General features: G+C 33.2%; 18 protein-coding genes, 2 long non-coding RNA genes and 1 pseudogene across 23 annotated transcripts; 10 read left to right on the forward strand and 11 right to left on the reverse strand.

Moving 5' to 3' along the window:
• Nucleotides 1-56,548: 56,548 nt before the first annotated feature.
• Nucleotides 56,549-755,860, forward strand: pxb (putative Hedgehog signaling attenuator pxb). 2 transcript variants are annotated; one of them, XM_085948240.1, is made up of 9 exons: nt 56,549-56,831; nt 58,361-58,648; nt 177,762-177,836; nt 283,964-284,074; nt 472,999-473,134; nt 475,787-475,961; nt 661,180-661,292; nt 754,873-755,017; nt 755,223-755,860. In XM_085948240.1, the coding sequence occupies exons 5-9, from the start codon at nt 473,016-473,018 to the stop codon at nt 755,847-755,849; spliced, it is 1,179 nt and encodes a 392-aa protein (XP_085804366.1). In that variant the 5' UTR covers nt 56,549-56,831; nt 58,361-58,648; nt 177,762-177,836; nt 283,964-284,074; nt 472,999-473,015; the 3' UTR covers nt 755,850-755,860. The 2 variants fall into 2 exon arrangements, with proteins under 2 accessions (XP_085804366.1, XP_085804365.1); XM_085948239.1 differs by having other exon boundaries at nt 56,559-56,831; nt 472,996-473,134.
• A 16,019-nt stretch (nt 755,861-771,879) lies between these two features.
• LOC147071221 (lopap-like) lies at nt 771,880-779,951 on the forward strand. The gene is made up of 4 exons (XM_085948266.1): nt 771,880-772,067; nt 776,524-776,740; nt 777,899-778,006; nt 778,867-779,951. The coding sequence occupies exons 1-4, from the start codon at nt 771,942-771,944 to the stop codon at nt 779,067-779,069; spliced, it is 654 nt and encodes a 217-aa protein (XP_085804392.1). The 5' UTR covers nt 771,880-771,941; the 3' UTR covers nt 779,070-779,951.
• Nucleotides 779,952-782,323: 2,372 nt separating this feature from the next.
• Nucleotides 782,324-787,137, forward strand: LOC147071222 (apolipoprotein D-like). Its single transcript, XM_085948550.1, has 4 exons — nt 782,324-782,449; nt 784,063-784,279; nt 785,122-785,229; nt 786,935-787,137. Exons 1-4 carry the CDS (start codon nt 782,324-782,326, stop codon nt 787,135-787,137), a joined length of 654 nt encoding a protein of 217 aa, XP_085804676.1.
• A 12,263-nt stretch (nt 787,138-799,400) lies between these two features.
• LOC147071223 (lazarillo protein-like) lies at nt 799,401-826,687 on the forward strand. 3 transcript variants are annotated; one of them, XM_085948259.1, is made up of 4 exons: nt 799,401-799,577; nt 800,431-800,653; nt 803,559-803,648; nt 826,560-826,687. In XM_085948259.1, exons 1-4 carry the CDS (start codon nt 799,464-799,466, stop codon nt 826,562-826,564), a joined length of 432 nt encoding a protein of 143 aa, XP_085804385.1. In that variant the 5' UTR covers nt 799,401-799,463; the 3' UTR covers nt 826,565-826,687. The 3 variants fall into 3 exon arrangements, with proteins under 3 accessions (XP_085804385.1, XP_085804386.1, XP_085804384.1); XM_085948260.1 differs by lacking the exon at nt 826,560-826,687 and adding an exon at nt 819,866-819,988; XM_085948258.1 differs by lacking the exon at nt 826,560-826,687 and adding an exon at nt 806,342-807,660.
• A 13,953-nt stretch (nt 826,688-840,640) lies between these two features.
• LOC147071224 (uncharacterized) lies at nt 840,641-849,188 on the forward strand. The gene is made up of 4 exons (XR_015070848.1): nt 840,641-840,869; nt 842,224-842,434; nt 847,820-847,915; nt 848,903-849,188. It is a non-coding gene; the product is annotated as an uncharacterized LOC147071224 (long non-coding RNA).
• An 18,890-nt stretch (nt 849,189-868,078) lies between these two features.
• LOC147071225 (lopap-like) lies at nt 868,079-888,883 on the reverse strand. The gene is made up of 7 exons (XM_085948200.1): nt 888,699-888,883; nt 879,819-880,032; nt 878,400-878,492; nt 876,034-876,248; nt 870,747-870,960; nt 869,643-869,738; nt 868,079-868,241 (listed from the first exon to the last, which is right to left on the reverse strand). The coding sequence occupies exons 1-7, from the start codon at nt 888,810-888,812 to the stop codon at nt 868,090-868,092; spliced, it is 1,098 nt and encodes a 365-aa protein (XP_085804326.1). The 5' UTR covers nt 888,813-888,883; the 3' UTR covers nt 868,079-868,089.
• Nucleotides 888,884-889,425: 542 nt separating this feature from the next.
• LOC147071226 (bilin-binding protein-like) lies at nt 889,426-900,517 on the reverse strand. The gene is made up of 4 exons (XM_085948202.1): nt 900,305-900,517; nt 895,237-895,450; nt 893,809-893,901; nt 889,426-890,405 (listed from the first exon to the last, which is right to left on the reverse strand). Exons 1-4 carry the CDS (start codon nt 900,416-900,418, stop codon nt 890,260-890,262), a joined length of 567 nt encoding a protein of 188 aa, XP_085804328.1. The 5' UTR covers nt 900,419-900,517; the 3' UTR covers nt 889,426-890,259.
• A 7,140-nt stretch (nt 900,518-907,657) lies between these two features.
• LOC147071227 (insecticyanin-B-like) lies at nt 907,658-915,182 on the reverse strand. Its single transcript, XM_085948265.1, has 4 exons — nt 914,983-915,182; nt 911,926-912,139; nt 910,007-910,099; nt 907,658-907,849 (listed from the first exon to the last, which is right to left on the reverse strand). Exons 1-4 carry the CDS (start codon nt 915,094-915,096, stop codon nt 907,704-907,706), a joined length of 567 nt encoding a protein of 188 aa, XP_085804391.1. The 5' UTR covers nt 915,097-915,182; the 3' UTR covers nt 907,658-907,703.
• Nucleotides 915,183-925,168: 9,986 nt separating this feature from the next.
• LOC147071228 (apolipoprotein D-like) lies at nt 925,169-930,738 on the reverse strand. Its single transcript, XM_085948349.1, has 4 exons — nt 930,431-930,738; nt 929,212-929,425; nt 925,839-925,931; nt 925,169-925,429 (listed from the first exon to the last, which is right to left on the reverse strand). The coding sequence occupies exons 1-4, from the start codon at nt 930,542-930,544 to the stop codon at nt 925,263-925,265; spliced, it is 588 nt and encodes a 195-aa protein (XP_085804475.1). The 5' UTR covers nt 930,545-930,738; the 3' UTR covers nt 925,169-925,262.
• A 6,160-nt stretch (nt 930,739-936,898) lies between these two features.
• Nucleotides 936,899-950,177, forward strand: LOC147071229 (uncharacterized). The gene is made up of 3 exons (XR_015070816.1): nt 936,899-937,257; nt 938,163-938,257; nt 949,614-950,177. It is a non-coding gene; the product is annotated as an uncharacterized LOC147071229 (long non-coding RNA).
• A 7,703-nt stretch (nt 950,178-957,880) lies between these two features.
• Nucleotides 957,881-960,728, reverse strand: LOC147071230 (uncharacterized; annotated as a pseudogene).
• A 2,364-nt stretch (nt 960,729-963,092) lies between these two features.
• On the forward strand, nt 963,093-980,823 carry PpD3 (protein phosphatase D3). The gene is made up of 9 exons (XM_085947882.1): nt 963,093-963,284; nt 963,472-963,713; nt 965,729-965,876; nt 966,803-966,924; nt 970,732-971,002; nt 972,379-972,609; nt 976,124-976,343; nt 977,535-977,616; nt 978,449-980,823. The coding sequence occupies exons 1-9, from the start codon at nt 963,191-963,193 to the stop codon at nt 978,506-978,508; spliced, it is 1,470 nt and encodes a 489-aa protein (XP_085804008.1). The 5' UTR covers nt 963,093-963,190; the 3' UTR covers nt 978,509-980,823.
• Nucleotides 980,824-986,113: 5,290 nt separating this feature from the next.
• Nucleotides 986,114-995,404, reverse strand: Desi (DM4/DM12 domain-containing protein Desiccate). Its single transcript, XM_085948562.1, has 6 exons — nt 995,313-995,404; nt 993,330-993,332; nt 991,866-992,052; nt 988,867-989,029; nt 987,351-987,537; nt 986,114-986,270 (listed from the first exon to the last, which is right to left on the reverse strand). Exons 1-6 carry the CDS (start codon nt 995,402-995,404, stop codon nt 986,114-986,116), a joined length of 789 nt encoding a protein of 262 aa, XP_085804688.1.
• Nucleotides 995,405-1,013,380: 17,976 nt separating this feature from the next.
• On the forward strand, nt 1,013,381-1,017,986 carry LOC147071233 (uncharacterized). The gene is made up of 3 exons (XM_085948551.1): nt 1,013,381-1,013,578; nt 1,016,346-1,016,423; nt 1,017,837-1,017,986. The coding sequence occupies exons 1-3, from the start codon at nt 1,013,381-1,013,383 to the stop codon at nt 1,017,984-1,017,986; spliced, it is 426 nt and encodes a 141-aa protein (XP_085804677.1).
• Nucleotides 1,017,987-1,018,549: 563 nt separating this feature from the next.
• On the reverse strand, nt 1,018,550-1,019,962 carry Ppi1 (Protein phosphatase 1c interacting protein 1). Its single transcript, XM_085948552.1, has 2 exons — nt 1,019,907-1,019,962; nt 1,018,550-1,019,291 (listed from the first exon to the last, which is right to left on the reverse strand). The coding sequence occupies exons 1-2, from the start codon at nt 1,019,924-1,019,926 to the stop codon at nt 1,018,550-1,018,552; spliced, it is 762 nt and encodes a 253-aa protein (XP_085804678.1). The 5' UTR covers nt 1,019,927-1,019,962.
• An 11,316-nt stretch (nt 1,019,963-1,031,278) lies between these two features.
• Nucleotides 1,031,279-1,082,221, reverse strand: LOC147071235 (uncharacterized). Its single transcript, XM_085948617.1, has 14 exons — nt 1,081,902-1,082,221; nt 1,065,810-1,065,965; nt 1,063,946-1,064,068; nt 1,061,188-1,061,300; nt 1,053,201-1,053,326; nt 1,050,165-1,050,289; nt 1,048,099-1,048,328; nt 1,045,060-1,045,214; nt 1,044,179-1,044,292; nt 1,036,920-1,036,976; nt 1,035,365-1,035,512; nt 1,035,143-1,035,272; nt 1,033,656-1,033,881; nt 1,031,279-1,032,773 (listed from the first exon to the last, which is right to left on the reverse strand). Exons 2-14 carry the CDS (start codon nt 1,065,949-1,065,951, stop codon nt 1,032,558-1,032,560), a joined length of 1,905 nt encoding a protein of 634 aa, XP_085804743.1. The 5' UTR covers nt 1,065,952-1,065,965; nt 1,081,902-1,082,221; the 3' UTR covers nt 1,031,279-1,032,557.
• LOC147071236 (uncharacterized) lies at nt 1,067,248-1,071,024 on the reverse strand. The gene is made up of 2 exons (XM_085948553.1): nt 1,069,641-1,071,024; nt 1,067,248-1,067,330 (listed from the first exon to the last, which is right to left on the reverse strand). Exons 1-2 carry the CDS (start codon nt 1,071,022-1,071,024, stop codon nt 1,067,248-1,067,250), a joined length of 1,467 nt encoding a protein of 488 aa, XP_085804679.1.
• A 10,112-nt stretch (nt 1,082,222-1,092,333) lies between the features above and the next one.
• On the forward strand, nt 1,092,334-1,101,104 carry mRpL37 (mitochondrial ribosomal protein L37). Its single transcript, XM_085948620.1, has 5 exons — nt 1,092,334-1,092,588; nt 1,093,398-1,093,745; nt 1,097,882-1,098,168; nt 1,098,663-1,098,832; nt 1,100,751-1,101,104. Exons 1-5 carry the CDS (start codon nt 1,092,413-1,092,415, stop codon nt 1,101,000-1,101,002), a joined length of 1,233 nt encoding a protein of 410 aa, XP_085804746.1. The 5' UTR covers nt 1,092,334-1,092,412; the 3' UTR covers nt 1,101,003-1,101,104.
• Nucleotides 1,101,105-1,105,126: 4,022 nt separating this feature from the next.
• Nucleotides 1,105,127-1,123,897, reverse strand: sip3 (septin interacting protein 3). Its single transcript, XM_085948619.1, has 10 exons — nt 1,123,676-1,123,897; nt 1,123,240-1,123,332; nt 1,119,687-1,119,839; nt 1,117,563-1,117,757; nt 1,116,341-1,116,525; nt 1,114,441-1,114,583; nt 1,113,073-1,113,381; nt 1,110,721-1,110,839; nt 1,108,041-1,108,444; nt 1,105,127-1,105,363 (listed from the first exon to the last, which is right to left on the reverse strand). Exons 1-10 carry the CDS (start codon nt 1,123,808-1,123,810, stop codon nt 1,105,291-1,105,293), a joined length of 1,809 nt encoding a protein of 602 aa, XP_085804745.1. The 5' UTR covers nt 1,123,811-1,123,897; the 3' UTR covers nt 1,105,127-1,105,290.
• Nucleotides 1,123,898-1,124,059: 162 nt separating this feature from the next.
• Nucleotides 1,124,060-1,138,722, forward strand: LOC147071239 (RAB6A-GEF complex partner protein 2). The gene is made up of 6 exons (XM_085948621.1): nt 1,124,060-1,124,732; nt 1,125,977-1,126,209; nt 1,134,105-1,134,385; nt 1,136,024-1,136,176; nt 1,137,228-1,137,405; nt 1,138,379-1,138,722. The coding sequence occupies exons 1-6, from the start codon at nt 1,124,611-1,124,613 to the stop codon at nt 1,138,588-1,138,590; spliced, it is 1,179 nt and encodes a 392-aa protein (XP_085804747.1). The 5' UTR covers nt 1,124,060-1,124,610; the 3' UTR covers nt 1,138,591-1,138,722.
• Nucleotides 1,138,723-1,140,960: 2,238 nt separating this feature from the next.
• LOC147071240 (RRP15-like protein) lies at nt 1,140,961-1,143,913 on the reverse strand. Its single transcript, XM_085947995.1, has 4 exons — nt 1,143,730-1,143,913; nt 1,143,215-1,143,576; nt 1,142,191-1,142,522; nt 1,140,961-1,141,096 (listed from the first exon to the last, which is right to left on the reverse strand). The coding sequence occupies exons 1-4, from the start codon at nt 1,143,761-1,143,763 to the stop codon at nt 1,140,988-1,140,990; spliced, it is 837 nt and encodes a 278-aa protein (XP_085804121.1). The 5' UTR covers nt 1,143,764-1,143,913; the 3' UTR covers nt 1,140,961-1,140,987.
• Between the last annotated feature and the right edge of the window lie 6,478 nt (nt 1,143,914-1,150,391).

Genomic DNA, 1,150,391 nt, shown 5'->3' on the forward strand with positions numbered 1-1,150,391 from the left:
GAAATATTCTACTATCAAACTTGCGTTTGTATACAGCTGACTGATTCGCAGCTAACTTCATACTGTCGCGCAGTTTCGTAACGGTGTGCGCGCGCAGCAATCAATTTCATTCTCTACCAAACGCCCCAAAACAAGTATAACTTCAAAAATCATATATGAATTTTACAGATATGTAGAAATCGACCTTTCCCAGATAAGCACATAGAAAAATTAGGGGTTTATTTTGAAAAAAATATCCATAATAATTTTATTGATTTTTGAAGTGGCGGGGTGTTAACTTAACAGGTGCCACTGACTTCACATTTATACCTTTTCGTAGCTTCAACCGTACCTTTCCAGGTACATTCCCCGTACTCAGACACTCCATACTTTTAGTCTACCGGTAAACACCTGGTTTGCAGATATAATTAAGGGTATTCACCTACGAGTTATTGCGAACAGTCACATCCACAAGTGGTTATCGAATGCGCGTGGCGTAACGGTCATAATTATTAGGATCCTCAGTGTCCGTTTATGTTGTCCGCGCTGTCTTGTCTTCAGTCATAAGGTTCTGACGAAGACTAAGACGCCTTTGAACGCATGCTGGGCCTACTACCTACGGACTTAAAGTTTTACTATCACTGCCAACTTATACTTATACTCGTATATTGCACTCATAGCTACTTCATCCGCATGACATAAGAAAATATAAATTACAGAGATTAACAGGAGTGAAGAGTACCAAATTTCAAATCTTTCGGTACACATAATAGGTGAAAATTAACGTGACAAAAAAACATAACAGAAAAACGTTGCAAATTTTAGGTTATCTTTTTTATATGATAGTGTAGATTTGAGTACAGTATGTAAATGTTAGGTGAGTATATTGTGCAATAATAAAGTGTATTAATAAATCAACGTAAATGTGTGACTACTGTCGCATAGCTTTTAATCTACAGGGTAACTAAAAAGTCACGAGTGTATTATACGTAAATATTCGGCATACATTATGTTTACCATTTAATAGTGATATGATTGACAGGTAGCTTATAACTATATTATAATCGGACTTAAATTATTCTCTAATGGAAATTAAGTAAATTGTATCAAACTCCGTGAATATAATATTGCAATTCAAAGCAAGATCAATAATATTACTTAATTTGATTCACAGAGGGTATCAGATTCACCTAAATTTTCGTTGTAGGGTTCGTAGTGGATTTTATTTTCATGAATATGCTAAGTAATATAAACCGTACGGAGAAACTCAGATACAAACTTACATTGGAATCAAATTGGAATTCACAGTAGGTAGATAGGTCAATCAGCAATCGCCTAGTAAGCAAACGATGTGTCTAAATCCCATCATCATCAGGGGCGCGACAACCCGGTGTGAGTCCTGGCCTCCTCCAACAGCTCCCTCCACCTGTCCCTATCCAGTGTGGCCGCTTTCCAATTTGGTACCCCCAGAATGCGGCAGTCACTGGCAGCTCCATCCGACCAGCGAATCTTTGGCCTCCCTCTTCTTCTACGTCCTATTGGATTGCTGGACATCACTCTCTTTGCCGGTTCATTGTCATTCATACGGTGCACATGACCTAGCCATCGCAGTCTCCCAATCTTAATTGATTGAACTGCGCTGCAATCTTCGTACATCCCGTAGAGCTCAGCATTATAATAATATATTCTCCTCCAATTGGTGCCATCCCTGATCGATCCATATATACGGGGGAGAATCTTTCTTTCAACGATGTTCAGGGCTCGTTCAGCTCGGGCTTCAGATAAAGAGTTGTTTTACAAAAAAAATATATATATATTATGTTATGATTGGTTAACTTCTAGTGAAATACGACATTGTTTTTCTTTAATTGTTGTTGTTAATGTACTACTATTAGTAGGTAAGCAAACGAATGCAGAATAACTGGTACGAATTTTCATCACTTTTCCAACAATAGTAATTTATCGAAGATAAACAGTTGTATGTGAGTTAAGTTTTTTTTACAGGTAACATACTTTTTTTTCATAAATATGTCGTTGATTAACTTACTCTCTCTTTTCTGACACTAAGTACATACACTATTCAGTTTATGTGGTCAATTTATTAGTATTTGTTACATATTATATCATCATCATTATCAGGAGCGCGACAACCCGGTGTGGGTCCTGGCTCCTCCAACAGCTCTCTTCACCTGTCCATATCCAGTGTGGCCGCTTTCCAATTTGGTACCCCCAGAATGCGGCAGTCACTGGCAGCTCCATCCAACCAGCGAATCTTTGGCATCCCTCTTCTTCTACGTCCTATTGGATTGCTGGTCATCACTCTCTTTGCCGGTTCATTGTCATTCATACGGTGCACATGACCTAGCCATCGCAGCCTCCCAATCTTAATTGATTGAACTGCGCTGCAATCTTCGTACAGCCCGTAGAGCTCAGCATTATATATTCTCCTCCAATCGGTGCCATCCCTGATCGGTCCATATATACGGGGGAGAATTTTTCTTTCAACGATGTTCAGGGCTCGTTCATTTCGCAGAGTTAATGTCCAGGTTTTCGATGCGTAGATGAGCACTGGCTTTACAAGTGTCTTGTAAAGAGTGCTTTTAGTTCGGCGAGATAGTAAGCGGGACTTAAAATGTCTTAACAGACCAAAGTAGCATTTATTCGCAGACATGATTCTTTTGTTGATTTCTTCTGTAATATCATTATGTCAGGTTACAAGAGATCCAAGGTATATGGAACCGTCGACCGTATCAAACATTCACCAATATCTAACTTTGGTGCGACTTCTCGTGGTATGACATAGACAGGCATGTATTTAGTTTGTGTCTAAATCCCACCTGTTTAACGCTTTCGCTGCTGACTATATAATGAGATTTTAATTGCCCCCTTTAAAATGCACGTTAATTACATCGATCGGCCGCCTGGTCATTACGCGCCGTGTGCGTCTTCCGCGTCCAAAGTATTAATTAACTTTTCTAGAATTTAGTTGTATTGTGTATTTATATATGTTGCTTTTTTAGGTTATGTATTTACAATAAGGAATGCTACATTCTTAAATCTTATTATAAATTACAGCATATTTTTGATTTAAAATAATATTTAAATGTATTAACAAATTATAAATAGATCATAGAACATACCACATAAGCGTGAAGTTCGATAATTTTGACAAAAAATATGACGTAGTTAGAGCGTCGCCGAGCGAGAAAAAACTATGCAATAGGCTGCATGTAAGAGTAATCCGTAAATAATAATGAAATTTACCCTATGTAATTTGTGCGCGGTAGAATAAATCGCAATCAGCGCAATTTCAAGGTTAAGTTTAAGATAGTTTCCGTTTTACATAAACAAATCTATTAAAAGGTGCCCACGATGGCCGAGATGCTTAAGCGTCTGCTTATAATGGCGTGGGTCCCTGGTTCGAATTCTGGGTCTGACAAATACGCATATTGTTTTATTTATGTATTTATGTGTTGGATTCAGAGTATGGACCTAATAGCTTGAGCAAGTGGCTAACATCCGTTTCTCGTAAAAAACAAAATCTGTTAATACCACCTCCACTCTGAGGAGCATGTGAAGATTTTACATAAATAGTGCACATTAAACTTTGTCAGTCATACGTATTTGTATTTATTGAAGACTACAATTTACAGATGGAGGTGGTTAATTAAAAAAAAAAAACAATTAAACCCTCCCTAAACCAAACCATAATAGTTTCGGTATGCTTTGGGCGATTCGACAAAATTTTGCACACTTTTTCATTCATACTTATTTGTTTTCGTTATTATTTATTTTGTGAAAACAAATACGTATAATTGACAAAGTTTAGTATGCACTATTTATATCGGATCTTAACAACCTACCTCCACCTTTCGCCATTGCTGTAGAGGCCCATATTATGATTCTCTAAGGATCGAACATGGTGAAGTAGTAGTAGTTATTATTTATAAAGCAAAGATAATTTCAGTAAGGCTTGTATGTTCAATTTACTCCGTGGCAATGTTACCATATCATTTATCGACATCAAAAGTGGTCCCCCAGACCGTTTGTTCACACTGCAACCAAACACACACTAAATATTGTTTGCGGTATGCTATCGCCAAAGTAATATTTCAACTAGCCATTTGCATAGATAACACCAAAACCATGCACCACTGAAATTCGCATATTCCGAATACCCCTAGTAAATTTTGAAACAAGGGAAAGCTAAAAGTAAAATGCTTACATATAAAAGTGTCCTTACTATAGAAATTTTGTAAAATTTATGTTATAGACAATCGTGATTGATGGGGATTTTTATGTAGGAGTTACTTAGGCATAGCTTTCCAACTGGTATATAACGGTAGAATGTTTTTTGTGGCAGTGAAGGCGACATATTTAGGTGTTGGTATCATGGTCCCCAAAAAGGGGGGACTGACAGGGCTATAGCCTTGGGGCCCAGACATAGGAGGGGCCCGGCGTAACGGGTTGACCAGCTAAGTGAGATAAAAACAAATCAAAAATTTGCTTTAATAGTTTAAAAAAAAATCGCCTGCGACGCTGCTTTCCTTTAATACTACTAAAGTTTTAAAATATATGATTTGTGCGATGCAATTTAATGTAGTACGATGATTGATATACTTAAATGATAATTCACGTATAGAATTCGAAAATCGCCATTGTAGAGCATCACACTGCCTTTAACCATGGCAATAAATAGGAAGGCCTGTCAAAGATCCAGGCCTAGGGGCCCGCTTCGGCATCTAGGGGCCATGGTTGGTATCGTTACTTTCACTTAATGCAAAGTGATATCATCGTGGCCGTAATACTAAAAGAATCTGTCATTCCTCCACCAAGGCTGACTTAGTCGGCCGGAGTACTGACTTGCGAGATACGATATTAGTGCCAGTTATTAAATATCGTCGAATGCGATGCTGTAACTCTCAGAAATATTCGATAAAGTGCCAAGTATACGATAAAATTATGTAGGTATATATTTATTTTGCAATTGGATATTTAGTTTTATTTAACTATACCTACTCCTTATAATGTTTCTATAATAGTAATATTTTTAGAATATTTCAGAGCTACCACCCTGCAGTAACACACGCTATAATACTTCGTTACTTCAATACCTACCCGCACCACTAAGACTACTAAATACTTTTCAAACCCCTAAGTAAATAATATGTAATAAATAACTTACCTGGATTTATTATGTAGCACTCTTTGCTTGTGACGGTAAAACTAAACTGTGACAGACAAAGGCTTGAAATTAGATCAGTTACGTGTGCCACAATGTACAGCAGTACAGCCACGTTAACGTTTATGGTTATATGGAACATTTCTTTAAAATGCAAAATTATTTAAAAATATTAGATAACTAGATTGAAATATCTTCCGCGTAATAAAAATCAAAACATAGATAATATCGACAATAATGCATGTTCATCGTCATATAAATTTTGAAAATAAAGTAGATCACATGCAAGGGCGCACCAAAGGTTAGCTGCCGCCCGGGTGCCAGCTAAAAATTACCCAAGTCAAAAAAGGTTGAAATAATAATTATTTATAATATTAATACTATCGACCGAAGGTACTTGATGGAATTTGAATTTAAAATCTAATGGATTCAAGCTCTGTAGTATTCCATTTAAGTCATTTTTTACTGACACTTCAACTATTCATAATTTGTTTACTATATTTTTTGTGACCTCTGACTAGATAGGTAGGTAATGGAGTTTTTCCCTACTTTATTATATTGATTTACTATATAAGGTAGAGTTATGAGTGTTCGTTGTCAGTGTGTGTTTGCCTTTGGTGAGTGTACACGACGCCTGAAGATGCTGAAAGGCAAAACCCGGGTCGCAAAATACGACTTTAATGGAATAGTACAGAGCTTGAATCCACTAGAATTTTAATAATTATTTATATTTATTAAGTATTTATATTGTAACAAAAAATATATAGGTATATATTATCTGAAGCGACTTGAAACGATTGACATATTATTGTGTATCAATGGATCATGGAAGCACAATAATTTCTAAAAAAACTAGTTAATAAAATGGAAAAACAATTGCAACGCAGGAAACGTTTTTATTATCCTTGAAATAAATTCATGAGACAAATTGTTTTTTTTTTCCTTGAAATGTTGTACTCACCTTTATGACTCACTTCTCTTTTCTGGCACCATTTGCCGTACGCCCAAGTGTTTTGTACCCCCAAACACCCCCGCTTTGCGCATCCCTGCTTACGTGCAATTTTAATTATAATATACTTAAAACATCTGATAAGTGTTATCTGAAATTGTGAATATTGGCAACTATATTATTAGTAAGTTTCAATCAAGGTATTAACAATGATAACTTTGAATCATAGACAGCGTCAAGATCTCACCAAACTTTAGTTTTAATCTAGTTGTACTTGTTAATATATTTTTAAAATCAAATTTTGTAAAGATTTAAGATTTTAGAATGAAGCATTCATTATTGAACATACAATATTTTAAATACCTTAGAAACATACGTATTGAAAAAAACAATTATGCTGAACGAGACTTGAAATATGCACACATTATTCGGGAATATCCCATGGCATAAACAACGTTAAATGCGTAACCTCCCAAGACTGGCTAGCGTCCGTTAGAGCAGATACGCGTGATTCCTATTCTGGTTATATTTATTATGGTACAACCTTGACATGATAAAAGACCATCCCCCTCACCATAAGACGCCGGAAACCTATATTAAGTACAGCCAAATTAAATTCAGATCATGGATTCAGTTATTTTGTTTCTAAGCGTTGTCAGTTTAACTTAAAGCAGCTTATAATATTAATACTAAATGCTGAATTATAAGATATCCACTATGCACATCACAGGTTCTCAAACTTATTTCGACCACCGCCCACATTGAGACTTAAATATTTTTTAACTTACCTTTTTACATTACCATCTGTTGCGTATCTTAAAAGCAGTTATTGCAAATATAATTTTTAAACATACATTATTATATGGATAGGATAGATAGGGTGTGACCTATATCCTATTTCTGAGATCAAAGAATGTTTCAACGAGAGGAAGTAAAACTCATACTTAATTATATTAAGAAGTATTTTTATTAACATTAAAAGAAGGCTTTGAATTTAAAACTTATCAAATGTGAAGGATGAATCCAATACATTTCGACGAGTTTGTTAATCAGGCTCGAATTCATTGCTATCAGAAATCGTTGAACAACCAACCATAACCCATTTCCTTAACGCCCCCTGATTTTCTTTGAGCCTTCTACTGCCCCCCTGAAAGCCTGCAGCGTCCACAAGGGGGCGTTATTGTCCACCTTGAGAAAGACTGATGTACATCCTGTGAGAGTCTCATAGGTATACATAATTCGGATGAAATAAAAAAAAGATATTCAGTACCTATGTCTGATCATCACTTGATCCTCGGTCGGTCATTGCGATACAGTTTCTACGATGAAAGATTTCAATATTTTCCACTTATCGTAAAATATAGTTTGATTGTGTAAAAAAAAATGGCAACACCATTATAGATTTTTGTAATGCAAACGTCGCTCTAAGAATGCTAAAAAAAATCAGATTAGCTAAGAGCAAACGTTGCTCAGGGTAATGTGTCAATCGTTACGACCAGAAATCTATTACGATAAAAAAAAACCGTGAAAGTCTCAAACATGGTAACACTTAGGTATATATTACTATTATGGGTCAATCGCACATTTGATATTCACACTTAGTAAAATACTTGTATTACTTACATAATACTATTTGACCTGTGGAGGCTTTATCTTCAAACTGAACATGTATTTCAGTTCTTATACAAATGTAAAATTTATAAAAAAAATGTTCCATATCACTGAAAATAATATGCACATGGAGTCACGTGTCCTGTGCCCCTTGATTACAGGTATGACTCTAGACTAGATTCATTTGAATAGTCATTAGTTAGGTAGGTTTCAAACGGCAGCCCGCCTACCCAAAGTAGGATCATTTGCCGGACCTGTCGAGTACCATTGGAATTTGCAATGTATTCCACTAGGAAAATATTATTATATTATTATGTAGTGATGTTATATCTAGAAGATATTTTTGATGCTTTGTATTCTATTAATACGTATCCAAAACTTCAAATTAAAATGATAAAAACCTATTTTTATCGTACACATAATATAAACATGTATACTTTTAACTTCACATCATCACAATCAATATTTTAGGTAAAAAAATCAAAATCCAAAGTATTGCTTCTTCTTCTACTACTTTCACCCTGTCACGACCCAGCGTTGGGGCATAAGGCAAGCACAAGTTCGCGCCACTTCCCTAGATCTATCGCCAACTCCTGCCCCTCCCGCCAATTCCAAACCTGCAGTCAAATTATTTATCTTACACATTAATATTATGTCAACATGATAAATTATAAATTCAAAGCGTTCCCAACATGACATGAAAAACAGAATAAGTGTTAAGAATATTTAAATAAATATATAAATAATGTACATCGAAGCACACAGTGAATTAAGTAGAACATATTTTATAAACTTTTTCAACAACGTCCACTGAAACTCAACTCACGTAAGTGGAATATGCCAATATCCAAACCGATTTGATTGAACAAGGTTATTGCTCTCTCAATTATTTGGAGTAACAATTTGTAGGTTAGTTTTGCAGTCTGAACCTCAGAAAACTAAACGATGGATGCTCCTAAGGCTGCAGACATACTATGAGAAATAGACCTCCCTAATTGTTTAGAAAGGCTTTGATGCCAGAACTCATATTATTCATTGAAAAATGTGAGTTATGACACCAACGGTCAACTTTTTTGCAGCGATTTTCACATTGATTAAAGTGACTTTTGGTAGCCAACTATTTTACAACTTTTTTCTTAGCTCGTATTCTTATTTGTCTTTTTTTTTAATTGATTTTTAGCTAACTTCCCGACTAGCTAGACATTTGAAACTTTTAGAATATATCAGAACACGATTCCAATGCATTTTTTAATACTTTAAGCCATCTTTAAGTAGAATTGAATTCATTTTCAGTTAATTCTGTTTTGTATGAAAAGTTATTTCGATACCATTATTAGTTGCTAGGGGGTCCTAGAAACTAAATTATTAATATATACGTGCGTTACTATGAAAATCAATATGAATGTCAAAATGACATTTTAGTATTATATAAGTACAAATTTTTTTAATCGTTTAAACTAGCCAAGTCAAGTTTATATGATTCAACAGAAAATTTTAAAACGTTGTATATATTCTTTTTATCTTGTAATTATTTCTTTATATAGATTAATACCTTAAGTCTCTAAAATCACTTGGTATATTTAACTCAAAAATGTCAAAATATGAAAAAGTGAGTTATGACTCTATGAGATTAAAATAACATAGTCTTCAATTTCCGACAATGTTTAAGATACATACTTGAAAAAGTAGTTGAGGTAGTAACATGTGCAAACACAAACAGGCATTTCTTAACATTAATGAAACTTTTCTAGGGTTATTTTTTTGCGAGATGATTTATTATTTCGAACCCCTTTTGATTATAACAAGAAAATTAATTCAATAACAGCGTTTATTATTGTATAATTGTCATATGAGTGAACTTTGCCGAATGTCTAATTAATTAGTACCGAAATAAAGTTCCGGTTGTCAATTACATACCCCTGGATTCGAGATTGTGTCCAGTTTCCTGTCATTCCCCGCTAAGTACGTTAAGCCCAAGTATTACGGTACCTATGTAACTAAACCAACACGTCAAACAGGCAGCACTCATATTTGATTACAAACAAATTCAATGTTTGCAACGGAGAGAAAAAATATCTTTACTGGTAGCTAACAATTCATTCATAATAAAAATATTCTGAAAACCTTAACATAATAAAAAGCATACTCTAGTACAGTGGTCGGCAACCCATGTGCATTGGCGTGCCAAAAAACAGGTAATTCAAAGTACTGGACACTCAGCGTGTCACTGAAATAAAACTAGTAAATCTACTGTAAGACAATTTTATTTGACTATAATAATACACGCTACATAAAAACATCATAAAAATTACAATGTCTAAACATTAGTGACTCTCTTGAGGTTCAATTTTGGAAGCTAACATCTCAATATTTGATTCATAGTTTGAAGTATTTAATTTTATGCACATTTCCGAATTTTCTTCAGTTAAACGATTTCAATACGGGTTTACAATATATTTTATAATTGAGAATGTTTGCGCACAGTAGTAAGCTGTACCGAAAATACCTAAAAGAGCGAATGCGACTTTTTTCATACAATGAAATCTGTCTGGGAGTTCATTCCACGTTTTGGTTATCATGTAAAGATATTGTCTTCGTTTTCCACAATTTCATCTCTGATAGTTTTGTTAAATTCGATTAACTCTAAATCAACATACTCAAAGTTCAAAAATTGAAAATATTCTTTATTAATTTTGTAACTGTCTTTAATGTCAGGCTGCAAAATATATTTAAACGTGGGCGAGAGTTTTTTAAATCGTTAAATCTGTTTATGAAATACTTCTGCAAAGTTGATATATAATCCATTACGGGACAGTTTTTAAAGTACCGTAAATTTTAATTAATTGTCTTTTTCAAGGCGTGCCACCAAAAATCCTTTCGCGTGCCACCTAGTGGCACGCATGGCATAGGTTGCCGGGCGCTGCTCTAGTATAAAACATAGTAGCACAATCTCTTAGTATAATAAATTAATACACACACAAGGCTTAAAATAGTTACTTATACAGATGTTCGCAGAGGTACTGACAACTTTGAAACATCGGGTTTTCTAATTATTATTTTTTTTTCACAAAACAAATAATGTAGCTTGTAAAAGTCCAACGAATATTTTCATTTGCACTCGACCCTCTCGTATAACTTTTCCGGAGTAACTAATTACGCTAATTTTACATAAAGAGATTAGATTATGATGTTCCGGGAATGCATTTACACCGAGCCGAATTTCCTTCATATTTACCATAAATAGACAAAAGACTGCCAATTCTAACTCCTCATTTACACGTTGCAATATTTTTGGACGCCATTTATTATTTATTTTATTTATTTAGTTATCAAATTAGTACGTAGGTAGGTACTACAGATTTTTAAAAGGTCATGGCAGTCATTTTTTCTGATTACCACCAAATCACATTTTAGTTGTCTATAAAGAAGGTATATAGTAAACTGATGGGGGAGGGAGAACGGATAGATGGAATCTAAACATAACCTTACCTAACCTAACCTAACCAAACCTATATTTTACCCAATATATATTTTTAAAACTCATGTTTTCAAATTTGTGTTCAGTATTGTTGGGCAAATCACCATACAAAGATATACAGCTGTATAGCATATATAAGTTATTAAAATCGATTACAACAATAATATATAATAAATGTATTCGAGCCACGTTTCGGGCATTACGTGACAATTGTATGGTCAAAATAATCGATCTACAGAGCTTACTATTCGTAATTTATTGTATTAATTAAAAAATGGTGTCAATGGTAATGTTTGTGATGTTAAGAATTCAACCCGTCAAAAACGTAAACGTACTGCTGAAAATATCGGTGTTGTGAATCAAAGTTAATCAGAATAATCAATTATTACACGTCGCATTTTAAGGCGTATAAAATACAGTTAACAAAGGAACTAAAACCAAATAACCATTTGGTGCGTCTAAACTTTCCTGATTAGACTTAGAGCAACTCAAAACAGACCCATTATTTCATTATTCATTTTATTAGAAGCTCATTTTTGATTAAATGGTTTCGTAAATAAGCACAATTGTCGCATTTGGAATAATAAAAACCCACATGTTGGTTTATAGTTTGGAGGTAATTGGACCGTATTTTTTTGAAAATAAAAATGGCAATGCAGTTATTATCAATAGAGAACGCTACAGATACATGATTACTGATTTTTTTTCTGGCATCAACTGTATGATTTTGATCTGGACTATATGTGGTTCCAACAAGATGGTACAACATGCCAAAAGCAAAGAACCATAAGGCGCCGGGCACATTGAATCAGGCGAACAGGGCGCTCGCGCATACTGAATGTGAATCATCGAAAATACAACGTAATCAAATATGGCAGAGCACACTGGTTTTGACGAAGCACTGTGCCCGCCCGCTCCATGATTCACGCGTTGTTTCGCTTCTCAGCGGGACGAATTAACAAAAATACTACGTTGTCAAATATGCCGAAGCCCATTGAACACAGCAAGCAAAAAGGGCACGCGCTGTTTATTTTATCCGCTTCTGGACGCGTCGTCGATAGACGGGCGCTTCGGCATTATTTAATAACAGTGAACTCATTGTTTAACTTTAATTTTTTAGCAACTGCTGGGTGTGCGATATTTCGCTGGTAGAATTATGTCATCGTGAATATGAATTACAAACAGCCGAGAAATAAAATAATATTTTTATTGCTTTGTTATGAGAGACGCTGATAATAATAATTATTTTGTGCATCTCGTGCCCCTTATTACATAGGTCAAGGGTAATGCGTAGAGCGCCCCGAACGCCGCTTCTGGTGGGCTTAGTCACTTAGCCTTGGTCGCGTAGAAGAGGACTGCATTTCAGGGTGGTCATGATTTTTAGCTAAGAGAGAGTAGATAGAAGAAGAAGAGAAGTAGGTACAGCAAAATTAATAAATCTTATTCTTATTAAAGATAGTGCATAATAATTACTAAAAATATACATCTTTCCTACAAAATTTATTCAAATTAAGATTATTCAAAATATTCCATTTATAGAAAAATATATATACTTCAGAGAGATAGCCTAACTTGACCATTGTATGACATTCAGAAACTAAATAAAACATAATATAAAACCTTTGCTCTCTACAGACCCGTATACTTTGTTTATGAGTACAAATACAATAAATTTACCAGTTTTAACCAGATAACTGAAACGTAAAATAACTGCATTATAATAGTATTATTAATTACGCGTGATAGTAGAACTAGGACCGTGAAAATGCGGACTGATTTTCCGAGAGGCAGTAAAACTCCCCGAGCTTTCAGCGGAAATTTTCCGAGCAAGAGAAGGCGCCTGCATTTATTTTTGTTCATAATATATTATTTAAGTGAAACGTGTCCGTTGGAAAAGGTACTCAAACAAATTATATCAGAAATGGGCCAAAATAATTTCGGACGTGACGACGAAAAGATTTGGCTTATTTATACATAGAACTGTTGAAATGACTGTGACACTGAAACTCTTTTGAGTTATTAAAATTGGAAATTACCAGCTACAACACTTTCATTGATTACTTTTATAACTTCAGCGGCTTCCTTTACTGACTTCTCTAGATTTATCAATATTTATATGTTTTGAATTTGATGATGTGGTATGTGGTGAAGGTGATAAAAGGTCGTTGTTGCGTGGATTTTTGGAGGAGAGTTTATTGATCAATACAATAGATACAGTACTAAAGATGATAATGTAATCGCAGGTAATGATGTACTGGTGAGATCGATGTGATCAAGAGATAGATTATATTACCGAACTGAGAGACTTGATTTCAGTGAAAAACTCATGACAATAGTAGTGTGTCTCGTGAGGGAATCGATGAAGTGAGTGAAGATTCTTGCATTGTGTTTCCAATTTATACAAATGCAGTACATATTCCAAGATTAATTGTCGCAATACCAATCTATTTATGATTGAGGAAATGCTGAAGAATATTATTATTCTATTGTTTTGTTTTGAAAACAAAACATACCTACATATTAAAGTGTGTCAATCATTTAATGCTGAATGGTATGATTGTTACATATATATTTAAAAATGTTAAATTAACTTTCACCATCATTTTTATACACACTACTAATCGTGTTTCTGGAATAAAATAGGCCCAATGGTCTACATGTCCACAGTCTACAACAGGGTTGAAGGCTTTATAGTCTACACCTATTTGATGATTCTTAATTAATACCGACCTTTTTAAGATTTTCTTAAAATAATTATTCCATGGATTTTATTACATTATCTTATTTAGACCACCAATAAAGCTATAATATCTCTGTATGTATTAAAATTACCCATAGACGTTATCGTACTGCTACAATAACAGCTCAAGCGAGGTAGGCTATAGTAATCATGAGTATTTTTACGCATACAAAAAATACATACTACATCAGTGGTTCTTAACCTGGGTTCGATCGAACCCCAGGGGTTCAGTGAGTCAGTATCAGGGGTTCGGCAGAGGTCAAGACACACACCCGACTCATATGATTCGTGATGACACGCCCCGCTTCGCGAAGAGCCAGGTTCAACAGCAACTCTTCAGAACAACAACGCTCTCAACGTTTTGGTGTCTACAAATGGTAACGTACCCTGTTATTGGTAAGAAAGCTCTGGAGATTTTCATACCGTCTGTTACAACATATCTTTGCGAGCAATCCTTTTCGAGGATGCTGAACATAAAAACGAAGAAAAGGAACAGACTTTGATGCGAAAATGACATGAGAGTGGCACTTGCCAAGGTGAAGCCGCGCATTTCTGAACTGGTCTCTGAAAGGCAACAGTAGAAGTCACACTGATTTACAGTAAATATTCATTATTATGTTTTTGTGTGAAAATCATGTTTTAATGATTTTGTTCTTTGAACACAGTGATGTCGATGCACGGTTCATTTTGTGCACCAGTAAAATATATACCTATGTTTTGAATTTGAAAAAAATCATATTTTATTTTTCCAATTAAGAAGGGTTCGGTGAATGCGCATATGAAACTGGTGGGGGTCAGTACCTCCAACAAGGTTAAGAACCACTGTACTACATACATATGTTTTGTCAACAAGTGTGCCGATGATATCAGAATTAGTGTAGAATTATCGACTGAAGGCATGCTGTTTGATACTAAGCCTTTGGGGAAACCGGAAATATCAAATAGTGTATGTGAACAGAGATGTGTGAAATCATATAATAATCACACTCGAGTCAGGTAGATTTACGTTGTGAATTTTTTATGTTTCTACTGGGATGCAATTTTTTACGTAGTTAATTTTATATAAGTTATCTTAGTGCTCAGATACACGACATTTCAGTTAGCGTGCGTCGACGCAGACCTCAACTTGGTTCTAAATGCATCTTATTAGGAATTCTAATTGGAGATTCTAATCAGTTGCATTTGGAATCAAGTAAATCCTGCGTCGACGCACGTAAACTGAAGTATCGTATGTATTGTGAAATCAACAGGAATTCAGGGCTCGAAATGGACCGGAGCGCACCGGAGCGCCGTTCCGGCTCGTGAAATCGGTAAAGTTATCGCTTCGTCTCGTGGAAAAAATATTTTTGACCGCCTGAGCTAGATAGGTTATATAATAGAAAATCTAACACACTTATTTTTATAAAATACACATACAATTTGATAACTACGTAAATATCTTCAAAAAATTGCCGAGCGCTCCGGTTCGTAAACTTTTCCATTTCTAGCGCTGCATGAATCGAACCCTGAAACCCCATACGGTATCGGACAATGGAGTTACTGCTGATTATGAAATATATCCTCGTTTTATCATCGTCAAATATGTGAACCCTATATACATACACGTGAATGTTATATTAAGGCTATACCTCAGCTGAGGCATGGTCTAAAAAGATCGTGACAAGGCGTTGCGCGGATTGTGCAAATGACGCGAGCCGAACGAAATATAATTTGTCATAAAAATTCAGCACGCGTCCTTTTAATGTTATGTTTATTATTATATTCGTAATAATAAAAGTTTATTCATTGACATGTTTTCTTTTTCAAGTACCTACCTACATGCGGAACGTTTTTTAGTCATCTTTACACGATTTAAGAATATATTCCTCCGACGCCATCATAAAACAAATTGACGTACTCACAAGTCGCTATCGCTCTTCGACTGGCAACGCGGCCGAAATTACGTCCCACATACTGTGGAAAATTATTTGCCGTTTCACTTATGTACGCTCTTAACACCATTAACAGTCTTATTTTACAAGGAATGGGTTTTAACCATTCGACTACGACATATGCGGTTATTCCTCGATTGTAAAATCCGAAATTAACGGAGAAATTTAATTGAGAAGATAATATTTTAATACTATTTAGTGTAACCGGTTAGGTGGTATTCATAAAATAAGGCTGAATAGAAACGTTGGGTTTAATGTCGAATATTAATGTAAAAATCCAGGTATCTGAGTGCCTAATTGCTACATTACAATCCCTATCATTAACAAACTGGCAGTGGTCGTTACCATAAGCCCTCGCGCCCTCCAAAAGGCTGTAATCTACCCTCTGAAGAGCTAGGGAGGGAATCACACAATGCCTCCCCTAATCTTATCATTTATATTTCATGTATATTTATAATACCGAAAGCATTTTCTTAATTAGTGGAAAAGTTTATTTCGTTACAGAATCTGGATAGGAGTTAAGAGTCTCGAATACCCGTCTTCTTCTTTTGAGGAGATTTTGTACTTATGCAAATGGCTCAGATTAAAATCTGGCGAAGTTTTTGGGGGTAAAGATCGAGTGATGAAGGACCCTTTCCAATTTATGTATAAACTCAGCGTTACCCTTAGCTATTCAAGAATAATTAAATATTTATAGACATGAAAGAATATTTTTTTTGTTGACTATTCAATAATATTATTAGTACGTAGTTGGTACTGTAGTCAGAAGTGAATTAATAACTATAGAATTAAAAAAGCTATAACCTAGGTTCCGCACATTTTTAAATACCCTATGGTCCAAAAAATAAATAGGAAAAATTCTTTGAGGAAGTTGGAAGCACAAAAAGCTTAAAGAAGTATTTAAGTATTTTTAATAAAATATAGTATATTGAAATCTGTTACAAAAATGGCACTGGAACCAATATATTCAATAGGTACACATTTTTTTACAATACACAGTTCAACGTCAGCTGTTGTATGGGAAAAAGATGGCCGTAAAACATTAAAATCAAATGATGAGTTGTTTGTAGAGCATTTCATCGGTACGTGTGTTACAAAACCATTGAGATGATACGCTTGTATGCAAAGAGTAAAGTTCCAATTAGATTAATAAATAAGAATTATAATTTGATTTTAATTGGTACAAGTATCAAAAGGTAATTATTAGTAGATATTTAATAGGTACAAATTGATACAAGCGCATATTTTCTTACTTACTTTTGAATAATTCAGAATTCTTCCTAAGTCCACGTATTTATTGATTTTTAATAATTTAGTATTGAGACTACTTATATAAAATATATTACACGTTTTGATGTATTTCAAATTTGCTTAGCTTTCTATTTTTTCTGTCTTTCTCTTATTCCGAATTTTTTTTAATTAGACATGAATTTGATCTCAACGCTATATGGCCTTTTTATATTTAACATCTTACGATGAACTGTGATACGTACAAATTTCCGGACACAACCTGAAATATCTTAATAAATTTTCAGTATTCAACCACACATAAAAGGTTTTTAAATCGCCATCAAGTGTTAATAGAAAATATTGATGAGACTACATCTTGTTAAAGCCAAACTAAAAGACTAGACGCATATAATGCTCTTGTAGATTTCGCATAACGTTATAGCACCAGTACACGCGCATGGATTTACTACCAATAATAACGTGAATATTAAACTATCGCGACAATAACTGTTTACATACAAAAATATTGACTGTCTGGCCAATCTCATTTGTCCAGCCTAAGCGAACACGTTTATTGCCGTTGTGTGGTGCTATTTGACAGGCTCGGGCAGATTGTCAAAATCTGTAAATGCCAAAATATTCTGCGCGGTATATTTAGTATTTTTCCGTCATGTTTAGCACTATATTTTTACTGCGCATGCGCAGATATCGTGCAAGTTTGAACTGCATTTTTTTGATCCATGCGTACAATTTTGTGACTTGCAAGATAAAGCGACGTGGTCACACTTGCATTTTCTTGTTATAGCCTCGATATGGCGGCTCTCGTGGTGCAGTACGTAGGGCACTGGCCTTTCATCAGGAGGACACAATATATTTAAGGGTTTTTCTCAAAGTCTCAAAGTGATTGTTTCACTTCTATTACTAAATACATTACCTACTGTCATTCGGCCTCTAGGCCTGTTGTAGGGCTACAAATGTAAATTGTACGTATTACATTTCACCGTAGCACAGTTCGCCGTCAGCTTTCTTATCGTAAACCGAGAATAGAACTGAGATGAAAAAATACGCGTTATTCGTAATGTTCCAATTTTATTAGATTCTAACCTAATTTAACCTAATCTATTATGACAAATAATCCAGTATATCGGCTATTTTCAAAATTTGTTTGCCGCTGGCTTCCTATGAACCGACAAAAACCGTGTTTTATTTATACGTGAATTTTATCTCAGTACTATACGGAGGCTGGACGGCCTTAATATACGACCGTATATTTCCGCTACAACATTGATTTTCAGTTTGAAGTGTGATACGGTGAACTGCATACGTACAAATTTTCGGATACGCTGTTGTAGTGTTCTACATTTTTAAATATTTTTTTAAATTAAAAAAAATACATATTTAAAATAATCTGTACGAACTGCCAGCAGTAAATGCATGCAAGGTCTATAATATTTTATTAAATCACCCCAAATAACGTAAAATATATATTTTAAAATGATAGTACATTTATTATTATTTTGCAACGCTTATCCATTGACATCGATCTATCATTATTTTGATCTACGAATAATAATATAACCAGAGTTTAGAAACATAATACAAATGACGTCGAGTTTATTTAAATAGAGACATTTAAGTAACAAAAGAATCAACACGACTACTCCCTTTTCTGTCTGTTGGTATACGAGTTCGGGACTTCTTAGGAGCGAACCATACACCGGTTTCTATTCAACGATCAGCGAGGTATAATAATCCATGCGTGTGATGATTCGATCAACGATAAATGAACTATGGTGTTATTCAAGAGACATTTACTTATGTACGCGCCTTTGAAGTTATACTTCTTTGGCGTAACAAAACATTAACAAAACTTGTGATAACCTAGATTCTTCGACTAGCTCTTAATTATCTTGTTAAATTACACACTCAAGAAAAAGGACCGCTTATTGGAACGCCGTTGGTTTATTTCCATACACTTTAACTTTTCTTACTAAATTATATAATTATTTATCGTCGTTTTTATTTTTAAAGTAACAACTGCCACTGTGACGTTTAATAGTTTGTTTACGTAAGGAATTGCAAATGGCCGACAATAATAAATTCGCTGCCTAGGTAACGGAACAATTCTAAACTATAATATTATACTGAATAATCGTCACGATTGCAGTATCATACTGTGGTGTAAGGGCAGTGCATTCGGCTGATAACCGAACAATTGGTGGTTCGAATCCAATCGAGTGCGTTTTTTTTTCGTGTGAAAAAATATATTATGTGTTACATGTCACGCGCCAAAAATACACTCTGATCTGATTTCCCAAACGCGCCAAAAGAATTATAACTTCAACAAATTATACCTATACAAACGTACGTGGGACGTGAAAAAAAATGCGCATATCACTGTGATCTGTCATTCGCAATTCGCGAGTAATTACGCAACCCAAAAAAATCTTGCAAGAGGGAATGCGCCATGCGAGGGTGTTGAAGGTGCGAACAATAATATATTATTACATTCAATCATATAAACCAAATATTATGATACGTACGTTGCCTCCTGCAGAAGATCGACACACTACAAAACGGCAATTCGTAGAGTTAAATCAAAATAAAAAATATGCCTAAATATTTAGGGGTTTAAAATGTCTAATCTATCATATTATTTACTTTAAAAAATAAGTTTTTTTATTAGGGGGGGGTGTGACAATTTTTGAATGGTACCAGGATGGTGCGACCTTACTTTCAAGCGTTTTAAATAATTTTAATATCGATTAAATACGCAAATACAAACGACTAGTCATATTAAATTACATCTCATTGTAATATCAACAACATTGACATTTTATTTAGTAAACACACGTTTCAGCACAATACGAAATTATTGCCATGTCAATAAATATATACTTTAAATATGAATGCAATAAGTTTTAATATGTAGGTAGGTATACTGTATCCACAATTGGTCAGTTCCTTCAATTGACCACCACAAAGCAATATATGTATTATTTAAAGTTTATTATACATTATTCTTAATTTATTTTATATTATATTATATCGTTTGGTTAGTTTTACCATTTTGTGAAAACTACACAGTACAGTAAGTACTTTATTTATGTGAGTAAATGGTTTTGTCCACTTAGAAGGGTATTGCTACTATGTAATTAATAATTCAAATACGTAATAAACAACAAAATGTATTCATTTTATGACTCCATAATTGAAGCGCCTAGTTTCAAAAGCACCTAAAACGATTTTATGTAGTTCTAAGAAAAATGAGAGAAAATCATATCTATGAAATCTGTGAACTTTATGTATTTATTTTTTAATTCGTTACATTCTAAGGAGTATTTTGGCTTTCCATTTTAGGGGTATTTGAAAAGCACACCCAACCATTTTAGCAGGTTTTGAAATTTACCCTAATTTTTGATCATACGTATTCACGGTTTTTTACGTTTTTTAAAGTTCAATTTTTGGCCATCATATAGGTAACAAAAATATCCATCTAAAATTTTGATTCTAAATCCATATCTAACTCAAAAATTTTCAAAAACCGTTTTATGGGCTTTGAAACTAGGCGCTTCAATTGTAAAAGTATTAGAAGATAAAAACAAAATCGACAGATATTCCAATGTTGTTATTATTGGTACAGATTGCAACAAAATACATATATTTAGAAAGTTGTAGTCTATCTTTCATTGATTGAAGTATAATTATATTTGCGGTGCGCAATGAAAAGAATGTTAAACGCTTGTCACCCGTGTCCATTCGGCTTACAATAGTTTTTTCCTCTCTTATTGTGCCTCACGTACCGCACTGGGTTGCAATGATTTATTTTTAGGCGACCCCGCGATAAGTCCTGGGTATGTAAATCGTGGTCTGCATTTTAAATTGCGAATTAAAAATATTTTATTTTTCTTCCATCAAAAAAAAAATACGCAAAATTATGACGCATGTTTTAACTTTGGTTTTGAAGGGTTGAAGTATTTTTAACATTTTTATTTTAAATGCCAAGTGCAGAGCATTGAAACTGATTTAAATACACTCGTTTTCAACCAAATGGATATCAGTGTTCAGTACGCTCTCATTATCCACTCATTTAATTTATTAAATTTTAAATATGAGCCATTTTGCCGCGAACAGTGTAATCCAACTCACCGTCCGAAAATTGCCCGTTTGCAGTTGACTGATGCTACAGGCTTTAAATTTTGTCAAAAATTAGTATACCAGTAAACATATATGTAGGTATATAATAATTTATCTATTGTTAATCTTCCATAAATTCAAAGTGATGGCTTACACCGAGTAGGTAAACAATATGGTTCTCAAGAGTTATCAAGAGTCATCTCAAGAATACGAAAGGGTGCGTGTTGTTCGACCTTCGTTGCGCTAAATCTTTTACGGTTTGAGTGAACGTCGCGTCTAAATCATCCATCTTTATCATCATCATTCATCAACCTCTTATAATATCATCCATCCAAAAGTTTATCGTCCGTTTACCAGTGCGTGACCACCGAACCGGCCCAGTGCGCGGTATTCTCGTGTAAACCCCTCCCCCTTGATCCGTAATCCGTCATCCAGCATCACCTTCAAAGTATACAGTCCACTGCTAAAAGCGCCACCACAATACAATATTTTATAATAAAAATACTCGTATAAGTAGGTAGGTACATATTCATAATTCGGAAATTATTTTTTTACACCTTCTTTACGTTATTAATTACACCTACTTCGTACCATCACCTAACGGAGGTCTTCCACCATCGCGACGATCTTCGCCTCATTGGGTATTAACCATGTTAAATCAAATCCGCTTCGGAAAATGATATATTCCACTTACGTGAGGTGAGTTTAGATGGTCGTTGTTTTATATTATTACGCTGTATTTGTATGTCAATATTGTTAAAACTTACCTTTTATGTCATGTCGTGAACGATTTGACTTTAGAATTTATCATGTTCATTATACTAGGTAATAATATGGAAAATAAATTTTAATTTAAATTTATCGACTACTTACCCGGAACAGTTTGGTAGAGCTGCACTCTTACCACTCTGCTTACTCTGCTTCTTTACCATTGACCAGTTAAGGAATACTGTTCTTTATTTTGTACTCTCATAACTTGGCCAAGGTAGGTACAGTAGTTGTCTGATTAAATTCATCTAGTGCTGAATAGTAAATTTCACACTACACGATGTTTGGGTTCACAGATAGTAGTACCTACCAGCAGTACAGGATTGTAATATTATGTTTGTATTCTTTTAAGCACTGATACTCCAAAATTTACTTTATATGAATTAATTTGATTAATCAATTTCTTCCAGTGCTACATAACTTTACCTTCTCTGAACTGGATGCATTCCAGGTGACAATAGCTTCATTGCAGCTTACCTGATTATACTAACCAACAGGAGATGCAGTCCAGCTCGTTCCTCGAACATTATCCTTTTAGCAACAAGTAAATTCGTTACAGTTTCGCCGCTCACAAAACCGGATGCGGTCGCCATATATGTGTTATACTAAATAATATTCAAAGACATTTATTACGTATCTATAGACGTATAAGGATGAATACAATGAATTTATATAATATATTAACCCACCTACAAACAGATTTACGGATATACCTACCACACAGTTTGTATGATTTTTAAAGAATTTTGTATTTCCATATTATTATTTATTGAGTTTCAAAATATATTATGATCTGTCATATTCCATTTCCGTTACTTTTTTGTACAAATACGCTCAAAGTGTTTGACTTGAACGAGAGCAAGCTTTACGAAATTTCAATATCAAAACACTTCATACCGTTTTTGGAACGTTTGACTGTAGTGTGTTTGTTAAAAAGAGTAAAATTATATATTTAGTATCTAGGCAAATTGTAAATGAAAAATAGCGATGTCTTTATAGCCATAATCACAGAACGCTTGATTAATGCTATGTTCACAGGCCAAAATATTGGCGTATTTGATATAATATTATTTGTGATTTTTCATCTAAATGTTTTTTTTTTTTTAATATCTTGTCAATAGTTTTTCGGTATTCCGTCGGCTGGTCAAAAAACACGGAGTTCACACATACAATTTTAATATTATTTGTGACTCTTTATATACGTGGAGTAAGTAGACTATAATAATCGTAAGGTTTTTATGATTTCGAAAGATGTTACTGCTTAATTATTTAAATCAACAGTTGATAAATCAAACGAAGCGGTACAAAAGCGATTTCGTAAGTACGTCATTTTCAAAGCTTACTGTTATGATTTATCTAATTCTATTTCGACTACTGCAACTTTTATGGTACCATCTTTGGAAAGTCGACGTTCTATATCTGATCAATATTTTCTTTTTAAAATTATCAATGGTTTTGTTGACTCGCCAAACCATACTCGAAAGGGTGGGTTTCCATTATCCATCAAGATTTACTCGAAACCAAACTTTGTACCATGTTAGTCGTAGCGATTCTAATTATGCACAAAACTCTTTTATTCGGCGTTCTTGTTTAAATTATAATATGTAGATCTCCACCGTTGATCCTTTTAATAATTCACTTATTTCATTTAAACGCGCTATCTCCAAAGTTTTGTATAAATAAATAAATATACTTATATATATATTATATATATATATTTTATGTTATTTTTTTGTACTTATATAATTTAATTATTCATTATTCTTCCTCATTTTTCTCATGTAATTTCACTATATTTATGTTATTCTTACTCTATATCTTGTTAGGCTTAACTATATTATAATGTATACATGGAAACTTTGCTGGTTGCAATAACTTTTCATTATTATATTTTAAATTTTTGTAATCAATATGTAACTGTTTGTTTCCTAATAAATAAAATTAAAAAAAAATATATATATTTATTATTTTTACTCCCACTGATTATATTTGACTAATTAAATGATTTCTTTACACCTCACGATAAAGATCAAAATAAATGTTAAATTATCAATTGCTTCTTCTCGGAGTAGATATTTTATTTTATGCTGTGTCCGTTAAATCTATGTTAGAAGAATTTTCCACTATCCAGCATCACAGACTAGAATAATAACAATTTTATAATTACAAATCCTCATTCTAATTGCATATGTCAAAATGCATTCGTGAGATGCAATTATGCACCCTTAGTCGGACATGAATCATGATATTAGGGGTACAGTGTCTCGTTACGTGGAACGTGATTTACATACAACGCGTTATGACTGACGATTATTTGGAATGAGTATGGGGAACCTTAGGGGTTAAATTTATTTCATACATATTTTTGGAAAGTAGCACAGAGTTTAGTGACTATGGTAATATTATTTGACAATTTAATTATTTATACTCGCTTTATATGATGTTATGATTTATCTAATTCTATTTCGACCACTGCAACTTTTATGGTAGGTACCATCTTTGGAAAGTCGACGTTCTATATTTATGATCAATATTTTCTTTTTAAAATTATCAATGGTTTTGTTGACTTGCCAAACCTACTCGAAAGGGTGGATTTCCATTGTCCATCAAGATTTACGCGAAACCAAACTTTGAACCATATCAGTCGTAGCGGTTCTAATTAAGCACAAAACTCTTTTATTCGGCGCTCTTGTTTAAATTATAATATGTATTTCTCCACCGTTGATCCTTTTAATAATTCACCTGTTTCATTTAAACGCGCTATCTCCAAAATTTGTTTATATATATTTTATGTTACTTTTTTTGTATATAATTTAATTATTCATTATTCTTCCTCATTTTTCTCATGTAATTTTCTTATTTAATTTCTTTATATTTATGTTATTCTTACTCTATATCTTGTTAGGCTTAACTATATTATAATGTATACATGGAAACTTTGCTGGTTGCAATAACTTTTCATTATATTCCTTAATTTCCTTAATAAATAATAATAGCTTTTTCATCTATTTTTCGTATGCACAGAGAATTAAAAGTTAGTACATAGGTAGGTACATAATAATATTATGTTGAATATATTATATATCGGTATATAATGTACATATATGCAAGTACACACTCTCAGCACAGCCTCAAGGATTCCGTCACCGTGGCCGACCCTCCTCACCCTGCAGCGGTGCTACAAAAGCGACCTACGTGCTGCAGGTCTGACATGGGTTGGCAATGGGCCGAATACTGGCTCGTGACAGGGTGGAAGAAGAAGAAGAAGATACAAGTAGTTCTAATAAAAAATGAACGGCAACCTTCAATAATAGATTCATCGTAATTGGTTTACAACCAGATTTTCTTTCTGAGATAATTGATTTAAAGTACCTATCTCAATCAGTCAATTTTGCATCAACGCTCTGCATTAACGTTTCAAATAGGTATATTTTGATAAGTTAGCTTAGGTATGTAACATTATTATTAATTGTTTTTCTTCTACAGTCATATGTAAGTATTGATCTCCTGTAGCATTTTGCCTCCATCCAAGTATTAGACCATCCACCCAATATTTTCGAATGCGATTTTACGCCAGACGGTGTGCAAAACGTATAATTGCGTTCATCCAGATTTTGTATATAAGCATCTCGCCGAATCCGTACACAGAATGCCCCTCTACCATAAGTTTAGCGAACCGATTGCTAATATGGCAGAGTCGATGTTTGACAGATTGCAACTGATAGCCCGCGTTTGTTGATAAAAAATTGTCATTCTTACTTGTTTTCTTCCGTATTTCATTATGAATCAGTGAATTATTTTGATTGTTGTCTAATGGTATTATCTATTTTACAATTGATCCTATAATTGGTGCTTCATTTTATTCAATCATGATTGCTTTCTTTATTGCTAAACTTTGCTTTCGTGGATGAAACTAATCTACAACGCCGTAAAAGCGATAATGCTTTAACAGACTCGAACACTATGTTTTGAGTGAAGCATAACGGAACATGAGGCCTGTTCCGCATCCAAACTCGCATGCGGGATAATGACATTGCATGAACACTCCGCTGGTAATAAACGGAATCGGCGTAAGGTAAGACCGTAATAAACGGCATTCGACGGCCTATTTCCATGAAAGGCCTGTATGTCTAAACTAAAGCAAGTTCTTGTCTGTTTTGACCTTCCAAAATCTTTAATATCACTTGATATAATACCTTCATCTTGTACGAGATCGACAAATCCTTCGTTTGTCTTCCGGCTAGGTATCCAAATGTCGGTTTATTTTACGTTACTTTTGCGTGCATTTTATTTGATGGGCTGTACGATACTCTGATATGCTCATATACTAATTACATAATATGTCGTTACTATATTTTCATATTAACTCTGCACCCATTGTCATTGATTTTTCCGAAGTGACCGCACAGCACGCTCCGCTCAAATGAGTCCAGAACTCATGTTTTTGGTAATAGCTACACAATCAAATTAAATTGATACGTATTCAATATTATGGCTTGGTAAATCAAAATACCTATATGATTACATTCTTTGATAAACGCTCTTTAACTTGCGACATTTTGTACTTGCGATAAAAAAAATATAAATAAATACAAGATAAAATGAACTTTTTATATACAACGTTTTTAAATTCTGTTGAACCATATAAACTTGGCTTGACTAGCTTAAACGATCAAAAAAAATTGTACTTGACATGTCATATTAATTTCCATAGTAACGCACGTATATATTAATAATTTAGTTGCTCCCCAGCAACCAATAATGGTGTCGAAATAACTTTTCATACAAAACAGAATTAACTGAAAATGAATTCAATTCTACTTAAAGATGGCTAAAAGTATTATAAAAATGCATTGGCATCGTGTTCTGATATATTCTAAAAGTTTAAAATGTCTAGCTAGTCGGGAAGTTAGTTAAAAATCGATTGCAAGATTTGTACCGGACAAATAAGAATACGAGCTAAGAAAAACGTTGTAAACTAATTTGTTTTTTATTGATCTTTGCTTTAAATGTATTCAAAAAGTTTTTTAGATCAATTAGAAAACTTTAATATTTTATAATATGAAACTCGACTTACGACCAAAGTGTACAAAGGTGAATTGGTCGTAAGTCGAGAATGTTGAATAAAGATACATTATAAGTACGTACGCTATTAAATAAATCCCACCTGGAAAATAAAGTTTATCTACGAGATTCCAAATTATTACATACTAAGTATCGCAATGATTTCGGAAAATAATATCGTTAAAAACAATTTTATTGACTCAGATTTTAATACTAACTAATAAAAACTTTGTCGATATTCATTTGCACTGCGATTAAAACTGCGCTTGCCTACATAATTGGTAATTTTCTATAACTACCCAATGAAAACTTTCATAGTGAACCCTTTTTAATGAGTCGGCATATTAAAAAATACGTAGCGACATTAGTCCAACATAATATTAATATGATCAAAGCAGTGCTGTAGGGTGACTAACATAAGTAACTTTTCATTACACTCCCAATAGTTGTTGGTATTAATTTTTAAAAGTTATCTCACGGTTATGAGTAGATACAGCACACTGGAAAACAGTGTTACTAACCGTACATAATATCTACTGTAATTATTATAATGCAAAACTATCATTAAATTGTACGCCAAATATGTCAAAATACTATAATTTTGATGATTCTAAGATACAAAATGATACCGTATTGTAGTTTTTTTTACTTCAGATATACCATATTTTGTACTATAATCAACATAGAAAAAGATGGCAACACTGCTGGGGAGGATTGAACGTTAATCAACCAAATATTTGTCAGTTAATTTGCTCAGATATAACTAAACAATTACTGAACGAACATTAATGAAACTTGCCTTGACTTAAGTAGGTAACTGTAACTGTTAAAAATCTGTTTTTATGTTATATCTACTACGTCAATATACTCTGTAGGTATATAATATATAAATAGTGTATAATTTTATTTTCTCATCATATTATTTACTGACATAAAAAAATGGTAAATAACTAATATTAACTACAATTCGCAAGGACACAATTTATAATAAAGGGGGTTATAAAAATGTCCAGAGCGGATTTGTGACTCAAAAATTTTATTCTGACTCATTGACAGATATAATATATACTTATTAAATTAGTAGGTAGGTAGTATTTTTTGATCGTGGTGTAATTACATTTTTTCCATCCATGTCCGTTCCTAATAAGATCATAATATCGAGTGCTTAAAGTCAGAGAACGTTATCTACAAAAAAGTGTTTTTTTTTTGTTTTTTGAGATAACGTTATTTTACATTTACGGCTACATGATAGTCAAACAACGTTATGTCAATCTTTTCTTGTTAAATCGTCAGTAAAGTTTAACGCTAACTACATAAGTAACCCTTGTTTTCATATTTTTTTAAAACTATCCCTATAAATTTTAACATCATCATAAGCAAGATAAATGTACAATACACAATAAATTATAAAATATTAACATTAGATTTTAAATAAACATTTCCCTTGTTGAGTTACAAGAATCTAAAATAACGATTTTTGGCTATCCTGTAAAGTTGCACTTTTGTAGATAGTGTTGTTCGACACTAAGTCCTCGATATGGGCCTCCACAGAGTGGAGGGTTGTATTAAGTAACAGATTTTGTTTTTACGAGAAATGGATGTCAGGCAATTGCTCAACCTATTAGGTCCATACTCACACAAATTGAAAAACAATATTTGTGTACTTGCCAGACCCAGGATTTGAACGTGGGACCCACCACACTATAGGCCGACGTGGGCATTATTACATCACAATGACAATTATTAAAACTGAAATAATTATAATATTATAAATGAATGAGCTAAAGTATTAATTTATATGAGTTACTCTTTTTGCGAAACCTAAGGCCCCCTTAAGTTTTCTAGTACCCAATTTGTCGAATAACTGAAAAAGATAAACATTAACTTTAAGACCGAATAAAAATATTATTTAGCTTAATACATGAAACGCCAGTGGGGTTGCATTTAATTCCATGAAATAGGTACCTACCTAATCCACCTTTTTATGCAAGTCATATATTATAAACCAGGTGCAATATAGGTGGGCACACGACTGGAAACAGTATGCATTCAATTCCATTTTTAGTTGGGCTTAATTGCGTTTTAAAGGAAGGTATAATAGACGTCGTTGAGGGTTATTTCCGCATATTATAATATATTACATTTATAATAAGTATGGGGTTGATTTCGAAAAATAGACGGAAAAGTAACCCTTTTCGAGTATCATGATGATATGCTAGGATTTCTTTTCAATTATTGTTTGGTCTATTAATGTAATATCATTATATTATTATTACGACCAGAATAAACCGGTTCGTGATACATATTTATAGCAAATCGGAAATATTAATAGACAGTAAATTTAAATATATTATATGAACGGAAATAATATGTTAGGTAATTACCACTATTTGACAGCTTAATCTGCAAACCGGCCAACTCCATTTGGGCAAATTGTTCAGGAAGGAGAAAAAATATAATAATAATTTAACTACATTCCAAAAATACACTTGGATTTTTTTTAAATGAGTTTTACTATGAATTATTAATACACTATAATAGCTTCCCTTTTATATATAAAGTAAATTTGTATACATAGTGGAGTTGTTCCATTACGATATTGAAAATTTGGCACATGCAGTTGGCTGTTTTGTGAAAAGAATGATAACGTATTTATTTATAGGTTAAGGAAATTCAGATTTTGTGTGAGCATAGAAAACATACTTTATAACAAAATGCCATAAAAATCTAATTTTGGTCAAAAGTGCAGTTCGCTGGTTTGCAGGTTAAACAGTCGCATTCTTTTTACATGACGTGTTTTTAATCACATTATCAAATCTGAATTCGATATAAATTAATAAAAATAATACTAGTTAAACACATTTTTATATTACAAAAAAAAAATGATGTCATTTAATATTTAAATTATTGAAAAATCTCTGCTTCCCATTCAAAAGAACCGTCGTAGCGCCATAGAGAAATATTAAACTCAAACGGGGACAGGTCTGAAAATATTGAGAAACACTATGAATACGTGTATTAAATAAGGGTCTAAGTACCAAAAAGTAGTATTACCTGTAGTTACAAAATACCGAGTCATTGCAGTAAAATTTCATGAAGCAGACCTTTTGAAAAATGTAGTTTTACAGTGTGAAGCAATTACGGCAGCTTCTATAATTTTAGGTATTAAGAACTCGCAAGTGTCAACACACCATCGTCAGCTATTTTATATTGAATGCCGTTGACCACTGCAGTGCTACTTACACCATTATAAATAAAACACACCAACGGACTTACAACGTCGACAGGTTTAATTATTTTGCTGTATTTTTTTGACTTGCTTGAGGCACTTAGACTATATTTGAAGTTATTGGCGTTGGTATGTAGAACATTTTTCTATAAAAATGTCAACTTTATTTTTTTGGTACTTAGCGCCTTAATTAATAAACGTATTCAGTCTTGATCTTTATGTTTATTTATTACTTATTTACTATCGAAACCGGCAGTATAATCTGTTTCTGAATATTCTGCGACCGTCCGGTTGCAAAGTAAACAATTTTAAACATTATCTATATATATATATTATAGCTTTACTTAGGGGCCGTTCATATATGACGTCACGCTCTGGGGGGGGTCTGGTATAATGTGAGGAAGAACGGTGACGGCACAAAGTAAACAATATGTATTTCGTCGATCGAGGATTTAAGGATAGGTAAATATTAAAAAGAAATATAGACGCATCCTCAAATTTCCTTGTATTGATCGGGCGTCATAAATGCTGACGTTCTCAAACGAATGGGAAAGAACTGAGAAATTCTGAGTATTATCAACACCAGAAACTACCCCATTATGAGAGAATAAAATTACAGCATTCCTCAAATTAACGTCATACAAGGAATCCGTAGCAGAAGTCGATGACACTGTTTCGGGTAGTAGATGATAGTAATGAAAGATCACACCATTGACCTCATGTAGGGATGGAGCCTATGGCCTGAGAGGCAGGCGTTCTGTACGCTACTCCACTGCAAGCTCTAAATGTATAATAACGAATTTATTATAATATTACTCAATGATGAATGGTTATCAGGTTATCACATATTGCTTAACTACCTATATTATTATATATTATAATATAATGATTGTCAATATATTTTTTAACATTTATAACATATTATACTTATGTACTTATGTATTTTAAGTTAAATTTTAGTAGGTATACTCAAGTACTTTTGTATTTTCCCAAATTATTATATAATCTCAGCAGGAACCAAAAAAATAACTGAAGGGTTGAAAGTCTAAGGGACTAAGTGCCAAAAATGTGAAACTGAGATATAACAAAAAAAAAGAATAAGACCATACATATAATATGAAAACTTACAATTTTATTTTTACAAAGTTACAGAAGAACATCAGTATAATATGATAAGTTTACATAATTCTAAAGTTAAAATAAGCAAAGAATAAAATATTTTAACGTGGACAAAATTGAAACGTTCTATGTAGAAGGGTATGTAAGGGCACATAGACGCCGCCCATATTTTCTATATACCTACATATAGACATACCGCCTATACAGTTAGGAACTTAGACCCTTCATAATGTCAATAGGCTTGGCCTTTAGATTGGATCGAAGTGAAAACTTGTTAAGAAATATTTTGGCACTTAAACCCTATAGACTTTCAAGCCTTAAACTATATTCTATAATCAAGCTTATCGGGCGAATAAATGACATTATTTTAAGTAAAATATGAACGTAATAAATAATATAATACATACGATTATAATGAGTGATGGTAGATTCAAAAGCGGATGTTAAAATCAAGTATGCTATAGAATTTGTTCGCCAACATAATAAATTGACAACCTTGAATAACATTGAACTTGTAAAAGGAGGTACCTCTATTATATTCATTTATAATGACAAAAAATCTATATTACAATGTGCATTATCAAATCAGTAGTAAATAATGATATAGAGCAGACATGTCCATCGCGTTGATGAATAAAATTATCGTTGATCGCGCCATAAGCCCATAGGAATTGAATAGTGAATAAGTAAAAGGCGTGTGTGTTCATGTCGCTATGGGAAACAAGTCACTTGTAAATTGAAGTCACATCTAAACTCGCCCGTCTGCCGCACAGCCATAATTTAAACCAGTGACGTCCCGTGGGGGTAGGCAGATTGAGCGTCACTTGGGGGTGGCAGTTAGTCGAAGGGCGGCGAATCGAGGAGAATCATTAGTTATATATATATATATATATATATATATATATATATAAATAGGTGTCTAAACTTAGTAATAATGGAAATATCTTTCCAATAAAAGATTGAGCTCACTGGTTGGAAAAAAACGTATTAATTAACATAAAAGGTTTAACAGATTTGATTTTTTTGTCGGGTTCGCGATGTCTAGTTTACTTCCATTGTCATTGGACGACACATCCTTGATGACTAGCAATGACATGTGCATATTTGAATTATAGGTAAGTAGGTAAATACAGACATTAATCTATCCAATTTTTTTTGCCAGTCATACGCGAGTTTTGAAAGTTGACAGGTGTATATTTAAATGTATCTGAAACCGAGGACACGCAATATTGTCCACTGAAGTATGCCATTTAAATAAGATTTGGTGGTAAGTATATATTTTGTTAGTAATGTATCCATACAACACATTTCTTAGATATTGGAATCAGGAAAGGATGATAAATTGATAAATAATACTGTATAAAAAATAGGGCGGGATTTTGTCTAGGGTCGTCACTGACATCTACTTAGCGACAGCCGCACGTAACCTCTCGAAACGTATAGATATTTGGATGCGGCAACCGGCCAGCCGGTATAGGAATGACCAATTCGTAGATGTGTGTATGCGTTCCGGCGTCTTTGACTCGCAGCCTGAAACGCATATGATTTGTTGATAGCAGCACTAGATATTCTTTTCGAAGTAAAAAGTCGCATTCGACTAATCTGCGGAGCTCCATTTTGGCAACGTGAGTTCCACATCGACGTATTCGACACATTGTAGAGGTGACAAGTTTTGATGTGCGAGACGGCTACAATATCTCGGTCTTACTGATTAGGTCATTCGAGTCACCAATAATAAAAATTCTTATCGAACGGATCCACAAAGAATTCTTGGACTTGCTTCTGTATTCAGAGCGTTCACAAAAAACTATCAGACTCGTTCCAGCCTTTAAAGTATCGCAAAGCAACTAATGACTTGCTCACGAAAGACGTTGGTTGGATTGATGTCAGAATCAGTCATCTCATCGGCCTCTGACTCACATGTTTCAAGTTAGTCGTATATGAACGATGCATGTCTATAATCGGTTGTTATATGCAACAATGTTCATTGGCATTTTGAAGGTGAAGCATTACCCATTCCAATTTTTATTTCCTTCACCAGCTTATATAAAAGCACGTAAAGTAATGTGTTTCACCTAGGATTGGACAGGAATTCAAACTTAATACTTAACTACTTACTTATAAGACCCAATCACACTCCAGTATCAAACTACAGGACAATCACATGATCCTGCCACTTTCTTTGATCCATTTTCATATTCCGAGCCTTCCGCCATGTGAGATTCAAATTTATTAATTTTTACATAGGGTGAAAATTACAAATTATCAATTTAAGACGTTCACAACATGACGTCATTTAAAGACAAAGAAATAGTACTAAAACAGTGTAAAGAATAAATAAATATATGCAGTATCACAAAAAACAGCATAAAAAGTAAAGTAAACTGTACATAAATTATAAAACATGGAAGAACACCGAATGAACTAAGGGGGCCCTATTTTAAGAATTTATAAAACAACGCCCACCTAACTACAAGACAGTGGTGAAGAGTGGAGGTAGGCTGTTAAGATCTGACATAAAGAGTGCACACTGAACTTTGTCTGAAGCTTTAGCAGTTAAATGTTGCTGAATAATAATATATAAGTAACAGGTGATTTAAATTAGACAGTGGCGTAGTGTAGCAGTGGCGAGGGGTGGAATTTTTAGGCTGTTTAGATTCGACATAAATAATGCACACTAAACTTTGTCAGTCATACATATTTGTTATCATTGAACTAAGACTACAAATTGCAGATAGCGTTGGTTCGTTTTTAAAATCAATTAATTTGTAATAATTTGTACCTCTTCTTAATTCAACGAAAACAAACTAACCAGCATCATCTACAATTTTTGTTATTAATTCAATGATTCAACAATTGTACTAAGTATTACATTTGTTTTGTTTTGTACTATACCATTCCCTATTACTCAATGGAATACTACAAAATTTAAATACATTCGAATTTAAATTTAAATTCCATCAAGTACCTTTGGTCGATAGTATTAATATGAAAACAAATAAGTATGACTGACAAAGTTTAGTGTGCATTATTTATGTCGAAAATTAAACAGCCTAATTCCACCCCTCACCACTGCTACATGATAATAGTCTAATTTAAATCGCCTGTTACCTATATATTATTATGTAGCAACATGTAACTGCTAAAGCAAGCGTCTCATCATTGTTAAGCCGGCAAACTGACATTTTATATTGGCCACATTTTATTAACTCTATTATAAAGTTTTTAACCTGTGGCAACTTTGCCAAAGATTCATGACTGTTCCATAAAGTACCGTGAGACTGCTAAGCCAAGTAGAGTGGCGATAACTTAAGCCAAATGATATGTTGCTAGTTACGATCGAGGGAACTTCCCGGCTCGCTCGAATCGGCTGGCTGTTAACTTGCTAGTCAGTGTCTAGTAACACTTTGCTAGTACATATTACGTACTTATATTTAAGACAGTGATATATTATAACATAGATGAATTGCTACTAAATATTAAAAAAAATTTAAAATTGGTTTAGTTGCGTAAATTGATTGGTTTTTATGTTGTAGTTACATATTACAAATAATCATAGTTGGTATAATATTCTTAGCTGGGAATATCATCATCATCATCATCATCAGCCTGAATCTATCCACTGCTGGATGAAGGCCTCTTCAAGTTGCTTCCACTTCTCTCGGTCCTGTGCATTGCGTTGCCACGTACTTCCGCAGAACTTTATCATTTCATCGATCCAGCGGCCTCTAGGTCTACCTTGTGGACGTTTTGTACTTCTTGGATACCACTGGATGACTAGATTTGTCCAACGATTGTCTCTTCTTCGAGCTATGTGTCCAGCCCATCTCCATTTAAGGCTTTTAATAAACTCTATTACATCGCAAACCCTTGTCTGCTTCCTTATCCACTCATTCCTCTTTTTGTCCTTTCGCGTTATGCCCAGCATGCACCTCTCCATACCACGTTGTGCTACTCTAAGTTTCTGGATCTCTCTTTTACTTAGGGTCCATGTTTCACACGCATATGTCATCACGGGAAGCACACACTGGTTGAACACTTTGCGCTTTAGGCACAGTGGAAGGTCACTTTTGAAGACATTATTCAGGCGGCCAAAATCACTCCAGCCTAGCTTTACTCTGCGAACAATTTCATCAAATATACATCCATCTATAGATACTTGTTGTCCCAGATAGATGTAGCTTTTCACCTGTTCGAGCTGAGTGCCATTGATGAGGATCTCTTTTTGGCCTGCAAAGCAGTTGAACATGACTTTCGTCTTTGTTACATTTATTTTCAAACCTACTTTGTTGCTTACTTCAGCGAGTTCCTGCATTCTGCTTTGGAGGTCTTCTGAGTCTTGCGAGAAAATTACTATGTCATCGGCAAAGCGCAGATGACTCAGGTATTCTCCATTTATGGGGATCCCTTTGTCATTCCAGTCAAGTTGCCTGAATAACTCTTCAAGGGTAGCTGTAAATAGTTTAGGTGAGATTGTATCACCTTGTCGGACTCCTTTGCTGATAGGAAATCTGCGCGATGGTTTATGGAGATTTACAGATGCTGTTGCGCTACTGTATATATTATTGAAAATATTTATATAGCGTCCAGGGATTCCTTGTTTTCTGAGTGCGTCGAGTATTGAACATTTCTTTATCGAATCAAACGCCTTCTCATAGTCTATAAAACCCATGCATAGTGGCAGTTTGTATTCCTGGTACCGCTCTATGATTTCTCTGACGACTTGGATATGGTCCATAGTGCTGTATCCTCCTCTAAATCCGGCTTGTTCTCTCGGTTGGTTCTCGTCTAGTACATTTTGCAGACGGTTTGAGAGAATTTTTGTGAACGTCTTGTAGAGAATAGGGAGTAGACTTATTGGACGATAATTTGCTAGGTCTTCTCTGTCACCTTTTTTGTGAAGAATGACAATGCTGGCATTTTTCCATACCTCTGGGACATCCTCTTTGCATATGCAGGCTGTGAACAATTGTGCAAGTACTTCATTTGCATCCTTTCCTGCTTTTTTGAGGATATCTATCGTTAAACCGTCTTCCCCGGGGGCTTTCCCACTTTTCATGTAATTTAAAGCATGGGTTACTTCCCAGGATGTAATTTCGGGAGTATGGTCTTCCGAATTTCCATTTCTCTGAAGATCTAAGTCTATAGTCGTATTGTCAGTGTCATCACTGTAGAGATCGCTGTAGAACTCTTCAACTCGGCTTAACAAGTGTTCCCAATTTCTGACGATAGAACCATCTTTTGCTTTTAGTGCTGTGATTTGACGTTTTCCTATCGACAAGCATTGCTTGTTTTTGTTTAAACTTCTGCCTGCTTTCACAATTGCTTGTATGAGGTTTACATTGAATTTACGAAGGTCTTCTCTAATCTTCCTTCGGAGGGTTTTGCAAAGTGATGAAAACTCCATATCGTTTTGCGCCTGTCTATCGCTCTTGGTTTTCCTTCTCTGCTCCATAAGATTCAATGTTGCCTTCAAAAGCTTGGTGGAAGGTGTAACTTCTGAGCTTTTTACGCCTGTTTTTTCTGCACATTGTAGAATAATATTCGTTATATCCTCCGCGTTGGATAGGGAAACGGTTTCGTTCTCATCTAAGAAAGCCGATAGTGCATTTTTGAGTTCATTTTGGAATTCAGTATTGTTCTGCAGGTATACGCGAGCATTTGATTTCTTCTGCAGTTTGGATCTTTCTGATTTGACGTTCAATCTTATCTTACATCTCACCATCCGGTGATCACTGCCGGTGTTAAACTGATTGATCACCTTACAGTTTAAAAATGTATATTTTCTGTCAGTGAGGATGTAATCGATTTTGCTGGTCCTTCCTGACGGGCTTCTCCACGTCCATTTACGTGTAGGTTTATGTTGAAAAAAGGAATTCATGATGTGAAGATTGTTGGTTTCAGCAAACTCCACAAGCATGTCCCCTCTACCATCCCTTGAGCCATGTCCGAAATGTCCGACCGCTACGTCATCTCTTTGGTATGATCCAATACGTGCATTGAAATCTCCCATTATGATGTTGAAGTGGCATTTACTTTTATTTTTCAAGGATGTTATTTCCTCGTAAAACTCTTCCACTTTTCATCAGGATAGCTCTGTGTCGGAGTATATACTTGCAAAATCTGAATGCGGTACCTAGCATTGATTTTAAGTATCACGCTTGCGACCCTGTCAGAAATGCAGTTGAACTCGACTATGCGGTCCCTCCAGGCTTTGTTGATAACAAATCCAACACCGCTCGTGCGTCCTTCATCGGTTCCTTTGGAGTACAGCACATGTCCGCTTTGTAAAGTAATAATACTCTCACCTTTACGCCTTACTTCGCTGAGTCCGACAACATCCCAGTGGATATTCCGGAGCTCTTCTTGAAACTCTACAAGTTTGGCATCGCTGGACAATGTTCTTGCGTTATATGTAGCAATGGTCATCTGTTGGCAGCCTTTTCCGGGTCTCCGGGGATTTTTAGCACCCTCTGCCTTCCTTCGCTGATCGCTGCCGTGATCAGTATCAGGTTGGCCTCCGGAGAATGAGGGCCGGGTTCTAGAAGTTTTTGTTTTCATATGAAGGTTTTGGACATAATATAATACACTATTATTACCATTTTCCCAACACTATTCTCTTCTTAGACTTTATCATGCGATGTTGCAATAAAGCCTTGGTGTTCGATAGTTTTCTTTCGGCTTCTCAGGCCATGTCTTTAAAAATATAAATACGTTAGTATACCTATATTATTTTTTAACCACTACAATGACTGCAATAGAAGAGTGACTGCGTGTGTGGCGGGGCAATGGAGCACTTCTTCCAAGGGCAGACAAACGCATTTGTTTTTTCCTAATATAAAGTGGCGCATGGAGATAACCAGATTGACTCCAGACCATTGGACTTCTCAGTTCTTAACCGAACACGGTGGTTTTGCCTCCAAGCTCTGTCAGCTTGGCCTAATAGAATCTCCTACTTGCTTATGTGGCGAATTGCAGGATGCCGACCACATCCTCTGGGAGTGTCCCCATTTGTCGGTTGAAAGGGAAGAGCTTCTCAAGTTGGTCCGACCCTCAGTTGGACCTTTCGGCCATTGCGACTTGGTATCTACGAGGGAAAATTTCTTAGCTTTTATAAAGTTTGCGGCATTATACGACGAGCGAGAAGGTCTTTTCTCATCGAGAATTGACCGTAATACATTATATGGAATTAGGGATTACGCACACTCTAGTGCACGCCAACCAAGGTCTTGGGAAGTTGCTCCTGGGACACTTTCGGCACAAATTTGAACAGCGCCTATCGTTCGTTACGCCACGGTATACGCCTGCATAACGGGTGTGGAGACGTGGCGGGTGGTGGAGGGAAAAGCAAGTAGAAGAGAAAAACACTGCTTTGAGAAATTCACATAAATATATTTTGACCTCACCGAGAACCTTGGACGAAAGGCCAGCGCCTTGCGCCCTGGACCATCGTGATCACGATGTCAACATCGTCTACCTACAAATTTACAATTTGTATATTGTATTGGACCATTTCAATTTGTGTATGAGTCAGAGTATGGACCTAATAGGTTGAGCAAGTGGCTGACATCCATTTCTCGTAAAAAACAAAATCTGTTAATACAAACCTCTACTCTGCGGAGGCCCATATGATTCTATTAGGATCGGACATGGTCGCGAAAAAAAAATATTGTATTTATCAGCCTTCCAGGATGCTGAAACTTTGTTTTGTTGGAGACAAGTAAACCAAGTAGAAACTCTCTTGAGGCGTAAAAACCAGGTGATTGGTGCAGTTATCTCCTTGTTTCAGACAAAATAATAGGCACTAAAACTCAGCATTCAGTTTCTGTGTACCATATTATTTAAAAAATATAATAAATAATGTCCAATAAACTGATTCTCACTGTAGTGGAATATATCAATATCCAAGGCGATCGGGTTGAAAATAGTTTTTCCCTTCCAATTAGTAGGTATTAACAATGCCAGGTTAATTCTGCATTTTGGGAGAACAATGAGAGACGCATGGATCAATACTACCAATAATAGCAGAGTTCACGCCGCGCAATCCGGAAAAAATATGTATTAAAATATAGGTAGATAATATCTTCCAACATTTACACTACGGCAGGGCTCGAAATGGAACGGAACGCACCGGAGCGCCGTTCCGATTAATAAAATCTCGTAGGAAAATTATTTGACCGTCTGAGCTAGATCGGCCATAAAACAAAAAAACCTAACACTTATTTTATAAAATACTCATAAATTTAGATAACTATATTAATATTTTCGTAAAATCATCGAGCGCTCCGGTTCGTAAAATTTTCCATTTCGAGCGCTGCACTACGGTATGTTAGTTTAATGCCCACGATGACTGAGCGGCTTATCCGTCGGCTTATAATGTCATGGGTCACAGGTTTGTATCCAGGGTCTGTCAAATACACGTATTATTTTTCAATTAGTATTAAGGTAGTCAGAGTATGGACTAAATAGGTTGAACAAGTGGCCAACATCCATTTCTCGTAAAAACAAAAATCCGTTAATACAAACCTCCTGTCTGTGGAGGCCCATATTATGATCCTATAAGGATTGGACATGGTCAAAAGAAAAAGAAGAATGTTATCACACATAATATAAACTTAGTCAGATAAAGCCATGGATAATATCCATACAGCCTCATAATATAAAGGTATCTCAAATGTTTTTTTAACCCCCTCCACCATAATACCGTACTTAAATTGATATGGGCCTTGATAATAATATACCCAGTAATAATATAATGTATTTTTAACCAATTATTGACAGACAACCCCATTAAAGTGTATAATTTTATATTATTATAGTAACACTTAGTGCAATGTCATAAATGATAAAATATATAAGTACAATATTATTCTTATTTCGGCATCAGATGAACTAAAAAGTACTAAAATATAATCTTAAGTTATTCATAGAAGCCGCAAAAACATATTATGTTATAAAAGCACTTTAAGTCACATTGCTCGTATAAAATATTCAAAAAGTCTATCTCGATGCTACTGCCCAAAGCACCCATTTCGGGAAACATACTATGTTAGTTTCAGTCGGACTTCGGGCAAAAAAACATTAAAAGAAAAATCTGCTAAGTGTAGTAATTTGGAGTTAAACCTTATGTGCAGTCTGAAAAAAATGCTTTACGATGTGTAGTGTGACCTTGGAAATAAGAAAAAGGCTTCGAAAATCGCAGACGAATAACTACTACAAGAGAGCAGGTGGGGCTTCAATTTTCATCCATTAGGCTGCGAGCTTTTTCGTTTTAATTTTTTTTTTCACCTATGTCTATTTTCACTTCAATTTCTATGAAGACTTATAAGTGAGCGTACACAGTGGAGTAAAGCGGCGATGGAAATTAATTTTCTAGACCAACGTCTCTCAAATGGAATTATGTGAAAGGATTGAACAAGACTAACTATAAAAATAGTCCACTTAAAACTGTGTTTTGGAGAACAGTTCAAGCTAAAGTATTGATTAAAATGTAGTTCACTACAGTCACGATAATTTCGAAATATATATTGTAAAGATACGGATACGACCACTCAAGTGGCGAAGACTCAATACTTACTAGATTATTATTCAAAGCCTACCTTCTTAAAAAAATATTTTTTAATTGTATACTAACGTATATAAATAATAATTTTATCATTTTATATTCTATAAAAAAATATAATTTACCTAATTGTATAACAAATTTATCCAGCCATGACATTAATACAATGAAAATCGGTCATTTCAAATATTTCACGCATACAACATATACATATTGTGAAAAAAACACAATGTCAAGGCTGTAGCTATTTAGGTATTTAAGACAATCTATTTTTTGTAAATATATTAATTCATGTAAGAATGCTGGACTCGATGCTAAATTAATGGTCTCGCGGTGAAAACGCTCAACTGTCGTGGGGTCTAGGACGATTTGGCGCCGGGACAACTGGACGCCACGCCATTCGAAATTAAATAGACGTTAGGTACTTATAGGTACTTAAAAACATATTTAATATTATTATTTATGTTTAAATTATTATAATTATGATTTAATAGTCGGTGATAATTTAAATATGCATACGTCGATAATGATTTAATCGTGCATACGTTTAAGTTTCAACGAAAAAAGAGTTTTTTTTATATAAAGCCTTAGGCATGGGTAATTCTCAATCCTCAATAAAAAAAACATAAGGTTAAGAGTAAAATGAATTAAACTACTAAGTAGTAGATATAAACTGATTAAAATTCCTCGTCTACGTTCTGTATACGTGTCTACGACAGTGCGACGTCCAATTGTCCTGGTGTCCAGTTGTCCCATTCCCACTTACGTGATGTAGAATTTTCTAGCCCGAGTTCGAATTGCTGTCGGGCATTGCTTTTATTACTATCTATTTAAGTGCAAATTGGCGTTTTTCGTGTAATATATCTATATTTAATAAAAAGGTAACATATATTATTTTTTGTTTAGTAAAATACTGAATGTAAACAATATTAAAATTCAAGACCTGTACATATGGCTGTACTAGACGTTTTTTTCAGTTATCTACCTCTACCACACCCTACCTATATTCAATATCTACCCTTCGACACTGCTCCACTCACTCATGCTGTTATTGAACTCAGGCTGTTTGAACTGCTTCAAGATATTATTGTCATATTATACGATTAACGTGTTTTCCGAATTGATTTAAATGGACACATTTCTCGATTATCTAAAATAACAAATATTACCAGAATTAAAAGAAATCACAAGATTTTAAAATAAGTAAAAAACCTTCGAAAAATACCAATCGATTAGAAAAAAATCATATTATCTTAATTCACCATAAAGTACCTCAGGTAAAACGTAATTTTTTAAATAAATTGCGTGAATCACATTGCTAGAATCGATAGCTTAAATGCTAAAAAACTTACCTGATAAGTGTGAAAAATGTGAGTTCGAATCCCACTCGGTCCATTTTTTATAATATTATGTAAGTTAGCTTAGTTTTTTTTTTTAATTCTTATCTATTTTTTATGTTTGTTCCCAAGAAAAAAAAGTCGTATGAGATTCATAAAATTTAGATGCATTACGATGCAATATTTAAGGGGCCTCTACACCTATTATACAAAATATAATACTGATTTCTGACATACTATCGAAGTAAGAGGCGATCTCTTTCCTTCACCGCTTCGCCCCACTAAGTCCGCCTCCACTTATCGTTTCAGACTTTCAAACAAACTAAATAATGTTCGATGTTTAATACTTTTTTGTTAAAAAGCATAACGCGTTATCAATAATCTTTAAATCATGTGACATAGTACTAATGTTCATAATGGGTGTCTACTAGTTACTAGCTTTTATTAAAATAAATACTCCTATAAAGTTTAATCCAATTTGAAATTAATATTATTATATGGTAGCAATACACATATTGGCTTAACCCATTTGTTGTTTCCAGTTAACTCAAGAATAATTATGAATAACATCATGAGAATATTAGTTAAAATAATAACAAGATAAAAAGAACATTTTATATACAACGTTTTTAAATTTTCTGTTGAATTATTATGCTCAGTATGCTCAAACTTGTACTTGATATGAAGTAAATAAAAAACAGACAAATATAGAATTCATTTTGACATTTCATTTTGATTTCCATAGTAACGCACGTATATATTAATAATTCAGTTGCTAGGACCACCCCCTTAGCAACCAATAATAGTCTTTTATGGATTTTTAAAACGTTTTTCTTAGCTCCTATTCTTATTTGTCCGGTGGTTGTTTGTCCGGTACAAATCTTGCAATCGATTTTTAACTAACTTCTCGACTAGCTATACATTTGAAACTTTTAGAATATAACAGAACACGATGATATTTTTTATATAGATTTTTAATACTTTTAGCTATCTTTGTAGAATTTAATTTATTTTCAGTTAATTCTGTTTTGTATGAAAAGTTATTATCATATCAAAATAAATATAGAATACTGAAATGTCATTTTGACATTCCATTTTGATTTCCATAGTAACGCACGTATATATTAATAATTTACTTGCTAACACCACCCCCTTAGCAACCAATAACAGTCTTTTACTTTTTACGGATTTTTCTGAAATAACCTTTCATATAAAACAGAATTAACTGAAAATGAATTCAATGGTGGCTAAAAGTATTAAAAGAATGCATTGGCATCGTGTTCTGATATATTCTAAAAGATTCAAATGTCTAGCTAGTCGGGAAGTTAGTTAAAAATCGATTGCAAGATTTGTACTGGACAACAACCACCGGACAAATAAGAATACGAGCTAATAGAAACGTTGTAATAATTAAATACCTTGGTATATAATCATATAGTGATAGTAAAACAAATAAAGTTTATGTAAGTAAATAAAATATGTTGTTGAAAAAAGACATTGGAAAACACAGTCACAGTGGAAGAAGCGACAATAATAACATTATTTTATATATATTATTTATTTATATTGTTATTATTGTCGAGATCGATACATAATATTTTACGTATTTTACCGTATATTTTACTAGCATACATTAAACAAATATCTATATTATGTGTATTTGCGACTATCTTTATATCAATCTGATAAAGCAACATATTATAAAACCCCAGACATACGGGATAATTCAACTATATATAGCCTGAATATACGAAGTGCAAAATAGTGTCCGAACTGACTCGTGGCTGGACAGTAATTAAGGTATTCCTAAAATAGTCATTAAGATTGAAAGAAAATCTACCTAGTATATCGGGGTACCGACGTGATATCAACAAACTGATATATATTATTACAATTTCCCGATTTTTGTTTATAAATTATTTTGAACTACATAGGCAAACAATTTCACTGCAGAATATTGAACATGTCCTGTATTTTTGGAGCATGGGTAATTACCTCATTCTTACACAGCGCCGATTGACTGTGAAGATTTTGTTTCAGCTAAAGACATTAAAAAAAACATAATTTGAAAATACCTCAGAGCATACCTATTTAAAAATGTGGTTATATCCTGCATTCATTGGATTTCGGCCAATGTGTTTTACAAACAAAAGAATTCATACTGCTATACAATAATTAGAGATATCTAATGTCGAAGAACTTTGACTATACCTAGAAGAAGATTAGTGAACTGTAAATATTATTTGTTGGTTTTATTGCGACGTGTGGTTTATAGCAGCCAGTATTGTGTAATTTTTCATTCAAATATTCAAAATATTTATAGTTATGTGTAGTTGGCTGCCTTCATTTTAAAGAATAAGTACTGAAACTGTCTTATCACAGAATATATTTGCAAAATTATTTTAATGTTTTGGTTCGGTACAAGTCAAACAAGTTTGATATAAGGCGTTTTAGAAACGGTCATAATATAGTATGCAGTCATCATTAATAAAACAATATCTCGATTTCTCGATTACTCGATTGAATAAAAAATGTCTTCATACGCCAGCGATAATACTGTTAAGTTACCTTCAAACCAATCCATAATTAGAATAATAAATTGCAGCTTAATTGAAGGTTAGCCCATAGTACCCCGTCTCAAGAGAAATTAAATATAGTATATAGAATCCATCTAGTGAGGGAAGGATTTCTTTAAAGCTTTTGGAAATAATCCAAAAAGGAATAACTCACATATCAACATAATAAATAATACAGTCTATGTTTATATAACTGTTATGAATGTTTTGTCTTTCTTTTCTTGGCGTCCTCATTATCAAAATGAGAGTTTTTTGAAAAAAAAATTCCCTCTAACAGAAGCTTAAAGCTTGCATAAGAGTACTTAATGTCAACCTGGTAAGGATAAAATCAAAGGAGGGAGAATACGTTTTGTGAGTAAGAAAAATCTATTTTTAAATCGCAGAAATAAATTCAAATATTATCTACTTACTACACTTTATAAAATTCATTTGTTGGGTGCCAAATTGTATTTTATTTATTTAGGACCAACTAGATAATTGTACTCATAATATTTCTACTTGAGCTTTTCTCTTAATAATAAAATTAATCATTCATTGATTTTATTTATACTAATTATCTCATTTTCTTACATGGTCAGTAAAACATATATTATTGTGTAAATAGTAATAGTCTTTTTCGAGATAGTTAGTGCTAAGAACGTATTTTTTCATTGGGTTTTAATTCCGTTATGGAAATATTACGAATTAATTTTGTTTGCGCTTAAAAATTCTCGAGAATCTCATTAATATTTTCTCAAATTCTGAAAATAGGTCGAGAAACGAGAATCAAGTTTTTCCATTATTTATCGAAAATCTAACTTGTGAATTATGAAACCAATAGCTGCTTCGATGCTTTGTAGAATTGATCATGGCCTCAACAAAGAGGGGGCTTACAGGGCTCTAGCCTAGGGGCCCGGACTCAAGGGGGCCGGCGTGGCGGATCGATCTTATGTGAGATAAACACACATCACAAATTTGCTCTAATAGTAAAAAAAAGTCGCCTGCAGGGAGGGGTTTATTAACATAAAAAAATGAGGTTGTATGATGCAATTTTTGATTGTTTTGTATTGATACTCGACAACTCCATAATTCAAGTAGATTTATTAAAACTTCAAAAAATCGGTAAGAGTAAACTAAAGGCTCTTACTTTTTTACCTCTAACACAATTTTCAAACGCTTTTGTTGTACCTCACACATGCAATTAAACATAGCGATATGTAGGGGGGCCCGCTTTAGGATGTGGGGGCCATGGAATTGATATTATATTTCCTTTCAAACTATGAGTTAATTTAGGGAAAAATAAAAAAAATATATATTTAAAACAGTGAAGTAAGCGTTAGAATTAATCCCATACAATCAATTTACTATGTCTATCTATACAATGTCTATCAGTCCACGGTGACGTTAAACAACGAAAGTAAAATTACATGTTTTAGTACAAAATTCTGCCGCTATTCCGAAACCGGGTCTAGGACGATTTGGCACCGGGACAACTGGACGACACGGAATTCGAAAATAAATAGACGTTAGGTACTTTTAGGTACTTTAAAAAAATATTGAATATTATTATTTATATTTAAATGATTATATTATGATTTAATAGTTGGTGAGAATGTAAATATGCAGACGTAAATAATGATTTAATCGTGCATATGTTTAAGTTCCAACGAAAAAAAAGTTTTTTTATTTTATATTAAAGCCTTAGGCATTGTAATTCTCAATCCGCAATAAAGAATACATTATGTTAAGAGTAAAATGAATTAAAACTACTAAATAGTAGATAGAAACTGATTAAAATACCTCGTCTACGTTCTGTATGCGTGTCTACGACAGTGCGGCGTCCAATTGTCCGGAGTCCAGTCATCCCATTCCCTTCCGAAACCTGCTATCGCAACATTCTTGATGACCTTTAAAAATATAGTAGATAAATGCATTAGATTGTTTTTTAAATTATTTTAAAGCTTCGTGTGGCCAACCCTTATTCCACTCTCCGTATTATTATAGATAGGTAGAGCTTTCGTAACATAGCCGTCAAAGGCGACACTTATTTTTATTTCTTTTGGCGTTAGGTATAGCCTAAGATGCTGCTGAAAGAAACTGAATCAAAGAAATGAAATCAGGCTAAGGCGTGGGAGAGTTTTGCGAATGCTGGGAATCTTCAGCTATGCATTCGTCATGAGGGCCACCATATTATTATAAATGAGAAGTGTGGAGAGTATGTTTTTATTGAATTATTCGTGTAGCTGTAGATCAATGATTTCAAAAAGTGTACAATAAAATAGAAAATAATTATTTTGGGGGGACATGCTCAGCGTAGGTCAAAATGGAGCTTTTGTAATATTTTCCTGGACATACCTTAAACGTTGTAGATAATCTATGTATATAATTTTAAAGCCTTTTTATCCTTTATATTTATTTTAAACATTTGATGACTGCATAAAGCATTTTTATTACATAAAATAGTATTCTTTTAAACCTCTCGCTCTAATGTTTTAGAATAAAGTCATATTTTAGTACATAAATGTGCAGTGGTGTTAAGATTTTTTACATTTATTAATTTTTAAACGCATTTATAAAACCATTAGTATAATTTATATCGACATTATTTTAGTGAAATATTTACGATAAAAAATTATATTGATAATATCTGTGATCCCAAATTTAACAAAAATTGGGCATTTTATTATTTAAAAAAAATTATGCATGAATTTCATCATTTCCGTTTGCGCATCGATTGGTACCTAAAAATATTATGAAAAACAAAACGCATGGCTATGTCGTCATTATTTTTTTAATATTATAAGTAAGTACTTATATATTTATTTGTAAAACTTTTTTATAAAAAGGGTAATTTTTAAATATGTATAAAATAGTAATATTTCCTTTCTCTTCAAAACCAAACATTCGCGTGCCACTGGTGGCATGCGTTCCATAGGTTCGCCATCCCTGCAATATATTGAAGAATGAGTATATGATGCTTAACACGTATATGATGATGTGTACGAATAGGTAGTTGGTACCATTAGGTCCAACTTTTTAACTAGGATTTTAGGTATGTTTCAAAGGAATATAAAAATTATATATTTTCATATTATAAGCATAAATGATTATCTTCTTTTCTTCAAAGCATTATCAAAACTTCACGTTTCTGTATGAAGGAAAATACTGGTAGTTTATTCCTATGACGTATTAATAAAAGCACTGTACATAATATCCTGGTATCTACTAAATTACTAGTTTAGGGACGTAGATGCCAGAGGCACTGACCAATTTTATCACGATATAAAATAAAAACCATAAATTCCAACCACCAACTAAACTAGTAAAGATATTAATATATCTCTTTCCTAGAAACATATCTCCGGTGCCTAACTATAGTACGACAACATCTTTTTGGCTACGTGTTAAAATTGTGAACTAACATGTTCCGTCCATTTTTAACCGCACTTCCATTATAAACTAACAAGCTCCTCCCATTTAGTAGACAACAGCGCCTAGAAGCGTAGCCAAGAAGATATTGTTATAGAGTATAAATCATTATTATATAAAAACGACAGTGATAACAATGATACAAGAGGTTTATTTCAATGTGTTTTTGTTACAATACTTGCCGAGATTTTGTTATGCTTTAGGTAATATTTTATTTATAATTGTAGATATACGCATCTTTTTAAAATTTCGGTTCAATTTGATAATTGAATTATAGCCTCGAACTGTTTCAAGGTCCACTTCTGAATCATCCGACGAATCGATTGCCTCATCTGCGTCAAAGAAAATCGTCGCCGTATCTACCTACTTTTTATACACATTTCTCGGCAATGTACATTTCACAATTATTACAATCGTAAGCACATTGTTACTTAAAAATTAGCTTAATTATCTATTTCAGCTGTAGATTATCACATTGATTATGTGTTAGAATGTTTGATAATCATGTAGCCACATAAAAAAATATAATAAAAAAATAACACAAACAGTTTAACGCCATCTATTTGTGTTTGATAACAATATTTTTTAACCTAGCAATAAAAAATATTTTAAATTTAAATTTTTAAAATAAACTCTATGAAAATTATGAACATAATATTATATACAGTTATGTATTAAACTCGTATTGAAATTATCTGATAATAATATTGTAATAAATATAATAACCATAAATATACTAAGTAATTATTTTTTTCTATGTAAGTAGGTAGGTAGATTGGTACATACTTATTTTAATATTAATTTAATAATGATCATGAGCAATTCTTTCGTCGGCTTAACATCATATTCTCAATAATTGATTTGTTGAGCGAGCGAAAACGGTGCTGATCGTAATTAAATATCCGACCTATATGACGAAAATGACTTTTTGATATAGTACTAAAAACAATAAATAATTACAAGATCAACGTTTTTAAATTTTCTGTTGAATTATTATGCTCAATAATATGCTCAAACTTGTACACGACATGAAGTAAATAAAAAACAAACAAACAAATATAGAATAGTGAAATGTCATTTTGACATTTCATTTTGATTTCCATTGTAACGCACGTATATATTAATAATTTAGTTGCTAGGACCACCCCTTAGCAACCAATAATAGTCTTTTACTTTTTACAGATTTTTCTGAAATAACTTTCCATACAAAACAGAATTAATTGAAAATGAATTGAATTCTGCTTAAAGATGGCTAAAAATATTAAAAGAATGCATTGGCATCGTGTTCTGATATTTATATTCTAAAAGTTTTAAATGTCTAGCTAGTCGGGAAGTTAGTTAAAAATCGATTGCAAAATTTGTACTGGACAAACAACCACCGGAAAAACAAGAATACGAGCTAATAAAAACGTTGTAAAATACTGCCCATCGACTGCGAAATTCGTGTATCTGTAGTTATTTTAACAAAGATGATACAGTCATTTTAGTAATTTCCCGTATCTGAGCATTGCAGGAATAAACCTGTAATAGCCCGTATCTTACCTCTAAGATGTTTATCTTTATATAATATAAGTATATCACATTTTATTGTATGTTAGATCATTATATTAGACGTTGTGTGTTTTACTTTACCACTTTTTACGTTACAGGTTATTGGCATGCTATGTAGTTACAAGATGTGTGAACTATAAGAGCATACTTCAGTGAAACGGCAAATAATTGTCAACTATAGGTGCGACGAAATTTCGGACTCGCTGCCAATCGGAGAGCGAAAGTCGAGCTGTGAAGATGTCAATTTATTTTGTGATGGCGTCGTGGGAATTAATTCTTTAATCGTGTAAAGATGACTAAAAAACGTTACCCATTTACTTGAAAAAGAAAACATGTAAATGAATATATTATTATTATTAATACTAGAAAAATAAAAATAACATTAAATGGACGCATGTTGAATTTTTATGACAAATTATGTTTTGTTCTGCACGCGTCGTTTTCACAATCTTCGCGTCGCGTAGTCACAATCGTTTTAGACCATGCACCAGCTGAAATATAGCCGTAAGGCTATACTTCAGCTGAGGCATGGTCTAAAAAGATCGTGACTAGGCGATACGCGGATTGTGCAAATGACGCGAGCCGAACGTAATATAATTTGTCATAAAAATTCAACATGCGTCCTTTTAATGTAATGTTTATTATTATATTCGTAATAATAATAGTATATTTCATTTGCATGTTTTCTTTTTCAAGTACATGCGGAACGTTTTTTAGTCATCTTTTCACGATTTAATAATATATTCCGCCAACGCCATCACAAAATAAATTGACGTGCTCACACCTTGACTGTCAGTCACCGATTGGCGACGACTGCGAAAATTCGTTCCAGATACTGTTGAAAATTATTTGCCGTTTCACTTATCTAGGTACGCTCTTAACAGTCAGATACGGGATATACGTGATACTTATCCGTGGCACCAAATATTATCATAACATAATAATAATATCACCAATTGGAGTGTTGCGCACAACCAATACCAATATACTTATGTCTGGCATCAATCGACCAATCCCTCCGGCATCACGGCCAAAGCGGGCGGCATCAAACGAGAGATGACGTGCGGTCTTCAACGAGAAAAAAATACAAACCGACATTAATAATTGCCCTCACCTCAGCTGTAACATGTAACGACTCAATAAGCCGCGAGAGAAAGATAAGTAGGAGGCTTTGGAATTGTTAAAGGCATCGTTGTACAGTGCCATTCTTCGTGAGCGGTGTGTTATTATACTTGTATGAATTAAGATATTATATTAGTATTCGCCGCTTGCTCTGGGCATTATTGTATTATACCCATATTATACTACCCTCTTAAAACAAATAACCATAAATTCACATTATTTGATTATACCTGCTACAATCATAAAGCGATAGAATAATATTTTATTTTTTTTTTAACATATTGTGGACATTACAAATTATAAGTTTAAGACATTCACAACATGACATTTAGAAACAAAGATATATAAATATAACAGTATTACATAAAAAAAGAGATAGATCAGTAGATAAATTAGATAGGTACAAGTAGGGCTTCCAATCCCGGGATCCCGAGCTATTTTCGATAACTATGAATCCCGGGGATGATAACCATAATCCCGAAACTTTCGGGATTGATCTTTTTATAAATTTTTATGGAAAATAAAATAAAAACGAAAATATAACAGAAAAAATACTTTTGATAACAAATAACTACATTAGAAATAAACTGAGTTTGAATGAAGTTTGATTTATATACATGTTTAAGTTGCCGATTCATTCTATTTTTTCACATAAATTAATAAAAAATAGAAAGATTGGAAAAAAAACAATGCTTAGCACTATTAACAAAGTAATTCCACCACGATCTCATACATTTTACGGCAGTTTCATATTTGGCTGACTAATTAGATTTATGAAGTGGAAAGGTCGTAAGTACACCATGATTTGCTTTACTATTTTAAATCTCGCTAACATTTTCATTAAGTCTTTACTATCAGAAACAGCAATCTCATATTAAATTCACATTATTATTTATATTACAATATTATTTACTCCATTAAACTTATGTATTTCCAAGATTGAACGTATACAATATTTACAATAAATGTCATAAATAGTATAAATTATACTAGCTTTATGTTTGACCGATTTTATCAATGTTATTTGTAAATATAAATTTTTTATATTAACAATGGAAAAAAATGCCAATCCCGGGATTGTCAAATTGTAATCCCGAAATCCCGGGATCAGAATTTTGGCTCGGGATTGGATTTCCTAGGTACAAGGAAGTACACCGGATGAGTTAAGCAGACCCTATTTTAAGAATTTATAAAACAACGTCCACCTAAACTCATTCTCACGTACGTGGAATATATCAACACCCGAAGCAATTTCGTTACCAGTGGCAGGTTGGTTCTGCACCTTGGGACAATAAACAACTGATGGTCTATATTTCTAAGATAGTTATCAGGGACACACAGGTCAACACTGCCCAGAATGGCAGAGTTCTCATTTATACCTCGTATAAGTCGAAAAAAATACGTAGCTAAATAAAGATTCCTTCTAAATTGCAGACTGCAGTATGTAAGCATGCCTAAGAGAAAGTCAGTTGGATAAAGCCACGGATAGTATCTATACAACCTCAAGTAAAAGAGTCTGGAAGGAGGAATTATGGGCCAGTGATGGCGAATCCAATAATCAACCAGAATTTTACGGTGGAGAGGTATTTATTAGAACGTATTATAATAATAATTATAATTATAAATTTATGAATAAAGACGGTACAAGGTGGCAGCTTGCTAAATTCTGGCTCGGATTAGTCGAGTAATTTAGTAACTCAACATGTATGAACCGACAAATTTAGTCGAGTATTTGTGTAAAATCGTTTAGTCAAGTCAATCCATTTTGTTCTAATTTTTCGGTCGAGTAGCGACCCCCCACCACTTCTCACTAAATACTAAACAAGCCACGAGACAAGTCTGAACATGTTATCTTTAGTCAAATTGACAAGTTCATTAGTTGTAGAAATGACGTTTCGTTGGATAAGAATATTTAAACCATGAGTACAATTATTATTAGTGTACATTTGTTGCAAATTTATACCACCAATTCTAATGATATAGCCATTATAAATTATTTATTTTTGCTTTGTTACGTTGTGCTCTGTTCATTTTGACACCTCACTCACCAATGTGCTGTGTTCGTACACTTTTTAGTTACTAAATCATTTAGTGGTAACAAAATCATTTGCCACTCGACTAAATTACTCGACCAGTCCGAACCAGTCTTACAACCCATAGCTTACGGGCCGCACAAAATTGTGTTTTTCCTAATTACTTTTCAAATGCAAATTAACACGTTAATTACAAAATTAATTAAAAAGGCCCGTAAGCATTGTGTTAAGAGAGAGTAGCCGAGTGACTTATTACCGGCGCGACCTCAGGTGAGCGGCATGTGATGACAAACTCTAATAATCAACCATTATCGCATTCTCTTCTAGCTGAAATCTGCACATCACTAAGTTGATATTTGCACTTTTTTGATTTTTTGTACGTAACATTCGATTAAGCAGGCAATTTTCAACATAGTTTTAATCTTCTAATTATTTAATGAAATACAACTAAAAAATTGTCTTAAATAAATTGCAACTACTAGATTTAAGACCGTCAGAAGCCAGTTCCTGCCTAATCATCCTTGAAAGGGCGATAATTATGTGGGTATTGCAATATGCTTGTAACCCAGGATATATCAGGAATAGTTCAGGTTTTCGAAATATCTCTTATAGACGCCGAGTATCATCAAAATTCCGTAAACTGGCGGAGTCACAATATAAATGTTGAGTTCTTCAAATCAGTGATATCTCGTGGCGGTTGATAGGTAATGCATTGCTTGAGAATAGCAAAGAGAAAGTAATCGAATATGATGAAGATGATAATATTATGTTTTTGATCACAATTCACAGCGCCGATTTTATAATATTAATTGTTAATAAATAATGTATTTATATAGTAAATAATATATCTATAAAGACATACATTATAGTTTACAAAAATCTCATTGCATTTAACCGTTTTTGATAGCCTTTAATAATTAATAATAAAATCTTGCTAGTAAGCAATTCGAGAAATATTAACTTCTGCATAATTTATAACTTAATACTTTGGACGCGGAAGACGCACACGGTGCGTAATGACCTGGCGGCCGATCGATGTAATTAACGTGCATTTTAAAGGGGGCAATTAAAATCTCATTATCTATTCAGCAGCGAAAGCGTTAAGGGAGGGTCTCCAGTAAGCAAGGCCCTAGACTAGAGGAAAAGCACGCCCTGGTTCAAGAATTTGAGCTCAAAGACTCCGTTTATCTATTAAGAACATCGACAAACCGGTAAAGGTAGTCAAAGTCATCGCCGAAATACGATAACGGATATGGCAAAAAAAAATGGGCAATGAATTAGGTAGGTACATGCGGTAATCGAGGGTCACATTTTGAGTCAGCTTAAGGGCAGCACTTTCCCTAGGGACGACACCGCCTTAAGAAAATGGGAAAAGACCCAGAAGTGCTACGTTTCATTAAAACTAGAAAAAGTACTTACCTAACTGTGTAAGTATAACATTGCAAGGACGTTCATTTCTGACAATTTGATTTACTTATCAATTTTTAATTATTCTCAAACATTAAAACACTTTATTATTATAAGATCAAGGTAAACCATTTCAATGTTTCCCAAATTCATTAGTTTCAAGTTGTGGCTCGTTTGTGAATTCTCGTGGAAGCCGGCTGAAAGTCAGATCTTATGTATTCATACATTGTCGGATCCACAAAAAAAATATTTGGTTGACGGAAAATTTACTGCACACCAGGGTTGGAAGTGGACCGGAGCGCCGTTCCGGTTCATGCAATCTACAAAATTATCACTCCGTTTCGTAAAAAAAAATAATTTGACCACCTGAGCTAGATAGGCTATATAACAAAAAAAAAATCTAACATTTTTTACAAAATATACCTAAGTAGGTATATAAAATTAGATAATTTCCTTAAATATTAATATTTTTGGAGAATTATCGAGTGCTTCGATTCGTAAAATATTCCATTTCGAGCACTGCTTAGCAGGAAAAAGAAAGTTCATAATTTTATATTATTTCGACCATTAATTTACTTATGTAATGGTCTCCGCATTATCAAGAATGCGTTTAAAAAAAATTATGTACCAATTGGCTGAAAAAATTCATTATCAAAAATCTAAAAAAAATACACCACTGTTAAATCATCAAATTTCGTAATACACAACAAATTGATAAATGATAATATCCCAGGCCAGTTGGCAGTGGGTGCATGGGTCATTGTTGTGATGTCATAGAAAATATTAATTTTCTTGAAAGTCTGTCGCATAGTAATAGTTTTTGAAGTAGCTTGTGAATCTATCCATACGTGGAATAATTCGTGGGGGTCAATAATAGTCTGATAGGTGATACCACCTCTACGTGCCTCACCAAATAAACAACTTGACTCAAAAGTACATAATATAATAAAGAAAATACAAATACGAAGCCATTTTATAGTTTTATTATATGTCGAAATATATTATTTTTGTTAAACATACATAATTTTGAAAATATAGCCAATAAAAGAAATCTTTTTTGAAAAAGTAAGACACCTGGCAGGAATCGAACCTGCGTCTCTTGGGTATCCCGCCATGTGCATTACCATTATGCTACGACCGCCATGTTTAATTCAGACAAATTGTGTCTATTGGCATTCCTATATTTTCTCATGAGTATTTTCAAAATGATGTATGTTCAATAATTAGAATGGTACATTCTGAAAATCTTGTGAATTATTCGTTCAATAAAAGAAATAGTTAATTAATATTTTTGTTAATACAAAACTCGACAATTACCTACATACATACCTAATAGGTTTATAAATTTAATGTCCAATGTTTTTTTTTTAATTTTGCAAAAACAGTAAAAGAAAAATAAACTTGAACCCACATCCATCGAATACCTGGCTATAAGCTTTATTAATTTAAACAAGCGATATATTTATAAACACGCGGAAATCTCCTAACTATGCAATTGAGACGTTATTTCAAATACCATTAATATTGACGACCATCTTTTGTAATTTGCAGCGATACACGATACCTAAACAAAGTAATGCTGTGTTTTATTTGCGTTGAGTTCAACTCTATTACATTTCAAAATAAATTGTAAAATTACGTAAGTACTTAAATAAACCATCAGGTATATTAAGTATTTCTAAGTTCAGGAGCTTTTGACGTCTACTGCGAAAATACAGAGCTTTTTGATGGATAGCTATTGGCGCTTTCAACCCCTATTAACTAACGTTCCATCGCAGACATCTCATCTTACAATTATTATTCTTTTAAACATCCCGTTGAAATATCGAAACCATGCGGAAGACATGACAGATCAGTTATGGTGACATTTAAAAATCTGTTTCCAAACAACAAAAAAAAACAAGGTGTCGTGTGTCAACTGATTGCTCAAGTTTTGTTCCCCTGCAGTCAAAAAAAACTTTACACCATGCATCCTGCAATATTCTCTTCTCCGCCCTTTGGATCTCTCAATCCATCCCTTTTTCCCGCGCGAAGCCATCTTGTTCACACACAGCTCGGGTGTTTCCGCCGTGTCACGGACATTGCCGAACGAAATGCCGGCTTCCCTCGTGCTCTCGCTAAACTTGTTTTTACTCAGCTTCAGTCAGTCTCGCTTGAGCGGTCGTGGAGTTTGTTTCACGCCAGTCGTTCCTTTGAAAACTCCCCGACGAGTTTTTCGGAGATCGGTGTTTTTATTATTGTTATATTCGGATGACTTACGCGCGTTCTAGTGAACATTGTATCACAAATTCATTAACATTGAGTATCTCTACAGATATCAAAAGACAAAAACAAGACATTGTTTTAAATTGTGATTGTTTTTTTTTTAATGAAAATCGTGTTTAATTATCTACCCTTATCATCATTTTTGACTGAGTGGTTGGTATTAATTTATTTGTGAAATCAAAATAATAACAAAACATTTTATCATCCCTTATTATGGACAACGACGGCGAATGTTTGTCAAAGTTTTCTTATCAAGACAATTTTCAAATTTAATTAGATAGATAGATACGAATCTCACGTAAATTTATTGTGCAAATAAACTTATTCGCGAAGTCAATTATTTCCTTAGACCTCCGTCGGGTTTTGTTTTTGGCGGTTTTGCATTCGCAATAGAATACGAAATTTTATATCAAATAAAGATTTAATTTACTCAGTTGTCTCAGTGGATTTTGTACCTATATGTACATAGTGATATATTTTGTCTGGGTTAAATTTAGAATCAATTCGGAACAAGGATCCCTTGGATATACGACACGGTAACCGCAAGATCTGTCTCTCGGCGGAATACGAATCAGACAGACATCCTAATTGAATTTGTGTCGTGCGAGAGACTTTCTTTTGTACCCCCGTCGGACAGTTTTATATGACAGTTTTATCTCTCGCATATGACAAACAATCAAACGCGGCAATATTCGAACGGGAAAATAAAGAAAATCTCACCGAGAGGTTTTTATAGAAACGTTGTTTGAGCGTAGATTGACAGGAGCAATGATTCAAACTAATGTTGAATGTCACGAGAAGATATTGGGTAATTAATTTCAGTTAAAAAAGGAAAATTAACTGAGGAATCAGTACTCAAGAATTGTTTACATACACTATACTAAGTCAAACAAATGCTCATACGAAGTTACAAGATAATTAAATTCCTAATTTAAAATTACTTAGGAACACACAATATTGACATAGCCATCACGTCTTGGTATATATAATAGTAAATATTGCCTTTTATTTAAAGTAATGACATCAATGAATTAATATAGTACCTGCATAAGTAATATTGAATAATATAGGTATAGATAGAACATGCTTAAAATATTGTCCTAATAGTGAATAGTATTGTAATAACAATTTAATAATATCACTTTATATTTAGGTTATATTTTTGTTTGTAACACCTGTTTTTTTCTGAAAAGATATTGTAAAAATAAATTGAACCTACATTATGTATTTCTACATAGTTGACCGAGTATCTAATATATTATTATGTATTGGTATGTACCTATCTATCACTTATCAGTAGTCAGAAATTTACTTAATTTCGGAAGGAATTAAAAAAGGCTTTCAAAATTATATTAATAAGTATTAATTGCCTACAGTTAAAAATATTATAGCATAACTGATAAAATCGGCGATGATCGATAACAAAGTATAAAAGCACATTTTTTTTAATATTGTCATTTTCACTAAGAGATTTTCCGTTAAAAGTTTAGTAAGTTATTATTTTTAGATCGAATGTAACGAATAAGATTCTCTGTGAGATATTGACTATTTTAACTTTATATTTTAACGTATTATATATAGGTTAATATAATAGGTACATACATATAAATGAAAATCGAACACAATTTGTGTAATACGATTTTCTCAAGCATTAATTTCGTTGTTTGGTTTTGTGATTTCAGTATTCCGCACGGATGGTTAAATACATCTCGTACAAGGCAATATTGCTCGGTTTGGTGTAAAGATTAATATCGTGTTTTCCTTCCGCAAATGCCTATCCGTCAGTTACGATAATATTATTTCACATTATCGTAAATAAATAATATTATTTAACGAAAATCTGTGCTCAGTGTGATTATTATTATCGTGTGTCGTGTTCTTTGTGAAAGTGCTCGTTTCGCCTCTGTAGTGGGGTGATTAAAATTGTTGTGAAAACAGCTGATCGTAGTGTGGAGGCAAAACATCTTAATGTAAGTATTTTTTTATTATTAAAATAATGTTAAAAGACCACATAACAGATTAATAAGATGATAATGTGAACAGTGTTGCCAACTGTCATTGACAAAAATATGCCAGATAGAGTACAAAAACAAGCTATTTGACAGCTAGATTTTGTGAAAATTATATTTCATTACCTTTTTTGCCTATCGAAAAAAGTGCACAAAAATCCCACCACATTTTTCCAGAACACATTTCAAAATTGATAAAAAATAATTAATTGATAGAACAACCTACGATAAGTAATAATTAGGTAATACCAGAGAGTGGAATCCCCGATATTCGTAAATCTGATGCCACATGAATAAGCACAACTTATATTATAGTACCTGATATCATTATATCACTATAACGCAAAGAATGCTCGTATTAATATGTTTCATTGTGTTGTTTTATTTCTCAAGTACCGACATACTATCATCTGAATAAATAAACTAAATATCTAGCTTATTTTCGGCACATTTAAAACTCGTCACTGTTAGTTATACCAAAATTTTCCTTATTTCAAACTTTACCGTCTGGAAACCTTCTTAATAAATAAACAGTCTTTATTTTAAAGTCACCTTTTTTACGATTACTTAACTGATAGCTTACGGGCCGCACAAAATTGTGTTTTTGCTAATTACTTTTCAAATGCAAATTAACACGTTAATTACAAAATTAATTAAAAGGGCCCGTAAGCATTGTGTTAATAAACTCACATGATAGACCATTTCAAACATTTTAACAACTTCAAAGTCAAATTACTCAAAACTAGTATTCTCCAGTTAGTGTGTTCTGCCCGAACAGAGACGATTACTGTTAAAGTCATCAAAAAACGCTAATAAAAACGCCATAAGCTAGATGTATATAGAAAAATGCTAGATCTGGCAAGAAAACGCTAAGTTGGCAACGCTGGATGTGGAAGCCAGACACCGTGGATCAAGGCTTTGAAGAAGGATTCGTTGTATTAGTTTGTGACTGTCAGGCCATAAAACATAAAGTGAGCCCTCAAATATTGAATGCGTGTTTCGTTTACAACGGTTACGTGATAAACTTTAATGTTTAATACATATTATGATACAGGCATTTGTTTTAATTTCATCTCAGATTTCCCCACAATCGAGAATTAAATCTTGTTTCAGCATCATCTAGAAGGCAACCCATTTCCCATTATTGTTATGTACCCTGGTCAAGACAATCACACACAGAGGCGGTTTACTCTGGCAGGACGGCCGGAGAAATCCCGGTAGGTTGACAAGTCACAAGTGCAAAACAAAAAAAAAATCATCGCATATTGTAGCGTTTTAGGTACTTTAATGGTCGAAGTATTAACTAGTTTGGAGACCCCTCTATATATATATGTATAGCCTGTGCTAAAAAAAGCAATATAGATATAATATATCATATTATGTTGCCAAGACTTGTTTACACTTTAAGAAGATAAAACCATATATTCTCAATGCAGCTATTTGTAGGTAGGTACCTACCTACGCTTGGCTTTCTGTGGTAAATCAGATTATTTGTGTTTTTGGATGTTTTTAAATTTTAGTAAAATGTTTGTAAATTCTCAACAATCTAAAATTTAAAAGCATTCCTGATTTACCACAGAAAGCCAAACGTACAAATAGCTGCACTGAGAAATTGATGGACTTATTAGCATTATAATAACTATATTCCATTACATACACGGAATTATTAGTTGATTTTTGTTTACACGGAGATTGTGAAAAATATGCATTTTTTACGTTAATGGTTTGTGTTTTCTTTCTGGTTTATAATATTATAATAATATACCTACTTCCAACTATATTATCTCAGAAATGTAAAACTGTTTGCGTACAAAATACAAGTGTTATTGGTTGCTATGTTTTGTTCGTTACATATTATTTTGTATCGCCCTCCGAATCAATCAATATTCGTCAACGGCATTCATTTTGTTTCATTTCAATAATTTGTTTTGAAAAAATCTATTCTTTTTAATGTTAATTGACGCAGATAACGTCATTGATTCGTCAGAAGATTTAAAAGGGGGGCTCATTAAAACCAGTCATACAATTGTTAAACTATACTTAAATATTTAAATAAAAATCACATCGGTTGAGTAGGTATCTATCTATAAAATATTACCGAAGCATATCAAAATCTCTCCACCTAACAACGAAAGGGCCTATAAAACAAACACACAAACATATTCGTCCTTGTACACAAAAAATAAACTCCTAAGTAATATTATTATCGGATGTCACTGTCATTTTTTTGATAGTACATAATTGGATAGTGAAGAGCTGCAATATTATTTTTACTTGGTAGCTACGTTGGTAGTTAGAAATTATAATTTTCATTTTAATCTGACTGTATTTTTATGCTTATTTTTATACTCATAGATATACCTAAAATTTATGAACTTATCTCCTATGAAAATATTCAATAATTTAATTTCCATGCAAATTCTTTTCTTCTCAGTCTTTAGTCTCACGATGGTCGCACGGTGTAAGCGTCGACCTATAGCGTCGTGGGTCCCAGATTCGAATCCTGGGTCTGGCAAGTACACATATTGTTTTTCAATTTGTGTATGAGTCAGAGTATGGACCTAATAGGTTGAGCAACTGGCTAACATCAATTTATCGTAAAAACAAAATATGTAGGTATGTTAATACAAACCTCCACTCAGTGGATTAGGATAGAACATGGTAGGAAAATTATTTTCTTATGTTTAAAATTTGTCCAAAGTGCTGCAAACCTACCTATTAATCAACATGATCAAATTCGTCGTAGGTATTTACTAATCTCAAGATTTTCTCTCAAATAAATTCCTACATGAATGAAAACCGCAGAGGTCATATTTTTTATATTATAATATAAAGTTATTTTGTTAGACGTAAAAGTTATATTAAAAATCCTAAAATTTATGATTAATTCGCGAATACCACCGGATTTTCACCCCAAAAACAAAAAATAAAATAATTCGCTTTGATGTTTTTCCAATGCCAACAGGATATTAGTCCCTAACCGCCGAGGTTTCCTTGAAATTTTTCTATACCGGGAATTATTTTGAATCACTACAAAAACTTGATCTCAATTTTAAGAAATAGGTACTTATTGAAAGTATAAGTAAATATATTTTGTACGTATAATTTTTTGGTTTAAAAGTTTAAATTAAAAAATCTTTATAATATAGAAATAATTTGGTTAAATTAAGTTTCTAGATACTTAAAAATCTTATAACAACTACGAAATTTGCCACATAATTATAGTTATTGTTTTCTATTGATCTCCCACCTATTCACCTGTTTATAATTTTACATTTAGGTACATCATTAACTTTATTCAATTTTCTTATGTAATTTCTTTATATTTATGTTATTCTTACTCTCTATCTTATTAGGCTTAACTATATTATAATGTATACATGGAAACTTTGCTGGTTGCAATAACTTTTCATTATTATATTTTATATTTTTGTAATCAATATTATGTAACTGTTTGTTTCCTTAATAAATAAAATAAAAATAAAAACTTTGAAATGTATGGATAATCGCTTGCTACAATATGTCTTAGGCGTCAAGAAATTTACTTATCATTTTTATTTTAAAAAAAAAATGTATTGTTAGTTACCTAGGAATTTTGTTATGATTTACAAAATAATACCCCCCTCTATTCTCCTTATTATATAATAGCGATTTTCTGTTAGGTGATGATTTAAATATTAGACATAGGAAAAAGTGGCCAGTAGTTTATTTGATTCTTTAAAGCTCTAATAATTATATTTAGTAGCAGGTTACTTTAATAATTAAAGTCGATTAATTTTGTAACATAAATATTATGATATTAGGAGTTTAAAGTAGGTAACTGCGCACTTGGGAACCTACGCTGTTTTTCTAATTTAGTGTTTTTTAATGAAATGTATATTTCTAAGAAAATTTAATAAATGTAATGTGTATAAAGAAAGTAATATGTAGGTACTGAACTACATATTATGTAATATAATTATCAAGCTATAATATTTAGTTAAAAAATTAAAGATACTTAACCGCTTAAATACTAGCGTAATGATCAGTGGCAGGTTTAGGTATATAGAGGTCTGAGGCACTGACTGATTTCTAGGCCCCTTCATGATAAAAAATAAAATATAACTCATAGTTTCCAACTACCAATGAACCGAGTAAACATATTAATGTATTTATTTCCTAGAATCAAACCCGTTATAAATAAGTACGTATCTGTGATTATGTCATAAGCCTCTTTGATTATAGTTGCAGGGATTCGGTTATGTTTTGTGTAATATTATATTATACTCTATTTGTGATAAATATAGTTTTTTTTTAAGATTTTGCATAATTTAATAATTGTATGACAGGTTTGAACAGTTTCGATGTGACTTTTTAAATTTTCTGACGAACTGATTACGTCAAAGAAAAACGTTGCTGAATGAAACCCATATTACAACTGCATTGATACATCGTTACAAGGTTTCAAGTTAATGTAAACGTTTAATATCAATGACTTATATCGTAACCTAAATAATTGTATCATGATTAGTAGGTATGTATCATTGTAGCATGTAATGTAACAATCAAGGCAGCAAAAAAGGGAATGACAATTATGTCCTCAAAAATGGTATAATGTCAACTCAGAATTATGAAAAAGGCATTACTTTGCCTCAACGAACATGAGCACCAAATCAGTCAAGTTATATTGAATAAGAAACAAAACTATGACCATTAGCATTTTACGTGATAAATATATTATAGACAATCATGATTTATTATACGGACTCGCTCACCTGTACGTATGTATTATTTGCAGTAAAATACTGCTTGAACAAGCGATTTTCGAAACAGATAAAAAAATTGACTTGTGTTTGTACGTAAACTATTAAATTTTGTAACACAAAATGACAATGTTTAGTTACTGCACAGATATTAAAATTTAACATCAGACGTAAAATGTTTTACAGGTAATAAAAACAATACGTATTTATTAAATGTACCAATGTTTAGATATTTCTTACTATATTTAATTCTTCAATGCATTTATATTATACTTAAAAATTGTGTTCATTTCTAAAAATTATCAATAATATTTTTTTAATGTATTTATAAGGGTACAAGAGGGAGCGGAGTTAACAAAATCTAGCAGATTCCGCTGTATTTATTCCGCGAAACCTGGTAGTCTTATAATTGTAGCTATAATTGCGATCTGTTGCATACAGAAGTGCTCCGGACCCAAAACCCCCCACTTCCTTGTATGCGCGCCATTATATTATGTCTTTTCGCCAAACTGTATTCTTAAAATAGACCATAAATAGTCAGAAGAAAGTTAGAAGAAAGATATTTATTTTTTTCGTGACTACCCCCTATCAGAGGTCGATCTTTATTTAATCATCTGCTACCTGAAACAGTTTGGTGGAGCTGCACTCGTATCAATCACGAAAGTTCTTAAACTAAGGTAATAATCTAATAATAAAATAAATTATCTAAACTTTCTTTGGATAATAAGCAGTGGGTCACTGTACTTTTGTCCTCTCATAACATGGCAAATTAGTGTTTTTTGATACTACGCAGAAGTTTTGGTTCTTTCTACTATTCTTTCGAGGACTAATATTAAATCATCACCATGTGGAAATGTATAGATAAGAATAGTAATAAATAAAATTGAAATTTTCTTGCAATAATATATATTTTTTTTATTTTCGAAATACTGCACTGATTGCACAATCCGTTTAATTGTAAATTCGCGGTATTCTTACACCGTTTTAATTATAAATCGGATTGAGCGCTCGTGTCGCGATTCCTCGTCCCTTTCGGAAAGCAGTGGCGTCCCAGGGGGCACGTTAGCGCCTGCTTTTCCGGACCCCTCCCGCGCGCCACTGCGCCGCGCCCCCACCCCTACCTTTTATCAATTACTCTCTCCAAAACGCTCTCGCATTCTCGTTTTTTCCTGTTAACATGCCACCGCATCCAGTTAAAGGATTAAACATGTAACATGCGTAAAAATAACGCGCCGGATACGTGGAAAACACGCAAGCTGAACGTCGGATAAAACGATTGCGCGAAGCGCTTAAACACCTAGTATGATTTGCTCAGCGGGAAATTGAAAGCATTTTTTTCCGGAATATGATAAGAACCTCGAAAGGTATATTTACCGACACGGCAGAATTTTTGGTTATTTTTACTAACCTTAAACTTCACTTGAGCTCTATGTGTATATACGTACCTATATAAGTATATTTGAGTATAATGTGTCAACGGCTTTTACGCCAATTTAGCGTATACTAAGAGAAAAGTACACGCGTGCCAATTTGATGAAAAAATATTGTATTCAAAAGCGATACTTAAACCAATTGTCACACACTGAATAAGTAATAGGCATAATATACTATAATAACGAAAATACATAACTACCAATTTTTAAAAGGCGTATAAATTAATAAGTCATAAGGTCGATCCCTGCTTTATACCAATATTTCTCTGTTACGTATGTTTCTGAGGTGTTCCAAATAATGTTAAGTATACCTACTGTCGTTAAAATTCTACAGATATCTGAGCTGTCGAATAAATGCAGATATTGAACATACATAACTTGGAAACACGTCGGATATAATAGGTACTACTAGAAAAAACCATATTTGAAAAAAAAAATACGATGTTCGAGGGGATTTGAACCCGTATAATCAGAATTTGGCGAGAGCCTGGCGTCAAGGTAATTAGTACTCCTTGATTTTTTTTCCGACCGTGTCCGATCCTAATAGGATCATATGGGCATCCACAGAGGAGAGGTTTGTGTTAACAGATTTTAGTTAAACCTATTAGGTCCATACTCTGACTCATACATAAATTGAATGGTTCGAATCCTGGGTCTGGCAAGTACACATATTGTTTTTCAATTTGTGCGTGATTCCTTGATTTAATACACAGAAATCAATAGACATTAATAACGCAATTTGATAAGTATTACATGTAGGACCTACCATTTTAAATTATTGTCGCATTTAGATAGGAGGCTCGTAGCCATAATTGGTTATACGGGTAAAATCCCGTCGAACATCGTATATTTTTTCCAAATATGAATTTTTTCTAGTGGGTAGGTATATATCTGAGGAGTTTTCAAGTTATTTGTTCAATATGTGGAATATTACATTCTCAAAATCTTGTGAGTGATTGTTCGTTGAATAAAAGAAATGGTTTATTAAAAATGCAGATAGGTATGTCGACGCTAAGTTAGTCTGTACTAAAAGTTCAAATAATCTGTTCTCGTGTAATTGAAAAAAGTGTGGCACCTCAAAAAAGTAAATAGCTGATTTAGGACTACTGGCAATTTCTGTCACCTGCATAAGAAATAGTTCATAGCGCAATGAGTACTTGGCAATAGCCAGTACTTACTTATTCTAGGAAACACCACAATTGTGAGGAAAAAATAAGGTTACTAGATTATAATAATAATAACTATAACTACATTGTCGGTTCTTCTCACTTCTAAATAAGCCGTAGAAATAATGGCGTGAAGAAGTGTTGCTTAATGCCACTTATGTATGACTATGCATTTAACCACATGATTTCTGAGTTCCCTGAATTTAACCATCAGTTAACATTAGATTTTGTAGTTATTTAATAAATACTATGAAAATCGGTGGAATATTATATACTTAATTTTTATTTCTAAATTAAATTTACAATACTTCAAATAATTATAATGTTTTGATTGAATAAACATCACCTAATTTATGCACGCGCTTGTATAAATAAATATTGATAAATCAACATTTGTTTTGAATGGTTCTGTACGATACTTTTAATTAAAATATTTGTGATTAAATTTAATTCAAAACCATTTTAATATCCGTCAATAATTGTTGATATAATTAAGTAATATTGTGATTTTGTATAATTAACGAAAATTTCATCACTTTGAAACATTAAAGTTTAAAATTTCAAACAGAACTAAAGAGGAATAATATTTTGAATATCTTGCACTTAATTAATCAAAAAAACAAATAACCTAAATCGAAACAATATTTGTATCCAGAAAAACAAAGATTACGCTGTACAAAATAAGATTGTCAAAAACTGAAGGTGGATACAATTTGCTGTGTAACACAAAATAATATCAGCGTCGACAATGTGCTGGAAGACCATGAATCTAGTAGCTGGATGAAGTCGAAGGGAATATAATATACCCTTTTTGTGTCCAATTTCCATGCTACGACTCGGTAAAAAAGGTGGTAAAGTGGCTAAAATGTCGGCCGGAGTTCACACCGGACTGTAGCGCCCGATAATAAGTACTTATTAAAAATTCTTAAGTACCATACGATTTCTTTCTTTGGAAGAGGCCTTCACCCGAAGAGGGGTTCTTACAAACCAAACAAACTAGTATCTTAGCATTAAAAATATTATTTAAGTTACAAATACAAAAATATATACTAATATAAACGTTACATAGCACAGTTTAATATATAAACATTATTTATTAGTATTATATACAAAATAAAAATCTTAATATATATATATATATATATTATGTATTATACAAAAATATTAAAATAATAATTAATATTATATTAAGTAGATAATACAATCATAGATATATATGCATAATATGTATAATCATAGGTTTTATATACATTAGATATAGTCAATTCACTGTCATTTACTTTTTTTGTTTGTAAGAAATAAAAAGGCTTTTTTATTTTATATTTTTATTTATTTATTTATAAGTACCTTATGATGTACCTGTGTTGTTATTTTATAATTGTATTACGTACCTGCTCGCTAAGTTTATCTGAGTCAAAATTTCGTTTAACAAAAAATAGCTGCAATTGATAGGTATACATAATTATTTTGGAACACCTATTAGAAAAAAACAATTTGAACTTTCGGCCGTCGCAATTAGCTTTGCTTTTTATTTATTAGGTATATTTTTAAGGTATTCCAAATTATGCATATATAATAAAAAATGTACATTATTAATTTTAGTGTATTTATTGAATAAAAAATAGTTTAATTACTTAAATAAATGAAACTTAGGTGAGTATCTACTTTTTAAATTTATTCATCTACAGATTCACGGTTTAAGAATTAGGTACTTACCTTGTTAAAACTGAAAATATACTCGTAAACTTTTTCCATATTTTTATGTAAGAGACCGCAGTTATAACTTATTACCGATAATAAAATACGTAGGGGTTACCTTTTGATGGTTTCTACCACTAAATTAAGTATTAAGATTTAGTATTCAAAGTTCAGATGAATATGAAATTAGTACAGTCTGTTCAGATTTATTGTTCCGTGGAATGTTTTCGAGCTTTTTGATTCTTGAAAAATGGTGCGGCATTCATCTATTTCTTCCCTTAGGCCTAAAAGCGCTACACAGTTTTAGGCCCACGCCTAAAAGCTCAATACCCGCTTTAAAGACTCTGAAAAGATGTTCTGTCTAGCTAACTGGACTCCAGGAATACATAATGAGAAGCTGGTATCTAGCTTTGAAGTTTTGTGTTTAAAAAAAAGGAATATTAAATATTATAATCACTCCATTACGATCGTGATCGTAGGTCTAATAACTTAGAGAGAATTTCGATCTCACCAGTCAGATCGTAACTATTTATAATTATACACAATTTTCAATAAAATATTAGTACCTATTTATGTAGATCATGCAACATACTAATAACTAAGAAACGAATTCTTGTGAATTTGTATAACTTATTCCCTACCTGACCAAATTCTTAAATATCTCAAATGTTTTCGCTTTGTATGTGAATCTTGTGGTTTTACTTGCAATGCTTGTAGGTATGTTTCGTTATTTCTAGACTTCACAACATACGACGGCTCGCACATCTAAACTCGTCTCGTCTGCAACCTGTCGAATACGTCGATGTGACGTCATCGTTATTTACAAAACTTACGTTGCCAAATGGAGCTCCGCACCTTGGTGGAATGCGACTTTTTAGTTAAAAAAAAAACGCATTTTTTTTGTAGTACTTATTCTACTTTTAATCAATAGATTAGGACCGGTTTCATCCGCCTCAGAGGGACATTTTCAACTGAAGTTTCAATAATTGAAAATGTCCCTCTGAGGCTGAAGAAACCGTTCCTAATCTATTGATTAAAAGTGGAATAAGTACTACAAAAAAATTGCGTTTTATTAAATAAAAACAACAATACCTGATTATTCCCGATTTATTATCCCAAATACCGGTTTTACATATCGTCTCTGTTCTGTCAGAACACACTAACTGGAGAATACTAGTTTTGAGTAATTTGACTTTGAAATTGTTAAAATGTTTGAAATAATGGCCTATCATGTGAGTTTATTAAGTAATCGTAAAAAGGGTGACTTTAAAATAAAGACTTTAATTATTAAGAAGGTTTCCAGACGGTAAAGTTTGAAATAAAGAACATTTTGGTACTAACTCAATATGTATTTTTTTCGAATTAGTGTTTTCTGCCAGAACTGTGACGATATGTTCAATAATAATTGAAAAATTTGATTTAATTTGTTTTAGCTTAGAAGATTACGAAAGCACCATGCTGAAGTTATATTATTATTAAACAATATTAATCAAGTACTAATAAAACATATTAAAATGTGTTTGTTATTTGTCTAATAACATTTCATTCTATCAAGGATTAACAGTAATATACATAAGCGTAATGTAAGACTCATTCACTTTTCTTACCGCATTACTTGGTCTATCTACCTAACTAGACAAGTACTCTCCGTATTATACAGTAAGTTCAGAAGTGACCAAATAAGCTTCTTTTAGTAAAACCTCTGGCTAACGTATACACACGTCGCGTATTATGAATTCATCCTTTGGGTTGATTTATTTCCCGGCCCATTAATAAATCATATCTGTTCAAAGAAGCCCAATTTTAAGGATTGAATTGATCTCTGGTTGTAAATGATTTTTAACCCACGGTAATCTGGTAACTGGTTTTAATCAACGCTATTGGACACGGAAATAAAATATGTACCACTTAATAAGAGTTACAAAAAGAATTTTAGGCAATTAATAAAGTGGAAAAAATAATCGATATTACTATGTATCTGTCAGATATTATAATTAAAGGAAAATGAGAACATGATTTAAATATATTTCAGTACACTTTTCAATAATACTTGTAATACTTGTTCTACTTGTAAATATATAAAATAGATTATTTTAAATTTTTTACCAATATGTAACAGAATAATAGTAGCAGAGCACTGCGATTTTTTTTTCTTTCTAGATGCCTTTATGGATACCTCGCATTTACTATCGAGGTTTCTTAAGGACTTTGGCACGCAAACTACTCAACTTGATGCTAGTCAAATGAAAATTGTGCCGGCTGAGAGAATATGCCTTATTGAAAACTATTCTTCTACCCGCATCGGGTATTGCTAATTTGAATTCAGCCAGGGCCTATGAAACCTCCTTGCAAAAACCCTGGAAAATTCTTTGTAGCGCAAGGCGGTGATGATTCTGATGAATATTTTGTCGTATTCATTGGGATCTGAAGACTGCGATTTGTAGTCGAGTTTTTCCCGTGGTAAAAGAAATGTCGCATAGGACTGATATTCTGAGCATATACGTATCCTATCTTATATGATTGCAGTCACTTGATCTGAAAGGCATGAATCATCATTACATGTCACCATTTATTATTTTTATTCTTTTGCACTGCGACTGTAGGTATCTGAATACTTCGCTGTGGGTAAGAGACCCGTGTCTGATCATATTATGTTATAATGCCCCCCCAAGGGGTGGCTGACAGGACTCTAGCCTGGGGGCCCGGCTTGGCTGGTCGATCAGATAAGTGAGATAAACACACATCAAAAATTTGCTCTAATAAAAAAATACTTTTAAAGATATAAAGAGAATACATAAGTGAAACGGCAAATAATTCTCAAAAATAGGTGGGACGGCCAAGCGGCATTATAGGTGGGAGCACGTTGATTTGTTTGTGTGATGGCGTCGTAAGAATATAATCTTATATCGTGTAAAGATGACTAAAAAACGTTATGCCTGTACTCGAAAAAGAAAACATATCAATGAATATATTATTATTATTACTAATATAACAATAAATATAACACTAAATGGACGCATGTTGAATTTTTATGACAAATTAATGTTCTGTTCGGCACGCGTCATTGGCACAATCCGCGCGTTGCATAGATACGATCTTTTTAAACCATGCCTCAGCTGACTTATAGCCTTAACATTTTAATATAATAATATGTGGTTGTACAATGCAATTATTTATTGTTGTTTGTCAATACTCGCCAACTCCAAAATTTATGTAGATGTATTATAAATACAATAATACAATGAATAGTATTAATTTTACCTCGATCACCATTTTGGAAAATGCTACTGTTGAGTGGCACATTGCCTTTAATCTTAAGTAAACTGACCGAAGGGGGTGGTTCAGGATGTGGGGGACATGGTCGTTATTACAATGTGTGTTTGACGCAATGGATTGGAGGAATGACTAATTAGTTTGATTCGTTCTGATTAGAAACGAAATTAGTATTTGTTTTTTTAAGTCAGATTTATTTTAGATTCATTAGAGAGTATAAGATTTCTGTCAATAAACGTGGAATAATTTGAAATAGTTAGAACATGTATACATGCTAAAAAATGTATAAAAAGTTAGATTGAGTGAAATGCGAGACTCTTTATTCTGTCTTTTACTCTCTAGATGAGTTATCTTATTTTTTAAGCTATCGGTCCATGTTTGTTTCTGAAGTTTTTTCAAAAAGTCTGCATCTTCTACAGATCACTCACAATTGTCATAAAATAAACCAGTTAAAATAATGATGTTATAAGCCATAAGGAAACAGTTTAAAAAATAATACGTCAACGTACAGGTTGATATTTTTATATTATGCATGGGCCCCACAGGCAGGATCTTTGACCGGTCCCCCTACCTAACGCTAAGGATAAAGGCTCTACAGTAGCGTTTTCCAAATGGTGTAATGGTAACATTAATGTTTTGGTATATTTAGTGTTTTATTGTATATTTTAATACATCAATTTTAATATGGAGATGTCGAGTATGAGTGATACACAATTAAAAATAGTATCGTAAAACTACATAATTTTTAATAAAAATGTTGTTCAAGGAAAATAGCGACTTTTTTTACTATTAAAGTAAATTTGTGATGTGTGTTTATCTCACTTTTCTAGTTGACTCGCCTCGCCGGGCCCCTCCTCCAATGCCACCAGGCTAGAGCCCTGTAAGACCCCCCCTTGTGGTGGCCATGATATTATGGCTTTCAATTCAACTACAATAATTGTTAAAACACTGAGTAATCGACATCAAGTAGGTATTAATTGTTATCCCTTACTCCCTCTAGTTATAGTGGAAAGTTTAGGGTCTAATGCACAGTTATACTTATTTAAATAAGTGAATTTATCTTGGAGTGTTGTGTGAGAGTAAGTCTGCCGATTTTACGGATTTTTTAAGGAGAAACAGGTGGCAAAATTGAAATAAAAATGACAGTTATCTTATCATATAATTACGGTTTTTAGGTATAGGTAAAACATATTATTTTGTATGTTTCTTTCAAAACACAATTGTTATGAAAACCAATTATCTATACAAACATGAAACACTTACAATATTATAAGTATAAAATTATTAATAGTGTTAGAAGTCAGTGGCTATTTTTCAAAACTGGACATGTCCACTATTCACTCCTCAGAGATAAATGAACTTTTCAAATAAAAACACAGAGCGAAAACACGCACGCGACAAAAACCAAACTATCAGATTGTATGACAACATACTTGGTCACGTGACTCAATACAGTCCCACCATTGGCTGAAAGTGACATGTCTCATTTCGAATGTCAACAACGTTGGACGTGCCCTATTCGAATGTCAACCTACTTTTTGAAACCTCTTTTCAAAATGAAATTGGTCTTTTTTGGCTATTTTTGAAATAGGAAATTTGTGTGAGGTTATAGAATGATATTCCGATAATAACTCATTTTCGGCATATATGGGACCTGTCCAGTTTTGAAGTTAACCACTGAAGTCTTATTATAATATTCAAACAATTGAAACCAGATTTACATCTCTTATAATTACGCATTCGCCAATTGGCATACTTACTATAATTTCAAATAAAGTTGTGTCCGCGGTGCAAGCGAATATTAAATTATTTAATGTTGATATCAATGTTTTGTATTTTTCATACGTGTAAATTTTAAAATGTCAACACTTACAATTGCCGAAAGCAACGTTGCCCAGTTATCGATTCTTTTGTGAGATTATGCAAAAGGTTCGTAAATAGTTAGTTTTATATAAATTTGACGTTTAATGTTTATGCATTATGACCTTAAGTAAAATTAGATTATTCAACAATAATATGATAAATAAAATACGGTGGAGTTCTTGAATTTTGCAAAATTTCCATAGCCACAAAACGACGTAAGTACACGGCATATATTCCATTGCCTGTATCACTCACTTATTTGGAATTTAATTCCAACCTTTGTCAAGGGTTATCCTCTGGTAATTGAATAAAACGTCCCGCCGGCGGTAAATTTGTCAATCCATATCTATATTAAAGAACCTCACACCGAATTCGGCAAGGTTTATTTTATTTTTATCGGCAGCAATCAGCCTTTATTTAATTTATATGGATCGTGAATTGGAGGCTTTATATTTATTTTATTTTACTATCAGCAGTCAGCATAATTTTTGTTTTATAACCAAATACAACATTTATTTAAAAAAAAAAAAAAAAAGACAGGTAGGTACTAAGGTAGGTATTATCGACCAATAAAATTTAAATTTAAACTTTAATTGATTTGAGTTTTAAACTTTTTAAATTGAACTATTTTGCAATGTATTAGTAAATTCTTTAAAAAGTGAAATAATTACCATTTCCACTCTTAAGAGTAGGTACGTAAGCAAAAGCTCCCAACCCATCGGGGCCTTTGCTCTGGATGAAACACGTTGAAAAAAACAACATTTTTTTCTCTCAGTCGTGAGGAGGGATTCCAATCCCGGGATCCCTAGCTATTTTCGATACCTATGAATCCCGGGATTGATAAACATAATCCCGAAACTCTCGGGATTGCTTTTTTATAAATTTTTATGGAAAATAAAATAAAAACGAAAATATAACAGAAAAAATACTTTTAATAACAAATAACTACATTAGAAATAAACTGAGTTTAAATGAAGTTTGATTTATACCCATGTGTAAGTTGCCGATTCATTTTATTTTTTTACATTGCTTCGCACTTTTAACAAAGTAATTCCACTATGATCTCATACGTTTTACGGATGTTTCATATTTGGCTGACTAATTAGATTTATGAAGCGGAAAGGCCATAACTACACCATGATTTGCTTTACTATTTTAAATTTCGCTAACCCATTCATTAAGTATTTACTATCAGAAACAGCAATCGCATATTAAATTTACATTATTATTTATATTAATATATTATTTACTCCATTAAACTTATGTATTTCCAAGATTGAACGTATACAATATTAACAATAAATGTCTTAAATAATGCTATTTGTAAATATAAATTTTTATATCAACAACGGAAAAAAATGCCAATACCGGGACCAGTCCCGGGATCCCGGGATTGTCAAATTGTAATCCCGAAATCCCGGGATCAGAATTTTGGGTCGGGATTGGATTCCCTAGTCGTGAGATTAAAGCCACGGCTTCATAACATGCTGACACTGAGACTTTACTTATGAATAATGTTTTTTTGACGGATCCTTGTATATAATAATTGAATATGTATATAAAGATAAATAGTATAATATTATCCTGTAGGTATCAGTGTTGTGCGTTCGTCATTATTGATTGTGCATAGTACCAGAAGATGTCGAAAGCCAACCGGAGTCGCAACATACACAAAATCTGTTTTAATTTTATTTAGCCAGTTTCCCGCATTGGAGCAGTGGTACCTACATGGAGAAACTTTCGCGGCTTTTTTATATTATCTAATATTATTTTTTACTAGGTACTACAATAGTCCATTCGATCCAATAACAGTAGTTTAGTGTAGAAATATAAGAAAAAAAATCATAAAAGGCTTTGAGAAAATCACCTTAATATATTGTGACCTCATCAGGAATCTCACCAAAGGACTACGAAGACACGGAAGAATAACCAACAGACACTTCGTCGCTATAGGATTTGTTTCCCGAATAGACCAAATGTCAATTTTACAGGAGACGAAAAACAAATTTCACTGTCGTATATTTTAATATCAGTAGATGTAACAATCATTCTTTCTATACTGTATGATTGCAACATTATCTAAGAATAGATTCCAAGAATAATATACTGGTATAAATCATTAAATGCACAGAAAATGCGTTTTATTTACAAGTACTCACTGTGGATATTCGGGAATTTTTTAGCGCTCTCTTAGAATAATGGATATTCGGGACAAAACATGGACGTTCGGGATTTAAGACCGTAGCGTATTGCTGCACGGCCCACAGATTACTGAGTGGTCAAAAAGTACGCGCCTCAAATGTTATATTTATTTACACGATAATTGTTAATAATTACCTCTACTATTTAAATACTTAATGATCGTAATTATCCAAGTTCGTATGTAATAATAACACGCGGCAATCGCTTTTTTCGGTTTTTTTTCGGATTAAGTAATAAAATAGTTTTTAAGTAATTAACTATTTTTTTATTGAACGAATATTTCACAAGATTTAAGAATGTACCATTCTAATAATTGAACATACTTACATATTTTTTTAAATCACTTCTGAGAAAATATATTATAAGGTATCTACTACTTCAATTACTATCCGACGTCACGGTCATTTCTCCAATATTTTATGATGGTACTTACTCGTACTTGCTAACAATTTTATATTAATACTTTTTCCAAAAAAAAAAAAATCTATTTATATATATCTGTATATTATTATATATATATATTTCTATAATTGACAATTAAACTTATTACAAACCACCAAATAAATATTATATATTTACTATTGTAAGGAACAACAACACAAAATAATAGCATGTATAAATTAATTACCATTGGCTGCTAATATTAGGTAGGTACCAATATCCTAAGTATATAATATCCACCAAATAAATAGTTACTAACATACATATTAAATTAAAATATTAATTATCAGCGCATTCAAAAATAAATAATAGCATCGCCTTTATTTTCATAGAAATACCTAGATTAAAAGTAAAATAAAGACAAACAATGTTTGATTAATAATAATTTGAAATAATAATTATTTTTTACGTCGTAGTAGTTGCCGGGTCATACTGTAGAATTCATATAACCGTTGGGATTTTGTGTCATTTATCAAAACAAAATGCAGTTATTTAGGTTGAAATACTCACTTCCACAACTCTATTGTAAGTTCAGGGCGAACTGGTGGTGTATCAGCTATGAATGATCTCTTCAAATTTGATGAATTCACTATTAAAACAATAGTAATGTTAAAAACAATATCAATAAGACGAAATTTGAAAGAAGTCTCCAGACGGCGGAAAAATATGAAAGTGGGCGTGATTGTTTTAGAGCTAGACAGCGTGAATGTGGGAGCGAGATGCACGGCGTGAGCGCGGTTTGATTGGATAAAGTCATATTCGGGAAATAAACACTCAGTCAGAGATATATTTCGACCGAAATTAACTTGGATATTCAGGTACGAATAGTTGGACATTCGGGAGAAAATCACGGAGTAATTGTAACTTAACATGGCGTATTCGGGTTTTTTTAAAAAATATCTCTGTTCCTAGATAAAAATATATTGTTTTTATAAATGATTTCGGTAGAGTTCGATAAAAGAAATTGAACTGCATTAAAATGTCGATTTCGACAAAAATGGATATTCGGGAAACAAATCCTATAGCGACGACTTGTGACCAGTATTCCATCGCGGGCGACTTACACTTAGTGAGATAAATATATTAAACGGTTTTATTAACGCAGACAAAAAGCAAAAAACATAATTGAGACTTTAAATTAAAACCGCTTATTAATCCGGCAATCTCAGATCGGAACAAATAATGCAGTTTTCTATAAAAAAAAACCTGTTATAAATTATTTCTTTCAACGCTTGTTATTTTTAATCGAATATTTAATTTGTTTTGTACCTCTTTCGTTTTCGCGAATTAAATTCAGATTATTTTACAAAAATTCAATCTAATTGTGACAGTAAATTAATCAAGCGATTAATTTAAATCGCTTACCTTTTTCTGCGCCAGACGAAATTTAATTAAGTACCTACTGACAGTTTTCTGTTTCACCGCCAAAAGTTGTTAAGTATTAAAATCTATTAACTTTCCTATTTTAACTCTGTATTCACAAAACGATAACAAAATGTTTTACAAGAATACAATCAGTCAGTTACAGACAGTACCTGGGTAATTAGTATGTTATTTATTATCGTATTGCTCTTCAGTGATAAAATAAAGACCGTCAAATCGAGTTTCTTTTTGTTGAGACAACACTGCTTTCGAATTTGATTTTTGTTTTTAAATATATTTCTAATAAGAGATTCTCGAATTTTCGATTTTCTAATTGATAGAATTCCCTAAATGACAAAAAATCACGATTTCTAACTACTCTACTCTACGTGAGATGTTTTTAAGAGTGTGTAATCGTAAAAAGTGGTGAACTTTTTAGCTGGTAATTCCAGGGCTCTAAATGGACCGGAGCGCCGTTCCGGTTCGTGGAATCTGTAAAGTTATCGCTCCGTCTCGTGGTTAAAATATTTTGACCGTCTGAGCTAGATATGCCATATAACAAAAAATCTAGCACATTTATGTTTATAAAATACCCATAAAATTTGACAACCATGTTAATATCCTCAGAAAATTTTCGAGCGCTCCGGTTCGTTAACTTTTCCATTTCGAGCGCTGGATAATTCATAATAAAAATGAGTAATTTTACATGAAATATTTATGGGATCTAATGCTAGAAGTGTTTGCGTCAAATTTTTGCCATTTTGCCTTAAGTATCAGATTAGAAAAAGCTTTGAAATGTTATTTCTTGTAATTCCAGGAATACTAAGTCAGCCGATGTAAAATGAACGTATTAGGAAAACTGTTAACGTAATTGTAAAAATTATATTTCGGTATATTTTACACCAAGAAATACTTATGTTGACATAAGCGATTTAAATGATGAGATTATAGTTAGTTATACTTATATTAGGTATAGCAAGGGAAAAAACCGTAAAAGAAAAATCATAAACCATTGGCCACAAGAGCTAAAGTTGATCATATTATATTGTTAATGATAAACAACCGACTGTGTTGAACACTGGAGGATGTATTTGACTTACGACACGTCTAGCGTTAAGCCTCAAATTTGGGGTCCCGACAAAACCGCTCGAACCAAAACCGCCTGGACATTGCCACCCAGACATTCTGTCCATGATTGCAATCCCTAGTGTTGGGACCTAGGGGTGGCAGGTTATATGAAAGTATGGTGAAGTAGGCTATAAAAGTATGGTGAGGGCTGGTAATCAAGTTGCGGCAAAACTTCCACGTATATGGGTACGTTATAATAACGGTCAAAAAGCCAAATTAAATCCTCCGTGATGCCCAGCATTTTTTTTATCGTGTTGCTATGTCTCGTAAGTTGTCAGCTATTGTTAGCCTGCTTCATTCAGTTGTATGAGAAAGCCGATTTCTTGCCCCTCTTTTTATTAAATACCTCTATGCTTGGGCATATTCTCGTGCCACCCAACATATGAGAGTAGTGCGTAGATCGCTTTTGTAGCACCACCGCTGCAGGGTGAGGGGAGATTGTCCACGGTGACAGAACCCCCGAAGTTATACTGCAACTTTGTCAAACTCGAATGTTTGTAACGCGGTCGTATCAATGTACCACTAAGCTTCGGCATGTCTCAGTCATAGCTTAGTATTATAACTATGGCGTAGTTGTCATTGTTTTTTTGATACACATAATATTATATACTCGTGCTTATGCATAGCTGTAATATTTCTCTGAAATCAATATATATATGGTATTACATTATCTTTTATTTTTAAGTGTGTGACTCGGTGAGCACGTACAAAAATATTTTCAGGCCATTTTTTTCGCAATTTTGAAATTGCTAAATCAATGGTATTATTTTAATATTGTAATGAACATACATTACATAATAGTATGCTCAGTTAGTACATACAGTAAACGATAGTCGAAATCTAAATAATCGTCTGTGGTATGGATTCATACTTCATGCACATAATCCCTTACACGTCGTCGACATTTACTTTATTATGGCCAAGGTTCCTTAGCATTGTAGAGATTTAGAGTAGTTACTACATAAAACCTTAGTAAACTCAGGAGTATTCAACCCCTATAACCATTAGTCATTTTAAATAATATAAACATTGCAATATTATAAATCTTATTGTTACTCAATTTAAAGCTTTATTAAAAGTATTTATAATTAATTTAATGATCGTTATTCTACATAGATTCTTACTAATTCAATACATTAATACCCAGAAGTTACGCGATGGGTGGGTCCAAAGAAAATCGCTTAAATCAAATTCGCGTAAGTCGGAGAACAAATATTTAGCATATAAATTTTGTTTAATTGGGACTAATAATTACTAACAAAATAGTTTTAGTTGAGAAGAAAGATATTTAATCCAATTGCAGTTCATTGTACATATTAATTATTAATATGTACAAAATATTAAAAAGAAAGAGTTATTTCGATATCGATGGCATCATAGAATCTAAAAAAAATCGTCTAAAGACACAATTCTTTCTTTTTTTCACGAAGAATTTATTAGCTAATATTTTTTATAATTCTGGTTGAGCTGAGTCTGAAGTGTCGGTTAAAGAACCGCGTAACTCTGACTTCGCGTAAGTCTTATTCTTCACAATAATTAATTTAACAATTTTCTTAGGAAACTTATATTTTTCTTTAAAACAATAATTATTACACCCGAAAAAATATATTTGTAAATATATTATTATAAAGAACGGCATAATATTAATTCGGGTGTTGCACGATTATTAAGCCTGCCGTTAATACTAATACATGGTTATTTTTGTACTTGTTTATATATTTTATTTATAGCAAGAGATACGATTTTCTATTGCATATACCCTTATTATTTTAATACTATCGACCGAAGGTACTTGACGGAATTTGAATTTAAATTATAATGGATTGAAGTTTTGTACTTTACTCAAATGGAATAGTACAAAACTTCAATTCATTAGAACCCTAATAGTTATTTCAGACAGTCTCCCCTTACACCAGAAATTATAGTAACGATTTTATCTTTAAAATATGTTTATAATTTTTTTTTGTTGGCCAGAATTCTTGAGTTTCCGTATCCTCGGCTATTTTTCTCAATAGTTTTTTTTTTCAAAATAAGAAACTTGTTAGGGAAAATTAAGATTATTAATCTGTAGGCATATGATTTATGACAATAACTGGTGGTTAACAAAAAGGTAAAATTTGTAAAATTTATAAATATATATTTATTTTAATAATATTTTTACTACTCTCTGTATAAATTAAATCCCAACGAAATCAATGACAATTTTTTCATGGTCTCGATTCACAGTTAGACGAAGTCGATATACATAATATTATAGAGTATGGGTTATAGATTGTACAAGTAGCAGTAGCGAAGACTATAATTTTATTGTTAAAAGTTTTGCCATGAGCTTGTAAATAAAATGTAAAATGATATAATAATTTAATTGATCTGTAATCACATACCACCACTGGTATCTAGGTAGGTGACAAGTATATTATTTGTATGGAACTACTCGTTAGGACTGACAATATTAATTATTGAATTGTGACGACTAAATTTACGTAGTTTTGAAGAAGAAAACTGACAACCCCTGCAGATTAGTTGGTCTTTGGCTTATCTATGTGGCGAATAAACGCGTTTCCTGCCATAGCTTAGTTTTAATATTTTTATGTTTTTTTCTGTTATCTCGAGGCCAGCGTAAGGGTTGTAAATTTGGTATTTTAACGGAAACTGCTTTGGTGAAAGGAAAAGTAAATTGCGGAGAAGGGTAAGTTATGTTCAGTTTTTGGATCATTGTTTTTTTTCTTTAATGGAAATATTGTGTCAGATTTCAGCGAAGCATTAAGATATGTTGGCATATTAATAACGTATATAAATCTAATAATATTATTCTTAATGGACATCAAGTTTTGATCGGAGACCTTGACGAAAGACTTCTATACATAGAAGAAGCTTCAATATAAAGTGAAATTAATACAAAGTTTATGAGACTAATGATTATATATATTGCAAAGTATTTAAAAATAATGATTTATTGGTAGAAAACTTCACACAAGCATCTGTCAGAAATACTAAGCTTACTTAGGTAACATGGAAGAATGAATAACATGAAAAGGTATTGAAGAAACCATTCTTCTACAAAATATGTGTAAAACTGAATCTAAAAAAAGTTTCCAAGATTACTAAATTTACTATATCATCTGCAAGCCATTCCGCATTGCAGATTAATTTGTAGCAATCTTTTTACTGGTGTTCTGAGATTTATTCATCTGAGTCATGATTCCAATACTAAATTAATGGTGAACCCTTTGGGAAGTTTGGTGTCTTTCTGAAAATAGAAGAATCACCGCTCAACACATACAAATTCAAATTTATTTATTTTCATTACAAATTATAAATTCAAGACGTTCAAAATATGATATTTAAAAAACAAAGAATTAATATTAAAACAGTATAAAGAGTAAACAGGTACAAAAATTATAAAGTCGATACATGTTAGTAGGTACCTCTCGTAAGTAGACCCTACTTATAAAACAACGCCCACCTATATTATACTCATCCTCACATGGGTGGAATATATCAATATACGAAGATTTTGGTTGAACAGATTTGTTGCCCTCCCAATTGCCATCACCAAAGGCTAGTAGCGTAATCATATTTTAATAGATTCCATCGCCTGATACATAGTTCAGTTGGGTTTAATAGAAATTGTATAGACGTTTAGTTTTCTTTGAAATATGTTTGATTCATAACAAGAAATCTGTAAAGTAAACCGTAGTAAGATGAACTGTTTGCTAGTATAATTCTTTGAATATTTTTATAATATACTAGCTGACCCGGCAAACGTTGTTCTGCCATATAAATTATTTCTAGTGAATATTTTGGTTGTTAAATAAAAAATAACGAATGTATCGTAAGTGTGTGGGGATGGGATCTATGACAGAAAGAGGAATAGAGCGCTGTAGACGATGACCGCCGATAAAAACAAAAAACATCAACCATTCATTTTCTCAATTCAAAATGAGTAATGATGTTCATAATGAACGAAAAACCTGTGACAGGATCTCGTTATTTAATGTTTATGCAATATCCGTCTTGTCCCTTTCAGAAAATTAGCGGATATTGGAGAGCTTCGTATGAACGGTGTGTGTCAGCGATGAACTCCAGATTATTGTTTCTTCTTTGAATCACGATTTCTCGCGTCGATGTGCGGTCGCCAACCATGATTCCAGCAATGTCGTCAACAACAGGCACATTGAATCGACGCACGTGCTCTCCAGCTGGTGTTTTATCAAGATTGATGACAATAGCGTGATTGTCACTTTGCAATTCATGCATGTGTGCTTTGAAGAATTATAATAATTCATTGTGCTCATTCAACAGGGCGTCCAGTTCGCCGACGATGCGCCTGGCATTAGGCGAATTGAGGCTATTGTAGCCGCAACGTGCATCCACATGATTGATGTCCTCACCGCCCATGAAGTAGATTTGTAATAATTTATGTGGTTCGTTTGGCATTGGCAGCAATGAGCCTACTTTGTGGTATACTTGGCCTTTGATTTTGAACGTAGAATGGAATTGTTGACCATTTGCCGCAGTATTGTGAACTATTTCTGTTGCTCCGAACGAAGTCATTTGGAAGCATGAATTGAATGTGCGAATGGACAGGTTTGAATCTGGAACCGTGCTGATGAGCAAGCCGTTCAATGGTTCTGGTGGTATCTCAATTTCTGGTAGTTGCACTTTTCCTGATGCGCAACACATCCCGGCTGACTCATGTTTGAATTTGAGCGCATGACAATGAGGACATTCTTTGTCCATAGCACCAATAAGCACTTTCGGATGAGCGGAATAGTCAATATCTGGCTCGTACTCGAATGCGAGACGAAGGAACGAAGCGGATATAAATGTTCGATGTACTTGTTGGCGTTGTCGGTCATTTGCTCTGCGTGTGTTAACTACGAACCGGCGCGCTTGGCTCCGTTCCAATTGTCGTTGTTGATTTAGTTCAGCTCGTGCCTCTTGTGATTGAGATGCACGCAATTGCGACATGCTTACACGCACATTTTTGTTATCTTGTTGGATTCGTTCGTCTGTTTTTTCTGCTCTACTATTTCGCATGTTTGTTGCTTTATTCGTTCGACGGCCCAAATGGCCCCCCTTGCGTCTTGCTGGCATTGTGACTTTGATACACGCACATACAAATAGATAAATTAATATAAATCGTACAAAATTTTGCACGGACTGCGTTGTGATATGCCGAATGAAATGTCAAAATGACGCGACGCTTCTCTTGAATTCTTCTCGGACGTAGCGCCATCTGTCATTCAACAACATAAATAATTTCGTTCTGTTTGAAATACGAACGACGGTTAAATTTGTTCATACAAAAATAATATAATCGCGATTAAAAAATGGGAGGGTGGGGTAGGAGGGTGAAAATTTGGAGTTATAGGTATTTTTTTATGCCAAATAATAAAAAAAATACAAAAAAAAATTGTCAAAAAAATAAAAGAAAATTTTTCTGGATAGAGATACCCTAATCACCTAGCGGTATGAAATATACTTGTTGACTTATTCTCATACCTAACAAATATACATAAAAAAATTCATAAAAATCGGTTGAGCCATTTCGGAGGAGTTCGACCACAAACATCGTGACACGAGATTTTTATATATATAGAGATATTATCAACTGTATTTTTTTACGAATTTTGGCATATTATTTCGATGATTTAATAACCAAGGTACTCAAGTAAACAATATTTTCGGTAAGTATGTAGGCATCCATTGAACACGCGCACAATATGGCCAGAGTGTATATTAATGATGACAGATAGCCTCGAAGGGCTGTCAGCGAATTCCCGCGTGTATTTCCTAATAATTACTATTACTTCAGTGGAGAGATATTGGTATCAAAAGCTTCCCTTAGCGTCAAAAATCATTCACCGTTATGCGATAATGAGGATCGATTCGCGTTCTGTGGGATTATAATTGAATCAGGCAGGTAGGTCGGGATACCGCGATACATAATAATAATATTCCTCAAGCATGCATTACGTAGGTACTATACAATAAAAATATGATACAAATTAACTAATTTTAACAATTTATTACTGTGGTGATCTTATTACTAGGGATTGCAATACCGAATGAAAATACCGATACCGGTATTTCGGTATTGCCTATTGAATACCGGTGTTCGTGAAATAGATGAAAAAATAGAAGTATCTAGGATGATTCTTAGATGAAAAAAACTCTTTAAAATGTTAGTCTTTTATAACAAAAATGTCTAATAGGTAAGTATATATATGGAAACATTAAAAAATATGTAAAGGTGAGATGGGGTAGAGATACTGATGTTTACAAATACCTAGTAGTTGAACTATTGCTACTTTCTTCTTCGAATGATCTGTCAATAAATGTATATGAAGTTGTTCTTAGATGTGTATGTGCCCCAATGATAATTTTTTTCACAATTTCTTCACTTTATCCCAAGAAATAAAACCAAACACATTGTTGCTCACTGTTTCAACAAAAATATATTTTTTCATTTTTGTATAAGCTACTCTTTAGTAAATAAACATCAAAAAATTTGGCGCAGACTTATCCATCATAGTGTATATTTACTATTCAATCATGAAATATTCGCCACTAGGACTTATTATAAAAACGAACGACGTAACCTGATAAAAATACAGTCCTGTTAAGCCTTTCATTTTAATTATCATTGCATTTTCTTTCCATTTTTAATACCTAATATATCGGTATTGTGAGATTTTAAAAACCGGTATTTCGTATTATACATCGAGTTGATGGTAAATATTTTATGTTGATAGCATTATTATAAATATATTTTAGGCAGATAGCCGCCTTTATTCAACAAAATGTTCATTGATGTTCTAAAATTTAGTAGTTCCGTGTCGGTTACCATTAAAATTTTAAATGCCTTGACATTTGACAGTTGGGGCGAAATAATAATAGCTCCAAGCAATATGGCGCCGCCCATTTTCTTTGGCCAATCACGAGGCCTGCTTTATGGCCGTCATAATAAGAGTAATAGTTTATTGAGACCGCAAATTTACAGATCAAAGTCTTGTTAACGATATCCAATTTCGATTTCACGCACCAAACATACAAATTGGTCAATTTAAAATGAGTATTCCAATTTCAAATGTTAACAAGCGGGTTGATACCTTTTATGTTCTATTTTCAAATTTTTGTTATTGCTAAAAAACGACATCATGTAGGAATATAATAGATAGTTACACACCAAAAGTGATTCAATTCTTTAAATTCGTCATGGACCGGTTGTTGACTTGACTTTACTTAGATACTCACTAACGATATTCAACTACTTACCAAACATACCTAATACTGGCTTTATAAAATAAATAGTTAACATTTGTGTTAAAAAAAAGTAATTATGGGCATAATAATTGTGAATGAACAATGCTCCATAATACGTAATAAAATTTAGAGTATACTATAATTTTATTATAAACAGTAAAAGAAAAAACATGCAATACACAAAAAAATACATACCTACCTATAAGTAGGTAGGATCTATTACTTATTTAATTATAACAATAATTATTAAAAAAGAAAGTAATTAAAAACACAACCTATTTACTTAATAGATTTTTTTAAATATCCAATAAATATAAAGCAACTTTAACGGTGTGATTTATTTATTTATTTATTTAGAAAAAGAGTATTACGGCATTACAGCGATTGGCCAATGCGCCATAATACATAATAAATACAAAATTATAAAAATATCTTAATTACAAATAACAACTAACAAATAGATTCACCGCACGATATACAGCATCACGAAACATCACAATATAAATTCTGCGATAGAGTAGCACAAGACCGTAGAAATATGAATGATATTAATGGGATCACGAAGAGTAATTTATTACACAAAAAATAATATTAATTTTATAATAAAGCTCACCATGTGAGCGTAATGCCGGGTCCTTACTGGCAACATATCGCGCGACAACCTCGTTAAATTTTACGATAATTATCATACTTATCGTAAAATTTAACGAGGTTGTCGCGCGAATTGTTGCCAGTGTGGACCCGGCATAACGCTTTACCTTCACATGCATATAAGTATACTAGGTACTAATATAAAACAATTTAAGTAATAGATTTATTTTAAATATCTAAGAAAAATAAAGTAACCTTAATGGTGTGATCAAAATAGATTTACCGCACGATATACAGCATCACGAATTATCTCAATATAAATTGTGCGATAGAGTAGCATAATACCGTAGAAATATGAATGATATTAGTAGGATCATGAAGATTAATTAATTATTACACACTAAGTACATAATATTAATTACAGGCACATTTTTCTATACACCAGACTACTATCGGCGGTTATCGAGGGTAGTTTATCATATTTATGTATTGAGGTATTATGATTGTTACAATAGGTTAGCCTTTTAAATCTAAACTGTCAAAACTGTACATCTCGCTCTAAAAGCCAAGATAGGATGCTGTTAAGACATAGCACTTTTTGACAGTTTAGAAGGTTAACTTATTGTAACAATTAACCGCCTGAATACATACATATGATAAACTACCCTCGATAGCCGCCGATATCCGCCTATCTCTATCGCCTATCCCGATATGCGAATAGATGCGCATGTGAGCGAAATGCGTGTCAAAAGATAATTTCTATATTATGTGGTATTTTTTTGTGTTTTGTTTATAAAATAGTGTTGTGAGTACACAGTAAAATATATTATCAAAATTTATATACATATTTTATCTTGCAATTAATACTGAAATAATAATGGTATAAGTTATTTACTTTTAATAATTATCTCGGTACATGTAAGTATTCCATGTACACCAACTGCCGTATTTGCGATAGCTTCCTCAGTTACAGGAGAAACAACAAAATGGCACTAAGCAAACAGGGGGAATTGATTAAAACCACCTTCCAAGCAGACGCCCGATAACATTATTGCACCGCGGAATTTTCCGACGCCTGCGACGCCGCGAGCGACGATCCCTGACGCCGCGCGCTCAAAAGGCGCCGTCCCGGGAATAAATACAGTTGCCTGTCTAATGCATCCGCATCCGGCGGAAATGGCAAATATTGTTTGATTTATGCTAAATTAATAGTAAATATTTCTTTTTCCAAGTAATCGTTGTAACAAATTTAATAATAATGTAATAGTTACTAATAATGATTGTAATAATTTATTATTATATTGAATTTGTACTCTTTCCCACACCATCATAATATGGCATTAGTTGTAAATTAAAAATACATATCAGTTGCAAAGAGAATTCAACCGTAAACAAACGCTCTGGAGTCACCATCAATAATATTAAAAATGTTCGTATTAAGTACTTCTTGTATAACAAGAACTCAAAAAAAAACTAATGTGTGTTTTATTATTATATACAGAAAATATTAATAAGAAAGACATGCAAAAGCCAGTCGCCAAAGACCAAGACTTTGAGACCACTTTTAATCTATAACTGTCAGCTCATAAAACGCAAGAAATAGGTACAAAGTTCGCTGCATATCCTAAAATATTATCAATATTGAATGCGCGTTTCATTTACGTGACAAACTGTAATACTATAATGCATCGTATGATACAAATATAAATAATGTTAATAACAAATTATTGACACCTAAATAAATTTTTCCCATATTTCTCCACACTAGAAAATCGTACGCTATTACAACCATATCCAGAAGTTAACGCATTATTTCTTTTCACTAGTTTAACATATTTTTTCAATTGGGTAAGAACGTTGTCTGTTTTCAATATACTTACAATACTGCTCGTAAAAGATAACGAAAATATTCATATTATACAGGTTTTCACGGGTTTTAAAATCTATTAATTGTATGTTTTCAGTGTATTTTTAAGTCGACAAAACCGATCCAGATCATCGTTTGTTAATCATAATATCTTATTCACATTGAGAATGTATTATTTATGCACAAAATATTATGTTAATTTTGTGTGTTATAAACTTTTAGGTTATTTAAAACAGTCATAATATTCCATAATATATAATATATTTTAAATATAGGTACCTAGTACAAAGAATACCGCAATGAAATATTTCACTATTCCCTAAAAAAATGTTTTAAAAATCCAGCATTTTCGACAGTGAAATTTTTTGAATGACTCTTCTAACATGAAATGTGAAAATTTTTCATTTGATGTTATTAACCGAATAAAGCAGATATAAAAAAGTATAGTTGGATGTCGAATTTTCACAGAATTTAAATAGGTCGCTACGTACTCAACTGAAGGACCTCTACTCTAATGATGAAATATTTCGAATTGTTGAATTTTATTAACAGGTAATTTAGGTAGGCACTTAGAATTTTTTGTCTTTTTGTACAAATTCTTTTTTATGCTTTATTTTCTTAATATTTTTATCTTCGCAAAATACCTACCTATTTAATTGAATTTTTAAAAATCCCCGCCATTTTTCTCGTTCCGATAACAATCTACTATAATTACTTACATAATAACGTTATTACTTTTTAGTGTGTAGGTATATAGAGAATAATATTCTACTCTCAAGCTTAGGTTAATGTAAGTAGGTATTCCTATTTTATATTAGGTGTCTACTTGGTTTCGTTATTATATAATTATTGTATACTTACCTAATTTTAAATCTCAATAAAAAACTTCAATGAAAAGAAGAGACAATAATTATTTTAGATTTAAACTATAAAAACAGTCCTACAAAGTTTTGTGAGGTGTTTCATTTCGTAAAAACAGACAAGATATTTAATGGTTCATTTTAACGTCTTCTATTAAACACAATACTATAAATTATATTAAATTATACAGCTCAGTTGTAACACTATTATTCGGATTCAAGACTACTAAAATAACTTCAATAAAAAGGATTTGTTTTGCATTTACCATTAGTTGAAATATCTCTACACCAGGATATAATAAAGTTTGAAGAAAATGATAGGTTTCTGCTTCAAAACAATGAACGCTTGAGTCTTAACAGAGTTGAGATTATTTTAAATCGTAAAATTCTCTTGCTGTCTAGATTCGTACACACATTATTTTTATGCAGGCCGAAATAAAAGGTCGGGGGTGCGCCATAACTGCTATTGGGGTATTAGGGGTGCAAAACACCCTGGCAGCAGGATTTAAGAAGCGGCAAAAGTCCTAAAAACCAGTCACCAGAAAATGAACTTATTCGTTTCAATATTTCGTAACAATATTTCAATAAAAAAACAATTTGTTTGGCACACCTTTTGTACACTAATTAATTGGCCATTCGATATAATTAGCATGTTATTTAAATGCGGTAATTAAATAGTAATTAAATGCTCCGCGGTCAACAAGTTAACACAATGCTTACGGGCCCTTTTAATTAATTTTGTAATTAACGTGTTAATTTGCATTTGAAAAGTAATTAGCAAAAACACAATTTTGTGCGGCCCGTAAGCTATGGGTTAAAATTATATTACAAAAGTCTTCTCTGCTCCATCTATACGTACTAAGTTATTTCACATTATAATTCAAAATGTTATATTATTTAATAGATGTCTGTCATAATTTTGATTGCAATATAATAATTTTCTTTGACTTTTACCATATTATGTCCACTAAAAAAATGAAAGGTAGCAATTTTGGGGAACCAGGCGGTATTGCCCAATGTTTTTAATTAAAATGGCAGCGTATTTCCCAAGATTAAATGCAAGTTAAATGGAAATAAACGCAGTAGAACATTGCGTTACTCGGGCGAAGATAGCAAAGTGATTCGTTCGTTTATTACGTCTTACTCTGGATATCTAATTCAGAGTGACTTTCCGTAAGATTAGTTGGAAATTATGCAGAGGAGTTGCTAGTTCGCACTGAAAATATATCCCTTTCAGCGTGTAATTAGCAGACTTACTGAGGGCGTCTAAACGGGGGTTGTGGGGGCGGTTTAAGGGGTGGAAAAACGGGAAACTTACCCGCTAGCTGAGGGGTGTCTAGTGTTCCTAATGATCACTCTGAATCGCAGTATCGCGACGTTTACAGACAATGGACGGAGTTTATTTTGAGTTAAAGAGGTTTTCTTTAAATGCAGGATTCGAGGATATTATTTAATTATACTACCTACTTGTCACCTATTAACCTAATGAAAATAGAAGGAAAACTTAGTCATATCATACTGTGAACAAGATATTTGTCATTTTTTATGTTCGGTAGTCGTACATACTCGTAATTTAACTTTTTAACTCTATTATTTAACATACATTTCTGTTTTTTTTAACACACTGAAAATCGCTTATGAGAAAATACATTATAACCAATAGAAAAAATCTTTTTGAAAAAAGTGAGGAATCGCGCCCGCATATGGACGCATATGGACCACTATGATAAGGCTGCCATACTAATTACGACAAATTTTAACTATATATTTTCTCTTATAATACTCTCGTTAGTGAATAAATGCTTTCCAAAATATTACATTCTTAAATCTTGTGAATTATTCGTTGAATAAAAAAGTAATTATTATTTATATTATTTAACTGAACACCAATCAAATTAGACAATAGTTAAAGAACACCGATATTTTGGCCGCCATCTTAGTATTTTATCGGCTTCCAATTTCAAAATATCAAGTTCAACTAATAATTGGTATTCAACACCGTAAAATACATGTATAAACTAAAAATGAATCAATTGACACTATAATTATGAAAAACTAATATTTTGGACTTGGTATTTTATCGGCTTCCAATTCCAAAATATTACATTTCACTTCGAATCAGTATTCAGCACTACAAAATACACTTAAAAATTTATCACATCAGACGATAATTTCATTATGGAACACTGATATTTTGGCTGCCATCTTGGTATATTATCGGCTGCCAATAATTGAAAAATATCACGTTCGATTTCAATTTATGATTTAGCATGTCATGTCTAAAATGAGAACCAATCACCCATTGGAGATCGAGTGAATTTTTGAAGACCACTAAAAGGGCACACTGATTACTAAAATTGATATAACTCATTTATAATTCAGTTAATTAAAACAATTGCTTGAAGATATTTAGAAGATGGAGGGGCATTATAATATGTTTTTACTTACTCAAACACCTCATACCTACCAAACAGATCATTATAAACCGAATCATTCAAAAATGTAGCGGACTCTATATAACTAACACCATAAAATGATAGCTATATCGATTATTAAGTAACTTCAACTTTAAAAAAAATTAAATATGATTAAAAATATTTGATTTTAACCATGTCCCGCACCCTGTGAAAGACGCCAAACTGGCGTCGATTGTCTCCAATGGGTTAAAAAATAACTTTTATAATCTTGTTTTATCTGTCATAGAGTTTTAATTTAAAAATGGAACTACGCAAAAAATCCGTGATTAAAGTAATTTATTTTGGGTTGAATTATTGGAGGTGAAAGTGTATGTTTTCCTTTTGCAGTCGTAATTTTCACATTTTCCGCGATCCACCCCCTCGACGAGTCACGAGTGTTTTTAATCTGAATTAGTTTTCCAATTAACTGCATTCGTTCAGGCAGATTAGCAAGGCTGCGCGTCCGACGTTCACTTTTATTAGTAATTTTCACTCATTATTGACCCTGTCCACGCTTTCTGGTTCAGTTTATAAAGAATTTTTATCGACCAATTTAAATACTTGGGTACCATTTTAATGGGCGATCCTTGCTTAATGTTTTTTTTTTCTTCTAGAAAATTCATTTAGAAGCCATGTTTTATTCTGTCATTATCACTAAGAGAAAATTTCATCTTGTCATGGTAAATTTGTGCCCCTTAGTCTGGAGAGAGGAGAATGCCAAAACTATAACAAAATAAATTATTTCAATGCTTCTAAAATTCTGAGTAAATAACTAAATAATAATTTGTTTTATTGTATTATATAATAGTTACTTACATTGTATTGTATTGGTCTATTTTACGTTTTGTTTTCGTGTACTACGTAGTACCATTTAATTTCACTTTTCTTCGAAACTAACTAAGTAATTATTTTTTAAAAAAATGCTTGAATTTATTTTTGTTCGATTTTTTTAATAACCTTCTAATCGAATCAATCGTGTAATTCATATATGAAAAATTATCATTGTTGAATTTTTATAGAAATCTTCCACTAACGGAGTTTGACAACTTACATTGTTTTGCTCAAGGATTATTTTTTGTGTGTTGGACTTCTGGAAAAAAACACTTTCAAAAATTAAATTATACCTGGCAGCGCTTTTTAGTGGACTGTATGGAGGGGATAATTTGGATGCTGGGGGGTATACAGAGATTTCAGGCACTAACCGTTAATGTTGATAAGACAGGCAGTTCCACTATACTCTATTGAATATCTAGTCAATAGATGGTTGAGTAATGAGTTTATGATTATTTTTTACTGTGATTACTCCTAATTGAATTATTTCTTCGATGACGCTTTAGTCAAACTATGGAATGTCTTGATTCGTTTATGGTTTGGAGGTAACTGCATTGTTTATAATATGCCTAGACGTACTACAATAATTGTGGGAGGTAGGTAGGGAATTTGTACGGGCAAACATGCTAAATCTATCTATTGATCTAATTTAATTGTGAAGCATCTTAAATCACTTTTGATAACTGATATTAGTAAAGGAATATTATCAGTATTATCACAAATTTTCATTAATAAATCTGATTTTTTTATATATCAACATGTATATTATTATTATTTAAATTAATTTATTAAGGACATAATACATACTATCTGGGTCAGTGGCAAAGGGTATCCGTTGAAGTATGGTAGGCTATGGTAGATACCTAACAGAAAAAAGTCGTAAGAAGATCATAATATTAATTGGCCTGCGCAGGCTTTATTTAGACGTATATTGTCTGATCCTGTACCTACTTAACATATTAATGTTTTTATTATATCATTATACCAGTGACATTATAACTTCACAATCTTTCACAAAATACTCTTTACGAGTTAAATATCTTTGACTAAAACTTACATGGTTTAGCAACATTATAACTGAAATGACAGAAAGGTAATTTAAGTTTTATCATTCATTTTAATCTCACGCATGATCGCTGTGTCTTCCAGCGGAGTTTAAAGACTTCAGTCGTAAAATTACGTACGTTTTGCTGGTTTCTATACGTGAGGCCTTTTATATAAAAACATATCATTCAAACCTTATAAAGAAATTTGTAAAAAAAATGTGCTTCAATTGTCTACATATTTTTAAAATGAGTTTGTGAAATAATATACTTAGTTATAAGCAGATATCTACTATTTACACACTTATACATAAAAGAGGTATCCCCATTTTCATCTTTCTCAAAATTGAAGGTTTTCAGTTTCTTTTGAATTCGCTTTAGACAATTTATTGAAACTTCTTTTTTACTTAATCAATAAAATTGTTAATTTATCTTTAGAGAACATTCCAATAATTGGTTGATCGTAAATTAGATATATTTTTAATACAATACTGAATTATGCGCAATATTTATTAAATACTTAGGTATTAATATAAAATTCTTATTATTGAAAAAACACAATGTTGAATTAGAACAGATTTTTAAAAGTGTTGAACTGGGTGGGATTCGAATTCACACCTTTTACCCCCGTTTCAGATGGGACACCGGTGTCGCGCTCGTATATAATAAGGAGGCCTTTGTATTATGTTTATGACGCCCAAAGCTAATGAGACAACGCATAATTTCGCGATATAAATTAGAACATAAAACTGGCTGCGGTCATAAAAACATGTGTAGGTATCGGCGGCTTGAGAATGTAGCGGCCGACGGAAAAGTGTACCATACACGCTTTGACTCATTAGCTCGGGGCGTTCATAAACATAATACAAAGACTCTTTTATTCGAATACAAAGGACTCCTTATTATATACGAGCGCGACACCGGTGTCCCGTCTGAAACCGGCCTTACTGTGTACGGTTGAGTGTATAAGTTTGATTATGACTCATGTAAGTTAATTATAATAATAATTATTATCAGAGGTGTTTCACCAATGTATAGTAACTAGCTTTATAATTATCTCAAGGTTATTACTAACATTATTATAGATCGCGTTTGAAGTTATCCAAAATTAAAACCTCAGCTAGCGTAGTTATTAGAATTAATTTTCGCGATTATTAAACGGATCGATAGCTTAAAGGATAAGAGCATTCATCCGTATAGTGAAAGATGTGAGCACGAATCTCACTATATCGAAAATGGTTATATAGGATTATTTTCTTGATTGTAAGTTTCTGCAGTTTTTAAGTATCTACTTAGTAAGTTTATTCGCACCCAGGGTAAGTCGTTGAGTTGAGCCCCAATCCTTGAAGTAGTTGGATTGATCCTACGATTGGAAAAAAATATATACCTACATGTTGTTTTATCAATGCGTGTTTGATAAGAACCGAGTGGCTTGCGCAAATAGCGAAAAATCGTCACTCATAAATAAGTCAGTTGATAAAACCTCCACCCCGTGGGGCTTCTACAATATGCTGTGCTTAGGAGAAGGAAATTGAATATTTTTTTAATTTAATTATGAAGAAAGCGTACTTACCTACATATGATATCATTAATAATAATATTTTTATTTTGAATAGTCGTGGTAATGATGTCCCAACCAACCAATATTGTCTAGAATTTGCGAAATTTAATAATAATCACTGGAGTTCTATCAATTAACAATGGTAATTCATATTAAATTCCGTAAATTAGTTATTCAGACGATAATTAATTCGATTATGGCAATATTGTCATGAAAATATAGTTTTGTGTGTAACAGCCAAAATGTTTTTTTATCTACTTAAGTACTTATTTTTAATCTATAATATTATATTGTGTAAATGAAAGTTTATCAAGCAAATGATACCACAAATTAATTTAGAGCTTTATTCTAGACTTGACATTTTCCTTTGTGTTCGGTAATAAAATTAATCATCAATTCAAGTAATTATTTAAATTTAAGTAATATTATAAAGCTTTCTCTTCAAATACGCGTCTGGTCCTTACACTACTTATAAAAAATCCATTGTATTTACGCTCATTAAAAAATCCCCTTTCAAAAGCTAATATTTATTAATCTAAAAAAAATAACGTAAAGGTATAAAGCTTTGTTGAATAATACTTAGATGATAGATAAAATAATACCTTTTTAGGCCTCAAAAATAACTGTTAAATTAATGACAAATAGTAAAGACAAAGGCCTTAATTTTATTTTCTTCAGGTGAGTTTACCTGGGACAAAATTGTGAAAATTTATAATAAATACTTTGCGAATTCCATGCTTGTTCGTACTGCTAACACAACTCATTAAAACTTCCGGGTCTACTACGCGAAGGGAAGATATTATGACTTAGGAGGAATTAATGGTATATTGCTGAGATAGGTGGATAACGGCAGCAGGGGAGCCAATAAACGAACGTTCTTACTTTCAGACTTTGCTAAACTCATATGTAGCGAACGCCAATTGGATAGGCAAAGAATAACTTTGAATTAGTAACTTTTTAAACTGAGTAATATTGTATTTTATTACCTTTTCGTACAGGTGTGGGATAAATGTATTTAACGCCGAGCTTTTAAAAGCTGTCTGTAATAAAATATAGCAGTATCTTTTCAATTATATGAATGTAACCCAGTAATAATTTTAGCAAGTCAACATTTAAAATGATTAGGTACCTATATGTTTATATTTTACTTGATTCAAGGAATTTTATATGAGAAAAAATTATAATAATGGTTACGTAAATAAAAAGCTTTCCACATTGTTATATAATTTTTGTGAAAAGATTTAAAATAACCGAATAGCTTGATTTAGGAGTTTTTATTTTATATATTACTTACTCCATTTTGTACTCTATCGTTAGGTTTAATTATTATATTCTGATACGGCGGTAACAAAACATTTTTTTTTTGGTTTTCCTGAATATGGTAATTTATTCTTGTTCAAACAATGAATAATATTTTGAACAGCCATTATTAACACATAACAAAAAATGCTTAAAAATGCTGCGCTTACTGAAAAAAAAAACTTCGTTAAAATCTCAGTTGAGAGTTAACATTTAAATTTCTATTGTATACGTAACTAATTATACGGAAAAATAAACAATCAATTCTGCTTGTATTCAAAAAACAAAAAAAAAACTCGTTTAGATTTTGTTTCATTGTCGTTATAAAAAAGGTCTCTTTATTGAACAATCGCTACTTGGTACTCTAGTAAAAACCTAAATGAGCTTTTCGATACTAAAACGTACCTACTTAAACAATTTAAAAAATCAATATCTTTAAAATTGTTTATTTCAACACCTTTGTGTTTGAAGTCTGCACCAAAAATATGTATGAAAAGGTAAGCCAAAAAGTTCGAAAAACAATATTTTAAAACACTGATCTGATTGATGTGCCCTCACTAGAATTGCCAACTCTCGCCGACAAAAATATGCTAGTCGGGAAACACAGGACAACATGAAACAATGCTAGATTTCCTTTTATTCTAGTTAATTCGCATGAACAAACATTTATTTACAGTAGAAAGTATTTATTTACATTTATTTACAGTCGATCAAAACTAAATTCATATTTCTTTGCTAATAAGATTTCATATAAGCTTGTTTTAGAGGGTTTCCGGAAAAAAAAATTTCGACATCTTTATTTTAATGATTAAATTAAATTTTCATTTAGATAATTTCTCAAACGAATATTTTCCGATTAGCTTTCTTTAAGGCATGTTCGCCTTTCAATACCTTAAAGCTCGTTGGTCAATTATTCTGCTCTTAAAGCATTTTTCCTTCTCTCACGTGGTATAGTTTCATATCCCAAGATTCTAGAAAATTTGAATTTATATGCATCCGTAAATTACATGCGTGGTCGAAACCAATACCTCTTTTAGATCAAGCACCAATAGCGAGGGCTGTACGGCTGGTCAATGCACTCCCTATAGTCGTGGACATCTTTAGTGATGCCCTATGTATTTTGTTTTTAAAATTCTATTTTAATGTTTAATTTGTATTTTTGCTATAATATTATTTTTGTCTTGTTTTTTTTCTACTAACTTGATTTACCCGTTCTTTTCATTCTGTAAAATGTCATATTGTGAACGTCTTGAATTAATAATTTGGTATGTAGGTACTCAATATGGTTTCTTTTTCAAAAATAATATTATGTAATATTGAATTCATGGGGTTACTGCCAAAAGTTAGTAAATCTTGAAAACATGTTATGGAGTAATTATAATTTGAAAGTTTTATATGCTCTCTAAAATCAGGCTTAATGCTAATTTCTTTGTGCTTGATGTGCATGTTCTATATTATATCGGCTGGCCTTTATTTTTTTTATACCATACATATTTATTATAGACACATAATTCGTTGTTAACTCTAATACCTAAATTATCTACTTAACAACTTTTGGCAGTAACCCCACGTATATTCTTGGAAAATTAAATTTAGATATAAACGCATTGCTCTCGAATATTTTGATATAGGTACGCATGTTTAATGGGAAATACGAGTCGGGTAATCCTTCCTAAATCCATCCATTCTTCCCAGTTTATTTTCGCAGTCGTGTACTTACTAGGTTTATTTTTTTTGCGATTGATTCCACAAGCGTAGGTCCCGCGTTTATTTGTCAAGTAAAACATGCAAACAAGTCGCATTGTCGTGAGTCCTTTCTTGTCATGTATGTTTGCCGAGATTATTTTTTGTCGCTGAAATATTAACAAAGATCGCTCGCTTTCAATGCGGACCCCGAAGGAAGGGAATGCCACGGCCAGGGGTGGGCAACACAGGGGCAGTCATGATATTGTAAGATATTTAAATATAAAAGATTTTTTATAACATATTATGTTTACCCAACCCAATATTTATTTACGTTTGAATGTATATAGTTAATGTTAATACTGTGTGGTATCTACTTAATTAATGGTAAAAAAAAAATAAGCATTTACCTTTTCCATATCTCGGAAAAATTTTATATATTAAACTGAATAATAAAAATGCATGCCTGAGTCACGGATACCGAAGAAGATCCTCGATGGAAATCCAGGGAGGAAAAGGCCAGTGGGAAAGTCACGCACACGATGGGGTGACAACATTACAAAAGATGCCAACCAGCTGCTAAAAATCATGAACTGGAAAAGACGTACGGAGGACCGTTTGGGCTGGAGGACGGCGGTGGAGGAGGCCAAGTCTCGACTTGAGTTGTAGCGCCATCAAAGAAGAAGAAGAATAACAAGAGTTACACACGTTTTATAAATTATCATGAATTACCACAAAGTAAATGCTGAATTTATTGAAAGGATTTATTTGCTTTATTATTTTTAATAGATAATATTAGAAACGATAAGCACTATGTCATGCCAATCTCATAATCTACGGTTTTCGCTACATACAGAGCAGCGCGTAAATCGCACTCGTAGAATCGCTGCAAGGTGAAAATTCTTTTTAATGAGTTCCAATGACAGTGGTATAATTAGTAAATGTGAGTGATACAATCATATACAACCAGACTTTGAGAGAATCACATAAATATATTGTGACCGGATCGAACCCGGGGTCCCGGGATGAAAAACCTGCATCTTACGCACTGAACTAACGTGAAACGGATTTATTCTGATTTTTTAAAGTTACGAGCGCTGAATATGATATTACAAGGTGACGAACGTATATAATTTTTCATGGGGTTGCTGACAAAAGTTGGTAAGTCGAGAAAAAAATCAAGGTCATCCGATATATAGAACATGCACATAAAGTACAAAGAACTTAGGCATTATGCAGATTTTAGAGGGCATGTCAATCTTTCAAATTACATTTACTCCATAATATAATTTCGAGACTTATCAACGTGTATATAAGGTACAACCCATTGATCACTGCCAAAGTATGTGTTTTTATTCTGTTAGTTTGCTAAAATCGATTATCTCCATCAAACAAGCACTTTTCGCCATTGCTAGGTAGGTACTTACCGAAAAAGTTAATTTTATTATGTATCTTGCTACTACAATTTTATATGCTGTGTTAGATGATTGTAGGTATACCTATTATTACAAGCGTTGTTTTGTTGAATTTATACTTTATATTTTTATACAGATATATATCACGTGGATAAATACACCTAAGTAACTATTTATAATTTTAATTATTTAGTATGGTTTTTAAAGAATTTGTTTCATTTAACTGAATTTGTTTTTACTGTGTAATAAGTAGATAATATCGTCACCGTTCAGGCAAAAGTCACCAACCCTAAAAACATAGTTTTGAGATATCGCAATTTGAAAGTTTGAAAATGCAGGAAAAATCAGATTTTAATGTTTTTAAGGTTTTATCTGCATTAAATTATTTTCTCATGTCTTCTTAATAATTTCTTTAAGGTAATTTTACTTTTTGATGCTAATTAAAACATCTGGAAGGTTTTGAAGGAGGCAAGGTAGCTCAATTATTGTTTGGTGACTTTTGCTTGTTAATAATCTGACCAATTTTAGCCAAAAGAAGGATCAATAAAACTCACCATCCATAGTATAGTGACTTTTGCTTGTATATTTATAACGAAGGATTTTTTTTTTATAGGGTCAATAATGTCTATTCACCTATAATGACTTTTGCTTGTTAAGATTTTTTTGAAAGTCATTTAGTGAAAAACAAATAATTCGGATTTTAGCAAAATTTTACTAACTAATGTACCGTGGTGAGTTTTGCATCTTAAAGAACATAATTTTACGCTTCGGGTGACATACTCAACTCAAAACTGCCATTTTCAGGGTTGGTGACTTTTGCCTGAACGGTGGCGATATTATCTACTATTTCACTGATCAAGATTTAATATCCCTGTTCATACATAAATGACAATGTTTTATTCCGATAAGATGTCATCCGTAGAAGAGCTTACTTGCCAAATTCACGAATAAATACACGTGTTTTCAAAATAATCATTGGAATATTTACAATGAAAAAGGTTCATCTATTGACTAGTACGTTCATGTCCCATGTCACTTGAATAATCCTATATTATTCAACATTACCTATGGAAATATCGTATCATTGATAGCAAAAACGGTTTGAATGATTCGATTTTAATAATCGACTAGGTATCTATCTAACTAAAATTAATATTATAAATATCGTCTCTGTGCTGGCAGAACACACTAACGGAAGAATACTAGTTTTGAGTAATTTGACTTTGAAGTTGTTAAAATGTTTGAAATGGTCTATCATGTGAGTTTATTAAGTAATAAATAAAGACTTTTTATTTATTTAGAAGGTTTACAGACGGTAAAGTTTGAAATAAGGAACATTTTGGTATAACTAACTCAATGTCATTTTTTCGAATTAGTGTCTTCTGCCAGAACAGTGACGATATTATAGTATTGAAATGTTGTACTGTCAAGAAATAATTATATATAAGAAAGTTAGTACTTTTATGTAGCTAATGTCGTCTATTCAATATATTTGAATTTGCCAATGAAATCTATTCTTTATACTGTTATTAAATTATATAATATTTCAAAGTTACATCGTCTTATTAGGGGTCCAAAGTCGGCGTTGGACGGACCAACATATTGCAACTTTATAATTAATAAAAAAAAGTGAAAAATATGCTTAGTGGTATTCTAAGAGTTAATAATTTTCCCGGAATATGAACACGCACGCTATATATAGATAACCACCTTGTATACAGAATTGACCCGAGCGATATATGTGTTATTTCGGATCAATTAAAGCAACAGAACAGTGTTATTGTGTTAACTAGTTGGAATAGCTCTGGTGGCATTTTTAGCCTAAAGGCAGTATCTTGATGTGCAAGTAGGTGGTACTTAGATGCTATCTAATTAAACAGTGATATATCTAGGTATTAGATTATAGATTATAGATCTAGGTATAGCTATGGTAGATTTCAAATTGGTTGTTTTATGAATCTCTGCAGGTGCCGTATCTGAGTAATATACTAATAACTAGATACTTGCAGAAAAACCTACGGGACCAGGCTGTTTTACTACTGTAGAGTATTTTACGTTAAAGTTCTTTAAGCTCAGTTCTTCAACAGCCAGCTTCACTTTAAAATTAGTGACAATCTCTCAAACAAAAATTCAATTTCAACAAAAATAGATTTCAAATCGGTACCTACTTTCCCATTATTTCAACTGTTATATCTTTTGACATCTTCATAACTGAAAAGTTTCTCTTAGCTTCGATAGACAAAATATCTTCATTAAAATAATAATAATAATAATCGTCCTTGCTCTCAAAAATCCTCAGCAATTTTGACAATGTTGAGCTACGCGAGACGGACCTATCCCACAATATATTTAAAAAATCAAATTCACGTATTAGTTTTTATACATTTTATCGCATATAATAATAATATATCAAAAAATATTTGTGGTAGGTAACTTTTATATTATTATTTTCTGAGGTTTCAGTGACTAGGAATATATTATTATCATTGCCACTGATCTTCATCCATTTTATCAATTACCACTATAGTCTGGATGCCCATTTGATGAAAGAATGTTTAACTTATTAATGTTATATACATACCTGCAGATACGAGTATCACCACTTCAATATTGTATTATATTGTCATACCTACTAAAAAAATATTTTATTTTTGAATTATAACAACTTATAAACAATTTTTTTGTTTTGTTTTGTTGTGTGTACAATATTTAGGTACCCACAGTAATATTTTTACCATAGCCCCCGCGTCCTGAAGCAGGTCTTCAGGCCAGGATCTCTGGCGGCTCCCCCTGCCTATCGCTAAGGTTAAGGACAGTGTAATTATTTATAGTAGTGTTCCCTAAGTGGTTGCCACGGAACCCCTGGGTTAAGGATATTCCGCGTCTTAGTTATTTTTTAAATAAATTCAGTTGATTCATAGAGTTGTTGGCACTTAGCATATTATGAAGCACTGATCGTGACCTCGTTTTGTGGTAGCCAAGTAACATGCGCAACCCTTAGCCATATTGGATAAATAGCCATTTTGTAAGTTAGAAAACACACATGAAATAATCGTAAAATAAAATTCTACACGTGAATTATCATTTATTTAAATCAATCATCATAATTTTAACTTATTAATAAATATATAATAAATAAATAACTATTAAATTACACCCTACAGCCATATTTTTTAATAAAGAAAAATATCGCAAAAAATTAAAGCAAATTTGTGGTTTGTGATTTTCTCACTTAGCTGCCCGACCCGCCATGCCAGGCCCCTCCTAAGGCCTGGCATCTAGGCTAAAACCCTGTCAGCCCCATAATTTGTACCCATTCTCTTAAATCCTTGCTACCTGTAATTATATTACGTAGTTTATCTAAAGATTTAAAAGCAACTTGACATAATATTGGAATTCAATCTTTAATATACTTATTTTTTCCCATATACTAAACTTATTTAGACTTGGTCGCATATTATTATGTGATTAATGTTTGTTTGGTACATAAATTCCTGTTTGCATTCAATTATCATGTTATTTTTTCTCCAAACAACGTATTTTATATCGATTTTATTCTAACTGTGGAAATGGCATATTTTATTATCATTCATTCTTTGCTCTACAAGCCATGGTGGGTCTGGCCTTATCCAGAGTCTATCTCCATCTTGAATGACCCAGTGGTGCTGTTTTCCAATTTTCAAACTCGCTGTAGCACAATCCAGCCATTTAGTGTCATTTTATTTTATCCTTAGAAAATGCCCAAAAATGTACAAGTTATTTTTATTTCTCAAGTAGAATATAGCTCCTCATTATAGTATCTCGAGCTATATATTATATTATGCTATTTTCGTTGACGATGTAGGTATTACGAAAAAATAATCCACACCTTTAACTAGCCATATACTAGGTATATTCATATTTTTTCTGGGTTAGTTCATTTCTGAATAACTGAGTTTGAACTTTGAGTCAATGATTTAAAATTTCGAGAGCCTGAAGTTGAAGTCGGGGTTCCCTTGTTGAAATAATCTGGCTTTTGATTTTAATATTGAAATCACCCTATCATCCAACTTTAATACGGTACCTGTCAATCACCGAGGAAATAATAATAATAAAGCTTCCCGAAATGACATCGTTAAAGGAAAATGAAATCGCGAAAATGTCTCCACTTTTGAAAGCTCTCGATTTGTGATTTATTTTTAATAATATTGTCATCTGCACTCATAAATGGGTAAGTAGATATCTAAAATACTATTAACTAGTACACTGGTACCAGATTGATATTAGAAAAAAATATAGGTACCTGCCTACTTGCATATTAAATTCACATCATTAAAATGATTATTTTTACTGTGCTTGTGAACTGACAATTGTTACTATGTATATGTATATCTGGATGGTAAATTTGGTAGTCGCAATCAATTTCGACATACACGCCGCCATATTGATTTTTGTGATAATTCTCTCACGTCATAGAATTGCGCACGCACTCTATCTATGTATGTCTGCCAAATGTATGCACACCTAACAATAACCTGTCTTTTCCTAACCCGTGTTGCATCCCTCTCATGCGCGCTACACTTAATCACTAGTCACTTACATAATAATTGACTATTTCTTTTATTCAACGAATAATTCACAAGATTTAAGAATGTACCGTTCTGATTATTGAATTTACATAATTTTGAAAAACAGTTTCCGAGAAAATATATTATAACCAATAGAAAAAATCTTTTACATCATATATAAATTATGCATTTCACTCACATGCTTCTTAACCCAACTACCGTATTTAAAGCTTTATTATTTTAATAAATAAAAAAACAGTTTTAAGACAAAACCAATAAAACTCACGTAAAATAAGTACACTGGTATTATCGATACTTACCAATCTATATTGGTACTGAGTTATTAATATTGTTAACCTATAATGCCTTGCTTATTATAATATAAAAATAGTAAATATTATTGAGCACATCGTCAAGAATGTTTACACCTGCAAAGTTATTCTATACGCAAGGTGGCTATCGGCGGCTATTGATGGTAGTTTATCATTTATATATTGAGAGTTAATTGTTACAATAAGTAACCGTTTAAACATTCTGAACTGTCAACAAGTTCTATGTTTTAACAGCCCCTCTCTTGACTGTGTTAATTTTTAGAGCGACATAGACAGTTTTGATAGACGCCTTGTGTATAGAATAGACCCCCTACAATAAAAGTATACAGTAATTATTGTTGCACAACGGCATGCGGAAAACCTTCATTGTTATATTAGTGTAAAACAATTTAGGTTTTTAATCTATTATAATATAGAATTGTAGAACATTTTATAAGTGCTTTTAATTATACTTTCAATTATTATTTATTAATGGAGAGATATTGTTTAAAATATATTGCTTCTATCAAACCTCTTTCCTCAAACTAAATAAACGCTGTTATAATTAAATGCAAACGAATAATTCATTCAACCGTGCATATTTTTTGTGGCAACACTTTTCATTTTTTGCAATTTGAATACTTCGATGCTGTACAGTGTACCTATTGCCAACCGAGGGTCTGCTCATGCAGAAAAGTAAAACCCAATTACACGACAGTTGCAGACTTGCTTCCTCACAAAATTCCGACGAAAATAATTCGTTATTTATGTTTTACCTGTCGCAGGCCATGCGGTAAATTTGGGAATCCGAGTAAACATAATCTCATCGGCAGAATTTTCACTGCGAAAACAGAATTTAAAAAAAATGCTTTGTGTACGCATCGAAATGTATTTATTACACTGCTGAAATAATAAGTTGCTTTTCCATCCTGTGACCGACTGAATATGAGAACCACGCGTTAACCCCTCTCTACAAATAAATAAAAAAAATCATTATCATAACACGTAAGAAAAATATTCCGCTATTGTAATAAATCGTTTATTAATTGTTTTAAAAATCAATTCGATTCAAAATTCATTTTTCCATGATGTTTCGATGTTTGAAAAATAAACTGTTGAATGTGGATGTTGTTTGGACAGATTTTCAAATTTACATTGTATTTATTATACGTATTTTTGTGGACATTTGAGTATCAAAGAATTCTGTCCAAAGTGGAAGCATAGTTGCATTATTTAAAATAATAAACTTCAACATACAATATATCCATAATCAAAAATTTTAATTACAGGTAGAAACAGGTAAAAACGATGAAACATGGTTTTTAGGATACTGACAAATTGTGACAAATTGTTTGAAAGCCTAGCAAATAAAAACAAATTAATTGTTTGCTAATAATTTAAAGGTACAAAACCAGTGCAAAAATTGTAATGTTTGACAGTAAACAAACATAGATTAGTAAGACAAAAATGTGTATTGATGATCCACATGTAGTAAACAGTATCATGAGAGAAAATGTTTTTGTTTAACACCAATCATATTAAATTTAAACCAATTTAGGTATGTATGAGAGATGCGATGATTGTAAATTAATTCGTACTTATATAATTTGCAACGTGGTTTCTTCACAAAAAATGATTATATAAATAATTATATTATATTCTGCATCTTTTGTTAATCTATTTCGGTGTAAAACCATTATCAAGTATTTTTATAACTCTCATAGAATAAGGCGAAATGATTTCTCTCTCTCACTCTTTAACATGCTTACTTGGAAATAATATCAGTTTAAAACCATTAATTTACTATCCTACCTGTGAAAATTAATACTAACCTATTAATTGAAGACTAATAATATATACGTTCTTTATTTTGTGATTTCTTCACTTTGAAAATATGATGATCAGTGGTTCTTAACCTTGTTGGAGGTACTGACCCCCACCAGTTTCATATGCGCATTCACCGAACCCTTCTTAATTGGAAAAATAAAATATGATTTTTTTCAAATTTAAAACATAGGTATATATTTTACTGGTGCACAAAATGAACCGTGCATCAATATCACTGTGTTCAAAGAAGAAAATCATTAAAACATGATTTTCACATAAAAACATAATAATGAATATTTACTGCAAATCAGTGTGATATCTGCTGTTGCTTTTCAGAGACCAGTTGAGAAATGCGCGGCTTCACCTTGGCAAGTGCCACTCTCATGTCATTTTCGCAACAAAGTCTGCTCCTTTTCTTGTTCTGAAGAGTTACTGTTGAACCTGGCTCTGCTCAATTTCAATGATTTCATCGAGGTGTTCAGCACAGATGGGCCAAGCGATGTTGCCTGATCACCTGCAGCCAATGATGGCCAAGCGGGGCGTGTCATCACGAATCATATGAGTCGGATGTGTGTCTTGACCTCCGCCGAACCCCTGAGACTGACTCACCGAACCCCTGGGGTTCGATCGAACCCAGGTTAACCACTGCTCTAGATTCTACATTAATTGTTATATTATTATTTATAATCCATGATATTCTACATTTTTAGCAAAGATTTAGTAGGCAAATAAAACTTTGAGCTCAGTGTATCAATTTTAAATATACAGTCCAAACTTCAATTGGTTCTATTGAAAAATATATATGAATCTAATATAAAAATTTTCAATTCCAAATTACACAATACATCAGTCTTCTGCTGACTCGTTATCATTTATTTACATAGTTCCCGTAAACTAAATAAATCAGTTGAGCCAAGCGTGATATTTTTTATACGCCTAAGAAATCTGTATCAATGAAAGCAAATAGCAGCTTACCGCATCTCAGCGGAGCGTGCAAAATCACTTGTGTGCAGTAATAATTCTCTTCGTTTACCAGTGACGACGTTTCGGTTGACAATCTTTATCCGTGCTCAAGCGAGCGATCGCGAATCGGTCTTCGGGGGAGAGCCTTAGTCGAGATACCGGCTACCTGAAGGTATTCAGACAAGCGATATTATGCAGTGACGTGTCAATGAGGAAACTAGTTGTCTATAACAATGAGCATCTCATGATCCCCCGATTTAATACTTATGATACGTCTGCGATGTTTTCTAATCAATTTTATAAGTAAAGTTAACTATGATGTAATAAATAGTACATAATATTTAATTAAATTAATGAATGAATTCATTTAGAAAGCATTTACTAAATAGAGTTCAATTTTATTGTTTATCTTTATTTTTTTTTAGCTTATATCTTTTTCAGTTGTAACTAGGGAATCCAATCCCGATCCAAAATTATGATCCCGGGATTTCGGGATTACAATTTGACAATCCCGGGATTGGCATTTTTTTCCATTGTTAATATAAAAATTTTATATTTACAAATAACATTGATAAAATCGGTCAAAAATAAATCTAGTATAATTAATATTATTTAAGACATTTATTGTTAATATTGTATACGTTCAATCTTGGAAATACACAAGTTTAATGGAGTAAATAATATTGTAATATAAATAATAATGTGAATTTAACATGATATTGCTGTTTCTGATAGTAAAAACTTAATGAATGGGTTAGCGAGATTTAAAATAGTAAAGCAAATCATGGTGTACTTATGGCCTTTCCGCTTCATAAATCTAAATCAGCCAAATATGAAACTGCCGTAAAACGGATGAGATCATTGTGGAATTACTTTGTTAATAGTGGGAAGCATTGTTTTTTCCAGTATTTTTCATTTTTATTAATTTATATGAAAAAAAATGGATTGGCAACTTACACATGGGTATAAATAAAACTTCATTCAAACTCAGTTTATTTTTAATTTTCTTATTAAAAGTATTTTTTCTGATATATTTTCGTTTATATTTTATTTTCCATAAAAATTGATAAAAAAATCAATTCCGAAAGTTTCGGGATAATATTTATCAATCCCGGGATTCATAGGTATCGAAAATAGCTCGGGATCCCTAGTTGTAACACCTTTATCAAAACTATTAGATAGTAGACACTGGAAATAGTTATCGAATAAACAACTGACTTAGTGACCTTAGAATAATATTGTTAACACTATTATCAATAAAATGACGATATATTACCGTTTTAGAGTCAAAATAAATTGTGCTTTGCGCAATGTGAAATTATTTTCTTTTTTAAACCACCGTCGACTTGATTTTGAGTTGATTTTAAATATGTAGTTTTAAAATATTTTCTCGTATGACGTAGGTCGTAGGACCTATGTAATGGATATTAATTTATCGAAACATAATAATATACGATCAGCTCTAACTTGGGAGAGTGATTTATAAGCTTTGATTTTTCCAACATATTAACATAAAATCCATCTGATAATAAATAGTACATATTATTATTTATGCTTATACGGTAACATATTATTGAAAGTAGTAAAAATACTTCAGCAATGCCTACTGAAGAGAGACCAAAACTTGTTGATTTTGATGGAATGATTGTGATGGTGGTTTCTGGGAGGGGGGGGGATGATATGATGCCAGGTATTGAGCTTTTATGCGGTTGAGTCATCCGGTTCCCGGCACTTGACGATCAAATATGGGTTCCGTTGATGAATGACAAGAGCCGGTACCACGGCTTTCCAGATGTTCAGAATTATCGCTTGGACGACGGTCACACTATATCAAGTTGACCCGCAATCAGTCTGTATGCGCCTTAAATCACTCGTGACGATCTAGCTGTAACAAGCCTAGACGCGCCCGTTGTATTGAGGTAACTTAATGATTTTAAATCACGACCGATGACTCGTAACTGCTGGTTGCCTGGACTTGCGACAATAACTGATGATTTGAGGTAGGAGGGAAATATAGGGATGAGAGTGACCACAATTGGCCCAACCAGTAATAATTGATGTTATTAAAAAAAACTCATTTCGATTAGAAACGGGGTGTGATTTAACAGTTTATTAAGTGTCTGCATTTATCTTAAGTGTGTAGGTACCTATTGTTATTTTCGGAAACGAATTATTTACCAGTCAGTCAAAGTCAAACAAACAGACAATCTTAGACATTGCAAAATATAATATTACATTTTATGATTTTTTTTAATATTTCCCTACAGCACTGTCAGAGGTAGGTTATGTCCATGATATGTTTTTTAAAAAAATGTCATGCAACGTGAAATCCGATACTGCAGTTTGTATTTTGGTACTAAATAAACGCAGTATTATTAACCGTTGTTTTTATTTGTCTATGTTTATAATGTTTGTATTATTGGAACGATTTCCATTATCATATTGGGTTACCGGAAACTAACTGTATATTAATAATATTTAATCTTTAACGTTTATACATTAGACCAGCGATACTCGACCTGCGGCCCTTTAAGCTTTTATGTGCGGCCCGAAACACATTTATTATCAGGAATTTCGTATATCTTGAGATTCGTTTCGACTTTTTCGACACCCGAAGAGGATTGTCATTATGGTCGACATCAGATATGGTATAAGAGTGTCGCTATTGCACACGATTAATTTAAAAAAACACGCATAATTTTTAAAATCTCAAAAATGTTTTGTCACATCACACCAGTAGTGATGCGGCCCGCGTTACTTCACAAATATATGTATTTGGCCCGAAGAAAAAAAAGGTTGAATATCATTGCATTAGACCATATGTCAGCGATGGCGAAACTTTTTCTACATGTGTATTTCTACCAAACATCTTTCAAATCAAATCATTTTTGGCAAAAATCCTCTTGATGAGAATAAGGACCCAATAATGCACGTCCTCAGGAAAAACCATGCCGGGTTTCTACCTGGTCGAGCGTGTGCAGACCAAATTCACAACCTTCGATGTAATTTTTCTCACATTGGATTTGAAATAAGTCATCAACAAACATAGTTGTCTCTATTCATATGCTTAACTAAAGATTGTGAAAATAGCGGTTTACTATTGTTTCCATTGTGCTAAAGTGCTAAACGTATCGAGAAATGAGACCCATTATTTTAAAAGTACAGTCTGCAATAAAATTACCTACATACATATTAGAAATATTGGCGATTTTTTTTTTTTTTTTAATAATTGTACGTTTTGTTCGAATGCCGAAAAAATTCGAATTTTGCACGCGTGTCATAAGTTCGCCATCCCTGCCAAAATTTTATATGAAGAATTTGTTTTATTAATGAAAATAAAACAATACATGTAATATTAGCATTGGCGTAGGGACCATTTAACATAGATTTATCTATTTAACTTGAAAATAATAAATTAATTAAATACGACATTTTTTTTTTCAAATATAATACCTACGTTGCCTAATAAATGAAGACATTTACAGGAAGAGTAGAAATTATTAATATATTGTAATACCTATGTATACATGACATTGTATAAATAAATTTGAATATCAACAATAGAAAATTAATCAAATAAAAATTATAATTTATCGTGATAAATAACATTTACAATCAATATATTTTGTCGTCTTTAACGTCTTTAACCTCGTGTCCGAAAATTTGTACGTACGTAGTCCGCCGTATAACACTTCACCGTATAATGTTTTATCGGAAACATAATAATAATATATGGTCGTATATTAAAGACCGTTCAACCTCTAGGGTCGTATAGTACTGAGGTAAAATTTATATCTAAATAAAACACGGTTCTTGTCGGCTTACAGGAAGAAATTTTGAAAAGACCCGATATACAGGATGTAGAAGAAATGAAATTCAGCGAATAGATATAATAATGCCGGGTCCACACTGGCAACATGTCGCGCAACTACCTCGTTAAATTTTACGATAAGTATGATAATTATCGTAAAATTTAACGAGGTTGTCGCGCGACATGTTGCCAGTGTGGACCCGGCATAAAATACAAGTAGATCAGTAAATACTTATTTTTGAAAGTATTAATAAGTTTTGTGAAATATTGCAATTTGCTATTGTTAATTTGAAGCACTTAAGTATTTCAATAATTTAATACTTTTAAAAATAAATACTCACTTACCTAGGTATTATTACAATGTAGGCATGGGCCCTTAGTCTTGAATAAATTTATACTTAAAGTATCTATCTACAGAAACATTCCCTTATTGGCTATTTATTTAAATTCGCAAAAACAATACGCGTACATAGCTGGCCTATTCTTTGAGTTTTTCTAAGAAATATCTTTATTCGCATAACCTGCCTGAAATAATAATCCAAAATTCTATCTCCGCGTTTGTATTAAATTCGCTCATTTAAACCGCCTTGTAAGCATTGCGCCCAACGCCACCACTGTGTAAATACGCAGGTACTCTTCGATTCCTCATAGCTGAGCTATTATATTATATTTTATTTCAAAACTAATAAAATTAAATTTATTTCAATATACCACGTGTCATGTCATGATTTAATTGTATTAAAAATAATAATTGAAATTAAAAGATGCAGCGAGGCCATCGACATAGGATTGCACAGTCAAAAAATACAAATATGGTATGCATTACACAGTGAAAACTAAGTAGGTACCTAATTAAAATGTTGCCTCCAAATGTTGAGGAACTATGTGCAAAATATGTGAGCATAATGATTTCTGGATTGTTTTAACGGACATTCCAAATTGTTTTATAAAAATGCACATCGTGGTATGTAGTTTAAAATAAACATTTCTACATAAAAGTAAGGATCATAAATAGTCTGAAGTATTCTAAAAAACTTAAATATTGAGAATACAGGATACGTAGGTACCCTGGTATCATCATCAGCCGGGGTCGATCGACTGCTGGATGAAGTCCTCCCCTAGTTCCCTCCACTTTTCTCGGTACTTTATTCTTTGCTACTGTTTGACGTCATTTATCCAGCAGTTGTCCACTCGCCGAGCAACATGTCCACCCCATTGCCATTTCATCTGATAACCGACCTCTATCACATCGCGTACTCTTGTCTGCTTCTGTATTCTTTGGTTTCTTTTGTGATCTTGAAGCGTTATGCCCAACATGCATCTTTCCATGCCTCGTTGCATTACTCATAATATTTGGATTTATATTAGATTAAGAGTCCATGTTTCACATGCATACGTGAGAGTTGGTAGAATATATTGATTGAGCATTACGTTTATGACACAATGGGAGGTCACTTTTGGAGATACTATTCAGGTGCCCAAATGCACCCCATCCCAGCTTGATGCTGAGAGCAAACTTTCATACATCAATTACAGTCAATTGAAATATGTTGTCCAAAGTAGACATAGTTATTGACCCACTCGATTTGAGTGCCATTGATGAGGATTGATTTTGTTTCAACAAATCAGTTTTCATATTAACCCTTGTCTTTAGGTAACCTGGTATATAAAAGCATATTTTGGTCAATTTGTAAACTTTAAATTTTGTGTAAGTATCTCTATATCTATCTTTTCAATCGTTAAATTATATTTTCGGACTTTTACAATATGAGATACGCCCAATCGGTATAAATAATCAATGTTATAGATAAGACATCTCCTATCTATAAAATGTATAGGTTACAAGTTCGGGGTGAAATAGAATGACATGTCAAGTCAGCGGGTTCAAAGTTGGTGGCTTCTGAGATGTGGCCAGAATCAATCAGTAGGCGACCTTTTTGCTTCTGAAAGACGTACCTATCTATCTTGTGACATTGTATATAATATTGAATTGTAAACTGACACTAGCTGACATGTCATGTCAAATTCAATTTCAAATGTTTGTGACTTAGCGTCATATCAATCATTTTTTTTTTGTAATCTCATTACATATTTGGTTAAGCGCCATTAGTAGCAAAATGTATTGTAACACGACATTAAAACTGCCTGTACTGTGACGTTACGTCAAGTTACGCGGGTTTTAAAAAATATGATATCATTGTAGAACGTACACTATGTTACAATGTTTTCTTTTTTGTTCGTTCACCTTTCATCTTAGTACTCACCTAAATATAAATTATATACCACCAAATTTAAAATATACTTAAGTAATAATTATATTATAAACATCTAATGTACATAATATTTTTTATGCTTATATTAGGTTAAATCTAATATAAGGTACAGTGGCAGTTTTTCTTGTAGCACATTTGCTTAGTAAGAAATATTCAAAATTTAAATCGGAGAAAACCACAAGATATAAAACACTAATAATAATATATAACATGGTAAATTATCTGTAACCTTGATTCAAGCACATATTTCATCATTGAGTCAATGAGAAGATTCAGAATTTTCTCAGAAGGAAATGCAGTTTAACCATATTATATTTATTTTTTTAAATAAGTATTACTCATTTTTTCACTGTCAGTTTGGTTGGCATTTTATAAATGTTCGCGGTATTTATTAAACACTGTATATTATAATTTATAAGAATCGAATGAAACAGAAAGGCCCACCCATTTAAAGAATATTACCTATTATGTTTTCATTTACAATTTTCATTGCATTATATTTTTTAGGTGATTGGGTAAAACGATACCAATCACAGAACAGATCAATAAATATAATTCAGTTAGAATATACCCCAATACAATAAATTTTGAAGCAGAGTTTTGAATTTATGAGTGTCCTACGAAAATGACCCACACATTGTAGATGTGCAATAGTGTGTGTTGCGACTTTCAAATACATATTATTATTTATAATAATATAATTATTGAATGAGCATCAGTGCATAAAGCGAGAGCAGTACATTTGTCAGAACGAATAACATATTCGTCCACACTCGAGATCGGTTCTAAAAAAAATATTGAAATAATTATAACATCGATTGTAACTGGAAAAAGTAGGTGCTAACTTTTATACCTTTATTAAACTTATAAAAATAGACATAACTATCTTTAATACGGACAAATGTAGTGATGATATCTTCTATTTTAATAAATTAATATTGATATTATTATTTATTAAAAACTGAAGCATTCATAATTATTTTTTATACGTATGAGATTCAAATACATGTATATTATTTTGATTGTCGGATGAGAACTTGTCCAAATACAATCATTGCAGAACATAATATTTCCTAATAAAGTCAAACTTCTTTTGCACGATGTTTCTAATAGGTCTATTTCTGAGACACTTTATTTAGACATTATTTGAATTATTTTAATAATAATATATTGTTTTTCAGTATCCGTTTAAATCCACGCCATAACGTATTAATATGGTCTATATTTTATAATGTAAAGATAGAGTATTCCTATTAAATTCTCCCTGCTATTTGATGAATTCGATAACCAACTCTCATGGGAAGTGTTAATAAATTCTCCGTCGATAAAACAGTTTTCCTTTTATTCTCTTTATGACGAATCGAGAAAATAAACCGATAACATTTCTTTGCACTTTGCGTCATAAATTGAGATTTATATTGCGATTAATCGCCTTAAGTCCAAGCAAAAATACTTGGTCCGTTCAATATTTATAGTAAGAAGCATATTTCAAACTTCTTATCCCATGTAAGTTATGCCTATTCTATAGAAATATATTTAAAAACCAACGTTAGTAGTGTCACAATCGTGATACTGCATCGGTAAACCAATGAATTATTATGGCTGGAATAATTAAATTGTTTGACATATAGGGGTTAATTTTATAAATTTAAAATATCACGCCATTTGTACATAATTCGTTAAAATGTAGAGATATGTTATTATGTCTGATTGTGCTAAATGACCGCTTGTCAGCTCAGGTAGCGAGATTCTGATAAAACATTATTTTCTCGGTCATAACACTCATAACAAAATATAAAGCACCGCTAATTTTGTGTTCTAAGGATGTCGGAAGATGGTTACATGTAAATTGTACGTAACACATTTCACCGTGGCACAGTTCACGGTGAGCTTTCTATCGGAAAGAGACGACCGTATACTATACCGTCGGTCCCTATTAAAAAAGTCGGATCTGCAAAATGCTATTTTTCAGTACGAGCAATCAAAGATGTTTCATCAAATATCCTATGTGACCTATTGCTTGCCATAATGAATAAAAATACGGGTTATAGAAACTTTTCTAAACGTTTATAAAAACATCCGTCTGTCCGGTGAACATAGCAGCAACTGTCAGATCCGACGCATCTTGCTCACCCACGCCCAGCCAACAATGTCGGCTAGTAAGAACCGACATTGTTATTCGGACACTCTCGGTAGATCCGTCATTTTTAACTTGAATATCTCGAAAAAAACTGTTTAAAGTGTTTAAATAACTTTTACGTAATAATCCGAAAATGACAAAATTTCAGATCCGACTTTTTTAATAGGGACCGACGATACGGTCTCCAATTTTATTGGAGTCAATATGAACATTAATTCAATTTTCATAGCTGACTTTGTCAAAATTCATGAATTCAAGAATGAAAACCTAACCTAACAAATAATCCAGTATATTAGCTTTTTTTCAAAATTTGTTTGCTGTTGGCTTCCTGTAAAGTGTGAACTGACAAAAACCGTGTTTTATTTAGACATGAATTTTATGTCAGTACTATAATACGACCCAAAGAGGTTAGACAGTCTTTAATATACGGCCATATATTTCCGATACAACATTTCACGTTTAAGTGTAATACGGCGAACTGCATATGTACAAGTTTCCGGACTCGCAGGGAGATAGTTATTTAGTAAGTTCCAGCTCTTGCTTTCTGAAATTCAAATTTATTTATAACTGCATAAAACCATGTCTATAAAAATGTTCATCAAAACAAATCTATTTAAAACACACCACTCCCTTTAAATTAGATCACGACGAATAGTTTTCTGCCGTCTATGAGAAACTAACTGAAGGTCTATAAAGTATGTACATTATATATTCTGAATATTTATTATCACATAATATTCCTACATGCAGCATTGGCTCTACAAAATAAATACCTACCTGCACATTTTAATAAGGCTTTAAATACATTTTTTTTTATTTAACGCCACACAATATACTACTTTATATATATATCACTATATTATTATTAGTCGAATCGTGGTAAATAATTATATTGAGCACACCTATCATGTTCCGATGTTTTCTAAGAACCTTGCATGTATTAAGAAATTTAAAAATTCTTATGTTCTATACATTATAGTTTCTAAACCACTGCCTTCAGTCGGATTATATGGTTTTGCTTTAACAACTAAAAGTGGTATGCGGCTAGTGTATAATATTGGTAAAAATTGTGAATCACAAACGCGGTGTTATGCAGTGGTGTAGGTACGGTCCCATTAAATATTATTTATGTTCGGTTTTGAAATAATTATATTTTTAATACATAATGCAATCATATTAAATCTATTTTCTAATCATTGATAATTATCGAATCCTGTTTTTCACAATTGTATCAAACTGCCGCATTTTGCTAAAGCAAACTATTCTCCCAGTAGATTTATACTAAATACATTATTGATATTCACATATTATGCTAGTTTCTGATACTCCTGCTTCGTAGTTATGGTCAGTTTTTGTCCTGCCACAAATCGAACATATAATATTCCTACAATGAAGTTCTATAATGAAGTTTTAATAATATAAATCAAATTAGGAGTCCTGCACATTTTAGTGCACACCGTTGAAAAGCAATGTCTTAAGTAGCTATACCTGGGATGCTCCCGGAAAATCCTTTGATGGGTATATACCGTTAGTTACAACATGCTGTTATACGAATGAAAGAGTGTGTGTAATAATATTACACTATATTATTACATAGCGTAGAAAAAAGCATGTGTGTGCTCTAATATAATAATAATATTATAAAAATGTAAATTACCATTATTTCAATAACATGCGAGATCAAGGCAAGATCCACTACAGTCGGGCCGTGACACGAAACTGTAAATATCGATGGTATACAATGGTAGTTGTTTTTCATATTTCAAATGCAATATGGTGAACTATTTTGTAGAAAATGATGATTGTTGCATATTGATATAAATGGTAATAATTTGATCAAATAATTATGCAAGCACTACCATCGTATTTTAGAATTCAGTGCCGTGGTCTCAATATAGTCTAACTTGGATCGAAGCTAAAGCAAACATAACCAAAACAAAATGTAGTTATCTAGATAGGCAAAAGACGCACACGTGAAAAAGATGGGCGAAACTAGGATTCCATACATCGCTGAACATTATCCTACCGGTAGACATCATAAGATATAAGTGGCGAAGACTCCATACTAGGCGATTATTTAAAGCCTACCTTCTTTAGAAAAATATTTTTTAATTGCATATTGACATATTTATATACTTAATCACTTCATTATTTTATGTTATATAAAAATAATTTATTTTGCCAACGAGATCGCATATGTAGGAATGTATTACAGTATTACAGTTTACAAAACAACTGCAAAGGTATTAAAAAAACCACAGCGCGCCGCGCCGTAAATTAAATAATAAATGCCGCGACTTCTCCACGTAAATAAATTTCCGATTATGTTTGGAATAATTCTGATTTTTTTTTTGTATGGACTTTACGTCTCGTAACCTCAGCAAGTCTGCTGATTTGTACGAAATGAGGCAAGCTCCTTTCGCAGAGCCTAAAACATTCGCGCATAATATTGTTGTCACGACTGCGCACTTTGTCCAAAATCATTAATAATTAGATAATTAAAAAAATAATTTCAACGGCGTTTAATCGAATATTAATAAATAAGTAAGTATAGATTGTTTTTAAAAATAAAAATAAATTTTATCTAATGATTTTTGATGGGTATACATGTTTTGAAAAATACGTAATTTAAACACATCGCTCATTTTTATGTCGTCAATGAGTTTTTGAAGTTTCATTGAATTAGTGTGTCGTTATCATTTATTAGTGTGTGCCTATTCATTAGTAGTAAATATCGTACTATTCTCGTAAGTATACCTGACAAGTGTGCTCTTTTTATCATATCTCCACAGCCTACCTCTTTCCAAAAGTCACCCTTCGCCACTGAAGATATAGAGAGATAGCTGGGACTCACTTGAATATGTAAATAATCTCAATAAAAACAGACTTTTTGGTCTACGGCAAGTATGAGAAGAAAAATAGTAGAATAATTCAATACCAGTGCCAATTAATAATAATTACCCACGTCGATAAAAATAAAAATCGTACGCCACTGAAGCTGGTTAAGACATTATGTAGAGTCGATCATTATTTCTTGTTTTTTTTTTTTTAAACTTATTATTTTTATCCAATCAGGTTTTATATGACACGTCCTTACTTACACTTATTTTGAAACGTTTAATACCCCTTTTGATGGTGGCTTGTAAATTATTCTTAGTGTTTTCGCATAACGAGGTAGTAAATAAATTAATTTGGAAGATATTTATACCACAGTGTGTTTCATTACCCACTGACATAACTTCGTTTAAAAAATATATTTATAAAATCGCCTAAATCAAAGGAATGTGAGACTGAAAAACATCATGAACTATCTTAAATTAGGTAGGTACTAAACCAGCATGCTTTGCAAGAAGGTGTTTGATTCTGATTTGGAACTAACTAAATAGACTTTCTAAATTTTCTTAAAAATAAAAGGTTCTTTGTACCACTTCTTAACTTAGTGGAATTTTAACTCGTCCCAAGTGATTAATTAGCATTTTAATGCTCAATATTAAATTTACTTATCATCAGTATAATACCTAGATAAATTTAATAATCTCGAGGGCATTATATAATTTAAAATAATAAGTGTAGTAATGTTACCAACACACAAAATGCATTACGTTAAAGTTCCCACCACCACCCGTCATATATGCACAGCCGTGGATATACACGGCCGCTTTCCACGACGCTTTAAACATGTCTGAAAGAAGTGATTTTAAGTGCTCATTCCGTCCCGAGACTGATGCTGCAACCATGCACCATAGTATGACACTGATTTTGATTTTGTGTGTGTGTTTTTTTACAATACGTGTGTACTTCGTGTGTTCGAAATTACTTTGAGCCGTTTTTTGATTGTATTGGTGGTATATTAGTGCTATATACGTCATGTACGGGTCGTTTTGGTTATGCAAGTGGGAATTCAATATATAATACATACCTACAGACATCTGATGTCGTTGGCATATTACATCATTTTCGTAGATCATAAAATGATAAAGTTATTATTTAAATATTTTTACTAAACAATTAAAAATTACGAATAATTTCAAAGTGTCTTCGCCACTGCAGTATAAATATGAAACAGATTTAATTTCAAAGTTTATTAAATAAATTCATTATATATCTACATGTAGAACACTCTATATTATATTATTATTGAATTGAGTCCAAGTTAGCATAAGTATATGGGAACATCCCACGACTAAAGACATCAAAATCACCGCAAAGTTTCATCCTCTTGTTGCGTTGAAAAGAATGCGATCAAAACAGTATTATAAAAAATAAAATGCCTACACATCGTTAAAATTTCTCAGAATATTTATTTCCACGAACCCTTTATGCCTTGTAAGTATGTGCATCTAATTATAATTTTGAACATAGTTGAATATTTTGTTTAAATTTTATTATGTGCCGGTAAATGGTTCGTCATAGTTTCCGCATATTGTAAAGGCACGGGTGAGGTGTCATAATTGCAGAATAGGTAACAACTTTACTGCTTTTACGAATAATTATAGAATAGTATTAACTTTCCTTTTGAAACACTAAGAAATAAAGTTATTTTATATACCTATTATCTAGTGCTCGTTTTATTTTAACAGTTTCATTTAATGAATGTTCATATGGAGATTTTTGCGCCGATTTGTCTTTCGTATGCAATGAATAGTGTTTTTCAGTAGATGTAGGTATAGATCCACCAGTAAAAGTCGTCTGCTGATTGAGAGCGCCACATGCTAACATTTGACATAGCATTCAATAATTTTTATATTGTGACGAGCTTAGTTCTAGATTCGAACACCTGACGATTTATGATGGTATATCTATCTATACCTACCTGAAGTGTTATCCTAGTGTCCTGCCAATTGTACGAAAATTAGCCTCTGTCCATTACAACGACTAGCATTTCGTCACTGTTCTGGCAGAAGACATTAATTCGAAAAATGACATATTGAGTTAGTCATACCAAAATGTTCCTTATTTCAAACTTAACCGTCTGGAAACCTTCTCAATAAATAAAAAGTCTTTATTTTAAAGTCATCCTTTTTACGATTACTTAATAAACTCACATGATAGACCATTTCAAGCATTTTAACAATTTCAAAGTAAAATTAGTCAAAACTAGTATTCTCCAGTTAGTGTGTTCTGCCAGAACAGAGACGATTTGCTCCTGTCCCCGCGATACGGCTTACGCAATTCCCCAGTAGCTGTGTTCGGAAATGTGTAATTAAGCAGTTGCCTTATTTAGGCTATAATATGGCAGTATATTATTGATATTAAATTCGTAATAATAAGCAGGAAAGGGGTAGGTAATTAAAAATTAGAAAAAACTATATTGTAAATAATAATAATATAATATACTATATATATATATAATTTTGGTAGATGCTTGTACTTGATACGTGATACCACGTCGTGTACATATCAAATATCTGATGGCAACATTATTATCAGATATATAATATATCAATTAATATCAATTTAATGTGTTTATTGAATCTAGTAAAATTGGAATTATAAAAACTCTGCAGTAGTCCATGAACAATAAATATTTTTTAAATCTCAATGCTATGCGGTAAGACAGCTCACTTTAAACTGTGCTACGGTAAAAAGTGATACATATGTACATAGATTTAACCCCCCATAGGAACTGTGGTAGCCAGCCGGCAGGAGACGCCTGCACAGGACAAAAAGTGGTAAAGCGCAACGTCTTGTGGCTGCGTCGGCGCGCAGGTTAAAGAGCATAATAATAAATACCAAACCTTCTAACTGAGTACATTTATGATGATATTCAACTAGCTAAGTGCAATAAGATTACTAACTGATCATTTTTGGCAGTTTTTTTTACAAGTACATGTACATTACCGAAATATTGTTCGTCGATATAAAAATAATGTCTTTCCTAATTCGTAATTAAAAGCTCCTCACCAGTAGTCCTCAAAGATAATGTTTATCCTGTGTCCTATGTCCTTTGTTTCCAGCCTGTTACAAAAAAAACTCAGACCAATGTTTTTGATGGTAACTCCGATACCTATTTTATGTTTAACTATTATCGACATAAACATTATTTTTTCACAAATTTTGGCTAGGATACAATACTTTTCAACTGAAAGATTTTATTGCTATTTTTTATGTTACCTTTTATATGTGCAAAATACCACATCTAATTATATACCTGGTACGCACCGTGTCCAATTTGGGGAATGATTTAGAATTTAAATACCTCACTATCTGTATATTGATAGTCTTTATTAGAATCGTAAAATTTATACCTCCATGCCTATGGAATATTTTGAATAATTTACAATGTCCGGAAAAACACCTTTTTATTATATAATCGTGAATAAAATACACGTTTAGTGGCAGGTAGGTAACTAATTATTATTTTAAATATGAATTATTTATTTTAAAAATTTGACTGGTATGACAGAATTACACATAATCGTTAATTTTCTTCACACATTTTTTTATATAATATCAAACACCCATAATGCTATTTAATTTCATATATTTTTTTTTAATTTATATTATTTTTTTCTGAGATACATTGAAGTTTTCAAGATAGTAGAATTCATATACATTATATATTATATACAAATACCGCGATGTCTCAGTAGATTAACGTTTCTAAATGAACTTATTTATTTAATTTAATAATAGAAATATAATAAGTTCATTCATTCCGACCATGTCCGATCCTAATAGGATCATAATATGGGCCTCCACAGAGTGGAGGTTTGTATTAACAGTTTTTTTTTTGTTTTTACGAGAAATGGATCTCAGCCACTTGCTCAATGTAATTATTAGGTCCATACTCTGAATCATACACAAATTGAAAAACAATATGTGTACTTACCAGACCCAGGATTCGAACCTGGGACCCACGACACTATAGGCCGACGCTTATGCCGCTTAATAAGTAGGTAGGTATATATATAATATTTATGTACACATGAAAGAAAATAATATTAATGTTCCTATATCGGGAGATTTTCTGTCTTTTATACAGATTAAGGCCATTGGACCCGTTTTTTCCTGTCTTCTCGGAATCGCGGAAATGATAAGCATATTTAAAACGAATTGATACACAATAAACTCTTTATTTATTTAAAATCTAATAAATAGTATTCAACTAAAACGTTCTGTGTCATTAAAATTTTTCGAATCGCTTTACTTTTTAAAATAAATGACAAATAGTAAGTCCTGTTTTCGAAATTGGTCAAAACGACTGTCACGCCACAATGAATGTTGAACTTAATAATAGTTTTGCAGGTATATATTGTATGAGAGAAATGGGTAAAACAATACATTTCATTGATTAACCCACGTACTTTTTTTAATTTCAGAAAAATAAAGATTTTAAAGCCATTTTAGTTTGAGTATACATCAGCCAATTTTGAATGATTTTTTCTCACAAAATAATATATACTGCACAATAAAAATATTTTTTTATTATAATATAACATTTCCGTAATACTATAAATAATAATTTATAATAAAAAAATAAATAAAACCCCATAAATTCGGTACAATTAGTGACGCTATATTACCAAAACACGTCGTACATTTTCATGTATTTATCCTGTTTTCAGACAATTAAGAAATATAATTATTTTGCAACATTAACAAAAAGAGACCATTTGATCGATTAATCCATACAGTTTTTCTAATTTCTTATTTCTAACGTTAGTACGATCTGGAATTTCAACGGGTAAGGACGTCTTTTTTTCCCCCAAAATTTAGTCCGAAGCAATATTATTTGACTCATGGAAAAATGACCTCTACTCTCTTTGCAGTAACAATCAAATTGGCAAGTCGCAATTATTTGTATCGTTCTATTCCTAACACAGGAAGCATGCCAGGTGCTATAATTTGTGTTGACTAAAATATCAAACATCATATAGTACCACTGATTGTCAAACTGAAAAAAATGTAGTTTTATTATATTTATTATATTATTTATTATCTTGTTATTGAAATGGTTGCAGCATGTGAGATATTGTAAGATAATTGAATCTAATAACCACGATGGCTACAAGGAAGTACTGAAGGTATTCGTTCGGTGACCCATTTATAAAAAAAAAATATTTTGGTCTTGAGCAGTTTAGATAAAATATAGGTGGACTTTAATTGTTTTGATAAATATGTACCTACTTGGTTAGGCTTTAAGCGATTTGAAAAACTTTGCATGTACTTAATACAGTTTTTATGTACCTGGGTGGCCATGTTTTGTTATTTTCAAAGGGACGTACGTATCCAGTTGTATGTTTATTGGCATTATCAAAATGCGTTTTCCGCTGTATCCGCTTTAACCGAACAGTACCGAAAATTTAAAGTAAAATGCGTTTTCTAATGCTGTCATCGTAATGGCCACTGAAACATGTGTCACAATTTTATTAATCGTTAAAATAATAATAAAAAAAGTCTTTTGGGGCACAAAATCACGTATATGTTTTATGATATATGTATTTTTCAGATGGTTTGTGGTAAAATCTTTTTTTTCATACTGCCACAATTCAACTATTCATAATTAATTGTTTGTTAAATTTTTCATAGTGATCTTTGACTTAATAGGTAGGTGATAAAGTTTTTACCTTACTTTATTGTATTAATTTATTGTTAAGTGAGAATTAGCTGCTTTCGTTGTCAGTGTGTATTTGATGAGTGCGCATAGTGCCTGACGATGTCGAAAGGCGAAACCAGGATCGCATAAAACGACTCAAATGAAATAGTACAAAACTTAAATCCATTAGAATTTAATATATTTAATGCCGAGTTGAATTGAATGGAATCACCTTAGGCATTTATTAGTAATTATTTAACACAAGTAAAAAATATATTGAGGTAAGAACCTAGTTCATTGAATAATAAAAACAATATTACTCGTTACATCACAACTGACAAGATGTATATGAATTGTATATTGCCTGAACTCGTTGATCCTAGACTAACACGGTTGATGGATATAAGAAACCCTCAATATAATAATTATATTAGATGCTATCTAATAAAATCTATAAAAAAAAATTAAAAAATAATAATTTATAATAGTTATTCTAATACATTACATACCGTTAAGCCTGTACACTAATTAAAGAACCAATTATTAATTTTATATACACTAATGTTCCGAAATCCTCCGCGGCGACCAAAACGTACTGCCGTCAAATACACGTTATTATAATAATGGTTTCTTAAATCTTGATTTTTGCGTACTAAATTTAAAAAAAAATTGTGCCTCGACAAATATTCATTGAATTGCTTTCTTTTATGAGTCATGTTTTTGTAATTCAATAAAAACGCAATAATAACAGACATCTTTTATGCCATCTTGTGAATGTTTTAAACTTATAATTTGTAATGTTAGCTCATGAAAAAATGAATAACTTTTGTATTCATACACACCGATATATATAACTAATATACCAATTTGAAACACCTCAGAAACATACATAAGTATTAGATTTTTTTTTGAAAAATATTTGGACTGAATTTGAACCTACAATATGATAGGTTCAAGAAAAGGTGTCACTTCACAAATTCAGCATATCAATAATATGAGGTTCTTATTTGGAGGTCTACTATTTTTATTATTATAATTTATTCTACCTACCACAAAAATGTTTATAAAATATGTTAGAAAAAAAATATTATTAATTCAACACTTTTAAAACCTCTGATTTCGTATCTACTCCCGGAGACGCGGAGCGCTGAAGCTTATGGCTAATTGTTGAGGCGCTTACGTCAAATTTGATTCTTACGAATGAACCCATAGGCCTTAAGTACCTAAATAATATTACACTAATGTTTACTGAAAAACTACATACATTTACATGATTTATTTTGAATTGAGAATTTCCTATAATTATATTCCATATCTTTAATATAATATAATTTTGTATTCTAATAAATTTAAATTCAAATTTCATCAAGTACTTTCGGTCGATAGTATTAGGTACCTAATATTATAAATAATGTAATTTTGTGTATCACAGTCAAGTTTTTATTATAATCAATTATTGACATTTACCCATTGAAAGGGACGAAACTAGTCGAGGTTATTATAAAATTGTGTAGAATAAATACTACATACTATTGTTTTATTTTGTTAACTGTCAATTCATGGCGGAACTGCATTGTATTGTTGTTTTAATTTCATAAAACGCAATTTTTTTTGTAGTACTTATTCCACTTTTAATTAATAGATTAGGACCGGTTTCGTCCATAGAAAATGACCCTCTGAGGTGGTCCGGTCCTAATCTATTGATTAAAAGTGGAATAGGTACCACAAAAAAATACGTTTTATTAAATTAAAACAACAACACATAATATTGTTTTGTGTTTTATTTTATTAAATAAACTGTTTTGGGTTTAGACCAGTGATTCCAAACCTTTTTTGTTTGGCAAAATTCGAGAAACATTTTTTTAATATCTTGTGGAACCCTTACTTTGCTGGCACAGATTAAGATCCATGGTGATAAATTACAAAATGGCTGTGCTAGTTTGTAATATGTAGATATTGAGTAGTGACATAGCTTAGCAAAATTCACCTACTCGAAATACCGCTCCTTACTATTTTAGTCCCAAATGTGATCTAAACTCATTAACAAACTACAGGAAATTCAGTGTTGCTATCTTAAATACATGCACAGAACATCTTTAAAATAATCACTAACATTTCTACCAACAATTAAATTATGGCATTAGCGCCGCAGGCAAAAATTTTGTAATCTTACGTAATCTACCATCAAAAGTTGTATTATTCGAATTTCTTCCTTAATGATGTTGCTCTCTTAAAATGTCTTGCCCTAAGTAACACACGACTTGCCTGGTACGATATGTCAATGCTGGTGGTTACATGTAAATTATATGTAAAACATTTCACCGTGGCACACAATTCGCCGTGACCTTTCTTATCGGAAAGAGTTGGCCGTATACTATAATATGGTCTCCAATTATATTAGATTCAATTATGAACATTAATTCAATTCTCATTCTCTTCTTTCTTTGACAAAATTCATGAATTCAAGAATAAAAACCTAACCTAACCTTACAAATATAATCCAGTATATAAAAATGTTAAAAAATTGTTTGCTGCTGGCTTCCTGTAAAGTTTAAACTGACATAACCGTGTTTTATTTAGACATGAATGTAATGTCAGTAGATACTATACGACCCAAAGAGGTTGGTCGGTCTGTAATTAATATACGGCTATATATTTCCGATACAACATTTCAAGCTGATGTGTGATACGGCAAACTGCATACGTACAAGTTTCCGGACACGCTGAAAAATATCATGGACCCGGTTGGGAATCACTGCTTTAGGCAAATGAGCCGAGCATAGATATTATAATACTGAAAAGAAGTATAAGTAACCTAAAGACCTTGTACCTATATTGCGGTATTTATTTACCTATTCAATCTTCCTTGCTTGTAATAATCATTATGAAGTTACTACTGCTAGTATTTCGAATTCCGTACCCTCGATATATTTCACAACAATAGTCATATCCGTTTCCTCAGAGTGATACAGCCCTGAGCATAACAGCCTTTCCCACAATGCCTCTTCTTCCCGGATCGCGATATTATAATACTGTCGTTAGTCAGGCTTTGACGCGATCCTCCCCCATGATGGGAAGGGGTGGGTATATTTAGGGACCTGCCATTGGAACCCCTTTCGGGGGTTGGTTATGTAGGCATGAATAGAAAGGAAACATGCTCGTTTATTTATTAGCCATTATCAATGTATTATTTATGATATTATTTCACGGCGATTTGGTTTATGGACTCACCTTTTCGCGATACGTGGGTATTGTATTGGAAAATTTATTTTATGAACAGAAAAGACTGCCTATAATACTTGATATAAAATAAAAAAATTGAGAGAAGACAATGCAAGCACCTACTACATATTATGCATGATGTAATAAAATATGATATTATCGTAATTGTTTATTATTTATTATTTACCCAATCCCTATCATAATTAATTACCCTTTGGATAACATACTAATTTATCAACAGTCTAATTCAGCATTGGCGAAGGGTGCAGGTAGGCTGTTACGATCCGATATAAATAGAGCACACCAAACTTTGTCGGTAAAACGTTTTTGTTTTCATTAAGCTAAGACTACAATATATAGATAATATTTATTAGTTTTTATAATTCAATTACACCCTGCCTAATCCAAGCCATAGTAGATAAGAGGCACAAAATATTCGTCTATCTATAAAATATCTAAAATCATGCCATTAAACCATACATAATTTTTGATATTTTATAGATAGAAAAATATTTTTGTCGATTGTGGTAGGTATAGCTTAGGTCAGGCTTAACAAATTTTAAAATACTACCTATTTGTAATATTATATTATATTCTTAATTCAACGTAAACAAATACCTAAGTATGATGGAAAATGCAGATCGCCCATAGCATACCTAAACTATTATTTTAAAAATTAACCAGCACTATCTGCAAATTGTATTCTTTGTTCAATAAGTATGACTGCACTATTTATATCCTACCTCCACCCCTCGCTAATGATCACTTGATATGCTATTACCGCATGGTAAGCATCTGGTAAACTATAATGAGACTCATCATTTGTTTTCTTTCACGACCCAATTAAAATAAACGATTCTTCCGATTTTTCAAATTTAAAATTTATATACGTATACATTTAATATGTCTTCTCCCAGTCTTACTCTCTCTCTTACACATTTTTCATATGTTTTATCTCATGAGTAACAGTTAATCCAAATCAAAAATATAATATAAGGTAATATTTTTTTTCTAATGACTCTTAACAATATTATATTACACGATGTAAAATTCGAATTAATCTTACCTATTGATATTTTAGAATGATGTATATATTATTAGTATCTCAATATCATTGTACAAATAACAATATGGCATTGCGCCTCATGCAGTTTGCAACGTTTAGTCAATCTGATGGTTCGAGATTGAATTTCTATTGAAGCAAACCACAATGAAATTGAAAATCAAACGGCCACTCGGTAAAGTGAACTGAAGACTAAAAGACAAGCTGATTTAAAAGCTGATCAATTTAAGCTATCTCTCCGTATTGCCAGTTCAAATAGATAATATCTCGAGGCCAGACAGAATAGTCAGATAGAAGGTTTTACAAAAGAAATTATCTAGCCAATATCTCTGTCTATAAAACTACTGAAGCAGTAAGCGAATACCCTGTATCTAATAATCGACTATTTAACGTGTACATTATTTTTTTTACGTAAATTAACCAACTGCTCATTCTTAGTGGAAAGACATTTTATTAAATTATAATTAAACATAATTTATTAATTACTTATTCCATATTCCACAAAGTTTAATAATATCAGGACCAATAATTTCATCCACTTTAATATGACATTATCAACTGATACAAAATATATTATAATGATAGGTACGGCTAGAGTTGGGTATTTCCCAAGAAAATCTCAATCTCGAGATTCGGGATTTCCCGAAATGAAGAAATTTTGAATTCTCGAGATATCGGGAAATTAAAAAAAACCTATAAAAATCCTAAAATCAGTGTAAAAACATATAAATTCCAAAAAAAAAAAGATTCTTTTTATGTATGTAAGAAGACAAACAAAATAGGAAGTAGGAAAATAGGAAACCAAAAATAATTCAGAACATTACTTATTAAAATAGAATTTCAAAAAACACAGACTGCCAATCGCTGCGTCTGACAATCGTGTACGCTTTTGAGACACAAAATTCCCTGATGTTGCAAAAATTGCGCTCATTTTGAGTTGACAATGCCCCGATCAGTCTTTGAACGTTTTGTATTTTCTGTCCAATTTTTTCAAATAGAAAATCGTTTTTTCAATTAATATTTGATAATAAAGAAATCCAGAATCCCGAGAAAAGATTCTCGAGATACGGGATTTCCCAAAATGTTAAAAATTTCAATTCTCGAGATTCGAGATGGAAAATCTTGAAAATTTCTCGGAATTCCCGAAACCCGACTCTAGATACGGCTAATGATCATAATTTTAAAACATTCTAAATTTTTTATGTTAAATGAATTTGTCTAGCTTTTCAAAAAACATTACTAAAATCATATGTAGGTATCTAACTAATTTACAATTTGTTATACCTATATAAATATCTGTAATATTATATTATATTTTGTATACGTAGGTATATAATATTAAAGAATATAATATACAGGTATTTATAAATATTTTTATTTTGGTTTAAATTAAATATAATAAATTTAATATGTTTAGTTTTTTATTGAGCTAAAGACAGAGAGACAAAAAATAATTCGTCCAATGTATTAGCACGTATTATTTCAATTAAAACGCAAAAAATAGTGCAATGTATAATATAGTACTGATACATCATGTTATATTAAGTAAGCACACATAATAATAATAATAGATATTATCTTGCATGGAAGAACTTAAATCGTGGGATTCGAACCAGAGACCAATGGATTAAGAAGCGAACACCCGACCACTCGTTCATTACAGACGCTCGATGTGGTTACTATAAATATGTATAATTTTCGTATTATAACTTAGGTATATCGTTATTAGAAAAAGACAATCAATTTCCACTCCAAGATTTTCCAATCAATGAAATCCGACACACGTCTAGCAAACAGTATTAAAGAATTCAACTTCACTCATCTGTGGTTGAGATGTTTTCAATCTGGCATAGACTCAATTTCGCGCAATGATTCCGAAACCGTCCGTTTCTTAATTATATTTCTACATATAAGACATTATTTATTAATTTGTCAATTGAAAAAAATGAAAACTTTTTTTTTATAGACAAAAATCACCTAAATTATAAATTATTTAAATAAACCATTTCTTTTATTCAACGAATAATTCACAAGATTTGAGAATGTCACATTATATAATATATTGTATATATGCGGCTCTCGTGGTGCAGTGCGTAATGCGCTTGCCTTCCACCCGAGAGTTCCTGGGTTCGATTCCCGGTCAGGACACACAATATTTATGTGTTTTTCTCAAAGCCTGGGTGTTTGTGATTGTTCAAATTTACCAACAACCACCTTGTACGAAAAAGTAAGGACATGGTTATTAATAATTCTAAAACATATATATATATATTGAACATACATAGCTTGAAAACACACAGAAAAAACACATTTGAAAAAAATACGACGCCCGACGGATGTTATATTCTCAAATCTTCTCAATTATTCGTTGAATAAAAGAAATCGTTTTTAAAAATTGTAAGCAAGTTCAAGCAGACATTATAACTAAATATTAATTGGCGAGAACCGGGCATCGGATAGTAATTATTAATGCAATTAATATTCCTTGAATTAAAACACAAAAATCGACACCTAGTCAAAAATACCGCAATTTAATAAGCATTTCATGTAGGATCTACTAGTTTAAATCATCGTAATTAAGTAGGAAACCCATAGTTTAATTGGTTAAATCATTTTGGCGCGATACCAGTGGATATACGGGCTCAAATCCTATCGGGCGATATATTTTTTCTAGTATGTATATAAATTATTTATTTAAAATCCTCGACATATGGAAGTGAATGCGTTGGTAAGCGGAATTCTCGGATGAAATGTGCCATATGGTACGATTCAGTTCACGTCAAATGCAATCTCTGACCGCCCCAGTTTGGCACCCCCTGCAGTGCCACCCCCTTATCCTGCTGGTTGTCCACCACTGCACACAGCTGCGAGGCCTTTGTCCGGCTGCGACCTACCTGCTTAGTATACCTGTTATAACAGGACGAGGCAGGGATTGACAGCCGGTTTTTAACATTTTAAAAAAATATATATATTTTTATACTAAGATTATCATTGTTTGTTTATATAAAATATCGTATTGAGCGAAACTATGTTATAAAGAGAGCTAGATTTATAAATATTTCTCATCGTTAAGTATTTGTTTTGTTATTAATGAAATACAGTTATTATTAACTGAAACTGCACATATTTGTAGTAATCATACCACTCAGCATTACATGGGTGACACACTTTAATTAAGTATGTATGTTTTGTTGTCAAAATAAAACAATAGAGCGAAAATCATCGTCAGCATTTCCTCGATCATAACTAGATCAGTAGGGTCTATTATGGTTTGTTAATTGCGACAATGTATCGTGTACTATAATGGACTGAATTAGTATAAATAAGAAGGACAATCCATAAATCCTCACTTGATTGACAGGCGCATATAAATTTTATTATAATTCTTTAGCGTGCCAGGATTGGAAACTATCCTTCGTAATAGCAGGCAAAAATGTATCAAGAGCAGAAGTGATTAACAAGATTCAAGAAAGTGAAAAGTGACCATGCCTTGTAGAAAGCCAGATGCAGAAATAGTTGAAGAATTGTTTACTTATGCCCATTTATTTAAATAGTCGTTAAAAAAAACAATTGTGTTAATAAAGTGATTGATTATTGATGTCACCAGTTTTTGATATTACTCCCCGAGGAAATGCATCGTGAAAGGTTTCCATCGTATTATTATGCTACAGACCTCATTGATAAATTTTAGACAAAATCTTTTGACATCGATCTCCAATCAAAGTAACAACATTTTCGCTGTAGTCTTCTAAGAAAAACGGTCCTAAATGCCGCATGCACAAATCGAGCACCAGGGTGAAGAGGTCGGTAAAAAATTAATCTTGGGTTTTCCTTACCCGACTATTCTCCTTGCTTAGTCAAAACGAGCTTTGTCACCCATATGTTTTAAATGTAAAATTTAAATTATTGCGTAATTTGTAAAACTCTCCATTTTAAATTGACAGCTTTTGAAATACAATTAACTGTATTACAACAATTGAAAATGGCGGCAAAACAAAGTCGGAACAGTACATTAAAAAAAACACCTGTTTTATACTCACCTTAAACTTTACTGTGGTGTCATTATATATATAGAATTTACTTCTCGCATTATAAAGGGAAATTAAATAGATTAACTTTCTCAATTCCTAAGAACTTAGGAATCAATAATTATAATCTCTAAAAGTATCGATCTTTATATTCTCTCAAGATTCTTACTTAACTAAGTAGGTAGTTTTAGTTTTCATTATACAAAGATGAAAGATACTTCAATAGTAATCAACGATAGGCATTGTTTGTTTATTTCTTTTTTTTCCTATTGGTCGATATGAATTCAATAGGCGATAGCAATTGATTTGCTTTCCGTTAATGAATGACCTTATAGTAAGGAAGCCTATATATTCAATGGACTATTGCTTTCACTACTAACTACTTACCTACTAACTCTTTTATCGATACGTTTACTCACTTAGGCTTGGGAGAAAGTTTTGCAGGAGTGTATCAGTTAGAAACAAACTGATCTTAATGCGTTTTATAAAGCATTAGTTGTGAAACTTCTTTATTTTTTTTTATATTTAAGTTTGATATTTTAGTGATTTTATCCACAAAAACTGTGATTAGTTAAGGCCATGCATTAGTTGAGGCACGGTCTAAAAAGATCGTTGCTAGGCGATGTGCGGATTGCGGGTCGCGGGTGCAAAAGACGCCTGTCAAACGAAATATTATTTCTCATATAAATCCAACATATGTCCATTTTATGTTCTGTTTATTATTCTATTAGTAACAATAATAATATATTCATTGACATGTTTTCTTTTTAAAGTAAATGGGTAACGTTTTTAGTCATCTTTACACGATTTTAGAATTAATTGGCCCGTCGCCATCTCGCAGCAAAGTGACGTATGTCTGACTCGACGTTCTCTCAAGGAATGCGAAGCGAGTACAAAATTTCGTCGCGCGTACAGTTGAAAATTATTTGGCGTTTCACTGATGCGTCACCTTAAGAACTAACCCATCCATTTGTCTCCTGTAAATAAATACAACACAATTATTTAACGATTCTCGTAGTGAAATACGTAAGACACTGGATTCTCAATCAGCGGGTGTATTCTATACACAAGGCGGCCATCGGCAGCTATCGATGGCAGTTTATCATATGTACCTATGTATTGAGGCGGTTAATAATTGTTACAATAAATTAACCGTATAAACTGTCAAAAAGTGCTATGTTAACAGCCCCTCTCTTAGATCGAGATAGACAGTTTTGACAGTTTAGACGGCTAACTTATTGTAACAATTATAATACCGCAATACATTTAATATGGTAATATTTATCACTTTAGCGATCGATAACCGCCTTTTGTATAGAATAGATTCACGGGTGCTTTAGATTCGATTCGTGACAATACTTTTACATGTGATTGTATCAAATCCTGGGTGTTTCTGTTTTAAGTAACTAAGAGGAAGAGTATTGCGTTAATATTATACAGCTTTACTTTTACAATAGCTAATTCTACATGTTCTCTTTATATATACCATTTAAATTCTAAATTAAATACCTACATGAAATTACCACTGGAAGATGTGACAGGTCTTGGTAGACGTGACTGAAAAACTCAGATGTAACGGAAATAGTGGTGTGAGTACAATCATCAACAAATTAGGTAGGTATCAATACGGTGGCCGCGCAGCTTAAGCGTTGGACTATAACGCCGTGGGTCCCAGGTTCGAATCCTGGGTCTGGCAAGTACACATATTGTTTTCCAATGTGTGGGTGTCAGGGTATGGACCTAATAGGTTTAGCAAGTGGCTGACATCCATTTCTCGTAAAAAACAAAATATGTCAATACAAACCTCTGACTCTGTGGAGGCTCATAATATGATCCTATTAGGATCGGACGTGGTCGAAAGAAAGACGAATCAATACTTTCATTCAACGTAATATCGATTAACAAATTCTTCCTGACTTGCCACACTGAATCAGTGTCTACCACACCATTATCGTTGAATATCATAGCCTGTTGTAAGATTTTACAAACATAATGACATTTACGTTTTGCAAAAATTGGGATGAATATTTTCTTTATTAAAAATGTGCATACTAATTATTCTACTTCATTACATTTTAGATTCAAACTACTAATAAATAACAATGTCAAATATTTTCGATTGACATTAAATTTGAATTGTATATTAATTGTAAAAAAAAATGTTTTGTATATTTTACAATCAGACTGCCATATAATTCTGGTAAGAGCTGAGAACGAAACTAAAAATCAGATAATAATGTTACTTTTGATATAAAATAACTGTTCATGACAACGTCAAACGTTTTCGTCAGATATTTTCAAAACGCCCAAGTCATCAAGCCATGAAATCTCTTTGATGGAGATATTTTTTAGCAAGCATTCTCAGCGAGGAATTAATATTATTATTTTATTAAATTCTCTGAAGAAGCCGAAGCAACAATATAAACTATTTATTCGTATCTCACTAATTCTCAGAAATTTTAATATTTGATACTCGGGCACAGTTCCGGTGGATTTTTTTGTTCTCCTCTTGCCTTTCAGAGTTTCAACTTACAGTTCCTTCAAATAAACTAGTTTGTAAAAATTATTTACAAATTGTTTTTAAGTAAATTTAATTTGTATTATTTTTACATTTCACTTTAATTAACATCTTAGTGTCGCCTCACATAATAATATTATGTCTTATTAATACAATATTGGTGGCGCTTTTAGCAGTGGACTGTAATTTGAAGATGCTGGTAGTTGGTGGATTACAGATCTACGAATAAGAATTTACACAGGATGCCAGACACTGACATTTTATGTTGAGAGGACTGGCGCGCACTGGAGTCGGTTCGGAATGTAACTCTCACGGTTTCAATTGGTTTTGGGATGAATTATGATGACAAGTCGGGAGTGATGAAAGACGTGACGCAGATTTAGCGCAACGAAGATCAGACATATTATGCGTTTTGAATCATTCTGTGGTTAACGACGCTAAGCTATAACAAACCCGCACACGACCGCTTTGCTGATTTCACTCGAGATCGTGGTCGTCTCTTGACCCGTAACTGCTTGTCGCCCTGGTCCTGCGACAATACTAAATAAGGATTCGAGGGTAGGCGGGAAGAAATGATGAATGCGACCACAATAATTGGCCCAACCAAATATTTTAATCTAAGTACCTATATAACAATGGCAAAGACTCCTTACAAGGCAATTATTTTAAAATTAACTGTATAATACATTACATCAGTAGCAGACCAACAGAGACATCGATATATTGTACATTTAATATATTATCTGCCGCAATACATTATTTACTTACAGATGTGTGATGCGTTCAAAGGTTGTAATAATCCGTACGTAAATGTATCACCTTTTTTATAGAATATCGTAAACCTATATATCGGTAAGTTATCGTAACTGGTCGGCAAATTACATAAACGTTGAGGTCATTCAATATCAGCTTTCAACCAAATACTTACTGTCACTTCATTAGAAATTATTAACGGCTTAGTTTAAAAAATAGTCGAAGCAAAACAGCCTTACAATATACCTATCATCGTATTGCTCGATATACCTACATATTGTAATGGTGATTTATTGCACAGACAATATTATATATTGTACTTTTTTTTAAATGGTGCCTCCAAGCCGCAAGCCGCAAGCCACGTATCTAAAACCACCACTGTTTGAGAATAGGTTTTATGGAAATGCTGCAATAGAGAGTATGTCAATTTAAAGATACTTAGCCGAAAATAAATAATAATAATTACAAGATAAAAAGAACTTTTTATATACGTTTTTAAATTTTCTGTTGAATCATATAAAATTGACTTGACTAGTTTAAACAATTAAAAAAAATTGTACTTGATATAAATAATACTAAAATGTCATATTGATTTCTATAGTAACGCACGTATATATTAATAATTTAGTTTCTAAGACCCCAGACCCCTAGCAACTAATAATGGTGTCGAAATAACTTTCCATACAAAACATAATTAACTGAAAATGAATTCAATTCTACTTAAAGATGGCTAAAAGTATTAAAAAATGCATTGGCATCGTGTGCTGATATATTCTAAAAGTTTCAAATGTCAAGCTAGTCGGGAAGTTAGTTAAAAATCGATTGCAAGATTTGTACCGGACAAAGAACCACCGGACAAATAAGAATACGAGCTAAGAAAAACGTTGTAAAATAGGTAAATACGTTAGATATATTTATATACGTTATCCTATTTCAAACAAAAGATTAAAGAGAATTGTATTCTAAGTTTAAGGGACGTCACTGCTTGCACATAACAATCAGTATAATTCTGATTCTTGATTATTTTAGTCTGGCATTACTTCCAGAAAATGCCAAGTATATTATATTATATTATATTGAATACGAAAATAAACGCTCTGTTAAATGTTTCTCATCCCTTTTCCAATTGTACGTGAGCCTTGTTCAGGAACCTCTCCACTTTCGATATGAAATTCATTTTTTGCCATACAAAAAAATGTCATTTCGCGTTAGATTTTCAGCGGTAGATTGATTGCTCTCGAGCACAAAAAAAAAGAAAAATACGCAACATTCATACGACCTAAATAAAATGAAATGTATTTATTTAGCGAAACGTTTTTAATGGGACTATTAAGCAGAAAAATGTAACAGAGTTTTGTGGATTTTAAATAAATGATGTCCATACAATCGTTAAAATATTTTTTTTTAATTAAAATTTCTGTGCAATAGACAAATCTAACTATCTAAATATTATGCTGTATACAGTGCGGCTTTCGTATCGAGTCTTATACGACACCACGATTTATTCTGGAACCAAAACTCGCCCCCCACATTTACTTTCACCGCTACTAGAGTATATGCTTCACAACTTTGCACTCCGGCTCTGGGATGAAAATGATTACTACAACTGCACACTGCTCTAAAAAGTTGTAATAAATTTGTATTCGCCGCCCTTTATAATGTGCCGCCCCTATGCAACACTCAACCTGCCTACTATAACGGGACGTAACTTGATTCATAATATAAGAGAGACTGTTTCTTTTGTGTTTCGTCTACTTGGGAGACCTTCGGACGTAATAAGAAAATCGTCAAACGATTACTTTCCGACTGCCTGTCTACAAAACATACTCACTTTTCACTCTCTTGAATCTCGTAGGTCACTTCAGCTCTTCAGACATTTTTGCATGCTATCAGGAGGGATGGTTTCCGACCATGGCGTCCTAAAGAATAAAAAATTATATGTGCCTGACAATTACCTACGTGGTCGCAGCCATGACCTATTCTGGGTCAGAAATGTGCGAGGGGTGCTAGAATAGTCAATGCGCTCTCTAAAGACATAGACATTTTTGATGATGTGCTGTGCATTTTATTTTTGAAACTTTATTTTACTGTATAAAATTGTTTAAGTTATATATTTTTTTTTCTCTTGTGAGAGTAATTCATATTAAGTAAATCTCATGTTGTGAACGTCCTAAATTTTGATTTGTTTTGTCCACAATGTTTTGTTTTCTTCATGGTACAACGCGAATAAGGTTTAATGAGTGTATGTATATATGACTGTAGTAAGTAATCAATACATGAGAGGACATTTCATTGTATTATTTAAAATTAATTATGTTTTAAAATTATTATTTGTATGACCAGTAACAGTGCACGTAGGAACATATTTTAATTAAAATGTCTTTATATACACACAGCAAAAATTTAAATCCAATGTTTACTATCGTGCAAGTATGTAGGTATTGTGTTCAAACATATTCTTAGTCGAGTCGTCTAATTAAAATAATAAATGGCGACGTCCACACGGCATAGCATGAGACGTTCGCTAATTTTTGTTTCGAAAATAAATGGACAACACATCTTAAATTATTCGCATCATTTGCATCCAGCTTAACGCATTAATTGCTTCCGCCATTAATTTATATTTTTTTTTCATGAAACTTTATCAAACTGTCTATCTTTCCGTAGACATATTAAGTAGTTGGTTGCTTACCTATCAACAATTCTACCGGGTGAGTCTTATCCAATATACACTTAATATTATTCCAATTAATATTTACTTCTCATTCAAGATTTTGCAGTGGTCAATGACTTCGGGCCTTGTCATCATTATTTCAACATTGTAATAATTAACAAGTCATTTAAACTATCGCACAATCGTCGCATCTACAGTCAGCATATTCTAAACGCGTGACATCGAAGTGCAATAATGCAGAGGCCAGCAGATTTCTCAGTAGCAAACTTCATCAATAATGGTTTGCAATTTACCAAATATTCATGTATATGATTAGCAGGTATTATTAGTATCAATCATAATCTCCATCCGATCAGTAAGGTTCGTGTAAGTTGCACCTGTCTCACGAATTCGGACCTCGGGACAATATCATTTATTGTAACATAACGGTTTTGCAACATACTCTTGTACCAACTGTTTACGCAGCAAATAAAACTCGCTCCTACATCCATCCTACAGCAACCACCAAATTTCGACTCCTCATCTCTCCTCCTGACGACTCTCCATCTACACCTCCTGGTCATCCCCAAACACGGCGGTCTCGTCCCTCCACAACGAGACCCGCAAAAATACTATGTCATATTTTGACCGGTTATTAAAGTATTTTTATTTGTTTTCTTGCTCCATTAGCCGGCTATGTAAACTAGTCTCATGTGCAACGTGTCGAATACGTCGATGTAACATCATAGTTATTCACAAAACACACGTTGCCAAATGGAGCTTCGCACATTGGTGAAATACGACTTTTTAGTGTGATAAAAACATCTAGTGCTGCTAACAATAAATCGCATGCGTCTCGGGTTGCGAGTCGAAACCGCCAGTACGCATACTACATACGCCACATGCTACGAATTGGTCGTTCCAGTGTCGGTTCGCCGGTCGCAACGTCCCATACATATCCAGGGTTCGAGAGGTTACGCGCGACTGTCGCTAGGTGCCAATGAGCGCGGTCTTCATACACAACATCGGAGCGACGTTCCTAGAAGGTTTGATTTATGGCTGTGCGGCAGACGAGGCGAGCTTAGATGTGTGAGCTGGCTTAGGATATCGGTGCCACAAATAATCAGTGTCTAATATTATACAATAATATTCATTTTAATACTTTAAAATTGATATGTACAACTTTATACTTACGAGCAACCACTCGGCTAACTGTGTGTAGATTTTTTCCGGACACGCTTTACGTTTACAGCAACGTAGGTATTGATAATTTTATTGCAACCAGCCATCCTCGACATCCTGACCAAAGTAAGTTAACTACTGGGTTCCGTGTCAAGTCTTATTAATTCCTATGAATAGTAGTATTTGATTGTTTTTTTTAACACCGTGTACAATATCTAGATATTCAGAGATTCTAGATGATCTTACACATAAGGCAGGTTTACATGTTGGAAATCACGAACGTGAGTTACATTGCCACTAACACCGACAAAAAAGCAGCCACTTAAATTAACACATCACTTAATTAAAGTCTAAACCTGCTTACGTCATTGTCTGCATGACGGCGGTGTTGACCAGTAGTGGAAGACTAACGGTATGCGAACTAAGTAACATTAGATTTAGTAACAAAATCGTTATTTAATAATATTTGCAAGGAAATTCCATGGGTTTGTAGCCTAGTGGCAAGAATTGGGGGCAAATTAGCATCTAGAGACTCCACGAAATTTTTTTAGACATTTTAGCCCCACATGTTTGTATGTATTTTCAAGACAAAATAAATCATAAAACCAAATAATACGAAAGAATACAGCAAAGAGACAGTTAATTCCAGCTCTTTTGATTTCATTTAATTAACAGTATCCATACGATAATAATAATATGATGTATTGGGGTTTTATAATAATATATACATATTATGTGGTGATCAACGAGTCAGAACAAGTCAGCAAATCCGTGACATACAAATCGATTGTGAAAATATTATTTAATTATTTTTATATGCATTTTCACAGGCTGTCAAATAATAATGTGAATTTAATATGAGATTGCTGTTTCTGATAGTAAAGACTTCCAGAATGGGTTAGCGAGATTTAAAATAGTAAATCAAATAATCATGGTCTACTTATGGCCTTTCCGCTTCATAAATCTAATTAGTCAGCCAAATATGAAACTGCCGTAAAACGTATGAGATCATGGTGGAATTACTTTCTTAAAAGTGCGAAGCATTGTTTTTTTTCCCAATCTTTCTAATTTTCATTAATTTATGTAAAAAAATATAATGAATCGGCAACTTATACATGGGTATAAATCAAAATTCATTCAAATTCAGTTTATTTCTAATGTAGTTGTTTGTTATTAAAAGTATTTTTTCTGTTATATTTTCGTTTTTATTTTATTTTCCATAAAAATTTATAAAAAAATCAATCCCGAAACTTTCGGGATCATGTTTATCAATTCCGGGATTCATAGGTATCGAAAATAGTTCGGGATCCTGGGATTTGAATCCCTAATAGTAGTAGACTCAAATTAAATTACGTTAAAATTTGAGTGGAGAATATTGATATCTCCCATTTTCAGCAGTAAGTAACACAACATGACTATACGATACCTCTCGCACCAGGCTATGAATATAGTTTAAGAAACAAAAGCAATAATTAAGATATACATACTTATAGGTGACCAATATAAAATATGTTTTCACTGCAGCACGCAAACCGTCAGTCACGTACCAATGGTGTAATCTATTGACTTCCAACTACCACAGTTTGGTAATTTGTAATTATTTGAATATTTTAATTAGCTCGCTCTGCATATTGGTACATCATTTTTTTCCATTTTGAATTTTTATAATCTTTTTTTCATTCTACATTATTATTTTATAAAAACAGTCGCGTCTCTAAAAGGCCCACGATTTGATTTCTAGAGAAATCGATTCTGAGATTTATAATCAGCTATATAGGCTCTTTGATTAATAGTCTTTTGTCAGTGGACGGCAATGCACGGTCCTCGATACCACGTGATGGCGTTATTTTTGTTATTGGTGCAATGAACCTTTATGGCCGGAAGAAGCCATACCAAATAGAGATGCATTTAGTAAGACGGTATTTAGCGTGATTATAAATTCTCTCTCTCGTTCTTGACAACATGGCGACTGTGAGTATAGGACGATTCGGCGCCGGGACAACTGGGCGCTACGCAATCGAATGAAATTCTAAAATAAATAGACGTTCCTGAATTATAAGTACCTACATAAAAAAATGTATTTAATATTATTATTTATATTTAAATTATTATATTATTATTTAATACTTGGTGAGAATTTAAATATGTACACGTAAATAATGATTACATTGTGCATATTATGTTTAACTTCTTTTAGAGAGAGTTCCTTTATTCGTATATAAATCCTCAGGCAAAAACAAAATGAATTAGAACTACTAAGTAGTAGATAGAAACTGATTAAAAGTCCTCTTCGAAATTCTGTATAAAATCGTAACGTACGTATATTTATTTCATTCGATAGTGCGGCGCCCAATTGTCCTGGCGCCCAGTTGTCCCATTCCTGCTACTGTTGATGCAACGGCATTAAAAAGTTTGAAATATGCATTTATTTTATGGCTGCTTCGTCTTCCGTTTTAATTCTCCAGTTGGATCCATGGCCCGGTGCATTTTAAGAGTTATCGACTATCATACATTCTCTGGAGTATAACGCCGCTTTGCGTGCATGTCGAGGGTGATGCAGCTCCCCTTTCAAAGAGTGAAATTTAAGTTAAACCAAACCACACCCGGTGTTAATCGGACGTATCTCTTACAGACCCTACTTTAAGATGTGAAGCATCATTTTTTTATGATTGGGAATGACTCAGGAGCAGTTAACCAACCACATAGTGAACGGGTAACAAGACTAAGCTCAAAGAGCCTGCCAGTGAAGCCACCACGTCCAGTGAAGAGACCGACAACACAAACAATGACCCCTCCAAACCAACCCACCCACACGGCACTCGGTCTTTATCGAGCGTATCAAGAGACAGACAAACGCATTTTTTTTCAAAATATAAAGTGACGCATGGTGATATCTTCCCCACACCCATGCAAGCATACCGAGCCATCTGGCTTCTGCATTTCTGTCAGTGAAAATAGAAGGTGAATTCCTATATTTTCTAACCCACTTTGGGAAACCGTATAAAATACCTCCAATTTTTCTTATAATTAATAAATATTCTTTCTCATCTACGGATCGTCGCAGAACAAACTACAAAATTAAACTTTCTAATATGAACGAGCCTAATTATAATAATATATAAAAAAAACAATTTTGATTAAATTAACACAATATAAAATTATGTTTTAATAGCTCAGCTACGATGTGTCAAAGGAAACCATTTTTACTTATATCCTATTAGATATCTTAGCTATTTGTTGGTGTAAACAAAAATAAAGTTACTTCAAAGAAAAATGAGTAACCCGATAACAAAGGTAAACATATTTTTTCGCCAAATATTGCATTTATTTGTTCTGCATTTCATTATCTGGTTAGCACAGGAAGGACCGTGTTCGTGTCATTCTCACTTATGCAAATTCCAAGTTATTTCAACACAAACATGGCACAAACGTTTTTTTAACCCTAGCATCAATCAATGTTTTTAGTACTATGACCTCCACATGATAATAATATGAGCCTTTCAAAAAGGCAATACGTCAAGTCTTAATCAACACAGTGTTGATAATATAAATAACTTATATGGAATTTTGTACCACAGATAATAATATATTAATACAAATATGAGAATGTTGATACATAACAGCGGAATTTAAGGTGTAAATTTATACTAAGTAGTCACTATAATAATGGAAGAATTTTAATAATCTATTTTTTAACACCTTTCTCAAATAAATGGTAAATTCGTATCCATTTTACCATTGCAAGCATTGTTCCCTCTTATTCTGAAACGAATTTACGTGTAGTGATTTTAAGTAAAATGTCATAATATAATCATTTTTGTGGATACTTGTCGTTTTGGTTGATAGATTATTTCTAGAGTGTGGCTGTCAAATTCCGGGAAAGCATTTCATTTCTGCTACCGTACACCGGGGTCGGCTAATACGAAATTGTGAAACAGAGACAGTTGTGATATGATATACTGCACATTATTTCTCTATATCTCTGACGTTTCTTGTTAACGTAGGTACCGATATCTACTTGATACCTACTCGGACTAAGTATCAATCCTTTTTCTTTTGATACTGGCTGGTAGATTACGGATCTAGGGGGGGGTTACACAGGATGTCAGACACTGGCCTTTATGTTGAGAGGGCTGGCGCGCGCTTGAGCCGATTCGTTATTCATGCACACGCTCAATGGTAAACGGATGGTACACTTTTGATGGATGATATAATATGAGGTTGATGAATGATAAATGATAAGTTCAGGATGGACGATATAGATGCCACACCAAACTCAGACCGTAACAGATTTAGTGGAGCAAAGGTCGAATATATACATTTTGTATGAGTCACGTTGTAGTTAGCGACGGCAAAGCTATAACAAGCTTGCAACACGTCCACCTTCTGGATATCACTTGAGCCAACTCGATGTTATTCAATCACGGTCGCCTGATGACCCGTAATTGCACGTCGTCTGGTCTTGTGACAATAATAATTAAGGGATTTGGAAGTAGATGGGAAGAAAGGAATGAGGGCTATCATATTTGGCTCAACCAGATATTATGCCTATATTTACCTGCTATACTGTCCGTATCACGATCCCGTAATCAATACGCTATAACTGTACCCGATCTTCAAATAAATACCGTTCTCCGCTACAACTGTCTATTATTGAAACCTTCCTACAGTCACCTCCTGATAAATGCACGCCAGTTAACACAACCTTTATCGGGAAAAAAACTGGAGTATTCCTTCCGAGGTACTTATAATGAATTGACTCAGGTCAGATTACTATATGAACGAATTTAGGTATAATACGACCACAGAATATTTTATCATCACATTAATAGCTGACATGATTAACCTCACGAAAATACGTATAAATTACACACTACCTATTCTCCATAATCTATATTATTACTCCACGGTCTCAATAAGGTTTATTTTTAACCCTTTAGCGGCGTCACGCCAGGTGAACACAGGTAGCGAAAACATTAAATTTCGAGTCAGCCTGACACAATCGCATCATGCAAATTCTCATACATTTCTGGCAAATTTCCCACAACCGTTTGGACAAGTTAATTAAGCTGTTCTCAGTGGACGGCCTCGCTAGAGAACGTTTGCCCGCCGCAGGGGGCTTGGAATTTGTTCCGTTCGATGATGTTGTGTTTTGGTAAGAAGCTAACATAGTTGTCAATTCCAAAAGTTGGCGATTGTTTGTATTGGATACCATAGCCATTTGGTTGGTAATGAATTAAGGGGTACCAACCAAGGGTCTAGTCTCACAATTACCTCAATTATTTGACTGGAAAATTTGTCACCGCATTGAAAAAATATGTCTTCATAGTTACAATAATTCTACATACCTACCAATTTTGAAATCGATGACAAATAATGAATAAACAATAAACAAATGTAAATAGCGTTGTTACCATTCGTATTAAGCATTGAATAAATAGTCATTAATTATAGGTGCATATTAATATAATATTATAATATTGTAGTGGTTTTTTTAAATAATAGCGAACATTTTGCAGAGTGCACATGATTTTCTTAAAAGGCTTAAGATGGTTGGCTATTTAGGTTACAAGACTTCATTAGTTATTATAACTTAATTGAGGAAATAGTAATTTTATATACCTTACTTTCTTTTGACCATGTCCGATACTAATAGGATTATAAATAGGCCTCCATAGTGGTGGTTTGTATTAACAGATTCTTCTTTTTACGAGAAATGGATGTTAGCCACTCGCTCAACCATTACATACCTATGCAAGACATTTTCCTTGGCAGTGGTAAAAATAACGATAGAATTGGGTAGTTATAGCTTTCAGGAAATCTTTTTCTGTTATTTTACCCGAAACTTTCTGAAGTATCCGGTTTCACAAATCGTTTCATTGAACGATATACGTATTAGCAAAACAATAATAACTACTATATTCAATATTAAAATATCTGTATATATGCATACAAAATAGTCCAGTGCGTAAGGCGCTGGCCTTTCGTCGTTGGGCTCCGAGCTCAATCTCGGTGAGGTCACAATATATTTATATGATTTTCTCAAAGTCTGGGTATTTGTGATTGTTTATGTTATATTACTAAATAAATACACTGGTCTTTCACTACACGACTGTCGTTGGGTCTCATGGCCTTTTGTAGTGTTTAAAAGAATAAACAAATAATTAATTTAATTAAATAACACCTAATTTAAATAAAAGAACACCAAATTACATTACACCAAAGTAATTTGAACAAACAAACACTTTGCATTTTTTATAATATATATATGTCAGCTCTGCGAGTGGACAATCACTGGACAAGTGTCGATATACGGTGGTATCCAAAGGGCACTAAACACCCTAAAACCCGATAGATAGACGAGGTCATAAAGTTCAGTGGATGTACATGGCTGTCGATGGTGATATTATGTCAGTTGGGGTTAAGTAGGAAAGAAAATCAAACAAACATATTATTTTGACGTTTATATATTAGATAATATATAGATGAAGTATGTAGGTATCTTAAATATAGTTGCAAGCATATTTTTTCATTTCAAAATTAATTTAAAGCTTCGTATATAAAAAAAATTTGGTTCTAAGCTTGGCAAACAAATTAGAGAACTCGGTTCTTTTTGATAACTCAATCAAGTCTTTTACTGAAAGACTGTTTTTAAAATTTAAATAATTTACTCATTAATACAACAGAGCAACCCAACAGCGGCGTACAAAAAAGTAAACAGGCATATGCACGTCCATTAATTGGGCTGAATCTGATTTATCGATCTAAAAAGCCATTTAAGTAGCATACTTTTAATTGAGATAAAACTAGTTTATCTCGTCGGGCGATCTATCTTTTTCGTAATCAATATATTATCATGTCGTCTTAATTAGACAAAAAATTAGACGAATCAGGTGGAAAATGTCGTTTATTGAAAAGACAACTATATTTCATTTAAATCTAATTGAGTTTGTTGAATTGATACAGTCAGTGGTGGAGAGATGCCCACTCGGATTATTATCTATGCTGAGTGGATATCTCTATTTATATTATTATGTATGTAGGTACACGTATTTCTCTATTAGTGATTTTATCAGTGAATGTTAACTCGGTTTCAATGATTGTTAATAAAATAATATGAATATCTTAATAGAGTTAGCGTATTATATATTGTTGATTGATTTTTTTTTCGTATTGTATGCTATTAGGAAGTACCTAACTTTTATTTAAAATGATATTATTCACTTGTATTCATACATGAAGTAATAAGTAAATAAATAATTACAAGATAAAAATAACTTTTTATATACAACGTTTTTAAATTTTCTGTTGAATCATTTATAAACTTGACTTGACTAGCTTAAACGATCATAGAATACTGAAATGTCATATTGACATTTCATTTTGATTTCCACAGTAACGCACGTAGGGGAGCAAGGGGGAATTGGAGCCTACTAAGGAAATTGTTGAAAAAAAGTAACAAAATGTTCTAATCGTTTATTATTAAGACTTGAAATGAGTCCTTTGGTTACATAGTAATAATATTACTGCAATTTCCACTCACAAATTCTATAACTAAGGTACAATAAAACGTTTTCCCAAAAAACACATTTGGCTCCAATTACCTCACATGTAGGGTAATGAGAGCCAAAAATTTACGAAATATGTAATGAGAGCTTCATATTTTAACATGCTTACAAACACTTATACACATTATAACAGATATAGGTACAATACAATGTTAAATATTTACTAATGTAATTCAACAAAAATATGCTCTAGTACTAAAAATATCAAAAGAATCAACACGTCATGTTATGAAAAAACACAAATATAATCTTTCTGGTTTCGGAGGGCATTTTCCAACGAAGTCACCGTCCAACCAGCCTTGAAAGTCGTCAGCTTTCTATTTCTGGGCATCTGGAACAATTAAAATCTTTTTTACTAGTAAAAGAGGTGTGCAATTTATATAGGGGTAATGGGAGCCACCAAGGCTCCAATTACCCGAATGTCAACCACTTTGAAGTTTGATAAATAATGTAACCAAACCATTTTAAACCTTGATTCTGAAACTATTAAACAAAAATACATTATCTGGCTATACAATGGACACAACATATGATAAAATAAGTAAAATTTTAAGTACTTACGTTGATGTTTATGTATTGTAAATAATTGATATACGCATCTAGCCCAAAACACACTTCCACTCGCCACGCGCGTGCACGTGCTACTAAGCAGCCGACAGCGATCGACGGGCTTAGCCGACGATTGACGAAGATGTTTTGGTTATTTCCGAGTCATTTTAGTGTTAGATGGTACCTGTTTTGCAGTCGCTCCCATTACCCGCAAGCTCCCATTACCCCACGCTCCCCTATATATTATTTAATAATTTAGTTGCTAGGACCCCCTAGCAACCAATAATGGTATCGAAATAACTTTTCATACAAAACAGAATAAACTGAAAATTAATTCAATTCTACTTAAAGATGGCTAAAAGTATTAAACAAATGCATTGGCATCGTGTTCTGATATATTCTAAAAGTTTCAAATGTCTAGCTAGTCGGGAAGTTAGTTAAAAATCGATTGCAAGATTTTTACTATAAGTACAAACAAGCACCGGACAAATAAGAATACGACCTAAAAAAACGTTGTAAAATAGATAATATAGGTAGGTACGTAAAAAAGAATATACCTATTACATCATTATCATCCTAAATCCGGAGTGCAAAGTTATGAAGCGGCACCTCTACAGCAGCAGACTTTTTTGACGGAAATAACGCAATCTATTTATTAGACAATTTAAAAAGGGGCCTCGATACAGTTAAAACCAGTCATTAAATTATTAAAATATACCAAAATCTTTTTTTTTTAAATGCGTATTTCTCACAAATTGAATGTAAACTATGACCAAAAAGCATAAATGCTGTTATGCAATTAGCGTTTTAGGCGCATATAAACACTGCCATTTTCAATAATAGGTACTATGATAAGAACGACGCACATTATTATTTTTGGTACTACTTTGGTAGTTTGAATTTATAGTTTTATTTTATTTTTCTTTATGGGGGCCACAAAATTTTCAGTGCTTCAGACTTCCACGCGTCTAAACCCGCAACTGGGTAGGTAGATAACTTTGGTATTTTTTGTTGAAATTGGTAGTTATCACAACGGAGAAATTTACAATCTATTTAGAGTAATAGCTAGCTGTTATTTTCGATTTAAGGTAAATCTGTCATATTTTTTCCCAAAAAGTATTATTGTGTTTTTTGGTCAGTTCTTAAATTTCTATATTATGTACTTTTAAACTTATTTATGTTATCAATTTATTCAAAATCGTAATAGTTTTATAGGTATTAATATCATCAAATTTATCCAAACTCTTGCTGGGTGAAATCTTCTCCGTTCTTTTTCATTCTGTGTTTTGTCTCACCACCTATTTCTGCAGAACGTACTTATTTGTGGTCCCAGTGGCCACTAGGTTTAAATTTTTGACATTTTCAACAGTTTTTGTACTACCGGATAACTAGATATCTTCAACGCTTGTAATCATATTGTTTCCTGTCGAATTCCATTGAAATTTTTGGTGAAAATTGTATTCCGTAGCACCTTAGCGTTATTTTTTATTATTCCGTTGTTTTGTCATTATTATGGCTTTATCTTCAGCTTGTACCAATTCTCCGTACCACACTATGATTATTTTAAGTTATTGGCCTTTTTTTATTAAGTATGTGTTGTGATTACGAGAAGTGCATACTAGTTCAATACTTATAAGGAAACAATTCTAGTGTTTAATTTATTTAAACGTCTTAAACAATATTTATGTAATTGAGTTTTCTAAATGTTATTGTATTCTCATTCGATTTAGGTACACCAACCTCTGATTAACGACAACTGTACGAAAGGTTTTACTACCGGCAGGTGAGTGCGTTACAAACATTCAAGGTGTTTGGATATATCTGCCCACGTGTTTATTCACTACTAACTGAGCCGTTTATATTATATTTACTGGGAAAGTTTACTTGGCATTTGATATTCCATCACAGACACCACTATAATATCCTGTCTATTCTATACTACTAAAACTTTGCCCATACTAACATACACTTGAAACAAATTATACAAATGCACGTTCACAAACATTAGTAATTGTTTGAAACTCAACACATTTTTATATCTACAATCTTTGCCGCATCAAACTAACTCCTGAAGTAGATGTACTCTGGTCGGGACGATGACTGAAGATCCTGAACCAGATATTGTGGCTATCTGACAGCCTTCTCCATGGCTTGGCCACAATTTTTTTCGGCATTCGGTGGCACTCAGCGCCTATGCCAATAGATAATCCGTGGTATTATTGATTATGTTTATCGATCTAGCAGCTAGCTAGATTCTAGAGTTTAGATGGAGCTTTTCGATGTTCTCTCCGGGTTTCGACCTGAGAAAAACCACGAGTTTTCCAGGTTGTTATCCTCCCAGCAGCCTATATATCATCATCATCAGCCTGAATCTATCCACTGGTGGATGAAGGCCTATCCGAGCTGATTCCACTCCTCTCGGTTATGTGCGTTGCGTTGCCACGCACTTCCGCAGAACTTTATCATTTCATCGATCCAGCGGCCTCTAGGTCTACCTTGCGGACGTTTTGTACATTTTGATACCACTGGATGACTAAATTTGTCCAACGATTGTCTTTTCTTCGAGCTATGTATCCAGCCCATTTCCATTTGAGGAATATTATTATATATAATTATTTCCATATATAATATGCCTAAAATAGATAGTCCGACCCAGACAAACCGAGAACTTAACTGTGGAGTCATTTGACTATCATTTGAGACTGTCAGCATCTGTCACCAGCATCACATTTCAAATTTTAAAATAAAATTAAGTATTCAATTAGTTTTACACTATATATTTATATAGTAATATACATACTTATAGGTAGTATGAACCTCATATGTTGAGCAAGTGGCTAACATTCATTTCTCGTAAAAACAAAAATCTGTTGTTAAAAACTTCCACTCTATGGAGCCCCATATTATGATCTAATTAGTATCGGACATGATAAAAAGAACGAAAAAAAGGAAAAATAGTGTAGTAGCAGAAATGAAATAATCACATAAACACACAGAATTTGAAAAAATCACATAGGTATTTATTTACCTAAATGTATTGTTACCTCACCGGGATCGAACCTGTACGGCTATCGATCCCCAAAGTGATAAATAATATCACTTTATTATATTTATGTATTGCGGTATTATAATTGTTACATTAAGTTGACCATCTCAACTACCAAGACTGTCTCGCTCTAAAAGTTAGCACAGCCAAGAGAGGGGCTGTTAAAATATAGTACTTTTTGACGGTTTAGAGTTAACGCCTAAAAGTGCGGCCACACCGGCAACAAGTCGCGCGACAACTCGTTAAATTTTACGATAATTATCATAATTACTTAAGAAATTTTACGATAATTATCATGCTTATCGTAAAATTTAACGAGTTGTCGCGCGACTTGTTTTCGGTGTGGACCCGGCATAACGTTAGAACGCCTCAATACATAAATATGATAAACTACCGTCTATAGCCGCCTTGTGTATGGAATAGATTCACTGGAATGTCAGGAAACCAGTAGGTAAGCCTTACTGTTTTTCATTTTAGTAACATTGGTAATGTTTTTGCTTTTCCACATTGTTTGCAGTTAAGGCTACATGTTAGTGTCAGATAAAAATATTTTATTGATATAAACGAAACATTATAATTTTTTAGTGAGTTGTTACCAGAATAATAATGCGACGTTTACATTTACACAAATCTACAGTGATAAATTATTTAATCGAAAGGTAGACTTTTTATAGCCAGCACTTACTACGATTTCATATGGGCTGTATAAAGGATTATGGAAGGTATAAAAAACATTTTTCAGGTTCGTAAAAATGCCTTTCATTACCCATCACGTTTGATGGCCGTTAAAGTGATTTCGTTTGATCGGAATTGATATTAATCTTTCATGAATTTACTTTATTGCCAGAAAATCTCGTTTTATTAAAGCACTTTCCGATGCCTAAAAAATGATAAATGGCACGAAATGACAGATAAAATGATATTTTTCTTCGTTCAATTGTAGCAATAATAAATATGACTCTGAAAAAGGTTGAGAAAGACAGATTTTTTTTAAATAATCGAATACCTTTATATTCAATCACATTGTTTTACTAGTTCGACTCTATGTAGGTATTTATATAATTATTTTTTTTCTACGCTCTTTTACAGTTTTCCATATTATCATTCGCGTAAATCGTTATTGTGGTATCACTGCGAGATAAGGAAGGAAAAATAATTAAATTTGTTAAAAAACCGAATGAAATTTAATATACATACACGTCTTTCACTTGAAGGGTGATTAATCTGAACACAAACCTAATAATATTAATATTATAATAATCATTCAGAAGGTACTAAACTTTTGTGTTTTATGGTTGCGTTATTCTATTATTTAAATATAAATGATTTTTCCAAAAAATATTTTTGTTTTTAATCATAATAATTTTAAATATTGTATTTATAACTAATCAGACTTAAATAAAATATACCATTAATTGTATTTACAATGGTTAAAATTGAAATTCTTTATATTTATATCTAATCAAACGAAAGCTTTGCCACAATAAGTAATATTATTGTATAATCATAAATAGTTTATCCATCCCAATAACAGGTGGAGGCAGACAGAATATTTTTGTTTAAAATAGGTGACAAAGAGAAAATTTCGTTGGTAAATAAATATGTACAGGGTTTTTCTTTTCCACGTAGAAATAAACGCCGGAAAAAAGCAAGCTTGAAAGAGGGAAAAGCAAATAGTGGAGAATCGAGAAAACTATTTATTTTTAATTTGATTTGAAGTAAAGTAAAGCCCAGTCCACACCAACATAAACTAGCATGTAAACAAATAAACCTGGTATAAGCAATGGTATAAAAATATTTAAAATGTGTTTTTATTTATTTATTAACAAATACAACGGGTCATGAGGCCCAATGACAATAGTGTAGTGAAACAGTAGTTCCTCCAGTGGCCTCCGGATGAAAGGCAAGCGCCTTACGCACTGGACTACGAGGGATGATATTATTTATATATTTTATTCCGTAGGTACCGGATGTATTGACAAACAATTAATAATCGTGGTCATGTTTGAGTGAATTATTTAGTGCTTCATGTTAAGTAGCGAGTGATGCGTCGTCTCGTATTTATTTTATTTTGATTAAAGCGCGCAAATCTTTCCGGTGTGAACTATCCGTATTACATTAAATGTTTGCAGACGTGGACATGCGTTGACATGTGGCACCAAAAGTTTACAATTAATAATTGCATAATTTATTTATTTGAAAAAGACACGTTAACGTGTAACGTATAACAGTACATAACAAATTATTAATTCAGGACATTCACAAGATGACATTTTAGAATAAAAATTACAAGTAATCAGTTAGAGAAAAAACAAGGTTGAGAAAAAAAAACAAAGCAAAAATAGTTTTATACAAAAGAAATAAAATTAAAAAAAAAACAACAATAATTCAAACAATACAAATTAAACAATAAAATAGAATTTTAAAAATAGAATATATAATGGATCGCCAAAAATATCTATATCTCTAGGGAGTGCATTGACCAGCCGCACAGCCCTCGCTATTGGTGCCTGGTGAGCCTGACATGAGGAAACAGCTTTCACCCAAAATAGGTCATGGCTGCGACCACGCATGTAATTGACGATTGCGTACAAATTCAAATTTTCTAGAATATCGGGATTGAAAACGATACCACGTGAAAGCAGTGAAAAATGGAAAATGTACATATACGAGGACATAATAAAGTATCTTGATTTCAATAATGCATTAGGTAGGCGAATATTAAAATATCAACCTTAAATTATTCATTTGGCTAAGTCGATAAAGAACAAAATGATTGTTCACGTACATTTTTGTGTAGCAACAAAAGTTTACAAATAATTATAAAATTTTGCTGGGAGATGCTCCAATATTGGTCTGGACTAGGCTTAAATCGTTGAATTCAAAGCACGACAGCCTCACGCTCTGTCTTACGGGTGCTACATTTTCGTTTAATTTTAATTAACCAGCGGCACGGCGAGCCCACCCGTTTAACCAGCGCGCTATCTCAATAGCCGCCATCTTGTTTCCAATAAACAACATGGCAGCATCCAGCGCATCGTCACGACGGCAGCTGCGGACTCGGAAATAACTACCACATTTCTCTGAGACAATGGCAATTATACCCTCAATGCGACTCTGTGACCTTTTGCTTGTAGGCTGACGGTAGCAAACTTAGTATTATATCTGAAATATGAGACTCTTGCACAATCTGTGTAGGTATGTTTATATATATGCCTTATAAATTATAAGGTTGTATAGTGCACGTATACAATGATATTATAATTCCGTTGAACAGTTGAGTGGTATCTGACTATTCCACATACCTACTTAAGTACTAAATAATACACCAAATCCAATTAATATGGTCAATATTGCAATTATAGTGTAATAAATCAATCATTAATGGTGACTGGTGACTGCTATATTACCATCGTCATCTTCTTCTACTCGTGCCACCCGCTATCGGAGTTCTCTCTATCATCATCCGTGATAGTTCGATAAAGAGCTGGACTGCAATCATAGATGTTTTTATGAAATGTGCTTGCTAGGAGATACTATGTAACGTAGGAAAGAAATATTTTTTCAAATCTCAATATTCGGAGTGGCGTTAGCGTTTAAAATAATCATGGATCACTAGGTATAGACCTAAAAACTTATCTGAAGAATTAATGGGAGAGCCACAGTCGAGAACTACCCAATCAAGACTCGCAACTGGACAGAACCTTAGATTCGAATGACGTTTACAATATGGCGTCCATGTGGTAGTTCATAGTTCCATTTTTGACCGTTCTTCAGATAAGTTTGTAGGACTGTTGTACACTGCTGATTATTTTGAAAATAAAATAAAACGAATTAACGCTTCATCGACATCATGTCGGTTAGTGGCTGCGTGGGTCTCTATACCCCGCCAACTGGCTTCTACATTTCGTACAGCGGAAGAGTCGTGAGGCGAGCGGGGGTCAATAGCTGCGTCCGTTGATTCATGTCGCCGGAGAGTCTTAACCTAAACCCGATCGTAGCTAGGTATACTATTGATTATTAACAAATAGTAATTCCGTTGTGTATATTTTGTATATTCTCTTTGACTACCCGCCCCTAAATTGGAGCATATGGACAACACACGGCGCCTCCAAGAATCCCTGTCGCTCGAAAGTCTTCTCGAATCTTCCCAGGTCATCCCGTTGCTTTCCTGTATAAAGTCCTGTCGGATATCGTATTTTTTCTAAAATTGATTTTTCTGTGGGCAGGTATTATGTATGAGATGTTTTCAAATTATGTATGTTTAATACTCTTATTGATTGTTTAATATTATTTTTATTCGATCACAATATTGTTAGCGAGATTCACCTCTGCCTGTTTATATCATAAATATGTGATGATATCTTGATATGAATTACTTGAAACGAACACGTACCGGCAGGCCGGAAATTGAATCCAGAGCCATGTTAGGTATTTGATAATCGAAACGAATTAAACAGTGTACACACAGAAATGAAATATGACCGGTGCAAAGCCATGTTGATTTTTAATAAGCCCGCATATAAAAACCTAATAAATACATGCTACCTAGATAAGGCATCAAATGTATGCTCAGTGAGGGATTGAAATATTCTATATAGATAATATTATAGATTAATGCATCTAACTTAGCTTATGATTAATTTCCGGCAAATATTGCATATTATACGTTTTAGTATCGACTGCATATTAATTAATCATGTTGAAAATACTTTGATATTTTTAATTAATGTTTTAATAGGTAGGTCCAATGATTCCAAATGACAATATATTAGTCGTGTCAGGACCCCAACCCTCTAAGAATGAAAAAAAATACAAATTATTTAGACAAATGGAAGATTAATTTTTTCTCTTCATCTCATGATGTGACCCGGGTGATTTGACAGTTGGACAGCCTTCTAAAAGGGTTGGGCACAATACTCTCGGTATTCTACGATACGCAAGGTATGTGGCCAAGGCAATGTATGTATCAAGGTTTGTTTTAATATTCTGGTGTGGCATGTCTAAAAGACAAATTTTGCGGATGACACAAATGGACACTAACGATCTTAATAATTATGACAGCTGGGCCCGTTCAGTTATATCTGCAAGCCAACTGTTTGTCGTTAGACTCAAATTGCGGAGTATCTGGGTATGGATAATGTAGGCACCCGTAAAAGTACGGAGTCCGCGGTTGAAGCGACGAGAACATGTAAGAAGTGGGCGGGGTAAATATGAAAATCAGTAGCACCTGTTGGATTTTGTTAACTCCGCCTCCTTAAAATTCAATAATAAATTATTATGGACATGTTTTCGAAATGGACCCCCCCTCCCAAAATCAGATACCTGCACACTACCCCGCCTGATATCTTCATGTCTAAATTGTACCTGTATTGAACACCAAATCTGCGACTTTCTGCGATTTGTTGTAATGTCTAGCTGTCATAATGTGCGAAGAGTCTGAGTTTGATAATCGGTGTCTAGGTACAATTTGAGTTCTAATGTATTGGAAGTCAATACAAAAGTGGAATAAACAAAATTTCGTCCTCAAACTTCTTCCATATTCCATCAAATTATTTTATACCCACTAAAATTTTATTTTTGATAAATCAAAAAATCACATTTTTTTAAATCTCTTCTCTCTAAAAATTTTCTCGTTCCGTCATTATTATGAAAATAGAGAGACATTTAACATTATAGCATGTGTGCCAATCTGGAGTAGGGTCATTGTGATAATGTATGGTTATTTATACAAACTCAATAAATTGTTATGTTGGTTATAATAATTGTGTTCTTATCGTTTGTAATGTTTACCTATAAATATCTGTACAATACAATGGATAATCAATATAACAGGTATCAATATTGTATCCTGTATAGCGAAATAAATTAATACTTGTGCATAACTCATGTGTATACATTTATATCCAAATCGTATTGTATTTTATAACCTTTCCCTTACCGAACCAATATAATCAATTTCGTCCTGTGCTGTCATATTGTGTTACCGTAGTAGTTTCATGGAGAGGACGCTATATTTAAAAAAATAGCACAATTTTTGACTCCGGATACTTGATGGAATTTAAATTTCAATTCCAATTTTATTCTAATCGTATTAGGTTGTCTACTGCTTAGGAGAAGTAAAAGACTTAAATCAATATAATAATATATAAACTTATTAGCGAGGGGAGCAGCATTATTCAATGCACTCCCCAAAGACAAACATTTTCAGTGATGTTCCAACTGTGTATTTTGAAATTTTATTATTACTAAGTATAACATTGTTTATATTTTTTTTCTTCTCTCTTGTAAACGTGATATTTGCTTGATATTGGATAATTATGTAGTTTTATTTAACTTGTTTAAATAGAACCAGTTTTTAATTCAATTTAAATCTCATCTTGTGAAAGTCTTGAATTTTGGTTTACTATTTCCACATGTTTTGTTTTTTTTAATCAATTAATTAATAGTATTTCTTTTTCTTAAGTATTTATTATTTACTTAAATGAATCTGGAAATATTAAAAACATGACGTTCACTGAAATGTTACATATGAAACGTTCGCTATCGGATAAATACTATCAATTCAGAAGAATTAAAATTGATTTATGTTATCTGGGTACCTACTTTTTCTTTTCAGTTGATAATAATGAATTCAAATTATGTTAATGTAAAATATGGAGTGAATGAAGTGCACCTTAACTGAAATATAAAATATATAAGAACCTGTGTAACGTGACTTGACTTCACATAACTGGGAAGGTTAACAAAAAAATGTATGGGTCCAAATAATAGTCCAGGCAAATAAGCGTCAATCTTCCATTCAATCTTCAAACTTTGTAATCAGGAAATTGACGCCCCGCATAAATACGCGGTTGGACTCGTGCGCCGATCCTCTCGGGAATATTAAAAACTGCCGGCGGTATTATAGATGCACTGAATTATTCATCGACTATCGACTTTTTCAAAGTTTTGTTGGCTTGTTTTATGTCATGCCATTTTTTAACGCGACGTGAAAGAGGGTGGGGGGTGTAGGGGTGTTATGTAGCTCGGCAGGGATATGGCATCGATACGGCGTAGAGGTTGTGATCAAGAATTTTCATCGCGAGATTTTTCGAGAGTTATTTTTTTATATACTTACTTCTTCCGGGAGAAAATATTCTCGAAAATTTTGAGCAACCAAAAATTTATCTAGAATTTTCGAATCACGGTAATGAAAGAAGGCAGATAATTATAACATAATAGATCGTTAAGCCCAATGAGAATAATGCAGTCAGTAGTGTAACGATTATTCTTTGATAAGCATTTCATACTAGTGAAAATCGTCGTAATTAAGTAGGATGCCCGTAGCTTAACTGGAAAAGTATACTGGCGCGAATCCAGCGGTTAAAGGTTCAAATCCTTTTGGGTGTCGTTATTTTTGAGTAGTTACCTACAGACCTACAAACTTATCTAAAGAATTGTTGGGGAACCACATTCGAAAACTACCTAATCAAGACTCGCAACTGGACAGAATCTGACATTCGAATGACGTTTCCAATATGGCGTCCATATGGTAATTCGTAGTTCCATTTATGACCGCTCTTTAGATAAGTTTGTAGGACTGTAATGCATGGGATGTTTTCAAAGTTTGCATGTTCAACATAATATACTTTGAGAAAATACATTAATATACTATATGATCTCATAGGGAATCAAGGCCAGTCCCTCAAGTACCGACCTCTTATTTGTGCGGCCATTTTAATTTATAGTCGATGACTTCCTCTGGGTGTAGAGTGTATGCCTTTAACACTCTTTGAATGGCGCGAAACATTCTTTTACATCCGCGTCGACACTGAGAGCGTAAGGAGACGTGACAGGTGTTTGAGGGAGAGGCAGGTCGTGGCTAGTTACCAGTAGCTATTTTTATGATACTACTACTATGATCACTATAATAATCACTATAGCATAAAGTTGCAGGTTTAGTGTTCGATGCAGGCACGGTTTGGATATAATTAGGGGGAAGTAAATGTTCGGGTTTTGCACGCCCGTCAATACGGCAAAGAAAAGAGGTTTTCCTGCATGATATCTCCATCTAGAAAAGCTTTCTTGTATTTAACACAAAATTTAAAATATCCTTCTATTTGTAATATCGTTTAGTCAAGTGGTTGATTAATAAAGTCTGGAGTTTCTCAATAATTATTATGGATTTAAAAATAAATCAAGTACATAATCAAACTTTTCTAGTCAAATTGAGATTTGACAGTAGTTCTCGGTGTAATTAATTATAAAAAAATACATTTTTATTTGTCAGAATAAAAGTATTGATTCATATATTATGAAAAGTAAAATATCTATAAAAGGGTATCCATTCTCTAGAGAGAATTATCGACATCAATGTATTTATTATAAGTGTTATTATAAAACAAAATTTTGTTATCATTGCTTTGTTGGCATCCCTATCGACAAGAGATTAAAAGTATGATAAAATCTGGAATTCTCTACCACCTCTATGTACGTACACGTAAAATTTACGCGAAAATTATGTTTTGTTTTATGTACACAGTGGAGTTTTTATTTTTGAAAGCTTCGCCTCTCTGTATGCATAATAATTACGTTTATGAGAATGCTTTGGCAATACATATAGAAAGCGTATGTATATTAACAAAAAATGATGTGTATAGCAACCATACTTCAATATTTATGTTTTGTTGTCAAAACATATTCTGATGTAATTGGCAGCAATTTCCTCAATAATAACCTAGCTTAACACTATCTTTTATGATTTTTTTAATTGCGACAGTGACTCGTGTAATGTATTGAATTCATTTGTGTAAATAGCAAGGACGATCCATAACTCGTCACCACTCATCTCGAGCCCGGTCACTCGACACAGTCTACCGTCATTCTATATTCGTCTCTCGAGCACATACTGCCAAGCTCGTCACCCAATCGTCATCACGACGGATCGCTCGCCTAGCTCACCGCTATCACTTAGTCACCTCATTACCGTCTTCGTCACGAACCCTAAATGAGTGTACATAATATGACCAAAATCAAACAAAATATTACAATATTGACATAATAATTACTTATTCTTATTCTTCTTCCACCCTGTCACGTCCCAACATTGGGGCATAGGGCAAGCACAAGTTGGCGCCACTTCCCTCGGTCCATCGCCAACTCCTGCGCCTCCCGCCATGTCAGACCTGCAGCACGTAGGTCACTTTTGTAGCACCGCTGCAGGGTGAGGGAGGGCCGGCCACGGCGACGGAACCCTTGAGGCTGTGCCACAAGGGTACGAAGTGCCGCACTCTTTGGCGGCATCCGGAATACGTGTCCCAATAATTACTTACAAAACTATATTCTATCGTATGTCCTGAATTCCCGAATGTCCCGTAAAATTGTACGAATGCAGTTGGTCGTATCACTGTGTTCGTCGTGAGATGTTATATCGGAAACTTATGGTCGTATAGCATTTTAATCAAACTACATGAAACATTTAAAAAAATACGTAATAAAACCACCAGAATACTAGAGAAAGACAGAAGAAATAGGTAGGTAAGTAAATTAGACATGCAATCATTGTAAATTAGATATGTAATCATATTGTATAGGTATATCTATGGGGATCAACATCCCAAGCCGTGTCAGTATATTGATCGGCGATATTACCTAAATAGCTGGCTGCAATTATGATTTCTTTAATATCCATTTTCCAATGTAGTCAACCAATATGCAATTGTCGCTTATTCGATATAAAATAGGTGACTCAATTATAATAGTTAATTCCTAAATATGATGTTCAATATATTTCGATTGTGAGTACGTCGATAAATAACCGATCACAATAATTGATGCCACTCTAACGTAACTTCCCGGACTATCAGTATTCTCAGTCACAGTATCTCATATACCGAGCCTCGGACCTCGGAACAGTATCGTGACTGTTGTACCGACTGTTTACGATGCAACCACCAAATCTCTACTTCTCATCTTTCCTCCTAACCATCCCACTACAACGGTCTCGTCCTTCTACAACGAGACTCCCACATATCGATATAGAATTCCAAATGATTCAAAAATAGGTTAACAAGTATGTGCAAATCATATATATCAAATATCTGATTATAATGACATCGTTATTATTGATACCGATCAATATCTAAATAATATTTTATTGAATCTAATAATATTGGAACATATTGTCTGCAATGCTCCACGGCCATCTCTTTCCAGTACGACAGATTACGGTGAATTGTAATAGGTAGAGCGAAATGTACCTAATACGTAAAATTTACATGTAACCAGGACTGAAGTAAAAGTTCTGAATTGGCTGCTCAAAGCATAACGGATTAATAAGAATGTATTTAAAATTAATCTTGAAGTTTCTTCACTTCATTTGTTTAATAAATTATTGGAATAATTATGTGGGTACAAAGAGCTACATAATAAATATAAACTAGAGTTTGAATTTAGGTGACATTAAAAATGAGTATAGTACCTATCGTAAGTTTAGAACGATTTTATTTTATGAAAGAGAAATATGTTCCAAGGATTAGTGTCTCTCTTTCTCTCGTTTTTGGTAGATTTTGTTGCGAATATTGACTCAATTTTGATTTACAACACGAAGGTCGAAAAAAACAAACAGGAGCAGACGAAGTATGGTGCTTGTTTTGAAAACTCGGCGTAAATAACGCACGTGGTTGCTCCGCCGTGTAGAGCTTTCCAACGAGAAACCTGTTTGTTTTCTTTGTTTAAAAAAAATCCTCTTATACTACCCATCCCATCAAAAACTTCTTGTTTATTCCACATTTCATGCACATTATTTTAGTCTTCAGCTTTCTTATATATATTTCGGACAGTGAAAATGTCAATTATGGTGGTATGCATGAAAATTCACAGAACCAAACTGGTATGGATCGTATTTGGGCATTGTGTCTTAAGGCTCAGACACACGGCACAGCAGTCGCAGCATGTCGACGCAGGTCTTACTTGATTCCAAATGCATCCGATTATAATCTAAAGTTGGATTTTTTTACCACTGCAATTGCAGTGCAGTGTGTCTGAGTCCTTAATCGTAAAATCATCAACCAATGTATGCTAGATACTAGTGCTCACGTATGCATGGAAATCATGGACCCTTACTATAAGAAAAATCTAAAAAAAACTAGCAGCGCAGTATGCCATCGAAATGTGCATGTTGGATATAACGCGAACATGCTATAAAATAAACCAATGGTTAAGGAAGCAACCAAGAGTACACGATGTGATAGATGTTGCTCGGCGAGGGGACAACCGCTGGGTAAATGCCGTCATGCAGTAGTAGCCAATGAGCACTTAATGACTACAAGAACGCCTTATAACACGCTGGATAGACGAACTCATAGAGTTCGGTGTATTACGTGGCAGCAAAGAATACTAGTGAGTGAGAAGAGTGAAAAGAGCTAGGGGAGGCCGCCATACCAGACTGGTTCTGCGAGCAATCCCGTCATACAAACCACAGGCAATTGACATTTTGTTACCCGGAATCGAAGGGGTAGTAATTTTCATACAAATTTTTAAATACGATAACTACCCTTGTAATAGAAATTACATTTAACGATTTTTATAGCGTAATTACAGAAGGTTTCACGAAGGAGAAACGTTGTACATAGTTTACCCTTTATTTGTTAATAATTGAATACATTAGCAGCGTTATTTAATTCATGATGTTTGTATAAAATTTATCAATGACACATATTTTGTTTACATAATTAACTTTTGATCGTATCGAATAATTGTTAGGAATAATTATATTATTGTACGTATTGATAACTAAGTGAAAGAAACATTTTAAAAAGTTACTTTCATGATGTTTGGTATACATATTTTTAAACATATTATAATATGTTGTAAGTATTTTCATTTCTTTATAATTCATGTGAAATTTTGTATTATATTAAACGTAATGTACTTGCTGGCATTGTTTATTTTTTCATTCTTTTAATCAGATTTTAGCATCAGTGGCGTACCAGCTAAAGCATTTTGTAACGCAATTTTACGATTCAATGAACACTTTGTATCTACCAAATGATGTTTCGTATCACACACGACACAGTAGCCTAAGTAAAGAACTCCAGCCTTTTGATGCTGTCTCATATATTAATGTTTTCAATTTGTGTTCTAAAGTCTAAAAAACGAGCACTCCATAACGATTTTCTCTTTATAATTCAAAATGTTTTCTAGTGTATTTTTAATTGTGTTTCTTTATATGTACATGTGAACGTATCTACATAGTGATACGTTCATGGGCTGCGGCCCAAACCCAGCGTCTGTATATTATGACTCGACCTAGGAAAGGACAAGGGGCGTAATCCACACAAATCAAATTTTACATGAAACACAAAAACGTCTTTGTATGGTTTTCGGTCAAACTTAAAATACAAAATAAACAACCTTGAAGTGCTTGATTAAAAATAAAGAAAGAAGAAAGTGACGTGGGAAAAACGACTTAACCATAATTTTTGTAGTTTTTTTTTTTAAATTAACAATAATTAATATCAGATTATAGATTTCAAAATAATTTGGATTTTATATTTATAATCTGATATTAATAATTATTGAGTTAATTTAAAAAAAAACTACAAAAATTATGGTTAAGTCGTTTTTTCCACATCACTTTCTTCTTTCTTTATTTTTAATTGCTAAACTGAGATAATAAATCGGTATTTTCAGCTTACATCCTTTGTATTTAGTCGATTACAATGTAATTATGCAATAAAACCTATTTTGAAAAAACTGAGGGTTACGCCCTTTTCCTTTCTACATTCGAGTGGATGTAGTAGGGCTGTAGGCTGTAGGCTGTAGTGGATGTAGGCAGGTCCAAGAATCAAATAGGTTTTTATCGAAAGTGTAAATACAGATAATTTATATAATTAACGACAGTTAAAGGCGAGGAAACAGCCTAGGCAGTGAGCTAACTGAATTTGGAACTACATGATTGGAATGGATTACTGAAATTTTAAAGTATTAGCCAGTTACCATACACCAGAGTTTTGAACCGGGAAAATCAAAAAGATAGTCGCCGATATTAACAAAATTTTAATTTGTTTGGTTATTGGTGAATTTAGTAGTAATTAGTTATGGTTCACATGGCTAAATAATTGCAATAACATACTATTCACAATCCGATAGATGCAGAGTTTGAGTTCCTTTCCGGGGCACCATTTTTTTTTTTAATTTTTCTATTGTGTTTGTATCCGACGTGTTCCGAATTATATTGTATTTTCAATAAAGAATGATTTAATATAATTTTCGCTTCGGGCAAACCAAAAGAATGGAACTTGAAAACACATTTAAAAAAATAATATTGGTAATGCCCCATAAATTCAAAAGGTCAAGGATGTAATTAAAACGTTTTATCTCTTAATAAAATAATAAGACCGTTGAATAAATATTATTTTAGTATCCATTAATCAGTTATGGCGCATTCCCCTTGTAAGCGTATTCTAATATTTTATCTTAGCAATATTTTTTTTCGCCGAATTTACTCCGTTTTATCAAACAGTCATAAATTTCGCACATTGGACTATAATTTTAGCAGTACTGTTTGCTCTACGCGAAAATCCCGAGACTTCTTGTTATTTTTAGGTGCGTTTTGAGTAATCCTTTTTATATTATTTTTACGTCAAACGCACCCTTAGCGTAGAATTTATCAGCATCAAGACAGTCGCAAAACGTTAAGTAGAGTTTTATATTAAAATATTGCCTAGGATTTTCTTTCGTATTATATTATGTTCTGGTGATATTCTAGCGATCATCAGAATATTATTTGCTATCCCCCTATTTAATTATCCAAGTATCTTATAAATTTAAACGATTGTTTTGTTTCGTCTCTCAGGGTACAGAACTAACTTTCTGGTACTACCAATTGAAATAGTATTAACTGTGTGCAACCAAAACAATTCAACTATTGATTGCGTGAGATGTAGGTATACGATATTGTATATATTCTTAAACTACTATCGGTTAAGCACACAGCATAGATTAATGAGATAAAAATGCGAAACAGTCGACATAGAACAAGATTTTGAAGCCAGTTTCTGTCTATGATCATCAGTTCATAATCCCATATTTTTCCACATTCATATATTGTACACCCAGAAGGTAACCTACTTCCCCTAATTTTATGTCCCCTGGTTCAGCAGATTCGATATAAGTACTTTTTATGAGTTTGTGTGTATTTTTTTATCACACTGTTTGGTTTAATTTTTTTATTATTTATCTCATTCAAATAATGTTACGTGTTTTCTTAAAAATTTTGTTATATTTGTGATAATTTTAAGCTGAATTTATAATTTGTATTGTCAATTTCATTTATTCTGAAAACTTTTCGGTGTAACTTCGCACTAATAGTTATTTGACATAATCTTTGTGCAGCGTTCTCATGGATATACCTACTAACAATACACTCGATGACTTGAAACAACGATTACTTCCAATAGCAAATTCATAATAAATGATTTTATAGTAGGCGCATATGACAGGTATATAATAGTCCAGATAGCAAAAGCTTTTTTTCACCCAAACATTTTCACGTTTACTCTATTTTAGTGTTTCCCAAACTGTCGACACCTGTAATTTTTGTAACACTGAGTGCCCCTCATCAAAAACAAACTGCATAACATCATCATTATTATTATTATTATTATTATTATTATTATTATTATTATTATTATTATTTGTTTCTTTATTAAACACCACAACAGGCTGTGAAGCCCAATAATAGTGGTAAAACTCCCAGGCTTGAGGAATTTACGTATTAGATTATGTAAATTTATTTTGACCTCACTGGGAATCGAACCCAGAACTCCGTGATGGAAGGCCAGAGTCTTGCCCACTGCACCACAAGAGCCGCAGTAACAGTAGCAATAACAATCAAATTTATTTTTTCCTTTTTTAGTACATTAACAACATAATAATAAACGAAAAATAAAATTTATTCATAATGAAATATAAGTAAAAGTTATATTATAAATAACATTCATTATAATCAATGAGAAGAATGAAATTGTTTATGTTGAGACCGATCATTATAATTTGGTTCCCTGGTCGTTAATTTTAATCTAATTAATATAGAATAAAATAATCGGTCCACATCCAAAAGCCTGTTCCTTTTTTGACTTAATGTCTACAAATTCTGAAAAACTAACTTCGCATAGATATGAAGTTGGAAAAGGCAAGATTTATTTCAGGACTTTATCTGTTAACACTGGATACACATGTTGTATTTGCTACCAGAATGATTTTAAAGTACACTCCTTATAGTTATTTTTCAAGAATCCACCTGAAGCTAATTCCAAAAATTGTTCTTCTTCCGCATGCGATAAACCTTCTAGCATGGATGTTGTATTGATGTCGTATTACTGCTTGTTGCACCAGGCGCAGCCAAAGCCCGGTGCAGCGTGTACCTCCACCAAACTCTTCCCGTACCCTAGGGAGTACGCGTACCACATTTTGGGAAATACTGCTCTATTTGAAGTAATTTAGATAACTACATACCTCTCTACGCCAACTTTTTGATTTATATATATAATTATTAAGTATATGGGATTGTTTTACATTTGATGCGAAAGAATAATCAATAATTATTGTTTGCTTTGTTTTTAATCGACGCACACGTCTGAATACAGCCGTTCCTCAAACAAAAAGTTTACGCGACACGCCCCCGCGATGTGCCGATAAGTTTTTTTTAATTAGCGAACACTGCGCCGACTTCCGCCGCCAGCGATTTTGATAAGGCACAATAATAATAATAATGAAATTGTTCTGCGAATGCATGCGGGGTCTCGAACCTGTGATTTCAGATAATCCATCATGTGGAAATAAACATATTCATTGGGAGAAGACCAGTGAAATCACCGTAATTATTTCATTTCAAAGTAAGATACTTTATCGACTGTTAAATAATTTTGACCTGTGGGTCCAAAAACGTATTAATTTTTCATTCGTATATCGATAATTTTCAGTAAATCGTCTTCAAAATTAAATATGGGGTTTTTAATTCATTCATCATACTGTTTTCGGCCTTTTGTATCTATGAAGTCTTATTTTTAAATGCTAAGTAGGTGCGCAGCTACTAGTTAGTAGTTACACTATATACATATTTATTATATCATTATGTTATTATTTATATATGTCATGTAATTGATAAAAAGGGGGTTTAAAATATCCAGAGCGGTTTTTGAGACTCAACGATTACCATCACGTTGATTTTTTAGAAGGTTCTTGTAAGATTATAACAATACAACGTTTGGACAGCTTATAATCTGTTTTTCACGAAGTAAACTCGTTGGTTTTTATACATGTTTGCCAATCTACTGAATTTTGAAAATATCAGCTAGCAACATATTCTTTCCTTATGATAATGATAGTAAAAAGTTTTTTCAAACTTGTCTTTTTCTAGGTGCGCTTTTTTTAATATATAATATTAAAGGTTAAAATTATTTTTCTTCTTCTTACTGTGCCATCCCCTAGCGGAGGTCAGCCACCATCAAGGCGATCTTATCTTTGTCGTCTGCTACCCGGAACAGTTCAGTGGAGCTGCACTCGTACCAATCACGGAGGTTCTTAAGCCACGAAATGCGGCGCCGTCCTCTGCTACGCTTCCCATTGATCTTTCCTTGAATGAGAAGTTGGGGAATGCTGTATTTTTGTCTTCTCATAATGTGGCCGAGGTACTGTAGTTTCCTGGTTTTGACACTACGTAGAACTTCTCGGTCCTTCCCCATTTGATTGAGAACTTCAACATTTGTCACCCGGTCAGTCCAAGGAATTTTGAGGATGCGCCTATACATCCACATCTCAAAAGCTTCAAGTCTCCGTGACATCTCTTGGTTTAGCGTCTAGCGTTAATTATTTTTATCAAATTATTTTAATAGTTACAACTCACGTTATTTTCTACTTTATTGTCTCATTGGTTGTTATAATTATGTAATTAAATCATTCTCATATTTTGTATTTATTGTGTATTATGGCGCATTGGCCAATCTCTGTAATGCTATAATACCTAATCTTCTTTCTAAATAAATAAATAAACACTGCAGAATACGTACATTAAAATTCGCTAAAATATAATGTCGTGTTATATATTACTTTTTATAATAAATATTTCACGAACGGCATACCCACCTACTTTATACAATATTCTTCATAAAAGATATTTTTCAATGGTCTTTGATAGTTTAAACTGACTGTTTAAACTATGTTAGTAAACAATATTAGTCAGTATACATGGTCCAATTATTACTAAGTAATATTATTCCGGCATATCCTGTTTTTCCTTGACACCACAAATTAATATTTAGTAACAGGCATACAACAAAAAGTTATTGTCAAAAACTCAATTGAAAATACACTCATATAAACATAATATGTGCCTACAATGAAGGCTCAAATTATTAAATTGTAACAATCGGAAATATGTAATTATTTCGCAATTATCTTCCACATTGGCAAGGAAATACAGACAGGAAACCAAAGACATCATCATAATTATTATTGTCAAGTCTTTTTTATCCAATCAGATACGACCAAGAACCCTTTTATGAAAAGGGTCTAATTGCAAATTATTATTTGGTTTCCGATTCCTGACATAATAATCGCTGTTACCTCTACCGACACGCTTCTACTAAAGCATTTATGTATCCTTTAACCTCTGATCTTCTCCACCTTTTGGCAAACATTATTATTGTCTGTGTGTACCTATCCTTACAATAATATTTTTTGAGTTCGCGTATAGACACAAGTAATTGAATGACAATATTTATGCCTACGTAAATGAGTTCAATATATATTTAAAGAACAAAATTATAAAAGGGTATCGGATGGAATTGATATGTTAGTAATTAGTACAGAATATTATAAAAAATCATTCACTACTTCAACCTTCATTACTTCCTCGTTGTAGTATTCACCGAATAGAAAAAAAGAGTTTATTAAATTATTAGCAATTCTAGCTTTTGTTTCAGAAATTTTAAGCTAGTTGCGGTGTGGAAAATTGTAGATTTAACGTTATTAGCCAGATGCGTATATTGTATTAAAAAATGTTAGATCTGGCAAAAAAATCGCGTAGTAGGTATATATATATGCAACGCTGGACCACCATTAGAACTCCGGTAAAGCATCATTCTGTATGCATATGTGATAATACTGATAATTTTTAAAACATTCCTAGGAGGAACGTGCCAACACATTTTGTATTATATTCTTACAACGAAAACACTACTTGTGTTGTGTTACAAAATTATCTCAGTTTTGTTAATATGAATAATGTGACTAATTGCTTCGGCATGTTTTCTATTTTACCTGTTTGAATGTGTCATTACTGTCATTAGCTTGTTTGTATGTTATCTCTAATAATAACACAAATAAAGACGAAAGGTGATTTAGAAGCAATTAAATTATGTAAAGAAGAACGTCTCACATTAGTAAATAATTTGTCTCATAAATTGTAAAAGAATGTGATTCTTAAAATTGTTGTATGGTTATCGCTATCCAATCCCGACAAACCCTAAGCAATAATAAAATGGAAATATCGGCACGGTTTAGATTTAGGTTTTCAAGCCAGAGATAATTTACGTACCTATATGTTTTGTGGTCGATATTACCATATAGAAAAAATACGTGTGTGAATACGCAACCAGCAGTTCTATTCCAATACCTATGTTAATATAATTCCATAACATCTTTCTGTTATTTTTCATGATTCGAGATAACTCCGATAGCTTCTAGATCAATTCTGTATACAAGACTGTTATCTAAATTGTAAGTTAACACTTAATACTTGCTGCGCATACGCAATTTTGACATTTGGTTAACATAAAAAAGATGTCGATCTGGAATTATATATACAGTAAAACCTTAGATCGCGAGTAACTTGGTCTGCGAGTGTTTTACAAAATGAGCAAATCTGATGAGTAAGCATGTAGCATTGCGTGCTTGCAATATTAGAATATCCGGATCGAATTATACTCGCAATCCAAAGTTTTACTTTAAAAAATGTATATAATTAATGTTGTATTATAATATCGCGTTTATAATAGTAAATGTATTACATTTTTGTTGAAACTATTTAGTATTAGTAGGTAAGCAATGACATATTATGACAGGTTGTGGGCATGTAAGACAGCAAATATAACTAGACGTAGTGTCACCAGTGTCGCATTGTGAGTATTAGTTTTCGAAATCGCCGTAACTCAAGTTAATATTGTTGCCCTGTATCTCGCACTATCTATTCAGCCCGGGTGCCAGGCGTGTTAAGCTAGTTAACTCTTGAAATGCGACATAGAATTTTTAGCACTATTTTTATTGATTTTGAAGTTGAATGTTATATTAGAATAAAGCTGCCGATACATTTTTGTCGAGATTATGTCCCCAAACTCTAGAGTTCACTGTGTGTCAATATAATCATATTGAATTCATGAAGAATATGACTAAATACTAACAATGTTTTAACTGACTTAAATTTGAAAGTGGAGAAAACCTACTTAAATAAATACCTACGGTTTATATTAATATTACCATATTGAAAAGATTGATTTTATCTCTAAGTATAACAATAACTGTTTAATGGTAATCATTAATAATTTGCCATGTCGAAAAGGCTTTTGACTATATTTATAAGTTTCGCGAATAGGTACATAGTTTTTGCAAGGCATTCGGGGCCGTTTATTAGTTGGCCTATTGACATTAGGCGTTATGTAAATAAAACTAATGAAGTTTTCTTTTTATTTTATTAAGATTCATGAAAAAATATTAAACCTCTTCGATAGTAGTTATTTTTTGGGCAATTACTTCAACTTCTAAAGTTTTCTTTTGCGTTAAATTTTCAAAAAATCATATACTATACTTGACAAGTTGACATATTTTTATCAATAGTAGTTGTTATATACACTTATTTAAAGTCACTATCAACATACATACAAATGTCTCATATTGTGTTACAATATGTTAGTATTAAATCTATAAAAATTTTCGTAGTTAGGTATATTAAATCACTAGTTTACTCTATTTCAAACATTCTGTGGGTAGGCAGTCCCTCGATATCTAAATAAATAAGACATAATGTCTAAAAACACTACTAGCCAGTAAGTATATAATTAATACACTCAGGATGCGTGGGCAGGTATGTGTTTTGTATTGAAAATAAATGTCTAATGGAGTAAATATATTATTAACATGTCATCGTCTTCTACAGAAGTTAAGCTATGTCAACATGATAGTGCTTATCTATATGTCACAAATCCATTTGTTTCTCCGTGAAGCATTGAATATTCTGTTGGATTCTCAAAAGGTGAGAATCATTATCAGTGATGTAGTAATGCCCAAACCGTTGGAAACAACGAATTCCGACCTCACCGAAACTGAATAGATTCATCTTATATTATGTCATTTTACATTTTCAAAATATGCGCGGGTCTTTTACGCAGTTCCAATTTTAAAAACTCAATTTTGAAGCCGATAACAAAACAAAAGAAACTAGTATGTCATTAATTATATACTATGTTAGTTCCTTAAAATAATGGGTAACATTTTACAAAGCATAAGACGTATTGGAAAGTTTTTAGATGAATTATTAATTGTGGAAATAATACGTTAATATGCGCCAAGCATTTTCTTTGGCAGTGATAAAAAAATAGGTACCAATTTATAGGGGGACTTTAGGTGTTACACAAGGCTGGTTCATAATTTATACCAAATTTCCTAATAATATTACTTAACAAGAATTTTGATATTTTTTCGTAAATCCCAGGGGTTATTCACTAAATATTTTTTTCAAACTATCTGGAATCGCAGAGTGTGTACTAATAATTGATAACCACAGAAAAAATATTATATGCCCTGGCATCAATGATTAATGGACGACGCACTCAATACAGTCGCTAGCAAGTAAATTCGCGCATTCGCATATATAGGTAGACGTCACGCAATTTCCATTATGCGATATCACTCATCGGGAATTTATAGCAATATGACCTTTATTGTAATGGCGTTAGAGTAGTGTTTCTAATGTCAATGTTCATTTGAGCGAACCCGTTCGAACCGAACCATTCGGCAGACCCAACAAAAAGCATAAGGAATTTATAGCAATATCACCTTTATTGTAATGGCGTTAGAACAGATTATGCCATTCGGCAGACCCAACAATAAAGTGAGTGTCATTTTCTTTTCCAGATGATTCGTCCATATTAATGTCATTGCCTGGCATAATATGGCTGCATAAACCAAACCGTCTGCATGTTTTGATTTATTTTAAAGTTTTGTTCTCCTGTAAAATTTATTTTTTGCATATTATATACCCTTTTTATAGATACGCCTTCATTTGTATAAGGAAATTCAGAATTCATCGGAAATAGCGCAGTGTTGGGTGGTATCGTAGAATATTGTATAAATCAAAACACGCAAAATTGTACGATGTAGACTGTCCAAACTATATTTCATTTTACAATAATTTTAACAAATGTTAAAGTGCGTGTTCAAACAAAATATTTTCATGGACAGATCTGTATGCGAGTGGTAGATTCCTTTATTTACTTATTGCCAGGTTGATATTTCATTGTTGTACCCATGAAAAACAGTTGTAATAATTAATAATGTATTAATAACAAAGAAAAAACATTAAAATGTCTTTCGCAGTAAATTTTAAAAAAATACTAAAAACATTTTATAACTGGAAATAACTCAAAACAAAAATATAGGTAAATTGTAAAAAAAATGTTGGTATTTTGAATATCATCACTTAGCAATTAATTTAAATATAGAATATTTAAAGCGTGAAAAATCACTTAGTTATTTATCTCTTCTGTGAATATGGACTAAACATAGTTTATGTACCTATCACATACAGGGATGTTTATAAAAAATGTCAACGGGAAGAAGTATCTAGGTTTGGATGAGACATTGATTGTTTTGTGTATCATTATTAATTTGAATAAACAATAGTTTAATTAAACCGGTATAAACTCTACTGGTAAAACCCCAGCTGCCTACTCAATGCCTAGTACAGTTAAATGACAGTGACATTTCATAGTGTCAGTACGGGCGCCGTAGGTGGCGTACAATATAAGATAAGCACCCGCCCTGACGCCGCTTCAAAGTAATAATTACTAAACAAACTTGCAGCTAAGTAAACAAACCTGCTTCTTATCTGTCTGATACTAACTTGAATTTTCTTATTTCTTAGAAATAGACAAGCTGACCTCACTGTTTACTTACTTGTTCTTATCCCGCATAACGTAAATTGAACGGCTGATTATTATTGAACTTCGGATTAGTCTTGTGTTGTCAAACTATTCAGACTTCACCGTGTTAAGTTCCAGCTTAGAATCGAACCCGGAGCCACACGATGAAAGGTCAGCGCCTTACGCACTGGACTACGAGGTCAGCAACAGCAATGAGGGGTGGAGGTAGACTGTTAAGATTCGACATATATAATGCACACTAAACTTTGTCAGGCATACTTATTTGTTTTCATTGAACTAAAAATACAATTTACGGATGATGTTGGTTTGTTTTTAATATTCAATTAAACGCTGCTCAAACAAAACAATAATAGTTTAATTAGTATACCATGGGGCATCCGAATACACTTTTTCAGTCATCCTTATTTGTTTTCGTTGAATTAAGAATACATATTATTACAGATGGCGTTAGTTAGTTTTTTTTTAAATTCATCGAGCCCAGCCTAAACCAAACCATAATAAATATTTTATTTACACGAATATTTTTTAACTGTTATCGTCTTAGATTATGCAGGTTCAATTGAATTTTAAAAATGAACCGACAGTATTTACACATTGTAGTGACTGTCAAAGTTTAATATGCATTATTTATGTCGAATCTTAACAGCCTACCTCCACCTTCACCACTGGTCGGCAATATAACATAGTAATGCTTTCTTTTTTTTAAAAGGCATCCAAAAACTGCTTAAAACGAATCCGCTCTGAAATCTAGACGATGGGATAAATATACGTCAAGTAAATGAAGAATAATTGGTAAAAATAAACAAAGTCACTCACCTCAGTTCACTTAAATAAAATAAAGTGTTGTCATTTTATTTCCAAGAGGAGTATAATATATTTTCTCGTTATACTTAATAGTCGGGCACTCCCAATAGTTATTTATATTAATTAAACTCGGTTTATAGTAAATGTACCTCTTTATTAAATGTCCTAATTAATTTCACTTTAACTTACGTTTAAGGAAATATTAAATAATGATTTTACAATTAATCTCTAAGAATTTGGGCTACGATCGTCTATATTTGGATCTACAACCCTTGACAAGATATTTTTAGACTTTTTTTTTGCATCTTGGACGTTTCTTCATCACCGTGTCTTTGTAAATAAGTCGAGTATCACCACATCACCTGTCACGCATTCCAGTTATCTCAGTATCTGCATATGACTGAGTTTGCTGTGTTTAGCGTTTGGACTATACATAAAAGAAACCATGACTGTACAATTTTGTTTTACAACATTTAGCAATAGTAATTCCAGAATAAGTTTCCATGTGCCTACTGTGCCAGTAGTAACTTGGTATATGTTCCCATATGATGACGTGCTTTCACTCTTCATAATAATGCTCCATCCTTGTCTATAAAGGGAGCTGGTAAATTTTGTATTTTTAGTGTAAAAGAAACAAACGTTCCGGGTATGACTTACAGCTGACTCATTCATTACCTTTTGTAACATTTTTTCGCTTTCACGTTCATATTAATAGATTCTATCGCCAATTCATAATAAAATATGGTTATATTCAGTGCCATATAAAATTGGTTATTAATTTCTATCTAATCGAGACTTCAATCTTCTTGGAAAAAATGTGATGCAACAAGATATGCAACCATAGTATTATATGTTATTGCAAATATCTTTGTTCTGAAAACTCGAAAGAACTCAAAAATATGCCACAGCAGGCCTATTCTAACATGTCACTTTACGTATTCTGGCGGTTAATTATGTAAAAAAGTTAACCGTCTGTCAAAAGGTGATATCTTTTAACAGCCCCTCTCTTGGCCGTGTTAACTTTGAAAACGAGACAGAGTACGTCAATTTTACATATTGAAAATTGAGATGCAAGATCCGACTGTTGTATTGCAATCGTAATGATATGACTAAAAAAAGGAAGGTTATGTCGATATGTCTGACGTGTCAATACAAAATTCTTATGTTCGGCTCATTGCCGACTAGATAGTGCTGGTTCAGCTTTATCCGTTTATTGTCGGTCTCATCCGCTTGGGTTCGGTTGCACGAACATATCCGAATTTGACCGACATGTCTACTAACCCACATTTTGGCCGTAATATAAATTGGAGATAGCCGCCGATAACCGTTTTGTTTGTGAATGCCTTCCGTGTTAATTTGGACCAATGAAAATAACGGAAACGTGCTAAAGTGACCTACAGGTAGCAGACGTTTCCGGAAATTTGTACGTGTGCAGTTCGCCGTATTACACTTCACCATGAAATGTTGTATCGGAAATATAATATGGTCGTATATTAAAGACCGTCAGCCTCTTTGGATCAGAAAGCAGCAGCAAACAAATTTTGTAAATAACCGATATACTGGATTACTTGTAGGGTTAGGTTAGGTTTTCATTCTTGAATTCATGAATTCATGAATTTTGCCAAAGTAGGCTATAAAATGGCTTACTGTAAACCGACTTGTACCTAAAACACAACCGAAATACAGGGGAAAGACAGTAGAAAATAGGTATGTAATTAAATTATAAATACAGAACAACGCGTATGTTCCGTATAGTTTCCGATAAGAAAGCTCACAGCGAACTGTGATACGGTGAAAAAATGTAATACGTACAATAATTCTGCCATTCTAAGGAAGAAGGCAGTAACCGACTCTCACACACTTTCGAGATAAATGACATAATGTGGTTTTTTCCAACTTTAGTACTGTGAATTAATAAAAAACGGTGATAATTTTTATTAGTAGGATGTTAAAATACAAATAAAGTAATAATAAACAAGCAGTGACTGCAATAAATATGTGCAATTACTGGCTTTTTGCTAAGAAATTTGTATTATTTTAGCAGATGTCCATTTTTTACTAAGGATTTTAACGGTATTTTAGTGATGATTCTGATTTTAAAGTGGACAGAATATATAGCTTTCAAAATTACCTAACGGATGCCATTCATAACTCAATTTCACAAATTTTGCGAGTTACTGCCTTCTTCCTTGGAAGGGCAGAATTGTACGTATTACCTACATTTTTTCACTTATTATTAAATTATTTATATAAGCGGTGGCGGAATACAGATAGATATATCTGGAGAAATATAACTTCTAGACATTTGAAACAATCACGGTTCTCTTAGTGTCAAGAAAACGAATAATAATTATAATTGTAATTATACAGTGAACTCGACGAGTATTTTCATTTTGTATACTTTTGTTGGACAAGTCTTATTTTATGTCAACAATAATTTTCCAGTAGTTATTTTACGCTGTTTCTTAAGCCATTATTATAAGTGTGAATAAACAAAATACTTAAATGTTTAAAAACATGTTTCGGAGTGAATTTTACGAAGTCGTGTCTTTAATAAATCTCTTAGGATAAACATCAAATTAATGCGTAAACCTGCAGTTAGTTAGCTACGGCAATATTAAAATTATCGATATTCAAACAAGCAACTTGTTACAAGTTTGCATACTTGAACAGAATCCAATACCATTAGCATATTTGATTAGTTACATTCAATTCGATACGTATGTAAAAATAAGCATGCAATATCTTATACGTCAATAAATTTACTTGAAAATGTAATGGATTTTAGTAAAAATGTCGTCGAATCAATAATAATAAAAATTATTATTAATTAATTTAAAAGGTATTCACACCTTGAATAATATACTTATTTATTTTCAAACATTCCAACAATATATTATTTTAATCATTTCAGCTTAACTTTTTTCGTCACCTTTTTATATGAAATATGATAGGTATCTACAGAAAAATTATTTAAAAAAATGTATTAGATTTTATTTATTTATAGTTTTTCTTTAATCCTGCTTACATTTATTATAATATTAATACAGATAGACTTTTGTACTAAATTTCGTAAAAAAATCTAATACTATTGAAATTGAGTTAGCGTTGACAAATTAGTGTATTTGATCTTTGTTTGAATATTGTGTCTCAAACATAACATTATGACAAAATAGTTTTAAGTAAGTGTTACGTAGTTTTCAGTCGCGTATTTAGTGTAGTAGTATTTATTTATTTAAAAAAAAAAACAAAACACTTTGGGCATAATGAGATGATATGAGATTTACGTTATAACAAGTATTACTCTCACAGGAGAGAAGAAAGTAGTAATAATAATAATAAAAGAAATTTTAAAAAAACAAGCAATTTTATACAATACAATATTAGTTTTAATCAAGATTCTTCTGGCATTGTGGCTACGACGAAATCACTTTGTAAGGGTGAGGGTCATTTGAAAGTAACGATAGGTACCAACCCTTAAATGGATCCAATGAAAATAATAATGTCACGGCGGCGATTTCATTTAACGCACATGGCGCAATCGATTCGCCAAAAGATCTATAAGGGGGCCTTGAAACAGTTCAAACCAATCAATTACAACATGTGTTGATTAAATTTTTACCGAAATCTTATAAAAATATGCGTATTTCTTACAATTTGAGCGTAACGAAATCCCAACAATTACCATCAAAATGAATATTTAAATAACCAATCAAATAGATACGCACTTGTACTTACACACAAAATAGGCCACTAATATTATTATTACAAATATGTCATCGGTCATCACTATCATCTTTAATATTGTGGGGCCTCAAAATCAATCAGTAGGTACGCCAGCCATATTCTATGTCCCTAAATCCGCCACTGGTCTTACTTACAAGACGACACAGATTCATTCTATAATTTACAAATACTCAATTACAATAAAACTGGTGTTATTTTTTTGTTAGTTAAGTATAATTTTCAACACTTATCAATTCTCCGTTATTACTGACTTGTCTAATATATAATTAAAATTTTCTCTCTAACAGCTTTCCCTTTTTTAATAGCGTTTCTGAAGTAAACTTTTCTCTGTCACTAGAAGTAAATATCTAATATTTTATGACCACTTCTTAATACTTCACACGCTTTTTCTATAGGCTGTAAAATCTTATATGGTTATATCTGTTGTAATTTCTAGCTATGCTTAATAACGATTAAATTTGTCGTAAATCGAAATTGATTCGTATTAAATATGTAAACCCGTTGTAAAACTAGCATCTCCTAATTATATAGTGATTTATACTCGTACAGTTATTTTCGATATGTTTCCACTGTTAGACATTAGCATTTTTTGTAACTAATTACCAGCATACTTACAACCAAACATTGGGATTTTAATAATATTAATAAAACATGTTTATAAATTTATATAACGTAAAACATTTATTTGAAAATGCATTTGAGGTGGGGCCAAGGCCTGAACAAAAACGTACCATAAGTCCGAGTGAGTAAGCATTAATTTGGCACGCTTATATATCCGCACTGTGCGTTAGAGTAAGATAGAATTTCTACGGCTGAATTAAATATTTTTTCAAAACGTCGCCGGTAAAAATAGATTAGATTGATTAATTGAAACTGAAATTTATTGTTTTTGTGTTAAATATAAAGTAAGTGGTAATTATTTTTAGTTATTTTAGTAGAACATATTGTTAACTATGTTGTGTTTAACTTTAGTAGCCATACTAAGAAGCAACACGATGGTATAACGTTTTATAGTTAAGTTGATAATAATAAAATCGAGATTCTACTGTGCGCTATCTAAAATTCTGTCATTAACACGATTTCAGTCTTTATCTTTTTTATTTATGTTAATATTAAAAAAAACTCTTTTCTTTTACTTTCAGATTTTTACAAGAAGTAGTCGAGAATTAATTTCTCGATGTGGAATTTCATTCATGATTCTGCATACTGTTGAAATTGTAAGTACCTAAATAATATTATTTGAAATATTATTCTCTGTGCCATTTGTATTCAGGTGCTAGTCAATCACAAACAGTCTCAAATTGTAGGATCTCATCTAATTTTAGTGCGCAAAGCTTACATATGAAAACGGGTGTCCGATACATGCATTGTCTCATGGATCAGAAATCTCCCAATTCAACACTTTTTTGTATAATATGTACACTGTACACTCCGCCATGGTTTGCAGTCTGTTCATTATTTAAACACTATTTTGTGAAAGATTCTGAATTATGGTTTTAATACAATCCATTTAAATGCATCTTTAAACAGTACCTACCTTTCTTCAGCATATTTTTTTTTCACATTTTGTGGTCTTCTGTTTCTCTTAAGGGAGATTAATGACATTGAACAACTCATTAATTTGGTCGCCCCCTATATGCTGTGTCGTCCCTGAAAATTATCCAAAAATACCAATTTCTTCAAATTCTTCTGTCTTTAACAATCTGTATATTATATATTTTGATACATTGCAGAATGAAACATATACATATTGTTAACAATGATTTGTTGACCAAGTCTGAAGTGTGAATGGCCAGAGGAAATATATGAAATCTGGTTAAAGTGGTAAATATCCACCCTTGTCGGTAAATATAAATATATAATATGAAGATACAAAGAGAGAAGAAGGATGATATACTGGTTTATTCTATGCTATATCAATGAATATGGTAGCATTCAGCACAGGGCTCGAAATGGACCGGAACGCATCGGAGCGCCGTTCCGGTTCATACAATCCCCAAAATTATCGCTCCGTCTCGTGTAAATATTAATTTGACCGTCTGAGCGAGATATGTCATATTATAAAAAATCTAACACAATCGTTTTTTTTAAATACATATATGTATAGAATTAGATAAGTAACAGTGTTAATATTTTCGTAAAATTATCAAGCGCTCCGGTTCGTAAAATTTTCCATTTCGAGCGCTGATTCAGCACCACATTTCAAAGGTATCGATTTCCTTGCTTTCTCTTGCTTTCATACTCGTAGCTCACGACCAAATACATAAAAGGCTATAATCTTAACAAGTATTATAAGATATCGCTTTTATAATATATAAATTAACTATTTTACCTAAATATTTAAAACAAAACTGAATCTTTTACGAGATCGCTGCGAGAAATAAAATTTACTTACCTACTGCATTGTTTGACTGCGAACAATACATTTGTCCGAACGAGACTTGCGAAAATTTTCGTGAATTGCATATCATACATTCTTAGTTACTTTCTAGTTTATTCAAACTATTTTGTCCGTTATAGATGTACTGAATTCATGTCAATGGTACTCTCCGTTGGCCGTCGTATTACGCCAAGAGACCAGATTCAATCAAATCCGGCCCAAAGATCTTATACTGTGTCAGCTTTCGTTGCGTCGAGAATTCTATTTCTCTCAAACTACAGTAAAACGATCATAATCAAACAATAGCAAAAAATATGCCGACCTGATTTTAAAAATACTTTAATTGATTAGGATAAATTAACAGATTTGTGTAGCAACAATAACTTAACCGAAGTTTTCGCCAGGCTGGTCTCGATAGCTTGAAAGTTTTGTCATTTTCCAAAAAAATATTAAGGTGATTCGTTCATTTTTCTGTGTTTTGAAGAATACAAAGAATACGGAAGTCACGTTATTAATTAATTAATTTGTTAAAAGACATTGTGTATATAAAAAAAATATAATTCAGGACGTTCACAACATGAGAACTGGTTCTATTCAAACAAGTTAAATAAATATACAGGCTTAATATATAATACACAGCAAAAATATTACCCTCACAAGAGAGAAAAAACAAACATAAACAAATGTTGTACAATAAAATAAAATACACAGTACATCACTGAATCTTTCGAGAGCGCATTGATAAGTCCCGCACCTTTCGCTAATGGTGCCTGATATGCTTGACACTAGAGAACGGTTCTAACCCAGAAGATACTTCGGATTTGGTAAAACGTGCTCGTATTATTGATAAAGAAATATTGTTTAAAGAACGTACCTACTATGAATGTACTCACAGTGGCCCAGTTGGCAAAGCGGTCATATATAAAGCTGTCTGTCGCGCGTAGGGTCCCGCGGCTTGGGGAAAAAATGTTTCAATGTGTGTTTCTTGTAATGTGTTACGAGAAAATGATAACAATTATTTCTTGTAAAACATTTATCACAGGCCAATTTTATTGCATTTAAATGATTCGCCTCTGACTGCGGACATGAAGATCTTAGTCAAAACACACACCCGACGGGACTTAAACCTGTATCTGTTGGATTTGCGCCAGTATGCTTTTCCAATTAAGCTACGGGCATCTTACGTCGGGTGTCGTATTTTTTTCTACAAAATTATTTTTTCCAGTGTGTATATGCACGAGATATTTTCAAATTATGTATATTCAATATTTATACAATGTTACATCCTCAAATCTTGAATATCACTTCTACCCTCAGGATTACCTTATTTACTTTTTACAATTATGTACATATATTCAATATATAGAATGTTACATTCTCAAATCTTGTGTCTTATTCATTGAATAAAAAAAATAGTTTATTGGAGGTCTACGTTTGTGTTGTTAATATCACTTCCACACTTTGAATTAATTTATATTTTTCACTAATAAAGTAGACTCAAAAACTGCAATGACGATTACGATTGATTGTTGACCAATCACTAGAATCGGACCTTTCCGCGTAATTCGGCCATCGCGATGCGTCGCCCACTATCGGAAAAATAAATCTTAGTCTCTGGCAGACAAATATACAAGACTTATCCGTCCATCAAAAAACATAAACGTTTCCATGTTGTGTTTATACATTGTCAACCGGTCCCTTAAATACTACTTGTCTAGACGCCGTGCCCAGGCAATTTGTAAATATTTAGTAGGGCTACGAACTTCATTCATAATTATTGACCAATATTAAGAAAAACTCATTAAGTAATTTATCATTGAATAAAAATTATACCTATCATTGTATAAAATACTAGTGATAGCCAACGACGTCTTGCGCGTCATGTCCGGAAAATTATACGTACTTATGCAGTTGACCACAGTTCATCGTGGGCTATTCTATCTGAAACCAATGGCCATATTGCATTGAGATCAAATTCATGTGTACGTAATAAATACGATATAAAAACCACCGGAATACACTGAAAAGACAGAATAAAATACATAGGTAGGTAAGTAAATAAGAAATTCACGAACAACGTGGCATGTTTTGATCTCAATACTATACAGCCATCTGTTTCCGGTACGATACCTCACGGTGAACTGTGATACGGTGGAATTTAGTAAGTACAATTTACATGTAACCCTTCCGTGTAAAATATGCAAATAAAAAGTTATTACAGATATTAGGAATAAAGAAATATAAATAATTCAATTTTGTTTCCAAATCAATGTGCCGAGGCTACGCTTAGGTCCAGACGTGAGTCCCCTTGTCCAATCTATGCATTATCTTGGACACATACATCAATATCACATTCGACTGAAAGATTGATCGACAACGGTTGGATGTTGTAGGCGTGCAATTTTCCTGCTGTACTTCACCTCACCAAATCAACGCTGCGAACTGTCAACTTGACCTAATCCTGATAAATTGTTGCAAATGCACTATTTTTGTTTAAGTAAACTTCGAAGCCTTTCATTATATCAATCTGAAACTGAACTAAATTGCTATTAACGGATTGTACTGGCTAATAACATGCCGATATTAAAGTGGCCACGTTGGCGGAAGATATGAACCGAATTTGCAATATGCGCCCTTATTACGATGTGAGTGGAATTAATTTTTAAACCACATACAGTATGCAATATGGCATATGTAAGCGGGCACAGTTAATGCGGAATAACACGAGATATGAATTTAAATTGCAACAGGAATATTTTATCAATTCGTTCAAATTTCTTACCGAACCTAGTAATCGATATAACAAAAAAAAATGTCTACTGAAGTTAGTGATAGTTTATGCATAATAATTTTGACAACCCTAATGTTTTGAGGCCGGGAAAATGTCCATTTGGTATCGACCCGTCAGCTGAGCGGGCGCAGGCATTATTTACATGTCAATCGACAGCCATCTTATCTGACTCTGACATCCGTCTTCCGTGACTTCGCCTCTGCTCTGGTCGGTACTCCAATTCTCAGAGTGATTCCGGTAACACGCACCTAAATATATATTTAAAATACTCAACTAAACCGTCAATATTATTATAAAAAATTGTAATCACAAAGTAAAATATACATTTTTTTAATGGGTAAAAATTTATGTAAATATACTTTTATTTTATTGATTTTTTATATAGTTTTTTGATTAAATGTTGAAATTACTCCATGAAACGTAATTGTATGCCGGTTCACGTTTCACAAGTCGGGCGGTCACGAACTAAAACATGGCGAAACTCTTTTTGACCGTGAAATTGGGTAAGATATCGATACAGATTTGTAAATAGTTCGTGCTTGTAAAATGTCAGCTTTTTTAAAAACAAACACTTTTTACTTTCAAATTTCGAACGACTTATCTATGGTATGCCCTATGTGTCCAAATCATCGCAGAGTAAGTAACTCTTTGTTGCATTTGTAGGTATTTAAATTTCGTTCGTCGTCAATATTATATTTAACCTTTTTATAATATATAGGTATTAGGTATAGGAAAAAAGGAGAACAGGAACCAAAATAGATATTTAAAAAAAAGATTGTGCCAAACCGGGAATCAAACTTCTTCAACTTAGGTAGTTGGACTGTAACTGCACGCGAAATAATAGAGACAGTTAAGTTCATACAAAAAACTTTGACTTTGTTTGAATGTGTAATTAGAAGATTCGATGGACATGAATACAGTATAATATAAGTGTGTATGTGAATCATAAATTAGTGACGGATGGCTCTGTTGCTTAGAAAATAAATATATCTGGTTGGGCCAAATATGCCAGCCCTCATTCTTTTCTTCCCACCTATTTCCAAATCTCACAAGATCAGACGACGAGCAATTACAGGTCATCAGACGACCGTGATTGAATAACATTCAGTTAGCTAGAGTGACATCAAGAAAGCGGTCGCGTTGCGAGCTTATGATAGCTAAGGCATCGTTTACTACCAATTGACTCAAAACGCATATGTTTGACCGTCGTTGCGCTAAATCTGATACGGTTTGAGTGAACGTCGCGTCTATCATCCATCCTGAACATCATTCATAAATCTCATATATCATCCATCAAAAGTGTATCGTCCGTTTACCAGTGCATGAGTTAATTAAAAAATTAAAAGACAAATTACAGTCCACTGCTAAAAGCGCCATCAATATCTATGTTGATATTTGTGTATTTTTATACCTTTGAAATGTTAATAATAATAAATAAAGGTTATTTAAATTTATATTTCTAATATTGATGGCTTTAAATAATCGCCTAGTATTATGGCCACTGTTATACGCTGAGAGAACGTCACTCATCTACTTTCAACTGAAGTAGTACTAAAATGATATTATAATATGTTAAACTATAACTTTGTTGAACATCTCTCATAATCAGAATTTTAAGTTTGTCCTGGGACAACTTTAGAGGGCGTTTGACATGCCTCATCGTACTACTAGATTAACTAGATCGATGTGGAGACAATATGTCAGATGATGGATGAAAAGCATGTATATCAGTATGGCTTAGTTATCGAAGTTTAATTGAAATTGGCTTACAATAATATACCTTCATAACTTCTAGGAAATCTATATCGATATTACGGTTTTTTTTTTAATCTGGCAGACAACTTGGTACACGGATAGATAAGAAGCGTTAATATTATTTCATTATCAGCAGAGAATATCTGACAAACAGATTTTAGACATCAGATATTTGCGGACGATAAGGCATGAATTCCAATAACCGCTAACCGGTCTTAGATGCTGTATCGCAGCATCACCTACTGTATTTATCTGCAATTTAATCATATCTGGCATTATCTGTGCCATAGGATCTTGGTCTCAGCGAATGAGATTTAATCATAGACCAGTTGAATAAAAATATATCGTAATTATTTCCAATAAGTTTGCATGTTTAGTTAATTACGCGTGCAATAATTCAACGGAAGTTAGGTAATACTGAAAATGGAATAAAACTCAAATCGTACCATAAGTATGACTGTCCTAGGATTTTTTGCCAGTTACCTACCTACCATAGGTAACCTCTCTTGAACAGCCACTTCATTCACCACTGCTATAATATAGTAATGCAAATTTACTAAAAGCTAAATAATTTATCATACAATAGGTATGTAGGTACTTGGTATGTATGGTATGTAGGTACTGGTTCATAATATAACATATTCGGCATTCTCGCATACTTCATTGATCATCAGAAGAGAGGAAACTTGAGTTAAACACAAAAAATCTCAGGATTTTAAAACACTATTTAAAAAAATCTAATGAATAAAACAAAACATATTTCAAAAGATTGATATATTTCTGTAAAATAGTCTGTTTTTTTGTACATACAATATCATAAGAATACTTAATTATTTGTAGAGCTATCTTGTCTTTTGATTCGGAGTAGTAGTTTAATCATGCGGAGTAATTTTCCCATATTCATTAGTGTTGCTTGGTGAAGTATATATGTAAAATGTCAATCTATATCATTTTTTCCATACATTTGATTGTAATAATTATCACGTTTAAAATACAAAATCATGACTTTAAAACTCTATACTTACACACGAAAAATTCAGCATTCTAATGTATATTTTACCGCAACATAAAAATAATGTAAAAATTTACAATACCTCCTTTTAAAGTAAATAAAAAATATATTTATTATTTATACGAAAAATTTAGATTTAAGAAACGACCTATATCGTTGACTTGACAGCCGAATGTTGTGGTCGCTGGAGGATTACGAATTATTAATTCGCAATTTACCTTGCGCCCAATGATAATCGATCCCTTTATTTGAAAGTTTATGTATTTATTTAAGAATACAAAACATTGTGGACATAACAAATCTAAATTCAAGACGTACACAACACGAGATTTACATTATTAGTCAAATATTACCCTCATAAGAAAGAAGAGAATATAGAAAAAAATATATAATAACAATAATAATATTAATAACAAAACACATAAAATGTCGGCCTATAATATCGTGGATCCTGTTTCCAAAAGTTTAAACCTAATAGGTTGAGTAAGTGGCTGACTTCCATTTCTCATAAAAACAAAAATCTAGTAATACAACCTCCTCCCTGTGGAGGCCCATATGATTTTCTTATGATCGGACATAGTAAATAATATATCACGAGAATAAAATTTCTTCTGTGTAGAGTAAATTGTTCTTTTCTTCCGATGAGCATCAATCAATCTTTACAGGCTACATATTATTTTCATCAAGAATATTTGCTTTTTTTCTCAGAGTCATCTCCTGACTATCATTTTAATAATAAAAACCCGCTCGTAATACCTCCGCGAGGAAATCAACGCAGCCTGCCCGACAAAGTAAAAGAAAAACAGCTCACCATAAATCATTTTTCTAAATGAAATTTTCATTACGTTTCGCGCGTAAGACAGATTGCGCGAAAATTTCACAGAGCTTTCTGGCGGGTAAATAATATTATTATCCCGCGCTTTCCCCGGGAGGGCAGGAAGTCCCGGCAATAACATTGCGGTTGCGATAGTGCGTGCCACAGACAACTAGTTTTAATCGCGTGTTGAAAAGTTCGCCACATTTTGCGGTTGCACTATTGCCAGCCATATACTTCAGAGACGTACGGAAAATTCAACCACATGACAAAATACCCAACAGCTATTTTTGGTGATCTTTTATACATATGAAAATGAATTAGGTTTAATGCAATATAAAATTTTATTAAATTGCCAATTCTAGAAAAAAGTGGGATTGAATAAGACTCATTCACTTTCCAGGTGAATGCTTTGGTCTCTAAGCTATCGATCCGACTATAATTCATGTGAATCATTTCTTATATTTACGTTTAAATTTAGGTAGAGTATATGCTTCATAACTTTACACCCCGGCATCTGAAAATGAAGTAACTACTTAAAAATATTCTAACAATATGTTTTTTACATAATTTGTTATCTACTTGTTTGTTTATTACTATATATTATTATATTAATGCAAGTGGATATCATTTATTTTGATCTAATTTTATGCAAGATAATCAGGCAAAGAGGCGTATCAGTGTAGTAAAAAGTGCAAAGTTATAAAACGTATACTCTACTTCAAATTCAAATACAACAACAACAATGATTTACTAATTAATTTAGAAGTTAATGATAATTAATAACTATCTCACACTATAAACTCATCTTCAGAACAATTACAACTGAAGTGAAGTTAGTATCGAAACAGAGAGAATAGCATGTGTAAATATGGAAGATTAAAACCGGTGTCGCTTTGAGGCAGTAAACACGATGTGTAAACAGGCCGAGGCACTTAATCGCAAATTACGATGGTAGTGCTATCGTACGTTTGATATCGTTCAAATTATTAAGTTTTACCATATTTCATTCGAAGTGTGAGGAATAACTAGCACTTCCATCGGTTTACAGTTTTGTGTCACTGTCTGACTATTATTATAGTGACCTTTGATGTAATCTGATGCCAGTAGCGACGGGTGGAGATAGGCTGTTAAGACCCGCTATAAAAAGTGCACATTAAACATTGTTAATCATACGTATCTGTTTTTATTGAACTAAAACTACAATAAAATTTACATATGGTATTGATTAGTTTTTTTAAATCAATTAAACCCTACCTAAACCAAGCCATAAAAGTATTGGTATATTTTGGACGATACGACAAAACTGTGGACACTTTTTCATTCATACTTATTTGTTTTGGTTGGATTAAGAATACATATTACACATATTGTTGGTTCATTTTTTTAAATTCATTATACCCTGCCTAAACCACACTATAATAGATAAAAATATTATTTTATTTATAAAATATCCAAATTTATGTATGATTTAATTGTACAATTTTAGATATTTTATAGATAGACTAGTATTTTTTTACTACTATTGTGGCTTGGTTTCGCAGGGTTTCATTGAATTTTAAAAACTAACCAACACCATCTGTAAAATGTAGTCGTATTTTAATGAAAACAAATACGTATGACTGACGAAGCTTATCATTATTTATGACGGATCTTAACAGCCTACCTCCAGCCTTCGCCACTGTCTGATGCAATATTTCACCACTCAAAGACTTACAGTGGTATTTGTTAAAGATATTAAATACTATTTTTTGGCTGGTATATACACAAATCTATGGTGATTTATTTGATCACATTTGCCGAAAACATGTTATCGTTTATTTTTATATTTTCCGGGAAAATGATCAATAATTAATTGCAGAATTAACTAAAGGTAATGCAACTCTACCTACCGAATAAGTGAGTTAAATCAATAACAACATTCGTTGAAACAAAGTAATTACATGCATATTCTATGGAATAGTACAAAACTTACAACAGTCATTAGAATTTAAACGGAATCCTTATGTTCTGTCGAACAATAATGATATCGTCAGCGCAACAAGACTCTCTAACCAAATCCTTTACCCATCAAATTCACAGAACTTGACACCACTGAGCTGACTGCAGCATACTTCCGACAGCATTGTATTGTACGTTCACAATGCAATGGGGTGGGTGGTGTAAAATAACATATCCTAGAATTACTCTCCAGGGATGAAATTCGCGATGGTCCTATACCCCTCTCTATACCAACCATTCCATAACACGAGTTGCCGCTTGCAAACATAGTTTCAGTTAATTACAATATTATTTAGTTATAAATTATTTCAACAGTTTAGTTAGATGAATAATACAACCAGATAAACTGTAGGTGTTTGATTTTTTAGACTTTCCCGTGTGTTATTTTCTAGACGATTCTGGCTGGATACAAAGAGCTTTCTTGTATTGGAGGGTTGTTAATTTACTGATAAGTGAGAGACAGCGAAAAGTTTAAAACCAGCATTGGTAGCTCTGCGTTTTTTCTTACTATATCTAGCATTTTTGATTTTTTTAATAACCATCTAGCTTGCAAAATTTGCACTGTGCGTATAGCATTAAATCTAACGATTTGGGCACCGGAAATAGCGTAAGAGTTTTCATAACTAGAATATTGCACTAGGTTTGATTGCACATCGACATAGTGGTCATGTGTACAGCAATACTGGCATTTTTGTACATGTCAGTTGCAGAGGGTTGGAGCGAACCCTCTTTTGAGTTGCCTCGCTCCATATCCGCTCCAGGATCTGCTCCGCTCCGGGTAAAAAGTTTCAATAGGTATTATTTGTATACAAATGTTAAAAAAACAAAAAGTACCTAAGTAGTTTTTCAATAATAATATATTATTCGTCCTTTTCATTATTAATTCTAAAACAAAATTCGGACAGCAAATCGTCTTTCAGTATCTGCCTCTTCTTTCAAAAAAGGGAGGTTATTAATCACTCGGCAGTGTTGCCGTATTTCAAATAATTACAATGTTGCATAGTGTCAAATATTATATTTTCATTGGATTTTACAACAATTTATTAATAAAAAAAAACATTCGGAGCAAAGGAGCATAGTTAATAGTTTTCGGTGCTCCGGCTCCGCTCCTACTCCGCGTAAAACCCCAATGCTTCACTGCTCCGTGCTCCTGCTCCAACCTCCGCTTCATCGCTCTGGTTAGAAGTACTGGTCAAGTGTGTGAATGCGAACTATATTGCATAATAAAACTTATTATATTATAAGTACTATATAATTTTAATTATATTAAAACTCATTATATTAAAAAAAAGGTCTTGTAAGTAGATCAAATCCATGGTGACAAAATACTGAATTATATTACAAGTTTCGACTCAATTTTGTCGTACTGTGTCAGTAGGTATGGTTTATGTCGAAACTAGACACCCCATTATTAAGTTCTCGTAGAAATTGCTTTGAATGTCTCATTCGCGTAAGTGAAAATATTCCAATGCAATATTCAACTGAGGAATAGAAATCTCTCAGGGATAACATCTTCAACACATGTTATGCACCTCGGGCCACTTCCATTGTATTGCTTTGGTGTCAATAGTGCACTTTGCTTACACGACAAGAGGGAAATTGCATTGTACTTTATATGTCGCATTGAATATGGAAAAGCTTACTCACTGATAAGTAATTTCAAGTTAATAATATTGAATACCCACGGTGGCATGGTTGGCAGAGCACTCGTATCTCAGTCTATGGGTCGCATGTTCGATCTTTACAGCATTATCAATACTCAAATATTACGCGAAAAATAACTATTCTCCGTAATAAACTATTAGGCATTATAACTTTCATCCTGTAGAGACCTGTATGTTATGTTAGGAGTGAAAACGATTATTTACTTAGGAATAATCTATGATCAGCGCCTTTCCAATGTACCCACCGCGAGTGAAATATGTAGCATCGAAATTATCGAGTTGTTATTACTTTGATTTATCTAGTACCTATAAATTGTCTACGATCTATACATCGACTATAGATACATGATAGATAAATGTTAGATTATTCTTATTGAAAATACAAAATTTTGAAAACTCATAAAACATACTTATTAGATAAAACCTTGAAAAAAATGGTGAACCGACTGAGACTCCAACCTCATATCTCATCACTCTCCTGGTGAATGGCCTTGCACCTTGAGCTACTGGTCCACCGATGACAAGCGAATTAAATCTAAAATTAGCAAACTCAGATTGTATCAAACTGTGAAATGAATTCGTGAAGTTTTCAAGTACCTACGAATATTACGTTAATTTCAAAATTGAACAACATATTTTACAAAACTAGCTATTATATACCGGATACCCTCATCTATGACGATGATGTATTTACTATGCATTTACAGTTAATTTATATATTCATTGTTATGTTTATTTAACTTTTCTGAAATCATATTAAATATTATAAAAAAATAAGTTTTAAGTAAAGAGGATGTAGTAAAGACTTGTGGTGACTCAATTAATAATTTTCTTAAATCGTTTTCGTATATTTATTTTCATTCATCGATCCAAGGTGTTCATTCAACTATCTAATAAACTATACTACGTCCTAATCATTTATAATTTAATATTAAAATTTAACTTTTCAGTTTATATAAACGGGGTGATACGTAAGGGAAACAGCTGATAAATTTCTAATAAAGTTTTATTATCTAATAGAAGGTTTGTTTTTACAAAAAAATGTCACTTAGCTATTACCTAATCTAGTTTTTATGTAGTATACTAAAATACATATTATGTATAATATAATCAAATTCCATTTATTAATAGACCACCAAGTTATAGAAGTACCGTTTAAAGTTAACTGAATAGTTTTACAAATTACATTCCTTAATAAATTTCAACAAAGTAACTTGAATCTTGATTTAAAAAAATGATAAGCAAAGAATATTCCTATCTGGAATTCAGACTATGCAAATAAAGCGTTTTATATACGATGTTAATTACTAGCAAAGATTCCTATATTACATTGTAAAGCTTCCCTTTGAATAAACTTACCGCTAGCTTAGGATTTTATTCAATTATATAAGTTTATCAGATTCTTTTAGACTCCTTAAGTAATTAATACTAATAACAATATTATACGGTATGCCGATGACACAGTGCTGATTGTTGATAGCTTAAAGGGTTTACATTTTATATCAATTGGTAGAAAGGATTAATGAGGACAGAAATTCTTACAGTTTAAAAATGAAACTCAAGAAAACAAAATTATTAGGTAACTGTATCAAAAATAGGGACACCAAACACGGGTTTTTTTATTAACAGCAAACCGATGGAACGTGTAACCTACTATGAATATTTAGGAACTAGGATTAATGAGAAATGTGACCAGTCTCAGGAAATAAAAACTAGATTTGAAATCGTAACGATTGCCTTTCTTAATGAGACGCATCCTAAGCAATCGAGAGTTTTCCCTAGGCCTGAGACTGCGGATGGTTCGCTATTATATCCTTTTGAGGTATCTATGAACGCTATACCAGGAGATGCCAAGAAGAGGTGTGGCTGTATAGACCAGGTGAGAGTGCCACCTTTCAACATTCTTGGATGTGGTATAGTGCTGTATCTGTCAAAATATTATAATCGTATCTCATTTGTTTTCTTTCACGACCCTATTAAAATAAGCGATTCCTTTATTTTTGTATCCGTTTATTATTTAAATTTGGAATTTGCATTGACGTATGTCTTTTTTTTCATCATACCCCGTCTAATACCCCCATAAAACGTCTTCTCTTTGACTCGCTCTCTTCTATATATTTGCATATATTATGTTTTCTCTCATGTGTTATAGATAAATCAAGACAAATACGTCTTTCCACTACCTATTAAAAATAATAAGTACGTTAATAATGATAATGAAAGATATTTTTCCTTCATTTCGTTTAAGGCTATACCTCAGTTGAGGCATGGTCTGAAAAGATCGTGGCTAGGCGATGCGCGGATTGCGGGTCGCGGGTCGCGGGTGCAAATGACGCATGCCGAACGAAATATAATTTGTCATATAAATCCAACATGCGTTTATTTAATGTTCTATTTATTATTCTATTAGTAACAATAATAATATATACATTGACATGTTTTCTTTTTCAAGTAAATGGGTAACTTTTTTAGTCATATTTACACGATTTAAGAATCAATACCCCCGTCGCCATCACGAAACAAATTGACGTGTTTCCAGCTCAACGTTCTCTCTCCGAATGCCAGCGAGTCCAAAATTTCGTCGCGCCTATAGTTGAAAATTATTTGCCGTTTCAGTGATGTATCGTCTTAATAGATACCATTCGTCCTGAATCTATATATTATGTTAATTATCTATTGATTGTGTAATTTCAATGATTCCATGATTCGATTAGCAGAATACATAATAGGTATATAAATAAATAATAATCATGATATACTAAACTTGTTTATAAATGCATACGTTCGTTTATAGTAAAGTACCGACCCTTTTATAAACGAAATGCTTTTTATAAACAAATATTCTTTGTTTTCGTTTTTGCAACTCAGACAGGTCAATTTAATCATGTAATCAACGTATCATGTTGCCAAACCATATAAAAACACCTACGTAAACATTCATTTAATCCTTGGCTTTATCAGAAACCTTTTTTATATTTTTGTACCTACATCTAACAAAGTTTCTGGTTGGATCTCTTTTATTTGGTATACTTATAGCATATCAATATTTATATAATATGTGTAAAACCTACAACCCCATGCGTCGGCAACATTGGATACATATTACATAGCTTATAAATTCATCGGCGTCAAAAATGGGAGAAGCTAGAAAACACCCACGACACATGGTTTGAAGATGGTTTACCTCTACCGTGATATCGTATGAAGTTATATCATATGAATATTATAGATAGATCTATAATTGGACATAGTTATGCAGAAAGTAGCCAGTCCACAAAAAAATTGAGATATGATTATAGATCAGACGCGAGAAGATTTTCTCTACGTTCTGCTGAAAATAGCCAAGCCGCAAAAAATATTCTTGAAATAAAATACTATTTACAATTTTACATACATTTTTAATATCATGTTGTCGCTAAAGTGCCATTATCTCAGCTCGACATTATTGTGGACTGGCTACATTCTGCAAAACTACGTTCAATTATTCATTGAATAGCTTCTTAACATGTAACATTAAAAAATGTGCACAGTGCCTGAAGATGCCGAAAAAAATTATAATTGATTAAAGTTTTGTACTGTTCCATTTGGATCACTGTTTGTGACCCAATAGTAAATGCGTACTGACAACTAATACAATTAATTATTATTCTCGTTAATACCTATAAATAAATTAATACAATAAAATAAGCTAATAACTCTATTACCTACTTAGTATAGGCTCGAGTATAAAAATAAAATATGAATATTCGAAATGTTTGTAGTACCTACATAGATACATTAATTAGATACTCACTATTAATACATACAGTAAGCACATTAAACTATCATTACACAATGGAACTACGTAACATGTTTACGAAAATTAGCTAGTGGAAATGTCACTATACACCTAGGAATGACGCTCCGATGTTGCACATGAAGACCGCGCACATAGACACCTTGCGACAGTCGCGCATAAACTCTTGAATCGTGATATATTGGGATGCGGCGACCAGCGAACCGGTATAGCAATGACCAATTCGTAGGTATACGTATGCGTTCCGGCGGCTTCGACTCGAAGCCTGAGACGCATGCAGTTTGTTGCTAGCAGCACTAGAAGTTTTTTTTTTCAAACACAGTCATTGTGCAGACCTCCATTTGGCAATGTGTGTTTTGTGAATAGCGATGACGTCACATCGACGTATTCGACACGTTGTAGGCGAGACGAGTTTTGATGTGCGAGCCGACTAAGAGGGCATGTTAGTTAGTTAGCAGGGCATATGAACATTACTTACAGGTAGTTTTGATGCTTTTGAGTGTGAATTTCTAAATTGTGTATTAAATGGTCATCTTTTTTAACCCAGGTAAACTTTAATCTACCTTAACATATTGTGCTACTCTCATAATAATAATGATAACATTAATTCAGTAATTTCAGTGAGTATTATTAATTTGGTTTACAAAAGCTCTGCGACCACTGTCCCATTGCATTGCAGTAAAATTTCATTAGCTTTGCATTCAGAGTCATTCGTTTTATGAACACATTTAATTTTAAAACAGAATATCGCAAAGCGTCTTTATTGTTCTGAAAATTCTCAAATTACACGATGTTTATTCACTTCTTATCTTTCGATTTATATCGATTCTTCGTAGCCATTTTGCTGTATTGATTTCACAGAGAAACGCCTACAACAATCGACAGATATATTGTTTACAATCGTCATTGATTAGAAGACAATAAATGGGTGACCATGCAAATATTCGTCACCGTGACGTGAAACAAATTAGTATAATATTGCACCTGATCATACAATATGACTATACTATTTGATTGTCGTTGTGCAGAAAGCAATCAGTCCACAATTTGGACAGAAATTGAGTTATCATGTTTTAACATAATCTAACAGGTTTTCTACATTTTCTCTCTTCAAACAAAAATATTCTTCAAAATTCAAAAATATAAAAAAATTTCAAGTTAAACACATTTATATTTTTATAAAAATCGATGTTTTTTAAAATATATATAAAAAAATATTAAAACGATGAATTAGTCAAAAATCTAAACGACAGAAAATCTAACACTTAATAAACTAAATTTTAATAATAAATATGGCCTTAAAATATAATGTTATAATAAGATTTGACCCTGCAACGAATTCACATTTTATTACATTTTTTTACAATTGCCAGTTTATCTTTAAATTTAAAAAAAAAATAAAAAATGTTTTTAGTGTTTTCAGATACATATTTATTAATTAGCTTAAATTGTAAATTATCAAAAAAAAATCTCAAATTGCAAGCTTCGTATTTTTCCGTTAGGTGCCTCTTTTCGCCTCTGATAGTATAAGCATCCCCCTTAAGGAATATCCAGGATCATGCTTTGAAAATAGAATAATAGCTCCATTTTGAGCCACGCTGAGCACGTCCGCCCTTAATGAATACCGGTACGAAATACGGAAAACCGGTACTGATATTTTTATTCAGTATTGTAATTCCGTCAAGTACCCTCAGTTGACGGTATTAATGCACTTACCAATAAATAATATTTAACAATCATTTGCTATCGAATATTTGGTTATTGTATTTTTTCGGTAGGTAAACGCTAAATAACGCCACTGCTACTTATACGTATTATATATTTGAGTATGTAGGAGTTACTATTGTCGTTTTCTATGACTACACAATAATATGCATTGTGAGAACAACAAAGTATTATCCAGCTTTGTTCGAAATATTTTATGTAAAAAACAAAAATCACAACGGAATTGAGATAACTTTATAATGTTATTATCAAACTCGCAGTGTGCTTAACTAATCTTGAATAATATGTCATCATTACGAAGAATAAAATGACAGGCGTGTTTCTTTTTTCATCTTGTTTAGTCCCCGAATAAAATAAAAAGAACACGCTGTGTGTTTTGACGACAGATTGGTAGTGAGCACTAATATCATTTTAATTATCTGCCTTTTGACATTTTAAAATGTTTGGATGATTTAAAAAATATATTTTTATAATTTATCTGGCTTGTTTTTATTATAGAATTTATCTGAAACTGTTATTTATAGAGTATACAAAACGTACAACACAAAGATTCTAGCTATTGTTGTATCTATCACTATAGAGTTAGGTACGTTGTTTTTTTTTTATCTTTCTACGTATATACAATAAAAAAACAGTGGGTACTTAACTTATTCATGAGTGACAAATCATGATAAATATATATTACGTATGTCGTATACTCTATATATACTTACTTTAGAGATGGACCCTACATTTATGAAATTAAGGCAAAAAAAAACCTCTGGTAAATTGATAAGGTTAGCAACATGTGACTGCATTGCAAGTTCATTTGCAGAGAACCTCACGCTACTGATATCACATGCATGACCCCTATAAGGGGGGCTGACAGGGCCCTAGCCTGGGGGCCCGGGCTCAGAAAGGGCCCGGCGAGGCTAGTCGACCAGATAAGTGACATAAACACTCATCACAAATATGCTTTAGGTACTAGTAAAAAAAGTCGCTTATGTGGTTGTACGACACAATTTTTAATAGTGTATCAATTCTCGACTACTCCATAATTCAAATGGATGTATTAAAAAATACAAAAACACACTAAATATACTGCCTTTATCCTTAGTGATAGGTAGGGGGGTCCGCCAAAAATCCTATCCTGGGGGCCCGCTTCAGGATGTGGGGGCCATGATCACATGTATTGTGTCTAGAACGATTCGGCGCCAGGACAACTGGGCGCTACGCAATCGAATAAAATTCAGCTTTTGATTCATTCCCAGGCGTAAAAAATGCTGATGCTTCACAATCAAACGTCGGGCCTTGTGATACGCTCTATTAAGACCAATTATTATGATGCGTGGCGACTTGGTTTCGAGTGGGATATGTTTGTGATGTTCTCTGGTTAAAACCGATAATCTTAGCTTGAAACAAAAAAATGTCCTTTAACACAAATGTGTCGCTAGATTTCAAAATCAGCCAAGTCCATAATGGATGAATAGGAGAAAAACAGCTTTTTGTTTTCTCAAGTACACAGGGTGAAAGTTTATATTATTTCGAGTATAGAATATTTAAAATCAATAAATTCCACATTTCGATAATGCAGAAATTTTAGAAAGCAGCAATTCTTCAGCAATTCACAAAAATGTAAAAAAATACCTAAAGTTGGACTTGGCTGATTTTGAAATATAGAGACAAAAATATTGAAATATGGACTAGGTAATGGGTATTTGAAAATCGACAACTCATATGGTTAATAATTCCAGGGCATTCCATATAATAATAATAAGATGTTGCCAGAGTCTATTATGTCATATTCATTTCATATCTAAATTGTTCATTACATTTGGTTGGACATCTTTTGTGATCCCGACATGACTGAGAGTTGTCCGCTTAAAGACCGGTTCCGTCACATGCCGACTTTAAGCATAATGCGTTCACATATTCCAGGAATATCGTAATATATAATATTATCTTAAGTAATATTACAATATAACGATTTATAAGTAAGTTCTTTATTTGATTATTTTGGACATATGAACCGTAGACAGCGTGATAAAGGAGTAGATATAAATAGAAAAGATTTCAAACTCAACACATTTTTTGTAATGACTAATGACAGTGTTATTTTTTTGTTTATATTATCAACTCTTTATAATATAAAAAATACGCCAAAATCAGCCAATCTCAATCTCAAAACTTCACTAATAGATTTCTCATAAACGGCTCGTAGATGAAAATGTAAAAAATGTGTGATTTAATTTACGAGATAATGGAATTGAAAATATCGTTTTGTGCGTGTAACGAAGAAAGAGGTAATGGCAATGATTGGCGATTCCAATATATATATTTATAATTATAACAACACCTGCATGTGCATTATCGTAATACACATGCAGACGAAGGGTGTAGGTAGGGTGTTAAGATCCGACGTAAATAGTGCAATTAAACTTTGTCAGTCATACTTTTCATTAAACTAAGAATACAAATTGCTGAAGGTACACACTTTTTTACTCCTCGCCGCCAGTGGCATCAGGTATTCATGGCGCTTAGTTAAAAAAATTGTGTTTATTATGTACCTACCTATTTTGTTGAATATATCTCCTAACACGTTTAAAATGGCACTTGAATCGATAGATACTGAGTATTTTTGCTACGTCGATATTTAATTATATCAGAATATTGAATGCCATTGGTCTGCGAGCAGGTTCCTCCCGTGGCATCCGTGGAAGTCTCCGTCTTTCGAGTGATTCAGTCACGACCCGCGACGCAGACCCATACCGTGGCTAATAACATTATTTTGTTTCGTGAGGGCTCTACTCTATCATACTTCAAACGTCAACTTATCGTGGAATTATTTCACTTTTGAAATAAACACAATTAACTCTAGCCTAGCGCAGTGCCGTTCTTTATTTAAATATCATATTAATAAATACCTAAATATGTAGGTAAGTATATTATTACTATTATTAGAAACATAATATGAAAACAAGGGGGCGGAAGGCAATAATCGATGCATTTGAGATGTGGTGTCGGCGCCAAATGCTTCGTATTTCTTGGACGGAGCACAGGACGAACCTGTCAATCATCCAGAGACTGCAGATGAAGGAACAGCTCTCGACAATATTTCTGAGACGAATTTTGGATTTTTGGACATATTGTCAGGCGCGGACCGGACAACCTGGAGAGACTGGGGGTTTTGGGTGGCCTCCAGGGAAGGAGAAGCAGAGGAAAAGCGTCTGCTCGCTGGAGCGACCAAGTGAAAGAGGTGACTGAGGGCACCATCCATTCTGCCCTGAGTCTTGGTCGCTCAAAGTATGACGAAATTCAAATGTGGTCACGATCCTCAGCCGTGAGAGTAAGACCAAGAAGAAGAATGTGTACTTAATTGGTGTAATATGTATAAGGTACAAAGTACTAGAATGTAAATCTATAAGGAAATTATGTGTAATATTCTAGCTTTTTAATGAGCACTTGACGCTGTTGTTTGCAGTGTCCAAAAACGCTGGATTTAACTCCATACGCTAGCTACGAATTTTGCAAGCTCGATGCTTATTGAAAAATACTATATCTGGCAAGATCTCTCAACGTATTGTGGTTGTTGTGTCCAAAGTTAAAAGCTCGACATAAAATGTATAAATTTGGTAAAAAGTAAATAAATCTCAACACGAAGATGAACCTGAAAATTGTCTTGACGCCCTTGCGGTATGTTTTTCCCTGTCGGCCGGAAATACTGCACACGCAACTGACTGCTGCGTCGCACTCCTCTATACTGGCTTTATTAGATTCAACCCTATCTCACTACCGAAAATATAATAATTGCATACATACAAAACTAATGCGATATAATGGAGACGGTAGTGAATTAATTCACTTTGTGCTACAGACATTTTGATTAGGTTTACTTATTCCATTCGCTGTCAAAAAGTTCGCTTTTAGGCACGTGTAATTGAATTATAAATCATTGTACTGTACAACAGCTCCCGTGGGGTTAATTCGAGTTACTACTTAATGTGTTAAAACAGTTCATTCAATTATACTAGACTTTTATTTGTTAAGTAGATATTTACTTTTTATTATTTGGGACAGTATTTACCTACTTAGGAATGTTTTAGTCAATACGACCGCCTAATCTGCAAACCAACCAACTGCACTTTTGACCAAAAATGAGATTTTAATGTAATTTTTTTGTCAAGTATGTTTTCTATGCTAACACAAAATTTCAAACTTCTGTACCTATAAATAAAAGCATTATCGTTCTATACACAAAACCGCCAACTGCAGGTGCCACATTTCCAATATCGTAAATGGAATAACTCCGTTCTTTATATACAAAATGGAAGCTAAAATAGTGTATTAATTGACAGTGCAGCTTAGTTTTAAAAAAATCCAAGTGTATTTTTTGAATTGTTCAATTCTGCCCAATAGTTAAATTATTAAGTTTTTTTCTCATTCATGAAACATTTGCCCAAATGGAATAATTAGCCGGTTCGCCGAGTTCATATGCTTATTGGACATTTGAAAGGGACGAAAACGTCATTTCTATTCATGAATATTAAAAATAATTAGTAATCACATACTTTTTAAAAACCAATCTAATTAAGCACAGTTCATTCATTCTACAGTGGAAAAATTAACGATTCGCAGGTGTATTGATGAATTTTGCTAAAATGCACTTTTCAATACCAGTAAACAAGGCAGCTCTCGTGGTGCAGTGGGTAAGGCGCTGGCCTTCCACCCGTGAGTTTTGGGTTCGATTCCCGGTCATGACAAAAACAATTATGTGTTTTTCTCAAAGCCTGGGTGTTTGTGATTGTTCAAAATTACTAACAACCACCTTGTACGAAAAAGCAAGGACATGGTTATTAATAATTCTAAAAAAAAAAAATACCAGTAAACAATACCAAAACAATTTCAAATCGCGTATGCCGTACTTCCTCTTGGTGCTACTGTGAAATGATTTACCTATCCATACCTATTTATTGTACGTATGTGTAATAGTTACGTTTATTTTACTTACCCACAGTAAAACGCTCCCTACCAAATGTGTGGATTGCGTGTTTGCATCCTACTACCGGCAAGTTCACATTTTTTTGTCAAGTGTTCCATTCAGGGTAACAACCTAACAGGGTGAGAGAATAGTTAACATTCATTCCTCGTATAGATTCTGTTAAAACATTTATCATTATGGATAGTTGCTGTTTTGTAAGAGTGTGCAGTACTGGTTAAGTTTGTTGTTTTGATTAATACAATACAATAATATGTAGTAATTGAAAAATAATCATCATTGGCCACTGCTAGATGAAAGCTTCTCCGATGTGATTTTACTCATCTCAGTCTTGTGTGTAGTACCTACTTATAGCACGCCACGTATTTTAAATTTAGATAAATATGGGACAAACTTAAACACATGTTATTTTTAATAGTTACGTCTGTATCCATAATATTATGCATGCAATTTTTTTACGTAACCGAAACGCGCATTCAATATTTCAGGATAATCGCGCGCGTTTTGTCTTCTTTAGGGTTCTATGGCCCGACCGTGATAAAATAATAAAGATAGCCAGGTTAAACAAACCTCGGTCCATGGCAGTTGGCTTTTTCATTTCTATCTTATTTATCTGTTATGTGGTTACAGTTTAGTGCTAAGCATAATGTGCAAAATAAAAATGCAATGATTGTATGTAGGTATAAGCTATATTAGTAATAAAACTGCATTATTTACTACATTATTTGTAAAAAAAAAAATCGAATTGTTTGTAGAACGTCGAGTCAAATCTAAGGTATCAAAACTAACATGTTATTCTAATATCAATATGATACCCATATTTTATATTACACCAAGGGACACCAATCCAATCATTTAAATAGCATTAACCTATCACCAAAATTGCCCGTGCCCATTGCCTATTATTTATTACCTACCCATTTGGAATAAGTACACCATGGGCCAACGTCTATGATTCAGGAAGGTATGCATCATAATCATGCCCGTCTCAAATTCGTTACCGTTTCCTTTCCGTGTCCTTATTGTATTAAACGCATTACATTGTATGAACCTGCCTCTGTCAGCCTGTAACGCCATCCTCACACAAGTCCTAATGACTTCCGCGCATCGCTCGTTCGTCGTATCTGCTTGTCGTAAAATGACAGATCCAAACTTGGAATTTAATAACTCTGTGATATTACCTAATACCATTAATGATTAAACTCTACCGATGAATAATTAATGCTAATTCCGACAATATTATCATCACCATTCACCATTGACTCTGCATTAGGAACTGTGAAGCTTTTATCCAAATTGTTAAGTACCTACCAGGCTATTAAAAAGCTTAAACAAGAAAAGCTCAAAATAAGTAAAAACTGCAAAATATGCCAAATTCTTGGAAAATCATAAGCTTTACCTAAAGGAATATCACTTTTTAAGATACTCCGCCCTGATGCACCCAAATGTGCTTCATGCCAGTTTGGTTCTGCTGGCCAACCTGCCACTGGTAATGCCAATTGGGAGGGCGATAACTATGTTCAACGAAATTGCTTCGGGTGTCGATATATTCCACCTTCGTGAGGATGAATATAGGTGGGCGTTGTTTTATAAATTCTTAAAATAGGGTCTGCTTAACTCATCCGGTGTACTTCCTTGTACCTATCTAATTAATATTTTTGTATGTATATATTTCTACTGTTTAATAACATACTATGTATCTCTTTTTTATGTAACACTTACTGTTTTAAGTATACTTCTTTGTTTCTATATGTCATGTTGTGAACGTCTTAAACTTAAAATTTGTAATGTCCACAATATGTTAAAAATAAATTGAAATTGAAAGACATACAATAGCAATAGTGTGCGGTGACTTTTGATTGCCGGTATATCGTTGAAAAAATAGATATCGGTGTAGGTACCTACCAGTGGCGTACGGTATTTTTTGAGATACCCCACGACATTTTTTGACACATCGGGTATTTCAATTTTGAAATACATTATTTCTATTGACTATGACCGATTAACAACGTTACTTAAACACAAAGTAAACGAAGACAAGGTAGAGCTATTAAAAAACAGATACATAATATCCGCCACAGGATCAATAACGCAGAAATTTATTCCAAACATTTCTGCCATCTTGGTTCTCGCAGCAGCAGTAGCGCTGGTCTTCCACCAGAGAGTTCTGGGTTTGATTCCCGGTGAGGACACAATATGTATGTGTTTTTCTCAAAGCCTGGGTGTTTGTGGTTGTCCTAAATCACTAACAACCACCCTGTACGAAAAAGCAAGGACATGGTTATTAATAATTCTAAAAAAGAAAAAATCTCTGCCATCAGCTTTGCCAGGAACATAAAAATATTACACGAACTCACATAGATACTAACAGGCCACGGAGCACTGCGAGTCTATCTAAAAAGATATAAATTGAAGGACGATGATTGTTGTCTGTGTGACTACTACACATCTCATCAGTAAGTTAGTTGTAATTGTCACAATAAGTGCTATGTTTTAACTGCACATCTCTTGGATGTGTTAAAGTTTAGAGCGAGATAGACAGTTTTTACTGTTTAGACGGCTAACTTATTGTAATTTTAACAATAAGTGCTAATACATCGATACAAAAAATGAAAAACTACCTTCGATAGCTGCCTATAGCAGCTGATAGCAGTCTTGTGTATAGAATAGATGCGCAGCAGGCCTATGTTATAACTGGTGATATAAAGTCACCCGACGACATGACGTAATTGTGACGTAAGCCAATACACGCTCGAGGCAAGCCGCCCAACTCACACTGCTCACCATAGATATTATTATGCTGAAACACATATTTGTGTATAGGGATAATGAATAACGCCAATATTTGACTAGCGTTATTTTCTCGAATGCTATTATCACTCCGGTAGTACGTCAAAATGATGTCATATGACGTCATGTCGACCGGGCGACTACAACTCGCAAGTTCTAACATAAGGCCCCAGGAACGATATTTTTAGTCTGCTTAAGGGCGGCACTTTGTCTAAGGACGTCACTATACACATTATCGAATATTTATGGGGATACTATGCTTCTACAGTCTACCTACAGCTACACCATCTATTGACAACCCGCCACTTCTCCATGCGGTGTTTTTAAATAAAATAATACAGCCACTGTCATTAATAGTAATAATAACGTATGTGCTCATTAATATTGACGCAAAAACCGATACTAAGGAAATTTTACTTGACTTTGATACTTTTGTGCAATCACATGGCAAAAATACGTCACAAATTCGACCCTGCCATCTCGCTGAAGTTGAATAATATACATACTAAAGCAGGTTTGAGTCCTCTACCATTATATACGCATTTTCATCAAGACCATGTACCAGAGACCAATAAATTACTGGCTTATTCTTTGCCTTACGTAAAAATCTTGAAGATATTAAGTATGTATGATGAGTAGGTGTACATTATACCTATCCAAGGCAACAATAGAATATCTTTTATAGAAGGGATAACAGGATATATTTATTCGAATATAATGACGTAGTTAAATCTGAAATGAATGGTTTATTCGAAACGTATTACAACACACACACACTCGTAATGTACAAATACACAATAGGTAATATTATAACATTTTTTTGATTAAACGAAATGAAACACTATTGATGTGATAGTATCCTCAATATCTGAACAATGTTTGGCATATCTATCCAGTGGTAAATACTTGTTACTAAAATACTTTCTATACTTTTACAGTAGTCTTTGTAATGTGGATATTCGTATGAGTAATTATTTAAATTACGCTCCTTTTAACAAATATCTGTGTCGTTGATGTCATGATATTTTTTACTTTCAATCGCGTCAAGCTCATGAGATGCATTTTGAAAACGCTGTTCGACTCATCAATGCACTGTCCAAAGATAGACCATATTTAGTTGTGCGTTTTATTTATTTTGGTTACTAATGTAATGTAATCTAAATGTATCCGTTCATGTATGGAAATAAGTAATTATTTCATTAACAACTTATTAAATTATTTGTATTGAAAAATGTATGCCATATTTGCATGAGATGTAATATATAATTAATATGTTTTGTATGTGTGATACATATGCAAATAAAGTAATATTTAAGACACTCACAAAAACATAACTCAAACTAAAGATGTTTACATAACGTTAAATTATTATGTGCATATTATGTGCATGTAACATGTACTTATAGGTACCTACCTACTATCGTTTTATAGATGTCGCTAGGTACTCTAACGTATTCGTTTTTTCTGTTGATTGTATGGATTAATAATTATTTGTGATTACAATAAAACGGTCTTGAATGTAGGTATTGTGGAAATATAATTTGAAAACTCCTGTAAGAAATATATTATAACCAATACCAATTCGTGCCCATGTGCGCTGACTGCTAGGCTATGTGTGTTCTATCTAATTGTGACGAAATCAACTAGCGGTTCTCAAAATTCTCACTTATGCTCTCTAAATTGTGTTATGTTTTAGCAAAATTTGGCAATCGCTAATCGTTTCTTAATTATCAATGTTCAATAAAGATTGTTACATTCTTAAATCTTGTGAATTACTCATTGATTAAAAAAATACTAGTTTACTAGGTATATATCGTGACAGAAAATATCTTCTTTTTGTGTCATATCCATTACTAGACATCGGAGATGATTTTGGTAATCTTGTCCCTGTCAGCAGATAGAGTAGGTTATATTTTATAACTTAGCACTTTTTACTATACTGATACACCTCTTTGCCTGATTAGCTCATATAGAATTAGATCAAATGATATTCACTTGTATTAATATAATATGTAGTAATCAATAAATAAATATATAATTATTATATGTTAATTAATATAATTATTATTATATTAGAATATATTATATCATTTTCATCCCGCAACTGGAGTGCAAAGTTATAAAGCATATACTCTAACATGGATTTAATGCTGAGCTCAAACTAAGCTTTTGGATTTCTTGGAAATTCTTCTTCTGCCAAGGCTCCGCTTATTGGAAAACTCCTTGATATTAATACCCAGTATGAAGAAGATAATACTTCTCGGAATGTCACATTACGTCAGAAAATATTGAAGTCTTCCAATAAACCGTAATGGATTAAATAGCCACCGTAACATATCCTCGAAAAAGCACTGTTATTAAACTAAACGCTCAAAAATCCTCTCACGATTGGGAATTAAAAGCTCTTGAATGTTGAGATAATAGATACGGGTATTTTAATCTTTAGAATATAACATGAACAAAACTTTTGACTATTTTTGTCAAAAATATACCAAAACAAATCTTTTATTCCCAGATCGTTGGTACCCCGTGTCCCTAGTCACGCCATAAAGGTAAACTAAAAATACCTGTTTGAAAGAGGTTCCATTTCATACGGCAAAGGTATCGCATTTCATGACATGTATGCCTTTATTATCGAAGCAGTATCTCGAATTTCTTCTACACACATATGATATCTATTATATTGAGAAATGTATTTTGTGCCTAGGGATGGTAAATTGAGCTTTCTGAAGAGCTTAAAGTTTTAAAAGCATTGATTAGAGTAAGTAAGTGTTAGAATATTACAACACTATTAAAATTTAAATATATGATTGTATGAACGATTGATTGTTTGACTCCATTTACAGATAAAAACTTATATTACATATTATTATGTAATTCTAATAGATACATACATACATGTTAGTAATTTTTACATTTTATGAATGGGTTGTAAGGGGATGGTTATTTATTAGATATTATTATCATCATCCAGTACAAGAATTACGAAATACGCAATTAATTAAAAAATACTATTAAAAGTATTTTAATTAGAAACGTAATATACATATTTTTATTGAAAATAAAGGATCTATATTTTTGTTATTAAAAGCTGTTATATATTAGCGTCTGAAGACCAAAGTCACTATTCTAATATCCGGAATTAAATGTTATACATAGTTATTAAGAAATAAAACTAGTATATTTTAATACCATGTCTTCCCACCATAAAATAGCATTGGAAAAATTTCGTATAAGTAAAAATATTTTTGAAAGATCTTGTGGATTATACGTCTAATAAAAAATAGTTATTTTAAATATTCTACTATGGTAATGAAATAACTAGCTTTACGTTTCATTTCTTTATAATGTTAGCAATCAATAATAATAGTAGGTATTCCAAATAGAAAATATACAATTAAGTAGTAGGTACCCACCAATCTTGTTTTTGATAAGAAAAATAAAGTAGATATTTGAAAAGTAAATTTGCAATTCAAAAAGAGAAAACGTCCATGTTTCATATAGAATATATTATGTGCATATAATTCGGAAATACATCAGAAATATGCTCATTAGAAAAAAAAATGTGTTTGTTATTACCTCTATTATTTTTGTACCTTGATCCAAGTCACAAAACATCCAGTCGTCAATACTAACAAACTTTGAAAAACGTTTCAGTCGAATGACTATTAATTAATTTCGTCGTAATTAGGTAGGGTACAGGTCACTTAATTGATAAAGCGCAAATTTGGGTTCAAATCCTACCCAGCACCATATTTTTTTCTAATATGTATTTTTCTGGGGTGTTTGGGGTGTCTTTTGTATTATTCGTTGACGAAAAAAATAGGCTAATTAAAATTTTACTCTGCTAATGAGATTACTAGATTTTAAGTTTCGTCTCTTTATAGTTTATAATATGTAAGATTAATAACAGGTACCTCTTTCAAATATATTAAGTACCTACCTAGGTACTTCTTTTGTTTTTAACCATAAAAAATTAACTAGATATTTCAACATTATATAATTTGAAAACATCTCATGCATTTACCCACCAAAAAAAAAACAGAAAAAATACGATTCCCGATAGGGCTTAAATCTGTAACCGCCGGATTCGAGACAGTATGCTTTTCCAATTAAGCTACGGACATCCTACTTAATTACGACAATTTTAACTAGTAGTTCTTACGTGAAATACTTATCACATTGCGTAACAATATGATATTTCTCTAGATTTTTAAAAATAACTTTGCATTTTAAAAAGCGTACTTGCCTGCGCCTAAATGTAAATAATTACGCATTTCAACGTTTTGTAAGAATGTATAATAATAACTTAAAACATTTTGAAAATTTTATTATTTCAAAGGGTGATATTATCTATAGGTACATATCTCATATATTTAACTTTATTATGGCGTTTGTATCAACATAATTATGATTTAAATAACGTTTAATACTGCTGTATGAAATGGAATAATTTAATCTTTGATATTAATATCGCCATTATAATATAATTTTACTTATATGTTGTGGGAGTCTGATTTTATCGTGAATCATGCTGATGCAGATTTATGAGATTATTGACTTAGTATAAAAATAAATTAGCTTTGCAGATTTTTATGGGTAGGAAAAATATAATTTATAGATTTTTTCAAAAACCAGTTTTCTACCGTACCTACCTACAATTTGTTTTTATGCGTGTGGGACGCGTTTTATTTGTATTATTCATGAATTGTTCATTTTATCGGTTTTTAAATTAAATTTTTAAATTGCCACCTCGAAATTGTGAAACCGGTTAATTTATTGTTCTGTCCGTCGGAAGATCATCACTGAGGATCTCGACACGAGTAATTTGGCCCACTGACAGCCTTCTCCACGGTATGTCACTAGCGCTCTCGGCAATTAGCGGCACGTATGACCCATGCCAGTAGAAACTCTGTGGCATTCTTAATTTGGTCCACACATTTGGAGAGCAGCTTGTTCGTCCTCTCCAATCTTGCGGTGCATATGTCAATTTTCTCTATTTTTAAATTGTATATTATTATACGAGGCGTCTAATTACAAAAAGCGGCATGTCCACAATTCAATATTTTCGGGAAACAACATTTTTATGTTTCAAGCTTCAATTATTTGTTTTAACGTGAGATTATTTTTTCCGTTGTATTTTATGTCGAAATTAGAACAAAATGGCAATTCGTTTCAGCCGATAAACTCTTAAATGTAATAAATATAGGCAAAATAAAATTGGACGTAGCGCTACTTGTACCTCACTTTTTAATTTATACCGCATAAGGCACATATTTCCGTGGCACTGTCATGATTTTACCAGATGCCACAGCGTGGGAGACGCAGTTTTCAATATTGAACGTTCCCTTATCGGTTGACTTAAACACGCGCGAAATCAACCAAACTTTAAATTATATGAAACACGGACTTGGCGCTTTTTGTAATAAATCGAAACTTAAAATATTTTTTTTCGTAGGGTTATGTCGCGTTTTGGAATTTATAGATCAATACATATTATTGTGTAAAATTATACAAAGATTACGTGCGTATTTTTTTCTCGATTTTGACCAAATGTGGACTTATCGCTTTTTGGAATTAGACGCCTCAATTACGTCATATTATTGTATACTGTCTCAAATATTCATGTTTATAAACTGAATTAAAACTCTTTATAGGTAAATTTCATTTTGGGGAAACACAGTGTCCCAAAAAAAAAACAGGAAAATATTTTATTTTATAGCGGTTTGCATATTCATTTCTAAATGCTGTTCAGTTTAATCTTGAAGGATTTTTCTAGACATTACAACAGTAACTTTTTAAAACAACGTCTTGTTTAATTAAGATTTAAATTTTTTTTATGGATTCACTTTCAACTTCTGACTGTTCAGTACACGGATACAGAATACACTTCATGGCACTTAAGTTAAATGATGGTAGAGCAATTCAAGATTCTTTTTTTTTCTTAACTCTTTCTTTAAGCATCAAGGTGCATGGGTGCTACATTAGTCCCGCGCAGCTTCGTTCCAGGACAAGGATGTGCGGCATTAAAATCTTTTTATTCCGAAAGATTTACAACGCCATGGAAGGCGACCGGGCACAAATCGCAAATATATATTTTAGGTGGAGATGGGATAACTCAAATCATATCTGAGATGGAAAAGAATAAACTAACTAAAGAAAAGTCCCGCCAAGGGTTGCAGACTCAAAACAGATTGTGATGATAGTCCAAACTCTTTCAAGTTAATTGGTAAATCATTATTTATTTCGTGCACACATCATTCAAGAATCATTGATGAAATCCAGTTAACTACTACAGTCAGTGTGGTTTATAATATACTAAATAATGGTAAAGTTTCCTATATACAAAACTACTATATTACCATGACAAGACATAATATTATTTATAAAATATAAATTGATGACAATAATTAATTTAACATAACTATAAAAATATATCAACGTCACTGGTCATATCAAGCATGGCAACCGCATACTAGACTGCATCATTAAACACTACGTTTATCCTGCGATGGGGAATCAAAAAGACCGTAATATACTTCCGTGTGACGTCGGAGAGAAAATGAGAATGAATCTTATTAAAATTTTAATAAAATGTAAAAGTCATTTGTTTATTTAATATCTACATGATTTTGAATTATTTTTTTCCTAATATTTCTTAAAATAATAATAAATTAGGTTGTGTCGTTATTCGGCTTAAAAATAAAAAGAATATTATTTTATTGAAGTAACACGTAACAGGTACTCATCTAATTTATTCAAAACAAAAAATCGTGCGGTCTAGCTCTAAACTTAATACAGTTTTTAACTCTTTAGTGACGGTATGATTTGGAATATTTTTGGAACGACATTTTTATACTCTATGATTAACAATAATTATTGTTACTAAAATTGATTTTTTAAATTTATTTTAGGTAGGTATCTAGGTAGTTTTTTGTTTTGTTCAATTTTAAATGTATTATTACTTTTGGCAACATTATTTTCAATTATTTGTAAATGAAAAGATAAATGATGGCCTAGTTTGTTTACATACATATTATACAATATACATTTTATGCTTGCATTTTTTATCTCAGCGGTAATAGAATATTCCTAAAATGCAGACTGCTTTATCAAGTTTGCTACAAACTACGATGTAATGCTATAATGACTTCAAACCATAAAGGGTTTTCTTTGAAATCTTTAAAAAATAATTCTATATTCATAATAAATATATGAGAAAAGTGGAAAGAGCTAGTGGACTGTATGTAAAGTCGGTATAGCGAAAGAAGGAGGTGGCGCGAGTGTGAAGTACAGATTATTAGTATTAAAGCTCGTACCTAGATTTAGTTTTATTTTACAATATTTTAAATCGAATCGGGTATAGAGAAGCAGGCAACCGATCTCGAGTGTGAAAGAATACGGGATAAACTTAAACACGTGTCAAGAATACGTCATATGTTGAATACTGACAACTGCTTTCTGTTTATACAATGACGCTCATTTAATATTGGTGTATTGAAGGTTGCAATACACAATATTGCACGTCTATATAATGCGTGGTTCATTCAATACTCAAACGTTCAAAACCCTTCGTCAAAATGTACTATATTGGGATATAGCCAAGGCCTCAACAAAAACAAACCATAAGTGCGAGTGAGTAAGCATTCGGCACACTTATATCTCTGCACTATGCGTTAGAGTAAGATAGATTTTCTACGGCTGAATTAAATTTTGTTTTGTAAACGTAGCGAGTAAAATTGAATTTGATTGATTATATTTATTCAAAAACTGCGAACATGTGTTGCTGAAACTTATTGTTTTTATGTTAAATATAAAGTTAGTGGTCATTATTTTTAGTTATTTTAGTAGAATATAATGGTTAACTATGTTGTGTTTAAATTTGGTAGTCATACTGAGAAGCAACACGATGGTATAACGTTTCATAGTTAAGTTAAGTTGTTCTAGTGCGTGTTATACGCAAGAAACGTGGCTTCATTTTTTCGAGCAATAGGCGCTCTCTATTATCATTACTCTGAGGATATAGCACTTCAGAATTCTATTTATTAATCTGTTCTTTGGTACTTACATAATTTCAGTCGGTATTCTTATTTACGCATATTATGTGTAGTATAGTTAGAATTAAAATTTTTAAGACTTGTTTTTCTTTTACTTTCGCATACAGAATTATTCCAGAATGTCATAAATTATTATTGAATAAAGCTAATACTTAATAATTACTTCATTTAACTCAATGCGTTCAGGCAATTTCGTTAGGCTGTGCTTAGCATAATATTTACGCCTCGAAAAGGTTAACTCTTATGAATAATTCCTCCATCGGCGCAGAAGAAACTAATAATTGGATGACTATATTATTTTCATATAGACGTTAAACTTATGAACTACTTCCTACATTATTAATATTTTGCCATATCATTATTTCGTTGGTAGCAAACAACCTGTTATGTATGCGAAGGAAGGCTTTTTCGGCCGTTTAACCCTAAATTACCATAATATTTATTATTCGTTTCACTTTACTTATTCTGTATGGGAAACTTAAATAAAGTGTCAATTAAAATTATCTTGTATCTTTTGTGGTCATCGGACAAAGTAATGAAATTTAATACGTTAAAAAAATATGCAAATTAAAACATAAAATATACAATATACTTTAATAACACTAATATTATATTACATTATTTGAATTTATTTTGCGCAATTTTACTGTCTAGCCAGTATTTTAATGTTTCAGTCTATAATTGACTATCAATTATAAATGATTTTGAATTATTTTGAAGTATATAAAAATATGCAGCAATATTTAGAGACGTTTCACACGAGACACCGGTGTTTCAAGACGCTGTATTTACTCATAAATGTTTGGTTGCGTTCAGACGCTCAGAGCCGTTTCACTCCTCAAGCCGCCGTGACTCTTTTTATTACCACAGCCAGTTTTTATGTCTTCATTGATTGTACTTCTTATTTATAACGCGAAAATATATCACTCATTCGCTACTGTGGCATTCATATAAATAATACCTCGTGCAAAAACGTGGACATGTAACTTTGGCTAGACACATTAGCTATTCGGTGGCTGCACTAGCCACTGCAGTGTCGAGTGCCTGGACACCTCGGTATCTAGATACAGGTATCTCGTGTGAAACTGGCTTTTGCTTTATAATATATTATTATAATCAATCGCAACACGTTCATAAAATATTATACTTACTCTATTAACGAAAACTGATATTTATCTAGTTTCAAATACTTCGGTATAATATACCCAGATAAGAACTGGTTTCATTTTGTAATCCGTTGATCTAAATCAGTATTTCCCAGTTATGAGTTGTGTTCTTAAAAATGCTAAGATTGATACTTACTTATAGAGAAAATTCTTAGATATGACTATATTAGGAAAACTTGCGATTGGTAGCACGGAAGACCGATATAAAACCCACCGCAATTGATTCTTAAGAGAAAAGTTACGATTGAACTCAGAAAATCTAGAAATGGTAATTTTTAATTTCTGAAATTAACAAATTAATTAGGTAAGCCGCTTAAGTCTCTGAAAAACACTAGTCTTAGCCAACGATATTTACAAAAAAGATTAAATAAATTGTAAGACGTAATATCATTTAAGAAGTACCTAAACATTTTCCAACCAAAATCTCAATCAATAAAAGAAACAGTAGATATAGGTATACAATCGATTTATATAAATAACTCTAGTATGTACGTAGCATAAGCCTATAATTTATTATTCGACCTTGTACATGAATATAGTGTTAGATCGTTCGCCTTTGGATCCTTCACTGTGAGTTCAATCTCGCATAATATGTCAAAAATCAAATGTTATTAAATGCCAAATATGTGTTTAATCGAAAGCAATGGATTTGGTAAACTGTTAGTATTCATAAGAATCTGTTTATTTAGGCAGAAGTATGCGAAAAACATTAGAAGTGAAAATAGTCATTCACATTTTATTAGGCACTTAGAAAATTTTACTTGATCTAAGCGTAATATATTTAAATATATAACAATATAACATTGTGGTCATACAAGTGTTTTGGTATATTATTTAGCGGCCTTGTATTTTTAATAGTTAACGCTTCGATGTAGCTATAAATACATATTAAATTTTACATAATGTAAAAAAATATAATATAATATTATGTTATTCAGCATGTCTTTATATACATAATAGACGTATCGTAATACAGGTAATAGACTTGATATACGGCTCGTTACACCAATTGATGAGATTGGTAATCTGGTTTAACGAAGTTGCATGTCTAATACTACCTACTCAATATAATATGCTTAGAAAGTTAGTTGGGCCACTAATCATCTCTTAAAATACATATATATACTAAGAATGATATTATTTTGGCCTACCGTTGTAAATCGCAGTAGCGTAGCTTGTTTTCTAATAAGATTAATTAACATATTAATGGCATAATAAAAACTTACTAGAAAATTCTATGATATGAGTTCGTAACATTGACTGTGATTTTAGGATACCTAGTGTAATGACTAATGACAGCTGCTGTAAGTACGGTCGCACATTGGAAATCGTCTCGACTGCTATATGGTAATAAATCAAAACTGGACGCAATGTTGCAACTCTCTTCAGTGCGTACATGCGAGGCCATGCCGGGACAGTGGCATCATGCTCAAATGTAATATTTTTATATTCTACCTGCGCCTTCTGTCAAGTAAACACGAGACAAGCAGATGTTCTTCTACCAAATATGTCGCAACGAAGTTGTGTGCACCAAGTGTTGCAGTCTATACAAGTTTATATGTGCGAATGGGGGTTTATAACCCCCAAAGTCTAAAGGGGGTAATGATATTTGGTGGGGGTAGTCATATTTTTGAAGTTATACTTCTTTTTGCGCGTTTGGGAAATCAGATCAGAGTTTATTTTTGGCGTGTGACTTGTAACGCATAATTTATTTTTTCACGAAAAAAACGCACTCGATTGGATTCGAACCACCAATTGTTCGGTTATCAGCCAAACGCACCACCTTTACGCCACAGTATGATACTGCAATCGTGACGATTATACAGTATAATATTATAGATTAGAATTGTTCCGTTGCCTAGGCAGCGAATTTATTATTGTCGGCCATTTGCAATTCCTTACGTAAACAAACGATTAAACTTCAGACAGTTGGGACTGAAAAACAACCATTATATAATTTAGTAATATAAGTTAAAGTGCATAGAAATAAACCAATGGCGTTTTGCGGTCCCTTTTCTTGAGTGTGTAATTTAACAAGATAATTAAGAGCTAGTAAAAGAATCTAGTTTATCACAAGTTTTGTTTTTGTTTTGTTTCGCCAAAGACGTATAACTTCTAACGCGCGTACATAAGTACACACGCCGATTTTCAGTTTTATTTCTTTTAGTCAATATACTCACCGCTATTTCAATCAAGTTAAGTTCAGTTTTATGTATACTTAAACAACTCGTATTTATAACATGAACATCTGACGTTAGAATTCAAACACTTTGGCTAGGTAAAGAAACAAATTAACGCAGTTTAACAATTAATCCTTATTACAATGCAGGTAGATTTGATTTTTCCGTCACGTTCATCTATTTATACTTAGGTTATAAGGAATATAACTCCGTTTATTACAAAAGAATAAAAATAAAAACATAAGATGATTCTGGCCGACTATACTTTGAAGCAAACTAAACTTTTGGTTTTATTTTATTGTTCACACACTTCGTGCTTTTAATGTGTACACATGATTATACAGAGGTAATTATAGATATACTGAACTTTCATGCTAAATGCTAAACAAGGGGAAGCCATGGAGATTTGAGGCTTTCAAAATATGGCTGTATAGACGCATCCTCAAAATACCTTGGACTGACTGGGTGACAAATTAATCTTGATGTTCTCAATCTAATGGAGAACACCGAGAATTTCTGCGTAATATCAACACCAGAACCTCGGTCACGTTATTATATGACAAAAGTATAACACTTTCTAACTTGTTATCTAAGTTAAGATCAATGGTAAATAAATATAGCAGAGGACCTCGTCGTATTTCGTAGCTCAATAACCGCCGTTATTGATATGAATGCAGTTCCACTGAACTGTTCCGAAGAGATGGCACGATTAAGAGAAGATCACATAATTATGGCAGAATTAGATAAATGATAATATTACATTTCAAATACCTGAAGCACAGAACGTGTAATATACTTGGCTGATAGTCTTGCGTCGATTGACTTTGTAACAGCTCTACCTATCTATAATACCAGGTAAGAGCACCTATTTGACGGGTGTTAATTAATAACGTAACGCAACTTAGCGTGCAAGCAATACATCATGCCGCTATAAATTAAAGCCAGTAAAAAAGTAAAAGAGGCCGATTTTCAAACAAAGAGATCAAAAGAGAGACTCAATAATTAAGATGTCCGACTGATGGCGCGAGAGGCCATCGCTTGTTTCAGACATTTTTTGGGTTGGTACCGCCAACTCTCGATTTGTTTATATTATTTTAATATATTTATTATAATGCCCTGCTAAGTAAAAAGGCAGTGTATTTGGTTGTAGTGAATTGAGAACCCAAATTTTAATCTACCTTTTCTCTTATATTATTTTTTCAGTTTTGACATATTATAAAAGAAAAGGTAGTTTAAAACTTGGGTTCTCATTTCACTAAAACCAAAAACACTGCCTTTTTAGTTCGCAGGGGAGCATATTATTATGTATAACATATCGTTTGTCTATCTATCTATGTGTCGTTAGTACGGAGTATTCTTGAGTATGGCTCCATCATCTGGAGTCCTTATGAAGTTTCCTATAAGCTTGTTTTAGAGCGTGTTCAGAAAAAAATTCTTCGTCATCTCTATTTTAAAGTTTATAATTATTTTCTTTTTGACACCTTCTCAAACGAGTATTTTCCGACTAACTTTCTTCAAGGCATGCTCGCCTTTCATTCTCTTGAAGCTCGTAGGTCACTTCTGCTCTTAAAGCATTTTTCCCTGCTCTCACGTGGTATCATTTTCAATCCCGATATTCTAGAAAATTTAAATTTTTACACACCCGCCAATTACATGCGTGGTCGCAGCCATGACATATTTTGGGTGAAAGCTGTTTCCTCATGTCAGGCTCACCAGGCACCAATAGCGAGGACTGTGCGGTTGGTCAATGCACTCCCTAGAGATGTAGATATTTTTGGCGATCCATTATATATTCTGTTTTTTAAATTCTATTTTATTGTTTAATTTGTACTTTTTGAATCATTGTTGTTTTTTTTTTTAAATTCTATTTCTTTTGTATAAAACTATTTTTGCTTTCTTTTTTTCCTCCACTTTGTTTTTTCTGATTTTCCGAACTAATTATTTGTAATTTTTATTCTAAATGTCATGTTGTGAACGTCCTGAATTAATAATTTGTTATGTACTCAACGTGTTTTTTTCAAATAAATAAATAAATAAATTATACAAACTCCCACGATGACCGAGCGGTTTTAGCGTTGGTTTATAATGTCATGGGTTCCGGGTGCGGCAAATTTATATGTTGTTTTTCAATGTGTGTTTGAACCAAGGTATGGACCTATAGGTTGAGCATGTGACTAACACCCATTTCTCTTAAAAACAAAAACCCGTTAATTAATACAACGTTCAGTCTGTGGGGGCCTATATGATCTTCTTAGAAACGAAAACATATGTATATTTATAATATACATAACAAAAGGATCTTTTCATATTTCTCCCTTAAGAGCGTACATGAGTGAAACGGCAAATAATTTTCAACTGTAAGTAGAACGAAATTACGGCCGCGTTGTCATTCGGAGAGCGATAGCGAGGCGTCTGCACGTCGATTCGTTTTGTCATGGCGTCGGATGAAAATATTCTTAAATCGTGTATAGATGACTAAAAAACTTTACGTATGTACTTAAAAAAGAAAACATGTCAATGAATATACTATTATTATTACGAATATAACAATAAACATAACATAAAAAGGACGCATGTTGAACTTTTATAACAAATTATATTTCGTTCGGCTTCCGTCATTTGTACCCGCGACCCGCATTCCGCGCATCGCCTAGTCACGATCTTTTTAGACCATGCCTCAGCTGAGGTATAGCCTCAATAATGATGGGCAAAACATTGAGAGTATTGACAGCTTTGTATATCTGGAGGTTAAACCACTCCCAGTCACAATACTCTCACAAAAGTGCAATACATTTTTGCGAAGCGTCAGCGGTGATTTTGTTTGACGCAGACGCCTCAGGCCTCCTGGTTCCTAAACACGCCACTGCTATGCGTAATCGAGAAGCGAAGAAGGTCAGTACAATTTCACAGGAATAGTCTCCTGGTGGGGTAGAATTGAATATAAAACATACAGTAACTATTCATACGATTTTTTTACACAATATTTTCATATTCAGTAACTATTTATAATTATCATTTTTTTTAAATTCAATTAAAAAAAAATACTATAATAAATTTCCACCATGAATTATTGACAGTTAACACAATAAACGAATTTATTTATAACCGAAGTAGTTTTAATATACCAAGTCTAATAATTACACTGCTAACAATGAAGTAATTGGCAATGTTTTTATATTAAATTCACTTTTAAATAGTTTATAATAAAATGTTTGTTATACCTGATCCCAGCCTCGCATAATATCTCACTTATATCTGGTAAAACCGCACGCTATCAACCTTAATCCTGAGGTGTTTTCACATATCAACTGTCTCGCTGATTTCCCCTTCACAGCTGGTCGCCCTGGCGATTTTTAAACAATCGTTTCATCAGCATTATCAACAAAAATATAAATGTGTTGGTCTCGCCTAGGGTAACCACAAGGTCATTACTCAGAATTGTTACATTATTTATATTAAAATACATTTTATGAAGTACGTGTCTCTATATATAATTATCAGTGTGCTTATATTATAATAATTATAGTCCTGTATTTTATAACAGATAGATAAAGGTCAAAACTTATTAAGATTACCTATACTTCAGTGAAACGGTAAATAATTTTCAACAATAGGTGGGACGTAATTTCGCACTCGTTGCCAATCGGAGAACGATAGTCGAGCTCTGAGCACGTCAATTTGTTTTGTAATGGCGTCGAAGGAATATATTCTTAAATCGTGTAAAAATTACTAAAAAACGTTACGCATTTACTCGAAAAAGAAAACATGTCAATGAATATATTATTATTATTACTAATATAACAATAAACATATCAAACATGTTGAATTTTTATGACAAATTATGTTTTATTCGTCACGCGTCGTTTGCACAATCTGCGCGTCACGTAGTCACGATCTTTTTAGACCATGCCTCAGCTGAAGTAGGTATAGCCTTAAAAGTATTAGTATAACTATGACATTTGTAATCCCGTGTGATTTTTAATGAAGAAATTGAATAGACACCTGAAATACATTCCTTATGACGTAACCTAAAACCATGTTATGCTTGTGTCTGAGTTCCCTGCTTGGAATCGTGACAGATGGCCTGGGTAACGTTTTGAATCCAAGGTGGAGATCGCTCTAGATTTTTTCTTCCTTTATTTTCGGATAGTTTTTATTAGGTAGGTATTTCATTTAGAGATGAATTTTATCGCGATACTAACAATCATCTATTTACGATACAACAGCTCGTGGTGATCTGTGATACGGCCAACTGCATACTTCCGGAAATTTGCAGACACGTAGACTTACGGGTGCTTCGAATGTCCGACCGTAAGTGAATTCGTTGTTTTTTTCCATTTGAGAACTGTAGACATTGATATGCTAAATCGAAATTCTTTAACGCTTAGGTATAGGTATACGTAAATGGTCAAAAACGAATAATTTAGTAGCTAACCCTAAAAAATAATCTAAATACATATTGTGTCATCTAAAGATATATTTATTATAGTATCATTATAAAGCCCTATATTTTTTTCAACATAGTAAATCAATATTGGATGTTCGTTCAAAATATTTGAATACAATTACACAGTAATGCTCTAAAGGTCATTGTTAAGAAATTGGGAATAAAACCAGTTTTAGTAGAACAAGATAGGAAGATAGTTTAATAAATACAACGTCTTCCACTTATATAACATAATATATCCTTACTTCCCAAGCGAACTTATATCGTATTATAGTGACATTATTTTATTTTACTTCTATCACAGAACAAAGTCCTTAAGACAGTGCGTCAAGATTCGATGATAGTCTGTGATCTTAACCCTTGCACGTGTAAACGTGTGGCATTTTTATTATAGTACCAACAGGCTTTATAAATATTTATTTATAAATATGTTCGTTCTTTAGAAAAAAATATATAATCTGGCAACCCTAGTCATACCACACACACGGGCAATATGAACATAATATCGTGGATATCATACACGTCCATGCACACTTAGCGCTATAATACATGTATCTACATTACAATGCTATAGGTGTGGTATAACTACATTTATATCATGCAAAACAAAGAGATTGTTCTGTTTTAAATGATATGGGAAAAAAAATATTTGCATTCTTTTGATGGACATTTGACTTAAAAGAACTGTAAAATTTTAGTAATGTTAATACCTACACATTTTTTTGCCTTAGATAGACAGCTGACAGCAGAATTATGCAACAATTTTATAGTCTAAAATAGTTGGTTGGATTCACAGAACAGATTAGTTTTTATTGGTTGGATTAGTATACTTGCGAAAGTATTTTACACTGTTTAAGTGATTTGTTATCAGTAAATGTAAATGGACTATATTATAAATTGACCATTAATCAATAGACGAATGATTAATTTAAAACAATTAAGTACATCTTATTATTGGTAAGTATTATTTACCTAATATACTATTTTTTTAATTCAACGATTATTTCACAAGTTTTAAGATACCCAGCGGGACTCGAATCCGCATTTACTGGATTAACGTCAATATTATTTACCAGTTGAATAAAAACAATGTTAAATTATTAAATTAGCAAGTGCACGTACGTTATAATTAAAATTTGGTAAGATCCTGTCACCTGTTAGTAATTAAAGTACCTAATCGATACTTTGAATTTAAAATACAAAAGCTGACTGACTGACAAAAAATAACGTAATGTAAAGCACTTTAAGTGGGCTCGCACATCAGCACTTGCCGCATGCGTCTTACGACGAATTCGTCGATGTGACGTCATCGTAAACCAAGAAAAAAACGTTATCAAATGGAGCTTCGCAGATTGGTCGATGCAACTGCGACTCTGCGACCCTGCGACATGCCTCGAGTTGCATTGGCCAAAGCCTGCATGTCGATCTCGAAAAATGTCGATTCCGCGCATGCGCACAGCCTGCGGCCATCGGCCATTTCTGTCTCTGTCTCTGTCTACACTGTCATTGCTCGCTCATCGCTGGTCACCGCGTTTGACGTTTGTTCATACAATCAACACAATAAAAATGGCAGACGAGAGACTTCTCCTTTTTCGCGTTTGACGTTTGCCGCTAAGCAGATGTGCGAGGTTGTAGCATGCAACATTCGCCGGCAGTCTCAGAAGTTTTGATTTATGGCCGTCAGGTACACAAGGCGAGTTGTGATGTGCGAGCCGGCTAAGGTGTAAAACCACTATTTAATTTTAGGACGTACATGGGCTCAGTTATTGGTAAAGCACATTACCTGTAAGGTTTAGTATTAAAAAAAATATTAGTGTTATCCTAACGTTTTTGTAATGTTTTCTGATAGATAGGTAAATTTTATTTATTTATTTTTGAACAGTGAATTTCTTAAAATCTCACTTTTCTTCAATAAATAATTTTGCTTTTTAAAATATCAGTATTTTTATATATTATTTACTACTTCACAATGTCCATTTGAAGCGTACGAAACTGGTCCTGACTAATGTTATAATAAGTGGAACTAGTACTGCGTAATAACATTGTTTTATTATAAGTATTATAAAAAAATATTTTTTACTTATTATTAAAAAAATAAAGTCACTTGCCTATTCTATACGTGGACTCTAAGTCTAAACACGCATTGAAAAACAACATGTGAATTTGCCAGACCCGGGACCCTCGAAATTATAAGCCGAAACGTTACCGCTCAGACATCGTGAGCTTTTTATTAGCTGTGTTGAAACATGGCACAGGTTCGAGTCTAATTAGATTAATAATAATATGCCTCTTAATTACAACATCAAATAAAAAAACACTATAATGGATCTATTTCAGCTTTATGCACCTGTCAAAATGGCGTTCCCACCACAGGTAATAGAATAATCGAAGCTCGTCGTATTTTACCTTGAAAAGAAGACCCGTACTTAAAACGTATAACAGGCATCTTTCAACCAATCTTGCAGTAAACTGCTATTATTAGAGTTTTTATGCTATTTTTTATTTGCTGATAATAATTGGTATGAATAGCTGGGTGATTCGTTTTTAATATAACTAATTCGACGTTAATATAAAAACAAGTTAACTTCAAATGTTTTGCAGAAAACCTTATGAAGTAACTCACATACACACGTGATAGTGAAACTGAAAAAGATTATTGAAAGATTATTATAGATTAAGTACAATGATTAAATTACTTAACCAATATTTTTGTGTCGCACATTAATCATTTGTAGCAAACTTTACTTACACTGTCATTACGCATATCTGTGAAAACCGTAAGCAGTTATACAAATACAATATTAGATCTGCCCTGTCAAGTAAAAAAAACAGTATTTTAGTTTTAGTGAAATCAGAGAACCCAAGATTTAAACTACTTTTTCTCGTATATTGTGTAAAATTAATAGATTGTTTTGACATAATCTCTAAATAAACGTGTCTATTTATAATACCTCAATACATAAATATAATAAACTACCCTCGATAGTTGCCGATAGTGGCCGATAGTAGCCTTGTGTATAGAATAGATGCGCTAGTATTGTATGGAATTAATTTAAAATGTCAAACATGGCAAGTATAAAGAAAAAACGATATTATATTATAAAGATTAATAATGTCAACATTTGTTTTAATATACTATGTATTTTGTATTACAAAAAATAATATATTGAAAAGACAGGGATCTAATCCAATATCCATACAATTTTGCTGTTCTATAAATGAAAAAAAAATCGTACTTTTGCCCAAGTAATTTATATCAGTGAGATATAATAATTATCCGTTCTCTTTTCGTGCGAACATACGATTTATCGACATGATAAAAAATAATCACACTAAAGTTTTATCCTCTATTCTGTGGGACTAATCACCGTGTAGTGATAATTTATCGAACCGGTGTGATCTCATATTTTCCTACAAAGAGTTAACCCGTGAATGTGTGATATAATCAGGGATCTGGACACCGTGTAAGCTTTTTCACACCTAACACGATATGTTTTTTAAATACCAGTTACATATTATTATTATTGTAATTTTACAGTACATGTAGTCTTATTTCTACGTGATTAAAAGTCAATACAGACTTTCCGATTTGGCCAGTAGTACCTATCTTTTATAATACTTGACCTAACTAAACCATGTCCTGTCATCAGACATAGCTTCTAATATTTTTTCTTCCTATTAACACAATATTAACACGCCATAAATACAGTGAAACAAACACCCAGGCATAGATAAAATTGAGCTTGGACGTAAAGCTAGTACCTACTATTTTGTTATTTTTTCTATTTTACCGAAACATCATACAAATTAAAGCAACTAAAAAATGTACGTATTATGTACGTAAAAATTAGGTACAAGTCAGTTTACAGGAAGCCAGGCGGGAACCGCGCTGATTTTTTTGATAGCCGATTTTGGCAAAATTCATGAATTCAGTAATAAAAACCTAACCTAACATAACTTCATCTAATCTAATCTAACAAATAATCCAGTAGGTATATGGACTGTTTTGAAAATTTGCCGCTGGGTTCCTGTAAATTGACAAGAACCAACAATTCAAAAAACCTTGTTCTGAGATAATAGCGCTTATTTTTTTTGCATAAATTATTATTTAAATTTAAAACCCTTGATTTTAGTTAATATATATGTATTTTAATGTAACCTAAGTACTATAATTTTGCAGTTATTAGTTAAAATTTACAGTTTAATAAGGATACAACTCAGAAAGAACAGTCATTAATCAATTCAAGATTAATCCCATAAAGGCATATTCGATTTTACTATATTATGATTTACATATTCAAAAAAATTGACTTGGTTTTTAACTGGATTATAAAGCCTAGAGGGGGTATCTTTTTATACTGTGATAATATTAGTTCCAAATTCGAACACCGGATGATAAAAAAAATATATAAGTATTGTAAGAAAAATATTTATACCGAGCGGCAATTACAATCACAACCTACTCACTCCGGTCAATGCTTTACCAATTAATCTATCGATAGGATCATTAATCACACCATTTTTAAATTTAATACATACTACAACTAATTTATATTTGCAATGATACCGCAGTTGCACTAGTATCATTCAATACAAATATTATTTTTTTATGAAGTTAAAACATTTCTGAGGCTTAACAAAGTATTGTATTCAATAACAATGCTACATTATTAAATTTTCTTTAAAAATATATAATTTAATTTAAAAAGAATAATATTCTACTAAGTATATTATTTTATAAAAAAATCTAAGCTTTGAAGAAAAGGCGCATCCCTGCTATTAACACAGCAATAACTTAATCAGGCGACATACCTAATACAGTCGTTCAAAAATTTTAATCCTTCGCCCAGTCGCAGAGACAGAGTTCCAACTCCGCACCTGCCTCGTCGATCTCATTTTATTTATTTACGTCCCGAACAAGCGGATGTTGTGAGTCTTTAAGGAAATCAAGCGTGATCAAGTGTGACCCCAGCTTTATAATACATCTATTATGAATTTTACCCAGTACCTACCTGAATAGATAAAAGTACTCAGTTATTTTTTTCTATCCAATCATTTCATACATACCTGCCGATATTGTTTTTTTTTGTAAGAGAATATTCAGTACTCGAGTGTTTTATGTGGTGAAATATTTCAATTGAAAATCAACCCACTCTTAGGTTTGAAGATATATTACGATTTCTAAGTTTATGAAATAATAGTCTTTTTATAAATAGAATATTACATGTAGGTAGGCAGGCGCATATACATAAAAATGGTTTGTAGGGAGGAGGGTCCATTTTGAAAAAAATATCTTTATTGATTTTTAAGGGGTTCGGTTAACTTAGTAAGAGCCACTGACTTCCAAATTTATATCTTTTAGTTGCTTCAACCGCGAAATACCGCACTCTTGGGTACATTTCCCGTTCACAGACACCCCACTCTTTGAGTCTACCGATCATGGCCCCCACATTCTGAAACGGGCCCTCAGGCCAAGATGTTTGGCGGATCCCCTACCTATCGCTAAGGTTAAGGGCAGTGTGATGTTCTACAGTAGTGTTCCCCAACTGGTATTCCGTGGAACCCCAAGGTTCCACGATGTAAAATTAGGGGTATTCGTCTATTTTTAGCGATACTTTATGCTTTTAATATTATCTAGAATTATTGAGTTGTCGGCACTTGGCACCATATTATGAAGCACTGATCACGACCCCCTTTTGTTGTAGCCAAGTAACTTGCAAACTTTCATCATATTGGAAAAATAGTCATTGTCATTAGTCAGGAAATACACTAATAATAACTATACAATAAAATTTTACACATAAATTGTCATTTATGTTCATGTTAATCATAATATTACACTTAATTGCATCGCACAGTCATTTTAAATGGTACTATTCTTTAAGTAAAATAGTGCCGCAGGCGACTTTCTCTCAATATTACAGCAAATCTGTGGTGTATGATTATCTTACTTAACTGGTCGAATCACCACGCCGGGCCCCCAGACTAGAGCCCGGTCAGCCTACCCTTTGTGGTGGGGCCCATGCTACCGATAAGGGTATTCTCCTATGAATTATTGCGAGTGGTTATCGAATGCGCATGGCGTCACGGTAATAATAATTATGTTTTAGAAAAGCTACTGTCCGTTTGTATCGTCTGCGCTGTCTTATCTTTCCAATTTGATGTCCCAAATAGTTGTATCAATTTATGAGTGCCACGGGTGTTCCAGTGGCAATAGATTTTGCATGACATAGAATACGGAGAGGAGTGGGGTCATCCCGTTCGTAAGCTATTTAACAGCTAAATAATTGTCCGGGTCACTATACTTAGTCATGAGATCCTAACGAAGAAACAGAAGTAATATTCCATTTAACTAAATAGTTTCTATTTTTTCCGTTTTTGGGTGGGGTCCGAGGAAAGGAGTTGCAACATTGTTGTATTGATTTATGATCATGTCGCAGTCGAGACAATTTTGTATGTGCGACCGGGCTAAGTCGATGCTGCTGTCAATGAACTGGTATGATACGCAAAAGTGTTCCAGGTGTAAATCTTCACCAGCTACAGATGAATGAAATTGTACAATTACACACCTATTATAACGTGACAGAAATATATAATGTAGAATGTTAATAGTATTAAAAATATATATTTCTTTTAGATGATGAGAGACTAAAAGATTTTCTGACAAATTCCCAAAAATGTATCACAACATAAATCTTTTCTTAATCAATTATCATTAAGACAAATATTTAAATTGCCTTTAGGTACATGTAACGTTATAAACGTCCTAGTCGAAATTTTGGCAAATTTCCCTTGATTACTGCACCATCAATTAATGATGTAGGCATGTTTATATTATATATTTACTGTCAATGCTTCCCTCAAAATTGGAAAACGTCTAGACGTGGTGTATTTATTCATTCCTCGTATAATGTATTATTTAAAACAACAGCTGCTTGTCTCATAACAAAATTATTTTAGACTCACATAAATTTGGCGTTTTATAACGAAAATTTGTACTCTTAATCGGTTTTTTACCCGTTTTTTATTCTTCATTTTCATTATAAAAATGCGGTATAAAATTTTCTATAAAAACATTCACTTATATTAAGTAAATATTACATATTTAACTATGTTTTTTGTAGCGAACTTCTTTAGCCACGGGTAGGTGTATTTAATATCAGTCAGTCGAGAGAGTGGCTAACGTCTGCATCGTGCATTATGGAACAATAACCTACCATTAATTTTTGTTACAGTTCGAATGAGGTGGATTACTATTAACGCAGTATTTTCTAAACATTCATAATGCGTTTAGTTGTCATTAACCTACCATTAGCAAATTAGCAAATGGATATGTCCTAATAAAATCTATTTATCACATACTATGTTATGTTACACTTTCCCATTTTTTTCGAGATATACCTACCGTTAACTAGCTACTACATCGCAAAACGTGAAAAACATAATAAAAAATAGCGTGAGTAGTTTGGCAACCTATTTTACTATGTCACCATATGTGTTGCATACCATACAAGTTGAGAAATTTGTTTGCTTAATTTACAATAGAAATCGAAATAATCGTATTAGACTTTTGTTGATTATTTTAATGTATATCTTCACATATTTCATTAATCTCTTTTCCGACCTTTAATCATCCAGATAGCTATTAAAATGATCCGAATTTTATAGTAGTTCTAATCTTTTACATGATACAAATTAATTTAAATATTAACCTGGATCAAATAAATTAAAAAATCCTTCCGAAGGGAATGGGACAACTGGACGCCAGGATAATTGGACGCCGCAGTGTCATAGACACATAAACAGAACGTAGACGAGGAATTTTAATCAGTTTATATTTACTACTTAGTAGTTTTAATTCATTATACTCCAAACATAATGTTTTTTTTTATTGCGGATTGAGAATTGCCATGCCTAAGGCTTTAAATAAAAATAGAAAACTCTTTTTTCGTTGGAACTTAAACATATGCACGATTAAATCATTATTTACGTGTGCATATTGAAGTTCTCACCAACTATTAAATCATAATATAATAAATTACATATAAATTATAATATTAAACATTTTTTAAAGTACCTATAAGTACCTAACGTCTATTTATTTTCGAATTGCGTGGCGTCCAGTTGTCCGGCGCCAAATCGTCCTTGACCCCTTCCGAATCCCTTCAGAATTTGCTATGTTGTCTTTAATATTTTTATTCTAAGATTAAATAAAATGAAGGATCTCGTAAAAAATAATATAAAAATACCTCACATTTAAAGCCTAATAATAACTTGTTCTGTCGAGAAATGGTGATTAACATAATACAAAATCTATCATAAATTATTAAAACACTAAAGTTATTAAAATAGATATACATAACATTATTGTAAAACATTTGAGTGAAATATCTTCTTGTTTTATGTTGGAATAATAATCATAATTATGGATGTATTATAACATTATATACAAAGAATCCAATTGTAATATATTCAGACAACTTTTTTAATGCTTCATACATTTTTAATCTCTTAATTATCAAAACTCACGGTTATATAACATGGGATAATTATTCTTGTAAAATTATGCAAAATAATGCATACAAAATGAGAAGGCTTGTAATAATTTATTATAGTTTTTATACAAGGTAGGTATTTGTTACGATTATCTTATAATATATCAAACTGTGTGATATAACTTTTATTACTTTTGGTTTGCCTTAAAAGCGACACTTTTATAGTTATGTTTTATACGTTAACTTTCTATCGTTTTAAGTAGGAGAAAAGTTTCTTTCACGTTTTTTAATGTTTAATAAAAATAAAATGGATAATTTAAAGCTATTTTGCAATATTTATACATATGTAACATAATAAAATAATATACAACATATGTTTGTAGATACCTAAGTGATTGACTTTCATACATTTTTGTTGGCTGTTTCATAATCTTTACTGAATGAAATTAACTCAGTCAGAATCATTGATTTATTAATATACGAACTACACTGGTCTGCTTCTACAATTTTCATTTTTTTTGTGTATAAATTATGCGTCAATTTTCAGACTGTTTGTATGAAATAAAAACGTTTAAAAACTTAATAACTTACAAAACCCGATATGTATATTAAAAAGATACAAACAAACGCCGATATGTCTAATTTATTTTATTTACTCAATTACGGGAAGTCATCATCGATATCATCAACCGGTGTTAATCTCTCTTACTGGATGAAGCCTCCTCTAACTTCTTCCATTCCAATCGGTCCTTAGTTCTATACGGGAAATATCTAACGGTAAAGCGAGCAGAAAAAAACATTGCATATTTAGTTTTAGTAGATATTAAATAAGTAAGAAGACAATTTCTCTCTAACTACGAGTATATTAATTCTTATAATTTTACTATTATACGATCAGGTATTTATTTTGTTAGTTTTACTATTATAATATCTAATTAACAATAAGATTTTATAATGCATAGTATTTTACCACGTTTTTCTTAGATCGTATTATTGATTGTCCGGTGGTTGTTTATCCAGTACAAATCTTGCAATCGATTTTTAACTAACTTTCCGACTAGCTAGACATTTGAAAGTTTTATAATATATCAGAACACGATGCCAATGTATTCTTTTAATACTTTTAGCCATCTTTAAGTAGAATTGAATTCATTTTCAGTTAATTCTGTTTTGTATGAAAAGTTATTTCGGAAAAAATCCATAATCCAATCCACTATTATTGGTTGCTAAGGGGGTGGTCCTAGCAACTAACTTATTAATATATACGTGCGTTACTATGCAAATCAAAATGACATTGCAGTATTCTATATTTGTTTGTTAGTTGCAAAATAGCAAAAAAATGATTTGTTGACAATTGCCTTATTTGTCCTAAATTATTAATAGGTACCTACATAGAATTATCAGGTTTATATGATTCAACAGAAAATTTAAAAACGTGGTATATAAAAAGTTCTTTTTATCTTGTAATTATTTTTATATTAATTTTAGTATTATTCAATAGCATTGATACCACGAGATATTTCTTTAATAGGTATACATATTAATACAATCCACACATTAAAATTATGTACTTTGAATGCCACTAAAATTGCGCTAGTTTACCTCTCACAAACTTTTCAGAAGTGACAAACCTTTTATGAGTTACAAATTACCAATATTTAATAAAAAAAAAGGTCGAAATACATATTTTAATAATTGTGAACATTATTTATAATTAGTGCATATGCATCAAATTAAACTTTATACGTAAAGTTTATAATAATGATATTAGATTAAAGCATATTTACTTAGTCCAGTCGCACATAAAACCTCATCTCGACTGAAACACGTCGTATTTGTCGATGTGATTTTATTGTCGATCAACAAAACACATGTCACTGAATGTATTGCTGCACACAGCGTGTAAAAAAATTCACTCAACATTAAGTGCAGGTAGTATAGCAAAGTGTAGTGTCGTCACAAATGCTGAAACTGCTTTTTGATTTATTTCGGCTAGTCACGTTAAGTCACTGTCAAGCCATGGTTGCATGCGTTGCAACAATACGTTTGGTTTTGATTTATAATTATAAATATACCCCAGTTGAGACTAGTGGTAGAGTATTTAGTCACGAAGTCCTCACTGTGCTATAATACGTATTTCGTCAGTGTTGCCCGCTTATAAAAAGTTGTTAATACAATTGATTATTAGATTTAATTTGTATATAATATACAAACTTTGTCGCATATTGTTATACTAAAATTGAAAGATGAAACACCTTCAAATTTATCAATGAACATTAAATTTATGTTATGATATTTTCTAACAATATATTTGTTTTCTCTTTTCAGGTAAGCAACCATTCTCTTCCACCCATCACAACACTGTGATATAATTTGACATGAACCAGGAATAAGGAGTAAGAATTGTTTTTCTTTTTAACCAACGAAAGATAAATAGATTTGGAAAAACTTCAAGCGTAAACACTTCACAAACGATGATTATTTAGATGAAAAATTATCAAAGAAAAACGTCACAACAGTCTACCATTTTCATTTGTATTTATAAACAATGCTACCAACGCAGCGCAAAAAAATTTCTGTTACCAATTCAACGATACGAAAATCGTTTAGGCAATTTTATCTGCATCCCTGATTCTGGCAATGTTTTCCTTATCCGTCGCGGATCAAACTAATTTCTGAAATTCTTAAATCAGGACATTCATCTTCTACCATGATAAGATGCAGAAGGTGATATCTCTCGGAGTCAGTGGTGAAGGGTGGAGGTAGGCTATTAAGATCCGTCATAAATAGTGTACTAACTTTGTAAGTCATACGTATTTGTTTTTATTGAATTAAGACTACACTTTACAGATGCTGTTGGTCAGTTTTTAAAAATCAATTAAACCATGAGAAACCAAGACATTATCTATAAAATATCTAAAATTATGCTATTAAATCACACATAACTTTGGATATTTTATAGATACTCGTAAAATAATATTTTTTTATCTATTATAGTTTGGTTTAGGCAAGGTTCAATGAATTTAAAAAATGAACCAACAATATATGAAAGTATATCTACTAATAAATCTAATGAAAACAATTAAGTGTGAATAAAAAAGTGTTCACAATTTTTGTTTAGGCAAGGTTTAAATGATTTTTAAAAACTACCCAATACCATCTATAAATTGTAGTCTAATTCAATAGAAACAAATACGTATGATTAACAATGTTTATTGTGAACTATTTATGACGGATCTTAACAGCCTACCTCCACCCTTCGCCACTGCTCGGAGTGAAGCGTGACTTGGCCAAGTAAATGCATACTATTATTACAGAAGGAAATGGAATCTCATTTATTTATTATACATACTGAAAACCTATCAGATAATATGGTATCGCCTTAACTTTGATTTGCTATTTTGCTTCTAATGCCGGGTCCACACTGGCAACATGTCATTATTTTACATGACATTATCATAATTGCTTAAGAAATTTTACGATAATTATCATGCTTATCGTAAAATTTAACGAGTTGTCGCGCGACATGTTGCCAGTGTGGACCCGGCATAACAATGACAATGTGATTAGTTTGAAGCAGTATTTAAGATACGTGAAGTATAAAGTTTGCCAACTGCCTGCAAGTACTTTTACTAATAGTTGATTAGAACGACACTCTGACGTGTATCGGATTTATTTTATGACAAGACTGAAGAAATAATAGTTTTACTGCTTACCTGTTTAAAAGGTTGTATAAATAGTGATAATATAATATGTTTTAGGAGCCCTTCGAAAATAAACCAGGGCGTGCGTTTGACCACATATTAAACAGAGTTAAAATAAGTTTAAATTTCGTGTGTAATTATTAGCTAAGATTCGTAACTTAATTCTGCTTTACCTGTTATCATACACTGGGTTCGGCTAATAGAAAATCGTGGGACAGCTGTGGTGGAATATAGCAATATGCAATAACCACGTATAGGATCCAGCCAAACACGGCGTCGTACTGCGGACGTGAAGACTTCACACAGTTTTATCTCTCAGTATTGTTTTAAATTTGTTATTTATAGTTTGTTAATTCACCATGCTCATCTTTATCATAGCCCACGGGTACTGTTTATTAGAATGGGTCACAGTAAAATCAGTCAAAGCATATTTGAGTGTTTGGCAAAAATTAGTCTTAATTTACTCGTGAGATATTTACAAACGACAAAAACTGCTGATGCCAAACGTAGGACCTCGTGATAATTTTGATTTATGGTGCGGGAATTGTTGGTATGGAGGCACTATATGGACACTTTAACTCTGATTCTTTATCAATTAATATCTACATTCCTATATTATTTAATTTGTTGATTATTTGATTATCATTTTGTGGCTAGTGGCCAGCTTTAAATCCGCATGCCGCTGGTTTTCTATAACCCGTTTAGATTCAACAACCAACCGAGTTTACTCTTTGAGAAAATTAATAACGTTATCGTTTAAAATTTCATAAAACGCTTTGACGGAATTCAAATACACCCTCACATACATACGCAGGTTAATAGTGTGGGAGGGAGAGCACCCACTTTGCTCTTCCCTCTTCAAACGTGACGACATGTTATACTATATAATTATAATAAAAGTATTGTGAGTTTAGACACACCGGCACACGTACTAATAAATTCATCGTTGGTAATAATAACTTTTAGATGTACACCGAACTTTTTGAAAATAGAACGAGGGATGAAATTTTAAACTTTTGAATATGGAACATGATGGCATTTCCAATAATATTATACTTAAGGGGATACATGTTCACAAAACATATAATGTATTACATAACTTACTGTAATTATCTATTATATTAACAAATTCAGAAACATAGAAACACAATTTCAATCAAATTCTTGTGCCTAATAATTATTATCTAATTATTTACAATAAATAATTCAATTTATTTAAATTTATTTATTTTTTAACATATTGTGGACATTACAAATTATAAGTTTAAGACGTTCACAATATGACATTTAGAAACAAAGATAATATATAAATATAACAGTAGGTATTACATAAAAAAGAGATAAATCAGTAGATAAATTAGATAGGTACAAGGAAGTACACCGGATGAGTTAAGCAGACCCTATTTTAAGAATTTATAAAACAACGTCCACCTAAACTCATTCTCACGTAGGTGGAATATATCAATACCCGAAGCAATTTCATTGAACATAGTTATCGCCCTCCCAATCGGCATTACCAGTGGCAGGTTGATTCTGCACTCAAGATGTTATTATGATTGGTAAAGATTGTAAATTGGATGGATAGTAGAACAGTCACTTACCAATGTGAGAGTCATCACCCGGATAGCGATATACGCGTGTTCAAATTTCATTCAGTCCAAGTTTTTTTTGCTGATTTTTCGAGTTTTGATTTTCTTATTTATTAATTTGACTTGACTACATATTTAAAGTTAATAGTAATAAATGACTATCGCACTACAGCCCGGGGTGTGCCATGGTCGTCTCCAACAGTTGGGCTTAGAGTCTGAAGATTATTTTTCTACTCCGTCTAGCCACTGAAGTGGAGTCATGGTCTCCGGCGATTTGTAGTCGATTCATAATGAATTTCATAGGTAGATACTCTGTATCCCGCCCAACGGTTTCTGTTTTTTTTTTTTTTTATATTTTTTTTAATCACAATCACTGTACAGTGAATCCGCGCTACCATACTCCATTTTCACAGACAAGGCCAAGAAGAATTCAATACAAATTTTAATCGTATCGAACCCAAAGTAGGTATATATCACAAATCATAATATCAAACGACACACCCTTAAGGAAATGACTTCATTTATAAGTAAAGGAAACGGAACGGATCGTAGGAATGAAAACCAAAAAGGTGCTATCCACAAACGCAGGGAAGAAGGCATTATCCCACCTGGCGCTCGTAATTATAGGTACCTATTATACCAACAATTTTCTTAAATTCACCGCTACCATATAAACAAAAATAACTCCTAAATTAACATTTTCGTTTATTTTAATAATTGTTAATTTATCATAATAAATATTCATTTTTATTGTACAAATTTAAACATATTTTTTACTTTTCACAGGTATTAGATGTTAGATGTGTTTAAATTAATTTTTAAAACGTAGCATTCACATCATAGATTTTGTCATTAATATACCTTTCCACACCCCAAGGCAGGAATATTATATTTGAAATCCTCACCGCTTATTCCCGTGTAGGTTATACATACAACATGCATTATTATATAATGCATTTTCCCTTACGTGGCAATTTATGATATTTATTTTGAAATATTGTATGTTTTTTATAAAGAATATTGCACATCCGAATATGAATTTCTTAATTGATTTTATCTTATTCATCTCTACCCGTCATGTAGATAATATTATATACAGCCGTAGAAATACAGGGCTGTCTTCCATGACGCTTTGACGTGTCTGAAAGAAAAGATTTTACGTACTCACTCTACTATCCCGATACGGAGCTGCACGGGACTGATGCAACAACCATGTACCGTGGTGCTTAAAGAACTATAATATTTTCGTCAGCCTCACCGCAGAATATAGCAACACTTTCTGCGCTTCGCACCATGTTAACCTTAAACTGTCAATGAGACAACTCTTATTATATTATTATGTCTAATAGGCCATCCATGGACTGAAACCGAATGCAGTTTCGAACCTTGTGCCATACTAAGCTTATCTTTTCTGTTCATGGAATTATATTTTCACAAAGTATATTATAAGCATCTAATCGTATCCGTTTATACCATACACTTACACTTCACAAATTTAGTGAAAATATATTTTCATGAACAAAAATAATAAGTTTAGTATGGCACACGGATCTAAACCGTATACGGTTTCAGTCCATGGATGGCCTCTTAGGGACAAATCCAAAGGTAAACATTGTGGTTAACTTGAATAAATGCATAGATCGCGGATAAAGTATCTCTAGCATTTGATTATTTATTATTTAAGTTGCAGCACGCCATACTAAACGCATGTAGGTATATTATTAAATCAAATTGGTTTAGTTTAGCGTTTTGATATCTTGAGAATTATTTAATATTGATTCTTTCTATTGGATGGGATAAAACCATTTTTCTTTTAATGTTACCGAACTCTCACCTTACAGTAGGTACATTTTTTTTCAATTTAATAACTGCAAAAGCAACATACACGAATGACTGTTTTTAAAACATTCTAACTTACATTTTCAATGCAGCTTATAATATATAGGTGCGCCTGTGTGCAGGAAGATCACATGAATTTACCTGTATTGGTGAAAGCAGAAAAGCCGGCGGTATAGTATTAAGCCATTATCATTATCTTTGTGTCTGTGAATGATGTTGGTATTGATGTAGCCAGTGCAGTCTCTATAAAAATAAAAACATAGATATTATATTTTTAAGAAGCACTTAAAATTCATTAATAATAACAACGAAAACTATTATTTTAAATTTATATAAGTAGTTCGAGTAGAAATATTGATTTGGAATTCAGTATGTATAATAATTATTTGTTTAACGCGGCTTTGGAATTTCAGCCTGCAACTCTTTAAACTTGATTAATTAATCGCTCTAATTCCTGCTCTAATGTTTGCCCCCGGTTTCGCCTTTTGGTATCTTCAGGCACCATGTGCTCTCACCTCTCACCAAAAGGTAAATTATACACATTGACAACGAATACCTACAGTTAATTCTAACTTATATAAGTAATACATTAGTATAATAAAGTAGATAAAAACTTTATCACCAGCTAGATATTAGTTAAGTCAAAGATTACAATAAAAATTGTAGTTATTATGTGCATAAAATGCTTTGGTAAATGCTTATTTTTTTTTTCTTCTAGTACCTACGTATTTGAGATATTTTAGATAGAATTTTACTTTCTCAAATCTTGTGAATTATTCGTTGAGTAAAAGAAATGATTTATTCTAAATATACCCTTAATTAGTACGCGGGTCCTTAATAAAATATATTATGATATTATAAAAGTTTCCATGTAGAAGGTGTAATTACACAACTTTCGAGACTTTTGTTTGTTGTTTTTAAAAATGGTTGTTATGGATCTACTCCACTGCATATAAGGTGTATTCTTTACATGTATAGTGACTGTCGTAGTTATTTTTTATACGCTTGTAAACTCGCATACCGAACACTTAGAGTAATCATCTTTATGTAGGTACAACAATATAACCGTATTCTTGGAGGAAATGTTTGATTGCCGTCCAAAGGAGGTGATTTCAGCTATCAATACGTTTCGGTCTGAGTACTTCATCTGCATTTACTGCTTTCAATTTGATAAGAGTTATTTTATTCATTATATCGAACAATTTACGTTCCATAAAACGGTACAGATGGCATTTATTATTTACAATTTTTAATAAAATTTAGTTATCTATTATACCTACATACACTGGTCACAATAATGCACTTTTGAATAGGGTAATATATTCTTAATTTTATTCAAAATGTACTGTTTTATCAAGTAACTATTAGGTGTAGAAAAGTACTAATTACTCCTGCTTATAATCCAGGTAAATATAAATTGTAGATGGCAGTGGCAAAGGGTTGGTAGGTAACTAAAAGAACGTCATATGACAATCATATTTACAGGACTACAAAAATATCACATTTTACCTATTTATAATAGATAGTTCATGAAAAAAAGACAACAAGCACTAAAATACATAATATAGAAAAGAAATGCTCAACAACGATTTGAATCTGGGCTAGAAAATTCTAATGTTTCGGGTAGTTCAATGTTTTGTCGAAGCGACCGTTTTGGATCAGATCCAGTGCAATAAAAATAATTAATATATTATATACAAAACATGTTAGGCTTGTATACCTATAACCTCAAATTTTGGCATTGTGTTTTTTACAATACGTATTTAATCGTTATTATGTGTTGTATGCGTGAAATGTACCAAATTAGTTGAAACCTTTGACTTTGTTAGATCGTGTTTGTGTTATAGCTTGTTACATAATTAGTGGAATTGCTATGTGTTGTCTGGTTGACTTTGTCGAAAATCATTTTAAAAATATAAACTTACAGTTTGATGTCGTTGGCAAATCATATTTTTTTAGAATATAAAATATTGAAATTAATATTAATAATTTTATTAATAAGGTAGGCTTTAAATAATCGCCTAGTTTGGAGTCTTGGTCACTGTTAAAGGTAGCAGAAGCGTGAGCAGATGGAGATTATTTTGACCACATAACCTCCGTTAGTGACTCAATGGTGTTCGGGATGTGATATGACTGGTCAAGGATAGGGAGATGTACCTACTGCAAATTAGTCGCCAAAGACTACATCAAAAGTACCTAACAGAGGCCTCTTTCAAATATACAATTATATGCCAATTTCTTATCTATAATAATTTTATCGAAAAATTGTTCAAATTTCATTAATAGCCCAGTAGATTTTGAGTTATAAAAGGATAAACAGACCGAAAAAAACACAAAATTTTGTGCTTAGGTATCATATAAATAACATCTATCAAAAGGCAAACAATTGGAAACAATTGGACATACATATTATAGTAGTTAGATATTAATAAGGGAGTAATGGTTATTTTCCGACTCCTGCCTCTAATTTCAATTGCATTGAGACGTTACAAACTTGAAAGGGCAACCAGATTGAGCACTCATTACATCGTGTTTCTTTTGTTATGCGTTAATTCAAGAAAGTTAACCTACAATAATTAATACTTTACAAAATGTTTTAAACAGTAAAAAATATTTTTTAACGTTTAATGTTTTCCGGTAGGTAGAATTCCATATTTTATTTCATCTTCTGAGTCCAATTTTGTTGTTATTGTAATTGATTGGTTTTTTAATTAATGGTGTTTGAAGATTCTATCCATATTATACACGATGCTGGTATGTCTATGTATGGAAGAGCAGAATTGCGGATATTAGAGCAAAATACGGCGATGCCTAGTGAAATGAACTTTGCTTATTATAGATAAAAATTAAACATGTTTGTCATTAAAAAATAATTATCCTTACAAGTTACAAATTAATGAGATAACGATTTAAAAAAAATGGAACAAATAATGACAGGGAAAAACGCTACTGTTCGGTTATACGGAATACAGCGGAAAACGCATTTTAAAAATAGCCGATAAACTGGATATTTTGGACTAACTCAATATGTCATTTTTTCGAATTAGTGTCTTCTGCCAGAACAGTGACGATATTATATTATAATATATTTAAAATGTAATTTTAAATCCAATATGTAGATACATACATAATTGAATATACTAGTAGGTATATTAATACACTTAATAGATAATAAAGATTGCTCCTGTGAAATAATTATATCAAATTTATTTTTATAGACATACGAAAACAGTTTAAAAGGATTTACATTGTAACTTGATTCTTACCTAATTATCTATACTGCAAATGGCTTTACACACATAATAATACAGAATAACAGATAATAGATACCTATATAAATTATACTAAGTGAATAAATAATTGAATTATGTTGAAAGCTGTGTAGAGCTTTTCACCACTTGTAGCTTTTTATTTAAAACTTTAGCGCCATCAAAAGAGTTATTCCGCTAGAAAGTTACAACTTTTTTGTAGTTCGTAAAAAATATGTAACGAAATCGGTCGACGATGGAAGATATCTTTCAATTGTTATGAATCCACCTACAAATCTATGCCTTCAATACCAGCTTTAGGAGGACGAAACCAAAAACACCAACCGTACAAGCATCGTCCATCACCAACCGTGGGCTTGTACCAAGATTAAGTACCATGTTGTTGTACCATGCTTCAGCAAACACGGGAAAGTCACTGACTTTGTCTCATATCAGTGACCGCTATCTCTTGAAACTAAATAAAATGATTAACTAAGTTTCAGTATAACTTTACCACATAGGTACATTTTGTGAATGCAACGAAGTCCTATCAATTTCATACACAATAAAATGATCACTCATTTATTTTATATTGGTATCTACTACACACTTACCTAAATATCATTATATACGGCATTACTTATTTTATATTATTTAGACTATGTCCAATCATAATAAGATCAAATAGGCCTCCACAGAGAGGAGATTAATTGTATGCATTGCATATTTTTATGTTTACAAGAAATCGATGTTAGCCAATTGCTCAATCTATTACGTCCATACTTTGACTCCAAATACAAATTGAAAAACAATTTACTGGACTCAGGATTCGAACCTGGGCCCCATAAAATTATAAGCCGTAAGCGTGTACGTCAACCGTCATTGTGGGTGTCATTGGCATTAGAATTTAATAATAATTCAAGACGTTCATGATATGACAATTTTAATAAATTTATAAACGTGAAACGATATATTAAGAGCATACTTAAGTGAAAGGGCAAATAATTTTCAACAGTATGTGGAACGAAATTTCGGAGTCGTCGCCAATCGGAGACTGACAGTTGAGGTGTGAGCACGTAAATTCGTTTTGTGATGGCGTGGAGGAATATATTCCTAAATCGTGTAAAGATGACTAAAAAAAACGTTCCGCATGTATTTGAAAAAGAAAACATGTCAATGAATATACTATTATTATTACGAATATAATAATAAACATAACATTAAAAGGACGCATGTTGAATTTTTATGACAAATTATATTTCGTTCGGCTGGCGTCATTTGCACATTTGCATCACCTAGTCACGATCTTTTTAGAGACCATGCCTCAGCTTAAGTATAGCCTTAAATATCGCCGTATTTTCTACGCTGATCATAAAAGTGTAAAAATTATAGTATTTCTGAAAAAAAATGTGGATATCTCATAAAACATTTTTCGTTTTGAATCCTTCAAATTTTTTTTCGAAATCGAAATTATAGTACCTATTGTAGGTGTTATTTGTACTACTTATAATAAATTATACTATCAATGACAACAGATTATACAAATAATAGCAGTTTCGTATTTTAACCTTGGCTGAAAAATCATGTTCATCTCTCGGGTGTTACTGTAGTCCCGTATCATGACCCCCATATCCTGAAGCGAGCCCCCAGGCCACGATATTTGACGCCCCCCCCAACATATCGCTAAGGTTAAGGGCAGTGTAATGTTCTATAGCAGTGTTTCCCAAATGATATTCCACGTGTATTTTTCAATGTGAAAATGAAAATAAAGGGTATTCCGTGTCTTGTAAAATGGAATTATACCAGGTTAATGAATGCTATCCTATTACGCTTTGATATATCTTCTGTATAATTGATATAATTATGTACTTCTTATTTATTTTGACAGGTACATTATTTTACTTATTTGACCCTTCCTATTTTGCGAATGGCGGGATTTGAATCAAGACCCTCGCTCAAGTATGTTGTATTCCGCAGGTGATCTTTTGATTTCCGAACGTCTCCCCATTGGCTGCTCGCTGTTCTCGTCAATTACCTTTCCCGCCATAATAATAATGCATGTAATGGCCGACAGCACACAAACACATAGGTACATGCGTACACACCATTGTAATCAGGCCCGTCTTCATTCATTTGGGGGCCCTGATTGTGACTGCGTGACTTTTTCAATCATAGATACGTATTGATAGTAAAAGTAAGAAATCGTAAAATATCATGTCCACCATAGCACCATAGACTTACACTTATCTTTATACTTTTGTAGGAATATTCATTTATAATTTGACAGTCGACTATCTGGTTGATCACAATTAATAAAAAATTCCAACCTCCAATAAAAATATTGGTTCTTTTAGCAGTCGATTAATAGTCATATTATAATCTATTAAAAGTAAAAAGTTACATGGCATGATCCTTTGACTGGAATTCATAATTTATAGTAAGTACCTACCTATTAATTTGTTATAATAATATGCGTATCCATTATCTCCGCTAACTAAAGTTAGCAGTGGAATAGTAAAATAAATAATTTTAATGTTTTATCATTTCATAAATATGTAAGTAAGTACACATAATTCAAAATACTTGGAATAAATAATACGGATCCATTTTATACCAGTTTGCGCTTTAATCATAAGGTTTAAATTTTTTACAATATATTTAATTTATACCTGTAGAAGGCAGTAAAACTCCTAGTGCCCAGTGCTTCAGTAAATTCCCTATTTACACAATTCGTCCCTGATTATAATGGCCGCTTGATATATTTTTCACGTGTAATTTCACGTGAATCCGGCGAGTTTTATTTATGTATAACCTAAATCTATTCTTTTATATTACACACACTATTTGATAAATAACGGCTTATATATTGCAAGCTGGATCACGTCTTTTGATACAAACACATAAATAATCGAACTGTGTAATTTTCTACACTAACCATGTCCGTTGTTGTAGTTAAATTACACTACATTTTGATGATTGTTCTTAATTGGACATTGGATCGCACAATATCCAATTCCTTTTTGGCATCTTATAGAGGTAAATAAATCATTTAGCACTGATCCAATCTCAGAATGGATAATTTATTTATAATCACAAAGATTAAGTAGTTAAACTAGTTAAAACCTCCATAAAGGTTATTATTTTAATATGACGTTTTGATATTTCTGTCTTCATTTCTCGTAAAGTACTGATACTGGTTTCTGGCTTTATTTCATCGTCTACTACTCCGAGCAATTCAATGGTTTCGTACCCGTGTCGGACGTTCAATGTGATACTCGTATCTTTCTCTGATAGATTTATATGTTTACTGTCGATCTTCTTGGACAATGAGCTGGGAATGCTGTACTTTTGTCCTCTTATAATATTATGATCTACATAGATACTGAAATTTTCTAGTTTTAATACTAATTCGCTTTAGGATGCCATCGTTTGTAGTTACGTCTATACAGCCACAATTGAAAGCCTTAATTCTATGTAATATTTACTGATTTACCATTTATATCTACATATATTCCATAATACAGCTTTGAAAGCATATAATATAAAACCATACATACTCTCAGGTATAAGCGCGACTGAACCAATACACACCCTCCACCACCCGACATGTCTGTACCTTCCGCCGCGCCTTCCACAGCACTGTATTGCGACATAATGAATATTTAATTGCTCACATTTCGTCCCGAACGGAGCCGCACGGGACCGATTATTTGCAACCATGCACCTGTGTGCTTTTAAGACTGACTCGCGACTGAACCATCGAATGGGACGTTTGACCCCCCGCTCGCATGTCGACCCTTCCGCCGTATGTGATGTAGAAAATAACATACATAAACACCATTGCCGACTTGATGGAAACTCAACGGCCCGACGTTTTTGTGCTGGATGACAAAGCATCTCATTTTGTAAAAAGCACTTCTTACCATCATAATGTATGTAGGTATATATCAGTGGCGAAGGGTGGAAGTAGGCTGTTAAGATTCGCTATAAATAGTGCACACTAAACTTTTTTAGTCATATGTATTTGTTTTTATTGAACTAAGACTACAATTTACAGATGGTGTAACTTAGTTTTTAAAAATCAATTAAACCCTGCCTAAACGAAACCATAATAGTTTTGGTCTAATTTGGGCAATACGATAAAATTGTGCACACTTTTTCATTCATAGTTATTTGTTTTCGTTGGATTAAAAATACATATTACACATATTGTTGGTTAATTTTTTTAATTCATTAAGCCCTGCCTAAACCAAACTATAATAAATAAAAAATATTATTCTATTTATAAAATATTCAAAGTTATATATGATTTAATTGCATATTTTTAGATATTTTATAGATAGACATGTATTTTTTGACTATTATCTATTATGGCTTGGTTTCTCAGAGTTTAATTGAATTTTAAAAACTAACCAACACTATCTGTAAATTGTAGTCTTATATCAATGAAAACAAATATGTATGTCTGAAAAAGTTTAATGTGCACTGTTTATGGCGGATCTTAACAGCCTACCTCCACCCTTCGCCACTGGTATATATGTATGTATGTATATGTATGTATGTATATGTATGTATGTATATGTATGTATGTATATAAACATTCAAAAGTGATCAGATCTCAAAATAATTAATAAATACCAATTATTACACAATATTATTTTGTTAATCAGAGCGTGTTGTCCATAGATTGTATAGATGCTCAGTAACCCCAGAATCGTATGGTAAATGTTACTTAAGTATACTTATAAGGGTTATATTATATTATCAATATTAAATTAAGTAGGTAGGTATCTAATTATTAAGATATAAATATAGGTATATATGTGCCACAATGCTGCAGCATCACGTATTATATAAATTAATGCATCGATCGCCTGCCAATATTCAGTTAGTTATAAAACCTAAGTATAAATGATATGTAGAAAATACGAATATTTTCCAACAAGATCATTATATTAGATTATATTATTTTACCTTAATAAATAATATTAATTTTAATTCAACATATTATTAAAGTTCTATTTTGAAGTTTCCCCATGACTAATCCGGAATTTTCACATTAAAACAAAGATAATATGCAGACATAAAAATATTATAACATAGCACACCTTTATTACAACCTCAGTCGGGTTAGATAAATATTTTTTTTACCCTGGCGCCTCCTTTGAAAATCTGACAAAAATATCAATAAATAATAAGAACTTATTGTGGTTATCATCATAATAGGATTCATATTGGAGTAGGTAGTTCAATTCTTTGTAGGTGATTACTAATTGTAAAATTCTTTAAATTTTTAGAATTAATTTATATACTAATACTTATATACTTGACGGTACATGTATTGTTGTACTATGCAGTACTTGTTTATGTCATTGCTTCCAAACATTATAAAATGCTTGCGGCATACTAAAGAATACTTAATACATAACGATATCATCCTTACGTATTTCGCATGAAAAAATAATCAACACAAACATACACCCACTCGCCAAACCAACCGCCCCACACCACACTCGGTCTTAAGGGGGAGAGGCATAGAAATTCATTATCAAATTAAAGCTTTAAACATATTTTAATCGATCGATACCTATCTAAATACAATGGGAAAAATAAAATATATTTTTTTATTTCAAAGAGAAAGCGACAAATTTGAAAAAATGGCTAAAAATAAGGGTTTTACTAAAATAAATATTTATTGTTCCAAGTAATTTCTTGAAACAAAATTATCGATTTAATGTTGTTTAATAAGTTTTCTTGGAACTAGTGAATCTCTCTTGTCAATTAATTATAGTTTTAATGTTTTTTTTTCAATCTAAAATCAATCGATTTTTACGAAAAATAAAAATGTTCAATTTTCAATAATTGCATCAAGCGAAAACGTGGGCCTGTTCAATATATTTTTCTTACTTTTTAGATATATTTAACGTAATATTTTAATTTATATTTATTATGTTATTTACTAATTTCAAATTAAATACAGTCGTCAAGGACGTGCTGCCTCTAGCGGCAACAACGTGCGATACCGAAATAACTGTCATCTGTATTAGATTCTAGTTCGCATGAATAATAGGTACCTACCTCGTATGTAGATACGTGCGGTTAGTATGCATGCACATGGTAATATATTTTATTACGAATGGTCTGAAACAATTTGAGAAATTTATGTTAGCATTTATATTAAGCCGTCTTCTCATTTGTTTACTTGTATATTGATAAAATAAAGCAAACATTCATCAGTCAATTTCAATACACTGCTAGCAACGTTCCCTCTAATTTTTCTATTGTGTGTGTGCGGATCATCAATTCACGCATTTGAGCAGTGGCGTAAATAGGGTTGGTGTCACCCGTCAGCCGGTGTGGTAAATTTACACCCCCCCCCCCCACAAACAAACACATACAATTTTTCATTAAAACTTATATTGTTAAGGTAGGTATCTATTTATTAATTTCAGCGATTTTATATAATAATAACACTAACAACGATAATTTTTGAAGTACCTACTTAAATAAAAAAATAGGAAATAAAGAAAAAAAGTAAAACGCCCGATACAAAAGCCAATTTGTTGCATTTAGAAAATTTGCGGCGTCATACTGTCAACGTGAAGATGTTTTTACTTCCTTAGATAATTCATAATTATCAGCTTTGTATGAGCTACCAAATTTTTTAATTTTGCTTATGTGTTCCTTTCTTTCATGGCCACTCTTGACTAGGCATATAAATTCGGTTAAAGCACACTTGAGTGCATGGCAACCTCAGTTTGGGTAACTGCTCCTGAGACATTCTCAGTTATAAAAAAGCAATTAGACGAAATAATGTTCGCGCTTACGTAGTAGGTAGGTACAAGTTAATTTTCCTGAATCATCTTATATGAAAAGACATACATATCCTGAAAAACTATCGCGTTTGATATATTATATGCATTGAATTCTATTACCATTACTTCAAGTGAATGTGAACGCGAATTTTCGCAAATGAATCTAATTATTACCCCAATAAGCAGTGGCGCACCCAGGATTTAATATTGGGGGGGGGGCAAAGGAGGAGAATGTAAATTAGTCCCATAGGCTCTTTTTTTTCTTCACAGCCTAATTTATCGTTTATCGGTCTTTTGTCTATTGCACTCGGTGTACCTAGACCATGGTCCCCACATCCTGAAACGGGCCCTCAGGCTAGGATATTTGGCGGGCCCCCTACCTACCTCTAAGATTAAAGGCAGTGTGAAACACTACATTAACGTTTTTCAAATTGTGTTTTAGTTCAAATTAAGGGTACTTGTACATTGAATTATTGACGATTTTTAATACATCTACTTTAATAATGGAGCTGTCGAGTATCGACACGTAATAATCAAAAAATATATTGCACAATTATATAAGTAATTGAAAATGTTCATGGCCATGAAGTGTAATAGCGCCGCAGGCGACTTTTTCTACTATTAAAGCTACTTTATGATGTGTGTTTATCTCACTTATCTGGTCAACCCGACACGCCGGGCCCCCCACAACCCGGGCCCCCAGACTAGAGCCCCGTCAGCCCTCCCCAGCCATGACCAACACCACTCCTGAATGAAGTTGGACACCGAGAATTTTTTGACAGTTCATTAGGGATTGGGTTTCTAAAATTTTGTTTGTTTTTTTCGTTTTTTTCAAAATTTTTGTGTTAGAAATTAAAATCTAAGAAATTTTTCTAAAAAGGGTGCTGGAGAATTATTACAAATCATTTTTTTGCCGTGTTTTTATTTGTCTAAGCCCAAAGGTATAGTTTATTGGCTTTCAATTTCAATGTTTAAAATCATTCTGATAATTTTCATGTTTGGGGGATGCCAGGGCCCCTCGATCCAGGGCATATCGACTTGGACACTAAAGACGTACCTAGTGCGTAACGATTAGGTGGCCAATCGACATAATTAGCATACTATTTAAAAGTGGTAATTAAAAAGCAATTATCTAATCAGCAGTCAATGTGTTAAGTAATTAACATACCTACTTAATATATATTCATCGAAAATAAAATTGATACAATGTTTGTAAGTAGCTACATAAAAAAAAACATTACTTATAAAATATCTGCAAACTAAATAATGTCAAAATTAATTATAAAATTAATTTGGGATATACCTATTCAGATTTAAATAATTAGATCAGTCCTTATTTGGTTTCACTTAACCAGTTTCCAATATTTGTATAGTAATCAGAAGTATTTACCTACCAAAAATAATCTCGACTGGCATATTTATACCTAGTCACAAATCAAAACTGGCGCAACGTTGCTTTTTTGCGATGGTCCGAGACCACAGAAAAGAAAAAAAAATATTTCTGTGTTCCCTGTCCAGCCAATTCAGCCAGCATTGATGGCAGCTAGCATTGATATATTACTAGGTAGGTACCTGCACGACTGACAGATGCTTTCCAAATAAACCCTGCAGTGTGCCTGCCTACATTTATTATTATTACCTACGTTTTGTGAATGCCAGAAAAAATAAATTATCAACACATTCGACGTACTGTTTTGAGTCCGGTCTATTCTATTCAGATGTTAGGTATATTTTCTTATGATGAGAATAAATTATTATTGTCAATGTTTTGGGTATATTTAATTATTTTCAAATCACCAAACCGGCTGTCATCTTCGGATTGTTCTAATAATGTATTGATAATATTTATATTTTTACTTAGGTAACCTAATCATTATTTTCTAAAAATGTGTTGTAAAATAGTCTATGACGCCATTTTTATGGAGATCGTGTGTATGGTCTAATGATTCCATACCTAATTAATTATCTTCATTACTATGAGAATGTCAATAATTCACAGATTGTTATCACATATAAATATCATTACACAATATTATTATATGTATATATTTTTTTAATATTACTATAAAATCCAAATTCTAATACAATCCAATCCATTCCAATTAAACTCACATAAGTAATTATTATAAGGTACTACCAGGTCGATGGTCCACGTATATTTTTATAATAATCTGACAAAATATAAAAAAGTCCGATTGAAATAAAATGCAAAAAATATATATACCATTGTTTAAATAATAACTGTAATTATATCACCTGTTTTTAGATTTTTTATTAATATATAATTACAGTGACATCTAGATAAGATGCCTCGAAGATTCATTCAAATTGGATTGTAATTGGAATTAGATTCTGATATAATTTTGACCTATATGCTTTGTAATTCGGGGAATAGATGGCTCTATAAAAACGAAACTTTTGATGACATCCCCCTTAAGGGGGATCCTATATGCCAACAGAGAACCTAGCGGAAAATACGAAGCTTGCAATTTGAGATTTTTTTTTGATAATTTACAATTTCAACTGTATTAATTAATAAATATGTATCAGAAAACATAAAAAGATATACTTACAATTGTAAAAAAATGTGAATTTATCACATATTTGGTACATAGGTTACGTTATTATTACATTATTTTTATGGTTATATTTATTATTAAAATTTAGTTTATTAAGTTTTCAATTTTTAATGGTTTAGATTTTTGACGAATTCGTTGTTTTATTATTTTTTATATTTATTAAGTATAATACACATCGATTTCTATAAAAAATATAAATGTGTAGGTATAACTTGAAATCCTTTTTATACATACATAGAACTACCCTTCACTAAAGAATATAATTGTACTGTATAAATCATAAATTATTATAATGTCATCGCGACAAATAAAACAAATCTCACGTCATTGATTATTTATTATGTGTGAATTTTACTGTACGCAACCATATCTTCCGCCACACCAGTGTGCCACAGCATGCAAGTTGGGAAGCTCTGGTCTAGTTAAATAACATACTATGTTTCGTTATTCCACTATAAACTCTACGTTGTTTGACGTTGTATCCTTTTATTCGTTAAGTATTATTATTTTGTTCTCATTATGACGTCATTATAAACGTGCTGCGAGCTTTTTGGAGTGTTACACTTGACTTGTATTATTAAATACCAAACTGTCACATAAACCTTACCTCTAAAGGTATTATATCTCCACATTTTCCATAATGGTTATTATTACAATACACGGGGTATGACGGAAACTTAATTATCTCTCTATGTACAACTGACGAATACTATAATATATACAATACAATACACCTATGTAATGTTTAACTTGAGTTCTAAAAACATATATTTAGATACGACAAGTCGCTAAACTTAACACGTGCATTTGAAATATATTTTTTTATTTTTTTCATAATATATTTTACACTAACTACCCTACCAAAAAATAATTGTTACTTCATCACGGAATAACTAACGCAATATCGGGATGTAATTCTAAAAAATCTAGTGAAAGCTCAATTTTAAACGTAAATACATACTTAAAAGAAAAACGTCAAAATCATACAAAATGTTTTGACTTTAGACTATTATTACAACATTGGCTCTACTACGATAGTATCACCCATGGCCCCCACAATGAGGGGCTGACAGGGCTCTAGCCTGGGGGGGCGGCATGACGAGTCGACCACATAGACCTAAATGAAATAAGCACACATCACAAATTTGTACTAATGGTAAAAAAAGTCACCTGCGGTGCTATTTCCCTCCGAGAGTAGTGATTGTGCGTTGCAATTTTTGATTATTGTGGCGATAGTCGACAACTCCATAATTCAAGTGGATGTAGGCATTCATAAACACACAAAAAATCGCTAAAATACACTGAATACCCTTAATTTTACTTCGAGCACCATTTGGAAAACTCTACTATAGAGTGTCACACTGCCTTTAACTTTGAGGGTCCGCCAACGGTCATCCTATTTTGAGGGCCACACAGAATAGATAATAAATATAAATCCGATAGGCTATACAGTAAATTTTGAAGCAGGTTTTTGAATGTGTGAGTTTCCTACGAAAATGTACCACTATAAACGTGCAATAATGTGTATAATACACCAATTTCAGAGAGCAATTGTCAGTATCCGACGTATGACGTATTCATGACACGTGTTTAAAGTTATTCCGTATTTTTCCTTACTCGAGATCGCTTGCTTGCTTCTCCTTACCCGTTAGATATTTCAGTTTCCATTATTTCTGAGTTCCCTGGGAGGGCCGCTTTAGGATGTGGGGGCCATGCTATCACCCCTCTTTACTTTGACCAATGTTTGCTCTCAGCTAACCAGATACGTTTTCGACAGACTGAGAGCGGCGTTTGTATTATTAACACACTTTACACAGTACACTTTAAATACAGTATTTATTAGAAATTGTCACTGCGACTATACCTTAACGTTGAGCTTATATAAAATTAACTACCTGGGTACATTTTAAATTACCACGTTCAACAATCCATTTAAGGAGATCTAGCACATGCACTTTGTAATGTATGTAACAGGCTTTAATTGAATTTAATGTATTTAATTATTCAATATCTATTAACGTTATTTGGCAAAATCAAAGTTAATTGTTAATAGCCATGAAAACTTCTAAATTCACCTACGTTCCTACTCTTACTATTAACTTTAGAGTTACAAGCTTGCCTCATTAGCATATCAATAACAAATGATACTGGAATAAATTAACCCTGGACTTACCTCGATTCCTGACCGTTGCATCTATCTCATTAACCATTTCGTCCCGTTCATTAAAACGCCTTAATGGACGGATATAGGACGCCCATAAAGTGAGAAATAATACCTATAGCAATTAAAATTGTGTTTCTTTGTTTCTGCCGTAAAATAACAAAAAGATTGGAGCGGCTCCAATGCCTTACTTTGTCGCCAACATAGTTTGTAAAAAGTTTTTATCTTTTTTTGTCTTATCTTGTTTCTTGTGCAGTCTATATTATGAAAGGTGTTGAAATAGTCAAAATGTTGTTTGAAACCTCTTATATTGTGATACTTAGTAAGATTAAAAAAAATACTTGGTCAGTTACGTATAATATAAATAAAGAACGATATCAACACACCTTAATTAATTAATAAATAAATTGACAATTTATTTAATCTTGTTGCTACTAATTTCGATTATATCAACTAATATAGTATTAAAGATGTGTATATCGTGGGGTTACAGCCAAAAGCTGGTAAATCTTGAGTTATTGTGTACCTACCTAATTGCAATTTGAAATTAGACATGCCCTCCAAAATCAGGCATAATGCAGATTTCTTTGTGCTTTATGTGCACGTATCGGATGACCCTCATTTTTTTTTTCTACCATACATATTTATAATTGGCGATGTGTGGAGGTAGGCTGCTTAGATCCGAAATAAATAGCGTACACTAAACTTAACTTAACTTAACTAAACGTATTTGTTTTCGTTGAACTAAGACTACAATGGGCAGATGGTGTTGGTTGGTTTTTAAGAATTAATTAAACCGTGCGTATACCAAGCTAAAATAGATAATAGTCAAAAATATATAAAATTATGCCATTAAATCGTACATTTATTTGTAGATGGAAGATTTTTTATCAATTATCACCAATACTGTACGCGCGGTTAGTTTACATGACAAACTTTAATCAATATTGTGATCATGCCCTCTGCTGGGCTGACAGGGCTCTAGCCTGTGGGTCCAGGCTCAGGAAGGGCCCGGCGTGAACAGATAAGTGAGATAAACAAAGATCACAATTTTGTTCTAATAGTAAAAAAGTGCGGCGCTATTTTACTAAAATAATATTAATAAATAAAAATGTTTGGTTGTACGATGCAATTTTTAACTGTATTTTAATGGGTGTACATATTAAAAATACAGAAAATCGCTAAAAATCCTTAATTTCACCACGAACACCATTTGGTAAACGCTACTGCTGCGCGTCACACTGCCTTTACCCTAAGCGTGAGGCCTCACTGCCAGCGTTCGGCGCAGCGTTGAGCGTTGTGCGCAACTCAAACGTATAACCGTATAAATTTATAACCAAAAAAAGACATTGTCTACGAACATTTTCACACACGGTTATACGTTTGAGTTGCGCGAAACGCTCAACGCTGCGCTGAACGCTGCCACTCAGGACGTACACTAAGCGTTAGGTAGAGGGGCCCGCCAAACATCTTAGCCTGGGGGCTCGCTTCAGGATATGGGGGCCATGATTATGATACAGATGTTTTGTAACTATTAAAAATATTAACATAAATTCTTTAACACTTGTTTGAGTACATATCATATTTTATCCACATTGGAAAATTAAAACTTGTTCCACTCTAACCCAGAAGATAACATACTTTCCATTGATGTTGTGTTACCTGGTGGAAGGTCAGCAGGCCTATTCTTACTAGTTAGATTTCCGTTGTTTTTCTTGATGCAAAATAACACGGATATCACTCGGGGCAATTCCGTATACAAGGCGGTCACTACAATAATGAGTACCTACCTCAGTGATACGCTGGCTAAAACACACGGCACTAAGTCTTGATTCTAATCGGAAGCATTTGGAATCAAGTATGCCGTATTAAAAAAAATATGTTGCTGTATAGTAAGTATATACCTAGTGTATACTCAACGCCACTTTTGACAGCTCGCGGTAAATTTTCAAGATCGCTGCATCTACAATCAATACGTAGGTACCTAATTGTCGTATTTTATCTTGTTCTTAAACAGTTAACACGGCCATAAACGGCTGTATTAAAAACATAATACCTGTCAGTTTAAATTCCTTGATGAGATGCAACATATTTGTCACGTTTTTAAAAATGATTTTGCAGTTAAGTGATAATATGTTAGAATAGCCCTGCAGGTAGCTTAGTTAACACCGTCAAAGAGCTATTCTGCGTACCAAGAAATCTTCAATTTTCGTCTTACCCTTGAAAGACACTGTTAAAAAAACGTACAAAACAATGAACAGGTAGATAATAAAAATTAAACTAAACGGTTAACAGTAGAAAAAACTTTTTAAATACCTCGTTATTGTGTTACACTTGAATACCCGATATTAAATAGAGACTTGAAAAGGGTTTGAAGGTACAATAAACTGCGAGAAACTCGATTTTTTTAACAAGACTGTAAATATGCTAAATCACCCCCGGGGGACATACAGGGTATTGATCATTCGTCCACAACCTGTTGCTCGGGAGCCTCTATGCTTTTTATCTTTATCACTAAAACTTATTGAAAAATAGTTTGAGTAAGGCCCGTTTCAGACGGGACACCGGTGTCATGCTCGTATACAATAAGGATGCCTTTGTATTATGTTTATGAACGCCCCAGAGCTAATGAGTCAATGCGTGTCCATTACACTTTTCCGTCGTCCGCTACATTCTCAAGCCGCCGATACACCTGTTTTTATTACCGCAGCCAGTTTTATGTTCTAATTTATAACGCGAAATTATGCATTGACTCATTAGCTCTGGGGCGTTCATAAACATAATATAAAGGCCCGTTTATTCGAATACAAATGCCTTCTATATTATATCGAGCGCGACACCAGTGTCCCGTCTGAAACGGGCCTAATAACAAAGTTGTAATGCAAAAAGTACTCATCGTTTACCTATTGTCCGACAACAAAAAATAGGCGATAACAGGAAGTCGCTGTAATCGCATGTAGAACACTTCTAGTGATGTACCTGTCATGGCGGCAACGCGTGCTAGAGGCGTATTTAAATAATGTGTCCTGTCTCCAATTAGATGCTACTCATTTTCTTTTTCGCAATAAACCAAAAGTTTACTAATAATAATTCTAACATCACTCCTGATTGTTTTAGACATATTTTTATCATACAAAGCTTCAAATTACGTAAATTGACACATTCGTACACACGGGAGCGTAAATTGAAATGATAAATTTGGATGCGTTCCTCATTTGAAAACGAAAGTGTATCAGCACTGGAGTGGATTGATAGTTCACAATTTTAACACGTCAACAAGAAGTTCTAGTTCGAGTATTCTTATATCTTATACGCGTATGTATACTAAAATATTTTTCCTTTTGTGAAGCCATCATATTTTACTTTAAGTCTAGTAAGAATTTTTTGAATTTCCGATCCTTAGATTTTTGTTTTTTCCAAGAAATGTATGTTAGTCACTTGCTCAACCTATTAGGTCCATACCATCAGTTCAAACACACGTTGACAAACAACATGAAAATTTTGCCATACTTTTTTTAGGAAACGCCACTCGAGTGGTAAATTGGATCGATAAAGTAACCATTCGTCGATTTGAAACAACCGACGATATTTCGACACTAAGCCAAATAATTATTATTAGCTCAATATTCATCTACATGGATATACTATTTGTGTGTTTTAACCATCGATATAATAACTTAATTTTAGAAAAAAAACTGGATATACGATATCTGTGCTTAACTAACCCATCGATTTACAGGTGATATATTAATTTCAGAAAAGGTTTCTTATCAACTCGACACCGAAGCCTGACAGGTATAGTTTCAGTCAAAGTTAATTTACCGTGATGTTCGTTCATCTTTGCCTTGTTAGTCCTTAGAGCCATGGTACGGTTTACCTTAACAGGTAACTTTGCACCAATTTAGTCACTTAATACCTACTTGCAATTATTACCTATACCCACTTGTAGAGGTGTGCATAGTCAACGTAATATGAAACTGGATCACACAGTCGACGACAGCAAGGTTAAAACTAAAACCGTTTATCCGTTTATTCAATATTTTTGTTTACGCCGAACTACACTGTCTGTCTTCATCGAAGAATAATAAAATTTATTAAATTTCTGTCATTTTGTTTTAACTCATTTACTGCTGACAATACGACTGGCGCGTTTGCATTAGTTGGCCATATTAGATATAATTAACATGATATTTAAATGTGGTAATTAATTAGTAATTATCTGGTCAGCAGTGAATGTCAATTATTAAGAAGGCTGGTAGAGATTTTTATTATTGAATTAATTATGGAATAAGCTTAGTTGAATCATTTAATCGCTTCCTTGTTAAACAGTATGTATACCAGGGGGGGGCAAACTTTTTGGCTGGAGGGCCAAATTCAAGAATTCAAAATGAGCGGCGGGCCGCAAGTAAAATACCATTTTTAGATATACACTATTTAATATCACGAAAAATAAACATTACAAAAAAATTAATGAGAAGACGAAACGTGTACATTTTTTAACATTTTTTTTAAATTCAGGTGTTAATTTTGTAGTTGATATTCTCAAAACTGCTTGTACATGGACATCGGAGACATTTGATCGTAAAGAATTTTTATTGATGTTCATGATCGAAAATGTTTGTTCACATAATTATATAGGTTGATCCAAAAATAACGAACATTTTTCTTGCATAATCTTTACGTTGGTCGAATTTGTCTGAATTAAGGGCATTGCAAAATTTGAAGCAATTCTCTTAAATCCGTGTCACACTACAGATCAATAATCTCAAGTTGTAGCTCTGTCGGTACACTTATCAATATCCATTGAAAATGGATCGCGTACTATTACTAAACAAATTTTAATCGATTGTCAATATTTTTCAAAAAAATATAAAAAAGTTATTCGTTATCGGAAGTACAATTAATGATATCGGGCCGCACAAAAATACCCGGCGGGCCACATGCGGCCCGCGGGCCGCAGTTTGCCCCCCCCCTGATGTATACTGTATACCTATCACAATAGCAAATAATTCAAACGTAGTCGTTTATATTTTGATATATAAATACATGTTACATAATATTGTTTAATCTGCTATTGTTAATTGGGAGAATAGGGCAAAACGAGAGTTTGTACTGACACAGGTTTTTAAAGGTTAAGTATAACACATTGGAGAATTGTGGAGATAGGCTGTTAATATCTGACATAAATAGTGCACACTAAACTTTGTCAGTCTAACGTATTTGTTTTCATTGAACTAAGACTACAATGTGTAGATAGTGCTTGTTAGTTTTTATAATTCAATTAAAGCCTGCCTAATCCAAGCCATAGTAGATAATAGTCAAAAAACATTTTAGATATTTTATGGATAGAAGAATATTTTTAATCAATTATGGTTTCGTTAGGCAGGGCTTTAAGAAATTTAAAAAAAACTATCAAACACCGTCTATAATAATATGCATTGTTAATTAAACGAAAACAAATAAGTATGAATGAAAAGTGTGTACAATTTTTGTTGGAACGCCCATAGTATTTTGGGCAGGGTTTAATTAATTTTTAAAAACTAACCAGCACCATAATATGTAATTTGTATTATTAGATCAATGAAAACAAATAAGTATGACTGACAATTTTTAATGTGCACTATTCATGTCGAATCTTAGCAGCCTACCTCCACCCCTCGCTATGTGCTATATCAAAATAATATAGTTGTATGTTGAATGCACTGCACTTTATAAATCGGTTGAAAAAAAGATTTTTTTATCGTAGGTGTACTGTATACGATAAGGCTATCTGCAAACATGAATCACTAAATCCCTCCGCTCACATGTCGACCCTTCCGCCGTAGGAAATGTAGATGCCTGTCTGTGCGAAATAGAATGGGGGTACATAATATATAAAAACGCAACCACAAGTCGACGTTAATGAGTTATGGCTCTAAGCGCTCGTCCAGCGTACGCGTGTTCGGCGGAGTGGCTGTGAAACGTATAACCGTGTTTGAAAATGTTTGTAGACGATATTGTCTTTTTTTGGTTATACGTTTGAGTTGCGCGCGCCGCTCAACGCTCCGCAGAACGCGTTCCTACGCTGGATGGGAGTTTAAGTGTTTAAAATATTAAAATATTACAAATGCATGGTCATATAGTTTTTACTGCACAGCTTATGTAAATACTATAATTATTGTCATCCAAAACATTATTTATTAGATCGACCGTATAGTTACGACTGCACCTACCTTCTTAAGAGAAACATGTGTATTGGTTACAATCAAAAATAAGTTTTATAATATATTAATTTCATTTCAAGAGACCAACCGTATTTTAATTGTAAAGAATACGTAATAATAGTTCGTGTATGTATTGTAATCTGCCTCTACAAGGGAACTAGGGGAGACCTGCAGCCGGCAATCCACACAATCTCACGTAATTATAATGACAATGAACAATGATTAATCCTTTCATAGCACAGTTTTCTTAACGCATCACTGCACTCCTTACGTATTTTCTCTTCTACGTCACTGCACAATATCGTTTTAAAAAGCTTCAAGCACCTGAGTTCCCTGGCTTCAAGTCTATAGTCTTTATCACTCTTTCTGAGTATTGCTCTTCGGCCGTCGGTGTTTTGTTTTTGTGTGTCGAGGTAACTTTATTGATTTGTTCCTTTTACAGGAAGCGCCTAATAGCTTCTTCTTTCGATCGTTTGTTTTGCTTTTAGACTTGTCACACTCTTACAAATAAAAGCGAACAACCAACGGTTACAAAACTCTTCGAGATAGATCTGTCTTAGCCCAAAGCAGTGCAACGTTTTTGTACGTCTACCTTACCACATAGTAAGTTGTCTGTGTTGTTTTGCTTTGTGTCTGATTATTTTAATTGCTTTTAACAGAATACAACATTAAAGTCGTTTGTATAATTTACCTATATGCGGTTTAAAAGGATAATACTTCTACCTAAGTTTACATTATAAAACTGATTGAATCCGCGTTATTTAATTATTTCAATAAACAAATAGAGTAATTAGTACTTGTTTAATTAATGTTTTGTTACTGTAGGTTACACAGTCATATTAATTTTTCAGCTATTTCTAAAATCATCATCTAATTAAAATGTAATAATTTTCAAAACCGATGGCATTATCAAGTAAATACATTTAATTATTGATATATACCTACTTGTCAGATTTCATGTATCTGTCATAACGAACAAAAGAGATACGTAGATCTAAAAATGTATGGGACAAAGAGAGACATATTCAATGATATGAAAGTACGCGGTGCGATCAAGATAGTAGGTATTATGATTTTTAGGATGTAAGGATGTATAAAAATACTAGAATATCTCCTAGAATATCTCCACTGAAACGGAAGAATTTGTTAACATCGTAAAGAGAAGGTTAAATAATTAATATAACATTAGCATGCTAGAAAATAACCTTTATTAGTATGTGCCAGCAAAAGTTCATAATATTAGATTTAGTTTTCACATAAAAAACACTCAATTATCAGTTAACAATGTTAAAATAAGTAACGTTCCGTGAGAGTCGCAGGTCATGCGTTGCTAAGAGACGGCAAATTAAGGCAGACATTATATTATCAAGGTTTTATTAATCGTAAAGGGTTCATTACTATACGCGCCACTGTCAAAACAGACATTTACCTAGCGAAGATTTTCTTTGACGCAGATAACGCAATCAATTCGTGAGAAGATTTAAAAGGGGCCTCGAAACAGTTCAAACAATTAATAAAATATAGACAAATTTACTATAAAATATTATCAAAAGCGCAACAAAATCCGTGAAATTAACATTAATAGAGCCCACAACTGAAACATAATATGTAGCTACTTATACACAAAAAATATACCACTCATAGTATTGTGTGTCATAATTAATTGACATCCTCATTAATAGGTGTTTACTTAAATGGTGGGGGTCAAAATCAGTCGGTGCGTTGGGTCTCTACGACCATAAACCCGCCATGGCCTCCACAAGGGGGGGCTGATAGGGTGCTAGCCTGGGGGGCCGGGCTAAGGAGAGACCCGGCGAGGCGAGTCGACCAGATAAGTGAGATAAACACACATCACAAATTTGCTTTAATAGTAAAAAAAGTCGCCTGCGGCGCTATTTTCCTTCAATAGTATTAGATATTATTTAAAGTTATGTGGTTGTACGATACAATTTTTAATTGTGTATCAATACTCGCCATCTCCATAATAATTCAAATGGATGTATTAAAATATACAATAAAACACTAAACATACACATTGTTAATTTTACCGCGTACACCATTTGGAAAACTCTACTGTAGAGCTTCATACTGCCTTTATCCTTAGCGATAGGTAGGGAGGCCTCCCCAAAGATCCTACCCTGGGGGCCCGCTTCACGATGTTGGGCCCATGAAAACCGCCACTGCATTTACTTCGTTTTTGTATCGTTAAAATTGTTAACTAGATACTTAATACATAACGAAAAGTTTTACGTGGTGTTCTTTTATCGTCATTTTTTCGCTATATTCAAAATCAACCCCCAAAGCCGACATAATATTCCATTTTTCCGACATGGAACAATTTATTTTCTCATCCTAAAAAAATATGTGCTAAAAATATTACAGACGTATCTTCTCCGCTAAATATTAAGCGGTGATTAAAAAAAACCACCCGTATTTTTTTGTGAAATTATAATCCCTTTCCAAAGGGAGCTTATTTTTCAATACCTCTTAATCCCATCCGAACAAGCTGCTTATAACGCGGTTTTTTTCGCTCCGGGCAAACATTTTCAATAGGATAATCCTTCGCGATCCGTGATGTAATTACACATTTTTTAACGCCCTTGTATTTCGCGCTTTACCCATATCTTGCGTAAGGGCAAAGTTTTATTGATTCTCGAGATTATAAGGGAGTATGTTTGTGATAGCGTGTTCTTGAGATTTGTGATATTTTTAATTTAATAATAAAAGTGTTCTTGACGAAAACGTGAGTGACTATTCACGATAATTGTCACGGTTGTATAAAATCAAACGGTCATCGTATTCCACTGCGTAAGGGACTGAATTCTTCTATAGCTCTAGGTTTAATTTCTGTTGATGTAACAATAAACATAATATAAAAAGCCCTCGTCTTTCTATGATTTGTTTCACTACGCCTACTAAACTATTATTCCACTATTTCCTACAAAATTACTAGCATTGTACCTAATGGTTTGGGGTAGTCAAGCAGGAAGCACATGATTCAAGTTATCCCACATCCACCCGTCATGTAGTTATATGTAGCCGTGATTTGTGCATGTCTGCATTCCATGACGCTATAAACGTGTCAGAATGAAAAGATTTTAGTGCCACACTTGCTGGTCTTAGAACGAAGCTGCATGGGACTTGATGTAGCAACCATGCACCCTGGTGCTTAAATAGAGTTTAAAATATTTAAAAATAATCTAGACTTGCTCTGCCGTCATTTATCTTTAATGACATGAAGTGTCCTCTGTACCCTTGTACTGAAATTCTGCCGAATCAGAGGAGTCATTGAAGGTGATGAATCTAATGCGCCGGCTAGACGGCAGCGGCTTTTCGGTTTGCGCGAGCTTCAATTTTCCCGTCCATACTCACGGGCTTCCCGATACAAACCGGTGTGCGTAGGTAACTTGTGGTAAAGCATGAGCCTCTAGCCGGCGCTTAAGGAGGGTTCGGAAGTATTCCGTTCTCCATTTATTTTATGACGTAGCAAATTTTTCAAATACTTACCTCAAACTTGGCCTAGATTGATATCAAGTCGGCGTGGCCAATTGGGCCTGTGTATGGTCGGATCCTGGCAAACAGCTTTGCTCAGTCGTATTCCATCAGTTGAGTCCCAGACAGTGATGCCAACCGTACTATAATTATAGTACAATACTATAATTGAAAATGTAAAATACTTACTATAATTTTACGCCAAATATACCAAAATACCATAATTTTAAAGGATTCAAGACGAAAAATATTCCTGTACTATATATTTTTCAGAAATACAATAATTTTTACGCATTTGTACTATAATCAACATAGAAAAAAAATGGCAACACTGGTCCCAGAGGAAGTATTCATCGTCTTGATGGCATATCTAGCAGGAATCACAGTTGATTTGAATCAAGATACTGTTTTTAGTAAGCCAGTTTATTCGTATCTCCAGGACTAGATGTCATTTGCATTTAGTCTGTCAGCCGGTAAGGTAGGTACCTTCTCCGAGAAACTGCAAAATAAATATTATAATATTCCATTATTTTACAATATAAATATAAGTGTATCGAAAATAGATATATCTCTTGGCTTATAAACTTTTGTTTGCGTCTTGAAGTTGTCTACTCTATTGATGAGTTTTTTTTAAATGTTTAAAAACAAGTAGGTAAGTATCATGATAAGAATTTTAGTAGGTAAATATATTTAAAATTATGCAATAAATAAATTCCATAATTCATAATATTTAAAGTTTTTTTAAAACTTTTTCGTCATGCGTTGAAATAAACGCCCCCATAGAAAATATCTGTCTTTAATGTCCGACATAAACCGACAAATTCAAAGGATTTCTTAGTATGCAAGATTAGAACAATAAAAATATTCAAATTAATGTCTTCATGAATAATTTTATAGGTTATTACGAAATAGACAAAGACGGAAATAATCGTCATTCCCGGTTTGATGCACGACCGACACGGTTTTAGAGACTTCCATCTCACTCCCTCGAAGCCTTATCGTGATAGGTCGTTAAACATGCTCATTAAAATCTAAACATGGCGGGTGATAAACTAAACATTCTTTATTATTCGCTTTTAAGGCGATAATAAATCAATTAGGTAATTTATTCGTTCGTTTTATTAAGAAATTTCATTTTCATATTATTACAGGTGATACATTTTGTATGCAGTGGATTTATTCTTCCGGCGACAACGTTAAAACATAAAAATGCCACCACGCTGTTTCTGAAAACATACATTTTTTGTATCACATTATTTTTATTGGCACACAATACTAAACTTGTCTTGTTGAACATTTCATCGTTTCAATATTTCTAAATTAATATTAGTCTGATTCCGATATTATTCTATACTCGACTGACTGTAATATACAATTTGTAGTGTATATGTAGTGGCCATTAACAATATAATGTCTATTATATTTGTAGAAAAAATATGCTAAACGTTAATCAGAGAATTCTATTTTTGAAATAACAACATAGTAGATACCTACAGAGCTACCAACTTATCTGAAGAATGGGATGGGGGAGGCACTGTCGAAAACTACCCAATCAAGATTCGTAACTGGACAAAATCTGACATTCGAATGACATTTTCAAAATGACATCATAAGTTAGTTCGTAGTTCCATTTTTGGTCATTCTTTAGATAAGTTTGTTTGATATTCAGATATTGAAGAAAGACCTTCTTGTACTACAGCGGTATCCAAACTGTGCGCCGTGGCATCCCAGGGCACCGTGAGACTATCCTAGGGGCGCCACTGGTTTGTGGAAAAAAAATAATAATCCAGAGATTATTAATTCAATGCACTGAAGCATAATGTTAGATTGGATGGCTGTTTTCTTAAGTCGACAAAACTGTAAACTATTCGTTTCTTATCAATACAGTCACCATTTTCCATTAACAGTGTATTGAATCTTTAGTGTTTTAGATCAGTGCTCCACAACCCTTTTATACCTGCGGACCGCTAATACGTAACTAACAAATATTATTTGTATGATATTAGTTTTTAAATCATTTATTATAACAGACATAACAGTCTAATTGCGATTACAAAATAATAACATGAAAATTGTTTTGTTAATTGAAATAATCAGAATCTGTATTTTTAAATGGGAACTTAATAGACCTTCTAGAGTTTGAAAAGACAATACTAACCTATTTACTTTAAAATAATATATGTAGTTTGAAATTTGATGCATCATCTTAGCCACTCGCTCATAATGTTTCGGAGAGACAAAGTGCTACATTGACATCCATTCGGTTTTTCTATTTTGTTTTGAATATTAATAAATGGTCGAGACAGTCTACTCACATATAGAAATTCTAAAATGAAGACAATAATTTAATGTAGGCACTTATTTGTAATTCAGAGATGGATAGTTTTCTTCTCTTTTTAATGGGCGACAACTACTTTTGGACCTACAAAAGTTCTGCGGCCTAATAGTTGGGAAGCACTATTTTAGAGCACCGTGAAAGAATTATTAATATTCTTATAATTTGTACACTAATGGCCCTGTGAAACGAAACAGTATGAGAACCACTGTTATCTATGCAGTTTATATAATATTTTAAAATCATCCGAAAGTAATGTTAAAAAACAATAGATTTTCTAAGATTATTTTTAGTAAAAAAATCAGTTGTAAGAAAAATAAAGCTTCTCAAATCATATCGATTTAAATTATTAAGGCATCGTGTTTTATTGTTGGCCTGGGTATCTATATTATACATGATTGCTTTTTTTCTAAAAATAAATTTATTATACAATACCTCATTCAAAAGACTTTATAAAAAGAATTTATCTCCCTGGCCATTGTTATTTAAAAATGTTTTTTTTTACAGAGAAAGAAAGATTTAGGTACGTCTCTTACGCTCCATTTTACTTTTTAATACTAATAAAATATTTATTCCAATACAAGAATACATTTTATTTCTACTTAATAAAAGTGACTGCGTTAGTCACCCAATAATTGAGTGCTAATAATTAGTAACCTATATCGACCTGACTCCATAGTGTTACTAAATTTATTTTTTATTTATTTTAAAACGAAACTTGTTTATTGAGGGGGTATCGGTTTGAATAAATCAAAAACTCTTTTGGTTTTCAAAAAAAAACTTTGTTAACAATCATTTACATGCTTATTTGTTGTAAATGTTGCTTAGAGAAACAAAATAAAAAATAAACCATGGGACTGAACCGATAACTCTCATCGAGGTTTAATCCGAAACGAAAAGAGGTACCTTAACGTTAGCTGGCTGGCTTGAGAGAAAAGAATAATATATACTTACCTGTTGGTATTGGATTTTAGAAATGTCAGGGTTGGTAATAATAAAAAATAATTACATTTAACTTAATATAATAATAATTATAAAATTAATACGAAGTAGGTATTTGATAGCGTAGTATTAGAAACATATCTAGATATTAGAAAAATCCGTGTAGGATTCAAACGCATGTGTTTTGTTTGCCCACAGAGGGGTCTAAGCCATGTCGCACATCTAAGCTCGTCCGACTGCAACACGTCGAATATGTAGGTGTAATTTTGTTGGTATACAATACACGCAAAGACGGCAACGGTTTTAATAATACCTATGACATTTGCAGTTTATTTTATAATTCTTCGGGACATTTATTTATTAATTACAAAAAAAATGTTGATAGAGATGGTCGAAATGCAAATTTTATAAGGATGGGTAGATGATAAAAGGAAAGAATAATATTTATAATAATGCGAAAAAATTAACATACTTACAATAATTAGGTACCTAAGTAATGTTGGTGCAAGTCGGTTATGTGGAAGCCAGCGGCAAACACATTTTGAAAATAGCCGATATACTGAATTATTTGTTAGGTAGGGTTAGTTTAGGTTAGGTTAAGTCAGGTTAGGGTTTCATTCTTGAATTCACGAATTTTGCCAACATCGGCTATGACAATTAGCGCGGTTTCCGCCTGGTTTCCCCTTAACCGACTGAATGTGCAATATAAATTGAGCAAACCAGTGATTAATATATCATATCACTATTTTGTGTTTTCTTTTTTTATTCTTTTTCATTAATCTTATTTTGGGTGTGATACCCCGTGATCACGCAAGGCAGAGCTGATCATCTACCTACCCAATGTTTAGGTAGAAGTTAAATAATAATATAAAATAATGCAAAAGTGCTTTATAAACAAACCCCATTCGGAATAATAAACACTGGCATAATAAATTCCAGTGAAATTTCAATTAGACTGCACCGTGACGACAGCCCTGATTGTATCACAGGTAACAAATTACAAGTGCATCCTTCCTCCGCTTCATCTGCCTGGCAATGCGGGACTAAATCACCCGCCGTGAGAGCGGACCGGGCTAATGTCTCAATCGGCCGCCATCCGACGCGCGCGCGGCGGTCGCTGATCAACGATTCCCGCTCTTTTTTGCCGCGCTTTTTGCTGTCAGATGTATTATTTGCTATCGCGGTGTGCTTGGTGGCATCTGCCCGCCTTACGAAGAAATGCAAATGGCTATCGTTTGATGAATTAATTATTATTTCGATAAGAATTTGTCGCAGGAATCGCAAACTGCATTAATTATTGCCAACCTTCTCCATAGATCTGCATTGATTATACATGTTTGTTTTTTTCTTTAAAAATAAAATGACACCAAGCTACATAATAATATATATTTTTTAGTCTGCCAGAATCTTATAATCTAATACTTACAAATATTTTTACTTTGTAAAACGCAGATAATATATGAAAATGATAGAAAAGTTAACTGTATCGGAATTCGTGTAGGTACTATGTATGTCTGAAAATCTTATTTTAGGTACCTATCTACCTACTCACATAATATCTTATTATTTATTCAAAAATGCAAACACGCCAAAGTCTTGAAATTAATATTATTAATTTCAGATTTCCACGAAACTTACTCTCAAATAATGGTGGTTTTAGGCACGTTGAGGTCTGTGCCTATGACAGGTTTGTGGGCACCCTTGTGAAAATATTGCCTGCTCCATATAAACGACCATTAGGTATAAGGTATAATACAACAATAGTCAGTTGTGTTGTCAGGATCTTTCATGCTGCGATCATTTTTTTAACTAATATGTTAATTCTTTTCAATGAAGCGACAACATCGTCATCTTCATGGAAAACCCCAACTAATCTCAAAACTTCAATATTTGTAATCGCTCCTTCATTCGTCTTACGTGAGCGGTAGTCGGCGAAGCGATGAGCGGCGCGCGCAACTCAAAAGTATAACCGTATAAACGTACAACCAAAAAAAGACTGTTCACGAACATTTTCACACACGGTTATACATTTGAAGTGAACGTGTCAACCTGCCTACCTCCTCGGAACGTCACTGTTGCGCGGCTTATTTTTTTAATCAGATTTTCTCAAATGTAATCTTTCACATACCTATACCTATTATTAAGCCGGGCAATTATTGAATACGCCGGCCAAAATAATGTCTCAATCTACCGCTATGTGACGCGTGTGCGGCGGTCGCTTGTCATCCATTTGCCGCGCTTTTTTTGGCGCATTTCCCAACGTCTGATTCTCCCAGCTTTCCACGAAGTGCACCTTTCCGTCGGGATGCCCACTAATTAACAAAGTCTAGTGATTATCCAAAACTGTTTTTGTGCTGCAGGCTTGTGGGCTGGTATCTTCATCAACGATAGAAATTCGCTTTAACAAATCGGTGACAAGAAACAAGATTCCGAACAGTTACCAAGAAACGAGGACCAATACTTACTTAAATTAACATCAAAATAATCGTTCTGGATTTCGAGATTTTTATATTCAACTAAATTATTGTTTTTATTAGTGGAATAATTAATGATCAAGTATTTAAATATAAACATTATTTTTTAGAAAACGATAAGCAGTATAAACACATGTATTCTGCCCTTCTAAGGAAGAAGGCAGTAACTCGCAAAATTTGTGAAATTGAGTTATGAATGTCATCCGTTAGGTAATTTTGAAAGCTTTATATTCTGTTCACTTTAAAATCACTATTATCACTAAAATACCGTTAAAATCCTTAGTGAAAAAATAGACATCTTCTAAAATAATACATTTTTTTAGCAAAAAGGCAGTAATTGCACCCATTCATTGCAGTTACTGCTTGTTTATTATTACTTGGTTTTTATTTTAACATCCTTCTTATAAAAATTACCACCGTTTTTTATTAATTCACAGTACTAAAGTTTGAGAAAAAACACATTAAGATGTCATTTATCTCGAAAGTGTGTGAGAGTCAGTTACTGCCTTCTTCTTTAGAAGTGCAGTATTATGTTCGCTCTTAAGCTGTCATGGAACGGTGGGATCAACTTCATATAAACACCTTCAATATTAATATGTAAACTGGCTTTATTAGAAAGACTAGATTATGTTTTAGACTATAACTTTTTAACAGTCTGATTTGATACAGTGATTGAATGCAGTCGATGAGAATGAGTTTAGGTGGATCTTGTTTTATAAATTCGTCGAATAGGGTCTACTGACCTAGCGCCATCTTTAGATTAATAAAGCCTGAGCATATCTTTTTGCACAAGCAACGAGTGGTCCACTTTTCAACTGTCAAAATCAGATCTCAGATTGCTTGACATATTGATTCGCCCTTTCTCGTTGCAAATTGAATTATAAAAAAATTCTCACATCAAATATATTAACAAATAAAATTAATAAATAATAGACATTCCTGTTATTCATCAGCTGTCAAAGTTAGACTAGTCCTTCACATAAAAACCGGTGGTAATATCGATTTCCAAAAAATATGAAGGATTGATCTATGCATTACATTTTTAAAAGGTGTGTTAATGCTTAGTATTATTTATCATGTAACTCATCTATCCAAATCAAACCATTTCCTGTGTGAATACGACAGACGCGTCAGTATGAGCACTCTATAGATATAAAACAATGACAGGTCATCCGTCGACAACAACGGGAGGGGCGGAAAAAGTAGGACTAGTCGTTGTGAATGTATCGGCTTTCTACTTGAGTCGGCAATGACTGCAGGCAATTGTGTGTTGAAAGCCATTGTGTAAAATTTAAATTGTATCTAGAAATACTATTACCTACTAATAAACTTATCATATTCCGGCAACTGTTAGACCGTGTGTCTTCTTTTTTGTTTGTATTTTTTTTTGTTATTGGCACCTCAGCCGTCAAAAGACTAAAGGTATTAAATTTACCTGTGCACAAAAGGCGCAGGTTTGCGACCAACTGTTACGTATTTCGAGAAAAGATATTATTTTCCAGTAGGTAACTAAAAGATTCGCAGTGGCGTCTCCTGCGAGAATATAAAACACATAGGTATTAATCGTAATAAATGCATGCCAAAATTATCTTGACCGATAAAAGTTATTACTGTGTTAAACAGTGTTAAATTTCACAATTTAGTTACCTATACTATTTTGATTTTTACACCATAATCTAGACCAGGGTTTCCCAAACTATGTTCCGCCGAACCTGAATAGGTGTTCCGCGACCATTTGGAAAGGTTTTATACACTGCAACTACTAAGTAGAAGTAAAATAAGTAAAACTAAAATAATTAAAGAATCTACTTTATGTCGAAAGGCGAGTGATGATCAATCTCCACTTATGTTTATGACGTCAAGTATCTAGGTAGCTCATGGCTCCCACAAGGAGGGGGGTGGGGGCTGACAGGCCTCTAGCTTGGAGGCCTGGGTTTACGGGGGACCCGGCGTGAGAAATCGACCAGCCAAGTGAGATAAACACACATCACAAACATGCACTAATAGTAAAAAAATCTTTAATGATATATGGTTTTACCATTCTTAAAGGCGATGTTTCACTTCAAGCGTACTAACATTTATTAGTATGTGGTTTTGCCATAGGTACTTACAATTTTTGATTATTGTCGATATTTGACATGTCCATTATTGTCCATGTATTAAAAATACAAACAATCGCTAAAAATACCCTTAATTTTACCTCTAACACCATTTGGAATATGCAATTGTAGATCGTCACATTGCCCTTAAACTTAAAGATAAGTAGGGGGCCCACTTTGGGATGTGGGGGCCATGATCTAGATACAGACGGAGGACCATCTTTTCTCACACCGTGCGCATGAAAATGATTGGGTATATTGTTTTTAACTGACCGGCTGACAAGTATTTTAAGTCAGTTTAACGACAGTTTCCAAAATTTGTAGAAAGGTTAGCTGCGCTAATAAATAACCTACAAAATAATCCGTGTTCCGTTAAAATTTCCGGGTTTGCGAAGTGTTCCATTGCAGAAAAAGTTTGGGAAACCCTGATCTAGACTGCCATTCTTGTTTTCAATAAATGAAGAAAATTAATAAGACAATCCTTATTTCTGATATTTAGTGTATATTTAGTATAATATATTATATTATTATCTCTACTGACTTTGTGTTCAACTCAGAATTCTTACATATTATATATCAAATACGTTTTATGAAGAAGGTGTCTCCATATAAGTGTGCCAATATTATAATAATTATAGTCCTGTATTTTAAAACAGTAAGATAAATATCAAAACTTATTAATGTTATACAAGTATTAGTATCAGGGCATTTGTAAGGAACTCAGAAATAATGGTAACTGAAATACCTAACGGGTAAGGAGTAGCAGGTTACCGATCTCGAGTAAGAAAGAATCTGGGATAAACTTAAACACGTGCCAAGATTACGTCATATGTCGAATATTGACAACTGCTCTCGGTTTATGCATTGACGCTCATTTACTATTGGTGTATTATATACACTATTGCACGTGCATAATGCTTGCTTCATTTTCGTAGGACACTCACACATTCAAAACCCTGCATAAATATATATAGGTAGCCTATCGGAATTCTATTTATTAACAATCTCTTTTGTGGTAGATGCATACTTTTAATTTGAATATTTCCATCGTCTACATAGCCATATCTACGTAGCTATATTTAAATTGACCAACAAATACACGTACACAATATTGTGCCCAATATTGCGTTTGCAACTTTATTTGAAATTGCTACTATTTTAAAGCTAGTTCCCCCTACTAATAAACAATATCCAGAGCGTAAAGAGTGTTCTAAAAAAAATTGCGACCTCATGCTGTTAACGTGATGATCGGTTTATTTAGATTTTTAAGTAGTTTTATATTATGTTTTATTACCTATTGACATTTTTAATTTTGCCTTTACGTGTTTCTGCCTCCCGTGGACACGTTTAAGTTAAAAGCCATTTAAATTTAGTCAAAGCACAGCACATTTGAGTACATGTCTACGTAAGTCTTGGGTAACTGCTCCTAAGACATTTTCAGTCATAAAAAATGATACTGTACATCAAATGTGTCCCATGATAAACCTGGGTGGAGTGCGTGGCGAGTGTGGTTTTGTTCGGTCGAATTTATATCTTATTATTCTGTATATACAACCTATAACTGACGTTTGGAATAGTCTCAGTCAAAAAATAATAATATTGCTTATTATGTTATTTATTTGTACTCTGTTAGTGCACAATTGTAGGGACACCACTGCATTCAAAGCAGGACAAAATGGAATGGGCCAGACTACGAGCTTACTATACGTCTCAATCCTCGAGACCTTTTCTTTAATTAGACTTGACAACTGTATCGTGCTCTCCAATGGGCAGAGATCTTAAATTGTATATTATTTTATCTCCAATTTTGTAAGTGCTTCTCTCTATAAACTTGTAACGTGGACCAGAGAATAAAATGAAACAAGAACATAATTAAAATCCAAGTATTCTATAATATACATATTCTCAGAGGGTAATAAATTCTATGTTGAATAATTTAACTGTAGGTATAAAGTAGGTACAAAATTTTAAGAGACATTAAATATTTAGATCTTAATGAAAATAAAATAGAAAGGGTGAACAGCCGTACATACACACTAATAATAAATTAATTACCGATACATATTAGCAAGCATCACTTAGTCGCCTTCGTGTGAAGAATACCTTTTACAGTCCTCTGGATACTACGTTAAGTGTACCCACATTAACACTTAGGTTTTCTATATTACGTTTCACACAGAATATACGACCACTAACCACAACCACCAGTGGTAACCGCACGCTTACGGCGTTCAAAAAATGATAGCTAGCTAGTGCGACTGACCACCATTCGTACTCCTCCTTGAAATTGACACCGTTGACATTCATATTTTGCCGGTTAAATTCTCAATACTATGACACTCTATTCTTTGATTCCAATGATGGACACCTGATCTGCAGCTATAACCACTGAGTTGGGATGTTGATTTAGGAGTTGCAGTGATTATATTTCTTCTTTTTTCGACCATGTCCGAAACTAATAGGATCATATGGACCTCCACAGAGTGGAGGTTTGTATTGACAGATTTTGTTTTTACGAGAAATGGATTTCATCCACTTGCTCAACTTATTAGGTCCATACTCTGACTCACACACAAATTGAAAAACAATATGTATACTTGCCAGACTCAGGATTCGAACCTGGGACGCACGACGCAATAGGCCAACGCTTAAGCTGCGCGGCCAGTGATTATCATGGGCATGGCCCCCAAAAGGGGGGCTGATAGGGCTCTAGCCTTGGGGGCCCAGGATCAGGAGGGGCCCGGCGTGGCGAGTCGACCAGATAAGTGAGATAAACACACGTAATAAATTTCCTCGAATAGTAAAAAAGTCGCCTGCGGCGCTATTTTCCTTTAATAATGTTATTTTTTTAAATTATGTGGGTGGGTTTAAATTATGGTGCAATTTTTAATTGTGTATCGATATTTGATAACTCCATAATTCAAATATATAAAAAAAACACTAAATACCTACTTATATGTACATATAAATTTGACCGCGTACACCATTTGGAAAACGCTACTATAGAGCGTCACACCGTCTTTATCTTTCACGATAAGTATGGGGGGCCGCCAAAGATACTAGCCTGGGGGCCCGCTTCAGGATGTGGGGGGCATGATCATGGGCGTGTAACCTTGTATAGAATATACAATCGTCGTAAGGAATAACGTAATACACCCTCTCTTTCTGACATGACAATATGGCTTCCGGGCTGCATTCAGTTTTATTCTTTGAGTTATCTTTGGATTATTATGACTTATGAGAATTGATTTATATGTTCAAAAAAATAAAATGACACTAAGCCGCACAAAATGTAGTCTGCCAGAATACTCTCATCATAACATGAAAGCGATAGAAAAATGAACTCTACGTGCTTTGTAATAAAAGTCAAATTGCATTAAATTGTACAGGTACCTACGTCGTTATTGTTTTTTTATCCCCTACACCCAAACCACACGCTATATGCTTCACTTAAAAAAACATATTATTGAATGTAGCTACTTAAAACTAAACTCTACCTACATTGCAATAAAGGCGATTCGCACAAATTTTTGTGAGGATGTAGGTATAACTTTTTCTGGAAGATATAAAAAACTTTAGTGTACAGCTGTCAATGTAATAATACAAATAAAAATATAATAATATTGTAAATCAAAAAACTTTGTTTCAAAACCATTATAATGAAGTTCTTCTACTTTAATTTAAAGTAAATTTAATTACTTAATTACTAGTTATAAAATCATTCCAACAGGACATTTATGCCAATATTAATTTCCATCTTTTTATTGTAAATTTTAAATGAATACAATATACGTACTATGACGGCTCTCGTGGTGCAGTGCGTAAGGTGCTGGCCTTCCACCCGAGAGTTCTGGGTTCGATCCGGTAAGGACACAATATTTATGTGTTTTTCTCAAAGCCTGTGTGTTTATGATTGTTCAAAATTACTAACAACCACCTTGTACGAAAAAGCACAGACATGGTTATTAATAATTTAAAAAAATATACTTATTATATTATTAAGAAGTAATCCTTAATTTTATACATAGTATGGAAGCGAATACGTTCAATTATTATAAGGCTAGTAGGTTGTTAATTGATTACCAGCTTGACGATATCTGCTGTCCCATTAAAGCGATTCTCCTTTACCCCACCCCGCCATCTATCTCTTGGGCCTTGTTGGGTCGATGTGGTTAGTTCCACCGTGCTGTCGATGGACGTACCCAGAATTTTTCTGTCGCGGCATATGGCCAAAGACGTCTATGATTTTAAAACCTTATATTAAGGCCATGCATTAGTTGAGGCACGGTCTAAAAAGATCGTTGCTAGGCGATGTGCGGATTGTGGGTCGCGGGTGATTATGACGCCTGTCAAACGAAATATTATTTTTCATATAAATCCAACATACGTCCATTTTATGTTCTGTTTATTATTCTATTAGTAACAATAATAATATATTCATTGACATGTTTTCTTTTTAAAGTAAATGGGTAAAGTTTTTAGTCATCTTTACACGATTTTAGAATTAATTGGCCCGTCGCCATCACGCAGCAAAGTGACGTGTGTCTGACTCCACGTTCTCTCAATGAATGCGAAGCAAGTACAAAATTTCGTCGCGCGTACAGTTTAAAATTATTTGGCGTTTCACTGATGCGTCACCCTAAGCATATCACATTTTAATTACAAATTCCAATAATATTCTGATAATATAATCACTCTTTTCATTTTTAATTCGACAATGATTTAATTTAATCGGAAATATACTCTACAAGTCTACATGCTAAATATTATTGATTCAAAGTCCCTTTGAGGCGGACGAAACTGGTAAAAAAATATTAAATAAAAAAGTGGAATAAGTACAAAAAATGCGTTTTATTAAATAATTAATCAGTAATACAATGAATGCAGTTCTGCCTTTAACAGGTATGGCAGTTAACACAATAAAAGAAAAACTAAATATAGTATAGTTTTTTTTTTAACTTATGGTTATTGGTTGGTTGTGGTATAACAGACTACTTATCTCAAGTGTGATAAAATATGGGACAAACTACACGTGTTAAAGAATATGTTTTTTTTCAATACTTACGTATATATCATGATAATATACAATAAAGTTTTGTCACATAAATGTAACGCGCATTCAATATTTGAGGATAGTCGCACGCTTTTTCTATTTGAGTTTTTTGAGCTGGCCGTCATAAAGTATCCTTGTTCAAAACCTTCGTCCATGGCGATGGTTTTTGTATTAATATCTTATAAATCTGTTTTGTGGTCTATCCTGTTATCTTCTCGTTATTGACCGAAATCCATTACATAACACGAAATTGCATTCTGCCCTGTCTAATATTCGTAGAACCTAAGTATTGTTCGACTAAAATATGTATATTTAACACAACATAGGTACTACATTATTTTTTTTAAATCTTGTCTATTATTTATTGAACTAAAAATAGGTATGATGTAATATTATGTTTAACCAAAATTCTTGATAAAACTATGTAACTATAGTATAATCGGAACTGACAGTTTAGGGTTCGGTGTGCTTTATAGTAAAAAAAGTTGCCCGCGTTACCTTTATGGTGAGGTCGGTTGTTATTTTTTTTATTTTTCGTTTCTGTGTAGCTTTTGTTTTACGGTTTTCGATTGATGGCGGGTTCCAGTTGGTCCGCTCCAGTGCGTGCCTAATGTCATCGCGCAGTTTTGTTCACTACCCCTGATAGATATATCAGACCAACTGTTGTTGCGCCCCGATCCCGGATAAAGATCTTAAAAGAAAAAAATGATAACACACGGTTTGTGAGTTGTCATCAACTAAACAAAGCTAACGCATGCTACCTTTATATTATGTAAGAAAATAGATACAAATTTCCATTATACGTAAAAACAATGTTGCATCATTATTATCATCAGCACTATAACCTAATGTGAGACAGCTGTCTCTAGGATATACGTTCACTCATCTTTATTTATCACAAGCTCCCTTCTCCCCCCATAGCCTTTTACACAATGACACTCACTTTTTTGTTGGGTCTGCCGAATGGCATAATCTGTTCTAACGCCATTACAATAAAGGTGATATTGCTATAAATTCCCGCTGCTTTTTGTCGGGTCTGCCGAATGGTTCGGTTCGAACGGGTTCGCTCAAATGAACATTGACACTTGAAACACTGTTTTAACGCCATTACAATAAAGGTGATATTGCTATAAATTCCCGATGCGTGATATCGCATAATTGAAATTGCGTGACGTCTGCCTATACATGTGCGAATGTCGCTATGCGCGAATTTACTTGCTAGCTACTATATTGAGTACGTTTTCCATTAATAATGTCATAGCTTTTACATAATATAATAATATAACCAATGCAGTCTAGATCTCATAAATTCTCCTTCTTTTTTTCTGCTACAGTACTGAGGTGTCTTTGCTGGTTGGGTTTGTTCCAGCCTTGAAATAATATGGTCTGCCTAATGGAATCACCTCACTTTACCCTTCCTTTCAAATATGTCAAAATTTTCTCTAAGCTTTTTTGTTAGTGTCCAGTTTTCCAACAAGTTAATATTATTATGGACCTAATCAGCATTGCCAATTTAGCGTTTTCCTTGAATATCTAGCTTGCAAAATACGTACTACATCTGGCGTATGGCGTTAACCGTCTAACATTATTTATATGACAAACAGCTTCAATTTTCGTATGACACAACCAGATTGTTGAACAATATTTGCACAACAATCAACGTGCTGGTCTTTTGTACATAATAACTTAATAATAAACTTAATGTAGGTACCTAATGTAGGTACAATACTTAAATGATTAATAACTTACGTATTTGCACTAGTTTTTAGTTGTATGACCTTTTTGATAGTTTCGAAACAATATTTTCTTTTCAATCTTTGGTTTTCTCAAATTAATTATGACTTATTATTTCAAAATGATAATTTTCTGTATTTTTTTTAATTTTAAGATTTTTTCTTGCATCTAGCTTATTTTCTAACCTTATCTGTCATATTTATGTGAATGACAGTAAGTTGGCATCACCGGTCCTTATACTAGTGATCTGGTGCAAACTTTTGTAATTAAAACATTAATAATTAATAGTGATAGGTACTGAAAGAATAATATGGTTGACCTGATAACTATAGAACTATTTATATTATCTGTATTAGTACCATCAAAAAACCTGTTTATTTACGTCTTGCTTTGGATACTTAGGTATTAAGTGATTTTTCACATAAAAAATGAAATGGTGTTTTGTATTTTTTTTTAGTTATACCGAGGCTTTGACTGCGACTCGCTATCATATCTATCGCCTCTTCTCATCTAGAAGAGGATCCGCTGATCAGGCCCTCACTCCAATTCTGTTAAAGAACTTTACAACAATTCTGCCAAGCTCTTCCGTCCTAACCACTTCCTCAACGTTCTCAAAGATATCCGCAATTTGCAGCTATACTCTGTGTCATTCATATTTAGAGCATTGTACTGCTATATGTACAATGTCCTCCAAGATATCACATTCATCGCAGAGCTGCGAATCGCTTCTTCACATGAGGACATCATTTTGTGTCCTTTTCTTAGCCACAGTATCAGCTGAAGCTCATTTTTGTTCAAAGGAGACTACAGACCAGAGCACCGAACGTGGGGATGGTAGAATGGACTAAGGCCCGTTTCAGACGGAACACCGGAGTCGCGCTCGATATAATATAGGAGACCTTTGTATTCGAATAAAGGGACTTTTGTATTATGTTTATGAACGCCCCAGAGCTAATGATTCAACGCGTGTCCGGTACACAAATCCGTCGGCCGCTACATTCTCAAGCCGCTGATACACTTGTTTTTATTACCACAGTCAGTTTTATGTTATAATTTATAACGCGAAATTATGCGTTGGCTCATTAACTCCGTGGCGTTCATAAACATAATACAAATGCCCCTTTATTTGAATACAAAGGCCTCCTATATTATATCGAGCGCGACACCGGTGTCCCGTCTGAAACGGGCCTTACTCACTAACTTGTATTATACTTAACTAATTCGTTAGTCTGTCAGGAAAAAATAGTTTCATTTGTTTAGAATGTTCTATATTTAAAATTGCTCTTTATCCCACATTCGAATCAAATTGAACGAAAATCTTCTCACATTATGTTAGCTTATTACTTTACGGTGTTTTGTAACGAATTTTGTTTTTACATGCCTTTCCTTCAGGCGATTTTACGCTACCGCGACTAAGAGAACATATTACAAAATATGCATTCAATCTTTTTAGTTAATGATTTTATTATACACTCACCTGGCCCGTTATTGAAGACTCCAGTTACTCATCTGACAGTCTTTTCGCAACGCCTAGTATCCGCATTAAGGTAAAAAAAAACTGCCATGATATTGCCGAGATAAGTGATTGAGATACAGAAAGGTATTACTGCGGACGTCAGTCTTGGTATCTAAAAGATATTCACTTCGATCAAATGCGATCTATTTAAATTCGAGCAAAAAAAAATACTTGTCGATCAACTACACCATTACGTTTGTCGGCATACATGTTAAATTTGTTTTAACAGACTCGATCCTTTGGTATTTACGACAGTTAAAGCAGTCTATTTTATTCCCTGCATCTTATCAAAATTATGAGCTTTATTTTTTCAAATTTAATGACAACCAAGGCAGTTGAAGGCATATTTTAATACAGCCCATTTACAAGTTAATATTAAGAAACTTGACAAAATGGTGCACGAATTATTACTTAAGTTTTATGTATCTTGGTACGGACATTGATATAATAATAACCCCTAACTTAGCACAGTTGCAATGTTGTCATGTTATTAGTATTTTCCTACATTCCGAGAATAACAGCTATTGTTTTATATGAACGTGTTCTTTAATTAGTTGTTATTCCAATACCAACATAATTTTTGAAATATCTATATACGGCACATGCAGCCTTGAAACAAAATATAATATAAAATACAACAGTAGAAACACAGCATAATAAATAAATATTAAAATCATGTCCAATAATACTACTTGTCTTTTAATTGTAAATAAAATAGAAAAACAGTCTTAGAATATAAAAAAACAGCATTTCAAATGCATGCCTTTATCTACGGTCAGTGTGACATACGTCGGTGAGGGTCGTGGCACTCTACCAACATGCCTCGGATGTGGTACTCATTATCAGAACACCTCGCACTGGGCAGGCCTCACCGCGAGTTACTTTGCACGGTTAACTTCATACCTGTCATTGTATTCATTTATCAGTAAATAAATTCTCACCTCAATCCACTCGACTCTCTCCGGTATATTCATTTCCAACACCTCCACTCCCAAATACATATTATGTAAAATAAATATACGTACCAATCTTGTACCTATACAAAAATGTATAAAAAATGCACGTCAGGTGAAAGCAATTAGCATTCGTTGGTGTATGACAGCATATACACAGATATTCAGATCTCAAAAAATAAAAAGCTTGTCTATCGGTAGGTAAGCCGATTCTGTTCTTTATGTCTCAACTGCTCCCGTCATGGGAACATTTTATTTTATCCTTTGTAATCACCAATGTCGGATGCGTGCTTGAAGGCCCCATAGCCATATCCGTCGATCTTTCTCTATCTATCAACTATATTCCGGATGCCTCGGAGCTTTTATTCGATACAAAATACAGACTTCAAAAGCACACGCGGCTTAATCGCTGACCGCAACGAATTCACGAATACTAGATGGAATATCCGAATATTTAAAGATTAATAGATATCAATATATCTATACTATACTATATCTATAATAGGTGTAAATACACCCACGGTGGCCGCGCGGCTTAAGCGTTGGTCTACCACGCCGTAGATCTCAGGTTCGAATCCTGGGTCTGGCAAGTACAAATATTGTTTTTCAATTTGTGTGTGAGTCAGGGTATGGACCTAATAGGTTGAGCAAGTGGCTGACATCCATTTCTCGTAAAAAAAATCTGTTAATACAAACCTCTACTCTGTGGAGGCCCATATGATCCTATTAGGATCGGACATGGTCGGAAAAAAAAGATAAGTATATTTATTTGCCCAACTAACAGGTACATTTCAATCATTTTTATACCTACCTTTATTATTATCTATTCTTCTTCTTTCTTGGTGCTATATTTCAGGGCAAAGTTTACACTTCTCTACAAGTGTCTTTCACTGGCATCTTTTCTTCGCCAATATTCTAAACTTTCCCGGTTTTCCACCATACTTCAACCCTCTTCCACGGTTACGTGTAAATTGTACGTAAAACATTTCACCGTGGCACAGTTCGCCGTGAGCTTTCTTATCGGAAAGACATGACCGTATACTATACGGTCTCCAATTTTATTAGATTCAATATGAACATTTATTTAATTTTCATTGCTGATTTTGGCAAATTTCATGAATTAAAGAATGAAAACCTAACCTAACCTAGCAAGTATGTCGACTATTTTCACAATTTGTTTGCTGCTGACTTCCTGTAAAGTGTAAAGTGTAAACCGACAAGAACCATGTTTTATTTAGACATGAATTAAATGACCGTACTATACGACCCAAAGAGGATGGACGGTCTTTAATATTCGGCCATATATTTCCGATACAATATTTCACTGTGAAGTGTGATACGGCGAACTGCATACGTACAAGTTTCCGGACACGCTCTTCCACAGATTGAATCTACGTATTTCGCAATCTGGCTCTTTGTCACAACCTTTGGGGTACCTACATAGTCAGGGTATTGGTGTCTTAGAGTTGTGGTATTTTCCTGAATGGTGAAACTTAGATGTATACCTACTTACTTTTTCGTGACAGCAGAATCCCATTTAGTGGTGCAATAATTTTTTGTAACTAAATTTATTATTTAAGTTACTACACACAACTGCTAACTTTAATTTTGGATGAGCACATATTTTTAATAAAACACGATACCTCTCTTTTTTATCACGTTTTTCTTAGCTCGTATTCTTGTTTGTCTGGTGGATGTTTATCCAGTACAAATCTTGCAATCGATTTTTAACTAACTTCCCGACTAGCTAGACATTTGAAACTTTTAGAATATATCAGAACACGATGCCAATGCATTTTTTTAATACTGTTAGCCATCTTAGGGTAGAATTGAATTCATTTTCAGTTAATTCTGTTTTGTATGAAAAGTTATTTCAGAAGAAATGCGTAATCCAATCAACTATTATTGTTTGCTAAGGGGGTGGTCCTAGCAACTAAATTATTAATATATACGTACGTTACTAAATCGGAAATCAAAATGACATTTCAGTATTCTATAATATTTGTTTGTTGCAAAATAGCAAAAAAATGATTTGTTGACAAATGCCTTATTTGTCCTAAATTATTAATACATAGAATTTTCAAGATTATATGTTTCAACAGAAAATTTAAAAACGTGGTATTTAAAAAGTTCTTTTTATCTTGTAATTATTATGTTGTAGGTATTATTATTGTTTGTACTAGGTATAAGTATAATTTTAAACGGTAATTTTATAATATTTATAGGTAATATATTGAAATGAATTTTGTTCGTTTTTACATCCTTCCGAATGTAGATATAACGTCTTTCTGTATCAACTGTTCGATGACTAGTGACTTTTAATTATCGACCGAATAGCTAGTTTTTTTGTTTTTTGACGGTAGTCTGATGTTACTTTAGTAGAAATACTAAATAATGTTTTATTCTTAAATTGTATGTATTTATTCAATTGAATAAACAAATAGCTTAATGAAACTAAAACTAAAAGATACAAATATGTTACACAGTAGACAGTCTGACTTTCGTAAGAAACGTAAATATGTGTTTTTTAGATTAGCGATAGTTATTAGTCGAAAGCATTAAAACAATAACATTTAATTATATTACTAGATAATAATATATTCTATGTTATAGGTGTTACTAATAGACTAACATACATTTTTAATCAGGAACTTAATCTTTCCACTGTTATCCCAACATCCCTTAAAAATAGCATGAATTTTTGCCAGACGCTTTAAATTCGCCACCCACGGCTCCAGACACTCACTTTTCAAAAAATATACAAATTTAATATCCATTCTCTAAATTGATATCTATTACACCATCCGTATATTGCTAATTTTTTTAATTTTACATACGCTACAAGATTCTTTGATAACTTTTATTGCTTTTTCTAAAATAGAGCTACAAATACATAACAGAACTGTAAAATGATTTAGCTAAACCAGCTACAATTTCCTGACATCCCACATTTTTCCTCAGTAACAACTGGCTTTTATTACTATTAAGATAAATGTGAAAATAACGATTGTATTATATAGTAAACTTCGATTTTGCAATCATTACTTTGTTACTCGGACAGTTTTGATTACTTCAATCGTATTTCAAAGCCTGGGACGTAATAAAAATTTTACTTTTCTGTTCCTCATATTATTTTTTATTGCCAAGTCACCACAGTGATCATTATATCATCCCGCAGTCTGTTGACCGTCATTGTACAAAGACTACTCGGCAATCTGTAGCCGGAGTTGATAGTTGTAAAGATAAATAGCTTCTATAATATTGAAAATTTGTTCCGGTTCTTTTACACAAGTATATAAACGTTTCCTTCTTGTAGTGAGATTTTTGTAGGAACTTTTTGCTCGGAGTTTTTTGTTGTTGCTGGCACGAACAACGGGTGCGCTGGCTGCGCGATAAATAATTGAGACATGTAACGACGTACCCATCTACCAGTGGATATATTTCGCTATTTATAAGAATATGTTACGAGTTATAACCTTATAACTGCTTTTATGCTCGGTTTTATTTTTCTGTCAGTCTTTGATCGCTGTATAAAGTGACGGAGAATATCATTTTCTTAAGGAAATAAAAGAAAATCCGTTCATATAAAAATATACCAGCGTTTGACATTATATTTTCTCTCAGATTTTTTATACAAAAGACAGACAAGCATCCAAAATGCTACAGTTTTAGATTACGCATCGAAATATCAAAGCATTATTTTATTTTCAAATTCTTATCGCCTTTTTAAGTGAATATAATTATAATATTAAGCCTTCTTGTACTGTTCAGTGAAGGCTTATTCCAAACGTATAATATAATTCTTATTTTCCATGGTATATAATATTACGCCATAATAATGGCAATTTAAAATACTTAAACTTAGAGATAATAAAATCTATAGGAAAACACTGAAAATTATTTGCGTTGATTTTATCTTATTTAGATTACATACAAATTAACAAAACGTATCTATAACTTGTATTCTGAGGATATTGGAATTTAATAATAATTATATTATAGTGAAAGCAAAATATACGAATTATAAAGATAGGATGTAGGTATTTATTATAACTTATATTACTGAGGGAAATAACTGAAAATGAAATTAGACTTGAAGTAAAATAAATAATGTTTTACACTGAAAAAACGATAGTTATCTCTGGAAATGTTATGTTTCATAAGTTTACTACCTAAATTAGAGAGTAAAAACTTTTAATTGTATACCAAACAATTTTAAACATTCAAAGTTTATCGCTGTATAGTTAGTAATGCTAAAAATTCTTATTAGTGCTATGATTTATTGTCTGACGTCATACTTGTACCTATACAGAATGAATAAAAAAGTTATTTCATTAACTGACTGCATTTCTCTTCAAGCGTATTAATGGTCAAGAATTCCGTGGATACATTGGAGGATTTTTTAGAGTAAATTTAAAGATATACCATAACGGTACAATAACTGTATTAATGTATATTAATTTAATCTATTTGGGTATCATCGTTAGCCTGTATTAATCCTCTGCTGAATAAAGATGTCTACAAGCTTTTAGATTCGCCGTTGTAGGGTGACGAGAACCACTTCCTACTTTGGTCCTTTCACAATTATACTGCTGTATAATTATAATCTTTAGTGGAAATCTAATGCAATTTCATTTTAATCATGACACTATCCATTGATAACGTTTTTTCTTCATTTAGGTCATTATAAAAACACAGATCCACTCCAAATTAAAAATATAAACCGTTAAAAATACATTATCACCGATGATTGTAAAAATGTTACACCCTATTGACAAATATATTAGGTATTAATGTTATATCCTTTCGCGTGATGCCCAACATGTTGGGCATCACGCGAAAGGACCGTAAGAGAAACGAATGGGTTAGGAATCAGACAAGAGTACGCGATGTAATAGACGTTGCCAAACAGCTGAAATGGAGATGGGCGGGGCACATTGCTCGCCGAAAGGACGGCCGCTGGACAAATGCCGTCATCCAGTGGTACCCAAGGGGCACGAAACGGCCACAGGATCGCCCTAAAAGCCGCTGGATTGACGAACTGGTAAAGTTCGGCGGAAATACGTAGCAGCGAACGACACAGGACCAAGAGAGTTGAAGAAAGCTTGGGGAGGCCGTCATCCAGCAGTGGATTTACCCCGGCCGATGATGATGAATGTTATATACCGTTTGGAAAAATTATCCATAATATTTTTTATTAATTTTTAAGGCAGGGTTAACAAAGTCTAGTAGGTGCCACTGACTTCCACATTTACCCCTACTACTACTTCGCTTTCAACAGCAGTATTCCTGACTTACATTTACATTCAACATACCCATACACTCTACACATTAAGTCTACGATAAAATCTGACCTATAGGTTTAACTAAGGGTGTTCCATCCACAGGTGGTTATCGAATGCGCGTGGCTTGACGGTCATAATTATTAGACTATTTAGAGTCCGTTTGTGTCATCCGCGCTTTATTTTCTTTAAGATATACATAGGATGCGCCAGATATTTGCACCATTACATTGCATCACCCAGACATTGCGTGTCATAGAATTCCGAGAGGAGTGGAGCCAACCCATTGAGAATACGTTTTGACAGTCAAATCATCCGGGTCACGATCCTCAATCATTTTTACATTTCTGGGAGCGGTTCGGATTCAACCCCCCCCCCCCCCCCTCTCCTTCGTCTGCGCGCCTGCATGCTGTAGGTACTGCGAACTCGGCGAAAGAAGTTTCAAAGCGGGACAGCGTCTATGTTCCAGCTATGCTATTCTAATTCGGACTGAGTTATGATCCAGCAATTAACTGTCGGTAGTGTGGCATTATAATTAATATACTTCTACCATCTTATGGAGTTATTTAACCCCTCAAAAAACCTCGTTGTGTATGACAAGATAATAATGATGCAAGACCTTTTTATAGCCCCATAAAATCTTCAGTAAATTACGAGTGGATCAAAATGTCTTGGCTACAATTTATTAATTATGTTATTTATTGCTTACTGCGTTTCGAGTGTTGAACTTTGTGGTCGATACAATAAAGGTGTATCTTTTTTATTATTATTGTGGTATATTCGGCATTGTATATTACAATAAAGTAGTTTTGATTATAATATCGATTGTACGAAATGATACCGTATAATTGATACACGTGTTAGTATCAAAACACCTTTTTTATACTGGCAAGTTAATAATTTCAACCTAAGGTATACACCTCGTCAATTATAAACCAATAACACCGCGGGATATATTTGAAAAATAATAATAACCTCAGGCAATGCGATATGTATCCTGAAAGATATCAGCTTCTGCATCTTTTCTTTTAAGGGAAGATTTTCGGTAAACGAGACCCTGGCAAAAGAATAACATCCTGGCTCGATTAAAAAATGCATTGGCATCGTGTTCTGATATATTCTAAAAGTTTCAAATGTCTAGCTAGTCGGGAAGTTAATTAAAAATCGATTGCAAGATTTATACCGGACAAAGAACCACCGGACAAATTAGAATACGAGCTAAGAAAAACGTTGTAATAACTATAATTATGACAATAAATCATACATAAATTTGGATATTTTATAGATATAATAATATTTGTATAATTATGGCATAGTTTTAGAAGGGCTTAATTAATTTAAAAAAAAAGCTGACAAACAACATTGTCATAAATGTATTCTTAATTAAACGAAAACAAATAAGTATGAATGAAAAAGTGTGCTTGTCGGATTGTCCAAAGCATACCAAAACTGTTATGGTTTGGTTATACAGGATTTAATTGATTTTTTAGAACGTTTTCTTAGCTCGTATTCTTATTTTTGTCCGGTGGTTCTTTGTCCGGTATAAATCTGGCAATCGATTTTTAACTAACTTTCCGACTAGCTAGACAAACTTTTAGAATATATCAGAACACGATGCCAATGCAATTTTTTAATACTTTTAGCCATCTTTAAATAGAATTGAATTCATTTTATGTTAATTATGTTTTGTATGATAAGTTATTTCGACACCATTATTGGTTGCTAGGGGTCTGAGGTCCTAGCAACTAAATTATTAATATATACGTGCGTTACTATGGAAATCAATATGACATGTCAAGTACAAATTTTTTTGATCGTTTAAGCTAGTCAAGTCAAGTTTATATGGTTCAACAAAAAATTTAAAAACGTTGTAGGATATAAAAAGTTCTTTTTATCTTGTAATTATTTCAATTAACCGATTCCATCTGTAAATTGTAGTCTTGGTTCAATAAAAACAAATACGTATGACTGACAAAGTTTAATGTGCACTATTTATGTCGGATCTTAACAGACTACATCCACCCATTGCCACTGGATTACAGACATCTAAAAATGGATATGCCACAGAAATAAGAAGAATCTTAATTAAATGCACTGATTCATAGTCTCAATGATAACATATTTGTATGATCCTTTAATTATTTTCTTACGGAAATAACACCATTCGAAAATGCAGCATATTATGTACATTGTGTTATTTTCCTTTCAATAATAATTATTCGTCAAACGATTACATTCTTTCTTTCTACAAGGCATGCTCACTTTTCACTCTCTTGAATCTCGTAGATCACTTTTGCTCTTGACACATTTATGTCAGCTATCACAAGGGATTGTTTCCAATCCTGGCGTCCTAAAGAATTTAAATATGCACCTGTCAATTATCTACGTGGTCACAGCCATGCCACCATCTATCTATCAGGCACCATTAGTGAGGGGTGCAACACTAGTCAATGCGCTCCCTAAAGACATAGACATCTTTAATGCCGTGAATTTTGTTTTTGAAACGCTAATTTACTGTATAAAATTGTTTAAGTATGTTTTTTTATTGTTTTCTTCTCATTTGTGAGAGTAATATTAATTGGTTACAGATCGGTTATGAGGAATGCAGCGGAAAACACATTTTGAAAATAGAGGATATACTGAATTATTTGTTAGGTTAACATAACCAAACCTAACCTAACCTAACCTAACCTAACCTAACCCAACCTAACCTAACCTAAACTAACCCAAACTAATAATCCAGTATATCGGGTATTTTCAAAATGTGTTTTCCGCTGTATTCCTCATAACCGAGCTGTACCATTAATTGTTATAATGTAAATCTCATGTGAACGTCCTGAATTTTAATTTGTTATGTCAACAATGTTTTGTTTTCTTAAATAAATAAATTATTATTCCCCTATCGCAGATAGTATTACCCACGGAGTCATGTTTTAATCGTCCAACTTACAGAATATATTTTTATGTGACTAATAATTCAAACCTTGATAATGAATATAATATATGCATATTAAAAAATCCAGAATTTTCGTCAAGAGCATGGTAATACTAAAATTTCATAAATATCTTTCGTGTCGCAATCAAAATTCTTTGGTTTATTACTGATACATATTTGTTTTAAAACTTAGCAAACAAAATCCAGCTGTTTTGTGGATTACGATATTATTTAATTGTGCACTAAGGTATCTTGTAGGTAATTAAAATTACTAATTATAACATATAGTAGTTAACTACAAAATAAAATATTGTTAACATAATCATTCGTTAAATTGTTACAGGAGGACAATTTCATGGCTGGATAAAGGAAGATCTGGGACTGTCCCATGAGGATCTTCCAGAGGTCAGGAAGGGCCAAAACAGGCCTTGACATCTGCCCTGAAAATTTTACGGTGAGTTAATAATTATTATATTATTTAAAATTTTGTATTTAACTGTGTTTTAGTTAAATATAGCAGTTAGAGAGAAGGATTTAACTAATTACTTACGAGAAAGGTTCATAATGCTAGGTATATTTTTATTTTATTTCGTACATATTTCCACAATTATATTTATAGCAAGAACGATGTTATCCTTAGGACAATCTCAATTGAAAAAAAAAACAGTTAAATGATTCAATATTAATACCATTTTTATTGACACATGCACATTCACGTGTTACAGAAATTAATAATGAATATACTCCGAAAATTAATCAAACAAAACAAGAGTTCAGTCTCGGAAAAAGCAATGCATTCTGGTTACTTTTACACTCACTGAGCATTTTAAATATTTCATAAAATTTTCATAACATTATAATTAGGTATATAAACTATCTTACAATGGTACTTAACAATCGTCTTCCAGGAATCTCTATTTGGAGCTCTCTCTTCAGTAAATCAGATTGAGCCCCTTGCGTTCATCTTGACATTAACCGTCCATCTCTTCCGGGGGCGGCTCAGGGGTTCCTTCAAGAATCCATCAGAGACCAATCAAGACATTGACCATATTGGATTGAGATTGTTCGCAGAGTTCAGCATTCATACGAATGTGCCACCTTTGTTTTGTTCTTAACCTGTCCAAGTATTCTTTGTAGAATTTAGTTTTCGAATACTTGGGTAGCCTTCAATTGTTTATACGTTAGGCTCATGTTTAAATAATCATTCAATTTAAATGTTTTGGAAGATATTGTCTTACAGAGCCTATTTATTTAAATGCTGTAGTGGCGTGACTTCTAAAAGAAACCCATAGATGGCACGGCCTATTGACTGGACGCCGCAAGCGCTATGTAGACGGATTAAGATTTAACTCTATGTTAACTCCGTAACTTTTATTTCTCACAGTATTACAACCAGTCAGCTTAGTCTGTTAAGCTCTGTCTTTTTTGATCATACAGGTCCTCTATTTTGAAACTAAGCACCTGTTATTTGGTCGAGCCAGTTATCTTATCTTGTTAATCTGTTTTCGTGTAAAAGTATTCTCTGTTATTGTTGAATAATCTCTGCAAATTCTGAACAAATACTAAAATAGTTGAATAAATACTTACACTCTCGAGATTTGTTTCTACTGATAAGTGTGGTTTCTAGTTGTCAAATGTGACACCTACCTGAACTGAACTAATCCTTTGGCAAGTTCATCTGGTTATTTGGTCGAGCCAGTCATCTTATCTTGTTAATCTGTTTTAGTGTAACGTTTGAAGAATTCTCTGTTCTCTTCTTCTTGGTCGTGCACTCATGGCTGAGGATCGTGACCACATTTGAATTTCGTCAAGGCGACCAAGACTTTCCATCCTTCTCGATCTTCCGCTTCTCTCAGGGCAGAATGGATGGTGCCCCCCAGTCAGCTCTTTCACTTGGTCGCTCCAGCGCGCAGACGCTCTTCCTCTGTTTCGACTTCCCTGGAGGCCACCCAAAACTACCAGCCTCTCCAGGTTGTCGGGTCCAAAAAAACTGCAGAATTCTTCTCAGACATATTGTCGAGAGCCGTTGCTGTTCCTTTATATTCAGATGATTGACTGATTCTCTGTTATTAATGTTGATTAATCTCTGTCAACTCTAAATAAAAATACTAAAACAGGAAGTGTTTCTATTTTATAAATACTATATCATACTATAATGCTGTATAATTATAGTATTGTTGTACAAGTTATATATATGGAAATTAATTAACGTTGAAGACAAAGATCCTCTATTTACTGTGAGAAATGTCAAATTTAAGCGTCGGGCGTCCAGTGCAGTGCTTTTGCACAATGTCACCTAACCAACCGGGAAATTAACACTTTCTTTTCGGGCGCATTTTCTCGCATCGTCAGTTTTCTTTAACGTCGCTATTTAATAACCCCCTCCCACATTTCACTTTCAGGCATAGCAAGCCCATGCCACGTACAACTGTTGGAATTTTTCGTATATCTTATTAAATTGTGACGTTAGAATGTTTAAATTAAGACTTTCTCAAATGAATTAACCACACAATTATTACTTACATCCTATCAATTGTTAATCCTTGGTGAGAAACCATTATATTATTTATTTATCTACATAACAGTGGCAAATGGTGTCAGTTGTAGAAAGTTAGGCTGTAATAGGTAACAGAAAATGTCCTCTTTACAATGTTCGATCCTAAGAAGATCATATTCCCTTCCACCAATGACATTAATATGGACGAAGCATCTGGAAAAAAAATGACACTCACTTTTTTGTCGGGTCTGCCGAATGGCATAATCTGTTCTAATGCCATTACAATAAAGGTGACATTGCTATAAATTCCCGGTGCTTTTTGTCGGTCTGCCGAATAGTTCGGTTCGAATGAGTTCGCTCAAATGAACATTGACACTAGAAACACTGTTCTAACGCCATTACAATAAAAGTGATATTGCTATAAATTCCCGATGCGTGATATTGCACAATGGAAATTGCGTTACGTCTACCTATGCATGTGCGAATTTACTTGCTAGCTTCTGTATTGAGTGCGTTGTACATTAATGTCATTGGCCTGCACAGAATGGAGGTTGTATTAACAGATTATTTGCTTTCCCTATTAGTGGGTCCAAATACATATTGAAAAACAATATTTGAATTTGCAGACCTTGGATTCGAACCCGGGACCCCTCGCGGTGAGAGTATGGACAGCCATATTTACGGGAATAAAATTTAAATTTTGTTTCATTTTCAGTATTTTACTGTTACAATTTACTAAACATATAAGTATTTAACTTTTTTTATAAAATATATTTCACTAAAAAAGACAACATGCACTAAAATAGATATTTAAAGAAAGATGTGATACCGAACCGGAATCGAACTTGGGCCAAAAAGTTTGCGGCTGCGTTAGCTGTACTTTCTATCCGCTAAGCCAGTCAGAGCTCACCTGGGGTAGATATAGGTAAATATAAAAAAATACATAAACTAAGAATAGGCTCTACCGCCTTAAACCTTACCCATTTAATATATTGAAGCAGACAGTAAATCATGTCTCAAGGTCAAACACCATTAAAGTATATAAGAAAAAAACTTTAGATTACCCCTTATTTGTTATTTGGATATACTGTGACTATAATTATCTATGCATATGTATATGTATTCTCTCAGAGACGTATGATGTTATGGATCTGCTAATCTCTCTTGTCTGTTGTTATTTTTTTATCTATGATTTAAATTCTAATGGATTCAAGCTCTGTACTATTCCATTTAAGTCGTTTTTTGCGACCCGGGTTTCGCCTTTCGGCATCTTCAGGCGTCGTGTACACTCACCAAAGGCAAACACACACTGACAACGAACACCCTTAACTATACCTTATATAGTAAAACAATACAATAAAGTAGGTAAAAACTCCATTACCTACCTATTTAGCCAATTAAATTTAGTCAATCAAACAAAGTTAAAAATAATGTTATAAAAATAAAAGTAGGTACCTTGTAAGTAGTATTATTATAGACATCTCATTAGTTAACTCGATTAATTATTTTTCTTAGAATTGACGATTTACACCTCTTGAGTGTAGTATTTTTTATTGTTATAAAGAATTTTGACCTATTATTAGGTTTGACGATTTATTATAATAATATGCTGTCCAGTGTATTGTTATTAATAAGATAGGGTTTTTACTAATTGGATTTTTTACTGACACTTCAGCTATTCATAATTTGTTTATTGTACTTTTTGTTGTAATTTCTGACTAAATAGGTAGGTAATGGAGTTTTTACCTATTTTATTGTATTGTTTTACTATATAAGGTATAGTTAAGGGTGTTCGTTGTCAGTGTGTGTTTGCCTTTGGTGAGTGTACACGACGCCTGAAGATGCCGAAAGGCGAAACCCGGGTCGCAAAAAACGACTTAAATGGAATAGTACAGAGCTTGAATCCATTAGAATTTAAATTCAAATTCCATCAAGTACCTTCGGTCGAAAGTATTAATATTATCTATGATTTGTCTTAGTTATTTATTATATGTCAGCTTAAAATAATCGCCTGGTATGGAGTCTTCTCCATTGGCATTATAATATTAAAACGGAAAATACATTATAATCGATATAATTTTATTACGTAAATTTATAAATACAACGCCAGAGACAATTTTCCACTGATTCCACATAACTTCTAATCCTTTATTTTTCCTACAACACCAACAGAAAATCCAGAATTTCTTAGCAGCAATGCCAGAACAAATCCCACCAACTGCTGTTTGTGGAATAGTAATGTCCCTGGAAAAAGTTTCATAATATTATTTGCGGCACCTGTCATCCATATATTGACCTACTTTTTCAGACCTACGCAAGTTTTTCTCTCTCTTCTGCTGCCAGAAGAGAGGCATTATTCTTTCTGTATTATTTTCCCTCCGCCAATCTCGAAAGCTGACATTTTTATTATAAACGGAGTTCATTCTGTACGGAGTCTTAAACTAAAGTTGACGAAGTCTATTTAGGTTTTGATACGGTTCAGTTTAATAATTTATTTGTACATAAAAGATTTATTTTGATTTCTTCAAAAACGACATTTGATTGACAGACTTATTACAGAAATGACTTTTCGTAATGTCGCGCTAATTTAATCATCCATGCCGTAATAATACATAATTAAATACAAGCTATATTCTAGACATTTTTAGCCACAATTTGAAATTTTTAGAAAGTAACTTTTTCTAAGTTTGAAACATATCTTTTCGCATTTATCCAGTATTTTTCAACGATTTTTTTATTACTAACAATTAATAATTTGAGGTTCATTTTTGTCGGTTTACAGTTTACACAATATAAACCATATTAGTTATTTGATTTAACTTTCCCCTTTCTTTAATAAACATCTTTAATTGACAATGTAACTAACATTGAAGCGGTCGAAGTCGGTCCAAATTAATATTAAATGATGTGGAATTAATACTAAGTACCTACATATTATTGTGTTTTATTATATTATAATATATTTCCGACAATAATTGTCATTTAAAACTATTAGGTACTTTTCATTATGTAGATACCTAATTTCATTATAACTATTATTTAAATCCAATTATTTACATTAATTTTATATAACCCAAAGTATCTAATGTATTTTTTTAACCTATGTAAATTTAGTTTACCATATTTTTAACAGAGAGTTTTCTTATTATTAATTCATTATAAAATTCTTATCAGTGGATTAGTTATTTAAATATCCGTAAAAATGTATTTTGCGAACAAAACCATCCCGATCTTTAATAATATATATGTTGTAATTATAACTACTATATAAGCATCTATCGGAATCGATTCACTGTCGAATGAAGGCCTTTTCCACTTTCCTTTGTCCATATTTCTTTACTTTCACGTACATCTGCTAAACACCGTGACTTTGTCTACCCAAACATAGAGACACATTGGGCTTTTATTGCAAGACAATTAAAATGGTTTATTCTGTTGTTTATTCTAATAAATTAATACAATGGCTTTTCACGCATATTATTTGTAGTTAACATCATCAAAGTAATTCATTATTTCTAATAATACTTTTATCCTACTTTTGTCCTTTGTGACTGACTTCTATTTTATATAAATGTATACCTATCTTGCTGCTAGACGAGTGGTTAAATGAATAATTCATTAATAATTAATTAATAGCATTAAAAGAAAACAAATTCACTTACCTCAGTATTTTATTTACTTACTTTACCGCTTGTTTATTATATTATTCATACAAATTAAATTCATAAAATTCTATATTAAAGTGTCTCCATAATCCTGTAATTCCTTAACAAAATAATACAGGCAGGAGACAGAAGTCAGACATACATGCGAGTTAATAATAGTGCGTCGGGCAAAACATCTTCGCCTATAAATCATGTGGCACATTTCAAGAAGTCGCCGGGACATTTGCGTCGACATGTTTCCATATAAATCATGCAAAGTGCAAAAGTTGCGGCCGTAATTAATGACGGAGGCATCCTACGCGGCGATGCCTCACACTAACTGTTATGCGACGCCCCACCATTAACCCGGCGGCGGCGCCGGGACGCTGTTTCACTGTCAGTGCGTACTAGGGTTAGCAGTTCCGGGATCCCGATCGATTTGTTTATTATTTTGTCTTAAAACCTGGAATCAACAATACCGAAATCCTGGAATTAGTTATATATATTTGACAATGCAAGCATATAGTCGTAAGTTTAACTGTGAGACGACTGAAGTTTTACTATATAATATAGAAAATACGGTTCCGATAAGTGTGATTTTATTGTCATGCAGAAACTACACATGTTATAATATTATTAAATATAAGGCTATACCTCAGCTGAGGTATGGTCTTAAAAGATCGCAACTACGCGACGCGCGGATTGTGCTAACGACGCGTGCCGAACCGAACCTAATTTGTCATAAAAATTCAACATGCGTCCATTTAATGTTACGTTTATTGTTATATTAGTAATAATAATAATAAGTATATTCATTGACATGTTTTCTTTTTCGAGTTAATGCATAACGTTTTTTAGTCATCTTTTCACAATATAAGAATATATTCTTACGACGCTATCACAAAAAAATCGACGTGCTCGAATGCCGCTCGGCGATTGGTGACGAAAGCGAAATATCGTCCCACCTACTGTTGAAAATTTTTGCCGTTTCGCTTATGTATGCGATGACAGACAATTTTCAGAACAAATGAATGTAGCATTTACTGTATTTTTGTATTTAGAGTTTTATTAATATACGTATTTACAAATTCTTAAGAATAGTTATATAATGTAATAATATCAAATAGCATCTCCCTTACCACACGACATTTTCTCCCATAAGATGCATTACTGAAATGCCGGTATTATATTTTACACTACGATTACAGTTTGTACCACGCTACGGAAATCGGCAAGGTATATAGTCGGGTCTAGGACGATTTGGCACCGGACAACTGGACGCCACGCAATTCTAAAATAATAGACGTTAGCTACATAATATAGGTACTTTAAAATAATATTTAATATTATTATTTATATTTAAATTATTATTATATTATGATTGAATAGTTCGTGAGAATTTATATATGCACACGTAAATAATGATTTAATCGTGCACATGTTTAAGATCCAACGAAAAAAGAGTTTTTTATTATATATAAAGCCTTAGGCATGGTAGTTCTCAATCCGCGATAAAGAATACGTTATGTTAAGAGTAAAATGAATTTAAACTACTAAGTAGTAGATAGAAACTGATTAAAATACCTCGTCTACGCTCTGTATACGTGTCTACGACAGTGCGGCGTCCAATTGTCCGGAGGCCAGTCGTCCCATTCCCATATAGTCAAGGCGCCACTGAATTGCGAATAACGATAGTGGTGCAAGTTATTGATTATTAACAAATAAAGATTTTCCATTGCATATTTATTTAAATTATTACCATTTATCGAAATATGCAACAATAAATATGTTTTACAAGCAATTTATCATATTGCATTCGAATTATGAGCAATAACTTACACTACCATCGAAATCTACAGTTTTGTGTCTAAAGTAGCCCTATGGGAATCGGGTTCCACAAGGGGCTATGTTGACAGTAAAGTTGTTGTTAATAAAATATAATATTCTGATATTCATAAAAAAAAATCATTTTTTTCTACCCGCTAGTGAATAATTCCATACTTCTTATCTCTCGAAGGGTCGTTAATATTCCCCCTGCTTCTTCGTGAAAGATTTCCTATTAATCCCATGAAAAAAATTACAACATAAGTTTTTCCTTGGTTTAGAAGTGGTTGGTTCATATAAGGATTCCTTTCATCCTACTAATTTTTCTCAATTTTAAACCTTAATAATCAATTAATCTGAATTATAATTATAAAAACTTATTGAGAATACTATCCTTATTTAGTTTTTTAATAAATAATACAATATGTATATATAAATAACTTGGAAGGATTCATGATTTATAGTAATTTATGGAATTCCTATACGAAATGGACTCAAAGCGTTGACAAAACAGGGGGCGATCAAAATGAGTCAGTTTGGAAAAGTTTTTCCTACAACTAAAAATAAATATAGTATGTCCAACGATAACGTAGGCGTTTTTAGACACTATAATAGTATACTATAAGTACAATAATATATTACATATTATTATGTCTAAAAATAAGTAAGTATATTTTACTTTTACATAAAAGTAAATATAACCTTTTGATAAATTCACTTTTCCCTGCATGCTTGACTCGCAGAATGGGGCGAAATATCCATTAAGTGAGTCATATTTTTACTGAATATTTTTACAAAAACGAAGTACTTATTTAAAAACGTATAAATGAAAACCTGCATATTTGAATTGAATACAATATTAACAATAAACACGTGGTGGAATTATTATGCAATGGTTGTTTCAACGTTAAATTATATTACATCATGCAACTAATCATCAGAATATTGAGCTCTGTTTCATGTGTAGTATAAATATTTCATTAGGTAATACGTGATTTTATCATTTTGTCATTTTTAAAGAGCTGCAATTTTTAACTTTGCACTTTCTGGTTGAGGGAGTGGGGTGTCATAGAAAATAGGGTCATATTGTCAAAAAAGGTTGTTGTTGATCCTATTTAACATAATAATATAACCCAATTCTTACTTTTTTAATAACGTCCGCCTATCTGACGCTAGGTCAGTGCAATTCGGCGCGACGGTCTATACACGGCCGGTCGGTGGGCTACCCACCAGATTTCGTCTACGCACAGTGAACCCCACTTAGCCCCGTGCGTACCTTACCTCTCCTTATTACTTCAACAACGGTAATCCGGCTTTACCTCACTTCATATATCTCCATACCTTGATATTCTCAAGACTTGAGAGTCTGTATTCTATAAGCTGGCGTTCACGTCACGTCGTTTGCGGGCGGAAACCATTGTGCCATCGCGTTCGACTGTTGGTTGCAAGTTTTCAATCGAAAAGGATGAGAGGGAATGCAGTGCTGAATACTGAAACCGCACGACACTTTATAGAAGACAGACTCTAGTACACAATTTACTCGGATTACATGTTTCTTACAAAAGACGTTGTTGTAGGCGCGCGCTGTTAATGTTCAATGAAATTCTTCATGGATATATTTCACGGATTCAACATGCGTAGTTAATTATAAATACATTGTTTCAGATGTAATAAAAATCGGCCTTAATCATACGATATATTTTATTTAATAACATGTTTTGTGAATACCTAAACTGTTGTTGTTTATAGTATGAAGGGGGTGGTATCGTAAAAATGTACCCGCATACCACCCCTGTCCGATGCCGCTTTTGCTTTGCTCTTACGGTGAAGCAAAAGTTTTATTTGTACAGGCCAGTATGTATAAGAAGAGGATTTGGGTTACGGTCAATATACCCTGTTTCTGTTGATACAAATTATTATTTTAAAAATGATATTTAGGGAAAGTTTCATGAAAATTGAAAAATAAGTGTTGTTAATGATTCCTTCCAAAGTAAAATATATGCCAGCGAGTGAGTCCCCATCAAGTATAGTTACACACTCACGATTAGGTATTCCAATCCCGGGATCCCGAGCTATTTTCGATACCTATGAATCCCGGGATTGATAAACATAATCCCGGGATTTCGGGATTGATTTTTTTAATCAATTTTTATGGAAAATAAAATAAAAGCGAAAATATAACAGAAAAAATACTTTTAATAAAAAATAACTACATTAGAAATAAACTGAGTTTGAATGAAGTTTGATTTATACCCATGTGTAGGTTGCCGATTCATTTTATTTTTTCACGTAAATTATTAAAAATGGAAAGATTGGAAAAAACAATGCTTCGCATTTTTAACAAAGCAATTCCAGCATGATATCATACGTTTTACGGCAGTTTCAAATTTGTCAGACTAATTAGATTTATGAAGCGGAAAGGCCATAAGCACGCCATGATTATTTGCTTTAATATTTTAAATCTCGCTAATCCATTCATTAAGTCTATACTATCAGAAACAGCCATATCCTATTAAATTCACATGATTATTTCAATTACAATATTATTTACTCTGTTAAACTTGTGTATTTACAAGATTGAACGTATACAATATTAACAATAAATGTCTTAAATTGTATAAATTATACTAGATTTATTTTTGACTGATTTTATCAATGTAATTTGTAAATATAAAAATTTATATTAACAATGGAAAAAATGCCAATCCCGGGACCAGTCCCGGGATCCCGGGATTGTCAAATTGTAATCCCGGGATCAGAATATTGGCTCGGGATTGGATTCCCTACTCACGATCAATGACGGTAAATTTGCGAAATTCGAATATTATCACAGATCACGTATTAGGTACCTCTCAAAATATTGATGTATCAAATCGGCATCTACCATAGAGTCAGTAGAAGTGTTATTCTGGCAAAATCCTATTACGGTTTACAAAGTTCAAATCCGAATGGCTTAACTTTAAATGTAATAATATGACAATACGCGGTGATAATGATCGTCGGAATGGATTCCCAATATGGCATCTTATCGTAATTATTTAAGTAATAGACAAGTTCACTAATTCACCATAGTATATTGTTTTAGTGAATATTTAAATGAACAATCACGCATATGTCATTCGTTTCGAAACGTCGAAACAAGGGTGGCGTTGTGAACAGGTTATCATGTTTCAATTCCAATCCGTCAACTTATATTTTTGCCGTGTAAACCAAATCTAGAGCAGGTATTTTAATTGTAAAATTATATTTCTCTCTTGTTATATATTATATCTCAGGCGCTCCGAGTTTGATCCAAGTGAAGTTACACTATATTTAAGTAATTTTCTCAAAGCCTGGGTGTTTATATTATAATTATTTCATTTTTTCTATTATGCCACTGCCATTCTGAATAGTGTAACTCTAGATACATACATATTGAGAATGAATTGTCCAGTGAGGTAAACTTTGTTTTTTTTAAGAGCAAATTCAAAACAAAGAATCGTTTTTTACACAAACAAACTGCGATAACCCTAAATTCGTATCTGTATGCATGAAACTACGTTAGTTTTCCCGCCTTTTTCCCAGCGACAATTTGAATGTAATCATATAGTTTTCCCGCGCTTTAAGTTATGCCGTCACGACGCCTCGGGGACGGCCCGTTTCCACGTCCGGTCAAATAATAAATAGAGACAATACTCTATGGTCGGACCTACTGTATTATACTGGACGATCCAATTCAGTTAAATTGAACTAAACATCACTAGTTATTTAATATAAACTGAATCTTTCAGTCGAATTGATATAATCAAGTGTTATGTCTAAACAATAAAACATGTCTGTCTACGAGGTTGGTTTCTGCACCATAACTACACTACATTAATGTATTTTTATTGGTTCCATGACAAATCAGAAGAGTGACAAAACAGAACATGACAAAACAGAACATGACAAAACAAAACAGTGACAAAACAGAACAACGATAAATATAACTATGACCTTTCAGGAAAAATATAAATGTAATATTAAAATGGTCCTATTTCTATTTATGTTGATAGATTTTTAATAGCACAGATTTTCAATACGCCATAATAAATCAAATTATATACCTAATTTCTGCATTCCTAATCGCTAGAGAGCCTCAAATAAACGAAACTTTGCCGGCAAGCTTAGGATATCTCATCTTAATCAATATAATATGTTCAAAATGATTGGCTGACTAGATACAACGAAATAATGACCTAACCTAACCTAAATACATTCCACAAAAATTAACGTTTCATTTTTCCCCTGGCTGTTCTGTTTTGTCACTGGTCTTTTTTATGTTCTGTTTTGTCATTTTCTGTTTTATCATAGTCTGTTTTGTCACTGTTCTGTTTTGTCATGTTCTGTTTTATCATGTTCTGTTTTGTCCGGTTACCTTTTTTATTATATTGACTACCAGAAATTATGCCCCAAAATTCATTTTCTCAGAGTTTCTTGGATTCAAACAGTAAGAGCTAGGAGCAAATTGATACGCTTAGTAACGGTTTATAGTCAACAAACAAAAGAATCGATTAGCTAGTCTTATTGTTGAATAATATCGAACAGCTTGGATTGCGATTAAAATGTGACAAACAACACGCTAAGACACCATAGATTATGTGCCATTCGATCCGTATGATTTTATTCAACAGTGAAATATTCTTTAATATTATAATAATAATACGTGGTATCTGTCACAATTTCCAATAGAAAGGTATTTGACATTATTCGTCATTGTGAAATAATATTATAACCAACTATGTACTTATGAGTATATAGTTATTCATTCGCCATCTTCGTATATTATTATACCAGTGTCATAAAAGTAAAAACGAATATATTTTCGTGTATACTTTCCATCGTCTTGGGAAGACGAATTACAAAATTTGGCGTGTAAGTAGGTAGGTATATCATATAATGCAGGTAGAGTTGGGTATTTCCCGAGAAAATCTCAATCTCGAGATTCTGGATTCCCAGAAAAGAGTCCTCGAGAATTCTCGAGATATCGGGAAATTTAAAAAAAAACCTGTAAAAATCCTAAAATCAGTGTAAAAACAGACAAATTCCAAAAAAATATGATTTTTTTTATTTATGTAAGAAGACAAACAAAATATAATTGGGAAAAAAAAATAGTTCAAAACATTACTTATTAAAATGGGATATTAAAAAAACACAAACTGTCAATCGCTGCGTATGACAATCGCGTACGCTTTTGAGACACAAAATTCCCTGATGTTGGAAAAATTGTGCTCATTTTGAGTCGATGTTGGCTTAATTGTGTTAAATGCCCCGATCAATCTTTGAACGTTTTGTGTTTTCTGTCCACTTTTTTCATATAGAAAATCGTTTTTTCAATTAAAATTTGATAATAAAGAAATCCCGAATCCCGAGAAAAGATTCTCGAGATCCGGGATTTCCTAAAATGTTAAAAATTTCAATTCTCGAGATTCGGGATGGAAAATCTCGAAAATTTCTCGAGAATACCCGTCGGTAAATTCCCGAAACCTAACTCTAAATGCAGGTGAATCATAGTCGCGCTCGCGGTGCCCATCAAGTACCAAATTGCGGAGGTGAGGAGTGGGAGCCACAATGACTCCTTGGCATGGCACTGTAACTTTTCGTGTATAATATCGTCTCAGGTAGATGAATTGCGAAACAAACTCTATAATATAATACCGACAAATCCAATATACGCGCGTGATTCTCATCAATTACCAAGTTACGGAGGTGAGGATTGGGAGTCACGACCGGAGTACGCATTGCTGAAAAATAGTATTTAGTCACTTGTCAATATGTTAATTTAGTAGGACTAGGTAGGTAGTTTTGTTTTTTATTAAATTTTGTGGCCGTACTGAGAAGAAAGATGTACCTATAATGTTTCATAGGTACCTAAGTTAATAATAATAACAATAACATAAGGTTCTACGTGAGTCATATGCAAAGAAAATGATTTCAAAAAGCCGGACAAACTCTTTAGCAATAATGCTCTTTTTAAAACTGTGAATATGGTACAAATGAATAGCGTCACTCAGTGTAATATGAGCGTGCGGTTTTTTCTGGGGCCTTATTTCAACACGTAGAGCGTAGGTGGGTTTACGTGACTGTTTGGGAGTTCCCCGCCGAGACTGAACCCTTTTCTGATGTCCGTTTAGGGTGGGTTTCGCTACCCTCGGCCGATCGCAATATTGTCCGTATCGTTATTTGATGTTGCCGCAGCGGTATTGTATGTAATTTATTTAAAGTCCTTTTACGGCCGTATGGTAAAAGGCATAACGTATCCAATATCAAGAGTTGCTATTATTTTTTCAGTCCTTGCTAAACACATAAACCCTACATTCTTTGAACAAAGTAATTCTGTTATCGTTTCACGAGATTCAGTGTTTATTTGGTGGTAATTCATGATTATTTATAAAATGAGTTTATCACTTGGTATTCAACACATTATTAATATTAACTAACTATTTTTTTTATTCAACGAATAATTCACAAGATTTAAGAATGTAACATTCTAATTATTGGACATACATAATTTTGAAAGCGCTTCAAGGAGTATTAAAAGCCATTACATTAGTTAAAATTGGTCGCAATTAAGTATGACGCCTTTAGCATAGTGGTCTATGTGCATTTAACTAAGAATACAAATCGCGGAAGATGCTGGCTAGTTATTAAAATTCATTAATCCTTGCCTAAAACAAACCATTATCGATAAAAAATATTCTTCAGTCTTCAGCGATACTTATATTATTATTAGTATAATTTAATTGACGAACAATAATTAATTGTTTTAATTTTACATGTTGCGTTACAGAAGTTTGCATTCAACGATGCGTGTATTTTTGTGAGAAAATATTCTTAGATACTTATCCTAAGCAATAGATTTTTGAAGGATTTTTGAAATTTATACCGAAAAAGATTAAGCACCGCTGCTTTAAAATATTAAATTCCTGATGTCAATGCCATAAAAAATCACGCAAAAACCTGCAATAAGTACACAAGAATTAATCAAGACCCTTGTTTATTTTTGGCTTTTTACGCTGCTAATAAAAACGTGATGAAATATTACACTGATGTCAACAAAATACTTTACGTCCCCGCGCTGTAACTGTTGTAAGTCACCGATTTCACAGATAAAAAGTTAACCGCCTGGATACAAATAAGTTATATACAGCGTTTCCCAAATGGCGTTCCGCGAAATCCTCAGATCCGCAGGGTGAAGTTAAGATTTCCCCACAAAAATACACAATATAAAAAGTAAAAAATATTGCAGGCATATTTTTTTTATCTTTTAAGATATTTAGGTTAGGTCACCTTTACTGCACAACTTGTATATTAAACTACCCTTGTAAATTATAAACCAGAATCTGCAAATTAGATTAAACTGTAGGTATAGGTAATACACATACATAACGGAAATGACGCGTAAACGACTGTGCTTGGTTACGCTCTTTATTCTCCGTATTTAGTATCATGGGAAACAAATAGTTGCAATGTGGTTACACGCGCTGTACGCACACTTGTATAAATCTATCCGATATATATATAAAAATTAATCTATGCATTTCAATCTGATACATTAACACAATGACAATATAATTAATTGGAAAAACTAATCGCTTTCCTAAAAGACACGTATGCACGGCACGGTGACTGCATTTATTTATCCGACATAACAGATGACAAGATATTATGTAGTTGACTTTGCAATATAAACGCGCAACTTTAAATAAACAAATATTTGACTTTGAATCTAGATCTTTTACGCCTGTGGCACATGTATTTGCCAGTGGCAAAGGGTGAAGGTAGGCTGTTAAGATCCGCCATATATAGTGCACATTAAAGTCTGTCAGTCATACGTATTAATTTTCATTGAAAAAAGAATACAATTTACAGATGGTGTTGAATAATTTTTAAAATTCAATTAAACTCTGCGAAGACCAAGCCATAATAGATAATAGTAAAAAATTACTCGTCTATTTATGTTATACTCGTATCTAAAATTATCCAATTAAATCATACATAATTTCGGATATTTTATAGAAAGATTAATATTTGTTATCTATTATAGCTTGGTTAGGAAGGGCTTAATGAATTTAAAAAAAAATAAGTATGAATGAAAAAGTGTGCATAATGTTGTCTTATCACCCAAAATATACAAAAACTATTATGGTTTGGTTTAGGCAGGGTTTAATTGATTTTTAAAAAACTATGAAACACAATTTGTAAATTATTGTAGCTTAGTTAAAAAAAAAACAAATCCGTATTACTGAAAAAGTTTAATGTGCACTATTTATGGTGGATGTTAACAGTCTACTTCCACCCTTCGCTACTGGTATTTATTTGCCACGCTAGCATATTCATGTATTCTATAAAACTCAGACTAACTTATATATATATATATCTGCACGTAATCAAAAAGTATAAAAAACAAGGTTTACATGCATATTAATGATTACGTCTTATTGGCGAAAAACATGTGAAAATTCAGGGTTAATCAATAAATTTGTGTAGAAATAGTTTCTGACTTTATTTTACTCTTTCATTGGAAGTAGTGAAGCCCATTCTTAATCAATATTCGCAATATTTACAATGTAAACTGTCCAAACTTTATTTTAGTTTATAATCAATATTTACTGATGTGAACACGACTGTGTTCCGTTAAAACAGAAGAATAATAGTTTCGTCGTGTATAATTTTTGTTTGCGACGTAGGCCTGTACCGGGGGTCCGTGGCTAAATTTAATTGGGAAACGCTGAGCTATAATATCTGCAACCTGACTCAGCATTGTCACTTGTGACGTGTAACTTCGGTGTTTTTTCGCGTTCATAAAACTTTGTCGTTTTTTCTGCTATTAATAATCCCTATTTAGTTGCGGTGGTATTTTCGTGTTGTCATGTTTCTCGGACCATTTAACTAGGCGACGATTTATTATTCAGAAGTTATTTTAATGTATTTTTTTACATGGTTAATCAAAATTAAATCAGTCCAATGGAAAATTCGCCGAGTTCAATTTTTAATCCTCAAATTTTAGGAAAACTTATTGTCTAGATATTTGTTATAATTTTTTAACTAGGTATCTTAGCTGCCTTATCTCAAATTAAATATTATCATTCAAAATTAATCTATAATTCTATAAAGTATTATTTTCCTTTATGACACATTCAACATTTCATTTAGTTTTTTTTTTTACTTATCTATGCAAAAAAGAAGATTTTTTTTACCTCAAATGGCTTCATTACCCCTATATTATTTTACGATGTTGCCTTTTAGCAACAAAGTGTATAAAGTATTTTTTATATTTTTTGTATGAATAAAATTTTATAAAATCTATTTACACTTTGTCACTGTTAATATATTATTAAGACGGTACTTCAGTGAAACGGCAAATAATTTTCAACTATAGGCGCGACGAAATTTTGGACTCGCTGGCATTCGGAGAGCGAACGTCGAGGTGTGAATACGTCAATTTGTTTCGTGATGGCGACGGGGGTATTAATTCTTAAATCGTGTAAAGATGACTAAAAAACGTTACCCATTTACTTGAAAAAGAAAACTAATAGAACAATAAACATAACACTAAATGGACGCATGTTGGATTTACATGACAACTTATATTTCGTTCGGCACACGTCATTTGCACAATCCGCGCATCGCCTAGCCACGATCTTTTTAGACCATGCCTCAACTGAGGTATATATAGCCTTAAACATTAAATATGATCAATTAGAAAAGTAATATTTAGGTAGGTACCTATATTAAAAGGTTGCTGTCATGCATTTAAGGGTATACTGAAGCAGTCTTATACTGTCAGTGCCGCAGGTGAAAAATGTAATCTTCTTGGAACCTTACTAATAAAGATCGTATTACTTATTACGTTTCCCACCCTTATTTTCCGCTCCTTCGAATGGAGTGCACATAAGCAGGTAATGACGTAGGTACCTATCCCCGCAGGACGTTAGTAAAATAATAATTATATTACATATCAAGTAATTATCACAATTTGTGTGTATATTAAATTTGTATTTATTAATAAATTACTTTTTACTGCATTCTGCTTTCTCTACTGCTACGTACTAAACATAAGATTAAGTAAACACGTCAAGAGCTTTTTTCTCTTTTTGCAAATCGATAACAGCCGGACATAGCCGCTCTGCGACAATTTACCTGTCTTAACAGGTAAGCAAATGGCTACCGACTCAGAACTACCAACCTTGCGAAAGAAGACAACTGAATTAGTGCCGTGTCATGATTTAATTGCCCATCTGTCAGTGTTCTTCTCCACTCACCGGTCATTCTGTATAATATAGAGCTGTAAAAAAAGCGTTTCCAGGTATCTTCAACGGCGTTTTACCTGTTTACATCACGAGCGAGAAATTGATAAAACGGCAGTATTTTTTAAAGTTTTTTTTGGTTAACTTTTTCTCAGAAGTGAAACCGAAACACGTTTTTGCTTACATATATTTTTACTATTTCTTTTTGACACAGAAATTTGTCATAGTATTGAAAATCAGTATTAAAAATAAAATCGTAAATATTTACATAGTAAATAATATATCAATATGACAGTTTTATTTATAACTCAATTAAAACTACTTAATCTTGTCAAAAGATTCAGCATTTACTTAGTAGTATAAAAAAAGCTCACCATTTGCAAGAAACACGTGTCGTCTATACATTATTTATAGTAAATACAGGTTATGTGGTATTTTTTTTTTCTAGATGCCTTTATGGATACTTCGCATTTACTATCGAGGTTTCTTAAGGACTTTGGCACGCAAACTACTCTACTTGATGCTAGTCAAATGAAAATTGTGCCGGCTGAGCGAATATGCCTTATTGAAAACTATTCTTCTACCCGCATCGAGTATTGCTAATTGGAATTCGGCCGGGTCTATGAAACCGCCTTGCAAAAACCCTGGAAAATTCATTGTAGCGCAAGGCGGTGGTGATTCTGATGAATATTTTGTCGTATTCATTGGGAACTGAGGACTGCGATTTGTAGCCGAGCTTTTTCCCGTGGTAAAAGAAATGTCGCATAGGACTGATATTCTGAGCATATACTTATCCTATCTTATATGATTGCAGTCACTGGATCTGAAAGGCATAAATCATCGTTACATGGCACCATTCATTAATAAAGGTTATGTGGTATATAGTAAGTGCGATTCAAGATTTTATCTGAAAACCATTATCATCACCATCAGTCTAAGGTAGACCCTGGCATCCTCCAGCGGTTGTCTCCATTCTCGTCTGTCTTCTGCAATCCTCACGAAACGTCACCCAACTATCACAGCCAAGTCCACCAGCCAATCTTAATCAAATAATTTTGATGCATTGAATTCTGCTGGGTTCACCAATTTTTAGTTTACATTTTTGTGTAATATCTCGTACCTATCACCACATACATTCCCCACATGTAAAAATTATTTATTAAAGTTAGTATGTAAGAGAAATAATTATCATATTTTTAGTTGAATATGATTAAAAGCTCGTTTATTAAGTAAATTCACTTTAAGCTTGTGTGTTGATGTGATCTGCCGTCAGTGACGTCCCGTGGGGGTAGACAGATTGAGCATCGCTTGGGGGCGGCAGTTACTCGAAGGGCGGCAAATTGAAGAGAATCATTTGGTATATATAGAAATAGCTAAAATTATTTTGTTTACATGTTGTATAATAATAGCATAGTAAAAATGGTGTGAAAATAATAAATCTGTGTATTGCTAAATGGTAAAAACCAAATGTGTCAGAAGTATCAACTAATTAGGACCTCAGACTCTGGTGATTTGGGCAAGTGTCGAACATAATTACCTTATTTATTCGATTTTTATATCTACATTTAATTTGGTATGTTTTAGTGGTAGCTATATATTTTGTTAGTAATGTCTCCATACAACACATTTATTAGATATTGGATTTATGAAAGGATGATAAAACATACCTGCTGTTTAAAAAAATGGGACGGCATTTTGGCGCTGCCTAGGCGGCATTTTGTCTAGGGACGTCACTGTCAGCCGTGTCCATAAGCGGATGTCATCTAGGTAAAGTACCTTTGCAAATATTTTTAGCTTCACTTTTATAATATGTTTAAGCCCTGTCCTCATAGAAAATGTTTTTTTCAAGCGCTTTTGTGGTCATCAGATATAAACACCCACAAAATGTTCTGATAAATAATAAATGAATACATAATGTTATTACGTACTATATTTTGTCCTAAATTACAGAGTACGATCACAAATCTACAGCATCTATTGACTATCGCACTGGTACCTAAATGTCTATTACATTTATTGTTAGTTTAAGTAAGAAACATTATAGTGTGGATATAGCATGAAAATATGACAGGTATCTAAAATAAGTCAAAATTATTTAAGTTATTTCTTCATGCTCACCTGCCGAAAAAAGCACGACAGTACTAAATGTAGCTTTCTACTTGTTATTCAATCTCACGTCTCTGTTATTTTCAGTATACTGATATTATTTCACCTCCTCCTGGGAATAACTATAAACTTTACCAGTTATGTTTACTTTTAAAAATAATTCCCTAACCGGTCCTTACCTTAACTACCCCTATTTCAAGAAGCACACCTTCTGTCGGGGCCAAGGCTTCGGGGCGAGCAAATTAGTTTTGCAGATAAGAAAAACTGAGTGTCAGCGGACAGGAAAATACCGGCTCGTGGGGGTGTAACAGTTCAGGGACGCTGTGGCCTTTCGTATTGTGTAGCGTACGTCATGATAAAAGGCGGACAAATCAAGAGGTGCCCAAGTGTTTTTTTTGGATTTTTTGATTTAAACGAAAGTTTATTGACCGTCTTTTCAACAGGTCACGAGGGGTCTGAGTAGAGGAGTGAAACTAACACAGAAATACCCTGGCTTGAGAAAACTAAGTAGGTATCCATATGATAATAATATTGAGTTGATTTGTGCATTGGACTATATTTGGGACGCCATTTTTTGTCTGGATCCCATAATTTCAGCTTCATCTGTGCCATTTTTGATATCCATAATTCATCAAGAGAAAGCCCTCCTCTTTGATTTGGTCAAATACTATTATCTTTTTCCGGTATGTCATCTTTTCTGTATTCTATCTTACTTACATAATTATTATAAAACATCATTAACAGAACAACTATCTAAAGTTATACGTATACCTATAGTATACGTAATCAGTGGCAAAGTGTGACTTTTGGAAAGATATAGGCTCTGTAGATCAGAGAAAAAGAATACACTTGTCAGGTATACTTACGGGAAATAAGAAGCTAATACCTACGATATTCCCACTAATACGTCATATTTATGACATATACACAAAAATAATTTTAATACCTCACTGGCGACATAAAATTGAGCGATGACCTCAAATTAAGCATGTACTTCCCTAAATATTTATACACGTCAAAAATCATTAGATAAAACTGTTTTTATTTTTAAAAACAATGTACTTTATCTAATTATTATTTATTTTTGACAAAGCTGCAGACATATACACTAATATTATACACACAGATTGTAGGCCTAACCATCACAGTTTACCATATTGCATTCATTGCGGCTTGATTGCGGCAGACATGCTGAGGCCACGTGACATAAATTCCATATAAAAAAAAACATCACTAATCATCAGCAAATAATCCAATAAATACATTAAGACAGATGGCTGTTGCGTATTTTTTTAACCTTTATCAGATGGTACTGTAATCTGTAGGTATATGTTTATAATACCTACATTCCTACATATACGACAGATGTAGTTGGAAAATTAAATTATGTATATTGTGAAATTAAATGATTATTAATTAAATTCGTCAATATGCAATTAAACATTATTTTTCTTAAGAAAGTAGGCTTTAATTAATAAATCGCCTTATATGGAGTCTTCGCGATTGACGTAGGTATATTATATATATATATGTACCTACATGTATATATTGATAATTGAGTTGGTTCACAAAGTTAAGATTTCTACCGGTGCTTTTAATATTGTTAGTAAAGTTATAATCTTTGTCATCTTGGCTAAAACTCTATACAAAATTTAAGTTGTTTACTATACACGTGGGCGGCATATTTGGTTTTTACTGCATGGCAATAGTCGCAGTATGGCCCTGTGTAAAACCATACCTTCCCTTAAATTATGCTTTCCTACGGGTTTTCCCTCCATTTTTTTGTTTGCGGAAAAGCTCTGGGTCGTTTCTATTTACAGGAATGCGTATTTCGGACGCTTAGATTACTCCGGGTATAGACAAATAATAGATGGTGTTGCCAGCCGGAAAAAAAATATTTCTTCACTACTGGGGAATCTTGGGATGTGGGCTAAGGGTTTACTGCCGTAACAAAATGTATATTATTATCGATTTTTTAGTTGTAAATATAAGGTTAAAACTAATACTTCTAAACCATGAAAAAAACTAATTTTATGATTAACATACTAATCATAAGACAAAAAATGTTATAAAATCACAAAAATGATGACAAAAAAATGTAAAATAAGACCTTTAATAACAAAATCACAAAAATGATATCAGAAACTCAAAATCGCAGAAATAATCATAAATAACCACCAATCGAACAGTTTCCAGTTAGACCCAGTGAAAAGCTGATTTTTAGAATTATTATCAGCGATTATTTTTTACCCACGTTGATACCCACCCCAGTATTGTAGAGCAGCCGTCTTTGTATATAAACGATGACGTGAATGTCGCGTTATTTAGTGAATTGAAAGAATTGCATGTTGTTTTTTTCAATGTTTATTTGATACAGTACACCTAATGGGTTGGCGAATAGCTAACGATAATATTATTATTCGTCGTAAAAAGTCTTTTAATATATCCTCTACTCTGGTTAGAAGCGAATATAGACTTTTTATTAATGTATTATTCTTTCGAAGTTAAGCCAATCCAAAGATATTGAATCTTCTGCCAGATGAGCTTTTTGTAATTTCTTTTTAAACATCACTAGTTTTAGTTTGAAATAATGGTCATTTTTTTATGAAAAAAAATATTACCATGTTTGTATGAAAATTAGAGGTTAAAGTGGTAATTTTTTTATAACTTTCATTCGTTTAGGCTTCATTTCTATATAAGAAGGTTTTCTTCAGCGTCTCTGCAGTAATTTAATTTTGAATTACTAATAAAAGTGTCGTTATATTCTAGAGGATCACTTTTAGCGATCCAGGTTTCGCCTTTAAGCACTATTTATATAATATAATCTATTTGCAACAGTTTAGTCCTGTGGGGGCATGCGTTGCTTAAGGGCGGTAAAATATAAAGAGCGGCAAATGAAAGATCGACTACGATCATTACAACTTTTGGAAGTGATGGCGGTTTTCCATGAAGCGGACGATGCGTTCGCTTCGTTAGAAAGTAATGATATCTCAGTTTTAAAGCATCACGGCCTCATACCTCCCGTTTAATTTAATCACCCCTGTTTGTTTTTTGACAATTGTATATACGTCATTGTTTTCAATTTTTTTTATATATTTGCTATTTAGTTTAAGTTGATTGCATGCATCTAACAAATTTGAGACTAACATGGAAGAGGATGGCATTCTAAGTCTGCCTAAGGGTGGCCCATTGCCTAGGGACTTTGCTGATTTACATACAACGATTACGGTGGTTTACTATTTATGTACCCACTTAGTTAATAACCATAATTATTCTAAGCTCTGTACATCTTATAGAAACATGTAAAACACTCATCAATTAAAATATTAATTCTATTTCCACCACGCACCCTCATACGATAGTTTCTATTTTAATTAATCGTTTAGCATCAAATCTTTGCCTGGGGTGTATACTATAGTAAACTAACTTACGAAAACTCTACCAAAAACCAAGATTCACAAATTAATTCCTATGCCAGTGTCAACAAACATCAAGTCAAGCCAAACGCTATAGCCGAAGCAATAGTGTAATCCGGGCTCTGCAAACCGTAATTAGGAGCCGGTTCGAACTGTTAACAGCACCCGGGGGTTAAAACTTTCGGCTGTCGTTTTTTTGACGGTTATTTGGATTTATACGGCGATTTTTTTAACCCTTCGCGCGCCAGTGCCATCGGAAAAACTCCCAGCTACGTGCTAATTATGCTCGTAAATCGAAGACAACGAGTTGACTTTGGGCCAACTAACGAGATTTTTTGCAGGCGTAATAAATTCTATTTACTGGTTTTTTTATTAAAGCTTTCTAGATCTTCTCTGCGTCCAGTATACATACACTAAAGATAAAATAAATTATAGCATCGTTATCACAGTACTAAATAATGAATGAAACAAAATATAATATGTTCCAATCAAATTATCAATTAGACATTAGCTGTTTAGTGGTTATCCTGTTGGTATTGTATTACCCTGATTTTAATGATTGTGACCATTAAAATATTTCACTAGGTTAGATTTAAAAGAAAACATAAGTTTTAGTATATGGTTCATTTTTCTTCTTATCGCACCACCCCCTAACGGAGGTCGGCCACCATCAGGGTGATATTTGCTTCATCATCTGCTACCCGAAACATGTTGGAGATGCTTCTTTCCACGGTTCATCGCCTACCGCCGTGTGAGACCTACTTTGATTACTTTTATGGGACCGCTGCAGGGTAAGGGAGAGTCAGCCATGGCGACGGCAGCTCTTGAGGTTGTGCCACAAGGGTACGGAGAGTCGCACTCTCAGACACATGTCCCAGCCACTTTGTGATTACTTCAATCACCGAGGGCTGCCGTGCCCGCTCACGAACTCTAGCATTTGTCATAGCTGAAGCCTCAAAAGTTGAGAGTTTTGACGCTTGATAAGATGCCATGTCTCACAGCTATATATGAAGAAAGGAGCACAGGTGGCACGCACGCGTTGAACAAACGACATTTTGGTCATCACATAATACAGAGGAATTAGTGGAGAAAAAATTCGCAAATCGAAGAAGAAGATACCCCTAACGTTAGTATAGATATAGATAATACCTATTATCGAACAAGAACTTCTTGCCCACGTGTTTAAACTGTGAACTAACAATCCCTCCAGTGCAGCTAATCGCACTTCCGCTTTCAAATGAGGAACGTCCCCAAATTTATCAATTCATTTTACGCTTGTTGTTTACGGATCTATCAATTTACGTAATTTGAAGCTTTTTATAATTAAAATATGTCTAAACGATCAGGAGTGATCTTAGAATTATTATTATGTGAATTATCGCAAAGAAGAAGAGGAGTGGCATCTAAAAAGAGAGCCTATATGTTATTTATACACGCCTCTGACACGCGTTGCCGCCACGACAGGTACATCACTGAGAAGAATTCTATATGCGACTACAGCGACTTCCTGTTATCGCCGATTTCTTGTTGTCAGACAGTACATCGGTAACTTATATTTATTAAAATTTACCTTGCTCTAGCATGAAAATGATGTAATTATATTCTAAAAAAAAATTTTATGTACATTATCTGTTTATTTAATTATTACTACATATATTAATAAATGATTATCATTTCATCTAATTGTATGTGAGATAATTTGGCAAAGAGGCGTATCAGTCTAGTAAATAGTACAAATAATCTGCAAAGTTAAAAGCGAAATACAGTTTTCCAGAAACTGGAAACGAGTATCACCTGAGAAATATAATATTGTAAATTGGCAAGTATAGATTACCTGTCGTTGTGTTTTGTGCAGATACCAGTTATGGTATATGATTGTAGTAAAAATATGTCTGAATGCGTGTTTACGCGTCTGTATTAGGGTGAAAGGGTGTGTGTAATACTTGTATGCATCATTATTAACACTAGCCATAAAGTGTGATGATTTAGCAGTCGATACACGCATCGCCTTAACACATCACGTGCCTGCCCTCCATTATTATTTCATTAAGAACTATTCTGTAATTATCGGAAACGCTTCTGCCGCTGTTAGGAAACTTTATTTTTTTCATAATAATGTTATTTAATAACGCGAAGCTGTGTTAGCTCGTTGTATAGGTACTTGAAACTTTTAATACGCCGTAATTTAACTCTTGCGGCAGGAGGCATTTCAACAGGCTTAAGTATTATAAATTAAAAGTTTTCTTAATAATATATTATAAATAATAATTATTGTAACTTGGGAAGGTAATGAAACTTTATACTGTTCTGCCAATGTAAATGTCGATTATGAAAAAATAGTATTTTGCATGAATATTTTTTATTTGACCCCATGATGGCCGCGGTTTAAGCGTCGGCTATCGCGTCGTGGGTCCCAGTTTCGAATCCTGTGTCTGGCAAGTACAAATATTATTTTTCAATTTGTGTATGAGTCAGAGTATGAACCTAATAGGTTGAGCAAGTGGCTGACATCCATTTCTCGTAAAAAAGAAAATTTGTTAATATAAACCTCTACCCTGTGGAGGCCCATAATATGATCGTATTATGAACAAACAAGGCCGGAATATATTCACCGACAAGAGAAAGAGAGGTAATTCGCAATTAGGGAATCCAATCTAGAGCCAAAATTCTGATCCCGGGATTTCGGGATTACAATTTGACAATCCCGGGATAAAATCGGTCAAAAATAAATCTAGTATAATTTATACCATTTAAGACATTTATTGTTAATATTGTATACGTTAAATCTTGGAAATACATAAGTTTAATAGAGTAAATAATATTGTAATATAAATAATAATGTGAATTTAATATGAGATTGCTGTTTCTGATAGTAAAGACTTAATGAATGGGTTAGCGAGATTTTAAATATTAAAGCAAATCATGGTGTAGGTACTTATCCTTTCCGCTTCATAAATCTAATTAGTCAGCCAAATATGAAACTCCCGTAAAACGTATAAGACCATGGTGGAATTACTTTGTTAATAGTGCAAAGCATTGTTATTTTCCAATCTTTCTCATTTTTATTAATTTATTTGGAAAAATAAAATGAATCGGCAACTTACACATGGGTATAAATCAAACTTCATTCAAACTCAGTTTATTTCTAATGTAGTTATTTGTTATTAAAAGTATTTTTTCGTTTTTATTTTATTTTCATAATTATGTTTATCAATCCCGGGTTTTATAGGTATCGAAAATAGCTCGGGATCCCTATTTGAATCCCTACTCGATATTGACTATTTTAATGAGAACTACCTATTTGAAACGTGTTAATAGCAAATATGATAAAAAAAATCTTGTTTTTTTGCCGCCAATTAAAAGTGGATAATGGGAAAATAGTATTTCGCTTGAAACATTTATTCACAGACAGGAAAAAAGGATGTAACACTAAATTAACTATTTTTATGAGAACTATTTGAAGCATTTAATAGCAAATATAAACTAAAATCTTATTGTTTTTGTAGGCAATTATTTCAAATGGGTCTCTTAAATCATTTTAGCTCCACTTGTAGACTTTGTTTTGTGTACATCATATAATAATAACGTTATAAAAACTCGGTCTACTGTTTATTTAATTTCGCAATCATTTTTTTTGCTGAAAATTCGCACACTTGACGCAAGAATGTCGCGCAAGTTTGATCTTGTCTTTTTGCAAATACAAACGTTATAGGAAATTTACTCAAAGAGTATAATATCAAACATGTTAGAAATCCAACGAACCCGGTCTGCGGACTTAAAAGTTCGTAGATTTGAGGTGCTCCAAGCGAAAAAAATAGTTCGATGATATCACAGAACAGAATGATAATAAATAGAATTCCTTTTACTTTGTTAACTCTCAATTCATAATGGAACTGCATTGTATTGTTGTTTAATTTAATAAAACGCATTTTTTTGTAGTTCTTATTCCACTTTCAATAAAATTAATAAGTTTCAATTAAAAGTTGAATAAGTACTACAAAAATAATGCGTTTTATTAAATTAAACAACAAATAGAATTCCGTTAGGCTATATTCAATACGCTACATTTTGATGCAGGGTTTTGAATGTGTGAGTTCCTACGAAAATGAAACACGCATTATACACGTGCAATAGTGTGTGTAATACACCAATATTAAAAGAGCGTCAATGCATAAACCGAGAGAAGTTGTCAGTATTCAACTATGAAGTATTCTTGACACATGTATAAGTTTATCCCGGATTTTTCCTTACTCGAGATCGGTTACCTGCAACTTCTTACCCATTAGGTATTTCAGTTTTCATTATTTCTGAGTTCCCTGGTGTAAATCGTCTGACTTGAACTTCGATAAGTAATTCATATACCTAGGTAGGTATATACTATATACGAACTCATAAAGTTCGATGAATGTATGTGGCAGCAAAAAACTAAAGACCGAGAAGAGTGGAGGGAGTTCAGGTAAGCCTTCAACCAGCAGTGGATCGAAACCGGCTGATGATAATGATGTATATACCTATATCGAATCCAGTATTTTTACAGTATAGTGATCACGAATTGAAGGGTAGGTACAAAAACCGGCTCACCCTTTTTCTTTCTGCCTCTCGAGTGAAAAGCACCTTATCATGCCGTGAATATGTTAAACGTGTGTTAATTTGACCTTTGCATAATGGCCGCCGCCTCGAAGGCTCCTTACCGGTTCATGTAATGCCAATTATTTAAATTTTGCGGAAAACCTGCGTGATTTTTTATGTAGGTGAATAGGTGTGCACTGACATCACTGATTATCATCTTTAAACGGGTAACGTAATTTTTAAACAACTTCAGAGAAGCACTATTTAGATAAGAGTGTATATTTTTTCTCTCTCAGGCATTTTAAACTTTCAACCACTTATTTAAAAGGTTAACTAAGTTAAAAACTTTTACGACTTGTCTTGTAAAACTAAATTCTTAACTTTATTAAGATAATATAATAATAATATTATTAGGTATGCTAAGTGAAGCTATTTTTAAATCAGTGGAACCTTACCCTTATAATATAATACTAGCTGCCTGAAACAGCTCCTTGTATGGGAGCAAATGCGGTGTTTTTATTACAATTTGAAGGCATCAATTAATTGCTGTCTTACTCTCGTTGTCCATGACTCGAAATCGTACAAAAATATGGAGAACACTAATGTTTTCACAGTCATAATTTCCGTTGTAAATGAAATAAATTCTCCGTCATTAAAGTATATTATGTTATAATATTATATAATATAATATGTGGGTTTGTATGTATAAATGATATTATATACTTATAAAGTTATATACCTAGCAATCTATCTGTTTCATACGTTATTGCCAGTTGATCTTTAATTCACGACCCTAGGAGGGAAAAGGAAATTAACATCCTGTTTATTCGCGCTATTTAATGCGACCACACAATGAAAGTTTTCGTGATAATATATTATATTAGGTTCATTTATTTTTTGAAGTATCTATGTATGTAAATAATATAAACAATAGCATTAGTACCCACATAATAAATATACTATTGCAAAGTCAAGTGATTGGCTTACAACTTGCTAAACGACTCACTTGAGTCTTGAGTACAACATACTTGAGTACAACAAATTTGAGGAAAATATTAGACACATACTATAGGACAGAAATCCATTTTATGACTGAGTTAATTCTTAAAACTACTTTTTCTGAGATGTCTAAAACTCTACTTAGCAAATGGTAACCAGCTTTGTATTTAATCAAGGCAATTATAAATTACTGACATGATTATATCAGTGGCAAAGGGTGAGTTTTGGAAAGGGGTAGGCTGTGGAATCTGAGAAAACGAGCACACTTGTCAGGTATACTTATATATAAATAAGAAGATAATACCTACTATATTACTGACTAATGGTGAATAGGTATATTATACTAATAACAAGGACACACTAATTCGATGAAAATTTAATAGCTCACTGACGACATAAAATTGAGCAATGAGTTTAAATTACGTATTTTCCTAAACATTTAAAATAACTGAATTAAAAGTTTTATTTTTAAAAACTATTTATATCAATTATTTTATGTATATGTGATTAAATGACAGAAATTATCTAATTATTAGTTAGGTATTTTGGATAAAGCTACAGTCATAATTATAATATGCAAAGGTTTTAGGCTTGGCTATCGGAGCCTACCATATTAGATACAGTGCGATAGACAGTCTGAGGTCACGTGACCGAATAATTCGATGATAAATATGTTAAATACAGATGGCGCGCTGTGTCATATTTTTGTGAACCATTGACAGATCGTTGTGTGATCTTATCCTAGATGTTGTTGGTAAATTAAATTAATTACAAACATATTTTTTTAAGGAGGTAAGCTTTAAGTAATCGCCTAGTTGTGAGTCTTCGCCTCTGGATTATATATTATTATAGTCTCAAGTGGTAACCAATTTAAAAAAATTTTATGACATACTTTTCAATAGATACTGCTGAATACAAGATTTTTAATTCGTTGTAAGTAGCATAATAGATAAGAGGCTGTTTTTTCAAAGATTTCTTCCAATAATATGTCATGTTTCAGAGATTTTAAAATCTTTGTCGTGAATACGTATTCATTAATATTTTATGTAATAAATTATTTCAAGATCTTAGACCTTCTAAATACCTTCAACTGTATGTAATTCAGATTATTTAAGGATTCGAGCTTCCTCGAGGTGCAATTAGGCGCCATGCTTGTTTGACAGTGTTCATTTGTTTATGTGCGGCGTGCGGGTGGCAGTGATGGCCTGAGCGTCCTTGAAACGGAGCCCTCACAAGGGAAAGGTTCAAGTTAAATGTGGAAGTTTAATCATTCCGTTAATCTTGAGGTAGCGAGAAAATCACAAAGTAAATATAACGTACACACGTGTTTCCGAATTGTATTATTTTTGGTACTTATATGAATACTGTATTTATATTGCAACTACTCAGTTCTAGAAAATGTTTTCTAATCTATTCTTTGTCGTTTTCATATTATTATACACCAGGAATGGCCAGTGCGTCGATCGCGAAGGTATTTTTGCGTCGATCGCAGACATAATAATATATTGTACCAGTGGCGAAGGCTCCATAGTAGGCGATTATTTAAAGCCTGCCTTCTAAGAAAAATGGATCTTCAAGTAACTCATCAATTTAAAAAATAAATAAAAACAAAGAAAAATCAATCCAATTCAGAGTCATCTATCGTCAAAATATTTTTTTTTATTATTTTTATTTTTTTTAATTCGTTATTTAATAAGGCTTATAACCATAAACCCATACTAGCGCCGCCTGGATTCCAACTATATTATGAATTAATGTGACCCCTTTTCCAGATCTGTTTTGTATCACTTCAGTCTCATGGCGCCAACCACTGTCTGGCTTTTTATTCCGAAATCATAAGCTGTTTAGTATGCGCTTGGATCTGTAGGGAACATTTATTTTATTCTAAATAAATATTAATAAAATAATTTAAAAAATATTTTCAATGGGATTCAATCACATATACAAATATTGATTGTTAAAAATATAAAATAATTTATCTCGCGATTTTTATTTATCAGTTATTTATACCAAAGTCTGTGTTTTAAATATAGAAGTATTTTAAAATGTCTAGTTTTACGGGTTAAATTATAAATTGTTATGGATAACAACGAAAATTAATTGCTTATTCATTAAATAATTATATCAAACTCATTGAGCTTTTGAAATTTCATCGATTTAGTGTACCTATTCATCAGTAGTAATATTGGGTTATCTTCTTATTTCCCGTAAATATATCTGACAAGCGTGGTTACTCCACAGCCTACCTCTTTCCAAAAGTCACCCTTCGCCACTGTATTGTACTATTTCTTGTTCAAACGAGTCAAAACTGCTCGACGTTCCAGCTCTTAGTTCCGCTAGTTCTTATCTCTTCAGAGACCTAAAACTAGTGTTTTATTAGATATCAATTTTACACATCTTGAAGGAGAAATATTAATTAACACTAAAATGCGATGTGTTCCCAAAAGCCAGAGCTTTAAGTCTAGATAATTTTGGAAAGTTGCAGCATATTATTTAACTTGCTTGTTTGGTTCTACATATCTGTGCGAATCGGCTTCCTATTCAATGAATGCAATCAAAACGAAGCATTGCTCACGATTGACTAAAGATAATTTGTAAAACACTCATAATAATTATAATATTATTGTCGTTAATTCGATTTTTTCGTATCGCTATTTTTTCTGTTCAAAATACTTACATAAATACATATTTGAATTATAAAAATTGGATTTTTATTGTTCTCGCATAATATAATTACAAGTGACGTCAGTCGATCGCCATAAATAATTTTTAGTCGATCATAGAAAAAAAGTTTGGCCATCCCTGTTAGATACACCATTAGATCTTGTTAATATTTAGATTTTTGTAAAAGTTTTCTTCTGGGTATCTTTCCATATTTTGGGAGATCTACCCATAGTTTTTTCTTTTGTGCATTCCAAAGTTTTCATAGTTTTCTTCCCTCTCTGACCTCACACAAATGTAAAAAAGCGTGTACGTTCATATTATGTATTATAAGATTATGGAGAGAAATCATTGATTACCCCATATCTTTAATTTATTAACCAGTTTACATCAAAGTCTATTTAAAATTGAGGCTATTAATTTCAAAGTCGGTAACCTCCATTTTTCTATTTTTGATTATTTTCTTGATTCAAATTTTTGTATGTACCTAGGTACTTTTTATTCACATGTAGGTCCACTCATAAAATATCTAATCCAGCTCCGTCTGTAAGTTGAATAATATTAAACCGGAGGTTCATTTCAAAGTCGTTTGTATTCACCATTCGCCATTTTTATATTTTATAAAACATTATTTTTTTATATTTTTTATGACATTAAGTACATTATATTTTCCTATTTGCTTTTCCAGCTGTTTACTAACACGTTTGCAAAAAGAACATAAGTTTAATATTTGCTGTAATAATAATCAAAATAACAAAATATGGAGATTACCGACTTCGAAAATAATTATCAATTTTCCACCACAAGACTTTGTATGCAAGACAAGAGTTGTATGCAACCGTAATCTATAGATATGTTTAAAATCGGGCACTTGCTATTAGCTAGTCATTTAATACAATAACACGTAACTTGGCTTTCATCCGGGGGCTCCAGGTTCGATCTCCAGTGAGGTCAAAATATACTAATGTGATTTTCTGAAAGTCTGGGTATTTATTATTGTTTCACTTTTATTACTAATCACACTACTGTCATTAGTACCCATGGTCTATTGCAATGTAAAAAAATATATAATTCGTGGGGTTACTGCCAAAATTGGTCCCCAAATCATATTATGGAGTAATATTTGCAATTTGAAAATTTTGACATGCTCTCTAAAATCAGTCATAATGCTAATTTATTTGTACTTTATAATAATGCCATGTTCTTTTTTCTAGCATACATATTTAGATACATTTTATTTTCGACCACATCCGATCCTAATAAGATCATATGGGCCTCCACAGAGTGTAGGATTATTTATTTTTACGAGAAATTGACGTCAGCCACTTGCTCAATTCATTAGGCCTATACTCTGACTCATACACAAATTGAAAAACAAAATATTGTGTACTTGCCAGACCTAGGATTGGAACCTGGGATACACGACGCTATAGGCCGTTAGTGGCGGTGGGTGTTAGATACATAATATTCCGTTATTAACTGTAAATACCTAAATTATCGATTAATATAAAATATATATATGTATTATTCAATGGATCCATATGACGTAATAATTAATATATAATTATTATTAATAAAAAACTAAACAACATATGAATTTGGCTCCGCTACGGGACATGAACCTTTGACCCACGGAATAAATAACGAGCCTTCAGGCATGCTTTACAGCAGGTGCCTTCAATTACTCAGAAATGCAGACTCGAGGTGGCGAATTACAAATCTAATTAAATTACGTTCGCAATAATCACTTTAACTTAGTAATAAACCAACAATTTTGATGAATTACTGAAATACATCAGACTCACTCAGAGAAAATTAATCATAAACCTTAACTACGTTTTCTTTACTCTCTCGGTAAGAAAAAAACAGCAGTGAATACCGTCTGCGAAGTCTGTAAACATTGCCTGGTTTGCATTACGCGCAAGACGTTAAAATGTTTAGGGTTAATTGGTAAGGTCACTTTGCTCGGAGTGAGATGTCTTCAGTAACGTGTAGCGGGTACGCATGGCATCTAACAACTTAATAAATTTAGTACTCTTTGGGTCACAATAAATCTTTTCAAATATAATAAATTATTATTACCCGCATTTAGCAAAATATCGTTCAATATTAATTTACTTTATTTTTTTTAAATGAATACTTCACAAGATTTAAGAAAGTAACATTTTTATTATGATTTTACCGAGGCTTTGACTGCGCCTTTTCTCATTTAGAAGAGGATCCGCTGATGAGGTCCTCACTCCAATTTATGTTAAAGAACTTTTCAATTATTTTGCCAAGCTCTTTCGTCTTACCCACCGCCAGGTCACCTTTAGATTCGTCGACATACTCAAAGATATCCGCAATTTGCAGCTGTACTGTGTGTCGTTCATACTTAAGGCGTTCTACTGACATTTGTACAATGTCCTCTAAAACATCACATACATCGCAGAACTGCGAATCGCTTCTTCCCATGAAGACATCAAACCTTTTACCCATTGTGTGTCCTGTTCTTAGCCTCAGAATCAACTTAAGCTCATTTCTCTTCAAAGGAGACTCTGCAAAAAAGGGCACCATGCGTGAGGATGGTATAAATACAAAAACAAACTGCCAAAAACAATAACGCAATTTAGAAAACGCTTCAGTGAGAAGTCGTTCAGAATATCGTAACAATTAGATAAGACACACGTAGTTTAATGGTTAGCGCACATGAGCGGGAATCCCAGGGAGTTGTTTTATATTTCGTACATTCAAGAAAGAATGCAACATTCATAAACCTTGTATATTTTTCATTGATTAATAATAAATAGATACTTATAGGTATACCTACTTAGTAGTTATTCGTAGAATAATATTAGCCGAGACTTTTAGAACGAAATTTTATTTTAATTGTAAATTATTGTAAATCCGAAAATATACTGTTTATATGTACCTACTTTTCTTTCCTGTGCCAACCCCTTATCATAGATCAACCACTAGTGGGCCAATCTCTACTTGACTTCTATTAACTTCTGTCCGGAACACTTTGGAGAGCTGTAAAAATCACGGAAATTATTAAGCCACGAAATGGGACATTTTTTCTTGCCACGGATGCTGTAAATCTTTTCTTGGATATTGAGATAGGTAAGACATATTTTAATTTTGAAGCATCATAACGTATTCTTGCTTATAATGCACAGTAGAACCTCAATTTTATTATTATTAAATTAACTATGAAACGTTCTAACACCATTTTGCTTTTCAGTTCAGCTACCAAATTTAAATACAACATAGTTAACCATATTTTCTACTAAATTAACTAAAAATAATTACCATTAACTTTATATTTAACATTTCAGCAACACGTGGTCGCAGTTTTTAAATAACTGTAGTCAATAAAATCAATATTTATCGGCGACGTGTACAAAAAATATTTAATCCACCCGTAGACTCTAACGCATATTGCGGAGATATAAGCGTCCGGAAGGCTTTCTCACTCGCACTTTTGGTTAGTTTTTGTTCAGGCCTTGAGTGTGATAGGGCTGTTACACAACGGCGCATCAGTTCAAGGTTAGTTTTAATAACAGGTATATATTGTTTATTTTATTTTTTTAATAATCGCCGTCACGTAGAGAAGAAGTTATGATTTTGAATGAATCATTTATTATGACTGCATCTAAAGGCTCTCGGCTGTCCCTCGGTTTGACCGTATACATTTCACATAACCCTTCGTTAGGTATGAATAACAATTTTTAGGAATCATTATAATAACTGTAACTTATATACCTACTAGTTTCATATCACTTTCTTCTTTGCAACTAAATAACATCGTCACACCATCAGTGCAGAAAGAGTTAAATATTAAATATAAAAGGTAAAATAATAATTATATATGGAGACGTGGTATGGAATTACTTAGTTCGATTATCGGCTGTATGAATTTCAAACGCCCGCGTACACTGCCCTAGGCATCATTATCTCAATACTGAACAGGATAGGAGTAAGAAATGTGTTAGACAGAAACATACGGTATAAACGAGAGCTTTTGTTACCAGAAAGCTAAGAAAGCTTTCGATATTTCTATGTAAACTTTTACTATATTATACGATTAGATATATGTTTTTTTTAGTTTGTTAATTACTTTAGAAATATTCCTTGTAAATTCTTAACTGATAAAATATAAATGTAATGTATCTCGTTAGAACTGAAACTAAGCTTTCTTATATAATGCAATCTTATACATGCTTGTGTAGTTGTTGTGGCTCCCACAAAGACGTAGTTACAGGTCTCTAGCTCTGAGGGCCTGCCATGGCGGGTCGATCAGCTAAGTGAAGTAAACACATTTTTTAAAGGTAAAAAAGGTTTGGAAAAGCTACTGTAGAGAGCATGGCTTTATTGTTTTGATAGTTTTATTGCGGTCAAACTTAACACGGTATGCGAGGAACAGTTATTGAATTGAGAGAATATTTGAAAATGACTTGATTAAAAGGTTTGATATCGACTGAGACCGTTAAGTCTCTTTTATGTCAATAAATGTTACTATATTTTAAACAAAATATGTATAATTCTACAAATTTGTCTAGTAAGTGTCAATTCGTCTTTCTTACTATATTATTTAGTAGTTTTTTTAATCGTTTTTGTAACACAACATTAAATAAAATACGATCCATTATAACTAATTACTTTTTTATTCAACGAATAATTCACAAGATTTAAGAATGTTAACATTCTAATTATTGAGCATAGGTACATAATTTTGAAAACACTTCTGAGAAAATATATTATAACCAATAGAAAAAAATCTTTTTGAACAAGGTAAGACAGGAATCAAACGCGCATCTTTCGGGTATCACGCCCACGCACACAGACCACTATGCTAGAGAAGTCATACTTAATTGCGACAAATTTAAAAGATTTTTTATATTGGTTATAATATATTTTATAAGAAGTTTTTTCAAAATTATGTATGTTCAATAATTAGAATGTTACATTCTTAAATCTTGTGAATTATTCGTTGAATAAAAAAATAGTTAATTAAAAATGATTAGCAAGTTCAATTAAGTTACAACAAAAAATCTTGGAGTAATCCGTGACGTCGGTTAGTAATTAAAGTAATACCTACTTTTATTTAAAATACAAAAAGCCGATCGCCAAGAGTAGCTCAATTTGGAAACCGCTTCAGTGAATATTAAAAGCTATTAGTTAAAATTTGTCGTTCTCCTTTAGCGTAGTAATCGATGTGCCTGGGCGCTATACCTGAGAGATGCAGATTCGATCCTGCGGGTGTCTTACTTTTTTCAAATGGATTTTATCTTTTGGTTATAATATATTTTCTTCTTTCTTCTTTTAGTTTAGTTCCTTTTTAGTACTTTAATTTAGTTTTTAAAATTATGTATGTTCAATAACAAATTATATCATCTGGTTATATTTAAATACTGATTAATATAAATAATGGAAACATAAAAAAAGTTCATAAGGCATATCTTTACTTTCAAACACTGTCGGGTAACAGCCTGTCCAAACGAAGGCAATATTAGTGAGCAAGATCGGCTTCAGTTATAATGAGATCCTATGCAATTAAAATAATCAAAAAAACTGTATGGGTTCAGGCTATATACAGAGGTTAATAATTAGAAGTAGAATATAATTCAGCTGACAACTTCTTTATAGGATAAATTATAACTGCATTAACACTATTTATATATGCCGTAAGCTCGAAGTAATCTTTGGCTTAAAATAAAAAAATATTTTTCTTTGTAACGTTTTCAGATACATAATATTTATATTTATTAATTAATACAGTTGAAATATTAATTATCAAAAAAATGTCTCAAATTGCAAGCTTATTGTTCCGCTAGATGCCTCTGGTAGGTAAAGACATTGCCTTAAATAAACAGGTATATCGCACATCCGATAAAATAGAGTCGTAAGTAGAAAAACGCGATTTTGAGTTAAGTAGACAGAAATAAATATTCATAAAAAAAATGTCCATCTGCTAAAAAATAGTCATAATTTTAGCTTTAATATTAAAACCACTAGATGGAATTGTGACGGTATTACATTGAGACTAATTTGAACGTATTCATTCTCAAACAGTGTCATTTTTGATTTTACGACGCGTCGATGTAGTATGCACCACGTATTATTGTATTTCGTATCTCAAAATTTGAGATACTATATTGTTTAATATAGTCATAAAGTGGAAAGTGACTATATTGTCATAATTCGAATTGAATATTTTTTATTTAAATATTCCCAAAACTTATATAAAGAAGTGTCACAACTCAAGTTTTTCACGATTTTCTTTCTGTAAAATGAGTTTTTTTACAATGTAACAGCATTTTTCATGACGAATCCAAATATAATATATATAACATGGGCATTGCTCTAAAGAGTAATGCGGGAAACATACAAAAACGTGATTATGACCATTTTCAAATTAGTTTTTTGGCTCTATTCTTCTACTTTTTTAGAATTATGACTCCATTTTATCGGATGTGCGATATGCAAAAAAAAGTTATGTCAAATTAATAAACCCTACCCGAAAGGTAATAACGGTTAATTTTTAAAGTGTGTTAATTTATACATGTATTTTCACGCCAGTAACTCGTCCGGACGCCGGTCGATATCCAATATTTGGTGTCCTCTTGCAGTCACCCAGTGGTGTGATGTGGCTACGTCTGGAGTAAAGGTTAGTGCATCCGGTTCTTGGTTCGTCAAGTAAAGTAGAAGTCGAGATTTGGTGGTTGCTACGATGGATGGAGGAGCAAGTTTTATTTGCAGCGCAGTGTTGCCAACCGTACTATAATTATAGTATTTGTACTATAATGTCGTACTATAAATTTGTACTATAATTTTGGTCCTCGTACTATGTACAATATAAAACACGTATAGTATGCCCAAAATACTATAATTTTGAATATGGGAAAAAATATGTAAAACGTATTAAAATTTCGATATTTTCGTTCGATAAATTGGTGCAAAGTTCTATAATTTTGCAATATAAAAAGATTTAAAGAATTTGGAAAAAAAATGCTCGAAAAATTGCGAAAAACGTAAAAAAAATCCCTTGACTTTGGTTTAAATTGAAATTTCTTGAATTCTCCGGCAAGCATTTTTGGTCGGAAGAGGTACCTAAATAAAAAGAGGTCTCGGAGTTTCTCAAATTCTCCGTTATTTTTTTTTGAGAACTAAAAAACCTATACATTTTCAGCAGATGATAACGCGTACTATATATTTTCCCCAAATACTATAATTTTGGAGGCTCTATATTATAATTCCACTTTAAAAAGATGGCAACACGGTTGAAGCGTAAACAGTCTGTACAAGAGTATGTTACAGTAGTTATGTTACTATACTTATGATATTGTTCTACTTTTCAGGGAGTGCAGATAAAGTTGAGGTAGCACTATATACCTAGGTAGGTACTTGTGTGTTTATAAATCAAAGCCTGACTACATAATATATTTACGGTCGTAATTCTACCAAACTTTTTTATCATACAGTCAACACTATAAACATAATAAATCGTTAACGGTCAAACTTTAAGAGTATGGCGTATGTAAAACGCTGTCTTTACTCGCGCGCCATAAACGGGCATATTCCTTCTTTACATAAGTCGTAAAACTGGAGACCGTGATCGTAATTCAGCTTTGAATATTCTTACCTGGTACCGTAAATTTTCTTTCGCGTGGAAGGAAATTCGTTATGTTTATTACAGTTTGTGTATAAAACATGACATTACGTATTATCACACTACACTATTTTGTATGCGATATATTGTGCTACCTGTAAACTAGAAACTAAAACATACTACCTACAATTTGAGTTGGGTTCCAGTTACAAAGTTATCTCCACAAAGAATTATTCTGATATATTCACTAAAATGGCGACCTACATACTGTGTAATTAGAATTACTATCACACGTTTCAGACTTACATAATGATGGCAAGACATCACAATAATAGGAACCGTCATAGTCCAATACAATAAAGCGCCGATCTTTCATCCGGAGGCTCCGAGTTCGATTCCCAGTAAGGTCATAACATATAAGTAGGTATGTGATTTTCGCAAAGCCTATGTGAATGTTTTAATTATATGAATAACTTCACTAGTGTCGTTGGCCTAATGGCTAATTTTGCATGTATAACGGAAAATATGTATTTCTAATTTTTTTGCTTTTAATTATCTCGAAAAGTATATCGACGGCATATTTAAAAAAATCTCGAAACCGATTTCAATTTGTAACAATTATGTATGAGGATGCCGTGTTTGGAGAACCGGACCGCCCCCATATATTAATGTAATATATCTTTACCGTATTACGACATTTCAACCAAATTTCAGGTCACTTGAATTCGAAGAAAAAATGAAAAGGCCGTAGGCAGTTAAAATACAGATAAGAACTAAGTACTTACTTATATATTTTTACATAATAATAATAATAGCTCACGTGTAATAAAAAGAGAACAATGTGTTGTTAATTTAATTAAAATCACCTTAGTACCACGAAACATTTAAATATTATAGTACTTAATGAAAATTAATTCTATAAATTATCAATAGGTAGATACTTTTTAAAGATACCCGCGCAGTGACGTAGTAAATAGAGCGCCCTTATCTAAAGCGGCGGGTTCGGGTTCGATCCCGCGTTTAGAAAAAATACTTGTTATTTTTCAATGTAGGTATTTTTGATGCAGACTATAATAACCATTCCTCGTATAAAGAGCATTTTAATATAACCTTTTAAAAGATTTAACGAAATAATAATTATGGGATATTTTTAGAGAAAGAGACGATCGTTTCTTCGTGAAGACGATGTGGGAAGACATGGCGTCTAGTTGATACATATTTGCTTCGTGTAGAAGTGAACCTGGTAATACTGCGTTTATGCGGTTTTGTAAGCGAATTTGGAGTACAAAAAACATAACATATACAAACAACCGCTGAGTTAAAAATATATTAATTCATTTATTGGCTTTTTTATGTATCAATATACTTATTTATATTCTCATTCAAAAAACTGTACAAACCAAATTTTATTAAGCACGAATGTGCTTTCGTGTTAACATTGTAAACCGATTTTTTTTTTCACTTGAAAACAAAAATAAAAGATTTATTTCCGAACCATTTTTTTTTTAATTTCGCATCACGTTACTGCCTTATTTGATTGGCTCTCCGCGTAGTTAAAACATCGAAATCATTAAATCCGTACGTACGTTTATTTTTACAACCTTAACAATAAATATAAACAACGTTTAGTTACTACATCGATAAAATGTTTATAGAGTTTATGGTGAATTTATGCATAAGATTCTTATGAACACTTTTTATGTGGAAACGTGATTCATACGATTTGTATTTTAAACTATGTATATGTGTTACGCCGAATGTGCGAAATTGACTATTACATGAAATGGGCAAAATTTTGCCTAATTCATGTAATAGTCAAGCCCGTTACCTTACTCATGAATTAGGTAAATTATCTGCCGAGTGCGTGAATTCGCCAGGGTAGGGAATTATTAAACTGTCAACATAATAGTTGAAAAAGTAAATTTAATACGGATGGTTTTATTAGTTATAATTGGACATAATATAATATTATTATTATTAGGTTAGTTAGGTTAGGTTTTGTAATTCTGAATTCAACTGAATGTCCATTTTGAGGTTAACTAACAAATGTCAACAAACTATCAAATAATCATACTATCACAAACAAACAATCGACCATTGCACGATTGATACTCAAGCACGAATCAAATCGGGAAAAAACTAAAATAATCGAAAAAAATCGAAAATACCTTTTAATAAAATTCTTCTGTTATCATATTATAGTTCTAGATTTTTTTTGGGCATAGTAAATAGATATTAACGTCATTGTAGTTATTAATTGGTATATTTTTATATAATCAATGACATTTGACACATTTGGTTAGTTTGATTAGTTGCAAAAAACACTACCGGAGCGCGACCATCTATTTTGACCAATGCATGAGCATTTGATATATTTGGTTTAATTGCAAAAAACACCACCGTAGCGCTACTATCTAATTTGTCCAATGCATGAACTAGGCAGAAAAATTACTGCCGAATTCACGCATTTGGCAGATATTTTGCCTAATTCATGAATATGGCAACGGGCTTGCATTTTTCATGATTTAGGCAAAATTTTGCCCATTTCATGTAATAGTTAATTTCGCACATTCGGCGTAGCATATGTACTCACAACCTACATTAATTATTGAGCCTTCCTTTCATAAAAAGATACATTTACCTATATGATTTTCTCAAGTTCAATTCTTCGTTCGAAATCACTTTTTTATCATAATTTTTAATATACCCGTAGTATAAGTGAATTATGAAAATAATTGACTAGTTTAATAGAAAATATACTAACATTTTATATATTCGTTTACGTTCTATTCAAAACTTCAAAAAATCATTTGCGATATCGATTTTCATTCACTAGCGTTCTGAAAAACTCTGCTTTGTGTTGCTAAATTCGATGTTGCCGAATTCAATCAAGCCTGTACATTGTGCACGCCTTACACACTTGCAGGATACAACACTTTGTTACTGCGCGTACAACATACAATATATACCCGGTTCCTCCCTCTGGACTCTGTATTGTTTCTGATTTAGCTAAACAAATTGCTGGCGTGTTCGACCGGAACAGAAAACGTTGTTTCATTCGGGTCTTGTATAACACCAGCGCTTTCCAAACTGTAGAAGATACAACCGCGATAATTACTCCAAAGAGTATATTTAAATGACGTAAGCATATCATATTTTCTCGTTCGTCGTTGCGAGCCTCACAACCACAACAGAACTTCTTTTCAGAAGACATTAAAAACCGTCTAATTTATCTTATAAATCTAAGTTCTAAGCTCCAAATATTCAAAACAATGAACCAACTCTCTACACACAATTCCAACGATTCCTAATAATAATGTATAGAAGGAATTTTTTTTTACCTTTGTATGGAAACAATTTATTAAATATTAGTAAGTTAATTTTTGAAATTGTTGGATATGTTATAGGTGCACGAATCCGTAGATATTCTCATGTCCGGAAATTTACACGTATGCAGTTGGCCGAATCATAGTTTATTGTGAGATGCCATACCGGAAATAGATGGCCGTATTGTATTGAGATAAAATTCATGCTTAAATAAAATACTTAATACTTTAATATGTTTTATATTTATTTTAAAAATATCGATTTTTATAAAAAATATAAATGTGTAGATATAACTTGAAATCCTTTTTATTTATATGAAATCTAATTTAGGTATGGTCACAATACTGAAGCTCGATTTGATATAAATAAAAGTAATTTCAAGTTATACACAGTTATATTTTTATAAAAATCGATGTTTTTTAAAATTAATATAATAAATATGAAAACTATGAATTAGTCAATAATATAAACCGTAAAAAAATGAAAAGTTAATAAACAAATTTTTTATAATAAATATAACCATAAAATAATGTAATAACGTAACCTTTGTCACAAATATGTAACAAATTCACATTTTTTTTTACAATAATTGTAAGTTTATCTTTGACTTAAAAAAAATCTTTTTAATGTGTTCAGATACATACAGTTTAAATTGTAAATTATCAAAAAAAATCTCAAATTGCAAGCTTCGTATTTTTCCGCTAGGTTCTCTGTTGGCATAAGGATCCCCCTTAACTACTGATATAGCCGTAGTTTATACCGATATAACAGAGTAAAAATAAACTAATAGCTGCAAGTAAATTTGGACTAATTATTTATGACCTGTCATATGTACCTGACTTATCGACATGTGGTATTAGATCAGTGCAGGCAAAGTTACGGAGTCGAACACTTATAAAAGCACTGGAATTCATGGCGGTCTGTTGGATCTTTGTATTCCCTCGAGTCGATAAGTAAAATTTTACGATAAACAAAACGCTAAGCAAACCGAAAAATAACGAAAAAGGGTTTTCTGTTTTAACATTTACTGGAAAAACAAATTTCCCGCTTGGTAAATGACGGAATATGAATTGAGAGGAATATCTCATTTTTTTAATTTAATGTTTACCGGGGTCCAGGAATTTATGTCGCCATTTATATTTATATGATGTTCGGTTTTTTTATTGATGTTCAAAAACTAAAGTTTCCACTGTGTTAGAAGAACTGGGTGAATATATTGGTTAGTGTAGTTAGGACCAGTGGCAAAAACAGAGTTGAAGGGATCTAAGGTAAGTTATGTAAACGATAATAATTTCGCAAGTGGAGAAACTACAAGGTTCTAAGTGTTTATTTTTGGATAAACAAAATTACAATTATTAGGAAGCTTAAAATACTACTTCATTGTTAGGTTTGCTTTGTCAAAAATAACATGTACAGTCAGGTGCAGTGACGTCCATAGATAAAATGCGGCCTCATTTTTTATACATCATTTTTATCATCCTTTCATGAGTCCAATATCTAAGAAATGTGTTGTATGGAGACATTACTAACAAAATATCAGACTAATTATTCGCAAATCTGCACGTGTCGTTTCTGGTCACCAAGGACGTTGAAGGGCAACGGAAGTAAACTAGATGTCGCGAACCCGACAAATGCAGTGGGCTGAATTTTTTAATGGACAGATATTTTCGTCATTACTAAGTGTGTGTAACTATTTCTATGTATTCCAAAAGATTTTCCTCGATTTGCCACCCTTCGAGTAACTGCCGCCCCCAAGCAACGCTCAATCTGCCTACCCCATGGGACGTCACTGGTTAGGTGCGACAATGCTATAAAATATTTATCGTAATATATGAGCTTCATATATCTTCCCGCAAATCAATTGTAGATACAATAGTTATTTATAAACTTTTGTCATTTTCAATTAACTTTAATTTTAAGCTTTTTATAAAAACGGTATTCTGCCGGTATACGCTTTAGTAGTCTACTTCTGGTGAAAGCGTAAGAGAATTCCCGCAAACATGTCAACACTAAGCTTGCCTTTTCTCCATCTGCGGCGAAATACGAAAATGCATAATTGTACAATGTTTATTTGTTTGCAGGTAAATGTTGGTAGCTACATACATAGGTATGTATTAGTCCAGCAATTAGTGAAACATAATAATATATTGTGTAGCGTATCAGAAAGTACCGAAAAGTAAATGTTGAATTTCTTTAAAAGATTTATAATTTCCTATCATTCTCTGATAGAAAACACTCTGGAAATGTCTGAAAGAAAAATTACACAATGTCATACAAAAATTGATTTAAAATAAACCGTTCCGGCGTCGAGTGGATTCTTTATTTTCATTGCATGATCTCATTAACATTTCACCTAGCCCCATAGCGAGAGTGTCCCACGGCCAACATTAGCAATTCTGTTCTGCAGCCAGGTCACGCTTCCGAAAATGGCATTGGGGCAATTTCTTTGGCTTTTCTTAGCGTCGCGACGCCGGCGCCTGAGATAAGCCTCTAAATGAAACAAAGCGTCGCTTTATCGGCGCCCGATAAAGCTTCCGCACAGCGCTTTTCAAGTTTGTTTAAAGTTCATAACTTTAAAGCTGATTTTAAAGTACTTTGAGCATTATAAATAACAGCCATTCGCTGATGTGATTGATAGATTTTCATGATTCTTATTTTGTCAATTTGAATTACAATAGAATTCTTTAAAATAATAAACAAAGAAATATTTTTTAAAAGCTTATATAATTATCCTTGCTATAATCATTGTGTAAAGTTTTAGTTATCTTAACCCTACGTTTATTGTATAAGTAGGTACCTACATATGTTCAAAATAATATCTATTATAATAAGATATATTTTCCTAACAAAAAACATTAGATTGTAATAAAAATATTGCGAATAAAATGACAATTTAGTAAGAAAGCTCACAGGAAGTGACGTGTGGATTTCGCAAGGGTTTTTACGTGGCATTGCTCAAACCACATAAACATCAGACTCCCGTACTGCCCATGATCGTTTAGTAACGAATTATTTGTTGACATTTCTATCAGCTAGAAATCAACCACGATGAATCGATGGCAAAAATCAAATCGACATAGTCACCTAATAGTCAAGACCTAGCACACACATTGTATTTTTTTGATGGGACGTCCCATGTACTTACACATTGCTTTTGTTAATTCTATAATGTTTGACATATTAATATTCCCAGGTATATTCGTGCTATCATATTATTAAAACAGCGAACGTTTGCTTACTTTAGTTTAAATTTAATATCGTGCCGGAATGGAGCGTGACTGTTTTAAGAAACATACATGTCATCTTTTATAGTGTTTACTGTCAATCCATAGTGGTACTGCATTGTATTGTTTGATTAATTATTTGTTTAATTAAATAAAACATAATTTTATTGTACTTATTCCACTTATTTAATTAAATTTTTGGACCGGTTTCATCATCCTCCTCAAAGGGACATACATATTGATAATGTCCCTTTGCGGAGGACGAAACCGGTATATTAAACAAATAATTATTAATCAAATAATATATATATATCATTCTTTGCAAATGAAGTGGGGTTGTGAGTGTGTATGCAATATAGGTAGGTACGATTCACAAAATAAATAATGATGAGGCGAAAAACTTGTCAACATTGATTAATAACCTAATTATTATAAAAGAAAACACGCACTACCACGTAAACGATAACTCAATTCAATTCAATGTAGGTACCTACCAGTGGCGAAGGGTGGAAGTAGACTGTTGAAAATATGACATAAATAGTGCACATTAAATTTTGTGACTCAAACACATTTGTTTTCATTGAACTACTAATGAACTCCGAAATAATACTACAATTTACAAAATGGTGTTAGTTAGTTTTTAATATTCAATTAAACCCTGCATAATCCAATCCATAGTAGATATGTGTCAAAAAATATTCGGTTATCTATAAAATATCTAAAACGTCAAGTATGACTGAAAAAGTGTGCACTATTTTTGTCGGATCGGCCATGGTATACCAGAACTATTATGGTTTGATTTAGGCAGGGTTTAATTGAATTTTTAAAACTAACCAGCACCATGCGCAAATTGTATTTTTACAACGTTTTTATTAGGTCATATTCTTATTTGTCCGGTGGTTGTTTATCCAGTACATATCTTGCAATCGATTTTTAACTAACTTCCCGACTAGCTAGACATTTGAAACTCTTATATATCAGAACACGATGCCAATGCATTTTTAATACTTTTAAGTAGAATTGAATTCATTTTCAGAAAATTCTGTTTTGTATGAAAAGTTATTTCGGAAGAAATCCGTTAAAAGTAAAACACTATTATTGGTTGGTCTGGAGTCCTACCAACTAAACTATTAATATATACTTACGTGCGTTACTATGGAAATCAATATGAAATGTCAAAATGACATTTCAGTATTCTATATTTATTTAGTATTTCTATCAAGTACAATTTTTTTTGATCGTTTAAGTTAGTCAAGTCACAGAAAATTTAATAACGTTGTATATAAAAAGTTCTTTTTATCTTGTAATTATAGTTCCATGAAAACAAATATGTATGACTGACAAAGTTCAGTGTGCACTATTTAACTATGTTAACAGCCTACTTCCATCCCTCGCCATTGGTAACTACTTACTTATTTTCATTAAATTTCCACAGTTTAATATTATAGAACCTCTGCTTTCACGGTTTTATTGTATTCTGCCGTTAAACTTCAGGGAGCAAATTAAATATTTATAATGCCGCTACTTGCGGGCCATGTCGTAAAACTGAAAACACAGTAGCGCACAGCCCTGTGGGAAGTCTGTCAAAATGCTGGAGAATATATTTTTCACCGTAACGAAAGCCTATTATTTATTTAAATGACAATATTGAGTTATTCATATTTTAATAACGGCTTTTATTAATGCTTTAACGCGACCTTTTTAGTACGTGTTAACTTTCGCTTTATCCGAAAACGATTTACGCAATTTTATTTGGTTATATTATAATATACCCTGACACATAGTAGCATAGTACCTATGGCTAGAGTTGGGTTTCGGGAATTTCCCGACGGGAATTCTCGAGAAATTTTAGGGATTTTCCATCCCGAATCTCGAGAATGGAAATTTTTAACATTTCAGGAAATCCCGGATCTCGAAAATCTTTTCTTGGGATTCTGGATTTCTTTATTATCAAATATTAATTGAAAAAACGATTTTCCATATGGAAAAAGTGGACAGAAAACACAAAATTCAAGGACTGATCGGGGCATTTAACACAATTAAGCCAACGTCGAATCAAAATGAGTGCAATTTTTGCAACATCAGGGAATTTTGTGTCTCAAAAGCGTACGCGATTTGCAGACGCAGCGACTGACAGTCTGTGTTTTTTGAAATTCTATTTTAATAAGTAATGTTTTAAATTATTTCTGCTTACACAGATTTTAGGATTTTTACAAGTTTTTTTTAAATTTCCCGATTTCTCGAGAATTCTCAAGAATTCTTTTCAGGAAATCCCGAATCTCGAGATTGAGATTTTCTCGGGAAATCAAGAAATCACACTCAAGAAAAAGAGACACTTATTGGAGCGCCATTGGTTTGTTTCTACACACTTAAACTTATATTACTAAATTATATAAGAATTTCTCGTTGTTTTTATTTTTAAAGTAACAACTGTCACTCTGGCGTTTAATCGTTTATTTACGTAAGGAAATGCAAATGGATGACAATAATAAATTCGTTGCCTACGCAACGGAACAATTCTACTATCAAACTTGCGTTTGTATACATCTGACTGATTTGCAGCTACCTTTCGTAACGGTGTCACACTCTATCAAACGCCCCAAAAGAAGTATAACTTCAAAAATATGAACATCAGTGGCTGCAACGACTCTGGTCGCAGCCGTGGCCGCATACTGCGCGCGTAGTATAACTATAGACAGAGTTGGCCAATTAATTATTTCCGATAGATCGTGCTTTACCATTATCACTCGAAACAATCCGTTGCCGCATGATTCATATCCCGAAAGTTTTTATTTATTTGCCCACGGATGTTTCTTCCTCCCTCTAAGTATTCGATTCAATTACAAGTGCTTAACTTTCGTAAAAACGTTTTGAACGGACAGCTTTTACGACAGCCGAAAGATTTACGCGGCGCGTGGAAATAAAATCTGCCCAAATTCACTTTTCCTACGTTATTTACGATCGCCACAGATAAAACCGAGCGGTTGTTTTGAATAAGGATAATTTGATCGAAAGAGGCGTGTTATGATTTTTTTCTACATTGATACTGAGAAACAGTGGACCCTAACATACTATCGAATAACTGATTATAAATTCATTCTGTATTCATTATTAACCCGGCTTCATTCTACTGAATTATGCGAAAAGTTAGAGCCTACCTTAAGAAGATACATCAGTGAAACGGAAAATAATTTTTAACTATAGGCGCGACAAGGTTTGGACTCGCTGGCATTCGGAGAGCGAACGTCGAGGTGTGAATATGTTAATTTGTTTCGTGATGGCGACGGGGGTATTAATTCTTAAATCGTGTAAAGATGACTAAAAACGATACCCATTTACTTGAAAAAGAAAACATGTCAATGAATATATTATTATTATTACTAATAGAACAATAAACAGAACATTAAATGGAAGCATGATGGATTTATTTGACAAATTATAGTTCGTTCAGCATGCGTCATTTGCACCCGCGACCCGAAATTCGTGCATCCATGATCTTTCTAGACCGTGCCTCATCTGAGGTATAGCACTATTAAAAATAAATGTTATATTTTCAGTAATATACTCACAGCATCGATACGTTGTACAATATAATAATTATCGACTACATATACCCTGCATAATATATGTATGCGTTCAACGGCTGAAATAATCTGTACGTAAATGTATAAGCAACGTTTGTGTTTATAATATCTTGGCATCTACCTGAAAATAGGACTAGAGCCTAAATCTTTACATTATTAAAAATTGGATTATAAAAGTTATTTTAACTGTTGTTTATTTAAATTTATAATACTATTTAAATTGAAAGTAAGAATTCTAAGTGACGCATCTGTTAAAAAAAATTTCAAATATTATGTGGTTTCAAATTTAGATATTTTTAATACTGGTAGTCTTGTAGTTGTGTAGGGCGTAGGCAAGTCGTGCCCAGAAAATTGTACGTATGCAGTTGGTATCGCAGTTTGCTGTGAGCTGCTGTGGCCGTACAGAATTGAGATCAATATCATAGCTTAATAAAATATAAACCTTCTAGGTAAATAAATTAGAAACACAATCACATCATTCACATACTTATACTTATAAAACTTACTAAAATTATGAATAATTCAAAAGCAAATAGGTTTTCGCAAGTCATACCTATCAACTTTTATATACCTAATCTCAATGCTATACGGTCACAACTTTTTTCTGTACGATGCTCACGGTGAACTGTGATATTTTAAACTTAATACGTTCAATTTACAAGTACCCAATTCAACACTCAAAATACATTTCAAAGTATGTATAAGGTACCTGATTTCAATTTGTAATACATATTTGATTAATATTTTGTCACTCGTTATGGAATGGTTACCGAACGTACTAGTAGTCGTGGGTACTATGCATCATGGCTTAACTAATTAATGTTTTGTCGGTGGTAAAAAACTTGATAATACATTTAAATGAATGTAAAAGAATCAAAACATATTACTTACTATAGTAGATATTATGTTTATTTGAATATTTCAAAAAAGGAAGTTGTCATTTAATATTCATAAAACGTGTTCTACTAACAAAAAAGAGATATCGAGTTACCTACCGTCCTACTCTAATGTCAAAGTATCAAAAAATGATTCACGTCCGTGCCATTGTCAAAACTTGTCCATCAACGTGTTTTTCGTTTGTGTATTCTATTTTTTTTTAGTTAAAACACATATGTCATCTGCCGTGGTTACGTTAAAAGTTGTTTTGAAATATCAACCAAGATTGTGACAGGAAGATTCCGGATTCACATCCCAGTAATAATAAAAGGTACATATTTTTATTGTATCCCACGCTAGCGAAATTAATATAGTGCCTGTCTACAAAACCATGGGTGTAGGTTCAATCATATATCGTTTTTATGATCCACAACTAAAACATAATGAGATACTATTCAGTCCAAGTTACTTAAAAAATTGTTGAAAAGTGCCTTTCCTAGAGAAAATTATAATATTATTGTTAATGCGGTGAAAGGCTCTACTGATGTATTTATAATATTTAACTATTTTTTTTTAAATACGATATATTGATGATTGTAGTCTTTAGTAGTATTGTGGATATTTCAATGTTGATATTGACAACCATTCAGTGGGTGTTTATAATATTATAAACTTTGCTTAGAAACAAAAATGATAATTTACTTCGTTGATTAGTGTTTTGTCTGATCTGAAACTTGAAAGCTCGTCTCTCGTTCAATCGGTAAAATATTTGAACGTAATGCTAACGCAAGGATCTTTCCGAAAGGACGAAATGGCTTTAAACCAATTCTTGTAATTAATTATGTTACAATACCTCTAGATCAGCGATTTCCAACCCTGTGTCCGTATTTTATGCATATTATATATATTTTTGAAAAACCATAACCAACTATTATAATATTTAAAATCGGTTAATAAAAATAATGCAATTAAATTTTTGTATTTTTGTTAAGTAGAATCTATCAGTGGCGAAGGGTGGAGGTAGGCTCTCAAGATCCGACATAAATAGTGAACACTAAACTTTGTCATGCAAACGTATTTGTTTTCATTGAGTTGATAATATAATGACGTGTAGGTACATAGTGTTTGGAAAAGGAATATCCACATACGTTCCAACTATTAAAAAATTATCGAAGAAATCCCATGCCCACAGATCCTACAAATATTTTATTAATATAAAACATAAATACATATTTTGAATTATCTACTTCATTATATTTTATAATTTTTTTTAAACAATATTTAAAACATCATAAATACAAGGTTCTCTGTCTTAGTTATTTATACCTTATAAGTTTCATTGGAAAAAAATGTGGAGCTCACTCTTCCAATTTTGACTTTAAATGTGCTCTTGATTAAAAAATATTTTGTATTCAATCATAATCATTGTACATATTAAAGAAGGTACTTTCAATATATCAATATGTATATTTAATTAAATATAATATATACTAATGAAACAGGTTTCTATAAAAAGTAGAAGTATTTACCTGTATAATCGGATTTCACCCTGTTGGACAAGTAGTTAAACGTAGGGACAATGTAACGCCTTCGACCAAAACAAGTTTTCCGAGCAGGGTTGTAAATAAGTCACGACTCACGACGTCCCATGATCAGTGGAGTGCTAAAGATGATGTAGAGCTTAGAATTTATTATAAAATTATGAAATTTAACACAATATACTATAAAGTCATAATACGTTTTTGCGTAACATAATATTATATATGTATTATGAATATTATGATAGACAATTATCATTTAAGTAATTTATTGAAAATTTACAATATGATTAATATCATATATATTTTTTTAAATAATAATGTTCATTCTTTTATACGAACTGTTTATCTCACAATATTCGATAGTGTACACATAACATTTCTGATGTCGTTGAATTAGTAGCCTTTTAAAAAATATTTTGTACGTTTGTAGGCCAATTACCCTAACACCTGTTTACTATTACCCGTTGAGATGTCATTACTGGCATATGTTTTGCAAGAGTGATAGTACTAGTGATGAGTGAGCCAGCCCAGCGCGCCCGTCTTATGAGCATTAAAGCTTAGTGCCTGGAATCCCTGATAACCCCTCCCACATTATTCAAATCATTTGCTTCCTGCTACAGTCTACTAAAAAGCGCAGTCAATAAGTAATAATGGTTACGTTTAAAAAAAATCCAGTATTTATACTGATAATATCTATCATTTTTAATATATAATGAAATTGACTAATTGCGTGTATCTAAAACTACACATATTTGACAGACGCGGTGATAACTGATCTGAGTGATCTATCTCAATAGTTAGATTTATCACTGCGATCATACATCAGTGCGTTGTATTAAGATTGTCCGGATTAAAAAAAACTCTCGAGTGCTATTTGTTGCGGAGCACAGTTAAAGATCGTGTTTTCATTATTTTGTCTTTCCCGCAATTTAACCACGCTAATTCCACGCTACTGCGATAAACATTTCTATGCTTACTGACCCCAAGTGATGTTTATAACGCACCTGTGTTAAGGCACGACAAACGAGACCGTTTTTAATATTCTTCGGGTGATTTACAACCCTACTGACTATTGGAAAATCCATCGATAATAATGCACTAATCCAAGTATAATACTACAGCCTCTTATAGTTGCAGGGTATGTGTTCATCGCTAGATTCAAAATGCGGAATGTCTAATTATGGATAATGTACCCGGAAAATTTCGTGGTAGGCAAGGTTAATGCGGAAGTCAGTGTCACTCCTTAAAGCCTAGATGTTGTTAACCCAGCCCATTTTTCTGTGTGTGCGCCTGTTGTAATACAAAAGTGTATATTTTATAGATACCCACTCTTTGGGTTTTTCAAATACTTTTCAATATATGATTGGTTCCAAGTTTAATATAAAAAATAACCATGTTGTCAATGACTTCAAAACATAGTATAAGTATAATTCCACGAAGTAAATTTAATGAGTCAAGGCATGGAAAATGTCAGCGTTTGACTTGTTAACTCAAGAAAATATTGTTTTCTTATTTTAACGTAAATATTTAATTACCAATATAATATGTATGTGTCTATAATGACTTTTCTTTTAAAAAATATATTTTGTACTGGTGTAAGCTGTAATATATATATATATATATATATAATTATATATACATATGTATTATGCGTGCGTAAGAAAATAAATATCTCAATAAATAATAGGCTTTCGTTTCTTGGAAGTTTATGCAATGAATAACAACGAGAAAATAAAACATTTATAATTAATCCATTAATTTATTCACTTAATTCATGGATTAACATGGCTGTATAATAATATATTATGTATTAATAAGATCTTCCCAATTATACCATGTAAGTTAATTATATTTGTTATTTTTTTTTGTCATATTCGATGATATAATAGATTATTAATCAATTAGAATACATTATAAGACTGTCCGTTTTATACGCCCTCTCCCCTATCTACATATCTTAGCTTCGATAGTCACATTAGGTGTAGTTTTCTTTACAAAATCGCTGCGTGATTATTGATACCATAAATTATTATAAACCTCTTCCACATTCTTGCTGTGAGGTCATTTATTTATTATCTCGCATAAGGACGCTATAAAATACTTAGAAACTCCTTTTCAAATTTGAATTATGTGCCTTTGATATATTGACAGCATACTTTATTGGTTTTGCTTTCATAGTTGATAATCGATTTATTTTTAGGTATATTTATACGGTCTATTCACTATAATGATGTTCTTAAACATAATAATGTATTAATACGTACTTTCTCAAATATGTTAACTCTTATAGAAAATAATAATTTTATTGTAGCAATCATACCACTCATTATTAAATAAGTGACACACTTTAATAAGTATGTTTTGTTGCAAAAACAAAACAATAGAGCGATAATGATCGTCAACAATTCCTCAATAACAACTAGTTCAGTAGGGTCTGTTATGATAAATGTTAATTGCGACAATGTCACTTGTAATATATGCACTGCATTTGTATAAATTGAAAGAACAATCCATGAATCCTCACTCACACACCGAGTCCATCACGCGACGCACTACTAACGTCACGAGTCCTTCACTCGACATAGTCCTCAGACTCCAGTCTCTCGGTTCATTAACATAATCAATATCTTGGTCACATCGATCTCACCAGTACATCCATATCCGCGTTTATTATCTCACGTTGTCATCTTTGTTATTATATGTATTGTATTCTTGTATCGACCAATAACCTTTTTCATCCAAACATCTAAGCAACAATAAACTTCTCTCCCCTCCACCAGCCACCAACCGCCAAATAATATTATATAAATTATAAACTTTATAAAACTCAAAACAGTACACCAACTATGACGATGACTTCATTAAACGTAATCAAAGTCATTTAAAAACTGCGAAGACGTGTTGCTGAATTGTATTGTTTTGGTGAGAAATATAAAGTTAGTGGTAATTATTTTTTAGTTAATTTAGTAGAAAATATGGTTAACTATGCTGTGTTTAAATTTGGTGGTCTGTGATGGCAGTATACAGTTTCACAGGTAAGTTTAGAAATAATAAAATTGAGGTTCTACTGTGCGTTCGTTATACGCAAGATTTATTTTGCGGAACAATGCCAACTATCTTTATATTATTACTCTGAGGTCATAATTATTAACGTATGTATTACAATACATTTCTGTTGTATTTTCCTTGCCTTATTTTAAACCTAAATCAAGTCAATTCGTAACCACATTTTGACAGGTTGTTAAACTGGTTAATAAAAACAAAACAACACACCTTTACAATGTTTGAATCTTTAGATTCCAGTCTCGTGGCCGGTTTTAAAGTTCTTTACAATATTCTTGACACACAGGTAGGTAAACTACCCGTGTACATCTTGTTCGTACAAAAATGTAGTGTCCGGGCGACGCACGCTACCAATTCCCCTTAAGTGCCGCCATATTTCAATCCCCGTCGGCAATAAAGAGAGCTTACTTACCGACAGTTAAACATCCGACGGTGCCACAATGGAACAAAAAGCATTATTGTTGCATGTAAGGGATAATAGAGCCTTATCCGCCACAGATGATCTCGTCATTACCCTTTGTGCCAGGTAAATGATACAGCCATTGACCATGCTATTGGCTATTTAATCATACAGCATATACGATAAACCTAGCTACTATATCGGGGATTTTATTTAAGGCTCTATTACACTAGTCGCGAAATTATTCGACAACGCAAACGTGAAGCACTTCAAACTAAAAATTCGTGTAAAAATACAGGAATTCTTAAATAATATCAACTCTATCGAAAGTTATTATCATTATTTTCGTATTGGGATAATCTTTCATTAGAATGTTTTCTTTTTAGAGTGCAAACATAAAGTTTTTAGGATACTAATTTTATTATTATATTATTTACGATCAGACGCGCGAAAATATGTGCTGCGGAATTGATGTCGTTTTGCTTGGCGTTTTATGAACCCCGCACGTGTAATATTTGAATTGTCATCATCAGCCAGGGTATTAGGGCGTCGCTATGGGCGTTTAGTGACCCTTGGGTATCAATGTATAACGACATTAATTGTCTAGCGGTTGTATCGCCGGCATATATGGCCAATTGCCATTTCATCTACAGACAAAATTTTAATTGTAATTCATTGTAAATAGTCCCGGCATATGCACTAATTATTGTATTAATAGCATATGTTTTCTTACCATTAGTACATAATATAAATAGTTTAATATTAATACGGTGTTATAAATATAAAATCAATACGAAAACCGTTGTTTCTAAAATACTTTGACTGTTTAAGTGTGTGTTGTTATTGTTTTTGGTTATTACAATCCAAGAAAAAGAACAAGAACAAAATTAATCTAATGCCGCTTTTTTGAACTAAGGTAGGTACCTTCTCTTTCACATCTAACAGACTATTAGACATACGTTATGCGGAGTTATTTTTAATTATAAGCCATTGTTAATAGTTCCGGCAATAATTATTGTATTATTATCTATTTTCTAAGCATATCATATAACTATGATGGTATATTAATTATAGATACATATTAAAAGTTAACTTTTTTATTTCTAAAATGTTTCGATTGTCTGTGTTTTTTTTTATTCTTTTTTTTTGTTAGAATCCTTAATCTTCGTCTAACACAATGATACTCAACCTTTTTTTTCTTCGGGCCAAATACATATATTTGTAAAGTAACGTGAGCCGCACACTACTGGTGTGACGAAAAAATCATAAAACCCCCCCTTTTTTACAAAACATTTTTGAGATTTAAAAAATTATGCGTGTTTTTTTTAAATTAATCGTGTGCAATAGCGACACTCTTATACCAGATCTGATGTGGACCATAATGACAATCCTCTTCGGGTGTCACTATCTGTCCGTCAAAGTCGAAACGAATCTCAAGATATACGAAATTCCTGATAATAAATGTGTTTCGGGCCGCACATAAAAGCTTAAAGGGCCGCAGGTTGAGTATCGCTGGTCTAACATGTAGTTATTAGTGTTATTACTACTGGCATTATTGTACGTTTGATAATACCTAATATAATATTTTTAAAAAATAATTAATTTTGCAGTTAGAATAATTATTAATGTAAAAAAATGTATGTATTGAGTAATTATTTAATCAGATAACATTGATGTAACAATTCAACAATGGTATTTATGTCAATATACATTATTTTATTTGCAGACTGATTCAGCTTTCGTTGAAACAACTAGTTATTTTTGGATCACAATAATAATTTTCCTTCCCATAAAACCCATTTGGGCAAATTCATGAGGCCATTTTTATCAATTTTATAGATTTGGGGCATAAAAGAACTATCAATGGCTCCTCGTTTATGGATTGATAGATTAATTGGCCATTATAAATATATCAAAGTCTTCAGCTTAAATTGGACACGTTATTGTACGAAGTGTTTTAAATCTATCTATTGAAATAGCGTGGCATAGATTAATTTAATGAATCCCTATTATACCACTAAACTTGTATCTTCCACGAACTCGAGAAAGTAGTAATACCAAACATTTCCATCTATTCGTTTTGACAACCATAGTATTAAACGGATTGGTATTTAATCGTTATTTATTACTCTAGAAAAATAACAAAGGTGGTAGTGCCACCTCAACGTTTTTGTCGATACGTTCAAAAATATTATTTAGCTAACATAATTATTCATAGCTAAAGTACACGTCGATTTTAATATCAATTAATATAGATTGGTAGTTATATATTTCGATAAAGCTGTTGTATTTTACGTCGGTAAGCATTTGAGCAAAATGTATGTACGTGGGCATTAAATTTATGCGATTTTATTAACATTTTCAAAAATATCTAATAAAGTGCGTAGGTCTAAAATATAGCATGGATAATATTTTGTTAAATTACCTCTAATTATAGGTACTTACTGCCTTTTTAAAATAATTACTCTTGACACCATATTATTTCATGATTTGGAGATAAATTGTTACTTAGGTTCTTACGTTTTCTACGTGTTTTTTATGAGTTTTGATAAATTCAGATACATTTGTGACGTTAGTGTATGTATACCTACTGCATATTGCATACATACTACAAATTAGAATTCCGGGTAGCTAAGACTTTAACTTTAAATCCGATAAACAACATAATATGATTGATTAATATATTATAATAAAATATAATTGATTAATGACTATTAAAACAAGCCAACATAGTGGTCAGTGTACATGGGCGCGAATTCCGAGGAGTGTAGGTTTGAATCCTGCTGGGTGTCGTGTATTAAATACAGGACTTTTTTTCAATCTATGTATGTTTATAATGATATTGTTATAGTCCAAATTATTTGGATCACACTTTCATTTTATATAAGTATTTTGTTTTAATATTTTCAAAGAGAATCTATTTCACAAAAATGCCAATTCAGCGCAGTTCCTCGCCAAGTAATAAATGCATAGAGTTATTTATTCATACTGCAGCTCCCTAGCATCACTACGTACACCTTTGTCTATCATTTGTTTCTCTTTATTTCTCATAAATTCGTAATAAAAAAGAAGAAAGTTGACGCTGGCGGGAAATATACGAGCACGTACTAAAAACATGCAAAAACAAACTTTTCAGAATATAATATTATGTGCAAGCAAAATGGCCTGGGGGCGCTTCTCAAACTTTTAAGCCAATTTAATCGCTAGACATTCATTCATATAATTTTATATATTCACATAATAAACCCATATAATAGAGTATGGATAACCCTCGACACGTATAGATATTGTGATGCGGCGATTAGTGTGCCGGTATAGGAATGACCAATTCGTATGTGTTCGTATATATATATGTTTTTTTCAAACTAAAAAGTCGCATTCGACCAATCTGCGGAGCTCCATTTGGCGACGTGTGTTTTGTGAATAACGATGACGTCATATCAACGTGTTCGACACGTTGCAGACGAGACGAGTTCAGATGTGAGAGCCGGCTAACTGTTCGCTCAATCATTGGATCCATGTTCTCGATACACGTACCTAATATCCAATATAGGTGTTGATTTTCATAACAAGTATCGATTTAACTAGCCGGCGTCATAATAATCTTTAACTCGCCATTTAACCAGTACCGTGTCTACGTACATTGCAATTGTGGACCGTAGGAATTGGACAAGTAGAAACTCTCAAAACAATAAGAATTAATTCACCCTAAATGATGTTGAATATTTAACGGAACGCGGTGATTATTTTTTCAATTGTACATTGTTCTGCGCCTACACAATATCTTGTGTCAAATTATTTGTACCAAAAAAGGAAAACCTTACACAATATTAAGGAAACAAACTTCAACTTTAGTCGAAATGAAGGAAAATGGTACGACTGTAAAACTTTTTGCAACTAAAACAAAGGCCACTGCTTAAAATTCTTTGTTGAGTTCCTTTTATTCAAATAACAGCCAGTACCAGCGAAGGAACTTGGCCAAGATTTTCCATAAGTCCTACTTACCATTTCTAATTAACTGACTTTTCACTATTTCAAAGAACACCCAAAGATTTAGAAGCATTTAAATAAACAGACTCTCTCAAACCTTCGTGAAATAATCTCTTACAATACTTATTTACTACGAATACATTCTTACACTTTAACCTATAAAAAGTTTACTGTATATAGACAGTAAATATAGTATTACTTTCCCAAACATACTCTTTCTTTATGCTTTAGTAAAAAACAATAAAAAATATATAAAATCACTATATTCAAACTGCCGTAGTTGCTTTATTTTACTAATATTGAAGTTATATATATATTTTTGAATATTGACGACCATTTTAAAAAACCCACTTAGGGTTTTCAAAGTATTAATAATATTACAATTAATAATAAGTATACAAAGTCATAATATTGTTTGAACGAATAAGAAAATGTATTATACCTCTATCTATACGTATATTTAAGCAAAGGCAAACGGCCTATCTAAATAGTCTTGATAATGGTGTTACAACCGAAATAGCTATCGACAAAACCTTTTTAAAAACCTGTAGAATTTAATATTTATTATATTTTCAATTCTTGTAAAATGGAATTCTACTAAGTAAATGCTAACTCAATTAATAATATTGACGTTAGTAAAAAAAAATTGTACACAATTATAACAAATAAATCATTATGAGTCTGAATTGCCAATGTTGATTTGGCGGCGCCTTTAACGACTTGCACCGGAATGGCGGCGCTAATATTATTTTGATTGAACACGGTATGGATAGGTTATTTTAATATAATTATACAATATTAGGCATAATATTTTCAACTATCTTACAACCAATTCGCCGTGGTCGAGTGGCAATATGTATGCTTCAGTGAGTCGCGGATTTCTAATAAGTTGACCTGATTTCCAAGTAACTATATCCAGTGACCACGGTGGCCGCGCGGCTAACCATTGGACCATCATGCCATGGGTCTCAGGTTCGAATCCTGGGTCTGGCAAGTACACATATTGTTTTTCAATTTGCGTGTGAGTCAGGGTATGGACCTATGAGGTTGAGCAAGTGGCTGACATCCATTTCTCGTAAAAAACAAAATCTATTAATACAAACCTCTACTCTGCGGAGGCCCATATGATCCTATTAAGATCGGACATGGTCGGAATGAATGAATATCCAGTGAAATATCTGTTAGCGACTAAGATTCACTCCAGGTTATAGGGCCAATTAAAAATATATATTACTACACACTATTATGTTTTGTTATACTATTTTCTATAATAATATAAATATATATCATTAAAACGTCTTTTAATTTAACACACAATTTACCTCCATATCGTGTAATCAATTTTATTATAAGTATCGTCCTTAAAATCTTATGTATAAACTTCGATTGAATGCTTTTAGTAGAGTAGGTACATTATATACCCATCATATATTCTAATTTGATTGGTCAAATATATATTATAATGATAGTATATGATTAGCCCTACCAGTTCAAAATTGCTTCCAAACATTCCAATATTGGCGGATGATTCGTGTTTCTTCAATTCGTACAAAAATGCGTCTTATTTTATCTAAAATCACACAAATTTAGATTCCGCGACCTGCAGCCCTATGTTCTAACTAGTGACATGACGTAATTGTGACGTCAGCCAATACACGCTCGAGGCAAGCCGTCCAACGCACACGGCTCACCATATATATTATTATGCTGAAACACCTATTTGTGTATGGGGACAATGGATAACGCCACTATTTTAGTAGCGTTATTTTCTCGAATGCTATTATCACTCCGGTAGTACGTCACAACGATGTCATATGACGTAATGCGTCGTCAAATCTAGTGGGCGCTGGCGTATTTGATTACGTTGTATTTTCGTTGATTTACGCGCCACTTGTGAAATTTTGCGCGAGAGCCACACTTGCTGCGTTAAGTGGGTTTTACGCCTTAGTCAGAGTCAGAATTGCTACATGTGAAACAGTCATTAGGGGCCTTATGTTAGAACTTGCGAGTTGTAGTCGCCCAGTCGACATGACGTCATATGACATCATTGTGACGTACTACCGGAGTGATAATAGAATTCGAGAATATAACGCTACTCAAACACTGGCGTTATCCATTGTCCCCATACACAAATAGGTGTTTCAGCATAATAATATCTATGGTGAGCCGTGTGCGTTGGGCGGCTTGCCTCGAGCTTGTATTGGCTTACGTCACAATTACGTCATGTCGTCGGGTGACACACGAGTCGACAGTTAGGAAATCGCAGGCCAGGGTTATTAATAAACTGTGTTACATATTATTTATTGAAAAAAACTAGATGCCTTGACGTTTGACAGTTTCTATATCTTGACCATCTAACATTCTAACATATCGCCTACCGGAATTATGTCAACCGGCACACCTACAGACGTTTCGATACCAATTAGGTACCTACGTTGAATCCAATAAACAGTGAAATCGGAAAGTCTAGAAAGTATCATAAATATATGGAGGGTATTTATACAGGGTTTGCTCCACAGCATAAATGCACAACCTTGATAATATTATAATAGAAGTGTAGTCAGAAGTTTTAAAAAACTCTGACAATACAATATGTAAAGAAGTAATGGTTTTATATAAATATATTTTACTGTGTTTGCAGTGTTTCTCCAATTTTATTTGATATAATAAGTTCACTGTATTGTTATAGTTTAACAACCACCAGAATAGACAATACAATAGAAAATCGCGGCATTAAATATTGAAACCCCATACGTGAGCAGCTTGTCCGAAAAGACCTCCTGAATTTTAAATCACTCTGATTCGCAAAGTTTGCAGTGGGCAGGAATATTCAGGGGTAGTGTTCGGCTCGGATGATCGTATATCTACCCCGAAAGCTATGTATTGTGATGTATTATGTAGGTATATAATATATATAAAACAAAATAAAGAATTTATATAATATTTTTTGAATTGACCTGTGAAAGATGAGTACCTACCTATGTACCGCACGTAAAATTATTTAAACCCCTAACCCAAATATTATTCTAATACACATACTTTCCGTTGAAATTAGGTCACGATACGTATTCATATTTCTATGTATTTACATTTATCATGTTACACTCTTAGTCAACAGACATGTATTATCGGTTCCAGAATAATTACCCCTTGGGCTAAAACCCTCCGGACATTAACCCCCGTATAAAATAGGTAATAACTGTTTAAATTCTGATTGTAGTTTTTTTCGACCCGACTTTCCTCTTTCAGCATCTTCAGGTAGGTACTATGCGCACTCACCAATCGTAAATACACACTGACAACGAAAACAGTTAATTTTCGTTTACATATTAAATTAATACAATGAAAAAATGTAAAAGCTTTATTACCTTGATGTGAATTTAATATTTATGACGGTCAATAACACCAACATTATATTTGTTATCCGATAGAATTTGTTTTATATGGCTACCCATTGGCTGATATAAATAGTCAGTATTATCAGTTATTTTAATTAAATTTTATTGCATATAATCTTTTAGTTTAAACTATTATTTTTGAGCAAAAAAAGGTACACGAAACCATCTTATAAATTTGTACTGAGTCTACCAATTCAATGATCAATTATTGTAAAATCAATTTTTGATTATTTTGTAAAAACCCGTAGTTGATACATTAAATACTCAATATTCAGCAAGCATAATATTAAAATGCCATTACTTATAAATATAATCAATGAAACTAGTTGAGTGTTCGGAACGTAACAAAATTGGGTACATATCTAAAATATTACATAAATAATGTTAATAAATCTACCAAGTACCCTCAGTTGATACTATAAATATTAATATTTAAATTATACCTATACCTACATATTGTGTGGGGTTTAAAATATGACAATTTGTACAGCGAACAAATAGACAGTTGGTAGTGTTGGTACCAAATACAAACGTAGATATGTATAAAAACTACAGATTCATATTGATACTGAATAAGTAGTTTAATTAGGTAGATAGTTTTATTGCCAGAAGACCCGCCGTCACCTTTTGCAAATTTCATCACACTGCATCACGTCCAAAGTTAACTATAAAGAAGGGATAATCTTCGGGAAAGTTGATCGGCCAACATTTCTTCTTTGTCTGCGAGGCCTATCCGTTTTAAGGCAGAGGAAAAAATATATCGACATATTTTATGGTAATGGTAACAATAAAAGATCGCATATTCGGAATGTATTGCTGTATCTATAAACGGATGATATTTTGGTCGGATAAGAAAGCTTTTTATTATACAGTCTGATTGTTTTGTGTCTAAGCGAGCTCGCACATACAAAATCAACCCGACCGCTGGACAATTTTATTTAATTGCACAGATTACTTAATTCGATAATTTATTTCAGTTCCATAAGAATAAGCACTTCTATCTTATAATTAGTATAAAATTATCTGACTTCAAGAAAAAGAAAACAAATTCTCAGTCTGATATTTTTATACTTAAAATAATATCAGAACATATTAAAGAAATTAACTTAACATAATTAACTTTACAATAGATTATTATAGGGGTGTCAAGCCACTTTAAATTAGCTACAACCTACATTCAAGAAACTACACAGTTAGATGCACTTTAAAATTTACGTTATTTTGTAAATATTTATCTACTGTGTAAATTGTAAATATTTATATACTACACCCACGATCGTCGCCTATAACGTCGTGAGTTCCAAGTTCGAATCCTGGGTCTGGTAAGCATACATATTATTTTTTCAATTTGTATAGATCTAATAGGTTGAGCAAATAAGTGGCTGACATCAATTTCTCATAAAAACAAAACTCTGTTAATACAAACTTCCACTCCGTTGAGGCCCATATTATGATCTTATTAGGATCGGATATGGTAGAAACCGAAAACGTGTACTAACTAATAAACAAAAATAATTTGATGTTTGTGAAAATACATTCATTGTATTCAGGCTCAATGCTATGTGAATAAATGTTTACAGCCATAATGTATGCGTACAAATGTTAACGGACAATGTACATATTACTGACCGATCACCGTGCTGCCAAAATCCTAGATAGTAAGTTGCTTATCCGGCGATCTTTTTCATGGGTCTCGGTGTAACAATACTATATTAGCGTTAAATTCGATAGTACTGATAGAAAATATGTCATAGTCAATGCCGAGTGAGAGAAAGCGATGTACATAATAGGCTTAATGTAAATGAAGTCGGGAATAGAAAACTTAAATTTGCTCTGTATAATTTGTGTGTACTGGAAGAAATCATATCGCATTACATGAAAAACTTAGGAAAATTTGGCGGCAAACCGATTTAAAAAGTTTTTACTTACAGATTCATTTCAAAGAAGGATTTCTTTTATATCTTTACGTTAATGCCTATTCTCTTTATTCTTGATTAGGAGTGGTTTTATCATATTGTATTTTGTTTCGACAAAAATGTTAGTAAAATAAGTAAAAAAATAAGCCTAATGCTGTTTATTCTACCGCATGCCCCCCTTGATAGATCGACAATAAATGTCTCGGAGCGAGTTTCCGAGTAATTCAAACTACGGCGGATAGTCTGGCGTAACCACTATCTCAGACAATAATATTGCATATACATAGATGCCGATGCGGTCCCAACTTTGCCCGAAAGCGTGGTGCACGTTTTCGGCAGAAGTTTATCATGGGAATGTGCGCGTGCAGTGATCGCCTCAACCGGAGGTTTCCAATATGTACACCGCGGCGCTCCGAGATATACAAAATCCCAGACAATCTTACAATGAGAATTGACCGCAGACAACATATTTCCATCCCAGAAATTGTTACGTTATAATGCTGCATTATTCAGAAATAAATAAAAAGAAAAATCCACGTGTATATTTTTTTTCATCTTCATCATCATGATCAACCGGGGTATTTCAGTGAGTTACTTTTGAGTGAATCAAGTCACTCAGTAGTGACTTACGTTCAATTAAAGGTATATTGTTCCATTATAATTGATTAGTTCATTTGAGGCATTCGGTATTTGATAGTTTGATGGTAGTAATAAAATTTTAGTATGTTTTTTAATCTTCATCATTCATGACGTCTCACTATTCTCATAAATCATGATAACTTACTTATTTATGATGGCATAAAACTGTAGCCCTATGTTCTAACTAGTGATATAAAGTCACCCGACGACATAACGTAATTGTGACGTCAGCCAATACACGCTCGAGGCAAGCCGTCCAACGCACACGGCTCACCATAGATATTATTATGCTGAAACACTTATTTGTGTATGGGGACAATGGATAACACCACTATTTTAGTAGCGTTATATTCTCGAATTCTATTATCACTCCGGTAGTACGTCACAATGATGTCATATGACGTCATGTCGACTGGGCGACTACAACTCGCAAGTTCTAACATAAGGCCCCTAATGACTGTTTCACATGTAGCAATTCTGACTCTGACTAAGGCGTAAAACCCACTTAACGCAGCAAGTGTGGCTCTCGCGCAAAATTTCACAAGTGGCGCGTAAATCAACGAAAATACAACGTAATCAAATACGCCAGCGCCCACTAGATTTGACGACGCATTATGCGCGCCCGCCCCATGAGTCATCGTTTTTTGGCTTCTCGGCGATACGTATGAACGAAAATAAAATGCAGTCCATTCATTGAACGCGGCGAGCAAAATCACGCTCTAGAAGCGTCTTCGATCGACGGGCGAGAAGCCATTATTTAATAACAGAGAACTCATTGTTTAATTTTATTGCGTGTCCGATTTTAATTACAAGCCCCGAGAAATTCAATAATATTTTTATTGCTTTGTTATGACTGTTATGAGAGACGCTGATAAAATAATTATTTTGTGCTGCTTGAGCCCCTTATTACATAGGTGAAGGGTAATGCGCGGGTGGGAGGGGGCCTACTCAGTAGTGAGCGCGTCGAGTGGTGGGCTTTATGCCTAAAGAAACGTAGCTTTTTATCAATGACGTCATGAATCAGTCATGGCACATTCGCGTAGAGCCGTAGAAGATGGTTCCATCACTCATGTAGTTTTAATCAGTCGTACATGAACGTCGCACGTCTAGTATCTACGAATATTGTTCTCTGAACACCGATAAAAAATTAACGAATAACGTGAAATGGGAGTAGCTCTGTGATTATAATATATTATGAACAACTGTATGACCCACCCTACTAATTGATATTGAAGGGGCTATTACGAATCTTTATATAATTACCTATTAACGGTACTGTGAAATTGACTATTTTGAAAACCACTGGCCCAAACAATGTTTTAGTTTAGTTTGGAATAGAGGAATACAATAACACTGCGAAAGTTGGCTGACTCCAGAAATAAAACAAAACATGCTATAATATGAGTAAATGTCCATTCATATCTGCAGACATCCGACGTACCAGACACGTAACGCAGCAACAAATAGATTATCGATATGTATTACAATAATTACGACAGAGATTAAGCGTGGCAGTAACAACGTGTACGTTTTTTTCTTCTATGGCGACAGTATCAGAAAAACTATAAGCGCGTCAGTAAGAGTTATTCCGCGACGAACTTCTGACGATTTATTGACAGGGTTGTAAAAATATAATATGACGAAACAAAAAAACAGGTTTTGTACAGCAAGTTCGATAATACTATTCTAAGAAATCTATTAATATTTCCTATAATGGCCGAGCGGTTAACGCGCCAGCTTATAATGTCGTGTATCGCAATTTCGAATCCTGAATCTGTCAAATACACACATTGTGTTTAAATGTGTGTAAAAGTGGCTAACATCCATATCTCGTAAAAACATAAAAGAAATATCTTAATACAAACCTCTACTTTGCGGAGGCCCGTATGATATTCTTAAGATATTTCACCAACATTTAATATGTAGGTACTGTCACCAGATTACTATAACAGTTCGAATTTTATCCTATTTTAAAGTATCTTAAAATCTACGTTAACTATTTTAGTAGGTGCATGAGACCTGAAGCTTCGGCGTGCTTTTTCATTATATTATAATAACCCATCCTTAGGTCTATGGCATATTCAGTTTTTGTTTTCGTAATTATTGTTTCTACTCTAGCATATATATGCATTATGTATTGCTTATTTTGGTATATACATATTTTTGAAGAAGCTGTAATAATTACTTAAGTTATTTTCCACCTTTTAAGCTATGTATTTGTTAATATTTTGAATGCAACATTAATATGCATTTTGGTTCTGTCTTCCTTCCTCTACGAAGAGAGCCCGATAGGCCGATGCATCAGTGTATAGCTACTGCACAAGAACATGTATCATTTAGTTTTAATAATAATTAATTTACAGATGCATTTGCAGAAATGGGTCAACTTTATAAAAAAATAAATACTTAAATGCCATAATACCATGTCGCCGATTCACTCGTCGGCCCATCATTTAAAACGGATTAATCTCTCAGCGTGTTTTACTCCGCAGCAACGAAGACAGATAAACAACCAATTACGACGCTGGACCATTAGGAGATGGCGCTAATGACCGCCTCACGTGTGTCGCTTGGGGAGAAATGAAAGTTAAAAAAACACTACACGTGCGGACTATGCCCTATCGACCATTTTGTTGCAGTCTGAAACTTGTATTTAGTTCCGTAAGCAAGTTAACAATCAATACTTCACCCAAAGATGGAGCTTGAAATATGTCGACTTTGCTAAACCGAAAGATCAGAGTTATCTAGTTGTAGTATTGAGGTGACGAATTAAAAAAAAATTATAACGTAAGTAAATATTATTTATTTTATTGACAAATTACAATGCACAAAACATTTTTAACTTCATCACGGAATAATGTTTGGGAATTCGAACAATCAAACCTCGTAAAAGACATGCTTTTGACTTTGAAACCTCGATATTGATTGTATCTTATAAGTGAATCGAAAAAAGTTAATAATTATGAATTTCTTTTATTGCGTTAACTGTCAATTATTCATGGTTCAAATGCATTGTATTGATAGTGATTCCACTTTTTAAATATAGCTGGACCGGTTTCGTCCGCCCCAGAGGGAGTTTTTCATTTCAGATTCAGTTTGAAGTGGAATTTTAAACTAATAAGGCATATGATGAAATTAGCTGGAAGTCATTTCGCATGCAGATTTATTTATTGGAAAATTTAAATTTACAATCGTCAATTATAATCAAATTAATTTTGCCATACTTCACAGATAACTGTGAAACTTAAGTCTTTAGAGACCTAGGGACGTCAGGTAATATGAAAGTATGGTGAAGCCGGCTAGTATGGCGAAAAAGTATGGTGGGGCAGGCTGGTAATCAATTTGTGGCAAAATTTGAACGTTAACATTATATTATATGGGTACGTTATAATGACCAAAGTAAATCCTCTGTGATGCCCTGTTTTTTTTATCGCGTCGCTATTTTTCGTAAGTTATCGACTATTGTTGGCTTGCTTCATTAAGTTGTACGAAAAAGCCGATTCCTTGCACCTCTCTTAATTTAATACCACTATGTTAGAGACGCTAAAGACGCACCTACCGCGTAATGACCAGGTGGCGATTCGATATAATTAGCATGCTATTTAAATGTGGTAATTAAAAAGTAATTATCTAGTCAGCACACACACTGTGATTTAAGGATTTATTTAAAACAAAATCCATCGACGAGTTTGAAAATATGAACTATCAAAAGGTCGCGTCAGCAATCAGTTAAAATATAGGTAAATTAGTATTATCTCCTCAAAAATGTAAAAAAATCCGATAGTACGAATACCATAGTATAGGAAACACTGCTATTAAGGACACTCCCAAAATATATTATGTAATGTATGAAAATTTAATCAATTTAAGTATTCCTACAACAGAATGCAAGTTGGTTTTTAATAATTACTGTATTCTATGTCGTACGTTTTTTAAAACGAACGCTGAAGATGTAGAAAAAAATGTATTTCGTTGGAACACATGTTAATCAAATCAAAAGAGGGAATATTTTTTATTTTTTTTATTTACTTAAAAAAAACGCCAACGGTGCTTTACCGTAAACGTGAGGTCAAAACACAAATATAATTAATTACAATTGATTTACTGATTGTGTAAAAAACAGCTAAAGCCAAATCTTTTTTTAATTACGTAGGTACTGTATCTCTGCCGTCTATATATTTTCGTGATAATCGGCCATAGTAAATAGTAATAAAAACAAAACAAAGCGGTGTTCTATTCCACACCGATAATAAATACGTAATGTTCAAGATAGTTAAAAATCTTCTATTTAAAAACTTTAATCGATTTCATCATACTATTATGTACATGCACACCATATGACATATATACGGATGAAATATTGCGAAGAATTCTATGGAATATTGTCTAAAAAATCCACACGTTATAATACATCACATCACGCGATTTCGACTTCTCCGAAAGTGTCCCCTTCTGAATTCTGTCCCTTGCCAATCTTCTCAAGTTTTCGTAATTTTCCATAGTGTCCGAATCCACCATTATACAGTCAATCCACCTCTTATACACCGTTTTCAATTTAGTGTTTTTCTTACCAGATCTAGCATTTTCAGATAGGCATCTAGCTTGCAAAAAACGTATCTAGCCGTTCCCTGACAGTCTAATGATAATATTATAAAGTCATGGTTTAAATACCGATAGCTGCATTAAATTAAAATATTTTTTATGTCAATATTCTTGTTTTTAAAAACGGGTGTAAGTATGTCATTTTCTTCCTTTCTACTTTCCTACTCGAACAGTAAATTTACGTAAAAGAGCAACCACATGAGCAGGTGTATCAAATCAAATCAAATCAAATTTATTTATTTTACATATAATGAACATAAAAAATTATAAATTCAAAGCGTTCACGACATGACATAAAATAAGTGTTAATAATTTAAAAAAAAAAAAACCGAGAAGTGTGAGTTAATAATACAATAGGTAATAAAATAAGAAAAGAAATAAAATAAAATAAAATAACAAAGTAAAAGTAGATGGAAGCACACAGAGTGATCTTTGATAGACCTGTAGATTAATGCTCTGTCAGGAGTAAAAATTGTGATTAACCTGCTATGATTTTTCAGCATAAGTTAACAACACGTAATACCTACTCCTTGAGTTACTATTAATCCGACTTGATTTACTGAAATTTCAATAGTTTATAATCTCTCGGTTAATCTCCAAATAGTTTTCATGCATTTTAAAGCACGTAAGTAATTTTTCCGTGTGATTTTTTAATCCTCGTTTAAACTCGTCTGCTCGACAAAATATTTCATATCGTGTAGCCACTATAAATAGATAAGACTTCTATCAAAATACCTTAGTCTCGGAGGAAAGCAAAGTGTATAAATCATTAGACGTCAGTGTTTACCGCTCACTCTGTTCCGAGAAGTATACTCACGACACCAGGAACTTGAGAATCAAAAACCCTCCACGTACTAGGAGCTTTTTAAGCTCTGGGAATGGTAAGATGCTTTTATTTCAAACGTTTTCAAATAGTCTTACCAGTATACAAATACTATTTTATTATCCACGTATTATACATACGCAGTCGTGAATGCATGAATATTTATTTGCGCACGTAACTATGTAGATATCTCCAAATATTATTTAATAATAATTGTCCTTTTATTTATTATTCTTCTTCCACCCTGTCACGTCAGGGTCACATTGGGGTATAGGGCAAGCACAAGTTGGCGCCACTTCCCTCGGTCCATCGCCAACTCTTGCGCCTCCCGCCATGTCATACCTGCAGCACGTAGGTACGGACCTACAGCACGTACGCTCTTGTAGCACCGCTGCAGGATGAGGGAGGGCCGGCCACGGCGACGGAACCCTTGAGGCTGTGCTACAAGGGTACGAAGTGTCGCACTCTTTGGCGGCATCCGGAATACGTGTCCCAGCCACGTAAAGAGCCTCTTCGTGATAACTTTAATCACCGAAGGCTGTTGTGTCTGCTTACGAACTCGGGTATTTGTAACGCGGTCGTACCAATGTACCCCTAAGATTCGGCGGAGACATCGATTCTCGAAGTTATTTATTATTAGGTAGATTTTATTACCATGCGAATATTGAGATATATGAATATCTAAAAACTGTTATAAAACACAAGTCAAATCTGCCATTTTTATTATTTAAGTTTTCCTAGATAGCTAGTAAGAATAGATTAAAATATCTAGACTGTATGATATAAAATGTTGAGGAACTGAAATATGGCATCGAAATAAACTTTGAAACGGCAGTTACCGGGGTTCTATAACATGCCCACAAAAGCATAATTTCGCCGTGCGCTCTGCCACTCAACTACCAGATTACTAGAGGATGCTGAGAACAATACTATTATATAGTTTTTATACTCACCTTGGCGTAAACCAAAATATTATGTTTATAATAGGATGTACAGCTATGATTAATAAGGGACGTGAATCATTTAAAATAACAGAAAAGATTGCCTTAATTCTATAGTAACATCTATCGACATAAATTACGACTAACGATTTCAGTCGTCGGTAGATTATAATGAGTAGTCGATATAAAACCTTTCAATCAAGCAGTACACAAATATTATCTAAATTAAATAATCGTTCCTCGCATACTGCGTTTGTCCGCAATATATACAAAACTACCAAAATAATAAAGCCATATCATGTAATATTATTATATATATAACACATTAAATAACCATAAAAAACAGGCATGTGTTTATTAATCAAATATGTATCCATATAAAAAAACTAAGCTTCGTTGTTAGATGTAATATCAAATTAAAATATACCTAATTAAAAGAACGAACAACTACAGTCTGAAAAAGAATTATTTACACATTTAATTATTACTAAAGTCAATTGCTATAAGTATTGTCTTCTAAAATCTTCCAATAAATCTTTTTCACGCTTTACAAAATGTTTCCTATTATTTTGGAGAACCACCGATTTTATCATGTCAATACTGCGAACAATAGTAACGCTATTATATCACTATTTTATTTTGTTTATCTGTCATCAAATGAGTCGCTTAGAATCATAACTCACATATTGCAATTTTGTCGTTTTTTAGTTAAATATGCCAAGTGATTCTAAATGAATTAATCTATATACCGAAAAATAGTTGAGTATTAAAAGTCAATTTAAACCATGTGAAAATCGTTGACAAAGTTCATTGTTGGTGTAATATGTCGTATATTTCAAAGAATAGAGTTTTGTCACCAACGCCTTCCTAACCAATCGGGGAGCTCTATTTCTCATAGTATGCTGTATGTCTGCAACGTTAGGAGTATTAGGCATATATATTTTTTAAAAAAAAGTTATTCGACTCTCTCACTCATTAATATTCTAGGGAGTTCAATACTGTTCTTCTAATTACAAAAAATAGTGCTCTGTTGGTTTTTAGCGATTATCTCAAAACTTGATTTTTGGAATATGTGAGTTATGATTCTAAGCGACTCAAATATCTTTTTCAAAATTGCGCAGAAAGCTCTTGCGCATTACAGGCTAACGAGGTGTAAGTATATTAATATATTTTTAACATTTGGATGTATTACATTATTGGTAGTTCATAGGGTTAACGATCTTCACATACGTGACGGCTACATTACGCCTAGTGTCTTCATTGTAACTGTTCATTATCTATGTACGAGGCTCGGTAGTATATGTGGCATACAAAAGCAGAATATCGTTTAGAACATTTTTGATAGCGTGTAATTTATTAAACCACTATTAACGCTGGGCTATGGGGAGAGATGATGAACCCGCTTTGTTGGATACATAACATAACGTTAATGCATTTTTTGTTATTTCATTATTAACATTAGACATAATAATGCTTCTTACTACCTAGTTTATGTTGTGTTACGGTCTAAAATAACTATCTTTTGAACAACGAACAAAATAACATTATATTTTACATTCCAAAATAGTTTTATTAACCCTTTCTTTCACCACTGACATACCAAATTTACTAGATACGTGTCAGTGGCGAAGGATGTAGATAGGGGACGATTTGGCGCCGGGACAAATGGACGCCACGCAATTCGGAAATAAGACGTTAGGTACTTACAGGTACTACACAAAGCGCTTAACGTCAGCGGACAGCAGAGCCAGTCCAAAAAACAAAAATTTTCTTTCTTAACTTTCTTCTTTAAGCACTACGGTGCATGGTTGCAGCATCAGTCCCGTGCGGCTCCGTCTCGGGACGGAATGAGCACTTAAAATCACTTCTTTCAGACACGTTTAAAGCGTCATAGAAAGCGGCCGTGCATATCCACGGTTGTGCATATATGACGGGTGGTGGTGGGCACTTTAACGTAGGTACTTAAAAAAAAATATTTAATAATATTAATTAAGTATATTTAAATGATTATATATTATAATTTAATAGTTGGTGAGAATTTAAATATGCAGACGTAAATAATGATTTAATCGTGCATATGTTTAAGTTCCAACGAAAAAAGAGTTTTTTATTTTAAATAAAGCCTTAGGCATGGTACCTAATTCTCAATCCGCAATAAAAAAATGTGTTAAGAGTACAATGAATTAAAACTACTAAGTAGTAGATAGAAGCTGATTAAAATTCTCGTCTACGTTCTGTATCGTGTTTACGACAGTGCGGCGTCCAATTGTCCTGGCGTCCAGTTGTCCCATTCTCTGTAGATAGGCTGTTAATATCCGTCATAAATAGTTCACACTAAACTTTGCCAGTCATACGTATTTGTTTTCATTGGACCTCGACTACAATTTACATACGGTGTTGGTTAGTTTTTAAAATTCAATTAAACCTTGCGAAAACCAAACCATAATAGATAATAGTTAAAAACAAAAACACTCATCTATCCGTCTATACAGCACCTCTCTTGACGTTGTTAACTTTTAAAGCGATATATGCAGTTTTGACAGTTTAGACGGCTAACTTATTGTAAGTATTATAATACCTAATACTTAAATATCATAAACTACCATCGATAGCCGCCGATACCAGCTTTGTTTACTTAAATTTTAGTAAGAATAACATAGTTGTCATTAACATAACGTATATTTAAGCAAAAAAATACGTATTCAAATACAGATATCTTATAACTTTTAAATTACAGTTTGTACATAATATCATATTATCTACACATTATATTGGTATCTATATGCACAAATAAAACAAATGTAAATTTTACATTTTCATTCTATTATAGTATTACAATATATTTTAAACCAGTTGTACAAGTAACTGAAACATTATCTAACTAATCGTTATTTTTTTACACTGATAATATTTTTTTGCCCAGATAACATCACGAAATAACTAGTAATCCGGAAGTCTACTAAGAGATCTTAATTATAATACAATTTAAAGATTGATAGTACTTATAAATCACTACTTAAAAAATGTAACGGAATTTGTTCATACATATCTCATTTAAAGATAGTGAACTGTATTTATTGTGTGTTAATATGACGTCTGCAAAGTGCTTACATCCGCAACGAATGTATTCATTTTGTATAGATTGTATTATAGATGATATACTTTTTTTAATAATTGTATATTGTAAAGAAGAAATATTTCGTTTCAGATGTAGGTAAAATTATTCATTGCTAATTATTACGAATAAATTCCTGTATGATAAAAATAAAGTTGTATTACTGTTACCTGTTTTGCCCAGGCAAAACTAAGGTACATAATATTTAAAAAATATATACTATAGTGGAACACCTTGAAATTGCGCAGATTGCGATTTATTCTACTGCGCACGAATTACAAAGTGTAAATTTAATTATCGTTACCGTTATTATTTCCGACTGCTCTATGAAGCCTATTGCATCGTTTTCTCTCACTCAGCGCCACTCTAACTATGTCATATTTTCTGTCAAAACTATCGAACTTCACGTTTATTTGTTTTTTTTTTTATAATATCGTTGGTGTTTTGTAAAAAGGGCGAATCAGCCATTTTGGCGAAATCGATATTTTAATGAAAATACAATATGTTCCCCACTAGCTTTGTTGTGTAAAAACGGCGAATTTACTCCACAGGAAAGTACTTAAAAACGATAATCGACTAAAATTAAATTAATTAATTAAAAATTTAAAAAAAAAAAAAGCAAATGTGACATATTAGGCCTTTTAAAATATTAAATAATAATACCTATTATAATGGCAGTATTCTTTCTAAGCTTTATTATAAACTTGTTAGATATTTATAATCATCTACAGGTACAAAACAAATAAATGTCAAAAGTTAAAAATCCTCCTCCTGTAAAGTAGCATTTTGGTTAATTCGCCCTTTTTACAAAACACGGACGATATCGTTGTTTATTTTATAATCCGCCGCTGCTTGAAGGTAAACATGGCCAAACAATTGTCAAACATGCAAGTGTGGACGTGTTTCAGGGATCTTTTAAACTGTTTCATCGGAAGTAGTGGTCTTGTATAATGTTGTTTTGATTAAATTGATGATAATTTGAAGCTTTTTATAATAAAAATATGTCTAAAATGATCATGAGTGATGTTAGAATTATTATTAGTAAACTTTTGGTTTATTGCGAAGAAGAAAAGGAGTCGCATCTAAAAGGAGAGCCGATACAATATTTAAACACGCCAATGGCACGCGTTGTCACCATGACAGGTACGTCAAAATGCAGTGTTGTAATACTAGAAATATGTCTCCAAATACTGGAGATTATGTTTGTACTATATTATACTACTGTGTCTTGAAAGTTAGTCTTATCTTCCTTGATTTGCTTAATTTTCGTATTAATAATACTGAAAAGTATTGTTAAAAGAAGCTTTCAGATTTAATTTATTATTCAGCCATAAAAGTATCGATGGATAAAATATATGGCCGTCCCTTATAAAGGATGCCATAAACTTTTTGCTCCTTTCGACGCTTGTCATATAAACTAACGATTTTTATAGTAAAAAATATTTTACGATCTAAATTTTTGATACAGTCCGATTGTTCGAAAATACATATTGTTAAATCATTCACGTATGCCTGAATACTATCGCTCAGAGGGGAATTTTTATATGGCCGCGAAATATTTTATCAGACGAAAAGAGTTAAAAAATGTCCATCTCTGACTCAGCGCTCCCAAATAAATATAAAAATATTATTAGTTTGCTAAACGTGTATTTGCTTTTAAAAGCATTACTGCCAAAATATTCATATAGGTACAAAATTTTGAACTGTTCATATTAAATCAAATAATAATATGATTTAATTAGATACACAATCTTGAATAAATTACTACCATAATCAAGAACACATATTATCAATAACAGTGGCGAAGGGTGGAAGTAGGTTGTTAAGATCCGCCATAAACAGCGCACACTAAACTTTGTCAGTCATAAGTATTTGTTTTCATTGAAATAAGACTACAATTTACAGATTGTGTTGGTTAGTTTTTAAATTTCAATTAAACCCTGCGAAAACCAAGTCATAATAGATAATAGTCAAAAAATACTCGTCTATCTATAAAATATCTAAAATTATGCAATTTAATCATACATACAAAACAAAAAGTGTGCATAGTTTTGTCGTATCGCCTAAAATATACCAAAACTATTACGGATTGGTTTAGGCAATATTTCTAACTAACTCCATCTGTAAATTATTGCAGTCAATAAAATCAAAATCTACCGTTCGCTACTGAATTCAATAGTTTAGTTACTGCCCACTATTCCATCTTACAACACTCGAGCATCGACGTATAATTATTGTAGTAAAGACAAAATCACGCTATTTCTTTCGGTCTAGCTAGAATAACAGCCTTCGCCTCTTTCTACGTCAGACCTGCAGCTCGTAGATCAATGTTGTAGAAACGCCGCAGGCTGGAGCACGACGTTGGAGTTTATAAGTTTTTGCCACAGGAGCGTGGTGTTTTGCACTCGTAAACAATATCCGGTAATCTAAGAGTGTTTCTGACGCGGTCGTACTAGTGTATTTCCAAAAAGTGACGGAGACACTATATAAAATAAATTTAGAGGCTGAATAATAATTTATTTACAACAGCGAAATTTCCAATAATTCAGGTAGACCTATTTTAAAGATTTATTTAAAAAAAATACAATTATAATAACAAAAACAATTTAATACGTGAGCTTTTAAAACTCTTTAGGATTTATTTGAAAGTAGGTAGATGTTTGTGGGTAAATTCGATTAACTCGTGTTTATAGAATTTATCAATATTTTGATTATTATACCTAACATCAAGTGAAAGCAGTCACAATAATTATTTTATCACGTCATGTATTCCCAAGCGTTTCGGGGTGGCAACCCCGAGTAGCGAGGTATATAACTTGCAACACCCGGCATATTAAAATTGATATATAAAGGAATCTTTAATAGAGTGAACAAATTATAATTTACAGATGAATTTGCAATCATTAAAATATTCTGTGATTTTTGGTTGACGATTATTATAAAGTATATTTTTACACAAAATAAAAATAAATTTAATATGAAACTCTATACGAGAAATGTTCACAATTGACTGTTTTAAAACTGTAAATAAATAATAATAAGTGACGAATTACACAAATTTCATATTTTTTGCCTAAATACATATTGTAATTTTTAATAAAAGTTTGAGGAATCGGGTCCTAAAAGCGGCCATAGAAATCAAAACAAGAATGAAATCGGAATCCACTATTGCATTATATGGGGTAAAAGCACATTCACAACTGATGCTCAGCAACTGGTCTCGTCCATAAAATAAAATAAATATAAATGTAGTTTGCGAATTCTGTCGAATCCAGACGGCACTTATTATTATGATTCCAGTCGCCTATTCGAAATCTTGTGGGGTGTTGTAGACGGTGCAGTCAAAAATATTTACTTTCCACGTCGATTCAAACATACTAGTCGATATTTATTGTGAATGTTATATTTTATTACGAGATTTTTCGCAGAATCAAACTGGCATGTAGTGCATTTAGGCGTCTGAATATAATATTATAATATAGGTACCTACCTACATTGTGTCGTATGCATAAAGTATTCAACCAATATTCACATGTGCATATGAAACATGCACTATTTATGTAAGAGAAATATAAAATATCAAATTTAATTATCAAAACATTTAGCATACGTCAAGGTACACTGTCTGACAGTGTACTGAAAACTATAATTAAACAAAATTAGCCTTGGTCTATTCATTAAACGCCTTTCCTAATCACCTCCTGACTAAATAGTCATAGATTTTTGCACTACCGTACTTCCGATAAACTTGCTCAATTCAACGATCCAAAGGGCTTTACTTAGGCTTTGTCAAGATGGCGCGATTTGACTCGTCCGCATTCCAGGTACATGTGACCTCATTGAGCCGTCCACATGTAATTGCCGCGTGTCACTTTTGCGCGCGGTCCAGGTACAGATGAGAGATGCGTCATCTGGAAAAGCTCTTATGGTTATCATTCTAACATGCCAATAACTTTCTCGTACGTAAAAAAAGCTCCATTCAATAAGAAAAGAAACACAGGACCAATATTTTCATTACAGATCATTTCATTATCATCGCATAATATTGCCTATTCATTTCGATTGTGATCTTTCTACATTATGTCTATCAAGTATCTTAAAAGCTACATTGCACTAAGTGAAGTAGCTTTCTAGTGTGCACATATTTTTATCTTAAATATGAATGAGAAGACTTATAGCGCAGTCAGAAACAAATCTGTTGTCAATTAAATACATCATAACGACGAAGAAACCATCTCTTAAGCTAAACCCTCTCTCGAGAAAAGTGTTAGAAATACATAATGTAGTGGGAATTAAAATTGATATTTATGTGACGTTTAATTGTTGTTGTCACTAATTGCCTTATCATTAAGTTAATACACTGTAGCCATCATTAATGTGTGTTTCACTGTACATTTGCAGAACACATGTTGTATACGCGAGTTGCCAAGTTCCAAAATACACTGTGGTATATTAAATTAGACTTGCTTCTCGGATCCAAAATATTCATGTAAAAATTGTAAACCTACACATATAATTAATAATATAATATATACTTGTTTTTATGCTAGTTAAATTATTGCAACCTTCCTGCACAGGAATTAATATGGTATAGTAGATATATTTACAAAATATATCCATAATATTATGTACCAGCTTTGCCAAATAATTATTTTAACACATCTTGGATTTTTACCATGTGAAATTAAAAAAAAATCGGGATTTAAGAGTCAAAAGTGAGACAACCTTAAAAACATATAGTTAAATTTATTATGTATAATGTTTATTTCTATAATATCATTCATAAATGACACAATACAAACTACAAAACTCTCTAACTATCAAAATAATAATATACAGTATTTTTCTCCACACTCGCTTATTTGTACTTGACTGAAGATTTTACTTCATGAGGAGTTTTGTATCTGCTGCTGAATGTATTAGTAAAAATCACCACATTATTACTGATATCATGTTTTTTTAGAATTATTAATAACCATATCCTTGCTTTTTCGTACAAAGTGGTTGTTAGTAATTTTGAACAATCACCCAGGCAAACACCCAGGCTTTGCGAAAAATCACATAAATATTGTGTCCTCACCGGAAATCGAACCCAGAACTCTCGGATAGAAGGCCAGCGCCTTACGCACTGCACCACGAGAGCCGCCTACATATATCATGTTGAATTGAACAAGTAATTCCGATTTTATCAACTTATTAGAAAAATTTATATGTCTTGCATCTGACCATTTTAAATTCATCTGAGAAAATACCCGTTCAGTATAGGTAGAAATTAGATGTTGCTCTGCTTAAAATAAATGAAATTAGCTTGAATAACTTTAATATGTTTTAATCTAAATGTCTTATTTGTATTTATTGAATAATCGTGAATTTAGCTGTCCCGGCGGGACTATCTATTTTTACTTAAATAGAAATCCTGTGATAGAAAATGGTTCCTTTTACATATTAAAATGTTATAAGTTTAGTGTATTTTTGTTAAAAAGATTATTCAAATTTAAAGTAATTTTATATCTATCACTTTAATAATTAAATTTAAAAAAAAAAATAGTCGTGAGAACTATTTTTATTTGTTGCCCACAGAATTTACACCGACAAAAAAATCATACATACATAATAATGAAAGACATGATATACATGAGATTATCAGTGATTAGAATCATATATCGCATGTTTTCTATTTTTCCGTTTATCGTTAAGAGATTTTTGGATAAATAATTAAAGATAAGGTAGTATTAAAAAAATAGATTTATAATAATGTTATAAAACAGAATAATGATGTGCCGATAACTATATAAAGGCAAATAAGGAAGTCAATTTATTATAATTTCACTCAATTTAAAATTCGAACGTTTTTTTTTATTATTATAAGCCAATATTTTTATATGTATGGCGGTTTTTCTCTCTATTCCTGAAGTATTTGTGGATATTAAAATCAAAAACCGGTATGAACGACAAAATTATATTGCTAGATTTTTTTAAAGATACGACAGGTAATCATTATGTTTTACTATTATAGAATAATCAATATGGAAACTCACTATTGTTAACGATTATACATTTAAATATTTAACATATTTTAGTAATATTTAAAAAAACAAAAATATTTTTTTAGTTTAAACTTTTTATGATATTTTGCTGTCCCTAAAATATAATACCTAAGTAAAATACATTCTCTGTAATCATAGCAGTGGCAAAAGGTGGAGGAACTCATATTTATTTAGTTTTCATTGAACTAATAATATAATTTTGCTGATTGTATTGGTTATTTTTTTAGTGGAAATAGGGTGTGGAGATCCGACAAAAACAATACCCACTTTTTCTGTCATACTTACTAATTTGTTTTCATTGAAAATACAAATTGCAGATTTTTTTTAAATTCGATAGTGTTAGTTTTTAATTAAACCAGAGCGTTGGAGCGAAGCTCGGAACAGGAGCACGAGCACTGGAGCATGGGATTTTACCGGTAGCAGGAGCGGAGCCGGAGCAAATTTATAGTGCTCTATTGCACCGGATGTTTTTTTTATTATTAAATTTTCGCCCCAAAATGCAATGAAAATAGTATATTTTGACACTTTTCAACACTGGAAATATTTGAAATATAGCAACACTGCCGAGTGATAAATAACCTCAATTTTTTATAGAAGAGTCAAATAATGAGAGACGATTTGCTTTCGGAAATTTTGTTTGATAGAATTAATAATGAAAATTACGATTATTTTAAAACTAAGTACCTTATGTACTTATGTTTTTATTTTTTTAACATTTGTATACATACATAAACTTTTTACCCGGAGCGGAGCCGGAGCAAGTGTTTGGTCCCGGAGCGGAGCAACTAAAAAAAGGGTCCGTTCCAACGCTCTGAATTAAGCCATGGGTGAACCAAACCATAATAGATAATAGTGAAAAAATATTCGCCTTACAATTAAATATCTAAAATTATGCCATTAAATTATCCATAATTTTAAATATTTCATAAATAGAAGAATAATTTGCATATATTTTGGCTTGGCTTAATCTGAGGTTAATGAATTTAAAAAATTTAACCAACACCATCTGATTTCATCAAAAACAATTATTAAGTATGACTGAAAAAATTTGCACTATTTTTGCCGGATCGTCCATATCATATCTAAGCTATAATGGTTCAGTTAAAGCAGGATTTAATTGAGTTTCAAATCTAAATGCAGTCTGTATTCTTAGTTCAATGAAAACACGTGAGTATTACCGACAAAGTTTAGTATGTAATTGTAATTATAGTACTATGCAAAACAGGCTCACTAATAGTATGCATGTGAATGCATACGAATTAGTAGTAAAGGTAAATTATGCATATCCAGGCAACACAAAAATAAGGTAAACGGGTTTCTTTCTGTCTGAGGCTATAAGAATTAGTAATAATTCTCGGGTGTGGAAAAATATGTCATTAACTAAACGCATAAAAAAGAATATGTCATTTTTAATACTTTACATATTATTATGATTTATAATATGCATTACAATTTGTCACGAAAAGGAATCGCGCATTTGATAATATTCGATAAAACTCGGCGGGCTTTGTTTACCTGGCCGTCATTAAGTAATATACCAAAACTGGAGTCAAAACCTTGGTCCATGCCATTGGCTTTTGCATTTATATTTTATTAATCTGTTATGTGTGCATATCACTACTTTAATTTACGAGCCACTATTTTCAAGAATGAATCACACAATTAGTAATATTATAACAAACTTCTGACGAGCTCCCTGATAACTCACTTTGAATTGCAATCATTTCTATCGCATCAGGTATTAATGCTTTAGTTTCTCACAGAAAAGATTAAATCTTCCATTAGTTTTATGTTTCTCCGTTTTCTTTTCTTTTATACTAAATATTAAAATGAAATAAATAAATTTCATTATTTTATCTATTACAGGTGTTATAAAAATGTTGTATTATTTTATGTGCGGCCCAAAACAATCGCTGTTTACTCAATGCGGTCCACTGTTCATAGAAGACAAAGGTTCAATAAATATAGTGTAGGCATTCAATTCAATTCAATTCAATTCATTTATTTTTTAACATATTGTGGACATTACAAATTATAAGTTTAAGACGTTCACAACATGACATTTAGAAACAAAGATATATAAATATAACAGTATTACATAAAAAAAGAGATATATCAGTAGATGAATTAGATAGGTACAAGGAAGTACACCGGATGAGCTAAGCAGACCCTATTTTAAGATTTTATAAAACAACATCCACCTAAACTCATTCTCACGTAGGTGGAATATATCAACACCCGAAGCAATTTCGTTGAACATAGTTATCACTCTCCCAATTGGCATTACCAGTGGCAGGTTGGTTCTGCACCTTGGGAGAATAAACAACTGGTGGTCTCTATTTCTAAGATAGTTATCAGGGACACACAGGTCAACACTGCCCAGAATGGCAGAGTTCTCATTTATACCTTGTATAAGTCGAAAAAAATACGTAGCTAAATAAAGATTTCTTCTAAATTGCAGACTGCAGTATGTAAGCATGCCTAAGAGAAAGTCAGTTGGATAAAGCCACGGATAGTATCCATACAACCTCAAGTAAAGGAGTCTCAAGAATTTCTTCTGTACCCTCTCCACCATAAGGCCATACTTCAACTGGTGCGGTGCCCAAACAATAGACCCACTCTCAAGTCTGCTTCGAACTAAAGAATTAAATAAAAGTTTTAATACCGTAACATCTGAAAAGACCCGGGAAGTACGCATGACGAAGCCCAACATTTTAAGCGCTTTGTTACAAATGGTAACTATATGGCTAATAAATGTCAGTTTACTCTCAAACGTAATGCCAAGATCCCTTACAGATGATATTCGTGACAGAACTCTGCCATGCATCGAGTATTGGAAAAACAACACTTTTGAGGCTCTGGTAAACGATAAAAGATTGCATTTATCAATATTGAATTCTAGTTTGTTACGCCTGCCCCAATTTAATACATTATCTATATCAAGTTGGAGCTGACGACAATCGTCCAAGGTGACAACTTCCAAAAAGAGTTTCAAGTCATCAGCGAACAACAAAAACATAGCATTTTTTATTACCAATGCTATGTCATTTATAAAAATCGTGAACAGCAACGGCCCTAAGTTTGAGCCCTGGGGGACACCAGAAAATGTGTAAAAGGTCTGTGACTGATAAAGGCCGTACGATACGTATTGTTGACGGTTCCTAAAATAACTCCCGAATAGTTTCAAAAATCGATCCGACAATCCAATAAGTTGGAGTTTTTCCATCAGGATGTCATGATCGACCTTGTCAAATGCTTTCGAGAAGTCATTGTAAGAACAGTCAACCTGGTGGCCTCTATCCAGAGCCGATGACACATAATCGGTAAATACCATCAGGTTAGTTTCCGTTGATCGGCCTGCTCTAAATCCATGCTGTTCATTTATTATGAATGACTCAATTTTTGGATAAATCATGTTGTGCATAATCATCTCAAGAACTTTTGCTGGTGCAGAGAGAACAGCTACCGGCCTGTAATTCTCCACTGATGACTCTGTACCACTCTTATGGATTGGAGTAACCTTCGACATCTTCCACGTTTCCGGGAAGATACCTGTCTCCATTGCGAGATTAAATATATATGAAAGCGGGCCTTTAACGAAGTCAATACAACCCTTTAAAAAAAATGTAGGAACATAATCAGGTCCCAAAGAGCGAGTATTCTTCAGTTTTTTAATAAACTGAAGTACATAGCCCTCATTAATTGAAAAAATATCGACGGATTGGGCACCACATGACGGTTTTCCTGACGTTGAGGCAACATCCAGATTTGGAATACTACTTGCGTAGACAGACTTGAAATGACCAGCAAATGCTTCTGCCACTCCATGTCCGGTCACCTCTTCGCCTTTCCAACTCATCCTATCAGTAAACCCACCATCTCTTCTTAACGATTTTACGTAATTCCAAAACAATTTAGGATTTTCGCGAATGGAATCTCCTACCGTTTCCATATATGTTCGATAGGCCCGTCGAACAGCTTGTCTCACTTTCGAACGATAGATGCTAAACATGATATAGTCAGTCTGATCATGCCCAGCCTTCCATACTGTATGATATTTATGCTTGACCTTAATGTCCCCAATAATCTCCCGAGAAAACCACCTCGGGTATCGCCTTCCACCACGACATGGCGACTTCCTCGAAAAACATTGATCAAAAATATTATACACAATATTGTAAAAACATTGTACCGCCTCATTCACATCACAAATTTCGAGCAACTCACTCCAGTCCACTTCACTCATCAATGAGTAAAGTAGCTTGAAGTTTCCGCCTTCAAACCTCCACCCGCCGAATTGGTTGGTTTTGTAAGAGGGAATTGGAGTCTGAAGCGGACGAGTCGACCGAAACCTGAGCAGAAAAACTAAAGTTGGATGATACACATCTTCGCGTACAAGAGGAGATATGCATCGTGAAAGCGATAAGTCGATATTGCTAAATACCCTATCCAAAAGTCCATTGCTAGAGTTAGAGACATCATTGTGCTGAGAAAATCCAAAAACAGAAGATAGAAATTCAAGGTCATCGCTGACTCTTTTACCACTACGTGCTGAGTTTAGATTAAAATCTCCCATTACAATAATCTTTCTATCTCCAATTAAGTTGATATTAGATAGCATACTCTCAATAAAACACTTATACACCTCCAAGTCACTTGCTGGTGGAAAATAAATGACGCAAACGTAAATAGTGTCTCCGTCGTAGGTCAGTTTCACCCAAAGGTCCTCATTTTGAGTCTCCAAAGCACGGAAACGTTCGGCCTGTAACCCTTCCATACTTCTAACCCCCAAAAGACAACCCCCACCCTGCCTGTGGCCTGCGCCGGAGTCTCGATCCCTCCTAAAGACTGAGTACTCACTTCCAAAATATTCACGACTAAAAACACTATCATTGAGCCATGTTTCAGTTAACCCTATGATGTCATAGTCATCAGCCAAAACATTGCTCAAAAAATCGACAGATTTTGTTTTCAAGCCCCGAACATTCTGGTAGTAGAATAATAATTGCTTAGGGCAATTCTTATTTTTATTGTTATTATTAAGTCAGCTACTCGGTAGCCGTGGTGTTTCCATCCTGGCAACCCATTCTTTAATAAATGAATGGCGGGGCCAATTTTCCGCCTTCAAAACCAACGTACTTAGCTTAGTAGGGATCCCTACCTTAAATGAAGCGTAATCACCTTTTGACTTCAGTTTAACTACTGTGAAATCAGCAGTACAATTAGTAATTTTTTTAATATAGTCGTTCAAGTTCGCAACTGTGGTGTCGCGATGAAAGGGGTAGAAGTGGTAATTTTTAACCACCTCCGCCCCCCTCACCGCCCCACCAAAGCTACCACGAATCGCAATGGCTGCCCTCTTCCTCTTCACTACCGTTGACCATTCTTCACCGGTAGTGGAGTTTCCAAGAGACACATCATTTGCTGATACCGGTGTCCCATCAGATTTCTGAGACGTCGAGGCCTTGGGAGTGACATCTCGCTTTCCCGCTGAAGTCTCCTTTGCACGAGTTGTGTCCTTCAAATCTCCGGCAATTTTTTGTGATCTTGTTATTATAGTTGTTGCACGGGTCATTGAGTGTTTTTGAGCTGTCAGTGGTTTGGGCTCATTAACAGCTGCATTAACGTCGATTACGCCGATTAGCGTCGGTGCAATTAGTGGCTTCGGTTTTAACTGCGGAGTGGCAGGCGGTAGCGGGGGAAGACGTACGCACTGACACATACACGAATAATTATTAATTTTTTCTTCCAGCTGTTCCACTTTTTTCATTAATAATTCCACCAAAAGCAATGTTCTCTCAGGAACCGACACATCCTCACACTGAACATATTTGTCATTAGTTGGCATTGTTGACTGACTGTTAATACCAACAAATGATAATACGTATTCTTTAAAAATGCTGAGAGCGCAAAAAAGACGTTGTTACAACGAAGCGGTCGGTACAACAATTAAAATAATACTATTCCCTTATATGTTGCATGTTACAAAATTATTTATAACTAGATAAATCGCAAATCCAATCCGCTTATCAAATATGACGAATGGATAGGTTAAAATATCACAAGTTAAGATTGCAATCATGCACACTATTATCGGGCAGCTTTTGCATTGCAAGAAATTCCAGGACTAGTTTCACTCGGCAGGACACTGTGCGGCTGGTTGGGCACCACGGGTGATAGTGTGGAAACTGTTCACGAATGCACCTGGTGTTGCGAAAATCGGCAGAGCTTGCGTGAACACGGTCCGTCATCTTTATCTGACGGCTCAACACTCCATAGAGCCGCCATTTTGCTGCGCTTTTTGTTCTAGCGACATGCTTCGATACGCGTATTACTTGCAGATCAATGCACTTTGTAAAGTGTTGCTAGAGGATGTAATTATTATTTTGATAGACTATATTATTATTACTGCAGATAGGATTGATCGCAATATTAACCGCAATGGGCAATTAAGCACATTAAATTTCTTTTATCGTGTTAACTGTCAATACATGGTGGAACTGCATTGTATTGAAAATTTCGCTTTGAGGCGGACAAAACGAGTCCAAATTTATTAAATAAAAAAGTGTAATATTGATATAAGATAAAATTGCATTTTATTGATATCAATTAAACACCATACAAACCAAACTTCATTCTACGTATATACCAGTGGCGAAGGATGGAGGTAGGCTGTTAAGATCCGCCATAAATAGTGCACATTAATCTTTGTCAGTCATACGTATATGTTTTCATTAAAATAAGACTACAATTTACGAATGGTGTTGGTTAGTTTTTAAAATTCAATTAAACCATGCGAAAACCAAATCATAATCGTTATGATATATTTTGGGCGATACGATAAAATTTTGCACATGTTTTCATTCATTCTTATTTGTTTTCGTTAAATTAAGAATACATATTACACATATTGTTGGTTATTTTTTTAAATGCATTAAGCTCTGCCTAAACCAAACTATAATAGTTAAAAAATATTCTTCTATCCATAAAATATCCAAAGTTATGTATGGCTTAATTGCATAATTTTAGATATTTTATAGATATTTGAGTATTTTTTGACTATAACCTATTATGGCTTTGTTTATGCAAGAGTTTAATTGAATTTGAAAAACTGACCAACACTATCTGCAATTCGTAGTAGATATTAGTTCAGTAAAAACAAATACGTATGACTAACAAAGTTTAATATGCACTATTTATGGCGGATCTTAACAGCCTACCTCCACCCTTCGCTACTATTATATACACATATCAATAGCGAAGGGTGGATGTAGGCTGTTAAGATCAGCCATAAATAGTGCTCATTACACTTAGTTAGTCATACGTATTTGTTTTTATTGAACTAAGACTATAATTTACAGATTTAAATAATTACGTTATGTAATTTATTATAAAATACTGCATTGTGTTTTTCAATAAGTATTCCTTGTATTGTGTGCCTGTGTGTCTGTATAACTATCGTCTATTACAGGTGTTCGATTCTTAGTAATCATGATTCCAGTAGTAACTGTCCCGAGACCATTACAAAATGAACACACAATCTTGATAACCTGCCCTCACTGATCAAACCCACCATTCTTATGTAGGTACCCGAGTACTTGATAATATCAGTGACTCTTGATATCTCTTCGTCTTCCGCGCGCTGCCATTCAATTATTTTTTCGGTGGTGATGTGATGATTATCAGGCGATCTTGACGTGACTTTAAAAACGAGAGGCTTTCGATTTAAGTGTTTGATAAGTTGTGAGAATATGCCAACATACTTTAAATCACTTTATAAAATGACAGCGTTACTAGAGAAGTATTACTGAGTATTCGGTTATTAACTACCCGTTATATTTGAAGACAAGTAATTAGTTATTAAATCAGTTGGTTAGGTACCTCCGTATTTTTTCATAAAGCACAAGTAGGTAGGTATACCATTATTATTAACTGTCAAATCCAGCTGAATTTCCAATTCGTAACATCCGTCAGTTGATATAAACGTATTATTTGACCAATACCTAAGATTATTTAATTTAATAATTAGACTATCTTAACCGTTTTCATATTTTATATGCAGTGACGTCCCGTGGGGGTGGGCAGATTGAGCGTCGCTTGGAGGCGGCAGTTACCCAAAGGGCGGCAAATCGAGGTGAATCACTAGGTACATATAGAAATAGCTAACTAAACTTTTAACTCAGAATTTTTTGTCGGATTCGCGATGTCTAGTTTACTTTCGTTGTCCTTGGACGTCACGTTCTTGGTGAACAGCAATGACACGTGCATACCTAATTTAAAATGTATCCAAATATGTTTGCCAGTCACTCACGAGTTTTGGAAGTTGTCGGGTGTATTTTTAAATGTACCTATCTGAAACCGTAGACTCGTAATATTGTCTATTGAAGAGATGGCATTTAAATTAGATTTAGTGTTATATAAATATTGTTAGTGCGTAATGTTTCTATACAACACATTAATTCCTTAGATATTGGAGTCATGCAAGGATGATATAAAGTACCTACTGGATAAAAAAATGTGGCGTCATTTTGGCACTGCCTAGGGGCGGCATTTTGTCTTGGGACGTCACTGTTTATATGTGATAATGATAACCAACAACCTGTTTGTAAAAACCATTTTTTATGAAATAATCATTGAGATACTATTTTATGGCCCCCATAACCCCCCATAAGGGGTGGGTTGGCAGGACTCTCGCCTGGGGGCCCGGACCAGATAGGTGAGATAAACGCACATTAAAAATTTTCTCTAATAGTAAAAAAATATTTTGTGTACTTCAAGAATATCAACATTTTAAATTATGTGGTTATGTGATACAATTTTTGATTATTGCGTGTCGATACTAGACAACTCCATAATTCAAGTACCTACATAGATGTTTTCAAAACTACAAAAAATTGTTAAAATTACACTTAATAACAGGTACCTACCCATAATTTTACCTCAAACACCATTTTAAAAATGCCTGTATAGATCACATTCCCTTTAACCTTACCAATAGGTAGGGGGCCCTGCCAAAGATTCTAGCTTGGGGGCCCGTTTCAGGATATGGGGGCCATGTACTATTTACTCCATTTTATAATAATAGATAATAACTTATCATTAAAATTCAGAACTATAGTTTTGTTGTCAATAGCTATATCGGTTGTAACGCTATTATGAAGACGGTGACAATATAACGTGTTAAATCAAGAATAAGCAGTTTTTTAATACTGTCTTGATAATGGATGAACAACCGAAATAGGTATCGTGAAAAAAGAAAATTTGAAGATTTTAACAATATTATTAAGTAGGTAATAGTTTATGTTTGTTTTTTCATAACAAATGTTTTTGCAATTACAATTTACGAAAATAACTCACTGACTTAACAAATAGTGCCCTATTTTTTATGTGACAATCACGGTGATTAATATTGCTACTTATGTCGTCTACGATGGCAGAGCTGCTTAAGCGTCGGCTAATACTCGCTGCCTGATTTCCAGGTTGTTCTATTTCACATTTTTAAGAAAAATGACTTTTTAATGCCGTTTTGTTCTATTTCCAGAACTCTGTTTCACCCATTAGTCAGAATATAAAAAATATGAACGCATTTGTCGATAATCTAAATAAGTAATTCTTTCATATGCAGAACACAGTTTTTAATATAATATATAGGTTGTGCAATTATTTCAATGTGAACTATCAAATTGCTCTCCTGAGAATTATACAGAAAATGACATAGAACAGCCTGGGAATCAGACAGCGATACATATATATTGGTGGTACAATTTATTATTTCAATGTGAAATTTCAAATTGCTCTCCTGAACATTTTGCTGAAAGTGACATAGATCAACCTGGAAATCAGGCAGCGCACTGTCGTGGGTCTCAGGTTCGAATCCTGGATCTAACAAATACACATACCTAATGTTTTTCAATTTGTGTTTGGAGTCAGAGTGTGGACTTATTAGGTTGAGCAAGTGGCTAACATTCCTTTCTCGTACAAAAATCTCTGTAAAGGCCCATAAGATCCTCTCAGGTTCGAACATGGTGAAGTAAGTAAGTACTTATTTAGGTAATAAGTAGGAATTTTAAAATATATTAAATCACGTCAACGTTGACATAAGGTTTATCTTATTTTTTTTATTTATATTAAGTACAGCCGTTTCGAACTATCTTATCTACAGAAGGAATGTTGCTAACTAAAATTAAATTACTTACTACATTCAAAATGACCAAATATTTCAATAAAAATATCTCTACCAGTGCCTAATAATGGCCAGTTTTAATTAGAATTTCAAAAGCATTAACATATTATTTTATCATTGAAATCATTTACTGATTACTAATTTTTTCCCTGTTTTATTTTTTGTACTCTAGGTAATTCCACTTAAGATTATTATCACTTTTATCGATCGGTTTTCTCCATACGACATTTTCAATCGGTCAAGTCTTCAATATTATCTAATTTTATTTTTTGTAATATTTTAATTATTTATTCCGATTTTCTCTTGTTTCAGGTAAGCTGAATTCAATGACTCATAAACACTCCATAAGTACCGACAAAAGGACAACGTGAGTAACAATTAACAAAATATAATGATATAACGTGTAGATCACGGCGGCTCTCGTGGTGCAGTGGGTAAGGCGCTGGCCTTCCACCCGAGAGTTCTGGGTTTGATTCATCAAAGCCTGCGTGTTTGTGATTGTTCAAAATGACTAACAACCACCTTGTACGAAAAAGCAAGTACATGGTTATTAATAATTCTAAAAAAAAAAAAACGTGTAGATCACAGAACAGATTAATAAATATAATTCCAATAGGCTATAAATACACTACATTTTGACGAAGGGTTTTGAATGTGTGAGTGTCCTAAGAAAATGAACATCCTCGTCCAACAGTGTGTGTTGCAATTTCAAATACATTAATATTGAATGAGCGTCATTGCATAAAACGAGAACCGTTCTCAGAACGTTCTTAACACGTGTTTAAGTTTATTCCAAATTCTTCCACACTCGACATGTGTTGCCTGTTTCTCCCCGTTAGGTATTTCAGTTCCCATTATTTAGTGTTTGCATATTATAGTATACCATAATAATGAAAGAAAAAATATTAAGACCAGCGCATCTATTCTATACACAAGGCTGCTATCGAGGGTAGTTAATCATATTTATGTATTGAGGTATTATAATTGTTACAATAAGTTAGCCGTCTAAACTGTCAAAATTTTCTATTTCGCTCTAAAAGTTAACATAGCCAAGAGAGGCACTGTTAAAACATAGCACTTTTTAACAGTTCAGACGGTTAACTTATTGTAACAATTATAATTCCTCAATACTTACATAAATATGACAAACTACCTTCGATACCCGCCGTGTGTATAGAATAGATGCGCTGTTATCGGTATCATATCAAAACCAAAGTAACTATGCCAAAGTATATCCACATGTTATAATACTTACTCATTTTGATCGTTTGATCTCAATTAAAATGTTGTATACTGATAAAATAATAATTACTATTGGGTTTAAGATTGATACCTAATTTTTGTGCGCTTGATGGAGAAGTGGCTAAGGCCCGTTTCAGACTGGACACCGGTGTCGCACTCGATATAATATAGGAGGCCTTTGTATTCGAATAAAGGGGCATTTGTATTATGTTTATGAACGCCGCAGAGCTAATGAGTCAACGCATAATTTAGCGTTATAAATTAGAACATAAAACTGGCTACTGTAATAAAAAACAGTGTATCGACGGCTTGAGAATGTAGCGGCCGACGGAAAAGCGTACCGGACACGCGTTGACTCATTAGCTCTAGGACGTTCATAAACATAATACAAATTCCCCTTTATTTGAATACAAAAACCTCCTTATTATATTCGAGCGCGACACCGGTGTCCCATCTGAAACGGCCCTAAGCCTCTGCTTCTTATATTGTGAACACCAACGCAAAATCGAAACCTTGTAACTTCTATTCTGTGATCCATTATTCTTAATAACACATCTTAAACGTAGCATAGAATTATCTCCGAATGATATTAATTTGGTAATAGTTGGTATTTATAATAAAATTATAATATTGTCTATTCTATATTAATGAAGATATAGTAATAATCGCATTATAAACGATAATCTTATAGCATGTCATGCGTATTTATTTATTTTATTAATAGTCTCTCGTGTTTGTTTTTATTGTTATTTTAATATTATCATGATGATAAATATGAAAATATTCTTCGGCAATCGATTTTTTCGTCACATAAAAGAAAATAAATTTCGACACGCTTCGCTCTATGTAAAACGATAGAGTCATTTTAACGTGTTTGTGCTAGGATTCGCGAAAGTTGAGATATCGGATTTCATAAATTTAATATACTTAGTAAATTAAAATATTCTAAAACTTCAGGCAAAATTTAGATAAGTTAAAAATGAAATACAATTAAATATCAAGTATTAATATACATATAATTTTAACTTTCAATTTGGTTTAATATTATTTTATACACACTGAGCTCATCATAGTACTGCATTGTTATTATATTCTTCTTCTACATAGTTCTTATCGTCTTGGGTATCTCAAAAGATACTTATCCTGGGTGCTGAACGTAAGACAAAAATGACTTGAATATTGCCTCCAGTTATTACAAATATTATGTGTAATTTTGGTTTATCTTTGGTAGGCATATTACTATATTTTATCAATCTGCTTACATTGTTCCATTCAAAATTCTATTCTGTCTATGTACGAGTTATATGCAATCTTGAAATCATATTAACTCAAAACTTAGTAAATACAACTAACGATAAGTTAAACTGTGAACTACGATCTAGTTTTTTAATATCCGTCGAGTTATATCAGTATGATAACAACTTACTAATATTATATCCATAACTATAAGTGAAAAATCGATTCTAAGTGGAGCATATTGGTTTAAAAAGTTTAAAATAACACATTTTTATGAAGATTAAATATTCACCATTCAACCAGCCCACAAGGCTCTTGCACTGGTGCACAATATATATTAATCAAGATGCATTCTTGATTATTTATTACCAGCAACGGGTTCTAGTGCGCAAGGCGCGTAAGGTGCGTAAGGTGCGTATGGTGCAGTGCGTAAGGCGCTTGCCTTCCAACCGAGAGTTCCTGGGTTCGATTCCCGGTCAGGACACACAATATTTATGTGTTTTTGTGATTGTTCAAAATTACTAACAACCACCTTGTAAAAAAGGCAAGGATATGGTTATTAATAATTCTAAAAAAAAACAGGTTCTAGTCTGCGACCAATGGCTTCCCATTCATACTTGTATATATCGGCCTAATGTAAAATAATGTGGTTATACATATACAATAATACATACTATAAAATATTCACATCACTTCGGATAATAGCAATAGATTTGACGTCGTTGGATTGTTTATCAAGCAATACTTGGCATGTACGTTTAGAATGTAATCTGATAATAAATGTTGATTTAATAAATACTAAAGAAAAAAATATCAGTCACATTTCATGACGAGATCTACAATAACAATAACCATAAATTTAAAAGCCCATAGACAAATTTACAATAGAGTCAGAGGTCAAATAAATTTTAAGTTTACATGTGTTATCTTCAAATTATTATAATATTATATTACCTGTATAATTTGTTGCTTACTTCCAATGAGTAGGAGTATGTATATATAAGCTGATTTATTGGGGATGAACGCTATATCATCAGTTCATTCAAGCAATAGGTATTTCTTGCCTCAAGCGAAAATCATTTTTTTTTTATATAGTACCTAACACGATCTAGCTAGAAGCTTTTTTATACTTCGGAAAAATGGTATTAATTTCTTCATTTAAACATATAAAAACATTCATAATAATATACGTAAACAATAGACTACGTCATTTTGTATTAGGTACTTTAATAAGTATTACAGATGATAGAATCTTTGATCTAGTGATTGGTCGGCAAACATTATTTTTTAAATCGTCATAAGACTATTAATGTAATATTTCATTGCATGTGTCATATAATGTGTATGTGTCGTTTATAAATAAATAAATAAATAAATCTCCAAAAATCAATTCATATGTCATACTCCTGATTACGTAGTTAAAATTATGATTACTAGTGGCGAAGACTCCATACCAGTAGCGAAGGGTGGAGGCTGGCTGTTATCTCACTTTTGAATCTGGAACAATACTTTCGCAAATTAGACATAATTTCATAATGACATAGATTGTATTCGATGGTGGTGAGATATTTTGATTGTTACGAATGTGCACAGTGCAGTCCTCATAAACAAAACTGCAGTGCAAACTAGATGCATAGATATAACCCCTCCCGACCCGCTGTCACTGTTTCATATCTAAATATTTATTGCTATTTCATACAATGTTAACGCAATATTTTATAAAGAACATAACATCTGTCAGCCACCGTCCGCGGGAAACTAACATCAAAGATCGCTACTGATTGCGGCGTTTTATTTACTCGCGAGCCGGTTCACATACAATTATACATAGATGCCTTAGAAACGGTGCATAGTCATAAGATAACTTAAAAAAAAAACTAAAATTAAACTAAAAATACAAAATTCATTACACGGTGCAAGTAAAGCTTCTAAATCGGGTTAGACCGAAACCGGCTAACCGGATAACCACGCGTTTTTTAAATAACCGATATCCGGGTAGTTTTACTAGGCTAACCAGCCCGGTTACATGTAAATTGTACATAAAACGTTTCACCGTAGCACAGTTCGCCGTGAGCTTCCTATCGGAAAGAGATAACCGTGTGATCTACGGTCTCCAATTTTATTAGATTCAATATAAACATTAATTCAATTTTCATAGCCGATTTTAGCAACATTCATGAATTCAAGAATGAAAACCTAACCTAACCTACCTTAACTCAACCTAACAAATAACCCAGTATATCGGCTATTTTCAAAATTTGTTTGCCGCTGGCTTCCTGTAAACCGTCAAGAACCGTGTTTTATTTAGACATGAATTTTATCTCGGTACTATAAGACCCAAAGAGGTTGGAACCTGCAATGCTAAATGACTCTTAGCTTATTTAATCATTTGCCTTTCATTTACTAATAATTTATAGTAGGTACTATGCAATATGCGTACAATTTTTTAAAACTAGTATTGTTTTTAAGTAGGTATAAAAATTAGAGTACCTACCTAATTTACTAATATTTTTCACCAGCTTATTTACCAAATAATTGCAAGCGCCATTGAATCCATTTCAAAGTTACCCCCGACCATTTGCTCCAAAGGGCGGCTTGGGACTAGTGTACAAAAAGGGTTTATGATAAATAAACATTTATGAAGAATTTCCCTGCGGCACACATTGATTTTTTTCACAAGGATTGGTATTCATAATTATTCAATTTATATAAGAATGTTAAAGGTTTCAAACGTTTTCTACCGCCGATATTCATATAACATGTAAAATAGTTGTTAATGTGTATTTACTACAAATCCTTTTTTATAGAATCCATTTTTTTTATGTACCAAATTAATTACATTATTACTCTTTCCAGAGTTTAGTTTATATCCCGCTAATTTCATTTTTTTTATGTGTCTCAATGTTATCAAAAGTTTGTTAATGAACCGACACTAAATTATCTACATTAATAATTGTTTATATCAATAACTTTCTAGTTAAAAATATAAGACTTTTTGTTTTAATTATTATAAAACAAAATCTTCTTCTTATCACTAGCTTATTGATTTCATTCATTATTTGTATATTTATGGGTAAGATTCTAATTTCGCATATCATTTCCTAGTGTGCGTACAATATGTGATAATTTAATTAAAATAAAACAAAAAAAAACGTAAATAATATTTTATACAATTTAATAACTATCAGAACAAAACCGGTTAATGAGTTGAGAAAGCCGTTTTTTAACGATACGTTTAGTTTTAATTTAATTGTCATCAAAAATTGTCAGTTAACACTGTTGAATTATTTTCTTCCTTATTTTACTCATCTGGCTACATCTTTCACATAGCAATTCTGTGGGAATAATAATATTATTATGTATCATCATGCATTTTTATAGCTCAATTAATTACATCCGCAAACTAACAAGCCGACTGCCCCTGATCGTATATTGAAATTATGCACCGTTCTCTGAAGTCGTGGCCAAAATAAAATATTAATTTATAATTTTCAGTTATAATTAGGTCGATGGTTATCGAGAAAACATACGGTTATCGTCGCCCCAACTGTCGCCGATTTTCATATTCAGTCATGAGCAAAAAATATTATTAATTATATTTTGGCGACGGCTTCAGTGAACGATCCAATGTGACTTTTCACGATCGTAACGAACGATCTGTGAAACTGCCAGTGTCCTAAGTATAATTCTTGTAGCATTCCATGACTATTTTATTTTTTAAATATAAGGTTTCAAGATAATTTTTATGTGAGTTTCTTTGCAAATTTTACTTCGTTGTCATTATTATTTCTTAGGTGATAACTGAAAAAAAATGCAACCCTTAAATGTAACGTCAGTTCTTTACGACTAATAAAAGTTACATTAGCAGAAAAGCTATAAAATCGTGCTCAGTATTGCCTTATACAAAAAACATAAACATTAAAACAAAGTTTATATATTATGCACATTTAAGCATATGAACTTTTTTTTATTGCTGGAATTCACTCGCAATCATTTTGTTGTTTGTTTTTTTTTTGTGAAAACTTCTTCAATTTCAACAGCATGTTTGCCAAAGGCGTAGAAATATATGCACTTCTAATGATGTGTTCGTATAAACCTTTAATCTAATGAAAATTTGCACTAATCACAATAAAACAATATTGAAAAAATAAAACTTTTATTACTAACCTCAATTAATCTGCATAAAAACAACAACTTAAATTTTCATATAAACGGAGGTTTATTTCTTTCCGATTCTTGGCATCTGTTCTCTGAAACTAAATTTTCTACCAAAAATCTTGTATTGATTACTTTCAAAACTAACATAATATGGTGAATTTAAGTAATTCTGGGTCTGATACTAGTCGTCTTATTTCTCTTTATAAGTGAAAATAACTGCTTGCACTGATAAGTAGCTTTATCTACCGCAAACGCTTTCGACTCTCGTAGCCCCAAGGCTCCTTAATGCATGACCCATCCAGTGGATTCAAACCACTTCTACGTGTGAGATGACAGTAAGTATGTAGTTTTACATTCCTTGGCACGTATATAATTATCACTGATATAGACTATTACCAATAAATAATTTATAATATAATTGATTTAATTTTTCTACTATTCCATTAGGGTTGTTTTTTACGACCCGTAAAACTCGTCGTAGACACACTTTGTTACACATACCTGATCCTTTACTTATGTAGTAGATAATAAGGTATTAATTTATTATATAAGCGATAATAATATTCGTTGTCAGCTTGCATTTACCGTTGGTAAGTGCGCATGCCGCATAGTGCCCGAAGATGCCAAAAGGCGAGACCCAGGTCATAAAAAAACGATTCAAATAGAATACTACAAAACTTTAATCAATTAGAATTTAAATTCAAATTTCATCAATACCCTCGTTCGATAGTATTAGTTTTATTAATAAATAAAAAAATACGAGTGGTGCAACATGGTATGGAAATATGCATGTTGGATAAACAAGAGTACGCGATGTGATAGAGGTCACCAAGTAGATGAAATGGTAATTGGGTGAAATATCAATAGTATTTATACTATAAATAATTTAAAGTTTTCAATTCATTTACAATGTCTATTTTTTTCACGCAAACCCAATCATTTTGTAAAATAATGTCATACCACTGGCAAATTCTTACTTAAAAGATAAGGTTACAACAATAAACAAGTGTTGCTATTTAAAAGATAGCATTTCTTGTTGTTATATTGTGGGTCGGGTGTGTTTTTTATTCTCCTTTCATTTTGTCGTTGGCAACATTTCTAATGAACTCCTATTGGCTGTTGCTCTCATTCCAAGATTTCTTTCTTTCTTTCACCTCTCGGAGCTTTTCGAGCTTTTTCAAATAATGAATTGCTTAACTTTAAATTTGTCTTTCGTTGTCTTCTTTGGGCGAGAACAATGTCTTTATTTTATTATGACGAGTCTCATTTGAATTTTTCGACTCGAACAATCTACTTTGATTTTAATTAGACTCTTTTTAGTTGAACTTTTTTTTATTCTTCTCAATTAACAAAAGCTCCTTTCTTCTTATTTCGCGTATTTAAAATTGGCAGTGACATGTTTTGTGAACTTTAAACTTCAATTATAATGATTATTATTGCTGAAAATTTGCTTTACATTGACAAAAATTGCAAATTGGAACAGATCAGTGGGTCTATTCAATACACAATACGGCTATCGACGGCTCAAGTGATAAATATTATCACTTTATCATATTTATGTAAATCTAGACGTCTAATCCAGTGATCACCAAACGGTCGCTCGCGAGCTACCGGTAGCTCGCGTATATTTTATCATTTTTATAAATTTGTCTCTAAATGAAGGCATTGATTTGTTCTACCTACTTATGTGAATCAACGTTTTTCACTATGAAGGTAGTTAAAAGTAAATATAGAAACAGACTCACAAATGTAGGTAGGTACATTGCATTTGTATGGGAGTGACAAGGAACTCACCGAGAATTGAAAAAATTCTGGAGGAAAGTGAAGTGTATTTTACTCACTTTTATTTTAAGATATTTTTCAATTATTTTTTTGTTTATAAATAAATAATTAAAGTATGCATTTTATGTTTTATTGGAGGTCCGGTGTCTTAATTTATTTTAAGTAATATAATATAATGTATGGTCCTATAAATAAAGAACGATGATAAAAAAATATTAAGAAGGAATATGTATAAGTAGCTCACCAGACAATTTCAATTTCTAAAATTAGCTCTAATCCTTATTGAGTTTAGAAACCAATGGTTTAAACTGTCAAAATTGTCTATCTCGCTCTAAAAATTAACACAGTCAATAGAGGGGATAGCACTTTTTGACAGTTTACTGTTGACACCTAATATACCAATTAACCTCTTCAAAACATAAATATGATAAACTACCGTCGATAGCCGCCTTGTGTATAGAATAGTTTCGCAGATTATGATTTAATATTTTTTCAAACATCATACATCAGTTAATACTTATATAAAAAAGCTGTCAAACTTTTAAGCAACGCTACAACGTTGGTTATCACTTAACTTAACTCTCTTTTGTTATTAAGTATATTTAAGTTAAAATTTTTTTCTGCGGTTTAGGTTTATCATTGACAACAGCTCTCCCCCAGCCCTCGAGGAATGATTAAATGTGGCCCAGCAAGATTTTTTTTTATACCAATATAACGTCCTTGTATATTAAATACCTCCTATGTGATTTGAGTCATATTCTAAGAAAATCGAAAAAACAGTTTTAAAAAATTGTCGTAAATGATATATATTTTTAACATTTCGTAGATCCTAATCATAAATTAAAAATTAAAATCATATTTATTATTCAATAGAAAAATCATAATGTTTCCATGTTTTTATCACATATTATGATTAATTATTCTATATGCACCGTGTTGAATAATTTATGTACGTTAAATCTGCCGATAATATTAAGGAAGGTTTCAGACGGGACACCGGTGTAGCGCTCGCATATAATAAGGGGACCTTTTTATTCGAATAAAGGGGCTTTATATTATGTTTATGAATGCCCTAGAGCTAATGAGCCAACGCGTGTCCGGTACACTTTTCCGTCGGCCGCTACATTCTCAAGCCGCCGATACACTTGTTTTTATTACCGCAGTCAGTTTTATGTTCCAATTTATAACGCAAAATTATGCGTTGATTTATTATTAATTCAAAGGCCCCTTTATTCGAATACAAAGGCCACCTATATTATATACGAGCGCGACACCGGTGTCCCGTCTGAAACGGACCTAAGTGAACATGCCGTGTTCACGTAGGATTATTTAATACTGACATATTGCGGCGGACGCTCACTAGGATTAATTATTGCCGTGCATGATTTTGGAAGCTCTTATATAGCATTAATTAAGTATCGAATATATTTGGTCTTTTAACAATTAGTGATATAATACAGATGGTAGAGAAAATAAATGTGTATCACGTGGTATCAATAACTCACGTTCGTTAAAATAACCAAATAGGAGTTAATTAATATACTTACCGGGATGATAATATGTTGAAGAAATTATAAGATTCCATTGTTTTCTAAAAAAATAAATTTGGAATCAAAACTAAACGTGTATTATATAAATGTGGTTCCATAAACGTTTTTCGTACCCATTGAATTTAGCGTCCATTTAAAGAAAGTATTGTACCTCTTGACATTTTATAAATCAGGGAATAATGGCTAGGATAATGCATACGCATTTATAACGTACCTAACTCCAATCTTTTACTCACTATTTCTTATATAAAAATTAAAACCAGCAAAAAATCGATTCGATTTAATATAGATAAGTAATATATTTCTGCGTTATAAACCTTTTCTTTCAAATCATATTATTGTAATATAATATCCTATAAACTTTAAATAACCCATAATATAGTGAATCTAAGAACCACTATAGAATAAATTAAGTTTATGATTCCATACTACCTCATAATGTATATAGTTAAAACTTTTAACAGGTTGTCAAATTTTATATTAGGTATATTACTCACTAGATATTATGTACTTTAAGATTTTATTAGGGTACTTAAACCATCTTAATATTTGACTTCTTTAAGGGCGTTTGGTATACTTTTAACTATTACTACGTATTAAAATATTATGGATTATAATAAAAATATTATTATATGAATTGGATTCGTGTGCAATAGCCTTAAATCTATAACAACGGTAACTTTGAATGCACTGTTATAAAACGTCATTCTACGTCTATACTTCGAGTTATTTCCTTCAAAGCCTTATGCATATTATGAAGTAGCACTACGTTGTAGATTTTTATGGAGTTTTTTGTTATAAAATCTTAAAATTGCGATTGAAGGAAAGAAATCTATTATCGTTTCCATAATTTTGGCGGTAATTTTTGAACTTTCTTGTGTTACTACTGGTGGTGGGAGATTCATATTATGATAGAGTGTTTAAAGGTACATTTTACAATGATTGACGACTGCCAGGTCTCAAAACGCATTCAACAAACAAACAAAAGCAATTGTTATTAAACATACATTTTAGTCAAATATACCATAAAATAGGTCCAACTAAAAAAATTCAAATCAAGAAACGATGACTTGGTTACGTGTGGTGGCAAAACTTCTCAAACAATGTGGCATGTCATTAACGACTGCGCAATACTAGAAAAGGAGCAATGCGCTGTTAAAGCTCGTCGCAAATTGACCTGTCAGATATATTATGTTATATGTATGGTCACAGTCATGACCTCATTTGGATGAAATCTGTTTCCTCGTGTCATGCGTATCAGGCACCAGTAGCGAAGGCTGTGCGGCTGATCAATGCACTTCTTCACTAGACATTATTAGTGATGCGCTAGATATTTTGTTTTTAAAATTCTACTTCATTGCTTAATTTGTTTTTTTTCTTAAATTATTTTAGATTAGAAAATTGTCGTTCAATGTGTTTTTTTTTGCTAAGTAGGTAAACGATTATTTAATAATAATTAACTTCATTTACCTGCTCTTTTTATTCTATATGTCGTATTGTGAACGTCTTGAATTAATAATTTATTATGTACTAAATATAGGTTCTTTTAAATAAATAATTACGATATCCGATATCAACCGTGATAAACCTCACGACAAAACCTCAAACAACAAAATAACACAGAAATACTACACAATATGTCAAATTCAGGCCATTAAAAAAGTAAAGAAATTGTAGGAACATTGAGGCTCACTATAGACTCTACCTTAAACTGGTAATGTTAATATACCTACTATATACACTAGTAATTTTCATTATATCACTATTAACAACTAAGACAATATTTTCAGGCTTTCAAAAATGCAAATAGGCATATAATTAACATATTTATGTATAATAACAAAACCACTTTGTATAGAACACAAGGGTATGTGTATGGTACATAATAAATTACTGAATTGAAAAAAAAATGGATAATATTAATATGAAAATAAATAAATAATCCTGCGAAAATTTCTGTCCATCCGTAAGTGTTCTCATGTCGGTGATACTTCAGTAGGAAATATTGATCCAGTCAAAATTTGGAGCTTCGTTTTCCAGATCGCAGATTACCTACTAAAATCGCTGCTACCCTAATGAACTCAATGCCCGATCTATATGCAGTGCCACTTCTGTGGAAGTCTTCTGCGACTCCTCACATATAAATGGCTGCAATTTGGCACGAAAATAATGCCCTGTTCCGGTTCGCCATCTATGATGATGTTACTGCTCTCGACTCAGTGCCGAACCCATTTCATTTGCGACAGTATGTCTATTTTTGGCTCTGTTCCGGACAATTTAAATCCGGATTCTTATGTAACAAATTTATACTGAAATCAGTATTATTCAGATAATGTTTTTAATATATTATACACAATATTAAATCTGTACATATCCTAAGTAGAAAAATAAACCCGGAATTCTTTAAAATAATAAAGCCATAAATAGAAACATCTTGCGTTTACCATACCTATTGTTTTTAGACTTAAAATAGTATATAACTACAGATATTATGCTACTTTCTATTTTGACAATATTTAATTTTAAAATATTTAAACGTATATAACTGAAAATCTTTTTATGTATATCGAATCGAGCTTTGGTCCGGTCAAAATACCGAAGATCGTAAGATATAAATAGTAAAGATTTCAAATTATGCTTTTTTTTCATTTTACAGAGTAATCCATATGTTTTAAATGTAAAAAAAATATATCTATAAATATTTTTACTATCACAAGATTTAAGAATATAACATATTTTATTGAACAAACATAATTTGAAAACAGCTCAAATATATACCTACTAGAAAAAATATATGACGTCCAGTGGGACTAGAATCCGCATCCACTGGATTCATCTCAATATGCTTTACCAAATCTGAAGTGTTTTCATATTATTAATTCAGTAATTAATTCACAATCAAAACTGGAAGTGTCGACTATTTACCTTACAAATATAAACGAACTTGTCTGTAATTCGATTTGCACGCAATGATGTAATAAAAAACGTGTTTATTATAAATAATCTACACATTATATATATATATATTTTTAATACATTTATATAATGGCTATACGCTAACGTTATTGGCTGAAGTTGACATGACTTTCATGGTTCTTTTTTATCGGAATAGATTCTTGGGGTTCCACCGCGTGTGCTTCTTCCTTCTTTTCTCGTTGCAGAGGCTATTATCAAGAGATATGTGTTATGATGATGTGTAAGTGTAGGTGTATGAATGCAAATGCTGCTCTAAGAATGCCACATATACCACGACATGACTCTTTGTGAATCTCACTATGGTTGAACATGTTCCGATTCGAAAATCACCTAATTTTTCAAAATCTTTTTTCATTTATGATTTTTGGCTAGTTAGAGCGGTGAGCAAAGAGACAAAATGATACGATAGGCTAATAGGCATCATGTAAGAATAGTCAAAAAAAGTATCGCCAACGATAATTAAATTCACAATCTGTGCGAGTTCAAAGTTAGATTATTCTACTTTAGTATACATTTAGATTCATTTATAAATTAATGTAATATGAATTTGGTCACAAATATAAATGGTCAAATAAACGTTCGAAATTCGAAATCAACTGTCAGAATATATCTTCGCTCCATTTATCTTTAAATATATTCTGTATGTACATCGACTGTATGTTTGTTGACTGAAGTTGGCGCCGCAAGATTTTTTTGTTATTGTTTCATTCCAATAGCGTGATCTTGTACATTTCTCCCATTGCTATCTTGTCCCCAGACCACAATTGGAATGCCTATCTCCGGACAGAGATTTATTTAGACGTTCAAAAATAAAATATAAGATTATATTTTAATTTATCAAACGAGTCGGTTGTTTATCAACTGAAACACGCGTGTTTTTATCTTGTAAACATAAGCTAAATAACTCTAAATCGGTTTTATTGAGACAATGAACTGGTGTTTCCGCCCACGTTTTTTTTAAACTTTATCACCAGTGTACAATGATATGTTTTCATTATATTTTCAATACATATCCTCTAATATAATGTATTGGAATATGAAATACTATCTGTCTTATTAATACTATCGACCGATAGAATTTAAATTTAAATTCTAATGGATTTACGTTTTGTACTATTCCATTTGAGTACTCACCAAAAGCAAATACATACTGACAACGAATACAGTTAACTCTAACTAATATAAAAAATTAATACAATAAAGTAGGAAAACTTTATCACCTACCTATTAAGTCAAGGACCACAATAAAAAATATTACATACAAATTATGAATAGTTGAAGTGTTTGTAAAAACCGCTACCTTTTATCATTATTAATACTACACTCGATAAGTGTATCAATCGTCAAAACCTAATTATATATCATTATTAATTATAATTATTAATTAAAAAAACCAATCAAGAGGTGTAAAATCGTCAATTCTGGGAACAATAGCAACGTATTGGAAAATTAATGGATTTAACTAATGAGATTATAACAATATATCAATGATATCGATCTTTAAGAAGTTATTAGTTAAACAATTAATATTCTACAATATTCTTACATGCTACCTACTTGTCTTTATTTATAATATTATTTTTTAATATAACAAATCCACAAATAAACCCACCTAATATATATACATAGGTACCTAAACACACACATACATACATATAGAGCACAGTTACAGAGCCTACCTATCGTGAATGATCAACTTACCTTTCCTGATAGCCCATTGCCATATCATATTATATGATGGTTTATATGCGAGACTATAATATGGTGTAATGGTATTGATATAAAACAATTAAATAAAACAAACGTACAATACATTGTATAATAAAATTCACAATCATTCCAATATTCTAACAATTGCTATTCATTCGTGGATGAGTTTTTAATAAATTTATTGAGAAAATCAAAACATACATTCATAAAATTCGACGTAGAAACAAGTGGCACTGTTGATTAGATGCCGTCAGTGGAGTCTAACTGGCTTTAGATAAACGGATTTATTATGTTCCTGATGTTGTTACGATTGCGTATGGCAGCTGAAGTATTGATAAAAAAATCAATCCAGAAAGTTTCGGGATTAATTTAGGTACTAATCCCGAGATTCATAAATATTGAAAATTGTCTGTGGTCCCGGAATTGGATTCTTTAGTTCTAATGTAGAATTAACAATCGTATGTTTAACTTTAATTCGATTTACTCAACTTCATGAACTTTTTTCCTTCAATCACCTAAATTATGGTATTGTATTGAAAAATGGTTTTTAAAAATTAATATAATATATGTTTATAATAGGTAAGTACATACGTCGCGTTTTTCTATTGCTAACGTATTATCGATAGAGCTAAAATCATCATTATAACATATACGCATATTTTTTCATTTCTTTTAATATGGTTGGATGTTTGGCAATAATTGTCGAGTAATTTCCATATACCACATAATATAAACCCTCTTACCATAACGAAATACAATATTGTATGAAAAAACAAGACCAATATGTGAACAAAAAATTCTCTGTATTTATTTTGTTGAGTTGAAAAACGAAGTGTTATAAACACACGAATTCAGTCGACTGTGAGTACATGAATATAAAATAAACAGCTTCATACTTCGCAAAAATTTTCACCTCAATTTTTTTTTCACAAACACAATGATTTTCTTCGTCAAACATTACACGCGCGTAAATAACATTCGCGTTTTGAGTGACGCACATTCAAACCTGTTCATGTATGTATATTTTTTTTCACTCCGGCGTGATTTATTCATAGTTATTTTTCACCGCCAGTCAAAGTGAGGCGTAGGTAAAGCGCCATGTGTTCCAAACGGGAAATGTGGAAAATGGAAAAATCTCCTCATATCACGTCTGGCGTCGCGGACTACTTCGCTTTCCACAAAGGTGATATTTTTCTTAGCTGAAAGATTCTCAAGCGTAACGCTATTATGCGATACTTAATTTAGGTCACACTTTTTCCCCTGGGGAGGAATAGTATCAGTGCTTCTGTGACTGAAGCTTTTGAAATGGGTTCGAATCCTGCACATGTAAAAAATGTGATTATTTGAATGTTTTTCGATTTGGATGAATTGTAAAATTTAAACCAATTTGTTAAAATTCTTGCACATTATCTTTATAAAATTATAATATGAAATCAACATGAGTCTTGGCAATAATCATAAGCCTCGTTTTACTATAGATAAATATTTCATATCAGACTTGCTTGTCTACTTAGTGGATCAAATCATAACATACGTGTATCCCATTGCGCAATTGTTAGTTTTACCAAGGTGCATAACTATACACCAGTATTATTGTCAATTCTGACGGCAACAAATTCAAAATAGATATATTACACCTGCGTGAGAATGAGTTTAGTTGAATGTTGTAATATAAATTCTTTAAATAGTGTCTACTTAACTCATTCGGTGTACTTCCATGTACTTTTTTAGTTTCTATGTAAAATTCTAATTACTAATACTTTAACATACGTATTTGTTATTTCCACGTCATGCTGTGAAAGATTAAATTTAAATTTTTGTAAAAATTCATTTCATTGATCTATGCGGCACCTAAATGTCCGTTGTCCAGTAGTCGTCTTATTATCCTGGCGTCCAGTGAGCATCATTCAGTCGGTAAATATCTGAAATGGTGTACTTATTTCTTTCATAAATCTTGTTACAAGACTACACATCAATGTTAACGCGCCATTTCGTTATTCTTTCCTCACAGGTTGCATTATCTACGAACTTAATTATTTACCGCAAAACGTCCCGCGCTGTTTGCCATGTGATCGCTACAGGCTTGAGGGAGGCAAACTCTGAGGCTCCATCCAAAATACATCTCCTAGATACATTAAGTGCCTTTTCGTAATTACATCTGTCTCCATGAGCCGACGTATCAGCAAATCTATTCCAACTATATACCTTCATAACACCTAATACCACTATTTCATTAAAATTCTGAGATAACCTCAATGTGTTACGGATATATTAATTGTACTCTAGGCTGCATCCGAAATACAATAGGTCTATGACACGTGACGTGCGACTTCGTAATCACACCCGTTACTAAGAATTGATATTGGTATCAGCAAATCTATTTCAACCCATAACACCCAATAACACTAATTTATTAATTTTCCGAGATAACTGAAATGTGTGACCGATGTATTGTGTGTCAAAAAATGTTATTTCCGGTAATTTAAAAGGCAGTTTGTAACCGTCTTTTGCCTGAAGCTCTGTTAAGGCATTGTCCACATGGAGCGAATCCCACCACGATTTACACTCGAGTACCAAAAATATCTTCTGTCCAGATACAGCATTTCTGCGCGCTTGAACTAGCAAGGTGATGTAATTTATTTTGAAATGGCAGTTAGAGCACCTAAATATTTTTTTAATAAAGTTTTTCACTTTTTTTTGTCCTTCCGAATAACCAGGTTTACAAAATGTTCCATGACCCATATAGGCTTCCTCTTTTCCACATTCACGCTCTATTTTGAAAAAAAAAAAATGTCTATGTTAAAACTAGCCGACAAATCACATCCACGCACGTTGACGATCGCGTTGTCACTGGGCGCAATAATTATTGGCGGCATAGTAACTCGACTCGTGCGTGCTCGAGAATCTGGCGACTACCTGCGCTTGTCGCGCAACAATCATCACAGCGCGAGTGCTTGGGACGAATCAATGAAGAACGCACCATGTGGATAAGCTCTAAGTTATAAATATTTGGTGTAGTTAAAATTCGAGACATTTTGACACAAATTAGTATAGATCGAATACATTGAGCAAGTGGGTAACATTATTTTTTAATACCTACAACTTCCTCTCTATCGAGGCCCATATGATATTCTTAAGGCATAAAGCCCACCAAAAAAGCGTTCGGTGCGCTCACTACTGAGTAGGCCCCCTCCCACCCGAGCAATACCCGGGTAATCCTTCACCTATGTAATAAGGGGCTCAAGGAGCACAAAATAATTATTATTATCAGCGTCTCTCATAACAAAGCAATAAAAATATTATTAAATTTCTCGGAGCTTGTAATTAATATCGGACACGCAATAACTAAACAAAGAGTTCACTGTTCTTAAATAATGGCTTCTCGCCCGTCTATCGACGACGCTTCGAGGAGCGTGATTTTGATCGCTGTGTTCAATGAATGGACTACGTTGTATTTTCGTTAATTCGTCCGGCTGAAAAGCCACATAACGGTAACTCATAGAGCAGGCGGGCACAATGCGTCGTCAAATCCAGTGTGCGCTGGCGTATTTGATTACGTTGTATTTTAGATGATTTACACGCCACTTGTGAAATTTTGCGCGAGAGCCCCACTCGCTCCGTTAAGTGGGTTTTACGCCTAAGATTGAATACCTATGGTTTAAAAAAAAAAATAAAGATGCCAAAGATCAAATGACTTGCGAGATACTTCATATTTCCAATTACTACCCGATGCCAATCAGTATCAAAGTTTCAAAAATGTTAGATATAATCATTCTTTGAGAAATCCTGAGTAAGTGAGGCATTTCCGCTTCACTTGGCCCCATTTATTTCCTTGTTTACTGAAAATTGTGCGAGCAAGGTTTGAATGGCTCTCCGCACTGTCGTATCAAGGGCTGGCTCAATTTACAAGCCACTTTGTTTAACCGTCAACTGCGTAAAAGTAAAAAAGAGTACACAGTAAAATCTAAACAAAAGATTTAAGAGAGACGAACCAGTTTCATATGCCGTATTATGTTTATAAATTTGTTTTTTTGGCAGGCTTCAACAAATTTTTGTTATTTATTTTTATCGTAAGACGTTTTATTTTTATTTATATCAATTCTGAGATGAAGCAAAATATATCCTTCACATTTATAAATCATCATCATCATCATCAGCCTGAATCTATCCACTGCTGGATGAAGGCCTCTTCAAGTTGCTTCCACTTCTCTCGGTCCTGTGCATTGCGTTGCCACGTACTTCCGCAGAACTTTATCATTTCATCGATCCAGCGGCCTCTAGGTCTACCTTGTGGACGTTTTGTACTTCTTGGATACCACTGGATGACTAGATTTGTCCAACGATTGTCTCTTCTTCGAGCTATGTGTCCAGCCCATCTCCATTTAAGGCTTTTAATAAACTCTATTACATCGCAAACCCTTGTCTGCTTCCTTATCCACTCATTCCTCTTTTTGTCCTTTCGCGTTATGCCCAGCATGCACCTCTCCATACCACGTTGTGCTACTCTAAGTTTCTGGATCTCTCTTTTACTTAGGGTCCATGTTTCACACGCATATGTCATCACGGGAAGCACACACTGGTTGAACACTTTGCGCTTTAGGCACAGTGGAAGGTCACTTTTGAAGACATTATTCAGGCGGCCAAAAGCACTCCAGCCTAGCTTTACTCTGCAAACAATTTCATCAAATATACATCCATCTATAGATACTTGTTGTCCCAGATAGATGTAGCTTTTCACCTGTTCGAGCTGAGTGCCATTGATGAGGATCTCTTTTTGGCCTGCAAAGCAGTTGAACATGACTTTCGTCTTTGTTACATTTATTTTCAAACCTACTTTGTTGCTTACTTCAGCGAGTTCCTGCATTCTGCTTTGGAGGTCTTCTGAGTCTTGCGAGAAAATTACTATGTCATCGGCAAAGCGCAGATGACTCAGGTATTCTCCATTTATGGGGATCCCTTTGTCATTCCAGTCAAGTTGCCTGAATAAGTCTTCAAGGGTAGCTGTAAATAGTTTAGGTGAGATTGTATCACCTTGTCGGACTCCTTTGCTGATAGGAAATCTGCGCGATGGTTTATGGAGATTTACAGATGCTGTTGCGCTACTGTATATATTATTGAAAATATTTATATAGCGTCCAGGGATTCCTTGTTTTCTGAGTGCGTCGAGTATTGAACATTTCTTTATCGAATCAAACGCCTTCTCATAGTCTATAAAACCCATGCATAGTGGCAGTTTGTATTCCTGGTACCGCTCTATGATTTCTCTGACGACTTGGATATGGTCCATAGTGCTGTATCCTCCTCTAAATCCGGCTTGTTCTCTCGGTTGGTTCTCGTCTAGTACATTTTGCAGACGGTTTGAGAGAATTTTTGTGAACGTCTTGTAGAGAATAGGGAGTAGACTTATTGGACGATAAATATTGTATTTTAATCGTGTTTTTACGAATTTCATAATATTATATAGGTACTTATGTATTTTATTATGATTCTATTGTTAATATAAAACACTATCCAGTCGCTAAGTATCTATATATTATGAGTGTTTCACAAGCGTAGTGAACCAAGTCCATTCTGGTTATTTTTGGGTAAGCTAGGTTCAAACATAATATTTGAGTATTTCTAAATCTGTAAGGGTGTGATTGCAATTCTGCAGTGTTACTTAGAGTACATTAAAGTTATTGTGTGAGGGAAATCATACCCTTACAGAATAAGAAATACTCAAAAAATATGTTTGAATCTAGCTTACTCAAAAATAACCAGAATGGACTTGGTTCATTATGCTTATGAACCACTTATTATTATACATCTAAATTAGGGTTATGGGTTATGGATAAAGATACTTCAGGCGATCACCTGTATACTTTTCATTCACTACACAAGGCTGTACACACTGAAGTTTGCAACATCATGAAAATTGCAACTCGACTCGACTCGTCCATTAAATCTCGAAAAAGGTGATCTAAAATAAAATTATTTTCTGCACAACCCCTTAAAATAAATTATGAAATATTATAATATTTGAAACTATCACGGTTTGTTATCCTAATAGATCTTTGGACTTTCAGCGCGTGTTCTTCCTCTTTCTTTGCTCCCGAAACGAAACGTCGAGTAGAGTTTGATGCAGGGGATTGTGTTGTGTTGAGACTGGCACCTGCAATGAACCCGAAACGTCGATTTAAGAAAGAATATTATATTTTCGATAAATAATGATATTTTTTTGTACATAATATGTATATTATTAAGTTTGCTGTACGACACCGTAAGCTGTTGTATCAGAAATAGATGGTCATATAGTTTTGAGATCCACAACAAAAAAATCACCGTAATTCAGGGTGCAAATAGATAAAAACCTAATAATGTAACTAGAAATTCAATCTTATCGTATGTATATAAATATGGAAATCCGAATAAATTAAAAGTAGGTCCTCATGAAATGCTCCATGAACAACGCATCATTTTTTGATCTCAATGCTATACGGCCGTCGGTTTCCCGTACATCAGCTCATAATGAACTGTGATATGGCGAATTATACGTACAAAAAAGAAGTAGTTCAATTATTATAAGTTGATAAAATATTAATTAGGTAGGATTTTTATTTAATCAACTGATACTTTATATTATACTACTTTCACTGTGCACCCATATTGAGGACGATAATATATCATGACGCTAAACTACAAGCATTCTATTAAGCACCATCTCTCGGTAAAAACTCCAAGCTTCTTTATCGTCCGTCTCCTGGGAATAAAACTATTGCCCGTAGCCTTAATAAGTTTCCCTATTGTCTCTCCGTAAATATAAATATCGTCATCAAGCTTGCGATACGCCCACCGTCTTCCAAAATGGTCACTTGTTTTTATATCCAATCAGTTTGGCGATAAATTCACTCGGGTCCCTTACTATCTTGGCACGCTCTAAAGTTTCAGATTATTTATTGAGGAAGCCATAAACCAACAACCTCAAACTACATAATACAATCTCTCTGATATTCCGATAAAAGTAGAGTACACCAAAACTTCTACGTTTAATTTGTGGTACATATGTAATAATTAACAATGTACCTATTATCGTAAATAAAAATTGATTTTGTTGCTATTTGATTTTTTCTTAAAATTATAAACCTCACCGATTGATAACATGAAATGTATTTATCCACGATGGTCGAGCGGATTATGCTTCGACTTATAATATCATCAGGTTAGAATCTTGGGTCTGGCGAATAGACATATTGATTTTCAATTTGTGTCTGGAGTCAGAGTATTCACCCAATAGATTGGGCAAGTGGCTAATACCCATTTTTCATTAAAAAAAACTTGGTAATACAAATCTGCACTCCGTGGAGGTCCATAATATGATCCTATTAAAATCGGACATGGTCAAAATAAGAATGAAAGATATAATAAAGAAGTGCATATTACATTACGAATCAAAATGCTGGTCAGTGCTTTTGCTCGTAACGAAAATTTCATGATTAACAGAAAATCGCCCTAGCCAATGTTTCAAGTAAACTTTCACAAGTATAATATCTATTTGACAATTAGATCTCACAGTAAACTCTAGAAACTGGAATGAGGCTATAAAGAAAAAGTGCCAAAGTATGTGGATAGATTTTCACCATAGGCCATCATTAGAAAAGGGGAAATGTAGTAAGTCTATTCTACCATCAGCACGAGAGGTGCCCTGGTTTGTAAAGTCTTCTTTGACGAGGAATGAGCTTAAATTAATACTGAGGCTAAGAACAGGGCACACCATGGGCAAAAGATTTGATGTCCTCATGGGAAGAAGCGAATCGCAACTCTGCGATGAATGTCATGTTTCAGAGGATATTGTACATATAGCACTACAATACACTAAATTAATATCAACTTCACATAGTACAGCTGCGAATTGCGGAAATCTATGAGAATGTCGACGAATTGAAGGGTATCCTGGCCGTGGGTAAGACGGAAGAGCTAGGCAAAATTGTAAAGTTATTAAACCGAATAGGAGTGAGGACCTGATCGACGGATCCCCTTATAGACGAAAAGAGGCGATATGACAGCGAGTCGCAGTCAAAGCCTCGGTAAAATCACAAAAAAAAAACTCTAGAAATGAGTCTCAATAGCGTAGCGCAAAGGTTATATCATATTCCATCGGCCAAGCGCTGGACTTGGCATCGCCACTTTCTGTCATCTGTCGTGCGTGCTAGAACTGTAAATACTTTAATCTCTAAATTGAATTTAAATATTTATTTTTAAATCGCCGTGGCTATGCTCCGGTTCAAATTTGTTGGGGTTTTTTGTTGAAAATTAAAGATTGAAGTACGAGTGATTATATCTTAATTGTTTTGAGGTAGTAACATCCGACGTCGATGGATTTGGTGACGTAATGGCGCTGTTAGCGCGAGCGGTCTCCTTTTTCATTCTCTATCTATAAAGGCTAGAACTGCAGCAGTGAGTGGCACCTTTTTATATTTATTAGAGTCTACTTGTTTTGTTGGTAAACGAGGTATAAATGTGTGTTAAAACTACTCCCAATAAATCAATAAAAACTCATTCTCTTAATCCTTTATTCTTCAATTATAAGTTCTCAATTAATTGTCCATAAAATAGGCTTTCTTAAAATAAAACAAAAACTTTTCCTGTCTCCAAAATTATTCAGTATAAAACATTAAAGCATTGTCTGCTCAGCACAGTATCGATATAACTAAACACTGTATTAAATTATACAAGGGTATAAAGTTTGCCTTCACAGGGGTATAAATTTAACGCAAAGTTCATGTCTCTAAAAGCTTTTCAAATATTTTACACTTGCTTTAGTCCTCATCTATAATTCAATATGCAAACTTAACGTCGACTTAAAACCGAATCGCAGAATGTAGTCTCGGTCCATGGGTCGCGAAAAGCTTTGTGTTTTGAAGAGCGAATTGTTTTTAAGCTTTTGTATTGTGCTGATGACAGCCTTAAAAGCTCTGATTTTGTTCAATAAGCGAAGCTTTCGATACGAGAGTTAATGAATTTTTAATGACTATTTGTACGGCGAATTTGATTTGTTCTTAAAGACGTTTGAACAATTTATACTGAATTGATATTATGTAGGTACCTATATCATTTTACTTGTAAATTACATAATTAGTCTTTAAATATTCAAAGAAAATATCTTTATTATGATTTTATTATTAACAACATAGACATTATTATTTGAATAATTTTATGAATGCCTCAACATGGGTAGACTGAGGCTATTTTTAACCTTGTACAATAACAAAGGCTAATTTTCTTAGGAGATATTACAATATTGTATATTATTTTATCAAACATTCATTCTTTGGTATACTAAATTAAATATGAGAATATCCACACTCAGATAAAATACAGTTAGGGTGACACTATTATCGTAGGTAGTTTGAATAACCTATTCAATATTATTATATTTCTATTTAGGGCTAAAACTCTTGCCTATGATTCATTAGGTAGCTGGCTCAAAACCTTTTCTTTTATCGTGTTAACTGTCAATTCATGGTGGAACTGCATTTAATAAAACGCAAATTTTTATACTATTTATTACATTTTTAATAAATAAATCTGAACATGGATTATATATTATTTATTATTTTATTGGTTTATTTAATTTTGACTCACATTTTCGTTTCTATTCGTATTTTTATTCGTTTGTCTATCAATTTTTTAAATTTTTTATTGTAAATTTTATTAATGAATTGTTAATCAAATTTTATTGTGTTATTAAATATTGACTAATCATAAATATTTGTTTGGTGATATAGTTAAATGTTATTGTAAGTACATATTGCTTCAAATTTTGCTTTATGTTAATATTTTAGAATATTTTGTTTGGTGTCCTTAATGATGCAGTATGACAATATATTAATATTCAATTTCATTAATTTTTATTTAATAATTGTTATTGACAAAGGCTTATCTGACAATTTATTATTGGACAGATAATGCAATGTATTAATAGATTATTTGTGTCGCCTTTTGAATTTGTTTTGGTAAATACCTGTTTTATAAATATTATTCAGTAGAAAATGTCCCTCTATGGCGGACGAAAACGGTCCAGATTTATTTATTAAAAGTGAAATAAGTACTAAAAAAGTATTAAATTAATCAATAATACCTATTACTGTGTAATATGCCCCTTTCTGGATTTTTAATGGTATTTTTTTTTAATTAAAAATTATAATACTACTGACTAAAGGTACTCGTTGAACATGACGTATGTGTGTATTATGTACTGGTAGATGTACAGTATTTTTGTTAAAATATAATTATATGTATGTACATAATATAGGATTATAGATAAAATATGAAGGTATTAAATGTCGGAACTTGGATCAAAAAATGCATTCCGATGTGATACAAGACTCGTTCTTATCGATTTGAACGTATTTTACAACGTTACTACGTTTTTATTAGGTCTTTTTCCGGTGGTTGTTTGTCCGGTACAAATTTTTTAATCAATTTTTAACTGACTTCCCGACTAGCTAGACATTTGAAACTTTTAGAATATGTCAGAACGCATTTGCAATGCATTTTTTTAATACTTTTAGCTATCTTTAAGTAGAACTGAATTCATTTTCAGTTAATTTTGTTTTATATAAAAAGTTATTTCGGAAGAAATCCGTAGTCCAATCCACTATTATTAGTTGCTAGGAAATTATTAATATATACGTGCGTTACTATGGAAATCAATATGAGTGTCAAAATGACATTTCAGTATTACTTCTATTAAATACAATTTTTTTGATCGTTTAAGCTAGTCAAGTCAAGTTTATATGGTTCAACAGAAAATTTAAAAACGTTGTATATAAAAGGTTCTCTTTATGTTGTAATTATTAATTACTTAGTTTAATAACTAGTATATTGATTACTTAGGAAAAATTATTTTTGCCACCATTTCCTTATCAAAGTAGTAGAGAAGATTGTAAGAAAATCTTGTATAATATATAAAATATTATGGTTTTAATAAACTCAAACTATAAATAAACCAAGAAAGTATGTACATAAAAATAACCTCGACAAATCGCAACACAAACAATTTTCGGACATCTTTGCTTTTACGGGGCTGGAGCAGACGCTAAACATGGTCGGAGTTAGTTTCAACCGCGCCGCACCGCGTGTAGCGACAACTTTTTAATTACTTACTTGACCGATTTCTTTGTTTTCCCCGGCGGCGACTGTTCGCCCACTCTACCCGAGCCGAGTGATTAAATAAATTTTCGCGCGATTAATCGAACCTTTAAATCCGAATTAGGCAGAGTTATGTTTTCATTTCTAATGCGTAAGAGTTTTCGAAAGATTAATTTTATTACGTTTGAAGATAAATGTTTTTCTAATTATTGCAGATGTTTTTTTTATAAGTAATGCGGTAAATGTTGATGGATATTTTTCGAACATCATTTATTATCAGTCGAATTTTCAAATCACCTCTCATTGTTTTATGTGATATTATTTATCAAGAGAAATCATAGAGCGCTACCAGGAACACAAACTGCCATTATATCTTGGTTTTATAGACTATGAAAAGGCGTTTGAATCCATCAAAAAATTCTCAATTATAGACGCCCTCAGCAACCAAGGAATTTCCAGACGCTACATAAACATATTGAACAGTATATACAGTGATGCTACAGCATGCGTGAAACTCCACAAACGGTCGTGTAAATTCCCTATTAACAAAGGTGTCCAGCAAGGTGATACCATTTCACTTAAACTATTCACCGCTACTCTTGAGGACTTATTTAGGAAACTTGATTGGGGGGAAAAGGTGTTCCAATTAATGGAGAGCAACTCAGTCACCTGCGCTTTGCAGATGATATTGTTATACTCTCACAAGACCCGAAAGACCTCCAAGGTAGAATGCAAGAACTCGCGGATGTCAGTCAAACGGTTGGTCTACAGATAAATGTCTCAAAGACAAAAGTGATGAGGAACTGTTTTTCGGACCCTGTGATTATCTGTATTTCTGGCACCCAACTCGAGCAAGTCAGCAGCTACGTCTATCTCGGACAACAGGTGTCCATAGACGGCAGCATGCACGATGAAATTGCTCGAAGAAAAAAGCTGGGATGGAGTGCTTCCGGACGTCTGAATAGTATCTTCAAGAGTGACCTACCATTATGTCTTAAGCGTAGGGTGTTCAACCAATGTGTGCTACCCGTGCTCACGTATGGCTGCGAGACGTGGACCCTCAACACGAGAGATGTCCAAAAGCTAAGAGTCACACAGCGAGGCATGGAGAGGTGTATGTTGGGCACCACGCGAAAGGACCGTAAGAGAAACGAATGGGTTAGGAAGCAGACAAGAGTACGCGATGTAATAGACGTTGCCAAACAGCTGAATTGGAGATGGGCGGGGCACATTGCTCGCCGAAAGGATAGCCGCTGGACAAATGCCGTCATCCAATGGTACCCAAGGGGTACGAAACGGCCATAGGGTCGCCCTAAAAGCCGCTGGATTGACGAACTGGTAAAGTTTGGCGGAAGTACGTGGCAGCGAACGACACAGGACAGAGAGAGTTGGAGAAAGCTTGGGGAGGTCTTCATCCAGCAGTGGATTAACCCCGGCTGATGATGATGATTTATACAGTCGAACTTAGTTATTACGAGGAAGTTGAGACTCGTACTACTAAGCATTACTCGTTATATCGTTCTATAAAAACTTTTGCGCCACGTTCTATTTAAGCATAGAACATAAAAAATCTTAAATCCATCGTAAAAATCTCTGAAACAAGCATGGCATTCATAAACTACAAAATAAGTTGTTTATTGTAAAGAAGTGTTAAGCTGCCGGCGCTGGTAGGTACCTACCTACTGACTTCACAAAACTTGGATTATTTACATGCAATTTCAGCCATATGCGTGGATACTTTTTCAACGTTGTCAGCGAAAACACCAATTAGGTAGATAGACACTTAAGTAGTGTCATAAACGTGATCCGATCCTGGCGGTATCGGTCTAGTTAACTGCCCTGTCGGATTGTATTGTTTGGGGTCGAAAATATTGTTTTTAAACGATCGACACATTAAGGCTATACCTCGGTTGAGGCATGGTCTAAAAAGATCTTGGCTAGGCGATGCGCGAATTGCGGGTCACGGGTGCAAATGACGCATGCCGAACAAAATAATTTTTGTCATATAAATCCAACATGAGTCCATTTAATGTTCTGTTTATTGTTTGATTAGTAACAATAATAATATATTTATTGACATGTTTTCTTTTTCAAGTAAATGGGTAACGTTTTTAGTCATCTTTACACGATTTAAGAATTAATACCCCCGTCGCCATCACGAAACAAATTGACGTATTCACACCTCGACGTTCGCTCTCCGATTGCCAGCGAGTCCAAAATTTCGTCGCGCCCCTATAGTCGAAAATTATTTTCCGTTTCACTGAAGTATCGTCTTAACAGTTTTGCTCGGTATACCTGAGAAGTAGCTCGTAATAAAAGTGAATAAATGTATGGCAAAAATCATAAAAAATGTCGACAAATGTTTCCTCATTACATCGGAGATCTCGCTATCTCCGTGATCGTAATAACCAAGTTCAACTGTATTTTTTGTTTAAGAAAACACAACATTGTGGAAATAACAAATCTAAATTCAAGACGTTTACAACATGAGATTTAGGTACATTATAACAAACACTCTCACTACAGAGAAGAGAATATTAAGAAATACACGGCACGCCACTGAAAATGTATTTGTCTTTGGGGAACGCATCGACTAGTCTTGCACTATCAATAATATACTTAATGTAATCATATATTATTGAGCTAATAGTAAAATAAAACGTTTTCTTAAAAAATAAAAACACTTTCCTTTCCTTTATTTACCAAGCATCCTGTCCAGTATCTGTAGGTGTCTTGGAGTCTGAGTCCCTGGAATTTACCGAATATTAATCTCTCTCTCTCTCTCTCTGGATTTTATTGATATCCCTAACAATCAACGTATAAATGAATATTATCACGTGTGTCTATAAATTGGACTTGCACCACCAGGTGGCAACACTAGAATCATTTGGCCGACTTAACAAGTAAAACAATAAAAATAAAAAATTAAGACCATGTCCGATCCTAATAAGATCATATGGGCGGGCCTCCGTAGAATGGAGGTTTGTATTAACAGATTTTTTACGAGAAATGGGTGTCAGCCACTTGGTCAATCCATACTCTCACTGATACAAAAAATTTAAAAATATATGTGTACTTCCCAGACCCAGGATTCGAGCCTGGGACTCACAACATTATAAACCGATGCGTACGCCACTCAGCCATCGTGGACGCTCCTTCCTTCATTAAACATAACAAATATTAAGTGTAGGATGCTTGGTCTAGAGTCAAAGTCAACTGTACCGCCATCATTATATTATGTGCATCATTGGCGAGGAGTGGAGATAGGCTGTAAAGATTCTACATACATTATGCACGATAAATTTTATCAGTAATACTTATTTGTTTTCATTGAACTAAGAATACAATTTTCAGATGGTGCTGGTTAGTTTTTAAAAATCAAATAAACCCTGCCTAAACAAAACCATAATATTTTACGTGTGCTATGGACAATCTTTCAAAAATAGTGCATACTATTCAATCATATTTTTTTGTTTTGTTGAATTAAGAATACATATTACATATGGTGTTGGTTATTTTTTTTAAATTCATGAAGCTCTGCCTAGCCAAACCGTAATAAATAAAAAAATATTCTTCTATACAATATGAAATATCTAAAATGATGTTAGGTTTCATAGCATTCTTTAGACTTCAATGGAAAAAAATACGTTTGACTTAAAAGCTCTTCGCCACTGGATTGCGTATCTTTAAATAAATATAAATAATCTAAAAATATATTTTTAAACGTTGAGATAATACGTTATTTTAATATCTGGTGACCTTTTAATAATCCTTTTACTTATCTCGTGAATTCGTACGTATTCAGGCATAAATACCTTGCTAAAAATAGACACTTTCTTAATAATAGCAGCAGTATGCGTGCTTTCATCCGTTATAATTTTCTTCCTTCACGTCTTGGGAAAATTTTTCAGTGTGGGTGAGGAAACTTTTCTCGAATCAGATGATCTATTTCCGTTTTCCTTGAACTTACATGCTTGCATTGACTTTTGAGCAATAACATTTCCACGATATAAATACTTCAGGTTTACTTTAGTATTGGTAATATACACAATGTAACCTTTTGAAGTTATACATCTTTAGGCGCGTTTGGGAAATCAGATCAGAGTGTATTTTTGGCGTGTGACATGTAACACATAATTTATTTTTTCACACGAAAAAAAACGCACTTGGATGAATTCGAACCACCGATTGTTCGGTTATCAGCCGAACGCAATACCTTTACGCCACAGTATGATACTGCAATCGTGACGATTATACAGTATAATATTATAGTTTAGTATTGTTCCGTTGCCTAGGCAGCGAATTTATTATTGTCGGCCATTTGCAATTCCTTACGTAAACAAGCCATTAAACGTCAGAGTGACAGTGGTTACTTTAAAAATTAAAACAACGAGTAATAATTATAGTATTTAGTAATACAAGTTAAAGTGTATAGAAATAAGCCAACGGCGCTCCAATAAGCTCAAAAAAAATCTTGAGTGTGTAATTTAACAAGATAATTAGGAGCTAGTCAAAGAATCTAGTTTATCACAAGTTTTTTTTATTCTATTACGCCAAAGAAGTATATCTTCTAACGCGCGTACATAAGTACACACACCATTTTTTTTGACCATGTTTGACCCTAATAAGATTATATCATGGGCTTCTACAGAGTGGAGGTTTGTATTAACATTATTTTATGTTTACGAGAAACGCATGTTAGTCACTTGCTATCTATTTGGTTCATACTCTGACTCCAACACAAATTGAAAAACAATATGTGTATTTGCCAGACACAGAATTCGAACATGTGCTTCATGACATTATAGTCTCTTGTAAAGTAGATTGATGGCACCTTTGTTTTATTTGGAAACTTGCCGTGCAGAAAATACTGGTGAAGATTTCAGATTGATAGCATCAGTAACACAGATTTTTAAAATAACGTCACAAGTATTATTGTCATCGCATTATCAATTAAAAGGTACACGGGAAATACGTAAAAAAAGCTTGCTTAGGTAAGTAATTAAGATTGTTCATCTGAGAATATATAATATTAACATTAAAATAAGTGCGTCTTGAAAATGTTATTTGATTCTTTTTTATTATCAATAATCAGGATTCTGTTACTGTATATTAATTTATATTATATTTGGATGTTGATTGATTGACTTCTTCATAACTTAAATTATTTTCAAAATATTAATACTTATATTATACAGTGATTAAACTACGATTAGATATTCATATTTTCTAAAAAGTTAGGTAAATTTAACTTACTTATTTTTTAAATAATTTCCTAAAATTAACGTGTTAAATTACTGATATTATTTTTTCAATAAATAACTTAAGAATGATATTATTATTATAAAAAATGTAAGTTATATTTTATATCAGTCGAAAATTTCTCATTGAGCTAGTGAAATTTGTATTGAATATTATATAATTTGAAAATACCTGAAATATATTATATTAGGTATCTAATAGAATTGTTTAAATACGAAGCCCAGCGGGATACGTACTCACATCCACCAGATTCGCGCATATGCTTTACTAATTGAGCCATGTGCGTTATATCTAATTAGGGCGAAATTAAGTAGTTTTTGTATCTTAAAGCGCTTCATAAAATGCGTTAATGATTGGCAATCTTTTGTGTTTTGTAATCAAAGTATCAATTAGGTTAATAAATTATTACTAACCAGTATCAAAATACCTCCAAATTTTATATGCTTGCAATTGCTAATAACTTAATAAACTATTTATTACTAAACGAATCTAAAAATTGGCCTTGTATTTTTTTCAAAAATATTTCTCTATTAAGTACCTAGGTATAATATCTGGGGTGTTTTAAAATTGGGTATACTTTATGTGTACACCCACGATGGCCGCGTGGCTTAAGCGCCGGTCTATAGTGTCGAGGGTCCCAAGTTCGAATCCTGGGTTTGACAAGTACACATATTGTTTTTCAATTTGTGTATGAGTTAGAGTATGGACCTAATAGGTTGAGCAAGTGGCTGACATACATTTCTCTAAAAAATAAAATCTGTCAATACAAACTCCACGCTGTGGAGGCCCATATGATCCTATTAGGATCGGACATGGTCGAAAGAAGTTTTAAAATTATTTATGTTAGAAAAAAGAATCTTATAATACCATATATTGTGAATTATTCGTTGAATAAAAAAAATAATGTATGAATTTGGTATGGTTAAATATTTAAAATATATGAAATGTGTAGTAATTATATTATATTTTGTTTTATTTTAATCAATACAATGATTTCTATAAATATTATTATATTAGCTATCTAATTTAAATGTGTCAACAGTCAAATTAACAACTAAATTCAATAAGAAATGAATAATTATTTTGTCATTGACTCCCTAATTATTTTCTTGAAAGTGAGTACCTAGATACTATCCCTCTTAATCTAAAATTCGTGTTAGAGTGTGATAATACTTCTTAAAGCTTTATTTGTATACATCCACAAAATTGAAGCAAACGGCAAACACAGAATAAGTCCGTGGAAATTTTAGCGCGGAATTTTCCTGCTCGCTTTTTCTGCTGGCGGAAATTCCGACGTGTAGATTTTTACATAATCCTAAGGACGAATACACGACACGATAATGCGCGATGCTGTTTTCCACATTTTGTATACACACATACGTGGAAAAGGGAACCTTTTCTATCTTGAGACGTATTTAATTTTGTAGCATTTTTTAAAATAAAATGTAAGTATATATTTTTATTTTTGAAAATAAAAATAAACTTTTATTAAATCGTAATTTAGGATGTTACAGGCATATTCAGTCATTTAACTATTTAAAACTATGAAAATGTCCATAATTTGTAGGAAATATAAGTTCAAGAATAAAATAATAAGATTGTTTATATTTTTTTTAATATACATAGGAAATTTGTTCTAATCAATAAATAAAATCTGTATTTTCACTCTTTCAATGGGATAGTAATGCCTCTACCGATAGAGCATGAAAGCCGCAATTTAATATATTTAATATAAAGTAATTTAAATAATCTGAACGATGTATTTTAATATCGTTAAAAAATATATTATTATAAATAAACTTAGAACAAAATGTTGTAAAATGTGCGTGCCTTGTATACATATTTTCTAAATAATGAATTGATGAATTTAAAAATAAAATGGAATTCCTATATTTAATTAAATTAGCTTAAAATCCCTTTTATTTATACTCACTTGAACTTTGGTACGATTGCAATAGCGAAGTTCAACTGATTTGTCATTCTTCTTCTTTCGATGGCACTGCAGCTCAATTCGAACGTTAGTGTTGCGACCAATCTCCATGTGAAAAAAGCTCTTTCGTCACTCTCGACCCCTCTTCCCAGCACTTTTGAGGCTTCTCGACTGGACTCTTTTATCAGAAGTTTCCAATGAAGATCATTCTGGTACCCGTGTCTCAGCCATGCGTTGAACCTAGTCTGCCCAGTGTGTAGTTTTACAAATGAATTTATTGAACTTGCAGTAAGTAAAACTCATCGTTATACTATATGTGTACATACTACTTTCACTCACATGTCCGTTCATCCGCCAAAGAATATTACTTTAAAAGACATCGACTATTCCATCTGCTTTTGCAGTTAGTGTGCACAATTTGTTCGTACGCTACTACGTGCACAACAGGTATCTAAAGACAAATTTTTACTTCTGACCTATTCTATTCTATCTAACCATCATAAATATATCTTTATCTCTAGCCGGGATCAATATGTTGCTAAACAAATGCCTCCACAATCTTCTTTCGCATTTCTCGGACTCTAGTTTTTCTCTTCTACGTATATCCAGAAAACTTCGTCAATCCAGCGAATTTTATGACATCTTTATGGTCGTTTAGTGCCTTTTGGATACCAATGTGTGACGTCACTCATCTAGCGATTGTCCAATCTATGGATTTCTATCGCATCGCATACTCTTATGTGCCTCTTTAAAAATTGGTTAATTTTTTGATCTCTCCGAATTGTACCCAACATACACGCCACGCCCTGTTGCGCATTATGAGTCCGTATTTCATGATATACGTACATGAGCACTCAAGAAACAATAGCAGGTCACATTTGAAGATACTATTTACGCGCCCATGTATACCTAGTATGTGCCAGTTTGGTTTTGCGAGCAATCTCGTCTTATGAATAAATAATGCAGTGTAATTGACGCTTGAAATTTTATGAAACTGTAACATTAGTACTAAGTAATACAGATGTAGGTATTATTTTGTTTAATATTTTCTGAATACAACGTTTTTCTCAGCGCGCATTAAATCCCAAAACTCTTCAGCGCGTGTATGAAACATGATTTCGCCATAATATAAATATAATATTGAGGTAGGCAACCCATGTTGGGCGAAAAGGCTCTCAGACCAAAACTTACGCCGAAATACTCACAAGTAGTAGGCAATGTAAGCTCCGGACTGGGGCGGGGAAGCCTAGCGAGCTTTTGCAACTTTTACGCCGAATAAAACGAAAGTTTGGGCAGACTGAAAGTGCTTTTGTACACGCCACTGTTAGTTAGCGATTCGTCCCTTACGCTTTTTAGAGCATGACGTGATTTTTTACTCACTAGAGTTTTGCATTTTCCAGGAATGGAAAATATACTACAATGCTATGTTAAAACATCATTATCAGCCCGGAACAATAACCTCTGCAAACTGATTTCATTCACACTGAATATATTATGGATTCGGTACATTGTTTGTTCTTCGAGATATATTACGTCCTCCCAATTTCCAATGCTTACTAAATTGTGTTATCACAGCGACTATTATTATTGTTACCATGATTACAAATTTCAGTGGTATACTAACGACGTGAGTCGTAGAGTTTATGAAACGTAGAGATACATTTCAGGACAGTTCTGAGCAAAATTAGCGAAGGAAATGTTCTTAAAATTTGTTCTGTTTATAAATTGAAAAACAATTTTTTTTTTCAAAATACGTACATGACTGGATTGGTAAAGATCTCACAGAGTTAAGCACATAATAATTACAAGATAAAAAGAACTTTTTATATACATCGTTTTTAAATTTTCTGTTGAATCATATAAACTTGACTTGACTAGCTTAAACGATCAAAAAAAATGTACTTGATAGAAATAATACTGAAATGTCATTTTGGCAATATGTCATATTGATTTCCATAGTAACGCACGTATATATTAATAATTTAGTTGCTAGGACCCCACACCCCCAGCAACCAATAATGGTGTCGAAATAACTTTTCATACAAAACAGAATTAACTGAGAATGAATTCAATTCTACTTAAAGATGGCTAAAAGTATTTAAAAAAAATGCATTGACATCGTGTTCTGATATATTCTAAAAGTTTCAAATGTCTAGCTAGTTAAAAATCGATTGCAAGGTTTGTACCGGACAAATAAGAATACGAGCTAGGAAAAACGTTGTAAAATGGCCACCAGGACGCAGTTATTAAGTACTATTCTTTTTATCCATCGCTCTCACCGATTTCTAACATGATATTTTTAATTTTTATTTCGCGAAGTCTATTTCTATACGTATGCAATTCATTTGGAATAAAGTTCATATTGTTCTGTTTATTACAGTAAGTTAAAATTCTTTGATTTATACAGAGTGTTTGGTTTATTTTGTCAAAATAAATAAACCTTTTAATGACGTCTACTATTCTTGTAAATTGCATCTCATTAATATCGCAGCGGGCGTTCATTTTAAATACTTACATTGTCAGACAACTAGGCACTCAAAATAAATAATAATTAATTGACTTTAACACATCATATATTATATTTTATTCTTGGTCTGTTTTTAAGTTGAATAATGTTCTCCGAATTTTTCCAACGCGCTAGACTTTAATTTTGTAAAATATGTGTACAGTAGTGTTTATAAATACGTTAGGTTTGTTCTGAAATACCAAGTTATTGTGTTTATCTTTTTAACGATCAGTATTGATATTTGTTGGAAAAAGCTCCCAGTTAAATTTGATTTGTATATCATTTGAATAATGTTAACGTTACCTCAGTATTACATTGGTTATTAAATTTGTCACATTACATACTTGTCTAAATATTATATATTTTTTTAATTAGCTGGGTTAATATTTTTTTTCAATACATTCTGAAATAGATTTTTACAGACAATTAATCTAATGACTACCATTTTAATCTATTGCATTATCATGCACCTACGAAGGAATATCTAAACTAAACTAATACTTAGATAAAATCATGTAATAAAATAAAATTAACGCCAATAATATGCCGATTTTGAATACATAAGCATTTTTACATAATCTGACGTAAAATAAGTTATAATATATCATGTTTTTCACCACAAAATTCTTCAAAATATTATATATTTTTAATTAATTATCATTGAAATTATTAGTATTGATACCGTTCATTTATTTAAAACACTAAAGAAATCAGTCAAAATTCTTGACTTGGTCAACATAAATTATTTTAGGAATAACATTATTTTGAAAACCACAAAATACATATTAGAAAAAAATCTAGAAAGTAAAACTAAAGAGTACTTTGGCCTCTAAGCTATCAATCCGTTTATGATTCATGCGAATTATTTATTTTATTAACGTTTTAACTGATGTACTTCAACTTCATTCCCAGTCCACTTACCGTTCCGTCAATCCGCCACAAATTAATTGTAATGCCGTCAAATACTTTCTATATATTCGATATGCTAGTACTGCACTGTAAGTATCTGTCAAACTATTATGAGAGTATTTTGTCATTTGTTTTCTTTCACCACCCGTTTAAAATAATCGCTTCCTGTATTTTCGTGTCGGTTTATTTTTTAAATTTATTTGGAAGTTGCGTTTACAAGTATTTTTTCTTTCATCTCATCCCATTCAATACATCTCCATACTCGCTTTCTCCTATCAATTATTTATATTTTGCTATCATTCGTTACAGATAATCAAAACAAATTATAAAAGGTAATTATATTAAACATTTATATTCAAAGTAGCATACATACGCTTTACTTCAAATAATAAATTCAACTCAAATGGTGACCCCGACGCAATATACGTACCTACTATATATAATAAATAAATATCGATACTATGGTTATCATACAGTACCTATATATTTTATTATATTTTTTACAATTGATCACAATATATAGGCAACCATTTAATTTTATAAAACACATATAAGTATATATTTTTTAAGAATAAGTACCATTATTCTTAGATTATAATGTTATTGGTACTAATAATTATTATAAATTATAACTCATTTATTTTATGAAATATGTTTAGGTATGTATTTCTTAAATTTATTTTATTTTGTTAACTGTCAATTCATGGTGGAACTGCATTGTATTGTTGTTTTTATTTAATAAAACGCAATTTTTTGTAGTACTTATTCCACTTTTAATCAATAGATTAGGACCGGTTTCGTCCGCTTAATTACATAATTAACCTAAGTTGAAAATGTCCCTCTGAGGCGGACGAAACCGGTCCTAATCTATTGATTAAAAGTAGAATAAGTACTACAAAAAAAATTGCGTTTTAATAAAACAACATTGTATTTCTTATGTTAACTTTAACAAGCTTGAGATATAGATTCCAAAATAACTTTTCTTACTTAATGTTATTTATTATAGGTATAACCTACTTGTTTATTAAAAAAAATTGACCCGATTAATATTTTGGCCACCCTTGATTTGCGAAATAATAATTCTTGGCACTTGCAGCGAATCACAGTCAAGCCAGAACAATTCTTGGAAAAATTCCAACGTACTCATTGGTCGGTTCACTCAGCCCAAATGGCGGGCTGTCAAAACAATAATAATTTCGACATCTTTTCTTTCAGTACCCCCACCATATTCATCCCTGGTTTTTAGTCATTTCCGATTTCCAGTGAGGAGGTTTCCATACAATCGCATTGTGAGAAATACTGACATACTGACCCACTGAGTTTTATTGTTCAAACGCTTCCAGTAATATGTAATGCTGCCTTATAGATTTTGTGTCAACTAGTTAGCGATTATTAACATCAATATAATATATCTTCCAGTATCAATTACGTCATATTTGAGTATAGGTTATTGTACTTAATTGTTTTTCTAATAATTAACTGTCATAATTAAATCCAGGTACAAACTCTTAAATCTTCATACTTATGCATCAGCGGCGAGGGATAGAGATAGGCTGTTAAGATTCTACAAAAATAGTGCACACTAAACTTTGTTAGTCATACGTATTTATTTTCATTGAACTAAGAATACAGTTTGCAGATGGTACCTACTAGTTAGTTTTTAAAATTCAATTAAACATTGCCTAATCCAAACCATAATAGTTTAGGTATCCTATGAGCGATTCGACAAAAATAGGGCACACGTTGTCAGTCATACTTATTTGTTTTCGTTGAATTAAACATACATTTTAAAAATGGTGTTCGTTATTTTTTTTTAATTCAGCTCTGCCTACGCCAAACGCTAATCGATAAAAAAAATTTCTTCTATCTATTTTTTTTTTTCGACCATGTCCGATCCTGATAGGATCATATGGGCCTCCACAGAGTGGAGGTTTGTATTGACAGATTTTGTTTTTTACGAGAAATGGATGTCAGCCACTTGCTCAACCTATTAGGTCCATACCCTGACACACACAAATTGAAAAACAATATGTGTACTTGCCAGACCCAGGATTCGAACCTGGGACCCACGGCTTTGTAGTCCAACGCTTATGCCGCGCGGCCACCTAAATAAATAATAATAATAAATACTATTTTTTTTACTATTATCTACTATGGCTTGTATTAGGTAGGGTTTAATTGAATTTTAAAAACTACCAAACACTATATATACACTGTAAGTAGTCTTAGTTGTATTTAAACAAATACGTTTGACTGCCAAAGTTATGTGTGCACCATTTATGTCCGATCTTAAGAGCCGACGTCCATCCTTCGCCACCGCATTATACATACATCAAACATGATATATTTCTTATTATTATTTCAATCAAACGCCAAATTTATTGTTCAGCAAAATAAAATCCTGATGATTTCTGATCAAAATCTGCCGACTGTTTTCTAAGATTTATAGTATTTTTTTTATTAAGGAATCAAAATTATTATACTTAATTTAACTGAATTATTAAATAATGATTGAGTATTCTAGGTATTAAAACGGTGACATTTATATTTTTCTAAAAGTGTACCACATTTCTTGAGTTATTTACTTTAGTAAATTTGACACATATTGTTTATATAATAATAATAATGTAGCCTATCTACTAATTAATTGAATGTAAATAGAGGGCAGATTTCAATCTTCACATTAAATTAGGAACACGTAATAGCTTCACGGTATGCTGTAGTGAAAATCAATTTACGATAATATTATGTATTAATTTTCAAACACAAGCAGCAATATTCATGGTGTATTTATTTTAATTTCGCGGACAACTGAATAGTAAAAATTAACCTGAGAGTAGGGAAAGCTACTCTAAAATAATTTTCTCACAATCCATTAAGCTCAAAGTATGTATGTTTATAATTTTAAAACATCTCATGCATATTTTTTTTCCACCATGTCTGATCCTTATAAGATCATGTGCCTCTGCAGAGTGGAGGTTTGTATTAACAGATTTTGTTTTTACCAGAAATGGATGTCAGCCACTTGCTCAACCTATTAGGCCCATACTCTGACTCGTACACAAATTTAAAAACAATATGTGTGCTTGCCAGACGCAGGATTCGATCATGGGACCCACGACGCTCTAGGCCGACGCTTAAGTCTCGCGACCATTGTTGGTGTAGAATGCATATATCCACTAGAAAAAATCTTTTTTAGAAAAAATACGACACGCGAGGGGACTGTAACCGCTGAATTCGCGCCAGTATGATTTTCCATTTAAGCTACAGGCATCTAACTTAATTACGACAATTTTAACTAGTAGTTCTTACATTAAATGCTTATCGGCTATCGGTTTTTGTATATTAAATTAAGGTGGGTATCAATAATTAATTCCTTAATTACTAACTGACGTCACGGATCACTCCATTATTTAGTTTTTATTAGACTTGCTAATAATTTGATAAACTATTTCTTTTATTCGACAAACAACACACAAGATACGACACCTCACAGGACTTGAACCTATAACCGCCGGATTGGCGCCAGTGTTTAAAGCTACGTACGTCCTACTTAATTACAACAATTTTTACTAGTAGTTATTATATGAATTGCTTATCAAATTGCGTTACAGTGTTGGCTGTTGGTTTTTGTTTATTAAATTAAGCTAGTTATCAATTAATTCCTTAATTACTTTTTAACTATACTACACTTTTTAAACCAATCTGACAGAATGTATTTGTACCTGTACACAGTCAGGACTTAGTGCACTTATTTAAACCACAGTTAACGAGCTTACTATCGTATATATCAAAATGTATAGTATTCAATGTAGCAAAAAAACTGACAAAGTACAACCTCCACTATTTAATTAAAGAACACCATAAACCCCTGCACCATCATTGCAACCCATCACTTCTCGTACCGACATACTTTCCCGCATAAGATTTCCCAGGCAGTAAGCGACTCGGTCCAACGTTTTACTACCTTCCATATCCAAACCATGTTTACCTCCAGCCCCTCTCGCTAATGGATCACGCGCTGGGAAAATCATTTCAGTTTTTACGGCCGCCATAATGCAACCCCGAGCTGCAAGAAACTCGGCGCCCATTGCACTCCGAATATGTTAGAGTCAGATATTTCGAATTATCTTATTAAATTCGATACTTTACTTATAAATACTAAATTTAATGTAAGCTCTAATAATGGCCATCTGACAATAAAGAGTGTCTTAAGTTGGTCTAACTCTGTGATTGCCAAACGGTCGCTTGCGAGCTACCGGTAGCTCGCGACAGCATTTTCGGTAGCTCGCGTAGAATATTTTATCATATTTATAAATTTGCATCGTCGAAACTTTTCAAGAAGATGGCCCTTCATCAGAATTGGAATTGATAGAATTTCAATGTGACTTGTCAATTAGAGTATTGCCTCAACTGTATAATCTGTGCGGCATTTCGTCCCAACAGAAAAGTATCAAATTATTTAAGTTCGAATTGTTTTGTTCTACCTACTTAAGTAAATCAACGTTTTTTTTATTTTAACGAGAACTATGTATTAACCACTTGCTCAACCTAGGGTCCATACATGAGTTGAAAATGAACATGTGCATTTCCCAGACACATGGTTTGAAAACGGTACTCATATCATAATAAGCGGACACGTTACCACCCGGCCATCATTTTCCATAGGTAAATACTTTATATTAAACTTAATTACTTACTTGCTAATTCAAATTATTACCGACCATGTCCGATCCTGATAGGATCATATGGGCCTCCACAGAGTGGAGGTTTGTATTGACAGATTTTGTTTTTTACGAGAAATGGATGTCAGCCACTTGCTCAACCTATTAGGTCCATACCCTGACACACACAAATTGAAAAACAATTTTTTTATACTTGCCAGACCCGGGATTCGAACCTGGGACCCACGGCTTTGTAGTCCAACGCTTATGCCGCGCGGCCACCGTGGGCGCACTAATTCAAATAGTAACGTAGTATTTTTTTACGTATTTCATTCATCTGAAGCATCGCCCAGTTGTCCCTTCATCCAGCAGGCGCGTGTTGAAACACCCTATTCCCTTACAAAATTGTGTCTAAAATTGTAAGCTCGGTTATTAACAACTTCTCGAGTTGTCTTTAAACCGTTAAATATTTAAAATATATATAAATTTTATATATTATATTATATATACATACATACGCATATTTATATGATGTATACGTGACCACCTTCTTATTAATGATTGGGATAAAATAACTATTAATGTTTTTTTACTTCGTACACAATGGTTTTGTATAGCAAAAGTCAAAAATCTTTAACAAATAATTGCTATTCTCTTATCACATTTCATGTACATCAAATATCAGCCCGTTGGGCGCCACCGGACTTTAAAAAGAAATTGGTTATTTGACCTTGAAAGAATAATGTTGCCAAGTATTACGTATTTTATAAAGAATCTTTTTAGTTTATAAAGTGTACAAAATTTGAAAGCCCTGTAAACCTGTGTTGCAAGTTAACTGACTCGCTCGGGTGGCAAACTGTGTCGATCATTACGTATTCATGTTTCGTTAGTTCACCATCGCGAAACTGCGAACGAAACTACTCAAAACTACGCTGAATATTTTAACTTAGTATTTTGACGTATAAATTTAGATACCTGTCACAACTCCAGGAAGAGACAAATGGTCTTGCGAGAAACTGCGAATTTTTATTGTTATTTTTATAACTTGTTCAAATAAAGGATAGGGGTAATATTTATTCAACAATGTCCTTATCTTTGAATAAATAATTTAGGACACCATCAGCTCTATATCCGCATACTATCTCGCCGAACTAAAAGCACTCTTTACAAGACACTTGTAAAGCCAGTGCTCACCTACGCATCGGAAACTTGGACATTAACTCTGCGAAATGAACGAGCCCTGAACATTTTTGAAAGAAAAATTCTCCGCCGTATATATGGACCGATCAGGGACGGTACCAATTGGAGGAGAAGATAAAACGCTGAGCTCTACTGGCTGTACGAAGATTGCAGCGCAGTTCAATCAATTAAGATTGGGAGACTACGATGGCTAGGTCATGTGCATCGTATGAATGACAATGAACCGGCAAAGAGAGTAATGTCCAGCAATCCAATAGGGCATAGAAGAAGAGGCAGGCCAAAGATTCGCTGGTTGGATGGAGCTGCCAGTGACTGCCGTATTCTGGGGGTACCGAATTGGAAAGCAGCCACACTGGATAGGGACTGGTGGAGGGAGCTGTTGGAGGAGGCCAAGACCTACACCAGGTTGTCGCGCCCCTGGTGATGATGATCAGCTCTATGTAATGATTAATTACTTTCAACATCCAGTGTGTTAAATCAAATGACCTTGCTGTGTGTTATTTCTCAAATAAAACGCTCAAATTCATCTATCGATCAGCAATGTGGTTAGTGAACCGTACCTTGAATGGCAAAAGTCGTTTGTTATATACTTGCATAATAAATATTAAATTAAACTTACCTACTGCTATTATCGAGTATTTGTGAAATTTTGGATCCATAAAATAAATCTATCTGCCCATTAAATTTGTCAGTACTTTCTAGTTTATCACTAAATGGATAAAACTTGATATTAAGGATAGATTCTAATATTATTATCACCTAAATAACTTAATCAAAGATAACGTGAAACGATTATCGTTATAGTTGACTGTTTACAATTAAATGATTAACCTTAAAATGGAAGGAGTTTGTATATATTTTTTTATTACGGTCTAAATCTGATGTAGACTTTAGCTGCCTCATATTATTTGTTGACAGGTTTTTTATGTATCCATATTAATTTTATTAATAGTTGTCATTTATTAACACAACTCAATCTCTACTCAAACACACACTGGTATAATAACATTTAACGTGTTAACGTAGAAAACATTTAAAAACCACTAGAAAAAATATTTTTGAAAAAAGTTTGAATCCCGTAGGGCGTAGGGCGTCACGGGATTAAAACTCACGCCCCTGGGATTCGTGCCCATATGCTGTACCAATTAAGCTATGTGCGTTATATCTAATTAACTAATAGTTTTTACAATACTTTAAATTGCGTTAAATTATTGGCAGTCGGCTTTTGTATTTTCTGATCTGCTCCGGATTAATAAGTGTCATATGTATACAAATGCTAAAAATTTTAATAGTTTTGAAATAAGGTATATTATTCGTACTTTTCATTATTAATTATATTAAACAAAATTCCGACAGCAAATTGTCTTTCATTTTCTGCTTCTTCTGTCAAAAAAGTGAGGTTATTTATCACACGGCAGTATTGCCGTATTTCAAATAATTCCAGTGTTGCAAAGTGTCAAATATAATATTTTTATCGGATTATAGGACGAAAATTTAATAATAAAAAAAACATTTGGAGAAGTGGAGCACAACAAATTTTCGGTACTCCGGGTAAAACCCCATTGCTCCACTGCTCCGTCCTCCTGCTCCGAGCTCCGCTCCAATGCTCTGGTTATATCATACCTACACCTACATACTTGCATTTGTTAACAATTTAAAAAAAATAGTTAATAACAACATTTATTGATTGTTGCAATAATTTCATTATTCCTCTGCAGTCGTTTTTAAAACTCTAAATTAAAACGTCCGTCGGTTGTTTTTAAACATAAAAATCATTAAAATATTTAAATTTGTTTTAAAAAGGCTCTTATCCGTTTTCGACCGTAAACCCGCATTATTTGCAAAGTAGGCCACTGGCTGAGTTCGGTCGCTTCATTTTTAGCGAAATATAAAATTAATGAATGCTCCCTCTATACGCCAGGCCCATTTGTCTATACAAAGTTAATGGATGTTTTATCGTGATGGCAAAATGGGAGAAGAGTGGCTATAGTAATACGTAGTACATTGTGCTTTCCAAAGCAGTGTTTGGTCAGGAAAAACATGTTAACTGAAACATTATAAACATACTTTTGATAATAATGAGAAAGGGAATTACAGTAATAATTCTTATATAGGTACTATGTAGTTATTATATTCCTAATAGGTAAATTAATCATGTCGGGGTCACCATTTATTAATGTCTTATGTATTAGCAGTATCACTTTTTTTAATTAAAACAATCCAACTTAATCATTTAGCTTCTAATCTCAGAACAGATTAATAAATATAAATCAGATAGGCTATACCTTAATACACTACATTTTGAAGCAGAGTTTTGAATGTGTGTGTCCTACGACAATGAACCACAAATTATAGACGCACAATAATGTGTGTTAAAACCTTCAAATACACTAATATTTAATGAGCATCAGTGCATACACCAAGAGCAGTTGTCGAAACGAAGGAGAAGCTTAAAATGACGTATTCTTGGTACGTATTTAAGTTTATTCCATATTCTTCCACACTCGAGTTCGGTTGCCTGTTACTCCACACCCGTATTTCAGTTCAAGTAATTTTGTGTACCCTGCTTCTGATAGACCGATATAGTGAATAGATTGTCATTTTTTCTACTCATTCTATAACTGATGTTTCTATTTTACATCTCGAGATGTGTATACAGTTGCACATAGAATATCTACGTATTTTTTTGTTAGGTTTTGACCATATGTATGCTTTATCGGTTTTTGTTATTGGACGTGTCATGTTATGTTAGTTTCACCAAACAGTCGCTTGGTGTACAACTGTATATTGCCATTAATCAATTAAAAAATAGACATTAGATACAATTTTTATTTTTGTGGATTGATTTATATTTTTTTTTGAACTTTGTCGGTAGCTGATATTTATACTTTATTTCGTAAGATGTCAAAAGTAGAAAAATAGAAAATAATCGATTGCCCAAGGATTTCATTAATACTACAACACTCCATTAGGATAAATTAGAATAAGAGTATTGTAATATAAGTAAAATTTAATATTAGTGTAATAGTAGAAGCGAAATAATCATAGTGACCCCATTTTTTTTTTATAAAAAACAGTTAAATTTAATGTGACCTCGCCGGGAATCAAACCCGGAGCCTGATTACGAATTAGGGGATCACGAAGGATGCAGGACTAATGGATTATAATGTACGTAAAATAACAAGAGACGTTTTCTTATCACGAAATTTTCATTTAAGCGTGAATATGAATTGAATTATACCTGTAGCATTTTTCAAGTAGGTAAGATATAATTATAATATTTTATTCTCAACATTCTATTACAATCCATGAGAGCCTATGTTATACTTTGTGAACGAAATTGATTATTTTTACTAACATGTACAGATAAATCCAATAACGTTTGAAAGTTTTCGCTGTGGTCTTTGAAATGACTTTAAAAACGAAAAGTCCACGTTCAATTTGAGTTTACTTGCACCTTATCTTTATAAAACATCATTGGCTGCGAACATTCTTACTTACGTGCAATATTTCACGGCTTTTATTTCAGTGAAAAAGGCTTTAAAAAAATTGTGTGTAAATAATGATTTATTCGGCTAGTATTTTAAATAAATATTTTACTGTGTATCTAACTTACGAGCTTTTGGCAATACAGAATATTTTGCTTTGTTTATTTTTATGTAGATACATAATTGTATTTTGTTTGGAAGCTTTTCTACTCTCCTAACTACATATACAATTTATTTATACCGTAGAGTAAAGTGTATTCACTACAATGTCATATTTTACTCTAAAGTGAAACATACTATTTACAAAGTCTATTTATGAACATCGCTGTTAGTACATCTCTGTGAAGAAATATGTTACGCAGGATGTGATTTTACAAATAAAATTTATTCTTCATATATACGTAGTGATATTAAGGGTTTTATGTCAAAGGGTTTGTTTCACTTTTAATTAAAGACACGGATTCAGAGCAATTGAATATTAGGTATACTTATGTATATTTTACTTTTTACACGAGATATTATGGAACATAGATGAGAACAGGTTTACAAATCTTTTAATTGCTGTAAAGTCGAATTATTCAAAATAATAATAGAGAAACTTAAAAAAAACTATTTTTGCTGAATCAGATATAATCAATATACTTACTTAAACTGGCGTTAAACAGCATTCAGTCCATGGCCGACAGCACAACCGTTATCCATGATTCTCTATCCCGAGCTCATTCATTCCAGTCGGTCACACTCAGCCCGTCTTGACGTTATCTGCCAATCTCATACGGGTACTGGCCCGTGGTCGAGTGGCTACAGGAGTTTCTTCATAAGCTTTATAGAAAGCTCTAGATCTATCGTTTCTAAACAAAGTGACCGTCCGAGTCTTTGCGCCCTCAAGAAATTGACTATATTGGGCTTAAATAAATTGTTCGCAAAGCTCAGAATTCGTACGGTTTCGCCCGCAGAGTAATACTATAAAGAGAGTGTGTATTGTTCAGCTATATGAAGCCATGTTTCTTGCAGATGACGTAGGTAGTGTAGAACCTCAATTTTATTATTATCAACTTAACTATGAAACGTTATACTACCATGTTGCTTCTCTGTACGGTTACTAAATTTAAGCATTGTTAACCATATTTTCTACTAAATTAACTAAAAATAATTACCGCTAACTTTATATGTAATACAATAACAATAAATTTTAGCAATACGTGTTCGCAGCTGTTTTTGAATGTATGGAGTCATTCAAACCAATATTTACCGGTGACGTATACAAAAAATATTTAATTCAGCCGTGTAAATTATAGCTTACTCTAACGCATATTGCGGAGAATATAAGCGTACCGAATGCTTTCGCACTTGCACTTAGGGTTCGTTCTGGCCATGGTTTCACCACATTTGGCTTTCTTTAATCGGAGATTCTTTTTCGAATAATTGCATCGCCATTCCATGTTTCTCCGTTAGGCTCCATGTTTTGTATCCATACACAGCGATTGGTTTGACGGTCACATTTTATACCTCGAGTTGTGTCTTCTTGGACAATAGCTTGAACCTTTACTACTCTTCAGTGCGAATAACGCTACATTTCCTTTCTTAGGTTTAACATGTCTTAGGTCTATATATATAACTATTTTTTAAGTAAATATATTATATTGCAAATTGAATCCATGTTTAAACATTGTTTTTAACTTACAAATTATCTTAAAATCATAATATTTAAAGATATCGTTAAATGCGTATTCGAATTTAAAGCTTAAAAGATATTAAAAGCACTTCAAATAAACCTTATTTGAAAAGCATTATAAAGATATCGGACGGAGAACAAATAAAACTTACATTACATACTAAAGCTGCTCTATGAAACTTTGACACTCGTATTCTTTACTTTAAGAATCAGGCGAGATTATGGTATTATATTATTATGATATTACAAAACGCGAATTTTACAATCCACGTTTTACGTCTGGGCCATTACATTTCTTGAACCAGTTTCAAGTCACTCCAGCGGGCACCGTAACTATGACTCTTACCCAATTAATCTTTACTTCCGTTAGCGGGAATTAATTCCGTTATTTGCCACCGGAAATAGCTGGCTACGTCCAGGCTTTCGCGGCGTTATTTTATAATTGAAACCGTTAAGAGCCGGAGCTGTTTCCGTTTTTATTTGGGGGTATAAATTTTCGCGTTTACTCGCGAACCGTTAGGCACCTCGCGACAATTAAACCTGATGCTTAAAATTAATCCTACTGGCAACCCTTAACTTTTTACGGGCAATACTTAAATGGTTAACTTACAATATTAATATTTTAGACTCCTTATACTTTGTTCAGTATAACAGTTAATTCTGCTTGTCGGCTTTTAAACCCTGCCTGACTGTGTAATAATATGACTGGCTTGATTTGATTATTACATATGTACTATCTTAACTTACTACAATACGACGATATTACCTAAGTTAAAACATATCCACCAGACATAATATATATGCAGCCGTGATTTGTATACGGCCGCCTTCCATGACACTATCGACGTGTCTGAATGGAAAGATTGTTGTGCCACTATTCCTTATCCCTAAGCGAAGTTGCACATGACTGATATGAATAGCAACCACGCAGCTTAGTGCTTAATTCGAGTTCAGAAAAAAAATCTTGACTTGCTTTGCCGTCATTTATCTTTAGTGACATGTATAAACTCGTTGGCAGAGGCGAAGAAGTCATGAGTTGAACGTGATGAATCTAAGGTGGGATTGGAATTATTTCGTCCTACATACAATGCAGTAAACTTTTTAAATTCTTCCCAACAATAAGGGTTTAGGCAACAACAAATTTATCTTGATAAATAAAATAATCTGCCATCTGGAGGCTGTACAATAATCACGGAGTGATCCCGCGATGCAAATATACGCAGTGTCAAAATATATGTGATTTCCTAATCTTGATTTTTTATTGACAAAAAAGATTAGTACTGTGTTATTATGTTACTATTTTAGAGTAAGGGTAGTTTTTATACCAGTAGTGCATTAAAACAGGCTGATGATGATTCTGATTATATTGTATTCGTTCGTTTTGGTTATAGATTGTAGTCAAATAAAATACCGCGTTTTTTGCTACAAATTGTCACCCACTTCGCGAATCGTATAACACATTCACGTCACAATGTAAAAAGGTTACGTACATAAATGTACGGTGCAAAAGTTTTTATACGTTTAAGGCTCTTATAAAGCCAAGTGTTTTTCTTTATACTCACGCCAGCCTTCCCCGAACGTATTGCAACAACATTCTACTGAAGTGGGAGGCAATGTCAACCTTTTATGCCAGATTTAAGTACATTTTTTTTTGTTAAATAAAAGGAGCTTTGGGCTTTTTTGCGTCAGCATATTTTTGCTACTCTGTTACTTTGAAACGGTTTTCATGTAATATTATGTTGTGACCCAATTAGCAGTTAGTTATAAAACTTTTATCTTAATAACCGAACTCAATGTTACGCATAAATGCAATATTTTCATATTTTGATAAAATGCACTTTTATAAGTTTATTAGAAGTGTGTTGAAAAAAACCCTAATAGAAACCTAAAAAACGAAGGCTAAATCTATAAAATTGTAACAAAAAATAACCTACTGTCCACTAAATTAAGTTAACTACAAGTGAGTCTTTATACTTTAACTACGACATTCCTTTATAATGTCAGAATTACTTAATTAATGAATTGCATACGTCATGATTATATTATTATCTGAAAATATTGCTCAAACAATTTTTACATACTTATATTCATGGGTTTGTTTTGTGTATAATTTAATTAAACTTTGGTTTTGACATTTCACGCGTAGCTTTAAATACCTGTAGAAAGTCAATCTTATATCATGATTATTTTTAAGATGAATAATCATCATAGAAAACATCTAGAAATTTGTACGTTTTGGCTATGTAAATAAAGCAGCAGACTGCACGCCGCCATTTTGTTTTTGGGGTTACCAATAGAAACAGAAAATAATATACTTGTTACTCATACACCACACGTAAAATCGTTCAATTCAAAAATCGAACTGCTTTCGAAATTCCTAATATGAGATTCAATTTTACAACTTTTTGCGAAACTTTTAAACTAAATTTTCTCAAATTATACGAAACTGGATAAATGATATCAGTGCACAAACTCGTCGTAATATTTTGATAGTCAACGTTACACCCAAATCGGGTTCTGACAGTCTTAGAACGAGGTATAAATTTGATAAGTTTTCCTTTTCACTGTTAGAATTCTAAATAACCTGTTCATCCAAATGTTAGCGTACCAAAATTCTGAGAAGGTCACAGCTTTCTCCAGGATATTGTCATCATTGGCGCTCACCCGAGTGTTGCGGGTTACAGGGTAATTAGACTCTGTCTTTTTATCAGGCTCTCATGCTGTGCTGGCTGCATTTCTAAATTTACTTTCCTAATTAATTTACTACCAAGTAATCCTTTTATAAATTATATTCCTTTACACTTCAACTTGTTTATTGTTGTAGTTTTCACCTACAACTTCAACAATATTTAAATAAAAAAAAATCTTAAAAGAGTAGAGAATTGTTAGATTTAGTTGGAATATCTCAACACCAAGTGTTCGCAAGTAGAGCTTTCACGTAGCAGAATGCATTCGGTAAACCCACAGGGCTTAATAACTTAAACCTTACAACAACGGGTTGGCTTTATAAATACTCTTTGTCACCACACTGCATCGCGTAGCATTCCTGGTCTACGCTGTAGTACCGTAGATGCCTCCAATACCCGCTACCGAAATAGCGTAGCTTTGCAATGGGTTTTGCAATAAGCCCTCTGGCTATGAAACGAACGCTTTCAATTTCTATCGTTAGCATTGCTTTCAATGGTCTATGAAGTCTTTTTAAAGTATGAAATAAGTTAGAATATTATGATAAGGGTGTATTGTTTACACTAACCTTTTATAAAACTCAACGTGAACTCTATTTATATTTAAATATGTATCTATATTTAAATAGTTAACGAAATATAAATAAGTTTTAATTCTTTGAATGGAATGACACTAATTGATATAATATAATATGTGTATGCGCAATTTTGATATATCGCATGACAATATAACTAAAAAAAATGTTTTCAGATCACCACATACATTCTTATATGACATCATAATATTCATTAGGGTTTCTCTGGTTTAATTCTCCGCTAATTCATCCAATAAATGCCAGTTCTGCTTTGTTTTTGGGGTTACATGTAAATTGTACGTAAAACATTTCACCGTGGCACAGTTCGCCGTGACCTTTCTATTGGAAAGAGATGACCGTATACTATACTGTCTCTAATTTCATTAGATTCAATATGAACTTTAATTCAATTTTCATAGCTGATTATGGCAAAACTCATAAATTCAAGAAAGAAAACTTAACCTAACCTAACAAATAATCCAGTATATCGGCTATTTTAAAAAAATTGTTTGCTACTAGCTTCCTGTAAAGTGTAAACCGACAAGAACCGTGTTTTATTTAGACATGAATTTTATGTCAATACTATACGACCTGAAGAGGTTGGACGGAAGAAGTGTGATACGGCAAACTGCATACGTACAAGTTTTCGGAGACGTGTTTTTGGAGGCCTCCCAAAGTGTAGAAATCAATAATATGAACATTGAGTTGAGTTAATATGAAAATAGCTTTGACATGGTCTGACACCTGGAAAATCAAATAAAATCAGGCGACAGTTACGTTCCATCGGTTGATCAGTCATTCGTTTGTAATTAATTGCATTATAGTTGCAGATTGCACCACACCGAGCGCTAACAGGCAGACAGTGTCAAAACATTGTTTTGTTTGTTATTTAGCAGCTAATTTACAAACAACTAATTAGAACTGTCTAAACTAAACTACGTGACAGGCAGTTGGTAACCAAAGCTTGTTCGGCAAATATAACTACAAATTCAAATCTGTCAATAAGTTTGTTCGAAAAAGCTTTTTATCAATGCTGTTATTATTGTTTTGAGGGAAGTCATTATGAATTGTGATTATATTGACAAACAGCTGATTAGTTCATTTGAATTATTATAGCACAAAAGAATAGGTACAGCTGATTATTATACTACACATCCGTTTCCATTCAATGATAAATACAATTAGTTGTGTAACTGCCGATATATTTTTTAATAGGTAGGAAACGCCAATACTGTTTTTGACAGATTACGTCGAATTAATCGTATTTTTCAAAAAAAAAAATATTTGAATTCATTCATCAACCTTAAAACAACTATTACAACAATTAAATTGATTTATTTTTGAACAAGGGTTTTATATAATATTTATTTATATTCAATGAATAATTTTGCTCATTCAATCAGAATTTACTAGTCTTGATAATGGTGTTACAGCTAAAATATTAATATACTAAAAAAACACCTGTGGAATTTATTATAATTTACATTATCATTTGTGAAAAATTTTGTCTCTAAATTTGTTAGTATAAAATATAGCTGTAATATTGTATTCTTTTTGTCAGTTGTCTTTTAATTGTCGAACGCAATGACAATATTAATATGAAAGAAGCATCTGAAAAAACAAATGACAATCACTTTTTGTCGGGTCTGCCGAATGGCATAATCTGTTCTAACGCCATTACAATAAAAGTAATATTGCTATAAATTCCCGATGCTTTTTGTCGAGTCTGCCGAATGGTTCAGATATGATTCAATAGAAAATTTAAAAACGTTGTATATAAAAAGTTCTTTTTATCTTGTAATTATTTTAAAATGAGACGCCATATTGGCAATCAACTTGAGACTGCGTATGGTTCGGTGTTCAATTCTTTTCTTTGGTATGAATAAGTGGCGAAGGGTGGAGGTAGGCTGTTAATATCAGCCATAAATAGTGCACACTAAACTTTGTCAGTCATATGTATTTATTCTCATTGAAATAAGACTACAATTTACAGACGGCGTTGGTTAATTTTTAAAATTTAATTAAACACTGGAAAACCAAGCCATAATAAATAATAGTCAAAAAATACTCGTCTATCTATAAAATATCTAAAATTATGCAATTAAATCATACATGACTTTGGATATTTATATATTATATTATGGTTTGTTCAGACAGGGTTTAATGAATTAAAAAAAAAAATAACCAACGATATGTGTAATAAAGAAAACTAATAAGTATGAATGAAAAAGTGTGCACAATTTTGTCGTATCGCTCAAAGTAAATCAAAATTATTATGATTTGGCTTAGGCGGAATTTAATTGATTTTTAAAAACTAATCAATACGATATGTAAATTGTAGTCTTAGTTCACTATAAACAAATACGTATGACTGACAAAGTTTAATGTGCACTATTTATGGCAGATCTTAACAGCCTACCTCCAACCTTCACTACTGGTATGAAGTCATGGACCATATACCAGGAAATGTCACGATGAGTTGAGGCTTTCAAGATGTGGCTGTATAGACGTATCCTCAAAATTCCTTCAACGGAGCAGGTGACAAATATTAGAGTTTTCAATCGAATGGGAAAGGACCAAGCAGTTCTGCGTAGTATTAAAACAAGACAACTACAATTATAAGAGCCTCGGCCACATTTCTTTGTTTCTAAATGTTATGTTGTGAACGTCTTAAATTATGAATTTGTAATGTTAATTTTATGTAAAAAATAAATAAAATTTGAAAAAAAAAATTGAATTATAAGAAGACAAAAGTATCAACAGTAAATATAGGAGAGGACGACGCCGCATTTCGTCGGTTAAGACCGCACTGTTCTGGGTGTCAGATGATGAAGCAAAAATCACCCTGATGGTGATCGACATCCGCTAAGGGATGGTACGATTGTAAGAAAAATAAATTTATTAAAAAAAATTATATATATCGATGGAATATCCAATAAGTAAAGTTCTATTTTTGTTTCGCAGTATTTAAGTGCTTTCATCGTTCTACTTTTTGTAAAACATTTATATAATATTATTATTTTTCTTTTTTAACCAAGTTTATGATTTTATTTGGTTTTCTTTCCAAGTTTTCATGTGCCTTATTAGTTGATTCGCCTGCCTTTACGGGGAAGGTCTCCGCATAGAACCTTTTCGATTATTTGCGCTGTTGAATTTTGCTCAAATATTTTAACTGCCTCCGTTTTCCACCCTTAATCTCGAGGACTTTGCGCCGCAGCAGTGTAAACACCGTTTTCATTTGTTAGTCCATTACGCATTTTTGTTAATGCATAATTAAGTGTTAAACCAAGATTAAGAAATTACTAAAACCAGATCCAGCCATTTTCTTCACGTTTGCGTTTTCTTCCTTCAGTATATTATTCAGGATATAAAATATAGCAATTTTTGGACTTATGTCAGATATATAGCATTAAAAAGATTTTTTATTATTGAAATATTATACACTTAGAATTTAGAAAAAAATTATGTAGGTACCTACTTATATAAAATGTGCACTTTTTGTATTGCAGAATTTTATTAATCCCTACATCGTATTTTGTACAACTTTCAAGTTCAAGTCAGAGTTCGTTAGTAGGTGATAAAAGATTTTCCAGAATATCATACCATACCTACCCATAAAATTTTTATTTAAAAAAAAAACATCATTTTTTTAAGAATAAGAATAAGAAGAAATGGCTTAAGCGTTGGACTATCACACCGTGGGTCCCAAGTTTGAATCCTGGATCTGACAACTACACATATTGTTTTTTAAATTAATGCGTGAGTCAGGGTATGGACCTAAGAGGTTGTGCAAGTGGCTGACATCCATTTCTCGTAAAAAACAAAATCTGTTAATACAAACCTCTACTCTGTGGAGGCCCATATGATCCTATTAGGATCGGACATGGTCGAAAAACTTAAAATCCTTTTTATTTCTATCGATTCGAGCTTCGGCGTTATGGCATTAAAGCTCTTTTTATATAAAAATAAAAAAATCAAATTGTAGGTTTTATATGTTAAGGCAATGAATACCTTAAATCTATGAAACTTTTATAAAATCGTCTTGTGACCTTTTAAAGAACTTACATATTTTCCAAAAACGCACATTTTTATTATAATTGAAGTTATACTACTCCTTTAGGCGCGTTTGGAAAATCAGATCAGAGTGTGTTTTTGGCGTGTGACATGTAACAAAAATAATTTATTTTTTCACACAAAAATAAACGCACTCGATGGGATTCGAACCACCGATTGTTCGGTTATCAGCCGAACGCACTACCATTACGCCACAGTATGATACTCTAATCTTGACGATTATACAGAATATTATAGTTTAAAATTGTTCCGTTGCCTAGGCAGTGAATTTATTATTGTCGACCACTTGCAATTCCTTACGTTTACAAACTATTAAACGTCATAGTGGCAGTTGTTACTTTAAAAATAAAAACAACGTTAAATAATTATATAATTTAATAATATAATTTAATAATATAATTTAAAGAATATAGAAATTAACCAACGGCGTTCCAATAAGCGGTCCTTTTTCTTGAGTGTGTAATTTAACAAGATAATTATGAGCTTGTCGATGAATCTAGGTTATCACAAGTTTTGTTTTTGTTTTGTTACGCCAAAGAAGTATAACTTCTAACGCGCGTACATACAGTATACAAGTACATACAAGTACACACACCGATTTTTTTAAAATTTGTAAGTCTATTTTTTAAATAATATAATATATATTAATGTTCTTAGATGCGTTTAATATTGAAAACATTACACTTCACGCCTTAATACATTAATCCGTCTGTGATGCATGGATTTATTGCCAACAAATAAAAATAGTTTATTTAATTATGTTTCTGTTCATATTTTTTACACACTTACAGTAGAAACAATGTTTTTAAAACTACTATTTTTCCATAACTCATATTACTCGATTTTTGTAGAAATTTTGCATTTAAGGGTTAAATTAAATTTGTGAACAAAACATGAAATAGCCTCAAACTCCCTGACAATAAAATTAATATAGAAGTTTTGCTCTGATGAACAAACTGGATTCATGTATGTATATATTATATATAAAATAAACATGGATTATTCTGTCGTTTTTATAATATACTTATCAATATCCGGATATACATCCTTAAGGAGACGTAAAGTTATACCAGAAAACTGCTGAGCAATATAACAGTAAGATGTATTATAATACGATCCGTTGCAAGTTTTCTAAGGCTAACCGTAAATAATTGAACGCAGTCCTACATAAATATTTCGAGCTGAATTCTCTCGTTATAGCAATGCGCTGCGGAAAAAACTGCCCGAGGCCTGCCCGCTTTGTGAATTTAATCGCGAAATTATTAAAACAAAGTGTTTAACGGTTGACTGCACTCGTATGAGGGATGGGAGCAAAGTAATACCTACACAATCTTTTGTTAAGGCAGATAAATATAAATAACATTATTTTTTTAGAGTGTATCTGGTTTTTACTGTTTTATGAGAATTTTATTATTGTGTTTCCAAGGTTGTTGAAGGTTCTGCATTACCTACGGTAAAGCATAGTTGAAATCATAATGGTCCAACTGGGTTAGCACCAGAGAACTCAGAAATAATGGGAACTGAAATACCTAACGGGTAAGGTGATAGCAGGTAACTGACTCGAGTAAGGAAGAACGCGGGTTAAACTTACGCACGTGTCAAGAATACGTTGTGCGTCGAATACTAAAAACTGCTCTCGGTTTATGCATTTACGCTCATTTAATGTTGGTGTATTACACACACTATTGCACGTGCATAATGCGTGCTTCATTTTCGTAGGACACTCACACATTCAAAACCCTGCATCAAGATGCGGCGTATTGAATATAGCCTATCGGTGTTCTATTTAATATCTGTTCTGTGGTTAGCACGGATTTGTAAGAGAATATTAATTGAGTATGCTTAAATCAAACGGGCTTATCTTTTAATCTTAATGAATGATTAAACTAATTACGTAGTTTTTTTTAACTTTTAGATTACTCAGTACCCGTATAAACGATTTATTGTAATTAGTAAAGTGCCGATATTCAAGCACTGTGAATCGCCACATCAAGGACCATCTCTAGTTGTATATCGGACGAGGCATTATTTTTTCACAACGTGCATCCATTTGAAATCGCCCAGTCTGGGATAAACGAAAATGGGAAATGCTTTTGTCGGTGCGGCTGGCGTTTTACTTCTGCCTTGCGGAGCAAATCCAGCTCGACTCGGATTTCGATATCTGATATTATTTCATGCAAATGAAAAACTATAATAATTTTCTGTCTTATAAACCTTCGCGGTTTTCCGAATCGCAGTTCAGTTTACGCCGCATTGCTTTGAGGCTGAATCGGTTTTAATTTTCAATCCGTATAACTAGAGGTAGATACAACCATTGATTGAGTTTTCTTATGATATCAGATATAACTACTATTTTCATATACCCACATATTATAATTTTAGTATTTTACCGTAAAGGCATAAAAAAATGTATGCACATATTATGGGGGGACATGCTCAGCGTACGTCAAAATGGAGCTTTTATGCTATTTTCAAAGCATGATCCTGGACATTACTTAAACGTTGTAGATAATCTATTAACATAATTTTGAAGCATTTTTATCCTTTATATTTATTTTAAACATTTCATGACTGCGTAAAGTATTTTTATTACATAAAATAGTATTCTTTTAAACCTCTCGCTCTAATGTTTTAGAATATAGTCATATTTCAGTACGTCCATGTGAAGTGGTGTTAAGATTTTTTATATTTATTAATTATTAATAGTAATTAAGCATTTATAAAACCATTAATAAAATTTATGTCGACATTATTATAGTGAAATATTTACAATAAAAAATTATATTGATAATCTCTGTGACCCCAAATTTGACAAGAATTAGGCATTTTATTATTTAAAAAATGGGCAAGATTTACACATATGACTATATTTAAAAGAATATTATTTTATGTAATAAAAATACTTTATGCAGTCATCAAATGTTGAAAATAAATATAAAGGAAAATAAGGCTTCAAAATTATGTAAATAGATTATCTACAACGTTTAAGGAATGTCCAGGATCATGCTTTGAAAATAGCATAAAAGCTCCATTTTGACGTACGTTGAGCATGTGGTCCGTTAAGAGATCTTCACTTTTCATCATCGTTCAATGAAGGCATATCCAAGCCAATTACATTCCTCTGTCTTTATCTTAACTATTTTGTCAATTCAACACCCTCTATGTATACCTTTAAGAGGCAACAATCATCCCATCTGACAGCTATTTATCTAGTCAATTTTGATTTTAAATTTTTACCAACCACTATTACACCGTATACCTATAGGTACTTATTCTTTTTTCTCTAAACCAGCGATACACATATTATTATGATCTGTTTATCATTTACTATGGGTTCATAAAGGGTTTCTTTTACTATCGGGTTTTTCATGGAAATGTTATTAATCATTATTAATCGGTTATTATACCTATGTGCATTAGTTTTGTGTGGTTGCCATTATTTATAACTTGCCATCTGATAGCTTTCTCGTAGGCTTAACTTCATACATCCCGGCATTCAACGGCATGTAAGACTTTTGTAAGTTGTGAAACCTGTGACATTTTTGGTTTAGTCTATCCATGTATCAAACGTGTATTTGTCATATTCTCCACAAATAATTGTTACGTTTCAAATTCTTAGCATGTTTTGTATCAATTGAGAATGTTTTATTCAATTTTATTAAACCGATTCTAATCGTAATACTTGTAATATATTATTATTCTAGTACATTTATTATGTTTTATTTACGCAATATCTCTCTTCCAAAAGTTGACTGTTTTCATACACGTATACTCTACGTCTCGTTAGTGCGTATTATTTTTCAATATATCGTCGCTGTAGGATTGGTTTCCCGAATAGACCAAATGCTCAGGAGACGAAAAACAAATTTCATAATCCTATATTTAAATACATGAAGATATTTAAATTGTCATTTTTACAGCATATGAATGATGTATTCATTACCATTACAAAGTAATTTAAAGAAAGGGATAGTTCTCGTCCAATTAGATACAAAAAAATATTCTGCATTAAGAGGTCGATTCCGACAAAAATGGATATTCGGGAAACCAATCCTATAGCGACGATATGTCTATTATCTAGAGTCCTTATGAAATTACCTACAAGCTTATTTTAGAGCGCGTTCAGAAGAAATTTCTTTAGTATCTATATTTTAAGACATTAATTATTTTCTATTCAATATTTCTTCAAACGATTACTTTCCGACTGCCTTTCTACAAGACATGCTCACTTTTTACTCTCTTACATCTCGTAGGTCACTTCTGCTCTTCAGACATTTTTATCTGCTATCACGAGGGATGGTTTCCAATCCTGGTATCCTAAAGAATTAAAATTTATATGCGCCTGTCAATTACGTTCATGGTCGCAGCAACCATGACCTATTCTGGGTCAGAACTATTTCCTCGAGCCAAGCCTATCAGGCACCATTAGCGGATCTATGCGCTCCCCAAAGACACGTGAGCTGTGTATTTTATTTTTGAAACTTTATTTTAAGAACTGTTTATGTTTTTTTTATTTGTCCTTCTCTCTCGTGAGAGAATATTTGTTATAATCTAAATTTCATATCGTGAACGTCCTGAATTTTAATATGTTATGTCCACAATGTTTTGTTTTATTAAATAAATAAACTAAGTGATTCAAGAGTCATGACAAAACAAATACCGATCGAAAAAATCACCAAACTTTAACTAATTATTATCCTCTGTGTCTTTTATTATTAAGCACGATTTTAAAAACATTTTCTCTTGACAAAATAAGCATTGTCAATCGTTAACAAAGTTGCCAGGGCCAAATAAAAAGCCGTTCTCTAATTCAATTATTTTCAAAAAAGGTACGGAAAAACTAATCGTAAGAAAATTGTCACAAAGTATACCTACAATAAAAAACAAATTAAGTTTCATTACACTGTTCACTTTTTATCTAGTAAGTACCTACTTAGGTACTTTCAGCTACAGTGTTCTGGGCGTTTTCTGCAATTAAATTATACTGGCTTTTAATAGTGTTAATACTTAGGTTTATTGTGTCTGTTAATTTATCTCCCATTATCCTTGCTGGAATTAAATCAGTGCTTAAAGTAAATCGGAGTTTATCGCGACCTTTCTCAAGATGGCCGCGATAACAGACTAAATAAACATTAACACATTTCACTCGCTTTATTTTGGCTACAGTCCTTATCATTGTGTAATAACTTTAAACGCTTTAAGAATATATAATCCAGTATTATATTTTAATCAAATATCTTTAAAGAATTAAGGGGGGACATGCTCGGCGTAGATCAAAATGGAGCTTTTATTGCATTTTCAAACCATGATCCTGGACATTCCTTGAACAATGTATATAATCTGTTTATATGATTTTGAAGCCTTATTATCCTTTATATTTATTTTAAACATTTGATGACTGCATAAAGTATTTTCATTACATAAAATAGTATTCTTTTAAACCTCTCGCTCTAATGTTTTAGAATATAATCATATTTCGGTACATGAATGTGCAGTGGTGCTAAGATTTTTTACATTTATTAATTTTTAAACGCATTTATATAACCATTAGTATAATTTATGACGAGATAATTTTAGTAAAATATTCACGATAAAAAAATATATTGATAATCTCTGTGATCCCAAATTTGACAAGAATTAGGCATTTTATTATTCAAAAATCGGCAAGATCAACACATTTGAAGATAATTCTAAAGATTTTTATTATAAGCTATGTCTTTGACCATTCAAGTTTGATAAACATCCTACGAATATTGATTGATTTATAATAATTATTGACCTAAGAATAAGGTAGTGTTTTTTTGAAATACGCCATTTCTTTTGGCATTCCCCAGTGGTTAAGCTACAACATACGGCCGTAGCCATAAATTGACAAACTATAATTAAAGAAGGGAGTAAAATTATGCTTAGCGCCTAAATTTAAGGGTTCAGTGCATAGTAGTAGTTATTTAAATATCTCCGCTTATGTAGCAGTAAGCTGATTTTTTGATACATAAGAAAAAAACTAAGAACGAACTTATAACAATAAACTGGTGGCGTCACAAGCGGTGAAAAACTGACACAGCAATGACAGCAACTGTCAAGAAAGCTTTGTGTGCACTATTTTATGTCTAATATTAACAGCCTACCTCCACCTTTCGCCACTATCAGGCCCACTATGTTCAGAATACTGTAATCTCAAATGCAGTAAGTACTTTAATCTGTTACCAATAATTAAAGATTTTTGATTGCATAATAATATATTGTTAAAATTATTACCATTTATTTCAAAAGAAATGAAAATATAATTAATATTAAATTCTACAGGTTTTTTAGAAGGTTTGTCGATAGCTATTTTGGTTGTAACACCATTATCAAGATTATTCAGATAGGCCGTTTGCCTTTGCTTAAATACTATACGCATAGATAGAGACAGAATACATTTTCTTATTCGTATTCGTAATGTATTCTGTCTCTATATATGCGTATAGTATTTAAGCAAAGGCAAACGGCCTATCTGAATAGTCTTGATAATGGTGTTACAACCGACATAGCTATCGACAAACCTTCTAAAAAACCTGTAGAATTTAATATTAATTAAATTCTCATTTCTTTTAAAATGGAATTCTACCAAGTTAATGCTAACTCAATTAACCATTTATTTCAATATGCAGCGATCATCACTTACTATAAATAGTTTACCATATAACATTTGAAGTATGAGCAATATCTAACACTACTATCGAAGTTTCCAGTTTCGTGTCACGGCTTAACTAAAGTGGACCTTGGATGTTCCACAGGGTAGGTACTACTTACTGCTCCGTTTTTACCTTCGATTTTAACTTATTTTATAAAAAATAGTATGCTTCTTTCTGATAATAGAAATTATGATAATATCCACGTCTTATACGCGATTGAAAACTCACGACCCCTAAATCAAAACGCGGGCGCGTGACTCGTAAAGCTAACAAAAAAAAACCTAAAACATTCCGCGATTTCGGGATTTGACTGACGCAAATTTTCACGCGAGGAGAAAAATACGGCCCTATGGAAATTCGCTTTTCCCAAGCGCCCGATCATTTATCATCGCCGAAAATCTGACTCGAATTTTCATTTGTTTTTCCAGATAAATAAATATCTGAAGATCTCTTGTTTTGTTATACATACAAATACTTAAATAATTCCAGCCAATCGGTCTTTGGCAGCGACAGTGCTCAACGCACTTTTAGTATTTTACAGTCTAGACATGTCCCTTTTTTCACATTTTGTAACCTGCGGAATTTTCCTTTTACATTGTAAATTAATATTCGTTTTCCTGAATCATTCTATTATTTTTTTAAGCAGGTATTCCTCGGTGAGAAGTTACTGTATAGAAAAGAAAATTTTATTTCTCTGGCATCCAATTTCTTTGAAAACGAATAAGAATTTTCAGACAAAGTAATTGTATAGGTGCTTAATAAAACGTTTCATTTCCAAGTAAAATTATTTGTTAAATATTTTTAATCATACATTTTTTTCTTAATATCCCGGAAAAATCTATTATAAGTAGGTATTTATACCGAAAAATCTAATATTATCTTTTCAGTCCTTATAATCTTATCTATATATAAGAGTTTTCCATGTCTTTTTCGGCTCTCTCTTAATTTTTTATATTTTCTCTTTGTGCCCCGCCCCCTTCCCACCTAATAAAATCAAACATAAATGATATCTTTATTTAAAAAATAGGTATATATAAACATAAAAACTCTTGACCTACTGTATCACTACCTTAAATCACAAAAAATAATACATAAATAATTAAAAAAAAAAAAAAAAAAACTATTTAAATGCGGTGTTTGTTAAAATACAAACAAATCGTATCACCACTGATACATATTATCTTATGATGGAAAACCGTTTATATGTGATGTTTGTTCAATTACAAGCGGAAAGTTTAGCTACTTAAAAACAAATAAAATTACACATTCTCGAGAAACCCCATACAAATTACAAATATAAATATTAATGACTTCAAATCACATAAAAGAATTCATCCAGATGAAGGTGATAGATATCATTTAGTAATATAATAGTACACCCTTCCCATGATCTTTTATGATACTATATTGTAATACATTTTAAGCTTTGAGTAATATTATTCATTCGTTTTAGAACGGTTTGTCTCGTTGTGATAGTATGAAATTTGGTTAAATAATTATGTGTTAGCTTTTGTTTCATATCTGTAAACGCAAAATCTTACAAAGAATTTAAAGGAAACCAATTTGTAGTTGATACGTTATTGTGTTGACACATTTAAAAATCATCAAACATATATAATTCTGAAAACACTCGTGTGAAAAAAATACAAAAATCGATTCGCAGGTTCGATTCCTGCCTGGTGTCTTACTTTTTTCGAAAAAGATTTTTTCTATTGGTTATATTTTCTCATGAGTGTTTTCAGAATTGAGACTTATATTTATAAAATTCCATCAAAAATATAAAACGCATTGACATTTTTCGATAAAAAGTGTTCCGATAAGTTTGTCCTTTTAGAGAACCTTACTTGCTAAACAAATTTCCTTATATGTAACAAAACATGTTTCTTTACACGAGAGCATAAAGATTGGAAAATTTTCAACCCGAAAAGGAAAATACCCAAATAGAAGTTTTTCTAACGTAATAGTAAGTTTAACTCAAAGGTGAATTCTATGGAAATCTTTTGCTACGGTGCCTGACGTATTGTGTCACTTGATGTACATGGCAATATTTAGGGTAAATATTATGTACTTTTATCGTTACAGATATACGGTAACTTATACAAAAGGATATGTTCCAGTGTTAATAATTGTTCGAACACATGTGGCCAATTTACAATAGGAAATAGATATTCTAAAACGAATGGAATCTCTATTGTCAGCTCTATGCCGATATGGTAGTTTGTCAGACTCGATGTTCCTTGTTGTTGGAACTCGGGCTAAAAAAAATATACTGTCTCGATAGTTCAGCGTTTAGTCGAAGAAACCGTTTCGTATCAGAGCCAGTGTGAAAAAAATGAATATATAATACAAAAAATGTAAGGCTTACATACCTAAAGTCTTAGGTTTTTACATTGTGTGTGATGGTTTTTTAACAATACGTGTGTTATCGTTTAAATATTATTATTGTGGCGTATGCGTGAATGTAACAAATTGCTTGAAGTTTTTGGCTTTGTAAGATTGTGTTTGTATAGTTCGTTCCATATTAGTGGAACTGCTACATTTCGTCTGGTTGACCACATCGACAATCAATTTATAATATATACATACAGGCAGATATCGTTGACATATTATATTTTGTAATGAAATAAATTATTATTCAAATACATTTGTTGGGAATAGTGGATCGTTTAAGGATCGTAAATTATCAACGTAGTTTTATATATATGAATAACTTTATTTATTATCAACGTCATGAATAATAATATACATAGTTATTATAACAGATTACATTTTATAATGCGCGCGTTACAATTATCCTTCGAGTACTGACTGGTGTCACGCCGTACACACAGGTGAAACATAGAATAATAATTAGTATTTAGCAGTGGCGCGCAGCCAGTGCTAGAGTTAAACACGTATTTATTTTATTCTTATATTATAACTTATAATATTTAGTTATGTTGTTATATTAGACGGCTATACATCAACAACGTTAATAAGCAATTAAACAATATTTTTATTAAGAAGTTAGGCTTAAAATATTCGCCTAGTTTGGAGTCTTTGCCATTTTTCTATAAGGTATGCGATTAGTATCCTTCATTTCGCTAAATCATTTTTTATGATATAGTATTCTATATTATATAATATGTCGACATTATATGCCCTTATAATAAATAATGTGTTATTTTTGCTATAAAGAACCCTCTACCGTTCGACTTCAAAGAAACTGCTACTATTTAGACCCTTGCATTCTTAGATACTACCAATAAAAAATACCTATATATTATAAGATAATATACTTACATATACCATAAAGAATTACTGCGGTATTGGAAATCCTTTTTGTTGAATATCGCTTGCATGCTGCAACTAACAATGTATATTCCAGAGTGTAAACATTGAAGCAAAAACCTGTAGTCTCCTTTGTGCTTCGCTAAGCTTTCTTTGAAAATTTTCTTGCATTTTTGCTGCTAAAGAGATTTTCACTTTGGGGCTGTTTTTCTTTTTCCGACGTTCATCTTTGAACAAAACGCGTTTATGTTGGATTTGATAAAGGTGTGCTTTTATTATTATATAACCTGTGTACCTGTGTACATTCGTGAGCTCGCAAAAGGATTTTTTGAATATTTACTAAAGTTTTCCTTGGACTGTCGGGAGGAAGCTTTGTTACGAAAATAAACTTTCCGTGGAATTTGCTTGGATTATTTGTTTTCCTTTACCGTTTACGAGAAAAACCATTTTCATCTATCTGTATTTATATTTATTTTTTCAATTAAATCAGTTATTTAGTCATCTACTTTTATACGGTTGTAATTAAACAATAAACGGAATTAATGTAGTATACGTTTGTAAACTAAAAAAAATAAATATCCAGGATTAACTATTTTTTTATTCAACGAATAATTCTCAAGATTTAAGAAGAATGTACCATTCTGATTATTGAACATACATCATTTTGAAAAACACTTTCTGAGAAAATATATTATAACCAATAGAAAAATCTTTTTTAAGCTACTTTGGCAATCGTGTTTTAAAAGAACGCTGATAAGTAGGTATTAAAATTTGTCGTAATTAGTACGTCGCCTTCTAGCATAGAGGTAAATGCAACGGACGGGGCGTAAACCCAGGAGATGCAGGGTTCGATTGACTACCGTGGGGGGGGGGGGCTTACTTTTCTCAGAGAGTGTTTTTCAAAATTATGTATGTTCAAATATCCAGGAGTTTGACTGAGCTCGCATCCAAGGTCTCCGAGTTCGATCTCGGTTACGATATATTAAGTATGTAGTTTTATCATCGCATGCATGTTTATGTGATCATTTCGCATCTACTACTGCACTCTCACTGAGCTTCATATTTGTGCAATATCATAAAATATTAATAATTTTAATAAAACACATTTTTTGTACTAAATGCACTTTTTTCATTGTAGGTACATGTTTCGTCCGCCTCAGAGGAACATTTTGAACTATAAACATTATATATAATAACATAGATATATCATGTAGCAATCTTACCAATTAGCATTAATTGAGTGGCACTGTTTAATTTTAATATGTATGTTTTATAATGTTTGAGGCTTTCACGGTTGTTTTTTATCATAGTAGATTTTTGGGTTTCCACCGTGTGTCCTTCTTCCTTCTTTACTCGACGTTTCGGGCTCGTTGCAGAGGCCATTATCAAGAGATGAAAATGTAGTGTAGGTATATGAACGCAAACGTTGCTCTAAGAAAGTCAAAAGGAATCCGACGTCGAACGTTTGTTGTCAAAATAAAACAATAGAGCGATAATGATTGTCAGCATTTCCTCAATCATAACTATATCACTAGGGTCAGTTAATTTCGACAATATCTATTGTAATATGTATTTGTAATGCATTTGTATAAATCGTAAGAACATCGCACGAATCTTCACTCACTCATCGAGGCCGTCACGAGACGGACTACTATTGTCACGAATCCTTCACTCGACATAGTCAACCATCATTCCACTCGAATCACGTCTCACAGTTCATTAATTACATCATTTCATCATCTTTGTAATCTTTATTATTGTATTTATTGTATTCTTGAATCGCCAATAAACCTCCTCTCAAAACATCCAAGCTCCAATGACTTTATTTCCTCCACATCATCTACCACCAAAGTGGTGACCCCGATGTGCTTCGTTCTGACCTTCGCTATTAGATATAATAATATAATCATCTTTAACATATTATTATTATCATACTTCACAGAGTGAATGTTATAATATTATTAACATATTTTTTACAAGCGCTCAGAGATCGCCGTTCTACCAACTGGGTCGCTCTAGTTTAATAACTTATGTATATAGCTAAAGTTATTGCGTATTTAACTACACACAATCAGACTACATAGGTAAAGTTGGGTGAAAATATCATAAAGAAACCTTAAGGAGGCATATGCACAATTCGTTCTAACAACCTAGTTAGTTAGCATACCATTTACACGACGTGAAGTGTGGAAAACACGGCTTCTTAAAATTTTTGTCCCTTATTTAATTATACATATTTAAAATAAATAACTTAATTTAGATAATATATTACAAATGAGTACTTCATAATAACAATAATGTAAAATGCATTTAAACTTGCACTGATACTACCTTAGAACCTTTTGTTAAAGTAATTTGTGGTCGATTTGTATAGAGAACTTTTAGAATTTAACTAGTTTTTATAATGCAAAATATACAATATATAATAATAAAGCTTTTCATTTTATAACATACGTATATTAACAGAATCTCGGATGTACAGATTTTTTAATTGTTAAAGCGCGTTGACTGGAATCAAATGGATGTTGTTTCGTTTCCCGTTCGGTATCCATATTTCTTAAAATTTATTTAAATTTAATAACTAATCGTAATATTACTAAATCTTGTGTTTCATTAATTGAATAAAATCTCGTTTTTCCACCAATAATTAATTATGCATTGTTTTAATAATTCCTTTTGTTCTTTTGTTTCAGGTAAGCAGAATTCCATCACTCCAAATTCAAATACCTTTGGATAATGGACAACGTATGTAAAATTTAACAAAATGTTTCAAAATTATGTACATAGTGTGTTCAAACAGTAATCAGTTGCACTGTATGTATATTTTATCCGTGTATACTGTATACAGAAATATAATTTATATATTCAAATTTACGTATATCCATTATATTATAGTGAACTTCGCAAATTACAATATCAAGACGTTCATAACATGACATTTTAAGACAAAAATATAGTGTTAAATAGTATGATAAAATAAAGAAATAGAAGCAGTATTCGATATACGGTACAAAAAAAGTATAAACAATAAATATAATAATTATAAAAGTACTCGAATGATATAACTTCTACCTAAACTCGTACTCACGTAGGTTTGTACTATTAAAGCGATTTGGTTTAATATTGTTATTGCCTGCCCAAATTGTATTACCGATAGTAGGTTAATTGCAATTAACCTAAGTGGATTCTGACTAACTTCATTACGATCTGAAACTTTAGGGAGTGTTTTGTTATTTTTGAAATAGGTATTAACGTATTCCTGTCGCGATCTATTATTAAATAAACAAAACACATTATAATTATTATTGATTTTATTTTTTATTCAGTATGTTTATTTAAAAGTTTTCGTATTTTTACAAAGTTTTTATTAGGTCGTATTCTTATTTGTCCGGTGGTTGTTTATCCGTACAAATCTTGCAATCGATTTTCAACGAATTACCCGACTAACTAGACATTTGAAACTTTTAGAATATATCAGTACACGATGCCAATGCATTTTTTAATACTTTTAGCCAGCTATCTTTAAATAGAATTGAATTCATTTTCAGTTAATTTTGTTGTGTATGAAAAGTTATTTCGGAAGAAATCCGTTAAAAGTAAAACACTAATATTGGTTTCTAAGGGGTATGGGGTCCTAGAAACTAAATTATTAATATATACGTGCGTTACTATGGAAATCAATATGAATGTCAAAATGACATTTTAGTATTATTTCTATCAAGTACAATTTTTTTTGATCGTTTAAGCTAGTCAAGTCAAGTTTATATGATTCAACAGAAAATTTAAAAACGTTGTATATAAAAAGTTCTTTTTATCTTGTATTTATTTTACTTTCTTCATTAGATAAGTTAATCATGTAGGGAAAAGAAAATATTATATTATTTAAATTTAAATGAACTTAGATTGAGAATAGTAGTGGTTAAAGCATCACGTGAATAGTAGGTATTCATAGACACTTCCCCAAGGCATGTATTCGAGTGAATCTACCGAGTTACCTCGATCCGTTTTCCGCCTCTTTGTGTTTCAATATAATAACAACAGTGCTTTTCAGAGTTTTCACCATAACGTTTTTAACGTTAGCTAATACATCCATTCAAAAGAATACCTAGGAGCTTTTTTTGTTGAGATTTTGCGTTTGTTAGAGACTTTTCTTTTTTTACTGAAATGGTTTAATCTTTTAGGTCGTTAGTTCTTTCATAAAGTGTAGGATTTTTTTATATATTATTTTGTTGTCTTCACAATAAACATATATGGATAAAAAACGGAAAGCTTTTTGTCTAAACTGTTAAAAATGCAAATATAACTGATACCGCATGTAATCGAGTTACATTTAAAAATGCTATAATATAGTTAATAATGATATTATCTAGTAATAGAATCAGATAAAATGTTATTACATGTAATTTACTGAAAAAATCTTAAAAGTGTTCACTAATAATAGAAGGTTGCAATGTTCTCTTAGTGTTGTGTAAAACATCGTAATTTTTAATAGAATTCTTAAAACCATTTTTTCTCCATGAAAAACTGGTTGGCACGTCAGAGAGAAAAATAAGATTTGGAAAATTTTGGCACACGTACCTACATAAAAAGGTTCGCCAACCCTGACCTGTGTTTATGCGTAATGAATATGTTTTTTTTCTTTTAGTATACCGTACAACAGTGTCGAAGACTCCATACTAGGCGATTATTTAAAGTCTACCTTCTTAAGAAAAATATTTTTTAATTTTATATTGACATTTTAAATAATATAATCACATAATAATATATTCAATATGCCCAACGACATCTATCGTATAATTGTCGTAATAATTTTACGATCTTTTCCACTATTTCAATAAGCACCATTTATGGCATGTCTCGAAGGTTTAAAAAATAAGCGACATCTCGCTTCGCTTCACATATTGTATGGATTACGTTCGCGTGAATCGAAAACTTTTTGTATATGAAGTTTGTTTCTCATAATTTCAAGACGTCTGCGGCGGCCCATATAAATTGATAAGCTATTTAAGGAGCGCTTACATTTTACGTAAGTTCACATTTATTCAAAATAATTTATAAGATAATTTTAAAAAATAATTTCTAGGGATTCAATCACATATAAATATTGATTGTTGTTAAAAATAATAAATAATTTATCTCATGATTTTTATTTGTCAGATAGTTTATTCATAGACTAAGACAATTTATTCAGCCAATTATGTAAGTTGAAATCTGATATTGTATCTAAGTCTATGTTTTAAATATAGAAGTATTTTAAAATGTCTAGTTTACGGGTTAAATTATAAATTGTTATGGAACAGATTCACAACAACGGATATTTTCAATATATTTTGAGCGTATCTTGTGTTTATATTTAAGAAAATACATAATTCAAATTAATTGCTTAATTTTATACCATCAGTGAGCTTTTGAAATTTCATCGGTTTTTGTGTACCTACCTATTCATCAGTAGTTATGTCGGATTATCTTCTTATTTCCCGTAAATACATCTAACAAGTGTGCTTTCTCCATAGCCTACCTGTTTCCAAAAGTCACCCTTCGCCACTGCCGTACAATCACTAGTTATTATCAATGATTACCTACTTCGAAGTTCATTATATAACTCACATTATTATCGGCTTTTACTAACAAGCCTAAAGTACAAAAATTCGTGCATATCGTCAAGATAACGAACATCATCTTTATTCACTTGGCAATCGTAAATATTTTTATATAACGTTTAATATCCATCTTTGAAATAGTTTCGATTGTGCATAAGACAAGGTAATACTTTAATATTCTTTCATACAACTTTCTTTTATACAACACTAAAGTATCTGAAGGGCACTAAGTTGAACAATCTTTATACTTACATTACGCGTTTAAAATAATTTCTTTAACAGTCTTTTGTCTCAACTCTTTTTGTACATTTCCTTTCGCTGGGTAAAGAGGTCTACAGTTTTTGCGATTTTTCCTTTCCGTTAGAGAAAATTTTCTTTGTTCGATAGACCGTCTGCAATTTCACCTCTACACAAAGACAGATTTTTTTCAACAAAGATTTGTTTTATCTTGAGAGCTCTCAAAATTTCAAAATTGAGATGAAAAGGGTGGTTTCCGTTGTAATTTTAAGTGACAAATGACTTTTTCCCATTTAGCATAAAGCCTTTTCAAATAAATCGTTAATTTTTTGTGTTAATAAGTTTGCGTCTTTAATTTCCACAAAGAACACTTCTTGAAATATTATTAATTGCTCCTAATTTATAATTCCTGTAAATTACTTATCAATATTGCTGTCCCTTGCATAAAGTGTGCCATCTCTTTGTTCCTCTGTTTTACGTCTCATCCGTTCCAAGATTTGTTCAATGATTATTTATTTCTTGACATAATATGGAACTGAATAATATGATGGCATAATAAAATTATTAGGGATAATACATTTCAATTCGATAAAGGCACTCACTCGGAAATTAAAAGACGTGTGATTACATATATATTACATATAAATTCAGATTTTTTTGTATTATATAATTACCTACGTACAGGCAATTGATTCTTCTTATTGTGCCATCCCCTAGCGGAGGTCGGCCACCATCAAGACGATCTTATATTTGTCGTCTGCTACCCGGAACAGTTCGGTGGAGCTGCACTCGTACCAATCACGGAGGTTCTTAAGCCACGAAATGCGGCGCCGTCCTCTGCTACGCTTCCCATTGATCTTTCCTTGAATGACAAGTTGGGGAATGCTGTATTTTTGTCCTCTCATAATGTGGCCGAGGTATTGTAGTTTCCTGGTTTTGATACTACGTAGAACTTCTCGGTCCTTCCCCATTCGATTGAGAACTTCAACATTTGTCACCCGGTCAGTCCAAGGAATTTTGAGGATGCGTCTATACAGCCACATCTCGAAAGCTTCAAGTCTCCGTGACATCTCTTGGTTTAGCGTCCATACTTCCATACCATAGAAAAGAATCGAGAGCACATAACAACGTACCATACGCAGTCTCAGACCTAGGTTAAGATCTCGATTGCTAAGGAGGCGTCTCATTTTGAGAAAGGCGCTCCTTGCAATCTCAATTCTAGTTTTTATTTCCTGAGACTGGTCCCATTTCTCATTGACCCATGTACCTAAATATTTATAATGGGTCACACGTTCGATTGGTTCGCTGTTAATGACAAAATTTGTGTTGGTGTCTGGTGTCGCTGTTTTTGATACTAGTAATAGTTTTGTTTTCTTGAGGTTCATTTTTAAACCATAAGAATTACTGACCTCATTAACCTTTTCTACCAGTTGATGTAAACTCTTTAAATGCAATTGATTAGTATCTTAAAAATCTAAATGCATGTCGTCATTTTTAATGTATATGATTACATTACAATACAAACGACAATTCTTCTTCTTCATATATGGTAACATAATGCAGAATATAATAAGCACGTATAATATCATTCAATGCAGTTGTTATTATTATTATAATTTTCAATTTATTTTAAAAATAAAGGCTTTATGTTAATATTGTTTAAAATGATATCGGTGAATTTTGGGAGATTTAAGTGTATTCGGTTTGATTATTGGCGATATTAATTGAGTAAAACTTATAATGAAAATGTGTAAATCGATCATTAAAATTCTTTCGATGCATCACCGTATTTTATTTTTATTTTATTTATTTATTTAGAAAAAGAGTATTACGGCATTACAGCGATTGGCCAATGCACCGTAATACATAATAAATACAAAATTATAAAAATATCTGAATTACAAATAACAACTAATGTAACAAGAAAGTAGAAAAGACAGCAAGTGTTTATGTAAATATTAAAGAAACATGATAATATAAACAATTATAAATTTAACCTATTTAACACGTCCTAAAACATTATATAGTTAATAAAAAATAAATCAACCTTTATGGTGCCATCAAATAAGCTAATCGCACGATACACAGCATCATGAAACATAACATCTGTCCTGCGACGAGGTATTATGACGACCGTAGAGTTACGAGTGATATTGGTGGGAACATGAAAATTAATATTTGCCAGTATATACGGATTGTAAATGAACCCACGAAGAAGTCAAAAAAAATGCTTTAAAAGAGTAATCACTCTTCTGGTTGACAGAGATTGCATTGACAACATACCCAGAAGAAAACGCGTCGGAAAATTCATTTTATTATCATTGTCATAAGGAAAGATTCTGTATGTTCTTAAGTAGAAAAATCTAAGAAATCTATTGTGGACTTGATCCAATTTAATTGTGTGGATGGACCTATTAGGACTCCAAATAATGCTGGCATATTCAAGAATACTCAACACAAATTATACGTATTGATGTGACAATACGCTTCCACATTTTAAAAAAAATGCTAGAAATACATTTAGATCACGTCACATGAGCACACGTAAGCTCACGATATGCTTGCACCTCGGACAAAAAGACGTGTGCAATATTGTTTTACTTGATATTTAAAATGTTTTCAGCTATCTTGTAGCTGTGTAACATATTTTGAGCTGACAAGGAGTCGTATATGTATATATATACGAATATGTCAGTTAACAAAAAATCTGTATAAAATCAGAAACACAGTAAGGTCACCTCACGCATATAACGCTACATCACCTACCTCACGTATGACGGAACATGCTTTAACGTAGGTATCTTTGAGTTCAGCTGTGACAGATAATTGTCACAACGTTTTTGTAGGTTGTCAGTTTTTATTATTGAAAGTTCTGATTGGTAAAGCACGCGCACTCGCGTGATGATGGTTATGTTATGTGTTTCTAGCATAACCAACAAAACATTCAATAATAAAAAGTGACAACCTACAAAAAGATTGCGTCAATTACTTGTCATTTGCAGCTCCCTTTAGAGCCACTAAAATGAAAAAAAATACGTGGCAGTATGTAACTTAAAAACGTGTAAACTTGCAGAAAAAAGTTTTATCTGGTGGTGTGGTGTGTTATGCGTGGAGTAACTTAAGTGACATTCTGCTACATTTTGGCAGAACTTTCACACTGACACTTCATTTATGTTTCAAACTGAGCTACAGAATGCCTTTTAATGTTATAATCTGCTCTACGTGGAGACAGATAAAACGCAGTAATTGACTATAATATTTGGTAAAAAAAATTGCTTTACATGAAATAAATATATTAAAAACTATGATATTATTGGTCAGTAGTCTGTTTAAAATTTAATTTATACCTAACACATTATTTTACATATTATTTACAAAAACAATGAACCAAACCACAAAATGTACAAACAAAATATTTATTTTCAAATAGTTATCCCGACGCAAAATACCACAGTGATTTATTGAATCGGATAAATTCTGCGTTATTATTATATTAAATTTCTCTCGCGTATAGTATTTGCATTTCAAAAATAAACACTATAATGTCATTTCAAAAGCTTCCAATCTGCCATTCGATGTAAACACAGAATCTCGCGCTAATAATATACCTACTATTCTTCTTGTGTTATATTTTCAATGTATACATCAAATATTATTTTGGATCGCGTCCAAATACATTCTTGAATGATTGTAGGTTTTCGTGCATTGTTGACACGTGTCTAAAGTATGAAATATTATTTTGATGTGAGCAAACAAGGAAAAGCTCTCGCGAGCTTGTTGATAAGTCGACAAAAATGTGAATTTTATAACACGCACTTAAATCCCATACAATATTATTATGCAGAGTTGTTGGAATCGCGTAAATCTCGCCTGTCACAGATTTATGTGAAGCCAAAACACACTGTCATCCTTTATTGTACATGTGATAATATTATTACTAGATAATTCAGTTTCAACGTTTTATTTCTCCAATTAATATTTTAAAACGTATTAAGTTCAGTTGAATATTTACAAAAAGGTCGACGTATTAATCATAATAAAAAAATAAATACTACATTTCGGTTATAAACTTATTTATTGTATTGTATTATTCAGTGGCGAAGGGTGACTTTTGGAAAGAGGTAGGCTGAGGAGATTTGATAAAAATAACACACTTGTCAGATATACTTACGAGAAATAAGAAGATAATACGATATTACTACTAATGAATATGTACACACTAATGGCAACGACACCTTAATTTAATTAAACTTCAAAAACTCACTGACGACATAAAATTAAGCGATCACCTGTTTAAATTACGTATTTTTTCAAAACATTTATACTCATCAAAAAATGATAGATTAAAGTATTCTTTTTATTTAAAAAAACAGTCTATATTTATTAATATTCGATTAAACACAATAGAAATTATTTTTTTAAATTATCTAATTATTAATTATTTAGTTTTAGGCTCTGCGATCGGAGCTTACATTAGTTCATACAATTCGATAGACTGGGCGGGGCTACGTGACGTAAAGTCGATATGAAAAAAAATAGGAAATATTTGAAACATAATCCGACCTTTATTTACGTCAAGACAGATGGCGCGCTGTGGTGCATTTTTTAAAACCTTTACAGATTGTTTTGTAATTATCTGAGTAATACATTCCTTCACATACGGCATATTTCGTTGGCAAAATAAATTATTTTATGGAATATATTATAATCAATTGATTATATAAATAAGTTAATATGCAATTAAAAAATATTTTTCTTAAGAAGGTAGGCTTCAAATTACCGTCTATTATGGAGTATTCGCCACTGGTATTATTAATTGTAGGTATACTTTTCGCTGTTTTCTGTTTTCAGATATGAGAATTTAGCAATAGTTTTAAGTGTTATGTATAGATTAATTAAACTATCATAAGCATGGTAAAATTTCATTTTCATTAATATAATATTAAAAAATTTTAATTCGACAAATTTCGTTCTTGTAGAGTAGAGATTCCCGAACTTATATGGCTCACTTACCCATTTTCAAGAAGAAGAAGAAGAAATACTCAATGCTTTCTGCAAACCTACCTTCTTTCAGTGAACATACAGAAACGTGCAATGCCAAATTTTCGTTCACATTTACGAACAGTTTTTCAAAAATTTCTTCTGCTTTATTTTGATTTCACCGTCCCTTGTGTCGCCCACTTTCATCGATCTTCTACAACATTGTTGTAGATGATCGCTATTTTGTTAGAAACGCCATTATCTGGACGATATAAATGCATGATTTTTCTTACGTCAGAATACACAAGAAAAGTATAAATTACGTAAATAATAACTATAAAAAAGTAAACTCTTTTAGAAACAATAAAAACACAGAAAAAAAGAACATAGAAGTAACAGGAAATATTATAATCACTGAGCTTAATTATAAATTTAATCCAGTGGTATTAAAAATGTGCACCAGTCCCAGGTCTGTTTTTTTTTTTAATTTTTTACATAACAATTTTATCTCAATATTATACGGCCATGTATTTCTGATACAATAGTTCACTGTGAACTATAATACAGTCTAATGCAAACGTACAAATAATTGATATCGTTGGTAACATTAAACATATTAATATTATTGTCAATTTAGTATGAGGATCTCTTCTTCTTCTTGGTCGTGCACTCATGGCTGAGAATAGTGACCACATTTAAATTTCGCCATCCTTTGAGCGACCAAGACTTTCCATCCTTCTCGATCTTCCGCTACTCTCAGGGCAGAATAGATGGTGCCCCCAGTCAGCTCTTTCACTTGGACGCTCCATCGCGCAGACGCTCTTCCTCTGCTTCGCCTTCCCTGGAGGCTACCCAAAACTACCAGTCTCTCGAGGTTGTCCGGTCCGCGCCTGAAAAAATTGCAGAATTCTTCTCAGACATATCGTCGAGAGCCATTCCTTTATCTTCAGTCTCTGGATGATTGACTGGTTCGTCCTGTGCTCTGTCCAAGAAATGCGAAGAATTCGGTGCCAACACCATATCTCAAAGGCATCAATTGCCTTCAGGGTCCACGACTCGACTCCGTATAGAAATATCGAGAGCACTTATATTTGCACAAGCATCATTTTTGTTATTGTTATATAATACTTTAAATTTAAATTAATAATAATAAACATGTTCACCATTGCAATGATTTAAATGTCATCTTAGAATAAGCATCTTTGGCAACTTCGCTAAATCCACAATAATAACAATTGTTCAGTATGTATGCACGTATTTATTTTTATAACCTAATATAACTTGAGAAATAAATCACCATTGTGGCACAGAGAAACAAATTCACAATATGTCACCCACTCTGTATCTCCATCACGATTTACGCCGGAATAAATGTAAAAATATCGGCCGTAACGGGGAATACCTCACGAAAAGTGCATTCCCCGATGCATTTCCAAATCGTCGTATTTCTCACCAAGTGCATCGTATGTTATGTTATAACACTATGAAATACCGGAAGGAATTTATAGGGTTTTAGAACATTTTGAGACTTATATTGTTAGGTAAATATATATTATAATACAATGTAGTAAGTAACATTTCTGAATTTATACAAAGTTTTTGTTGCATGAAGTTACGTGACATAGAAATACTCTTCCAACATTATCTATGCAAATAATATAATGCAATAACGTTTCCTTGTTTTTCCTGTACCAAGCTTGTGGAGAAATCTTATGACAAGGGTTATCAAGTAAAAGGTATATATTTAAAATGTACATATATATATTTATAAAAGTCTCTTGCAAGTTAGTTTAAAACCCAAGCAACAACATTTCGACCAACTAAATTGTCAGTCAATTTGAGTTCTTGTATTGACTGTATTTTATAAGCCCTCAAATGCAAATATTTATTCTAATACTCCATGTAGTGCAATAAGAAAGTCTAAATTCTCAAGAACGACGAGTAAATGATTGTTCTGGATGTTCATCCACACGTTGATTCACAATATCAGTATTTTCAGCAGTACATTTACGTTTTTGACGGATTGGATTCTTAAAATCATAAAATTTACCATTTGACGAATCGAATTTTTCGATTGAATTATGAATAGTGAGCGCTGAAGTTCGATTATTTTCACCATAAATTTCACGTAATTCCCGAAACTTAGACACCACGAGCAGGGACGGCTCTAGTAAAGGAGCAAAGTGTGCAGTGCACTCCCATCATAGATTAAATAAAAATATATAATATAAAACCCCCATGTATTCAGAAAAATGCGATATCGAAAACTTATGCAAAATCACTCATTTTAAATTCCGCGCGTTTTCGAACAATGGTAACGCAAGCGCTTCAACACTTTGCCTCAGTCACCCATACACACAAATGTCGAAAAAACAATGTCGATGAGACGCGACCAATACACACGTAATAATTCCATCGATGTGACACGCCAGGAGCATTATTCGAAGTGTTCCTTGAATTTACGCACATTTTACACGCACACATTTATAGCGGACAACCACAACGACAAAAGAAATGAAGCTTGTAGAATCAAAATCACCAAAGTTCTATAAGACTACATGAATCTTTGTTGGAAACGATGTTTTTCATCTTCTTTTCATTTTAAGTACAGTGTACCGGTCGAAAGCACACACACATAAACTAGTCATGTGGACTTTTATACACAAACCTCACTGACCAATATGAATATTCCTACATATAACTCAGGCGACGCGTCGAGGTACAGTTGGAAGCCTAATTATTATAATGAAATGACGAACTTCATGTCGATGCATATTGTGTCAAAAATATAATCATATTCACGACTGTTAGTTTGGTTGATATAGTCTATGGGTTGATCGTTCGACAGTTGGGTTTATAATATAGATTTAATAGTATTTACAATGAGTACCGTGTATTCAGTTGCATATATTAAGGACAATCGTCACGATTTTTCCAAACGAATTGATATTAAAGTGGCAGGCCGTCCTTTGCCATCTATAAATTTAATTCAAAAGTGTACAGTGAAAACGAAGATTGTTAATCGGAAATTTAATGTGCAAATGTACTCAAAAACACAATGGCTTTGCGGATGTAATATTCTTAATACCCTATTTTGTTTTCCGTGTCTGTTGTTCGGCGGAGATGTTAACTGGACGGTCCATGGGATTCAAGACTTGGTCCACCTGTCGGTAAAAATCAAAAAACACAGTGGTTCAGAAAAACATATTTTAAATGAAATGCAACTTGCAGTCTTGGGAGAAATAGATATACGTTCACAATTGGATGCAGGGTACCGTTTATCTGTGAAACAATTTAACGAACGTGTCGACAAAAATCGTTATATTTTATCCAGATTGATTGACTGTGTGAAGTTCTGTGGTGCATTTGAATTAGCTCTTAGAGGACATGATGAATCTGCAGATTCAAATAATCCAGGTGTTTACCGAGGGCTTATTGACTTTGTCTCGGAAATTGACATAGCCATGAAACAGCATTTGGAGAGCAATAGTGTTTTTAAGGGTACGTCAAAAACGATTCAAAATGACATTTTAGATTCAATTCTAGAGGTGTGCCGTAACGAAATTAAAAATGAAATATCACAAAGCAAGTTTGTAGCTATACAAGCAGATGAAACAACGGACGTATCTACTACAGAACAACTTGTTTTGGTCATAAGGTATGAACTACGCGGACAGATCCATGAACGATTCTGGAAATTTATGACGCCGAAAAACCACACTGCGGCAGGTATTGCATCTGAAATTTTGAAAGAACTAGAACTTCTCGACATTAAACAAGCACAACTAATTGGCCAGAGTTATGACGGCGCATCCGTGATGAGTGGCCGATTAAGTGGTGTACAGGCTTTGATAAAAGCTTCGTATCCACACGCACACTTCATACATTGTTATGCACATCAATTGAATTTGATAATGGAAAGAAGTGTTTCAGCTAACACCATAGTCCGAAACTTTTTTGCTAATTTACGAGCGTTTCCAATTTTTTTTTCGAGGTCTGCGAAACGAACTGATATCTTGAAAGAAATAGTTCATAGAAAAATACCAGCAGCACCAACAACGAGGTGGAATTTTAATATAAGAACAGTAACTGTTGTCCATACTTATCGAGATCAGTTAAAAGAGTGCATGGAACACATTTTAGAATCTGAAAATTTAGACGCCGATACCAATAATCAAGCTGGAATGTTGTTACGGTATTTAAACGAAGACAATTTTAACTATTGGTTAGATTTCTTTGCCAAAATTATGCCAAACTGTGATATACTTTTTAAACAACTTCAATCGAGGTCAAAGGACGTGTTGGAGATAAATATGGACATTGAACACTTTACGCGTGCTATACAATGTATTCGTCAAAATAATCATATGTCACAAATTCAACCATCGAAAAAACGTCGTCCCAATGATTTACCTCATTCTGTGATATGCAATGAAGTATGCGACATTATAGTGAACCAAGCGAAAGATCGTTTCGAATATAAAGGTCATTTAGTAATAGCCAAATTGTTTTTTAGTGAAAAGTTCCGGGATTATCATACAAATTTTCCAACTACAGATTTTAATACGGTAACATCATTATACGACATTATTGACAAATTTAAACTTAAAAATGAACTAATAGTCTTATACAGTAGAGGAGATTTCTACGTTACTGATGGAGCATTGTCGATACTTCAACTTTTCACTAATAATAATTTACTGGAAGTATTTAGTGAAAGTGTTACCCTATTAAAAATAATTTGTACAATTCCGATGACTTCAGTGGAAAGTGAGCGTTGTTTCTCAATTTTAAAGAGAGTTAAGTCATTTTTGAGAAATACCATGTCTCAAGGCAGGCTAAATGCTCTTGCGATGCTAAGTATAGAAAAACAATTGATATCGTCAATACCGGACTTTAATATTCGTGTTATTGACGTGTTTTCAAAATCCAAGGATCGGAGGATGGACTTCTTGCATAAATAGGTGAGTCTTTTTTGCACTCCCTCATATTCTTGTCACCGGCCGCCACTGACCACGAGAAAGGTACACCAAAGCTAGATATCAGTGCATACAAGTTTGATACGGTCGACAGTTTCATATACCTTGGTTCTCTTGTAACTCGACATAATGATATTACAGAAGAAATCAACAAGAGAATCATGTCTGCGAATAAATGCTACTTGCCTGTAAAGACATTTCAAGTCCCGCATACTATCTCGCCGAACTAAAAGCGCTCTTTACAAGACACTTGTAAAGCCAGTGCTCACCTACGCATCGGAAACCTGGACATTAACTCTGCGATATGAACGAGCTCTGAACATTTTTGAAAGAAAAATTCTCCGCCGTATATATGGACCGATCAGGGACGGCACCACTTGGAGGAGAAGATATAATGCTGAGCTCAACGGGCTATACGAAGATTGCAGCGCAGTTCAATCAATTAGAATTGGGAGACTGCGATGGCGAAGTCATGTGCACCGTATGAATGACAATAAATCGGCAAAGAGAGTGATGTCCGGCAATCCAATAGGGCGTAGAAGAAGAGGCAGGCCAAAGATTCGCTGGTTGGATGGAGCTGCCAATGACTGCCGTGTTATAGGGATACCAAATTGGAAAGCGGCCACACTAGATAGGGACAGGTGGAGGAAGTTGTTGGAGGAGGCCAAGACCCGCCCCTGATGATGATGATGATGCCCGAAACGTAGCTCGAATAGATTCATTTTTTTTTTAAAACATTCTAACAATTTGTATACGCTGTATACCTGTCTATCTTTCTATGATGATTTGCCAAACAATTCTGAACACAAATGTCAATTTTAGTGGGAATCAGAAAAAATGGCAACTATGACTTTTTAAAAATCTATAGTACTTATTAATTGATAACCGTATAATACTATCGAAACATGTGGATTAAACTTGGGTTTAAAATATAGGTTCGGTTAGTTAAGGTAAGGTTATATTTAGATTCCATTAAGGCTATACCTTAGTTGAGGCATGGTCTAAAAAAATCGTGACTAGGCGATGCGCGGATTGTGCAAATGACGCGAGCCGAACAAAATATAAGTTTTCATATAAATTCAACATGCATCCATTTAATGTTCTGTTTATTGTTTTATTAGTAACAATAAATAATAACATATTCATTGAAATATTTTCTTCTTCAAGTAAATGGGTAACGTTTTTTAGTCATTTTTACACGATTTAAGAATTAATACCCCCGTCGCCATCACAAAACAAATTGACGTGTTCACAGCTCGACTTTCGCTCTCCGATTGCCAGCGAGTCCGAAATTTCGTCGCACATATAGTTGAAAATTATTTGTCGTTTCACTGGAGTATGCTCCTAAGTCGTTCTCCCTCCCCCATCAGTTCACTATATACCTTATTATAGACAAATATAACGTTTACATAATAACGTATGTACCTATAACTTTATAGCGAATTCAACTAACCCACTTATGTAAGATTTTAAACGCGATTTTGAATCTCGGGAATCTAATCGTTAGAGTTACAATAATTCTGATATCTGTTATCTGTTTATCATAATAAAAAATAATAAAATAAATATCTCACGCAATTCTCACGTAATTGAGAAATCTCAAATATTTATTTTAGAATATAAATTATGTTCACTGAGGTAAAAGTATTTAAGTTTCATACCTTTATATTTCAACCGTATTTACGCTCCCAGTTTTGCGTTTACGAATCTTTACGTAATATAGGTACTTATGCATATTCATAAACTGAAATGTACAACCGTAACTGAACATAGTAAAGATGCTTACTGCTTGCACAGTAAAGATCGTAAAAATACATTGTTCCTAAGTAAACAATTTACTAAAATAACCCTTAAAATATACAGTGTTACAGTACAAATACTGTTCATATACTAAAATATATAATATTATATTAATTTTCAAATTATGTATATTCAATATTATAACGAATGTTATATTCTCAAATCATATGAAATTATTCGTTGAATATTTTTTTTATTAAATACTTAACTAGTGCAAGTACTTTATAACTAAAATTTAGATTCATCCAAATTTCGGTTAGTAATTATTAGGGTTACTTAATTAATTCAAAATTAACGCAATTTGATAAGCATTACAATATGTCACAACTAATATTTTAATTAATTTATTATAATTTATTAATAATAGCACGAATCTGATGGATACGGGTTCAAGCCCCATCGGGTGCTAATTTTTTTAAAAATACCTTTTCTAGTTGGTATAACTCTAAGGTATTTTTAAACTGTTCTTCTTTCACCCTGTCACATAGGGCATAGGGCAAGCACAAATTCTCGCCACTTCCCTCGGTCCACCGCTAACTCTCGCGCCTCCCGCCATGCCTGATCTGCAGTGCGTAGATCGCATTTGTAGCACCGCTACATGGTAGGAGAAGACCAGCCACGGTGACGGAACCCTTGAGGCTGTGCCACAAGCGTGCGAAGTGTTGCACTCTCTGTCGGTATCCGGAACACATGTTCCAGCCACGTAAAGCGTCTCTAAACGTCTTTGAGAATCGATGTCTTTCTGAATATTAGGGGTACATTGGCACAGCCGCGTTACAAATACTCGAGCTCGTGAGCGGACACAGCAGTCTTCACGTAATCACGAAAAGATTTTTAAATTAGGTACGTTTAATATAAACAATTAACATTCTCAAGTCTTGTGAATTATTCTTTGAATAAAAGTAATAGATTATTATATTGTAAAATATTAATACTATCGACCGAAGGTACTTGATGGAATTCGAATTTAAATTCTAATGGATAAAAGTTTTGTACTATTCCATTTGGGTCGTTTTTGCGACCCGGGTTTCGCCTTTCGGCATCTGCATGCGCTGTGTACACTCACATAGTGTATTTTTGCCTTTGGTGAGTTTACACAGCGCTTGAAGATGCCGAAAGGCGAAACCATGGTCGCACAAAACTAATTAGATGTAATTGTACAAAACCTAAATCCATTAGAATTTATATTGTGAGATTTTTGTAAAGTATTCAGTGTTGAACTTTCTGTTTGTAATAAAATATATCTATATCCTTTATTACGCCATCCTTTGGCTTTTTTTATTTTTAGAAAGTGATTTACTTCGTAATAATAAAATAATACATCTTTTAATTCCTACCAAAAGCTCCCCTCCTAACATTACCGAAATTATCTCCGAAGACAAATGTCTTTTTGTGATAGTGTTAACTTAACCGGAAAATTTCATTGTATTTTCTATGACTCTTCCCGTTATTGCCTCGAAGGAAGTTAATATTATGACTCCCTGCTTTATCGACCGGACCAAACAAATATCCCGGTAGGACTGTGGGAAGAGACATCGCTGCACCGAGCTTATGCAGTATGTACTGGTACTCACATAGTCAGCAGGTAAAGCTAGTATGCAAATAGTAATTTGACAGTTTGCCAATGTTGGCCATATGCTAAACTCAATTGGCAGCATTTGCCTGTAACACTTTTGACCGTATATAGGAGTATTATTCATTTAGATCCTAATTCGGCGAGCTAATACTTACAGTGAATTGTCAATTTATTAGTGAAACTTATTATTTAGATATTTATGAAGTAAACTTTATTTAACCACAGTAGCAATAAATCTAAAAAAAAAAGAAAAGCGAAACCAAAGTTCGCTACGATCATTATTTTTTTTTTACAAAAAGAATTCACAAAATTTGGAACAAAATAACCACGGTGCCCGCGCGGCTTAAGCGTTGGACTATGACGCCGTGGGTCCCAGGTTCGAATCCTGGGTCTGGCAAGTACACATACTGTTTTTGTTTTGTTTTTCAATTTTTGTGTGTCAGGGTATGGACCTGATAGGTTGAGCAAGTGGCTGACATCCATTTCTCGTAAAAAACAAAATCTGTCAATAAAAACCTCTACTCTGTTGAGGCCCATATGATCCTATTAGGATCAGACATGGTCGAAAGAAGAAAGAACCACGTATAATTTTGACTTTTGATGAATTGGTACTGTGACATTCTGGATCGGTATCCGGAAATTTGTAAGTATGCAATTGTCCGTATTTAACTGTATAGTATTATTCTCTTCTTCTTGGTCGTGCACTCATGGCTGAGGATCGTGACCACATTTAAATTTCGCCATCCTTTGAGCGACCAAGACTTTCCATCCTTCTCTCTCTTCCGCTTCTCTCAGGGCAGAATGGATGGCGCCCCCAGTCAGCTCTTTCACTTGGTCACTTCATCGCGCAGACGCTCTTCCTCTGCTTCGCTTTCCCTGGAGGCTACCCAAAACTACCAGTCTCTCCAGGTTGTCCGGTCCGCGCCTGACAATATGTTCAAAAAACTGCAGAATTATTATTATTAAGATCAAATTCAAATCTAAATAAAACTCTTAAAAATACATAATAAAAATCACCGAAATACAAGGGAAAGATAGAAGAAATTATATAAAATATATTCATATAAAATTTTCGTTAGTATCAATTCGTACCTATCGAATATCACATTAATGATCTAATTGAATTTACATAATACAATTTCCTCTTAATACTCTCATAATACTCTTTCCATTAAGACAGTGCCACGGTTAAGTGTAGTTAATAATTTGCATGTAACCTTCTTCATCTTATCCAGTTTTCTACCCTCTGAAAGCATGGATGTCACCGGGTTTTAGTGAATTCCTACCCTTGAATACCTTGGTGTTCGACGTCTGACTCTTTTGCCAAGCAAATTTATCAGAACAATAATTAAATCTTTTGATGTTTTCTGGACAGTATGACTAGAGAAACGTAAAACATGACATGTACACCTGATGACAGTCCCTCATTACTGCGTCGCCCATCCAGTATCTAGGCATTAGACCTATAGTCCGATGAGAATAGACATTCTCGTTTGCTGTAAAAGGCCGCAAACTTTTGGAAAGCCGATATTACTACATACCTACATAACAGATGTCGATACACTATTCTGGGAATAAATGGGTCCTGATTCGATACTAATTAATGCGGTCAACGAGATAATCGCCACCTATGGAAATTATGTGAAACCTATTTTGACTTACCCATAAAAATATGATGTTCAAGTTTAATTTAAATTTATACATATACAATCATACTAATAATTAGTTAATATACCTTCGTCATCATTTATGGAACTACAGTCCTTGACGGGTCTCGGCCTCCTTCAAAAATTTCCTACATCCTGGACGAGCGCCGATAATTTCCAGTTCCTTTGACAGAGCATTTTTTAATTTCCCGTGATGCAGTCCAGTCATCTCAACTTTGGACGTCCATGTCATCTCCTACCATCTCAAGACACAGACTTGCCGGTATATCATCCAACATTCTATGCACGTGGCCGATTCAGTGCAGTCTCAAATTTTTCATAAACCACGTGATCTTTTTGCCCCCATGAAGTGTGTACAGCTCCTCTTTATATCTTGACCTCCAAATGCCACTTTCTTGAACAGCTCCAAAGATTCTTTTCAAAGTTCTCCTCTCAAAGATATCCATATTTCTCTCATTCTGTTTGCTGAGTGCCCAGTTAATATTCCTTGACATGACACTAATAAAACCTTTTCTATTGTTAATAATATTTACTGCAGTCTATTATATAATATATAATATTATTTACATAAGTATTATCCGCCGATGTCGATTTTTTAAATTTATTTTGCGCCATTCAAGGTAATTGGTAATATTATAATAAACCTGTCGATCTCTGGTTTATACTATAAATACGTACACTGATAAATATTCATTAATAATTGAAACATACTCATTTCAGCTTCTGTCATAATACGATACTCATATAATATAATATTTACCCACCTCATAAATGCAAATGAAATAAATTTCTACGTAAATCGTGCGGGTGTGTGTATTTGCCAAAGGAATTTAGTTATATATTCATTAGGCGTGTAAAGTATTCCATCTAATTTAGTCGGAATCCTGGAACTTAAAGACTAAACTTTATTTATTTGTTTACCTGTGCTTAAACGCTTCGCCAGGTGAAGGAAGGTTAACCAAAGGTGAAGAGATTTTAATGTTCACAGTAATTTAATTCAATAGGTATGTCTTGTATTTGATTCAGTGAATTGTATGGAAACAAAATGTTATTGGTAATCAAATCAATAGTATCAGATTTTCATGTTACTTACAAATACGTACAAATTGTATACTCGATAATGAACATTAATTTGAATACGTATAAAATCGTTAGGAATATTGTAATTTTATAAAGATTCAAATAGAATAGTACATATTAACATTAATTAATTCAAATTTAAATTAAATTCCGTCATGTAATGTAGCATAATATAGTATCCACGGTTAAACCTGCAAAATCCATGATTTACTTGTAGGTATCTAGACGACTACTTTTTTATTGTATTATTTAATATTGGATTTTTCTTTTCTTATATCGCCTATCTTTTCTAGAGATCTACGTTCTTAATATATTTTTCTTATGATTACTACTAATGTGTTTTTCTTTCAGTTTTTAACCATTTTCAATAACTTTACATTTTGTAAGTAGTGTCACGACCTCGGACTTCGGGTCTTATACCTAGAGTACCTTTTAGGGGTGTAGAGTGGCCTGAACACGCCCTTGGCCTCGTAGTCAAATAAACTGCACCGAGCCGCACCCTTGACCACCCAGAGGGACGTTTCTTTCCAGAAATAAGTCCCACGGCCCGTGTCTTTGAGGCTGAGGACACGGTTCGTGGAAGACCAGGCCTGAATAAATAAGAAAGCATGCGAGACGACGAATGAAATTGGGCTTTTGCCACTTAAACATGTCAGTAGAATGTGTAGGCAAAACGCCAATAAATTGTAATAACTTGTATTGTGAATGAAAGAGAGGAATGTTAGGCAGTGCTAGGAGAAGAAAAAGAGTATTACGTCATAACTAAATCGTAAGATATGTAAAATTAAGATCTATAAAAAAATCCGCAGTACGGACACTACGTTGTAATAACGCGTAAGTGTGCCGTACAAAATAAATGTAAACAATTTAACAGCGTTGATTCCGAAATAGAAAATAATGTTAAAAGTCGGCCGGCAACATTGTCTTTGACCGTTGGAGATATGCAACGTCGCCCAAGAAAAAAACCGTTGGGGATGAATTTCAAGATGGCTTCAGTATGACGAAAATAGTAAGATGCGGGACACGTATTTCGTACTCGGTAACATAAACTATTAAAAAAAAATCGCGTGTCGATAGTATTTCGCGGCTATTGTATATTATAAGTAACCAGCTCGGGGATATAAATATTTTGGAATCAATTGCGCTTATAAATTGTGTGTTATGAATAACCTATAATAATTCTTTAAAAAAAACATATTGTGTCCGTAAAAGAAACTATAAAACTATGTAATAATTATATGACATCGACGTAAATATACCCTGCCGTTATAAAACTAATTCCGGTGCGTTATTTTACCCAGCCCCAAATCCTAAAAAAAACCATACTAAGAATAAAAAGCGACAGTTTACCAGTTACTAAAAAAAAAATTGTGATACCAGGGTTCGAATTGAACTTTGTCTGAGCTAGACCGGAACCCTGGAGTTATCATGTGGCGCCCAACATATGCGGCTTGTGAATTGTACGGATTTGCCGATCCCGCAACCATGAGGACCGAAAAAAATTAAAATAAAAATATTTTTTTTTGTTGTTTTTAAAAAAAAAAAAAACTAAACGAGTGCACATGTCAATGCGGACACGTTCGCAAACGAAGGCCGACACCAACAAGGAGACATCTGAAGACTCTTTAAACATGGCCGACCCGATTATCGACACGGAAGTGGCCTCCACGGACAACGCGTTCGCGACTAATTTCGAAACAATGCGACCATTTGTTAATGACAGTCCGCGCACCGAAGTGACCACACCTAGTATACCATGTGTACTTCCGATGGTAGTGCCCCGACCAGAACTACCATATAAACCGTGGGCACATAAGCCAGAACTACAAGTGACGTTTGGGGGTAACCCCAAACATAGGGTGGCTACGTTTCTAGCCGGATGCGAAGAGTTCTTCCGGTTGGATAGAACCCCAGAGGATAACTGGACAGGACGTGCCTTGGGGCAGCTGAAAGGCGAAGCCAAGTCCTGGGCCAGAACAGTGTCTCCAGACGATGGGTGGGAGACCTTTACCAACCGACTCCGCCGTCACTTTGAGTCACCTGCCAGGACCAGAGAACAACAAGACGAATTGAAAACCACAGCACAGCGTCCTGAAGAAGACCCTTATGCCTTCCTCTTAAACAAGCGAGACCTCGCCAAGGCGTTAATGCCTACTGCAAGTAGTAAAGACCTCGCCGACATATTTTACGAACTTTTTACAGAAAGAGTACAATTGTGGGTGGGAGCGTGCAAGTGGCAGACAATCGAAGAACTACTAGAAGTCGTTCGTGACCTACGGATGATAAAAACAAACCCGACCATCGCCGTACCAACACCCACTCAAAGAAGCACGCCACAAACATGCAGTTGTCAGTGGCGAGGCGAGCAGACAAAACGAATGGAACAAACCGGGGGAAACGCGAAACCACGGTCCGCCGAGGTATCGCATACACGCCTCGCATCACTCGCTACAAAAACGGAGAACGAAGTGACCACTAATTATGAAGCACCGCCGGCTCAGACGAGTTACGGGTATAGAGGCCAATACCCTCGACGGGGTTCATTTGGAACTAGGGGCCGTGGAAGTTACTCAAATGCTAACGGAGCTCGGAAGTGTTACTATTGCCCTGAGTATCATGAACATTCCGAGTGCGAGGTACTGAAACGAAGGATCCAGCGAACACAGGAGACACCGAGGGAATGAAGATTAGATGCAGAACCCGACCACCGTCTGAGGCTCGCAGATGGCAGTCGACGTGCTGCATACGGCACTGGCAAAGGTACCGTCGCGCAGGACTCTCTTCAAGTGCTTGTGCAAAAGCCTGTGTTCAAAAGTGGAAAGAAGTGTAACGTTAGTCAGGACATCCTTCCGATAGCTGAAAAAGTTATGAAACAGGACCCTCTCCTAGGGGCTGTAAATGTAGCGTCTATATTTAAAAAAATATTCGTGACGCACCGCCTGGTGATGTTTTCCGACCGATTCTGAATAAAACTTTAGCCATTTTCAAGCTAAACAATATAAATATTGCCGCACGCCGGTATAGAAAAGTTGGAAAACAACCGCAGGGCGAGCCAATCGAAGCTGTAAATATAATTAGTAGTAATAAAATAATAAATACTGTGTCTAAAAAGGCGATGAATGTTTGTGAGATTAAAAATACGAGGATCCATCGACAAGCAGTAAAAACAGCAGAGACACCAGTAAAAACCGTAAGTAGATTTAACGTTGACACTGGCAAAACTGTTATTGATAAATTCTGTATTACACCGGCTCAATTAAATAAGTCGGAACAAACCAGAAATAATATTTATAAAGATATGTTGGATATGGGGAGAAAATATAACGCCATCATTTCAAATAAACACCGCGTACGATCATTTTATGCATCTCATCGTACGGGGCGGGGAGGCAACGGCAGCGTTAACGCAAGAGTACGGGGGGAATTATCTCCACGATACACGGGAACGAAATCAGCTGACTGCGCGGGGCAGGGAGACGGCACCGTTAACGCGGGGGTACAGCGGGTAATCTCGCCGCAACAAAGTACAAAGAAAACAGGTGCCCCTTCGGATATAAAAAAAATGCCCTTACTACGAAACACAGCTGATTTACTCTACACTACAAATACGCCGGAATTACCGGGAAGTATTATTGCTAAGAACGAAATAAACAGGAACGTTATTAACGAGATAAATGACTTTAATAAAACTCATCTAGCATATAAGGAGAATAAAAATACACATATTAAAAAAATAAATAAGGTAACGAATAGCGTATGTGCGACTTGTAAGAGTGACTTTTACAGTGTCGAAATGAATAAAATAGATGCTGTATGTCTAGTATGTAAGCATTTACCTGCGGATTTAAATGATATAAAAAGTGTTAATAATAAGGAATTACGTGATGAAATATGTAGCGATCCGACGGAGCCCAGGGTACCGCCTCCTCTAAACCCCAACCCTCGAGACGACGTCCTAGAACAACTCGGGTCAAAGACGCCTGATGTAGACATGAGAATTGATCACTCTCCGAATACGTCATCGCAACACGACCGACCTGAAAGCGACCCGTCACGAGTGGAACAGGAGATAACAGGAGGCTCGCCAAGAGCATTGCCGGTCGCTCGTAAGGGAGCGAAGAAAAGAAAGAAACGACAAGGTGCTAAATCAACGACGTCTGTGCCCTGCGAAGCTGATTCGATGATCGACGTTGCCAAGGTGACGTCCGTCGACGATCACGCCGCGCAAGCAACGTCTGACGGACTAGTGACGTACGATAGGATCGAAAACGTGTTAGATACTTTCGTTCAGGGGACGCCTTCAACAGAAGTCGAACACCAACCTATCAAAAAGCCACTTAAATGCCCTAGGAGCGGAAAGAAGGGGCGTGCTAGAAGGCCTCTCTCACCCCCCTCAGCTGGAAATGATCCGACAGTTAACACACCAACTGCGGACAATGAAAGGGCGGTTACAAGACATAGGTCTGTCGACCTAAACCCTCAAGAACTTAGACGTAGCGGGAGGCGCCGACTACCGAAACGCTTTTTCCCTGCGGACCGTTCTACGTGAATCGACGTACCAAAAGGTCACTGAAACACGTACGAAATAACTAACAAAAACGAGTAATCAAAAAAATAAGAAATAAAAAGAAACGAAAGACGCGATACGTATTGTATGTAACCACATAAAATATAAAACCCGGACCCTCGTGTTGTGGCGTAGGACGCCGCGCACGAGGAAGATCAGAAACAAACTTATTACTATATCAGCATAATATAATATAAACTTAACTAATTTTACGAAAATAAATGCGGACTCTTGCATAGTGTCGTAAGACGTCACGCGCGGGAACGAAAGGCGATTAAACTTAGAATTATGATAAAATAATATATTCTGCTAATACTTAACTTTATGAAAATGCATCCGGACCCACATATTATGACCAAAACCACAGGCTGTATATGTGGATGACTTAAAAAAAAAAAATACGCCCATTTGCGCCGACAACCTCCCAGTATCACGAGCTAGATATTGACAGGATTGTTCGGCCGTGAAAACAAAGAAAAATAAACAATATTCACCATCTGATACCCATATAAATAATATCAAAGAAACCATACTGAGATCGTCAAGACGATACCTACTTGTTAGTTAAAAAAAATATATATACTTAATTTAGATATAACATTAATAATATTATGCATAAACCACAAGTTAAAACTAGGTAAGCAAGTAATTGCCCCACGATTAGATGTTAAATTAGAATATTAAGCTAGATTCCTTTTAGTATCTATTTAGGTTCAATAGGTAACTATTATAATAGGTATCTTCTAGACTATCAGAGGGTAAGACGTGTGGCCACGTGATCAGATGAGAGCCGATGCCGTAGAAAGGGGGAATAAATTAGTTTGCAATTCTCACATCGGTCTAACTGATGCCTGCATATTAAATTCGGACGGATAAGCGAGTCCACTGATCACACGATATGGCTTAATAAAACATATAATCCGACACCCTGATAGCCTACCTGAGAATTAAGTTCGATTTGAATTTCTCTGTTGTATTTGCCAGATCTTTAGTAGATCTGGGAATATATAAATATGTAAACGAATGCATGTATATGTATCGTCACCCGAGCAAACTGGAAGTCCCGTCTAAACCCATGGATTGCGACCAATGCATTGGTAATAACCCTCTCCTCGATTGGGCGGACTAAAAAGGCGCATGCTGGTGTCTACATCGGTCCTTTAGGAGTGATGCTTGATTACAGGCCGAGATGACGTCTGCCTCCCTTTCCGGTTCCTGAGATTCGCGACTCACGGTCTAAATAGGTTGGATGTGGCGAGTCATAGCCCCGATCGTGTCACCCTCTAGAACGAACGCCTAGACCTTAGACACTCTGATTCTGGAGAAGTCTATTGACGAAATAACTTGTAGAATACTGAATAGAATAATAGAAACCTGATTAAAGTAAACATTCCGAGGCTGGAATATATGAGTCATTATTAAACCAAAAGTAATTAAAATAAATGTAAAACTAAACACTGTATACGATATTCCTATACCCAACGGTTTGTCAAGTGGTGGGAACGGTGGCCTATTTGAGACCAAGGATTATGTTCACGCCAAAATCCAGAGAGGTCGAATTGTCACGACCTCGGACTTCGGGTCTTATACCTAGAGTACCTTTTAGGGGTGTAGAGTGGCCTGAACACGCCCTTGGCCTCGTAGTCAAATAAACTGCACCGAGCCGCACCCTTGACCACCCAGAGGGACGTTTCTTTCCAGAAATAAGTCCCACGGCCCGTGTCTTTGAGGCTGAGGACACGGTTCGTGGAAGACCAGGCCTGAATAAATAAGAAAGCATGCGAGACGACGAATGAAATTGGGCTTTTGCCACTTAAACATGTCAGTAGAATGTGTAGGCAAAACGCCAATAAATTGTAATAACTTGTATTGTGAATGAAAGAGAGGAATGTTAGGCAGTGCTAGGAGAAGAAAAAGAGTATTACGTCATAACTAAATCGTAAGATATGTAAAATTAAGATCTATAAAAAAATCCGCAGTACGGACACTACGTTGTAATAACGCGTAAGTGTGCCGTACAAAATAAATGTAAACAATTTAACAGCGTTGATTCCGAAATAGAAAATAATGTTAAAAGTCGGCCGGCAACATTGTCTTTGACCGTTGGAGATATGCAACGTCGCCCAAGAAAAAAACCGTTGGGGATGAATTTCAAGATGGCTTCAGTATGACGAAAATAGTAAGATGCGGGACACGTATTTCGTACTCGGTAACATAAACTATTAAAAAAAAATCGCGTGTCGATAGTATTTCGCGGCTATTGTATATTATAAGTAACCAGCTCGGGGATATAAATATTTTGGAATCAATTGCGCTTATAAATTGTGTGTTATGAATAACCTATAATAATTCTTTAAAAAAAACATATTGTGTCCGTAAAAGAAACTATAAAACTATGTAATAATTATATGACATCGACGTAAATATACCCTGCCGTTATAAAACTAATTCCGGTGCGTTATTTTACCCAGCCCCAAATCCTAAAAAAAACCATACTAAGAATAAAAAGCGACAGTTTACCAGTTACTAAAAAAAAAATTGTGATACCAGGGTTCGAATTGAACTTTGTCTGAGCTAGACCGGAACCCTGGAGTTATCAGTAGGTACCTAATATTTGACATAATTTAATTTGATTTATTTTGCTTTCTGTGTCCGCCTGTTATTCGGACCATCACAAAAATATACTTTATTCTTTAGGATTGATCCTGTTGGCTGATTTAAATAAATAATAAAAAAAATATATACCTATTGTCATGTCCCTCTATTTTAGAAAGTGAAAACACACTATTCTCGTATGGTTTTTCGTCTGGATTCGGGATTTGGAGGTGGACAAATAGCACACCGGAATTGTGGTGTAAACGACGAGGTTTATTTCAGTGAATATTTGGGGCTACATTTTATATCATTTCAATCTTTTGCGGAGCTCAAATAAATGTGTTTTTTTATTTTACTATCAAAATCCTTCTTCCCTCTTCTGCGCATGTGCGCCAAGATCCGGCGCAGAAAGCAATGCGCAAAATGGTGTGTTGTCATTCTTGTTAAATTACATATTACAATACTGTTGTCAGTTTTATTATTTATTTATTTTCGTAATCAGCACTTACTATTTGTCGATTTGGTATCGATTTGGGCCTCTCCAAATTCATAGAGACATCCCCAAATGAGGACCATTTGGGGATGTAACACTATATATACTTATAAAAACTTCCTTATATCGTTCAAGGAGATTTTGTAGCTGCCTGCAAATGCACTACACAGTCTTCTAATTGGTGTCAAATAGATGGCTGCGCAGCCATCTGGGGGCATGCAAGTCTATGGAGTTTGTAGGATGATAAATTGGATATGAACCGGAGTAACTAGAACTAAAAACAATATGAAAAAGTGGGCATATTCCGATAACCTCTCCGCGAATCTTCCGCCAAGGAAAATGCGGAACATACGGTGATATGTCCGTTTCTTGGATTCAGCTGCACCATCGATGATAATATCATGGTTGTAATGGCGTCATTGGAAGAGTTCATAAATGTATACTACTAGATTTTACTACAATTTACTCATCATGCACAATTTCGTCTACTGAGATAGCTTGCCAGACATTATTATATTAATATATTATTAGATTATATTAAAAAACAGAGTTTGAAACAGTCTAGCCATGCTTGCGGTGAAGAGCTTACTCCTCGTTATTTGCACCTAACGTGTAACGTATATCACTCCAAAGTCCTCGACAAACTTTAAAGAGGTGCTGGTTTTAACCATCCCTCTTGTACTTGGGTGCCCTGCTACTTATTTTTTACTTACTTCCCATACGAAACATCCGAAGGTGCGCCCTCTAATATGCTCCAAAAGTTTTAGGGACGCGAACCTTCTTCATTCACTTGGAAATTAATTTCGGGGAAGCTTCGGAAAGTTGTAAAGGTATGTAGATACTAATTGTGGGACAAGGTGTCTTGCCTCAGTTTTGGGTAGACCCGTCGAATTAAATATGAAATAACGATATTATTATAATACTAAATAATTCATTAATATACATATAATATTTTCCACTTAGCAAACAAGACTTTTCTTGATAAACTTCATAATATATAACATGTTTGTTATAAATACTTTGTGAATACAAGTACCTAGCAGTGACGAAGAGTCCACACTAGGCTATTATTTAAAGCCTACCTTCTTAAGAAAAATAATTTTTATTTTCATGTTGACATATTTATATAATCACAAATAATAATATATTCAATATACCCAAAGACATCTATCGTACAATTGTCATAATTTTACGATCGTTTCCCATATTTTAATAAGCACCATCTATGGCATCTCTCGAAAGTTAAAAAAAATAGAACACACCGCGTTTCGCTTCACATATTGTATAGGATTATTTTCGCGTGAATCGACGGGTTTTCAATATGAAGTTTTTTCTCATTATTTCAAAATGTCTGGCGTCCCGCATACAAATGTACAAGCTGTTTTGCTAGCGCTTACGTCACGAGAGCTTATTTATTAAAAATAATTAATAATAAGATAATTTAAAAATTAATTTCTATGCGATTCAATCACATAAATATATATTGATTGTTAAAAATATAAAATAATTTATCTCGTGATTTTTATTTATTTATTAGTTCACTCAATAGACAATTTAGATATCTGATATTGTACCTACATAAGTCTGTGTTTTAAATATAGAAATTTTTTAAATGTCTAGTATTACGGGTTAAATTATAAATTGTAATGGAATATAATACATATACAACAACGGATATTTTCATAGATGATAGGTATTATATTTTGAGCGTATGTTACGTTTATAAAATGTTTAGGAAAATACATAAGTAATTCAAACTAATTGCTTATTTTTATGGACAAATTATAACAAACCAATTAAGCTTTTGAAATTTCTTCGTTTTAGCGTACCTATTCATCAGTAGTAATATTAGGTTATCTTCTTATTTCCCGCAAATATATGTGACAAGCATGGTTACTCCCACAGCCTACCTCTTTCAAAAAGTCACCCTTCGCCACAGGTACCTAGTATAAGAATAATTTATATGATAACTAATTGAACATTTTCACAACGATAGCACATTATAATGATGTACATTTATATTTCCTACCAGCGTTACTATGTTTTTTTCTTGCCTGATTCAGCATTTTCTTTTTATGGCATTTGGTGTGGGTATGGTGTTAAATCAAAAAAACACCTCAAATAAACTAATTATAACAAATGAAAAAAAAATATTATACAGTATTTATTTGAAAAACCTCATACTACCCAGTATAATACGAATATTATAATATATTAAATCGTATACTTAAAACCAATATTGCAATAGTCAAATTTCGTAGGTTTCTGTATTAATTTTTAGTTGTATGTCTTATTCATTGTTATGAAACTATACATTCTTTTTAAATCTTTATTCTCGTGAAAACAATAATTGTAACTTATTGTTTTGGAATGCTAATTTATAGTTTTTTTTCCTCATTTTGAGAAAATGTACAATTTTTTCTGCTATCTATACAGGTCACCCATAGATTGAAACAGTAATTTTTGGTTTTGAATCGTTAATTTCTGTTAATCAGAAATCGTAAGTTTAATATGGCATACAGTTCAAAACTACATACCGTTTCAGTCTATGGATAGACTCCTAGCTTTGTTCTCTCACTTTGTCTGGTATATTTTTATGAATAACTAAAAGACTGTTTTCTATTAATGGTTACCAAATTTCTCGGTCTAACTTAACCTCACATATCTTGAATTCTTAAGTTTCGAGTTATATACAGTACTCCAGGACTTAAACAAATACTACGACGCAAGTATCAATAATATGTGAATAAGAAGCTTTATAACGAGATCCGTTACTGCAAGTCCGCCGGTACCGGCACTTGAAAAGCTAGTGCCATAACGGCCCGGCACCATGCCGTACAATAACGGCCGTTGTAACGGCGTCGTTAGCAGCGCAACGGAAGGCCTGCCACGCAATAAACTAACGACCGAAACGTCAAAGGGACGCAATAAAGCACCGCTCTCGGCGAATCATCATATTAACGAATATATTTATATCCGTTCAACTCCACATGTTGAACGGTCGTTATTCGAGATAGTTATGATGATAGTAAACGGGATAGGTCAAATCCTACTGAGGAGATTAACATATAATACTTAAATTAAACCATTTTACCACGTTTTTCTTAGCTTGTATTATTGTTTGTCCGGTGGTTTTTTATCCAGTACAAATCTTGCAATCAATTTTTAACTAACTTCCCGACTAGCTAGACATTTGAAACTTTTAGAATATATCAGAACACGATGCCAATGCATTCTTTTAATACTTTAGCCATATGTAAGTAGAATTGAATTCATTTTCAGTTAATTCTGTTTTGTATGAAAAGTTATTTCGGAAGAAATCCGTAATCAAATCCACTATTATTGGTTGCTAAGGAGGTGGTCCTAGCAACTAAATTATTAATATATACGTGCGTTATTATGGAAATCAAAATGAATTTCAGTATTCCATATTTGTTTGTTGCAAAATAGCAAAAAACTGATTTGTTGACAATTGCCATATTTGTCCTAAATTATTATTAATACACATAATTGTCAAGTTTATATGATTATATATGATGATAACAGAAAATTTAAAAAAGTATATAAAAAGTTATTTTTATCTTGTAAGTATTTTACTTTAAGACTTGCCATTAACCGTAACCAATTGACTTCTAGTAGATAGTTCCTTAGCATATCCTAAAATTTACTTACCTAAACTAGATGTTCAGTGGTAAAATGCATTTTTTCTCAGAAATTAAAGTTTAATGTATTGTAGTAAAGTTATATTGGCATTATTTTGGGTTAGGTTAAGTAGCGAAACTGAAATGTTCTTATAAAAAAACCTTGCTATAAATCAATCAATAATAACGGTTTAACATATATTTTTTCCTTGTTCCAGTAGTCCTGCGGCACTCCCGCATGGATCGTCAGGAGACAGACGAGAGTGGCGTGCAACTGAGAGAACCATCATCAGCCAGACTACTCTATCCTCAAGAAACTGATCATTCAGAAGGTGACCATTCCGTCCAGCACAACAGGTACTATCGACAAACACCAACAGTGCATAACAATACATAACTTGAAAAACCTCAGATATATATATACCTACTAGAAAATATATTTGAAAAAAATACCAAACCCGACGGGATTTGTACCTATAACTACTGGTATCGTGCCAATGTGATTTAACCAATTAAACTAAGAACATCCTAGTTATATAATATAATTTTAACTAGTAGTTATTACATGTTATGCTTATCAAATTGCGTTAATTTTGACTACCTATCGGTGTTTGTGTTTTAAATTAAGGTATCATTGATTGCTTTAATTACTAACCGACGCCCGGCTCTCACCAAATATTTAGTTATGACGTACTTGGACTTGCTAATAATTTAATAAACCATTTCTTTTCTTCAAAGAACGTAACGTTGTAACATCTCAGACCTACTAAAAATATTTTATAGTCAAAAATAACCCAATGTGATACGCATTTCATGTAAGAACTACTAGTTAAAATTATCGCAATTTGTTTATTCTGAATTTGATCGCATTTTAACTGGTATAAGTGAGATGAAAAACAACTCAAAAACCCAAACAAATAAATAGGTATACCCTGTGTGAAGTATAATAAAAGTTTATAAAATGACTTTTATGCCTAAACATTTATACCTAACGAAATATCGCGTAGAACGCAAAACTAATATCGTGGAAAGTGACTTTCCATTGTGCATAAATGGTAAACAACCAATTCGTGCCACCAGTGCTCACGTATACATTTGAAACCAAGAGCATCGGTGTAAAAGAAGGGCATACGGTCAAAAAACCTTAAAATAAACTAATGAAAAGGGAGGCAGATAAGGTTTTCGCATTGATAGAAGTCGCCAAGGTAAAGGAGTGGTGTGGTTCTTAGACACGGTTGATCAAAGAAAATACGTAGCAGCAAAGAAGTAGAGGCCAAGATGAGTAGGAGGTGTTAGAGGAGCCTTTTTACAGCAGTGGATTAAGATTATGATGCATACTCGTAGTAGTATATGAAATCGTTAAATGAATAAGTATGAAATAATTACAGGTATGCAACCTACCCGTTGTTATTAAGTTTATTATCAACAAAAACAAATTAAACGAAATTGCAGTTTCAACCAACAATAGTGCAGTTATGAAAACACCCACTCGTTTGCTTGATTCACTCCTCTTGATGCATGAGAAATAATGAAGTCTTTATGTTATTGTAAACACGATTCTTAATCCGTCGGCTTTCGTATAATTAACTGTGTTTATTCAGAATTACAATGCGCAATCTCAGGCAATAAATCGGATTTTCGCCCACCGCTCTGAGATTCCCCGGTTATATTTAGGCAAAATGCAAACTTTGCACACAAACACGTTGGAGTCATATTTAATTTCCCAATTTATAGAAGTTTATAATAATTTAACAACTCGTGCAATTTATAATTCTACTAATGATATTAAACAGACACTGCACTTTTTAATATACTACAATGTAAACCACAGTATCTTGTATTTTTCCTTTATGTCGTCGTAGGCAACTAATTATTCTGTGTTTGTCTTAAAGGCGATACAGTTATTTTAAATAAATTATTATATTCACATCAACGCAACGCAGCGACGAAGGTATATGGTCAAAACGCTTCCCCTTTCACAATGAAATGCAGTCATTAGTCCTTTACCTGACTGACTACTCAAGTATCCCCATTTCGAAAATTTATTGACTGGGGTTTTGGCCACGTTTTTGGGCTTTTCTCCTACTGTGCAACGTGACTATTACGTGACTTAAGAAATCATTAATGTCGTTTGACGTTAATATTCGCTGTATTAACTCTTTCATATCTTTTATGTCCATATGGATAAATCTAAACCGCAGACCATCAGTGGAAAATGGTGTCGGTAGGCTGTTAAAATCCGACTGAAATAGTACATACTAAACTTTGTCAGTCAAACATATTTGTTTTCGTTGAATTAAGACTACAGTGTATATATGGTGTTTGTTAGTTTTTAAATTTCAATTAAGTTCAGCCTAATCCAAGCCATAGTAGATAATAGAAAAAAAACAATCGTTTATCTATAAAATATCTAAACATTTATCATAAACAAACATCATACCATTAAACCATACATAAGTTTACATACTTATTCTATAGAATATAGACGAACATTTTTTATCAATTATGGTTTGGAAATGCAGGACTTAATGAATTAAAAATATGCATTGTTAATGTCAACGAAAACAAATAAGTATTACTAAAAAGTGTGCACTATTTTTGTCGGATCGTATTCCTAATTATGGTTTTATTTAAATTTATAAACTAACCAGCACCATCTACAAATTGTATTCTTAGTTCAATAAAAACAAATAGGTCATCATGACAAACGTTAGTGTGCCCTCCACCTCTCGCCACCGTTGACCACGTCATTGAGTCCCGCTTTCTGATAACTTTTCCGGGGATAGTTCCTGCCATATACCTAGCTGATGAAAAAAATAAGGATCTGTTGGTACATCTCTAGTGAAAGCTAAATTTCCTTTACTCTGTAATTATGTATTGATAAAATCATGACTATTTCTGTGAATATTTCTTGGTTATCATTAGGTACATGCTGCATGTTTCTGCTAGAGAAAATTTGATATTAATTTAGTAAATGAAATTACTTACTAATATTCTTCTGTCTTTCAGTGGACGAGATCCTCCTAGTATGCGGGTGGAGATGGAGAGGGTGGATTGCGACTGTCTTGGTCCTCCCCCCGAATTTCTTCTTCCGCCGCCTCCGAGACCTCCAATCCTTCAGCCTCCAGATTATTTCTGCACTGATGACCCTATCCCAGACCTTGAGGCCTGCGACGCTGAACCGGTAAGTCGATTATTATTGAAAATTATATTAAATAATATGCCAATATTTTACAGGTTATTTTTCTTAATATAGCTTTAATCAAATACCCAAATAATGTTTTCTTAACATCGTAGAGTAGTATATTGGGATGGTTGCAATATTTTTAAAAAGAGAGCTGAAGAGTTTATCAACGTAGAACTGCATTTTACCACGTTTTTATTAGGTCGTATTCTTGTTTGTCCAGTACAATTTTTTTCTTGTGTGTTCAGTCCTAGCAACTAAATTAATAATATATACGTGCGTTACTATGGAAATCAATATGACATTTCAGTATTTCTATCAAGCACAAAAAAAAGTATTTATTAATACATAGAATTGTCAAGTTTATATGATTCAACAGAAAATTTAAAAACGTGGTATATAAAAAGTTATTTTTATCTTGTAATAATTTGTTAGTGAGAACGACTTTGGGTGAAATTATTGACAGCAATGTTATTTGAATATTTTGTTTTGTTCATTGAGTGAATGACTAGTTCATCAAGTAAAATGTTAACGTCTGTATATTTGCACCTAATTGCAACAGGAACGCAATTATCGTCACTCGTGTCACCGACACTGATGATCCAACCAGTATATTTTTTGTATTACTATATTCATTGCTTCTAACGTTATACCCCGTTTACACGTGTATGGATTTACTGCTGACAGTACGTGTTATCGCGGCCATAACAAGGAAATACACGTGTAAACATACTGTATTAACATACAATTTGCAAGATTGCATCCACGGATCAAAAAAGTTCGGAAGCTTCTGAAGTTTCGTGTCACAGTTGGGATTTTTTTCTATATCTACGCCTGCGCAGTAGAATGATAGCGGCGAATCTGCCGGTAAAAAACTACACCGCGCAGACTCATTTTAAGGTATACTGATTTTTACGACCTGTCAAGTACTACTATAAAATGACAACATCGCATCTCGCTTACTCTTGAAGAATAAGATTGGCGACAGTCAGCACTTTTTAAAGTGTAAACAGTTATCGCGATAGTTTAAAATACACAGCTGCAAGTAAATCCATGCAAGCGTACAGGCGCTATTATAAACAATTGTAACTTACGACTTATTTCGAACACAAAGACGTATTTAATTGTACGTCTAAAAATACAGAATTAGAAGATAAACGTAACTCGGCGAGTACTCGCCTTGTCGTGTTATCTAATTATACTGAATACGTTTTAATTATGTCACCGAGCAGACTTGTCTGTAATTATATTAGCTTCTCCATCAATCAATCCAAAGCAAACTTAGTAATTAAAAGTGGATTCTGACTAACTTCATTACGATCTGAAACTTTAGGGAGTGTTTCGTTATTTTTGAAATAGGTATTAACGTATTTCTGTCGCGATCTATTATTAAATAAACAAAACACATTATAATTATTATTGATTATATTTTTTATTTGGTATGTTTATTTAAAAGTTTTCGTATTTTTACAAAGTTTTTATTAGGTCGTATTCTTATTTGTCCGGTGGTTGTTTATCCAGTACAAATCTTGTCAGTCAAACCAGTCAAACCCGACTAACTAGACATTTGAAACTTTTAGAATATATCAGAACACGATGCCAATGCATTTTTTTAATACTTTTAGCCAGCTATCTTTAAGTAGAATTGAATTCATTTTCAGTTAATTTTGTTTTGTATGAAAAGTTATTTCGGAAGAAATCCGTTAAAAGTAAAACACAAATATTGGTTGCTAGGGGGTATGGGGTCCTTGAAACTAAATTATTTACGTTACTATGGAAATCAATATGAATGTCAAAATGACATTTCAGTATTCTATATTTATTCAGTATTTCTATCAAGTACAATTTTTTTGATCGTTTAAGCTAGTCAAGTCAAGTTTATATGATTCAATAGCAAATTTAAAAACGTATATAAAAAGTTCTTTTTATCTTGTAATTATTTCATAAATGTTTTAGGAAATTATGTAACTATGATTTGATTTTTTTAATATATAATTATATTTTATGAGCTGTAAGACTGGATCTTAGAATTTTGTATTAGGTGAGAATGTCTAATTAGAGTGAATTAAATCTGTCATATTCATTATAAAATTAAGTGAAATAAGTCTTATATTTTTAAACTTATATATTAGGCATTTTTTTTAAATAAATATAAATACGTAGTTATTTAATCACAATCGTCAACATAATTCATGGACCAGAGTTAACCCTGTTTTCCTCAAGTCATTTTCACTAGTCTGGTATATCCTCCATAATCCGGGATTCAAATCGCTCGTCCTCCCAACATTCCTCCGCCTAGATAGATGACTTTGCTTCAAAAACTTTCCGGACTGGTCGACCCTCACCAGTCCAGGTTTGAAAAATGTTCTTCGATTCTACATTTTTATCCTTTCGTCTCAGGATCTTTCGTTCAACAATCAGAAGGCCGTTCTTAGACTTGTTGCGTATGACCCAACATTCTGATCCATATTACAAAAATTGACCTCAGCAGTGTTTTTCATATCTGTTTTTTTGTTCATGACGACTTTCCGAGACGCTAAAATCCGTTTGGATTAAAAAAAAACAAACCAGCACCTTTATACCATTGTCCCCATCGCGATGGGATTATTGAGTTATTATTGCTTTGAATATTCTAAGAGATTTCTTAGCGTAGCGAAGAGTATACAATGGAATAAAGTTGCTATTGAGATTCTCTGAAGACATCCGTAGCGAATGGCCGTTCATCTTCGCTTTGACGAAAGGCTCTAAGGTCCGTTTTCATACCTCTTCTTACTCATAAAGTCAAACCATCGCACGGTGGTTGTTTATTAACTCACGTCGAGGTTACATATTATTATGTATTTAGTACAAACTAATAATTTTTATTTTGGATAGTCACACATTGTTAAAATACGGGACTTATTTTTTATGTTGATTTTATTATTTAGTTATTGATTTCAGACTCTATTACGACACACATATATATTTCGAACTGCAATCTTGTAGTATAACAAAATAATTTTAATTAGTTTTACATAAATTGCGGATGGACTAGATTTGTACTGAATGTTCGGTGACGTGTATTTTTATTATCGCCAGAGAGAGTTATTTATGTTTTTTTTAAATATAAATAACCATGCCTTTACTTTTTCGTACAAGGTGGTTGGGTGGGTTCGTTGCATTGATGTGGGGTTAATTAGGTTCCTCCATTTATATCTTTAATTTTCTCTATGGCCAGGATTAAATATTTTGTGTAGTTTTCTTGTGTTGTTCTATTGCTTAGAACTTCGTGAGGCTTTTGGAGGTAAATTTCATGATTATGCTGTCTACACCGAGTCCTGAGAGTCAATCGCTCCCTTTTTAGTATAGGGCAGTCGTTGATGACAATCCATACAGTTTGAGATGTGTTGCCGTCACATGGACAACAGTCATAATCTCTCAATTTAAATCTTTTAAGGTTCAAATAGACTATATGACGATCGGGCACATAATATGCTAAGAGCGATTTAGTGTCTATGATCAAATCTATGCCATTCCGACATATTATACATACATATTGTATGACAGCTATGACATCGTATTTACACTCTGTGGCACCCTGTGACACAGGAAGCCAACATAAGAAACGGGTTTTTCGGCATTTATATGACCGATCGTCATAGAGTCTGTTTGAGCCATTAGATAGGCTCGCACCGCTCCGTGGCCTGTTAGTATCTGTGTGAGTTCGTGTGATATTTTTATATTCCTGGCAAGAGTGATGGCAGAGTTTATATTTGGTATAAATTTCTGCGTTATTGTTCCTGTGGCGGATGTTGTGTATCTTAGTTTTCATAGCTCTATTGTGTCTATCATTTATTCGACAATTTTTTGTAATAATTAAAGTTAAAAATAACCATAGACAAACAGTAAACACTGTGTAAAATGTAATAATACTTCTAACCGAATGCCGCCAAATTCAGTTAAGAGGAATAAGAAGTGTAAATTTTCATTTCGGCAAACATAGAGTGCGCCTATAAATAAACTTTTTGTTAATTTGGAAGATCGAGTTTAAATTACCATTTTCGGAGTTGGCCGAGAATTGAATTCGCTTAAGCAAAAACTTCTCCCGGGAGCGGAAGACAAAGTTGTGGCGAAAAATTTTCCGCCATTTTCGTCTGGACGTCCGTCGTCATTTCAATTGTATAATTTTTCATTTTTTTAAATTTTATTATTTTTACCAGCTCAGTTAACTTTCAGGTTTTATTAATTTCATAATTTATTGCATCTAATTATCATTCTTTAAAGTTGATAATTTTTAGAATGCAATAATAATATGTGGTATTTGGTTGTAGGTGGGTGGGTGACTAGTAAAACACTTAAGACACATTTGACTTTTAAGTTGATTATATTTATAAAAATATTAATTTTAACTTATGTGCATGACTGTTTAATACGCGTGTATCTTCTACTTAGACCTGCAAAGGACTGGTTCAATGAGGCTACAAATATAGAATTAATTTCATTTGAAGTCAGTGTGTAATTTCTGTAAGAAAATACTTATTGTAATTAATTTAATTTTAATTCACAGTTCTACTACACATACTATAAATTTAATCTACCTTCCAGTATCTATACCCGAATTAAACTTAAGTAATATTTATTTCGTAACCTGTTCGCAATCAATGATTTTTTTCGATTGCATATTTCGAACAAATTTTTACCATTAATTTCAGTTTGCAACAATCATCATTTTCTATAAATAATTTACCATATTATTTCATTCGAAGTCGAATTCGACTGCAATCGAAGTTTACAGTTTCGTGTCACGGCCTGGTTATATAGTCAACCATGGTTTGTAAGTACTTTGACAAGTTGAAATCGTTGTTAATTATTGGCATGTATTATTTTTTGTCGGGATCTCATAATTAAAAATTGCCAAGGCTTGGCTCTAGTCCTTTTGGGATTCAGTAGCATACAAAGTCTGTGTCAGTGAAAACTCTACAAAACACTTGATTTGATTCTAAATATTTTTAATGTGTCTCTTTCTCGTCCTCTCCGACATTCAACCTGACGTTTTTCCAAGTTGACGTCCTTATATGACCAAATAATTGGAGAGTCCAGCAAAGCCAAACTCAGGAGAATTCGCTGTCTATAAAAAGGTAGCTTTGTTTACCTCTCCACAAAATTCTCAGCATCCGTCTCCAGTACCACATATCTCTATGTCTTTTTATTACCTATACCATGAAAGTCTCAATAAATTCACATTCTTATTAAATATCTTGCAATTAACTACTTATTTCTTTTATTCAACGAAAAATTATTCACAAGATTTAAGAATGCACCATTATAATTATAGAACATACATAATTTTGAAAAACACTTCTGAGAAAATATATTATAACCAAAAGAAAAAATCCCTTACTTTTTTCAAAAAGATTTTTTTTTATTGGTTATTATATATTTTCTCAGAAGTGTTTTTCAAAATTATGTATGTTAAATATCTTGCATTGTATGAATGAGTCGCCCGTTTCCAAAAATCATCCAGTCCAGTTTTGACATAAAAATTAACTGAATATGCAACTTTATTCCTCACATATTCTATAAACAATTCTAAAACTAATCTTTTGCAGTCGGTATAACAGTCAAAAAGCATCGTCCAATTTCAAAATGCATCTTGTCCGTCTGGTGGCCATTTTCAAATATCATCTTTTCTATTGTTACAGAGTGAGTATTTTGAAACTTTCGCTCAATACGGGAAAGTATATCATGTTCCGCAAAACTTTCAAGTGTTTAATTGAAAAAAATCTGTAATTAGAATATGAAAAGCACCCGCCCAGTGGGTCAAGAAAAAATGTTGTTTTTTTTTCTTCTATATATTTAGGTTCCATACACGATAAATATCTCAAAATAAAACAAAATGGACAAGATGAATTTTGGAAATGAGCGACTCAAGTATAGTAAGTACTTAAATTTTGTAAATTGTATTTTGTATAGGTACTTATATCATTATAAATGAGATTCTTTTATGGAATATTTTCAGCCAGTAGTAAAAATATTACAGTAATATAAAAATCTTATTCATTATCACTCACAGACGTTAGCACATGTACCTACGGTGTTTAATATAAAATATTGTATTGAAATTTAAAATTATTTTTCTAGGAAATTAAAAAAAATATCAATAGAACACTATTATCGACAGTTTCTAACGTGTCAGTTATTCAAGACGCTTTTTCTTCTCTTACATTATTTCGAAGAAATACAATTTTAAAAACATCCTTATAAAGGTCTACATACTTATTCAATCCTACAATAATTTATTTTAATACAATATTTCATTTGAATAAAATTTTCCTTTGAAATAGTTTCTAAACTGTAGAAGCTTTTCACAGTGGTTTCCTGATACCCGCTGGTATACTAAAATGTTTGCGCGGAACGTATTTCCGAGAAGGTAATCCAAAAAAACCCAACTTGCAGGAGAAAAGTAACTTATAAAGCCTTATTATGTTTTTCTTCACATAAAGACCACTCGTATTTTGAGGTAGGGTATTCTACCCTTAACAATTTGCTACGCATACCGATTTTTCCACAGTATTTTACATATATGTAATTATATAACATAATATGTTATTATGCTACCTACTGAGATTGTTAATAAATAATACACGTCTATGTGCAGCCAATTTTTGAAATATTCAGTATATATTCTTCAATAATATAGATTTAAGCCTTAGCTATATATTTGAATACAATATAATTCCTAATAGTAATAGTATAATATGATATCGGTCGGTAATTTTGAGTTTTTTAAATTTGCTAATTTATAAATAACAAACCACATACGTATTTGAGTCGTCTAGACAAAGCTCGATGACACCCATGATGGCCGCGTGGCTTAAGGGCCGGTCTATAGTGTCGAGGGTCCCAGGTTCGAATCTTGGGTCTGGCAAGTACACAAATTGTTTTTCAATTTGTGTATGAATCAGAGTATGGACCTAATAGGTTGAGCAAGTGGCTGACATCCATTTTTCGTAAAAATAAAATCTGTTAATACAAACCTCCACTCTGTGGAGGCCCATATGATCCTATTGGGATCGGACATGGTCGAAAGAAGAAAGAAAGAAGAAGACAAAGCTCACATTTTGCAATTGATTCTAAACGCATTAATATATATATAGAAAAATTGTTGGGTGACAAAAGTCATTTTAAACCATGTAAAAGTCGTTGAAAAAGTTAAAAAGTCATAGTGTGAGATGTGTGTTTGCAGCCTTAGAAGTATTAAATATATTTTAATAAAATTTTAATTCGACTCACTCACTCATTAATATTCAAGGAAATTATATACCTTTCCTTTAATTATAAAAAACATTGCTCTGGTGGTTTTTTGCGATTATCTCAAAACTCGATTTTTTGAATATGTGAGTTATGACTCTAGGCAACTCATTTATGTGTATTTCATAAAAATAAAGTTTTTATAGTTTATCAATTTAAAATGTAATTCCTGAAAAATCGCTGTTATTGGCTTATAATTTTTCCGCGGCTTAAGCGTCGGCCTATAGTGTCGTGGATCTCAGGTTTGAATCCTGGGTCTGTCAAGTACACATATTGTTTTTCAATTTGTGTATGAGTCAGAGTAGGGACCTAATAGTTTGAGCAAGTGGCTGACATCAATTATTAGGATCGGACATGGTCGAATAAAATATGCATGAGATGTTTTTAAATTATGTATGATAAGTTATCATCAAAGTTAATAGTTAAATTCTATTTGTAATTTTGTTCAAGTGGATGTAATATTTCTATTACATGGACGAATCCTCCAGAAACCTCTCTCGTATAAATAATATTATGTTACGCCTACCCCCCTCCCTCCGCCATCTACGGCAACTCTCCTTATTATTTTTCTTACTTCTCACAAATTGAAATGCAAATTGGAGAGAGTTTTAAATAAAAAATAAATATACACACAATATCTACCTTCGCCGTGAGATCTAGACCACTCCGCGGGGAAACCCCATAGATGCTACACAGCCTGAAATAACAGTTTAGCAAATAGGTTTCGTTTATTTTATTATTGCATGGATAAAGTACACTTATGGGGTGATGCTGAATGTTCTACTTATTCAGAATTTCTCTTTGATACTCTCTCTATAGTCTACACAGTATTGTTCCCAGGAATAGGCTATATTATTATACTGGGAAAATAGAATATACCTTTCATATAATATTATTATAGTCTACCTTTTCCTTATACAATGTCACAATAAATTAAATTTTCATCGTATCAGCCAATCTTGGTCCACTGCTGGACTTCAAATTAAGAAATTACACAATTTAAAAAGATTTCTAAGAAAATACATAACCAATTTTTGAAATAAAAGGATTTGAACCTTGCGGCGAGATTTGCGTACATATTCCTTGACTACTAAGCTATCATCATCATGCATGTCACTATAACTCTTTATTCTCTTTCAGTCGTTTTTGCGACCTTCATCTTTCGGGATCTTCAGACACTATGCGCACTCACCAATAGTAAATTCGCGCTGACAACGAATACAATTTAAGCCGAGAGCAGTTGTCAAAACGAATTACAAGTTTAGAATGGTATTCTTGACACATGTTTGAGTTTATTCCATATTTTTCTACACTCGAGATCGGTTGCCTGTTACTTCACACCCCAGTGGCAAAGGGTGGAGGTAGGCTGTTAAGATCCACCATAAATGGTGACACTAAACTTTGTCAGTCATACGTTTTTGTTTTCATTGAAATAAGACTATAATTTATAGACGGTGTTGGTTAGTTTTTAAATTTAATTAAACCCTGCGAAAATTAAACCACAATAGGTAATAGTCAAAAATACTCGTCTATCTATAAAATATCTAAAATTATTATGCAATTAAATCTTACATAACTTTGGATATTTGACTGGTATAATGATATTTTGAATCTATTATAGTTTCATTTAGGCAGAGCCTAATGAATTTAAAAAAAAATGAACCAACATTAATAAATGTGTAATATGTATTCTTAATCCAGCGAAAACAGATAAGTATGAATGAAAAAGTGTGCATAATTTTATCGTATCGCCCAGAATATACCAAAACTATTATGGTTTCGTTTAGGTAAGATTTAATTGATTTTAAAAACTAACCAACACCATCTGTAAGTTGTAGTCTTAGTTCAATAAAAACAAATACGTATGACTAGCAAAGTGCAGTATGCATTATTTATGGCGGATACCTAGCCTACCTCCACCATTCGCTACTGGTATGGAGTCTTCACTGGTAATCATAATTTTAACTACGTAATCAGGAGTATGACATGTATTGATTTTTGGAGTCTTCTAAGATTTATTTATTTATTTATAAACGACAAACTACACATAATATGACACCTACAATGAAATATTACAAAGAGTCTTATGACGATTTTATAAATAATGTTTGCCTACCAATCAATAGATCAAAGATTCTATCATCTGTAATATTCATTAAAGTAATACAAAATGACGTAGTATATTGTTTATGTATTATATTATTATGACGGATCTTAACAGTCTACCTCCACCCGTCGCTACTGCCATACCCATTAAGTACCTATTTCAGTTCCCATTAATTATGTGTTCCTTGCGTATTACCTACTAAGTATATGAGTAAGTATATAAACTATTTTTAAAAACCATTAGTATATACATTTTAATTATAATATTGACTATTGATACATTATGTACCTAAACGCATTAAATTGTCATTACTCATAAACAATGGCTTTCTTCAATATTTGGCAAATAAGAAATGTCACTAATATCTACTAGCACTAAAATATATTATGTATTTTGATAGATAGATCTCTGCATTATATGAATATAATAGACTTAGACAAAGACTACCTTGAAAGCCTTTTAAAACTGTATGTACCTACTGTTACACCCCCGTATGGTCCCCATTTGGGGACGTCTTTGTGTATCTGGAGAGGCCCGAATCAGTATCGAATCCAACAAATAGTAACGGCTGATTGCGAAAATAATTAAATAATGTTTAATATCTGTCTAATAAATATCTGACCGGCAACATTGTCAAAAAAAAAATACGAATGGCAACGCCGCATTTTTGCACGGCTCGCAAGTGTGACCGTTTGTTTTGGCGGCAGAAGCTTTTTTGACAGCACGCAGAAAACACTGTTCGCTCGCGCTACGCATATTTCGTCATCCGAAAAATAAATTATAAAAAATGTAGTAATCTAGTATATATTAACACCAAATAAACTCGTCGTTTCCGAAACAATTCCGGTGTGTTATTGTTCACCTCCACATCCCGAACCCAGACAAAAAAAAACCATAACGAAGTAAAAGTGACAGTTTGTTTTCACTTACCAAAATGGAGAGAAGTGATACTACCTATGTCATAACGTTTATTCAATTTTCAAGAATTCGATCTGTCAGATGCCTTAAAACCTTAAAATTTAATAAAAAATCACGAAGGTTTTCGTTTAAATCGTCAATGTAATAAAAATGTAAATGTAGCCTCACATTACCTACTGTTATTCTTGCTTAGAAAAAATAATATTACAATTCTCTGACTCAAATAATATGATTGTAATTCTTGAATTCAAATAATATTATTGTAATTTTATTGTAATAATATAAAACCTATTCTACCATCAGGGCACATTTTCAATATCAAGAAAACGGATCAGGGCATTAGCAAAATGACTTGCAAAAACATTTTCAAATAACTCACAGGGCGTTACAATTGATCGCAGTTACGCAGAAAGCGCCAAACTGCCAATGTAGGTATTGATAGATTAATAAAAATCATATTGTATATAATATGCATTATAATAATGTAATAATTACCTTTAAAAATTATCTAGTTCTATGAATATTTTTTTCACTATGTACTAGAACTTCGTTCGAGTATTTGTATAAAAATTTATTGTCAATTAATAAACCATGTCTTTTATTCAATGAATAATTCACAAGATTTGAGCCAATTAATGATACCTTTCCCTTTAATGGTGTTACAACCGAAATAGCTATTTACAAACTTTTTAAAAACCTGTAGAAATTAATCATATTTTCATTTCTTGATACCTTTCCCATTCACTGCCGACCTTTTAATTAATATTTAATTGCCACATTTAAATAACATGCTAATAATATCTAATGGTCACCTGATGGGCAACAACGCCGATAATCAACATTAACGCAATTTGGTAAGCAATTCATGTAAGAACTACTAATTAAACTCATCGTGTAGCGGCCATGATTTCGAAAAAAGACCCAAAGATGACGCTGCTCACGTGCCTGGAAGTCGCGAGCGTTATCCAAGTGGAAAAGGATATTTCCCTATTTTTATTGCGTAATTTTCACTCCCAACTTATCAGCTTCAGCTTAGTCTGATTAGCGCTGACCCCTTTGATTATACAAGCCCTCTATTTTGAAACTAAGCACCTTATACTATGGAGATCCGTTTCTAGAGCTAAGTGTGGTTAACTAGTTGTCAAATGCGATACGCACCTGAAGTGAACTAATCCTTTATTAAGTTCATCTGCTCATAGGGTCGAGCGAGTCGATGTTGATAATCTGTTTTCGAGTAACGTTTGAATTACTCTCTTTCATTGTTGATCATTCTCTGTTAACTCTGAATAGAATAAAACCGGAGGTGTTTCTATTTTATAACAAACAATCTTATAATCGTAATTAATTATGATGCCCTTAATTGATTAAAGCACATTGGCGCGAATCCAGTGGTTACAGTTACATACATTGTATGGAAGTAGGGATCACGCACACTCTAGTGCACGCCAACCAAGGTCTTGGGAAGTTGCTCCTGGGACACTCTCGGTACAAATTTTAACAGCGCCTATCGTTCGTTACGCCACGGTATACGCCTGCATAATGGTTAATAATGGAGACGTGGCGGGTGGTGGAGGGAAAAGCAAGGTTACAGATTCAAGTCCCGTCGGGCGTCGCATATAAAAAATTCTAGTAGGTAAATAAATATTATATCTGAGGTGTTTTCAAAGTATGTATATATATATATTGTTTTTATAAATACTCTATTATAATCTTAGTAGATTACAATATCTACCTTTAAAGTAAAATCTTTGAAATATATTATTTTATTTCAGTAAACTATTCAATATGATACAAAATACATTTATTTCATTTATGACTAATAATAATTTTTAGATAAGTTATAAAGAAAACGTACTGACAAAGATGAGAAAATAAATTGTGCTATTTAAAGACAACAAGAAATTTAACTTGCTTATTTATTCTGTATTATCCAAATGGAGGATTCCAACAGCTGCTTAGGACCACGCCACACTGTGCAGAGCCAAACATAATTTTGTTGGAACGTCTTACCCTCTTCCGTAATTTATCGACCACACTAGCTGCTAATTCTACGAATGAATATAAACAGTGTTACTATTTAATATTAACCAATTTCCAGCAACTAAAATCTTCTATTTTGGTACAGACCTTTACTAATGAATGATCAGTAACATTAAGAAATTAATCGTTGACTTTTGGGTAGTTTACATAATGTTTGTCCACCAAAAATTAACAATTACTGTCTTAAAAATATTTACTTATTGGAATTATATACCAATTTTCTTTATAGTATTAAACAGTTGGCGGCTCTTGTAGTCCAATTCGCAAGACATTGGCTTCACATACAGCTGCTCCTGGGACACTCTCGGTACAAATTTTAACAGCGCCTATCGTTCGTTACGCCACGGTATACGCCTGCATAATGGTTGTGGAGACGTGGCGGGTGGTGGAGGGAAAAGCAAGGTTACAGATTCAAGTCCCGTCGGGCGTCGTATATAAAAAATTCTAGTAGGTAAATAAATATTATATCTGAGGTGTTTTCAAAGTATGTATATATATATATTGTTTTTATAAATACTCTATTATAATCTTAGTAGATTACAATATCTACCTTTAAAGTAAAATCTTTGAAATATATTATTTTATTTCAGTAAACTATTCAATATGATACAAAATACATTTATTTCATTTATGACTAATAATAATTTTTGTAAAAATATGAGAATATAGTTTATCATTCCTACCACAAATATCAATAGATGTGAATACATACGGTTAATAAAAATCTCTATTTAAGCTATAACAGTATACCATTATGCGGACCTCGTGATTCAATGGGACTTCCGGAGGCTGTGAGTGTGATTCTCGATGAATTTACAATACTTTGAAGTCTGGATATATCTACACTACTGTTATTAATTTTCATATTTTATTTACTTACAGTAGAAAATAATTTTAAGATCATAGTATATATACATAACTTAATACTATCAATATATTATACGAGTATAGGTAAATCATTCTACATCCTACGGCAAAAACGACTTGCAATCTTACTGGTATAATTGGCTAACATTAAATCAGGCATAATAGCAAATAATGTAAATATACCTACGAATCGTCTATAGTGCAATCTTTATTTTACAACGTTTTTATTAGCTCGTATTCTTGTGTATCCGGTGGTTGTTTAACCAGTATAAATCTTGCAATCGTTTTTTAACTTACTTCCCGACTAGCTAGACATTTTAAACTTTTAGAATATATCAGAACACGATGCCAATGTATTCTTTTAATACTTTTAGCCATCTTTAAGTATAATTGAATTCATTTTCAGTTAATTCTGTTTTGTATGAAAAGTTATTTCGACACCATTATTGGTTGCTGGGGTCTGAGGTCCCAGCAACTAAATTATTAATATATATCGTCGGTGTTTTGTAAAAAGGGCGAATTAACCAAAATGCTATTTTACAGGAGGAGGATTTTTAACGTTTGACATTTATTTGTTTATTACCTGTGGATGATTATAAATATCTAACAAGTTTATGATAAAGCTTAGATAGAATATTGTCATTATAATAGTCATTATTATATAATATTTAAAAAATAATATATGTCACATTCGCTTTTTATTCGTAATATTAATTAATTTAATTTTAGTCTCTTATCATTTTTTAAGTACTTTCCTGTAAAGATACAAATTCGCCGTTTTGACACAACAAAGCTAGTGGGGTACGTATTGTATTTTCATTAAAATCTCGATTTCGCCAAAATGGTTGACCGACGATATACGTGCGTCAAAATATATACTATGGAAATCAAAATAAGATTTCAGTATTCTATATTTGTTTGTTTGTTCGTTTTTTATTTACTTCATTTCAAGTATAAGTTTGAGCATATTGAGCATAATAATTCAACAAAAAATTTAAAAACGTTTTATATAAAAAGTTCTTTTTATCTTGTAATTATTATACCATAACTATACGTCGTTATTTGGACTTCGTGGTGCAATGCATATGGCACCGCCTACTCATTCTGGATTCTAGATTAATCGCAGGATTTATAGTCAAAAGAAAGAAATGGTAGTATAGATTCATATGTTATTTTTGTTATGGTCTTTCTGCAGAACTCCGTCCGATTGAACCGGAGAGAGAGAGGAGTAAAAAAAATCAAACGGATTATTCGCTAATACCTTGAACGGCGCAGTTTCGCAGCCGGGGGATCGAAAGAAGCGAATGAATATTCATCCCCTGGCTAACCGGTATTTAAGGGGCGGTAATGCCTTACACCTGCGCCATTTCCACGGGGATGAACCTCCTGCCCCCCGCGCGCCCCCTCGAAATAATTGGGGGGCTTCGATTTGGATTTATCGTGGATATAAAAATAATAACGGCCTGCCGAATTTAAAAAGGCGTTTCCTCCTCAACAATAGCACGGGATATTTTTTTGGTATTGCGATAACTTTTATGGTGCTTTAGATCTCTTTTTAATTGCCACGCGATTTTAAAAATACATTTTTAATTGTGAGGAAAATATTTTCACAATTTTTATTTTACATTTAATTGCATCTATAACGAATACATATTTTTAGATAAGTTATAAAGAAAACGTACTGACAAAGATGAGAAAATAAATTGTGCTATTTAAAGACAACAAGAAATTTAACTTGCTTATTTATTCTGTATTATCCAAATGGAGGATTCCAACAGCTGCTTAGGACCACGCCACACTGTGCAGAGCCAAACATAATTTTGTTGGAACGTCTTACCCTCTTCCGTAATTTATCGACCACACTAGCTGCTAATTCTACGAATGAATATAAACAGTGTTACTATTTAATATTAACCAATTTCCAGCAACTAAAATCTTCTATTTTGGTACAGACCTTTACTAATGAATGATCAGTAACATTAAGAAATTAATCGTTGACTTTTGGGTAGTTTACATAATGTTTGTCCACCAAAAATTAACAATTACTGTCTTAAAAATATTTACTTATTGGAATTATATACCAATTTTCTTTATAGTATTAAACAGTTGGCGGCTCTTGTAGTCCAATTCGCAAGACATTGGCTTCACATACAGCTGCTTCCGGGACGTTTCCCGGTGAGGTCACAATTAATTTATGTGATTTTCTCAAAACCCAGGTAATTTTGTGATAGTTTCAGCGCTACTACGCTACTGTTTTAAGCCTGTTTGTCTGTGGTAGTATCAAAACGGAAAAGGATAATGAAAAACATTCAACAATTGCATCGTATATCATATATGTCGCAGAGTTTCAAATCCGCTATAACACTTTTTTGAAATAATTAAGATATATATATCGTTGGATTCGTTATTAAAATCTCTACATGAAAATTTTATCGCCTCTTTCAAAAGCCGCTACGATTAACTGTCATTTATGAAACAAAATCAATGTGTCTATCAAATCCCGCTATAACACTACTAAAACATTCAAAAACCTTTTTAGTTCAAAAAGTTTTTGTTGATTTTCTCAACATAATGAAAAAGTGTTATAGCGGGTTTTGAAACTCAGCGACACATATACTGATTTCAAATGAGTATCAAACTTAAATGATTATTTTTAAGATTAGTTTATTTTTTTCGTATTACCTACCTATAATAAATTTAATATATCGAACAATCGGTAAAATAGCAGTAAATATATCGTGCAAAATTAAGTTGAATATACGTACATTCGTTTCTGTCATTTTAATTTTTTGTTTCTTGTAAGTGTGAAATTATAGGAATTATAGTCAAATGTCTAGTAATATTTCCACCATTTATGTATTGATTTTAGATATAGGTATGTACAAAATTTTATAATTACTTTGCAGTTACTATCATGAATTGATTGTGATATAACTGATATTACACTCGATGGTCACAGTACGACGTAATATATATGCTAATACTTAGTTATTTGGTATACAAGTGTCAAACTTCTAAGATTCAAACTTTACTAAGTGGCAGCATGCCAAACAAGTACAGAATTAAACCAAAATAATCGATGTGTAATCAAAATTCACACCACGCGACAAGTTGTAATTAGTCATTTGTTTTCCATTTGGGCCTTAAACGCGCGGCTAAAGTGTTTATCGGCCATAAAGTGAGTCGATTTTCCGGAAAACGCCCTTTCCGCCCCCACTCAGTAATTTAAATAAACACCCCCGGACTTGGGGTTGTAAAAACATAGCCCACTTTTACATTCCGCAGTTTGTTTTTCGCGCGCCGCAAAATTTCATCAGCATTTTCCTATTCAAATGTATTTTCTCTCATCCATGCATTTAGATTGTCGAATGGTAAATTATCTCATAAAATGTAACGAGGTATTTAGTTTTTTTATATATTTTTTTTATATTATCATTTTATTTGATGCCACGTGCCTCGAATGATAATATCTTATCTTTTTACTGTCTTAAAGTTGCTCAGTACAGCCTATATATTTTACGAGTGACATTATGTTTAAATAACATCTTATTATAATAATACATACCCTTTTATTTTGTATAGTGATATTTCATCTTTCTTAAGTATTTTCACCTACATACAATATTAATTAAATAAAAAAAAAACAATATATTACATTTCTACACTATACTAGTTTCTGTTTTATGATCAGTTTTTTCTGTCACGCTGAATTTTCACCCTCTATCGAATGCTCAAACTACTGAAAGTGATCATTAGTTTTTTTTTTAAGTATCGAGTCAGTAGTTCAATTTTGAATTTGATCTCATATATTTACTAATCAATATTCGTTTTCATGTTGTGATAATTATCCACAGGTATATGTATTTAGTAACTGTGTTTTACTAATTATTAAGTAGTTGCACCTTTAAGTATTTAAATATGGAAATATGTATAACATAATATATTGTGCTTCTTGATTGCAAATACTTAAGAATAAATTGTTAAAACATTGTTTGTACGAAGTGAACTTAAAGTAACTACAATATTATGTATTAATTAATACATTATCATAAACCGGGGTCGCTCCACTGCTGGATGAAAGCCTCCTTTAGCTCCCTTCACACTTCTCGGTCCATAGTTTTTTACTGCCACGTACTTCCATCGAATTTTATGAGTTTGTCCCCGTGGACCTTTATTGGCTCTTGGGTACCACCGTATGACGGCATTTATCCAGCAGTTGTACAGTCGCCGTACGACATGCCATCCATTGTCATTTCATCCGTTCAGCGACTATCACATTGCATACTCTTGTCTGCTTCCTAATCCATTGGTTTATTTTGTGATTTTTACGCGTTTTTCCCAACATGCAGTTTTTCATACCACGTTGCGATACTCATAATTTTTGGATTTGTCTTATATTAAGAACCCATGTTTCAAATGCATACGTGAGCGTTTCTAGCACATATTGGTTGAACACTTTACACTTAAGACACAATGGGAGGTAATTTTTGAAGATACTATTCAGGCGCCCAAATGCACTCCATGCCAGTTTAGTGCTGAATACATGAAAAAATAAATTAATAAATTTAATTAGACTGCAGAGATATAAAAACATTATACCTTGAATGAAATCTCATTAAAACACATTCTGAGAAGACCGTAATAAGGATCATTGAAAATCAAATTAACCCGCCTCAAAATGTTATTTCAGCTTATACAGAAAAATATCCCGAGGAACATTTAACGCGCGCTATTTTTTTGGCGCGAATCCGAGACAGTGAGGGCGCGAGATTTTCCCGCTCCACTTTGAGAAGGCGCCGAGACGTTCCCTAGGCGCGCACGGTTTTCCAGGCTTCGTAGTGCCATTATGTAGATACATATAGATACAATTCAAACATATATTATAGTTCACCATATGTGCATATAAATGAATCTATACACTACTCGAGTCTAGTTTGCACTTATTATGATCAGTCACACTTGTCTAATAATAATGTCTCTCATCACCAATCTCCAATGTGGTCACTATTATAAACGAAGAATTTAATAGCATCGACCTTAGTCTGAGCAATTTGTAGACTCTGTAGTAAAAATGAGTTTGTCATTATGATGCGCTGTCTTTCTTTTATGGTAATTTAAATCGATATTCATAAAATAAATATATCACGGCATGTCACTATATACGAACAACGCTGATTTTTTTATTGCAGCACACAGAATGGCAATAATACGCATTACGTATCTTTGAATTACTTTTGAAAGTATAATTATTGATTGCTTACATTGTTTTTATTTTATTTTAAAAAGTCTATTGCGTTAATACATAATATGTTATGTTTTATATTACGTACGTTATTAAAACATCTTTGTGATTTCCTTATTTGATGCAGACTTGATCGTAGGTCGATTGTTTGGGCACTATTTTAGCTAAAATACGGCTTTGTGGTAAAAAAGAAAAAATATGAAGTTTCTGAAAGCTTTTTGTATTTAACTATAACGTATATTTGCGTCATTAGTGTTCATAGTAGTTATTTTATATACTCTGTAATAATAATACTTTTTTTTCATTATTGTTACTATCACACTAATTTTCTGTTATTTTATGGTTTTCATTATATTACTCATATTTCATTATAACATATTTTTTGTTATGTTGTCAACTTCGAATTAAATGTTGTATGGCCATGGATTAACTTCATTTTATGTACCAATACAGAGTAAAAAACTCTACACATAGATTGGCATCACGCGGCCTGGCGTCTAAGCTGGCACTAATCTGATGACGCTGAGTTTAGAATACTTCATTATAATATGTTTTATGTCATCTTGTCAGTCTTTAATTTTACTAATATTATTAAATACATGAATTGTATTTAAGCTAATAAAATGTTATATGGCCATTGATTGACTCTAAACGCTACACATAGATTGGCATTACGCGGCCTGGCGTCGCGACGTCTAAGCCAGCGCTAATCCGACGACGCTGAGTTAAGTCAGACTCGAGCCGATGTTTTTGCTAAGTGAGCCCGGAGCCCACATATTACCATAGGCTTTGGATATACTTTCGAACTGTTCTTTCTTCGACGCTTCAGTAGTGGTTTATGTAGTGTTTTACGTCGATAAAGTCATTCTAATTTAGTTCATTCTAGCGGGAATTCGTTAACTATAATAATAAAACCAGCTATTTCGTGATTGATGCTAAAGACACTCTTAGAATACTTACTAGGTATATGCTTTATACTTTTTTATTTCTTATTTTTTTTATAAAAGGCTTACTTATGCGTTAGAATTTTAACTTTGTGGAAATTTACATTCTTTAGACGTTATATTAGGTACTGTGTTTTAATACAAGTATTTTTTTTTTATGATTTTACCGAGGCTTTGACTGCGAATCACTGTCAACCGCCTTTTCTCACATAGAAGTGGATCTGCCGATTAGGTCCTCACTCCAATTCTGTTAAAGAACTTTACAATTTTTCCAAGCTCTTCAATCTTAGCCACCGCCAGGGCACCTTTCAATTCGTCGACATTCTCAAAGATATCTGCAATTCGTAACTGTACACTGTGTCGTTCATATTTAGGGCACTGTACTGCTATATGTACAATGTTATCCAGTACATCACATTCATCGCAGAGCTGCAAATCACTTCTTTCCATGAGGACATCAATTCTTTTACCCATTGTCTGCCCTGTGCTTAGCCTCCGTATCAGCTTAAGCTCAGTATTTATTTCTAATGACATTTTTATTAATTTATTTTTTTATTCAACGACAAATTTAAAATAAAACGATTTGAGTATGTAACACTCTTTATTGAAAATATATAATTTGGAAACACCTTACAATTGATGCCTCACATGTCTTACCTAATTACGAAATGAACCAGTAGTGACTAGTAACTGAATCAATATACGTATATATTATACTTGCCTTGATTACTAACTAAAGTATATTATACTTTAGTTCTAAAGGGAAAATACTCAAAATACCCTGTTCTAAGATAATGGCATTGGAAAATTTTGCACAAATTCTCATTTCAATGTTTAAAGCCTTGAATTTTTAAGTAAATGTATTTATTTTTTATTTAGTTCAAATTAACTTATCGATAAAAATGAATATTTTATTAACAGTTTAACAAATAATAAACTCAGACATTCGCGTTTATAATTGAATTGGTTATAGTTATGCAGAAAGTAGCCAGTCCATAAAAAATAAAAAAAATGAGATATGATATAGATCAGATGCGAGAAGGTTTTTTCTACGTTCTGCTGAAAATTAATTATTTTTGAAATAAAATACTATTTACAATTTTACATTTTACGTTTTACATACATTTTTAATATCATGCAGCTCGACATTATTGTAGACTGGCTACATTCTGCATAACTACGTTCAATTAACCCAATGCTTACGGGCCCTTTTAATTAATTTTGTAATTATCGTGTTAATTTGCATTTGAAAAGCAATTAGCAAAAACACAATTTTGTGCGGCCCGTTCGGGTTAATCCCAGAAACGGTTATTTAATTTTTTGACCCGTTGAAGATATTTTTGATTATTTTTTATTGAAATATGAAGATAAGACCTTTACTCAATGCTAATAAATCAAAAAACTTTTTATTCTAATATATACATATGTTTTTGCGGTACTAATATTTCAAATAAAGATAATATCAATCAGTTTGACATAGGCCCAATTACTACTGTATCTATTTTGTTTATTTCCATTCATAAAATGTCACTATCATAAAGACAACTCCAATATTGATATATAAAATTGTTTACAATAGTATACCACATCTCTCACATACTCACACACCTACGTTGTTTTATCTTTGATACCATACACTATGTATGTACAACATTAATTTTGAGAATTCAAACACATATGTATTAATTACCTTCCGCATTTAATTAGCAATATTAATACCACCGGCAATAACAATCAATCTAATTTCAAACGTCACGTGTACAATACACACCTCACAAATTAATTAATTTCAATCATTTGAGTTAATTAACACAGCGCCACACAGCGACGGGTAAACCAATCGACTAAATGCATTCATAATAATATGTTGATCTGTATCTACCTACATACTACAAAATTCCGTGCATCCTCGTGAAGTAAGTACATCGTCATGACTAATAAATGAGACTGTCTCTCGAAGCTCCGCGTGTTTGTTAGCAATCAAAACTTAAAGCTCTGTACTTTGCTGAACTTTTGTACATATTCGCAAATGTATAATTGAATTAAAAGTTTTTACTGTGACGTTATGCTGACTCGTAATTAAAAGCATCGTTAAAATTCTAACACAACAATTTGAATTATAATAATTTATTAATAATGTTATATATTAGTTTGACGTAAAATGTATATAGTATATAATTGAGTATCTAGTAGTTTTGTTAAGTAATTATAATTATATTATAGTTACCTACTTGATTTACTAGTTTACAATCCTCTTAAACGTGGTATATGTACAATGTTGCAAATTACCTAATATCCCGGCTCCTGCATCGAAACATTGTAAACGACATAAAATGTCCACCCCCGTGGAGATGCGAAAAAGTCATTTGAGGGAGTCAAAGTAAATTAAACAAAGTTAGACTTTCTTTCAGGCGGCTGTAGTGCCTAGGACAAAACGGAAGGGTTTTATACAGCCTCCCCTATTACACTGCAGCGCTTTTATGAGAAGGCTAGCAAGAGCTTTTATACGAAGGTATGCCAAATGGCTCACGATCCCATATAAGCGACGACTCTATGACGAAACTGTGAGAGCTTTTATCTTTTCGTGGAAAACAAAATAATAAAGCACATTCTAATGAGAAGTTTTTTGACAAGGAAAATATTTTTTTTACTTTCCGTATTACATTTTTGCAAATGCCTGCATAAAATTTATTATTTTCATCATAATACGTGTACATTAGTCTTTACAAACTGTGTCAATAGTTTTAAAGTACACTTAAATAAATACTAAATTACTTATTTAACCTATATATTAATGTCAATTCGAGCATTTTATTTGATTTTACTTACCATGACATAATATTATGTAAAATTGAATTGGCTCCAGTACAATCAATAAACACCTACATTGACTACATATCGTTTAAGCGTCTGTGCCTCTATGAACCATCGAACGGTGTGTTCGACCCCCCGCTCGCATCTCGACCCTTCCGCCGTAGCAAATGTAGAAGACATTCAGTGCGATGTAACAGCGTGCGGTAAAGAAGGGGCATACATACATAAAAATACAACCACAACGTCGATAATGGACGCGGAAGCTAGTAATACCATTAGGTCGACAAATGAAGGCACCGAAGAATTTAATTATTACTTTATATTTTAATATTGTTTAAATAATAAGCGCCTAATTTATTCCAGTCTGCCATAAGTCAAATCATTTTTTTTTATCTCAAACATAATAACACTATCTCTGAAAATCTCGCTAGAATGTTTATTCTGAATACACTTTATTGCAAATAATTACACTGATCAACACGATCTTCAATGGTATAGTTTAGTTTCAAGAACGTATTATGTATTTTCTTATTGTTCATGGGAAAATTTATGTTATAATAACATATTCTACACTCCATCTCCATAGCAACTATTTTGTTTTAATTACGTAGGTAGTTCAAACTATATTAGACCACTATACTATTATGTATTGTTTTAATGTTATAAATAGAAAACAATGCGAATTCATGTAATTTTCAAATACCTATTAATACTTATCAAGAATGATAACATAATTATATATTTATTGAAACTTTCACATTTGTTTGTTATCTTATCAAAATATACTTTTGTGTTATCAATGCGTGTTTTTCTTCCATCTTTTCTCCACATTTCGAGTTCATTGCTGTGTTTGAAGTTGCATTGGCGAAGGGTGCCTGTTGGATAAAGGTAGATTATGGTAGGTAACAGAAAACAGTCCTCTATTACCATAGTGTACAGTTTTTTAAAAAAAAATTACGAGAAATTGATGTAAGCCGCTTGCTCAGCCTAGTAGGCCCATACTCTGAATCCAAACGCATGTGAATTTGAAGACCCGGGATGCAAACCGGGACCTACTATATTATAAGCCGACGCGGTGATCGCTTGGCCATCGTAAGACTATGGACAGTCATACTTACGGAAATTAAAATATATTTTTTTTTATCTTTGGTATTTTACTGTTAAAATTTAATTTTTTTTATTTTGCTCTATACTAAAACTCTGCTAAAACATAATTTAATATTATATTTTACTATTTGATAAAAGATATTTGTGTCGCTAGATTTCAAAATCAGCCAAGTCCATAATGGATGAATAGGAGAAAAACAGCTTTTTGTTTTCTCAAGTACATAGTCACAAGGGTGAAATTTTATTTTATTTTGATAATAGAATATTTAAAATTAATAAGTTCCACATTTCGATATTGCAGAAATGCTAAAAAGCACTTGTTCTTCAATAATTCGCAAAAAAGTTAAAAATACCTAAATGTGGACTCGGCTGATTTTGAACAGTGACACATTTCACTAAAATATAATACATATACTAAAATAGATATTATACAAAAAAGTTTAGTGGGAATCGAACTGGTCAGATTTCTTTACAAGAACTATTTATTAATTCGATAAATCTATTTTTAATAATAGTAATCCTATAGATTAAAAGACACATTAAAAAATAACATCTTAATTTACCAGACACAAGATTTTAACCTGCGCCTTCAGAGGCAAGACATTCTGCCACTCGAGCACGTAAGCGCTAAAAAATATAACAACATGTAAATGTCATTTTAAATTCTAGCATTAGCATTTAATTAACAGCATGACTGTTGATATCCAACTATATTATAACAACACTACATTCAGCACGTGTGAGCTCACTTTTTTTGTTGTTAAATGACACATTTAATTAATTAATGAGAATTAACATGAACATGAAAGAAGTGTCTCGATATACGAATGTGTTTACTTGTTACACTTTTTATTTGTAAACATCACTGACAATATCATTTATATTTCGCCACATCTCCACACCAACAATATTTAGCCATCTCCATTGCAAACATAAATAATGGTAATGATACTTATTCATTCGAATGTTATTAGCAATCTTAAAGCGCTCCAGTTATATTTTTAATTTTGGATGCTGACCAAGTTGTATCGTTAGATTGATTTTGACTTAAGTTCCTGCAAAGTTAATTAATCTAACAAAAAATCAGTATGCCAAAAGAGCAGCATACCTAGCCCAACATGAACTTTCGCAACACTTGGTAACGTTATCAAAACAGCCATTATCATCAATCATACCGAAAATAGATGAACGAATCATCCTCTTTCACTTTATTCGGAATAGCCTAGCTGTTTTTGTTTGCATACAGAAACTGAAAGGTTCTACGTAAGTCAGTTCATCAATTATTAATCACAATATACATAGCACGACAAAGATAGCGAGATTTAACTACACCTCAATGGAGTTTTATAAACTTTCAATTTACAATTTAAGTCACAGAATGATTTACGTGTGGTTGAATTCTGAACTCTCGGCAAAATTTCTAAATAATGATGGTGTTTTTTATTAAGCTACGTTTACATAATTACATAGCATACACTGTTAATACAATATGAATATTACAATAAATCATGTAGTATTACAATTTCAATTTACAAAAAAAAAAAAAAAAATACACACGAAGACCACACTCCCTCAAAAACACTTGGACACACTGGAACGCCTTGATATTCGGCCGAGCCAAAAATATTGCAAGATCTAGTGGCAATTGTACTTTTATTTACTTAGATCTTCAAGAAGCCTCTGTTTCTGGGTATCCATACAGAGGACATTGCCAAACAACGTGATTAATGTCTTCAATCTCACTTCCTCACTGAATAATGATGGTTTGTTTTTATAATATTCATTAATACAGTATAACTAACTTTTATCAATTACATATTATATCGACACCATAGTACAATAAGAAAAACAACGCAAAAAAGCTTATTCTGAATAAATTGCATATGAAATTTACGAAAATATTCTTATTTTAATTTTAAAGCCTTTATTTTTGACGGCAACGTGTTTTTTTTATTTAGTCTAATGGAATTTAGAAACGCACAATGAAATTTTACAGTTTAACAAAGAATCAACCCAGAAATTCGCAAATATTATTGAATTATTAATGACAAATCCAGAAAAGCTTATTCGATTTTATGAGGCATTGAAGATTTTTTTTTATTGTTTTGTATCTAAAGAAAGGATATGTCTACATTATTAAAATAACATGAAATTTTGAGTTGTTTCTCTATTAAATGGCCTCAAAGAAGTTCTCAGGCCTCAAGCAAAGAATAATGTTTTAAACAATGTTTTTTATTACGCCCTATAATAAATGTTATATTATAAAAAAAACCACCCCTATCTATAAATTATATGAACACAAATACTGTTTCATTATAAGTTTAAAGTGGTTTATTATAATCTTATGAATAATACAAAAAAAAATTTAAATACCTACTAGATAAATATGTAAATATAAACTGTTGTGTATTTTTTGCAATGAATATGATGTAAATATTTTTAGAATCATCTATTTTCAAAACAAAAGATATGTATAAGTACATATTCTAAAAATATTCTGTTAGCACAAATTAACTTCCTTCGTAAAATACAGAGATCTTCTCTTCTTGCAATACGCATCAGTAATATTTTACGAAGTCATTGTTTGTACAAGGGTCCCGCCGTACAAAAGCCTAGGGCTTTGAAGTAATTCAATATAAATACAACTGAATAAGGGAAGAAGATGTCTCATAATATTTTGTACGAAAATCTCCAAGCAATTAGACCTAAATTAATAATATGCTCTAAGAGGTAGGTCGCACAAAGAAAGCTCGGGCAAAAGAAGCTTTCATTCGCGGACTCTTGGAGAATTGTAAGGAAAAGGGTATTATCATAACCTGGTACACTGTGGAACGACTTTATGGAAATGTGGACATATTCATTAGATAGCTTTCATCGTGTTGTTACAAGGCTTTTGCTATTTTGAGCTCTTCAAAAGTAAATAATAAAACATCTTTCGTAATATCAAAATTTATCTGATAAGAATCAAAATTCACCACAACATTAATTTTGACGACATTTTAGTCCCATTGATTTTCACAAGGGTTGCATTATTTTTGTTTGAAAATCAAAGAAAATTCAACTTACTCAATGTTAGTGGAATCTTGAAAGGTTTAGACTATATTGTAAGGGATTATATTTTACATTTAGTCACACAATACTTCTTGATAACGATTTCAATGTCGGTGCATTGAAATAATAATATGATAGCCTGTTTTCATAATTTGTCTTTGACGGAAAGAGACTGACTACATATTACGGAGTTTACAAAATAGACTTGTGTTATGTTTCTCATATATTAATTAATGCAAGGTGTTTTTACTTCAGTAAGAAATATTCGTATGTGAACATACTACAGATGAATCTTTTGTTAATTTTTCTCAGTATACTTACTCATGGTAAAGATGTGCTTGCTTTTCAGATGGCTCTTGGGTTCGAATCTCGCAAACGCAAATGAGTGAATAGTAAAATTTATATCCAAATATTTTGTAAGTTATCCTAGAATATGTAGTTTTTTATTACATTCCGTCGGGGTCACCATTTTGTTGTTGTTTGGTATTTTAATTTGGTATGGTGTCAAACTACCAAGTTTAATTTTATATGGATACCTACATATTTGATTAATAAACACAGAACTAGGTACTTACTATTTTAATGCTTGTTTTGTGTTTCGTATATATTTTAATATCATATAATAGTACATATGGCTTTATTATTTTGATAGTTTAATATATATTGCGGACAGACACAATATGCGACGAATATTATTTTTGAACTGCTTGATTGAAAAATACAATAAAAAGCTGTCGTCCAGATACAATTAGTCGTAGTTACATTTTGAAATTTGAAAGGGGAAAGAGAATAAAACAGATCCACTTGACCCACCGGACAATATTAACTTGAATTGGTTTTATATGTATGAGTGTCATTATCGTCATCATCAGCCGGGGTCAATCCACTGGATGAAGGCCTCCCCTAGATCTATCCATTCTTCTACATCCACCTAACTTTATAAGTTCATCTATCCATCAGTCCCTTTAGTGCCCCTTGTGTATCACTATATGACGTCATTTTTCCAGCAGTTGTTCAGTTGTCTCATTACTATAAAATCTACTTAGCGACCTCTATTAGATGGAATCACATAATATGCATGAATGTATATAAGTAAAAGACGTGAAGATTAATATTGACTCTGGGTACGTTACTCTTAATGTTTGACAGTACTGTACGAAAACATCTTCTTGGCTACGCTTCCAGGCGCTGTTTACTAAATGGGAGGAGCTTGTTAGCTTATAATGGAGATGCGGTTAAAATAGGCGGAGCATGTTAGTTCACAGTATTAACACGTAGCCAATAATATGTTTTCGTACAGTAGTTGTGGGTAATTTGAATGATTTTTAAATAATTAAAAACTATGACTATTCACACTACCTACTACATAAAGTAATTAGCGTGCCAAGTCTTTAGGTTTCATGACGATTAGACTTTTTTCATCATTTTATTAAAATCCAAGACGTATTTGTATTAGATTAGGACGCCAAGCTGCCTGCAGGACCTAGCGAGGCAGGTGGCTGTCACCAGCTGGCTCTGCTAGTTATTAATTAAATAATTCATAGCGAAAAAGTCGATAAAAAAATCTCTTTTTGACATGTAATATTAGCTGTTGTTTTTATTGTATTTGGACAAGTGCACTCTTAAATTTGATAATTGAATCGCTCACGATTATATTTTCAGTTGTCTCTTACGAAGGTCGATACAGACGCACGACAAATAAATCTTGTGTCAAATTGGAACAACTCAAATAAAACAACGTCCGAATATTTCCCGGTGGACATTTCTCTTCACTTGAAGCAATCCTATTCCTGGACATATTATTTCGATTTACATCTTGATCAAATTTGAGAAAAAAGTATCACGACTGAGAAATATTCATATAATTTACAAGTAATTATATTATGCATGAAATTTTTCTTTTAAGTTTTTTTTATGATTTTTCTAATACGCATATTTTTGAGACGTCCCATGTTATGTATTTTCAGTGAAGGACCGTTACATTAATTATATTACATAGTGAGTATTATAAATATTATAATAATTAATTTATATACTTACTTACCTAATTTTTCATAAAATAATATTTCATTATTGCATACAAACAGGTGTATTACATAGAGAATTATATTCTTTCGAAAATTTTCGATCCTTATAGGATCATATGGGCCTTCACAGGGTGGAGGTTTGTATTAACAGATTTTGTTTTTACGAGAAATGGATGTCGGCCACTTGCTCAACCTATTAGCTCAATACTACCCACGAACCTATACGCCGACGCTTAAGCCGCGCGGCCATCGTGGGCTGTTTAATAAATAAACAAATAAAAGAGTAAAACAAAATTAGTAACAAAAGGTGTAAAATTAAACGATATAAGTATCTACAATATTATATATAAACCAATAAAATAATATTTTTTTAAATTATTGATATACTAGGTTTCTCCAAGTATATAAAATACTTCATCCAGTCCCTTGGATACCTCAAAAGTAGGTACCTACCTAAAACAGCGACTAAATTACCTCTTTGAGTTTCTATGCGTGTTCGTTGTGTCAGGTACTCAGTTGAACGGCACTCATCTATTTTCTCAGTCAAGCGACGACCGATCTCAGCAATCGTCTTCAAAGCAGACTGTTTCCACGGTCCAAATATCTCGAAACCCAGGAGACAGACAATATAATTAGGTGACAGACAGTCGTATTGTTTGACTTTGTTAGACTCTGCTAAAAGACCTGTTGAATCTGACGATGAAACTGATTTATGCAGGTGAGAATATGAAGTGTATCCGCCACAGTGGCATCCCATACCATGCATTTCCTTTCCTTTGATGGAATCATGGTGAGACCATCAGGTCACTTTCCATGTTATCGACAGACATGAAGAGGCTTCTGCCTTGACGGATCTCCCAATTAATTAATCCTCATTATTTTAATCCAAAAATGGTATTCGAACAGAGTAGCAAAACACTTTTACTAATTGAATTCAAATTAATCAAAACTTCTGAAGACGACGTTTAAAATAATACAATTAAGAGCAACATCTGGTTAAAAATGAAATATTTTGTAATTATGTAAGTACGTATAATGAATTCAAACTGTCCAAACAATAGCATTCAACTTAACTTCTCGAATCTTCCGTCACTCTCAAAATGTTTTGATTACACAATATAAATATACAATTAAATTTAAAAGCATGGCTATGTAATTAGCATGATAATGTATCGCTCAACGTATACTGAAAACTGAATTTGCATTTTTCTCCGTATTTCTTGACTTAACATTTTATGAAAAATTATTGTAACTTCGAGCTTTTAGAAAAAAGTCTTTCAGTTAAAAATGAAATTTAAACTTACATCCGATGTGGTCGAATTTATCAATTACAATTATTACACTACAGATAGAATTACTAATCAGGCGGTAATTTCTTAACATATTATTTCGAAATCCGTTATTGTTGGCAACCATTTGTTCTTCTAAAAAATATGAATTCCTAGACGAGGCACTTTTATAATAAAATATTATTTTATATATTAAATTGATGTTTACATAGTTGAACTCAATTTTATTGGTTTTAAAACATTATTTTTGTTGTTAATTCTACGGTAATTGAGTCATTTATGTTAACATCTGTTTCAAGCCATGAACCGATCCTCAGAACGATAATAATATAACTATTTTTTTTAATTTAAGACTAAGTGCATCCCAATATACCTAAGATATAAAGAGGGTATAATAATATAAATCAATCTACGGTGTCGAGGTTCACTCAACTCAACAACTGACGTACATATTATTGTATATACTCATTTTTATAGCATAGACAATAATACAAACAGGAAATGACCGTCGATAAAACAGTTGCATTTTGGCCTTTCAAAAACGTAGTCAATATATGCGCGCCACTCCGCGTAACATTCAACCTGAATTCAAATTATAATGTAAACCTTCTAACTTAGCATAAAACCAATGTGATAGTCCTTTATTAGTGCCGTGTTTATCCAAACTTCATTACTACAATATAAAACCATGAAAATACCACCACTGTGTATTATTCATCACTACCCGAATTTACCATATCACGCACACTCAATGCAACCTTCTAAACAAGATATTCTTAATATCAGGGCTACATCAGCATCTTCGAAAACCCCCGACAACGGTGACGCTTACGTTCATCAATGACATAGTTGCATTTTTAATTTAAATATCTATATATTACTTTTTATTACCTTTCAACCTATAGCACAAAATAAAACAGTTTTAAGAATGGACTGAACACTCAAGATAGCAGAACGTCAAAGTATCTATTGAAGTAACAATATTTTTAACATATCTACTGGTGAACATACTTCTAATAGGTATGTATTCGTGTAAATCTCTTTGACGCGCGAGTACAGGATATTATATTGTTCAACGGGCGGTATAGGTTAAACGAATGTGTTTTAGTATACAGCTGTTCAGGCTGGCAAAATCTGCGGTCTATTAAGACACACGCGCGATGAATTCCGAAGAATTTCCCCAAATAAACTTTCGCGCGTTTTCCTTCGGATTCGTATTCTCCGAGGCTGTTTTTCCCTTTCCGGAACGAAGTGAAAATTAAATGGCGGACCGTTTCGGGCGTTCGATAAGACGAGGCTCTGCAAATTCCCACACCGTATAAATATTTCATAAGTTATATCGTGTTACTTAGCAGTGGCCTACGATAATTAGTTGACTGAAGGGGTCTTGTGTGCATTTACTTATTAAAAGCCTCTTTTAATTGTATTACATGGTTCACGGATTGTTTTATTTTTACTGAAGAGCGTACTTCAGTAAAACGAGAAATAATTTTCAACAGTAGGTGCGATGAAATTTCTCACTAGTCGCTAATCGGAGACAGACAGAGAGTTGTCCGCACGTCGATTTGTTTTGTCATGGCGTCGGATGAAAATATTCTTAAATCGTGTAAAGATGACTAAAAAACTTTTCGTTTGTACTTAAAAAAGAAAACAAGTCAATGAATATACTAATATTATTAGTAAAATAACAATTAACATAACATTAAATAGACGCATGTTGTATTTTTATGACAAATTATATTTCGTTCGGCTCGCGTCATTTGCATAATCCGCGCATCGCCTAGTCACGATCTTTTTAGACCATGCCTCAGCTTAAGGATTTTTGAGGCAAAACTTCTTATCCGCAGTAACGTAGAATTGCATGAAGAAAAGGAATTTGAGACCAAAATCTGCCATGATATACAATAAATTTACAAGACAGCATAATATTCGAGGAGGTATTCGATTCTAAGCTGATTTAATCCTAATAAAATAATGATTTCTCTATCTAAAAGCAAAACTACAATAACTCAAAAAATAATACAATTATTTAAGATTTTTCATGCCCCTAATAATATTATAATCTCAATGTTAAGTTTTGATATATCACTTAAATGGTACAACTTAATTCCTATTATCAAACAATGTTTTTGGTGAAACAAGGACAAGTAAGTGTTAATCATTAATAATTAAATATGATATAGAATAGGTAGATAATCCAATATTCCAAAATCCAAAATCTAATCTCTGTTCGTAACGATTGACACATTACTCTGAGCAACGTTTGCTCTTAGCAAATCGGTTTTCTTTTTGACATTCTTAGAGCAACCTTTACATTCATATACCTACACTACATTTTCATCATAAAACATATCATCTCTTGATAATGGCCTCTGCAACGAGCCCGAAACGTCGAGTAAAGAACGAAGAAGGACACACGATGGAAACCCAAATGTCTACTACGAACCACTAAAAACAACCGTGAAAGCCTCAAAACATTATATAGGTAGGTAATATTTTCTTTTAAGAAGAATATCCATCTAACCGCCCATGCAGATATTCGTATACGATTTTTTGTTATATTGTCTCAAGCTAAATTTTATTCTATTCATTTATAGATTTATTACAAATAAAACTAACTGTACATGTTTCTTTTTGTTCTAGGTAAGTTGTGTTATGAATCTACGCAATGCAGTGTAGATACGTTTTATCAATCGGCTGTGTAACTGTGCATTCGGTAAGACAATAATTTAAGTATTTATCTTTTGTTTCTCAAACTATCTTTTCCAAAAAGTAGGTAAATTATAAGTATATTATGTCTAGTGTTACCATCGTAATAATATTATACCCGTAACAATAAAATGTTTGAATCGATGTATTATTTTTATTGTGATCAATTGACCAAAGCAGACACGGTTTGATTTTATTTAAAACTAGCTGCGTTATGTACTTGACTTCACTCTAATTCGCTTCGATCGATGTATATTTACACACTTACTACTAATTCACATAACTATCATTTTACTTTCGATAATTATTCTTAAAACAATTATTTTTCGACTGCCTTTTTACAAACTAGCTTTTCATTCTGTTGAAATTCGTAGGTCACTCCTGCTTTTTAGACATATTTGCCTGCTCTCACAAGTGATAGTTTTTAATTCAGACGTCTTAAAGAATTTGAATTTATATTCGCCTGTCAATTACATACGTAAACGTTGTCATGACCTCTTCTGGATCAGAACTATTTTCTCGTGTCAAGGTAATAAGGCACCATTAGCCTGGAATACCAGATTTATCAATGTTGCTATCACCAAGAAAAATATTTTATTGTTTAACATGATTTACGTTTTTTTTCTTTCGTCGTCTGAAGGTTATGATTGCTTTATATTTTTATTTACTAAAAACATTAATGAACATAAGCAAAAGTCATATTTTATAATTTTTAATAATAATTGAATGTACAGAATATTGGAAATTTTAATGTAGAATTTATAATCACATATTTTTTTACTTTAAAGTCGATTTACTCAATGTGGTCACCGGTGTATTAAATTGTATTTAACATACATAATTTTGAAAACAATTCTGAGAAAATATATTATAACCAATAGAAAAAATCTTTTTGAAAAAAGTAAGCTCTCAGATATCGCGCCTATGCACATACATCACTATGCTAAAGTGTCATACACATTAATTGCGACTTATTTTAACTAATAGCTTTTAATACTCTCTGAAGCGTTTCCCAAATTGAGCTACTATTGGCGATCGGCATTTGTATTTTAAATCAAAGTATGTATTATTTTATTTACTAACCGACATCACGGATCACTCCACGATTTTTTGTTTTAACTTACTTGAACTTGCTAATAATTGTAGGTATGTCTCTGTCATTAATTATCGATGGGTGTAGAATAGTCTGGAATAAATTTTAATATAGGAATAAAATTACACTTGCATATAAACACATGTATCACGTACGCCAGTGCGTTTGGGGTGCGTACGGGAACTTCTGAAAACCTCAAAAAGCTTGCAAGCTTGGTTTTGCGAAATTATTCATCTTTTGCGGAATATTGTTTGGCAAACAGATGTTGTACGTTCGTTTGTACTACTTGCTTGCGAGTACTTTCGTTTGTGTTTCACGCGCTCTGTACAGTTTTATTTAATTATTTCATTTGTATGACTTTTAAAATTCTATGTTTGAAATAAATATATTATTCAAATTTAGACCCCAACGGTTGTTGAACTCGTACACTTATCCAATATTGAATGTTATTATTAAACATATATCCCCATTAACTTGTTAATTCTGTTAATTATAAATGAACACATACAAATATCGTTGTTCCAAGTTTGAATTTTTACCGCTATATATATATATTATATAGATTATGTTGGCATATTTTCGATTCCATTTTAATTAAGTGTTCTTTTGTTTGACTTTTAATGTTATCATAATGTTGACACACTGTATGTCTGTCAAGATATAGTTGTTTTCATATTGAAAAATTAGTCGAATAATATTTATACGATTTCAATACACAACATATTAGGAATACTTAAATCCACCGAATTGACAAACATCGATTGAAAGGAACAATAATTTTATGCAGTCGATCGATCCAGCGGGTTTTATGGTGGCGCTGCGGTCATTTACACCTTAGGCTTTGTCTAGGTGGTCTTGCGCATAAAAAATCGCACCATTCCAGGTAATATGACTTTATTGAGCCGACCACATGTAATCGCCGCGTGTCACTACTCGCGCGCGGTCGAGGTACAAGTGACCTCATTGAGCCATCCACATGCACTCGCAACGTATCTAGGCGAGTCGCGCGTCATCTGGACAAGCTCTTAGCAGTTTTGGCAGTGTATGATTACATTTGTCCACTCGCTGACTCATTAACTTGGCAACCTCTATCACATTTTGTCAGCCTCCTTATACACTGCTTTATCTTGCTGTCTTTCAACGTTATGCTCAACACACACATTTTTATGCTACGCTATTTATTTTACAACGTTTTTCTTAGCTCGTAGTCTTATTTGTCCGGTGGTTCTTTGACCGGTACAAATCTTGCAATCGATTTTAACTAACTTCCCGACTAGTTAGACATTTTAAACTTTTAGAATATATCATAACACGATGCCAATGCATTTTTTAAATACTTTTAGCCATCTTTAAGTAGAATTGAATTAATTTTCAGTTAATTCTGTTTTGTATGAAAAGTTATTTCGGAAGAAATCCGTTAAAAGGAAAACACTATTATTGATTGCTAGGGGTAAACAAAATTATTAATATATACGTGCGTTATTATGGAAATCAATATGAATGTCAAAATGACATTTCAGTATTCTATATTTTTATTCAGTATTTCTATCAAGTACAAATTTTTTTGATCGTTTAAGCTGTTCAAGTCAAGTTGATATATATATATACATGAATATGATTCAACAAAAAATTTAAAAACGTTGTAAATAAAAAGTTCTTTTTATCTTGTAATTATTTAAATTTCTTTTCCAATAAAGAAGGTTCCATGTTAGTACCACATATTGGTTAAACACCACGTTTTATGCATAATGGCAATATTTAATAAAAAAAAAAAACAACCTAAATCAGATAACACATCGTAAATGTAGCAAGTATAAATCGATATACCTACATCCACTCACTCCTATTTCATATCACATAAAATGATATCTCGTTGGTCGAATTTTGCATAAGTCCGCTAAACTGTCAAGCTGAATTGCTCGGATAATGCCAAACGGAATCAATGCTTTGTTCCGTATCAAAAACATGCCCGAACCTCGCCGCGGTTAGTCGCTTCGTGCGGTATATAAAATTCATCGCCCGTCCTGTTTCGCATCGCGGCTAATTTGTTTTACAGAATGATAGACATTGAAACCCCGAACCGTGTTGCACGTCTGGCTGGGTATTTCGGTAATGGTTATGGCAACAAAATAAACATAACGCTATTAAGTGCTGGAATAGCGTAACTGAATTTAAAGTTTTGAAAATATAATTGCATTAGTATTATTAGTCAGTGTTGTTTTATATTCATACACAACTGTAATAGATATTCAAATAGATAATTTGATCACTTTTTTTGTGCATCAGTAAACAAACGATATTTTCAATTGTAGTTTAGATTGATAAGTACCTATTTTTACCACGTTGTTATCAGCTCGTATTCTTGTTTGTCTGGTACAGATTTTTTCTTGTGTGTTCAGAACAAATTTTTTCTTGTTTGTCCAAGATGTTTAACTAACTTCCCGACTAACTAGACATTTGAAACTTTTAGTATAAATCAGAACTCAGAGACACACACAGAAACAGTATATAGATACAGTAACAAACATTGGCCTAATATTATATTATTAGATATGTGCAACATACCTACACCTGACAACGCTTAAACTGTGACAGTGCGATCGATAAAACGGATTCCTATCATATGTTACAAAACTCTCATAAATTGTCAACGTAGTGGATTAATATTAATTAAAATAATATTGATTATTTTTTAATGAAAATAATAATCCAATTAGTTTAATATTAATCAGGACCGGTTTCGTTCGTTTCAAAGGTACATTTTCAGCTGACATTGTATTATATTACGTGTTTTTACAAATAATTGACAGTTAACGCCATAAAATAGTGGATTACCAGTTATTAATATTCGTCAATTTGGACAGAAAACAAGAGACAAGGTGCTACAACAGGTGCAATTTACGTTAGAAGTTATACTTCTATGGCGTAACAAATCAAAACTTGTGATAAACTAGATTCTTTGATTAGCTCTTAATTATCTTGTTAAATTACACATTCAAGAAAAAGGACAGCTTATTGGAACGCCTTTGGTTTATTTCTATACACTTTAACTTACATTACTAAATTATATAATGGTTTCTCATTGTTTTTATTTTTAAAGTACCAATGTTAATCTGACGTTTGATCGTTTGTTTACGTAAGGAATTGCAAATGGCCGACAATAATAAATTCGCTGCCTAGGCAACGGAACAATTCTCAACTATAATATTATACGATTGCAGTATCATACTGTGGCGTAAAGGTAGTGCGTTCGGCTGATAACCGAACAATCGGTGGTTCGAATCCAATCGAGTGCGTTTTTTTTTCGTGTGAAAAAATAAATTATGTGTCACATGTCAAACGCCAAAAATACACTCTGATCTGATTTCCCAAACGCACCAAAAGAAGTATAACTTCAAAAATACACTGTAGGTACATATCTTGTATTGTACATGATCCATTAGCTTTACTTAATTAACGTTAGGATTATGATAAATAGATATCGTTCAACTCCCTCTCCATATAACCTTTAATATTAGTCGGTTAAGGCTTGAGTTTAAGCGGTTTAAGGAATATCAAATTATATTTTCCTTATATCGGTGAATATACCTACTATTTTCCAAGAGAGCAACCGATGCTGTCAGAAACAAATGACGTACGCCGCTACAGTAAAGCAATATCTTCCCATATTGTTCATCACTCACGTGACTTCACGATTGACGTTACAAAATGGCGCGTGGCAAGGAAACAAGCTGCATCTTGACGGGGCTGTTCTAAATTCAAAAATCAATTTTCGTATAACATTCTGACTACGAAGTGAAATGTGACGAAGGAAAACATGTCACGTTTTTATAAAATTCTAAATTCAAAATTGCAATAAATAAAAGTAATTCGAATTTCAAATATAATATTATATTCAATTGTAGTTTTCATAGTGTGCGTCGTGGCGATTTTGTCTAAGAACAATAATTCCAGACAATCGTAATTCAATTCACTGACCCACGGTCACATAATATAATGTTACTAGCTGACTCGGCAAACGTTGTTCTGCCATATAAAATATTTCTAGTGAATATTTTGGTTGTTAAATAAAAAATAACGAATGTATTGTAAGTGTGTGGGGATGGGATGTATGACAGAAAGAGGAATAGAGCGCTGTAGACGATGACCGCCAATAAAAACAAAAAAACATCAACCATTCATTTTCTCAATTCAAAATGACTAATGATGTTCATAATGAATGAATTACCTGTGACAGGATCTCGTTGTTTAATGTTTATGCAATATCCGTCTTGTCCCTTCCAGAAAATTAGCGGATATTGGAGAGCGTCGAATGAACGGTGTGTGTCAGCGATGAACTCCAGATTATTGTTTCTTCTTCGAATCACGATTTCTCGCGCGGTCGCCAAACATGATTCCAGCAATGTCGTCAACAACAGGTGCATTGAATTGACGCACGTGCTCTCCAGCTGGTGTTTTATCAGGATTGATGACAATAGCGTGATTGTCACTTTGCAATTCGTGCATGTGTGCTTTGAAGAATTTCAATAATTCATTGTGCTCATTCAACAGGGCGTCCAGTTCGCCTGGAAATAGGCGAATTGAGGCCATTGTAGCCGCAACGTGCATCCACATGATTGATGTCCTCACCGCCCATGAAGTAGATTTGTAAAAATGTATGTGGTTCGTTTGGCATTGGCAGCAATGAGCCTACTTTGTGGTATACTTGGCCTTTGATTTTGAACGTAGAATGGAATTGTTGACCATTTGCCGCAGTATTGTGAACTATTTCTGTTGCTCCGAACGAAGTCATTTGGAAGCATGAATTGAATATACGAATGGACTTCAGGAACAGGTTTGAATCTGGAACCGTGCCGATGAGCAAGCCGTTCAATGGTTCTGGTGGTATCTCAATTTCTGGTAGTTGCACTTTTCCTGATGCGCAACACATCCCGGCTGACTCATGTTTGAATTTGAGCGCATGACAATGGGAACATTCTTTGTCTATAGCACCAATCAGCACTTTCGGATAAGCGGAATATTCAATATCTGGCTCGTACTCGAATGCGAGACGAAGGAACGAAGCGGATGTAAATGTTCGATGTACTTGTTTTCGTTGTCGGTCATTTTCTCTGCGTGTGTTAACTACGAACCGGCGCGATTGGCTCCGTTCCAATTGTCGTTGTTGATTTCGTTCAGCTCGTGCGTCTTATGATTGAGATGCACGCAATTGCGATATGCTTATACGCACGTTTTTGTTCTCTTGTTGATTTGTTCGCCTGTTCTTTCTGCTCTAGTATTTCGCATGTTTGTTGCTTTATTCGTTCGACGGCCTAAATGGCCCCCCTTGCGTCTTGCTGGCATTGTGCACTGTAATGCACGCACATAAAAATAGATAAATTAAAATAAATCGTACAAAGTTTTGCACGCACTGCGTTGTGATATGCCGAATGAAATGTCAAAATGACGCGACGCTTCTCTTGAATTCTTCTCGGACGTAGCGCCATCTGTCATTCAACCACATAAATAATTTCGTTCTGTTTGAAATACGAACGACGGTTAAATTTGTTCATACAAAAATAATAAAATCGTGATTAAAAATGAGAGGGTGGGGGTAGGAGGGTTAAAATTTTGGGTTATAGGTATTTTTTATGCGAAATAATAAAAAAAATACAAAAATAAAATTGTCCAAAAAATAAAAGAAAATTTTTCTGGATAGAGATACCCTAATCACCTAGCGGTATGAAATATACTTGTTGGCCTATTCTCATACCTTACAAATATACATAAAAAAATTCATAAAAACGGTCGAGCCATTTCGGAGGAGTTCGACCACAAACATCGTGACACGAGATTTTTATATATATAGAGATTAAATAACTGTCTCGAAGGGTGGAGGTAAGCTGTGGAGATCTGATATAAATAGTGCATACAATATTTGTCTTTCTTGAACTAACTGGCTTGCTTTACGCAAGGTTTAATTATTGAATTTTGAAAACTAACGAACATAATTTGCAATTTGTATTCTTACTAAATGAAAACAAATAAGTATGACTGACAATTTTTAGTGTGCACTATTTTTGTCAGATCTTCACAGCAAATAATAATGTCTATTCTATTATATAGTAAACCAGACACATCATAAATTTGGTATTTTATATTTTTTTGTCGGAAATATTAATGATCTATAATTTTAACATTGAGAATATATAATGAAAACATTTATATTGCATGCACTGACGTAGATACATTGGTACATATAAAACACAAAATGATAACATCTGAAATTACACATTTGATTTTTAAAGAAAAATATTTCACATGATATTTTTGAACTGAAAATCGTAAAATGGCTGATCAGAAAACGAACTATGTTAAATTTAAAAAAATCGCTGGGAAAGTACACAACATACTGTATTTTTTTTTTGCGAAAATACTATTTTGGGCACAGTGAAATGAAAAAGTTAGGAAACCAATGGTCTATAAAATTTTCATTGCATGAAAATATACATATTCTAAATAATATGCTTCGCGAGTACTGTTACAGTTTGTAAACAATTAATATTGTAAAGCTAATAATTTATTTTAATTGTAAAAAAATATACTTACATAATTAAATTATGTCTTCCAACCAAAATGTATTTATCAGACTATCGTTCTCAGTATTACATTAAAACTTTATCAGGATCCTTTGTTATGTCCTCGAGATAACTAACTTATTGTTTTTGTTCTATTAAATTCTCTCATATTGTTCTAACAATTATTATTATATTTCGCCTTATCTACATAAATTTCCTCCTCTCATAAACAGGCTTCCTTGAAAATAATTCATATTTTCTTAGCAATTACGGCTTACTAAATGTCACATAATTCACGTATACATATTTGTTATGTCTCATAAAATAACGTACTTCAGACATGTATACTTTTGTGGAGCACTACCACATATATATACTACAATATACTATCTATTTACTGGTAAATACAAAATGAGTAAGTTTATGTTTTATTAATTTTTGACTCATTTTTTTAACTCTCAATATGAAACTAAAATGATGTAGAATTTTAAATTTTTAAATCATAATAGAATTCTATCATGCATTCAATTTTCTATTCAAATATTTTTTTAATAAACATTTCAGATATATTATGTATAGATGTTAGACACCTACTAGAAAAAATATTTTAAAATAAGTAAAAAGAATGTTACATTATCAATCTTGTAAATTATTCGTTGAATATTGAAAAAAATGTTTATTAAATTATGAGCAAGTACAAGTACGCTATAATTAAAATTTGGAGATATCCTGACGCAGGTTAGTAATTATTGTTACTTTGATATAAAGTACAAAATCCGACTGCCAAAATTAACGCAATTCGTGAAGCGCTTTAGAAATATAAAAAAAAAGTTAAAGCTAGTTAATTTAATCGTAATTAGATAGAACCATTATGGCTCAATTGGTAAAGCAGATAGGTACAACTTCAGTAAATGTAAATTCGTGTCCCGCAGGGCTTCGTATTTTTTTAAAAGATTTTTTCTTGTATGCGTACATTATATCTGAGGTGTTATATTATGTATGTTCACAAAACATAGTTTATTATATTTCTAATATAACATCACTGGCGGCTCTCGTGGTGCAGTGCGTAAGGCGATTGCCTTACACCCGAGAGTTCTGGGTTTGATTCCCGGTCAGGACACAATGTTTATGTGTTTTTCTCAAAGCTTGGGTGTTTGTGATTGTTCAAAATTACTAACAATCACCTTGTACGAAAAATCAAGGACATGGTTATTAATAATTTCTATATTTCTATTAAAAATATATAAAGCATCCGTCATCTTTTATAAGCTGTTAAAATGACAATAGATTAATAAGATTAAAATGTGTCTGTTGGTTGCATCCAGCTGCATTTTCGATGATATTATTATGTTTAAAGCTAATGACGCGGTCATCACCGTGGTCAAGGCGTATTTGTGAAGAGTCTATGTGCATCTCTCGCACGGACACGATAGGAGAAGCCATGAACTAAAACTTTACAACCAGATTTGGTTTATTAGTTTATAATGGTTAGGACTAGGGATTCCAATCCCGGGATCCCGAGCTATTTTCGATACCTATGAAGCCCGGGATTGATTTTTTATCAATTTTTATGGAAAATAAAATAAAAACGAAAATGTAACAGAAAAAATACTTTTAATAACAAATAACTACATTAGAAATAAGCTGAGTTTGAATGAAGTTTGATTTATACCCATGTGTAAGTTGCTGATTCATTTTATTTTTTCACATAAATTAATAAAAATGAGAAAGATTGGAAAAAAACAATGCTTTGCACTATTAACAAAGTAATTCCACCATGATCTCATATGTTTTACGGTAGTTTCGTATTTGGATGACTAATAAGATTTATGAAGCGGAAAGACCATAAGTACACTATGATTTGCTTTACTATTTTAAATCTCGCTAGCCCATTCATTAAGTATTTACTATCAGAAACAGCAACCTTATATTAAATTCACATTATTATTTATATTACAATATTATTTACTCCATTAAACTTATGTATTTCCAAGATCGAACGTATACAATATTAACAATAAATGTCTTAAATAGTATAAATTATACTAGATTTATTTATGACCGATTTTATCAATGTTATTTGTAAATATAAAATTTTTATATTAACAATAGAAAAATTGCCAATCCCGGGATTGTCAAATTGTAATCCCGAAATCCCGGGATCAGAATTTTGGCTCGGGATTGGATTCCCTAGTTAGGACTTGGGACATAGAACACAAGAATAATAATGCGTGCCGATCATATTCAATACGTACACGGTTTGTTTACATGACAAAGTTTAATACATAATACAGACGTAACCATTAAAGCCTTTCCTAGAAGGCAACCCACTTCCATTATTTTTGTGTTTTCTTGTTATAACCGAACAGGTGGAAACAGACAGACAGACATACACTCAAATTTAATTAATTAATATAGATAAAGTTGACTTGAAAATCTTTTTATGTAATAATTAATATAATATTATTACACTCTGTTATTTGAGTGCGAAATTAAATCTAATTTTCATAAATGCTCGCGCCTTATTTTTCATTAACATTTTAACCATCTCGAAAACCTTTAAAATGTAACTTTCACGCCCGAGATAAATTGCGCGAAAAAATAAAGTTATCTGTTTAACTTAAATTAGACCCGGGTTTTGGGGTGAAAATTTACATCTCTAGGTTTAAAATTAATTTCGCCCCGTAAGTAGTACACACAAAAAATCTTACCTGGGAAGGAAATAATAATGCTGCGATGATATATTGCCGCCTAATATACGTAATAGCAGGAAACATATATATAAGTGTTTATTAGCTTTTCCTAATTACCTGCGATGCGGTTACATTTCTGGGAACATTCTCAGCCAAAGTGGAAAATTATACCTTCACTTGTTAATAAATCTTAGACTCGTACATCCTGTTATTAATAATAATATATCATTTTCGTAAGGCTGTGCATACAACGAATAATAATATACATATATACATGTAATAATAATAGTGAACTGTACTATACATTATTGGTTAAAATATAATTTTCATGTGAGTGTTTGGTTGATGTAAATGTCTCTATATTTTCAAATACTGCTAAGTTAACACTTACAATATTCAGTATTTGTGGTAGCGACGTTATTGTGTTATAATAAAGTTATTGGTTGATTGTAACGTTAATTTCTTTTTTTCCGTCATATATATAAATTAAAATAATATACCTATTTTTATTAGCCAATATAAAAATAAGTTTCTAGAATTCTTCAATTTATTGAAAATATTAAAATATATCAGAATGAAGTCTTGTGTTTAAAATTAAAGTTTTATTTTTTGAAAACCAAAAAAAATAATATATGTTATAGTAAAGTTATAATACTAGGTATATCGTCACCTCAATATTACGACTAGATAACTTGATTTTCACTGTTTTTGCGATAGCTATTGAATATGATTCTACATTTCCTTCTCTACAAAATGATAAAACTAGGTACATACGTCATAAGTAAGTGGGAAATGGGAACTGTATTAATTTTGTGTTCGAAAATATTAGATTAGATTTAAAATCATAAATAAATAAAATAATATATCTACAATATTTTTTCATATAATTGAGCATTATTTAATTGTTCAGAATTAGACAAGCACAATTTTCCATTTTTATTTTAAATAATAATTAAAGCCTAGATTTTGTGTGAATCCATTCTCTCAGAAACATTTTTATAGACAACAACGCTTTGATGTTTGACCGAGCTATAAGTAAACATATTTACAGTGTAAAAAATCATAGTGAAAACAGATAATGATTGTATAAAATGGTACAAATAAACGCCGATGTGTCAAATTTGTTCTAAATGAGATTCGAAGAAATTTGAACGAATCTAACCACTTAATTATTGATACAAGTGCCTTCATTGAACATTTTGCCCAATATAATATAATATACATAAATATATTCTGAGGTTGTTTTAAATTCCTCTAATCACATAGCTACTATCTTTTTATTTAAATTAACGTAGGTAATAACATGAATTAAATGAATTTTATAGGTTTAGCTGAACTTTTGTCTTTTATGGTTAAAACGACATGAATTGGTAAATTTTCAATGCCTCAGGATGTTCTTACCCGCCAAAGTCAATATTTTTTTCTCACATTACATTCTTGTTGATAATGTGAGCGATACACGTCTCTAAAAATATTTTTCATAAATGGTGAATACCAAACGTGACAGAGCATATACTTTATAATTCTGTTAATATTGGAAAAGTATGTCTAATTCAAAATATACTTTTAGAATAGTTTCCACGAAATATATCGTTCCTAAAAACTACAAATGAAATTACATACTCGTACATATTCTACAAATATACTTGTAGATACAAACTTACCCTGCTGGCTCGAGGACCTAATAAAAATGGAATATTTTTTATTGTCATTTTGATTCAATAAATTGGAACGGTTTTAAAGTATGTTTTTTTATGCAAATTTTTGTAGTAAAGGTTGGTCTAAACTAAAAATAGCTTTATGTGGCTTTTAATTGAATAATTATCTAATGTCATGATATGCCCGAATGGAGGCAATCCTAGCAGATACTAATTTGATAACCCATTTATACGAGGGTGGGTCAATAATTCCTTAGAAAAAAGCATTAAAACAGTTTTTATTTTTGTATTTTTTTTTATTTCTCAACATAATCTCCTTGGAGCTCAATACACTTGGTAAGACGTTTCTCAATTTTTTTTAAACCGTCAGAAAAATAAGTTTTCGGAAGGTCCTCAAAATAAGCATTTGTCCGATCGATGACTTCTTCATTTGAAAAAAAAACGTTGTCCACTTAGCCATTTTTTTAAGTTTGGGAAAAGGAAAAAGTCACTGGGGGCTAAATCTGGCGAATACGGTGGGTGGTCGACCAATTCGAACTTCAATTCTTCAATTTTAGCCATTGATCGTAAACATGTGTGAACACGGGCATTGTCCTGATGAAAGAGGATTTTTTTCCTGTTTAAATGAGGCCGTTTTTCTTCAATTTTGTTTTTTAGCTGGTCCAATAAAGATGCATAATAATCCCCTGTTATTGTTTTTCCTTTTTCCAAATAGTCAACGAAAATAATTTCACGTGCATCCCAAAATATAGTAGCCATAACCTTACCAGCTGATTTTACGGTTTTCGCCTTCTTTGGACATGGTTTGCCTTCGCAATCCACTGCTTTGACTGTTCTTTCGTCTCGGGAGTATAGTGGTGTATCCATGTTTCATCTACAGTCACAAAGCGACGAAAAAATTCATCCGGATTGCGTTGCATGAGCGACAACAGGGCTTTAGAGGCCACCACCCTATTGCGTTTATTGTCGACTGTGAGCAAACGCGGCACCCATCTTGCAGAAATATTTTTCATGCCCAATTTGTCATGTAAAATAGAAATGACGCTACCTTTTGAGATCCCTGTAACCTCAATTATCTCACTCAACTTTAATCTTCGGTCATTTAACACCATATCGTGGATTTTATTGATCATTTCTGGTGTAGTCACCTCTACAGGACGTCCTGAGCGTGGTTCATCCTTTGTTGATGTACGACCACGTTTAAATTCATTTAACCAGTTATAAATAGTTGCAAGTGAAGGAGCAGATATGCCGTGAACTAAATCCAACTCATTTTTTATTTCCTTTGCTGTTAACCCTTTTATATTAAAATGTTTAATAACAGCTCTAAACTCAATTTTCTCCATTTTCCATTTTTCCATTTTCCACAAGCAAATTTTTTTTTTAAATGCACGAGAAACACACAACAACCCGACCAATCTGATTGAAACTTCGCAGCATACTGAATCGGTAGTGCCGCTGCATGAAAACAAACCGCTTACAGTACTAGTCGCGCCACCTGTCGGCTTTTCTAAGGACTTATTGACCCACCCTCGTACCCGTTAATGCGAGCTTATATAATACTCATTATTACGTTGTTGTTTATGAAATAAGTAGTTAATATGAAAGGAGATCTCATGTCATTCTATGAGTAAAGAACCTACCTATTTATATTTTTTTTATTTTATAGACGAAAACAAATAAATACGTATATATATTGCCTGTACGATGCGATATTATAGATTTTGGCCGCCTCGTGAAGAGCTTTTTGTTTAGTGAGAAATGGATGTTTGCCATTATTTGCCTCTCTCATTACTAGGTTCGGTCGTATATACAAACCAAGGTCTACTATAGTCAGGCCGTCACACAAAACTGTACATTTAGATCGTAGTTTCAATTATTGATCATACTTTGAGTGAAATATTATAGTAAACTATTTGTTGAATATGAAAATTGTTAATACGAGTACGTTAATTGATCTGAACAAAATATACAAGCAAACATCTTTAATTACTGAGTAACTCGCAATTCAGTGCATGGCCAGTCTATAATCGGCTTTGATATAAACTTAACTGTGGCACGTCAAATTTAGCAATATGATTTTTTTTTGTGATTCATAAAACACATGTACCTACTTAACTGAATATACAGCCGTCCAAATATAGTCGATGCAACATATAAAAAAAATCACTCGACATGGGCCACAGGTATAATATCAAAATGTTGCATTGGCGTGTGTGTAGATGCTGTTTCTTCATTTGTTTCGGCTAGTTGTGTGGAATCACTGTCTTGGTATGGGCTCACCTGTGCATGTGGGAGAGAGTTGTAACGCTGTCTATGGTTTCGATTTATGACTACGACTGACAGTCGAAACGATTTTGTATGACGTGCAACTGGGCTAATAACGTAAAGATTCGATGCTTTACTTACACATTCCACATCTCATGAGTGGATATTCATTAAAAAAATGAACTTTCTCAAGTAGGTACCTAAATGCTAACTCAATTTGATAAAAAAAAATATCTTTTTACCCTTGTAGTCAGTAACTACGTTAAATATATCCCTTTAAGGCTATATTATACAGATACACGCAATTATTAAAGTTCACATGTATCATGAACAGGCAAAATATATTATCACAGTTGAACAAATAATACGCATGTTTTTTTGGTTCTTTGTGCATCGTACCTATTATTATTATAAGTTGGGCCTATAAATTGTATCACTTAAGGATTCTGCTCGCTCTGTAGACAGATTATGCATGGTGATCACAAAGTCTTATTAAATGGCGCCGAAGAATTCCTTCATGATAATTGAGAGTCGCACTATATACACATAATATATGAAGATTCATAAAGCAAAAACGGAATATTGCCATCATCAGTTTTTAAGAGCAACTTTTCTCTACGATGGTTTCCCGCGAAAAATATTCAATTTAAAAATCAAACAAAACCCGTTTTAGGGAAGTCATTTGAATCATAATAAGTCATCTGTTTACAAACGTTACCTTTGCATTGTTATTATGGTGACAATCAATGGGCAGATGTGTCTATCCTAAGATGTTTTGTAGATCTTTGCACTCAGATTATTATAGACAATGAATTAATTCTATTAACTTCCACAGCTATAAATGCTAAACGCTCGTTGAGTAAGTATATTATGGTTTTCATCAGTCACCTAAATTATTCGGTTTTGCTCGAGTGTGATTTGTGGTTATTGATAATAAAACTTACATGCACGGATTTGTTTCTCTATTTTTTAAATAAATATTGGTTATTTTGATATATTACACATTTAAATTCAATTATCTAAAAAATTAAATCGTCGATACCCATTTTAATTTCATTTCTATCTGGAAACCAACCATGAGCATCGTTAACGATTGGGTTTTTTTTAAGAAGGTTGAGTAGAAAATAGTAGCAACCAGTGGCGAGGGGTGGAGGTAGGCTGTTCGATAATATTCGGCATAAATAGTCCACACTAAACTTTGTCAGTAATACTTATTTGTTTTCATTGAACATACAATTTTAGATGGTGCTGGTTTGTTTTTAAAATTCAAATAAATCCTGCCTAATCGAAGCCATATGGGATAATGGTCAAAAAATATTTGTTCATCTATAAAATATCTAAATTTATTCAATTAATTAATTAAGCAAAACGAAATAATCTATAAGTATATTATATATGCAAATTGATTCAATGTTTTGTTGTGCTATAACTGAATAAATAGGTTTACGTAGACAGACAGACAGGATTCAAAGTTGTATTAATAGTAAAATCTAACATTATTTGTGTCACTTAAATTACGTGAACTTTCTACTTTTTACCAGTATTACTCCGTGAAAGCTTTAGTAGTGCTATATTTACTTAGAATTAGTAAGCTTTCCACTACAGTTGAGAGCATAAGGATTCAATTACACCGTTTATTAGCGAGGCAACGCTTTATATTACAACTATTATTATACCAGGAAAACAATTGCTCAACATTTAATAATAATCCCTGGGGCCAGTCGCAAAATCCCTCCCAAGTCTTTGTGTGATAAAGGAGGGTGGGAAGTATTGGACTACAAGCTGTCCTAATTATTTGGCTGATTACTATCTTTCCATAGTGTGCCTTCTAGTAATATTTTAATATTCAAATGCATGATTTTTCTGAATTAAATAATACATAATAATGACAAGATAAAAAGAACGTTTTATATACAACGTTTTTAAATTTTCTGTTAAATCATATAAACTTGACTTGACTAGCTTAAGCGATCAAAAAAAAATCGTAGTTGATAGAAATAATACTGAAATGTCATTTTGACATGCCATATTGATTTCCATAGTAACGCACGTATATATTAATAATTTAGTTGCTGGGACTTCGACCCCTAGCAACCAATAATGGTGTTGAAATAACTTTTCATACAAAATTCAATTCTATTTAAAGATGGCCAAAAGTAATAAGAAAATGCATTGGCATTGTGTTCTGATATATTCTAAAAGTTTCAAATGTCTAGCTAGTCGGGAAGTTAGTTAAAAATCGATTGCAAGATTTGTACCGGACAAAGAACCACCGGACAAATAAGAATACGAACTAAGAAAAACTTTGTAAAATAAGGATGAATAGGATTTAGTGATAAGAATTTTTGAAAATATTAAAAAGTTTGTTTGTTGTATTTACCGATTGTAAAAAAGTTATATTAGCACAAATAATATTTTTCGGCTGATTTTAGCAGAGGGTTGGAGCGGACCCTTTTTCAGTTGCTCCACTCCAGCTCCGCTTCAGGATCTGCTCCGCTCTGGGTTAAAAGTTTTGATATGTATTATAATTATGTATACAACTGTTAATTTTTTGTTTTAAATAAGTTGTTTATTATTCGTTATTGTCATTATTAAAAAACAGTGAGGTTATTTATCACTCGGCAGTGTTGCCATATTTCAAATAATTCCAGTGTTGCAAAGTTGCAAATATAATTTCATTAGATTTTAGGAAGAAAATGTAATAACAATAAAAATAAACATCCAGAGCAGTGGAGCACTACAAATTTTCCCAAAAACCCCATTGATCTAATGCAGAATTCATGTTTAATCTCAGAAAGGGTTTTTCGATTTTATTACGCATTAATCAAATTTTTGACTCATTTTTTTTACTAAATTGTAAAGAGAAGACCTATCTACAGCGAATGGCATTTATTAACTCAAAAACTTGAAATGGGGTAATCTATGTGTACCTACGTCATATTGCCGTCCATTTAAACGTTAATTACTTACTATAGGTATGTTATTTATTATGTGAAAATTCCGAAGAATACAATATGTGGGTTCGTTCAAGCACTTGCATAAATTATAGGTAATGTTTTCGTAACTGTAGCAATTATTGTACATCCTGTACATCTTCATTCGATGCTGGGCTAAATCCGCGAAATATTCCGCATTCTTGGCCGTAAACAAAGGCGAAAATAATAATAAATCTTGCTTCCCAGGAGTACGTCCGCGACCCGCTAATTGAAATTTATGCGCGCCCTTCTCACTTCTCGATGACTGGTCCGGTCCTGTGTTTAAAATTCAGAATGTATGAATAGAGATTCAATATAATATATTATTTTTAATATGCAAGGACGTAGAATATTTCTGTATTTCTGTATAGATGAAAATTTTGTAAAGATTTCTCCATTCATTTCATCGTCACAGCGTCACTGTTTTATTTCCCTCTTACTGACATTGCAATGAATACTTTGTCGATCGGGCTAACTTTCTACCATCAGAAAATATACCCAAAAACTTTGAAACATTAGACGAATTTTTATATCTGCATTCAACCATTAGTGGAAAAGATGGGTGTGAAGCAGTAATAAGAAGGCGTACACAGATTGCAGAAAATGCGATGGCACGTTTTATCACTACATATTATATGGAAAGATCGAAGAATTTCAATTGCCACAAAAAATATGCCTGTGCAAATATTAGTGTTCTCCATATTTATATATGGTGACGAGTCATGGACCCTGTAGGCAAGGTAGCGAATGGTACTTGATGCCTTTGTGATGTGGTGTTGGCGCCGAATGCTTCGTATTTTTTTAACAAAGCACAGCACGGACCAACCAATTATCCAGAGACTGCAGATAAAGGAACGGCTCTCAACAATATATCTGAGATGCATTTTGTAGTTTTTTTGACATATTGTAAGTTGGCTTGTAATTTTTGGTGACCTCCAGCGAAAGCAAAGCAGAGGAAGAGCGTCAGCATGCTGGGGTTACTAAGTGAAGAAGATGACCGAAGGAAGCATTCACTCTGCCCTGAAATAAGCAGAGGATAGAGAGGGTTGGAAAATCTTGTTCGCTCAAAAGATGTCAAATTTCAAAGGTGGTTACGATATCAGCCATGAGAGTGCGACCAAAAAGAGAAGAATAATTACTCTCGCTCTCTGTCTATCTCTCTTTGTATCATTATATACTAATACATTATTATGCTGAATTGAATGTAATTGCCATAACACGGTGAACCAATCACAAAAGTCCCCATCTATAATAAAATAATTAATAACTAATTTAGTTACGAATACTGGGTAGGTACTATGCAAGTTTTCAACTCGTAAAAATATTTTAATGACGAGAAAATCTTTTTAAATAGCTACTGTAATACCTTAATGGCATTAACCATGACTATCATAAAGTGATTGATTTATTATTACATTTAACATAAAATTACAACATGAGCAAACTATAGTCACAACTTTCTACACAATTTTCATTGGAACATATTTAATGAATAGTTTTTTTGATACGATTTGGTAAGCAATTCACATTAAAAAGATCAGTTAAAATTGCTCCTGATTTCATCAGCGTGATATATAGTTAGAGCAAGTACACACATTAGACTTATTTATATCATGAATTGTTCAATTTGTAAGCACGCGCTTTTTTCTACATTCTTGTAGGTGTGTTATTTTCGAGAAGTTTGAAAGTCAAAAAGTTAATATTTAGTAGGTTTTATTAATATTCATTCGGTAGTTATAACCAAACAAACGGTTGAATAGACAATATTATTGATTGTTTAGATAATATAATTATGATATCTTAATATACTCTGTAGGTATACATAAAATTTACAATATTCAAAGAAAATTACTCGTTTGTTTTTTCAATATACAAAACGATTTAGAAATGAACATAAAGGCAATGAGATAAATATAATTAATCGTCCGGGCCATGAAAATGTACTTTTTTATATCTGATATTAAAAAAAATACAAATTAAATCCAAACAATCCCGTTGATTAATGTTTATTTTCCTCGGTCATTATCATCAATCATACCGAAGTTAAATAAACGAATCATCCTCTTTCGTTTTGATTCGGAATAGCCGAGTCGTTCTTGTTTGCATGTAAAAACCTTCGGAAAGTGAAACAATCAAAGCCAAGTTGTTAAATCATAGACAAAGTTAGAAAAGGAATTCAGTCAACTCCACTTTTACGGACGAGAATAACGTTTTTAACAAAAACTGTCATTTTATCAGTTTTCCAATTAGATACAGTTTTAATATTAATATTAACAAAAACATTATAAGAAAATATGTAAGCAGACTGCATTCAAGCTATTTACTGCAAATTTGCATGCATAAACCTAATTTGAATCTGTCGAATAGTGGCGTCACGTCGCTGACGTAATACGCGCCATGCCATGGCTAATGTTACCAACTTTTAAATTTAAATTTCCCGATAATTAATTTAAAATTTTGAAATTGTGGATAGGTGTAAAAATGTGCAAACGGTACCATATAAATTTAATAATTATAAATGAATAATTATCATGAACTTAAAATATTTTTTTTGTTATAAAATCATATTTATTTTATACTTTTTAATGCACAAAATGATAAAGTATACCCAGTAAACATTTCCATAATATGGCAATACAGCTTCGCGGACTCATTGACAATATTACATACATCTCCGTCGATCCACGATCTGTATACATTTTTACAAGCATTTAGCATCATTTAGCATCATCATGAATCCGATTATAACACAACGGCACATTTCAAGTCTCCTACTAAACGCTTGTTGTGATGAACTCATTTTAGACGTATATTAAAGTGACACTGATAGCTCGCGCAGATCGCCGCCATTTTAAGTTTGGTGCGCATTCCTATACGCATCTACGTGACGTATGCATTTTTTATAGTTTTCTTATTTAGCCGATAAACCGCTTACTGCGTTGAACGCGGTTCAAAAGTGTATGAATACGGCAGTTTGGTAGTTTGAAGCGGTGATAATACCAACGCCCGAATTGATATAGGTATTTAAATTTAAAAAAAATACATGTTCATAATATTTTGTGTAAAAATAGATGATAATATATTATATGTTTCAAAATTATGATGTTCCCAGAGGTCGTTATGTAACCTTCTAAAATACATATCCAACTATATTTTCATAAAATGCGAGGTAGGTACTAATGAAAATCATAGTTACAATAAATTATCTTATAACTACCTATTTATATATATATTTTTAGTGAAAAAAAAATAAAAACCCTGTTAATGTTTTCAGATAGTGATATGGTATTGATTTAAAATTGAATTGACCAATAAAATGTTTCAAACTGAAGTGTTCAAATTCACTCGCAGAGGCATTACGGTTACCCTAACATAACCTAACCTTACCGCGGCTCTCATGGTGCAGTGCGTTAGGCGCTGACCTTCCACTCGAGCCTTCTGGGTTCGATCCCAGTGAGGACACAATATTTATGTGTTATTCACAAAGCCTGGGTGTTTGTGAATGTTCAAAATTACTAACAACAAAAAAGCGAGGACATGGTTTTAAGTAATTCTAACCTAACCTAACCTTATCTAAACTCACCTATTCTATCCTAACCTAACCTAACGTAGTTAACGTTTATTGGCAGTAGGTACCTACCTCGAACAATCGTAACGCAAAAGTTTCACATGAAAGAGTTTTTTTAGTACATTCGTGAGGTTTCGAGCCCACATTGACAGAAAGCACATTTTCCGAGCCAAATTTCTGCTCTCTGCTTTTTCACCACTGACGTAGTTAGGTACCCACTGCAAAAAATATTAATACCCTCTACCCGGATGCAAACAAAGATATTTGTAATATTTAAAGAAATCACGATTTCTACGCACATATTTGTGGTGTTCGATGTGTGTGGGTTATCACTTTGACAGTCGTCGATGTGTCATAGGTTATGGTGTTGAGGATGATGATGAAGAAGTCGAAGATGTTTGCAGGAGCGAATTTTATTGGGCGTAACGGTTGGTACAATAATTTGTTACAGCAGTTATGTTACAACACTAAACTTATGATAAGTACGGATCCAAGGTCCGCATCTCGGTTCAATCAGATGTCGGGCTAAGCGATATAGAAACTGCGATGGTGACAGACTGGAAACGTATATTCGAGTGACATTTTGATAAATCCTTATTCGTAATTTATACAGTCGAAGAAAATACCTAAACATTATATTCTAGTACATAATTATATTGAACGCGTCAGCGGTTTAAATACGAGTAGCTGTGAATTTTATTTATTATTACAGTCATAATATAATATGATACTATGGGAATGGATATTAGATAAATTTTCCATTGCGATACCGTATTTAATATCGCCAATCAATCTGCTAACACAGGTAATGGAGTTGTTTACCGGCATATGAGTCGCTGGGAATTTATTATGGCGGTCGAATAATTTGATACATTAAAAATAGATACTTGATCAATAATATACTGACAGCTACATATTAATTAACGACAAAAGAATTTTGTTCTTTAAATGTTTAAGTACCTACATATATTTTCGTTTTACTGTCCGCGTGGGAAACAGATTTTATTTTTTTGTGGGTCACATAATAAGCGTCTCCCTCTTTAAATTCAAATCTCACCCTAACTTAAAACAATCGTAGGGCGTACTCAAGACAATAAATAATATAATATTTTGAAATTAAATGACAATATAATATGGATTTATACATAGCCTTAGTGAGCTGGAATTCAAAGAAAGAATAACTAGCTTGTAGGTAAAATATGGCCAGTAAAATGTAGCCTTTTTTTTTTTTTTTTTAATAATAACCATACCCTTGCTTTTTCGTACAAGGTGGTTGGGTGGGTTAGTTGCATTGATGTGGGGCTAATTAGGTGCCTCCATTTATATCTTTAATTTTCTTTATGGCCAGGATTAAATATTTTGTGTAGTGTTCTTGTGTTGTTCTATTGCTTAGTGCTTCGTGAGGCTTTTGGAGGTCAATTTCGTGATTATGTTGTCTACATCGAGTCCTGAGAGTCCATCGCTCCCTTTCTAGTATAGGGCAGTCGTTGATGACATGCCACACAGTTTGAGATGTGTTGCCGTCACATGGACAACAGTCGTCATCCCTCAATTTAAATCTTTTTAGATAAGCTCGCACCGATCCGTGGCCTGTTAGTATCTGTGTGAGTTCGTGTGATATTTTTAAGTTCCTGGCAAGAGTGATGGCACAGTTTATGTTTGGAATAAATTTCTGCGTTATTGATCCTGTGGCGGATGTTGTGTATCTGTGGTTCCATAGCTCTATGGTATCTTCGTTTAGTTTTTGTTTTGCGTAACTCAGAGGGAAGTGTGTATAGGTTAAAGGTCTTTTGTCTGTTGTGGCTTGTTTAGCGTATTTATCAGCTTCCTCGTTTTCGGCTATTCCTGTGTGACTTCTTATCCAGAAGAATCTGGGGTTTGTTTCTATCATTCGAAGCTGTGTTGACAGTGTTAAAATGTCTCTTACAAGTGGGTGTGTCGATGATGGGTTTTGGAGAGCTACCAGACTGGATTGGCTATCTGAGAATATGTTTACATAGTCGTGTCTGTGTAACTTTAATCTTTTGAGTGTCCACTCGAGAGATTCTCTGATAGCAAATATTTCTGCTTGGAAAACAGTGCAGTAGCTTTCGAGCTTAAATTTTCGGGGTGTTATTAATGTTCCATTTTCGTAGGCTACAAAAGCTGCCCCTACTTTGTTATCGATTAGACTGCCATCTGTGTAGATCTCCAATCCTGTGATGTGGTATTTTGTTTTAGTGTCTTCGTCAACTGTTCCTATGTGTTCTATATTTTCTAGATGTCTGTTGCCAGGATGTGGAAATTGTGTGTAGTGTATTTTGTTTTCGTATGTTCTGTCTGTAGGTAAGTGTCGGGGAAGTATGTGGCTTGTTTTAACTTGGTATATTCCTGTAAGTTCTTGTATTTTTATATCTATTGGCGCTATTCCTGCCAGGGCTTGTGCTGACGTTAGCGATATTGTGCGATATCCCTTGCAAATTGATATTGCGAAAGGTCTTTGCGCGGAATTCAGTCTTTTTTGGATCGACTTTCTGTGAGTTGCTTTATTCCAGACCGATGCCGCGTAAGTTAAGGTTGGCTCCACAGCTCCATGATATATAATTTTTAAAACTTCAGGAGACGCACCCCAAGTGGCTCTTGCTGTTTTTAAAAAGAATTCTCCCATTTGAGCTGCTTTCTTACATGTGTAGTCGACGTGTTTCGCCCAATTGATGTGCCTGTCTAGTATTATGCCAAGAATTTTAAAGGAATCGACCAACTCTTTCGGTTTTCTTTTCCACTGGATTTCTGGTGTTCGTATTTTCCTTTTGTTGATAAACATTATATTTGTCTTATTATCTGAGAAGGTTAGTTTTACGTCTTCACCCCATGAGTTTACTTTTTGAAGCACGCTATTGGTTTTTAATTCCAGTTCGTCGGTGTCTTTTGCTGCTATCAATATTAACACATCGTCAGCAAAAGCTTGTATGTGTATATTGTGGGGTAAGAGTATTGTTAATAGACTGTCTAAGGCGATATTCCATAGTGTTGGGCCACAAGTTGAGCCTTGGATGCAACCTTGGGTTTGGTCTTGTTTTATTTCTTCGTCTGCATACTTTAGTTTTACTTCCCTATCTTGTAGATAACTGCAAAACAGTTTGTACAAGTTAGGCGGTGTTGACTTGATTGCAAGGGCGTTTTTTATGTGTGGCCACCATGCGTTATCAAATGCACCTTGAATGTCTAGGGAAATTGCTATGAGTGATTCTTTCAATTCGAGATGCGTTGAGATTATGTGTACGGCTTTGTTTAGTGCGTGTTCTGTTGATGTTTGAGGGGTAAAGCCAAACTGTTTAGTGCTCAATTTGTTGTTTTTTGTAAGATGCCAGTGCACTCTCTGAATTGCTAGTTTTTCTAGCACTTTTCCGAAAACGGGAAGGAGGCCGATAGGCCTGTACGATTTTGTGTCCATAGCATCTTTCCCAGGCTTAGGAACGGCCTTAATGATCGCTATTTTCCAGGATTTCGGGAAGTGAACGAGTGTCAGACATTTATTGTATAGTAGTAGAATTTCTTCAGGGAAGTTTTTTGCGAAATTTTGGCAGATATCTAATGTGAGGTTGTCGTGTCCAGGTGCCTTTTTTGGAGTCATATTCTGTAAGGCGGATAGGATTTCAGTAAGTGTGAATTGGATATCATCCTCTCCGCCCGGAATATGGTTGTCTGATGTGTGTCTGATGTAGTGTTGAATCGGTGTATCTGTTGTTGGATCATCGTATGGAAAGAATTTTTCCATTAGGGCTTTTGCAGAGTCTTTTGCGGATGAGTGATTTACTCCCTCTGTAGTAAGTGTCGATTGAATATTGCTGGCATTAGTTTTTTTTGTTATTTTGTATAGCGAAGACCATGCTGTCATTGGCGTCTGAGATTCATAAAATAATTTAGCGCTTTTAATTTTTGCTTCCTCAATGGCTGTTTTGTATGCTTCTCTTTTGTCGATATAGTCAGTGAGCTTTTGTGGTCGCATGATGTCACTTGAGTTCTGTAATTTCCGTTTTGATCTGAGAGTTATTCTTTTCATTTTTGTTAATTCAGCGTTCCACCAGATTGGATTTTTCCTGATATTATGTTGCGTTTTTTGTGGGAGTATTTTATGGCATGCGATAGAGATTGCCGAGGTGACCGTTTCCACTGCAGTGTCGAGTTCAGGAGTTGTATGTATGTTTTCAAGGAACTGTTTATCTATGTTAAACTCGGCCATGTTTTCCCTTGTCAATTCATTTATTTTTCTCCAGTCGGTTTTTTCATTTGTTATAAAAATGCGTGTTGAGTCGGTCATGGGTGAGAGTACGCTAATTGTATTGTTCCAAGTAAAGGTGATTGGGTTGTGGTCTGAGATGGGGTTGTGTTGGTCTTCTACTGTCCAGTTAGCAATTTTGTGTGTTGTGTTTGGTGAAGAGATAGTGATATCGATATGAGATTTTAAATGTTTCCCGTTCCGCCAGGTGCTGTAAGTTGGAACTGATCCTTCATTACATTAGCCTTAACTAGATTCAATTAGCTCGGGTAAAAATGTGCTGCATTTTTCAACATCTGAAGAGACACCTTCTAACGGTTGAAGATCAGCTATATGAAGAAGAATAATAAGATGGTCAAGTAAGTGATAATGATAATGTACACTTTGATTGTTTGACCAATATATAGCAAAACATATTGTAAAGTTTTGGTTAGGTTAGGTTAGTATATTTTATATGAATTTTCATTTAATAGTAATATTATAAGATAAAATACAGAATTCAGCAAACTGTGTTCAAATATACATGCTATAATATGAAAAGATCCATTGCTACATTAAATGACTTTACCTCCATTCGCAATTTTGGTTGACTTACCCGATTTCAGTTTCCAGCGGCTCATGTAATAAAAATAATATTAAAACGGACGAGCCCTGCGAATCTTTTCTCTCATCTATTTCATTTCACTAATTTCTGCTTTCAAAGTACAAGCGGTAATTTTTTTGTTTACTTTTTAAAAAAAAATCTTCATTTTAACAAACTTCCGGTTTATTTTTCTGCCCAGATCTGCAGCCGAGCTTTTTTTCCTAAGCTTTAATCTTATTTTTTTTTTTAAACAAATTTATGTTTAAGAAGATTTCTTGAAGTGTTTCGTTGCTTACTTCTAAATTTAGTGTTTCGGATATTAAGACGAGCTGTGTGTATACTTGACCCTCTGTGAAATTAATGTTGAAATTAAAATCTTCCTAATATTATCTTTGGAAATAAATAATGCGAACATTATGTCGAATTTTAATAATATTATACTTTACCCAAAAATATTTAAGAAAATTATATTCTTTGAAATAACATATTTACAATATAATATAAATTATATTTAATTAGGTATATAGGTCAGTTTATTGAGATAGCTTTTTGAGATAACCTAGTTGTCTCTGCTTAAGGCCGTGCATTAGTTGAGGCACGGTCTAAAAAGATCGTTGCTAGGCGATGCGCGGATTGCGGGACGCGGGTGCAAATGACGCCTGTCAAACGAAATATTATTTGTCATATAAATCCAACATACGTCCATTTTATGTTCTGTTTATTGTTCTATTAGTAACAATAATAATATATTCATTGACATGTTTTCTTTTTAAAGTAAATGGGTAACGTTTTTAGTCATCTTTACACGATTTTAGAATTAATTGGCCCGTCGCCATCACGCAGCAAAGTGACGTGTTTCTGGCTCGACGTTCTCTCAATGAATGCGAGCGAGTACAAAATTTCGTCGCGCCTACAGTTGAAAATTATTTGGCGTTTCACTGATGCGTCACCTTAATACTTTGGACGCTGAAGACGCACCTGGCGCGTAATGACCAGGCGGCCGATCGATGTAATTAACGTGCATTTTAAAGTTGGTAATTAAAAAAATCATCATCTTGTCAGCAGCGAATGAGTTAGTATAGGGTCAAATTAGTAATATAGATTTTTAAAGCGTAAAAGCAACCATTTTTTTATTCACACTAAAATAGTTATTTGTGTTCAGTGTTGTTTGGCATGTAAATCATCATGGAAAGATACGCAGTGATGAAAAGAGTATATAAATGTATCTGAACTAAGTTTCGGGCATTGCGTGAAATTTATGATCAAATAATCGACCTACAGAGCTAACTATTCGTAATTTAATTGGAAAGTTTGAGTTGAATGGTAATTTTTGTTAAAAATTACGTTTTTAAAATAAGTAATGAAAATTATGTATTATCTTGTTGGATATCATATTTTAGTCTTATTTTTGTTAACTTGAGTCATAAAGCAGGTATAATATTCAGGTGATGCTGATAATATTGGTTATTCAAAGGATTTTCTATTTAAAAAAGAAAATGTACCTATTCTATAAGGAAAATACCCAAAATATTTCACTGTTTAATACAACTCTAAATTCCGAGCTATATTATATTTGGTGAAAATACTTGGGTGGGTAAGAAATGGGCATGAGACTATAAAGGGAGGAATTTGGGGGTGGGTGTTGTAGTCCATAGCGTGGGTTGCCAACAAAATAGCGCTTATGCCAGCTGTCTGATCTCTAACAAATACTTATTTAATTTTCGGTCACAGATAACGGTAACACTGTAATGCTTATAATATTTTGAAAAAATCGGTGTGTGTACATATGTACGCGCGTTAGAAGTTATACTTCTTTGGCGTAACAAAACAAAATAAGCCATTACCTGAGTCTATTAATAATACAGTGGACTAGGTTAATGAAAACGTACGCAATTCATCTGTGTCTCATATGTACATGATAATTGTAATTTAATTATTTTATTGTACCAAAACTCATCTTTGCCATACAGCGGTTATAATCAATTCAATCAAATCAAATTTTAATATATTTTTTGAATTATTTACCAACTCAACATTCACAAAATTTATTTATTTATTGATATATAATTTTACTCATCAATTTAATAATACATAAATATAGCCTCAAATATTGATACACAATCTTTACAATGAAAAATAAATATACACTCCAATATAAATAAAGTTTAATGAATATAAATTAACAGTGTAGAATGTTAGTCTCCAGAAATTTGTTTATAAACATATATATTTGTTATGACACAATAGTGGTTATGTTTACAACACGTGCTCTTTACTTGGTTGTATTGAACGACTAACTAAATGACACTATGCGCATGCGCATGTACCCTTGAGACCGTAATGAATATAATCATACCAATAAATTATGTGTTACATCGGCGCGCGCAACTTCGTCACACGCCAAAAATACCCGCTGATCCGTTTTTCCCAAACGCGCCAAAAGAAGTAATAACTTCAAAAATGTATAAAATGTAACATGTAATTCCAGATATAAATATGTTTTAAAAAGTATATACAAACCGATGTTTTGGAATGGCATCACGTCTAACTATTGCACGACAACTGGATATAATATGTTTATTCAATTGTACTTATTTTGACCTATTATATATCTACATAAACTAAAACGATAATTTTAAGTAGAGGTTATCAGAATACTAGAAAATGTCACGTACACGCATAAAGTTAACCTGTCAAAAATGTCAAAATCCATTTAAATTAATCAAACACGTGTAAGTACCTGCCGTTATACCTTTCATCACAGGCACTGTGCTTTTAGGGTAATTCATCCCAGAGTTTCCATCGTGAAGATAGAGCGACGAGGCTTTGAAGGCCCGCGCCATCTCCCCGAATGCGCGCGTGTCCTCCGTTCCTACCCTCATTTTCCCGGAAATTGTGACGTCACGTTAAGAGCCGGCCTATCAATGCCTGTCGCTTTTGGCTGCCTTATCATAGTCACTTTGAAGGAACGGCCATACAGCCAAATTGAAAAGCAATCGTGGAAAACATCTAGGTTTTTCTTTTGCATTTTTTCTACGCGCGGGTCTTCGTGTGTACGAAACTGGTACACTCATATTTTCAGGTAAACAGTGTAATATAAGTCTTTACGTCGGCATGATATTTTCAATTCTTATTTCAATATTTCATCTTCCAGTACCTTACATATAATTTCAAGCTCATGCCTAACATCTAAATTACTCTAATTTGACTCATTATCTTAATTATCACATACATACATACAACTAACGTTGCCATATAAAACTGATCGATTCTATATCAATGCCTCCTCCCCGCTGTGAATCGGTTTATTGTTTACTACCAATTATTCATTAACAATCCGTCTATAGGTACTGGCAAATATTAATTTTACCAATATCACTCGTAACTCTGCGGTCTTCATGATACCCTGTTGCAGGACGAATGTGATGTTTCACGATGCTGTGTATCGTGCGATTAACCTATTTGATGGCACCATATTTGTGGACGTGTTAAATAGGTTAAATTTATAATTTTATTTAGCATTTTACTTTAGTATCTACATCAGCATATAATTTCTCTTCTACTTTCTTATTAAATTGGTTGTTATTTGTAATTAAGTTATTTTTATAATTTTTATTTATTACGTGATGGCCAATTGCTGTACTGCCATAATAATAATTCTCTTGCAAGTTTTCTAGAACCGATGATAAAAATATAATAATTATATTTTGTATTTTCAAGAGTTGTGCAAAATTGCTACACTCATATTTTCAGGTAAATATTATAATAATTCTTTCTTGAGCATGATATTTTCAGTTTTTATTTGATTATTTCGTTTTACAGTACCTTATACGAAAGGTGTAGTTCATGTCCAATGTATATTTTTTTTCGTCTAATCTGAGAAGAATTCTGCAGTTTTTTGGACATATTGTTAGGCGCGGACCGGACAACCTGGAGAGACTGGTAGTTTTGGGTAGCCTCCAGGGAAAGCGAAGCAGAAGAAGAGCGTCTGCGCGATGGAATAACCAAGTGAAAGAGCTGATCCACTATCCACCATCCATTCTGCCCTGAGAGAAGCGGAAGATTGAGAAGGATGGAAAGTCTTGGTCGCTCAAAAGATGACGAAATTTAAATGTGGTCACGATCCTCAGCCATGAGTGCACGACCAAGAAGAGAGAGACATAAATATAACAACACTCATACCGTAAATGTCACATCACTAATAGATGATTCGTTTTTTTAGATTCTTAGGTACAACAAACCTTGTTGTCCATTGATTGTCTACCGATTTATTTTTAATACTTTTCTCTCCATTGCGAATCGGCTTTATGCTTGCGGCCAATTTACTGTCGAACAATTGTTTTGTATACTTATTTTGCATTTGCGATGGGCGTCTGTTAAAGTAAAGTAGACCGTATTAGATAACTGAAAAAATCTGGAATAGAAATATTGACGAAACTTGAATTTGAATTTTGTTTCAGCTTCAGTATTTTACTGTTACAATTTACGAAACATATTTAAAAATATATGTACTTAAGTAAAGAATACATTTCAGTTAAAAGACAACATTCACTATAATAGACATTTTCTAAAAAAGTGATGCTGAATCGGGAATCGAACTTGCGGCTTAAAAATTACGACTTGGTTAGTTGAATTTATTGTCCGGTAGTAGAGTGGTTGCCACTGATATATTGTTAATTATAAGAAATTGCTTGTGGTAGGTAACTGCGGAAAATTAGATTATTAATTGGAATTCTTTATGTATTAATTATAAGGACTGTTTGACGACACGTGGCTTGTTCATATGGTGATGTTTATCAAGTATGAGTTATCAGTACTACATGAACATAAAAGGGTCTATAAATCGCTTGGTTGGGAAAAAAATACATTTGGTTTTTTAATGTGTGTTTGGATTCTGAACATATTGAGCAAATAACTAAGCTCCATTTGTCGTAAAAATAAAGAACAAACATTAAATACAACCTCCATTGTTCTCAAAAATATATCCATTAGTCTCTAGACCAGGTAACGCTTTCATAGTTTGAAATCAAGCAATTGATTTGAAGCAGATATACTGCGAAAAATGGTCGACAAGGCTTCAGCGCCTCCGTCAATAAATAACCTGCCCTTCCGGCGAGCAAACAGCTGCTGTCAGGTGAGCGTCGACGGCGTCCGCGGCGTCACAATTAGAAGGCTTTTAAATTCAGGCTCTGACGGGGAATACCAATTAGTTTTGTGCGTGACAATCAGGGCGGGCTCACCTTAACAAGTGTTTTGTCGGCTCGATATGTTGTTTGGTGCCAATCACATCCGAGCTTGTTGTAATTAATTATTTGCTACCCTTGACTTACCAATCGACGTAGCGTGTTACAGGCTTAAATCCTAATAAACGTCAAACAACCATTTCTACATTTTTTTTCCTTTACACTATGTGGTGTTATCATATAAAGGGTTATAACTTGTTTTCTTAAACGGCTATCAACATTATATATTTGCATCTTTACAATACATCAAATAAATATAATATAATAGTGTAGTTATTAATTTAATACATAGTCTTAACTCTAAATATAATATTGTCTGACTGTGTAGTATTAAGATTGAATTGTTGTTTAAATAAAATACTTACCAAAAATAATAAATACGCAATAAAAACCACCGGAATACTAGGGAAAGAAAGTAGAAAATGGGTAGGTTGGTAAGTAAATTAGCTAATAGGTATATACTAAAATTTCGTATAATTTATATAAAATCCTAGTAGATGCTCGTTAGTATCAAATTGTACCTTTTAAATATCTGATACAAATGACAATATCAAATTAATACTCTTACATATTGAATTTAATAAAATTGCAAAATTAAATATCGGATTTTAAAAAAACGGCTCACAGTGATATATCTAGGGCGAGAAATGTAATACGTACAATTTATATGTAACCGAAAATAATATATACTATATCATTACCATCGTCACCATAATAATCAGCTAAAGCCGATCCACTGCTGGATGAAGTTCTCGCATTCCACTCCTCTCGGTCTCTAGTTATTTGCTGCCATGTACATCCACCGAACTTTATGCGTTCGTCTATTTAGCGGAGTTTAAGGCATCTGTTTAGTGCCCCTAAGATACTACAGTATTGCAGTTCCACCATGAATTGACAGTTAACAAAATAAAAGTAATCCTACAGTATGACAGCATTTGTCAAGCGATTGTCCACCCGACAAGCTACGAGTACATGTCAATCATATTTTTATTTCATCTGCTTAGCCACCTCTATCAGATTCCATAATTTTCACTGCCTACTTAATTATCCACTGGTTGGTTCGGTGGTCTTTCCGCATTATGCTCAATATGCACCTTTTTATTTTACGCTAAAGACACAATGAGTGGTCAGTTTTGAAGATACTATAGAATCATCAATACAATCAGTTCACCGCGGGCCTCGGGACGGAGCACACGCACACTTGCAACTTACACGTTCATACTATAACATTACTACTAACTTAGGTACTTACTCCATCGCCACGTCTCGTGCCTCCCGCCATGTGAGACCTGAAGCACTTAGATTGTTTTTGTAGCACCGATGCATGTTAATGGAGTATTGGCCATGGTAACGGAATCCTTGAGGTTGGGCCACAAGGATACGGAGTGATAAATCAAAAATATATAACATAATCGACTCCAATAAACGGATATCAAAAGCGATCCCACCTGAATTAAGATGCCCAAACGTGCTTCATCCCAGTTTGGTTATGCGAGCAATCTCTACTAAGTAAAATATGATATGTATGATTTAATTACTATATGTCTGACCAGGTTACAAATTAAAACCTGTAATGCGTACCTACCATAGATTATCGATCACAAATTGAGAGACGGAATAACTAGAGCACGGTTTATTTTTCCCCCTTTTTTTTTTCAACGCTGTAGGTAGGTAAATAAAATAAATGCATTGCCAGAAGCACTGCTGATGGAATATTATTCGGATCGGGAAAAATATTTTTTTACACACTGATTGGTCGTTAATAATATTTTATAATTTTACCGTGGAAGCTTTGATAATATAATATATTTGATATAGACGATACATTGTATAGAATTAGAATACATTGTATTTTATTTCATTCTGTATTAGTTGAAGTCGTTCATACTGACATTAAATATTTTGTTGCAACTTTTACTGCACTTTTATAATTAAAATAAAATGCTACTCGTTCGCTTCTTCAAATGCCAAAGTTTACCCTATTAAATCAAGCAATCTCCCTTCCATACAGCCAAATGAATTGAAAGATACAGAGGACGAGATTGGCATTCCGTCTTCTTTAACTCATTTCTGAGTTACGTCTTTATGTGAAATCGTTCCGAAGTGCATTTCGAATCCCTCCAGCGGGACCAAATCAAACTTTCGATTATCCCAGATTCCAGATAAATAAGATACACATTTAGTTTGGTATCCTTACTCGATATCAAACCGGACGATCTCATATAGCTATATTGGTTGTGACTCTTACATATAGGTACCTATATATAAATGTGGTTCGTTTTTTTTTTCAAAGGCAGTATTATTGCTTCAAAGACTTTCGATCGGGTAGCTTTTAATGTATCACGTTTAGCGTTGATATTAGATTTTGAATCCTTTCCAATAGTTCATTACATTATTTCCCAGAAGAAATAAAACCGGACATAACCACTTCATAAAAAATCTATATAAAAAAAACCTTTATATCAGTGGCATTAATAATATTGGTGACGTTGGCCATCAATCTATATTCTATACTGCAATTGATCCGAATTAGGCATACGGCATCTAGCTAAAATATACATTCTGTCCCACTATGACATTTCTCTAGAGCAGTATATAATTTACCACAGTACCTACCTATCACGTGATAAATATAATATCAACATTTGTCAATATGATGTAATGTTTTACAAGCGTCGATATCATTTTAATTTTAATAGTTAATAGTTTTGATTTAAATGATAAACAACTCAAGCCGTGTCCATTTCCCGTCGTGTTCAATTATTGCAAACTCAGTAAATAACTGACTGCATTGATAATTTCCGCAATATCCGTTTTTCTATAGAGTCAACCATATCCAATGAGGCAAACTCCATAGAGAGAAGCTGACTCAATTATAGTAGTTACTTCCTAAATATTATTTTTAAGTTATTATTTTGATTGTGAGTACGTCAATAAATAACGGATCACAATTGATTGAAAAGATCAATCGATTATAAGTTCCCGGTCTGTTATTATCTCAGTCTCTGTATCGCTCCACATAGCATCTCATTCTACCGAGAATCGAACTTCGGAAAAATATCATAAGTATTATAATATAACACTCACTTAGACCTACCTGACTTCTTACGGAGTATAATATATAAACCAGGTATAATAATAAAATTGAATTTTAAAATTGAAGAGTATCAGTGATTGTAGTATTTTTTTGACTACATCACAGTCTCCATTTTAATTGAGATCTACAAGACAAGTATAAAGAGAGGAATGAACATTTGATACCAATTTAGTAAAATATGTATTTACTAATAGTGTTTTCAAAAAAAAAAACTATAATTATCCATGCAACCCAGTACCGAAGGGTGGAGGTCGGCATTTAAGATCCATCATAAATACTGCACATTAAACTTTGTTAGTTATACGTATTTGTTTTTTTTTTAAATAAGACTACAATGTACAGATGACGTTGGTTAGTTTTTAAATATCACTTAAACCCTGCCTAAACCGAACCATAATAGTTTTGGTATATTTTAGGAAAAACGATAAAACTGTGCACTTTTCATTAGAATACATTTAACGCATATCGTTAGTACATTTTTTTTTAATTCATTTGGCTCTACCTGAACCAAACTATAATAGACAAAAAATATTGCAAAGTTATGTTCGATTTAATTGCATAATTTTAGATATTTTATAGATAGACGACTATTTTTAACTATTATCTATTATTATGGCTTGGTTTTCGCAGCGTTTCGTTGAATTTCGAAAACTAACCAACACCATCTGTAAATTGTAGTCTCATTTCAATGAAAACAAATACATATGACTGACAAAATTTAGTGTGCACTATTTATGGCGGATCTTAACAGTCATTCGCCACCGAATTGCAATTATTGCAACCATACTGAAAACGTACTGAAATTACTTTTAAGAGATCAGAATATAACAAGCTTGTTAACCTCCTTCTTCATTACTCGAAACTTTTTAGTATTTAATCAATAATGTATCTACCTACTGTATTTTGTGTAGAGGCCTTCATAGGTCGTAATTCAATATAGTTGAATAACGGGCAGTTGATTTCGAGAAATAAAATCGTATTCCTACGGAGTATCTCATCCGTGCGATAACGTCCGAATACTTCTGTGTTGCAGACCTTTTTCGACCCACCTCTGACCTAAGATATTCATTAAAAGTATCCTGACTCGACCTTTACTATATCTGACAAAATACATTGATTATGTTTCAAATATACGACTTTTTTTAAACCCATTTTCAATATGAAACGTGACATTATCCACTTCGATTAAATCCGGATTCTGACTGTGAGATAAGTATTAAGTAGCATAGAGTCCAATGATTAATATACTATAGATCAAATTAAATTAAAAAAAAAAAACATTTAGAATTATGTACTTTTCATATATGTTAACAATAGATTACATTTCAAGAGAAATTTTGTAGCAATCTTATGTGACATCTAGATCAATATTTCAATATATTTATTTTAAATAATATTTTTTATTTCTGTGTTAGCTGTCCGCAAAACGTTTCTCATATTTTCAGTGGTCCGCAGGTGTAAAAAGGTTAAAAGATAATATTGTGATATGTGTATGTAATGCAAATGTAATGTAAATGTTTTGGTCTGACTTGTACACTAACCATTTAAACACTAAAATACAAATAAACTTAAGAAAATATTAATATGTTTCTTGACATAGGAATAATAAATCATTTAAAAAAACTGACCCGATTAAAATAATTGTGAAAATAGTAACGTAGAATTGATTACTTTCATATTACAATTGGGTAACAGACCATGGGTCCTAATGGCAGTATTGTAGTAATAAGCTAAAAGAAAACATCCATAATTTGAGAGAATTACACAATTTTTGTATGAACTCATGGAGAATCGAATCCGGAGCCTCCGTATGAGAAGTCAATACCTTACTTACTAGACTAGCTTGGTAGGTACTAGCTGCACATTTGATTTTACTTGGTTAATTATAATCTCAGAACCTTTATTGTACATAACAATGACAAATGTTATTAAACATTTTTTTTTGTAAATTCAAATGCTGATATCTGCATTGGGTTACAACTCCATCTTCAGAATGAATTCCATATTCTTTTTTTAAGATTCATTAGCAATTTTACATCTTACAGTTATATAGGTATAAGTGATGCCGTATTAAGCACCTTTTTTAACGCAAAGCCTTCCATTCTCATGCAGATTCTTACGACGTGCTAAAAGCCACCATTACTGGTGACTATGTCGTATAAGTATTTATAACCTAAATATTTATAAAATATATTCCCCAATAAACCCATTATCAGTAAATAATTGGACATTTTTTTCACTACTTGTAACGTTATATTCCCTATCCGTCCCTTCTGAACTATCGTTCCACAGGGTTCAATATAAAACCCTTGGCCGGTTCAATCATAACGGTTTGGGTTGGGGTGGGTTTCCTTTAAGATAAGAGTATAAATAAGGTTCTCGTAAAATATTGAATTTCAGTACACAGTGCCTCCCTCTAAACCGGGACTTTTTAACCTTTTCGGGCCATTATCGTAATTATTCACTGAACGTTGTTATACTAGGAAATTTACATAAATCGGTTGAAGCGCTTTTGGGGAACTAAACTTGTATAGTAAATTTGCGTAAGAAAATCTTAAGTAACTCTAGTAATAGAGCTATCGAAGTTTAGTATCTCATTAGGGAAACTGATTTTTATTAAGTTAAGGTTTACTTTATATTAGGTGAGCATAAAATTGAGCTTTTTGCAGGTAACTTACATTCACAAACCATAAGTTTCAAGTATATTATAATGATATACATACATTTAAACGCCTATGATGGCCGAATCGTAACGTATCGGCCTATAACGTCGTCGGTTCCAGCCTCGAATCCCGGATCTGTATATTTGGACCCAAAGTATATACCTAACAGGTTTAACAAATGGCTGACATCTATTTTTCTTAAAAACAAAAATCTGTTAATACAATCTTAACTCTTTGGGAGGCCTATATGATCTTTGCAGGATAGAAAACCTTAGAAAACATATCCACCACGGAAAATAACTTATTATTTTGCGCTAAGTGAGATTATTTAACTGACATATTTCTAGATGAATATTCTTAACCATCAAGCTACCAAGTATTTTGTAATTTCTGCGAAAGAATGATACTTATTACTCTAGTTGAGTTTTAAATTCCGCCAAGAAATGGGTTATCAATATTTCATTTAAAACTCTTAAATTCAATTTATTTAGTAAATTGCAAATTCAAGACATTCGCAATAAGGCATGAAAAAACAAATATAAGTATTTAAACACCATTACAAAACTAAATATGGAAGTAGGGTTTGTAAAATAGTATAAAAATATAATATATATATAAAAGAGTTACCCAGTACAAAAATTATTTGAACTAAAATTAACGTAGGTAATGATATTACCAACGTAATTTTTATAGCTGTTATCTGGTTTTTATAATACGTATATTTTCAAGATTTATTTAAATTGTATAGGTATTTTTACGATAAAAATTTCAAACATTCATATTATTATTCTACCCGTGATAGACGAGTGGTGAAATGGCCAGTTATGTAGTCGTGTATCGCGGTTCTAATCCAGCGTCTGGAAAAATTGACATCGGTTTGAATCTAAAACAAGGTCTAAATCTCGTATTAATTAAGATCCACATTCGATTAGTGTATGTCATATAAACTTCATTGAGTGTTTCAAATAATAATATAATATGTATTTTTATTCTTATTTGAAAGACCTTTATTGCTTATTGGCAAACCAGAAAGTATGTTTTCCGTATTATCGCAAAACTAAATTATCTTTTTGACTTACAAACTATGCCTCTAACAATCTTATTCCCCAAGTCGTAAGAAATAAATAAGACTTTTCCTTTGACTCATTCTTCCCACGAGTAACTTCAATTTCAATAATTTTGAGGAATTCTGACGTCTTAGTGTATTATAGGTCACAAATCAATGTTCATACAATTCAGGATTGCACTTTTTTCGCTAGAAACTATGGGGGATTTCCCCTACAAAAAATGCTGTCTATATAGTATGACCACTGTATGACGGCGGAAACCGGATGTCGTTAGACGTCATGTAAAAAATATAGTCAGTGCTCTCATTATTATGGAGTAAAAATGCTAATAAAATATTTTTTAATTAATAATATTATTTTTATTATCAGTCACTAGTGACAGATACTATTGATTGAATTTAATGAACTACGCAAATACTCAGGTTTTACCTACTCTTGATTATAGATTAAGGTTTAAAATACATATATCTTTAAAACTACAGTATAATTGGAAGTTGGAATATATTTATTTAATGAGAGATGTTAAATTTTATCATAAAATAAAATCATTAGATAACCTACATATTGAAAGTAAATAACACGTCATAATAATTAACAACAGTACTCCATTAATTAAAATAACCCTCAAATATTAGTTATATTATATAGGCACACTTAAATTTTACTCATGTTTATAGCAATTGATAATTCTGAAATGAATTAGGTACATACACTATATATATTATACGTGTAAGCTATAACTAGGCCAACTAAGGATTGCAATACCGGTTTTAAGAATCATAGAATACCGATATATTCGATATTGAGAGTGGAAGCAAAATGTATTAATTAACATAAAAGGTTGAATAGAACTGTATTGTTGTATGTCAAGTTACGCGATGTCTAGCTTACTTCCATGGCCTTACGTCGTCTTTGGTAACCAGCAATGACACATGCTAAAAAAAAAATTAAGAGATTTTTACATACTTATTGGTAGGTACCCTTCTAGTTTTTTTTTTCATTTATTTTATGAATACCGGTATTCAATAGGAAATACCGAAATACCGGTATTGGTATTTTCATTCGGTATTGCAATCCTTAGTTAGAACATACTATTACTAATCTCGTCAAAAATACTATTAATACGAGTAGATCAATTATTTTTCATAATATAATATTTTTTCAGGTAAATTGTATGCTCAAGTTGTTTTTTTGAAAGCGCCTGAGGCTAGTGTTACTAATTCAGCCATTTCACACTACTTCTCTTGACAAGCGACCAAATATACTTTACCGCACTTTCCAGAATGCGGGGATAATTTTATATCATGACAACACTCTTACCTAAAAAATCACATTACTTGTGGGCGTTGACATTTAAAAGCAGAAACTACATGTGGCTCAATTGCAAAATGTAGCAGGTTGATTGCAGTATCTAGTATCTTGTACCGGCAACGTTTTAGTTAGTTAAAATTTTAAACTCTAAGTTTTAATAGTTCGTAGAGCGTCCGTACCTGATGCTTTCGGTGCGAGATCAATTATCGCACTGGGCTTAAGGCTATATTTCAGCTGAGGCACGGTCTAAAACGATCGTGACTACGCAACATACAGATTGTGCAAACGACGCATGGCAAACAAAACATAATTCGTCATAAAAATTCAACATGCGTCCATTTAATGCTATGTTTATTGTTATTTAAGTAATAATAATAATATATTCATTGACATGTTTTGTTTTTCGAGTAAATAATAACATTTTTTAATCATCTTTACACGATTACGCCATCACAAAACAAATTGACGTGCGAACAGGTCTACTATCGCTCTCCGACTGGCAACGCATGCAAAATTACGTCGCACCTATTGCTGAAAATTATTTTCTGTTTCACTGAAGTATGATGGCTCTTAATAGTTTTTATGTCAGTAATAATAAAATGTTTTGCTCGAAAGTCAGAAACCAATAAGTTACACGAATATATAATAACAATCAGAGTAATTCTGTGGAGGCCTATATGCTCTACTTGGGAGTAAAATGATGATTTTAAGTTATTATTACATTATAAAATACTCAGTAGATACGTATTATTGTTATTTCATTATGGGTAGGTACATAATATGTACCATAGCCCATAATATTCTTATGTGTCCATGTGTCCATAGCTCATAATGTCCGATTCTAATAGGATCATATGGGCCTCCACAAAGTAGTGGTTTAAATTGACAGATTTTTGTTTTTTACGAGAAATGGATGTCAGCCACTTGCTCAACCTATTAGGTCCATACCCTGACACACACAAATTGAAAAACAATATGTGTACTTGCCAGACCCAGGATTCGAACCTGGGACCCACGGCTTTATAATCCAACGATTAAGCCGCGCGGCCACCGTCTATAATATAATATAATACAAACACTGACTGTCTATTGTTTTCAAAATTTCAACTCATTTGCTTTCGTTAACTAAATATACAATTTAAACAAAATGTACTGTTTAGATGAATAATTTTATATGAATTCCCTTATCGTGGATTATTTGTGTCAGATTATCACTATTAACGCGCGGGTATGAGAATAGGTGAGCGTTAAAAATGATAATCGTGCGACGTCATTTATTTTCGCACCCTTTTTTTCGTAAAGCCGTGGAGTCATCATTTCAAAATAAAATCACCGATTTAGAAAGACTGTTGGGAAATTGTCTATGGTATGCTCAAGCGATCCGTTTACTTTGTATTCAAGACGAGAATTTAATCTCGTTATTGATGTTTGTTTCGGGCGCAGGCCATGCAATAAGATCAATACTAACATTTATTTAACAGAACCATCGAGAATACGCCATTAACAGATTCAATTAATATTTGCTTTTATCGACTACACAAACAAAACTTCTTGGTATATAAGTATTTATATGCAGTAGGTATACAAAGGGCATGAACTTTAAGACAGCCTGATAAAGTATTAGTCTAATACATCTATGGTATTAGTATTACAGCACTTCATGGCATTTTCGTAGCGTTTTTAGGTACATGTATGTGTAAGACACATGTTTTTGGTGCTGGTTCATCCCATGATTCTAAACAATATTATGGTTAGATATATTTGCCTGCCATTATATTATGTGAAATTATTAACATCAGCTGTTACGTGATATATATTTTGATTGTTTTAGTTTATAGTTGTCCGTAATCACGATGATCGTAGTAAGCTAGGGGAGGTATTCATCAACCAGTAGGTAGACCCAAGTTGATGATGCTATAAGTAAGTAATGCGAGAAAGTGACAAATTTCTACATGTTACAATTCAGTCTCTACTTGGGATCGAAATTTTAAATAGAAAATTCGCGGAAAGTGTGGAGAAATACGATATATACCATAGGTTATTAAGGTGTTATTATTGTTAACGTGTATGTTTATAACTCTTCTAAACCTTTTCATGAGATGTAGAATTTTTAAATTACTATCCTGTCAATAGTACCTACGGCTTGTTTAGGAAAAAGCGCTGTGTCAAAAACAATTGTAAAAAAAATATCAAAATTATCTGCATACATATTGTTTTTTTCCTTATCATTTTTACGATTAAGCTATCTCAAAATGCATGTTTATTCGCGCGAATCGAAGCGTTAAAATCTAACACTTTTTTTCAACGCCAGTGCAAAGTGATTGTCGATTTTGAACGCCCGGCGAGAGGTCATAAAGCGCATTTTGGTGAAAGCTCTTGGCTTGAAAGCTTGACCGGGTTTCTATCAACAAGGAAGCGACGCCTTGTATGTACACTTGTATATTGACGTCGCAACGGCACTTCCGAGACCCAGTGTAGCATGGCAGTGTAGCAGTGTAGCATATTACTCACGCGCATATTGTAGTAAATTAAAATACTTATAGTAAATAAAATGATAAGCTTTTAAGGACCAGTAACGAACAGAACTTAAATAGTTAAAATAAACTTTTAAATAGGTAGGGTAAATCTATTCTCTGGTGTTTGTGTTATTATTCCTTTTTCTCCGAAGATACAGCCTGAGGAGATCTTTGGATGCCTCAATTAGAATCTTACATTATGCAGTGTTCCGAACTTCTTTATCGGATGATTATTTCTATCGACCGCACGTTTTATATACCTACAAGTCACTCATTTCAATTGTCATTATCGCCCGCAATCACTATAGAAACTAATCAGCCATACTCAAAAATAATTAGTCTAACAGGAAAATCAACACAGTTATTCAACAGTTATTTTAAAACATTTTTGCTATTACATCAATTTTGATAAAGTAACAGATAAAGTTTTTTTTTATATCGTATACATATACTGACACTTTATTAATCCTCCCTCGGGGATTAAGCCGGAACCGACTGTTACCGACTGTAACTATATAGCTTGAATGTAATAATAGACTTAAAGATTTAATTGTAGGTATAGTATGTTTCAATCCAAAATTAATTAGCTGTAAAATTGTAATTTATATGAATAGGCAAGAAATCCAACAAAGTATGAGAAGAAATGATGATTGCAACTGTCGTCACTTTCCACTCACTCTAGACTGTAGGTATAGAAGTCACTCGGTTTCTATCATATTATAACAAATTGACTTTTAAATTTATATTCATAAGTTTTATAATACGTTATAAATAATCATCCGTTTATTTTAAATAATTAAATCTCTTTGCCGTTAAATTCTTATTAATTATTAGATTCACCTCCTTTTCAGTCAATACATATGACTAAGGATTCTAATCCCGAGATCCCGAGCTGTTTTCGATACCTATGAATCTCGGGATTGATTTTTTTATATAGAAAATAAAATATAACAGAAAAAATACTTTTAATAACAAATAACTACATCAGAAATAAACTGAGTTTGAATGAAGTTTGATTTATACCCATGTGTAAGTTGCCGATTAATTTAATTTTTTCACATAAATTAATAAAAATGAGAAAGATTGGAAAAAAACAATGCTTCGCACTATAAACAAAGTAATTCTACCATGATCTCATACGTTTTACGGCAGTTTCATATTTGGCTGACTAATTAGATTTATGAAGCGGAAAGACCATTTATGTACTCCATTATTTGCTTTACTATTTTTAAATCTAGCTAGCCCATTCGTTAATTCTTTACTATCAGAAACAGCAATCTCATATTAAATTCACATTACAATATTATTTACCCCATTAAACTTACGGATTTCCAAGATTGAACGTATACAATATTAACAATACATGTCTTAAATAGTATAAATTATACTAGATTTATTTTTGACCGATTTTATCAATATTATTTGTAAATATATTTTTTTTATATTAACAATGGAAAAAAATGCCAATCCCGGGATCAGAATTTTGGCTCGGGATTGGATTCCCTACACACGACTAATGATTACTATGAAATTTAGTAAATATTTAACAAAAAACACGTGATTTTTACTTATTATGGTAGTATGATGAGGGTAGAAACTCTAACATCGTTAAACAAACATGTAACGATTTCTGCAATCTCTTTTAAATGAAAATAAATTTTATACTACGTAGCGTGTTATTGCTTTCCGAAAGTTTTCTGGTCCTCATTATCAGCCGAACCCTTTATTTCTAATTTTAGTTATTATTTATTTACTCTTTACCAGTTTGTTGGTTTTCATTTTGTTTAGATCCGAAAGCAAATAATTCGCCCTCGAGCGGATAGATTTTGTTTTTTTGTTTAAATGTTTTTTATCCTCAAAAGTTTCCTCTTCCACATTTGTATTTTGATACTGTTGATTTAGCTATTCGAACTTTATCTTAAATAAATACAACCAATATTTTCGAATATATTGTCATAAAGCTATCGACTACTTATTAGAAAGTTAAATTTCCTTCCGAATCATGTAATCTATTTATTAATATGTCGGTTTGATATCATTATATTAATTGAACATACATAATTTGAAAACATCTCATGCATATACCCAACAAAAACATCCTTGAAAAAAAACGACACCCGACGGGACTTGAACATGTAATCACTGCTTTTCCAATTAAGCTTCGACAATCCTACTTAATTGTAACTAATTTAACTAGTAGTCGTATTTTTGATAAAAAGGATTTTTCTGTGGGTATATTATATTATATGTCCCACGATGGCCGCGCGGCTTAAGCGTCTGCCTATAGCGTCGTGGGTAGAATCCTGAGTCTACCAAGTACATATATTGTTTTTCAATTTGTGTATTAATCAGAGTATGGACCTATAGGTTTAGCAATAGTGGCTGATATCCACTTCCAAAACATAAATCTGTTAATACAAAATTCCACTCTGTGGAGGCCCATATGATCTTATTAATATCGGACATGGTCGGAAAAAAATATATGCTTGAGATGTTTTCAAATTATGTACATATATTCAATGTAATATTATATAATGTTATATTATCAAATCTACTGAACTATTCTTTGAATAAAAGAAATAGTTTGTTCATTCATAATTAATTTTACTCGTTACTAGGTAGGTACCCGTGTCTCCAGTTTACTAATATGATAGATAGTTAGTTACTCTTTGAACGTCATTTTTTATAATTAATAAGTTTATATTATATAATATTTAAATTTAACTTTTTGGCGTAAACCTTTTTGAATATTTGAAATATATTCTTGATATTATAAATAACAGAGCAAATAAGAGTTTTGCCACGTAATTAAGTACTTCAAAACTTTCAAATTGAGATATGCCAGATACACAGAATGGCCGCTAAACGATTGCAATAATCCAATAGTAATGGTTGTTATAAGACGATCGCGAGGCTGCAACAAGGTAGCTTTGTTGAATTAGCGATATATTCAGGTTCTACGGAAATTCGTGGCAACTAAGAACGAAGAACCGATTAGAATGGAGAGAGCTTGAGGATGCTCAAATATTTCTCCGCAGTCTTTTATAAATGCCTGTCTAAGCTGATTTTATATCTCAAACCATACATTGTAAACGATTTCGCATTTTCAATCAAAGATAATAAACAAAGTCTTCCATCGAAAGCTCAAATCACTAACCTACGTGAACGCAAAGCTCCGCCAATCGAAAGCTCGGGGCCATACAAAAACAATCGACGCCTATAACAATAAGAGAAACACTCTTCTTATAATACATTATTATTTCGCGCCGATTGTTTGACGATAATGCGAGAGACTGGGGGCTCAAAGCGAAATGTTCAACACGCTTCGTGGCTCATTGTGTTGGCCAGCACGACGTCACACCTTGCGAGGTATTTGTTACCCATTACTTAGGCCTAAAGGTGTATGAAGGAATTTGGCCTCTCCCTTCGACTTATTAGATGGGTATATACTAAACAGAATTCCAAATTTTGTATAGGATTGCAATCAAGTGCACATAATATAGTTTGACCAAATTTTCAATTGTAAAATAAAACTTTTTTTACATTTAGAGCGGAATTCAGAAACATTTGTCATAACTGAAATTTCCTTAGCAGAAAACACTATGCAGAAACATTGTCCTTAGTTAAGATCATGTTGTCTATGGTTCACCTCGTCTTAAATCTTCGTTCGTTTTTTCTATTGAAAATATATAATTGTTAAACGATGAAAAAAATAAGGCATTATAAATGCAATAAGTATAAATACATATTAATATTTAATTATAATACTCTTATGTCATTATACATGATTCCGCAGGCACCGCAAGATATTTTTTTTAACATGGTAACACTAGCGTCAAGTGCCATTCTGTCTGGCATCTTGTATATCTGCGGGCTGGCGTATAAAAAGTAAAATAATATTCTACAAGTATATGCCAAACGAATTAACACTATCAATATCCATATTGAGATAAATTTGTTAAATGAATTTGAGTGTATGGCCTGTTTTATAGACACACGAATTTATTTTGACAGCAGCTGTCAGTGGTAAATGGTAATACAGAAGAGGGCGTGTTCATAACAAAAGTAGTCTATGGTTAAGGTTCCCTATCTCTATAGTCAGTATAGTCTATAGTTAAGTCATCCTTTTCGGCAACCCTTAAGATCGAAATATTGGATTCTGCATTTCGCTCTTAGTAAATAAATAAAAAAATTACAATAAGTATCTGCGGACATTAGCTATTATAGACCTGTTGGTATAATAAAATAATACACTTACCATAATGCAAGTATTTGTCTAACAAGTCAAATATATTCGAAAATGTTTTGAATTTTGACTAATTTAATCAGAACTATGATATTTTTTTAATTGTCCCTACAATCTAATGTAACGAAGAGCCTTTTTAACAGACTTTTGTTTTACGAGAAATGGATCCAGTCACTTGCTCAACATATTATGGCGTCTAAACATAGATTGAAAAACACACATGTGAATTATTATTGTCAGAACCAACAATCGAACCCAGGACCCACGATATTTCTAAGGCTCACTTGTAGCCACTCGGCCCCCTTAGATATTTTAGGTCATCTATTTTACACTTGCCTATCGACGGTAGTTTATCATAGTTATGTAATGAGGCGGTTAATTGTTACAATAAGTTAACCGTCTAAACTATCAAAAAGTACTATGTTTTAACATCCCGACTCTTGACTGTGTTAACTTTTACAGCGAGATAGATAGTTTTGACAGTTTATACGGTTAACTTATTGTATCAATTAACTGTCTCAATACATACATTATTGATAAAGTGATAATATTTTATCACTTTAGCCGTCGATAGCCGCCTTATGTATGGAATAGATACACAGGAATGATAATGCGGGGAGGTATATAATGAATGTGTGTATTTGTAGACATTTTTTTTTGATTTGCGGAATCAATTAATGAGTTAGTTTAGTTTCTTATAGTGAGTTAGTTATGTCATTAGTTATATCCATTAATTATTTTCCAATATATGACTATTTTTCTTAGAATTGACGATTTACACCTCTTGAGTGTAGTATTTTTACTGTTTATAAAGAATAATGATCTATTATTAGGCTTTGACGATTTATTATAATATGCTATCGAGTGTATTGTAAGTATTCATAATTGGTTTGTTGTATTTTTGGTGACCTTTGACTTGATAGGTAGGTAATGGAGATTTTACCTACTTTATTGTATTGATTTATTGTATAAGCTATAGTTAAGAGTGTTCGTTGTCAGTGTGTGTTTACCTTTGGTTAGTGTACACGGCGCCTGAAGATGCCGAAAAGCGAAACCCGAGTCGCAAAAAACGACTTAAATGGAATAGTACGAAACTTAAATCCATTAAAATTAATGAGTATTAGGTTCTTTATTCTATGGTAATTGAAAACAACGGATTAGATTTGAGATATTTGGAAACAACACACAAAATATTTTTTCATGCGCAGAGCGAATACCTATATTTTTTTACATCATGAAGGAATTCAAAAAAGATTTTCACTATACGATGGCTCGAATTTACAAGAGAGCAAATTATTTACAAGTAGTTTTAATGGTAATAATAATACGTAGAGAATTATTGTTTGTCAGCAACATCTATCGCTACAATATCATTTTCATAAATAAATGAAATTTAATTTCCTTTCGTGTATGAAGAAATTCATTGATTCATTGAAAACGCATTGAAAGTATGTATGTAGGTATTTCTCGAAGCCATTAACGTTTAACAAAGATCTTATCTGCGATTTATCTGGCGAGCGCGCGAATCGTGTGGATTGAAAATGAAAATTAATTTAATTTTACTTCCTGAATATATATAAAGAATTTCATTACCAATACGTGGTTTTTTTATCGCTTTTTAAAGAAAAAATCTTACATATCTATAACAATAATTACCCACCATATTATTATTTATTTACACACATAAATACTCAAGTAATCTAATAACATGACTAGGGATTCCAATCCCGGGATCCCGACCTATTTTCGATACCTATGAATCCCGGGATTGATAAACATAATCCCGAAACTTTCGGGACTAATTTTTTTATCAATTGTTATGGAAAATAAAATAAAAACGAAAATATAAATAAAAATAAAATAAAAAAATACTTTTAATAACAAATAACTACATTAGAAATAAACTGAGTTAGAATGCAGTTTGATTTATACCCATGTGTAAGTTGCCGATTCATTTTATTTTTTCACATAATTTAATAAAAATGAGAACGATTAGAAAAAAAACAATGCTTAGCACTATTAACAAAGTAATTCCACTATGATCTCATACGTTTTACGGCAGTTTCATATTTGGCTGACTTAATTAGATTTATGAAGCGGAAAGGCCATAAGTACACCATGATTTGCTTTACTATTTAAAATCTCGCCAACCAATTCATTAAGTCTTTACTATCAGAAACATCTCATATTAAATTCACATTATTTTTTATATTACAATATTATTTACTCCATTAAATTTATGTATTTCCGTACGAATAGTATAAATTATACTAGATTTATTTTTGATCGATTTTATCAATGTTATTTGTAAATATAAATTTTTTATATTAACAATGGAAAAAAATGCCAATACCTGGATTGTCAAATTGTAATCCCAAAATCCCGAGATCAGAATTTTGGCTCTGGATTGGATTCCCTAAATACGACTATGCTAATTATCGGTAAGTAATAACAATTATAGACTAAAATCTAATATATAATTTGCTTCCGTTATAAATCTAGAAATTCTTGACTATACAATTTCAATAAGATTCGATTAAAAATAGTTACTATTGACATGTTTGCACTGTCTAATAATTTAACTCTGACAATAAGGATCACGCGAGATGAAATCACACTATTTTGAAATGATTCTAAAACTTGTCAGACCTAAGAGTAATACTATAAAGAGAGTGTGTATTGTATTGTTCAGCTATATAAAGCCGTGTTTCTTGCATATTATAACGCACAGTAAAACCTCAATTGTATTATTATTAAATTAATTATACCATAATTTTGCTTCTTAATATGGCTACTAAGTTTAAGCAGAATATAGTTAGCCATATTTTCTTTTAAATTAACTAAAAAAAATTACCACTAACTTTATATTTAACACAAAAACAATAAATTTCAGCAATACGTGACCGCAGTTTTTAAATTACTGGATTAACTCATATTTACCGGCGACGTGTACAAAAAATATTTAATTCAGCCATAAAAATTCTATCTTACTCTAACACATATTGCGGAGAATGTAAGCATGCCGGTTGCTTTCTCGCTCGTATTTAAGATTCGTTTTTGTTCAGGCCTTGTTGCAGACTAATTCCCTCCACATATATTTATGGTAAGAATAATTAATGTTAAAATGTGCTGTCATTAGATTAGACACTTATTGTATTACGATTATATAACTAGCAAATATAACCAGGGGTTCTTCTCACAGGTCTTCTCTCTGTCTCCTTCTGTCTCTCAATCATGTACCTGACATGTATGTTTTAGTATTTTTGCTCTCGTATCTGTAGATACTCCTAACTTTGCCGAAGACACCATCGCTGAACTCATTCATTTGTCAAGCGGAAACGCTTAACTAATGGTTCTTCCCCATCCATAATTTTTTGATCGATTGTGGATGTGGTGGCCTAAGGTTACAGTAGGTTACAGTACCATTACAATTACCCTTAAATCTCTCGTATAACACAATAGTAATTTCTTATTTAAACGCCACATTGTTGATTTGTTAACATGTACATTTCGATTTATCCACTTTAGAAACCCCTTTAATTTGAATCAAGTATATTCTTACATAAATTGAAATTTTTAGACATATATTATTTTCAAAATCGTGTTTCCTATCTGACATCATAATATGGAGTATATGGAGTATAACATTCCGCCAATCTGTCACAAATTTGTTGTAATATCGTTTATTAGTTGCGTTATTACAGCACTATGTATAAAGCATATTATGTTAAATTATTTTGAGAGTATTATTTCTTTTCATTCACGACCCGATTGAAATAAACGATTCTTTTGATTTTTTAAATTTCGAATTTGCGTTAATACACTTTCATGTATTTTCTATCGCGCATTACAGAAAATACAAGGCAAATATGTATAAGGTAATTTATTATAAATATAAGCAACGATATGCTCAGGCATGATTGATTTTAATTCACTTCTCTTGTGAATATAATATGCATCGCTCTTATATAAATATATAACTTGTGTAACACAATGATCTACAACCAGTTTCCTGAAAGTCATTTCATCAGGGATTCAACAGTAACTAGAAACCTCTGTTATATTCAATAACTTTAGTTCTACAAGGTATAAGTTTTTTTCAATCATCAATACTTTATACATTGAAAAATGCTGTATTTCAATAGTTACTTAAATTATATTACCGTGCGAGTGATTGTACGTGAAATGTGATTTATAAAGAGTAATACAATATTGCAAACATAAATGTTATGAACATAAGTTAACACGTCAGTTGTTTACATAAGATTGGGTAAATGTCGATTTTCATAAGTGATTTTCCGATGCAGGTCAAGTGAGCACTCCTACCAAAGTTGTCTACCATCACTGCAATTCAATCAATTATACGTAGATCAAACGCCTTGACCGTAACGTAACTTATAGATTACCAGTAATAGCAAACATTTTACAGAGCTATTAAGATTGAAATACTATAAAAAATTATAATAATATTATAACATAATATTGTGTATTTACATTAAATTATATGGGTTGATTTACTAGTAGAATTTGATTGTCACACTATTATCAAGACAATGGAGATGAACTATTTATCTCTGCTTAAGCAGCTAAGTAGGTACTTAATTTCCAGAAGAAATTGTAATCTTTTCTCTCACTCATTTAGTACCTACAATAATATAATATTCCTCAATAAATAATTATTTTTTCAATATTGTTGTGAAGTGAGTTCATATTAATAATTATTGGCATCTAGCTAATTGATTTTCAATAATTCAATAATATTGATGCTTGAGGGTTTAATGCTAGAGCTTAACGCTAGAAACCCTTCGTAGTCCAGTGCGTATACTCTTTCCTTTCATCCAAGGGTTCCGGATTTGATTCTTTGTGAGGTCACAATCATGGCCCCTATAAGGGGGGGGGGGGGGTGATAGGGCTATAGCCTGGGGGCCCGGGTTCTGGGGAGGCCCTGCGTGGTGCGTATACCTTATAAGTGTGATAAACACACAACACAGATTTTAAAATATGTGGTTGTGTGAGACATTTTTAAATTATTTAGATATTCAATAACTCCATAATTAATCTAAATGGGTGTATTCAAAAATACAAAAAATCGCTAAAAAGGTAGGGGTCCCGCCAAAGATCCTAGCCTGGGAGCCCACTTCAGAATGTGGGGGTAACGGTCTCAATATAATATGTTTATTTGATTTTCTCAAAGCTTGAGTGTTTATGATTGTTTCTTTTCTATTATTAACAACTATACTACTGTTTCACTACTATATTGTCATTGTGGCTCATGGCCTGTTATCTCTGTGACCTCATTGTTGTTCTAGTGATTTCTCCAGATTTTACTAACTGACAATGTTCGTTTAAGGCGGTGAAACGGCAAATAATTTTCAACTATAGGTATTTTGGACTCGCTGGCAATCGAGAGCGAAAGTCGAGCCGAACCGAAGCTATCGGAGAGCGAAAGTCGAGCTATAAACACGTCAATTTGTTTCGTGATGGAGACGGGGGTATTAATTCTTAAATCGTGTAAAGATGACTAAAAACGTTACCCGTTTACTTGAAAAAGAAAATATTACAATGAATATATTATTATTGTTAGTAAAAGAACAATAAACAGAACATTAAATGGGCGCATGTTGGATTTATATGATAAATTATATTTCGTTCGGCACGCGTCATTTGCACAATCCGCGCATCGCCTAGCTACGATCTTTTTAGACCATGCCTCAACTGAGGTATAGCCTTAAAGGTTCAAAATGTGCTACGGGATGGGAGCATCAGTCATTTTAAACACCAAGAAAAACGACATTACACACTTATTTTCCCGTAGCGGCAGCTTACTGTGACGTCACGTGATAGTACGCGACATGCACCATAATATATTTCTCGCTCTACTGTTTGTTTTATAATTATTAGAGAAATGAAATAGATGATTGTCAAGAAATACTCGTTTTCGTTTATGTTTTTTTTTCTTCAAATTAGTCGTTACGTATCTACACAAATCAAACAGTAAATGTTGTCAGCGACCGTTGTACATTTCCGATACATCAGCCGCCCACTTGGGAGGACTCCCGCCTACCCCGACGCGAGGCCCCCGCCTACCCAGACCTGCCAGCCGCCCTAGGCGTCGGCATTCTTTGTTCCAATTGAATTATCGTACTACAATAAATCGCCGCGGGATATGAGACGCGCATAAAAAAACACCCTAAGATCAGTTTAAGCCCGTGTTTGTTTGCGCGTTATATTTACACGTCTTATTCTTGTGTCGGTGTATTTTCTTGCTCTTGTTACGGCGTAACACAGTTGGTAAATTAAGCCAAGAGTTAACAATAAAATCAACCATTTTGTTCATTTAATTAATTTAGTAACACTGTTCAGAAAATAGTCTACCGACGTTATTAAAAGAAAAATTCAGAGCAGTGATATTTGGAATCAGAAATAAACATAGTGAAGAATTTGGAATCAAAAATAACCTAGACCAAATTTTTAATACCTGCGCACAATTACATTATTAATGGCTAACGCACTCAGTACAGTAGCTAGCAAGTAAATTTGCACATGTATAGGTAGACGTCACGTGACAAAATTTCGCAATTTCCATTATGCGATATCACGCATCGGGACTTTATAGCAATATCACCTTTATTGTGATAGCGTTAGAACAGTGTTTCTAGTGTTAATGTTCATTTGAGCGAGCGATATTGATATCTATGAAAATATGAATTATGCCATTCGGCAGACCCGACAAAAAGCATCGTAAATTTATAGCAATATCACCTTTATTGTAATGGCATTAGAACAGATTATGCCATTCGGCAGACCTGACAAAAAGTGAGTGTCATTTTTTCCAGATGCTTCGTCCATATTAATGTGATTGCCTGCGCATCTATTCTATACACATGACTGCTTTCGGCCGCTACGGCAGTTATCTAGGGTAGGTTTGTATCGAAGTATTAACACTTATTGTAACAATTACAATACGTGTTAATACTGTCTATCTCGATCTTAAATTTACCACATCCAAAAGAGGTGCTGTTAAAACATAGCACTTAGTGTAACAATTATATCTAACTTATTTTAATTTTTACAATAAGTGCTAATACTTCCATACAAACCTACCCTATATAGCTACCGTAGCGGCCGAAAGCAGTCTTGTGTATAGAATAGATGCCCTGGAATGTATCATTAGACATAAAGCAGTGAAATCTTGTCCATTTTTTTACTCTTTGGTACCGACATAATAAATTAATTTATAGAGGCAAACAAATTTACAATACATTTTTACATTGAATAGCAAATTAAGTAATTTTACATACTCTAACCACCAATGGACGGCAGAGATCTATGAATTGGGATTTCATTTCTATGGCAGTCTAGTTGTAAATAATGATATCTCAGATTAGTTCGTGTACGGTTGATATTTTATTAAGAATAAAATATTTTATTTCGATAATTGTTATATAATATATACTTAATATGAACTTAATTATAGAAAGTGTACTTGAAATTTCTTCAACCTCCCCAACTATACAAATGGTCCTGGAGTATATTAGCGAACAGATGGGAAGATAATACTGAGTGTTTTCCGGTATCGACTCCAGAAAAAATGTTTAGATACTCGGGTGAACCTCCTCTCTCAAAAATTACAGCGATACATGATGGAATTTTTTCAGAATTTAATATTTTTTTGACATAGGTACTTACATATTGCTCATAAATCGTTTAAAAAATAACATTAAAATTGATCCAAGGGGTTACAAATTCCAGTTAAAGAAAATCTGCAACTCATTTTTTTAATACTTAGTGACCTTTTTTGGAATGTAGGTAGAATTAATCTTTCTACAATCCATCATGATTTATAGTGATAGTGAATATATAAAATAATGAAAATTTATATGACCATACCAAAAGTGGCTATGAGCCGGCTTGGTTACGTAAATATTTTATTCATCAAATGCTGTATCCATTATATACGTTATATAATATTATGTAAAAGTATCTAGGTATCTACTAGTGACATTATAATTATTGTCCTTAAAATTTTCATGCCTCTTTGTTATGTTGGATAATGTCTTGTTTATTTTTTGATTTTTTTAAATTATTCATTAGATATTATAATATAATGACAAATAAACTAATTGTGTATATTTCTTTTGTTACAGGTAAGTTGATTTATGGGTAATCAGAGCGTTTGATGTGTGCATCATTAATCAGTCGTGACACTGTCCTGCAGTCATTTGGTAAGACAATCTAAACTATTTTACGAAATATGTGTCGTTTTTATCAGTAAAACTATTTTCATGACACCTAATCGTAAAATACAGTTATAATTTCAATCTATAGATTATGTATATTTTAAAACTGTTGTTGACGGTAACAAGAAAAACTCTATAATTAACGCCATACGCCTGTAATAGGTTTTCAGATGTTAAAACGATATTAATTAATAAGTTTATATATTTGTATCCAATAGGTTATTACCTACATAGTTTAACCACATAATAATTTTATAAGTAAGAACTAAGAAGATAGAAAACAACATAAAAGTTGCTTCTTTTGCGTCCAATCAGCGCCATCTTTAGATTAATAAAGCCTGAGCATCTTTTTGCACAAGCAATGAGTGGTCTACTGTTTAGCTTTCAAAATCAGATCCCAGATTGCTGACATTGATTCGCCCGTTCTCTCTTTCAAATTGAATTATAAAAAAATCTCAAATCGAATAAGTATATTAATTATCAGTGTTATTTATAAATACTATACATTCTTGTTATTCATCAGCTGTCAAAGTCAGACTAATCCTTCACACAAAAACCAGTGGTACCTACCTAATATCGATTTAAAAAAAAATATGTAGCATTGATCTATGCATTATATTATTGTAGAAGGTGTGTTAATGCTAGTGTATTATTTATCATGTAACTCATCTATCCAAATGAAAGCGCCTCAGTATGAGCACTTTATAGATTATAGAACAATGACAGGTCATTCATAGACAACAACGGTAGATAGGACCAGTCGTTGTTAATGTATCGGCTTTCAACTTAAGTCGGCAATGGTCCAATACAAGAGTGTGTAATTTGGGCAACTTTATATATTTCTGATAAGAATTAACGATAAAGAACTAAATAATCTTAATCCCAGCATAATATGAACAAAATAATTTCGACCGCTTCCTACCGGCGACCATCGAAGGTAAACTAATAAAGTAAAATTCACCTGAGATTGGTATTACCTACATTTTGTAGAAAAAATAGGACACCCGACGGGACTGCACATTCTGAAATTTAGCCGGCTCGCACATCACAACTCGCCTCGTGTGCCTGACCGCCATAAATCAAAACTTCCGAGAACGGGCAGCCGGTGTTCCATGATACAACCTCGCACATCTGCCTAGCGATACCGACATTCGCCGCATCGCGGCTGCTCCGAACGCGGCAACAGTCTGGAGAGAAATGGCCGATTGTGCGGCTGTGCGCATGCGCGGAGTCGATATTGGCCGGACATTGACATGCAGGCTTTGGCCAATGCAACTCGACGCATGTCTGCCAATCTGCGAAGCCCCATTTGATAACGTTTGTTTCTTGGTTTACAATGACGTCACATCGACTAATTCGTCGAAGACGCATGCAGCGAGTTCTGATGTGCGAGCCCACTTTAGTGTCTGATTCGTTGAATAAAAGAAATAGTTTATTAAAATAATTATTAGCAAGTATAAGTACGTTATAAAAACTAAATAATGAAATGATCCGAGACGTCGATTAGTAATTAAGGAATTAATTGATACCTACCTTAATTTAATATACTTACTAAAATTGATAGCAAACATTATAACATAATTCGGTAAGCATTTCATGTAACTTACTACTTAAAATTGTCGTGATTCAATAAGATTCCCGTAGCTTAATTGGAAAAACATACTGGCGCAAATCCAAGTCCCATCGGGTGTCGTATTTTTTTCTATAAAGAGATTTATTCTAGTTTGTATATTGCATGAGATGATATTTCTAAAAAAAAACTCGATAACGGCTAGAATAACACTGGATTTATATTTTTAATCTTTTTAATATATTTGTACCATAAAAATTGCATGTGTTTAATAAGATACTGTCGTTTACTGTGTTTTCTCATATTATAAACCGTTGTCTTTTATTTTTATATTAAAACCTAATATATTTTTGGGCGTTCTCTTCATTACGAAATTAGACACCATTACTGCCTCGCCTTTGCCTCACGAAGGACATTATTATTTCAATGAAGTATTACTTGGCGGAAGGTCATCTCTATATTAAATTTTCGCTCGAATTAATAAATATCCTAAATTTTCAAACGAATCTTTGCTTTGTACGGGAATATCGTTATCTCCATACAATCGTCTTTGCGAGGGGCAAATAAATAACTTTGACTGGAGTTTTCGGCCATTATCAGTGATATGACCGCCTTTGATTTAGTACTCGAAATTATTTTCCACAGTATATTCGGAGACGATGAATGAGATCCGAAGCGTGGTCACCGCAGCAGAGGTCGGTCAGTTAAGGACACAGTCCCTTAAACTATGAGTTGAGATAAATATCGGATTATATCTTATAAAATTATCGCTCTTCGATAGTTAATATAAATGACTCCTGAAAAAGAGTTAAGGTACTCTGAGATGTCTGTTGCTTGTTTGTCGAACTTTGCTCTTCTAAAAACTTCGCTAAATAATCAATCTCTTTTGGTCAACTACTCATGCGCATCTATTCTATACACAAGACTGCTTTCGGCCGCTACGACGGTTAACTAGGATAGGTTTGTATCGAAGTATTAGCACATATTGTAACAATTACACTAAGTTAGCCGTCTAAACAGTAAAAAATGAAATTTAGCATAGCCAAGAGAGGTGCTGTTAAAACATAGCACTTATTAAATCAATTACAACTAACTTATTGTAATTGTTAAAATAAGTGTTAATACTTCGATACAAACCTACCCTAGGTAGCTGCCGAAGCGGCCGAATGCAGTCTTGTGTATAGAATAGATGCGCTGATGTATTATTGTGTTGGCAACACTACTTTTAATGTTTTTTTTAACTATGCCTACTATAAGTTAATAACAGTATTTTTTTCAGAATTCAATAATTAAACAACATGATATTAATTATTATTATGAGTTTATTATACATATTATATTGTGAAAATGTAATCATTAATCAATATTATATACCCAATATAATATTTAATGCATCCATTTAGCTCTATTATCAACAATAATGAAAGAGTTAAAGTAACTTTGGTAGATACATCTAAACTACAAGTCAAATAGGACGTATAATTATCTTTTAATTAATTTGATAACGTAAGGCGTAAAACCCACTTAACGCAGCAAGTGGGGCTCTCGCGCAAAATTTCACAAGTGGCGCGAAAATACAACGTAATCAAATACGCCAACGCACACTGGATTTGACGACGCATTATGCGCGCCCGCCCCATGAGTCATCGTTTTTTGGCTTCTCGGCGATACGAATGAACGAAAATACAACGTAGTCCATTCATTGAACGCGGCGAGCAAAATCACGCTCTGGAAGCGTCGTCGATCGACGGGTGAGAAGCCATTATTTAATAACAGAGAACTCATTGTTTAATTTTATTGCGTGTCCGATATTTCGCTGGTAGAATAATGTCATCGTGAATATTAATTACAAGCTCCGAAATAATATAAAATTTTTATTGCTTTGTTATGAGAGACGCTGATAATAATAATTATTTTGTGCTTCTTGGGCCCCTTATTACATAGGTGAAGGGTAATGCGCGGGTGGGAGGGGGCCTACTCAGTAGTGAGCGCATCGAGCGCTTTTTTGGTGGGCTTTATGCCTAAGGACCAAAGTTATATAAATATGTGTTTAGTCCATACAACATCAATGTGAAGCTCCATAGATTTGACAGGAAATATGACGCAGTTAAAGCGACGCCGAGCGAGAGAAAACGATGAATTAGGCTTCATGTAAGAGCACTCAAAAATAATAATGGTTATAGTATTTAAATTTACTTTATTAAATTCCTGCGCAGTAGAAGAAATTGCAATCTGCGCAATTTCAATGTTGAGTTGTTCTACTATACCTGCCCGGTAGCTACCATCTCGATTCAAAATCACAAAATATAATTTTTTGTAGTATTAGGTTTGTTTGATGAAATTTAATAAATATCTTTGACGTACATTTTTTTGGTTAATTTCGTCGTGATTGAGCATTGTGCTTGTTCTTAAGAGCATACTTCAGTGAAACGGAAAATAATTTTCAACTATAGGTGCGACGAAATTTCGGACTGGCTGCCAATCGGAGAGCGATAGCGAGCTGTGTACACGTCTATTTGTTTTGTGATGGCGTCGGGGGAATTAATTCTTAAATCGTGTAAAGATGACCAAAAAACGTTACCCATTTACTTAAAAAAGAAAACATGTCAATGAATATATTATTATTATTACTAATAGAACAATACACATAACATTCAATGGACGCATGTTGAATTTTTATGACAAATTATGTTTTGTTCTGCACGCGTTGTTTGCACAATCTTCGCGTCGCGTCGTCACGATCGTTTTAGATTTAGACCGTGCCCCAGCTGAAGTATAGCCTTAAATAGATGAGCATATTAGCTTGAATCCGGTGGTACGGGTTGGAATCCTGCCCCGAAACAAAGATTTTTTTCAACGTAGTTTTCGCGGTGTTCCGAATCAGGACACATATAATTTAGTTTTTACTATACCTACATATTATATTGAAAACTAGTTATGTTACACGCAGTGTATTTCTAGTTAATTAAATATTATTTACATGTAAGCATTTTTTTTATATATAGTTTTCAATATATACACGTTAAATTAGGTACTTTATTCACTATATACCAGCTGGCTTGCAATATTTTTTTTTCTACTTTTAAAACCAACATAGAAAAAGTTAGCAAACTAGATTGTGTATATCTACATCGACAAAATTATACAGAGTGTAAAATTTCAACATTCGCTCTTCACAACACTCTCGCATTACAAATTCCGATACCAGTGATACACTATACTATACTATATAGCTGTGGTTTGTACTCCAAATACTACTTGTGGCTCAATATTAGGGACACCATGTTTAGAAACGTAAAACCAGGACATTTTTGCTAAACAATTTATATTCACATTTATCGCATTTTATTGTGAAATATTTAAAGTGATATAAGAGTTGAGCGAATACAAGTAAACCAATGATCATTTAGTCAATTAAATCGACATCAGAATTTACATATTAGAGTTATTCATAATATTTTGTTAGTAAATAATTACTATTGACCGCAGAATCTACTTAATCGATTTAAGTTCTGTTCCATTAGAGTTCTTTTTCGCGACAGGGTTTCGCCTTTCGGCTTCTTCTGTCACTAAGCTCCAGTTGCGAGGGGTGGAGGTAGGCTGTTAATATCCTATATAAATAGTGCACACTAATTTTTATCATTCATACTTATTTGTTTTCATTGAACTAAGGTACTGGTTAGTTATAAAAATGCTATTAAACCCTATCTAAACCAAACCATATTAGTTTTGGTATGATATGGGCGATCTGACAGAAATAGTGCACACTCTTTCAATCATACATAAGCCTTGTCTGACCAAACCACAATAGACAAAAACATTATTCTATCCATAAAATACCTAAAATTATGTATGATTGAATGACATAATTTTAGATATTTTCTAGATAGACGAATATTTTTTGACTATTATCTATTGTGGCTTATTTTACGCAGGACTTAATTTATTTTTTTAAAAACTAGCTAATTATATCAACAATTTATAGTATTAGTTCCACAAAAACATATTTGTATAATTGACAAAGTTTAATGTTCACTAATTATGTCCACTCTTAAAAGTTTACCTCCGTTCTCCGTCACTGGTGTGAGCACTCACCAATGGTAAGTGTACACTGCCAACGAATACAGTTCATATTATTCTCGTTTATATAAAAAATGAATACAATAAAATAAGATAAAAACCTTTTCACCTACTAAGTAAAGTATATTATAAATAAGTTCATTTCGAATTCATTTTCAGTTAATTCTGTTTTGTATGAAAAGTTATTTCGACACCATTATTGGTTGTTAGGGGTCTGGGGTCCTAGCAACTAAATTATTAATATATACGTGCATTACTACGGAAATCAATATGACATGTCAAAATGTATTATTATTTCCATCAAGTACAAAATTTTTTGATCGTTTAAGCTAGTCAAGTCAAGTTTATATGATTCAACAGAAAATTTAAAAACGTTGTATATAAAAAGTTCTTTTTTATCTTTTAATTATTTGTGGCTAGTTTGTAATTTAGTCTCAAGATATTAAAAAACTCTAACGGACGTTCCTCGGCAACTTGAAATCGTCGACGTGTCCGGATAATTTTGAACGCATGGTAACCCTAAACTAGACGGACCCCGAAGAGAGACTTCTACCCGTTCGCTTTGTGACGAAGGTAATCATCCCATAAGTATCGGATGACCGGCCCAATCCGAGGCCGCTCCATCATCAGGGGACCAGTGGATTGCGGTTTGCGTCTTGCAGCAGGTTCATCGAAATACTGGTTTTTCTTCAAACGAAATACGATATGTAGGTACACATTCTTAATTATGTTTAGATTAAACTAGTTTCTCAATTCATTATCAAATAATGTGACATTGCAGGTTTTAGATCAAAATTAACAAATCACATAGGTAAATTATGCAAAGGATTTCAACGAAAGTATTACTAATTTTCAATATTACAACACTTAATAGAAATTGAAATAGTGTGGTTGTATTTGGTAGCCACAAAAAATACTTTGTACGTTAGCGCATTGAAGCATGAAAATTATAATCTTTTGTCACGTCAATCAATAACGGTTGGGCGAAGGCCTCACGCACCTCATCATTCCATCGCTGCTATCTGATAAAATTATTGCAAATGCATTTAATTCGGGATTGTATCTTTGGAACCGTTTGAGGTATCAAAAATTTTGTCTATGGTTCGGAAAGTTCATTAATATTGATCTAGTGTTTTTTTAGTTATTGCGGTATAAAGAGACAGACAAGTGATATTTACAAAATATACAATATCTAAATTTATTAGTTACAGTCCTACAAATTTATCTGAAGAATGGTTAAAAATGGAGCTACGAACTACCATATGGACGCCATATTAAAAACGTCATTCGAATGTCAGATTCTGTCCAGTTGCGAGTCTTGATTGGGTAGTTCTCGACTGTAGCTCCCTCATCATATATTTATATAAGTTTGTAGGTCTGTACGAATGTCCAGGTGATGTCCAGTATGAAAAAGACCTAAAAAATAATCAGAGAAATAAAATCTACAAAGTTAGCATACTTTAGCAAGGCCCTGGAAGAAGAAGAGCATCCTGGGTCCAAGAATTTTGGAGCTATGGGATCAATCCATCGATCCCTACTTAAAGGAGTGATAGACAGGGTAAAAATAGCCGATGTGCAGTTAACAGAAAAGACGATAAAAGAAGATGATGATAATTTTTTTTTATGCTTACTTACCACGGAAATAGTCAAAACTTTTATCTAAGTGTAACAATTTCGAAATGACAGACAGAAATTAATTATTTATTAGTTGATATCGATTTTATTACGATTTTCATTATTTTTGGTTTTAATATTTTTTACGTGATAAACTGTGCTTAATATTCAGTATGTATCTGGAAAGTTTTTAGTGCGGAAAATGTTGACATACTCGTATATGAAATTCTTGGAATTGAATATCGCCGTTTCACGAAAATATTAATTACTGCATATTCCACTTATCGATATATGGTGAAAATTTGAAATTTGAACAAGGCACATTTTCAGGTAAAAGCAATCAAAATTTCCCACGCGTTTCAATATAGGCTTGGGCGCGGAAACTCATCCACTGGTAGAGAATATAATATCCAACAATTCATATTTGCTTTGTTGTTATCCTGGTCTGTAAAATTCTTGATGAATTCCCATTTTAGCATACCTATTCGTTGAAAATATTTTCGATTTACATAAAAAAAAAAAATTAAAATTGGGTTATAGGATTTTAGCAATATAATAAAAAAAAATATGTAGAGAATTTTCATCGCAACTAATATTTGATTAAAATAATTATCAATGAATACTTTTTTAATAAATATCATTTGGTATCATCATCATCATCAGCCGGGGTTGATCCACTTCTGGATGAAAGCCTCCCCTAGCTCTCTCCACTATTCTCGGTTCCTAGTTCTTTGCTGCCACGTACATTCACCGAACTTTATAATAACTAATGGTCCTTGGGTACCACTGTATGACGCCATTTGTCCAGCGGTTGTCTACTCGCCGAGCATCATTGTTCAGCTCATTGGCATTTCATCTGCTTACCGACCTCTATCACATCGCGAACTCTTGTCTGCTTTCTTTTCCATTGGTTTAGTTTGTGATATTTACGCGTTATGTCTAACATGCACCTTTCCATGCCACGTTTTTCTCCTTCGTTAAGAGACCAGGTTTCACATGCAAACGTGAGCGTTGGTCGCACACATTAGTTGAACACTGTACACTTAAGACACAATGGGAGGTCACTTTTGAAGATACTATGGGCATATCACTATATACCATCGACCGTCTCAGGAGGCCCTACGTTTGGATTTGAGGCATCAGCAGTTTTTTACGCCTGGGGATGTCTCAGGAGTAGATGCCCAAGACTGAAATCGCCACGTTCTCAAGTGAGCTTTAACTGAGTTTACTGTAAGACGTAATTTAATAAAAAGTGCCATGATAGAGAAAGGCACGGAGACTCGACAGAAATAATTGAATTTAATAATATAAGATATAATAAACAAAGCTGAAACAATATGTACAACAAACAAAACTATGTACAGAGATTTACACGTCCGCAATAAGTCGCCGAATTTTTTTTTAATTCAATATAATTATTGACCTTCGTGGCGACCAAGTCGGACGGCCCGATGGCCCCAACAACTGGTTAGACCGACTTAAACATCTCTTCCCTATCGGAGTACATTATCGGACAATCCCAAAGGATGTGGTTTGCATCCTGTAGTTCTCCACCACATGGATATTATGTTAGCTGTATAACAAATCTAAACTCATATAGCTTGTCAAAAACTGACTCGTATAGTGGTCAGGAGTCGATTTGGGTATCTCCAATCGCCATTGTATATTCGTAAAGAACAAATATATGTGCATACACTTGGTAGAAGTATTCCACTTTCGCTGCCAGATCTTCGACTACGCATCCAGCGCCATAACACGTATTATCCACTTCCTCAAGGATATTTTTTCAGCGTTTCCTTTACAGCGAAAATTGCAATTATCTTTTAAACTACTAATTACAAGTATGTGTGTCTACATAATATAATATGTAAATACTTAATCATAGTTAGCCACTACTGCATATATTATTATCAGTGCTATTATTCATATTACCCTGAATTCAAAATTAGTGCTCTCGCAGCTTCTATGTCGAGAGTTGAGATAAATATTTACTTCGTTTTAAGGCTAAAATGTTGAACGCCCATTATATTGAGAGCTTTTTCGACAGCCTCCGTCGACGGCCAGCTAAAAGCTTTGTTGTCTACATTCTATATACGCCACCATTTAAACTGTATTTAGCCTTTGATAGTACTCATGCAAAAACAGATCACTTCGCCGAATACAATTTGATAAAACACGAAAAAACAATCGGCCGTTTCGAGTCGGCCATTCTTTATTTTAATACAACTAAATGAATGGCACGGTGGAATAGGTTTTTTATATATTGTCTTCTGAGAGTAGTACAAGTTTCTCTTTTCTATTTTAATTGACACGTGTGATCTTTATGTAGGTACATTTTATAATTTACCGTAAGTTTCTACCGAGTAAACACTTGAAAATACAACGAGTTGAAATGAATTGAATATACATAACTTAAAAACACCTCAGATATTATATAACCACCAGAAAAAATCACATTAAAAAAACGACGCCCGACAGGATTTAAGCCCATATATTATCCACTAGTACTGCGCCAATATGCTTTACCAATAATTAAGCTACGGGCCTCCTACTTAATTAAGATAATTTTAACTAGTAGTCCTACATAAAATGTTATCAAATCGGGTTATTTTTTACTATCGGTTTTTGTGTTTTAAATTTAAATTTAATTTAATTTATTTTAGTCTGGACCATGTGATTGATTGATACGTACGCAGATTGTAATTTCGAGTATCAAAGGCTTGAAATATAATAATATAATAATATAATAATAAGGCACAATATATACCCACGACGGCCACATGGCTTAAGCGTCGGCCTATAGCGTCGCGGGTCCCATCTTCGAATCCTTAGTCTAGCAATTACACATATTGTTTTTCAATTTGTGTATGAGTCAGAGTATGAACCTAATTGGTTGAGCAAGTGGCTGGCACCCATTGCTCGTAAAAAGATAATATGTTAACTTAATACAAAACTGTTCACTGTGGAGGCCCATATCATGGATCTTATTAGGATCGGATGGTCGTAAGATTATATTATACTGCCCCCTTAAAACTAAGGGTCTTATGGGATATATTATGCTTATTTTACAATTATAGTTATAATGTAATTTGTCAACATTTAGACATGTCAGGTAAATTGATTGAACACGGAAAATTATGTAAATAAGTAAAGAGACAGAAGACACCAACCAAATCACTTAAGTTTAGTCTATGGCTACGAATGGAGTGTTGCTGACCCGCTGGTGTCAGTATTTAGCGTTAGCACTTTTATAAAAATAGTTGCCACACTGCTAAGGAATAATACTCGTGCAAAAATGTCCATTTGTAACCCACCAGTCACATTTTCATTATACTCTTACACTATTCTCCACTTACTCCGGTCTTTCGCCACACTTCTCCAGTTACCGGGTCTTCCTATATGAAGCCAGTCCACTTCTACGGCGTCAGCCCATCTCCTTCTTGGACGGCCTCTGGGTCTCTTCCGTCGGGGTAGCCTCTTTGACATGATCCTTGGCGCTCTAACTTCAGGCATTCTCTCCACATGTCCCGCCCATCGTAGTCTTTGGGACTTACAGTATCTTATATGATTTTTTGCTGTTCAATCAGCTCTTCCAACTCGTGGTTCATTTTTATTCTGTAGTTCCCATTTTCCAACGTGGGTCCAAAGATTTTTCGGAGTATTTTGCGCTCGAAGATAGCTAATTTGTTTTCCTCGTTTTGAGTTAAGCACCAAGTCTCACAGCCATAAGTGACCACTGGCCTTATAATTGTTTTATAAATTAGAAGTTTACTTCTTCGGCCTAGAATTTTCGACCCCACCAGTCGCTTCCAGGCATGCCAGCATTTATTCCCGGAGATAATGCGGATTTTTATCTCCTCTGCTGTCTTATTTTGGGTATTTAGGCTGGATCCGAGATACGTGAACTTGTCCACCCCTTCATATGCATGCTGTCATATGTCTATATTCTGCAGCGGTACCTGATCGCGTGTGCTGACCATATACTTAGTTTTTGACTAGTTTATATGCAGCCCAGCGTTTTCTGCTTTTATTTTCATAGTGCCACCATGGTCGATAATCCTCTGTTTGGATCTGCTTGTAATTACTATGTCGTCAGCACAAGCGCACATCTGCGTTGTATTGTTATCTACATTTTCATTATATAAATTGTTTATATACTTCTGTTTACAAAAATATTAATATTAGGCACTCATTTATAAAAAAAACTGTTTTTCCTTATGACAAGTATCAATGAGGTGACGAAGTATCTAAACTACGTTTCGTTTAAATGGGCAGTGTTTATTCACTCGGAATAATAAACCGGGCACCGTTTTCGAGTGAATACTCACGAGTAATGTTTAACCTGTGCATTCCTAATGCTAATTCACCTGGTAAAACCTCAAAAACAATTATAAATCGGCGCTGCTCCCAAATTGTGTGTATCAGATGTCACAGTAAATACTTTTAACAGACAAATAAATCACATCTCGAGGGTATATAATATTTTTGCCAGAGGATTTTGTAGTTATACTTTTATAGTTGTATTCTGCATTAAATGTGGCTTACACCTAAATAGCAAAAGACAGAATAATAATAATAAGTCCCATACAGAAGACAGAATATGTAAAGTAATGAAGTCGTTGATTGGACTCCGGGTGACACCTATATCATGGGCATCTGTAATTTGACCGTAAACAGTATAGTATGGCCATGAATATGTATTCAACAGATGACAGAATAGCATTAAGACCAGTTGACACGTTCTTCATCCAGCGTTTCATTGAGCGGTAATTTGAATGTATTTTAACCTACAGTATCTACCTATCATTATTATTTGATATTCGATAATTTTATAATAATATAAGGAAGCAAACAAGACTACTCGATATGATAGAGGTTACTAAGCAGATGAAATGGCTATGTGCCGGAAATTTCGCTCGAGGAATGGACAACTTCTGGAAAAATGCCATCATACAGTGGTACAGTGGTACACAAGGGGCACTAAACAACGACACTAAAACCATCATAAAGTTCGGTGGATGTAGCAGTAAAGAACTAGCAACCGAGAAGAGTGGAGGGAACTAGCCGAGGCCTTCATCTACCAGAGAATCGATCCTGGCTGATGATGACCATGAAATAGTATATATCATGTTAAATCAATTCTTTAGTAATTAGTTGATAAAAACTTCGTTCTCAATAATATGTACCCATATAAAAAGAATTCCCAAAAATCTCAGAATACGTCGTTTCAAAATCCAGAGAAGAAAAATCGAACAAGAACTCAAAATACTAAAATTTGGTAAAACATTGTTTACTTCGATTCTACATGCTTACTTTTTTAAATTAACGCTCATAATATATTACGAGAAAAACTTATTATTAACTGGTTATATCCCCACTGTGGCGGAGTTGGTTGAGTATTCGTTTTAAGACGGATTTAAATGTAGATTCTGGGATCTAGATTATTGATTCTAGGCTATTACTAAACAGAGCAAGGCTCCAATTGCCAATGACAAGCATTTCTTTATTATAGCTTAACTCTGCTGAGGATCCAATATTGTAAGTTATTTTTATTTTATATATTCATAACGAAAATGTGGAAATCAAAATTCATTTCAATTATTGAAATGTTCCAATTTGGAAGAATCGAGTTATTTCTAGTCAAAGTCAAGTGACAAAGTTAATTGAAAACGTAGTTTTTGCTTTGTACCGTTTCCTACCGCATTCAGGTACGCCATCTGGTTTTGAACGTAGTGTGTAGGTACGTTGTGAAGCTTTTAATTAATTATAACACACGTACACATGAACATCAATGTACATACATATTATATATCGTGAGTATTATACGTTACCTAGTTTTGGGGTGGAAGTATTTATTATTCGAACAGTTTAATAATAGATAAATAAACTAAATAATCTAAATAAAATATAACATTTTGTTTTTTTTGTTATTGCTATAATTCTTAGCAGGTATTTATCATTCAATAAAGATATTGTTTCATTTAATGAATAATATATTCAATCAATCCGACCATTTCCTTTCTTAATAAGATCGTATTATGGACCTCCACAGAATGGAGGTTTGTATTAACAGATTTTTGTTTTTTACGAGAAACGGATGTCAGCCACTTGCTCAACCTATTATGTCCATACTCTGACTCATACACAAATTAAAAAACAATGTGAGTACTTGCCGGACCCACGACGCTATAGGTCGACGCTTAAGTCGCACGGCCATCGTGGGTGTTAAATAATATATAACAATTAATAATTTCGCATTCTTAAATCTTGTGTATAAATGAATAAAACACTAATAACAGTTAATGCAAGTACGTTAATAGTAAGAAATGGAAACATCCTTGTGCCATTAAGGTAATGTAGCTAATAATAATACCTTTATTCAAAATCGCAATAGATGGTTTCCGATATTAACGAAATTTGATAACACCTCGGACGCTTAGGTTAGTTCGTGTCCAGCCTGACACCAATATTACCTATGCATTTATATGATGTTTTCAAATTATATATTTATAATAATGTAATTAAAAATTCTTTCCTTTATTGAAATTTATCGTGTAGCATTTTTTTTAAATTAGGAATGTCTTCCTTTAAATGTTGGCGGCTTATTTTGAGTCTATCCACTCTATCATATCAGAGAACTAACGCCTGTAAAGTGCTATAGCCTCTACTGCCATCTATCTACATTTCCTTATTGTATAAGTTGATTTAAAACCGAATTATATGACTATTTTGTATTTGGCGGTTTCGCGGGTCATTTAAAAAAATCCCCATTAGAGACATGATCACTACAGAAAGTCTTCATCATACGGCGATACAGCAAATCCCAATAGCATTCAGTCTTTTAATTTTGCATTTCTTTAACATCCGAGATTCTACTCCGTACCAATACGGTTTCCCAAATTAAACAAATAGATTATTATATCATTTTTAATATTCTCAGTAGAAACTGTGTAAATAATATATATTTTCTTCTTATGGATGTCAGTTTTGTAGGTAGATACTATTCCATTTGAGTCGTTTTTTTTGCAATCCGGGTTTCGCCTTTTGGCATCTTCAGAGACTATGCGCACTTACCAATGATAAATACAAACTGATAACAAATACAGTTAATTCTCGCTTATATAACAAATTATTACAATATCGCAGTAATTATACACGGTCGCAAAAAATTACTCAAATGGAATAGTACAAAACTAAACACCATTAGAATTGAAATTTAAATTCCATCAAGTACCTTCCTCTCATTCGATTTTATTAATATTATAATACTTACCTATATTCAGTTTATTATTGTTATTTACTACATCCAATGCCAGGTTCGGTATGAAAAACAGCCACACCGGTTTTAATTATAAAGTCATTTCAACAAAATTTTACTTGACCTGTTTTTCTTTTCACTCCACCCTGATACATATGCATGCATGCAAGAATATGCAAAAAGCTATTAAGCTCCAGATTACTTACTGTATGAGGTGAGTTTTTTTTACAACTGCCCGACTTTTGGCTTCCATCATGCACTTTAACATATGTACTTTTACCGCATTTTTTCTCGGAGATTTCAATTTTGCCACTGATATTCTTTTTTTCTATAAAATATAATGGTGCTTATTTTAGGAAAGTTAAATTATCCTAAAAATACTTTGAAATTAACGGATCCGTTAATTTTAATGAATACACATTAAGTTATATTATATAATAATTACTATTCCTAGAATTGCATAATGCTTAAGTTCACGTATTTACATAAGTTTGACTATGCAATCGAACCCTAATGAACCAATACAGTACTATTTTTTTACGATAACTCGGTTTGATGAATAACCAAGCTAAATAATTAACTAAATATTTTACCCCATGAAACATTCTTCATTGAATATTTATTAGTGTTTTCAAATTACACGTTATTAACTCAGATAGTATATGAAATACTACTATAAAAAATATGTTTGTAATTATACTAAACCCAGCCGGACTCGAACCCGTATCCATTGAATTCACGACAATGTGCTTTTCTAAATCGTAGTTGACTAAAAACAAATCGGTGTGTGTACTTATGTACGCGCGTTAGAAATTATACTTCTTTGGCGTAACAAAACTTGTGATAAACTAGATTTTTTGATTAGCTCTTAATTATCTTGTTAAAGTACACACTCAAGAAAAAGGACCGCTTATTGGAACGCCGTTGGTTTATTTCTATACACTTGCACTTATATCACTAATTATATAATGGTTTCTCGTTGTTTTTATTTTTAAAGTACCAACTGTCACTGACGCTTAATCGTTTGTTTACCTAAGGAATTGCAAATGGCCGACAATAATAAATTCGCTGCCTAGGCAACGGAACAATTCTAAACTATAATTTTATACTGTATAATCGTGACGATTATCATACTGTGGCGTAATGGTAGTGCGTTCGGCTGATAACCGAACAATCAGTGGTTAGAATCCAATCGAGTGCGTTTTTTTACCTGTGAAAAAATTAATTACGTGTTACATGTCACACGCCAAAAATACACTCTGAACTGATTTCTCAAACGTGCCAAAAGAAGTATAACTTTAAAAATAGTCTATTAAATTATTAGCAAGTTCGATAAAGCGATGCAATATTCTCGATGTAAATGAAGTCAGGAATAGAACACATAACGATAATTAAATTCTCCTGTGTAAATTCGTGTGCAATAGAAGAAATCGCATCTACGTAAGTTCAACTTAATTAATAGTGGTCCTACTTAGTTTTTGCATACTGAATAAATTTACATCATAATATTATCGCTTTTTCAGAGAATGTGTGTTTAATTTAGCGCATTGATCAAAGATATTTATTATGTAGGTACCACCACACTATGGAGATCCATATACCCCATCTTGGAGCATATTTATAATCATAATATGGTAAATATTATTAAACATGTGGCTGTCGTCGGATGCCTGTAACCCATATCACACTTATAATAGTATTTATTAAATATTCATTTTTCACGTACAATCAGTCAGTACCTACATATAATATGATTTCGTAATAATATGAGATAGCGGATCTGCAATTTTAAAACATTGCGAATTAATATTATTTCATAATAATTTCAACATATTATTTAATAGTGCGCCGGTCAATAAATAGCGGGTCAGAATCGATTCGACATCTCACTCGATTATAAGTTTCTGTTAAAGACACATCGCACCGAATTACCGTCTTGTTCATTATATTGAATCGATTGTATCCTTGTAGTTGCAGTAAATAAATTCTCACCTCCTCCATCATCATGAACAACTACTACCGTTTTTCATATGGAACACCAATTCTCCGCCAAACCAGAATACTACAAACCGATCAATGCTTTGAACTCACAGTTAAAACCGTGAGTGAAAACTGTATTATATGAATTTATTAAAGTTTAAAACTATCAATAAAAACTTATTGCAGGTGCGTATGACTTTTACGAGCATTATAATGCATTATACAAATCACAAAAATGCGTACATTTTTATGACTAAATGCCTCATAACGTAACAATCAAACGATTGCATCAAATTCAACTGAAATGTTGCCATGCGTTCATTGTTTAAGTGCCGGCTATCGTCAGACCTCATAATGGCTTCCTGTTTCAAATTTAAATACAAACGCGCAGTGAATTATAAATTTTCCCCATAACAACTGACTTTATTGCTCTATTATTACCTACCCGGCTCTGCAACATTTGTCATTTATAATCGCATGTACTTTTTTTATACACAATAAATATGTATTAATTTAATAATAAACTCATATAAATGATTACGGATTGATTGTCATTTATTTATACTTCGTTTTGATTAGCTTTCAAATACATATTATAATACTTTTATCATATATATTTGAAGTACTTTTAATGTTTATTATTTTTATAAAAAAAATATACAACCTATACCCAGGGTCGGGAAACTGCTGTAAATTACCTTATATGAGATAAAGATAAAACAATCGTGGGGTAATGAAAGCTCTATAGACGTATATGGCGCCCAATTGTCCTGGCGCCCTGTTGTTCCATACCCTGTAAATTCGTTGTAAAACAAAAAGGAATGTAAAATAAGCTTTCACATATACTTTTATAGACGTACTAATGAAGCCACCTAGACGCAAATAAAATCAAAAAGTTTAATTCCTACTTACACACAATGAATAAAACCATGAATTAATATTATGTATAATAGTATCTAAATATACAATCTGGCCAGCAGTTCTACCTGTGCCAGTTACAAAGTAATTTGGTTTAAACGTCTAATCTTGTGCTAATAATATAGTGAGTTACCTCCAATTTCCAGAATTTCCTGAATTTCCCCGTCACCATTTAAGTCTGCAATACAGCCTTCATTAACATAATGCACCCTTTAGCCGGGTTTGTGGAAAGTATACCACAAATTCAAAGCTCGTTCGAATAGTGATAAGCATCAACTAACTACTCGAAGCAATTTTGCCTGATCTGCATAATAAATATACCTTAGTCGAGTATCTCCTAATGGTTAGTATTTGAACGAAATGTTACTAGAATTATTGAGGAAAATTTAAGTGTAAGTAGGTATTAAAATAGATGATTATCTTTTTTTCTGTTAAGGGCCCACGTGCCATGTAAAGGTCGAAAAAAATATTTTATGTGGTAAGACTGAACAATCTGTAGAGTTTTTTACAATGTTGATTATAACGAAATAATACATTAGGTACGAGTATGTTGATTGGATATTAATGGGTGTGTTGATAAGATTATAATTTGATAAAATTCTATGATTGCGGAGAGCTTATGAAACGAAATATTATTATGGCTCAATTTTAAATCGAAAACGTGTAAAATAATACTCTTTTATGATAGGTATCAGTTAATGTTGTACATATAGGTAATTTAAGGGGTGATAAAGGGGTAGACACGTGTGAAACTTGCAATAAATAAATCTGCAATGAGAAATAACTTTACAACAATTTAAACGGGTGCTTTTAACGCTTTCGCTGCTGAGTAGATAATGAGATTTTAATTGCCCCCTTAAAAATGCACGTTAATTACATCGATCGGCCGCCTGGTCATTACGCACCGTGTGCGTCTTCCGCGTCCAAAGTATTAATATCGGTGCGATTCTGACAAATAAATTACTGGGAAAAAGTCTGAAAATTTCAATATGTTAACCTACGATGCGAAATTACTTCGATATGGTTTAAATATGCATTATTATCACTCTGGCAAATAAATTACAGGACTTAAGTCTAAAAATGGCAATAAATTAATCTGCAATACGAAATGACCTGCAGATAATTTAAACAGGCATTCATGACATCGATGCGACTCTGATAAATAAATTCATTAACGGTAGTTAGAGTATAAGTGTGTTAATAAAATAGTGTACTTACGTGTTACGTTTGTCATTACTGAAAAAGCAGTGCCGGCTTCAGTTAAAACACGGCCTGTAATTTGGGCGCTAATATAATTATCAATGTCAAATTTCAACAATGTGCTCTGCCGCTCCGCTCTTTATAATAGATGCGTTGATAAAACACAAAGCATTTTTTTTCACTATGGTATCACATTCAATCAAAGGAGTGCCATATTGTGTTGGGCCTGTAATTGCATTGTATGGATTTTTGGCGTGCGTTTGATATTTTTTCCTGTTTTATGATGATCACATTAAACAATTAACGTCTATATCAAAAGTGATGTTTACTTCCACTCACTATTTTTGGATTAAAAATTTAACTTTTATTGAAATCAAATTGTAATAATATTATTTACAAAATTTTAATTGTTTTTCGAAAAATATTTATTATTCTAGACCGAAATTCATTTTCCCTTAATTGCTAATAAACATTGTATTAAAACTGTGTAGGTGCAAACATTTTAAATGTTTTATTTTTATACTAATGACAATGTTTTTTTTTATATTACACCGTGGATGAAAAACATGTCTCACATTCACTGACAAACATGCAAGTGTATTCATTTATGAGACAAATTTTCCACTTACATCGGAAGTAGTGACGATTGGTCTTGCTGTTATGCAGTTTTAATTAAGGGGGGACATGCTCGTCGAAGGTCAAAATTGAGTTTTTATTGTATTTTCAAACCATGATCCTGGACACTCCTTAAACGTTGTAGATAATCTATTTATATAATTTTGAAGCCTTATTATCCTTTATATTTATTTTAAACATTTGATGACTGCATGAAGTATTTTTGTTACATAAAATAGTATTCTTTTAAACCTCTCGCTCTAATGTTTTAGAATATAGTCATATTTCGGTACAGAACTGTGCAGTGGTGTTAAGATTTTTTACATTTATTAATTTTTAAACGCATTTATAAAACCATTAGTATAATTTATTACGAGATAATTTTTGTAAAATATTCACGATAAAAAAATATTTTGATAATCTCTGTGATCCCAAATTTGACAAGAATTAGGCATTTTATTATTCAAAAAATCGGCAAGATTAACACATTTGAAGATGATTCTAAAGATATTTATTATAAGCTATGTCTTTGACCATTCAAGTGTGATAAAAATCTTATGAATAATGATTGCTTTATAAGAATTATTGACCTAAGAATAAGGTAGTGTTTTTTTGAAATACGCCATTTCTTTTGTCATTCCCTAGTGGTTAAGCTACAACATACGGCCGTAGCCATAAAATTACAAACTATAATTAAAGTAGGGAGTAAAATTATGTTAACGCGCGTGTTTGAACATGTACCTAACCGAATTTTTTTAAATTTTTTTTTAAACGGTACATGTTCAAACACGCACGTCAATATCATTTTACTCCCTACTTCAATTATAGTTTGTCAATTTATGGCTACGGCCGTATGTTGCAGCTTAACCACTAGGGAATGACAAAAGAAATGGCGTATTTCAAAAAAACACTACCTTATTCTTAGGTCAATAATTCTTATAAAGCAATCATTATTCATAAGATGTTTATCACACTTGAATGGTCAAAAACATAGCTTATAATAAATATCTTTAGAATCATCTTAAAATGTGTTAATCTTGCCGATTTTTTGAATAATAAAATGCCTAATTCTTGTCAAATTTGGGATCACAGAGATTATCAAAATAATTTTTTATCGTGAATATTTTACAAAAATTATCTCGTAATAAATTATGCTAATAGTTTTATAAATGCGTTTAAAAATTAATAAATGTAAAAAATCTTAACACCACTGCACAGTTATGTACCGAAATATGACTATATTCTAAAACATTAGAGCGAGAGGTTTAAAAGAATACTATTTTATGTAACAAAAATACTTCATGCAGTCATCAAATGTTTAAAATAACTATAAAGGATAATAAGGCTTCAAAATTATATAAATAGATCATCTACAACGTTTAAGGAGTGTCCAGGATCATGGTTTGAATATACAATAAAAACTCAATTTTGACCTTCGACGAGCATGTCCCCCCTTAAGTAAATTTGTACGGTGTGGGCTCTCCGACCTACGTTTAATTTAATGCAATATTTACCTGTCGCACATGCATTTGTGCAATACCCAAAGTTTACAAACTATTGTATGTGATTTTCTTTTATTTTTCTCGATTTACCGACGTTGCTATATGTAATACCTTTTTGTTTTCGGGCGGATAAGTTTTGTCAAATAATTATCATTCCTTCTTCGAACTATATAGGTATATGACATTTTCATTTATTAAAAATTAAAGTACAAAATGGCACTCCCTCAAATAGAGACACCAGTATAATATCAACCATGTTATTCTTCCAACCTTGAAGATCGCTTTGCATTCATTACGCCACTGTGGGGAGGAAACGTGATATATGAGGATCACTACATTATATAAATCAGATATACCCAGCTCCAGATTGCGAATTCGAGTGGTATGTTCATGTTTAAGATCAATCCAGATCGAGTATACTTATACATTATATTTTGAATTTTGTAGGAAGGACTTACCGGCGTTTAAAAATCTACCTTGCCTACGATTTAACGAACAAAATTGTGTTCTATTAAACCGACTGTAATACAGTTTGTAAAGAAAACAACCCTATCATAATATGACGGTACCTACTTTACTATGGGTTAATGATTAGTTTATAATCTCTTCTTATAATAATATGTAAGTAGCACCCTTCTGTGACACCTAATCTTTTTACATAATGTGATTTTCATTTTTTTTTATGTGTACGCATACGTGGAACCCGGTATTAATATCCGCAGGAAATGAACAGAGAAAGCTTCATTTAATTTCAACAAAAAAAAAAACAAATCGATCCGCCTGACAATCGCTTTCAAACATTTCAGAGTTTTATTATTTTTCTCATATCGCCGCACATGCGATTCCGCGATTGTGGCAACATTGTTTCGAACGAATTTATTTTTTGACAGCCAGCAACACTGTTATTTCTCTGTTTTTTTATTATTTCTACCTGTATTTATATTTTTGATGTTATTTTTCTGTGTGGCACGGAACGCAATTATACCGAACAGTTTCATAGCTATAACGTAAATAAATGGATCATTGTATTAGTTTATTATCTCTCCTGTTATGTGATTTATTAGAGTTTAAATGTGAATATTTTATACAAATATAGATAACTTATCGTTTTCTGGATTTATACTTTTATTTTTTATTTGAATGTTTCATTTGATGCATGTTGTCTATACACTGGTTTGTGAGTCGTAGATATTTTTTAAATATTTATTAAATAAGGCAATAATTATTCATTATTCCATAAAATTTAATTCATAATATTAAAAAATATATTTTTCTAACAATATTAAAGTCTCAAAACATTTAAGTATGTAGAAAATACATAATATTTATACATATTACCACAGTCAGTTTTTTTTTTATTTTGGAACAGGTTCCCTTTCTCGTGACTCAGTGACCAAACGAAAGCACGGTTTACGTTTACAAGTTATTTGATAAATATCTCAGAATCCACAGTTGTAACGGTTTTTGGATAATAGTTATTTATAATAAAGTTTAATACATATTTAAGTAATAAATTTTTTGAAACCAAAATCAAATTCCCTATATTAGGTATTTTGTGATGATAAAGATAGTTATAACAAATTCATCTTAGTTTTCGCTTTTATGATATACATACCAAAATACACCAAAAGTAATTGGTGCTAACTCGAGTTATATAATAATATATATATATCCAAAGTTTCCCCATTTTCTTTTGTGGCAAGAAAGATGTTTAAAATTGAGGGTTGTTCTCCCCGATATTGCCATAAAAGTCGACCGGACATATTACCCTCGGCAATTTAAACTTTTTGTAGCACAACACATGCAACACAAAGCTGTAATAAAAACCCTTAACTCTCTTTCTTACCCCTAAATCTATTCCCTTAAAAATGCCCTCGGCCACTTTCTTTGTAAAGGCTGTCGCGGAGGGTTGTAGCGAGTGTTGTTTGATTTTTCTTTTTATGGCAACAGATAACTTCAAGCAATGTTAAATACCTATTCATCTTTATATACCAATTTGAAAGTTTTTCTTATCTACTTTATACTAATAATATGATTCACTAGTGGCGAAACAAGATAGTTACATAATACAAGCATATATGATCTCAAATGTGATATTTTCTATTTATATAGGACTGTTTTACTGTAATCTTGATTTTACAGTTTTAAAAAACGCTAGCGTCATCTATTGCTCAAATAATTTAAAAAAAAATATTTCTTGTCGTGAATTCCGCTCATATGTGACGCAAGCAAATAAAATAAATCAAAAATAATCCGTATACCTACCTTTCGACTAAATACTGCGCACAGTGCTACGCTATTCCGGCCATCGAGTGAGTGACACTTGTTAATATAGATGTAGAATAAAACTATTATTGTTTTTTCAAGAATACTTATTGAAAAAATATCATTTGTATTGAAAATATATGCAATTTACTATGGCTGCTTCTAGTAATCTACGTATCCAAAACCAAAATAAAAAATAATTGTATGAAGCCATTTTTATCTAGATAAGTTATATTATATTACATGCTTCACCTTATGACAAGCAAAAGGTCGCGCCACTTCCCTCGGTCCATCGCCACGTCTGGCACGCCTCCCGCCATGTTAGACTTGCAGCGCGTAAATCGCTTTTGTAGCACCCTTAAGCCACCACTTAGTGCCACAAGGGTACAGAATATGGTACTCTCTGGCGGCATCCGGAACCATGTCCCAGCCACGTGAACTGCTCACGAACTCAAGTGTTCGTAACGCGGACATACCAATACTTATATATTGAATTGAATTTACATTGTTTTTTTTATATTATTTCTATTGTAGTATATTATTTAAATGCTATTATGAATGATGCAACATATAATAATGACTGAATAAATTAATTTATGTAGGTACAGTTACACTGAATATCTGTAGTAAAAAGATAATTTTAAAAGAGAAGAGAGTCAGCTATACTTTGACTCCGTGGCATAGCAGTTGATGCCCGTTGTCCCTAGGTAATCTTGAGCCACTTTTACGACTGGATCTCTCTGAGAGTGAAGGAAAGAGAGACCCGGCACTAAAAAGTAAACGGAAGAGGCGCAAGTGGCTTTTAAGTTTTACGTTCGGTGGTTTTTCTTCTCGACATTGCTCCCGGAATGTTTTCTTGGCCATACGTTTACCTTATACTGCGGACATGACACCATTATGGACTGTTCCTTGATAAGGAAATCCCGTTGCCGTCGTTCTTTTGATGACGATTACCCTATAAGAATTACGTTCGCCACCTGTGTCCAGTATTAGACCGAATCGCAAACAAAGCAGGAATTATTACCATCCGTATTTTGCAATTCCATTAGTGTTATTGTATATTAATTTATTAGTAGTTATAGACATCTACTAAATACGTAAAGAAGTTATCATTAAAAAAATATTAATCAATTCAAAACAATCACGATAGATGTCATATTTTTCCGATTCATATCAGAAGATAAAACAGTTATCTATTTTATTTACGTCAACAATAATAAATTCATGTCATTCCGAACTTGTTTGCGTCTTCGTATCGAGGCGTTAAAGAGACGGGTCACATATTAGTTCAACTTAAGGGCCCACATGCCCAACGAAGGTCAAAATGGAGATTTTATGGTATTTTCAAAGCATTAGTCTGAACATTCCTTAAACGTTGTAGATAATATATGTATATAATTTTGAAGCCTTATTATCCTTTATATGTATTTTAAACATTTGATGACTGCATAAAGTATTTTTATTACATTAAAATAGTGTTCTTTTAAACCTCTTGATCTAATGTTTTAAAATATAGTTATATTTCAGTACATCCATGTGCAATGGTGTTAAGACTTTTTAGATTTATTAATTTTTAAACCCATTTATAAAACCATTAGTAAAATTTATGTTGACATTATTATAATGAAATATTTACGATAAAAATTATATTTATAATCTCTGTGATCCCAAATTTGACAAGATTTAGGCATTTTATTATTCAAAAATTGGGCAAGATTACCACATTTCAAGATAATTCTAAAGATACTGATTATAAACTATGTCTTTGACCATTCAAATGTGATAAAATATCCTACGAATAATGATTGTTTTATAATAATTATTGACCTAAGATTAAGGTTTTATATTGGCATTTCCCAGTGTTTAAGCTACAGCATACGGCCGTAGCCATAAATTGACAAACGATAACTGAAGTTGGGAGTAAGATTGTGTTAACGCGCGTGCTTGAACATGTACCTAACCGAAAAAAATCGATTTTCGGTTAGGTACTCGTTAGGTCTCGTTTTTTATCGTCAACTATTATATCGCAAGGTCAATATGATAAAACAAACAAATTACTACGTCATAACGTCTAAAAAATATTAATATTGAGAATCCTTAGCGAGATACGTTTGGTACTACAGATCACGATTATATTAATGTTACCCCATATCAAACTTACCATATTTCATTTCTGTATGCCTGATACTTCGTTTCTCCCCGGGGTAACTTTTATAAGAAGCCACCATCCCTCGCCTAGGATCCATCTTCATCTGTCGCTTCTTTTATTTTATTTACTCCACCTAACAGATCTTCTGTTTTCCGGATACATCTACCCACACGGTACATATTTCCAGGAATACGGTTCAACTTTAAGTCTTCTGAACGGCAAACGTACTGAAATTCTTAATAAAAACTACTTGTGGGTATATAAATAATATATGGTTATACATAATATTATATACAATTTGTCTTTATATTATTCTCATTGTAAACTACCCTCTTGAATGGATCGAATTGTAAGTTTCATTAGGTAGTAAATTAGACAACATACTAAAATCTACAATAAATATTATTTGTCTATACATGTGTTGTCAGAGTTTCAAATTATTGTTTAAAAAAAAAACATTATTTTAGTAATACATTCCTGCTATAAGAAATATGTGTCCCAGTAGGTACTGTTTATATCAGTGTGAAGATAAACTAAGTATTATGTAAATCGGTTTTACTTCTCTATATATATATAAATCTCGTGTCACGATGTTTGTGGTCGAACTCCTCCGAAATGGTTAGACCGATTTTTATGAATTTTTTTATGTATATTTGTTAGGTATGAGAATAGGTCAACAAGTATATTTCATACCGCTAGGTGATTAGGGTATCTCTATCCAGAAAAATTTTCTTTTATTTTTTTGACAATTTTTTTTTTTGTATTTTTTTTATTATTTGGCATAAAAAAACACGTATAACCTCAAATTTTCATTTTCCTACCCCCATCCTCCCATTTTTTAATCGCGATTTTATTATTTTTGTATGAACAAATTTAACCGTCGTTCGTATTTCAAACAGAACGAAATTATTTATGTGGTTGAATGACAGATGGCACTACGTCCGAGAAGAATTCAAGAGAAGCGTCGCGTCATTTTGACATTTCATTCGGAAAATCACAACGCAGTGCGTGCAAAATTTTGTACGATTTATTTTATTTTCTATTTTTATGTGCGTGTATTACAGTGCACAATGCCAGCAAGACGCAAGGGGGGTCATTTGGGCCGTCGAACGAATAAAGCAACAAACATGCAAAATAGTAGAGCAGAAAGAACAGACGAACAAATCCAACAAGATAACAAAAACGTGCGTGTAAGCATGTCGCAATTGCGTGCATCTCAATCACAAGAGGCACGAGCTGAACGAAATCAACAACGACAATTGGAACGGAGCCAAGCGCGCCGGTTCGTAGTTAACACACGCAGAGCAAATGACCGACAACGCCAACAAGTACATCGAACATTTACATCCGCTTCGTTCCTTCGTCTCGCATTCGAGTACGAGCCTGATATTGAATATTCCGCTCATCCGAAAGTGCTGATTGGTGCTATGAACAAAGAATGTCCCCATTGTCATGCGGTCAAATTCAAACATGAGTCAGCCGGGATGTGTTGCGCATCAGGAAAAGTGCAACTACCAGAAATTGAGATACCACCAGAACCATTGAACAGCTTGCTCATTGGCACGGTTCCAGATTCAAACCTGTTCCTGAAGTCCATTCGCACATTCACTTCATGCTTCCAAATGACTTCGTCCGGAGCAACAGAAATAGTTCACAATACTGCGGCAAATGGTCAACAATTCCATTCTACGTTCAAAATCAAAGGTCAAGTATACCACAAAGTAGGCTCATTGCTGCTAATGCCAAACGAACCACATACATTTTTACAAATCTACTTCATGGGCGCGGCGGTGAGGACATCAATCATGTGGATGCACGTTGCGGCTACAATAGCCTCAATTCGCCTAATGCCAGGAGCATCGTCGGCAAACTGGACGCCCTGTTGAATGAGCACAATGAATTATTGAAATTCTTCAAAGCACACATGCACGAATTGCAAAGTGACAATCACGCTATTGTCATCAATCCTGATAAAACACCAGCTGGAGAGCACGTACGTCGATTCAATGCGACTGTTGTTGACGACATTGCTGGAATCATGGTTGGCGACCTCACATCGACGCGAGAAATCGTGATTCGAAGAAGAAACAATACTCTGGAGTTCATCGTTGACACACACCGTTCATACGACGCTCTCCAATATCCGCTAATTTTCTGGAAGGGACAAGACGGATATTGCATAAACATTAAACAACGAGATCCTGTCACAGGTAATTCATTCATTATGAACATCATTACTCATTTTGAATTGAGAAAATGAATGGTTGATGTTTTTTTGTTTTTATCGGCGGTCATCGTCTACAGTGCTCTATTCCTCTTTCTGCCATAGATCCCATGCCCACACACTTACGATACATTCGTTACTTTTTATTTAACAACCAAAATATTTACTAGAAATAATTTATATGGCAGAACAACGTTTGCCTGGTCAGCTAGTAATTCTATAAAAGCTACGCACAGATGTTTAGACTGACAGAGCTTTGCCATTGACACGGTACGGAAATTCGATAAAACACTTATGAATAAAAAGGCTTTCTCATTAAACTTTTTGTTTCATTTATATCTCTGCACTTAGGCTGCACTCGTAGTATTGTCTTACATCTCTAGTCTTTTTTTTTTAAATGATATTTGATGATTCAAATACCACTTTCGGTAGTATAAACGAATAAAGGAGATGTCTCTAACAAAAATATTTATAAAAAAAATCACCAAAAATCACAAAGAGCATAAAAGTCATAAAAATCATTTAAGCCGAATGAAAATGGTAAATGAATACGTAGATGTCCACCATAATAACAATTAAATATTTATTTATAATAAATTACTAAATTTCTTTAGTTTTTTTTAAGAATAAATTAATAATGATATCCCCTTTCTATTATTATAGCACCCATATGCACTCATTTCAAACCCCGCTCGTAAAGCCGATTTTCCACATATTTTGTATTATGTACCGCGAATGGATCCGTACCTACCTACATTTCGCTCCCTCATTTGAACAGTGTTTTGAGATTTATTATTTGTTGACGATTGAAGACGCATTCTTAATCGATACTCCTTTCCCGTACACGAGTTGTACAATGAGAGAAATGCAACATTCTTCCAACTTGTCTTGTCTTCCCTAAAACATTCCACCTCTTCTCTCTCATGATTTCATACCGTATTTGTCTAGAGTAAAAGTGCGGTTTGTTAGTAGGTATCTAAAAATAAGAACTACTTATTTTTATTTCTTAAGTCGCACAAATTAGTGCTTCAGTTAAGAGCCGATCGATAGAGAATCCATTAGGCTTGAATTCTTTTTTTGCCATTTTCTATTCGGTCTAATGGTTTCAATCAACTTTCCTTCGGACAACTGTATTAATACAAATTACATGTATCTACAATGTATGTTCATAGGTAACTCAAAAAATTCAATCGACAACGATACGTTGACAACCTATAATATTTACTAAGTGATACATTTTCCATTGACAAACACGCAGTCGTTTCCATTTTAATTAAAACTAATAGTGTATGTTTCAATCGTCCTATAAAAAAGCTAATAGCATTACCGAATCGTCCCGAACGAGTAAGAGGCCCGAAACAGGTCTAACCCTTCCGATTGATAATTGAATTAAGCCTGAATAAGTAACGTAGGATAATATTATTGTGATAGCCTCTAACATCCAGGGTAGCAGTAGGTCTTAAGAGAACCTCTTTGCGTAATGGAACTATTAGTTTATTTGTTATCGTCTCTTGAAATAACAGCTATTAAATTGAATTACTCAATTTATCGTCATTTTGCTGAATTTAGAAATTGAATTCGATTAATTTTGTCACATTTCAAGATATTGTTTGGATCGTTCTAATTTTAAATTTTTACTAAGTGTTCTTTTTTGACGTTTACTATTGTCACAATTATTTTCATAGTGACATATTGTTTGCGTAGATAAAAACACTTATTTTGATATTGAAAAAAGTAATTAATGATTGTTTTGTAAAGTAAGATCTAAGTATATCAATCAACGAAGCGATGTAGTGCGAAGCTGGGTACTTCAGCTAGTAATTTATAAAACTTAGTCTTGTATTGAAAGATTATAAAAAAAGACGACGCGCGGTTCTCTTACAAAGTAAATGTTATCATCTTGCAGTAATAACATAATATGTACTACAATAATATTATAGCGCATGAGTTTATATTATAACACATACCTACACTAAATTTAAAAAAAATAGGTAAGTATTTTTAATTGTTCGATTTCTAGACTCGCGCTTCTCAACCTGCGCCTTGCTTTCCTCTCACAGAATTATTATATTATATATTAAATGCATATATTAAAAATGGTAGATGAATTTTAGGAGAGTGTTCGTATCGCGATCGACTACACTCTATGAAACCTGCGTGAAATACATACGGTTAAAAATTACGGATTACTGAAAACAGCCTAATTCATGTTCGATTTCTAGACACTTGCTTCTCAACCAACGCTTCATTTCATATTATTGAGAGTGCGCAATGTGCAAGTTGCATTTATATTGGTCAAGAATTCTTTGAGTTATAACTGCACAAACGGAAACTTCTCAATTTTATTAATAACATTTTATATGAATACAGGTTTCCCGATTTTCTTTGACGCAGATGACGCAATCGAATCATCAGCTAATGATTTAAAAGGGGGCAGGGCATCGAATCAGTTCAAAATAATCATAGAATAATTATTAACGTATACAAAAATCTTTAAAATATGCGTATTTCTCATAAATGTACTATAAATATTACCCAATGCGTAACAAAATTACTGAAATTATCATTAAAGGGGGCTTTTACTAAAAAAATAACTACATAAATTATATTAGTATGTACCACCACTGTCATCTTCAATAATAAGTATTCTTGATTACAGAATATGATTCAAGGAAAGAGAAACAGTAATATTTTTACGGTGTACGTTTTACTAAAAAAAAATCGTGGTAGTCCTAAAAATCATTCAATGATTCGGGCTTGCAAATTTGTAAGCTGCCACTGCAGGTGTCATAATATTATAATAATTGAAGACACTTATTACACCATTACACTTTAGTATGGTAATTATTAAATTATATACATACGCCTTGCACCAAGAATATGCAGTACTACAGATGGGAAAACTGGTCGAATTTGAAGACTAAGTATACTTACTACCAGTATAAAAAAATACTTAGTATAGAAACTTGTTCCAAAATACTTACTAGTATTTGGAATACTATATAGAGCGTTTGGCGTGCATATGCGACAAAAGTTTCATACTCAACTGAAACTTAAACAAACTCCATATTAGTATTTTAAATACGTATCGGCTCAGGGAACTCTACTCAGGGAACTAAAAATACACTGAACTCTGCTTGTCGAAAAGTCCCATTTATTATAAAATTTTAAACACATTTAAAATTTATGAGTTGTTTTTCTGTTAGGTTACAATATTGGCGAGTGCACAGAACATCGACTCGCGATGATATCATTACAAGTTTATTGGGCCACACATACTGAGCATGGATAGTTTCATCCGAAACTTGAGTACGCAAACTGATGATAGTATTTCCAACTCACCTCTATGCAGTACCTAAATACAATAAATTATATTATTATTATTATTGACATAAATCTAACGCATATAATATATCTATAATTTCCTATTCAGTCACTTGCAATAATCGTATCGCGTTTACTTCTACTACACATAATATGGATAGAAAACCCTGCGAAATAAAATACAAAATGCTCTGGCCGGGTCATACATGATTAAGGAAGGGATTGCAGGAAAATGCCCGGACAATAAGAGTGTCCGACCGTCTTATTCAATTTTCCATCCAGCCAAGATTGGGGACGTAGGATAGAGCCTTCAGTGACTTGGGGCATTGGGTAAAGTTTACGGAAAAGCGCCTCTACGTCTTGCTTTAAATGATTGGTCGATCGAGAGTGTATCTTTGTTTTATTTGTGAGATTTCGTTTCGAGTTTAGTTAAAGATTATTTCATGTATGTTTGATAAATATATAAAATTTATAGAATAATAAATATATATGCAGTAATTTTTACACTCTTACTTTAAATACTTACATCAATCATTTAACATAATTGATCACAACTAGGGAATCCAATCCCGAGACAAAATTCTGATCCCGGGATTTCGGGATTACAATTTTACAATTTGGGACTGGTCATTGTTAATATAAAATTTTTATATTTACAAATAACATTGATAAAATCGGTCAAAAATAAATGTAGTATAATTTATACTGTTTAAGATATTTATTGTTAATATTGTATACGTTTAATTATGGAAATACATAAGTTTAATGGAGTAAATAATATTGTAATATAAATAATAATGTGAATTTAATATGAGATCGCTGTTTCTGATAGTAAAGACTTAATGAATGGGTTGGCGAGATTTTAAATAGTAAAGCAAATAATCATGGCGTACGTATGGCCTTTCCGCATCATAAATCTAATTAGTCAGCCAAATATGAAACTGCCGTAAAACGTATGATATCATGGTAGAATTACTTTGTTAAAAGTGCGAAGCATTGTTTTTTTCCAATCTTTCTCATTTTTTATAATTCATGTGAAAAAATAAAATGAATCGGCAACCTACACATGGGTATAAATCAAACTTCATTCAAACTCAGTTTATTTCTAATGTAGTTATTTGTTATTAAAAATATTTTTTCTGTTATATTTTCGTTTTTATTTTATTTTCCATAAAAATTGATAAAAAAATCAATCCCGAAAGTTTCGGGATTATGTTTATCAATCCCGGGATTCATAGGTATCGAAAATAACTCGGGATCAAGGGATTGGAATCCCTAATCACAACATAGATTGCTTCCTGATCCACGGAATTTAAAGTAACTGAGTTAAAACATATGTGTAATAAATAATTCGAAAGAATCATACAAGGACTGATAACCTATAGGCGAGAGCACTCACCGGTAATGTGTCCTACTCGGTTTCTGCAATTTTTCATTTTGATATTTGTTCTCTAATAAAAAAAAATCTAACATTCTGAAACCTTAAAGTTATTTTTTATTTAAATATTTGAATGTAGGTACTTAATCAATTAATAATTATGCTGAAATAATATAGATAATAATAAAATCTATTACTATCAACCGAGAGGTAGGTATTTTATAGAACTTAAATTTTAATTCTAATTGATTTTTACTATTACATTTAAGTCATTTTTTGCAACCTGAGTTTCGCCTTCGCCCGGTTTCGCTAATTGTATCTAAGTTACCTTGTTACTACAAGTTTTTACAGACACTAAATGTTAAAATTTGTTTTTATACCTGATCCTTTACAGTTTACTTAGTAAGTAATAAGATTTTTACGTTATTTTATTGCATTAAATTACTATATAAACAATAATGATTAACTGTATTTGTTGTCGTAGGTATGTATTTACCATAATGGTTACTAATGATTGGTAAGTTCGCACAGTGCCTGAAAATATAGTATATTATGATGAATAATATAAAACTTAAATCAATTAGAATACCTACAAATAATACAGATACTTATACTTACTCGTAATTTCCAGGTTTTTATTAATGATGTTTACCAGGTCCGCCTTCCACAATACTCATAATGAAAAATAACATCGATCTTTCATAGATGTATTCCTTAGAGATATGTTGGTCAAACGTTCGAAACCATATAACTCCCAGCGAGGTAATTCCAAATGTTTGAATTCAGTTACTTACTAACTCACTCTGTGTAAGAGTCGTTGAAAACCAACTGCTCGAGGCCACTGGGAATAGAGACACGTTCACTCAAAACTTACTTGGACTGACTTTACGATTCGGTCAGCAGTGCGAGTTCTCTATACCCATCGTGTTATAAAGTGGCTTTTAAAAACATTTAACAAATTCTTCGTTCAAAAACCTATACAACTAATTGTTTAGATGAAATTTTTGTCGCTTTTTAAGCAAGAAAATTGCACTTAAATGTATTTTTTTAGTAATATTAGTTTAATTTCACGTATACTTCATGTTCGATTCAAGTGTGGCATTTCTAAATTAGGCTTCCATAAATAAAACTCTATCCAGTGACGTCCCGTGTGGGTAGGCAGATTCAGCGTCACTTTGGGGCGGCAGTCACCCAAAGGGCGGCAAATCGAGAAGAAGCATTCGGTATACATAGAAAACTACCTTTTTTCCATTAAAAAAAATCAGCTCACTGGTTGGAAACAAAATATAATTAGGCACTATTAAAGGTTTAACAGGACTTTATTTTTTCGTCGGGTTCACGATGCCTAGTTTACTTCCGTTGTCCTTGCACGTCACGTTCTTGGTGAACAGCAATGAGACGTGAATAGCTAATTTAAAAATTATCCAAATATGTTTACCAGTAATTAGTGAGTTTTGGAAGTTGTCAGGTGTATTTAATATTGTTTATTGAAGCAGAGGTGGCATTTAAATTTGATTAAGTAGTATACCGACCTAGGTAGGTATAGGTATCTTGTTAGTAATGTATCCATACAACACATTAAATTTCTTTGATATTTGAGTAATAATGATGATAAAAAATACTGTATAAAAAAATGTGGTGGCATTTTAGCACTACCTAGGGGCGGTATTTTGTCTCGGGACGTCACTGACTCTATCATTAGTTATCTTGCATTTCCCCAGGTCATGCCTTCCCGGATGATATCTGGTGGTATTCCAAGACGCTGATAGTTGGTTAGTTTAAAGAAAAAGTATATTAAATCGTACGTAATATATCTATAGCATATATTTTGCGTAATAAATATCGCATCACCACCTTAAAATGAAGAAGTCCACTCGTTTATCAAACAGTTTCTGACAAAACCCATTATCTCCATATCAATTGATTTTTTTTTATTTTCTGCTCAGTCCATAGACACTCCTTGCTTAGAGACACGCCTTAGAATCCTTGTTGCGCACCAGTATTCTTGCATCATCTCATATCATTCCAGCACCCTATAACTTCACCATATTTTACTTTAATTGTATCTAACAACAGTCTTACCTATTTATTTTCCCACATTTTTTTAGATTATTTCTGCAACTGCATTGCCGAACGATACTAGTATAAGTTCTTCCAGAAACCCTGTGGGTCGTACTTAGCTGTTTTCCAGGTCGCCGGAATCTAGTCGGCTTAAGAAAAGGCATTCTATACTAAGACTCTAGTGACGTATCCGTAGCACATCAACTAATCATCTACAATATGACTTATTTTATTTACCTTCTATGTAACGAGAAGCTGGAAGATAGAATATTACATAATAGCGTTCTAGTAATCAGTCAACTGCATTTTCACACACGTAAGTAGGTGAGTACCTACACACATCAATATATTTGCACATCTCATAATGTGATGATAATAAATTCATTATATTAAAATTAAGAGACGTCGCAGTGCTCTAAACGTAGCTCTCTCTCTATTCTAAAAATACATTATAAATAAATTCCACGAACTTATATTAATTTCATTAAGTTGTCTATGAATAAATTGCAAATTATTTTGCTTTTTGTACCTTCTAATTAACTCGCTAAGCTTTTTCGTATGTATAAAAATAATTTGCTTCAAAAACGATTTCTTTCAAAAAATATTTTATATAAGCATATTACAGTACTACTTAATTAAATTTACTGTTTCTTTTTGTCATTTAAAATAAAATCTTTTCATAAATAATACCTATACACACAACTAGTTATGGTAAAACTTCAGATATCAAAGAAACGGCTTCAAAACGCTTACAAGAAAAAAAGTTAAGAATATTATATTTATTTAACTTTAAATTGAAAATATAATTAACTTGTTGTTCCTACTTATTTCGTACTTTTTTATCTTATAAAAAAAAATGATTTTATAAATATTGAATTTAAATAATAGGTAATTCTATGTAAAATATTAAATGGCAATATGGTTGGACATATCCTCAAACAAAAATTTTATTTGTTCGTTTTCTCATTCAATTAGGTACTTTAATCATAATATCATCCAATTGTACTCTGACTCTAGAAACATTAAAATAACTAAATACTGAACAATGATTGATTGATGACAAAATTAAATTCATCGGAGACACGTAGAACTGAGATGACTAGAGACAGCATAGGGAGTCATCTACTGTTAATATCGAATTAGTGGCGAAGGGTGGTATACTTTTAAGATATGGTATAAATAATTCACACTAAACTTTGTCAGTCAAACATATTTGTTTTCATTGAACTAAGACTACAATGTGTAGATAGTTTTTGTTAGTTTTTAAAATCCGATTAAACCTTACCTAATCCAAGCCATAGAAGATAATAGTAAAATAATATCCGTTTATCTATAAAATATCTAAAATTATGCCTTTAAACTTGAATTTAAAAAACTAACCAACACCATCTATAATAATATGAACTCTTTATTCAACGGAAACAAATACCTATGTGTGCATTATTTTTGTCGGTTCGCCCATAGCATACGTAAACTATTGTGGTTTGGCTTAAACAGGGTTTAACTGATTTTAAAAAACTAACCGGCAGCATCTGCAATTTGTATTCTTAGTTCAATAAAAACAAATAAGTATGACTGACAAAGTTTAATGTGCACGGTTTATGTCGAATCTTAACAGTCTATTTGCACCCCTCGCCAGTGGTATCGATAGTGTTTTTTTTTTTTATCAAAATACCATTAAAATAGATAAATAATTTCAATACTAAAAATAATATATTTAATTTCATAGTTTTATACATTTCTACTGTAATTACTATACCACCATTTGACCTCACATGAACGGGACAAGTGCATATTTGCGATAGCAAGACATCCGGTTTTCCTTATCTGGGTGCACCCCGAGCACTCTTAAATGGCTCCATGAGTTTCCGGTCCTCTTCATTCATGGCGCCGGAAGTGTGCCCCTTGTCGGGAAGTGCCAGCTTTCCCCCCGATGTTCCTTCCACTACATACATGCTTGTTATACTATCCGCGCTAGTGTGCAGGCACTTTTAAGCACAATCCATACTCTAGAGCTTTCGCAAAATTTTTGACGATTTCACATAATATAATTTGTCGTTCATTGTTTATGAAAAGGATATCATAATAATTTACAACAGTTTAAAAAAAAACATCGGTACTTAATACATAATAATTACAAGATAAAAAGAACTTTTTTATACAACGTTTTTAAATTTTCTGTTGAATCATATAAACTTGACTTGACTAGCTTAAACGATCAAAAAATTTTGTACTTGATAGAAATAATACTGAAATGTCATTTTGACATGTCATATTAATTTCCATAGTAACGCACGTATATATTAATATTAAGGTGATGCATCAGTGAAACGCCAAATAATTTTCAACTGTACGCGCGACGAAATTTTGGACTCGCTGCCATTCAGTGAGAGAATGTTGACCCAGGAACACGTCACTTTGCTGCGTGATGGCGACGGGTCAATTAATTCTAAAATCGTGTAAAGATGACTAAAAACGTTACCCATTTACTTTAAAAAGAAAACATGTCAATGAATATATTATTATTGTTACTAATAGAACAATAAACAGAACATAAAATGGACTTATGTTGGATTTATATGACAAATAATATTTCGTTTGACAGGCGTCATTTTCACCCGCCACCCGCAATCCGCGCATCGCCTAGCAACGATCTTTTTAGACCGTGCCTCAACTAATGCATGGCCTTAATAATTTAGTTGCTAGGACCCCAGACCCCAAGCAACTAATAATGGTTTCGAAATAACTTTTCATACAAAACAGAATTAACTGAAAATGAATTCAATTCTACTTAAAGCTGGCTAAAAGTATTAAAAAATGAATTAGCATAGTGTTCAGATATATTCTAAAAGTTTCAAATGTCTAGCTAGTCGGGAAGTTAAAAATTGATTGCAAGATATGTACCGGACAAAGAACCACCGGACAAATAAGAATACGAGCTAAGAAAAACGTTTCCGATAGGGTGCGCATCGTAGACCACGTAATTTGACCATTAGATCTGCCAATATACTAAGGTGCATAGTCACTACGTCAATCTCGTGCAGCTTCGTTTCGTGACAAAGAAGTGTGGCACTAAAATCTTTTCATTCTAACACGTTTATAGTGTCATGGAAGGCGGCCGTGTACAAATCGCACATGACGGGTGGAAATGGGGTGACTCAAAAAAATTTCCGCTCAGGCGTCTTCGCATTACAACCTTTCCCACTCCATTTTGGTGAGAAAACTTTGATGTTGTATTCCCGAATTTCCTCGTAGACTTCGTGATTGTGGCGCATACATCACACATAGTCTCTGAACATTGCTTTCAGGGCCATTCTTTCGATGAGCCAGCAATTGTAAGGACTAATCTCAGTGGTATTTTGTATATCTGAATATTCGTGATCTAAGATGGTACTTTGATTTTTAGATGTTTACGGATTCCAAAATAACATTTTATTGTCTGTATGTACCTATTAGTCTTTTAATTTCTGTTTTCATATCGTCGTTGGCAGTAAAAATAAACCATAGATAGAAAAAATAGTCGGCTGTCTCGAATGAGTCACTCTCAATGGTTACATTCACATGTGTCAATGTGTGCGATAAATTTAGTTTGGTTTTGTCAATGCTTGGGGCGCGAAGTCTCAGATGGGTCTAACAGGTTGTTAGATGCGATGGATCTAGGGCTCTTCATCAAGTTTGTGAAGGAACCCCTGTAGGCACTCTCTGCAGGGACGCAGAGGCTGAGTGTGACCGACTGGATAAAGATACCTGAAAGTTGTTTAGTCGGCCATGAACCTGAATGGTCAGTAGCGCTAGCTTAACTTATTAGGTAAATTATACATCCTCTCGGTGTCACAACCGAAATAGCTATCGACAAAACCTTTTTTAAAAAACCTGTAGAATTTAATATTATTTATATTTTCATTTCTTGTAAAATGGAATTCTACCAAGTAAATGCTAACTCAATTAATTATTATTTATAATATATTTTTTTAAATTATTAATAACCATGTCCTTGCTGTTTCGTACACTGTGGTTATTAGTAATTTTGAACGATCACAAACACCCAAGCTTTGGGAAAACCACATAAATATATTGTGTCCTCACCGGGAATCAAACTCAGAGCTTCCAGATGGAAAGCCAGCACCTTACACACTTCACCACGAGACCGACCTATAATATTATATTGTGTATTCAAACTAAACTAAAGGGGAGGTTGGAAGAATAATTAATATATCATGATATGTTTTATTCCAATTGGTTCGACCATACAGGAATCATAAACCACACCTTGTCTGAAATATCTGTTAAATAATGCTGTAGTCTGTATAGTGTATGTCTCTAAGTGGAAATAATATAATAGGAAATCGCTTAGTTTAAAAGCGCAAAATATTGTAATGAAATGATAATAATATTGCATCGTCAAATTCACGCACATTGATAAAGTTGAATACATATAATATCTCGCCAGAGTTATGACGCAATCCATGCGAGCTTTAGCATTGAGATCGCGACCCAAGTCACACCGGTGTGACTGTTCGATAAAAATTCCAGTCTCTTTGTCGTTTTGTATTCTTTAATCCATATTTAACCGGTGGAGGATCGCCTTGCCTTGTTCGCCGATAAACATAACTCACGGGGGACAGTCAAAGCGCGAATCTTCCTCGATCTTACGTTTATTCAGAGAATGCAAAACTCTACGTCTTATACTGGCTTTTGTAATTCGTTTAATTTAAAAGGTTTTATAACTAAGAATAAAACATGTATTTTTGACAAGTTTAAATAATGTCATTATCTATAAATCAAATAAATGTAAGGTAAATAAGTGTACGGCATAAAGTCCACTAAAGGACGCTTGCGGGGCGCTCGCGCATTTTCTATGTGAATCATCGAAAATACAACGTTATCAAATACGCCAGCGCACACTGGACTTGACGACGCATTGTGCCCGCCTGCCCCATGAGTCATAGTTTTTTGGCTTCTCGGCGATACGAATTAACGAAAATACAACGTAGTCCATTCATTGAACACGGCGAGCAAAATCACGCTCCTCGAAGCGTCGTCGATAAGACGGGCAAGAAGCCATTATTTAAGAACAGTGAACTCTTTGCTTCGTTATTGCGTGTCCGATATTAATTACAAGCCCCGAGAAATTTAATAATATTTTTATTGCTTTGTTATGAGAGACGCTGACAATAATAATTATTTTGTGCTCCTTGAGCCCCTTATTACATAGGTGAAGGGTAACGCACGGGTGGGAGGGGGCCTACTCAGTAGTGAGCGCACCGAACGCTTTTTTGGTGGGCTTTATGCCTAACAGTCTCAGAACATATTGGACAAATTTCACAAGAAAACTCTTTCTCCGATACCTTAGCGGTTCAAAAATCATCTGACAAGAAAAAGGTTTCATATTTGAAATCCATTCGGTCTAGCAATTATTTTTCAAGTTCATATTAAATCATAGAAAACCTAATGATGCCAGTATAAGGAAAATGAAACAACGATTAATTAAATGTGATTCGATTTAAAGAAAATCAGTTAAATCGATTAGGTAGGTATAAAATAAAGAAAAAATCGATTTGTTACTTGGAAACTAAGCTGTTAATGTCGTAAAGAATCGATTTTAATCGCCTATCTCTAAGTGAAACTATATAGCCATTGAAGAGTCAATAAAAAGAAGAATACTCTTCAATTATGTTACCTATTGGTTTACCATGTTCGCTCCTAAACGACGCATGTAGGCCTCCACAAATCGGAAGTTACATACTTCATCAGATGTTTTTGACGAATAATGGTAATGGCACGCCTAACAGGGGGGGGGGGGGGGGGTATTAAGGGTACGATTCAACCGGACGGCAGGATTTAGGGGGTGGCAAGTTTTTCCATGCGATCATTTTTTTGGGGGAAGGGCAACATTGAGTTGGCACCCGGGCAGCAGCCATCATTTGCGTGCCCCTGCTTGCACTATATCCATATCATATTGATAAATATGTATTGTTTGCCGAATGTAACCTTCATATCTGCACTCACATCTTATAGGTACTGAACAATTTTACCTTGAAAATGCGCAGAAGCGATTTCTTCTATTGCGCACGAATTACGCACGGCAAATTTGATTATATTTACGGTGTATATTGTCGACTTCACTTACATCAACCTTATTATATCAGTTTTTCTCATTTGGCTCCACTCCGACTACGAACTATTATCTTCGGTCACCGTGAATGCAAGACGGCTAGTTTACCTCTCTCTAACATGCACTATTTTATAGATTTATAATAAGACACGACCCACCGTTCGATATCCGACCCACATTTTCACCCCTTTCCCGTTTTTCGGATCAAAAGTGAATCCCATACATCTTTTACGCGGGAAAATTCGTCTTTTATGTTACCAGTGAAGATATGAGTTATAAATGGACCGAACAAAATCGACAACAGAATGGTTCGTAACCTACACACACTAACCCACGTACTTTATGACTTTTTATTTATTTTTATGGACCCAACGCGGCGCACGCGTCTTATCTGAATTATAACAATAATAATACAAAATGTGGGATAACTTTTACGACGAATAAATATTAAACCTACGTCATAAAGTACATAATAGGTGTAGGAAATGATAGAAGCAAGCTTTGAAACTAAGCTTGAAGATCTGGTCCTAACAATTGCGATGCTCGATTAAGGCATGTACACTTGGTGGCAGTTTACAATTTTCTAGAAAGTATATAAGCATAATAAATGTATGTGAACATATTTTTTATTTTTAAAAACTTTTTTTTTCTGATGGTACCTGCTACCTAGTTACCTACTTAACTGTAACTAAAGTCGTCATAAAAACTAACTAAATGGAGTTCAATAGAACTTTCTTGGAAAATCGATCAATGTGTTTCCATTTATTCCAATAGGATGTTCCATTTATCTGGTTCCATCACAGACTTGACTGATTCATTATAATTCTACTGCAGAAGGGCTTTGGGTTATACATACGTGATACACAATAGAATAATAGGTACATGTAAATGTCACTAAAATTAAAAATTAAAAAATACTTCTCCATTGTGCTTTATTATATTGTTTGCCAAGCGTAAGGGCCCTATTGGGCCCGATCGGTGCAATTGCCCTAACAGCATATTTTTCTGGCCTTTGCTATATTTAAATTTATATATATATTATAACAAAATACTCTTTTAGAGACATAGTTAGTATAGCATCTATATCTGTAAACGTGGGTGTGGGTTCGATCGAGCGTCTGACAAAAATTACAATGACTTGACGTCATTCTCTACTGGATATATAAGTCCATAAATCTACGTTCATTACCATTGTCATCCTCTACCGAGGTCGATCTACTACTGGATGAAGGACTTCCCTAGCTTATTCCACTATTCTTAGTCCTTAGTTCTTCGCTGCCATTGACATCAATCGAACTTTATAAGTTCGTCGATCGAGCTAATTTTAGGATGCTTCTTTATAGCCATATCTTGAAAGCCTCAACTACCTATGCTATAAAAAAGGATTGGGAGAACATAGACCATGGCCCCCACATCCTGAAGCGGGCCCCCAGGTCACGATATTTGGCGGGCCCCCCAACCTATCGCTAAGGTTAAGGGCAGTGTAATGTTCTATAGTAGTGTTTCCTAAATGATATTCCGTGGAACTCCAGGGTTCCGCGTAAAATAAAGGGTATTCCGTGTATTTTTTAGTGATTTTTCGTATTTTTAAATAAATCAGCTTGAATTGTCGGCACTCAGCATCATAATTGAATACATATATTAATTAAGGCGCTAAGTACCAAAAAAAATAATCTGACATTTTTATAGAAAAATGTTCTATATACCAACGACAATAACTTCAACTATGGTCTAAGTGCCCCAAGCAAGTCAAAAAAATATAGCAACATATTTAAACCTGTCGACATTGTTAGTCCGTTGGCGTGTTTTATTTATAATGGTGTAAGTACCACTGCAGTGGTCAACGGCATTCAATATAAAGTGGTTGATCATGGTGTGTTGACACTTGCGAGTTCTTAATACCTAAAATTATAGAAGCTACCGTGATTGCTTCACACTGTGAAACCACATTTTTCAAAAGGTCTGCTTCATGCAATTTTACTGCAATGACTCGGTATTTTGTAACTACTGGCAATACTACTTTTTGGTACTTAGAGCCTTAATTAATACACGTATTCATTATGAAGCACTGACCGCGACCCTCTTTTGTGATAGCCAAGTTACGTCTGACCCTTCGCTATGTTGGATAAAAATAGTAATTTTCATTAGTCAGGAGACACTAAAAATAATTATAAAATAAAATCCCACTCGTCTTCTAGCGCCGCAGGCGACTATTAGAGCTTATAAATTTACGGTGTGTTTATCTCATTTAACTAGTTGATCTGCCACGTTGGGCCCCTCCTGAGCCCGGGCCCTCAGGCTAGAGCCCTGTCAGCCCACCCTTTGTGGAGGCCATGACATAGACACATGATGGGAAAGGACTGAGCAGTTGCATAGTGTCAACACCAGAAAACTACAGTACCTCGGCCACATTATGAGATGACATAAGTATAGCATTAACCAATTCGTTATCCAAATAAAATCAACGGTAAACGAAGTAGTGGGTGACGTCGCATTTCGTAGCTTAAAAACCTCTATGGTACGTGTTTAGCTCCACCGAACTTTTGAGAGTACATAGTAAATTTAATAATCGAGCAAATATTGCCCTCATGTTAGCCGACCTCCGATAGGGGATGGCCCGATAATAAGAAGATATTCGATGAATTGTTAAAAAATGATTCTCAGGATCAATTTAAGCTATTCATTTTCAGTACCTAGTGAGCTTGAATTAGCTTCAACGAAAGCTTTTCTTTACACTACGAAATAACGTCAAAGCTTCTCTATGGTTTTATGAGTTTATCTCGTTGGCTAAGACTCTTATTTGTCTATCGCTCAATAAAGTTTATTGTTTTAGTGTCGATGGAAAAACATCGTGTCAAATATTGTAACATGTTGTGTAAATCTCGTTTTTTTATACATTTATTATATATATCCAGTATAAATAAAGCCTTGAAGGATTTGTTGTTTCGGCAGTTTGACAACAATTGATTTTTTTCCCATTTAAACTTAACAAAGATATTGATATTTACTAACATACAAAATGTATTTTATATCTAGTACAGACCAAGATACATCTGCCCGTAAACAAATAAACATTGCTTTAATTCATGTCGTAGTTGGAGTATTTTTTTTACTTTTTTATTAGAAGTATCGACGCGTTGTTTTGTAAATATTGTTTTATTAAACCGCGCAAATTTACGCAATGCAAACCAATATTGCTTTATATTTAATTTGATAGTAATATTTTTAGATATGGAATGTTACGTTAGAAACAAATAATTCTGCGTGTGGATTTATTTAGCCCCAAAAGCTTATAAGCTATTGTATAATTAAATTTGTATGTCCTTCCTTATCCTTCAATAATCCCACTAATACAACAGAAAGGGTTTGTTAGATTAGCGACAAGTAGGCTTACTTCTTTCTATTATTAGTTCTGGCAAGTACACATATTGTTTTTCAATTTGTGTGTGAGTCAGGGTGTGGACCTAATAGGTTGAGCAAGTGGCTGACATCCATTTCTCGTAAAAACAAAATCTGTTAATACAAACCTTTACTCTGTGGAGGCCCATATGATCCTATTAGGATCGGAAATGGTCGGGGAAAAAATTATTAGTTCCGTGTTTCCCAACCAGTGTGTCGCGATTTGTTTTCGAATACTATAACATACTCGGACTTCATCGAGTATAACACATTAAGCCTTATGTTAGATGTGAAGTATGAGCAGTAATTGTAAACGCTTGGGAATATTTCAGGAGCAAGACTGACATCGCACTCAAGTGTGCTTTGACTGAGTTTTCAGTGACATTATTTAATTAAAAACTAAAATAAAAAAGTGAATCGAATCAAAACGAAGCTAAAATAATACAGACATTCAAGAATATATGAATAGATCTTCATGTCCGCAAATTTCTTAAACGCAACAAAGTTTTCTTTTGTGGTGACCACAGGGGTGGGTCACATAGCTGGATGGACCGACCTGCGCATATCTTCTCTTTTAGAGCACACTCTCATGTAGTTCTCTGCCACATGGACATGTTGATCGGGTAACAAGTCCAATACGATAATATCATGGCCCCCCTACCTATCGCTAAGGATAAAGGCAGTGTGATACTCTACAGTAGCGTTTTTCAAATGGTATACCCACGCGGTGAAATTAATGTGTACCTATATTTAGTGTTGTTTTGTATATTTTAATATGTACATCCATTTGAATTATAGAGTTGTCGAGTATTGACACACAATAATTAAAAATTGTGTCGCAAAACCACATAATTTTAAATAATAATATTATTGAAGGAAAATAGTACCGCACGCGACTTTTTTTACTAGTACCTAAAGCAAAATTGTAATGTGTGTTTATCTTCCTCACCTGTTCGACTCGCCTCGCCGGGCCCCTCCTTAGCCCGGGCCACCAGGCTAGGGCCCTGTCAGTCAGGCTAGGATCATGGATAATATTGTATCGTGTATTTGACGGCAGTCGATGTAGTCACTGTGGAGGATTTTTTATGATTTCTCGACTATTGCATGGCCATAAGATCCTTTGTCCGGTGGCAGAATGACAAAGCATAATGCATAGATTTTGTTGCAGTTATCGTCCCGAATTCTACCCTTGATTAAGCACTTTATAAGCAGCTGCATCTTTCACCGGGAAGACAAAGTCATAGGCGAATACTTGTCCGAATGTTATTAATGTCCCTAGCGGTCGCGCCCTTCGATTGTTGTGGGGCGGCTGCGATAACAGCGCGACATGTCACCGCCCACCTCGTCTCAACGAGGATGCCGCCACGGCCGCCCACTCGCGCCGGTTCCGTGAATTATTGTATGCAAATCTGATAAATGCTCGCGTGTGACCGCGTCCATTGTCCGGTCGGACTCACGGCTCTGACTCCCTGGAATCCTTCGATGGAACTCCATCGTCACGATAATTAATAATATTAATCTCGTTAGATGGGAGTTTGAACGATATACAACAAACTAATTATGAACCAACTGATATCAAACGTTAGATAAAACTTTATTTTAGAGAGACATAGCCTAAAGAAAGTATTATAAAAATGCACCTGAAAATGGTCATTTAGCACTGAAAACTCTTTTTTTTGTTTTTTTATTGAACACCACGACAGGCCGTGAACCCCAATAATAGTGGTCAAACTCCCATGCTTGAGGAATTTACATAATAGATTATGTAAATATATTTTGACCTCACTGGGAATCGAACCCAGAACTCCGTGATGGAAGGCCAGCGCCTTGCGCACTGCACCACGAGAGCCGCCTAACAAAAATGATCACACATTAATAACACAATCACTGCTGACCTGTTAATTATTACCACATTTAAATATCATGTTAATTATATCTAATGGCCAGGTAACGCAAACGCGCCATTCGCGGTGTCAGCACTAAATGAGTTTTGATGAACACATATTTTCCTTTCAACACCAGCCACATCCAACACCCTTTCAAATGTACATATATCATTCCAGAAGGAACGAGGAACGTCCCAAGGAAAACTTTCCAATCATCTGGTTGTAAATAGTGTTTACCAGAGTATGTACATTGAAGTTAATGGCCCCACCAAACCACACCCGGTCTTAATCAGGCGTATCACGGAACCCTACGTCTGGTGTGAAGCATCATTTTTTTATGCCTGGAAATGTCTCAGAAGAAGTTACCCAAGACTATGGTAGACATGTACTCAAATGTGCTTTGACTGAATTTACATGACTTTAAGTTAAGGTACCCATGGGAGAGATGAGCACGTAGAGGCAATATTAAAAATTGTAGTAAGTAACAAATTAAAGCTACTAATACAAAACTGCTGAATATATTAAGTGAAGAGATCTTCACGTTAGCAGTATGACGCCGCAAATTTTCTAAGTGCAATAAAATTGGTCCTTGTGGCGACCAGGTCAAACGGTCCGATGGGCCCAACAGCCGGTTGAACTGACTTCAGCAGATCTTCCCTTTTGTACATTTTTTTTTCATATTTTGAATACGGTTTCTCAATGTAAGTACCGGAGGGATCTGGGGGCTATGCATATCCTAGAAGCAGTTGGAGGCCACTGTGGAGCAAGCGGGTAATAAGAAGACGCTAATTATATGCTCGCATTAACATTTTTTAAGCAAACACTTTAAAGATACTATTGAAAATATAAATCTTGATAAATAGATTATCCTTATATGATTTCCATTATTAATCACCATAATTAATTCTAAAATGATCATATGGACCTCCACAGAGATTGAATTTGTATTAAAAATTTTTTGTTTTTACGAGAAATGTATACTCAACCTAACTTGCCTCGACTTGGGTCGTAAAATACATTGAAAAACAGCTTGTAAATATTGCCATACCCGAGTTTCGAACCCGGGACCCATGAAATTATAAGCCAACACGATACCGCTTGGCCATCGCGTGATTCCTTCTGTTTAATTATTATTTACTATCATCAATATCAATCCAGTATGTTTGTGCAATTTTATTTTAATAAAAAGTTTTATAATTTTAGTTCCCAGTCATTTTCCAAACGAGATTTTTTTATTAAAAAAATACACACAACAGCTGTATAAATAGTTTAGGAAAATTCAAAATTAAAGCAATATTATAAGTTGAGATGAAGATAGAATTTTCCCGGAGGAGGGGGGCGATACGAATACAATAAGGAAAAGAAAATGCCTTATAGGTATATAGGTTAGGTTGTGGCACGAAATTGTGAATTTCATCGTAGTGCTAGTTATAATTCAATACGGTGATAATTAACACGTCACGTTAGTTTTATTACTATTTACTAAGTAAATGCAATTGAAAATCGTCATGTGAAGCGCCTAGTTTCAAAAGCCCCTAAAACGATTTTAGGTAGTTCTGAGAAAAATGAGAAAAATGATTTTAGGTAGTTTTGAGAAAAATGAGAAAAAATCATATCTATTAAATCTGTGAACTTTATGTATTTATTTTTCAATTTGTTACATTATAAAGAGTATTTTGGCTTTCCATCTTAGCGGTATTTGAAAAGCACACCCAACCATTTTAGCGGGTTTTGAAATTTACCCTAATTTTTGGTCATACGTATTGACGAATTTTAGAGTTTTTTAAAGTTCAATCTTACGCCATCATATAGGTCACAAAAATATCCATCTAACTACATATCTAACTCAAAAATTTTCGAAAATCGTTTTAGGCGCTTTTGAAACTAGGCGCTTCATGTATTGCGAACAGCTTACGCATTGCATTCGAAGTAAAATTACTAACTACCACTACTATCGGAGTTTACAGGTTTGTTCCATAAAAATTGGAGGTGGTGGGCAATACAATATCAAATTTGAGAAAAAACTATTAATGAATAGTTTTAGAATAATACCTCATTTACCAATTACACAGTTAAATTTAACTGTCATATTTAACTTTGACGTCGATTTATTCAATTGGTATTCGTACAATCACCCGTATACCTTATTATTATTTTGATGTCCAAATCTTTCCTTCGACTATTTTGTTTATTTTATCAACAGTTTCTGGTTCCCAACGTGTTTCAAGGTGTTCCCCATACAGCGAGATAAATAATTTATACCTCCACACTGCGTACATATTATATTGAAACTATCTATGTACCATAGACAATAAGAAGAGCTGAGACGTTTCCGCTTTGTGTTTAGATACGTATATATTGAATTAACAATAAAACAACGAATCCACATTCTCTATTGCTCGCTCATTGAACCTCCAGTCCTCAAAAGCTTGTCTCGTATCACAGCAATATTATTGCTATCACGGTTGAGTAAATTCATAATAACGTAATCGCGTAGCGTTCTGTGTGCGTGAGGCATTATTATCAAACGTATTGGTTGTTTAATATAATATTACAACTTATAAATACATAATATAACAATTATATTGATCAATATATTACCGAATACTAGTATCAATTATCATGTCTCATAGGAAATATTTCATATCCATATTGTAAAGTGTAATATCTTCCAAGTACACATACATTAACTAGATCCGGCATTCGCAGTAATAATATACGAAGTAATGTGTATCTACAGACTGTTTTGATTATAACTTATAACATTTGATAGCGAATTGATATCGTTTTATCAGAATCATTCAACTTAGTATGTAGGTACTTATTAATTACATTGTAGTCAAATTGCGACAATTTGAGTTGGTACTATCTTTCGAGCATAAATAATATAATAGGTACTGCAGTATAATATACAAAGTAATATGACGTATCTACTGTTTTTATTACAATATTTTACAGCGAATTGAAATGGTTTTATCAGAGTCGCTCAATAGAGAAATTACTAATGAGATTTTAGTGAAATTGGAACAATTTACGCAGGTACTGTATTTTCCATGATATAATAGACCTAGGAACTACCGATTATTATAAAGTCTCATCTGTAAGAGAGTCCTAATATTTCAAAACTCTCTTCTTATAATTTCTCTCCAGCTATATTGATCTAAATACGTACAATATATAGATACTATTTTTATTACAAAATTTAATAGCAAATTGATATGGTTTTATCAGAATTTTTCAACAAAGAATTAATTATTAATAACATTTTCGTATTAGGTATAATGGTATAATAATAATATATAATTATTGTTATCCCAAGACCCATTCTTTCTCATTCAAAAAATGCTAAATAATAATAAGAGAAAAGATAATATGTTTCATTATAATAAGTATATTATTTTGCAGTCATCTTGCATTCACGCCATTAAACGCTGAATTAGGTTCACTAACATCGATAACATATATATAATAATAATATAATATATAATAGATAATAACTAACACTAAGCATCTGCAACTTTAAAATCATGGTAATAAATGTAGATTTGGTGATATTGTTCCAATTACCTGTTAGTCTTTAATAAATAGCGCAGTAGGCGTAGGTGACCCAAATACATTGTTATATTATGTAGGTACATGATATACCATTTAATAGTAAGTATATAATATGAACACACACGTTGGTACTTTTCTAGTAAAGGTTATATACCCACACCTGAAAAAAATCTGTAAGAATCGCCCTTATTGGAAATGTAGCTAGATTTATGTTTTAAATATTATACAATATGTATGTTTTCATAGGTACAAAGATCTGACGTGTTACAGACGCATTAGGAAGAAAACAGATGTTAATGAAGTACTGAATACAAAATAAATGCAGTTGGTAAAATCACGCTTCTTACAATAAAGGTGGAATTAATTTTTATATTACTTTCATCCGTTATAATATTAAGTATATGTTTATGATGAAAGAATATAACTTCTATACGACACTTCTATACGGTGGCCGCGCGGCATAAGCGTTGGACTACAAAGCCGTGGGTCCCAGGTTCGAATCCTGGGTCTGGCAAGTACAAAAATTGTTTTTCAATTTGTGTGTGTCAGGGTATGGACCTAATAGGTTGAGCAAGTGGCTGACATCCATTTCTCGTAAAAAAAAACAAAATCTGTCAATACAAACCTCCACTCTGTGTAGGCCCATATGATCCTATCAGGATCGGACATGGTCGAAAAAAAAAAAAAAAAAAATACGACGATTTTGGCAGACTAAAATACCTATATGCGGCTATGTATAGAGTTTGGTATTTCCCGAGAAAATCTCAATCTCGAGATTCGGGATTTCCCGAAATGATGAAATTTTGAATTCTCGAGATCTGGGATTTTCAAAAAAGAATTATCGAAAAATCGGGATATTTAAAAAAAAAATCCTAAAATCAGTGTAAAAACAGACAAATTCCAAAAAAATATGATTTTTTTATTTATGTAAGAAGACAGACAAAATAAAAGTAGGAAAAAAAATAATTCAAAACATTACTTATTAAAATAGAATTTCAAAAAACACACTGTCAATCGCTGCGTCTGACAATCGCGTACGCTTTTGAGACACAAAATTTTCTGATGTTGCAAAAATTTTGCTCATTTTGAGTCGACGTTGGTTTAATTGTGTTAAATGCCCCGATCAGTCCTATAACGTTTTGTGTTTTCTGTCCACTTTTTTCAAATAGATAATCGTTTTTTCAATTAATATTTGATAATTAAGAAATCCCGAATCCCGAGAAAAGATTCTCGAGATCCGGGATTTCCCGAAATATTAAAAATTTCAATTCTGGAGATTCGGGATGGAAAATCTCGAAAAATTCTCGAGAATTCCCGTCGGGAAATTCCCGAAACCCAACTCTAGCTATGTATGACATTCGTCCAATCAATACGTCAATGTCCAAATGAACAATATTGTGTGGCCTGCTATAAATTGGTACATAATATGTGAAATTAATCATGTTTAGTGAGAACACAATATGACAAGTCCAATCTCAACGGCTGTAAATAATCCAGCAGTGAATTGACACCGGTTGATGATGATGATAGTAAAGAATAACTTTTAAATAACATACGAGACTCTTAGGATAATATCATCTGCGCTTTCAAATGCTCATTTATGGCAGCCATTTGCAATACAGCGAGATATACCTCAATACTGAAACTCGGCTCTGAATTTAGTTTTAATCTGATACGCAGAAGTTAGCACCACTTGACTATGCTAGGCGATATTAAATTTGACTTAACTAACGCAGAAGTTCGCAGTGGAGACAATACTGCTAGCGAAATACAGGAGCATCGAATTAGTTGATTTATGTTGGCAGGCTCAAGAATTGCGCATACTCTTTTGAGAATTAACATCTTGAGTTATTCTAGACCGCCTTTTTAAGTATTGCCTTAAGTATTGTGATGCCAGGGCGTATGGTACTGTACAAGAAATGGTATACAACTCGATTTTGTCACGATTTCAAGGGTAGGTAATTGATAATAGGCACTTAATTTGCCGTGGAGTTCGACACAACATGTTTATTCTGATAATATTTTACATAAAAATACGTTACAGGTTATGAAATTGGCCTAAAAAGAAATACAAGCCTCGGGAAGTTACATTTTTCGGTTGGCAACTTGTTACCGAAGGTGTATGGCGACTGACATTTATCCTCAACCAGCTCTCTGTAATCTTGTTAAAAATCCACCTATTTCAAATAAAATCAAACTGGATCTGCCTTGGTCAATCGATTAAAATTACAATAATACATATTATTATGATACCTACTACTTAATATCAAGGAGAGTTTTTTTTAAACCAATTTCTTTAGGCATTATTTATATTCATATCGCAATATATGTAGCTTCTTCATCTTGCGTCATCGTCTATCGACCGTCTGTCATGATCAGGGTACTCCTTGTATTATCGTCTGTTCTTCTTACTTCTTCTCTAAGTTCTTACTTGATGAAATGCGGCGTCTTCCTCTACTACAATTTTCCTCAGTTACTGAGTTCAGTTGAACCGTATCTTCATCCTCTCATAATGTGGCCGAGGTAGAGTAGTTTACTGGTTTTGATTTATATTTTTAACAAATTAATTGTCGTATTTAAATTATAAAAAAAGTCTAAAATGATAAATGAGGTAAATCTAATGTAAAATTAATCATAATGGCATATTCCTGCGTAAATGAGAAAAATAATCCGATCTACCCCGCTGAATTAGTCAAAGACACACGTCATAAATATGGAAGTTCCCACACAGAATTTCCAAAACTCAATATTATTCTTTTGGCTGTCATAAAATGTATCGACTTTAGACTTAAGTATCTCATTTTTCGTTTCACACACAAGATTATTCTTTATTAAAATATTTTTTACCGTAATTTCTTGGTAAAAAGGCATGATAGTGATAAAGATTAGCAGCACACATATTTTTATTAATTCTATTATTGAGACATTAGCGTTGACAACTTTTTCCACCGTTCGGAAGATTGGTTTATAGCCCGAAACAGCTGTCTACGTAAATATCGTAAATTAAAGTAAAATTAACAAAAAATATTTTATTTCAAAACCAGCACAATTAATAATATTATTGTTATATTAAATTAAATGGATGAAATACCAAGACAGGTACAACATTATCAGTTGGTGACAATTTTTTTTCTTCAATTCTTGTCTCCAATTGATAATGCGTTTACAAGTATTATAATTAATAATTAATATTTCATACAGCTAACAATAAATTATTAATATAAATAAGAATTTCTTACTTGCTTCAGTATTCTATGTTACATTTAATTTAGGTATGATATTATAAGATACAAATTGTCAGTATGTTGATTTTTAAGGAAATTTGCATAATATTTGTCCTTTTTTGATAAATTTAAACTTGTTTGTGGTATATGCATATTTTTAAGCTGGATTATTATTTAAAAATACTAAGTTGGCAGCGCTAGTCTTAGTATTTTATATTTATCTTAGGATTTTTCTTTCAACTATTTTTTATCAGAAAGAACATTAAATAATCGTTTAGTTTATCGTCTTTTCGACTGTTAGTATGTCTATAAAGGCTATGCTATATTCATAGACTACTCTCATATTATTTAAGGTCAATCGATCGATGATTACTTTTTACAACTTCCATGAAATACCTATTTCTTTTGATGCAAATTCGAATAGAAAAAAGTCCTTTCTCTCCGTCTATTCTGCTAACGCCTTGATAAGTCTCGTGAATCACAATATGTTACATAAGAGCGAGTGAGATAAACCTTGCCCCGGAGAGAATATATAGCCGGAAATGGCGCCGATACTCTGATATGTTTAGGTTACAAAAATCACATTAGGCAAATTGGGAAAACGGAACGGGGCATTCTGGCAAGAATGTCGGATTCCAAATTCAAGCGGCGGGGCAATCTTTTAAGTAACCATCAAATTTGTATCACACACGCGAAGGATAACCTCTTTATAAGAATTTTCTTTGAAGTTTTCCCCCCAAAGTTTTTTATCTTCGACATGTTAATGTATTAGGTACATTTTTGAGGAATGGTAACTTTAAAAATGATTCGAAAGCAAGCATTTAGGTACTGGATGTTTTTATGCACATGAATCCTATTAGCTGTATCACCTCAGAAAAAAATAGGAAAATATTTGTAATAAATGGTAATTTCATAAGTTTTAGTCCTTACGTATGGAAGTTGGCTCCAAGCATCTCCCTTATGGCAGGATTAAAAATATTATTCTAATTAGGCACTTTTTTTCAACCAATTTTTAAATCGTCTCTATGTATTACGATTGGTACATATTATTAGTGCAGCAGGCCACGAGGCCTGACACAGTATTGTAGTCAAACAGTAGTATATTAATATAATTAGTGAATCAAACATAAATACCCAGGCTTTGAGAAAATTACATAAAAATATTTTGAGCTTTGACACCGTGTGCGTGTTTATTTTACAATACCTACTTACATGTGTTAACACAATCTGGTATGATTATATATCTATTATATGATATGATATGCTATCACTGTCTGCGTGAAATGTAAGAAATCAGCTGAAGCTCTAGCTATTTTGTATTATTTATAGCTCGTTACATATCAGTGGAGTTGCTACATATTGTCTGGTTGACGAAGTCAATAATCAATTATCAACAATAATAGAGTCTGTCTTCAATAAGCTGGCGTGGCGGTTTCCCCCTTACTTCAGCATCCATCTCGTTCCCTCCCATTGAAAACTTGCAACAGCTGAACGCGATGGCACAATGCTTTCCGCGTGACGTGTACGCCAGTTTATAGAATACAGACTCTAGGTACATATTATCTACAGACAGAATGTGTTATATTTTTTGTAAACTATAAAATAATGAAGTTCTTATCTAAACAATAATGTTAATAGACAAATAATTATGCTACGTATTAGTACCAATATTATTGGCCCAGTAGGAGAAGATACAATAATTATGTCCGTCTAGCCGGCAATCAATTTATAATGTATTCCCACATATTATACGAAAGATGTCGTTGGCAAATTATATTATTTTTGCAGAATACAGGTACGTTAATATGCATTTAAAATTTATTTTGATAAAGAAAGTAGGTCTTCATCACTGAAGTGAACATATTACATCATAAACACTTAAAATTACATCAAATCGCTTTGAACTAAAATCTCCTTCCACCGTAGTAGTACAGTCACAGCAAACTAACCCGCCGACCACTTAGCGATATTAGAAAATCATTGGGTATCTACGCGAAGAGTCTGGGAGGAGATAAAATTAATACACCACTAGATAAACGTCTTTGGGCGACTTTGGGTCGATCGGCTGTACCGTCTTTCAATGCAGACGGCGAAGTTTTGGGATTTGGTGCCACACCGTATTGTGACTGATTGTATTTGAATAGGGGTGGGTATGTCTTATAGAAAATCTATAATATGACCAATCTAGCACATATATATATTCTATTAATATATATATATATAAATAGAGATGTGTTTGAAAATTATACTATAGACCAAAGGCTTTCAAAATATGCGTCTTCAGCGCGAAATATATTACGGTGCTTGTCGCGGACTATCACGTGATGTCACCGTAAGCTGCCGTGTAATTTGTTTTTCTTGGTGTTTAAAATGATATCAGACTGATGCTCCCATCCTGTAGCACATTTTGAACCTTTAAACGAACATTGTCAGTTGGCAAAATTTGCCGAAATCACCAGAACAACAATGAGGTCACCTCACGTTGAACTGCACCGCATCGACACCTGCATGACTTGATGAACGTTTTTGTCATCTTCTACAAGCCTACACTTTTAGACTGTCATGTCAAAATCACGTTTTTAGCGGTTGGCACTAAGTATTAATTTTCTGTAAGAATGTTGTCTATTATCTATGGTCTGCAGGTTGGGATCTGTTCAAAATTATATCTATGGATGTCATGTCGGAATTCATTTTAGCGTAGGTACGTACACGTGGAAACTGTTAAAATTAATTGAAATTAGCATAATTAATAATAATTCAAATTACTACATAACACATTATAGTTGGCACTCTTCATCAGTGTCATTCTTCAGTGAATTTACGGAGATGGTGCTCGTTCAAAATATTCTGCAAAATGACGAAACCATAGATTTATTTTGTCGCCTCGTGACAGTAGGCTACATGCACCTTAATTTGATTCGCGAAGCAGTAGAGAGCCTACCTAAAAAGATTCAAATTAAGAAGCGGTGATTGCTGTACATGTGATGGCAACACCTCTCACACACTGTGGCATGTCATCGGTTGCCAACTTTAGAAATTTTCAAAATAGGAATGCTGTATACCTACTCCAATGCACGCCATTCAGAATAATGGTCTTGGGAAGAACTTTTTGGGACACCGTTTCTCCTTCGTTTTGCGGTGAAAAGAAAGAATATTTCGATGGCTGTTTTATTTCATCATCATCAGTGGGAGTCGATCCACTGCTATATGAAGGCCTTCCTTAGCTCCCTTCACTTTTCTTGGTCCCCAGTTCTTTGCTGCCATATACATCCACCGAACTTTATAGTATTGACAACCGCTGGACAAATGCCGTCAAACAGTAATATCCAAGAGGCACTAAATGCCCATACTTACATGTAGTCAAAATACATGTAAATTAAATTTAATAAATATGTTGTATAGTTACTATAAAAATAAGTTTATTTTTTTTCTCTATATTAAATAAAACCTTAATAATAATAATTATGAAATCAAATTATTCGTCATAAACGAAATATCGCTCCAAGTAGTAGGTACCTAACCCACACAGTTGGGTTCAAATAATTGATAACTGAATAATTACACCCCTGAACTCTAGATCGGTTCCTCGAACCCTTCGTCCCATCCCTATTGTCAGATAGTAGTACTTACTTATAGCCGATGGGACATTTGGCGATGGGATCCAAAGATAATTCAATGGTTTATTCCGAACCGTAGAGAAACGGGTTTGTAGGTATACGCATACCCTGGTGGAGGAAATTAGCTGCGAATAGGCGATAGAGCCTTTTTTATAAATCGGGGCATCCCTCATTTGGGGATTAAATACTATGTTTTGCATTTCTTTTCCGTTTGTTTGAAAACTTTTTTTTTAATTAGCCATACAATCTCACCCAAGATAACCTGGTCGACATAGCAGCCGTCTGTAGAGCCGTGGGTCGCCGGTTCATCCCGCGTATGGATATACATAGATTTGCTTTTTAATTTTCTTCCATTCCTTTAATTGACAAGATTTTAGCATAAATACATATCACTCGCAATAATATTAATATTATTCGTAGTAATCGTGGTGATGATGAAGACACCAGACTTCTCGTTTGATTTAGTCGAGATTATTGTGAGGTTTAAAACGTGGACAACATCAATGACATCCTCATCCTTGGGTACAAATAATGTATGCCACAAGCATGTTTACGCGCCCTAAATTCTGTGCAAACAAGGCCGGAGATTGAAAATGAGCGTGTATACACGCTGTACTTTACAATCATTATACTAGGCCCGGTCGATTGTTATAATTTAATATATTATAATCAGACTGCCATCTCTTGGGATCAGGGTGCATTAGGTACTTAACCGAAATACAAGTATTTATTATATAAGTACCTACTTAATAATAATATTATAATAAATTCGCGGCCCGTCGGATACTGCTATGCTTATATTTACCTCAATAATAATCCTCTTTAATACAATTTTAAAAAGATATTATGGAACTTGATTCCAACCGCTAGTTCATTTTTTTACCGTCAGGGTAATACAGATTTCTGTAATTACCTTTAATAATAAAATTATCTACTATATCCATAAAAATAGAATGCATTATAACCACACGTATGTACTATTTGTAACACCGGGAGATTGAAATATTTATGAGTGTATCACATATTGAAAAGCGTTCATCGACAATAGCTTTTTTTACATTTAAAAATATCGTTTTTATTGCTTGCCGTAAATTAGGAATCAACACAATTTATTTTTATTGCTCGCCACACATAAAGCGCGCCGAACAGCGTGTTCCTTTTTCAAAAATAAAAAAAAACATACAAAAATATCCCGCGAACTCAATCATCTGTCACAATGAAGATGGTATAACATAAAAGCAATCATAAAAGTACGATTCCGCATCCAGCGAGCTGCGCGATTCCGAATTCATTATCGCGTTCCATTTTTAAATTTGATTTTATGTGGCAACACCGGCGAAAGCCGCGCGCAAATTGGTTCAAAAACGAATTTAATGGCTTTGTGAGAGGCGGCGAAAAAATCCGAGAGTTCCAAATTCAAATCCCTCGGTCTTATTTTAATATTGTCACTGAGTTCATATCAATTCGAATATTGGTTGAAAATCTGACATTTTTCTTTCGTCAATGCAAGAGGGTGGTGTAAAAGCATCCCTTTCTCAAAGTATAATAAAGTATTTTCGTTTCATTTAGGGAATATCTTCGCTCAAAGGCTGCACTTGCGTATTTTTCTTCATCTTATATATTTTTTTTATTTTTGAATAAAAACATTTAAAAATAATATAAGACTGCTTTGTCAATCATGTGAATACATACGAATTATTTGAATCGCGAAACGATATAAGTATATTATTGACTATGTACTGAAATATTTTCTTATGCATAGACCAAACTAAGATACATATTAAAATGTAAATTGTAACTGCGTTGTATAAAAATTGTTGAAAAGTTGTATAAAAAAAATATTGACAATGTTTTGACATAAATGTTTATGTTTTTGTTATTGCACTGTTCATGGAAATCTTCTAAAATAACTACAAATCGTTACTTCGAATAATTAGATAATAACAAAAAATCGTAACGATAATGGCATATGTATAGGTACATTAATTATAATAAAAAGTCGAATCACACCGCCATTCAATGAGGTTTGATTTGTTTGCTGTGCCAATGGAGGCGTTCTTATAAACGAGACCGTACATTGCCCACCGTCAGTTTGGGCAAACTTCGTATAAAATCTGATTGGCTAAAAACCACTTCGTACTAATCAGTCGATACCTCATTGGGCGCATATAATTTAATACCAATACGCCGACCAATGAATGACTTCGAATGCTTTTCGAATTGTCAGAAAAAAGGCTAATCCTATGTAGTAAATCAATGCTGGCATCTTTCAATGATCCATCATACAAAATATTCAAGTGGATCAATTTTATCTTGAATAACTGCAAACGCAATTTCTTCTAGAGCTCAGGAATTATTACGCAGAGTGTATGTGATTATTGTTATTGCTATTCTGGACTGCACTTTAATCAAGCCTATTGCATCGCTTTGGCTTTGTCTCGCTCCTCGCAGCAGTTTTTTGTCAATATTATCGAGCTTCTAAAAACTTTCTGGACATACCATTTATAGTGTGAACTTCTCCGGGTAGAGTCTAAACAGTTTAATAAAATGTCTTTTAATATTCAATCATTTCTCATTGTTCAGTCTTCAGTCAGTCTTTAAAACAGAGTTTTTTCTTCGGTAAAATACATTTGTGTTAGCAATGACGTTACTGTATATTGCACAATAATCTTTTATAGGGTATATTCGATATTATTCGATTGCCGCGCTTTTCTATCGTTGTTTTCTGAAACAATCGGCGGGAATTCCTCAGTAAACATTTTTACATGAATGGAATATACTTTTCGATACGTTTTTATTTTATTTTCTTCGCTCCACACTATTCTTTAACCCTGATAGTGCCAAAGACTATCTACTAAAATATAAAAGGTGAAGTATGATTTCTTCCCTTTGATTTTTGAGTTGTTTTTAATAATCAGCGTCATCTTTTTTAACTCTATCGAATGCTATATACAATTCAAAATATTTATTAATCAAAAGAAAATAACTCGTCTATGATTATTGTTTTTTGCATACCTTTAAAAGCTGCACGCGCTTTTACATATGTATTGTTTTTCACTCACACATAGTCACTGGAAAAGTCGTTGATAAAGAGGACGTCACATTATCCCGATTTATTTGTTGTTTGTAACCAAGTTGATGATCTCACAAATAATCTCCTTCATTTAATAGTTCAATTTTGAGAGTGAAGAGGCGACGTTGGACCTGGCTCGGCTACGTCCTGGTAGACTCCTGAAGATAACTCCAACCTGGCTTGCCTGTTCTTCAAGTGAACCAGATTCCGGCGACCTGGATAAAGAAGAAGACAAACTTTAATTTTAATTTTAACAATATCTTAGATATTATAAATAAATCATTAATGTATTAAAAACCTTCCTTAGAATAGAGAAGTACTTGACATTAATGTTACAGAGAAACCTTTTGATAAGCAATGATATTACCGCTGAAATAACTGTGGATTTAAATAAAATATCGGCACAAGACTGCACACTGGAAGCCAAGCGGGAACAGCGGCAATTTTCATATCCGATTTCGGCAAAATTGATGAATTCAAGAATGATAACCTAACCTAACTTAACCTAATAAATAATCCAGAATATCGGCTATTATCAAAATTTGTTTGCCACTGGCTTAAATATATAAAATATCTTGTAGAATATAATATAATTTATGTAATTATTTGTAAACGACGACATTTATTACTAAAAAATATACCATGAGTTATTTTTACAACGTTTTTATTAGCTCGTACTCTTGTTTGTCCGGTGGATGTTTGTCCAGTACAAATCTTGCAATCGATTTTTAACTAACTTGCCGACTAGCTAGACATTTGAAACTTTTAGAATATATCATAACACGATGCCAATGCATTCTTTTAATACTTTTAGCCATCTTTAAGTAGAATTGAATTCATTTTCAGTTAATTCTGTTTTGTATGGAAAGTTATTTCAGAAAAATCCGTAAAAGTAAAAGACTATTATTGATTGCTCAGGGGGTGGTCCTAGCAACTAAATTATTAATATATACGTGCGCTACCATGGAAATCAAAATGAAATGTAAAAATGACATTTCAGTATTCTATCTTTGTTTGTTTGTTTTTTATTTACTTCATATCAAGTACAAGTTTGAGCATATTGAGCATAATAATTCAACAGAAAATTTAAAAACGTTGTATATAAAAAGTTCTTTTTATCTTGTAATTATTATTTATCTGGTTTTAGAATAATAATTTAAAAGCGTTGTGTTCTGGACTTTGAGGGTTACATACGACGCACGCGTCTTTTGTTTCTCGCGTTGCATCTTCCGCCACAAAATAATGAGACAGCTCCCCCCATTGTATTGTCAATGTAATATTATATCACTAAACTTGGAATTCATATCGCAATCCTGTATTCTACTTTTTTACCAATTTATACCGCGTTACAGCCTTACAGCGGGGATGCAATGAGGCGATGCGCTTCTCCAGGGAATAATTCCTTAAGGATAAGGATATGGATTTACAGCTAACCTTTAAATTGTTTACCTGAAACACATTAGGTACTCATTTTTTTTTAAATTTTCACCACCGGTCAATTTTATTTTAACTTAAATCGGACTATAAGGTCCAATGACACTAGTGAATTTAAACAGTAATGTATTCAGTATTATAAGAGAAACATTTACAAACACCCAGGTGCCGGGCTTTGAGAAAATCATTGTTATATACGTAATATAGATTAGGTAATTAGAATCTTTTTTAAAAGGACCATTTAAATATTTTAAATGAGTAGAGGAAGGGTGCCTATTATGAGATACTTTTTTTTGAGACATTCTCAAATCTAAAATAAACGCATTGCAGGGTATCTATTATTATAAATACATCAAACATACTGTTTACTAATAAATTTGTAGTCATGAGATTTTTCTTTCAGCCAGTTTATTTTAGATTCGCATTTTAGTGAAAAATGTCAAATAAGCTGTTCTCCAAAAAGTGTTCCTAATTTGAGATAGTCACTGTTCCTAATATGAGACTATCTCATATTGGGAACATTATGAAAAAAAACAATAGCTGTAATTGATATGAATAATTATATATTTGTTTACATTTCACATTGTCTTATTTAATCCATATCCACCTTTTATTCAAATATTATCATAACAAAATACACAAATAAAAACATCTCCTGCTGTTAAATTACCACAATCTTTGTGACTCCATTTGAAACACCTGCGTCCATTTTTCTACTCTTGTATCTTCCATAAAATTCCAACTACAGTAAATACTCGTAAATACACATCGCATCATTTTCTTCATCGTCGTCATCAGCACTATCATATTTTCTCCACCTTCGCTTGACGACGACTCAGATTCCTCCTTCTTCTTTCTTTTAATTTATTTATAATTTTTCTTTCCCATCGCTTTTTCCATTCTAGTTTTTTTTTCCTCAGCCGTCTTTTCTTTTTGTATTTTGATTTCGTTCGCTTACTGGGTCTCGATCATCTTTGACATAATGCTTCAGTGTGCCTTTTGGTACTCCGAACTGTTTGGCAGCTTTCAGATATCCCATTTCTTTCTTGCAAACGGCATTCATAGCTTGAAACATAGACCCGGGGTCCCAGCTTTTCTTTTTTGATGGAGGTGTCTATGGACAATATAATATAAAACATACACACATTATAAACGTTGATATGGTTTCAAAGTGAAATGTGTCCCTAATATGAGATATCTCATATTGGGCACACCCAAGTATCTCATTTTAGGCTCATTCAAAATTTGACATAATAAAATTAACTATTCTTCTTCTAGAGTCGATAATGATACAGAAGATACTCAAATATAAATTAAACTACCAAACTACGTGTTTAATTAAGAAATAAACATTGTACGATACCTTAGAGATGTTCTACGATCATCAAAAGTAGCATGCGGCAAAATTTCTTGGACGAGTGATCGACGAAAACACACATACATCACCAAAGACAGGCGCTGCACCCTGCGCACCGACAGTCGTTTGGAGCTATTACTCCTCGCTACCGTGTGACACCATCACCATATTTTAGTATCGTCCGGTTGCTGAGTTATTGCTATATCTCATATTAGGCACCTATCTCATAATAGGCACCCTTCCTCTACAGTCATATCCTATGTATTTTTCATTAGGTACCTATATAATTAAGGATATACGCTTTCCCTTAGTTTAGAATAAATAGCATTCTTTTTTGAGAGTGTTTAACATTTTTATGCGTATTAAGGGGTGGTAACAATATGACTTAAGCGCCGGCCTATAACGTTGTGGGTCCCAGGTTTGAATCGTGGGTCTGGCAGGTACTTTACACATATTGTTTTTCATGAGTATGAGCCAGAGTATGGGCCTAATAAGTTGAGCAAGTAGATAATATCTATTTCTCGACAAAACAAAACAAACCTCCACTCTGTGGAAGCCCATATTATGATTTTATTATGTAGGATCGGACATGGTAAAAAAACATATAGTAGATTATATATTGAGCATAATATACATTCTTTACATTGTTGTACATGCATTTCCTGTCAAAAACTTTATTTTTCCAATACACCTTAGTATCTCTATTGTAATATTTACACCAAACAAGCAGTATTTCTAATCACTTTGCAATAAACCCCTGGCATCATAAACCATTTGTGTTTAACCACATAAGCGGTCTGTAAAAAAGGGATGTATTTTCTCAATAAATTATAACGCTGCGTAGCGCTAAAACGTTTGTTTTTTTCTATACTCCATATATTCTCATACTTACATATTCTTCAATATAAAAGCAAAGAGCTATAAACCAATATATTATTATGTATATATTCTCAAAAGGTCAAGATGGTCTATATTGAATTATCATTTCGTGATACTTTGGGTTCGCGTTGTAGAGGGACGAGGACCACTTTGGGGGTGACAGCTGGTGTTGATGATGAAAATACTGATTGGAGATGCTCGGGTGAATCGAATAGAGAGTTTATTTTACCGAATGATTAAATAAAAGCATACAAAATACAGGTGCGAAGTTAGCAGTGCCAGACACAACGTAGTGAGATATACTCAGTCCGGGAAGTTACAGTAGAGTGTACTGCTCGATGAGATCAGCTCAGATAAAGGGTACTACTACTACGGTACTGGTCTTGATACTGATATCCCATCAACTGTGACTCGATATTTATATAAATGAATATCAGATAAACTGCGGCAAGCCATTATTGATGTAGGTCACCATTGGGTAATCTGCTGACCGTCGCATTGGTACAACTCTGTTTTGCTGACATTTTCTGGGGTTGTCGAGCCTCATCAAAGTAAGTTACATCTGCAGAATGTGCTGACCGTAGATGAGGCGATTGTTCTATACTAGTGTAACTCTCTGACTTTTGCGTTGACGCAATTACGTTGACAAGGCCTGAGGTTGTTGACCGCCACAATACTTTATAAAAAAATATTGCATAAATTAATTATGATACTTTCCCATATACACATATCCACTAAAATTCTTACTTATTGTAAGTGTAATTTATTGGTTTTTGGTTAATCTAGCTTAAAGATAATAGACGATTGAATCCGAACAATATATATCTGAATAATATTATTATAATATATGACATATAATTCGGGGTAGACAGGGCTTAATCCGATTGAAATAATACGACAATATCTACGAAAGAGATGTATGTTATATTATATAAGTGATGGAAATTCAAATCGGTATGATTTCTTTCTTGTAATATACGACAACGATATAATATTATAGTCCTACAATTTTTTTTTTCTTTATTTGGAAGCAATTGAGCTCTTCTCTGAATGGAAGGCTATTCTGCTTTACAATGGTTTACAAAAGTATACATACATTTTTTTAACGACAGGAATAAATAGTTACATTATTAATGATACAGAATTACATTTTTGTTACATTATACACTAGACATTTACGTTACATTTTTGGAGAAATTCATGTACAATTTTCATAACTGAAATATTTGGTTTTGCCAGGAACGAATTAATCGTAAAAGGAGGGTCAATATTTATGAGAAAATAAAACAAACAAGTACCTACTTAACCGATGCTATACTTGCCATAACTCATAATTTGTCGAGGTCGATTTCATCCGCTAGAGTAGTGATTCTCATCCTGGGTTCCACGAGAATTCGCAAAAGCTACAACTTAAAACAAACATGGTAACTGATTAATAAAAAGTTTAATATGACCTATTCTTAAACAAGCATTATTTTTAAGTTTAATCAACGAATCTAGAAATCGATAGTGTAGGTCACCGCCTACTACGCACTGTTTATTTTATTATATGTCAAAGCGTTTAAAATGTTCATGATAACGTTGTCACACAGTAATGATTTGTTACGATACTATTTATGTACAGTTAAAATAACTATCCCATCAAAATTTCCATCAATGTACAAAAATAATTAATATTTTTTTTGTCTACTTAATGGACTGGCAAATGGCATCATCTTGTCTCGGCATACCAGATCCTACTGTTGTACATATATTATTATCTTAATAATAATATATTGTGTCGGCCAGATAGGGGTTCCTTGAGTTTCGAAAGAATGTCCTAACAAAAAAAGGTTGGGAATCACTAGGTGAGAGAGACATATTTACTGTAGGTACAAGTATTTAGTTTTATTAAAAAAAAATTGTATTACATAACGTTTATACTATCCATACTTATATTTTTTTTAAATTATTAACACCTGTTACGTGGCGTTATAGTTAATTTGAATCGAAGAAACGCGTTTTGTAGATCAATTTTAAATTAGTATAGTCATTCCCGATCTGCTCTCATTTATTAACCTACACTCGTATACACTATATGATGTTCCCTTTACTGCAAAGATTTAGTACTACTAGGAGACAATAAAAATACGTATCTTGTATTTTTACGTCACATCACGTAAGGATACCGAAACGGTTCTCAAAGATTACAGTAATAATTTTTAATATTTTCCGTCAATCATTATTGTCACTCCTGGATTCGGTCTATTTTTAGATAAAGATATTGCCCTACTACTTCCAAACCTGTCAGTTTATTTTTCCAACCACATACGTCGAACATCTACCAAACGTCAAATTAATTTTGTTATAAATTGTCTTAAATTGGATTTTTCGATAAACCTACCAACCCACAAAACCACTACTATTCTCAAATTAAAATTTTAAAACTTTATAACCCTTAATAATTGCATGGTGTTTCCCTTTAGCAAGAAAGTGTGTAGCTACCTAACTTTGTATATATTTTTAGTGTGAATAAGATTTTATTTAAAAAATGCAGTTCTCTGCAATAATGGACAAAGTATGCTAACAAAATAAGTATAGTTTTTATTTACAAGTGCCACTGTTAAAAATTAACTGTGATCGATTAGAAAAGTTTAATGTATCTACAATAAATTTAATGATATAGGTACGTACAGAGGCGGCTCTACCTTGGGGGTTCGTACGGACCATCCTCACGTCGTTATTATGTCAAAAATACACGTTCAATATTTTTATTATTGTCACAATATATCTAAATAATTAATTTAAATAAATACGTCCTATTTCACGGTGACACTTATGTACAACCCATTCACTGTGGACCTTTTAATTAATATTTAATTGCCACATTTAAATAGCATGCCAATTATATATAATGGTCACTTGATGGGCAACGCACCAGTTGCGTTGGACGCGGAATTTGAATGGCGTCTATTTTTCACAAACCGGGGGTCGCTCAGTCCCATCCCGTCGCCGTGATACAAATATCATTCTACAAAGCATGCATTAGCGTTAGTAAGCGCGAATTAAATGACCCTTATGTGAGTAAAAACGCTCGCTGTTTGTCGTTGTTCAAAACTGACAATGGTAAGTCTATAATATCTAATAATTATTATTAATTACTTAAGTTAAAATTTTGAAGCACGCTTTTTAGATGTGATTGAGTAACAAGTCAAATAATCGTATTATAAGTAGCTTCAGCTTGGTACATAATGTATAATAATATATACCTACCAACTTTCTCATATTATGAGAAAGTTTGTAGGTATATATATTTAATAATTAATGGTTAAACCCCACCACCTAGAAAGTCATCGAGCCGCCACTGGGTAGGTACCTAGTCCAAATTATTTTATATTTAAATTTAATAATACCTATACCTTCCTCCATTTTGAAAATCTTTGGCTAGCTTTTATATGAATCAGCCACAGGGCAAACACAATCTTGCTGTTTTCTCGCTGTCTCCAAAAATATAAATTAAATTTGTTTCGCTTTATTCGATAAACATTTTCCGGTTCGCCATTAATTCGAGACTCTCCTTTGATGAAGCACTCTTTATTTACTACGCCATCTTGAAAGTGACAATTTGTTGATATTTTTCACATAAGAAAGCACTTTGACAATTTTTTTTTATCATTTTAGTATTATATACAATTTCTAAAAACATAGTGAACAGTAATCGTTACATACAAAACTATTACGTCTACATAATAATGCTTACACAAAGACGCTATTTGAAGTACCTAATTTAAATCATCTTGACTGCAAGATGGTCATGAATTGAAACTGCTAGCAATGTTGCAACTCTCTCCTACGCACACACCCGAGCCATTAAAGTGACAGTGATATCACGTGGCTAGCCAAAACCACGGTTTATCTATGTATCTTTAGCCAGAATGCTGACTGCAAAGAGCAGCATCTACGTATGCTCCGCTGAATTTTTTGCTATATTCAAGATACGGCTTGTGTCGAGTGAAATTTGTTCCACGCAACAACAGATGTTTTTCTCAACCAAATATGTCGCATTAACGCCGTGTGCAATGGTAGATTAAGTTACAATAGTATGATTTATGAATTAATAACATCACATTAACGTGTTACAGTCGAGACGAGTTTGTACATGCGACTGGCTTAACAAGTATGTAAGTCTCATTTGTGAATAAACGTAATACTCGACCAAACTAATAGATATCAGCAAATTTGGAAAATTGCAAATGAAAACAAAATATTTATTATTTAATTAAATCACTGTAATATCACAGGTCCCGGTTTCTAATCCCAGGTCTGGTAAAAAATAAATGTTGTTCTTTTATGTGTATTTGGACCCAGAGTATAGACATATAGATTGAACAAGTGGCCATCATCCATTTCTCGTAAAAACAAAAATATGTTAATACAACCTCCACTCCGTAGCCCCTATTATGATCTTCTTAGGATGGTAGTTATAGTAGTAGTTATATTTTCTTCTTCATAATTTTACTAAGGGTTGGTAATATGTGCATTATAAGATTATATTATGTTATATCGATGAATAATTTGTTATTATTTTCGTTAGAAAAATGGTTGAAGAGATCAATAATTATTATTGTTTAGAACTATTGTGAGGGTAAAATAATTTTAAAACAATGATTTTGTAGTACCTACCTATAGATTTTCAGCTCATTGAAGTAATCGCCATTGTTTTTCATAGCTGAAAGTGACATATAAAAAGCATCCTTCGTGGTGGGTATATCCAATAATATTGTATAAGAAATATGGTTCGTTTCCTGCCGGTAACAGGGAGAAATGAAATAGTGGGAAACATTCGCGCAAGGCAGGCAAACCTCAAACATCCGCTATCATTTCCTCTCCTCCCTTCTGCTTGGCATACTATCTCCGCCGATGAGAAGTTTTCCATTTGACCGGCAAACCGAGCACCCTTTGTAGATATTGGGTACATATCATTTAGTTTCCACGTTTGTTGGTAAATATTTTAATACGTACTGGTAAACCCCCATCCAAGGACGTAGGTAATACACAATCGAAATACTTTCCCTTGAATACATCACTTGAATCAACATTCAAAATATATTATGACTTTTCACCTTGCAATATAATGCGTAATAGATTTAGAATGCAAATGACAGAAACATATATTTTCATTTGTTTTAAAATCCGTATTTTCGTTATTTTTTTACTATAAAATTATGTAGTTCAAAATTAGAACACTGTTCTGTGCGCATTCTTTGTTTCAACTAATAGACCTACAAACTTATCTGAAGAATAGGATGGGGGAGCCACTGTCGAAAACTACCCAATCAAGACTCGTAACTGGACAAAATCTGACATTCGAATGAAATTTTCAAAATTGCGTCCTATGGTAGTTTGTAGTTCCATTTTTGGCCATTCTACAGATACGTTTGTTGGTCTGTACTATAGTTGGTATAATAATTAATATAAGATATTCTTCTGCCATCCCTAGAGTTTGAACTGTATTATAACTAGGGTAAGTTTTATGCAATTTGGCCATTCCTCAAAAAATTTAGTGTGATTTAATTCGTAATTATTGTTTATATTCGTCATCTTTGGCGACCAGTTTTATCTGTTCATTATTATTTACGTAAGATTGTTCATCTAAATATACTTAATAGCAGTGGCTGGAAATATTTGGCTGCATATTGATGCATAATCATTGAGGATGCGTCTCCTCTTTAATTGGTTATATCTACATCTATATTATAATGGGAATGCTTCGATTAAAGTACAAGTCGAACATTATTTGTATTCAAATCGTAAATATTTATCAACATAGCTAAAATAACTCTTTTTACATGTCCCTACACATTGTTCAATTATGTTCCACAGGTGTGCGGTTATTTTAGTAACTCCTTCTAATTAGTGGATTCTTAGCTTTATCCTCTTCTGCTTCTTAGCGAATTCCTCAACATTACTCTTTTTGCCTGGCATAGTCAACACAGTCAATGCACCCACGGTGGCCGCGCGGCAAAAGCGTTGGACTATCACGCCGTGGGTCTCAGGTTCGAATCCTGGGTCTGGTAAGTACACATATTGTTTTTCAATTTGTGTCTGTCAGGGTATGAACCTAATAGGTTGAGCAAGTGGCTGACATCCATTTCTCGTAAAAAACAAAATCTGTTAATACAAACCTCAACTCTGTGAAGGCTCATATGATCCTATTAGGATCGGACATGGTCGGAAAAATATAAATAGTCAGCGCAGTCTCCCAATAAAAATTGTTTCAACTACTTTTCAATATTCATACAGATCATGTAGCTCCGTATTCAATAAAATGTCTTTGTTTTAAGACAAGGAAGGATGGCACTAAAATATTTTCATTCTAACACGTTTATAGCGTCATGGAAGGCGGCCGTGCAAAAATCGTGACTGCATATATATAAATGACGGATAGAGATGGAGTAAGAACACAAATCATTGTTCAAGTTATTTTTTTTATTTATTCATAAAACAATACAATTTACTCAAAACAAATTCATGCAGGATCATAACTCATTTTGGCGATATCTGTTTATTTAATTATTTATGAAAGTAACTGATTCTAAATCTAAAACTTTGTAGAAATTATTACTGTTTTTGACAATAATTGCTTTTAAAAGATATGTCCATTTCCTTTTTATCGCATACCTAAATACAATCGACTAGGTGCATATTATTAGTACATACACATCATTACATAGTTAAATTGCTTAAAAATAGGTATTACGTTCGAAAGCTTAAAGTCAATCATAATCCTTTGACGCAAAAGCTTTTGAAAATACATCAAGCAGCTTCCATTATCTAGCGTTAAGGCGTGTATTATTGCAAGTTCTCGGAAGAAAAGCACTCGTAGTAATTGACAAGATGGTCACTGGATGTTACGTCACAGATTACAATAACAATATTGCAGAACATAATGCACGATTTATTTATAAATATATAAATGCACATGATATCGTGCCATTGATTATTCAAGCATTGTCTTAATAACATGAGTGAATATTACAAAGTAGGGAAATGTTCAATACACAGTGAAGTAGTGAATTAATGCACATTTATAAATATTGATAAGCAGTGTGATGACAACACTGAACACGAATATTAAATTACATATAATTTTCAACCAACTTAAAACGTAGGTTTTTTTTTAAATTATTTTTATTCGCCGTTCGCTTTTTCTAAATATTGTATAATATATTTTCAAAAAGACACTGTTCCATTCTCAGTCCTTAATGAGTTAGACGATTTTTTGAGTTTATCAAAAAAAATTGGATTATAGATGTAATTGAAACCAGTACACCCAAATATAGAATTCTTCTGACATTTAGAGGCCATCCATAGACCGAAACCGTATGCGGTTTAGAACCGTGTGCCATACTAAACTTATGATTTCTGTTCACAAAAATATATTTTCACTAAGTTTGTAAGTATATGATATAAATCCATACGATCAGTTGCTTATAATATTATACTTTGTGAAAATATATTCCCATAATGTTTAGTATGGCACACCGTTCTACACCGCATACGGTTTCAGTCTGACTAAAAAATGAGTCTGACATAATATAGAATAATATTGTAATCACCTAACACTTTTTTTTATATACTTTGGTAATATTGTGTAGGATGGATAATTCGAAAAATAGGCTAAGTGAACCATTATTAAATTGAACGTATCTTATACTGATCATCTTTCGGATTTTTACAGCAGATTCCTTAATCCAACAAGGCGCATTCTAAACTGCCTTTAGAGTACTATCACCCCTCGACCTAAATAACTGTTTAAACTTTTGCCAGGATTGATATTAAGTACAACACAACATTATTGGAGCGTGTTCCGTACGATAAACGATTGCATCTTTTAATATTCTTGCAGAGGAACACTTACATAAATCGCTTAAAGTAGTTTCAATTTAGTTTCATCTATCTATCCGTTGCCAAGTAAACTTTTGTTTAAATTTCGAACGAAGTGATTTATATTGGTACTTACAAACAAGGGTGGTGACAAAGATAACGAATTACCATAATATTATTTATGTGTAACTACTTCTTTGTATTTGACATGGTAGATCACCAAACGATCGGTATCTTAAAATTTGTTATAAAATTGCATATGACCAGTAGTGTAGGGCAAAATAAAATACTAGGTACTTACCAATGAACATATTAATACATATTAATGTAAAAGCCATTGCCATGGACCAAAGTTCTAAAGCAGGGTAATTTATGGCCTGACCGCCATAAAACCCAAGTAAAATGACTATTCCCAAATAATTGAAAGCACTAAAATGCATATATTATTTATTAACTATTGAAAATAGCATATTTCTTAAGGGGGGACATGCTCGTCGAAGGTCAAAATTGAGTTTTTATTGTATTTTCAAACCATGATCCTGGACACTCCTTAAACGTTGTAGATAATCTATTTATATAATTTTGAAGCCTTATTATCCTTTATAGTTATTTTAAATATTTGATGACTGCATGAAGTATTTTTGTTACATAAAATAGTATTCTTTTAAACCTCTCGCTCTAATGTTTTAGAATATAGTCATATTTCAGTACATAACTGTGCAGTGGTGTTAAGATTTTTTACATTTATTAATTTTTAAACGCATTTATAAAACCATTAGTATAATTTATTACGAGATAATTTTTGTAAAATATTCACGATAAAAAATTATTTTGATAATCTCTGTGATCCCAAATTTGACAAGAATTAGGCATTTTATTATTCAAAAAATCGGCAAGATTAACACATTTGAAGATAATTCTAAAGATACTTATTATAAGCTATGTCTTTGACCATTCAAGTGTGATAAACATCTTATGAATAATGATTGCTTTATAATAATTATTGACCTAATAATAAGGTAGTATTTTTTTGAAATACGCCATTTCTTTTGTCATTCCCCAGTGGTTAAGCTACAACATACGGCCGTAGCCATAAATTGACAAACTCTAATTGAAATAGGGAGTAAAATGATATTGACGCGCGTGTTTGAACATGTACCGTTTAAAAAAAAATTAAAAAAAAATCGGTTAGGTACATGTTCAAACACGCGCGTTAACATAATTTTACTTCCTACTTTAATTATAGTTTGTCATTTTATGGCTACGGCCGTATGTTGTAGCTTAACCACTGGGGAATGACAAAAGAAATGGCGTATTTCAAAAAAACACTACCTTATTCTCAGGTCAATAATTATTATAAAGCAATCATTATTCATAAGATGTTTATCACACTTGAATGGTCAAAGACATAGCTTATAATAAATATCTTTAGAATCATCTTCAAATGTGTTAATCTTGCCGATTTTTTGAATAATAAAATGCCTAATTCTTGTCAAATTTGGGATCACAGAGATTAGCAATATAATTTTTTATCGTGAATATTTTACAAAAATTATCTCGTAATAAATTATGCTAATGGTTTATTAAATGCGTTTAAAAATTAATAAATGTAAAAAATCTTAACACCACTGCACAGTTATGTACCGAAATATGACTATATTCTAAAATATTAGAGCGAGAGGTTTAAAAGAATACTATTTTATGTAACAAAAATACTTCATGCAGTCATCAAATATTTAAAATAACTATAAAGGATAATAAGGCTTCAAAATTCTATAAATAGATCATCTACAACGTTTAATGAGTGTCCAGGATCATGGTTTGAAAATACAATAAAAACTCAATTTTGACCTTCGACGAGCATGTCCCCCCTTAACACGTCATGTTTAACTTATCCCATATTTTTCCACACTCGAGATATTTAGCCTGTTATACCACACCCAGTAGCGTAAGCCAGTTCCCACTAATTGTGTGTTCCTCATAGGTACCGAGTCTAATTTGTCACTCAACCATCCCATCCCATTATTCAATATTTCGATTATAAGAAACCGATAATTTTGTAACAGAATAATTAAAAATAAATAAATAGTATTTTGTCAGTGATTAATAATATTTTATATTTTTAAACCAAGAGTTAGGATATCTATATAATTAAAATTAAGTGTTAAGTAGCTACCTATTTAATACAAAAGCTTCCAGATTACAAAATACATTTCGAATCTCGACTATGGAGCCTTTGTGGGTTCGTGACTGACTTAATTGTGGATTTTAACGATGTAAAGATCCAATAAATTTTCGTATACCATAAAATACAAATTGGACGACTAACCGTAGACTTTAGACTAATCAATGGAGCACCTGCATTAGATATCTACTATGTAGAACTATGCAGAAAAGTTTCCTTTTTTCTACATTTAACGCCTTTTTAAAAACAAAATTTGAACATATTAGGTACATAATATAATGCATTGAAGAGTTTGACAACTTGTTAATTATTATTTTATCATCTCTGGTTTTGTTCAAACTATAGTAGAATTTGAAATTGCGCACGAACTGGCCGATGTTGGTTATTTTTTTATCAACATATGTACATATAATAAGGTATGTGAACAAACATTTTCAATTATGAATATCATTAAAAACTCATTACGATCAAGCATCATCGATGAACATTTAGGTACAAGCGTTTTAAGAATCTCATCTACAAAATTAACACCTGAAATCAAAGAAATGTTTAAAAAGTAAAACAGTTTCATTATTGGCTATTAGAGAATCATTTATTTTTTATTTTGAAATTCTTTTTCATGTTAATAAATAATTCATTTTTTCTAGAAATATAAATATTATTCCACTATTCATTTCGAAATATATGCGTAAACTGATTTCGGTCACCATAAAATTCATTAGATTATCAGGGTTGCGAAAATAGCATTTTCTGCTTATTTCCTCTCCAGCGTCATCGAATCATATTTCTTAGATCGAATTTCCTGCGGATGTTCTTGATTTGTGCAACCCTGTCACTTCCACCCCTAGCGAATCTTCCCCCGTAATATTATATTATATAGGTTAATGGAACATCAGTCGCTCGAGCCTTGCCAATAAGCCGAAAGCAGTTTACTGAACCAATGAACTAAAGCCACCTACCCTGTTATGAATACCTACTTAAATTATTAAGATCGATAAGCGAACTGTTTGTGCCTTTGGATTTTAATTGTATTATTCTCTTCTGAATGATACATACATACTGCAGGTTAATTAAATTTAAACACTCGTAAATAATACTTACTAGCTGCTCGGAACTACTACGTATGAGAGCAAATGTGGTGTGGTGTCCAATGGTAAAGACTAGGATGGAAATACTAGGCGATTATTTAAAGCCTACCTATTAACAAAAATACTATTTTTAATTGAATTTTATAATAATTTCTTATTTAAATAATAACTTCCGTTAAAGGTTTCTTCTTTCGACCATGTCCGATCCTAATAGGATCATATGGGCCTCCACAGAGTGGAAGTTTGTATTAACAGATTTTTATTTGTACGAGAAATGGATGTCAGCCACCTGCTCAACCTATTAGGCCCATACTCTGACTCATACACAAATTGAAAAACAATATGTGTACTTGCCAGACCCAGGATTCGATCCTGGGACCCTCGACACGAGAGGCCAGCGCTTAAGCCACGCGGCCATCGTGGGTTTGCAATATTATAAATTCATTGTAAACTTGGTCAAACAGACGGCACGTAGCTATTCCACTAATACGTATTCTTTCTTCTTCGGCCATATCTCCCCCTTAGTTGGAACGTATGGACACCAAGAGGCGCTTTCAAGAATCCCTGTCGCTCGCCAGTCTTCTTGCATCGTTCCAGGCCAAACCAGCATCCGGTAGCTCTGCCGTATAAAGATAGATAATACTAATACGTAACGAGCTATAACACAAACATAATCTAACAAAGGCTTCGACTAATTTGGTACATTTCACGCATACAACAAATACAAACGATCACAAACGTATTGTAAAAAACACACACGCACACATTGTCAAAACCTGGAGCTATAATGTATAAAACCTGACATGTTTACTATATACCTATATTTATTATTTTTATCGTCCTAGAAACGGTCCCTTCGACAATATGTTGAACTACCGAGACAATAGTGTTTTCTAGCCCGAGTTCGAATCACGATTGAGAATTACTTTTTTATATATTGTATATTATTTTAGTGACTGTAGTCTCTTTTTCGTGCAATATATATTATAAAAATGTAAAATATAATACGTAAATATGGCTATCTTAGGAGTTTTTTTTAGTTTCCTATCTACCTTTACAAGCACCCTTCACCACTGAACTGATGTGATATTCGCTATGTTATAGTAAAAATGTAATTAGTATACCCAGTAGAAATTTTGAATAAATAACGTTTATGTTGGTTAGTTTAAAAAAATCAATTAAACCCTGCCTAAACCAAATTATAATAATGTTGATGTACTTTGGGTGATAGGACAAAATTGTACCCACTTTTTCATACATATTACACAATATTGTTGGTTCATTTTATTTAAATTCATTAAGCTCTGCCTAAACTAAACTATATTAGATAAAAATATCATTCTATCTATAAAAAATATCCAAAGTTATGTAAGATTTAATTGCTTAATTTAAGGTATTTTATAGATAGATGAGTATTTTTTTACTATTATCTATTATGACTTGAGTTTCGCAGGGTTAAATTGAATTTTAATAATTACAAGATAAAAAGAACTTTTTATATACGTTTTTAAATTTTCTGTTGAATCATATAAACTTGACTTGACTAGCTTTTAAACGATAAAAAAATGTATTTGATAGAAATAATACTGAAATGTCATTTTGACACTCATATTGATTTCCATAGTAACGCACGTATATATTAATAATTTAGTTTGTTAGGACCCTAGCAACCAATAATAGTGGATTGGATTACGGATTTCTTCCGAAATAACTTTTCATACAAAACAGAATTAACTGAAAATTAATTTAATTCTACTTCAAAATGGCTAAAAGTATTTTAAAAAAATGCATTGGCATCGTGTTCTGATATATTCTAAAAGTTTCAAATGTCTAGCTAGTCGGGAATTTAGTTTAAAATCTTCAATACAAATCTTGGACAAACAAGAAAAAATTTGTACTGGACAAACAAGAATACGAGCTAATAAAAACGTGGTAAAAAGTAATCAAAGCCATTTGTAAATTGTAGTCTTATTTCAATGAAAACAAAATACGTATGACTGACAAAGTTTAGTGTGCACTATTAATGGCGGATCTTAACAGCTTACCTCTACCCTTCGCCACCGGTGAATATTTCCGGACACGACAATATACATATTCATTTAAGATCATAAAAACATTACACACCTAAGCTTGTCATAAATCTTCATCGAACAATAATTATAATTGCTTCACTATTTCTTCCCTCCCACACTATGCCGTATTAAAATAAGTTATTTTCATTTTAATACCAGATAGAATAATTAAACGTTTAACCTATCAAAAATTTGATGGATGAATATTTTCTACACTAATAAACATATTTAGAATAGCATTCGTGTTTCACTTGTTTATAACTTGGACATTCTTCACATTTTCACTTCCTACACTTTTTTAAAAGCGCCCGGCTGTTGCCAGGGGCGTAATCTGAATGCATACCTACTTTAATGTCTAGGAATGTATATAAAACACCCAAAGTTTTTTAAGGAAACGTTCTCTAACCAAAGAAAGTTGAACCTGAAAATTGGATACAATATATACGAACGTTTTAACTTAACTGCAAATGATTCCATGTTGCAGATTAATTATTTGTTTCAAGCTTTATTCTTTGATCTCCCATATTTGTTTTAAAAAAACTATAATTATTGTTGAAATAAAACTATTTTAGATTATCAAGCAGTCAATTTCATAAATTGAGTAAGTGGTTAACATCTGTTTCTCATAAAAAAATATGTTATAAAATCTTGTGGCGACCAAGATCCATATCAGATTGTTAAGCCAATGCAAAAAAACTCAAATCCGCATCCATTAAATTCTCGTCAATATGCTTTACTAATTCACCTATGTGAATCCTATCTGATTACGATGAATTTAACAAGTAGTTCATACATTTTTGAAACACTTTAAAAAATTTCTATACCCACAACTCCACTCAACAAAGCTTCATAACTTAATTGTTTTTTTTAATGTATACACTAGTATACAATATATCGTCACTGTTCTGGCAGAAGACGCTAATTCGAAAAAAATTACATAATGAGTTAGTTATACCAAAATGTTCCTTATTTCAAACTTTACCGTCTGGAAACCTTCTTAATAATTAAACAGTCTTTATTTTAAAGTCATTCTTTTTATGATTACTTAATATACTCACATGATACTCGTAGCAGATAGACCATTTTAAACATTTTAACAACTTCAAAGTCAAATTACTCAAAACTAGTATTCTTCAGTTAGTGTGTTCTGCCAGAACAGAGACGATATCTTAATATATAGGTAATAATGATTATGCCTATAACTCCCTTCATTCGCATGATAATGAACATTCATAAAACTGACAGGTACCTAAGTATTATTTTGCTGTTGATTTACATATCGTCACCTCAATACTACAACTGGATAACTTGATTTTCACTGTTTTTTGATATAGCTATTGAATATGTTTCTACATTTCATTTTCTACAAAATGATAAAACTTGATAAGTCAGAAGTTAATGGGAACTGTATTAATTTTGTATTTGAATATATTAGATAACTTTAAAACCATAAATGCATTAAATAAATAAAATAATATATCTACAATATTTTTTCATACAATTGAACATTATTTAATTGTTCCCAATTAGACAAGCACTTTCCATTTCATTTTAAATAATAATTATAGCCTAGATTTATGTTAATCAAGTAATGTTTAAATAATTGCATTTTCCCAACAATGACCAAATCAGAGTTATCTAGTTTTGTATTGATCTGATGATATTATTAATTGTACCGTAATAAAGTGACTTGATTTATAAAAAATATAACAAAGTTCAGTTATTGCTTTTCAGTGTACCTAATAATATTACTGTGTAAAAGCGTAATACGCCCCTGGCACTTTCTTACGCGATCCGAACAAATTTACGATCCATTCAACAAAATTTAATTTTTTTAAATTCTACATAAATATAAATCCCCCAGTCTGATATCTATATCATCTCGGCAGACATGACTTAATTGCTGTAATTATTTTCCATATCTTTGGAAATCTGCATTTTGATTGCATTTAAATAATAATTGTTGTGAGAGAATCAATTCGGGGCGTCTGGTTGTTTTATGTCTCTATACTCTGTGATAATTGATTGGGATTTCCTCACTCAGCATGTTGCTGCATGGTTTCTGATCAGTGGCATGCATAATAGATAATAATTGTTTATGGTAATTATTCAATCTCATAATTTTCCTATTTGTATGCTTATAAATTATAGCTATTTCTGTCATAAGCACAGACACACGCGTTGAGAAATTTAATTGAACATGAATAAGTTTTTTAGATGTTTGATTTGACTTGGAGCCTACTATTCTTCTTTTTTTTCTTTTTTTTTTATTCTAGCATAAAGGAAGGGCACAAGGTCGCACCAGTTCTCTAACGTCCCCCGCCTCCTGGTCATTTTTGTGGTATTGCTATTAGGGGTTGGCCACGGTGGTGGAATTCGTGGTGCTAACAAAGTGATTCCCAACCTTTGTTTGGGCGAAACGGAACCCTTGAGTAATTTTTTTAAATCTCGCAGAATCAGTAGTTACTTATATGTCATAAAATAATAAAAAAGCAAATTAGCACCGCAGGCAAAAATTTTATATTCTTCACGTAATGTTACCATTAAAATCTGACATATGTCTCAACCACGTAAACCTCCTCTCTTTGATCATATCCGCCACCAAGAATTTACCTGTCAACTCGACTGTGCTATTTTCTATTCACATTTCCACAATTCATTGTGTATGTCCTTTGAAGGAATCTTAATATAGTTTTATGTATAACAGTTGACCATTTCCTCCATCCATAGAAGACCCATATTGTAAATACACATAGAAGCAATATGACATTTGAATCTATGCGAAATCATTTGTCCCCATACTAACACATCGCTTTTTGTCTTCCGACGACTACGGGGGAAATAATCGTGCGGTTAAAGGATGGAATGTTTTTGTGTAAAACGGGGTTGGGGGTTGTCTCAAGACGAATACTTATTTATTGTAACAAATAGTAGAAATTACAAACTTAACAGTATAACATCCTTTTGCACATCGCGTGTGCGCGGAATGAGTGTCAGACAGGAGAGGAGAGCCGCCGCAAACACTTTATTAATTTGAGAGGAATAAACTAGATCGAATTTTATGATTGAAAGGGGGAGACGTTTTTCTAAGCTTAACATTACAAGTATCTGTGTTAATGCTTATTATTACATACGGTCCCCCTAGCAGTGAAGTGGATTATTCGAGATGCGCCACTGACTTAATTATATCGCTGTAAATAATGATGCAACACGAATAGAACATGGCGTCCGATATCTCTGGCCACAAGCTTTGTGCTTCCAGTAAGCTGCCAGCCTGCCTCTTTCAACTCGCCCAGATGAAACGGCCCGCCGTGGATCGCGGGACGTAAATCAAATCCGTATTTCACGAATTACGACCAAAAAAAAAATCGAATTATGTTATACACCCAAGCAAGCTGTCCTCCAACTGTAATTAGATTCGGATAATAATCTCGTTTTCGACTCTGAAACCGCAAATGAGGTTACGTATATTTGCATTACTCTTATTAGTTTACCTACCCAGCTTTTAATTTGTAATGTAATGTTTTGAGTTAACTTTCTGTATTTATTCTATTGTTAGATTTTTTACAAATACATTTAAGTATCGAGATAGGTAACTGAAAGGTTAACTCAATAGTTAAAACAACATCGTAATAAAATGATAATTATTCTTCTTTCTCAACGCTACATCTCAGAACAAGATTTGTCCTCTTCGAAAATATCTTCCACTAATTTATATATCTTGCAATGCTTATCTAGTTTATAGTCATTTTCCATTCTACTCTAGTCTTTCGCCATATAGCATATTAGCCTGTCGTATTATGTATTTCTTTCAATTTTCCCATTGTATTCTTTGTTACTTACAAAATTTACGAATAGCTATCAGTTCACTTAGATCAAAGGTTACCAATCTGGGATGTAAGACAGGTGGCAAGAATTCATAAAATAAAATTAAACCTACACAATTGTATTTTTACAGGAAAGCTGATTGTAATTATGAAACAATTGAAGCAAGATTAAAAAGCTCTCAACCTACATCATGCGTGGAATTTTTATTAAACGGAAAAGTTTGTTGTTGGAAGAAACACCGAATTTTAAGGGGTGTTAGTATTAGCATTGATTAACCATGCATTTGGCATTCTCGAGTAAACTCCTTAACTCTCGTGAGACGCGCACTATTAAGCGGGCAGCGACTTGCGCTGATCTCGCTTACCAAAGCCTACCGCACAACTTCTACTGACGCGCTTGCCGTACTTGCGGGGGTGCTACCCCTCGATCTGCACGTCCAAGTCAGAGGATCGATCACCCTCCTCTTGAGGGGGATCAGCACAATACTCGCCGGTGTCCATCTGACACCACCGCAGAGATCCGAGGACGTTCCTTACAGGAAGACTGTAAGTGACATTGTGTACAAGACCGCATTTGCGGCATGGCAGGCGAGGTGGACCGCCTCCCCCAAGGGGCGGCACACTTACCGTTTTTTTCCAGACGTATTCTGCAGGCACCAAACTAGAAGACTCCAACCTTCGCACTGGATTAGCCAGTTCCTCACCGGCCATGGCAACTTCGCCGCCAGACTCCACGAGTTTGGCTTGATAGTAGATGGGCCGGGTTGTACCTGCGGGCATGACCACCAAGATGTTGAACACATCCTCTGGGATTGCCCGCTTATGGAATTCGAACGAGCGGAGCTGTTTGCCAGGGTCCGTCCTCACACGGGCCCAATTGGTCATGGAGATCTGGTAGCAACCGAGGCCAACTTTGCGGCATTTGAGAAATTTGCAGCGTCGTATGGGGAGCGGGATAGTCCCGACTCTTCTGTAGACTCATCCATTTCAATTCAGGTATGCGGGTACACAAAGCGCTTAACGTCAGCGGACAGCAGAGCCAGTCCAAAAACAAACATTTTCTTTCTTAACTTTCTTCTTTCAGCACTACGGTGCATGGTTGCAGCATCAGTCCCGTGCGGCTCCGTCTCGGGACGGAATGAGCACTTAAAATCACTTCTTTCAGACACGTTTAAAGCGTCATAGAAAGCGGCCGTGCATATCCACGGTTGTGCATATATGACGGGTGGTGGTGGGCACTTTAACGTATGTCTATGGGTGTTAGGCATAGAGAAGGTTGGTAACACGCTGAAAAATAGTCTAGCACATTGTTCATCTTTATTGTGTCTACTTATTATTCCAAAACAAGCGATTTTAGCAACCCTGATTTCACCATTCGATATATTATTCAGACTACATGATAATATATCTGCCTATGGTAAATGTAAAACTGTCAAATATTAGAGTTCTAGTGGATTTAAGTTTTGTACTATTCTTGAAGATGTATACGCTTATCGAGTGTATTATTAGTAATAAGGTGGGGTTTTTTTCAAATACTTCAACTATACATAATTTGTTTGTTATATTTTTTATTGTGATCCTTGACTTAATATGTACTTTATTGTAGGTATTAAATTGTTAAGTTAGAGTTAACTGTGTTCGTTGTCAATGTGTATTTGCTTTTTGGTGAGTGCACATAGTGCGAAACCCGGGTCGCAAAAAACGACTCAAATGGAATAGTAGAAAACTTAAATACATTATTTAACAAATTCAAATGCCATCAAGTACCTTCGGTTGATAGTATTAAAATTATAAATATTATAGTAGGTACTTTAATGCCTAAATGAATAAGGTGATCAAAGTGTGTACTTAACAAAATTATTGAATGCACATACAGAAAATCATAAATAAAGTACATGGCCGAAACAATTTACAAACGTTCCATGCAAACGCGAGGAAGGCGAATAGAAAAATAAATAATTAATATTTTAACATGTTGAAGATTTCTGATCAGTTCCTGTGTCTCGCGGACTGACGCGTTGAAATTGAGTTATCAAAATACGTCTGACGTTGTGCTCACGTACTCTTCGATTTATGGTACAAAATTACCCCGTTTACCGCCGGACACTACTTCGTGGCTCACGGGCAATTCGTCCAACTCGAGCGCTGACTTCCTCCGGCAATACACCATGGTCCAATTTTAACAGCTTTATGTTTGTGTAACAGTAGCTTTGTGTTTGGATGTTAATATAACAGGATACATTTGCATTAATTAAGTTTTAACTTTTATCAGTTTTTTTAAGATATATCTTACACCGGGGTGGAGCCCAACTAGATAAATTATAAAATTATAACACGATTACTAAGCGCGCAATGCAGAACCATCTGGATTGTCTTAACAATAAACACCAACCAGAGTTGCTAATTTATCTCGACTTAGTTACGTGTTTCTCGACCGTATTTTAAATAGTTACTATTGGGCCACTGCTTTTTTCCGTACATTTACTACTTGTTATACGACGTATTATTATGTATGCGAAGCTATCTAAGTTTCCGATATTTGCCTCTTAACGATAGGTCCACATCAGGGAACTCAGAAAAATAATGGGAACTGAAATACCTAACGGGTGTGGAGTAACAGGCAACCGATCTCGAGTAAGGAAGTATATGGAATTTATACTTCATTCTAGGCTTGAGAACTTCTGGTTGGTTTATGCACTGACGCTCATTCAATATTGGTGTATTTGAAGGTTGCAATACATGATATTGCACGTCTATAATGTGTGGTTTATTTTCGTAGAACACTCACACATCCAAAACCCTGCGTTAAAATCTAGTGTCTTGGGGAATAGCCTATCGGAATTATATTTATTAATCTGTTATGTGCTCAATACTGTGAAAAATATAAAATAACATACTTTTTGATAAAGCAATACGAAAACACTTTAATTAACTATTGCGAAAATACTACTTCATAATATATAGTTTATACACTCAATAATGGTAATATTTCAGGACCGTTTTATGGCTTGGCTACACACTATTGCGCATCTATAATGTGTGGTTTATTTTCGTAGGGCACTCACACATTCAAAACCCTCCGTCAAAATGTAATGTATAATAGCCTATTGGAATTATATTATTATTCATCTGTTCTGTGCCCAGTAGCTTAGGGAGTTATGCACCTAATTATAGTTCTGCATCGTGCTGTAAGGGGTGAACAAGAAATTATAAATTTTCTGTTTATTTAGTTACGAAGCAAGTTTACGTCGAACATGGCTATAGTGAAATCCGGATAAGGTGTCATTTTTTTTAGTGAAGTCTGTCCAGACTGCGTGTTCTGCCTGAGCCGCGATTTTTCGACATGAACTATTTATTATTTTTCGAATAACATACATTTAAATTGAGACTATTAGTCATCACGGAGAGCGCCTGATAATGTTGCGATCTCGATATCGTCGTGATAATATTATTATGATGACAATGTTGCCCGCATTTTTTTTATCCAATCGAATAACGAATACAAATTAATAAGCGGTGCACGATAGTTCATGTCCTGGGGCAGACTGGTTTTTTTTTTATCAAAAACATCAGTTACTGTTTGTGATATATTAAACTATATATGCTCTGTATAACAAATGTTATCGACTTTTAATAATCTATAAAGTTTTCTAAAGACCGCAAAAACTATCGTTTCGAATTAGGTGTTGAACATCCAGTACAATATTATTTTTTGCATTTTATCTTATGCAATTATTTCAAACTGATTCTAAAGCAAAGTACCTTTTTTAATGATTTTGATATTTGTTAGCTGTTCTATGATCTTCTACTTTTTTTCGACCATGTCCGATCCTAATAGGATCATATGGGCCTCCACAGAGTAGAGGTTTATATTGACAGATTTTATTTTTTACGAGAAATGGATGTCAGCCACTTGCTCAACCTATTAGGTCCATACCCTGATACACACAAATTGAAAAACAATATATTGTGTACTTGCCAGATCCAGGATTCGAACCTGGGACCCACGGCGTTATTGTCCAACTCTTAAGCCGCGCGGCCACCGTGGTTACATACTTTTAGATACTACTTATTAAATCCATAACGCCTTGGATATTGAGTCAATTATGGAGGTTTCGTAGCCATCATAATATATTTCTACATAGTATGCTTCTGCCTACCTCTACTCCCCTGCCCATCTATTCTATACACAAGACTGCTATCGATAGCTATCGAGGGTAGTTTTTCATATTTTTATATTGAAGTATTAGCACTTATCGCAACAATTACAATAAGATTGTTGTAATTGTTACGAAAAGTGCTATGTTTTAACGGCACATCTCTTGGCTGTGCTAAATTTTAGAGCGACAGTTTTGACTGTTTAGATGGCTAACTTATTGTAACAATTTTAATACTTTGATACAAACATATTGAATACGTGTATTAAATAAGGCTCTAAGTACCAAAAAGTAGTATTGTCTGTAGTTACAAAATACCGAGTCATTGCAGTAAAATTTCATGAAGCAGACCTTTTGAAAAATGTAGTTTTACAATGTGAAGCAATCACGGCAGCTTCTATAATTTTAGGTATTAAGAACTCGCAAGTGTCAACACACCATCGTCAGCTATTTTATATTGAATTCCGTTGACCACTGCAGTGCTACTTACACCATTATAAATAAAACACGAAAACGGACTTACAACGTCGACAGGTTTAATTATTTTGCTGTATTTTTTTGACTTGCTTGCGGTACTTAGACTATAGTTGAAGTTATTGGCGTTGGTATGTAGAGCATTTTTCTATAAAATGTCAGTTTTTATGTTTTTGGTACTTAGAGCCTTAATAAATACACGTATTCAAACGAGGGTAGTGTTTATCATATTATGATAAACACTACCCTCGTTAACCGCCTATAGTGGCAGATAGTAGTATTGTAAATAGATGCTCTGCAATACGAGTTGAAGTGAATCATACTTTAATAACGTATTTCTTTTATTCAGCGAATAAGACACATGATTTGAAAATGTCACATTCTATAATATATTGAATATACATTATTTGAAAATATCTCATGCATATTTAAACTTATTATTTAAGTACTTATTATTATTAAAAAAATCATTTTGTAGAAAAAAATACGACACCCGACGGGAGTTGAACCTGTATCTGCTGGATTCGCGCCGCCGTTATGCTTTTCCGGTTAAGCTACGGGCATATTATTAAATTATGATGATTTTAACTAGTAGTTGTTACATTGTCATATTAATATAAATCGCATGTTGATGTCAATCTCGTGTTGAATTTAGATTTGTTATTTCCATAATGTTTTGTTTTCTTAGATAAATAAACAAAATAAATAAATGAAATGCTTATCGAATTGGGTGTTATAATATTGGCTATCGGTTTTAGTATATTAAAAGTATGTTAGTATACAAAATGATTTTTTCTAGTGTAAGTTAAATGTATATTAAATCATTATGATATGTCTTATTGCGAAAAATTTGGCCGTGTCCAGCTTTCCTGTGCTTAAGTCACTAACGCTTGCTCAATTTAAGGCTATACCTCAGTTGAGGCATGGTCTAAAAAGATGGTGGCTAGGCGATGCGCGGATTGCGGGTCGCGGGTGCAAATGACGCATGCCGACCGCGCCTGTATTTGAAAATTATTTGCCGTTTCACTGATGTATCGTCTTAAGTCGTGCAGTTTTCATACGTGTATCATATTATATTTTTTTAAATAATTTACGGATAATTATGATTCTAAAAATGGCAATGATTTTGTCTCCAGATATCAACGTCAGCATACTATTAATTTCTTGGTTAAAAATATGTCATCTATTTACTCGAAACGACTCTCCAATTTCAAATATTTGTTTTTACTATTTATGTGGAAATAATAATTCCTACTTTTCAGAAAACCTTCTTCTTCTTCTTCTTCATTCTGAACCGACGTCAACGCTTTGTATTAAATATTTGATAATACTGTATAACAGACACTAGGTATAACATAGTGTTCCCAAGCAAGCTTGGGTAATAAAATAATTCTCGGTCTAAATAAAGGCACCATAAAATGTGGCCACGTTTAATATGAATTTTATTGGTTATTTATTATATTTAGTTTATTTTAAGATATCACAATTTACTGCGGTCAATGTTCAAAATCTTATACAATTTTACGCTTCGTATAAAGTCATTAAATAGTTTCCCTTTCACTTTTTCGACAATCATAAAATATTGAAATTGAGTCTCGATATTTTTTTCATCGTGGTCGATTAACGTAAATTAAATATTTTTTTGCATGAACAAATATGTGGTAATAGTAAAATTGATGACATAAATAATTACAAGATAAAAAGAACTTTTTATATACAACGTTTTTAAATTTTCTGTTGAATCATATAAACTTGACTTGACTAGCTAAAACGATCAAAAAAATTTGTACTTCATAGAAATAATACAGACATGTCATTTTGACATGTCATATTGATTTCCATAGTAACGCACGTATATATTAATAATTTAGTTGCTAGGACCCCAGAGCAACCAATAATGGTGTCGAAATAACTTTTCATACAAAACAGAATCAACTGAAAATGAATTCAATTCTACTTAAAGATGGCTAAAAGTATTTAAAAAATGCATTGGCATCGTGTTCTGATATATTCTAAAAGTTTCAAATGTTTAGCTAGTCGGGAAGTTGGTTAAAAATCGATTGTAAGATTTGTACCGGACAAATAAGAATACGAGCTAAGAAAAACGTCGTAAAAATATATATTATTGTATTTGAACGTCTTCTTAATTATGTCGATCTTATCTACAATAGGGTTGTTACGTTTTCGGTTAATATATAATTGGTTACAAAATGAGGAAGAAATAGTGAATAACGTTGATTTTGACAGGAGGTACTTTATCCACCAATAATTGCATTTCAAAATCATCTAAATCCATGAATTCAAACATTTTCAAGTTTAACTTTTGGTACCTACGTACATATAAGCAAATTTTGTAGTTTATTCAAATTGTCGAAACTGTATTATCCTTGTCTAAAATTGTTTTATTGTTGCTTCTAAAGCATTTTCAAATAATTGTTTCGTTATTTTTGCTACATCCGGTTTTTCGTAAAAATTTGATTACGACGTTGTTTAAGACGATACATCAGTGAAACGGCAAATAATTTTCAACTATAGGAGCGACGAAATTTTGGCCTCGCTGGCATTCGGAGAGCGAACGTCGAGGTGTGAATACGTCAATTTGTTTCGTGATGGCGACGGGGGTATTAATTCTTAAACCGTGTAAAGATGACTAAAATCGTTACCCATTTACTTGAAAAAGAAAACATTTCAATGAATATATTATTATTGCTACTAATAGAACATTCAATGGACGCATATTGGATTTATATGACATATTATATTTCGTTCGGCATGCGTCATTTGCACCCGCAATCCGTGCAACGCCTAGCCACGATCTTTTTAAACCATGCCTCAACTGAGGTTTTGGAAAATATTTGAAATTACTGCTCATTTTAATGGTTTTACAGAAGCTTTTAAAGTTTTAGGAAAAAACATTTTCTCTTCTAATGTTCATCGCATTGCATTCTAAAATAATCAAAAACTTAGACAGGGGCACTGTTTTAATCTTGTATTCATGACGATTGAGACTAATATTAAAACTTAACCCTTTCGACTTTATAGTTCGAATTTATCCCGTCGAATTTCTTCTGCCAATTAATTAAACAAATTAATATCAGACAAACTAATCAACCGTAACCATTTAACTTTTTGAGATTGTTTTCCACTATTTCCATGACACGACCGCTTCTGTTGACATAGTAATCCCGACTGTGGCCCTTAAAAGTTTTTGAAAACAGTTGGTGTGTTGTATATAATACGTTCTACCGAAAGTTTTCCAGCGTTTAAGTTTCAAACCGCAATACAGTTTTCCTAAATACTACTGGCTAGTAGGCTCACCGCACTTACAATAGTCCAGAAAACTCGGAAAATTACCTCGATGTAAAGCCTTTTCTCTCAATGACTTCATTTACTTTTATTATCATGTCACTTCAAATATATTTTTGTCGACAGCTTTCGAAGCTTTTTTAAAATAAATAATTTAAGCTCTTAGTACTTTCATTTATGCGAATTTCGACAGGGTGTAAAAATGGCGTTATAAAAATATTCACAGAAACAAAACTAGTTACACAACACAAAATTACATTATAAAGAGTTAGTTCTTACTAGAGCAGGAATTGCGAACCTTTTTACGAACGCGTGCCAAAATTTCCCAAATAATATTTTTCGGCTGTCGCGACGTGCCAAGCAGTTTTTCATGGCGAAAAAAAAGTTTTTAAAAGTTTTCTAAAAACATGTTTTTAAGAATTCGATTAAAAAGTTAAAAAAAATACAATTGAGTTCTTGATATTCTATCTTTTACCATATTTCTAGCCGAAGGCATATCTTTTATTCTTTGAATATTTTTGTGTTGTTTTCAAAATTTTCAAAGAGATGGTGGAAGTATTTGAACCACTCTTCTTTCATACTATATTCTTCATCATTGTACGGTTTTCCATTTTTAGAAATTATGGTTGAGTCAATGTCTGCTGATAACTAATTTCATACGGTGTGTTGATTGAATATTTGTATTTTTAATTGCCCCATCCTAAGGACTTACGTATATTTACAATAAACGTAATGATGACATTGAAAATGATTTGCCTGCTATTTTTTATACAATGCGATTTGTCATTTATGCATGAATTTAATCGTTTCCGTTTGCGCATCAATTGGGAAACATAATATGAAAAACCAAAAAAAAATCCGCATGGCTATGTCGTCATTATTTTTTAATATTAAATATAAGTACTTTAGTATGTATATATTTATTTGTAAAACTTAATATAGTAATTTCTTTTTTTTTTCAAAACAAAACATTCGCGTGCCATGCAAAATCATCTCGCGTGCCATAGGTTCGCCATCCCTGTAATAGAGAGTCAGGAAATCCTACAACACACACATAGTCTCCAAATCAAACACGTATCGCATCACACTGTATCTTAATCGAACGTTTCATGATGCCCTACGTTTAGTGTGAACAGTTTTTTACACATGAGAATGTTCCAGGAATGGATTCCCAAGACTGAGGTCGTCACGCACTCTAGTGTACTTTGACGGAGTTTACTGAGGCTTATTCTAACGAAAAATATCCATGAGATAGAAGAAATATGCTGAACTGAAAAAAACAAATGATTTTATGTAATCAAATATAGGTAATATATTATACTAAACAAAGTTAAAACAATACTGACGGACAAGAGCATGTGAGGAGATCTTTTAGTCCGCAGTAAGACGCGAGTCCTACATGCAAGACATCTCTATTTTTGAATATCGTTGGTTGTACCGTTGGTGGAATTATTAGAATTTCATTTGATGATTTTTATTTGGTAGCCAAAATTTTTTGAAAATAAAGAAAGTTGGTACGTACACGACTGATTCTTCAACTATTAGTCGAATCAAAAGAGCCTATTTTGAAAGCAGGACAGGAAGCTAATTTAATGTAATAATTAGTTCGGATTAGTCTGGCGCTACTAATCTTAGACATCCGGTGTGAGGAAGTCTCATCTGGTGATGGACAAAAAAATATACTAAAATACTTAAACGCCCAACACATTACAAATACATTGTAGGCCTAAACTGCAAATGGTGTAGGGTTTTAATCTCTCTCTTTTGTGAGATTCGAATGAAAATCTAACTACTGTCGTAGAGACCTGTCTATTTTTCATGTACTAAAACTACTTCCTAATTATCGTAAGTGACGATTTGTAAGTAGAAATTTCTTAAGTATTCTATATTATATTAAGTGATCTATTATTAGGTTTTGACGATTTATTATACCCTTATCGAGTGTATTATTATTGATAGGGTAGGGGGTACTATTCATAATTTGTTTGTATATTTTCTTATTGGGACCCTTGACTTGATAGGTATGTAATGGAGTTTTTTCCTACTTTATTGTATTGATTTGTTATATAAGTTAGAGTAGTATTCGTTGTCAGTGTTTATTTGCCTTTTGGTGAGTGTACACAGTGCTTAAAGATGCCGAAAGGCCAAACCCGGGTCGCAAAAACGACTCAAATGGAATAGTATAAAACTTAAATCCATTAGAATTCAAATTCCCTCAAGAGTTGTACCTTCGGTCGATAGTATTAATATAACAAAATATTTATTTTTGTGATTTGAATATCTTTAAATACATAAATTCTTTTTCTACCTAATTATTATATTACTAACTAATAAAAAAATACGAAATAATGTCAGCAGTGAATCATAATTCCCGTTGCCCATATTACATTAGTACCTGCTCTGTGTCTGTACTGTGTCCAGTTGACATCACCCTTTGAACTAATCACGGCATGGAGGCCTCAAAAGCCTTTTGTGTGGCCTTTGTTTTCCCGCGAAGCCATCAATGATGATGGACGTGCCGTCAAAATACGTGCCATAGACATTAAAACAATACCCTCCACCTCTCTCACTGTTACGATGTGCTCGTTACTGAAATAATTAATATCGATGACCTATTTTAATGTATTTTTTTCGAATCGAAAGTAATTTTATTTTCAGTCGCAAACTAAAAATGTTGACATTAAAACCTTCCATCATGAATAATTTGAATTCCCATTTTTTTAATTATAATTTGTTAACCATTATGTATGTTTAATTTTGTTAATATATAAACACTAAATATGTAGGTAGGTACATCTAAAATAATAATAATTATTGTATTCTTCAATTTTTCCATAGTCAGCTCCATTTTATGGTATATATTGCAAAGTATATTTAGATATATATATCAGCCGCCATTTTTAATACCTTTCGTCCAACATTAAACATGGTTTGGTTGGAGATGATATAAGGAACAGGCAGGGTAGGTTTGTTTGACTCCAAGAGTGATGCGTGAATTAAATGAACCCTTGTTTTATTATCTCCTTCCAAATAAATATCAATTTAATTATTACAGGTAAGTTTACAGATTTATAATTTAGCTGAGTGAAATTACGTGTATGAGTTCTGGTGAATTGCGAAGTCGACCGGGCGAAGTTGAACGATAACCTTACGGTTAAATCTTTGATAACTGACTGACTTTTTAATTTCATGTACTAAGTGTTTTTATAGCGATTCGATACAATATAAAATGCTGCTATCACTATTTGGATATTTTGATAATCATGCTTTGTTGTGTAATGCATAGCCTGTTTGTAAATTATAAATAATTGATTTTAATTTTAGACAATTAAGCACTTTTTAATTATTAGGCACGATTGATTTTCATATAAACAATTTTGTGCCTATCATGATAAATCGTTTGGTACATTATAAATAATTGATTAATATAATTATTGAATTATTTTGCTAAATAAGCTTTCTGTTAAAAATTGATTGATTCACATAAATCGCTTGTTCTGCTATTTCAACATTATTATGTTGCAAGATACATTGTAATTATAAATTATTGGTTTCCTGCCAAGTCATGTAGGTGGTAGGGTATTGACCTGACCACAATGGTTTTTATTATTAATTGTAATGACTTTTAGGTAGTTTCTGTAACTATTAGCATTTTGTAAATTATTTACTTATATGTTTGCGAAAAGAAAATACTAAATGTGTTTGAAGATATTTTGCGATTACCTAAAAATGGCCGAATATGGAGGTAACCGAGTTTGTAACCATAGTCTCAATTGATATAATATTTTTCGACCAAAATAAAAATTTACGTTTTTCTAAATAAATAGTAAATATTAACCCATAAATTCTCCTTTCTACTTTCGAAAGAACTTGTATTAAATTTATTGTAATAAAAAAATATACTGAATCACATCAAAAGTTCTCATATCGTAACATAATGACATCTCTGTGAGATCGATTGGATATATGACCCGTTAAACATGTGTGAATTTTTTGATATCTTATAACAGTGGTACCCAAACTTTTTATCGCGGCGGACCGGTCAACGTTTGATAATTTTACTGCGGCCCACTGAGGGGGGGACGTTGATTGTTTATATCTTAGATTCCTTACCAGTTCGTAGGTTTTTTGTGGTTGGGAACTTTAGGTGACGTCTCTGAGCTCCCGGTTAACCTCTCGTCCATGGAAAGTCGCACAAACTTGAGAGAAATACACCACAGTAAATAAAATAAAAATATTTTAATGTTCCTTGGGCGGCCCGGTACCATTTGATCCACGGACCGGGGGTTGGGGACCACTATCTTATAATATGTATGAATGTGTACGTTTCAACGCTGGACAACTTGTATGACTGTGTTGTTGATAGTGCCAAGACCTACCATGGACTGCTTGAGTCGTTGTCGGTACAGGACCCCCCTCGTAGTAAAATTATTAATGAAATAAGGTCGTCGTATTGTGATAGCATTTATATATGACATCATTTTCTTATAACTCCTAACTTATTCAATTCTATACAATGAGCATAGTAAATTGATGGGTGCAAATCTTATATTAATACAATATAAATAATTTACATTTTCATAATCATGTTTTGTTTTATTTAAATTTTAGAAAGATCTATTGAGTGTAGGGTTGAAAAGTAAACGTTTAATAAATTTTATTTACTAACTTAAAATTTCGTTATTCCGTCACAATATGTCTCTAGTAGAAATTCCAATCCCAGGATCCCGAGCTATTTTCGATACATGTGAATCCCGGGATTGATAAACATAATCCCGAAACTTTCGGAATTGATTTTTTTATGAATTTTTATGGAAAATAAAATAAAAACGAAAATATAACAGAAAAAAAACTTTTAATAACTAATAACTACATTAGAAATAAACTGAATTCGAATGTAGTTTAATTTACACCCATGTGTAAGTTGCCGATTCATTTTATTTTTTCACATAAATTAATAAAAATGAGAATGATTGGAAAAAATCAATGCTTTGCACTATTAACAAAGTAATTCCACCATGATCTCATACGTTTTACAGCAGTTTCATATTTGGCTGACTAATTAAATTTTTGAAGCGGAAAGGCTAGTACACCATGATTTTCTTTACTATTTTAAATCTTGCTCATTCATTCGTTAGATCTTTACTATCAGAAACAGCAATCTCATATTAAATTCACATTATTATTTATATTACAATATTATTTACTCCATTAAACTTATGTATTTCCAAGATTCGTATACAATATTAACAAGTCTTAAATAGTATAAATTATACTAGATTTTTTAGACCGATTTTATCAATGTTATTTATATACATCAAAATTTTATAATAACAATGGAAAAAATACCAATCCCGGGACAAATTGTAATCCCGAAATCCCGGGATCAGAATTTTGGCTCGGGATTGGATTCCCTAGTCTCTAGTATCACTAAACTACGCCTTTATATTGAAATATGTACCTACTCATTGTTATTGAATATTACCGTTTCCGCTGTACACCTTTCAAACGTTTTTAATCCATCTTAAATCATATAATGAATAAATCAAATTATTCACGTTTTAACGGTGACCTATATTTTCGGTAATATATTAGGCGCATCATGACCTCCGCGGCTGTAAATTGGCGAACGATATCTTCGGGGGAAAAAAATCTTTAAAAACGGCAGCAGGTCGATGGTAATTGATGAAGATGATGATGATAAATATCCTCAAAATTTTCTCGTGCAGAGCAATTCGTGAGAAATGGCTGACCTCTGGCGCGGTAATCGCCATGAAAACGCGGGAAACAATTGAATCGTTAGTGCAAAAAGGGCGTGACTTCGTAAAATACCACGAAAGCCTACTTTATTCTCAAGATTTTAATAATACATTTTCGAAGACTTTTTCCCAACAATAAAAAGTTATCCACCCTCATTATTGTTTAATCTCACGAGAAACTTTGTGTAGTAAATTCATTACCTACGAGTAAATCTACGTAAAAAATTACCTAGCGTAGATAATTTGGGAACACCTCAGAAACATACAAAAAAAATTGGCAATGGATAGGACACGAGCCTGCATTCATCATATTCTGGTCAATGTGAATTACCGATATAAGACCTATACAATACCGTCAATATACAAACCAATTGGTGTAACCTACAACACTTCAGTGGTTATGTTTCGAAACTGGACATGTCCACTATTCACTCATCAGATATAAATGAACTTTTCAAATAAAAACACAGAGCGAAAACACGCACGTGACAAAAACCAAAGTGCCAGATTGTATGACAACATACTTGGTCACGTGACTCAATACAGTCCAGCCATTAGCTGAAAGTGACATGTCTCATTTCGAATGTCAACAACGTTGGACGTGTCTCTATTTGAACGTCAACCTACTTTTTGAAACCTCTTTTCAATATGAAATTGGTGTTGAAAGTCAACAAAGTGTATATGAGGTTATAGAATGATATTCCGATAAAAACTCATTTTCGGCATATATGGACATGTCCAGTTTTGAAAGTTAACTCACCGAAGTGACATTTTGATGGCAATGGACTTATTACATACTCTCATACGAACTGCCCAAGTATCATAAATCCCAAAAAAATATTTCATATCAAAATAATTATTCAAAACTATTTTTTAAGCCATTTGTAACATGACAAAAAATATTCCAGCCAAATGCTGTAACCCTCTAAACGCAAGCCACTGGTGTGATAATAAAAGAAAATTCTCAATTTATTATAAAGTATTATATATATTACAATAAATAAATATTATATAAAATAATAAGTAAATCCAATGCCCACAGTTTTTTCACTTCCTGAACATTTTGATATTCGAGGGTTACGTCAATTAGCCTGCACAGTGACGATATAATAAATTATTCAACATAAATAATTTGGAAATACCTCAGCAAAGCTATGCTATACACAAGGCGGCTATCAACAGTGGTTTATCATATGTATGTATTGAGGAGGTTAGTTGTTACAATAAGTTAACCGTCTCTAAACTGTCAAAAAGTGCTATGTTTTAACAGCCCATCTCTTGGCTGTGTTAATTTTTAGAGTGAGATAGAAAGTTTGACACTTTAGACGGTTAACTTATTGTAACAATTAACTGTCTCAATAAATAAATGTGCTAAAGTGATAATACTTATCACTTTAGCCGTCGATAACCACTTTTTTGGGTATGTAATAGGTTCATAAAAACATCCAAAAAATGTGGCTAGAATAGGCACGAAACTGCATCCATCGTATTTTGGCCAATGTGATTTTCCGGTATTTAGACACCTACGTCCAACCTAATTAATTGGCATATCAAGAAAAAGTTCACGATAAGTAAGTACTAAACTTTACGGCTTTAATAAACTTATTCGAAGCAATTTACTTAAGCCAATCAAAACCCCGTTGTTAGGTGAGGTTACATTACCCCCCTCGTTCACTGTATCAGAACGTTCCGAAAACTAAACAAATGCGTATTTTTAATGATACGATGTTTTTAAGTATGAAACATCATTGCGAAACACAACTGTATTACTATGAATGTCGGAAAATCTGAAAGGCAATTTGCCAATAAAGATATTAGACATAAAACATACATATAAGTTTAAAATTGTAACTATACAACATTTAAAAAAAATTAAAGTAAAGTTAAGTCGAGTAAAATTCCATTGTAGATGGCCTTAAAATCAATCAGTTTACCTATCTAGAGCCTTAACATCCCCTAAAGTGTTACTGTCAAATTATCGAACATACTTATTGTAGATTATTTAAATTTGGAACGTCGGAACAATCCGTTTTTTTTGTTTTAGTTTGATTTGAATGAGCATGTTATTTTTTATTTGAAACCGTCTAATCGTATGTCCTTTCTGCGCGAATAGATCCAGGCGTTGTACTCTTCAAATTAATGTGGGGGCGTTGCTCTCGATAAGTTCGTATTTAGATCTTTGCTTTCGTTCGTTTGTTTTGTTCTTTTTGGCCATTGCGACTAATGTTCCTTCTAAATTAAGTATCAAGCCACATAGGAGCTATCTCTCATTGTGTATTCTTTGTAATTAACCATGCGCTTCATTATATCGATACTTTTAGGTTACATCTCTAAATACATACTTACAATGTTTATAGACTATTTATTTTAAGGGATATTCATAACATTTAGAACCTTATGCTTTGACCTACGTAAGTGAATAAGTATGTTTATGGGCGGAATACATAGCAAGGGCCTCCCTCTAGTGACGAAATTTAGAAACATAGGTAACATGTGTCAAAAGATACAGAAATCAAATAAATATGGTAAACAATGTCGTTTGCTCATTAATTACATCGACTATTGATTATCTATGCAAACACCATGTATAAAATACAAACTAAACGGTATTTATAATATATTTGTGAATAATTATTTGAGGAGGGTGTTATCATTTCAAAAATACGTAAATAAAAAATAATGTATTAATTGAGTTAGCATTTAGGTACTTGGTAGATTCCATTTTAAAATAAATGTATGGGGTCACTCAAGTTAGGTGCTTTTAATCAATTAAACCACTGTTTAAAACATCTTTTTTTTCATTTTCATAATTTTAACAGTGTATTTAAAATTTATGACGTTGTCAAGTTTTTGTGATGTTCTGCTAAAAATTCAGCATATTATAAATATTCATAGAAACAGAGACAAGATGATGTCTCGACTAATTTTAAATTAATCTGTTATTGGGAAGGTATTATTGGACGGATAATTTATGTACCTATTGTTATATTATTTCTGTCGCTTTGGATTTTGTTTGATAAATATTGTTTTAAAAAAATGTATTCAGTTGAAAATTTCCCTATGAGGCGGACGAAACCGGTCCTAATCTTTTGACTAAAAGTGGAATAAGTACTACAAAAAATTGCGTTTTATTAAATAAAAACAACAATGATGACTCGCGTTGAAACATACTCCACTACTATATACCTCCATACTACAATCTTCCAATATGCTGTATGTTAAGCCATTTCACTACGAGGGGGGTACTATAGCGACAGTCATTCAACTTAATTTAATGATGGGCTATGCGTTTTTTTAAAGGGAAAAATGATACAGTTTGTCATACTTAGATACTTCTTGTCGCTCACTTATTAGTACAATAACGTAACTAAACCTTTGCTACTTCAGTTTCGTCATGGAAACCTGCTAGATTTTCTACGTTTTTTTTTATTATTTTCCTACAAATGTTCCGACAGAGTAAACATTTAATTTCCCGCTTTTACTACTGTCTACAACTCACCGTAAGAATTTTAATGTAACAAAGGCGTAAAACAATATTCAAAGCGAATTTATGGCTCCTTAATGCTGATTTATATTCAATGGAGATCAGAATTCCTTCTTAAATGCATCTATTATTACTCATCTACATCCTAAAGACCGATTCACACAGACATATTATGAGAGGTAAAAGTAAATTAATTATGCCATATCGACAACTTACAGGAGAGACAAATTAATGATTTTTAACGATTTAAACATCTGGTAATAAATTTGATGGTATAAAGATTTAAAGTATATACATATATGCACTAAATTTTGTTTATACCTTATTATAGTATTTTTTTGTTTTGAATGTAGGTAGGTACCGTAAAAGTATATTACTTAAGACACTTTTGGTGAATCTATGGTCATTACTTTTTTAGTAAAAATCCGATTTAAAATAATAGGTACTTATGATGAAAACTAGGTGGGCGCAACTTGAAGCCGGACAGACTTCGGTGTATTTATTTATATACTAACTAGGTGGAAAACTTCTTTCAAGAATGTACGAAATAATATCTGAATTCTTGTTAATTATTAGGAAGTTCATGTTGGCATATTATATAATTGAATGGATGTCAATGCAGTGCTTTGTATATCCCAAACAACACTGAACCCATGGTTACCAACTATTCTACCAACACATGCAACTGTAGGTATTTTTTATACATGCCTACAAGCAAAAATCATCTCACGACACTGGTGTCTACCCACCTGCTACTGTAAACTTCGCAGTCTATTTATTTATTATCTTTAACTTCGTTTATAACGATATTTTTATAGTCGCATATTTAGAAAAATTCCAAAACTAATATTGTCAACAATTTATTTACTATTCCAATTGAGTCGTTTTTTTGCGACCCCGGTTTCGCCTTTCGGCATCTTCGGGCACTATGTGCACTCACAGAAAGGCAAATACATACTGACAACGAATGAAGTTAACTCTAACTTATATAACAAATTAATACAATAACGTAGGTAAAAACTTATCACCTACCTATTAAGTCAAGGATCACAATAGAAAATATAACAAACAAATTATGAATATTTTGAGTGTTTGTAAAAAACTTCTTTCTTATCATGACTAATAATACACTCTATAAGCGTATCCATTAGAATTTTAATTCAAATTCCGTCAAGTAGGTACCTTCAGTCGATAGTTTTACTATTTAGCCACTGGTCGGTTTCTAATTATTTCAATTAACAATATTATTTACATGTTATATCGTTTTTGTATACGCAATCAGACTGGTGTATGTCTTTTTATGGGGTTTGGGTCGAAATCCCGAAGGCCGGTTTCCCGAAGGCAAAATGCCGAAAGGCCGAAATCCCGAAGGCCGAAATCCCGAAAACCGAAATCCCAAACGCTGAAATCCCGAATTGCCGAAATCCCGAAAAATATAAAAAATATAAACAGTACCTACTAATTCGGCGATCTCAACACTTATCTTAAGTGTTAAGATTGCGCAATTATTGCGTTTGTATTTTTCGGGATTTCGGCCTTAGGGGTTTCGGCTTTCGGGATTTAGGCTTTCTGGATTTCGGCCATTTGAGATTTCGGCCATTCGAGATTTCAGCATTCGGGATTTCGACCTTCGTCCGGCACCCCTTTTTATGTATATCTGTTATAATGTATGATTTAAAAACTAATAAATAAATTACTGTGTAAATAATAGTTTTTATTTCTGCCTCAGCGAGTAAATATTAATTATGTTTATTATTTTTTACACAATTTTCAGTATCTAACCTTCATTGTGTGTTATTTTATTTCTCATTATATTATGCATCTGGATATACGATATTTTACACAATTTGATTAACGAATATTTTGTTTCTTTTCTTTGCAGACGATCGACGCGTCATACCATAGCAATCCGTCCTTGCAGACACCAGCATTGATAGGATTGTTTTCGCTTCTCTTAGTCCTTGGAGTATTTATTGGAGTCATTGTTATATGGAAGTAAGTGTTCCTTTTTATACCTATCTCTCTAAGAGACCATCCATGGACTGAAACCGTATTCGGTTTAGATCCGTGTGCCATACTAAACTTATGATTTTTGTTCATGAAAATATTATATTTTCACTAAATTTGTAAGTGGGAGTGTATAGTATAAACGGATACGATCAGATGCTTATCATATACTTTGAGAAAATATATTTCCATGAACAGAAAAGATTAATTAATCATGGCACACGGTTCGAAACCGCATACGGTTTCAGTCCATGGATGGCCTATAAGTAAGTGTAAGTCATATAATCCGCTTTCCGCACTTGGATGAAGAATCTAATTTCAACATCTTGAGGTAACCTCAGTGAACACATAAAGTCGTAGTGTTTCGATACAGTATTTTTTAACAAACATTATATCAATAAAAGAAAGTATGATTCTTTTGAAATATGTGTATATTTTAAATAACAGTAAGTTAATAATTCTTTGAGCGTTTGTTTATTTATCCAATCATCATAGAGTTTATTTTATAACCCATATTAAATAAAATATCAACAGTTTTCATCGAAATATCTAATGATTAAAACCAAGAATCTTTTATTTTTCTATACCTGATGCTGCGTTCTCATCTAGCAATTTTTGTCGATAACTATTTGTTGAATGACAGTTGAAAGTTTAATTTCAACAATTTTGATCAACTCATAAGTTGAATTAAACTTGGTTGAGGTCTTTTCTACTTTTGTCGATTCAACCGTGAACAATCCTTCCAGTCTACTTGTTGTCTATAGTAGGTAACTAAGGTAATAACAACAATTGAAGCAATATTACTATATAAACGTATATAATATTATATCAACAAAAGTTGTCCTTTAAAGCTTCTACAGGTGTATGTATCGCAATGATATTTAGACATTTGATAAAATGCAAAAAAAAACCATTTCTGCTTTAAAAGTTGTAGAAACAAAAGTACCATTGAAATATTTTTATAGATATGTCCAAATAATTAATTAAATACTTACATTATTCAAATCGTTTCCTATCAAATAAGTATCAACCACCAGTTGATAGCATTCAAGTCAGAATTCGGTATATATTATGAAACAAAATATAATAATAATGATATTAACATACGTAAATACAGAAATATTAGGTTCTGCTAATTTTCTTAGCTCCATATTATAGAGTATTTATTTTCAAAATACTATATAATATATACCTAATAGTCTTGTGACTTCTAACGTAAGTTATGTACAAGTTAGCAGTATTGTTACTACGGTAAATTTTCATTAACTAATTAATTATGTATTAAATTATCGCCCTACTATTTATAATATTCTAATTTATGAATAGCAATTATAAAAAATATTATATATATATATTATGACGCCCTCTATGACAATTTTATAAATTTATTTTTGTTATTTAATAATATCATGTTACTGCACCTATTTTTGTATTGTTATCCGGTAACTGATAAGAGATAACGATTGGAAAATATTCATACTCTAATATTAGTTCATGTATGAAGTCAAAGATGGCAAACTTATTATAATGTATGTACCTAAAAATACGTTATACTTAGGTATATACTATATTTTGCATATATATACTATGTATACAATTTTTTGTGCACTCATGCCATAGAACAGGGGTGGCGAACGTTTTTACGTACGCGTGCCAAAATTTTCCAAATAATATTTTTCGACTGTCTGACGTGCCAAGCAGTTTTTTATGGTTTTGGTCATGATCGAAAGTTTTTTAAAGTTTTCAAAAAACATAGTTCTTAAGAATTCTATTAAAAAAGTTTAAAAATTACAATTAAGCTCTTGATATTCTATCTTTCACCGTATCTCTAGCCCAAGGCATATATTTTATTCTGATTTTTTACCTTGGTTTCAAATTAGTCAAAGAGATAATGGAAGGTATTAAATCACTCTTCTTACATATTATATTCTCCATCACTGAACGGTTTTCCATTTTTAGAGATTATGTTTGAGGCAAAATAACAAGCAGTTATTATATTTGAATGACTGCCGATAATTCATTTCATAAGGTTTGTTCATTGAATATTTATATGTTTAATACCCTGATCCTAAGGATCAACCTATGCAATTGTATATTTACATTAAACGTAATGACTATTCTTGGAAAGGATTTTCCTGCAAATTTTTATACAATGCGATTTGTCATTTATGCATGAATTTCCTCGCTTCCGTTTGCGCATCGATTGGTGAACATAATATATGAAAAACCGAGGAAAATACGCATGGCTTTATTTTCATTATCTTTAAATATTATATCAGCAAGTACTTAGATATATATTAATTTGTAAACCTTTAAAAAAAAATTTTTTTTTTTATATAATATATCAAGTAGTAATTTCTTTTCTCTTCAAAATGAAACATTCGCGTGCCATAGGTTCGCCATCCCTGCCATAGAATATAGAAGTAGTTACTTATATTATTTTTCAAAACTTCACCTGATTGAAAACTTTATTTTTCCTCAAAGAGGTCACAGTAAGACAAATTATTAATTATTCACCCTTAATACCAAACAGCTATAAAGCTTTTTTCGCTACTGTTTCAATTACACAATTACAATTCAACACCGAGTCACTTTTTAGAGTAATGAATTAGACGAATACACTAGGAATCATGGCCCCCACAAAGGGGTAATGGTTGTGCGATGCAATTTTTGATTATTGTATCGACACGACAACTCCATAATTCAAGTGAATGTATTCATAAAAAAATCTCTGAAATTCACTGATTACCTACCGTTAATTATTAACACCATTTAATAAACGCTACCTGCCACTGCCAACAATCCTAGTCTAAGGTTCCGCTTCAGGATATGGATGTGTGTTCGAATCCTATTCTGTCCAAGATTGTTTATGAGGCATTTTCATATTATTTTCTTTCATTTGAGAATTTTAGTTTCTTAGTTCGCCTGCTTCGAATATAAAACAATGAATTGAAATGATTATTAACAATGTTCATTCAGAAGGTAGTACCTGTACAAGAAAATTATTTTTAATCCATTTAATTTAACCCATCATTAGTTGCACTGTACTTATTATATCAATGAAATTTCAATCGTAGTTCATTATAATATCCAGTAGCCATGAATAGTGATGTTAAATTCTGTATTATAAATAATATAGGCGTAATAAATATTTGTACTGTACCAATATTTTTATTAAAATGGGTAGGTATCTTAATATACTTATAAAAAATCTTTTTAAATTTTAATAATCCATTATTTTTTACTGCTGTTACCCATCTTAATTCACCGCGAGGCTTGTCCAGACACCCCAAACTAATGAACTCATCCGCTTATCTCTAAGTTCGATCACATTTTTTCCTCATTTTTCGTTCGCCATTTACATCCCCTTAATAAAATATTTACCCAGATCAGCGGGGCGGCCGAGTTATCCACTTTTGTATTTTTTTGCTTTCCCGGATATTCTCCGCCAGCTATTTGTCGTCCGTTTGATTGATCACATTTGAAAACTGTATCAATATAACTCCCGCGGATAATAATTTTACTACTATTAATAAGTCTTAGATCCGGAAAATAGGTGTATATCATAATATATTACGGAGAGTTTAATCTTAAAGATGTGGCTGTATATATAAATATTGTTACTATCGTAATAAACCATCGGTAAGACGTGTGAACCAATCATGACCCCCACATCCTGAACCGGGCCCCCAGGCTAGGATCTATGGCGGGCCCCCCTACCTATCGCTAAGCATAAAGGCGGTGCGACGCTCTACAGTACCGTTTTCCAATGGTGTACGCGGTAAAATTAATGTGTATATTTAATGTTTTTTGCTTATTTTAATACATCCATTTGAATCATGGAGTTGTCGAGTATCGATACACAATTAAAATTTTTATCGTACAACCACACAATTTTAAATAATAACATTATTGAAGGAAGCAGGCGACTTTTTTTTACTATTGAAGCAAATTTGTGATGTATGTTTATCTCACTTATCTGGTGGACTCACCCTGCCGGGCCCCTCCTGATCCCGGGCCCCCAGGCTAGAGCCCTGTCAGACCCCCCCTTGTGGGGGCCATGGAACCAATGTCTTACAGGGACAGCTTGCTTTTTTGTTTCACGCCTTTGAGCGAGACTCGCTTTCGTATTCGTATACCCAGTCGTCCTCCAGTTAAGCTAGTGAGCTTCCGATTCAAAATGTAACTTCCTCAGATTTTTGTTTTCTTTTTTGGTAAGTATAAGAGAGCGTGTTATAATCTCGAGCCCCTTTCAATAAAATAGATTCTACAACCGTACATTAAGAATCGAATTGATATCGAGTTTTCTGCAATTCACCGTAAAGGACCATCATGTTGATGTCCTCAAACATATAGGAATGGACCGAAGTCATATTATTCTACTTTTCATAAAAACTGGGAAACAATGTACAGTACCCCGACCACATAATATATCACTCCGCAGCCCGGTATTTAAATAAATATAAACGGTGTATGTAGGAGAGGAAGGAGTTAATTAATATCACACTTCAAACGTTCAATAAAAATATTGCAATACAAAATGTTCAACTTATAGTCCAAACTCTTTTTGGTAGGTACGTTTTTCAGAACACTTTTTCAGCTGTATTTGAAAATGCATCCCCGTTTTTCTCATAAACCGTGTTTATGTGTGCATTTTTTTTTGCTTTCATAACAACGTTCTCCCCGCGCTGAAAGCACAGCCCGGCGATGAAACTTCAGCGCTGAAGTCTCACGGACCCCGTAATTTCATATCGAGCTATAAAAATATTGACATAACTCAAGTTCAAAGCGGTGTATGTCGCTTTTGTGCTTCGTTGCTTTAAATCAAATATTTGCCAAAACCGAACACTGTTTACGGTCGCCCCTGATTTATGTTTTTCGCATAAATCGCCTACAAAAATTTATCGCCTTTTTTCTTTTTTTTTTATTTCTTTTATCTTTTTTTGTCCTCGACGTTGTCGCGCTTTTCATTTTATGACATTTAGTTGTTGTCGTATATATATGTATTTTCGCTATAAAATTCTGTGCATAACTTTATTCGGATATAAAACAAAAGAAAGTTTCCGCGCGCAAAGAGCGTATGTTGCGTTATGCCACTCAGCACTAAAACCTTGTAAGTAACATACGAGTTTTTTTTCTTTACGAATATAGGTACTTAAATAATTTAGATGCTGAGGATTTAAATAGGTACCTACTACAAATGAGATGTCACAACAGGATTCAATAGATATTATAACTGAATTGCATGATTTTTCTAATAATACACTTCTTATAATATAATACACTCCATATGTCCATATAAAAGTCTTCTTATTTTTTAATAGTAACGTATTAATTTATTTTATTATTTTTGCCTGACTTTAAACATATAGAAATGTAAATTTCTTGCACTAGTAATAATGAATCATTTGAGAACAATACCTTATTTACTAAAAACTGCTCTGTAATCTCTACAATCGCATAATAAATAGTATAATAAGTCGATTTACTTAATTTTCTTGACTATTTTACTCATACTTACGATGTTTTAATGTTCAGCTTCTTAATTATTTTCAGTATTATCAAAACTCAAATGTACTCAATACAAATTTATGCCACATTAATACTACTACTAAATAGTTTACCAAATATTTTTTAATCCAACATCAAGAATCGACAATGAACACAATACTAAGTTACATACCTTGTTTTTCATAATAAACAAACCATTCGACAGCCGCGCCAATGACATGCTAAAACTTACCGCCTTTTCAATTGATATAATATTATGCTCCCACACCAATCCGACGCCATTCACTATTATTATAACTAATTACATTAGCGCAATATGTATGCACTGGTATGGAACAATGTCTACCCCCATAACAAACGGCATGCTGTAAATCGAATATGACTATTTTAAACGGATCCAATATTCTAATCAATTTGTAATATTACATAACCTTATAGCACCTGTACACATGCATGGAATTACTGTCGGCAATTGTGCTTATTTTAAACTGTCATGACAATAACTTTTCACACGTAAAAGTGCTGACTGCTGTGTGCTGTCAAGAGTAAGCCAGATGCGAGGTTGTCATTTTATACTACTATCTGACAGGTCGTATTCAAAATCGGAGCTCAAAATGAGTAGTTCGTTTTTTTACCGGCAGGTTCGCTACGATCGCTCTACTGCGCAGGCGCAGATCGAAAATAATCTTACTGTCGCATTGGAAATTCGGAATCTTCCAATCTTGTGTGATTTATGCACGCAATCTTGCCAACCGCAGGATAATGCATGTTTCCTCATACATTTTCTTACTGTGCAGAGTAACATCCATGCACGTGTAAACGGGGTATTACTGATAGAATATTATTAAGGTACTTACACATTCAGTACCAATACATATAATAAATAATATGATACAATTTTTAACCAGTCTCTTTTCTAAGGAATTACAATTAAATAATGGTGGATAGATAGGATTTCTATATTGTATTATTAACTATGTTTTTTAATAAATATCAACTACTCTGAATTTCCAATATAATTATAGCGCTTAATTAATTTTATTATATATTTGTAATATCATACATAATTATAATACACATCTGTTGAATACATTAGAATTTACTATCAATCATCTATCAACATTATTTGACATTAATTAGAATATATGTCATATGTATTGCTGTGTGTCTGTAGATAAAACAATATATTGCATTCTCCGAATTACCTGTTGCTAAATTCATAAACGTTCTATTAACCCGTCACTAATTTGACACTACTATCAAATTATTTCGACGTTAAAGTAAATTAAATAACCTGATCTCGAAATCTTCCTTGTTCATCGAGCCATTGAAAAAGCTAGTCGCATTTTAAATATTTTTAATACTTTTACCAGAAAAAATCATTTAAAATTCTCATATTGTGTTTATGTACATTCCAAATCAATATTTAAAACCTTGTAAGTAGGTACCAAACGTTGCTAACTTAGCTAAGTTTGCAACTGATTGCACCGTGTGTAATGATCTTTCAAATAAGTATTATACAAATAAATACGATGTAAACAAAACACAATTTTTTTTCAAATACCCAAATCGCAGCTGTATAATAAAAAATAATATAGAGGTAAACCTTTATAGTAGGTGTCACTACCAATATATTTTTATGAAACATCGAATACGTTATTTGGATAAAGCATAACATTTGGGGATAAAATACACCGCATTATAAATAACAGAATAAAAGTCAGGAATAAAATACATGTTTTTTTCTTTCTTTTAGTAACAAAAAAATACAGTTGAATCCTTCGAAAAATAGTACCGACGATGTTCCTACATTAAATTTATAATATTATAATGACCGCACTTTATTGTTCAGTGTTTCACGGCCACTACAAAAGGGAATTTTACAAATTATTGCTGGTCTGTTTGCATACGAAACAAAAAATAAAAATAAACACGAGTTTCGCAAATAATATTGTAGATTCTCTATTTTATTTGCATGTTATTTATTATCCCACTTTCATTATTTGTGAAGTAAAGCAGTGTACACATAAATAAAAAGTTGTCAATTTCATAAAATATTATTTTTTAAATTAATTATCATAATTAATTGTTTTACCATAAATTATTTCAATGTATTGTTGAGCTAACAACAGCTCTATTATTATTTTTTCCGAGACAAGATTGTCGAATTACCATTTTTATGATGTTGTCAACTTATGTGTGTACGGTCTTTAATAATACTGTGAGTACCAGGGAACTCATATATAATGGTAACTGAAATACCTAACGGGTGTGGAGTAACAGGTAACCGATCTCAAGTGTAGAATAATATGGGATAAACTTAAACACGTGTAAAGAATACGCTTGTCCTTCGTTCTGACAACTGCTCTCGGCTTATGAACTGACGCTCGTTAAATATTGGTATCTATATTTGAAGGTTGCAACAGACACTATTGCACGTCTATAATATGTGGTTTATTTTTGTAGGACACTCACACATCCAAAACCCTGCGTCAAAATGTAGTGTATTGGGGAATAGCTCAATACTGTGAAAAATATAAAAGAGCAAACTGTTAGATAAAGCAATCGCCTTATTTCATTTACGAAAAAACATTCATTAACTATTTCGAAAATACTACTTACTACAGTTTATACATTCAATATTGGTAATATTTCAGGACCGTTTTATGGTTTGGCTATCATAAAGTAATAAACCGTCCAAAACCGTGATCCATGGCGATTGACTTTCACATTTCTATATGTTCTGCGGTTTATAACTGGGATGATTCGTATAATCTTTTCTGTTACAACATTTACAAATAACATGCAAAATATTATGGTTAGTAGCCATAGGATAATTATTAATATGTATGTTGACGTATGGAAATATAACAACGATAAACTGAATCCTGAAAAAAATAACTGAGCTCACTAATTAACCTTTTTTCATGTACCTGCCTGAAATCAATGCGTTTACATATTTGTACCGCTTTCGTAAGTAGAAAGCGCGCATGTTATTAAAAACGCGCCAATTTCAAATAAAATCACAAGTCGATCCACATGTGCCATCGAAATATTATTATGATGGTAACAGTAGGTACTACATACTTATAATTTTATGTGATTTTATGAAACTCAATGGCCACATAAGAAGCAAGCGATTAGGTACTTACCTTTCACTTTTCACAAATGTTTAATTGGATTTTTGGCACATTAGCATAAAAGGGTTCGCCATCGCTGTCCTATACTATACACGGTGATAGCCCAAAAACGAAAACTCTATCTGGACTTTTCTATAAAAAATTGGTCAACCTTTTATGTGGAAACACTTCACACATCGTACTACCACAACTTGATCGTCGGAGACTATTATGTACACAGATCTTAATAGAGCCAGACTAGGTTGGCAGACGTCGAGTATTGAGCGCAATATATATGTATTCGCGTAGTAATGCTCCGCCGAGCCGGCCCATTGTCCCGATGATATTTATGTTATTACCCCCTTCGGGTCCGCCTTTTGCGCCCCCCGAGGGAGACGATAGAAGGTCAGAAAGCACCTGAAAAAAAAATTGGACTTTTAAATTTCCAATTTATGGCGAATACCATTTGCGTCATGGGTATTGTTTGCTTGGACTATTCCCTTATTTTTCCTTCTGCCTCTCGCAATAATGTCACATAACCCTTATTTACAATAATAATACGATTTCGCAAAAATAAATATACGATCCAAGACAACACACAAATATTTTTATTTAACTTGTTGGTAACAAAAAAAACGGTGGTCTGTATTCCTTAAAATGAATATAGGTATATTTCAAGCGTTTTTTCTTCTTTATATAGGTACATTCACTTCTTTAGTCGTGGTAGTATAAAACCACCTGAACGACATTAATGAGAGACCAAAAAATTCTTCACAATATATTGTACAGAATCGAGACAACTTAAAATGCGAGGTCTGCGATTATTAGGTAAACGATTTAGACAAAGCAATAAAAAAAATTAAATTATGTACCTATTGAAGAACATTGGAAACAAATGAAATGGAACGTTTCTGTCAGAACAATAAGTAAAAACACAATTATCATATTATTTTATGTCCTTGTCCTAAAGATTGTTTGGTACTGTTCGGCTATCAGGAATACAGCGGAAAACACATTTTGAAAATAACCGATAAACTGGATTATTTGTTAGGTTAACCTAACCAAACCTAACATAACCTAACCCAACCTGACCTAACCTAAACTAACCCAAACTAACAAATAATCCAGTTTATCGGTTATTTTCAAAATGTGTTTACCGCTGTATTCCTGATAACCGAACAGTACCTGTGAGGTTCTTCATGGTTAATCGAAAACGACTTTCAGACTTGTGTCCATATTTTTTAATGACTTGTTTCCCGTGACCAGTATATTGTGGGATCGACGCGTTAGACATGCCCACTATAATATAATATATTATATTATAATATAATAATTGTAATACGAGATATATATTATTATGTAAAGCCCAAATTAAGTTAATAAAAATTTTGTAAAATTTACAAATTTCGTAGGACTATCAATCTAAAATCAGATCAGAAAAGTTCACTTTGAGAAGATTTCAAATAAATTTTATACCTTTTTCCAGTTTTAATATCTTTTCCGAGAGTACACGGGAGATAAGTTTTTTTTTTTTTTTTTTTGAAAAATCAAGACAGCAGGAGGCCGTATCAAAGGACTTAGCGTTTTCATTAAGGTCGGGAAATGCTTTATGTGAAAAGTTTTTCCATCGAAACAGTGAAACCGAATGCAATATCTCTACAAATACAATCAGGGCATGAGGCGGAACCATTATTATGATTTTTCTTATTTAAACCCCAAGTGTGCCCGCAACTTGAGTTTTCATTGTGAAAACTAAAAGTTTTCCCTGGCTAAGCAAGTCACAGAACTCAGTAATAGAATATGTACTCACACGATAATGCGTCAGTAAGGGATGAATGTTATTATGGCGAGGATTATTATTTTTGTGGTATATTTAACATCCCTCTATGATTTTTAAAACTCACTGCATTGTTGACACTGAAAGAAATATAAGACGACCGTGTCAATGATAAGGTGTTGACCGTTTTGTAACTATGTGTGAAATCTCATCATGTAAATTCATTCCGCCATGTTTTCGGAGCTTATTGGAACATAATATAGGTATATACACATATATTGGAATATAGAAAATTCGTGCTTTCGCCTAGCGCATTCGCTAAATTCTGTCTATAAAAGTATTACTTGTAATTTCCATAATATTAGCCTTATTGTACCTAACTACTTCCAAATCCCTGAGTTAATAAATATTATTGTCAATGTTATTGTCAACCCGTAATTTTAAAAAATCGGCACGCGTTAGAAGTTTTAATTCTTTGGCGTAACAAAACCATAACAAAACTTGTGATAAACTAGATTCTTTGACTAGCTCTGAATTAATCTTGTTAATTTGCACACTCAAGAAAAAGGACCGCTTATTGGAACGCCATTGGCTTATTGCTATATACTTTAACTTATATTACGAAATAATTATATAATGGTTTCTCGTTGTTTTTATTTTTAAAGTACCAACTGTCACTGACGTTTAATCGTTTGTTTATATGTATACCTACTATAAAAAATATGTTTGTAATTATACTATACCCAGCCGGACTCGAACCCTTATCCATTGGATTCACGACGATGTGCTTTACTAAATTGTAGTTGACTAAAAAAAAATCGGTGCGTGTTCTTATGTACGCGCGTTAGAAATTGTACTTCTTTGGCGTAACAAAACCAAAACAAAACTTGTGATAAACTAGATTCTTCGACTAGCTCTTAATTATCTTGTTAAATTATACACTCAAGAAAAAGGACCGCTTATTGGAACGCCGTTGGTTTTTTTCTATACCTGTAACTTACATTACTACATTATATAATATTTTATCGATGTTTTTATTTTTAAAGTAACAACTGCCACTATGACGTTTAATAGCTTTGTTTACGTAAGGAATTGCAAATGGCCGACAATAATAAATTCGCTGCCTAGGCAACGGAACAATTCTAAACTATAATATTATACTGTATAATCGTCACGATTTCAGTATCATAATGTGGCGTAAAGGTAATGCGTTCGGCTGATAACCGAACAATCGGTGGTTCGAATCCAATCGAGTGCATTTTTTTCGTGTGAAAAAATAAATTATAATAGTTACATGTCACACGCCAAAAATACACTCTGATCTGATTTACCAAACGCGCCAAAAGAAGTATAACTTCAAAAATGCTTAGATATTTTCACGCCATTGTAGTGGAAGGCAACCGAATGAGCTGAGGTTAGAGTAGGTATCTACCTTTTTATAACTGCAATGCCACACGATGAAGTAGTTGATGTATTTTAAACAGTGGGATCTTTTTTTAAAGTGTGTTGATCCAGTAAAAGGACCTAATGTATCGGAAGAATTCCTAAAAATGTTTTAATATAACTTCGACTATCCAAATGCCCATATACCTACTCTCGACAATGATGGTTATTTCAATTTGTTTACGTTTTCTCAGTATCTCATTAAGATAATTTGTTTAAACATCTAACATTGGTATAAAAATAGTGCCTACAAATTAATTTAATGAAGTCAAAAATTAACGACATCTGTGTTATTGAATTGTATACTAGAGGACACTGATGCATTACAAATTAAACAACAACACCTGTCTCTCATCACCACAAAGACACATTATTCAATTTCCCATTCGTCGTGAAAATGTTCAGTAATTTTGATATTTTTTTGGATACACATTGCACTCATGATCAAACTATTCTCATAATATACCTACAAATAGCCTACTGCGTGATAGCACGGGAAACTACGGCTCAGTTTCAAACACGGGAAATAAATTCATTCATTCATTGATCATTCATTCAATTAAGTGATGCAGCAAGGTCATGAAAGGTTTCTTATGGTTGTTAAGAGCGTACATAAGTGAAACGGCAAATAATTGTCAACAGTATGTGGGACGTAATTTTGGGCCGCGTTGCCAGTCGGAGAGCGATTGTCGACCTGTGAGCACGTCAATTGTTTTGTGATGGCGTCGGAGGAATGTATTCTTAAATCGTGTAAAAATGACTAAAAAACGTTCTGCATGTACTTTACAAACAAAACATGTCAATGAATATACTATTATAATTAGTAATATAAATATAAACATAACATTAAATGGACGCATTTTGGATTTTTATGACAAATTATATTTCGTTCGGCTCGCGTCATTTGCACAATCCGCGCATCGCCTAGTCACGATATTTTTAGACCATGCCTCAGCTGAGGTATAGCCTTAAAAATACTTACATGCAAGCCAGTTCAGGAAATAAAACAGGAATCGAATGCTTCAGGAGGGGCTTAAGGAGGCTTCAATCGAATTTTGTTGCAAGTTGCCACTCTATAACTTTGCACTCCAGCTCCTAGGTTGACAATTTATAATGTAAAAATATATTTTTGACATATTATAATATTGTCTATGTATTTATTAATCATCACTAGGTACATATATTAATACAAGCGAGTATCATTTGATCTAATTTTATGCGACATAATCAGGCAAACAGGCGTATCAGTGTAGGAATAAGTGCAAAGTTATAAAGCATATTCTCTACCTTCGCATTTTTTACTCGGTTACTACGAGTTTGTGGTGCGATCGACCTAAATCATGGACATGTCTGCTGCACCAGCGTTGAAGTCACAATAGAAGTCTCGGATACCTTCTAAAATTTTGAGAATATTTAAGTCACCTGTATTTTATGTAACCTTTTGACTGATAGGGTTAAACTGCGTTCCTGGCTCCACCGCGCAAATGACAAAATATTATTTCTCCTACTTTGCAAATGAAACGAATGAAAAAGAAAATGAACTTTCTTGTCTCGGAAAAGCGGCGTTCCCTTTATTATAATGTCGCCTATAACTTTTTCCATATCGCCGAACCGCACTTTCACAACCACCTTTACGACTTAATATTAAAAGTTTCACCCTCCGCTGGGGGGCGGCGATCCCCTATCCCCCCCGCCGCACTTTTCTCTCCGCACTAATGCAAGCAGGTGGGTCGGTATATATATATATAGGTATATCCCAAAATTGAAATGAAAAAATCACAATTGCAAAGTATTTTCTGTCTGTGCAGTGGTTATTTTCTTTTATTAGAGTGTCAAAATTTTACGTCTACTTCCGAGCTTGTTATGAAATAAAGGAATATTTTTTTTATTTATTTTTCAAACCAAATATACTCGAATATACTTCTATATGTACAAAATAATATAATATAAATGTTTTTATCTGAATAAAGCCAGTGCGCTGAGAAATTTCTATTTTTTTCATAACACATTAGAAGCATACTATTAGATATTTTTTAAATCATTTCGACCGAATCGTACATGGACCCTTAACCATCACTCTCTAGGCGTGGTTGGTTTAACGTTTAATATAATCTCTCTCCTTCTTTTCGGTCGTTCCCTCATGGCTGAGGATCGTGACTACCCAGAAAATCAGTAATCTTCTTAACGACCAAGTCTCTTCACCTCTTTTGGACCTTCTGCTGTTTAGCGTAAATCAATGTATTTTATTACTAAACATTTAATATTGTAATTTGTAATTTTTAATCAAGGTATTGAAAATATAATATATTAATCTTAATTCCCAGAATATTTTTTTAACTTAACTTTCACTTTGCCATAATTATTAATAATACTATTGAACAATGGTTTCCTACTCAGAGGAGAAGAGGCAATCTTATGACAGTGTCTTCGGGTTTAACGTGTGTATTTGCGCTATTCACATACATGTGTTAGTTATTACAAAATAATTATATCTCGATTATGTATCTGCATTTCGATAAATTCTCGCTTTATTTTAAATACATATTATTATTATTATGTTCAGGAGTGTTACCATTCGGGATGGATTGTGACTTCTTCCATCAACTCTCACCAGCCGTTTTCCACTTCGGTACTCCAAATATACGTTATTCTTCTTTATATCCATTCATTAATACACAATGCATTCAAATTAAATTATTATCCAACATTGATTAGTTATACACAGGTGTAGTATTTTCCAATAATACATATTATACAAATCAAAGGCGAATCCGCCATCTTAGATGCTCGCATTGTGAAAAGACTGTGAAGAAAATACAAAGATACCTTGAAAGTTTATTTGACACCTTTGTATTATTGCATTGTTCTCAATACGAAAAAGATTTCAATTTTTCATAGCATAATACAAACATCTCCATGTACATATTATTATGAAAATGATATTTTCTTTGAATGTAGTGAGTGCTGAAACCATTTCATGATTTTTTTTATTAGTAATACTTACTGATTACTACTTGATGGCGTATATTATTAAAACATCCCTATCATACAATTTTTTTTAAATTTACTTTTGAATGTCGAATTTTATTTTCCTTTGAATAAAGACAGACACATCTATGATCGAAATATTGAAGCTTTTTGTAAATTTCACTTCCACTTTTATTTACTTCGTTAAGTAGTTATGACATGATCTTAAGCATTTATAAAAAAAAAATGATTTTTATGGCCTCAATAATACAATTATTATTGGCAGCAAGTTCGACTGTTAACTGACAGGTTTGTGATTTGAGACCGTAAGCGGCGTTTTTTGTTTAAGTATATATTTTCTTATAACTATAAATCGGTGTACCTTTCTTGGACCTGGCAACACAAAAGCAGGATGGTTCCACTATGGACAGGCACAGATATTTGTTCTTTCTAATTGTTCAACGGCGATTCGTCAATTTTTGACTAGCCACGGACCACGGTGGAGGCGCTGCCAAACTCTTTGATCTTGGACTTCACCTTGGAGTCATCCGACCAACATGCCCATGTGGCGAAGTACCTACTACAGAATGCAAACTACATTCTCTGGGAATGTGCTCATAAAGAGAATGCTCAATTTGTTCCAACCAGCTGTTGGAACAAACGCCAATTTTGCTTTTTTTTTAAATGGTGGCGTTTTACTCTTGTCGGGAATATCAGCTTTTTGTTTTTTATGCCCGTATACTTCATCTATGTTTTTTGTACTAATATGATATATTATTTAGAGTCATTTATTTATGTTAACTCACCGTTCTCCTCTCTCCCATGTGCACTTTTTATTAGTAATTCTCTATAAACTCAGTCAAAGCAGACTTGATTAAGTGGCGACCTTAGTGATAAGTATCTGCTTCTGAGATATGTATTACCAAGTGTAAAAAACTGCTGATATTTCACATCCAAAGATACGTGATAAGTCTGATTAAGTCCAAGTGTTGTGCAGGGCGGTTGGTTTCTAGGGGTATATGCAGTGACGTCCCGTGGGAGTAGGCAAATTGAACGTCGCTTGGGGGCGGCAGTTACTCGAAGGGCGGCAAATCGAGAAGAATCATTAGATATATATAAATAACTACCTAAAATTAGTAATAACGGAATTATATTTCCATTAAAAAAATCAGTCACTGGTTGGAAACAAAATGTATTAATTATTATAAAAGGTTTAACAGGACTGTAGTTGTTTGTCGGGTTTGCGATGTCTAGTTTATTTCCATTTTCCTTGGACGTCACATCCTTGATGACCATAAATGACACATGCAGATTTGCGAATCATATTTGAATTATAGATAGGTACGTACTTACATAATTAAATTTATCCAAATATTTTTGCCAGTCACTCACGAGTTTAGAAAGTTGTCGGGTGCATAATTTAAATGTATCTGAAACCGTGGACCAATATTGTCTGTTGAAGTAGAGATGCCATTTAAATTAGATTTAGTGATATATTATTTTGGTAGTAATGTATCCATATACCACATTTCTTAAATATTGCAGTCATGAAAGGATGATAAAAATACTCTATACAAAAATAGGGCCGCATTTTGTCTGAGGACGCCACTGGGTCTATGTCTGTGTTGATAAATACGTATTACTATTTATTTATATTAACACAATGTAGTAAGTTAAATGTTTTCTAACTTTCTAAAGAAATATATTCAGTTTTTTTGTTGTAAATATTCTAAATCCGTTTTGGCTACTGAAGCTTATTCGCGGACATTTTATTCAGATAAAAAAATACCTTAAAAATACTACAAAAGAAAATAAGCTCCGTCGATCTCTGCAGGAAAAGCGATTTGGCGCTTTCGTCTCCCCGCTTTTATTCCGACAGAGCCTTCCTTCGTCCATTATATTGGGAACTCTTGTTCGGACAGAAGTTCTCTCAGATTCGACGCCCAGCGACGCTCATTTCTGACGCTTCTCTTAACAGTCGTATATTACACAAGACGATTTGAGTCAGTCAAATCCAGCTCGGACTCGACACACTTTAAATAACTCAACGTAGAGACGTGTCACAAAATTCTTTTGGTGTTTACAATTGAAAAAAATATTGGAAGTGTGAAAGTACTTTTCCTTATTTCATTTATTAGTAGGTATATATTTAGAATTTTTTAAATTACTACTCCATACAAATTGACAAAACGTGCTTGATGAATGAAAAGAAACGATTGATAACTAAAAAGAACCAATTATATTTTGGCAGTCAAACTTAGCTGAGCTGACTTAGCTATTCCTATGTATACAATTACACTATATATTTGTCTTGATTTATCTGTCTGTAACGCAGCGCAACATAACACAACACACACTCCTTATATATCTTCCCATTGAATACATTGGACGCATTCAGCTCATCGACCAGAATGTTGACAGGCGGCACTGCTAACTGGTATTTTTTTCTTGTGTAATAAATAATAATGCTTTATAATTAACTATTTCTTTTATTCAAACGAATAATTCACAAGATTTAAGAATATATCATTCTGATTATTGAACATATATAATTTAGAAAAACACTTTCTGAGAGAGTATATTATAACCAATAGAAAAAATCTTTTTTTTTTTGAAAAAAGTAAGCCACCCCGGCCGGGAATCGAACCCTGCATCTCCACGGGTAAAAGCCCCAAACGTAGTCCCAAAGTAGCTTGATTTCGAAGAGCGCTGATGAGTTGGTATTAAAAATGACCAATAGTTAAAATTTGTCGCAATTAGTATGTCACGCCGTAGCATATTGGATAAATGCGACGTTTGGGGCGTTTACCCGTGGAGATGCAGGGTTCGATTCCCGGCCGGGGTGGCTTACTTTTTTCAAAAAAAAAGATTTTTTCTATTGGTTATAATATACTCTCTCAGAAAGTGTTTTTCTAAATTATATATGTTTAATAATGCTTTGTTACGATTGTTAAATAGTTACACAGAACAATGCAATTTAAATTGAAATCAGTATTTTTTTAATACTTAATAAATTCGTAACTTAACTACCTATATTATACTTTATGAAAACCATAAATTTAATATAAATATCTAATACAAAAAAAATGGTTTGTGAAGTGACTGATTTTTCAAATTCCTGTCATTAATGGACCATAGATGCTGTCATAATATTATCAATTTTAACTCATTCAATCACAAATGATGATATACAATTATCCTGAAAAATGTTAAAAATAAACGATAGAGCCTTAAAATACCGTTATAATGCAAATCATCTTATTTTGTTTTTTTACAATCTGTCATATTGTTAGTTTCTTTCGCGATATTATACCACTTCGGCACTACACAGTATATCCCATTATAGATTAATGACAAAGTTCCCATCTCTGAAGCGTGGGTTGATGGTTCAAATCCCACAAATTAATCTCAACTTAGAAACATGATGAAGGTTGTGCAAAATACTAACAACCGTTACTCATCGTAATAATATAATCTTCATTCTTTGGATACCTAGGTATATGCTCCACCTAACAGCGATAATAGTAATTTAGAATACAGTTGTATGTACCTACTTGTTTATGATACCTACATTAGATGCATTTTTTAACTCGGTACATTATTAATTACATATAATATCTAGTTTAAAGATGTCCATGCTATTATTTAGTTTATCATAAATAAATAATTTGAAGTGTTAAACAATCATTGCTTGAAAGGTATTTTTTTATAACAGCTGTGAATACTAAAATTGTTTTACACTACATTTATATATTACGTAAGTAGGTACATAAACCGATTACAAATAAGTATTTTATATAGATATCGTCATATCAGCGGTAAAACTCATTATGTGCCATGTTTAACTTTTGCACTTTACTACTTTTATCTCTGATACGATGATAATATATACTTAAGTAATAATATTACAATACTTATAATCTTGTTAGCTGTTATTTTTGCACACTTAAATGCATTGTGACCTCGGTTGTGGATAACTAACTGCTCATAAAACATTCTAAATCGAAAATAAATACTCATGTTTCACCTTCACACTAATCGTAGAGTCCGATGCATGGCCGACTATATTCAGGTCATGGCACTGAATTGCAAATTACGATTGTAGTGCTAGTTATTGATTATCTTCGAATACAATACGGTAACCTTTTTGCGATAAATGTAGATGTTCGATTACATATTTCGCTCAAGCGCTCATCATTTTCTAGAAACTTATTACCATATTGAATTTAAGTGTGAAAAATAACTAGCACTACCATCGATATTTAATGTTTCGTATTACGGCCTGACTGTAATACGCTTTGGTCTCATGGTGTGGTTTGGTGGGTATATTAATTCAAACGTATTTTTTGTTGGAAAGATAATATTGTAGATATTAATTAAAACCGAACACAATTCTGTATACTTAAATATATGTTTAAATATGTATAATATAATTAAAGATTGCAATCGTGGCTTGTCAATCCTCATCGAGGAACCGGGTCTGCCTCGTCTGGTGTAATACGGCCGATACTCTCAGATTCGTCGCCCAGTGACGCTCTTTTCCGACGCCCGGGACGCCTCTCTATCAATATTTGCAGTGATTGAATGAACCTTTTGTTAGTTGAAAGCTCGCGCCTGCTTTTTTTACAATGAAAAAATGCACATCGCCATTTTTTTCAATTGCGCTGTGTCGTTGGTACATACTGCTTTCACAACGACGCTTTTCAATCTTTTACCTTTGTTAACAGTCGTTATTGTTATCAATGTATGAAATTTTTTCTATATATTTTTACAATGAATATTATTACTAAAGGACAATTTTTATGAACGTTTTAAGAACATACTTACTTACCTTAAGTAATTTACTAGTATAATAATAAAAAAACAATTTCAATGTAGTTACAAACCATTGCCTTATTTTGTTGTATACTTATTCTCAATCTTTTTATAAAGCATACTTATTTAAATCTAAATGACATGTTGTGAACGTCTTGAATATTATTTATAATATCGTACTGTCACTTAATTAAAATACTCATTATTTGGCTCATACAATTTTTCGTTATTTGCTTTTTTCTGCTTTAGGGGCTTTTAGCAGTAGAAGATGAAAGACTGGATGGAGGTTGCTCGAGTGAATCAAGCAGAGAATTTATTTTACCGAATGAAGTAATACAATGATACAAATTACAGGTGCGAAGTTAACAGTGCCAGTCACTCCGCGGTGAGATATGCTCAGTCCGAGAAGCTATGATAGAGTGTGTTTTTCTATCAATCGTCCTTCGCTATTTATTGAAATAATGAACGTTCAATAATACACTGACTATTACACCGCGGCAACTTTGCAACGTTTCGCTGACAAGGCCTGGGCTGTTGACCCTCATCGAAGTATGTCACACTTGCAGAATGTGCTGACCGTAAATGAGGTGATGTACGATCCTTGTGTAACTCGTTGATTATCGCGTTGTTGCAATCACGCTGACAAGGCCCGGGGTTGTTGACCGTCACACTGATATTTCATAAATCTTCAATAAAAGACCAATACTATTAAATAATAAGTTTTACTTACATTTGTAATGAATGTGACTGAATGTACATGGGAAAAACCTAAAGAATTTACATTTTCTCAAAAAATGCGTATGTTAGACTATAACAAACAACATGCTAAAAATCATTATATTTTCGTTAAAAATATTAATTTTACTGACAACACACTGAATTACAGTCTAATATGTTATTATTTAAAAAAAATCCCATTGCTCATTACAATATATCCATTAAATTCGATAGTTTTCAACTTTCTAGTAAACTATGGATTTATATGATTTACCTATAAATTATTACCTACCTATATAATATTATATTTTTATAGCTTTTAATTAATTATTTGTACATGATAACACGCCATATTATCTAATAAAGTACCTACCCCCTGTGAAAATCAACGGAATTCACCATTTTTTCCTAATATATATTTAACCATAATAAATTACTGCATATACGAGTATGTAGGTATACTGTGTACTTAAACTATTTAACGGCCCACATGCTCAGCGTACGTCAAAATGGAGCTTTTATGCTATTTTCAAAGCATGATCCTATACATTCCTTAAACGTTGTAGATAATCTATTTACATAATTTTGAAGCCTTATTATCCATTATATTTATTTTAAACATTTGACCGTTTAAAAAAAATCGATTAGGTACATGTTCAAACACGCGCTTTAACATAATCTTACTCCCTATTTCATTTATCGTTTGTCAATTTATGGCTACGGCCGTATGTAGTAGCTTAGCCACTGGAAAATGCCAATAGAAATGGCGTATTTCAAAAAATACTACCTTATTCTTAGGTCAATAATTGTTATAAAGCAAACATTATTCATAGAATGTTTATCACATTTGAATGGTCAAAGACATAGCTTATAATCAGTATCTTTAAAATTATCTTTAAATGTGTAAATCTTGCCCATTTTTTGAATAATAAAATGCCTAATTCTTGTAAAATTTGGGATCACAGAGATTATTAATATAATTTGTTATTGTAAATATTTCACTATAATAATGTCGACATAAATTTTACTAATGGTTTTATAAATGCTTTTAAAAATTAATAAATATAAAAAAATCTTAACACCACTTCACATGGACGTACTGAAATATGACTATATTCTAAAACATTAGAGCGAGAGGTTTAAAAGAATACTATTTTATGTATTAAAAATACTTTATGCAGTCATCAAATGCTTGAAATAAATGTAAAGGATAATAAGGATTCAAAATTATGTAAATAGATTATCTACAACGTTTAAGGAATGTCCAGGATCATGCTTTGAAAATAGCATAAAAGCTCCATTTTGACGTACGCTGAGCAATGTCCCCCCTTAATATTACAAACATTAGTTATCATAATATTAAACGAAACCATTTACAAAGTATTCAATTGCATGCTTTACTGGTATTTAAGAAATGCTTCAATTCGTATTACCTACCTACGTAATATATACATAATGTATTAAAACCCTCATTCATCGCTAATTAACCCTTATTCACAATCTAAAAGACATAAAATTTATCGGTTTTCCACATTATATATTGACGCTATGTTTATAGAGCGTTTTTGTTGGTTGCCAAGCAGGTGTGTCCGCTGCGCTTAATTTTTCCGGTGGCTTTAAATACAGCGGTAATTAGAGCAGCTTGTAGGCAGGTACGCTATTTTAAGCTCACAATAGATTTAACGGACCGCGACAGGTAATTACTCGTATAGCCGCATCCCTCCCAAATATACACCGCACACAACCACACACTAATGTTGTCGATTAGCAATCGATTTTTAAGAACAGCTGTTTCTGTAATATAGATATTTCACTATTTATATAAATAAAGTTAAACCTGTTTATTTATAATATAAGTAGATAACAGTGGCGAAGGGTGGAGGTAGGCTGTTATTAAGATCTGACATAAATAGTGCACACTAAGTTCTGTCAGTCAGTAATTTATTTTCATTTAACTAATGCAACAATTTGCAGATAGTGTTGGTTAATTTTTAAAATTCAATTAAGGCTATACGTCAGCTGATGCATGGTCTAAAAAGATCGTGGCTAGGCGATGCGTGTATTGTGCAAATTATGCGTGCCGAACGAAATATAATTTATCATAAAAATCCAACATGCGTCCATTTAATGTTATGTTTATTGTAATATTACTAATAATAATAGTATATTCATTGACATGTTTTCTTTTTTAAGTACATACCTACGTTAAGTTTTTTAGTCATCTTTACACGATTTAAGAATCTTTTCATCCGACGCCATGACAAAACAAATCGACGTGCAGACACCTCGACCGTCGGTCTCCGATTGGCGACTAGTGAGAAATTTCGTCGCACCTACTGTTGAAAATTATTTGCCATTTCACTGAAGTACGCTCTTAAGTCGTGCATAAACCAAGTCATAATAAATAACTGTAAAAAAATATTCGTCCATATAATATCTAGAATTATGCCATTAATTCATACATAATTTTCGTTATTTCGTTATAATAGTTTGAAGAATATTTTTTATCTGTTGTGGTTTGGTTTAGACAGGGTTTAATGATTTAAAAAACAACCATCTAACACCATCTGTAATAGGTATGTATTCTTAATTCAACTAAAATAAATAAATATGACTGAAAAGGGGTGGACTATTTTTCTAGGATCACCCAAAATAGCACATCTAAACTATTATGGATTAGTTTAGGCAGGGCTTAATAATTAACACTATCATGTACTAAAACTACAATATAGCACACAACAAACGAAATAGTGCATTTAGAACATTTTCCGAGTTACGTATTTTCAATGAGGAATGTTAGATTATTAAACATATTATTTTGTAAGTATGTACGTATGTAGGTATATTTAGTATTGAAAAAAAATCAATACCTATTCGTTGACGAATTTACGCTTTGAAAATTACACTTGAGAATCACAGCGAACTCTATCGTGCGATCTTGGCAGCAAGGCCTCATCGAAAAGGCTGTAAAATTGTCGATTTTATTATATATTTTGCCGCGACTCTTCCCACTCTCTCGCTTTGTATTCAATCAGCTAAAGAGCTTTGAGTGTCAGCAGAAAGATAATGGACTACCCCTCCGTATTTCTTCTTCTTCTTCTATTTTCATCTTTGAAACACTTTTGTGGTCTGTTATTTTCATTTTTCGATTCAACAGAAATCTTGAATAACCGCCAAAGGCGTGTTTTGACGGCTGAGGTCACACGGCAGACACTACTTGCTTTAATTCGATCCCACTTTGGCAATATGTGACAGTTAATTTGACAATCTACGTGACAAATTGTGACGTTTGGCATTTGATAAGAGTTCCATATTTGAAACGAGTTATTAATAGTATTTTTCATATGGTCAAGTGTCGCCATCTATTGGGAAAATATTTAACAAAAGTTCCATTTTTGAGACAATTTATTAATAATATTTTTCGCACGGTCAAGTGTCGGCATCTTTTGGGGAAATTGTTAATGGTGACCGGCTACTAATAGGGGTGGCACACCAAAGGAATAATTTATTATGCGGTCATTGTTGTCAACTCGAGGCAGATCACTACTGAACTTCGTTAAACCACTATTAATAGGCCATTAAAATTGCTGCTATTCCCGCGTGGCTTACAGTAAACAGACTTGTACCGGTATTTCATCATGGAATTTAATAAAAACTTTAACCACAATTTAGTTGGCAAAAATAATGATTTTTTATACAGTGCCTAAATGTGTTAGATACTAATAAAAATATGTTATTTTATTGAAGAGTAACTACAAACTTATCTGAAGAATGGGATGGGGGAGCCACTGTTGAAAACTACCCAATCAAGACTCGTAACTGGACAAAATCTGACATTTTCAAAATAGCGTCCTACGGTAGTTCGTCGTTCCATTTTTTGCATTCTTTAAATATTTTTGTAGGTCTGTACCTACTTACCAATAAATAATATACTTGTTAGAAGTTTAGTTAGTAATATTTTTAGTACCTTCCTACTTAGATAGCTAAGTACCCACACGCCTTCTTATTAATATCCTTTGTTATTTTAATACCGAAAATTTACTTTAATAATTCCAAGTTGACTTAAATTAAATGTCTACCTTTTACTGAATTCCTCTCACACACATATCTTACCTAAATTACTGTAATTATCACATTGAATTCGACAGAAACGTCCCGATTCCACCGACTGTCGTTAGAACTGACGACTGGTTTAAGACAAAATTGTCGCTAATGATGTGGCTCTACAAATAGACTGAGAAAGTTATGTCTCCAAATAGCTGAAACTTACCAAGTAAACACACTAATAAATAAGACAACTATAAACAAATATATCACACCCATACCCCCCCAACTTAACTTTTGTCTCTTGAGCCTTGACAATCGATCTTATTATTAAGTACCTACCTATACCTATACGAAGTAGGTCGGCATCTATTTGAACTTTCATCACAGTGACAACATATTATTTCCTGTTGTGAATATTTTAATCATTATCAGCCGGGCCTAACGATTGCCAACAATGCTGGATTAAGGCTTCCCCTATCTTCTTCCGCTTATATCGATCCATAATTATTCGCCGCCTGGTACATCCGCCGAACCTCCATACACTTCTGTCAATCCTACGGGACCTGGTTTTGGGGTGGCTTTATGGTCGTTTAGTCCAACTGCTGTCCACTTTCCATGGACACGTTCGGCTCCTTGCTATTTCAACAGTTTGTCGACTACACATTAAATTTTGTTAGTCATATGTATTTGTTTTTATTGAAAAAATGCTACAATTTATAGATGGTGTTGGTTAGTTTTTAAACTCTCAAAAATAATTTTGGTATATTTTGGACAATACGACAAAATTATGCACACTTTTTCATTCATACTTATTTGTTTTCATTGTTTTAAGAATAGATAGATACATATTACACATATTGTTGGTTCATTTTTTTTTTAATTTATTTAGCCTGCATAAACCAAACTATGGTAGATAAAAAATATTATTATATTTATAAAATATCCAAAGTTATGTAAGAATTAATTGCATAGTTTTAGATATTTTTTACTATTATCTATTTTGGTTTGTTTTCGCAGGGTTTAATTGAATTTTAAAAACCAGCCAACACCATCTGTAAATTGTAGTCAAATTTCAATGAAAACAAATACGTATGATTGGCAAAGTTTAATGTGCACTATTATTTATGGCAGATCTTGACAGCCTACCTCCACCATTCGCCACTGCCATAATATTCTATATCGAGTAAAACATTGTGCCTACGTAGACATCTAGTCATGATTTATGAGAAATTATTTGTATTTAATTGCCTTACCGGGCTCATTCTCTTAGGCCCAAATTTATTTCGTTCACAAAACGTCGTGGTTAACAATTATTTATTTTTGAAAATACATCCAAAACAGATGTGCTTTATTTTGTGCGGTTTTCCGATGTCACCGGGCAAAATAAATTAAATAAAATGTATTCCAGTTAATTTCGTGACCGAAGCAACAAGCTACACACTAATATATCTCTGTCATGCAATGATCCATAAAATAGAAGTCACTTATTTTAACTTATGTCGTGCCCCGAGGAATGGACGCCATTTTAATCATGACGTCATCGAGCGTCGCGAGGACTGTGTCTGTAAACGGTAGTGATTTATAGTGGCGGAAGTAGGGATGGCGATTTTACTTTTGCCATCGGACATGGATGGTGTGTTATTAAACAGTTAGCTGTAGAATGACGGTTTAAGGAATGACGACAATATTTTAATACACGTGGTATTTGGTAAAATATGCACCAAAAACTAGTGACAGGCAGTATGTCATTCACGATTTGCAAGTACTCCCTCCAAACAACTTAAATGCCTAGCAACCAATTAAAATTATTTTTGCTATAAACAAAAGGATCAATTTTGAAGTCGACTAATTTTATTGCCATATTAATAAAAAAAAAATGGATTCAGAAAGTATACTTAAATACTAGGTATACTGCATACGCTACGATGTGTTAGTTAATTATTCAGTTAACCATTGATAAAGTAAATATTAAATTATTTTAACTATGTTTTTATAATTATTTAATTTCTAATCTGCCGTTTGCATACTTTTACAATAATTATTTACTAATAATATCATGAAATCAAAATTTAAAAAATGGTCACAATTATTGTAATGACGACCCGCGATATAACGTCACTAAAGAGTTTAACAACTGGCATTGTACTTTAGTTTATGCATTTAATATCGACATTATTTCGATTTTATGTAACTTGACATTTTATGCATCTATTGGCCCATGCTCCATGGCTTTAAATGATAATAACAAAATAAAGATAACATGTTCAATGTGTTTCGTAGAAATAATTGTAATTTTACCCTGCATTAATTATTTGTACCTGAGTATATACTATACATTTTTGTAAATATTTTTTAACCTAATTATCTAATCTAATTTATTTTCTGTGTAATCTATAGCTTTTACGGCACTTTGGGCATTTAATAATTCAGCTTCTTATTACCATTAAGTACTGATAATTAACTATGAAAACATCTCAGATATACACCTACCTACTAGAAAAAAATCACATTTGAAAAAAATACGTCGTCTGACGGGATTTCAACCCTTCCTTACTTTCCTCCTTGATTTTCTTTAATTTTTCAATTAATATTCCTTGTTAAGCAATACATTTAAGACCTACTAGTTTAAATTATCATAATGAAGTAGGAAACCTGTAGCTTGACTGGTTAAAGCATATTGACGCGATATCAGTGAATATACCGATTCTAATGTGATTTTATCTTGTATGTCTGAGGTGTTTTCAAGTTATGCATGCTCAATATATGGAATGTAACATCCTCAAATCTTAAAATATTCATTGAATAAAAGAAATGGTTTATTAAAAATTAACTATTTACCTATATTTTAATATAAATTTTATTCAGTAGGTACCTACCTACTTTTAGAACATCTTAAAAATACACTCAAAACTATCAGTATACCTATGTAAAAAAAAAAATTAAGCAAAGGTACCTATCTAATACATCTTGCACTTGACTCACCAGCAGTTTAGTGGCTTTACAACAGTGAAATCAAATTGAATGTACCATATTTTTATGCCCGAATACAGGTTATAATATAATAATATGTACTTACCTACAATGGTTTGTAATTCTCTGTCAGACACTTGGCCTAAAATGATTCTTCTTATAGTAATGTGTGGCAAACAGATTCAACTCACCCCTGCCGTGATACCTACTCTATTTCATACTTTGTTATCTTCCTTTTTTGTTGTCAAACCAACCGATTAATTGTGAACTAACGCGCTTAGACTTTGCGTCAACAACTTAACCAAAGCGGATATGAAGGATTATTTCATTTTGCATTATTTAAAATATCGATAACGTATTCCACTTAATTATTCATGTTTTTTCAATGCATTAATTTTTTTATAAAGTTATGATAAGGATCTGTGCATTTTATTTGATATCACTGATATCAGTATTATTAACTAAGGCAATTAAGCCTTGCTTTAAACGACTTACTAATCATGTAGGTGTTGACTTCAATTAATGTATTATAATAAAGCATGTACACGTGCATGGATTTACTTGCACCAATGGTGTGTATTTTAAACTATCGCGATAATGTTACGCTTACTGTCTCACCAATCTCATTCTTCAAGAGTAAGCGAGAAGCGATGTTGTCATTTTATGGTACTATTTGACAGTCGTGAAAATCGGTTAACCTCAAAATGATTTTCCGGCAGGTTCCCACTAACCAGCAACTGGCTATGCCTCCAGCGTGTGGCACACCAAAGCCTCGCTGACAATTGTGAAGAAGGCTCTGCTTAGCGGACAGAGGGCTGCTCTGATTGGCCTTACTAAGGCCTATAGGACCACATCTTCGGATGCCCTGGCGGTCCTTGCGGGGGTCTTTCCCCTCGACTTGCACGTTCAAATTAGAGGATCGATCACTCTCCTTATGAGGAGGATCAATACAACTCTCGCCGGTGTCCCTCTGACACCGCCATCGAGAGTGGAGGGCGTGAGCTACAGAAAGACTGTATCTGAACTGGTCTACAAGACCGCATATGCGGCATGGCAGGCGAGATGGGTGGCCTCCTCTAAGGGCCGCCAGACTTTTCTATACTTTCCAGATGTCTCGGTGAGACACATGACGAGGAGACTGGTGCCGACCCACTGGACTAGTCAATTCATGACTGGCCATGGAAACTTTGCGGCCAAACTGCAGGGGTTTGGTTTGGCAGGACATGGGTCGGGTTGCTCATGTGGACACGACCAGCAGGACGCAGAGCACGTCCTGTGGGACTGTCCACTTATGGGCCCCGAACGAGCGGAGTTGTTTGTCCAGGTCCGACCCCATTCGGGCCCAATAGGACACGCGGACATGGTGGCAACCGAGGCCAATTTTGCGGCCTTTACTAAATTCGCCAGAGCGTACGGGGGGCGGGACACTCTCGACTCCTTTTGCGACTCTTCAAATTAAAGTCACTCTGATAGTTGCCATATAAATTAACATCATGCATTCGCACTTCGGTGCAAGGTTGCATCACCAGTCCCGTGCGGCTCTGCTCGGGACAAAATTAGGGCTTAAATTCTTTGATCTGGCACACGTAATGGTTATGTTAGCCGGCCGCGTATGACGTGGCTGCATATACATAACGGGAGCGGAGGTGGGAATTTTACACACCATGTAACCACCAACTGTCGCGTGAAAATTCAGAAACTTCCGAACTTTTTGGATACACCCGTATCAGCACTAGAAATTAACAATTTTACATACCGGAGCGCTCGACAGTTTATGTAAAATATTTACAAAGGTAGTTAAGTTGTCATCTGGCTATCTAACTTTAATGGTCAAAATATTTTTTCCACGAGACGGAGCGATAGTTTTGGGGATTTAATAAACCGGAACGGTGCTCCGGTCCATTTCGAGCCCTGATACATGCATTCTTGCAACTTGCAGGATAGTACATGTTTACGCGTGCATTTTCTTGTTATAGCCGCGATAATACGTTACTGTTAGCAGTAAAGCCATGCATGTGTACACTGGGTATAACACGTATCTTTATCTAGCCTTTTTCATCACTTTTCTTTGTCATTTTAGATCAATAATAAAGTAATCGCTTCATTCTAACCTAATAATTATAGTCAACACAGATAATAATTTTCCTGTATAGATAGGCAGGTACCTAGCAACCTAGGAAACGAAGCCCATATATTATTATATTATAATATTGTTTCCAGCCATGTGGCGTGGTTTCGGTTTCATTCCCCGATATCAAAACAAAACAAAACAAAAGAGCGCTGTTAACAAGATGGCGACCGCGATGACATATGGCCGATGTGGCGCCCTCATCATTCAGCACACAAAATACGAGCGAGAAAGACGAAATTACCGGCCACATTTGCATTTCGCGAGTGAGAAAGAGTGAATTTGTTATTATGCCGAACAGTAATGATGGGGAGTGTAAAAAACCAAAGCGAACTTTAATAAAAGGTGGTTGAAAATGGCGCGCTTATTGGGCAGGGCGGCCATTTGCAAATTTGATCGATTCATTGTAGTAAAATAAAATTAGCACTCGGTTGTAAAAATTATTTTTTTAAATAAAACACAATATAATATTAGATACTTATTCCCATAGAGATTGGACGGTTTAATCTCTTTGCTTATTCCACATACCTAATCTAATTTCAAAATCCAGACCGATTACGTGCGTTATGTTAACGTAGTAAACTGCAATGCATATTATGAGACAGACGTAACCACGAAACTGTTGAAAATAACATACTTTTTAACACGTGTTTAAATTTATCCAATATATACACTCGAGATCCGTAATCTGTTAGATCACACCCGGTAGGGTAAGCCAATTCTCATTAGTTTTGTATTCCTGCGGGTCTATTCTATACAAAAGGCGACTATCGACCGCTAACGTGCTAACGTGATAATGTGTTAGTATTTGTTACATACATTTTATATTGAAATATTATAATTGCAATTGTATTGTAATCAGTTAATCAGTCGAAACTGTCTCTCTCTCGCTCTCTCTCTATCGCTCATGCTCTAAATTTTAGCACAGGCAGGGGGCATGCCGTTAAAATATATAATTTATTGCAACAATTAATACCGGCTAATTATAATTGATACAATACGTGTTAATAATTTGATACAAACATACCCTAGTTAGCGGTTATAGCGGTCGAAAGCAGCCTTTTGTATAGAATAGACCCGCTGGTAGGAACTACTAACCAATGGCGAAGGGTGGATGTAGGCTATTAAGATCCGACATAAATAGTACACTAAACATTTTCAGTTATATGTATTTTTATTTTCATTGAACTAAGATTACAAATTACAGTTGTTAAAATTTAATTAAACCCTGCGTAATCCAAGCCATAATAGATACCTTGGTTCCTAATAGTAAAAAAACATTCGTCTACCTACAAAATATATAAAATTATGCCATTACAGTAAGTCCTCGGTTTACGTGATTAATTCGTCCCGAAGATTTTCGTGTAAGTCGAAAAATCACGAAGTCGAATAAAATTTAAAATCATGCCATTTTTTAAATAAAAGGTATGTGTTAGTTTCAAAAGATAAGTAAGTGAAAATAAAATGGACCTACATACATACATTTAATAAAATATCATTGATAGATGAAGTGGTTTGATTTTGCAATCCCCAGTATTTCCACTAAGTAAAAGGGTTAGCTAATCTTTACACACATTGAAACCTGGCATAGATTTTTCTAGTTGTGATATATTATATTATGTCAGATCGTTTCGTCCACATTAAAAATTTGTTGTGACAGGTAACCCTCATTTGTATGATTTCTACTAAACTCTTTATGAAATTCATAGCTTCCTCTGTGTCTGCACAATTCGGCAGTCTCACATGTTACTTTGATATTGTGCAGTTTATTACAGCGTTATAATTTTTGAAATCATCCATGGCTTGCAGTGAATGTATCAGTATCAACACTCATCATTTTTATACTTTATGTTTGTCTTCAAAACGACTCAAGGCTTTATCCTGTATGAGTTATAAGGCTTACTTGAATTTGTTGTTGCTGCATATCTTCCATCCATATAAACAATATTTTTTTCCGTTTTTTTCTATTATTATTCCTCTTTTCTTGGTAATTATTGTAGATTGCATTACTACTATTTTTTTTTACATGATACATTATAATATATCATAATATTTGATGTAAACACAAGCGCAGAAAAACCAATTAGGTACAGCAAAAAAACATGAGCGTATGTACGAATTCGGGGGGCTACCTCTATTATTACGGGTTGGCTTAGGCAGGGTTTAATTGAATTTCACAAATAATTAACTAGCACCATCTACAATAGGTATGCGATATTTATGTCGAATTTACACAGCCTTCAATACACTAGTAGGCAGGTACATTTATTATAGTTAGGTAATTGTGTTTTTTACCATTTAGTGCCTCTTTAACAACGTCAGCGTTGTTTACAATTTAATAAAATGATTTTAAAGGAGGCGAAACTAAACAATACACCCTAAACCTGTAGCGTGCAGCTTTGTGTTGTGTGACTGGTAATCATATTTTTTCAAGTGTGACCTATTCATTGGATCAGCGTCGATCTGCCGCCATAAGTAAATTGGTTGTCCGCCATTATAGACCTCCTTATTTCCTTCCCTCCGCCCCGCTCTGTGCACGCCCATGCAAGGTGCAGGAGACGTCAAAGCGAGTTCCATAACTATGTACGTCTCGGAGTAATAATATAAAGATAGTGGCTATTGCTCAGTAAAATGAAGCCGTGTTTCTCGCGTATAACGCACGGTATAACCTCAATTTTATTATTATTAAAACTATGAAACGTTAGCATCATGTTGCTTCTCAGTAGATACGACTACCAAATTTAAACACAACATATTTTCTACTTACTTTATATTTAACACAAAAGTAATAAATTTCAGCAACACGTGCTCGCAGTTTTTAAATGTTTCATTCAAATCAATATGTGCCGGCGACGTTTCCAAAAAATATTTAATTCAGCCGTTGAAATTCTATCTTACTCTAACGCATCTTGCGGAGATATAAGCGTGTCGAATGCTTTTTCATTCGCACTTATGGTTCGTTTTTGTTCAGGTCTTGATGTAAGTCCACTATACGGCCGCGTTATAGTAAAGGTACTACCTACAAAATTTCGCTGTAACAGTTTTTTTTTTAATTTACGCGCATTTTTTTTTTAACTTTTCGATAAATTTTCGACATTTCGTTAAGACTTAAATGAGCGAAAAATATGGTTTATACTTCGTTGTGAACGGTGTTTAATGACTAAACTCCGAAATAATTAAATAATTACACGTTTTCAGTGTATGTATACCTATATCCCAGTAATCATGCTTAATAGGCCACAACGCATGTGCAAGTAATAAATGGACACGACGCTTTGTACGATTTACGTATGAAGTGGATGTGAAGTGCAGTAGGTATATATTACGGCTCGTGTCATCCAGTGGGTAAAAAAGGGAGTGATAGTGAGATAGGTAGGTACTAGTGAATCCAATCCCGAGCCAAAATCTTGTACCCGGAATTTCGGGATTACGATTTGACGATCCCGGGATTGGCAATTTTTTTCAATAATTAATATAAAATTTCTATATAAATACAAATAACGTTGATAAAATCGGTCAAAAATAAATTTAGTAGACTTAATTTATACTATTTAAGACATTTATTGTTAATATTGTGTACATTCAATCTTGGAAATACATAGGTTTAATGGAGTAAATAATATTGTAATATGTATAAATAATAATGTGAAAGTAAAACAGTTTTATTTATTTATGAAAAGATAACAAATACACGTTCAATTAAAATAAAAAAAATGATAAATGCATTAAAAAACATGGTGGAATCACTTTGTTAAAAGTGCGAAGCTTTGTTTTTTCCAATCTTTCTCATTTTTATTAATTCATGTGAAAACACAAAATGAATCGGCAACTTACACATGGGTTTAAATCAAACTTCTTTCAAACTCAGTTTATTTCTAATGTAGTTATTTGTTATTAAAAGTATTTTTTCTGTTAAATTTTCGTTTTTATTTTATTTTCCATAAAAATTGATAAGAAAACCCAATTCCGAAAGTTTCGGGATTATCTTTACCAATCCCGGGATTCATAGGTATCGAAAATAGTTGGGATCCCGGGTTTGGAATCCCTAGTAGGTACTAGCAGAGATCGAAATGAACCGGAACACACCGGAGCGCATTTCCGGTTCATTAAATACCCAAAATTATCGCTTAGTCTCTTGGTTAAGTTATTTTGACTTTTCGAGCTATATTTAAAAAATCTAACACACTTATTTTCATAAAATATACATATAATTATTAGATAACTACTTTGTTAATATTTTTGGAAAGATTTTCCAATATACCAGAGAATTCGATTGCCTTAAGCCTAGGCTGTAAGAAGGGATGATTCTTGAGTATGGACAAATATGGGATAAACTCGAATACATATTGATAATAATTATGATAATTTGCATATGCATTAAAGTTTGTCACGTCTGTTTCATTATTAGTACTTTATAATTTAGGATATTCGGCGGGCATTGAATTTATTTCATTTATAACCTACCAGTCGTTAGTTAATAAACGAAAATAATCTTATTCCTACAGTTATTAAGCAATCAAGAGATAGAATATTCTTGTAAACATTGCTATTAGATCAATAATATTATTCATTCAAATAGCTAAAACGGTGTTTGAACATTACGACTGACTTGAAACATGTAAATCAGAGACTGCCCGTAAGTCAGTCGTACATCATCTTATACGCTGGTGTGTAAAACATCTGTTCACCCAGTGTTCATCATGAACGATCTGAGGACAAAAGCGAGTCAGACAAACGGAAGTGGCTCGTAAGAAAAGATGGAAAAGAAATATTGTTTATCAAGACTGCAAAAGCCTAATTAATCAGAGACAATGCCATGAAATGAAATTGAAGCGAACACATATGTTCACATTTAGGCCCTCCTCCCACGCCGCAACTGAAATCTGACGGAACTAGTTAAAGATGGAACTCATAAACTGACCATTGTGATGCTTTGCATACGGCGCTACTGAAACCCACTTGAAATAATAACCACATAACCTCAAACTGTCAAACTGGACCATCAGCTGTTTTGTACAAAAACCGACAACACGCACGCTTTCAATCTTGCTTATCTTGTACTTTGACGTCTTGGGTTGTTATGGTTTTTATAGCATGACGCTTGTTGTACTACCAATTTTGGTAAGAAAATATGATTTTTCACCGAATCTCCTGAAATTGGTACCATTGTTTTACGGTGACTGGAAACATGAGAGACCGCGCGACTAGCATGTCGCCTCTCTTCGCGACCGTTTTGAAACTGAGAGATTCCAGTCTCGCCGTCAGCGAGCCGCCATTAAAATACATTAGCTAGCTGCAATATACTGGTTGGAATTTTAGTTTCAGTTCCGTCGGATTTCAGTTACTCCATGGGAAAAGGGTCTTAGTGACTCATTTCACTTCATGATTAAAATAGATATATTTTTCAGCGGGCGTAGATTGAGCGCGCCTTAACTATTAGGTACATGAGCACTTTAATTTCGGCAGTTTATTGTTGTGACGTCATGCGCAAAGCTGTCACGGATTGCTGCGCGCGAGAGGAGAAAAAAACGTGCCCTCCCCCTCCATCACGCACCGTGCCGTGTTATTTGTAAATTATAATCGACGCATATGATTGTCCGTGTCATAAAATTGTGGTATCCTAATAACTATGTTTTATTTTGGGGGTCCATGAGAACGGAAATGATTATGTTATTCAAGGGAAAAAAGGCGATTCGGGGTACCTACTTCATACATGGCTATAAGACTTAAGTTAAATACGTACCTGCCTACTTACTTGTGACAATTTCCTACAGTATAATATTCTCTCTTCTTGGTCGTTCCTCCGTGTCTATCTAGACCCATCTATCACGGTCTTCGGCTTCTCTCAGGGCAGAGTGAAGGCTGCCCCATGTAAACTACTCCACTTGTTCGTTCCAGCGCGCCAACTCTCTTCTTCTGCTTCGCCTTCCCTGGAAGCCACCTAAATAACCAGTCTCTCCAAGTAAAGTTATCCGGTCCGCGCTGGATCACATATTATCAAAAAACCTGTAGAATGCATTTCAGACATATTGTTCAGACGAGAGCCGTTCATTTATCTATAGTCTCTGGATGATTGGCTGATTCGTCTTGTTGTCTGTTCAAAAATACGAAGCATTTGGCGCCAACACCACTTTTCAAAAGCATCAATTATTTATTACCTTCCGTTTTTCGCCCTCAGGGTCCATGTCTGTACAAAAATATGGAGAACACTAATGTTCATTTTCACACAATCATCATTTTCGTGACAATTGAAACTATGTCCTTAACAAATACCTATCGCAGAAATCTGCGAACATTATTATATGTTTTTTTTTTATCTCAAAGTGTCTAACCAACCTTCCTTAATTGCCAATTAGGATAACAATGAATATATTTAATTCACATTAACAGATTATTAAAAATAGAAATATGAAAACCAGTCGCTATAGACCAAGAATTTTAAGTCAGTTTTGGTTTATATCTTAATGGCGGTCAGGCCATAAAAGGCAAAAAACACCTACACAGGCCTATAGATATCCCCAAATATGACCTACGAATATATTTCGTTTACGTGATAAACTTACTATAATGCATATTATTATATTATTATGTTATATACCAATCCAACGTTCAAATATTTATTATACGAGACGGAGCGATGATCTCCGAGATATCGTGAACTGAAGCTGGGCGCCGATGTGTTCCGGTACATTTGAAGCCCTTGCCTTTTATTACGTGATAGGTATAAATCACGTGATGTCATTGCACAATTAATTAGTCGTGTGCAAAATGGCGTCCGGTTATCTTAATTAAAATTCTTCGCGTTTGTTCGGCGTATGTTGTTTATAAGGTATCAATCGATGTCAGCTGCCAGTTTTCAAAAGACCCAAACTAGGTATAACTCATATTTTATTTATACCTATTAGGTACTTACTAACAATTTTATTGTAAATATATTTCAGACTGTATAATTATTATGTTTGTATAGTGTTTCAAGCCGAGATTATTATTTTATAAATCTCGTATGCAATTGGTTATTTTAATGAAAAGACGCGCACATATAAAAATGGTTTGGGCGAGTCCATTTTGAAAATAATGTAAAACTTTTTAACTAAGTTTTAAGGCAACGGGAGGAGGTGGGGGTTAACAAAATCAAACAGTTGCATCCGACTTTCTTACTCCACATAATACTCAAAACATAATATTATGTAGATACCCAGTGGTGAGCTTAGAGACTTGGAAGCCCGAGACACTGATTGAGGCCCCACAAGATAAAATAATATAAAAACCATAACTAAATTCTAACTACCAACAAACCTAGTAAAAAAGCAATTTATCTCTTCCCTGGTGAGGGTGACTCAATATAATAATATTAGTGGTTCATTTTTGTGTACAATTATTACGTATCTATTTGAGTGGTGGTCTTATAGATTTTGACGTCAGTTGCAGGGATTTTGTTATACTTTGATTATTATTTTATACGCATATTATTTTTTATAATTTTGTATATTTTTTTTTACCATGTTCGATCCTAATAAGATCACATTATGGGCCTCCACAGAGTGGAGGTTTTTGTATTAACAGGTTTTGATTTTACGAGAAATGGATGTTAGCCACTTGCTCAACCTATTACGTCCATACTATGACTCTACACGAATTGAAAAACAATATGTTTACCTACTTGCCAGACCCAGGATTTGAATCTGGGACGTTATAATATGCCGTCGCTTAAGCCGCGCGGCTTTTGTATAATTTAATAATTATTGTGTGACTGGTTTGAACCGTTTCGAGGCCCCTTTTAAATCTTCTGATAAATCGATTGCGTCATCTGCGCCATAGAATCGCGCCGCTGTAAATATCTATTTACATATCACGAATATTACCTAAATAGATAGTTAGGTCTCTTGACTGATTTTCTCCGCGACTTTTTGCAACCAATCTGCCCCTGTGCTGCAATCAATCAATATTCTTTCACGCAAAATAAGTATGCTTCGTTATTAGATATATAAATAAATTGTTTTATCTTTATAAAAAAAACAATTCCTCGTTGATAACAGAGCACACAGGTAACTGATAAACTGATTGGCACCTACCTCATCTGCAAGGCTACTTATTCAATCAAACAATGGTTTAATAAAAATCGTGTGCAAATCTATTCTCAGATCATACACGTATATCGATGACAATCAAAGACATTGAATATTCACAGATCAGTTGATTTAACATTATTATAATTCTAATCTCATATTTAAATTTTTATGTCCTTAACGTCTAAACCAGAAATCGTTTCACGAGGGCCGGTTCTAGTAAGTGCGGTGTCCAACTAGGCAAGGCCCTCACTTATACAGGATACACTCGATATTAAACTGAATACGTTAGCAGAATAGGTGATAGCAAAATACATGAACGCGAAACGGTGGTCGAATTAATTATTGTATGTAGCATCATTTAAAGGGGCACGATTTACTAAATTACCTACAATATTTTAACAAACTTATCTATTCAAATTATTCAAGTTAGTCATTTGATCATTTCAATTTAGCTTACTTTTTACAATACAATAATTAAATAGTAGTTATGTACATGCTTAGAGCTGTTTAAAATTAGTATTAGCAATAATTATTGAATGTGTTGCTGAAAGAATGTAAACATTTTCAAATCAAAAAGCGGCAGGCTCAAGTCACAAACGGTAGATTAGGAGGTAGGGAATCGAATCACGAGCCAAAATTTTTATCCCGGGATTTCGTTATTACAATTTGACTATCCCGGGATTAGCATTTTCTTCTATAGTTACAAATAGCATTGATAAAATCGGTCAAAAATATTATTATATACCTACTATTAAAGACATTAATATTGTATACGTTCAATCTTTGAAATACATGGGTTTAATGGAGTAAATAAGTATAATATCTATATATATATAAATATCTATATATATATCTAATAATGTGAAAGAAAAACATTTTTTTTATTTATTTAAGAAAAGATAACATTCATAAAATTCGGTGTTAAAACAAGTGCCTGCCTGCACGTCCATGGCACTGGTAATTCGACGCCGTTCGCGTGCCAGAACGTCAGTGGGGGGAGTGGTGTAACTGGTTAGGAACAAATTTATTATTTTTCTAATGTTCTTACATGCGTATGACAACAAAAAATGGTTATTTATGTGAGCATCCGGCGATTCCTCCTGTGACATGTGCAGGTACATACACTTCACTAACATAATTTTGTACACATACTAATTAATTGTGATTGATAAAAAAATCAATCCCGAAGGTTTCGGGATTATGTTTACTAATCCCGGGATTCATAGGTATCGAAAATTGTCCGGGATCTCGGGATTGGATTCCCTACTAGGAGGCCATCCAAAGACTGAGTGCCATACTAAACTTATGATTTCTGTTCATGAAAATATTTGCTATGTTCGGCAGTGCATTAAGTTATATGTATTTTGTGAATGACAACAAAATCACATCGATAAAGTTGACATACTGCAGTCGAAAAAGTTTCAATGTGCCACTGGCCTTTCAGGTAACGAGAATAGTGAGCCTTGGCGCCTCGTATTATAGGCACCTAAGTATATTATAATTGATATGTTTCCACCAGTTGGGGAGGTCCTATTGAAATGGACAAAACTAAATTAAGAGCGGACGTGCTCAGCGTGGGTCAAAATTAAGCTTTTTCTATTTTCAAAGCATGATCCTGGACATATCTTAAACGCTGTGGATAATCTATTTATATAATTTTAAAGCCTTATTATCCTTTATATTTATTTTAAACATTTGATGACTGCATAAAGTATTTTTATTACATAAAATAGTATTCTTTTAAACCTCTCGCTCTAATGTTTTAGAATATAGTAATATTTCAGTACATAAATGTGCAGTGGTGTTAAGATTTTTTACATTTATTAATTTTTAAACGCATTTTTAAAAACATCAGTATAATTTATATCGACATTATTATAGTGAAATATTTACGATAAAAAATTATATTGATAATCTCTGTGATCCCAAATTTGACAAGAATTGGGCATTTTATTATTCAAAAAATGGGCAAGATTAACACATTTGAAGATAATTCTAAAGATACTTATTATAAGCTATTTCTTTGACCAAACATCCTACGAATAATGATTGCTTTATAATAATTATTGACTTAAGAATAAGGTAGTGTTTTTTTTAAATACGCCATTTCTTTTAGCATTCCCCAGTGGTTAAGCTACAACATACGGCCATAGCCATAAATTGACAAACTATAATTGAAGTAGGGAGTAAAATGATGTTAACGCGCGTGTTTGAACGTGTACCGTTAAAAAAAAATTCGGTTAAAAGGCTTCAAAATTATATAAATAGATTATCTACAACGCTTAAGGTATGTCCAGGATCATACTTTGAAAATAGAACAAAAGCTCCATTTTGACCTACGCTGAGCATGTGACCCCTTAAATTAAACTATTATTTGCTTGCGAAATTTACTTATAATACCTACAGCATAGACTCTCTCTTAGTATCAACTCATCGATGCATCTGCCAGATAGTTTTCTCAATGGACATTCCATAAATATTTATATATTCCTCTTCTGCGATACTGTCTGGCTCTCTTATTGGTAATTTGAATCAGAAATGTTACCTGCAATTGCCATTTCTGTTGCATTGAGAGACAATTCACTCGCAGATGGTACAAGATTGTCTTGAATACATTAAATGCTTCTCAAAGTGCATTCCAACTTACCTGTCCTCTTTTGTATAAAATATATATCTACCAAGGTAGTGATGGTCATCCTTTTTATCGTTACGTATCAAAAACTAAGAACAATTATAATAATTAATAATAATTTGCTAACGACTTTTTCTTTGGCTCTTTCTAAATTTGTATTATCATGCAAGCAAGACATCCGTAGGTATCACAAAACGCAAAAAATGAGACAAACTCTTAGACTATAGATACATCTAGACGCCACCCGTTGCATTGCTAAATGAAGCCGCATGCCTTGCGTTTGGTTTGTGGGCGAGCGAACGCATTCGTCTACAAATGTTCGAGACCATAGACCATTTCGCTAGTGCTCGCCCAAAGTGCTCGCACTAGACGCTCAGAATTAAAATATAATTTTCTATTTTTTTACGTTATATAGTATTTTTAAGCGGTCAAAATGCAACCATTAGGTAAAGATATCCATAATTTAAGTTATTTTAAAGAAAAACTAGGTCACTGATATTAAAATATATAATAAAATACAAATTTCTACTTAATTAACTAAAAATATTTACCATTGACTTTATGTTTAACACAAACAATATCAATTTTAGCAACTCGAGCTCGCAAGTTATCGACGCTATGTGAAGCGTTTCGCCCCGATTTGATGGCGATACTTTTGTAAACTAGCTCACAGATATGTAGACCTTTTATCTTACTCTAGCGCGTGTCGCAGAGATTATAAGGGTGCCGAATACTTTCTCACTCGCACTCATGCATCGTTTTTGTTCAGGCCTTGGATACAAACAGACAAACTAGTGAAAATCCATTTAAATGCGATGTACGTTCATAATATACAAGTAGAAGATTTGGCCACTAAAATATACAATATATGAAGGAAAAAAGAACGCAAATGGGATATTAAAAAGCAAAATGGTTACTCTGAACTCTCCATTGCACATACATTGAAATATTCGGATAAAAATAATTACACAGTATTGAGAGGTTTTTACGTGTATTATAAGTTTTACTGAATTATATTACTAACTAATAACCTACCTACTGAGATACTTCAAGAAAATATTTAAAAATTTTAAATTAATAATATCAACGTATCTATTATGCTTTATTTTAGACATTACAGACATTCACGCATTTCAAAAGCAGAGAGCGGTCCTTTTGCTTTTCACATATTCAATTAGTAGTAAGTAAACGGTTTAGTTACCTACCCGAAAAATATTTACTATATTGTAAAAAATAATTTTAATCAGATCTGCCATGTCAAGAAACAATTTGCAAGTATGATCAAGATTCAAGACTAACTACTAACCTAATGTAATATGTAAATACATATGGCGAAATTATGCCCAAGTAGGTAATAGGTAGATAGGTACCTCATAAACCATGTGTTAAGATTATGCTACGGTTTTTCAATTCCCGGTAAGGTTACAGCCCATATAAATAATTTTCCCAAATTTGTGCGTTTTTATTGTAGGTATAATCATTGCTATAATTTGAGCCTTCGTGGTGTATATTGTGGTGTAATAAATACAATAGTATTATGTATAGTGTAGGTTGAAGATTGTTTACATCGATTAAAATTAAATTTTGATTTCAACAAATTAAAATCCTTTTCCATACTGACTCGAACATAGAAAACAATCTTTAAATATACCTACATAGTTAGTTCTTATAATATTACCTATAACTTAAGTTGGTAAAACAAATATTTATTTTTCGAAAATCCTATGTTTTTGCTGTGATCCCATAATTGGAAACTCTGGCGGGGATTGCAATCACTATTATCTACTACAGACTGGAAAACTCACAAGGGATATAAAATATATATTTTCATAAATCAAAATAAACTTATCTGTGATTTTTTTTATAATTTGAAGGTAAATTGACTTGGTATAATCTCATACAGTTTAATGAACTATTTCCAATACCTATATTCTAAAAATTTAATAATGCATTTTTGCATTTTATCAATAGCACAACAGCCATAATAATATAGTACACGACAATAATGTAGATACCGGAGATAAAAATAATATTATTATTAGGTATTAAGTACCTACTTATTGGCGAATACAGCACAGGCGTGTACCTACATGCCATGTATACAATAGTTTCTCAACCGGTGGTCTGCGAAGATTTTTGGTGGGATGGAAAAATTTTCTGCAGTTCAAAAATAGTTTTGAACTTTATGAATCGAATCGTCGAAAACTTTTATGTTGTATTTTATGATTTTTTAAATTATAATTATCTTATTCCAATGTTTGATGGTCCGCAAAACATTTTTAGATTTTTTTGTGTTCCGCGGATGTAAAAAGGTTAAGAAACATTGATGTATACTATAAGTATGTATAGGAACGAAATACATGTACCTAATATCGACGTTAAAAACCAACTTTTTCTTGCCAGATCTAGCATTTTTAATAGGCACCTATTATATCTAGTGTGTTTGGACACCGCAAACAACGTAATTTGCTTGAAAATCAATATGCAAATTAAATAAATGTAACATACAATAATTAGGTGCTGTGTGAAGGTCGAAAACTAAGTATTTGGGGTATCTTTGCGAGCTTGGCCTAGGTTATCTGAAGACGTTGTAGAAAAAACGTACTTATATGTCATAATGATACCGTATCTTTTCTCGTCTTAGAAATTACCATGTTAATGACAACATAAAAATATATATTAATATCATAAAAGAGTAGGTATTGTTGTAAACATCGTCGTGTTACAATTGAGAATAAAGACATATCTGGTAGGTACCTACATCAAATTTAATCTCCGTGGTTATCCTACTTTTTTCAAATATTTTGTGAATTTAGATATATCTTATATCTTCAATTTTCTTCAAATTTAAGAGATTTCAGTTAAATATTATGTTCGTTAATTTAATCAATGGATTTTGTAGTCCAATCGTAATTTTGGCGATATTGCAATATTATTTGTTTCGTATTTGCCTTGATGTCTGGGCTCGAAATGGACTGAAGCGCTGTTTTAGTCAATGAAATCCCCAAAATTTTCGCTGTCTCGTAGAAAAAAAGAATTTGACCATCTGACCTAGATCATAAATGGCATTTTACAAAAAATCCAACACACTTATTTTTTTATAAAAAAAAATATATACATAAAATTAGATAGGACCTACTTAAAAATGTCAATATTTTCTGAAAATTTTTGAGCACTCCGGTTCGTAAAATTTTCCATTTCGAGTGCTGCTTGATGTACCTATATCTTTTATGACAGTTTTATATATTATTATTATCTGGAGGTCCATTCCTTCCTATTCAATCAAATATTGCTATTTTCTCACACTATAAATTTAATATTTCCAATAGGTACTTATTTACAAAATAACACTTACATTAAATTTGTATTTCAATTGTCTGTGATTAAATCGTTTTTTTTTTGCAAAACAATATGTAATCTTTCATATAGCGTTTTCGCATACAAAAGGTATATAAATAATAGTTTATACATTAAAATAATTATAATCGTAAGACCTGGTGGCTATTATAAATTTACTCGACGAAGTTATTATTGTTTTATGGCAACCCTTTTCCAGTTATAACGTTATATTTCCCAGCTGTAGCGACACGTTTTCAGCTTAGCATTATAACGACCTGTGCTGTTGGTAGGTACATTAGCTTCACTTACCAGCTAACTCGAAATGTCGCGTTTATTCAAACACATGTCCCTAATAAGGTAAAACAGTTAGGCGATTACATTAGGAGTATGTTTATGTGAAACAATATTATGATGGCCTAAGGACATTACACATTTATTCTAGTTATATAGATATTCATGAAATTATGAAAATGATGTGCAAATAAAGGGAATACGTTATATTACATAAATTACACCGCATAAACCTTTTTAACAAGTTTTTTCCTGGCAATATCAAGGTACTTATTGATACATACATTATAAAAGTATTTTTATATACTAATTAATCAATACATACATTCTTAGCTACGTAGCTTGTTAGTCTAGTCACTCTAGTTGCTAGCCCGTATAATATAATGTCGAAGCACCGTCGGGCAAACGCTACCATCTTGGAAAAGTGGCGGCCAAAAGCGATTTTTGGGTTATATTTCATTTTCCGTTATCCCTACAAAAATTTTATTCGAAAATGAAATAAAGAATATTAAATTTTACACATAAAAAGTTTCTAACATATTTTAAATAAATTTTAACGTTTTCATACATTGTGAGAAATTAGTGTTTGCATTTATCAATGTGTCTTCTTGTTTTTTAGAATTGTATTGTGTTGTAGAATTGGCTTACGCATCGGCTTACAACGTCGTAGGTCCCGGATTCGAATCCTAAGTCTAGCAAATACACATTTTTTTTTTTCAATTTGTATTTGGAGTCATGTTTTGGAGTATGGACCTAAAAGGTTGAACAAGTGGCTAATATCCAATTATCGTACATAAAAAAACATATGTTAATACAAACCTCCACTCTGTGGAGGCTCATATTATTATGATCCTATTATGATCGGACATGGTAAAACAAAGAAGAAAAATCCTGTATTATCTATCATCAGTGTTATACGATACACTGCTGAATAAAGGCCTCATCAAGCTCTGGGTATTCACTATTCTCAGTTTCCTCTTAAAATCCTCAATGGTGTAAAATAAATGCTTTAATAACTGAAATACTTATATTTTTTATAAACACCGATATATTAGAAAATGAAGACTTGTTATCTCTTTTTATTTAGTGCCTACATCTTTAAAACACTTTAACCACAGTTTTGATCAAAATATTTTAGTAAGTATTTTACTGGTGACGTACATCCATCTATATATAGTATATCTAGTCACTTCGCTCCCCAATAAGTACCTCATTCTTATATATATATATATATATATATATATATATATATATATATATATATATATATATATATATAATAAGTATACCTACTCATTAATGTGTCACATAATAAGATTATCCTGTTGATAAAATAATCATATTGGTTATGTATCTTTATATAGATAACTCAAAGCCTTTATCGTCGTCTTATGTAGTCATCTATATGATAACAAAAATACTTAAATAAAACTTAATCGTAAATCATTCATTGTTAGACATATTTTAAGAAATTAGTAATCGATAAAAGGTTAATTGTGTAAAATATATTTCAATTTTCAAATTAATTTATTGCATTTTAATTTAATTGCAGGTTTAAGCGAATATACGTTATCTACTTAAGGTTTCTCAATATCTTAGTTTAGTGTTTTCCAAACTGCGATGACTACACGTTTAGCTAAAGATTTAAAAACTTAAGAATCTAGTAAAAGTAAAATGTGATTCAGTGGCGGCACAACGACTTTCTAGATGGTGGGGTTTAGTGATTAATTATTAAATATACACGTCTACCTAGTTTCTCATATTATACATTATTTATCAAGCTACTTATAATAATATGATGTTATTAATGGGAAATGAGTAATGTTTCAGAATGTCTTACCCATCTGAGTCGTTACTTAATAACATCTAAAAACGTGTTAACTTAATTAACAACAATAATTAGTATAGACTTACCATTATCGGTTTTGAAAAACGACGTACAGCTAGCTTTTTTCTCACCTATGGGTTATTTGAATCGCTCCCCAGTATGCGTATACTAACGCTAATGCGTTCACATCCTTAGTGGAATGAGATTTGTACGGCGGCGAGGGAATGCGACCGAGTCATCCCGTCATGTCCAATAATTAAAATATTTGACGTGTATGTTTCACATGATATTGATGTGGGGATGATTCCTACGAACCCTTAAGGTAGAGCGGTCCCTAATGTGATATTACATGCGCAACTTATTTTTGATATTTTATATTACAATATATTTTGTTTGATTGGCTCTATATTCCAATGTGGATCTTCTTGGTCGCCTCACGAAGAGGTTTCTTGGCATTTTTTTAAAGAAAGACATGGATGTTAGACAAGTAATCAATTATCAATAGTTATGTAGGTATATTACACTTTAAATGTTGACTATAACCTCACTTAAGTAATCCAATAACTGATAACGGAATATTGACGATTTTCGTGAATTTCGTTATTGAAGTTATCTGTGTAGAGTAAAATAATTCCTGATAGATTTTATCAATTAATTACTCGGAAATAATCTTTTTATAAAGCCAGATACTCAATTTCATAAGATCTTATATAATTAAATGGTACGATATTTTTTTCTATCTTGGAATAATCGATAGATGTGAACAGATAATATTGATATCAAAAAAACCTAGATATTATAAAAGGAACAATTTTATTTATTTGCTGTTATCATTATTAAAACATTTTATTGAAAAATATTATATCTAAGCAAAGACAATAAACAGCTAGATTTAATTAAATAACAATAAGATATTTGTATGAAGAAATAACGTAGCCTCCACATAACAGATTAATAAATAGAATTTGGATAGGATATCTCCAACATTTTAACAGGATTTTGAATGTCCGAGTGTCCTATGAAAATAAACCACACATTATAGACGTGCAATAATGTGTGTTGCAATTTTGAAATAATATATCAATATAGAATGAGCGTCAGTGCATAAACCGAGAGCAGTAGACGAATGACAAGCTTAGAATATTAGTTTATCACATATTCTTTCACACTCGAGATCAGTTGCCTATTATAATTACTCTACAATCGTTAGGCATTGCAGTTTCCGTAAATCCTGTGTTCCCTGGTCGCCTCGGTAGAAAATAGACTTATACCTACCACATTTGCAAAATTCTGAGATATCGTCATTTGAAAATTGTCAGTCTTACTAAATATTATATAAGTATTTTGTGCATTACACCCTTTAGCCATTTTAATAGAGCAATGTTTCAATTACGAACTTCTTATTACCTCTATAATAAATTTATTTTAAGAGTAGGTAGGATTTAGTTTAGCCGAATATAACCTTCTTTGAAATTTGCGTCGTCTAACTCTTTTATCAACACGACGACGAAATGAAGCCTCCAAGTGCACCCCGAATAACGGCCATATTGCATTTTAAAATTACATGCTAGTTCGTAGTCGCAAATACTCACCCGAACGACACTCATTTTTATATTAAAATAGAAAACAACATTTTTTCAAAACATACATATTCGGTTTTTTTAGTCGGTACATTTTTTGGAAAATATATGTCTAATATTGTGGAATTACATTATATAATATGTGTCCGAATTGAACGGGTGATTGGAAAAAGGATAATATTCCAGTAACCATAGTTTTTGGTAAAACAAAAAAAACTGCTTGTTGAAGAAACTATAAGTTTTTTTTTTTAAAAAGTACTGTTACTTAATTCTAGGCCTAACCAATAAGTATTTAATTATTTAAAAAAAAAAACCTGTAACGCATGAGAGAAAAAATATTTTGCAAATGTGTTAAATTAAACGAAATTAAAGAATTATTTATTTATTAAACAAATGATAGGATACTCTCATAATAGTTTGACAGATACTTACAGTGCAGTAATAGCATTTCGAGAATATAGAAAATATTAAACGATGTTACAATATTATTTTTTTTCTACTCCAATAATATTATTATTGTTTTGAAAGAAACTGTACAAAGTTTAACCTATCTCAACTAACTATCATTATTCACTATTTAATACAAAACAATAAAATTGATATCGAATCACAGGTATTTGATCTAATCAATAGCATATTTATGTAATAAAGATTTTAAAATAATCATTTTACAAATATAACAAAACACAACATATTGTATCGAATCAATAATTTTGAAATAATTAGAACCAACCGGTTTCGTCTGTTTTAATATGACATAATCATCTGACAAATTCCTATTCAAGTGGACGAAACCGATCTGTATTACTATTAAATTATGTAAAGTTAGTACCTACTAGATACATGTTGTGTTTTATTATATTTAAAATATTTTATTATAATATAATGTCTTTCCACCAAAAATTGCCTGTTACACAGTTACAGAAAATAATCAACCTGATTGAATCTTATCCAGACTAGGGAATCAATCCCGAGCCAAAATTCTGATCCTGGGGTTGGCATTTTTTTCCATTGTTAATATAAAAATTTTATATTTACAAATAACATTGATAAAATCGCTCAAAAATAAATCTAGTATAATATATAGATACTATTTAAGACATGTATTATTAATATTGTATACGTTCAATCTTGGAAATACATAAGTTTAATGGACTAAATAATATTGTAATATAAATAATAATGTGAATTTATTATGAGATTGCTGTTTCTGATAGTAAAGACTTAATAAATGGGTTAGCGAGACTTAAAATAGTAAAGCAAATCATGGTGTACTTATTGCCTTTCCGCTTCATAAATCTAATTAGTCTGCCAAATATGAAACTGCCGTAAAACTTATGAGATCATGGTGGAATTACTTTGTTAATAGTTTTGCGAAGCATTGTTTTTTCCAATATTTCTCATTTTATCATAAAATGAATCGGCAACTTACACATGGGTATAAATTAAACTTCATTCAGCCTCAGTTTATTTCTAATGTAGTTATTTGATATTAAAAGTATTTTTTCTGTTATATTTTCGTTTTTATTTTATTTTCCATAAAAATTGATAAACAAATCAATCCCGGGATTCATAGGTATCGAAAATAGCTCGGGATCCCGGGATTGGAATCCCTAATCCAGACGAATAGAAATATAAAATTCTTATTAGGTACGGATAGTGAAAAATTCGTATTATTATAAATTATTATTTAAGGGTATTAGGTTAGCATAAAATGTAGAGGTACAGACTTTAATTAATAAAACCTACGATGAAGAGTTTCTCTAACACCAAAGTATCAGGCGTTTATATTTACCCGACGGTATTTAAAACTTTTGCCGCGTTAAATAAAACACCTCTTGGCCTGCAGCTATCCTCTTCTCCCCTCTCCGGCCCTAATGGCCGCCCCCTGTAATTATGGGATTTTTGTGTCACCTGCATGGCAAATAAAAGCAGCCATTATCGCAGACGGCTGAGGTCAAACGGAGTGTGGGGGCTGGCCTCCCCTAGGGGTCTAGGTAATTGGCGATTTCCTGCGGGGGACATGTCCGCCTATCCACTTGATATAGTGCGTATTTCCCCTCGGAAAAGTTTAGTCGGGCAGACTTGCCTGGAATTAAATGACAGTTGGACGATTTTAACCGGAAGAAATGAAAAACTGTCTGTCTTCTTATAAGCATTGCAATTTATATATATAATATAATAAATAAGTACTTTGCTTTTTCCAATTTTAAATTGATTTTATTATTTTGTCGCTTTGGCGGTAAACTGAACTATTCCACACATATTATTACACCGTTTTTATTAGCTCGTATTCTTATTTGTCCGGTGGTTGTTTATCCAGTACAAATCTTGCAATCGATTTTTAACTAACTTCCCGACTAGCTAGACATTTGATATTTTCAGAATATTTTAGAACACGATGCCAATGCATTCTTTTAATACTTTTAGCCATCTTTAAGTAGAATTGAATTCATTTTCAGGTAATTCTGTTTTGTATGAAAAGTTATTTCGGATGAAATCCCTAATCCAATCCACTATTATTGGTTGCTAAGTGGGAGGTCCTAGTAACTAAATTATTAATATATACGTGCGTTACTATGGAAATCAAAACGACATTTCAGTATTCTATATTTGTTTGTTTTTTATTAACTTCATATCAAGTACAAGTTCGAGCATATTGAGCATAATAATTGAACAGAAAATTTAAAAACGTTGCATATACAAAGTTCTTTTTATGTTGTAATTTTATTTTAAAATATACTTAATAAGTATTAAATTGTATCTTAATGCTTTTTATAGTGTTTTTTCTTGAAAAATATTATTAAGTATTACCTATTCGCTATTCACGTAGATTGTAAACAAATAATTGAGATGATAGAGATTGAAAAGATACAACTTCACCTGTGACAAGTCGTGTATATCGACTTCAAAATTAAATATGCGATTATAAATTCTACATAACTTTTTTTCACATTCTGTAAATGGGGTCTTAATTTAAAATGATTCATCACCATAACATTATGAAATAAATGGTGATTCTTCATGTTTATTATATTTTTAAGAGATGTGTCAAAACAATGAAATTATGTATGTCGCTAAGAAAATAACATACTACATGTTCATGAGATGTTATAAATAAATTATTTAAACTGTTCATACATAAGTAACTGTATAATTACTGTATTATACATAATATTTGAATCTTGTTTCACGCAAACATCGGTAGGTTGTGATACGAAAACTGCTCATAACTCATAATTTTATTATGCCACCCTGTGTTAAAAATATTACTTAAGGGGGGACATGCTCGTCGAAGGTCAAAATTGAGTTTTTATTGTATTTTCAAACCATGATCCTGGACACTCCTTAAACGTTGTAGATAATCTATTTATATAATTTTGAAGCCTTATTATCCTTTATAGTTATTTTAAACATTTGATGATTGCATAAAGTATTTTTGTTACATAAAATAGTATTCTTTTAAACCTCTCGCTCTAATGTTTTAGAATATAGTCATATTTCGGTACATAACTGCGCAGTGGTGTTAAGATTTTTTACATTTATTAATTTTTAGATGCATTTATAAAACCATTAGTATAATTTATTACGAGATAATTTTTGTAAAATATTCACGATAAAAAAATATATTGATAATCTCTGTGATCCCAAATTTGACAAGAATTAGGCATTTTATTATTCAAAAAATCGGCAAGATTAACACATTTGAAGATGATGCTAAAGATACTTATTATAAGCTATGTCTTTAACCATTCAAGTGTGATAAAGATCTTATGAATAATGATTGCTTTATAATAATTATTGACCTAAGAATAAGGTAGTGTTTTTTTGAAATACGCCATTTTTTTTATCATTCCCCAGTGGTTAAGCTAAAACATACGGCCGTAGCCATAAATTGACAAACTATAATTAAAGTAGGGAGTAAAATTATGTTAAAGCGCGTGTTTGAACATGTACCTAACCGATTTTTTTTTTTTTTTTTAAACGGTACATGTTCAAACACGCGCGTCAATATCATTTTACTCCCTACTTCAATTATAGTTTGTCAATTTATGGCTACGGCCGTATGTTGTAGCTTAAACACTGGGGAATGACAAAAGAAATGGCGTATTTCAAAAAAACACTACCTTATTCTTAGGTCAATAATTATTATAAAGCAATCATTATTCATAAGATCTTTATCACACTTGAATGGTTAAAGACATAGCTTATAATAAGTATCTTTAGCATCATCTTCAAATGTGTTAATCTTGCCGATTTTTTGAATAATAAAATGCCTAATTCTTGTCAAATTTGGGATCACAGAGATTATCAATATATTTTTTTATCGTGAATATTTTACAAAAATTATCTCGTAATAAATTATACTAATGGTTTTATAAATGCATCTAAAAATTAATAAATGTAAAAAATCTTAACACCACTGCACAGTTATGTACCGAAATATGACTATATTCTAAAACATTAGAGCGAGAGGTTTAAAAGAATACTATTTTATGTAACAAAAATACTTTATGCAATCATCAAATGTTTAAAATAACTATAAAGGATAATAAGGCTTCAAAATTATATAAATAGATTATCTACAACGTTTAAGGAGTGTCCAGGATCATGGTTTGAAAATACAATAAAAACTCAATTTTGACCTTCGACGAGCATGTCCCCCCTTAATATTAAAACCGGTATCGGTTTTTATTTAATGTTTCAGTTGGTCTATTCTGTACTTATCGACCGCTAAAGTGATAGATATTATCAAATTTAGGGTAGGTTTGTATCAAAGTATTAGCACTTATTGTAACAATTACAATACGCTGGTTGTAATTGTTGCAATAAGCGTTTCATTTTAATAGCACCTCTTTTGCTGCTTTTAAAATATAGCACTTATTGCAACAATACAACCAACTTATTGTAATTGTTACAATAAACGCTAATACTTCGATACAAACCTACCCTAAGTTTGACAATATCTATCACTTTATCACTTTAGCGGTCGATAAGTATAGAATAGACCCACAGGTTGATTAAATGTTATACGGTAAATAATTTAAATGTGCTTTATATTAATTAATAAAATACCAATAGTAAATTTTTGTCCTACTCGTACGCGATTTTATACGTCGTTGAAATTATCGTAGCATTTTATTACTAAGTACATAACATTTTCAATTTCATAAAGAGATTCCGAGTCAAATGGTTCAATTTCGTTATAATATGTCCTATAACTTTTCTGTTCACGTATCTCTCTCATTCTTCAAGAAAACAGCTCCCGTTTAAAATGCCAATTTTCCAAAGTTACTGACATATTACTTTTGTCTTTGCGGATACTTTAAAACCAATATGTGACCAACGCGCCACGAACCGTGAATAATATTGTCTCTTTCCTCAATCGATGCGATATTATGAACTTTCACTTAAACTTTTTAGAGTTTATCTGTCTATAGAAGTCGTGACTTGAAATTTGATTTCCTATAAGTAAATTAGTATACATCTTTATAGTATTAGAGCGGAGTGCAGAAACATTTGTCATAACTAAAATTTCCTTAGCAGAAAACGCTATGCAGAAACATCGTCCTTAGTTAAGATCATTTCTATTGAAAATAATACCATATTTAAAAATTCTCTTTCCTATAGTTTAGGTAAATTATTTTATAATTGTTAAACGATGACAAAAATATGACAACTGCATTTTATAAATGCAATAACTATAAATACATATTAATATTTAATTATAATACTCTTATGTTTCCGTTATAAGTCATTATACGTGATTCCACAGGCACCGCAAGATATTTTTTTAACATGGTAACACTAGCGTCAAGTGTCATTCTTCACCTGGCATTTTGTATTTCTGCGGGCTGGCGTATAAAAGTAAAATAATATTCTCCAAGTACATGCCAAACGAATTAACACTATCAATATCCATATTGAGATACATTGTTAAATGAATTTGAGTATATGGACTGTTTTATAGACATGCGAATTTATTTTGACAGCAGCTGTCAGTGGTAAATGGTAATACAGAAGGGGGCGTGTTCATAACAAAAGTAGTCTATGGCTAAGGATTCCTTAACTCTATACTCAGGATTGTCTATAGTTAAGTCATGCTTTTCGGCGACTTATCCTTAGGATCGAAATCTTAGATTGTGCATTCCGCCCTTACCGTATTATCAATACATGATTGATATAATTATGTATTATAATATAAGTTGATATATTTCAATATATAACAGATATATTCTTATTGATTTATGTTATGTAGGTACTATTACTAGTAGGTACTATATATTTGAATCGTTTTTTGTGACCCGTATTTCAATTCGACACTATGCGCACTCATCAATGGTAAATGCATTAAGGTTATACCTCAGTTGAGGCATGGTCTAAAAAGATCGTGCCTAGGAGATGCGCGGATTGTGCAAATTACGCGTGCCGAACGAAATATAATTTGTCATATAAATCCAAGATGCGTATATGTTCTGTTTATTATTCTATTAGTAACGATAATAAAATATTCAACATTATATAATTTAGAAAAACACTTTCTGAGAGAGTATATTATCACCAATAGAAAAAATCTTTTTTGATAAAAGTAAGCCACCCGGCCGGAAACCGAACCCTGCATCTCCACGGGTAAACGCCCCAATCGTCGCATTTATCCAATATGCTACGGTGTGACATACTAATAGCGACAAATTTTAACTATTGGTCATTTTTAATACCTTCTCATCAGCGCTCTTCGAGATAACCTAACCTAACCTAACCTAACCTAACCGACGTCGTGGAATTTCTCCAATATTTTTTAGAAGTAACTACTTGCACAGTAAGCGCATTTGACTGTTTACATCTCGGGATAATTAACTGTATGAACACGATAAAGCATATTATGTATGACTTTATTTTGGAGTGAAGTAATATATTATATTTATGAATAACATTTGGCAACACTTCATACGGTGTTTTGAATCCTTGTTTTCTAAGCTATATGCACTTCGTTCATATATCACTAGAACCTAATGTTTTATAAAGTACAGAGTGTCTTTCATCCACAAAACTTCTACCAAAATCCACCTAGTTTCCACAGCGTGTACAGTTTGTTCGTTAACTACCCAGTGACACAGCACAGCACAGTAGGTAGCTGTTTATATTAGACATTCGAAAAGTTTTCACCATTAGCGACGCAGCACTCGTGAAAAATGACTGACGGTGCAGCTAAACTAAACTTACTCCGCAAACAACTGTTTACTGTTGTATCGCCGTTTTCGACGGTATTTATGCCACTGTGCAACAAAGAGTAACAATATCATATTTTATTGAATTAAGTACAAATAGTTTAATGAATGTTTGTTTCGTAAATCAAGAGAGATGATTGCTTTATCAAAAAGTATTTTATTTTGTATTTTTCACAGTATTGAGCACAAAACAGATTAATAAATAGAATTCCAATAGGCTATACCCCCAATGCAATACATTGTGACGCAGGGTTTTAAATGTGTTAGTGTCCTACGAAAATTAACTACACATGATTTACGTGCAGAAGTGTGTGTTGCAACCTTCAAATACACCAATATTCAATGAGCGTCAGTACATAAACCGAGAGCAGTTTTCAGACTATTTAAACCAGACAAGGCTCTATAGCTATTGGACCGATTGGGCGTAATCGAGCCTCGCGTCCTGGGAAACATTGAGGGTTATAAAATAATAAGTGGCAAGATACAAGTTTTGGTTTATACAAAAGTTTTATTATTATTGTAAAATATTTAAAAATCCACCCAACCTAAGCAATATAATCATATTATATTCTTGGAAAAATTCAACTTCATTATTCGTGTTTTCAATAAAATATTCAGGAAATCACGTTCAAAATGAGTTCATTAGCATCATGGAAGATTGGGTATAAAATCTTATTGTCTGCCGAATACAATCAGTACCTAAAGTATTTTGCTGTATTGCTGTTTTTTTCTGTTATTATAAAAAAGCAAAGAATTTTAAATTTGAAAATACCTATACGAATGATTTTTTCAAAAAAAGACAAGACAAATATTAATAATCGGGTAAGTAGTTTTGCTATGTAAAGTGTCCAATAAAATATTAAAATAAATAGTTTTTCTTGTAAACTGCCAACAAACGATTATTTTTTGGGGGAATATAATATTAGCACTCCGTACATAGGGACCTTACACACATGGTCCACTAAAGCAGGCTTGCGGGGCGCTCGCGCATTTTCCATGTGAATCATCGAAAATACAACGTAATCAAATACGCCAGCGCACACTGGACTTGACGACGCATTGTGCCCACCTGCCCCATGAGTCTTTTCTCATTTTGGCTTCTCAGCGATACGAATTAACGAAAATACAACGTAGTCCATTCATTGAACACGGCAAGCAAAATCATGCTCCTCGAAGCGTCGTCGACGGGCGAGAAGCCATTATTTAAGAACAGTGAACTCTTTGTTTAGTTATTGCGTGACCGATATTAATTACAAGCCCCGAGAAATTTAATAATATTTTTATTGCTTTGTTATGAGAGACGCTGATAATAATAATTATTTTGTGCTCCTTGAGCCCCTTATTACATAGGTGAAAGGTAATGCGCGGGTGGGAGAGGGCCTACTCAGTAGTGAGCGCACCGAATGCTTTTTTGGTGGGCTTTATGCCTTAAAGTACTAATCAAAAAAAAAAACGTAACTGTATTTGTAACATAGGCAATATTTTTGTACGGAGACATCTAAAACCGTCCGTTCCTTATTTCTTCACGTACCTAAAACGCCTACTGGTATTATTGTCAAATATTATTAAGAAAAATCTTTTTTCTTAACATGATAAATAAAATTGTAATATACATAGGTACCTAATTAAAAATGAAGAAAATGTTTTATAAGCTAAAACATATTTTGTAGTGCAGAATAATTTATACTCAACGTACCACTTGTGCTCAGTGATTTACTTACCAGAAATAGTGATGATAAAATCACCTTGTTTTAATTCAGTTGTGTAAGGGTAAAAGTTTTTTTTTGCAATTAACCACACATCCTTCTCAACCATCCACCACATTTCCCAAGACCTTGGTTCTTGACTAGATTGTGTTGAATATAAAGCATCATTATTTAGATGAACAATTATATAAATTGCAAAAGTATGTAACTAAAGCTTGACACCAACAGCATTTCGCCATTTTCTTTATTTATTAACAAGCATTAATTTCTGTGAATGCAAACAATATTAATTGATGGACGGTAAAGTTAGCAACTCAACTTTACTAAAAACGTTATAAAATCACTATCCAATTTTTCAATACAGATTAATTACTGTTTTATAGTACTTTATTCAATTTTGTATTTGGTTTGGTTATTTATCGATGCGTTGTTAAATTGCATAATATTGTACGACCCATTTGGCTCTCGCGATGAAATGTCATAAACACGGTTTTGCTTGAGTATCACTGGTATGTATAGTGTATCATGGAAATGACACCTAGTATTTTACGAAACTAGTACCCACTGCAACATCATAACTTTGACGGATGACTCTACCGTATATATACGACAAACCGCTTCATTTTTAACGTCAAAACTTTTAACTAAAAATCTTAAATAAGTACCTACTTCTTCTTTACAAGTAGTTCTGCATTATATTACATTACATTATATTATGTTGATCAATTTCGATTTTTTTTCATAAATAATTCTGCATCAATCTACATTTCGTAATTTTCGTTTTAACGTCTCCAGGAAACATCTCCACTTCCTATGTCTACGCTTTTTTTTTAATTTTACGAACCGGAGGGGTCGTTAATTTTCATAAAATATTAATATATTATTTTATAATTCATTAAAAATATGTACGCGCGTTATAAATTATACTTCTTTGGCGTAACAAAACAAAAACAAAACTTGTGACAAAACAAACAAACTCGCCTATGCTACTGTTGTTACGATGTTACGATATTGAAACATTTGTTTACTTCTTTAGTGCGAAGCAGACTTGAGAGTGTGTCTATTATACCGGGTACCGCATCATTTGAAGTACGGCCTTATGGTGGAGAGGGTTCAGAAGAAATTCAAGAGACTCATTACTTGAGGTTGTATGGATACTATCCGTGGCTTTATCCAACTGACTTTCTCTTAGGCATGCTTACATACTGCAGTCTGCAATTTAGAAGAAATATTTATTTAGCTACGTATTTTTTTCGACTTATACGAGATATAAATGAGGGGTGCCGGACAAAATCCCGAAGACCGAAATCCCGAATGCCGAAATCCCGAATAGCCGAAATCCCGAACGGCCGAAATCCCGAATGCCGAAATCAAGACCTGTGTGTCCCTGATAACTATCGTAGCGATAGAGAGCATCAGTTGTTTATTCTCCCAAGATGCAGAACCAACCTGCCACTGGTAGAATGCCAATTGAGAGGGCGATAACTATGGTCATCCAAATTGCTTCGGGTGTTAATATATTCCACTTACGTGAAAATAAGTTTTGGTGGACGCTATTTTATAAATTCTTAAAATAGGGTCTCTTTAGCAAACTCGGTGTACTTCTTTGATCTTCTATAAATGTATAATTGTATTTTCACTGCTTTTGTATGTTTATATTATGTTCTTTATTTATATTTTCATTTTTATCGTTTATATTACTTTTTTTATAATAATGTTTCATGTCATGTTATGAACGTTCTAAAGTTATAATGTGTAAAAAATTTAAATTGTTAAATACTTTGGTAAATACAGACCTGTCTACAAGACGCGAAATTCTTTTATAATAATTTTAATAGCTGCTACATTTACAAGTCATATAACTATCGTAAAGGTAAAACCATGGCCCCCACAAGGGGAGGGGGCTGACAGGGCTCTAGCCTGGGGGCCTGGGATCAGGAGGGGCCCGGTGTGGCAAGTCGACCAAGTGAGATAAACATACATCACAAATTTGCTCTAATAGTAAAAAAGTCGCCCGCGGCGCTATTTTCCTTCAATAATGTTATTATTTCATTTTTAATTGTGTATCGATACCCAACAACTCCATAATTCAAATGGATGTATTAAAATATACAAAAAAAACACTCAATAACACTGCTGTTATGCTTAACGATATTTAGGGGGCCCCGCCAAAGATCCTAGCCTGGGGGCCCGCTTCAGGATGTGGGGGCTATGGGTAAAACCCAGATATTTAACTCACATACGTCGCAGTTTTAATAATCACAAAATTACCCTATATAAATGTATATAAGGAATACAAAATAATTTAATAATGTAAATACCTATATAGCGAAGAATTTTCCCAATTGTTTCATTTTTTGAAAAACTCAAATACATAAGTGTAGGCATATTTTATAATCTCATTAAAAATAATAACACGTTAAATTCTTTTAAAGTCCGCTATATTTTTAGTCCAGTTTTTTTCGTCTCATAATCCTGCGTTGCGAAATATTTTCGCCAACACCCTCCTCACATAATTGCGAACAATTTTCAAACGGGAGGGACGCACTTAGTACGTTAGTACTGCGAACCCTTTTTGCCAGACATAACAATTACTACACGAGTCATTTGTCCCAATTGTCAAGTGATCCCTACAATGTGACTCGTCATTGTAATTATGAGTATCACTATTGAAATTATCAACAAAAGAACGACACGTCAAGCGTGAATTTGTTTTTAGAGAAATTTAATATGAGTCACTCATTCATTTGTTTGTTCTTTAAATCCCCTATTTATCAGCGTTTATTTTGAGAAGATAATGAATCATTCACGAAATGATTCATAATAATGTCGTTGATTCTAATTTACTCAACTGTGTTAACTCACGTAAATTTACGTAATTCATATATTTTACTAAATTTTTGTTTTGGGCAACCAACAGGATCAATCACAGAGATTATGTACAATGAGAATATAGAATAAAATAATATGCGATGGTCCCAACAACAGACGGACACAAAAAGCATAATAAATCAAATTAAATTAGATCAAATATTATACAATATATTGTAGAGTTATTGAAAGTGGTGAAAAAAATACGTAAGTAGTACTTAATCATAATAAAAACATAAAAATCTATATACTAATGTTCAGAAAACAGGCAATACGAGAAGAAAACTACAATAAAAAACCATCAATAAAACAGTCGTCCAGATGCAATTAGTCGTAAATTCTTCGTAAATTTTGGAGCAAAATAATTAATGCGATAGGCTTCATGTAAGAGCAATAATTTAAGTTACCCCATCTCCACCCGTCATGTATTATATGCAGCCGCGTTTTGCACACGGTCGTCTTACATGACACTATAAACGTGTCAGAATGAAAAGATTTTAGTGCCACACTTCCTTGTCGCGAAACGAAGCTTCACGGGACTAATGTAACAACCACGCATCAAAAAAATATTGATTTGGTCTGCCATCGTTTATGTTTAGTGTCCTATGTATTGATTGGAAATACTATAGGTAACAAATAGTAAGTATAGGTAAGAATAAATAAATTCGCTTTATGCAATACTGTGTAATACCGTATCCGGAAATTTGTACGTAAACAGTTCACCACAGGACACTTATTCGTGCGCCGTCGTCAGTGAAACATGAGTTCGTGTAACATTTAATCAAATGACGAGTTCTTCGTTGAACATTTCACCGTGGAGTATATTTGTGCGTATGCTACAACATGTGGAGATATCTTTACTAGGTTAGGGTTAATCTAATTGGAACAGTACTATTTGCAAACTATCGCCGCATTTTGTAAAATACGTACAAATGTATTCCACGGTGAAATGTTCAACAAAGAACACGTCATTTGATAAAATGTTATACGAACTCATGTTTCACGTACTGCGGCGCACGAATAAGTGTCCCACGATGAACTGCATACGTACAACTTACATGTAACTTACTGCTATCGGTCCAAGACAATGACGATTAATAAATTAATACTTTTATAATTGAAAGACGAAAGAATATTTTTATGTTTTAAACAGTCGATTATCTGCATGCGCAATACAATCGGCCAAGTCATGAAAAAACTGACACAAATAGAAGCATTATTATCCTCTTCTCGATTTCTTTTCAATTCCACTTTCGACGCGTTTGAAACATATTAGTTTTCGTCTGGCCGGCGATCAAAGCGATCGCAACGGTGGCATATGGGAGGCTTCGGAGGACGGAGAAGCGGAAAAGTGGACGTGTCGACCGGATGTGGGGCGATGCGCGAACTTCCCGCGCCTCCAGCCCGCCATTTCCCGCCGCTGCGCAACCGCCCGCAAACTATATCCGGTCTCGCTGGACCGGAAATACATAAATCCGTTCAAATAAAATGCCCGCCAAAGGATATACTTAATACATTCTGTGTTTGCTTAATTAGGGGTTTGCTATCGAGATAATATTATATTATTACTTAAAAATGGTATAATTAAAAACTTTTTAAAACGAGCGGAATACCATTGGCATTTACTTGGTAGAACTCCATTACAATCGTTTTCAAATACACAGTGTTTATTAATTCTGCGATATTTGTAGTGTTATAAGCTGTTTCGGGCTAAACATTCAAGGTCAAAACGATCTGATATTTAGACCGTTATAGTAATGAGTTTATAACGCAAAACAAGTGTCAACATAAAACTCAAATATTTTATTTAAGTATTTAACAAAAACATTATTTTAAAATCAATAGATACTTTTAACCGTCTTCTTAGCCATTTCAATTCTTATTCCATTCCAAGACACATATGTCTGTATACAAATCATACAATGACGATCATTTGTTCGAAAAACAATGCACGACCATAAAGTGTAAATAATGCTATCAAATTATAACAGGTATTTAGTTTTAACAGTATCGAAAAAAATCGAACTCCAACAAAAGTAATAGGGCAAAACATCACACGTTGCAACTTCCGATGAAACAGGAAACAGTACATTTTTTTCCATCCGCGACGGACTTCTAAAAACCACAAATATTTACATTAAATTGTATAGAATGTGTTAATAAATTCAGTATTAATGGCAATTCATTGTAAGTTATAATATCATTTTATCATTACTTGAGGTTATCAAATTAACTTGTGTAAATTTTACCAATTATTATCCCTTTCTCATATTACATAGCTTTTTTCTACCCTCATCATCATACAGTATTGATAATTATAATAAATAACAATACAATATAATATAATATCATGGCGCCCACAAGGGGGAGCTGACAGGGCTCTAGCCTGGGGGCCCGGGCTAAAGAGGGGCCCGGCGTAGCGAGTCGACCAGATAAGTGAGATAAACACACATCACAAATTTGCTTAAATAGCAAAAAAAAGTTGTCTGCGGAGCTCTTTTCCTTCCATAATGTTATTTTTTTAAATTATGAAGTTGCAAGATAGAATTTTTAATTGTGTATCGATACTCGACAACTCCATAATTCAAATGGATGTATTAAAATATACAAAAAAAACACTAAATATACACATTAATTTTACCGCGTACAGCATTTGGTGTACGCGCAAAATACTAATGTAGAGCGTCACACTGCCTTTATCCATAGCGATAGGTAGGGGGGCCTGCCAAAGATTCTAGCCTGGGGGCCAGCTTCAGGATGTGGGGCCCATGTATAATATACCCAAACTAGATTTGTCGTAAAACTATCTTAATTTGCGTTGAATATGCATCAAGTGATAAACACATTTTTTTTAATATTGTCGATATGTTTAATTCTTTTTGATGACATTATAAAATAAATATGGTCAATCATATATATTAATGAACAGAGTTATAACTTGTAATATAATATCAATATAAATAATATAACATTGAATTTATCGAGCGGGCTTTCAGTACAGGTATGTGTGCTACATCCAGTATAATACTGAGTACATTACATTTTCGCCATTTATCTGATGACATTCCCTTGCGAAGGTGAATCAGTCTGCGGTATTCTCATGTCTCTTGTTTCTCTCTATCGTCCCTGGCGCTGCGATCCTCGTCCTTTCACTATATCGGAGGCGCCCGCCCATTAACATCCTTCGAGATAAGACCAAGTGTAGTCCGTTCGGTAAATTTAAACGCTATTCAGGATTAAAAGTAATTTATAACTAAGAGCATAAGTGCATAATAGTTTTTATAACCAGCTAGAGATTTCATCGTCTTAGCCGTGTGGCTATATAAAAGTGCCCATAAAATTCTTTGGACTACTTTTAACATCATCAAACAAATGGACAATGATCGATAAGTTGTGTATAGTATCAAAGATAGAAAACTACAGAATCTCGGTCAATAATTGGACAACAGAATTCCTCAGTTTATTATCCAAGGAAATATCAACGACGCCAAATGGCATGGCTTCAAAATCTCCGAGAAAAAATAGAACCATGACGTGTTCGGACGTGTTTTGTATTTTACTGTTCTCTGAACATTTCTGTATACCAACTTGTCATGTGTCATTTAACTAAATCTGTAATGTATTCGATGAAATTATCCAATATTCCAAGAGTTTCTTTTTTTTGCCATGTTTGATCCTAATTAGATAATATTATAGACACCCTCGGTGGTCGCGCGGCTTAAGCGTTCGACTATAACGCCGTGGGTCTCAGGTTCAAACCCTGGGTCTGGCAAGTACACAATATATTGTTTTTCAATTTGTGTGTAAATCAGGGTATGGACCTAATAGGTTGAGCAAGTGGCTGATATCCATTTCTCGTAAAAAACAAAATCTGTTAATACAAACCTCTACTCTGTGGAGGCCCATATGATCATATTAGGATCGGACATGGTCGAAAAAAAAATCATATTATGGACTTTCACAGAGTAGAAGTTTGTATTAACATTTTTTTCACGAGAAATGGATGTTAGCCACTTACTCAACCGATTAGGTCCATACTCGAAACACAAATTGAAAACAATACGTATATTTGCCAGACCCAGGATTCAAACCTGAGACCCACGACATTATAATCACAGTAAGCCACTCGGCTACCGTGGGCATTAAGTATTTATATTGCTCTTGTAAATAGATAAAATAACACATATTTTTTTTTTGTTTTTTACAAGATAATTTCATATTTTTTATTGTTAATTTTCTCCGAGTTATAATGAACAGAGTATACGTTAATCTCCTGGATATTTTAATAATGCCTACCTGTGGCTTGGGCTTCATTAATTAACCCCGCCTTTGTTGCATAGTCTGCAATTTAATTTGAAACACGCTAAACTACTCGCCACATAAAACAATTTTGCAATACAAAAGAACTATTGTTTATCGTGCAGCCAGCTCCTGTAATGACGCCCAGAGACGTTGTGTGTTTTATCTCGGGCAAATCAGAAAGTGCAGGTGGTTTAAATTAATTTCTCTTTGAAATTCAAACAGACCTCACCTAAGTCTTTGTATAGTGAAACCAACCAACGTAGCTATCTTTTAAATTTCTTTAGAATTTAAATATCGTGGAATACTAAAGCTTCTTAACAATAATAATATTAAAACAATCAGATGTCACATAATCTAAAGTTTACAGGTTAGACAAAAACTGCTCTATAATCATACACAGGAAGGTAGATTTTTTTGTAGGTAAAAATAATTTTATTTTGCTAAATAACAAATAATACTTACTCGGCTCGTTATCAACGAGTATTTGTAAAAATTCGTATATGATTACTCTGTAAATTGAAGGTATAATGACCTTAAAACATGTTAAGTTTATATACGTAACTAAATTTTCTTTTTTGTAGTACTTACCTATATACCTAATATAGATTGAGGGTTTTACTAAAGTGCGGTGTAAATAAATGAACAGAAAATATTGAAAAAACATTTTAATAAAATTCTTATAATGTTGATACAATCAATCTTGCACCCACCCTTATTCCATTATTTTGTAGAGTTTTAAAAAAACATTAAATGAATTTGGTAAAGGACAACCCAAAGAATTAACCAAGACTTTGATTCGGTTTATTATATTTTGAAGGTTAAGCCATAAATCCCAAGAAATATAAAATGCGCCGAGTGTCCTCATATATTACCATTATTGAATTTGAGTTTCGTTTTCGTGAAACTTTCATGCATATGTTACGCCGAATGTGCGAAATTGACTACTACATGAAATGGGCAAAATTTTGCCCAAATCATGAAAAATGCAAGCCCGTTGCCTTATTCATGAATTATGTAAATTATCTGCCGAGTGCGTGAATTCGCCTGGGTATGGAATTCTTAAACTGTCAACATGACAGTAGAAAAAGTAAATTTAATACGGATGGTTTTATTAGTTATAATTGGACATAGTAATATTATTATATTATAATATTATTATTATTAGGTAAGGTTAGGTTTTGTAATTCTGAATTCAACTGAATGTCCATTTTGAGGTCGGCTAACAAGTGTCAACAAACAATCAAATAATCATACTATCACAAACAAACAATCGACAATTGCACGATTGATACCCAAGCACGAATCAAATCGCGAAAATACCTTTTAATAAAATTCTTCCATTATCATATTATAGTTCTAGATTTTTTTGGGCCTAGAAAATGGATATGAACGTCATTGTAGTTATTGATTGGTATATTTTTATATACCTAATCAATGACATTTGATACATTTGGTTAGTTTGATTAGTTGCAAAAAACACCACCGGAGCGCTACTATCTTATTTGCTCAATGCATGAACTAGGCAGAAAAAATACTGCCGAATTCACGCACTCGGCAGATATTTTACCTAATTCATGAATAAGGCAACGGGCTTGCATTTTTCATGATTTAGGCAAAATTTTGCCCATTTCATGTAATAGTCAATTTCGCACATTCGGCGTAACACATATAAGTAACTATTTAAAATAACATGTTCTTTAAAACTTGTTTAAGTTTTTCCATATTTAACTGCATTCGAAATTTAACCCTTCACACAGACTCACTTGGAAGATACCCCTTTAGAACAACACGCTCTCGCAAAGTTAATCATCAAGGAGTGGTCATATTGGAACAGTTCTGACTTGGCGAGCAAAACTGCAGCAAAAATATTTAAACTGCATCCTAGAAATGCGAAGTTTCCAAATAACACCCAGTTAGGTACCGCATATATAAATTCAGTTTATTAACTGCGCAAAACAGTACACAACTACCCCTTCCGACCGCATACTTCCTTTATTACACCCCATGGCCGTTACTCATAAAGCCAACCCCGTTTTTTTTCCAAAAATAAAACTAAATGAAAAGTCTCATTTTGTTAGGGAACGTGTAAATTGTAGAATAATAACAGGAAAGCCTGCTTTTTGACCATCGGCTGAAGCGGGTTTAACAGGTTTTTGTATGTAGGTTCTCCTATACAGGAAGTTTAATAATATTCGGTATACCTATTTATACACTTGATGTGATTTGTTTGTAACTTTAATAATTCATTAAAGGGGTTGCTCTTGTTATTCTAATTTCATTGACAATAAATTAGTGTTTCTTTTAGTCGAAATAACAAAAAACTGATACGTGGAGGACACGTATTTGTTGTTTGGTTTAACGTATTATTTGTCAGGTTTCATTCATCATTTTTATTCTTTGTCCATTTCAGCTCTTTAGTTATAGAATACCCATGCGGCGTCTCCAAGAACCCTTCGCATTTCCCGATATGAATTTTATGCTGGCATTATTCCGTAGCAACACCTGACTAATTGACGAAGGGTGGATGAAGGAAAGGAAGGATGGATCGTTCTTGCTATTTATATAAATGCAGTCCATACATTACAAGAGACATTGTCGTAATTAAATAAATCATAATAGACACCGTTTATCTAGGTTATGATTGAGGAAATTCTGATAATTGCTTCCGCCACTTTGGTTTCGTTTTGACAACAAAACATAAATATTGAAGTGTGTCACACTTGTAATGGTGAGTAATATGATTGCTACATTACTTTAAAAAATATCATGTTTTTCATGTCATCGAATACTTTCTTTCTCCTGATCCATCCAAATGTCTGAAGGTCTTCTGTAAATTTAGATAGATACTCGTTAGATACTCGTTTGTTTTTGATAATACCTTCACCATTACAAAATCTTTTACCTCCCCCCCCCGTATTATCTAAAAACAGAATATTACAGCAATTTTCTTTTATCACTATATAATAAAAGTAATGTTGAATCAATTTTTAAATCTCTTACCAATTCGAGCCTAGAGACAATAATAAAACCATCACCTTAGAGGTGGAGATTCGATTGCGTCATGCGGTAAACATTGCGTGGGGATTTCCCAAGAGACCCCTGTCTGGCAGACGTCTGCCTCTTGCGATCAGAGAAATATATTTGCGTAGTCTCAGCTTTGCACTTTAATTCTAGTGATTATTTGTAAATTTGCTATACATTATAGATATTATAAGATTATTATTTATATTTTAAATACTCCGTGACGGTCATGTCAAACTAAATTACAATTTATATATTAATTTTATACCCACTGTGTGGAAATATACTTGGTAGAGCAGTCGTCTCTGAAGCCGTGGACGCCAGGTTTGATCCAGACGTAAACAATCATTTAGCGTAAAAGATGATAAACTACTAAGTTGCAATTTTGAAGGTTATAATTGACACTTTCCGACATGCTTTCTTGAATAATTTGAACTTAAACTTAGAGAAAAAATTAGCAGTCAAAGAACTTTTTTTTCAAGCGGCGTTTTTGTTTAACTTCTGCAGGCCTATGTTATAACTGGTGATATGAAGTCACCTGACGACATGACGTAATTGTGACGTAAGCCAATACACGCTCGAGGCAAGCCGCCCAACGCACACTGCTCACCATATATATTATTATGCTGAAACACCTATTTGTGTATGGGGACAATGGATAACGCCAGTATTTTAGTAGCGTTAATTTCTCGAATGCTATTATCACTCCGGTAGTACGTCACAATGATGTCATATGACGTCATGTCTACCGGGCGACTTCAACTCGCAAGTTCTAACATAAGGCCCCTGTGCGTAAATATTTAATGTATAGACTATAAATAATATGCCCGCATACAAATATATCGACACCTAAAAATATATTTTTTACAACGTCCGATTTAAAGTTTGACACGTAAACGCAACGCGCATTGAATACTGGTGATCTTAATTGGTGTCATTCAGAGGGATTTGTATTTCTTATGTTTAATAGCTCGCCCCTAATTATGTCATAAACTATATTGGTCTATGGCGATTTGTTTCTATTTTATTAATCTATTCTGTGCTTGCCGACTACTATTTATGACGTACTATTTGATCCCCGGCTTAATCAACATAATCCACAGTTTCATTTCTATTTTATCGCTTTATCAGTTCGTATTTTTATACTTTTATTGATATTTGGATCCGTGCATAACAATATGGCGATTCGCGTGAGTCACTGTGATAAAATTTTGTGACAATCAAGATACCTACAAATGATGAGCCCAAAATATTTGGATCGATTCCTCATTTCAGATACACTACCCATAAAAACAGACGATAACGCAGCGAGATAGCGTTGTTGATAAGTTAACACACAAACATGTTTATCTTCCATATCTAATATTTGTAATTATTTTGATGATTCTTTCTTCTAAGGTAATTAATTATATATACAATTTGTGGAAAATTCCTGCGTAAATTAATTTTGTTTGCCACATTAATTGGGTGCATTTTTAACCTGTAGAAGATTAATGTACCTATGTTACTTTGGCGATTGATGGTGAATGTGATGAGGTAATGAGCAGTGAAGGCAGCGGTAGTAGAGTTGGATGTAGATGTTTATTGTCTTGTTGCAGGGCATGGGACAACTGGAACGCACTATCGAATATTACTTATGATTTTATACAGAAAGTAGATGACGAATTTTAATCAGTTTCTATCTACTACTTCGTAGTTTAATAATTTCATGTTGCTCTTAACATAATGTTTTTTTCATTGCGGATTGAGATTTATTATGCCTGAGGCTGTATATAAAAATAATTACAAGATAAAAAGAACTTTTTATATACAACGTTTTTAAATTTTCTGTTGAATCATATAAACTTAACTTAACTAGCCTAAACGATCAAAAAAAATTGTACTTGATATAAATAATACTGAAATGTCATGTTGACATTTCAAATTGATATCCATAGTAACGCACGTATATATTAATAGTTTTGTTGCTAGGACCCCAGACCCCTAGCTACTAATAATAGTGGATTGGATTACGGATTTTTTCCGAAATAACCTTTCATACAAAACAAAATTACTGAAATTACTGAAAAATAATTCAATTCTACTTAAAGATAGCTAAAGGTATTTAAAAATGCATTAGCATCGTGTTCTGATATATCATAAAAGTTTCAAAAGTCTAGTTAGTCGGGAAGTTAGTTAAAAATCGATTGAAAAATTTGTACTGGATAAACAACCACCGGACAAATAAGAATACGACCTAATAAAGACGTTGTAAAAACAGGACTCTCCTTTCGTTAGAACTTAAACATATGGACAATCATTAAATTATCAAATTTTCACCGCGTATTAACTTTACTGATAATTTAATAATTTAAATATAAATAATTATATTAAATATGGAATTTATAAGTACTTATAACACACGAACGTCTATTTATTTTCGAGGTATATTCGATTGTGTGGCGCCCAGTTGTCCCGGCGCCGAATCGTCCTAGACCCATTGTTACAGTTAAGTAGTACAGAGAGTTTCAATAATTGTCGAAGTAAGATTAACGGTGCAGAGTGATCGCGGTGGGCTTGTTCTCAGACCGAGCCCCGGTCTGGTGTAGATGATGATTGGGACGAGCTCGGGAATCTGTGCTCAAGAGACGAATGTCAGATGACGAGTGTTAAGTGACGAGTCAGGAGTGACTGTGTCGAGTGACGGACTCAAGATGAGTGGTGAGTTATGGACCGTCCTTGCTATTTATACAAATCCAATCCATACCTACATTATAAGAGACATTGTCGCAATTATATATATCATAATAAACACTTTTGGTCTAGGTTATGATTGAGGAAATTCTGACAATCGCTTCCGCCACTCTGGTTTTGTTTTGACAATAAAACATAAATATTGAAGTGTGTCGTCATTACTTATAAAAACTGTCATATTTTTATATCATCAAATTTAATACTTTATTTCTCCTGATTCATCCAAATGTCTGAAGGTCTTCTATGAATTACGTTATATACTCGATTGTTTTTAATCCTTTCTGCATTACAATCTTAGTAACCTCCCATTGTGCCTTAGGTGTAAAGTGTTCAACCAATTTGTGCTACCAACGCTCACGTATCCATAATGTAAGAGAAATCAAAAAATTACGAGTAGCGCAACGTGGCATGTAAAGGTGCATGTTGGACAGAACGCGTAAAGATCACAAAATAAATCAATGGATACGGAAGCAGACACGAGTATGCGATGCAATGGAGGTCGCTAAGCATATGAAATGGCCAATAAGCTGGAGTAGGCAACCGCTGAACATCATACATTGGTACCCGAGAGGCACTAAACATCCACAAGGATGCCCTAAAACCCGCTGGATAGACGAGCTCATATAGTTGGGTGGATTTACGTGGCAGCAAAGAACTAGGGACCTAGAAGAGTGGAGTGGGGAAGTATTCATCCAACAGTTGATCGACCCCGACAGATGATGTCGATCATGGTCTAAATTATTTCACATCCCATGTTATTCTTTAAAAAATATTCATTGAAAATGGTCGATTTCAGTAAAAAAAAAAATAACTTATTTTATTCTGTTGTTTTATGACTTCACATTTTCTACAACCCTCCTTCATACAAATTCCCAGATGCCTTCTCTCATTTAGACGTTATAATAATATTGTGGTAATAATGAAAAATAAAAAAATATTAGTGGGTATCTCAATTTTTTTTAAAATGTTAAAAATGCAGGACTTAAAAAGGACCGGAACGTACCGGAGCGCCGTTCCGGTTCATAAAATCAATAAAATTATCGCTCCGTCTCGTGGAAATATTAATTTTACCGTTGAGATAGATTTCATATAATAAAAAAATAACACACTTATTTTTATAAATCACATTTACAATAAATGTAGGAGATATATTCGTAAAATTATCGAGCGCTCCGGTTCATAAAATTTTCCATTTCGGGCGCTGGTAAAATGATAAACATGTTGTCGTGTAATAAAAAGTAGGTTATTGATCAAATTTGATGCTTGAAATTAAATAATACTTCCCTTACTAACCGAAACTGATGCAGATTTGATTTTTTTTTCGCTCACTTATTATTTGAAATATTAATTTACATTGCAGACGACGTTAGTACGATCCTATACCTACATACGAATTAATGCTATTTCAAGTATTTAGTGACTTATTTCTAAATATTGACTTATTATGTTACACGTCATTATTAGCTGAAGTGTTTTATCTTATCTGGAATAACTATTTACGAACCATTAGTAATAAAATAAAATATTGTGAAATATAAGTACACACTCAGGTCAAATCCTGCTAATTTTGTTTGGTTTTAAATCACATTAAACCTCTGAAGATGAAGAATTTCTACCAATTTAATATTAAGTTCTTATCGTTGGGTGATTGTTTATACATTGTTGCAAATACTGTAAGTATTACATACTATATTCGCAATGGTGAAATAAAATCACTGAACTAGTCAAAGTGTCTTTTTTTCTTTTCATTTTACGTTACTTATTTTTTTTTTTTGATTCTATAGTACAAGTTACAACCCTCATCTATGACGATCAGCGTCTACTTATAGAACGAACGAATATTACACTCAGTTAATAGAAGATTTACATAATAATTATCGATTTTTCATTACATTTATATTATATACTGCCAAAAGTTGGTAAGTCGATAATTGAGGTATTTACAGTTAACTACGGGTTGTGTGTATATAATATGAAAATATGTACTTATGCTAGAAAAAAAATCAAGTTCATCACGTTCATAGAACATGCACATTAAGCACAAGGAAATTAGCACTGTGCCTGATTTTAGAGGGCATGTCAAACTTCAAATTGCTATTACTCCATAACATGATTACGAGACTTAACATCTTTCGGTAGTAACACCACAAAATATGAAACCATTGAACGATATATAATTACTTTACCCTGTCACTACCCAGTATTGGGGCATAGGGCAGGTACAATTACTCCATAATATGATTTCGAGACTACAGCATAATATATTATATTATTTGTCTTTATTAATCTATATAATCTATCCTAATTTATCTGTAACGCCTGAGAGAAAACATATTATGTAAATGTTTAAGTAAGAGCGAGACAACGTATTAAAATTTAAGGTAAGGTGGAAAAAAATGCAAATAATAATGAATCGCTTATTTGAATCGGGTCGTCGAAGAAAACAAATAATAGGATACTCTCAAAATATTTTGACAGATGCTTTGAGTGTGGTGCTAGCTTATAGAGTAGGTAGGTATATAGAAAGTATTAAACGTCATTACAATAAATTTGTGACATACTGGCGGAAAAGTATAAAGAAGTAGTGTAGTAACGTATAGAAAACACGATTTTAAAAATGATACTCGTACATACACCTATCTCGGAAATCTCTAAATGTGATTTAAATCAAAATATTTTATATTGCTAAACTCAGCCACGCCTAAGATTTTTTTTAGTAATATAATAAAGCTACCCATTTCCGCTTGTTTCGTATCCACAAGTCGAATTAATTATCTACTTTGCCTTTTGAAATATCATGCGTCATTAAATTTAATTCACATGTATTGTATATTTAGCACAATCTTATCAATTAATATTATCAGTAATCTGTATATTGTATATTGTATATGAAAACATTTATTTTTTTCACTTAGATAAACTTTTAAATTGCTCCGGTTATTTACTGATTAACAATTTCCTTATTCAATAGAATTACACAGAATATTCCTTGAATTTTTATATCAATGTTTTGTCATTAGTCATTATTACATATAATATAATCAGTTCACAGATAATAATATGATATACTAAAGGGGTCACCTACGACCTTGTTCCTTTGAATTACTGAAAGAAAAGGTGTACAAATATATTCATAATGAGTAACATAATACTGATTTATATTAGGTATATACTAGATGCATACTTTCCACCACATAATGTTTATATGCGTTTTTTATATACTTATTTATAATCTCTCCTTTTTTTGTGCCATATTCGATGCTATGTGCGAATTTACACTGCATAGTAACATATCGTCTATGTTCTGGCAGAACACACTAACTGGAGAATACTAGTTTTGAGTAATTTGACTTTGAAGTTTTAAAAATGTTCAAAATGGTCTATCATGTGAGTTTATTAAGTAATCGTAAAAAGGATGACTTTAAAATAAAGACGGTTTATTTGTTAAGAAGGTTTCCAGACGGTAAAGTTTGAAATAAGGAACATTTTGGCATAACTAACTCAATATGTAATTTTTTCGAATTAGTGTCTTCTGCCAGAACAGTGACGATATTATAGGTAGGGCCAGTGACGTTCCGTGGTCAGGCAGGTCATGCGTTGCATAGGGGCGGCGAATAAAGGAAGGGATACAAATACGAAAATTTTAGAGTGTGGAGAAGTAGACGATAATGTCACTTCATTAGAAAGAATAATCGAAGGATAACAAATCATGACAATATAACATGTTATAATAGCGTTGAATTACACTTTTTTTTTCTCATAAGGGTGCCTCCAAACCTGTCAACGTCGCAGACCTCTGCGTACTTAAAACCATCACTGTTTGAGAGTAAGTTTTATTGAAATACTCTAATAGTGTGTGTGTAATTTTAAATATTTTGTTTGAGTCAGATGACGAAAACAACGAATAAAATAGGTAAGTAGATACCTAATAAATTTCCAGACAATGGGGATGATGACATTCTGCTCGAAAAATCCGCTTAGGGGCGCGCATTAGTGAAAAATAATATTAGGTATACATACTCAAAACCAGATAAGTAATAATATAAACGAATCTACAATGAATAGATAATAATATAGAATATAACTTGATTAAGTAATATCGTGAGAAAAGAAACTTAAATATTAAGCTCTTCTGTTTCAATCTTATGAAGCAATTATCCATATAATATTTGTTAAGCGTTGCACATAGATGCAATGCGCTGCCTGTTACTGAAAATCGCTGAAAGACTTCAAAGGGGAAAATCCCGGAATTATCAGCGGTAGGGGAGCTTAACTGGCAGGCCGCAAACGCAACCGGGCCTCGCCAAGGCGTAAGCTCCCGGAAGACCGCGGCTTAAGATTTTGCAGCATCTGAGGAAAATTGAGCTTTTTAACTGAGGCCCGCTCTTCGTGTTATCTGATTTTAGCGTTGTACTCGGCAACTAATAATATATTTTTACTTAGAGATGACGTATATTTATATGTTATATATGGTATATATAACATATATCTTGTAAGCAAAACACTCATTAAACTTAATGCCGTGGAGAAATACAGTATGCAAAACACATCCTATGTGAATATCCTAAAGTGTCTATGGGAAGGTCAGAGTTCCTCAACTCGGTTCAACCAGCTGTTGGACCTATCGGACCGTCGGAGCTGGTCGCCACAAAGGCCAATTTTGTTGCATTTAGAAAATTTACGGCGTCATACTAACTGTCAACGTGAAGATATTTTTAATTAGATTGTTCGTCAGTTTTGCTTTAGCTTTAGATTTTTAATTGTGCTTTTATGTACTCCTATCTCCTACGGACACTCTTAACTTAAAGTCATTTAAATTCAGTTAAACCACACAGTGTTAAGAAATAAAATGAATCTCTTTCCAGAGTAGCGTCATATTTCGAAACATACTTACTTTCACCATGTTCGATCCTGAGAGAATCATAATGGGCCTCCACAGAGTGGAGGTTGTAGTAACTGATTTTTTTACGAGAAATGGATGTTAGCCAATTGCTCAACGTATTAGGTCCATACTCTGACTCTAACACAATTTTTTTTTCAAATATTATGTGTATTTGCCAGACCCATGATTCGAACCTATGACCCACGACGTTATAGGCCGACTCTTAAGCTGCTCGGCCATCGTGGGCGTAATTGCTAATGTTCTGTAACAGATATACTTACTTTTAAAATATTTACTAATAATTGAACTATCCAAAAATTATTTTAAAATGCCCATATAGTGTTGTAATAAAAAGTACCCTCTATGCATTTTTCTAAATTTAAACATCTATCTAGATTGCAATATTCCGGTACTATTTTGCGTTAATACGGCATTTAAACAATGCACTCATATAATATATCACAAGTGTTTATTGCCTACATATGAATATTGAAGCTTAAAACTAAGCCATACTCCAGTCTTACGATAAAAGCTCTCGCTAATGGCCAAGCCAAAGTATTCAGCGGAGCTTTCGCGAAAGCCACTCTAACAGCGATCTTTATTCAACATGAAACCAGACCCGAATGAAAAGAAAACACAACATTACAGTCTGGACTGAAAATCGCTTTGCAGGTTCAACTGTTTTTCCTTTTGGCATAGGTAGACGTTTTCGAAATAAGTACAGGCTCCTGTAGAGATTAATTTATTCATTTGCGTCTAGCAATACTTTGATATTCTTTATTATAATATTACATAATACACCTATGCCTTTTTCTATTTATATTTTTTGCTTGTTACTGTTTTCTATCAAAAATTATGGTATGTACTTTTAGTATTAACTCATTCTTATTGCAAACAATACCGAACTAACTCAATGTTTACTTAAAAAGTGAATAACATAATAATTAAGAAAAGGCTTAGCGCTTTGTCCTGAAGATCGAAAAACCGAATGGTTAAAATCCTGAAACTCGAAATCATGAAAAATTTAATTTTATATTATGTTTTCTCTAAATATATAAAAATGCGATTGGGTAGAGAATTTATTAATGTATATTTTACAATATCATCACGATTTACCCCACCAAACAGGATAGGTATATAATAGGTAAACAATGGTAGACTAATTATTATTGATGGGCTGAAATTTATAGGGATACAAATGCCATAATAATAATTATAAAAATAAGTTAGTGAGTTTTCACATCACAGCACACAGTTACACAGTTAGTAATTACACAGTTTTACTAATGTTTTTATTTTTACACTTTAGATTTCATTAATAATTCGTTTTATTACTATTTTTCATTATTACTTTATATGTAAATATTGTAAAATATTCATAAATAATATATTATCCTCGCTTAGTTCTAATAACTTGCAATGTTTCTAGATTTAGTAGAATTCGATTAATTTGGCTAAAAGTGATGTGACATTTTTTTTTACGTTGTGTACATTTTAAACAAAATTATTATTATCAAACCGTGTCTACAATAGTCTCAAATTTGGTTTATTATATTCTCATTTAATTGTAATTAGTATAATTATGATTTTTTTTAAAACTAGTAAAAATATTTATATACTTTCCTAAAACCATTTTCATATATATCAAATCGAGTTTCATTATGACGTTTTACTACTCCACCTAGGGATTGCAATACCGAATGAAAATTTCAATACCGGTTTTTCGGTATTTCTTATTGAATACCGGTATTTCTTAAGCATTAAAAAAACAGAAGTAGGTGCTTATCAATAAATATAGATACGTATTAAAATCTTTCAAAAATCTTATTTTATATCATAAACCTACATACTTACCTACATTTAATATGTTGACATTTAAAAATATGTATTCATTATAATTGTAGAACTAGTGATTTTTTACAAATAATTTTAATATATTGATAATTTTAACAAAAGCCCTCAAAAGTTCATCAAGCGCAAATAAGTCCCGGCTGCAGGAAAAGCTTCTTAATATCAACGCTTGCACAGTCATCAATAATTATAGAATAATTAAACATTTTTGTCACGGATGTTTTCTATTTCGAAATAATAATATGATAATTCATCGCGACAATTACTTATATAAATATAATTTATGAAATTTGTTTTATTATTTTTTCACCTCTGTTGGATTCACTCAATATATTTGCATTTTAGCAACACATAAATTATAATTCATTTTCAAAAACGAAAACGAGTGTGCTTTCTTAATACCGAAAATTCCGGTATTTTGGATTTTTAAAACCGGTATTTCGGTATTGATAAATACTGGAATACCGGTTTTGAAATACCGGTATTGCAATCCCTAGCTCCACCTCGAGTGTAAACTATCTAACGTTTAAGGTGACGCATCAGTGAAACGCCAAATAATTTTCAACTGTACGCGCGACGAAATTTTGTACTCGCTTCGCATTCATTGAGAGAACGGCGAGTCAGACATACGTCACTTTGCTGCGTGATGGCGACGGGCCAATTAATTCTAAAATTGTGTAAAGATGACTAAAAACGTTACCCATTTACTTTAAAAAGAAAACATGTCAATGAATATATTATTATTGTTACTAATAGAATAATAAACAGAACATAAAATGGACGTATGTTGGATTTATATGAGAAATAATATTTCGTTTGACAGGCGTCTTTTGCACCCGCGACCCGCAATCCGCACATCGCCTAGCAACGATCTTTTTAGACCGTGCCTCAACTATAAATTCGACGGCAAACTACCAACTGCCTAACTGTCTGGCACATTGCGTTTGTTTTCTGGATTGCTCATTTACGTTGCAAGTGTCCGCCCGACTGCCTGGCCTGTCTGACACAATAGTCTCGCGTGAGAAGGGTCTTCGAAGTGGATAAAAGTAATCATAACTGACAGATATCCTTTTCGACTATCAAAGGTCGGTTAGCGGGTCACCACAATGGTTTAGCTGTCGCACAATAGGCTTACCGGTAACCTGTATTCGAAAATCTGGAGAGGGTTAAATTATACTTCTACTCACGATAGGAAAGTGATCACAGATTCATAATCTTTACAACATAAAATAGAACATAATGTATTTCATCATCATTGTTAGGAAGTAAAAGTAAAAGTAGAAGTAAAACAGTTTGTAGTGGTTAACTTCAAGTGTCACAAGAGAATGGTGACAGTGCACTTTATTTAATTAACCATAGACCAGTTTTTCCCAAAATGTGGTACGTGTACCTCCTGGGTTACATGAAGAGTTTGGTGGGGGTACACGCTGCACCGGGCTTTGGCTGCACCTGGTACAACAATCATTAATATACATCAATAATAATATAACACCCATGCTAGAAGGTTTACCGCATGCGGAAGAAGAGCAATTATTGTTGGAATTAGCTTCAGGCGTATTCTTGAAAAATAAATATGAGGAGTGTACTTTAACATCATTTTGGTTGCAAATGCAACATGTGTATCCAGTTTTAACAGAGAAAGTCCTGAAAAATATCTTGCCTTATCCAACTTAATATCTATGTCAAGTTGCTTTTTCGGCATTTGTAGACATTAAGTCAAAAAAGGAACAGGCTTTTGGATATGGAACCACATCTCAGATTAAAATGAACAACCAGGGAACCAAATTATGATGATCTGTCTCAACATAAACAATTTCATCCTTCTCATTTATTATAATGAATGTTATTATAACTTTTATTTATTATTATTTTGTTTATGTAGCTACTAACAAAAGGAAAAAAGAAATATATTTTGATTGTTCCTAAAGTATCTGCAATTTTTTTTTTGATGAGGGGTAGGTACTAACTGTTACGAAAACTATAGAAGGGGTACACAGATGTCGAAAGTTTGGGAATGGCATATACGATAAAATAAATGTATGACAGATCAGTGAATAATAAGTGTGGCTATATTATATAATATTACTCCAACAACAATCACACTTTTCAGTTACTTTGGTCGAGCATTCTTAAATCTCTTGTGGTGCAGTCCAGCCATCTCAGTTTTGTCCGTCCAGATTTTCTCTTAAAGGGGAGGCTGAGAGAGCTCTAGCCTAGGGGCCCGGGCTCATGGGGCCCTGGCGTGGCGGGTCGACCAGATAAATGAGAATAAAAAATAATAAAAGAGTCACCTACGGCGCTATTTTACTTCGAGGTTATAACCATTTTAAAATATATGATTGTACGGTGCAATTTTTTGTTATTGTGTGTTGATACTCGACAACTCTATAATTCTGTGTTAAAAAAATCTCTAAAAATACACTAAATTTTATTTTATCTCGACACCATTTGGAAAACGCCACAGTAGAGCGTCAGACTGCCTTTAATCTTAGCGATATGTAGGGGATATATTCAGGATGTGGGGGCCATAGTTGAGCCAATTATTCGCACAGTCATATACAAACAACTCGCAATGTTCCATGACTCACCTTTAATACAATAATTAGTTTCGAATAGACGGCGTTGTAGGAATTAGAATGTTTAAAAACTGCGACCCGCCACTATTTTACTTAGCACTACTGATAAATAGGCTCTATGGAATGCAAGCGATATGATTTTTTTATGTTATAAACTTTTATATGTTTAAAAAATAACAAATACAATTAAATAATAGCAAGTATTTCTGAATAAAAATGTTCCGTTTTCATCAGTAAAAATGTGTCCTACACTTTTATCTTATCTAGATTAAAATATGTTTGTATCTTTGCATTGTATTATTGTTTTGCAATATCTTTTGTATGATAACAAAAATATTTTTCCTATCAATCACCTAAACGTGTTAGTCTATTATCTATATATTGATACATTAAAACTATTATCGTAATATTAATATTAAATTATTGAAAGTAATAATTTTATACATTTTACAACGATTTTCTTAGCTCGTATTCTTATTTTGTTCGGTGGTTCTTTGTCCGGTACAAATCTTGCAATCGATGTTTAACTAACTTCCCGACTAGCTAGACATTTGAAACTTTTAGAATACATCAGAACACGATGCCAATGCATTTTTTTAATACTTTTAGCCATCTTTAAGTAGAATTGAATTCATTTTCAGTTAATTCCGTTTTGTATGAAAAGTTATTTCGACACCATTTTTGGTTGCTAGCAACTAAATCATTAATATATATGTGCGTTACTATGGAAATCAATACGACATGTCAAGTACAAACTTTTTTGATCGTTTACGCTAGTCAAGTCACGTTTATATAATTCAACAGAAAATTTAAAAACGTTGTATTCTTTTTATCTTGTAATTATTTAGAAATAAATATATGAATATTGAAAATAACATATTACTCCTTAACACGTGTTTAGGTTTATCCCATACTTTTCTACACTCATGTTTTCTCTTCTCAGTGGTACTAAACGACTATATGGTTACCCTGATCTGCTGGACGAGCTCATGATCTACGTGGCATCGAATATCTTTGGATCTAAAAGAGTTGTAGGAGCTAGAGGAATCCTTCGTTCAGCCGTGGATAGATATATATTTTTATTTTACTTATTAATAACAAAAGCCATGTTCTTGCTTTTTCGTACTGTGTGTAGTGGTTTGTTAGTAATTTTTGAACAATCACAAACACCCAGGCTTTTAGAAAATCACATAAATATATTGTGTCCTCTCTGAGAATCGAACCCAGAGTTCCCGAATGGTGCACCTTATGCACCATGCACCATGAAAGCCGCCCGTATGAGATATTATGAAACAAACATTTGAAAAAATAAACTACAATATTAACAATCAGTGTATTTGTCTGTTTCGTTTTAATGTGAGTTTTGTGACGGTTATTCCTAATTATCTATATCCACTCTAAAACCAGAGGTGTTACTTCAAAATTGATTTGGTCTAAAACTCATAGCAGAAAATGATTGTTCATAAATTAATTTAATTTAATGGGTATATCTTCTTTTTCATGAAATCGATTATTAGTAATTGCTACCGGCTTTCTCATTAAAAAACCTTAAGCCCGTTTCAGACGGAACACCGGTGTCGCGGTCGATATAATATAGGAGGCCTTAGTATTCGAATAAAGGGGTCTCTGAGGCGTTCATAAACATAATACAAAAGCCCCTTTATTCTATATACAAAGGTCTCCTATATTATATCGATAGTGCAGGATCCCATAGACTTTTCGTATACATAATATGCGGAACGCATTCTGACAATTGGAATGGGTTTTTGGGGTCACAAAGATATATAATGTCGATGTTGCCAGGCGATATTAGTGGTCAACTTTTTTTTATTGAGGTTTTAATTTTTTTTCTTATAATCCACCAAAAATTGTTCTGAGTTCTTCAATAAAACCAAGACCGAATCAGGGATTGATTGAAAATGCAATAATTGTACCATGCCATCGGCATGGTCGTAGAACGGTTCGTCCCATTTGAAAAAATAAAAATAGCGGGTAGTGCAATGTGTTCAAAATGATCGATTCTTAGGATCCTCCTTGGCTTAAATTATTTTATTTAGTAATATTTTTGTATAGAATCACCCAGATTGGTTTCTTTACCATATATATGCATATGACATTAGTTTTAGTATAATGGTCAATCCAGAAACAGTGTAGGTTGCACATATAGGTAGGTGAATAAATGAAATAACGATCTAACGAAACTAAGTGCACTTTATTAAAAAAAAGAAACAAGTCAAGTGTTCAAACTGCTTTAAGTATCATGATCACAGTTTTTACAAACACTACTTACAGATTTGCACAATGATATAGATGTCAAAGCCGATTTCTTATAACTACATGATAATGTACGGCAGTTTGAATTACATTTGCATGGTTTAACTAAATAATTTGGTAGAGGTTCATTCGTCATTTGTCTTGGATACAAATTATTTTCTTGTAACTCATAGCCAAGTTGTAGGAAACCAATAGGCTCAAATAGTGGATCAGATGAGCTTTTCCATAAATAAACTTGCGCTGAAGCCTTTAAACAGTGAAAATACTTATATTTAAATTCTTATTAATATGTAAGCCTTGGAGATTGTCCCTTAGATGTGGTGGATTAATTGCAAAGATTCTTTTGTGAGCCCTCAAAATATATTACAGCTTGTTAAATTTATTTGCAAAAATGCTCCCATATTTGCGATAATCAACGAAGAAAGTGAGCTGTACATTTGTGGTGGATTTGACGACCCCACACAATGGTTTAAATTGCAGGGATCAATTTTCACTGACAACTTATGATTAAACTTACGTACATTGTACCTACTATGATTATCAGTAGATAAAATAAAGGAATCCTTGGATGCCTTATCGTAAATAGATTTTCAATTATTCACATACTTGGATAACGAAAGGTGTGGTAATTAATCTGCTAAATATATTTAATAACTTGCATCATATAATATACTCACACATTTAACAAGTTACACTGCTACTATGAACACGGTGCCGTAGCATCGGTCCAAGTTAAAATTAAATATAGAATTATATATTATATATGTATAATAATCATACAATACACCAGTGGCGAAGGGTTGACGTAGGCTGTTAAGATTTGCCATAAATATTGCACATTAAACTTTGGTAGTCATACATATTTGTTTTTATTGAACTAAGACTACAATTTACAGATGGTATCGGTTAGTAATGTAAAATCAATTCAACCCTGCCCAAAACAATCGATAATAGTTTTGGTATATTTTGGGCGATACGACAAAATTTTGCACAGTTTTTCTTCCAAATTATTTTAGTATTCGTTGGATTAAAAATACATATTACGTATATTGTTGGTTATTTTTTTTAATTCATTAAGCCCTGCCTAAACCAAGCTATAATAGATAAAAATATTATTCTATCTATAAAATATCCAAAGATATATATGATTTAATCGCATAATTTTAGGTATTTCATAGATATACGAGTATTTTTTGACTAGGGTGTAATTAAATATTAAAATCTGTAAATTGTATTATTATTTCATTGAAATTGAATGCTTATGACTGACAAAGTTTAGTGTGAACTATTTTTGGCGGATCTTAACAGCCTAATTTTCTACAAAGGCTATTGGGCTGGTAGCCTAGTGGTTAGATAATGACGATCCGTCTTAGAATTTAACCAGATAAAAGATTTTATCTAGAAAGCCATGTTTCAGAGACTTTCCGAATGAAGGATTCTACAGTCTCAAATCTGGCATCGGCATCTTGGGTCAATGGAAATAGAAAAAAACGTATAGTTATGACTGACAAAGTTTAGTATACACTATTTACGTCAGATCTTAACAGCCTATCTCCACCTTTCGCTACTGCTATATTATTGTCTAAATTAAGGTAATACCTGTTAGTTCTATGTCTCTTTTGAGCTGAAATTTTAATTACATGACAAGACTGTTATATTGTATAGATATCAATTCAATTATAAGTATATAACTAATTCTGTGTTTAGTTGATAATTAACACGGTGATCACTTAACGGCCCACGTGCTCGTCGTAGGTCAAAATTGAGTTTTTATTGTATTTTCAAACCATGATCCTGGACACTCCTTAAATGTTGTATATAATCTATTTATATAATTTTGAAGCCTTATTATCCTTTATAGTTATTTTAAACATTTGATGACTGCATAAAGTATTTTTGTTACATAAAATAGTATTCTTTTAAACCTCTCGCTCTAATGTTTTAGAATATAGTCATATTTCGGTACTTAACTGTGCAGTGGTGTTAAGATTTTTTACGTTTATTAATTTTTAAACGCATTTATGAAACCATTATTATAATTTATTACGAGATAATTTGGTACTGTTCGGTTATACCGGAGGCAGCGGAAAACGCATTTTGAAAATAGCCGATAAACTGGAATATTTGTTAGTTTGGGTTAGTTTAGGTTCGGTTAGGTTGGGTTAGGTTAGGTTAGGTTAGGTTAGGTTTGGTTAGGTTAACCTAACAAATAATCCAGTTTATCGGCTATTTTCAAAATGCGTTTTCCGCTGCCTCCGGTATAACCGAACAGTACCGATAATTTTTGTAAAATATTCACGATAAAAAATTATATTGATAATCTCTGTGATCCCAAATTTTACAAGAATTAGGCATTTTATTATTCAAAAAATCGGCAAGATTAACACATTTGAAGATGATCCTAAAGATACTTATTATAAGCTATGTCTTTGACCATTCAAGTGTCATAAACATCTTATGAATAATGATTGCTTTATAATAATTATTGACCTAAGAATAAGGTAGTGTTTTTTTGAAATACGCCATTTCTTTTGTCATTCCCTAGTAGTTAAGCTACAACATACGGCCGTAGCCATAAATTGACAAAATATAATTAAAGTAGGGAGTAAAATTATGTTAACGCGCGTGTTTGAACATGTACTTAACCGAATTTTTTTTTATTTTTTTTTTTAAACGGTAGACGTTCAAACACGCGCGTCAATATGATTTTACTACCTACTTTAATTATAGTTTGTCAACTTATGGCTACGGCCGTATGTTGTAGCTTAACCACTGGGGAATGACAAAAGAAATAGCGTATTTCAAAAAAACACTACCTTATTCTTAGGTCAATAATTATTATAAAGCAATCATTATTCATAATATGTTTATCACACTTGAATGGTCAAAGACATAGCTTTTAATAAGTATCTTTAGGATCATCTTCAAATGTGTTAATCTTGCCGATTTTTTGAATAATAAAATGCCTAATTCTTGTCAAATTTGGGATGACAGAGATTATCAATATAATTTTTTATCGTGAATATTTTACAAAAATTATCTCGTAATAAATTATAATAATGGTTTCATAAATGCGTTTAAAAATTAATAAACGTAAAAAATCTTAACACCACTGCACAGTTATGTACCGAAATATGACTATATTCTAAAACATTAGAGCGAGAGGTTTAAAAGAATACTATTTTATGTAACAAAAATACTTTATGCAGTCATCAAATGTTTAAAATAAGTATAAAGGATAATAAGGCTTCAAAATTATATAAATAGATTATCTACAACGTTCAAGAAGTCTCCAGGATCACGGTTTGAAAATACAATAAAAACTCAATTTTAACCTTCGACGAGCATGTCCCCCCTTAAAGATAGAACTTTGGACTGAATGATTTATGTAGAAGATTTGTGTTTAATTTTTCACCTAAAACGCTACCACTAGTGTTTATTTTAGTACATAAATAATATATAGTATAGATAGCGGAACGTATAAACAAAAGTCGCGCAAAATGAAATTAATGTAAAATAACATAAGTGAAGACAGTCGATAGTTTGGCCAAGTAGGAATCGGGAGATTCATCATATTTACACGATGATATTCAACTATGCATGATGCATTTAATGTCCAAGAAATCCCCTAAAATCCTACACAAAGTGTAGGTTTCGATAATATAATCATTTACTCCACTCAGTGGTGTAAATTGTTAGACACGTAATGAAATATTATTTGTTAGTTTTTGCAAGTTACAGACTAATATTTAAATTTATATTGCTTACTGATTATATTATAATTAAGCACTGAGCAATTAATGTGGATTTGAAACGTTGTATTAAAATGCAAAATGATGCATGAGTCAAGTTACAAATTCACATTTTGTTATTTTTCCTATGTGTCTAAAACCCATGGCCCCCACAGGGGTGAGGGTGGCTGACAGGGCTCTAGCCTAGGGGCCCGGCGTGGCGGGTCGATCACTTATATCAGATCAGCGCTAATAGTAAAAAATTCGCCTACGGCGCTATTTCACGAATGGATTTTTTTTATAAATATTTTGTTTCCTGGTTAATAAAAACGACTATTTATCCAATACGGCGAAACACCGCACGTTACTTGGCTAACACAAAAGGTGGTCGTAATCATTGCTTCTTCATAATATGATACCGTGCCGACAATTCAAGTTGAACTATTTAAAAATGCCAAAAATCTCGGAAAATCCTCTATTTTACACAGAACCCTGCAGTTCCGCAGAATACCATTTGGGAATCACTTTTGTAGAACATTACACGGCTCTTAACCTTAGCGATAGGTAGGGGGGCCCGCCAAACATCTTGGCCTGGGGATCTGCTGAATCCAGAGCATAAATCTTATAGGTTAAACGAATAGCTAACAACCATTTCTCAGTATTTCGAAAACCTCGCCGAGAGGCAGTAGCTTGAAGCATAAGACACTCTTTCTGACAGTGATAATTATGAGTTCGAATCCCTCTTTTTTACTAGGAATTATTAAAATTTTCAGTAAGTACCTTATATTGAAGATTCTTCCATCCCCAATAATTCATCCACAAAAGAATTTCAATAATAAATATCTAGTTAAATATTAATTTATAATAATTATAGTCTGTAGAGGTGTTGCAATGGGATTACTGTCAAAACATAATTTGACCGAAATCATCCTTAAAACTGCAGTCAATTCTGTATCAATAGAATATTCACCTTTTTACCGCGTAAACTCAAACCCCTTTGTCACTTTTTCATTTAAAAGAACTGTCATTATCCTGTCAACTCCTTTTCAAACCTTTTATTTTTTTCAAGAGCTATTATCCCTTAATTCCTGACGTGATTCCTGAGTTTAGGTGAAATATATATCTACCAGCGAAAGTTAGCATTACGGATCATATAAAATACAATAGCACTCGCCCATCAATATTATAATAATACGTATATAGATGGCCAAGCGCAAGCGGTAACGTGTGGACTTCGTAAGTCGAGGATATCGGGTTTGAATTCGGATCTGGCAAGATTTATATACTGCTTTTCAATGTTTGCTTACACCCAGAGCATAGCACTAATAATATGTTGAACAAGTTGCGTACATCCATCTTTCGTATAAAAAAATGCTTACCTACAAATAATCTCTTCGTGAGGTGAGGTGCCCTAAATCCTATATCGGATTATAGAAAAAATTTAAATATAATAAAAACATTACCTACATAATTTATTAGGATCTTTTATCAAATGCATGCACCGTGGATAAGTATTCCCATCTTTATTTTTATTTATTTTTCAAAGTTCTTAATATTATTTACAAAATTCTCCAATAAAAAATCGATTTAATCATTGCAAATGATTCATTTCTTTTTAGTTTGTGTTTACGTAGATAATTAATAGTGATTACAATCTAGTCAAAAATATTAATATTTACGAATTTACTATTTCTGTTTACAAAATGTAATTATTTGATGGTGGCTGAGAAATTTCCAAATGTTTAATGAAAGACTTACATTTATTATATATACACTGGCAAAATCGTGACTTAAATCTAGAAAGAGCTTCCTTCGGTCATCCAATGAGATTTCTGTGCGACCTGTGGTGGAAGAATAGTGAAATGTAGCCAGAAATGCGACTACGTACCCTTATCAATAGTGCTCGACGAGAAGCTTTCACCTGGGGGCAAGCAGAATTTCGCATTTTGAGGGACAATGAATCGTATGCGAACTAGTAACTAGGACCAAGGACACTATGACGAAGTGGGGATACTCAGAATACCCTTCAAACTGTAAATGTGACGCCGAGGAAACTGCGGAACCTATGACGGTATGTCAGCTCGTTCTAACCAGCTGCACCACCGATGATATTATTATATTTGAACCCAACGACGTGATTATTGCTATTTTCAAGGCATATTTGGGGTCGTGTCCGGAAACTTGTACGTATGCAGTTCGCCGTATCACACTTCACCGTGAAATGTTGTATCGGAAATATATGGCCGTATATTAAAGACGGTTCAACCTCTTTGGGTCATAATATAGTACTGACATATTCATGTCTAAATAAAACACGATTCTTGTCAGTTTATAGTTAACAGGAATCCAACAGCAAACAAATTTTGAAAATAGCCGATATACTGGATTATTTGTTAGGTTAGGTTAGTTTAGGTTTTCATTCTTTAATTCATGAATTTTGCAGAAATCAGCTATGAAAATTGAATTAATGTTCATATTGAATCTAAAAAAATTGGAGACCGTATAGTATACAGTCATCATCATAAGAAAGTTCACGGCGAACTGTGCCACGGTGAAATGTTTTACGTACAATTTACATGTAAGCATTCGGGATGAGTCTGCACGCATCTCTCGCACAGTCGTAACAGAAGAAAAGAAGCAGCTACCATCCGTTTATATTTGTTATCCATTGCATGAGTTATTAGTTCTTATAAAAGTTAAGTAATCCTTCAAATGGGTTATTATAAAATCAGAATAACGCTAATCTCTGGCTGGTTTTACTGACGTGAGGTGAAGTATATTCTGTCAAACTCTGGTAAGGTGAGGTGAGGTGAAATGAGGAAGACTTTAAAAGAACAACCTTTATTGATCCTTTCTTTTGTAATTTGAAACCGTACATAATAATTTAAAAGAATCCGGTCACTGAAGTGGTCAATAATACAATAATCTAACAATTCGGTAAATTTGTATATAATAACACAAGTACTTAAACTAATTTTAGTATATTATTATTTCCTTACAACAATAACATCATTCAGGTAGTTAGTTCATGTTCCTATTGTATAAACATTTCTTTTTATAAAAACGGGTTTAATTCAACAGAATTCAATAATTCTTTTTAACCCTTTTCGTAGTACCTATCTACTTATTTGTAATATTGCAGTATTTTTTTTAATTGATAACGGTTCCACTATTGTGCTAACTACACGCATTTGCTATCTATTCGCCTACTTCCCGTTAGGGATTTCAATACATAGCAGTGGCAAAGGAAGGATACGTATGCTGTTAAGATCTGCCATAAATAATGCACATTATAATAAAACTTAAACAAAGAAAATATATAGTCCGCCCTTAAGGGCGGACGTGCTCAGCGTGGGTCAAAATGGAGCTTTTTTTCTATTTTCAAAGCATGATCCTGGACATACCTCAAACGTTGTAGATAATCTATTTATATAAGTTTGAAGCCTTATTATCTTTTATATTTATTTTAAACATTTGATGACTGCATAAAGTATTTTTATTACATAAAATTGTATTCTTTTAAACCTCTCACTCTATTTTTTTAGAATATAGTCATATTTCAGTACATAAATGTGCAGTGGTGTTAAGATTTTTTACATTTATTAATTTTTAAACACATTTATAAAACCATCAGTATAATTTATATCGACATTATTATAATGAAATATTTATGATAAAAAATTATATTGATAATCTCTGTGATCCCAAATTTGAAAAGAATTAGGCATTTTATTATTCAAAAAATGGGCAAGGTTAACACATTTGAAGATAATTTTAAAGATACTAATTATAATCTATGTCTTTGACCATTCAAGTGTGATAAACATCCTACGAATAATGATTGCTTTATAATAATTATTGACCTAATGATAAGGTAGTGTTTTTTTGAAATACGCCATTTCTTTTGGCATTCCCCAGTGGTTAAGCTACAACATACGGCCGCGCCGTAGCCATAAATTGACAAACTATAATTGAAGTAGGGAGTAAAATGATATTAACGCGCGTGTTTGAACATGTACCTAGGTAACTGCAAAAAAAATTTTAACCATCTGTAAGCAGAATTGAATACATTTTCAGTTAATTCTGTTTTGTATGTTTCGGAACATGCTCGTCGTAGGTCAAAATTGAGTTTTTTTGTATTTTAAAACCATGATCCTGGACATTCCTTAAACGTTATAGATAATCTATTTATATAATTTTGAAGCCATATTATCCTATATATTTATTTTAAATATTTGATGACTGCATAAAGTAATTTTATTACATAAAATAGTATTCTTTTAAACCTCTCGCTCTAATGTTTCAGAATATAATCATATTTCGGTACATGAATGTGCAGTGGTGTTAAGATTTTTTTACATTTATTAATTATTAAACGCATTTATAAAACCATTAGTATAATTAATGACGAGATAATTTTAGTAAAATATTTACGATATAAAAATATATTGATAATCTCTGTGATCCTAAATTTTACAAGAATTAGGCATTTTATTATTAAAAAAATTGGCAAGATTAACACATTTGAAGATAATTCTAAAAATACTTATTATAAGCTATGTTTTTGAACATTCAAGTGTGATAAATATTTTACGAATAATGATTGCTTTATAATAATTATTGACCTAAAAATAAGGTAATGTTTTTTTTTAAATACGCCATTTCTTTTGTCATCCCCCAGTGGTTAAGCTACAACATACGGCCGTAGCCATAAATTGACAAACTATCATTGAAGTAGGGAGTAAAATTATATTAATGTGCGTGTTATTTACAAAAATTATCTCGTAATAAATTATACTAATGGTTTCATAAATGCGTTTAAAAATTAATAAACGTAAAAAATCTTAACACCACTGCCCATTCATGTACCGAAATATGACTATATTCTAAAACATTAGAGCGAGAGGTTTAAAAGAATACTATTTTATGTAATAAAAATACTTTATGCAGTCATCAAATGTTTAAAATAAATATAAAGGATAATAAGGCTTCAAAATTATATAAATAAATTATCTACAACGTTTAAGGAATGTACAGGATCATGGTTTGAAAATACAAAAAAAACTCAATTTTGACCTACGACGAGCATGTCCCCCCTTAATACATAGAATTGTCAAGTTTAATTATGATTCAATAGAAAATTTAAAAACGAGGTATATTAAAAGATCTTTTAATCTTGTAATTGTTTATCTATTGTTCATTAAAATTTGTAGAGGTGTTTTACATTTTATTTTTCGCGACTCACTTGGCATGCATCTGTAAAATTTATATTAAGGCATGTCACGTTTACAAATCTTACGTAATGCACTTTTATCGATATAGGTATATATTATCGAGTACGCACCATCATAATATGTGACATTACAAAGCTTTCATCATTTTTCAACTCATATTGTTGATGTATTGTTATCATTCTTATCAATCGGCTCACTGCTTTTATCAGTTCCCTGTTATTTATATCTGCTTATTGATTTATTGTGAGAAACGTCCGTGATTATATGATAACACCTGATAAAATACAAACTCTGTACCTTCAACGTCAATTATTGCCGTTAGCGTTAGATTACCTCGGTGCGAATATTTCGGTTACATATAAGTTGTACGTATGCAGTTCATCGTGGGACACTTATTCGTGCGCCACAGTACGTCAAACATGAGTTCGTATAACATTTTATCAAATGACGAGTTCTTCGTTGAACATTTCACCGTGGAATAAATTTATACGTATGTTACAAAATGCGGCGATAGTTTGCAAATAGTACTGTTCCAATTAGATTAACTCTAACTCTAACCTAACCTAACCTAACCTAACCTAGTAAAGACATTTCCACATGCTGTAGCATACGTACAAATATACTCCACGGTGAAATGTTCAACGAAGAACTCGTCATCTGATTAAATGTTACACGAACTCATGTTTCACGTACTGCGGCGCACGAATAAGTGTAGTTACGTACAAATTTCCGGATACGGAATATTTCAACACCTCCTACGTATAAGACCGGAACTGCAAAATGGTAACTTTTCAGTTTAACGATTTCAATCAATTTTAATGACACCACAACGTTAATTTAAATACTGGAATCGTAATTTTTTAGTTACACCTATAAAATATTGATTGAATTGTTTTGATGTTATCATCGATCTAATAATAAAGACAATTAAAGGTACGTGTCTGTTTACTGGAGGCCAGGAAGGAACAGCGGCAATTATTTGCGCAAAATTCATGAATTCAAAAATGTTTAAACTAACTTTGGATATTTGGACTTCATTATCAATGAAACAAATTTCAGATATGTTTAAAATTTAACAAGTTTAGTCATATTTGCCAAAACAAGATATGGTACTATATCTGCTTCTGGCAAAATATTAGGTATTTAATATAAACAATGTATTCTATTTGCCAAAACAAGATATGGTTACCGTTTTGGTAGTTATTATATGGATTTTGAAACATTTTTGTTTTTATTTATTCAGTAAAATTTTTTGCAAGAAGATGTTTCAGAATATTTTTGGCGTATCCTAAAATAAAATTGATCTCGCAATTGCGAGAAAACGCAGCTCGGAAACAGGAATCATAGACGGTGACCAAAGAGGACGTCACGAACGATACTATAAAAATAACATTGAAAAAATTGAAGTTATTAATCATATTAACAGGTTTCCGAAATACCAGCAAAAATGCAAGCTTTATTTATCTTCGCAACTTAATATTGCAAAAATGAATGATCTGTATAAAAACGACCGGGCTTCTCAACAGAAAAAAACCTTTTACATATTCTAAATATGCTTTAATTTATTGAAAAGTAACGTATTTTTTATCTGTAGGTACGTAAATATTTTTAAACTTTTGGTCTTACTGATCTAAGTGTCGAGCTACACCGGGCGACTCTGGTTGCGAGACCAGTCGCGCAACTGGTCTCTTCGGGCGATTTACTCGGGCGACTTGCCGGCGACCAGAGAGGCAGCCAATAATAATAATAATAATGAATGTACACGCAAGTATGCAAAAATATGATCTATCCGCGGCGTGGCTGCCGGCGACTGGTCGCCCAGTGTGGCAGCGCTCAATACATAGTTATATGTTTTCATACATCGCTACTGATCGCCCGACCAGAGAGACCAGAGAGACCGGGAGACCAGACCGAGCGCACGAACGAGATTTTACTGGTCGCCCGATTTTATTGCTTGCGCGACTACTGGGCGACCAGGTGTGGCATGCTCCATATAATTGCATGCATCGGTCTGGTCTCGGCGACTGGTCTGCCGACCAGAGTCGCCCGGTGTGGCTCGGCTCTAAATGTCGATAACATAGATACCTTAATAAAATATTGTATTATCTTTAAAAACAACGATAAGTCGGTGTACTGTATTCATAATATTCCTATGTGGCAAAAGATTTGGAAGAAATAGTTGACTATTAAAAAATACTCAAGTAGATAAGATTGTTAATTGAAATATTATTATCTTAAAATTCAAAAGTCATAAAAGGTAGGTTAATTAACAATGTTATCTAATTCATGTTGTCTCAGAAGTATCCGAGTGCAAAGTGAATCATAATATATAGAGCCATGAAATCATCTGAATTCCTCCAAGGCATTCAAATCGACTGCCGTCAAATGCAAGATAATATATTACGGTTTCTTTTAGTTTTATTTATTATAAATATGTTGTTATTTATACATTATTTTCTAGATAGAAGACTGAAAATTGAAGGGCCATGCGCAATGTTACACCTATTCTTTTTAAAGTCCCAGAGTAATATAATAATATGCAACGTAATATCGATATAATTTCTAAGTGAATTAAAAAAACTTTAAAGATACCTACTTAGATATAATACACCCCAATACACTACATTTTTAAGCATGGTTTTACATGTGTGAGTGTTCTACAAAAATGAAACACACTATTACTGCCTTTCTATAGAAGAAGGCAGTATCTGACTCTTACACACTTTATGATAAATGACATAATGTGTTTTTTCTCAAACTTTAGTACTGTGAATTAATAAAAAACGGTGGTAATTTTTATTAATAGGATATTAAAATACAAACAAAGTAATAATAAACAAGCATTAACTGCAATGAATAGGTGCAATTAATGCCTTTTTGCTAAAAAAATGTCTATTTTTTTCACTAAGGATTTTAACAGTATTTTAGTGATAATACTGATTTTAAAGTGAACAGAAAATTTAGCTTTCAAAATTACCTAACGAATGGCATTCATAACTCAATTTCACAAAAAAAAAATCACTCAAAACAACTAAAATTTTGCGAGTTACTGCCTTCTTCCTTAGAAGGGCAGTAATAGACGTGCAATAGTATGTGTTGCAACCTTCAAATACACCAATATTCAATGAGCGTCAGTGCATAAACCGAGAACAGTTGTCATAACGAAAGACAAGCTTAGAATGAGGTATTCTTGAGATGTATTTTTAAGTTTATCCCATATTCTTTCACACTCGAGATCGGTTCCATGTTACTCCACACCCGTTAAGTATTTCAGTTCCCATTAATGCCCTGATTCCCATTCCCTGATCACACTACTTGAAATAATTGTGTATTTTTAAATATGTGGATCATGGTTCCTGCGTCTTCCGAATTTCACATCCTTATCCAGAACCCTACTTCCTAATATCACTGAAAATATTGACAATTTGACACTGACATTTTATTCTACTTGCCAGAACATGAGTTTAAGTGGATGTTGTTTTATATAATTTTTAAATACTCATTCGGTGTACTTTATATAATCTTTATATTTACTCTTCGCTGTTTGTATTTAAACATATTTAATGTTATTACTTAGGTTTTTTATTTTGTTTATTTTTTTTTGTTATTGGTTTGAATTTGTAAGAAGTATAAAAGTATCGGTAATATAGCATTTTCATATATTTAAAATATAGAGACAGAGATAAAAAATATATAGACTTGAAAGTTGAATAATGATAATTAGCTACGACCACTAACCACAGTCACCAGCTGTAACTATCAGTGACGTTCCTAGGCAAAGTGCACCCCTTAGGCAGACTTAGAGTACCATTCCTTTTCATGTGTAGTCTCAAATTGTATGCCTAGTTCTTCGCTGCCACGTACATCCACCCAATTTTTTGTATATTTGTACAATGTCTAATCGATGCATTTTCTTTGTTTCCAGGCATAAGAGGAAAGTAGCCAATCTATTTCCATGCAAGAGTTCAGCGGGTGCTGGATCTCGTACCCAGCCTGCTCCTGCGGCGCTCTACGAAGACCTAGCAGACCTTGCTGACCTCACGCATAGACCACCCGATTCACAGCTCGAGGTAAAACCTAATGTTCAAATACTAATATCATTCGAGTAGTTTTTTCTGATTGTTATAGTAATAATATTAACTACTGTCAAAACAATTTAAGTTAAAATAAACTATGGATGATGCCCCACTGTTTTCTTAATACTGTTATCAGTGCTTTGCGAATAAACAATCGTTTTTTATATTCGAAAATGTATTCGAAATTTCTAAATTTCAGATGCTGGACGTGAAACTGGGTACACATTTTCCAAGCGGATATCCGGTATCACGCAGCTCCCCAGTCTTCCTGCGGTCGTCTCCCGGCCCGGAACCTTACCGACCGAGAGAACGAGAGCGAGAAGTACCTAAAGACATACGTGAGCCAGTTTACGAAGAGTTACACCATCACCAGAGAAGACGACGACGAGATTCGGCTGACAGCGACGGGGACTTTGCAGGGGACGAACTAAGCCTAGCTGGTGAACTACCTCCAGCTCCATGCATTTCAACTATACACAGAGAAGCTCCGAGGAAACCTAGGCCGAGAGCTCCAAACTCATTACCCTCGAGAAGACCTCAGCATAGGCCACACCGCGCCGCCGAGTTTCACGAAGGACTTCTTCTTGATGCGCTCTTGAGGTTGTACCCTACTGTTGGAACGGTCGGTGCTTCCAGGGCGCCGGCTTGGACTGACAACTGTGCTCCACAGCGAAGGCCTTGCGGCCCGCCATGCGCTGGTCCATGTGCTCCTTTTCCGCCTACGGCCTGCAGTAGGGATTCGCTTGGATCGGATTCAGGCTATAGCAATACCACTGCAGGCACAAGGGCAAGTTCTCGCGCAAGGCGTGATCTAAACTTTCCATGAGTGAATTAATTAAAATAAAAAAAAACAGTTTATAACAATACGTATGTGGACATTTAAAAAAAAGCAATTTACCTTTTTTAAATTGCGAGTTATTAACACTATTAAATTTATAGTATAGTAATATATAAAGTGATCTTAACAATTTAATAAATAAAAACATTTTGCTATTATTCTGTTATAATACAAGCAATGGAGACTTTTTAAAACGGACAGTTTCTAAGTGAATTCGCTAATCATTCATTGAAGTTTGTCCTTGAAATTGTCAACAGATTTCTACATAATAATATTATATTCAAGTGTTTGTGATAAATATAATATAAACTTGTACAGAACATCGCATAATCATATACATTTCTAATAATAGATGTAATTATTCAATTTCATTGGGATCATACTATCAAAAGGACTCATTATAATATAGATATAATCATAGTTTCATGTTATAATATGTATTAACAACAAGTCCATTTCATTCGTAAGTAGAAAATTTAAAAAATGTTAATTTGCCCCATGCTATAAAATGATTTGTACATCTCGCATTTATCATAATTTTCAGTAATATATTTTACATGAATAATATTAATTATCACACACATTGAGAAAATTATTTTCCCTGAAAGACGACTAAATTCACGTAACGTATTCAACCATCAGTACCTATAGTATTAGTCACTCAGCCCAGTCGCACATTGAAAATCGTCTCGACTGGGATATAGTCATAAATCAAAATTGTGCGCAAAATATACAGTCGAGACAAGTTAAGGTGTGAATCCCGGCTTACACTTTCTATTTTGAGTCACTTTAATGTTTACGTATTTTAGATAACCTTGATTCTCATTCTCAAAAAGTTGGCCAAATTTTGCAACATACTGCATTTGATGGCACTTCCTCATTGCCGATGTGATACATTTTACATTAATTTGTTGCAAGCCCCAAGTTGTTAGCTCAACTAACTGGATCCAGATAGGTACATCTTGTAAAAAAAACTACATTTAATATGTTCGATCCAGTCACATAATTTTATTATGACCCATTGAAAAAAGGCGAGCTTTCTTTCTGGTATCAACTCTAAAGAGATGATAATATCGCACATGTATTAGAAAAGAGACCTAACTCAAAATTTTTCGATTTTCACTTATCATCACCACTGGAACCACGGTAGCGCCATCTACATGTGCGTATATGCGTAAGTAGTTTATTTTATTTTGTTATCCCTAGATTTCACAAGTGTGACTTTTCCACTGGGCCATATTTGCGTCGCTTTTCCAGTACGCATATGTGAGAAATATCTTCAAAACGTGAACTGTTTTCATTTTATTTTTGTCTCATTGCTTTGAAAATACGGAGAATCAAAGATCAAATACAAATTAAAATGTATCTCCTGAATAATTGCAAATTTTGAGTTAAGTCTCTTTTCTAATACATGTGCGATATGATAATATTATGTACCTACTATCTGATATTTGCCTATTTTTTAGATAAGCAATATTTAATAAATAAGATATTTTATGTTATAAACCTTTGTATCAACATTGTGATATTGTTTTATTTTCTTAAACTGTACATAGATTTTCATTAAAAAAATGTAAAAAATATTTTTTTTGTTGTTATAAAAAAACTAGAAGACGAGGTCTTCATAATCATCAGAAAATCATTCAAAAATGATAATTCATTAGGCACTTTCAGTCAATAAAACTAAATATTTATTTATACTAAGGACCATGTTGTTTTTTTATTATTATTTATATTATTATGTATATTAAAGACCATTTAAAAATAATGTATTAATGACTGAAAATCAAAAATATTAATTTTCATATTAATTGATTAAAAAAAATGTATATTGAAACACATTGCACATTAAATATAATAAAATGAAATTGGTTATTTATTTATTGCAATATTAAAATTGGTTAAAATATGTAAATCAGTATTAGCTAATAATTATTCGAATTTCACAAAAAAAATCATGGCGTACTATTTCTATTCTATGATTCGATATTGTAAAAATACGTTATAAAAACGTAATACATCACCAATTAGCATAGAGTCATCTCCCAGTTAATAATTGACTCCCTTAAACATCGTTATTTAGGGTTATATCTTTAATAGTGAATTTTAGCCGCAAATTTCTTAAATCACAGTCGTGTATTTAACAATTCATATTTTAGTGCGTTTATGCGTTTAAAACATTGATAAATTTAACTTGGGTGAATAATGACAAGCCAATTATTGTCAATTTGAAACTGTACAAAGGACAAAAAAGCACAACAAGATATAGCTATCTCTTTTACGAATATCATTTTATAATGATACCTTTATCATGAGTTCCCGAATATCACCCGTATTGCAAATGCTGTAAAATTTAATTTCCCTACATGGTACAGTCATAGTGCAACAAAAAAATACACTAGGGAACGAACAAATAAAGTGTTCGCCGGCTCGCAAGTTAGAGTATGACGGAAGATTGATTCATAGGTAAGGGCGTACTCAGCACATATTGCATAAACTACCTGACATTAAAATAGTAAGTTTCGCCATTGGGCTGAGTCGTTGAAAATCGGGGTAATTTTAAACTACATAAGGTTCATCCAAGTTAAATATATCAATGGCTTAAACCATTACTCAACCTGTGGCCCTTTAAGCTTTTATGTGCGGCCCGAAACACATTTATTATCAGGAATTTCGTATATCTTGCGATTCGTTTCGACTTTGACGCACAGATAGTGACACCCGAAGAGGATTGTCATTATGGTCCACATCAGATCTGGTATAAGAGTGTTGCTATTGCACACGATTAATTTTAAAAACACGCATAATTTTTAAAATCTCAAAAATGTTTTGTAAAAAAGGGGGGGTTTCATGATTTTTTTTTCGTCACACCAGTAGTGATGCGGCCCGCGTTACTTTACAAATATATGTGGTGTGATATGGCCCGAAGAAAAATAAAGGTTGAGTATCATTGGCTTAAACCATAAAATATCAACATACCGTTACCCTATATCAATAATTATCACAAATTTGTGCAGTTTTTCTCTAAACAGTAGGAATAATTTACACGATTTCAATCTATTTCTCTGTGTATGTACAAACGTGTTTTAACAAAATATTGATTTTCAGTGATAACTTTCATCATGAATGATACGTATTACCTATAAAAGATAACTACAATATGTACCATACTATTTACGAAAAAGTTATACACAGACGAATCCAACTCTGACATATTCATAATATATTGTCTTCAATGTTTCAAAACATACTATGGTAATAATAAATACAATTAACTATTTCACGTAAAAACATCTCTTATGAATCATTCTTACAAGGCTGCGAACATTCACGTTACATTTGAAATATTTTACAAAATAATTATTTGAAACAGCATACCTACTTAAATTATTTATTATTTTAGTAACATCAGAACTTAAATAAATATTCATTCATAAAAATAATAAGTCCCTAACTGAAGTAGGTAGTTTCAAAGACCTCGCCTATACTATATACTTTCTAGAATATTTTTTTAATTCCTGTAATATTTCTATCTCATCGCTTCAAAATAAAAGATATCATAGAAAAATGACTCATATTAAGATTTCCGATTACAGGGTTTAGATAAGAACTATTAAATACATATTTAAAATGTCATGTATGTAACTTATAATTACAGACTTATCTTTATATTATAGAAAATGATTTATCAATTAAAAATAACCCCATGATAATATTGGCTTACTCATTTATAACTTAAGATTATTTCTTCAGAATGAAAATGTATATAAATCCATAATTTGAAATATTGACACAATGATGTTTTTATTATCTTTCCATTAAGAGTGCATTTTGATAAAAAAAAATCATTAACTACGTATCTGAAGTGGATTTTTAAATTAAAATAAAAAATCGAATTTGTTGATATTTAACATGATAACAGATTGCCGCCAAATTGATATATTATTATGTAAAAGTTAAATTCAAAAATGTAATGCATGTTTTTATATTAAAGCGCATTAATAGGAGCGGAGTTTGCAATCGAAAATATTAATTTGTTTCTAAGCAGATTACCATAATAATATAGCAATAACTGGCACTGCGATCGGAAAATCGATGGCTTTATTATTTTTGAAAAAAACGGCATTTAAAATTTCTGCTTAAGAATAATTATAATATTCATAATCGTCAGTTAAACCTAAGTGCAATGAATTAGCCTTGTTCTGGGGGAACTACCTTGAGATCAAGGAGTCCCCGACGACCGTATCTCTTCATTTGAACAATAAATATTTCAACACTTATTTTTTTTTTGCAACAGGAATTTGTTACATGCTTACTTATATACGTTTTTTTTATAAAAAAAATATGTCAATTACATAATATTCTATTATTATTATATACTAGAATGATGCAGTGATGGACATTATTAGCTATCAGTCCCTTGTAAGTTTTGAGTATGTAGTATATAAACAATTTAAAGTTCTTAAACGATTGTTTTCAAATAAAATTAATGCAAGATCAACAATATTTTGTATATTCAAATTATCATCGTATACCTGGCACTCCTGTCATTTGTAAAATACCTGAAAAGTTATCGTGGACAAAAGTTTATTCCGAACGAGAAAGTAATTTTACATAATATGTTCTTCTGTCTTATACAGGACAAGTTGTATCAGAATATCAACGCTTTGGTCATTTAGTAAATGTTTCGTACCCAAGAGCATTTTATTCTACATTATTTACTGTACCATCTTTACACTTTTCTCTGTGTTACTAGACAGCTTTCTGCCTTTGATGCATGTGTAAGTTCTCTTGACTCATTCGCTTGTCCTTAATACCTCATAATAAATTGGTGACGTGATTTTCCAAGGTAATCTTTATCGTATACCGCTAAAGTCTATATATCTCGAGCTTTTAATAGTATGTTTCTTTTAACAGCTGCAACAAATGTCGACGCCATTGTCTGTTATACAGAAACAACTAAAAAAACCTTATTGACAAAAGCGTTTGTAATTGTAACACAAATAACTGATAGGCACATATTTTTTTCTTTTTAAAATTCAGTAATGCCCGATGTAATTTTACAGTTCAATATAGAATCAACCCTGACATACACTCCCGTATGTTGAATCCAGAAAGGATTGTTTAATTTTATAACGCATTCATGAAATTTTTCACGTGTTAATTTACTTATCTTGAAATTTTGAGTTGTTTCCGTGAATAAATATTTTTTTTTCAAAATGAAATAAAATTTATGATTGCGTTAGGTTTGTTTGTGTGATAAACATCCATATTTAGAGGCAATAAATATATTTTAAACTGACAGCCTTCGCTAACATAATATTATGCAAATTAAAGAGTAATTACATTATATTGTTTCACATCATTATGCTTTTATAAATGAGGAAATATTGTTTCCAAAATAAATCACATTTTAATTAAGGGTACACTTTTAATTATTATTTCTATTCCCATGGTTGGACCCTATAGAACTTTGCTCTTGATCATCGAGAAAATAAATACATATTGTATACAAACCACACATTGAAATCAAATTTACATAAAAGTTCTCAAAGAGATTACTTTATTATTTTTAGATCATTCTTGCATCGCTATAATAAGTATGCTGACCTTTCTTTTAAGAAAGTTGAAAAGCCAATAATCCCTTCTTATTTTAAAACCTTTTTTTCATATTTGACTTTGACTGTTAACGATAAAATTGTGCGATGAAATTTGAGCTTTTGAGTTTATTTTACACTATAAATTTTAAATAAGGAAGCTTTTTAAATGACTAACTTTGTACTGGGGATTTTAGAATGGTCAAAGTTTTTTTAAGGCAAAAGATATCTTTCTTCATTGAATCGATAGCTGTGCTTACATTATCAGAATAAGTTCAATCAAAATTGAAACCTATTTTAATTCACGTAAAATAATGGTAACCACATATTTTTTAAATTTATCATCGTCATAATTTAGAAGTTTTATTTGCTCTTTGAGTATGTGGCGTATCGAATGCATAATTTATCAAACATACAGTGAATTTCTCGTACCTACTATGCGGGTTTTATGTTTCTAACACCACCATGAGCATTTATATAAAACCTTCCAATTAAACGATAACAATTTTAGCGCCCATTGTGTAGATTGTACTTAACATAATAATAATATATACAAATTGAAAATAAATTGTCTTACATTTGTGGTTTCCATGTTCCATCACTGCATAAAGAGAAAACGCGATCTTATAATCGATAATAATATGATATTGACAAAATCATTTTGTTGAACACGATCATTGAAATGTAAATCATTATTGTCAACCCTGTAATTACTAGACTTTCATTAAATCCTTTTTGTAATGTATAAAAAATCCTCTATTTCCATAATTATAAGTCATTTGTAAATTATTGTAATTATTATTAGGAATGGAATCATGTACATAGATTTTAATTTATATAAAAAAACTAGAAATTCTAGGCAACTAATTGACGAGTCTATGAAAGATGACGTGATCTATCTTGAACACAAATAAAGTTTTTTTTATTAAAAAAAAATGTTATTGTTATTTATTTATTTCAACATACCGAAATGCAAACACTCCTTTTCCCTTTAGGAAACCAAAATAATTATAGGTGCTACAACCTAATATTGTGTGGGTAGGTCTTGACCGCAATACCGGTATTAAGAAAACAGGGATCCTGGTATTTATATACATATGACAATATTATCATCATCATTTATCATCAGCCTGAATCTATCCACTGCTGGATGAAGGCCTCTTCAAGCTGCTTCCACTTCTCTCGGTTCTGTGCATTACGTTGCCACGTACTTCCGCAGAACTTTGTCATTTCATCGAGCCAGCGGCCTCTAGGTCTACCTTGCGAACGTTTTGTACCTCTTGGATACCACTGGATGACTAAATTCGTCAAACGATTGTCTCTTCTTCTAGCTATGTGTCCAGCCCATCTCCATTTAAGGCTTTTAATAAACTCTATAATATCACAAACCCTTGTCTGCTTCCTTATCCACTCATTCCTCTTTTTGTCCTTTCGCGTTATGCCCAGCATGTACCTCTCCATACCACATTGTTCTACTCTAAGCTTCTGGATCTCTCTTTTACTTATGGTCCATGTTTCACAGACATATGTGATCACAGGAACCACACACTGGTTGAACAATTTGCGCTTTAGGCACAGTGGAAGGTCACTTTTGAAGACATTATTCAGGCGGCCAAAAGCACTCCAGCCTAGCTTTAGTCTGCGAACAATTTCATCAAATATACATCCATCTATAGACGCTTGTTGTCCCAGATAGAATGTAGCTTTTCACATGTTCGAGCTTCGGTTTTAAAAACACAAAATATTGGTATTTTCGTTATTAAAATAGCGATAATAAGTGAGGTAGACTGATATTTTAGATGTGCTACCATCATGGCCACCAGGGGGGGGCTGAGAGGACGCCAGCCTGGAGGCCCAGCGTGGTGGATCGACCATCTAAGTGAGATAAAAACACACATAACAAATTTGCTCTGACAACAAAAAAGTCGCCTGCGGCGCTATTTTACCTTAGGATTATTTACATTACAAATTATATATGGTTGCGCGATACAATTTTTGATTACTCGATTACTTCATAATTCAAGTGAATGTATTAAAATCACCAAAATTAATATACTCTTAATTTTATATCGAACACCATTTAGCAAAACGCTACCTTACGGCGTCACACTGTCTTTAACCTTGGTGATAGGTAAGGGGGCCCGTCAAAGATCCTAGCCTGGGGGCCCGCTTTAGGATGTGGGGGCCATGGTAATACACCAATATTAAATAAGCGTCAATGCATAAACCGAGAATAGTTGTCAGTATTCAACGTATAACGTATTCTTGACACGTGTTTAAGTTTATCCCGTATTCTTGCTTACTCGAGATCGGTTGCCCGCTTTTCCTTACCCGATAGGTATTTCAGTTCTCATTATTTCGAGTTCCCTGATACAGACACATAATCCGTTGTTAACTCTAAATTCCTAAATTATCGACTTACCAACTTTTGGTAGCAAACGCACGATATATTATATAGTGCAGGATCCCATAGACTTTTCGTATACATAATATGCGGAACGCATTCTGACAATTGGAATGGGTTTTTGGGGTCACAAAGATATATAATGTCGATGTTGCCAGGCGATATTAGTGGTCAACTTTTTTTTATTGAGGTTTTAATTTTTTTTCTTATAATCCACCAAAAATTGTTCTGAGTTCTTCAATAAAACCAAGACCGAATCAGGGATTGATTGAAAATGCAATAATTGTACCATGCCATCGGCATGGTCGTAGAACGGTTCGTCCCATTTGAAAAAATAAAAATAGCGGGTAGTGCAATGTGTTCAAAATGATCGATTCTTAGGATCCTCCTTGGCTTAAATTATTTTATTTCGTAATATTTTTGTATAGAATCACCCAGATTGGTTTCTTTACCATATATATGCATATGACATTAGTTTTAGTATAATGGTTAATCCAGAAACAGCGTAAGTTGCATATATAGGTAGGTGAATAAATGAAATAACGATAACCACTAACCACACTAAGTAGACATTATTTATTAAAAAAAAAAAGAAACAACAAGTCACGTGTTCAAACTGCCCTAAATCATGATCACAGTTTTTACAAACACTACTTACACATTTGCCGATGGCCTGGTACAATTAATGCATTTTCAATCAATCCCTGATTCGGTCTTGGTTTTATTGAAGAACTCAGAACAATTTTTGGTGGGTTATAAGAAAAAAAATTAAAACCTCAATAAAAAAAAAAAACCCACTATTATCACCTGGCAACATCGACATTATATATCTTTGTGACCCCTAGAACCTATTCCAATTGTCAGAATGCGTTCCGCATATTATGTATACGAAAAGTCTATGGGATCCTGGACTAATATGCCACTGAGTGTGGACAGCGTAATATTATTATTAGATCGATTTAATCACTACTGGCGTGATATGGAATACTCTGTTGGCTATTTTCCCTAGCAATTTATAAATAATTCATTATGACTAGGGATTCCAATCCCGGGATCCCGAGCTATTTTCGATACCTATAAATCCCGGGATTGATAAACATAATCTCGGGATTTCGGGATTTTCGAAATTTTTATGGAAAATAAAATAAAAGCGAAAATAAAACAGAAAAGATACTTTTAATAAAAAAAAAACTACATTAGAAATAAACTGAGTTTGAATGAAGTTTGATTTATACCCATGTGTAGCTTTTAACAAAGTAATTCTACCATGATACGAGTATCATACGTTTTACGGCAGTTTCATATTTGGTTGACTAATTAGATTTATGATGCGGAAAGGCCATAAGTACGCCATGATTATTTTCTTTACTATTTTAAATCTCGCTAATCCATTCATTATGTCTTTACTATCAGAAACAGCAATCTCATATTAAATTCACATTATTATTTATATTACAATATTATTTACTCCATTAAACTTGTGTATTTCCAAGATTGAACGTATACAATATTAACAATAAATGTCTTAAATAGTATAAATTATACTACATTTATTTTTGACCGATTTTATCAATGTTATTTGTAAATATAAAAATTTTATATTAACAATGGAAAACATGCCAATCCCGGTATGAAATCCCGGTATCAGAATTTTGGCTCGGGATTGGATTCCCTAATTATGACTATGTATCTACATAATATCTTGATCTTCACACATTATCATATTTTGATATCTGAATGTACCAAACGCCTATTATCTCACTATATATGTAATATATATTTAACAACCGTGTATATCCACAGAATCTCAAACTCTTTTTAATTATTTTCAACGTCACATATTTGAAGTGATAAATACTTATTAGTTATTGGGCAGTTACTGAATAAGACTTTGCTGAATTAAGAATTAAAAATAGCAGTATTTTTCTGATCACGCCTACTTCATGTACTTTGCCGTATCACAGTTCACCGTGAGTATTTGCATCGAAAACCAATGGCCAAATAGGATTGAGATCAAATTCGTGTATAAATAAAATACCTATTTTTTGGAGGATGTACTACCAGAAATGTATGTTAGCTACTTACTCAACATATTAAATCCCATACTCTGGGTTCAAACACACATTGAAAAACAACATGAGGTTTTTACAGACCTAGGATTCGATCCCGGGACTTACGACCATTATAAGCGAACACAGTCGCCGCTTAGTTATCGTGGGCGTTCAAAAAATACGAAATAAAAACCACTGGAATGCAAAGCAAACACAGAATAAAATAGATATGTAAGTAAATTAAAAATACAACGCACATGTATAATTATGTAAAACTTTGAATGATTCAAAAGAAAGTTAGCAAGTAGGTACTCGTAAATATCAAGTTTTTTTTTTTTTAAATGATAATTATAACAGCGTTATTATCAAATATTTGAAACCACTCAATATCAAATTAACGTTCTTATTGGATGTACGAGTAATAAAATTGTAACATTACTGTCTGCAATGTTCCACAAACAACGCGTAATTTTGTTGATCTGAATAATCTATTTCGTCATATTTTTCCGGTACAACAGCTCACAACGAACTGTATTACGTGAAATTTATATGTAAATGTAACCCTTAAATACAATTTGAATAATTTATGGGATTAATCGTTTGAGTAAACCGAAAATTGTGTTTAAATATTTGCGGCTTGAAGTGTGCTATAAATGAATTTGCAATATAAAATAACTTTGGCCTAATTAAAATTTAATCTTTAGTTTTAAGTGTAGTCTTTTTTATTCACTCGAATGTATATACTTAGAAACGGAGTGTAAAGTGCACTTGGTATTTTTTTTAAGGATTTTTCACAGAACCAAACTGGCACCCAGCGCATTTCGGGTTATTGAATATTAATATAATATATACTATATATTACATAGTATCTTTAAGGCCGGTCGCAAATAAAAGCTCGTCTCATGTGTCATTCACAAAACACATGTAACTTAATGCACTGCCGCACATACTTAGCATCGGTGCGATATTTTTGGTAAAAAAAAACACCTGCTTGCAGCTAGCAACAAATTCTCACGCACGGAAAAGAGTAGTAGTTATAACATTGCGCCCTGGTTTTGATTTATGACCATATCTCAATCGAGACGATTTTCTTTGTGCGACCGGGCTAACGTTTGTTCAACCAATGTGTGCTACTAGTCTTCACGTATGCATGTGAAATATAGATCCTACGGCCAGCAACAGATTATTATCACGTCGCGTGAGCTTAAGTGAATTCACATAAGCTCTCGTCACGGGCAAAACTATACAGTGTCGTTTAATTGGTATTTCAATGTCTCAGAACCGGTTACATGTAAATAGTACGTATTACATTTCACCGTAGCACAGTTGGCCGAGAGCTTTCTTATCGAAAAGAGATTCCCGTATACCTACTATACGGCCATCTCTATAGCACCAAGATGAAAAAATTACGCGTTGTTTGTGGAGCATTTTCATAATCGATTTTGGAAAAATTCAAGCATGAAAACCTAAGCTAACCTAACCTAAGAAATGATCCAGTACCTATATCGGCTATTTTCAAAATTTGTTTGCCGCTGGAATCCTGTAAACCGACAAGAACCGTATTTTATTTAGCCACGAATTTTATCTCTGTACCTACTATATGACCCAGAGAGATTGAACATTCTTGAATGTACGACCATATATTTCCGATACAACCATTGATATACTACTGGACGCCCGATTTTCAGCGACTCGGCCAGAGTTAAAACTTACTGTTTTAATATCAGCGGACTTAACTCGATATAAGCTCACTTAATATTTGTCTCAAAAACGACCTGGCAATAATTATGAGTAAGCCCGATCTAGCTTGCATCTTACTCTAACTAATAGTCAGCGCATGACGACTTGCTCTGTCCGCTCAGACATGAATTTTTGGTAGCTTGCAAGCTTTGGGTTGCAGAAACCCTTAGGGTCACTATTCCAAAAACGCAAATTTAGTTTCACAGCCAGGGCAATACGGATGAAATTCGGGAATCCATGCTAACGGTCTTAACGCATTATACCTACAAGGAAATATTATAAGATGATATTCGTAATATCTTCTTTTGTGGTACATTTTTAAAATGACACTTGTATGGGAACTCCTCATCTAGTAGTATATCAATGGATACAACATACACAGTGAAGTGTGATACGGCGAACGGCATACGTACAAATTTCCGGACACGATCAGAACAGGGGGCTTATAGGGCCCGGCGTTGCGGGTCGACGAGATAAGTGAGATAAACATGTACACATCGTACATTTTCGCCGATAGTCACGTTATTTTACTTCATGTATGATGCCATTAATAAAAAATGTAGTTGATGCGATATGATGATTAATATATTTAAATGATAGTTCACGCGTAGAATTTTATTTTGTAGTACTCGTATTTTTTAGTGTATTTCCTGATAGCTATTTATCCAATATGGTGAGGGGTCTCATAGTACTTGGTTACCACAAAAGGGGGTCGCTGTAAGCTGTAAGTACTTATACGATTCTGATTATCGGCTACTCAATAATTTAAGAGGTGTTTTTTAATAATACAAAAAAAAACACAAAACATATTACGGAATACCCTTAGTTTTACCTTGTAGAACCCTGGGCTCTGTGGAATACCATTTTGGAAAACGTTGCCCTTCACCTTAGCTTGCAAAAGATCCTAACCTAGAGGCCCGCTTCAGGATATGGGGGCCATGATCAGAACCACAGTGTAGTCAGCTCTCACAAATCACATGACGTCACCAATTTCACAAGTTTTTATATTCTGAAAAATTACACATTTTCGACTGACGTGACCTCACAATAGGGAATGGGATAACTGGACGCCAGGACAATTGGACGCCGCACTGTCGTAGACACGTATACAGAATTTAGACGAAGAATTTTAATCAGTTTCTATCTACTACATAATAGTTTTAATTCATTTTACTCTTAACATGTTTTTTTATTGCGGATTAAGAATCTAAGGATTTATATAAAGATAAAAAACTCTATTTTGTTGGAACTTAAACATGAAGCGCCTAGTTTCAAAAGCCCCTAAAACGATTTTAGGTAGTTCTGAGAAAAATGAGTAAATGATTTTAGGTAGTTTTGAGAAAACTGAGAAAAAATCATATCTATTAAATCTGTGAACTTTATGTAAGTATTTATCTTTTAATTCGTTACATTCTAAAGAGTATTTTGGCCTTCCATTTTATGGGTATTTGAAAAGCACACCCACCCATTTTGGCGGGTTTTGAAATTGACCCTAATTTTTGATCATACGTATTAACGGTTTTTGGCGTTTTATAAAGTTCAATCTTTGGCCATAATATAGGTAACAAAAATATCCATCTAAATACATATCTAACTCAAAAATTTTCAAAAACCGTTTAGGGGCTTTTGAAACTAGGCGCTTCACATATGCACGATTAAATCATTATTTACGTGTGCATATTTAAATTCTCACTAATTATTAAATCATAATATAATAATTTAAATATAATTAGTACTATTAAATATTTTATATTAAATATTAGTACCTTTAAGTACCTAACGTCTATTTATTTTTGAATTGCGTGGCGTCCAGTTGTCCCGGCGCCAAATCGTCCTAGACCCCTCACACAGTAACAGTAAAGATTAATACTAATAAAGTTCGTAAAAAAATAGTTTATCGAAGCTTTAAACAATAACTAAACGGGATATCATAAAAATAATTAGATTCTTTTCAGGATCATAATAATTACTATGCGACTGGGAGTAAGCAATTAATGCAGTCATGTTTAACTTGACGGTCGAACGGTTGGAGGTAACCAACTAACAGGCTGGCCGCGATCTCAAACCATGTAGGTGTTCATCTGAACACCGAAAAGACCAAATCCATGTGCAGCGCTGCATGCATTGACCCTGAAATACCTCTTTGGGTTTCCGTGCCCATCGGGGCTGGTGACCAGGTTCAAATACTATGGTGCCACAGTTGCCGGCGATAGCAGTCTTTCCAATGAACTAGATTAGGCAATAAGTGTGGCAGGAATGCATTCAGTAAGCTTAGAGTCGTATGGAGGTGAAGGCTGTATTCTGTGAGGACCAAGTTTTGTTAGTTCAACGCGTGCATGCTGCATGTACTCCTGTATGGCTGTTACAACGGTCTTTGAGCTTTGAGATTCGGTACCGAATCTTAGGAGTAATTGATACGACCGCGTTACAAACACTAGAATTCATGAGAAAATACAGCAGCCAATTCAAGTAATCACAAAGAGAAGCTTCACACGGCTGGAACATAATATGTTCCGGATGCCGCCAGAGAGTACGCCGCTCCGTAGCCTTGTGGCACAACTGTGTGGTGCCGTCGCTGTGGCCAGCCTTCCTTCACCCACCAGCGCACAGTAGGAGAAAAGCCCAAAAACGTGGCCAAAACCCCAGAAATGAATTTTCGAAATGGGAATACTTGAGTAGTCAGTCAGGTAGAGGACTAATGACTGCATTTCATTGTGAAAAGGGAAGCGTTTTGACCGTATACCTTCGTCGCTGCGTCAGTTGGAAGTTAGCCTTCGTGGAGAGTGTACGCGTCGCGTGCTAAACAGACAAAAATAACGGTGACTTTGAAAACCCATAAATTTCAAGTAAAGTGTTCAATTTCAATTCTGCGACATGAATACGACTTCTGGAGGTATGTAGAAAAGATTTTTACATTGGTTGAGTCTAAACTTAATGTATAAATTATTGAAATGTAGTACAAATTTCTGCATAAATAAAATTGAATATATTTGAAAACTAGCATTTTCAACTATTCGAAAAGTTATATATTTTGTCACATTTTGCAAAGCTTATAGTCTAGGCCTTTAGTTTATTGTATAACCTTGCGAAATTTATAAAAGTAACCTGCGGAATAGGTGCGTCTTGTGCTTGATAGGCCATTTTGTTTACTATAATTTAGCTTTTGAATGCGTAATCAGTGACCTTCAAAACCCGCATATACCAATTTTTGTCATGATCTGACACTTTTTTAACATCCATTTCCGCCATTGTGGATCGGCCATTTTGTTTACAATAATTTAGATTTTGGATTCGTAATCAGCGATCTTAAAAACCTGTATATACCAATTTTTGTCTAGATTTGGTACCTTTTTAACATCCATGTCCACCATATTGGATCGGCCATTTTGTTTACGATCATTTAGATTTTGGATTCGTAATCAACGACCTTGAAAACCCGTATATACCAATGTTTGTCAAGATCTGGCACCTTTTTAACATCCATGTCCGCCATATTGGATCGGCCATTTTGTTTACGATAATTTGGCTTTCGGATTCGTAATCAGCGACCTTCAAAGCCTCTGTATGCCAATTTTTATTCAAATCAGAGGTCATTTCAGGTTTCGGCCACGATTTTGGGCTTTTCTCCTACTGTGCAGCGGTGCTACAAAAGCGATATACGTGCTGCAGGTCTCGCATGACAGGAGGCGCAAGATTTGGCGATGGACTGAGGGAAGTGGCACGACCTTGTACCTGCCTTATGCCCCAATACTGGGTCTTGAGAGGGTGAAGTAATTATATATCGTTCAATGGTTTCATAGATCGTTCAACTTTTACCAACAGGTTGGTAGGTTGGAGTAATAGCAATTTGAAGTTTAACATGGCCTCTAAATTCAGGTATTATACTAATTTCTTTGTGATTTTTGTGCATGTTGTATATCAATGACCTCTTTTTTTCTAGCATAGGTACCTACATATTTATATATAGAAATAAACAGATTATTTATATATACTCTAAATACCTAAATTATCGACTTACCCACTTTCGGCAGCAACGCCACAATTTTTACGAGTAGTTTTATTCATTGAACGTTTTGTTATGCAAAAATTTGTTTTGAAACCCAACGATGTCTGGTCTTTTATTAAAATTTTTTGTGTATACTGTTTGAAAAGCACTGCTTTACAGATAACCCGTCATACCGTCTATATATATATGAACCTCTGTACCAAAAACAAACAGTGATAAGTGAGCGTTACAGCTGATAGTGTCTAGGGTTTAGTGTATAACAGTATTATATCAAAATCTAAAATGAAATTCTTCGCAGTCATCCTGTCCCTCGCTTCATTGACGACGTTGACTTCTGCATTAGAACTGGAAGGAAAATGTGAAGATAATAAAGATGTTAAAGCTTTACAGAACTTCAATGTTACAGAAGTACGTAATAGTTATAAAAAATAGTAAAGCAAACAGGAATGCAATGCTTTTAGTGACATGTAATGACGGATTTACGAAACATACGTGACTCTTAATTTATCTGAATGTATCCAAAAATAATAAGAAACACGTGACATATCTTTTTAAATCAACGATAGTTATTGTTATAAATAAAATATTTTTTAATTAATTTTCTCGAATAAAGTGGAAATATTTTTTTATTAATTCACTGTTAATAAACTATGTTTATTTAATTTCAACAAACACGATTTTTTCTTGAAAACAAAAATTGATGTAAATTGAAATCTTTTTTATTTATATTAATTCGAGCTTTGGTCTGGTCATAATACCAAATCTCTAATAATATATCTGTTAATACGAGTATGTTCACTCCTAAATACAAAATATGGAAACGATAATACCTAATAATATTTACAAGTATTGATAATTCTAAACATTCTAAAATTGAAAAAATCATTAATAGATAATATATTATTATGAATTTGCTTTTTTGTTATTTCGTCGGCAGATGAGTACTCCATACATATTAGCACTGCACAACCCCTTAAGTTGAAAGTTTTATTACAACAATTATTGAAGCTAGATTTAAAATAAATAAATTTAAAGTTATAGGTACACGATATATATTTATTTTTCAATAAAAAATCGATGTATTTTAAATAAATCTAAAAATTATTAAAAGTATGAATTAGTCAAAAACGTTTTCAAAACATTTTTAACCATGTACGATCCTGAAAATATCATAATCTGGGCCCAAACACACATTGAAATAAAAAGTTTTTGGTGCCTGATCAGGGACTCGATGACCTTATAGGCCTCACGCGTAACCACTCGGCCATCGTGATAGAGAAACTCAATACACGACATTGTAGTAGTAAATACGAGTATTACCATACAATAATATTATAATGTTATAATAACATGGGATCCTCGAATTTACTTTTTATAAAGTTTTTTTTTAATCATAAGTTTATCGTTGAAAAATATGTTTCTTTTGCATTTATTTAGTTTTCAATAAATATGTGTAAAGCATGAAATCTTTTTTAATAATTTTAAATAGATACGAACGTATTGCAAACGTAAACACTTTAAAATGGAAATTATCAACAAGTAATTTTTCTCAAATTGGCAGGTTGATATTCTTCCGCTCTGGTAGGCATTTGAGACATTTTTTTGGTTATTTATATTTTAAACTGTGTTAATTAATAAATACATAAATATATCTGAAATTATAAAATAGTAAAATATTTTTTTATTTTAAGTCAAAGATAAACTTTGCAAAGCAATTTTAAAAAATGTCATAGAATGTGAATTTGTTAAAGGATCCCATCTTATTGTTACTTAATATTTTACGCTCATATTTATTAATAAAATTTAGTATGTAAAGTTTTCTATATTGTATCGAGGAGATTTTTGACAAATTCATAGTTTTAATAGTTTTTATATTTGTTTAAAAAAAACTTTGATTATTTAATAAAAAAAAATGTGACATGAAATCCGTTTTATTAATATCAAAAAGTTAATATATTATATTTTTAGCAAACTTATTATGTTTTCATTTACTGGAGATTTACTGTAGAATGCGAATAATAACACTTTTTAGAGTTGATTCGGTGTAGACCATTAAATTTTCGCCTGCGGCATCAACGTTCTTTAAATATGCGTGTGGATGCGTATATCAGAATGTAAATGATTTTTCTGCATGTATTTATGCGTTGTAAACATAATAAAATGCAGATGATAATGAAATTACAGCTACAGATAGTAAGAGTCGGTACCTTACTTAGAGATGTCACTATTACTGTTTTATAAGTATCATTGTAATTAAACCCAGGTAGGGTACCTTTTTAAAATTTACAAAATTTACCAAAACCAAAATCAACAACGTATCTATTTATACCTAAAATAAATAATTATTTAACTATCCCAAGCGCACGCTAATTTATTTGTAATAATATTATAATATTACTCAACACATATGCACATAATGTTTTCGTGAATAGATAATAATTAATATTAAAACACTAATTGAATCCAATTCCAGAGCATTTTTGACATCGTTCTTAGCATGCATTTTTGAGACAGGCCGGCCATAGAAAATGAGCGTGTATATACGCTGTACACTCATTTTACTAATCCTAGTCGATTTTTTTAAAATATTTAATATACTGTACATACACCACTAACTCTTGGAATACTTACTTTTGTTACTTAATAATGTACAGTGTGGTGTAGCAAGTAGCAAAATTTTTTTTATTGAAAATATGGATACGTACCTATACTTTCATATGAATATATTGGATTACTTGATGTATGCGCCGCATCTACAGCATCTAAGCACTGCACGCCACTGGCTTAAACAGTGAATTTTTCAAAAATCTTTATCTATGTCACTTTTTAAAGAACTTATCAAAATGTAGTTTGATGATAAAAAATATTCCTAGCTTTTTTTTTCCAAAATATAATACGTATTAATTGTTTGAAATTAGAAGTATTATTACTACGTTACTTTTGCCCTTAAATGCCTTACACATTTCGTCGACGCCCCGTTGATACAATGTCATATCGATAACTTCAAATCACAAAGTCTTCACACTACAATATACAACTTTCTAGTTCAGAATGTTCCTTTTTTAAGGTAGGTTAAGGTAAGTGAGACTACACTAGCGAAAGAATGCCTCATCTGATCGGAGTAATTCTGGTGTCAATTTGTGCGTCAAAAAACAAGCTTAGTAATACAGTGACAAACAATTTAATTGCCATCCACAAAAATGGCTGTTGGTACAGCCATTGGCAATAAGAAACAAAAACTCGGTGTAGCTACTAGTAGTAATTCTGGCAGACAGTGACATCAGTTCTGGGGAATATATCCAAGAAACATAGTTAAAATGCAATTGTTTAAAACAAGGAAAAAATATTCAAAGAATAAAAGATATGCCTTCGGCTAGAAACACGTTGAAAGATAGAATCACAAGAACTAAATAGTAATTTTGAAACATTTTTAATTAAACTAATTTTTCATGTTTTCCCTATGAAAACTGCTCGGTACGTCAGACAGTCGAAAAATAATATTTGGGGAAGTTTGGCACGCTTACGTAAAAAGGTTCGCCAACCCTGCCATATATCAACATTTTTATTCTCCATCTTTGGGTATATATGACAGAATATTTGTTATAGTCTATTTAAGCTTTCTTCAATTTCAATCGGTTTCGCCTTTCTGCTTCTTGAAGCACTGCCTGATATACGGCTTACTAATTTAACATTTATAATTTGAACATCGTGAAAACAGCATTGTTAAAGTTCCTGTGAATTAAAGAAACTTGATTGTTAACATTCCAGTTTGTCCAAAACCGGAAAATTCAATATTACCATTTCAACAGTCTCAACATGTTTATTTAGTACCAATGTAAGCTTTAAATAATAATAGTTAGTTGTATATTTACCATACGTGAATGTGCGTAGAGTATGAAGATGACAAAAAGTAAAACTCGGTTCGCTAAAAACGATTCAAATGGAATACTCCAAACGTTTGCGGGGCCCCCTACCTATGACTAAGGTTAAGAGCAGTGTGATGTCCACAATAGTGTTCCCCAAATAGTACTCCATATTACCCTATGATTACAAAGTAAAATTTAGGCTATTCAATGTATTTTTTAAATCCACTTTAGTTATTCAGTTGTAAGCACTCAGCATCATTATTATAAAGCATTGATTGCGACCGTTTTGTGATAACCAAGTAACCATACGACTCTTAGAAGTACTCAGGAAACAGTATTTATGAAATAAAATTCTACAGTTGACATATTATTTAATTATACTTATCAATCATCATATCTATCAATTTTCATCGCAAAGCCACATATGTTTGCAAGTGAAATAGCGCAGGTGACTTTTTTTTACTATTATCCGGCTCTCACGTTTAAACAGCCATAAACCAAACCTTCCAAGAACGTCAATCCGGTGTTGCATATGAAGACCGCGCTGATCTACCTAGTGACAGTCGCACGTAACCTTCGAAACGTGTAGATATTTGGATGGGGCGATCCGCGAGCCGGTATAGGAATGACCAATTCGTAGGTGTTTAAATGCGTCCTGGCATCTTCGACTCGCAGCCCCAGAAGCGTGCAACTTGTCAATTGCAACAGCAGATGTTTTTTTTCAAACTAAACAGTCGCATTCAACAAATCTGCGGAGCTCCATTTGGCAACGTGTGTTTTGCGAATAGCGATGACGTCACATACGACGTATTCGACATGTTGCAGGCGGACGATTTTTGATGTGAGAGCCGGCTAAGAGTAAATTTGTGGTGTGTGTTTACCTCACTTAACTGGTCGAACCACCACACAGGGCCCCTCCTAGGCCTCTCTTCTTGTGGTGGGTTAAGAGTATTGATATTCTGAATATTAATTATTTTATTATACTCGTATTTTTACAGTACGCCGGAGCATGGCATGAGGTCTATAGGTACGAACATGCTGAGGAAAAGGACATGGACTGTGTGTCGGCGACCTATGCCCTCAACGGTACCAACCCAATAAATGTCCACAACATGGGAGTGTTCAACAAGACATGGCACATGGTTGATGGACTAGCGACGCTTGTCAATGCCAGTAGTACAGAGGCCAAACTCACCGTTTCTATCCCTTCAAAGAGTACGTACATTCCAAATTGTCACACAAACGATTTAAAATTACATTTTTTTTAAATAATATAAAACAGGTATAGCCAACAGGTCTATCGTGAAGGAAATTTTGATTGTTATTTTAAGAACCTTTTAATTAAAATAAATAAATAATTTTTAAAAATTTGAGACTCGCCATGTCTAAGTATTCAAAATGCATGTATGTTTTTATTCCACGCGTGTACAATTGTTGTTAATAAAATTTTACTTATTAGTTAGGTACCTAACTATCCTTTTTTTAATATTCGGGGTAGAACGCCACTATTTTCTTACGTAAAAAGTCGATTGCAACAACAAACAAGTTTTCTACCCCTGATAAAGAAAATTTCAAAAATCGAACTTTATATTGCAACTAAAAGTAAGAGATTACGAGAGTATAGTCATGGCTAGGGATTCTAATCCCGGGATCCCGAGATATTTTCGATACCTATGAATCCCGGTATTGATAAACATAATCCCGAAACTTTCGGGGTTGATTTTTTTATGAATTTTTATAGAAAATAAAATAAAAACGAAAATATAACAGAAAAAATACTTTTAATACAAATAACTACATTAGAATTAAACTGAGTTGAGAATGAAGTTTGAATTATACCCATGTGTAAGTTCCCGATTCATTTTATTTTTTCACATAAATTAATAAAAATGAGAAAGATTGAAAAAACAATGCTTCTCACTATTAACAAAGTAATTCCACCATGATCTCATACGTTTTACGGCAGTTTCATATTTGGCGGACTAATTAGATTTATGAATCGAAAAGGCCAAAGTACACCATGATTTGCTTTACTATTTTAAATCTCGCTAATCCATTCGTAAGTCTTTACTATCAGAAACAGCAATTTCATATTAAATTCACATTATTATTTATATTACAATATTATTTACTCCATTAAACTTATGTATTTCCATGATTGAACGTATACAATATTAACAATAAGTGTCGTTGTCATTAGTGTATACCTATTCATCAGTAGTAATATGGTATTATCTTCTTATTTCCAATAAGTATAAATAACAAGTGAGCTCTTTTTCTCTGATCTCCACAGCCTACCTCTTTCAAAAATTCATCCTTTGCCACTGACATCTTATAATTATTTAATACAATATGTTTGCATATTTTTTACAGATGCCACTTACCCATACTGGGTTCTGTCCACGGACTACAAGAATTACGCCGTCGTATATTCGTGTAAAGATATGGATGTAGTCGCTCCAGCGAAACAAAAAAGTTCGAGTAAGCGACTGACTAACCTTTTTATAATTATTTTTTTCAGTCCAAAAGAATTATATTCTTTGCTTTCAGATTTTATAAATGTACTATATACGAAGTGGACAAATTTTTGAAACTTTTTGAAAGCGTTGCCCAAGCGAAAAACATGGGTTTACACCCCGTCCGCGCATTATTCCTCTGCTATGAGGTGACATACTAATTACGACAAATTTTAACTATTTGCCTTTTAATACCTGCTCATCAGCGCTCTTCCAAATCAAGCTAATATTGGCATACTATGACATGTACCATACTTGATCATTTTGACATATATTATGCCAACAAGTACCGCACTATTACTTTGCAGAATCGATTGGTAAAGGTTTTAGATCAATATCAGTAATAATAAAAACATAGCTTTTTGCAAAACACGATTGAGTAGGTTTGAGGCGTGAGACGCGCCTGGCGATTAAATACGCTGCTCGCACGTCGACACTATCGTCCATTCACGAACAGCGGTTTCCGTGCTATTTTAGTGGAACAATACTTCACTTTGAAATTGCGCAGATTACGATTTCTTCAACTGCGCATGAATTACATAGCATACATTTAATTATTGTTTGCCTGCTCTTACATTAAGTATATTGTATCGTTTTCTCTCACTCCACGTCGCTCTAACTACGTCGTATTTTTCATCAGACATCACGCTTATGTGGTATGTTTCTTTATAGTTTATATTACATTATATTATTAACTGCAAATGGTCGCGCCATTCGCCAAACTGCAGCCCGCACTATTACACAGCATCGCTCCTTCTGAGTTTGCGCATAAGTCAGTTTACGCCATTATAGACAAATAAACCAATGCTTTATTGTTTTTTTCAGTCGTCATCTGGGTGCTAAGTAGAACTACCGTCTTAACAACCAAAAGCTTAATGGATGCGGCCGAAACTATTGGCAAAGCCAAACTGGAGTTCTTAGAGTTAAGAGCCACATCACACAGCGCTGACGCATGCAACGGTGCATCATTGCAAACATTGACATTGGCCGTGTCTTTAATCTCAGCACTACTCATTAAACTTCTGTAAATTAACAATATATTACGATTCATCAAATCTATCGCCATCTTGGTAAGATGTATCAACATTTCGCTAACAGAAAAAATCAACCCACTATCAAAATACACAATACGACGACAGTAGTAATTCTCCGGTGACAATGAAAGGAGAGATATTATGTAAAATTGTACTGGGTACGCTAACTAACTACCTTAGCTATTGTATAATTAATAATGGAGATTGAGATGAGTCTGGATCAGCAGTATTTTTTCCCTTTTCAAATATCAGTCGATTTTAAACTGTATTTTATTTCTATATATCTTCTAATTACATTTTGTTATGTATTAGGGAAATAAGCATTACAGTTTATTTTTCTTTTTCTTAACCACACCATTTTTAATAATATATTAGGAATTGTTAATATATTATGTATTATAAATTTCTTCGATTTAATAAAAAAAGGCGGTGAAAGATAGTTAACAGTGCTAAACATTTAAAATTTGACAGTTAATGTTATTAAATAATATTATCTTTGTAATAAGAATATTAAAGTGCATTTTGTTTATCTACCTACCCATCTAATTATATTGTAAATTGATTATAGTTATTTATTTGTAAAAAAAAAAGTGTTTTAAATCTAATAAATAGTTTTTCTTGTAATATAATTTATTATTGTTCTATAGATTTGATATGATATGTTATGTATAAAGTACGATTCAGTCAATGTGTCCTAATAAGCAATTTGGTCATGAAGTGTTACTAAATACTACACTCATTTCAATCTTCTTCTTCTTCCACTGTCCTTTATTTATGACAAATATAATTGTGTTTACTTTATGGTAGTCATATTAATTATAAATAAATATATGATTTTTTATGAGATCTTCGAATGTCTTATCTGTGTCGCACGAAGATAATAATATAATATACTTTATTATTTATACGTTCAAAATATATTTACAAAAAAAAATATTAGTTTTTTAATTTAAATGTCACCGACTTATTCAGCCCTTAGGTGCAGACTGTGGCGTTGACAAGGCTAAGAAGTGGGGGTGAGGCTGAAAAACACGATACATGATCGCAAGATATTTATTTCACAAATAGTTACAAAGCATATTGCCGGTCAGTAAGGGTCAATATTTAAAATTAAGGTCAAAGCAAAGTAATAGCGAAAGTCGCACCGACTCTACGGGAGTACTTCCTCCCTTCTCACCGAAGTTATTACGAGTTTAACACTGGCTCGAGTTAAAAATGGTTAAAAAAAAAACTGAATCTCAACTTGCAAGTAACCTTCGGCGTAGACGGAGAGCGGCGTAGCATCGGCGTAGCTGTGGGGCAGCGTACTCGGTCAGCCCGTCGTCAGGAACCTTACCAGGCGGCCAAGAGTCAGGGACGACCGACGCATTGCGGCCGCGTATGACTCAAGACATCGGGAGAGTGGCGAACGAATATGTAAAAGTTAAACTCAAAAATGTAGTGCATGTTTTTATGTTGAAGCGCATTTTAGTACACATGGAAAATGGAAATTGGTGAGTGGAAAGTGGTATTAATAACGATGTACGTTAAACTTTAACTTAACAGCAGTTTATTTACTTTATAATTCAAAAACTCATAATATACTTTTCCGAATATATTGCTAATAAACTGAAATTCGTGGTGTGTGATTTATCATTTTATACAGTGACGTCCCTAAGCATGTAGACTTAGAATGCCGTTTCTTTCATTTTTAGTTAAAATAGTTATCTGCAAAATCGTTATGTACCCACTTGCAAAATGAAAAAAGAAGTTGGCAAGTATAAATTGATTTCAAACTTTTTTTTAAATCATAAAAATGTCAATACGATATAATAAGATATTGTACTTATTTAAAAAGTTAATAATTATTTTAATAGGTATATATATAAGTATATATATGTAATAATATTATAGTAGAATATATTATAATATTCTAAAATAATATGTAAATGAATTTTTGTCTAGCAATTTTTTTCATCTGGCAATATTATACCATTCCAATGGTAAATTATTTATATTTACTTATTATGGTAACTTACTGCCATCTGGTTGGAATTGACCAAAGTTTTTAGTAACAGATTTTTATAAATTCATGGTAGATGCCTTTAAATATAAATAGATGGCGTAAAAGTCACATAATATGTGTTATTTTGGCAAAGAAGTCGCCTTAAACAGACAAATACAACAAAAATCTTTGAAGTGACATACACACCGTCTATTGAAAATTAAAACATCTTCACGAAACATACATATTCTTAAATAGTGGTTGAAAGACTGTGGCGCTGACAGGTTTGGAGGCACCCTTGTGAAAATGTGTCACAAACCGCCATTGCGATACGTATTACAATATGCTAGTATTACGATAAAATAATGCTTTCATAATTTTTTTATGTTTAGACTATTTTTTAGACTAATTTCGATTATATGCTTCATGCATAACAGCATAACCGGCACCACTCACAAAAGTTGCGATATCTGTAATCGTTTTCTCATTCGCCGCCCTATATAATGTGCGCCCCTATGCGACGAATCTGCCTACCCCCACGGGACGTCACTGATTTTATATATTTGATCATTTCATTTGTAAAAGGTAGTAATGTTATATAGATTTAAAAGCACAAACCATACTGCTCAGAAACCACAAACATAGATAATATTACCATTTGTCAGATTACACCATACAAAATTAAAGATCTTATTAGACGTAATACAATTTGAACATACTGTTTGCAATGTTCCACGAACAATACGTCATTTGTTGATCTCAATGATCTATCGTCATATTTTTTCGGTACAATAGCTCACAACGAACTGTGTTATAATAGGATCATATGGGCCTCCACAGAGTAGAGGTTTGTATTAACAGATTTTGTTTTTACGAGAAATGGATGTCAGCCACGTGCTCAACCTATTAGGTCCATACCCTCACTCACACACAAATTGAAAAACAATATGTGTACTTGCCAGACCCAGGATTCGAACCTGGGACCCACGGCGTTATGGTCCAACGCTTAAGTTGCGCGGCCACCGTGGGTGTATAACATATACTATACTATCATTGAACGTTTTGTTACCCAAAAATTCGTTTTGAAACCCAACGATGTCTTGTCTTTCACTGAAGTTTATTGTTTATACTGTTTGGAAAGCACTGCTTTACAGATAACCGTCATACCGTATATAGGTTTGAACCTCTGTATCAAAAATAAACAGTGATAAATGAGCGTTATAGCTGATAGGTAGTGTATACCAGTATTATATCAAAATCTAAAATGATTTTCTTCGCAGTCATCCTGTCTCTCGCTTCATTGACGGCGTTGACTTTTGCATTAGAACAGGAAGGAAAATGTGTCGATAATAAAGATGTTAAAACTGTACAGAACTTCAATGTTTCAGCAGTACGTAATAGTTATAAAAACTAGTAAAACAAACAGGAATGCAATGCTTTTAGTGGACATGTAATGTTGGATTTACGAAACATACGTGACTCTTAATTTATCTGAATGTATCCAAAAATAATAAGAAACACGTGACATATCTTTTTAAATCAAAAAAAGGCAATTTAAAAAATGACATATAAAACAAGTGTTTTGTTATCAATAATTTTTTTTTTAATAAATTTTCTCGAATATAGTCGAAAGATTTTTTTACTAATTCACTGTTATTCTGTGTTTATTTAATTTTAACAAACACGATTTTTTCTTGGAAACAAAAATGTATATAAATTGAAATCTTTTTTATTTATATTGATTCGAGTTTTAGTGTGGTCATAATAGCGAAGATCTAATATATATCTATTAATACGTTCAGTACGAAATACAAACGGAAACGAAAATATAATAATATTAAATATCAAAGTGAACATATTCCACTACTTGTACTTGAAACTAATTTGAAAGCTCCATTCACATAGCCATAGATCAACTTTTGTATTCTCCATCTTTGGATATATGTGACAGAATATTAGTTATAGTTGATCTAAGCTTTCTTCAATTTCGATCGGTTTCGCCTTTCTGCTTCTTGAAGCACTGCCTGATATACAACTGATAATTAGTACGGCTACTTACGGCTAACTAAATAATTAACATATAATTTAAACATCACGAAAACTTCATTGTTAAAAGTCCTATGAATTTATTAACTTGATTGTTACCATTCCAGTTTCTCCAAAGCCCGGCAAATTCAGTAATACCATTTTCACAATCTTAACGTGTTTATTTAGTACCAATGTAAGCTTTAAATAATAATAGTTATTTGTATATTTACCATATGTGAATCTGCCACATGTGCAGTGTCTGAAGATGCCGAAAGGTAAAACTCGTTTCGCTAAAAAAGATTCAAATGGAATACTCTAAACGTTTTCGGGCCCCCCTATCTATGACTAAGGTTAAGATTAGTGTGATGTCCACAGTAGTGTTCCATATAACCCTGTGATTCCACGGTAAAATTGAGGCTATTCAATGTATTTTTAAATAACTTTTTTTACTATTAGCCGGCTCTACATTCGTCCATCTGCCGCACAGCCATAAATCAAACTTTCCAAGAATGTCAATCCGGTGTCACATATGAAGTCCGCGCAGATCTACCTAGCGACAGTCGTACGTAACCTTCGAATCGTATTGAAATATGGAGACGGCGATCGGCGAGCCGGTATAGGAATGACCAATTCGTAGGTGTTTGTAGACGTCTTCGACTCGCAGCCCGAGAAGCGTGCAACTTGTCGATTGCAACAGCAGATATTTTTTTGAAACTAAACAGTCGCACTCGACCAATCTGCGGAATTCTATTTGGCAACGTGTGTTTTGCGAAAAACAATGACGTCATATCGACGTATTCGGCACGTTGAATTTTTATGTGAGTACCGGCTTAGAGTAAATTAAATTTTGTTGTGTGTGTTTACCTCACTTAACTGGTCGAACCACCACACCGGACCCCTTCTAAGCCTCTCCACTTGTGGCGGGTTATGAGTATTGACTTTCTGAATATTAATCATTTAATTATATTTTTACAGTACGCCGGAGAATGGCATGAGGTCTATAGGTACGAACATGCTGAGGAAAAGGACATGGACTGTGTGTCGGCGACCTATGCCCTTAACGACACCAAACCAATAAAGGTCCACAACATGGGAGTGTTCAACAAGACGGTGTTCCATATTGATGGACTAGCGACGCCTGACAATGCCAGTAGTACAGAGGCCAAACTCACCGTTTCTATCCCTCCAAAGTGTACGTACATTCCAAATTGTCACAAAAGCGATTTAAAATTACATTTTTTATAAATAATAATATATAACTGGTATGGCCAACAGGTCTATCCTGAAAGAAAATTATATTGTTATTTTAAGACCATTTCAATTAAAATGATTAAATAATTTTAAAAAAAATCGGAGACCTGCTATATCTAAGTACCTAATCAAAATGCATGTATAATCATTGTTGTTAATAAAATTTTACTAATTAGCTAGGTACCCACCTATTCTTTTTTTAAGATGTAAATTAATGTGTTGAATTTCACGAATTATTCGTGCTAGATCGCCACTATTTTCTTATGTAAAAAGTCGATTGCAACAACAAAGAAGTTGTCTACCCCTGATATAGAAAATTTCAAAAATCGAACAAAATATTGCAACTAAAAGTAAGAGATTACGGGAGTATATAGTCAGAGAAGGGACGAGAAGGGACGGGAGTATATATTATTATCTTACAGTGGCAATGACTCCACACTAGGTTATTATATACCTAGATTGTTTTTAGAAATAAAAACTATTAATGTTATCTAATGATTTTTTAAGTGTCTACATGATTAGGAAAATACATAATTTTAACTCATCGCTCAATTTTATATCGTCAGTGATCTATTGAAATTTCAACGAATTAGTGTGTAGTTGTCATTAGTGTGTACATATTCATCAGTAGTAATATGGTATTATCTTCTTATTTCCCATAAGTATAAATAAAAAGTGAGCTCTTTTTCTCTGATCTCCACAGCCTACCTCTTTCAAAAAGTGTTTTTTTGCCACTGACATCTTATAAATATTTAATACAATATGTGTGCATAATTTTTACAGATGCCACTTACCCATACTGGGTTCTGGCCACGGACTACGAGAATTACGCCGTCGTATATTCGTGTAAAGATATGAAAGTAGAAGATTCAAAGAAACCAAAGAGATCGAGTAAGCGACTGACTATCCTTTTTATAATAAATTTTTTTCAGTGCAAAAGAATTATATTCTCTGCTTTCAGATTTTATAATTGTGTCGCTACATTTCAAAATCAGCCAAGTCCACCTTTAGGTATTTTTTACGAATTGCTGAAGAACTACTGCTTTCTAACATTTCTGTATTATCAAAATGTGGAATTTATTAATTTTAAATATTCTATACTCGAAATGATATAAACTTTCACCCTTGTGACTGTGTATTTGAGAAAACAAAAAGCTGTTTTTCCCCTATTCATCTATTATGGATTTGGCTGATTTTAAAACCTAGCGACACAATTGTGCTATATACGAAATTGGTTCTGAAATTTTTGAATCTTTTTAAAAGTGTTAGCCAACCGGAAAACTGCATAATTAATGTTTGTGTCGATAATCAAAATGTTCTTCTATGATGACAATAAGTAATTGATTATGTTGATTAAGTAATTTATTATTCATGCAAGTGTCACAGTATGACTTTGCAAAATCGATTGATGGTTTTAGATCAATACCAGTAACAATTTAAAAATAAAACTGGCCTCTCGGATGATGGTTATTTAAACCCTGACGGCTAAAATTATTAAACATGGATACATGCTTTGCTACTGATTCTCTGAATGCTGGTTGTACAAATTATAAAGAAAAAAATGCCAATCTCTGTTGCTAACGAATTATATACGACTATTTTTTACTTATATCATAGAGAAGGTATACACTTATTTAATAAAATATATTACGGAGTGCAAAGTGATAACTCTACATTTCTCAGAAAAAAAATCTAAAACGGTGTTGAAGGTGGAAATATATTTTTTAAATTAAAAGTACATTATTCTCAGAAGGAATATCGGAAAACCATCTTGACAAAGAGAACATACCTAATAAAAACTGCTCATGCACATTATCCAGACTACACGACTTGTCTCTGCTTAAGGGCGGACATGCTCAGCGTTGGTCAAAATGGAGCTTTTATTGTAGTTTCAAAGCATGATCCTGGACATTTTTTAGACGTTGTAGATAATCTATTTATATAATTTTGAAGCCTTATTATCCTTTATATTTATTTTAAACATTTGATGACTGCATAAAGTATTTTTATTACATAAAATAGTATTCTTTTAAACCTCTCGCTCTAATGTTTTAGAATATAGTCATATTTCAGTACATACATGTGCAGTGGTGTTAAGATTTTTTACATTTATTAATTTTTAAACGCATTTATAAAACCATTAGTATAATTTATGTCGACATTATTATAGTGAAATATTTACGATAAAAAATTATATTGATAATCCCTGTGATCCCAAATTTGACAAGAATTAGGCATTTTATTATTCAAAAAATGGGCAAGATTAACACATTTGAAGATAATTCTAAAGATACTAATTATGAGCTATGTCTTTGATCATTCAAGTGTAATTAACATCCTACGAATAATAATTGCTTTATAATAACTATTGACCTAAGAATAAGGTAGTGTTTTTTTGAAATACGCCATTTCTTTTGGCATTCCCCAGTGGTTAAGCTACAACATACGGCCGTAGCCATAAATTGACAAATAATAAAATATGAAGTAGGGAGTAAGATCATGTTAACGCGTGTGTTTGAACATGTACCGTTTAAAAAAATTCGGTTAGGTTAATGTAATGGTACAAATGAATCATTGCTTTATTGTTTTTTTTCAGTCGTCACCTGGGTGCTTAGTAGAACTACACACATCCCATTCAAAAGCTTAATAGAAGTGGCCGAAACTTTTCGCGTAGCCAAACTGGATTTCCTAGAGTTAAGAGCCACCTCGCACAGCGCTGACGCATGCAACGGTGCATCATTGCAAACATTGACATTGGCCGTGTCTTTAATCTCAGCACTACTCATCAAACTTCTATAAATTAATAATAAATTACGATTCATCAAATCTATCGCCATCTTGGTAAGGTGTATCAACATTTCGTTAACAGAAAAAATCAACCCACTATCAAAATACCTACACAATACGACAACAGTAGTAATTCTCCGGTTACAATGAAAGGAGAGATATTATATAAAATTGCACTGGGTACGCTAACTAACCACCTACCTTAGTTATTTTTTTTATTAATAATGGAGATTGAGATGAGTCTGGGTCAGCAGTATTTTTTCCCTTTTTAAAATCTGTCGATTTTAAACTGTATTTTATTTCTATCTATCTTCTTATTACATTTTGTTATGTATTAGGGAAATGAACATTACAGTTTCTTTTTCTTTTTCTTTACCACACCATTTTTAATAATATATTAGGAATTGTTAATAATATATTATTATAAATTTCTTCGATTTAATAAATAAAGCGGTGAATAATATATTAATAAAAAGATAGTTAACAATGCCAAACATTTTAAATTTGACAGTTAAAGTTATTAAATATTATCATTGTTAATAAAAATATTAAAGTACATTTTGTTTATCTACCTAACCATCAATTATATTGTAAATTTGATTGTTATTTATTTGTAAAAACAGTGTAATCTAATAAATATTTTTTCTTATAATATAATATTATTATAGTTCTATATTTCTATTTATATCAAATCGAGTTTCGATATTGGCACTATGCCTAAAATAAATTGTGATATAAATAAAAAGGATTTCAAGTTATACACATTTATATTTTTATAAAAATCGATGTTTTTTAAAATAAATATAAAATATATTAAAACGATGAATTAGTCAAAAATCTAAACGTTCAAAAATTGAAAACTTAATAAACTAAATTTTTATAATAAATATGACCATAATATATAATGTAATAATAAGATATGACCCTGCAACGAATTCACATTTTATTACTTACATTTTTTTGCAATTTAAGTATATCTTTGAATTAAAAAAAAATCTTTTAAATGTTTTCAGATACATATTTATTAATTAATACAGTTGAAATTGTAAATTATCAAAAAAAAAAAATCTCAAATTGTAAGCTTCGTATTTTTGCCGGCATGCCTGTGGAGGTTTCGTCATAACGAAAAAAAATTATCGTATCTCAGAAAAAGTATCTACTTACACATAATTATAAAAACTTTTTGAATAGGTACTTATTATTATTGCAATGTTTTTGTAATAATATTAATAATTGAAAAATTTAAATAGTAACTACAAAGTTTACACAGTTATGCAGCATCGTTGTTTTACGAAATCTAATGACTAAACCATCAATAATATAAATTTTCAACTAGCATTCAATTTACATAATAATTATTTTAAGCACAGCGACATCTAGTAAAGATGCTTCGAAGGTATTTCGTATCTAAATTTTCAGTGAGGTGTATGTTTTGTAATTCGGTCAATAGATGTAAGTATCTAACCTCAACTTTTGATGTGAATACCACCCTTGAGATGTATGCGCCGCCCACCTGAAGCATCTAGTGGAAAAATTGATAATTTGTCGATTTTTATAAAAAAAATCCTTTCTGTTTATATTAAGAAATAATGAAATGAAAATAGAGAGATTATTGTGCCTAGCACTCAAAAGTGTATCGACGGAATTTTTAATTTGCTCTTCTTTGCGATTAAATTAATTAAAAGAATATTTAACATAGTATGTATTAATTGCACATATTATATATTACATTCAGAAATAATAGTATATGGTAGGTAGGTACGAGTACCTATTTAAAACTATGAACAAACACAATCAAAAAGAAAAATAATCAATTTGATGAAAGGTTATATCGTATAACTATTAGAGCATACCTAAATGGTATTTTGTATGTCTTCAAAAATATTGTCTATCCATATTCTGTTATGTTCTATTTTATTGATATAGGGCTACGAGTATTAAAACGACAATTTCTACAGCAATATCATACTTTATTAATTTGACAGATCTGAAATATCGTTTCGCTTTGTGAATTTCATCCATTTTATTACAACGTTTTTCTTAGGTCGTATTCTTATTTGTCCGGTGGTTGTTTGTCCGGTACAAATCTTGCAATCGATTTTTAACTAACTTCCCGACTAGCTATACATTTAAAACTTTTAGAATATATCAGAACACGATGCCAATGAATTTTTTTAAATACTTTTAGCCATCTTTAAGTAGAATTAGATTCATTTTTAGTTAATTCTGTTTTGTATGAAAAGTTATTTCGATACCATTATTGTTTGCTAGGGGGTCCTAGCAACTAAATTATTAATAATATATACGTGCCTTACTGTGGAAATCAATATGGAATGACATTTCATTATTCAGTATTTCTATCAAGTACAATTTATTTGATCGTTAAAGCTAGTCAAGTCAAGTTTATATGATTCAACAGAAAATTTAAAAACGTTGTATATACAGAAAAAGTTCTTTTTATCTTGTAATTATATGTTATTAGTTGTCAAAAATGAGTTTACTTGTAGTTTATGTGAAAACTATTATTTAAATGTTTGAATATATTTTGTGAATGTGAATTTTGACTAAAGCTATGTTCGATTACATCGTATCTGTCCGCTATGTGCTTCTGGTTGGTGGAGTTTTTCTCATAATTACAAATTACTCGAAATTAATAAGTTTAGTGTATTTCGATCATTGATATATTACATCAATGTTCGATACATTCTTATAGCCTACAGCCCTACAAGAAGGCATAATTTCTATATCGATCGCACCGCTTACTCTCAGATTAATATCTCTTTCTCATAAATGAATATAATAATATTATTATTATCTTATATATATTATCTATATTATGAATATTAATATATTATCCTTCTTTGTCGTATATACTTTTAATGCGACTCAGTTTGCAATATGTCTTTAGAATTTATGACAGGTACATGAAATTTGACGGATATCTAGCAATTACCTATTTATATATTTACTGGATAATAATATCAATTTTGATACAACAACATAATAATATTTTAATTCCATCTAATATTGATGATTATTGGAATAGCTAAAATATAAAGACTGAATATGAAGATATTTACTGAAATATTTGCATTTTAATAGGCTGGGTAACCAAAGCCGTGGCCCCACATCCTGAAGCGGGCCCCAAGGCTAGAATGTATGTCGGGCCCCCTATCTATCTCCAAGGTAGTGTGCCAAGCTAAAGGCAGTGTGATGCTTTACAGTAGCATTTTCCAAATGATGGTCACAGTAAAATTAAGGGTATTTAGTGTACAAGAAATGAAAATATAATTAATATTAAATTCTACAGTTTTTTTTTTTTTAAAAGGTTTGTCGAAAGCTATTTCGGTTGTAACACCATTATCAAGACTATTCAGATAGGCCGTTTGCCTTTGCTTAAATACTATACGTGTATAGATAGAGACAGAATACATTTTCTTATTCGTTCCAGCAATATTATGAATTTTTACATTATTATTAATTGTAATATTATTAATACTTTGAAAACCCTAAGTGGGTTCTTTTTTTAAAATGGATATCGAAATTTTCAAAATTTATCAAAATTACAAAACCCACTTAGGGTTTTCAAAGTATTAATAATATTACAATTAATAATAATGTAAAAATTCATAATATTGCTGGAACGAATAAGAAAATGTATTCTGTCTCTATCTATACACGTATAGTATTTAAGCAAAGGCAAACGGCCTATCTGAATAGTCTTGATAATGGTGTTACAACCGAAATAGCTATCGACAAACCTTTTAAAAAAAAAAAAAAAAAAACTGTAGAATTTAATATTAATTATATTTTCATTTCTTGTAAAATGGAATTCTACCAAGTAAATGCTAACTCAATTAAGTATTTAGTGTACTTTTAAAATAGCTATTTTGAAAATAACCGATAAATAGGATTATTTATTAGTTTGGGTTAGTTTAGGTTAGGTTAGGTTAGGTTTGGTTAGGTTAACCTAACAAATAATCCAGTTTATCGGCTATTTTTAAAATGCGTTTTCCGCTGTATTCCGTATAACCGAACAGTACCGGTTAGGTTAGGTTAGGTTAGGTTAACCTAACAAATAATCCAGTTTATCGGCTATTTTTAAAATGCGTTTTCCGCTGTATTCCGTATAACCGAACAGTACCGGTTAGGTTAGGTTAGGTTTGGTTAGGTTAACCTAACAAATAATCCAGTTTATCGGCTATTTTTAAAATGCGTTTTCCGCTGTATTCCGTATAACCGAACAGTACCGGTTAGGTTATGTTAGGTTTTCATTCTTGAATTCATGAATTTTGTCAAAATCAGAGATGACCGTATATTATTAGTATATTGACCGTAGTATATTGTCATCTATTTCCGATAATAAAATATCTCAAGGCGAACTGTGCTACGGTGAAATGTAATACGTACAATTTACTTTCGAATAGTTTTGTTTCAAAGAAAAGGATCATTCAGATTAACATCTTATCTGAATGTAAAATTAGTAAATGTAGGTATATTTTATTTTATATTAGAATGGTTTATCATGATCTGTAAGTATAATTATTACAGCATTTCTTGGAAAATAATAAAAAAATAATCGATCATTAAATTGCTATTAATGTATAAAAATAGATTAAGATTATTAAGCAGTTCATAACACGTGGTACAGTGGCACACATATACAGAAAGGGGAGTCCTTAGGTCTCCCTTTCAAGCCCTGGAAAAAAATTGAAATTATTTGTGTGGATGGATTATTAATTACCGTTATCATGATATATATTTTTTTATTTTCTTTTATATAAAGACAGAGTGGCGCGGATGACAAAGACGGACACTAACCGTCACAATATTTAAGACAGGTGTAACTGCATCTACGGCCCCCACAAAGGGAGGGGGGGCTGACAGGGCTCCAGCCTGGGGGCCCAGGCTCAGGAGAGTGAGATAAACACACATCACAAATTTGCCTCTAATAGATAAAAGTCCCCTGCGGCCCCTATGTTACTACAATATTATTAATATTTTAAAATATGTGATTGTACAATACAATTTTTAATTATGTGTCGATACTCGACAAGATACATACTCTAGAATTCTAATGGATGCATAATATGGATGCATTAAAAATATAAAAAAATCGCTAAAACATACGCATTAATTTTACCGCGTACACCATTTGGATAACGCTAATATAGACCATTAGCGATAGGTAGAGGGGCCCGCCAAAGATCCTAGCCTGGGGCCCCACTTCAGGATGTAGGGGCCATGACTGCATCCCACCAGCGATTACATCCGTAAAAATTTAATATCGATGGAATTTGAATTTAAATTACTGAGTGTGCACAGTGCCTGAAGATGCCGAAAGGTGAAACCCGGGTCGCAAAAAATAATATAAAACTCAAATCAATTAATATTGATATTATTTAGGTGAATTGAGTCTTACCTACCGCTATGATGACATTAAAGCTATACCTCAGCTGGAGCACGGTCTAAAACGATCGTGACTACGCGACGCGAAGATTGTGCAAACGACGCCTGCAGAACTAAACATAATTTGTCATAAAAAGTCAATATGCGTCCATTTAATGTTCTGTTTATTGTTCTATTAGTAACAATAATAATATATTCATTGACATATTGTTTTCTTTTTCAATTAAATGGGTAACATTTTTTAGTCATCTTTACATGATTTAAGAATGAATACAACCGTCGCCATCACGAAACAGTTTGACGTGTTCACAGCTCTACTTTCGCTCTTCGATTGCAAGCGAGTCCAAAATTTCGTCGCACCTATAGTTAAAAGAAATATTTTGTTTTAAAAAACGGACAATGCGACGTGTAGAGTAACTAATATGATCAACTCGATAATGTGTATTTATTTATTAAAAAAAACACATTGTTGACGTTATAACAAATCAGAATTCAGAACGTTCACAACAAGGGATTTAAATTTAAAAAATCCTCAAGAGCAGAAGTGACTACGAGATTCAAGAAAGTGAAAAGCGAGATGCCTTGTAGAAAGGCAGTCGGAAGATTATCGGAAAATAGTTATATGACTTAAAACCAAGCCACCGAAGAGATTTCTTCCAGACGCGCTCTAGAATAAGGTTGTAGCAAACTGCATTAGAACTCCAGATAATATATCCATATTCAAGAATAGTACCTACACACGTAGAGTATACGTATGACATTTGGATTCTTCAATGGTTTAGCTTGTCGCATGATGAATCCTAGATGCTTACTTGTACGTAGGTTGTTTTTTATATTAATAACCATGCACTTGCTTTTTTATACAAGGTGTTTGGGTGGGTTAGTTGCATTGATGTGGGGCTAATTAGGTTCCTCCATTTATATCTTTAATTTTCTTTATGGCCAGGATTAAATATTTTGTGTAGTGTTCTTTGTTCTATTGCTTAGTACTTCCTGAGGCTTTTGGAGATCAATTTCATGATTATGCTGTCTACATCGAGTCTTGAGAGTCCATCGCTCCCTTTTTAGTATAGGGCAGTCGTTGATGACATGCCACACAGTGTTGCCGTCACATGGACAGCAGTCATCATCCCTCAATTTAAATCTTTTTAGATAAGCTCGCACCGCTCCGTGGCCTGTTATTATCTGTGTCAGTTCGTGTAATATTTTTAAGTTCCTGGCAAGAGTGAAGGCACAGTTTATGTTTGGAATAAATTTCTGCGTTATTGATCCTGTAGCGGACGTTGTGTATCTGTGGTTCCATAACCCTATTGTGTCTTCGTTTACGTGTCGTTCTTTACGTGTTTACGTGTCTTCGTTGTACGTAGGTTATGTGCGAGTGAAAATATAACGAAGAGTCAAAAATTATAGCAAGATCTTTCGCCTCAGATTGACACTTTAATGAACTTTTTGATATTATATAATGATATTTAAATAGAGAAAAAATAAGTATATATTCTAACTTAGTAAAACTTAATATGTATAAATACAAAGGTCAAATATCAAAATCAGATAGTTCATAAAAAGAAGAAGGTAAAATTTAATTTGTATACACGAATACCATGGTGGTAATATTGATGATGGCCGAGCGGCTTAAGCGTCGGCCCAAAAAGTCGTGGGTCCCAGTTTCGAATCCTGGGTCTAGCAACACATATTGTTTTTCAATTTGTGTTTGAGAGTTAACATCCATTTCTCGTAAAAACCAAAATCTGTTAATACAAACCTCTACTCTACTCTGTTGAGGCCTATAATAAGATCTATTAAGATCGGAGATGGTCAAAAAAAATGATTTGGTATTCTAGATGTATTGATACGCGATCTGCAAACGGTTCGCCACCCCTGGTCTAAGTGATTTGTAATTTGAAAATTGTATTTCTTTACTGAATGTTTTCAAATGAAATCAAATAATCCATGGCCAAGTTACAAAGTACATTCTCAGCAAACAATATTTGTTTTTTGTTATCTGAATTTCATAATCAGATTGCACAAAGTCTAAATATGTAGTTTAATTGATAAATACAAAATATATAATAATTACCTGTTTATCTTTGGAATATATCGGATTCGGGGAATCACCGGAGAGACATAACTAGAACACTTGAAAGAAGTCACAATCCTTACCAGTGTCGGATAGGAAAATCTTATAATATATCAATTTTGGCCAGTTCAGTCAGTTAAATGTTATTTGTCCTCACTTAGCAAAAGCCTCTTTCTTTGGTACTTGGGTTCATGATTTCATTAAACATACTTCTATGACAACTTCGTCAAACGTAAAATGGAAGATATGATAGAACAAAATTTTACCATAACGGTTCGCAATATCCGGGTTTTTAACAATGCTAAATTATTGATCATCAATGCAATAGTAGAATTTGGCGACGATGAGAGAGCGACAGGAAAGTTTTAAATCATATTATACTGAAACAGATAATATGGTATGAATATTGAATAATAAAATTTAATATAGGTTTAAAGTACCCACTGATACGACCTTACCTTACAGGCATACTGTTAGCACGTTAGTCTACAACAGTGCTCCGCAACCTTTTATCACCCACGGCACACCAAAGGTCTTCCCAGAATTCCACGGCACACCACATGAAAAACAATTTATACACCAAAACATGGACCCCACATCCTGAAGGAAGGGACTAAGGTTAAAGACAGTGTGATACTCTAAAATAGCGTTTTTCAAATAGTGTTCGAGGTAAAATTAATGGTATTGATTGTATGTTCAGCGATTTTTTGTATGGTTTTATTAATATAATATAATTAGGGTTAGTTGTCGGGTTAGAAACAATTATTTGTCGGGTATTGACACAATAATAATAAATTGTATCCTACGATCACATTTTAAAATATTAATACTAGCGTAGCAAAATAGCGCCGCAGGCGACTTTTTTTACTCAAAAATGGGAGCTGAACTGCGATAACCTTGTCGGAAATCCGAGGATATTTTTCAATAACCGAAATCCAGAAAATAGGCAATTGAACATCGGCGAAGTTCAGTTTGAGCGTCCCGTCCCGTCGTTTATCAATTCAATAAATTCCTTTCGAATTTAAAGGAAAAGCGCTTCTATAGAATTTTCGGCATTGGTTGCAAAATGGTTTCGTATCCAGTCACATTGATTGTATGAAAGTAATAATGTCATTTCTTTTGCAGCAAAGTTAAATGTTTTTGAGACGGATCCAAAATTAATTGCTTGTTTACAATGGTGGTCTGGTAGGTCCTTTGGTACATTTGTAGTGATCCTTGTTTTAACTTCTTCTGCCAAAGTTCGAGTTTATTTTTGAATCCTTCTAATTTATCAGAGCACGTCTATATATTTTCATTCTTACCTTGCATTGTTTTATTAAATTCATTCAGGTACTCAAATATACTACCAGCCATGTACGCAATTTGGCTACTGCACCGCGGCACACCTAGGATCGTCTCGCGGCACACCGGTTTGCGGAGCACTGGTCTACAAGATAGCACTCGATACATGGCAGTCGAGATGGTCGGCATTCTCCAAGGGACGACAAACGTATCTGTTTTTTCCAGATGTGTCCTGCAGGCATCAGATGAGATAACTAAGACCAACACACTGGATAAGCCAGTTCCTGACCAGGAAACAGTTCCTGACCAGGAAGGCCATGGTGACTTCGCAGCCAAGCTGCATGGTTTTCGCTTAATAGGACATGGGCCGGAATGCACGGAAGACGCTGAACACATCCTCTGGGACTGCCCGTTGATGGGATACGACCGAGCGGAGCTGTTTGCCAGGGTCTTACATGACTTTCATGACTTACTTACACGTATGCGTGGGCACTGGTAGCACATATTAGTTAAACACTTTATTCTCTATCCATAACGGGAGGACCATTTTTGAAGATACTATCAGATGATAATATTATGATAGATAAATTCAGCGGGTACCTATGTCATTATTTTTGTTTTATTTTATTATTTTTTTATTGTTGTTTAGCGATAATCGATAAGTCCATAATTATTGTGCATAACAATGTAAAAGTTGGTGTAAAAATACCATTTGGAATACGCAATTTTAAATCGTCACACTATCTTTAATCCATCTATCATTCCAGCCTGGGGGCCCGTTTAGGGATGTGGGAGCCATGGGTTAACGTGTCGGCTTTTAATGTCGGGCTCGAGTCCAGGGCCTGCCAAAAAAATACATGTTCCTTTACAATGTGTATTTTGATCCAGAGTATGGACCTAAGACAAACAAAAGTGGCTAACATCCATTTGTCATAAAAACAAAAATGTAAGTATACAACTTCCACCTGTATGTAGGCCCATATGATCTCATTAGGAAAAAATGTGTCGCGTTATTAGTCACTGTATTGCCATACTACTGTCTTATATACAAAAAAAATATTAATTGTCGTCGACAACTCATTTATTTCCCTAACATTCTATATATATACCTATTTCAACATAGACAGGACCAGTAAATTTTCTCGCCAGTTTTTCAATACAAAGGTTTTTAACACATTAATGTGTTAAATATCTAGATGGGTTTCAAATATAATTTAGAAATAAATTTAAAAAAATTATTGTAAAGTACGCTATTTAAGAATATATTTTTTTTTTATCTAATATCAATATTATTATCGTCCGAATATGATAAGTAGGCTTATATAAAATTTAGACATGTTACAGTGTTTCTGAAAATATTGTAAATTTCTACCTACAGTGTATTTTTTTCACGAATTTGATTGAATTAGCGTAAAATAAAAACGATTGGTAGTATTTTACAAAACGAAAATTTATCTGATATTGTTATTGAAAATCGTTAATTATTTTGTTACAATACTTATTTATGGATTAGTCACCTGGGCTTCTTATCCGGTAGGCCACTCAGACTTTTAAATATGGAAATGCACAGGTCAAACTTATTAAGAGCGTACATAAGTGAAACGGCAAATAATTTTCAACTGTATGTAGAACGAAATTTCGTCCGCGTTGTCATTCGGAGAGCAATAGTCGAGGCTTCTGCACGTCGATTCGTTTTGTCATGGCGTAGGATGAAAATATTCTTAAATCGTGTAAAGATGACTAAAAAACCTTACGTATGTACTTAAAAAAGAAAACATGTCAATGAATATACTATTATTATTACGAATATAATAATAAACATAGCATAAAAAGGACGCATGTTAAACTTTTATGACAAATTATATTTCGTTCGGCTCATTTGCACCCGCGCATCGCCTAGTCACGATTTTTTTAGACCATGCCTCAGTTGAGGTATAGCCTTAAGTGGTCTCAGAGTACTTTCTTACTTATCCCCATATAACGCACCAGTATTGGATCATAGAACAAGCTCAAGACCGCGCCACACCCCTCGGTCCAACGCCACTCTCATCCCACCAAGTGAGACTTGCGTTTAGATCACGTTGTAGCTCGCTCGCATGGTGAAGAAGGATCGGCCATGGCGATAGAATCCTTGACGCTGTGGTCAAGGGCGACTCTCTTTGACGCAAATGACAAAATCTTTTTTATTATTTTAAATGAAGCTTCGAAACTGTTTAAACTAGTCATACATCTTAGTGCGTAAGGCGCTTGCCTTCCTCCCGAGAGTCCCTGGGTTCGATTCCCGGTCAGGACACACAATATTTATGTGTTTTTCTCAAAGCCTAGGTGTTTGTGATTGTCCAAAATTACTAACAACCACCTTGTACGAAAAAGCAAGGACATGGTTATTAATAATTATAAAAAAAAAACTAGTCATATAGTTACAGCGCTCAAAATAGAAAAAAATATGAACCGGAGCGCTCTATAATTTCCCGGAAAATACACCCCGACATACCCATGTGGAACATCGAACATTTTTTCCGACCATATCCGATCCTAATAGGATCATATGGGCCTCCACAGAGTGGAGGTTTGTATAAAAAGTTTTTTTTTTTTTTACGAGAAATTGATGTCAGCCACTTGCTCAACCTATTGGGTCCATACTCTGACTCATACACAAATTGAAAAACAATAATGTCTACTTGCCAGACCCACGACGCTATAGGCCGACGCTTAAGACGATACATCAGTGAAACGGCAAATAATTTTCAACTATGGGCGCGACAGTGATGCCAACCGTACTATAATTATAATACAATACTATAATTTTAATTCCGCGAAAAATGTAAAATACTATAATTTTACCCCAAATATACCAAAATACTATAATTTTAAAGGATTCAACACGAAAAATGTTCCTGTACTATATATGTTTTAGAAATACTATAATTTTTACGCCTTTGTACTATTATCAGGCAACGATGATGGCAACACTGAAGCGCGACGAAATTTCGAAGAGCGAACGTCAAGCTGGGAACACGTCAATTTTGACTAAAAACGTTACCCATTTACTTGAAAAAGAAAACACGTCAATGAATATATTATTATTGTTACTAATAGAACAATAAACAGAACATTAAATGGACGATTTTGGATTTATATGACAAATTATATTTCGTTCGGCATGCGTTATTCGCACCCGTGACCCGCAATCTGCTCATCGCCTAGCCACGATCTTTTTAGACCATGCCTAAACTGAGGTATAGCCTTAAGCACTCAGTACATCGAACATTACCTGAAATTACCGGAAACTCGTAATCACCATTGATCATTTCACAAATATTAAATGAATTTAATAAAGTATATTATATCAATAGTAAAAGTCTTCAATGAAATTATTCGGTATTTTTATCGTTTGGCAAACATAGCATTTTCTATTTGGAGATAACTGAGTCAATGATAATGTATAATTTTGCGAAGGGGAGTACCCAGTAGATATTGCCTATATATATTGCACGCTTCATACAATTTACAATATAGTGAGAAGTGATCGTGGAGTTTAGTGAGAATTGAAACTAATAATAATATAAAAATGATTTACTTTGCATTTCTTCTACTGTCGGTAGTTTATGTGTCAAATGCCGTAACTACAGAGGGTTATTGTGATAAAAAACTTGAACCTCAAGGAATGTTAAATTTTTATAATGTAAGTAGGTACCAAGTCGCACATTGAAAATCGTCTCGACTGGTATAATAGTCATAAATCAAAACTGAGCTGAAGATGCAACTTTTTTATGTGCGTAATATGCAAGGCCGTGCAAGGACAGTGACGTCACACGGCAAGCCAAAATGAATGACGAAGTGCGATATATCGCAATTATACCTGCGCTGCATGTCGGATGAAAATAGTTGCATGCACAGAAGCAATGACATTAATATGGACGAAGCATCTGGAAAAAAAATGACACTCACTTTTTTGTCGGGTCTGCCGAATGGCATACTCTGTTCTAACGCCATTTACAGTAAAGGTGATATTGCTTCCCGATGCTTTTTGTCGGATCTGCCGAATGGTTCGGTTCGAACGGGTTCGCTCAAATGAACATTGACACTAGAAACACTGTTCTAACGCCATTGCTATACAGGTGATATTGCTATAAATTCCCAATGCGTTATATCGCATAATGGAAATTGCGTGACGTCTACCTATACATGTGCGAATGTCACTATACGTTATATATATATTTACTTGCTAGCTACAGTACTGAGTGCGTTGTCCATTAATAATGTCATTGCACAGAACAGAATTAATTATGATTTCGATAATATCGCATTTCACCAATGTGCGGAGTTCCTTTTGGCAACGTATGTTTTAATAACGATGACGTGACGTCGATGTATTCGACATGCAGTTGCAGACGAGACGAGTTTAAATGTGCGATCCGGCTAAAATTCATTTTTGTTTTGTTTTAATCTTTGAATCTAAATGAAATCGAATGAATAACCTTTGGAAACGCATCCACATTGCGTACGAAAATCATTGATTGAAATTATTTTTTCAGTACATTGGATTATGGTATGAAACACATCGGTATGATGACATCGGCAAATTGAACGCGGAAGATGTGACAGAGCAACACAAACTTGGAAATGACCCGCACATGATATCAACAATCCGCAATATGGGAGTGATAAACAAAGTTAAATACATCATCAACGGAACAATCGAGCCGAACGAAGACGGTACAGCGACAGGAGATCTTTCAGTCACTTACCCAGATTCAGGTATGGCTCCACTGAACTCTTACATAATTATATAAGCACTGAAACTAACTAACGTAGTAAATGCCTAAATCCCCCATCAAAAATCCTGTAATTTGGTTATTCCGAGGAAGATGGGACCGACTGAATTTGCTCGTTATATAAACAATACTCGTTATATCGTTATATAACATTTTTCGCACCAAAAAAATCTGAAAACCATCGCAAAAATCCCAGAAACAAGCATGACATTCATAAACTAGGTCCCCTTCTGACTTCACAAAGCTTGGATTTTTTACATGCAATTTCAATCATATTCGTTGATACTGTTTCAATGTTGTCGGCGAAAACACCAATTAGGTACCTACTTAGATACTAGTGTCATAAACGTAATCCGATCCCGGCGACAGTGGTCTTGTTAACTGCCCGGTCGTATTGTATTGCTTGGGGTCGAAAATGTTGTTTTTAAATGATCGACACATTAACAGTTTTGCTCGGTATACCCTAGAAGTAACTCGTTATAAAAGTGAATAAATGTTCGGAGAAAATCATAAACTAAAATGTCAACGATTGTTGACATTTTAGTTTATGACTTCCACAACCGTTCGTTTCATTTTCGTTAACCTAATCTGACCTAACCTAACCTCATTACATCCGAGATCTCGCTATTTCCGTGATCGTAATAACCAAGTTCGACTGTATAATAAATTAATAATATGTTGTAAGTTTAAATGAGACAATCGAGAAATGCGGGACAAAGATGCACAACCAAACAAAGAATTTCACGAATCTTGGCATAGTGAAGAAAGTACCGTTGCTTGACCAGGGGCCTTATGTTAGAACTTGCGAGTTGTAGTCGCCCGGTCGACATGACGTCATATGACATCATTGTGACGTACTACCGGAGTGATAATAGCATTCGAGAATATAACGCTACTAAAATAGTGGCGTTATCCATTGTCCCCATACACAAATAGACATTTCAGCATAATATTATCTATGGTGAGCCGAGTGCGTTGGACGGCTTGCCTCGAGCGTGTATTGGCTGACGTCACAATTACGTCATGTCGTCGGGTGACTTTATATCACTAGTTAGAACATAGGGCTGCAGCATTTTCTTTGTCAGATCTAGTATTTTTGAATAGGCATATTCTATTCATGGCAAAGTTCTTTCGCGAATATCATCTGCAAGGGATCTTGGCATTACGTTTGACATTAAGTTGTCATTTAGTGGCCATATAGCTATCATTTGTAAAAAGGCGCTAAAAATGTTGGGCTTCGTTTTACGTACTTCCCGGTTCTATTCAGATGTCACTGTATTAAAAATCCTTTATAATTTCTTTGTTGTAATAACTTCTTTAAAGAAGCCGGCTTGAGAGTGGGTCGATTGTTTGGGCACCGCATCAGTTGAAATATAACCCTATGATGGAAATTTTTGAGACTCCTTTCGGATAGGTAATTTAAGCTTTATTAGGTTAATTTAGGTATTCGTAGGATGTTTATCACGCTTAAATGGTCAAAGGCATGGCTTGTAATTAGTATATTTAGAATTATCTTCAAATGTGTTAATCTTGCCCATTTTTTGAATAATAAAATGCCTAATTCTTGTCAAATTTGGGATCACAGAGATTATCAATATAATTTTTATCGTAAATATTTCACTATAATAATGTCTACATAAATTATACTAATGGTTTCATAAATGCGTTTAAAAATTAATAAATGTAAAAAATCTTAACACAACTGCACATGGATGTACTGAAATATGAATAGGTATACCTATTCTAAAACATTAGAGCGAGAGGTTTAAAAGAATACTATTTTATGTAATATAAATACTTTATGTAGTCATCGAATGTTTAAAATAAATATGAATGATAATAAGGCTTCAAAATTATATAAATAGATTATCTACAACGTTTAAGGAATGTCCAAGATCATGCTTTGAAAATACAATAAAAGCTCCATTTTGACCTACGCTGAGCATGTCCCCCTTAACAAAATCATTTTATACCATGATTCTATGTGATGATAGTATTGAACTCTGGCAGATCAACTATTGTGACATTAAATTTTTTGAATGTATTTTCTCTGTCGACTTACGATTTAATTTTCATTCTGAGTTTTTCTGAGAATATTTCAAAAAAAAGGCTCACATAGCAAGTATGCAAGCATAACATTTGTAAAATATGAGTTCCGGGCAAATACATATTATATTATATTCAGAATATATTCAAATACATATGTGTTCAGAAGAAATTTCTTCGACATCTTTATTTTAAAGTACTTATATAAATATTTTCCTTTTGACAGTATCTCAAACGACTATTTTCCTTCTTTCGAGTATTTCAAATCATTATGAAACGAGTATTTTGAGAGCTTTCTACAGGGCATGCTAGCCTTTCATTCTCTTCTCATTTCTACTCTTAAAGCATTTTCCCTGCTCCCACGTGGTATAGTTTCCAATCCTACTATTCTGGAAAATTTGGATTTCTATACATCCGTCAATTACATGCGTGATCACAGCCATGACATATTTTGGGTGAAAACTGTTTGATTATGTCAGGCTCACCAGGCACCAATAGCGAGGGCTGTGCGGAGGAGGGTCAATGCACTCCCTAGAGATGTAGACATGTTTAGTTATGTGCTATGTACCTATTTTGTTTTTAAAATTCTATTGTATTGTTTAATTTGTATTTTTTTAAATTAACGTTACTTTCTTAATTTTATCTTTTGCTATAAAATTATTTATTGGTTTGTTTTTTTCTCTACTAATTTGATTTAAGTACCTGTATTTTTATTCTAAAATGCCATGTTGTGAACGTCTTGAATTAATAATTTATAATGTGCTCAGTGTGTCTTTTTTAAATAAATAAATATTGAATAGCATTAACATTATAAAATCTTTCCCGTATTTCATTTGTTGCAGCATCACCATATTGGATTCTTAGCACTGACTACATGAGCTATTCAGTTGTATATTCTTGCATGGACAATAAGGATAGTAACACGAAAAATGGTAAATATAATGGTCTATATAATATGTTTTAGTTCTGATAAAACTGTGTATAATATAGCGACGTGGTAATGCATGCACCAAATGAAGACAATAGGTACTCTAATGAATGCAATAAACTATGGTCATTTGAAAAGATATAAATAACTATGTTCTTGGAAAATACCTATATTTTTTTTTAGAATTTTAATTTAATCACAAAATCTTCAGCGAAGCTTTTTCGAAATGCCTGTTTACACTTAATAACAACAAACGGCACATATTTTAAATCCTCTTGTTGTAAAGATATGAAAACGGTAATCATATATTTTTTTATTCCTTCTATTTCCTTATATCATATAGAATTCCATGAGCTAATATTTTTTTTGGAATAAAATCGGTTACATCAAAATATTACAATACGCGCGCGAGAGAGTACATTCAACAATAGGTGAGACGAAATTTCGCATTCGTCGCCAATCGCCGAGTGGCATTCGAGAGGTACGAGTAGCACGTCGATTTTTTTTGTGATGGCGTCGAAAGAATATATTCTTATATCGTGTAAAGATGACTAAAAATACGTTATGCCAGTACTCGAAAAAGAAAACATGTCAATGAGTATATTATAATTATTACTAATATAATAATAAGCATAACACTAAATGGACGCATATTGAATGTTTATGACAAATTATGTTCCGTGCGGCACGCGTCATTAGTTCAATCCGCGCGTTGCATAGTTGCGATCTTTTTAGACCATGCCTCAGCTGAGGTATAGCCTTAAATGTGTTATAAATAAACATCTTAGATTCATTAGATTTAAACACATACATGCTATGTGCACATCTTTTCACGCAGATACCCAGAATATGGTAATAGACAGGTTTCACGACCTAGCCAAAATACCTGTATCTCAAAAGGAATGTCCGAGAATGTGCTCCAAGAGGGAAGAGATGCTTAAGTTTGTCCACCCAGCTGTTGGGCCCATCGGACCGTCCGACCTGGTCGCCACGCAGACGGGAAGATCTCTTCACATAAGTTTGTTTGTCCGTACTATTAAGCTGTGTTTTTTTATCTTATATATCATTAAATTCTTTTTTTTAAGTCTCCGTGCCTTTCTCTACCATGGCATTTTTTATTAAATTACGTCTTTTAGTAAACTCAGTCAAAGCTCACTTAAGAGCGTGACGATCTCAGTCTTGGGTATCAGCTCCTGAGGCATTCCCAGGCGTAAACAACTGCTATTAGGTCGCTACCCGTAATATAAGAACCACTAATATTGTGTATCCGACTCACTGTTGATCGATACATCCATAATTTAATTTTAATTAAGCATATATTTATACATATTAACGTAAATACGCAATCGTCATAAAGGAGGACGCTGTATTTACGCGTTGTATCAGCATTAATAGCATAGTATTTATTTAAAGTTGTGGTACCTATTTATTATCAAATTTAGAATTAAATTCACAGTATCCTCCTACAATCGGACCCCAGACTAGAGCCCTATCAGTACCTGTAAGGTAGGGTGTGTAGTATTCTATTAAATAAAATCAAAAACTGATAGCAACCACACTCTACCATTATCATTCGTCAACTTGAATAAACACAGTGTTAGAAATGGAATATTTTACGGGGCGGAACACTCTATATATTTTTTTAAATATTAACATATTTTTCTAATATTATGAATAGGTATTTTATAAAAATAAGTGCGTTTGAATGTTTGTTATATTGCTTACCTACTTAGCTCAGATGATCAACTTAATTTTTCCACGAGCTGAACCCACAATCTTAGGGATTTCATGAATCATAACTGTGCTCCGGTACGCTCCGGTTCATTTCGAGGCCTGAACAAACGTATTACATTTGGCTGAAAACAAAACACTCATTCTGGTCTTCTTTTAGCCACTCATTACGTCAAACTATTCTCCTAATGTGTAAATAGCCTACTGCGTAACAGTAAAGGGAAACTATGCATCAGCGTAAAATTCGGGGATTCATGTCAATCTCTCACTCCTATGGCAGGCCGTGAGTGTACGAATATGATTCAAGTGGTACAACAGGCCATGCGGTCTTTTTCATATTTAAGTTATAAAAGACTTCCACGTAAGTCGGTTAAGGAAATAAAAATGGTTAGGGCTCCCGTTTAAAATCACAATAAATCATATTATGTTTTTTCTCTTCATCATCATTTTTTACTTCATAATTCGGAAGGTAGTACCTACCACCTGACTGAGGCATACCTACCACCCTCACGACGATGCTGTGCGCGATGATTACGCCGGTGAGGCCTGAAGAGAACTTCAATCTAGTTTACCTATTATTCCAACCGCTCAAGTCCGGCCTAAGACCACTAAATACTGTCTACCAAGTGTATACGTCAGAAGTACGAGATGCTGCATGACCTGGAATGACGCAAGAAGACTGGCGAGCGACTGGAATTCTTGAAAGCGCCATGTGGCTTATATGAACTCCACCTAAGGGGTGGACATGGCCGAAGAATAATAAATGTATATACGCTTTTTACATGTTCACTCATACTCAATTCATGTGGGACACTGTACGCTCGATCAAAATACATCTTGCGATTGACGCGTTGGACATTCCCAATGTGTCCATAAAATAATTGAGGTTTTCAGGTAGAACTCATATAACTATAGGTAGAATATTTTTCGTTACATATTTGTAATGGCAGATTTTTTTCATTTTAGTCACTAGCTGGCTACTCAGCAGAACGCCCAAGATGCCTGCTGCAAACATGATCGATGTGGACGAAACGATTGCACGTGTTAACCTGAAAATGAAGGACTTCAAGGCCATCCCACAATCTGCAGCATGCAACAGTGCAACTGTCCAAGAACTAGCACTGGCTGCGTCCTTGGTCGCTCTACTTTCAATGAAGTTCCTATAATCATAGTATACATATTATAACGACAGGCCCACTACATTCAGGCCGCGGCACAAAACTGTAAATGTCGATCATATGTTATTGTGAATCATTGCTTATACTTCGAATGCAATATGGTAAATTATTAAGGTTTCTCTTCTGCGTTTACCGCGAACAAGTTACCGCATTGCATTCGAAGTTAAGTCATCGAATTAAGAACTCGCCATTTGGTATAACGAGAATTTAGCGATCCAATTTTATTTTCGACAAAAGCACCCTGATTTCCTTACGTATTCTGCCATATTAAATATTAATACCATATTCGGTGACTTGGGGATAAATAACACTTTAGTTTGTTCATAAAAATGCTCATAATAATATGTTTACAAAAACATACTATTAAATACGTCTAATTGAATAATGCCATTGTCATCAAATTAGGGTGACATTGTAAACTTCTAATTTCACATCTTGAAAATGTACCTGAAAAAAATATTTTTAATATCTCTCTATATAATTATTTCATCATATCACTGTATACGTCATATTGTCGACATTTTAAACTCTTTAGATTTGTGTAAATTATCTAATATTAAATTTACCCTTATCAACGCCTATAATACTATTAATAAAAAGTCATAGTGTAATAATACAATAAATTTAAATTACAATTATTATAATTAATAATATACTAACCTTCTGCACGGTGTTGCAGCAGCGCTCGAAGGTATTTATTTGAAGGTATTAATTAACATAGTTTAAATTTTTGTGTTTATTTTATTAAAACAAGTGTGTTCATTTTTTTGTTAAATACAATATGACGGTAAAATTATTTTTTCCACAAGACGTAGAAATAATTTTACCGATTTCACGAACCCGATCTGAGCTCCGGTGCGCTCCGTTCCATTTCAAGACCTGTGTTGCAGGTCTGAGATATTCGAAGTTTGTAAAAAAATAAATATTTTTTTATCATTTTGTTTTTATTTTTCACTTATTCACAAACCACATTTTTAATACTTACTCAAAATCGTGCAATAAGGGTTTATTACGATAGAAAAGTAACAATTGCCCAAGCTTAACCCCTCTTTGACAATAATGTAAGTTAGGGCTGTTTATTCAATTTCTTAGGGATAACTCTAAGACGGTGCCATTTTTACTATTACGTGTTACGAAGTAAATTCATAACAACATAATATTTATTCATAGTCTCTTTGTGCTCGGCACACTGTGGGCTGGCGAACGTAACAGGCACGCACACAGAAAAATTGTTTGGGGATGCCAAAAATCCAAAAAATATTTTTAATATGGCGGGAGGGGCAGGCTTAACAAAAACTTTTGTTAGTACCACTAACTTCCAAATTTACCTACCCCGCTTATTGCTTATAGCTTCCCGTCGCTTCAACCGTAGAATACCACACTCTTCCGGGTGCATTATTCATACCCAGACACGCCACATTTTGATTTTCGCAATAAATACCTAAGCTGCAGATTTATCTAAAAGAGCTCACCAAAGAGTTATTGCGAGCTATCACATCCACAAATAATTATTGATTGCACATGGCTTAGAATGTGGAGAGGAGTAGGGAGAATTCGTTGAAAATTGTTCAATATACAAATTATCTGGGGTCACGATCCTCAATCATGATGAAGAATAAGAAGAAGTAACATTTTCAATTACCTAAATATTTTTCCGTTTCTAGCGGTGGTAAGAACATGAACCCCCCCCCTTGTGTCCGCATCTGTAAAGTGTGCAATATTTTTGTCGGATCGTCCATAACATATGTAAACTATTATGGTTTAGTTTAGGCAGGGTTCAAATGATTTTTAAAAACTAACTAGCACCATCTGCAAATTATTGTATCTTAGTTCAATGAAAACAAATATGTCTGTCTGATAATGTTTAGTGTGCATTATTTATGTCGAGTCTTAACAGCCTACTTCTACCCCTCGATACTGATAGACACTGTATATTAAAATGAACTATTATTAACAATAATTTTACATAATATAAGAGAAATGGTAATTTAAAACTTGGGTTCTTATTTCACTAAAATCAATGTCTTTTTACTTAGCAGGGCAGTACAGTAGTAGTACCATTATTTGCTGTATGCAGTACATTGTCAGGCCTTTAGCGGGGGTCGGGGAGTTAAAAATTCAACTGAAAGTGCGGGGGGGGGGGGTAAACGTAGTTCTGCAGTTCGCCGCTAATTCGCCAAGTATCATATGCCTGATATCTGCATGATCGATGTGCATGTGCCTGACAACGAAGGACTTTAAAGCCACCCCACAGTATGCAACACTACAACGGTCCAAGAACTGGTACTAGTTACGCTCGTGATCGCAGTATTTTCAGTTCTTATAATCATCTAATAACTATATATCTCAGTAATTACTGCTAAGCAGATGAAATGATAATGGGCTGTACATGAATGGACAACAAAAAAATGATTTGTAATTCTCCAGAACCCTTTTTAGAAAAATTTCTTAGATTTTAATTTCTAACACACAAATTTCGAAACACTAATGTCGGGTTTTTTTAGAAACCCAATCCCAAATGGAACTGTCAAAAAATTCTCGGTGTCCACCCGAATTCCGGAGTGGTGTAGGTCATGGCTGGGGGTGGCTGAGAGGTCTCTAGCCTGGGGTCCCGGGCTGTGGGGGGCCCGGCGTGTCGGGTTGACCAGATAAGTGAGATAAACACACATAATAAATTAGCATATTAATATAGTAAACATTAATATAGTAAACAAATTCGCCTGCAGCGCTATTATACTTCATAGCCATGAACATTTTAAATTGTGCAATATATTTTCTGATTATTATGTGTCGATACTCGACAGCTCCATTATTAAAAGTAGATGTATTAAAATCGCCAATAATTCACTGTATAAGTACCCTTAATTTGAACTTAAACACAATTTGAAAAACGTTGATGTATTGTTTCACACTGCCTTTAATCTTAGCGGTAGGTAGGGGGCCCGCCAAATATCCTAGCCTGAGGGCCCGTTTCAAGATGTGGGGGCCATGGTGTAGGTACACCGAATGCAATAGACAAAAGACCGATAAACGAGAAATTAGGCTGTGTTGTGTTGACTAGGTATGTGTATAAGTTAACTGCAATAATACTTTTTTTTATCCATTTTCAATTAATATTTTGGAACCTCAATAAAAAAAACCAAAAATCGATCTTTGGCCCCCCCTCAATATTAAATCCTGAGTGCGCCACTGAAACGACCGTAAGGACGCCTTAAAATCCGCTGAATAGTTGATCTCATAAATATCCATCGATATAAAAGGTAGCAAAGAATAAGAACGAAAAGAGTGGAAGGATTTAGGAGAGGCCTTCATCCGGCAGTGGATCGACCCCGGCTGATGATGATAATAATGATACAGTCGAACTCGGTTATTACGATCTCGGACATAACGAGATCTCGGATGTAATGAGGAAATATTCGTTGACATTTTGGTTTATGATTTTATCCAAACATTTTTTTCACTGATATAACGAGCAACTTATAGGATATACCGAGCTAAAATACTGTTTATGTGTCGATCGTTTAAAAACATTTCGACCCTAAGCAATAAAATCCGACCGGACACGATGCCGCCGGGGACGGATTACGTTTATGACACCAGTTAAATATCTAAGTATAATAATTATACCTACCTAATTGTTGTTTTCGCCGTCAATAATGAAAAAGTTTACACGCATATGGTTGAAAAATCCAAGGTTTGTGAAATCTGTAGGTACCTACCAGCGTTCATTACAATAAACAACTTATTTTGTAGTTTATGAATGCCATGCTTGTTTCGGAGATTTTTACGATGGTTTTCAGATTTTTTATTTTAGACTTTTTTTGTTATGTGGCCGCTCATTTAAAAATACCTATTCTCTGATATAACGAGTGCCGTTTATAACGAGCGAATTCAGTCGGTCCCATCTTCCTCGTAATAACCAAGTTCGACTGTATATATATATATTTAAATTCCGGAATGCCAAGAGTTTTAACCGTTGAAACAATAAAATTATTATATGCGTGAATTTAATGAATATTGGAGCCAATCTACATCTTCACGAAGGCCTCCCTAAACTAATTTCACTTCTTTCAGCCATATGCGTTGCATTGACATGCACATATTATGCTGAACGTAACTATACAGCGGCCCTAGGTCTACCTTCTGCCGATTTCTACATTTAGGGTAGCAGCAGTGCTGAGCCCGAACCACCCTACCCCACCATGCAATGTGTGCGCGCCTGGGGTGAGGACTTGGATCCATGATCTTAAGTGACATGATGTCATGTAGGTACACTATCATTCCATGAAGATGGATCACAAAATGAACCGTGTACATCATATTATGCACATTTTAATTAACCTTAGCCAAATAGTCAACCTAAAACTGGATAAAACACAAATTATTCAGGGGCTGAACGCTGATATTATTATCTACATCTGTTGAGAATGGGTAACAGCAAGGCCTGAACAAAAACGATGCATAAGTGTGAGTGAGAAAGTATTCGTCACCCTTATAATCTCTGCGACACGCGCTAGACTAAGATAAAAGGTTTACAGATGTGTGAAATGATTTTGCTATGGTGTCGCCGCCAAATCTTAGTTTGTTGCTTAACTAAGCGTCGATAACCTGCGAGCGCGTGTTGCTAAAATTGCTATTTTTAACAAAAAGTCAAAAGTGGTAAATATTTTTAGTTAATTAAGTAGAAAAAAAGACTGTTTATACTAAAAAATTCGACTATTTATCTGATAGGGTGGCAAGTCTGATCATCCAAATCAATAGCAGATACCAACTTCGTCTAATACAAGTGTATGCTCCTACACAAGCTACCCCGATGAAGATGTGGAGGACCTTTACGAAGACATAGATAAATTTAAAAAAAAAGCGTAATTGCCACTATAACAACATAATGGGTGACTTAATGCGTGGATCGGCTCATACCATCGCGACGATATAGCTGTCGGGCGCTTTAGATACGGCCAGAGGGACACAAGGGGCGACATGCTGGTCGAGTTTACCGAGAGAAATAACCTGCATGTCATGAACTCTTTCTTCAAAAAGAAGCCTCCTCGCAAATGGACGTGGAGGAGCCCAGCAGGAGTAGTGAAATTGATTACATTCTCACCAACAAAAAGAATATTTTTTAAGACTGCACCGTACTCATCAGATTCAATACAGGCAGTGACCATCGCATGGTGAGATGTAAGATAAAATTTATCACTGATCTCAAAAGATCCAAACTGCTGAAGAAGCCCAAGAGAAGCAAAGCCGAATTACAGACTGAACTGACAAATAGACCTACATCTTTCCAGGCTGAAAATGATCCTATCTCCCCCTCGAACGCAGAAAGCATAACGCGCATAATACTAAAATCTGCAAAACAACCAGATAAATTCGCATCAGAGCCCGCACCCCCAAAAAAGCTTTCAACCGATACGTTAAATCTAATGAAACAGCGAAGGGAAACAAAGAGTCATATTCAAGTATCAAACGATCCCGAATACTCTACTCTTTGCAAAAGTCTCCGTAAAAACATACGTGAATATGAAGATATTAGATTTAATATGACGCTGACACAGGCTACTGTGGAAGCAGGGAGAAGGCAAATTACAGCACTAAAAGTGGAGGACGTCACTACTGTTTTGCGAAACTGGGATAGTTTATTGAACAGAGTGGTGGAATTCTACAGTTCGCTCTATAATGACGAAAATGGAAAAAATGCGACTATTTCAAACCATCTGAGGAACGATGATGACGAAAACTGTCTTCTTGAAGTCACTACCTACGACGTATAACATGCAATAAGAGGCATGAAAAATGGAAAAGCTTCAGGAGAAGATGGACTTACGATCGACATTCTCAAGAAAGCCGGACAGACCGTGAACGAAGTGCTAGCACGGCTGTTCACAAGAAAATGTCCCAGAGGTGTGGAAAAGTGCCTCGATCATCGTCTTCCATAAAAAGGGAGATCAGGAAGACCTGAAAAATTATCGACCAATCAGCTTATTGCCAATTCTCTACAAAGTCTTTACAAAAATACTCTCTAACCGCCTAGAAATTGCTCTAGATGAGAATCAACCGAGAGAGCAAGCTGGGTTTAGAAGAGGCTATAGCACGATGGACCACATCCAAGTCGTCAAAGAAGTTATAGAACGGTATCAAGAATACAGACTGCCACTATACCTTGGTTTCATTGATTATGAAAAGGCATTTGATTCAATAAAAAAATCTTCTATTCTAGACGCCCTTAGCAACCAAGGAATTTCCAGACGCTACAAAAACATATTGAACAGTATATACAGTGATGCCACAGCATGCCTGAAACTCCACAAACGATCGTGTAAATTCCCCATTAACAAAGGTGTCCGGCAAGGTGATACCATTTCACCTAAAGTATTCATTCACCTAAAGTATTCATTATTCATGTACCTAACCGAATTTTGTTTTATTTTTTATTAAATGGTACATGTTCAAACACGCGCGTCAATATCATTTTACTCCCTACTTCAATTATAGTTTGTCAATTTATGGCTACGGCCGTATGTTGTAGCTTAACCACTGGGGAATGACAAAAGAAATGGCGTATTTCAAAAAAACACTACCTTATTCTTAGGTCAATGATTATTATAAAGCAATCATTATTCATAAGATGTGTATCACACTTGAATGGTCAATAACATAGCTTATAATAAGTATCTTTAGAATCATCTTCAAATGTGTTAATCTTGCCGATTTTTTGAATAATAAAATGCCTAATTCTTGTCAAATTTGGGATCACAGAGATTATCAATATAATTTTTTATCGTGAATATTTTACAAAAATTATCTCGTAATAAATTATACTAATGGTTTTATAAATGCGTTTAAAAATTAATAAATGTAAAAAATCTTAACACCACTGCAGAGTTATGTACCGAAATATGACTATATTCTAAAATATTAGAGCGAGAGGTTTAAAAGAATACTATTTTATGTAACAAAAATACTTTATGCAGTCAGAAAATGTTTAAAATAACTATAAAGGATAATAAGGCTTTAAAATTATATAAATAGATTATCTACAACGTTTAAGGAGTGTCCAGGATCATGGTTTGAAAATACAATAAAAACTCAATTTTGACCTACGACGAGCACGTGGGCCGTTAAGAGCTAGTCAAAGAATCTAGTTTATCACAAGTTTTGTTTTTGTTTTTTTACGCCAAAGAAGTATAACTTCTAACGCGCGTACATAAGTACACCGATTTTTTTGAATAGTTCGTTCTTCGCCAATAAATATAATAATAACGTAAATAATACATCGATCAATAAATACCTACACTGTTTTGAAATTAATAATTTGTCAATAGATCCAGTGACGTCCCTAGACAAAATGCCCCCCCCTAGGCAGTGCCAAAATGCCGCCACATTTTTATACAGTATTTTATAATAAATGATCCTTTCATGTCTCCTATATCTAAGAAATATGTGTAGTATGGACACATTACTAACAATATAAATTTAATTTAAATGCCATATCTGCTTCAATAGACAATATTGCGAGTCTACGGTTTCAGATAGGTATATTTAAAAATACACTTGACAACTTCCAAAACTCGCGAGTAACTGGCAAACATATTTGGATAAAATTTAAATTAGGTATGCACATGTCATTGCTGTTTACCAAAAACGTGACGTCCAAGGACAACGGAAGTAAACTAGACATCGCGAACCCGACAAAAAAATCCTTATTCGTACCTAATTAATACATTTTGTTTCCAACCAGTGAGTTGATTTTTTTAATGGAAATATATTTCCGTTATTACTAAGTTTAGGTATCTATTTATATATCATCATCAGCCGGGGTCAATCCACTGCTGGATGAAGGCCTCCCCAAGCTTTCTCCAACTCTCTCGGTCCTGTGTCGTTCGCTGCCACGTATTTCCGCCGAACTTTACCAGTTCGTCAATCCAGCGGCTTTTAGGGCGACCCTGTGGCCGTTTCGTGCCCCTTGGGTACCACTGGATTACGGCATTTGTTCAGCGGCCGTCTTTTCGGCGAGCAATGTGCCCCGCCCATCTCCATTTCAGCTGTTTAGCAACGTCTATTACATCGCGTACTCTTGTCTGCTTCCTAACCCATTCGTTTCTCTTACGGTCCTTTCGCGTGATGCCCAACATACACCTCTCCATGCCTCGCTGTGTGAATCTTAGCCTTTGGACATCTCTCGTGTTGAAGGTCCACGTCTCGCAGCCATACGTGAGCACGGGTAGCGCACATTGGTTGAACACCCTACGCTTAAGACATAATGGTAGGTCACTCTTGAAGATACTATTCAGACGTCCGAAAGCACTCCATCCCAGCTTTGTTCTTCGAGCAATTTCATCGTGCATGCTTCCGTCTATGGACACCTGCTGTCCGAGATATACGTAGCTGCTGACTTGCTCGAGTTGGGTGCCAGAAATACAGATAATCGCAGGGTCCGAAAAACAGTTCCTCATCACTTTTGTCTTTGAGGCATTTATCTTTAGACCGACCGTTTGACTGACATCCGCGAGTTCTTGCATTCTACCTTGGAGGTCTTTCGGGTCTTGTGAGAGTATAACAATATCATCTGCAAAGCGCAGGTGACTGAGGTGTCCCCCATTTATTGGAACACCTTTTTCCTCCCAATCAAGTTTCCTTAATAAGTCCTCAAGAGTAGCGGTGAATAGTTTAGGTGAAATGGTATCACCTTGCCGGACACCTTTGTTAATGGGGAATTTACACGACCGTTTGTGGAGTTTCACGCATGCTGTGGCATCACTGTATATACTGTTCAATATGTTTATGTAGCGTCTGGAAATTCCCTGGTCTATAATTGAGAATTTTTGATGGAATCAAACGCTTTTTCATAGTCTATAAAACCAAGATATAATGGCAGTTTGTACTCGCTCTATGATTTCTATATATACCTAGTGATTCTCCTCGATTTGCCGCCCTTTGGGTAACTGGCGCCCCCAAGCGACGCTCAATCTGCCTACCCCCACGGGAAGTCACTGAGTAGATCCTTTCCCGCAGTGTGATCATTAACAGGAACTGTTTTTAATTGAATTTATAATGAAGTGAATAATGATGTACCGTAAAATTGGGTAAGCTTAGATCAGTGATATTTTCAAAACGTAGCAATCATACCATGTCAGCATTACAGGTGTGACATATTTCAGTGTTCATGTTCTGTTATCAAAACAAATCAAAGTTGCGATGTGCAGTTGTCAGCAGATTTCTCAATCATAACCTAGATCAACTATGACTATTATGATTTCTTAAATTGCAACCTAGATACTCTTATAATGTATTGGATATTCAGTTGTATATATAGAGAAGGACGATGATGGAAACGGTCACTCCTCACTCGATCATAACTTACATATCGGTGAATCGCAGTCCTTTCGATATAGTCAGTAATACTAGTACAATAGCAGTAACCTCCGTCATAACTTCGACCGATTGTATTATTTTGTCAGTAAAAAAACACCCACGGTGGCCGCGCGGCTTAAGCGTTGAACTATCACACCGTGGGTCCCAGGTTCGAATCCTGGGTCTGGCAAGTCCACATATTGTTTTTCAATTTGTGTGTGAGTCAGGGTATGGACCTAATAGGTTGAACAAGTGGCTGGCATCCATTTCTTGTAAAAAACAAAAATCTGTTAAAACAAACCTCTACTCTGTGGAGGCCCATATGATCCTATTAGGATTGGACATGGTCGGATAAATAAACTCTCTCTTTGATTCATGCGAGCAAATCCTTACAGATTTTCTCTCTACACTCTTCCCATCAAAACATATGTTTTCTCCTCAAAATTTGTTAGATTTACTTAGGTTTAGGTACACTATATAAATTTGGTATCAGGCATATCATGATTACTGTGTTTCAAGAAAATCTTTAATTTTTAATAATATTAATTGTTGTCGATGCTCGTAAGTATGGACACTGTTCTTCCGATACGACGGCCTTATGTATACATAATAATTTATTGTCCATGACAAATTAAGATTCTTATCATTATTCAATTTATTGATTTCATAACTAGAGTTTAATTTTATTGATCGTCTGATAAGTCACCTGATATGATATCTGATTTTTTAGGTCGAAATTGCTTTACTTTATTATATAGGTAGGTAGGTATATTTCTAATCTGTTTACCAAATACCGGTGCAAAAATTACATAATATTTTACTAGCGAAATACGAAATAAAGTACATAGTAACATCTACTAAATTAAACCCCCGTTTGGAAAGTAAGCCAACGCCAGCTTTTGAGAGTCTTATAAAACGAGTTGGGCGTGACTTTTCATGTAAGTAGTGTTATAAATATCATAAATTATGAATAAAGTGTGTAACAAATATTTTACCTGCACATCTATTCCATACACAAGACTGCTATCGGCGGCTATCGTGGGTAGTTTATCATATGTATGTATTGAAGTATTATAATTATTACGATAAGTTAGCCGTCTAAACTGTCAAAACCGTCTATCTCGCTCTAAAAGTTAATACAGCCAAGAGAGGTGTTGTTAAAACATAGCACTTTTTGATAGTTCAGACGGTTAACTTATTGTATCAATTAACCGTTCAATACATATTATGATAAACTCCCGTCGACAGCCGCAATGTGTATAGAATAGATGGACTAGACCACATAACCACAATAATGTTTATGTAGTCCATCAATGGTGTTAGTCTCGTCATCATTAATCATTCTTACGTGATCTCCAGGTCAGTCAATTATTTGTCGTCTGGTATACTTTCAGAATATCATCACCATCAGCCAGGGTCGATCCAATGATGGATGAAGGCCTCCTCTAGCTTCTTCTACTTTTATCGGCCAATATTTTTTACTACTACGTATTATATCCATCAGACTTTACGAGTTTGTCTATCCAGCATGGTTGAGACTGCAGTGTTCCCTAACCTTTTTATACCTGTGGACCGGTGAAAACTGTAGAAACTGGTCCCAGACTTCCGAGAAAGCGGGCCTCTGATATGAAGACATGTTATTCGCGCGCGCCGGGAATGGCAAATAATGAATAATATCGCATTTTCCGGGGCAGTTCGCGTCATTTTTTTTACAACGTTTTTATTAGCTCGTATTCTTGTTTGTCCAGTACAAGTCTTGCAATCAATTTTTAACTAACTTCCCGACTAGCTAGACATTTGAAACTTTTAGAATATATCAGAACACGATGCCAATGCATTCTTTTAATACTTTTAGCCATTTTTAAGTAGAATTGAATTCATTTTCAGTTAATTCTGTTTTGTATGGAAAGTTATTTCGGAAAAAATTCGTAAAAAGTAAAACACTATTATTGGTTGCTAAGAGGGTCCTAGCGACTAAATTATTATGTGTTTTATAAAAAATAAGTGTGTGATTTTTTGTTATATTATGGCCAGTCTAGCTCAAATGGTAAAATTGTTTTTTTCATGAGACGGAACGACAATCTTGCCGATTTTACGACCCGGAACGGCGCTCCGATGTGTTCCGGTCCATTTCGAGCCCTGATATTATGGCCTTTCATCTTAGCAAAGTAGATATATTTAACTGGGTTAGGTTAAATAGTACATATACCTTCATTATTTTACCATGAAGTTAGGTAGTCAAAAACACAATATATGGCTCAAGAAACTATCTAAATAATATCTTTCCTCACTCATAATTATTATTGTTTCAAGTAATTTTCTGATTTTGTTTGTTTTTTATTACATAAATGATTTATACCTACACATATTATTCAATATTTTAATTTATTTAAAGTTTGTCCATTATGCATGAGGTATAAAACGCGAGATAATAAAAAAATGCTCTTAGCAGGTAGGTATAGAAATGCATGTGTAGGCTACACACACAATACATACACCCTTGCAAATCAACGCGACTCGCACAACACTCGGCCTTAATCGAGCGTATCATCGAAGCCCTACGTTAGAATGTGAAGCATCAGAATTTTTTACGACTAAAAATGTCTCAGGAGCAGATACCCAAGGCTGAGGTCGCCGCGCAATCAAGTTTGCTCTGACTGCGTTTACAGTGACTTTCTAATAAAAAGCGCCCATGGCAGAGAGGAGCACGATGAACTAACAAAAAATATTAAGTATAATTTATAATTATATACTTAGGTACTACCTTATACAAAAACACAATTCGGCCATACAAAACTATGTGAAGATACATTTACAAATACAAACTAATGGATATCAATCAGGGTGTTTCTATATATTATGCATTTATTATACGTAACAACAACGGCGAAAAATCGTGATTATTTTTTAATTATTTCCACAAATAAATCACCATGCGTGTATAAAAATATACATATCATGCAGCGACATCTAGCTATGGTACGCCAAAGGTAGTTCATTAAAAACTGTATTGTATAAAATGAAAAGTGGGAAGAGTAACATGTCTTATAACTCAATCGATAGATGTCACGATAAAAAACAATTTTTACTTGGATGTTAAAAAATATTTTAAATATGTAGAAGTATTTAACTCTTTCTACTGAAATAAATAATAATAACAATAAATAAAGTAAAAGAACTACGTCATCGATGTGAGACAATACACTCCCTCATCTTGGCAGAGTCATGTTTTGAATGTTGGTAACGTTCAGCTTGAGTTTCTGAAAATTAGTTAATAGGTATTTTGTATACTTACCTAGTTCTGAAAATAACAACATGAATAACTCCAATATGCTTGTATTAACAAAAAGTCAATCGTCGCGCTATTAAAACCATTATAATAGAGCTTCCCATGGCCCCCACACCCTGAAGCGGGCACCCAAGCCAGGATCTTTGGCGGGCCCCCCTACCCACCGCTTAGGTTAAAGACAGTCTGTCGCACTACAGTGGCGTTTTTCAGATGGTGTTCGAGGTCAAATGAAATTCAATTTTTAGTGATTTTTGAACGAATTAAAATAGCACCGCAGGCGACTTTTTTACCATTAGAGCAGATTTAAGATGTGTGTATATCTCATTTATCTGGTCGACTCGCCACGCCGGGCCCCCCCTGAGACCGGGCCCCTAGGTTACAGCCCTGTCGACCCCCCCCCATGTGGGGGCCATGGAGCTTCCTACCACGTAAACCCCAAATCAATCATGTTCTAGAGCGCAATGCAGAACCACCTGTCACAACTAAGACCATCATAGTAGGTATATTAGTCTATGACTGACTTCCTTGCTCAAAACACTATGCACAATTACTAAACGTAGCCCGTCTTAGTTATGAACGAGTTGTCTATGGTTAAATGGCTACGTTCGCTTTTTCTATTGAAAATATTACATACCAATCTTACCATATTTAAATTTCTCTTTTTCACAGTTTAGGTCAGTGGGTTCCTGGGTTCGGTGAGTTAGTCTCAGGGGTTCGGCGGAGGTTAAGACACACCCGACTCGTATGATTCGTGATGACCGCTCTGGAGATTTTCATATCGTTTGTTACAACATATCTTTACGAGCAATCCTTTTCGAGGATGCTGGACATAAAAACGAAGAAAAGGAACAGACTTTGTTGCGAAAATGACATGAGAGTGGCACTTGCCAAGGTGAAGCCGCGCATTTCTGAACTGGTCTCTGAAAGGCAACAGCAGAAGTCACACTGATTTGCAGTAAGTGTGAGGCCTAAGTCGACAAAAACAACTCTCGTGTACATCCGTGACGGGGCGGATGCCCAAGTCTTATTCGGTATATTATTCCCGTGTTAATAAATATTCGTATAACCTCTACCACGCAAAATCGTAATAAATAAAAGTTCTCCATGAAACAACGAGTGAATACTGTGAAATGTGACAAAAACTAACCCACAATGGAAATGCCGGCGCAGTATAAATTAATAGTGCCGCGGCAATAGACCCGTAATAATAACGCGTCCAATATAAAGATTTTCGATGTAACCTCTATTGTAAAATTGTCATTGTTTGCCCATGTGTTAGTCTAAATAAATTGCTGTCCTGCGCAGGATTATAAATAAAAATATGTGTTATCAATAACTATGCCCCATGATGTCCACACCCCCAATCGAAGAAATGCTGATGAAGGATCCTACTAGTCCACATGTGAGTCCTTATTCCTCTCCGTATTATACAGCGTCGGCGTTCGCGTTCGCGTTCGGCGCAGCGTTGAGCGTTTTGCGCAACTCAAACGTATAACCGTGTGTGAAAATGTTCATGGACAATGTCTTTTTTTTGGTTATACATTCATATGGTTATACGTTTAAATTGCGCAAAACGCTCAACGCTGCGCCGAACGCTACCACTCAGGACGTACACTTAATATTCATTATTATGTTTTTGTGTGAAAATCATGTTTTAATGGTTTTTTTCTTTGAACACAGTGATGTTGATGCACGGTTCATTTTGTGTACCAGTAAAAAATATACCTATGTTTTGAATTTGAAAAAAATCATATTTTATTTTTCCAATTAAGAAGGGTTCGGTGAATCCGCATATGAAACTGGTGGGGGTCAGTACCTCCAACAAGGTTGAGAACCACTGGTTTAGGTAAATTATTTTGTTGATAATTATTTTAAACGATTACAAAAATATGAAAACTATACTATAGGGGGGAAATAATACATTCAGTTTGTTTTATGTATTTATTAAAATATTTAATATAATATATTATAACCACTGCATGTTGGCCATTCGGCGTAAAAACCTCAATATATATGCTTGATTTTGATTATCAATCCATCCAATAGGTTCCAAATCCTTGGAAAAACATTTTTCCGCTAGGTGCCTCTGGTAGGTAAAGACATCACCTTCCAAATGCTTGAGTGACTACAATGAAGTGCAAGGCGATGTCTTTACTTACCAGAGGGACCTAACGGAAAAATACGAAGCTTGCAATTTGAGACATTTTTTTGATAATTTACAACTTTTATTACAATTTACAATTGTGTTAGTTAGTAAATATTTATCTGAAAATATTAAAAAGAAAAATATTTTTTTATTTTTAGTCAAAGATAAACTTACAAAAATGTAATAAAATGTGAATTTGTTGAATCGGACCCCACCTTATTACTTCACATATTTATTATTAACATTATTTAGTTTATTAAGTTTTCTAAGCATCACCTAAGAGATTTTTGACTAATTCATAGTTTTAATATTTTTTATATTTATTTTAAAAAAACATCAATTTTTATAAAAATATAAATGTTTATAACTTGAAATCCTTTTTATTCATATCAAATTGTATGAAGCTTTTATTCTGAATCTCTCTTTTACTTAGGGTCCATGTTTCACACGCATATGTGATTACGGGAACCACACAATGGTTGAACACTTTGCGCTTTAGGCACAGTGGAAGGTCACTTTTGAAGACATTATTCAGGCCGCCAAAAGCACTCCAGCCTAGCTTTACACTGTGAACAATATCATCAAATATACATCCATCTATAAATGGAGAATACCTGAGTCATCTGCGCTTTGCCAATGACATAGTAATTTTCTCGCAAGACTCAGAAGTTCTCCAAAGCAGAATGCAAGAACTCGCTGAAGTAAGTAACAAAGTAGGTTTGAAAATAAATGTAACAAAGACGAAAGTCATGTTTAACTGCTTTCCGGGCCAAAAAGAGATCCTCACCAATAGCACTCAGCTCGAACAGGAAGCTACATCTATCTGGGACAACAACTCCTACATATATGTATATACTTATATATATTTATTATTATTATGTAAAGCGGTATAGAGATTTTAATAGATGAATGTACTTATATGAAATTAATTTTGTCTAGGTTCCTTTATATTTTACAAAATTACGAAATGGATTGAGAATCACTTGAGAAAATAATCATTTTCATCTCATTATGCCAAGGTCATGTGACAGATAATAAATTTTAGTAATATAATATGTAAACTATTCTAACATTTAATGATACCACGGATAACCAATGATTAATATTGGTATAACATTGTTATTAATGTTATTATAAATAAAACAACAACTTTAATCTAATCGTTAATATGATCCAAATTTAAACGTGACTTGACTTTTTATAGATTAGCTAAATCAGTATTAAATAAAAAAAATATTTCTCACTTGACAATGTTTTTCTTACCTAGTAAGGACTAGGCACGTCAATAAAATATGTGTCACAAAAATAGTGAAATAATACAATAATGGTGTTTTAACATATTTGTTTACAGTAAAAAAAGAATACATTTAATTATATTCTCAAGTAGTCAAAACTACAAAGTCTTCATTAAAAAAAACTGTCAAAAGGTAAACATAACGTGTCTAAAAATTTGTGCCGTATTGTGATGTCCACCGTCATTTCACCATACATATTTACAAAGACTAATCCGTGTCTTCTCCAAGTATCCCATCAGTCATCTGGACCAGAGCACCAAAAGAATATTTATGTAGTCAATCCATATTGCTGGTCTCGACATGATTTTACTCTTACGTAGTCTTTACGATAGTCAATTATATTTTGTCACCTTGCATACTTTCGAAATGTTAAGTAATAAAAGAATGTCATCATCAGCCAGGGTCGATCCAATGGTGGATGAAGGCCTCCTCTAGCTCCTTCTTCTCTTGTCGGTCCATAATTCTTCACCACTACGTACATCCGTCAAACTTTACCATTTCGTCTATCCAGCATAGTTGAAACTCACTCACTTCAGTGTTTCTCAACCTTGCAATTAGTGTATAAAACCATCAGTAAATAAAGAAGTGTGCAAATTCTACTGCTTCATCTTTGCTCGAATAGTTGATAACCGTGGCTTCAGTGTTATTTCGGAGAGACGAAATGCTGCAATGACATCCATCTGGTAGCCCCACTGACGTCCCGTGGGGGTAGGCAGATTGAGCGTTACTTGGGGGCGGCAGTTTCTCGAGGGGCGGCAAATCGAGGAGTATTTTTTGGAATATATAGAAATAGCTACATAAACTTAATAATAACGAAATAATCTTTCCATTGAAAAAATCAGCTCACTGGTTTTGTCGGGTTCGCGATGTCTAGTTTACTTCCGTTGCCCTTCGATGTCCTTGGTGACCAGAAATGACACGTGCAGATTTACGAATAATTACAGTCTGCTATATTGTTAGTAATGTATCCATACAACACATTTCTTAGATATTGGACTCATGAAAGGATGATAACAATACTGTATAAAAACATGGGGCGGCATTTTATCTAGGGACGTCACTGGGTAGCCCTGGTTCGTACTTATTACTGACGTGTCCGAAAAAGTCTTCTAAAATGAAATTTTAATGACTTTGTAACTTGGTCATTCATATTTTTAAAATGGGCGACAACTACTTTTTAGACCGGCGGTTGGGAAACACTGGCTTAGAACGTCCTGGTGACCGTTTAGTGCTCCTCAATCCTAAGAAGATCATATTAGTATACGCATCCACATCATTGAAAAAAACATGTACTTTTTGCCAGACATGGGTGTCGAACTCGGGACCTACGACGGTATATGCCTACGCCCTACACGTTACCGTTCGGTCATCGTGGGCGTATGTATAGTAATAATAACTACTGGAGAGAACATTTTAAGTTTACATATTATAATAATCCGTCAACAATGATTAATATGCCCCTTACATCATACTATAATTCTAACATTCAGGACCGTGTCAAGAGTGGTTGAAGCCCAAGTGTCAACTTCTCGGTCGTTTCCTCGTGGCTGAGGATCGTAACGATCTTGAAATTCTCTCATCTTCTGAGCGATCAAGATTTTCCACTCCTATCGATCCTCTGCTTCTCTCAGAGCAGAGTGACAGTTGTTGCTCCCAGTAAGCTGCTTCACTTGGTCGCTGCAGTGCTCTGACGCTCTTCCTTTGCTCCGTCTTACCTAACCTGGAGGCTACCCAAAACCACCAGTTTCTCCAGGTTATCCGGTCCGTGACGAACAATATTATACATACATATACAGCTAAAGTATCTATCGGTGGGTGGTTTTTTTTACTATCCATGGCGCAAAATTGTGATAAAAATCATGGAATTTCTGCTAAAAGTTGGTAAGTCGATAATTTAGGCATTTAGAGTTAACCACGGATTATGTGTCCAAATATAAATATGTATGCTAGATTAAACGCCATCCGATGTACAGAACATATAGGTACATAAAGCACAAAGAAATTAGCATAATGCCTAATTATTTTATAAGGCATGTCAAACATTCAAATTGCAATTACTCCATAACATGATTTCGAGACTTACTAACTTTTGGCAGTAACCCCACGAATTGTCCTTTCAAATTGTAAAGCTGTATGACTCGATCCAGTTTCCAGCATCACTTGCTGTAGAAAGAAATATATTTTTACAACGTTTCCATAATTGGAAGGATACCGACCTGTTCTATTGAGTCTTTGAGAGAATACTTTTTGATATTTCTATACACAGCTGTGATGCAATAGTTATAGATCTTAAGTTATCAAATTTAATATTATGTATTTTAAATATATTTTACGTTGATTCTCCGATTTGCCACCCTTTGGTAGGTGATACCCTTCGTCGTTTCACAACATACCAACGTACTTCATATATCTATAACGCAGAAGTACTATTTTTTATTATTTTAGATAGTCACGTAATATTATATTAAACACAGAACTATATTTTTACAACGTTTTTTTTAGGTCATATTCGTATTTGTCCGGTGGTTGTTTGTCCCGTACAAATCTTGCTATCAATTTTTAACTAACTTCCCGACTAGCTAGACATTTGAAACTTTTAGAATATATCAGAACACGATGCCAATGCATTTTTTTTAAATACTTTTAGCCGTCTTTAAGTAGAATTGAATTCATTTTTAGTTAATTCTGATTTGTATGAAAAGTTATTTCGATGCCATTATTGGTTACTAGGGGGTCCTAGCAACTAAATTATGAATAATATATACGTGCGTTACTATTGAAATAAATATGAAATGACATGTCATTATTCAGTATTTCTATCACGTACAATTTTTTTTGAACGTTTAAGCTAGTCAAGTCAAGTATATATGATTCAACAGAAAACTTAAAAACGTTGTATATAAAAAGTTCTTTTTATCTTGTAATTATTTATGTTGACTTTATTGTTTCACTAGTGATTTCAGACTCTATCACGATAGACCTTTATAATATATTTCAAACAGCAATCTTATAAAATTACAAAATAAATTTAATTAGTTTTACATAAATTTCGGATGGACTACGTCTAGTTGCACTGACTGTTCGGTGGCCTGTGTTTTATTATCGACCAAGACAGTTAGTTTTATTTTCTGCCAATAGATGTTACTATAGATTCAGTCTATTTGAATATAATAGCAAACGTTCAATGACAGGTGACAAAATGCATAATCATGGACGAAACTGACCATAAACGAAAAATAATTGTCAATCACAACTCTCTATGGATGGATGGTGACTTTTGCCTGTTTATTTCATCATCACTGTGCTGCATTTACGAGCAGACAAAAGTCACCATTATTCTATGGTGAGTTTTGTTTGATTTAATTTAGACCAAAGCGATCTTATTATAACAAGCGAAGGTAAACTATTCCTGTTTGGTTATTTTTGCGTATTTCAGAGAAGTGTTAGAAGTTTTCAAATGACAAATCAGTAAAACTCACCATCCATAGTATAAGTAGTGACTTTTGCTTGTATATTTATAACGAAGGATTTTTTTTTTATAGAGTCAATAATGTCTATTGACTATGTACACATAACGACTTTTGCTTGTTAAGATTTTATCGAAAGTCATTTAGTGAAAAACAAATAATACGGATTTAAGCAAAATTTTACTAACTAATGTACCGTGGTGAGTTTTGCATCTTAAAGAACATAATTTCACGCTTCGGGTGACATACTCAACTCGAAACTGCCATTTTCAGGGTTGGTGACTTTTGCCTGAACGGTGACGATATTATGTATTTTGTTCATAATATTATTAAAATATATTTTCTGGGTATTTTCCCGCCTTCTGAATCCTGGCGCTATACTGTGTACTCCCAAAACTCCGTGTGGTACAGCTAACATTTATAGTAATTTATTTAATATGTCCCGATTATTTCAGGATGACGCCGAATAAAACAATCTTCCTCTTCCTACTCATTGCTGCGGAAACAACATGCAGTGATATTATGAAGACTAATAGTTATACCTGCAACGAAAACATTACAGTTTTGAAAGATTTTAACATCAAAGAGGTAATCTTTGTTAAATGATGTAGGTACCTAATTATTAATTAGTTAATTATACATTATTTTGAAAAACCTCAGAAATGCCCTAATTAGAAAAATATTCGACTGAGCAATATTCGGAATCACATTATTCATTCAATCGATGCATTTATTATTTATACTGATTAACTTTAATAATATCCGAGGTGTTTCAAATTTTGCCGATGAAAGTTATTATATGAATCGCCTAGAGAAGTGGTCGGCAAATTCATTAATCAACAGAGCCAAATATCAACATTACAAGATTGAGATTTTTTTGAGAGCCAAAATTCTTAAACTTAAACTATATAGGTCGGTACCTATACTGCTTATAAACTTAATAAATATTAACACGGAATAAAACTTGATATCATACTTAATAATGATCTTATTTATTGATAAAAATTAAATTGTCAGTAAAGTGCACATAAAATTAAATCACAACAATGACTGACATGACGTGACTTGCATCTCCTTGGAAAGTTTGGATAAGTCAGGTAGGCTTGTATATTGTTGTTTTTAATTTTAGGCATGATTCCAGATTCTCATCAATAAGACGACTTCTCAAGCTACTCTTGATAAGGTTCATGCTTGAAAAAGATTGTTCGCGTGAATATGTAGAACCGAAAAGGGAAAGAACAGCACTCATTCTAGTTTTTTCAACTGATCATAACATGAAGCAGTGCCGCATTCAAAGGACCAAAGAGCCACATGCGGCTCGCGAGCCGCAGTTCGCCGACCACTGGCCTAGAGTCGTAACTCACATTTTGCAATTTTGTCATAGTTGAGTTAAATATACCAAGTGATTCTAAAGGCATTAATCTATATAAATAATAATAGTTGGATATCAGAGAGATCACTTTAAACCATCTGAAAATCGTTGACAAAGTTAACTGTTGGTGGCATAACTCAGATTTTTCAATAAATACTTAATGTGAGTTCTGTCATCAAGGCCTTTCTAACCGGAGCTATATTTCTCATTGTGTGATATGTGTCTGCATCCTTATGAATATTATATACCTATATTTTTAAAAATCGACTCACTCGCTCATTAATAGGGAGTTAAATACTTTTCTTCAAATTCCAAAATACGGTGCTCTGGTGGTTTTTTGCAATTATCTCAAATCTCGAATTTTCGAATAAGTATGTGAGTTATGACTCTAGGCAACTCATATTACTAGCACGCTATATAGATATAGAGATTCTTCAAAATTATTTATTTTCAATAATAAGAATCTGCCATTCTTAAACTTGTATAAATATAACAAGCCTCCATTTGGTAAGAGCGTACGAAGTGAGCTATGTAGTGTTTTATCAACGCACACTATCCTTTGTGAGGAATGGGAGTCTGTGGAGGCCAAATCCCACCATGGGATGTAGGTACATCCAAGAAAGATCAAGAAGAATGAGTGCCCGCAATAACAAGTTAGCAGAATGTCTTCTTCTGAAGTAAAGATGAGCGAATAAAATTGATTCTTTATGAATTTTCTTCTAAAAGTATCGATGGAATCCCTGTGCACAATACAAGTTATGAATTTATCATTAATTTGTAACAAGGTAACAATTTATAATAATCGATCACGATAGAATTAAAATAATGGCTCACATCTTGATGTGTGTAAAAAATCAAGTTTATCTTCGAATTAGTGTTCCCTACCTACCATATAATATTATTGTTTAATTAAACTAAACGTCAATTAATAAAACCAGATAACTATGAGAAGTGACGTACCCAGACAAAATGCCGCCCCATTTTTAGACAGTATTTTTTTATCTTTCTTTCATGGCTCCAATATCTAAGAAATGTGTTGAATGGATACATTACTAACAAAATTTTTTTTTTTTGTTTTTTTTTTTTTCGACCATGTCCGATCCTGATAGGATCATATGGGCCTCCACAAAGTGGAGGTTTGTATTGCCAGATTTTGTTTTTTACGAGAAATGGATGTCAGCCACTTGCTCAACCTATTAGGTCCATACCCTGACACACACAAATTGAAAAACAATTTTTGTACTTGCCAGACCCAGGATTCGAACCTGGGACCCACGGCTTTGTAGTCCAACGCTTATGCCGCGCGGCCACCGTGGGCGTAACAAAATATATACCACTTAATCTAATTTAAATGCCATAAGTACATTTTTCTATAATCTAAGCATTCTAAGCCATACATACTTCAATTGCCAATATTGCGTGTCCACGGTTTCAGATACATTTATTCAAAACTCGCGAATGACTGGCAAAAATATTTGGATAAATTAATTATTTCGCAAATATTCACGTGTCATTGCTAGTCATCGAGAATGTGATGTCCAAAAACAACGGAAATAAACTAGACATCGCGAACCTGACAAATCAGGCCTGTTAAACCTTTTATGTTAATAAATATATTTTGTTTACAACCAGTGAACTCGATCTTTTCATGGAAAGATATTTCCTTTATTACTAAGTTTAGATATGTACCTTTTTTCTATATAGGTACACCTAACGATTCTCTTCGATTTGCCGCCCTTCGAGTAACTGCCGCCCCCAAGCGACTCTCAATCTGCCTACCCCCACGGGACGTCACTGACTATGAGAAAAATTAAAATTTGATCGTCATCTTGTTTTATATGTCAAATCTGCATATAAAATACCCATACATATTTCAGGCTTTAATTTTTAGATAATTTACTAAGACACTAAAAAAATATTATATAGGTACTATTTTTTTCAGTTAAATTAAAACATAATAAAAATTGTTGTTTCACTGTTTTGTAGAAACGATTTTCATTTTGGGAACTTGAATCGCTTTCAATAATCGATCTTTTTGCAGAAATCGAACGATCCTCGTTACAAATTCTGTGTCATTATTTTGATAGGTATGATACCTACTTGATATTTATATTATTTTTTACACGATGTCCGAGCGGCTTACACGACGGATTATAATGTCATGGGTCCCACATTCAAATCCTGGGTCTGGCAAATACACACATTATTTTTCAAATTGTGTTTGAAGAGAATAGGTTGAGCAAGTGGCTAACGTATATTATTTATCGTAAAAAGAAAAATCTCTACAAACCTCCATACACGAGGCCCTTGTGATCTTATTAGGATCGGACATGGTCAAAAAAAGTAGATAAATAATTTACGAGCATCTACCAGATTTTTTTATAAATATATACGATACGATTATGCATACCTACCTATTTTCATTTATTGATCCATTGTATGGTTTTTATTGCGTATTTTGGTTCTTGTCGGCTTACGGGAAACCAGCGGCAAACAAATTTTGAAAATAGCCGATATACTGGATTATTTGTTAGATTAGGTTTTCATTTTTGAATTCATGAATTTTGCCAAAATCGGATATGAAAATAAGCGCGGATCCCGCCTGGCTTCCCGTAAACCAACTTTTACCCGTATTTTTTAAGTTGTTTTATTTAAACATGATTTTGATCTTAATACTATACGATCATCCATTTTTGATAAAACATATTGAACTTAAAGTCCCTCCACCAAACCCGCCCCATACGACCCCAAAATTAGCGTGGATCCCGCCTGGCTTCCCGTAAACCAACTTCTACCCGTATTTTTTAAGTTGTTTTATTTAAACATGATTATGATCTTCATACTATACGATCATCCATTTTTCATCAAACATATTGAACTTAAAGTCCCTCCACCAATCCCGCCCCGTACCACCCTTGGTCTTAATCGAGAGTATCACGGGACCCGTCAATTGGTGATGTGAGGCATCTGCTCACAATTATTCATTAACTGCGGCCTTATGTTCTAACTTGTGACATTAAGTCACCCGACGACATGACGTAATTGTGACGTAAGCCAATACACGGTCGAAGCAAGCATGCTGAAACACCTATTTGTGTATGGGGACAATGGATAGCGCCAGTGTTTGAGCAGCGTTAATTTCTCGAATGCTATTATCACTCCGGTAGTACGTCACAATGATGTCATACGACGTCATGTCGACCGGGCGACTGGGACTCGCAAGTTCTAACATAAGGCCCCTGCATACGCAAATTCTTTATTTAATGCATGAACCCATAGCGTGAACCCGAATAGATAAGCGAAGGTTTAACATACATTTTCTCGTTAAAAAATTAATGTTATTTTTCATATTATTTTTATGTGCTGATTTCAGTATGCTGGACTGTGGTACGAAACATTCCGATACGATAATAATTACCAGATTGGCATAGACTGTAGCACCGCGAAGTACACCGCGTATGAGACAGACGCAATGTCAGTTAGGAATATGGCGGTTCTGAACGAGACAGACTTCAAATCAGTGGATGGGTACATTTTCCCTGACAACCCGGAAGTCAGGGGTGAAGCCAAATTTACGTCTGTTTTTCCCACAGAAAGTAAGTGCAGTGCGTACAGAATACTAAAACAAAATGATAATCTTGTATCTTGTGTGTGCGAGGAAGGATCACTGTGTGCCATGAACGTCTAGTCGCAGAGTGGGGCAGTGGGGGTGCTCTGTGACTGATCCGACTCATATTTCACATTTATTTCATCAGGGTTGTCGAAGACATAAATCATAATATATATTTATAATTTTAAATTTTTATTTATAATATATATTATTTAAGTTTTGTGCATCTAATGCCGGGTCCACACTGGCAACAAGTTAATTTGCTGGCAACCTCGTTAAATTTTACGATAATTATTGTAAAATTTCTTAAGCAATTTATTATGGTAAGTATCGTAAAATTTAATGAGGTTGCCAGTGTGGAAATGGCTTAATATCCACTGTGGTTCACGTAGTGGCATGGACCTGGGGTTAGCTAATTCAGGAAGTCAACACCCATGATAGAATTTTTTCCAGTTTTGGTTGCATTATATTCCAAAACTCTTCTGTAAAAATCGTTTCCGAGTTTATAAATGGAAATTTCTCGGTGTACATAGTAAACAAACCTACGAATAAAAAAAGACAAAAAGGAACATACTGATTCATCGCAGTAAAATCTGGTAATCAAATTCGCCATTTTGAAAAGCGACGATTTTGCGTAAACAAATATCACGTGGTCTGTACGTGTGCGGCAAACTTCGAATGTGTTTGTAATTTTGTGCAAAGTGCGAATGTAATGTTTTCAAATAATTGATATGGATTAATTATACCATCGTATTATTTTCTCGAAATCATAAACATACTATAATAGTATTTGAGTATCAACCTATGTTCAATTTGAATTGGGTTATAATAATAATATACCCGTATATATATCAATAGTATGTTTGCTACAAAATCCACCCAAGTTATCAGTACGTACTTGCACAGGTTTGATTAAAAACCATGATGAAATTAACATTTAAAAAATATGAATGCTTAATATTATTTTGACAGCCCTGTTTTCTGATCGGCTTCATCTCGCAGGTGTTCATAAAATAATAATAATTCTCCGCGCGGCAGAAATTATCAGTAATAATAATAATATTTCTTGAAATAAAATCTCCGATGATTAGTGATTTTTGCGAAAAGATCGATTTAAATTGACGTAGTTACGACGCCGAGGTCCTTTTTATACTGAATTATATTTGAACGGCGGGCTCTTCAGCGGGCCCTTAATAATATTGGTTTAATATTATATTATAGCTTAACTGTTTGATATTGTAATGTTTACCAAGATTGAAATTTCATATTGCTTATGGAGAAAGGTGAAACGTGCTCTCAGTCGATAGTATTAATTTTCTAAACACAATTCACAATAATGTTTTTTTTAATTATTATTGCAGACAAAACAGTCCCTTATTGGGTTCTTGATACCGATTATAAAACATACTCTCTTGTGTATGCCTGCACACACCACAATACACATGTGGGCACAACTGAAAATAGTAAGTACCTATCATAACAACAAAAAATCTATTATATTTTAGTCTTGAAATACACTTCTGCAAATAATATTATATAGAAGGAAAAATTGTATCAGTGTTATAGTCGGTATAGTCGGCAGTGACGTCCCGTGGGGATAAGCAGATTGAGCGTAGCTTGGGGGCGGCAGTTACTCGAAGGGCGGCAAAATAAGAAGAATCATTAGATATATAGAAATAGGTACCTAAACTTAGTAATAACGGAAGTATATTTCCATTAAAAAAAATCAGCTCACTGGTTGGAAACAAAATGTATTAATTAACATAAAAGGTTTAACAGGACTGTATTTTTTGTCGGGTTTGCGATGTCTAGTTTACTTCCATTTTCCTTGGACGTCACGTCCTTGATAACCAGAAATGCCGCGTACAGATTTACGAATCATATTTGAATTATAGGTAGAGTACATACTTACATAATTAATCTATCCAAATATTTTTGCCTGGGACTTGCGAGTTTTGAAAATTGTCAGGTATATATTTAAATGTATCTGAAACCGTGGACTCACAATATTGTCTATTGAAGTAGAAATGGTATATATATTATATTTAGTGGTATATATGTTGTAAGTAATGTATCCATACAGCACATTTCTCTGATATTGAAGTCATGATAATAAAAAACACTTTTTGAATTGTTTTTGTTTTGTCTAGGGACGTCACTGAGAGTCGGTTTAAATTGTAAACATAGTTATATTAAAAAAAGCGTTCCTTTGAGAAAAATGTTATTAAAAAAAACACGTGGTATACATAATACCTACTAATCAATCAATTATGATATTATAGTTTCGTCAAGCGATTCCAACATATTATTATTTATCGGGTAAATTTGCAAAAAAACAATAATTTTTATCACACCCATTGACAGTGACCAATTACTGATGAGAGTATCTTTTCAATTAGATAGTACCCTATCTATAATATATATTAAAGGGGGATTAATGAGCAGTGCTTGAAATGACAAATTTTACGAACCGGAGCGCTTAATTTTTTTCTGAAAATATTGACGTACATATTATTATTTAAAATAAATGTGTTCGATTTTTATATTAGAATACCTACCTACTATACAATAATTGTCAAATGGAATAACGATATTTAAACTTGTGACACGCAAAAATATGTTTTACAACACGCTATAGATATTATTTTGTACCATGAGTGCAACAAGTTTCGTATTAAACGTTAATATAATATATGAATTGTTGTATCAGAAATGGATGATCGTATAGTATTGAGATCAAAATCAAGTTTAAATTTTAAAAAAAACTTTAATATACGTAATAAAAACCATACAAGGGAACAATAAATGAAAATAAGTAGGTATGCAAGTAAATTAGAAATACTAATCTAAATACTATTAAATACAATGTCCAATCCTAATAAGATAATTATGGGTCTCCACAGAGTGGAGGTTTGTATTAACAGATGTTATTTTAAACAGAAATAGATGAGCGCCACTTGTTCAACCTATTTGGTCAATACTCTATTTCATACGCAAATTGAAAAACAATATATTGTGTACTTGCCAGACCCAGGATTCGAACCCGGGACCCCACGACTTTATAGGCCGACGTTTAGGCTGTACAGCCATCGTAGGTGTATTTTTACTTTTTGATAATTCAAAATTAACAAAAAAATCATTGAAAAAATTTGGAGCGAATTTTGCAAAAATAAAATATGATGGTAGGTATTATTGGTAAACAATAATACTATATTCAATAGGATGGGTATGTAGTTATGAAGTAGTAATATATGTTCTGCCTATTACTTCTGCAGTTGATAAATTTTAATAATTATTCCACTAATTCCTTATACTTTTTCATGGACATTTATGTATCTGGGCCTTATAACCGAGGGCAGTTTGATTAGTAAGATAAACGAAAAATAAAAGAATGATTATGTATTCTTGTGAGATTTTATTAATTTTTCACCATCTTAAATTAAGCTTTTTTTAACGCTACACACAGGCCAGCAATATTTCAGGCACATATTTTATTTTAACGCTCCGAGTCTCCAATCGTCCCGGGTTATGTACAGTGACGTCCCGTGGGGGTACACAGGTCATGCATTGCTGGCGGGCGACAAATGAAGAAACAAAATATCATAATACCATCGTTTCCACATTTGAAAACTATAGCGGTCTCCTATCAAGCACCCGGTAAGGGCGCTTCGTTTGAAATTACTGACATCTTAGTTTGTATAAAAACACAAGGGGGGGGGGAGTCCACCTTATCATCCCCTCAGACTTCCACGTATTTAAAACTACCCTTGTTAGGAAGTAGATTTCGTGGAAATGCTCAAATTATCATGAAATAGCAGTGGCGAAGGGTGGAGTTAGGCCATAAATAGTGCACACTAAACTTTGTCAGTCATACATATTTGTTTTCATTGAAATAAGACTATAATTTACAGATGATGTTGGTTAGTTTTAAAAATTCAATTAGATCCTGCGAAACCAATCCATAATTAATAATAGTCAAAAAATAATTGTTTATCTATAAAATATCTAAAATTATGCAATTAAATCATACATAACTTTGGATATTTTGTAAATAGAAATATATTTTATATCTATTTTAGTTTGGTTAGGCAGGGCTTAATGAATTTAAAAAATTGAACCAACAATATGTGTAATATATATTCTTAATCCAACGAAAACAAATAAGTATAAATGAAAATGTGTGCACAATAATTTTTTCGTATCGCCCAAAATATACCAAAACTGTTATGGTTTGGTTTAGAGCAGGGTTTAATTGATTAAAAAAAACTAACTAATACCATCTGTAAATAATTGTAGTATTAGTCAATAAAAACAAATACGTATGACTAACAAAGTTTATTGTGAACTATTTATGGCGGATCTTAACCGCCTACCTCCACCCTTCACTACTGACAAATATTGTATATGTAAATGCTTTTAAGATTTTTGTTGCACTTCTCTGTTTAATGTAGCCTAAAATAAAAATAAAAATTAATAAAATAGGTAAGAATATAACAAATTTGCATACAATTTGATACTTACAATGAAAGGGGACGGCATACTAAAGACTTAATTACACTGTCAGAAGCGTAGATCCAACCAGATTCAACAATCCACGCGAACCGTCGTGACCAACGTCTTTACGCATACTATACTATTCTATAAGCATCCTTGCTTTTGATTGGTTTAAAATAAACATAGTGTTGCTATTATTAAAAATATACGTTGATCGAAAACTATTTCTTCGTTAGATTGGTAACTATACTGAACAGTTTTCTCTTGCAAATTTACATCAAAACTCAGGTGTCAAACCTAACCTCGCAAACGGGCTGTAGCTTCGGATATTTTCGTACGTTCTCGACAATTTTCGCTTGAATCTTTTTGAATCGTGGCAGACGGAAATGGGATTGGTTCCGATTTGCTCACGATCGTCCACGATCCCGGAATACCATAGATAATAGATTTTGGCAATCGTGGCAGACGATCGGGTTAGACGCAATCTGCCAATGAAATTTGAACATAAGTCTGCCAAAAGACGGTACTTTGCCTGGGGACGTAGCTGATGCTGTGTATCTCCAAAACCCTTGTTTACACTGCATTATCTTAGAGGTCATTTGTCGTAAATTTTTTGTTTTTTATATTTTTATAGTTTATAGTTTTCTTATATGGCAAATATAATTAATGTTTTTTGTCGTTGTAGTCTCCGCCTGGATATTCAGCAGAACTCCATACATTGATGGTTTTAGTATAATGAGGATAAATACCGCCATGGAGAAAGCAGACCTTGCATGGGAATTGATGAGGCCAACTCATCACACCAAGGATGCATGCGGGAGTGCATCGATCTACAGATTATCAATCGCTGGCTTACTTATATCTATCATATCGACAAAGTTACTATAAAATACTTGTGTAATTTAATATTATGTATTAAATTTATTCTTTAAAATCCAGGATATTATTTTATCTCTTTGTTTAAGGAGTACATTTGGGAATCGTTATCTCTATATAAAACACCATTATATATTTGTTTCTTTATTTAATGCCGTCGAATGAACCTTGATATATTATATATATAATTTTACATTTTCTAATAAAATTAAGTCTGAAATGCGCACAGGTCAAGACCTGAACAAAAACGAATCATAAGTGCGAGGGAGAAAGTATACGGCACGCTTATATCTTCACAATATGCGTTAGAGTAAGATATAACTTCTACGACTGAATTAAATATTTTTTGTGAACATCGCCGGAAAATATTGATTTGAATGACTACTTTCCTTTAAAAACTGCGGGCACGTGTTGCTGAAAATTATCGTTGTTATGTTAAACATAAAGTTAATGGTACTTAATTATTTTTAGTTAATTTAGTAGAAAATATGGTTAACTATGTTGTATTTTAATTTGGTCACCCTTCATGATGGTATAACGTTTCATAGTTAAATTAATAATCTTGGTGCAATTTACAAATTGCATGACAGGGTCTGACGAATCGGTTGCATCATTTGTGTCAAATTAAATCGCTGCTGGCTGCATTTATATATCTCATAGAGCAGGGATGGCAAATCTATGGCACGCGAGATGATTTTGCATGGCACGCAAATGTTTCATTTTGAAGAGAAAAGAAATTACTATTTTATCCTATATCTAAAAAATGTTTTTTTATAAAAAAGTTTTACATATAAATATATACTTAAGAACTTACTTTAAGAATAATCATTAGGTTTAATGTAAATATACGATTGCATAGTTCGGTAAAAATAAATATATTCAATCATAAATTAATTATCGGCAGTCAATCAAATATAATAACTGCTTGTTATTTTGCCTCAAACATAATCTCTAAAAATGGAAAACCGTTCAGTGATAGAGAATAGATATAAAAATATGAAAGAAGAGTGGTTTAAATGCTTCCACGATCTCTTTGACTAATTTGAAAACAAGGAAGAAAAAATCAAAGAATAAAAGATATTCCTTCGGCTAGAAATACGGTGAAAGATAGAATATCAATAACTCAACTGTAATTTTTAAACCTTTTAATAAAAAATTTAAAAACATTTTTTTAGAAAACTTAAAAAAAAAATTTTCGCCATAAAAAACTGCTTTGCATGCCAGATAGTCGAAAAATATTATTTGGGAAATTTTGGCACACATACGTAAAATGTTTCGCCATCCTTGTCATAGAGTGTCGAAGTTAATATAAAACCTCTCAAAAATACAGCATTTACAACAATTTTACGAGTAGTTTAAATGGCCCAGATGGACCAGGTGGGGTTGTGAAGTGAGGTGCGGGTAGAGGATCGCACGGCTCCATCAAGCTGTTGGCGATTGCATGGGATAACTCGAACTATCAATCGTATATAAAGGCACCGACTGGATATCCTTAAAAATCGAACGACTGGGTAGGAGAGCACGCGCTTTAATCCAAACATTGTATATCTCATAGATTTTTTTTTTAAATTATGTCGAACCAGTCTATTTCTTCATTGTGTATATCTGTCTACTTTCATTATCGCTAGTTTTAAATAAATGCGAGAGGGAGAGATATAACAATCTATGCTGGCAGTTTTAGACAGATAAGATAAGAAACGTACATAATATAGTTATAAGTACTCCAGATGTTCCGTTTTCGTTGGCTGATGGGGCAATTTGGTTGTTTTCGGAACGTCTGTAGTCGTGTCGGCTGATGTTATTCTGTCAAGGAAGTAATATGTTATGTGGTTGCACCCTTTTTGTATTGTTACTCAACAAGGAAACACAGAACATATCTTACAGGGGTGGGCCTACCTTAAGGTTTCATAGGGATCATTCCCACATCGTTATCAAGTCAAAAATACACGTACGATATTTTTATCATTGTCATAATATACCTACTTAATTACATGATTAAATGAACAATTTTTTTTTTTTTATCCATTTAAACTCGTCGCAATTTTATATTTATTTATAATACCTGTTTATTATTATTATACAAATAAAGCAATGATTGTAAATTATGCAATAAGATAATGATGATTACGCATTATTAAAGAATTAATTAAATTTAATAGGCCCTATTCTACGGTGACAGAAATGTACAAGATATGGTGTCTATTTATCGCTGAACGGGATCACCCAGCCCGTCGCGCGTCGCCGCGGTACAAATATCGTTCTACAAAGTATGTGAATCCATTAGCGTTAGTATATGCATACTGGGGAGCGAATCAAATAACCCCATGGTGAGTAAAACTGCTCGCTGAATGTCGTTGTTCAAAACTGCTAATAGTAAGACAATAATAATTATTATTATTAATTATATTACTATTTGTAAGCACGCTTTTTAGATGTGATTAAGTAACGACACAAATAATCATATTATTTATTCTGAAAAATGACTCATTTCCTCATTAATAAAATCATATTATAATAAGTAGCTTAGTACATAATTTATAATATGAGAAAGTAGGTAGGAATGTATATTTAATAATTAATAGCTCAACACCTCCACCTAGAAAGTCGTCGAGCCGCCACTGCATATCTAATCATTTTTTTTGGAAACACACAGTAATCTCTCATAGTCAAAATATAATATTACATTTAAAAACAAATTTATAAACTTTAAATGAAAAAATATACAATTATTATCAAAATTAATTTTGTAAAATGCAAAGGTGATCCGAATATCATTGAATTAATTTAGAATTGTCCAGAATTAATATTTTTCTCGAACAGTCTGCGGCGTGTGCATTGAATACCACTGATTCAGTTCCTTATCTATGTTAATAAAGTTAAATATGTCTAATTTATTATATTCTCATAAAACATACTCTTATCTATTTTATTATCGTAAACAGGGTTACCAAATATGTCAATGTACGAAGACTCGACAATGACCGATTAATTATTAATGTTTGCCTAAAATTGTAAATTCCAAATATTATTAGCATTTACTAACCTTAGCTACCTAGGGCATTTGTGCCATAAATAATGCAAATCGGTTAATTATTTTACTCTTAAAATAAAAATACATCCATTGTGTGGTTGATAACTAATGCCAAATAAAACGTTTGTAAAGTGAATGATTTGTTTTTTTTAAACGCCATCCACTACTTGAGTTTAAGTTTATGTCACGTATGTTTATTTAAAACACGCACAAAAATGTGAGTCTTGCTATACTTAATAATAGCAATATCATAAATTACACATATTACAGTCATTTTCTAAGTTTGAGATCGCAAGGAGTACATTCTCAAAATGAGATGGCTCCTTAGCAATCGAGACCTTAACCTAGGTCTGAGACTTTACATGGTTTGTTGTTATGTTCTCTCAATTCCTTTCTATTGTATGGAAGTATGAACGCTAAACCAAGAGATGTCACGGAGAGTTGAAGCTTTCGAGTTTTGGCTGTATATAAATCCTTGGACTGATCAAGTGACAAATGTGTCGCTTGATTTCAAAATCAGCCAAGTCCATAATAGATGAATAGGAGAAAAACAGCTTTTTGTTTTTTCGAATACACAGTCACAAGGGTGAAAGTTTATATTATTTCAAGTATAGAAAATTTTAAATTAATAAATTCCACATTTTAATAATGCAGAAATGTTAGAAAGTAATAGTTCTTTAGCAATTCACAAAAAATTCAAAAATACCTAAAGGTAGACTTGGCTGATTTTGAAATATTAAAGTTCTCAATCGAATGTGAAAGGACCGAAAACTTTTCCGTAATATCAAAACCGGAAAACTATAATACCCCAGCCACGTTATGAGAGGACAAAAGTGCAACATTCCCTAACTTGTCAACCAAATTGATCAACAGTAAGCGTAGCATAGAACAACGCCACATTTTGTAGCTTAAGAAAATGAACATTGAACTTCAGGGTAGCAGATGGTGGCCAACCTCCGCTAGGGGATGACACGATAAAAAGACTAAGATCAATAAAATTATGGATTGATGAAATTCGTAATTTTACATTTAAAAAAATAAAATAACCCGGTTAAAAAATACCGGAAAACCATTTTTTTAAAACCGGTGCTTATGCTAACCCTGTAAAGTGTGAGTGTATACTTCTTAAATTTTCTTAGTTTCCATAAGCCATTTATGTTTTTCAGCTTGTGTCCCATTCTGAATAATAGTATGCTAACATTTTACAATTAGAAAAGGGAGATATTTTAATCTGTGATAGTTTTTACGTGTGATTATATTTAAGTACTAAGATGTTTTTATTTCTTTTATTGTGTTGTTTAATTAACATTTCATTGGGAGTTGTTTATCCGAATAACTGTGATCCAGCAATGGCTGTAGTCAGCAATTTTGACATAAACAAAGTAAGTCCACTCCTACCTGTATTCTAATCAAATATTATTTACATTAATATTAATATTAAATGCAGTACATAGGCAATTAATATGTATTCATAATATATGCTGAACTGATTATATGATTAATGATTATATCACAGTAAATTGAATAAACAGATTGATTGTTTATATAATACTAACTATATATTATTAAATAGTTTGCCAGAGAATAAAATTTTCGATAATAATGACATCATACAGTCTTAGTGCAGTATATTTTTTTTTATTATAATTATTAATAACCATGCCTCGCTTTTTCGTACAAGGTGGTTGTTAGTAATTTTGAACAATCACAAACACCCAAGCTTTGAGAAAAACACATAAATATTGTGTCCTGAGCGGGAATCGAATCGAGATACTCTCGGGTGGAAGGCAAGCGCCATATGCACTGCACCACGAGAGCCGCCTAAATATTATTTCAAAAAAGAACTCCAATATCCGAATTAAGCTACTGTTTGTGACACACGAAGTTGATGGCCCCACCAAACCACAACCGTATCGTACCACACTCGGTTTTAATCAGACGTCTCACGGGAACCTACGTTTGATGAAACAGTATTTTTTTATGATTGGGAATGTCTCAAGAGCAGTCACCCAATACTGAAGTCACCATGCACTCAAGTAAGGTTTGAGTAAATTTTCATTACTCTCATTGCAGAGATGAACATAGAGAAGCATCATTAAAAATTGTATTAAATATATATGACATCGGGGTCACCACTTTAGAAGGTAGATGATATGAAGTTGATATAGGGTCATTGTCGCTTGGTTGTTGAGATGAGCGTTTATTGGTTGATACAAGAATACACTGAATACAATAATAAGGATGATAACGTGAGATTATAATCGCGGATAATGATGTATTGGTGAGATCGATATGATCAATAGATTACTATGTCGAATGAAGAACTCGTGACAACAGTAGTACGTCTAGTGACGGACTTGATGAGTTGAGTGAGGATTTATAGACTGTCCTTCTTATTTATTTTAATGCAGTACATATATTATAATGTATTATGCAGTACATATATGTAATATATGAATTCTTCAACTTTCTCGAGTTTGTAGCCATTGATCAAGAGCAAGGAGCTGATGTGGCATGACCCACAAGCATAATATACTTTCTTGTTATTGAATAATTGATGAATCCGAACTCACATTTTACCTTGGCAACACTGTTATTTTCTCTTACTTTATCCAACATTAATATCATATCGTTACTTTCAATTTCTCTGTTTGTATTATCATATTTAAGATGTGTTCAAATTATTTACAAACTGATTAACGACAAAATAGGTAGTTAATTCACGGTATTCTTCAGTTTGCAGGAAACTGGTATCAGCTGCACACATATCTTAACCCAGTTGAAGATGTTATCATCGAATGTGCCACAGAAAGTATAACAATATATGATACTTATGTTACATTTATCTCAAAAGGCCTCGATAACAAAACAAATACTCACAAAGTAGGAGTCGCTGATCTGCCTTCTAATGGAGCAGCGAAATTCGATATCTCATATACAGGAGACAGTAAGTCTTTTTTAATTAATTAATTTATTTATTTATTAAAACAAAAAACATACAATTTTATACAGAAAAATAAAATTTCGAATACAAAATACACAGCATGTCACCGAAAATGTCTATGTCTTTGGGGAGTGCATTGACTAGTCTTGCACCCATCGCTTATGGTGCCTGATAGGCTTGACACGAGGAAACGGTTCCGATCCAGAATAAATCATGGCTGCAACCACGTAGGTAATTATTTTTATGTCAGTTTAAAATCTCAAGTCACTAACTAAATCGGTGGGTACCTACTAGGAAAGCCCCTTTGGCTCTGGACGGATACGGGGGATTCGCGGGAGAGAGAGGTGGAACGTTTTTGTTGGGGGGTTGTTTCACGCTGTTTAAGACGATGTCTTTACCTACCAGAGGCACCTAGCCGAGAAATACGAAGCTTGCAATTTGAGACATTTTTTTGGTATTTTTTACAATTTCAAATGTACAAGAAAAATATTTTTTATTTTAATTCAAAAATAAACTCACAACTATTGTAAAAAATGCAATAAAATGTGAATTTTTTGCAGGACCCCATCTTATTATTACATATATTTTATGGTTAAATATATTTATTATTAAAATTTAGTTTATTACGTTTTTTATGTTTTATCGTAGAGATTTTTGACTAATTCATAGTTTTAATATTTAAAAAAAACATCGATTTTTCTAAAAATATAAATGTGTATAACTTGAAATCCTTTGTATTTCATACTAAGTGTTAAAACTATTATATTTTGAAATGTTAATTAACCCATTAATTACTGTGAAAATATTATTGTTGATATAATATTTATTTGTACAATAATTACAGTATGGTAGGTATATTGCATCCCTGCCAACGTAGCAAACCGCCGTAAGACAATGGTACAGTAGTGGACATTTATTTTACTAGCCGCAAACTCGCGTTTAGGGATTGCAATACTCAATGAAAATACCAATACCGGTATTTCGGTATTTCCTATTGAATACCGGTATTAATACCGATATTCGTAAAATATATGGGGGGAAAAAACAGAAATACCAATAAATACTTAGGTATATATATAAAAATCTCTTCAAAATATTAATATTTTATAGCAAAAATATCTAAATAGGTAGGTAGGTACATATTTTATTCGTTAACTTTTTAAATTGTTAAAGGAAAGATATGGTAGAGATGTTGATGTTTACAAATACCTCTACCTAGTAGTTGAACTATTGGCACGTTCTTTATGATTATACAAACGAACAGTATTTAACCAGGATTTCAGATATTTCTACTTAAAATATGATATCTGATAACTTCTAAAACCCGCGAGTCACTGACGAAAATATTTGGATAAATTTAAAATTACGTAAGTAGGTACCTACCTACCTTTAATGCAAATGTATTTCGCAAATCTGCACGTATCATTGCTGGTCACCAATGAAGTCGAACGGCAACGGAAGTAAACCAGACATCAAGTAACCCGACAAAAAAATACAGTCCTGTTAATTAATACATTTTGTTTCCACTTTCAATATCGAATTTATCAGCATTGTCTGATTTTTAAAAGTAGTATTTCGGTATCGAAATATAAGGAATTGGATAACTGGGCGCCAAAACAATTGGGCGTCGCACTGTCGATTGAAATACATATGCGTTCATTACGATTTTCTACATAAAGTAGACGAAGAATTTTAATCAGTTTCTATCTACTACTTAGTAGTTTTAATTCATTTCGCTCTTAACATAATGTCTTTTATTGTGGATTGAGAATTATCATACCTGGAGGCTTTAGATAAAAATAAAAACACTCGCTTCTCATTGGAACTTAAATATATGAACAATTAAATCATTATTTACGTGTGCATATTTAAAACATCACCAAGTTATAAATAATAATATAATAATTGAAATATAAATAATAATAATAAATAAATATTTTAAAACTAGGTAGGTACCTACCAATAATTCAAAAACGTTTATTTATTTTTGAAATTCATTCGATGGTGCGGCGCCCAGTTGTCCCGGCGCCTAATCGTCCTAGACACGAAAAATAAATTTAGTACACGTTTTAAAATGTCGGTATTACAATCTCTACTTGTGGTGGTGTCAGTACATATCTGATAAAAAAAACAATGCAATTTCCACAATCCACTATTTGGGTTACATATCTGTTTCACGTAAAATTTACCAAGAACTACATTATTTTGTCATTTTTTTTAAATTAAAATAATAATTATATTATGTTGTATGGAGTACTTTTCGGGCTGAAACTTAAAATAAAACGCAATTTTTTTTATATTATCTTTAACAAAAGAAATACAACATTTAGGTATGCTTGAGCTGTCACGAATACTGTCATTTTAAGATAAGATACCATGTTGCTGGTGTTTTACTGATTAAAAAATAGGATAGTCATATGACGGTAAATGATAAATTTCCAACACTTGTAAAATGTAGTCATTTAAATACTGAATGATGATATTATGAATAAAACTATTATTTTTTATTAGTTGGGATGGCTCACGTGATAGATCTCTATTAAAATTATTATTTTGAAACAAAAATATTTTTGTTATTCTACTTTATTGAGTTATTTACGTTGACAGCTGTTTCGGGCTGTAAACCCATCTTCTGCCACCTGTACCTAATAGTCGACCGTTCCGAAGATGGGTTTACAGCCTGAAACAGCAGCTGTCTACAGAAATTACTTAATAAAGTAGCATTAACAAAAATAATTATTCAGTATATTATTGTACACGAGGTTTAATAACTTATCATTTGTTATGGAACATATTACATAATTAATTCTAAATTTCTCAGTAATATACAATATGTTAGAAAATGTTATCTTATCCATATTGGTCAGGATCAGTTGGATATGGATTACGCTCGCGATCGGCATCAATATTTTTTCTAATACTAGAAATGCATTACCATCACATCACGTGAGCGCACGTGCTATATTTTATTTATTTTAAATCAGAACATTCAACAACCATGAAATACATTGTGAGAGAGCATGCAACTCAAAAATGTGTAAATATTAAAAAAAAAATCGACCACGTGTGATATGACGTGATACGCGTGAGCCTGTGAGGTAATCTTTTTGCAGAAATTCTGATATATTTTGACAGATTTTGCTAACTGATAGTATTCGTTTTAGCATCAGCTGTCTGAATACATTTTAAATACCAAGTAAAACAACAACGCACACTACACGCGAGGTCACTGTGAGCTCATGTGCTGTCACGTAACATGGTCGTAATTTGTTTCTAGTACAAAATGTATAAAATCATTCTTAGATGCTTAGATTTAATTAAGCATTATGGATTTAGTGTACAGATATTGTAGTCCATTTTCTCTTGAAATAAAGGTATTATCTTATACTTACATCCCACCCATCTGCATAATAACTCATAATACAACATAATAGTATGGGCCGTGGGCTCAAACTCATGCGTATTATCTGTGACTACCCAATAACATTGTATTAGAATAGATGCTTCTCTGCTAGTTTAGATAAGCTTGGCGCAAATATTTTAGACTAGGTATCTCTATAGTTTTTCAAATTATTATTTATAATACAATACTAGATGGCGATTTGAGAACGTTTAAGTTGACTTGATTTGGAAGCCAGCGATATAGTATCATTCTATTGAAATATATTGATCATCACACTGAAAATGGCGGCTTGTTTTGAAGTTTTGTCATCCAAATATTGATGATTCAATGTGTCAACTTGTAACACTATTGTAAAGTGTTGTATCTCAGCGCAGATTTAGGAAATGAATCTCGAACAAAATTTACAATCTGAAACAGATATTCTTTGGCTATTATTGAAAGTCACCCAGATGAGTAGGGTAATTATAGAATTATATTCCGCTATAACTAATTTTATGTACCTATATATGGGACATGTCCAGCTTAGATTAAAGTATATCTAAAGCCAGTATCCACCACCCAGCCATACTTTTCTTCTAATCTCAAAAAACAGTGCTCTGGTGGTTTTTGCGATTATCTCAAAACTCGATTTCTGGAAGATGACAGTTATGACTCTAGGCGACTCAAATGTGAAAATTCTGCAAAAATAATGAACACGCAATATAAAATTATGACATAATTCCAACTTTTTCAATCTAAAAATTAGCCCTTCGAACTTGGTGATAGATACAGACAGCAGTGGCAGGCGACACTACTGAATATTTATTATAATAGTAGCGTCGTGTGACACGCAACACTACTGATCGCGGAGCTTGTCTGTATCTATTAATTGGCGTGTTCAAACAGAGCTTTTTCATATCATTGTGTCCACTTTAAAAAAAATCTGCAATGTTATTCTTTAGCCAGAAGTTTATTTGTTATTGCATTTTGTTTTTGTCTGTAGAATGGTGTCAAATTCTTCAGGCAGTGCAGGCTAAGGGTTACTTTCAAATGACAATAAAGCCCGTTTCACACGGGACACCCCTGTGGCGCCACCGGCGTGGCGAGCGACCGCATTTACACATAACTGAATGGGCGCGTTCAGACGGGGACACACAAGTGTCACGTTCATTTATTTCGCGTTTATTATAAGTTCGTATCATTCAACCTGAATTGAATGAATCAAATGGCAGCGTTTGATTTATTTGATTTGGAAACGTTTGGTAGATTGTCCACGGAAACGCTTTAATGACAACTAATTAGTGTTGCAAGTACTTAAAATTAATTCATAACATATCAGTCTATAAAACAGAAGCATATTTATTGAAACGTCAACTTGTTATGAAATTCTAACCTCCTATCGTGGTCTACAATAATACAAATTTAACAAACTGTCGTATATGTCTATAATATACATAATTCAAGTGAACTCCTATGGTGTAAATGTCTAACATATTAATATGAACACCTCACGATATATAAATGCCGAATAATGCTTATCAACACTTTGACAGATTGCCATTAGTCTATGGATCGTCTGAATTGGTTTGACGTTTCAAGTCAAATTATTTCTGATGGTCCGAGAACGGTTTGATTTTCAATGATACACTGAACCAAACGTCAAATCTCAAACCATTTCCGGTCAACTTTCTACTCATACAATTTGTATGTATATTGTCTATGGTTTAATTTGATTTGTTTCGTTCAGGTTGAAAGAAACGAACCTTATGTAAATGCTGAAGTGTGAAACGGGTCTAACACCGTTCCAAAGTGATTTCATCGTGGCCGCAATGCCAGAAGAATCTGTTCTTTCCTTTACCTACTTTTTTTTTTTAAAGGAATTAAAGTAGGCAGTTACCCGCAGTGACAGCCCAAAAACAAAATATTGCAACGGATCACAGTGAAAGTATATTTATTTGATGTGTATATATGTATAATAAACTACCTACCATTTTAATTTATTCTAGCAAAAGATACTACCTCGTTTTGGATTTTGGATACTGACTACAAAAATTATGCGTTAATCTATTCGTGTAGGAACAAAAGCCCTGACTATCAAATAGGTAAATACAAAACCTTTTATTTATTTAATTTTTTTTATTTACTAAGTACATCAGTTTTCTAAATATAATTTAAGAGGAGCTGACAAGAGTCCGTTGTGGTAGATCTACAAGCTAATTGAGATAAACACACATCACAAATTTGTTTTAATAGTTTTAAAAAAGGCTTTTTTGATGCAATTTAATGAGATATTGTGATGGTTGATGTACTTAAATGTGTATAATTTTATATTATTTTTAGTGTGTTTCCTGACTCATAAAAATGCTTATTTATCTAATATGGCAAGGGGTCGGATGTTAGCCGAGTACCAACAACACAAGTGGATGTAATTAACACGAAATAATTACAAGATAAAAAGAACTTTTTATATACAACGTTTTTAAATTTTCTGTTGAATCATATAAACTTGACTTGACTGGCTTAAACGATCAAAAAATTTGTACTTGATAGAAATAATACTGAAATGTCATGTCAACGTAATTTAGTTGCTAGGACCCCAGATCCCTAGCAACTAATAATAGTGGATTGGATTACGGATTTCTTCCGAAATAACTTTTCATACAAAACTTTTAATTAAAGAATTAACAGAAAATGAATTCAATTCTACTTAAAGACGGCTAAAAGTATTTTTTAAAAAATGCATTGGCATCGTGTTCTGATATATTCTAAAAGTTTCAAATGTCTAGCTAGTCGGGAAGTTAGTTAAAAATCGATTGCAAGATTTGTACTGGATAAACAACCACCGGACAAATAAGAATACTTACAACTTAATAAAAACGTTGTAAAATACACAGAATACCTTTAATTTTACCAAAACCACTGAGAATCACAAAATATCATTTGGTAAACGCTGCTATATAGCCATCCCGTCAAAGATCGTGGCCTGGGGGTCCGCTTCAGGATGTAGGGGCCATGATGTGGATACATTATTTTGAAATTAAAGTTGATTGCCAAGTAAAAAGTAAAGATAAACATGTGTTTTTTTACAGTTAACAGTTGGATATACAGCAGATATACGTTTTTGAATGCAAGCAGCATTTCGCCGCTGGATAAAGCAATTAAGAAGACCAGACTGCTGTACTGGGACTTTTTCAAGGGGGTTTCACACTCAAAAGAAGCGTGTAGTAGTGTAGCAGTTTTAACACCACTCAGTTTACTATCAATATTTTTGTCTGTAATCTTAAAACAATTAATTCTTTAAACTTAGACACAATATCCCCGTTAGGTTATTTATTTATTTGATTAGAAAATAATATGTTAATTTTGTAAAATATAATTAACGTACAATAATAATATAATTGATATTACATTATTAAAAAACGTTTTTTATTATAAATAAATTTTACTCAAACCAAAAAACCTTTGCATGGCATATATATCATAAAATTGACAGCAAACAATCATAAGATACTGTAAGTCCCAAAGACTACGATGGGCGGGACATGTGGAGAATGACTGAAGTTAGAGCGCCAAAGATCATGACGAAGTGGCTACCCCAACGGAAGAGACCCAGAGGCCGTCCAAGAAGGAGATGGGCTGACGCCGTAGAAGTGGACTGGCTTCATATAGGAAGACCCGGTAACTGGAGAAGTGTGGCGAGAGACCGGAGTGAGTGGAGAGCGGTTGTGGAGGAGGCCAAATCCCACCCCGGAATGTAGCGCCGTGGAAGAAGAAGAAGAAGAAGAAGATATAATAAAATTGTAGACTGGAATTGGAAATGAGTGTAAGTATAAGTACCTAATTAAATCATAGGTTTTCAAAGTATGTACCCTTGGGGGCCGTGCTTAATTTCCAGAGGTGCCTTAAGATATCCTAATAATTCCAGGTAAATAGTAAAGGATAATAATATAATCGATAATCATTTGTTGCGTGTTAAAGCTCAGCAAATTCTATTATTATACTTATGTGTATAACATACTGGACTTTTACAAAGGAGCAATACTAAAGAGATGTTAATTTGAGTTTTTAAATCATTTTTTTTCAATTTGTACCTACGCCTTTGCGGCCATCAGCGTATGTTGAGGTTATGATTTCTCGACTTTTTCATTTCTCGAGATTCGAGAGTTCTCCAAATCAATAATATTTGTATTCTCAACAATTCTCAAGAAATTGACATTGTTCGGAAGATTTTTATCGACAAATTTCTTACTGATAAATTTAACTCAGGCTGCGGTTAGCGTACAGACGCTCATGCGACTCGCGTTGAAGTCTAGACTAATTATCCGCTCCAAATGTTTTGCCTGTCCAACGTAGGAGCGTCTTTTACCAGCGGCTTGAGCCAGTGGCACTTCACCTTTTCAATATAAATATTTATTTAATATATTTAATGAAATTGAGAACCTGAACAGACTTATTTGGATTATAACCAGAAGGTATTGTATGATCTTTTTGTAGAATACCCACTTTGTTTGTAAACTTATATCGCTTAACAAATGCACGTTACAAACATTTGGAAGTCTACGCACGTATTCACCTGCACACATTGTTATCAATTAAATGTAGTCTGGGCAGCCCGTATCATACAAATGTATGAGATTTAACCAAAACAACATTCGTCGAGACCACACGGCGTTACTTTTAGTGAAACAACATCTATAGACACGTCCACGCTCGCATGTTTCTTTGTGCGTTTGCATACGTTTTCTATTCGTGGCGAAATACAAAAAAGTGCACATTTGTTTAAAATATTATCTATGAATTATTGTTTTTATACAAATGTTTGCAAAGAATTGATATGCAACTTTAAAACTGTTTATATAATGTTTTTTTTTATTTATCTTGATTTGAGACTTGGCATAACTCGGCACTTGGTGGCGGTTCCACAACGTTTTTAGTATTTGTGAATTTGTTATCAAGTAATAATTATTGCACCATCCATTCTGCCCTGAGAGAAGCTGAAGATCGAGAAGGATGAAAAGTCTTGGTCGCTCAAAGGATGACGAAATTCAAATTTGGTCACGATCCTCAGCCACGAGTGCACGATCAAGAAGAAGAATTATTGAGATCATGTCGGCATATTGAAAGATCTCGACTACACACGCCTACGTAAACAAGTGTAATTTTATAAAGTGTTCATTTTATTATACACGCAAAGTTAAATATTAAAAATATTATGTAAATAAACATAAATAATTTACATAGCCCGACAGTCACTAGATCAAAAGTGATATACAAAATAAGGTTAAAGTATATAATTTCCCACACAGAAGCCGGATTTTTTTTATTGTGTATGTAAAAATCCCGTATTTCACAAAAACAGTGAATTTTCAGCATACCAAACCAAACCAACCCATAAAAATGCCGAACTACTAAAAAACAATAAGAATTGAAAATTTTGAAATGTTTAGTAACGCACAAGCGCATTTTTTGAAACGTGAATTATAATATTGTATGAAATCTGGTATAAGTTAATTAAATATTATTTTATTCAGAATTAAATAATATAATAAAATAATAAAAGGTTTCACAGAACTGACCACATATGGTTTTGAAAAGAAATATGACGCGCCGTGCAATAAAATAAGAAATTTATCGACGTGCCGCGTATTATTATTAGTCTGTATTATTATTATTTTATCTGTAACACAATAATTTTGTCGCGAACAATATAAAAAAATAATAATATTTCATTGTTTGTTCCGCATAATTAAAAAAATACACTGGAGGAGGTAATATGATAATAATAATGTCTTCAATAACTTAATTATAGTAGGTAAGTATTTGTATTTACTTAAAAATAAACTTTTTCCGAGACCATTCAAAATCACAGTATTTTGGACGTACTACTATACCTATAGACATTTTTTATATCGTACATAGTGCGCGGACCAAATACGCCAAATAGTTCGGCTGGTAAAGAAACTTGGTTACCTACGAGGAATGGTTATCAGCCATTCGCCGAATTTATTGGAACCTTGCTCTGTTAAATGTTTTACCTTGTTATCAGCTCGCATCCAATCATAAACATTTAAGTTATTAGCAGTTACTTATTTTTCGTTCTATTTCGCTCAGAATAGGTCAAATTTATTCAGAGATGCGAACGAACGACATATATTTTTAATTTACCACCAATTTCGTCCGATATTTGAAAACATGTCTCACAATAGCTTTGTATTTTATTGTTTTTCAAGAATCTATTGCATTTTTATAATATTAAAAAGTTTTAACACTATTGTCTACACTTGCAAGTTGAAAGTTGTGGTCTGTGATACCAAACATTAGTTATAATATTTTTTCTTATGTTGGATGACGTTCCTATTATGTATGTATGTATGTACCTACCTATGTGAAAAAGTGACGTCGAGACAGCCGTGTTTTCAGTTAGTACCTATCAGTGTTGCCAACCGTACTACTTTGTACTATAATTTTGGTCCGCGTACTATGTACGATATAAAATAGGTATAGTACGCCCAAAATACTATATATTTGAATATCGTACTATAATTTAATATAAAAGTACTATAATTTTGCATTTGCCATTTTGCAATCGACTCGTCTTCGGAAATTTGAAAATCTGCGGCCCGCGTCTTCTCTTCTCGTAAAAGTTTTTCCTCTCTGCGTATTTTTCCTAAAAAAAACGAGCCGACTATGAAAATTGTGGAACCTGCGGCCCGCGGCAAAATATTTCTCCTAAAAAAAACGAGCCGACTATGAAAATCGGGGAATCTGCGGCCCGCGGTGAAATATTTACACATTCTATTAAATTCTGTTATTTTTTTTCTGAGAAACAAAAAACTTATACATTTTCAACAGATGACAACGCATACTATATTTTATCCCCAAATACTATAATTTTGGAGGCTCTGTACTATAATTCCACTTTCAAAATATGGCAACACTGGTACAGTGTTGCCAACCGTACTATAATTATAGTATTTGTACTATAATTTTCGTCTGCGTACTATGTACGATATAAAACAGGTATAGTACGCCCAAAATACTATAATTTTGAGAAATCGGAAAAAAAGTTGACAATAGAAGAAAAAAACGCCAAAATAATCCGTAAGAAGCAAAAAAAATCCCCATGTCTAAAAAAAAGGTGACGTTAATTACTTAACACAGCGATTTCCAAACTGGGAGGCGGGGAGTGTTGCAAAGGGAGGCGCGAAAAGTTTAACACAATTAATATAGCCACAGGTTTGCAGTTTGCAAATGCATGGTTTATAAAACGGCTGCTAGTTATAAACTACACAAAAAAACAGTCCTATAAAAGGTTGTTTGCAAACCTTTTTACAAATATTGAGACTAACTAATTTCATAATCCCTTAATTATATACTATTGTGAAACGCAATGGCTATTTCGTAAGAAAATTAAATAAAAGGGTCAAATTAATCATAATTTTGAAATTTGAGGCAAATTTGTTTAGGAACGATAATTTTGTTGTTAAACTTGTCTATTTGGTTGAAATTTAAATAAAATAAATAAATCAATCCAAGGTCCACTAATGCATTCGCTGATTTAAAAGGACAAATTTTTCATAAAAAATTGGAGCTTAGGAAATCAAAATGAAAAAAAAAAAAATTCGCCATATTGTCTCCACTTTTAAATGATTTCTACGCCAGATATATTGAAGCAAACAAAACTCTTGGAAGAAACTAAACTGATGCACTTTTCACATTATTTTATTAATAGCAAAAAAAAATCGCCTGCGGGCTGCTTTGTTTCGAGGCTATTAATTTTTTTTAATATGTGGTTGAAAAATCCTGACCCGGAGGGTCCGCTTCGGGATGTGGGGTCCATGATAGAATCCATTTGCCAATGAACGAAGATGAATTTGGATCAACTACTATTGCTAATAAACAGGCACATTCGTCAAAAAATAATGTAATATAAGTAGTAAAATCTTCATTTTCGTATTCGTAAGTAGGTACATTGTTGACTATTCTTTTGATAAGTTGACTAAAAGGTGTCTGTATTATTTAATGAAATAAGAGGGGGAGGCAGCTAGATCAGATTTTTTTAAAAGGGAGGCGTAGTAACATAAAGTTTGGAAACCAGTGACTTAAGATTTGAATTTTGGATATTTTGTCTAAAAAAACAAGACGTTAATTACCCCACGTTTATTTTTTTGAAAATGCAGAAAATAAGGGAATGGGACGACTGGCCTCCGGACAATTGGACGCCGCACTGTCGTAGACACGTGTAGACGAGGTATTTTAATATGTTTCTATTAACTACTTAGTAGTTTGAATTCATTTTACTCGTAACATAATGTACTCTTTATCGCGGATTGAGAATTACCATACCTAAGGCTTTATATAAAATAAAAAAGTCTTTTTTCGTTGGAACTTAAACATATGCACGATTAAATCATTGTTTACGTCTGCATATTTACATTCTTACCAACTATTAAATAATAATATAATCATTGAAGTATAAATAATAATATTGTTTTTTTTAAGTACCTATAAGTACCTAACGTCTATTTATTTTCGAATTCCGTGGCGTCCAGTTGTCCGGTGCCAAATCGTCCTAGACCCGAAAATAATTGGTCACTCAACGCGTACTATATTTTTTGCCGAAATACTATAATTTTGAAGGCACTGTACTATAATTCCACTTTCAAAATATGGCAACACTGCACTGGTACCTATATGGTTAGTATACATAATGACTTCAAACTAGAACTACGTATTTTCAGTACCTACCCAGTTAATAATATTAAATAGTATGTCTTTATCAAATCATTCTCGGATGTTATGTCATCTCGAAAGGAGTTCGTTTTTCACGTATGATATCTTAATGAACAGAACAAACATTCACGATTTGAACTGTGAAAGAAAAAGTGTAACATAAATACGTACCTACTTATGTACTTCCATAGTTACCTTGTATTTGAAGATTATTTGAATATCGAGCGTATTTTTTGCACTTCGTTCTTCCGTATTTGTTGATATAACTATACGAATGAAACCATAGTATATGTGCATACCTACTGTTATAACATTCCTTTGTATTTTTAATAATAATTCATTATACATATTGGAAATAATATGCACCACATACAATAAAATATGTTTTATTCAATTAATAATACACCTACACAAAGCGGTTGGACCGGGGATGATGGCGATGGGGCGAGGGAAATGGCGCGACCTTGTGCTTTCCTTGCACTACGATGATTGAGCCTGATAGTGTTAAAGTAAGAAATATTTATCACAGTTCAAAAACATAAAAAAATATATTTATTGGGAATTCTGTGCTCCGTGGCCATAACTCAAAAACTCCTGGATGATGTAATGATTGATGAAAATCTTATAGAACAGCAGCTTATTGGTACCAATTTACTAAAGTTTCGTCTTCTTTTTGTGCTCCGAACATGTGGTCCCCAACCAACCTTCTTCCAAAAAACAACTTTATGTTTTTCATGCTTTGAAATCGTCTTCATAACATAAATAGATTTTTTGTACTAGTCAGTTTCCAGATATGAATTTCAAAAAACGATATTACGATTATTATTTCAATATAAATCAAATCAAGGTTAATGTGTATTTTAAATCTAAAACTAACTTAAATAAATTTCATCAGTCTACCTATATCAGTGGCGGGTTTAGAGACTTGAAAGGCCGATTCACTGACTGATGTTGAGGTCCCCCCACAATAAAGAATACTACCAACGTACCTAATAAAAATAACAATATATCTATTTCCCTATCCAATTATTATTGAAGATAACAGTGATGACACATAATATTAGTGGTTTATTTTTTGTATGTACAAGTACATGTGAGTTGGAGGAATTCTGCATCTCTGCATTCAACATCTTCAGGCAATATGTAGGTAATCTTGACTCAATAGGTAGGTAATAAGCTTTTTACCTACTTTGTTGTATTAATTTTATTAAGTATATAAGATATAATTAACTGCATTTGTTGATAATGTTTATTTACCTTTGGTGAGTGTGCATAGTACCTGAAGATGCCGTAAGTCAAAAACCGGGTCGCACAAAACGACTCAAATGGAATACATAGTACAAAACTTAAATGGATTAGATTATTTATACCTGTACATATTTAAAAAAAAAACTTAAAGTATAGGTACATGCTAGTGTAATTTATAATACTATGGGTTTAGTAGGTATTTTCCTTCAAATAAAAATGAAAAGCAAACTAAGACGCGCGTAAAACACAAAATGTTTTGTGATCCGAATTAAATATAGCAGCGGCTTCCCAACGCTACCGATTGCTGACGTTTTTGGAAGTCGGGCAAACGAAGGGCGAGGGGAACAGTCAATTTTGTTTGACACACCGCTTATAAGCCGCTGGAAACGCTGCAAATTCGACGAGCGGCCAGACTGTCTACCGCTCACTCTCCGCGCTTTCATGGTGGTCCCCATACATTTTTCGGCTCCGCTCGACCTGGCCGCTTGTAGGCTAACCAAGGGCTAACGTTGAGAATCGAAGCCGAGAGATTTTTTATTTATTTTTTACTTTTCAAATCTACTCACAGGTGTCAGCATTGTAACGATGTATAAAATAATTCCGCCATCTGTGCACAAACAATTTTAAAGATGACAATATTTTATTACAAAGATAGCGCCAATTATTCCGTGGACCTATTTTGTACCTGTCAAAATAAAAATACTCCTAAAGTTTATGGTGTTGGAGGCCCGATGCACTGACTGATTTTGAGACCCCAAGATAAAAAAATAAATAAAAACCATGAATTCCAATTTTTTTAATTATTAAATATAATCTTGTTTGCATTGTTTTTTCGTAAAAAGGCTACTTTTTTTACAATTAATTAAAAAATACCAAACTACATAAATAAGTACATCATTTTTTATATAAAATATTAAAATAAATTCTCTTTCTTTCTCTACATTTATATGCGCAAGATAATAAAATTTGTAATAATATTTACCTTCATTATTCTCAGGGCTCGAAATGGACCGGAACGCACTGGAGCACTGTTCCTGTTCGTGAAATCGGTAAAATTATCGCTCCGTCTCGTGGAATAAATAATTTGACCGTCTGAGCTGGATAGGCCATATAATAGAAAATCTAACACACTTATTTTTATGAAAAAAAAACACATAAACTTTGATAACTTTACTATGTAAAAATCTTCAGAAAACTGTCGAGCGCTCCGGTTCGTAAATTTTTCCATTACGAGCGCTGATTATTCTCTTATTCACTTACCAAGTAGCAAAACTTGTGACTATCGTATAAACCAGTAGGGGTGGATTATTATCTAATTGCGGTTAAAGGGTTAAACAAACCCCGCTCACAAAATAATATTATGTTTTATTATTGATATAAAGGTGTTCATAATAATAATAATATGACACTATACTTTCTAATGTCAATGTATTTTGCAAGCAGTTTCAGAATGATCGGTTTGATAATATTTGTCCCATACAAGTACTTCAGTATTTTCAAAAGCTTCGTTCATGGCTAGAACTGACTGAGGACTCAGTGTCGGTGTCCTGCTTAACACCCAGCTCGATACTAAAACAAAGAAGAAGATACTAAAATCATTACATTGGCGCGTTAACTCAGTGACATAATTGAAGTCCAATTTGGATGGACATATTTTCACAAACATTAATACTACACTGTGTTCGATTTGACTTTTTTAGGAACTGAGGGATATGTTCAATTTCGGTAGGTACTCAAGGAGTGGATTTTCGGATCCGCACCTCTCCCAGGAAGTAAAGGAAGTAAACTAGTAAGGTGAATGGAATATTACATCTTCTTCTTCCTTTGTCAAGACCTCATGACTGTGGATCGTGACCTGGATGTTTTATCAGTCGAACAGCATTACCAATGTAATGATCTCTCTCCTTTCGGTATTCTACGATACGCAAAGTATGTATCAGTGGAAGACTCGTAGCACGCATGAAATGGTGCAATCATATGAGGCATTCTGACGTGGAATTTTTAAGAGACAAGAAAGCGCGGATGATACTAATGGACAATAATGATCTTAAAAAATTTTTAGGCCACGTGCATCTGTGGATTCAACGGGTCGCAATAACTCGTAGATGAACACCCTTAGTTATAGCTGCAAACCAGGTATCTATCGTTAGACTCAACTTGCAAAGTGTCTGGATATGGGGAATGTACCCGGAAAGTACAGGTGTCCAAGGTTTAAGCGACGCGAAGCTAAGAGTAAAGTATTTTTCGGGGTAAATACGGAAGTCAGCGGTCCCTGTTAAATTTTGTTAACAACACCCGCTCTCACCCCCGTAGGTTCTTATTTTAGAATGGAAACCATAAAACTAATTATTAAGATTTTTATTTCTTTACAAGAGTTGGGTGATAAACAATATTATAACATATAATATTTATACTATTGACCGAGGGTACTTGATGGAATTTGAATTTAAATTCTAGTGGATTTAAGTTTTGTACTACTAATTCCATTTGAGTCGTTTTTTGCGACCAGAGTTTCGCCTTTCTGCATCTTCAGGCACCATGTGCACACACCAAAAGGTGAATACACACTGACAACGAATAGAGTTATTTCTAACTTATATTTAAAAAAAAATACAATAAAATAGGTAAAAACGTTATCACCTACCTATTAAGTCAAGGATCACAATAAAAAAATAACAAACAAATTATGAATAGTTGAAGTGTTTGGAAAAAACCTCATATCACTAATAATACAATCAATGGGCATATACCTACATCGTCAAAACACTCAAAACTCTAATAATAGATCATTAGATAATAATACTACATTCAAAAAGGTCACTTTAATGAGATACCTATAACAATAATATTAGTCTTTATTAAAAAGTTATATTAGGAACTTACCTAGTTATTATTCTTACATGCTACTTTTTTTTTAAATATACCGCAAAAACGACTCAAATGGAATACCTAGTACAGAGCTTAAATCCATTAGAATTAACATATAATTTATTTTATATAATTATTTTGTTTTGAGACTGACAACACGTCTGTTGTATCTTGTCTGTGTGTAAATCTTGCCCATTTTTTGAATAATAAAATGCCCAATTCTTGTCAAATTTGGGATCACAGAGATTATTAATATAATTTTTTATCGTAAATATTTCACTATAATAATGTAGATATAAATTTTACTGATAGTTTTATAAATGCTTTTAAAAAATAATAAATATAAAAAATCTTAACACCACTGCACAGTTATGTACTGAAATATGACTATATTCTAAAACATTAGAGCGAGAGGTTTAAAAGAATACTATTTTATGTAATAAAAATACTTTATGCAGTCGTTAGATGAATAAAATAAATATAAAGGATAATAAGGCATCAAAATTATATAAATAGATTATCTACAACGTTTAAGGTATGTCCAGGATCATGCTTTGAAAATAGAACAAAAGCTCCATTTTGACCTACGCTGAGCATGTCCCCCCTTAGGTCTTGTGAATTATTCGTTGAATTAAAAAAATAGTTTCATTCCATTGACTTCTCTATTATCTTAAGTTTCAATTAAAGTCACTAACCTAGCTTTACAGAATCTGTCGCATTAATGCATTGGAAGATCAGAGAATAGTTCGTGTAATCAGTGCTCAAGATCCAATAATCGACGGTTTTATTTCCTGTAAATAAAGCATAATGATAACAATATGTTTTTTGTATAGTCTATTTATCTCACGAAGATGCAGCAGACAGGTTTGTATTACTAACTGACAACACTGTCATACAAAAATATATGCCAAGCGAGAACCCATTTAACATGAAGATATAATAAATAATATGTCCTGTATATCGTTTGGGACCGAAGCAGTGGTGAAGGGTGGAGGTAAGCTATTAAGATCCGCCATAAATAAATAGTGCACATAAAATTTTGTCAGTCATACGTTTTTGTTTTCATTGAAATAAGACTGATAATGTCGGTTAGTTTTTGAAATTCAATTAAACCCTGCGAAAACCACTTCCTCTCGGCGATTCATGACGTATATTCAAAATTTATTTTTAAAAATGTGTTAAAACGTATGCAAAACTAAACTTTTTTCAGAAATACGATTAAAGCTCGGGGGGCCCTTAGAAATACATGTCGACCCGCATGCGGCCCGCAAGTCGGAATTTTTCCCAGGCCTCTCTTAATCCATAAATAGTTTCAATATTGTACAGTTCGAACTTGTATTGCATCTATATTATATTATCACAATCTTCATCATTATCAACAGGAGTCAATCCACTACTTGTACATTATTTGTACGTATGCATTATGGCCGTGAACATCCATCGAAATAACAGGGGAAGAATAGCATTGAGACCGGATGACACGGTCTTAATCGAGCATTTCACCGAGCCTACGCATTTTAAAAACTTTTTTAACCGTACGATATAAAATAATATCGTAACAAATATTAATTTCTCGGGGGTGGCCCCAATATTCTCGGCATTCTACGACACGCAAGGCATTTGTCAGTGGAATACGCGTGGCACTCATGAATTGGTACAACAATCTGGGGCATCCGATATTTGCTTTAATATTCTGACGCGGCATGTCTAAAAGACTAGAAAGCGCGGACAACACAAACGGATACTAACAATCCTAATAATTTAATAATTATGACTGTTATAACTGCAGGCCAGGTCTTCATCGCTATACTCAAAATTCGGAGTATCTGGGTATGGGGAATGTACACGGAAAGTGTAGGAGTGTCTGCGGTTGAAGTGACGAGTAGCTTAAAGTTGTAGGCAGGGTCGGTAAATGTGGAATTCAGTGGCATCTGTCTTTTTTTATATGGACCCCCCCATTCCATTTTACCACATGCTGTGTGCGCGACTGACGTGTACCCACCATGAATTATATTATTATTATATTCCGACCATGTCCGATCCTAATAGGATTATATGGGCCTCCACAGAGTAGAGGTTTGTATTAACAGATTTTTGTTTTTTACGAGAAATGGATGTCAGCCACTTGCTCAACCTATTAGGTCCATTCCCTGACTCACACACAAATTGAAAAACAATATGTGTACTTGCCAGACCCAGGATTCGAACCTTAGATTTTGCGTAACCAATATGGACAATGTAAATAAGAAAATGACTTAGTCTATACCTAGTATGGGGAAGTTGTTAAGTAGCTTTCCTCTTCCGTTAGCATCAGGAGCGAAGTCGGCAGTACCTTCGATCGTCCATTTTTTACCTTTAGCAACCATGGAGTAAAATCCATTAATTGTATTTTTAACATTTGTATAACTTGCAGTGACACAATCTCCAAAGAGCTCCAACGCGGTTTCATAGCGATATATTTCATACCACAGGCCAGCATACTGAAATTCAAACACAAATACATTTTTGTTAAGTGGAACGTCCATCCATTGGCGATTTTCTATGTTGCGTGCAAAAGAGTTCAATACAGTCAAATAATTATTAAATTACCTATTCCAAAACTTTTCTCAAATTGGAAATAAAATATTTCCTAAAGTATGTATAACAAAATATCTTCAACTAACATCAAAGGGACCCATAACAATATAACCACCTAAGCAGATATGTAAACTCAAAAAATTAACCACTTATAATTATTATTATTATTTGGCATCACTGTCATCTTTAATACTAATTATTTTTGATTACAGGATGTGATTCTAGGAAGGTTATATATTGAAATTTTACTATGTATACGTTGGTAGTTGAAATTAATAGTTTTATTTTTTACCAGTCTTAAAACGACCCAGTTGGTACATACCTCGAGCTTCCTCGTCCCTAAACCCGCCACTGAGCACATCCAAGGATGTATACAAAATATCCAAATTCTTGTTCTTGCCTTGAGGTAAGTGAGCGATTGGTAACCGGAAGAAACTACACATATTTACAGTCAAACTAACAGGACCTTAAGTTAAATAATTGTTTCATCTTCTGTACATTACTTATTAACATATTATAAGTAACTGGCTACTGTAACGTGTATGCTTCTGAATTACGTACCAATACACGAAAGAGAGTTATGTTTTTAATTGTGTGGGTTGAAGAAGGTTCCGCAGACAACGTGCACCGTGTCAATAGCATTTAAGTCATAGTTAAAAAACCTAGAAATATGTACATCATAAAACTAATCTTAAAGTGTATTTCAAACCAAAATGTACAGCAATATAATTTTTACGATCAGTAAACTCGACTGTGTGAACCGACGCATTTACATTTCCCGCAGTCCGAAGGAATGTCTACGCGTCAAATTTCATCTGTTGTATTGCAAGAATCAACAAGTAAAAAACGTATTACTGCAACATTGTAGCAGAAATACATTATTTAATTGATAACATTTGTGTCATAGTCAAATTTCACAGACAAATTTCTAAGAAATAATCCACAGGGTGGGAACCTACAGCGGACAGTCAACCACGCTAATTCTGATTTTCCTTTGTCTTCTTTTACTATAAGAACAAATGTGGCAATACAACAGTAACTAGTACCTTCAAATCATTCAAACTAACTACACGCTTCTCGCTTCGACGTTAAATAATTTTCATTGCAAACACAATTCTTCGTAAATATTATTTGTAAACTTCTCATTGTACGAACTGTAATTAAGATTGTATTTTTGTTGGTTGAGGGATAATAAAATTGGGCTACTTTATCACGCAATAAATCCTTCTGTTCATTGGTACATACCTACCCATCATCACGCTCCCTTACCTACAATTTCATTTCAAGGGTTGGTGAAGTTATGAATGATAGTGAATCGATACAAAGTCGATATACCTACAGATTTTTCATAACAGAAACTGTATTACAAAGTTAGTGCGGTTGACCCTTCTCCATGCCTCCGATAAAAAAAATTACAATTAAAAAATGCCAAAACTTATATCATTATTAAATTAAATCTACATGTTCTACTGGTATGATACACAAGTAGATTTTACGTAAGCATTGTTTGCTGTCAACTCCCAAAAAATTCTTTAGGACCTCCTGCGAGCAGACACTACGATCTGGAAGGCGTCTGTTTTTATTTATTAACGCTTTCGCTGCTGAATAGATAATGAGATTTTAATCGCCCTCTTTAAAATGCACGTTAATTACATCGATCGGCCGCCTGGTCATTACGCACCGTGTGCGTCTTACGCGTCCAAAGTATTAAGCCTCATTCATCTCAAAACTGTACAAAATAATATTATTATATATCTTAATCTGTTTGCATTGTAGTGAATAGCCTTTGTACTCAAATAAATAGCACTATCGTCGGAAAAATAACTTCTTCTATTGACCATAATGAGACCGAAATACTTTTAACTTCACTATAAACAGTAGACCTGTAGGATCATATTTATATCACTACCGTATGGTAATCACTAATCAGTTACATATTGTTATACCGCCTCGCATGTAATTTTTGCCTTTTGTCAATTTTATTTTAGAAAATTGTGAACAATTTTAAACACAATACACGTCATGCAAAGCTATTTTATACACAATGCGGCTATCGGCGGCTTTCGACGCAAGTTTATCATATTTATGTATGGAGGCAGTTATTGGTTACGATAAATTAACCGTCTAAACGGTAAAAAAAGTGATATATTATTTTAACAACCCCTCTCGTGGCTGTGTTAACTTTAAGAGCGAGATATACAGTTTTGACAGTTTAGACGGCTAACTTATTGTAAAAAATAATATAATACCTCAATACATAAATATGTTAAACTAATGTAATAGGTTGAGCAAGTGACTAACATCCATTTCTCGTAAAAACAAACATCTGTTAAGGGACATGCTCAGCGTAGGTCAAAATGGAGCTTTTATTCTATTTTCAAAGCATGATCCTGGACATTTCTTAAACGTTTTAAATAATCTATTTATATAATTTTGAAGCCTTATTATCCTTTATATGTATTGTAAACATTTGATGACTGCATAAGTATTTTTATTACATAAAATAGTATTCTTTTAACTCTCTCGCTCTAATGTTTTAGAATATAGTCATAAAGCTATTAATAGTTAATATAGTTATAAAGCAATCATTATTCGTATAATGTTTCTCACACTTGAATGGTCAAAGACATAACTTATAATTAGACTTTTTTATTTTAGACTTATTTTAGACTTATCTTCAAATGTGTTAATCTTGCCCATTTTTTGAATAATAAAATGCCTAATTCTTTTCAAATTTGGGATCACAGAAATTATCAATATAATTTTTTATCGTAAATATTTCACTTTAATAATGTCAACATAAATTATACTGATGGTTTTATAAATGCTTTTAAAAATTAATAAATGTAAAAATCTTAACACCACTGCACATTTATGTACTGAAATATGACTATATTCTAAAACATTAGAGCGAGAGGTTTAAAAGAATACTATGTTATGTAATAAAAATACTTTATGCAGTCATCAAATGTTTAAAATAAATATAAACGATAAGGCTTCAAAATTATATAAATAGATTATCTAAAACGTTTAAGAAATGTCCAGGATCATGCTTTTAAAATAGAATAAAAGCCCCATTTTGACCCACGTTGAGCACGTCCGCCCGCCCCATATTATGATCTTATTAGGATCGAACATGGACAAAATAAAAAAAAGAAGGTCAATTAAGCGGAGTCAACTTTACTATCATAAAACAATAGCAATTCTCTTACCTTATTCATATTAAAATCGTTCACAAGAGTCTCTTCTCGGCATTGACCATCGAAAATTGCCTGGCCACTGATGGCCAACACAAAAGTTGACCAAACTATTATTAAAAACTGCATCTTCAGGTACTTTTTTATTTTCAGAAATGTTGTCTTACAAACTGTGTGTTTTTATTACTGACATTACTGACAAAATTTTAAATCAATAACTCTTATCATTGATACCTAATATTTATACATAAACCTAAATTATCTAATCAATAATATAAATACATACCTACGTTTTATTGTTATAATGTTTCTTACCGAAAAGATAACATCAGTAAGCCTTGTGAATCAAGTAGTACCTGCCCGCGATTTGCTTGTAATAATAAGTACCTACCTACACATATAAAGTCGGATTCGTATACAGTAGGTCTAATCCAGCGATACTCAACCTGCGGCCCTTTCAGCTTTTATATGCGGCCCGAAACACATTTATTATCAGGAATTTCGTATATCTTGAGATTCGTTTCGACTTTTTCAACAGATAGTGCACAACGGCACACGATTAATGTAAAAACACGCATAATTTTTAAAATCTCAAAAATGTTTTGTAAAAAAGGGGGGTTTCATGATTTTTTGCGTCACACCAGTAGTGATGCGGCCCGCGTTACTTTACAAATATATGTATTTGGCCCGAAGAAAAAAAAGGTTGAGTGTCATTGGTCTAATCTATACCACTTATTGACCGCTAAAGTGATAAAGTGATAAATACGACGGCTAACTAGGGTAGGTTTGTATCAAAGTATTGGCACTTATTGTAACAATTACAATAAGTTGGTTGTAATTGTTGCAATAAGTGCTATACTTTAACAGCACCTCTCTTGGCTGTGATAAAATTTAGAGCTAGATAGAAAGTTTTGACTGTTTAGACGGCTAACTTTTTGTAACAATTATAATTTCATCTTTCGACCATGTCCGATCATATGAGTCATATGAATTATAGGCATATACGAGATGGTTCATAGAGTAGAGGTTTGTATTGACAGATTTTGTTTTTTACGAGAAATGGATGTCAGCCACTTGCTCAACCTATTAGGTTCATACCCTGACACCCACAAATTGAAATACAATATGTGTAGGTACTTGCTAGACCCAGGATTTGAACCTAGGACCCACGGCGTTATAGTCCAACGCTTAAGCCGCGCGGCCACCGTGGGCACAATTATAATACCTCAATACAAATATTATGTATTTAATAAATACTATCACTTTATCACTTTAGCAGGCGATAGTCGCCTTGTGTATAGAATAGACCCGCAAGTCCAGCTAATTCAAAAATGTCTTACTGTGTTTTTGACTCCGCAATTATTGGTTAACATTTCTCGTAAAAAAACAGTTAAAAAAACCTCTTCGTTAGGTGGCTAAGATTCACGTCGGACTGTAGAGCAGTGGAGAAGAGTGGTAGTAGGCTGTCTGTTGGCTTCGACATCAATTAATAGTGCAAACTAAACTAACACAACTAATACAATTTGCCGATGGTGCTGCTTAGTTTTATAAATTCAATTAAACCCTGCCTTAACCAAACCATAACAGAATAGGTATGATATGAGCGATCCGACAAAAATAGTGCAAATAGTGTTAATAGGTACATGTCACGAATGGTGTTGGTTAGTTTCTTAAAATTCATTAAGGCTTGCTTAAACCAAACCATAATCGTTAAAAAACATTCTTGAATCTGTAAAATATGGCATAATTTTAGATATTTTATAGATCAAAGAATATTTTTTGACTATTATCTACAGATTAGGCAGTCGCATTTTAAAAACTAACAAATGCTATATACACACTGTAGTCTTTGTTAAATGAAAAAAAATACATTTGACTGACAAAGTTTAGTGCGCACTATTTATGTCGTATCCTAGCCCACCAACACCTTTCGCCGCTGCTGTAGAGCAGGGGGGTATCTATTTTACCATTGCTATCGATTATTCATAGATATTTTAATGTTAGAATAACCAATAAAATATTAATAAGTATAATATTAAAGAAATTATTCTAGCACATTCGAAAAACTTATTAAACTACAGTTATATGATAAAAATAACCATAAAATACTTACACATAAGTATACGAATATAATAATAACAGTTTTGTTGTCTTTGAAATTAATCTTTTTAATACTTTTAGATAACAATATGTAGGTACGTATTGATTATTTAAAATATTTTTAAACATTAATTATTATCAGTAAAAAATCTTAAATTTCATCATATTATTCTATCGCTTGTGGCCCATAGTAGTTAATACAAGGTTATTGTTAACGAATTAAAAAAATCAATAGTATCTATTTGTCAAAAATAGAGTAGGTATATAATTTAATTGATGTATGAATATTTAGTATTCTCTATATAACATGAACGATGGCCGCGCGGCTTAAGCGTCGGCCTATAACGTCGTGGGTCCAGATGCGAATCCAGGGTCTGGCAAGTACACATTTTGTTTTTCAAGTTGCGTATGAATAGGTTGAGCAAGTGGCTGACATCCATTTCTCGTAAAAACTAAATCTGTTAATACAAACCTCCCATATGGCCCATATGGTCTTATTAGGATCCGACATGGTCGGAAAAAAATGTTTAAGATATTATGTAACTTTCATTGAAAAATAAAATTAGGTCCGCTACTCCATTCTTGGCTATAAAACAATGTCCTCCAGCTGGTTTATTCTATACACAAGGCGACTATAGACCGCTAAAGTGATAAAGTGATAGTATTTATTACATATTTGTATTGAGGTAATATAATTGTTACAATAACTTAGCCGTTTAAACAGTCAAAACTGTCCATCGCTCTCTAAATTTTATCGCCGTAAAATATAGTACTAATTGCAACAATTATAACCAATTTATTGTAATTGTTACAATGAGTGCTAATATTTTATACAAACCTACCCTAGTTAGCCGTCGTACTTATCACTTTATCACTTTAGCGGTCGATAGGCATAGAATAGACCCGCTGCAGTGCTATTCTAACTAGTTAACACGGTAACACGTGAGCCTAACACGTGATTAATATCACACCCAACAGTCAACTTCCCAGTATAATTTTATTATTAACAAGTTGACAGTTTGCCGTTATTGAGGTTATGAGCGGCCGTGAACGACATTTATCATATTTATCACTTGTTATTGATTTTTGAGTTAAGTGATAATATTGTGTTAGATAGCTCTGCTGATCACAAATCTAATAGGAACCCCAAAAAATACAGCAACTGTTGCAAAAATTGAGTGTTTAATTAAGTGTGATTGTCTATATTTTATATGGTTTAATTTAATCTGAGGTTTTAACAGCAATGTTCAAAAATGTATTTCAATAAGGATGTGCAGGAAGAGTTTCCCTAAGAAATCAATAAATTAAAAGTATTGTATATATTCTTACATTCGATTTGTTTCTAAATTGTGCTTCGTATAATACTCGTACCTAATATAATTGCAAAAAAAAATACAATCTTCACCTTTTCAAACGTATGTATTTTCTAAAGTCGTAATAATATACTTAAATAAAAACAATTTCATGTTAAACAAGTTTTTATTTAAGTACCAAAATAGTCTATCTTTAAAATCAAAAAGTATAAAGTTCATAATGCTAATATTATTACATGTTTAAGCCCAGTTAATTTGGCAAGAAGTGTCCGATTGATTAGTTTCGCGGTATTTATCCCATGAAAGTCCTTCAGTGCTTTCCAAAGCGTCGTTCATCGCCAGCACGGACTGAGGACTCAGTGTTGGTTTTCTGCTGAGCACCCAACTCGATACTAGAATACAATAATAATAATATAAAACATAATATCATATAACCCGCTAACTATCTTTCATAACGTTTGGTTTAGATGAAGTTATTTTCACAATCGCAAAACTACACAGCGTCCGATTTGGATACCTTAACCCTAGATGCATAAAAGGTCGAGACCATAGACTATAGATACATCGTCGAGACGCTAAATCAAAATAACTTCAATATTACACACAAAAATCAAAATACAATGACAGTTGCTAAGCTCTGTGACGTCACATCGTGACCATCTGTGATCATTTTTTAATTGTCATTTCCCGATATTTGTAATATTAAAAAATGTCAAAAATGGTAAAGGTAAGCAAAAGGTATTATACCTATAAATTGAATAGCTAATATAAACGTAATATATATGTTTTAAAGTTTACTTTATTAGTGCTTATACATATTAATTAATGCATTGCGGATCCAGTATATACCTAGTACGTTAAATTTATACTTGATCCAATATTTTATTAATATGGCAATACAATAAAATTATAAGATTTCAAAATATTGTTCCTTTTGTTTTAGATGATACTGTGAGATAAATATTTAGTATATTAAGGCTCGATGACATTGAGCTACAATCTGCCCAGTGTCATCATCGAACAAGCTAACAAGCAGATTGTAAACAATCTACCGAGAAAAGTTGAAAGCCGGGTTACTTTACACGCTGGCGTGTGGGCCTACTGCGTCTGCGCAGTAGAGCGATAGTGGCGACCGGCCGGTAAAAAAATTAACTACGTCCTAAAATAGTCGCTAGCTTGGCTTCTGAGCGAGTGGAAAGTTTTGTGTGTCATCATCACAATCGCACTAGCTGACTCGCCCCCTTTTAAATTCGCCATAAAGCAGCTTGTGAAGTAGCTCAATGTCATCGACGCATAAGACGTGTTTAATATTGTTAGTTAATCGTAAATGCGTATTTTAATCGATATTCTAAATATTTAAAATGCTTGCAAGGCTGTTTTTGCGTAAATACGTAAATACGTATTTTTATGTGTGTTAAACAACTGTTCGTTAGCTGAATGCAGAACTATTCTAACTTACATTTGAAATTTTTGAAGAGAGAGTTTTTGAAACTACTTACTGAAATTATTTATTATCTTTATGGATAAATGGACGCATCATATTTTAGTAGGATTATTGATGAAAAAAATGGTCTATATACTTGTCCATATAAATAATAAATAACTGAAGTAGGCTGTTTCAAAAAACACTTCTGCAAAATATTTCAAATGTGAGTTAGAATAGTTCTGCATTCAGCTGACGACTGTTTCACATGTAATTAATAGCTAATAAAGAATCGTGTCATTCCATGCATCGGGCTCTAAGATAGACTTAAAGAAAAATAAAAAAATGTGTTTTAATAAAAATCACTCACCCTTCTTGGTAGTATTGGAATAATTGTGACACCCAAAGACCAGAGAATAGTTTGTATAATCAGTGCTCAATACCCAATAGTCAGAGTATTGGGTTCCTGTAAATAAAGTATAATCATAAGTAGGGCCCGGATTTATATGCTAGTGCATGTTTTGTTAGGGTGTATGCATAGCTATGAGAGTTGGACAGAAATCTGTTTTGAAAGACACAGAATCCGAAAATAAAATTTTATTGTGCATATAAATGCATATTTGAGACGTTAGAGCATATTTGAGATATTAGTGCATATTTCATAAATAAATGCATATTTTAGAGCTTTTGAATTTATAGTTTTAGTTTTTTTTAATTATTTTATCGAAATATTACTTAAGTTAAGAAGGTAGACAGTTTAGATGCACTTGCATTTTTAATGCCATCTCAGAGCTGTGGATTTATCAGAAAAAGTTAATTCAACTAGGGCACTTTTATTTAAAGTTTGCCCAATCACCCCTGTGGACGTTGAGAGGTCGTTTCCCGCACAATAAACAAAATACTGACAGATACCAATGCGGAAAAATTAATGCCAGAGCATAATATTGAAAAAAATATTGTTATTTTTTTTTCGGGCAAAAAACAGAAAATAGTATTAAGGAATATAAGTGTGTAGTTTTTGTTTTTTAAGTTATGTTTGGCTTACATTGCATTTATTATTCAATTATTTGCACTTGTGAAAAAACTATTTTGAAAATTATAATTGATTAACTTTATATTCAGTGTTTGTGTTTTTTTGTTCTGCTATCGTATTATGTTGAAAATTTTTTAACTAATTATTCGATTTATTGTCAGCAATAATAGGATAAAGTGGGTATTTACGAGTTTTTCCCACAAAAAATGTTAATTTTTAACTGCATAATTCTTCGGTTTTAGTGCATATTTTATTGATTTTAAGTGCATACGTGCATGCATATAATCATGTTTTTTGTTGCATATAAATCTGCTCCCTAATCATAAGTTTATTAATTTTTTAATGAACTTGCTCGTGAAGTAAATTCACTATGCATCCAAAATAATCTTATTCACTGTATTACGTATTAGCATTACAGTAATAGATGGCCGAGCTTCTTACCTACTGAGGGGAAGTTCACGAGAAGCTTTCCTCGTCCATTGGCATCGGGGGCGACGATGACGGTACCTTCAATGGTGTACTTGGTACCTTTTACTACCATGGAGTTCAAGACGTTGATAGTTTCGTTTACACGGGTGTAACTCGCAGTGACACAATCTCCGGAGAATTGGAACTCTTGTTCATAACGGTATGTTTCGTACCAGAGGCCAGCATACTAAAATTCAAAGAAAAACAAAACATTCTTTTATGTTTAGGTATAATTTTTAGTAGGTTTTGATTAAAATTGCATTTTATAAACGCTTACTTCCTCTAAATATCTTTAGATTTTAACTTGTATTTTTTTTAAATGGACACGACTGGATTTGTTTATGTACGTTACAGATAAATATATTATAAATAAATTCATTTTTTTATAATATATCGAAGGGTGTCTACGATTCCATTAAGGGCGCGTGCATTGTCACGTGTATCAGATTTGTTTACGTTAATGATCAAATTCATCACATTATATCATTATAATAAAGGTGCAGATTTGCTGCGAACGGCTGTAACAAATTTTAAACCAAACTTTAGAGGTTTCAGCTAAAAATGATAAACAAACTTTTTATGTATTAAGTATATTTTATTTTTATTAAGCCTTTTAGCGCTAAAGACGCGCTAGGCGCTTGACCATTAGTTGAACATTAGATATAATTAGCATGATATTTAAATGTGTTAATTAAGCAGTGAATATTTTAAGTAAATTTTAAACTAGGTAGATAATTATTTTGTGTTTTCTTTCTCATTTTTTATTTTCTAATATATGTATTTTGTATACTTTATTATAGCAATTAAGATTTGTGCAGAAATGTAATTAAATTTGAATTTGTATTTTTAATACCTACTACGTGAAAACGTGACTATGGCGTGGCTCCTTGTATATATTATATATACATGAAAATCTAGAATATGGCTTTCGTTGACATCATATATGCCTATCCCTGGTATATACAATGAAATAATTATTCCTAATAAAGTTATTGATACATGATAATGTTCATTTTACGTATCCATTATTTTCATTTGTTTCAATCCACAAATCAATGTGTTGGTCGAGACATATATAATATTATCTTCTAGCAGTAGCTAATAGAGATTGCAATACTTATTTTATTATTTCAAAACCGGGATACCAGTATTTATCGATACCAAAATAATGTTTGATCACTTTTTCGAAATTAAATTTAATGTTATTTCTTCATTACTTACTGTCTACTTTATTACCCATAAAATATATGTGATGCCATGCCGCTAAAAAAAACAGAAATACCGGTATTGATATTTTCATTCGGCATTGCAATCCCCACAGTAGCAACAAGACGTGATCAATTATGACTAATATGAAAATAATAGTCTGCTATTTCTGATCGATGTCGACCACGTTTTACGGCTGGTGTGTCGTGTACACATCTCTACCTCAAAACGATAAAATATTTTATAGTAGGCATGTATAAAATAACAAAATTGGTCTTACCTTAGTCACATTAAAATTGTCAACAAGGGTCTCGTTTCTGCATTGGCCATCGGTAATAATTTGCCCACTGGCGGCCATTACAAAAGATGCCAAAACAATTACTAGAAACTCCATTTTCAGAAAGTGATATATTCAGAAATATAATATTACTGTATTATAAAAGTATTACCCACTAATGAATGTGATATGATTAATTTTCATTAACATCTCATATTTATATACAAACACAAATTCTCTTATCATTAGGTAATGTATATACCTCTGAAAATATGTATCGCTTCTTATATAAAAGATAACATCATTAATTTCATCAGGTGTCATGTTATATGATTTACATGACTTACAAATAATTATTTATTAGCTAATGATTTTGTTATGTAACCGATACAAATGCTATTGTTAATCGAACTACATATACACACATCGTGTCATAAGTAGTCACTACTGCTAGACAAACCATATGAATTCCAACAATGCGACATCAAATCAAGATTCATTTTTTTATTTCCTTCACCACTTTCTGCACAAAGATGCATGGTTGCTACATCAGTCTCGTGTGGCTTTGTCCCAGGACAAGAAAGAGAATTTAAAGGTAAAAAATATTTTAATAACCAGTATTAAGTATATGCCAAGTTATGAAGTATTTCTTCTATCTATCATCCATTTTCGAAAAGGTTGTCCTTTTGCGATTATTTTTTACAAGAAAAATTACAAGAGGTCTCACGCCGAGGGTCTAGGACGATTCGGCGCCAGAACAACTGGGCGCTACGCAATCGAATGAAATTCGAAAATAAATAAACGTTCGTAAATTATAGATACTTTTAAAATATATATTTAATACTTGGTGAGAATTAAACATGCACACGTAAATTTAATAATGATTTAATTGTGCTTAATATGTTTAAGTTATAATTTCTTTTATTTTTATATAAAGGGATATTCTCAATCCGGTAAAAAACATTATGTTAAGAGCAAAATGAATTAAAACTACTAAGTAGTAGATAGAAACTTATTAAACTTCCTCGTCTACTTTCTCTACCAAGTCTATTTATTTCATTCAGCAGTGCAGCGCCCACTTGTCCTGGCGTCCAGTTGTTCCATTAACCACTAATATACACTGAGACTTACTTACCCTAATATACCTATTTTGTCTTTTTAATTTGAAATTGTATTAATTGTCACAGGCATCACTAACTATATTATTATAATTTTTTGTAAAAGCTCCCTAACTATCCTCAATATGCCACATTCCACAGGTTATTGAGAAGGACTATGACTATACAATATAAAAATTACTTACTTACATAAAAAAATAATGAAACAATAAAATTATATACATACCTAATAGAATTGTCATATTATTATCTTCCTATTGACTTGTTACCTGGTATTTAAGGTCAAGTGATATTGAAAAATTCTATACGGAATTGATATTTAATTTTAACTGAAGGTTTATTAGTTATTTTAATCTTTGTCAATTGCTTGTAAATTGTTTAAAATCATTGACCGATAAGTAGTTAATTATTGCAGACAAGAATATAATAATAACAAGATAAAACAATGAAAAATATGATTCATAGATTAATCATTATTTACATAACAACATAGGTATTTTTTACATAACGAGAAATGTATGAATCAATTTGTTTTTACTAATCTTGTTTTATATAACTCATTTAAGTTCTATCCGATCTATACACATCGTAGTACCACAATATATTTTTAAATATGCCATACTTGGAGATTCTAATTGGACGCATTTGGAATCAAGTAAGATATATTTCTGTGTGATACAGCGCTCGAAATGGCAAAGTTTACGAACCGGAGCGCACGACAGTGATAAGATATTTATATAGTTATCAAATTGTATGTTTATTTTATAAAAATAAGTGTGTTGGATATTCTACTATCGCATATCTAGCTCAGACAATCAAATTATTTTTTCCACGAGATAGAGCGATAATTTTACCGATTTTACGAACAGGAACGGCGCTCCGGTCCATTTCGAACCCTGTGTGATACCAATTATTGTAGATAACCGTCATGTATACGGAATTGCCTCGAGTGATATCCGTGTTATTTTGGATAAAGAAAAGTAGCGGAAACATGTTAAATAGTTGAAATACACTCAAAATATTGTGTGTCATCCGTACACAATTTTTTCAATGTTGCCATCGATGTAAAACCTTCACATAACATTTTTTCAATAATCGATTTCGAGATAAACGAAGTAAATCGTCTCTGTTCTGGCAGAACACACTAACTGGAGAATACTAGTTTTGAGTAATTTGACTTTTAAGTTGTTAAAATGTTTGAAATGGTCTATCATGTGAGTTTATTAAGTGATCGTAAAAAGGATGACTTTAAAATAAAGACTTTTTATTTATTAAAAAGGTTTCCAGGCGGTAACGTTTGAAATAAGGAACATTTTGTCATTTTTTCGAATTAGTGTCTTTTGCCAGAACAGTGACGAAATATCCAATCAGATTTTTATTCAATTATTATATATTTTTTTAGAATTATTAATAACCATGTCCTCGCTTTTTCGTACAAGGTGGTTGTTACTAATTTTGAACAATCACAAACACCCAGACTTTGAGAAAATCACATAAATATTGTGTCTTCGACGGGAATCGAACCCACATCTCTCGGGGGGAAATCAATTATGATACTATTATCAATGGCAATTGGCACGACCTAATAATTGTTATGTGATGTCGATAATAATACTATATTAGGAAAGAAACAGCCACTCCTAAAGTACGAATCAACCATAGATATTATATTCTATAAAAAAGCGACATTTCAAAAACACTAGGAAACCTTATAAAACGTCTCGTCATATATAATGTTTGAGGCTTTCACGGTTGTTTTTTATGTAGTAGATTTTTGGGTTTCCACCGTGTGTCCTTCTTCCTTCTTTACTCGACGTTTCGGGCTCGTTGAAGAGGCCATTATCAAGAGATGATATGTTTTATGATGAAAATGTAGTGTAGGCATGTGAATGTAAACATTGCTCTAAGAATGCCAAAAGGAATCCGTTTAGCTAAGAGCAAACGTTGCTCAGAGTAATCTGTCAATCGTTACGACCAGGGATACCGGCTCGAATATTGGATTTTGCTGATATTGTTCGTCTCTCGTCATATGTAATTGCAAGTGGTGTGTATTTTCTATAGTGAATAATTTGTCCTGCAGTTTATTTAGGTCAGACAAGGAGGAGTTTTATTATGAAATATAAATAACACCTACTAAATAATTATTAAAACATGTAAGTAAACTTTAAATATGCTTATATATTTTCTTTTTCAACAGAAAAAAATCATATTAATATTAAACACGCTGTAAACCTTGGAACCCAGTATAGGATTCATAATCACATCACCACGAGCAAGTTTATTTTCCAAAAAAAATATGTGCCGTCAGGCCACAAGCGAATTAACTTATGAGATCTTTTCGACATCATAGTAAGAACAGCAGTAGTTCATGAAAATAGAGGAACGTGTTAATCTGGTATGGTTTAACAGTGTTTCATCATTCTATGCGTATTTCATATTTCCAACGTGATTTGTTTTATTCCTGGCTGGCAATGAAAAGGTTAATCTCGGAATTAAAAACATAAGTAATACTATATGTAGGTACTTGCACATACTTTATAAACTATTATTAATTTCATCTCACTCTTTATTAAACCGACTTTTCATCATTTCATAAAGACTAATTTAACTTTTTGTGAACGAATCAGACAAGGAACTTCACAAAATCGTGAGGCATTACAGCTGCGGCTTTTGCAGGCATTGCTGGAACAAACGATGGTTTGCCAATCGTCATCGGAGGAGCTGATGGATCCTTCAGTGCGCATCCGGACTCCGTCTGGTTCGTCTGCCGGTAAGAGTCCCAGTCTAGACCGTCAATCGCCTGGATTTGATTGTTCATCGCAATGACGGATTGAGGACTCAAAATTTGCTTTCTGCTTAAAATCCAACTGGACACTGAAATATAATAAAATATCAAGGTTTTCATTAAATAATTGACACAAAGATGTGTAGTAGTGAAGTAGGAAAGGCAGAAGGTCAGGAGCTCAGTGTTACAAGTAATTCGTTCATAACAACAGCATTAAATTCAGCATACTTGTAAGTAGTAAATTCATATCTGTTATAAAATAAACTTACTATTTTAATTCAATACCTATATATAGTACCTATATAATATTACTTAGTTTTGACACTCTAAAATAAGAACCTACTAGCACTCAAAATGGAGAATTTTACGAACCGGAGCGCTCGGTAATTTTATGAAAATATTAACATAGTTATCTAATTTAATGTGTTTTATAAAAAATAAGTGTATGATTTTTTGTTATATTATGGCCATTCTAGCTCAAATGGTAAAATTATTTTTTCCATTAGACGGAACGACAATGTTGCCAATTTTACGACCTAAAACGGCGCTCTGGTGCGTTCCGGTCCATTTCAAGCCCTGGAACTTACATGATGTTGTCTATTGGCGTTGCAAAGTGCATTTTAAGGGTGGTCGTGCCCAAAATTTTACATATTTATTACCTAATTTTCTCTGGCATGATTTTAAACTATTGTAAAATATCAATTGACATGCCTAATACAATAAAAGAACCGACTCACAATGCTTAGCGGTCAGAGCACACGGGCGAGAGTCCCAAGGGATGCGGATTCGAATCGGCTGGTTGTCGTATTTTTTTTCAAAAAGATTTTTTCTAGTGGAAATGTATTTCTCACAGTAGTTTTCAAATTATATACGTTCAATAAAGAATGTTACATTGTTAAATAAAAAAAAAACTGGTTTATTAAAGGTAATTAAATAATGAATGGTTTGAAATGAATGAATGATTCGATTTCATGTTCTCTCAACCTTTTATATAGTATGTAGGTATAGACGCTAAACCAGAAGATGTTACGGAGAGTTGAGGGTTTCGAGGTGTGGATGTATATACATATCCTTAAATTTCTTAGACTGACCGACTGACAAAATGTTTACATTCTCAAACCAAAGGAATGAATCGAAAAGTTCTACAGAGTATCAAGACCAGAAAAAAATTGTACCTACCTCGACCATATTATGAGACGTATAGCACTCTCCAAACTTGTTATATAATGAAAAATCAAAAGTAAACGGAGTAGAGAACGACACATCTTTTCAGGGTTTAAAAATAAGTGGAGCTCCACCGAACTGTTCCTGGTAGCATATAATAGAGCAAAGAATGCTCTGTTGGTGACTTATCTCCAATACTAATTGACGCGATAAGAAGTAGAAAATGATGAATGAGATAGTTTTTACAAAACTAATTACAAAAAAAAACTTTTTTATTAAATACTCAATGCCGCTCTGATTGGTAGTGATTGTTTTGTGAAATCCATACCACGGACGACAATCACGCGCATACTCTCGTGTCAACAGTCAACTCAACTAGCCTAAGAGCCGGGTCACACCAGGCGACTCTGGTCTCGAGACCAGTCGTCGAGACCAGACCGATGTATGCAGTTATAATGGACCATGCCACACCTGGTCGCCCAGTAGTCGCGCAAGCAATAAAGTCGGGCGATCAGTAAAATCTCGTTCTTGCGCTCGGTCTGGTCTCCCGGTCTCTCTGGTCGGTAGCGATGTATAAAACATATAGCTATGTATTGAGCGCTGCCACACTGGGCGATCAGTCGCGGGCAGCCACGCCGAGAGAGAACGTATTTTTTGCATAACTTGCGTGTACATTCATTATTGTTATTTTGCACCGTGAGTGTAAAACCAACGTATCTGAAAAATTTTCAATTTCGAGATTAAATGCAAAACAACTGCAGAAGTCGTGAACCTGATCGTGTAAAAGTGAAGTAACTGAAAGAACATGCAATATAATGTAGGTATAAACCAAATATTATGTTTTTTTTTAGAAAATCTATTTCTCCTAACAAAACGAAGACTTCAAACCCTAATATATCCAAAATATGTCTTTTGCAGATGCGTTGGTTTTACACTCACGGTGCGATTTATTGGCTGCATCTCTGGTCGCCTGCAAGTCGCCCGAGAGACCACAGTCGCTCGGTGTGGCCCGGCTCTAACAGCGCGTCAATCGTGAATAATAAAAAAATCTGGTACCAATTAATAGGTATAGTCACCTTGTTTCCTACCGTCGCTTAAATCAGTACAAAGATATACAAGAGAGTATCCAGTGTAGTCAGTACTCAGTACCCAATATGGTGCGGTGGAATCTGTAAATTAATAGAAAAGTAGCAATTATATTGTGGCAGTTTTCAACGACAAAAACAGACTCATTATGGTGAGAGCACTGATTCAAAATACAAAAATCACACTGGTAAAACATAATGTGCATCAATTTCTACCATCCAACCATTAAGTTTATTTGTGTTTCATGTTATCATTGTCTGTTATAATAATGAATAAAGTCAGACGATTATTATTATTATTCGATTTGGGTCGGGCTAAAATCTATATTTTTCAATTTCATTCACAACTCGTCGACAATGTTTAAAATGACATTTCTCGATCGGGCTAGATGTACAGTTTACTCATGTAAGATAAGTATGACCGATTTGGTAACAAATAATAACATATCTTCCAATACCTAAAAATTCACGTAGGTACATCAAAGTTTAGTGCCTATGTTTTTTTTTTAAATAGTGGTGCATTTACTAACAAATCTTACCATTCAAAGTTTTGTAGAAAGTAGTATGTGATACCAGATTTTTGGTTAGATATCAGTAGCAACGGGTGGAGGTAGGCTATTAAGATCCGCCATAAATAGTGCACATTAAACTTTATATACGTACTTATTTATTTTTATTGAACCAAAACTACAATTTACAGATGGTGTTGGTTAGTTTTTAAAAATCAATTAAACCCTGACTAAACCAAACCATAATAGTTTTGGTATATTATGATGGGCGATACGTCAAATTTTTGCACACTTTTTCATTCATACTTAATTATTTTTGTTGGATTAAGAATACATATTATTTCACATATTATTGGTTATTTTTTCTAAATTCATTCAGCCCTGCCTAAACCAAACTACAATAGACAAATAATATTATTCTATCTATAAAATATCTAAATTTATGTATGATTTAATTGGATAATTTTAGATATTTTATAGATAGACGAGTATTTTTTGACTATTATCTATTATGACTTGATTTTCGCAGGATTTAATTGAATTTTAAAAACTAACCAACACCATCTGTAAATTCTAGTCTTATTTCAATGAAAACTGACTGTGATATGTCTGACAAAGTTTAGTGTGCACTAGTTATGACGGATCTTAAAGGCCTACCTCCACCCTTTGCCACTGTTAGATATGTAGGTACTGGCTTTCGTAGCATAATATTTTAACGAATTCATTTATATATTAAAAAATGGTGAATATTTTCGTACAATATTTATGAGATTAATTTATTATCGGCACACGAGAAGGAACATTGTTCACATCATTAATAAAACCCTAAATATATCGGATAATTGTCGCTAAGTAGTCTACCACAATCTCGTGTATATTCAACTTATTTTACAGTACTTACGGACAGATGGGAAATTCACGATGAGTTTGCCGTCTCCCGCAGCGTCAGGGTCTACCGACGCAGTTCCTGTGATCTGCACGGCATTTCCCCTAAGTACCATCCTGTTGAAGACCTTTACGTTTCCATTTTCCGGCGTGTACGTGGCGGTGACGCAATCCCCGCCGAACTGGAAGGTCTGTTCATACCTGTAAATCTCATGCCAAACGCCGGAATACTGAAATCAAATCAAAATTAATAATATAAAAAAAAAATTGCCTTTAAATTTATGCATTTATATAATATCATGTTTATTATACAGGTTTTTGGACCCTCCTAGAATAAAATACCTTTAAGATTATCATAGTAATATAAATAGATAATTCGATAATACCACAAATAATATACCTACTAGAAAAAATCTTTTTTGGTAAAATACGATAGCCGACGGGACTTTAATCTGTAACCACTAGATTCGCGTAAATGTGCTTTACGAATTAAGTTACGAGCATCATATATAATTACGAAGAAAGTAATTAAGTATTAGTTTTTACATAACATGCTTATCAAATAGTGAGTAGGTATTAAGTAGATATTTATGTCTGAGGTGTTTTCAAATTATGTAGGTATGTTCAATATAAAGAATGTTACATTCTCAAATCTTGTGAATTATTCGTTAAATAAAAGAAATAATTTACTAAATAATATATTACGTAGGTACATGATAAATATGTAAAAATTTTCACTGTCATCAGACTCGTACATAAATAAACGATATGAGGGTCAATTTTGAAAAAATATCCATAAATTTACACCGCAGAACCCCGGACTTTTCCAGACATATACCCCATACCCATACACTCCATACTTTGAGTCTAGCCATGATCACCTGACATGCAGTTATAATTAAGGGTACTAATCTAATAGTTATAATTATTGTGATTATTAGAGTCCGTTTGTGTCGTCCGCGCTGTCTTGTTTTTAAGATATGCCGCATCATAATATCTCATAAAACATTTGATGGTTGCACCAATTCATGGATTCCACTGATCTTCCACTGACCCACGCCTTGCGGCCAACCCTTTGAGAATGCTTTACGACAGTCAAATCACTCAGGTCACGATGCCAACGAATACGGAGAAGAATTAATGTTCCATTCACCTGAACAATTCGTATTATTTCGTTCTTGAGGAGTTATCAAACTGAATCGTTCGACATGAAAGTAGATAATGTTATGAAAAAAATGTTTAGAAATATAACTCCTCATTCCGATATATGAGGCGTTTAATTACAAAAAGCGACAAGTCCACAATTCAATATTTTCGGGAAACAACGTTTTTATGTTTCAAGCTTCAATTATTTGTTTTAACGTGAGATTATTTTTTCCGTTGTATTCTATGTCGAAATTAGAACCAAATGGCAATTTGTTTCAGCCGATAAACTCTCGAATGTAATAAATATAGGCAAAATAAAATTGGACGTAGCGCTATTTGTACCTCATTTTTTAATTTACTCCGCATAAGGCACATATTTCCGTGGCACTGTCATGAGTTTACCAGATACTACAGCATGGGAGACGACCTTTATATGTTGAACGTTCCCTTATTGATTGACTTAAGCACGCGCGAAATCAACCAAGCTTTAAATAATAAGAAACACGGACTTAACGCTTTTTGTAATAAATCGAAAATTAAAATATTTTTTTTCGTATGGTTATGTCGCGTTTTGGAATTTATAGATCAATACATATTTTGTAAAATTATACAAAGAATACGTGCGTTTTTTTTCTCGATTTTGACCAAATGTGGACTAAATGTGGAATAGAATTAGACGCCTCATATCGAACTATTGCCGACTCATGTAGAAAGCCGATACATTCACAACGATTGATCCTATTTTTTCCGCCCTTCCCGTTGTTGTCTATGTATGAACTGTCATTGCCTGTCATTGTTCTATAGAGTGCCCATACTGACGCGTCTGTCGTGTTCACACATGGAATGGTTTGATTTGAATAGATAAGTTACATGATACACTAGCATTAACACACCTTCTACAAATGTAATGCATAGATCAATGCTACATATTTTTTGTCAATCGATATTATCACCGGTTTTTGTGTGAAGGACTAGTCTGACTTTGACAGCTGATCAATAACAGGAATGTAAGTTATTTATTATTAACACTGATAATTATTATACTTAATTTGAGAATTTTTTATAATTCAATTTGAAACGAGAAAGGGCGAATCAATATGGCAAGCAATCTGGGATCTGATTTTGACAGCTGAAAAGTGCACCACTCGTTGCTTGTGCAAAAAGTTATGCTCAAGCTTTATTAATCTAAAGATGGCAGTGATTAAACTCGTTGCAACACCAATAATTAACTCTTAGAATGAGATTAACTATTGTACACAACTATCGTAGTTCATGATGACTAAAGGGTTATAATAACAAGATCATAATATTATTAAAATATTTGAGTTATCTAAGTATCCGGTTTATGTGAATTATTGTATTAACAATAATAATCTACAATTGATTTATTGCCAATTATACAATTGTACAGCCGATAACCAACACTGAAGATTATAAATTTAATTAGATAAACCTAAAGATAATTAGTACTAATTTATATATAGATTTGATAACATATTAATTGCTTGCATAAGCTAATAAAATAATGCCTAATCGAATGATCACAATATTATATACGAATGACTAATGACATATATTAAATTAACGTAAAATATTTTTTTTTCTGCAATCGAGTGAAATCCCTGAGTGGCACTTTAGATATTTTGTCAGTAAATCCTCTTAAGTGCCCCGTGGTCAAAGAATACCAATAGTTCGCATGACTGACGTAAATTATAAAAATGCTCATCATAGACATAGTTTAATAATAGTTTAAATTCTATCCCAATAACAATGACATGATTTTCTATATTCACGTGATTAAAATTTATTGTGTGTAACATAATATTATTGATAACTATTAAAAAAAGGCCGGATGTGCTCGAGCACTATTACAAAACTAGTACTCGGAAAATGGAAAAACTGATGTTAATCCACATTTATTTTAATCGATTTTTAAGGCGGCGAGAGGGTGCGGAGTAGAGGTGAGTTGGAAATACTGTCACCAGCTTGTGTACTCAAGTATCGGATGAAACTACCCATACTCAGTATGCGTAGCCCAATAAACTTGTTCCAAAAAACTTGTGATGATATCGTGATGATATCGCGCTGGCTAGCTGATAGACTTTCAATACTATTGGCGTTAAATATTTTAATTTATTAGTCTATGCATGCGAATGACACCATCTTATGTATTAACAAATAGGTCATAAATTTTCTGTAGCAGCATATTATTCCCTCGGAATTGTGGTGAGGTGACTGAGGTGACGCAGTTTACAATTAAAAAAATCATTGTTATTCATTTTATGTTAACAGGAATATTATAACATAACGTAAAAACAACTTATAAATTTAAATTGTGTTTAAAATTATATAATAAATGGGACATTTCGAAAAGCCCAGTTCAGTGTATTTTTAGCGATTCTATTGAAGCCGATATTTCAAATACTAATATGGAGTTAAGTTTTAGTTTCAGTTTAGTATGAGACGTATGTCGTATACGCACGCCAACTGCTCTATATAGTATTCCAAATACTAGTAAGTATTTTGGAACAACTTTTGATACTAAGTATTTTTTTATACTGGTAGTAAGTATACTTAGTCTTCAAAATCGACTAGTTTTCCCACCTCTAGTGCGGAGTTAACAAAATCTAGTAGGCGCCACTGACTTCCACATTTACCCGCCAACTACGTATAGCTTCTCATCACTACAACCGCGGAATACTGCACATCTCCAGATACATTCCAAATACCCAAATACTCCATACATAGAGTCTAGCGATAAATACCTTGCCTGCAGATATAACCATTGGAGTTCACTTACGAGTCATTGCAAGCTGTCGCATTCACAAGTGATTATCAAATGCGCGTAACTTAGCAGTCATTATTAATAGGATGGCTAGTGTCTGTTTGTGTTAACCGTTCTGTCTTGTCCTTTAGATATACCACATCAGAATATTAAGGCAAACATTGTATGCCCCAGATAGTTGCACCAATGTATGAGTGCCATGGATCTTCCAGAGGCCACAGCTTCGCATATCGTAAAATTCCCAGGGAATCCAACCCGTTGGCCAGACTGTCCGGGTCACGATCTTTAGTCAATGAAGTCTTGACGAAGAAGAGGAAGTAGATAACATTCCATGTACCTAAATAATTTTCTAACCCCCATCTCCCTTGTGTACGCCTGAATCTGTATATTATATTATATAACACAGTGGATAAATAATGAAGTACCCATACCAACATGTCGCACCTGGGGAATTATAGTGGCACAACTCGAAATCTTGTTTCTACAGGAGAGCAGTTTGAATATTTTATTTTGGTGTGTTAAATCAGTTTTTTTAAATTAACTTTATAATAGCGTGAAGTTAGCACACTTGAGTCATCTCATTTTGAATGTTATCCGCAATAACAATGGCACAATGATCATTGTGCCACTATCTCAGCTTGAATTCGAGTAAAATGTTATAATATGATAATGGCAAAAATTCTTTTAAGACCACCATTATATTTTAAGAATTATGCCGATATTTTCGCGGATAGAAATGATATTTTCTTTTATAACATTTTCTGCATACTTAACTAAAAAAATGACAAATTTGGACTTGTGCCACTATTATTCCCCGGGTGCGATGTTTTTTGTTAACAATCTATCTTACATAATAATATGTAGGTATAAGGATAAAAATATTTGTAAATGACTATGAGTGATTCTGACCTTCAATTCAAATTTTAGCAATCGTCACACTCAATGAACAAGCTCTTCACCAATGTTACGTAAGTTAAGCCTATTCATATGTAGGTACATATTATATAATTATGCTACCATTGACGTTACATAATGTCGATGAATTTATATACTTTTTTAATCTTTTCCATGATAAATAATGATTCATTTGTTTGCATAGGTACACACCTGATTCATTGCATCATACATATGTTAACTCATTACTGTGTTATTTAAAAAAAAATACTAAAATTGAAGACTAACATTCCAAAATGGATTTAGCTCTATTCTGCGCATCTATTCTATACACAAGACTGCTTAACTAGCGTAGGAAAGTATCGAAATATTAACACTTATTGTAACAATTACAATAAGTTAGCTGTCTGAACTGTCAAAACTATCTACCTCACTCTAAATTTTTTCACAGCCAAGAGAGGTGCTTTTAAAACATAGCACTTATTGTAACAATTACAATTAACGTATTGTAATTGCTACAATAAGTGCTAATACTCGGATATTTTCCTACCCTAGATAGCGGCCGAAAGCAGTATTGTGTATCGAATAGACGCGCTGGTTAAGTTTGACGTCATTACTTAAAATTCGTTTGAATCAAAAATGTCTAGTTTAATAATTATAATTTGATGTTAATTAGATATGTGTTTTTTCTTCAAAACACACTAAGGTATATCCCAAATTGCACAATTCTAATAATATAAAGAACAAATGGTACTGTTCGGTTATCAGGAATACAGCGGCAAACACATTTTGAAAATAGCCGATAAACTGAAATATTTGTTAGGTTAAACTAACCAAACCTAACACAACCTAACCTAACCTAAACTAACCCAAACTAACCAATAATCCAGTATATCGGCTATTTTCAAAATGTGTTTTCCGCTGTATTCCTGATAACCGAACAGTACCGAACAAATTTATAATATCTACATTTTTTTTAAAGTATTAAAATATAAACTTTTTAATTTTATTTTTATTCAATACTTTGATTTTCAGTCTGTATTTTCAAGGATATTTACAATCACTATAGTAACCACCAAAAATGTCATTGAATATTGGGTAAACCGCAATATAATCAAGCCCGGACCATACATATATTTAAAATGACACAATTTTCAGTATGTCGATAGTAATTATTGTAAGTTATGAAAGAAAAAAAATCATGACGTGTCCCTACATTCTCATCATTCACGATTCAATTACATGGCCAACTATTTCGTAGCATTTCTATATATTATTATCACTACATATTATTATGTTTATTTATTGTAATCTGAGATTATAATACATCTCTAAATCAGAAATTTACTTTAACTACATTTTGGAATAGCGCTCTTCAATTGTTTGTTCCTCATTTTTTCCATAAATAATTACCTAACGCAGTGGTCGACAAACTCATTAGTCAAAAGAGCCAAATATCAACAGTACAACGATCGAGATTACTTTTGACAGCCAAATATCTTGAACTGAAATTATATAATATGTAGGTACACTGTTTATTACCTTAATAAACTTTATTTAAAGATTTACGTCTTAATTAAACTGTAGGTACACAGAATAAAACTTGATATCATACTTAATAATGACCTTATATATTGATAACCACTTGATTGGACTATATAGTTGGACTATAACGCCGTGGGTCCCAGGTTCGAATCCTGGGTGTGGCAAGTACACAAATTGTTTTTCAATTTGTGTCTGTCAGGGTATGGACCTAATAGGTTGAGCAAGTGGCTGACACCCATTTCTCGTAAAAAAACAAAATCTGTTAATACAAACCTCTACTCTGTGGAGACCCATATGATCCTATTAGGATCGGACATGGTCAAAAGAAGTATTGATAAAAATTAATTTGTAAGTATGGTATCAATAGAATTAAATCATGGCAATGACTGAAAAACACTCAATGTGAACAATGGCCTTGCATCTCCTTGCAAAGTTTGGGTAAGTCAGGTTTGTATGTTGATGTTTTTAATTTTAAGCACGATTCGATGTTCTCATCAATAACAATAAGACAACTTCTCTTTACTAACCACAAAACATGCAATATTAACATTTATGGAAGATTGTATTCAGTAATTAAATACAGAACTTGATTTTTCTTGAGTCTTCTTAAGTTCCTCAACTGCTTTCTTCCTTCAATCACCGACAGGATATTTAGTGCTAAATGACGCGTGTTTATTTGTAAAGTGTCCCTTAAAATTTGATTTCATGTTACGCGCCATTTTTTCCCGACAAATAATACAGGTCGGTAGGTTATTTTTAAGTTTTGAATAAACGCGAAAGTCTCGGTCCATTCAACTTTAAATTCACTGTTTTCGTTTTTCTTTGCTTCTTCTTTGTAGCCATGTCAAATAGGGCAGAGGGCATTCGTAGTAGAGCCGCACTCAAGGGACCAAAGAGCCGCATGTGGCTCGCGAGCCGCGGTTTTCCGACCACTGACCTAACGTATACCGAATCATCTAACAGGCGTAAAAACATCTCGCTTCAGAGAATCCAATCCAAAAAAATATCTACATATCATTTACACGTCGAGGTCCTCGAATGAAAAAAAAAACAACGTTGCAACTTCTGTCACCATTTTATACTTACAATAAACTAGGTAATTATATTTATTTACAAGTTATAAAAATCCAGTAAAGACAATTCTCTATGTTGAGAATAAAATCCTATGTGATAATTTATGTCACCTTACACCTAGGCACTGCCTATTCAATTAAAACAATGATAAACAATGGTCAGTAATGATTTTTGATCGTTAATCTATCGATAAAACATAATAATTAATAAAAACAATTCAAATATATAACATCGTGTCAATTTGGTAGATATATGTATTTAATTTTCAAACCTATATAATAGGATAAATAAATATGTATTTAATTTTCAAACCCATATAATAGGATAAATAAATAATGTTGACACGCTTGAAAAATATCAGCTTATGTCCGTATTTAATCAATTTCATAATATCTGATTCCAGTTTTCAAAATACCTTTAAGATACATCACTTCACATTCCATAATAATATGATTTATACATTATGTATGTGAAGTGAATATTCTAATGGTTTTTCATTAGTTTAAAAGCAATGCAAATTCTAAGACATTTGTGTATATATGTATAAAATATCCCCTTTTATAATATAGTAAGTCATAATAATATTATCATCAACTGATCGATGGTATAAAATATGATATATATTCATATAATTAAATAAACAGGCGTTTAATATGATATTAATTTAGTATTGTTATGACTAGGGATTGGAATACCGAATGAATATATCAATACCGGTATTAGTCAAAACATTTTATAGAAAAAAAGAAGTACCTATCAATACTAGTTATCGCTATTAAAATCTATTTAACTCACTATTTTATAGCAATATGAAGCATTTACCTACATTTATTATGTTGACCTTTATAAATATGTATAAGTAGATCATAATATTTTAGAAATGCTATTTTTACAAATAACGTACAATAAACGTTGGATCTATAGATATTGAATAATTGGAAATATTTACCGTGAATGTTTTCTTTTTCGAAATATGCTAATTCCTCACGACAATTATATTTGAAGGATTTTGTTTAATATTATTATTTAAAGTTTGTTGGTTTCAATCAGTACATTTACGTTTTGGCACCAATAAATTGAATTAGTGTACAATATAATAGAAGTAATGAAAAAATAACATTAAATTCATTTTCGAAAAACATTACTATTTCGAAATACTTTAGACGCGGAAGACGCACCCGGCGCGTAATGACCAGGCGGCCGATCGATGTAATTAACGTACATTTTAAAGGGGGCAATTAAAAAATCATTATGTACTCATCAGCTCTCAAAATACCGTTATTTCGAGATTTTAAAACCGGTATTTAGGTATCGATAAATAATTGAATACCGGTTTTGAAATACCGGTATTTCAATCCCTAGTAATATATGATGTATAATGATTTGTGTATTGAAAATTATAATATCTTCTATAACCCATCTAATTGTATTCTAATATAATAATTGCCTTACCTTCTCCATATCAAAATTCTTAACTGTTGTCACATTTGTATCACATGACCCCGGAGTCGTTATTTGCGCAGACGTCATTTCAACAAACACCAAAAAAGCAGCAAAAAACAACATTTTGCACCAGGGGGGGGGGGTTTACGTAATGTTTTACTTTGGTTTTTTCCCACTGACTCACCACACACAAATGATTTTTGAACTGTTCTGTGTAGATATTTATATTGTACTGGTGCTGCTCAAATGCTAATTACAAACATATAAACTAGTATAGAATTATAATTGAGTTGATTTACAAACAAAATGTTGATTCGTAGTCGAGCTTTGAATAATACATTGGCATTATTTCTTTATTGTAGTGATATGTTTTAATTTTATATTAATAAACTAATTATAATTCTTATGCGCCCATCTTCTATCAAATATTGTCCAAATTACAGTACATTTTCCTAATCTGGTCCAGTTATATCAGATCATCAAGCGCCGTGGACATTGTTTCACTTGGTCACATTGTCCAAGAATCTCCTTCGGCCTATGATTTTGCTACCCTCTTCCTATCGAATATCAACGAATTATGAGTTGGAATGAAGTAGGTATACTTCTCATTGCGGGAACGGTACAAGGGTACTGGCCCTCGACCTGCACATCCAAGTACGAGGATCGATCACCTTCTTCTTGAGAGAGATCAACATGACCATCGAGGGTGTAATTGGAAAAAAAAAACTAATGTAGGTACAGGGGGAGTTTTGAAAAAATATATTTGTACATAGCGAAAAAATAGAAAACTTTCAATTTGTGACATTTTTTTGATAATATATGTTTTAAAGTGTTTAAATAATAAAATTAATAAATACTTCAAAGATAATAAAACGTTATAAGAATCACATTTTATTATTAAAATTTAGTTTATTAACTTTCCTCTAATATGTCTTATATTTATAAAAAAGATTTTTGACTAATTCATAATTTTACTGTTTTTTTATATTCATATTAAAAAACATCGTTTTGAAAAAAATGTGTATAACTATAAATCCTTTTGATCTATTTCAAATCTAATTTCGATATGGTCACAACATTGAAGCTCGACTTAATACAAATAGATAGGATTTCATATTATACCTAAACGTTAGACAATTTGAGTCATGGAACATCTAACATACAAGAGCATGGTTTATAATATAAACCATGCCCTTGTATGTAGTAGAACAATATATTATATTTGAATTTATAAAAAATAGCCAACTACATCTGCAATTTGTATTATTAGTTCAATTAAAACAAATAAGTATAACTGACAAAGTATAATGTGTACTATTTTTGTAGGATCTCCACAGCCTACCTTCACCCTTCACTACTGCTCTGTATTCAACTAACAATATTTTTCTCTCATCGATTGTACCTACAGGACAAACGTATCAAATGTGTGTGTGTGTGTGTGTGTGTGTGTGTGTGTGTGTGTGTGTGTGTGTGTGTGTGTGTGTGTGTGTGTGTGTGTGTGTGTGTGTGTGTGCGCGTGCGCGTGCGTGTGTGTGTGGGTGAGTGTGTGTGTCCAGATTCAATATTCTGATCAATTTTGATTGCAGGCTGCTTCTGTGTTATTGGTGTACGTATATTTGTCCCAGCCTATTTCGTCGATTCCGTTTATTTTTTCATTGATTAATACAACGGATTCAGGACTGAGAACGGTTGTTCTGCTGTAGACCCAGGTGGAAACTGAAAATTAAAAAAAAATATTATATTAATACCAATACGTAAGTTGTAGCTGAATGGCGGTAAATTTGAAATCGATGGAATGTACTCGTAACAAATTAACACCATTCATTTCTATGTCAGATAAGAAAACATTCAGATAGATGTCATTGTAAGTTTTGGTTGTTGGATATAATTTCTAATTAAACGAAGCGACCCAGAGATGATTAATATTGTACCTAGATTATGTATGATCCGGATTTTTGCACTTATTTGTATATATTCAAATTCAAATTTATCGGGGAAAAAATATTACTGTATTCTATAAGGTAGAAGCTAAGATCGCCTTGATGGTGGCCGACCTTCGCTAGGGGATGGCACAATAAGAAGAAGAATAAGGTAGATTAATTGATTTTTTTATGGCAATATGATTGATAAATAATTACAAGAAAAAAAACTTGTTATATACCACGTTTTTAAATTTTCTGTTGAATCATATACGCTCGAAAATTCTATGTATTAATAAATACTTTTTTTTTGTACTTGATAGAAATACTGAATAAATATTATAGAATACTGAAATGTCATTTTGACATTTCATATTGATTTCCATAGTAACGCACTTATATATTAATAATTTAGTTGCTAGGACCCCCTTAGCAACCGACAATAATAACTTTCCATACAAAACAGAATTAACTGAAAATGAATTCAATTCTGCTTAAAAATGGCTAAAAGTATTAAAAGAATGCATTGTCGTCGTCAAATGTCTAGCTGGTCGGGAAGTTAGTTAAAAATCTTCAATCGTCCAATATAAATCTTGGACAAACAGGAAAAAATTTGTACTGGACACACAGGAAAAAATCTGTACCAGACAAACAAGAATACGAGCTAATAAAAACGTGGTAAAATAATTTCAACATAAAAAAATGTTGAATACAGCATTTTTATAAAAAAGTGTTTTTGGATGAAAATATAAAGAAAAAACTAATAAATATTTTTTATCGTAATTACACCAACGTTGTATACTAATATGAGTATATTATATAAATATTATTCAAAAGTAGAAAATCATGCATACAAAGGCACCTGAACCCTGAATTTTCAAACTGCTTCATCATTTTGTTCAGAGATCAAGAGAAAAATTTTGATTTTAAAGTTTTTTTTTAATTTTTGTGAACAATAATGAGAATATTTTGAATTACAGAGAGAAAATACCTGCGCACTCAGAAAATATTGGTTGTAGGTATATATTTAATAATTTATATTTAAGAAATTAATAATTGAGTAAGGTAAGAAACACAAAGGCGTCTCTCTATTTTTTAAATGCACAACAGGCACTAAATGAAATATTCAAATTATACCCTTATAATTATAATTTAATACTTTGGACGCGGAAGACGCACACGGCGCGTAATGACCAGGCAGCCGATCGATGTAATTAACGTGCATTTTAAAGGGGGCAATTAAAATCTCATTATCTATTCAGCAGCGAAAGCGTTAAACAACGCTCAGAGTAATTATTAAAAATATTTATAAAACTTTGTCATTATTTTACGTGGATATCTCAATGTGTAAGTAGTGGAGAGTAGTAGTTTAACTTTTGACTGACTCAATTAAGGGATATCGAATAGGGCCCGGTTCAGGTTGCATCTTCTTTCGATAAGGTATGCTATGCCACTGAACACAATTTATTTCTAATTTATCTTTGTGAACGATGTACCTACCATTAGGTGTGGATTTAATTCATAGAAAACAATTAACGTCAGATTAAGATTTAAGACCCCGTGTCAAGCTGGGCTTTGCATATTCTTGCGGTAAATTGGTGTAGTCGCTGATCATAAAACATAGGATCTAACGTACTATTTTTTTATTTTATTAATAATTCACCGGTTTTTAGAATGTATTTTTTTTAAAACACCTCAGATAAATAAATACCATTTAAAAAAAAAACTTTGAAAAAAATGCGACTCTCGGCGGTATCCAAACCCACATCCACTGGAATCACGCTATTGTTATTTACTGATAATTACTAAGCCTTGTGCATCCCATCTAATTACGATGAAATTAAAATGTAGTATTTACATATTGAAGCGCTCAACACATCACGTTATTTTTTTGTCAATCGACTTTTGTTAGTATTCTATGTACCTATATTATATCTGGGTTGTTTACAAATTGTGTACGTCTGATAGAGTTTAATGTTTAAATTGATAATCTGTAGATAACTTGTAGAGTTTTTACCCGGCTCTACAACTGACATGTATATGCTCTAAAAATGAGCGTAGACAAAATGTTGACGGACATGTTAAAGACGTAAGTTGTCAAGAGAGCTGAGACTAATTGTAGAGGTTTTACCCAACTCTAAAGCATAGACAATAACAAGACGGAAACGTCAGTTGTCAAGGGAGCTTGAATATAATATAGTCATAACGGGGTTTGGGTTGAAATCCCGAAGGCCGGAATCCCGAAGGCCAAAATCCCGAATGCTGAAATCCCGAATGGCCGAAATCCCGAAAGCCTAAATCCCGAAAGCCAAAATCCCGAAACCCGAAATCCCGAATACCGAAATCCCGTACGCTGAAATCCCGAATGGCCGGAATCCAGAAGGCCGAAATCCCGAAAAATAAAAAAACACAAACATCAATAATTGCACAATCTTGAATTGCGCAATTTTTGCAAGAGACAAAATCCCCATTTTTTGCAGAAAATTTTTTGTAGGAGAGACAATTATTTTGTAGAACAAATGTATTTTGCATCAATTCGCAATTTCAAAAATTGCGCAAATCAAGATTGCGCAATTGTTGGTGTCTGTATTTTTATAATAACTCCACAAAAATGGGTTTTGTCTCTCTTGTATAATTACGCAATTCGAGATTGCGCAATTATTGATGTTTGCATTTTTTTTATTTTTCGGGATTTAGGCCTTCGGGATTCGGCCATTCGGGATTTCGGCCATTCGGGATTTCAGCGTTCGGGATTTCGGTATTCGTGATTTCGGCTTTCGAGATTTCGGCTTTCGGGATTTCGGCTTTCAGGATTTTGGCCATTCGGGTTTTCAGCATTCGGGATTTCGGCCTTCGGGATTTCGTCCGGCACCCGTCATAACAAGACACTCGTCCTTTCCTAAAACATCAAGTTAAAAGCTTCATTATAAACCTGTACGTGTACATCATAAATTAATATACTTCTGTGTATCCTGCCATCTAATATCACCAGAAGTGTAATTTATGTGCTTTATACAAAATCCAAAACGATAGAAATTATCACACGCGTTTCCTTTTGTAAAAACCCACTTAATATAACATCGACACATCTAAATGCAAGCTGTCTGAATATAATAATATAATATTAACGGGGGTAGTTGACAAAAAAAAACAACTACACCCCCCAATAAATTATAACGGTTAATGGCGTATGGACTTACTTGTTTTTTTATCTTCGCCCTCGTTGACACAGCCATAAGCAAGATAATAGTTGGTATAATCTGTACTGAGAATCCAATATATGATGTGTAAATCTGAAAAAATATATAACCAAGGATATTAACTATAATACTAATATGCTTAACTCATAATATCAGCGATTTTCATGGACTACGATTTTAGAGATGATTTAAAAAGAGACCTCGAAACAGTCCAAATAGATATTTTTTAAATAGTAAAAAAATAATTAAACGTTGCATATTTTGTCGTATTATTATTATTATGACGTGTCATCACATTTATCTTCAACAATAATTATTTTTAGTTAGACAGTGAGATTCCAGGTAAAAGATACCAACTTAACTAGGTTAGGTTAGGCGTAGGTAGGGCCGTTATCTCAAAAGAAAAATAACGGTACCAGCATCACAAGGAAAGTAACGAAGTATCGTTATTTGTGTAGCCTATTTATTTTCTATTTATTTATGTTAAATAGTATTTAACTGGAATTTATGATTTATTTTATTTTTATCGTAGGTACGTAAAATTATTCAGTGCACCTCTGCTATCTTAACCCTGCCACTGGGTAGTATATTAATCAGTGGCGAAGGGTGGGGTGAGCTGTTAAGGGGGGACATGCTCAGCGTACGTCAAAATGCAGCTTTTATGCTATTTTCAAAGCATGATTCTGGACATTTCTTAAACGTTGTAGATAATCTATTTACATAATTTTGAAACGTTATTATCCTTTATATTTATTTTAAACATTTGATGACTGCATAAAGTATTTTTATTACATAAAATGGTATTCTTTTATACCTCTCGCTCTAATGTTTTAGAATATAGTCATATTTCAGTACATGAATGTGCAGTGGTGTTAAGATTTTTTACATTTATTAATTTTTAAACGCATTTATAAAACAATTAGTATAATTTATGTTGACATTATTATAGTGAAATATTTACGAAAAAAAATTATATTGATAATCTCTGTGATCCCAAATTTGACAAGAATTAAGCATTATATTATTCAAAAAATGGGCAAGACTAACACATTTGAAGATAATTCTAAAGATACCAATTATAAGCTATGTCTTCGACCATTCAAGTGTGATAAACATCCTACGAATAATGATTGCTTTATAATAATTATTGACCTGAGAATAAGGTAGTGTTTTTTTGAAATACGCCATTTCTTTTGTCATTCCCCAGTGGTTAAGCTACAACATACGGCCATAGCCATAAATTGACAAACTAAAACTGAAGTAGGGAGTAAGATCATGTTAACGCGCGTGTTTGAACATGTATCCATCCGAAAAAAAAAGTTTATGTACAATTTCAGACAGTAATTTTTCTTTAGGTACCACAAAATATAAACGGATTGACAAATTATGTCATATTTAAGTACAGCCTAACATCCAAATATCACATACCTGTGCCAACCGGCCTGGCTGTCATTTTTCCACTACCGATACCATCATCGTCTATAGAAGCTTTTCCCTCGACGGTCTTCGATTTTCCAGCAACGACCATTTTGGTTGAAAACTTGATGGCGTCATCTTTCTTGGTATATGTTGCCACAACGCAGTCTCCAACGAGTGAAGGATTTTTGTCCATCCAGGCAATTTCGTGCCATACGCCACTGAACTGAAATTTTAAATGAAATCTTGTAAGGTTCCCATGCCGCTTTGGAGACAGCTTCGCTATGATCAATTTCGAGTGAGAGTATATTTTGTCATAGGTAATGTAAACAGAAGAAACAGAATGGTGACAAAACAGAATACGAAAACACAGAACTGTGACAAAACAGAACAGCCAGTGGAAAAATAAAACATTAATTTTTGTCATATCAATTTATTAATAAATACTTAATAATATATGCAATCACTGCATGTTGCCCATTTGGAGTAAAAACCTTAATTTATCTGCTTGATTTTGATAATCATGCACAACTCCACAGAATTATTAAACTCATTATTTCGTTGTACCTAGTCATCTAAGCATTTTGAACAGCGGTCAAAAGTAAAAGTTTACGAACCTGAGCGCTCGACAGTTTTCTGAAGATATTTACATAGTTACCAAATTTTATGTATATTTCATAAAAAATAAGGGTGATAGATTTTCTATTATATGGCCTATCTAGCTCAGACGGGCAAATTATTTTTTCCACGAGACGGAGTGATAATTTTACCAATTTCACGAACAGGAACGGGGCTCCGGTCCATTTCGAGCCCTAATTTTGAACATATTCGATTGATTAAGACGAGATATACCTAGCTTTCCAGCAACACTGAGTTGAGTCCCATTTAATTAAGGCTTTCCAGCGATTAGGATTGCAGAAATTATATAATGTTTTTTACGACGTATTGAAAACCTGTGTTATTAAAAATCTATACAACATAATAGAGATACGATAATTTCAATATTAAATGTTATATTTTTCCTGAAAGATTATAGTTATATTTATCGCTGTTCTGGTTTATCACCGTTCTGTTTCTTCATGTTCTGTTTATTCATGGAACCTTGTCACCAAAACTAACTAAACTGGTCGTCCTGAAAAAGTTATAATAATGAAGACTGAATTTAAATAACTTTACAGATACTACATCGCCGTGTTGGAACCTAATTGAATGTTTGTTTTTATGCGAAATAGATGTTAGCTACTTGCTCAACCTATTGTTCTCACAAGAAGCAGAACTAACCTGCCATTGGTGATTACAATTTGGCACGCAATAACTATGTTCAATAAAATTATTTCGGATATTGATATATTCCACTTACGTGAGATGAGTTTAGGCGGACGTTGTTTTATACATTCTTAAAATAGGGTCTACTTAGCTCATTTTGCATACTTCTATGTACTTACTTCATTATTTTTGTATTACTTTTTTACTAATATTGGTTATATATATATATATATATTTGTGTTTCATATCACGTTGTGAACGTATTGAATTTGTAATTTGTAATGTTCACTTTATCCAAATAAATAAATTTTATTGAATTGAATATTCTGGGTCCAAATTCACGACCTCGGAACCCACGACACGACCACACGGACGTCAAATTACTATAGATAATTTAAATGTACGCAGCGGTATAATTACATAAACTTATAAAAAGTTATAATGCCCCAAGAAAACATGATCAAGCCGAACTTAACTAATCGAAATAAAAATCTTTAATTATTGTTTTATCATTTAATTAACTAAATGGGAAATAATGGACCTTGACGTCATACAATACTCTCTAAGACTGATTGCCGTTTCTAGTAGAAAGGTTTACCGTATGTAACATTTGCTATGTCAATGGTTGGGCCATTTATATTCGCATTCCATCCTTACTTCCCACCTCTCTCTAATACCAGTGTTATTGTCACAAGACCAAGTGACCGGCAGTCACTGTAATGGAAATAACATTCAGTTACATCGACATAGCGGACGTGAGCGGGCTTCTGATAGCTTTCCGTCGCTAGTAATTCAATTGAAAAAATACAGACTGATTCAGAAGTAGTCCGTCAGCTTGATAATAGTGTGACCGTTGGATACTTCTGAATACCTGGCAAGCCGTGATACCGGCTCCAGTCAGTTCAAGGATACGATCGAGTACATGTTGCCGCGCTGCGTTAACTATCGAGTGATTCAAAATATTCTGTTAGACCTTCGTTACACTAAGTCTTTTCCGGCTTGAGTGACTCATCATCATTCATCCACCCTCCCATATCATTCATAAAACTGTGTACTAACTGCGCACTGGGTGACCCAAAACAAACAATACCGCGCGAGTGACAGTGCAATCAGACCAAGGAGCCATCATAAATCATCATAGAGGTCAGTGTCTGGCATTCTGTTAAATCACCCCCACCCCTAGATACGGACTCCACATCATCCTTCAAATTATACAGTCCACTGCGAAAAGCGTCACCAGTCAGTATTATGAATAATTTGAAATATTACTATAACTACCTATGAAGAAATAAACCTAAGCTGTATTCTCAATTTAACAATAAAGTTTTTTAAATTATACTATTTTATTGACAACTTTACTATGTGATCATGAAATTTCATATTATTTATTTGAATCGATAGTGAAAACTAAGTCATCATAATAACACAAAATATATCAAAGTTTACTTATTTTTCCGACATTATATTATAATATCCTTTGCAAACCCCAAATTGCTCCATTTTCATCCATTCATCATTTCAATCCATTTTGTTATTCCAAATTCTACTATCTAATTTGTTTTTTAGTCGATATATCCTCTTATCCTCGTGATTTAATAAGGGTGGGAATTAATAGTTATGCTTGTTAACTAAATAACACTAAACAAAAATACTGTATCACATTTTTTAAAAACATAAATGAACTTAGCTTTTATTATAACTAATCACATAAAAAAGGATAAAATTCAAAAAACAATATTTATTCAAAGCAAAATAATCGCGATAATAAATGAGTGCGAGACGTCATGATATTTCAAATTTGTAAAACTGTATGTACATTACATAACATTACTGTAGAAATTGTCGTTTTGATATCCCCATATCAATAAAATTGAATATAAGAGAATATGGCTACATATTATTAAGTGTGTTATCTTATTTTAACATTTGACACTATTTATATGAAAACGTTAGATATGAATTCATAAATAATGAGGCCCATTATAGTGTTTTATTTCTAAAAATATTTTCCAACAATGTATCCAAAGAATCACTAGAAGAGTTTGTGATATTAGAAAAAGCATTGCTTTTTGTCTATTTAACCTTAAAAATGTCGATGTAACATTTTTGAAGACATACAAAATACCATTAATATCTGATCTATCTATATATTAAATATCTTAATATATATTATAATATATGAAATATTATTATATTGAGTATACTCATGTTAAAATAATGTTTATAATTAATTTAACCGCAAATATTCTTCCCCTGAAAATGTGTTTTTCATTGATAACACCTATTCACTTTTGGGTGTTAAAATAATTTATTTCAATTTCAATTTTTTTTTTTAACATATTGTGGACATTAAAAATTATAAGTTTAAGACGTTCACAACATGACATTTAGAAACAAAGATATATAAATATAACAGTATTACATAAAAAAGAGATAGATCAGTAGATAAATTAGATAGGTACAAGGAAGTACACCGGTTGAGTTAAGCACATCCTATTTTAAGAATTTATAACACAACGTCTACCTAAACTCATTCTCACGTAGGTGGAATATATCAACACCCGAAGCAATTTTGTTTAACATAGTTATCGCCCCCCCCCCCCCCCCCAATTGGCATTACCAGTGGCAGGTTGGTTCTGCACCTTGGGAGAATAAACAACTGATGGTCTCAATTTCTAAGATAGTTATCAGGGACACACAGGTCAACACTGCCCAGAATGGCAGAGTTCTCATTTATACGACGTATAAGTCGAAAAAAATACGTAGCTAAATAAAGATTTCTTCTAAATTGCAGACTGCAGTATGTAAGCATCTATTGACAAGTGAGAACTATATTATATTATTTTCTGTAATGAAATTCTGCCATTTGACAGTTGTCAATCATTAATTGTAAAAACAGACTATTTTAATATGCATTCATTCCCTTTTATTAAATTAAAAACTTGTAAAACACTCTAATTATCTTCATGTTTACGTCGAATAATTGATACGTATCGATCCTTAACCATCTACATTCTCATGTCTTACTTCTTCAATTAAACCAGCAAGGAACTTACTAATGCATTTTAATTAAATTATTAGTATAATAATATGAATGCAGAAAAAATACAGACAAATGTGAATTTTAAAAGGTTTTAAGCGAGGTTGCTTGGTTCGTTCTCTTATCTCCTCGCTACCCCTAAAGTCATACATACCACCCCGCACCCAGCATCCATCGAAAACATTTGTTCCGAAGCTCACTATACGTTTTCTCTGAGCCTTCGTAAAATCCCATGATTTGCTACCCTAATGCAAGCGTCGAATAGGCGGCAAGAAAAGTAATAGTTTAACTTCACAAAATATCTTAACAATTACTATTGTATTTAGTAACAGGTCGCATTCCGTTTCAACTTGACGTCAAAATCAAATCAATTATTTCAACAATATAACCTAACCAATGTATTGTCATTAGCCAATAGATTTTTTCATCCCCTAAAAGAAACTTGCAATTAATTGAGCTACTACTATTAAAATTTGTAGATATCTGGATGCCGTCTACGAATTTATTTATAATTACACAAGAAGTTTACCAATATGAACAAAATTCTAAATAACACAATTTGCAGCGATAAAAATCACCGTCCGAAATGCGATGGTTTTAGTTTCAAATTGCATTATGTAAGTACCTACAAACTTTTTTCTAAAATTATTTTAATTAGTTATGTTTCTCAAGTTGTTCCAAATTATGTTTGTATTAAAATTTTTATAAATAACCTCTACGGTCTACGCCCAACAGTACCCCATCGTTTTAAATAAACAATTCAATTCGACTTACTTTATCCAAGTCGAAATTTTCCATGGGTTTCACATTTTCATCGCATTGCCCTGGATGCGTAGCCTGGGCCGAAGCCACTCCGACAAATATCACAAAAGTGCTTAAAAACAGCATTTTCACAGTAGAATTATGATACTGCTATCACGAAAAAAGCGCTACCAACTAAGTACCCCAGTCGAAACTAAATCACAAAATATTGAATTATTTGTTTGCTGTAGCGTTTCTTTATATAGCAATCACAATCATCTTATTTAGTAAGTATCTTTTTTTTCGAGAGGTCAGCTGTGATTATTAACTGAATCAATATCAATTTATAAATACTATCCAAGTTGATTGTAGTGTTGAAGACTAAACATTACATCATTCAATGTAGTTTCTTTAAACAGGGTGACATAATATTGACCTACAAATTAATTACGCGTAGGGATTGCAATACCGGTATTTCAAAACCGGTATTACAGTATTTATCAATACCAAAATACCGGTTTTAAAAATCCAAAATACCGAAATTTTAGAATTAAGAAAGCATGCTCGTTTACGTTTTTGAAAATGAATTGTAAGTTATCTGCAGCTAAAATGCAAATATATTGATTGAATCCAACAGAGATGAAAAAATAATAAAACAAATTTCACCAAATATAATATTTATAAGTAATTGTCGCGATGAATTATCATAATAGTATTTCGAAAAAGAAAACATCAGTGACAAAAATGTTCAACTATTCTTTAATTATTGATGACTGTCCAAGCGTTGAATTTAAGAAGCTTTTCCTGCAGCCGGACTTATTTGCTTTTGAGAGCTTTGGTTAAAATTATCAATATATTCAAATTATTTGTAAAAAATTACTAGTTCTACAATTCTGATCAATACAATATATTTTTTAATGTCATCATAATAAATTTAGGTATGTAGGTTTTTGCTATAAAATGATATTTTAAAAAGATTTTAATAGCTTTATTTATTGATAAGCACCTACTTCTGTTTTTAATGTTTAAGAAATATCGGTATTAATACTGGCATTTAATAAGAAATACCGAAAAACCGGTTTTGACATTTTCATTCGGTATTGCAATCCCTAATTACGCGTCCTTGGCCCTTGTGCATTTATTGATTACGAGACTTTTACAAGAGACAGCGATTATTACATTTTAGATGCATATTATATTTTGTTAAATATGTAATAATAACTACAATTAAGCATTTCATTTAAAGCTTTTTAAAATTTACACATCTTTTTTCGCGTTCATATTATAAGCTAATTATTTAATTAAATTGGATTAGTGAGTTACAACCTGTTTAAATTCAAATATGACATGGTAATGTGGAAGGTTTAATCGTGAATATATATTAAGTATATAAAGTTCAATTGATCGAAGTTAATATAATGAAAATAATTAGTTTTACAATTTTGTTATTTAATAAAGGGGAATATTATATTCCCAGAATAAAATAGATTGTTTCACAACGTATTGAGAATGAAATAGTTCTCTCTTATCAATAAATTATTGCAACACTAAAAAATGAAGAAGAAAACGACTGAAAATATGATATGTTGCTCTGCTTTGCGGTTAAATTAATTAAAATAATATTTTAACATGAGTATAATTAATAGTTTAGAATAATCGTTATAATTCTCAATGTGTTTCTATTTGATTGTATATATTATTAATAACAGTAATAATTCATTTCCTGTTCGTTGTAATCGGTCTTGCATAATATTATGGTTGTTGATTTTGGTTGCTATGGTTTTCTACTCTATATTTTCCGTTTATCGCCGGTGTTGCCATCTCTCCTGCCACAACTTCTTCTTGTTCTATAATCTATCGTTTTCCTCAGGGCCATCCCATCCATATCGAATAGTGCACTGCACTGCATGAGGGCCATCTCTGCTGCCACAATAGGATTTTACATATTATTATATTCGGATATAATAGTATATTATATAAAACTATGAACAAACCCATTTAAAAAGAATTGAACAATTTGATGAAAGGTTATATTTATTATATAGATAGACGATACATGTTATTTTGTACTCGTACGTTTTCAAAATATATTATCAATCCATATTCTCTTATATTCAATTTTATTGATATGGGGCTATTAAAACGACAATTTCTACAGTACTGTCATACTTTATTTGACAGATCTGAAATATAATGACGTCTCGCGCGATGACGACGTGATGTGACCATAGCCGATCATGGTGGCATTAGCGACGAGTAATGTTTATCTTGATTGGTAAAATATTGTATCGCTTTGTGAATTTCCTCCTTTTTCTATATGACTACCTAGTTGTCAAAAGTAAGTTTACTTATATTTTTAGAATGTGATACGTAACTTTTGTTTGGTATTATTTACTTTAGATGAAAAATATTTTATGAATCTTTGGAAATTTTTTGTTGCTGTGAATTTTGACTACGTGATGTGCGATTAATTCCCATCCGTTTATATTTTATAATGTATGTATTTTTCTGACCCATGCGCAAAAGATCGACAATTTGACCCCTAAAACGCCATCTATAGATTTTTTTAAATACTAAATAGAGAGCGTAGGTATATATTTTGTCAAGGCTATGAACCTATTACTTTTTATAGATAGCCTCATATCATAGTACCACATGAATAATTGTGTGCATTTTTGTTATTTTTGTGTTAGTCACCGCCAGACACTTTCCAATTTATCTTTTGTCATTTTTATTCAATATTTTTTTTTTTTAGTTTATGGACGAATACACCTGCGATTCGTCCATGGTGCCAGTGTAGAATGATTCCAGGCTTGGTTGCCTCTTCTTGTGGATATATTTTCGTCGTCTTCTTCATGTTGGGCCTTCGATCTCTCTCTCTCCAGAAGTTAGCAAAGGCAACAACATTTTCCTTAGCTTTATGGCGATATTACATATTACAAATCGAATTAATAGGCATTTCCATGTAGGTATCAAATTATAGCTAACTTTGTAGATCAATAACCGCGACAATAATCTTTGTATATCTGTCCTCACTTAGTTAGTTAATAGCCTAATTATTACATAATTAGAAGTTGATAAAATAATAATCAGTACGTCATGATTGATAAAAAGAGAATTATTCGATTGTAAGTTTCCGAAGTACATCGCTCTGTGCTGTGATTCACATTATTGTAACAATTGTACACATGTACTTACGCAATTTAAATAAACTCACACCCTTCATAATCACGACAACGACTTCTCATCTCTCCTCGTCACCACACCATTGGCCCTCACATCGACGACCCCTACAGCTTAAAACTATCATTGGCGTTAACATATATTTTTTTAATTTGAACTTTACCTAGGCTGTTATTAGTTGCTTTATCGGTGGTTTATTTGAATAAATGCATATACCGCGAATATGTTATTGGAAAAATGTATTGAATCACTAATCTAAATGACGCATTCGTATAAAATTCGTGTGAATAATAATAAATAAAGTTATAAATTTTAGTGTTGCTAGACTTTCAATTTTGCGTAGATAATCGATGGGTAAGTACCAAATACAGTTTTGCTTTATTGAAAACGAGCTAACGACATTCAGATAGTGAATTTACGCGATGATCGCATGCCTCCATCGTGACGAATGCCTTGAACTAATGCATAATATTACACCTATCTGCTTATACTTATCCATTATATCACCCTGCTTAAAGAAAATACAATGAGTGATGCATACCTACGCCATGTTAACGTTTCAAAGTAAGGTCGCAGTTCGACTAAAGTTCATTGACAAAGATATTGTATCAAATATTTTATAACATTCAGTTTGAGAGCATTCTTTTATAAAATACGAGAGTGCATGTTCTTCTTCTTTTTATTATTCTTTTTCGGCCATCTACGACCGTTAGCTGGAGCATATGGACAACGGAAAGCGCCTCCAAGAATCCCTGTCACTCACCAGTCTTCTTGCGTTATTCTAGGTCATACCAGCATCCCGTATACACTCTAACTCTAACTTCCGGTTAACTTGGAGAACAGGCAACCCAGATTGAGATTCTCTTCTGGCATTTCCAGCATGTGGCCGAGTCAGACCCAACGTCGCCTCTTCACACTCAACTTGATGAGAGGCTGCATCTTCTCATTACTCCTAAAGTCACCCACTGCACACCCAGTATCCATTGCAAACATCTGTTCTCGAAGTTCAATATATTAAGTTTGATATGGGCCTTCGTAATATCCCATGATTCGCTACCGTAATACAGCACCTTCAGAATGCAAGCGTCGAATAGGCGGCATGATGAAAGTTAATAGTCTAACTATACATATATTTAAATATAAGTAATCGTTCAAATCAAAAAATATATACTGATCGGACATAATATTTTTTTTCCGACCATGTCCGATCCTAATAGGATCATATGGGCCTCCAGAGAGTAGAGGTTTGTGTAAACAGATTTTGTTTTTTACGAGAAATAGATGTCAGCCACTTGCTCAACCTAGTAGGTCCATACCCTGACTCATAGACAAATTGAAAAATAATACGTGTACTAGCCAGACCCAGGATTCGAACCTGGGATCCACGGCGTTATAGTCCAACGCTTAAGCCGCGCGGCCACCGTGGGTGTTGAATATTTACCTTTTCCTTTAATATCAACATCGACGAAACGGGTAGAAATATTATTTCAATAGATCCGTTGCTCATGAGTGGCTTTAGCATTATATTATCTATTCTACGAAGCGGTATGAGCCTGTGGTAACGTTCGCGCTAAATTTAATGTTAGTTTGATATACTTACTGATTTACGGTTAGTATGGTTTGGAGCTGTAGACTGTATGGGTAATGTTGAAATGTGGTCGCCAAAAGGTACATCGATGTAGGCGCGAAAATTGCCTCTACTTTGGTTTAGTTTAGTAGAGTTTGGCAAGACGCACCCCGGGATGTGAATAAAATATTTTAAAAAGTAACCCCTCCTTGTTCATATTTTAATAATATTCGGTAATATATTTTGCTATTTATTTACTCGTACAAACATAGATATTTAAATTAATTTCACACGTTTTAGGTAGAATGAGTTATCATTCATAAGATAAAAAGAATGTAATCTTGTCTAATGTATGTTGGTAAGTATTTATAATAAACATGTTGAATAACTTTGTTATATAATAGATTTGTATACAATCCTCAAAATGCTAATTATTGTAAATAATGATAAATAATGCTGTCATTTAATTGTCTATTGTTATCCGTTATCTTTTCATAAAACCATATTATAACTTTTGTACAAAACATAATGAGATCAGCTTTTTATTACGTTACGTAAAAAGTTATGTAAAAATATTGTTATTTTAATCAAATTGATATACAAAAGAATTATCATAAATCAGCATAGTATTACAAAACGATAACACGATTCACTAATAGATATTATTGTGTGTTGGTCAACTCCTTCAAATATTGAACATACATAATTTTGAAAAACACTTGATGCTACTGATGATGACTTGAGCTGATGCAGGATTCGATTCCCTGCCGGGGTGGCTTACTTTTTTCAAAAAAGATTTTTTCTATTGGTTATAATATATTTTCTCAGAAAGTGTTTTTCAAAATTACCTATGTTCAATAATTAGAATGGTACATTCTAAAAATCTTGTGAATTATTCGTTGAATAAAAGAAATAGTTAATTATAAATTATTAGCAAGTTCAATTAAGTTACATCATAAAAAAATATTGGAGAAATCCATGACGTCGGTTGGTAACTGAAGTAATAGGTATCTACTTTGATTTAATAAACAAAAATCGATTGCCAAAGTAACTTGATTTAGAAGAGTACTGATGAGTGGGCATTAAAAGTGGCCAATAGTTAAAATTTGTCGCAATTAGTATGTCACCGCGTAGCATAGAGGTATTGCGCGTATGGGGCGTAAACCCGGGAGATGCAGGGTTCGATTCCCTGCCAGGGTGGCTTACTTTTTGAAAAAAGATTTTTTCTATTGTTTATAACATATGTTCTCCGAAAGTGTTTTTCAAAATTATGTATGTTCAATAATCAGAATGGTACATTCTTAAATCTTTTGAATTATTCGTTGAATAAACGAAATAGTTCCTTCAAATATTGTTAGATCATAGGTTAAAACCCTCACATCTCGATATGATGGTTTATAACTCTATAATCTCAAGCGTCATATTCACGGATATTTTTTTAAATAATAATATGTACATTTGGTTTCAAGAGATTGTCCGATATGTTTTAATCTGTTTATAGTTCACATATTTAAAGCTAAAAATTATAATATGAAACTCAATTCGACACATTGATTCTGTACGGATCAAAAGTTGCCAAAAAGGGCAAATTTCTTAGGCCATTATGAAGAGAGACGATTAGACTTGCATATTTACTTGGGAAGGGTCAATGACATTAAGGGTCCATTTAAAAAAGGAAAACTAACAGACTTCCGCATTTACCCCACCCGGGTATTAGGTGCTCATAGTTTCTCGTCACTTCAATCGTCGAATACCGCAATTGTCCATGTAAATTCTCCATCTGCAGACACTGCTCACTTATAGTCTAGTATTGGAGCCTAGAATCTAAATAGTTACACCAATTTTAGAGTGCCATGGGTCTTCCAGCGGTCACAGGACTTACGTGTATTAGGACCAATGACGAGAGAAGTGGAGCTACCCATTCAGAAAACTGTTCAATAGCCATCTCATCCTGGTCACTATCTTCAAAAATGAGGGCTTAAATTCTTTGAACTGGCACATAGACGGTCGCGCATCGACGTGACTGCATATACATAACGGGAGCGGAGGCGGGAACCTTTTTCCAAAACATGGTCACTATCTTCAGTCATGGTGTTCCGACAAACATAAAGAAGAAGTAATAATATTCCATTTACATCAGTAAATTGTATTTTTTTCGTTTCTGGAAGGGGTCCGGACCCGATATCCACCCCTTTGCGTGCGCGCCTACTTGTAGGTTAAAATTATGGCATACGTGTATTTCTATTGGGTATTTCATTCAATTGTGCAGCGCCAGTCAGTGATGGCGAATCGTTCTAGACCTTGGCTGAGGCCGAGTCGCGTGTCAAAGCGCCGGTCAGCTGGTCACAACTTCTAAGTAGGCATTGAATAGCTCAATTTCTTAATAAACTATGTACATGCAGTAGTCATGACCGCCTAATAAACGTAAGCTTGTGGATAGCCTACGTGCACCACAATTCGGCATAAAGACTCTGTTAGTATCTACACTGCAATTGACGAAGGCGCTTTGGTAGCCTTGAATACCTTGTTTTATGACAATTTACGCCTTTACAGTGTGTGTATGGTGTTCCGATCCTTAGACAACCCCCAATGATTTCAGTAGATGTTTAAAATTATAAATAATAAAGCAAAACGCGAAAGTTCAAAACAGTTTTATTCCTGATTCAATGTTAATAATTATGATCACTTATGCTTGCAGGCAGATTCTGTGTTATTGGTGTACGTATATTTGTCCCAACCTATTCCGTCGATTCCTTTGATTTTGTCATTGATTAATAGAACGGATTGAGGACTGAGAACGGTTGTTCTGCTGTAGATCCAGGTGGAAACTGAAAATAAAAATATATATATTATAATATTAACATCAATACGCAAGTTGTAGCTAAATGGCGGTAATTTTGAAATCATCAAGGGAATCAAACAATAATTGACCCCGATCTATATCCTGCAATAAGTATAAGACATTTCTTCAATGTTTATTTATTTCGTAGTGTGTAAAGACTGTAAAGGTATTTTGTTTGTATATAAAATTATATCATAGATAGTTTTATGTTCTTCTTGGCTAACGTTTCTTTATTACAACCTTAAACTGAAAGTTTCAAACTGCTTCATTATTTTATTCACAGGTCACGTGAAAAACCGTGATTTTATTTTATTACAAAAATGTGGTAGTTGCAACATTTTTCGTAAGCTTTTACGAATCTTCACTCAACTCTGACACGAGCTCGTGTCAATAGCAAAGGGTGTAGGTAGGCTGTTAAGATCCACCATAAATAGTGTACATTAAACGTTGTTAGTCATACGTATTTGTTTTTATTGAACTATGACTGCAATTTACAAACGGATTTGGTTAGTTTTTAAAAATCAATTAAACATTGCCTAAACCAAACCATAATAGTTTTGGTATATTTTGGGCGATACGACAAAATCGTGCACACTTTTTCATTCATACTTATTTATTTTCATTGGATTAAGAATATGCACATATTACACATATTGTTGGTTCATTTTTTTAAATTCTTTAAGACCTGCCCATTATAAAATATCCAAAGTCATGTTTGATTTAATTGCATAATTTTATATATTTTATAGATAGACGACTGTTTTTTACTATTAGGTACCTATAATGGGTTGGTTTCGCAGAGTTTAATTGAATTTTAAAAACTAACCAACACCATCTGTAAATTGTCGTCATATCAATGAAGACATATACGTATGTTTGACAAAGTTTAATATGCATTATGCATGGCTGATCTCAACAGCATACCTCCACCCTTCGCTACTGGCTCGTGTAATATGGAATCACTGCTCTCGTCATAAACTGTCACATGGCTACAATTATTGGACTGATATGAAATAATTAAGAATATTTGTTTTTTTATAACAACAGTAACAAACTAATGCAGATACCAGGAAGTACGTGTGATTCAATTCAATTCAATTGACATTTATAATCGATTTCTTTATAAATACATCAAGGTTGTGTTTTCTGAGTTTTAACATATTTTTTGGTATATTGTGTAACGAGAACTTAGGTAATTGAAAACAAACATTGGAATGAAATTTGGGTACCCTTGTCCAGAGGCGGATTTACCTTTTGGTACTACAAATGTGCGTAGGATGTATAGAGCGCTGCGCTAATAAAGGCTTCCCAAATTTATATATGTACTTATAAAAAGAATATTGAAAAAATATCTAAACCGTTGTTAATTAATTTCTAAAATTTGAAAATACTATTCTTATATGAAAATGTTTAGTAAGTAAATTTCAGCAGTAAAAAATTTAATGTAATAAATTATACACTAAATGTAGAACATAGTATTATCATCTCTCATTTATTGTCGAATCACTAAAAGATTTTTTAAAGAGTATTTAGAAATATGAACAGTGTACGTAAAGGAAAAATATTAGATACCTAATTACTATTTTAATAAAGTATTTAAAATACAGCGTGCAACAAAACGTAGTATTATATGATACTAAATATTTCAATTATATGAATATTCAACAATTTTTAAATGGAAACAAAAAAAATATGGAAACAATAATAAACTCGGTCTATTGCATGGCGATTCATTGAAATTATTGTAGAGTTCTTGTAATTTAAAGAGTTGTGGAATTGGAGAAGAGAAAAGAATTATTTTAATTAAATCTGTATGGGAAATAATATATCTGCAGAGTATTTTATTTATAATATTGATAAAGTGAATAAACACGTTAATATTCTGAATTATAGAGAGCAGGTAGGTACTTGCGTACTCAGTGAATATTGATTGCATTTTTAAATGCACAACTTTAACATATCGAAACGGTCAACAAATTGTTATATTTTTTTTTGACAATCGGTTTTTGTGATTTGTAACTCTGTATATTATAAATTATAATATCTGAGTTGTTTTCAAATTATATGCGTCCAATAGAGTATAATATTTAAGTTGATGATAATTATGTAGATAACTATAACGGTTAATGTTATATTGACTCACTTGTTTTTTTATCTTCACCCTTGTTGACGCAGCCATAAGCGAGATAGTAATTGGTATAATCCGAACTGAGAATCCAATATATGATGTGTAGACCTGAAAAAATACAAAACCACGGGTATTGACTATAATAATTAAATGCATACGTCATAATTTCAGCGTAGTTCTTTGACGCAGATGTCAGAGATGATTTAAAAAAAAGATATCGAAACAGTTCAAGCCAGATATTTATTAAATAGTGTCAAAATCCTATAAAAGTACGCATTTCTCACAAATTTTGTATTATTAAATATTATCCAAGTCGTAATGAAATCCCTGAAGCAAACATCAAAGGGATCAATTCCTATCAGGAAACATGGATTACGATGGTATTGACTATGATAATATGCACACAGCAATGGTAATTTCAGTGATTTTCTTTGACGCAGATGTCAGAGAAGATATTTTAAAAAGGAACCTCGAAACAGTTGAAACCGGTATTAATCTTAAAAAATTCTTTATTTAACAAAAAAAAATTAATACTATCCAAATCGTAACGAAATTCTTGCAGCTGACACCTAAGGGTCCTATAACACTTTCATCTTCGACAATGATTATTTTTAGTCACACATTGTGATTCTTGGTCAGAAATACAATGATATGTTTACCTGATACCTAATTAACTAGATTAGATGAGGTAGGAGCATTACATCTAAACACAACATATTATTAATTCGTAGGGTCGCTGCCAAAATTTGATCTCAAAGTCGACAATTTAGGTATTTAAAATTAACAACGAATAATGCGTCTCTATATAAATAAAATGTATGCTAGGTCATCCAATATATTATAGAACATGCACATAAAGTACAAGGAAATCAGCATTATGCCTGATTTTAGAGAGCATGTCAAACTTTGTAATTGCAATTACTACATAACTTGATTTTGAGACTTTTGGCAGTAACTATACATGTGGGGCTACTGCCAAAACTTAGTAGTCTCGAAATCATGTTATGGAGTAATTACAATTTAAAGTTTACATGCCTTCTAAAATCAGGCATAATGTTAATTATTTGTGCTTCATGCGCATATTCTATAATATCGGATGATCTAGAGTTTTTTTTAGCATACATATTTATATATAGACACATAATCCGCTGTTAACTATAAATACGTAAATTATCGGCTTAAGCCTCAATTACATTGAGCTTCTTTACGAGCTGTTTGTTGGCGAATTTATAATCTGCCTGTAAAGTCGCCCAGTGTAATCATCGAACAAGCTAACATGTTCGATGATTACACTGGGCGACTTTACAGGCAGATTATAAATTCGCCAACAAACAGCTCGTAAAGAAGCTCAATGTAATTGAGGCTTTACCAACTTTTGACAGCATTAACATGATATGTTAATAATACTCTTGCGATAATGCAATCTTGTTTTCCACATGTACCCTTCGCCACTGTTATTTATATTACGGAATTGTTTAAAATAAATTAATTATCTAATTGAACACTCTGTACACAGCTCAGTGAAATATTTTTTGAAGAAGAGTTCACTGGTTTTAATCTTTATCTGCTAACGCTTTCGACTGTATTGTATTATACACAATATGTAGAGTATACGTTTTATAACTTTTTTGCGCTTTTTACTACGCCTCTTTGCCTAATTACCTCGCATGAAATTGGATCAAATGATATTCACCTGTATTAATAAATATAATAATAAGAAAATAAATAAACTCTATATGTAAAAAAATATTTTTAGAATACTTATATTAGATCATTTTCATTCTAGAGCCGGGAGTGCAAAGTTATGAAGAAGCTACTCTACATTATGTACAATTTAACAATATTTTTCCATTACAACAAAATACAAACGGAGTGACAAATTATGTCATATTTTTTGTATATAGAACCTACAGCCTATACGAAATATCGCATACCTGAGCCGATCTCCGTAGTTGTCATTTTTCCATGACCGTGGGCATCATCGTCTATTGAAGCTTTTCCCAAGTAGTTCCTCGGTTCTCCAGCAGCGACCAAGTCGACGGAATACTTGATGGCGTCACCTTCCTTGGTATATGTTGCCACAACGCAGTCTCCGATGAATGTAGGATTTTCTTCCATCCAGGCAATTTCGTACCATACGCCACTGAACTGAAATTTTAAATGAAATTTCGAAAGAGTCGGCTTTGCTATGTTCAATTTCGAGTGAAAGTTTTTAAGTATAATTGTTTATTTTTATACATTGTTTCAATCTACATAATTTTGAAAATGTCATCTGGTAACACTGAAAACACCCTTTGTCGACGACTATTTTGTTTATAAAAGATAATTCCGTAGCATTACTTTGTATAAAAGACAGAGGTATTTTATCAATAATATAAGTATCCTACTACACTGTAAAAAAAAAATATAAAATATCTGTCGAAGTTCCTTGATCGTCTAATCTCTAATATAATCTAATACCAGCCTAAGCATTGTTTCTCCTATTTTTTACAGACCTATTTAATAAAAAGGTAAAACTCATGGAACACAAAATTAACAGGAACTGGCATACCTTACTGGGTGTAGTATAACATGGTATGGATCTCAAGTGTTTAAAAACATGGGAATATATTAAAAATATGGGATGTCAATAGTTACGTATGTTTCAATAAGATTCAGTAAGTTGATAATATATGAGGCGTCTAATTCCAAAAAGCGATAAGTCCACATTTGGTCAAAATCGAGAAAAAGATACGCACGTATTCTTTGTATAATTTTACACAATATTTATTGATCTATAAATTCCAAAACGCGACATAACCCTACGAAAAAAATTATTTTTATTCTCGATTTATTACAAAAAGCGCCAAGTCCGTTTTTCATATTATTTAAAGCTTGGTTGATTTCGCGCGTGTGTATGTCAACCAATAAGGGAACGTTCAATATTGAAAAGGGCGTATCCCATGCTGTAGCATCTGGTAAACTTATGACTGTGCCACGGAAATATGTGCCATATGCGGGATAAATTAAAAAGTGAAGTACAAGTAGCGCTAAGTCCAATTTTATTTTGCCTATATTTATTACATTTAAGAGTTTATCGGCTGAAACAAATTGCCATTTGGTTTTAATTTCGACATAGAATACAACGAAAAAAAACATTTCACGTTAAAACAAATAATTGAAGCTAGAAACATAAAAACGTTGTTTCCCGAAAATATTGAATTGTGGACTTGTCGCTTTTTGTAATTAGACGCCTCATATAACCGAAATGAGCATTCAATATTTCGGGACAGTCGGCGCTTGTACTTTACGTTTTATGGCTAAAGCAGTGGTGCACGAACTATTTGAAAGAAGGGCCGATTTATCCATTTTCTAATTTTTCATGAGACGCAGTGGGAAAAGTATTGAAAAATAATGATACTATACTAGACGAGACATACATTTTATTATTTTTAATTTAATAGTTACATATCAGCTACTCCAATCACTTTACACTGTGCATTACGTACATATTATATATTTGCACGATAAAACTTAATATATATAGGAAATTAGAATTTTGTCGCATTCAATGAAAAATTTGGCTCTATTTTGGACCGCGGTCTGTGTATCACTGGCTTAAAGTGATAAAAGCGAACCCTGCTTCAAAACATTGGTCCTTATCGACCGACTTTTACATTTACATTTCACTAATCTGTTATGTGGTAAAACTGAAGATAAACTATCTGGAACCGTGTAAAACGTGATTGATAATAACGTATTTTATAAGTAAGCGTATATATGCGTGTATATAACTTATGCGAGGATGTCAAGTCTTTCCAAATTTTAGTTTTAACGTAACTGCACTATTTTCTAATATTTTTACATCTTTTAAGTTTAAGTCATTGAATAAATAATAGGTTAAATTTGCAAAATATTTTAATAATAATTACGATTGAATTCAGTAACAGGCCGCATTCCGTTTCAACTCAACGACAAAATTAAATCAATTAATTACCTACCTATGTCAACAATATAACATAACCAATATATTATCGTTAGCTAATAGGATATTTTCATCCCTTAAAAGAAAACTTGCACTTAAAATTCAATGCTTACGGGCCCTTTTAATTAATTTTGTAATTAACGTGTTTTTTTTTATTAAGGAAACAAACGGTTACATATTGATTACAAAATTTTTAAATATAATAATGAAAAGTTATTGCAAGCAGCAAAGTTTCCATGTATACATTATAATATAGTTAAGCCTAATAAAATAGTAAGAATAACATAAATATAAAGAAATTACATAAGAAAATTACATGAGAAAAATGAGGAAGAATAATGATTAAATATTACAAAAAAATAACATAAAAAAAATATATATAAGTTTATATATCTATTTTTACAAAATTTTGGAGATGGCGCGTTTAAATGAAATAGGTGAATTATTAAATGGATCAACGGTGGAGAAATACATATTATAATGATATTGATGATGACTGACATGGTACAAAGTTAGGTTTCGCGTAAATCTTGATGGACGATGGAAACCCACCCTTTCGAGTAGGTTTGGCGAGTCAACAAAACCATTGATAATTTTAAAAAGAAAATATTGATCAAATATAGAACGTCGACTTTCCAAAGATGGTACCATTAAAGTTGCAAGTGTTATTTCCATTTGAAAATCAATTAGCAAAAACACAATTTTGTTGAATTTTGAGCAACTACTATTAAAATTTCAAGAGATCTGATTTCAAATTTATTTAAAACTATAAAAGATGTTCACCACTATTAACAGAATTTTAAAAAACAATAATATTATAGGTTAATAAGTTGTAATTAACCTCACTGACCAGAATGCAACTGATGACGAATCAAATTGATTTCCATACAAGCACTTTTCTAGAATTATTTTATAATAGTTATATTTCTCAGGTTGTTCCTAATTATATTTGTATTAACCAACTGTAGCCCATAGTATCAAGCTGTTTTAAAAAATCATCTAAACAATTTTATTCAATTCGACTTACTTTATCTAAGTCGAAATTTTCCATAGGTTTCACATTTTCGTCGCATTGTCCTGGGTACGTGACCTGGGCCGAAGCCACTCCGACGAATATCACAAACATGCTTAAAAACAGCATCTTTACAGTGAAACTATTATACCGCTATCACGAAAAAAATACACTCCAACTAACTCAGTCAAAGCTAAATCACAATAAATTGAATTATTTGTTTGCCGTGTTGTTTATTTATATAGCAACCGCAATCATCTTACTGAGTAGGTAGCAATATATTTTATTTCGATAGGTCAATTGTAATTTAATTATACACATTCAACACTTTAAGGCTCGAAAACTATTATAGATATAAATAACCAAAATTGAATCGATATCAATTTATAAATACTTGATTGTCGTGGTGAAGACAACACTAAATAATTATAATACCTATGACTATAGATCTACCATCATAAATTGGCGTTTCAGGGAGGGCGCTAGTATGACATTGAGAATATTACCATAACTAACAAAAAAATGGTAATTTATAATTTTTTATTGGTAGTAGATTTCTGTACAAATATTATGCAATCCAAACATGTTGTAAAATTAAATGGCATTTGTAACAAATTTATCCTCGATAGACAATTTTAGTTTCAAATTCGACCGGCCGCCAACTTACGATGGTAGATCTATAGCAGTGGCGAAGACTACATACTAGGCGATTATTTGAAGCCTACCTTCTTAAGAAAAATATTTTTTAATTGCACATTGCCTTATTTATATAATCACTTGATTATAATATATTCTATAAAATAATTTATTTTGCCAACGATGCCGTATGTGTAGGAATGTATTATACAGAAAAATTACGAAACAATCTGCAAAGGTTTGAAAAAAAAAACCACAGCACGCCATCTGTCTTGACGTAAATAAAGATCGGATTATGTTTCAAATAAATCTTATTTTTTTTCATATGGACTTTACGTCACGTAGCCCCGCCCAGTATATTGAATTGTATGAACTAAGGTAAGCTCCGATCGCAGAGCCTAAAACTAAATAATTAATAATTAGATAATTTAAAAAAAATATTTCCATGATATTTAATCGAATATTAATAAATATAGACTGTTTTTTAAAATAAAAAGAACTTTTATATAATGATTTTTGATGTATAAATGTTTTCAAAAAATACGTACTTAATTTAAACTGATCGCCTAAATTTTATGTCGTCAGTGAGTTTTTTAAGTTTCAATAAATTAGTGTGTCGTTGTCATTAGTGTGTACCTATTTATTAGTAGTAATATTGTATTACCTATCTTCTTATTTCTCGTAATTATACCTGACAAGTGTTTTCTTTTTATCAGATCTCCAAAGCCTACCTCTTACCAAAAGTCACCCTTCGCCACTGATGACTAGAAACAACCAATGACAAAGTTATTAAAATTATACTTATTGAAATTTAAAAAAAGATTTCTTTTAATTAAGTACATTTCTCACACACTGAGTATAAAATATTATCAAAAGCATAACAAAATTATTTGGAGAATTAAAATAAGATTGTTCTTTTTTATCTTAGGGGGCCTCTACATCAGTTAGTACGTCAGACCTTTACGTCACTAAACGTGCCACTAATAGCAAATATTACCATCTATCCCTGTCTTGTCCCTGTCTCACTGTCTCTCATAGTCATAAGTTTACGTGTGTATTCTGTATTACTGTATTTTTGTTCTGGTGTTTCAGACCCAATTATTTGTCTGTGTCCTGCAGCACTAGCCCGGCGGAGTCTTTGCAGTCTCCTGACTTTGTCGAGCACGCCATCGCTGAACTCGTTCTTTTGTCAAGCGACGACACTTGGCTGATGATTCTTCCTCATATATAACATAATGTTTTTATTTTTCTATTGACTGTGTATGTTGCCAAAGATTACATTAGGCTACACTATCGTACACCTATTACCCTAGAATCTCTTTGAAAACACACTAATTTCCAGATACTCTAATCCATGGCCCCCACAAAGGGGGGACTGACAGGGATCTAGCCTGGGGGGCTGTGTAAAATTTTATTTTATAGTTATTTTTAGTGTATTTCCTGACTAATGACGATGACTATTTTTCCAATATAATGAAGGTTTGCAAGTTACTTGACTACAACAAAAGGGGGTCGTGATCAGTGCTTCATAATATGATGCCAAGTACCGACAACTCAATAATTCTAGATTTATTTAAAAATACAAAGTATCGCTAAAAATAGACGAAATACCCCTAATTTTACCTCGCGGAACATTGGTGTTCCACGGAATAGCAGTTGGGGAACACTACTGTAGAACATCACACTACCCTTAACCTTAGCGGTAGGTTGGGGGCCCGCCAAACATCTTGGCCTGGGGGCCCGCTTCAGGATGTGGAGGCCATGCTGTAATCACTTAATATGCTACTAGGTAGTGACTGTAATCATCTGTCAAACTATTCTGAGTGTAGCATTTGTTTTCTTTCACGTTGTGTGTTTCGATCCAGAGCATGGTCCTGGTTTGGATTGGACGTGGTAGATATTTCATTTTACCGTTTAACTTCATGACGACAGTAAAAAAATCTTCCATCGTTTAACATTGTGCAATTAATATTGTAATTAATCGCACCTATGTTTAACTATCTTGCAAAGACGCCATACGTAAAATTCATTGTGTTATCGCTTTCCTCCGAGACAGGAGCGTGTTAAGATTAAATAAAACACAGTATCAGTATAATACCTACGTAAGTTGGTTACATGTACGCAAATGATTAAATATTTTCATTGATTTTAAATTTCCTCATTTTGACTGTGTCTACGTGAAGACCTTTTGATTTGAACTAAATTTCGAACTTGACATTAATTTTATGCAGTTAGTTAGTATGACTAATTAGATTCAATTCAAAGTATTGTTGGAAATATCTCAATGACCTTTCACGCTGTACTGACCATTTTCTAATTGAACTTCAAATTAATATTACTACTTTTACATTGATAAATCAAAAAATAAATATATAAAAAAATAATATACTTATTAATGTCCTTACCTATTGCCACTCTCTGAGAGTTGGGAGTGCACATATAAGAATGAACAATAATAATAATGTTTTAACTTTTGTATTACAAGACTACCATATTTGTTTTTATAGCAATCTCATAACGATTTTCTTGCAAGTTATATAATATATACCATAGCCCCCACAAGGGGGGGCTGACAGGGCTCTAGCCTAGGGGCCCAGTCTTAGGAGGGGTCCGGCGAGGCGATCAGATAAGTGAGATAAACACACATAAAAAATTTGCTTTAATAGTAAAAAAGTCGACTGCGGCGCTATTTTCCTTCAATAATATTATTATTTAGAGTTATGTGTTAAAACACTAAACATATACGTTAATTTTACCGCGTACACCATTTGGAAAACGCTACTGTCGAGCGTCACACTGCCTTTATCCTTAACGATAGGTAGGAGGGCCGCCAAAAATCCTAGCCTTGGGGCCCGCTTCGCGATGTGGGGCCCATGATATATACATTATACTTCGTTTAGGTAGGCTTTAATTGATTTTTAAAAACTAACCAACACCATCTATAAATAATATTGTAGTCTTAGTTCAATAAAATCAAATACGTATGACTAACAAAGTTTAAAGTGCACTATTTATGGCGGATCTTAACAGCATACCCTCCACCCTTCGCTACTGCCATCAGCCTGGTAAAGATATCTTGATAGACACGAACTTCGTGATTTTTTTTTTAATTAATTTTATAAAATATCCACAACATTCCTCTATTTTTATTAAATTTAAGTAAGAATATTTTTTAAAAAGTCGAAACCGTGGCTCCGATTTTTCATTTGATGGAAACGAGTCCTATTCAATTTTTAACAATTAATATCATCTCTACATCGCTGATTAAAATATAAAACACGAGTTAGTGGGGTGTTTTTGTTTGTTTATTTTCATTTTAATTTACCTACATAAATCTTTCTGTATATGTACTTACATGATAAAAATATTTTATCACCCTATCTTATTGTTACGTACACATTATAAATGAAAGACCTGTTTATTCGTGTTTATATTTAGTAACTTTATGGCCGATAGCTTGAATTATTTTGATAAGTTTCGTAATGTTATTTTCATGAAACTCTGACAAGCCAACACAAAATCACAGAAAAAAAAATCAACACATGTTTTGATATTACGAGATAAATAATATCGACCGTATAGAGGGGAAAAGGCGTACCCTCAGTTTTTTCAAAATAGGATAAATTGGATAATAATATTGTATATGACTAAATACACGTGTCCAAAGGATGTAGGTACGAGTAAACTGCAAACGCTGATTTACTATCTTAATTTATCTGTCAATTAAAACAGAGAAAATGAAGTGGGAAAAACGACTTTTTTTGGTTTTTCTTTAATTAACTGAATAATTAATATCAGAGGATATAAAAACCAAATTAGTAATCAGTAGTACAATATATTTACGCAGGTTTACTGTGCACAGAACGAGTGCATATATACCTACGACCCTCCGTACCTATTCTATAAAGGAAATCAAGCATGCACTGAAACAGTTACGGTTTTTTTTATTTGAATACAAACGTAACACAATATAATATAATATTATTTGACCTGTTCAATATTGATTATTTTCTGATATGGTTATGCTGTGATTGTGAACAAACAAAGAAATACATCAATATAGACGGTTTTATCCGTGTTGACAGAAACGCTAAGTAATTAAATAATTTTGACTTAGCTTGTAGATGACCTTTGAGTGACCATTGTTCACCGATTAGGTACTTACCTATTTATTATCCATGTTAAACGCTATCACGTCAACATGCCATTTGGTGCACGAAATCATTAAAAAGGTAAAATAAAAACTAACATATTACAGTTGTAGAAAATTATAAAAATACATAATTAAGCAATATTTTGTATAGGTATCTAGCAGTGGCGAAAACTATATACTAGGCGATTGTTTAAAGCAGGCATGCCCAACCCGCGGCCCAAATGAAGACTTTTTGCAGCCCAAGGCCCAATTGAAGTTTTCATCTTCCTATATTTTGCATTTTGGTATTCATACAATACAAAAAAAAATCTCGTAAATTTATCGCATTTACATTACGTACCAGTGACGTCCCTAGATAAAATGCCGCCCCTAAGCAGCTTATCCTTCTGACAAAAATATCTAAGAAATGTGTGGTATAGCTAGCTACATTACCGACAAAATATATACTACTAAATCTAATTTAAATGCCATTTCTGCTTCAATATATTTCCACGGTTTCAGATAGATTTAAAAATACACCTGGTAACATCCTAAACTCACGAGCGACTGGCAAAAATGTTTGGATAAATTTTAAATTAGGCAAGTATGTACCTACATATAATTCAAAAATCTGCACGTGTCATTGCTGGTCATTAAGGACGTGACCTCCAAAGACAACGGAAGCAAACTAGACATCGCGAACACAACAAAAAAAAATAAAGTCCTATTAAACCTTGTATGTTAGTTAATTAATACACTTTGTTTCCAACCAGTGAGCTGATTTTTTAATGGAAAGATATTTCCGTTATTATTACGTTTAGGTAGCTAATTCTATATATACCTAATGATTCTCCTCGATTTGCCGCCCTTCGAGTAACTGCCGCCCCCAAGCGACGCTCAATCAGCCTACCCCCACGGGAAGTCACTGGATAGTACCTGTTTTTATGCTTATGCCTGCTCCACACACTCCGTACTTGTCGCATGTATGCAAAAGTATGAGGAAATGTTCAAAATATTCTTAACTCATTTCACGTGGCGGTGGAACCAGTGCCTCCAAATTTACAAATGGAGCTAATAGAACTGCAATCAAGCATATAGTTAAGGTGTATGTTCGAAGGTATATCCTCGAAGATAAATTTCCAAAATTAAAACGACTAACAATGTGCATTACAGCAGCATTTAGGACTACATATCTGACAGGACTGCGAATCGTTCTTTTCACAATTAAATGTAGTAAAAACGTCTCAGCAGGTTGCTCTAAGAAAATACGACCAATCAACTGCGATGCTCGCCGGCTAAATTACCAGTCAAAATGAAAAAGATATCAAACAATATATTATGTACAAAACAAGTGTCACATTAATTATAATGTAATAAAATATTTTGAATAAGTTCTTTGTTTTATTTTTTTATGAGTGGCCCACCAAGCTCAGTAATATTTTTTGGCCCACCAAACGATTTGGGTTGGGTACTCCTGGTTTAAAGTCTACCTTCTTAAGAAGAATATTTTTTAATTTCATATTGACGTATTTATATAATCATATAAATACTATATAAAAATAATTTATTCAATTTACTAACGACATCTATCGTATGTAGGAATGTATTAATATTAACTTATATAACCACATCGCATCTCTCTTCAGCATTGTATTGTATGGATTATTTGCTGGTGAATCCGGGCATTTTTTGTTTTGTATCGAGTTTAAGTCATGTGACCTCAAGGTGTCTGTTCCAGTCCATATAAATCGATAGGCTGCTAAAGCTCTACGCATTACACATTTGCCCGTAATATGATTGTCTATGACTGCACGTTTGTTCAAAATAATAAGATAATTTAAAAAATATGTTTATATGGGATTCAATCGTATATAAATTTATTGTGTCGTTGTCACTAGTGTGACCTATTTGTCATTACCCATTTATTTACCTATATTACCTATATGTTATTAGTAGTAATATCGGATTATCTTCTTATTTCCCGTAAATATACCTGACAAGTGAGCTTTCTCCAAACACAAACTGATTTTATTAAGAGCATACACAAGTGAAACGGCAAATAATTTTAAACAGTAGATAGGAATAAATTTTGCACTCGTCGCCAATCGGAGACCGACAGTCGACGTGTGAACACGTCAATTTGTTTTATGATGGCGTCAGAGGAATATATTCTTAAATCGTGTAAAGATGACTAAAAAACGTTACGCATGTATTTGAAAAAGAAAACATGTCAATTAATATACTATTATTATTATTACTAATATAACAATAAACATAACATTAAATGGACGCATGTTGAATTTTTATTACAGAATATATTTTGTTCGGCACGCGTCATTTGCACAATCCGCGCATCGCCTAGTCACGATCGTTTTAGAGTTTTAGACCATGCCTCAGCTGAAGTATTATAGCCTTAACATAGGTAATATAATATGAAGTGTGAACAATAATATATAGGTACCTACGGTTATGCTTGAATACTGTAAGTACGTCTTTCGATTTTGCGTAGATAATCGATTGGTAAGTACAAAATACAGTTTTGCTTTATTGAAAACGAGTTAACGACATTTAAATAATAAATTTACTTGAAATTGCTCAATTGAAAAGAGCTTTAAATTTTTAGAAAATATAAACTCCATCGAAGAACACGTTATAGCTGCAAAGTATTAATATTTTTGTTACTTCATGTTTGACTGTTCTCTTTTAACATTTACTCCAACTGACCTAAACAACAAAAAAAGACACTGTGAAAAGGGCTGAACATGTGTCATTAATTCTTCTTTGTTTCATGACAAACTTTTCAAATTCAAAAATAGTACATTCCCCACAATTTCTTATATAATATTATTATATACACATACCTATCGATAATTTTCAAAAGCTTTCATTAATTTTCCATGTTAAACTTTATGACTACCAGCACAGATGTCAGCAATTTCCAATTTTCACGTTGCTTACCTGAAATTTCTCTGACTATAATACCATATTATATTCCTAGTTCATTTATAAAAAAATATGCGAGTCATAACTGACTTTTTAAAAAAATTCAAAATATCGTTAAAGTCGTCAGAAACATCTGGTGTAAGAATCAATAACTTGTAACCAAGTGAACACCTGTACAGTTAATTAATTAAAATATTATTATTTTACAAGAAACCACTTATTGACTGATGGTACCTATCACTATAATATCAAATAAAAACAATTAATGAAATATTATTTCAAAATAATACAGTGATTGTTTACAATCGTACTTGCCTAATATGATCCTACTTCATAATTATCCAGTGGCGTGCCGTGATTTTTGTTTGCAACGATGTAGTGACTTACTTATCCACTATTTCCAACATATTCATAGGATTTTGTAACGAATTGAATTTTGGCGAGTGGCTAACAAACTAATGTTATGTGTGGTATTGCGGATTAGTAGTAGCTCTGCGATATTCATATTCGATATTGGTATGACTTTAGGAGTATCGAGTAGATAAGAGAATGCACCAAGCAACCTCTCATCACGCAGAGTGACCGCCACGCTACGTGCTGCGGATGCCAGAAGAGAACTTCAACCTGGAATGAAGTGGGTCAAGTGGGTGAAGTGGGTGCAGTGGATGAAGTAAGTGAAATGGGTCAAGTGGATCAAGTGGGTGAAGTATTATGATAGAGCTTATTAAAAAACAGTCATTGATCCTGGGAAAACTGCTCGCAACTATTTAATATATATTATAATGTCACTTATTACTAGGGATTCCAATCCCGGGATCCCGAATCCCGGGATCCCGGGATCCCGAGCTATTTTCAATACCTATGAATCCCGGGATTGATAAACATAATCCCGAAACTTTCGGGATTGATTTTTTTATAAATTTTTATGGAAAATAAAATAAAAACGAAAATATAACAGAAAAAATACTTTTAATAACAAATAACTGCATCAGAAATAAACTGAGTTTGAATGAAGTTTGATTAATATCCATGTGTAAGTTGCCGATTCATTTTATTTTTTCACATAAATTAATAAAAATGAGAAAGATTGGAAAAAACAATGCTTCGCACTATTAAAAAAGTAATTTCACCATGATCTCATACGTTTTACGGCAGTTTCATATTTGGCTGACTAATTAGATTTATGAAGCGGAAAGGCCATAAGTACACCATGATATGCTTTACTATTTTAAATCTCGCTAACCCATTCATTAAGCCTTTACTATCAGTAACAGCAATCTCATGTTAAATTCACATTATTATTTATATTGCAATATTATTTACTCCATTAAACTTATGTATTTCCAAGATTGAACGTATACAATAATAACAATAAATGTCTTAAATAGTATAAATTATACTAGATTTATTTTTGACCGATTTTATCAATGTTATTTGTAAATATAAAAATTTTATATTAACAATGGAAAAATGCCAATCCCGGGATTGTCAAATTGTAATCCCGAAATCCCGGGATCAGAATTTTGGCTCGGGATTGGATTCCCTACTTGTTACTGTACTCATTAAACGATTAAACAATGTTAAAACAATTATATTATGAATATAATGCTGTACAAAATGTTATACAATATTATTTACCTCGCGCAGATTTATTATTGAATTCACTACTAATCGTGGGATTTTCAAATTGAAATTTACGTCACGTATAACCTGATAAAAAGGTAGCAAACACACGATAGTGTTTGTTTTTTGGGCACATATTTGAGTTCGCTAATAATTGTTATTGGTAAGATTTTGGAAATACTGAAAGAAGGTGCAGTTGTTAGCTCCATACAAAAACATAAAAACAACTGGAAGTAGACCGATAACATAGATACACTCTTGTGACTCTTGTATCCATGGGATGTCATTGTATAGAAAATTCAACCTCCTAAAAAGTGTACTTAATTCTAAAAGAGATATTTTCCAAGTCAACAAAATATCTAATTATTGGGAGATTTACTTAAGTAGGTACTGTTGCTCATTTGATATATTATGCTGATTTGATTAATTTTCTAAATAGTTTAATAAATATGAAGGATTTGTTTTTTTTTCATTTTAGTAACATTTTTGCATTGTTTTTTTCATTAAATTCTTTGCAAAATGTACGCACGATTATTGTGTGTGATGGTAATACTGGATAAACTTCAGCCCACCATTCAAACTCATCAAACTCATTATAATACTTGCACATACTTACACATATTGTAAAAAATAATCAGATGAAACTATAATACTTATATTTTCCTAATAAATAAAAACATGTTTAACAATACTTAACTAAAAATATTCAGCCCATTATTTTGTTGAGTTCGATTTTATGTCAGTTGTTTGGGCCAAAGTCACCCTATGCTACGGTACCTAATGGAAAATATAAAATATAATATCGTGGATTAAAGTTTAAAAAAAAACATTATGGGTGACCCAAGGTTAAAAAAATAAAAGTTTGAATCAAAGAAAAAGACATTTATTTTGCAGTTTTCCTTAATTGGTCACCAGTGAAGTGCATTTATTTTTATAAGCTTTGCATATTGTCACAGTCACTCTATGTTGCCAGTGTGGACATCTCCTTCGGCCTGCAGGCACTTTCAGTATGGTTTGTATACAAATATGTGTTCCAGTCAAGTACATCAATCGACTGGATCATATTATTCATGGCCAATACTGAAACCGGCGACAGCGTTGGTGTTCTGCTAAAGATCCAGCTAGTCACTGAAACATTCAAAATATTAATTTCATCAATATTACGCAGACCCTGCACGATCAGTATTACTGTCAGTACCATGGCCCCCACATTCTGAAGCGGACACCCGGCAGTGTTGCCAACTGTCGGTGAGAAAAACAAACTAGATGGGATACGAAAACAAGTTATTTGGCAGAAAAAAACGCTAGATTTTGAGAAAATAAACCTTCAATAAGTTCTTATTTTTGCTGATCGAAAAAGGTGCTTCTTTTTACAACTTTACTGAAATCATGAGAGCATGCGTAATAAAAATGTGTTTATGGGAATAATGTAGTAGTAAAAAGGGGAAACAAAAAGTATTGCCTAGAGCCCTTTCAAGTGTAAATCTATATAATGTATGTGAAGTCAAAAATTGTCGATATAAAACCAAATCATTACCTGTTTTCTTGTTATCGCTCAAATTAACACAGCCATAAGCAAGCGCATACGTGTTGTAGTCAGTAGCTAATACCCAATAAGGCGATGTTGCATCTGGAATAAACAAATTAAAATAATGTTATGCTTAATCCAAAAATTATAATACTGAAAACTTTTTATGATTCCGATGAAACAGGTTAATTAAAAAAAAATAGTCTTCGCTTTGGGTTGCAAATCAGTTACGCCGAAAGTCCAGAAGAGCAGGGATTCTCAACAGCTTTGTGGACGCAGGCGCATTCGACATTAGACAGGAAGTGACTGACACCAATATGTTATTTAATAATTTTAAATAATACTTTTTTTACAAAAACCAACTTACTAATTATTAAAATCAATGAAGTTGGGGTATGTATATTGTATATATATATAAGCAGTCTTATATGGTATTTTTCTTATGACATTTAGAATTATTTAACAAACGCTGAACGCAAACCTCCGCAAATATTAACATCGCTGTGTTGATCTTCCGATGTTTTGATAAATATTTTCTCCCAATTTTTGAAGTTATACTTCTTTAGGCGCGTTTGGAAAATCAGATCAGAGTGTATTTTTGCCGTGTGACATGTAACACATAATTTATTTTTTCACACAAAAATAAACGCACTCGATTGGTTTCGAACCACCGATTGTTCGGTTATCAGCCGAACGCACTACCATTACGCCACAGTATGATACTCCAATCGTGACGATTATACAGTATAATATTTTAGTTTAGAATTGTTCCGTTGCCTAGGCAGCGAATTTATTATTGTCGGCCATTTGCAATTCCTTACGTAAACAAACTATTAAACGTCATATTGGCAGTTGTTACTTTAAAAATTAAAACGACGATAAATAATATATAATTTAGTAATATAAGTTAAAGTGTATAGAAATAAACCAACGACGTTCCAATAAGCGGTCCTTTTTCTTGAGTGTAATTTAACAAGATAATTAAGAGCTAGTCGAAGAATCTAGGTTATCACAAGTTTTGTTTTTGTTACGCCAAAGAAGTATAACTTCTAACGCGCATACATAAGTACACACACTGATTATTTTATATATATTGTGATTGTTTATTCAACTGTAGTTATACACGGTTTTACATAAATTTCAACTAAATAATAATGCTTAAGTGTAATATTGTTGGCTGCTTATCTACACATCGTGACGGATTGTCTTTTTACGTGCCCTGAAAATTGGCAAAGGAATGTCATACGAGTAGTGTGAAGTTCTCTGCAAATGAACCTGCAATGCAGAGTCACTTTTAGCTAACTTAATCAATAAACTATTTTTTTATTCAACGAATAAGACACAAGATTTCAGAATGTAACATTGTATATACTGAATATACATAATTTGATAACATCTCATGCATACACACACTAGAAAAAATCGTTTATGTAGAAAAAAATACGACGCCCGACGGGACTACCCGTAGTATAATGCTAAAACCTACTGGCGCGAATCCAGCAGATACTGGTTCAAGTCGGGCGTCGTTTTTATTACCGACATAAACGATTGTTTCTAGTGTGTATATGCATGAGACGTTTTCAAATTATATATACCAACTTAATCAGTTGACCGATGTTCAAGTTCAATTAACGGCCCACGTGCTCGTCGTAGGTCAAAATTGAGTTTTTATTGTATTTTCAAACCATGATCCTGGACACTCCTTAAACGTTATAGATAATATATTTATATAATTTTGAAGCCTTATTATCCTTTATTATAGTTATTTTAAACATTTGATGACTGCATAAAGTATTTTTGTTACATAAAATAGTATTCTTTTAAACCTCTCGCTCTAATGTTTTAGAATATAGTCATATTTCGGTACATAACTGTGCAGTGGTGTTAAGATTTTTTACATTTATTAATTTTTAAACGCATTTATAAAACCATTAGTATAATTTATTATGAGATAATTTTTGTAAAATATTCACGATAAAAAATTATATTGATAATCTCTGTGATCCCAAATTTGACAAGAATTAGGCATTTTATTATTCAAAAAATCGGCAAGATTAACACATTTGAAGATGATTCTAAAGATACTAATTATAAGCTATGTCTTTGATCATTCAAGTGTGATAAACATCTTACGAATAATGATTGCTTTATAATAATTATTGACCTAAGAATAAGGTAGTGTTTTTTTGAAATACGCCATTTCTTTTGTCATTCCCCAGTGGTTAAGCTACAACATACGGCCGTAGCCATAAATTGACAAACTATAATTAAAGTAGGGAGTAAAATGATATTGACGCGCGTGTTTGAACATGTACCGTTAAAAAAAAAAAAAACGGTTAGGTTTTTTTTTGATCGTTTAAGCTAGTCAAATCAAGTTTATATGATTCAACAGAAAATTTAAAAACGTTGTATATAAAAAGTTCTTTTTATCTTGTAGTTATTATTTAGTAATAATTTACAATGAGCGCGATCAAACATATTGGGTGTCGTGTTGAGAACCGCTGTCTAGTGGTTCTTTTCCGCTATATTAAGCCATCAAACCCGTGGTCTACCGCCAATGTCGTTATACCGGTTTCGCAGACGTAGGGCGCTTAAATTGAGATGTATCATTCCTTATTTCCATTCGTCCTGCCCAAGCGATCTTTATCAATTTTACAATATCAGTGTTTTCTGTAACGGCTCATCTTACGTAGGCGAAGTCGATGCGAACGCGATCGCAACGCGGTTTGAAGCGATATAAAGCGAAACGATGCGAAGCGGCAACGTTGTCCAACCTGGCTTGTCACCGGTCGTCATCGCATATTATTCATCATGGGCATCAAGGGTTTATTTTTATTTGAAAACTCATATTTTAAATACAAATTTTTACAGAAATATCTATCTCAAAGAAGTGGAACTAATATTATGTATTTAGAAAGATACGTTCATGACTGATCGCGTCGTTGAAGCCACGCACCGCTTCGCATCGCTCGCCGGACATATTCTGCACGTAGGCCACTCGTGTGGCACTCCATATTTCCGTGCCGCGCCGCGTCGCATCACGTAACACCCACGTAAGACGCCGCGTAAAGCAAACCCGGTGGTCGCTTCGTAAGAAAATACCAAAATCTAAAAACATATATTTAAATTACATAACAAAATACTCAAACTCGTGATTAAATACTAAATAACGGCGTGTGGCACAGATAGGTAAAAGTTGGTGAGGGGTGCTCCACGTACCTAAAATCACCACTATCCAGCTCGTCAAAAATACTGAACAGGTGAGTAAATCTACACCGCCACACTCCATTTCCACAGATTATGTCAAAAATTTTAAAGCAATATTTTATATGATAATCTATACGTTAAATGTGGATAATAAATAATATGTATTTGTTCTTACTTGATGATAATGACTTCACAATCAATTTCCCGCCACCTTGCGCATTGGGATCCAGCGAAGCAGTGGAATGATACGTTTCTGGCACTCCTGCAGTTAAAAGCTTTGTTGTAACTGCAAATGTAGAGTTTTCCAAGGCGTATGTGACCTTGACGCAGTCTCCAATATACAAAGGAGCCGTCTCCAACCATGCCATTTCATACCAGAGTCCAGAATACTAAAATAAAATTGCTTTCACAGTGAATAGATACTCTTACTCAGATTATTATAATTATAATTCAATTAACTCTCTTTTTCTATATAATATTTCGAGAATGTGAACTAAAGGCCAAAATGGTGACTCGATTTTATTTGTAGGTACTTATCGTTGGAATTATCACTTTCATTTCAATCATCTAAATATGGAAGGGTTAAGTGTGTAAATATCTTAAATTATCGTAAAAAAAATGCTGATTTCTGTGGCAGGCTACGGATGGAGCCTTCAGCCTTTCAGCCTTGTAAAGGAAAGGGGTTAAGAATTAGCAGTATTTCTGGGTGCTTAGATTGTACAATCTATAGACTGTATGAAAAAGTTGTTTATTATTTAATTGGTATTGTCTTCTAGCTTATCTCATCCTAGAAATTAATATTTCGATACAGAATGCAAAATATTGCAATTTTTTCAAAATTCTGAGTCCATTGCTTTATTTTATATGGTTATTTATAATCAAAATTAAACATATTGATAAAATAATAAAAAAGTACAAACGACAATACAATAATATTGTATTCATAATAGGTATTTTAGAAAAGATACTGCTGTTTGCTTTGAATGGCAAGTAGTCCCATAACTCCCATGTGATAAACAGATTAACCGTTAACTGTATCCAGTGAAAATTGATTTTTAAGATCTCTATAAAATCCTCACAGAGATATATGACCTTTCACAGATTATATTGAATTTTATATAATTAGGTATTATAGTAAGACTCCTTGATAAAAATATAATATGGTCATTTATAATAGCTTAACACGTATTTACCTAGATGTCATTAATTGTATAATTATTATGTGACGACGTACCTATATATTAAATATATAATTAGTAAATAAAATATTAGATTTTATCTGTCAGTTTAACGTTATTATTTTTAATTACTTTGACATTCAAAAATAATTGGTAAACGTAAAAAACAATTAATTTGAATAACTACCAATATATCATGTGCATTTATTAACTTACTTTTTCCATATCAAATTTATCCACAACCACCAAATTAGGGTCGCATTTTCCCGGAGAAATCACTTGGCAACTCACCGTTCCCAAAAATACCAAAACAACACTCAAAATCAACATATTTTAAGCAACGAAGACTTTAGTTAAGAATATTAGTTTCTTAATAATAATTTAAAAAATTTAAAAGAACGTAGAAGTCTCACGACCAAATTCAACTCAAAATCGCGAATGACCCCTCACTTCAAATTGTATTCTCTTATATAAATGCACGCGATAGTAATCAACATGTCAGTCATGGTATGTTTTTTACGTACAGGTTGACGGTTGATTAAATTTCACATAATAATATTCAAGCACAAAACACATTTGAACAACATAATAACCAATAAAAATAAATTACGAAATCCAGAAAATATGTAAATATTGTAATTATTTAGCTACATACAATATACTTTCATGGTTATTTTTGACAGGTACCTATGTCAGGCTGTTTTATTATTATACTAATAATAGTTTTATCTATTCTATCAATACTGGTGAAGAATTAATTTATTTTTCCTAATAAAGTTTACAATATGAATGGATTCTACAACATACTGCTTCTGTTTTCGCGACTTTTCTAAATTATAAAGTACCATGCTTTATAATTTATATTTTTTATATTTAATATTTTTTTTTTATAATTGTGTACCTTTTAGTTTACTTTTCATACTGTTTTTGTGATAATGCATATTATATTTATTTCTTCTTTACGCTGTTTTTTTGTTTTTAAATGTCATGTTGTTAAATTTGTAATTTGTAATGTTCACGGTATGTAATAAAATAATAATACATAAATTTTAAAATTAATAAATTTGACTATTCAACCCATTCAGCGCTCGAAATAGAAAAATTTATGAACTGGAGCGCTCGATAATTTTCAGAAAATATTTAAGTGTATGAGTTTTTGAAGTTATACTTCTCTTGGGGCGTTTGGAAGAGATTGAAATTGAGAGCTGCTTGCGCACGCCGTTACGAAAGTGCGAGACAGTATGAAGTTAGCTGCGAATCAGTCAGCTGTATACAAATGCAAGTTTGATAGTAGAATTGTTCCGTTGCCTAGACAATGAATTTATTATCGTCGGCCATTTGCAATCCCTTACACAAACAAGCGATCAAATGTCAGAGTGACAGTTGTTACTTTAAAAATAAAAACAACGAGAAATAATATATAATTTAGTAATATAAGTTAACGTGTATAGAAATAAACCAACGGCGCTCCAATAAGCGGCCCCTTTTCTTGGGTGTGTAATTTAACAAGATAATTAAGAGCTAGTCGAAGAATCTAGGTTATCACAAGTTTTGTTTTTGTTTTGTTACGCCAAAGAAGTATAACTTCCAACGCCCGTACATAAATACATGTACCTACCAATTTTTTGGACATAAAATTATTTACATAATATTATCTGATAAACACTCATGATTTGGACAGATGTTTTTCACCGCTGCAGGCGAAAAAACTGTTTTTTTATGAAATATGATGTAAAAATTGGTAGGTTTTATTATTTGCCTTCATTTATCTGTCACTTAGCCGCCAATTAGTAAAATCAGTAAGATTTCGGAAAGCGAATCCCGGAATATTAAGCCCAAGTACAAAATTCTCATTAACCAAAATTGTTACATTAAAATCGCCCAAAAGCTTTGTAACAAAACAACCCAATATTATGTTAATATTGTTTGTAGAAATATGGGTGTACGACATGCCACGTTTTTTATTAACATAATCACTGCTAACCTTTTAATTACCACATTTGAATAACACGTTAATTATATATAATGGCCAACGACTCCAAACGCGCCAGTCGCGGTGTTAGAAATGTAAATTAATACACTTTATGATTTTCATAATAATTCCCGAACCGGAACGCCGTTGATAATTTTTCCACGAGACGGAACGAAACGAAGCTGCACTCCGGTCCGTTCCGGTCCATTTCGAGCGCTGAACCCATCGTTTTCTTAATAAATCCTCCATTAATATTTAGTTAGACACCTTTTATTCATGTAGATTATTGTAAAAAGTTATATACCTACTTATTAGTCGTGATTTATGCAATCTATGTAATGTGTCTGTATATAGTATTTACGATGCATATGTAGATTATCAATCGTATTTTATTTTTACAATCAAATAAGTACACATTACATATTATTACAGTCCCGGTTCTAAGGGCGATTGGACCGATCCGGCCCAATCGCCCTAAGACAAAAAATTGTTGATTTTCAATTTGAATCAAATATTTGACTGTAACACTTCTCAAACACTCAATCGTTCTAAACTAGCAGAGCCAGCTGGCGTCAGCCAGCTGCCTCGCTAGACCTTGTCATTCTAAATAATTGGACCTCAATATTCAAAAATATCTTGAACGTGTTTCAAATACAGATATTATGGTGCACTATTTTGTGAATATTAGTGGGCGAATGAAAGCGACCAAGTAGATTGATGTCATTTTTGATTGTACAGCCCATATCAACCACCAGGAATAAAAATATTCGTGATAATTATATACGTCGTGTCGTCTCTGATACGTATGCCTGATGATTGCTGAGAAAGTACAGTTGATAAAATTAATTACTAGAATACATAATTTAAAATAAAAATTTATTATTTTTTTTATATAATTTTTGAATAATACAAATTACAAATTTAATACGTTCACAACATGATATTTAAAAACAAAGACACCGTGTAAAGAAGAAATAAATATATGCAGTCACAAAAAGCATCACAAAAACAGTATGAAAAGTAAACTAAAATGTGCAAAATTATAAAAAAAATATATTAAATATAAATTATAAAGCATGGAAGCACACCCAATAAGCTAAGTGGACCCTATTTTAAGAATTTATAAAACAACATCTACCTATTATACTCATCCTCACGTAGATGGAATATATCATAATATCGAGGAAAGTTTGTATTATGTGTAAGCAGGCCGTGCATTATTCAAGAGAGGCACATGCATGGGGTGGCAAATAAAGAAGGAAATGTGAATATTAAAACTTTTCATAGAACCTCTTCTAGAGATGAGATTTTTTCGCCTTCGGCGTTAAATATATGTGTCCTATGATGATGTGCAAATGTTTCAATCGGACCTCGAACTCTCTAGGACCGGCCTTGCATTATTCACTATTTGATTTATCGTTCTAATCCTCAATGTATTTATATTTGATTGTATATACTAGTAATAACAGTAATACTTCGTTTTGTGTTCGTTGCGATCGGGTCTCGTATATTATGGTTGTTGATTTTGGTTGCTATGGGTTTCTACTCTTATATTTTCTGCCTGTCGTTGGTATTGCCGTTTCTGCTGCCACAACTTCTTCTTGTTCTGTAGTCTATCATTTTCCTCAGGACCACCCCATCCATATCGAAAAGTGCCCTGCTTTAGGACGGCAGAATTCGGAGAGGAAAATAATATATTAGTTTCTTTTTTAAAGTTAAGTTTATATTTAAATTTTCAACGGTTTATGACCGCTAATAATCGGTGTGTTTATTTCAGTTTGTAACTATACTTCACAATGACAACACCGTTAAACGAAGAGATATTTACAGACCTAAATAAAATTATAATAAAGGGTTATCCAACTTCTCGTAAAAATTTGTTTTTAACCCGCAATAAAGCCAGTGTTTCACAATACGGCATGTAGCCATCTTGTTGAAACCAACTGTTTTACTAATCAAAATCTTACAATATTTAGACGATGATTTCTACATAATTCTGACCTTAATTTTTGCATTATGATAATTCGATTGTTATGCATTGTGTGGTGAAGAAACATTGAACATGTACTTAACCGATTTTATTTTTATTTTTTTTTAAACGGTACATGTTCAAACACGCGCGTTAATATCATTTTACTCCCTACTTCAATTATAGTTTGTCAATTTATGGCTACGGCCGTATGTTGTAGCTTAACCACTGGGGAATGACAAAAGAAATGGCGTATTTCAAAAAAACACTACCTTATTCTTAGGTCAATAATTATTATAAAGCAATCATTATTCATAAGATGTTTATCACACTTGAATGGTCAATGACATAGCTTATAATAAATATCTTTAGAATCATCTTGAAATGTGTTAATCTTGCCGATTTTTTGAATAATAAAATGCCTAATTCTTGTCAAATTTGGGATCACAGATATTATCAATATAATTTTTTACCGTGAATATTTTACAAAAATTATCTCGTAATAAATTATGCTAATGGTTTTATAAATGCGTTTAAAAATTAATAAATGTAAAAAATCTTAACACCACTGCACAGTTATGTACCGAAATATGAATATATTCTAAAACATTAGAGCGAGAGGCTTAAAAGAATACTATTTTATGTAACAAAAATACTTCATGCAGTCATCAAATGTTTAAAATAACTATAAAGGATAATAAGGCTTCAAAATTATATAAATAGATCATCTACAACGTTTAAGGAGTGTCCAGGATCATGGTTTGAATTTACAATAAAAACTCAATTTTGACCTTCGACGAGCATGTCCCCCCTTAAGTGGCATGATCTTGAAATATTATTATGAGTAATTAAAACAAAACACTGTCAAGGTTAAGTGCTCGGCCGTAGTGATTTGGCGGGCGCGGCGCGGCGGCGTCTTGCGAAGCTCAAACGTATAACCGTGAGTATTATGCAACAAAAAAGACACTGCCTACGAATAATTTACACACGGTTATACGTTTGAGTTTCGCAAGACGCCAATGGAATTTTAAAAAGTCCTGGTAGTAGAATCGAATCCGTGTACATAATATGAGAGACGCAGTCTCTGTTGTGATTCGTTTACCTAAGACCATTGTATACCCGAAAAGCACGGGAAGTGATCGTTGACCCAACTCCTCACAACCTAACTTTGAATTTACAATAAATGGCAATGAGCGACCCTCTGAGTTACGCAAAACAAAAACTAAACGAAGATACCATAGAGCTATGGAACCACAGATACACAACATCCGCCACAGGATCAATAACGCAGAAATTTATTCCAAACATAAACTGTGCCATCACTCTTGCCAGGAACTTAAAAATATCACACGAACTCACACAGATACTAACAGGCCACGGATCGGTGCAAGCTTATCTAAAAAGATTTAAATTGAGGGATGACGACTGTTGTCCATGTGACGGCAACACATCTCAAACTGTGTGGCATGTCATCAACGACTGCCCTATACTAGAAAGGGAGCGATGGACTCTCAGGACTCGATGTAGACAACATAATCACGAAATTGACCTCCAAAAGCCTCACGAAGCACTAAGCAATAGAACAACACAAGAACACTACACAAAATATTTAATCCTGGCCATAAAGAAAATTAAAGATATAAATGGAGGCACCTAATTAGCCCCACATCAATGCAACTAACCCACCCAACCACCTTGTACGAAAAAGCAAGGGTATGGTTATTATTAAAAAAAAAAAAAAAAAATGAGCGACCGCCTTATAGTTGCGTACCTATATAAGTCGCACATGGAGCAGAACACTTCTCAACGACCAATGTTAATATTATTTTTAAGCACACATTAACCCAGTCCCACATGCATAATAAAACATTAGTATAGAATTAACTGTTAACTTAAGTAAAACTGAAGGGGCAACAAAAAAAAACAATTCATATTATCCGAAATATTATAATTTATTCCAACATACACAACATAATAATATACACATTTTGCACATAATAAACAATAAGACAGAATTTAATGCTGATTATACATACAAAAACATACAAAATTTTACTTTAACTTGTGGCTTGAACTTTGTCAACAAAACAATTTTTTGTCACTTATTCTAAGGTTTATTCTACAAATTAATTTTTATGGAAATTAATTCAATATGAAAAAGAGCTGAAAGCGCTCAAACCACTTGGATGGTTTAACTCTGTTTTTTTTTTTTTTGAGTGTAATATAGTAAAGTTGAGTTTAAAAAAACGTCTATATTAATTTTTGTGATCATCGTTCGGGTTGGATGTTTTCAGCTAATTCAAATTTTAATGTAAACTATCTTGAATCTATGAATATCTCAATATTGCAAAAATGAGGGCTTTGGATGGCTTCTGCTTAACTACGTCCAATTGAAACGTAAGCCTACGTAGTTGTAATCTTATACGCCCTATTAATTATATTTTTTACTATTTTTCATCAGACGCTAAAATGTATCATACTGTATTTACGAGTATCTCTCGTGGGCGGATTTAATGCCGGCGCTCCATTGGCACGCAAGTCAGACGATTTACAGTCTTCGGACTTTTTTTTCGCGTGGAGCACCCCAGGTCTGCGGACTTTTTAATCCGCAGACCAGGCTCGTTGGATTTCAAACATGTTTGATATTTTACTCGCCGAGCCGCTGAAATTCGTACGTTCACCACGCTTTACCGTCACATTATTTATATCTATGCCGACGGACGACAGCGCCATCATTATTTTACTGTCATTCAAAGTGTTCGGACATCGAAAACAACAATGGTAGATCTACGAGTGCATTCGAAAAGTTTCTTGGAAGATTTTATTAGTTGTTTTAAAGACAACCCGTCGTTGTGGAAGACGACAAGAATCGTGATGCCAAGTCCTTGGCGTATGCGGAACTTTTGGAAATATTAATCAAGGTGGAGCCGCAGGCAACGGTCAACGATGTCAAAAAGAAAATACAGACATTGAGGTCGGGTTACAGAAAGGAGAGAAATAAAGTAAGGACATCATATCGAAGCGGAGCCGGCACAGACGCAGTATATCTACCCAAACTGTGGTACTATAAAAATTTGGAGTTCTTGAACGACCAAATGGAAGGTACGTGGGAATGCTTTAAAGCTATTTATTATTCACGTGCAGATTATGAAATTGTCGTAGCTCTGAAAGTGACATCGCATTAGATTAGCTACTATTAAGCAATTAAAACATACAGCTATGAATCATTTCTAGTCACAATAAAATTACTTATTCTTTGCTGAGGTAGGTAATAAATAATAATAATATATAGGTACGAGGGAATGCTTTAAAGCTATTTATTATACACGTGCAGACTATGACATTGTCGTAGCTCTGAAAGTGACATCGCATTAGATTAGCAACTATTAAGCAATTAAAACATACAGCTATGAATCATTTCTAGTCACAATAAAATTACTTATTCTTTGCTGAGGTAGGTAAGAAATAATAATATATAGGTACGATCATGGCGGTGGAAGCGCGGCTTAAGCGTTGGCTTATTGAGTCGTGGTCGGGTCCCAGGTTCAAATCCTGGGTCTGACAAGTACACATTGAATTTCAATTTGTGTATGAGTCAGAGTATGGACCTAATATGTTGAGCAAGTGGCTGACATCCATTTCTCGTAAAAACAAAATCTGTCAATACAAACCTCCACTCCGTGGAGGTCCATATTATGATCGGACATGGTCGAAAGAAGAAGAAAAGAAATGATCATGAAATCAAAAATCGCTCGAGTTAGGTTCCTTCAGAGACAATCAATAAATCGTCAATCATCAATCAAAATTAATGGTACAGTTTGGTTATGAGGAATACAGCGGAAAACACATTTTGAAAATACCTGATATACTGGATTACACCAATTATACCAATATAAATAATCATATCAATATTAACCGTATGAAGGAATGGGTACTTAGGGGAGAGATAATAAAAAACAAGTTTGAGTATTATGTTGTATTTTAACAATTTACATTTTGTTTTACAGAATCGAGCTCAATATCCAGCATGGCGGACGATTTGGAAAACATGTCTCCTGATGAGAGTTACTCCAACTCGTTAAACAACGAAGATTGTATTGAGGTAAAGCATTTTAACTAAACTGTTACATTGGTTTAATTTATCTATTGCTTATCATACTTTCTTGCCATGTGACAGCCCCGGTAGTATTAAAATATTTTTCAAAATCTCCTCGCGCTTTCTTAGCATTGGCAGTCGAGTTCCGATTAGTCGTTGCTTCCAAAGGCGCTAAGGTGTCCTGTAACCTCAGTCCGAGCTCTATTAAACCTGTTACGTAATGCAAAGGCTTCATCGCCAATATAAACAAATGGCAGTGCATCAGAATTAGCAGTAGGTTTTTTTGGTGCAGGTATTTTTAATCTGCCTTCGTCTAAACGTTTGAAAAAATCAGATTTTCTCAGTACGCCTCCATCAGAAATACGTCCATTTGTTCCAACATCAACATAAATAAATTCATAATTAGCATTTGCAATCGCCATCAAAACAATGCTGTGGAAATGTTTGTAATTATAAAAGTGGGAGCCGGCGCCTGCAGGTGGCACGATTGCAATGTGTTTCCCATCAACTGCGCCCAGGCAATTTGGAAATTGCCATTTACTATTAAATTCTTCTGCAATCGTCTCCATTTCTTCGTGCGTATCAGGGAACTGCAACAAAAAATAATCAACATTTTATTTAAAGATAGAATATTCGCCTTCAACAGATATATATTTATTACGTTATAGAAGATATATATTCTGTCAAGAAGTTCGGAGAAGAATTTCACTGGTAAATAATCCATACTACGGTTTATATTGACAGATATGTACAAATCCGCTCAACTTAAACTAAAATATACCTCTAAAACTCGAATTAGTCCCATTCAGAATTCCCGATTGCTGGGTATCATCAGAACGGATGAGAGACAGCTGGATATCAGAATCTTCAAGAACTAAACGAAAGAGGGTTAAATCTTAAGATACCATACCATCATGACCCCCACAAAGGGGGGCTGACAGGGCTCTAGCCTAGGGGTCCGGGCTTAGGAGGGGCCCGGCGTAGCAGGTCAACCAGTTAAGTGAGATAAACACATTTATAACCTCTAATAGTAAAAAAAGTCGGCGGCGCTATAAGACGGATAGACTTTTATTTTATAATCTTTCATTATTATTATCCTACAGCTTTGCCCGTTTTCGCGAGCGATTGTGTGCCTTATTCGTCACGTCCGATGGGTTAAAACGCCAAACACACTTATGGAATGTTCGAAATTCAAATAGGTCATATAGAGTATGAAAGGAAGGGTTTTCCGAATTTAAGTTATCTTGCGATATAATATTGATGTTTCTCTAAAGCTTTCCGGCACATACGTCACATTATTGACAATATGGGAATTTATTTTTTCACAATGTTTGCAACACTCGAACCGACTAAACAAAGATGGCCGCTTTAAATTTAAAATGCGTTTTAACCGATATATACAATCAATTTTCACAAACTAATCATAATAAGATTGATCGATAAACATATTAGAATTAATTTATTTAAATTTTTATGAATTAAGTTCTCTGTTAAGTTAAGTTTCTACACCTCTAACGGAAATCAAGTCTTTTGACACTATAAATTTATTACGCTATGTATACTAACATACGGTATTTCAATTGACTGACCACATATTTACTTATGAGATGCATTCGAGTGACTGTAAGTTGAAGTGAGCACAATTTTATATAACTTAACACAGTCACAAAAAAATCACTTTTAAAAACAAGGTAACATCTCGTCGCTATAGGATTTGTTTCCCGAATATCCATTTTTGTCGAAATCGACATTTTAATACAGTTCAATTTCTTTTATCGAACTCTACCGAAATCATTTATAAAAACAATATATTTTTTATCTAGGAACAGAGATAGTTTTTTGAAAAACCCGAATACGCCATGTTAAGTTACAATTACTCCGTGTTGTTCTCCCGAATGTCCAACTATTCGTACCTGAATATCCAAGTTAATTTCGGTCGAAATAAATCTCTGGCTCAGTTTTTATTTCCCGAATATGACTTTTAGCCAATCAAACCGCGCTGACGCCGTGCATCTCGCTCCCACATTCACGCTGTCCAGCTCTAAAACAATCACGCCCACTTTCATATTTTTCGGCCGTCCGGAATGCTCTTTCAAATTTCGTCTTATTGATATTGTTTTTAAAGTTACTATTGTTTTAATAGTGAATTCATCAAATTTGAAGAGATCATTTATAGCTGATACATCACCAGTTCGCCCTGAACTTATAGTAAAGTTTTGGAAGTGAGTATTTTAACCTAAATAACTGCATTTTGTTTTGATAAATGACACAAAATCCCAACGGTTATATGAATTCTACAGTGTGACCCGGCAACTACTATGACGTAAAAAATAATTATTATTTCAAATTATTATTAATTAAACATTGTTTGTCTTTATTTTACTTTTAATCTAGGTATTTCTATGAAAATAAAGGCGATGCTATTATTTATTTTTGAATGCGCTGATAGTTAATTTAATTTAATATGTATGTTAGTAACTATTTATTTGGTAAATATTATATACTTAGGATATTGGTACCTACCTAATATTAGCAGCCAATGGTAATTAATTTATAGATGCTAATATTTTGTATTGTCATTCCAATAGTAAATATATAATATTTATTTGGTGGTTTGTAATAAGTTTAATTGTTAATTATAGAAATATATAGATATATATAGAAAAAGTATTAATATAAAATTGTTAGCAAGTACGAGTAAGTACCATCATAAAATATTGGAGAAATCCGTGACGTCGATTAGTAATTGAAGTAGTAGATACCTACATTTATTTAATAAACCAAAACCGATCGCCGATAGTCGCTTGATTTTGAAGAATACTGATGAGCAGGTATTAAAAGGCCAATAGTTAAAGTTTGTCGTCATAAGTATGTCACCTCGTAGCATAGTGGATAATTTGTGGACTGGGTCGTTAGCCCAGGAGATGCAGGGACGATTCCTGCCGGGTGTCAGGAGCTGGGAGCGGGAGTCTGTAAGCAATGATGATATTAATGGGTAAAATGGCGCTCTTGGGTAGAGTTACAATGCTTTTTATGTCAATTTAGAAGTGTATAACATCAAAAAACGTCATGCGTAAATCATTTCAAGTTTATTATTGAAAGAATCATCAGTTAATTTACAATTATGGAGAAACACAAATATCAGTAGATTTCTTGAATTTCATTTATTATATTATCTATAATTATCATTATTAATACATTACATACATTACTATAATTATAATTATCATTATTAATAATATATTATCTATATACTATTAATTATATTTATCTACATATTCATATCATCATCATCATCAACTAGGATCAATCCACTGCTGGATGAAGGGTTCCACAACCTGATTCTACTACTAGCAGTTAAACGAATTTGTGATACTATACCTATTTATATCATCCTTATCAACATCGACCCGAACCAATCCACTGCTGGATCAAGGCCTCCCTAGCCTGATTCTATACTTTTCTGCATTTTAATTGCTGTATTTATCAAAATCGGTGATATTATATTTATCTACATATTTATATTGTCATTATCATCATCGACCTGAACCAATCCACTGCTGGATAAAGCCCTCCCTAGCCTGATTCTACTCCTTTCTGTCTTTTGAATTGCTGTATTTATCAAAATCGGTGAAATTATATTTATCTACATATTCATATCGTTATAATCATCATCATCATCAACTAGGATCAATCCACTGCTGGATGAAGGGTTCTCTAGCCTGATTCTATTCCTTTCTGTCATTTGAATTGCTGTATTTATCAAAATCGGTGATATTATATTTATCTACATATTAATATCGTCATCGTCACCATCGACCTGATCTAATCCACTGCTGGATGAAGGGTTCTCTAGCCTGATTCTATTCCTTTCTGTCATTTGAATTGCTGTATTTATCAAAATTGGTGATATTATATTTATCTACATACTCATATCGTTATCATCATCATCATCAACTAGGATCAATCCACTGCTGGATGAAGGATTCCGCAACCTCATTCTACTACTATCAGCGAAATGTCAAACTGTCTGACGTGAATAAAAAATCCATCCCGAAGAGAAAACTATGGCGCCATCTATGCATACTTCACAATTATAATAAAATCCAACACCGCCAAGCCGTCTGCAAGACCTAGCGAGACAGACTGGCGAGAGCCAGCTGGCTCAGCTAGTTAATTTTAATGTGTTTCCTGACCATGGGCCCCATATCTTGAAGCGGGCCCCCAGGCTAGGATCTTTGGCGGGCCCCCCTACCTATCGCTAAGAATAAAGGCAGTATGTACGCGGTAAAATAAATGTGTATATTTAGTGTTCTATTATATATTTTAATACATCCATACGAATTATGGAGATGTCGAGTATTGGATTCACAATTAAAAATTGTTTCGTACGACCACATAACTTTAAATAATATTATTGAAAGAAAATAGCACCGTGGGCGACTTTTTTTTACTATTAAAGCAAATTTGTGATGTGTGTTTATCTCACTTATCTGGTCGATTCGCCTCGCCGGGCCCCTAGGCTAGAGCCCTATCAGCCCCCATGGCGAAGGGTCATAATATGTAATTTGCCTATCACAAAAAAGGGTCGCGATCAGTGCTTCATAAATATGATGCTGGGTGCCGACAACTATGCAAGCTGATTTATTTAAAATTCCGAAAATCACTAAAAAATACACGGAATACCCTTTATTTTCACATTAAAAAATACACGGAATTCCGAATATCATTTGGGAAACACTACTATAGAACATTACACTTCCCTTAACCTTAGCGATAGGCTGGGGGCCCGTCAAGTATCGTGGCCTGGAGGCCCTCTTCAGGATATGGGGGCCATGCATACCATGTACACATACATTTGTAGCTTATGTAGAAAAGATGTTTATTTCATTATAATCTCTTCTATTTTTTCGTTTTATAATAAAACATTCCATAACCACATAAAATATAGTAATACAATAAGAGAGTATTATTGTAATCATCGTCGTGTTAAAATTGATAATAAAGCCACAATTAGAACACACATTCGCGATTAGAAAACTTTTTCAGCTTATTATTTTGTCAACATGATTTTAAACTAAGTTACTTACCTCCTTTTTCTTTTCTTGATTCTGTTCCTGTAAGTACGTTTTCTATCATATTATGTGTATTCAGCGCTCGAAATGGAAAATTTTACGAACCAGGGCGCTCGATAACTTTACGAAAATATCAACTATATTATACTATACTAAATACATTAATTGTAAATGTGATTTATAAAAATAAGTACTTATGTTATTTTTTTTATTATATGAAATATCTAGCTCAGACGGTCAAATTAATATTTTCACGAGACGGAGCGATAATTTTGTAGATTTTATGAAACGGAACGGCGCTCCGGTGCGTTCCGGTCCATTTCGAGCCCTGTAGTATTCATACAATATTAAATAAATCAACTGCGATTTCTTATATTTTATGGCCCATGATTGTTTTTATTAATTTTAATGACCTATTATATTAATATATTTGCAAAAAGAAGATATTTTAATTGCAGTCCCAATAAATGTGCTTGACAATTTTGCGCGATTATATAATAGCGGAATATGAAGGTAAACGACTTTGAACCTAAGCCGGCTCTCAACTCAAAACTCGTCCCGCCTGCAGCGTGTCGAATACGTCGATGTGACGTCATCGTTATTTACAAAACACACGTTGCCAAATGAAGCTCCGCAGATTGGTCGAATGCGACTTTTTAGTTTGAAAAAAACATCTACTGTTGCAATTGAGAAGTTGCACGCTTCTCGGGCTGCGAATCGAAGACGCCAGGACGCATACAAACACCAACGAATTGGTCATTCCTATACCGTCTCGGCGATCGCCGCATCCAAATATCTATAAATTTCGAAGGTTACGTGCGACTGTCGCTATATTATGAAACAACGGATCAACGTTCTTAGACTGTTTGATTTATGGCTGTGCGGCAGACGAGGCGAGTTTAGATGTGAGAGCCGGCTTCAATCTGTATATTTAATACCATAATATAGTAAAATAATATTCGTTTATCTACGATGCAGAGAGAGCAGTTCATTTTTACCTGGACTTTTTTTCACCGAATGAATCAGTCACCGAAGCACGAGAATGATTCACACGTCTGTCTAAAGACACTACTTGTATTATGACACAAATAATTTACATAAATCTACTGCAAATATTGTCTCTAGTTCCTTCGTTAATAAATAAAATGTTGCAATGTAATTGTTTTGTCTAGTCAACTGATAACAAATATTATTTATGATTAATCCAGTTTTCCAGGGAAGAAGAAAGTACGTAGGTGGGTACTGGTATATAATAATAATTTTCTTTTTCTTTGAAAATAAAATGCATATCAGTGTTTATTCTATAATTATTATTATAACACAGTGGCGCACCCAGGGGGGGGGGGGCAAGGGGCCCTGGCACCCCCCAAAATTATCAGGATGATTTTTAACATTGACATTGAAAGCCGATAAACTATACCTTTGGGCTTAGACAAATAAAAACACGGCAAAAAAATGATTTGTAATTGTCCAGCACCCTTTTTAGAAAAATTTCTTAGATTTTAATTTCTAACACGAAAATTTAGAAACACTAATGTCAAGTTTTTTTAGAAACCCAATGGAACTGTCAAAAAATTCTCGATGTTCACCCGAATTCCGGAGTAGTGTAGGTCATGGCTGGGGAGGGCTGACAGGGTTCTAGCTTGGGGGCCTGGGCTGGGGGGGCCCGGCGTGTCGGGTTGACCAGATAAGTGAGATAAACACACATCATAAATTAGCTTTAATAGTAAAAAAGTCGCCTGCGGCGCTATTATATTTCATGGCTATGAACATTTTAAATTATATAATTGTGCAATATATTTTTTGATTATTATGTGCCGATACTCGGCATCCATCATTAAAGTAGATGTATCAAAAATCGCCAATAATTCACTGTATGATTACCGTCAATTTGAACTAAAACACAATTTGAAAAATGTTAATGTAGTGTTTCACACTGCCTTTAACCTTAGCGGTAGGTAGGGGGCCCGCCAAATATCCTACCATGGTGTAGGTACACCGATAATAGACAAGTGCAATAGACAAAAGGCCGATAAACGAGAAATTAGGCTGTGAAGAAGAAAAAGATCCTATGGGACTAATTTACATTCTCCTCCTTGCCCCCCCCCCCAATATTAAATCCTGGGTGCGCCACTGTTATAACATACAAAGTACCTAATACTTTCTCAGTAACAATATGTTTTTCCATTTTGCTATAAATAACTGTTGTCTCATACAAGGAAATATCATTATTTAGACCAGGGGTAGTCAACCTGTCCCTACCGCCCACTGGTGGGCGTTCCAGCTTTCATAGTAGGCGTTTTAAAAACGTTTGTTTGTTCCTCACAAGCCAGATATCCAGCCAGATAAGTGTTAAGTTTCGCAGTATCAGCCTCAAGAATCTCATTAATAATTGAATAAATTAAATGTAATTTCATCAGTCTTCATGCTGCTATATATGCAAAGTATAAAAAAGATGTATTCTGCCAAACTTAGCGAACGTCCGACATAAAGTATTTGGTAAGTAATTATTATTATATGCTTTAAATTGCTGAAACTCTGCTTTATACATTTTATAAAATAACGTTACTTCCCTACTTTATAAATCACCATTACTGTGGAACCGGTGGGCGGTTAGAAAAATTTACGACTAACAGAGATATAAAAGTGAACGGTAGATATAAAAAGGTTGACAACTCCTGATTTAGACAATCAATCGAGTAAAAGCACAAATAATAATAACAGTACAAAAAGTAAGTAACCAATGCAAAACACGACGCCATCTATTTTATTTACAAAAATGCAATGTTTCCAATACATAGATTTTAATTTCTATAGCTAAAAATTGAATTCAACTTAAAACCTAACCTAAAACTAGGTTGTCATATTAAAAAAAAAGAACAACAAAAAACTCCTTGGGTTTTTTTTTATGATTTTAGGTCTTTGGTAAGTACATACCTACCTACCATCATGGTTGTAACATTTTTATAAAAAACATACTTTTGTCGCCCTCAAGGAATAACTCACCAACCAACAAAAGTAAAATCCTGAGATAATTGACTTTTAAACATTTTGAAAATTTTAAATTGCTCTACCTAATTAGAAAACGAAAATACATAGAAGGGAACGGTTTTTTTTGTTTGATTGATTATTTTTGTGTTTATGCACATTACATTTGAAACATGTAACCTTCCTTAGAAAAAATCTTGAAAAACTATTTTTCGTACTTGGTTAGTTTTTCCATACCCATTAAATGTATGACATTATTCAAATGGTGAGTTTTTTTTATCTTGAATGATCTTATCAATAAAACACATCATAAAAGAATAATATACGGTATTTAACTGAAATAATCTTGTCCATTTACATATTATATGTCTTATACATAGACCTCATTCACATTAACAATTATTCTTCTTATGATTCGTTTTCATTCATCAGAATATCATTCTGAGGAATATTTCTGGACACTGGTAGTTGTGCATACCAGCCGTGGTATTCCTTTGGAATATTGTTTGACGTGCAAAGTTTCCAGGGGATAATTTTTTGCACACTTATGGTCAATATTTTATTATATGCCTTTTTTATGGCTGGTGGTACTTCAAAGTTGCCATGTCCACATATTTGTAAATTCTTATATTCATTCCAGTGGCCATATCTAAACTGGATAATATCCGGTAGTTTGTGGTTGAATCGCACACCCTTAATCTTCTTATAGTATAAACATTTTCATCCTTAATTCGAAATCAATCATGTCGTTGAACTTCATCTCTTCAATACGATATGGCTCTCGGTCGCTGGTTCTTTCTTTCGCATTTCTAAATATTTCCAGCCAACCAATCATTCCATAGACGGACTTTATCTTACTTTCCCGCTCTATCGCAGAATGCATGCTATCACATTCCATAAAGTAATGGCTAGATTCTAAAAAAATGTTTTCAATGGTATGAATGGATCTTAGGATGTTTGATTACTGTGAACAAAAATATAGCAGCAATATTTTTGTTGCGGTTCTGGCCACCACGTGTAACAGAAAACAGTAAGACTTTTTGACTTCAGCTGGAAGATTTTCCATCCATTTTATCAAAGCAGAACCAATTTCAGAGTTGCCTCTTTTTCCATTCATTTCATTCCAATAATAGCAACTAGCCTTACTTTCAGCTCAAACATAGATTGTCAAATTCTAATGGATTTAAGTTTTGTACTATTCCATTTGAGTCGTTTTTTTGCGACCCGGGTTTCACCTTAATAATACACAGTCAAATTGTGGACGCATATTTTTCTTGAGAGTTTCCAAACTAAGAAGGGAGTCCGTCAGGGATGTGTTTTATCTCCCCATTTATTCAATAATATGGAAAGCATATACCTAATGCGGAAATCCCTAGATCCAATGGCAAGGCAGAATAACAATTGGTGCCCAGAAAATAAACAACGAATGATTCGCAGATAATACAACTCAAATCACTGCTGATGAAAGAGAACTCACAGAGCTGCTACGAAAAAGGAAGAGAGTCACAAATACGGCGTCCTTATTAATAGGAATAAGACCAAGTCAATGGTTGTCGATTGGGCTAACCTTCTACCAACAGCAAGTATATTCCAAAACTTGGAAACAGTGGACGAGGTTGTATATCTGGGATCGACCATTCGTGGAAAAGGCGGATGTGAAGCGGAAATAAGAAGACGCATACAGATTGTGAAAAAAAAGATAACACGTCTTACCACTATAATATGGAATGATCGGGGAATTTCAATTCCCACAAAAATTATGCTTGTGCAAATATTAGTGTTCACCATATTATTGTTATACGGTGGCGAATCATGGACCCTGAACGCAAGGGAGCGGAAGGCAATTGATGCCTTCGAGATGTGGTTCTGGCACCGAATGCTTCGTATTTCTTGGACAGAGCTCAGGACGAACCAGTCAATCATCCAGAGACTGCAAAAGGAACGGCTCTTGAAAATATTTCTGAGACGCATTCTGCAGTTTTTTGGACATATTGTCCGGCGCAGACCAGACAACCTGGAGAGAATGGTGGTTTTGGGTGACCTCCAGAGAAGAGCTGGAGCGACCAAATAAAGGAGCTGACTGGGTGCACCATTCATTCTACTCTGAGAGCCTTGGTAGCCCTAAGGATGACAGAATTCAAAGGTGATCACGATCCTCAGCCATGAGAGTACGACCGAGAAGAGAAAATAACTGCCAAAATACACAACATTGAACTGACAAGACGCGACAGATGTGTCACCAAGTGTTGCGAATAGGGAAAAATACGCATGGAAGAAGTCACCAAAGTACTTTGGTGACTTTTTCCATAACACAAATATCTTTTTTTTGTAGTTGGTGAATTTTTTGTTTTTGTAATTTTTAACATAAAACGTATAGTTAGAATTTTGGTGATTTTTTCTAAGATAGAGTTAAAAATTGCAAGATTTTCTGTATAAATAACTCATTTTGAGCAAAAACTGTATTTGGTGAGTTCTTCCTTGAGGGGGACGCTTTATACATTTCAATTTTTATTTTAACAACAATAAATTGTTTTTTTCTGATATTTGCATATAAAATTAATTTCCATTACATACGATAAAATTAAGTTACCTACATAATATAGTGAAGCAATTTAACCTTGGAGATAGTCGAATCTTGCATCTCAATACTCAATATGTGAAATTGACGTACTCTGTCTCGCTCTAAAAGTTAAAACAGCCAAGAGAGGAGCTGTTAACAGATATCACTTGTTGACAGTTCGGACGGTTAAATTATTGTAATAATTAACCGCCTGAATACGTAAAGTGATAAATGTGATATATTTATCACATGTAGCGCTTTTTGTATGTTAAGTGATATATTATAATAGCCTCGCTGAAGACCAAAGCAAGTCCGAGCATTATCCGTGAATGCGGTCGATGAGAATTTGGGTTATTCGTGACTCGAATGACCTAATCAATAAGAAAGAGACATGTAATTGACGCGAAGACGTATGTTCAAAACTAAAGTGACTCCTTTCACATGACTAGTTTATAGGTAGGTAGGTAAGTGTAAGACGGCAATATAAAAAATAATTCCAATACAATATTGATGTTAAATAATTAATATTTTATTTGAAAATTCATATATTTTGTTCGCACATTACAGTAATATGACACTATTATAGGTTAGCCATTATTGAAAAGAAAGTGAGTCTGTCCCATGGACCCCTAATACATCCCCTAATAAATGTATTGCCGCATTTGCCTACGTCATACAATGTCTTTCTATGCAGTTCCCTTTAATTACATATTAATAATATATTCAAATATCCAAACAGGGACCGTCAACTTATTCACACGGTACTACATGCTGCCCCAGAATGGAGTGTAGGCCTAAACGGCTCCCACTTGAGGTTAGATTGTTTAAGAATTGCGTCGACCTCTGCAATCACAGGACCGCTCAATGGAGGGATTTTTGTCAGCACCCAACACGTCACTGAAAAATAATGTATAATATTCATGAAAAACATGGTTATGTATAATATTCACCAGGCATATCATAGAGCTAAGACACACGGCGCTGCAATTTAAAGCAAATTGACGCAAACTGTGGTGCTTCTTGCTTGATTAAAATTGGATCGGATTGGGTGTATTTATAATGTGACAACCTTATACCTATAATATGAAGAAAAAATTCCAGCGATATTACAAAATGATAATATTAAATTCTATAGTATAAAGTTTTTTTTTTCGATTTAAAAACGATAACTGTTTTTATACCATTATCAACACTGGATATATTCTTATTGATGTAGATTTTATTCTGTTTAATTCTGTTTCAAAATCATATATTATTATTTTTCTTCGGTCTATTATGGTTCAAATTTCACCGGCGCCAGAAAGTTGACATACCTACATGCTATGTCTATTTTTAATAAAATGTGTACCACATAATCAAAGTTTTTTTGTTTTATAACATTGTTCCACCACAGTCTTCCTACCACCTGATTAACACCGGTTCCGGATTCTGGAGTCGGAGATGAAATCCAGATTGTTTTGGTATCTTCATTTGCCATGTTCAAATAACCCATTGTTCATTTGTTTTTATTATTTTACATGTTACTCACCGGAGCTAGAGTTTATGGGTACCACCAAATTTGAACAGGAATAAACGACCGAATACGTATCATAGTCCGTTCCGAGAATCCAATAAGGTAAAGGATTGGCTGAAAAACAAGATAAAATTAAAGTCGAGAATTATTAAGAATTTCGGGTAGGTATCTTTAGAAACATTTTATCAACTTTGTAGGAAAGATGTATACATATAGCTGTAGACCATATCTTTTCTCATCTTATAAATTAACAATGTTATTGTCATGATCGCATATTATAATAATATATTATTAAACCACCCTAAAATACACGAGTCATGGCAACACATAGGTAATGTAAAAAATTTAAAAAAAGTCAATTGCAAGGACCAACGAAAGGTTTGCCAAATGTATTTGACTGCATTATACCTGATGTTATTTAATATCTAATACATTAATTTAAGGTACATTGCTGGCTTTGATAAAATAATAAAGTTAGTCGAGACCATTTTCCCCAGATGCACAAGTGTACAAAATTACAAGTTTATAATGATAACGTCAACCCTTAATTATTATAGCAAGGTGTTCAGCGACAAACTGTATTATTCTTTATATATTTTTTTAAAAAAGAAATTTTATATAATATCTTGAGGTTCTCTGCAGTGGACAACGTGTGCTAACAAAATAGTTATAGTTTTTATTCACAGGTGTCACTAATAATAAATTAAACATTACATATTGTGATCGATTAGAAAAGAACAAGGCACATAAGTTAAATTAAAAAGGAAAATATCAACAATTGACTCACAGCCACTGGAATATCTTATAGAAAACCGTCCGTCTGAAGATGAAGGATCGGTTCGTGAAAGAGTTGCATTGCTATCAAACAGTATATGCTGAAGAACTCCTTTGTTTTGAACATTTAAATCCCCGTTTGGTTTCAGAGTATAGTCCACTGATACACACTCCATGTCTAATTCATTAGGAGTATCATATCGAAGTGCTTCATACCAATGTCCACTATACTGGAAGAAAAAAAATAATATACCTAAACGTAGACATGAACATTGTAATGATCGGGTAAACTGTCCCAATCCCTTATTATTATTATAATATTATGTAGTAGCCATGGCCCCCACAAGGGGGGGGGCTGACAGGGCTCCAGCCTGGGGGCCCGGGTTCTGGGGGGCCCGCGTTGTGCGTCTAAATTATAAGTGAGATAAACACACATCACAAATTTGCTCTAATGGCAAAAAAGCCACCTGTGGAGCTATTTTACTTTAAGAATATTACCATTTTATAATAGGTAAGTGTGTGATTGCGTGATGTAAATTTTGAATATTGTGTGTCGATATTCGAAAACTTCATAACACAAATGAATTTATTGAAAATTGATTCGCTGGGAATATATTACTGCAGAATAATTTGATACCTTAAACAATAGATATATGATCGCTATTATACTACAGCTACAGTTAGTTATAAGAAAGTCGCCTGCGGCGCAAATCGTCAAGAAAATATACCTATGTATTTAAGTAATACAAACAAGAATTATTACGTTGTCGATTATTATTCATCGACTGTATTTTGTTGAAATATTTATTGTAGTAGCTATCTAATCCATACCGTTTAATTCTGTTAATGATAACCGGATGTCCCATTGAACTTAGTTTTAAATTTATAGGTTTGTAGTAAGTTTTAAGTAAGTTTTAAGTAAGTTTTTAGTAAGGTACATACACGTTTTTTATTGCTTTAGGGGTGCAGTTTTACTTTCCCGGCCTCTAAAATACTTTGCGCCTGCTATTAATTAGGAATTAAACATTTTTCATCCTAGATACTGCAAGTAAATTTTCCCAATAGTCCGAGACATTTTCAATGGCTGTCAAATATTTTAAAATACGAATAGTCTAATCACTAGGGAGCGGATTTATATGCAACAAAAAACATGATAATATGCATGCACATATGCACTTAAAACCATCGAAATATGCACTTAAACCAAAGAAATATGCAGTTAAAAATTGACATTTTATGGAAAAATATTGTAAATACCCACACCCAATATTACCGATAAAAAATCGAATGACAAATTAATAATCTTAAGCAATATAATACAATAACAAAAAAACACAAACAATCAATATAAAGTTAATCAATTACAATTTTCAAAATAGTTTGTTCACAAGTAGGTACAAATAATTGAACAAGAAATGCAAAATGTAAATGTAAACTATGGAAACTGAACACAACTTGAAAAAACAAAAACGACACACTTAACTATTCCTAAATACTATTTGCTGTTTTTTGTCCGAAAAAATAAGTTACAATATTTTTTTCAATATTCTCTGGCATTACATTTTCCGCATATCTGTCAGTATTTTTGTTTATATGCGGAAAATGGTCTCCCAACGTCCACAGAGGTGATAGCGCAAAATTTATATAAAGATGCCCGAGTTGACTTCACTTTTTCTGATAAATTAATGAAATGCTCGGGAATGCCATTAAAAATGCAAGTGCATCTACCTGATTTAGTTATGTTTCGATAAAATTAAATGCAAAGCCCTAAAATATCCATTGCACTAATGTCTCAAATATGCTCTAACGTCTCAAATATGCTTTTATACGCACGATAAAATTTAATTTTTGGATTCTGCGTCTTTCGAAACGGATTTCTGTGCAACTCCCATAGCTATGCATACACCCTAACAGAACATGCATTAGCATATAAATCCGGGCCCTACTAATCACAATCAAGTTGAGATATGCACAAGGATCCAACGAACGTTTTTAGGTATTTTAAGTTTCAAAATGGAGACGGGTCTTTTGCTTGGCAATATAATAATATAATATTATAATGTAAGAGAATAAATTATTATCCTACCAGAGCGGGATTGAAGTTTAGCTCCGTTGCTAGCGATTCATCACATCTGTGATCCAGGAGTATGGCCTCCCCCACAGACCACGTGGACAATAATGCAATAATTAAAAACATTATGTGACGGTAATAACTTGCAACCTTTTCATGTAACATGTAACCAATCCAATACAACACAATTATTCCCATTTATAGTAATTATAATATTTGAACAATAATAATAACATTAATAACAAAAGAACGTTATCTGTTATTCTATGAATATTTTTTAATCTTTTAAGCTTCGTTGTAATCAAACGATTAAATAATATAAACCATTTTATTGTATTAACAATTAATAACACCCCCTTGAGTATATTTACTAACAGTAAATAAGTATAATTTTATTGCCATTTCACGGAAAAATATTATTATTATCTCTATATTTAAACACCGCAAAAAAATGTTAATTGTATTAATTCTTAGTATTCCAGTAAAATAAGAAAAAAATATTACTTCTTAAGATATAAGGATTTAATCATTCGTATTATCATCTGAACTAGTTGGTAGAGCGGCCATTTTTGGATTACGGGTTCAAAATGACGCGTGTGACTTTTTCAATGTCCTAAAAGAAATGGACCGGAACGCACCGGAGCGCCGTTCCGATTAATAAAATCTCGTAGGAAAATAATTTGACTGCCTGAGCTAGATCAGCCATAAAACAAAAAACCTAACACTTATTTTTATAAAATACTCCTAAATTTAGATAACTATGTTAATATTTTCGTAAAATCATCGAGCGCTCCGGTTCGTAAAAGTTTCCATTTCGAACGCTGCTGACAACCATTCTTCATCAAAAAGCTGTTGATACAAATTTTATTCCACCCTGTGGAGGCCAATGTCGGTACCTAGTACCCTAGTTCAAACGTTTTCTGAGATAATTCCTGGACCAGTATTTAGTTATATTGAAAATTGTCCTCCAGAATCAGATTCTTGATAATATGTAATGTTACCCACCTTAATAATACATCAGCAAGACGTGAGATTTTTCGTTTGAAATTCGCAATTTTTAGCAAGACTGCTCTTCAGTGAAAGCAGCCAACATAGACGCTTTCGAATTCGTATACCCGAAAAAGGATCATAATTACTGATGCTCGCGAGCATCCAATTCAAAATTTAGCGTGTTGTATCTCGATCTCCTTCCGATTCAAAATCGATTTCATAACCATAATAGTGTAAGTATATTTTACAACGTTTTTCTTAGCTCGCATTCTTATTTGTCCTGTGATTCTTTGTCCGGTAAAAATCTTGCAATCGATTTTTAACCAACTTCCCGACTAGCTAGACATTATTACCACGTTTTTATTAGCTCGTGTTCTTGCTTGTCCAGTACAAATTTTTTCTTGTTTGTCCAAATCTTGCAATCGATTTTTAACTAAGTTCCCGACTAGATAGACATTTGAAACTTTTAGAATGTATCAGAACACGAGCCATCTTTAAGTAGAATTGAATTCATTTTCGGTTAATTCTTGTTTTGTATGAAAAGTTATTTCGACACCATTCTGGAGTCCTAGCAACTAAATTATTAATATATACGTGCGTTACTATGGAAATCAATATGACATGTCAAGTACAAAATAAATATTTTTGATCGTTTAAGCTAGTCAAGTCAAGTCAAGTTTATATGGTTCAACAGAAAATTTAAACACGTTGTATATAAAAAGTCCTTTTTATCTTGTAATTATTTATAATATGAATGTGCTTTGTCGAATGTGTATGAAATAAGTGTACAGAAATAAATATGTATAAAATAAAATAATTAATACCTATTATCAATAACCTGCACATGGCCCCCACAAAATGAGATTAACACACATCGCAAATTTACTCCAACAGTAAAAAAAGTCACTACTTTACCACAAGGCTATTGAATATTTTAAATATGTGGCTGTGCGTTGCAATTTAATGTGATATGATGATTGGTATACTTAAATCATAATTTCCGTGTAGAATTTGGGAAACACTACTGTAGAGCAACACACTGCCTTTAACCTTAGCGATAGGTAGGTGGGCCCGCCAAACATCCTGGCCTGGGGGGCCGCTCGAGGATGTGGGGGCTATGAACCTACCCGTCGAATCGGATCATTTCGAGTTTTCTGCCATTCATCGTAAAGTACCACTAGGTCACTATAGGTATAAGTAGGGCTTTTTTTTAAACAAAGGTGCTGGAACTCACTTCTTGCCAAACTTCTTACCTACTAAATAAAATTATATTTAAAAAATATCATTTAAAACAACTTTTCCTATGCCACGAAGCGCATAAAAAATTAAACAAATACAAATAAACAACTAAAGTTTTAAAAACATCATAATATATTTGAATAAAAGTATAGTGATTTCCATGGCCCCTACATCCTGAAGCGGCCCTCCTGTCCAGGATCTTTGGCGGCCCCCCTACCTATCACTAAGGTTAAAGGCAGTGTGACGCTCTATACCTAGTAGCGTGTTTCAAATAGTGTTCGAGGTAAAAGTAAGAGTATTCAGTGTATCAACAAAATGCAATTATTACACAACCACATATTTTAAAATGGTAAAATGGTAATTCACATGAAGAATATTAGCACCGCAGGCGATTTTTTTACGATTAGAGCGAATTTGTGATGTACGTTTATGTCACTTATCTGGTCGATCCCCAGGCTAGAGCCCTTTCTCCAATTCTCGTCTGACAAATCGTCTCGTTTCCTTTTCTTAGTGTAGAGTCTATGGCCGAATGTCTTTCACTGAGTAACCACCGATCAACGTATTTTGAAGGATCGAATAGTGCTGCGCTCGAAATGGAAAAGTTTACGAACCGAAGCGCTCGAAAATTTTCTGATGATGTTAACATGGTTATCAAATTTTATGGGTATTTTATAAACATAATTGTGCTAGATTTATTGTTATATGGCATATCTAGCTCAGACGGTCAAAATATTTTATAAAAACAAATATTGGAATAAAATATTTTATTCCACGAACCGGAACGGCGCTCCGGTGCGCTCCGGTCCATTTCGAGCCCTGTAATAGTGTCAAAGATGGTTCGACGTGTTTGATGAACAAAAGTGCCGAAACTGTAAGTTTTGGTCTTCAGCGAAGTTCTTATTGGGGTTATAATTAGATTCATTTGCGAAAATTCGCGTTCACATTCAATTGAAGAAATGGTAATAGAATTCAATGCATATCAAACGCGACAGTTTTTCAGGATACCTATGTCTTTTCATATGAGATGATTCAGGAAAATTAACTTGTACCTACTATGTAACCACGAACATTGTTTCGTCTAATTGCTTTTGAAACATTAAAAATACTTACCGTGAAAAAACGTGGCGGAAAGCTGTTCCACCACGTTATATGATAAAAAAAGCCCTGGGTATAGGTACCTATATTGTTTTGTAACTCTTATTTTTAAAATCCATCCAGTTTTAGTCGAGAGCTTTTTTAGCTTTCGTTATTCACCTACCTACTCGTGAAAAATCTCCCACCGGAATCTATCACGACTCACCAGCATTCTTTATCCTATTAGGTAGTAAATAAATATGTTTTTTTTAATTCTTAAAGTACCTACCCGTAGCGTACAGAGTACAGACCTACAAATTTATCTGAAGAATCGGATGAGGGAGCCACTGTCTAAACTACCCAATCAAGGCTCGTAACTGGACAAAATCTGACATTCGAATGACATTTTCAAAATGGCGTCCTATGGTAGTTCGTAGTTCAATTTTTGGCCATTCTACAGATAAGTTTGTAGGTCTGTAGCTATCTCATTGCAAGAGTATGTAAACTGTAAACCATTGGGGCCCAGCCAGGCAAGGGGGCCTAAATCTCTGGGCAATGAATTATCTAGTAAAGATTATGTGTTTACAAAAGGTAAGTAGATCTAAAAATAAATCGCACAGAAATCTGAATAAAATCGGAAAAAAAGGTTAAAAACCCCTCTAGACATCAATTGGACGTATTTCTGCATACAAGATCCAACGCTCACTAGTACCATTCTGAGATAATTTAATATTTGTGAAATTGAATTGAATATTGATTTAAAAAGTATGCGTGAGTATTTAATTTTTCAAAAGTATCCCATCTAATGAAAACATATATGGGTTGTTTAATTATATTACTCAACGATATGATAAAAAGAGGAATATATAGATATTCACAAATTTGGCCCTGGATCTTTTTAACAAAATACACTTATTGTGGGTTGGATCTTTATATCAAGGAAGATAGAGGCAAAAATAAAAATGAAAAACAAATACATCTATGAATATAACACGTTTGCTTGCAGAAGATAAGGTTCTTGGCACATTTCAAATTGTTTTGCATATTACTAATGAGGCACGATGCCACTTCCTGAGCACCTCTCCAGCCTGTCCTTCAACCCAAATGTTGCAGAAGCTTTTATTATTCGACCCGATATGTATGCCAAGATTATATACCTATAGCTGTCTTTTGTAGAAAACAATGTTTATTAGTATACGAGGTAGAGGTAAAGTTTTTTTCTAAATCGAACGTAATAATTTCAGTATCAGGATCATTTTTAGCATTATTTATCAGGTCACTTCTTATTTTATCTTGCAAGTACTTCCAAGAGTCGTGATGCTTTATACGCTCTTCAACCAGAACACTACAAGCAGCCTCTGTTGTGACTTTTCTCTTGTATTGGAAAGATATCACACTTATTGCAGGTATCTTTCATAAGAGGCTTAACCCACAGATTAAGCTTAGTAACAAATAATATGTTATTAAATTTAGAGAATGAAACTATATTCGAGGTGGACTTTTCCACTTCCTCTACGTATAAATCATAGATTCGTTGGAGTTTCATTTCAGACATCAGAAATCTTGCATTACAATTTTTACGCCGATAGTGTGACACATACCTATGTCGGAATTTTTTAAATGTGCTCCACAAGAAAAGCTTCATCTTCGTAAGGTTTTTATTCCAACCTGCTTGTTTGCCTCTCTTGTCAGTTATAGAATCTTGGGACCTTAATATCTTTTTTAATGAAGTGTCAATCCTCTTTGGAGTTGTTTGTAAGGTCTTAACAAACATATTATTTCTACACACTCTTATGCCAGACAAACAGTATTGGCGAGATATGGTAGTATTCGTGGATGTGTAGCACCGTTTAATCGGCCTTTCTTTCACACAAGCAGCAATATATGTCGATTGAGCAATATATGATCCCATTCCATAATATGTATGGAATTCAATCTCTCTTTTATGTACAAAAACTACGTGATTACACTGCAGTCCACAGTTGCAGTTAAAATCGATTAAACATTTTGGGATGTATTATTTTATTTCTAGAGATAACATGCAGCATGTTTTTAATTTTTCTTTCTTCTCGAGAGAATTCAAACTTTCGTTTTCGACCCTTTCGTGGCCTACCGCCTGTTGTAACAATTTGATCCGCATCCAAATTATCTGGCAGCACCTCAACTGCATGTTCAATATCAACATTTGAGTTAATTTCCATAATTAAGGTTTAACCCACCATCTCTTGTAACGTTTAAACCATTTACTGCATTATTTTCACTTGTATAAGTATTTTGCCGGGCATCCAAATTATCTGGCGACGACTCAACATTCACATCCAAAGTATACAGATTCACTATTCTTTCAGTCTTCTTCTTCCACCATGTCACGTCCCAACATTGGGGCATAGGGCAAGCACAAGTTGGCGCCACTTCCCTCGCTCCATCGCCAACTCCTGCGCCTCCCGCCATGTCAGACCTGCAGCACGTAGGTCGCTTTTGTAGCACCGCTGCAGGGTGAGGGAGGGCCGGCCACGGCGACGGAACCCTTGAGGCTGTGCCACAAGGGTAGGAAGTGCCGCACTCTTTGGCGGCATCCGAAATACGTGTCCCAGCCACGCAAATCGTCTCTTCGTGATAACTTCAATCACCAAAGGCTGTTGTGTCTGCTCACGAACTCGGGTGTTTGTAACGCGGTCGTACCAATGTACCCCTAAGATTCGGTGGAGACATCGATTCTCAAAGCTCAAAAGCCGAGAATCTTGAAGCTTAGTAAGATGCCATGTCTCACAGCCATACAGGAGCACAGGTAGCACGCACGCGTTAAACAAACGACATTTGGTCCTCACCTCACAGAATACAGCCTTGACCTCCATGCGACTCCAAGCTGGTTGAATGCAGAGCCCGCCACACCCATGCGGATTCCAAGCTCACCAGAAATACCACCATCATCGGCAACCGTGGCATCCAATTATTTGAATCTGGACACAAGCTCTACGGGCAGACCGGAAACCCGGAGAGGAGTGTCGGCGTCGATGCATGCAGCACTGCACATGGATTTGGTCTTAGCCGCATTCAGATGAAGACCCACACGTTTCGAGTTCACGGCGAGCCTGTTCACGGTCACCTCCAACCTTTCGATCGTCGAGTCAAACACGACTGCGTCGTCTACATACTCCAAGTCGCACAGTCTTTCTTCGCATATATCGGTTGTGTCATCACGATGTAGACGTGTCCCACTGTCGAGGCAAACCGACCTACGCATTATGAAATCCATCATGATGATAAAAAGAAAGGGCGCAAGTACACATCCTTGCTTGACTCCTGACGTGATTTCAAAGAGGTCAGATGATGTTCCGGCTGCTCTCACGCGACACAGTTTCCGTGGGACACCATAGCCTAGCAGAATTTGCCACAAAGATTCACGATGAGGACTGTCAAATGCCTTTTCATAGTCCACGAAGCAGCAGGCGACAGGTATATTCATCTCTTGGTACTGTTGCAGGAGGCATCGGGGAGTTGAAATATGCTGCGAGCAGGACTTCCCCGGGACAAATCCACTCTGCTGCGCATGCAAAACCTCCAGCATAGGACTTCTAATCCTATACAAGAGAATCTGCGCCAACACCTTCCCGGGAACGCTGAGGAGAGTGATTCCTTTGTAATTATTACAGTCTTGTGGGTTACCCTTTTTGTACCATCGGTACCATCCCTCCAGGCTTTGGGGCACTGCTCCCTTTCCCACACCTCGTGCAGAAGGTCACACAAGGACGGCAATACAGCGCTCAGTCCGCAGAGCAGATATTCTGCATGGATGCCATCATCTCCAGGAGCTTTCCTGCGCTTCAGTCTTTTGACTGCCTCTTTAACTTCAGCAGTTGTCGGAGGATCTTCGCAGAATCCCGATGCAGTAGTGATTCCGAGGGCGGGGATCTCCGACGGAATATCGAAGGGATGCAATGGAGGTGGGTGATTCAGGACGTCACTGAAATGTTGGCGCCATAGCTCCTTGACCTTTGCAGGTTCAGTGACTATCACTCCGTCAGAGTTGCGTAATGCAGTTACCTCTGGACGTTTCCTACCGCAATTGCTCTGGTGATGCGGAAGAGAGCACTTCGATTATTCTTGCAGGCAGCAGATTCCGCATCCCGAATGAGGTCATCCAGGCGTCGGCGCTTATCGCGGCGGGCAGAACGCCTTACCACGCGGTCCATTGTCTAGTATTCCGCGCTGCGCTGTGCGTCGTATTTACCATTGTCCCGCAATTATTTCAGGAGCTCCCTCTTCTCAATCATCTCCCATGTATGAGGTGACATCCAGTCCGGCCTGTGCGTATGCCGCTCTCCGAAGGCAGTAGTTGCGGAGCTCATTATAGCATCCCGGAATAATATCCATTTTCCTTCCAAGGGATCCGACTCGATGGAAAACGTACCAGAAAGAGTTCGAGCATCATATAAGCACTTCCGCAGCTCCAGCTCATAGGTTGCACGCACACGGGTACTTTTCAGTTTTTCCACATTGAGTCTTACCGTCTTTTTGGGTTTTGGGACTCGTTTGAGGTCTATACGGGATTTCCCGACCAAAAGCTCGTAGTCACTGTGGATGTCTGCACCTCTATATGTCCGCACGTCTAGCAATTCATGCCAGTATTTCGCTTTGACCAAAATGTGGTCGATCTAGTTTCTTGTATTACCAGCTGGCAATGTCTATGTATATTTGTGGATGGTCTTATGAGGGAAAAGACTACCACCAATCACAAGACCATTCATTGAGGCAAAATCTACCAGACGGGAACCATTATCGTTCATTTGGCAAAGGCCATGTTTTCCCAGCACAAAGGGTCCACGCGAGGGGTCAGATCCTACTTTGGCATTTAGATCACCAAGGATAAATGGATGATCACAGCTGGGGATATTTCCAGCGGCTTCCGCCAAACTTTCGGAGAATGTATCCTTATCTGCATCGCTAGCAGCTTCTGTGGGAGCATAGCACTGCAGGAAAGTGATGGAGCCCGACTTGGTCTTGAAAGTAGCACGGAGTAGACGTTCAGAGATAGGTTCCCAGCTGGTGAGGCACTTGCAAGCTTCCTTGGACATCAGCAATCCGACTCCACTACGTCGCAATGTGGCGTGTCCGGAGTACAATAGACGAAACCCACGAATAAACTTCTCGCCAATGCCAATGAGTCGACACTCACTGATCCCGAGAACATCTAACTTGTATTGAGAAAGTATTTCTGTTATATGCTCGGCCTTTCCAGGGACATTTAGAGTACGGATATTGTAGGTTCCAAAACAAAATCGTTAACCGAATTCAGGCGAGGTCATCTAGATGGAAACGGGGGGTCCGAGGCTTCCCTGTGCTTGGATTAATCTGTTGTTTTAGGGTGTGCAGGTGAGCATCCCACAGCACCCGAATCCGAATTGCTAATTATTGATATTAATCAGTTATACTGTATTAATTCCAAACAACTTGACTGTTTCACTTATAATGTTTTAGATACTAATTGAATACCAAGTCAATTTAATATTACATAAATACTACTTGGATGTTTTTTGCAAAATTAAAAAGTTACCGTAAGGAAGATATTAAACTTGCAAAAAAGATCCAAGCTATTTTGGATCTATATAGCAAAATAAATTAAAGCCGAAAAGTCCTATACACTAATATGCGAAAAAGATCCAAGCTATTTGGATCTATATTGCAAAATTAATTAAAGGCATACAGTCCTATACACATTTATACGCGAAAAAGATCCAGGTAACTTGGATCCACATCATAATGTCGCGACAACGATCCAAGTGCTTTGGATCTTGCCTGAGTAATATTTATTTTTTGATTTTTTCAAGATATCGTTCTACAGAAATGTCGTACACATTGGATCTTTTTTGCAGAATATGGAATACATTTTTCTCTACGCGATGGTATATGTAACTCAATTTTGGTCATTCTGTGGATTGGATCTTGTTTGCAGAAATATGTCCAATTTTGGACAGAAAAAATGGCCTAAGAACCGATTAGGTCGGAGAACATTTTGGAAAGGATTTCCTCTTTTATTTTAGATGATATTTTATCTTCAGAAACACCGAGGGGAGGCTGCGTGAATTTTTAATTCGCCACTGTAGTAACCACCTAGTGGGAATCAATCTCACGTCTTTCACTTTCCGTGTGAGTGCTATCGACTCTGGGCTATCGATCCATCTATGGTTCATGCGATTATTTCTTTTAACTACGTTTTAACTGAACCACCTACAGCTTACTTCACGAAAATTAATGTAACAGAGAAGGGTGCCAGGATATTGGCAGATGGAAGGAAGTAATTTAGTACTTATTGCAAATTTTAAAGTTTTTATAAATTTGTTTAATTTAGTTGATGTTTCTTATAATCATTGTGTTTCTTATAGTCATTATGATTTTTTAAGAGGTTAAATTGCCTGTTTGGGAATCAAAATTCTGAATAATTAATAATGTTGGATTTATCACATGTTTTTGTATCCCTCATGTTATTTTGTCAAATTGTTTTCTTGCCGTAATAATTACTTTTAAAACATCGCTACCAGCAAGTAGCAACACTCGACATTACTATTGGGTTATTGCAAGTACTTTGTGAATATTGAGGTTGTGAAACTTATAAAATATATCTTATTGTTGCATTTAAATAGTATTGTTTGTAAAAATGTCTTCAGATAAAGAGAATTCCACCAGCGTTTCACCACAGGACGTCGAACAGGCGGAGAAACTGAAAAAAGAAGCAAATGACCTCTTCAAAGGTAGGTTGCCTGATCGTTAATTATCGGCCGTATATGACGTTCCCGGTGCTCTTATTTGACATTTGTTACAGTTTTATCCGTAAATTATTCAACCACCTGCTATTTTTTATTTTATTTGCCGAAAAAAATACGTAAATATCGTAATATTTGGTTTCTGAAATCACACTCACATAACCTCACTTTTCAGATCAGCACTACGACGAAGCGATAAGTCTGTATTCAAAATGCATTGAAAAGGACCCAACCAATGCTGTTTATTTTGCAAATAGAAGTATAGCATACCTCAGAACGGAATGCTTCGGTTACGCGTTGTCCGATGCATCAAAATCCATAGAATGCAATAAAACATACTTGAAAGGGTACTACAGAAGAGCTGCGGCCTACATGTCTTTAGGAAAATTTAAATTAGCTTCCAAGGATTTTGAATTTGTAAGTAACATAGTGTTCATTTTGGTATACCTATCTAATTCTTTGTTATTATACATCCAGAATCAGGCGCACACGCAAGGAAGGTTTTCGTGTCCGGACCCCTCCCACAGGAATGTAAAAAATACGATTTATTTAGGTAAATATAATATTCCTTGTCAAGACCTCGTGACTTTAGATCGATGATTTGGACTATGAACGGGTTGGCCCCACTCCTCTCGACATTCTAGGACACGTACAATATGTGACCGCCGGAAGACCTGCGGAAATCTTAAATTTGGTGCATCTATCAGTATCTGGGCCATCCAAATATTCTGATGCAACATGTCTGATTGACAAGACAATGTGGACGACAAACGAATACTTACAATTATGACCATTAAGCAACGCGCATTTGATAACCATTCGTGGATGTAACAACTCGTAATAACTTGTAAGTGTACACCCCTAGTTATACGTGCAGTCAGGTGTTCATCGTTAATATTCAAAGTGTGGAGTGTTAAGATATGGGGAAATTCTCTGAAAAAATACATTATTTGCGTTGGAAGCGATGGAAAGCTATAAGTAGTAGTCAGAGTAAATGTGAAGTCAGTAGTGCCAACTAGTTTTTATTAAGACGGTACTTCCGTGAAACGGCAAATAATTTTCATCTATAGGTGCGACGAAATTTTGGACTCGCTGGCAATCGGAGAGCTAACGTCGAGCTGCGAACACGTCAATTTGTTTCGTGATGGCGACGGGGGTAATACTTCTTAATTCGTGTAAAGATGACTAAAAAACGTTACCCATTTACTTGAAAAAGAAAACATGTCATTGAATATATTATTATTGTTACTAATAGAACAATAAACAGAACATTAATGGACGCATGTTGGATTTATATGACAAATTATATTTCGTTTGGCACGTGTCATTTGCACAATCCGCGCATCGCCTAGCCACGATCTTTTTAGACCATGCCTCAACTGAGGTATAGCCTTAACCAAGACCCCTTAATACTCAATAAAAAAAATATGATGGATATTTTTTTTAACCGACCCCCCTAACCATTTTACTGTGTTCATACTGTGTCATATAATATGACAGATTGTGCAGGAGTTACAATGAATAGATTCGTCAATTTAAACGCCTTTGATTTTGTTACGTAAGTTATCAGTTGTTAATTCTCAAATGATATGAATCCATAGTACAGTCACGGCCAAAAATAAGCACCTAACAAGATTTATTTGTTTTGGTCCAATTATAATAATATAATGAAGTGGAAGGAGTATAATAATATTATAATATAGAAGTGGCGAAGGGTGGAGGTAGGCTGTTAAGATCCGCCATAAATAGTGCACATTAAACTTTTTCAGACATACATATTTGTTTTCATTGAAATAAGACTACAATTTACAGATAGTGTTGGTTAGTTTTTAAAATTCAATTAAACCCTGAGAAACCTAGCCATAATAGATAATAGTCAAAAAATACATGTCTATCTATATAATATCTAAAATTATACCATTAAATCATACATAACTTTAAATATTTTATAAATAGAATAATATTTTTTATTTATTATAGTTTGGCTTAGTCAGGGCTTAATTAATTAAAAAAATTAACCAACAATATGTGTAATATGTATTTTTAATCCAACGAAAACAAATAACTATGAATGAAAAAGTATCCACAATTTTGTCGTATTCCCCAAATTAGACCAAAACTATTATGGTTTCGTTTAGGCATGGTTTAATTGATTTTTAAAAACTAACTAACACCATCTGTAAATTGTAGTCTTAGTTCAATAAAAACAAATACATATGACTAAAAAAGTTTAGTGTGCACTATTTATAGTGAATCTTAACAGCCTACCTCCACCCTTCGCCACTGTAATATAGACATTTACGGAGCAAGGCTATTAAAAAATGCAAATTTATTTATAGTAAAAAATTTACACTTAATTACCAGCTGTGCAGTAGCAAAATCGGAATCGTGTGACTTAAATTTAAGAATTAATAAAACTTGTGTTGTTTCAGGTTACCAAATTGCAGCCAAATGACTTGAATGCCAAGTTAAAGTTCACAGAATGCAATAAGATTGTCAAAAAAATGGCCTTCGAAAGAGCTATTGCTGTTGATAAACCGGAAAAATGTATTTCAGATTCGCTGGACTTAGATTCAATGAGTGAGTATCCTAAAATTCTTTTTTTCTTCTCGGAATATCTTTCCTATCCGAGGTTAAACACTGTATATACATTGAAACAGGCCCTCGATGAATATATGAGACAGTGTCGGTTTCAATCACAAAAACTACCTCGTTTTTGTTTTTCAGAGAATGATGTTTATTTGTAAAAAAAATGGGTGTGGTACAGCGTAAATCATAATATCCACTTGTAGGCAACAGCGTATCAAGAGCCTAAGTCCTTAAAACAGTCTCGAGACAATATATTTCTAGTTCGAGGTGCGTTCATAATGTTCGCGAGATCGATATCGGCGCGCAGAGCGTTCATCACTCGTCCTCGGTACACGGCACAGGTGATAAAAATTAATTCCACGAACACCGTGCTTAAAGAATTAAATATTTACATAGAGATGCAATTATTGTACAAGAAAGATGTAAATAAATCTTAAACCTAATTTATAGCTACTGTGCAGACAACTCTCGATTATAATATAAGACAGCCAGAAGCTGGTTTCGGGAAAATACCTTTCGATATTTAGATGGCTAGATACAGAAAATTTCATCACAGAATAAAAGGACAATATTATGCCGTTGGACAATAAATAACATTTTGACAGTCTGAAAGTTGAATAATAACCCTGGAATTAAACTGACTGCCTATTACATTATTACACCAAGTTTACTAGGTATAAATATCGGTTATCGATAATTTTCCCAGGTTTAATATAACAACTAATTTTCTATATATGTATGTGAATCAAAATTATTGTATGCAACGCCATTATTGATGAGAACTGTTTGAAGAAGTACCACAATGCGCTCCAGTCTATAAAAAAAGTCCTGGACTGTAAGTTGATAAAGGAAATGTATTCAAAGATGGTAAATTTAATCTCTTGCATGCATTAATGTTTCTTTTTCTTATTTTACAGCGATTGAAGATGAATATGATGGGCCCAAGTTAGAAAATGATAAAGTAACCCTAAAGTTCATCACCGACCTTATGGACACCTTTAAGAAACAAAAGAAACTTCACAGAAAGTATGCTTACAAGGTAAATTGGACAGAATATTCTTGAAACTTGTACATATTATTCTATATCCATGTATGAAAATCCAACCTTTATTAATGAAACGGTTAGATCTACGTCAAGATGGTGGTGCGTGGATCACGTTATGCACAGTTAGACTAAATTACCTTAAAAAATGAGTTGTGAAATGACCCCCACGGTGAAATCTTTAAATAACTGTCGAAAATATACATTGATCCATGCTCAATTGGGACAGATTTCAATTTTGGCTATTTTGACGCCTATTGCATATTTGAAAAAAATTATTTTTTAGTGTCACATGCGTAATACATACATTGTTATAAAATTTAAGAATTTATAAAAACACGTTCATCTAAACTCGCTTCACATAAATCTGAATCAATTTGGTTACAAAAAGGTGTCCAACCTTCATAATTGCTATCAACAATTGGGAAAACAAACAATGGATGCGCCCGATTTTTCAGATAGTTGTTATGTACACACGGATCAACACTTACCCAATTTGCACAATTCTCAATTGAGGCGTCTATTTCCAATACCCGCTAAATCCACAATCACGAAAAAATCATGTTTTGGTTGTTTCGTGTCTATACATAAGAATCAGTGCGGCCTGTGTATTTATTTTGTTCCTAAATACGTTATATCCCTAGGAAAAACGACTCTAAAGTTTCAAGTTATTTCCTATATCCGCCATCTCCAGACGGCAAATCGTTCCCATATCCGCCAAATCCTTCATCAGCCAATGAGCGCTCTGCATTGCGCGGTAATGCAAGATGGCGGTCTAGCTCTCAAACAGTGAATATCGTGTCCATTTCGTCCGTGTTTTTACCAAGTTATAATGTCGGAATTATTGAAAAATGTGCAAAAAAGTTCTCTAAATAAAGGACGGAAGCATATCCAGTAACGATGTTTATGGAAAAAAGAAATACAACGCAATGAAAGGTAAATGAAGTTTTTAATATTTCCCTCTAATTTTGAGAACGACTGGGTGTTTAACAAATTGTGTTGAAATATTGTTTTGTGTTAAATTATTAATTTATACTATCATGATTATTCAAATACAGATCTATATAGGTACAGTGTGCCAATATATACATGGTAGTTTTCAAGAATGCAACATCTTTGTAAAATGAATTATAAGTACTTAATTATCGAAAGACTAGTGAATAAAAACGTTCATTGATGGGTTAACATTGTATCAGTCATTTGGCCCCCGAGAATAATTCAATGCAAATGCAACATAAATGTTTCGGATGAAGTGACATAAACAAACAAATAATTAATTATTTTAAGTTCCATCAATCATCATTCATCTCACTGGCGGAAAACAATATTAATATAAACGCATTTCCCCAAAAGATTTTTACACATAACTATCTTGAGTTTCTTTTGTGTATACCTAGGTACCTACTAATATTTATTAGGTCATTTTTTTTTTTAAATATAAATATTACTTGTAGAAAATCCACAAGCCAGTGAAAAATGTTATTTACACACTATTCATCTTCAAATAATAACCTACATAATAATATAATAATTGTAGACAGTGCCTATTTTTCAGTCAATTATTATGTAGGTACCTGGTGTTTTTGGTTTTATCGTGTAACTTATATTTAAGTAGCTTTTAATTTTACAAAAATAAATTGTAAATTACAAAGGACATAATAAAATAACATGCAAACACTGTCTTATAATTTAGAAGTATTCAGATGCTAATGCTCGTGACGCACGTTTGCCATAAAAAGTATTTCAAATTTGAATAGGTATAACAAATTCCTATAAGAATTTATCCCCAATCAAAATAAATGTTGGTCCCGTCGACTAAAACGAACGTATTAAAATAACACCGTGTAAATGTGAATCAAAACAAAGGATTTTTTTCCAATAGAGTAATAAAATGTATGATTGAAACGAAATGCTTCCGTGAAAAAATACTCTCCCGTAACTATGTTAAATGGTTTTGTTTCTTACATAAAGTTAGTTTAATTTATAAAATATTTAAGAAACGATGTTGGTGAACATAAACATTTAAGAGGTCCTAATTTTAGCACACGCGACAATTATTTTGTGTGATTTTTTTTACTTATGTTATATTGTTAAATGCTGTGTTTTTTTTATTTAGGTGATTATATTACGTTTTTTTGTAAGCTTTAAAAGTAAGAAACAATACACATTTACGGCGCGAATATTCTGCTACTTCTGTAGGGTCAAGTTGACAGCAATATTGATTGTTAATAATTGGTTGGTGATAAAGAAACCCATTGTTTATTGCGACTGCCTGCTTGACATTTTTATTATGTTTTGTTGATCATTTTAATGTGTAACACAGTCAAACAGTATTTTTAATGGTAGTTATCTTTATTTCAAATTCGTTTTTATTTAAAATTTATACGAAAATCTACAAAACGTAATATGCAGGTACCTAGGTATTTTTTATTATTGGTGACGGCATATCAAATTAATTACGTAATGAAAGAATATACCTACGCAATTTTTACTTTAGACAAATATCTATTTGTAGAACCTATGCAGATAAAAAGTTTTAAACAATAAACCTGTAAATATGAAAACATCAAGTAGCTTAAAGTTTAAAATAAAATGGCGTATAATTAATGTACCTAACTATCTGTTTGAAAATGACCTACTAAGTACCTACAATATTGCATTTTTTTTTTTTTAAAATAATGAACGATTTTAAAATAATATGCACCTATAAATTAATACATATTATAAACCTACCTACTAAATATTCTACCTGCATGCTAGTATTGTCTATAGCAGAGATTTCTCGCGATTGATCGCGCGCGCAAATGCGGCAGCGGACACATTCGTGTGCGCAATGAAAAATGATAAGGAATCTAATTAGTATAATATTCTTTTTTTATTTTTGTGAAAACCTGTTTTATTCGAATTAACTGTTATTTTGTATACATTTTCAAAAAGGCGGTAACAATTTCCTTGTTTCCCAGTTGAGAACCCCTGTAGCTATAACTCTACTCTATAGTTTTTATTATTTGATGTCATTATTTTTATTATGGAATCAATTTTATTCAATAAAAATATTTAAAACTAAAACTTGCATTTGCATAATTATTTCTGGTAACCCTGTATCATGCTGAAACAAATGTTAATTTATTACCATCGAACGACGCCAAATCCAACAGTGATTACTTACTAACTCCGCCAAATCCTGTGATAACAATCAAACTCCGCTACCTCCAAACGGGTTTTGCATTTTGTATACTATAAAACGAAAATATTTCGGCAATTTATTGTTTAATCCTAATGAATCATACTTTTTAACATACGTGCATTTTTATTTGTTAAATTGAAGCATGTAATTTCCTTATACAGAAAAAGTCCATTTGCCAAAATTGCTTGCGTGTGGATTTGGCGGGTATTGGAAATAGACGCCTCAATTACATATAGCACTTCCCCTTAATCGTCACCTTAGATACTTCAGACCTATGGATCAGCTTTCTCCAAGTTTCCCTGTTCTTTGCAAACCTTGTGGTTGGATATTATCGGTTTACTAATAAATTCCTTCACTTGAACACTCCACCTCATTGGTGTCAATCTTCTGCCTTACTATGCACACAAAAAAATTAACCTTTCGAGGCTCACACAATATGACACGGGCAAACAGAGGACAGTCTCTCACTAACGCTGTAGCATAAGTTAGTTAAAAGGCATCGTATTATAAAGCTACAACAATAACACATTCCAATCACTTAAACTCCTTCATCGCCCCATGTCACCCTATGATTTCTTCGACATTGTATGTTTAATATTTGTCCTGATATTTTTTAGATCCTGGTCGATATAAAGAGTTTTATGCAGCAGCAACCATCACTAATAAATATAGCAATCAAGGATGAGAATAAATTCACCGTGTGCGGAGACATCCATGGCCAGTTTTATGATCTCATGAACATATTTGAACTCAACGGACTGCCGTCTCCAACCAATCCTTACTTATTCAATGGAGACTTTGTGGACAGAGGGTCGTTCAGCGTCGAATGTATCTTCACACTATTTAGCTACAAATTGTTATATCCTGAATATTTCTTTATGTCTAGAGGTTTGTTTATACATAATATGTTTATATCAGATTTATCTCCATTTCACTGTCGGATTCAACTCATGTAAATGACTCATTCGAGAAAACTGACCATTTCACATAATATCTGGATTCCATTGTCACCACTAACAACAATACCGAAACAGAAATTAGATACAATTACAGATATACAAAAGATATATACAAGGCTGAAGCCAGTTCTCGTATAAATCAGGATATTGGTTTATACAGTAAATAACAAAAAGTCTGAAAACGGTCTTCCGATGTTCGAACGAAAGATTCTAGCAAAGGTCTTGCATACTTCACAACCCAACATTGGGTAACCCAACATAATCCAAAACAGGGCTAACCACTATGTATCGTTTTTGTTGCGAAATCATCTGGGCAGAGAAGTATCAGGAAACCCATAATGTCGTTGGATGTCGTGACCTAGGATGCACGAGTGATTGGAATCCCGGATTGTGAAGGATAGACCGGACTAGGGACGACTGTTACAGAAGTTGTTGAAGTAGTTGCGCCATGAATGATGATGAGGATAATCTATAGCAGTATTGTTTATATGTGTGATGTGTGCAGTCCACTGGATATAATATGTGTATCAGTGGCGAAGGGTGGAGGTAGGCTGTTAAGATTCGCTATAAATAGTGCACACTAAACTTTGTTAGTCATATGTATTTGTTTTTATTGAACTAAGACTACAATTTACAGATTGTGTTAGTTAGTTTTTAAAAATCAATTAAACCCTGCCTAAACGAAACCATAATAGTTTTGGTCTAATTTGGGCGATACGACAAAATTGTGCACACTTTTTCATTCATAGTTATTTGTTTTCGTTGGATTAAAAATACATATTACACATATTGTTGGTTCATTTTTTTATTTCATTAAGCCCTGCCTAAACCAAACTATAATAAATAAAAAATATTATTCTATCTATAAAATATTCAAAGTTATGTATGATTTAATTGCATAATTTTAGATATTTTATAGATAGATATGTATTTTTTGACTATTATCTATTATGGCTTGGTTTCTCAGGGTTTAATTGAATTTTAAAAACTAACCAACACTTTCTGTAAATTGTAGTCTTATTTCAATGAAAACAAATATGTATGTCTGAAAAAGTTTAATGTGCACTATTTATGGAGGATCTTAACAGCCTACCTCCACCCTTCGCCAATGATATGTATACATTGAATTCAGCTCCGTAGAATGCAACAGCGAAGTTAAAACTAATTTCGATTGTCATGATTGTATAGATGTACAATATTTCACCAATTCTTCAGTGTAAAAAATACTATTTTCACTAGGTTAAGCATTACTTAAGATTATAACATTATGATAACAGATCTTATTATGTTTCTGATTATTTCCAGGTAACCATGAATCGTCGACAATGAACCAGATATACGGTTTCGAAGGAGAAGTGAAAGCCAAATACTCTGCCCAGATGGCTGACCTCTTCACAGAAGTGTACAATTGGCTTCCGTTGGCTCACTGCCTTAACGAGAAGGTGCTCGTAATGCACGGTGGGCTCTTCTCCCAAGATAATGTTACACTCAAGGACATAGAGGAGATTGATAGGAATAGACAGCCACCTGCCGAAGGTAAATATCACTTTAAAATCATGTCAGTAGGCATACTATGTAACAATGTTACGAGAGTATCGAGCATTGATGTATTTTCTAATTTATTTTGTGCATTATTACCACGTTTTTATTAGCTCGTGTTCTTGTTTGTCCAATACAAATTTTTTCTTGTTTTTCCAAATCTTGCAATCGATTTTTAACTAACTTCCCGACTAGATAGACATTTGAAACTTTTAGAATAAATCAGAACACAGTGACAATGCATTCTTTTAATACTTTTAGCCATCTTTAAGCAGAATTGAATTCATTTTCAGTTAATTCTGTTTTGTATGGAAAGTTATTTTGGAAAAAATCGTAAAAAGTAAAACACTATTATTGGTTGCTAAGGGGGTCTTAGCAACTAAATTATTAATATATACGTGCATTACTATGGAAATCAATATGAAATGTCAAAATGGCATTTCAGTATTTTATATTTATTCACTATTTCTATCAAGTACAAAAAAAGTATTTATTACAAGTTTATATGATTCAACAGAAAATTCAAAAATGTGGTAAGGTGATTGGGGTAATTCCGAATATGGGTATATTCCGAAAGTTCAAAAATTCTACCAATCGAAGCGATATTTTCCTATTGGCAACATTTAGTCTAGACACCATGTTCATTGTGCTCGCCTCGTCAGTCGTCGCTAGTCGCTAGTGTCAACAATGCGTGCATACCATCAAGTTTTTTCGGAGAAGTGTTTTTCGCGCCATTTTTGCTGATTCGTAATTACCCCAACTTAAATATCTTGGAATTCTGGGAAGTTATTAGAATAAGTGATTGCTTTTACGATAGATTATCGTTTTTTACGAATTTGTGAGAGGAACACAATGTCCTAGCTGTGTTTTTAATTTTTTTTCGGAAATACCCCTTTGGGGTTATTCCGATATATATTCATTCCACAATAGCCCACTTAACTTTTTCATAGTAATTGGCAGTGATTCTCAATCTGTAAAGATACTAAAATTATATCTAGTTTAGATGTACATAATATACTTAATTAAATTAATATTAAAGTAAGTAAATTTAGCGTCGTCCTAATAAGAAGCTATTGCACGTCCTATTGTAATCTTGGGTAAGTGCGGTAACACCAGCCTTGACTTAACAGCATAACTAGTGTATCCAACATCATGAGCAAATATAGCGATTCTGATATTATAGATTATCTTGATTTTGAAGTATTGATGGATTAATACTCTGAAGATAATTTTAAAATATACATGGAAGAATCAAGGTCACAAAAAAACAAAAGATGTGAAATATGGTGAAAGTTTAACTGACGAAAAGATACTCACCAACAACGATTCAAATTCTCTCTGTACTAAGAGTAAAGGTGTTGGCAAAAAAAGTAAAGGTAAAGAAAATCAAGCGGATAAAACAGACAAAAAACGAAGAGAAAAGACACATTGAAAGAGATGACAACGACAACGTTGATGTTTTTATAAAATGAAAAAATATCACAACTAGAGAAGACTCAAAAGAAAAAGACAAAGATGAACAACTGCTACTAAAACTGAAAAATAAAGATATAGTATACAAAACTCAAGAAAAGGGCCCTCAAGAAGAAGAAGGAAAATTACAAATTAAATGATTCAGTGCTTGTCAGATATTCAATCAAAAAAAAATGAAGGTACTATATTGGGTTCATAGAAGAAATAATAAAACATGAGGAAACATACTTCTCTATCAACTTCTTAAAAACTATGAGACCACAGCGGCAGCTAACCTTTATTACGACCAAAAGAAAAGATAGTGACAACGTTCCAGAGTCATTATAGTGAAGAAGATAGATATACAAAAAAAAGTGCTGATGAAAAAGAATATTACTTATGTAATGATAAAGATAGAATTTATTTTGACTGATTGCGTACCAAACCAATAGATCATTATTATGTATATGTGAGGCTTTCAGACAGTGTCTTAAGCAATTCTGTTATATTTTTTTAACAGTGTAGCCCGCATTTTAGTTTTAGGTTTGCTAGCAGGAATAAATTATAAGTTTATGCCATAAAAGTAGATGAAAATGATTAAAAAGACAAGTTCCAACTTTGATTTAACATTTATAATGTTGACTAATTTAATTGTATGGGTATGAAGAAAGTTTATTTCGTTGTGCAAAAAGCAGTAAGTAAACAAAAGACATCTTTATAAAAAATATTGTTCTATCAAGTTAGGCAAATAAGAATGTAGACTCAAATAAAAATTGATTTTTAAAATTATCACTTTCTTTGATTTTCCCCGTACTTGTGTCATATTAAAATATTTTTTCTCATTATTTGTCACCGGTGGGAACAAAACTGGTAGTGACAACCGGGAATAAACCTGCTCTGCTCCATCCCGTTCCACAATCCCTATAATCCTAAGTACTTAACTGAAATGTTGAGAACCACTATCTTTTTTTGGGGTAATTCCGAACTAATAGTATCAAAAGTTAGGGATTATGGAAACTAATAACAAAATTGATGATATTTTGTGTTAGGAGTAATTACGGTCGAAAAAGAAAGGTAAACCTTTGGTCAAAGTGCAATAAAATCAACTTTTGAATAATTTCGGAATTACCCCAAGATATTTCCCCAATACCAAAAAAGGTCGTAATTTCCCCAATACCAAAAAAAAATGACTCAATATTTCAAATTCTCAATTTAAAGAACCCAACTATATATTCAAGAATCTAATATATATTTATCATACATCTTTTCTTTAAGTACACAGAGGTAAAACAATAATGGCAATAAATATAAAACACTTTGAATAATTAACCGAAATATATAACCTCTAGTCATCTCATAGAAATTTCTGTCGGAATTACCCCAATGCACCTTATATAAAAAGTTCTTTTTATCTTGAAATTATATTTTGTCAGTTCAGATTTATTTGTTCATTATTGGTGATATATGTATAGGCTTACCATACGTCCGTTTGACTATGATTCATGAAGTCCCAACCTGTTTGACGTTTTGTTCTGGTTTATGTATTTATTTTCTGATCCACATACAAGAAATCGATAATTTGATCTCTAAAATGCCATTGATTGTTATTTTTTTAAAACTATATTGAGCAGTGACATAAGGTGGAGGTTGGCTGTAGAAATCCGAGAAAAATAGTTCACACTAAATCTTGTCAGTCATACTTATTTGTTTTCATTGCATTAATAATTTTAATTGCAGATGATATTGGTTCGTTTTTAAAATTCAATTAAAACATTTTTTTATTTTTATCTCATGGTTTTGTTAGGCAGGGTTTAATCATTACCTTTTATAGATGACGTCACATAGGTATGAAATGAATTTTGTGCATTATTGTTATACATACTTCTTTTTTGTCAGTCAAATCGGGGTTTCACTATATTATAGATATTTTTTATGGTTAATTTGGCTTATTGAACTTAATTTTTAGATTTTCCTTTTGACACAAATATTGTCTTTCCATCAAGAATTGACGGTTAATACAATTAAATTGATTAATGATTATGAAACTCTCCATTGACAGGTGTAATGTGTGAATTGCTGTGGTCGGATCCGCAGCCTGAGGTGGGGCGGGCCCCGAGCAAGCGAGGTGTTGGCTGCCAGTTTGGACCCGACATCACCAAGAGATTCTTGGAGCTCAACAAACTGCAGTACATCATTAGGAGCCACGAGGTCAAGAACGAAGGCTACGAGGTCGCCCATGGTGGAAAGTGCATCACCGTATTTTCAGCACCAAATTACTGGTGAGCAGCAACATCTAATATGTAGCATTTTCACCATTTATGACATCAACCGAAACCTGCTGAAGGGTCAAAGTGGCAGAAAGGTGAAGAAAGGAGATACTAATATGTAGTTAAATTTTTGCATTCAATAGACTCAACTTTTCCCAAATAGATTATGTAAGGGAAACTGTACTTGGAAGAACCGGCCCAGATTATTGATATTAAGGTATCAAAAAATTTCAAGTTCTGTTATGTAGTGCAAAATATAAAAGGGTTCCATAACTAAAAAGAATTGATAAATTGCCACCTGCATCTATCATATATTTTAGTCAAATTAATGCTCTCCTCACGACGGCCGAGCGCCTTATAATGTCATGACTCCCAGGTTCGAATCCTGGGTCTAGCAAATACACATATTAATTTTCAATTTGTGTTTGGAGTCAGAGTATGAACCTAAAGTGCGACCCACATTGAGGTGCGTGCGCCCAAAGATTTTGCGGAGTATTTTGCGCTCGAAGACAACTAATTTGTTTTCCTCGTTTTGAGTTAAGCACTAAGTCTCACAGCCATAAGTGACCACTGGCCTTATAATTGTTTTATAAATTAGAAGTTTGCTTCTTCGGCCTAGAATTTTCGACCCCACCAGTCGCTTGCAGGCATGCCAGCATTTATTCCCGGAGATAAGGCGGATTTTTATCTCCTATTATCCTAATTATTATTAATTATTCATGCTTATTTCAATTAATTTTAACAGTGTCTACGTGTGCGTACGTTAAAATACATGCGGCATGCCATACATAGATAATAGAACCCAACCTGCAGACCACAGATAATAGACAATAACACCAAGAACAACGACATTACATTTTTTTTTCCGTAGCGGCAGCCTGTGACAGTAGGCGACAAGCGCCCTGACATGCACCTCAATTTGGGTCGCGCTTAATAGGTTGAACAAGTGGCCAACATCCATTATAAAAAAACAAAAATCTATTAATACAAACCTCCAAACAAACAAGAGGTCAATATGATCCTATTTGAATCGGTCATGGTCAAAAGAATATGAGTTAAGACATTCTTCTTCTACCGGGGTGTCGCTTGGTGGAAATCATTCTTTAAATTCGAATTGATGGGAAAAACCATCCTCGACTTTGGTTTTCCCATCTCATCTTCATATATTATTTTACTATTCATGAAACTCTTTCGTTTTTTCAGTGATACAATGGAAAACTTAGGAGCCTTTATCAACATTAATGGAAAAGATATGATTCCCAAGTTCACATCCTACAAGGCAGTGGTAAGGAAAATTTAATCAATTATTGCTTTTGAAATGAAAGTATGTAGTAATTAGTATGAGAACTTTTTTTTATTGTTCAAAATCGATTGGAAAAAAATGAGTATTCAATATTCCACTCCTATGGTAAATGACAAGCACGTCCAACGTGTCAATTATGAGATGATTTTTTGGTGGTCGATCACACTATAGGCCCATTGGAATTGAGTTTAAGAATTGAGAAAATATATAAAGCATGTACATATATTCAGTTGTAATATAATATGATTTCATTAAGATTGTGAAGAGGAAGCCATTAACAATGAAAAACCCCACGTTACCTAATCATATCAATTGATTTATATTGCATCACTCACAATCGACCGCATAATTGAGAAAAACAAAAAATGTGAATTCCCAAATTTTAAATTGAGGTGAAGTTTTCTCTCACCATCGTGCAATAGGTTCTTTGCTCAGAAGTTGAACACTGGCTTTAATTTAGAATTTGTGTGATTTGATACTGTTTGGGTACGCTAAAGAAACCGTGTTTGTGCCAACAATCCGTAAACTCTTGTGCGCATTTAAGGACTACATCTGTAATGTTATGGCCGACATGGAGCCCGAAATGTGTGAAAAGTCATCAAAAACATGCGTAAGTGGATCTTGAGCTGCAAGATAACCCGGAAAGATCATTTAAATGATTTTTTTTTCCGAAAATTATCCATAAAAAATAAATTCGCAAAAAGTTGAGTGTTTTATTTAATAAAACAAATTCGTATCAAAACTCCGAAAACCTTTTATATAAAACCAAATGTTCAAAGAAGGGAATATTAAAACAATTTTTTTATTATTTCAGCCCCATCCCGACGTGAAACCGATGGCGTACGCAAACCCTCTATTAAGTATGATGTGTTAACAATGCTAGGAACAATAAGTAGTGCTTTTGTACTCCATTTTTATAACTTACTATAATATTGTAACAATACACACCAGTTCTTTTATTGATAATTTATAACCAATCGAGCATCGACATATCAGACATGTCTTTTTCTTGAAACAAGAAAGCAATCCGCCATATTTTATAAAATACAAATTATGGTTTATTTACTTATTGACGTGTACAGGCTATTAATAATTTTACTCAATATTCATTCCACAATTCTTTCGCATTTATTAACAACCTCGTGAACGGGTGAGAGTGTAGAGAATAAATTATCATGTAGTTTCAGGATAAATGTTGCGGAGAATTTTGTCTTAGGTGTGATACGGTATACCTTACTACAGTAAAACTCCGTTAATATGAACACAGTTAATTCGAAATTCACCATAAGTAAGTCAAAATTTTCTCGAAAATTCAAAAAATCTATTTCTAACGATTTTGAAGAAATGGAACAAAAAAACTTAATTTGAAGTCTTTTGTCATACATTTTGTATGTCATAATTCGATTTTTTTTCGATTTCCTGCCCTGCTGATTTTGAATTAACAGAGTTTTACTGTATTATCAGTGTTGATATTGTGATATTGATATTGATTGACTATTGTTGATTGTATTGCACTATGTTGTGTGCTATAGGATCCTCGACACTACAATTTGATCAGTCAATTCAGACACAAAGCCCACAAAAGGTGTTGGGAGAACGGCGCGCATGACAAGTAGCGCGACCGCTCACTCAAAATGCAAAGTGTTCTTATAAACTGCAGTGCCTACTGTAAGTGTGATGAGGCAAAAGGTGCGCGTGGACCGCTCAGTTTTCACTGCTAATAGTGTGGGTAAACGATGATACAATTCACCTATTTTTTTTTGTTATTGTGCCTATCGATTTGAAATTGTCGGTTTCTAGATAAAAATGGAAAAGAAATGTCTTCAATCTACTTTCCAAGATAACGAAAGTCAAATAATTCACTACTCCGCTACTGACATGGGTGGTGCAGTGAGTATCCGCTTTCCGTATACGTTGAGCAATGCCTCGTAAACCCCCTCACAAATTTCACACTTTAGACTTATTCGCCAAACTCATGTCACCGAATATGTTAATTTTGCAAGCAGACAGTTTTGCAACGCTTAACAACTCCATAGCTTAATTGAGCTCCCCTCCATAAAAATTGCATTATTCTGAAATCTTTATTTAGATGATTAAACATGACGCAGCAGCAGTTCACAAATAATTTGATACGTGCTTCTGGTCACCACTCTAGCGCCATCTGTTTTCAAGATTATATAATGATATTTGACTTGCTGATTTTGCTATCTATGGTCGATTGCGATCTAGTGTAGGCAACCTGTAACTAGGTATATGCTTTTGACCATTGTTTAACACGTTTTTGTGGTTGGTTGGAGCACAAATAAGCAGGCTTGTAACTTGAGCATTTTCAATACTGATATCCCATATAGATAATAAAAATGCATATACATATATCTATAGAGGAGCACTGTGTCTTTATGTGTGCACAAAGGCGCTCGAATGAAAAGCCAACTGCAGGTTGCATCTTGAATTTGTTTCTACACCGGCAGTTCCTTGATTTGATGGTGTGCATGAGTGATTCATACATAATAATTGATTTTATTTAAGTTTTCATCTACGAGTACTAAAAAATATGTAGGTCTTAAAGTATTATTTTTATAATGACTCTTTAACTAAGGTGCTTTTATAATATTATATTTATGACATATTTGATTTTGTGAAACGATACTTGTTTTGATACGTGCCTCCAGTCTGAATATAAACAATACTTCAATTTATTGAGGTAGGCGACGTTTATTATGGATTGATTGGAAACATAGGGCAGAATTTTTTTTGAACAGCTGCCTGTGCCTGCACCCATTGTCTAAATTAGCAAGTTCCTTTTCATTAAATGGATGTTTTTAATCACACTTTGTTAGTAACGGTATACTGTATCACATTTTGTTATGTAAAGTCATGCCAGGTACCTTTAAACTGCAATAATTTGAATAGAGAGATTAACTGAATAAGTAATTAACTATCTACATTTAATATCAATAATGTTTGTAAACGTTCGAATGAAATATCACAATTTCCATTGTATAATTGTTGAAAGGAATATTTTAATAACGCATTGTGTAAAAAGAGTACAAAATATATGGGGCATTCTTAATGCCTTATGATGAAATAATGCATCGTGCAGATCGGAAATATTAATTTTTAAGTGCCAATGTCTCAGCTTCTACAACATTTCTATGGGTTAATGCAGAGATGTTATATGTCCAGTTTTCAACAAAATTGTTACATAAAAACACCCACGTCTTCCTTTTAAAAAATAATGAGCATTGTCTCATTCAAATGCGTATTATGTAAATTTCATGGTGGATTTACTCAAAACACACCTGTGCACTGACCCATCGATTGGTTGACTTCAGCACTCTTCCACCGTGTCTACAAGATTTTTTTTATTTTGTTACTAATTTTTATCACTGTGTTGAGAACAATGTTTTTTATCCCATGAATTTGAAACATCATGCATACTATCAATAAAAATATTGTGCAGTCATAAAGTTATTTATCGAATTATATTTTAATTGCTTTTTTTTATCATAAATATATAGTAAATTTAGTCTAATTTGCTCATATTATACTCAAGCATATTTTCTGTATAATAAGTATTTTATATGCAGAAGTATTTAAACCGGCCAAATTAATATTAGCTGGCCTAGATTGTAAGTAATAAATTCAATATTTCATACCTAGTGAAATTTTTCAAACCTTAGTTCAAATTTTACAACATACATAATATTATTCTTTCAGTGCATAGTAATTGCAATTCACAACATAGTGCATAATTTTATTTTAAAAATCGTCTTTCTATCTTGTAAACCTCATAAATCCGGAATCCTTCGAATTTGGACTCCGGATAGAGAATGAGTCTAATATGCATTTTGTGTGTTAAGGCAGTTCTGTTTTCGAATTGAACTATTATACGTGTGGTTATATTAGTAACAAGTTCATTATCTTTCTCTTTTATTGGCAACCCCAAAAACAAAATGGCAGCATACATTTTGTTTACATAACCTATGTACTGCTTTTGGGAGCTTAGATAAAACTGACAATGAAGTATCTTTCCACAGGTATTTATAGCTTAATTTTATATTCAAATGTCTGTTTTGATATGCCAATATGTGAGATGCATAAAATGTACGTTGAATTTAATTATACACTATCCAATCCTGTGAAGTATTCAAGGCTTAATTTGGTAATATCTTCACCTAGAATCATGTGTGTAATTCACTATTGGCTGAATCTGAAATTATAGTGGAATGTCATAGTAAGTGTGAAGTTCTCTTCAAATGAACATGCATTGGGAAGTCACTTGTAGCTAACTTAATCCGTAGACTAGAGGTACATTTTTTGCTTCAATTTCATACATTTAGGTTCCATCTCTATAAAAGATTTTCAATGTCTTTGACAAAACCACTTTTAAAAAACCAAAATTAAAGCTAAACATATTTTCCAGCTGTATGAATATGATTTAGAAGGTTTTGTGGATTAATTTTCGATGTGATTAGACGTACTATTGTTGCATGTGTATTTATTCTGTTATTATAAATCTCATTTTTGACAATAATGGATGCGTTTTACAAGATGGACAGACAAAATGATTTTTTGTAAATGACATAAGGCTTTCTTTTAATGATTTATAAAACCGTTTTAGTTTTGCTGTTGAACTATTGTACATGCGTTAGCTTGGGAATTGTAAATTGCCAAGATATTCTATCATTTTATTGTCTTTGTAAAAAAAATAGTCAATTATAGTGCAAACACTGTATAATGCTTTTTTGACTGATGTGTTTCGGGCAAACATTTGACTGGCAGGGGAATAATAATTATATTAACAAAATGTCCAATTTTGTTAAATTTTAAAATCATCTGTATTATTTGGTATTAAGACGAGAGAATTGCCTGCATAGCTGCCCCGGACGTTACACAAATTACCCATTAAGTCTAAATTGTAATTTTAAATGAAATATTGTTAGTTATTGATAATGAACACTGTATATATTTTTGAAAATATATTGTAATAATACACAAATATATATTTTATTTATTTTTCTTTACCACTGATAAATCTTTCACAATCATATTTTTGGTTCACCAAAACTTCATCGCCGATGAAAAACATCGTTAAATTGATTGATATTCAGGAAAAGATATTGACTGTGGAAAAGAAAGGGGGCGTAATCCACACAAATCAAATTTTACAGGAGGCACAAAATTAAAATACAAAATAGACAAGACCTTGAAGTGCATTATAATTAATAAATTGGTTTTTATATCAGTAAGTCTATAATACCTGGTTCATTTTCATAGAACACACATTCAAAACCCTGCGTCAAAATGTAGTGTATTGGAATATAGGCTATCGGAATTCTATTTATCAATCTTTTCTGTGATTGAAACATTGAAGTACAAAATTGAATGATTTTTACGGATTTGTTAAAAAAAATGGTATACCTGCATTGATAATAATAAATGTTTCTATTTGTTTATTGTCCAACAGAGGTACATAACATAAGTTTACCATCAAAATACAAGACATTAATTCCATAAATTAACCTAAGTTTAATATTGGAACAGTTTTATAACGTACATACAATGTATCTTTATTTTGCCTTTTAGATCACTTATTATTTAAACCCAAAGAAAAATCTAAATTACATCTTTCAAAGTCGATAATAATTATTATGAAGCTTTGGCTCTATTACATAAATATCTTATTAATAATAAATTATACCACTTACAGATAGAAATCACTACTGGTAGTCGTTAAATAAAACTACAAAGTTGATTTATTTTAATCCATATCCAATAATACTGCTTCATTACTGGACCATTATTATAATATAAAAAGGGTCACTATTTTTTTAATATTAATATAGCTAAGCTCCAAACTACACTGGTATAATCTCACACCGATCGTCTGCTCATCCCTGCGTTCCATAGAGTAGTAACCAAAGTAGTATAATTCATATTTTTGCGCACGATTCAATTGACAGGTGACAGTTGGGTCGTTAATTATTGTACGTTTTAACCGGCTCGCACATCACAACTCGCCTTGCGTGCCTGACTGCCATAAATCAAAACTTCCGAGAACGGGCAGCCGGTGTTCCATGATACAACCTCGCACATCTGCTTAGCGACATCGACATTCTGGAGAGAAATGGCCTATTGTGCGGCTGTGCGCATGCGCGGAGTCGATATTGGCCGATGTCGACATGCAGGCTCTGGCCAACGCAACTCGACGCATGCAGCAGCGTCGGCCAATCTGCGAAGCTCCATTTGATAACGTTTGTTTCTTGGTTTACGATGACGTCACATCGACGAATTCGTGTTAAGACGCATGCGGCGAGTTCTGATGTGCGAGCCCTCTTACGACCCAACTGTCAACGATTGTCGACTAAAATGTCCGTTAAAAATATAAATTATTCTATTCTATCCATAATTGGGGCAGACGATCAGTTTGAGAATCTTGTCAGTAGGTATAATTCGAGTTTTTCTACATACTCAAAAGCAATCCAATTAATATTTTTAGACATTATTTCACAATATCACCGTTCTTCGTGGACTTTAAAGACATAATGAGATTTTATCATAAACTGAAAACATACACTTTCATCTGCTTGTAAAATATCAGGTACGTCTAACTCTACAATAGGTTGTATAATGCAACATAAACTTTTTATAATACATCTCATAGAAATATGTTTGACACAAATAATACATTCATAGATCAAGTGAACATAGTTGTCCAAAAAAAAGTAGTAGTATCATGAAGTCAGTGCGTAGATACCTTTTCTTCCCGTGCACATGAAGTTCTTTGTTTGCGTGTGTGTCCCTTATTATAGACTGTAGAAGAGAGTTACATCTTTCAAATCACATAGTCATGCCGCTCTAGCGATCCTTGCATTCCACAAAGCTGAAGATATAGAGAGACCCATAACACCCTTTACTTTGTTAAACCATCATGTCATCACCATCACCATCATCAATCTTTGCAGACTCTTTGAAGTTATTTTAAAAAGCTGGTCTTTCAAGTTTATATTTTTTTAGAATGAAAACATTCATTTTCTTTTCCATCCATGGAATCAGTGTGCACATCACAAATGCTTCAATATTATGTCTTTTTTTTCTTTTATGGTCCACCATAAAGAAAAACAGAGAAGATAAAAGTTTCAAAATGTGGAAATTAAATATTTATTAGGTAGGTGTTTATTTAATTAAAAACTTCTCTATCAGTGGTCATTGATTATTTATTTTTGTTCAATATGTCCCCTGATCAATAAATCACCCCAGCTCTATCTTATCTTAAGATATTATGATTAGTAATTATGAGTAAATCGAGATTAAGAATCTGGATTATAATAATGAGGTTGCTTGGCCAAAAGTATGAATGAGACACTTGCCGATGGTTTTGAACTGGAGTAAGTACTCGTAGAATACAAAGTGTGCAGAATGAATCCTGTTTTCATGTTTTATTATGTATATTTCTAAAATGAAGCAAAAAATTTAATTCTAACAAAAATTAGTCATTCACCATTGATTTAGTTTTTAGAATGTCATCTCCATTGCCTCAAAAGTGCGACATCAAGAGTTATTCGGTGACAGAAGCTATAACTATTTTTTGGTAGGTATCAGGGAACTTGAAAAAATGGGAACTGAAATACCTAACGGGTGTGGAGAAATAGGCAACCCATCTCGAGTGTGGAAGAAATGGGATGAACTTAAACACGTTAAAAATACGCTTGTATTTCGTCCAGACAACTGCTCTCGTTTTATGCATTGACGCTTATTCAATATTGGTATATTTGAAGGTTGCAACACACTACTGCACGTCTATAATGCGTCGTTCATTTTCGTAGGACCCTCACACATTTAAAACCCTGCGTCAAAATGTAGTGTATTGGGATATAGCCTATCGGAATTCTATATTTTATTAATCTGTTCTGCGGTAGGGTTGTTGGTGAAAAATACAAATAATGACAAAACTAATTTAAAAAAAATGCTGTACCTACTGTCACTGGCTTACCAAACTCGATATATTGTGATGTACGTATATTTTAATCTATGGATAGATTATAATTCTACATAGACGAGACTTCAGTAAAATATAACAGCGCGTATTGTAAAGAACAAAACTAGGTACACACGTGGACATGACAGCGCTCGAAATGGAAAAGTTTACGAACCGGAGCGCTCGACAGTTTTCTGAAGAACAATACAGAGTTATCATAGTTAGAAGACATGGTTATCAAATTTTATGTGTATTTCATAAAAATAAGTATGTTCGATTTTCTATTATATGGCCTATCTAGCTCAGACGGTCAATTTTTTTTCCGCGAGACGGAGCGATAATTTTACCGATTTCACGAACAGGAACGGCGCTCCGGTCATTTCGAGCCCTGGGACATGATGGAAATTGAATGACGAAATGCATAATGCCGTACATTATTTATGTTATTTGAGCAGAGCAGTGATACTGTTAAATAATATTGAAACGTGATCTATGCATCTAAGATGGCAGCATGCTTGACAGGATCCTCAGTAACGTCTGCTTGTCCAGTTTACACCTCGTGTACAGGTTTTGACAATTGGTGTTCACATCCTTGCCCGCCTCCACTGCTTGCTTTACAGCCGTTCCATCCAGCATGTAGTCTACCAAGGAATTCCTAAAATTAAGAAAAAGTGTTTTTTATTGATTGGATACGTCGATGGAAGTGGCTTTTTTATTTGTGTTTATCATCTATGTGTATGACAGACTAAAGTCAAGACGAAGCACTGAATTGCGAGTTACGATAGTAGAGCTAGTTATTGATTATTTTCGAATGTAAAACGGCAACCTCTTCGCAGTAAAAGAATGTTTTCGATTGCATATTTCGTTCTCATTAATTAATGTGTTACCATTTATTTCAATATGGAACTACCTATCATAATTTTTAACAATCAGTTAACCGTATTGCATTCACTACGATCTAAAATTGGCTAGCGTTATGCAGAAAGGAACCAGTCCACAAATTCGAAAACATCAAGTTAAGTATGGGAATCATACGATTTTATTGTGCTAAAACAGAAACAGTCCACTTTAGTCTTATAAATTCACGAAATCTTAATGTGACCTTTTTATTTTATGTTTATTTTGTGGAATAGAACCGATCAACAGTATTTTTTTTTACAAAATATTCTTTTGGTATTTCTTCTTTCCATAAAAGAACCAATCCGCGCTAGGTTCATTAAACATCCATCCTCTACTTTCACATTTAAATTATATTGACTAATATTAATGAATACGTTCACATTGCGAGTTGAATGTGGACTAGTTCTTTTCTGCATAAGCCAAGTACAGTTTTGTGTCCGATATTTAATAATAAGATTAAACAAATAGATACAAGTGAAACAATTAAAAAAATGTCTATATTATCCAGAGACGCAGTTTTCAATAATTATTGATTGTCAATTAATAGGTAATCATATATTTTGTTGAATGTACCTAGCTACCTTATTTTGTCAAACTTTTAGACTTTTCAAATTCAATAGAGCGCAGAAGCAGCAGCTTCGCCTGGCTGAAGGTTTTTCATAATTATTTAAAAACAGTTATGTAGAATTAACAACCGCATATTATTTAACTTTGAAGCCGATTTACTCAAATTGGTCAATGTACCACTTGAATTTGTTCAATCCTCGGCACTATATTATACTTAATATATTCACCATTTTATACATTACAGAATTATAATATTTTGAATACGTACGCTGACATTGAAGAAATGAACTGGTCAATCTCAGTAGCATTGCCCAACGACATGTTATCCAACGAAGACTGGACGTAAGAGCAGACGACTCTTTGGACGCACGACGAGGAGTCCACACTGTTTTTCTCCAAGGTTTCGTCCACCTTCGACAGCAGCGCTGTAAACGAGTTCATGTCGGCTTCCACACCTGAAAATTTTAATCACTGATTAGCAAAGTACGACAGCGATTTCTTCTCTAGCGACCAAAAACAAAAAGTTGGGTTTCGGGAATTTCCCGACGGAAATTCTCGAGAAATTTTTCTCGGGATTCGGGATTTCTTAATTATCAAATATTAATTGAAAAAAACGACTTTCTATATGAAAAAGTGGACAGAAAACACAAAACGTTCAAAGACTGGTCGGGGTATTTAACACAATTAAGCCAACGTCGACCCAAAATGAGCGCAATTTTTGCAACATCAGGGAATTTTGTATCTCAAAAGCGTATGCGATTGTCAGACGCAGCGATTGACAGTCTGTTTTTTGAAATTCCATTGTAATGAGTAATGTTTTTAATTATTTCTGTTTTCCTCCTTCTATTTCGGTTGTCTTCTTACATAAATAAAAAAAATCATATTTTTTTGGATTTTGTCTGTTTTTACACTGATTTTAGGACTTTTACAGGTTTTTTTAAATTTCCCGATATCTCGAGAATTCCCGAGAATTCTTTTCTGGAAATCCCGCATCTCGAAAATTCAAAATTGCATCATTTCGGGAAATCCCGAATCTCGAGATTGAGATTTTCTCGGGAAATACCCAACTCTAAGCATAGTGGTTCAAAATCTCAAAAGCATAGATAGACACGATCACAGCAGTCTGCCGCCATTGGTGTCGTTGGTTTAATTTTTGTCATAGCTATTTATTAATGTATAGTTTGCAACCTACGGATCAACAGTGATTCATAACACTGAAAATCTTCCAATACATGTAAAGATTGGAAGAAGGCTATGCGGGAGATAAAATCACACATACCCATTAATATTAATGAATGAAAATCAGTATTGGATCCTATCGTGGGTCTTTCGCTCTCTAGGTTAATAATCTGGCAATCCTATAAGATCTCTTGTATGACCATATGCCCCTCCCCTCTTAGGCCACGTGCACAATAACCACTTGTGAGTGCGACCGGTTGCAATGACCCGTAATTGAGAATGCACGCAGGAAGGTGCGTGGAAATGACAGCGGTCCTCAATTGTGACAGTTAACTATGGACTTCATGAACTCCGTGGCGAATTGCAGCCGATCGACGTGTCCTATGCGGCGTGTGTGACCGTTACATTCAAACAAAATGCAGTCCGTAGTGTGAGATTACCACCGATGGCCGTGTTTAATGAAGCATATAATTATAGGTATACCTACATTCCAAAAATCAAAGGCGTTTCTTCGAAGCCCAATTTACTGAAATTTACATAATATTATATTCTATAATATATTCATTATTCAATAAACTACATTAAAATAGTTAAATCATGCATACTTCTCCCATATCCGCCTCCGTAAGAGTATGAGAATGCCTGCACCAGCTTGGGAAGAATCATAACAGCGCCAAGTCCTATCAAGGATCCCAGCAGTACACCTCCAAGGTCAATCTTCACCGGACCGTACAATCCCGGAGACCCTCCGGTCGACGGGTAGCTGCTCTGAAACGATTAATGGTCCATGTGATATGACATGCTAAAAGCCTCGTGTTGTGCATTGCGATCAGTGAGACTAGGTTCGAATCCAGTAACGTCCCTAGTTAAAATGCCGCCCCCAGGCAGCGCTAAAAAGCCGCCTCATTTTTTATACAGTATTTTTATCATCCTTTCATGAGTCCAATATCTAATAAATGTGTTGTATGGATACATTACTAACAAAATATCAGATTAATTATTCGCAAATCTGCACGTGTCATTTCTGGTCACCAAGGACGTCGAAGGGCAACGGAACTAGATACCACGAACCCGATAGAACCAGTAAGCTGATTTTTTTAATGAAAAGATATTTTCGTTATTACTTAGTTTAGGTAGCTATTTCTGTATATTCCAAATGATTCTCCTCGATTTGCCGCCCTCCGAGTAACTGCCGCCCCCAAGCGACGCTCAATCTGCCTACCCCCACGGGACGTCACTGTTCGAATCCATATACAACATTTGATGAATTTAATTTTAAATCACTTAATAAATATTAATTCATCATTTTTTTACAAATTATTGTTCACAAACCATTGAGGTTTCTTACTATCTGAGCCATCGACCATTGATTAAAAAAATATATAAAACAACATCGAATGGATATTAAAGTTGTCATAATTCTAGGCTACCACGAAACCCACGATTTTTTAACGTGCTTTTCAACAGCGTGTATTTAGACCAGCAGAGGGGTATTCAAACATCACTTAACTCCAAAATCAATAAAAAAAACGTGATAAATTAATATTATTATGTCGTATTCAGGCAGTTAATTATCCCGGGAAGTTAACTGCCAGACGTGATATTTCGCGTTAACCGCGAGTTGTCAAATGCCGTCGAGTAACACAGTTAACACGCCTTACTTGATTATAATCGGATGTATTTGGAATCACGCAGTGTCACGTATTAACAATCATTTTAGATAGCCGCCTTGTTTATGGAATTTCTCCGAGTGATATCCGTGTTATTTTTGAGCAATAAAAATAACAGCGACGTGTTACCGTTATACCGTTAACTATTTAGAATAGCCCTGCAGGCCGATCAGCGGAAACTTACCCGACAGTATTTACCGAAAATCTGAAAACTGCTTATCCCACGGTGTTATGGGTGTTTAATACAGTTTTCACATCATGATTCAATTTTAAATTTAGACCGGTAAACTTTGAAAATCAATTACTCGGAAAATTACTGTAAGAAGAAAATAATATAATGAAATTTCTCCAAAATTTAAAAATGATCTTAACCATGTGTCATTAATTTCTGCTATGTTACAAAAGAGTTTTATTACCTACTCAAATTATTGTCAGCCATTGTCTCAACACCTATACAGAGCGTGAAAAATGGGGGGTCTAGTCGAGAACGACATACATGTAAAGAAAAATAAAAGTTGTACTTATAAAAACTGTTTTTATAAAAAAATGAAACGTTGTTTTTCTGTTTTATCGAAAATTTCTACGATGTGAACCGTCCAAATCGCATTTATTTTGTGGGAATGTTTTCAAGTGTGTACATTTTTTTCTCTCTTTTTTAACATGATCGATAGGATAGGAGGACCTAATATGGTTATGGGTTGGCTTACCATAATTATAAAACTCTAAACCAGGAGAAGAACGGGGTATAGGACAAAGAAACAAATTTAACCACCAAAAATTGTTTTATTACCTATTAAAAATATGTAGGTACAAAAGAAGAATGCAGAAGGTCTGCCAGCCGTACTTCTCACTGGAATGAACTTTTTTCACACCTTTCCTTGCTGTCTCATCAGTCATCATATATTATTATACGCTACTACGGCCAATCATGACAAATTATTATAAACAATCAATCATTCATATCCGGAACAACAGCCGGGACGTATGGTAAGCCTAGTTATTGGCCTCTAAAATCTGAAGGATTGTTTTAACAGATTTTTGATTTTACGATAAATGGATGTTAGCCACTTGCTCAACCTATTGGGTCCATACTCCATACAAACAAATTGAAAAACAATAGATATGTGTATTTACCAGACCGAGGTTTTGAACCCGAGACTCACGACATTATAAACCGACACGCAAGGCGCTCAGCCATAGTGGGCGTTAATTTACATTGGGCTTAAAACAAATAGTTGTGGGTGTGCATTTTTATGAAAAAATTACAAGCACTTATAATGTGTATGCGGCTAGGTGTGTATATTTTAGTTGTTGTGAGTTTTATTACACTCATCCATTCCCTGGATACAAATATCTACACAAAATATATGTACATGATGACCAAATGTCGTTTGTTCAACGCGTGCGTGCTACCTGTGCTCATGTTTGACTGTGAGACATCGCATCTCACCAAGCTTCAAGGGTCCCGACATTTGAGCTTTGAGAATCGATGTCTCCGCCGAATCTTAGGGGTACATTGGTACGACCGCGTTACAAACACTCGAGTTCGTGGTCAACATGTGTTCCGGATGGCGCCAGAGAATGCAACACTCCATACCCTCGTGGCACAACCCCGAGGGTTCCGTCGCCGTGGTCAACCCTCCCTTACCCCCAGCGGTACTACAAAATCGATCAACGCGCTACGTGTACCATGGCAGGAGGCGCGGGACGTGGCGATAGACTGAGGGAAGTAACGCAACCTTGTATTTGCCTAACACTGGGGCGTGACTGGTTGAAATAAGTAAGTAAGTATCTAATATTAACGAAGTAATGCATATTATAATATGATGTATTACAACAAATACATTGGCAGTTCGATATAGGTATTGGAATTTGGGAGTTTGGGACATTTTAAAAAAATGAGATTATCAAACATATCGCAATTAATTACTAACTTGCACTCCGTTTCCGCCATATGCTGTGATGCCAAAGCGCTGAGTTCGTTGCTCTGACCCTCCGACCAAGTTTCCGCCTTCACCGGAAGTGTCCAATCTTTCGTGGTGGCCATCACCGCCGTTCGACGAAGCTTCCGCCACTTGATCTAAGTTCCTGTAGAAACCAGAGTTTGGCTGGAATCCGTGGCTAGAAAGATTTTTTAATACACTTTGGTTTAACTTTTTAATATAATATGTACTTAATAATTAATCCACCTTCATAAATCATAATAAACGTCCCATTAACAGTGACGTCCCGTGGGGGTAGACAGGCCATGTGTTGCATAGAGGCGGCACATTATAAAGGTCAGCAAATGAAGGACCGAATACAAATATTACATTTTTTTGGAGCAGTATCGGTTTCTCATGAATCAGACAATGTTGTCGCTTCATTAAAAAGTATCTATTAAATAATTACAAGATAAAAAGAACTTTTTATTTACAACGTTTTTAAATTTTCTGTTGAATTATTATGCTCAACATCCTCAAACTTATACTTGATATGAAGTAAAAAAAAAAACAAACAAATATATAATACTGTAAATGTCATTTTGATTTCCATAGTAACGCACATATATATTAATAATTTTGTTGCTAGGGCCACCCACTTAGCAACCAATAATAGTGGATTGGATTATAGATTTCTTCCGAAATAACTTCCATACAAAACTTAATTAACTGAAAATGAATTCAATTATACTTAAAGATGGCTAAAAGTATTAAAAGAATGCATTGTCATCGCGTTCTGATATATTCTAAAAGTTTCAAATGTCTAGCTAGTCGGGAAGTTAGTTAAAAATCGATTGCAAGATTTGTACTGGATAAACAACCACCGGACAAACAAGAATACGACCTAATAAAAAGGTTGTAAAATGGAAAGGGGCGGCATTCTAAGTCTAAGGACGTCACTGCCCATTAATGTTGAAATACCTTTGTGTTTACACAATATGTATTTGTAATAAAATTGGTGATTTGCGTACGTTTTTAATATCAAAATTTCCATAATCTTAATCTATCCAGCAATATAATATATACGTAACTATGTAGGTACATTAGAAGGGATTAATATGAACAGACTTGGAGATCTTTTGTAAACTTTTCCTTATTCATTAAGAAGGTAGATATTAACTATTTATATATTAAGATATCTGCAATTATTAGTCTTGTTTTTTTCCCTATTAATCATCTTTTAAATAATCACTGAAATGACTCGTATATGTAATAAAAACTTATAGTTTAATGTATGTAGTCATTGCCGAATCTAAAAATGGCGCTGATGTAGTTTAATACTAAAGAAATAAAAATTCGATTATAATATCCAGTAATAATAACACATTTTATTATAATCTAATGTTAATCAAGCTGAAAAATAATTTTCTATGTTTACAATCAAAACTAAAGATATTTTTGTGGGTACCTACCTACTTACTTTTCTTAAGATTAAATATTGTGTTTCATATTATATAGGTGCCTGATACTTCTTATTTATTTAAAATGGATTTTGAATAAATACTTTGCAAATGCCTAAATGGTAAGCTGTTGAAACCATAAATACATGTAGTGATATGTCTACTAAGTTGTGGTAAAAAATATTACTTATATTCTAGCATTGATGATAACCTTCTCCACACAAATGTAAATAACGGTTTATTTCACCAGACGACTGTCAAAATACATAATTTCATCACAATGCAGTGATGACCATAGTTTTATTCAAATTTGCTAAAGGGTTTACACAAAATGTATTTGTAAATGATTCTAAGCAACTAAGAACTTTTCACACACCTTCAATTAATACTAAATAAATTGTTGTACATATTCTTGAAAATTCATTTGACTATCTCGATCCCTTATCGCATACACAGACAAATAACACAAGTGAAAAAATACCTACACATATCGTGAGATCAACCTCGCTAATAGCTACTATTTTGGTTTTCTGAAAAACAAAGCCTTCTCAAGGAAAACTTAAATAACTCTGTATAAAAAAAACTCTTTTGTGCCCAGTTTTGATCAGAATTCTGGGCACCAAACGGGATGAGAAAAACGAGGGAATGGGACAACTGGGCGCCAAGATAATTTGGCGCCGCACTGACGAATGAAATAAATAGACGTTCGTTATGATTTCATACAAAAAGTAGACGAGGAATAATTGTAATCAATTTATATCTATTACTTGGTAGTTTTAATTAATTTTGCTCTTAGCATAATATTTTTAATTGCGGATTGAGAACTATCACGCCTGAAGTTTTATCAAAATACAATAATTCTCTTCTCGATATGAACAATTAAATCATTATTTACGTGTGCATATTTAAATTCTCACTAAAGCGTCAATTACATTGAGCTTCTTTACGAGCTGTTTGTTGGCGAATTTATAATCTGCCTGTAAAGTCACATAGTGTAGTCATCGAACAAGCTAACATGTTCGATGATTACACTGGGCGACTTTACAGGCAGATTATAAATTCGCCAACAAACAGCTCGTAAAGAAGCTCAATGTAATTGAAGCTTAAGTAGTATTAAATAATAATGTAATAATTTAAATATAAATAATAATATTAAATATATTTTTTTAAAGTACCTATAATTCACTAACTCTATTTATTTTCGATTTTCATGGGCGCGGCGCCCAGTTGTCCCGGTGCCGAATCGTCCTAGACCCGAAAAAGGATGGTAGACTTTTGAGAGGAGAGTTCTGAAAAGAATCGTTGTGGCTGTCAAAGAAAATGGCAATTGAGGGTTGAAATATAATGAGGAGCTGTACGCTATTTTATGGGGACGAAAGATCACTTATATGAAAATACAGAGACTTCTCTGGATCGGCCAGGTACATAAAATCGCCCAGCAAGGCGGGCTATATACTTTAGCATGCCCTGAGACCAAGACAAGACTTAGTCGACCGATACTAGGATAGCTGGACAGTACCATATTTGTTGTTAGGCCATGACCCCACGATGGCCGTGCGGCTTAAGCGTCGGCCTATAACGTCGTGGGTCCCGAGTTCGAATCCTGGGTCTGGCAAGTACACATATTATTTTTCAAGTTGTGTATGAGTCAGAGTATGAACCTTACTAGGTTGGGCAAGTGATTAACATCAATTTCCCCTAAAAACAATATCTGTTAATACAAAGCGTCCGCTCTGTGGAGGCCCATTTATGATCATGTTAATATCGGACATGGTCAAAAAAAGACCCGCCAAGAATTGTAGTGTCATAAATGATGTTGATTATTGAGTGGTTAAATGACTCTAGTGGCACATATTATTATCTCTTCACAACGGACCTATTTTAAATGGGGACACATCAAAAAATATCGTAGTGAAGACACGAAATACCTACGTAGGTAGGTACAACGTATTCATAGTTTAGTGTTGCCTATGTGAAATATAATTATTTGATTACTTACTTTGCATGTTTGTAATTATTATGGCTCACTGCGTCGACCGAAGAGTGTAATAGTAAAAAAACAACCCCTGTCGATATTAAAATTTGAAACATGGCTTAATCCGTATAAAAATGTGACAACTGAGTATTGCGATATAATCTGTAACTAAGCTCAATGGATTCGCAAACAATGCTTATATAGAAAAAATCGCGTTACGGACAACGGATAAATACAATAACAGAGATGTGTTGAATGAAGTAACGAAATGTCGCAAGCGTAACGCCATGGCATTATTGTCTTCTTCAATTTTTCCTAATCGCTTTTCCTTTCTATTGTCACATGGATAACGTTCACGGGACAATATTATTGCACATTTGCAGGGGCGGCTTTGTGATGTTTCCAGAAGAAAATCACTAAATATTGAGAGTTTAAACAGATTCAAGAAAATCTCATCTAATGCTTCAAATACACTCTATGACGATCGGTCATATATATGTCGAAAAACCCGTTTCTTATGTTGGCGTCCTGTGTCACAGGGTGTCACAGAGTGTAAATACGATGCCATAGCTCTCATACAATATGTATGTATTATATGTCGGAATGGCATGATTTGTTCAAACACGCGCGTTAACATAATTTTACTCCCTACCATAATTATAGTTTGTCAATTTATGGTTACGGCCGTATGTTGTAGCTTAACCACTGGGGAATGCCAAAAGAAATGGCGTATTTCAAAAAAACACTACCTTATTCTTATGTCAATAATTATTATAAAGCAATCATTTTTTGTAGGATGTTTATCACACTTGAATGGTCAAAGACATAGCTTATAATGAGTATCTTTAGAATTATCTTCAAATGTGTTAATTTTGCCGATTTTTGAATAATAAAATGCCTAATTCTTGTCAAATTTGGGATCACAGAGATTATCAATATAATTTTTTATCGTGAATATTTTACAAAAATTGTCTCGTCATAAATTATACTAATGGTTTTATAAATGCGTTTAAAAATTAATAAATGTAAAAAATTTTAACACCACTGCACAGTTATGTACCGAAATATGACTATATTATAAAAGATTAGAGCGAGAGGTTTAAAAGAATACTATTTTATGTAACAAAAATACTTTATGCAGTCATCAAATGTTTAAAATAACTATAAAGGATAATAAGGCTTCAAAATTCTATAAATATATTATCTACAACGTTTAAGGAGTGTCCAGGATCATGGTTTGAAAATACAATAAAAACTCAAGTTTGATCTACGACGAGCATGTGGGCCGTTAAGTATGTTTAGATTTTATTGTATTTTTTTTTGTTATTATTATTATTATATTTTTTTTCTATATTCTCTTCTCTCTTGTGAGGGTAATATTTTACTTATAATATAAATCTCATGTTGTGTACGTCTTGAATTTAGATTTGTTATGTCCACAATGTTTTGTATTCTTAAATAAATAAATAAATAATTTATTGGTCAGGATTAAGTTTAACGCTATGCAAAACACAACTTATTTAATAAAATAAATATCAATAATTCCACATTAAGTCAAGAATCAGAAAAACATGTATGTAATTTGTGGACTTCTAAAACACTCATTTGATTCACTATGTTATTAATAGCATTAATCAATAAGAAGTATGAATTGTAGACATAAGTTATAATCACATTTTTAACTCCTGCATGCCGGCTCTGCGGTCGATTATTAAAATTTATTAAAATGATTGCAACTGTGCTTACATATAAAAACGGCCATAGTTGTATTTTCTATAAACTAAAAATCGTTACCTAAATAATATGTTCACAATTAGGGGTCGTTTCCATATATCACTTCACGTCATAATTTAGGGAGGGGGTGTGAAATTTGCGACGAAAATTATGGGGGGATTTTAGAAAATATGAACTCATGACTACTATTATAAATCATAAGACTATTTTATATTCAACACATTTATTTTTATTATATGATTAAACCAAGGTTTAGCTTACCAGGTATACAATTCAACATTCAAAAAATCGTATTGATTGATTCCAAAAAATCATTCCACCATACAACAGTCGGGGAAAAAATATTTATTTTATAACTTGTTGAATTCCTGTGTGAAAGAGGGTTGAAGCAGGATCGAAAGGCCAGGAAGCTGGAGAAGATCGTGGCCGGAAATCTGTACGTATACATAATGTCTGAAGCTTTCACGGTCTTAACGATTGACAGATTACTCTGAGCAACGTTTGCTCTTAGCTAATCGGATTCCTTTTGACATTCTTAGAGCAACGTTTACAATCACATACCTACACTACATTTTCATCATAAAACATATCATCTCTTGATAATGGCCTCTGCAACGAGTCCGTAACGTCGAGTAAAGAAGGAAGAAGGACACACGGTGGAAACCCAAAATTCTACTATGTACGTATACAGTTCACCGTCAAATGTTATATCGGAAATATATGGTCGTATATTAAAGACCGTCCAACCTATTTGGGTAAAATAAAGAGATAAAATTCATGACTAAATAAAGCACGGTTCTTGTCGGTTTACGTTTACACTTAACAGGAAGCAAGCGGCAAACAAAATCTGAAAATAGCTGATATACGTACTAGATTTTAGGTTAGGTTAGGTTAGGATCTAATAAAATTGGATATTATTGTCTACAATGCTCCACGAACGCGTATTTTTTTCCATTTTATAACGCTACTAAAATAGCATTAGAATGTTCTTGCGCACATGCCGTTTCTGCAACGTATGATAAATTTCCCTGCCGGCGACGACTACGGTGGCAGAACAAAAATTGCGAAAACGTGTAAGCAATTTATTTTCTTCAAATCTCAAAAAACAAACGCATATGTCACGCCAACTTTATCCATGTTTACGATCGGTTAGATAAGCTTAAGTTCCAAAATCAACAATGTATTCAGCTTATAGGTACTTCCCTTCTCTACATCATTAAATACTCATTCTATTACTTGTCTCGAAGTCGGATGTCCGATCTTAATCTACTCTATAGAAATAAATGCTTAAAATATTTTTATATTCCCACATATATTTGGACAAACGATTTTCTTTTTCCTAGTTGTCATTTCCCTGCCGAAACAAAAGAAATTATTTGACTTCCTTCTAGAGATAAATATCTTTTTTTATATACCAATACATATGTTCACCTATAGCTAAATAGTGTAGGTATTTTGTTTAACTGTATTTCCCCCATTGTCGGACTGAAGAGGCATTCATCTATATCTCATCTATCTACGGCAGACAACTTTATGCTTATGAAAGTATAACAAGGCAGATTATCATATTGTTATTCTTCCTGACAGGCTCGAACATAATAAAAATAGTTTCACAGGGGAGTCCATTTCAAAAAAATATTCATAATAATAAATTTATTATTGCTTTATAAAGTTGACAAAGTAGGTATAACAGGTGCCACCAACTTCCAGATTTACCTCAACTATTTGTAGCCTCAACCGCGGACGCCGCACTTTTATAGATACATTCCCTATACTCAGACCATGGGCCCCCACATCCTGAAGCAGGCCCCCAGATCAGGATCTTTGCGGGGCTCCCTACCTATCACTAAGGTTAAAAGCAGTCTGATGCTCTTCTGTGGCGTTTTCCAAATAGTGTTCGAGGTCAAATAAAATTCATTGTATTTTTTAGCGATTTTTTAACACATCGAATCTTGGAGTTGTCGAGTATAAACACACATCAACCAAAAATTGCATTGCAAAACCACATATTTTAAAAAGGTTATAGCCTCGAAGTAAAATAGCCGCAGGCGACTTTTTTTACTATTAGACCAAATCTAAGGTGTCTGTTTATCTTATGTATCTGGTCGATCCGCCACGCCGGTCCCCCCTTGAGCACATGCCCCTAGGCTAGAGCCCTATTAGCCTTGTGTGGGCCATGACCCAGACACTCTGAGTTTAATGATAAATACGGTTGAAATCCGTCGTTGAAATTACTGAAATCATTCCCATACCTATGTCATTAATAATATCATTATTCATTCAATCCCACTCAAAGAAATCTTGTCAGGATACCGTACAAACACACTGCATCTTGAACACAATATTTCAGATGTCATCAAGCAGGCGGGCACACAGGGGGTGGCTGGTGAACGGAAAAAATACAAATTAGGTACCTACCTAGGTGAATAGAATATTCTCAGTCAGAACCTCGACCATCATTTGCCTGCCGGGTAGCCTTCTTAACGGGTGTAGAAGACCTGTGGCAAATGCGTAGGCGATACAAACGGACACTGACCATCATAATAATTATGACTAAGACTAGTCCATGCGCATTCAAACACCACTATTGGATGCGATTGGTTGCAATAACTAGTATGAGTGTCTGGGTATGGGGAAGGTACCCTAAAAAGTGGTGAGATCTACGCTGGAATAGGCGAGAAGCTATCAGTAGTTGGCCGGGTAAATGCGAAAGTTAGTGGCATCTGCTAAATTTTGCCCCGTGTCTAATGGGCTTGACACGAAGACTTGACAGTTCTGACCCAGAATAGGTCATGGCTGCGATCACGTAGATAATTGACAGGCGCATATAAATTCAACTCAGACTCTTAATGTAAGATAAATTCAAAAATTACAAGTAGCGTAACGTGGCATGGAAAAGTGCATGTTGGTCATAACGCGTAAAAATCATAAAAGATACCAATGGATTATAAAGCAGAGAAAATTACGCGATGTGATAGAGGTCGCTAAGCAGATGAAATCGAAATGAACCGGACATGTCGCTCGGTAAGTGGACAGCCGCTGGACTAATGTCGTCATACAGTAGTACCCAAGGGGTACAAAACGCCCACAGGGATGCCCTAAAACTCGCTGGATAGACGAGCTCATAACTTTCGGTTGATGTACGTGGCAGCAAATAACTAGGGATCGATAAGAGTGGCTAGAGCACTGGGAGACCTTCATTCAGCAGTGATGATAGTGATATAAATTCAAATTCTTTAGGATACCAGGATTGGAAATCGTCCCTCATGATAGCAGGCAAAAATATCTCAAGAGCAGAAGTGATCTACGAGGTTCAAGATTAAAAAATCAAAATAATAATTCTATTCACATTAGGTACGATATTACTAGTAATATGGTTAGGTATGCAATATTGTTACTTTAGTTAGACAATCAGTGTGTATTTCGCATACTCGAAAATCAAGCTTGCTCTGTTTCAATTCAAGTGGGCATTGTGAAAATTTCATTCTTTTTCTGTGCATGTAGAAATACCTACCATTAGTGACACCTGTCCACTTAGTGGCTTTGACTACTGAAAACATATATGAAACGACCTAGTTTAAATTATTAATACCGTATTTCATTCTATCCAATTCTATTCTTCTGGATTTCTTAACAGTAATAATTTTAATGTGTGGATTTCTGTTGGTTATTTTCACAAGTAGTTTTCATCTTGTAGTTTCCCGCGGGGGTAGGAAGGTAATGCAGTGACGTCCCTAGATAAAATGCCGCCCCTAGGCAGTGCCTAAATGCCTCCTCATTTTTTTATACATTATTTTTATCACCTTTCATGAGTCCAATATCTAAGAAATGGGTTGCATGGATACATTACTAACAAAATACCAGACAAATTATTCGCAAATCTACACGTGTCGTTTCTGGTCACCAAGGACGTCGAAGGGCAACGGAAGTAAACTATATATCGCGAACCCGACAAAACCAGTGAGCTGAATTTTTTAATGGAAAGATATGTTCGTTATTACTAAGTTTAGGTAGCTATTTCTATATATACCAAATGATTTTCTTCGATTTGCCGCCCTTCGAGTAACTGCCGCCCCGAATCGACGCTCAATCTGCCTACCCCCACGGGACGTCACTGAGGTAATGCACTACAAAAAAATTATTATTACAAAAATTATATTAAAATTTTTGTGTTTTTTTTTTTAAATTACGTTTTCAATTAGCCTCACGGATCCTCTGGTTCCGCTAATGCTAATAATCTGCATGACTCTTCTAACATATCACTTAACTCTGAGATCAATTTAAAAAAAAGTGATAAATAATGTCGTATTCATGTAGTTAATTATCCCGCGAAGTTAATTGTCATTCGTGAGAGCTGTTAAATGTCGTTGAATAGTAGTGCAAAATATTTTTTAACACGTCATACTTAATTCTAATCGGATGCATTTGAAATCAAGTAAGACGCAAAGATGTATGTTAATAATTATTGTACATAACTGCTTCATTTATGGAATTACTCCGAGTGATATCTGTGTTATTTTGGAGCAATGAAAATCTGTGGTTGCAGGGAAAAAGTTCTTAAGTCGCGTTTTCAAGAAATTAAGATTTTAATGCCAATCTGTGTAAAGAATCGTGCTCTTTATTTTGTGTATCATAGATTTTTTCCAAGTAATCAAAATAAATAGATATTTTAATTTGTAGAAATAGCCTAAATTGAGAAAATCGTTTACACAATCACTGTTGACCAGTTAATATTGAATTACCACATTTAAATATCATGTTAATTATATCTAATGGTCAGGTAATGTAAACGCGCCAGCCGCGTTGTTAGCACTGAATGAGTTAACTCGAATGCACTTTTACTCCGAAAACGCAGATATAATGGAAACTTGGTACTGTGTTAACTATTTAGAATAGTCCTGCTGACGTGTATACATACACTTAATTTAAATATTTTCAGTGATATTTTCAGTTTATTTTGTTTTTAAAATTACGGCTTACTTTTTTCATAACTATTCTTTTTTTTATATTTATGTATGTATATAATATTCGACTCACTCCTTACTATTTATTCTCTGTATTTTTTACAGAATATAATCACTCTGTTTTCAATTCTTTTTCTTTATGGTGCTACAACCCTATGTGGGTATTGGCCTCTATCAGCATCTGCCTCCATCGAGGCTTGTCCAAAGTCGCTCACAGTTTACGATTCCCAAGATCTTTAAATCCAACGTAGTTTAATACTACACTATAATGTATAACTATTTAGTTTCTAGTACATATTTACCTTTATGTATAAATTATTCCTTTTTATTTTGATTTATTGATGACAGTTGCAGTCTTATAAATATACCATAAAAATGACAACAAAATTGTAACCATCGCAGTTTACACGTCATATAGTACCTAATACCTACCATTTTATATCCCAACCTAACCTAACCTAATCAGATTATAAATGTACCTACATTAAGATAAAAATTAAAAATATATTAATAATTTTAAACGGATACCTTGACATTTTTGTATTAATTTTGATATAATATGTAAAATCAATTAATGAAAAGTTAATGAAGTGTTCCAATATTTTAGTAAGAAAAACAAAATCTGTCTATACTATAATATATATATTATATAGTTTCGAGCATGGTTCATTGTATGTCGGTCGATTGTAGTCAAAATACACTTGATTGCATGCTGACATCAATTTTAGGTACCTAGCTGCTGTTGAGACATTTCCATTCATAAAAAATACTTCCGAAACGTAGGGTTCCGTGATACACCCGATTAAGACCGGGTGTGGTGCGTGATGGATGTGGTTTGGTAGAGCCATTAACTTCAATGTTTACAGTAAATAAATATTTTCATATTGATTGCATATTGCCATTTTTTTCATTATGAAACTATCATCATTTTCTACAAAACAATACATTCGAAGTATATTAAGCAATAACTAACACAACGGTCGAAACTCACAGTTTCAAGCCGCGGCCTAAACATAGTTTTCCTTTGATCTGGGGATAGGTAGGTGGTCATTACGCTAACTAAATGCTTATACCTTTCTGCTGCATAACAACGCATGGATTATAACACTACAACAATCAAATATTACAACCTTCCGGAGAAATTAAAAAATAATCAAATAGGTACATATTTTGCTTGTAAATCACGAGAAAACGGTTAGTATGTAAGTTAGCATTCACAATTAAAACATAAACAGTCTTTAAAACTTACGAAATAGAAAATGAAAACAGTTAACCGTGTGCACCGATGCACTTAACACACAGGGTTGTCACAGGGGGTTAAGCGACAAATTTTAAATTTTATTACATAGTCAAAAACTCCTCTTTGAATAACGTTTGGTGACGCAGACGTCCGATGGACTGTCTGATTTTGTGGTCCCCTACAATAAAATAATTAACAATTGAATTTTAATTTTCTAAACTAATCCATGTATTCGATCGATTTAATGTATTTTATGTGTGGTTTAAATTAAGCTAACGTGGTTTAATCACGTTTCGTTAAAGTTATTCGCGTGAAAAGACTCCTTTTTCACAAATCATAATACATACACACATCATTATACGTACAGATGTAGTATTTATATTAATAGCTTTCATTAATTTATATTGGAATACTAATTTAACGTAAATAGGTGAATTACAAAAATAAAAGTAGCTTTAATGAAAAACTTTATATATAAACATCAATTTTTGACGAATCATTGTAAAAGAAAATATCAGCTGATCTCAAAAGTAAACTTTAATATTTTTTTTCTTGTAATTCTGGGAATTACTTGATTCCTTTAAATAATATATAGTAAAGTCGCCGTGTTATCGTGTGTGTAATAGCTTTGATGTGATTTTGACGTAAAGATGAAGGTATAATTAAAACGAGACGTGTTAAATTGGAGGTTTGTGTAAGTAATTAATTTTATTATAATTTTTGTGACATATAAAACATTGAATGTTTTACTAAACAAATAGTGTAATATAAATTAATTGTGTTGACCGCTCGAATTAATTAACATGTTTTTTTTTCAAAACCAATTCAAGAAAATTTGTGATATTATTCATATAATTATACCCAGCGAATTAATCATTAATAATGCTTACAGTTCTAAGATATTTTGTAATAGATTAGTGACTCATTGGTAAATATGAATGATGATTGTAATACATGTCTTTATATTATAAAAGAATAGGTAGGTATCTAATTATATCATTTATATATATTATTTATATATGTCCTTGCTTTTTCGCACAAGGTGGTTGTTAGTAATTGTGAACAATCACAAACACGCAGGTTTTGAGAATAAACACATACATATTGTGTCCTCACCTGGAATCGAGCCCAGAACTCTCAGGTGGGAAGCCAGCACCTTACGCACTGCACCACGAGAGCCACCAATATTATTATTTATATTATCTTATTATCATTCCACCTCAATCAATCAATTAACTTATTAAATAAATAGTTTGTATAATTCCATAACCTCCTTCTTTTAATTATACCGTCAGGTCTATTTTTATTCGGATTCATTGGATTTTCACTGCGAAGTTCGATCTCAGTTCGCTATCCATCTTTTCGGAGCTATGCCGGCTAGCATGACTTCCGTGTAACATGATGTCTGCGATCCTGGTAGTGCCCATTATCCGATCTTGAATTTATAAATGTGTCGAATCTTGATTCTAAATTTATCGAAAGTGTCCTAATTTCTAGGCTTTGGGTGTGTCTGCTCTAGCCTCGATCCCATATATTATCATTATTGATTTTATTGGCCCGGTAATTAATTTCATATGTTGTTATCTTTTCTCATATTTATTCCAATGTTTTTTAGACATTCTGAAACGACTGCAGCTTCATTAACTCGCCATTGGTAGATCAAAAACACAAACACTCCCTCCAAACCAAGCCCGCCCCGGACCACACTCTGTCTTAATCGAGCGTTTCACTTTGATATCGTTTGATGTGAAGCATTTGTACAGTTGTTTACGCCTGTTAATGTCCCAAGAGCAGTTACACGAGACCGAGGTCGCCACACTCTCAAGTGAGCTTCGACTAAGTTTACTGATTTTACTCTAACGCAAAGTGCCGGGGAGAGAAAAGGGACAAATAAATTAACAAAAAAGAAAGGAATTTAATAAATATAACAAAAAACGAAGCTAATCATACGGACAGTTAAAATTATGTGAAGAGATCTTCAGAGAGTAAGACACCGCAATTTTTTTAATGCAAGATAATTGGCCTTTGTGGCGACCAGGTCGGACGACCCGAAGGACCCAACAGCTGGTTGGACCGACTCGAGTAACTCTTCCCCCTCATGTCGATCGGGTAACAAGTCCAGGCTCAAAGAGCTTGGCAGCGAACCCACCGTGGCCTGTCAAAAATTGACAGAAGCTCTGAATACAGGTATCTGAATTCCATGACCATGAATAGGATTATTTTCAATCAACATTTTACGTCTGCCACCCTTGATAGAGCCATTTTGATTTTCTTTTCCCAGAGTTGAAATCTGTGCAGCATTATTTGGAGATCGTCTCCAGCTATTATAAACAACCAAAATGTTAAAAATATATAAATGTTAATTATTAATCCATTTGGTAAATAGGTGTTATATTTATTTGTTCACTTTTGCTTGTCATTGTTGGAAAGATGTGTAGTGGGTCAATGACTTCAGGCCTCCTAAGGCATTATTTCAACAGTGTAAGAATTAGCAAATCATTTAAACTATCGCACAATAGTCGCATCTACAGTCAGTTATACTACACGCGCGACATCGAAGTGCAATAATGCAGAGGCCAGCAGATTTCTCAATAGCAAACTAATTCATCAACAATAATTGGTAATTTATCGAATATGCATGTATATAATTAGCAGGTCATCAATCATAATCTCCGTCTGATCAGTAGGCTTCGTGTAAGTCGCTCCTGTCCCACGAGTTTGGACCTCGGAACAATATCATAACATAAGTATTGTAACATAACGCTCTTGTAACATACTCTTGTACCGATTGTTTTCGCTGTAAATAAAACTCGCTCCTGCATCCATCGGAGCAACCACCGCCAAATCTCGACTTCTCATCTCTCCTGACGACTCTCCATTTACACCTTCTGGTCATCTCCAAACACAGCGGTCTTGTCCCACAACAACGAGACTAGCAAAAGATGTTACAAGCACGTCTACTAACTTTTAGAATTTTTAAATTTTATGAAATCTTTTATTAGAATTTCTCCCATTCTTATCCTAATTATCCTCGGGACCTCTCTGCGTGTGCATAGTAAATATTATGCGAAGATAAATGCCCATGCCAAAGCGCATTAACAACATCATAATTTCTTTTCGTTCCAGTGTTTAGCGCATGTTATTAAAAGTCGTTTGACGTATCCACTGATCGACATCTACTCCCGCCACGCTACGCCGTCAAAAACAATACCACCGATGCATTTCTACGCTGTCAATAGCAATAAATTACTTTCCGCATTGTGGAATAGATCTTTAACCATGACAAGACATGACATCCGATTCTCTATTCAAATCGCATAATGACAGATGTCGGTAATCGTTTGCGAATCAGACTCGTTTTATTTTGTGTGTTTTCCTGATCGAGATACCGACTAATTTTCCCATTATTAAATGTATATTTTCTGCGCGGAAGCGTCTGAGACATTCACATAAGACAAGCTAGAGAAAATATGACGCTTCAGTGATTTTCCAGAAACCAACGACGATTATTATTTTAAACTATTGTCGTCAGTGTACCACTGTCTCTCGTAATACGCGAAACGACAGCTTAAAAGTGATCGTAAGTCTTACGCTTTATATTATTGTGAAAAATACATTTAATAATGAAACAACTCCCTGAGCAATAATAAATATTACTGTGGAATAAAGTGTGTGAAAAGTGGAATGTAATATTAGATTTATACTTACAATCTTGAAAATTCAAGTGCCGTATCTTATCGTATACCTATACATTCTTGTAGGAAACATAAAATTAAATAATTACAAGATAAAAAGAACTTTTTATATACAACGTTGAATCATATAAACTTGACTTGACTAGCTTAAATGATCAAAAAAAATTGAACTTGATAGAAATAATATTGAAATGTCATTTTGACATGTCATATTGATTTCCATAGTAACACACGTATATATTAATAATTTAGTTGCTAGAACCCCAGACCTAGCAACCAATAATGGTGTCGAAATAACTTTTCATACAAAACAGAATTAACTGAAAATGAATTCAATTCTGGTTAATGATGGCTAAAAGTATTAAAAGGATGCATTGGCATCGTGTTCTGATATATTCTAAAAGTTTCAAATGTCTAGCTAGTCGGGTAGTTAGTTAAAAATCGATTGCAAGATTTGTACGGGATAAACAATTACTGGACAAATAAGAATACGAGCTAATAAAAACGTTGTAAAAAAATTAAAAATAATTCTCAATCAAAATTCTATATTCAAACATTGTTTTTATACCTGATCCTTTACTTAGTAGGTAATCAATTAAAATTAAATTACCATAAACAAGGATTAATTACTGTGTTCGTTGTCAGTGTGTATTATTTGCCATGGGTGAGTTCGCATAGTGCCTGATGATGCCGAAAGGCGAAACCCGGGTCGCAAAAAATTTGCTCAAAGCTTAAATCAATTAGAATGGAAAAATGTAATACGTTAGTATTCTGAAAATTTATAGCAATCCGAAATATGAATTAATCGTATAACATAATTCATGTGACAAAACTAAGTAAAAATAGTACAAAAAGGTAAACCAGTATCTATTAATTGTTCCCCATTTTCACTATGGACGAAGTATATTGATTCCCAAAATATGACGTAGTGACCCCAACACATTTTTTAAATGATCTTGAATTCCACAGTTAAATTGGACGGCATTATGCTTTAGTATAATAAATTGATACTTCCCAAAAATAATGACAACTTTATGTTTTAATTAAATACATAAAAAATAGAGTTTTCCATTCGGTGTATAGCAGAAATAGTATACTCGCGCAAGTGCAAGCATATAACACTACATTGAGGCGTCTAATTACAAAAAGCGACAAACAACGTTTTTATGTTTCAAGCTTCAATTATTTGTTTTAACGTGAGATTATTTTTTCCGTTGTATTCTATGTCGGAATTAGAACCAAATGGCAACTTGTTTAAGCCGATAAACTCTTAAATGTAATAAATATAGGCAAAATAAAATTTGACGTATCGCTACTTGTACCTCAATTTTTAATTTATTTCGCATAAGGTACATATTTCCGTGGCACTGTCATGAGTTTACTAGATGCTACAGCATGGGAGACGCCCTTTTCAATATTGAACATTCCTTATTGGTTGACTTAAACACGCGCAAAATCAAACAAGCTTTAAATAATATGAAACACGGACTTGGCGCTTTTTGTAATAAATCGAGACTTAAAATATTTTTTTTCGTAGGGTTATGTCGCGTTTTGGAATTTATAGATCAATAATACATATTGTGTAAAATTATACAAAGTATTTTTTTCTCGATTTTGACCAAATGTGGACTTATCGCTTTTTGGAATTAGACGCCTCATATTAGGTATATCGCATTCATATAATATATTATATATATATTTGCTTGAGCGTACGTATTATTTAGGGTAATTTCGAATGAACAGACAGCAACATTCAACACCCTTATGCGTCGCAATCCATATTATTTTGTATAATAATATAGCAGTGTATATAGTGTTTGTTAGTTTTTAAAATTCAATTAAACCCTTCATAATCCGAGCCATAGTAGATAATAGTCAAAAAAATATTCGTTATCTATAAAATATCTAAAATAATGCTATTAAACCATACATAATTTTAGATATTTTATAGATAGAAGAATATTTTTTTTCGATTATGGTTTGGTGTAGGCAAAAAACAAACCAATTCACACACAAAGTTCGGTGTGCACTATGTATGTCGAATCTTAACAGCCTACCTCCACCCTCGCCACTGGACTGTCGCGGCTATGCCAAGTTTGAGAAACGCTAATCTAATTAACGATTATTAATTTTCTCTTGAGAGAATTTTCAATTAATAAACATGACTGCGCCTATTGCATATTTTATGTTGAAGATAGTAAGTATTATATAACTTTATAGTTGAGTTTCACAAAAATGTCAGTTGATAACACGGTACAAAGAAGAAATAATTATATTTCTTTGTCAAAATATTTGGAAGCAAATTGATATAATTGAAGAGTGACATTCCAAACCGGCCTAAGTCTAAAAATCTGATTTTGAGATAATCATATTTTTGTGATTTGCAATTTACCTCTTAACTTTTCGGTACTATAATGTTTGGCAATTTTATAGAAAATTCAAAGACTCGAAAACATAGTATATAAATAACTTTAAAAAGTATAGTAAAACTCCAAAAAAATTCATTCAAAAACTGACTTTTTTTTCAAAATGGCCCTAAGTCTGTACTAAGTACAGTTTGGGACACAATAAAATAAAGTTTAGTGTCTTTTGTGTATACAATTATGATTGTGTAATAGAATGTGGTCATGGACAGTTCTGTTGGGATGATTAATGAATAAAAATTATATAAAATTTCTTTCACTTTGATGCATTTTTTGATAAAAAGGTAAACATTGTAACTTTTACAGCATAATAATATATTATATAATAATACTACAATGTAGGATCATTTTCAATAAAAAAATAGTTTACTGATGTGCACATGAACTTATAAAACACAAATTCTCTAATATTTCGTCTGACATTTCTAATCTGACGTGTTACAATATTATATTATGGCCGCTTGAAGCGTAAATGTAGCAAAAAGAGTTCAACTGCGCATGCGCATATATCCTTAGGCCAGTTTGGAAAGAATCAACCGTTACCTTAGTGCTGTTTTGAGAAAAAAAAAAAGGCAAATAATACTACAATGTAGGATCATTTTCAATAAAAATGTGCACATGAACTTATAAAACACAAATTCTCTAATATTTCGTCTGACATTTCTAATCTGACGTGTTACAATATTATATTATGGCCGCTTGAAGCGTAAATGTAGCAAAAAGAGTTCAACTGCGCATGCGCATATATCCTTAGGCCAGTTTGGAAAGAATCAACCGTTACCTTAGTGCTGTTTTGAGAAAAAAGGCACATTTCGACATCAAATTTAAGAGACTTAGGATTTTTTGTAAAATATAAGTTTTAGTGAGAATATAGATCTCAACACACTCTATCGGATTCCATCAAAACATGAAAATTTGTAATTTTGGACTAAGGCCGGTTTGGAATGTCACTCTTCAATTACCATTATCAGGCGCACACAAGAGAGGGGGTTTCGGTTCAAGGCCCCTTCCTCAGGAACGAAAAAAATATATATGAATGGAATATTACTTTATATTCTTCTTTGTCTGGACCTCTCGTGGCTAGGGATCGTGACACGGATGATTTGGCTACCGAACAGCCTTCTTAACGGGTTGTCTCCACTCATCTCGGCATCATACGACACACAAGACCTGTGACAGTGGAAAACCCGTGGCACTCATGAATTGGCGCAACCATTTGGGAAACCAATGTTTGCTTCAATATTCTGATGCGGTATGTCTTCAAGACAAGACTGCGTAGACGATACAAACGGACACTATTAACAATAATAATTATGAACGTTGTAGATGCGATAGTTCGCAATAATTCGTAGGTGAGCACGCATAGTTATAGCTGCAGTCTCAATATTCATCGCTAAACTCGAAGTTCGGATTATCTGGGTACAGGGAATATACTCGCAAAAGTGCGAGGGAGTTCCTGATAGATTATGCTAACCCCCGCCCTCTCCCGCCGCCTTAAAAATTAATAAAAAATATTATGGATGTTTTTTTAAATATGCCCCTTTCCTAGACCATGTTTCTGTGTGCGCGCCGGACCATTATTATAAACTGTTCAGTATCTACAGTATCCAGTATGATATAGGTACAGGAAGCACAAAATTAACGGCAAGTCTATACAATGTATAACAGGTTAGGAATCTCGAGTATAGAAAAATATGGGATTAACTTATACACGTATTAAAGAATATGTTATAGGTATTCACTAGTTACGTTTGTATCATAATAAAATGCATTTTATGCATTTATTAATTGGGATATTTGTTTTTGTTTTTGGGTTGATTATTTTGTAGGGTTTTATAGCCAGACCATCATAAGTTACCCTCCTTCATAACCTTGGTCCATGGCGATAACTTTTACATTTTATTTTATTAAGAGCATACATAAGTGAAACGGCAAATAATTTTCAACAGTAGGTGGAATGAAATTTCGTAGTCGTCGCCAATCGGAGACAGTCGATGTGTGAGCACGTCAATTTGTTTTGTGTTGGCGTCGGAGGAATATATTCTTAAATCGTATAAAGATGACTAAAAAACGTTCCGCATGTACTTGAAAAAGAAAACATGTCAATGAATAAACTATTATTATTACGAATATAATAATAAACATAACATTAAAAGGACGCATGTTGAATTTTTATGACAAATTATATTTCGTTCGGCTCGCGTCATTTTCATAATTCGCGCATCGCCTAGTCACGATCTTTTTAGACCATGCCTCAGCTGAAGTATAGCCTTAATCTGTTCTATGGTATTAAATTAATTATGTTGTCTACCAAATAACGAGTCATTCACCGATGTCAACGTTACGTTAAAGATATTTTCCATTTCATAACAATAATTCAATTCGTGATCCACATTGCGTCTTAAAACAATAGAAATGCGTGTCTAAAAATAATATAATTATTTGCTGTCTCTACATGTGTCGGACATGTATTCCAACTATTATGAAATAATCACAGAATATTCACACACGTGGCGGAAAGTACTATAACACACGTAATAAAAACACCTTTTCCACGCTTCAAAGCGACGAAATTCGCTTAGTTTATAACTTAACTGTGGCACGATTTCGTGCAAGAAAACCAGAGTAGGAAGTAAATCTAAAAATTGTTTTCAAAGGCGACAATGTAGGTATATAATATATAATAATCTTTCATATATTTTTCTCCCGCAGATTAGAATCATAAGAACAGTATGCAGGTACGTGAAACTGAATGTATTGAAACTTGAAACAGTGTGTTTACAAGGATTGCTCGTTAAACCATGCAGTTTATATGTTTTTAGGGTTCGATGGTTATTCTGACCATGAAAATTGCGGACAAAGACACAATATTATTTAAATTTAAAAAAAAATTTAACAATCCATTTATTGTTTTCTAGTTGATCACCATTTCAGCGCTCTAGTGCCTACCGCCACGAGCCTTTAAATTCTGAAAAAACTTTGTGCTTATAGCAGAGGGTTGGAGCAGACCCTTTTTCAGTTGCTCCGCTCCGGGACCTAATACTTACTCCAGCTCAGCTCCAGGGTCTGCTCCGCTCCCTGTAAAAAGTGTTAATAGGTATTAGATGTATACAGATGTTAAAAAAATTAAAAAATAAGTAGTTATGAACTAAGGTTATATTATTATTATTATACTATTATTCGTCATTTTCATTATTAATTCTATTAAACATAATTGGCGGCAGCAAATCGTCTTTCATTATCTGCCTCTTCTGTCAAAAAAAGTGAGGTTATTTATCTCTCGGCAGTGTTGCAAAGTGTCAAATATAATGTAAATCCCCATTGCTCCATTGATTCGTGCTCCTGCTCCGAGCTCCGCTCGAACGCTCTGGTTTATAGTATATCCTGGGTCTACCTAAATCTCATTTTAAATCTCATCTGTGCCGCAGAAACAGTTTATCCCATGTAGAAAATTATATATTAAGTTCCTTTTTCTGTCGGGATGCTGTTCGATCCAATAATTATTGTTAATTTAAGGTTTGATATTTTGATACATTTAGATACATCATAATCACACACTAAGGTTAGGTTAGGTTAAGTTGGGTTTGGTCTAAAAAAGTTATAAAAGGTTCCAATAATTGTTATATTGTATGCTTCTAATATAACTATTGAAAATAAGAAGTAATCTTCTACGATACATTGCGGTTCTACATAATCGTAAACATGTCCTTCTTATATCCTGCCAAATCCTTTATTCCCGTAAAAATTGCTGAAATGTTCACCATTAGAAGCTGGAACATTCGCACATTTTCTTTTATTTTGATATTTTTTTAATGTGCCGCCTTTAAGTAATACATAATAATATAGCAAATATATCACCGAGCTAACAACTATTATTATCTCTAACATATTTTCAAAAGAGAAAGTAAGTCTGGTATACGTACGTACCTAAATAGAAGAGAATAAAAGACATTTTATAGTATTTGCGTCATAGGCAAAAAAAACTGATTCCAAATGAGATAACATTGTTTTATATGAAAAAGTGTGAGAAGAAAACATGAAAACATCCTCAAAATGTCTGGTGCTCATGAGCTGCTTCGCTCTTTGGCCAAAGAGAGTGGACGCCCTATTTGCGGACAACACGACTGATAAGTACATGTCGATGGACGAGGACCATCTCCTGAGGGGCAGATTCTTGGGCTCGAAGAAGCAGCCTAGGTTTCTCAGCTTCACGACACACGACGATGAAATATCTGTAAGATTTTCTGTTAAGTCATATTAAATTAGGTATAGTTTTCAATGGCGTCCCTGAAATTGTTCATTGTTTTTTTTATCCTGAGCATTAACCCAATAGTTGAACAAACGACAGAACATATTGATAACATTTATAATTACCATTGCAATAAAGTTTTCAGCTAACTTTACAATTTTAATGAGTATTTAATTCTCTATTCAACGGTATAACTGCCGTAACTAAATAAAATTTTATTATTGTGTTATTCACAAAACTACAGATTTACTTTCAGTGCAATTAATTTGCACATGTACTACCGGGTTAGACTGTAGTGAAGTACAAGGCTCGATTAATATCAATTTACTACATCTACTACATGTATGTACACACCTGTCAGACGTCAGTTCTATTAATGTGATTTCTACGCTTTTTGTTTTAATTTTATACATCTACTTAAGACGGTACTTCAGTGAAACGGCAAATAATTTTCTACTATAGGTGCGACGAAATTTCGGACTGGCTGGCAATCTAAAAGCGGAAGTCGAGCTGTGAACACGTCTATTTGTTTTGTGATGGCGACGGGGGGATTAATTCTTAAATCATGTAAAGATGACTAAAAAAAGTTACCCATTTACTTGAAAAAGAAAACATGTCAATGAATATATTATTATTATTAGTAATAGAACAATAAACATAAAATTAAATAGACGCATGTTGACTTTTTATGACAAATTTTGTTTTATTCTGCACGCGTCATTTGCACAGTCTTCGCGTCGCGTAGTCACGATCCTTTTTGACCGTGCCCCAGCCGAAGTATAGCCTTAAGGGGGGACATGCTCGTCGTAGGTCAAAATTGAGTTTTTTTTGTATTTTCAAACCATGATCCTGGACATTCCTTAAACGTTGTACATAATCTATTTATATAATTTTGAAGCCTTATTATCTTTTATATTTATTTTAAGTATTTGATGACTGCATAAAGTATTTTTATTACATAAAATAGTATTCTTTTAAAACTCTCGCTCTAATGTTTTAGAATATAGTCATATTTCGGTACATGAATGTGCAGTGGTGTTAAGATTTTTTAAACACGCGCGTTAATATAATTTTACTCCCTACTTTAATTATAGTTTGTCAATTTATGGCTACGGCCGTATGTTGTAGCTTAACCACTAGGGGATGACAAAAGAAATGGCGTATTTCAAAAAAACACTACCTTATTCTTAGGTCAATAATTATTATAAAGCAATCATTATTCGTAAAATATGTATCACACTTGAATGGTCAAAAACATAGCTTATAATAAGTATCTTTAGAATTATCTTCAAATGTATTAATCTTGCCAATTTTTTGAATAATAAAATGCCTAATTCTTGTAAAATTTGGGTTCACAGAGATTATCAATATATTTTTTTATCGTAAATATTTTACTAAAATTATCTCGTTATTAATTATACTAATGGTTTTATAAATGCGTTTAAAAATTAATAAATGTAAAAAATTTTAACACCACTGCACATTCATGTACCGAAATATGACTATATTCTAAAACATTAGAGAGAGAGGTTTAAAAGAATACTATTTTATGTAATAAAAATACTTTATGCAGTCATTAAATATTTAAAATAAATATAAAGGATAATAAGGCTTCAAAATTATATAAATAGATTATCTACAACGTTTAAGGAATGTCCAGGATCATGGTTTAAAAATACAAAAAAACTCAATTTTGACCTACGACGAGCATGTCCCACCTTAATATTTACATACATTATTTACTTGCTGTTTATTGAGGCTAAAATGTTTAGATTCAATAATCTCAAAACAGATATTTTTCACATACATACCACAGTCGACTTAGAGGAACTATGATTTACCTATAGCAGACATGTCCAACTTCAACTAAGCTGTGATCTACTATTCAGTATCGAAATTCGCAGTGATCTACCACACTCTTCCACTGTCATTCTTCAATTTGAACAAACGTATAATATTTTGACTGAAAATACTGGTACTCTCATTCACCGTGAAAATTATATGTTTTGTTTTTATTTTGGACACTTATTGCATTCAGCTATTACCCTAATGTGCGACAGTGAAAATAACTATGCCTCATTTGTAGAGACTCGCGTCTTCTCTTCCTCTCATCCCTGCGGCATGCCGTAAGTGATACTTATTTAATCCGAATCAAGCGATTGGACAAGGTTCCGAGAGCTTGTTATTGGAAACAAATTTCGAACAATCTAGTCAAGGAAATAAAAAAGGGAATGGTTGATACTTTACTTCTCAAATCTCCTTGAAATCGTAATATTATAATATTACAACTGAATGTATACGTGATTGTTGACGTTGGACATCCCTGACATTTATGGCCATTTAAATAAGTTACATGCTCATAATGTATAATATAAATAAGCAGTAATATGGTCAAAAACATTAAAAATCATTTAAATGCAATTTTTGTTCATATAGTTACCTAGATAGTTTAGCCATTTAAAACAATATTCTGATGTTATATGTGATGAATAAAAACATAATATGAAAAGATTCAATTATGTGTGTATTTAATTCCTAAAAATTTTTGATCACTTTCATTGGATTTATAAAGGGTTAGTTAGGTAGTTCAACAGATTCTCTTTTAATTTGTAATTTATGCCCTACATCTAAAGCCAATAATTGCTTTTAGATGTAGGACGTTCAAGTTAAGTTTACGTGTATAATTATTATACACGTAATACATGTTAGTATTACATACTAAACTAATATTATGATGATTAATACTTTTCAGATAGAAATGCAGCTCTCAGTACCTTTTCTGACAATACCTGTAAAGAAAACAATGGACACAGCCGGTAGTATGATGAATGTAAGAATATATGTATTACCTTTCTCATAAAATGTGGTACGTCATAACCATACTCAGTCATCGACTGAAATTTACCGTGCATCGTAAGACAATAATCTAATTAACAAACAGTTTTTGAGACAGTCGAGAAATGCTTCAAATTGCACCTGCATTTTCAAAAATATGTCATACCTAATCTTTAACATTCTTTTCAGGATAACAAACATTTTAAAAGAATTTATTGCTTCCTAAGGACTAACGACTAAAAATTAATGTAGGTACGGCAGTGGCGAAGGGTGGAGGTAGACTGTTAAGATCCGACATAAATATTGCATACTAAACTTTGTCCGTCAAACGTATTTGTTTTCATTGAACTAAGACTACAGTGTGTCGGTAGTGTTTGATAGATTTTAAAATTCAAATAAGCCCAGTCTAATCCAGGGAATAATTAATAGATAATAGTCAAAAATATATTCGTTTATCTATAGTATAGATAAACGAGGAACGAAAACGAAGTTAGAAAACAAAGAAAAATATGCGTACGTACATCACTTTTATTACAAATTAAACAGATTGATTTGGCAAAATCTAAATCACATTAGATCTCTCGTCGGCTTTCATAATTTAGCGAAGGACTTTTTCGGTTTCCACTATTTCGCGGATTTTTCTGTTTTATCATTTTTTTCGCGGTGCACTTGCAACAAGCTAGCGGTGCACCAGTGCTCCGCGGTGCACCGGTTTAGAACCACTGATCTATACAATATCTAATATTAAACTATTAAACCATACATATTTTTTTATCAATTATGGTTTGGTATAGAAAGGGCTTAATGAAATTTAAAAAAACTAACCAATACCATATTATGTAATATGTATTCTTAATTCAACGAAAAGAAATAAGCATGATTGAAAAGGTGTGCAATATTTTTGTCGGATCGAACGTAGCATATCTAAACCATTACTCCTTGATTTAGGCTGGGTTTAATTGAATTTTAAAAACTAACCAGCACCACCTGCAAATTGCATTCGTAGTTCAATGAAAACAATTAATTATGACTGACAAAGTCTACTGTGCACTATTTATGTCGAATCTTAACAGCCTACCTACACCCCTCGCCTCTTATTAGTACGGCCATATGACGATCAACCAACTTTTACATTGCTTAAATTATTAATATACTCGTAGTTAGTGGCTTGCATTTATTTTATTATTAAAATATCAATTTCAAAAGTCCGCAATGTTGATTTTTAATACGATGGCTTTAAATTTTATATGGACAATTTTAATCTACTTTAATATTGCGCGTCAGATGCGTATTTTTCAAGCTGGATATATTTTAATACGATATATTAGCGATGGTTCGATATTAATTGTTAATAAATTAAAATATAATCTTATAATACTTACGCCTACTTTAAAATAATATGTTCCAGAACTTCCCGCCAGCAAATATAAACCTCGCCGCTGTAGGGCTCGCTGGCGCTGTGATTTTCGGAGCCGCCTTCGTCGTGCCATCTCTTCTTCGCATCTTAACCGCTGACCATATTGGAGACGGGGGCCCACAAGGCAGAGGTATGAAATAATACTAACATAATACCGACTAGGAACTGTCACATGAAATTTTAATAATAATAACTATTGATTAAAAATAATAGATAAATTTAATCAAAACATTACAGATGTACGATCAGTGAACACATAATTAATGGGATCTGGTTTATGCTACGGAGTGCGGTAACATTTATGAAACAGGGTTCGATTTATTATTTTACGCCATAAAACCAAGGGACATAAAGCGCACCGACTGTTCTCAAATAATGAAGTATGTACTGCGTTATGTTTACATGACAAACTTTAATACATATTTTGAAGCATGTGTAATTCTATATTCTCTAGATCTGCACCCTGTTATATATACCACGCCCGCTAGTATAAACCAGTTAATTTATGTTCCCTGGGTACGGTACATTTACATAAAATGTATGAATATTACATGAAAATAAACAGAACACAAATTGTTGGAGACGATTTAAAGTTTTGGACAATTAATTTAATTCTCTTTTGTTAAACTCATCTTTAATTTCAAATTGGTTATATTTAATTTTAACAAATTTATACTTAAATCGGTGATGCAATGAGGGGTATTTTATGGTCGTGCAATCTTTCTATGAGGATTCATCATACTACTTCGTCTTTTGTCATATGCACCAGAGCGCGTTATTGGTGGTCTAATCTTTTGGCTCTCGTAAAGATCCAAAAGCTCAGTCTCCGTTATGAATTGAGTTTCGGCGTGCACCAAGTCCGGCTTGCGTAACTCCTCCTGGTTCGAAAATCCAGCAGGTGGTGTATACTCGATCTCCCAATCGGACTCATCGGAGCTGCTGCTGACGTCAGACTCCTCCTCGCATGTGCATTTGTCTTCACCGAACGTGGGAATCTTCTCAATAACTGAGTCGATAGCTTGTAGATCATTACAGTAAATATCCGCATAAGCGCAAGTGCATATGTGAGCGATCGCTTTTTCCAGAGCGAGTCTTATTTCACTTTCCATTTTATGTTTCTCTTTTTTTCTCGCTCTGGCAATACACTCTGCCTGTTCTGCCAACGATTTCTTCTCGATGATTCTGAATACCAGAGGATCGCAATCTAAGAACGCGTCTTCGCCGGCTTCTGACTCCTCGGACAGATCTCGCAGTGGACGAACTGTTACGGTGATGACTCCGCCTTTTTTGTTGACAGTCAGAGCTACTTTGGGCTCAGTTGGTATCTCTTCGCCGACGGATTGTAATTCTGTATTGGTCGATGATAACCTCAGCCGGTTTCTACGATTTCTCGCAATTTCAAGAGCTCGCTCAGCAGCCTCGTCTATTTCTTGGGCGGCCTTGATCCTGAAATTCAATATACCAGTCATACAATTAAATACTAATAATAAACCTGCAGTCGACTACTTCAATGATATTATGATATGCCGCAAGGACACGCCAAGGATGGCTGCGGCACGGTGCCAACCCGAAACCCCCCACCCCCAAATGAAATTAATATTTCGAGTGGAAAAATGACAAAAATTTCAAATCGAATAGTACAAAACATAAATCCATTAGTATATATCTTTTTTAATAATTTCATTTGAAATATTTTTTAACTCTTGCTGCCCCCTGAATCCTGCCGCCCGGGTGTTTTGCACCCCTGACACCCCCACTGGGTGCGTCCCTTACAGGACGGTTACCTAAAATATTATTCGTCTTAAATATGGAGTTACGATTCTCCATAATATATATTGTTGTAACTCTCAAATACTCATACTCTCAAAATAGTTTGACAGATGCTTACGGTAGAATAATAGCATATCGAGTGATTAAAGTATCTTTAAAAACTGTGTTATCCAAGATATTCAAAGGTAATTATAATATGGAAATATAGGTATATATGTCACATTAAGACCTATCCTATCCTATAGATTATATTTTTATATCACTGTTTTTGTAGAAAATAAATCTACTCACTTTAAACTCATCAACTTCATGACACTTGTCCCAATGGCCCCTGGCCGCCATCCTCGCCATGGCTGTAATTAAATAATAAAAACATGATTACTATTTTAAAATTAATATAATATCTCAATATAACAATGTTTCCGCGGTGAAGTATTTAGTTTTCTCGCGTGTGCGCCATTTTCCAAATCACAGTCCATCGTGAGCTGCTGCAGCGGAAATGGGTGGCCGTGTATCATTTAGATCACGTTATTCGTGGAGCATTTCACCGTGAAGAAAGTTGTACGTACCTATGTTACAAAACCCCAAACAAACAAAAAATATGTAGATACCACTGTATTAGTAGTAACAAACTGTAGAAAAGTATTTAGTAGTTGGTGGAAAAACATTGCATTAATTAAAATAAAACACAACAATGTGAAGTGTTTATTCCACACAATATAATGACAACCAGGATAGTTATGGTTTAGTTAGTTATTTTTACTTTTTTTTTTAATTATTCTTCTTAATCTGTAAATTTGTAAACAACGCGATCTCAACAATATACGGCCATCTTTTTCCGGTAAAACAGCTCACAGTGAATTGTGCCACTCAATCTTTCTTTGTGGTGTTAAGACTTACACCCAATAACGATGAAAGTCGAAAGATAAAAAGACATTAATGTCTCAATACTGCATGGGGGAACAGCGAAAGACCGTAGTTCTTTGGTCATAATATTTGGCTAAAACAATGGCAATTTAAAGAATTACTCATTGTAAACAGATAATAATTCGAGGGTCGACGCGGATGAGGTCAATCTTCTACTCGATGGGTTGACAAGAACCTAAAGGTCCGACTCTTTCAAAGACGACAGAATGATAGAGCAGTAAATATGTTACATGTAGTCATTTGAATCAGATAGTAGGTACATGGTACCTCCTTAATTGGCATGAGTGCAGCTTCACCAAACTCCTTCGGGCTTCAGACGATAGAGAAAAGGTCGCCTTGATGGTCTGAATGTAGGAGGACACGACAAAATAAGAATGAATCAACGGAGGAAGATTAAGAAAAAATATAGGTAGTTAAATAAATAAATACTACAGTATTATCATTAATTTGATCTGTGGATATTATCCGCATCAAGGGGTATATTAACAGAGTTATTTATAATATACAATTACAACTTATAAGGACCACGTCTGGAATTAAATATATAATATATACAATGAAACAAACTTTTCATCAAACCAAGCATTTCAAGCATAGACTTTCACAATATCAATTTAATAAATCCAAATAATTCTGTTGAAATCTCACGATAGAATCGAGTCCATAATTTTCGATACATTAGTGGAATGTTTCACAAAATGACATTCAAATGTAATTTCAATATTATAAGAAAGCACACGTATTATAATAATTACTGCGTTACTACCACATAATTTGGACTCTAGATATAAGGAGTGGGTACGCATTATTTTACAAAATTTTACGAACCGGAGCGCTCGATGATTTTACGAAAATATTAACCTAGTTATCTAAATTTATAAAAATAAGTGTAAGGTTTTTTTGTTTTATGGCAGATCTAGCTCAGATGGTCAAAATATTTTCTTACGAGATTTTATTAATCGGAACGGCGCTCCGGTGCGTTCCGGTCCATTTCGAGCCCTGAAGTATACCGAAAACTGGGATCTCGCTATTCGTCAGATACCGAAATACCGGTTTTTAAAAATCTTAAATAACGGTATTTTCAGTATTACGAAACGAAAAAAAAATAGGTACCTACCTAAATCTTAAGTGATTGGACTCACAGGATAAAATTGAAATAATAACCAAAAAAGTCCACCACATATTTATTTTAGGCCGAAAAACTCTCAACTATGGTTTTGGTCGAAATTTGGCGAAAGAAAAAGAATCTGTCGTTTTTGGTTTAGGATAGTTGACGTCACTGATAAAATAATTAAGTAAAGAATTGTCTTAACTTATTGTGCTTAACGGATACCGGTATTCAAAATAATAATTATAACACCGAAAAACCGGTGTTGATATGTTCATTCGGTATTGCAATCCCTACTTTTGATAGGTCAAGCTACATTGTTCGCAGTAACGTGATCAGAGAGAACAATATTATTTTAGATATATTCTGCATCAATTAATAATACTAACTTTTTCTTTATCATATATATGATTCGTCCATAACCATCCCATGTAGGAAGGCACTCTTGCTCTGTTTAAATCAACACAATGCATGTGTCTCGAAACAGCACCTCCAGAAGCTAGGAACGGATGAAAATATATAATTTATTTGTATCTCATTATATCATGTACTTATATAATAAAATGCTTCAACTACACCTAAATTCAACAAAATAATGAAAATTCTTCTTTCCATACATTTTACTGTTAACTAACTAACGTTAACTGTCAATTATCCATGGAAAGCATTATATTAATTGAAATAACATACAATAAAATAGCGCCCGTATACGTGCATGGATTTACTTGCACCAATAGTGTGTATTTTAAACTATCACGATAATAACTGTTTAAAATTTGTGTAAGTAAAGTTTATTGATACAATATATCTTTGAAATGGCGAAAATGTAGAGACACTGTTGACCGATGACGAATGATGATGCTGGTTGGAAAAAACAATAATTAGACGAACGTGATGCACATAGTTCATATTTCACTTACTCATATATTTGTCGCCGAATGAGTACACGTATTTACCACTTTTCTTCTTCTTTCGTGTCGCTTTCTTTTCTGCTACCAAAGGCGCATTATGACTTTTTAATACTTCCATGATACCTAGTAAACGAACTACCTACTATTTATTACACACAACTATGTTAGCAGAAATTGGTTACTAAAAAAACGCGATTATATCATTTATTAATAAATAAAATGGCTGTGTTCAATGTTTTAAATTGTTTAGAATAAAGATTTTGAAACATAATTTTTCTTTCTGTGACAGTTCAATAAATTCATATTTATTTTAGCACACCATGACAAATGAAAATCAAAAAACTAATAAATTCAACATTCGATTTTTAAAAAAGAAATCTTTTGGCTTCACAATAGTTTATTTGTAATGTTGTCAGTTAAATTCAAATAATTTCCTTTTAGTTATCGTACCATCTACATATTTTCATTTTCATTTTGAATCAGCTGTGGTTACATTTTCGTAGTGAAGTTTGCACTGGTGTATCTGGGTCCCAACAACCATTTAATGAAAAGCCTACCAAATCAATTACATTTCCCAGTAGCTATTACTTTACCAGTAGAACCCTACTCTGATTCATCCATGGGGTACCGTATTCAAAATGTCAGCTATTTTTATAGAATCTTTCTTATTAGTTTTGATAACCTAGCCTGGTCTTAGGGCGATTGGACTGTTTGGACCCAATCAGGCCTCGCACTATGGAGGGCTTCGCGCCGTAAGTGACTTCAGGCGCCGAAAGAAAAATATTTGTACATTACAGTTAGTGTTAAATTGCTATCAAATATTTGAAAATGCATTTAAAACCCGAGGCCGTTGTGCAGTAGAATCAAAGGTTCAAATACAGTATAATGCACATCGCGTACGTGCACATGCTGTCACGGCGACAAATTTAAAGTGATCAAATTTTGAATGATCACTATCTCTATAAATTCAATGTTGGAGAGTGCCAACTCTAATGAATTTCAATTAATTTTAAATTATTAAAATTTAATAGCTAGCGGTATTGCATTCATAGATAATATTTTGAACAGAACCTAACCTGCAGACCATGGATAATAGATAATAATTTAATAGAAAATCCATAGAGAAAACCACTAAAAACAAATGATTTTTACAAAAGTTGAAAATGTGTAGGCATGTAGAAAATGATAAAAAACGTTCATTAAGTCATGCGGGTGCCAATGCAACGCGGTACGCGTGAGGTGACCTCATTGTTGTTCTGGTGATTTCGGCAGATTTTGCTAATTGATAATGTTCGTTTAAAGGTTCAAAATGTGCTACGGAATGGGAACACCAGTCTGATAACATTTTAAATACCAAGAAAACGACATTACACACACTTTTTTCCCGTAACGACAGCTTACTGTGACAGTACGTGACAGCACATAACGTGATTCCCAATATATTTGATACAAAATTAATATACTTGTTAAACTAATAAAATCTGCCAATATTTTTCTGTTTTTGAATTTGTTAAAATTTTGAATAATTATTATTAGGTACTAATTTTCGATAAAAGACAAGAAAAATACCATCTTTATTAGATAAATAATAATCGTTGCCCATATCTAGGTGCCTCGCACTAATTGGTAGGACCGACCCTACTAAAATGTATCTACAGACCTACAAACCTATCTGTAGAATGGCGAAAAATGAAACTACGAACTACCATAGGACGCCATTTTGAAAATGTTATTTGAATGTCAGATTTTGTCTAGTTACGACTCTTGATTGGGTAGTTTTCGACAGTGGCTCCCCCATCCCATTCTTCAGATAAGTTTGTAGGTCTGTAACCTTTTATTCCCTGTATACTTAATAAAAATTGTCTCATTCCCCAGCGAATGATGAATTTCCTCGAGTGTTTGGAGTCTTGAATCGTGAGATGACGCTGCACGGAGCACCGCCAGCTGATTGCGCGAGGCGTGCCATTTGCACACTTGTCCACCGAGCTTCATTCTCCAACGAACCCACCAGCACCGACAAAATACTCGATGGTTTAGCTAGGTAAGGGAAATGCTAAAATTCCTCGCATAAGTGTAATATAACTATTTTTTAGATGTAACTACTTGCACTTGCTAATAATTTATAATTAACTTTACTATTTCTTTTATTCAAACGAATAATTCACAAGATTTAAGAATATATCATTCTGATTATTGAACATATATAATTAAGAAAAACACGAGTAGGTATTAAAAGTGACCAATAGTTAAAATGTATCGCAATTAGTATGTCACGCCGTAGCATATTGGATAAATGCGACGTTTGGGGCGTTTACCCGTGGAGATGCAGGGTTCGATTCCCGGCCGGGGTGGCTTACTTTTTTCAAAAAAGATTTTTTCTATTGGTTATAATATACTCTCTCAGAAAGTGTTTTTCTTAATTATATATGTTCAATAATCAGAATGATATATTCTTAAATCTTGTGAATTATTCGTTTGAATAAAAGAAATAGTTAATTATATATAATATAATTACTCGTAATTATTACTGAAGTATTCATAATGGTATTTTTTTAATTATGACGATTTGGTATTGATTTCAGTAATGAATGGCTTCGAACACTCTTGGATGGAACGGTGATTTCTGACGGATTAACATCGGGCAACAGTGGTGAAAACTGTTCTTTGAAATATTCCCAGTGTAAAATAAGTCAAGGAGCTTTACAAAATCTTGCGAAGGCATTCTCGGACAAAATCTTGAACAATATTAATAAATAGCTGAGCTGAAACTAATAGTGTAATATAAATAAATTTTCTAAATTTATTAACAATTAAATGAAATATTATCATATGGTTGGTATGTAATTATTTCTACAAACTATAGAATCAGTGTAGATAAGATGTATAGGTTACGTATTTACGAAATTGTCATATTATTAAAAAGGAAATTTAATATATATAGCCAACTGTCTAATGATAGATATAACTCAAAATATTTTTTATTTTGAAATGCCAATACTATGTTTTAAAGTACTAAATTTGTATTAAAAAAAACTAGCAAAACCTTAGAGAATTAAATATATAAAAGAATATACATAAACTACATAATTTGGTAAATGTATTGACAGTCAAAATGACTGGTATAGTAAAGTTAGTGAATACTAGGACGCTCGTGTTCGTAAATTTGTATGTAAGCAGTATTACATTATACCGTTAGTTGTTGTATTGGAAGCAGATGGTCGTATAATATTGCGATCAAATTGACGACTAAATAAAACAAATACCGGAATACATGGGAAAGACAGAAGAAAATAGGTCGATAAGTAACTTAGAACTACAATCATATTGTATATTTTAATCTAAGATTCTGGTAGATACTCGTGAGTATCAAGTTGTACCTATCAAATATCTGATAATAATGACGGAGCTTTTATCAGATATTTACTACCAAAAAATATCAAATTAATGTTTTTATCGAATCTAACAAAGTTGGAATATTGCAGTCTGGGATGCTTTGATCACAATTCTATACGGCTCTCTCTTACCGGTACGACATCTCACGGTGAACTGTGATACGGCGAGATGTAACACGTACATTTTACGTTATGTAACCGAGTTAGGGGATAGGGCGTGTTCGTTGTCTGCGATTAGCGGATGGTGTGGTCTGGTACACCGCCTGTTCTCGCATGCATTACTTTGTGCCGGAGCGACGTCACTGCGGGACTCTCGACATTTTAATGATATACTTTTTTGACCAAGTCTGATCTTAAGAATATCATAACGTCACTGTTCTGACAGAAGACACTAATTCGAAAAAATGGCATATTGAGTTAGTTATACCAAAATATTCCTTATTTCAAACTTTACCGTCTGGAAACCTTCTTAATAAATAAATAGTCTGTATTTTAAAGTCATCCTTCTTACGACTACTCAATAAACTTACATGATAGACCATTTCAAACATTTTAATAACTTCAAAGTCAAATTACTCAAAACTAGTATTCTCCAGTTAGTGTGTTCTGCCAGAACAAAGACGATAATATAGGCCTCCACCGTGTGAAGATTTTTGTTTTTTGCTTGATTTGATTTTACTTACGCGTACTTAACTCAAACCAGTGGTGGGTTTCCTTGAAGCGCAGCAGTTGCTTGCTTCTTCAAAAAAGTAGACCCGTACTGTACCTACAGGCTAAATTTCATAAGGGGAGGGGGGCTCAAAATTTAACAAAAGATACCAACAAACGGGCCATGAAGTGGTTATGTGCGTCTGTTTATACAAATTAATAATTGGTAGCAAGAAATCGAACTTTTTTTATATGTTCGAGTATACTTACAAAATAAAATATATCAAATGTATAGGTTTTTTTTCTTCAATTTGAAAAGCTAAATTTATATCAGTCATCAATGCTCAAATAAGTAGATACGTTTATAGTATTACACGTACACGTTTTATATAAAAATGTTTATTTTTCATTTATTGTCTTATGATATCGAGATGTTTTCACCTCTGCGCAACTCAACCAATAATATAGGTAGCTCATAGTAAATAAGAAAATATGTGTAACATTTGTTTAATTAAAAAAATATTATATTTTAAAGCTCATTAAGTAAAAAAATGCTTTATAGTTTTTTTTATTTTATAAAAATAGAGCAATAATACATGAAACTTTCAGCCATTACAAATTTATTATTTAGATTTTATCTACAAAATTTTAATTGTCTTTTACTAACAGGTAAGCTGTAAATTTGCCCATGTTATAATTACCTAGCATATTTCCATATTATATATAATATTTATTTTATAACGAATCAAACACTAATATATTTCATTTAATAATGATTTCATGTGTAAAACCCTCTTCTAACAATGTAATAGTATATTTTATTATCTATATAATAAATGTGCAGAATGCAGACACAAACATAACGTTTTTTAATAAACCCTTTGCCCAAATCCATTATAATTAAATCACAAAGAAAGCTAAACAACACGAAGACATTCACTCATTTTTCGGACATGTAATTTTATGTTTAAATTCCGAACAATACTTTTTGTGTGTTCCATTTTTCATGTTGGCCAACATTTTAGCGATGCCCGCATACAGACACTTTTGAATTTCAGGATCTTTAACTCTCTCACATTCATCTTCGCCCGTCGATTCCACCATCAGGACAGACTCTTTGACAGGCGTATCGTTCTTAGGACCGGTGGCATTGTTTGGAACTTCGTCGCAGGTTTTCCCGTTGAAAGACAACCCACCGCATCCATCGCAAATGGCCATCGACGCAGGCGCTACAGACTGCACCGAGTTGATCACAGAATCGCTGTCACTCCCTTTAGTTTTACAGTTGCAGCATCGCATAGTATTTTGTTTGTTTTCTGTCACCACAGTGGAAGTTTCTTCAAACTCTTTAGACTCTTCGTGCATAAGATACATCTTCACCAATTCAGTTAACTTGCAGCCTGGATTGCCACACGGGAACGGTAGTCCGTCGACTTTGCCATCGCGATAACTATTCCTTTTGTGGTCTCCCACGACAAACAGTACACCATCTTGATTTATACCCGCCTGTCTCAATTCTCTGTTCAAACTTTCTCGCCGAATTTTCGCGTTCGTGATATCCGGATCCTCGATGGTCAAAGTGTCACATATAGGTCCTATTGATAGCATGTTTTTTATATCGCTGTCTCTTCCAAACGATTCGCACTTGAAGAGACTATTTCTTTTTTCACTCTTCAGCAATATTGCTTTGTTATCTTTGGCATCTGGAATTTCTTTAAACTTTGTCAGAATTACCTGACCTAAACTAGAAAGGCGAACGTACATTGTGACATCTCCAACAATGGAACCCGAATATTCACTGCGAATAATCAATTTCTCTTTCAATGTTATAGGCGCTCTAGAAGTAGCATCTTTGTCCGTAATGAGTAAATAAAATTCTGAATCCCATAAAAGTTGGGTTATTCCAATGCAAGAATTCTTTTCGAAATCATTGTCATTCCATACTGACAGCTGCAAAGGGAATAAACGAAATGTTTGAACCAAATTATCAGAATGACTTGAGAAAAGCAACGAAGCTCCAGCGTTAAATACTTTTGTATATTTTATCAAATTGTCACCGAATGTTCTGTTTGTACAATCGTACGGTGACGAACTATCAGAAATATTTTCTCCTGACAAATTTAGATCTATTGTATCTTTATCGCAGGGTATAAACGAATCGCTTGAAGCTCCATCCTTGTCAAATAATTGAACAGCTATTGATGAGTTTTTCATAAATTCTTCATTCATCACGGAATCCTCTTTCGAGTCTATTTTAGAATTTTTTAGCTGAAACGAGACACTTCGCTCAGTTTTTAGATGCATTAATTCTCTTGGAAGTACGATCTCTTGTTTTGAAGATTCGAGCACTTCCTCGCTCGCGGAATTACTATCCTTCGTATCATCGTCAGCTGTGTTATTTATTATTTCTTCCGGTTCTATTTCTTCACTTGCCTTTTCAGACAGTTCGTATTCGAACTCGTCTTGTTTGATGACGAACGATGCATATTTTCCAAAGTCTACATTAATAAAGAGTTTTTCCGTTTCTTTTTTTTTACTTTCGAGTTTTGATACTAAATTCACCTTATTGATAAAGATCTCTATGAGGTGTAGTTGTTCCATTTTATCAGACCCAATTCAACTGAGAACATAAAAGAGAACAAAAATTAACAAAAAGTATACTTCACGTGTCCTTGGCAAACTAGACTTTTATTATTTCACTATATTTCCACAATATATAATGCTTAGGCATGTGAGCTCAAATGTTTGTTTAAGAATTAGTTTCCAGTAAATCTATATTTTGGTGAGAAGAAGGAGTAAAAGATTTTTATTCAATTACAAATAATTTTAAGCTCGTTTCAATAAAGGAAACAATCTTGAGAATTACATACTTTTATCTTTTATTCGAAACATACTATCTAAACTAAATCAATGTTTGATTGAATAAGCATTACTAACTAACCATTAAAATCAACAGTAGCAATTTTCTTGCGGAAAATAAACTTCTGTCCTCAGTGTAATTAATGTAGATATATATTTTTTAATAAACTTCTTATTTTATTATATATTTCTTTGTAGATTTTATTCACGATCAAAATGTCAATTTAGACATTAAAAACAAATGAGATCATACGTCAAAATATTTTAATAGTGCTAACTAATTCAAATTTGGAATCTTAAAACTTTTAAGCAGATCAACACATGCAATGCGTGGATGTCTATCTTTTAGTCTATGATTCTTCATGACATAGTATATTATTATTATTTATAAACGAATTAAAATTCCTACAGCATACAAATATATTTAATAAAAACAGAATAACGCCAATAGAAGTCACTGTTATAACTGGCTGAAGAGCGCTCTTGTTTTCCCTTTATATCTCAAATTATTTTGTTTTTCGTAAACTGAAAAATTTTAAACATCAGGCATCATTGAAATAAAATTTTGCACTTATTCAAATCACACATGAAACTTGAAAATAAAATAATACAACGTATTTATTAATTACCAAAGATTTATTGTGTAAAAATACTACATAGTCATTAAAATTAACTGTTTACTTGTTATATAACAATAAATAACAATTATATTCCAATTACTTTCTAACAGAGATGTAATATTTGATTTAATTTAATACGAGTATATCCATAACTTATTCATAATTTTTCAATCGTTGTGCAAATGATATTTATTTTTTATATCAAATAAGTTGATAATTTTTAAATAACGTATTAATTTATATGATAATAAATAAATGATTAATGTAAAACATAATAGGTATGGTAGATACATTCTAGTGATGTAACTAATATAAATCAAAAGGACAACGGAAGTGGATTGCCTCCCAGAAGAGAGTCGTATCCAGAAATGGAAAGAAAGACTCTGCAATCCTTGGATAGAGCCAACAGAGGAACCCTCGCCGGGACACGAACTTCCCTTCGATGTCTGGAAGGCACTGAACAGACTAAGAGTCTGTGTCACAAGGTGCAAGACAAACCTTAAGAAGTCGAGGAAGTCTCATGCGAGTGTGGGGAGGTGCAGGATGCGAAGCATATGTTGGTTTGCCCTCGAATTGGGATTGAGTGTGTTGAGGAGGACCTGTTGAAGGCCAATGACAGGGCGGTCTCCGCTGCAACGTTTTGGAAAGGAGCGGTGTGATCCCGGTCACGATAAGTAAGTAAGTAAGTAAGTAAGTGATGTATTCATTACACAGTTGGAAAAAGCCTCAGAAGCATGCGTGTTACCTATTAGGTGTTCAAAAGTCTTTCAACTAATAGCACTATTTTTATAACTTGTATCGCGGTAATAACAATACAAAATTTGAATTACAGATCGTGTCAGGATTGCCTTTATTGATTTGTGTTTGTATGAGCATATCAACCACATTTTAACAAATTATGTAGCATTACCAATTTCTTTGACAAAAAATACCAAAATCTTTAAAAGATACGTTGGGGCCTTCGGGGGATCAAACCTGTCAACGTCTCGGACCTGCGCGTATCTAAAACTGCCACTGAGCATTATATAAAATTATTCGTTTAAAAAGTTTACAACTTGGTAAACATTATAATATTTAAAATCAAATATATGGATAACTGACTAAAATGGACACATTTATACGTATTAAAACAGCACATAACATAAATCAAATTATAGTTATTATAATTAATAATTAATTATTTACAATTTTCATTTTTGTATAATCTATGTAACAAATTACCGTAAATTTGACATAATATAGCAATAACTAATAGCGGTTCGATATAAATACAATGTCAGTCTTACAGATAATTTTATAATTTAAGTAGTTAACTTCAATAACTTCATTTCCATATAATTATTTAATCCGAAGTATTTTTTATATAAACAATATTATTATGTTGAGCATAACATTTAGTGGAGTTAAATGATCCGTCATATAATAATACAAGTATTACGTACTTGAGTAACTTAATTTTATTATTCTTTGACATAATTGAAAAAAGATAGTGAACATATCATTAAAATATTAAATTGTATGTCTAAATTACGTATTTAATGTCAGTGCGCCAAAATAAATAAAATTGTTACTAGTAATTTCGACAGTGTAACACCAATTTTAGTCGTTACAATAAATAAAAATAACACGCATGTTTGGATTTACGATAAAGCTAAAAGGCTATCCAATAAATGGTCCAGCAGTGCTATTTTAACTAGTGAAGACGGTAACACATTTCTGTTATTTTTCTTGGTCGAAATTAACACGGATATCACTCCGGGCAATTCTGTATACATGGCGGCCATTTACAATGATTGGTTAGTCCAACTGGAGATTCTAATATGATGCATTTGAAATCGAGTAAGACATCGCCATTGTATTATGACGTATTTTAAAAAAATACTATTAAACGACACTAGAGATGCTAGTGTCTCAATGTTAGTATTAATTTTCAAAATCGCTGCATCTCAATTCTCAATATGTAATTGTCGTACAGTATATCGGTCTAAATTAATTAACACAGTAATAGGCGGCCGTGTTTAGCATATTTATCACTTTTCTTTATTGATTTTGAATATGGTGATATTTTAAAATAGCCCCGAAACATAATTTGAGAGAATCAATAAAAAAAACCTCAAGGTCGAGAAATGCGTAAATGTAGATAAAAAAGAAAGCCGAATATTATAAGTAGGTAACATTCCGAAATTTGAACCCCTCGGTATACTTTTAACAAATTGGCCAGGCGAAAGATCATTGTAAACGTTTTCACGAATTACCTACCTACAAACTATTAGCGAAATACCATTGGCCTAAATCGACCAGGTCACTACAATATTAATAAAATCTGAAATGCTATAAATTTTAGTGATTTACGAACAAAAAATAACGTTTTAATAAGATCTTGTTTCATATTAGAACAGGGCATCTTCAACCATAAATCCGTCCTTGTCTACATATTAAAATTATGTACACTAGGTACCAAGATAATGAACGAATGATCAATGTCCATTTTGAACTCCGTTAGTGGTCTCAGGAATATTATTAATTATATCATTGGGAATATGGTTGGATGACCCATTGGTGATTTTGCCCTTGCTGTGTCCACCGATGCTGGCGTACCAAACCGGAATCATGCCGAATTTATCAGGACATACCGAAGACAGACCTTCATCTTGGAGGTATTCAATCACATCTTGTTGATTGTGAAAGTATGCCTGAAACGAAAACAGTACAGATCCATTTAAGCCATGGTAATTTGAATCGTCAAACCTCCAAGCACATTTACACTCCGCACTGCCCACTTACATTGCCCACCACCAGTTTGGGCAAACCCGATATAAAATGTCATTGGCTGAATACCACTGCATATTAATAAGTCTATACATCATTGGCTGCATACCACTTAATACCAATACGCCGACCAATGAATGACTCCGAGGTTTTTCGAACTGTGATAAAATGAATATGCATCAAATCTATCTGAATTTAGCTAAAGGCCTGTCCTATATAAGTAAATAATGTAAACCCTTATAATGAATGTGAATTTATAATAGTGATTTTCTTTGACGCATATGTTGTAATCGATTCGTCAGATAATTTAAAGAGGAGTCTGGAAAAGTTCAAAATAGTCATTAAATTATACCGAAATATTAAAAAGATGCGTATTTCTCACAAATTGAGTATAAAATATCACCCTATCCATAAAAAAATCACTGTAACTAACATCAAAGGTCCCTTAACCAGTCGCTGTGAATGCGGATACATCCGAACCACTGAGTATGCCGTTACGTCATATGTCCCTTTCCTGTGGGACGTTCTGCTTTTCACCAATAAATGATAACTCGTTGGCATAGATCGAGGCTCTACCGAAGAATTTCTTGCCAATGTGATTTAGTTTATCTGGATATTTCTATACTGTCGTAAGTATGGAATGAATGAATTAATACAAATTACTATAATCCTTTTTTAATGTATTAAACCATTCTCATAATGTAGGATTTTTCTTAGTGAAGGACCTCGCGCATATGTGCTCATGTAAACAGAGTAGGGACATGTAGTCTCATATATAGGTGGGATGCATAGTAAAGAAAAATCACCATATGTAATGCAGTCCTTCCAGTAGCGTCCGCAGATGAAAGATCGGCGCCTGCCAGCTTATAAAGTTCAAGCCTTTTGATGGAACCATTGGACGCAGCACAGTTGATTTCGTGAGCAATCTTGATGGCGTCTCCTGATGGCAGGTGGGCACCGCATTTTCTCAGGACTTCCACTGCTTCCGGCATTTCACTGTGGACTGCATCCAGCAATGGTGTGTTGCCGTACCTATTTGAATGTAATGAAGCAAGATTACGTATGGTGACAGTTTATATTTTTTAAATGACATTAGTATATTTTGGCAGGGAATATATTTCACACTATCTCCCGGTTATTATGCTGGTTAGTTTTTAATATTCAATTAAACCCTGCTTAAACCAAGCCATAATAGTTGAGGTATGCTTTGGGTAATCCGACAAAAATAGTGCACATTTTCTCAGTCATATTATATAGAGTATCCGTTTTATAACTTTGCACTTTTTACTACACTGATACGCCTCTTTGCCTTTAAACACACGCCACCTAAAATTAAATCAATTTATGATATTCACTTGTATTAATAAAAGTAGTAATCAATAAATAAACAGATAATATACCTAAAAATATATTTTTAGAATATTATATTAAGTACATCGTTTTCATCCTAGAGCCGGAGTGCAAAGTTATGAAGCATATACTCTACTTATTTGTTTTCTAAAATTTTACTATCGACCGAGGGTACTTGATGGAATTTGAATTTAAATTATAGTGAATTTAAGTTTTGTACTATTTCATTTGAGTCGTTTTCGTTCAGTGTGTATTTACCCTTTGGTGAGTGCACATAGCGCCTGAAGATGCCGAAAGGCGAAATCCGGGTAGCAAAAAACGACTCAAATGGAATATTACAAAACTTAAATTCATTAGAATTTTTATTTGTTTTCGTGATGGTTAGTTTTTTTTTATTCATTAAGCCCTGCCTAACCAAACCATAATCGATAAAAAATATTTAAAATTATTTATGGATTAATGACATATTTTTAGATATTTTATAGATAAACGAATATTATTTTACTATTATCTACTTTGGCTTGGATTATGCAGGGTTTAATTGATTTTTAAAAACCAACAAACACTATCTACACACTGTAGTCTTAGTTAAATGAAAACAAATACGTTTGACTGACATGGTTTAGTGTGCACTATGTATGTCGGATTTTAACAGCCTACCCCTACCCTTCGCTTCTGTAATATAGATGTAGTGGCAAGATGGGAATCAGCCCTAAAAGAGGCATTAACTACTCGAAGTTTTAAATTGGCGTATCTTTTTACAGAATGAAATGAGAGGGAGGTTTATACAATGCTAGTTTCCAGACACGTCTTTTTAAATTTTGAGAAAATCTAGCATTTTTTCTGTAATTTAACTTATTGTCGTACCGTATCGAGTATTTTTTTTGAATGACAGTTGGCAACACTGAATCACTTGCTAAAAAGTTAAGTCAATATAATTTACCTGTCCTTGGCGTGTACATTGGCGCCGGCTAGAAGTAACTGCTTAATAACAGATACTCGACCAAGACCTGACGCCACATGAAGAGGTGTTCGACCGTCAGCATTCGAAGCGCATACGTCGGCTCCATAGTCTGCAAAAGTACATCGATTACAGATCTTTCTTACTGGTATCGTCATTCGACCTAATTACAGTGAATCCTTAAGTATGGTCAATAATATTTACCTCTCAAAACGTTAACAAGGTCAGGTCTGGAATGCACAGCGGCATATGAAAGTAGTGCCGGCATCACACTGGCCAAACAAATCTCTGACGCCTCCTTAGGACCCGAAGCTCCTATGCATTTTCCGACGGCATCAATCACGGAATAATCCTAGAGATAAAAAAACATCAAAAAATTTGAACCGTTGGGGGGGTCCTATTGTCTGAAAACAGAAGCCGAGACTGCAAGTTAACAGGTGAGAGTAGTTTGGAGAACCAATTTTTTTTACCATGACCGATCCTAAGAAGACCATTTAGGCCTCCGCAAAGTGAACGTTTTTATTTTTTACGAGAAATGCATGTTAGCCATTTGCTTAACAATTAGGTCAATACTCTGATCCAAACACACGTTGAAAACAACATATTATGAATTTTCACCAGACCCGGGATTCAAACCTTGGACCGACAACATTATAAGCCGACACGGTAACCACTCGGTCATCGTGAGACAAAATTAAATAGACAAATTCAAAGAGGTAATAAGGCACTTACTATGTACCATATTACAAGTATATTTGTACAAATTACAAAATGGTAAAACAATTAAGTAAAGCGCTGTCTCGCTCTATCATTATTATGCAATCGTATAAACAAAACCACACGTTTCTTCATATTAAAGATTTCTCTTAACATAATTATTATAAGACACCCAGGAACAAAAAAGAATCGTACGCATCCGTACGTATCATACGGCCATCTCATACGATTTCCTAATGACATTAAAGTGAGAGTGCGCATTACCTGAGGGAATCTGTAAACTGTTTATTATTTTTAATTATTAATTTGATGCATTAAAGCAGCGATTTCCAAACTGGAAGGCGCGCCTCCCTGGGGAGCTGTAGACCAGTGAAAAAGGAGGCGCAATCAAGAATTTGAATTGACTACTATTGAAAAGAAAAAAAGTGCGATACTTCATTGAAACAAAAATTTCAGAGTGAAACCTTAATTCAATTTTAATTGAACCGAAGTGAAGAATATAATACTTTATTAAGCGAAGCAATGCAAGTAATGCTGCCTTTCGCAACATCATATTTTTGCGAAATGGATTTTTTGAATTAGCTGCAATTGATAAATGTTGTGCTAATCCATCGCATTAAAATTTAATTTATTTGAAAATGAATATAATAATTAATTATTATATAAGTATAGTAAAACCTTGTTATTATTCTGTAAATTACTTCTTTTTTTTTTCATTTTTTGTATGAATACATTTTTTACCTTTTAAAAATGTGCGTGTATTATTTTATGAAATAAGGGAGGATGCGCCAAGATTTTTTTAAAGGGGGGCGTAGTAACATAAAGTTTGGAAACCACTGCATTAAAGGGATTTAAAAAGGACTCTTATCTGGTTTACAATGCTTAAGTTTGAACACTATATCAAAAAAACTTATTTCTTCTAATTTGAATATATGGAAGTTGTTACCAGTTATTCGCTCAAAAACAACTTGCGAATTTTCCGAACACAGAAAATGAACTGACGACCTTCTCAGGATGTATTATTAAGTATTAAAATATTTACCTTTACTTTTTGTAGTTGTTTTCCGGTCAATTCTCCGCGAATACTCGTCTCCATCATCTATAAAATTTTAATACTCGTATAAATTAATATGCAACAACTGCGACTGAGTCTACATTGGGAAAACCTCGCGTATTTTCGACCAAAGAATCCTGCATTCTTAAAAACATATAAAATGCTGAAAAAATCACGGGTTGTAGAATTTATAAACTACCACATCGAAAATATCGATAACTTCGTCCAATCTAAAGTAAAACAGCTGATTTTAGAGTATATTAGTAATGATAAATAAATTGCTAGCTACCGACTTGTCACTGGTAATATATTAAAATTTCTCACTACCTGTACTTAATTGTGATTTAAAATGTGTATCATCTCTCTCTCTCTCCCACAGAATAGATTAATAAATATAATTCAAATAGGCTATACCCCAATACACTACATTTTGAAGCAGGTTTTTGAATGTGTGAGTAGGTATCCTATGAAAATGAAACACACATTATAGACGTGGAATAGTGTGTTTCCTTCAACCTTGCATAATTACATAAACTCTTATGGTTTACTTTAGGCAGGGTTAATTTGAATATTAATAATTACAAGATAAAAAGAACTTTTTATATACCACGTTTTAAATATTTTTGTTGAATCATATTAACTTGACAATTCTATGTATAAATAAATAATTTTTTTGTACTTGATAGAAATACTGAATAAATATAGAACACTGAAATGTCATTTTGACATTTCATATTAATTTCCATAGTAACGCACGTATATCTTAATAATTTAGTTGCTAGGACCCCCTTAGCAACCAATAATAGTGTTTTACCTTTTTTCCGAAACATACAAAAGAGATTTAACTCAAAATTAATTCAATTCTGCTTAAATATTTCAAATGTCTATCTAGTCGGGAATTTAGTTAAAAATAGATTGCAAGATTTGGAAAAACAATACGAACTAATAAAAACGTAGTAAAAACAAACCAGCACCATCGACAAATTGTATTCTTGGCTCAGTGAAAAGAAATAAGTATGTCTGACAAAGTTTAGTCTGCACTATTTATGTCGAATCTTAACAGCCTACCTCCACCCCTCGCCACTAATATATAAATATATTGTGTCCAATATGTCCTGCCAAATCCTGGTAACACAACTATTGCTTGGCCCTAAATCCGACGTGGGTTCGCCGATCGGCATGCATAGAAGAATGCTTACCTCTGATCCACGGGCGGCAGCAAAACTATACGAAGTCAATAATACAATGCAAGATTTTTTAAACTACTTCAAAATTGGGGAAAAAACACACCGTCTGTACCGACGTCGATCAAACAATATGATAATTTAAATTTGGTATACCTAGACGATTTTCTTTGGCACGTGCTGTTTTTCCAAAAAAACATCTTGTTATTCTAATCATATTAACTTGTTTTTCGATTAAAGTAGATATTATGTATTGAAGTTATCATTTAGATACTATTAAGAAGTGTCAATATTATTGTGGGTATTTATAATTATAGCTCTACGTATATTATTGTGTGCATTATTATTTATGAACATCACAATATTCGTTACCAACCTAACGAAAGTGTTTATTGATAATGATAATTAACTTAGGTAAATTTATCGTATCGTGACAATTAACTACCGGACAATGGATGACACATACAGGTTGCCATATCAAGAAACTTTTTAATATTCATTAATACATCAAAAATGTATTCTTCTTTCGACCATGTCCGATCCTAATAGGATCATATGGGTCTCCACAGAGTAGAGGTTTGTGTTAACAGATTTTGTTTTTTACGAGAAATGGATGTCAGCCACTTGCTCAACCTATTAGGTCCAGACTAGGGATTCCAATCCCGGGCTATTTTCGATACCTATGAATCCCGGGATTGATAAACATAATCCCGGGATTTCGCGATTGATTTTTTTATAAATTTTTATGGAAAATAAAATAAAAGCGAAAATAAAATAGAAAAAATACTTTTAATAAAAAATAACTACATTAGAAATATATTGAGTTTGAATCAAGTTTGAGTTATACCCATGTGTAGGTTGCTGATTCATTTAATTTTTTTCACATGAATTATTAAAAATGAGAAAGATTGGAAAAAAACAAAGCTTCGCACTTTTAACAAAGTAATTCTACCATGATATCATACGTTTTACGGCAGTTTCATATTTGGCGGACTAATTATTAGTAATAAGTACGCCTTGAATATTTGCTTTACTATTTTAAATCTCGCTAATCCATTCATTATGTCTTTACTATCAGAAACAGCAATCTCATATTAAATTCACATTATTATTTATATTAAAATATTATTTACTCCATTAAACTTGTGTATTTCCAAGATTGAACGTATACAATATTAACAATAAATGTCTTAAATATTATAAATTATACTAGATTTATTTTTGACCGATTTTATCAATGTTATTTGTAAATGTAAAAATTTTTTATTAACAATGGACAAAAAATGCCAATCCCGGGACCAGTCCCGGGATCCTGGGATTGTCAAATATAATCCCGAAATCCCGGGATCAGAATTTTGGCTCGGGATTGGATTCCCTAGTCCAGACCCTGACTCACACACAAATTGAAAAACAATATATTGTGTACTTGCCACTTGCCAGACCCGGGATTCGAACCTGGCACCCACGGCGTTATAGTACAACGCTTACAATGTATACATACTCTTAAACTAAATACAGTAATACCCTGACTTACGCGAATTCGGAGTTACGCGGTTCTTTATCCGACAGTTCAGACACAGTTCAACCAGAAATTTAAAAAAAAATACCAAATTGTAAGCTTGACAGAAGTTCTCAGCTCAGTTGAAAACGGCTTAAAATTTTATAAAACATAGATTCCAGCGAAGAATGAGTTATAGCAGCTACAAAGCAAGGAATAAAAAAAATATTAATTTGCTGCGAAGAAATTCTGCGTGAAAAAAAAAGCGTTGTGTCATCAAACGAATTTGTTAGATTTTATAAAGCCATCGACATCGAAACAATTTTTTTACGTAACTCATTTATTTTTTTAATATTTTTCACATAGGTATTAATATGTACCTACAAAGAACTACAATTGTATTAAATATTTTTCTTCTAAACTAGTGTTTTTGTTAGTCCTTCGTCCCAATTAAACAAAATTTATAATATGTATTTAAATACAAATTTGTACCCCGACTTACGCGAATTCGACTTATCGCGTAACTTTGGGGCATTACTGTAACACAGAACTCTTACAGAAAAAATTAAGAGTAAGTTACACTATCTTCTAATATATAAAAAATAATATTTGTTTGTGTGTTTGTTTGTTTGTTTGTTTGTTCGTATTGAATGCACTGCCATACCGTTCATCCGATTGCGATAAAACTTTGTCAACTTATTGCTTGCACTTTCGCGAAGAGTATAGGCTATACTAATATATAAAAATGAATGTCTGTCTGTCTGTATGTCTGTCTGTCTGTGTGTCTGTCCCGTATGCGTTCCTATACCATTCATCCGATTGCGATGAAATTTTGGTAAGTGGTTGTATGCACACCCATGAAGGTTTCTGAATTAGAAAAATCATCATCTTCTTCTTCTTCTTCATTCTATCTTCTTTTATTCGTATTGTTCCTATACCATTCATTCAATTGCGATGAAATTTTCATCAGTTGTTGTGGTAACACCCGTAAAGGTTTCTGAATTAGTACAACCATCTTCTTCTTTTTCTTCATTCTATCTTCTTTTATTCGTATGGTCCCTATATCATTCATCCGATTGCAATGAAACTTTCGTCAGTGGTTGTGCCAACACCCGCAAAGGTTTCTGAATTTGTACAACCATCTTCTTCTGCTTCTTCATTATATCTTCTTTTATTCGTATGGTCCCTATATAATTCATCCGATTGCGATGAAACTTTCATCAGTGGTTGTGCCAACACCCGCAAAGGTTTCTGAATTTGTACAACCATCTTCTTCTTCTTCTTCTTCTTCATTATATCTTCTTTTATTCGTATGGTCCCTATATCATTCATCCGATTGCGATGAAACTTTCATCAGTGGTTGTGCCAACACCCGCGAAGGTTTCTGAATTTGTACAACCATCTTTTTCTTCTTCATTATATCTTCTTTTATTCGTATGGTTCCTATATCATCCATCCGATTGCGATGAAACCTTCATCAGTTGTTGTGGTAACACCCGTAAAGGTTTCTGAATTAGTACAACCATCTTCTTCTTCTTCTTCTTCTTCATTATATCTTCTTTTATTCGTATGGTCCCTATATCATTCATCCGATTGCGATGAAAATTTCGTCAGTGCTTGTGCCAACACCCGCAAAGGTTTATGAATTTGTACAAACATCTTCTTCGTCTTCTTCATTATATCTTCTTTTATTCGTATGGTTCCTATACCATTCATCCGATTGCGATGAAACCTTCGTCAGTTGTTGTGGTAACACCCGCAAAGGTTTCTGAATTAGTACGACCATCTTCTTCTTCTATTAATTGTATGAGTTTTTATTCCATTCATCCGATTGCAATAAAACTTTCTTCAGTAATTGTGCCAACACCCGCGAAGGTTTCTGAATTAGTACAATCGTTTTCTTCTTCTTCTATTCGTATGTGTTCCTATACCATTCATCCGATTGCAATGAAATTTTGATTAAGTGTTGTGCTCACGCCCGCAAAGGTTTCTAAATTGAGACAACCATTTCTTCTTCTTTTTCATCTATTTTATCTTCTTCTATTCATATGCGTTCTTATACCATTCATCTGATTGCGATGAAATTTTTGTAAGTTGTGCGCACACCTGCGAAGGTTTCTAAATTAGTATTATATAAAATACAAAGTTTGTTCCATCCAATTTTGGTTTGTTACTGCATATTAATAACATTAATAACGTTTGCATATTTTGGATTCGATTTTAATTTAGTGTTCTTTTGTTTGACCTTTACTTCTATTAGAATTATTTTCATATTGATATATTGTATTACACAGATATTTTAATATTAAAAAAATAATTACCTCTTATTATTTTTTAAATATCTAAGATAAATATAACCACGAAGCGACCCTGTGCGAAGCCGGGTACTTCAGCTAGTAATATCATAAAAAATCACAGCATTTCATGTCCACTTTCTATGTAGCTACACTAGGGATTGAAATTGCAGTCAGAATTTCCAATCTTGGGATTACGGGATTAAACAAAATAACTTTAGAATCATCCGACACAGAGCCGGATTTCCCATTGGGCTTAAGGGCCCCCCGAATTGATAGGGACTGCGGAGCCTAAAAAATAAACTGAAGAAACTTCGAGGCAACGGAGTAAATCGCCTCCTCACGAAATGCGTTGTTCTTAATTACAATAAAATATTATTGAAATCAACTACAATAAAAAATACTTCCTCACCGGAAGAAATATTTATAATGCATAAATATATTCCGCAATCCCACTGTCAACATATTAAATTTGTAGGGGAATCAAATATATTGAGGAATTATTGTGTTACACTTCGATTGTTATGTTTACAACTTGAGCATGCGAAGTAAAAATTATGGGTCTTTTTATTGGTTCTCCGCCACAGCTCGCTGTCATCTGTCGGTGAGCGCAGTGTTGCCAACCGAACTATAATTATAGTACATTTTGGTTCGCTTACTATTAAGAAAGTATAGTACGTCAAAAATACCACAATTTTGAAAAATGGAATTAATTGAATTCGGCGAATATGGACGTAGTCTTGCGTTGCATACTCTAAAAAAACTAGCGTGACAGTAAATGACGGCGGCCGGTGTTAGCATTTTTCCGTCGTAAGAGGTGTTTTAATAAAGCAAGGCATCGGAATTTCTCGAATTCTCCGTTATGTTTATGTGACAAACAAAAACCTACATTTTCAGCACGTCGTATAATTTTTGCCGAAATACTATAATGTCTTGGACCGCGTTCTATAATTCGATGACAAAAAGATAGCTGAATTCCAAAATGGCGACTGACAGATAAAGACGACGGAGAAGCAGTAAAAAGCACCAAAATTATAATTTAGCAAATATATAATAGTTTTCAGTAACTACTTAAACAAATATGTATGATTTTTTTTATTTACGTTTATTAAGTTTTTAGGACCCCAATGGGTGTGACGCCAAGGCACCTTTAAGTAAAAATCCGGGCCTGATCTGACAACAAATCATACCATAAAATATACAACTCGTTGCAATTTCTTGATTGATATTTTAGGTTGTGCATACCTATTTTCTAACCCCGTAGGTCCGTGAAATATTTAGAGAGTTATGATATTTTTTTAATTTACAAACTTACTTACATTTCCTTAAACACACATCTTTTAGGTGTCTTTGTGTTTTTGTGTCAAAAATTACCTATATAAAAAGTAATTCCGAAATCTTTAGTTGTTAACATTTTCAATCCCGGGATTTCGGGATCTAGAAGTCTATCGCAAACCAAAATATCAAACGTCAAATGAATAAAAAAAAATCAATGTGATCCCTGTGAAGGATATAATAACTTACTACATTTACTAAATATTTCTTCGAATTGTCGCGTAGTTATAGGTATCTAAATTTGGGTTGCAATATTGGATTACCAACGTAGTCATCATATCTTTTATTACTAACAACTCTGAAGTAATCAGAGAATTTGACAAATAATCCAGGAATTGAAATATGAAGTACCTAATGATTTTTTTTCTTTGTCTATATGCAATGACTGAAGCGGCTAGTTTCAAAAGCCCCTAAAACGGTTTTTGAACATTTTTGAGTTAGATATGTATTTAAATGGATATTTTTGTTACCTATATGATGGCCAAAGATTGAACTTTAAAAAAACGTCAAAAACCGTCAATACGTGTGATCAAAAATTAGGGTAAATTTCAAAACGTGCTAAAATGGTCGGGTGTGCTTTTCAAATACGCCTAAAATGGTAAGACAAAATACTCTTTAGTTAGAAAGTAACGAATTAAAAAATAAATAAATAAAGTTCACAGATTAAATAGATATGATTTTATCTCATTTTTTCAAAATTACCTAAAATAGTTTTTCTCATTTTTCTCAGAACTAACTAAAATCGTTTTAGGGCCTTTTGAAACTAGGCGCTTCGACTGTCGATGCTACGAGTAACAACTGTATATAAATAATAACCGACTCGCGAAGATAAGTATGTTTTATTAACAACTGGGTGGCCCGAAGTGAATGGCGCCATTAAAAATAAAAAGTAAGGCGTTAATCTAGTGAATATTATTTTAATTTGTTGTATCTTACCAGGCATTTAGTATTGTGGTCCCACTCCTCTTTCGACAAAACGTAGGACAGCTTTGTGAGAGCTGCTTCCGGAGTCATGTCATATCCACAAATCACCCCACAATTTGTCAGACACTGTAGAATATAATAAATAATATTATAAACAAAGAATTAAAACATAATATAGTTGATATGCCCATTGTCCCAGAAACTTTTTAAGCGAAAGAGTTTTTTTTATAATTCGGATACAAGACTATTCAATGAAAAACAATCGTAAATAATTGAGATACCCTGTTTATAAAATTGAGAGAATCTTCGGAATGACATATTATATGAAATTTTCTTGTCAAAAAATAAATTTAATAAAAATCTAAAGAAACGATTAAAATTGTATATTGGCCGAAACCATTAGAATAGATTCACAAATTGCAGAAAAGCATTCATGCCGAATGGAATTTTCGTCGTCTTCCGCAAAGCGGTAATTTGTACGAATTAAAAAAACTGTTTATCATTTTTATTTGAGATACTATATTATTATGTACAATTATGTTTCACAGAGCTTTAAGTGGTGGAGAATTTTAAGTTCATGATTTTGAATATGATTAAATCGTTGATCATCAATTGATCATATAATACGTCGTAATATCGTAGAAAAGTTATGGGAATAAAAAACATGACAGAGTTATGTTTGCCGTTTAATCTTATATCGAATGCACTGTTCAATCTATCTATTGATACAAAATCCAAATAATAGCGGAGAGACCCAAATGCCTTCATAACTAGACAGAAATTTGTCTTGTCGAGATTTTAACTATCAGTATTTTGACTGTTAGTAATGGTCTACATCCGTAATTGACTAAGTAATAAGAAAATGAAAAATATAATATGCTAATGATTCTCACCTGTCCCGTTTTGTAAATGGCTTCCACTTTCCCAGTAGCACACTGTGTTATATTAACAATTATGACGTTCCTGTCGACAGCGTCCCGCAGTTCTGCGTGGAGGTCGCTTCGATTTGAGGGTATGTTTCCAGCGCCATACGTCTGCAGTACGACCCCTAAATAAAACATGAAAGCAAATTTAAATTACACTGATTACATACAATGAATAAGATATAAAAAACAACATAGGAAGATTTACAGGTAAATCAACGAAACAATCTTACAGTATTCAGTCAGACTCTATACTAGATCTGATTATTAAGTAAAATGATGTTTCCGGACATGGCCCCCACATCCTAATGCGGGCCCCCATGCCACAATGTTTGGCGGGCCCCCCAACCTATCGCTAATGTTAAGGCCAGTGTAATGTTCTAAATAGGAACTCCAGGGTTTCGTGTATTTTTCGAGATTTTTGATGTTTTTAAATAAATCCATTGTCGGCACTCTGTATCATATTGAGAAGCACTGATCGCGACCCCCTTTTGTGACAGCTAAGTAACATGTGACCTTCGCCATATCGGATAAATAGTAATTTTCATTAGTCAAGGAACACACTAAAAATAATTTTAAATAAAAAAGTGTACTTGTGAATTAGCGCCGCAGGTGACTTTTTTACTATTAGAACGAATTTGTGATGGATGTTTATCACACTTAAGTGGTCGACCCACCACGCCGGGCCCCCAGGCTAGAGCCCAGTCAGCCCCCCCTTTGTGGGGGCCATGTTTCCGGGTCATTGTTTTTTTATGCGCGGAATTTTTATAACTTCTTTACGACGATGATAGTTAAATTATTTATAATTAAATGATATTTGAAATAGTTTTGAATTTATAGTCATGCTTACGCCCACGATGCCATGGTCTAGCGGTTACGCGTCAGGCATATAATGTACATATTATTATTGTTCTTCAATGTGTGTTTGGACCCAGAGTGTGTACCTTATAGATTGAGCAAAAGACCAGCACTCATTTCCCGTAAAAACAAAAATCTGTTAATACAACCGCCACTCTGTATAGACCCATATGAGCTTGATTACATGTAAATTGTACGTAAAACATTTCACCGTGGCACAGTTCGCCGTGAGCTTTCTTATCGGAAAGAGATGACCTATAGGTACTATACGGTCTCCAATTTTATTAGATTCAATATGAACATTTATTCAATTTCCATAGCTGATTTTGACAAAATTCATGAATAACTCAAGAATGAAACCCTAACCTAACCCAACAAATTTAATAATCCAGTATATCGGCTATTTTCAAAATTCGTACGCTGATGGCTTCCTGTAGTAAGTGTAAACCGACAAGAACCGTGTTTTGCTTAGACATGAATTATTTATCTCAGTAGTAGGTATACTACGACCATGGCCCCCACAAAGGGGGGGCTGACAGGGCTCTAGCCTGGGGGCCCGGGATCAGAAAGGGCCTGGCGTGACGAGTCGACCAGATAAGTGAGATAAACACAGATCACAAATTTGCAAATAATAGTAAAAAAAAAGCTATTTTGCTTCAATAATATTAATAATTTTAAAAAATTGGTTTTACGATGCAATTTTTACCTATGTGCCAATACTTGGCAACTCCATAATTTGAATGGATATAGGTACATATTAAAACTACAAAAAATCGCTAAAAATACACTTTAATTTTACCGCGTACGCCATTTGGAAAACGCTACTGCAGTGCGTCACACAGCCTTTACCCTTAGCGATAGGTAGGGGGCCCGCTTCAGAATGTGGGGTCCATGACTACGACCCAAAGAGGTTGGACGGTCTTTAATATACGGCCATATATTTCCGATACAACATTTCACGATGAAGTGTGATACGTCGAACTGCTTACGTACAAGTTTCCGGACACGTATGAGCTTCATTCGATCGAATATGGTAAAACAAAAAATGTAGTTATTCGCACGAGTATAAACACAGATTTTGATATCATTGTAAAGTATTAACTTTTAAATAAAATTGTAAACAGTACTTATTATTACTACTGGTTTTGTGCGGGCGAATAAACTTGATCTTGAATAAAATTGGGAGCATCGATTAAAGTGGATGACTCTTGAAATATCACCGTTAGGCATAAGGCCCACTAAAGCGGGCGAGCGGGGTGCTCCCGCATATTCAATGTGAATCATCGAATATACAACGTAATCAAATATGGCAGCGCACATTGGTTTTGAGGAGCATTGTGCCCGCCCGCCCCATGAGTCACCAGTTGTTTGGCTTCTCAGCTGGACGAAGTAACGAAAACACAACGTAGCCCATTCATTGAACACGGCAAGCAAAAGGAGCGCGCGTTGTTTATTTTATCCGCTTCTGGACGCGTCGTCGATAGACGGGCGCCTCGGCATTATTTGGCTGGTAGAATCGTGAATATAAATTACATGCCGCAGAGAAATTTAATAATATTTTTATTGCTTTGTTATGAGAGGCGCTGAAAATAATAATTATTTTGCGCTCCTCGTGCCCCTTATTACAATGGTGAAGGGTAATGCGCGGGTGGGAGGAGTGTCATTTCGGTTGTATTTACGCTTCACGGGGCCTACTTCGCGGTGATCGCACCGATCCGACGCCTTTAGTGGACTTTATGCCTTATACTTCAAGAATGATTGGCAGCTTCTTGTCCCACACGCTGTCTTATTTTAACATTATGTCGAAAAACTATAGACAGCAAATAGCGCTGCAGCGTACATTTTAACATACCATTTTAAAAGGTTTCGCTTAATTCAGTACCACTATCGCACGTAAGCTTTTAATGCTTATCATAATTTTTACATGTGACTCATACATCCTTTTAAGAATATTGCTCCACTTTTAGAGCTTCACGTGTATGCTGGCGTCTTTAAGCATTTGTGGCGTTTTTTTTTTTTTTAAATTGGTGTGTAAGGGATCTCAGGCTCCGTCAATATATTAAAAGATTTCTTCAATGACTTTGGCACATCATAATATTTAATTGTTGTTCAATATTTTCGATGACTTTATCAGCAAAGCCACTTGCTCACCTTCGATGGGCGGCTGAAGAAAAGCATGCACTGCAGCAGAGGTAATACTGGGGAAGATCCTCAACAAAGCCACATTCCTGTTGAGACTAGTCTGCGCCCTGAAAGCTGCTATCTCCGATGGTCTGAACAGCGCTCGCTCGTTGATTTCCAATGATATTCCGGATATCGCTAGGGCTTCGTAGTTCGGGGAATTGAACGCATTGAAATTGTCAGAGGCCACCTTGGAACACCTGCAAAAATATGCCAAGATTATTTTTGTAGTTATTTTATATCATAATAAATTATGTGTGAATTAATCACAATATTGCTGTATTGGAATCTACTAAAGATTGCAATCTATGATAAAAAATTTGATCCTGGAATTAAAAAATCTAATGATATATTTTCCGTTTTTATTTTAATGAATATTTATTACTAACGAAATATGAATTTTATCCAACCAAAAAAACATGCCTACTAGCAAAATATTTCACATTTTACATTTTGTAACATGCTGTTGGTTGATAATTTAGTAGGCATAATATGATCTTCTTTGTCAGATAATGGTTTGGGGATCGAGAGAGGGAGAAGGTGGTGAGGTGATAAACGCAGTAGTGGTGTAGTCGGATGTGAATGTTCGTTGTCTTGAGTATAGAGAGTTACAATGGTCGGTGAAGATTAACGGTGTAGAGTGATTGCGGTGAGCCCGTGCTCAGACCGAGCTGCGATCTGGTGGTGACGACTACCGATCTACTGTTAATACTTTGGACGCGGAAGACGCACACGGCGCGTAATGACCAGGCGGCCGATCGATGTAATTAACGTGCATTTTAAAGGGGGCAATTAAAATCTCATTATCTATTCAGCAGCGAAAGCGTTAAGCGGGTGGGTGTGTCGAGTTACCGGACTCGAGATGAGTGGTGACTAGTTATAGATCGTCCATGCTATTTATACAAATGCAGTCCATACTTCACCAGAAACATTGTTGCAATTAAATAAATAATAATAGTATACTGTTGATCTAGGTCAGTGGTCGGCAAAACGCGGCTCGCGAGTCACATGCGGCTCTTTGGCCCCTTGAGTGCGGCTCTACCACAAATGCCCTCTGCCCTATTTGACATGGCTACAAAGAAGAAGCAAAGAAAACGGAAGATGAAAACCGTGAATTTAAAGTTGAATGGACCGAGACTTTCGCGTTTATTCAAAACTCAAAAAATGATCTACCGACCTGTATTATTTGTCGGGAAAAATTGGCGCATAACAAGAAGTCAAATTTGGAGGGACACTTTACAACTAAACACGCGTCGTTTGGTCGGTGATTCAAGGAAGAAAGCAGTTGAGGAACTTTAGAAGGTCAGAAAAATCAAGTTCTGTATTTAATTACTGAATACAATCTTCCAACGATGTTAATATTCCATGTTTTGTGGTTAGTAAAGAGATTTCTAAGATGGGAAATCAAGAGTAAATTGAGAAGTCGTCTTATTGATGAGAACCTGGAGTCGTGCTTAAAATTAAAAACATCAACATACTAACCTGACTTACTCAAACTTTGCAAGGAGATGCAAGGCCATTATTCACATTGAATATTGTCAGTCATTGTCATGATTTAATTCTATTGATATCTTACTTACAATTTAATTTTTATCAATAAATAAGATCATTATTAAGTATAATATCAAGTTTTATTCAGTGTACCTATAGTTTAATTAAGACTTAAATCTTTAACTAAAGTTTATAAGTTAATAAACAGTGTACCTACATATTATATATATTCAGTTTAAAATATTTGGCTCTCAAAAGAAATCTCGATCGTTGTACTGTTGATATTTGGCTCTTTTGACTAATGAGTTTGCCGACCACCGATCTAGGTTATGATTGAGGAAACAATCTAACAATCTAACAACAAAATCTAGGTTATGATTGACAATAAAACAAATATTTAAGTGTGTCACACTTGTAATGTTAAGTGATATGATTGCTATAGTGGTATCTTTTTGTATGTTTTTTTCAAGAACATTCACACATCAAAAAAGTTATATTTTAAACCAAGTAAATCCACGTGATATGAACATCAGTATCGTACATACCTGTTCCCTCTGTAAAGCTTCCTGCCGAAGAATATTGTGACTTCTGGAACGTTTTGGGTGCTGGCGACAATAAGGGCCGAAATGAAATTATCCGCGCCGTCACTGCGCGAAGCGAATATGGGAATCTAAAATATATAAAAAACAGACAATTATCGATAAGTATTTGTTATATTGCGACGTGATATAGAAAGGTGGAAGTAGACAAGTGTACGTGATGTAATAAAGATCGCTAAGAAGGTGAAATGGTAACGGACTTTGAACGACCACAGGGATGCCCTAAAACCGGCTGGAGAAACGAACTCATAAAATTCCGTGGATGAACCAAGAATAGTGAAAGAACCTAGGGGAGGTCTTCATCCAGCAGTGGATGATGATAATTATGCAAATAGCATACGCCGTACGCGACTTAATATAGGTTGCCAAGCTGATGAAATGGCAACGGGCCGGATATGTCGCGACGAATGGATATCCGATAAACAAATACAGACATCCAGTGGCGAAGGGTGGAGGTAAGCTGTTAAAATTAGACATAAATATTCCACAATAAACTCTGCCAATCATACGTATGTGTTTTCATTGAGACTATAATTTACAGATAGTGTTCGTTAGTTTTTTAAATTCAATTAAACCCTGCGAAAACCAAGCCATAATAGATAATAGCCAAAAAACACCCGTCTATCTATAAAATGTCTAAAATTATGCAGTAAAATCATACATAACTTTGGATATTTTATAGATAGAATAATATTTTAGTCTACCTCTTGTAGTTTGGTTAAAGCAAGGTTTAATTAATTAAAAAAACCAATATTGTGTAATATGTATTCTTAATCAAACGAAAACAAATAGGTATGAATGAACAAAAAAATGCAAGGCATCACGGAGGATTTACTTTGGTCTTTATAACGTACCCATATAATATAATGTTAACGTGGAAATTTTGCCGCAAATTGATTACCAGCCTGTTTCACCATACTTTTTCACCATACTTGCCTGCTTCACCATGCTTTCATATAACCTGCCGCCCCTAGGTTTAAACTGTCGCCAACAATTATTTATTATTGTATATAAGCTCAATCGCACATTAAAAATTATCTCGACAGAGAAAAAGCAACTTGATCTTGAATCTCAAAAAATGTTGCATCTTTTTCTGGGCGTATAGGCATTGCCATGCCGGTATAATACAGTTTGGTATTATACCTGCGATACATGTCGGGTAAAATTAGTTGTTGATTACAACACCAGCTGTTTTTTTTTTCAAATTAAAATTTCGCATTCGAGCTGTGTGCGAAGATTAAATTAAATGTGTTTTGTGAATACTAACAAAATCACATCGACATATTCGACGTATTGCAGTCGAGACGAGTTTAGATGTGCGACACGGCTAAGTCCGTATCACGAAATTTAAAGTTCGGAACGATACGTAGAATGTACCAAAAGTAAGATTTTATTGATATCTAAGAAAAGCTTCAAAAATTCTATAGTGTAGACGAGTGCTGCTCTTCGTTGGTTTAAGTGCGGCTCCCAATTCCCAAAATATCTTGATAACAATATAGGTATTTTTTTTCCCCATTATACTTGTATTTTGCGGGTTCTCCTTTCTAAATGTGACTATGGTGTGGATCTTTATATATTATATGAAAATCCAGAATATGACTCTCGTTGACCTCGTGTATGTCCATCTCTGGTCTAGAGTCTGGATAAAGATGGAAGAAAGTATAAAAACCTACTATAGTAAGTAGCAAGTATAATACTCGTATATTAGGTTTATTGTATGTGTAGAAGCTTTCTTGTGCATGGCCGGTAAAGGTCTTAAAACGATCTTGCACTGACGATACACTCATTAAACGTTACTTATTATGTAATAACTCAATAAAGTAGGACACGTTTCAGTAAAAACAATATACTTAAATTGTTTACGTTTTATAAATATCTCAATGATCTCATCTGGATGAATTGAATATAAATTTCAATCAATTGTAGGCTCAAACTGATGTACCTACAATGTAATAATTTCTACGACGATAGAGCTCCACTTCTTTTGTTGATGTCACCTAATTGACCTGTCTTACTCACCAAGTACCTACCACTATTAATTGTGATGGCACATTTATTGTTTTTGACAGATTGATGCATGGCAAATTACCATACCCGAACAATTATTAAACGCGCGGAGAGATTCATAAGTTTTTTTTATATAACCTATTCACTACGCTACGATATTCAAAAAAAACATGACATTACAAAATGATAATAATAAATAATAATTATTTCACCCATCCCTTATAATTTTGAATACATTGAATTTACAGCAATGTTATGACTCTGCAGTAGATTTTCAGCTATAAATAAATAAAAGTTTTAAAAAATTGCTAATTAGTAAGTAATAACAAAATTTAATTTAGTTTTTCTCGAACGGAAATTACGGCCACGATGGCCGAGCAGTAACGTATCGGCCTATAATGTCGTAGATGCCGAATTCGTGTCCCGGGTCTGGCAAAAAATACATGTGTTTTTGTGTGTTGAGCAAGTGGCTGAAAACCTTCATTGTATGGAGGTTTATACTATCTTCTCAGGATCGAACATGGTAAAAAAATACGGTACTCGATGTACCTATGTAACCATAAGTTGATTTTGACATCTCAATTTTTCACGACTTAAATATTAAGACCCACCCACCCCCCACTGGAACAGGACCGCCCCCAAAACTACCCGCGCCACTCGAATACATGGAATTATTTTTTGAATTTTTTTGATTATTAAGGAAGTCCAGGATTACATTCCGCACAAATTTCAGACCACTAGATATCTCACACGACAACCACAATTAATACTAAGTTATCTCAGTCAAGTGGTTAGGATTTTACTTTCTTTCATTAAAATATTCTATATTTACCCAATAATCATAATAATAAACGAAATAAACTATTTTTTATTGCTAATATGTATCCAAAAGCAAAGGAAAACTGCGACTGACGGCAGGAATTCTTGGAACGGAAAAGGGTGAAGATGAAAAACGTATACTTTGATCTGACATACCTGTGATCCAGTAACCACCACTGGTTTTCCAAGGTGCTCCAGCATGAAGGAGAGTGCTGATGCGGTGTAAGACATCGTGTCGGTGCCATGCAGAACTACGAACCCATCGAAGTCCAAATAATTCTCCTGGCAATGAAAGAAAATTAAAATTAATAATTCGTCATAAATGAAACTACGTAAGAGTTTTCTCTGCAGAAGTACGCATTGAGAATCCATCATTATTATTCTTGATGTTTTACATCTGGCCAAAAATGTAATAATATAAACTTGAGAAAGTCACCATAATGCATATTTATAAAGTAAATGCTCCCTAAATAAAATTGTACATAATATAAAACATCCCAGAAATAAACCATTTTGTGGGGTGGCAGACAATATTCAAATGTGTACTTGTAATAAGTAATGTAAGATATTAATAAATTTGTACACGCCGCACTGTCATAGACACGTGTAGACGAGGTATTTTAATCAGTTTCTATCTACTACTTAGTAGTTTGAATTCATTTTACTCTTAACATAATGTATTCTTTATCACGGATTAAGAATTACAATGCCTATGGCTTTATATAAAATAAAAAAACTCTTTTTTTGTTGGAACTTAAACATATGCACGATTAAATCATTGTTTACGTCTGCATATTTACACTCTCACCAACTATTAAATCATAATATAATCAGTGAAATATAAATAATAATATTCAAAAATTTTAAAGTACCTAACGTCTATTTATTTTCGAATTCCGTGGCGTCCAGTTGTCTGGTGCCAAATCGTCCTAGACCCTTTTGTGGGGTGGCAGACAATATTCAAATGTGTACTTGTAATAAGTAATGTAAGATATTAATAAATTTGTATAAGTAATATATAATATGGAAATAACTTCTTCTCCTACCACCCCATATAAGAGATCGACCAAAATTAGGGCCATTTTTACTTTATTATCTGTAAGGTACCCGAAACATTTCTGGAGACCTACGCTCTATCATCCACGTAAGTTCTTAAGATATGAAATGAGACTTCCTCTGCTAAGTGTACTGTTGATATTATTTCCTTGGATAACGAATATTGAATATGCGGTAGTTTTAGGTAGTCTATAATCACAACTAACATTCTCCAGAAATCTAGTTTTTAAAATTACTAGATCACTGTTTTTTTGTTATTAAGTACAAAAAAGTAATGAATTTAAATGAATATTAATGTATTTATCGATAGAATTCGTAAAGTCACCTTCTTGGGGTGCGAAATTCAGCATGGCAGGTCTTGACAGCAGGAAAAAATCTGATATATTAAGTAGAAAGCTGAAATATGAGCTTCGATTTTCTGGGCTAAACTTTGTCCTCTCATAATGGGGCTGATGTACTGTAGTTTCCTGCTCGGATACTACGCAACGCCTCGGTTTTTTTCCCATTCGTTTGAGGAAAGACAACATTTGTCACCTTGTTAATACAAGGGATTCTGAAGATACGTCTACGTCTACACAACCACACCTCAAAGAACTCAACTCTCCGTGATATAGAGAAGGTATTCTTCAACGGCTTTGATTATATTATCATTAATTTAATTATTTTCGTTTGTCAATTGAATGTTGTCAAAACAATTGAGTAAGCAATCAAAAACAAATAATTTACGTCATCCTTTATATTACGTATCTTATGTACGTAGACATTATTTTCATTTCAACGAGTAGTTTATTAAATCTAGTCAGATTTATTTTCAAGCCTAAAATGATTATCATTTTTCAAATATTTTTACAGGCATACTATTTTATTATCAGTTTCATGTTTTTAAATATCTGTAAATATTAGGAGGCTAGCACACTGTTCGCCTACTCCATAAGTCGCACGAGATTGAATCAAAGTGTTGTTTCGTTCTCAATCAATATGCGTGTTTGGATAGAGCCAGGATTGAGAAGACTCTGTTGGCTCACGAGCTATAGCTAATAGGATAACCGGACAAAACAGAACATGAATAAACAGAACAGTGACAAAAAAGAACAGCCATTGGAAAAATAAAACGTTCATTTTTGTAGTATACCTATATGTATTAATTAAATACTTATAAAAACTTAAGTTTATAAAAGAAATATATACTTATAAATATTCAATATATTATATAATCACTGCATGTTGGCAATTCGACGTAAAAATCTCAATTTATCTGCATGATTTTGATAATCATGCACAACTCCACAAAATTATTAAAATCATTATTTCGTTGTACCTACCTAGTCAGCCAAGCATTTTCAACATATTAGATTGATTAAGCTAGCGGGCAACATCGGGTTGAATCCTGTTTAATTGAGGCTTTCTAGCGATTAAAATTGGAGAAATTATATAATTTGATTTTTTATGGCGTATTGAAAACCTGTATTATTAAAAATATATACCTACAACATATAGAGATACGACAATTTCAATTATAAATGTTATATTTTTCCTGAAATGTCATAATTCTGTTTATCGTTGTTCTGTTGTTTCATATTCTGTTTATTTTTGGGCTGGTTTCATACTAGATAGTCTAGAGACCCCTTCCCACTTACCAGTAAGCTTTTGCTTAAAGCCGTGTACACAGAGAAAATGTTAAAAATAATATATATTATAGTTATCATAAATCATTGTTTTATATAACTTCTTAAATCCACCAAAAGCCTAAAAAAAATGTTTAAAAACGAACGACTTATCAAAACTGAAATAAATGTCGATATGCTCAATTTTATTTTGCTTGTATTTATTGCAAACGAGTGTTCATCAGCTAAAAAGAAACATGGGACATTGTTATAATTTAAAAATACAATGACGATAGAAAAAAAAATACGTTAAACCACGCATAGAAACATTGTTTATCACAAATATTGAATTTTATTGGACTTATCGGTTTTTTAAAAATAGACACCTCAGATATGCTTAATTACGAGTAGGTTATCATAATATGACAGGTAATAAAGTAATACTATGACTTCTAAATATGGGTATCAAAAAAAATAATATTTTTTGCATGTATGAATTGTTTTTGATTTGATATTTATTTCTCATATGAATATTCATTGTTGTATTTCGAACAAGAGATATCAAAAAAATCGGATGTTTTTCATAATATTGTAATAAAGATAAAAGCCTTAAAACATATCATCGTTAGCGCATACTGATTTATGTTATATTACCTTATTTTTAGTCATTTTTAAATGTAAAAGTGTGAAGATGCGTCACACAAAAAATTGATACTTAGGTATATTCAATAGATTTAAAAAAATCTTATTGCATTCTGGATTTAGAGAGAATTCAGAAACTAACTGAGTAAGCAATAACTTCGGTTGAATCTCCCCTGTGAGCTTATTCTTAAAGGACATAATAATTATATAATATTCATAAAGACCCTCGCGGTTTAGTGTAAAGTTGTTATGAAATTTTGGGGAACCCTTGTGTACATAACATTATGATTTGATTGATCAATATTGGAATTAACATGACAAAAATTCTAACAAACACGAGTCTTATTAGTTCCAAACAAACCTTCTGTATATTTGTATTGACAGTAACGTCCTGCACCACATTTCGAAGTCATCAATTGCCTTCCGCTTCCTTGCCCTCAGGCTCCATGTCTTGACACCGTACAAAAATATGAAGAACACTAATGTTCGCAGAAGTATCATTTTCGTGGCAATTGCAATTCGCCGATCCTTCCATATCGCATCCGCATCAACACCAACATAGACAATTATTTATAACTTTAAAAAATATACATTCACCAGATGTCACTTGTTTATGATATATCTATAATAATGGTAATTTTCTGCAATGTAATGTAAATACTCAAGTTTTTTTTAATAAGATAAAAATGTTCAAAACCCCTGATCCATTCCATCGCGAATTAATTAAACAATATCCAATTAATACTACGAAATTATTGACAGATGTCGCTGATGAATAAAATTATTATACTTTTATTCGGTAAGAGTGATTATTATTATTTTGTTTCCAACAGTTTTGTTTAATAATATGCAAATTGTAGAATCAGCTGTTCAATAGCTACAATGATAACACTAGTTAAACAAATATATGAGGGCAAATTCATTTATTTAATGTCAATATCACTTTAGCTAAGACAGCCTTGAAAGAAATTGATTTTTAACAAAATAGTAAACAGAGTATATCAACATATATATGTAATAATAAATTATATATAATTATCACGTGTACTTTTTATAAAATTTAAGCGCTGTATTTATTTAGTCTACAGATAATTCTAAAATCTAAAATGTAATAGTAAAGCGATTCATTGATGGATGATATTGGCATCGACACTGAAATTATTTACATTGCGTCAATGGTTTTCCAATATTTCCGTTTTATGGTGCTCTGTATATATTATATTATTACAGCGCTCGGTTATTACATAAGCCCGGTCGCACATTAAAAATAGTCTCGACTGGTAAACGGTCATAAATCAAAATCGGAAGAAATGTTGCAACTTTCTTCTGTGCACACATGCGAGGCCATGCCGGGACAGTGAGGTCACGCGGCTAGCCGTAACTAGAGTTGGGTATTTCCCGAGAAAATCTCAATCTCGAGATTCGGGATTTCCAGAAAAAAATTCTCGAGAATCCTTGAGTTATCGGGAAATTTAAAAAAAAACCTTTAAAAATCCTAAAATCAGTGTAATAACAGACAAATTCAAAAAAAATATGATTTTTTTATTTATGTAAGAAGACAAACAAAATAGAAGTAGGTAAACAAAACTAACTCAAAACATTACTTATTAAAATATAATTTCAAAAAGCACAGACTGTCAATCGCTGCGTGAAAATCGTTTTTTCAATTCATATTTGATAATAAAGAAATCCCGTTTCCCGAGAAAACGAGAACCGGGATTTTCCGAAATGTTAAAAATTTCAATTCTCGAGATTCGGGATGGAAAATTTCAAAAATTTCTCGATAATTCCCGAAACCCAACTCTAGCCGTAACGATAGAAAAAACAGCTTCTGCATAAATGTGCCAATGTGATAATTATTATTCTACCTGCGCCACATGTCGGATAAAATTTGTTACATGCGATGAGCAGATGTTTTTTCTACTAAAAATGTCCCACCGATGGTGCGGCAATACATTAAGTTACATGTATTTTGTGAATGATAGCAGATAACAAAAGTACATCGACATATTCGACGTATTGCAATTAAGACGATTTTCAATGTGCGACCGGACTGAAATCTCAGGACCAAATTGTACACAGCTACCTAACGATAACCTTATGAATATTTCACCCCTTAAGCATAGACATACATATTTAAAATACCACCCCTTACTATTTTTTTAATTGTTACATAAATTTATTACCTAGTTCTAATAACAAGATTTTATTGTTATGATATATTAAATATAAAATTCGTCAACAAGTCCACGGAATCTACTGTCGAGTTGTATCATTCGAATTGATTCCTTAATTTGCTACCCCCTTGCACAGAATGATCCGTCTATCCACACATGACTCACTTTAGCTACCCTCATATTTTGAATCCATTTAAACTTTTTTCCATATTATCTTCTTGAAATTAGTATTTTTGAATCCAGTTGCTAAGTTGGTTGCAATATATATTACATAATAATAATTTGTAAAGTGTAAGCATTCTTGTTCGTCAAATTTTAGTGTCATCTTCTATCAAAGGTTGGTGACTAAATTGCAGTACACCTACTTACCCTGGATCAGTCGTGTCTAGGGATTGCAATACGGGTATTTCAAAACTGGTATCCCAATATTTTTCGATTCCGAAATATTGAAAGTGGAAACAAAATGTATTAAATAACGTAAAAGCTTTAACATGGCTGTATTTTTGACGGATTACGCAATGTCTGGTTTACTTCTGTTGCCCTTCAACGTCCTTGGTTACCAGTAATGACACGTACTATAAATAAAGAGATTTATATACATTTATATGTGTCGCTAGATTTCAAAATCAGCCAAGTCCATAATATATGAATAGGAGAAAAACAGCTTTTAGTTTTCACAAATGCACAGTCACAAGGGTGAAAGTTTATATTATTTCGTGTATAGAATATTTAAAATTAATAAATTCCACATTTTGATAATGCAGAAATGTTAGAAAGCAGTTGTAGTTCTTCAGCAATTCACAAAAAAGTAAAAAATACCTAAAGGTGGACATGAGGTGGGCTGATTTTGAAATGAAGCGACACAATATATTGGTAGATACTTCTATTTCGTGAGGAATACCGAAATACTAGTATTAGTATTTTCATTCGGTATTGCACTCTCTAGTCGTGTCAAATACCCAACGCCTTTGACATTAAACCACTTACGGAACTTACGTACCCAAAATAATTTCCTTCTACCTACACTTCTGCTGCCCTCTAACTTTCCCTGCATTATGAGTTGGAGTTAATCATACTTCTCATTGTTGAAAATATGACTGAAGTATGCAGCCTTTATATAGTTTATAATAGCTATACTATATATTGGCGTATGAGGTCTTCTTAATCTTATTACTTAGAAATAAGTGTCTTAATGGAGAAAAGCAAGCGAGGCGTTTATTATTTTTAGTTAGGTAACGCTAACTTAACGTCGATATCTCTGCATTTGACCATTAGCCATACTAGGCATGACTAAGACTTAACTAAATCACATTTGGCAATAGACAATTACACAGATTATGTGGCCTTCATTGAGTTTCACCACAACATTTTTACCTTCTACAACAGAGTACCGCGAAAGCCTCAAATAATAATACTTATAGAAAACGGCCTAGATACCGTATTTCGCTGTAAACCGCAAAATCTAACATTACTGAGATATTTTACGAAATATCCTTTCAATACGTAGTATTTTAACACGATATTGGTATTTTTTAAATATGTTTTAGTCTGACTTCCAATATTCGGAATATTTACACGCGACTTCTAACATTTTTATCGCGCCCCGAAAAATATCTACTTACGTAAGTCTATTATTTTAAGGTCGAAATCACTGAATTAAATAAATAAAATTAGTGGCTTTACTTAGTGATAAAACGTTTTGGTTATATCAACAACAATGTATGAAAATCAAACCAAAGACAACACGCTTTTGTATTTTTTTACATAATATTTTATTAAGTTTATCTTTTGCTAATACAAATTATTATTTAGGAGAAAAGGTCTATAAATATTTCACAAATTTAGATACAAGAAAATGATAATGTTAGTAGGTATATCGCACGCGTACAGCGCACCTGTTTTGAATATATATATGTAGGGTCGTCAAAAAAGTATGAATACAGATATTTTTCGATTTATTCCCGATAAAAATCCCTCGCGGACAAACATTATTTGATACCATACTAGCAAGTATCGATTCTTCGATACGTTGGCATTGATATTTCTCTTCCGATACGGTACCGATACCAACACATCTATTCGATACACAAGGCTGCTATCGCCGGCTATCGAGGGTATTTTATTATGTATGTATTGAGGTATCATAATTGTTAAAATAAGTTAACCGTCTAAACTGTCTATCTCAGTCTAAAAGTTAACACAGCCAAGAGAGGTGCTGTTAAAACATCGCACTTTTGACAGATCAGACGGTTTACTTATTGTAACCATTAACTGCCTCAATACATAAATATGATAAACTACGTCGATAGCCGCCGATAGCAGCCTTGGGTATAGAATAGATGGGCAAGTATCAATGTTTTTCTTTCCAGCCTATGCACATTAGTTTTCGTTTACGGTCTCCACCCATTACAACACCCGGCCGTCACGTTTGATTCCGCTTACATCCGAGCATACTTTTCCGGTAGGAAGTATGCGATTGAGTCGGTGAGGGACGCCTGCACGGGACATAGAGGGTGAAAAAACGCAACGTCTCGTGGTTATGTCGGCGGGTAGCTTGTGAATACTGCTTGTCCAAATCTAAGCATTCCTCACGCATGTAGAAACTATCTTAAAACCATTATCATAAAAATAAGTAGGAGAAGAAAAAATAAATATAGACAGTACCTGTATTTCTTTTGCAATTTTACTCCACTCATCCACTGTCATATCGGATGAGTCGATGAGGTGTTCCCATTCGAGAATCGTGTACCAGACTCGCCGCCCCTGGTTTTCTAAGTCTGAACAAACAAAAACAATGTACAAATTATTTGACACCTACCTTATCACAAAATTATCCCAGTAAAACTAAAAACTCATTTATATTTTAAAACTAATTATCCATTTTTAACATTGTTATAATTTATGTAAATAGATAATAATGTTGATCACCCGACTAGCGTAAGATGGCATCACTATGAATTATAAATAATATTCTTATATATTATTATTATGTACATATAAGTTGTGTTGTGTGTGGATATCCTTTAAGTATATTTTTGTATACACCACCCATATTATGCCTATTTCATGCAGTGTCCAAAGTTCCATGTTTGGCTACTTGTCGTCGTTTCACATCGTGATCACGTCGGGGTCACCACTTTGGGAATTAATGGGGTGAAGGAGATAAATTTGTTGTTGCTTGGATGTTGTGAGGGGAGAGTTTATTGATCGGTACAAGAATGCAATAATAATTTAATAAAGATGATAACGTGAGATTATAATCGCGGATACGGATGTACTGGTGAGATCGATGTGATCAAGAGATTGGTTATATTAATGAACTGAGAGACTTGATTCGAGTGGAGTGATGGTTAACTATGTCGAGTGAAGAACTCGTGACAATAGTAGTGCGTCTCGTGACGGACTCGATGAGTTGAGTGAGGATTCATGCATAGTCCTTCCAATTTATACAAATGCTGTATATATTGCAAGAGATAAGTATTGTCGCAATTACCAATCATAACAGAAACTTCTGAATACAGATCTAGCTATGATTGAGGAAATGCTGACAATAATATTATCGCTCTATTGTTTTGTTTTGACAACAAAACATACATATTAAAGTGTGTCACACATATAATGCTGCGTGGTATTATTGATATGTAAAGAAGTGAAATCGGGCAGTTTGTAATGTAAGGATGTAATAATAAATCCATTTAAATTTGGTGTTACATAAATATACGGATGGGTTAAAGGGAAAGAAAATGTTTTCTTTGTATGTATTCCATGTTTAAAAAAAAATACAAACATGTCTGCCTCTGTCGTTAAAATATTTCTCAGACAATGCCTTGTTTCATAATAATTATGCACAATATAAAAAAGACACTATCAACTATGTGACTTATTTTCTACTGTTAATGAAATCAAAAAATACTCAAGTCTACATTAATTACAACAATTGAAACAAAAATCTTGTTTTTAAATCTAAAAAGCTTCTTACCCACTGTTGGCTCGCATCCTTAAAAATCACACATTCGATATCATTAATATTATAGCACCTATGCTATTTCCATAGCCTATGATTAAGGTACGTAACCATAATTTTAAAATTAAAATTATCCATCTGATATATACAAAACAATCTTGATTATATTGTGTAAACAACTGTCGATCTTCGAATCTCATGTGGCCAAAGGCTGACCTTTATATATTATGTAAGCGAGACGTAAACTGCAGTAAGTCCATATTTGGTATAAATGGCAGTAACTCGTAATGTACTAATTATTAATAACAAAGAAAAAACGTCATTGGGGTAAACATTAGAAAACCTATTGTGAAAAGAGAGCACAAAACAGAGAATATAATAGAAAAAGTGTAGGTTACTTATTTTTGTGGTTACTTAATTACTAATTTGTCTTTCATGTAAAGTTGTCTGTATGGATTAACCGTAATTTACTTGTCGCATACAAATATTAATAAAGAAACTTTTACATTATTCAACAGATCGAGGACACAAGGGATCCGAGTACATATTAATGCGATTGTAAATATTATCAATCTCTCACCATTTTCAACCAAAATATATAAAAAAAATACATCATTTCAAACAACCTAATAAACATACATATTTTGTGAAAATAAAACAAAAATATGTGTACCGATTGTGACTAAAACCCAAATGTACCGCAGTCCGGGCAGTGTGGTATACTAATTAAATGATCATGTCGTTACTAATCTTGCACCAATATGCATTTGAGTTGTTATTTTAAATTACGTCAATACTGACAAACATCTTTTGTAATTATTTTTAATCAAGGTTTATACAATACTAACTTTTGGTCCATAGACGGCGTTAGGATCTCCCTACATTTAATTTTTATAGGATATCAAATTATGTTTTTATTTAGTCAATAACTCACCTAATTTAAAAATATAATATGCTTTAATAATTTTAATAAAACCCATTTTTTGTACTGAATCCACTTTTTTAAAAAATAAAAAAGTGGATTCAGTAAAAAAAAAAGTGTTTTTTATCAAAATTATCAATACCAAGCATTTCCACAGTTGACATTGAATTTAATATTTAATTAGTTTTATTAAATTTAATCAACAATCATTTTCATTCATTCAATACACATACCTACCTATAGAGTAGTTTTCATCTACTTACTATTATGCCTATAGCTTTGCACGCAAATCAGTTTTACAGTGTGAATCTTATGTGGTGATGTGAAAACTGCTTCTAATTAAATATCAACTTAGTTGTCACTCGTACTCCTTGAGTCCTCAACCCCTCAATTTATACAATACCTACCGACATAGGGTACTTACCTATTTTTTTTACAAGTCGGAAACGAATCACAAAATTAGCTTAATGTATCGTATAGAATATAGGTGACGCCTAAATCATAGGTATTTGACAATATTCAAAAATATATTTTACCTGGTAACACGAGCATTGATGATGGATTGTCATGTCCATAAAATTTCTTGGCATATTCCTGATCGTGCATTTGAGGCAAAGACCTCACCGTCACAGCCAACGCGCCAGGTATAGGAACCAGTGCTAAAATCATTAAATGAACAGTGTTTTAATCACATATATTATTAAATAATTAGCGTAGTAGACCCACTTCCCTTGGTTGTGAGTAGGGATTCCAATCCCGGGATCCCGAGCTATTTTCGATACATATGAATCCCGGGATTGATAAACATAATCCCAAAACTTTCGGGATTGATTTTTTTATCAATTTTTATGGAAAATAAAATAAAAACGAAAATATAACGGAAACAATACTTTTAATAACAAATAACTACATTAGAAATGAACTGAGTTTGAATGAAGTTTGATTTATACCCATGTGTAAGTTTATTTTTTCACATAAATTAATAAAAATGAGAAAGATTGGGAAAAACAATGCTTCGCACTATTAACAAAGTAATTCCACCATGATCTCATACGTTTTACGGCAGTTTCATATTTGGCTGACTATGAAGCGGAAAGACCATAAGTACACCATGATTTGCTTTACTATTTTAAATCTCGCTTACCCATTCATTAAGTCTTTACTATCAGAAACAGCAATCTCATATTAAATTCACATTATTATTTATATTACAATATTATTTACTCCATTAAACTTATGTGTTTCCAAGATTGAACGTATACAATATTAACAATACCCAAATGTCTTAAATAGTATAAATTATACTAGATTTATTTTTGACTGATTTTATCAATGTTATTTGTAAATATAAAATTTTATATTAACAATGGAAAAAAATGCCAATCCCGGGATTGTCAACTTGTAATTCCGAAATCCCGGGATCAGAATTTTGGCTCGGGATTGGATTCCCTAGTTGTGAGTATAATTTAAAAACGTATACATAATAAATGTAATATAACACGTTAATAATATGTATAACAAAATTATATGGATACTTAGAGTACTTCACTAACGTCTTCAATAATTATTGACATTTACTAACTTTCTCATCTTACAAACTTACTCCATAAATTGACTCTCCAAGTCACATGGGTTTCCAACCTTCGTCACGACCCCTTTTATAATAGTCAATCAATGAAATACAGCTCCCGGAGGCATTCATTAGTTACCAAAGAACGATACGGGATGTGTCAATCCGCATCAGCCATAATGCAGAACTTCGTACCGGTAGATGCAAGTTAGTGGCATACGTCCCAGCCGCAATACGCTCTGGTCTCTTGACTAATGAGTGACTGTTTATGGGGTGGGATTCATTCCCACTGCCATATGGCCATATGGCCAAGACTTGCACCTCTTCTCTCTAAATTCTTTCTTTAAGCACCACGTTGCATGGCTGTTACATCAGTCCCGTGCGGTTCCGGTTAGCAGAGTGAGCACCTACAATCTTTTCTTCCAGACACGTTTTAAGCGTTATGGAAGGCGGGTCTAAATACGGCTGTACATTGATAACGGGTGGAGATGAGGAACCTAAAATCAGCTAGAGAACCTACATGCAGCCACTACGCTACTCCAGGCCATGACCGCATAATTGCTACGCTAAAGAGATCCCAGCCAAGTGCATTGCCTGCCTTAAGACACAGGCATTCGACATTCCACGATGAACTTGGGCAAGAGCAAGAACTCCACGACGGAGTTTGTTGCAACTATGCAGGCTACCGGTCTGCCCCTTGCGCTGCTGCAGGAGCCAGGAACCATACCATATTCATCTGTTTACGGAAGAATTAAGTTTGTATAAGAATACGTGGCTATGAGCACGTTGGTTTATGAGAGTCATTTTAGTTGTTACGTCTATTAGTATACCTCCAGTTTTATCTCGCTGCATCCCAATTGTCCCTCCTGTATATATGACCAGAACTCTAGTCTCCAGCAACATCTCCGAATCATGTGACGAGCCTCCATTCAACAGCTGATGACGGCTACTGGTGGTCGAAGCCGACTCCATCTTTGCGTTGATACCTGAGAATAAAAAACAACAATTAATTTATTAATTGTCCGGTAACGAAAATCACAATATAGGTACGCAGCCATTTAAACTGTGAAGGTATCCTACCAAGGCCCACTATAGTCAACCCGTGACACAAAACTATAAACTTCGATAGTAGTGCTAGTTATTGCTCATACTTCGAATGCAATATGGTAAACTGTTTGTAGAAAATGATGATTGTTACATATTGAAAGAAATGCTAATAATTTTAACGAATACAATCGAAGATTGCGAACATTGAAGTTAATGGCCCCACCAAACCACACCAGGTCTTAATCAGAAGTATCACGAGACCCTACGTTTGGATGTGAAGCATCATTTTTTTTAAAGACTTGCAATGTGTGGGAGCAGTTATCCAATTCTAAGGTCGCCATACACTCAAATGTGATTATTTTAATGAATTTAGAGTTACTTTAAGTTAAGAGTACCCGTGGGAGAGATGAGCACGTAGAGGCAATATTAAAATAATTGTAGTAAGTAACAAAAGCTAATACAAAACTACCGAACATTCTAAGTGAAGAGATCTTCATGTTGGCAGTACGGCGCCGCAAATATTTTATTATTTGAAGCGCCTAGTTTCAAAAGCCCCTAAAACGATTTTATGTAGTTCTGAGAAAAATAAGAAAAACGATTTAGGTAGTTTTGAGAAAAATGAGAAATAATCATATCTATTAGGTAAAAGTATCTGTGAACTTTATGTATTTATTTTATAATTCGTTACATTCTAACTAAAGAGTATTTTGGCTTTCCATTTTAGGGGTATTTCAGGTATTTGAAAAGCACATCCAACCATTTTGAGATTTATCCTAATTTTTGATCATACGTATTGACGGTTTTTTACTTGTTTTAAAGTTCAATCTTTGGCCATCATATTATAGGTACTTAACATACAAATGAGTGATTCACAAGCATAGTGAACCAAGTTCATTCTGGTTATTTTTGAGTAGGCTAGGTTCAAACATAATATTTGAGTATTTCTTATTATGTAAAGGTATGATTTCCATTACATAATAACTTAAATGTACTCATACTAACACTTTAGAATTGTAATCATACCCCTCTACAGAATTATAAATACTCAAATATTATGTTCGAACCTAGCTTACTCAAAAAAACTAGAATGGACTTGGTTCACTATGCTTGTGAACCACTCAAATCTAACTCAAAAATTTTCAAAAACCGTTTTAAGCGAAGATAATCAATAACTACCACTACCACTACCATCGTAACTCGCTATTCAGTGCCACGGCTTGACTATTTATAGTCGGCCTTGGAATACTGGCGAACAGATTGGAGCTCCAAGCGGATTCTACTCAGCTGAAACAACTTGTGCTCTCCTTCAAAAATACACTTATGTAATGATAACCAAGTTACATTTTAAAGTATGTAGGTATCTAGGTCCTTTAAGATTACAAAGTTGCCTACATTAACGTTCCTGTTTAACACCGATTACTTATTTATGAATACCAAATCATGCGAGTATTATAAGTAGGTACGATAATATCTCATATTATCTATAAACATGTGCAACTTTTAGTGGAAAAGTCTTGTTTGCATATTAACAAGATAACTATGTATAGTCACTCGATGAATTGTATGTCTATTGTCATAATATCTCCATCATTAATGTATTATTGTAACCACTTGACTATTATCATAAACCTATTATAAATCTGTATTGGCCACTTTTGGGTAAATGGTACATATTTCGGCCAATTATCCCATAAAGTGGTGATTTTCGCTTCTACAATCATCGCACTACATTTGAAGGAGGTGGAACAACAAAAATGTTTGATTTATTTCTTAAGGCTATACTTCAGCTGAGACACGGTCTAAAACGATCGTGGCTACGCAACGCACAGATTGTGCAAACGACACGTAACGAACAAAACATAATTTGTCATAAAAATTCAACATGCGTCCATTTAATGTTATGTTTATTGTTATTTAAGTAATAATAATAATATATTCATTGACATGTTTTATTTTTCGAGTAAATACGTAACATTTTTTAGTCATCTTTACTCGATTTAAGAATTAATTCCACCGACGCCATCACAAAACAAATTGACGTGCAAACAGGTCGACTATCGCTTTCCGACTGGCAACGCATGCAAAATTACGTCCCACCTATTGCTGAAAATTATTTGCCGTTTCACTGAAGTATGCTCTTGGTATGTTCGAAGGAAGTATTCTAAAATGTTATATGTATATTACTAATAAAAAATAACACTGTATAATATTTTCTTCAAATAGTCTGCCTATTCTTCTTCTTCTTCTTTCACCCTGTCACGTCCCAACATTGGGGCATAGGGCAAGCACAAGTTGGCGCCACTTCCCTCGGTCCATCGCCAACTCCTGTGCCTCCCGCCATGTCAGACCTGCAGCACGTAGGTCGCTTTTGTAGCATCGCTGCAGGGTGAGGGAGGGCCGGCCACGGCGACGGAACCCTTGAGGCTGTGCCACAAGGGTACGAAGTGCCGCACTCTTTGGCGGCATCCGGAATACATGTCCCAGCCACGTGAATCGTCTCTTCGTGATAACTTCAATCACCGAAGGCTGTTGTGTCTGCTCACGAACTCGGATATTTGTAACGCGGTCGTACCAATGTACCCCTAAGATTCTGCGGAGACATCGATTCTCAAAGCTCAAAAGCCGTGACTCTTGAAGCTTAGTAAGATGCCATGTCTCACAGCCATACAGGAGCACAGGTAGCACGCACGCGTTAAACAAACGACATTTGGTCCTCACAGAATACAGCCTTGACCTCCATGCGACTCCAAGTTGGTTGAACGCAGAGCCCGCCACACCCATGCGGATTCCAAGCTCACTAGAAATACCACCATCATCGGCAACCGTGGCACCCAAGTACTTGAATCTGGACACCAGCTCGACGGGCAGACCAGAAACCCGCAGAGGAGTGTCGGCGTCGATGCAAGCAGCACTGCACATGGATTTGGTCTTAGCGGCATTCAGATGAAGACCCACACGCATCGAGTTCGCGGCTAGCCTGTTCACGGTCACCTCCAACCTCTCGATCGTCGAGTCAAACACGACTGCGTCGTCTGCATACTCCAAGTCGCACAGTCTTTCTTCGCATAGATCGCTTGTGTCATCATGATGTAGGCGTATCCCACTGTCGGGGCAAACCGTCTTACGCATTATGAAATCCATCATGATGATAAAAAGAAAGGGCGCAAGTACACATCCTTGCTTGACTCCTGACGTGATTTCAAAGAGATCAGAGGATGTTCCGGCTGCTCTCACGCGACACTCTGTATTGGTGTAGAGAGCACTTATCACGGCGACCAGTTTCCGTGGGACACCATATCCTAGCAGAATTTGCCACAGAGATTCACGATGATGACTGTCAAATGCCTTTTCATAGTCCACGAAGCAGCAGGCGACAGGTATATTCATCTCTCGGTACTGTTGCAGAAGGCTTCGGAGAGTTGAAATATGCTCTGAGCAGGACTTCCCCGGGACAAATCCACTCTGCTGCGCACGCAAAACGTCCAGCATGGAACTTCTAATCCTGTACAGGAGAATCTGCGCCAACACCTTCCCGGGAACGATGAGGAGAGTGATTCCTCTGTAATTATTACAGTCTTGTGGGTTACCCTTTTTGTGCAGAGTAACAACGGTACCATCCCTCCAGGCTTTGGGGCACTGCTCCCTTTCCCACACCTCGTGCAGAAGGTCACACAAGGACGGCAATACAGCGCTCAGTCCGCAGAGCAGAAATTCTGCATGGATGCCATCATCTCCAGGAGCTTTCCTGCGCTTCAGTCTTTTGACAGCCTCTTTAACTTCAGCAGTTGTCGGAGGATCTTCGCAGAATCCCGATGCAGTAGTGATTCCGAGTGCGGTGATCTCCGACGGAATATCGAAGGGATGCAATGGAGGTGGGCGATTCAGGACATCACTGAAATGTTGGCGCCATAGCTCCTGGACCTTTGCAGGTTCGGTGACTGTCACTCCGTCAGAGTTGCGTAATGCCGTGACCACTGGACGTTTCTTACCGCAAATTGCTCTGGTGATGCGGAAGAGAGCACTTGGATTATTCTTGCAGGCAGCAGATTCCGCATCCCAAATGAGGTCATCCAGGCGTCGGCGCTTATCGCGGCGGGCAGAACGCTTTACCACGCGGTCCATTGTCTGGTATTCCGCGCTGCGCTGTGGGTCGTATGTACCATTGTCTCGCAATTCTTTCAGGAGCTTCCTCTTCTCAATCATCTCCCATGTATGAGGTGACATCCAGTCCGGTCTGTGCGTATGCCGCTCTCCTAATGCAGTAGTTGCGGAGCTCATTATAGCATCCCGGAATAATATCCATTTTCCTTCCAAGGGATCCGAGTCGATGGAAGACGTGAGAGTTCTAGCATCATATAAGCGCTTCTGCAGCTCCAGCTCATAGGTTGCACGCACACGGGTACTTTTCAGTTTTTCCACATCGATTCTGACCGTCCTTTTGGGTTTTGGGACTCGTTTGAGGTCTATACGGGATTTCCCGACCAAGAGTTTGTGGTCACTGTGGATGTCTGCACCTCTATATGTCCGCACGTCTAGCAGTTCATGCCGGTATTTCGCTTTGACCAAAATGTGGTCGATCTGGTTTCTTGTATTACCGTCTGGCGATGTCCATGTATATTTGTGGATGGTCTTATGAGGGAAAAGACTACCACCAATCACAAGACCATTCATTGAGGCAAAATCTACCAGACGGGAACCATTATCGTTCATTTGGCCAAGGCCATGTTTTCCCAGCACAAAGGGTCCACGCGAGGGGTCAGATTCTACTTTGGCATTAAGATCACCAAGGATAACTGCATGATCACAGCTGGGGATATTTCCAGCGGCTTCCGCCAAACTTTCGTAGAATGTATCCTTATCTGCATCGCTAGCAGCCTCTGTGGGAGCATAGCACTGCAGAAAAGTGATGGAGCCCGACTTGGTCTTGAAAGTAGCGCGGAGTAGACGTTCGGAGATAGGTTCCCAGCTGGTGAGGCACTTGCAAGCTTCCTTGGACATCAGCAATCCGACTCCACTACGTCGCAATGTGGCGTGTCTGGAGTACAATAGACGAAACCCACGAATAAACTTCTCGCCAATGCCAGTGAGTCGACACTCACTGATCCCGAGAACATCTAACTTGTATTGAGAAAGTATTTCTGTTAGATGCTCGGCCTTTCCAGGGACATTTAGAGTACGGATATTGTAGGTCCCAAAACAAAATCGTTTACCGAATTCAGGCGAGGTCGTCAAGATGGAAACGGGGGTCCGAGGATTCCCTGTGCTTGGATTAATCTGTTGTTTTAGGGTGTGCAGGTGATCATCCCACAGCACCCGAGTTCACTGGTGGGGCTGCCACCTTAGGGCCCGTGAACATGCCCTGGTTTTCTGTAGGGGTTTTTCCTTCCCGTAGCCAGAATGTACCAGTTTTTAGGCGCTGGTGATTCGCCTTGCACCCTCCTCTATCTGCTACAGCATGCTGCATTGCCTAGGGACCCCCACGGAGAGGTTAGAGGTAGGATTTGTTGGCAGAGCTATCATGGATAGTCGACATACTCAGCATTTCAAATGGAAGCACACCTGATCTGGCATCCTTATCAGGATCCAACCTTTGGTCTGCCTATAAGAAAGAAATATGATTGACTTGTCAACATTCCACCCACACCATTACCGACCTTCTCATAAGTAAAATCGACCAATGCGATCATCGCACTGTAATATTTCAGCCAAAGTTCATCTTAAAATGCATAAGTAATCGAGTTATTTAATTACTTATAGAAAAATTAAAATTTTCTACTAATGTGGTTGAATACCTTAAAACTGTGGTGTTCATACGTTCAACCCGAAAAAGGCAATAAATATACAATATACAAAAGCAATAAATATACAATAAAAATAAAATTACAAACTCTAGCTAGACTGACAGGGCTCTAGCCTGAGGGTCCGGGCTTAAGGGTTTAGGGGGGGCGGCAATGTGGGTCGACCAGTTACGTCAGAAAACACACCATAAATTTGCTCGAATAGTAAAAAAAATCTTCCTCAAGGAATATTTACATTTTATAATAAATGGTTGTGAGATGTTATTTGATGATTGATATAATTAAATGATAATTCACGCGCAGAATTTTATTTTATAATTATTTTAAGAGCGTTTCCTGACTTGCAAAATGGCTATTTACCCAATATGGCGAAGGGCTGCATGTTACTTGACTACCACAAAAGGAGGTCGCGATCAGTGCTTCATAATATGATGATGAGGATGATGACAACTCAATAAATCAACTTTATATATTTAAAAATCGCTGAAAATACATAGAATCACCTTAACTCTGGGGTTCCGCGGAAACAATTTGAGGAACACTACTGTCGAGAATCACACTACCCTTAACCTTAGCGATAGTTAGGGGGGCCCACCATATATCCTGATTTGGTGGCCCGCTTCAGGATGTGGGGCTCTAGATAGGTAGGTACAGTTAGGTAAATATATTATCTTTTTAAAAACTAAAACTGAACTTTGAAACTAAGCACAATATAGTTTTTTTACTGAAACCGAACCTATAATGTTGAAGAAAGTCCTCTTCTATAACTTAAATAAAGCCTACACATATAAAAGTAAAGCAATGTGGAAGCTCTGGTCTACTGATTTGGTTAGCTACACGTAACTTCGCATTCCATGTTCATTTGAAAAGAACTTTACATCTCTACCATGAACTGATAGTTTGCCAATACGTCACGACAAGTAGATTAGCAGTCAATAATACAACACTTTGGCATTATTATTTACATGAGTATAATCGTTTATAACAACAATCGTGATTGATTAAATAAACAGGCTAAACACAATGAATAACAAAAACTAGCAACCATTGCTTGAGTTCGGGAATCAGAAATGTCAACTTAACGATCTCAATATTGCAGTATTCCAACGTATCATTTGTTATGTAAACGTATTCAAATATAAATAGCGTAGGTAGGTAGGTATTCTATATTCCATCTGTATACGGCTTCTTCTATATAGTGCAGCTTCTTTGGCTAGAAGAGTTTCTTTCTACATAATATATATATATATATATATATATTATACTAGCTGAAGTACCCGGCTTCGCACAGGGTCACTTCGTGGTTATATTTATCTTAGATATTTGAAAAATAATAAGAGTTAATTATTTTTTTAATATTAAAATATCTGTGTAATACAATATGGCAATATGAAAATAATTCTAATGGGAGTAAAGGTCAAACATAAGAACACTAAATTAAAATCGAATCCAAAATATGAAAACGTTATTAATGTTATTAATATGTAGTAAAAAAAAAAATCAAAATTTGATGGAACAAACAAACAACAAACTTTGTATTTTATATAATAATAATTTAGAAACCTTTGCAAGTGTGCGCACAACAACTGACAAAAGTTTCATCGCAATCGGATGAATGGTATAGGAACGCATACGAATATTAGAAGAAGATGATTTTCTAAATCAGAAATCTTCGTGGGCATGCGCATGACAACTCACCAAAGTTTCATTGCAATCGGATTAATGGTATAGGAACGCTTACGAATAGAAGAAGAAGAAGATGGTTGTACTAATTCAAAAACCTTCGCGGGCGTGCGCACAGCAACTGGTCAAAATTTCATCACAATCGGATGAATGGCATAAGAACGCATACAAATAGAAGAAGAAAAAGATGATTGTACTAATTCAGAAACCTTTGCGGGCAAGGGCACAACACTTGATCAAAATGTCATTGCAATCGGATGAATGGTATAGAAACGCATAAGAATAGAAGTAGAAGATGATTTTCTAATTCAGAAATCTTCGTGGGCATGCGCACGACAACTCACCAAAGTTTCATTGCAATCGGATGAATGTGTGTAGGTACGCATTCGAATAGAAGAAGAAGATGATGGTTTAACTAATTCAGAAACCTTTGCAGGCGCACGCACGACAACTCACCAAAGTTTCATTGCAATCGGATGAATGGTATAGGAACGCATACGAATAGAAGAAGATGGTTGTACTAATTCAGAAACCTTCGCGGGCTTGCGCACAACAACTGGTCAAATTTTCATCGCAATTGGATGAATGGTATAAGAACGCATACGAATAGAAGAAGATAGAATGAAGAAGAGGAAGAAGATGATGATTTTTCTAATTCAGACACCTCATGGATGTGCATACAACCACTTACCAAAATTTCATTGCAATCGGATGAATGGTATAGGAACCAAGGAAGAAGAAGAAGATAGTTGTACTAATTCAAAAACCATTGCGGGTGTTACCACAATAACTGACGAAGGTTTCATCGCAATTGGATGAATGGTATAGGGACCATACGAATAAAAGAAGATAGAATGAAGAAGAAGAAGAAGAAGAAGAAGAAGATGGTTGTACTAATTCAAAAACCATTGCGGGTGTTACCACAATAACTGACGAAGGCAATCGGATGAATGGTATAGGGACCATACGAATAAAAGAAGATAAAATGAAGAAGAAGACGAAGAAGAAGATAGTTGTACTATTTCTGAAACCTTTGCGGGTGTTAACACAACAACTGACGAAGGTTTCATCGCAATCGGATGAATGGTATAGGAACCATATGAATAAAAGAAGATAGAATGAAGAAGAAGAAGAAGATGATAATTTTTCTAATTCAAAAACCTTTATGGATATGCATACAACCACTTACCAAAATTTCATTGCAATCGGATGAATGGTATAGGAACCATACGAATAAAAGAAAATAGAATGAAGAAGAAGAAGAAGATGAGGATTTTTCTAATTCAGAAACCTTCATGGGTGTGCATACAACCACTTACCAAAATTTCATTGCAATCGGATGAATGATATAGGAACGCATACGGGACAGACACACAGACAGACATTCATTTTTATATATTAGTATAGCCTATACTCTTCCCGCAAGTGCAAGCAATAAGTTTACAAAGTTTTATCGCAATCGGATGAACGGTATGGCTGCGCATTAAATACGAACAAACAAACACACAAATATTAATTTTCATATATTAGAAGATAACAACAGAGGCATTGTGCAGCTAGATTAATCGTGCTGAGGATTATAAATTAGTATAGAGATATTTTAACGTTTCGAAAATTTTTCATAGCCATTAAATCAATCGAACGCTATTCAGGATTGGTTGGCATAGCTTGGACGCATCGTCAGGATCAAAATATATAGAATATGTACTAACATTAGTTCAATTACTTCAATGTAACAAAGACGGCATTTAAAATATAATAATTATTGATTCAGCTATTATTTAAACAAAAAAAATATTGTACTCCGTTAGACCGGCAAAGTTTAATTGTTTAATACTATTATAATATAACTATAAACTCAACGTAGACGTTTACGATAGACAAACATCGTATACATAGGCATAGCTAAGGTAATTTCACACAATAAAATTATCATGAATTACCACCAAGTAAACGCTGAATATATTTGAAATGATGAACAATAGGTAAGCTCATTTAGATTCGTTTTGGATAACCGTCATACGTATATATTAGGAATCATGTGAAAAATGGGTATCCATAGGTCAACGGTAGCGAACCTTTGGTTAGCGAGCATTCGTGTCAAAAAATAAACAAACATGAATTATTTTGTTACGGTGGGTGGCGTTATCTCAAGACATTCTGGGATAAATTTGGAACTCAGGAAAAGCGTTATATGAATAATCATCATAAGACAATTAGAAATAGTAGGTACGTTGAAATTAAGATAAATAATTACAAGATAAAAAGAACTTTTTATATCTTACCACGTTTTAAAATTTTCTGTTGAATCATATAAACTTGACAATTTTATGTATTAATAATTTAGGACAAATAAGGCAATCAATCGTTTTTTTTGCTATTTCGCAACAAACAAACAAATATAGAATACTGAAATGTCATTTTGATTTCCATAGTAACGCACGTATATATTAATAATTTGGTTGTTAGGACCACCCCCTTAGCAACCAATAATAGTGTTTTACTTTTTACGGATTTCTTCCGAAATAACTTTTCATACAAAACAGAATTAACTGAAAATGAATTCAATTCTACTTAAAGATGGCTAAAAGTATTAAAAAATGCATCGGCATCGTGTTATGATATATTCTAAAAGTTTCAAATGTCTAGCTAGTCTGGAAGTTAGTTAAAAATCGATTGCAACAACCACCGGACAAACAAGAATACGTGGTAAAATACACCGTCGGAAAAACCATTTATAGTTCATGTTTGTTATGTCATTATACAAACAGAACGTTTTAAAAACACATAAAATTGCACACACTGATGAACAATTATTATATTTTTTCAATGTATGTTAGCAGAAGGTTTCCTTTTTTAACGATTTTCTCGTTATTTTCCAAATATTTTGATAAAAACGGACTACATTTTAACCACGCAAGTATTATAGATTTTTTCCGTTGGTTCTACAATCCGATGTGGATCTTGGCCGCCCCACAAAATGGTTTCTTATTTTTTACGAGAAATTAATTTTAGTCAATTAGATCCAAACACACATTAAAAAAAATAACGTGTGAATTTACCAGACCCCGAGACTATGTATAAACCCTTGTCCCGGGACCCACGACAAGCAACGGACACGTTTCCGCTTGGCCACTGTGGATTTCCGTGTCCGACATTAGATGTAACATAGCTTACATAAATAACCGCAAAAATATTTGAATGATTTAAAATACAATATGGTCTTATAAAAGTGGATTGATTTTAATATAGGTAGGTAGGTACTTTTAATTTTTTAAATCCTGTAGATTTGTTTCGTGTCATAAGTTTACCACCGCTGATATAGGTATAATTTTGCGGTAAAACTATATCGGGTATGATTATCATGATTTACAATATAACATATTATTAAATACAGACTGTCACCGCAAATATAGAGCTAGCCGATAGGTACCAAACATAGTTCATCTTGTTTTGCCTATCGCTCAGAATTAAATAACCATAATCGGCAAAATACATACATACATTAATATAGGAAACTATAATTGATAGTCAAATAGTACCAGTGACGTCCGTGGGCAAAGTGCCGCCCTTCAGCAGACGTAATACCGTCCCCTTTTAAATTTAGTTTCAAATTGTCTGCAAATTCGTTAGGTACCCACCTATACAATATGTATTATAGAATTTCGTTGGAAATCAGTTCCATGCAGACATGGAAGTGAATTATTGTACAAGAATGAAAATAATAACCCTGATCTGACGAAGAAAGCACAGATACGGATAGAAAAGAATGTAGAAGAGGCCGCGTTACCCTGGAACATAATGCCGTGAAACGAGAAAGTCTGTCAAATTATTGGTTACATGTAAATTGTACGTAAAATATTTCACCGTGGCACAGTTCGCCGTGAGCTTTCTTATCGGAAAGAGATGACCGTGTACTATACAGTCTCCAATTTTATTTGATTCAATATGAATATTAATTCAATTTTTATAGCTGATTTTGGCAAAATTCATGAATTCAAGAATGAAAACCTAACCTAACCTAACAAATAATCTAGTATGATATATCGGCTATTTTCAAAATGTGTTTGCTGCTGGTGTCATGTAAAGTGTAAACCGACAAGAACCGTGTTTTATTTATACATGAATTTTATGTCGGTACTATACGACCCAAAGAGGTTGGACGGTCTTTAATGTACCTACTGCCATATATCTCCGATACAACATTTCACGGCGAACTGCATACACGGACAAGTTTCCGGACACGGCGCCACCCCGGAACATAATGGCGTGACTGTCAAATTATTAGCCATATTAGACCGGCCGTAGGTACGAATTTTGTCAACACTAAAAACCTACACTATTGTACATAACATACATTAATAATTGTATTCATGATATTAATGTTATTATAAGAAGTCTATAACCAAGTGCGTACCTATAAGCTAAAAAGTACAACATATAAATGAATCAATGCAGGTAGGTACCAATATAAATATCGATGGCAGTTAGCAGTGGTTTTATTCGGACATTTTTGTTTCATACATGCCAAAGTTTTACACTTTTTACAGGGAATTTACATTGGAAATATTATCAGCTGCTACATTAATGCGTGTTTAATACGCTTTTCCTCGTAACTTCAGCTTGACAAAACATCACGTGAAATTTAGCAGGAGCTGTCAAAAATATTATGCAGAAATAATAAAAATATATTTTATGACGATATGCATATTACGATTATGCCAGTGCGTAGTTTTTTTTTTATAAATAGATAGGATACAAAATACACCTACCTATATTCAAATTACCGATTTACCCATAGATAATATTATAATATTATAATCATTGTTGATTTAAATGTTTTATCTTATGTAGGTTTCAGTAAATCGTCACCGTTTTAGCAAAACCATCTATGTGCACTTTCTCAAATTGTGCAGGAGAAGGATAAAACTGAATAAAAAAATAATGTTACATTTAAACATTAAAATTATGAAGAATGCTTTATTATAATCAGAAAATGGTCTAAGATTATTATTTTGTTTACAAAAATCTTTTATGTTTAATACAAAAATAATAAAAATACAGTTTGTGATGTCACATAAGTTGTTTTGACCGTTTTGTAAATACACATAGTTTAATTTATTCATCAAAATGTGAATAATAATAAATTCATGAAAAACTGTTACATAAATAATAGTTGAAATATACATAGTGCATTAGTGATAAATTGCAATATCATTTTATTAATTATTAATGCAATAGTGAGATGATATTATATTTATAAGTTCGTTTACTTTCTATTAGCAGGTTTAAATGTTAGGTTATCGTAGAAATAGTGGTGATCTTTCTCTATTACACTTTTTAATTCCTGAAGATGTATGTATTTCGACTGCGATATTGGCAATGATTCATTATATATATTACAAAGGCAGTCAAACGGTTGCACTGATAAAGTTGAGTTTGTAAAAGATTGTTCCATCTGGTAGATACTGTAACATTTTAATATCATATACAACAGGATCTCCGATTCGTTTTCCTGGTCTGATTGAACTTAATCCAGATTTATCTTATCCATAATTCTTAAAAATTTAAAATCAATGACATTAATTTTATAAGGTTGTTTTGGTCTTGCTAGCCGCATACGTGCTATATAATCAGATGGTGAATATATTGGAGGCTTAAAATACTTTTCTTAGGTGGCATGTGCACTATCGGCCTCTATCATGGTGTGGCCTTTTTCCAGAAAAAGCTGTTGAATCTCGATGTTTTTTCTCTCTAAAGATATAACTTAGAGCAGTAGCGAATAATTTATTTCGGTTTTGATATCCACACCCATCCGATATTAGAATTATTTCATTGTATTGTCCTGCTTTCGATGAGATGAGACAAATTCATTAGAAGATACATTATGAAGAATGTATATGGTGAAATTGTGTAGTTGCAGCTTTTGTTTATAATACATTTGTGCCTGTGTTTTGGACATAGCAGCACACTTTGGAGATCCATTGTGATTACTAACCGTCCAGTAATACTTCTGGTACTCTCCTTCATTTCATTTTTGGTCTTCTAGCATCTTTTTTTTTTTTAATAATGTGGCTATTGTATTTCATTTCTGAAACATTCTTCATTTTATAACTACAGCAGATGGCAGTGATGGCACACTGATCTTTACGTGGTTGGTGGATACTGATTTTTTGGTGGTAAATATACTGGAGTATATTCTGCTGCTTTATGACCTTTTTCCAGAGACCATTTTTTATATTCATCATGCATTTGTATTTTGGATCGGAAACACGATTCCACATACACCCTGGAGGTATTTTCTCTGCAATGATGGCTGGGAACTTTGGAATTAGATCCAACCATAATGTAACATTTTTCCACAAATCTCTCCGTTTTGATTTTTGGTTGCACTACCAATTATTTATCTTCAGTCAGATTCTTATTACCTGTCATTGTTGCTTTCAATTGGCCACTGTCATCGAGACGTTTGTAGTTGTTTATCCAACTTTTAAATTAATTCTCGCCTATACCCTATTGACCATGTAGGCATCTTCCAGAAATTATTGAATATTTCCTGTCTCTCTTTTTGAGAAAGCATCTTTCAAACCGTCGTGCAAGACCATAATGCATAGCATATAACATAGAAACAAACAATGTGTAGCCAAACTGTAAAAAAACATTACACTCTCGATATCAAAATACCATCTATACGTTACTATAATATACACATAGTTGTTTTTGTGAACCGTGGTTTTTGAACCTTACACATAGCTGTTTTTTATTTTTTGAAATAACTTCGGAGCGAGTTTACCCAACACATAGATCATTTTACTGGCCTATAGAGAAAAAAATAAGGAATGACTTGGTATTTAAAAGTCATTTTTGATAAAAGTGACACATAGATGGTTTTGCTAAAACGGTGACGAAATCCAAATAAATTATAATACTTACTATTTTCTTTATTTCAATATAATAATAACCATTCAAATTTGAATTTAATTTAAGAGGTAAATTTACGCTAACCCATTTTCATTTCCGCTTTCCTATGTAGGTATTCCGTTTTTTTCGGACAAGCTGGGTTTAAGGGTTCGGTGAATAATAGTACTAGTACATAATATGCCTATGTATTTCACATAAATATAAGTGTAGGTCCCTCCTACCCCTTTCGTTTAAAATTAAATAAAATTGCACCTAATTATTATCTTAAAATCTGGATTATTACTTTTTAATTACTACATTTAAATAGCGTGCTAATTATATCGAATGGCCACCTAATCGTTACGCGCTAGGTGCGTCTTTAGCGTCCAATGTATTAAGGTAAAGTGAATTGACTCTCTATTGTTATTACGACATCTAGTGATGAAATTACGTAGCATACAATTTAATATAATTTTCAAGTGTTCTGATCAATCGATATTATTGTCATATCACCTAAGCTCATTTTAAAATGGATAAATAAAATGGTTTTCAAGATAAATACATTTGTATTTTTCTAAAAAAAAGTCGATACTTACCTAGTTTCTAAATTCCTATATTAAAAAAGTATAATTAATATATTATAACCATGAATGAAAATCTCTAATTTACGAGACCTTATCAAACGAATTATAATTAATTATCTTTATAATAGGATGAAATTACTGATCAATTTAAAAAAAAATGTATAAAGATACCCACAAAAAAAATTATAGTGTTTTAAAATAAATCAATCCAAAATGTCTCCCCTTAAATAATACGTTTAGGGCGCCACTGCTTGAAAACCGCTACAATATGCAGATAAGATAATTAATTTAATAATATTTCTACTCCCAAAACAGGAGTCAATAACAACTATTGAAGAAACATCTCGAATCTAACCAACAAAAAAATGTACCTAGTATACAATAACTGTGGTTATTAAAATTTTTCTCTCTACGACTTTGTTGACGTAATATCAAGTTTTATCACGCAACTTATGACGATAATAGAAGGTAATAAAAAACAATAATATTAAATGAATAAATATGTTTTTAGGCAATTTTTGGGTGTGCGTCCTCAGTTGTTTAATCTGGTATCTACCAACATAGATTATATTAAACGGCTGTGTTTATGTTATTATTATCCTTCCTTTTGAACGATAACAAGATGTTTTAAAAGTGCGCCAAAATACACAGAGATGAGGCAACGAAAACTGCATGCATATTGCGCAATTTTGGATTTCTGCAATAAGTATATAATAAATAATAAACAATTTAAATGTTAGTTTGCTCAAAATATAGATAGCAACAAAAACACGATTCATTTAATATAAAATTATTCTTATTTTAAATTACACAAGTACCTACGCATATTACAGTAAGTATACCTACCTACCTAAATCAAACTAGACAACAAAATAAATAATATGAATAGACAATAGGAATAGACTCTTACCAATTTATAATTAAATCGCCAGTCAGAATGCCTATTCTATTTTCAAATTCGTAAACAAACTTTCCCACATAAATATTATAATATTATTCACAAAAAGATATCAGGTGTATTAATGTATCACAGAGCACCGAAATTGCAATTTATTTTAGTAATGTCCTACACTTTAGTTTCACGATTTTTTTGTCAACATAAATCACAATACTTATATCAACTGTTAATACAGTAGCATATTATATTTATCTGTCAAACCCGAGCTTTCGGAAGTAATGCGATATGATTCGCCGACCACGTGTTCAACCGCTCGCGATACAAATATAACTACAGTTACATTTTCCTCACCCAGTAGCGCGATCTATACGCAGTGAGAGGGAACATGATCCGATCACTTCGTTGAAACTTTCCTAACGTCTTGCTCTAGGACCACTACAAAGAACGTTTGCACTGTGAAAGCAAACATGAGTTTTTAAATAATATAAAGATTTTAATTTAGCACAACATGTATATTTTTTGCCATATCAAACATAATATCGAATAAGAAACCTAATCATATATATTTTAACCAATATTATAAGATTTAAACGGTATTTCATTAATTACGAGCACATCAGGGCACCATGTTCCCACTTGAATTGAAACCAGATGGGCCTCCACAGAGTGGAGATTGTATCACTAGAATTTTCTTTTTACGAGAAATGGATGTTAGCCACTTGCTCAACCTATTAGCCGGCTTTCACATCAAAACTCGTTCGCCTACAACGTTCGAATACGTCAATGTGACGCCATCGTTATTCACAAAACACACGTTATCTTATGAACCTTCGCACACTGCTAGAATAAAACATTTTAGTTTGAAAACGACATCTGGCGAGACAATTTTCAATGTGCGACTGGGCTTAGGTTCACACTCTGGATCCAAATACAACAACGTGTAATTTTTGTTAGATGGATTTAATCACTGGTAAACGATCTCACTTATAGGAATATTCAAAAGATTGAAGGAATACAAGTGTACCATTGACCAAGTTAAAAAAGTCTACATTGTAAACTCTGCATAACAACGTAACTTTCTGTAAATTTTCTCTTGTTCTCTATCCATTGTGTTAATATTTTGATTGTTTCTTCTTCTTATTGTGCCATCACCTAGCGGAAGTCGGCCACCATCAGAGCGATCTTAGCTTTGTCATCTGCTACCCGGAACAGTTCAGTCGAGCTGAACGCGTACCAATCACGGCGTTGGCCATTAACACAATCACTGCTAACCTCTTAATTACCACATGTAAATAACACGTTAATTAAGTATATCTAAAGGTTCAAATAGACTATATGACGATTGGGCACATATGTGACAAGAGCGTTTTAGTGTCTATGATCATATCTATGCCATTTCGTTTACACATGAGCCAATATATGTCAAAAAAATCTATGACAGAGGCGTGGGCATAGATTCTATGACACCCGTATGTGCCAATCCGTTTACACACGATGCCGTAAAATCTATTGTGTCACATATTTGCCACTGATAAATACTACCAACATGACGCTTGACAAACTTTATGGTTGGTACGCCTTCATAAACGTCAAACAGATAATAATTATAAAACGAAATAAATCAGTACCTACCTAGGCTTGTTAGTGAGATTTTAAATTTATTTATCTATTTGGTTCCTGTCCATATCATATTATTATAATGCCGGCGGATGGAGCTACTGCCGCGGCAATCGTGGCATATTTATTGTTGGTAGACAATAAAAAACCAAGACGCAGACGAGTTTGGGTTCGTGAGTGGATTGCAAGACGGGAAACTCTCGGATGCTACAGTAATTTAATAAGAGAGCTAAGAGCTGAGGATACGGCAATGTATAAAAATTTTGTACGCTTGTCGCTGGAAGATTTCGATGCATTGTTGTTAAAGATACACACGAAAAAAACATCAGGAATCAAGAATTGAGATCACAACGATATGGAGTAGAGTATCTTTACCTAGCTTAATAGCCTAAACAAGTCATCAATTGAAAAGAGAACTGAGACTGAATGGTCATAGGATAATATTGTGTTTAATTTCACAGAGCATCTGCCTAATATAATACCAAGTTTCAGGAAGGAACGTACCTCAAGGCTGTCTACACTTTTGTGGATAGGTACCTAGGTACCTTTATACATTTCATAGAATAATAATATACTATAAATACTTTGCAAAGAGAGCTCGTTATCTGAATTGGAATAGCTAGCCGCTAGAGAAACACTTAACTCGATGTGGAATGTCTAATAAAAATCGTTGCGATACTTGCTAAATTTGAAGTAGTGACGACAGCTATCGAGTCGCAGCCAAGGAACTTCAAGAGGCCGAAAAACTTTCATCTCACGTGGTACCTGTCGCTGGTCCCTTGGCCACTCTTTGTCACCTTTTCCTTATTTTTATAGTCTTTGTATTGGCACCGCAAACTCTGCCATTTACGCGTGGCATCATCCACCGAGTACTGAGAACTGCTTTCAAGGCCCAAATCTTGTACGATTTGGACCCTGTTTTTATAATCAGTCAGTGTACAGTCCCACAATAGTGGATTACCTACTACCAATCCGATTAAATTAATGATTATTTCATCCGTCAACTCCAACACGATTTTGCGACTTCTTCTGTCCATTTTTTACTAGGTATTGTTTCGTTTAGTAGTCAAGATTGTTAAGATGGCGTTTGAAATCAAAGACAGAAAAACATTTCCCGCGCGATCTATGACCCATAAACAATAATATATGACAACATGTTCGGCATAGATGTCACAGACATAAACTAGTGTCACACAAAATTACCGAGGTGTTTACACTGAGCCGAAAATCTATGACATAGAAGGCCGTCATAGATCGTTTGACATATATGTGACAGTCTATGACATCGTATTTACACTCTATGACACAGGACGCCAACATAAGAAACGGGTTTTTCGACATATATGTGACCGATCGTCATTTGAACCATTATGTCCAACGACTCCAAACGCGCCAGTCGCATACACATCAGTTCCATGTTTTAATCCTTTATTTAAATGTCACACGTACTCCTTTAATCCCCAGCACCTTAATTAAAATAATTCTAAAATATATCTAATTACCTACAATAATATTATTATTATGTACCATATTTTTAAGAACAAAAAAAAATATTTTCGAGAGCAATATCGTCAGCCGACTCTAGCATAGTGACCATAGTAATCGAATGTAATAAGACCTCTGAACTTTTCTACTGCATAAGAAAATCGATGTAGAGTTTTTCACTTAAATGAATTAAGTACCTAAAATTCACTATCAATAAATTATGAATGAATCATTTTCCAAGATTATCTTATATACCTACCCACTCGAATTATATGTGCGTATCTAGTAGTTAAATAAAATCAATTATAGTTCAGCCGCAGAAACCAAGGTAAAGATAAAAAAAACTTGAGTATAAACACCACGAGTAGAAAGTAAACCTAATAAGTATGACGCAGGTCGGAGATGAATAAAACTATTTTTCTATTTTCAACCCCCCATTATTTACTGATCAGTGACGCTCCGTAGGAATATAATTTAAATTAAAAATTGTACATTGACAGTAAGTGTACATTACAGTGTATAAGTTGAAGACGTTAACAACATGACACGAAATACTTACGTAAAGAAAAAAATATCCATAATAATTTACTAAGTATTTATTTTTAAGACGGTGGGAATGAGGCGAGTTATCGAAATCTAGCAAATGCACTGACTTCCACATTTACCCTTCCAATTACTTCCGGATACATTCTCCATACCCAGACACTCCTCACTTTGAGTCTAGCATTAAACAACGGTATACTTACGACTGTCGCATGCACAAGTGACGTGGCTTAACGCTCATAATTAGTAGTACCTATCATTAGTGTCCGTTTGTGTCGTCAGCGCTGTCATGTCTTTCTGGGAAGGAGGTGAGTTATCGAAATCTAGCAAATGCACTGCCTTCCGATTACCTGTAGTTTCTCGTCGCTTCAAACATGGACTTTGAGTCTAGCTATAAATAGCGGTATAATTATTAAGGCTGTCGCATGCACACGTGGCGTGGCTTAACACTCATAATGATTAGTATCGTTAGTGTAAGTTTGTGTCGTCCGCGCTGTCTTTTCTTTTAAACATGCCGCATCAGAATATTAAAACAAACATTGGATGCCACACAAATCCAGAGGTTGGAGCGGACAATTTTTTGAGTTGCTCCGCTCCGGGATCTAATACTTGCTCCAGCTCCGCTCCAGGGTCTGCTCCGCTCCGGGATTAATAGTTATTATAGGTATGTATACAAATGTTAAAAAATAAAAAAATAAGTAGTCTTGCAATAAGGTTCGTCCGTTTCATTATAATATATATATTAAACAAAATTTCTGACAGCAAATCATATTTCAATATCTGCCTCTTCTTTCAAAGAAAGTGAGGTTATTTATCACTCCGTAGGTATTTAAAATAACTCCAGTGTTGCAAAGTATCAAATATAATTTCATCGGATCTTAGGACGAAAATTTAATAATAAAAAAAGCATCCAGAGCCACTACAAATTTTCGGTGCTCCGACCCGCTCCTGCTCCGGGTAAAACCCGACTGCAGTGTTGCCTACTAAAATTTTCAAAGTTCAGTAGATTTTTTGATTTTTTCTTCAAAATATCAGTAGATTGTCAGAAATGTATGAAATTCAACGATTGGGTTTGGTGAAAGCGTGCATATTGACATAATCTCACAAGTGTCTTTTAAAAAATCATGTAAAAAGTGACTTGTTCATCACAAATATCATAATTTCTTCTTTTCCTGACAAAAATTTCAGTAGATCTACTGAAATTTCAGTAGACATGGCAACACTGCCCGACTGCTCCACTGCTTCGTGCTCGCTCCAGTGATGCCAACCGTACTATAATTATAGTACAATACTATAATTTTAATTCCGTGGAAAATGTAAAATACTATAAATTTACGCAAAATATACCAAAATACTATAATTTTAAAGGATTCAAAACGAAAAATGTTCCTGTACTATATATTTTTCAGAAATACTATAATTTTTACGCCTTTGTACTATAATCAGCATAGAAAAATATGGCATCACTGGCTCGCTCTGCACAAATATATAAGTGCCACGGGTCTTCCAGTGGCATCGGGCCTTGCGTGTCATCGAATGCCGAGAGGAGTGGGGCCAACTCATTGAGAAGGCTGTTCGACAGAAAAATCATCCCCCACCACAATCCTGATTCACGAGGTCCTGAAGAAGACTAAATCGAACTAATATACCTTTTACCTAATTTATGTGTATTTTTTGATATTCCAATTTTGATACACACTATTTTTTTACTGAATACCTACTCGATGATAGATTTTTAAATCAAATATATGTGCTGGCTCTGTTATTAGTTTCTTATGAAGTTATACATTAACAACGCTATCTTAAAATAATGAGGAACTGTTTGCAAAGCATGATAAAGATATTGCCAAATAGCAAGACCCACACAACAACATATTTTCTCTCATAGGGAGCAGTACTGGGCATCAATTTATGATTTTTCATTAATTCAATGATTTTTATTGGACATTTAAGTTAAAAATAAAACATCGTAACTGGTCATGAACACTAATTTTAGTGTTCATAACCAGTTACGTATAAGGCGGAATTTTAAGTCTGCTTATACTCGTAGCTAGAACTTTCCCCGGGGACGTCACTGTGGATGACGTCTGTTAGTGGAAAGGGAGACAGTAAATAACCAAGTTACCTGACAGGTAGATAAATAACCGATCTACAATAATTGTTTATTTAGTAATATTGTATTAACCCTGTAAGAACAGTGGTAAGTAACATTTTCGTGGTTACGATAACTACTCTACTATAAAACAAGGCCATTGAAAAAGGTGAAGTTGTTTTCATAAGTAAATCAAAACTCATGACGGTCGGTATGAAAATATTCATGATATTCTTAGCAGTGGCCAAGCAGGGTATTGGGGGTGCGAAGCGCCCAGGCGGCAGAATTCAGGGGTTTGCAAAAATCCGACCCAAATTTTATATTTTAATAGTTACATAAATTGAATCTCATGATGAAATGTATGAAGAAGGAACTCACTTACTTGTCCTACTACCACATGGCTGCAAATCGAAGAGTCAGAGTGAATAACTCATTTAGGACTTTAAAATCTCCGATCAATTACTAATGCATCACAGTTGTATACAAAATACCGAAAAGCGTTCTCAATAAGATAGGTCAGTGCATAGCCCTCACATCCTGAAGCGAGCCCCCAGGCTAGAATTTTCATGAAAATCGATGTTTTTAAATAAATATAAAAAAAACATTAAAACTATGAATCAGTCAAAAATCTTTTCTTTATACATATAGGTATGTATTTAAGATAGATATATATTTTTAACAAATTCACATTTTCTAACGTATTTTTTTAAATTGTAAGTCTATCTTTGACTTTAAATAAAATAATGTTTCTTTTTAATGTCTTTAAATAATAGTATTTATTAATTAAAACACTTTTAAGTGTAAAGTATCAAAAAAATGTCTCAAATTTACAAACTTTAAATTTGTCTGCTTGGTGCCTCTGGTAGGTTTAGGACTCACATTAAAATCATTATTAAAATACATTTGAAATAAAATCAATAAATTATACTACCTAATTAAAATAGATAAGTACCTACATTATTTATATGTATAAATTATAACTTACTGTTATTTAATGCAGTAATGGTAATCAGTAAAATTATTTTATTTAAGAGCTTATCCTGCTGAATATGAAACAGAATGATTAGATAATATTATTATAGTGTGTAAGTACTATTTTTAAATTAAATACCCATCAGGATGCACTCTTAAACTATAATCTAAATTCAATCACTATACCTATTCTAAGCGATATTGTTTTATATTGTAGAAATGCTGAGAAATTTCGATGATGATTTTCGGAAATATTAACAGCACTGGTTATGTACCACTGTGATAGTAAGATGTCTGCAAGAAAATGGCTAGGCTCCTAGCGCTAGCCAATTGGGAAAAAATGACTCCTTGAATGGCTCCGGCGGTCACCTGTAAATTATTGTACGTAACAAAACATGAAAAAACAGAACAGTGACAAAACAGAACAGCGAAAAATAGAACTATGACCTTTCAGGAAAAATATAACATTTAATATAGAAATTGTCACATCTCTATTATGTTGATAGATTGTTAATAGCACAGATTTTCAATACGCCGTAAAAAAAGATCTAATTATAAATAATTTCTGCATTGCTAATCGCTGGAAAGGCTCGGCAAGTTTACATATATTTTTACTTACTTCGATATTTATATTTTCAGATTATTATAAAAATATGTAGGTATATGATTCTGTAGCATTTACATACCTACCAACATTCGTATGTGCCTATTGCTAGTTTATTATTCCCAGTATTGTAGGTTTAGTCTATTTTTGGCACTACTTTAGTGATTTTGTAAATAAATTCTCCAAACTATCATAGGTACCTATTTACTGGAACCATCATATTATCTTGGCTACAATTTTATAGCACTGTGTGCAGTGTTGATTATAACAGCGGGGATCGAGGGAGTAGATTTATACAATATGATCATACGGGGATCATTTATAATATGCCAACAGAGAACCTAGCGGAAAAACACGAAGCTTGCAATTTGAGATTTTTTTTTTGATAATTTAGAATTTCAACTGTACCTATTAATGAATAAATATGTATCTGAAAACATTAAAAAGATTTTTTTAATTCAAAGGCAAACTTACAATTATTGTAAAAAAATGTAATATAATTTGAATTCGTTGCAGGGTCATATCTTATTATTACATCATATTATTATTAAAATTTAGTTTATCAAGTTTTCAATTTTTTAACGTTTCGATTTTTGACTAATTCATCGTTTAAGTATTTTTTGTATTTATTTTAAAAAACATCGATTTTTATAAAAATATAAATGTGTATAACTTGAAATCCTTTTTATTCCTTGGTGCCAAGTGCAGGCACTCGATGAACTAAAAGTCCGCAGACATGTCAAAGGGGACATAAAGTAAAGATTCATAACGTTGCATTGTATTTTAAGAATTTTATCACTCTCATTTTAATACCTATGTAAAATAATAAATATAAAAAAATAGAAACATTAGGTACCTACCCACACTTTTTATTAAACGAATGCGTAATGAGCTGGCGATATGTTTCAAATCCAAGATCGACGGAGTTTGAGGAGTCTAATTCCAAAAAGCGATAAGTCCACATCTGGTCGAAATCGAGAAAAAAATACGCACGTATTCTTTATATAATTTTACACAATATGTATTGATCTATAAATTGCAAAACGCGACATAACCCTACGAAAAAAAATATTTGAAGTCTCGATTTATTACAAAAAGCGCCAAGTCCGTGTTTCATATTATTTAAAGCTTGGTTAATTTCGCGCGTGTTTAAATCAACCATAAGGGAACGTTCAATATTGAAAAAGGCGTTTACTAAGCTGTAGCATCTGGTAAACTCATGACAGTGCCACGGAAATATGTGCCTAATGCGGAATAAATTAAAAAGTGAGGTACAAGTAGCGCTACGTCCAATTTGATTTTGCCTATATTTATTATATTTAAGAGTTTATCGGCTGAAACAAATTGTCATTTGGTTCTAATTTCGACATAGAATACAACGGAAAAAATAATCTCACGTTAAAACAAATAATTGAAGCTTGAAACATAAACACGTTGTTTCCCGAAAATATTGAATTGTGGACTTGTCGCTTTTGTAATTAGACGCCTCTTATTTGAATGATCCTTGCCATGCAAACAGCCCAAACAGAGAACGCAGAAATAGTAAGAGGTACCTACTGGGTATGATAGATACAAGGTTTAATTATCGAATGTGAAGAAAAAATATGGGATAAACAGCTTTAAGTTCGAGAACTTATTTTCAATACCTAGTTATGTCTGCATACAATTTTTTTTCACGTAACCGAAATATTATAAATATTCAATATTATTGATTTTTTTAGACATTCCGGAGGCTTTGTAGGTACCTATATCAAATATTTTATGGCCTTTGTTGTCTGTTTTTATTTATATTGGTAATGTACCAAATATTAGGTATACTAAGTTATCGAACTGGCGTGAAAATTGATCATAGGCATTAAGGGGACGCTCTACAGAAATGCCCTTGAGAATTGAAAATATGATATTTTTATATGTGGTCCGAAATAGCTGGTCTACTAGTAATATTAAAAAGTCGCCGCCGATACGTGGGTCAAAAGTAATGGTCAATAAATTAAATTTAAAACAAACAAACTCGCTTCAGCTTAGTGAGTATGGGGTGACCAAAAAATAATATCTTATACTTAATTGTTACTAAATTCAATATGTTAATTAGCTTTTCGGTGGGAAGTATTGCAACCAATATGGTGGATATTGTGACGTTTTTAAACTTAGAGTTTAGTTTAGTAGTTTAGAAACTTAGAAATAGATTAATAACTTTTTAACCTGAAATTGTACGAGAACTAAACATACGAAGGATTTTGAAACACATTATCTACCTACATTTTTATTTCATGTGCTATCCAAAAAACATAATTAATGAATAGTATTTATTTTTAATGTGTAAGACCTACATAATTATTTTTAAAAAATAGGTAAGTATTGTTTAATTCTAATGCATATTTAAAAAAACGTACAATATAATATCTAGTGATGTACCCGAGTTTAGAGACACTTTTACAAACTAATAACGCAATTACTTTTATAATATAATATGTACTAGTGAAACAATAGGTAGGTACCATTATTGTATTTTGTTGGTTGAGTAAAGCCAATGCACGAAATAATTTATAACGCCTAAAAATAAATATTATCGTATAGGCACCCCATATACTGTTATTATTTTTCACATTGTTTTCATTCCGCCGGCTGGCGAGAGCCTTCACGGCACCTAATAAATCATTGCAAAGAATTGCTCTAGCGACAATAATTATTATTATATTATTAAAATAAAATCTTCGATGACCAGGCATTTTGTTGTAAATTTGATTTAAAATAACGTGGTGCTCACTCTGTGGACTCTCTTCGACTGAAATATGAATCATACTATACTGTTATACCCACTCTTAAAGTCCGCGGTGTTGGGGTGTCGCGGAAAAATTCAATGACTAAATTTAATTACCTGGTAATATCATTTATTATGATTTATACAGCTCATATTGTAAGTGCGACAATATTAAATTATTATTTATTTAGTACGACTATCATATTTCTGGTTTAAATAAGTTTCAAAAAAAAATTACAATTAATATAATTAATTAATATGTTAGCGTCTTCTTTATGTTTAAGTATCCCTATATTTTAATAGAACCTGGCTAGCAACAACATAACATATCAAATGTCAAAAGTTCTGAAATAATAAAAATTAAAGTTTTAGGTTATGTTTTGCTTTATGTCATTTCGGTAGATTCATTCAAAAAACCATCGCAATTTATTTGAAGTTATACGATAATCATGCGTTTTACTCCAAAGCTGTGTAAACAGCATATCGGCTTTATGTTTAGAAAACATTGGGTGGTACAAGGTGTTACAACTCCCCAAGAAAGTAAAGTTGTTGAACGACTACAAGCACAAGGAATCACTGTTATAGACGCCAACGAATTTGTCAAGGAAAAGCGCGAACGTACCGAGTAAATATGCATGAATTATTTATCTTTGGGTAAAAATAGGGTAATATTATAGTACTCCATATTATCGTCATTTTGGTTCAGGTGTTTTGAGACGAGAAACCCTTATTTTTGAGTTAAAGTAGGTTGTGTTCGGTTAGGCTTCGGCCACATAGGTAGGTGCTGAGCTAGGTGCTATGCTTGTCTACTAAAAACACTACTGCCATATTGCACGCTACGTACTTAGGTACAAATTCATTTGACATTTGGGAGCGCTCAAGTCATCAACGATTACACTCTCAAAACTAACCAGAAAGCTACTTCTCACAGAGAATTTAAGTTAAAAATTTCCAAAGTCTCAAATTCGAACTTGTTCGGTGCATAATGTCAATTCATTCCATGCGTCATTATTCATAACCTCAAAATATACGGTGTTTGACGTTTGTCATACTGAAGAAACATCCGCCATCTTGCAAAATCACTAGGTGAAACAATAAAAATAACCAACACATTTGTTCGCCGGGAGACTCACTAGGCGTCTAATAATCACGTAGCGAGGCGCGAAGCGTGCTGTGTGGCCATTGCGATACTATAGTGTGCGTCCATTCGCTAGGATATGTCATCTAGCACGTAGCCACCAAGCAAGGCACCTGCTTATGTGGCCTTAGTCTTAGACCTCGATCACAAAAATGATTTGGAATACTATAAAATTTCGAGCGTGGTTACGGTGTGTTCGCTTGTACTCACATGACATGACGTTAATATTATCTTTCTAGCATTAATATTAATATTTAAATATTCAGCAGTTAACTACACATTCTCTCCTTTTGTAGAATCCAGATCGTCGGTGCATATGAACCGCCGATAAAGTTCGACAACACCCACCCCGATTGGCACGATACGCCATGCCGTTTCCTGGATGAAAAGAATGTGTTGCTGAGAGGTGTGCAACAGGCCCAAGTGATCACCAAAACTGTGAAGGTCTCCGATGGTCTTCCCGACTCCATCGAAGAGAGGGCCCAAGCGATGATTCCACCAGAAATTCACAATCAAGTAAAAACCGCGATCTTAACGGCCAACATTTTCGATTGCGACCAAAAGAAACTTCCCAAGATCAAAGACCCCCTAAGACCTGCCCACATTTTCGCGAGGGTCCTCGGATTAAACGATGTCAGAAAAAAGTAAGACCGTAATTTTTATGTTTGTTCTACCTATTCTAATATTTAATTTATTTTTCATTCTAATTATACCAATTGTTTTCTGTTCTCCCTCCGCTGTACTTAATTCTACATTATACTGTTTGTGTCCACCTATTATTGAGACCATAGTGTAATACTGGCCTAAACTCAATTATTTTAAAGTAAGTAGTATCAAAACTTAGTATCAATGTCGGGAAAACACCACCTACCACAAAATTCATGCTTTAATTGATTATGGTAGTGCAAGTAATTCTCTTTTAAAAAAATCCACCAAAACTATCAAAAATGGTTATTTTCATAGATTTTTTAATTTAAAATTCGTATGCAATATCAAAAACGGACACTTAACATCCATGTTCACGATGTCTGCGGATAAGTGCATGTTAACCACTTCCCAGTTAGATTTTGGTGAGAAAGAGTGTCTAAAAAGTGTCAGATATTTTTTGAACAATTTATTAAAAATTTTATTTTTACGTTTGTTTTACTTTTTTTCACATTAAATTAACACTATTTTACAATATTTAAAATTTTATGAAAAATGTCAAATTTTCTTTTAACGTTTTATTATAAATTGTTTACACGTTTTTTTTACATTTTATCACAACAGATATGTAGGTTTATGTTTTAAATTTTACGGAAATAATTTTCCTCTTTCTCTTTGTCTTTTTGGTATGGTAAATTTTGAAAAATTCAATACACAACCCTACATCACAATCTCGTCTCCTTCCGTATTCGTTTGTCGTTTTCATTCATATGTGAGCAGCATACTTTGCACGTCTAGTAGGCCTTTCTTTATTCGCCGTAGGTGGTATTGGTTGGTAACTAAAATGAAGCTAATAAGTATGAATAATATATACTTATTTTTTACGAACTTCTAAAATGTGCTCAATTCAATTCAAATTACAATAACATGCGACATACCTAACACAAAAATAACTATGAATGAACAATGAAGTCATTGACTAATCGTAATATACTCAGACCCACTCTGCCCAACAGTAAATAAAGCTTTTATTATAATAATAAACTGTGTGACAAGTTGAAATTCGATCTTCCCGAATGTAGCTCGTGATAAACATTCCTGTCAAGAAGAGAAAAAAAACGCCCGAGTGAGACTCGGGCTGGTCAGTGTGCGAAATAAATCCGCGCCCGAGTCACACTCGGGATAAACAGTCAAGTGGTTAATTCAAGTAATGTTCGAATGCGTGTAGCTAATCCCAACGAGTGGAAAAGACTTCATAGTCTCCATAAACATAGTTATTAATTTTAAAACTTTCCATGTTTTCTTATATTTTCAATAAAATGAGTTTTTGAACTATTTTGAAATTTTAGTAATAAAAATGAAAAAAATTAAGTTTCTATCAAAAGCGGACAGAAGTATTTTTAATTATATTTGATATTTACAAAATTTATGTCTCAGATTTAACTTATTTAGTGTGTTTCTGTACCTTCAGACATTACGTCGCTATAGTACTTGTTTTCCGAATATCCATTTTTGTCAAAATCGACATTTTAATGCAGTTATATTTCTTTTGTCTAACTTTACCGAAATCATTTATAAAAATTGTATATTTTCATGTAGAAACAGAGATATTTTTTTAAAAACTGCGAATACGCCATGTTTCGCAACGATTGCTTTGTGCTTATTTTCCGAATGTCAAATAGAATAGCTCGGTCTCACTCTCGCATATCGCTTTCATATAGCGCTGTCTACTTCTAATGTCGCTCACTTCATATGTGACTGATGTCTGTTTTTCGTCTTTCAAAGCGCGCGATTTTGACTACTATTGTGTTATTTTAAGTTTCTATCGTTTAAATAGTGAATTTATCAAATTTAAAGTTATCAATCTTGGCTGGTACATCACCAGTTCACTCTGAACTTACAGCAGAGTTATGGAAGTAAGTATTTTAACCTAAATTACTGTATTTTGTACTGAGAAACAGAGATAATATCCCAACGGTCATACGAATTGTACAGTGTGACTCGGTAACTACGGTCTTAAAAAATAATTATTATTAATGTCTATAATCAAAACTTTTTCTGTTTTTAATTTACTTTTTATCTATTCATGCTAAAATGTACGCGAATATTTAATCTCATTTATTAATAAGATGTATGTTTATACCTATTTTTTTTTTTGTGGATTTCCATTGAATTACAGTACATTTGATCGTATTTTCATTAAGTATAATTATAATACTATTGGCTATCCAATAGATATTTTAGTTAATGTACGATCTATTAATGGTTTCGTGAGTGAACTATTTTATATAATAATATTATACTCAGGATAGAATATTCTCAATCAATGGTTATTAAATAACACATGCCCCTATTTTTTGTTCCATGCCAATAAAACATAATACCTAATATGCAATATATGGTTTGTAATAAGTTTAATTGTATCAAGTTCGATTAAAATCCATAATGAAGCATTATTTGTGAACAATAAAAATATCATTGCCACCGTTTTAATATAGAAATTAGGAAAATTTTACTACCTACATTATTATAACGTAAATCTATGGATACAGTTTTTTTATAACTATAATTAGATATATAATTTTATGTTGATTCCCAATTTTGTAAACAGAAAATGGTGAATGGCATATTTTATAATTACCTATGAAATTAGATAAAAACGATCATCGATACAACTTGATCACATATTTACAAAAAATCATGTACCTATCAGTAAATTTATTAAAATTTACGTAAATATATATTAAGTTTTTAAGTTTGTACTTTTTGACCACACGGTATACCGTGGTCCATGCAACGATACGCTATGGTCTAACATTCCGAATGTCCTTGTTTTGTTCCGAATATCCACTTTTCGGAGCCAGCGCTGAGAATGATCCGTATATCCACATTGCTTACTTGTAAATAAAACGTATTTTCTCTTAGTTTAATGAATTATACTAATATATTATTCATCAAATCTCTTCTTGGATAATGTGGCAATCATAAAAAGGAGAGAGGGTGCTTGATATATGTACTGATATTTAAATATAAGACAGGGAACTTTGTTTTTTGTTTCCTGAACAATCGACAATTGGTCTATTCGGAAAACAAGTACTATGGCGACGATTACTCACATTTCTTTTTCATGTATATAATATGCTTCATTATGTATGAAATTGAAAATCACCTCTCCTGTAAAATTTAATAGATGGCTTCTGTAAATGGTCCCGACCCGTTGTTGATTTTTTTTTTTAATTTTCAACCGGTTCTATGCCTTCAACGAGTTTCCCACTCAATGAGGCATGACCCCCACATCATGAAGCGGGCCCCCCTACCTATCGCTAGGGTTAAAAGCAGTGTGACGCTCTACAAAAACTTTTTCCGAATGGTGTTCCAGGTAAAATTAAGGGTATTCAGTGTTCTAGCGATTTTTTGTATTTTTTAATAAATCCACTGAGTTATGAAGTTTTCGAATATCGACATACAATAATCAAAATTTGCATCCCACAATCACATTTTAAAATGTTACTATTGTTTAAGTAAAATAGCGCCGCAGGCGACTTTTTACCATTATAGCAAATTTGTGATGTGTGTTTATCTCATTTAAAAGGTAGTCGCGCCATGCGGGGCCCCCAGACTAGAGCCCTGTCAGCCCCCCCTTGTGGGGGCCATGCAATGAGGCCGTGATCGACAAACCGCACATACAAAATTTCGCGAGTTATCTCGTCCGACTATAAACTCAAATTACTAGCCACCGTCGATTGATTTGCATAATCTAAAAAATTAAACAAACAGTGACATCTGTTTGAATAATTATGAAAAATAAGCCATAAATTATCAGTATTATAGCGATTGTAGTAAGAACTTCACTCTACATTCAACATGTGCGCCATGGTAATATCGTGAGGTTTATAAAAGGTTAATGCACCAATTCTTAATTTATGGTTTCGCTTTGTATTTTATTGAGATGGTTTCATATTCGGATCAATACAATATGAAAGTAACATAGGCAGTGATGGTATTAAACCTGTAGTCAAAATTCTTTGTTTTGAACCTCAATAAATCAATATACCATAATCAACCATACGTACATTCACTATAAGAAACAGACATTATTCAACTAGTTCATTTGTAATATTTAATTCCATTTCAGTTTGTTAACTGCAAACAAATTACTGACTATTTTGGAAAAGACGTCAAACGGGAATTCAAAAACCAAAGCAGTAAGCAGGGATGCTAAAATTGTCACTTCTTTCGACAAGGAAGGCGACCTTATACAGTTCAGACAGGTTTCAAACATCCTGCTGACGTCAACAGACCCTCTGAAACCCGTTGTGGAGGCTGCTGACTTTGAAGATGCAGAAATACCAGATTTATATCCAATAAAACATACAATTTCACTAAAAAAAGAAAACATCTACGATTTTAGCGACTCATATCGTAAGTATAGAAGTGTAAACTTTTATCAAATACACACATACTGGCACAATTGATACTACAGTAGAATCTCACTTCTCTGACACCTCATCAAACCTGATGTTGCCGGATTGCTGTAATGTATAAAAAACTGAACAATAAAAACATGAAAATGATATTTCCTACTTATAAGTTTAAGGCTGCAGACAGAAGTGATCCGGTAATGCAAATACACCTACTTTGAAAATACATATATTATGTGATTTTTCGTCTACTAAATAGATTCGTATTGTAGTTTTGTGACCATTTTTGAGACCACATAAATTTATTATTGTACATAGAAAGGCTGCCAAATACAATGAACTTATTTAGAATATTTAGATGAACCATAAAAAAAAGTTTTATAAGATAATCTTTATCTATTTTTCTCCTATCTTCTCCAAATGATATGCTCCATCAAAACCTACAATAATCTGACATAAGTACCTGTACGTGTTGATTTCTAATTTCATTTTCAGCCGTCAATGAAAACCAAACTTTTCTCCATCCCCACACGTCGTATCTCCACTTCACAAGAAGTTTGGTGAATAATCTCTATGAGACAACAGTTACCGAAGACCAAATGACAGGAAATTCGCTATTGCATTGCTTCACTATTGCATCAGCGTATGCCAGATCTCAATATGGAGTAAGAAACATTTGAATATTTAACAAATAAGTCACAAGAAAACATGACAAATTATAATACCTTCTTGACCATTATTATTCTGTCTACTGTGTTTATTGAGTGAACTCATTTACGCGGCAGAACACCAACATATCGCTCCAAGATTGTTATGGTATAATGGCTTTTACCACAGAGCAAGTCAAAATTCTCGGTGCATAAACTATAAAATTTGTTTATAATTTTATTAGGTTTTGACTGCGACTTGTTTACATATATCACCTCTTCTCTGAGTAAGAAGTCATCATTTAGGCCTTCTCTCCAATTCTGTTAAAAAAAACCTTTACAATCCTGGCGGGTTCTTCTGTCTTCCTAAAGCCTGGTGCCCTGGTTTGTCGGGTCGCCTCAGCAGAGATAACCCCAAGCTAATATTAAAACTAAGATCAGACACAATGGATGAAAGGTTTGATGTCATCATGGAGAGAGGTAGCTCGCAGCTTTGCCCTAAATTTGAATGACACGGTTTGGAGCTGCGTATTGCAGATGCCTTTGAGAGCGTCAAGGAGCTGAAATATGCTATGGCATTGGATTTTCAATTTTTAGACTCATTTTAAACTCATTTGAAACTAAATCTAAATGTAGCTATACAGAAGAACCTCGATTATCAGGATTTCTAATATTATGATCCTGAGTTTCGTACGATTATAAGAAAAATATATGATTTTCAAAAATTTTCGATTATCCTGACTCGGCTCATCCCTAACCAGTCCAGCTAATCGAGGTTCTACTGTATTTTGTTTTTGGACTGTCACTGTTAATTCTCTTTCTTTTCTTAATGTTTCGGGCTCATTGGCAGGAGATAATGTTGTAAAGTGTAGTAACACAATAAACCATCACTTGAGCAACATATGCTATCGGCTAAATTGAACATTTTTTGACACACAACTTTTGCATTTATATACATATCACTACACTCGACCACATTCTCTCTTGGTTGACATGCATTTTTAGTATGTAGGTTATACCTACATGAGATTTGTGAATAATTCTAAAAGTGTTTTGTCATTTCATTAATACTATGTACTGTCAGCCTCCTATATATTGACATCCACGTCATGGCGCTGTATGCGATTACTGTATTACACCACACGCTTTTTGCATGCATGGCGGTTTTAGTTCCAAAAACAACCGCGGTGACATGTATGTCTCGATATAGAAGCCGCAGTCTATACCGTATCCTTCATGTAACCATTATTAGTAACTATTATTATTTATTTTGTACAGTTTTCGTTCTGTTACCATTTGACATTTAAAAAATATTGTGACAATACTTTCGATCCCCAGAGGCAAAGTTGTAATGTTATTTGTAGTTTTGATGAACCGTCAACTATGCATAAGGTTTGTAATTAGTTAGTTTTACATAGTGTCGACTGTCTTTGGATAAAGCTAGTGTTTCTTAAAAATTTGGATTTTTGTTGATAATGCAAAAACTGTGCAGTCGCTCCTCTCTCCTCCGCTCCCCGTCACCTTCTCAAATACGTAAAAAGGTGATATTCAACTATTATCTCATGACAAGTTTATAAAAAAAACACCTGATTGCTAATACACATCATTAACTTCATTATACCCATTGAAAAATAAATATTTTAATGTACACTTTTTGATTGATTTAACATTCAACATTCGAACACATTTTCAGGAACCAATTACATGCAAAAGTCGAGGGCTTACTCTTAATATCCCAAATTAATATTTGTTGTCTTATTCAGTATGTCAATGACATCACTTGATGTTTTGATAATGTGAATCTGGATGATTTAACTGGATAAACATATACACAATTTTCTTGGACTCCCCATATTGCTAGCTCCAAAATGTCAGGAGAATCGTTGCATATTATATTATGTATATATTCACTAACTGTATTTATTTCTGAAAATAGAATGACGTAACTCTGTTGCCGACTCCAGTGACCGTCCAGTGTATACACTCCGACGGACATAAATTTCAATTTGGCGTCTTGCAATTGAATACGCTCGACTTGAATGGAACTTCTGGAACAAAGAATATCTGGTACTCCAAACCGTGCATGGAACTCTTTGAAAACTGCGGTTATTTTGAAGCGAAACCGAGACTCGTCGGTTACAACCCGAAAGTGTTTGGATATCTCAGTGCGTTCTATAACAATCATTAAAGATAATGTATCAATACTGGTGTGTGTAGTATAAAATATTTAAAATAAAAAAATAGTTTTTATTAACTTTACATACACAATAAACTGCATTTGATTTAGATATTTCATTGTTTTTTTTTCCATATCCTATTTCTTATTTACAAGTTTTTTTGTTTCTATAATGTTAAAGTAATAATATAATAAAGTTAAAACAATATTAATATAATATATTATGCATGATGCAGTACTGGCTTCTATAAAACAAAATAGAGTTTGCCATATTATAATATTATATAACAAAGCTGTAATAAAAGATTGTAGCTTAAAAAAAATTTGAAATGTCAAATTTAATATAAGTGTGAACTAAGCTAATTTATTTAAGAGGCCTTTTAAAACAGGCCATTAACACAATATGCAATGTTTTATACTATTCTTTACCTAAGTAAAATTCTAAAAATCTATCAAGGAATCGCATAACACGGCGCCACAATCAAATCATTAACTAACTAACGCCAAACACGCTGCTAGAACATTATTATTTTTACGTGTATTTATACTACAATCAAATTTCTTGACTAGAAATAGATGCTTAAAAAATGCTCTCTATGATCAAACTGACTTGAAATATCGGTGAGATTTACACAGGCCCACATTTACATTATACAATTGAAACTCGAGTTATCATCTTTCCATAAGATATACTGTGAACATTGCATACAAAAGATTAAATTTAACGTTCTATTTTTTCATCTTGAAGAGTCATCATCATCCAGCCGTGACATGATGTTATTTGCAGCTCCTTCCTGTTAATGTGGCAACGAATTAATAACACTCGAATGAATTTATTATTTTTTAATAAAATTTTCTTTTCATTCAAAACTGTTGAATAATAATTATGTAATGCACAAGATTTAAGAATGCAACAGTCTTCATTGAATATTGTCAGACATAACAATTTGAAAAATCCATGATAAAAATTTTAATTGTAATTTGATGAACACCTCAGATGCGCATGTTATATTCTGTGATCGAAATATTCACAAGTACTTGAGCCATAGCTTAATTGGTGAAGCTTTTAACAGGATTGCGATGGATATTGGGTCATATTCCGTTTGGTCCAAGTTTTTTTAAATATGCATGTTTCTGAGGCTCTTCCAAATTATCTGAATTTACTAATTCCAACTTTAGTATCGGGATAACACTGTGGCATCAAAATCACGCGGTGGAGCGGTACCAATTATGTGTATTTGCCATACTTTTATTTCATTAAACTCTAAATTAATTAGAAATAAGGAAAATAGCTGTTTGTATCTCATATGGCAATTCACAAGTGGAGATCTACAAGGTTCTAAGTGTTTGTCCTTAGTAACAACAAAAGTAACAATGAAGCAGCTTAGAACACTACTCCATTGTTGGGTTCGTTTTCTCAAGGATGAACACTTAGAACCTTGTAATATTATGCTTGCGAATTGTTATTTCAACATCGATATTGAGTGATTGATATAAAACTGGATATAAGAAATTTGTAATTGATATTTTTTTTACATCGTAGCTATAAAGATTCATTGGTAATGAAAGATATAATATATTAATACATACATACTATGTTTCACCATTTTTTTAGCCCATATACTTTTAAAAACAATATAAAAGATTGGTAGTTAACCTATTACCTAATTTCCATGCCAAACAGTTTTAAATAATTGGAAAAGGTGAATGAAGAAGAGGAGGTATAGAAATAAAAATTTAAAAGCTAATAAAAAAGTGAAAAACTTATTCAGTACATTATGAACACCTCACAATGATAGTTTAGATGCTATATTATATATTTAAATACTTAAAATAAATAAACACGTCGGTAATTTATCCCTAGCATTACATTTAGCGATTACCCAATTGCATAACAACTGTAACAATATTTTACATCCTTTAGTTTGGATCTATGTCAAAACCTTCATATTTACAATTGGGGGTACCCAAATATTTCTGCTTAAAATTAAACTGCATTCTGTAAGGGTCTTCAGTAATATTGCTTGATCAAAGGAGTAAGATGCTTAACAATAGACAAAGAAATATGTACACTTGAAAACGCAGTATCCAGAAACATAATTGTGATCTTATTATTTGAATACATGAAATAAAATAGGCACAAGCACCCGAAAATCGAAAAAAATTGAGTATGCAAATTTTCTATGTACTATCTATCGCCAATATCCTGAAAAATATATTAGAGCTTCAATGGATATTCAAAGATGGCTTTGGGTGTAAGAGACAAATGTGATTATTTTTAAAATAGGCACTAAGTGCCGTTTGGTTAACATGTGTCACGAGACTTAGTTCTTCATTTTCGATATAAGGCGTGACACTTAGTCCTTTTTTTAAGAAACTAGTCTTACGACGTAGTGCTTTTCTAAAATATCGTTGTTCAAACATGTTTTCTTACAATTTTTAATTATAAATTGTATTTTCTTCTTCTAAGAACATTAAGATTGTATGTTATATCTATAGCTAATAAAATAGTGTCTTTATGAAAACTAAACAAAGTATTCATAATAACCCCTATATCTCAGATTCACCTATTTGGTACTTACTACTTATTTTATTTTGTGTATTCATTTGCCAACGAAACAAATTTGAAATTACCTTTAGTTGACTTATGTATTCAATTACTCGCAAAATATATACTTATAATTGTTTTTTATATAATTAAAATAAAAATATTTAGTTAATTATGTGCTTCGTAGTATAAAGTATAACAATTATACAAAAAAGTGATTTAAAAATATTAATAATAAAAAAACTTCCCACTCTCTCAGTTTGCAGATTTCACATACAATACATAGAAAGAAAATGTATTGTTTTTTTAAATGACTGACTACAATCAGATATGAATCTTGGCCGCTTCATGAAGTAGTTTCGAAGCAGATTTTATGAGAATTCGATATTTACCACTTGCTCAAACTATCGAGCCCATGCTATGTATGGGCCCACACATATTGAAAAACGACATGTGATTTTGCCAGACCTGGGATTTGAACTCGAGACCTATGACTTTATAAGCTGACGCGTATCGAATATGTTATATCCTGCTATCCAGGTGGACTTTTCATACATATATAAACTGAAACTGAAATAGAGGTTACTAAGGCTAATGATTAAATCATCTCCAAGTCAATTCGTTCTGCAGATTTACATGTACCTCTTCATACTTGTGAGATTTATTTTCTAGGGGCACACTGAGTAAAAGATGGCATGCATTAGTGTTTTAAACCTAATTTTTTTTATAAAATGAAGTTTCATTATTTAGATGCACAATCGCGTTTAATCGTAAATTACGTAAGTAAAAAAAAACATTAACAGTGCTAAAAAACTATTCTTCACCGTTGTATAAGAACAGTTTATATTACTCCATAATTATAATAGGTTAACTCAGTAGTTGACAACATTTTTAAGCTTTGGCTTTTTAAGCTTTTAGTAATGGGAAGATATGGAATGTACAAAATAGTTTATAATTTCAATCATTCCAACTACAGAAATATGTTAAAACTAAAATAATTTATAGAAATGAGACCGAATGAAAAAATATTACTGTGTACAATCAAAATACAGTTTATGCTTTATAGTCTATCTCTGTGTCTAATATGACTTTTGTCGAGAAGAAAATTTATTCTTTTTAAACCTCATGGTAAGTGCTTCCAAATGTGAGTATTGTCTTTTTAGCGAAACTGATTAATCCTTAAAAAAAATTTTTTGTAGTTGATAAAATTGCTGAGATAGTTTCCACAAAAATGCATTCATCAATGTTTGATTACACTGTAATTCCAACATTTCTGTTGGTGTGGTAGGTCATTGATGTATACATTAAAAGAGTTTTTTGTGTGCATACTACGGTCAATCACCGACAGCGCTGCAAAAATATTTATGCATAAAAATTTTGTACTATTCTACAACAGATTAAAAGCCAACATAAATAACATGAGAAACCGGTGAAAGGATTTTAAAAATCTGGGTACCTGGATTTATCATTACTATTGTAATAAAAAGGTACAAAAGTTTTTTTAATAAAGATTAAGAGATCACAAGAACCTGGATACTACATTAACATGTATAAAGAAATATAAAATATTTTTTTCTATATAGTGATATGTTAATAAATAATGTATTTAAGTATAAATAAAAACAACGATTTCGCCGGTATCATTCAGACAGTATCGGGTACTCCCCTATTCACATGATATATATTTTAAGTAATCACTTAATATACAGTCCATTTGTTTTAAATAGATATTAGATCTGTACTGGAACCAAGTCAGTGTTCGTGGTTGAATTTTTGCACTCGTCTACGCCGCAGTTCATCCTTATCTTCATTTTGTACTAATTCACTGCAACAATGGATATCAAAGAGATTCACGTTAACAAAATCAATTCAAAATAGATTATTTCAAATAAGAAAACCTCCCCATAAACTAATTAAATATGTACAGGTTTCTATAGGTAACGAAGATTACATAATACCGTAAAACGGGGTGATTAGGAACAGTTCCCGGGTAGATTCAGAGTGCTACAATTGCTAAAATGCTACTGTTTGCATTCCAATATGTATGTATGTTATTTGACAGATAATTAATTTTCCTGCCTTATGGAAACTCCGATAGGACAGATAACGTGACCGTTTTTTATTCATTAGACGTAAAAAAGTTTGTCGCGATTCGCATGTTTTGCATAAAACTTTGTCTAAAGTGTCTAGGCCAAGAATGAACTCAACGTCATTAAATAGGTAGGTACCCACTTTTGTTCCAGCTAATCACTGATTAAAGAAATAATACAATATCAATTTTCTAAATAAATGTTTCTTAATTCAATCATGTTACATTATTAAAATTTGCAGTTTTCCCTTCCGTTCCTATTGACCCCGTCTCGCTGGTGAATGGGAACAGATCATAATTTTGGGAAAATATTGATGGCGAGTGAATAATGAGCATTCCCATTCACCAAACACAACTTTTGGCAAGAAAACTTAACTTTCCAGTCAACCAGCATAGGGTTTAAATTGAATATGAAATCTGAAACGTTCCTATTCACCCCATTTTACCGAACTTATACTACCGTAACATATTTAAAGAATTTTATCAGAGATTCCGTTTGATACTCCACAAAGAAACAATAATCATTAATTATAAGCAACATAACAAAAGTGCTTTCATCAATACAGATTTCTTATTATTTTCACACTTTTATTTTAATTTTAATTCACTTTTTTACACACAGTGATATAAAATAATTAAAGTCACCTACACATTTTAGATTATAGACATAGAGAGGAGATGTAAAGCAAGATAAGAATTAGTCTATTCTTAATTCCTACTTTAACATGTGACCAATGAAATTGCAGGGGGTTGGTGAACGAGACCTACTTAAAATTTAAAATTCAAATAACACTACCTAAAATGTGTTTAGTTGTGCAGTTGGTTAAAAAAGTGAATGCATGTTTCAGTTTTTCAGTTTTAGTCAAAATGATATAAAGAGGAACATAGATCAAAACTATAGATTAGCACTTGAATCAGTGGCGGCCGGTGATTTTTTGGATTGTAATTTTTGAGGGTGCGCTGGAAACTTACCTTATTGAAAAATGAAATCAAAAAAATTGACAAAAGGTTATTGACATTTGGGAAATTACCTGTATATTTTATATTTTTAATAAAACATGATGCGAGTTACTTAAATCTTTATTGGATTAGTTTTAAGAAACGATTGTATCTCTTATAGTAGATAAATACCTCTTACTTTTAACGGAAGCCATCTTATTCTATATAAGTACATTAGGTATCTTTAGCAATTTGTATACTGTATGAATAATGATTATTGTGAAACTGCACTTTGTGAAAGAGTATTAAGATTTATTAGCTCATCACTAGAATTCATAAATTAATAATTTTCTATATTGTAAATAACCGACATCATTTCGCGTTTAGTCAACACACAGGATAATGAAATATTAATTTTCCAGAAATGCGGTAGGTAGCAAAATTATTTTTATCTTCACTGATTTAAATTGGAGTACCTACACATAAATCAAATTATCTAACCGACATTATATTTCTTACTGATTTTAAATTTATAAAATAATGAATTCTATTGTTTTTAGTTTTACAGGCATTTCACATACGAGATTGCTAAATATGATACTAAACATAATTTGACCGTGAACAGTAAGCTACAGCATCTATAATAACAAACCATAATTCAAATCTGTAATTGCTCTCTACTCAGACCAATATGATGTCATTTTACCCGGTCGGCGCACGATATTCTGGAACGTACGCATGGCGAAAACTATTAGCACGGTTTAAGTTGTTTTTTAATGGCTTTAGTTCATACTAAGCTTTGGGTTCATTTTAAGTAAACTAAATATATTGCCCGGGCGCAAATGATTTCAGTGAGGATGACGTATACGGTGCATATTGACTGTATTATCACCTATTGACAATATGGGCACATCGGATTATGGTTTGCATTACAATAAGTGAGCGATAATATTAAAAACCTATGAAGAAAAATTATGATTTACGATGTTTCATAGCAATGCAAGCAGTGCAGTGCACTTGTATGATGTTAGACCAGCCGCCGCTGACTTGAATATCTACACGTTATTTTCGATACGAAACTTTCCAAGAAAAAGAAAAAAAAGGTCACGTGGACAAAATCGTTCAATACCGATACGGTACTGATACCAGCTCATCTATTCTATACACGAGGCGGCTATCAAGGGTAGTTTATCATATTTTTTATGTATTGAGGTATTATAATTGTTACAATAAGTTAGCCGTCAAAACTGTCCATCTCGCTCTAAAAGTTAACACAGCCAAGAGAGGTGCTGTTAAAACATAGCACTTTTTGACAGTTCAAACGGTTAACTTATTGTAACAATTAACGGCCTCAATACATAAATATGATAAACTACCCTCGATAGCAGTCTTGTATACCATACTTTCATATAGGTGACAGCATTAGCTGACTTCATCTCCCATGTATATATATCACATAAAATGATAATATTACCTGTTAGGACTACTATCTCCAGCAGACTCCCCTGCCTCATTAGTTGCACTCGCCCCCTTGCTAGTATCAGCTGTGTCCTCTTTACTGCGGACACTGTCACCCGCTTGTGTATGTAGCGAGTCGTTCTCAGTCGACACCGGTTTCTTTTCAAGAGGCGCGAACGCCGCCTCTGAGGCAGCGGGCGCGTCGGCCGTCGGCGCATCTGCTTTAGAAGTGGACGGTTTGCTGCAGCCCGCACTGCTGCTGCCGTCTAACTTGTCTTGGTCTTGATCTTTGGGCGCATCGCCTGTTTGGGTGGTGGCATCTTTGGGATCGGCCATGGGAGGGAAGCGGTGAGCGACCGCCCAATACTGTTGCATCATCATCACGGAGGCGTCCAACATCACTTGAATGTTTCTTAGGCACTGGAAAATATATTAAATGATATTTTTAAGCCACTTGTACTTCTTTTAATTAGTAGCCATACATATTCTGAACTGGAATGGAAACAATTGTAATTATGTTCCGATATAATTACTTACACGTATCTGGTGTCATCCATTAAAAGTGAAAGTAGCCTAGAAATATATATAAAAGAATGAATAGTGTAGGCCAGTGGTTCCCAAAGTTGACTGGGCTCCGACCCATCTAACAAAAATTTCCAATCTTGGGACCCACCTCTTAGCTGTCTATTGTCTCTGTTAGAGAAAAGAGGGCATACATATTGGTAATGCTCAGATCCCCTAGTAGTCAGTCGTGGAACTACTTAATGCTGCCTTTTGTTCTAATTGAAATTAAAAAAAAAAAAATTATAAGTGTTACCAATATGAATGAAAGACTGTTGATATAAGAAACACAACTTAAATAAAAAAAAATATTACTTAAATACCTACACCTGCAAGGTTTTTTTACAAAGTTATTTCAATGGGAAGGATGTATTTGTTTCTTATTTTTCTTCATTACAGTTTTAGCATCAACTTCAACTTCAGTTACTTTTAATCGCAGTGAGTTTGATATATCCAATTTATTTCGGTATTTAGTTTAATGTTAACCATAGCCGAAAATCCGACCTCACATAGATATGAGGTAGTAAAGAGGAGGAGGACTTTCATAGCTTCATCGAACAGGCAATGATAATTATCAGCAACCGAGAGCCAGAATTTCGTTAACTGTTTACGATTGAAACTATTTTTCAGTGACGTATCTTCTGATATATCAATGAGTTCTTCACTTGCTTTTATTGACATACTAGTTGGTAAGTCGTCTTGAAATGGATTACAAATCCAACGCAACGAATCAAACTTTTTCATCTCTTCCCCAAAATAGTCGTCAAAGTTATTTATTAACAGTGATAAATGACTGGAAATTTCAGACAGTACATTCATCTTAGGCTGTACTTGGTTTTCAATAATAAAAGTTTCAAGTGTTTCAAAACAATCATACTTGCCATTCTCAATACAACTTTTCCACAACATAAGCTTTTTCATGAACGCTCGAATTTTATCGTGAACTGCAAAAATATTTTTTTTAATTCATGTATATAGTGGCGAGGGCCCACTGAATATTCGCTCGCGACCCATAGTTTGGGAGACCATGGTGTAGGCAACAAATGTCACTTTGGTCTAACGAAGGTGCAATGTTCGAAAGCATTGAACTGACACATGAAACATGTTTTGTACAAAACACATACTACACAGCAATAAGCTGTGCAACGCGCGCACGGCGCACAGGACCTAAATGCCACTTGCTTTTTACACCTCTCACGGATTGCACGGCCACTCATAGTGTGCTATGTCGCTTAGGCCGAGGCCACATAGGTAGGTGCCTTGCTTGGTGCTCAGTGCTAAGCTACGTGCTAGGTGACCTATCCTAGCTAGTCTACCTATCCTAGATCCTAGTGAACGGACGCACACTATACTATCGCAATGGCCACACTGCACGCCTCGCTACGTGATTATTAGTCACCTAGTGAGTCTCCCAGCGAACAAACGTGTTGGTTAATTTTATTGCGTCACCTAGTGATTTTGCAAGATGGAGGATGTTTTGATAGGAGCAGTTTATAAAAGAGAGTTTAAAAAGTTGTTCCTCGGGTGTTATAGAACATCTGAAATGCGTATCATCCTTTTGTAATGCCTCTTTTAATTTTCCCAACAATAAGTCAAATGTTTCCTTGTTCATCCTCAAATAACTAAAATACTTTTCATCGTATTCGTAGGTTGAAACTCTCCAAGAATACTTCTAAATGAATTGAGATTATGCACTGAACAAGTTCGAATTTGAGACTGTCAATGACACACAATCGGGATGGAGATGAAGATAACAATTACGAGCTATATGCTTTGTAAGGGGGCCCCGCCACGCACATCATATATTCCATCAAATTAGGCTGCCACAGGTGGCTGGGCCATTTACACAGGATAAATGAGCCACACATGACAAAGAAACTGACATTCGGGAAGCCTAAAGGCTAACGAAGTCCTGGTCAACCTCGTACAAGAAGGAAGGATAGTGTTGAGTCAGATTTTAAGACTGGGCATCTTAAACTCAAGGGAACTGGCCTTGGACAGACCTGGATGAAGGCAGATGCTGGAGGAGGCCAAGACCCACATAGGGTTATATAACCAGGAAAAATTTTCTATAAAAATCCAGCTTTGGCCATTGACAGATTCTGAAATCAAATCGTCAATAAATACATAGGTACCTGAATTCTGGCTTCAATATTTTGGCGTTCTCTGCCTTCCATTCGACTCAATTCGGCAGGAGTCAATGTGGCTAAATTAGGCGGCATCGGCGGAGGGGGCCATGAGAATCCCATCAGGGCTAAAAATAAACAAGACAAAATCATATAAAAATTATAATGTTGATGTAACTCACAAGAAGTAGGAGAGGCGACTTATATTAGTGTCTATGGTCGCCATCACGTATCAGCTTATGTCAATCAGTCACACTTCCATTAATGGCTCAAGTACAATATAGGGGCAAATAACACATGAGAATTGACAATATTTCGATAGTACGTGGAGACACTAAACAATACCAGATATCATGATAGTGATCAAAAAAGAATAACATAAATTTCTCTCTCTCACAACAGTCCTCCGAACTAAGTAGATGTTCTTATTACTATCAAAATTTCAATAAATCTCATATATTCTCCAACCATGTCCAATCGTAATAAGATCATATGGGCCTCCACAGAGTGGAGGTTTGTATTAACAGATTTTTGTTTTTACGAGAAATGGGTGTCAGCCACTTGCTCAACCTATTCGGTCCATACGACTCATACACAAATTGAAAAACAATATGTTCCCTTACAAGTCCAAGGATTCGAACCTGGGACCCACGACGCTATAGGCCGATGCTTAAGCCACAGAATAGTATTAATAAGCATAGATGTAGTACAGTAAAACCTCGTTAATACAAATTCCATGGGACCGAAAATCGAAAAAAAATTCGATTTACGAATTATGAAATGTATGGGGGAAAAACACAAAAATTTTGAATTTCGTTTCCGATCATAGATGTGCCTACCAAATTGGGTCATAAAATGTCAGGATTATTTTTATTACCTTCATAAACTAAGCAATTTATGATGTTTTAAAAAAAGTCTGTCACAATTTTCAATGACCGACTCATGAAATAGTGTACATTATTACGATTTATTGAATATCTTTATATGACAGGACACTGAAATAATTTCGAATTACGAAATTCGAATTAAAGGTATGGTTTTATATGAAAATAGTGTTCAAGGGACTTTTTTTTCGCGAAAATTTCGAATTACGGCAAATTTCGAATTATCAGTGTTCTTACTAACGAGGTTTTTCTGTACCAACATAATATGTAAATAGATAACGAAACTGTCAGGCAAATAAAAAATAAAGATTATGAAATGAAAATACATAATTTTATATAAAAACATAACTACCTATTAGAAAAGAGCCCCGATAAAAGTTAGACTAAGTGAAATTTTTAATTTTAAAAGAAATTAACCTAAAGATCCGTCCATGACTCATGCGAATTAATCCCAACAACTATGTTGTGAGAAGTCTTCAAATTCCGGCAATGGAAAGGCTAATGGAATATTACAAGCACCGATCCGGACGGTGAAAGAAGGATTTTTTTTTAATAGTTATGATTCTGAGGTTTTTTCAAAATTATATATATTTAATATTGAATAAAAAAATAATAATTTAATTATAAACATGTATAAATATGAAACGTACGGCATTTCGGATTTTAATAAGTTTGCCAATATTAACCTTCCAGAATCTAACATGTGGTCTCATGTAGAAGACAGTATTAATTTTATGAATAAACACAGATTTTACACTGTGCGAACAGATGTTTTATTGCTCAATGTTGACAAGTATATATTATAAATAAATCTGGAGATAAAGACACGTCATATAATTAAATTTACATTACATCACTATGTTCGATCTTAAGAGGATTACAATACATATGGGCCTCCATGGAGTGGAGGTTGTATTAACAGATATTCCTTTTTATGAGAAATGGATGTTAAATGATAACAACCAATTTGGTGGATACTCTGGGTCTAAACACACACTGAAAAGCAACATGTGAATTTTCAAGACCCGGAATATAACTCGGCAAAAATCACATAAAGAAAATTGTGAAAAAAATTAGTGGCAGATAAAATAAAATGATACAAACAAATGCTGATATCTGAAATTTTATTTTGCAATTAAAATTTATATATTTATTGCAATTAAACGTTGACCAGCTAATAATAAATGGTATATGATTCTAATTGTAAAATACAACATGACAGAAAAAAAACTAGCATTAAAACCAACTATTCACGGTTTAAACAAAAAATGTCGTTTGCCACAAATATTGAATTATTGGTTAAGGTTTTAGAAATAAATTATGAAAATATTACTTCAATATTCAAAGTAACCAAACAAAATTATTGTTTGCTATTTCTTTCAAATAACTATGGAGTAGGTATAAACACTATCATTGGATATGTTGTTATAAATAAATAAAAAATTTGTAAAATAAAATAAAATATATTATTGCATACGTGTAAAGTTAGGAATGGCGCCTCCTAGCATCTGTGCGACATTCGGTTGAATATTAGGCGGCACCGTCGGCCGCAGAGGATTAACAGGATTGGCCGGGTTAGCAGGATGCGGGGGCGCCTGCGGAGGGGCCTGGGCGGGAGCATCGGCCGCATTGGCAGCGTTGGCTTGGTGAGCGGGAGGCGCCGCGCTAGCCGTTCCTGTCCCCCTCAAAATGTTAAGCCGGCATGTGGGGCAAGTCTGCTGGCGCTGGAACCATGAGCGCAGGCACGACGCATGGAATATGTGGTTGCACGGCAATTTCTTGGCACCTGGAATATGGTTGAAAATTATATTTACACCATTTAGAATGAATTCCTCGTTAAACACTGGAAACACAATAATATAAAATATTGTATATTAATATTGGTGTAGACCAGGGTTTCATGAGAATTTTTAAGCTACTTAAAAGTTACCTAAAACTCTTGGCATTTTGAAAGATTAGCTTGGTTTAATATTCAGCTCATGGTTATTATTATTACACAACACTTAAATACACATACATACACAAAGTATATTTAAAAACACTTGTATATACACAATGTTTATTTTGTAACCAGTAACCCAGATGTAAAGTGAACATGTTTATCTTGCTTTTACCCCTGTTGAAACTAATACATATGTAATGTGTTTTTCGAGATTTTACAAAATATTACAAGGGTTCCTGAAGGGTCCCTGGGGGCTCCAGAATTTGAATAACTGAAATAATCTGTGAAAAAACCTTGAGTTAACAGGAGCAGCTCGACTAAGGCCAAGTCGACTAAAGTGAAAAAGTCATATTATTAAAATACAATATTATTGAAATTAATTGCAGCAAAATATAATATGCCAATTATATTATTGAGGAAGGCACGTATTGGATTTTAGTTGCTATTTTTTCATATTGAGAATACACAATAAAAACAACCAGTAAATAATTATAATAGTTTATCGGCGGATATCAATGGAACGATTTTGTCGTTAGACTGATACACATTTGCATGTTACGATTAAAATTATTAAACCTGCTTACTGGTAAATAAATCTAATGATGGGTCCGGACGCGTGTAATGTAACACAAATTTGTATGGACTGCACACCATCTCAACGCGAATCCTGTTGTTCGAGTTCTCGAGCACTGCACGCTTTTGTGTTTGTGTTACAAACCGACAGCCGATGGATCAGCGCAAAAGTCGCTACAAGCATTACATGTAAGGATTGTAACTACATCCATATGACAAATTCCTGACATACCTATGCTAGTATTATATTCTCTCTTTTAAAACTTGGCTATTTGATCAATGAAAACTATTGTATCAAATAAAGAGTCAATACAATAATAGGTAACTGACCTGAACTCATTTCTTCCCTGCATATGATGCAGACATTATCGACAGCGGCAAGTTCAGTATCGGTGGCATCGGGATACAAAGTATTCATATTTCGAATGGCTCGTCTCGACAGGACTACATCGTTGAAAGCTTTCTTGAAACTCCTAAAACAAACCAAATGTAGACTGCTTGTTAGAGGAGGTAAATGATTTGACATTGAAAAGAACAGTACACACATAAAATTACTAAACATGTTGATACATTAGAATATTTGTGTATGTAAAATAAATAATAGAACATAATTATGACATAAATCCTAAATCAAATCTTTGATTAAAGCAAATAAGGCCCACATCACATCATCAATTCGTATTGCAAACGGCGGTGTGCATTTGCTAAGTGAGAAAGCATCTTTATCTCTCCAACATAATATACAAAGTAAAAAATAAAAACTAGAATGAATGAATAATAAAATTGACAACTACAGGCGGCCCTCGACTTTCATATGTAATTGGTTACTGAAAATGTGTATGAATGTTGAATAAAAGTAGAGTAATGTAAAAAAAACATCAAAAAGTGTACTTTAAAATATTTATTTACCAATGGGTATAATAAATTTAATGAGGCGTACTAGCAACCAGGGGTGTATTCTATACACAATGCGGCTATCGACGGTAGTTTATCATATTTATGTATTGAGAATTAAAATTGTTACAATAAGTTAACTGTAACAAAATAAAACTGTCAACCTCTCTATAAAAGTTAACACAGCCAAGAGAGGGGCTGTTAAAACATAGCACTTTTTGACAGTTTAGACAGTTAACTTACTGTAACAATTGTATTAACCACCTCAATACATAAATAATATCGACTGCGTTTAGGAAAAAAGGAGTAACCCTCGATTTTTCGAAAAGTGCATTTATTAGATATTAACAATGTATACAACTATATACACGTTCTGCAAAAACGAAGTAAGCCGTAAATGCCAATTTATTATCTAAATTCAGGTTTTAATTGAGTTTTAATTAAGTTTTAATTCAAGGAAAAAAGTGTTTACCCTCAATTTTAATGATTTTTCCATAATAACTTCTTTAATTTATTATTAGTAGATAGAAAAGATATTACACCAAATCATCAATCAATAGGCACCCAATGTCTGTGCCTATTTTTGTTTATTAATATTGAACCAAAACCATTCAAAAAACGTTTTTTGCCTCTCCTGTAAAATTTGTTCTGTGTGGGTTACGCCCTTTTTCCTAAACATGGTCGAATGATAAACTACCGTCGATAGTGCTCGATAGCCGCCTTGTGAATAGAATAGACCCCCGGGTGCTTTCTTTATAAACTTGCCAAGAGATAGTTGAATACCACCCTTATCCCTTAATCTTACATATTTGAGGTGACGAGGAGCAGAGGAGAGAGTACCAACTGCATGGAAACGCACAGTTCTTGCATGTTCAACAAAAATCTAAATTTTAAGAAATGTACAAAATAGCAAATTGTACGAAAGTAGAACGTACGAAAGTCGAGGGCCACCTGTACATATTATAATAGAATCGATAACGAAATAAGGAGCAATGTTTTTTTTATCAATAATTATGCTTTATTCTTAGTGAAATAAATGTGGTTGTTAAATTAATTTATTTTTAAAATGCAGCGTCTCAAGATAACAATATCTAATCAGCAAACATTAAACGTGTGATAATGGTAGCTAATTGAAACAAGAATAACAAAATGGATGCCATTAAAAATTTACCACATTTTTAATTTACCAATGCACATAATATTATAATTTTGATGCACAATGCGTTTACATGAAATATTTGTATGATATCCTTTGATTATATGTCATATTAGCGATATTTGTTATTTCACACAATTGTTATCATTAAATAGATACTAAAAAAATAATATTACTGACCTCATTGTATAGTACATAGGCCTGAACGCGAAAAGTGGCAATGTGTATTTCCGCACCATGATGAATACAAATGAGAGGTACAGCAGCACCTTCAAGAGACCGACTATAAGCTCGGTGTACAGCAAGACAACTGCTTTGCTTTCCCATGGACTCTCCCAGTATGAGTCGACCGCGTGAAGGACATACTGAAAATATCACAAATCTAATGAAAAATCTATTGTTCGCTGATGACTTGAAACTCTTCATGGAAGTTGTCACCTTGGACGATTGTCGTCAACTCCAACTTGATATAGATAATATATTAGATTGGGTCAGGCGTAACAAACTGGACTTCAATATTGAAAAACGCAATATTTTATCGTTTACCAGAGCCGAGAACGGGTAATATTTTTCCAATATTCCATGCATGACAGAGTTCTTTTGCGAATACCATAAATAAGGGATCTTGGCATTACGTTTGAAAATGTTTTTTGTATTAAAAACACTTTATAATTCCTTAGTTAGAAGCCGGCTTGAGTGGGTCGATTGTTTGGGCCCCACATCAGTTGAAATACGACTCCTTTATTTGAGGTTAAGTATATGGATACTATCCGTGCCTTAATCTAACTGGCTTTTCTTAGGTATGCTTACATACTGTAGTTGAAATGCTAGAAGATGTCAATATTTGGCCACGTATTTTTTTCAACTTATACATGCTGTAAATGAGAACTCTGCCATTCTTGCTAGTATTGACTTGTGTGTTCCTGATAACTAACTTAGAAATCGGGAGCGTCAGTTGTTCGTTCACCCAAGATGCCGAACTAGCCTGCCATTGGTGATGCCAATTGAGAGGGCAATAACTCAGTTCAACCAAATCTTTTCGGATGTTGATATATTATTCCATCTACGTGAGATGAGTATAGGTGGGCGTTGTTTTATAAATTCTTAAACGTTTAACTGCCGCAAGTGAATATATTCACCTTAATTAAGCATTAATTACACCAATTTACTAATTGCGGCATAGAAAGGATTAAAATAGGGTTCACTTAGGTCATTCAGTGTGATTCCATGCTTTATAGTTTTTGTACCTATTTACATACTTTTTATACTGTTTTTGTGACACTGCATAATATTTCTTTGTTTTTAAATGTCATGTTGTGAATGTCTTAAAACTATAATTTGTAATGTTCGCCGTGTGTAAAAATAAATCAAATTAAATTTTATTTTTGAATTATCTATTTACCTTTATTGAAATATTCACGATCATAATGATGAGTATGGCGTATTCAAATCCAAATACCAACTGGACAGAAGCCCCTTTAGCAATGGTCGATTGGTATGCATGCATGATGAATAGAAGATCCAGGCCCGCCAGCATCACTAGAAGACTTTGAACTCTTATGTGGAAGAGGAACCCTATCACAGGACTTCTCTCCATCTGGAGTAAACACAATAATATTAATGAAACGAACACCTTCAAATACAAATTACACTATACGGCAAATTATTTAAATTGCCATTTTTTTAAAAAGCTTTACTTTCATTTTATCGGAGATTAGGCTTCAAAAGTTTGGTACAAATAATAGTCATTTTATAATATTATTAATTATTTGACTACAACTATTAGAGAATACAGGTATTCCTCGACCGCAATACGTTCATATGCTTTCGGGTGAAAGTAGAGTTTCATACAAAATATAGCAATTTGTCTTTTTTTTGGTAAATTGGTTATTAGTGTATTCCATACATATAATAAATTTAAATATATGCAAAGGATAATCCCATTATTTTTAAATTGAGCATTTTTTCATTTCTAATCCCAGAGTTTTTTTATAGTATAATAATTAGTTATAAATCAGTAATGGCACATTGCATACTTGCTGACGGTAAATCCCAACGTGTAAGCAAAAATCTAATTCCTATAAACTGCCAATATCTCAACTAGGCACCCAATATTAAGCATGTTATTCTAGTCCACGTCAATACGGCATGTAATGGACATTCATTGTGGTATTGTATAATAATAACTATGTTCACTTCGCAATGTGTAGCAATATAACACATTTCTGTGTAAATTTATTAATCTTAAAATAATAATGAGTTTTGATGAATAAAGTTTTTTTTTAAAACTTCCTCATACACAAAATATCGTAGGCATTAAAATGCCTGCTGTATCGTTTACATATAATGTTTTTAAGTCTGTAACTTTCTCTGCGATATCAAGAAATTTCATTATCTTGAAGGTTTAATTGACAGCACATGTTCACAATACGTCACAAATAAATAAGCCCTTTGTCTTTTTGTTAGCTGGCGATGTTTTTTGAAATGTTTAATAGATTTCTATTACTCCAAAGCAATATTGTAATTCCCATTTTAGCACCGTCATACACTAATCCGCCTCCAAATCGATATGTGTATATGAAAACCAACACCCAATCAAAGAAAATTTATTTAGTCTAATTGTTTTCTGGTCATAAGGCGAAGAATACCTGTACTGCAAATTTACCAATGATTAACCATACAGGATAGGCTTTTAGATATTCTCACAGGTTTGACGCATACATAGTTTTCGACATTTTATAAGGCAATTGGGGATATTCATTAATCGGCCCATTGGTATGAAGCAGTTTGTAGCCAATATAGACGTAGTGATCAAAGTGATCAAGATTTCTCGAGAAATTATTTTTTAGAAATTTTCAGATTCTCATATCTTGAGAAATCATCAATGAGAATCTTGAGAATTTGATTAGTTCTTTACCAGGAATAAAATAAAAATTCGGGTCAGAATAGTAAAAAACAAAAAAAAAAACGTCTAGAATCTGTTTCTAAATGGAATTTATTTTGGAAAATTTTTGAAGGAAAAAGAAATCGTGAAAGAAATTGACTGGAAAGGGTGATTTCCCAAGGATTCTCAAGAACTCGAGAAATCAATAAACCAATTGCAAATTCTCAAGAATGAAATATTCTTGGATTCGATTCTCAAAGATTCTTCTCGAGAATCTAAAAAAGTCGAGAAAATCATAAGCTCTAGTTTTATAATAGCGCAAAGGTGCAAAAAAGTCAAAACTAAAAGTATGATTTTTGTAAATACGGCGTCTCCAAATGATACTTCACAATTCATTACATTTATATAAATTTATAAATATATTATATGTATGACCTAAATGTATAACTATCAACTATGTAATACAATTGATACCAAAAAAGCAGATACCCAACAGAAAAAACAGACTGACCAACATAAATGTGTGTGATCACACCATTTTTCCACCAGTTCAAGATTTTTAAATTAATGTTGTCATCAAACACTCAATTCAGGTCTCTGTATAAATTGTATTAAATGAATTATAAAGATAATTCAACTTACATAATCGACTCTATCTTCCGCTAGCCAGTGAAACGATTTGAGAAATAGTAATAGTGTAAAGAACGCCACAAACTTTGGATTGAAATCGTCTCGGAATACGGTAAACGCTATACACGTCTCGGTGATGGCATACCACGATCTTTCCACCAAATGCTAAAAACAGGAAACAATTATTTTTACATCCCAATATTACAACGAAATACAAACTTTTTGCATAACACTATTGATGGTGATTTAAGAATGTTTTAGTCCCAGTTGCATGTGTTACAATGTCGATGTTATGTTATATCGAAATAATGGCAAAAGCCATATATATGTTACGCCGATTGTGCGAAATTGAATATTACATGAAATGGGCAAAATTTTGCCTAAATCATGAAAAATGCAAGCCCGTTACCTTATTCATGAATTAGACAAAATATCTGGAGAGTGCGTGAATTCGGCAGTAATTTTTCTGTCTAGTTCATGTCTTGGACAAATTAGATAGTAGCACTACGGTGGTATTTTTTGCAACTAAACTAAATGTATCAAAATGCTCGTGCATTGGTCAAAATGTACATATATTATCTATGGTCAAAATAGATGATCGCGCTCCGGTGGTATTTTTTGCAACTAATCAAACTAAACAAATGTCATTGATTATAATATAAAAATATACCAATCAATATGTAACTGCAATGACTTTCATATCTATTTATTATGCGCAAAGAAATCTAGAACTATAATATAATAACGGAAGAATTTTATTGAAAAGTATTTTCGTGATTTGATTCATGCTTGGTCGATTGAATGTTTGTGATAGTTTGTTGACACTTGATAGCTAACCTCAAAATGGACATTCAGTTGAATACTTTAATTCAGAATTACAAAACCAAACCTAACCTAACCTAGCCTAACCTAACCTAACCTAACCTAATAATAATAATATTATATTATGTCCAATTATAACTAATAAAACCATCCGTATTAAATTTACTTTTTCTTCTGTCATGTTGACAGTTCAAGAATTCCATACCCTGGCGAATTCATGTACCAAGCAGAAAATTTACCTAATTCATGAATAAGGCAACAGGCTTGACTGTTGCATGAATTAGCCAAAATTTTGGCCATTTCATGTAATAGTCAATTTCGCACATTCGGTGTAACATATATATCAAAATGGAATGACAAATGCAAAAATTTGAATTAACATGGCAATATTGCTTTTTGCAATCAAAACATTTAAATTCCGATTGCCGGATAATTATAAAAATATTTTTTAATTGACATATAATTGTAAAACTTTGAAAACTGCAGTATATAAATTGAATAATTATAAATTAATATTTACATAATATTATGTAATATACTTAAATATGTTAAACTATTTATTGATTGCTTTATCGGTGGTATTACCCAGTGTATTCATCATTTGTGTATTTTATATTTAATTAAGATTGAGTCTGTTGACATAATAGATGTCAATCTAGTGTTAATACTGCTGGAATTCGTGTTTGCATAGATAATCGGTACTCAAAATAATTCTGCTTTGTCAGAAATAAACGACATTATAAACTGTATTTATTTGATTTCCGTTTAGAATATGCAATTATTATGATAGCTGTAAGGTTTATTTCTAGTGGCACACGCTACCAGTTGTGTACAGTTATACGCAATGTGCGTGCGCACACTAATAGACTAAACACCCAACACTATTTTCACGAATAATCGCAGATTAGTGTTCAGTAATTAGTGACATTCTATGCATCTTAGCCTGAAACTAGTTGTATTGGTGTTTGTAAATAAAAAAGAATATAGCAGAATGCTATTGACATCTTACTTTTTTTACTTAATTTACTATTGTTCTGAGTAATGATGGTTAATTCTATAAAAAAAACTTCTTTTGTAATTGTATTGTAATATGTAAATAATTATATTTCTCACAGTGCGACCCCGATAAATAAATCTCAAAACATAATTAGTGTGAACTTGCTAATCAGTATTAGCCAAAAATGTTGAAAACCTCCTTCGCGAATAGAGTTGAGCCTAAATGTATGGAATTGAACCCAAAAAAAAGAACACTGGTCCACAAATGAAATTAGCTGCAAGTGAGTTGGCATTGCAGGTTTATTTGCAGGCAACTTCACACTACTGCTACGACATTCATTTGCCGATTTTCATGGCGTATAAAAAGACAATCCATCATGATGAATAGATAAGCAGGCAATAATAATACACTTCGGCATTATTTAGTTGAAAAATCCTATAAAATTTGTGTAAAACCGTTCATAGTAAGTAATTACAATAAACATAAAAAATAGCCGCAATATTGCATATAATAAAATCGGAATGACAACTGAGGATGTTAATATTTGTAAGGTTTAGCAACTTAACGACTCTTCATACACGTCATGACAGAAATAACATAAATAAGACTTCTTCTATTAACGGCCCGTATGTTGTAGCTTAGCTACCGGGAAATGCCAAAAGAAATGGCGTATTTCAAAAAAATACTTCCTTATTCTTAGGTCAATAATTATTATATAGCAAACATTATTCGTAGAATGTTTATCACATTTGAATGTTCAAAGACATAGCTTATAATCAGTATCTTTAGAATTATCTTAAAATGTGTAAATCTTGCCCATTTTTTGAATACTAAAATGCCTAATTCTTGTCAAATTTGGGATCACAGAGATTATCAATATAATTTTTTATCGTAAATATTTCACTATAATAATGTCGACATAAATTTTACTAATGGTTTTAAAAATGCTTTTAAAAATTAATAAACATAACAAATCTTAACACCACTTCACATGGACGTACTGAAATATGACTATATTGTAAAACATTAGAGCGAGAGGTTTAAAAGAATACTAATTTATGTAATAAAAATACTTTATGCAGTCATCAAATGTTTAAAATAAATATAAAGGATAATAAGGCTTCAAAATTATATAAATAGATTATCTACAACGTTTAAGGAATGTCCAAGATCATGCTTTGAAAATAGAAAAAAGCTCCATTTTGACGTACGCTGAGCATGTCCCCCCTTAATAGTCCAATTTCTAGTATTTCTAGTATTAGCAGTATTTTCAGTTCCATTTTCAAAATAAAACCATAGTGGAAGAAGGCTCTTTTCAACATCTTTGATTAAAGATGTCTCTCTAAGTGATCAAATGGTATTTGACCTCAATAATGAAGACACAAAAATATGTGACAATAATCTCCAACGAAAGCTAATAATTAGGCGAACGGCTGTAATGAAATAATGCATTAAATTTTCAGCTTCATCTTGGTTTCAAAATATATCTTAGAATTTTGCAAATATATTTTTAGCTTTAAATGTCTAAATATTTGATAAAATCGTACAGAATTATTTATTGCCATGCCATAATAAATGTATAATGGATTCAATTAATCAAAAAGTACCAATTTTACCTATGCTTTTTTTTATATATTACTTACATAGATATTTAAATGTGGTAATGGCCACATATATGTTTATCTACTATAGGTCATTGAATTTTTATAATAATAATAATGGGTATGTGAAGACTTTTTTATTTACCTCAAATTCTGCTGCTCTAAGTTGACCGAAGAAGACCTTTCTCATCAATTTTCCCATTAGAAGAACCATAATGAATGCTTGTAAATATATCACCTAAATTAAAATGGATAAAAATGTGTTATAAGGCAGGAGTAGGAAATTTGTTTCATTATATCATTGTTTTATTTGTAAGTTTAAAAAATTAAATAAGTAAAAGTCGAACCCATTGCACAAACTCGTAATTTTTTCCACTATGTGGATTTTAAGATACCTACGTATGGATTCTGACAGGCTTACGAAATCCAGAAATATATAAAATATTGTGGTAAATTGTGGCACTGAGCTGTCAATATAATGAATACAGACGGCCAAGGAAATCTTATGGAGTGCCTTAAAGAGGTTACAATACTTCATTGAAACCGGTAGCATAAGAATTGATAAAAAATCATTCACTTACAGCCATGCTAACATTAGATTTGGTGATATAAACCACAGATGGATAAAATTGTTTCTTTTGGTAATAAGCATTTCCTATAACAGCAGCCGTTAGTGAAAGGCTCACAACTGTTATACCTAGTGCCTTCATTTTCATTTAAATTTGAGAAATATTTCTGGATTAAAATACAATTTTCTCCCGATTGGCACAACACAACAATTTCACTTTCCTAGTTGTCAAATGACAGAACGTACAAATATAAAAGGAACAATCCACCAAAACTGACGAATCATAGAACCGATTTTTTTTCTAACCAATAGAAAATACCGGTGACAAAAGGTTGTTACGTGGAGGCATCTCTATTGGTTTGTTTTAATCGTTTCTAAAGTAAAAAGTTTTAATGACAATGTTTACTAAAATAATAAAATCGAAATTAATATCATAGCCCAGTATTTCTATCAATAAAGTCCATATAATTATTATCAATAACAAACAAAAACTCAATTTTTTGTTGTATGTCTGGTATTTTTATCATTTATTTGCCAAGGAGTCAAAAATTATAAAATCTGATTTTTTATTTAGGGATGTATGCTTAAATTAATTACCTCATAAACTGTTTATTTAACTATTATTTACCCTGTGTGGATTATCCATTTTTAATGTGTTGTCAATGTACGTTTTATGGCAAGAATGGTTCCATCGACTAATATTTTTTATGGTTACTTTTGACGTCTTGTCTACATTTTTATGACAGCTGAGCAAAACGCCAAAACATTCCATTCCGTGATTTCCATATCTGATGTTATATTAGTATTTTATAATCATATTAACGTTTTGTTAAAATAATGCGTACCTATACGATTTAGATTAAAGATCCTGATTTTCTGGTTTTAGTCACTTTAGGTTAACAAATAACATTAGTTATTTGGTATTAGTAAAAGTGAATAAACTTTAAAATGATTGAAATAACAGCAAAGCTATTAAATGGATCCGTGTATCTTTCTGGTGAACCGGTGGAGTGCTCTATTACATTTAGTCACACGACTCAACCAGAACACAAGATTTCCCAAAGCCATAGGTAAAAATTAAAATTAATTTATGCTATTTATTTTGAACTATCCTGCTATGAACACTATGAAATAATTATTATATATGCATACTAATTATATAAAATAAGCTGACTCGTAGCCCTTTTACACATGCGTGCATTCACTGGTGGTAGTATATATTGTCGTGCAAGTTCCATGCATAGATCAAAAAACGCGGCTTTTATGTAAACAATTTTTGTCTTGCAATTTCAATTTGCACGCTATTGCTGACAGTAAACCCATGCACGTTTGCAGAGGCTATGACTGTTGAAAATGTAAGTAATTCGATGACCATTGATTTAATAGACCGGATCTATCAATACCAACTTGGCAAAGAAAATGTAACCACAAAACTTATGACCTTAAGATTACTGCTACATACTTAATCTGCCGGTATAAACTATTAAGGTTCATGACCAACTATACAACCATCCTCCAGGAAAGTCTATCCCGATCGACCTCTCTCAAATCAGTCACACTCGTCCTCTACGCATTATCCACCCATCCCCTTCAAAAGTTAAGTGCCCACTCATAAACCTAATTTACAGCTTTAGATCCTTCACATCTATCAACGTGACCGGCCCATTTGAATTTTCGCGCCCCAAGATATTAACTATATTGGGCTTAAATTGCTCAAAGAACTCAATGTTAGTAGAGATGTGCCACCGGCAAATGGTCCAAGTATTCATTGAAGAATTTTATTTTTGGAAACTGATAGGATTAGATATAAAAAAAATCGAAAAGGCAATTTAGAATTACCTATATACCTATATTGTTTTTATTTAATGAATAATTCACAAGATTTAAGAATGTAGCATTCTTTATTGGACGTACATAATTCGGAATTACCTCTAAGTTAATATAAGTTAAGACTAAAATTAGGAGAGATTCAGACGTTGGCTATGAATCAATGTAAGCCTACCTATTATTGGTCCATTGATTCAAATCGCAAAAGCCAGTCACCAACATTAAGGAAATTTGAAAACGCTTTAGTCGCACGACTTTTAGTTAATAATTTTGTCGTAATCAGGTAGGGCGAAGGATGCTGAAGGATTTGTGTCTTGCCCGTCAGCAATTTTTTTTCTAATAGGTATGTTTCTAAGGTATTTCCGAATTATTTATGCTAGAACTATTTGAATAAAACTGAGAAAACGGTTTATTAGTGGGATTCGGTAAACAGAGGGGGCATTTAAATTTAAAGAAAATTATAATCCCACCATTGTACTTATTTCAGTGACATATTAGAGAATCTGGCATGGGCGTCTGCACAAATACACTGTTATTACTCCAACAAAGACCAGAAGGCGGAACCGACCTCGCCGACCAACTTCGAAAGAGTCGGCTCCATCGGTAGCAACAGCACATCGCTACAGACTTCTATGAGCAACCACGGACAGATTGTTCTGCAAACTAATCCTAAGATAATTTTCTGCGACTTGACAATACAATTGGGAGAAACAAAATCATGTAAGTTTGTAAATCAAATAATTTATGGTTACAGATAAATTGTACTACGAGGCATAGTGTTTTATACAAGATGCATTTTAAGTATTAGTTCAATACCTTGGAACATAACACCTATGCCGAGTTACATGTAAATTGTACATATTTCATTTCACCGTACCACGGTTCAACGTGAAACGTTGATACCGCCTAAACCATGGCATCCTCAGAGGATCCAAGGCCATGAAGCCTGAATCATCATTGGGCGGACTCATGCAAACATGGGCATATCGACTGCGAGACAAATTTCTAGCCCGTAAGCTTAGATGCAATGACATTAATATGGACGAATCATCTGGAATAGAAAATGACACTCACTTTATTGTCGGGTCTGCCGAATGGCATAATCTGTTCTAACGCCATTACAATAAATGTTATATTGCTTTAAATTCCTGATGCGTTTTGTTGGGTCTGCCGAATGGTTCGGTTCGAACGGGTTCGCTCAAATAAACATTGACATTAGAAACACTGCTCTAACCCCATTACAATAAAGGTCATATTGCTATAAATTCCCTATGCGTGATATCGCATAATGGAAATTGCGTGATGTCTACCTATACATGCGAATGTGCGAATTTACTTGTATTGAGTGTGTCGTCCATTAATAATGTCATTGCTTAGATGTAAGAAAATTTTATAGTCACCCTTTAGAAACTTAGCCAACAAAGTCTAAACTAAATAAGTATTATTTCATAAATACATAGGTATTAAGAATAATTACTTTCTCAGAATTAATAATTTTATCAGAAGCCTTGCCATTAAATTCGTCCCTAGCATAAAAAAATCATTGACCTAGCTTTATTAACCTTTCCCTTACCATGATAAAAAAATTACGCCCGTTCCCATGCCGTCCACTCAGTGTCCCGATAGAAATTTGGCATTTTAAGGCATTTTAAAAGCTAATTGATTGCTTCAAAAGGTAAAGTATGTTTTTAAATACTGTTTAGTCATCGTTTAACATTTTATTCTGTGTATATTACATGCAATTATCTTATAATCGTGTATAATATCGGACATCGATAAAAGTACGTCATATCTAAGCCACGGCGTGTCTCGGTCTGTTTTAAATGGAACAACCAACATACGCTGCCATTTCACGGAGAGTGGGGGTGGCTAATTCATCCGAAGCGAACGAGGGATGTTATTAGGTAGGATAACATCTGTGTGGACTTGCGTTATCACGTTCACCACATAAAATAATAGTTATAATTTTGCAATATCGATTCCCTATATAATTTTAAAACACTGTGATCTTATTGTATCATGTTATTAAGTATTTTTAAAAATCGTATTTTAAAACACATTAAAATAATATACTTACATAAGAACAATTAATCAAGAAAAATACTCCGATTGATCGTATAGTTTCCACTAAATATATTTTAATATCATGTTTCTTATGCTGAAATAATACACATTAATAAATATAAATAACTACGCTACTTGAACTTATACGCACGTATTAAGTCTATACCTCTAAGACTTTAGATATATCTTACCTACTTTTAGATAATTTCCCTAGTATATAAAAAAAATACTTATAATTTTGCAATATCGATTCCCTGATTATAATCTATAATATAAAAATGAATATTTGTTAGTTTGTTTGTTCGTTTTTTTATGCGCTGCCATACCGTTCATCCGATTGCGATAAAACTTTGTCAACTTATTGCTTGCACTTGCGCGCAGATTATAGACTATATCTTATACATACAAATGAAAGTCTGTCTGACATATGCGTTCCTATACCATTCATCCGATTGCGACGAAATTTTGGTGAATTGATGTGTGCACTACGGGTGCGAGTCATAGACGCTAAATGTAAAAGCAGCTGAAATGGTGGATTGCTTTGAGAGAAAGATCCTTAGGCGGATATACGGACCCATGAATGATGATGGGGAGTGGAGAATTAGGTACAACACGGAACTATACCGCTTATACCAAGATTCAAAACTCTCCAACTTCATAAAACTCCAGAGGCTAAACTGGGCAGGCCATGTCCAGCGCATGCCTGAGTCACGGATACCGAAGAAGATCCTCGAAGGAAACCCAGGAGGAAAAAGGCCAGTGGGAAAGCCACGCACACGATGGCGTGATAATGTTACAAAAGATGCCAACCAGATACTAAAAATCAGGAACTGGAAAAGACGTGCGGAGGACCGTTCCGGCTGGAGGATAGCGGTGGAGGAGGCCAGGGCTCGACTTGAGCTGTAGCGTCATCGAAGAAGAAGAAGATGTGTGCACACCCACAAAGGTTTCTGAATTAGAAAAACTATCTTCTTCTTCTTCATTATATCTTCTTTTATTCATATGGTTCCTAAACCATTCATCGGATTGCGATGAAACCTTCGCCAGTTGTTGTGGCAACACCCGCAAAGGTTTCTGAATCAGTACAACCATCTTCTTCTTCTTCGTCGTCTTCATTCTATATTCTTTTATTCTTATGATTCCTATACCATTCGTCCGATTGCAATGAAACTTGCGTCAGTTGTTGTGCCGACACCTGCGAATGTTTCTGAATTAGTACAACAATTTTCTTCAACCTTTTTTTCTATTCTATCTTCTTCTATTCGTATGCGTTCTTATACCATTCATCCGATTGCGATGAAATTTTGATCAGTTGTTGTGCGCATGCCCGCGAAGATTACTGAATTAGAAAAACCATCTTCTTCGTTATATCTTCTTTTATTCGCATGGTTCCCATACCATTCATCGGATTGCGATGAAACCTTCGTCAGTTGTTGTGGTAACACCTGCAAAGGTTTATGATTTAGTACAACTATTTTCTTCCTCTTCTATTCATATGCGTTCTTATACCATTCATCCGAATGCGATGAAATTTTGATCAGTTGTTGTGCGCATGCCCGCGAAGATCTCTGAACTAGAAAAATCATCTTCTTCTTCTTCATCATATCTTCTTTTATTCATATGGTTCCTATACCATTCATCCGATTGCGATAAAACCTTCGTTAGTTGTTGTGTTAACACCTGAAAAGGTTTCTTAATTAGAACAACCATTTTCTTTTTCTTCTTCATTCTATCTTCATTTATTTTATATAGTTCCTATACCATTCATCCGATTGCGATTAAATTTTGGTGAGTTGTTGTGTGCACACCCGCAAAGGTTTCTGAATTAGAAAAACTATCTCTTCTTCTTCATTATATCTTCTTTTATTCATATGGTTCCTATACCATTCATCGGATTGCGATGAAACCTTCGTCAGTTGTTGTGCAAACACACGCAAAGGTTTCTGAATTAGTACAACCATCTTCTTCTTCTTCATCGTCTTTATTCTATATCCTTTTATTCGTATGATTCCTATACCATTCGTCCGATTGGAATGAAACTTTCGTCAATTGTTGTGCCCACACCTACAAAGGTTTCTGAATTAGTACAACAATATTTTTCCTCTTCTTCTATTCGTATGCGTACCTATTCCATTCATCCGATTTTAATAAAACTTTCGTCAGTAATTGTGCCAACACCCGCGAAGGTTTCTAAATTAGTACAATTATCTTCTTCTTCTTCTTCTTCTATTCGTATGCGTTCTTATAACATTCATCAGATTGCGATGAAATTTTTCTCAGTTGTTGTTCGCACACCTGGGATGGTTAGTATTATATAAAATACAAAGTTTGTTGTTTGTTTGTTCCATCCAATTTTGAATTTTTTACTACATATTAATACTATTAATAACGTTTGCATATTTTGGATTCGATTTTAATTTACAGTTCTTTTGTTTGACCTTTACTCCTATTAGAATTACTTTCATATTGTATTACACAGATATTTTAATATTAAAAAGATAATTTCATTATTATTTTTTAAATATCTAAGGTAAATGTATCCACTAAGCGACCCTGTGCGAAGCCGGGTATCTCACCTATAATATAATTTCAAAACACGTTAAATATTTATATAAGAATAATTAAAAACAAAAATAATTCAATCTTATAGTTTCCACTAAAATTATTTAATGTTATGTTTATTATGCTGAAATAATTACACATAATAAAAATTAAATCACTACGCTATGTGTACCTATACGCATATAGTAAGTCTATAATATACCCACCTTTCGAGAATTTCATAACAAGAGGTTTTCTAGTCTATGTTAAAATAAATATATTGTATCTCCATAAAAATGTACTTTCATACATATTATATATTGCCAAACTGGTAGGTGCGCAGTGTTGCGAAGGTAGGCACGAAAAGTTTTACACAAATAAAGCCACGTCATGATTGCAGTTTGCAAATAAAGTTTATAAAACAGCCGCTAGTTATAAACTACATAAAAACAGTCCTAAAAAACGTTGTTTGTTAAACTGTCTGAAGATAATATGTAGACTAATTTTTTAATACCTCACTTCTATACTATTGTTGAGTGTGCTGGCTATCTCGTGAAAAAATGATATACAAGGATCAAATCATAATATTGAAATTTGAGGCAAATTTGTTAACGAATGATAACTGTTGTTAAATTTGTCTATTTAGTTAAAATTAAAAAAAAGTGAATAAATCAATGCAAGGACCACTAATGCATTGACTGATTTAAAAAGACAAAGTGAAGGCATACATAAAAAATTGGAGCTTTGGAAATCAAAATTAAAAAAAAAAATCGTCATGTTTCCACTTTTAAATGATTTTGCGCCAGATATATTGAAGCAAACAAAAATCTATTTACTGAGCGTTATGATAGTTTGCTAATGCACTTTCCCCATTATTTATTTCACAAATTTACTCTAATAGTAAAAAAATCATTTGATTTCAAAACTATGATATATTAAATATGTAGGTAGTTGTACGTTTGATGTGATACCTATATCATGAGTGATATATGTAATGATAACTCCCGTGTATGTGTATAATTTAGGAAACACTACATTATAGTACCACACTGCCCTTAACCTCAGAGATAGGTAGGTGGGCCCGACAAATATCCTGGCCTAGGGGCTCGCTTTTCGCAAAATCTTTTTTAAACATCCATCGCATGAAAAATAAATTAATTTAAATAAGTATAAGTAGTTATATAAGTAGTAAAACCTTGTTTATTATTTATATATTTAAGTTTTCTTTATTTTTGTATTAGTGCCTACATTTTTGACTATTTAAAAAGGTGTCTGAATTATTTAATGAAATAAATGGGGGAGGCGCCAAGTTTCATTTTTTTTTTAAAAAGGAGGCGTAATAACATTAAGTTTGGAAATCACTGATGTATTTGATAGGAACCGTAATTTAATACTTGTGTATTTTTGTAGATACTAAACATTATACTTACCTACATATAATAAAACAATCATTAGATTTACTTAGGTGGAAGATAACGGTGTGAAAGACCCCTTACTTCAAAAATTGTACTGAATTCCACACCACCGTGGAGGTACAGTTAAATTGCGGGTTTTTTTAAATCTGTGGTTTTCCCATTACGACTATTTCATTGTACTACGTTTTAACTTAATTTTCTAAGCATAACATATTATACAAACTACAAATGAATATATCTACATAATATTATCTAATTAAAATTTAAATGGTGACTCATAACTTTATATTATAATATAAAACAATCGAAATAATAAAACTACCTACTATTATATTTCTAAGAAAAATACTCACTTTCTGAAATGCAAAATATTAAGAATAACATTACCTACATAATATATACAAAATACATAAAAACATTTTATACATGTGATAGAGGTATTTTTTGCAATTTACATTAAATTTAGTCAATACCATTATGTACGGACTATGTCCAAAATGGTATACCAACATAAAATGAATTGATTTTACAGACATGGGGTGCAGAGAAATAATATTATATTATGTTTATACCTACATCAGATTGAGTATGATAACATTTTTATAATAAAATAATATTATTTGGTACTTATGACATTAAAAGCAAAATTAATAATTAGTAGGTAATCTTAAATGTATTAGTCCTACCTAAATAAATTCACTGATTTCAGGGACATAATAACATGGAGTTAATGTTATAGTATAATAACTACATGTAAATGCAACAGTTTCAATATAATTAATTATTTAGACATGTACCTACTCACTAATATTATTTTTTTTAAATAAAAAAGATAAAAATAAATATCAGTAAGCACTTATTCATTAGACGTAACCAACTGAAAGAAAGCATAGTGGTTCGTACCACGAGAATGTCGTGTATACTATACTATTGAAAATACTAAAAATACTTTCTGCGACTATTGTATACCTACATACTTCATAAACAAAAGAATATCTAGTTGTATTTGAAATGCATGTCCTGACTAAATAATATTCTTTTCGGGCATAAGTTATTATTAGTAATTTATAACTACAATATAATTTATTATAGAGGTAGAATATGCAAGTACTCATATGCACAAAGGAAAACCGACCGCTTGCTGTGCGTTTTTGTGCAGGTCACTCGAGGTAGGTATATTTTCAAATGCACATGTTCCACAAACTGATGTAAACTTTACAGACCTTGTAATAAGGGTTGGTATTCTTCTAAATCTGGGTAAAAAGGTTTTTATGACATGCCCGAGATACCGGGAATTTAAGGTAAGTGTTTAGGAATAAACGTCATATGAAGCAAAGTTAACATGATAAAATAAACACTAATAACATTACATTAAGGGTTAGTTTGGCATTTATCGTCAGATGCACGGAACATTTTAAATTTCAAGGTTCGTTATATTATGGGAGGATTTATACGAGCCATCAGTCATATAATTAAATTGAACAAACACATAAATTGGTCTCGCTGTTCTAACAAATAACATTTTATAATAGTGTCTCACTTTACAAAATTATTATGTGGGTTTCTCTAACGTATATCTTTTTACATAGCCCTATCACTGTCTTATCAAAATATCGATCAGACTTTGGAAAATGATTAATTTTATATAGAAAACATTCAATTAAACTACTTGTGCATTTTTATTTTTACGCATAAGCATTTTATCTACAAATAGCTAAAAGTAGATTTTTTTGTATATAATAATAAATGGGGTATCCATGATTTAAGGGCCTAAATAAAGTGCGAGTTCTTCATGGCAACGGGAGTGTTAAAAAAGAACATCTGTAAAAGCACTTACCTACTTATATTAAAGTCATGCATAATAATAATTAAATACCTATAAATTCATTCATTCCAAGCCATTCAATGTCTAATGTATTTAGTTTAAAATTTTGTATATTAAGATTTTATTTTTAAGAATATTTCTGTGTTCATTTTGTAGGTCAGATATTTCAAAATATGTACCTATCAAGCAAAGAAATGCAGTAATAATAATCCCAACAAAAAATGCACAGCCCCTTTCAAAACATCTACCTAGAAAAGGTCTGTTTCTGTGACCAGAAAATCTCAGAAATATGAGACCCAATGTACCTACAAGCCAGGTACATAGGGTGTAAAGTCGCTACTCCTTCACCCCCCTCCCTCCTTTCGGAGGTGACCAGTAATCTTCCAATTTTATTAGTTTCAATAAGAACATTAATTTTATATTAATGGTTATCAAATATCTGATAATAACGCTGTCATTATTATCAGATATTTGACAGTATGATTTGATACTTACTACGAGCACCTACCAGAATTTTATATAAATATATTTATGATATGATTGTATTTCTATTTTACTCACCTATTAATTTTTTCTGTGCTTTCCTTGTATTCTGGTGGTTTTTATTACGTATTTTATAAGTGTTGTATTTAGACATGAATTTGATCTCAATACATTATGGTTGTGTATTTCCGATAGAACAACTCGCGATGAGCTCACTATTTCGGTGAAATCTATTTCCATGAGGTTACCCAAAGCAAAAGTTTTAATATGAATTTGTCTTTTTCCAGTCATCTATCGGGAATACTTACCAATGGATGCTCCACCTTCTTACAGAGGTCTCGGTGCAAAGTATTCCTATAAGATAACAATAGCCACTCAACGTGTGAACTCTCCGATCAAAATGATCCGCATTCCTTTAAGGGTTCTATCGGTAAGCCTGATAGCGAACCTAATAGACGCTGCTGGACTATGCTGCAATGAAACAACTGAAGAACTTCAGCCGGCCAATCCGTTTTCTGAAGAAAGAAAAGTTGAAACTCCATTAGATATAGCTCTTCAAGGCTTACAGGTAAAATAATAGACATAAATACTATTCATTTCACAATATTTGGACTTGCCTTTCCCCCTAATACCCCCCCTGTCACCACACCACTTATGTGGATGTATATTGTGGCCCAATGAATACTGTGTTGAGTGTGTCCCAGTAGCAGCCTCCCTTGACGTGCACTAGAGACTATATGGCCAAGCCTTGATGTAAAGAGACCTTCTCACTCTCCGCTAGCGTCTTAACGCTGCAATTTTTTTTAAATTCTTCTTTTTAAGAAACCATGTCTCGGTGGCTAACTCGTCTAGTTGGACCCGCCAGTTTAAACCGTAACTAAAATGAGTTTTGAGAAAATTTTGTATCACAACTGATTCCTTATCATTTTTTTTTACCGACCATGTCCGATCCTGATAGGATCATATGGGCCTCCACAGAGTGGATGTTTGTATTGACAGATTTTGTTTTTTACGAGAAATGGATGTCAGCCACTTGCTCAACCTCTTAGGTCCATACCCTGACAAACAAAAATTGAAAAACAATATGTGTACTTACCAGACCCAGGATTCGAACCTGGGACTCACGGCTTTATAGTCCAACACTTAAGCCGCGCGGCCACCGTGGGTAACATTTTTAGTGTGGTCAAATTATTGGTAGCCATAGAAAAATGAATATTTTATACATTGACACATTGAAAGATAGCGGCCATAAACTTATGTTTATTTGACGTTTTGTTACGTACATACGACATTTTTGTGATTTATGTAATTTTTAGTGATTGTTCATCTAAATAGTCAAAATAAGTACATACATTCATACAAGTAAATACATTCAGTGTATTTGTATCGATTCATGTAATCTATCTTTTCATAGGTAGTTATAGCTACTTTTTTACAAGAACTTCTTGTCCACGTGTTAAAACTGTGAACTAACAATCCCCTCCAGTGCAGCTAATCGCACTTCCATTTTCAAATTAGGAACGCCCCCAAATTTATCATTTCATTTTACGCTCTCGTGGTGTACGGATTTGTCAATTTACATAATCTGAAGCTTTTTATAATAAAAATATGTCTAAAACGATCAGGAGTGATGTTAGAGTTATTATTAGTAAACTTTTAGTTTATTGCGAAGAAGAAAAAGAGTCACACCTAAAAAGAGAGCGGGGATACATTATTTAAACACGCCTCTAGCATGCGTTGCCACCATGACAGGTATGTCTCTGAGAAATCGTCTATATGCGACTACAGCGACTTCCTGTTATCGCCAATTTCTTGTTGTCAGACAATAGCTACATTTTTGGTATTCTGAATGGTCAATGTATTTATGAATTGATAAAATAATACCATCCATTTATAACAAATTCTATCACAGCTTGTTGTGGTAATATCCTGTATATTTAGTAATTCATGAAATTGTCTAATTGAGTGAATCTAAAATAGTGTTTTATGTCAAATGCTTAATTTGATAAAACATTATAAAGTTTACTCAAAATGAATCACCATGCTAGATTAGTGACCTCTTTTCAGCTTCACTTTTACATATTTTAAACATAATTAATATTTTATTTGTCTTTGCAACGCTGTATAAGTCTCCGCTCATCTCAATGAAAATCCATCATCAAGATTATGCCTAAGTCATTGGTGTAAATGTTTATTTTTGTTTCAGAATATCACTGCACGCCGAAGTCCAAATTTTTACATCATATCAAACGCTAGAGGAAAAGTTGCCAGATTCTGCTTATTCAAGTCTGCTTACAAACTCGGAGAAGACATTGTGGGGACATTTGATTTTTCTGTAGGAACCGTTAGATGTGTTCAGGTAATCAATGTGTTTTCATTTTTGATTTCTGTGTCTAAATTATAATTACGACACATTTTTTCCAACACCTTGCCACAAAGCAATTGATCAACCGTATATATTTTATCTGTGTTTGCTATGTATTCTTTCCATCATCCTTTCATAATAAATTTCTGGTCTGTGGACTCTCCTCTTCTTATCGTGCCATCCCCTAGTGGAGGTTGGCCACCACCATGGTGATCTTTCCCTTATCATCCGGAACAGTTCAGTGGAGCTGCACTCGTACCAATCTTAAGCCACGAAATGCGGCTTACAATTGATCTTTCCTTAGATGACAAGTTGGGGAATGCTGTACTTTTGTCCTCTCATAATGTTACCGAGGTACCGTAGTTTTTTGGTTTTGATACTACGCAGAACATCTCAGTCCTTTCCCATTCGATTGAGAACTTCAACATTTGTCGCCCGGTCAGTTCAAGGAATTTTGAGGTCTATAGATATAGCCATATCTCAAAAGCATCAACTCTCCGTGACATCTCTCTTGGTTTAGCATCCATAATTCCATACAATATAAAAGAATTAAGAGAACATAACGAACCATACACAGTCTCCGACCTAGGTTAAGGTCTCAATTGCTAAGATGTCTCAATTCTAGTTTTCTAGACTTTAAAAATCCAAAAATTTAGGGTACTTCATGTGAAAAAAACTCCGATGGCTGTAAATTGTCTGACTTCCGTAGCATTACACCACAAAGCAACTATAAGCAAACCACTGTAATGATATAATGTTGTCATTGTGTGCAAGTGCTGTGATATGCAGTTTTCATGTAAATTGTTCGTCAATCGATTTTTCGTGATCAGTGTCCAGATAGAAATGTAAAAAAATTAACAATAAAACCCACATTATTAGTTTACACGGACAATAATCATTTTATTAGTGTGTAAAATGGGCTGACTTTTAACCCTCCGCCTTTTCTTCATTAATATTCGACCAAACTACGAAAACCTCTTTTCATTTAATTGCTAATAACATACAGGATTCGATTATATCAATTTATACTATAATTTGTCCACAGGTATCAGTTGCATTACAATCAGAGGAAGAATTGAAATCAAAATCGCAAACTGTTAACGACAACTTAATCAGGGCTGTTACGTTTGCAAGACATCACGAAGTAACTGTCGGACTAAGTAGATCCCAACTCATCTTACCGATACCTCTTCACATTACGCCTGAATTTGACACTGACATAGGTGAAGTATTTTATATATTCAGACAAAATATTACATGATTTCCAATAAAAAAAAACATTAAGGCTATACTTCAGCTGAGGCATGGTCTAAAAAGATCGTGACTACGCGACATGCAGATTTTGCAAACGACGCGTGACGAACAAAACATAATTTGTCATAAAATTCAACATGCGTTCATTTAATGTTATGTTTATTGTTATATTAGTAATAATAATAATATATTCATTGACATGTTTTCTTTTTTGAGTAAATGCGTAACGTTTTTTAGTCATCTTTACACGATTTACGAATATATACCTCCGATGCCATCACATAACAAATTGACATGCTCACAGCTCGACTATCGCTTTCCGATTGGCAATGAGTGCGAAATTACGTCCCACCTATTGTTGAAAATTATTTGCCGTTTCACTGATGTATGCTCTTAAATGCGTTAATTATGCAAAACAAGTCATACCACGAAGAAAAATGAGAAAAAGAGCTTATTCGGCCCGTAAACAATGTTGCCAAAAAAATCGCAGCGATGATAGGACAAATCATTTGACTTTTCAATGTTGCCATATAACTAAAAACATCCCAACTCAATGCGAAAAAATTGCCGTATGTTATTGTATTATATATATCTCTCCTCTCACAATACTTCGATATCAACACGAAGCCGTCACCAAGCTTCAAATTAAACTTGTCGCATTCTAGCTACCTACATCAAAACACTGTTTCAATGCTACCAAGGCATAGAATAATATTTTTGCTATGACTACAAATTTAACCACAATAAAAACTTCCCGGTGATCAAGTGTTATAATACAAAAAATTCAAATGGGTTTAAAAAATATTAAATTAAACACTGTTTGAAATATACTTGTTGGTCGGATATCAATATTTCAGATTTCAAATCATAACGTAATTCTGCAAATACCAGCTAATCTACAATTGAGTAATTTATTGTCATGCGATTTTTTTCTACTTTTAGTCGGATTGAAATGGAAACTTCATTTTGAATTTGTGACAAGCACGTGTCAAGAACTCGACTTGAACTCAATAAAAAGTGACTGGAACGCACCTCTGGACATTCCGATTGAAACGATGGTGTGGAATTTACCCGTCAGAATATATCCCACTGTCCCTAGACAGATGCCACAATTTGGACAATCAAGCAATATGTGTACATTGATAATAAAATAATATATTACCAACTGATTATAGGTTCTTATTTATTTTGTTTAGAAAGACTATCATTTTGAATGTTATATACTATTGTTAAGCTGTATGTAAGGAATCTTTAATAATTTATTAACTAATAAATGAAAAAATAATTATTTCTGACTTCTTTTGTTACGCATTGATAATATGAAACGTCTAAAAGCAAATCCAATAAGTCCACATTTTGTCAAAATCGGACAAAAAATATGTACATGTACTATAAGTCATTTCACACAATAAGTAATGATATATAACTTGCAAAACACGGCAAAAGCATACGAAGAAATATGATGTTTAAACATTTAATGACATGCAGAATCCGGTAAGTCCCGTGCGTTGATTATTTAAATCCTGGATTATTTAGCGCGGATTTAAACAGGCGAATCAAGGAGGGCATAAAAATTACAAATGGCGTCGTTCGCTAATTGTATTCATTCTCGGGGTGACAGTTGTTAGTGTTGATAACTTTGCTTTGGTATTGCAATTAATAATGTCTGACTTAGTCCAAAATATATCATAATCTACTAACGGAATATCTAGAAAGCGGAAAATAAACAAAGGCTCATGGAAAAGAGCAAAGGCGTGGAGACCATTGCTCTTCCCATTTAAAAGAACAGAGGGAAAATGTGCATAAGTACATAGAATCTTTTAAAGCATCTGAGCCGCATTACTACCTCTCAAAAAGTAGCCAAAGAGTTTACCTAAGCCCCGAATTGAATATTAAAAGCATGTGGAGAATGTTCAATATTCAGGCGGACGCTAATGGTAGAGTAAAAAAATGCTTTTTTCAATGTGAGTTTAACACGCGCTATAATATTGGTTTTGGTAGTGCGAGGGTTAACGTCTGTTCTCAGTGTACTGAGTTGACAGAGAAAATAAAAACAACACCTGGATTCTGAACGAAAGAGTAATTTGATGGTGGAAATAATATAACATGTTAAAAGAGAACAACTATGGCTTTCTAACAATTTTGTTTGATTGCCAGAAGAACATGGCTTTACCCAAATTACCTGATCAAGCTGCGTATTTCAGTCGCCAATACAATCTCTATAACTTCACAGCCGTGGTTGGTAGCTCGAAATCGAAGTTGACGAAGTCCAAAAAAGTTCAAATGAAATAGCGAGCTCAATTTTTTTTCTTCTTGGAAAATTAGAATTCCCGAAACCCAACTCTACTTACGAATACACCCGTTAATACGCATAATCACAGTTATTCGTCTAAATAGTTTTTTACCATAAACGATTTCATCTTTTTCATATTTCTATATATTTGTAGATTTTACTGAATACTTATTTATATTTTTAATAACAGAAATCTCATAATAAATAAAATATATATATAATTTTAAAAAATAATATAATTAATTTTTCAAAACATTTCCTAGCCACCCTACAGTAGCCAGTACGCCCGCGACAATCCGTTCTGCGTGTCATGGGAATCACATGCAGAAACCGATAAATTAAATAGATACAAGCAAATGCCAGTATCCCCAATTTTATTTTGGTTATATTTATTGCAATTATCGGTTGACTGGCTAATAAAAATATGCTTATTGTTTTTAATTAGAAATACAATGTGATGGGAAAAGTAAACTATCGTTAAAACTAATAATTGAATAGTAAAACACAAAAATGTCATTCACTACTATCATTGCAAATTGGACATATCGGTGTTTGCTTTTAGACGCTTCATATTATATATCAGTGGCGAAGGGTGGTGGTAGGCTGTATTCTCAGCTATAAATAGTGCACACTAAACTTTGTTAGTCATACGTATTTGTTTTCATTGAAATAAGACTACAATAATTTACAGACGGTGTTGGTTAATTTTTAAAATTCAATTAAGTCCTGGTAAACCAAGCCATAATAAATAATAGTCGAAAAATACTCATCGAGAATTATGCAATTAAATCATAGATAACTTCGGATATTTTACAGATAGAATAATATTTTTTATATTATTGTTTGGTCAGGCAGGGCGTAATGAATTAAAAAAATGAACCAATTTCCACGAATGTGTCATTTCTTTTATATTAATGCTTTCCATTACGACAGCTCACAGTGAACTATGATAGTATGGTGACATGTAATACGCACAATTTACATGTAACCCTTGTGCAGATAAGTAAAGTTGTAATGTCGGAATCCTCGTAAAGAAAGATTTCATCAAAATATCTAGCTCCCTTCGCGTACTGGTGTTAATTATTATCACAACGTTGTCCTCATAAGATGGTAGTGCAAATCAAGTAACCTTTAACCACAACAAGCGTTTTTCATTAGATTAATTTGTTTACACGCATGAATGTACAATGTGTTAGGTCTTTAATATCAGGGATGTGAAAAAAAATATATATTAAGTGGGTTAAAAATTTATTGTACATTATTCAGAATCTGAGTTACTTAAACTTGACATTTTTTCTTCGTCACTATCATCATTTTTATCTTTTTTATCCCAATCTTTCATTTTTGCGCCCATCATAAAGTCATCCCTGAAAACAATAAAATGGATAACATTATATTAAAGAATAACAAGAGTCTCAAAAGACTGTATCCATTTTTTTTCATGAATCGAATTTCATAGAAAACCACCTTCTAAAAGTTTCAGATATAATTGTGTATGCTTGAGGACACGTAGGTGAAGTATATAATTATATACTCGCCACCGCACAGATGCAGGTGCACAATCATTTGTTTAAAACTCTAAATGACCACACATAGAATTACTATCAAATTAAAAGTATGTAGTTTAATCACACTAATCTGCACATTTCAATCAAAACAACATTTCTACGAGACCATGATGAAACAGTTACAATTTTCCCTCAAAGTTATGCTTGGTTGCTCATCAGTGTATTTGACTTGCACATGAGGGGTCTGGAAACAAAAACGGCAGTTTCTTTAAAAAAAAAATTTAATGAAAATAAAAGTATTTTAAAATAGTATTTGTTATTAGTATTGCCATTTTGATTTCCTGAGCCCTCACGTATTTTCCATCCGCAGTGGAAAACATTGTCATTTGTATAAAAAAATTAAATGGTTTTAACAGTTTTCATGCAATGTTCCTTTGTTTACCTTTGAACTGAACTAAGCTTGATGTGACCTTATACCCTGTTTACATGTGCATGGATTTACTGCTGACAGTACATTGCGGCTATAACAAGAAAATACACGTGTAAACACGTATTATCGTGCAAGTTGCAAGATTGGATCAAAAAAGTTCAGAAGCTTCTGAATTTTCACGTGATAGTTGGAACCTGCATGATGTATGCGCATGCACAGTAGAACAATAGTGGCGAACCTGCCGGAAAAAAAATTAACTACACTGTGCAGCGCATTTTTGACGTTTACCAATTTTCACAACCTATCAAATAGCACCATAGAATAACAACAACGTGACTCACTTATCCTTGAAGAATGAGATTGGCGAGACAGTCAACACTATTACGTGTAAACAGTTAATATCGCGATAGTTTAATTTACACACTATTGGTGCCAGTAAACCCATGCACGTGTACAGTTAGTGTTTGAAAATATTCTTATAACATGTTGAAGATTTTATTAAGTGCATTTTTAGTTTACATACCGGAAGACATTCCATGTTGAAGGATTTTCTTCATCTTTCACTTCTTCTTTAGTCTCAAGTTTCGCTGGCTTGTTTTTGTTAACTATTTCTGATTTACTTTGTCCCATTAGTTTATCTAAAAATTGATTCTTATCCAATGACTTCATAATTTTATCTTTCTTTCTCTCCAAAGGTCCGGCCGCTTCAATTTTCTTCTCAATATCCTTCTGTTGATTTCTCACGGCATTGAATAATTGAACCACTCCTCTAGTAGCTATTTTAGAGAGTGTCTTCTCCCTTTCTTTCTCTAAAATATTCGGTTTTTTTCTGAAATCTGGAAAATCCTCACGTCTCTGTAATTAAAATTTAAGTGGTTTAACATGTATTGTAGCTTAATGACGTATGGTTACTTTTAATGGATTGCATGAAGCTTAGAAGTTAGGCTCACATTGTAAGGGGGATAAGTGATCAATAAAATATAGTCATGGACCCGCGACGGTTACCGCATCAGCTTATAGTGAGGAACGTGGCCCCCACAAGGGGGGCTGACGAGGCTCTAACCTGGGGTCTGGGTTCAAGGGGGGCCTGGCGTGCGGGTCTACCAGATAAATAACTTCAACACATTACAAATTTGATCCAATAGTAAAAAAGTCTCTTTTCCTTCAAGGTTATTAATGTTTTTAAATATGAGATTGTGAGATACAATTTTTGATTATTTTGTGTTGATGTGTTTGTCGACAACTCCATTATTCAAGTAGATGTATAAAAAAATCGCTAAAAATAATATCCTTTAATTTTACCTCAAACATTATTTGGAAAACACTACTGTCGAGTGCCACACTACTTTTAACCTGAGCGATAGGGCCCACCAAAGATCCTGGCCTGGGGGCCCGCTTCAGGATGTGGGGGCCATGCCCACCGGAGTAACCCAATTTACTTAGATTATCAACTAATTTTGGCCAATAAATTGACAACAGTTGTCTATGCCTGAATTTGAACAAAATGAAATGAAATAAAAGAAATTATAAATTAACTAAAAACTTACCTTTTTGTTTATAGGTTCGTCATCCTCAAGTAAATGTTTGGGTATTTTATCAATCGATGGTTTTTCTTCTTTTATGTCACTGATAACTTCAAATCCCACATCAACTGGTTTTTCTCTTTTCAAATCACTGATTTTCTTCGCTTTTGACAAGACCAATGTCTTTTTGCCTTTGGGCGCTTTGGCTTTTAATATTTTGGCCATAGAATCTGCCCAACCTTCGTTCCCTGACTTTTCATCCTCTGAAGAGTCGTCACTCTTCGCGGATTCGAGTTCATCTTGTGAAGTGTCGTCATTTTCGTCATCATTCGTGTCCACCTCTTTTTCTTCGACATCAGAGGAATCTGTCTCATCACACTGCACTTCTAAAAAGGAAATATTGAAGTTATAAATAATCACTACAGTCAGCACAATTGTAATTTTGTTTATTACTTCATTCACCGACGTTTCAATATCTGAATATCTTCGGGGAAACTACAAACAAAATAAATTCACAATTCGAAGTGATACTTCCTTACCTTCGCTTAAATATGTCTTCTTATATGCCGTCATTATGTATTTTAAAAATGCCGAAAGTTCCGTTTGTTTACGAGTTATGGATATTGGAAAAATCTAAATTGCATTAACACTCAATAAATACAAAAATTATATCGAAATAGGTTATTTCACGTGTATGCACGCATATGTCAAAGTGACAGCCATATATTAGTCTATGGTGACAGCATTGTTGTGTCCATAGACTAATTTACTATTACTAGTTATAGCTGTAAAGTGCACAATTTAATATTACGTTAATCTACCGGCTTTTAATTTTTTTTTAAATTTGCGGCATTGATATACTACTGGATGAATCATATGCTTCTTAAAATGACGCCCGATTTTCAGCGAGTCGGCCTTTGTTAAAACTTACTGAGTAAGCCCGGTCTAGCTTGCATCTTACTATAACTAATAGTCAGCGCATGACGACTTGCTCTGTCTGTTTTGCGTTGCACACCCTTAGGTTCACTATTCCAAGAACGCAAATTTAGTTTTACAGCCAGGGCAATACGGGTGAAATTCGGGAATCCATGTTAACGGTCTTAACGCATTATACCTACAAGGAAATATTATAAGACGATATTCGTTAGATCTTTTGTGGGACACTTGTATGGGAACTGCTCATCTAGTAGTATATCAATGCTTTGCGGTAATATAATAACCACTAAGTAAGTGCCGAGCCACACTGGGCGACTCTGGTCGGCAGACCAGTCGCCGAGACCAGACCGATGCATGCAGTTATATGGAGCCAAGTAATAAAGTCGGGCGATCAGTAAAATCACGTTCTTGCGCTCGGTCTGTTGATTTGCCTCTTCTGAATCCAAATTGCTTATCGGAAAGCGGCGAGTGTGTCTCCAGGTGGGCTTCAATCCTGCAGCACAGTAGCTTCTCCAGCACTTTGCCCAGAGCGGGCAGAAGTGTTAGAGGGCGGTAGGCTTTGGGGCTAGACGGTTCTCGGCTACCAGTTTTGGGGGTAACCTTAAGTAAGCTCCTCTTCCAGCAGTCGGGGAACGTGCCGCTCCTGATGCAGTCACTGAAGAGGGCTGTAATCTCTGGCGCAGCGATGGCCCATGTGCGTTTGACAAGTAAATTGTCAATGCAGTCCGGGCCTGGGGCTTTGCCAGCAATGAACGTGCGTACGATGTGGTTGATCTCCTGTTCGGAAGGCAACGATGAGTGATCCGTGTGAGAAGCCTCGAAGCGGGCCATCTTCATGGCGTCATCATCCCTGGATACATCTTCCAGGGGGATGAGAGCCTCGAGTAGGACCGCAGCCGTTTCAGACTCAGTACTGGTGAATCCGCCACCCGGTTTCTCGATACCACACAAGAGGCTCGTCAGTCTGAGTCCCAGCCTCAATGCGTGGTATGGAGGACTCCAGGGGTCCGAACCTCTCTCGACGGTGACGAAGTTACGCCAGTAGTCTTTCTTGGCTTGAGTGATTGCTTTCTTATATTCCATTCGGGTGGATTTGGCCATGGTTGCAAGGGGATCGATGGAGGCAGGTGGTTGCTTCCGCAGGCGTGCACGTTGATGGGTCTTGCGTGCTTTTCTGAAAAGGTCACGCAGGCGCGAAACATGCTGCGTCCACCACGGCGACTGGCTTGGTGGCTTGGGCTTGCAGCGTCCGAGTGAAGCTTCGGTTGATCCGATGATGTCTTCAGACAGTCGTGAGGCGGCCGAGTGTAGGTCCGGAAATCGGGTTCTACACGTCCTGTCAAGCTTTTTGGAAAGCACCTCTTCAAACTTTTCCCAATTCCCGTTGCGCGTTCTAAATCGCGTGGGCGGGGGTGGGGATACGTCAGAGCCGCCATCGTGCGAGGAGTCAGAGGCCAGCTCAAAATTGATCAACCGGTGATCACTCATGGAAGCGCTCTCATGGACTCTCCAGCCGCTGATTCGTCTCGCGACGGACTCAGTGGCCAGGGTGATATCGATGTGGGTGCTTCCGGAGTTTGCGTGCGACACAAAAGTCGGCATGCTGTTGGGGTCGTTGAGGACGACCAGGTTGTGCTGGTGAACCAACTCCTCGATGACGTCCGCGTCGCACAGGGGGATATCCACGGGCGCCCAGAGGGAGAATTGCGAGTTTGCATCCGCACAGATGATGACATCCCTGCCACCAACTGCGCGTAAGATGCCGTCGAGCACTGATGCCACGTGTTCCTTTGTGCTCTTAAAGCTTAAGTAGGCGGAGATAACCACCACGCTGCCTCCTCCGGGAAAGCTTATATCTGCATACGCGACTAGCTCAGTTGACAGGTGCGAGAGCGACAGCAAGCCAAGGCGAGGGTCAAGAGCGAAGACGCAGGCCTTTGGTCTGCACATCTGGCGCTGACGACAAGGCCCGCGCACCCGAGTCCCTTTTCAGTGACCTTGGGGCACTTTTCAGAGCCCCAGTGGTACGGTTCCTGCACCACCTGCCAGAGACAATCCTATGGCCCGCATAGTCTCAATTAGCTCGCTCGGCGTCGCTCAAGTTGACGTTCAACTGAGCGAAGGTAATCATCGCGTGGCAGTGTAGTCCACCATCGCCCTCTCACGCAGCTCAGCGTGTAGCCTTGCTGGGCAATCGAGACTGCCGGTGGAATAGTCAGACGGCTGCTTGTGTTTGTGGCAGGCCACGCATTTGGGTGGGCTTCCTTTGTTCGATTGATTTGAGTAATTGCACGAGCCAGGTTGTTGATATCTGAATGGGAGTTGGAAGGCGTGGTGTGGGTGTTGAGGAATCGGTTGGGATGAGCGACTGACCTGTTGTTATTGTGGTTGCTGGTGTGAGTCGTGGCCTTGTTGAAGAATGACTCATTGGCTGGGGCATCAGGTAGAGTTGCCGTCTGTTGGTAGGAGTGAGCATCCTTGGTGGTCTAGGGGCTGGGCTGTCGGGGTTGTGGCATGGGTCGCCATTGCTGGTGTAGTTGCTGTCTCTGCCATGTAGGGGTTGGTCAGGACTGTCTGTGTGAGCTGCTGTTTCTTTGCTGCCGTTGGTGTGGGAAACTGGGGCATCCACGGAAGTTGGCGTGATGAGGTCCTGTGCAGTTTGCACAGTTGGCTGGGCCCATTTGGGGGGTGTGAGCGCATTCATGTGTGAAGTGAGATTGTCCACACTTTACGCTTTTAGGGGGGGCACGGCAGTTGTTGCTGGAGTGGGCGAAGCCTTGACATCGGTGGAATTGTCCTGTTGATTGTTTTCTTTTAAGCGATTCGATCTGAATTTTCATGTAGTACAGGAATTCTAAGCTGTAGATGTCTTTGGCGGCTTCTAACTTTTCTAGATCAACCAGAACCATAGAAAGAGGTTCCCGACTGGGGCCACGCCTCATTCTTTGGACCGATATCACCGGGTAGTCAAGTCTGATAAGTTCGTCCTTGATGTCTTTTTCGTCAAAATCGGGGGGGGGAGGCCTCGAATGACTACTTTGTAGGTTTTGTTTTTTGCATTGTGTATGAGTGGAAGGGGATGCATCGATCATCCAGGAAGGCTACTGATTTTCGGTAGGAGGTGGAGTCGGAATGGTCAATTTTAATTCCGTCCTTGGTGTTGGTTGCGACGCCGGGGTTGATGCCTGCTAGTGTCATGTCCTTGATTAAAGTGCGTTAGTCAGCTTTTGAGTGTAATATGATGGGGCCAGACCGGCGAAAAACAAACAAGGATCGCCAAAAACCCCCACGAAGAAAACGTCAAAGAGCGTATCGCCAACCACAATCACGGAACCTGAGGCCAAAAAAACCAAACAAAGGAACCATCAGCCGGAGTCCCACAAGGATCCGTGCTAGGTCCCACCCTGTACAACCTGTACACACGGGACATAACGATTCCCCCAGACAGCACCGGTAACTCTACCATCCTAGCTCAACACGCGGATGATACAGCTATCTTATCAAGATCGATCAATTTCCGTAAAGCCACCAAATCAGTCCAGACCTCGGCTAACCAGATTTCCAACTGGTTTTCCCGCTCTGGGCAAAGTGCTGGAGAAGCTACTGTGCCGCAGGATTGAAGCCGGTGGGCACACTCGCTGCTTTCCGATAAGCAATTTGGATTCAGAAGAGGCAAATCAACAGTCGACGTAAATACGTCCTAGGAGTTTTCCTGGACATTGCAGGTGCGTTTGATAGTGCTTCCTGGCCTCTTATACTTCAAAAGCTCCGGCTGAAGAGACTACCAGGAAATTTGTTCGCGTCAATTCAAAGTTATCTCACCAATAGATCGATCGATCTTCGAGTTGGATCAACCACAATAGAGAGGAACACCAGCATGGGATGTCCTCATGGCTCAATCCTCGGGCCCCTTCTCTGGAACGTACTCTTCGACGATCTCCTTAGAATTCCGCTTCCAACCGACTGTACCGTCATCGCCTACGCAGACGATGCGCAATTGCTGGTCCAGGCCGACAGCAGGGCGAAGATTGAGAGCACTGTTGGCGAAGCCTTAGCATCAATTGAGGCTTGGGGTAGATTAACTAGACTATCATTCGCACCTTCCGAGACAGAAACCATTGTCTTCAAAGGACCAAGACGACTTAGCTGTTCCACCTACAGTCCGATTCGGTGACACGAGAGTGAAAGTGTCGAAGATCGTCACCTATCTAGGCATCAAAATGGACACAATGTTAAATTTCCAACACCATGCCGAAACCCAAGTCTACAAGGCTGGGGTGGCCTTCCAGAGGGTCGGCCGCATGGCTGGTGAAGGATGGGGCTTAAAAGTAAGGGCGCTCATGATCGCTTACGGCGCCATTTTTATGGGAATCGCGGCTTATGCCACCAGTGCTTGGTACCCGCGCATTCCCAAAAGTGTCAAACTTAGAATCTCTCTTTTAAGAGGACAGCGCATCGCGCTTCTGTCTATTACCAAGGCCTACCGTACTACCTCAACTGACGCGCTTCCGGTCCTGGCCGGCATTCTCCCACTTGACCTGCACATTCAGGCCAGCGGCGCTTCAATATTGCTCCTCAAGGGCGAGGAGGCCGACGTTGGTGATTTTCACCTCGTCCCCCCTCCTCGGCTAGCTGGCGAAGGAGTAGCATTATTGAATCGCAGAATTAGACTTATGTCGCTCGATGCGGCCATTAAGACCTGGCAGCGAAAGTGGGACGAATCGACCAAGTTCTTCGAGCTTGGACTTGCAAGCCGTCCGACATGTCCATTTGGAGGGAAAATACAGGATGCCAACCACATCCTATGGGAGTGTCTGAGTATGTGCTCTGAACGGGAGGAAATGCTCAGGTCGGTCCAACTAGCTGTTGGACCCATTGGCCCGTCCGACCTGGTTGTTACTAAGGCCAATTATCTTGCTTTCAAAAAAATTGCTGCGTCTTATTACGGGCGTGAAGATCTCTTCACATAAATATTGCTGCCTGTATGATTAGCTTCGTTCTTTGATTTAATAAACAAGTAGCTTCACTTTCTTTTTAGTAATTGCCATGTGCTTTTTCTCTCCCTGGCACTTAGCATTAGAGTAAACTCAGTAAACTTAGGCAGAGCTCGCTTTGAGCGTAGCAACCTAAGTCTTGGGCACTTTCTCCCAGGACACTCCCAGGCCAATTCTTAGATGCTTCACATCACCAATTGACGGGTCCCGTGATACTCTCGATTAAGACCGAGGGTGGTACGGGGCGGGTTTGGTGGAGGGAATTTAACTTCAATGGTGCGACAAAATGGCGAATCAAAATCAACTCATCAAAAAGCGTAGCCGTCATGTTTGCCAAACGCATGAACAAAAGACACTCACATAATGTTAAAAAAATCGTAATGCATTCTCACCCCATCCCCTGGGACAAATCTGTCAAATATTTTGGCCTCACCATAGACAAAAGACTCACTTTTAACCCACACATTAATATCAAACAACGCCAAGCCACGGTAATAAACGCACGACTTCAACCTATGATGGGAAACAAAAGTAGACTGTCTACGCGAGCAAAACTTCTGCTATACTCCGCTATCACTAGACCCATGATGACATATGGGCCGGAGCCGGGGCCGCACAGCCCGATCCGACCTCCGCGCTCAACTCTCCGGTCGACCTGACGTTAATGACGCCTTGGTAGCGTGCCGGCGGTTGATACGTGTGAGTCACACGACCAGCTTCCACCCTTCGACTAGCTCAGTGATGTAAATTGTTCAGGGTGGTCAATCGAAGCTGGGTTTAGTTTAGTAGAGCACGTTCAGTGTAAGGTTGTCTTGACAGTTGGGTAAATATAGGATGCCGGGATGATAAAAGTGATGAACGCACCAATTAATCGACGCAAAGGTCAACGGTTTTTATTATTAATTATGGTCCAAAAAAATTTACATACACAACACAAACACAGGACACAATTATTAAGTTTACACAGTTTATAAAGTTACAGGCACGTTTGAGATTAAAGATCGCTCAAAAGATTGCTGAATATTAAATAAATTTTCACGAGTCGATTCATTTATATTTTTTTTCACAGTGATCGCACGGCTACACTATTATAGAAGAGTTATCAAAGTTAATTTCTCGATTTTTAAATTATCTAGACACCTCTGGGCGCCTTGTGTCGCCAGGAAATCGCGAATCGCGTCACTTAACCGCTACAAGAAGTCGGTACGTAGTAAACACGTATTCGCTGTAGGATTGGTTTCCCGAATAGACCAAATGTTCAGGAGACGAAA

This window comes from Rhyacophila brunnea, unplaced genomic scaffold, assembly GCF_057557595.1.
Source record: "Rhyacophila brunnea isolate RB1 unplaced genomic scaffold, BYU_Rbru_1.0 scaffold_20, whole genome shotgun sequence".
Lineage (NCBI taxonomy): Eukaryota > Metazoa > Arthropoda > Insecta > Trichoptera > Rhyacophilidae > Rhyacophila > Rhyacophila brunnea.

Bases quoted from the DNA above. Each gene is read 5' to 3' on its own strand.
- LOC147071240 (XM_085947995.1), bottom strand. From the start codon at position 1,143,763: ATGACGGCATATAAGAAGACATATTTAAGCGAAG. The intron at 1,142,523-1,143,214 runs GTAAGTTTTTAG...TTTTAATTACAG, and splicing joins ACGAACCTATAAACAAAAAG to AGACGTGAGGATTTTCCAGA. The intron at 1,141,097-1,142,190 runs GTATGTAAACTA...TATTGTTTTCAG, and splicing joins TCAACATGGAATGTCTTCCG to GGATGACTTTATGATGGGCG.
- LOC147071236 (XM_085948553.1), bottom strand. From the start codon at position 1,071,024: ATGTCCAAGGAAGCTTGCAAGTGCCTCACCAGCTGGGAACCTATCTCC. The intron at 1,067,331-1,069,640 runs GTACCGTTGTTA...GTATTTTTGAAG, and splicing joins CCCCAAAGCCTGGAGGGATG to GAGAGCACAAGTTGTTTCAG.
- PpD3 (XM_085947882.1), top strand. From the start codon at position 963,191: ATGTCTTCAGATAAAGAGAATTCCACCAGCGTTTCACCACAGGACGTC. The intron at 972,610-976,123 runs GTAAATATCACT...CTCCATTGACAG, and splicing joins TAGACAGCCACCTGCCGAAG to GTGTAATGTGTGAATTGCTG. The intron at 977,617-978,448 runs GTAAGGAAAATT...TTATTATTTCAG, and splicing joins TCACATCCTACAAGGCAGTG to CCCCATCCCGACGTGAAACC.
- LOC147071221 (XM_085948266.1), top strand. From the start codon at position 771,942: ATGAAATTCTTCGCAGTCATCCTGTCCCTCGCTTCATTGACGACGTTG. The intron at 772,068-776,523 runs GTACGTAATAGT...GTATTTTTACAG, and splicing joins AGAACTTCAATGTTACAGAA to TACGCCGGAGCATGGCATGA. The intron at 778,007-778,866 runs GTAAGCGACTGA...TGTTTTTTTCAG, and splicing joins AGCGAAACAAAAAAGTTCGA to TCGTCATCTGGGTGCTAAGT.
- LOC147071225 (XM_085948200.1), bottom strand. From the start codon at position 888,812: ATGTTGTTTTTTGCTGCTTTTTTGGTGTTTGTTGAAATGACGTCTGCG. The intron at 878,493-879,818 runs GTAAGTACTGTA...ATTAATTTACAG, and splicing joins CGTGAATTTCCCATCTGTCC to ATTCCACCGCACCATATTGG. The intron at 876,249-878,399 runs GTGACTATACCT...ATTATATTTCAG, and splicing joins AAGCGACGGTAGGAAACAAG to TGTCCAGTTGGATTTTAAGC.
- Desi (XM_085948562.1), bottom strand. From the start codon at position 995,404: ATGTTTCAAATTTTAATATCGACAGGGGTTGTTTTTTTACTATTACAC. The intron at 989,030-991,865 runs GTTAGTAATTAA...TAATCGTTTCAG, and splicing joins ATGGCGGAAACGGAGTGCAA to AGCAGCTACCCGTCGACCGG. The intron at 987,538-988,866 runs GTATGCATGATT...TAAAATTTTCAG, and splicing joins CGGAGGCGGATATGGGAGAA to GTGTGGAAGCCGACATGAAC.
- LOC147071235 (XM_085948617.1), bottom strand. From the start codon at position 1,065,951: ATGGAGTCGGCTTCGACCACCAGTAGCCGTCATCAGCTGTTGAATGGA. The intron at 1,064,069-1,065,809 runs GTATACTAATAG...TAATGATTTTAG, and splicing joins GCAGCGAGATAAAACTGGAG to CACTGGTTCCTATACCTGGC. The intron at 1,035,513-1,036,919 runs GTAAATATTTTA...TTTTATCTCTAG, and splicing joins AACAACTACAAAAAGTAAAG to GATTATTCCGTGATTGATGC.
- sip3 (XM_085948619.1), bottom strand. From the start codon at position 1,123,810: ATGAAAATGAAGGCACTAGGTATAACAGTTGTGAGCCTTTCACTAACG. The intron at 1,123,333-1,123,675 runs GTAAGTGAATGA...ATTTTAATTTAG, and splicing joins AATCTAATGTTAGCATGGCT to GTGATATATTTACAAGCATT. The intron at 1,117,758-1,119,686 runs GTAAGTTGAATT...TGTTTACTCCAG, and splicing joins CGGAAGATAGAGTCGATTAT to ATGGAGAGAAGTCCTGTGAT.
- LOC147071228 (XM_085948349.1), bottom strand. From the start codon at position 930,544: ATGTTGATTTTGAGTGTTGTTTTGGTATTTTTGGGAACGGTGAGTTGC. The intron at 925,932-929,211 runs GTAAGAACAAAT...TGTTTATTCCAG, and splicing joins TGTGAAGTCATTATCATCAA to ATGCAACATCGCCTTATTGG. The intron at 925,430-925,838 runs GTAATGATTTGG...TGAATGTTTCAG, and splicing joins GAGCGATAACAAGAAAACAG to TGACTAGCTGGATCTTTAGC.
- pxb (XM_085948240.1), top strand. From the start codon at position 473,016: ATGGATCGTCAGGAGACAGACGAGAGTGGCGTGCAACTGAGAGAACCA. The intron at 473,135-475,786 runs GTACTATCGACA...TCTGTCTTTCAG, and splicing joins CATTCCGTCCAGCACAACAG to TGGACGAGATCCTCCTAGTA. The intron at 755,018-755,222 runs GTAAAACCTAAT...TCTAAATTTCAG, and splicing joins CACCCGATTCACAGCTCGAG to ATGCTGGACGTGAAACTGGG.
- LOC147071227 (XM_085948265.1), bottom strand. From the start codon at position 915,096: ATGCTGTTTTTAAGCATGTTTGTGATATTCGTCGGAGTGGCTTCGGCC. The intron at 912,140-914,982 runs GTAAGTCGAATT...TTAAAATTTCAG, and splicing joins AAAATTTCGACTTAGATAAA to TTCAGTGGCGTATGGTACGA. The intron at 910,100-911,925 runs GTATGCGATATT...GTATTTTTTCAG, and splicing joins AACTACGGAGATCGGCTCAG to GTCTACACATCATATATTGG.
- LOC147071222 (XM_085948550.1), top strand. From the start codon at position 782,324: ATGATTTTCTTCGCAGTCATCCTGTCTCTCGCTTCATTGACGGCGTTG. The intron at 784,280-785,121 runs GTACGTACATTC...TAATTTTTACAG, and splicing joins CGTTTCTATCCCTCCAAAGT to ATGCCACTTACCCATACTGG. The intron at 785,230-786,934 runs GTAAGCGACTGA...GTTTTTTTTCAG, and splicing joins AAAGAAACCAAAGAGATCGA to TCGTCACCTGGGTGCTTAGT.
- LOC147071223 (XM_085948258.1), top strand. From the start codon at position 799,464: ATGATTTACTTTGCATTTCTTCTACTGTCGGTAGTTTATGTGTCAAAT. The intron at 799,578-800,430 runs GTAAGTAGGTAC...TTATTTTTTCAG, and splicing joins GAATGTTAAATTTTTATAAT to TACATTGGATTATGGTATGA. The intron at 803,649-806,341 runs GTAAATATAATG...TTTTCATTTTAG, and splicing joins GGATAGTAACACGAAAAATG to TCACTAGCTGGCTACTCAGC.
- LOC147071226 (XM_085948202.1), bottom strand. From the start codon at position 900,418: ATGCTGTTTTTAAGCACTTTTGTGATATTTGTCGGAGTGGCTTCGGCC. The intron at 893,902-895,236 runs GTATGTGATATT...ATATTTTTTCAG, and splicing joins AGCCAGGCCGGTTGGCACAG to ATTTACACATCATATATTGG. The intron at 890,406-893,808 runs GTAAGTCCATAC...TTTAATTTTCAG, and splicing joins GGGCGAAGATAAAAAAACAA to TTTCCACCTGGGTCTACAGC.
- LOC147071233 (XM_085948551.1), top strand. From the start codon at position 1,013,381: ATGAAAACATCCTCAAAATGTCTGGTGCTCATGAGCTGCTTCGCTCTT. The intron at 1,013,579-1,016,345 runs GTAAGATTTTCT...AATACTTTTCAG, and splicing joins CACACGACGATGAAATATCT to ATAGAAATGCAGCTCTCAGT. The intron at 1,016,424-1,017,836 runs GTAAGAATATAT...AATATGTTCCAG, and splicing joins CAGCCGGTAGTATGATGAAT to AACTTCCCGCCAGCAAATAT.
- LOC147071239 (XM_085948621.1), top strand. From the start codon at position 1,124,611: ATGATTGAAATAACAGCAAAGCTATTAAATGGATCCGTGTATCTTTCT. The intron at 1,124,733-1,125,976 runs GTAAAAATTAAA...TACTTATTTCAG, and splicing joins AAGATTTCCCAAAGCCATAG to TGACATATTAGAGAATCTGG. The intron at 1,134,386-1,136,023 runs GTAAAATAATAG...TTTTTGTTTCAG, and splicing joins TAGCTCTTCAAGGCTTACAG to AATATCACTGCACGCCGAAG.
- Ppi1 (XM_085948552.1), bottom strand. From the start codon at position 1,019,926: ATGAAGTTGATGAGTTTAAA. The intron at 1,019,292-1,019,906 runs GTGAGTAGATTT...ATTGAATTTCAG, and splicing joins ATGAAGTTGATGAGTTTAAA to GATCAAGGCCGCCCAAGAAA.
- mRpL37 (XM_085948620.1), top strand. From the start codon at position 1,092,413: ATGCGTTTTACTCCAAAGCTGTGTAAACAGCATATCGGCTTTATGTTT. The intron at 1,092,589-1,093,397 runs GTAAATATGCAT...CTCCTTTTGTAG, and splicing joins GAAAAGCGCGAACGTACCGA to AATCCAGATCGTCGGTGCAT. The intron at 1,098,833-1,100,750 runs GTAAGAAACATT...TTCTGAAAATAG, and splicing joins ATGCCAGATCTCAATATGGA to AATGACGTAACTCTGTTGCC.